A 1099380-nucleotide genomic window follows, 5' to 3' on the forward strand; every position below is an offset into this window, starting at 1 on the left:
AAAATTTTATGTTTAAGTCTTTAATCCATTATGAGTTGATTTTTGTATCTGGTTTAAGATAAGGGTCCAATTTTGTTCTTTTGCATGTGGACATCCAGCTTTCCCAACGCCACTGACTGAAGAGACTATCTTTTCTTTATTGTATGTTCTTGGCAGCTTTGATGAAAGCCAATTGACTGTAAATACTTGGGTTTATTTCTAGGCTTTCTATCCTATTACACTGGTTGATATGTCTGTTTTTGTGTAGGTACTATGCTGTTTTGATTACAATAGCTTAATAATAGATTTTGAAATCAGACAGTGTGATGCCTTCAACTTTGTTCTTTTTGTTCAAGATTGCTTTGGCTGTTTGGGAGTTTTTGTGGTTCCATATGAATTTTATTTTTTTTTCTATTTTTATGAAAAATAACATTAGAATTTTGACAGAGATTGCATTGACTCTGTAGATTGCATTGAGTAGTGTGGACACTTTAACAATATTAATTCTTCAAATCCATGAACGTACAGTGTCTTTCCATTTATCTGTATCTTCTTCAGTTTCTGTCATCAATGTTTTATAGCTTTCAGTATACATGTCTTCCATTTCCTTGGTTAAATTTATTCCTATGTATTTTGTTTTTTGTAGCCATTGTAAATGATATTGTTTGTTTGATTTTTTCTCTTAGATAGTTCATTGTTAGTGCACAGAAATGCTACTGACTTTCGTATGTTGATTCTGTATCCAACAATTTAACTGAATTCATTTATTAGTTCAAAGAATTTTTTAGTGGAGATTTTAGGGTTTTCAATATATATGATCATGTCATCTGAAAACAGAGAAAATTTAACTCCCTTCTTTCCAATTTAGACACTTTCTATTTCTTTCTCTTCCTTAATTGCTCTTCTAGTACTATGTTGACTAGAAGTGGCAAGAGTGGGCATCCTCCTCTTGTTTCTGATCTTAGGAAAAATGCTTTGAATACTTTTCACCATTGAGTATGATGTTAGGTGTGGATTTTTCATGTATGGCCTTTATTGTGTTGAGGTATATTCCTTCTATGCCTAATTTGGTGAGTTTTTTTTTAATCATGAAGAGATGTTGAATATTGTAAAATGTTTTTTCTCACCCATTGAGATGATTATATGGTTTTTGTCCTTCATTCTGTTAATGTGGTGCATCATATTTATAGAATCGCATATGTTGAACTATCATTGCATTCCAGGGATAAATCTCACTTGATCATGATGAACAATGCTTTTAACTTGCTATTGAATTTGGTTTGCTAGTATTTTGTTCAGGACTTTTGAATTTATGCTCATTATGGATATGGCCTATAGTTTTCTTTTATTGTAGTGTTCTTTTCTGGCTTTAGTAACAGAGTAATGCTGGCTTCAAATTTGGAAGTATTCTCTTTTCTTCAATTTTTTGGAAGCATTTGTATTAGTTCTTATTTAAATGTTTGGTAGAATTCAGCAGTGACAACCTCAAGTCCTGGGCTTTTCTTTAATGGGAGACTTTTTATTATTAATTAAGCTTCTTACTTGTTACTCACCTATTCAAACTTTCTATTTCTTCATGATTCAGTCTTGGTAGGTTGTATGTGTCTTGAAATTAATTAATTTCTTCTAGGTAATCCAATTTGTTGGTGTGTAATTACTCACAGTGGTCTCTTATGATCCTTTGTATTTCTATAGTATCAGTTGTAATGTCTTCATTTCTGATTTTATTTATTTGAGTCTTCTGTCTTTTTTCTTAGTCTGTCAGTTATGATTATCTTTTCAAAAAAATCCATTCTTTTGTTCATTGATCTTCCTTGTTTTTCTAATCTCTATTTCATTTATTTATGCTCTTATCTTTATTATTTCTTTCATTTTACTAACTCTGGGCTTAGTTTGTTCTTTTTCCCCCTATCTCCTTGATTTGTTGTTTGAGATCTTTCTTAATTTTTGATGTAGGCATTTATTGCTATAAAATTCCCTTTTAGAAATGCTTTTGCTACATCCCATAAGTTTGGGCATGTTGTGTATCTATTTTTGTTTGTCTCAAGGTATTTTTTAACTTCTCTTTAAATTTTTTATTTGACCCATTGGTTGTCAAGGAGCATGTTGTTTAATTTTCATGTATTTATGAATTTTCTAAAATTCTTCCTGTTATTGATTTCTGGTTTAATTCCATTGTGGTCAGAAAAGATACTTGATATGATTTCAATTTTAAATTTGTTAAGACTTGTTTAGTGGTCTATACTATATGATCTATTATTGTCTAGGCCACTAAACAAGTTTCATGTGCACTTAAGAAGAATATGCATTCTCCTGGTGTTATATGGAATGTTCTGTAATGTCTGTTAGGCCCATTTGATCTAAAGTGTAGTTTGAATCCAAGATTTTCTTATTGCTTTTCTGTCTGAATAATCTGTTCACTGCTGAAAGTGGGGTACTGAAGTCCTCTGCTATTTTTATATTACAGCCTATCTCTTCCTTCAAAACTATTAAAATTTGCTTTATATATCTAGATGCTTTGATGTTGTGTGCATATATATTTATGATTGTTATATCCTGTTGATGAATTAACCCCTTTGTCATTATATAATGACCTTCTTTATTTTATTTGATATAAGCATAGCTACCTCTGATATTGTATTAATAAAGACATCCTGAGGCTGGGTAATTTAAAAAGGAAAGAGGTTTAATTGATTCACACTTCAGCAGGACTGGGAAGCCCTCAGGAAACTTACAATCATGGCAGAAGGGGAAGCAAACATGACCTTCTTCACATGGTGGCAGCAAGAAGTGCCAAGCAAAAGGAGAAAAAGCCCCTTATAAAACCATCAGAACTCCTGAGAACTCACCCACTATCATGAAAACAACAGCATGGGAGTAACCACCCCCATGATTCAATTACTTCCCAGCGGGCCCCTCCCAGGACACGTGGGGCTTATGGTAACTACATTGGGTGGGGATACAGCCAAACCATATCAGCTATCTTTTGGTTTCAAGTTGCATGGAATTTGTTTTTTTTTTCATCCTTTCATTTCGATCTGTGTGTATCCTTAAAGGTGAAAGGGGTCTCTTCTAGCAAACGTGTAGTTGGGCCTATTATTTGTTAATATACTTTCTATCTTTTGATTGGATAATTAATCCATTTACATTCAAGGTAATTATTGATAGGTATGGACTCATTATTGTCATTTTGTTATTTTTTTCTTTGTTTGTTTTGTAGATCCTTTGTTCCTTTATTCCTCTCTTACTGTCTTCCTTTGTGATTAGGTGATTTTGTTTAGTGGTATGCTTTGTTCTTTACTTTTTATCTTTTATGTATCTACTGTAGGTTTTCGCTTTGTGGTTACCATGAGGCTTATATAAAATATCTCATAACAGGCTGCTTTAAGATGATAATTATTTAATTTTTATTGCATAGAAAAACTCAGTATTTTTATTTTACCCATTTTATGTTAAAAAACTTTTCACTCTGAGTCAATAATGTTGATATTTTATGTTTTGATGTTTGAATCTACATCTTTTTATATTGTGTATATCTTAGCAAATTATTGTAGCTATTATTTTTAATAGTGTTGTATTTTAACCTTTACACTAAATATAAACGATCTGCACACCACTATTACAGGATTAGAATATTCTGAATTTGACTTTGTGCTTACTTTTACCAGTGAATTTTATACTTTCATATATATTTTTGTTACTAATTAGAGTGCTTTCCTTCAGCTTGAAGAAATCTCTTTAGCATTTCTTCTAAGGCAGTTCTGGTGGTATAAACTCTCTCAGCTTTTGTTTGCCTGGGAAGCCTTTATTTCTCCTTCATTTCTAAAGAACAACTTTGCTGAATATTAGTAGTCTTAACTGGCACGATTTCTTTTTTTTTCTTCAGCATTGTGAATATATAATCCCATTTTCTCCTGGCTTGTAAGGTTTCCACTGAGAAATAAACTGCTAGCCTTATTAGAATTCCCCTTTGTGTGATATGCTTATTTTCTCTTGCTGCTTTCAGGATCCTCCCTTTCTCTTTAATTTTTGACAGTTTGATTTTAATGTGTCTTGGTGTAGTCTCATTTGGATTGAATCTGAATGGAGACTTTTGACCTTCCCATACAATGATATTTATATCTTTCACCAGATTATATTACATTTTTCACCAAAACCCTGTCTTTACTAGAAATACAAAAATTAGCTGGGTGTGGTGGCAGGTACCTGTAATCTCAGCTACTTGGGAGGCTGAGGCAGGAGAATTGCTTGAACCCAGGAGGCAGAGGTTGCAGTGAGCTGAGATTGCACCACCACACTCCAGCCTGGATGACAGAGTGAGATTTCCTCTCTCAAAAAAAAAAAAATAATAATATTTTTTCTGGCCCTTTATCTCTTTTCTCTCCTTCTTGAAATGGTATAATTCAAATATTTTCTCTTTTGATGCTTTCCCATAAATTCTGTAAGCTTTCTTTATTCCTTCAATTTTTTTTCTGTTTTCTCCTCTTATTTACATATTCTCCTCTTATATATTTGCAAATAACCTGTCTTCCAGTTCACAGATTCTTTTTCTTCATCAATTTTACTATTGATGCTCTCTATTGTATTTTTTATTTCATTCACTATGTTTTTCAGCTCTAGGATTTGATTTTTAAAGATAATTTTAATCTCTATTAAATTTCTCATTTCATCATTTATTGTTTTCTTGATTTCATTGAATTATTTCTCTGTATTTCCTTCAAGTTTGCCAAGTTTCCTTAAAAGAATTATTTTGAATTCTTTGTAAATCATTTCATAGATCTCAATTTCTTTAGGATTAGTTAGTGCTTTACTTCCCCTGCTTGGTGGTGTCATGTTTCCCTGATTTTTCTTGAACCTTATCGGTATGTATTGGTGTCTGTTAATTTGAATAAATAGGGACTTATTAAAATCTTTGCAGACACACTTTATCTGGAAAACCTTTTACCAGTCAGTCTGTCTAGAGATTCTGGCATGCTTTCTGGTGTGGTTCACAGGTAGAGTTACTGCTGGATTTCCCAGGGAGGCTGCCCCGGTGCCCAGGTCTATGGGGTTGTACCTGGGGTCTGCAACCACTGGGGTAGACATGTTGATTGAGTCCATGGGGGTGGCCCTGGAGCCTGTGTTCATGAGGGTGTGCCTACAGCCTGTGTCCATGGGATCCTGCCCCAATCCTGGGTCTATAGGGACTGACCTGTTACTGCTGTGTGCTTTGAGCTTCAATCTGCAGGGGATGGGCAGGCACTAAGATGGGGCTGGAAACTGGTCTGGCACTGGGGTGGCCCTGGAGGCTGAGTCTGCAGGAGCAGGCCTAGGTCCTGGGTCCGCTATGGCCAGTCTGTAGCCTGGGTTGGCAGGTTTGGTTCTGGAGTCTCAGTCCATGAGGTCTGGCCTGACATTGGGGTCTACTGGATTCTGAGTCTCTGGGTTATATCCTGGAGCCAAGGATCATGGGTGTTGGCTTGGTACTTGAAGCCATGAAAGCTAGCCTGGAGCTTGGGGTCTACCAGGATAGGCCTAGACCCAAGGTCTGCTGAAGCAGGCCCGAATTGTGGGTTCACTGGTGTATAGGACCACAGCAGATGGCCTGGGGGCGTATTTTTGTGCATGAATAGTTGTTGAGATTGATGTTTCTGCAGGAGTACAAGCATTGGAAAGTCTTATTTACCATTTTGCTGACATCCAGATCCTATAAACTTTCTTGAGGGGAAAAATTCTGTTTAATCCTTCTTGCACTTCACATGTAGTAAGAACCTACTATGTTGAGGGCTCTGTGCTGATCTTTGGAAATAAAAAGTGAATGACTAACACTTCCAGATAAATTATGTAGATACTCTGCCCTAAAAGAAGAGGTCATATCTTTGCTCCGTAAGTGTGGGCTGCGCATAATGACTTCCTCTCAGAGAATACAGTATGTAAAGGGGAGAAAAAAGAGTAAATTTACAGTGGAGAAACCTGACAAACATTACCTCAGCCAGGCAATTAAGATCGTCATCAACAGGGACAAACCATGTTGCCTAGTATATACCCTTGATATAATGTAATGAAAATAGAACTTTATAATCTTCTTTTCCAAAATCCATCACTTTATTTTTACCATGAGAAAAATATCAGACAAATTACTACAGAGGGGCATCCTACAATATATCTGACTTGAATTCCTCAAAACTGTCATGGTCATAAAAAACAAAGAAAGTCTGAGGAAGTGCCACAGCCAGAAGCCTAAAAAGACATGATCACTAAATATATTGTGGTCTCCTAGATGGGATCCTTAAACAGAAAGAGCACATTAGTAAAAGCTAACAAAAAAAAATCTGATAAACTATGGACCTCAGTTAGTAATGTACCAATACCAGTTCACCAATTGTAGAAAATGTATCATACTAAAGAAAGATGAGAATAGCAGGAGAAATTGTGTGTGTGTGTGTGTGTGTGTGTGTGTGTGTGTGTATGTGTGTATGCATGTATATTGTTCTCTATACAGTTGGCCATTGAATAACACAGGTTTGAACTACATGGATACACTTACATGCACATTTTCTTTCACCTCAACCACCCTTGAGACACAAGACAAACGTTTCCTCTTCGTCTTCAGCTTATTCAGCGTGAAGATGAAGAGGATGAAGACATTTATGATGATTTACTTCTACTTAATGAATAATAAATAAATTTTCCTTATGATTTTCATAATAAAATTTTCTTTTCTCTAGACTACTTTATTGTTTGACCACAGTATATAATACATATAGCATACAAAATGTGTGTTAATTGTTGATGTTTTGAGAAGGCTTCTGGTCAGCAGTAGGCTATTAGTAGTTTTTAAAGAGTCAAAAGTTATATGCGGATTTTCAACTTTTCAGGGGGTCTGCTCTCCTAACCCCTGGGTTGTTCAAGGCTCACTGTACTATCTTCTGAATTTCTCTGTAAATCTAAAACTGTTTTGAAAAATAGTCTATTAAAAAACTACAAAAAATGTGAATGAGTTATCTTTGTCCTCTTAGAGCTCAGTTGACAAGAGACTAAAACCAGGAAAAAATTATAATATAGTGTCATATATGCAATAATATAGGTTTGAACAGAGAACATGCCAACTCAACCAAAACCTTTAAGATAAATTATCTTTTCAACTAAATCATAATTTAAAAATTTGAGTCTCTAGTAGCACCCAGTATGTATCTTACTCAAAGTCAGCATTCAAATGTCTAGCAGAATGATGAGGAGGACTGCTCCCACTTGTGAAATGACCTGGACATGGGATACTTAAATAATTAGACTTAAGTGAAGGTTAACTATGCCTGGTATCACCACCCTAAAAGATGAAAATAAGTTTCAATTCAAATTTTGCCATATACATCTTTATTACACAAAATCTGTTTTAGATGCCCAGTGAAATCCCAGGGGCATTTCCTTTTATGTGCTTCAGCCATACGTTACATGAAAGGTTTCTTGAGAGACAAATAGAGGGAGAATTTTCCCCTTAAAGTCAATGGAAGGCAAACAGAATCATTAAAAAAAAATAATAATCAGTCTAGACACTAAAGTAAGGCCTCGTCTCTAAAAAAGTTAGTCCCAGATACTACTTGGGAGGCTAGAGGATCACTTGTGCCCCGGTCAAGGCTAGAGTGAGCCCTGATGGTACAGCTGCACTCCAGCCTGGGTGACAGAGCAAGACCCTGTCTCAAAATACAAAACAAAACAAAACAAAACAAAAACCCCCCACAAAAACCAAACCAAAACAAACAAACAAAAAACCCTCCAAACACTTAAAGGCTGGACACTTGACCATTTCTTAACTCCATTTTGAAAGGTAAAGGGTGAAAGGTCACTAGATAGTTATATCTGGCATATATACAAATCAGAAATATCTCTACTTGAGTCAATATCATCAATTTCATCCATGAAATGAGAACCCATTACTACGATTCGTCATGCTAACGAACAGAATCCTCAGTGTGGACAGAAAGTTAAGCAGAAGCTCTAGCACCAACAGCCTTTGGAGTATGACCTTTATTATTTATTTTTTATTTTTAAATTTTTATTTAAAGCTAGCTGACCACTCCTGCAGCGTGAATTCCTGATTAGAGCAAAGTGAGGGATAAATCTAGCCATCATACACTTTTATCCTGCTAAGAATGCTGAATTATTTTAAAAGTACAGCTACCATACCACTCCTTTTCTCGAGTTATCTTGCTGTTATGAAATTGGTAGTCTGGCTTTATTCCTGAGGTTTTTGTTTGTTTGTTTGAAATGGGGGTTTCACTTTGTTGCCCAGCGTGGTCTCGAATTCCTGGGCTCAAGCAATCCTCCAGCCTCGGCTTCCCAAAGTACTGGGGTTATAGGCTTGAGCTACCGGGCCTAGGCCCTAATCCTAAATTTTAATCTTAACTCTGCCACTGTGAGACCTTGGGCAAATCACACTACTCCCATGGATCCCAGTTCTCTCCTCTAAAAATGAGGGTACTGGGTTAGGTCTTTCTTGATCTTTCCATCCATATAATTAATCTATAAGCTTAGCTGTGTTTTAGCTGAGGTAGAGGAAAACCATAAATATAAAAGGAGAGACACCAGCTTTAATTCGTTTGACGGTCAAATTACATACACCATAAATATTAGCCTCTTTGAGTGATCAACTGTTAGCTTTAGCCAAGTATATTTAGGATTACACTTAAAAAAATATTTTATTGTTGTACACTTCATAAAGGAATCTACAGCTACTAGTGATGCTAGTACAGACTTCATTTATAGCAGAAAAAAAATCCCCAAGGTAAGAATACTAACCACTGAAGGAGATCACCTCGTTAATTCTCGGCCCTTCTAACTCTGCTTGCCTTCTTTCAGGGTTGGTTTCAGAGCGAATGGTCCTCTCTGTTCAGCCTTAAAACGCGGCATACCTAAGTCATGTTTCCAACAGCAGTCACCATATTCCCTCACGTTTCCCATTTGACAAACCCCAAATGTAGCATTTTTTTCTCTTAAATTCCCTTGAATGATTCTTCAAGCTCCACGCATCTGTGGGGACGTTCCAGGTACCGCCCCACAATGCTACCTCCTCTTAAAAAGAAGTCGTTCAGCTGGGGCGGGCTGGCGCTGCGTGGCGCGCACCTGAGCGGCCGGGGCTCCCCGAGCCACGGGGGGCGCGAGAGGGCGAGGCAGCGGCCTGGCTTCTCCCCAGCACCGTTCTCTATCACGGCCGCCGCCTGACCATCACCCCGCGCCTCGCGTGGGCATGTCTCGCTTCAGAAATCCCAAGTCGTCTTAGGTTCCCTGGTCCTTCCCCTTGGGGGGAAGATAACGCTGGTGCAGCCCAGAGCCCTTTTCCGCTCCACCCCGGGATGTCCTCGCTGCCCTCCCGCCTCCCGCGCGTCCTTCTCAGCGCGTCGGCCGCGCGCCCAGGTGTTCCCGCGTCCGTAATCCCCTCCGGCCCGCGCCTCCCGGCCCGCCCTGCGGGTCTCCAGCGCCTGGGCCCGCGCTCTCGCCGCGGGTCCTTCTTCCTATCCCCACCCAGCCCCGCCCAGCCTCCGCGGCGCTGGGGCTCCCGGCCGAGCCTCTCCTCCCACCTCCGTCCCCTACTTCCCTCCCCAAGAAGTGCTATTTTTAGCAAATCCTCCGCGCGCCGCCACCCGCTCAGCTCGCAGCTTGCAGCCGCCCGCTGCCGCCCTCCCGAGCCCCCCCCGCGCGGCGGCGGCGGCGGCGGCGGCGGCGGCGCGTCCCGCACATCGCGCAGCGCGCACCGAGCCGGCCGCGCCGCGCCCGCCGCTCTCGCCGCTTTCGCCGCGGTCTCCTCCTCTAGCGCCCGCCGCGGCCGGTAAATCTCGGCTGGAGGAGCAGCGGCGGCCCCCGAGTCAACTTTCATTCCCTTTTTGCTTCTGCCTCACCATTCTCTTCTCCTCCTCGAAAGATGGCTGTTTGGAGAAGGGGGAGAAGTTAAGAGGTCGCCGGCGCGGAGCGAAGGAGGGCGCGATAGCCTCAGCAGGAGCGGGCGGAGGTGAGTGGCACCACGGCAGAGTCCCCGGCTGGTGCTTGAGGAAAGCCCTGGGAATTGGGGGCCACCGGTCCTCAGGATGCGCCGCGGTATTCCCTTCTCGGGTTCCGCAGGTTAACAGCATCTCAGTCCGGACTCTGATGCCACTTGCCTTGCATCTCGCAGCCCGGAGACCGGTGGGTTTAAGGGAACCTTTGTCAGAAGTTGGGTGCTAGGTCATCTTTGTGGTGCAGACCCTGACATTTGGCTAGGCAAACTGAGGCGAGCGGTCGGTGGCGTGATTCTCTCCCGCCCCCAAACACACCCAGTTTATGTTGGAGCCGAGCTATGAATGAAAAGTTTGTACTGGCAACGTGTTGCTTGAGGGGAGCAACGCTTATTGGGGGGTACCTTTGATGTTTCGTGGAGGACTTCAGTTTTAAGTCAATACATCAGAATCCTGGGTTTTAAGAAAAGTTCAGGAGGCTGGGGGATGGGATGGGAGATAAAGCAGTTCCTTGACTAGTGGAAGGAGAGTGATGAATCGTAAGCTTATTAAGGTAAACTGGTTAATTAGATGCCATACGAGGGTGTCACAGTGGGGACTAGAGGGAACGGAGGACGGGGGCGTTCCCTGAGCGCCTAGCAGGCTGCGTTTGTTTGGCTTCGAAGCCGTTACCCCCTTGTCCGCAATGAGAGGTGCTGGTGTCAGGCCTGTGTATCTGTGATGTGACAGAGCGGGACTGAGCTCTCTCCAGATCCGAGACGCGGTTGTCAGGAGAGGTGGCCTGCAACGGAGAGCTGAGGATGCAGTTCCTGTGATGTGGACTTGGAGAATTCTCTAGTGAGTCTCCTGTGCTCCAATTTCAGGAAGATCTGTCAATTGTTTTTTCTTCCAGGGAGGTGTGTGTAATCTCCTAAAAGGAACTTTCAGCTTTAAGTAACTGTAGCATTTTGAAATCCTATAAGAAATAAGATATCTACATATATTCATTATTTCATGTATGTGGGGTGTGTATGTGTGTGTGTGTAAAATATGGGAAAGGGGTAAGAAAGGCTTAAAAAGTTTAACTTCTACCAGAAAAGAAAGCGAAGAGTTAATTTTTTTCTCCCCAAATGGTATAACAATGCATATACAACTAAATACTCTTGCTGTGCTGAGATTTCTCATAAGGAGTAAGATTTAGGAATTACAAGTATTCAGAGCACTGTCATGTTTTCAAATCTTGCAGGCACTATCGAAATCTGGAAAAAGGGAGTACGTACATAGAGAACCCATATTAAAGGAAAAAAGCATTGAAAATCTTCCAAAAGAAAACCTTATGACATTTGAAAAGGCCTGGATGTTTTCTGATGCTCCAGAAATCTTTCTAATCCTGTAATTAAAAACAGCACAGAATAAGTTGCATTTAAGAAATCAGAAATCATGTTTACAGGATATCTTTTGACCTTCTTTTTCGTACTTTTGATATTTATTATGGAAATTATTGTGACTGAAAATTTGTTGTTTAATATATTTGCCTTTTACCACAGATAATTAGTCCTCCTTATCCTTTTAAACCACTGTTCCAGTTTGGACCAATTTAATTCCCCAAACGTCAAATTACTGATGTTCCTTCTGGAAACCATTTATGTTTAAAATGGCTAATAAGAATATTATATTTTCAAAACAACATAATTTAGTCAGTTGTAAAACTTGCTTGTAATTTATTCTCATCCATTTTGTTTGAATGGGGCACATTTGAAGAAGAGCAGCATTTTCTTAGAATATGCCATTTTCTGTGTGGGAAAAAGCTAGTGTTTTCATATATGTTTTAGCTATTAAACAGATGCATGTAAGGTGGCAATCCTGTCTGACCTTTGATAAACTGCCACCCAGAGGGAGAGAGATGCTTTCTTAGCTGTGCTCGTGAATTGATAATCTTTACTACAAAATGGACACGGTTAGATGCACATAAGGTTGTGCAGAAGGAAGTTAAGGAGTTTTAAATTAAATACCAGTTTATGGGTAGGAGACAGATTTTTTTTTTTTTTTTTTAACCTTGATCTTCCTGTTTCTTTCTTTCTGCAGTTCAGCCTGTTGGGCTGGCCTTTACTGGAGAGTCAGACCAGCACTCTGACTAAAGAGTGTTTAGCACATTAAACTGCTGTCTTTTGTAGAAATAATGATGGCTCTTTTGCAATTAAAAGGTAATTTTATACATGGTTATAGATTTTTGTGATTGTTTGGTGACCAAATTAACCATAACCGTTATTATAGTAGAAAGAGTTGTTTTATGAAGTTATTGCCACTATATATAAATAATTATATATTTAAGATATAGATGAATTCTATTTGAGGTTTAGAAGTTTTGAATCTTAAGGCCAGCTGACCAGATATAAACCTATTTAATTAACTAATTTGAATGACACCAGAATTCAGATTTTTATTAATATCTACATCTAGGTTTATGTAGCTTTCCTTTCTTTTTATTAGAATTACTTCTTTTTTGAATTTGTTTAAATATTACAACATATTACATTATAATTTGTACACACTCAGTGGGGAAGGTGCAGGTTATTCTTAAATAGAGATGTGGAGAAATAGCTAACAAGGAGAGTCATTTGAGAAACATATGGACATCATAAAATCCTTCTGTATGTAGCATCTGTACCTTCTCATTAGTGAAATATTGTAGTTATGGACATTTTTTGTTATTACATCCAAATGTGGCTTTTTATTTTTGCTTCATTGGTTTTTTTTGTTTGTTTTAAAATACAATTTGTATTACTGTTTAAGTTGGTGGGGGCTCTTACTGCTTGAAGCCTTTTGCTTTCAATAGACATCATACTTAATTTTTATTGCATGCATCTGCAGATATATACAATTGTTTCCCACTTTGTTATTATAATTCTTACACTTTTTGGTGATTCCTCAAAACATTTGAGAGATAAGTAGGGTGACATATTGTTCTCATTTTAGGAAGGAGGCGGCAGGTACACTGATATACCCAACGTTACACCATAGTGAATCAGTGTGAAGCTGAGCGTAACATCTATATTTCCTGTATTTTAATTATGAGAGCAAGCTGCTCCTGTGTCTTATGATAACTTCATAAATTTATGTATTTCTAGATTTTTAAAGTGGTCATCTTTATATATGTGCAGATCAGATTTTAAATCAGTCAATATAGTCATAAGGGGATGGATCATACTGTTGGCCTGTTGATGGGAGAGAACCATGACTCTAACAGCTACTGCTGAAATAAACAAAGAAGCACACACACCTCTGCAGAATATTTGTTCTTGCAATCAATCCATAGTCCACATATTTCTCTGCCCTGCGGGCCTCACCCTATCAACTACCTACTGACCTTTTACTGATCAAAGCAGTTCTTAAAGTTTATCAGCACAGTTGTCAAGCTTGAGGATCATCAGCCTCACTGGCAAGAAAAGTCAGAACCTGATTTTTGGGAAGAGAGAGTATTGACGGGGGACAGTAATGGAGTGTTCACTCCAGAGGCAGCCAGTAATGGTCAGAGATCATATTCTGGGGGTCGGGATGTCTATTTCTCTCATCAGCTCTGCTTCTTTGGCCGAACTTACAGGTATCAAAGTGAACAGAAGGTTTATGGAATTATCTAGTCATTTCTTTCCATGTAGATCTCATATCTGAATAAATCAGACTTTTTTTAAAAAAGAAAAGGACAGAAACTTGTTCTTTTTCTTCATCTCACCAAATCTCCTCTCCTTCAAATCCCACTAGAATTTTTTTTAGGATAATTGCCCACATGATTTGTAACACTAAAGTGATAGACTTCTGATATTGCATTATTACACTTAACAGTGGAATATATTATCCAGCTTGCAGAAGGAAGCATTGTAATTCTGTAGATAATGGTAATATGTAATCTTATGCAAGTATTTTTGAATAAGCAGACAGTACCAAGAGCTCTCCATTAAGCTAATATGTATATTCTTACTCTTCCATTTCCTAAATTACAAATGGTTTATAGGAGCTCATCCAAATCATTAAGTATCAAGTACTGAAAAAAAGTTCAGATGTGGTTTCCTGTTTACTATGGTGAATTTTGTTTAGAGCTTCAAAGAGAGGAAAACTACTATCTATTGTTTGCTGCACCAGAGAGAGTATAACGTGTTTCTGGTGAGCTTGAGGAGCATTGAGGTTGCTGGAAATGGTACTTTCTTCACATCTCTACAGAAGCTGTGATAAGAAGGAGATGGGTGTGGACTGGTTTAGTTCTAGTACAATAGTGATGACTGGAATTTGAAGTGACCACTGAAAGGGTAAGATTTGGATAGTCTGTGTGTCACTCAAGGTATTCAGTAGCAAGTCATGGAAACTAACTTTAGTTAATATAAGCATCAAATAAATTTATTAGAGGATATTGACTTTGTTTTCTCTTGCTGTGTAACACATTTCCACAAATTTAGCAGCTTAACACAACACCCCTTTATCATATCAGTTTCATTGCTCAGAAGTCCACACATAGCTCAACTAGGTCCTCTGGCCAGAGATCTTCTCCCATGTTGGCTAGGGCTGCAATCCCAACAGAAGATCAGTGGGAAAAGATCCACTTTCAAGCTCTTTTCTATTATTGGCAGAATTTATCTCATAGTGGCTGTAGGACTGAGGCCTTCATTTTCTTGCTGGCTGTCATTCAGAGGCTGCCCTTAACTCTTAGAGGCTGCTGTTATTCTTTGCCATGTGGCACTCTCATAGGTACTGTTACAACATGGCATCTTACTTTTTTAAAGGTAGCAAGGAAGTCTCTCTTGCTCCAGTCTGATAAGAAAGAGTCTTATATACTATAATATAATAGTGAGAGAGTGACATCAGACTATACAAGGGCATGACTCCTTGGAGGTCAGCTTAGGATATGTCCACCACATTGACTAGCTCATAGAATCTCTGGTGTTGGGTGGGCACAGTGGCTTATGCCGGTAATCCCAGCACTTTGGCAGGCCAAGGCAGATGAACTGCTTGAGTCCAGGAGTTCAAGATCAGCCTGGGCAACATGGCATGACCCTGTTGCTGCAAAAAAATGCAGAAAAAATTACCTGAACGTGATGGTGTGTGCCTGAAGTCCCAGCTAGTTGGCAGGCTGAGGTGGGAGGATCACCTGAGTCTGGGAATTTGAGGCTACAGTAAGCCATGATCGTGCCACCATGCTCCAGCCTGGGCAACACAGTAAGACCCTATTTTTCTTTCTTTCTTTCTTTCTTTCTTTTTTTTTTTTTTTTAAAAAAAGAACCTCTGGTAAAGTCAGCAGACCTGACTTTGAAGCCACTCAAGTAGAAACAAGGCTCCAAATCCCTCTGCAGAATTTGTCCTGTGAGGTACTGCTGCTGTCGCTGCTGGCATATAGCTTCTACAGTTGAATGTGGGCTCTATATCATAAAAGAGAGGATTCTCCACATATAATAATGGGGTCCCATTGTCCATTGCCAAAAAGAATGACAGGTGTCCACTGCTGAGGGAAAGAAGAAAAAATGATTGCTTAATGAAATGTTTGAGTTTTTGGCCAGGATAGGCATGATAGCCTTCTAGGGATGGGATTGAATTGGAAAGTGACTGAAGTCATGATGACTCCTTGGAAGAGAAAACTCTTCCAGGATTTAGGAGACTAATGGTAATGAGGGTCCATTTATGAGTGGTAGTGATAAGAAAGGAGTAGAAAACCTTTGAAAGATGAATCACTACACATACATTAGTCTGGGTATTGACTTAATTAGTCCCTAAATATATTCCACGCATGAAAGACTTTTAAGGGACTGATTCCACTAATCCTTGCAGGGAACCAGCGCTGTGACTTGGAGGCCTGCAGTGTGGTCTACCCTCATTTTATAGAAAGGAGTAGAGCTAAGGACCACTGTACTATATTTGTGGCCCAGTGACCATAGGGTGCTATGTAGTGGGTTGGGGACTATTGAACACACCCTGTGCTCTAAGCACTTTGCCAGACACATTTTATCTATTTTGTATCTCAAACTCTGGCAGTTTAGTTTATATTTCCCTAGTTCTGCCTCCCTTCTCCCCTGGCAGGTGTGTGGAGACTTTGAAAGGCTAAATACTTTGCCAAGGGTCGTTCAGCTAGGGGTGGCATTAGGATTTGAATCCAGGTCTGATTCCAGAGCCTGAAGTCTTGTAGTACACATCCCATACTCACAAGCAGTAAGTGAAGTTTCCAGGGGGAAAGCCTGTTACTCACATTGAAGTGGATGTCAGTGCTACAATTGCTGTTGGGTTCCATCATTCAGCTTGAGAGAACTGGATACTGCAAGATGAGGGTTAAAGAGAGGAGTGAGAGAGTGTGCTGTATCATGCCTTCTTTTATTTTCTCAGCAGGAAGTACATATTATAGGTCTCTCTTAGATCTAAAAGTAAGAATGGGGAGTAGAGGCTGTGCATTTTTATTTCTACTTATCATTTTGGTTAAAATCAAAAGCGCTGTGTCTCCTTTCTTTCCTATATGTAGATTTCTACTATTAAATTAAATCAGGTAACATTATGAATTCTCATTGCCTCTTTGGCCATAGGGTTCTTTCTATAGCTTTTTCAGTAGATGCCACTGTTTTGATCTTGAAAAGTCTATTGAGACATTCTTCCTTTGTTCTTCTATTACTCAGTCCCTCTTTCTACTCTGTGGTGCCTCTGAAATCTATTCATAGATATTCTACTTTTTTCTTCTGTTTTATGTACTTAAATATCTTCTTTAAATGGATCTAGTTTCATTGATCAGAATCATTGGCCCAGATCCCCTTGCTGCTCTACTGTACCCAGGAAGTCTTATCTATTTTCTGTTAATTTTACTGAGTTTTACTCTACATCCCAGCACAGTGTGAGGAAGCCTTTAAGATTTCCCTGGGTATCTGAGCCTAAATGTAAACATTTAAAACTGAATACCTCAAGGAAGAGTATGATTGGATTGTGTTAGATCAGGTGCACACCTATGGACTACTCCACTGTGGCCAGGCAAAGGGAGTTTTATTATTGCTCCATCTGGGTTCAGGTGTCCACCCTTCTAGAATACTACTGTTCTCAAAGAAGGAAATTGTGAGCCAGCCCCAGCTTGACTGGGGTCAACAGTACTAATCTATTCTAGAGCACACTGTAGCTCAGGAAGTCTCTAAATAAACTTAATTTCTTCATATAGGTTTTAGATTTCCTAAACTAGATTAGGCCAGATTTGACTTTAAAAACCCAAACTTCTTAGCATGACACCAGTTCTTTCACAGCCTGGACCCAGCCTATCTTTATTACCTTTACTTTTTTTTTTTTTTTTTTTTTTTTTTTAGGTGCAGGGTCTTGCTCTACTCCCAAGGCTGGTGTGATCACAGCTCAGTATAACCTTGAGCTCCTAGGCTCAAGTGATCCTTCTGTGTCAGCCTCCCAAGTAGCTAGGACTACAGGCTCATGCCAGCATACCTGGCTAATTAAAAAAAATTATTTATTGTTTATTTTTAAACATTTTTTGTGGAAGGGGTCTTGCTGTATTGCCCAGAGTGGTCTTGTACTCCTGGCCTCAAGCTGTCCTCCTGCTTAGGCCTCCCAAAGCACTAGGATTACAAATGTGAGCCACCGTGCCAGGCCCTTACATTTTTAACTGTTGCAACTCCCTGCCTTTCATCCAGTAAATCATTAAGGATTTCAATCCTAAACTTGGAGCTAGCAAGTGGCTTCGATTTTAGATAAACAGGAATAGCCAGCCTGAGAGAATACATCGACGTGTAAAGAAAAGTCAAGATGAGAGAGAGAGAAATAAGTACATTTCAGTTTTTCACTTCCTGCATCCAGTCATTCTTAAGTCTCGTTCTATAGCTGATTTTTTCCAGGGATATGTTATGTGAGCAATGAATTATCCATAAATTGAGTTTCTGCCTCTTGCAATGGAAAGAGAACCGTGTAGCATAGGTTTCTATAAGTGATCATCTCGTAGTGAAAATCAGACTTTCATTCTGCTGGGGTTCTGTTGGGGGATTAGGAAGCTGTGCTTCTCTGCCCTACTTTTTCACTGGGCCCAATGTATGTCCCACCTCTTCTGTGATGCTTCCCCTGATTACTACAACACACTGAGATCTCATTCCTCTCTGAATTCCTACTGTAGTTTAGGGTTATGGCTATGTTTTCGCAGGCTTACAAATGGAATTCTAGTGTTAATTGAGAAAATCCATAATAAAAAGGCTACTGTATTAGGAAAGTCTTTAAAAGGAATTTGCATTTTTATTACCCCAAACAGCATCCTTACATTTTTGAAATATAGTAGTATATTTAATATACAGGAGGATTTACATGTGTATTTATGGTCTTCTTGCAATTACCCTGTGGCTTGCTAGAGATTCATAGTCTCCCACCACTTAGATGGAAAAGAGGGCAGAGAAGGTTTGGCTTCCTAATGGGTACCTTCTCCAAATAAAACACCACAGGAAGAATGGGCCGGTTTTGACTAAGACTACAGGTCTGTACAGTATGAGTGTGTTTATTTTTTATTAAACATTCTACTTAGGTATATAGGAACATAAATATGAATGCTTTTGCTTATAGATTTCATAAATTATAAAACCAAACCCAACAAACAAATGTTGAGTATAAACAACAGAATTGATGAAATTAAAAGAAACAACATTGAACTCTGTGACAAATGATGCTGTATTGTTGAAATTACATTGCCAGTATCCAGTTTAAAAGTATAAAGATGCAGTCTCAGATTCTGTTTTTCTTTAATCTATTTCTATGTTTTATATCAATATAGATACAAAAATTGTCCGTTTACAACCAAACAAACAATGTTAACTTTGAGGCTTTGTGTATGGCTCAGGATAATCAGACTTTACACATGATCAAAATTCCTCAAATAATCCTCAAATGTCAGGTTTAATGAGATATCACCTGAGATCTCTATAACATCTTTTCGTTCCCTTGAAAATGTGATTAGTATTGTGGAGTCATCGAATTCTAAATCAAATCTGTAAGCTGTATTCCAAGATTTCTGGAATGGAGAACAGATTATGTAGAAGCTACACAGAGATAGGATGCATGCATTATCTTCATACTCATGATGATTATAACCTCTATAGTACAGGTACTTTTGCCTGCCTGTGCTACCCAGTGTTCTGTAATGACTCACTTCATCCTCACCTTTTCTCTAAACAGACTTTATTTGTTTAGCAACCTTTCTATTCTTTGATCTCCACTTAGTATATGCATGATTGAAAACACCAAGTGCAAACAACATGATGAAAATTTGGTGGCAGTATTTAGTTTTTAAACGTTTATTCAGAAACTGATTAGCATACAACATGTATATTTAGATGATCATCCCAATGAAATCCCAAAATGGAAAAAAAAAATATTTCACATCAAGCTCATGGACCTCAGTTTGAAATACACAGTTGCAAATGTTAATTGGCCACTTAAAACATTTTACATCTTGCCTTATGTTGTGTGTCATTAATGAAATTGTAAGCTCCTTGAGGTGAGACTATATGCTTACTGTTTTGTTTTCTTCCATAGCACTGTGTGCATTTGTTATAGTTGGTGACCAACAAGTGTTTGCTGATTGACCGATTATTAATATATTGTTATTTCCTATTGCTCTGTGACTCAAAGGCAGGGACTATTTTGTTTTAATCTGTGGTCTCTGAATGCGTAGCACAGCAACTCTTACATGAGAAGTGCCTAATAAATGTTCTGAATGAAAGAATGGATGACTTGTTGGCTTTGTGTGTGTGTGTGTGTGTGTGTGTGTGTGTGTGTGTGTGTGTATTCGTACTCTTTTAGATCTAATCTCTTATGTACAGGGCACTTCTAACAGTTGTATAGATTAGTGCTGTCCAGTAAGATTTTCTGTGATGATGGAAATATTCTATGTCTATGCTCTGCAACATTATAGCCACTAGGCACATGTGGTCTTTGAAATTTAGCAAATGTGGCCAATGGCCTGAATTGAGTTTTATTTCGTTTTAATGAGTGCATAGTCACACATGGCTAGTGGGCAGCACAGACCCAAATGATAAAATGTACTTTCTCAAACTTATTTGCTCTCATATCTAACATTATTATATTTTTTGGTTATAATTGGATGTTGTTATTTGATTTTGTTGTATTGGATGGATGAAGTGAGTTTATCACTTTAAAAATAGGGCAATATAGTCCACCAAGTTGACTTCATTCTTTCCTAAATGACCAGCAACATTGGATGTCATCTGTTCACTTGCCCCACCATCTATTTTGGTATTTCATCATTTCCTTATTAGGCTAGAGGCCTGACACCACTTTACCAAATAAGTTTTATGTACACTTTTACCTTTTTTTTTTTTAATGACCCAGGTTATCTTGCGTTTGCTTGTCTTTCTGTTTTAGTCCTTTTTTCCCCTAATAAACCATTTAAACTTGGATTATCTATATCATTATTATCATTTTTAGAGACAAGGTCTTGCTCTGTCACACAGGCTAGAATGCAGCAGTGTGATCATAGCTCACTGCAGCCTTGAACTCCTGGACTCAGCTTATCCTCCTGCCTCAGCTTCCCAAGGAGCTGGGACTACAGGCATATACCACCACACCTGGCTAATTTTTTATTAGATTTTTTCTTTTTTAGAGATGGAATCTTGCTTTGTTGACCAGGCTGGTCTTGAACTTCTGGCCTCTAGTGATCGTCTGGAGTAACTGAGATTATAGGAGTGGACCACTGCACCCAGCCTATATTATCATTGTTAATACCACCATCATCATTTTCATTTCTGGTGTTTATGCTTTGCCAGCCCATATTTGATGTTGTGTACTAACGTCTACTGATAGTCTAAACACATTTCAAATTTATTATAATCTGAAAAATGTCTGAATATTCTTTTTCTCCAATTGTTTTGTTTGCTTATCTTGCCCTTTTACCCTTTCTGGTCCAGAAGAATGAACTAGCATCATATGCATTTAAACATTACAACTCAGTCCTTACATAAGATGTAATCCCATCATGACAAGTTTCACTGCTGTTGCCAAATCCGTGAAATCGATACTACAGGACTGTCATTTAGAAAGACAGGAATTGCTTCCTGCAAATGGCTGAGATCTTTATGCAATTTGTAGTTCTGCTAGAGCAAGACTTCTATTATAAGTTACTGTACATATATTGAACCTCAGTATTGGGTATATTCAATTCTCCTTTAATTCTTATAACAGTATTGAATCTAGTAGTATGTAATGGTTATAGAGGCTATCTATGCAAATAAGTTGAAATCAGCTCTGCTGACTAGCAGAAATACTTTAGAATTTTCCACTCATTTTCTGTTTACTGCTAGAGATTTAATTGTTGTCTTATGTGGCAGAATTTGAATGCACAGACTTCAGCATGGAAGCTTGCCTTTTGTTCATTTTTTTAGTCTAGCTTAGTAGTTCCCAAACTTGAGTGTGCATCAGCATTTCTGTTCAGGGCGATACACACAAAAGATTGTTAACTATACTTTATGGATGAGTTAACCTCTTTTCAAGGCAGTTTTGTCTATACTAGATTTTCATCTTGGAACCTACCTTTCCCTCATTACCCCAAAGATGCATCTCCTCTTTATTCCTTCTATTTCTACTTTCAGTCCAGCACACAGCTGCTCATTGAGTGGACTTGTAGATGTGCTCTTGAATAGATTTCACACAATGGGAGACAAATTCAGTAGCAATATATAGAATTTTGAACTTGTGAATCCCCAGTTGAGCTTTTATCTTCTTATTGCTTTCATATGCCTCTCTATGGTGAGAAGCTAGTACTGCTTTGTTATCTTCTTTCCCAACTTTTCCCCATAAACATTCTCCTAAAAAGCCCTAATGATGTAAATGATACATTATGTTCATTCTTGACAGGTTGGGGAAATGAGGAAGGGAACTTTCCTTTGTGACTTGTGCTGTAGATGTATTTTAAAATTTCCTATTTATCTATTTGACCCAATTTTTAAAAGTTACCTACATTAAAATAAATATTAAATAAATTTAGTATTATAATGAAACAGTAGTTTGCTTTTATTTATAAAGTTCATCTGGGTGTGTTGGCTCACGCCTGTAATCCCAGCACTTTGGGAGGCCGAGGCAGGTGTGTCACCTGAGGTTGAGAGTTCGACACCAACCTGGCCAACATGGTGAAATCCTGTTTCTACTAAAAATACAAAAAAGAAAAAATTAGCTGGGCGCGGTGGTGGGCACCTGTAATCCCAGCTACTTGGGAGGCTGAGGCAGGAGAATCGTTTGGACCCTGGAGGTGGAGGTTGCAGTGAACTGAGATTGCTCACTGCACTCCAGCCTGGGCGACAGAGTGAGACTCTGTCTCAAAAAAATAAAGAAAAAAAAAATAAAGTTCATCAAAGGCCTTTGCTTAAACTTATGAGATAACTTGTTTACTAACCAGAACACCCTTTTGGAGTTACTTACTACTTTTCTCTGTGAGAACAAACATCATATATTCACCTTAACTTATATTTTCAAAAGTATAATGCTAAGACTACTCAAGCCAAGTGGGAAAGTGTAGGCCAAATGGAATAGTATTTCAGAATAATGGCTACAGTTTTAATTTCTCTAGAATAGCAGATCTGAAATATTGTTGTGTGTTCTAATTTTCAGGTAACTACTGGAAACTCATTAAAATATATTTTATACCCTATTCTATTTTTCTTACATATGTTATAAAGCCCTTACTACATTCGTATTTTATTAAAACAGTAATTATTTAAAGATATTTATGTAAAACAGAAATCTTCTGTATTTACTCGAGTAGTTACCATTTCAGTGCTCTTCATTCCTTTGTCTATATCCAGATTTTCCTCTGATATCCTCTTCCTTCTGCCTGACTTCCTTTAAACATTCTTTGTGGCACAGATCTGCTGGTGATGAATCCTATCAGCTTGCTTTTGTATTTCTGAAAATGTCTTATTTCACCTTATTTTTGTTGGATATAGAATTCTAGGTCAGTTTTTTTCTTTTAATAGTTTAAAGATGTTACTTCACTGTTTTGTCATTTGCATTTTTTTTTTACAAGAAACCTGCTGTCATTCTTACTTTTGTTCTCCTTTATAGATATCAAGTCCTATAACGTATTCTGTTTATTCCTGGTTTTGAACAATTTGATTTTACTGTATCTTGGTATAGCTTTCTTCATGTTTCTCGTGCTTTGGGTTCATTGAGCTTCTTGGGCCTGAGGGTTAATAGTTTCCATCAAATTTGAAAAAAAAGTTAGTCATTATTTCTTCAGAATTTTTTTAGGAGTCCCTCCTCTTTTTTCTCTTATTCAGGAACTCCAGTTGCATGTATATTAGGATCACTGATGCTCTGTTTATTTATTTTTATTTTTTCTTCTCCATATGTTACATTTTGAGTAGTTTCTATTGCTGTGTCTTCAAGTTCATTACCAAGTAGTCATATTTAGTGTGTTCTCCATCTCACACATTGTAGTTTTCATCTCTTGAAGTTCAATTGGGTGTTTCAAAATTTTCCATGTCCCTATTTAACTTTCTGGACATATGGAATAGATTCATAATAACTGTTTTAATGACTTTGTTTGCGAATTCTAATGTCTTTTTTAGTTCTTGGTCAATTTTGTTTGATTGACTTTTTATCCTTGCTATTGGTTATATTTTCCTATATCTTTGCATGCCTAGTAATTTTTGATGGATGCCAGACATCGTGAATTGTAGGGTGCTGGATATTTTTATATTCCTATAAATCTTCTTGAGTTTTTTTTTTCTGGGATGCAATTAGTTACTGGGAAACAGCTTGATCCTTTCAGGTCTTGTTTTTAAGATTAGTTTCTGAGTACTCTACCCAACACCCCATGAATTATGAAGTTTTCCAGTCTGGCTGGTAGGAATAGGCACAATTCCCAGACTTGTGTGAGTGCTGGGTACTGTTCCCATTAACACTTTCAGGTGGTTCTTTTCCTAACTTTGGGTTGTTTTCTCACATCTGTGTCCTAATCATTACACTGCTGAATATTGAAGGGGGGAGCTCATTTGTAGACCTCTGGATATCTCTTCATATTTAGCTTTCCCCCTCCAGTACTCTGGCCTGTGACATCTAGCTGCTCTGATCTCCTTAGTTCCTCCAATTCATCTCCTCAATTCAGGGATTATGCTAGGCTCTGCCTGGGTTTTCCTTTCCTGGGCCACAATCTGGAAGCTGGAATAGTCATAGAGCCCAGGTCATCAGTTTCCCATTTCTTAGGGTTCACCTCATATGTTTTCTGTTTCTCAAAGATTATTGCATTGTGTCCAGTGTATTGAAAACTATTGCTTCATATTTTGTACAGAACTTTTATTTTCTTAGGCAGGGGGATAATTCCAATCCCTCTTACTCAGTCTTCTTTGGAAGTGGTTCCCCCATTCCTTTTCTCTTCCATGTAAAACCTTGTTGGTCAATATCATTTTGGAGACTACTTAAGTATTTAATGCTCAATTTAATGTAGTTTATTTTGATATTCTACATCTTTCTTTTCAGCAGTTTCCAAATTTTCTTTAATTAACATTTTATATTACAAGCATATTTTAAAAAATCCATTTGGCACAGTTATATTCTATATCATGCTTGATGCTTTTATCACTGTCCTAGCCATTCAAAACCATTCTTAAGGCAAGCTGGTCATAAAATAAGGAGTTAAATTTGTTGAGCATAATAATTTACATACTTTTAAGTGGATAAAAGATGCCACTATGGGAAAGTACCATGTTTTTTAAGAAGGATAGAAGCCAAGTGGCTTTGAAATAATGTACTCTTGAATCTAGTAAATGTGAATGATCATAAAACAGCTCATAAATTACTATATTTTAAATTGGATCACTTATGGATTGCTCCTCTTTTATATTTATTTAGGAGGTTCTGTAGTTCATGGATAGGCCTTGAGATTGTTCATATGTCAAGCAATAGTGAACTATGTGCTGGTGAATTATTTTATTTTTAATCCTCTCTCATATTTGAATGATAAAATATACTACTGTGAACTAATATGAGAATAAAGTGTCAAAATTCAGGAGCACATCTTGCTATAGTGAATACATCTTGTTACTTCAAGAGTTTTCTGGCAGTAAGGGCACAATTGACTGTGATAATTTAAAAGAATCCTTGAGGTGGTATAGTTCCATATGTCGTAGGAATATGTCAATGATTTTTTAATTTTGCAATTTGAGTTTTTAATGTAGTCTTTTGAAAGCTAGTTGTTAAGCATGGCAAGAAGACTAGAGTTACTTTAGAATTCTTAGGAAAATAATTTTGTAAGAACAAATTAAAATTAACTTTTTCTTCAGCACTGTCATAAATATCAGCACCATGAAGCCAAAATTGTGGCAGTGTTACATGGCTATGTTTCCAATATTTAAGAATAAAGGTTAGGCCAGATTTATATTCTCTTGCAAAATTGAACCAAAATATAAATAATTTATAGAATTTTAAGAATAGAATCTTGAAAAAGCGAATACTACTCTGTGAGGGAGACTGTTAGTTGTCTCCTAGTCTCTCTTTTCCCCACTGTCCTCAGACATAAAGCACCTAAGTTTTAGCTGGGGACAAATCCCTACAGGATAGAGATGACATTTCTTAGCCTTCCTTGCAGCTAAGAATTTTAAACCATGTGACAAAGTTCTGACCACAGGATATAAACAGAATGGTTATGTGCAACTTCCAAGTAGGCCATTAAAGGACAGGGGTGTGCTGTCTCCTTTCCCTTCTCATTTGCTGGAATGTGGGAATAATGGTTGCCTATCTTAGACTTTGCTAAGGATGCCAGCACTTTAAGAATGGCAGAACAACAAGATTTTTGAAGAAGGCCTAGGACAGTAATCTGTTCTCACACTGCTAATAAAGACATACCCGAGACTGGGTAATTTATAAAGGAATGAGGTTTAAGGGACTCACAGTTCCACATTGCGGGGGAGGCCTCACAATCATGGTGGAAGGCAAAGGAGCAAAGGCACATCTTACATAGTGGCAGGCAAGAGAGCTTGTGCAGGGGAACTCCTATGTATAAAACCATCAGATCTCATGAGACTTGTTCACTACCATGGGAACAGTATGGGGGAAACCAACCACATGATTCAATTATCTCCACCTGGCTCCATCCTTAACACATGGGGATTATTACAATTCAGGGTGAGATTTGGGTGGGGACACAGCCAAACCATATCAGACTGTGATAGTGACATTTTTACTTTATTATTTTATTTTATTTTATATTCGGGGGGTACATATGCAAGTTTGTTACAAGGGTATATTGTGTGATGCTGAGGTTTGGGCATCTATTGATCCCATCACTCAAATAGTGAAATAGTACCCAATAGGAGGTTTTTCAGCCCTTTGCGCCATCTCTCTGGCTCCTCCCTTTTGGAGTCCCCAGTGCCTATTGTTCATAGATGATGACTTCTTGAAGCAGAGTTGCCATAACAGCTTGGAGTCTTGTCTAACTAAGCCACTATTATTTTCAGTCTCTGTCACATACAGCCAAAGCTATATGCAGTAAGTCCTCACTTATCGTTATGGATAGGTTCTTGGAATCTGCGACCTTAAGTGAAATGACGTACAAGGAAACCACTGTTACCACAGGCTAATTGATATAAACAAGAGTTAAGCTCCTATGGCATATTTCTGGTCACAAAAATATCACCAAACTTCTACATAAAGATCGAAATATTTCTAATATAAAACATCGGAATAAATGTGAGCTATACATACATTTAAGAAAGATTCCTAAAAACAAGTCTGAAAATTGTTTACCCACTTACACCAATTCATGGTCTTGGGTGGCCAGAGCCGATCCCAGCAGTTTAGGGCACCAGTTGGGAACCAGCCCCGGACAGGATGCCATCCCATCTCAGGGAACACTCATACCCACCCACATTCAGACCGAGACTGTGTAGACACGCTGATTCACCTAACATGCACAGCTTTGGGATGTGGGAGGAAACCGGAGTACCCAGAGAAAACCTGTGCAGACAAGGGGAGCATGTGCAAACTCTATGCACACAGTGGCCCGGGCTAGGAAGTGATTATTTCTTTTATCAACTTTATAATGAAACAAATGAAATGACATTATTTGAGAACCTGCTGTACATTGTTCCCATAATTGTATTTTTTTTGTTTATAAGACACATTAAGGGTTTCTTTTTGTAACCATAAGCTTGAAAGGACCAAGTGATCATACATCATAGAGATCTAAACTTTTTCAAAGGCCTTAATTTTTTTAAAACCAGACTATTTCAATATCTATCAGCTGAGGTGAGGAACACAATATAATTAAACTTATCTGGCTCTTTTATGAGAAATTTAAAAAAAGATTTGAGGCACTTAAATCCTTATACTGACTTTTGAAAAAAACAAGGGTTGGGAAAAGAGAGAATGCTAAGTTGTTCAGCTTTCTACTTTGCCCGCAGACACCAAATATTTTTTCAATTTTCAGTTCCCAGTGTGAAAAGACTCCCTATACCATTTCACACTGTTTACTACTCCCCCTTTTGGAAATGATCATCCCAGAGCTTCTGGGATATCATACTCTCCAGTTTCCTCCTCTGCCTCTGCTCTCTCCTTGTCTCCTTTTTGGGACCCTATTTAATTCACTCCCTCAGTGTGGGCATATTCTGATTCTTGGCTCACTTTTCCCTTTACTCTGTAAGGGAGATCACAAATTGGCAGCTTATAGACATGTTTTGTTGATGCCACACAGAATTCAAAGAAATATTGAATTAATTGACAGTGTTTAAAAATCAGGACATCCAACATGAAGGTACAGATTTTGGCTCTTCTTGAATAGGGAGACCGTCTCACTGCACTGCACAGACATTCCCGGTAGCATTAGGTGATTGGAGCTGAGTTACAGCTGCCTCCTTTAGAGAGGCGTGTTCTTTCTTTTTTGTTATAGTCCACCCTACTCCCCATTGCTTACATCTTGTGTTTTATTTATTTTCATTACTTGCCTGATATTTTAGACATTTTAGTGGAGAAGATACTCATCTTCCTAGGTAATTTAAATTTTGAATTAATCTTTTCTAAAGGCTATTTCCTTTTCCTCCCCCTTTGTTTTCAATTCCATTTCCTCCTTCAGATCATTTCTACTGTTATCTTAATCAGACAATCATGTTGTCTTACCTAGCTTCCTTGCAATAGAATTCTAACCAATATTACTTTTGGAATAGCCTTTCTAAAATGAAATTTTAATATTTTTCTTTCTAGCCTCAAAACTTTGATTAGCTCATCTGCTTTCTAGATGTGGATTTCATCTACATCTAGATGCTTTCTAGATGTGGATTTCATCTACATCTGGGATGCCTTCTAGATGTGGATTTCATCTACATCTGGGATGCCTTCTAGATGTGGATTTCATCTACATCTGGGATGCCTTCTAGATGTGGATTTCATCTACATCTGGGATGCCTTCTAGATGTGGATTTCATCTACATCTGGGATGCCTTCTAGATGTGGATTTCATCTACATCTGGGATGCCTTCTAGATGTGGATTTCATCTACATCTGGGATGCCTTCTAGATGTGGATTTCATCTACATCTGGGATGCCTTCTAGATGTGGATTTCATCTACATCTGGGATGCCTTCTAGATGTGGATTTCATCTACATCTGGGATGCCTTCTAGATGTGGATTTCATCTACATCTGGGATGCCTTCTAGATGTGGATTTCATCTACATCTGGGATGCCTTCTAGATGTGGATTTCATCTACATCTGGGATGCTTTCCAGATGTAGATTTCAAACTCTGGTGTTGGTATGAATGCAAAATGGGCACAGCCACTTCAGAAAACAATTTTGGTAGTTCCTCAAAAAGCTAACCAGAGAGTTACTATATTACCTAGGTATACACCCAAAAGAATTGAAAACATATTTCCAGGCAAAAATGTATATATGATTATTCATGTCCATTTATAATAGCCAGAAAGTGGAAACAACCCAAATGTTTACCACCTGGTGAATAGATAAACAAAATGTGGTGTAGTTGCACAATGGCATATTACTAGGTAATCAAAAAGGAATGAAGCAGTGATTTATGCTACACCTGGGTGAACCTTGAAAACATTATGCTAAGTGAAAGAAGCCAGACTTACAAGGCCACATGCTATTTTATTCCATTTATAGGAAATATCCAAAGACTAAAAGTAGAATAGTGGTTGCCTGAGGCAAAGGGAAGGGGGAATGAGATGTGACTGCTAAAGGATATACGGTTTCTTTCTGTGGCAATGAAAATTTTCTGGAATTAGATGGGGCTGATGGCTGTATACCTCTGTGAATATAATAAAAATCACTGAATTATATAGATTAAAAGGGTAAATTTTTAGGTATGTGAATGATACCTCAGAAAAAGTCAGGGAACGCAGTGAAAAACAAAACAAAAACCGAAAGCTCCTTAGAACTCAAGATTCTTCATGATCTGACCTTTGCTGGTTTTTCCAGTCTCATTTCTGGGTACTTTGTCTTTCCATATCCATTGCCTGTCTGTTCCTCTCTCCCTTCTTGCACTAGTATGCTAATCTACAAACTTTTCCAAGAGTTCCATGCTGTCTATGAGTCTTAATATCCATGCACACATTTCTTTTTTTTTTTTTGAGATGGAGTCCCACTCTGTCTCCCAGGCTGGAGTGCAGTGGTGCGATCTCAGCTCACTGCAACCTCCGCCTCCCAGGTTCAAGTGATTCTCCTGCCTCAGCCTCCTGAGTAGCTGAGATTACAGGCACACTCTACCACACCTGGCTAATTTTTTATAGTTTTGGTAAAGATGGGGTTTCACCATGTTAGCCAGGCTGGTCTTGAACTCCTAACCTCAAATGATCTGCCTGCTGCAGCCTCCCAGTGTGCTGGGATTACAGGCGTGAGCCACCGTGGCTGGCCCTGTGTACACATTTCTACCAGAAAAGTCCTGCCCACTCTCTTCTCACATTCATCTCTTAAATTCCTGATTTTCTTTTGAGTTCATATTTCACCTCTCCTGGAATCCCTTTTTATACACCAGTGCTGGAATACTTAATAGGGGGATTATGTAGACTCTTCAGGGCAGGCAGGAGTACCCTACAAATGAAAATAGATTAACTTTGATGAGCTTATACCACCTTTGCAATCAGAAAATCTTGAAAGAAGCTTTTTGAGTGTGCATGTAAGTGTTATGTTTCATAGTTTTTAAACTTTAAATAAAATGTAGTGGACTGGGTATGCAACCATGATATTTTAGAACAAGCATCATGTCACAATCTTAATCTGGCTTTGCTGCCCCCTCTCCCCTGCCCTGTGTAGATTAGGAGCAAACCTAGGGTGTTTGCGCTTCCCAAATACTCTGGGCATCCCTTGCTACCCTAAATGGTAAATATCTGTTTCTTTTTCTGTCTCTCCATCTAGACTGGGAGCTGCTTAGTGATAACTCCTTTGTCTTTCATTAAAAAAATCTTTACAACTAAATTCCAGTAATTCTCCGTAGAAAGTGTTTGGTAAGTTTTGAACAAATGATTAGACATCCTTTGTGGTCAAATGTAGGCATGTGAGAGAGACTACTAGCATTTGCCCTACTGAAGATCAGAGATCTGAGGACATTTTAAGAAATGCCTAATTAGATGGCTTCATTGAAATACAACTTGATCTCTTTCTTGCTCTCTCTCTCTCTCTCTCTCACACACACACACACACACAGACACCTCCTTTAAAAAGCTAATTCAAAAAGAGTAGAAGCAAAAAAGTGAGATTTAGAACTTTTTCTCAACCTATACACCTGAGGAAGGTGTTAGATTTAAGGCCTAAAGTGGATTTTAAACTGACACTTTCCCTAACATATTTTTAAAGTGTTTTCTGTACTTTTTAAAACAGCTTTTCTTTTTCATGTCAGCAAATTCATGAGTTAACATTCATGTACTAACATTAACTCCCATTTTGGACTTGCTCATTATGCAGTGGTAAATAGTGGCTGGTTAATGTTTTCTCTTTCAAAAACGTGATTATACTTAGTTATTTATAAGTAATTCCCCCTTTTTTACCTTTCATTTTTAAAACTAGAAATTCTTGTTTCGACCCTATATGTCTTATTTGGGTTCTCCGAATCAGATTCTTAGACAAAGATTTGAGTGCAGGTAGTTTACTAAGGAGGCATTCAGTAAACTGTTTGTATTAAGCAAGTTACTCACTTGAGCAACTGAAATTTTAATTCTTTCGAGGGACCTGTGAAAAATATGCCTACAATTAGCTACATGAGAAGCAAGGGAGTTGGGATATGATATCCTAGAACCTGTTAGTCCTTAGTTGAGGGCTCTTCTAGGGGGTGTTAATACCCAGAGTTTCCAACTGCAGTGCAGGTCCAGAGAAAACCCTCAGGTAAAGAAATAAAAGGGTTGACGGTTGGAAGTCTGTGGGCACAGATTTAAGTAGCAATGACCAGGGAGTGTGGGGGAGTACCAACAGCGTTCACTGTATATGGAGATGGGCGCCATCATGGGAGGAGTGCTCAAGTGTGAAAAAGCCCAGAATTTAAGTTAGTTTTTCTCAAGCATTTACTCAGTCCTCAGGTAAGTACCTACTGTGTGTAAAGGCTGTGCTAGGTAATGGGATGTATGAATTCGCTTGTAGAGGCAATTAGCTGTTTAAAGCTCAGTTTCTTCAGTTCAAATGAGAACTTATTTTCTTTCTTTCAAAATGGAGAATCAAATGAGATAGTATTCCTGAACATACTTTAAAATGTTGAGAGCATTTTACACTCATCTCCTTTTTTTTTTTTTTTTTTTGATATGGAGTCTCACTCTTGCCCAGGCTGGAGTGGCAGTGTTGTGATTTTGGCACACTGTAACCTCTGCCTCCTGCCTCCCAGATTCAAGCGATTCTCCTGCCTCAGCTTCCTGAGTAGCTGGGATTACAGGCGTGTGCCACCACACCCAGCTAATTTTTGTATTTTTAGTAGAGACAGAGTTTCACCATGTTGGTCCGGTTGGTCTCGAACTCCTGACCTCATGATCCTCCCTCCTCGGCCTCCCAAAGTGTTGGATTACAGGTGTGAGCCACTGCGCCTGGCCACACTCGTCTCTTATCAGGAATATGTTAGCCAGTCAAAAGCTTGTTTTCTTCTTAGGCCATGTGAATTTGGCCTCTCTGCGAAGCATGTATAAGACAGTAAATTTAAAAGTTTCATGAAAGGAATAAGGTACCATGGGGATGGTTATTTTTAGCCAGTTGGCAGTTAAGACTTCCTGGGGAAAGTGGATAAAATGGACCTTAAAGTAATGGATAGGAATTATCCATGTGGAAACAGGGAATTTCTGAAGGAACAGTGAATTCCAGGAGAGCTTGAGCAAAGCCCTAGAGGCAGTGCAACTGAGAACCACTCAGTACCCAGATTAAGCATTTTTTCCCCCCTTAACTACAAATTGAGGATATTAGTACTACCTACACTATAAGATTGTTGTAAGGATATCTTGTAAGGATAAATGAGCTATGTCATGTAAGGTAGGTAGGTTAGGGTAAATTCTAACTTCATCTGTAGCTTTTGGTGTCAATGTAGTTTCTGATGATAAGTTATCCAGTCCCAAAGAAAGCAGTGTTTCCTAAAGTAGATGGGACGTAAACCCCACAACATCTGCAAGAAAAAAGGATTATGACATTAAAAGAATTTGAGAAATCCTGTGTACCATACATAGATGGATTTCATAGAGAGGCACATTAAGATATTAACAGTGCTGAGAAGTGCAGCAATAAATAAACCTTTTTTTTTACTTTGTTTAATGCTGTGTATTAAATTTCTTTAATTGCTGGTTTCTTTTCTCCCCTTAATGTAATACTTATTCATGTTGGACATTCTTTGTAAAATGTGAATTTGAAGAGCTTCATGTGGTGCGCCAACCAAGTTACCAATACTTACATATCCACTTTAATGTTGTTAATCTATCTTAAGGAGTTGTAAATGGCTTGAAATAATAAGAAACGTTGCTTAAAATACTTCTTGTGATTCTCCCTCTAGGCATGCTTCTGAGCAGTTTCTTAGTCATTGCCCCCATATCAATCATTGTATGGTGCTTTACATATTTCATTCCTCATTTTCTGCACAGAATTGTATTGCTCACCCCATGATTTCTCCCAGGCCTCAGATCTGCTCAGAATGATGTTTTTTTGGCCTCACTTGAGATAATTTAAAGAACATTCCCCAGACAATTCTGAAAGTTGACTTCCAAAAATACTTGGAGTAATGCCATCATCATTAAACTAAGTGGATGACTTTCAAGGTGAGTGGTTTTAAAAGGGACAGCAGCTTCTTGGACGTGCACTTTCTCTGCAGAACAAATGGTTTGTCTTTTTATAGTCATAGAAGGAGCTCTGAATTCCTACTATGTGTTTGTCCTTTTGGTAGATGTAGTCTATTTTGGGCAGAAGTTCATAGTCTACTGGGGAAAAAATAAATGTTCAAAAGTAACCACTGTAGAAGAGGATAGATATAGTCATAAAAGCTTCAGAGTGTTATCAATGTACAGAGGAGGGGTCTTCCATAGGGGTCAAGGAAAGTGGCAAGGATACTTATGATGAACCTTGAATACCACATGAACAATAGAGATATTCCAGGCAGAGAGAAGTAATGTGCAGAGGCCCAGAGATGTGACAAAGGACAAGGAACTCCATGTAAGTGCAAATGGAGTGTAGACTCCACATGGGAATATGGATGGTGAGTGAGGCTGGGAAGCCAGATGGAGTCCTGACCATAAAGGGCTGTGTAAGTGCTGGGGTAAAGAGTTTGGAGTTTAGCCTCTAGATGGTAGAACACACCTGATAGATTATTAGACAGAGATGGCCATAGTCACAATTTTAAGCAATTTGGTAAGTGGCAACTATGCAGTTGAGTTGGAGTGAAGAAAGACGGGGGCCAGGAGCTTGGGAGGCTATTACAGCGGTCCAGCCAACGGGGAGTCTAAACTAAGGTAGTAATTGTGATGATGGGGAAGACAAAATGGATATGATAGATATTTAAAAGATGAGGAAGGGAGAAGATAAGGGGAATCTGGGATTCTTTCACATGGGGAAGAGTTTGGATGTTGGTATCGGTCAGTGTAATTAGAATTCAGGAGAGAAACACATTTTAAGGGACATTTGCTGAGTTGTATTCTGTATTTGTTGTGTTTGAAGTGCTTATGGGTTATTCATTTGTATTTTCATCAGTTCCTAGAGTAAGTACTCTGTGCCAAACAATGTGTTTGACTCTGAGGATGTGGCAAGAAAAGAGTCAGAATGTTCCATGTGCCTGTGAAGCTTACAGCTTAGTGGGAGAGACAGACATAAATAATTACCCAACTAATTACTTCATTAGTAAGTATAGAAGAAGGGGACCTAACTCATAAGGAAGTCTTCTGTCCATTCTGGAACTTAGCAAAGTAGTTTGGTCTGCAAAGTGACAGAGATTTGAGGATGATTGGTGAGTAGTTGCTAACTGAAGTCATTAGTAAGATTGCCCAGACTAGGTTTGCAAAACAGGCAGAAAAGGAGGCCTAGGTTAGAATGTGAATATTTAAGGAGAAAGTTAGATAGAGTCCTAAAATGAAGCTGGAAAAGAGTGGCAGAGTATCACTGCCCCTCGGTATCTGTGGTGGATTGGTTCCAGCAACTCCCTTGGATACCAATATCAGTGGATGCCCAAGTCTCTTGGGTAAAAGGGTATAGTGTTTGCATATAATCCATACTGTATACTTTAAATCGTCTCTATATTACTAATAATACCTAATTCAGTATAAATGCTATGTAAGTAGTTGGTATACTGTATTGTTTTTCAACTTGTATTTTTGTATTGTTATTGCTTATTTATTTATTTTTAAAAAATATTTTGCATTTGCAATTGAATTTGGGGATGTGGAATCCATAGATACGGAGGGCCAATTGTAATTTAAAGGTGTATGGAAAGGGTTGGGAATGTTGCCAAGAGGTCACATAAAGTAAATGTAAGAGGTGCCATGGGCTTTGAAACTGCAGTTCCATGCTGGCTCTAGCAAGAGCAGGTGCAGTAGAGTGGTGTATGTACAAGCTGTATTTCCTCCCAGTGATGTGCTGGATCTAGCTTATGCTGCCTTGAGAGAGCTGGATTGTTAAATTTTCAGGAATTATGCAAGCTGGTTGTTAAAATAGCCATTAGTAAAAATTAAAGTATGTACACTTACAATTAAATTGTATTAGAATAAATGTAGTAAAAATATTAAAGCTCATCCTCCCTAATTATTTTACAACATTTTCCTATTATCTATGCTCTTAAGGTTATTTATGTCTATTATTTTCCTGAATGGGTGGATGTACTATACAATGGTGTACTACCGCACATTTCTTTTCAAGTCTATGTTTATTGACTCTTGTTGGCATATTGAAATTAGCCAAAGTGAGAGTATTTACACCGTGGAAATTGGCAAATAAATGCCACAAATCGGAGATTTTGTTTTGTTGATTTTCTAGACCTGAGAAAGTGATAGAGAAATTGTTAAGAATGCGGACTACACTTAAACTTGTGTTGGTATACAACAATTACATTGTGAATGGCACAAAAAAATCGAGGAAATGGTCTTTCGGTACTTGTGAACTGTCATCCAATTCAATAAAGAAGTTGCTCTCAATATGGTTGAGTAAGAGAAGTTCCGATATACACAGTCATTGTTTCACTTTCTTCTTACTTATTAATGCAAAAGAAAATATTATTTGTGTCAGAACCTACCAGGTTTGGTAAGTATTAATGAAAGCATTTTGTAAGAAACAGTTGGCTATATGGAATTTTCAGTAAAGGATATTATATGTTTTATTATTATTTGTCGATTGTGTGCTGTATCTCCTTTATTTTAGTACAATTTATAACGAACATATGTATGTGTGTATATACACTTTTATTTTGATGAGAGCCAGTTGTTAACATTTATCAGCACACAGTGGCTATATATATGGGATGTCAAGAAGCAGGTCACATGTACTTTTTTGAAAAGTATGGCAGAGAAGGGATGTTGCTTAGGTACTAGGTTGGTAGGTAGTCAGAAGATGTTTACAGGTTTGGGAGAGCATTTGTTTGTTTGTGTTTTTCCTTGAGTGGAAAGTGAGCAGCCAGTAGAGAGGGAGAGATTGATGGTACAGGTGAAGGTGGAAGTAAATGTTAGAAGAAGGCGATAAAGAAATAGGAAGAAATAAGATATAGACTATTGTGGGAAAATTAACCTTGAACACAGGAAGGACCCCTATTCCTGTAAGGATGAGGAAATGATAAACATAAGATGTGATAAATTAAGTACACGTACATTAAAATCATGTACATCAGTGAATTGTAATTTAAGAAATAAGAAGGATGAGGTCAGGAAAAGAAGCTCAGAAAGATATCAGTTAATTTATGAATAAAGTGTAGATTAAGAGGTGAATACTATGATTGACCATGGCAAGATTTCATGCTGATTTAATCTCTGAACTATTATGCTGTATTTTTAGTCTGTTTTTCTAGGCTGAAATATTTAAATAAAAAATGAGAGACAAGTTAAAGGCGCCTCATTGCATTTAAATGCCAACTATTATTTCTTTTACTTAGCTTTGCAATGTAATGCTACATTTCCATGGACACGGATTAAGTTTCTACGAGATGATCAGAAATGGGATATAATTTGAGGTTGACTAAACTACATTCATTGCATGCATGGATAGTTTGAACACAAGGTAAAATGTTATCCAGACTGCTGAAGAAAACAAGTCTTATTTTGGAACATGACTTTCTTCAGCATTATAATTTATGACTTTTTCACTTGGATTCTTGCTTTTAACACACTCTTATTTATATATGTATGCTTCAATTAAAGAAATGCGTAACATTTTGCTTACACTGTCTTAGTTCTATTAGTTTTCCTGTATTAAAATTTACAGTCCTTATATTTCTCTCAGTTGAAACATAATAAGATACAGAGCTTTTTTTTATATTTGCATGGTAGTTTGACATTTCAAATCTTTTCAGATCTATTTTCTGAAATATTTATTAATTATCCTAAATATTCATAGATATTGGTATTGATGATGCTAAATATGGCTGTTGATATTGAATATAGATATGTAATCTGCCCTTAGTGTGCCATTGTAGCTATCACTTTGAGCCTAACACTGTAGTTACATTCCCCCTCACCTTGCAGTCTAACAGCACCTCAGACATCTGGCTGAGAACCTCAAGACTTTGGAAAAATAACTCTGCATGTATGTTTTCAGAGTTATAACACTGTTGTAGCCCACTCAGACAGCTGGTCCTTGTGTTTGTTGATTAATTTATGGTTGCAAGATGATACTGTGGTCTAAATATCATGTTCAAGGTAGAAAAAGAGGGAAGAATCAGCACAGCACTAGCCATGTGCGTGTCTGGTTTAATCAAGGAAGCAAACGTGTTAGAGAGACATCCTTAGCGGAATTCTTCTTAGACCTCATTGGCCACCCTTGGCTACAATAGAGTTTGGGAATGTGAATATTTAGCTTTCCCACATCTATATTGGGAGACAGCAAAGGAGAAATTGGTAGAGAATGACTGTTGTTAGCCAATTAGTAGTGTTTGCCAAAGGGGATGATCTCAAGTCCTGTCTAGCTCCAACCTTTGCATTTTTACTATCAGTTGAATGCTATTTCACCTGGAAGGCTACCTTTTTAGTCCTTACCTGCAGGCCTGGGACAAACTTTGTTGACCTCCATCTAGACTATTTTTAATTAATAAGTGAAGACCTGACACAATTCCTTCTGGCGGAGAGGATCCATTCTTCAATGTCAATCTAGATGGAGCAGTCCAGGAAGTAACCCCAGACTTGAAAGGGAACCAATATTAATGACATCTCCTTCTCAAGCATGGCTGCTGGGAAGGCTTCTGTAAAAAAGATAAGCAAAGAGGAAAGTGATCTGAGAATCTGCCTGATAATACTTTTTATATCTGAACGATTTAAACAAATATAGCTGCATACATTGATGGGTGGTTTTCCATTTTGTGTGGGACTATATATTCAGACTTCTTGTTTGAAATATGTTAGCCTCTTTGCAGCTAAAAAATATTAGAAACGAGTGAAATTTAAGGCAACCATTTGTTCTTACACTCCCAGGGAGCATAGAGTATAGATTAGAAGTGTATAAGTGTATTTCTAAAAAATTCATATGTCCGGGCACAGTGGCTCATGCCTGTACTCCCAGCACTTTGAGAGGCCGAGGTGGGAGGATCACAAGGTCAGGAGATCGAGACCATCGTGGCTAACACGGTGAAACCCCATCTCTACTAAAAATGCAAAAAAAATTAGCTGGGCTTGGTGGCGGGCGCCTGTAGTCCCAGCTACTTGGGAGGCTGAGGCAGGAGAATGGCATGAACCCGGGAGGCGGAGCTTGCAGTGAGCAGAGATTGTGCCACTGCACTCCAGCCTAGGTGACAGAGCGAGACTCCGTCTCAAAAAAAAAAAAAAAAAAATCCATATATGGATCAATCTTGCAGTATTCACATTTGCAAAAATATAATACTTCTGATCTTCTAGGCAAATGATAATTCTTTTAGATTTGTGAGAATATTTTTAGATGACAAAAAAATTGGTTGCATAAGTGCATGAAAAGCCAATGATTGTTATTTGCAAAATTACATTCCACCGTGAAAATACAATGAGATATAATTTTTTCTGAAAATGTAGTAGATTCCAGTATTGGGTTAAGTCATTTACATTTTATATTATTTTATATCCTTGAGGGAGTTACTATTATTTTCTCCTTTTGAGGAATTTGATGTTCAAATCGGTTATTTGACCAATGTTTCAGTGCCAGTAACTCATAGCAGCTGTACTGTGAAACCAGGCAGTTTGCCATACCTGCCAGCTGTGGACCTGTGCTCCTAGTAATAATAACAATTAGCCATTATGCCAAAGATTTTATAGTCACTTAATCTATTATTCATTAAAATCCTAGAAGCTGATACTACTATCATCATCCCTGTTTTAAAGCTGAGAATAGTATTAGAGAGATTCAGTAGATGTCTCAATTTCTTGCAGCTTCCAGGGCTAACCTGTGGCTTCAAACTCAGGTCATCTGACACCATGTGGACCCTAACCACTTCACTACATTGATACTTAGTTACACGTTGAACTGTATCTCTATAGTTTTCTTTAAAATGTAGTGTTTATTTCTATAGAGAAAAATTCATCCACGTTTTGAAATTCAAGAAAAACCTTCTCATGTTTCTCAATGGTTTCATACTGAGATAATTTTCCTGTGTTAGATCAAATTTGCTAGCAATTTTCCTGGTGTATGTTAATGAAAATTTGATATGCATTGCTTTGTTTCTTGCATATATAACCATAATTTAGATTAGTTCATTTTTTAGGTAATTGAATTTTTGAGAATAAGAAATAAATTTATATTAGAAAAATTCCAGAATGAGAAATTGGACTCAAATTCCAGCAATTATGAAAATTATGCCTGCTTGGAAAAGTTACATTTTATGTTACTTGCTAAAATTTTTTGAAAAGGATAAAGTGATCAATTTATCTGTCAACTATCACTTTGATTAAATGATATTAATCAAAAGTACTGTGTGTTCCCTTATACTGTGAATTATATTTGGGAAAAATGTGATTGATATTCAGTGTTTAAAAATAACCTACCTCTTTATAGAAACAGCTATATGAAATTATAGTTCGTTCTAGATCAATAGTGCTTTGGTTTTGGTTAACATATGTATCAAATAAAATATGTATGTTTTGGTTAACATACGTATCAAATAACATATATATCAAATAAAATAATAAAAATTTGTTTTTTTATTAACGAATAATAGAGTTGATTTAATAAATCAACTCTATTATTCTAGGCAGATTTCATAGCCTAACTCCCCTTCACCAAATTCAGTGCTGTATTTTATAGTGATTGACTCAGAGGAGAAAGATCTGTGACTTCTATCTTGCTGCATGACCTTGGGGAAAATTGGCTTAAATGTATGAAAGGATATTTCAGGCATTGACTCAGAGTAAATAAATGTGCTAAATTTGATACAGTGAGTGGGAAATTTTTCTCACCACATGGAACCACTAATGAGCTTGGGAAGTAAACATAGTTAAGTAGGCATAGTTGCCTTTTTGTTACAATCATTCCGAATTGGTCCATTAGCCTGAATAACATTTCAATGAACTTCACATTTGTAGCTTTAGGATTGACCAAACCAAACCGCAACATTATAAACTATTTCCAGGTGAGAGGGTTGTAGTGGGTTGAATTGTTTTTCCCCAAGAGGTCTGTTTAAATGTGAACCCCTGGTACCAGTGAATGCGACCTTATTTGGAAAAAAGGTCTTTGCCGATGTAATGAAGTTAAGATGAGATCATACTGGAGTAGGGTGGCCTATCAACCAATATGACTGGTAACCTTATAAAAAGAAGAGAAGGTCAGGACATCGAGACCTTCCTGGCTAACACGGTGAAACCCCGTCTCTACAAAAAATACAAAAAATTAGCCAGGCCTGGTGGTGGGTGCCTGTAGTCCCAGCTACTCGGGAGGCTGAGGCAGGAGAATCGCGTGAACCTGGGAGGCGGAGCTTGCAGTGAGCCGAGATCGCCCCACTGCACTCCAGCCTGGGCGACAGAGCGAGACCCTGTCTCAAAAAATAAAATAAAAAATTAAAAAAAAAAAAAAGAGAAGAGATAGAGAGACTGAGATCCCCGCAGGGAAAACACCATGTGACATCAGAGGTGGAGACTGGGATGATGCAGCATTGAATTGATGCATTGGGATGATGCACCCACTGAAGAATGCTAAGGATTGCCAGCCACCAGCAGAAGCTAGGAAGAGGCAAGGAAGGACTCCATCCAGAGTCTGAGAGGGAGCATGGACCTGCTGACACCTTGATTTCAGACTTCTGGCCTTGAGAACTGTGAGAAAATAAACATCTGTGGTTTTAAGCTGCCCAGTCTGTGGTACTTTGTTACAGCAGCCCTAGGAAAGGAATTCAGAAGTTGAGAATGGAGAGACAATGGAGAGAATGAAGAGTCAGCAGCAGTGGTAGTGCTCCCTGGATTGACTCTTTCTCCTGTAGTTCCACATCTTTCCTCCTCTCTTATGTTATTATCATACACATTAGACAACTGGGCTCTGTTTCCTCCCCCTTCATCACTTACAGATCTCTCTGAGTCTCATTTGCCTTGTCAGTGTGATGAGGATCTTAAACTCCTCTGAGTAATAATAACGACCAACATTTATGGGAGTTTAACCCCATAGTACAGCCAGGGCTCAGGGTTAACATGCATTATTTCATTTACTCCTCACCAGAATCCATGAGGATTATATTGTTATTATCCCTACTTCACAAATGAGCCAAGTAATCGCATTTCTCTATGACATCTTGCTTTCTCTTGCCTTGTTCCTTCAGAGACTTGAACATGAGAGTCAGAACTGGAATACTGTCGGTCCTTATGGTTCCTTGATGGGAAATATAGCAGATACCTAACTTTACTTAATCTGGGTAGAATGGGGGTGAAGGCCATTGGAAAGGGATGTTACATCAACATGTTGTGTTCGTCTTGGCCATGTCACAGTTTCTTCATGTATAGAACATAGAAATTTTTAATAAAAATTCTTTCTTCATTATATTTCCCCTATTTTATTGGGGAAAATAATTTTAATATAACTCCCTTATTTTCTAGCTTGCTTGACAATTTTACTGTCTGAACTACTTAGGATATAACAGAGGAATTTAATGATATAGCTGCTATTATTGACATTCACCATGTGCTAGGAACAGCATTATGTACAGCAGACTATCAGATGGGTGATATTACTCCATACCTGACAGTCCAGGGCTTAAGAAAGTAACATGGTCCGAATTACTAGCCTTCAAATCCTTTTCTATTTTGTATCCAGAGCCTATTTTTGTATATTCTTTTTAGGGAAAGCCATTACTACAGTGACATGGATTAATTTATCAGATTAATGATGAACTTGGAAGCTGGACATCTGGGCTTTAAGAGAATGTTGGCCAAGAAAGGGTAGTATGGGAAATCGGAAAACACCTGAAAAGTGGCATGCTGAATGCAGGTAGCTTAGATTTAAGGATGGGGCACAGTATGAGGACCCCATTTTTGTCAGTATGGGGATATCAGAGTTGAACCTGGCTTCTTTCAGAATATTTTATCTGAAGCTCTTCTAGAGTTAGACTAATTTCCTTAATTACCATAATTAGGGCCAAGCAAAAATTGGATGTTTCCTACTTCACTTTTTGGTTGCTTATTTTCTCTGAGTCAAGAACATGATAACAAACTTTACACTCTATTTCTAACATGGACCTTTTAGTAAATGGTAGGTTACTATAACAGAAAAGATGCTATATCTGAAATCAAAGTGCACAAGTCCATTGCATGCTCCATGCTATTTCCTTGCAAGTCTAGATACTGTCACATGCCTGTAATACTAAACAGTCTTAGAAAATACAGCAAGCAGCAGTGTTGGAATAGGTCTTAGAGGCAAAACTGATCTGACCAAGCAATGTATGTTGGTTAAGTGAAATATGAAAGGCAGTCTGTTCTATCTCAGCTGAGGACATTTGCCATAGAAAATGTTTGTTATGGCACAGTAGAGAGACCGAAGCTACCAGTTTCTTACCACCAAACTTGTCTTGGTTGAATTTGTCTCCTGTCTTCTAAACTCTAGAGAACTGTCGGTCTTCTGAAGAACTGTTCAGCATAGTGAAGGAAACAGGAAGAGAGACTGAGGAGCTTAGCCAGTTGATCAGAGGGATTTAATGGGAAAACACACTTGGATAGTGAATAGACACTGGAAAATCTGACTGTCTAATTTGGATTTTCCCAATATACCTGTCATGGTGAAGTGAAATATCTGTTGGACTGAAAGTAAGTGTGTCAGTTATTTTGGTCACAGCTCTGCTACAAATTGACATTATGACTGGGAAGTGGTGGTTTGTGCCCATAACTTTCTCTGTGAGTCAAAGCTGTGGGATTTTACATCCTTTCAACTTCTCTCAAAATTCTTTTCTACTTAAAAGACCATAGGTGTCATATTGAGAATTCATTTCATCAAGTATTGATCAATCCTTGGGGTGTTTGCCATGATCTTGTCATGCTTTCCATCTTTGCCACCAAAGAATGTTTTTAGGGGTAATGTATGGGAAGTTTGAAATGTGAATTATATCACAGTTTGTATCTGGAAATCAATGTCTAATAGATAATGATGATAGTGAGTACTGTCTAGTAAACATTTACTACTGGGTAGAAAAGTCACCAGATTCTCCACAGGAGAAGATTTTGCTCCCTTGGGACATTTGGCAATGTCTGGAGGCATCACAACAGAAGGGAGGAGTGCTACTGGCATCTAGTGGGCAGAGGCCAGGGATGCTGCTAAATATCTTACATTGCACAGGACAGCCCCCCACAACAAAGAATTATGTGGTCCACAAGGCCAGTAGTAGTAAGGTTGAGAAATCCTGCTTTACAGCTTGTTTAATAAATGTGCATGCTGATCGTAGAGGATGTTATGCTCATCTTGTAGCTGAGGTTCAAAAGGGTTAAGTAAATTCTTCAATGTCAAGCCATTCATTAGAGACGGAGCCAACATTCCATTCCAGTCTGTAAAGCCAATTGAGGGATGGTCCCCAAACACAAACCTTTTCTATTTTGCGGCTTTGGGAAGTTTCCTTCATCCTCGTTTCTTCATTTTTAAGATAAGAAGGTCTTTCCTTTACCAGAAGTTTGTAGTAGTATATTTGGGTGGGGGTAGGCAGCGGGGAGAAAAGACAGGGGGTTTGGAGATTTTCAAAAAGTTGAGGTATTATGCTTAAATGTAATATTTTTGGCAAAAATCTGTAGTCATAAGCAGTGTGGGTGAAATACAAAATGTATATTTAGACTTTAGTGTTGCTCATACATATGCATTGTTTTTAGATTAAGAATGAGAGCTTTTAGTTTTTGCTTCTCTTTGTATCTTTCAAAAGCAATTTGATTTGCTCTTCTCTTGGGCATGATGGTGATTTGTAGAGCTTGCTGGTTGTTGAGAAATCGAAGACTCTTTGTGGGTTCTTAAGGATGAGAGTTTACTTCCACACTGGCAGTAAGGTAGATTTTGGGTTTTGGACTTAGAGCATAACAGAAGACACAGAGATGAGAGAATGGCCAAATTGCATTTTAGAGAAAGAAGTGTGGAGAACCCCATGAGAAAACTGTGTTTTACTTACATCTCTGGTCACTGATAAATCTCAATTTTGGGACAAATCCTGACAGATAAGGAAGGTTATTGGAATGTAAGAGGTAAGAAAAAGTTAATTTAAATTATTTTATTTGAAAACTTACATTTTATGAGTGGGAAGTGTGGTTTAAGGTAATTGGCAAGACTCCCTCCTCTAGAATATTAAATTTTTGCCAAAACTGCCTTTTGAATAGAGTATTTTGGGACTTGCACATTGAAAAATATAGGCAGTTGCCTTGTGTAGGGCTATACTTGCTCGTAGAGTTTTACACTTCCACAGGGTGTCGGGTTTTGTTCTGGAGACTTGTGGCAGCAGCTTTAGCTGCTTTGTGTGATAATCAGCACACAGAGCAAAGGCACCTCAGTAATTTACTGGGTGTTCATTCTGTCAATTGGTAGGTTTAATAAAGAGAGAAAGGACAGGACACGTAGCTAATACAGCCAAGGTAAGGTGAGCACCATAAGAATATGCAAAAAAAAAAAAAAACCATTGAAATTATCTATAAAGGAGTTGAAAACAGCTTTTAATCAACATTCAATAATTGAACCTTTTAAGGGAGCAGTACACAGAGATGTGCTCAGTGTGGCAGTCAAGTTAACCAAAAGAATGAATTCCAGCTTTGCAACGTGAATTTCAAAGCATCAGGAAACTGAGGCCTAACCCTTACTGTCTTATACTAACAAGAGTCTTACTGTTTTATAATAACTACATTCTTTTTACAGGCATTACTAATGATTGCAATTTATTTTTAAGATAAAAAAGGTTATTACTGAGAGTAGGATTAGACACTCTGAAACTCTTAACAGTTTACAAAGGAAAGATGAAGAGATCTTGAGGAAAAGATGAACGTTTCTATGTCATATCCAACCTTGATTTGAATCGGAATTATTATTTTGTGTTTCTTTTTCAACCTTTTATGAAATGAAGGCATTCTTGTATTTCTTCAACATGCCAGTTCCCCAGAAACCAACTTCAAGATCCATGGTATCAGCAGAATTTAAGTACAAGTAACAGTAATTATAGTATTGAAAAGCCCCCATAGCATTCAATCATAATATTTTATTTAAGGTTGGGAGAGCTTAAGTTAATTCGTTTTCACAAGCAGTTGAAAGATTGTGGTGGAATTGACTTTCTTTAGAGACCATATGCATATTTACCAGTTGAATAAACTCTGGTTGTCAGTTATGTGTGTAGGTTGGTGAGAATATGGATATGTTATATGAGGGCAGTATTCTTGTAGCGGGAGAAGAAGATGGAAAGTAATGGAACTGACAGTGAGTGCCTACTGGGCTTCAGACACAGTGCTGGGAAATGCTTTGGTTTGTAATTGTCACAATGTGTCTGGGACCTAGATGATATTATTTTCATTTTATAGCTGAAGAAAAAAGCCAAAATAACTAGGAAGTATTTTTTCTACTGTATCCTTATCTGAGTCAAGAAATGGATATTTTTTTTGATGTGTATGTTTAGTGGGGGCAACTTTTAGTTGTTGGTTGACTCGAACACAGAATTCTAAGGATTTGGATCTATCATTATTTTTAATTTTTGTGGTGTTGTTTTTGAGACAGAGTCTTGCTGTGTCCCCCAGGCTGGAATGCAACAGCATGATCTCAGCTCACTGCAACCTCCACCTCCCAAGTTCAAGCGATTCTCCTGCCTCAGCCTCCTGAGTAGCTGGGATTACAGGTGTGTGCCACCATACTGAGCTAATTTTTATATCTTTAGTTGATTTGGGGTTTCACCATGTTGGCCAGTCTGGCCTTGAACTCCTGGCCTCAAGTGATCTTCCTGCCTCAGCCTCCCAAAGTGCTCAGGCATGAGCCACAGTGCCCAGCCTGGATCTTTCATTAAATACAAAGATTTCTGCTAGGGTTTTTTTCTTTATTTGAGGGCAAATAATTCATATACTTATTCAAATTACTGCTTTAAATATTTCCCAATGGCCCTAAAGAGACATTGGTTGCAGTGACAGGTTTTGGCACAGTGGGTGGTTATTTCCTAATAAATAGCCGAATACCTATTTAATTTGTAAAGTAATTCCTTCCTCCAACAGAAAATTACTTTAAAATGGAAGCTGGTAGGCTATCTTAGTTCTAATTTTGCATTGCAAGTTGGTACTGCAAGAGGTCAAAACCCCCTTTTATTCAGAGCTATTTTATCTAAAATGGTAAAGGAACATTTATCAGTTTAAAAGCCAGAACTCCAAATGTGATTTTTGCAGCTGATAACTCAGTTTCATGCCTAAGTATTTTAATTATAAACAAATATGTAACCCCCCGATTTAAAACAGGTGGCATTCAAAAGTTCATTTGGAACAGAGTCGTATGAAGTTTGAAACATTTTTCCATAGAAACAATGTTAGGTTTCCAGGCCAACCCACAAAAGCCTATTTAAACCATATCGTACAATTTCTGCTCTAAAATCATCACGGGGCCCACACAACATATATAATAATATTTCTATTGGGAAAATGCATTTGGAGTTTAGCTTGGAATAGACTAGAATTTCACTGGAGTAGAACTGGGCATTTTAAAGTCCTCCTGCCATTTTGGCAATGAGGATCAGCATTTTTTCCCTAAGATGTATCTTTGGTTCCCATGACCTGGGGTGAAGCAGTATGAAGGCTAGGGCAGGCAACAGGGTGTCTTCCAAGGGTGAATTCATGATTCAACATGCTTTTGGCTACAAGCAAGAGGCTATTGAACTTGAATACTAGAGTTAATTTTCTCACATAATAAGTCTAAAACAGGCAGTTTAAGCAGTGGTTAATTTAACATCTCATTTAAGTCAGAGTTCTAGAAACCTTTATAACCTTATAGTTGGAAGATGTCCACTAAATATGTAAGAATCTTGTCTGTACATAACAACCTCCTGAAGGAGAAAGAATGAGGGGTGCTCTCTTAATCTTATTAAATAGGAAACTATTTCCCAGAAACCCCACCTCCAGCAGGTTTCCCTTTGCATACCATTGGCCAGAACCCTGACTCACAGCCTGCCCCAAACTAAACACTGGCCACCAAGAATCAGATTGTTAGAAGTGGCTTAGAGTCTAAGTTCTAGTTGAAGTATAGTTCACCTTCGGGGGATAGGCAGGTGGCCACCTTCTGTCATCACTTTGCCGAGCTCATTTGGAGATCTGTAGACAAAGAAGAAGGTGGAATATCTGTTGGGTGAATGTTATCTATGTCTTTTACGGTCTGCTTCCATACAGCAATGGCCTAGGGCAAGGGCAAGGTCAGAAAAATTTTAGCTTTCCAAGTAGCTGTGTGATCTTGAAAAAGTCATGTGCTTTTCTTCTGCAGACTCCAGTTTCTATAAAACAAGGAGGTAGGATAGATTTGTTTATTCCTCAGTTTATTCATTCAACAAATGTTAATGAAGCACTTACTTTGTTACAAGCAGTATTTTATGCATGGAGGTTACAATAGTGAACCTTCCAAAGTTCTTCCCAGATATCTTATGTTTTTACATGATTGCTTGTGAGAAGCTGTGGTCCTGGTAAAGCTGTGGGCGTTGGTGTAGGGATGGTGTGCACCCGTGAGGCCTTCTAATACCGTCAACTCTAGGGGGAGTTTTTGGACGTCATGGGTTCATTTCACTTTATTTATTTATGTATTTGTTTATTTATTTAAGAATCCAAGAGATTGATCTGGTTCCTTCCATTTGCCTTGCCCCCAGCTGCTGTTACTGACAGGGTTTCTGCTTTCCATATTGCCCATTCTAGAGCAACACACAACCTCACTGCATTTTTCTTACACTTCTGCCTCTGATCCCAAAAGGAACAGATGACTGATATTTTCTGAGTTTTTCTTTGTTTCTTTTTCTTTTTTTTTTTTTTTTTTAAATATTGTTAGCAACAGAGGAAATAGATGACAGTGGTTGTTGGGGGAAGCTTCTCTGCCCTTCACACTTTTTCATCCTAGCACTGTAGAGAAAGATAAAAGAACATTAAAGCAGAAAGAGTGTGTTCTTGAGTCTGTAATACTGAGGTATTATCTTCTTATATTTTTGATAAATAGCCAGATTAGATGATGAGGAGGGAGAAGGGTGTGTTGGAGGAAGTTGACTGGTGGCTGAGAACAGCTGCAGCAGTCCTGGGGAATGAGGGTACCCCCCCATCTTTTACCCTTTGTCTCAGCCATATCAATTCCTGCCACCCGGGACACTGCTAGGACAGGCTGCAGTGCAGGTGAAGATCAAGGACTGGAGAGGGGAAGGGACTGTGAAGGCAACATCAAAGGTTTTGGGGCTGTGAGGGGAGATGGCACAGAGATCCTCTGTTGAGACGCTGAGTTTCTAGGACTTTCCTGAATCTCTTTTTTCCAAGGGAATGTATATATACACGAACACATATATATATATGCGTGTGTGTGTGTATGTGTGTGTGTGTGTTAAATGGAGCAACAAGGTGAGGACTGGCTCATGATATATATGATTTGTTTCTTAAGTGATGATAAAATAAATTCTGAAGTACTGTGGTGATTTTAATAACAACACTTTGGAAACCTTTTGGGACATGTAGACAGGGATTACAGTCTGTGTTATCTATCTACTTATCTATCTCAGGGGTCGGCATACCATTCATATTTACTATCGGCAAGATAGTAAATATTTTAGGCTTTGTGGGCCATATGGTCTGTGTTACAACTACTCTGCCCTTGTAGCAGAAAAGCAGCCATGCACAATAGCTAAGCAAGTTGGCCGTGTTCCATTAACACTTTAGCTATGGACAACTTCCTTGTGTTTCCTTCAGTTTCATATAATTTTCATGTGTCATAAAATATTTTTCTGTTGAGTTTTTAAAAAACTATTTAAAAATGTGAAAACACTCTTACTTTGTAAGTGGTGCCGAAACAGGCCTGCAGGCTGTAGTTTGTCAACCCTGAGTCTATCTGGCTATCATTTGTTTATTTGTTGGTCTATCTACCTGTATGTTTTCCTTCTTCCTTCTTTCATCTAGGAGAAGAAATCTGGTTCCATTAAATTTTGTATGAGAAATTCTTTCCTATTTATATAGTCAACTACTCTAAACACTTACAAAGGGGATAGAGAATAACTGATTTATTGGATTTCTGGTATTGATTCGCTTGTGTCCTGTGGTTGAACTTGTACAAGCTTTATGTATTGTTATTATTTTAAAATACTACATTTAGCATTCTTATAGCCAATTTAGAATAATTACTTTGTAAAAGATCCTTGAGGAAGTACATTACATCTAATAAAAAATTATCTTGGATCTTGTTAAGACTTGAAAACCCCAGGTGAATGATAGCGTTGGGTCAGGTTTTACATTCTGAATAGAGCACGTGTTTTTTCTGAGACAGGCAAGACTTGGATAGCTGTATATTACTGTTTATGAGCCTTATCCTTTCCTGCAAATCAAGTGTTTATTCCACTCCTGAACTTAATTAGCAGCTAAGAGCTTTGTGCTTTGTATTTGAAGGAAGCATGTGATTTGTTCATTAGTTCAAAAGCAGATTAATTATTATATCTTTAGTCACCATCTGTAAACACATCTATATTGGTGAGCTCTCTCCTGCTGTGTTACCTTGAAATGCCCTGTGGTGTTTTATTAGCTTCAATTCTGTGTTTATTACAGTTGGCTGGAGATTTTTCAATTTAGTTTATTGGCCACAGAAAGTCCAATCATTCTGTGGAAACTACCAATTTCTGAGAGTGAGGGGTTTACTAGTGCTGGCTGTCAATTTGCTCTAAACATTTTCCCCAAATCAAACTGTATTTCTGTTTGTATTAAAGATAGTAGTAGTTTGATTATAAGCTAAGATTTTAAGCACCCTATATATTGTCCGCATTCAAGGAAGAGCAGTTGGGATTAAAATTAGTAATCTGCATGAAAAAATATCTTTCTAATCCAAGTTAGCTCCAGACAAAACTGTGAAGTACGTGAACGAAAGAAGATAAATGAATAGTTATTGATGCCTGGGCATTTTAATATTATCTAATTTTGGTTTTGCAGCAATGCTGTTAGGTTCCAAGTGACTCTCAGAGAATTTAAAGAACTTGCATAAGATCACTGATAGAGCTGGGATATGAATCAATATTAGTGTGACTTGTGAGTTTGTGCTTCTCTTCACCAGTGTCTAGATTGTCAGAAAAAAATATAGGACACCTAGTAATATTTGAATTTTATATTATCAACAAATACTTTTTTAGCATAAGTATGTCCCAAATATTGTTGTCCTAAATATTGTGTGGGCCATACATATATTACCAAATTATTTGTTGCTTATCTGAAATTTATATTTAAGTGGGTGTCATGTTTTATTATTACTTGTGAAATTTGGAAACCTTAGTAGTGTCCCTTCCTTCTCTCTCCTTCTCTAGGCATTAAGTCTGTCCAGGAACCCCCTTTATCTGCTTCCCTGCTCCCTCTGTACTTCTGGCTTTGGCTTATTAACCCCATTGTTTGCTTCTTTAGTTTGAAGTTTACCTGCTCAGGTAAACTTAAACATTAACTGGGGACCTTATTCTCTCTGGTTTTCAAAGTGTCTAGTGACTATTTTAAAAAAGGAATAGGATTAGCCTGTTTGTCAGAGCTAATGTCTTCAGTGATCATATTTTTCAAGTTATGTATTTACTTAACACAGCCATGCTTTAATGCAGGGTAACTCTAGAGGCCAAAATTTTTAGACCCTGTGCAAAGAAAAAGAAGAGTTTGAGACCATTCTTTTAGTTATTCTGATAGGGTATTTTCCCCACAGAACCTGTTGATGACTTTATATTTTTAATTTTATCTAAAATTTGATTATTATTATTCAGATTTTTTTTGCTTTTGTTTCTTGTATACTAAACAAATTTTGAAGACAATTTTGGTGCATTAAAAAAACTTTATAAAATACTTTTCAAAGAATTAGTAGATGATTGAGGTCTCTAACAATTCTTAAACTATATTTTCACTTAGTAAAAGGTAACACTTTTATAATACAATTTTTATTTCTTGAGTAACAAGAATACAGAGGGAAAAGTTACGGTTCTCAGTATCCAACCATTTAGCTATATACCAACATAGTAGCAGACCAGACGCTTCTCAGTGAAGCTAATCCAAGCCAGCACCTTATGTTCTCTGCCCAAACTCTAGGAAACTTGTATCTTTACCAAAAAATCTCAGAGACTGGCTTGGAAACCACTGGGTAAATCAGTAGGATTGTTTTATTATCTAGTTACCTTAAGGACTTTAACTGGGGCCTCAAACTCTTTTCAGACCACTAAGCAGGAAGCGTGTGCTGTTAGCCATAATGTGGCTGCAATAAGAATGATAGTGTTGGGTCAGCTAACAGCATGTTATGGATGAATGTGGCTCCTTTCATCTCTCTGAATCTTGGCTTTGTTGTCTGTAAAATCAAGCAGGGGTGGGATTGAATGATAGCTGAGGTCTTTATTAGTTTGTTACTGGCTTCAACAGAGTTGGGAAGCCTCAAGCCACATGAACCTTTCTCAGAACTGCTTCTCAGGACACCTTAGGGTAGCTGAGTGATTACAAAAAGCATCTGAACTATGTGCAGATCCCTTGGAATAGAAGCAGGGGATCTGGAAAGGCTGTTCCCCAAGGTCTCTGCAGTCAGCCACGCACTTAGATTTGACTACAGACAAAACAGATGTATTCAAAAAATTGAATGGCATGTTTTACCTAAATGGTACGGGTTAGGGAAGATAGCTTCTTAATGGGTCTTTGTGCCATGTCTCTTTATTCCTTATGATTAGTACAGCTGAATCCTGATTCTCTTTCCTTTTCCTTGTCTTCCTTCCCTCTCTTCCTGTCTCTCTTTTTTTCTCCCTCCCTCTCTCATTGCTCATTTTTTTCCTTTTCTTCCTTTCTTGCCACTCTAACAGGCTGAGAACAGGACTTTTAGGAGCTAGCTTTCCAGAAGTGATATAGTTACATTGCCTTATCTGGATTTCCAGAGCGCATTTCTCCTCATGTGCTTTTTTGCAAGAGAGAGAACATAACATAAGCCCCTAATCCTTTCAACTATGTTAGAGAGAACAATGCTGTGATTGAAGCAAGGAGACTGGGATTTGACTCCCGTGTCTTCCTCTTACCTACTATTTGTATGGCTATTGAAGAAGTCACTGAATACATTTCATTATATCTAAAATGTGAGTATAATCCTCATTGAACTCTTAGGATTTCGTTAACACTGAAATTCTATTGAAAAACAGTTTTTAAACTGATATACCATGGAAATTATTTTTTCATGTGCCTAGGTAGGTTTGTTTTCTTTCTTCTCTCTGTAATTCCAGAGTTGTTATAATGTGTCTTTCTCTCATGCTAGACTCTAAATTCATTGAGAGAAGGACTTTGTTTTATTCACCTTTTAGGTTTTAATTAATAAGCCTATAGAACCTATAAAATGAGTCAGCATTTAGTAGGGTCTTATGTGTACTAATGTGTCTGAAGGCATGTACACATAAATTTAACTAATTTTTATTTTACTTATGATTCTGTCCAGTTTTTAATACAATATTAAAACCTGAGGAAAGCAGAATATTTAACTTTGTTATTATAGTTGATTAAATACTTTACTGTCTTTTTGCATATTCAGTTATCTGTAGCTTGTGCAGTCTTGTAAGACACTGGTTGTGGTACTCACTCATTCATTCTTAATCCATTCATCTATCCAACCAATAGTTACTTTCCCCATTAACTGTCCTCTGAATTGTGCTAGGCACAAAACAGATGTAAACTCTGACATCATGAAGCTTATAGTCAATGGAGGAGAAGGCAATAAAATAGGTAAACACAAATGAATATGTAATGGCAAAGTGATATAAGTGTTAAGGAGAGCATCCGGTTTCAAGTGAATGAGAATAACAGTGTCACCCACTCTAGAATGGATATATTTAAATTCTTTGAGGAAGTGGCATTTAAGCTAAGAGAGATCTACTCTTGAGGATGATTAGTTCTTGGCTAGACAAAACCAAACCAAACCAAAACAACACAACGGATGAAGAGTGGATCAGACATGTTACATGGTACATACAGATGGAGTAGCCCTTATCCAAAATTCTTGGAACCAAAATCCTTTGAATATTTTCAGAATATATACCAGTTGAGCAGCCCTAATTTGAAATCCAGAATCCACAACCCAGAATGCTCCAACGAGCATCTCCTTTGAGCATCATGTCGGTGCTCAAAACGTTTCAGATTTTGGAGCATTTTGGATTTGAGATTTTCAGATCAATGCTCAACCTATATAATGCTCCACCTGTATAAAGGCCCTGAGGTAGGAAAGAGCCATGAGGACTCAAAGAATTGAAAGGTAAGCATGAGGAATAGTGGCATGAGGGACGGTGATGCTGTTCATAGTGCCCAATTCCCCAAATGTTTTATTCCCTTACTAAATTACTCCGTTGTAGTTGCTTTTTTTGGTGTTTCATTTTTCAACATCCTCATATGCCTCCTTTCTTGGTAACAGCTTTATTGAGATATAATTTACATATCATACAGTTCAACCATTTAAAGCATGCAATTCAGTGGTCGTTAGTACATTCACAGAGTTGTGCACCCATCACTACAATCAATTTTAGAACAACTTCATCGCTATTCTCTTTAGCTGTCACCCCTAAATCCCTCCATTCCCGATGCCCTAGGAAACCACTAATGTACTTTTCCCCCATTTATCTATTTTGGATATTTCATATACATGGAATTATATAATTTGTGATCTTTTGTGTCGTGCCTCTTTTAACAATTTTCTGTTGCATGTCCATCTGCTTTTCATCTTTGCTCCCAAGTTACCGCAATTATGGACTTTTTTTTTGCCTTCAGTGTGCTACCTCGTTCCAGTGAAGTTATTTCTCTTTTTGTTTCCCTACACCATTAGCAATGTCCAAACTTCGAAGAGTTTCCATATTGCTAAATGAAGTCATAAAATTTATATTAATGAAAAGTTGTCTTTCTAGTTTCTTATTATCCAGTGTTTAGAAATCTTTACGAATCACCAGTTGGTCATTTTTCTGTTACTCAAATTTGTGCTCTTTCACCTAAAAGAATTAGGAATCCAAATGAGATTTTGTACTATAATAAACAAATTGCACAAAGCTTCCATCCACCTCTAAATAAAAGGAGAACTTGGACAGCATACATTTTGACATTTTAGATGGTATGTGTAAAGAACACATACGTACCCAAATCTCTTCCAGTGATTTCTCAAAAGGTGAGCTCTCTGCTTTGAAAATAGAACAGTGATAATTCAGTGCCCAATATTTATTAGTATGAACTTAAAAAATATTGATTGATTGAAAACTAATAGCAAAATTTGGTTGTTGAGTAGATATCTGCAGTCTGCTGAAAATCAAAATGTTATGGTTAAAGAACTAGTTTAGTAGCACTAATCAGAATTCCTTGGTTTCTTGGGAAATTAGGAGGTTGCTGCTTTACTACCAAAGAAAAGGAATTAAGAAGTATTAATAATCTTCGTTTGTTTTTGGCTAGACAACTTGTGGGATGCAGTAGGGGGTAAAGTGTATACATACTATTAAACTATCTTCTGAAATAAATTGTAGAGGGCATTTTTTGAAGGCAGAGAAGGAAGAGTCAGTGTGTTTCCTAAGCCAAAGCTTTGGTCATTGTCACTACTCCCTTTCTTTTAAGCAAAGGACAGAAACTCTGATGTTACAAACAAGAGAGGAGGGTGAAGGTGAGGCGGTGAGAGCCTCAGTGCTAGCAAAGGGTTTTAGACCCACACTCCCTCATGGAGAGCAGATCTAGTCAGGCAGTCATGTTCACACATCTTTGGTCTCTGCACTCTGAGCAATACAAAATTTAAGAATTATGGTTGGAATTATAGATAAGTGGGAGTCACAATTTAAGACACCTTCTTCCCCAATATGTTTTAGGCAAAGAAGAGGCTGGCGTCAAGTATTTAAGAGCTATTTTAGCTAATGGCAACAGATAGATTATGGAGAATCACTGCTTGTTCTGTGGGCCAGGTGGTAATTACAGACTTAGAGATATAAGAGTTGAATGTGTTCCATTCTCTAACACCTTCACATGCCTCTTTTTGAAATTCTCTATTGCGTGTTCATTTACTTCCCTCCCTTTGCTCCCAAGTCACAGCAATTAAGGGCTTTTTCTTCCCTTCATTGTGCCAGTGTGTCCCAGTGATGTTATTTCTCTTTTCTTCAGACAATTAGTAGCTTCCAAAATCCGTGATGATCTCCAAATTACTAACTACAGAAGTCAAATGGAACTACATTCAAGGTGTTTAGAAACTCTCATAAGATTGTAATAATATGAAGAATAATAGGTAAAATATTTTGTCATATCTGAATATATTCAAAAGTTGTGATTGAAGTCTTTTTTTCTTTCTGTTTTTGTTTGTTTGTTTTTAAGAGACAGGGCCTTTGTCTCACTCTGTTGCCCAGGTTAAAGTGCAGCGGGTGATCGCAGCTTATTGCAGCCTCCAACTTCTGGGCTCAAGTGATCTTCCTGCCTCAGCCTCCTGAGTAGCTGAAACCGCAGTCACATACTACCACACCTGGCTTTGATTGAAGTTTTTAGCCTCCTTTTTGTGGGATCCAAAAACATTCCTTTCTGCATTACGTGGAAGAAATTAATAATTTTCAAAAAAGACAGCATGTTCCTTCAAGTAAGTTTATTCAGAAAATGGCCTATAATCATTAAAAGACCTTGGCTGAGTTCTTTGGACCTGTGAGGCCTTAGTTTTATTATCAGTAAAATAAAGAGTTTGGCCTAGATTGGTTTTTAGTAAGGTGATTGGTGCAAGACCTTTTCAAATGATATTGTTTCTTTATATCAGAATCCCAATGTGCCCTGCTCCCCCTTCCCTAAATAAAGTGACTTTATTTTTTATTTGATTTTACTTTTGTATAGCACCCTAAGGTTAACAGTCTTTTAAAATAACTCTCAGAATTAAATCAACTGGCTGTGAACTTTGGGCCCTGTCCTAACTGAGTCCTCTGGTCTTTAATGTAGCAGAAACTGCTCACCATGGAAACAGCTGATAGCAGTGGTCTGTTTGTCAAGGAAAGCAAATCTTGATTCAGACTTCTCCCCACCCTCAGCTCACCATCCTTAGCTTCTGTCACAAATTGCATTGGAAAATACATCGGAAAAACACAAAAACACAGAAATATGAACTCTGGCTCAAAATAGAACAAATTCCACAAAAATTGCCCATGGCATATCAGTAAAATACAGGATTAATCACAAAAAATAATTATAGTCTTTGGACATATCAGAATCTCATAATATATTTAGAGCTGTTCATTCCTCTTATCATCCTCTTAAGAAAAAAAATCCACTGAGCATTTAGTTAAGCAGTGGTGATATTCTAGATGACATGTGAGAAGACTTGTCAAATATCCATGACTTGAAACTAAAAACAGCGTGACTTCTTGTCATTTTAGGGAGACTTAGGAGCTAAGTCTGGTAGCTTTGGCATCAGCTTATTTTTAGCAGTGTGTGATGTCTGTTTTTCCTGGTTATTATCCCTGGGCTCAATTTTGCAATTATAGGATGCACATGTTATTCAGCAGATATGAACGTTTTCACTTAGCAAACTGTGTACGTGAACACCTTTTTAAATGACTTAATGGGCTCGAGTTTTGTTGGTTGTTTTGCATTTAAAATGGCACTTGAGACAGATAACCAAAAGCATAAAATGGAAAAAGTGATTATTGTAGAAAAATGGGAAAGCAACATGTTTCTGTAAATGCTTTCGTGTCGCTTACTCAGAGAAACACCATTTGACTATTGGAAGTTGCTATGGGAAGCATGCAACATTTCCGTGGCGTTACATTTTACTTTCTTATTTGCTTGCTTGCAGTTATTCTTTAAAAATATCTATATCTATATATCTGTGTGTGAATATACACACGTGTGCACACACACACACACAATCTCTAGCCTTTCATCCATCTATTTTTTTTTTTTAATGTGTCTGAGCACCACTTCTTAGGCAAGGTCAACACAGTAAAACTCAGCTTTGATTATAATGTTCACCCTCCTGGAATTGGTCCATTACAACCATTGTGTGAATAACCTTGTAGAAGTTTCCTGTAAATGTGCTGGCTCCTTGGCACCGTAGTGTTCTCAGCGTTCATACAGTGGGACTGCTTTAAAGTTCAACTCCCCTTAGCAAGAGCCTTGGTATTTCAGAGACTAAATTATCTTGTGGCTGAGTAATGCCAGGTATATACCTGCTTTATTCCTAATTCTGCTGGATAGCATATTATTTTTTATTAATGTCATGGTATATATTAATTAAGTATTATTCAAGGACTGCTAGGGAAAGAAATGAGCCATTGGGTGACCATATAAATTCCTCTATAACTCTGATAGATCAAGACCAATGGAGCTAGTGCTTAATTTCCACCATTAACTGTACTTATACCTGTCATTATCAAAATTCATGGATTGAATATACATAGTTTAGAAATTCTCATGCATGACTCTGTTTGAAGCAGTAGAAACTTCATATGAATTTTTAAAGGCAGAAATTAGTTACAAGGACTGCATAAAAGGAAAAAAGAGGATCAGTTGTAAGTTATCAACATAGTGAACAACATTATTACTCATTCTTAAACACTAGGTGTGATTCTAAATCAGCTTTCTGTTTCTAGTTCTCACCCTCATCTCCATGCCCGTTCTTACCCTCACCCAAATAATATTTGACTGATACCAGAAATATTCTTCTCTCTTTATTTGCTACATTAGGGATTTCAGAGGGAATTCTTTTCATCCAGGAAAAAGAAAATCAGGCCAGTTTTGAGGAACTAAAAATAAAGCTATGCAAAATTGTTTTCAAAGTGGAATTCATTGGCATTTGTTTTTATGCATGACAATCCCTTAGAATATAGCACTGAATCAAACTATGATTCTGACTTCAATGATTTTTGTAGTCAGTTTACGAATATTCACTATAGATTTTCTTATATATGGTTTGTATCTAAACAGATCTAATTTAAATCCTGGAAGCATGATAGTAATAGTAGTAATGGTAGTGATATAATGAGTTCATCATATGTGACAGACTGTGATAAATTATTTTACATCTATTTTCTCCTTAAGTTCTCACAACTACCTTTTTCAAGTGGATACTATTCACCCCATTTAAAATGTAATGAGGTAGGAAATGTCTTACTATTTTGACAGAAATACAGAATCCTCTTAGGAAGATAATTGTGTTTGTTTGCAAACATTTCTTTGTAAGGGTTCTAAGGAGACCATGAGCCCTGATCTATTAATACCTGTGTGCCTCCCTCTCACTCTCTCCTTGCAAGGACATCTTCTGCTGGTGCCAAGACATCAGAATGAGATCTAGATTGCAAATGGTGTAAGAAGGGTTTAGAACTCCTGGTTTTAGGAGATGGAGGGAGTGTGGAATAGAGATGAGAGGGAAAGAATGAAATGGAGCCAAATAGCAAGATGGTGGGAAGCTGTAGGGAGAGAGAGAGAGGGGTGTGTGTGTGTGTGTGTGTGTGTGTGTGTGTGTGTGTGTACATGCATGCGCACGTGCTCATACACATGCTCATTTAGTTATTTGGGTTTTGGCTCAAGTGGATACAGTGCTGGAGAGAGCCCAAGAAGCAGAGTGGGACAGGCTGCAACCTTTCTAGGAACTCCTTTGGACATGCACCAGCCAAAAAATTAGGGGCTCAAGTCTATTTCATTAAGAATCTAGGTTGGCAGGGAAATGCCCAGGGACATCGCTCACATCACAGTGTAAGAAATTGAGAAAAAAATGCTCTCCTGAAGTCATTCAATTAGTCAGGGGCGAGGATGGAATGCAAAGCCAAGTCTCTCAGTTCAGAGTACTGGATTCTCTTTATTATACCTTCCTGGCACTCTAGAATAATGATTCTAGCATCAGACATGGTAGAATCTCAACAAATAAATGCTATGACTATGTTTATGCTTACTAGCAGTTCTAGTAATCTTCCATTTCTAAACTTGGTAATCAGGTAATCAGATGTGTTAAAATTTTCTTTTAAATAATTCATTCTAGACAGTGGAAAGTATGCTTAAGAATATTAAATATTTAATTTTATTGGGTATCACCATCATATAATTATAATCTGGACTTTTTTTTTTTTTTTTTTTTTTGAGACAGGCTCTTGCTCTGTTGCTCAGGCTGCAGTGCAGTGGCACAATCTTGGCTCACTGCAGCCTTGACCTCCTGGGCTCAAGCTATCCTCCTGCCTCAGCCTTTCAAGTAGCTGGTACTGCAGGCATGTGTCACCACGACTGGCTAATTTTTGTTATTTTTTGTAGAGATGGGGTTTTGTCATGTTGCCCAGGCTGGTCTGGAACTCCTGAGCTCAAGCAGTCCTCCTGCCTTGGCCTCCCGAAGTGTTGGGACTACAGGTGTGAGCCACTGTGCCTGGCCCTGGACTTCTTATGACACTTTATTTTATCCTGTGGCACCAAGTAATTATGATGCTTTACTTATAATCTATACACACTACGTTTGCTATTCCTTTTTTCCCTGTCAGGGAAAAGTAAAGTGGCAAGTTTTACGAACTGTTTTGTAATATGTTGGACTGTATGAGACACCTCTAGTAGGCTGAATAATGGCACCCCATAAAATATCCACCTTCTAATCCTTGGCATCTGTGAATGTTACCTCATACGGCCAAAAAGGATTTTGCAAATATGGTTAAGGCAGGGAGATTACTCTGATTATTCTATATTGTCCAGGTGGGCCCTAAATGCAGTCACACGTATCTTATAAAGAGGGAGACAGAGGGGTATTTAATACATACAGAAGGGAAGAAGGCAATATGATCATGAAAGCAAAGACTGGACAACCTCCAGAAGTTAGAGTCTTCAAGGAATGAATTATCTCCTAGAGCCTCTGGGGGAGAACAGCCCCGCCAACACCTGGATTTTGGCCCAGGAAAACTGATGTGGGACTTCTGTCCTCCAGAACTGTAAGAGCATACATTCTGTTGTTCTATGGCACAAAGGTTGTGGTCATTTGTTATGGCAGCCACAAGAAATGAATACAACACTGTGGAGAAGTGTAAGCCCATAAGCAACCTCAGTCCATGATGAAAGCCATGGCTAGATGTAGGTGTTTTCCCCCAAAGCCAGGGTACTCATTACTCAAATAAAATTTGTATCTTCCCAAAATGAAATCTGCAAACATCCTGGGGCCCTTCTACCTGGGAAAGGACCTTCTGATAGGAAAACAGTGACAGCATATTAGTCTACTGCTTGGGGAATTCTTGGCAACAGGGATATGGCCTCCATCCCATGGGAGACAGAACTGGCAAAAGAAGACATTGTGGATATTGTTGTATTTTTTAAAGATTGAAACATCTGCATAAAAGTTATTTTACAGGGTTTTCTCTTTGAGCCCACAAAAACAAGAAAAAAAATACTGTCTTCCACCGAACTTTAAAAAAGTCACTCTTAGACTAGATCCAGATTTTATCCCATCTCTTATTATTTTACTTTAAATAAGCAAAATTAGGAAACTGTCAATACTTTGTATTATGTAGGAAAAATTGTTATACATTATGCTTAGGCTATTGATTAGTGAATATTTTCTTTTTAGCTGTGCAGTTACTATATCCATCTAATTATGATAACAGATTTTTAAAATAAGTTATTGGTTGGTATGCAGTATTTGAAAGAATGAAATTAACCTTTTCCTTCCATTATCAAGGATTTTAACTTACATGCCTATGTCATTGAACATACACATATATAGAATACATATATACACTGAATATATATATATATATTCTGTTTTTTATTTGAAGTTCTTTAGTAATAAAATATCACCTTAAAAACAAAGCAATTTCTTTGACACAGCATTTAATTTGGAGGTCACTCATATTTTAAATGGGGAGCCAAACTTTAAAGTTTTTTTTTTTTTTAAAGAGAGTGTCTACAATAGAATTTGACTTCCCATGCCTTCATAAAGCTAAAATTCTCAATGAGCAGCATTTTTATTTAGGATAAACTGGCCTCTGTGAAAACAAGCATCTTCAGCTGGTGAGAAGTTGTGTGCCCTGATTAGCAAGCAAGCCACACTAGACTTTAAAATTGAACTGAGGGCCCTGCTGAAGCACAGCTTCTATTGTTCTGTAATAAGTGTTTTGCAGAGTCCTTTCAAAAGTAAACTGTATTGTTCCCTTGCTAGTTTCAGTACATCTGAGTGAGGTGATTATGTTCCTTAAAAAGCACTTTCAGGACTGCAGAAAAATTATCTACTTTAAAAAACATTTTTTCCCTTTATCTGGTGATAAATTTTAAAACCTTGAACGTTTCATGAGCATCCTGGCAAGAGGTTTAAAATTATCTGGAAATCCTGCCTTTGATCCAAGGTGCAGAGAGTCTAAAAACCCATCAGAGCCTATAGGCAGGTCTCTGCTGCCTGAGCTGCTGCTTGAGCAGGAAATTTTGCATAGTAAATACTTTAAAACTTTGGTATTCAGAGAGCAATATTAAATCTAGGTGAGGACTAACATCTCTGAATAGAGCAAAATTTCATGATGCCAGGGTACTTGTATAGCTATTGACAGCCTAGTTTTTCAAATAAAATTTTAAACTGCTGGGGCACTTGGAGTCCATTTGTATTTTTCTGATGCAATGTCCATGGGGCTTTCAGAATAGTGGGAGCACGGGTGGGACTGGAGCTCTTTTTTTTAACCTCTTTTCATTTCCACATGTCTGTTATTCTTAGTGACTTGTATCATTTCCGTATTACTAAGTTGAAACAGCCACAATCTTGGCCCTGCTGTCAATAAATTTGTTGAATTATTTATTCATTTCATTTATTTATTTATTTCAATAAATAATGTCTTAGAGCAGGACCAAGACTGTGGCTTTATAGATTTGAAATATTTTAGGGTAAGCAGAGTTTGCAATAAAGGAGGCAAATATTGGATTGGATCTAGAATACCCTATCAGTTCATTGAATCATAATTTCCCCACATAAATCCTTGGGTTCTTAATTTATCGAATTGACCCTAGTCCTTTATTGTGTCAGGACTTTTTTCCTAAATCCTAATTGAGTGACAAGTTCTATTTGAAGAATTCCAGCACTTCACCACTCTCTGTGTAGATGAGTTATTTTTCTGTCTCCTAGAGAGTATAGAGCAAGGCTACAAAGAGCCTGTACCCCTAAGGGTCTCCTGCATTTTCCCATTCCCCTAAGCATATTTTAGGTGATATAGAAAGGATTAGACATGTCTTAATTTGGCCCAAATAAGTAACTTAATTTGGCCCAATGAAACTACCCTTAAAATACGTTGTGTTTCCAAAACAATCAGTAAGAGGAGAGTGATCCCCCAGGGAGCCCCTCACTTCTGCTCATCCTTCTGTCCCCCCAGTGGCAATTTTCATTCTTATCCCTGAGGTTCTTCTCCCTATTGAAAAAATACAAGTTTGAAGATGAAATATACTGGATTCTTGTGCAGTGCCATGACGTCTTATGGAGACATCTGTTGTTACTGGGATGAAGCGAACGTCACCACATGGAACTTTGTTGTGCCTCCCTCACCATGCAAGGGAATTAGAGTTTTGTTAATTCCGTAGTTGTTTCTCTGCTTTAATCAGAGGGACAACTGGTCAGAGAGTTTTGTCCTTTCTGGGACCAGCTCATCTTAGGCCATTCTAATGACTTTGCAGCTTGCCCTTGGGCCCAGGCCTTTGATTTCAGGTGGCCCATAGGACTGCAGACTTTTACTTCCCTTGAAATGAACAGCTCCATCATCCATCCTCCTAGAGGATGTGGCAGGTCAAGACTATTCAGCTTCACGTTCACAGCTTCTGACTCCTCCTCTCCCTGCTCCCAAGTGTGTGGCGTAAACCGATAGCAGCCACCATTATATGATGCTGAGGGAGCCTCCTTCCTTATAACCTTCCGTTATAACAGCTGCATCCACAGAAACCCTGGACTTAGTTGTGAGATATATTCAGTCCCTCCAGGGCAGGGGATGTCCTTCAGTTCCATCCTTAGATCCCTAGTTTTGAATCACTTTTGATTTATAGTAACCTGGGTGAGATGCTTCCAAAACTCCATCCCCTGCTGCTTCATCACCTAAATGTGACACTAGGGCAAAGATCCCCCCTGCTTTTGTAAACTGGTCTATCCTGTGCACCTACGCCTATTGTCGAATTAATAAATCTCTATAATGGCATATTTGCATTTTGTAGCAATTGCTAATAGTAATTCTTTTCAGAACCTGGAAGAACATTCTTCAAAGAAATCAGGAAATTAAGTTATATAACTCGTTAATTCTTACCACACAACTGACTACATTAAGACATTTTAAAAAAAGTTCTATGTGCATGATGCTTTTGGTCAGTCTGATTATGAAAATGGTATGTTTTAGAAGAAGTTCTATTTATTGACAGGGTGATGGCAGAAGCCATCACCATGTCATGTTTTTAAGTATGTAAATAAGATGAATTGCTGCTATGATCAAGTAAAAATTAAAAGCAATGTAATAAATTCATAGAGTGAGTGTTTCTTGGGAGGCCAAGGCAGGCAGATCACAAGGTCAGAAGTTTGAGAACAGCCTGACTAACATGGTGAAACCCCGTATCTACTAAAAATACAAAAATTAGCTAGGCGTGGTGGCGGGCACCTGTAATCCCAGCTACTCAGGAGGTTGAGGCAGGGGAATTGCTTGAACTCAGGAGACAGGAGGCGGAGGTTGCAGTGAGCCACGATCACACCGTTGCACTCTAGCCTGGGTGACAGAGCGAGACTCCATCTCAAAAAAAAAAAAAGTGTCTCTTTTTATTTTACCTATTAATTTGGTGCACAGTATGGCTGTGCATGATGTATTCTTACTGTAGGCATTATACAAAAATCCTGTGCCATGTGGCAGATAATCTCATTAGAAGAAGAAAAAAAGCCTAAATCGACATGGATCACCTGGTAGTGTCACAGTCTTCTCTATTGCTGGATCTATTTATGCAAAAAACATAAAATCTTCATACCCTCACGTCTATCTACATGTCACACCTGGTTTTGATTTTAATGACTTTCAGACTCTTCAGTGGGAAGGAAATAAATAATAAAACCAGTGTTATTGAAAAATTCTGGAAATGAAAACATTTTCTGATTATGAATAATACATGTTTATTTTAGAAAATTTGGAAATAAAAAAAGGATAAGATAAAGTCACCTTAAATACCAGCTCTAAGAGGGATCCATTAAAACTTTGAGGTATTTTCTTCCCACAGTTCATGGAAAGTGAAGGCTTCTGAACTGCTTGTTGTTCCTAATTCTTTGTTCCTGATTTCTGTAACTGGGACTTTCTTCTGGTCCACCAAATCAGAAACCTTTGGGGTCATCTTGGACTTCCCCTTTCACTCACCCTGTCATCTTTTGGCCCTGTGGGTCCTACCTCTGTGGATTTCCCTGCCCATTCCCTCTGGTTCAACCCCACTCCTATTATTCTAATTCAGTCTCCCTTTCTCTCTTATTTGGAATTCTGCTGCAGGTTTCTGCTCAGTCTTCTTGTCCCTAGTCATACCCTCCTCTGCTATATGCACCATTCTGAGACCACCATATCTTTTTTTCCCTAAAAGTTAACCCTATGTTGTTGTACTCTTGTTTAAGCCTCTGAAAGCCTCTCTGCTCTCCTTTTCGTGATCTGCCCTGATAAGTTTCCTCTTTCCATCTCTTCCTTAGCCTCACTCTCTGCCTTTTCTCTTTCCGTCTCCTCCCCAGCCATCATCTCAGTCACTGTGCTAGCAGTTTCTGGATCGTCCTCTTTTTTGCTTGCACAGTCACACATTCTGTTCCCTGTACCTTTTCTTCTAACCACCTTGAAGTTGCAAACTCCCCGAGGTCTGAGAAATGAAGTAGAAAGACCTTGTGGTACTGTATGTTTATTGTAAAAATGTATTTTGAATGACATCTTTCTGTTCCTCCTGTAGAAGTCAACTTGTCATCACCGACTCTGGGAACACTCCCTAGCCACAAAGACTTAAGTTTCACTTGCTTTGTGTTTCCACAATTTATGGACAACACTTAGGCTTTAGGTCAGTAAGTGATCCTGAAGATTTATTCAGGTGACATCCCTGAGAAGCAATATTTTAGGCTGATTTTATTTGGACAGTCAACAATTGATATGGACTATATGTCATATGTCAAGCACTGATCTCTGATTCCTGTGAATTAGACAGACATAATCTTTGCTTTCATGGAGCTTGTAGTCTGGTATAGTCTGATGTAGGCAAGCACTCAATAAGAAGCAATGAATAAGGAAGATAATCTCATGGAGATAATTTGAAGTAATAAATACAGGGTGATGTAATGGCATTGGGTGCAGTTATATGGTTTCAAGTTGACTGAGCTGGTAAGGGCTGTGCTGTAGTACCTACCAGTATATTATCCAGACATATGTCAATCATATTACTAAGTTAACAGCATTTGGTAGTGGAAGCTGTGCATATCTGTTGGGCTAATGGTTTTAGGGTTAAAACCTTATTTGAATGAATAGAGGATATTTAAGATTGGAAAGAAACATGATAGCATTCAAATAATTGAATGACTATATATTAGTACTATAACAAAGAGATTCTGGAACACTCCAGAAGACTGACTGGAGCAAACCAAAAAACAGAAGTTACAGAGGGGTATATTTTAACTTAATATAAGGAACATCTCTTAAATGTTTATGATTTTCTCATCAATAGAATGGATGTGCTGAATCTTTGATAGGGGTTGTATTCAGATACCGGTGATCTGTCTGAGGTGAGTGAGGAAGTTCCTCTAAAGGAGAGCAAAGTAGCCTAGATAGTTTCAGAGATCTCTATTGTGTTATGTTGAGGAAGCTCAACCTAGGAGAAATAGAGGTATCCCGAGAGGAGCAAATTTAAGGCAGAACAGAAAGACCCCACAAAAGAGGTCAATGGAACAAGAGATGATATTTCTCTGGAAAAAGGGCACATAGCAAATGTGTAAGACTGTTGATTCACCAGCAAAAGAATCTTCATGCTGATTGGTTGGGAAAAAAAGGAAACAGAAGAAAAAGAGATCAAGAAAAGGAAATGTCTTATTGAAGAAGAGGGACCCTATCAAGTAATTCCAGAATGCTGAATGCTGTCGTGCTCTGAATAAATACGGCGTCAATTAAAGGGATAAGAGCTTTGATTATAACTTAATGTCTGGCTGAGCTATTTCTTACATCACTGTTTCTTAGGTAATAGTTTTTAATCTATTACCTAATAGTCCATTAGTACGTTGAATAGTATTCTATAAATGAATCTAGAATAATATGTTTACCTTCCATTTTAGGTATGATATGGCGACTCTTCATTTTCAATACTCACAGTTGTTGATTGAGACATAAATTTATTTGGGCTCAGGCTTGGCTTGGTCAGGAAAACAACAAAGGAAAAAGTTTTTCTTCAGAGCTGCTATGTTTATGCTTTTATGTTGTGGTTGGCATTTTGGCAGCACAGGTATTAAGTTATGTACCACCCAAAACTACTTAAAATTAGTTTTCGCAGGCTTAAAAGAAAGAGACCTTGGCTTTTTAAGACATTGAATAAGCTTTAGTTCAGCAACAATGGGCTGTAGAAGCAATGCTTTTAACTTTTATTTGTGTCATATATTTAAGTTACACATTATTTTCGATTCTTCTTGTATTTATTTTTTCCTTCTAGTGAAAACAATTTGGTTCCAGTATTTTAAGTTATTAATGCTTCCTAGAGAACAAGTTTAAGTTTTCCAGCTTAGGAGGAAAAGCATTCAAATCAGAAAACCCCCTCATTTTTAACATTTTTCCCAAGAAGCAGAACAGTCATTTTTAAATCTTCTCATAATGCCCTGGGGGCATTAGACAGACATTGTCCCTTAAAAAAGAGAAAAATAGGAATTGCATCATGTTTGATAGAAGTATAAGTAACAAGGGAAAAATATTAAACCACAAAAAGTGGATTTATATTTTTTCCTCAATATTTGTGTATTTTAGCAAATAGGTTTATTAAGCCTCATTGGTGGAGGGTTGACAAGGATATGTAATGTTATTTTGTCTATTTAACAACTTACAGCTTATTTAAACTCTTTTTCCTAAATGAATCATCCCCCTTTTTTTTTGTCTGAAAGGTGACAGTATATTTATTATGGTCCATTTTGTAAATACCCGCTTGCAAATAGACCTCTTCATACCTGGGTGTGCCTCTTTGGAGACATGCAGAAGAAACCCTCCCAGTGTGAATTACTTCTTGACTTTGCAGACTTAAGATGAAATTGCTTAAAATAAAAGGAAAAATAAAAATACACTGCTTGTTTTAGTGTACATTTGGAAGGTTACAAAAATTGGATTAAAATTGATGTTTGCTTTTAGGTATTTTTGTCTTTTAATTGGCAAGTTAATAGGGATACTTCCTTGGGTGAGATCATTTTCTGTGAACTTGGGAAGAATCAGTTTGCCTGTTCGCTGGTGGACACATGGAAAATACATCATTGGAGCATATGTTGTTTATTTTTTTATTATGAAATATTTTAGTAATTCAGAAAAATATGAATAATAAATTTAATAAATATTCATCTACTCATTATATGTTTATGTTTTGTCTTACCTCAGGACTCGTTTTTTTTTTTTTAAGCAATAAGGCATTTAAAATATAGTTGAAGTGCTCTTTGTAAAATTTCACTCACTGCCCAGAGTTAGCCATTATCCTGAGTTGAATGTGGTGTTTACCATTCCCATTTATCTATTCTTTTAAATATAAAATATTTATTCATAAATATTACGATATTATTTCATATGTTCTTGAACTTTATATATGTGGTATATTATATAAATCATTTTTGATTTTATTATGTCTTTAATTTACTGTAAGTATTGAGGTGTATCCATTTTGACATATATAGCTCTAGGTCCGTTGTATTAATTGCTGTGTATTATTCTAATATATAAACTGCTACAGTTTTCACATATTCATTCTCCTGTTGATGGACATCTAGACTGTTTCCAGAATTTCTGTTCCACATTGTCTTGCTGTTAATATTTTTGTGATTTTTCTCAAGAAGATATTGGGGAATTTCTCTAGGAGTGGAATTGTTGGGTCACTTACTAGTTTCCTATTGCTACTGAAACAAATTATCCTAAGTGTGCTGGCTTGAAACAACAGAAATGTATTATCTTCGAGTTCTATAGATGAGAAATCTGACATGGTTCACACTGGGCTAAACTCACGGTATCCGCAGGGCTGTGTTTCTTCTGGAATCTGTAGGGAAGAATCCATTTGCTTTCCTTTTTTGGCTTCTAGAGAGTGCTCACATTCCTTGGATCATGGTTTCTCTCCTGCATCTTCAGCAGGACTGAAGAACCAGCAATGCTGCATCGACTATTATTCCATAGTCACATCTCTACTTCTGCCTAACTCTATTCTGCCTCTCCCTTCTACTTTATTTATTTATTTATTTTTGAGATGGAGTCTCACTTTTGTCACTCAGGCTGGAGTGCAATGGTGCGATCTTGGCGAACTGCAACCTCCGCCTCCCGGGCTCATGCGATTCCCCCACCTCAGCCTCCTGAGTAGCTGGGATTACAGGCGCTCGCCACCACGCCCAGCTAATTTTTTTGTATTTTTAGTAGAGATGGGTTTTCACCATGTTGGCCAGGCTGGTCTCAAACTCCTGACCTCAGGTGATCCTCCCACATTGGCCTCCCAAAGTGCTGGGATTACAGGTGTGAGCCACCACATCTGGCCTCTCCCTTCCACTTTTTAGAATCCTTGTGAATGCGTTGGGCCGTTCTGAATAATCCAGGATAATCTTATGATTTTAGGTCATTTTATTAGCAACCTAAATTCTACCTGCAACCTTAATTCCCCTTGGCATATGAGGTAATATAATCAAAGGTTCTTGGGATATGGTCATGAATATCTTTGCAGGGGGATGGTATTGTACCTACACAGATCATAGGGTGTCATACATTGTCCACTTGACAGGATAGTTTTAAATTGCTATTATAAATGGTGTGTGCATTTATACTGTCTCTGAAAGTGTATGAAAATTTTAACTGTTCCATATCCTTGCCAACGTGAGGATTATAAGACTTCAAGATGTTACCCAATTGGATGGATGTGTTTTGGTATCTCATTGAGCATCTTTCCATATAATTATTAGCTGCTGAAATTGTCTTTTTTATTTATTTCCTGCTTCTGTCCTTTTCTTATTTCTAAATTGTTCTTTGTTTTGTTTTCTTACTCATTTATACGTAAGAAAAAAAGAAAAGAAAAATAATTAGTAGTTAATTATAATATTTAACAACATATTAATTCTTACAATAATTAATAATTTTTTCTTTTTTTTTTTTGTTTAGAGTCAGGGTCTCACCGTGTCACTCGGGTTGGAGTGCAGTGGTGTGATCATAACTCACTGTAGCCTTGGCCTCCTGGGCTTAAATGTTCCTCCCACCTCTGCCTCCTGAGTAACTGGGACTACAGGCACGTACCAGCATACATGGCTAAGGTTTTTTATTTATTTATTATTTATTATTTATTTTTATTATTATTTTTTTGAGACAGAGGCTCACTCTGTCGCCCAGGCTGGAGTGCAGTGGCTTGATCTTGGCTCACTGCAGGCTCCGCCTCCCGGGTTCACACCATTCTCCCGCCTCAGCCTCCCAAGTAGCTGGGACTACAGGTGCCCACCACCACGCCCGGCTAATTTTGTTTTTGTATTTTTAGTAGAGACAGGGTTTCACTGTGTTAGCCAGGATGGTCTCGATCTCCTGACCTTGTGATCTGCCCGCCTTGGCCTCCCAAAGTGCTGGGATTACAGGCATGAGCCACCGCGCCCAGCCCAGTTTTTCATTTTTTTAAATTTGTAGAAATGCCGTCTTGCTATTTTTGCCCAGGCTGATCTTGAACTCCTGGTCTCAAGTGATCCTCCCGCCTCAGCCTCCCCAAATTCTGGGATTACAGGTGTAATCTAAAGTGCTCAGCCATAATCCCATTACTAATTCTTGTTGGTTATTTGCATTCCCATATTTTTCCCAGTGTGATTTGTCTTTGCACTTTATTAGGGTTTTTTTTTTTTTTTTTTTTTTTAGTGCACAAAGATTTTAATTCAAAGTCAGCAAGTTCTGCCATTTCCTACTTGAAGTAAGCTATCCCTCTTCATTTTTAAATAAAGAGCAACATTATACATTGAAATAATTTTATTTGTATCTAGATATATATGTTTCTATTTTTGTTTTTGAGATGTAGCAACAAAACAGTCTGATTTATTAGGTTGGTCCAGTTTTATATAGGCCGCAATTGAGAACTGTGTAATTTAAAGATTGATGGGTTTATAAAATGTTATTGCTAGCAAAAACTTTAGAGATGATCTGGTCTGAAACTGATGTCCAGAGAGACAGGGAATGGCGATTCTAGAAGCGCTTGTATTGACAAAGTGAATTGCATACACACTGCAATATTATCTTCGTTGGCTAAGGGACTCTGCCTTACCTTGAAAAGCATGATTATAAAAATAACAACTGGACATCAATTTTGCTGAGAATCTTCTCTTATCTCTGGAGTGCATATTTTCTTTTGTAAGGCTTTTGTCACAAACATACCTCTACTGTGAGCCAGGTCCCAAAAGGGACCCTTACTTTAGCAAAGTCCCACAACTTTTCTGTCTGGGTATTCATCCACATCACTCTCTGTTCCAACACTGCTACTCCTCCAACTCACTAAACAGGTTTTATTTTCCCAATATCACTCGATTCTCAGACTCTTGAAGATCAGAGATAAAATTAAGTGCATCTTTTATGCCCAAAAATAAGTGTGTCAAGATTTTTTCACTATTTTTTTCTTAAGGAAGTATTGCAGAGGAACTTAAGAGTGAGTGACAGTTGACAAAAAGAAATGGTTGCCTGGAAACTGGCAATTTAAATAACTAGGAGCTGATATGATTTACCAGCCTGATAAACAGCTAGGACTTTAATACAATCTAAAGGGCTGCTACAGATGTTGGATTGAGCTATTTATATGTGTTAATCTGTCTCAGTCTATTTTAATACATGCATATATATATGCATTTTTTTTGCAGAACTGGAATATAAAAGCAAAGGCTGTATCTCTTCCCCTATATGACATTAATAGAAATAATAGAAATTGCCTTCAATAAAATGAATTGTTTTGGTCCCTTGTTTTTATATAGATTTTCAGTTTCAAAGGTGGCTTTCTCACTCAGGGGGAATGGATGTCCTGTGGATTGAGTGCGGAGTTTGTTTTGAGTTCTGACACTGTAATTATATACTTAATAATTGTTACCTTGTTTTTTCAGGTTTTATCATTTGAAACTTTACTCCATTTGTTGAGATGGAGTTGCAGATACTTTTGATTCTTCACAGGAATAATGAGGTTTAATAGGATTGGTTCTCAGTGAATTAGCTTGATCAACTAGCCTGTTTTACTGATGGGATCATTAAGAGGCTTTATCCTCTCATGGGCCAGTTAGTTTCCTGGAGCAGGTGAATGTCTTTGCAGCCTCCTTGATCCTCACTAGACATCTTTCACATGGTTCTTCGAAGAGATGATAGAAAAGCTGCAGCCTATATTGTACTGTAATCATAGTTATAGTAACCCAGAGTTCCCTCTTCTGGCAGGAGGTCAGTACTATCATTTTGTGTATAAATAACTGATGGCATATTTGTGAAGCTGTCTGTATAAAATTCCACCATCTCCTTGGGAATGGAATGTGCTACGTACAACAAACTATCATCATGTTACTAGCATAAAACTTGAGATAATTTTGAGGATAATTTTGACAGTGGAAATGTTTTATGATATGAGGAATATAAAAATAGATCATTTAATTCACAGAATAGTTGAAGGACACAGCAAGGTAATTTTTAAATTGTTTCTTGCAATTGTTTACAATTCACTGAGCGTAGTAGCTATGACTTGGAGAACTTCTGGGAAAGGAGGACATTTTTACCACTCATGCATGTTTGAATAAATTTCAGTCTCCTAAAGCTGTGCACCAGCTCTTTCATGTATCGTCCCTTCTACCTCTAATCACAGTGAGAACTCCCTTCTCCTAATTCCTGTAGCACTTGTGCTGTCCCATTTTTTTTTTTTTTTTAAAGAAAATAGCTATCAGGGCTGCAGTGTTTCACAATTCGAGAGGCAGTTTGTAACACAGAGGCCCTGAATGTCATAATGTCTCACATATATTGAGCACTATGCTAAGTATTTTAAATATATTATCACTCATCCCTAGTGACCCTGCAAGTAACTATTAGAGCCAGCAACTTACCAGTGAGGAAACTGAAGGTCAGAATGGTAAATAATTTGCCTGTGAAAATACAGCAATTGGAATTTGCATTAAGGTCAGCCAGACTCCAAAGTCAGGGTTCTTTTCCTTGTGCTGCTCTCTATATATGTTTGTTATTTTGTTTCTTAATTGTTCATATGCATATGTTGTTTCTCTTGTGCTTCTCATACCTTAGCTTAGTTAAGAATCACCATGGAAACTTGTTTAAAATGCTGTTTCTGGGCCCTTGTCCTAAAGATTCTGATTCAGAAGTTCTCAGATAAGTCCTGAGTGTCTGCATCTGCATTTTCTGAGAGGTTCTTGGACTGTGCTCTGAGAAATCACTGGTATGAAATCTGGGAGACAGGAGCTACCTGAACAACTCTCCCAGCTCTGAGCATTCATAGCAAGCACTCAATAAGTACATGTTACATTCAAGCAGAGCTAACTTGCTCCTGGGCAAAATATAGCCCACAAGGTTCCATAGCATGAACTTGGATTGTTCTTAACTTGAATATAAAGTTTGTGTAAGTTAGAAAAGTCAATACTAATTATAGGATGAAGTTCAAAGAACACAATATCTGATATGATTCATTTTTTACAAATTGGTGTATTCTGGAAATATAGGTGTATCCTAAATTAGGTGTATTGGTGTGTTTTCACAAGGAAGTTTCTGTAGACAAAGGAACAGATTGGCTAGAAAAGAACTAGAGAGGGATGGAATCGAAGTAAGTTGTAGGTATAAAGTAGAGTTCTTTGGAAGGGGAGGAGGAGATGGAGATAAAGATGGGAGATGAGGTTGGTTCAACTCACTAGTGAAGGCAAGTTCTTTGGAAAGGGGCCAAATAACCAGTGGCCTAATCAATTGCAAGGGATTCTGGAGAAACCTAGTAGAAAAGAGGGTCACAGATGTGTTAGCGGTGAAAAGAATTGGACCAAACACACAGACAAAGCAAGGAAAGAATAAAGTGACAAAAGCAGAGATTTGCTGAAAATGAAAGTACACTCCACGGGGTGGGAGTGGCCTGAGCATAGGGGCTCAAGAGCCCTGTTATGGAATTTTCTGGGGTTCAAATACCCTCTAGAGGTTTCCCATTGGTTACTTGATATACACCCTATGTAAATGAAGTAGCAGCCCACGACCAGTCTGATTGGTTGCAGAAAGTGACCAATCAGAGGCTGAAGTGAAGTTATAAAGTTCTGTACAAATGAAGACTTGGCCCTCTACCAGCCTGATTGGTTGTGGGAGGGGTCCAATTAGAGGTACTTTCAATTCCTCATCTGCTCTGCAGGAAAAGGTGGGGAGGGTTGCAAAGGGAGTAGCCTTTGGTCCTTTTGTTACTTGAGCATGGAAAGTTGGGATTTTCCTTTTGATTTAGTTCTAGGAAGCCAGTGCGAATCGGCTTTAGGGTCCCTGCCTCTAGAACCTATTCTCCTGCCTCAGATGGAGGGATAAGAAGTAAACAGAATCAGTGTCAATGTGGGTCTTGGCTGGGGAGGGTGCCATGTACCTCACATCTTTGGGCAATGGCCCTGGTGACTTAAGACTCATACTGGTTTCCTTCTACATTGTGTGGGTATTTTCTGTTATCACTTCTTCACCTGAGGGGCACATCTGCTTGTGCCTAGAGATGTGTCTTGGCTGGCTTAAAATTGTATGGACTGCTAGCAACAGGTAGAGCAGTGACTAAAATGATCAGTGAAATCCTTCCCAAAATAGAGGGACCTTAGGGTCTATTGAAATTCCCAAGCCAATCTGTTAAAACAGATTCAAGTTCTATATAGAAAGATCTATACAATATCAGGGGAATAGACTTCATGCTTCCCTTCACATTTCTACAAAATGATACATGTTTCTAACTTACAGTTTTTTTTTCTATTCGAATGTTTTTCTTTCTATTAACATCCAAGTGATTTTTTTATATAGCTAACACTAGTGAAAGATTAAAGTAAACATGGTATATTCACAAGCAAAGGATAGCACAGTATATTTCCTTAGAGTACACATTTGCCTTCTAAAAGAAAGAAAAAGAATGAAAAAAAGCTTTAGTAATTAGATACCTGCTGTAACCCTAGTGGAGTGAGAAAGATTAATAGTTGTGCTGCAGGACTCTGTGCCACAGTGAGAGGCACTGTGTGTCACTGTTTTCTCTTGGGATGAAATTTGGCCTGAAGTAAAATAAAATTTCTGTAATGATAATAACAGCCAATGTTTTTGAGCACCTTCACCTTACCAATGATTACTTTACATTTATTTCCTTCAAGCCTCACAATGACCTCATAAGTTAAATAATTCATGTTTAAGCAACTGAGGCTCAGAGAGGTTAATTGACTTCCAGACCGCCCAGCTAGTGAAACATTTTACAAGAGCACTTTGCTCAACGTGGGGATTATCAGATCTTCAAGACTTGAGTTGCAGCATTAAAGAAATGTGATTAAAGAAATCAAAGAATTTTAAAAAATGTACACAATATTGAGCTTGAAAAAGAGAATCATATCACTCTAAATTACAATGATGGCTAAAGGTCTTTTGTGTTTGGCTAGCTGATCATAACCCATGCCTCCACACAGGTGAGGTAGTAGACCAGGGGAGACGGGTTCTTTTCAACATGCTTGGTCGGCAGTTTTCTGCAGGGAAGGTTATAGCGTGTGAGTTACAAAGCCCTCCTGCTGCACAGGTATCAGAGGTTGTCTGTTACAAGTTCCTTCACTTCGACTATTACTTCCTTTTCACAATTCTATTTTGGACTTCTGTCCAGTGTGTATTTACAGGTAGACAAAGCTTTTTTTCTTTCTTTCTTTCTTTTTTTTTTTTTTAACAACCCCTTTGCCATGACTGAAAAGAAGCCTGTATATCCTGCAGTTTCTGGGCATTGTGAGTCTCCTTTTAAACTCAAATTGGTGATAATGGTGACTGTGACTCCCTATTGTCCAAGAAGGGGAGTTGCAGATAGGGCCTTCAAAGATGATCCAATAAAAATCAGTGGAGTAAGACTTTTTGATAAAATGATCTTTATGATGTAGAGGCATTTGGAATATGGGTTGGGTACTGGATACCCTGGGGCTAAGCCCAGTGTTTAAAAATCAAGGCTTACTACGAAAAGGTCTGTTTTTATTAGTGCAGGTACTGTAGTTGGCAAGATTTCTTCTTATGAAATGCAATATCCAGCAGACCATTCCTGATTATGTTATGTATTTTTAGATGTTACCATTGAGTTATATTTATAGTATAGACTACTGAATCTTATCTTAAATATGCAAAATATATGCATAACTAACCTCCCAAGCTGCGTTCCCTGCTCTATATTACACCCAACAATGTAGCCTGTTCTTAAATGGTTCTCCTAAAAGTCTTAGAATGGAGCTTATTATTTGCTGTTAAAATGTAAGCACAGAGACTGTATGTTAGATGTGTGGCCTTCTGGGTGACATGTTCTGCTCCTAGATATACTCTAAGGGTGAAGTCAGCAAACCTTCGGCAGTGCAGGTGGGGAGTGAAACCAATAGTCTTGCATAGATAACTCCCCAGAGTCCAGAATGAGCCAAAAGTAATTGATATGCCAGTCTTTGCCAGCATGTTTGGTGAATCAGAGCAGCAGGTGTCTGTTATGGTATTGGGGAAGGTTAAATCACTGACTGCATTGCTGGTGTGGCTCTTGCTTGTGCCCATCAGCTTCCCAGTCCCCAGAACCCCCAGAGTCCTAGACTCTCATCATTCTATTCCTCAGGACAACATAAATATTATCAGGAGCACTGTGAGCACAGTCCTGCTTCTGCTACTTAAAGTTGAAGGGAAACGAGTATCCTTACATCTCTGTATCCCATGTTCCCCTGTCTTCATGAATAAGTGGTTTGATTGTTTTGAGGCCAACTTGAGTTTATAGAGCTTGTCTAATAAAAAGATGGATGTCCTTGGGGAAAAAAAGCTGAGGCTAATAAGGTGAGAGAGAAACGGAATCCTTTCAATGAGCTAAGAAATTACTTCAATTGAAAAGCCTGGGAAGTGACCCTATCTTGGTCAACATATTTCATGGGCAAGGTCTGGGGATGTCTGGTGTCTTCCCAACCCATGAAGGCACCCATCCCACCTGGGTTTGCCCTTTCTAGATGGTGGCCCAAACTCAAGAATATTTTTCTTTCTTTCTCTGATCCAAATCCAAGGACTATGTTCTAGTCCTTCAGAAATCTATACTAACAAATTGGATAAGCGATTCTGCCTCAAAGTTGCATAACTGCAGAATCATTGGTTAAGTTCTTACTGCCTGCTCACTTATTCATCAGGAACTTATTGTGTACCTGCCATGTATCAGGTACTCTACTAGGTGTGGGGGTTACAAAGATGAATGTAGTACAGTCCCTGAACTGAAGAACATAGTCTCATCATGGATGAAAGTACTCCACTAACATAAGATACATTATTATTGTCTAACATATGTGATGTTATTATGGGTATGGTACAAGATACAGTGGAAACAGATGAGAAAGCTGATCTTTTACTTGGAGTGGTTGGCTAAGAATTCTCATTTCAGTATGGCTTTAAAGAATTCAAGGTACGGCTGGGTGTGGTGGCTCACACCTGTAATCCCAGCACTTTGTGAGGTTGAGGCAGGACGATGGGGATAAATTGTTTCTATAAAAAAAGTAAAAATGTTAGGTGGGCGTGGTGGCACACGCGTGTAGTCCCAGCTACTTGGGAGGCTAAGGTGGGAGGATCACTTGAGCCCCGGAGGTTGAAGCTGCAGTGAGCTGTGATCACATGAGACAAACTGATACCCTATCTCAAAAACCAACCAACCAAAAAAACCCCAAGAATTCAAGGTGGGAGATGCAGAAAAGGTAATAGTATCCTTTGCAGACAGAGACACAAAAGCATGGACACGCGAATGATACTGTGCAGGAATAGTCAGGACTCGTAGTCAGCTGATACGTTTTAGTAAAGCTCCACCAGTGCTTATACAGGTGTTCATTCTGAGTAGCCTGTGCCTCGGTAGTAGCTAATAATGTTGAACATCACTCTAGGAGTAATCACAGATTGCCTGAAACCATAGGGGTTATACATAAGGGAAAGAAGGAAGAAGAAAAAGTGGGATGAAAGGAGACCAGTTATGAAGGCACTTGAATACCAACTAAGGAGCTGTGTGTCACCAAATTGTAGTTACTGACTCATTCATGTATTTATACATTCCCTGGAGGCAGGGATACCAGATAGAAGACTAGATTAAGAATCCAATCAAGAATAAACAATTAATTGAGCTAAGGCAGTATTAATTGAAATGGAAAGGAAGATTCAGATAAGAAAGATATTTTTAAGAGGTCAGTGTTCTGACTCTGGTGACTGTCTATGGTAAAAGCAAGAACAGAGAAATGAAATAGAATCTAAGGTTTCCATATTGGGTAACAGTGTGTCTTGTATGTGCTCAGTAAGGGTTGTTGAATTGAACACAATGTTAAGAGCGGTTTTCTAATGCTTTTCTCCAAAGTTGAAATTACAGCAGAATTTCAGGTTCTAAGGCATGAGAGAGAGAGAGAGAGAGAGAGAGAGAGAGAGAGAGAGAGACTGAGGATCTGATGAATCTCTTGGTGTTCAACGTGTTGGCACAGTAAGCATTTCCCACCAATAAATGATCTGTATAGTGATTGTGATAAACTGAGTTTTTGAAGGATACTCTATGGAGGAACCATGGTTAATGGCTCAGTTTGAGAAGAGAAGGACCTGTAGATAAGTGTGAATGGCTGTGTAGACTGAACTGTACATTTTGGCTTGCCCTAGCCATGAGAAAGATATATCAGATTTAAATAGACAGGTTTTTGTTACCTACATAGACTACAAAAGCGTTCTGCTTTTTTAGTAGCACACTATCCAAAATAATACTAATTACCCAAAAGTGGGGGAAAAAGACAACTGTAATAAGAAGCTCAGAGTATAGTTAAAAACCAAAATGATTATTGTGATATTCAAGGAACATGAAGTCTAAGTCAAATTTGAAAGCTTCTGTTGTGAGATGATTTGTAGACTTTTATGGAAAATTTTGGATTGATTGTATCATGTTTTGTGACTGAGTTTGATCTATTCAATGGCTTGACAGGTCCTTTAGTAAAGAAGACCTGTATCTCAATGAGCCATTACTGAAGTTGTAATGAGTAGATAGGCAATGTCTTGATGTTCATACAGCTCTGCTCAAGTGGTCTGTAATTCCTTGCAATGCCACGAAGAAAGCACTGGGCTAAGAGTTACAGGATCAGCCCTCCATTTGCCAGCCACATATCTGTAAACAAATCCCTGAACCTCTTTACACCTCAGATGCCTTGTTTGTAAAATGGGAATAATAACAGCTGATTCGGTATAACCCAAAGGGCTGTTGTGAAGATCAGAAGAGATACTCCATGTGCAATTTCTTTGTGACATATAAAGCTCTGCTGACTTGTGATGCTATTACTATTGAGAAGGCCACATAGGTGGAATGGTTAAAGGACCTATGGAAGACCACTATGTATGATGTTAAGGACAGTAATAGGCTGGGACAGTGAAATGTGGTAGTGCCCTCTCTTTTTTCTGGCTGCATGGGTAAGCTGAGACTGCAAGATGTCACTGTCTTGAGTTGTTGCTCCGTGCTACATCTGAGGATATTACAGTAGTAACGTACTTTCAGAGAGCTGACAAAATTGTAGTCAGAGATGATCTTTTTGAAGCAAAGGACTCTTAGTCTTTTATTGTGGATTTATGTAGCTCAAGGGATATAGTTAAGAACCAAAATAACCATTCCTGGATCTTAAGAGACAAAGGATTCATAGCAGCAGTTGTTTTTGCTGCACTTGTGTTTATCTCCTTAAATGTGCACGAATATGTGTATGTTTTTTACAGCATGGGGAAACTCATGTTAAAATTCATTGAAACCATTAATTGAAAGCAGATATATTTCTATTATATGTTTTGATAATCTGTATTTACAAACAATTTGTATTATTTTTCTATTCTTTTTTGTTATCTACCCACCTGAAGGCGAGTTTCCTATTATTTCTAGTTCAGGCTTATAAGAATGACTAATATATGAGGGGAACTTCTAAACAGTCTATTACTCTGCAGCCCATTTGGATAAAGAAGTGTGGGAAGATTTGAGAATAAATTCCCCATTGTCATCGACACATGTTGACCACTGACCCTTCTTTCTTTTCAAAGCAACTTAAAGTGGTCTTAATTTGTATAAAATTATATATCAATCTTGTCCCTAAAAGGTGTGGATCAGGCTGCTAATCTGATTTTGTGGGTGTGAGGAGAGGGAAGCGTATATAGCCTATGATGTATCCGTACATGTGATGTGCACATATGTACAGCAGATCCATATCCCTGAAACATTTTAGGAGAACTCCTTAAATGACCATATTCTACTTGTGCAGCTGTGGCAGTAATGATAACTTTGGTTTAATATGGATTATTGGAAATGGAAATGCAGTAAATGGAAACTAGTGTATATCAATATAGAAATGCCTATTCATTTTCATTAAAAGAGTATTCAGATAACATTTTCATAAATGTTAGAGCAATGTGTCATGTGGAGGCAGTTATTAAAAAGACTGAAGGCAAGGGGAGTTGTTTAACTTTCAAAAAGACTTGATATTTGTAAGTCAAATTTATATTTCCATCGGAGATTTACTTTGCAACTCAGGTTTGGAGCTGTGAAGTCAAAACCCAACTATTACATGCCCAGCCACAAATCAGCATGTCATGGAGAGTTGTTGTGTGTGTGTTTGTGGAAATAAGTGGGAGAAGTTAACTGCTGTTGAATTGTTGGAAATTATTGGTTAAATTTGAGTTATATTTGCAAATACACAAGTATCAATTGTGCAAAGTGACGTTAAAGATGAAAAAAATTTTTTAAAAATCACACTAACTATGCCCTTGATGGAAGTTACCTTTCAGAGCTGCTTCACTTACATTCTCTAAAGGTTTCCTGTTGCTTTCTATTCGTTATTCTTAATTTAAAATCAAATTGTGCCATTGAGAATCAAGAATGTATCAAGAGCATTTACAAAATGTTTCAGACTACAATGTAAAAAAGTAAGAATGACTAAATCTTGAAGCTCACACTTGTCAATTTAGGATAGTCTATAAATTCAAATTCAAGTAAATTTAACTTTTATTTTATTTACTTTTAATTATGAAGCAGATAGCATCTCAGTTTCCTCACCTGTTAGGTCCAGGGTGAGAGGAGAGAGTTACAAGTTATCTATTAGCATGGTTCTTACGAAAGTAATATCAAATATGGTGGCATGTCTAAAAGCACTTTGTAACTATAAAGAACAGCGTGAGCAATGTTTATATTTATTATTATTATTATTTTTGAGACAGAGATTTGCTTTTGTTGCCCAGGCTGGAGTGGAGTGGCACTATCTTGGCCCACTGCAACCTCCACCTCCCGGGTTCAAGTGATTCTCCTGCTTCAGCTTCCTGAATAGCTGGGATTACAGGCGCCCACCACCATGCCTGGCTAATTTTTTGTATTTTTAGTAGAGATGGGGTTTCACAATCTTGGCCAGGCTGGTCTCAAACTCCTGACCTCAAGTGATCCACCCGCCTCGGCCTCCCAAAGGGTGATATTATTATTATAGTAAATATCACATTGAACAATTTTTATCTAAAACTAATGTCAGAATGTCCATTTCTTGATATAGAAATAAAAAAGTTTGCTTTTCATTTTTATCTTTCTGTAGAGATGTTGCTTTCTCATTGACACAGAAATCAAGACTGTTCAGATGATGTTAATAAAACAGCACATCAATATAATTTTTGAAGGAGATTTATAAAAATGTACATTTTAATTGTCGTTAAATCTTAATACTTATTGAGCACCAAGGATGTGATGAGAAGTAGCCTGCTAGGTCTAATGACACTACTTAGCTGTTTGAATAACTAAATAGCACATTTCTATTTAGAGACCATGTAAGTATTATAGGTATTCTTGGTGATGTTATAAAGTTCTTCAAAGAAAATATGTATTTATATCTGGCTTTATATATTGGGGCAAAAATAGCAATAACACTTTCAAAATAGTGACGGAAAAACGAGTCACAATAAATACGTTGGATTCTGAAGATAAAGGAGTATATAATTCTCAGTTACAACATCTGTCTATAAAAATAGTGCAATTTGGATATACTATTTTATTAAGAAACTCATTAAGTGTAATTTTAAAAGCTGCTGCTTTTTTCTTAAGTTTGACATTCCAGTAAACTCTTAGGAAAATGTCCTTCCAGTTGCTTTTCCTCTAAATGTCTAGAAGTGGAAGTACATTAAAATTAAAAGCAGAAAGTCCCTTAAATTCCTTTTAAGAAGTCCATCCTGTTAGTCTGACTCCTAGAAAGACTATGGTTGATATTACTTTGGGCTGGAACAAGATTACAAAAGACCTCAAGAAGAAGTGGAAATTATCATGGGAGTTTTCTGTCACTCTTATAGTTTATGGCCTGTTTGTTCTTTTTTTAGTCCATTAAACATTTCTTTTTGCCAAGAGGTCCTATCTGTAAAAGGAAGTCTTTGATAATGATAGTTTAAAATGCTATGTAATGAGATACTTATATGCAAAAATCCAAAAAAGCTTTTTTATTTCTATAATAATGATAATAGCAAACAAATTATAGTGAACAGTAAACAATAAGCTAATTATAATTATGTGAATTGCTTTCTCCCTCACTGATTCCTTCTATACCTATTATTTTATTTCTGTGTTCACAATATTCCTGTGCTATAAGGGAGACTGCTAAATTTGCTCTTTTTTAGATGAAGACTTAGAGACCTGTAAGGTTGATATGACTGCCTCAAAGACACATGGTCGCGCTGTGGCTGAGTTGACACTCAAGGCCAGTTCTCTGTGTTTCTTTTTCAGTGTGACTTGACATAGCTTGTATCTTAAACACTGCATTTTTCTTATGTTCTAGGTTTCTCCTCTGCCAACCCCTCCTGGACCATCGTCAGCAGTTGAACCACAAAGGCTGTGAATCTGCATCCTAGTCTTAGCAGTCCCTCTGATTCTCATGATGAGCTCACCTGCACAGCCTGGTCAGTCTGGTTGCTTCTTAAACTGTTAATAGACTTTATGTGAAAGATGTTGCTTTGTGTTGTTTCAAACCAAGTAATTTAATTTATGAAGGAACTTTTTTTTTTGGACAAAGATTGCTTAATGTAACAAATCTTGAATTTTGCATTCGATAGCTAATTCTCTATTGCTTAACCCAGTTTGCTTCCTGGACAACTGATTTGATTTGCATTGTAGTCTGAGCATGGGACTTTAATTCTTCTGCTTCCAAGGTAACATTCAGATTGAACTTTATGAAGTTATGAATATGAACTATTATATAGGGATCCATTTTTCACCTGTAATCTTTCTGTCCTAACATGTGTCTGTATGCTTTTAAATTATACTGTGGGGCTTTGGAAGTCAGTTTGTGGATTGACTCCACCTCCATCTCTTTGACACACAGGAAGGATATTTTTCCTCCCCACCCTTCTTTGCTGCCATTCCTGTTTCCTATATACATATTTAATTATAATCTCAGCACCTGCTTCCTCCTATTCCAGTGATGTGTGCTGCTCATGTAGTGCTGTGATCAGCACAGCCAACACCCGTTCCTCCAGGAACAGGCTGTCATTTTTGGAACAAACACAATCCAAGTTTTGGGAATGATGAAGTAGGGTCAGATACCACATACTAGTAACAGACAAGTTTTACAAGAATTTTCTGCTTGGATACTTATAGGAGCATTTATTTCTTTATAGATTCCTTAGAATATTGATATCCTTGGTTTATTGAACTAAGTTGAAGCTTATGTACTATCATATTCAGGGCTTATAAGGGAGAAAACTTGCCAAGATTTTCATTCCCTGGATTGCCACACCCAAGTCAGCTGTTTGGGAATTCCGCTGTTTCATCAACCTTCCCCACATCCCCAACAGGCCGCCAACTTGTATGCTGAATTTGGAACTTGATTCTAAATGGTGCAGTCCAGAAATCCCTGAGTCTTTAGTCACAACCATGTTTGATAATTGGCATGTCACTAGGTTAAGCAGATGACAGTTACTTACTTATGCCTGTTATCTCTGAGTCTTTATTGCCTAGTGGTTCTCAAACTTTAGCATGCATTGACATCACTTGGAGAGTTTGTTAAAACAAGCCCTATTCTCGTAGTTTTTGATTTCTAAGTCTGGAGTGGGGCACAGGAATTGTGATTTTTACAAGTTCCCCTGACAATGCTGTTGCTGCTTGGGGACCACACTTTGGGAATCACTGGTTTAGCTTCTTCTGCCCATTTCTCACCCCATCCCCTACCAGCCTCTACAAACAACCTTGTTTAAGTGTGTTCTGTGAGCGGCATTGCTTATTACAATTATGGTCTAGTACTATTATTCTTTCTGTTGGGATGAACTTAAATTAACATTTACCTTATATAGGTGTATATTGCATTTTAAATATTATGTATATTTATCTGTATATAAATTCAGTGTTTCAAAATTGGATTGTTTAAAAGAGGCATTAATTTAGAACCACTGTGGTCAAGTATTTTTTTCTTGTGATAATATTTGGCAGTGGATGTTGGTATACCCTGCTCCCCAAGAATATTGATTTTATAAAATGAAAATCTCACTTGAAGCTGCTATTTTGATGAGGAAATTCTTGCCAGTCATGATAATTGTTCAGTTACGAGGAGAGAAAAGGTGATGGATAAATAAGACAACCATTGAGTGAAGCTCACTTGACTTTAGGGTCACCAAAATTTCCTCGTGTACTTTTTTCTTATAAATCATTCTGCTGTGTTGACAATAACATTATGCAGAAGTCTCAATCAACTCCGTTTGGGAAGTTTTTATGAATGAAATCTGAAGTTGAGGAAAGTGATAGTAAATGTGCCAGGTGGGTAGGAGTTTCTTCTGTTTATTGCAAGTAAAAAACTATGATCAGAGACCTGAAATTCACTTTGCATGGATAGAGGAAAATGTTCCTGCCACAAACATAAAAAAATTTTTTCTCCTGTTATTAGCCTGCATCTTAGGGTGCCGTATATATTCTGAGAAGTAACCTGATTGTTTGATTTAGAAAAAAATATGTTTTTCTTACATCTTTTTTCCCCACTATCTAAAAAGAGAATTAAATTGGTCTTATGCAATCACCATCCATTTATTTTGCTTTTGTTCCACAAATGGCTCTAAGGAGTTATTGTGCACCAGAAAGAAAAATAGACTCACTTCAGTAGTTCCAGAAATTCTTTAATAGTCCATGTTTCAGACTGAGTATGTTTGTCTTCAAAATTGGTTCTGGTATAGTGTGAATTCTTATTTTTCCCATACATTAACATCATTCTTAGAAACGTTCTCCATCCATATTCAAATATGGTTGATATGAAATACAAAATGCCGCCGTCTTAATCATGTATTCAGTCAAACAATAAGTGCTGATTTTTGTATATAAAATTTACTAGTTTTTATTTTAATTTTGCTGCCCGGTTCTGTTCAAAGTTAGAGCCTTGGGTATTGCTTTTAGGCACTGAGGATCCTGAATGGAGGAAAGACTATCTGGATAAGATTGGCAGCTAGCTGCTGCAGTTGAGCTCTTCATTCAAAACTTATTAAGCATCTAACTTGTGCCAGCCAGTGTGTTACCCAATAGGGACACAACGAGCACTAAAACATAGTTTCTATCCTTAGGGACAGCACCCTTTCATGGGAGAGACAAATAGTAATAGCTTTAGTCCATTCAGTGTCTTAAGTATTTTAATAAATTTAGGACCAGAAATTTATTTCCTCTGTACAGCAGTATGGATACTATTTCTAGTAATGTAATTTTTATCAGAATTGCCAAATCTCAGAAGGAAGGATTTTAGGACTTATCTAGCATTTTCCAAACATGTCAGATAGTAAAAATCTCCTGAGACTTGTTAAAAATACAGATTTCCAGACTCCTCCCTCAAAGAGTATCGTGTGGTAGCCTGGGGGAAGGATACTGGATTGTAGAATGTATATTGCTCTTTGCTATGACTTGGCAAAGTGTAGAAATGGTCTTAGTCCTTTCAACAGCACTAGTGTTTCATATTTGGAGACTATAAACACAAAAAACACATCATTAAGTCTTATCTCAAGTAAATGTTTCTCTTGTGAGCAAAACTATGCTAATTCAGTTATTTTGTTCTCTGATGGTAGATAAATCTATCTCTGATGATAGATGAATTTATCTCTGATGATAGATAAAGCTAACACTGGCTAGGTGCAGTGGCTCATGCCTGTAATCCCAGCAATTTGAGAGGCCTAGTGGGGAAGATTGCTTGAGCCCAGGGGTTCGAGACTAGCCTGGGCAATTTGGTGAGATCCTATCTCTACAAAAAAATTTTTAAAAAATTGCTTGGCATGGTGGTGCATGCCTGTAGTCCCTGCTACTTAGGAGGCTGAGGTGGGAGGATTGCTCGAGCCCAGGAGGTCAAGGCTGCAGTGAGTGAGCCATGATGATGCCACTGCACTGCATTCTAGCCTGGGCCACAGAGCAAGACCCTGTCTCAAAAAAAAAAAAAAAGAAAAAAGAAAAAAGAAAGAAAGCTAACACTGTGGAAACCTAGAGAAGGCAATAATTTGAGGGGAACATTCTAGTGGCTTTGCATCTATCTAGGCCATCTCATTTTTATGGGGAGGTGGATGGACCAAAGAGATTTTTATGGAGTGCCTTTATTTTCCTCAAAAGAAGTTTAAGCATATTTTAACCCAGGGCAGCTTTTTAGTCTGATCTCAAGATTATAGAAAACCCAATTTCAGCCTGAACGTTTTTAAATAAATTGGGCTACATCAACCCTAACATGATTTTTAAATTTGATGAATCTATTTTTTGTAATTAATTTTGATGAAAACGCATCCAAAGGAATTTTCCAAGCATAGAACACAATGTGCCTGTTGCCCTTAGAATTGTGCAATGTTCTGGCCTTGTGGGCTTCTAGGTAAAGTGGCCAAAGCTGTGTTGCAAAGTCCTGTAACATTAGTTTTCAAAGCCCCTTGTATAAAGCTAGCTCATCTCTCTTTTCACCATTGTGGGAACACTTACAACTACTCTACTCATATGGAGTGAGAGGACCAAGCTATTTATAGAAGTGAAAGGTTTATAGCAAGATCTTATATTCTGTTCATTTTCTCATATTCTATTCATTTTCTTATTGGCAAGTCTTGGGCAAAAATTAGTTAAGAGATTTATCTTCATGCCTCTGTTTTGCTAAACAGCTGAATTCCCCTATAGAAATGTAGAGTAGATGTAACTAATGATCAAAAAGTTCTTTGAAATATAAATTGTTATGGAAATGCTAAGTAGTATAAACAATTTGGGGGCAAGCATTAATAAAAGCTTCTCTGCAAGCATTTTTAAAGAGGACTAATAAAAGCTTCATGGTTCAATTAATACAGCACAACATCAGGTTTTTTAGAAGCATGTGGGACCCAGAAGGCCTGCCCCTGTTTTTAAAATTTACGAACTCTTTAATGATTCACCATTTTTACTCCAGTGCATTACCCACTGTGGTGCCATTTAGCCATTAAGTAGGAAACTAAAACCAGGACAAAGCTACAAACAAATATCATAATGTCCAAGTGGGTATTTTTTCTTCAGTTTGTTCATAGTGTGTTACCAAAAAAATGAATGTTAAATGAAACAGAGTCTTAGGGCAAATCAAATAGGTTATGGCTTCCCTAGATGAGTATGATCAGTTAGCTTTTTAATGAAATACAGGTCAAATCCCATGACAAGTAGCTCTACATAACTAAAATATTTTCAGGCCACTGGCCAATTATCTATTTCAAGTAATATTCAAGAAAAATATTCCAGGATAATAAAACAAATTAGTTTTTTGATGTTTGTTGTAGCAGAAGTTGATCACAGGGTATGGTATTAATAGGAAACACTGTATGTTAAAGTTATTAACTATTGTTTTGGATTGTTTTTTTTTTACTACTTTAACTTCACAGTTAAGTGATTCATTCTTTTGCCATTTGTAAGTCAAAACTTCTCAATCTGATATTGAAGTTTGAAACATAAACCAAATAAAGCATTTTATTCATTCTCTAGTTTTTGAAGGACAGTGCTTTAATAAGTGAGGCATAAACCTTTTCTGAAAATGTTCAGTATAAATTTGTTTTGAACATTTATTTGTTTTTATATTTTCTTTTCACAATTAATTTTGGTGGGTAATTCAACTTATATAATTTTCATTATTGTAACAGTACAAACAAACTCCATAATGCAGGCCAAACAGAAAAGAAGGTTATTTCTCGTTCATATAAAGACTGAGTAGAGAGCTGCTGTTTTTCTAATGGCTACCCTTTGCCCCAGACAGCTTCTAACTGGTTTGTGCTTCTTCAGTTCATGTATTCTAAGGTCATTGTGCATCTCCACATCAAGCTGATGGGAGGGAAATTGAAGAGGTGCATTGAGTGTGGGAGGTTTCCAAAGGTACATCACTTTTGTTCACATTTCGTTGAGTGGAATTTAGCCACGTGGCCATACCTAACTACAAAGGAGGCTGGGAAAAGTAGTCTAGCAGTACTCCAGGAAGAGGAGGAGACAGGTTTGGTGAACAGCTGGCCTCTCTCTACCACATTTGTCTTAAAATTTTATACCTAGGACTGCAGATACGGTATTGCTTACCAAGAGGTGCAGTATTTTATAATGCACTCTTGATTTAACCAGTCATTAAAAAGTTAAGTAATTTTCCTTTGAAGAGATTGAAACACATTAAAATCAGGGCAGATCAGCTCACCAACATTTCTAAGAGTTGCCTAAGCCTTTCTTTATGAATCATGCAGAATAGATAATGCCCAGTGTAGCTATTAGAAAATTCAAGTTCCTGTTAGTGGGAACTCTGCAGAAAATGGGAGTAAAATGTATGCTGAATATTATATGTCCTTAATTAGTGTTTAAAAATAATGTCAATTTATCTGAAATTATAATTGCACATATGCTGAGGAAAAAGTACTTTAAACTTTATAATCACAATTCTTATGTTTGTTCTTTATTGCATTTTGGGGTCACGTTTTTCAACACCTCTGTAGTTTTAAGTATTATGATGAAAATCTAGGCCAAATATACAGTGGTTGATAAATACTTGTTTTACACTGATCTTTTCATGAACACTATTATAAAACAATGCTAGACTATATATTTTCTTAAGCCCTGTAAGCAAAATCTTGCTACCTCTGCAAATACACATGTACAGCCCTTTGTTTATAACATTATGTGGAACCTTTATGGAGGATATTTTTGTCTGTATAGATTGGAGTTTACTCTTAAGAGTACAAAAACTCTGTGTGTGTGTGTACGTGTGTGGTGCATGTGTGCTTGTGTTGCAGTACTATAATAACTCTAGGGAAACACAAAGGTATGTGGAACCATGTAACCTGTACTTTTACACTAAATATCCCCCAAGGCTTTACTTTCTGTGGTTTTCTGCATATTTCTTAATTTTTGTCATATTTTGAGAATGTCAACGTATAGCAGTTTTCTCCATTTATAATTCATTGCCTCTAACTTGTTGTAGGGTTAGAAAGCTAAGAACTGTGTTAAATAAAATTGTTAAAAGATCACAAGTTCTGAGGAGGTGCAAAAGTCTTGTTTTTGTGTGTGTGTGTGTGTGTGTGTGTGTGTGTGTGTGTGCATGTGTCTGTGTGTGTGTGTTTTAAATGGAATTTTGTTCTTGTTGCCCAGGCTGGAGTGCAATGGCATGATCTTGGCTCACTGCAACCTCCGCCTCTTGGGTTCAAGCAATTCTTCTGCCTCAGTCTCCCAAGTAACTGGGATTACAGGCATGTGGCACCATGCCTGGCAAATTTTTTGTATTTAGTAGAGATGGGGTTTCACCATGTTGCTCAGGCTGGTTTTGAACTCCTGACCTCAGGCGATCCACCCACCTCGGCCTCCCAAAGTGCTGGGATTACAGGTATGTGCCACTGCACCCAGCCTGCAGAAGTATTTTTTATGAACAAAATAGATGTACTTGTTTTTCTTACATACTGTAATTGCATTTTAATTGTCTCCTTATCCACTGCACCCCTCTTATTTTCTCGGTTCTTCTGTCTTTATTCTATAGATTTACAGAATTTTGAGTTTCCAGTGGGTGAGGCATCGTTATGGTTTTAATTTTGCCATACTTTTCCTTGCAGTTATGATACATCAGTTTTTTTTCTTTTTTTTTAAATTATACTTTAAGTTGTAGGGTACATATGCACAACGTACATGTTTGTTAACATAGGTATACATGTGCCACGTTGGTTTGCTGCACCCATTAACTCATCATTTACATTAGATATTTCTCCTAATGCTATCCCTCCCCCTGTCCCCCACCGAACGACAGGCCCCGGTGTGTGATCTTCCCCGCCCTGTGTCCAAGTGTTCTTATTGTGCAATTCCCACCTATGAGTGAGAACATATGGTGTTTGGTTTTCTGTCCTTGTGATAGTTTGCTGAGAATGATGGTTTCCAGCTGCATCCATATCCATGCAAAGGACATGAACTCATCCTTTTTATGGCTGCATAGTATTCCATGGTGTATATTTGCCACATTTTCTTAATCCAGTCTATCATTGATGGACATTTAGATTGGTTCCAAGTCTTTGCTATTGCGAATAGTGCCGCAGTAAACATACATGTGCATGTGTCTTTATAGCAGCATGATTTATAATCCTTTGGGTATATACCCAGTAATGGGATTGCTGGGTCAAATGGTACTTCTAGTTCTAGATCCTTGAGGAATTGCCACACTGTCTTCCACAATGGTTGAACTAGTTTGCACTCCCACCAGCAGTGTAAAAGTGTTCCTATTTCTCCACATCCTCTCCAGCATTTGTTGTTTCCTGACTCTTTAATGATTGCCATTCTAACTGGTGTGAGATGGTATCTCATTGTGGTTTTGATTTGCATTTCTCTGATGGCCAGTGATGATGAGCATTTTTTCGTGTGTCTATTGGCTTCATAAAAGTCTTCTTTTGAGAAGTGTCTGTTCATATCCTTTGCACACTTTTTGATGGGCTGGGTTGTTTTTTTTTTCTTGTAAATGTGTTTAAATTCTTTGTAGATTTGTCAGACGGATAGATTGCAAAATTTTCTCCCGTTCTGTAGGTTGCCTGTTCACTCTGATAATAGTTTCTTTTGCTGTGCAGAAGCTCTTCAGTTTAATGAGATCCCATTTGTCTATTTTGGCTTTTGTTGTTGTTGCTTTTGGTGTTTTAGTTATGAAGTCCTTGCCCATGCCTATGTCCTGAATGGTATTGCCTAGGTTTTCTTCTAGGGTTTTTTTTTTTTATGGTTTTAGGTCTAACATTTAAGTCTTTAATCCATCTTGAATTAATTTTTATATAAGGTGTAAGGAAGGGATCCAGTTTCAGCTTTCTACATATGGCTAGCCAGTTTTCCCAGCACCATTTATTAAACAGGGTATCCTTTCCCATTTCCTGTTTTTGTCAGGTTTGTCAAAGATCAGATGGTTGTAGATGTGTGGTGTTATTTCTGAAGCATCTGTTCTGTTCCATTGTTCTATATCTCTGTTTTGGTACCAGAACCATGCTGTTTGGTTACTGTTGGCTTGTAGTATAGTTTGAAGTCAGGTAGCATGATGCCTCCAGCTTTGTTCTTTTGGCTTAGGATTGTCTTGGCAATGTGGGCTCTTTTTTGGTTCCATACAAACTTTAAAGTAGTTTCTTCCAGTTCTGTGAAGAAAGTCATTGGTAGCTTGATGGGGATGGCATTGAGTGTATAAATTACCTTGGGCAGTATGGCTATTTCCAAGATATTGATTCTTCCTATCCATGAGCATGGAATATTCTTCCATTTGTTTGTGTCCTCTTTTATTTCATTGAGCAGTCGTTTGTAGTTCTCCTTGAAGAGGTCCTTCACATCCCTTGTAAGTTGTATTCCTAGGTATTTTATTCTCTTTGAAGCAATTGTGAATGGGAGTTCACTCATGACTTGACTCTCTGTTTGTTATTGGTGTATAGGAATGCTGGTGATTTTTGCCCATTGATTTTGTATCCTGAGACTTTGCTGAAGTTGCTTATCAGTTTAAGGAGATTTTGGGCTGAGATGATGGGGTTTTCTAAATATACAATCATGTCATCTGCAAACAGGGACAATTTGACTTCCTCTTTTCCTAATTGAATACCCTTTATTTATTTCTCTTGCCTGATTGCGCTGGCCAGAACTTCCAACACTGTGTTGAATAGGAGTGGTGAGAGAGGGCATCCCTGCCATGTGCCAGTTTTCAAAGGGAATGCTTCCAGTTTTTGCCCATTCAGTATGATATTGGCGTGGGTTTGTCATAAATAGGCCTTATTATTTTGAGATATGTTCCATTGATACCTAGTTTATTGAGAATTTTTAGCATGAAGGGCTGTTGAATTTTGTCAAAGGCCTTTTCTGCATCTATTGAGATAATCATTTCATTTTTGTCGTTGGTTCTGTTTATGTGATGGATTATGTTTATTGATTTGCATATGTTGAACCAGCCTTGCGTCCCAGGGATGAAGCCAACTTGTTCGTGGTGGATAAGCATTTTGATGTGCTGCTGGATTCGGTTTGCCAGTATTTTGTTGAGGACTTTTGCATCGATGTTCATCAGGGATATTGGTCTAAAATTCTCTTTTTGTTGCGTCTCTGACAGGCTTTGGTATCGGGATGATGCTGGCCTAATAAAATGAGTTAGGGAGGATTCCTTGTTTTTCTATTGATTGGAATAGTTTCAGAAGGAATGGTACCAGTTCCTCTTTGTACTTCTGGTAGAATTCGGCTGTGAATTCGTCTGGTTCTGGACTTTTTTTGGTTGGTAGGCTGTTAATTATTGCCTCAATTTCAGAGCCTGTTATTGGTCTATTCAGAGGTTCAACTTCTTCCTTGTTTAGTCTTGGGAGGGTGTATGTGTCTAGGAATTTATCCATTTCTTTTAGATTTTCTAGTTTATTTGCATAGAGGTTTTTATAGTATTCTATTCTCTGATGGTAGTTTGTATTTCCGTGGGATCGGTGGTGATATCCCCTTAATCATTTTTGATTGCGTCTATTTGATTCTTCTCTCTTTCCTTCTTTATTAGTCTTGCTAGCAGTCTATCAATTCTGTTGATCTTTTCAAAAAACCAGCTCCTGGATTCATTGATTTTTTGAAGGGTTTTTTATGTCTCTATCTCCTTCAGTTCTGCTCTGATCTTAGTTATTTCTTGCCTTCTGCTACCTTTTCAATTTGTTTGCTCTTGCTTCTCTAGTTCGTTTAACTGTGATGTTACGGTGTTGATTTTAGATCTTTCTTGCTTTCTTTTGTGGGCATTTAGTGTTATAAATTTCCCTCTACACACTGCTTTAAATGTGTCCCAGAGATTCTGGTACGTTGTGTCTTTGTTCTCACTGGTTTCAAAGAACATCTTTATTTCTGCCTTCATTTTATTTACCCAGTAGTCATTCAGGAGCAGATTGTTCAGTTTCCCTGTAGTTGTGCAGTTTTGAGTGAGTTTCTTAATCCTGAGTTCTAATTTGATTGCACTGTGGTCTGAGAGACAGTTTGTTATAATTTCTCTTCTTTTACATTTGCTGAGGAGTGCTTTACTTCCAACTGTGTGATCAATTTTGGAGTAAGTGCGATGTGGTGTTGAGAAGAATGTATATTCTGTTGATTTGGGGTGGAGAGTTCTCTAGCTGTCTATTAGGTCTGCTTGGTGCAGAGCTGAGTTCAAGTCCTGGATATCCTTCTTAACTTTCTGTCTCGTTGATCTGTCTAATATTAACAGTGGGGTGTTAAAGTCTCCCATTATTATTGTGAGGGAGTCCAAGTTTCTTTGTAGGTCTCTAAGGACTTGCTTTATGAATCTGGGTGCTCCTGTATTGGGTGCATTTATATTTAGTATAGTTAGCTCTTCTTTTTGAATTGATCCCTTTACCATTATTTAATGGCCTGCTTTGTCTCTTTTGCTCTTTGTTGGTTTAAAGTCTGTTTTATCAGAGAGTAGGATTGCAACCCCTGTTTTCTTTTTGCTTTCCATTTGCTAGGTAGATCTTCCTTCATCCCTTTATTTTGAGCCTATGTGTGTCTCTGCACGTCAGATGGGTCTCCTGAATACATCACACTGATGGGTCTTGACTCTTTATCCAATTTGCCAGTGTGTGTCTTTTAATTGGGGCATTTAGCCCATTTACATTTAAGGTTAATATTGTTATGTGTGTATTTGATCCTGTCATTATGATGTTAGCTGGTTATTTTGCCAGTTAGTTGATGCAGTTTCTTCCTAGCATTGATGGTCTTTACAATTTGGCATGTTTTTGCAGTGGCTGGTACCGGTTTTTCCTTTCCATGTTTAGTGCTTCCGTCAGCAGCTCTTGTAAGGTAGGCCAGGTGGTGACAGAATCTCTCAGCATTTGCTTGTCTGTAAAGGATTTTATTTCTCCTTCACTTAGTTTGGCTGGATATGAAATTCTGGGTTGAAAATTCTTTTCTTTAAGAATGTTGAATATTGGCCCCCACTCTCTTCTGGCTTGTAGGGTTTCTGTAGAGAGATCAGCTGTTAGTCTGATGGGCTTCCCTTCGTGAGTGATCTGACCTTTCTTTCTGGCTGCGCTTAACAGTTTTTCCTTCATTTCAACCTTGGTGAATCTGACAATTATGTGTCTTGGGGTTGCTCTTCTCGAGGAGGAGTATCTTTGTGATGTTCTCCATATTTCCTGAATTTGAATGTTGGCCTGTCTTGTTAGTTTGGGGAAGTTCTCCTCGATAATATCCTGAAGAGTGTTTTCCAACTCATTTCCATTCTCCCCATCACTTTCAGGTACACCAATCAGATGTAGATTTGGTCTTTTCGCATAGTCCCATATTTCTTGGAGGCTTTGTTTGTTTCTTTTTACTCTTTTTTTCTGTAAATTTGTCTTCTTGCTTTATTTCATTAATTTGATCTTCAATCACTGATACCTTTTCTTCCACTTGATTGAATCGGCTATTGAAGCTTGTGCATGCGTCATGTAGTTCTCATTCCATGGTTTTCAGCTCCATCAGGTCATTTAAGTTCTTCTCTACACTGTTTATTCTAGTGAGCCATTTGTCTAATCTTTTTTCATGGTTTTTAGCTTCCTTGCGATGGGTTCAAACATCCTCCTTTAGCTTGGAGAAGTTTGTTATTACTGACCTTCTGAAGCCTGCTTCTGTCAGCTCATCAAAGTCATTCTCCGTCCAGCTTTGTTCCATTGCTGGCGAGGAGCTGCGATCCTTTGGAGGAGAAGAGGTGCTCTGGATTTTAGAATTTTCAACTTTTCTGCTCTGGTTTCTCCCTATCTTTGTGGTTTTATCTACCTTTGGTCTTTGATGTTGGTGACCTACAGATGGGGTTTGGTGTAGATGTCCTTTCTGTTGATGTTGATGCTATTCCTTTCTGTTTGTTAGTTTTCCTTCTAACAATCAGGACCCTCAGCTGCAGGTCTGTTGGAGATTGCTGGAGGTCCTCTCCAGACGCCGTTTGCCTGGTTATCACCAGTGGAGGCTGCAGAACAGCAAATATTGCAGAACAGCAAATATTGCTGCCTGATCCTTCCTCTGGAAACTTCATCCCAGATGGGCACCTGCCTGTATGAGGTGTCATTCGGCCCCTGCTGGGAGATGTCTCCCAGTTAGGCTACATGGCGGCCAGGGACCCACTTGAGGAGGCAGTCTGTCCGTTCTCCAATCTCAGACACCATGCTGGGAGAACTACTGCTCTCTTCAGGCCTGTCAGAAGGGGACGTTTAAGTCTGCAGAAGTTTCTGTTGCTTTTTGTTCACCTATACCCTGCCCCTAGAGGTGGAGTCTACAGAGGCAGCGGGCCTTGCTGAGCTGCGGTGGGCTCCACCTAGTTCTAGCTTCCTGGGCACTTTGTTTATCTACTCAAGCCTCAGCAGTGGCGGACACCCCTCCCCCCTGCCAGGCTGCTGCCTTGCAGGTCCATCTCAGATTGCCACGCTAGCAGTGAGCAAGGTTCTGTGGGTGTGGGACCTGCCGAGCCAGGAGTGGGATATAATCTTTTGGTGTGCCATTTGCTAAGACTATTGGAAAAACGCAGTATTTGGTTGGGTGGTGTCCCGTTTTTCCAGGTACCATCTGTCAATGGCTTCCCTTGGCTAGGAAAGGGAATTCCCCAACTCCTTGCACTTCCCAGGTAAGGTGATGCCCTGCCCTGCTTCAGCTCACCCTCCATGGGCTGTACCCTCTGTCCAACCAGTCCCAGTGAGGTGAACCAGGCATCTCAGTTGGAAATGCAGAAATCTCCTGTCTTCTGCGTCGATCACGCTGGGAGCTGCAGACTGGAGCTGTTCCTATTCGTCCATCTTGGAACGGACCAATCCATAGTTTTATAATGCATGCCTATGTGTTGATTTGTGTTGCTTTGGAGTTGCTTTAATATCCAAATGAAAGACTCATGACCATATTATTGGTGAGCTTTTAAAAAATATTGTATTGATTTATAGGAAATTGATAAGCTTTGAGGTAGTCTGTAAAATTATTTTTAACCCCCCCGTTTTTTTTTAGAATAACTTCCTGGCACTTGATTATATAAGGCTCTTGCTGCTTATGATAGATGGTTGCTCCTCACATATCATTGCATAATTAACCTTTTCTCCCAGGCTCTTAATATCCAAGAAAATGTTCTCTTCATACCAGTAATGTAGTTCCACTGGAAAGTGCTCTGGGTGAGCTGGGGATTTTTCCTTTGGAGTTGGAATTTGCCCTAGTAATTCTGCCTTCTTTGGAATTCTGTGAGTTCTGTGAGAGGGCAGATAATCATAGTGGTGTATGACCAAGCACTCACCTTTTATCTTTAACTCTCAGAAGAAATTGTTTTTCAGAAAGAAATGTCAAAATGACATTATTCATGAGAAAAACTAGTCATGAGTTTTGGACTCTCTAGGAATGTAAACATGTTTAATAAAAGCTGGTGACAGTTTTTCGGTCTGCTGTTACTGGAAAGCCTGCTTGATTTCCTTCCCTGTGTTTTTCTGGTCTGAGATCTCCAGTGCTTTCTGAAGATCCAGGAATGCCGTACAAATGGGAAAAGCCAGACTGTTATCTTGAACCTCTGTTTTTGAAATCTCTGTCTGATAAGGAAAAAAATATTGCAAGTCATTGTAGTTACTTGTTTGGTTTGTCACTGGAATTCCAAATATTTGCTTGGTGGTTCATGTAAATTTTGGGATATGTTACTATTGTTTAGGGTATACTGTCTGTAAAATAAGTTATTAACCCAGTGACTGTTAACTAGATCTTCCAAAAGCCCTGTCTCCTATCATTTTATGTTGTATTGAAAAATTATTATAATTAGAGATTTTTTTAAACTCTTAGAAAATGAAAGTATACAGCTATGAAAATTCTGTTTGGGTAATTTTTTAAAAAATTTATTTTCGGTTCAGAGGTACATGTGCAGATTTGTTATACAGGTAAACTGTGTGTCACGGGGCTTTGGTGTACAGATTATTTCATCATGTTTGGGTAATTTTTATGTTATTTTTTAATGCATTTTTATCCTTTTGTCTGTATTATTGTGCTTCCTTTTTTATTAAAGAAGAGTTGGATGTATCTTACTTTGGCTTTATGTTTAAAGTGAAACAGTAAATTGAAAGATTTTAACAGGTCATGGTATGTCAATGAAAGAACCTAGAAATTAGCAGAAAAATGCAGGAAGCCAACTATAGATACTGGAAAAATAATACATACCATAACTTGAGTTAGGTAATGTACACTATCGAGTCTTTGAATTTCAATAAAGTATGTCAAAGTAAACATTGTATGTCATTTTCCCTTCTGTTGGGTGAACTGATAATCCGCCTACCCATCTGCCTTCCTACCTTTCTTAGTTTTCTTTCTTTTTCTTTTATTCTGCCTAAGTCCAGAAAAGATTTGGGGTCTATATAAGTAAGTTATGGAAAATAAAATACGTGAGGAGGAAGGGAAATGAAGGGAAATTGGGTACACCCTGTTAGTACCTGCATTTAAATTCTGTGAAGTTGCTTGAAGACGGATGGATCTGTGTCTGAGCTTCCTGATTAGCAAGTCTGTTGTCTGTGGTGCGATTAATCTCTTCTCAGCCTAGCTCTGATATAGTCACTGCCCTGTATAAGAAATGTCAGTGGCTGTCTATCACATCTATTTAAGGTATATAAGAACCCGTACCCTTTTCAGGCTTATCTTATTTTTCTCCTCAATGAACCCCACTCTGTTCAACATGTAGAGCTGCTTACCTTCCCCAGGTCCAGTTTTCTTGCTTGGAGGCCTTTGAATGACCCTTCCTCACCCCTGGGAGTGTCCTGTTTACTTATCTTCAACACCCAGCTCCTACTCCATTCTTCTGTGAGGCCTTCCTGGGTGACGCTGACATTTGTTACCTCTCTCAGTTCTGGAACTTATCTTAGTACTGGGGTTGTCATCTCTAATAGGCTTAGCTTTTTGAGGGCAGGGGACATCTAAGTACATTTTGTGGGGTATATATAGAGCGAAGCAGTTGGCAGCTGTATTTATGGTTGCTCTCTTAGTTAAGTAATATACTGCCCAGCACACAAAAGGAGCCAAATAAGTGAAGAATAAAGGGCACTTTGTGAGGAGGCTGATTATAGTGGTGCTAGGGGCATGGAATTGGGGAGGAGGGAAGCAGTTGAATATACCTGAGCAAAACCAAACTGTTTCATATGTGTCATGAATCATATCCCTTTTCTTTTTGCTTACTCATTTGTTGACTTTCGGTTCTTTTCACCTCTAGTGCTATCCACTGAACTTCCTCCATCCCCCTACCTCCCCTTCCCTCCCGTTCCCTCCTCCACCTCCCCTCCCCTCCCCTCTCCTCTTTGACAGAGTCTTGCTCTGTCACCCAGGCTGGAGTGCAGTGGCACAATCTTGGCTTACTGGAACCTCCACCTCCCTAGTTCATGCAATTCCCTTGCCTCAGCATCCCGAGTAGCTGGGATTACAGGCACATGCCACCATGCTGGCTAATTGTTTTGTATTTTTATTAGAGACAGGGTTTCACTAGGTTGGCCAGACTTGTCTGGAACTTCTGACCTCAGGCAATCTGCACGCCTTGGGCTCCCAAAGTGCTGGGATGACAGGCGTGAGCCACCGCACCCGGCTCCCCTCTTTCTAAGGTGGCTTATCTATTCATTGAACAACAAACATTGCAATAGGGTAGTCATTGTTTGCAAGACTTGTGGTTTCATACTGAGTTCTCTAAATGTGGGGAAGTTGCTAAGTTTGGCTCTTCTTCAGCTAGCACAGTGGTAGAAGCAGACCTACCACCCTCTTTCCTTTTAGTAACTTGAACTTCTCCCTGTTTCAATGCTTATAAACCACCTCTCTCCCAAAACAAATATGTATTGTGGTTAAGAATAGTGGAAAGAGTAAAATGATTTTTAATTGTGGTTAAGCAGGAAATTGTTTTAAGTTAGTTTAGAATTCAGTGATCCAACATTCTTTATACTTTTAAAAAGTAATACAGTTTTGCATACTGTATAATTAGCAGTAACTTAAATATACTACGTTTCTGAGGACCTTCAGTAAAATATATAGAAAGGAAAACATCCGGCTTAAAATTTGTGACTTTTCAATCTGTATACATTTTCAGTTCCTCTTATTTAAAGTGATGGACTAATAAATATTTTAATATAATGGTTGAAGTCTTTATTAAGATTAAATTAGGATCTTAAACTTTCTGTGTGTCTCCATTAAAGATGTGTTTTTGGCTTCATTATTTGACAGTGTTGTGGTATGGCATTTAATGGAGAACAAGATCTCTTACTTTGGAATGTATCTGGTCAAATGGAGTTCCTTTCATATTTTCCCAGGAAGCTTATTTTTCTAAAGATTATGGAAATAACAGATGTGGAACAAGCAAGCACTGCATGTCTTTCATTCAGAGTTCTCTGAGGAACCACCTTGGGTAGGCCTTTGTTTGTCACACACATAGCAAGTATGTCTTTACCCTGACTGATGCAATAGTCCAGGCTCCTGTGGGGTATCATCCACTAACAATAATGCCATAACCCATTAGTTGATTGCAAACTCTCTGAATCCATAGGGACTTGCCCCAGTCCAAATGAGTGACTAATTCTTAAACTACAAGGTAAAGCTGAGGTCCTAAGGGAGGAGGGACATGTTAAGGTTTGACTGTTTATTTTGCTTGTTATTACTGCAGGATCATTAAAGAAATGTTTATATCCTGTTGGGGTTCTATGTTCTTAACCACTATATAAGGATGAATAAGCTTTGTTTTTTTTGCTTCTACCTCTCTTATATTTCTTTCCATTCTCTACCCTCCCTCTCCTAAGGAAAAATGGTGTTCACACTCATTGGGTCTAAATAAACCCAAACGTCTTTTCTTTGAATATTTTATTACCTTATCTGTTTATCTATTAATGAGAAATTATACAAATGCATATTTGAAGTTCTTAGTAAAAGCCCAAGGACTTAAACGCAGCTCTGGAAACACCTGTCATCTATCTTTTATTTAGTAAATCTCCCTTTGTCCCAGATTCCTCATTTGGAAAATATGTCATGAATTTGTTATGTTGGTATCATAAAAGATGTAATTGTACAAGAGATACTAAAGTATCACATGTTCATTTAGAATGATCACACATAAATGTGTGCTTTTTTCTCTCAACGTGACCTGTAACTATCCTTTTTTGAATGTCACAAAAATCTCATGTCTATAAGCCTCTCCACACTGATGAGATTGAGGCCTAAAGCCATCATCTCCCAGCTCTGTCACAATTTCCAGATTTGTCTCTGTCTTTAGGTTTGCTCACTTTTGAGCACATAGAATTATGCCATCCTTTTCAAATTACATGTCAGCTGCTTACTTTATCCTACCCCCAGTAGTGAGCGCCTTAGTTGCCTTGCTTCATCTTTTGGTGTGTTTTTACACTGTTTGTCATGCCAGCATTTCTTGTGAGCACCCTCCCCAACACACATACACACACACACACACACACACACACACCACATTCTTAACCTATGGACATTTGCTGCTGTAAATTCATTATATATGGTGCATTGAAAATGTTTGCTCTGTGTTTCTTTCTGGACCTTGTACTAGCAACTTTGTTTTGTCATTTTTGTCAAGTGATTTTCTTTTTTCTTTTTTTTTTCCAAATCAGCTAAGTCATTGATAAGATTGATGAGTATGAGAGATTGATCATTTTACAATTTCCATCCTGCGGCCATATGAGAGGTTGTATTTGGTACCTAGATTAAATCAAAGAGTGTCAGAACTCAATGGGCTGTATAACATGTGGCAGGTAGCAGAGTAAATTGGAAAGAATAAGAATACCAGAAGGAGCCAAGAAATACCTGTTGGAAACCCCAATCTGCCCTAACTAACTTTGGGCCTTTGAGAACAAGTTATGTTATCTCTCTGGATATCAGTTTTCTATCTTGTATTAGTTTCCTGTGGCTGCTGTAACAAATTACCACAAACTTGGTGGCCTAAAACAAAGGAAATGTATTTTCTCACAGTTCCAGAAGCCAGAAGTCCAAAATCAGTTTCACTGGGCTGAAATGAAGGTGTCAGTGGGACCTTGCTCCCCACAAAGACTCCAGGGGACAATCTGTTTCTTATCTCTTCTAGCATCTGGTGGCTGCTGGCATTCTTTGGTTTGTGACTGTATCACTCCAGTCTTTGCCTTTGGGGTCACATTACCTTCTTTTGCATGTGTGTCAAATCTCCTCCTCCTTCACTCTTATATGCATATGTGTGATTGTATTTTGGGACCACCTGGATAATCTGAGATAACCTCCCCATCTCAGAACCTTTAAGCATGTCTGGGAAGTCCTTTTTTTTCCCTAAGAGGTAACATTCACAAGTTCTAGGGATAAGGATGTGGGTATCTTTTGGGAGGTAGTTATTCAGCTACTAAACACCTGAAATAATATCTGAAGTCATGCTGGCTTGGCTTGTAATTGCTATTCATTTAATTCATTTGTTCATTCACCAAACTTTTATTTCATGCCTAATATGTGCCAGACACTGTTCTAGGCAATAGGAATAACCCACTGATCATGCCTTTAGTAAATTCATTATATTGTTGGTGAGATTACCATACAGAATAAATGCTAAAATAAAGGTAAAAGAGACAATTTAGACTATTGGATTAATTCTTTGTATGTCTCCTTTTGCACCATTCTGGAGCACAAGCCACCAGCATGCCTCAGTACTTGTAAATCATTTCAGTAACTATAAGGATTATGTGTAGTGTAGCCTGTGGACCAGAAAGTATTTTACAGAGGTCAAAGCACGCATCAGCTTAAATTCAATTCAGGTGTATATATTGAGTACAAAAATAAAGTTTAGACCTCCACCACAATTATACAATTTTTGTCAACCCTGGCTGCACATCAGCATCAATAGCAGACCTTTACAAACTACTCATACCTGTCCCCCCACCCCACCTTGTGCTTGGTTCTAGGTGGAGCCCAGGGGTCCTTTAAAAAAATCTTATTCGCGGATTCTTACATGCTGAGGGCATTGAACAGAGAGAACCTGTGGTCTGAAGAGTAGGAAAACCAAATACAAGGGTACTGATACAAATGCAAGTCAAAATGCTGTAAGTTTTATCAGGATATATAGAAACAAAATAGTTTGGATACTCAGAGGAAAATGAGATCACATCTGGCTCAAGGGAAATTTGAAGACGGAAGTGTTTGAAATATCCTTGATGGATGTGTAAAATTTCAACAGGCATTGATTAGGGGAGGGTGGAGGAAAGGGAATCCACAGAGGTCTGGAGTAGGGGAAAAGGTGTGTGTTATGGCCGGCAGCAGGGCCCAGGAGCCAAGAACTAGGCACCAATTCTCTCTCCTTTTGCTGAGACTTTCTGGCCTGGAAACTTGAAGAGCTTGAGAATTCTAAATTTAAATCTGGTCCTCTAGGTCATTGTGAAGGTATACTTTTTCAAGGCAGGAGGGTAAAATGTATTTTATTTGACAGGTAATAGGTTGATTTATACTTTTTAAAAATTTAGAAACATGATTTCTGGGCTTCCATTTGTACTCTTGCTCTATGTCGTACAAGTATTAGGAGCAGGCTTCTGTGGGGGAAATAAAAATGGAGAGGAATGTTTTAAAGTGTTTCAAAAGAAGAATAGCCAATATGTGATGACTGACTGGAAAACAGACAAACATAGTGGGAGGTAACAAAGGTAATTTAAAAGTTCAAGAATGACAGTAGAATTAGTGGGAGTGAGACATATTGATGGAAAAGATAGCTAGCATTTGTTGAGTTTTTCTCACAAGCCAGGGGCTTTCACTGCATTTTCTTTATGTCAATGAATTATTTTCATAAGCCTTGAGGTAGGTACTATTCTTATCCCATTTTACAGATGAGAAATTGAGACTTTGAGGGGTTAGTTATCTTGCTCTATCAAGGTCTTACAGTAAATCTAGCTCTTGGATCCAGGTACCTTAATTCTAGAGTTTGTATTGTTAACCACAGTTCTGCTAGTTGTCAGGAGATTGGCTTGAGAATAAGGCTGATGAAGAGTAGTTGAATTCAAAGACAGGAATTTAAGAATCATCAGAAGAGAGGTCACAGTCAAAAACTTGGGTAGTCAGCAAGCATCACCTTATCAATTAAAAAACGGAAGAAAGAGAGAAGAGTAGAGGGACAAGACTAAATGTCACTGAAGCTTTCAGGGCAGTATCTTGTACCTGTTTATGGCTGCCAGTCACTTAACATATGATTTTTTTTTTTTTTTTTGAGACGGAGTCTCACTCTGTTGCCCAGGCTGGAGTGCAGTGGTGCAATCTCGGCTCACTGCAAGCTCCGCCTCCTGGGTTCACGCCATTCTCCTGCCTCAGCTTCCCGAGTAGCTGGGACTACAGGTGCCTGCCACCACACCCGGCTAATTTTTTGTATTTTTAGTAGAGACAGGGTTTCACCGTGTTAGCCAGGATGGTCTTGATCTCCTGACCTCGTGATCCGCCCGCCTCGGCCTCCCAAAGTGCTGGGATTACAGGCGTGAGCTGCGGCGCCCAGCCATGGTTTGTTTTTTTTAAAAAAGCCCTTGAATATTTAAGTAAGCAAATGAACCAATCCCTCAATCGTGAATTTTTCTACCTGTGCTTCAGATTCTACATACATAATAATTACGATGGCTAGAAGGAGACAAATCTAAAGAATTTCCTCAACTTTTGCTGCCTGTTTTTGTGACCCTGATTCAGTTTCAAATCCTTGGGGATCTTCCTTGGATTCCATTTTTTCACCTTACTCCATCTTTTCCCCCACAGAAGATAGCTGCTTTTGGAAGGTTATCCTAGCATAAGAAGATTGGCAGAACAGTTCACTACTTTTGTCATTTTAAACAGTTTCTTTAATTTAAATTTTTCATTTTTCTGTAGAGATGCGGGTCTCGCTATGTTGCCTAGGCTGATCTCAAAATCTTGGCCTCAAGAGATCCTCCTGCTTTGGCCTCCCAAAGTGTTGTGATTACAGACATGGGCCATCACACCTGGCCATTTTAAACAGTTTGTAAACTAAGATATTAAAGTAACAATACATAAATGGTAAAATATCCTGGGCTGTTGAGTGTCTTTCTCCTCCCCTCCTCTTCGAGTGCCCTGAAACTTTTTTCATTCTACCATTCTCACAATGAGTATGCATAAAAAGTCACTATTAAATAATCCAGGAAAATAAAACTATTGCCTTTAAAATATATATATTATACATTTTTGTGTTACCTGTTATTGCAGGTTGAGTATTCCTCATCTGACATGCTTGGGACCAGAAGTTTTTAGATTTTGTATTTGTTTGGATTTTGGAATATTTGCATATAAATAATGAGCTATTGGCCGGGCGTGGTGGCTCATGCCTGTAATCCTAGCACCTTGGGAGGCTGAGGCAGGCAGATCACCTGAGATTGGGTGTTCGACACCCGCCTGACCAACATGGAGAAACCCTGTCTCTACTAAAAATACGAAGTTAGCTGAGCGTGGCGGCACATGCCTGTAATTCCAGCTCTACTTGGGAGGCTGAGGCAGGAGAATTGCTTGAACCCAGGAGGCTGAGGTTGCGGTGAGCCAAGATCTCTCCATTGCACTCCAGCATGGGCAACAAGAGTGAAACTCCATCACAAATAAATAAAAAAATAAATAATGAGCTATCTTGGGGACGAGACCCAAGTCTAAACATGAAATTAATTTATGTTTCATACATACCATATGCAAATAGCCTGAAGGTAATTTTATTCAATATTTTAAATAATTTTGTGCACGAAACAAAATTTGTATACCTGAGGTAAGGTGAGGAATTTCCATGTGTGGCATCATGTTGGTGTTCAAAAAGTTTCAGATTTTGGAATATTTTGGATTTCAGATTTTCAAAATAGGTATATTCAACTTATATTAACCAGATCAAATGTTCTATGCTTGTCTTGATCTCTTGACCCTCGGATTATTTCACAACCAGAATCCAGCATATTCATTTGAAAGGTGTAGGGTATTGAATAAAAAGGATTTCAGAACAGCTATATAGTTGTGTCAGATATTTTAATATTATAGTACTGTATTTTTGTGCTATTGTATCAGAGTCACATTTTTATTAAAATTTATGATTTACACCTAATCTCTTAAAAAATACTGCAGAGCTTGCCTTAGTCTGTATCCTGCATGTCCTATTTCTTTTTCTAGTACTGTAATTGAGTTGCTATGTAAAATGCAGTCTGCCTATGTAATTCTTCCCACCTAACTTTATTAGGAAAATTAATAGAATAGCAATATCACAAAAGTGTTTGATTAGAATCATGGGAAATGAAACTAATTTGCAATAAAGCCCAAGACTGGCTTTCAAAGCAAGTGATTTTTATGCTTAGAAGTAAAACAACTTTACTTACAGACAGTGATCGAGGCAAAAAAAGTCCATTTGTTATTTGAAAGACATCAGGGAAGCCACTGATTCTCAGTTTGGACTATACATTAAAATAACCTGGAGAACTAAAAATGAAAACCAAAAGTCTGAACCAGGACCACCACCTCAATGATACTGACTTAATTTGACTTTTATGAGGCTTAGGCGTGAGTATTCGTTAAACCTCCAAGGTAATTATAATGTGCAACTAATGTTGAGGACTGCTATTAAAGCAAGCATCAGGAAAGCACAAAGAACAGGATAAAGTAAATAAATATAAAATCCTTACCATTTAGGAGATGACATGTCCTTTCTAAAAGAGGAAATATTGTCTATTAAGTTATGAAATCTAAACTTTTAGTTCTATTTTGAAAAGAGACAAATTAATCTCATTTAAATATTGTTACAAGCATAGATAAGAGTACATATCTATACTTTTTAAAAAACCCCTTTTTTTCTCTTTGTATTTAAACTCACTTATCTTCTTATATTCAAGATTATTAAATCTCAGCTATGGGCCTCGTTTTCCCCTACCTTCATATTGTTCCAACTTATGAATTGAAACTGTACATTAATTTCCAAATGAATAATTTAAAATCAATGGAGTAAATGGGACACTTGCAATCAATGAAAAAATCTAGCGATTATCTCGGGCATTTTTTTTCTCCATAAGGAAAGCATGATTACTCTTACAAAATGGTATTTTGTCACTTCGTGCAAAGTATCTTGATCATTCTGGGCCTATGTTGCTTTTTCTGTAAAACTGGGATATCACATATTGCTGAATTGCAGTGACCATTTATTGAGTGTTTATTGTATTTCAGGTTCTAAGTGTATTAAGTGCTTTATATGTGATATCTCATTTTATCAGATTGAAAACACTATGGAGTAAGGACTATTTTCTAAAATCCTATTTTGAAGATGGAAAACCAAGCCTTAGAGACTTGCCTAGCTAGGTTAACATGTCTAAAGTTATATTTCTTGTTATCGACTGGGCCAGGATCTGAATTTAGGCAGTCCAACACGGTAGCCAGTGGTAACAAGGTAGCGCTAACCCTCTGTGAAGACAAATTTTTCTGTTTAGCTGACTGGTTAAGACTAAAATTAAAGCTTGTACCTTCTTTACAGGGACGTTTTCCAAAAAGACAGTCTTGATATTTCCCAACTGAGCAACAGGTTTTTCTGTTGAAGCTAACAAGGAACAGGTGCACTGCTGGTGTTGGCATCTGCCGCTGGCACCGGACTTGTGGTAGGATGGTGCTTTCTGGTGCTGGATGGGTTTGAAGGAAGGATCATGACACTCAAAAATTCCCAAAGCCCATAAGACTCTGCCCCACTCTTCACTACCAAATCTTAGGGAAAACTTCGGGTAGGGAGAAAATAGAAGAGAGCTCATCTGGATTAACATGAATTGGCTTGAGGAATGTCAGGAGTGGGAAGCCAGGAAAATTTGTGGTCAGAAGACCTTAATTAAATTCCTGGCTCTGCTCTTCATGCCCTGAAAGTCACTCAACTTTTCTGAATCTCAGTTTTCTCAACTTTAAAATAGAAATGATGATGTGGTAATTGAATTCCATACTTCAAAGGACAGATGATCAAATAAGATAATGTAATGTAAAAACTCTAAATAAAGCATAAGGTGGTTTTGAAAACTGTTAATGTTAATAAAAGCAGATTTTTATTTTCTAATTGGAAGACTTTATCTCTTTAACATGCAGAATAAAAGTAAAACAATATTTACTCTACAGAACTACTTAAATTAGAATGCCTGTGTGGTATACTTGGACTGACTTTTACTTCCCCAAAGTGTTCAAAACCCCTAGGCATTTAAGCAACTTTCAGTGTATTAGTTACTGCCTAATGGGCAAACCCTATGCTCTTTTCTCAGTCTTCATAGAATTATAGCAGTAATAATTTATTATTCAATAAGTGTACATTGAGTACCTACTATGTCCCTGGAATGGGTTTAAGTCATTGGAAATAACAGTCAGTGAAAATAAAGGTGGGCAAAAATGAAATTGTCTATTAAGCACCTAATGTGGACAAAGTGTTACATATAATCTCATTGAATCTTCACAGCAATCCTGTGACATAGGTTTTACTGGCGTTACTTATAAATGAGGATACTGAGGGTCAGAGAGTTTAAGAGGCATGTCTGGCACATCCTAGCAAGGAGAAAAGTAGAACTGGGATTAAAACCCTATTCTATCTTCTTTTCTAGCAAGTGGCTTTTCTTGTGATCATTTATTTGTTAATTCATTTATTCATACTTCACTCAGTAGTCGTTTGACTTTCTTCTTTCTATGAACATCACAGATATTTTCTTAGCCACCTGTGGTTAAAACCATGGCACCATCTTTAAAACTCTTAACTCTATTCCCCTCCACATCAAATCTGTTCCAATCTTGACAAACCTTGTCTTCCATTTTTGTTGCCAACCTTTTGCACTTATTACTCCTTGCTGCTACTATTCTACTAGACTTACAACTAGTCTACTTCCCCTCTCCCCTCCATTCAGCCTAATCCATACAGTGTTGCCTAGTGAATCTTACTAAAGCACAAATCTAATTATGTAATTTCTCGAAAATCTTCCATGGCTTGCCGTGGCCTACAGAAATTGTCAGTAATCACAAGGCATTCCTACTGTCAAGGGTATAGGGCAAACCATATTTTCAGCCTTCTTCAGTGTGCTTCTTCCTGTGCACAAAATTCATGTTTCCCAGGCTTGTCTGATAAGAATCACCTGGGGCTAAAATAATTTATAGATTCAGTGGTATTCCCATCAAAATACCATTGACATTCTTCACAGAATTAGAAAAAACTATTTTAAATTTCATATGGAATCAAAGAAGACCCTGTGCAGCCAAGACAATCTTAAGCAAAAAGAACAAAGCTGGAGGCATCATGCTACCTGATTTCAAACTATACTACAAGTCTACAGTAACCAAAACAGCATGGTACTGGTACCAAAACAGACATATAGACCAATGGAGCAGAACAGAGGCCTCAGAAATAGCACCACACATCTACAACCATCTGATCTTTGACAAAACTGACAAAAACAAGCAATGGGGAAAGGATTTCCTGTTAAATAAATGGCATTGGGAAAACTGGCTAGCTATATGCAGAAAATTGAAACTGGACCCCTTCCTTACACCTTATACAAAAATTAATTCAAGATGGATTAAAGACTTAAATGTAAAACCTCACACCATAAAAACCCTAGAAGAAAACCTAGGCAGTTTCATTCAGGACATAGGCATGAGCAAAGACTTCATGACAAAAACGCCAAAAGCAATTGCAACAAAAGCCAAAATTGACAAATGGGATCTAATTAAACTAAAGAGCTTCTGCACAGCAAAAGAAACTATCAGAGTGAACAGGCAACTTACAGAATGGGAGAAAATTTTTGCAATCTACCCATCTGACAAAGGTCTGATATCCAGAATTTACAGGGAACTTAAACATATTTACAAGAAAAAGACAACCCTATCAAAAAGTGGGCAAAGGATATGAACAGACACTTCTCAGAAGAAGACGTTTACATAGCCAGCGAACATGTGAAAAAATCTCAACATCACTGATCGTCAGAGAAATGCAAATCAAAACCACAATGAGATACTATCTCATGCCAGTTAGAATGGCGATTATTAAAAAGTCAGGAAACAATAGATGCTGGCGAGGCTTTGGAGAAATAGGAATGCTTTTACACTTTTGGTGGGGATGAAAATTAGTTCAACCATTGTGGAAGACAGTATGGCAATTCCTCAAGGATCTAGAATCAGAAATACCATTTGACCCAGCAATCCCATTACTGGGTATATGCCCAAAGGAATATAAATCATTCTGCTATAAAGACAAGTGTACATGTATGTTTATTGCAGCACTATTTACAATAGCAAAGACATGGAACCAACCCAAATGCCCATCAATGATAGACTGGCTAAAGAAAATGTGGTACATATACACCATGGAATACTGTGCATCCATAAAAAGGAATGAGATCATGTCCTTTGCAGGGACACGGATGAATCTGGAAGCCATCATCCTCAGCAAACTAACACAGGAACAGAAACCCAAACACCGCATGTGCTCACTCGTAAGCAGGAGTTGAACATTGAGAACACATCACACAGAGAGGGGAACAACACACTCCAGGGCCTGTTGAGGGGTGGGGGGTGAGGGGAGGAAGTTTAGAGGACAGGTCAATAGGTGCAGCAAACCACCATGGCACATATATACCTATGTAACAAACCTGCACATTCTGTACATGTATCCTGTTTTTGTTTGTTTGTTTGTTTTAGAAGAAATAAAGAAAAAAAAGAATCACGTGGGGCTTATTAGTATGTGAGTTCCCAGACCCCTCTTGACCATACTGAGCCAGAATCTGCAAGGATTTACAGAGCCTTGTGGGGCATGGTAAGACTGGTGTTCCTCCCAAAGACCCAGAACACAGGTGCATGCCTGTGATCATCCTAGGTCTCTTGCTAGCACTGTGTGTTGAGGAAGTCAGCCAGTGTCATCTGATATGATGACACTTTGTCATATCTGAGACCTCCCAGTCACCCTTCCTCATGCATTACTGAGGTGCAAACCAAGTGTCAAAAAACCCAAAGACACATTAATTAAATTGAATCCTCCAAAGAAGTGGTTTTCTCACATTTTTAAGAGCATGAGATATTTTTATGTGAGCACAATGTGAAACACATAAAAAGATTTAACTTGTAAATAACTTGTGTGTGGTGTGTGTGTGTGTGTGTGCACGTTCGAGACAGAGTTTTGCTCTTGTTGCCCAGGCTGGAGTACAGTGGCACGATCTCAGCTCACTGCAACCTCTGCCTCCCGGGTTCAAGCAATTCTTCTGCCTCAACCTCCCAACTAGCTGGGATTACAGGTGCCTGCCACCATGCCTGGCAAATTATTTTTTGTATTTTTAGTAGAGATGGGGTTTCACCATGTTGGCCAGGCTGGTCTCAAACTCCTGACCTCAGTTGTCCCACCAATCTTACCCTCGCAAAGTGCTGGGATTACAGGCGTGAGCCACCACGCCCGGCCATAAATAACTTGTTTAGCTCATATGTGATTGTCCAATTTTGGGCATGTATACATAGATACATATACATATATAAATGTATATAAATAAATATGTGTATATGTGTACATAAATGATTATGGGCATATGTATTTGTGTGTTTGAATATATGTGCGTAGGGATAGGGACACACATGTACATGCATAGATGACTTGCCTTCGCCAAAATTTATACGCATGTTTCTCAACTTACAATGGGGCTATATCCTGATAAACCCATTGTAAGTCAAAAAATTGTAATTATAAACTGGCTTATAAAAAGACCACCCAATATTGCAAGATAAAAGGCATTAACTGTAAGATTATGATGCAAGAGGAAAATAATGACCAGAAAATAAGTTGGAGTGGAAAACGTTTCTCTGAAACTTTCTACGCTATCATTGAAATAGCTATTAAATAGTATATTGAAATAAAGATTGTTGCTTTTCTCTTTTTATTTTCCCAATTTTCACTCTTATTAAGTAAAATTACTCAGCTTTTAAAATCACTTGTATCATCTCACTGTGTATTTACAGATTTTTTGCTTCTCAGAAATTTCTGTATGTCCCAAATTCCTTTTAAATATTTAAATATTATGCATGTTTTACCTTTGTAAACTCCTACCTTTGTAAAACATGCGGAATATTATTTATCTCGTGGATTTCACCCACTGTCAAAAGTCTACTTCCCTGTCACCAATAAATACTTGAATACTATTAAGTGATAATTTTTTAGAATCACGGGGATCAAACTGTAGTTGACTTTTGAACAACACAGGGGTTAAGGGTGCTATCACCACCCCCAGTGGAAAATTCATGTGTAACTTTTTGACTCCCTGAGAACTTAACCATTAATACCCTACTGTTGACTGGAAGCCTTACTGATAACATAAACCATTGATTAACACATTATTTTATGTTGTATGTATTTTATACTGTATTCTTACAATAAAGTAAGCTATACAAAAAAATTAAGAAAATCATAAGGAAGGAAAGATATATTGCCATTTTTTAGCTGTGTGGGTGAAGAAAAGTTACTTAACTTGACTACGCTCAGTTTATTCATTAAATAATCTTTGCAGACCTGGTAAGCACTGGATGAAATAATGTAATAAGACAAAAATGTGAAGATTTTCTCCATAGTCTTATCACTCTGTATCATAATTTAATCATGTTTCTTTACACGGTTTCTCAATTCCTGAGAGAATGATTTTAGACAAACCCAGAGAACTCTCTTTGAATATCATTCTTTGTTTCAAATGTATTTCCTTGTGGCAGGAAACGATAAACACACATGGCACAGACAGCTAGTGACTGAAGGGGAAGTTAATGGTGTTTGTTTTTCCTCCAGAATTAGTAGTTCAGAAATTAAAAATAAAAATGTGGCTTGCCAAGTTTGTAAACTACACAGAATTCTTTGATAACAAGATGACAATGAATTTAATTTTTTTGACATTTGTATTTCTTTGATACTTATGAATTGAAATGTTGTGAAAACTTATGAATTTGCAGCTTTACATTTTATAAACTATAATGATTAAAATATCCAAATCCATTAATTTCTTCCTTGCCCTGTAAACTTGAAAACTGAGAAAAGATTTAGAGTAAAGCATTTTGAAATCATTGACAAGCACAAATACTGTTAGATTCTATGTCAAGATTGTGTTGCTGCCCTTGAGGAGACGTTATACATGCTTTCTAAGCTATGACGAGAAGACATAAACAAGGTCTTTCCCCAGCTATGTGCTAGAAAAAAACCCTTAATTGTGATTGTACAGTATTGCTTGATGCAAAAGTCAACTCATTTTTCACCAGGGATTCCTGTCCATTCCTGGAAATGAGGTAGGATGAACCCGGGGGGGTGTCACAGTAGAAGGTGGTGGTTTAGGAAAATCTACAAGTGACGGTAAATGCTATTCTAGAAAGTTAATTTTTTTTATTTCAGGGAGCAAATCCTTTATATTTGGCAGGTAGAATGCAACTTCTTAGTAGTGTCTTTCATTTAATTAAAATTAAGATTGATGTGGCTTGCTGCTGCTGCGTAATATCATTCTGACTTTTGCATAGCTATTGCATTTGTAAATATTCAAATGCACTTTGTTATGGATAAAAGGGAGTTCCTTGGGTAGATGTTTAACTTTTATTGCAAAACCTCTTGTGCTCACTTACGTTGCCAGATTTGGTAGTAGTCATGCACCCTGGGAAAATCACTGGCAAAGCAGTGGAGTGGAAAGGATCATGGGCATTTACTGTGAGGAGAAGGGAAGGTAAAGATGTTGTAGGGGTTATATCATTTCACTCAGGAATTCGCTTTTGGAAATGTCATTAAGGATATAGTATTTGGGGATGGTAGGTATTTTTAGAATGTTTCTAAGTAAAATCACGACTTTTCTTTTAATGCACTGAGAAGAAATCATCTAGTCCAGTGCTCATGAAATCAATTTAGTAGGTTGCAATTCAACAATGGAATAGAATAGGCTAAAATACAACATGCCAGAATGCACACACGTTGTAAGATTTAGTGTTAATTTATGAGACTGCATGAGTTTTATATAGATAAGCATGTTTCTATATATATGTGCATTGTATTTAATATGTATTTCTCAGTATGAGTAGCTGTTGAAAAAGCTTAAAAGCCACGGATTGACTTTTTCTCCCATTTTACAGATGAGGAAACTGAAAGAGGCTGATTCTCATTTTATTTGAGTGGGTCTCCTTGAGGCAGCTTATCTGTCATCAGGGGTCTCTTGTTATAATCTGTTTAATTACCTATGCATCTTTTACAATTTTTCACCCTTGCTCAAAAATTGCTATATTTTTGTGACCAGAAATTGGATCAAAGATGCTGATTCTGGGGAGATAATCTTTGCTGAGTCTCTGAGCACCATGTTGGATGGGTAGTTGGTGCTTGTAATACCAAGGGGAAAAGAACAGAATATTTATAGCTCTCTGTAGAGGTAAGATCTTAGGTAAAGTCAGATGAAAAGGTGGAACAATAATCTAATACATTTCATCAATAGATACAACAAATCACCATTAGCTTCTACCATTTGTTTCAGTTCAGTTCAACAAATATTTATTGAGCTCCTACTTAGTATCAGGTATTTTAAAAGCTAACCACTTACTTCCTTCTTTATGATAAATTAATTAGTCAAACAATTAAATTATTCTCTCCCTTTGCTTGTGGTGTACAGGGAGATTTACTGAAGTAAAAGGGGGTTTCGTTTGTCAAAGATGAAAGAGATGTAGCGCCATGCTTTATAACACAATATGCTACTTGGAAATCTGTTATGCCTTATCTAGAAATGTTCCTAATATCTTGAACTCCACCTTTCACTCATTAGGAAGTCCTGCAATATAAAGCTCACCTATAATATTTTCTCTATATTTGCTCTCATAACACATTGATTTATAGTGAACTTTCTCCTTGTTGCTATTTATACAGTGTCAGTTCTGCTCTATGAGCTGATTTTTTTTTTCTCTGACTACCTGAGAATTGAGGCAGCAGGGCCAAGGGGGCCGACTTGCCACGTGAGGTTTTGTCTTTCCCACCTTGTTAGGCTTCTTGTTTGCCTTTCTGCCTGGCAATTCCTGAAGGTGGTGTTCTGTTTTATCTCTTTTTTGTTTTTAAAGTGTTTGTGCAAAGCATATTATTCTGTTTTTACTTTGCTTCTTAATTGAGTATCGGCCATGTAACTTATTGTTTGAAGCAGTTACAGCATCAGGGAATAGTCCCAAATGGCACGATGAGCCTGATTTTTCCTGATGGCTGTCACTGTGGAAAGGGACACCCATGAGGTAGGTCCAAGCCAAAGAAAGGAGATGTGTAAGTACAGCCTAATCTTATTAGTGGGTCTAGAAAAACTGCTTCTTTATTAACTGTCAATCTTTTAAATCTTTGCTAATTATAATGATTAAACATGATATTTTGTAGTCATTTCTACTTGCATTCTTGATTATTAGTAGTTTTGAGCTTTTTTACATATCTCTGTAGTATTTTCTTCCCATGTTTGGAATTTCTGTTTGTGTCCTTTGGTTATTTTTCTTTTAGACTATTCTGTTTTGTTATTGATTTATAAGACCTTTTTTCTATCCTATTGAAATTAATCATTTTCATTATGGTTAAATTTTACCATTTTAACATATTTTGAGTGTGCACTTTAGTGGCATTAAGTACATTCACACCATTTGCCACCCTCACCATTGTCCCATCTCCAGAAATTTCCCATTATCCCAAACTGAAAAAAACCATGGTAGGTGCTATGAAAATAGGCCCAAGGGCCTCTTCGATTCTTAACAAGAGAGATGCTAACCTTCTCTTTTTTCCCACAACACTAGTAACACTTCTTGAATCATCTAATCCCCTAATTATTTCTCTGGATCCAGTGCTGCCATGATGATTGCAACTTCATTTTAAAGATATATTCATACATTAAATAAACAGGCAAACAGCTGTTCTCATATGACCATCTTATTGAGCAAATTCTGTTTTGTTTAGTCTTTATAGTTCTTCCACTTGTTATTTAATCTACTGGTGTTTGATGTTTTCCTTGCTTGCCAATGTGGTATTTCCAGCTGTGCATGGAAATTAATTTTCTATTTGAATAGACAATTCCAGGAAATTATCTATTAAGGTTATAGGAGGCAAAAAGAATGTTGCTTTATAGTTTTGTGTGTGTGTGTGTGTGTGTGTGTGTGGTGTTCTTGGCATTATAAGGAGGAAAGGTTGATTTAAGAGTTCATGATTGCCAGTTTTTGTTTTTAACTAATATTATTTAAATAAAACAAACTCTGCCACTGGTCACAAACGCTGTCAATAATAGGAAGTATGGGGAACTGAAAACTTATTCTCTATCTGAAACAACAATTCTAAATGGATCGCTCATGGACTCTGAAACCTTTTTTGGACAATAGACCTCTTTGTGTATCTGACAGATTCTGTGGAACCTCAAAACCTAAGGTTCCCATATTTTTATCTAAAACCCTAGTTGAGGTGCATTTTGGAATCAAGAATTTATCAGATTTTAAAAAGGTAGTATGATTTAAAAAATGTATTAGGTTTTCAAAAGTACCATATACCCCCATATTACCTATCACCTTTAATGGGGTCTGGGATGGTTCCCTATAATCAAAAAATAGTATTTCTGCAGTTAAATTCACAGATCTTAATCTTAAATGAGATAAATAAAAACATGAAATAGCCTCACATCTGTGTAGGTCAGTTTATGCTGCCAGATAAGTTGAGGTTTGTTGCCAAACAATTTCTGAAAAATCTTTTGTTCTTTAGGATCAGTGATAAGGGACAAACACAATTTCACCTATACTCTAGGGGGTTCCACTGTCCTTGGTCAGGAGTGTTTTGGCTCCATGCTCCAGCCGGGCCTGCTTCTCCTCAGCCCTACTCAAGTCATGGACTTAGCATTTTCACTGTTACAGACATTTTTGCTTCTGGAGTTCTGCACCTGTCACTTTTTTGATGAATTTAATCCTCTTTTTTGCAGCCATATTGTATATGGGCTCTCATTCTTTATACTCAATATGTTTGCCATTATGTGTAAATGTTTCATCATAACGTGAACACATATATTATGTTCATCATCATCCCTGTTCCTTTGTATTGGTTAAAAAATTGGTTATTCTCAATACTTGAAATGCCTTTTTCTGTCTTCCTCCTGTTAATTTATCCTCTACCACATCATTGTACCAGGATAACCTATTTTCTCCTTCTTTTATATTCTCTATATTCTTTTAAAGCTTTGTGTCTACCACTGTTTTAGCATGCATTACATTCCTCCATAATTATTTCAATATTTATCCATCTCTTATATAAGACTGCACATTTCTTGAGAGTAATACCTCTTTATATATCCATTGCCTTGCACAGTGCCTGGCACATACAGATTCAAAGCTTTTCAGCCCAAGATAAATAGAAGGTGTACATTTGGAGCCAGTGGGGTAAGATTGGAGACACGAGAAAGAGGGATGTACAATCTTAATAAATTAGAGTTCAAGACAGAATAGTGTAGAGGAACAGTGATTTTGTTTAGTTTATGTGCACATGAGGATTAGGAAATTAAATGATATATATGGTTTGGAGAATGGAGAAATTTCAAAAAGGAGGTAAAGCTTCAGACAAACCTGGGCAAATGGATGAGATTGGGATGGAATAGGCAAAGAAGAATGTACAGTGCTTTCAGAGAAGGGAGTATGTTGAGGAGCGAATTGGCATTGGTGGCTGAACAAGATATTTAAGCTATTGCCAAACTATAATGGAAGTTCTGAATTATGAGATGATGGAAGAAAAAGGTCAGTAGGCCAAATGGTGCTGGATTATGTAAAGCAATATATAATAAGAAAAAGAATTCGATCTATTCAGAGTAAGGTGTCATTATAAGTTAAGGAGTAGAACAGGGATGGTAAGATAAAAAACATTTCTGAAAATAAATGTGTCCACAGCATACGCAGTGATGCCTGAACTAAAGGGTGTAGGGGTGTGGGGCTGAGTTGTTTTACATCATAAGGACCTGAACCGAGAAGACAGTAATGAGACTGGAGAAAAGGGTGTGAAACTTTTAAAAAGTAAAACCATAGTGTGATAGTTAATTTCTTGTGTCAACTGGAGTGGGCTACAGGTTGCCCAGATACTTGGTCAAACACTACTTAGGGTGATCCTGTGAGGGTGATTTTAGATGAGGTTGACATTTAAATCAGTAGACTGAGTAGAGCAGATTGCCTCCTTTAATGGGGATGGGCCTCATGCAATTGGTTGAAGGCCTGAGTAGAGCAAAAGGCTGACCCCCCTTATGTAAGAGAGAATTCTCTTGCCTGACAGTCTTTAAACTGGGACATTGACCATTACTGGTTCTGCAGTAGCCTTCTGGCTTCTGACTCAAAACTGGGAAATCAGCTCTGCAGCTTTTGGACTTGCCAGACCCCTTAATCATGTGAGCCAATTCCTTATAATCAGTCTCCCTTTCTTTCTCTCTCTCTCTGGAGAACCCTGACTAATACGTGTAGTATATGGAGACTGACTAGATATGGGAGCCACAGGAGGTGAGAAAGGAATTAACAATTACTTAGGAATGGGAATGGAGAAATTGAAAAGGGCAGTCAATTTTGATGGAAAATATATTTGGTTTTGATTTTGTTGACTCTGAAGTGATATTGGAGATTCAAGTTAAATTACTGTAAGCAGCTGTAGTGAGGTAGGTAGCTTGTGTGGGTGAGGCTGGATGTTGCATCTTTGAATCATCTACAAGTAGGGCAAAAGAAGTTACGTGACAGAACAGAGTTCAGAGTTCACAGGTGAATGAGAGAGACAAGCATAGGCAAGGATTTGACTGAGGTTCTTCAGGTGGGAATTATGGGGCTAGAGGAGAAAGATGAGCCAGTGTATAAAAATATTGGTGGCAGAGCTCTCTTGACATCGGTTTGTCAGCCTCTTGCACCAGAATGTAAGCTCCATGAGGCCAACAATTTACTCAGTCCTTTTTCCCTAGCTTTAAGTGTTGTACTTCAGATATTTGAGATTTCTAGACATTGTTTTTTCTTCATTTTCCACTTGAGACAAAGCCTTTTAAGGAAAACTGAACCAGGAATTAGGATTTATTTGCTGTAATCTTGACTTTGCACTTAGATATAGAGACTGAGGTTTGACTTTTTAATTCCTAGGATTTTGACTCCTTTTTCAAAAAATGAGGAGATTGGATTAAGAATTTGTAGGATTCCTTACAACTCAAAAGTTATGGAGAAAAATATCTATAGGCTGAAAATTGTTCTAAGCTGCAAAAATGGCCTTGAGTAACTTCAGAAAATAAACATTAAAGCAAATCATCTTTTATATCCCTTTTTTTGAATGTTTTATTTATTTAATATCAATCAAAATACTGTAATAGATTAAATAAAACACATATAATCTTGTCTAGAAGCAGCTTTGGACTAAAAATTTTCTTCGCAAAATATTAAAGGTGTGACTTTTAAAGAAAATCTCTTAATACAGGCCAACCCCATTTTATATAGCATTAAGTTAATATAACTGTAAAAAAGAAAAAAATATAAGCAGCATTTTTCTTTTAATATCAACACCATAAAGAAATTTTGGTTCTTATGGAAATTTTATTCTATTACAAATCTTCCAACTCTAAAATCTTCTCTTAGAGTTGATTATGTAATTGAAAACAAAGGGAAGAATCAGTGGCTCAAATGGTCCTGTGTTTACCATACTTCATTCAAAATTCTCTTGCATCTCCTCGTATGTTTCTAGTATGTTAACATCATACAATCTCACAATATCCATTTTTAATTTATGCAAGAATACTTTCTGTTTTGAACAGCACATTATTCTAGGTTATATCCAATGTCAGTTTTGGGTATTTGATCAATATGTGATGGTTAAATTATAGATGGCTAACTTTTTTTCCTAATTGTACAATTTGAAATATGGTGAATTTCCAAAAAATAGTTTGGAGAAAATATGAACTCTATTTTAAAAATGTGCATGTATGTTGATATCATGTATTTGACATAGAAACTGTCAAACAGAAATAGATGTCATAAACTTTAATTCAAAGGCATTAAACTAATAGCACTAACAACCAACATTTTTTTTTATCAAATAGAACTTATTTTGCCCCCAGGATCCTGTGTTGTTTTAGATATTAATTAACATTATAATTGTCTTCTCACTTTCTGGTATGCAGGGGTACTCTCCATGACCATTCTTTGTCATTTATCACCTACAATGTAAAATTTCCATCAGGAAACAATCTTCTGCCTTGAACTACCAAAGTGCTGATTTTGCTTTTTGTCATTAAGTTGTTTGTTTGTTTGTTTGTTTTAATTTGCTTTAGAGCTTCTTTATTGAGGACAACTAACAGTTAAGAGTTTTCTTGGGGAATAGTGTCACAGCAAGAATCACACATAGACTTTTCAGATACAATTCTTCTATCTACAAAGTAATGCTAGAAATATTGTTGATTTACAATAGATATAATTTAAAATTATTTATTTTTATTTTCCACAGATCCCAATTTCTGGATTTCTTGTGAAGTTTAATAATTTATCCTTGGATTCATTTTATTTTTGTTTATATTTATATAGAAGGCATTTAGCCATTCATGTTGATCAGCTGACCTCTTAGTTCCATTTGTATAATGTAATATCTGGTTATATAAACCCAAGGATCTGCTGTTATTGTTTGCTCTGCAATCTGATAGATAAGAGATTAAAATAGGGTGGGTGTAGTGGCTCATGCCTGTAATCCTAATGCTTTGGTAGGCCAAGGCAGAAGGATTGCTTGAGGCCAGGAGTTTGCGACCAGCCTGGGCAACATAGTGCGACCTGTCTTTATAAGACATAAAAAAATTAGTTGGGCGTGGTGGCATGCTGAAGTTCCAACACTCTGGGAGGCTGAGGCAGGAGGGCTGCTTGAGGTCATGGTTTCAAGACCAGCCTGGACAACATAGTGAAGTCATGTGTCTACCAAAAAAAAAAAAAAAAGGTTGTGCTTAGTGTTGCACATCTGTAGTCCTACCACGCAGGAGGCTGAGATGGGAGCGAGGATTGCTTGAGCCCAGGAATTTGAGGCTGCAGTGAGCTATGATCACACCACTGCCCTCCAACTTGGGGGACAGAGTAAGACCCTGTCTCTGAAACAAAAAACAGAGAGAGAAAAAAAAATAAGATGTATGTATTCAGAAACATAAAAAAGGAAGAGTAAAACTTTTGTGACAACTTTGTTCCATTTATAAGTCACACTAATGACTGCTTTGCTTCTTAGTAATTTTCCATTTGTAACATTTTATACCTGGATACACAAATGTAATGCAATTGAACAAGAAAACAATTATCTGTCTGCTGGAAATAATGTACTTATCTCATTGAAACAATTGACTTGTTTAAAAATACACAGGTCTGTTCAGACTGCAGTTACCTGTAATTTGTAATGAATTTCCAGGAAGAATTAAAATCCTCTGATGTAATTGAATCAGTAGTTGAAAACACTGATTGTGAATGATAAATTTCCATGCATAATTCCCCTCTTATATAAACCTCCATTTGGAGCCATTTTAGATTTGAGAGGTTTTTTCAATATTCTATGAGTTTTGGCTGGATCCCTGGAAAACTTCACTCAAAGGCTGTATCTTCCAGTGAAAGCTTCATGTTGACTTGTGGGTTCTGTGTCGGTGGAATGTTTCAGTACTTTTTGGCCTGGCTCAAATGTTTCTTGGCATTTTCTGTGGAGTTTGGCCCAACCAATCTATAGTATCACATTGGATTCCAGATAAACCCTAAAAGCCGTAATTCACCCGCAAGCTAATATGGGACTTTATTGGGGTTTGGTAGTAGACTAACACCATCGAGCAATTGGGAGTTCAACATTATGAATGATATTTCTAAGGACATATCTATCTGAAAAATCATACAAAGAGAAGCTACTTTTCCTTTAGCCCAGCACTTATTTTTCTCAGAGGTCTCTTTCACAGAGGTCAATGTCCTATTTTAATTCCTTATTATAATTTTTTCCCTCCTCAGCAGTTTCTAAACCTATTGCAGATCAACAGCTTTTTCTTCTTTCTTAAAGTGAGATGGCTCTGGCTCTTGGCTGACTTCAGTCTTGTGATGTGGGACTGATGTGCGTTTTCATTTTTCACTTTGAAGGTGCTGCCAAAGCTAGTTAATTTTAGTTATACCATCATAGAATGCTGGAGCCTGTAGGTGCCCTAGAAATGGTTTGGTACAGCCTCCTCGTTTTACACATAAGGGGAGCCAGGCCCAGTTCCTTAGTTCTCACAGGAAGCTACGGCACTGTTAGGATGGAACTCGTGTCCGCCTCGCAACAGAACGGGTCTCTGCAAGTCTATCCGGCTGCTGAAAGATCCACTCCCCATTCCCAGTCTCAGATTTTGTACCTCTGGGTAGTTTTCCTCTTTTCCTTAAAGCTTTTTAAATGTAGCTCCCCATATGTTATATTTATTTGGGAAACCAGCCAACAAATTAGTTTTACATTTGTTAGGATTCTAGGGTGTTATTTTTGATACCATTCTCTTTGTGTTCTGAGTCACTAAGAAATAAATATAGGAACAAGACAGAGATCAAAATAATAGCTTCATTATAAACAGTGTTAAATTTTAGAACACATAGTGGACCCAAGGTGGAAGCCAGCTTCTTATGCCTTTAACAGTCCCCTACTGAGCTTAGCCACTCAGTCATAGAGAAGTGTGCAACTGCAGGTTCCTGGTCCAGCCCTCATCTGCAGGGCCCACCCTCAGGGAGGACTAGCTGAGCAGCACCTCTGAGAGACTCCAGGAACCAAGGGCCTCCTGCCAAGGGAAGGGCCTCTTTCTCAAGTCTGGCCAAGTAGAGCAGTCCATACCCACTCATGGAAAGCAGTGTCCTTCAGTGGCTCACCTTCTGGTGAGTGTTTCTCTTTCCTTCTTTTCTCTTGCTTTAGCATTCCTGTTTCACACTGGTATTCTGAAACCAATATTAGTGTATTTCTTTTCCTTGTAAGATGAGTTATTTTCCCATTATTCTCCTGAATAGAGTTGAAAAAGCAAAGGTAGCAAAATCAGCCCAGGCAACTGATTATTTACAACAGAGAAAAATAAATGAAGAATTAAGTAGCTGGTAATAAGAGATGGCACCATGGGAATGTGCTCAGAATACTTCCCAGTAATGGAAGATGAATAATTTTTCCTGTTCTCTCCTGACCAGGCCATTGTTCTCACATTTTTAAGAAGAGAAAGTTGGGAAAGACTTTTACCTCTCTGTTTACATCTTTGTTTAAGCTCTAGACCTCTGCCAGCACCCACCATTGTATTTTGATAAATATATTCTCAGCCATCTATAGGTGGATTCACATGATCTTGTTTTGCTTTCATTTTCCTGTGATTTTGAATTAAGTAAAATTTCAGATCACAGAACTCTCTTGGAAATGTTAGTTGATTCATGTAGGTAGGTTTCTATAGGTTTCACTATTTCATTTTGTTCCAGATATTTTTCCAATGTTTATCTCTTTTTTAAAATCTTCTACATTAGCTTTCAAGATACTTATGAGAGCCCAGATAATATTTAAGTTTTCTTCATATTAAGGGATTTTTTTTTCCTTCAGATTTCTTGCCTTGTGGTGCATGTTGCACAGACACTCGTACTTAATTCAGAGGTAAATGAAAAGTAATTTACAATTCTAATACTCTTGATACTCATACCTTCTCCTTTACTGTTTTTATGCTTGCAGGTTTCACTTCCTTTTAGTAGGTTGAGGGCCATTTAGATAAAAAAGATACAGAATTGCAGACTAGTAGATTTAAGAGTTTATGTATTATGATTTAAGATGTTAAGATTTAAGGTGTTCCAGTAGCATACTTGGAGTTGAAATCACGATTATTAAGATGAATTCTTTTTGTGTGAGCAGCTTAACAGACTTCTCTTGAATCACCATAATGTTTTTGCTTCATGGGCATGTCAAGTATCTGTTATAGTGGAACCTGAGAGAGGTCATACAGGAAATAGCATAGAAGTTGTCACAGTACACCTGGAATGATGCTCAAGTGGTTGCCATGGGCTCAGGAGCCATTTGCCTGGGTTGAAACTCAGCTCTTCATTCCTTTGTTTCAGTTTGCTCATCTGCACAATGGGCATACTAATTAAGATATCTACCTCGAAAGTTCTTGTGAGGATTAAATGGATGAATATATGTAAAGCAGTTTAAACGAGTGTCTGAACATTATATATGCTTTATAAATGTGAGCTGTTAAAACAGTCCCCACGTGCCTAATTGGGTGAATAGATCAGGGTTCCTCTGTGTTTTCAAGTGTTTCTCTCAGTACACTATTATTTAGGAAAAATAGACTAAAAAGATATTGTCTGAGGTGTTACTGGCTGATATTTTAAAAGGTGAACCATGCATTAAAAGATTGTGAGTCTAAATTTTGTGTAATTTAATATTAATAAATAACCTGACTTCTTTGATAGTCTACGTGAAATATGAGGATTTCAGGCACTTTGTTTCCACAGCCAAACTGTGTATATTGTCTTCATTACTGGCACTGATTTTGGCATTTTGATTTTTAAATTATTTTGTGCAGTTTTCACAGTTGCTCCCATTAGAAGGGAAGTATTGAGGAAGTAGTCTTCCAGTTATTGACGGATCTTAAGAAGCATAAAATGGTTTGGTATTTTGGAGAAATGTAGGATAATATAAGACCCAGAGGCATACTATTCCAAGTAGAAAATTTCATCATATAATGCACTTACATGTATGTGGTATATGTGGGTAGGCAAATTCCATCATGAAAGGAATAATGAAGGAACAGTTTTGGGGCAACCTAAAGTTTTACTTTAGTTTGTATAATAATTAACTCAGCTGCATAAATGCCAGGAAAATAATTAGAGCAACAGATTATGTTGAATGCCTAAAGAAATATGTTTAACAACTTTTAATTTTCTTTCCTCCCACACACCACTTCCTAGTTTGTTTCTGGCACACCAGTTGTGTCTCAACACAGTGGCTGATCTGGTAGAGTTGTGTGAACACCTGTGATTGTGGCAGAACAAATTTTCTCCTTTTGGTTACATTTAATGAAAGTAAAAGTAGAAGGAGCACTGTATTTTGGAGGTAATGTAGAGATATAGGGGATAGCCTACCTTTTTTCCAAAGCTATATATGAGCTTTCAATGTTTTGAAAGCTCATGCATACTGAAGCGTGTGTCCACATGGTGAATGTAAACAAACAAAAGCTGATCGTAACCATCTTGCTTTTCCTAGTTAGATATCAATGGGCTACTATTGGTCAGAGAAACAAAGAGGGACCTACATTAGTGGGGAAAGGTAAAAAAAATTTAGTGACAGTGAAAGTTTTAAAAGTAATATATATTTTTTCTGTTTAAGATATTCCTTTATATTTATGACGTTATGATATTCCTTCAGGAGTGGTTGTTTGATAATCTGTAGTTTACTTAATCATTCCTATGGTGTTACAGACAGATTTATAAAGTTTTGCTGTTACAAATTATGGCACCACAAATACCTATTTGAATCTGCCTTTTTTTTTTTTTTTGGAATTATTTACTCAGTTTAAAATTTCTGGCCTGATATTATTAGGTTAAAGGCTTTGCATATCTTTATAAGTCAAAGGATGTAGATTTTAACAAATGGCTTTTCAAGTGCTTTGCCAAATTGCTTTCTAATATAAATATATAAATTGTTAACAATAATGTATGGGTTTTTCAGTTTCACTTTTTGAGACCCTGAACAGTGATCGTTGTTGCTTTTTTAAAATAATTTTTTGTATTTATTCAATAAATATAAAGTGGAACTTCAGTGTTGTTTCAGTTTGCATTGCTTTGGTAAATAAAATGTGTGTGTGTTCTTTTTTTCTTCATGTGTCTTTAATAATTTAATTTCCTGTTGTGCATGTTCATGTTTTCGAGGTATTTTTCTTCTTGATTTTCTGTTTTTCTGTCAGATTGTTTATCCCCTGTATGTAACATACAAATCAACGTTTTATCTCATGTTTGATAAACATATTTCTGCAATATGTTGTTTTTTTATTTTACCATGACTATTACTTTTCTTAGTGTTAAAGCTCAAACTGTTGTAAAAGTTATATTATTTTGTTTCTTTTATTGACTCTAGGTTTAAAAAGTTGTCATCTTTCAAAAAAATATTCTATTCTATTTTATGCTAATGTTTAGTGAACTAATTTATATATGTGTGTGTGTTTATAAACCCACGGATACATATATGCACAAATACACATAGGGAGTTAGAGGCATTAGTATTATAATGATAGTATATGGCATACATTTTGATCCATTTTTTTCCTCAAATTACTAGCCAGTTATGTCAGCCTCATTGATTACATAGCTTTCTGTCTTCTCCTCCCCAGTTGTTTTAAATTTCCCCTTTATCATATTATTACATTCTAACATATAATTAGATATTTTACTGGGCTTTATTTTTTTATTCACTGATCTATTTCAAATTAGATATAAAAATATTTTTAAAATTTAATTATTTAAATTATTAATGCTTGATAATATGCTTTAAATGTAGTAGGTTCAGGTCTTCTTTTCCAAAAACATTGAGCTTCTCCTGTGTTACAAACTGTGAATATGGAAATTAAAATTATACGGTTTCCCCACTCATAGTAATCAAAGTCTTGCTGGAAAAACAGACATGTAAAAATGTAATTATACTATAATGCTACAAATCCAGAATGGAGAGATGAACAAAGCACTGATAGCACCGAGGTGACAGTATATTTTTACCTTTTTCCCCTATATTTTCTAGTTCTAATGAAAGTTTGATTATCATCTAAATTGCTAATTTATTATATCTACAAAATAACTTAGAAAAATTTGATTTTTTAAAATCCTATAATCTTCTCCCTCAGGGTTATTGTCTGTTTCATCTTTTTAATTTTCTAATTAAATTCTGTAGTTTTCCTTAATGTTAAATACTGGTTAGAAACAGTTCATGTTAAACATATGCATCTTATGGATATTATTTGTGACAGTCTACAAGTAATTCAGTGTTTGATTTATTTCTTTAAAGAAGCCTATATTTTGGGTTTAACATTCACAGGGAAAATCAGAGCCCATACTTTTTTATCTTTCTTTATTGAGTGTGGGGTCTCAAATATTCATTGGTAATACCTTTGGGATTTGGTAAGAAATACTGCACACAGATACAATGTAGAAATTTCATTGAGATTTTTTTAATAGTAACTTTTAATAGTTAAAATTTTGAATAGTTGCTTTTGAAATGAATGATAGGCCAATGAAAAATTTGTGTGCCATGAAAGCTATATTTTTATGAAAACCTGATTGGAATTATGGAAAACAATCTGTGTTTTATAGTCATGGAAACCTGTGACTGATGATCATTTTTGGAATGTTAATTGTAATTTCTATCATTGCAGCTGTTAATTGGTAACAAGGAGGGGATTAAAGGCATTAAGGAGTTTTGGAAAATAAAACTTAAACACACATCAAATAGCAATCATTTCTGGAATTCTGCTCATATTAGTTGTATAAACCTGACTATTAAAATATAGAATAAAGTGTATTTCATTATTCCAGTTTCTAAACTGTATATTATTTAAAAATATGTTTGTATTTACAAATTAGGTCAGGAGTAAGCAGGGCCTCAGTGACGTAAATAAATCCCAATGGAGGCTTGTCTTTGGACTTTCTCTTTTGTGTAATTCTTTGTATATACAAGATCCTTGGCCAGGATCCCATTATACAAAAGAAAAGGTGGGGATGTGGGGGAGGGTGAATATTCCCAGAGAAATTCAGCCTTTCAATTACTTGATTATTCTTGTGGTTGCAGGAAATTAAAGAATAATGAGTTTGTTTCCTATGTGAATCATAAAAAAAAATGGCCCTGTATACACAGGGCCATTGACTTAAATAAATGGATGGACCTTAAAAAATTCACTTTTTGGAGGGGTGCATAATGCTTTTTGAGGACACACTGAAATTTTGTTGGTAATCCCAGTTCCAAGCCTTTAAAGTTAGTTTAAGTGTAGGAAGAGGAGTGGCAGCAACTTGATAATAAATTTAGTACAAATGTTTATTTTATTTCATTTATGTATTGCCTCATTCAAAAAATGATTTGAGATATCTTTTCTTTTTTTTTTTTTTTTTTTTTTTTTTTGTCTTTTGAGACAGGTTCTCACTTGGATGCCCAGGCTGGAGTGCAATGGTGCCATATTGGCTCACAGCAACCTCTGCCTCCTAGGTTCAAGTGATTCTCCAGCCCCAGCCTCCCAAGTAGCTTGGGAATTGTTTTTGTTTGTTTGTTTGGTTGGTTTGTTTTTGTTTTTGTTTGAGATGAGTTTTTGCCATGTTGCCCAGGGTGGTCTCGAACTCCTGAACTCAAAGCAATCTGCCTGCCTTGGCCTCCCAGTGTGCTGGGATTACAGGCATGAGCCACTGCGACTGGCCCTGATTTGAAATATAAGAACATGTTCAACTTAATAATAATAAAATGTGTATAGAAGAAAAGGTGCATTATCTGGAAAAGTATAAATAAGAAGAAAGTCCTAACTGGAAACAAGAAAATAAATATTTTAGGATCCATGCAATTTTGTTTTGATTCATTATTTTTATTTATTTATTTTTAATAAAGATAGGTTCTCACTCTATCATCCAGGATGGAGTATAGTGGTGCAATCGTAGCTCACAGCAGCCTTGAACTCCTGGGCTCAAGCTGTCCTCTCACCTCCTCTGCCCAAGGAGTCTTTTTTTTTTTTTTTTTTTTTTTTTGATTTGAGCTTTCTAGCAGCCAAAACAAAAAGAGTGCTGTGGCATAAAAGGATAGATATAGATGCTATGTCTTTTGCCACACACGTGTGCATGCATACACACACACACACTTACATACTGTCTCTCATAATTATTTACTTATTATTAGATTTATTTATTTATTCATTTATTTTTGAGAAGGAGTTTTGCTCTTGTTGCCCAGGCTGGAGTGCAATGGCGCGATCTCGGCTCACCACAACCTCTGCCTCCCGGGTTCAAGCAATTCTCCTGTCTCAGCCTCCTGAGTAGCTGGGGTTACAGGCATGAGCCACCACGCCCGGCTAATTTTGTATTTTTGGTAGAGATGGGGTTTCTCCATGTTGGTCAGGCTGGTCTCGAACTCCCGATCTCAGGTGATCTGCCCGCCTCGGCCTCCGAAAGTGCTGGGATTACAGGTGTGAGCCACTGTGCTCGGCCTATTTATGTTATTTTTAAAAAGCAAATTGCTTTCATGTTCCTTAGGAGTGGCACAGCTATGTGGATCTCTAATTTCTAAAATAAATTTCTCATACGTATGCTTAGTAGTACTTTCGTTTCAAAGAACTAGCTTACCTGTGGGTGATTTCAGACCAACCTGTTCAGTTCTTCTGTTTGAGAGACAAATTCAAATGCTTATAGTTACCCAGATGACCACCTTTCACATTTTCTATCTCATCCTAGCTACCACTTCTCCCTTAACATCACCTGCAACCAACAAAACGACTCCCCTAATCTGAAGCCAATTTTAATTTATGGGATGGACCTAGTCATTTGTATCCAAAATGTCTGAGAGTATCTTTTTTATTTTTTATTTATTTATTTATTTTCCTGAGACAGGGTCTCGCTTTGACATCCAGGCTGGAGTATAGTGGCAAGAACAAGGCTCAGGCAGCCTCCAACTAACTCCTGGGCTCAAGTGATTCTACTACCTCAGGCTCCTTAGTAGCTAGGACTACAGGTTCGCACCACCACACCTGACTAATTTTTATATTTTTTGTAGAGACTGGCTTTCGCCATGTTGGCCAGGCTGGTCTCCAACTCTTGGACTCAAGCAATCCACCTGTCTCTGCCTCCAAAAGTGTTGTGATTACAGGCCTGAGCCACTGCACCCGGCATGTATATATTTTAAATTGTAAACAAAGTTATCATTGATAAGATACAGAAAAAAATTTAAAGAAAAATTTTATCTAGCTGTCAATGAGAAGGAAAGCAAGCTAAATAATGAAAATTAAATTAGCATGAGGAAAATGAAAAATAAAGAGAGACTGGAAGATACCACATAAATTATGTGGCTCATAAGTCTAAGAGTTTTGAAATAATAATTGAGTCAGGAAAAGACTTCTGCCTTACTCATATATGCATTTTTTGCATTTAATGTTTTATTATATACAACTTAATTGTCCCTTAGTTAAGTCCTAATCCACTGAATAAACAAAAGTAATTAGTCAACATACCTTGCTTAGCAGCTTTACCTTTTTCAAATTTTGTTTTGTTTATTTATTATGTCATTTCCAAATTCCTGTGGGCCTTTTGGTCTGTAATCTCCATAAACCACTGTAGGCATAGACATTTTAATGGAAAGGGCTAGTGACTTTTCTGGTTTTGTGACCTTTTACATTCTGATTCAACAAAACTTTATTGGTCTCCCGCTGATATAACAGTCACTATGCCAAGAGATTTTTCATACCTTATCACATACTACTTTCCATAATAAACACATGAGGTAAATACTTTATGGTCCCCATTTAATATAGGACACTGCTAATAAGCCTCAGGGAGAAATGAGCCCAGATCACATTGCTAGTAAGTGCTAAATTTTGGCTCAAACCCATCTTGACGCTTGAAGCCAGTGTTCTTTCTATAGCCATGTCTCTTGCTAAGTACTTCTGACTTTTACTTAAGATACAGTCTTCTCTTTGATTATTAATTACTCTGGTGTGAACTGTGATCTTTTATGAAATCTAAGACTGCTACTATTATCTGGGCAAAATTGTGGAATTGAATCATTGAGATGCAGATTGAATTGTTGTTGATGGTCCAACAATTTTGAGATGAGACAGATCAAATTTTCCTTTATTGAAATCAGAGTGGTTGGAGCTTAATAAAAAAGCAGAACATCTTAAGGTAAAAGAGCAGGTACTTTTTTCTTTCTTTTTTTTTTTTTGAGACAGGGTCTCACTCTGTTGCCCAGGCTGGAGTGCAGTGGTGTGATCTTGGCTCACTGTAAGCTCTGCCTCCCAGTTTCACGCCATTCTCCTGCCTCAGCCTTCAGAGTAGCTGGGACTACAGGCGCCCGCCACCACGCCTGGCTAATTTTTTGTATTTTTAGTAGAGATGGGGTTTCACCATGTTAGCCAGGATGATCTCGATCTCCTGACCTCGTGATCCGCCCTCCTTGGCTTCCCAAAGTGTTGGGATTACAGGTGTGAGCCACCGCGCCTGGCCAAGAGAAGGTACTTTTTTTTTTTTTTAACACTGACATTAGTTCTCTTTTTGACTGCTAAGGATAACTACAAACAATACATTCTGTAAACCTTTTGTCTGAAATAATAAAGAAAGTGAAGCACAGTAGGAATTCTTTAAAATGTTGTCTTGTTCATTGGGCATTTATTGGGTACCTAGTATAATCCAGATATTCTGTGGTGTTCTGTGATACAACCTTAAATAAGACAAGACATAGATCTGGCTCTCAAAATATTTATAGTCTAAGGGAGAAACTTTGAATTTATAATTAGATTGTTAATTTTCAAAAATTAAAATTCAATAAGTTGCTTATTAGCATCATCGGCTTTGGAAATTTAACACTTTTCTAATGAAGAACATAAGTTCCAGTTAAGAGGGTTTCCTATTTCAGACAATGTAGAATAAATCAGCTTGTTCCATAACTTTTAATATTTTTCAAATATAACTCGCATTTTACCTTTAGAACTAAAGATATGTCGAGAAGAGTTCATTATAATGTAATTGAGTCACTTACCAAGCCTATTTTAAAACCAGTTACTTCCTTTTCTTACTTTGCACTCTGTGACACATAGACTTCCAGAATCAGAGAAGTATTGTTTTTGTTTTTAGGGATTTGCTATATTATGTGGAACCAAAGCCAAGTTAATATGGCTAAGTAATTTTCAGTTCAAGGTAGGATATTAGATAGACATTCTCTTTTCTACTTCTAGATTTGGACATGAAGTAGTTTTTCATGTTATAAAATGACAAATTTTATTTATTTGTAATGAAATAATCCCTTTTATTTATAGCCAAGTTCATCATTTTAACACTTAATCTTCCATGACAGTCCGGAGGAGAAGAAACTTGGCAACCATTCATTATTATCTGTTTTTATCATCAGAAGGTATTTATTTGTAGGGGGAGTGTAGAAATGATGTCAAGGGTAGGACATTTTTGTACAGGACGGCCTTTCCTTTGGAGTCATGATGGTAAATATGACCACAGTTACTTAAAATGCATGCAAATAGTTACCAGTCAAGATGTATAAAGTTCCCTGGAAACTCAGAAGCATGTGATTATAGCTGTGGAATGAGAATGTCTAATAATAAAAGGAGAAAATGTCAGTTTTGGATTAGTGATTCAGGAATCCCATCAGTGACCATCTAATCAGCAGCATTTCACCCGTTGTTTTACAAAGCTCTTATTGAGCTGTGCTTCCATACCTTTGTGCTTGTATGAAGATCTGCTCATCATAGAAGCCCACTTACCTATAGTTTCAACATGACAAATCTGAGCTTAAACACAAATTAGAATATTTAGGCCCTGAGGCTATTTCTTGGATTTAAATATAGCACATAGTAGGTGAACTTTGAGCTTGATAATGCTGTGGTACAGTGAGAGAAGGCCAGTGTCAAGGATATCTGAATTGATTTGACCTTTTGTCCTTGCATGTGAAAATGATGTGCTTCTGTAGAAGTCTATATACTCATGACTTCCTTCTAAAATGATTATTGTACAGTATTCTATGGCCATTTGATTTGATTCTTATCACAAAATTATCGAGACATCCACTAGTGTCTACTTAATTGATGGCAAACAAGAAGAAAACTGTAATCTGGAGATAACTAGGTAAACCACATATTCTACATCTGTGCCTGGATAGAATGACTTTTGTGGTTATGTATGCAGCAAACACTTTTGAGTGCTGGTCATTTCCCTAAGCTCTGAGAATGCAAAAATGTGCCATGTCCATTGTGATTATTGTGGTGAATACAGAGTGTTGTGAGAGTAAATAATGTGGAGGGAGTGAGAAAAGCCTCCTGTGAGGACATTTAGCTGAGAAGGAAGGGTAAGGAGGAGACTTAAGAGGGCGTCAGAAGTTCTGGAGGGAAGGGGAGAGTGGGAGTTTGAGGGACAAATGGCCGTCATGGTGGAGTGAACAAAGGGGAAAGTCACCTGGGATTAAGGATAAAGAGAATTCTTGAGTAACTAAAAAATTGATTTGTTCACATTGCTCAGTGATTCACTGACTGTGTTTCTTTGGGGAGAGGCTTATAAAAATTAGAATGTCCAAGTCTTCATAGCTATCTAAATGTTTTCTGCATGTTTCTGTCCAGCACCTATGTCTGACTTCATCCCAATTTGATGATTAGGATGATGATAAAGAGGATGATGAATAATACAACTATGGAGATTTAAATTAGAAGAAAAAATTTTCTTTATCATTTTTATTATTGTAAGATTTATTAATACAAATCTGTATTGTTATTCAGTTCTAGAATGTTCTAATATGCTTCTTCCATCCAAATTTATGATTACTTCTTTACCTCATATAATATTATTACACTTTCTTACAATAAAATACATTTGTAAAATTCACTATTAACCCTATCTGTGATGAGACAGCATAATCTTGTGGTTAATTTAATATTAGCTCAGGCTCTGTAGCCAGAAAATACGGGTGTGAATTCTTGTTGCATCATCAAAGATACAGATGTGAGTCCTGGCTGTATCATTCACTGACTGTTTACATTTAATATGTTATTTAGCCTTCAAAACCTTTGTTTACTCATCTGTAAAATGGGATAATAATTGTACCAGCCTCCTAGGATAGGTAAGATATTGCAGTGAAGTTTCTTGTTACGATGTATTTCCTTGATTATTTCGTAAGACAGAGGAGGCATCTTTTCTACGTTCCTCCCTTGAGATACTAAAATGGCTAGGGAGCAGGTAAGTTCTAAAGATTAGGTTTCAGACTGTCATATACAACTTGTGGTCCATCTGTGCAGCTGGAGACTAAACCAAAGTGTCACATAAACCTTTTCTTAATCAAAGTGGTTGTTCATTTATTAATGTAAATGCCCTGTGCCTTGGATGTGTGAGTCCTAAAAATACACTTCCAGGGATAAAAATAGATTTCTGGGAGTTCTGAGATGCTGCTTAATCAGAACCAGCTGCAAGCTGTCTAGAAAACGCAAGTTATATGAGCCAGATGGCTTTTGCCCTTTTTGCTTTAGACAGCATGTAATTTGGATAACTACAGCTACAGTAATACATTTTGCCAGTCACAGTGTTTGATAAACATGTTTGTTGAGAACAGCCACTTCCAATTAGAGACCCAGTAAAATGTTAATTTATTTTAATAAATTTTCCCTCTAGGGCAAGACAAAGAATACTTTTGACAGGTTACAGAAATATCTGTTCATGGAACAGAGTACTGTTCAAAAGTTATTGTATGCCAGTGATTAATTTTTCAATTTGGCATTTAGAGAATGATGAGCAGTATTCATGACCTCCCCCTCCATTTTTCTCCTTACAACCTCATGTATATATAAGAGACCAGGATTTTTCATATTTGAAATTATGTTGCTTTACGTGTAGAAAGATGGTTTAGCTAATTTTTAACTTTCTTCTACCCATGTCTAATTACTATAAACTCTGATAATAGTTACCGAATTATTGCTTGCTTACAGATGCTTATTAATGTGGTAGTTCTTGGGATTTTTCTTTTACGATCATATTCTTTGAGAAGAAGCTTTGTCTGTTAGCCTTATGTAGCCATGACTGATTTTCATCAGCTGAGGACTGCAAACGTAGTCACTGATATTGGCTGAATTCTAATTTTATTCAGCTCCTATTCAGACAAAATAGTAAAGCTAAATGTGTAAGCTATTCACACTGTAAGACCTAAACTCAGATACAGCCTACTTTTAGGAGATGTGAAACTATCAATTCTTCCATTTTCACTGGTGACACCACTTCTTGGAAAAGCGTATTTAAGCCCTGGTTTCCCATTACAGGAATTGAAATATTCTGTGCTTTATTTCTTGAGACATGTCTACCAGGCATCATGTAACAGATTGTGAAGTACCTTTGAAGGATCTCTTGAGTCATAATTTTTCCATAATTCCAGGCCTTCCAGCTTTGTAAGTTTAGTAATCACCCCGCAGTTGTTTTTTTCCTTCCCCAGTTTAAGAGGAGAGGGTATTTCATTTCCAGGTTAAGTGATATTAGAACATAAACATCATTATAATAGTAGCTACAGGTTTATTTACTCTTACCAGGAACTATGCTAATCACTTTATACATTATTGCATTTAAGCCTCACTACAACATAGTATTATAAGGTATATATTTTTATTCTGTTTTGCAGATAAGGATGTCACTATTAATATAACATTTTTATATTAATAGAGTATAATTATTCTAGAATTATCACTAGAATGATGATTATTCAACATCATACAGAAAGTATTACAGCCAGAATTTGAAGCTACTCTTGTATTAATGGTGTGTCTGGCTCAGGATCTTTAATTCCACCCATTAAGCTATGAAAATTGGCATTTGACCTAACTAGGGCTGCTTTTTCAGAGGTAAATGCATGCCTCTGGCCATCTTCATGTACTTCAAGGAATTTACAGTATTGCTTCTTAGCGTTTATTTTAAGCTCAGATTGTATGTGAAAGAGTCTGATCTCTCTCATCCCACCTTGTTAGATGAATTATAACTGATGTGCTTTAAAAATAATTCATACTGCTGGGGAAAAAATCTCACTTTGATGCTTTTCCAGTATATAGTTAAGAATTACACTGATGGGTAGTAATTGAAGAAATTGGTAAGCACTTGTCTGATATGAAACAGCATAGGAAACTTATATATAATATATGATAGCCATTATATATAAGCTTATATATAATGTGTATAACATTTACAAAAACAAAATAATACCTTTATGTTTTTATTTAACAAAGTGAGATAAATTCATTAGTGAATGCAGCAGGGCATACCTGCAAATTCTGTCATAGGTAGCAGGAAATAAAGCAAAGCGTTGTTTATAAAAAAGACCTCTTTGTTATGATTCTGTCCACTCAAAGCAAACTGATGGGGGCATGGAAAAGATCTTATTACTTTTGACTATTTTGGAAGAGCATACTGTTGGTATTATTTTCATTTGCAGCTATAAAATGGTACTTCTTGAAAGATACCATAAAATAATAGAACAGTTTATACTTAAGTACTATGGTATGATAATGGGCTTATGCTGTTTGTTAGCAAAGAGTTGATGTTATTTGTTGTTTCTTGGAAATGAAAGGGAGAAACAGATAATATTCCTTTCTAATAAATGGATTATTCTATTCTACCCTATTCTATTAGACAATTTTATATCCAAACAATTACTGAACTCTATTTTTCATATTTCACAGAGTTGTACACAAGATCTGGATTTGAATATGAAATCTGATACCTCCGTGGGCCAGTCGAAAAAAGCATTTTGATATCATTAGATGAGAGACATTATAGACATATTAGTTCTAGAGAAAGTCCCAGTCCTTTCTTTATGTCAAGAGATTTGTGTTAGAAAGAGCCAACAAGGCCTATGCACTCAATTAATATACATCAGTTTTCTGTTAGCATGTAAGGTCCTATAGTTGGTGTTCAAGAAAAGAACATGATACATGAAAAGTGATCTTTGCCAAATGTATCCATGTTTATGCTAATGTGGGTAAATTGTTCCTCTTTTACCATGTGAAGGATTGGTAGCTTAATAGTTTGCTTTGCTTGAATGATTTTATGTGGCAGTGTTGAGGATCATCTGCAGAAGTGACTGTGTCCTTGCCCTCAAAGAACTTTTGGCATTTGGCACCAAAAGGGGGCACTGCTGTCTTGTGACATAAAATGTAGTCCCCGAATAGTGGGGCTTTTGAAGGTTAGTGACTCCAAAGGAAATAGTACATGAAAGGAAAACGTATTTACTTCATCTCATGGGGGTCTTTCTTGCCTTGGTCTTCCTGAAGAAAAGATAAGCATTGGGCTGAAAATGTTTGTTATATACCCTTGGGCACCATTGGCATATTCCAAGCTGTTTTTGTCAATCATATAAATACATATTTAGACAATTTCTGAAACATTTCTCATAAAGAAAGAAGTCATTCATCTGGTATATCATATTCATATGCATGATGGCTTTCTAGAGTTGTGTCATTTCTTCACTATGGCTTCTCTCGTCTCGCACCTCTTCAGAAGGCACCCTTCCTTTCTTTTTTCAGTAAATACCACTATTTTATTTTTAGGTGTATGCAGCATGAAATGTATGTGTGTGTATGTGTGCCTGCGTGTCTGTGTGTGTGTGTGTGTGTGAGAGAGAGAGAGAGAGAGAGACAGAGAGAGTTTGAGAGATAGAACAGAGAGATTGATTAATTGGTTGATTGATTAGTTGGTTAGTTGGAGCTTTTCCCAGAAAGTTTTCCAACTGTTCTTATTGGCATATTTGAAAGTTTAACAAAATCTCATTAAAGTTCATGGATTTCACTGAAATCTCTTATTTTTATTAGATAATCAGTAATATTATAAGTATACATAATCTGCCATCCCAATATTTTCAAATTTTAGTTCTTTTTCTATCGTATTGGTAAGAATGTTACAGTTTCTTCCTAATGTTGGTGATAGGCATCTGTACATCTGGTTTTGTTGGAAACAACTCTGCTAAATGTTTAATAAGGTGCTCATTGTAAGTTAAAGATAGGGAATCTTTATTATATTATAGAACTACCCTGGCCTATGCACATGTATTGAGATGACTACATGTTATTTAGCATGCAGGGATAGGTTCTGTTTTAACATATTTTGACCTATTGATGTCGTAACTTCATTAGTAGATTACCTAGTATTAAACCATTCTGGGATTTCTGATGTAAACTCAATTGGACATGTTTTATTATTATTTAATATGCTGTTGGGTTTGGAATATATTTCATCTAGCATTTTTGCCTCTATATTTGTGATACTGAATGATAGTTTTCTGTTTTGTCAGCTGGTTTTCAGGTTTTAGTGTCAGGGTTACTAGGCCCATCACTTGTGATTATACAAGTTGTACACTGCCACCTATAATATTGTCATTTGCATAGTTATTATGACAGTTTTACAAAGGAGGACAGTAAAGTATCTTGAGGAAGGGACTTTTTTAAAAAACCGTGTTGACTTACCATATCAACTAGCAGAATGTAACATTCTAAAACAGATTTTTAAAAAATTCCATATTTTTCCATTCCTTCAGTGTTTAAAAGAATCCACGCAAAAAATCAGTCAGGTTTATTTGACAATAGTTGTTTACTTAAATTTCTTCTAGAACTGTTCATCTCTTTAGGGTTTATATATTCTACTCAGCTGGAATGATCTTTTAATTTCATTGAACTATTAAAATTCATTCTTTAACAACCAACTATACATAATATTCTTTATAATTCTTTTATTCTTTTCTGTGTTTTTCATCCCCCTTTTATTACTTTACTATTTTATCTTTTTCTTGAATATTAAGATTTGCCTTTTGTTTTCCTCTTTTTTCCTTCTCCAAATACTTTTGGCTTTATTTACTGGAATGTAATATTTTAGTATTTGAAATTAACAACTGTTTTTATCTTTATTATTTTTTCCTCTTGCTTTCCTTAGATATAGTTTGTTCACTTTTTTAAAAGGTATTTGCATTGAATATTTAGCTTTCTTATTTTCTCTTATTTTTTATTTTCAAAGGACCTTTTTGGGTACTTTTAAAGTTTGCTAATTTACTGTAACTGGAACATTTAATTTAGAGTTGAACCAACTGACATAGGTGTGCTATCCATGTGAGAATCCTTTGGAAACATTTAGCTTGACAAATTGAAACACTGGAATTAATCTTAAAAATCTGTATTAGGATTGCATTGACAACGTCTAGTGTTTTAAAATGGCAGTTTATTCTCTGATTTTAAAAGCAGTACAAGTTATCTGTGGATATTTGGAAAATATAGAGAAACATGCTTAGCTATGTAACAATTACCCTAAAATTTAACAACTTAAAATGACAAACATTAATTTTCTCACACAGTTTCTGAGGGTCAGAAATCTGGGAGAGGTTTAACTGGGCCATTTTTGCTGTGTCTCTCCTAAAGTAGTAGTCAGGCTGTGGGCTGGAGCTGCTGTTATCTGAAGGCTTGAATGGGGCTGGAGGACCCATTTCAAAAATGGTTCACTCACATGGCTATTTACTGGAGGCCTTAGTTCCTCACTGGCTATTGGCAAAAGATGTTGGTTTTTTTGCCATGTGGGCCACTTCTTGCTGCAGAGTGAGTGGTCCAAGACAGAGTAAAGTGGAAGCTACAATGTCTTTTATGAACTACTTTCAGAAATTACATACTGGCTGGGTGCAGTGACTTGTGCCTATAATTCTAGCAGTTTGGGAGGCTGAGGTGGGCGGATCACTTGAGGCCAGGAGTTTGAGGCCAGCCTGGCCAACTTGGTAAAACTCCGTCTCTACTAAAAATACAAAAATTAGCCAGGCATGGTGGTGCACGCCTGTAATCCCAGTTACTCAGAAGGCTGAGGCATAAGAACCACTTGAACCTGGGAGATGGAGATTGTAGTGAGCTGAGATCACACCACTCCACTCCAGCCTGGGAGACAGGGTGAGACTCTGTCTCAAAATAAATAAATAAATAAATAAATAAATAAATAAATAAATAAATAAATTTAAAAAGAAGTGACATACTGTTCCTTCTACTGTATTCCATTGACCCTACTAACCAACCGTTATACAGTGTGGGGGATAATGACACAAGGGAGTAAATGCCAGAAGGTGCGGATCATTGGGCCTTCTTGAACGCTATCCACCACACACAGAAGGACATAGAAGTTACGCTTAGGTCCACCATTCAGTCCCTGTGAGTCTTCCAGGTTTTTGTTTTCCCTTCCATTGCAGCAGACCATAAACATTTCTTATATTATGAAATAGTGTTCTAAAATGAGAATTTTATATGTTTGCTTAGTATCCATTTTTAGGGCATGCCAATTTATTTTACCAGTTTCTTAACATTATTTTATAATTGGGTTGTTTTGAGCATTTGACTATTATAAATTATAATATTTCTTGTCTACAAATCCTTGAGCACATCTCCTGCCATTTACCTAAAATAGATTCCTAGAAATGTTACTCCTGGGTCAAGGCATGTAAACATTTTCAGGCTTTTTACACATATTGTCAAAATATTCTGCAGAAATTTGTACCCAAATTTATACTAGTATTGCCATAACAAAATGATGCCTAACTTCTTATGTGCTTTTCAATACTAGGTACAATATTTTAAAAATATAAAGAGCCTGATAAGGAATATAGTATCTCATGGCAGTTTGAATTTTTTATTACTAATAAGGTAGGGGAATTATTTTAAAAGTCTTATTCTTGAATCTATGTAGTATTTTTCTTCTTGATTTTTAAAGATATCTTTATCATAATTACTTTTAAAGTTGTAATTAGTTCTCTTTAAAAAAATTATAGTTTGCTTTCTTTCAAAATATATTTCACTGGATGTTTTCATTAAGGCTATACAATGGGAGTGGTTCTGTAATGAACCTGGAAATGTTGAAAAATAATTGAATAACTTAAGCACTTTCAAAATACCAATTAGTTTGTTGGTGACTAAACTAAGTTTCTCTAACTTACATTTTATTGATTGAACATTTGCTAGAATAATGAGTTAAAAAGTGAGAAGATGCTTTTTTTTTTACTTTTGTTGTAAGCCATCTGCCAAAATTTGGTGAGTGCTGAGGAACATTTGTCAAGGAATAAAATCATAATTGAGAGTTGTCTAGTCTGAAAAAATAATAAAAACACTCTCAGTGTTTCCATGTGATAGAATGAGAATGACTGTTATTACTTCAAAAGTTTCCTGCCCAGGACTTTCATATAACTGATGTTCTCTGTGTTGTACAAAAAAGAAAAAAAAATAGCTTGCTGAACAGTTTTCTGGATTTCCAAAAAACTTTATTTTGGTTTTTGATATTTTCATAATAATTGGTTTTAAATTTGAAAGTTGTTAAGTAAGTGTAACAGTGAGAGTGGGTAGAATACGTTGTCTGGCAAGGCAGGAGCAGAGTGTAGCAGGGAGACCTTGGAATAAGGCGCTTATTTTATAGTCAACTCTGTTACCTGCTTTGTGGCTTTGGTCCTTTCAGCCTGTTTTCTCACCTATACAAAAGGAATACATTTTGCCAGATTTGCCAGATTATTTTCAAAACTAAGTTATATAATGTACACATAGTGCCTGGCACACACAAGTGCATGATACATGTATAAAGCAACAGGAATAACTATGGAAATGTGTACTATTCTTAACATAAGTAGTTGGAAGGGGAGATCTTCACAAGACCATAACAAAATGAAAAATTCAGTGATTTGTAGGTGAACATTAAATTTATGCTATAATTCTGACCAAGAGTGTATGTGATGGGAGGGAGGGGAACAAATATTTATTTTTTGCACCAGTGAAGAGTTTTGCAATTATCGCATTGCTATAAAAGTTTGCTGAAAGATTAAAAATAGAATAATATTAGCCATGACTATTCAGAACTGAAGACCGTGCCAAATAAAGCAAGCAATAGACTAGCAGTATGAACTTTGAAACCGATAGATGTGATGAATTCTGTGGAACCAGCTCTTAAGTGTATAGATACATAGATGTTCATGATTTCACTGGGGGAGGCTGATGATCATAGGTCTTGAACTGGAATTGAAGAATGGGTTGGTTTGTACAAGAGTAAGAGAGAAGGAGTGTCATAAGCCCAGGAATAGTATGGACACCTACACAGAGACAGATAACCATGTAGTGTTTTGCTGTGAATAAATTGACCTAACCTAGAGAATCTGTGTTTGGGATGCAGTATGGATAGGAATGGTCTGATCAGAATACTGAGAACCTTAATTGTCAGGCAAAAGAGATGAAGCAAACTGTAGACCATCAGTTGAAAGGTTTTAGAGACTTTAATGTAGCAGTGATGCAGGGTCTCTGTCGTAGTTCAGATTGGGATGCACTCTTAAAGTGAGCTCAGTAAGTCAGGAAGAAAGCAATCAGATTCCAAACACTGGAACCATAATTTCTCACTTTTTTCCTACTCAAGAAGCTTTTAGTAATGTTATCTTGTTCTCTTATGAGTATGTTGTTTTAAAAAGAAGAAATTAAAATGTGACATAGCTGTTGCTTTCCTTTGGTTGACCTCACTTTTACTTTTTATTTTAACACTTTATTTTTCAAGAAAACACATACTTTGAAAAATCGTATAATTATAATTCCACAGTGACAATTTCTATAATATTTTGCATTTCTATTCCTTTTTTTTTTTTTTTTTTTTGTGACGGAGTTTCACTCTTTTTGCCCAGGCTGGAGTACAGTGGTGCAATCTGGGCTTACTGCAACCTCCTCCACCTCCCAGGTTCAAGCGATTCTCCTGCCTCAACCTCCAGAGTAGCCAAGATTACAGGGGCCCGCCACCATGCCTGGCTAATTGTGTATTTTTAGTAGAGATGGGGTTTTACCATGTTGTCCAGGCTGGTCTCGAACTCCTGACCTCAGGTGATCCGCCCACCTCAGCCTCGCAAAGTGCTGGGATTACAGGCACGAGCCCAATTGTATTCCTTTCTTGGAGGTGTTTCCTATGACTTATCCTGGCTACAGACCTGCTGGAAAGGGAGTAGCATTTATGAAACTCCTACATTGTATTATGCATGTTAGTCTCAGCATCCTATTTAGTCTTTACAGTATCCTTATAAAGCAGATGATGTTATTCCTATTTTACAGATGTGTACACTGAGCTTCCAGAAAATTAGATGACTGGTAAGTGTTAGTTCAGAACGCTCTGCTTTGTAACATGATGCTTCCTGAGAGAATCTGGGGAATGCACAACTTTTGGCAGGAGAAATAAGGACTAAACTAAGAACAGCAATGTTAATTTTTTTTTATGCCTTAGAGATAGGGAAGTTAGTCTCCCTCAGAGGAATCCAACTTGATTTTTTCTGAGGGATATAATATCTAGTCACAGGGCTGTTCCTTTGCTTCCTGAGGAAGTGAAATTCACTAAATTGGGTAGTGACCTTCCATATTTAAAGATACAGTTACAGCTTGCTTTAGTAAAAATGTTAAAAACCTTGGAAAATGCAAAATATCTGATCTCAAGAAGATTCTGATACCCTTCATTAATGAAAAAAGAATGTCTTGTTTCCTTTCTACTATAATGATCATGAATTTTCCATGTCACTCTAGTTCCTGAAAGAAGTGAATTAGTTTGCTAGTAGTGGGTCAAAGGTAACTTTCTCCTTTTAAAAACTATGATGAAAGGTGCGAGGTTTAGATAGTATGGGGAACTTCTGAGTTTCTAAATTATAAAACACATTTTGAAATTTGAATTATGTGCTGCTTAATCTGGTTCATAATTCTTGGTTTCAAATACTAATGGAAATGTTACTTGCAAGTTAAACCCTGAACTGAGAAACATGCTTTTCTTTATTCTTTTATAAGTGGCTCTTTTAATTGTAGTTCTTTTAAAAAGGAAGTTAACACTTAAGTATCTATTAATTCTTGACAAGGACCTTATTAAACCTAAGCAACGTGTTTTCAAAAGGGCAGGTAGCTGTTAGCTTTATGTGAGAAACTAAAACTAGGAAAGTAATTATTATGAGCTTCTTAATCTTTTATTTTTTCCAAAATAGAAATGTCCCTATTTTTTCTTATTATAAAAGGAATTGTTAAATGTTTAAAAGTATTGAAACAGTACTGAACAGTATACATTAAAAAGTGAATGTTTCCCATAATCTTACCCCCTACAGATGACCACTGATTACAGTTTAACACATGTTTTTCCAGAACTTGTTATTTGCAAATGTAAACCTCTATTGCTGTCTACATATTTAAAACATTTTAAATGGGATTGATTGTACTACATGTACTATTCTTTATTTTGCTTTTTCTTGTTGAAAATTGTTGTTGATCTATTTCCCCTTCAGTAATGACAGTTCTGTTTCTTAGATTGTTGCTTTGTTTTGCTATTTTAATAACAGTATGAAGAAATACCTCTTTTGTATGTTTTTGCACACTTCTCTATTTCCCTAGGCTAAGTTCTTACAAATAGAACTGTTAAGGGAAAGGTAATGCATATTTTAAACTTCAATATATGTTCATAAACTGCTCTCTAAAAGGTTTTGCCAATTTACTCTCTCGTCAGTATTGCAGGAGAAAGTCCTTTTTGACTAACTCTTTTACAATAATATGAATAACAGTTTTTGCCAGTCAGGTGAGAAAAAAGAAATGTATTTCTTTGATTATTAGTGAAGTTGAGAAGAATGTCATATGTTTGTGGGCCTTTATGTTTCTCTCGGGAACAGATTGTTCATGACATGTACCTTGTTTTTCTTAAGGGTGTTTGTTTTTTCTAGTAATTTACAGAGCTTTTAATATAGCCTTTGATACGTATGTTGTAAATATTTACATACGTCTTTTTCTTTTACCTCTTATGATGATATTTGTTGCACAAAATACCTAAAAGTTGACATATTTACACACATCATTCTTTTTTGCTTATGGTTTCTGTCTTTTGTTTGCATGCTAAGAGTAAAAACCCCGGTCAATTTTTTTTTTTTTTTTTGGATGCCAAGGCACTTTATGTGCATGTTCTTATTGAAACCTCCCAGCAACCCAATGAATAGAATACTTTAGCTTCCCTTTTATAGATGGTGGGTAATCACTTATCCAAGGCTACACCGTTTTAAATGATAGTGCCATAACACAAATACAGGCAGTCAGATATCTCCCTAGGCCCAAGATTATTAATACAAACAAACAAGAAAATCTCCTGTATTGTAGCCACTGTGTTTTCTTTTTTTAATTGTTAAATATTTAATTCATGTGGGGTTCACCTGTTTAATTTCATTTTCATTTTATACTGTTTATTTATATATGCACATGTGTCTACATGTTTACTATATACTCATTATAATAATCATCATTTCTTTGTCAGTAAAACATTCTTTATTCTGATTTTAGAGTAATTTTTATATCTAAGGGAAAGTCTCCCTCTTTATTTTTGTCTTTAAAACTTCTCTTGACTATTCACACATATCTTTTCTTCCAGAATCAACATGTAAAATTTAATGTACAAATTCTCCTTTTAAAATAGGCTGTAATTGCACTAATTGTAATTGCACAATTATCGTCATTACAATATTTATCTTTCTATTCAGGAAAATAGTATGTCTTTTAATTAACTTTTTTAGTAAAGCTGTATAGTTAACTTCATTTAGATTTGGGGCATGCTATTGTAGGTATATTCCTGGGTTAAATTTTGATTGTGCTCATTATTGTTCAAATGTATGTATGACTGCATACCATTTTGACAGTGGGTACATGTTAAATCATTAATGTTTACGAAGTCAATGTCCATTTTTGTGAATGTTATGCTAGTTCATGTCCTCTTTTTAGACATTCAGTGTTAGAGAGTGAGGAATAATTTTAGTGTCTTGATGGCCAAGACTCTACTTAACCAGCTGTTGGTGACTGAAAGTCCAGTTTCCTTTAGATATGACTCATAGTTCTTGGTTGGTTCAAATTCTGGATATCAATTTAAAATTGTATTTAAAACCATAGTGGTCCTTAGGGGCCCAAAATTCTTCAAAATTGAACTGAAAGTCACATAGCAACATGGAAATAGGCAGGAAGTCACATTTAAATTCTTAGCACAAATTAACCTCCGCAAACAGGTTTGTTCCCTGCCCTGCCACCCAGCGTGGGTGCTTGTGCCACAGTAGGTTCTGGGAAGGGTTCAGTATTCTCTTGAGATTGGGAGGCACAGAAACATCACACACATTCACATGGAGGCTCTTTCCTAATCCCTCCATTACTGCTCCCTGTCTCCCATAACCAAGAGAAAGGAGGCCTTTCTTTACAAAGCGTGACCAAAGATTGTAGAATTAGAAGTTGAATGGAGAGTGTATAAGAAATTGAATTCCTAAAAGAGATATGAGGATGTAAAGTAATTACAATAATCAAAGAAGGTCAGAAGGAGGAGAAAGGATAATAAAGAGCAGGTAAATAAGAACATGAAGAACATTGAACCTTCCCTTTGTCCCCCCAAAAAAAGCTGCAGAGGAAGTTGGAGGATATAGAGGATGGAAGAAAGGGGCAAGACAGTAGAAAAATGCAGCAAAGTAAAGATGATGGAAGTTTAGTAAAATGGACTGATACTTACAGACATAGTTGGCTTAAAAAAAAAACCCTCACTGATCCTTTCCTTTAAACTGCTCAGTAGCTAAATAAAGAACTTGTTGATTTCTCTCTCTTTAGCAGGCTCTTTCAGTAGTGCATTTTGAAGATTTCTTCATAGAACATTAGGATATTTTACTACCTGACTGAAAGTGGATAAACAGAACTGGAAGATTTCTGCTTTGCACATTTCTGAAGCTTTATTTTATCCTTATATAGGTAAAGAGAGAAGTTATACACTGAGTATGCCAAAATGACCACATGCTTCACACTTGCACTACCTCTTTTTATGAAGCTAAATTTGGAGTTTTCAAAACCTCCTGTTTAAAAATACATCCCAAAAGACTTCTGCTTATTGCACATTTTGTTCCTGTCCTGTACAACTGAGATTTTCATTTATAATTCTTTTTGGAATGTTTTTCTTTTTGTCATAAATACAAAAGGAAGCTATTGACATATAATCCTTCATTATGTTTTATGCAGTAGCATCATAATTCTCAAATTTTGAGAATATATATTTTTTCTTTCAAGTCTAGAGACAAATCTTACAAGAAAGTTTAATTATGTGTTCATGCATATACATGGAATCTTAAATATAATTGAATGAATAAAAATTAAGTTGCCACAAATTAGTTTATGCAGGCATCTTTCACTTAAAAGATAGTTTGGAGGAGAAAAAATTCACTGACAGGTTTTTCTATTATATGATTTATATTTTCCTGTTGGATTTCATGATAAAGTTACAGTTTCATTTTATCAAAGGGAAAACTTGTTCCTTGATTTTTAAATAGGAAGTCATATTCAGAGATACATTAGTCCTTTTAAAATAACATATTTAAACATAAAATAGTAATCTTATAAAATTTATTAAGTCATACTTCGAGTATTAACTGTTTTCTGTTATGCTCAAGAAAAATTATAAATTAAAAATGAGGGTACCAGAAACTCTTAAAATATAATAATCTATCTCTCCTAATTTTACTCATAATATAATTCATTAACCCATTATTCCATCTTCCAGAATGCTAACTTGCCTCTTTCCAGCTATCTTGAAATGTACTTAACTGTAACATATCTATACTTTAATGTATGTCACTGAATAAGATAAATTTAGAGTATGTGAAGTTTAAGGCTGAATGTTTTGTGGAATTGTTCTTTAAACTAACCCAAAATACCACCTTTAGACTGCTATAGCTGATACTGGAGCATGTTTCTTGTCTCAAGGAGCAAATAATCTTTCTAATATTAAACCCCAGAATCAGAGAGATGTACCCATCCAGTTTTGGGAGTGGTGGACAACTGCAGGCTCCCCTGCAGGGAAAAGACTTGGCCCCTGTGAGACATACAGCACCTGGAGGTTGAGCACATGCTCCCTGTAGGTGAGCTAACTCCCAGGAAAAAAAAAGGGATAGAAGAGGCAGACTATACATTGCCCTTTTAAAATCTACCAGGTCAGTCACTCCTCCTGGAAGAATAAGTGTCACGCTAGTAGTGCTCCTTCCATAAAAAAAACTAAAGGAGTGGGGAAGAATCATTCCCTCCCATAGCAATAATGATGTGTGTAAGACAGAGTTGATGAAAAAGGAAGTATGGAATATGGTGGGAACATAGCCTAGCCTAGGGGTTCATTGGAAGTGATATTTCAGCTGAAGGAATAGGGAGTAGGATTGAGGGAGGTGGGTTTGGGCAAGAGGAAAGATGTCTTAACACATCTGTGGACTTTACAGCAATTCAGCATGGCCGGTTACAGCCTAGACTAAGAGACAGAATCTGGAGTGATATAGCAGGATATGTAGGCAGTGACCAGATCTCAGAGTGAGTTGTGAGTCAAATTCAGATGAATAAAGGGCAACAGAAACATTTGAAGGGTTTCACATAGAGCGATGACAGAATCAGATTTATGTTTTGAGGGGACAATCATTCTAACTGTAATTTGGAGGGAAGCAAAGCTAGAGAGAGGAAGATCTATTAGTGGTATGCAAGGAAAGGAGGTTTGTGGGAGGGGACGTGTAGATTAGTATAGTTTTATAAATTTTGCCCTTGAAGAGCAAGACATTCAAATAAAGTTGTTAAGAAAGTTAGATGGGTGCATACACATAAGTCTTTCTGTGAATGCCTTTTATTTGAAATACTGATCAATGGGTTTATGTTAAAGCTAGGGTAGCCATAAATTTAATTAGCCTTCTCCCATTTTGATAGAGACTTTATAATCCTTCTGAGTATTTTCTTTAGTTTTCTGATGAATCCACTTATTTAAATAAAATTATTCAGTTAAAAATTTTTTTGAAAGAATATAAAAATTCGCTGTTTCCTGCCACTGTTTACTACAAGATACTGTTGATATGTGGTAAGTGTTCTGGTTTATGGGAGGAGAAAGGAAAGTTTAGGTTCATTTTTGGGAAGACACATTTCCATTGACATTGAACTTGCTAAAATTGCATGATCACACACAAAGTGATTGCACAGCAATTTTTTTTTTAGTTGCTGCCAATATACAACTATTTAAAGGCTGGACTATTTCAAAAGATAATAATTTGTTATCAACATTCTTAGGTGCAGATAAAGAGCCTGGAACCATGTCTGATAAAACCCTTCCCAATTTACACCAGAAAGTCTTTGGCAAAGGTAATCCTGTGCTGCTTAGCTGAAGGCCCTTCAGTATCAACTAACAATGTGGCCTGCTGCCTGCTGTCATTTTTTCACTATTAGAAATATTATCATATTACTATTTTTGTACCTTTTGTGTAATGTTATAATAGCTTCTAAAGGTTTTCTCCTAATATTTTGAGAACTTTTGTTTGCATTCTTGATTTGAAACAGTGTGACCTGTTAGTGCCTATCGGATGAATTATATTCTTTGAATGTCTCTTTTTCTAAGCCACTGTGCTAATACACTTTTTATTCATTTTCCCTTGTGTTATAATAACTATGTTTAAGTCTCATGGCAATCTTCTTTAGTCTATATATGCTGAAAAGATTTATTTGCATTTCTATCCAGAATAAATCAAAATAAATTTTGCTGGAAATGGCATCATGTGAATTGAGTTTCTTTAGATTGCAATTTTTAATCATTGTGCTTTATCTGGTGGAAATGTTAATGTTTAGTGGCAAAAGAATTGTAAACAGTGTTTAACACACCTTTAGTCACAGACACTTTCATAGAATAAAGGGGGTTGTTTAATACTCCAAGAATTACTATTCTTATTTGAATTTTATTTCTATTGTTGCCAAGTCATTTTTTAAAAAGAAAAATGATCCCAGAAGTAGATAACCTTTTTTTTTTTAATAAAGCAGATAAACTTACTGAAAATGACGTATAAAACTCAATTTTTGTGGTAGGCACATACTCTTTTGATTAAAAGTTATCTTAAACACCACATCCCTGAAAACACAGTTTTACCCATTCAACAATCTTGATGTTCACTGTCACTGTGATAAAGGAAATCCAAGAGATTAGATAGCAATATTCTAGAGAAAAATAAAGAAATTATATTTCCTTCCCCTGATGAAGTTGTCTAGAAAGCTCATCCAGGCCATGGGGTGAGACCAAGAAGTGAGAAGTTCTAGTGTCTGAAAGGAACTGCAGTTGAAGGACTTTATTCTTAGCATTATATATATATATATATATTTTTAACCTCTCTTTGGTTCTCAGATCAACACCAAAATGCATGTGCTCACCTTCTCTTGTCTTTATGCTTTCAGTAGGAGGAAGGCTGGCATTAGCAATACAACTTTGAACTCAGGAAGAAAGTTTAGCCTGAAAAAATTAGGCTGACTAGGGTAAAGTTTGTGGCCTTCCAAACTAGCCTGTTACCTTTATAACTTTATGAGGTAGTAAAATGGAACCAACATTTCTAACAGAATACAGTCGTGTGAGCCTGTCATTCTGAAAGGGACTTTATGTGTGCTGAGGTCAAAATCCAGTATGGGAACCCATGCAGGGCAGGATCCAGGTTTTGTGGCTTATTAGACTTGTGCAGTTTCATGGGGCCCTCTTTAAGAAAAAGAATGTGGAATTACAAATACAAAATTAGTGAAAAGATCTCGGAAGGGGCCTATGCAAGGAAAGGGCCCTGTACTTAAACTTCATTAATTCACAATAAATTCACTTCTAACCTCATACATAAACCTGTATCTAATAAGTTAAATTGTGAATTGATAATACAGCTAAATATTTTAAAATGAGATTGAATGTCACATTCTTGAGGAAACCTTCCCTGATTGCTTTCTTTGTAATGCCACTGTGTCACATATACATGGTGTGGTAACGATCCATTTACCCATCTAATTTGCTCATTAGATTCTAAGCTGCAGACTGGCTAGGATGTCTTGCCCACTGCTGTACCTTTTGTGCCTAGCACAGTGCTTAGAAAATTGTAGTTGTTAAAAGTAGAGTGCAGGGATGCTGGAGTCACAACACCTTCAAACGTATTCCAGCAGCAGGCTCGGTGCCGTGCCTGATGTGCCGAAAGGTGCCTCTAGTGCTATTACAATGCAGACACAGTTTCCATCAATCATATGGACAGCAGCTGCCAAGTTCTCTTTTACTTGGTGAGTTATGGATGGCAAAGATGTCTTTCAACTATGCCCAAAAATTGGTAAAGAACTGGCTAGGTGTCCATCCGTCAGGTAGGAAGGAGTGATTATAACTGATCTGAAGGTAGAGTGAGATACAAAATGCCCCCTGAGGATATTTTACTTATTCCTGAGAGCTGCTGCTGTCTTTGAACACCTTTGAACATTTACTTTTTAAGACAATTAGATCAAGGGAAAAAATCATGGAAAGCATGATTCAAAGATCAAATTCTTCAATTTGATGAAGTCACACTTCATCTAACTGGGTCATTGATTTTAAACCAGAAGCCTATTTACTAATTTTACAGCAAAGATATTTAACTGTTTCTACAAGTCATCATAATAAATGTTATTTCTAATGAACAGTGTCTTGAACTTAAATAAGAGAGAGAAAAATAGTGGCATTTCCTCTACTCCCCAAATAATTCTATTATTGCTTAAGTTTAGTGTTTATAAGATTTAAAAATAATGGGTGCAGGTTGGGATGAGGATCTATATAACCATGGTGGATTATTTTTAATACTCAGAAAAACATAGGATAAATTCTGCAAGTACTATACTTTTTCTGCCAAAGGAGAAACATCCTAAAACAAGAAACTTAGGGGCTGATTTAAGAAAAAGCTGGATGAAAGATGTCCAGACCGGCTACATAATTTATAGTGCCCAGTGAAAAATGAAAATGTGGGAATCCTGGTTAAAAATTGTTAAGAGTTTCAAGTCAGCAACAGCAGAGCATTGAACCAAGTGTGGGGCTCTTCTAAGCTTGGGGCACATGTTACGTGCCCACGAAGCTAGCCCTTAAAGATGCCTTTGCGTGGTTCCTGAGAGCTGCTGTCAAAGACCGTATTCACTATGTAACCTGGTGAATTGCAAAGAAAAATTCACATGATAAATTCCTCTTTGTTCTCAGCACCAGAATAGCATTTATCACCCGAAATGACCTATTAGGTTCCTGTAATTGAGCAATAGGAGCTACCAGAATTAAATGTTGTGCTCAAATGAGGTCGTTTTGCTCAGTCTGGGTTTTGGGATGCCATTTCGTTGTTGCTATTTGACTTTGATTTTATATGCAATGTTAATGGGTTTTAGTCTTTGTGTTTTAAGGCATCTCAAATCCTTTTTTGGAAGTAGAGACAGTACGTAAGTAAACAAAACTCTTAAAAGTAGTTTTAAAAGTTGATTTTAAAAGCCTATCATCAACATTACTCACTGGTTGCAGTAATAGCTCTATTAATGAGATTAATGCGTTCCAACAACATAATTATTTGTTAGAGACTTCATAACTACAGGCAGAAATAATCCAGGAAAGCAGAAGGATGCGTTCCACATAAGCAAGAATATATAACAAATTTTAAATAGTGAGAAAAATATCTTTGTCTTAAGCAAAGCTCAGGCAACTAAGGTTAAAGGGGGTGAAGGTTGGGGCTCAGTTTATAATTGGGAATGGAAAACCCACTGGGGACAAGCTTAGAGCGAGGGACCTGCTGGCAGACAACCCTTTGCTGTGGTGATATAGGCTCACTTCAGAAAATGTAACATATACTCTTTTATTCCCTGAAGTTTCCAGGAGCCTTAGCTGGGATCCCAGAACAGTAAGGAACCAGTCTGGCCTTACAGTGTGCATTTGTGCATTCTTCCCCAATCATCCCACAAGAATTAAATTGGATTGCCCTTTAAGCAGGGCTGCCATGTTCAGTTGTGGAAGATTTTCCATTGCATAGACTCATTGGGTAATAGGCAGTGGCATCTGCGTTTCTCCCCACTTTACGGCGATCAAGCTGCATCCCCTCTCATGGGGCTGTGCTCCCCACTACACCAGTCCCAAGAAGAGGCACCATATGGGCTAGTGTTTAGGACTACCTGAGTCAGCTAGATAGGCTTAGTAGGCAACCTAAGTATTCAAGAATCCCTTAAAGTGAGAAAATGCCTTTCCTTATCAGGAATAAAAAACATTGCCAATTAGAGAGCTCTAGAAAGTGAAAATATTTTGAGTTAATTTTAAGTATGAATGAGTGCTAATTAGAGTGGAATTTTAACAGCAGTCATTCTCCACTTTTTGATAAGATTATGGGATGTGAAGGACCAGAGCCTCTATGTGGGAGTTGGGAGCTAGGAAATGCAGAAAATTGATGCAGAAGGAAATAGCGTTTCTCGTTACACTGGCTTTGGTTTACATGCCTCCTTCCTAAAGGATTTGTTAATTTAACTATTACTTGTATATGTTAATTGAAGTACTACTCGATTTGCGTGTAATTTTCTCTAAGTTTTTCTTATCCTTTGGTACAAAGAAATCATTTGTATTCCATTGTTAAAACTGATGAAAACATGTGAAATCATACATGAAGACATGGAAAGATACAAACTGAAAAATTAGTTAACATTTTTGTAATATTAAATGGGAACAAATTAATTTCCATCGAAGGTAAAATAATGAGTGCATTTGTGATTTTTGTTGCTTACTCATCATAATTATGAGACATTATATTTAAGCACATATAAAATAAGCACACTTTCACATTTAAAACTCTAGTGATCTTCTGTATGGAACTTACACTGAAATAACTGCCCTAGCTGGGGTCGTCTCCCTCCTTGATTCCATCGGGCTTGGCTGCCTTCCCTCAATATATGTTGAGTGGCTACTGTGCCACGTTTGTTCCTAGAGGATCCAAAACCCAAACCAGAAGCTCCCAGGGTTGCAGTGTAATTAACATGGGGTGTAATTATAGCCTTTTATCATAGTCTGTTTCTTTCCTTGTTACTGTAGTCCCCAACACTTCCTGAGATGTGCCCTTTAACCAAGTTTGTCCCAAGCCTCCACGTCTTAGGAAAATTATAAACTTTTCTGTGTTCTGTCTTTTCTGTAAAACCTTCCTGTCCCCCTAGTTGGACCTAATCACTTCCTCCCTGGTGTTTCACAGAGCGCCTCAAAATTTACTTTTCTATAGTAGTTATTTCTATTTGTGTTTTTATCCCCCACTAGGTTTTAATGTCCCTAGAGGCATGGATTCTAATTAATTCTTGTATCTCTATTGCTCAAGATATTTGCAGAATGCATTTCTCATAGTTGGTACTTACTCAAAAATATAGCATATTACACAAATCAGATTGGATTACAATAATGGTTTGCATGCCACCAGTTTAGGGACACAAGTTGTTGACCCCAAATACTGTAGAGCCAGGTTGAGTTACTGTCAGCATTCTTAATTCATGTTTACTGCATAACAGAAAATTTAATGCCCTTTGCCCAATTCCTGAATAAATCCACTATTATCATTCTCTGCTCCCCTTTCTAATCTGCTATCCATGCAAACATCATTTCCATGAATTTATGAGCATAGGTTCATCATAAACAGTTTTGCGTGCTGTACTCTTCTCTCAGATATCTAGGAGACTCAATTAAACTAAAGGAATAAGCAATTTTGTCTATAAGTATAAACATCTGAAAAATTGTTGCCCCCAAACAGCCTTTAAATTCTGAGAGAAGCATGTCTAGAGGTTTCTTATCAAGCTTCAGAAAGTACATCCTTCTGAACATTTTTAATGGCAGCTCATAATTGATGCCCATATACATCAGAGGATCACCTAAACTGGGCTTTTCCTGCAGTGAAACAGTGTCTAATAATTTGAGATGAAATTCTAATTATTTTAATGAGATTATTCTGCTTCTTGGCATCAAGCAATTTGTTTTACACCTTTACTCATTATTTTTCATTTTTGAGGACTTAAATAGAAGAGACATGACAGAATAGGAGTCCTGTTTCATCTCTTGGACCATTAATTATGCCAAGGCGGTTTCAGTACTGATGAGACTCCAAGAGGAATGAATCTTTTTGGGTCTTACTTGGTTTAACGGATTTCATTCTTTATACTTCAAACAAGTTTTCTTAGAAAACCATTAATCACTAAACTATGGATTAAATAGTGACAATAATGGAAATATAACCAAGAACAAATTGTTCATGGTTGGTTTCTCCAAGGGTTTGACAGCTAATTTATAAAACAAGTTGTTTTCGTACAGCAGGACTTTTGTGACTAAAGTAAAATTGCTTTGGCAAAAGGCTCAGCAATATTCTATAGCCTGTAGGGGAACGGAGCACACACAGACCTTCATCCTTCTTTCTTGACCCCCTTTCCTTGCCACTTTTTGCAAGATTTCAATTTGCATGCCTGTCCTGACTTGTTGCCAGAATGTGCCCTTGACACAGTTACTAAGTTTGCTAGTATAAAAGATTCTGAAATTTGTTTTATCTTGTCAACACAAGGTCCACATTGGAGAGCTTCCAAGACATACTGTAGGAAACTTGGCAAATAGGTAAACCAAGTTTTTTTTTTTTTCTTAAGTTTGGTCTTCATTTTATATAGTCATCTGCATCAATTACATTCATAGTTTCATAATCCAAACAAACACTGACATAAAATATGTAAGGGTTGCTTTCTTAATCTGGACGTTTTCACCTTTGTTGGTTCTTCAGTTTGCCTAGCTGGGTGATGTGTGTTAGATTACGTAGTTGTGTGTACAAAGCGAGAGCTTTCTCCCTTCCAGACACATGTTATATCAGGGAGGCAGTCTACCAGGTATTACAGAGTGCTGGTAATTAAGCCTGTGCTGGGAAAAGTAGGGCCAAAACCAAGAACACATCTTGGATGCTTCCCTCAAGGGTCTTAGGTGTAGTTGGGGAACATAATTGTATTTAAAATTGTGAATAACAGTAAAAAGCAGTGACTGATAAATTGCCAATATGTAGAAGGGGGAATAAGTGTTATAGAAATTTAGAGAAGGGGTAGGTAGGCTAGAGTGGCCAAACTAATGTTATTTCTTAGAAATTGAACTGACCGTTTTCCTCATTCATTCTTTTATTCCATCTACTCATTTATTTATTATTAACTACCTTATTAATAAAAAGCAGCTAACCTTTATTTAGCTGCTCAAGCACTGAGCATTATATGTACAACTCATTTAATATGCCATTGTTTTGCAGATTAGTAATCCGAGGCATAGCATTTGACCAACTCGATAATGAGTGGAAGAGACTGGTGAGAAACCAAGTCTGTGTACTCCAGAGCCTGGCTCTTAACCAGCATGTCCTATTGTTTTTTGCCTAACATTTGCCGACAGCTTGTCAAGTAGTAGGTTCACAGAGACAGCTGGGACATAGAGATAGTGGAACAAAATCCCTCCATTTGAGAAACCACAGAAGTAAGTTTGAAGGCCAAGGATTCTGTTGCAGGACAGTGATGGTAGCTTCTGAATTCAGGGGAGGCACACCTGTGGGAACATTTGGAGATGGAGAGAAGGAAGTTAATGACCAGGTGGTAGAGGACTTTGAAAGCCAGAATGTGGGGTTTTTGTTTCATCCATAGCTTCACATGTCATCTTAGGACCCTCTATTTGGGATCCCCCCAGAGCTTGTGAAAAAAGCCCCTTTGGGATCCTTTGCCCAGAGCTCTTGTTCAGATTCTTCTTAGGGGTAGGGCTCTGAAATTTGCATTTTAATGAAGCACCCTAGATGATTGTTATCCCATTTGATGTGGAAAATCACTGCTGCAGATAAAAGGAGTACATATGGTAAAACACCATATTTGTTTATATTTTAATATGTTTTGCTTAAATGAAAACATTTTTGTGTGGTATAAAAAAGAGAAAATCTTTATCACTTTATCAAAATCTGACTATCACTATACTGAAGTTTACCAGAGGTATATTGGAAATATACCTCTGAGAGACCCAGTATGTCTTATAGGCAGTGGTATTCTGGTAAATGTTTTAACAACGAACTCTCTGAAAACAATGCACAAGTTTTGATTTGTAGCATTTGTTGATTTCAAGGTACCAACTTAATGTCACTGAACATGGGGTTAGGAAGAGATGTACACAGTTGGGTCCAGTTCCCCACTGCCTAACTGCCTATGAGTTTGACCAGTGAGTGACCGGCAGTATTAGAAGTATTAGTGAGTATTTACAAGAAAAAATATTTATATGTATCCAGGTTTTATAAACTTTTAACCACTTAGGCTGATTGGAAGTTATTTGCATCATAACTTAACTTTAATCCTTAACTATTTTCAAAGCATGATCTCATACATTACCTTTGAATTTTGCAAATATTCTGTGAGATTGCCATGGCAGGGAAGATATTAGCCTTATTTTGTAGTCGAGAAAATTGAGAGCAAGTAAATTTAAAGAACTTACCTAAGGTCACAGTGCTATTAAGAGACAAAGACTGATTATTTCTAGTCATTTTTCTTCACTCTATACTGGATCAATACTGTGTAACAAGCTGCAGGATACAACCAAGGGGGCCTATGTGTACAATGCTAAGATACTGACACTAAGGATATAGTGAAATCATAATTTGGGTATATTAGTAGAGGTGCTTCTACAACTGCACGTTTCTTTGCATTATACTGTATGAATCATCCTCAAGTTGAGACAGGTAGGGTACTCCTTCCACCCTCACTGGAGTTGTTTTGTTGTCAAACGCAGAGATGATAAACTTGAGAGAAATAGTTCAGAGACTGGAAAAAGACCAATGAGGAGCTAATGTCACCTGGAAGAGTCTTATCCTTGTCCCAGTGGCTCTCATTGCATGATCCCTGAGACCTCCTGCAGCATCAGCATCAACTAGGAACTTGTTAGCAATGCAGATCCTTGGGTCCCCACCTCAGACCTGCACACACTGTGGGCTGTAATCGACAAGTCTTCCAGGTGACTTTGTTGTTTCCTGAAGTTTGAGAAGAGCCCTATATCATCCCCTCCAACCCAGAAACCCTAGAGAAGTTTGTGGGATCTTAAAGAAGAGAAGGCATGAGTATTTTATTCCAAGTTGACAGAGTTTAAATCAGAAGTAACTGAGTAGTCACTAATTAGATTGCATTTACTTGAAGTGACTCAATTAAGTTGTCTGCTGTTAGCTGGAATTGGGGGTTTAAGGTAGGAATTAAGTTCAGTTTAAGGAAATTAAGATAGTTACACACCTGAGTTTGTAGCTTATAAAATAGAATTTTCTATGTACACTCTGGATGCACTTGCAATTTTGTCCTGGAATGAACCAAACAGATGAAGTGAACAGACAGACCTTGGTGCCTCACGTAGTGTCAAGAGGTAGTTCATACACTTGGCCGAATTAAGACTCATGATGTACGGCTGTGGGGGTGGGGGTGACAAAGCTTTTGAAATGGCATGCTGTGGCAAAATATGATCCACGTGAGTTTTCCTTGGCCTTTGGCACCATGGACTCTGGCCCCCTACCCCATGGCCTTGACTTCCCTGACCTGATTGTGCTTAGTGCTTCTCCTGCAGCTTGGCAACGTGCATCGTGGTCTCAACTAGTGCTACCGACTCATCCCAGTTGGCTTGAGACTTTCTCAGTTTTAACAAAGAAATTCCCATGTCCCAGGAACCTCTTAATTCTGGGCAAGCCAGTAGAGTTAGTCACTCTGTTCGTATCCCACTTGACTTAAGACCTCCACTGGGTGTTTTCTTTGCTTTTTCCACTGGTGCAGGTTGGTCCCGCATCTTTGGCAGGCTGGCAACCCCAGCTTCCACTGTTGTTGGTTGGGGAGCTGCCAGGGCAACTGGCTACTGAGAGTTGCTGTGAAAGAGTCAACTATTACTTTTTGTACATGTAAGATTTGTAGGAAGCATGATTAGAAGTTATTTTTAGGCTGTGTTGAGTATTTCTTGCTGATTTGGAAATATCTAGTCACATGTAACTGACATAGTAATTTAATAAATTACCAACTGCAATTTATTAAAGCTTGGAAACATCTTGCTGTGGAGTGACTTCAATTAAGGAAAATCACTTTGAGTGGAATTTGAAAACTTGGCATGGTACTGGGGTATTGGTTATTTCGAATAAATGGGTGATACCTGAAGGTGGAATCTTAAGAAAATTAATTCTGGCATATGTGAAATAAAATAGAGGGATTATGAGTATGGAGGCTCATGGGAGAACACATGTTAGTCTAGTATTGAGATGATAAAGGCACATTAAGGAGTTAATGGTCAGAATAAAAGGAAAATTTTTGAAAGATATTTTGAAGGAAGAACGGATGAAGTACTGAGCTGGGTAATTGAGAGAATGATGACATTATTAATGAAAAATAAGCAAGCCTTAATTTAGACAATTGCAATGAATTAAACTTTAGGACTGGTAAGTGTCAGGAACTCAGATGATTTCAAACAGTTAAGGATTTGAGTTAAGGCCCAGGAGAAAGGTGTGGGCTGCATATGTTCATTTGTGAGCATCTTATCAAAGGTGATGGTTGAAGCACCGGAGTTGGTGTAGTATTCTTGCATCAGTAGGTAGGTGATCATCAGAAGCAGACAGCTGAGTTGAGTAATGTCAATGGCCATAAATCTTTTGTCTGGTCCTTAATACATTTGGTGCTATGAAATTAACATTTATTCAGGATTTTATTGTGGTTCCTTCCATGCTATTTTAGCAGTGAAATTTCAGTGAACCAATTAGAACAGTGAACTTGATTGCACATGCTAATGAAGATCTTCTTAATTAACTTTTAATAATAAAAACTCCAAGTTCTCAAGAGCTAGTTTACTTCCATAATGATAAGGAAATTAGAGTTTGAGCATACCAATAGTAGTGTGATCCCTTGATTTCTACAGCATTTATAATTTGCAAAGCATTTTATTATTTTATCAATGACCAAAACCCTTTGGGACAGTTGGCTTTATGTCTAATTTATAGATAAGTAAACTGAGTCTCAGAGTGAGTGCGTTGCTTGCAAAGGCATGTAGTAACATCAGTCATAACCACGTCAGATTGTCTTTTAGTTCCTTGACCGATGAACTTTCCACAGTGCCATAATTGCTGGTTGCCACACATTAACACTAGTGTAGTGGGAGGTTGCTCCAGTATTTCCCCAGCACAGTGTAGATTTCAGAAGCTTTTGATAACACGCCTTCATTAGTCAGAGAAAGATAGACCCTCTATATATAGAAGATTTGATGGATAAATATATCTGACATTGCTATAAGGCGTTAGTACCACAATTTTTAGATTCAGTCATCTTCACTGAGAACCCAGGAATAAAATCAGGCTGATTGAGGGCAGAAGAAGGCTGAGCCAATTAAAGAAAACCCTGGGAAGCCAGGATTAAGTAGCACAAAGACAAAGATGAGTGAGCTGATGAAATTGCACCCCTAGCTGAAAAGCAGCACACTTGAAGGAAAACCATAGAATGTTCCGCTAACTTTTAGCAGTGGGAGTTACATAATCTAATAATTAATTGTCTGTAGCCTCCAGATCTATTAGGGAGGTGTGGAACAGACTCCAGAGGCAAATCACTGGCTCCTGTGCAAGTCAGGAACATTGCCTTAGGCACTCAGCTTCAAATTGGTAATGTTTACAAGTTGTTTTCCCCATAATTTTTTAACTCTGGGCATAATCTTTTTCATCTTAATGGGTATTTTAAGTGTATCTTAAAGATTTCTCACCGGCTTTACACTTATGATTGGAAATTGTCTAGTTTGTCACAATACTTCTGAGTGTCAGAGTACACATCTTGTTTTTGTTTTTGTTTTCCCCCTAAAAGACAACGTTCAAAATACAAGGTGATAGAATATCCCTGGCACACTGGAGAAAAACTGAGATCATGTGCAAACATGTGCAAACAGAAGGATACATCCTTTTAAAATAGTTTAAACTGCCATTAGAAATAGAAGGAAACCCATTTTATCTGGGTTACTTTGACAGATGTAACTCTCACAAAGGATGAATATCAACCACCAGCACCCTCTTGTCTGACATTCTGACTTGAAAAGGAAGAGCCCCTGCAACCACATAGCATGGAGAGGAGATAGGAGGGAGGCTGTGAGTAGATGAAGGCTTTCAGTCATCAGGGGCCATAGGTTTCGTTTTGATGTACATAAAAGCTGACCAAGGACTTTGTGAAAACTTTGGGCTGCCTTCCTGACCACCTTGGTTTTTTTCCTTCACCCATAGATCAGCGTCATTGACAACTGTGTTCTTTTCAAGTGGCAAAAAGAAGTTAAAAATAAAATTCTATTTTAGATGTACCTTTGATTTTCTTCAAAAACATTTCAGATGACATGAAAGAGAAATACGTGATAAATTTTAGCAGAGACCTGGCAGAGTCTTCCTATAGTTTAATCAAAAATGGGCTCAGTTTCAAATATATTAAGTTGCCACAGGAGAATGGGAATGACTTTTGGGAACAGTTAATAGTTCCTGGAATTTTAATCCCCTTTTATCACAATACTGGGTAAAAGTTCCAAGGTAAGTAGGCAAATAATACTTAAAGGAATATTGCATGAAATCTAAGAGGTGACGTATTTAAAAGAAGTATCCTTGTACAGCTCGCCTTTCCTGTGATATGTGCTGCATGTTTTTTTTTTTTTTTCTGGATAATTTGTCCTGGACTTTGTCCAGGACAGAAAACTTTGGTGTTTCTAAAGTTTATTTAGTCAGTCTCATCTCCTTAACAATGTCAGAAGAAACCTTTTAACTTGGAACTTGGTAAAAGTAATAGAAGATATTGTTTAAGATCTAAATGTAAGCATTTGGGGTGAATTCTTTAAAAAAGTCTGGCTATTTCCTAGATTTATAACTGCAAACACTGTACAATTAAAACCACCATGGTATTCCTCATGATTCTTCCTATTTGGGTATTGATGAAGGCCTTAATCAACCATAGCTGTTTAGAATTTTGAGTGTAGGTTGTAATTTGGGATATTTTCTATTGAGGTCCTGGATTTGCATTATGTTCTGATTTCTTACCCTATACTGCATTTTCCCCTATGGAAAAAGTACCTTCCTTGTATTGGAATTTTTTAAAAGATTGCAGTTATTTGTAATTTGTAATCCCCCAGTGTTTCTAGTTTTTATCTTTAATGTTGAAATATGAAGAATATTTTATTCTATTTTCCAAACAGCTGGTAAGAGAATTCCTCTGAGAAAAAAATATCTGCCTGGACTCTCACAGTCATCTCCTAATTTATCTTTCTGCTTCTGCTTTCCACGATTTAATTTTTTTTTTGTACAGTATCCAGAGTGATCCTATTAAAAGTCAGATCACGTTACTCCTCTGCTCACAACCATCCAGTGGCTTCCCATCTTATCAGAACAAAATCTAGAAAAGTCATCCTCTTCCACGGTTCTATAAGTGATATGCACCTCAAATATATCTTTCTGGCCTCATCTGTAAAAACCCTCTTCCTTGTTCATTCTACTCCACACTGGCCTTCTTGCTGGTTCTTGCATACAGCAAACACAGACCTACTTCAGGGCCTTTGCATTTCCCTTTATCTCTTCTCCCAGAAATTTGCATTATTTGCCTCTCCTCCTTTCTTTCAGGTCTCTGCTCAGATGTCACGGTATCATTGAGACCTTCCTTGACCATCTGAAGTTAAATAGGACAAGTACTTCAGGTGTATACAGAGTCCAGACCGTGAGATCTTTGATCTCAGAAATTAGGAGGTACCCTTAGGGGATTAGGGCTTCCCAGGTTCTAGAAATGAGGTGGTTGTTCTTTCTAGGTCTTAAAGGCCAGGGGACCCCAGCTAAAATTTGGGTAACTTCAAAATACAAATACTTTCACTTAAATTACACTGCTGTTTATCAACTATGTGTCTGTAGTTATTTAGTTTGTTAATTGTTACTCCACAAAACAAAGTATATACTGAAAATTCATAAAGCATATCTTTTTGCAAATGAAAATGTGATCTAATGGTCTCTTTGGGAATTCCTTCTGGGAAATGCTCCATTATTGTCATAGTTGGTTTATAGCCTTCCTTGGTGTTAAAAAGAGAAAAGATGTTTTCTCTTTCCATTATTGGGAGCTCTTTTCTTTCTGTTGTTTCTGTTCTTCCTGCCCTGTGGCTGCTCAGATTCTGTGTACAGCTGTTTCTATGAAGTAATCTGTGATCTCCTCATGTTGCTGCCTCTTTGTTGTTTTCACTACATGTAGACCACAGTGTCACAATAAGACAAGAGAATAAAATAAAATGTTTCCTATTTTATTAATGATTTAAAAGTCCAATGCCATTATTCAATGAAAAGCCCAAGTCAACAACATTTTGGTGTAATTTAGCGAGAAGTGTTCTGGTCACTTGGCTCAACCATGCCTGCAAGGCAAGTTTCAGTGTTTCCTGACGCTGAATCGCCTGAGTACCATTGTGGTTATACTTATGGTGGGATGACGTGGCCAGTTGAAGTATATAGATTAACATGCTGAAGAAAAGAGAGTAGTGGCACTTGCTTCGTGAGCCAAAAAAATGCAATCACTTTTAAATATATGCCACAAGGCTGTGCTGGGATATGAAGGAAGGTAAGATAGAGCCTAGGTCTGTCTAGGGATTGGGCTGCTTCTGTTATATAACCACAGCAAGTCAGTTCAGGGATTTTAGCAAACCTTTGGGAATAGCAGGGACTGAGCTTTAGATGATGGCTCTGAACTGCTGGTTTCCAACCACTAGGGTGCTCTACCTGTGTCAGATTTTCCTGGATCCCATGCATTTCCCCAGTCCATGGTAAGGGAATCACTGGGTATCTGCTTGTCATTCCCCAATACACAGCATTCTACCACATTCTGACTTAGAATTTCCTTACCACTATTTTACCCCCACTAGCCTCTGAGGGGCTTTCTGAACATTTAGCCCAACTCCTTGTATATGTAAGGCATTTGTTACACTTTGATGAAGAAATGAAATTGTGTGACTTACAACTATTATATTTTCTTTTCATTAATCCTTGTACTATATTTGCATGAGTAGAATTTTGTAAGGTTGTAAGCCCTAGGTTACTGGAAGAAACAGGAGTCCGATTGATTTGTTCTGAGAAAAATGACTGGATAACAAAGCTAGGGATATAGAGTTGAATTTAAATCCTTGAGATGATCTAACCTGATAATGTAACATCATCCATCTGTAATATTTTCTCAGTCAATTTTTCTGGTATTCTTCATTTTCTTTTTGAGAAAGTGAAGCATATATTTATAGCATTATAGCATATATTTATGCCATTCTCTATTCTTAAGGAATAGAGACAGTATTATTTTCTCTTCAATCTGTATTTCATAGTGACATCAAAGTAAAATTCTACTTAAATTGTGTGCTAATCATAGCTTTTTATGTTTTCCCTTTTCTGCCTTCTACTTTTTTCTACTATATCTCCACTTCAGGTGCTTCTCTCACATTTTCCTTAAATGTTTCTGTCAGTTCCTTAGTCTCTACAATTCAAGAGATTTCTATGAATCTCTTGGTCTATTATGTACCTTTAGAATGGAAGGGTCTTACTAGAAAAAAAATATTTTTATCTGCATCACATTTGTTGACAGAAAGAGACCTTCATGCTCTGTTGTTAGGTGCATAAAATAGCACAAAACAATAGATACTGAGCGCTCTACTTCTGGAAAAACAAATATTTTGTTTTAGCTATTTGCATATGAAAAGATGTGGAAGGTTACTTATCAAAATATTAACTGATTATTTGAGAATGTTTAGAGTCTTGTTGATTGTAGTTTTCCTTCTTTCTTTTTTCCCCACTATTTCATGCATTCATTCACATAGTCATTCTTTTTCTGTGCATTTTTATTTTCTGATTTTCTGTATTACTAGTGTAAAAGCAAACACTAATTGGGAAAATATACAGGAAAAAATGTTCTATGGATGTAAAGAAATAATTGTGAACGTTTATAGCACCAATGGTGCTATGAAACTATTCTTGACTTCCTTTTCTTTGTTTCTAAGGACTAAAGCATAATCCCTACTTCTTTGGAGCTTTGGAGGGCTTGGATTGTGTCTTCCTCTTAGAGTTAGAATGATCCGTGTTTTGCCAAAGTGTTCAAGAAAGGGCCCCATGTTGGATGTCCCTTACAGCTTTACCTGGGCATGGAGAAGGCCCAGTCACACAGTGATGACTTGTAGCCTCTGGACAAATGTCATAGAATGGCTATGCTCCTTCCAAATTCCACTCAGGGTGGGGACAGCTCTACTGCTTGCTGAGCAGTCTCCATTCAGAAGTGTTTCCCTTAAATAATATGGCAAAAGCCAAAAGGTAAGATTGGGGAAGGAAACGTGGACCTAGGCTAAGGTCATCTCCTCTCCCCCACTGCCACCTACATGTTTGTTTTGTTTACTTGAATGAAACATGGAGCTATTTTAAATGTCTGTGTAACACAGTGGTATCAATAAAATGCAGCTTAGTTAAAAAATTATTTTATTTTTCTATTTGTGATTACATTAAGCTTCTGTGAAAATGGAACGCACCAGTTTCACAGCAAGAGAAGATACATACAGCAAGATTAGGGAGGCAAGATGTTCAGGATTAGAAGGATCTGTATGGCTGAAAGTGAGGTAATGATAATGATTATGTGATAATAGTACTGTTGTGCTGTTTTATGAGGCAGTAATCCAGCTCCCAAAGCAGATAAACTATGGGGGAGAAGGGTGAGTTTATCCCATGGAGGGGAATAGATTGTTGCTGAATAGCCCAGCATGACAGTAAGGCTTTTTCTTTTTTGAGGCAAGAGCTCAAAAGTAAGTTTTTAAAATAAAATGAGTAACTTCCCAAATACGAACAAGTGAACAGCTGAGCAAGGGTAAAAGAAAATCCAATAGTGCAGGAGGGTGAGGGGTTGGAGGGGTGGGGATGGGATTTTTTTTATGCAACAAAAACTGGAGTTCTAGTCATATGAGAAAAAAATTTCAGGGCCAAACACAAAAACAAAACCCCCCTACTATGCAAATTGGCAGCTGAAATGAAGTGGTATTTTCTAGAAAAGTATTAAACTACTGCAAAATGCAAACAGATTTCCATTCATCTCATTTTAAATCACTATTTGTTCATTTCTTGAAAACTTGCTTCATGGAAGGGACTGTAATTATAACAGACAAATGGCATATTGTCCTTGACTTCTATGAGCTTACAGATTGGTATTGCTTAATAAGATGTTGCGGCCAGGCGTGGTGGCTCATGACTATAATCCCAGCACTTTGGGAGGCCAAGGCGGGTGGATTACAAGGTCAGGAGTTCGAGACCATCCTGGCTAACACGGTGAAACCCTATCTCTACTAAAAATACAAAAAATTAGCTGGGCGTGGTGGCGGGCGCCTGTAGTCCCAGCTACTCGGGAGGCTGAGGCGGGAGAATGGCATGAACCCGGGAGGCGGAGCTTGCAGTGAGCCAAGATCACACCACTGCACTCCAGCCTGTGCAACAGAGTGAGAGACAGAGTGAGCCTCTGTCTCAAAAAATAATAATAATAATAATAATAATAATAATAATAATAATGTTGCAAGAGCTAAATCTTCACTTTTCCTTTTGTATTCAGGATTGACTGGAAAGTAAATGTCACTCAGTCTGAGGATTCCTCCTTCCTGATATATATCTATATCTGTATCCGTATATGGACATAAGATATATATACATCTCTCTATTATCTATCTAATCTGCCTCTATCTGTCTGTCTGTCTGTCTGTCTGTCTATCTATCTATCTATCTATCTATCTATCTATCTATCTATTGATGCATTCCAAGCTTATTCAGTTCTAGAAAATGGAGGAGGGATGGAACTCAGTCCTCAGTTCATACTGATGTGACTTCTCCTGGGCTCCTTGCTTAGACATGTGGGGCCAATTTGATTTGGATGACTCCACTGGCAGCTGGTTTCACTCTAGGACAGCTGGGAAAATTTTGCTTCATCTCCCAAAGGTTTAGTGCTTAGTACTAATTCTTTCTCCCTTGCAGGCTGCCAGCAGGCATCCCCTTGTGGTATCGTCACATCAGAGGCTATGCTATCAAATGGGTTCATATGTCTTCCAACCTGTAGAATTGCAACCCCTGACTTTTCTATGTATCTGGAAGCTATTAGACACCCCAAGGGATGGGGCCACTTCTAACACTGAGACCTCCTCTTCTCCTCCATCTTCAAACAAAAACTCTAGCTCAGTAGCCTCATGGGCTGTAGTCCCAGCTACTCAGGAGGCTGAGGTGGGAGAATGGCATGAACCCGGACTTTGACCTCCCAATGCAAAGGCCCATTTAGCCTCTGGGGGAGCCCACCAAGATAGAACTTCTTTTCAACTTAATCACTCAAAAAGGCTAACTTCAAGGACACTGAGATTACCTTCAGTGTTACTTTCTGGGATATGTGAGAATGAAAAACAATAGCTTTCATTTCTCTTCATTGAAGCTAAATTTGAGAAGAATAAGATTAAATTAAGTTCTCAGGAGCTTATTCTGCCACCCTGAATTCTCCACAAAGTCCCTCCTGTACTTAAGAAGAGGGAGTTTTGTGCTCGCTTGTTCACCATTGAATCCCTAACATTCAGCAAACTGCTTGGCTCAGGAGGCCTGATATATATTTTTGAAATAATAGCGAATGAATCAGGCTTAATGTTTCCAGAAGTTAGTTACCATGACTGGATCAGTCATTGCTTATATCTGGGAACACTGAAGAGCATTAATTCACAGATAATCACTGAGTCTATGTACCAGGTGCTTATCTGGGCACTTGGAATCTGTCACTGAACACAAGGGCAAAGATCCTTGCCTTCATGGAGCTTTCATTCTAGCCAAGGAGACAATAATCAATGAATTTATTGAAAAAGTGGGTTATCTAGTATGCTAGGAAATAGGTATTATGGGAAAAAGAAGGGTTGAGCAGGGTAAGGGAGATACAGAGTAAGGAGCAGTTTGCATTATGAAGTAGGTGGTTGGCCTCATTAGATATGACAGTGAACAGAGACTTAGAGGTGGAAGGGAGTAAAGTGGAATTTAGGGCAAGAGTACTCTCTGGGCAGAGGAAACAGCTACAGCAAAGGTTGGAAGTCTGCTTGGCATTTTTACTTTAGTAAAATACACATAACAAAATTTACAATTTTAACCATTTTTAGTGTACGATTCATTGGCATTTCGTAAATTCACAGTGTGCAGACATGACTACTGCCGAGTTCCAGAACATTTTTATCACCCCAAAGGAGAACCCATATTCACTAAATAGTCACCCCCCCATTCCCACCTCCCTCAGACTCCCGGAAATTCCTAATCTTCTTTCTACTTCTGTGGATGTCTTTGGCATTTTGGGGAGGTGAAGAGGCTCATGTGGGCTGGAGTCTAGTAAGTGAAGGGGAGTTTCGTAGGGGAGAAAGTCAGTGAAGTAATGGGGGCTGAGCCGGATCCCTGGTAAGCCACTGTAAGAACTATGACTTTTACTCTGAACAAAATGGAGAACATTCCAGAGTTTTATACCGAGGGGCAAAACTCTATGCAAGAGTAGGTCGTATGTGTGAGACAGGGTGAGAGGCAGATTGACTAGGAGGTTATCAGTGTAATCCAGGTGAGAGGAGATAATGGCTCAGAACAGGGTAGCAAGAGTGAGAGTGCTAGAAGGAGTTGAATTTTAGTAAGATTTTGAATCTAGGACCAAGAGAATTTGCTGTAGGCTTGGATTTGGGATGAGACAGAAAGGAGTTAAGGATTCTCCTGTTGTTCTAACCTGAGCAACTGGAAGGATGGAGTTGCCATTAACTGAGACAGGGAAGCTATGGCTGGAGCAGGCTTGCAGGGAAATATAGGGAATGCTGTTTTGGGCAGGTTGAGTTTGAGATGTCTGGTCATCTGAATAAAGGTGTCAAGCAGTTAGTGGGATATGTCTGTCTGGAGTTCTAGAAAGAGTTCTGTTGTGGAGAAAAAACAACTTGGGAGTCATTAGCATAGAGATGGTATTTAAAGCTATGAGAATGGGGGAAATCACTGAGGGATTGAGTGTGAACTGATAATGAGAAGAGGCCACGTGGTGAGCACTGGGGCATATTCTCCTTTAGTGGTGAGGGGCACAGAAAAAAACTATAAAAGAAAGAATTGAAGTAGGAGAAAAATCATGGGTGTGTAGTGTTTTGGAAGCCATGTAATGAAAGTAAACCAAGGAGGAGAGGTCAACTGAATGAGATGCTGCTGAAGTGATGGACAGTTGGCTCTAGCAGATTGTGGTTGGATCGAAAGTCATATGGGAATGGGTTTAAGGGAAAATGAAAAGAGGAGAATTGGGAACAGTGAGTAGGGACAAATATTTGGAAGACTTTCTTATAAAAGCTGAAAAAAATGAGGGCAGTACCCCCTTCTTCGGTGCCTCACCTTCACTAGAAAGCTCCATATTTCTTAATTATTATAACAAATAATTACAGTTAATTCTGGTGAGTGATACATTTCTTTGCAAAATATTGTCTCAGTTTCTTCCTCACAGTTTCTCAGGATGCTCTTTGTCATCATTTAAAAAGAATAATAAACTAATGAGCAAGATAAGGAGAGAAAAGAAACAGATCTGAGAGAAGATTCTCTTTCTGGAACACTAATAATAAGCTTAATATTTTACAAAATAAAACACTTTTAAAAACTATCCTGTAAAGGTCTTATTTATGTACTTTTTATAGGTTAGCTTATAACTGTTTCTATAAAAACTAAGAAAATGTGGAAAATTTTGAAGTCATGGGGAGAATATCTGAATAGCTTTTCCTCCTAGTTTCTTGGAAAAACAGGAAATTATATGCAAGACTCATTTTAAGGCCTTTACAGTGTTTAATTTACTTAAGTACATAAAAATGTATTATGTATAACTTATTAAATGTATTATGTATAACTAATAAAGTCGTGTCTGGGATAATTAAATTTTAAAAATATGGTAGATTAAGAAAGCAATTGCAGATTTACTAATTGAATTTGCTATTTGATGTTTTTAATTTTTTAAATCACAAATAGGGTTCCAAAGTTGCTGCAGTGAAATGAATTTAACATTTCTTATATGCTCAATTAATTGGGAAGCAGGCAAACACCTGAACAACCATCATACTAGTATTGCACATAAATAGATCCTGTTTTAGCTAGTTTTATGCTCTTATGACATTAAAAAATTTTAGAGACAAGTTTTCTGGAAAAGTAGCTGTATCATAAAGGGGAGAAAGCCCTTGAATGTATTGAACATGGTGGGCATGAAACTTGGTGGAACTGTTGGCAGTTTTTGAGGTGTCACTTTCCACAGTCTCTTCAGGAACATTGGTTCATGTCTCATTCCTTCTCGCATGCTACTCTACTATTTCATTTGATCATTGTTTTACAATTTCCGAATGAAAATCAGCTTTTTTCATGCACTACATGAGAGGGAGGAGGCTAAAATGCAATAAATGGTCTTAGAGGATTGGTCTGTAAAAGTCTTCTCACCAAGGCTATGGGAAGGAACGTTTCCTCCAAGAACTATTTGGCTTATTTATCTACTATGTGCCAAGTATTATGCTAAATTCTGTGATGCAAAGATGAGAGCTAGATTCATTCATTCAGCGATTTATTCATTCAATCAACATTTATGCAAAATCATTTGGATTATTCAAAAAATATATAAAGACAGTCATTATCCTGCAACAATTGAAAATAGAGTTAAAGCTTATTTTTGCTTTGTAATTTAATCAAATAAACAACTATGCTACTTGCTCTAACTTACTTTTCTGGCTTTTTAAGTCTTGAGTTCAAACTACTTTCAGCTGGAATCTTAGGGATACAGTTGAGGACAGTGCTATTATACCTGTTTTCCCAAAGCTCATAAAAAAATCCTAATTAATCTTTAACTTATATTCTTTACATTTTCAATTTTAGTATATATTTTCTTAAAACAAGAAAAATTTAGTGAATTCTTAAATAAAATAATATTTTCATAAAATCTTTCTTCAGTCTGGGTGTGGTGGCTCACGCCTGTAATCCCAACACTTTGGGAGGCTGAGGTGGGCAGATTGCTTGAGGTCAAGAATTTAAGACCAGCCTGGCCAACATGGTGAAACCCTGTCTCTACTCAAAATACAAAAAATAGCTGGGTATGGTGGCACGTGTCTGTAATCCCAGCTAGTCGGGAGGCTGAGGTGTGAGAATCGCTTGAGCCTGGGAATTGGAGGTTTCAATGAGCTGAGATCATGCCACTGCACTCCAGCCTGAGCGACAGAGCAAGACTCTGTCTCAAAAAAAAAAAAAAAAAAAAAAAAAAAAAAAAAAAAAAAAAAAAAAATCTTTCTGAACAGATCTGTTTTTTAAGTGGGTAGTTTTACAGGGGAGAGGTTATTTCCTAACGTTCCTTCAAGTGAGCAAATCTGTCAGAGTTTGCTGCTCCCCACAGGCACCTACCATTCTACCCCCAAATTAACTCTTTCTTATCAATGAAAGGTATTTCCATTTTTTTCTGGGAGAGAACACCAATTAAATAGTTAGGTAATTTGGTACCTAATGTCTTTAGCATTTCTTATTAATACCTTATGAATTATAATATTATAATCTTCCTTTTAATGAATAGGTTATACTCCCCTGCAGGTGGAACACTTAGATGAGAAGTTGTAAATATTTTTAAAATAAGGGTTTAATTAATTATAAATATGCCTGCTAATTTTAGGCAGGATTCTACTCTAGGAACTGGAAAAGAAATCAAGAAAATAAATGTCTTTTCAGCTGTGAAGTAAATAACCATCTAGTGAGAGCAACAGAGTGAGCCCCGCATTATTCAGGTGGAATTGGATTAAAAAGCTCTGCCAGTGAGATAAAAACAATGGGATCAGTGGTGGACTATTGAAATAGGAAGGAAAACCATACCTTATTTAGATATGATACTCGTATAAAGATGTTGAAATGCTTTTATTTCTCTGCATTGTCATATGATTCAAGTTGGGATGGGCCCATGTAAGATAGATGAAGCAGAAGAGCAAACAGCATTGGGTTTAGAGGCAACATCTAAAACAATGTGATTATTTTGCCCCTCACAGAAATTAGTGTCTCAGTAAAAGTAAATACATTTCCTGGGCAACCAGAAACATATGTTGCATGTTCTTTCCAGTACAGTATGAATCCTCAGTAAGACAAAAAGAGAATGGTTCTCACTAAGCAAACCTTCCAACTTTTATGTCCCTGAGCCTTCAGTTGCTGTTGTTGGTTGTTAACATCTGGCTTTCCATCATCCCACTTTTCTCACTCATAGTTGTGGGCTTACTGTGGGTATTCCTTGGTAGTCTATCACCAACATGAGGGCAAGATTAGTAGATCAACATCTTGTATGTTTACCACTTAGCTGAGAGCCTTACACATAGTCACTGCTCAATAAATATTTTTTAGCAAATGAGTTACCACGCAAATCTCAAAGCCTTTCTTGTATTACATTCTAGAATGGTCTTTGAGGAATCACCACACTGTCTTCCACAATGGTTGAACTAATTTAAACTCCCACCGACAGTGTAAAAGCATTCCTTTTTCTCTGCAACATCACCAGCATCTGTTGTTTTTTGACTTTTTAGTAATAGCCATTCTGACTGGTGTGAGATGGTTTCTCATTATGGTTTTGATTTGCATTTCTCTAATGATTAGTGATGTTCAGCTTTTTTTTCATGTTTGTTGGGCACATGTATGTCTTCTTTTGAAAAGTGTCTGTTCATGTCCTTTGGCCTCTTTTTAATGGGTTTGTAGAAATACCATTTGATTCAGCAATCCCATTACTGGATATATACCCAAAGGAATATAAATCATTCTATTATAAAAATACATGCACATGTATGGTCATTGCAGCACTATTCACAATAGCAAAGGCATGGAATCAATCTAAATGACCATCAGTCATAGATTGGATAAAGAAATTATGGTCCATATACAGCATGGAATACCATGCAGCTGTAGAAAGGAGTGAGATCATGTCCTTTGCAGGGACTTGGATGGAGCTGAAAGCCATTATTCTCGGCAAACTAATGCAGAGAGAGAAAATTAAACACCGCATGTTCTCACTTATAAGTGAGAGCTGAATGATGAGAACACATGGACACACTGGGAGGAAACAACACACACTGGGGCCTGTTGGAGAAGACTGGTGGGGGGAGGGAGAGCATCAGGAAGAGTAGCTAATGGATTCTGGGCTTAATACCTAGGCAATGAGATGATCTGTGCAGCAGACCACCATGGTACACATTTAGCTGTGTAACAAACCTGTGCATTGTGCACATGTAACCCTGAACTTAATATAAATATTGAAGGAAAAAAATACAAAAAAAATTCTAGGGTGGACTTTGGAGAAGATGGAGGGCAGGGAGATTCTAAGAACAAATTTTTGTGACACTCTAAAAACAAATGAAAGTGACATTAGTCATTGAGCTTTTGAATTTTTTCTGGTAGGACTTTACCTGCAACTAAAGAAAAAAGATGGACAACCTTTAATCTTGTATCACATCAATACTGTCATTACCTTGTATAAAATTTCCATTTAATGCATGTTCTTTAACTATCTGAGTGATAACAGGTGAATGACATTTTTGTATATGTGTATGTGGCTTACATATTTCCCAATTCTGCAAACTACCATGAAGTTAGTATTAGAAACTTACTTTGTTATGGTTAGATGAGTTAAAGGAGGGAAATTAGATGCACTGTATATACGTATGTCCCCAAGAGTGCACTTTCCGTAAATGATGGCTTGCATCTTCTCATTTTCCTAGATTTTTCACTTCTATCACTATCATGCAAATAATTGCAAATAGCAAATAATTTTAAATGTCAGTAAGCTAGTCTTGAGAGCGTGCAGCATTTACTGTCATAGAGCAAAATAAATTAAGTAGAAGATGAAGTCTTCTGCCTTCATGAAGTTAGCATTCAGTAGAGAAGTTGGGACAAAAAAATTATGAAATATTTGTTGCCATCTACAAGAGAAATGTGGAACTACAACCATTTGCAGTGATCCTCAAGTCCTGAAGGGTGGCAGGAGTCAATGTGGCCACTGGTTCCAGGAATGGCCTGGAGAACTACAGGCAGATTGTCTGAAAGCAGAGAGCATATCAACCTTCTCCTCTCTTCATGGGTAACAGATGCACCATTAAAATGTGAACATCACACATGTAAATCTTAGACTTTAATGTTTTTATAACTGTAAAAGTATAGCTTAATTAGACATATATAATGAACCTATCCTATATGTAGGATATATATCCTATATACCCTAAGGTGCATGAAACATAGGAATGACTTTAGAAACATCAAAATTAGGAATCCTTCTCTGTTGCCATGTTTTGAAGGTAAGATTTTTGGAGTTGTATATAATTCATTTTTTAACACTTTGAATGTATTACTTTGTCTCAAGCCTACTTAACACCAAAGCACATTCATTAAAGCACTTAGCTAATTGTGAAAGCTAGTAATAACTAGGGAATCTGAACCTGAAATCACATACTTTTGTTTTTATTTTTGTTTGATTATTAAAAGAGAAATTAAGTTATTTGCTCATGTTTATATTGTGGTAGGTAAATTTAACTCCCAAACCACAATCTTACATAGGTAGACTTGCACCACGGGACTTTGCTGTACACATTATTTCATCACCCAGGTATTAAGCCTAGTCCTCATTAGCTATTTTTTCGTGACCCTCTCCCTCTTCCATCCTCCACCCAGTGTGTGTTGTTCCCCTCTATCTGTCCATGTGTTCTCCTCATTTAGCTCCCACTTACAAGTGAGAACATACAATAATTGGTTTTCTGTTCCTGCATTAGTTTGCTAAGGATAATGGCCTCCAGCTCTATGTTCCTGCAAATGACATGACCTTGTTCTTTTTTATGACTGCATAGTATTCCACGGTATATATGAACCACATTTTCTTATCCAGTCTACTGTTGATGAGCATTTAGGTTGATCCTGTGTCTTTGCTGTTGTGAATACTACTGCAGTGAGCATTTGCATGCATGTGTCTTTATAATAGAACAATTTATATTCTTTTGGGTATATACCCAGTAATGGGATTATTGGGTTGAATGGTATTTCTGTTTTTAGGTATTTGAGGAATTGCCACATTGTTTTCCAGAGTGGTCAAACTAATTTACACTCCTACCAATAGTGTATAAGCATTCCTTTTTCTCCAAAACGTTGCCAACACTTGTTATTTTTTAGCTTTTTATAATAGCCATTCTTAATGGTATGAGATGGTATCTCATTGTGGTTTTCATTTTCATTTTTCTAATGATCAGTGATACTGAGCTTTTTTTCATATGCTTGTTGGCCACATGTGTGTCTTCTTTTGAAAAGTGTCTGTTCATGTCCTTTGCCCATGTTCTAATGGAATTGACAAACCACAATCTTGATTGCTTAATACAATAAAGGATTATTTCTCACCATGTCATCATCCAGTTTGAGTTAGTATTCGTGGTAAGGGGACGGGTGTTGGGAACCTTTGCTCTGCCCAATCTTTTAGGAATTCCGATTTCTTTCACTGATAGGCTTCACTATCAAGGAAGGCTGTGGAGTCCCCAGTGGATCCTCTGCGTTTGGCCTGGAAACAAGGGAGGAAAAAGTGTGGAGGATTGTGTTGAAGGGTTTATTTTTCATCCAGAACTGGAGGTGCTAGCCATCACCTCTGACCACCTTTCCTTAGCCAAAATTTAATCATGTCATTCCACTTAACTTAAAGGAGCCTGGGAAATGTAATCTAGCCCTTTGCTGGGGAGGAAAAGAAAACAGAGTTTTGAAACATGCAGCACTGCTTCTGCCATAGTGTTTAAACATCATGCATTGATGTAAAATTTTCTGGACTTTCAATATACATCAAAAGTTTCCAGTTTAACACAAAGTCAAATGAAAAAGGAATGGCCAAAAACATAACAAACAAGAAGGAAGGCATATCAAATAAATTGGTGAATTTGGAAGCACCTATTTTAAAAGAAATGGCTGTCCAAAGACAGTTCTAGTGGAAATGAAAGGCAAGTAACTCTATTTCAAATCTTGGACTAAATGGAATAGTGTAAAGAGTTACCTATTTAGGAATCCCCATTAAGTAGCCATACACCCTTGGACTATTCACTTATCTTCTCTAAGACTTGATTGCCTTGTATGAATAGTGGACATAATGCTAATATATGTTTTCATGCTTGCTGTGAAGCAAACAATTATATATATGAGGGTGTTTGTGAAATATTAATTGCTAAACAAGTTTTCTTTCAGGCTAGTTGCATTAAGGAAAATTTACTTCCAAGACCACCTGTTATTCACCTATGACTCATGAATTTCCAGTTGGCTAGAGTAGCATAGAAAGGCTTTCAGATTTGTAAAATCAAGGTTTATCTGAGGTAACCTTTGCTGCTTGTTGGAAGTATGTAGCTGAGTAATTGTTCAAAAATAGCAGGTTATTTTGAGGTAGAACATATGTTCTTTAACAAATAAAATAAGTGTTCTGAAGGGAAATTTTATAGCATATTTAATCACACACTTAAAATAATTTAAATCTGGCAGTTTAGAGCACTGTGTACTTTGATATGATTTTTTAAGTGCTTTATTAAGTGCAGTAATACTAAGGTGAGTACTATTGTGTGGATTTGCATTTTATGAGTAGCTCTTTTCAACTTCTGTAAAGAAAAACCATGTCATGAATAACCAAAACTGAAAAATATAGACTAAAGATTTTTAATATTTGATATGTTTTATAAAATTATGAATATATGCTTTTTATATACACACATATACATATATAAATTATAGGTATGATAAAAGTGACTTGTTTCATAAGTCAAACAAGCAAAGAATCCTTTTTTATTTATATCAACCTGTTAATGCATGCCTCTTGGTTGTTGGATGTGTTCATTTAATAGACATTTAAAGACTAAGTTGTTGTTGGTAGTAGGGAGCCCAGTAGGTGTTTTCAGGATATTAACAAAAAGCAGCCATAACTTCCAGCACAGAGCTAAACACATAGCTGATATTCATACACAAGAAAAATAAAATGTAGTCAAGCCAGTATTTTGGAATTGGTCAGGAGACAGATAAGTGGTATAAATATGGCAGAGTGAGATTCTTTTTAGGTTGGAGAGCCGGGCAAGACAACATCATGAGGAAGGAAGTTTTTCATTGATTCTTGGAGAATGGAAAAAATTTAGTCATGTGACAGCCATAAGTCAGGCAGGGAGCATGGTATGAGCAAGACAAAGGGAGGAGCCATTTGATTTGCCTGGAGAATTAAATAAGTACAAGAATATTGGAAAATTATTCAGCTCGGAAACATAGGTTGTGGCCAGACTGTGGATAACCTTAAAAGCCCACAGCTTTATGGATAGTTTTGATGATGTGACATTGATGAGTTTTCTTTTCTTTTTCTTTCCTTTTTTTTTGGAGTTGGAGTCTCGCCCTGTCGCCTAGGCTGGCACGCGGTGACGTGATTTCGGCTCACTGCAACCTCTGCCTCCAGGTTTCAAGCGACTCTCCTGCCTCAGCCTCCCAAGTAGCTGGGATTACAGGCACGCACCATCACGCCCAGCTAATTTTTGTATTTTTGGTAGAGACGGGGTTTCACCATGTTGGCCAGGATGGTCTCGATCTCTTGACCTCGTGATCTGCCCGCCTCGGCCTCCCAAAGTGTTGGGATTATAGGTGTGAGCCACCATGCCTGGCCCAACATTGATGAGTTTTCACAACTCATCATGTGATGTGATTAAGGAAGCATTGAAAGCACAGTTTAAAAAGCCTTAATTGCTGAGATGATTTCATGATTATTGTTGTTTCTTTAGAAACCTTGACATCTCAGCATATCTAGGACTTTTCTTCTCTCAATATCTTGAAGAGCTAATTTTGTTTGCCCCAGTTTTTAGGTTTTCACTTCCTATTTTTATGTCGCGTATCTGAGATTATTATACAATGCCCCGTATTTTAGGCTTCCTATAAAAGATAGTAATGCTGTTGCTTAAGCAGAAAGTAATATTGATTCTGACTACATGGAAAGTGGGGTGGTAGGTGAAGTGAGGAACACACAAAGATATAAAACCATGATGTTATAATAATAATAATACTGCATAACATTTGGGGAATAGCAAATAAATAGGATAGAAAATACAATTCTGTAGGAGTTTGGAGCTGTGATTGGATTTTAGAGGAGCTAGATGAAAGAGTTCAAAGGACCTCTAACTCCAAAATTGAGTAATGAAATTGATGGTGTATTATCAAGGAGCTTCAGGTAAATCATGCAGCCAATGAAGAGCCTTTTCTGCCTCTCCAACTAGTGTTTCTGTGGCATTGCTTTAGCATAATTCATTGTCATCAGTAATGGGAACAATCATAAGGAATTTTTGAAGCTGAATCTTTTAAAAAGTAATTGTGTTAATAAAAATTTTAGTTGCTTTATAGTTTTTGCAACAGATAATAGTGGAATGTTTAGGAACTGTGGTGAGTATATTTTCTGTTTCTTAAAAGTTGAACAATTCTGTTCTTTTATTTTCTAGTTCCATTGCTCTCTTATTTGAACAGGATTTTAAGTTTGTTTAAAATACATAAATGTGGCTGGGCACAGGGGCTCATGCATGTAATCCCAGCACTTTGGGAGGGCAAGGTAGGGGGATTGCTTGAGCCCGAGAGTTTGAGACCAGACTGGGCAACATAGTAAGGCCACGTCTCTACAAAAAGTAAAAAAAAATAACCAGGCATGGTGGTGCATATCTGAGGTCCCAGCTACTTGGGAAACTGAGGTGGGAGGATTGCTTGAGCCTGGGAGGTTGAAGCTAGAGTGAACCGTGATTATACCACTGCACACCAGCCTGGGTGACAGAGTGAGACCCTGTCTCAAATTGTGTATGTGTGTGTGTGTGCGTGTATGTGTGTGTGTGTGTATAAATATATAAATGTAACAAAACAAAAATAAGAGAAGAAAACATTGGGTCAGGTGTGGTGGTTCACACCTGTAATTCCAGCACTTTAGGAGGCCTAAGTGGGTGGATTGCTTGAGCTCAGGAGTTTGAGACCATCCTAGGCAACATGTTGAAACCCCATCTCTACAAAAAAATACAAAAATTAGGCAGATGTGGTGGTGTATGCCGGTAGTCTCAGCTACTTGGGAGGCTGAGGTGGGAGGATCACTTGAGCTCAGGAGGCGGAGGTCGCAATAAGCTGTGATTGCACTACTGCACTCCAGCCTGGATGACACAATGAGACCCTGTCTCTCTGACTCTCTCTCTCTCTCTCTCTCTCTCTCTCTCTCTCTCTCCCCCCCTCCCCCCCCCACACACACACAAAGAAAAAAAGAAAAAGTTGCATAAATTAAAGATGAAGTTATACATAGAATCCAGGTGCTAAGGTACTATCCATTTTGTATAAATAAATGACCCACATACTTGTCTCTTGAGTTTTCTGTTAGCCACACAAAAGAGTGAACGGTAGGAGGTTTATAAGATTGGCACTGTCTGTAGTATAAAAACAAACCAGCTGCTCAGAAAGAGCACAGCCCTTCCTAATACCAACTCTAGGCAGAAAGAAATCTTTTCTGTAGGTTCTCTGAGAGAAGCCCCATAGAATGTAATGAGTAATGAATATCCTTAAAAACATCCTTACAAGTAGATAGAGAAAACTTGTTTTAGGACTTTAAAAATACACGTTTATAATGCTTTGGGTTAATTGCATAATGCCTAAGCATCATCCAGAAAAAACTTTTACAGAGGTCAAAAAAATGTGCACTAGACACAAACTGTAAGGGAGGGACTTAGAGCCGGGCCAGTCAGTGTCAGTTGCTGGCCAGCAGCTGCAGCATCATCTGTGGCCTCGTTAGAAAGGCAGACTCTCCAACCCCATCTCAGACCCTCTGAATCATAACCTTCAAGGCACTGTTGAGAAGCACATATTAAAGTATCTAAGTTGACTTAAAAGACAGTTAGATAAGCCTTCATGAATCATATTTCCCTTAACTGAGTTTAGATAAACATTATGGAGCAGCAAATTTGGAGATTTTTCTTTGTGAAAAGGAAATGAAATAAATATAAATTCTTTTACTGGTTAAGTGTAGATCTATTGCTTTTGCCTTTACCCAAGCATTGGGAAGGGTGTTAGACATTCAGTTACTATCTAATATGGGTGAAGCACTGGGTTAAATGAGAGATGTAAAGATGAACAAGACAGACATGGTAACTGTTTCTTTTATTTATTTTTTATTTCAGTAGGCTTTTGGGGAACCGGTGGTGTTTGGTTAAACGAATACTGTTCTTTAGTGGTGATTTCTGAGATTTTGTTGCATCCATTACCCCAAGCAATGTACACTGTACCCAGTGTGTAGTCTTTTGTCCCTTACCCCACTCCCACCCTTTTTCCCAAGTCCCCAGAGTCCATTAGCAGGGGCAATTTAGTTGTAAACAAGTTGAGGGAAGGAAACTACAAGGTATAAACAAAGTGCTGTGATGGTTATTTCTATTCTCTAGATTTTATACAGAAGAAGAAACTAGCTCAGAGAAATAACTTGGTTTAGATTACACAGCTAATATGTTACAAAGTTAAGAATTGAACTCAAGGTCTATGTGATACTAAATTCAGTTTACACTTCTGAAATATAGCTTCTTGAAAGAAAAGAAAGGGAAAACTATTCAGAAAGTGAGAAAAATCATACTATAAATCAGTAGCTTCTCTATTCAACTCCAGTATTTTAGACAATGTAATAATTTTGAATTACATCTCCTGGAGCAAGTGCTGTTTTTAGTTAATATAAACTGAGGTGACTCTTGCAGTTTTCCTCAGGAGGTAATAATAAAGTAGGGATTCTTCTTCTCCTTTTTTTTTTTTTTTTTTTTTTTAAACAGGGTCTCACTCTGTCGTCCAGGCTGGAGTGCAGTGGCATGATCTTGGCTCCCTGCAACCTCCGCCTCCTGGGTTCAAGCACTTCTCCTGCCTCAGCCTCCCCAGTAGCTGGGATTTCAGACATGCGCCACCATGCCCAGCTAATTTTTGTATTTTTAGTAGAGATGGGGTTTCACCATGTTGGCCAGGCTGGCTTGAACTCCTGGCCTCAAGTGATCCACCCGCCTTGGCCTCCCAAAGTGCTGGGATTACAGGTGTGAGTCACAGTGCCCAGCCAAGGGATTAAATTTTGCCAAAATAAACAGTGCCATGATTGCAGTCCCCTGCCACCCCCCAATGAAAGTAAGATTTTATTGATATATGAAGACAAGCCTGTTTTTTCTTTTTTGAAACAGGATCTTGCTCTTTCCCCCAGGCTAGAGTGCAGTGGTGCAGTCTCAGCTCACAGCAACCTCTGCCTCCCAGGCTCCAGAGATCCTCCCACCTCAGCCTCCTGAGTAGCTGGGACTACAGGTGTGCACCATCATGCCTGGCTAATTTTTAGTATTTTTTTGTAGAGATAGAATCTCACCATGTTACCCAGACTGGTTTCAAATTGCTGGACTCAAGGGATTCACCTACCTCAGCCTCCCAAAGTACTGAGATTACAGGCGTGAGCCATTATGCCCGGCCAACAAGCCAGTTTTATCCTCAAGTGTTGTGTGAGGATTCATGAAGTGCTTAGCACACAGCAGGTTTTCAATAAATATTGATTGAGTAAAAGAATTTAATATTTACCCTTTAGATCACCTTTGGAGCCCACTTTTATTGGGTAATAAAAGAGTAGAATGAAAGGAATATATTAGAATTTTAAAAATCTTACCTCTTTTAGAAACATTTTATAGTATACCAGTCGTCATGACAATATGTGAACTCCCCATCACTATGTACTTCATACTTCAGTTGGCATTGGCCACAGTTTCCCCCATATCATACTGATATGTATATTTGTCTTATATTCCCACAATAGTATGAGCCTTTTAGAGAGATCTTTATATTTTTCTTTCCTGTATGGGCTACTGTTAGGTGTGTGTACTCAGAAGATGGTCATTAAGTATTTAAATGAAGAATGAATGATGATCACTACAATTATTTTAAGTCAAATCTAATCTAGCAACCTGTGCCTTTATAGTGAGTTCCCAATGGCTGCCTTTTAAACCTGGTCAAAGCCTTGCTAGTCAAAGATGATCTATGACCATGCTTCTGAGTATTTTTAGTATTGCTGTTGAGAGGGCTAGCATTTACGGGGTGCTAACTCTGTGATAGACACTTTTTTTTTTTTTTTGAGATGGAGTGAACTCTGTCGCCCAGGCTGGAGTGCGGTGGCACGATCTCAGCTCACTGCAAGCTCCACCACCTGGATTCATGCCATTCTCCTGCCTCAGCCTTCCAAGTAGCTGGGACTACAGGCACCCGCCACCATGCCCAGCTAATTTTTTGTGTTTTTTAGTAGAGACAGGGTTTCACCGTGTTAGCCAGGATGGTCTCGATCTCCTGACCTCATGATCTGCCTGCCTCAGCCTCCCAAAGTGCCGGGATTACAGGCGTGAGCCACCGTGCCCGGCCAACAGACACTATTTAAAACATTATTTCCTTTAGTCAGTACAACAGTCCTAGGAACTCTTACTGTCTGTAGTGGAGATAGGGAAACAGGTTTATAAGGAATTAATAATTTATTGCTCAAGAGTAAGAGTAAATGAATAACTAGGAGATAATGAATGTCCTGGCCATTTATTCTCAAAGAGCATGAATATACAAAATAGGCTGATTTGAGACATTATACTGCTTTCTTCCTGGAAACTGACTTTGGTGGAATGGTCAAGCTCTTACTTTAGAAGTCATAAAGAGCTGTGTATGGAGAAGGTAACAGTCGGTATGTTAAAACAACAGATCCGGCCATTGAATAGGTGCCTAATGGTTCTGAAATATAAGCAAACATGCTGGACAACTTTATCATTATTTCTGGCATGGCTGGCTCTGGGGCTCATGTTTGTAATCCCAACTCTCTGGGAGGCCGAGGCAGGGAGATTGCTTGAGCCTAGGAGTTTGAGACCAGCCCGGGCAACATAACGAAACCATGTCTTTACAAAAAATTAAAAAAAAAATTGGGTGTGCATGGTGATGCAGGCCTATAGTCCCAGCAGCTCAGGAGGTTGAGGTGAGAGGATTGGTTGAGCCTGGAAGTTCGAGGTTGCAGTGAGCCATGATCATGTCACTGCACTCCAGCCTGTGTGGCAGAGCAAGACCCTGTCTCCAAAATAAAAAATAAAATAAAATAAAACATAGTTATTTCTGACTTAGCAGAATGTGTTATATTGGAAACTCTATGCTTCTGTGAATCCAGTACTGCAACTCTCTCCCACTCATTTAAGAGTAAATCCTTAAGAATCCCAAGAAATAAACATATACCACAGTTCAGTCCATTGGGCCAGTATATTTATAGGATAGTCACACAAGTCCAGAAACTGTCAGGCTGTTACTCTGTGAGAATAATGGGAAGGGTTCTTATCTTCATTCCCACTCCAAAGTAAGGTTTACTTTCTAGAAGTGAGATGCAATATAAAGTACCCACGCAAAAGGTTTGAGGCTTATGCAGAAAACAAGCATGGATTAGGATAGTTACGGTTTCATGGAGCATACTTTTTCCATTAACACCAAGAAGATAAATTTAGTTGTCTTTTTCTGCTAGAGCTTTGTGGAATGGAGTTAGTGAAGTAAAAGGCATATTCCCTTTGTTTTTGTTGCAGAAATAAATGGGCGAGGACACTTTAAAGATTTCGTGTGTGCATTGTGGCTACTTGTCCTAAACATAAAATCATACAACTAAATGAAAATCTCTCTTTCAATTCATTTTAACATAGTGATTTGCTGCTTATTAGTGCAATCTGGCAAAAAATGTTAGCCAAGCAGCTAATATTTTGTTTACATTTTGCCCTAGCAAAGATATAACAAATCCCCTAATGTACACCTCTTACTAAGGTATTATTGTAAAAATCAACAAGGACCATTTGAACACTGATAATACTAAAAACTGTCAGTTCCCTTATCGTTTCTTTAAAAATAAAACCAAAACAAAGCAATTAACTGCAGAGGGCTATATTAACCCAAAGCAAAGTTTACATATTTAAACATAGGGGAGTAAGGAAGTACAGAAGTTAAACAACAAGAGAGATAATCTTGAAAGTGGCAAAAGTGACTTATCTCACTTAAAAGAGTCTCAATAAGGCTGACAGCTGATTTCTCTTCAGAGACCATGGAGGTTAGAAGACAGTGGCATGACATATTCAAAGTGCTGAAGGAAAGGCTATCAAGCAAAAGTTTTATCTGTAGAAAAACTCCTCCAATTTTTAAGGAGAAATTAAGGCATTTCCAGATAAACATAACCTGAGAGAATTTTCCACTAGTAGATCTGTTCTACAAGAAATACCAATGGAAGTCCTTCAGGCTGAAATAAAAGGGTATTAGATCACAATTCAAATCCACATGAAGAAATAACACTAATAAGGTAACTGCATAGGTAAATATAAAAGACAGTATAACTGTATTTTTGTTTGTAACATTTTTTCTTCTATCTGATTTAAAATACAATGACATTAAAGCAATAATGATAAAACTATGTGTTTGGCTAATAGTGTATTCAGAAGTAATTTGTGTAACAATAACACAAAGAAGAGGGTAGAGAACAGAGCTATTTAGAAGCAAGATTTTATATACTATTGAAATTAACTTGGTATTAATTCTAACTACATTGTTATAAATTGAGATAATATTAATCACCAGGGATTAAGAAAACAACTAAAATGCATACTAATAGAAATAACAAGGGAATTAAAATGATACATTATAAAATATAAATTTTTTTATAAAAGAAGGCAATAATAGAGAAAGAGAGGACAAAAAGACAGCATATAGAAAACAAATAACAAAATGGTAGACATAAATCCTACCTTATGAGTAATTTATTTAATGTAAATGTATTAAATAGTCCAATAAAAAAAGCCGATGTTGAAAGAATGGATAAGAAAATATTATCTATTTGTATTCTCTATGTAAGAGACACATATGAGATTCAGAGACACAAATTAGTAAAAGAATGTAGAAAGTAAAAGAATGGAGGAAGATATGCCATGCAAACAGTGACTGAAAGAGAGCTGACTACACTAATATCAGTATGTTGTGTATCAGACACAATAGATTTTTTTAAATAATAAAACTGCATTTTCATGTTACAAGAAGATTTTATATAATATCTGCATGATATACCAATTTTCTCATAATCTCTTCTGTAATATTATTTCGTTAACACTCTGGTCCACAGCTTGATTCAACAAGATCAGGAGGGCAGGCAGGAGGATGTTAAAAGAAAGGTACTGAGGTGTAAAAGGAACCAAACATTTACTGACTCAGGCACCTATTCTTGATTTCTGTTCACCTGTTGCCTTGAACAAACTGCCTGAGCTCATATGCCTTACCTCCATAAGGAGCATGACCTTTGGGAATTTACCAGGTCCTCATCCCTATGGACTCAGAATCTTGCTTGGTAAGAGTTTATAATTGACTTTTTTTTTTTTTTTTGAGACCGAGTCTTGCTCTGTCACCTAGGCTGGAGTGCAGTGGTGTGATCTCAGCTCACTGCAACCTCCACCTCCCAAGCTCCAGCAATTCTCATGCCCCAGCCTCCCAAGTAGCTGTAACTACAGACATGTGCCATCACACCTGGCTAATTTTTGTAATTTTTCTGTTTTTAAGTAGAGATGGGGTTTCGCCATGTTCACCAGTCTGGTCTTGAACCCCTGGCCTGAAGTGATTGACCTGTCTCAGTCTCCCAAAGTGCTGGGATTACAGGTGTAAGCCACCATGTGGGCCTGGCTGACACAATAGATTTTAAAGGACAATAATTTTACTACAGACAAAAAAGGACATGTTGCAATGATAAAAGGCTCAAACCATGAAGAAGACATAGGAATTGTAAACATTTATGCACCCAAAATGTATGACACAAAATTGACAGAATTAAATGGAGAAATAGAAAATTTAACAATAATATTTGGGAACTTCACTACTCCACTTTACATAATGGACAGAACATCCACAAGGAAATAGAAGACATGAACAACACTAAAAACTAGGCCTAATAGGCATTTCCACCCAACAACAGTGGAATATATATTCTTCTCAGTGCTCAAGGACTATTCCAGGATAAGCCATATTTGCTAGGCCATAAAATAAGTTTCAGGAAAATTTAAAGGACCAACAGCATGCAAAGTATATTCTCCAACTACAATGGAATGAAATTAGAAATTTAAAAAAAATAAGAATTTAGTAAATTCTCAAATATATGGGAATTAAACAATATACTCCCAAATAACCAATAGGTCAAAGAACAAAGCAGGGTAAACATACATGTATATCCATATTAATGAATTTTTAAAGAATTTTTAGTCACATTATGGCTTAAAAATAATTTTTCAGTATTGTCCAAATAAAGTACCTCATTGCCATGATGAAATTGGATACGGGAGATGTTAGCTTGCTAAAAATGACATATAATTATTATGTAAGAGGGACATTAAAAGGCTAACAATTAAGTTTGAAGGATTAACATTCTTATTTTAGAAAGGATGACTCCTGTTAAGACATTCTTGCCTATACATACCTGCTGTTTGGATTTTCTTTCTAATGGAATAGACTAGTTTATATTACTATCTATCTTATTGACATCTCAAAGCCCTTGGTTTAAATTTATGGTTCAGTTAGACAAAATCTTAAGTTACAAGGAAAAGTTGTTTATGTAAGTGAATTTAGAAATTTAGCTATCTATACTTTTAAAAACGTTGGCAGTATATCTCAGTGGTATGAGATAGTCCACATCTTTTTATGGACTTTTTGTTTTATTATAGCCTTTAGTGCCATTAAGGGAAAACTATTTAGTTACTCTAGGAATAGCCAAACATTGTTCCCAGAAATGCTTGTGTTATGTCTGTCATGGTACATTGTTAAGTTCAGAGCACATGTGTTTAGGAGTCTCAATGCTGGCTGAAGAATGGAAAGGACTTTTATTACAAATAGTGGATTTTATTTAATTTTGAATTTACATTAAATGATGAAAAAATAGGTCCTGCAATAATTTAGAGAAAACCTGTCTCTTCAGGGCAAGGACAAATCAATATTGAGTGTTTCAATTGAATTGATGCACTTTCTATTATAATAATCTTCATGGTAGTTGAAAGGGAGGCCAAAGCAAAAATCATGATATGCACAAAAATATTGCTGGAAGCACTATCTGCTATTAGCTATCTGCTCATGCTGTTTACCTTCACGGAATTTCTAGGTTCAAAATCAGCCATTTATTTAGAACGTCAGAGTACCCACCAAGGAAGCATATTGTATAGTTTTGTTCTGACAAAGCATGTGGCTAGAAAACACCAGAAATTAGAGTTGGGGTTACAAAGAGTCTATGCACATTTCTTAAGTCTGAGAGGTTTTTTTCCTTATGATAATTCAGTAGATTCCTATAAATGACTCTTTAGTCACAAGTTTTTTTCATTTAGAAGAAAATTAAAGGTATTTAAATAAATAAATAAATAAATAACATGCCCATTACATGTTAACATGAGAAACTTTTTTAATGAAAGATAAACATATTTTCGAAAAAAATTTAGTGAGGAGAGTAGCAGTGTTTGCATTGTTGCAAATAGCTTTGATATTTAACGTAATACAAGACAGCTGGATTTTCATATCTGCTTCTGCATGCAATCTGTAGCAATATGTGTTTCAGGTTGAGAATATGTGGAAAATTTGGCCTTCCACAGATAATATTGTTCAAAGAGGAAGAAGTATTTTAAGAATCTCTGCAGACAATTATGGAGATTATTCTGTAATACCACACCCAAACTTCAAAAGTAGTAGTTTCCTAAAGGGTTGGTCGCAATGTAGAATCTGACACCATATCAATAATTTTTAATACTCTTATTACATTAAAATTTGTTGGTCTATCTTGCACTTTGAATGGGCTTTTTAACCATGCTTGATATTGCATCACTCATTGGTCATTTGGAAAAAATGTGTGTCACTAAATTATACAGATTTTCCAAATGCTGACACACTTCATTGTACATTATCTAACAAAACACTTTCATTAATTACACCATTTATCTCATTAGAAAATCCTAAGTATTGACAAGATATCATGGTGGCCAACGCACAATTTCAAAAATTTAAAGTTTTCCTTGAAAGTTCTAATTTTATTAGCAACAATTACTCTCAGTTATTTTCCTTACCGTGACAGGCACTTTGGGTTCATTTTTGATAAGATATAGGCCAAATACTCAGGTCTGAATAATCAGTTAATTGAATCATTCAAGTAAAAATGTTTTTCTCTTTTTAAGAAAACAGCTAGTTTGGCTTGCAACTCAAACAATTGCACAAGTACCTTTCCTCAGGACAGACATTGTGCATCTGTATGCAGCAGGAAGGCTTTATGTGCACGTCCCATCTCATCACACAGAATATTAAAAAGATGCATGCCCAACAGTTGACATTCAATAAAATTAATTTTTTCCTGTTTCATCAAGAATATTAGTAAATAAAATATATGTTGTAGGTTTTTTCCTAAAGGTGGGGGTACAGTTTTAAGGGATACAATGACTGTAAATACAATGTGATACCACTGCCTTGATTGTTGATAATTGACAGCAGCAGTTTTACCTGCCATCACTTCTGTACCATCGGTGCAAATATCAACACAGTGAGAAAACATATAACATCTTAGTCTTCTTATGAAAGTCATTTTGATGCCCAAGAGCCCATGTGCCATGCTTTTTGAGAACTAGTGCTTTATTTATATTTATGATGGAGCCATCCAATTTTAGAGATGCAAAAACATTAGGTACATAGGTTTTAAGAATTTTCAAACTGAGAAAAAATATTACAAAAATCACATATTTAGGTTTTAACCTGACTTCTGTGCTGTTCAGCTGTGAAAATAAAACCATGTTATTAATATAAATTGTGAGGGGACCAGTCTACAGCTTCTGTACTCCAAAGTACATTTTGCTAAATCAAGGTCATATCTAAAAGACATGGCTTTATTATGATAGTGTAGTTTAGAAACATTAAAACTTATTTCTAAATTTATTTTAATTGACTGTATAATGTATAATATGTTGTTTTGAAACATGTATACATTGTGGTGCAGCTAAGTTGAGATAATTAATTTATGCATTATCTTTCATACTACTTTTTTTGTGGCGAGAACACTTAGGAATATTTCTCTTGCAATATTCAATACTACAATGCATTGTTATTAGCTATAGTCACCATGACGTACAATAGATCTCTTGAACTTATTCCTCCTATCTAACTGAAACTTTATATCTTTTGACCAAGAGCTCCCCAGTCTCTTCCCCACAACGCTGTTATTAGTACCTACCCTTCTACTCTCTACTTCTATGAGAGTAATTTTTATAGAATTCTACCTATAAGTGAGATCATGCAGTATTTGTCTTTCTGAGCCTGGCTGATTTCACTGAACGTAATGCCATCTAGTTTTGTCCATGTTGTTGAAAATGACAGGATTTCCTTTTATTTGTTAAGGCTGAAAGGTATTCCGTGTATATGTATACATCACATTTTCTTTATTCTTTCTTTATTGATGGACACTTAGTTTCATTTCATTTGGCTGTTGTGAATAATGCTGCAGTGAACATGGCAGTGCAGATATCTCTTTGACATATTTACTTCATTTCCTTTTGATACATACCCAGTAGTGGGATTGCTAGATCTCGACTAGAAATATTTTGTGCTCCTGCTTCTGTCCTTACATAGCTGTTTATGATAGACAATAAATATTAGGCAGATACCTAAACACTCTTAAAATACCAACAAAAAAACCTGTGACACCATTCTTATAGTATTTCCAATTTTACTCTTTCTTTGCATAGTACTTGATAGAATGCTGAGCACCCTGACTTAACACAATCTTAATTGATGTTGGTGCTACTCAGTTATTGGAATAATTTAAAATGTGCCTTTCTTGATCAATTAGTATTTTCATTACAGCTCACTTATTTAATTGATCTAATGAAACACTAAGCCTATTAGAATGTGAAGAAATCAAAGAGAAATATAGAAAATATTTTATAAAATTCATCTAACATATCCACTGTGCTGTGTGTTTTGCAGCTATTTTCAAAAAGTTTATGTCCATGTCCATGTTTTATTGACACACATACAATCGATACATACATTGCTTGAGATGATAGTTTCTTTGATGGCTATATCTTATTTCTCATATACCTGTAATATTTAGCACATAGAATTTGCATGACCAAAGTTTGTTATTAGTTTGAATTTTAAATTTTACTTTATGGGCATAAGTTTATGAACTCATTTCCAGCTGAGTTTAAGAGTTTTCAGGTGTCAGAGAGGTTGCAAGAACCAAATTAAAAAAAAAAAAAAGTTGTTGCTGAAAATTCTCTCTTAGGCTCAAGAGCCTCAATTTTCAAATGTGGTTGATTTTAATTAAAGTTTAAAGAGAAAAAGAAACTATTGGAAAGATATTGGAACTAAATAATTCACTTCTAGTGAATAGGGAGTTTGTGGTTTGAGTTAATAGTATTCATTACACTGATTAAAGGCAGTGAGCCATTTTGCCCTTGTTTATTTTCCAAGCCAGTGTTTTCAGTAATGGGGGGTGGCTGGTATTTGATGTTTTATGTAATGAGGTATTTACTGATGGGCTACTTTGACTTCTCTACTTAAATGGATAACCACTTGAAAGGAACTGATCAGAAGAACAATTTCTTTTCTAGAGCTGGACCATTTATTCCAAACTCAGACAGTAAGAAAACAATTGAATAGCTTTTATTGCCACCAGCTGTGCTGTGGTTATTTGAACAAATGGAAGACTAAAGTAATGGTACAATCTCATTTTATACAGCATTACACAAAATCAGGATTCTTTTGCCTAATAAATATTGCATTTATAGTTACTTAGATTTCCATCATTATGATGAGTTTGCTGCCCTTTGAGGGTTAATAAGTGGGTCTATCGAAGTTAAGTCTTCTGGAAGTTCAGGGAATGTGCTGCTTCAGGGCTTATAGCAAATTCATGATTATTTGTTTTGCAGATATACACACATATATACATACACATATATGGAATATGTAACGTGGAATATATATAAATAAAACTCTAAACTTTGAAAAATTATAGTTCCTCAACCAGGAATTCTAGTGATTTATATCACTTGGCTACTGTAGGGCTTTGGAAAAAATGAGAAGTGGGTGTTTAAATGTTTTAAGAGGTAATTTTCCAAGCAATTGAGCAGGTAGTTAAAAATACCTTGTTTTCATTTCCTTGCCTGAGAAAATCCTAAAAGTCTAAAGGTTTAAAAGAGAGTATAAGGAACTACACTGAATTGGGCCTGAAGTGTATGCACCAGAAAAGAAGACCTTCACCACTCACCAGTCTCCAGAGTTTACTGATCAGTATATGAAGTCATTGTGTTCGAAATATGAGCATGGGAAGCTGGGCATGGTGGTGTGTGCCTATAGTCCCAGCTACTCAGGAGGCTGAAGTGGGAGGATTGCTTGAGCCCTGGAGTTGGAGGTTGGAGTGAGTCATGATTGTGCCACTGCACTTTAGCCTGGGCAACAGAGGGAGACCTTGTCTAATACATATATATGTGTATGTGTATATATATGTGTGTGTGTATATATATATATATACACACACACATATATACACACATATATACGTATATATACATATATACACATATATATGTACACACACATATATATATGCATGGGAACCAGGATTGCCTCCTCCTAGTTGGGCTGCCTAAATATGTAGTTGCATGGTGATTGTTGGTGTGCCTTTTGATTCTTATAACTTATTAAGTGTTATCATTGAGGTGAAAAGATCTCTTGAGTTTGATAGAGATAAGCAGTCCACACAAAAGGGCTAGACAGGGGTTTCTCAACCTCAGCACTACTGATATATTGGGCTGGATAATTCTTTGTTGTAGGGGCCTGTTGTGTTCGTTATAGGAGGTACAGTCATATCCCTGGCTTCTATCTACTGGCACACTCAGCCCACATTGTGACAACCAAAAATGTCTTTAGGCATTGCTAGATGTCCCCCTGGGTTGGGGCACTGTGTAGTGGCAGAATGGCCCTTGTTGAAATCCACTGTAATAGACAGTGAACTCCTAGCAAGTGGTATTGGTTCTCGGTCATCTGTGTATCCTCAGTGGGATATCTTCAAAGGGCCTGGCATGGAGTTGCTTCTCAATAAATGTTTGTAGAAATTAAAAAAAAAAAAACTGTGACTTAGAAAAGAAAGGGGATTTCTTTTCCTGTTACCTTCTCTGCCACTGATTTCCTGTTATTGGTAGAAGAGGCATAGAATAAAAAAGTTCAATGCTACATTACTTACAAAAAGCAAAAGCTCAGAAAAACTTCTGGATGCTTAATAATATAGAAAAGGCCAAGTACATTGGTACTTTCCTTTGTGGGATATGGTACATTTCTTTTGTGGGATACTACCTTCATAAAACAGGTTGTCTATCAAAAGTTTAAACGTTATTTTTTCTGTAAAAAGTTAGGCTTTAAACTTACATAATCATCTGTTTTTAATATGTATGTATGTGTATACATACGTAGTATATTATTTATTGGTGAAAAAAGAGTAGGAGGAAAAATGCTAAATTATTAGTCATGGTTGCTTTTGGTAGTATGATTACATTTTATGTGCACCTTCTGAGTAATTATTGAGAAGATGCCTTCTTTTTCTTTGGTCTTTTGACAAGCTAAATAAAACCAATAGAAAACCAGCCAAGTCTGAGTGAATTTTATATCATCATTGGAAATGGATTTTTTCATTTTTTAATGAAAATAAAAATAAATAACAAGTTAACAGAATTTTCCCTTTAATTTTATTATTCGATTCTGTGTAACATTGTTAATTTGCAAAAATAAATTTAGCATTAAAATTGATTCTGTGTGCTAAACATAGCCTGGAAAAAATGCTCAGGGCATTTAGTAACTACTATATGGAAGTTTCTTAAAAGGTAGAAGAAATAATTTCTACAAAGTTTGTCTGTATTGCAAACATTGCAGTGTAATATTGATTGTTTTTCACTATTATTCCTTGTGATTATCTCATGGTAATGCTTTCTTGTAGAACCTGTAATTGGGGAAGAAAACATAGATGTTGCAAGTGTACAGTGTGATTTTAAAAGAATTACCTGTTTTCAATTAGAGAGATAATGTGGCTATATACCTGTATGTATATATACTCTATGTATTGATTTGTATATTGAAGTGAGATTGTACAGGAGCTTTTTGTGAAATACTCCCAGCTGTCTTGCCTAAGCACACATTAGATACATACATTTTAGAAGGATCCATAACTTAGAACATTAGTGGTTCCCAGTTTTCCTCCTCACCATCGTGTTGGACTGAACAGCCCAAGTGGTATATGTATTCAGCCTGCCATATGTTTCAGTAAGAGCAAACATCTGGTACCAGTTTCCCCCTTGCTTTTCTTGATCCAGCTGTATAGACTAACTTTGAATCTTAGAAATGCTGCAGTCTTCCATTTCATGCATCCCTCAGCATGAAGCACATTTTTTTTCACCCGAATTCCTACATTTTTATTAAGCCTTAGTTTGAAAGCACTTCTTCAAGATGGGCATTTCGTGATGCCTTCTTCCTTGGATGCTAAGTTGTGCTCCTGACACCCCATGCTTCCTTTGCAGCAGCATTTTAATACAGGATGGAGAAACCTCCTTTGATACCTGCCTTCTGCAGGAATCTATAAGCTTCTGTGAAGGCAAAAATCAGTCATGTCCTGTTCACTACAGTATCTCAGGCATCTAACAAAGTGCCCAGAACATTGATAGCATTTAGTAAATGATGAATGAATGCATCCATAAATGAAGGAAGGAATCTGTTCTAACATCTTTGGGAGGAAAGAGTCAGAAGCATCAAAAATTAATTCTCAAATAATAGAGATTAGTACAATATTTGTTGAACAATAACAGCCATTGAAAGCGCATTGATCACCAATGTACTGATTTGGAAATGTGAAGTTTTGGAAATGTGAATTTTAGTAATATCATAGATTATTATGGAATGGCAGTATTTCAAATGTTTATGTTTTACAGGATGAGTGCTAACTCTACCAGCAATTATAGTATTAACAGTATCATCAAATATTTTCCTTGTTTCTGAATCTTACCAGTTGTGCATAGGTGCTTTTCTATTTGAAAGCAGCGCATCATTCAGCCTCCTGAATGTATTTAGACCTTGTAAGTATAATTAACTCTTTCTTGACAGGGGCATATTTAAGATTTTTTAAAAAATACATATGTAGTGTGTTGCAGCAAAACCTTTCTAAGAAGGAGTCAGTAGGATGTAGGGATAATTTTTTTCTACAATAAATATTTCCAGACCCTTTATTTATAATCAATACATGAATAAGGACCACTAAATTTAAAATGTTTAATGAGATGTGTATAGAAGGATCAAAAAGATATATTTCCACAGTTACAAAATGCAATGGAAGCTGTCTCTAACACTAGCTATCGAAATAGAAGAAACCTCGAAGTAGGCCTAATCAAAGATTCAAAATATGTTCATGTACAAAAATGATTTTTAATGAAAGTCATTTAAGAAGATTTAAATCAATGGAGAAATACTGTTTTTATGGATTGGATAAGTCAATGTTATAAATTTGCTAATTCTTTTCGAATTGAGGTATGGGTTCAGTAAAATTCTAATCAAGACCTTAACAAATTTTTAAATAGAATTTGACAAGTTAATTCTCAGATTTATCTGGAAGAGTAAAGGTCAGGAAAGAAAAGACAAATTTGAGGAGAAAGAATAAAGTGGGAAGAATGGCATTATAAGATAACTAGACTACTGCTACTACTACTACTACTATTTCTTCCTCCTCTTTCTCCTCCTCCTCCTCTTCTTCTTCTTCTTCCTCCTCCTCCTGCTCCTCCTCTTACCCTTCCTCCCCTTCTTCTTCTTCTTTTTTTTTTGAACAAGACAGGATGTCTGTTGCCCTCGCTGGAGTGCAGTGACATCATAGCTCACAGCAGCATCAAACTCGTGGACTTAAGCTAGCCATCCTCCCACCTCAGCCTCCTGAGTAGCTAGGACTACAGGCATGCCACACCATGCCTGGCTAATTGTTAAACTTTTTTTGTAGATTTAGGGTCTCCCTTTTTTGCCCAGGCTGGTCCCGAACTCCTGGCTTCAGGTGATTCTCCCTCCTTGGCCTCCCAAAGTGCTGGGAGTACAGGTGTGAACCACTGCAGCCAGCCTAGACTTCTTATAAAGCCATAAGGTATATTGTGTATAGCAAAATAGACCAGACTGGAGAGCCAGAAAGGACTAATTTACACATAATATATACATATCTGAAAGAGGTGTCATTGTTGATCAGTGGGAAAGGGATGAGTCACTTAGTAAATGATGCTGGGACAAAAGTTTGAAATTGTATCTTTACCTCATGAAAGCACAAAAGCAATTCCAGATAAATTACAAATTAAAATTGGAAATGGAAATTGGAGGATATTTGTGTGATATAGGGAAGGACAGTAGTTTATAAACAACATTTTAAAAAGCACTAATCTCAAAGGAAGGGATTATAATTATGAACAAAAATGATGAACATTAAATATAACAAAGAATTAGCATTCAGAATACCAAAAATAATATAAGTAACACAGTGGAAGACGGGACAAATAAGAATAGTTAATCCTAAAATGAAACCCAAATGGCTACTAAGCAGCCAAGACAAGGATTAGGGAAATGCAAATCAAAACTACACTGTTATACAATTTTACACATCTATCATATTGACAAAATTGTAAAGTTCAATGTCACCAGGTGTTAGTGAAGATACGGAGCAGTAGGAAATTTCATAATTCTGAGGAATGTAAATTGGTGACACCTGGGAGAAAATTTCACATATATATGTAGTAAAGTTTCATATTTTATAAGGACCCAGAAATTCTATGGGAAGTATAATCCCTAGGGATACCTTCTCATATGTATACAAAGAGACATGTACAGGAATATTTATTAGGGATTGTTCATAATATTAAAAAAATAGAATCAAAGTGAATAGCCATTCTATTAGTTCATTTTGTGTTGCTCTAACAGATTACCTGAGGCTGGATAATTTATTTTTAAAAATAGTTTTATTTGGCTCACAATTCAAGTGGCTGGAAAATTGTCTGCATCTGGTGAGGTCCTCATGCTGCTTCAACTCATGGTGGAAAACAGAAGGTGAGCAGGCATGTGCATAGATCACATGGTGAGAGAGAATGCAAGAGAGCAAATCAGAGGAAGCCAAGCTCTTTTTAACAACCTGCTCTCAGGGGAATGAATCCGTTCTTGAAAGGCCAAGAACTCACTCACCCCCAAGAGAAGGCATTAATCTATTCATGAAGGATCCACCTCTATGGCCTAAACACCTTCCAATAGGCCCTACCTCCCAACACTGCCACATCAGAGACCAGATTTCAATATGAGTTTGGGTGGGGACAAACCACATCCCAACTATAGCAGCCATCAGTAGGAAAATGGATAAATAATTTGAGATATTTTTATGCAATGGAATATTATGTCAGTCTGAGAAAGAATGAACTAGGGATTGACATATTGTCATGGACAAATCTCAAAAATATGTTTAGGAAAAATAAGTTGCAGAAAATTATTATACTTTATCATTTATATAAAGCTGAAACTATGCATAACACTGCTATATATTCTTTAAGGTTACGTACATATGAAATAAAACACAAAGACATGCTTCAGAATGATAAATTCAGAATTTCAGAACAGATTATTTGTGGGGAGGGATGCAATGAAGCTTCAAGTATATTTGTAATATATTTCTTAGGGATGGGGGCTGTGAATGCCATTTATGTGACAGTAGCCCCAGATTTGTATGTCTAGCCCAGGCAGCTTTCCTGAACTTCAGGCATGTATATCCAGATGATCTGGTAGCCTTCTAGAATGGCCAGACTGAATTGCTAGCATTTCAGCAAAATTGCTCTACACACAGTGTTTCCCATATCAATTAATGACACTTACTTCTAATTGCTCAGGCCAGAAATTTTTGAAAAATCATTGAATGTTGTCTTTTCCTCATGCCCTAAATTCAGTCAGAAACTCCTCTTGTCTGTACCTTCAATACATAAGGAGAGGCCTGTTATTCCTTCTCACTTTACAGCTACCCTCACAGATCTATATCACCACAATCTTTTGCTTAGATTTTCAAAATAGCTTCCTAATTGGCCTCTCAGCTTTCACCCCAGAAACTCTTCCCAGCCCCACCGTTTATTCTTAACACAGCTGCCAGAATGGTCCTGTTAAGTATGAATCATGTTGTATTACTCTTTTTCTCAAAGCCCAGCAGTGGCTCCCTATTTCTCTTCCAGAAAAAGCCAAAGTCTTAAAAGGCCTCAAAGGCGCTGTATGGTATGGTCCTTGCCATCTGTCTCACTTCATTCTTTTAACTCTCCCCTTCGTTGAATTGCTGCGGTTGCAAGAGCCTCCTTGATGTTCACTGGACCTGCCTCAAGTGCTCCCACCAGACATATTTTATCCTTGAGCTTTTCTCTCAATCTGCATGGTCAAGTACCTTTATGGGCTTGTTTACGTGGCCTTTCCCTTCCTCGGGTGTTTTCTCAGAAGTCACCATACCACTGAGCCTTTCACTAGCCACTCTATTTAAGATTGTAACACTCTCATTCCATGCTTCGTTTTTGTTTATAGCACTTCCTATTTTCTAACATACCTGTCATTTACCTCTGTTTAGTGTACACTCTTTATTGTCTGCTTCCCATGATAAAACAAAGTTTGCAAAAGCCAGGATTTTTGTCTGTCTTATCCACAGGCTTATCCCCAGCACCTTGAAGAGTACAGGTATAGTAGACTCTGGATAAACATATGTTTAATAAAGGAATGAATGAATATGCAATTGTTTGTTATGTTATTCTGTGTATCTATAATGTAACAATTTAAAGAAAGCACCTGGTTGAGAAAGATGCCATGGTTCAATGGTAGATACTAAAAATAATTGCAATCATAGTATACATTTTTATCAGATTTTATATCTATTCTTATACTATAGCTTGACTCCATTTTTAACCTGTATGAAACTAGGAATGGAATTAATGGTAGGCCAGGTGTGCATATTGAATAGGTAGCTCAGAGTAATGAAGGAAAAGGCAAGAAAGAGCTTTCCCAAGAGCAAGTGTGGTATTGATACAGTATTTCCTTTATAATACCCTTTAAACTCTTATATGGAACCTTAGAAAAACACAAAACCTCCTATTTTCTACAAATACTTTAGAATGTCTTGCCTAATGCATTCAGTTTGTGTCAGCTTCTTGATATTATTTTAACACATCTTTCTGTAATTGTTTTTTAAGTGTGGCACTCGAGTTTTCAGGAGTGTTCTGAGCTGTGATTGATCATCATACATGCATTTTGAATAGGGACATCTGTCTCTGCAGCATATTATGTCTCCTGACATGCCATTTCTCAGCTTGACAGAGCACCTCTAGAGGGCATAGGCTTTAATAAGAGAGAATATGTGACTTTTTTTTACTTCCATAGACAGTGAGTGGTGTTACATTTTATAATGAAATAATGAATCGCTGAAGTGACAGCTTACCCAATTTGCCTTTCTTCGTGAGCCAAATATAAAACTAGAAATAAAGCTTATTCATTTTAGCCTAATATTTACTTCAAAAACATTTTAATAGGACAATATTTACTAAATAAGTTTTCTTGTATTCGTAGTTGACAGTGACAAAAATGGCTTCTTTGTCTTTTTCTCCTAAATTTTTCTCTTTTTATCCTTATCATTTTTTCTATACCTAAATTTTTCTTGCATCCTTTTATATGAGCAAATTGCCTCTAATCTTGAAACATATAGTTTATTAATTTGATTTGAAATTTATTTTGATATTATTTTTACCAGTCATTCAGTAATCATAGATGGTTACATTGTTAAAAAAACAAAACAAAACAAAAAAAACCCAAAAAAACAGGCACAAAGCTAGATGAATGAGCGTTGTGTGGACTCTGCCCTAGAGGAGACCCAAGTTTAGTGTGAGAAGGAGATAGAAACAATGATAAAGTTTGTGCACTCCAGAAGTAGGAGCGATCGCCTGTGGCACTGAAGAAACAGTGGCAGGCTCTGCTTGGATGGAGGACACTGGCCAAGTGGTCAAGCTGGCAGAGAAGGCAACTGATCCATGTCTTAAAAAGTGCATGTGCCTTTACCAGCCAAAAGGAGACGAGATGGGGCAGACAAGCAGAGCAGCAGGTGCAAATTGGAAGAGTGGAAGGTTTTGGCCTGTTGAAAGAAAGATGAAAATTACTTGTATCTGGAGTAGTAGGTGTGCAAGGTGGGAGGAGGAGGATGACAGATGAAGCTGGAGAAGTAAATTTTTATTTATACATAGAACTTATAGTTCTTTTCTTCCATTTTGATATTGTCTGCCTGACTCAAGTATCTTATTTTACACCCACAACTGCAAATATCTCCCAGTCATTTGAAAGAAGACTTACTGGAAGTCATTTTCCTACCGCATTTTCTCGTTTCCTGACAACTTCTTTCAACTGTCTTGATTAATTTCCAAATATGGGAATATTTTCAGGTCCCATGGTCAAAGATTTTATTAAAAAGTCTTACCTCTGATTCAGCTAAATGGTTAGTCAATTTACTAATTAATAGGAAATGTTTTGTAGTTATAGGTAATTAACATGTTAATAGTTTAAATAAAATTGATTGATTCTTCTCTTTGCTTGGTTAATTTAACTATCCCAGAGATCAAGTTTTAAAAAAACTTGTTATCGTGTAGCTTTATGCAACTAATTACCGTTAGTCCTTTACCATGTCTATGTCATTGCACTTGCTTCTTCAGCTAGTGACATCAGAACCTTCACTTCACTAGCAACATCGTACAAACAAGAAGAAGCACCATCTTGAACTTCCACAGGAATCTCTTCCTTTCGGAAGTATTTTAATCATTACTTCACCAGCTATGTTCCACTTCTGGATATTTTGGTAAATTTTCCGAGCATTTAGAAGCCACATATCACTCCTTTCAGTTGCAGGAAACTGGCCTTTTATATCAGAACACTGTGATCTGTGAAATGGGTACTCAGTGACTTTAGAACACGTCAAGAGATTAGCTTCGTGTCTAGAGTCTGCCTAAACAGTTCCAAGGTGAGATGTGTTATTTCACATTTAGCAATGATTTAAAAACAAAAACATACGCTTTGAATGGAGTGCTTTATTAAAATAATGGAAGAACATGGTAGAGGAAGAACTCCCTGGGAAGAGTTTAAATAGTATAAATAGCTTTGCTGAGAGAGCAACAAAGTTCTGTATTGTGCTGTTGCCACAGCAGCACCAATAATTCAAAACAAGGAAATGGAGTCTCATATTTAATATAATACAGACTTTTCCCTAGAACTTCTGTGGTCTAGGGTTTTTCAGGGATTGGCATGTTTACATATGTCTAAATTTAGACATGCCTTTTATGTAATATGATGAAAGAGAAGTACTTAAAATTCTATATGGTGCAGTTATTTCTTAAACTTTTTTTTTGTTTTAAATTGACTAAAATATCAGGAATTTTCTGTGCTGAAGTCAATGCCCCAGGACATTGTGAATTTATGCATATGAAGGGAGACATAATCTCTTATGCACCCCACATTTGATTTTAAAAGATCACTTTGAAAAGTATGAAGAGGTGTTTAGTAATTCAAGGAAGAAAAATAATTTCTTTTCTATTGAATATTCTATTGAACATTCTATAACAAGAGTTTTCTCTGCTGTGGAAGTAGGTACTCTGTTCTGAAAGTCAGGATCTGGAAATTCAGAAACACAGATACGGACGTTTGGGGAATTTTAAAGTAAATTTTATATGTCATTTTGGAAATAAATTAGAAAGATATTGGACCAATCTCAGGCGTGGACAGAATTCAATTCATCATTCAATAAAGTACAACTAAATCTCTACCAAATAACAAAATCCAGTCATAATAAAAGCTCGCTTACAAAGAAATGTTTGACTGTAGCAAACTGCTTTTTATTAAACGTACTTGACACAACACAAGGAGATGGCAGTGTGCTTTCCGACTTTCAGATTTTTGTTGTCCCAATGTTAGTTACTTCATCTCGCTGCCTGCCTGGCTTTTCCACCACCAATTTTATCCTTGTTCTTACTAAAGAGTAAATTTGTAGGCAAGTTTGATTGTTATGGGATAAGAATAAATGAAATGGTTAGGGAAATTTTCATATTTTGATCTTTTCTACCCAGTGACATCATGATGAAGATGATGCAAAAAATTGATCAGATATATATCTAGTATGAATGTGTGTTTGCATTTACTTTTTTTTTTGAGGCAAAGTCTCACTCTTGTTGCCCAGGCTGGAGTGCGCAGTGGCGTGATCTCAGCTCACTGCAACCTCTGCCTCCCGGGTTCAAGCGATTCTCCTGCCTCAGCCTCCTGAGTAGCTGGGACTACAGGCGCCCGCCACCACAGCTGGCTAATTTTTGTATTTTTAGTAGAGATGGGATTTCACCATGTTGGCCAGGCTGGTCTTAAACTCCTGACCTCGTGATCCACCCTCCTCGATCCCCCAAAGTACTGGGATTACAGGGTGAGAACCACCATGCCCAGCCACATTTACTCATTTAATAAGGACAAATACTGCCTAGAAACTAGTTTCAAAGAGGCCTAATTCATTTTTTATGTAAATTGACCAAATATTATTTCTTGCATGAAAGCTTTATTAAGGAATTATGATGTAATTTTTCATTTATCTCTTCTGGCTAGTGTCGAAAGGGGAATTCTGAGTGTTGAAAGGGGAATTCTTAGAGATGTAAAAAAATAACTGAATTACCCTTAAAAAGATTGAAAAATTAAAAAGCAAATAAAAAGAAAATGAAAATATACTTATCCATTTAGCAAATATTTAAGGACCTACGTCAGTTACGTTTCTAGGCACTGGAAATAAAATGAATATTGAAAAAGACAGGAGATAGGTTCATGAGACTTATGTATAATCAATATTTAAAGAGGGAATTTGGGCCAGGCACAGTGGCTCACCCATGTAATCCGAGCACTTTGGGAGGCCAAGGCGGAAGGATTGCTTGAGCCTAGGAGTTTGAGACCAGCTTGGATAACATAGTGTGACTCCATCTCTACAAAAAAGTTAAAAATTAGCAGCTGGGTGCAGTAGCTCATGCCTGTGATCCCAGCACTTTGGGAGGCCGAGGTGGGCCATCATGAGGTCAGGGGTTCGAGAACAGCCTGATCAACATGGTGAAACCCCATCTCTACTAAAAATACAAAAATTAGCTGGGCATGATGGTGTGTGCCTGTAATCCCAGCTACTCAGGAGGCTGAGGCAGGAGAATCACTGGAACCTGGGAGGCGGAGGTTGCATTGAGCCAAGATCGCTCCATTGCACTCCAGCCTGGGTGACAGAGCGAGACTCTGTCTCAAAAAAAAAAAAAAAAAAAAAAGCTGGCGTGTTGGCATGCACTTATAGTCCCAGCTACTCAGGAGGCTGAGACAGGAGGATAGCCTGAGCCCAGGAGGTCAAGGTGGCAGTGAGCCATGATTGTTCCACTGTATTCCGGCCTGGGTGACAGAATGAGACCCTGTCTCAAAAAAAAAAAAATAAAAATAAAAAAGAGGGGATTTGGATAATAAAATAACTTATTGAGATGGTCTAATATTGTTATGACTTCTTCTTCCATTTAATCATTTATTTAGGCATTATTTATCATGAGCACATCAACATTTGTATCTGCCCTTTTCTTCTTTGTTCGCTTAATGTTATCTTTTCCAGTTTCTCAAAAGGAAAAAGAATTAAATGAACCTCACATGTGATTTGAAAACAGAGATAGTATCCATTCCAGGCCTCTGTTTTATTTTGCTCTTCCCCTCTCCTTGACACTTTACTTTTGGGCAGATGTGCCTGAGGAAGACTTAGTGTAAGATGATACAAGGTGGAACAGAGCTTAGTTTGTGAGTCTGACAAGACTTAGTCTAAGATGATACAAGGTGGAACAAAGCTTAGTTTGTGAGTCTGAAGCAGAATCAGGCAGTGATAAGCAGTGCGTTTCCTGGAGGATAACAAACTTTCTATATGATGACCTTGTTTTATCGTGGTATTAGTGAGCATCAAAACTATTCACTGACTTATATTCATATATTTTCTCAAGAGGAGGAAAATACTGCATGGGTTTTACAGCCAGTCTTCCTGTTCAGATTTACTCTGCTTAAGTACTTAATTTAAGAGAGAGAGAGAGGTTGACAAAGGATTCCATAACTTCTAGTCTTCAAATGATCAAAACTGAGGACCTGGTGAAGATTTCAGGAAACCACTTCTTTAATTGATTCTCTTTCCATGTAAAATGTATTTCAAAGGATAATAGCCTACGATTTGACTCCAAAGCTTCAGCGTAGAAGAGGAATTCTTCTGGCTGAACTATATAGCTAATGCTCAATTACCTTAGCTTCTATTGAACCGTATTCTAAACACCTTCCTTTGTAACCATCACCTTGTGCAGAAGTCTGTATTTTTAGCCTTTAAGCAGAGCTCAAGCACTGTATTTAGACATCTGACTTGACGACTAAAATTTGCTCAGTGAGCAGAACAAATGTTCAGAAAATAACATTTCAAGGTTAGAGTTAGTGTCCTGAATAAAATCCCTTTTCTTCTTTTTCTCCGTATTGAATATAACATAAATAATGTACCCTGACTGACTTTTAAGATTAAAAATCAGAGAATACAGTGAACTTGGAAAGGGAAGAGAACATAATTAAAAATTGAAGGGGCTTCAGTTGAACAATTGTTTGCCTGAAACTAAGTACACGTTTTATTCTTGACTCAATAGGATTATGGATCTTAAAAGGATTTTTAAAACTATATAGTAAGGCGTTTAGAAAAAGGGCCTGAATAAGCCTGCAGCTACTGTAAGAAATATTGAAAGAGACACACACACTCACAGAATCATCATAATATCCTTCTTAGTATGAGGAGGAAAAAACTAAATACTGTTTATTGCTAGTAGTTACAGTAATTGTATTTATCAGGTTTTGACTGTCTGCAATGTGTTAGTCACTGTGCAAGGCCCTGTATATAATAAACCTTATTTAATATTCACAGCAATTCTATGGAATAGGTATTATAAATCCCATTTTGTAAATGAGAAATAAAGTCCAGAAAGTTTAATAACATTCTTAAGATTATATAGTTAGTAAATGGAAGTATATTGTGAATATTTCTCAAGAAAATCTCAAAATGGTGCCCAAGACTCCCTGTCCTTGAGAAATAAAAACATTTTACTTCTTAGGGGAAATAGATGAGAGTGATACGTTGTGATTATTATTCTTAAACAAGACAATGCAAGGTCCCGGGACCCTTTTTTGAAAGGGAAATGACATATTTGCACTGAGGGAAAGTGATTATCACTTGCTGAGCATTTCCTTAAGAATTCTGCTCACTTGGATTATGTGTAATTTGGTGAAGAATTTATCCCCATGTATTCCATGAGGCAAAAGGATGTTGCAATTGCACTGCACAGTGCATCCATACCAATCCACCGGGGGAAAAATAATAAATGAGTCTGGGTACTCCCTTCTCTTGGCCACATGGTTGATGTTGTAGTCTTCACTCTATACAGCCAGTCACCTTGTGAACAAAACTAGCTAGAGCCCAGGACTATTTGATTGATTAAAGATTCCCACCCTTAAAATTAGGACTGAAAGACATGTTAGAAATTCTGAATATGTTTTAGGCCCTGCATTTGAAAGGTAATAAATAGGGCATGTGAAACTCTTTGACCTTTTTCTGGTTCTCAGTGCCTTGAAATTTCTATCTCAATTTTTTAGATACTCAACACTCTAACCCAGCAAGGGGAGATATTTCATAGTGGGGCATAGTAATAATATAAGAAGAGTGTATTAGTCTGTTTTCACACTGCTAGAAAGAACTACTTGAGACTGGGCAATTTAGGAAGAAAAGAGGTTTCATTGACTCACATTCTGAAGGCTCAACAGGAAGCATGACTGGGAGGCCTCAGGAAACTTACAATCATGGTGGAAGGCAAAGAGGAAACAGGCAGCTTCTTCACATGGTGGCAGGAGGGAGCAAAGGGGGAAGTGCCACACACTTTCAAAAAACCAGATCTTCTGAGAACTCACTCACAATCAAGAGAACAGCTTGGGGGAAGTCCACCCCCATAATCCAATCACCTCTCACCAGGCCCCTCCACCAATATGTGGGGATTACAATTCGAGATGAGATTTAGGTGGGGACACAGAGCCAAACCACATCGAAGAGACTGAGTAAAGCAAAGGTGAATTAGAGATTTATTTTAAATGTAGTGGAATACCAAGTTTATGTAAAGCAGAAAGTTTAACAGTGGTATGGCTATTATTTGGTGAACTGATTATCATTCCTTTTTGCATAATAGGTTGTGAGTACATGTGGCCCAATGGTATCTTAATTCTTCATTTGAAATTCTAAAGGTTTGCATTTCATTTTTGTTAAGCATGTTGCATTACTCTAAAACAGATTTTAAAAGAAAGATACTGAAATATAATTCCATATAGTTACTGAGTCATTGACTTTTTCAGAACTCTTTTAGGTAATCACCCTTATTTATAGATGGGAAACATTCAGCTGCAGCATTAAATGATTTGCTCAAAAGGAAACAGGAATAAATGGCAGAATCAACCACCTAATACTTTGGATTTTTGGAAAGTATTAAAAATAAATAAATCAGAACAACAAAGTTCTCCATTTCTTTGTTTGTGGAGTATTCTCCCCTCTGGCCCCAGCAAAATAAAAAGTTAGAAAGGAGATCCTCTGGAAGTTAAACCAATGTGTTTAAGGTTAAACCCTGCCTCATGTCACTTGTACAATTTACACAACATTCATTTCCTTAAGTGCTACCATAATTTTGTGAATGTTAACATAAAGAAGTCCAGGAGGCCACCAAATTGTTCCCATTGGCTTTTTTGTGTAGTGTAGGATAATGAGGCAATTTTTGCTTTGTCTATATATATTTTGTGTATTACTTGATTTTATGATCATATATTGTTTGTGTGACTTTACCTTTAAAGTCAATAGAATTATAAATTTAATTTGGTATTTACAACACACTTATACACACACACATATATATATATATATTTTCATCAAACATTAGGCAAATGATGGTTACATGAAACATGAAACTCTGGGACTACTTCTGTTTCACAGGTTCAGATCCTGTGTCCTGACTTTTGGTTGAGAAAATATAGGCTCAGTTAATGTATTCAATTGTGTGCTTTTACCCAATTTTCCATTATCTCCTATTTCATCTTCCACCATAGTAACTTCAGACGAGAAAAGTGTGTTTGAAGACTACCACGGGTTAACTACCTGTATTCCATTATAAAATCTTTGTATATCGTGTTAGTCTTTGGTTTTGTGGTCAGGATCGACTATAATGAATTCTGGTTCTTGATTTACCAAATGTGAGAACTTGGCCGATTTATCTAATCTTTGGGTAAATTTGTCTCCCCATGTGTAAATTAGGAACGAGAAAACTTAACCTTTAGGGTTGTTTTGAGAACTAAAAGAGCTCCAGTTTGTCCAGTGCTTGGTTTTATACGGACTAGATACAGGTAGATTTCTTTCTTCTTCATTTGATTTAAATCCAACACTCACTCTTACTGTTGTCCCAGGTAAAATTTTAAAAATTCATTTTGCTATAAGTCAGACATGATTTTCAGCACTCTGATTTAAAAAGTAATGTGATTTCTTGTGGAATAACTAAAATAAGGACCCAATGACAGTTGTTTCCACATTAAAGTTGGGTGGATTTCACCTAAAGCTTCTGAATTGCCAGACAAGCTTCACTTTATCAAGGAGAAAAATTAAAATCCACTAAACCAAAGTAAAATGAACTAAAATTCCAGAAGCTAAAGGACAAGTAAAGGACACAGTCTTCACACTCTGGGCTTTTCTTTTGGTGTTCTTTCCATTGAGTGTGGGATAAAATTTGGGGGAAATTGTGAGGGTGTGAATGGCAAGTGTATGTTTGGGTTCTAAGACTTGGGTCATTAATACCAAGTCATAATGTATATTTTTCTATCCCCTTTCTTACTCAGTATTGTTCATTTTTTAGTGTTATTCAGTATTTTCAGTATGATGATTTGTAGAAATTTTTATAATAATGACATAATTATACCATAATTTCTTTTACAATTTTCCTTATATTGGGAATATACACCATTTGCAGTTATTCAGTGACACTTTAAAGTAGCAGTGTGATGGACATTCATTTACATAAATCACTATCCACATCCTTGATTTTTTTTCTTTTGAAATGATTCCTAGAAATAGAATCACTCTTAAGGAGTGTGAACGTTTTAAAAGATTCTTGATATAGTGTGACATTTTTTTCCCTGGGAAAGGTGTACCAATTTACACTCCTACCAGCAGTGTTTTTCACATCATGTGCTTGTCATTATCTATTAGCATCAATGATATATGAAAATGCTAATGTTTCATAATTTACATTTACTTGCTTACCAGTGAAGTTGAGTGTTATGTCTTATGTTTACTAGAGAAGACAGGCGCACTGGAATGCTCCTTCTTTTCAGCAAGTACATATTTAGACACTTTGTGTTCCAGTGGTAGTTTTTCTCATTTATTTGAATATATGTCAATAAGCAAAATCTTGGCTAAAAATAATCACCTTAGCACTAAATTTAGTCAAGTGTCAAAGGCATTTTAAAGAGACTAAATTTGGGATGCATCTCAGAAAAACATACTGCATGATACTATGCTAATGAGATTTTCTTTTTATGCTGGGCAATTGGTAATTTTGTTGTTCACCCTGAGTTCCCCAACAATGTTGAACTAGCAATTTTCAAACCTGTAAACATTTGCTTTTGTAATCAAAATTGAAAGATACAATTGAAAGGAAAGATTTAGTTCACAAACTGTATAATCTTCTGATTCTGCAGAATTGAAATGAATAAACTTGAACACATATTTAAGAACGCAAGCTCTAGTCAGCATACAACTTAAGAGGGAAAAGGTTGAATTTCCTTTCAAAATAAGCACCATGCATGACCATGCTTCCTAAGAAAAAAAGAAAAGGTAATATCTCTAAAAATTGTATCATCATTATTTTCATACCAGTTACCATGGTTCAATTAGTCCCTCTCTATACAGTCTAGTGGTACATTTTTCTAAATTGTGAAAATTCAATAATAATTACATATATAGTAATATGTATTTATATAGTATTATATAATATGTAAAATAATAATTATATATAGTTTATATAAATGTGTGTTTTAAGTGGTCTTATTATGTATGATATTTCAAGGTGTAAGCTTATTTTTCAGGATATTGTGTTTTAGTGCCTAGGAGGATCAGCTTTGAATCATTTCTAGTTACATATTTCTAATTTGGGGGAAAATCAGGTTTTATAGGAATAAAATGTGGTCCAAGTCTTCAGCAGAGTGAAGGATAAGACTGAATTATAAAAAGAGAGGTTTAATAAAGTATTTTTTAAGCCTTAGAGGAAGTTAATAAAATAATTTTATTGAATTCCATCATGACTCATCTTCTAATATTAATTTTGTAAATAGGAAAAAGGTAATTAAATTACTAAAGCACCTTCATTTTAAAGGTTAACTTTATTATTATTGCTCATAGGAAAGTTTATTTTTTACCACTTTTAGAACACTAGGTCTTTTTAAATTGATGCACAATTCATTTGGGTGCTTTCTATGACACGCAGTCAGACTTGCCTCCTTCCTGTGTGGGCTCTGACTATCTAATAAAAGAGATAATGTAATGACTTACATATCTAGAACACAAGGTAATGATTCCATTACCAGGCATATCCCTGTTCTGATTTGCAGACAGTTTAATTTTTACATCTGATCTTTAACTAGTGCTTCAAATGAAGCAGAACTGGGTATTTGAAAGGAATTTAATTTGTTTTGCCCATTTTAATGGTAGTTTTTTCTGAGTGTATTTAAAGAGCTTTTTATAACTACCATCTTCCAATTTTTAAAATGGAAATATATTTTCTATTGCTTATTTTTTTTACTGCAAAGCCTTATGTGTTTATTTTAGAAAAATTAGAAAATACTGCAAAGAAAAAAGAAAAACGAAAAAATAATATATTCCTAGAGAATTCTCATTAACATGTTGGCAGATACTCCAGTTTATTCTATATAATTCCTATATACAATAGGGGATCAAAGTACTTGTTACACTGAATACCATACTCTGACATTACATATTTTGTAAATGTTGTTATATGTTTTTGATTGAGCAACCAGTAATCACGTTAGCCTGAAGACAAACTTTGCATAGTTCAAAGAGTGTTTGCCAACCCTTTTTTAAAAAGGAGGTTTCACATAAAAATCCAGATGTCCACCTTCTCTTGATAGATGGGGATTCTGTGCTGCTGGGGCTCAGAATCCTGGTTGGCCACAGTTGAGAGCAGATGGCCACAGTTGGCCTTAGCCAGCCAGAGCATGCACTCTGCATTCAGCGCATTCCTGCCCTGGTCTCCTTCACATCTTGATGTGCCTACCTGACTCCCAAAGCCAGCTATTTGAAGGGTAGTAGTTTGTCTAGGGTAGTGCTTTTCAATGAGGCTGTACTGGCCCCTAAGGGAAGACTGGAAAGTGTTTTCTGGATGCCGCAATGCTTGGAGAGCACTACTGGCATTTAGTGGACTGCAGTCCTGTTATGTGAGAGGACTGGACCCGGAAGTTGTGTCCTGCATTTTCAGCAATCCCTTTGGGTAGTCATATAGGTGAAACACCTGTTTATAATTATTTGAGCCTAGAAACAAAACTGGTTGCACATATAAAAATTGCTTTAATTCAATTTTAGTATGCGTTGAATTTCCTAAGACTACAGCTACTGTATAATTTCAGGTAAAATTGTTCTTTGCTTTGGAAGGTTTACTGTGCATTGTTCACCATTTGGAAAACCATGTTGCTGACAACAAGGTGGCTCATGGTATTTGAATAACCAACACAGTGCAGCTCCATCAGTGCTCATTTGTAGTACCCTTGTTCAATACAACAAAAAGCAAAATTAACACTCCTTTAACATTTTTTATGAATAAGAAATAAATATCAGATCTTATGAGAGAATATTAATTCTTCTTTGTGTGTTCTTTACTTTTACCATCTATAGTTTGCCTTGGCATGTTATCTAGACTTCATTTACTCTTATTTTCCTTTTATCACTTGCCTGTAAGCCTGCTTTATTGTTTCTTATTCTAATACTAAATTTTAGCCTAATGTCCATGTAACCACTCAACGCTCCAGTCTTTCACTTTCTTACTCTTCTTGAAAGTACTGGCTGCTTATTACTTCTCTTTAATTCATATTTACTTGTTGGTAGTAGGGCAGGCATCAGATGACTTCCTCAATATGTAAGTTATGTTCATGCCTGGAGCACTTTATGATTAAAAAGAATATTATGTATAGAGGTTGTTTGTATAAACTATGAACTTTGTGTTAGGTTAGTAAAAGCGGCATTACAAAATACTTGTTTTTAAAAGTGAAGCTTTGTGCTTGAGCAGCTTAATGCTCTAGGTGACCATCGAGAATATACATTGGTCCTAAAGAGGCTTACAGGCTTCTAGAAAGACATTACATAGAAATAAGTTATGCCTAGACTGAGAGGATGATGAAATATGCTCCAGGATTTCAGAGAGGGGCAAGTAGGTGTGTTTGAATGGGTGAGGAAGGCCTGTGGATGAAGCCGAGGAGGTGCCACCAAACCTAGATGCTTGGGGAAGCTGTTAAGAGTTTTGGAGAAGGGGACAATGAAGCAAAGTTCTCTCCCTTTCTTTTTCACTTCCCCCTCTTCTTTTTCTTCTAGAACTGTGTCTTTTCTTCTTTCTTTCCTGAAGATGCAAAAGCCACAGATGTAAGTGAGAGGGACTAAAGCCAGAGTCATGACTATGAAGTATTGATTTCAGGTGTTTGTTCTCACCTTAAACTCAGACCAAATATAAAAATATGACCTTGGGGGCTTAGAATTGTGCAGTTTTTGTTCTTCAAGAGAAACTATTGGAGAGATCTCAGAGCAAGGCATTGCTTGTATTTCCCTTCAGTGTAGTACTTAGATTTTCATTTTCTTAGATCTAATTATAAAAGAGACTTAGGAGGTGGAAAATAAATTCAATAAGTCTTCAAAGTTTTTCCTTTCTTTATTTTATAAGCTAAGTATCACTGAATTGGGGGTATACTAAGAAGGGTATCAATGACAGAATTGCTAGTTTCCTCAACCTGCCTCAGCTTACCAAATTTAACTCTTTTTGTGAAACTATTACCACATGTAAATATATTTAAAAAATTAGAATTTCTTTGAAGAAACATTTTCCTAGCCAATCAAAAGCAAGAGCTAGTGAGGCTTCAGGATGATTTGGTTTTCAGACTTTTTTTTTTTCTAATGCCACAATCCTTAGATATGGTGGGGAAGGCACTTCAAAGTGAGTACTCCAGATTTAATTCAAATGCACCCATTTAAGTAGCTCAGAAAATTGCATCATCTAGGGTTCTGGAGTGACAGTGTTTTATATGTTGAAATCTTTTGGAGTGGGATTGAAACAGCAAAATCATTTTATTTCATTAAAATCGGTCTCAGCCTCTTCTTTTTCCTCTCATTCACTGCAGACCTTTCCATCTAAGAAACAATTCATAGCTGCTTCTTCAGAGGATGTCTAATTTTCCCTCATTCAGAGGGACACATTTGGTACTTTGCCCTGTGTTTTAATTAGTAAGCTTCAGAGAAAGAAAGTCGTCAGCCAGGGCCCCCAGTTGTGGAAGTTTCTATATCCGGTAAATTGGATCCATTCCAGGGCAGAATCATTTATCAACAAATGAAACACCAGCCACTTCCCACACGTCCTCTGATTGCATTAAAAAATCACTCCCCTTCCTACCCAAATTGAGTATACTTAGAGTATGGAGCTGACAAACATTCTCTTTCCTTCTCCTCCTCCTCCTCATTCTGTTGAATTGCTGGTTTCTGTAGTCTATTAGGCTTCTTATTAATAGTAATAAAATGTTCATTCATTAACTCTCTCATGCCTGCATACCAGCTATAGTAACTGTCTTTGCCCCCAAGTTATGCAGTCTTTATAAAGTCGTTCAGTAGCAGGGCAATGAGTTGGGAAAACTGATATTGCATCTGTAGCATCAGGTACTATTTAACCAGTGGGAGGGACTGATAAAATTAGCAAGTTGACTAACCACTTCCCTTCCTTGTGGCTCTTTAATATTGTAACGGATACAGAAAAGTTCAGAAGGACTGAGCTAGTTTGCGAAACCACAGCACACTTTGGCAAAGAGGGAATGCACAACAAAACGGGTAAGTTTCTTTATTTTAATCTTTTAAGAGAACTGTGAAAAAGATAGTGGGGTAGATGTTTTTAAGTCTGACTCTGCAAATCGTCTTTAATAATTTGTAGGCTGTGGAAAGATAAACTTGTCATGCGGAGGGAAGCAAAAGGTTTTCCAATCAGTAACAGTAGCAACAACAACAACAAAAATTACATTGAGCAAAAAATTCAACTATGAGAATGCCTTTATTATTTCAGATAGAAAGACTAAAGTATTTTGGGGACAGGGTTCTTGAATTAGTAAAAATATTGATGAATAAGTTCCTGTACTCTGATTTTTTGAAATTTAGCCCGGAATTGTCAGCAGGGGCATTATCTACTGAAGCTGTATGTCCGCCTAGATCCTGAAACAGCTTAGTCTTCTGTTGTCTTCTTTGTGGTTGAAAATGTTTGTTGCTTTTAACTCTTTTGTTATCAAAAATTTCAAACACAAGCAAAAATAGAGTGAATAGTATAGAGATTTCCCATGCATCTATCACATAGCTTCAACAGCTATGACTTCAGAGCCCAGGTTGTGTAATCCACACCTCTGTGGTACACTCCCTCCTTCAATCTAGTTGAATTGCAGCATTTTGAAATATGCCTATTGTGAACATTAAATAAAAGAGGCCTAAAGTTTCCTAAAGGCTCATACCACCTCAGCAATATAAAGTTTAGAGAAATATTATTACATAAAATTGAATTATGAGTCATAGAAAGCACAAGTGAGTTTCCACTGGTTGTTTTACCAGTGGGAGCAGGAGTAGAGGATAGTAGATATTAAGATTGTAGTCTCTGGAGCCAAACTGTTTGGGGTCAAATTTGGTTCTATCACAATCCAGTATCCTTAAGAAAATTTCTTAACCTTTCTGTGTCTCAGTTTCCTCACCTGAAAATGAATACAATAGCACTGATCTCCTGAGCATGAGGGATGATGAACCAGTGCATGCCAAGACTCTGAAAATTGCTGGGAACATAGAGTGCTCACTGTTTGTTAGCCCTACAACTGTTGGTCAAAATTATTAGAGTGATGGTAGGGTTGTGATTTGTCCAAGCAGAAAGCCAAAGGTTGTATCTGAGCATATTGGGCTGTCTTCTGACCATTGCTTTTCTCCTGATTGTTTTATAATGCCAGGCTAGGAAAAGTCTCCATTGAGATATCTTGCTTGCTTTTGCACCCTGGGAAAACTCCTTGCTCTTGCTTTCCCCCACCAGCTCTGAATTAATTCTCTCTACAAACAAAAGTTATCTGAGCTTGTCTTGCCCACCTTCTCACTGTGAGGATGAGGGAGTAGAGATTGGTCTAAGCTCACAGAGCAAGGAGTAGATCTAATGGAAAAGACCCTGTCATGGGCTTCATGGACTCCTCTAATGTCTGTTTGGAGGGGCGCTGCAGTTGGGTTTAGGCAACACTGTTGGGCCTGAGAGGCTGCCTCATATCTGAGCTCTTATGCATCCATCTCTGATGTAGAGGTCTTCCAGGGCTGCAAGTTGCTCAGATACTTTTTTCATTGCTAATGAGAATGGTGAAATTCTGAGGATGGCAACAAATGGATGGTGAGGACCTTCCCTAAGCTATTTTTTTTCTATACTATAGTAATGGCTGTCATTTATTGAGCATTTACAATGCACCTGGCACTGTGCTATGTGGTTTTCTTATTTAATCCTCCCTATATCCCTATAGAATACTTAATATTAATATCTTCATTTCATAGAAAAGGAAACTAAGGTGCAGAGAAGCTAAGCTACTTACCCAGCTCATAAGAGACAGCCAGGACTTTGTTCCAAGTCTGTCTGACTTCTTAGAGCATTTGTCCACAAGAAATAGGTTTGTTCAAACATGTGCACTCGAAGTGCATCCGTGGTTTTGCTCTTAGGCTTCCTGAAGATGAAAGTCGTCAGTATTCCTATAAAGCAAGCTGAATGGAAAACCTTTTCTCTAGTAATAGTTTTCCCACAGTGAATTTTCAGAATGCCTAATTACAAGCTGGAAATTTGTCATAAAGTTTGACAAATACAGAGGTGGGTGGGGATGGTGTGGAGTTACCACTGTAAAAAGTAAATATTGAACTGACAGGTTAAAAAAAAGAAATGCTCTTTTAGTAAATTAACCATGCTTCAGTGGTGGATTTTGTTTTTAAGGCCATTTGTCTCTCTTGAGTTTTTGTAGAGGAGGGTGAAATACATCTAAGTCAGTTTTTGAGAACATGCAGTGCTGTTGTAAAACAAATGATAAACACTGATGCACTGCAGAAATAAAAATTGGCTGAATCTTCTGGGAGGTGCTGAAGAGAACTGGGACATGCACAGTCAGACATTTTAGAAACCTGGAATTGACTTGAAGTGCTTTATCTTTTACATTACGGGTACAACTGCAAAAATAGAACTGAATGTGTGAATGAAGAGAGAGGTTAATTTCACAACTTTGGAGTTTTTTTTCCCCTCCAATAGAGTAATGGTGTTTTAAAATTTTTTTTTCTTCACTCAAGGGGACATGGTCTAAAATTTAGAGCTAAAAATGCAAACATCAGACATAAACGATTGACTTGCCTTTTATCAGGCAATCTGATACAATTTGCAATCGTTCATTTTTCCTTCATTGGCTACAGTACTTTTGTCATCTTGACAGAATCAGCCAAGCTTTACCTATAAAAATATTGGAAGAGATTTGAAATCATATGATCTTTTTGCAGAAAAAGAAGAGGATAAAGGGAATTGCAGCTGCCAGTGTTGGGGGGAGTGAAGTGGGAAGGGTCACTATTATGTCACATTCTTGGATTCTTTTTTTTATTATTATACTTTAAGTTTTAGGGTACATGTGCACAACGTGCAGGTTTGTTACATATGGAACCCATCATTCTCAGCAAACTATCGCAAGGACAAAAAACCAAACACCGCATATTCTCACTGATAGGTGGGAATTGAACAATGAGAACACATGGACACAGGAAGGGGAATATCACACACCGGGCATTCTTAGATTCTTAAACCTTTGAGAAAGCAGAGCAGCTCTTTAGTACTGGCCACTGCAAACCATCTTCCAGAATTGTTCCATCATCTTGGTATTTTTCTTTTTCTTTTTGTCTCTAATGTCTTTATCTCATAAGAACATATTCACAACCTGTAAAGCATGGTTTAGGGTCGGAAATTTCTGTATTTGTCTGTCATTAGAGACAGATTCAGAGTGCCATTTAGCTTGTCAGTGTCCACTTCTTTGTGCAGTAATGTAATTTCTGGTGGGGTTGGTCACCCACGGGATTACTGCGTACTAGTGCCTTCATGTTTACAGATTGTTTTCTATCCTGATCTTTAACATTTGTCAATGCATTATGTCACTGCTATTATTAAATGTAAAAATTTAATAAGTTTTAAAAATCAATAAACATTAGTGCTTGATTTAAATGCTTGATTTAATTATTAACTTAATAATCAATTTAAATTTTAATAATAAAATGTATTAAAAGTCTTGAATAGATAAAGCATTGTTTTCCCTTGAGATGAATTCTGTCTTCATTTGTTCTTTTGTCCATTTATTCACAATTGCTTAGCATCTCCTGCTGGAGATCCAGAAATCAATAATCACAGTTTGTGCCCTCAGAAAATTCACAGGTTTGGGGTTAAAAAGAGTTGTATGAAATAAGTGATGCTATAGTTCACAAAATATATTCTAACTACATTGTACTGTCTACATTGGGAGAGAGGGTGTGTGTGTATGGATAATCCCAGACCCTGGGATTAGAGAATCATGGTTCAAAGCCCATTACCCTCTGGTTTTGGGTATTTAACTAATGTTCTTATTCCGTGGTTTCTTCACCTGTAAAATGATACTGAGCTGCTAGGGGTGTTGTATTAATTTAACATGTGATACATGTTAAGTATTTATATAGCATATCCTATAGTCTTTGGGGGATCAAGGATAGTTTCTCAAATGAAGTTAACTTTAAACAACCTGAATGGCATAGATGCTTCCAGTCACAGGGAACTGGATATGACAAAATGGAAAATAGTTTTGCCTCTTTGAGAAGGAGAGTAAAGGTCAGCATGGCTGAAACATGTAAAAAGTGGGGAAGTTGCTTAGAGGTACTGGCAGAATCCAGATCGTGCTGGGCCTAGTAGGTCATGTTATGCAGCTGCATGTTGTGCAAGTGCAATCAGAAGTGATTGAAAGGTTTACACGGGGAGTTGCATGATCTGAATAATATTTTTAAACTAGTTGCAGAGTGGAGAATAGATTCGTGAAGAGCAAGAGTAGACACATGGAAATAGGTTAGAAAACTATTTCAATAGCTTAGTCCAAAAATGATGGCCACTTGGATTAAACAGTGTCAGGGGTGTAGGGGCAGTGGACAGAGTGAGAAATACTGTATAATTAATAGGACTTGGTAAACAATTGGATGTCATTGGGGAGCATCAATTATGATCCTATGGTGTTTAGCCACTGGGTCTAGTGAGCTGTCTTGTGTGAAGATGGGCAAATTGGAAAAAGCAGGCTTGGACTTCTCAATTTACATGCTTTTGAAACATTCAAGAGGAGATGTCAAGTAGGCATAAGATGTCATGTAGATGTTAACTGAAGCCATGGAAATAGACGTGATCACTCAGAGAGATGGGATGAAGTGAGAAAAGCTGAGGGCCCAGTACTTAACCACTGGAAATTCCAAAATTTAGAGGACAGAGGAGAAGCAGCCAGTAAAGGAGGTGGATAAGTCATGGTCAGAGAAAAGGGAAAACAAGAAAGTTGTGGTTTTTAAGGAAAACAAAAGAAAATAGCATATTCAGGAGAAAGGAGTGATTATCCATGCCAAATGCTAAGGAGCTAATAAATAATCAAAAAATACCGTGGAATTGGTATCATGGAGCTCATTGACCTAAAATAAACAGGCAGAAAATATAATTTCTTTAAAATTGCATTGCATTTTAACATACTGACTAATCAGTTTTACTGTTGACTAATTGAATAAATATATGAAGACAATAAAAGAGACATATTATTTTCCCAACTGGCAGTATATTTAGAAATTATCTTACTTCTATCTTTACATAACTGTATGGTATACAAGGAAGCAGTAATAAACTATGCTGGTCTAAACTTACTTCCTTGGAAGTGCCAAAGTACTTGAATTCAGCACTTTCTTCTTGTGTATTCCCAATATCAAGATTACCAGGTACCGTTGCTGAGGGAACCATTTGCGTAGACCAGTAGTTCTCAACCGGGGGCAGTTTGGTACCCCAGAGCACATTTGGCAATGTCTAGAGATATTTTTGATTATTACAGCTGGCAGCAGGTAATCTAGGGGGCAGCATCTAGGGGGAAGAGGCCAGGGATGCTGCTGAATATCCTATAATTCACCAGACAACCCCCCACAACAAAGAATTATTTGGCCCCAAATGTCAATAGTTGAGAAACCTTGACATAGACTAATGCAGACCTGCTCAGTGCCTAACATCAGGCCTTGGCAATAGTAGATCTTCACTAGAATTTTTCTGCAGGAGAGTGGGAGATCCTTTACTGCCTTTTTTTCATGGTCTACCAGTAGGTTTGTGTAGTAAGTGATCTTTGAATTTGGTTTTTATCTTGAAACTTCTTTGTAGAAAACAAAGTGAATAAATAAAAGTATTGTGTACTCACGTGAATTACCTCTGCAGAATTTTCAATAGAATTTATTTATGTGGTTAAAAATAGAGGACAGTGCTCCACCCAGTGCATGTTAGACTACTTACAGCAGAACTGGCTTCTTTATGCAAAGTTAGTTCCTATGCTGAAGTGCATTTTAGAGAAGTTTCAGTATTAAAACATACTTTAAACATTTAATAGATTAATTTTCTTAAAACCTGTAAAGATCTGCATCTTTAAAAATAATAACTTTTATTTTCTCTTGATTATAACATAATTCATATAGCTCATATTTGTGTGTGTGTGTGTGTGTGTGTAACTATAATAAACTCTTAGATACCTATAACTAACGCAGGATATGGAATTTAACCATTATCAATAAAACCTCCTTTGTGAATTCCCCTCTTGGCCAAGGAGAAACACAATTCTAAATATTTTGTTTCTTGTTTCCTTGTGTTAAAATTCTACTACATATATATGTATCCCCAAACAAAGTATGAAATTAGTTTTTAAAATGTCTATGCCTGTACGATGGATTGGCAAGGAGAGCCATGGGAAAAATAAAACAAACTCAATGGCTATTTGAGAAATGCAGACACATGGCTTTGAGGCTTGGCACCAAGCGCGGGGGCAGTGGCACCATTAGAAAGAAGTAGACATTTCCGTGACTGTCTGCCTCTGTGGAGAAAGGGGGAGCCTAAGGTCAAGATGACAGTGGTTTAAACACAGTGTTAGAATGGAGGTTTTATGAACAGAATCACAGAAGGAGGCAGGGGACAAGAAGCACACAGGCTGAGACAGACTTTGTATGCGGTGCCTTCTTTCAGGAAGATTGAAGTGCCATGTTTATTGTCTAGACTTGTACTTGCCATGGAAGCAGGACATCTGAGAGCTTGCTCTGTCTGGGCAATTCAAGATAGAGACTTAGAGACGTCATTGTTGAGCAGTAGAGCTGGAGGTGAAGATTTGAGAAACTTCCGTGTAGGTACGAGTTGAAGCCACGTGAAAGGAAGAAACCTGGGGACAAAAAGCTTAGGGAATGCCCATAGCTAATGGTGGTATTTAAAACACATTATAAGCTTTTGCTGTGGCTTTTGCTTATTTTTATTTAAAAACTTTTTTATTTAAAAAACTTTTAATTACAAACTGTTTTATGTCCACGTATAGGCTTCCTCGGGCTGTCTTTACAATATATGTTATGGTAGGGGATTATTAGGCTGGCACAAAAGTAATTGTGGTTTTTGCCATTAAACGGAGTGGACCAAAGAATTTTGCACCAATTCTTTGGTCCATGTGTCTGCATTTCTCAGATAGCTGTTGGGTTTGTTTTATTTTTCCGACTGCTCTCCTTGCCAGTCCATCCTACAGGCATAGACATTTAAAAACTCAAATTTCATACCTTGTTTGGGGATACATAAATACATAGTGGAATTTTAACAACATGTTAAATGTTTGAATGCTACAATAACATTCTAAACTAGGTTAGATTCTTGTGACAGTAAATAGGATGTTATGGTTTGGCTTGGAATTCTTGTAAGACTTGGCACAGTTTTTAGTCCTGATCCAAAGGAGTTTAGTCATCAGAAGAACCACCAGTGGCACAGTAAATGTCAGTGCTAGGTAAAAATGTGACATCAACAAAGTTTGTTTCTAGGGCTGCCATTCTCCTTTTTGTTAGTTTCTTTGGTCCTACATTTCTTCATCTTCACAATATGAAGTTGGTCTGGATAATGTGTCAAATCATTGAAAAAATGTTCTCTGCTTTTTAGCCTTCATGACCTTCCATCCTGCCTAAGGCCTGTGCCTGGGGGATTTCACTCTGCCCTTTCTTCTCTCACAGGCCATTTAAATGTTACAGCTCTAAATTCGTTTTTCTCAGAGTCCTGCTACTTACTAATGCTAATGTGTCAAGTCTGTATTATTTCCAGTAATTCACAATACACTATGATTGGCCTAATATATTCACTCCCAGATGGCTTCTTCACTGGGGGTTTCACTGCCTGAACCTGAAGTGGTGCTCAATGGTAGCATGGCAGAGGTAAGCTAAACAGGGTGATATTGTTATTATTTATTTTCACAAGTACTTTTCTGATCCATATTTATCTAACCTTTATAAACATAACATTAGAAATGTAAGACCTACATTTTTATGTTTTTCTTACTTGAGATAATTTTCAAAAGTTTTTACTTTCCAGTCAATGAACTTTCTTTGTTTAGCTTGTATTTGAATTGACTGTTATTAAGTCAATTTTTATGTGACAATGTTGCTACATAGGACACTTTTAGTCATATAGCTATAGCTGTGAGTTGGTTTAAATATCCCATATAAAAAGTTATAAAAACAAATAGTAAAGCTGTTATTATGAATTTACCTATAGGAAAACTGAAATTTTATTTAAAATTTCATATCAGCATTTTGTGATTTTGTAACAACACCGTGAACGAAAACCCAGTAAGTAGGAGGGAAAGTGTTCTGTATTTATAGTTAGGATTGTATCTGTTAGATTCAAAATGATGAGTTAGATTTTAAACTTATTTTGGAGCCCAACTATTCTTGAGTTTCCAAATGAATAAAGATATTTATATAATGAAAATTCAGTTTATTGTTGAAAAATGAATTAAGATGACAGTAAATAACCTCAGGTGTAGGACTCTGCATTGTAAAGTGGTACATTTAATGTTTATGCAAGAGTAAGATTTTTTTAAAAATTTATTTTAAAAAGTGATTAGCACCTTGGCTGTACAACTCTTAAGTTTTTTTTTTTTTTTTGCAACACTGCATAAAATTTGAAGTATTTTTTGCTTCAAAATTTGACCTACTTAGAAAAGTTCTGATAATTCCAACGTAATATATTCCTTGTTTTGTAAGCGCCTTTGGGTAATGTATTGGAGAGACAAGTAATCTCATCAAGAAGCGTAATGGACCCTATCACATTTCAAGATATATTTTTTTTCCTAGCACTTCTGCTTCAAATTTAGTCTGTGTTTAATGATACCACACTTTACTGGCGAGGGTACTTTTCCAGCAGTTTAACTCTCTTTGCATACAAATGGTGTTTTGGGTCTGGCTGCCATTACTGATCTTTTCCTTGAAATGAGGTGACATAATTTGATTTTTTACAGTCAGGAAAAAAAGGTTTAGTTCACCTTGAGAGGTTAGAGAAAGAAAGGTTATCATTGAATGAAATGCATGGCTTGATGCCATTTGTAAAACAGGTTGGTGCTGGCTCAAGAAGGCAGGAACAAATTCTAACTTGGTTGAAAAGTATGATTGGCGGAGGGGTAAAGGAAAATCTCCAGAATTAGTCATTCAGGGGCTCTGCAATGTAGATCTGAAGCAGCGCGGAGAAAAGGCTACCAATCCACCTTCATCTTAGCAAGCAAGCACTGTTCCTCTTCTTGATTCCAGGGAGCTACGTATTTTAGTCAAAGATGTTAAATTTTGAAGGCTTCTCAAGAGACTGTCATGACAAGCAAGATATTCTTTATTATCTCCTTTTATTAATGAAGCAGTTGAGGTCCTAAGAGACATTAAGTGACTTTCCCAGGAACTCAGATACCACCACCCTAAAATTCAGGTCTTCCTCCCGTTACAGCAGCCTCTCTCTAGATCAAGCTTGTCCAACCTGTGGCCTGCGGGCCATGTGCAGCCCAGGGTGGCTTTGAATGCAGCCCAACACAAATTTGTAAACTTTCCTAAAACATTATGAGATTTTTTTGCAATTTTTTTTTTTTTTTAGCTCTTCGGCTATCATTAGTGTTAGTGCATTTTATGTGTGGCCCAAGACAGTTCTTCCAGTGTGGCCCAGAGAAGCCAAAAGATTGGACGCTCCTGCTCTAGATATACTGACTTTTCCAAGGAATGTCAGGGGTTAAGATCCGTTTTTAATTGGTTACACTCCTGGTGGAAGGCTTTCTTCTAGACATGTCAGGTTTTCTTTGACTTATCAATACCTTCATGAAGAAACAATGAACTGAAGGACATTTTAAAAGCAGGTTGTATAAGCCACTAAAAAATTTTGAATAATGCCTAGTCTCTGCATATAAGTAAAAAAAAAAAAGCAGTTTAACAATATGTTAATTATATGTAGACATTATTTTTATCACAATAAAATTAAGACATACTACAAGAACAAATTGACTTAGTTTTTCAGTTTGCAATTATCTTCCCAGTTAAATATAAGTAAAGATCTTAATAAATGTAACATTAAAGTTCTTGAACTATATACCACACACCATTCCACATAAACAGACAGGTTATATTAAAACTAGCAAAGCCGTATTTTGTCTGTGCTTGCTAGAAAATACATTTTGCATATATTCTAGAAGACAAAGATGATTTTGTATATGTAATTGACAAAAAATACTTCTAGGAGAAATATAATTATTGTATTAAAGGTTATGAAATGGCAGTTGAAACCCCTAAAGTCATGGATTCTAGTTAATACAGTATAATAAGGGAGAGCTCACACTATTCCTCATGAATCATGCTGAGAAAACTCCTGTCAAATAAAGAATTATTAAGTTGAGTTAAAGAAATTAATTTGTTTCTTCAAAACTGAAGTTAAGAAATGCAAACTTTTTTCCTCTGGATGAAAACACTGTTTTTTTTTCCGCAATGCAATTTTATAAATAAAAGGTTTATTGCAAATGTATTTTGATGACCTTATTATACTCATTTTGTGTGAAATTGTTTAAAAAATAATATTCCCTCAAGTTAAATTGCTCAATTGAAACTTCTCTGCTTCTCAATATAAGCATCAGAATAATACTTTAAGGTCATAATATCAGAAGCTATTGACTAAGTGATTTAAAGATAGAATGTCTGTATTCTCAGATGGAGCAAATTAATTTAAATATGGTAGTTGAAGTTGCATTTTATGATAGAGCAGGACATTGTTGTCGTGTTTTTTAACCTTAACCTGAAAATAATTAGAGGAAAAAGCAATCTAGATACATTATAGATTTTTTTTATTGCATAAAGTGATTTAATCCTCTGTTTTATTCCAGAGACTTATTTAGGTTTCATTTACTATCCCACTGGGATAGTAAATAGCATAATGCTTTCTTTCATATTACTATCTAAGTATTTAAATGCAGAAATGGAGATGAAAACTTTGACTCCTACTGCATTTGAATGTATGAATTTACATATATAAAAATGTACAATAAGCATGTGTATAGAAAAAATCAGTTATATTTTTTGTAGCTCTTGCTACAGAGACCAAGAGATCAAAATAAATCTGCCCTCAAATGAGAAGTGCCAGCTTCTTCGCTTCCCATTTCTCCCACCAGACACTCATGTTTAATAATGAGAATGAATGAATGATGCAGTGGATAAAGGTCTGTCTTGTTAATTAGATGTTCTCAGATAATGAAGTCTTAATACACCTGTGTTTTCCATATTCCCTCTAAATCACCATAGAATTCAAGAAAATGGATCTTGTATAAATCTTCAGATCTATTTATTTTTGTGCATATGCATTTGACCAAGTAATTTATTTAAATGATTTAAATGTTCAATGACTCTACTGCTTTTGAAGTCATATGTGTGGTTCTTAAAAATTTAAAATACTCAGGTGTTAAGAACAGCAGCCTTACCATCAGTTGGTGATTTCCTTAAGTGAAAATTGAAGAGTTTAAGGGCGCAAGTCATACAGCAATTAAGTAGAAAATGTACATGTGATTAATAATAATTCCAGTCTACTTGTTTGTTTGCGCTCTTGGGTCAGTGCTAGTAATCTTACACACTTAATTGACACTTGTGATGTATGCCCATATGCTTAGTTCTCTAATTGTGGTTCTGAAGGGGACTTACTTGGCATATGTAGTTTATATGCATCATCTCAGTCAGAAAATGAGAAGAAATCCAGTTGATGATATGAAGTATGCAATGTTATCCTTTGGTGAAGACATTGTTAATGTGTATGGTGTGGCTGGATATGAGGGTTGAGGTGTCAAAGAAGGACGTTAGTCTTGGAGCCAGGAAGATCTGGATTTTTACATAAGCATATTATTAGCTACCTCAGTGATATTTGCGAACTAACTTTACCTTTCCAAGTCTCAGTTTCTTCATCCATAATGCCTTCTTTGTGAGGTGGTAGTAAACTAAAAGGAAAAAATTTATGTAAAGTTTGAACCTACTTTCTAGAAGACGTGAACAAATTGACTTTGCCTTCATTTGTTTCAGTTTCTTCATCTAAATGTCTAGTCTGTAAGGCAGTAGTAATTGTATGATGAAGTCATTCTGTAAAGCTAGAAACAAACCTTCTAGAAGGCATAGACAGTGTCTAGTCTATAGTACAGTGTTTGGAGCCTAGGGAGTGCTCAGTAGTCATTTGAGTGACTTTAGGCACTTAGGATACTGACAGATATTAAACAAATATTATTTCTGTGATCTTCTTTTTCCAGAGTTCTTTAACTGGTTGAATTACTAGTTAACAATACTTAATCATCTCAGTTAAGTAACTTTTTCCTTCAGGTCTTATTTTGTACATATATAATATATAATATAAAGTGTTGTTTGTCAATTGTTTTTTTTTATGGCTTTTCCTAAAAACATGACTTTACTGGATGCAGTAGCATAAAGAAGCCATTAAAATATTGATAGTTTTTCATAGAAAGGGTAGAACACCAGTTAATATAAAGATTAAGTGTATAGTAAATTCACCCCACCTGTATTATGGTCAAGTCACTAGCATAAAGCTATTAAGTTTTCAGAGATGGCAAATGGGTAGTTATGGAATAAGACTCTTTTTTTTGAGACGGAGTCTTGCTCTGTCGCCCAGGCAGGAGTTTAGTGGCGCGATCTCGGCTCACTGCAAGCTCCGCCTCCCGGGTTCCTGCCTCAGCCTTCCGAGTGGCTGGGACTACAGGCACCCACCGCCACGCCCAGCCAATTTGTGTGTGTGTGTGTGTGTGTGTGTGTGTGTGTGTGTGTGTGTTTAGTAGAGATGGGGTTTCACCGTGTTAGCCAGGATGGTCTCGATCTCCTGACCTTGTGATCTGCCCACCTCGGCCTCCCAAAGTGCTGGGATTAAAGGCGTGAACCACCGCGCCCGGCTGGAGTGAGACTCTTACATTTACGTTGAAAAGCATAGGTGCTGGAGTCCATGGTAAGATTATTAGCTGACTACCAAATTCCATTCCTTCTTGTTCCATGGAAACAGTGCCTCAGCAGGTGACTGGCCAGCTAGGCACTATGACTTCCAGTTCCCATTTGAGATAGGTGTGGCCATGTGGCTGAGTTCTTATGAATAGAATGTGAGTGATTTGGCAATTTGTGTCACTTCTGGATCTGTGCTTTAAGATGTTAGTTAGGCTCCATGTTCCTTCCCCGTTCTGCTGGCTGGAACCTCACATGGTTTTGGTCCAGTGTCAACCTTCTGCTGTAGCAGTGCTCTAGAAATGTCAGGGCAGCAAGGTGGAAAGAACCTTGGTTGCTGAGGTCCTGCCAACCTGAAGTGTTACACAAGAAAGAAACTTCTCTGTTGTTTACAACACTGTATTAATTGGTTTCTTTGTTACAGCAGCTTAGTATTAACCCTGCTTGATAGAGAGTCCCATAGAATTTGGTTGACCTGGGCTCTGCCCAGCATTAGCAAAGTGTTTTCAATCTCCAAGCCCCAGGTTCCTCCTGTGTTACATAGTACTATTGTGAGATTATACTATATAAGAGTTTAAAAGTTCAGCATTTAAATATACCAGGGACTGTACTAAGTGCCTTCTATACACTGTCATTTAATGTTCATGACTAAGTTATGAATTAGAAATTATCTGGATTTTATGGATGGGAGCTTTGAGGAATGATGAGTGTAAATTACTTTCCCAAAGGTCTAGAGCTGGTACTGATAGAGCCAGGTTTTTAAAAAACTCAGACTACCAGACTTCAGAGCTCACACTCTCAAGCAATACCAGTAGCTCTTAGCAAAGTCTTTGGAAAATATTAAGCATTCCATAAGTGCTAATAGTATTATTAATTCTTAGCAAACATCATGGAGCCCCTGTTATAGGTAAAGTAATGTGGGTTGTGTTTTGGGGACCCTCAGGCTATTTAGCAGGGGACACAGATGTATAGAAAAGTCATCAGAGTACAAGTACTGCATGAAAGTTGAAAAAAAGTAGGTTCTCTTTGACAAAAAAGTAATAGAGATCAGTGAATCTCAGAAACTAGATCACCTACCATGCAATCACAAAATATGCCATATTCTACACTGTTGATATTAAATTAATATTTAAGGTCCATACATCACTTTTTAATGGGGGCAGAGTGCGTAAGCCATTTTTACGTATTCCAAGACTTAAGAATATGTCTTGTGATTTCTCTAAGAGAAATTCTCCAGCAAATCAGAAGGATAGAACCCTCAGTGGAAAACGTATGAAAATCATCCATGCTGCCCTGGACGTTCACATATGCCCCCACCCCCACCTCTGCTGTCCCCAACTAGTGAATCCTTCCTAACACATCCAGATGCCATGGTCCCTGATTTTGTTAGAATAGGGTAAAAAGTTTAAGAACTGGAAATTCTAAATTGTGTTTCTTTATAGGATAAGAAATCAGTTTTTTGCTCACACACTCTTCCTTCAGGGCAGGAAGACCTTCTCTGACCCACCAATCTGGGTAGCACCTTTCCCTCCTGGTTATTCTCTTTTCCAGAATTCTGTATATTTCCTCCATAGCCCACTTTTTATAATTGTAATGTTTGTGTTTGTTTTTACTGGCACACTGTGTATCTTTTTCCATCTTCACTCTTGATGATAAGTGCCACAATAGCAAAAATCGTATACCCTCCACCAACCAGTGCATGTAGATATCCTAGGCCGGTGCCTGACACATAGCAGGTTCTCAATAAACAGTCATCAAATATGAAAACACATGAATAATATTAGGTTTGAGTAAAAGAAAAAGAAATATTGTTAGTTTCCCCACTTTCTCGACTAATTCTGAAAAAGGAAAATAAAAACATGTTCTGGAATAGTTTGCTTCCACTGAAGCTAGAAATCCACATTCACATTTGCTGGTCCTTTCACCTTCTTCCACTGTACCAACCCATATGTGTCCAAAGAAACATAACTCAAAGCTAAATAAAGCATGACTCCCCTTTTATCATCAGGTTTTCTGGTCTGTAAGTCAACCAGAGAAGTAGTAATCTAGAACTGTTTGAATGACACATAGTTCTGTTGTACCCTTGTAGAGCACACAAAGAAACAAAGTTTCTGATCTCTAGGCAGGGGTCTAATAGATGAGAAGACAAGACATATGCATAGCACACCATGTAATATAGAGTGAGTAAAGAGCGCAGGCAGTAATTGCTTAAGGGTTTAGGAAAGGAACTTGGTACAGTGGCCTGGGCTGATCAGGAGAACTTGGAATGGGTTGGTGAAGGGAAGTACTTTCCAGGTTTTGAGGGACTATCTGGAACGAGGAAGGTAACCTGAGCCAAGATGAGTGAGCTAGAACACCAAGATGTATTTTAGTTTGAATTTATTCCTGCCCTCAGCAATTCACTCCCCAGTCCTGAGACATGGAATGAAGTGTAAGTTGTTTATTTGGGAGGAGATCCCAGGAAACTCCAATAGGGGAAATGAGGCAGGGAATGGAAGGCAGCCAAAAAACAGTATGTTATCAAGTAAGTTGGTGTGCTAGGTAACTAAAGCTTAATTCTGCTGGGGAACTCTGGAAATCTCTGTACAACAGGCACACAGGGTGAGGAGCTGGGGTATTTCAATACCAACTCCTGAACATCGTTATTAGTTGGGGGCTGCTGTGGGTAGGACTCAGACTATGGGTGGGGATGTTAATTCCTCAGCACTTCTGGCCACTGAAAAATACATCCAATCGTTACAGTTAGAAGTCAATGTCTGGCCAGTGTGTACTGCAGTCGCAAAAGCAAGGAGATATGGGTGGACTGTTGATAGCATCTGCTATGATGTGTTTTCAGAAGTAAATCTGAGTTTTACCCATGCTCCAGAAATATGTTTACATGGTTTTGAAGTAGCAGCCTTTGTAGGAAAGAAAAGATGATAGTAATCTAAGTTTAATTAAGACTGAGTAATATAGGGGTAGTTTGGAATTGACCAATAGATTCTGAAGCCTTCTACACATACTTTTGGTCTCTCTCCAAATGGTGCTATTCGTGCTGCTGGTAATTACTTTTCTTCAACGCCTTTTGATCCAGGCATTTTCTTGCTTACGATATTTGGATGGATATTCATGCTGGCAGGATTAAGTCTTAACTCCTCAGACTTTAAGATTTCTACAGTTATTTCAACTGTTTTTCTAGCTTCATCAATATTGCTGAATATAAATTCTTCACTCCAACCAGACTTATTTACTCACACTCCTTTTTGCTTGTGCTATTTTGGATTTGCGAAACACCCCCCACTTACTTAAATTCTTCCCATTCTCCATGTCTGTTTCCAAACTCCCTCATGCAGCCATCTCCCCTGGTCATCTGAGCCAGCAGGCTGAGATCTCACTTCTCTCGTGGACCTCATTCCACAGTTAACATTGTGACATGTATTCTATCTATTAATGTGAAGTTAATTTTTTCTTATGTTATTAAATTTATTGTGTGTTTATATCTTGGCCCATCAGCTACAGGAGGGCAGTTCTTGTGTGTGTGTGTGTGTGTGTGTATGTGTGTGTGTGTGTGTGTTTGTATAGGGGGAGGCAAGAGTATCTTTTTTAAAGCCATACCTCTCAAGTTCAAATCCTGGCTTCCCCATTTGTGAGCTTTGAGTCCGTGGGCAAGTAATTGACACCTCAACAACCATGAACATTTATACCTGTTAATCCAAGAGTACAAAGGGAGGGCACATAAATGAAAGTTCTGACGTGTATTAGAAAGGTTCTGAATATGAGAATCATCTTGAACACATTGAATTTTGTGAAAATAATGGTAATTGTTCAAGATCGTTATAAAAAAATTCATTTCCCCCAAAGTTCTTGTTACCATGTCATTTTCACAAATAAAGTGCTTGCTCTTTCTTAGATTCTAAAACTAGTTTCTAACATTATAAAATCATAATTATTGCCTGGTGCCATGGCTCACGCTTGCATTCCCAGCACTTTGGGAGTGTGAGGCGGGCAGATTACCTGAGGTCAGGAGTTGTGGGCCAGGCTGACCAACATGGTGAAACCCTGCCTCTATTAAAAATACAAAAATTAGCCAGGTATGGTGGTACACACATGTAGCCCCAGCTACTCGGGAGGCTGAGACAGGAGAATCCCTTGAACCCAGGAGGCAGAGGTTGCAGTGAGCCAAAATTGTGCCACTGCACTCCAGCCTGGGTGACAGAGTGAGACTCTGTCCCAAATTTTTTTTAAATTGTAAAATTGAAAAAAATCGTAATTATTATTAAAGTCATAGTAATATTTTAAAAACAATTATCACACACTAACAAAACAGCCGATGTCACTAACACCAAAGATCAGGGTGTGGAATATATGCACCAGTGGTTCTCCATCTGACTAGATATACTTTCCAGGAAATGAAAATACTTGGAAGCTTTTCAAAAAGTTCTAGAAGAAAAACCATTTCTGATACCTACAAATATACATGTATATGAAAGTGTTACAAATATAAAAATACATGTTTTCAAACTCAAATGTAATTTTAAGAACTTTGCCTTAATTTATATTGCCAAGTAGCTTAAACATTTTAATAGTGTCACTGACTGATGTTGATTGTTAAAGACTTCATCCAATTTATGAAGTTGGTTTTAGCAATCTATATGAACTAGGTTAATTAAAATGTGAAATTTGCAAAACCAAGCCTACGTAGAATACTTTTAAACATCAGAAGAAAATAAATCACTGTTGTAGCCTTGTTTCTTTCATAGTTATATAAATTTGCTTAACCATATACAAGAAAAGAACTTTTCTTTTGAGGAAAAGGTACACTTGAACTCTGATCTGTAATTATTTAAGCTTTGGGCAGTTCATAGCCTAATGATCATTTGCTGTAAAGATACCATACTCCCTTTCAAAATGATATTTAATCTGCATTTAGTACGTGGTATTGGATTTTAAATTTCTTAATGATATATAAAAGTTTTGGTATACTCAGTAGGTGATTGAAGATGTGCTACTTCATGGAGAAAAATATATTAGGTGCGTCTGACCTGGAAAGAATGTTCTATTAATCTTTTTCTTGTGTCAGATTTATAACAAAAAGAAGTGGAAACTATATTAAGCAAGGATATAAGTTACATATATATATGTGTGTATGTGTGTGTATATATATCTGTAGGATATGAAAAGATGTTAGCCATTATATTTTCTCTTATTCATGCTGTTCTCTAATTTAAACTCAAATTCTGGGGATTCGTATGAGTTTTTATGGGTAAATACTAAGACAGGAAGATAGGGTTCGTTGAATGATCCCTTCTTCAGATCCACTTTATGATGCAGGCTTTACCTGTGTGCATAGATGTAGAAACAGGTCCAGAAACACCAGGGAACCTGAACAAAGTCACATGGCTGGTGAGAGGAGAATTCGTGTCAACTCCAATTCCTTTGGAGAATATATGCAAATTATCTGCTTGTGTTTGTGGAGATCTCTAAGTCAATCCATATTACCCACATTTCAATGCATAATTGTGAGTTTACTGAGACTTTGACCAGAAGTATTGTAAAGCTGAGCTTGTTCTATGGTGTTTGGGAGGAGTTGAAATAAATCATTTCAAGGACAATGAAATGTTCAGCCCAAGGTACACTTGTCCTTGGTTTAAACACCCATTTCCTTTAAGGACTTTCTAATGAGACCTTGTGGATTTTCCAAAAAATATACCGTGTCAGTGGCAGCTTATTCACCTTACTTACATAGTTCGAGGAACTGCTTGTTTAAATTTAGATACTGTCTCTGATGAAATGTTTTGACAAAGTAATACCAGCTTGATACTATTTAAAATATTTTGACAGATGGGAAAATTGTTTCAGTCTGAGTTGAGCAATACTTTATTGCAGTATTTTGTGAGTTAGAAAAAAAATGGTAAAGGTAGCCTCACTGTTCCCCAAAATAACATCCTTCCATTCTCCCTGAGGAGAGAAAGGCCTCCATTCAGTCATAGATTACAGTATGTGTGCTGAGTATGTTAAGAATTCACACAGTTTAAACAAGAGGGAACATTTGGGGACTATTTCCATACAGGGAACATTTATTGTTCTATAAGCAAACCGAACCTAAAGAACTTTCGGGAACATTTGTTGTGGTAGCATGTTATCAGAGCCTTCTCATGCTGCGGTGAGATTGTTCTCAATTAATAAAACTAAATCACTAGATTTTAAAACTGACTTGGATGAAAAAAAAAGCTCAAATTTACCTACTTCAATATCTAGAGTTTTAAAAAATATGCTATTATAATAAAAAATATTTAAATATTTCACATTAGTTGCAAAGGAAGAAATCCAGGTGGTCCTTGTTTGTGATATTAAACAAATGTGTTGAAGCAATGTGGTAGGGCAGTGGTCCTCAAAGTGTGATTCCTGGACCATTAGAAATGCAAATTCTAGGCTTTCTGATTCAGACACTGGTGCAGCCCAGCCATCTAGATTTTTAACTCGTGTTCCTGATCATTCAGATGCACACTTTAGCTTGATAAGTGCCCAGATAGTGTAGAGACTTTCAAGCTATCCCAAGGCCTGCCAGATTGGAAAGAGGGAGGACTGTGGTTGGGGGGTGGGGTTGGGGGGAATGATCAGGAATGGTTCCCAGGCTTCCCCATGTCCATTTCTACTATGGGAACTTTGATTTTCTGTTTTACGTATCACAGAGTTTTATGTTGGGCTCTGTGACTACATGGTTTTGAAAAACACTGGGATAGATATTTCTTTGGAGGACGATATACCATGGCCCAGAAAATCTTTAGAGAATAACAGCATCTCTGGCTGTGTTCACATCATTTTAGCAATATGTGTGTCCTGAAACTGAATTTGGTCAGTAAAGTAAGAGTTAGCCTGTGTGTCAGTGACAGCCTCATGTTAACCAGTCTCCTAAGGAACACATGTACAAATCAGAAATGCCAGTTGTATTTTTCTAATTACAATCAGAGGCATAACAAAAAATTATGCGTACACTCACGTTTAACTTCTCCTGATACTCGCACTGTGCACAAGTTAACATTTAGAGTTGGGAATATCCCAACAATCCCTTGTCCAGTGATTGAATTGTCCATGATACCAATTCAGGCCTCCACCTTTGATATATTCCTGCAGGTGTGACATAGACATCATACAGCATTGTTAACTTACAGCTATAGAATCATGGGAAAGAGAAGTTGACATTTTCTACAGATTTTTATCAACTTGTACAAATCCATTACACACACACACACACACACACACACACACACTCTTACTAAATTGCTGAGGGCCGCTAAACTCAGTGTCTTTCTGAACCATGTTATACAAATCTACTCTATTATCTCTTTCAAATTTCTATTTCTAAAAAAAGTTATATATTATTGATGGTTATTTATATAGATTTTTAATATCATTAATTAAATTGTAATAAGATCTTTATGTTAATGTAACTTTTTGCTCACATCAATTTTATATTGATATTATTTGTTTACCTCTCAGTTCTGGAGAGAGGTGATGATGATGATGACAAAAATAGGTTACTGTTTTTATAACAAGGATTCTGCAGTTAACATTTAGAGGTCTTACACGGTACCAAACAGTGTTCTAAGTATTTTATATTTATTAATGCTTTTTATTCACACAGCCTACTTATGACAAAAGCCTTTAACCTTTTGAACATAACCCCCAATGAAAAAATTGAGATTTGGTACATATATACTTCCTTTATGTATATATTGTATATGATTAGGAAAAGAAATAATGAATCAACTTTTATTATATCTAATAACTTGTGAGTTTTTATTCCCTTCCATTTTATTATGTTTAATTTCATTTTTAAAAGTCCAGTTGAGATTCAGAAAATTGATTTCATTACTCACATTAATAGTCACAGCCTGCAGAATAAAAAATTGTGCTATCAGATAGATAATATTATTATTTATATTTTACAGATGAGGAAATAGGCACAGAGAGGTTAGGTTAGTTGCCCAAATTTACATAATGAGTGGCAAATCCGCAGTTCAAACTTAGGCAGTCTGTCTCCAAAGCCCTCACTCATAGTACTATATTCTGTCTTACCTAGTCAGCTCCTTCATATTCTACTACTGTCAAGGAGGGATGAACCAAATGGGGAATGTTTTTCTCCCAAATATGGGGACAATATAGTGACAGCCTCAAATTTTCTAAATAGAAGGATTTAGAGATGAAGGAATGGAGACTGGCTGTAGACTGGCGTTAGAGCTACTTTTCCATTTGAAGGCATCCTTTTATTTAGGATGTGTGTTTGTTTTAGGAAGTATTTGTAAAGAGGCTGATGGAGATTACTATGGGGGGAAATGGCTTTTGCCACTGAACCACCCTCTTGGCACTACCACGGGAAATTTATTTTAAACAATCTAAAGAACAGTAGGTGGAAAAGATGTGTACCCAGATTATGTGGACCTTCCTGGTGAATGAGGAGAGGACAAAGTGATTGTAGGGCCTGTTGTCCTGAGTCCTTCTAGGGCATACGGTTAGAGGTGCAGGACTGCTACCATGGCTGCATATTTTTGAACACAGACATATTCTTTCCCTGGTGCTTTTAAATGTGATTTAAAAATATGTGTCAGATGAGCAGGCACAAAATGCAAAGATAGGAGAGCCATACAGTGAAAAATCTATTTCTCCATCTTTTCCTTGGTTGTCTCTCTTTTCTCTCTCTTTCCTAGAAACAATCACTGTTGTCTCTTTCTTGTGTAGCCTTCCAGAATGCTATGCTGTGTGTGTCTGTGTGAGTATCTGTAGTAAACATTAAAATATTACTACACATTTTCTGTGCCTTGAATTTATTCCTCTTATTTTATGTTTCAGATTTTGTTCCACATGTGGAAGTGCCTTGTGCCTCCTTTTTCACTGCTACATAGTAGTTCATTGTGTGGGTTTTCCAAAATTAATTTAACAGATCCTCTGTTAGCAGACATTAGGTAATTTATAATCTCTTGCAAGCGTGATTATTTTAAATTTAAATTGCACCTAGGGTTCTGAGTCCTCTGTATGGTCTTTTATTCTTAGCAGAAGCTTCACAACTCTCTGGGTCTTCAGCAGGGACTGATAAAGATTAAATTGTTGAATTAGGTCAGGTTTGTGTCAGGAAGTTGCTTGATCTCAATTTTCTTCGATGGCTATTTTTAGCTTGTGAACAGTAATCATGGTAAGAAATCTTTGTATCTTGCCCTAGACAATCTTCTCTTGGAAGATTAAAGTGGCCCCCTTTAAAAGATTTAAGAAATGCAATTTGCTAACAGTTTAATGGGTTTATTAGGGACTTTGAGGGTATATTTCTAGAAGGAGAAATATTTTTGTTTCTCTGAAAGTTCTAGCTACTTTATTCTCCATAGCCCTTAAAAACTTTTCAGATTTGTCTTCCTATAATTCATAGAGATTTGGAAAATTAGACATAAGGCACCTGTTTTCTTAAATGCATGGTTACCTATTCCTTTGTCCTATCCTTTCAAGACAATTCTGGGAACAGTTTGTTCAGCTTTACAAAGAAAACATTTCTTCACCACCTGAGTTTTCAGTCACCCATGCATTCTAAGAATATTTTAGCTGATTTCAGGGAAACAGTATTCAATATTAGTGATTGATAATTATATGAAAAATAGACCAGTAAAGCAATCAAGTGGAAACTTGGTAGAAATGTATAGATAAGTGACCTGGTCCATTCTGCATTTTTCTGATTCAATGATATCCACAGTAACTCAGAGATAACAAAATTGGTGCTATGTAGCAAATAATCTGAAGAAAATAATGCTATAAATTCTTTCAGAAGTGATTTCAGAATTTAATATTTTCCTGTCAGGAGATTTATGACCTGACACTGAGAATTATTAAGGCTCAGATCCAAATACTTAGTTCATATTCTCTTGCTCAGCATTTACTAAAGATGTGGAACACACTAGTCAGACACTGGTTAGTCAAGCTCGGAATTCAGGATTTCATATCCTTGTCACCATGTGTGAACTTTGGAATATTTGGATTTTAATATATGCAAATGCTTTTATAATGTGTGATGTGTTAGGTGAAAATTATTGCACACACTAACAATTTAATTTAAAATGCTACTCTTGAATATTTTATAAACCACTGGAATAATAACATAGCCTTAATAAATATAAAACTGTTTCTTCTTCCTTTGTTAAATCATGTGGGCTGCATTCTACTTAATACACTGCCTCAATTTATCCTTTTGTGCTAAGATTTTAAGTTAAAATAGAAAATAAACAATAAATCAAGTTGGACTGCAATCATGTTCACTTGGGAAATTTCACTTAGAGACATTTGATATATTTTTGGAGGGATTTCAGGGATCTACATTGGTTAAGTTGAATCTGTAATTTGGTTATACATAAAATTAAAGTTAATCTAAGTGGACAGAATCAATACTCTTCTGAGTTTAATTAGATGGCCAGCTTCCAAGCAAGAGATTATTCTTTTTACTATCCTCCTATCCTCTTTCCTTAGGCAGCAAAATAATTCCTTTGCCAAAGTATGTTGGACAGTTCCCTGGTGACAAGTTCTATAGAAACTCATAGCTATGCTGTTAGCAATGTGAGACAGAAGGGAGGGATATGTGGGTGAGGAGGCCATTGTATTCTAGAGATAGTAATAAGCCTACCTTATCTCCAGATCATAGCCCAGCCAAAGGGATAGTGTCCCATTTGCAGAGGATCTGCAGTCACTGTTTCTAAACCAAACCTATAAAACAGGATGGTGTTTCTTTCAGGCTGAAAAATCCCAGGACAGAAAAACAGGAAAAGTTGGGGAGATAAATTATAAATTAGACTGGACTTGCAGTGTGAGAATCCTGCTATTAATAGTTACGTTTGATATGAGATGCCTGGAAATGTGGCAGTAAATTGGAGTGAGGTTTTATTTCAGGTAATAACTTTCCTTTTATCTCTGTTGGTGCATTGGCAAGAAAATCTAGAAGAGTTTTAGGAGGACTGGATGCTATAACCTTCATTGTTCTTTATGTTCAGTGTCATACGCAGGCTTTTACTTATTGAAGAGTAAGTTATTTACAGTGTTTTAAGAGTGAGATTTTATTCTAGCTCCATGAAACAAACAACTGGGTTGAGTTGTCATGGTTGATATTACAGAAATTATTTGATGAGTAGATGCATTTTTAGCAATAAATTTAAAATAGGTTTAGTAATATTTAAGCTACATGATTATATTTCTAACTTTGTGGCTGTCTTTTTTTTAAATACATGAAGTTTGAAATTTGTGTTTTATATTTCAAATTTTTATTCTTCATGTTGCACCATCACAAATAAATATGTGTTAAGTAGTTAATATGAGCAAGGAACAGTGAGAAATAAAGATCAGTAAGAAAGGTTCCGTCTTCAATGGTTCGCAGCAACGTGGTTGAAAAACCTTGGCAAGAGTACATGAACTAAATAATATTAACCACACACAGGTTGTGATCTGATTGTAGGTATTAGGCAGAGTATCAGAACAGAATGCATTTCTGTAATCCTCATGTTAAAGAAAATGGATTCTTTTCTTTTTATAAGACTAATGATGACTAATATAAGACTAATAAGAATAAACCAACTTTTATTGTTCTGTTTCCTATACCTTATTGTAAAATTAATATTTATTGAGCACTTAGTAGGGGTCAGGCATTCACTGTTCTGTGTTTACCATATGTATGAATTCCTTTAGTCCTTAACATCTCATGAGATGGGCATGTTATGATCGTCCCTTTAGAATATATAAAGGAACTGAGGCACAGCGTGGCTCATTAGCTGCTCAAGGTCACAGAGCTCATAACTTATGAAACCAGGCTGGAAAAACAAGCCGCAGGACTTGTGAGTCAACACTCTTAACCTCTGTGCTTTATACTTTCTCTCATTTCACTTCATATTAGTTAACACCTCTCTGCTTTAAGCCTAAATAGATGTCCAGTTTGCACTAGGAAAATACAGGCTTTAGGCTAGGATCAGAGACTTGAAATTTATTTCTGTAGAAAAGGATGAGTTATTTTGATGTAAGTATTCACAACACTACATAATTTAAGTGATTAAATTAATCCCCTTTGGTGAGGTGGGGGGAGTTTCTAGGACAATGACACCCTCACCTTTGGATGTTGAGAGATGCATATTTATGGAAGTGTGCATTTCCTCTACCTGCTCAGTCTAAACTGACTTTCTTCCTGGACAGATCCTTGTGATGATGACTTCTGTCACAGATCACAAGAGAGCCAGTCACAAACTGGGTGTCTGCACTGAAGAGAGTCCTTTAGAGACTGAGTGTCTGATGGACCTGTGTTTGCAATTGTCTTTTTCTATTTATGTGACTTTGGAAAGTTACTACTGAGTTTTATTTCTTCTTCTCCTTAAAATGGTAATGATAAAAGTGAAAACACCTAGCTCATAGGGTGGTTATGAGAATGAAATCTGAAAACATCTATAAGCACCCTAGCTGCATAAGAGCTATACCAGTTTTTCTCAAAATGTTAAGTACCTGTGAAGTCATCTGGAGATCTTTTTAAAATGCAGACACTGATTCATTTCATTTAGTTGATCTAGGGTGAGGCCTGAGATTTTGCATTTCTAACAAGCTCTCAAATGATACTGTGCTGGTTCAGGGGCCACACTTTGAGTCACAAGGTCCTGCACAATATGCATAGAAGAAATGTTCCTATTAATAGGAGCTGTTAAAGTTTGTATTAACAGAATATTTCTGTTGATAACTTTGCACTCAGTTTGGGGTTGTCTGCTGAAATATGTACATATAATGTATAAGTATTGAGAAATATGGCATTTAGAATCTTTTCATTGGGAAATAATGCATTCTATAATGGTTTTGTGCTGCATTGTGACAAAAAATAAATTTGGAGTCCTCTTTGGAATAAGATTCCATTAAAAATTCACCCATGTTGCCAGGTACGGTGGCTCATACCCATAATCTCCGTACTTGGGAGGCCAAGGCACATGGATTGCTTGAGCCCAGGAGTCTGAGACCACCCTGGGCAACATGGCGAAACCAGATCTCTCCAAAAAAAAAAAAAAATTGGCTGGATGTCATGGCGCACACCCAGCTACTCAGGTGGTGTATTCTCAGCTACTCAGGAAGCTGAGGCAGGAGGATCGCTTGAGCCCAGGAGTTGGAGGTTGTGGCGAGCCAAGATTGTGCCATTGTATTCCAGCCTGGGTGACAGAGCAAGCCTCTGTCTCAAAAATAAAAAATAAGAAAATAAATCCAGCACTTTGGGAGGCCGAGGCAGGCAGATCACGAGGTCAGGAGATCGAGACCATCCTGGCTAACACAGTGAAACTCTGTCTCTACTTAAAATACAAAAAAATTAGTTGGGAATGGTGGCGGGCGCCTGTAGTCCCAGCTAATAGGGAGGCTGAGGCAGGAGAATGGCGTGAACCCGGGAGGCAGAGCTTGCAGTGAGCCGAGATGGCGCCACTGCATTCTAGCCTGGGCGACAGAGTCAGACTCTGTCTCAAAATAAATAAATAAATAAATAAATAAATAAATAAATGGCGCCACTGCACTCCAGCCTGGGCGACAGAGTGAGACTCTGTCTCAAAATAAATAAGTTAATTAATTAAATTAAAATAAAAATTCAGCCATATTAAAAGACTCATGAGTGTAGTAATGAATGAAAGATGTGATTGAGTAACTTTGTATCATATGTTTATTTCTAGCAGCCAGATTTTCTTGACTAAAGCAATAATAAGTCATCACTCTCTGATTATTCTAAAAAGTGAATTTATTGTCTTGAGGGCGTTGCTCTTAATATATTTTGAATAATAAAATGCCGAAATTAAGTATGCTTGACTTGTGTCTGATAAATTTGAATCTTAAAACAGACTTTTGAAAATATAGGAAGAAAAACTGTATAGGAATATCCAGTCACTTGTAATGTTGACAAAAATAGTAGAACCTATGACTCACGTGTGTATTTCCCAAACGTGAGTTGAGTAACTGGCTCCAGTTGTTACTGATGGCATGCCGTGCTTGTGCCATATCTGTGTTCTCTGATAACTGCTAAATCAACTGCTGCCTGAAGTAGTGTCAAGGCAGTGAAAAGCCTCTGGCCACCTGTGGAATTGTTTCGGGGGATGGGACTTTCTACTTTGGGGAAAATCTGTAAATCTATGGTGTAAGGCAATCCTTTGTGTTTTGTTTCTGTTAGACTACTTTTGTGTTATCAAAAGTAGTCTAACAGAAATACTGAGTAGTCTAACAGAAATCCGTGTTGTCAAAAGTTCTTCATAAATTTTATTGCTGTGTCTTGCATAAATGGCCTGTATACAGGCTCTTTAAAATGGTTGGTAAGAGTGGAAATGGGAAGAGAGTCTTGCCCTACTTAAACTCCAGAAAATATGATAATGGTTGCCTGTAGGAGCTCTGACTAATCATATATTTTTTGATGACATGTGCTTGCCATCAAAACAGCATCAAAGAGAGAAGAAAAGAATTATATCAGAGCCTGGTTCATCCCAGTGTCCTGGCCTCCTAGGGAGGTGTTAGAATGGGATGGTTTTTTACTTGCAGCTGCAAGATACGCCAGCATCTCTTGGATCAGAGCCCTTCGTGAAGTAGGGGAGAATTACAATAGGACTGTAAGCTCAGGCCAAGGGATTAATAGAAAGATTAAATTTTGTATGTTTTAATTCAATACAAAAATGCTACATAAACATCTACCTTTTAAAAAAATATGAAATCCTTTCCATCTTGCTGATCAGCTTGATCAGCAACCACACCTCACACTTACTGTTTTCAATAACAAATGGAATGCAGATGGCATTTGTTTCAACGATAACTACAGACAGCAATAACTAATGAATAACTTCAGTGATACCTGGAGTCACCTGTGGAGATGGTGAAAATATTTAGAACTGACAATTCCTACTGCATTAATGGAAAAAGAAGTAAAGTGGAGTGGGGCCTCAGCATCTGGATTTTTAAACTGTTCTATTGTTGATTTGAATCAATTCATCATGAATTAGCAAGCTGCTAGTAAGTAGCATTAACTACTGATGATGATCAATTCTTTTCTTGAGAGATGAAGGCAGTAAACTATTATAGAGAAGGTCTGTGCTTTGGCTTCAAAGAGACCTGGGTTCATACTTTGGGTCTGTCACAGAATTATGTGAAATACCTCTTTTCCTCTGTTTCTTTATGTGATAAGGGGGGATAATACACCCTATATCATAGGGTGGTGGAGGTTAAATGTTAAAACATAACGACTAGTATAGTGCTTAGTACATTACAGACTTTTGCTCCTCAAAGTCTCGCCCTGGGATCAGCAGTATTTGTATCACAGCAGAGAGATCCAAGAAATGCAGTATCTCAGGCCCATTCCAGACCTCCTCAGTCAGAATCTGCATTTCCGGGGGATTCCTCTGTAACCTGTAGTGTGACAAGCACTGATACAAACAAACGTTAAATGTTTGTTAGCGTAGTAGCATTTACCGTAATTGTTGATTGCTTTTACAGTTCTGAGCTGATAATCTTAAAAACGCCATGATGGTTGAAACAAAAACACTTTGTGGTATTTATTTTCTGGTATTTTCTTTTTATTCATACTAACTAGAGTAGTTTCTGTTGCTGGTGAAGATTTGTTTGGGGTTCAGTAAAACTTTCAAAATCGCCTTTCAGATCTTAAGTATCTTTTAGTTATCTCCTTCTTTTTGTGTTTATGCATTTAAACATAAACTATAAAGCCAAAATGCAGTTTAAAATTAGGCACAATGTATCTACAAATAAAAGCTCATCTAGCAACCAATAAAATGGAAACTTGCAGATTCCCAGCCAGATTTTAAAAATCAGATCAAATATTTGGAAACTATGTTATTTGTTGACGCCTATAAATTTAAAAATAAGTCAAACAAATCTGCTATTCTTGCAAAGCCTAAATTTTATGAGTTCCCCATCATTATTGGAATGAGAAATTGCCATTGTAAACTCTGTGCTAAATTTACTTTCTTTTTTGACTTTTAAAACTCACCAATATATTGCTTGTAATTTAGCTCTGACAAAAATATAAAAAAGGCTAAATTTAAGAGGCACTTCTGTTGTGTTCCTCAAAAAAATTTTTAGCCATCCAACTTTGGAAGGTAAAGATGTATTTGTCATCTACAGCTAGGCTTAAATATTATTGAAATTATTGAAGGCTTTTGAAAAGTTTCTTTGCAGTTGTTTAAAATAACAGCTTTGCCATTAATGGCAGGCAATCACAACATTCATCCAGTATTTTGATTTTTTTTTTCTTGGAGCACAAACTGAGTGAGAAAAGTAATTTTCTTTTTCACATATAGAATCTATTTTAGTTACTCTAGCAGGTTTTTGTTGTTGTTGATGACCAATTTTCAGTTCCAAATGTTAACCTTAACAATTCACGAGGGGTGGTGGGAACTAAAGATTTTTTTTCACTCTCTAGTCCAACTTACTTCAGCACCTGCTACTCACTATAGGCAGCCTGACTTTTAACAGGCTCATCAGCAAATCCGTGGAAGAAATGTCTTGAGGACATTCAACCACACTGAGGGGCCCAGTGATCATCAAGGATGCTTGCAGTAGCAGCCTATTAACTTCCTTTTATCTGCTTATGAGATTAATTTGGGTTGATCAGATACTTGATTGTACTGTATTTTTCTCCCTTCCCTGTACTCTGTGGTTGATTTCTCATTAAATCCAGTGGTGACACCTCCACAAGGCTTCGAAATCTGTCTTTAACTTCCAGCTAATGGAGGAGCTTGCTGTGAATAGTACAAGCTCTTATTTTTCAGGACAGTAATAATGACTGAGGGAATAAAATCCTTTGTACCGGCTCTCCTGTCCAACCTTGAAAGATGTGTTGCTGCAGGATCGGTGGCTCTTCAGAGTATCCCTTATTGTCAATCACGTTAACTAATCACCAGCAGAGGACTCTTGAATTTGGCAAACTTGGGATTTACTCTTTAAAAGTGCTGTTAGCTCATGGAACTTGAAGGACCTGTCATTCTTTCTGCTGACTCATTTTTTATTCCTTCATTGTGCTCTGGTATATGAGGAGGAAGGGATCTCTATTTTGGTAGATATAATTATGTCCTTTAGTGAATTTCTGAGTGAGAGATAAGTCTGACATTTCCTCCCACTTTGTTTCTCTCCTTGGGCACCCCCTACCCCAGTTGTCACAATAGTGTTGTGGAAAGAGCACTGGGCCGGGGGGAGACCCTAGTTGCTTGGCCCCTGCTCTGCCTGTGGCCAGCTGTGTGACCTCAAGCAGTCCCATAAACTTTTTAGGAGAACTTTCCAATTGTCCACTTTCCAGCACATTTATCTAAGTCATGGTTGAGAGGAAGAGAGAAGAGAGAGATAATTAAGGAACTAACTAGTATTGAGAATAAAAATATTTGTCTTAGGTTGAACATATGCAATCGCCATTTTTGTAGGCTACGTATTTTCATAGAACTTGACCAAATAGGTTCCTCTATCCACACCTCAAGGCGTAAGGACTCTAACATATGTAAGGCAAGTTCTATAGATGTGTCAGAAATTTCCCTACTCAAGTCAGATCTGGCTTGAGTCCACATAGTGGAGGAGATGGAAATTGTTCTTAGTATTTACAACTACTTCTTTTTCTATCTCTTCCCTTACATATTATTCTCTCTCCTCCCTGGTTAACTCCAGACCTTCAGAACCTTCATACTCTTTCCATCCTATCCATTCATCATTAGTTCATCCACCTTATTCATCTCCCTACTTGTTTCACATGTGTTTTTAATACTTACCATATTCCATGTACCACACAAGAGAAAGGAAAAAGGTGAGCTAGAGAATGGTCATAAACTCAATAACAGGCCATTCTAAATAGGTGATATGCCTTTATGTTGCTGAAGATACTCCATTTTAACCACAGAATCATTTTATATGCTTTTTAAAAAAAATGTTTGTGTTATTGTGGAATTACAGGAATAAGAAAATTACATGGGAAAGTGGTTGATTTAGTTCAGAAATTGTACATATTGGTGAGTTTTGGAAAGACTGTTCCTTTATATACTGTGCCTTTTCGAAGAAGGTTCAGATCCTGTCTGATTTTGGGTAGCACATGAATAATTGCCTTATTAGCTTTTCTTCTCTTTCCTGAACTAAGCCAAGTTCCAATCAAATTGTATAGTGTGCCCCAGATGAGACGCGCCCTGGTGCACAATAGAACCATATAAATGTTGTTATCCACTTCTTTTAAATTGGAGAGCTGTAACTTTTTTGTAGCTTTGAATATTTCATTTAGAATTTATATAAAAAGTAGGGCAGAAATTGAAATATTTCTGCTTTCCATTATGTATTCGCCTCATTTTCAGAGAGATATTTAACATTTCAAACTAGTTAAATTTATTTTACTCTTCTTTGAGGTGAGAATGCCTTTGAGATTTCTAGTGGAATAAATGTAAAGCTCCCATGTCACTCGGCCTTCTCAGGTCCTTTCTCTCGTATTTGAACCATCTCCTGACAATAACATTTAGAACAATATCATCTACATGTAAAGCCTGTATTAAAGTAATCCCTTCTTCACTATCGATTTAGCAGCATTAAACACTGTTCATCTGTAAAGCTGGGGCACAATCAGAAAATTATTTTTTCTAGTCCCATACTTTAGGTTATGAATGTGAGCATCACAATTTGAATTACTTGGTCTGTTTCTTTTTCATAATCACAAACTTTGGGCATAAGAGAAAGATTTTTGGATGTTGAGAAAGGGATATTGAGTGTAACTTTCATGGTTCTAAGCTGTCACAGAGTAATTTTTGTGGATTACCATATCAGATATCACAGAATCCATTTTACCTCCAAGAGTATAGTTAGATACATCTTTGATTTGTCAGTGAGAATAACTTTCAAGGCTTACTTAATGGGAACATATCATTTTGATATACTGCATCCTTTATCTTCTACTTAGCAAGAGATTATTATTTCCATATTGAAAGGAGCTAATTCTATAGACAGACGCAGAATGTTTTTTGTTTGTTTCCACCTCTACAGTATGCTGCTGAGGATCATGCTGATTGCCGATTGGCAGGGGCATCCAAGGTGGTTTCCTTGTTAGGTGCACAGGAGAAGAAAGCAGACAGTCATGGATAATAGTAAGCCGGCATTCGAGAACAGGATTGAAGGCAAAGTGTGGGGTCACTGTAGGAGAGAGAAAAATAACAGTTAGTTTCAAGATGAAGAAAGAAGCAAGAATAATGTCCCCTTGGGAGAAAAATACCTCCAATAAGCATATGGGAAATGAGAAAGGATTCATGAGGGGAAAGGAGGATTCTGGGAAGGGCTGGGAAGTTGGCTTGGGGAAGAAAAGGTGCCTGGTTTAGAGAAGGGTGTCAGGATGGAGAAAGTATGACAGGGAAAAGAACTCCATTACTAAAGGGTGGATGCCATTTTAAATAATGCCAACCTCAAGGATGGTTGGCCCACTTCTGGAATGAATAGCATCAAAGGTTTACGTGTTATTTATCCTTTCTTAAGGCCTCCTCATGTTAGAAAGTAGCAAACCTAGTCTTCTAGATGCTCAGGCCCATAACCTTGGAGTTATCTTTGAACCCGTTCTGTCTCCCAGACTCCATATCCACTGATTTCCAGTTCTTTCTTATTGGCTCTACTAGGGAAAATATATCTAGACCCATGACTATTTCTCACCACCTCCATTGCTACCTCCCTGGTCCAAAGCTCTATTCTCTCTGTCAGATTACAGTGGCCTCTGACTTGTTGGCCCAGTTCTTGGCTTGGGCCTTTGTTTCCATATAGACTATTCTCAACACTTTAGTGGAGAGTCACACCTCTCAAAGGGATACACACCTCACCCACAGTGAAAGCTCCAGTTCTCACTATCTCTCATGAAGCCCAAAGTCAGGGCTTCTCACCTGGGGGCACATTAGAATCCTCAGGGGATTTTTATAGACATGCTGATGTCTAGGCTTTAACAAATTTGAATCCCTGGAAGTGGAGCCTAGAGGCATTGTATCTTTTAAAAGCTCCCATGTCCTAAGTTTTGGGGATCAACAATGAATAAGACCTAGTTCCAAGTCTTAAGCTTTTGACACCTGACCAGGGACACCCACCCTGGTAACTGTAATAGTCTTTGGTGAGTACCAAGAAGAACAAATTGCTGGGGGATCTCAGGAAAAGTCAGGTGTCTTAGTCTGTTTGGGCTGCTGTAACAAAAATACCATAGACCACTTGACTTTAACAACATACAGTTATTCTCACAGTTGTGGAGCTTGGGAAGTCAAAGATCAAGGTGCTGACAGATTCAGAGCCTAGGAAGGACCTGCTTCCTGGCTTATGGTTGTTGTTGTTGTTGTTGTTGTTGTTTTCACTTTGTCCTCATATGACTGAAGGGGTGAGGGAGTTCTATGGGATCTTTTTTATAAGAGCACTAACCTCATTCATAAGTCTCAGCTCTCATTACCCAATCAGCTTCCAAAAGCCCCACGTCCAAATACAATCACATTGGGGATGAAGCTTCAACATATGAATGCTGGGGGCACATAGACATTCAATCTATATCTCCAAAACTACACAAAGTGGAGGGGAGTCAAAGAAATGGCATTTTTCTGGACTTTGAAGGATGAGGAAGGCTTTCCCTGAGAGAGGAGAGAAAGTGCAGTCAAGATGACCTCATTTATTGTGGCTACAAAATGCTAGTAGGAACCATGCTGATGTGATTATAGAAGAAGCTTTCAAATTAGGCAAACCCCGGTTCAATTTCTTGGCAAATTACTTCGCCTCTTAGTGTCTCAATTTTCCTGTCTCTGAAATGGAGATAATCATAGTACCAGTCTCATAGGGATGTAAGAATTATCAACTGTCTTTGGCATATTGTAGGTACTTCATAATGTTAACTTTCTACAATAGCTAATTAGGCATTTCTCTCAAAGAAAAGTAAAGGAAATAGCTTTTAAATGGCTTATGGTTTTTCTTGGGTGCTGTATACCCTTGCTACTCACAGTGTGGTCCTCACACCAGCACGGGCAGCAGTTGGCAGAAATTGCAGTGCCTCAGGGCCCATTGCGGAACTACTGAACAGAATCTGCATACTAATAAGATTTATCCCCCAGATGATTTGTGTGCACATTAAATTTGTGAAGCATTATTGTAGAGCATAAAAAGGTGAGCAAGAAATAGCTCTTGCCTTTGTGGTGCTTAGAGGTCCCTTTAATAACTTTAGCATTTACAGAAATAATTATAATTCAGGGTATAATGTGATAAATGACATGAGACGTCCTCACCAAATACTAAAATACAGCAGATTGTTTTAAGCTCCAGTTGAAAATAGTATAAAGTTCCCTTTCTCTCTAATAAAGTATGAAAGTTCTTAAAGTTATAATAAGCCCCCTTCCCTTTCTGCCATCCTTCAATTGCTGTAAACCATAGAGCTTATTGAATATCTAAGCAGAGAGCTACATCTGTTTATGCACATTGGGAACAATTGACCAACAAGTACGAGTTGAATCTGTTGCCTGAAATAAAAGGAACAAGAAGTACCAGAAGTTAATAAAAAAAGACCCAATAGTTTTGTCTATGAGATGAAGTAGACTATCTAGAGAAAGATCAAGGTTAAGATAAGCATGTGAATATAAATATTAGTTTCCTTAATTTTTGATGCTCAGCGCTTTTCAAAAGAAAACCCTATTTTTTAAATATAACAGCAATGAATAAAACAAAAAGAAGTCTTCAATTTCCCCGGTTGACATTATGATCAAAATATCAATTTAATAATTATTCTCCTTTTAATAGGACTGATTTCATCTTGTCAAGTTTACCATTACAAGTTACTAGAACAGCCAGAGTAAAGCAATTTGAGTTCCATATAGTCACCACAATGTAATTATGATTTTTGAAATTAATTTTGCCGTTTTCTTTTTGTTTAAGAAATGAGGTCTTACTGTGTTGCCCAGGCTGGTATCAAACTCCAGTGATCAAGTGATCCTCCTACCTCAGCCTCCCAAACAGGTGGGATTACAGACACACAAAATTTTCAAGTTTGGGGATATTTAACTTCAGTTCGTGGTAAAAATCACATGGTCTAGTGTAATCTAAGCAAAAAAAAAAAATAATAAAATAAGTGTTTCTGTCACTGGCTGTAAATAATGATACAGTCATGTGATAGACCATATATATGATTATAATATCATGTTTTTAAAGTACCTTTTCTATGTTTAAATACATAAATACTTATACCTGTGTAACAGTTGCCTCCAGTATTCAGAACAGTAACATGCTCTACAGGTCTGTAGCCTAGGAACAATAGGCTATACCAGATAGCCAAGTTATACCATCTAGGTTTGTGTAAGTGCACTCTGTGATGTCCACATGAAGATATTGCCTGACAGTCCATTTCTTAGAATGTATCTCTGTTGTTAAGCCACACATCACTGTATTTAACCAAAGTGAACACATTCTGCTGGGTTTTGTTCTTGATACACGTGTGTAAAATTATCACTTTTCAGGTGATAAATTAGACCAATGATATTCTGACACAGCAGAAATGAAATTATTCATAGCAAATTACATTTAATATTTTCTGTTTTTAATAAATGTAAAGATCTGTTATTGTCTTATTTCAAGTTTCATTTTTGCTGGCAAAAGGTTTTGGCCTTTACTTTCAAGAACTTAAAGTGAAATTCCCTACATTCTTCAAATAAGGTATGCTTGAATAAAAGCATCTAAAAGAAAATGTTTTTTTATAAATGACAACATACTTAGGAATTTTTACAATTTGTTTGGGGCAAAAATTGTTTGAAAGAAGTAGATGTTGGATAACACATATTCAGAAATATTTATATTATTTTCTTGGTTATTTTATGCTATTGCAGTAGATGCTTCACTTCTCTATAGGAATTACCAATTCTCAATTCCTCTTCACCACTTATATATTTTTGATTTTGTCCCAAATAGCCAAACATGCTGCCATAACTTCTGAGCTCAGAATGAAGGATCTGATTAGGAAAAGCAACATGTTAACAGTGTACATGCTCCATCTATAACCATGATGAATGTATACTTTGGATTTATCATCACTTTTAAATTATTGAGATTTTTAAAAACTCTATTAGTGCTAGCTAAGACTTGTGTACTGCATGGGCTATGTTGTTTTGGTGCACATCTATCTTTGTAAGCTATTTCTTTCTAGAAGCTATTTCTTTCTACCTTTTGTACAGGGTAGAAACTTTGCAGAAATCCGAGGTCTTCAGAGTTAGAATTCAGGGGAGAACTGATGATGGGTAGTCTATTGATGGGTTAAGTCCTGAAGGTTATTCAGGTAAACATGAACCTTTCCCCTGAATACCTTATTTTCTGTCATTTCATCATTATGATTTTGGATGCCTCATTACATCTGTAAAAGCAATTAAGAGTTGAAGGAATTCTTTTTTTATAGTTCCAGTCTGCTGATGACCCATTAATGTCCATATAGATATATTATAAAATATTTATAAATGAATACTTACATTGATTTTTATTTGAGCTGGTTTTACATTTGACTTATTATTTATTGGACTATTTCATTTAGTAAGGAAACACCTCTTTTTCATTTTTAATTAGTGCATGGAAGGCTTATAAGATTAAAAATAGTTGTGTTTAGGGAAATAAGCTTATTTCTTATGATGAGCAGTTACCTACTATAGATTATATTTAATCTGGTAACTAAAATATTATTATTTTTAGTTTACATATCAGAACCTAGATATAATGGCCAGAAGATGTAATGCTATAATATAGTTAATTTGCAGTAATAATCACATTTTCAGTAAATATTTGTTTGAACTATATGAAATTGCTGATAATTGATCATTTCTGACCTACAGATATGACAGCTGCATAGATTCAACCTACTATGAAAAGCCAAAACACGGAATATTACACTAGTTAAAATGGTTACACAACAGAACATGGAATGTGCGACACTTCATCTTGGGATGCAAATTTTTGTGCTAAAAAAAACAGAAAAACAAAAAGAAAAACACATATTTCTGAGGAACTTGTTTTTATATCTGGCATAAATGAGAAAAAGCTAATTAAAACTATTAATTATCAGAAAATTGAAGATAAAGTTGAAGAGCCTATACCAACCAAAGTTGAATAAATGGCAAGATATAATATAGATGAGTTACTCTGAAATAATTTTTTATTTCCTACTATCAAACTTACCAAACTTCCTGATTTTAATTAGATAACAATTTTTTGGTTATTTTAATATTCATTTGGTACTTATTTCCTTTTTTATTGTTATAGTATTAGATGAAATAATAACATCAATTTGCTCGTTTGTAAAAGAGGATGTTGAGTTAGAAGTGTTCTAAGGTGGCTTTCAGCAATAGGCTGCCATACCAATTGGAAAAATCTAGCATGGTATAAAAGAATATTTAAGCAGTAATTATGACTGGAAAACATCAGAGTGGAAATGAAGTATGGCTTAGAAACCTTTTTGCTTTTAGCTTTTTTTGGAGTTCATTACAATAAAATGAAATTATAGAAACTTAACCCATGAGTATTTTTCTCTTTGAACTTTAGTTCCTATTGAAATTGGAGAGGAAACTACACAGTAATCTAAGGGTGATCACAGGAGATATCAGCTGCCTTCCAGGGCTTTTTGCAACGTGGAATTGCCTTTACTCGTTTATTGAAGAGTGCCCGTTATGTGTTGGGGCTGGACTCACAGTTTCCAGGGTGTAGATCTTAGCCATGGAGATCCAGACACTTACTGGGTTAGGATATTGGGAGTAGAGCTCTTATGCAAGGACAGGCTTGCATTAACCAAACTCACCAGATATTAGTGTATAACCAAAATGCAAATTTATTGGTTTACAATAAGAATTCTTTGCACTAAGTAATTTAGAATACACACGTAAACCCACTCTGTGCTAACTAACTGAAAGTCACTTTATAGGGAAAATCAAATTATAATTAGAAGATCATGTAATTTTTATCCTCATTTTGTTAATATGGTGTTCACATTTACTGATTGCAGATGTTGAACCATCCTTTCATGTTTGGGATAAATCCCACTTGATCATGGTGAGGTGTCTTTTTAATGTGCTTTTGAATTCAGTTTGGTAGTATTTTGTTGAGGACTTTTTGCATCTATGTTCATCAGGAATATTGGCCTGTAGTTTATTTATTTATTATTCTTGTAGTGTCCTTGTCCGGCTCTGGTATCATGGTAATGATGGCCTTGTAAAATTAGTTTGGAAGTATTTCCTCCTCTTCAATTTTTTAATATAGTTTGAGAAGGATTGGTATTAGGTCTTCTTTAAATGTTTGGTAGAATTTGTCAGTGAAGTCATTAGGTCCTCGACTTTTCTTTGATAGGAAATATTTTATTACTGAATCAGTCTCCTTACTCATTATTGATCTGTTCAGATTTTCTTTTTCTTCCTGGTTCAGTCTTGGTAGGTTCCATGTTTGTAGTTCATTTGTTTCTTCTAGGTTATCCTACTTGTTGGTATATAATAGTTTATAATATTCTCTTCTGATCCTTTGTATTTTTGTGGTATCAGTTGTAACATCTCCTTTTTCATTTCTGATTTTGTTTAGGTCTTCTTTTTTTCTTTGTTAGTGTAGCTAAAGTTTTGTTCATTTTTATCAAAGGGTACAAAATTTTAGAGTGGAGGAAGCAGTTTTAATGTATGTATTTTATATTTCAAAATTATTGGAGAATAGATTTTTAACATTCTCACCACAAAATATGGTAAGTTGGGGAGTTGATAGGTATGTTAATTAACTTGATGCATCTTTCTACAATGTATAACATAAATCAAAATAACATATTGTACTCCATAAATATACAATTATTATTTGTCAGTTAAAATAAATATGTAAAAATTATACTTAGAAGGCCACTTTGGTAAGTGTCGGCTTAAGAGTGAATGGAATAATTGTCGATTAGTAAACAAAAGAAATGTCATCTCTCCAAAAAAAAAAAAAAAACAGTGAATGGAATGAACTGTATAATTCAATGTTTGATGATACTGGTCTCTGATATTCTGTGGTCTCTGATTCACAAAAGTGATGTGCCTGTCAGGGGATCAGATTGCTCAAGAACATGGGCCAGAGTATAATTCCTGTTGATGGCACTTGGATCCAGATTATGTCTTTTGAAGCCTTCTGTTTCTTTCCTCCATTTCACATTACACTCTCCTTGCTGCCTTTTATGCATTTTATGTAGGCTTACTAACCCAGCTCTCTAGCTTAGTGCCTGGCCCCCAGTACTACTGAAGAAATGTTTAACTACCGTTTAGCTAGCCACAACATTCTTACTAGTTTTGCTTTGGGAATAGTGTATATTTTACTTCTAAGGTACTTTGGGTCTATTTTATTGCTGCATTCTAAGGCTTGTGTGTGTGTGTGTGTGTGTGTGTGTGTGTGTGTGTGTTCCATGTGTGTGAGAATAATGGGAAGGTATGATACCCACCTCTCATACCTTGATGCTTTGGGAAAATAAAAATTTTCTGATTATATTATTTTGCAGATGTTCTAGTTATACTTATCAATCTTTTCTGCTTGCCAAATGAAGATTTAGATTGTGAAGATTCTTTTCAGAGACATAGGTTCAAAACTAAATGAAACCCAGGGCATCTGTAATTCTTCACACTTTAGTGAAGCTCTGTGATAATAGTGAGTAGATGTGTGGTGTGGGGACACTTGGGGTGGTATTTCAGACACTTAGATATTTGCCAGAAATCTGAAACTTGTTAGTTCACATTTAATTTTCACTAAATGGATTATATTTTTCTCCTAAAACTGCTATTCCACTATTAAAATTAATGGACATGCAAGATACCTTGTCTGTAAATAGAACAGATATTTTTAATATTTTGTCACAGTCCCCCAAAGCATTAGTCTGTAATGTTGACTAATGGGTTGAAAAGATATTAACTTCAGAAAAACCAAAGAGAATTAATCTCTTAGAATACTTCTGAAACCACCAACTTCTGTTTTTGATTTTATATTTCTATACCTCAGGAGGGAAAAAAAAAAAAAAACAACCAAAAACTATTTCCCCTCTACTCCCTCCCTGTTTTCTAAAAATAAGTCACTTTTGGTTTGTTACCCTATAACACATGCCAAAATTTATCCCAGAGTGAATTTTTGTAGCCAACTTAGAACCCCAAAATAGAAACTGCTGACAGTTCCTTAAATACAGTAACACTGGCAGGTGCCTTGGTAATAAATTCACAAGCTTAGAATCTACAAAACAATAAAGTTATGCAAATTGGAGCATGTAGGAAGAATAATCTGAAACAAATGGCAGAACAGTAAGTTTAGCATTGTGGCATCCTGGTTTTACTAACATAAGGCAAATAACCCTGAGGAGAATCAGGGAAATTTTAGATCAAGGAGGATTACACAGACATACAGTAATACATGAATACAATTTGAGTTGACCAATTAATAACTGGTTTCTCTGTTATCACAACCATAAACGGAGATGGGAAACTGATCATAGGTTTTGCATTTGATAGGTACAACTATCAAGAGGTAAATGGAAAATAACAAGAGACCTAACTTGAAGTGATCACATGTGCAGAGCCTCTTAGCTTTTGTTTTAATTGTTCCTTCAGCATCATTCCCATCAGTCATATTCAGATTAGTTGTTTAATTTTAGCCAAACAATCAGGCATGTAATACACTTGTGAATTTCATTTATTTTAAATATCTTTGCCTAGTTATCTTTTACTTTTGTTATTAATCTCTGATATGGCATAATGAAAAATTGTGTTTTTTAATGAAAAGAAAAGAAGATGTGTTCAGTTAACATATTTTCAGGAAATACATATTTTCAGTTAAAATTAGAATAGCTCTAATAATATCAGACAAAAATGGAGCTGAGGAATATAGCACTACCTTTTATTAGTTGTGTAGTAAAATGTAACTTTTTGACCCTGTAGTATCGCTTGCAGAATGTAACAGAAATGTTTAGCTTTTCTTCTTTTTGTTTTCATCAACCTCAAGTTAGTCCCAAAGAAGTTCAAAATGTATCCCAGAACTTAAAGTATAATAAAAAAATTTTAAAAAAAGAAGTACAAAATGTCTGTTGTGTACACAAGAAAAATATATTAGAATAATGATTATCTTAAGTATACTACCTACCTTATTCGAGGTGATGAAGTAGTGGACTGCTACAAGTTTGTTGGAGAGAGGGACTAGAACTGTCCTTTTAAATGCTATATTCTATATCATAGCATTTTTGTCTGGCACTTAGAAGATCCTCAATAGAGATTGCTTGAAATGATAAACAATATCACCTCCAAACTCAGGTTCACAAAATTTGAGTTCAGTGGCACAGTGGTGATCACATGTGCAGAGCCTCTTAGGAAAAGGAGGCCTAGAGAAGTATTGAGTTAGATGCTCAGGTTCCAGAGCCAGGACTGGAACACAGATACTGGACTTCTGTCAAGCACAATATACTTTTCATGGCGTTTGCCAGTCATTCAGATGTTTAAATTTGCTTAAAACAGTGCCATCTATTTTCTTTGGAGTTCGAATAAAAGTTCTTTCTAGCAGAGTGAGTAATTCACACAGATACTTAATAATTTCCCTGATTATTTTTTCATTTAGAGATTTTCAAACTAACAACCAAAATATTCTGGTAGAAATAAGGTAAGGTTGAGAAGTAAATATTATAAACTGGTCTGTTTAGCCAGAGTTCCCCTAAGAGCCTTCCTCATTCCACCTCAAAGACCATTTTTTAGTTTTTCCAAGTGTCTGTGAATTGTGGCTGTGCGTGCGTGCATGTGAGTGTGTGTGTGTGAGAGAGAGAGAGAGATTTTTACTTTAAAAAATTCTCCTCATCACTTAAGCTTGACTGTTGCTTTTCTTCTTGCATGTAGCTTTTCTAACCAAATAAATTAAAAATACTTAAAATTGAGTATATTCCATAATTGGTCCAATAAAAGAGGGGATGCATTGGAAGGGAGCTATGGCACAGGGATTAAAAAAAAAGTTTTGCACCTGGCTCCTCTATATTAGGTGTGGAATGGCAGTCAAGCCGTTGAGCTGCTGTGGATTTCAATTAATGCATTTCTAAAATACTTTCCAGAAATTCAAGATGGTGATTATTTAAATACTTGAAAAATACTACATCTCAATTTGGCCTATCTTTTTGTGTTGAAGATAGAGGATGTAATCTTTTTTCATGTTCAATAGACTGTGAGCTAATAGTTTTGTTAGGGGCTGAGAAATCAACATACACCTTACGGCAGTGGAGAAGCAGAAACCTGGCTTAATTTCAGAAGTGCAGGAATCTTTGACAGAAATATTCTACTGTGAGGAAATAAATTTACGCAAGGATCCCTTCTCAGAGTATTTACTAAAGTCTGAAAAGCCTTAATTTATTTTATGCCAAAATTTATGTTTATGTCATGCCAAATATAGTTGCTGATATTGTTAGGTATTAATTTGTGTGCCAAAAGATACTCTTTATACTGTATTCTCTGATCACAATGTAATAAAGCAGAAATTAGTAAGAAAAAACAGTAATACGAAATAAACAACGATTTGGAAGGAACAAGCCATTAAAATCTACTGAGTCAGAGGCAGTTTTTAAACAGAGCTCAACTAGAGATAGAAATAGAGAATGTTAAAACAGTCTTTACCATTGGATGGGGTGAGGTTGGAGAGAGGAAATGGGGAGATTTAGGCCAAAGAATACAAAATAGCACATGTGTTGGATTACTAATTAAGAGATCTCATGTACAACATGAGGATTAAAGTTAATAAAATTGTACAGTATTAGGGATTTTTGTTAAGTAGATTTTAGCTGCTCTGGTCACACACAAATAGTAACTATGTGAGATGATAGCTATGTTCATCTGCTTCACTATATAGCCATTTTACTATCTCTCTATATCCCATGTCATCAGGATATAAACCTCAAATACACACATGAAATGTGTTTTTAAAAAACTTGCAATCATAGGTTATTTAGAAAATAGTAACACCATTAAGGGAATAAACAAAATGGTGCACCTTATGAGGTGCAGCCAAAGCTGTTCTCATGGCAAATATATTAGTATTAAATAATTTCACTATGAAACAACAACAAAAAACCCCAGCAAATCATTTAGGAATTTTTTAATGTAAAATTTAAACATAATGTAGCAATGTTAAGGAGAATGAGGTATGATAAAATATAAAGTTTAAGAATCAGTAAAAAGTGGAGTTTATATATGCAAGAGCTGGTTCTTAAAAATAATAATTACAAATGTCTGAAAATATAGCTAAAAATGTTAAGTACAATTATTTTAAAAATGAGTAAAGAAGTTTAAATGAAATATAAATTATAATAAAAATAGAAATTACAAGCTAACACACTGTGAAACTTGGTGGCAGGAAAAAAGTCAATGACTACTTATAATTTCAGAGTAGAAAAATACAGCTTTTGAAAAGGGAAAAACTGGAGAAATATCATTTGAGGATTACTTCTCAAAATGTTTTTACCAGTTAGATTTTCAAATTTTCAAGAGATAAATTCTTATTTAATGAATAGAAGTTGCTAGAAAGTATTCCAATGACTGTTTTTGAAGGTCTCATACTCCTGAATCTAAAACCTGACAGAATATCATATCACAAAAAATCTACAGACCAATAATTTTTATGACTTCATAGGCAAAAGTGTAAGTATAAAGTAGCAAATTAAATTTAGCAATATTTTAAAATAATAATTCACCTGAATCAGGAATGGCTTAGAGTCAGGAATTCATTAATAATCACAGAACTAGATCAAAAGAAAAAACATCTCACCAGAGATGGATAAAAAGCTATTCCTGCAGGAAAATATTAATAAACTAGAAATAATATAATCCTTATTATGTAAGAAAATGTATCTCAATCTATTTCATAATTTGTCAAATGCCAGAGGCATTCTTGTTACAATCAGGGCATGTTTTATATTAAAGATTATTGGTGATGGTCACTTTTTGAAAAATCAAGTAACTTTTCCAGTGCATTAATAAAAAACATACGTTTATATCCATTATTTCCAGAAACTCCACTCACGTAGTAATAAGAATTTAAATTATGAATGCACAGGAAAAAGAATAGGAACAAAGATAATTGTAAAGAAGGAATGTTAGCAAATTTTAGGAATATATGAAGAGGGTGGAGGAGTTAGCACCACAGAGGAAGTTCAGGTTCAATGTCTATAAGGAGAGTGACATTGAGAAGCAAGCTATTTTGCTCTCTAAAACTCTAATGGGTCCAGAGATTACAGGCGGGGATGAGGTTAAGGGCTGGGTACATAATGGTAGGTTAAAAATGTGTGTAAATAACAGATCACCAGATCACTTCTCTCCCCTCTTTGGCTCACTACCCTGCACACTTAGGAGACAACTTTTCTTTTTGTCCGGCAGGGTTTTAGAAGTTGATTATTAGAAGAAATTAATCCATAGATTTTGAGACTTTCAGACACCTGAAATATGGGAAGCTGGGAGTGAGGGATTGAAAAGGGATTAAGAGAAAGTCTTCATATTGAAAGTGAGAATTGTCAACTTACTTCCCACCTGCCCACCATCTTTCAGAAGATTTTCCAACCCTAAGGAGATAAATAAAACCTTGAAAATAGGAAGAAGTGAAAAAATGGAACTTGGAGGAAATACATGTAATGCAGGGCACAGGAGAAAAATTAAAACAATTTAGCAATGGCTGCAGAGAGATAAAAATACTGATCTTTATGCCACCAACAATCTTAGGTCCTAATCTTGTGGCTTCTTCAGCAGGTAGGACGGTGACCCAGAGATCCCATCTCATGGTTCCTTTTTGATTGCTCATCGCCATGTTCCAAGGTTTCATCAGGCCCACAATGGTCTTGATGTACATGGATTTTCTTCTTATCTTAGTGCAGGTCTGGGAAGGCTATTAGCTGTTTTTCATTGCTTTAACTTGCAAGAGTCTATCGGAGCCTGGGAGAGTAAAAGGGCAAGAATCAGATAACTTTAATTTTAGACCTCTCTAACGAGTCTGAAAAGATTAATGGGGAAAGTAGATTTATTCTCAGGTAAAGGGTGGAGGTAAATGCTGAGCTACTGTTTATCCTTCTAAGAATGTTTAGAATCTCTTTCTCATAGAAGGAAGTAAAGAAAAAGGCAGGATTATTAGCCCTGCTATACCTGGGATGATACCAAACCATCACCTTCACTGGCTGTCAGCAGAACTGATGAGTGAAGAAAGGATCATGGCTGATGCAATGGTGGGGAAGTGATTTTGTTTGGAAGGCCAATCCATAAATAAGGGCAAGTGTAAGACATGAACTAGTATATTTCAAGAAGTACTTCAGTCACACAGACATTTTGTAGTTTGTCTTTTTATTTATTTTATTGCTCATGATGTAACATTGATGATGTAAATGATATAATTATAAAATATTTAGTTTAGAGCAATGCTTTTACATTTTCTCTTAAGAAAATTAAGAATTTACCTTCTCTAGTCAGAATGGCTGAGATCAAATTTTTACTCAAATGCTTGCTAGATATCAGGTCTTGGACAAGTATTTTAACCTCTTGTGCCTCAGTTTTTCCATTTACAAGATAGAAATTAATAGCACATAGCATATCTTGTATCAGGTCAAATAGATGTTATTGTTAATGTTGTTGTTATTATTATAAGCATTTTGGCCTAGCCTCATTTTAAATCCTTCATGAGATGCTGCCCAGATCTGGTTATCCATGTGCTATATCCTAACCTCTCTCTTTGTGTCCCATGTTTTCACATTCAACCACTGACCCAAATGCAGTCCACATACATAAGCAGAGTTAAGCAAACAAGGCTCTGTGGAATGAATTCTGTAATGAGAAGACTGTTGATTTATACTGTCCTCTCTGCTGTAAATAACATCTTCATTTTAACATATGTACTTTTCACTATGAATATATGTAAAATTGTCTCTATATTTTAAAGAATAAAACTGATAGAAATTTGGCTGCAATCCTAGCCATTTGGGTGAGATTTAATTATTATTGCTAGTTTAATCTCATGCTAAATATTTCAAAAAGTCACTCTCCAAGTTCAGGATATTTATTATAATACTTCATTATGCTAATTTCATGTTTTATAAGATGACAAGCTATTGTCGTGATTTATTCCTTGTCTATATTCTTTTGAGGAAGCCAATTGAACGTTAAGTTCTTGTGGATGTATTTCTTTAAAAAGTAGTAGTGTCATACCATGTACTGTCATTATTTAAAACTGTGACATTCTGACAGTGTGTCAGAAAAAAATGGTGGCTGTGTGAAATTTACATGCCTAAGTTTGTAACTAAAACTAATTTTGTCAGGATATATTTTATAATTACCAATTTAAAGAAGTGTATAATTAAAGTAAAATGAGCTCTGCATGTGCCTAGAAACATAATTTTTAATGCTTTTGTTAGATTTTCTTCAATTGAATTATTTTATAATATATTTAATTTATATCAGAAACAGTGATAGAGTAAGATTACTTTTCAAAAAGTTACAGTAATTTGGAGAAATCCATGAACAACTTACTATATTAATTATTTTCACATTAATTTAGTGACTTTTAAAAGAGGAACAGCAAATCAACCAACTTTCAAATGCTCCCCCTTCTTATACTTCTGTATTTTATTTATAGCAGAGGAAAACCTTTCTTCCTTTCTTCCTGTCAGCTGTGCAGTAGCAGTTCTACTGAAATTGGATAAAGAATCTCCAAAATATGCTTTAGCACTTTGAGTTAGCCTCTGTTCAGTAATTTGAGTAAGATGATTATTTTTCTAGCTAAATCAACTACATGGTTTCATGATATAGGTCTAAAAAGCAGCTTATTTTTTAACATTCCTGTATAACACTTTGAAAACATCCCTCAGTAAGGGGAATTTATTTTTACAGAGTAACTTTGTAGACATGTAATGAATGTTTTTTACATTTGGATTCTAATGTTATAATAATGTGCATTTTTAGTTCCTGATCTCATCTTCTTCACAAGGGCACTTGCTCACTCCGGCCAGCCTGATCATCTGGTAACAGCGTAAGACTTGCAGCGTGTGTATGTGCTGAACTTCATTACCATTGAGTAGAAATATTTAGTCGCCATATTAAAAAGGTTTCAGTATTGAATGTATTTGAAGTGGCCCGCTTAGGAAATGATTGGGCATGTGCCACTACATTCAAAAAAGATGATGCATATTTTTAAAACCAGCTATCTTTCTGAAAATTGAAGGAGATGGGTAAATAACATCTATTTTTGTATAAAAATTAAATAACTGTGAATGATGGATAAATCGCTTAACTTCTTTGGACTTCAGTTTTCTCATCTGTAAAATAAACGTAACATTATCCTTCTCTGGTGAGTTCAAATAGTTTTAAAAATGAGATAATGAGATAATCAATGTGAAAATGCTTTGAAAAGTATAGAGCACTGTGCAACTTTAAGGCATTACTATTTTTCACTATTGTTTTGTTATTTAAATCTACAACAGGGTTAAGTACCTTTTTCCTGGTAAACAGGAATGGAAAAATAAAATTTTTGTCTTTAAGATAATTCACATTTCAGAAGTAGAAATAGAATGTGCACAGGCTATGATGATACAGGGTAAGTTATATATAATCAATTGAATATGCAGTAACAACTCACCATGTTGGCAATGTTGCAGTGGGTGGTAAAGTACCATTGCTATTCAAAGAAATATCTGAACAGAGGAAGAGAAATGACAACCATGTTGCAGTGATAATGACAACAATACAGATATAATCTCTATTGAGGCACAGGTTTTTGTCTCTTTTTCCTTAGTGTTTTCTTAGATCCAAGGATTAGGCTCAAGGTACGTAGCAGGTACTTAATAAATATTTGGCAGTATTACTGAGTGAGTATCACTTACTTTGACATAAACAAAAAGTTTACACCTATTTTCATGTCATCAAGAATGCATTTAGTATTTCCTACTTCTACTGAAAAGTCATGTAGTTTTTGTTATTTATTCTATTAATATGGCATCTTTTATTTATTGATTTTCAGATGATAAATCAATCTTGCATTATTGGGATAAATCCTACTTGGTCAAGGTATATAATGCTTTTTATATAGTATTGTATTCTATTTAAATAACATTGGTCTATAATTTTCTTTTCTTGTAATGTGTCCCTCAGATTTTGGTATCAGGGTAATTCTGATCCCATATAATCAATTGAGAAAGAGTCCTTAGTCTTTAATTTTTATGGAAGTTTACAGAGAATTGGCATTATTACTATTTTTTTAAATCCTTGGTAGAATTCAACAGTTAACTCCATCTGGGCCTAGAGCTTTTCCTGTGGAAGGATTTTAAATTATGAAACCAAATCCTTTAATAAATATCGTGCTATTCATGCTACCTATTTCTTCTTGAATTTGGTAGTTTGTGTTTTCCAAGGAATTTGTCCATTTCATGTAAGTTTTCAAATGTATAGGCATAAAGTTGTTGGTAATATTCTCTTATTATGCTTTGAGTATATGTAGAATCTGTAGTGACGTCATTATTTCCATTCCTAATATTGGTAATTAGTATCTTGCCTTTTTTTTTTCTCCATGATCAGTCAGGCTACAAGTTTGTCAGTATTCTGGATCTTCTAAAATAATCAGCTTTTGATTTCATTGATTTTCTCTATTGTTTTTCTACTTTCTATTTTACTGATTTCCACTCTGATCTTCATTATTGCCTTTCTTCAACTTCCTTTGGGTTTCATGTGCTTCTCTTTTTCTAGTTTCGTAAAGTGGAAGCTGAAGCAATTGGCTTGAGATCTTTCTTCTTTTCTACTATAGGCACTTAATGCTATAAATTTTCCCCTAAGTTCTATTTTAGCAGCAATCTGCAGATTTTGATATGTTATGTTTTCATTTTCATTGTTTAAAATATATATATTTTTTAATTATACTTTAAGTTTTAGGGTACATGTGCACATTGTGCAGGTTAGTTACATATGTATACATGTGCCATGCTGGTGCGCTGCACCCACTAACTCGTCATCTAGCATTAGGTATAAACTATCGCAAGAATAAAATATTTTTTAAAAATTAAAAAAGAATGTACTATGTGAAGTAATAGATACGATAATTTGCATAGTAGCTTCATTGTGTATATGTAATTCAAAACTTTATATTGTACACCTTACAGTTATACACTAAAACATAAAAATAACATATTTCCTATTTTTTAATTCTTTGATCTGTAGATTATTTAGAAATGTTGTATTTATTTTCCACATATTTTAAGATTTTAACATATATGTTTCTGTAAGTGATTTCTAATTTATTCTACTGGGGATTAAAAACATAACTTCTATGACATTAATTCTTTTAAATTTCTTGAGATGTGTTATTGCACACAATGTGGTCTATAAGACCACATTTATAGGTAAATATTCAATATCCATTTGAAAAGAATGTGTATTATGCTGTTGAGTTTTCTACAAGTGCTAATGAGGTCAAGTATGTTTATAGTGGTATTTAAGTCTTGCATATTCTTACTGATTTTCTGTCTATGTTTTCTATCAGTTATTGAGAAAATAGTATTGAGATTTCCTACTATAATTGTGGATTTGTCTGTTTTTCCTTGCCATTCTGTTAATTTTTGCTTCATGTGTTTGGAACCTTTTTTATTAGGTGCATAAACATTTAGGATTGCTATATCCTCTTGATAAATTGGCCCCTTTACCATTATGAAATGATATTTATCTCCAATAATATTCTTTGCTTTGCAAACTATATGTCTTAAACTTTGTTTTGATTAGTGTTAGCATAGTATATCTTTTCCACTCCATTCACTTTTAACCTATTTGAGTCATATTTATAATGAGTACCTTGAAGGCTGCATATAATTGAGTACTGTTTTTTTAATCCAATCTGGTAATCTCCACCTTTAAATTGGAATGTTTAGACCATATACCTTTAGTGTGATTATTGATATGGTTAGGTTTAAATCCACTATTTTGCTACTCATTTCCTACTTGTTCTGTCTGTTCTTTGTTCCCTTTTTACTTTTGTACCTTTTTATGGGTTGATTATTTTGAAAATGATTCCATTGTATCTCCTTTTATTGGCTTATTGTCTACAACTCTTTGTTTTGTTATTTTAGTTGTTACTTCAGGATTTATAGTATACATCTTTAAATTATAATTATCTTCAAGTGATATTATAGCATTTCATGTATATCACGGGAATTTTACCAAAAGTGTGTTTCCATTTCTCCCTCCTATTGTGCTGTCATTGTCATAGATTTTACTTTATATTAGTTATAAATCCCATGCTGAATTTTTATGAGTTTTGTTTAAACATTCAAGTATCTTTAGATATTTAAATAATTAAAAATGTTTATTTTTTCATATGGTTACCTTCTCCTGTGCCTTTTATTCTTTGTATAAATCAATTTTCCCATTTGGCATCAGTTTCCTTCTGCTTGAAGGACTTCCTTAAACATTTGTTGAAGTCCAAGTCTGCTGGTGATGAATTCTTTCAGTTTTTGTATGTTTGAAGAAGTCTGTTCCACTTTCTGTAAGATATTTTGGCTGGGTATAGAATCCGAAGTTGACTTTTTTTTTTCTTTTAGTATTTTGAAAATGTTGGCTCCACTATCTTCTTGGTTACAATGTTTCTGACATAAAATATCTGCCATCCTTATCTTTTTTCTTTTGTACTTAAAGTGTGTATTTTCCCCCCTGACTACTTTTAAGATTTTCCCCTACCTCCATGACTCTTTTGGAGAAATTTGATGATAATGTGCCTTGGAGTAATTTTATTCGTGTTTTGTGTGTGTGTGTGTGTTTGTGTGTGCACACACACATGTGCCTGGTGGTTGTTGAGCTTTTTGATTCTGTGGATTTATATTTTCCATCAAAATTTGAAAATTTTTTTGCCAGTATTTCTTCAAATTATCTTCTACTCTTTGGGGGCTTCAAATATATGTAACTTAAAATGCTCCCACATGTTGACAATTCTCTCTTCTTTTTTAAAAAATTTAATTCTCTCTTTTCTGAGTGTTTCATATTTTGGTAGTTTCTGTTGCTGTATCTTCGGGTATGCTAATCTTTTTTTCCTGCGATATCTAATTGGCTGTTAGTCTCATCCAAAGTGCTTTTTATCTGACAGGTTATAGTTTCATCTCTAGAACTTCTATTTTGTTCTTTCTAATGTCTTTTATGTCACTACTTAGTTTTTTGGACATAGGGGATACAGTGACACAACTGTTTCAATGTGTTTTTTTCTATTTTCTCTTCAATTAATTCTAGGATCTCTATCAGTTTTTGGCCTATTTTGATTGATTAATTTTTCCTTATTTGGGGTTATATTTTCCTGCTAATTTGCATACCTGGTAATTTTTTATTATATGTGAAATAATGCAAATTTTACTTTCTTGGGTCTTGAAAATTTTTTTGTACTTCTATAAATATTCTTCAGCTTTATCTAAGGACGGTTATTTGAAAACAGTTTTATCCTTTTGGTTCCAGTTAGGCATGACTAGAGTAATGCTGTCTAGGGCTATTACTTCTCACTACTCGGGGAAGCCTCTTCAGTTTACTGTACTCAGTGTCCCGTGATCAAAGAGGCTTTCCTCTCATTTCTAGCCTTTTGTGACCATAAGGAACTATTACCTTTAATTCTTTAGGCTTATTCTTTCCCTAGCCTCATTTAATTTCCTTACACACATGTACAGGTCAGTACCCTGCTGATTTTTCAAGGGAAGAACTTCTGTATAGGCCTGGAATTCTCTGTGTTGTTTGGTGCTTCCCTCTCCTCTCTGATTCTTCCTCCTGTGAACACTTTGGTGTTGTCAGACTTTCAGCTGTGTTTCTTCCACTCTGTGAGTTTCCTCACTTATTCTTCGGTTTCTGCTCACTGCCCCATCACTGGAAAATCTTTCAAGGCATTAAACTGGAACAATATTTGGTCTCACCTTGAAAATTTCACATCTCACAGGGATTACTCTCCTTTGTTGCCTCATGTCCAGTGTCTTAAAATGTTTGCTTCAAATATTTTGTCCATTTTTAATTATTTCAGGTGGGATAGTAAATCTGGTTCATTATGCCATCTTGACAGGAAATGGAGTTTCTGACTCATAGTAATTTTTATATTACAAGAAAAATGTTTTAAATGCTTACTTTTTCACTTTTTATTAAGAAGGCTAATTACTTTACCTCTCTGCCTCAATTCCCTCATCTAAAAATTAGAATTATAGTTGTGCCTACTTTCGGAGTGGCTGATACATTTTACTGATATAATGGTATAAATTACTGAATAGACACATTGCAAGCACCCAATAAATTACTTATTTTATCGCTATTTTATATTACAAATCACATGAAACAGTCTTTCATTTGTAAATGCTGTCTGTCCACTTATATTGAATTCAATTTCTATTTCTATTAAACAAGCTGAATATTTGCGTTATGTGCAAGCAAAGAGTGAAGTGGATCTACTGAATGAGAGAGAAGAATCATACATCTTGAAAGACAGGTGGTAACTGTGAATATAGTTAGTTGGGTAAAATTTCTTGGGAGAAATTTTATTAAGGACACTTACATGGTGCTCAAAATGTTCCTCTGAGAGTGAAATTCCCTATCCGGAGAAAAGATTCCCAGTAACAATTTGCCAAGTCATTTATTTATGACTTGGATCCTCTCTGTACCCTCCTGTATAAAATCTCCTGTCAAGGAAGACACACATTTATTTCCATCTTTCTCAGTAAAAGTTGGGCTGTTAAACCAGCAGCATGGGATTTTAGCATATCTCTATGGTATCTTACTCATCAGTTTTTTTAGGCATGTGTCACTAAAACTACCCACTGGAAAACATTTCACCGTTCCCTAAGGTTAAATGTAGAAGCTACTTAACAGTAAATACTTTATATCTTATGAACTTTTGGCAAGGAAGGTAATTAGTAACTTGGTATTTAAAATGTCCAAGGAAATTTATGTTATATAAATTCTTAACACAGTTATAACATATTTGACAGAGTTTAATGGAAACAATATTAGGCATATTTCAAATCATCATAGAATTCAGATTATCTACAGAAAATGTTGCCTAGTGTATGGTGTGTTCAGCTCTGCTGTGTCTCTACAGAATATTGAGAAAGGGAAAAAGGAGCGATTTTTTAAACTCAAAATTAAAACAGAAATTTAAGCATATTTTTATATTAAAGAATACTTTGCTTAATGTACATTTTTAAAAACAGCAAAATATAAAACATAGAAATAAATTTCTACCTTGGATCTAACTAGGGAGCTCTTTTGCCTTCTCTACTTTTCTTGGATTCAGTAAAAATAACAACCATTTTCGCGTAGATTTTATGGGTACTGAACTGCATTTTCTCAAGAAAAAATTATTTTCTTAGTAAATTCACCTTTATGTATGTATTTACTTCTAATAGAAAGAATCATAGTATTGTTTTATCAAAAAGTAAGCGTAGATGATATTTATTTTAGGATACCCACTAAAGTAATACATAGCCTAGTCTAGTCTAGTATAGTTCAGAAATAGTTTAGTAAACCCTTATTTTTCCAATAACCCAACTGTATTGGGTCAGGACCAAGTCATATCTGCCTTCTTTACAATTTCTTCTGTGTTGAGCAATTCAATAGAAATATCACTTTTTAGGGTCTTAATGAGTAATTGTCTTGGGGGAGTGGCCTTTGACAGCAAATATTCAGTTTCTTAGCACATGTAATGTGAAAAATTAGGGTATTTCAGATTATAAGTAAAAGCTGGAAATGTCTTTTCAAAAATTATTTTTGTTTTGCAAATGCTATGACTAGTGCCTTGAACCCAGTAGATGAAAATATCTAACAAGATATCATAATAGAGGTATTATTTGTTGATTATGTACTATGTGGTAGGAACTAGATCAAGCACTTTACGGATATTATTTCAATGACTTCTTCCAACAAGCTTATAAGGTATTATTATCCTCCTTTCACAGATAAGGAAACTGAGGTTGAATGGTTAAGAATATTGGCCAAGTAGCACAGAAAGAATTCTAATAATATTGTCTGATTTCACATATAGATTATGATAGTGACTGTTTCATAGCACTTATGTTTACAAATGGCTTCCAGAAATTGTTCAGGTAGTATTCGTACTTAAATAGTAAATCAAATTAATCTACCATTCTATTGGTCTTAAAATCATTTTTCTTTGCATCCAAAATTACCATTGTAAAGTTTTCAGGGAAGATAGAATCCACATATTTTCAGCCTTTGTTTTGGCAGAAAAAAATAGGAGTTAAAAATTTGCAATTTGTTCAAAGTGCAAATATGCTGTGGCATTTTGGCATTATTCCAAGGGCACAGATTTAACTTGGAATTTTGGTGGCTGTTACTGGGAATGTACTGTTTATCAAATTCAGTGTTAACTGCACAGTTGAAGATTTTCTAGCAAAACTTTCTCTTTTTAACACTGAAAAAAATTCACCAAATTCTAAGGATTGATAAGTAAAATCCATAAGGAGCTGCAGTCTTTAATGAACAAATCTTCTATTAAAAAGTAATCAGTCAGGTCATTCCACAGAGAGCTTGCATGATCGGGATTTGGATGATCTTGGGCTCTCTACTAAAAGCTCACGGCCTCACATCTTAATGGAAATAAGAGAAGATGAAGTTTATAGCCCTTCACTTATGTAATGAGTGAAATAACCAGCAAGCAAACACCTGACAGATGGTAGTAGGTGCTCCTGAGAGGTATGACAGGTAATAATTTAATCAGATGCATTGGTAATTCTATGACCTGAAAGGGATATTGTGTTTCCAAAGCCCAGAATTTTCTTTCTTCTAGATAATGCTGTGTCCTTGTGTACAAAACGACTTAAAATGAAACATTAGAATGTAGAATATATTTTAGCCTAAAATGTTCTTTAGTTCTTCATTGCTTTCAGGAATTTCTCCCTCCTTTGTGCTTCTAAATTGTTAATCCATGCAGATCATACTAAGCATTATTTCCTCTCATATATTAGAACAAATATCCGATTAAGAGGTTATTGACATTAGGAATCACAATTCTCCTAGCCAACCACACAGCGGGATTCAAAGCTTGTTCATTTAATGAATTGTTGTTTAGTGAAAGTAAGTGATTGTGTTCTCATAGGACACTTTGTTCCCTTTATTATTCAACAGAAGACAAAAAAAAAAAAACACTACAAAATTTCAAGGACAATTTTTTGCCCTTTTAGCTTATTATGCTCCCTGGAACATACATAGAAAGGGGTGCATTTGTTTCTCACAGGTGGATGAGAATTCATTTTATCTTCTTGAGCCAAGGCCCTGAAGAATCTGATTTTCACCTTTTATTTGACTGGGTGACTGATTCTCTTTTCTTTACAAGTTGGTGCCGCCTATACCTTCATTCAGCATTTTTTTTCCCCTTTTACCTGTATTTTTGGGATTCTACTCCCCCTGCTGGCCTCTGGCATGCATTAGAGTTGACTCTTTTCCAATGACTCCTGTTTCTGTCTGTTTCTCTTCAAGGAGCCTCATGTATAGTACATTTATGTTCCAAACACAGCAGAAACGACATGAGTTTAAAGGTAGGTATTTTAAGTTTTCAGGAACTCATTTTTCTCAATTTTTTCTAGAGAGACTAAAGTAGACCAATGCTAATTTAGAAAATATAGAAACAACGTTCTGAATTTTTGAATGCTAAATGTAATTGGTTTAATTACAAATCATTTTGCTAAAGAAAAGTTATGTTATGGCCCATAATGAAGAAAGTTTCTTTCTCCTTCCTAGGATAGCAGTAATTGTGCTGCAAAAAAACCAAAATGTTTCTATTTTAAAAGTGTCTTATGAATTATAAAACCTTTGAAATTGATGGCTTGATGTTGCAGATAAATTGAACTAGATTTCAAAGTACAGTTAACTTGACAGTGCTTTGAAACAAGGGTCACTCATTGTCATTACATCTTTATGACTATTTTTATGAGAGAATTTGGATAATTTAACTCTCAAAAATTGTCACATGCTGTTTTAGCTTTTGTAGTTTGGCTTTTGTTAGATGCCACAACCGCTATTAACGCAACTTGCATTTTTTCCTTTCATTTATGTTGAACTAAAAGATATATGTGAATATTTTCTGGGAATTATTTACCTTAGATTGAAGAGGAGAGTTGCAGTTTTTACATTGTTCTTTTGCTGTCATTAAAAGAAAAAAAATCATCTGACCAGGAAATAGTATTTTTAGTAAATATACTCTCAGAATCTTCTCCTTCCCATCTGAAAATAAGATGTTTTTGCTTTTTGATAAGGTAAAGGTCAATGGGATCGAAAGACACTTTTTTCTTCCACAATTACAATAGACACTGGTATGGTTTATTGATGATTCTCATCAGTTATATTTCACCAAAATCTCATAGCAACAGGAGAAAATTTCCCATTGTTTGGTTGGGAGCCAGAGGCTGAGAGTGCAGGTCATTTTTCTTCATCTGAGGAAAGTGGAATAGCCAATCCACCACTTTGTTTTCTAGGTCTAAAATGATCTGTTCAGTCTTTCCTAATTCATGGGTGTGGCATTCATAGGAGAGGCTGGTGGCACAAAGGAAATAAGACATCTATGCATCAATATCTTTATATTGTACCATGGGATGGGGGTTTTAAAAGTTGTTCTTATTTGTTTTCTGCACCATACTGAATGAATATTTCACAGTACCTCTTTTTAGAACACAATACTTTGTGAAAAATAAAATTCACCGTATTAATGTAACATTTTCCAATCCTAGTTACCAGCACTGCAAAGTACACACCACTCAACAATTGCTAGAATATGTAGCTATGTGTACTTTTAAAGCATATTATAAATTTTCCCACTCTTAGCAGAAAGTGAAGGAAAATGAGCACTTCATTAGCAACACTCTTAGTTGTGCAGCCAAGAAATAAAACGTGAAGTAAAGTTTCTAGATACTATGGGAACCCCATCATGACTCCCTGGGGAGGCTTAGGGGAGGATGTTTTTCATAATGAGTCCACGCAGAAAGTTTTAATACTAGAACATCCTTACTTAGACATCTGCTTAGATTTCTACCACTAATGGGAGAACAAAACTAACAAAAACAACAACTCCCATGTAAATTGTGTTTATTCCTATTCAGTTAAACAAAGGGATCTTAGACCAAGTTGATAAACTGCAACATGTTTTTCTTTATTTTATTTTATCTTATGTTATTTTATTTTATTTTTTAGACAGAGTCTCACTCTGTTGCCCAAGCTGGAATGCAATCTCGGCTCACTGTAACCTCTGCCTCCCAGATTCAAGTGATTCTCCTGCTTCAGGCTCCCGAGTAGCTGGACTACAAGGTGTATGCCACCACGCCCGGCTAATTTTTTGTATTTTTAGTAGAGATGGGGTTCTCAAACTCCTGACCTCAGATGATCCACCCACCTCGGCCTCCCCAAGTGCTGGGATAACAGGCATAAGCCACTGCACCTGGCCTGCAGTATGTTTTTAATCTGTATCTCGGTGCCCTCTGTTTTTACAAAGTAGATGATAAGTATTGAGTTTTGAAATAGATAAAGGGTTGACAGTCATAGATTCTTGCTTTTAGTTTTAAGAGAGAAGTAGGTAGCAAATTTTTGAGTTGAAAGACGGATCATGCAGTAACTAGCAACTGTTTCTCAAAATTCCCTCATCATTAGGATCTCTTGAATTGCTGGTTTAAAATATCAGTTTCTAGGCTGCTCCACAAAATATTTTGGGTCCTGCAGTTGAACATGAAAAGCACAAGCACCCTAGGTAATTCTTATGATCAGGAGAATTTGGGAAACATTTATCTGATTTAATTAATTATAGAGGCAATGTCAGCGATTAAGAGGTAAGATATGGAGTATAGATTCGTATGTTCATTTAGGAAATGCTTACCTATCAACACTTATTGAGCATTTATACTGTGGACCAGATTTGAGCACACTTACTACATGTGTGATTTTTGAACTTGTCTTTTACCCTTTCTGAATCTCAGTTTCTCATTTAAAAAATGAGGATAATACCTTACTCATGGATTTTTGGGAAGGTTCAATTAGATATGCCCCCAAGAAATGCTTAATTTTTCTGAAAAATACCACTGTTTTTAGGCATCTATTATACTGTAGGGGTCATAATTTAATTATTTCTATTAGGTATTTTTACTATATACCAAGATTTCATTATGCAATCACACATCTGTTGTTCTGAGCTGTGGTTCTTACTGGCATCTTTTGGAGATGTATTTAGAGGTAAAGAATCCTTTAACAACTTTTAGGATCCAAAGTCTCCTAACACAAACTTTCTCCTTCTGCCTTCTCTTTAGCCCTTTTAAAACTGGTGTATTTCCTACTTAAACTCACATATTTCAACTTCTTGCAACACTATTAAAATTACAGCTACTATTTGTTAAGCACTTACTGTAATCCAGGCACAGTCCTGGATGCTGCTTGTATTATTTAATCTTCACAGTAGTACTGCAGTTTAGGTATTATGACTATTTAAATGGAGTCTGAGAACACAGAACTCAGTAATTGAGACAGCGTCTTATAGGTATGATGCTGTGAAGAACAGAAATTATTTTAATCCCTGTATATCTGTCTTCAAGCCCAAGTTCTGTCCACTATAAGCTATTCCCATAACTTTAATACAGTCATTTTCCCAATATGAGAACATGAATTTCTCCCATTGGCTTCCTAATGGTTTTCTGTCACTCAAAGTAAAATTCAGAGTCCTTACTTACTAAGGCCTCCAAAGCACTGCACCGTATGTCTTTCATGTTCTAAGACTTTTGCATTTGTTGGTCCCTGTGCTTGAAACTGTCTTGCCTTAGGTAAGCTGTGCACCTCTCCCTGACCTCATTAGAGATGTCTTTCCAGATGACCTCCCATACTTGAGAGCATCTACACACACATACACACACACACACACACACACACACACACACAGGTATTGCCCTTACTCCTTGCTGGCTTATTTTTTCTCTATAGCAGTGTTCAACAGCTAACATCTTAACATCTTATATAGTTTTCTTTATTTTTTCTTTCTCCCAGTATAATGTTAGTCCCTGAGAATGGTAGCTTAATGTTATCTGCTTTATCCCCACTGCCTAGCACATAGCAGGGACGCAATAAATATTTGATTCTCAAACATTGAATTGGGGGACATATCTATATTCTTTATATTAGTAATTTTATAATTTTCACAGCATTAGAACTTCATATGTGATATCTTGGTGGTTACCCTAATATTGTCTTTGTTAAGTATACTTTTCTAAACAAAGTTCCTGACAAAAAAAAAAAATGTGGTGTTGTGTTTTACTTTTCGCGCCAACAGGAATAGCACTATGCAGAAAAAATATGTCTTTCTATGTAGAATATTTAGAATAAAAGGTTTTTGGAAAGATCCCTTACTCAAATAATGAAGTGGCTATTCAGTATTAATACTTAGTATATTTCAGTTGTTCTTTGCTTTGGAAATTAGGGCTTTGGAACATATGTGAGAATTAGGTATTACTTCAGTATTAGGAGGTCTTCTACTTGCTGACAGAATACTTCGTTTGTGCCAGTTCTGGCCATCATTCATTATTATTAATAGTAGTATATAAGCGTGGTAATGCTAATTCAATAGGTTTTCCAGGTTTTTTCTCCCTCTTGTTATTATCTTTTATTTTGAAGTTTGCCTTTATTTCAAGTTGTATTTGTGGGTATTCAGAATTATTGTACCTGTGTATAACTCAGTGGTTCAAAAGTCGTTAGTCTTTAATAAATTAGAATTTATTTTAAAAATTCAAGATCTGAAAACATCATTTCATTGACTCTCAAGTAATGTTAATGCCAAGTTTTGAAAAGCAATTTTTCTTTTTGGAGGCAGTAATTTTGAGTAATTGGATTCCATGAAAAAAATGGATTCAGGAGCTAATTGTGTACCAGGTTTACTGGCATTTGTGCAAAACAACATTTAGCAACTGTCAGTGACAATACTCATCTAATTTCTCTTTATCACCGGCTGGTCAATCACGTATCTTCATCAATACAAGTATTTTAATTTCCTCTTTCAGGTATCCTCTTAGTGTGTTTTCTTCCTTCTCACTCTCCCTTCTCTCCTTATTTTAAGCTACTTTAGAAAATAGTAATACTTTACTGATGTGTAAGATGCAAATCACTTTGGAAGTGAGAAGGTGGATATTTATACATTTGTTCTATGACGGGGTTTCTAAGTCTGTCCCACTGGGAATGGTTAGTACATTCCATAGCTGTAAGGGAAAAATCCACTTTTCCCAGAAATAAAGGTCAAGAGACATGGAACAACTCTTTTATTATTTGCTTTCAAAACAGAGGGAATATGATTTATGTCGAATATAAGCTTATGTCATAGCTGTGCAGGTGCTGCCGTGAAGCTGTGACCCCTGTCTAATCCCCATAACGACACTGGGCATTGACCACATTTGCTTTGTAGTTACTGAGCTGCTTTCCCAGGGGCCTTCTAGTTTCTGAACCCAGCCGCTGGGTAGCTGGTCGACCCGTGCTTGGTGCAAGAACATTGTTTTGTAAGTGCAACCTGAAATACATTTTATAACCCCTGCCTAAGTTAAATGACTGTAGGTCTGTGACGGAGCCTCTGTGACTGAATCAAAGTCTCCTCTTAACTCCTTTTTTTCCTTCATGAATTTAGTAGTCGGCTGTAAATAGTTTTTTCTGCTTTGTTTTTTATTTATTTTTTATTGCGTTAAACATAATCACAGTGATTTATTTCAAAAACACTAAACAGTTGCTTGATATTTACAAGATAAAATGTAATACTGACTTTAATACATCATTGCCTGATTTACTTATATAATTTTTATTTATCGTTGTAAGATAGTTAACATTTTTCCATGTTGCTTCAATATTTTTCCCTTTAAAGATTAATGACTTGGTAAAATTTGCAGTAATCACACAAAAAATTTGTTTTCCAATTTCATTCTGTCTTCCAACATTTTGATCTCCCAGAGTTTTAATATTTTTTAAGTTTCCTATGTGTTATGAATTGTAAAATAAAACAAAAATCCCCCAAAACAAAAAAAGACAGCTATATTCAAAGTATTAACTTTATTTTAAATCTTATTAATGCTTTTTATAATGGGAGGGAAGATTTGTATATTTAAATGACCATTTAAAGCAAAGTGAGGAAGATAGGAACCAGGACGCTGAAGCTAAACTGAAGCTGAATCTCAGCTCTATCATGTCCCAGCTCTGTGATTTTGTTAATCTCTCAAAATCTGTCTCATCTGTAAAAAAAGGTGAATGATAGTAAAACTATCTGTTGCATAGCTGTTGTGATTATTAAATGAGTTAGCATTTGCAAAGCCCTACATAAATATTTGCTGTGTAGATAATGTTTAATTTTGTCAAGAACTTTTAAAAGATGTGTTTTGAGTCATTCATACAGGCACACACACAGGTTATTACAATTTTATCAAGAAATTATTAGCCTTGTCTTAAATCTCAAAAAATTTGAATTGACGGTGAATATGTGGAAAGTGACAATATACAAAGTTATCCACTATTGGAAGGTGTGTGTGGAATAGAACAGAACTAGATCACATAGCTGTGGAGAACAAAAGCTCAAGAAGAAAAAAATTCAAAATGAGTTTATATTTTTCTCACAATAACTGTGGGCACCCTTCAAGCTTCAGTTAAGTGATGACAACATAATTAGACAGTAAAATATTCTGTTTCTGAACTGTTCTTTGTGTGACCTTCAGTTATCTCTGAGGATCCTCAGCTTTCTTAAGGTTTCCTTAGGCTGTCTGTTTAATCTGATTTTTCTGAAAAATGTACATGAATAAATAGGCCCTCCAACCAAAAATATTAATATTTAACATTTAGCCAAAGAGGTAGCAAATATTATTTTCAAACAAAATGAAGTAAGATAGAAGAGCTGAGACAATATGATATTCTGCTTAGAGGGAAACAGTAGGTTGCCACTGATTTTTAGTCCTGTGTTTTGAAAACTATTTGAGATAGAAGGACTAAAATTGCAATGAAGATTACTGCAACACAGTTACTTGGTCCTCATATCATTAATTGATTAAAGGTAATTGCCAGGGAGTCACCTCTGGAGGGCAGTGCAGTCTTATATTTGTTGCAGGAGCTTCAGGTACCTTTAAATTTTCCAGAAGTTCATTTCAAAGATTCTTGGCCTTGTGAGATGTGAGTCATTCCCCGTTTTAAATACTCAAAGGGAACGTAAAGGTGAAAACAAACTCTTTTTCGTTATGATGGTTAGCATGCTAGATTCAGGGAAAATGACGGGAAATAGGACTTATATAGAGTTAGTGAATCTCGGTGTGCAAATAAGGAGCTGGCTGATGTTTGTTTTTTCCCCCCTTTTCCCCACTTTGGTTCAGATACTTGTGAACCTCCATTTCATGTTCCTTGTTTTTGTCTCTGTCTTACTCTAAAATACAAATCTGTATCTTCTAAGAAAATCTTTTAACAGCCTCACCATATAGGGTGTTGCAGAAGGTCAGCTCGGCAGCCAGCAAAATATCTTCCAGTACCTTAACAAATCAGCAAAATATTTTGAGAAATGCTTTACTTTTATGAACAAATACCCTGATAGTTATTGGATTTGTCATAGCATCTAAGGTTTCTCTCATAACCATACTGACCTTCATGTGCTATTGTATTACAAAACCAACTCTTTATGTAATCAAACCTAAGGAAGAATGCTTAATTAGCTATACATGACCCTGTGTTATGATACAGGCATACAAAAGTTATTTTCTTCAGCACTATCTAGCTATTGTACAAAGAAACTTCTTTATAAAGTAAGACATGGGATATTTGATGTCTCAGGAGTAAAGTAATATTGGGATTTTTTTTTTCCTCTGCAAGCTGTTTGAGAGCTTTCAGCAGGGGGATACCGTATTTAAAGGTAGCCTAAGATCTCATAACTCCATGTGTCACAAAAACTGTGTAGGTTATGAAAGACTTTTCTCGTGAGCAAAACAACTGTGCTTTTTAGCTCTAAATCATGACGTAGTCTTGTTATACCACAAAGAATTAAAGAATGTTAAGTAAATGACTTTCTTCCCTCCCTCTGTGCCTCTGAGGATAGTTATTAATGCCGATTCTTGCTGCTGAGTGATCCTGAAGCTACTGTGGCAACCTTTTTATTCCCCGAGTGCAAATGAATCCTCTATGAGGTAATTGAAGGAAATTGATGACATTATTTGCTGTATCTTGGGTATCAACAGCATATAAATGAAAAACACAGCAGAATGCCTGGCCTGTGTTACCACATTGACCTACACATTTGGATCTGAAAGATCTCGAGCTATTTTCTGCCTAAGCAGACTTTGCACCTTTGTGTTTTATAGTGAAGTAGCAGGTACACAACTTTTTAAAATCATGAACTCCTAGCATTAGATTACCACCACCTGGTGTAAGGGATAGGTTTTATAGAAACACAAAGAGCATGGACTTATTCTTTTCATTTTTGTTCTTCTTTGTTTATTTTAATGTTATCTTCACAATCTGAACAGTGTGACCTGTTTCACCTTCTTTTATTTTGAATGTTAGTGTATGCACATTCTAAGCCAAGGGTGGCTTTACCCTTTAAGTTAAATTAAACCATTTGGGACTTAGCAAATTCCGGGTTGTATGTTTTAAGGTGAAAAAAAAAGCACTAAAAAGAAAATTTAAAAGAAATTTTATCATCATATAGGGTGTGGATGAATGATTCAAATAGAAAACCTATTTTAAATCAGCCCTACTGAATGAACTATACTAAAAGGACATTTATTTACCTAGTTAGGGAAAAAAGTCACCTTAAATATGGTCTCTAGTTACTTTTCTTCCCATTTATTACATTTGCCACTTCATTGTGACCTTACTATGACCTTGTAGTTTATGGGCTAAAGGTAACCATTATGCAATAATGAAAATATGCAGGCCAATCTTTACCACCTTGAAAAAATTGGTTTCTTATATTTTGTTTAAATTAACACACTTTGCTATTTATAAAGCTCTGCTCTACGGTGCTTGAAAGAGGAGAGAAGAATTAATCGCAACTAATGTGCAGATTTAGGCTTTTAGAGACTGTGTTTAGTGGAGGTGAGTCAGCAGGCCTTGTTATATTAATTATAGTGGTTTGATTCTCTACTGGTTTTGATTCACAAAGATATGCTCTGTACGTAAGACTTAAAGCATCAATTGCTTAGGAGAAAAAGGAACTTAAAAATCAAACCATTAATACCTATCTTTGCTTTCTTATTTTGTCTAATTTGTTTTATTTTAGTTATCCAGGCCCAGATTTCCTCCACTTTCCCTTTGCCTTGATCCCAAAACCTGACCTCTGTGAAAAAGGCAATTCATCAATTGGATGCGGTGAGGGAAATTCCCTTCAGAAGGATCTAAAACAGGCAATACAAAAAGCTTTAGACAGTCAACACATCGGGGCACGTAAGCTCTGATGTGACTTGCTATCTCTGAGACCAGTGTTTGCATTTTTCCTGGTTTGTTCCTTAGGCTTGGAAATGCACTGAAACCACAGCTGGTCTTGAAGAGCCATAGAGGATGTGATACAAGGAATGATAAATTAATAATTACAGATCCTCAATCTGCTTATTGTCAGTCATTTTTTCTACCACCAGTTACAAATCCAGTCTTTATTCTCAAACAGAAGTGATGATAATTATCCTTGGTAAAATAACTTTCAGATAATGTTGATTGCAGACAGTCACCAAGGGCTATGCTCCAAGTACACTTCTCACCATTTTTATACATGAAATAAAAATTCTTATTATCTCCACTTGTCCATGAGGAAACCAATGTACAGAGAAATTAAGTACCCTTCTCAGGGTTACACAGAAATTCAAGAGCTGGATTTTTACCATAAAGGATGGTTTAGAGCCTCTGGTCTTAACCTTCCAAGAGTATGGGTTCTTGGGAATCTTCATTTTCAACATAGGCTCTTTATACTACCAGAACTAGCATGTTCTTCAGATATTCAAAACGGAGACTTTTAATAAGTTCATTATTAAAGAAGTGAATAATTTAGGATTAAAAAAATTCTGTTAAAAATGGGTTGCTCATAATTAATGAAGGCAGATATTTAAACCATGAATCCTTTATAAAACCTTGGGATGTGAAAGCTTATTTTGAAATGGACTGTTGGACTGCATGCTAAAAGTATACCCAGAGTGAATTTTCAGAGACATTAGAGACAAATTTAACATCACCCTCAAATCTGTGGAAGGTTAAATATACAGAGTGTGAGACATTGAGAATTAGGCATTTACAGGTACTTTTCCCCAAAGTTTGGTTTGGTGAGGGATTTAACCCCCATTTCGTGACACTGATCAAGGCAGGACATTTTGAAGGAAAAGCACTACAAAAAGGAGGAATTGCCTTGTCATGTTATGAAGCATTTAATTCTAAACTTCTCTGTTTTAAAAACAAAAGAGGCCTATCTATAGATAAACAAAGTAGACTCGTGATTTCCAAGGGCTGGGGCAGGAATGGGTGGGTATTAGCCATAAACTGGCTAGAGGGATCTTACTGCAGGCGATTGAAATGTTCCAAAATTGGATTATAGTGATAATTGTACAATCTGGTTTAAATGAACTTTGAAATCATTGAAATGTACCCTTTAAATGACCAAATTTATGGTATCTAAATATACCTTAGTAAAGTCATTTTTAAAAATGCATGTAAAAAAACTAAAAAAGAAAAAAAGGAAGATCCAGAATTGGGTCTTCAGACAGAATCATTATTTGCATCAAATTCAGAATTTCCCATACATGATATTAATTTACTTCTCTAATTTGAAGTATGACACTAAATGTAACACGTTAGGTCATTCATTTGGCAAAGACAAATTCTTCCTGCCTGTACTTTTTCCTTTCTGTTTTTAATAGGTGGCTCCATTATTCTTTGTAGCCTCTAGAGGGCAGCACATAGGTTTTTTTTTTTTTTTTTTTTGAAAGACAACAAACTTGTAACTCCCAAGCATCAAGAATGCCCAGTTGTTTCAGATGAACTCTCCAATTTTAGTTCATCCTGGCGACCTCACAGTGGAGGACCTTCCTATAGTGACTCCTGCAAATGAATCCTCCCTTCCTTCCTGTTAATTGCTCCCTTTCACCTCTGGCTATTTAATGTCCTTGAAAGATCTTTCACCTCTCTCTACAGGGGAACATAGGAGTAATTTCAGTTGAAACTTTCACAACCTTTTTCCTTTAGAGAGCTTGATTTTTAGGTAAAGACAATAGTCAGTTAATGAATAAAACCGGTATTTGCACATGGGGGAGGGTTGATGCCCAGGAGATTGTCATAAGAATTCCTGACACAAGTTCTTCAGATCGCATCGGAAGAATCAGGCTATGCCAAAAGATAAATGTAGAGTTCTCCTCAATGTATGAATAACTAGGGATGCAGGATTTAAAATCTATAAGAATTTTTAAAGTTGTAAGACATAAGCATCCTGGTGTGTTTTTTGATTGTTGTTCATTTAATTATTTATTATTAGTTTATGTACAGTAGAAGCCAACAAATAAGGGTTGGAAAGGTAAATTAACTAGCATTAAGGTATATACTGAAAGTCATTTTAAGAAATGCCTTACCTCTTCTCATCCCCACGATTAATGGCATTTTCCCTATGATCATTGAATTTTAAAAATACCTGGAAATTTATACCATTCTAGGATCTTATAGAACCTTATAGGATTTATTGGAGTTGATTTTAGTGTAGGAACCTGAAACAGTTTTAGGTCCCCCTCACTATGTCTTATTGTTACTTCGTTTCTGACATTCTTCCTATGTATCCAATCTAATATATATGTGAAAAAGGGTAGACATCAATCAATATTAAGAAACAATGAGAAATGCCTGAACAGACCTTTAAGCTGTGATTTAAAAAATCGTATTTGGGTGATCCTAGCAGTTAAATTGACTTTTTCTTTCCTTCTGTCGTCTCTGTTCTCCTTTTTTTTCCTCAGTAAACTTTGATTGCTTGCTAATTGTGTGCTAGGCATTGTTTGGTTGTTTATTGAGAGAAAGAAATAAAGGAGAAGGGAGAGAACACAAACACAATTTCTGCCCTTGTGGAATTATAGCCAGTGTAGGAGACAGACAAAACAGTATATAAACAAAAAATAACAATACATAATTACAGATTGAAATCAATTCTAAGAAAAAAAAGGTCAGTAAGTATATATAACCTTTGGGGCCAACTTTAGGCTAGAGAGTTAGGAAAGAATTTCTGAGGAGGTGAACTTAGGTGGCCCTACCACATAAAGGATTGGGCAAAGAGTTATCCAGGCAGAGGAACAGAGTATGAGAAGGCCCTGAGTCAGGAAGGAGCATGGCTTGTTGCAGAAACTGAACTAGTGTCTAAGTGTTTCACTGTGAATCAAGAAGTAAACTAGGATGTGGCTTGGGGAAGTAACTGGCCAGGACTGAAAGATCTTTGTGAGGAGCTTGGATTTGTTTCTAGGTTGAGTGATGCCTTCAGAGGGCAAAAGAAAAACAGCAACATTATCTGATTTTGCTTTTGATAGCATTATTCTGGTTTCTCTATGGAGATTGGATTGGAGAGGGGCTCATATGAATGTGGCAGAAGTTTAGAAGGTGTAGCTGGGTGTGGTGGTGGGCACCTGTAATCCCAGCTACTCGGGAGGCTGAGGCAGGAGCATCACTTGAACCCTGGAGGCAGAGGTTGCAGTGAGCTGAGATGGTGCCATGCATTCCAGCCTGGGCAACAGAGAGATACTCCATCTCAAAAACAAAGCAAAACAACAACAGCAACAAAGAAGTTTAGAAGGTGGTTGTGATCTAGACAAAAATGCTCTTGCAACTGAGTTTCACCTGCAATTTAGGAATGGGAAGTAATGTGTTGAGTCCACTGATGTTGGGAGCACAAACACTTATGTAGGAGGTAGAAGAAACAGGTTTTTTTCCTATAAAGTTATAAATAGCTTTTAGCTTATTAGGTGTGGCTATGTTGAGACAGTAGTTAATGATTAGTGGGATATTTAAAAGTGATTTTGGAAACATGAATATCTTGTGATTTTTATTTTATGCAAACTGGCATTGATTTTAAAAGCTGAGGCAATTTAAGCAACTTTGAATGAGTGTTTTCTCTCTGAGGGCTGGAATTTGGAAAAAATTGAAATATGGGAGCAGATGAGAACATGAAGAACTTGATAAGTATACCTACATATCCTTTGATATCATTGTTAGGAACTTATCTTTTAATCGAATACATGGTGCCATAGGTTATTCCTTCTCTATATCACTTAGTACTTAAGAACACAAAACTAGACATTAGTAGAATTTACAGATACACATTTGATTCCTGGCTTTACCACTTACTCTAGCTATAACTTTAGACACCTGTCCCCTCACTGATATTTCTGAACTGGAAAATTGAGATATAATAACCACGTTAGAAGAATGTGGTGAGGATTATGCGAAAAAATTTATGCAAAGTACCTGTCACATAGTCAGTAGTATTCAATTAATACCAGATTAGGTGATTTGCCATGATTTGCCCAAGGACAACAGCTAATAAATCGTAGGACTAATATTTCAACCCAGAAGGCCTTATGCCAAAAGCTGCACTGTTCATCACTGCCCAGTACTTCTTTCTTAAATTGGGGCAGTGAGGCCGGGCACAGTGGCTCACGCCTGTAATCCCAGCACTTTGGGAGGTTGAGACAGGCAGATTACATGATGTCAGGAGTTCAATATCAGCCCGGACAACATGGCAAAACCCCGTCTCTACTAGAAATACAAAAGGTAGCTGGGCGTGGTGGTGCACACCCAGCAACTTGGGAGGCTGAGGCAGGAGAATCACTTGAACCTGGGAGGCAGAGGTTGCAGTGAGCCAATATCGCACCATTGCACTCCAGCCTGGGCAACGGAGTGAGACTCTGTCTAAAATAAAATAAAGTAAATTAAATAATAAATTGTGGCAGTGAAGGGACAGGGAGGGAAGGATATTTGCTGTTGTCCCAAACTATCTTCTTACTTCTTTTCTTCCACTAACCTGCTTTTCCTCAACTCTCATTCACATTTTCTAAAACTTGAGAATGAAAAATTCAAAATTGCATAAAAGTAGAGCAAATAGTACAATGAACTTGCATGTAACTGTAGTCCCCAGCACCTGCTTTGTGTCTCCAGGGACCCAGCAAGGTTGCTTTGGTGATTTTTTTTGTGGAGATGGAATCTCATTCTGTCACCCAGGCTGGAGTGCAGTGGCACACTCTCAGCTCACTGTAACCTCTGCCTCATGAGTTCAAGCAATTCTCCTGCCTCAGCCTCCCGAGTAGCTGGGACCACAGACACGCACCACCGTGCCCAGCTAATTTTTGTATTTTTAGTAGAGACAGGGTTTCACCATGTTGCGCAGGGTAGTCTTGAACTCCTGACCTCAGGTGATCCACCCACCTCGGCCTCCCAAAGTGCTGAGAATACAGGTGTGAGCCACCGTGCCTGGCCACTTCGGTGATTTTCTAACCACACTGAAGGGCATTTTCTTAACCCTCATTTTCCTCTGCAGTTAGGGCTCCTGCTGACACCACCTTCTGCTCTGCCTTAGCATTGCCACAGGACACGGTCACCTCACCTTCCACCCTCCGATTCTCCTCTCTAAACCCCTCACTTCTTGCTCTTCTGCTCTTCTTGTTCTAGATTGTTTTCAGAAAGTTTTTATGGTTTCTTGGACTCAACTATAATTGTAATTAAGAGATTAATCTCCAGTCCTAACCTCTTATCCTATGTATATTCCTACATTTTCAATTACTTTTAAACATTTATGACAAAACTCATATCTGCCACCAAGTGGATGGACTTCCTTTGTGCCATCATTTTTCTAGTTTACATAAGTGAAATTTTCAAGTTTTTCCTCTGTGCTTTCGTACTCCTTCAGTCATTTAGACCCAATGTCCTTTGGTAATATGTTTCAGTATCTTCTCCTTATTTTATTTTCCTTTTTCTAGAAACATGCATCAACCTTATGACTTGTTATCCTCATTTTAATCTTTTCCCCTACACTTTCTGAACATCTCTTTAGCCAAAAATTTCCAGAGGCTCTCCATTTGCTATGGAAAAAAAGGAGAATTTAAGAATTACCGTCTCAAGTGCTTTTCCTCTCACTGTTACTTTAATAAATTCTTTTCATCTTTCAAGGTCCACTTCAATCTCATCTCCTTTTTGAAGATTTCCATATTCTTTCCTCAAAGAGTAATATATTCCTTTCATTTAGTTACTACAGCACTCTTGGCACCACTCATTTCAAAATTATTATGTAGTACATTGCTGACAATTTTTTTTATTTGTCTTGTTATACCAGTAAAAATGTTTACTTTCCAAGAGTTGACTTTTTTTTATACTTACTTACTTTCAGTGTCTAGAGCATTTCTTTATACATAATAGTTGAATGATTGATTTTCATACTAGACAAATAATGATCAATGGGTAAATTAATTAGCAGTAAGTTATATACCTGAAAATTATTTAAAGAAATGGCAGAATAATTACCCTTGTCTGGGATCAGTTTTGTAACATGCCACAGCTAAGAGGCAAATTTTCAGTTCATTAAGCTTCTTCCAAAAGAGTCTAGTTTCAGAATGGAATGGTGTTTCTCCTGTTCTGAGAATTATAAGAAAGTGCTTTAGCTAGCAAATTTTTTTTTTCCTCCCAGGTGGTTCTTTGTCTACATACCATCCAACTATGAACAATAATGTATTTTATAGACTATACTAAGATATTGAAAGTTGGAGAGATGTATTCCTTTGTCTGATCAAACCTAGCAAGGAGAAAAACTGGGTTTTCTTCTCCTAAAATATTAAATTCCAAAAATTACAGGTACTCATTAAAAATCTCAAACAATACATAAGTAAGTGAAAGTAAATGGTGATGAAAGCCTCTTATCCACCCACACCTCTCACCTGAAGTTACCTAGACCACTGCTTTCAGTTCATTTCAAACATCTCATCTATTGCATGTCGATTTATTTGGGTAGTATTCACTGCCTTCCCTACCCCTTCTTTACCACTGCACCTCAAGAAGACCTGAAAACCTTTAAATTGAAATTTAATTATTTCAATTTAAACATTCTTATTCTGTATATTTGGTAAATAATTATATTCAGTTATATTACACCAGGGAAACCAAAGGAAACATTCATTTCTCTTTCTTTAGAAACATTTTAACTGACTCAATAGGCATAAAATTTTACTGAAGGTTAGATTTCTGTTGAATATATGGTTAATTCTACTTCTGTTTAAGGAAAAGACCTTAACTTTAATTCATAGAGCAATGCCGTTGCAAATGTGTAATTTTCCAAATTGTCCATAGTCCACAAAACACTTTAATGTATTATTTCCTTTATTGCAAGGAGAGAGAGAAAAAAAAAAACATTCTGGCATAAAGCCAACTTATTACTGATACACTCGGGAGACTCACTGTCAGTACATGATACGCTATTTTCCTCCAAGTGTTCCTTATTTCTTCCCTTCTCTCCTTGCCAGCTCCCCTCCCTTCTGGAATTTCTTGGTTCAAGGACAAGTGCTGACTCAGCATGGGCCACCTTCTTAGGCTAACTTACTGCTTTCCCTGCTCCTAAGGAGTCACCAGAGGGGGAGCAAATGGAGCATCAGCACATTCTCCAATTCTCCTAGGTGTCGTAGCTCTCCTCACTGATTATGAATTGTTTCTGGGAGAACAGAATGAGCTGTTAGGCTGCAAATGATCTAACCTTTCATACTTGACCATGTAGACTTTCCGCATTTATTCCAGTCCTCATTTCCAAATTTCACTAACAGAATTGCAGAGATCGTAGGATTCTATTGTCACAGAATAGAAATCTGTGATGCTTACGTGTTGCAAACCTAATTTCTCTATATATTTGTGTTAGAGGAAAGTTATATTTTTCTATTATCTTTGTAGAATAACTTTGGTTTTTAACAATCATGGTAACTTAAAAACAAGTTTCTTGGTAACTTAGATGATCCAGTCATTAAAATCATGATATAGATTCTAAATATTGGGGAATTTGGAGATTTTTGATTCTTAAAGGCATTATAAAAAATAAATAGGTATATGGTATACAGTTCTAAATAGCTTGGAATTATGAGTGTAAATGTTAAGTGTACTAGCAGTGATTTCTCTTTAAAAAATGAGCAAAAATTGACCCTGGATTGATGAAATTTTTTTAACCCTTATTCATGTTGTAGGAAATTTTATAGACAGACATTGTAAAAGAGTGAATGGATTGCTATTGAAAGATAATCTGATATCAACTTAACTTGCTGGTGACTTTAAATTTCATATACTGGCTTTCATGCTACATTTATATCTTAGCAGTAAGTATTCATGAGTCTCATATTTGAAGGTAGAGAATCTTGAATAGTAAAGAGTTCTGGTTTACGTCTTTAAAGGTCAGAAATATGCACTGTTATATCTAGTTTGTATATTTCCTCTGGTAAAAATCTATGCTTGACTGAAAGTACTGAATTTATGGTAGAACAAAAGAGACTTATCCCACCCAGATTGATTCAAATACCTGGAGATACCAGTTTCAGACATGTGTTGATACAGCTTATTGAAATAGTAAACTCACTAATAAGCATTTTTGTATTTTGGATTGATTAAAGAATGTTTATGTCAAGAAAAGCATATTTTGAAAGTAATTACAACCATTAGTTATAATTAATTCTATTTATCTTTTTTAAGGAAGGCTAGGATTTAATAAGGTGGGTTTTCCTAAAGCCTTTAATCCATGGCTTTTATTTTCACCACGGTAGATTTTCCATATAATTTCCCTCCTTACTTTTTCTTAATGTCAGATGAGGTATATATATCTTTTGTAACTTCCTGGTGTCTGATCTTAGATACTTCTAAAGCTGATTGTGAGGATTAATGGACAGGGATTCTATCTAGTAATTGTGGGTTTTAGAAGAAACATACTCATCCTAGAGAAAGAACTGGCACACATTTGCCCATTTTTGTAGAATATGGCCTAGATTCGCAAAGAAAAAAATAAATTTTGAAGACTTCTGGTGGTTCATTTTCTTAAGAAAGAAAGAACTGGTTGTTATTATTATTTGCATTTGGTACTGTGCTATGTAAATAAATCAGTGGCATCTAAGTTAGACTTGATTTTGAAGTGCTGTTATTGATTCACTAAGAACCACTAAGTTTCTGCATCTGCTTCCTATTTACAAAATGGAGATGTTTTCTGTTTCTAATTTGCCCCTCAGAAGTGCAGTGTTATAAGGATTAATTAGAGAAAGCCAATGGGCTGAACAGTGAGGAAGACATAAATAGAGACAAACGGGGACATTACCAGGTGCCTCCTCTTTTTGTTCATGGTTGATCTTCAATCTCATTTTTTTTATACAAAGGGCATCTCATTGTATTATTTGGTCCAATGACTTGCATTGAAAGGATACTGACTGCCCCAGAATTCATTTGATTTTCTTAGTGAAATGCCTTAACATTAATATTTTTCAGGGTCTAACTTTTCCTAAAGATTTTCAGGTCCCAGAATTTCATTCTGAATGGTTGGGCTTTATCAGATTATTTTTCAATAGCAAGCCATTCACTCTTTTACAATGTCTATCTATAAAATTTCCCACAATAGTTCATAATCCTCTTTTCAGCAGCCTTTTCTCCTTCTTTATCACTTCTTTTGTCCACTTATTTTCAGGATGCAAAGTTGGCATCACTGACTTGCTCATGGCTTCTTGAACATCTGTGTGAGGCAGGATTGCTGAAGATCCTAGGCTTTTGAGTTAAACTGCCTGGGGCTGAATCCCTGTTCTAATCTGGCTGTGCAGTGTTAGTAATGGTACCTCAATTTAACCATCTTTAAAGCGAAAAATTTCTCATGGATTCCTGTGAGGATTCAGATAATGTAAGGTCTGCGGCACCGGCATGTGATAAATGCTCAGAATAGTACTATTACTTGTATTAACATTAGAAATAAACATTTAGGCACAAGGAAGGAAAAAATAAGCAATAAGAAGGAAGAAAAAGAGCAGTCAGAAAATGGTGAGAATTAGCATGGGGTGTGTTGTGAAAGTAAAAAAGAAGAGACAGTCATTCAGAAATAGAGAATTATCTATACCTTTGCTACTCAGAATGGCTCGTGGACCAGCAGCATGGGCACCCTGGAAGCTTTCCAGAAATTCAGAATCTCAGGCCCCCAAAGCCCCAGGAATCTAAATTTGCATTTTAACAAAATCCCCAGGAGATTCATTTTAAAGCTTGAGAAGGCCTGGTCTACAACCTAACATGCAGCAGAGTTGACAGATGAGATTAAGACTAAACAAACCTTCGAATTTTCCTGCTAGACCTTTAGTGGAGAAAACAGGGAGGAATGAATAGGTGGAAAATAAAAGAGAGAAATCAGGTATTGATAATTCTTTCAAGAAGCTCAAAAATTAATCAGGGTGAAAAAACGTTAGATAATACCTTTAAAATGTAGCAGAATCGAAGGGAAATTTATTTTTATGAACAAGAAAAAGTTGAGTCTGTGTGCAGGTGGAGCTAAAGTGTCACACAGGGTAAAAGATTGAAAAGTAATGAACACATGAAGACATGGATAGCTAAGAGATGGGGCAAAGAGTGCTTGAAAAACATTGACAGCTGGTAAGTTTGAGAAAAACACCTTCATAGACTAGTGCAAAGATGGAAAGAGTGAGGTCAATAAGAGAGAAGATATGTAATTAGGTGTCTTCAGGGCTGTTTGCTGGGAGTAAGTAGGGCAGGAATGTTATTGGTAGCTGATGTTTTGATAGGGTTAGAACCACTTTGGTGAGTGAGATAGAACTAGAGTTGTAAATAAATTTTAGATCTAGTGTGAACTCTGATAGGTAGGAGCTGCATGGAATATTGTGTTGAGAAGGCTTCTGAGGCCAACATAATATTAACAGATAAGAGCTGTGTATGTCATGAGCAGTTCCTGGCATTATAATTAGGGAGACATAGTAGTGTATGCTCTGCACATTCACCATCCCTGGTATAAAGGATCTCCTGGCCTTGTATGAAATTATTGAGTAGAAATAAAGAACTGTAACATGAAAGTGTGATGAATCATTTTTGCAGTATTTTTTCTTTTCTCCAATAATCCTTAGCCTAGGAATAGAAAATACAGACAAGGGACTAACGAGCAGTAATAAGTTTATTTTTGAAAGGCTTGACTTTTATAGTCTTTATGACTTTTTTTAATAAAAAAGAAAATAAAGCCTACATTTGGACAATTTTATGTTTTAAAAAGTGTGGGCTCTTGTATAGAACAGACTATGGAATTTGAACATCACATCTACTACTTTTTAGCTATGCCTTTGGGCAAATTATAGTTAACCATTTTCTAGAATGAAAAACTCAGTTTTCTGAGTTTAATATTAGTAGTAATAATAACTAATAGTAATTTCCAAATAGAGTTGAAGAGAAGATTAAATGAATGTAACATCATGCCTGATGCATTCTTCTGCTGGTTACTTTTATCCTTTAGTGTTGTTTTCAGTTGTTTTTTTTTTTTTCTGTCAATTTCTTCTCTATTAAAAATTGTTTTCTGTCACCACGCAAAGCAACCAGGAATCATAGATTATGGTTGAAAAATCAAATGGCAGGCTATTTGAAAAATATTTATTTCAAAATTTTATTTGAAAAATAAAATTCCCCACTGCTGTAATTTAATGCTTATTCCTAATCTACTTAATTTCCATTGCTTTATGTATTATATAGAGATAAGCTGGAGGGAAACTGATCATGGGTGATGATAACTGCAGAACTGCTGTAAGCAAGGCTTGTTCAGAAACTGACAAATCTATTACAAAGTGACTCATGGAAGTGGAGGTTCTGTCACAAACAGGGTCAGTTATTACTTGGCAGTATTCTGTGTGCTTTAGAAGAAAACAATGGGCTGACATAGCATAGAACTTTGGGAATAAAAGTTTCTGGATCATGGCAATTGGCCCAGGACACCAGACCTAGAATTTGCACCGGTAGAATTTCTCTGCCCCAAAGTAACTGGCAACAATGCCAATCAAGACTTGTGCCTACTCTTCCATGGGTTCTGGTCCTTCAGTCACATTTGGCCAGGAAACTTCTTGGCTGATGAACTTTTATATGGATACACTATAAAAGAGCACAGCTGAGAGCCAAGGAGTGGGATGCATTAATTCCATAACCACATTTTTTCTTTATCCTTCAAAAAATTTGAGAATATATGACACTGACAGATGACATTTTTTTGGCAGTGCTTTTAGGTCTTTGCTACAAGGCAGTTTTCCATCTTTGTAGTTGCAGAGTTATAACTTGGTTTCTAAAAGAAATCCTCATAGCTATTCACCTGGCTCATATTTCATTCTCAGCTTGAAATTCAAATGTATTGACTCTCCTATTTTTATGTAAAGTGAAGCGTTTAGTTAGATTGTCACATCTTCTATATATTGTGTACTTAATCAGTTTAGTAAGAAAAAATCTATAGAAAATGCTTTGGATGAAGTATGCCTATTAAAATCTCTTACATTTGGCTAGTTTTATTAACATGCAGTTCTTAATATGTAGCATTCACTACCTTTCTATATAACTAGTTTCTCATTCTCTTCCCATCTGTATGATATTTTTTTCATTTTCTTTCAGAATATACATCAAAATAATGCTTTTGTTTCTTTTTCACAAGTAATAGATGTTCACATCAGAATAATGAAAAGGCACAGATAAGTAAATAGAAGAAATACAATCATATTTAATTCCTTCATTCCAAGAAAGCCATTGTTAATTCCAGTGCATTCTAAGGGGTTGCAAACTCAGATGCACAGAGAAGGCCAGTTGATATGATAAATGTGCAAATCAAGCTGGATGGGGGCCATGGGACTAGTCCTTGCAAGCATGTGGGCCTGGGGTCCCCTGTTCTTCCTATTTTTCAGGAGAAGAAGGGTATCAGATTTTTATATAACACATCTGATATTGAAATTTGAACGTGATAAAAATTGGTAAAGACTCTGTAGAAACCAAACAGAATAGGTATGCACACCTTTTGCTTTGTTTTTTTTGTATATATAAACTATAATGTTAGAAATTACAATGGTGTTTGCATTTCTTCATTTTTAACTGTACTTTAATATTTCTTCCTTGAATAAATGACATTTGCTTATCTCTTTTCCTCTTGATAGGCATTTACATTGTTTTAGGCTTTGCTATTATGGCAATCATTTTCTGAACATGCTTGTGCATGTTTTCTGGTACATGTATGGGTATAAGGTATATTGGAAGTGGAATTACTGAGCTAAGTCATAGGGTGGGTACATGTTCAACTGTATAAGATAATTCCAAGTTATTTTTGAAGATGTTTGGAACCAATGTATATGCCCATCAGCAGCATATGAAGGCTCCTAGTGTTTGCCATGTTTCCCAACACTTGTATGTTTAGATTTTTTCATTTTTGTCATTTGGAGAATGTTCGTGTGATCATTTGCACTTTCCTGATTAGCATGAGGTTGAGTATCTTTTGAAACTTATTGATTTGATACTTATTCAACATAGTGTTTCGACTTATGGGAAATGCCTGCTTTGTCTACTTTCTTTTGAGTTGTTTCTATCTTTTGTTGACTTACGGAAGTCATTGTAATAATTTGATACTAATCCCGTGTCAATTTTATTACCAGTATCTTTTCCCAGATTGCATATCATCTTTTCACTTCCTTTTAGTGTTATTGATAAATGGAAGCTCTCTTTTTGATGGATTCAAACTTTTTTTTAACTAAACAGTTAATACTTTTTAATGTCTTGTTTGAAATTTCCTATGAAAGGTCATAAAGATATCCTCCCATATTTTATTCTAAGATGAAAGTGATCTATCACTTTACCTTTTAATCCATCTGGGATTTTTTTGTGTTTGGTATGAGGTGCAGATCCAGTTTCATTTTTGTTTTCCATATGGTTAACCAAGTATCCCTGACTAACCGGTGATCGGCAGTGCCACTATTGCCATATATCAAATTTCTTATATATCAAACATGCGGTTTCTGTTTCTGAACTCTGTTTGGTTCCATTGCTGAGAGCTTTGCTTCTCATGTACACTATGTTTATAGAGCAAAACATATTGTTTTGTTAAACCGTGCTTTATTTTCTGGAAAAAAAAACCCCAAGGTTTATATTAATTTTATGAAAAAATGGCTGTCAGTTTATTTTATACCTTTTCCCATCTGCCCCTTTATGCTGATTATAAGGATTAACCCTTTCCACTATCTAAGCTTTATGATGATCCACTTGAGTAATATTGGAAAAGAAGGAACAACATGTCCAGGTTTCAGACACATGCTCAGGGAGGCAAAATGGAATACAGAAATTCCTACCTAAGTAGTAGCCAAGTCAAAGAGAGAAATGCCTCTCTGTGGTGCCCCTGAGAAGGAACAGGGGTTGTAACTGATGAACTCACTATGTAGGCCACAGCCTGATGCTTGAATATATTGCTGATAAAAATCCTTATAAATATCTAGATAGTGATTATAAATTAAACTTGTATTCCATCTGCTATTAGTTTAAAATCTACTAAACCCATTTTTCAGCCCGTGAAAAATATACCACCTGGCCAAGTGCTTTCACATTATTTATGTATGGGGCATTTAGGGTTTTCTTATGTCTTTTTTCCTTTTGCTCTACTTCAGGATCTTTTATATGTTTAAAGTGAAAAGTATTTCCACATATCTCTATTTAAAATAATTTAGTAGATCCTCCTATGTCTCTCTATATTTTTGAATTAGAAATGCCATTCTGGATTGTTGTAAATGAATTATTTGAGTCTGTTTTGTCTCAATGTAACAGCAGAATAGTGGAATTCTTATGGAAATAATTGTTTTACACTTAAAAAATTCTTTTAGTGACCTCAAATTCAAGAAAAAAGAAATTAACTGTATCATTATTTTCTATAGTGGTATTTAAAATATTGTAATAATATGCTTACCATGTTCTCTGAAAGTGAACCAAGAGAGTTATATTGCAGATCTATTCTGTTTTTTCTCCTCTGTTTCTTTACCTTTTCTTTTTCCTTTTTTTCTTTCTCCTCCCTTTTTTCTTCTCTTTTAAATATTTGTAAATTAATGTCCTTACCTGGAAATCCTGAGAATATTTTATCTTGAGCTTGATATCTGGGCTTTATTTAATGACTCCTTTAGTGGAATTTCTAACTATAATTGAAATACATTTTCCCTAAATGCTGTGGACTTTGCAGTACAGGAGGCCGATTAAGTCAAGATATCTACTATTGTTATTCTATATGCCACGAACAGTGTTTCAAGGTTCAGCAAGTCATGAAAAGTGTTTCAAGGTCCATCAAGGAGAGACTCAGAGGGATGATTGAGGAGGTGTGCTGCTCACTGTGTCTGTCCCTGCCATCATCCCCAAATGGGATTGTTTGCATCAGTGTAACTGCTGCTCCGAGCGGAAATAAAGTTTATAGAGAATCTTTAAATTATTCCAGTGTAGGAAAAAATTATAAGATCAACTTTCTCATCACCTGCCAATGCAATAATTTTTTTTTGTAGGTTGAAAGCATATTCAAGAAGAGTTTTTTAAAAAAGATGTCTAAGACTTACTTTTTCAGTTCTTTTTTTGTAACTACAAACAAAACTTGTCAGTAGAGGTAATGATACTGAAAGGGAAGGAAGTATGAATTTTAAATGAATGGAGCACAGGCTATTAAGAAAGTAAATTTATTCCTGCAAACCATTGTGCATGTATTCTATAGGTTATTCCAGCCCCAACTGGGTTACCTTCTCCCTGTACTCACTAGCAATCCAGTCAGTGTGGTTCTAGTTAGAATCCCATAAATCTGTAATATAATTAATTGCATATCCTTCCAAGCTAGCAGTGAAAGGAGTAACATTGGCCAGGATTTTGATGTTTTGCCATATTGTAAAATCAACATGATGGTATACGACATTGCTGAAAACATTAATTTAGAGGGTGGCTGGAAATTGCTGAAAATATTGAACTCTAGCTAGTGAACCCAAACATTCTCCTTTTTTTCTACTTCTAGATCAGAGAAGTCCATGTAGTTAAAACTTCACTCTTAATTTAATTCTCTACCTCAAGTATATATGCATAAAACCATATTTCTTTGTTTAGCAAGCTGAACACTGCTTTTTATAATATTAGTCTGTAAATCATAAGTGTGAGGCAATTGGATCATTGTGCTCTGTAAGGAGCATATTCCACAATAGCCAGTTTATTTTATTTGACTTTTATCTAGCCCTTGCTAGCAATATACTGGATTCTGTTTGATGCATTTTGCATAAGGGTTCTATTTGGTCCATAATGGTTTGTGTAATGAACTATTTGTTCTCTTCTAGATGACAGCCAGTTGCTTAAAACCTATAATGAGATGTCAGGTGAATTGCACTGATTGGCATTGATGGATGGACTTGTTGAAATATTGCAGAGTTTCCGTAGGGGCGTAGAAGAAAATGGCTGTTTAGAGGTTTGGGTCTCCTAAGCATTGAAACTGTAATCACATAAACAGAACCACTTCTGCAGGTCTGAGGTGTCATCGTGCATTTTCTGGCTAATCTATCCATTCATCTCAATAGTCCAGAACTCGCGCATCATGTCACTCTTTGCCTTTGTTCTGCACTTTGATCTTTCAGAATGTCTGTCAGAAGAAAAGTGTTTATATTGAATTATGTGTGGAAAGGGGTAGGCTGCATACTTCAGAATCTTGGCATGAAATTTGCTAAACAAACCTTGCCAGTTGCTCTGCAGCAATAATCGAAGTATGGATTTCAATTTAACGATATGTAGGTGCACACTTTTCCCCTTCAAAAACAACTTTAATGTGGATGTTTGGGTGTGGGAGATTTTATTTTGTTTTGTTTTTCCTGTAGAAAGTATGTAGCACCTTTATTGTTAACTGTTAAAATTAATGTTAAGGAAGATAAATGAATTTTTCAAAATCAACTTTTTTCCACTAAAATTCTGGTTAAATGAATTAACTAAATGTATGCTTGGGCTGAAATATCTTTTTGTGTGTATATTTTATCTCACTGATTCTAACATTCTAGTATAAGATAGTGTATTTTGGTATCCATTATATCTATTATGATACATGTATTAGAACACATTAGGAATTCCACAACAAAACCAAAAGCAAACAAAAATAGGAACTAATTACATTGAAAAGTACTATACAGACACAATAGCAGAAACAATGGGTGAATTATTAGTTTCTGCATTCTGTCACAGCTATCCATTCTCTTTTCTCATACCTTTTTAATATGTTTGAAATAAAAAATAATTATGAGATCAAGGTTTTTTTCCTTCAAAGTTGTCTAAAATGATTAAGGACATCAATTTCCACTGATATGATGCTGTGGGCAAGAAAATGTATAATGGTTCAATTCCTCAGGTTAACTTGCCTTGCAGTGGGCAAAAACAGACTTCAGAGATCTTTTGACATTGGTCATATGTCTTTCCTGAGTCTGGAGATTGAAGTTTTGGTGCTCTTAACTGCTATATCCTGGGCTTCTCGAGGTAATGACAGATCTTATGCTAACTTAGGGACCCTTTGGATTAAAATTGAATAGTAACCTGCAATGACATGGATGATCTTTGAATCAATAACTTTCTTACTACAAATGAAGCATTCATGGAAGCTGAATGAGCTCAGCTAACCCAGTAAGGTAACTCACATTCAACAAACTGATTTGGTCTTTGACAAGGCTCAAGTGTGAGTAGTTCTGAAAGTTTCCCAGGTGATTCCAATGTGCAAGCCAAGTTCAAAGCCACTGAGCTAGGCAGATTGAACAGAATCATTGCAACTGTATGAATATGAAGCTTTCCAGGCAGAATGAAATACATGGACACTCATGAGACATCTAGAGCTAGCTGGTCTACCAAGGGCTTCTCAAACCAGCAAACCAAGCCCTGCTGATCTACCAAGAGCTTCTCAAACCTCCAAACCAGGACAGGCATGGCAGGAAGAGGGTTGAACCACAGCAGAGAGCTGGTGAGACAAGGTAGTCTGTTTTCCAGGTCTGTATTTTCCCTTAAGTGAAGACCACATCAGATGTTAAATGAAGACTATGACCCTTTAAAGGCTTTGGCTTGCTTAGTATAGACACTTCTTCCCACTCCTAGTGTCATTCTTGAATGGTTTAAAATATGTTGATAGAAGAGTAAGAGGGGCAGAGCTGTTATTATTTTCTGCAAATTTTTAAACATGAGAACATCACGACAGTGTCCCTAGGATTATAAGCTAGGCCCAGACCTAGTCTAGTCTGTGATCTACCAGGGTTGACAGAAAAAAGCTTTTTGACTAGCTGAACAGCTTCTGGCAGACTTGGTTGTGTTTGATGGCATTTATGGTGATGTCAGTGATGCCATGGTAGTGACTGGCTGTTACAGATTGTAAAAAGGACAAGGCATTTGGTACAGGCAAACAGAGGTATTAACCATATAACAGATTTCTCTATTCATAACAATGGTTACTTTTAATAAACTGGAAATTGCATGTTTAGTCATTTGTCTGATACTTGTTCAGACTTGGAATCAAAAGACTTGAGTTTTTTAGCCTCACTTTGTAATTTTAATAATTATTTTTACTATTCACTATATTCTAACTTTTTACTAGTATCAATAAATTAATATCTCCCCCATTATTTTTACAAGTACTTAGGTTAAATATCTAATTATAGAGTGCTTTTCATATTTTTAAAAATATCAACTGTCAACCACAAAAAGAACTGGAGTCACAAGTATAAGTCTACTGTAAGTATACTGCTATGTATTTGTAGTAATTTCTAGCTGAGCACTAATGAGTAAGAAAAGGTGGTGCAGTAAGAAAAGGTGGGTGGGTATGTTTCTTCATTTATTTCAAGTTATAGTTTATGTAAAGTTCATATGGTTTTAGAACATTTTTAATGAGGACCTCTGGTATATGTTACCTTAAAAAAAAGGATAGCTTAAGTATCCTTCATTTATTCATCTGTAAAACGGGATAATAATAGTGACTGCATATGGGATTATTACGATACAAAAAGATGTATATTTGGAGGGTCTTAGCAATGACAGTGAAAACTATTTTGTTGAGCTTTGTGTCCAAGTAATTCAGACATCCTGATGAACTTTCTTTTTGTTTGAATATTGAAAACATTTTTCTACTTTAATGGGATTTCATAATAGGTTAGAGATTCCATGCCAGGAATTGAGGTGTAAATGCCACATTTGCAATGCTACTTCCCTTGAAATCCAGGTGAAACTAAAGAAGCTTTGAAGGAAACATGACAAAACTTAAACTCTTCAGGTAACCCTTCTTTTCTAATCATTGACATTTTTTAGGTTGCTTTGATATTTTGTTTTGGAAAAAAATGATAATATATTTTTTCTGGCATTTAAGTCATGCTAACTTTTAAAGAGAAATAGTAGACTTAAACTTGTGACTCCAGTTTTTTTTGTGGTTGACATTTGATATTTTTAGAAATATGAAAAGCACTCTATAATTAGATATTTAATCTAAGTACTTCTAAAAATAATGGGGGAGATATTAATTTATTGATACTGTAAAAAATGTTACAATATGGTGAATATAAAAATTATTAAAATCACAAAATGGAGTTAAAATGTCACTAGTTCCCTCTCAGATGTGTTTCTTTTACATTGAAAAATTGCTTATTCACTAAATCATACTATGCATATATATCATAAAAATATAGCTTAACCGTATCATATATACTAGATATATGTAGTACATGTATAAATCTAGTGTGTATGTATGTGTGTATATATATATACACACATATATAGGTACAGTTTAGAAGTTATATATATGTAGTGTAGGTGTAGGTGTGTGTATATATAGTTTTGAATGTGTACACACAAATACACAGATGCGTTGTTGACTGGGATAGGTTCTGATAAATACATGGTTAGGTGATTTCCTCATTGTGTGAACATCTTAGAGAGCACTTACAACACAAGCCTAGAGAGTATAGCCTACTACACACCTAGGCTGTATGGTATAGTCTGTTGCTCCTAGGCTACAAACCTGTACAGCATGTTACTGTATGGCATACTTCAGGCAACTGTAAAACAATGGTAAGTATTTGTGTATCTAGGCATAGAAAAGGTAATGCATTTGGCTACAACATTAAAATGGCTACAACATCACTAGGTTATAGGAATTTTTCAGCTCCATAAAAATCTTATGGGACCACTGTATATGTGTTCAGTCATTGACTGAAACATTGTTATGCTGGGTGTCTCCAGACCTCTTAAAGTCTTTATATATATAAAATATATAAAGTCTATATATTTAGATGCTCTGCTGTTGGCAGCATAATATACAGTCATGTGCTGCATAACAATGTTTGGGTCAATGACAGATGGTATGTACAACAGTGGTCCCATAAGATTATAATGGAGCTGAAAAGTTCCTATTGCCTGGTGCTATCAAGCTGTCCTAATGTCATAGTGTAAAGCATTCCTCACGTGTTTTTTGGTGATGGTGGTGTAAACAAGCCTAATCTGCCAGTTGCATAAAAGCCTAGCACATATAGTTATGTACAACACATATCACTTGATAATAATAATAATTATGTTACTGGTTTATGTATTTACTATACTATTAATCATTATTTTAAAATGTGGTTATATAAACAAAGTTAATTGTGAACAGCCTCAGGCTGGTCCTTCAGAAGGAGATGATAGCTTCATGCATGTTACTACATAAAATTGTTTGGGATAATAAATAAGATAACTTGGCTGTGTGAGGCGGCTCACGCCTGTAATCCCAGCACTTTGGGAGGCTGAGGCAGGCGGATTACCTTAGTTCAGGAGTTTGAGACCAGCCTGACCAACATGGTGAAACCCCATCTCTACTAAAAATACAAAAATTAGCTGGACATGGTGGCACATGCTTGTAATCCCAGTACTCAGGAGGCTGAGGCAGGAGAATTGCTTGAACCCGGGAGGTGGAGGTTGCAGTGAGCCGAGATCACGCCACTGCGCTCCAGCCTGGGCGACGGAGCTAGACTCCATCTCAAAACAACAACAACAACAACAACAACAACAAAAAAGATAATTTATATAATGCGGTTGGTATATGGTAGGCCCTTACTAAGTTGTCCTTTCCTTTTCTCCTTAGCTAGGACACCACATATGTGGTGCAGATGGTACCCTGCACACTGGCACTTCGCTGAGGGATGAATGGGTGCTGCAGTCCAGTGTGCTCTCATTTTTAGTAAGCCTAAAGCCCCAGTGTGGAGCTGCATTCACACTAGCCTGGGTTAGTGGTGGCCCTGCCCCTAGGGCTCTGAGGTTGAGAATCAGAAGTTCATCCAGGACTGAATCCTAGCTGGCCCTAACCAGCTGCAAGGTCCTGGGTATGCCACCTCACAGCTTGGTATCCATGCCTCATCTAGAGGAAATGCATTAGGATCTGTCCCTAATGCTAATTCAGATGTCATTTTTTTCAAAGATGAAATGAAATCATGTTTGTGAAGAAATAATTATAAACTGAATGTATTGTACAATTTCCATTGTAATAGTTTTTATATGCAGAAAAGGCAAGATCATTAAAACATGATTATTGACATTGAGTGTTATCATTTAGTTAGGTGGGTGGTTTTAAAGAAGGAGCCAAGAGATCTTTGTGACCCTTCTGAGCCAGAGGGCAGTTTGGTAATGGGGAGGAGGTATAAGAAATGAGGTCCTGGAGGGAGTAAGAGATACACGGAAGGCCACTGTGAAAGGCAATGATTAGAGCATGACATTGATGTTGCTTGGGCCATGAAAGAAGAGAAGTGGGTACTCCGCTCAATTAAAAAAATTATCAAAATAAATTCAATCTAGAAGTAGAGATAATTTCTCTTCTAAATAAGATTTGAAATGTGTACATTTGTAATAGTTCTATTTCCAGGACATAAATATTATTTTAAAATGTGACTAAACTTGCCCTGATGCCATAATTTTGATTTCATAGAATGAGTACATACTTCCTCATGCTTCATATGCAGAATGCTTTGATTTATCAGCTTTGGTATATTAGGATTTCTGGCACTCTAAGTTGATGCATATTTCCATTTTAATGTTAAATTACTGAATTAATTATTGTATATTTCTGTTGCTTTGGGTGCCTGGCAGTCATGAAATAATTCTTACACCATATTGATGCAGACTTCTGGTTAATAACCATAAAACTAACATGAGCCTCCCTTCCTTTTGCTTAAATTGAGAAAGAGCTATCAGAGATGCTGAAGCTAAGGTCCAGTTAATAATAACCTGGAAACTATGGATTAACACTGTATCTCTAGCCTAGAACTTCTACTTTACCGTCACTTTAATTCATCAATAATCATATGCCTGTTTGCTTTAAAAAACCATCAGTGTCTTCATCAGCTTAGGCTGGTGTAATAGACTGCTGGGTACTACACCATCCAGTTTATGGTATTTTATTATAGCAGCGTAACTTAGGTGCTATACCATCCAGTTTATGTTATTTTATTATGGCAACCTAAGCTGATGAAGACATTAATGATTTTTTAAAGGGAACAAGCATATGATTATTGATGAATTAAAGAGACTGTAAAGTAGTCCTTGGCTAGAGATACAGTGCTGACAGTGCTGATATAGCACCAGTTTCTGTTCTTATAGCAACAGAAATTGATTTCTCACAGTTATGGAGGCTGGAAGTCCAAGATCAGAGTGCCAGCATGGTTGAGTTCTGGTGGGAGCCTGCTTCCTGATTCATAGACAGTTACCTTTTCACATGGTGGATGGGTGATGGAACTCTCAGGGGTCTCTTTTATAAGGGCACCAATCCCATTCATTCATAAGGGTAGAGCCATGGATGATTGGGTAGGACCCAATCACCTACCAAAGGCCCACCTCCTAATACCATCACATTGGAGGTTAGAATTTTAACATATTCAGTATATAGTGTTTGGTTTTCTAGAGGTTTCCTTTAAAAATGAGCATAAGTTTTATGTACAAAATGTTGTCAATATTTTTCTAGTCAGTAGTATTTATTAACCATATTAACTACTTCTTCAGGAAGATTTCTTCTTTTTTTCCTTTTAAGAATGAGAAATAAACTCGTTATCCATATATGTGCATGACACTTGATTTGTTGAAGCTAAAATAAAGACAATAATTTCAATGTAAGTTTTAAAATCTTCTAACCAAAGTGAATGTAGCAAATGTGTTTAATATGATTTGAAATTTAAATAGCAGCCTCCAGAGTTCAGGTGTACTTTATTCTTTCAGTAAATTGGGTGGACTATGGATTTATATTGAGCAGTTGTTCTGATTTATCTTGCCTGTGATTTCTTCTCCAAAGATAATAATGTAATAATGATTCATTAAGGATCTCGTTACATTTAAGCATTAAAAAAATCTGCAGTTATCCATACAAAGATAAGAATTTCATTTTTATTATTTTTCCTTTTGTTCTCCAGATTTAAAGTAGACATTTGGTCCTGTAGATAGAGTAGGGAACAAGAAAATGGTTTAATTTTACATCTTAAGAAATACTTAACTTTCATTCCAGAAGACTTAAAGGAGGTCTCAGATTCCCCAGTAGATGCAAGAAAATGAGTAAACCTAGAAACTTGGAAATAGATGGTGATTTAAATAATTAGTTAGCAAAATGAAGTGCTCGAAGGGTTTTGAGGCAGCAAAAACAAGAGGCATAACTAAATTAGGTGCCATTTTCCAGTGACCCCATACTGATAGCACTGACTGAATGATTGAGTGCAGACTTAGGAAAATATAAGAGATTCGGAAATCAGCAGGTGGCAAGTCAAAGGAGTTTCAATTGTACAAATGTCAAAACAATTAGAAATTTTCTTTTAGTACAAACGAATACCACAGTTAAATTTCTGAGAGAGTAATTAATTTAGTATGTGTTTGTTTATATCCGTATATGTATTATATTAAAAAGTTTATTTTTAATAAATTATATAAAAAACTTTATGTGTATACTTAGAAACTACATTTATTTTGTTTTACTACACTGCTAATCATATTACAGTATAGCTTTTTCATAATGATGCCAGATAAAAATATCTGAGAATGGATTAAATTCATATTAAGAATAGTTAGGAGAGAAAGGAGCCTAACCACAGAAAGTCAAATTTTAGTAATCTAATTTTTATGTGGATGTTTACTAGAGCAAAGTGAAATTATATATACATATACATATAAATATATGCACACACACCTAACTGTAGATATATATTTATGCACATATGTTTATATGCATATAAATATGTTTATGTATATGCATAGTCTCTGTTTTGGAGTAAACATATGCATTTTATAAATGCATAGCCCATACCAAAACAAAACAAAACAAAATGCCTTCACTTCAGTATGTCTACACAATTGAAGCGATAAAGCATATAGCAAAGGGAGCTTGTTTTTATTTAAATGACATCTGTATTGTTTTTAGTAGAACTAAATATGGAAAGCCTTCCCTTAATTCAGTTTTATCTAATGTTGTAATTGGTTATCTGATTTATGGGCACATCAGTTTTACTTAGATACCTGCCAAAATAAAACCAAAGTTTGCTTTTTAGAAGATTTATACCTAAAAAAATCATTATTCTTACTACACATGAGGCTGTATGTTTGTAGTTGAAATGCAGCTATTGACATTTATAACTTTATAACTCATAAATAACTTCTCTGTTTTAAAATACTTTTGAAAATCTACCACTCAAAAATCTGATTCTGTGAATAATAGAAAATGCACTTAAGAGAATGAATACAAACTACATTATTTTTAGTATGTCATCAGGTTATATTGATTCTTAGATAAGTATAGATGAAAATCGTAACCACATTATCCAACATTAGTGGTCACTGTTTAGTTGCTAGAAGTTCTGTCAGTAGAGAAAACAATTAAGTTTGCTAATGTAGCAAGTAGGCCTGAAATCCATGTATACCAGACAAACAACAGCTTTGTCTTGCTATGAGAAATCTGTTTGTATTGTGAGCATCTTTTCAGGGAAATCAATACTAGTTTTTTCTTGAATCCTTGAATGCATTGCATTATTCTGTCTCTAAATGGCCTCCTGTCCTATGAAAGAAATTGAACTGAGTTAGGGTAAGGAATTGGTTAGTGTGCCAATTGTGTCTTTTTGAACTCACACACAAACAATTTAAAAGTCTAGTTTCACAAACAGTTCTTAAATTTTAAGATTAACCTTAAGTATGCAATCCTTTTCTGTCTTAGTTTCGGAACCTGTCACAAGGACACTGAATTTTTCCCCCAGTATTTGTTCTTCTGTTTTACTGGGAGGATTGTTGTCTGACTTCATTGTGTAGTTTTTCTGAGGCTCGCGGTACATTATTGGCAAATAATTATAAGGTCTCTATTTCTTGACCCTCACATGTGATTCTTAAACAGATCTAAGTTATCTTATTTCCACATAGATGCTGCAGATTTCCTAAAGGATCAGTTAGAACTTCCTGGAACACCCTTGGATGTGGGTCTTGCAGCTGGCTCTTACTCAAGAAAACCTCCACTAAGTCAGGGCAGAATCACTCCTGTTGCTCCCCACCTGGAGTAGAATGAATGGAGTAACACATTTTAGTTTTTCTCTAAAACCAATTGAGTTCTTAAAGACTCTGATCTCTAAGTAAAATGAGACATTTAATTATGCTAGTGAATACAAATGTATCAAATTTTACTTTAAAAGGCAGAGGCTCTCTCAAATTAGATTTTATAAAAATTGTTTGCAGAAGGCCTGAAACAAAGTGACAGAATAAGATTAAAATCAAATAATGGGTTAACGTATATCTTAATTGATATATAGTAAATAGGGAAAATTATATAACAACTTATAGAATATAAGACAAAAAAGCATTACATGAGAAAAAAGGACTTTTTAAAATAATTTAAAGAAAAATCCACGGTGAAAACACAGGTGTTGTAGTTTATGTACCAAACACCAAAGAAAAGAGTGTCAAATTAAATTGTATTGATTAAATCGTATATTGCAGTTTGGTTATTAAGATTGGCAGAAAGAGACCAAAGCATTACTTGTTATAAGTTTGCCATAAAATTTTTCAAGGGTATTTGGTGAAACAAAAGAGAGCCATCTGTATAGAGAGGAAGGATGCAGCAATTGACTGTATGGCTTCTCCTTTGGCCCTCACGCTGTTGCCCTTGACTCTCCTGGCACAGGTATGGTCTAGCAATGGTCTTCACTGAGCTGAAAGGGAGGCCAAATACTTGCAAAATTGGAATCCATTTACACATTGGTGTCCGTCACCAAACACACCTAACATCAATAAGCTTCTCTTAGAGGTTTTTTGTTTGTTTTTAAACAAGTGCATAATTTTCAAAGCTGCTTTCTCGTCTAGGAGGAAAGAGAAGTTCTGGGGCTCCCCAAACATCTTTACCTCCAGCACTCTGGAGTTTAAGAAAGCTATCTCTTCATATTTATAAAGCAAAACTTTTGGGGAAAAACAAAAGATTAGGGCCAGGTGCTGTGGCTCATGCCTGTAATCCCAGCACTTTGGCACTTTGGGAGGACGAGGCAGACAGATCGCTTGAGGCCAGGAATTCAAGACCAGCCAGGCCAACATGGAGAAACCCCATGTTTACTAAAATTACAAAAATTAGTCCGGTGTGGTGGTGCATGCCTATAGTCCTGCACTACTGGGGAGACCAAGGCACAAGAATTGCCTAAACCCAGGAGGCAGCGGTTGCAATGAGCTGAGATCATGCCACTGCACTCCAGCCTGGGTGACAGAGCAAGACTCTGTCTCAAAAAAAAAAAGGAAAAGAAAAAAAATAAAAATAAAATAAAATAAAATAAAAAGATAAAAGATTAATTGTGTTAGAAACACAATTTTATTCTGGGTCTTTGACCACATGGTTTGGGAGGAATTTGGAAGATATAATTAACATGGTTGAATAAATTTCTCTAACTAGAAAGAGCATAGTTTATATTATCTGACCACCAAGCAGTAAAGTATAAATTAATATCAAAGCTTTACGTAAGAAAATCACGGGAGATTTAAAACAAAAATCAACTTTCTAAATTTTGGTATCAAAAGGAAATAAAAACTAATCACTGACAAGAAAATAGTGGCAATGATGGGATAAAATATCATAATGTATGGCATAGGACAAAACTATAATTAACAGACAAATTTTAGGCCATTTTTTATTAAGTAAGAAAAAGTGAGAATAGACCATTCATTCAATACTCAAATTTAGATAAATAATGCTGCTGAAATAATATGAAGAAAATAAAAATAACTTAAATAATAAAATATTAATTAGAGACAACTTTAACAGAGTAGACAAATAGGTTGAAGAGTATATTTTAGGAAAATACATGCTGACAACAGAGTTCTTATTTCAGGGTTTGGCAGTATATTTAACGTTAGAAAATATTTTAGCTTCTTACTTTTTTTGTTGTTGCTTGTTTCCTATTTTTCGCCTCAGGTATACGGACTCTTGGATAGTCCATGCATGAAAGACTTTAATGCCAGTTCATCTCTGAGGTTAAATACAAATGTGTGTGTGAGTAACATTTTTCTAAACGTAGTAATAATGTTTTTCTAATGTGAATATGAGAGTCTCAAAGTAGTCTGGAACTCCCTCATAAAAAAATCCAGTTATTGTTCCCACTCAAACAGTAAATCATCTTGGTAGACCAAAGGAGAAAACCTACGTGGTATTTTTCCTTTAGGAAATATCCAAAATATGTTCTATATCTATTCCATATCTTAAAAAAAAAAGATAAGACAAAATAAAACAAGAAACAAAAATAGTTATAGAAAGTGCTTTCTTAATAGTAACAAGTGATTCCCAAGCCAGATTGAAATATCAGTTATATATGTAATAGAAAACTACTACATTTTTAGTAAAAAATAAGGAAAAATCGCCACCTCCACCATGGTATTCTGGAAGTTCTAATGAATGTATTGTGTCAGGAAGAAAACCTTTGAGATATAATTCTTAGAAATATGAAGGGAATATTGCCATTGTTTTTGCAAGATTTTATTTCAAGGAACAGGGTCATTCATTAAGTATTGAGTATCTGCCATATGGCAGTTACTTTTCTAAGCCCTGGAGATCAAACTGTGCACAGGACAGGCAAGGCCTGCTCCCATGGAGTGTATTATTTAGAGTGACTATGTAGAGAAAGACAATAAGGAAACAAATGAACAAGAAAATTTCAGATAGCAGTCTAATAATTTCAGATACGATGTCATTGTCTACCTAAAAGTCAAAATGTGTTTGCAGAAAAATTATTAGAAACGACATGAAGGAATAGTAAGCTGAGGATGTAAAATACATATAAAAGTAATAATTTTAAAGTAATTATTTGGAAACATTTATAGACAAATATCTCCATTCATGATAGCAACAAATAACATAAAATATACTGAAACTTAAGGAAGTATAGAACATGAAATATATATCTGTATATGTGTATGAGTGTGTATGTATATGTATATAAATGTGCAAATACAAATATACACACACACATATTTTCTTTTTAATTTGGAAAATCCGTGACTAAATGGGGCAACTTAAATTTCTGGGTAGAAAGATTCATTGTGGTAAAGATGTCATGTCTTGTCATACTTTTAAAATAAATGTACTGTTATAAATTAATTCTAACAAGTTTTTAAGGAAACTTGTAAAGAGAAAATGACATTCATCTGAAATGAACATTAAAGAACAACCATACATAATTTGATTAAGAAGAGAAATAAAGTCACCCAGCCTACAAGATATTAAAATGCGTATCATAAAGCTGCAATAGAAATGAACTAGAAAACCCAGAAATCGATGTGCTAGTGCAGGGATGGCACATTTGTGGCACAGTTACCTTCTTTCCCCATATTGTTACCATGGTAGACATTCACTAGTAATTGATGTTGTCACATTTCCCTGCTGGGCCTGGATGTGATCTCAGAACTAGATGAACACTATTAGGCTATCAAAGTTGGCACGTGGATTAAAACATTTTGGCACCCTGTTCAGGTATATGATAAAACTGGCATTTAAATTAGTAAAGAAATGAAGGGTTATTTCAGAAATGATTCTGGGAAAAACTGGCTCTTTGGAGAAAAAAATAGTCCTTTACTTCACATTATATAGTGAAATAAATTCCAGATGGATCAAAGGATTGAATGTAAAAAAAGAAAGCAGGAAAAAGCTTGAAGATAATATAGATATGCATCTAACATTAAAGAAAGCTTTTTTAGCATGAAAGAAAAGGAAGAAATCAATACAAGAAAGAACTGATGACCCCGTCTCTACTAAAAAAAAAATACAAAAAATTAGCCGGCGTGGTGGCGGGCGTCTGCAGTCCCAGCTACACGGAAGGCTGAGGCAAGAGAATGGCGTGAACCCGGGAGGCGGAGCTTGCAGTGAGCCGAGATTGCACCACTGCACTCCAGCCTGGGTGACAGAGCGAGACTCCGTCTCAAAAAAAAAAAAAAAAAAAAAAAAGAACTGATGAAATTACTACAACATTTTAAATTTCTTTAAGTCTTAAATGTACTAGTTACAAAACATACTGGGTATGTTTTACAATGTTTTGTAAAATATTATTTGGAAGTACACATAGGCCAGGCATGGTGGCTCATGCCTGTAATCCCAGCCATTTGGGAGGCCTAGGTGTATGTTCAATAACGTTCTTCTCACAGTATGTGTGCTTCTAAAATCATATCATTTTCCTTTGGGATAATAACACCATAAGAAATGAATAAAGTTGCCTTAGTATGCTAGTGAATGTAGCCAGTTTTCAATTTTGGTCTGGGATATGTTAACCCACTAAAGTAAATCTGAGTGTATTTTGGAAAGATACATCACTATATCACTATAGATACATTGTATTGTTTTCTGGTCTGTGGTAGGGTCTTTCCCTTCCTCTTCTGTTGACAGGAGAGTATTCTTTGAGAACATCTGATCAGATATAACAATTTTCAAATTGACTAAAATAAGGGCCATAGTCATACTTACGATATTGTTCTTCTGGAACTATTTGCTAATAGCCATTTCTCATAAATTGGCTTTAGAATATACCTCTAAACAACACGATAGTGACCACTTTATTGCAAAACAAACCCAATGCACTGAATCTTTTTATTTTTAAATACATTTTATAATATTGAGGTCATTATAGGCATTCTCTAAGAGCTGGAAGAAAAAATTTCCTAGCATAGGATCTGCTCAGTATGTTATAGAGTGGACGATATTTAATTTCACTGAGTTCCTTTCCTTCTTCCCAGTTTGCTTGTCAAAAAAAAACTCACATTCCATATACCCAAAACTACCTTTCAAGCTGCTTTTAATGTTTAACGCACTCTTTGTTTCTGCAAAGATGTAGCATTTAGTATTTAGATGATTATACTTATTCATTTTCTATTTCTTCTGATCATCGTGCTTTTGATTTCCTGATATATCTGTCTACCCCATTTCTCTCTGGTGAAAGCCATTCAGGCTCAGCTTAACTCATCAATGAAGCTCTCCCCGATCCCCAACTCTGAACTCCCATAGATTGCTTGTTTGCACCTCTGATACCATGTACCTTGTATAGATCTTTTCATAAGTTAACTTTCTGGCAGCCCCATAATGTGCACCCTGGGCACCTGCATCATATACGTGCAGTTTTCTCACTTCTTTATGGTTTTCATTTCCTTGAGTAATTCCTTACTCCTCACCTCACTTGGTTTGTATTTTCTATCAACTCCAGTTTTAGACCTTTAAATGAGGTCTTATTTTCATTGAACTTGCATAGAAAATCCTATTTTGTAATGTTATTTTGCAATGGCCTCTCTAAGACAAGCCTTGTGGCCCCCCTATGCATGTTACTTAATACCTTTTGAAGCCAAAACAACCTGAGGCCACACCCTAACTTGAAACCCAGGTCACGCTCGCCTTGAACCTTCCCACTTACCAGTGGAGGGGAATTAAACACTTACAAGAACATCGCATGTAACATTACACTCTATGAGGTGGTCCCCCAGTCCCTTTTGTGCAGCCTAGTTAGAGTAATCAAAGCAACTCATCACGATTAAACCATAGCTGGAAAAGAGACTGTTCTATTGCTATAGTTTCAAGCAATCTATTCCCACTCGTATTCAGTCCTCAGAGAAAAGAAGATTACACACTGCCTTCTTTTGTCATTTCAGCTCTTTTACTGAATTCCACTAATGGAATTTAGTCTGGTCTCTTGGGATACACCACATGGCCAAATTCATTCTCTGCTTTTGACAGAAATATCTACCATGGATTCTCTCCCTTCAGCTCTCTCTTACCATTTTCTTCACCTCCCGCAATGTGGCAGCTCATCAGTGTTTTTATGTCTTTGTAACCCTCTTGGGTCTGGCCTTTCGTGAAGATTGCCAGTCTCAGATCTGCCTAGTTCTGCTGATAGATAAGGAATGTGGAGCTTCCATTTCTGAGGATAAAAGAAGATTCAAAGAGGAAGAGTATCTCCTGCTCAAAGAGGGCTTGTCTCTCTTTGCTTTAAAAAGCTCCCATTTTTATAACTTGAATCTTTTCTATGTTTCAGCATGGGCTGGATCAAGGGGGGAATCTACCCTGCCACAGCTTTCTGTCCATCACTATTCTTGTTCTATTTATGTGTAGATTTTCAGCCAATATAATATATTGGTACCCAGTGAGGAGTTTTGCATATAAAAAGGGCTCAATTAAATGCTGGATTCATAATCCTGCCCATTTAAAAAAAGTCCCACATTTTATTCTCTTTTGCTATTATAGAATCTGAGTACAATTAAAGCTTTCTCCAAATTGCCTGTGTTGTATTTCTCAGTCAGAAGCTTGCAAAGAATATTTTAAACAGTTGTCGTGTGGGCTTTTCCCGAAATGCCATGTCACTCCAAAAGTGATACTCTGCTATTTTGACTACTCATAGAAAATGAGGAAGGAGGTAGGCTGAACAGAGAGAAATTCCAACTGAAGTAGTACTCCTAGCCAAGCCAGTGGTGTAGCACCATTGCTCATCTTTAGAATTTTAGAAATAACTAAGGCAGCATGTACTTTTAAAAATCTTTTATTTCAGTGGCAAAATAAATGATTAAATAATAATAGCAGTTGGTATAGGGATAAGCTAATAAAACATCTCATTTCTTGATATTTTTTATATGAATTCCAATAGTGTGATGTGGTTATAGTCTTTGTTGGGGACTGTGTTTGTGACGGTAAAGCAATAAATTTTATTATGTCATTATTTGAAAAACATCTTAACATTTTTTGTGTGTCTTAAAGTAGGTTACAGAGGACAAAATAATCTGTGGAGAGAAAAAAAAAAGAAAAAAGCTTTCCATTCACATTAGATTGCAGTAACCCAGTGATTTCTTGTACTTTAAATAATTTCTGAAATTTTAGTTTTAAATTCTAGTAAGAATATTTTTAAATCATACATAGGATCTATGTGGGCCCATCTTATCCAGGAGAGAGTTTATTTCACATATTCATGTAGGCTGGTTTTACAAAAACGACGTAAATATTATGACTAAAAAACACCCTGCTATATTTGTACGTGTGGCTAAGATAATCAAATAAGACCATTCCCAAGTTGTCCCTAGAGTATTTTATTTATGTTCCCAGTACCCCTGCCATGACTGCCTGAGAGGTTCTCCCTTGACACTGATCCTCCTTGAGCACATCTGAAGTAGCTGGTAGGGAAGGTGTCCACAGTGAGGGCTGTGTAGCTTTCAGAGCCCCCATCCCTTCCATGTAAGTCTGAAGCCCCAATATTGTTTTGTGCAGCATCTGAGGATAGAAGAGAAGGGAAGGAGGAAGTATTTTTGAGAACTAGTTTCACAGTGCTTTTTTGAAATTTTAATCAGAGAGTTTGCTTTTTTAAACCATAGACTTGTAGTTTCTTAGTACTTTAGTTCCCTCAGAAATTTAATAGGTTCTGATATATTGCTTCTAGTCAGTTCTGTGACCAGGAAACACATGAAAAGTTGTTCTAAATGTAGTTCCTAACTCTGCTCTTTTTCTTTCTTTCCATACCCCGTGCTTCTTTCTCTATTCAGTGGTGGCCACCTTGAGTCCATCTGAAACAACAGACTGGGGGAATTGGTGGGGTGGCTTTATTCTTAGCTACAATACTATTTTTGTTACAGAACTAAGTCTTTTGTGAATTGGGAATTTTAATGGAATTTTGTTTTTCAAAGCTTTTATATTTATTTTTGCTCTTTGGGAATCAGATGCAGTGTAATTTTTCAGCTCTTCAAAGTATCAGATTTCTTGACACTCTCATTCCTTTTCATTTCTAGTTAATTTTTGTCTGAACTAAACTTTTTCTTGTCGTACCTTGCAGTCAGTGGCAAAAATCAACAATATATAAGAACATCATGGCCTCTTGAACCCTCTTGTTCGCTAAAGCTGCAGTTTCACTAGGCAATTGGATTGCCTTTTGAATAGCTGTAGGCTTTAGTTTTACTGAATGTTTTTTCATTGGTATGAGTTGCTAGTATTCCAGCTTGTTTTGTCTGTTTTTTTGCTACCTGATTTTGGCCACTAAGCTAATACTTAAGTGTTGAGCCTTTGTTACAGTCCCAATTCATTTCAAGTTGTCAATTCAGTTTCTCTGTTAAGCTAGGCTAGGAGTAGTAGCACAGAGACCACAAAATAATCAGTGGATAATCACAATAATATTTTATTTCTCATTCACATAAGAGTCCTGGAGTTATAGGCATTTAGGACAGCACAGCAGCTCTCCTGTATTCTTCAGGGCCCTGTAGTGATGGTAGCTTCAAAATCAACACATGGCTTCCAGTATTGCTCAGGATGGCTGCATCCCAGGCACTAGAAGGGAAACAGCATCTGGACGAGTGCTCATGGTCATTCTGTAAAGGCTAGATCTGGAATGGCACTTGTTACTTCTACTCACATTCTGTTGGAGACAAGGTTGTCACTTTACCTAACTGCAAGGGAGGCTGGGTTGTATATGGTAGGAGGAGAGAAACATTAGTGGCTGGCTTGTGGTCTCTGCCACAAGATGATGGGAAGGAATTTATGTATGTCAAGCATATGCATAAGCAAAAAGAAAATGTTTACCTTAAAGACAGTTGGACTTAATGATTAGATGATAAGGGACCAAAATATGGAAAAGGAACTGTGAACTAATCATTAATATCATGTGATACTCTGAAAGAGATAACTATTTTGATTTTCTAAAAATGCAGCAAAGGCAAAGAGGGGTTAATAAAAGTTGGCTTCTGGGATTGTATACTTTAGAGAGTGTGTGACTTCCTGAGGATACAGTTTTATATTTATTTTGGCATTTTGTGAACATGACTAACATGTTCTCCATACGCATCAATTAGTGTAGTTGTTCTGAAAAAATAAGATATTTTTAGATCTCAGTTGTGTTTGACCCTAGAGAAAGACAACACACACACACACACACACACACTCACACACACATGTCGTAGAGAAGGGAAGTAATGGGGGATGAGGCAAGGGGTGAGAACTGAACATTTATTTGTTCAAAGGTTTGACTGTGATTTTCTTGGCTTTTGTTAGGAAGAATATAGCTAGATTTAAAAGTAATTCTCGGATAATGACTAGACACAATTCAGTAGTGTTTGCATGGCTCTTGGCAACTGATCACTCCCTGGAATACACTGAGAGAGCTGGAGAGGGGGTTTCAGTGCCTGCTCTTAGGTTTTTCAGAATTATGGCTGAGATCCCAGTAGGTCAGCAAGGTCTGTCTCTCACAGCAACCATTGGTTCCTAGAAACCCTTAGGGTTTACTTATGTTCTTGAATGTTTGGTTTTATTCTTACTTCCTGTTTTTCCTTCCTGTCACATCCTAGACCAGGCCACTTTGCATGTCATTCTTGAGTTCTGTAGTAGTTTGGTACAGGCTACTCCTCTCTTTCCACTTCAGTATATTCTGTGTCCGGCTTTTTCCTGCTCATAAAACCTTAAATTACTGTACGTTGTTCAAAGGATATATTTCAGTCTGTGCCTAGACAAAGCCTAGTCCAGCAGCCAGAAGTCTTCAGTTCTGACCCCAGTTTTGCCACTAACTAGCTGCATGGCCAAGGAGAAGTGACTTATGAGAATATATCTGTCCCCAGCTTCTCTGTGAAACAATAAGCATTCTAAGGAAGATTAGAAAACATTGTGTTTGGGCTGGGCATGGTGGCTCACGCCTGTAATCCCAACAGTTTGGGAGGCCAAGGCAGGCAGATCACTTGAGGTGAGTAGTTCAAGACCATCCTGGCTAACATGATGAGATCCTGTCTCTACTAAAAATACAAAAATTAGCCAAGCATGGTGGCACACACCTGTAGTCCCAGCTACTAGGGAGACTGAGGTGGGAGAGTTGCTTGAACCCGGGAAGTGGAAGTTGCAATGAGCCAAGATTGTGCCATTGCACTCCAGCCTGGGCAACAGAGTGAGACTCCATCTCAAAGAACAAAGTTCAGCCAGGCGCGGTGGCTCATGCCTGTAATCCTAGCACTTTGGGAGGCTGAGGCGAGCAGATCATCTGAGGTCAGGAGTTCGGGACCAGCCTGGCCAACATGGTGAAACCCCGTCTCTACTAAAAATACAAAAATTATCCGGGCATGGTGGCACGTGCCTGTAATTCCAGCTATGTGGGAGGCTGAGGCAGGAGAATCACTGGAACCCGGAAGGCAGAGGCTGCAGTGAGCCACTATTGTGCCACTGCATTCCAGCCTGAGCGATGGAGCGAGACGCCATCTCAAAAAGAAAAAAAGAAGAGAGAACATTGTGTCCTACATCCTTTTCTTGGCCATCTGAAGTTGTATAGTGATATATTTTAGATGTTTCGGGAAATCCTGTCACAAAGTGACCTGTTTACCTGCATTAAACCTTGCATAGCCTTCACCAATTGGCCAGCAAAACCTTTTGTTCACACAACATATTAACATTCCACCTCCACACAAATAGTGTTACCCAGAAGACACACTTAGAAATAATGAACTATGTTGAGGATACTAGAGAGCTTCTGAAAATGTCTCCACTTTTTCATCTTTATCACCTATTAAGAATGGCAGCTTTGAAGTAAGATGCCTGGATATAAACCCCTCAGTTAGTACACAGACAATTTTGGGCAAGTTACTTAATCTTTTTGCTCTCTGGTTTCTTCTTCTGTCAAATGAGGGCAATAGAAGTTTTTACCATGGGGTTATTTACAGGATTCCATGAGTTCACACAGGTCTAGTGCTCACAGCAGAGCCTGGTATGTAGTAAGCATTGCCCATTATCAATAGGCACTTTGCCTATCTCCTCCATGGTGCCTTTCACTTTCCCACACTTTACCTTTACTTGTATCTTTCCCTTATGTAAAATGACCTCCTCATCCTCATAATTTAACTAGCAATTTCTTTAATGAGGTGAGCAAGACACAGTGAAAAGAGAGAAGTTTTGAGTCACACAGATTTGTATTCTCATTCTAGAATGACCATTTACAAGTTGTATTACCTGAGTGAGTTACTCAGCCTATCTTGACCTTAGATTCCCTGGCAATCTGGGATTATTATAATATGATCCACAAGTGTGCTGTGAACCTTCAGGTACATGATTATACATTCTCTTTCTATCTCTGTCTCTCTCTCTCTCTCTGTCTCTCTCTCTCTCTCACACACACACACACACACACACACACACACACTGTCTATATCTAATCTCTGTCTAGATAGATAGATAGATAGATAGATAGATAGATAGATAGATAGATAGATAGATACTCTTTATGGGTGATGCTAATGATGTTAAAATCCGTTACTGGTAAATATAGGTATTTGGTAAATGCAAACTTGATATTCTTATAATTATTATAATTATTAGCTTAAATCCTGTTCTCACTCTGGCACCTTTTCTGACATCTGCAATCCAACTAATGCAATTTTCCAGAGAATGGTAAGAGATTGACCTCTGTGTATTGCGCATCCAGATCAATTTATTATTGATATTGTTAGTATTTTACCTTGTCATCAACAAAGTATTTGAGTTATACTTTTATTTTTCCAGAGGACATGATATTTCATTCTTCACATGGGAGGGGGTCACTCAGATATGATTTAGACTAGAAAGAACCAGCGAGGGCTAAGGGAAGCAGCTGAATATACTTTTCCTCTCACCCTGTTTATTTGCTGGACTTGACATTCAGAGTTAACAGTTCACTAAAAAGGTGTGAATGTAGGTCTGGCCATGACTGGCAAAAAAAAAAAAAAAAATTGGAAATACTAATAAAATAGACAAAATTTCACCAAGATTTTTAAAGAAAATAATTAAGTGTGGAGGGATGTATGAACATTATTAGAAATGGGAATGGGCAGAACAGTGATTCACTTGTGATATTAAAATCTTAAGTAAATACAAAAAAATTGCTGATGATTTTAAAAATTTAGATAAAATGGATTTAAAAAAAAAACAAACATAAATTGGCTCAAGATGAAATAGAAAACCCGAGGAACAATAATCACTAAAGAAATTAATTTAGGCTAAGAAGAAGAGTGAATTAAACCAGTAAAGTTTATAAGAAGTATCCTGGACAAGAGAAGAAACATAAAATTGGTAAAAATTAGAATTAGGAAAAATGTATTTTGGAGGAGAGACAATCTTGACCAGATAGGATCAGGGAGGTTCTTTTCAAGATGGATTAGACCTGGATAGTAAAGGCGTAGAGGGGACAGAGGAGATTTGCAGCAAATGCAGCAAAATGGTCACCTGTTTTAAATCAGGCATGCTTCTCCTACTATTTTTGTTACTTTTCTAGATATTTGAAATATTTCTAGGTTTAAAATTAAGTTTTTAAAAGGATGGATGAGGTGAGGCAGGGAGGGGGAGGCAGGTAGAACTGTGAACAGAAAGACTCATCTGGAGTCGATTTTTGTTTAGAAGTGCAGGAGGAAAGTGAGCTAAAATTAAAGCCACAGAATTTTAGAGTATTATGGGAACCTCCCATTTCCCATTCCTGCTACCCTGACAGAGCTGCTTTTAATACCCTAGATGCTGAAAGCTTAGGAAGCTTTTTGTTTTTTTGTGTTTTGTGTTTTGTTTTATTTGTTTTGAGTGAAATCATTTTGGCCTTCCTTTTCTTGGTTATGGGAAATTGTTTCAGTGAAAATTTCCTACAGGCTGCTTAAAAGCCACGCACGGAACAATGGGCCTTGTGGCAAGTGAAATGCGTGTGGGGAAGTACTTAGAGTTTAATGTGAGTTATTTTTATTTCCATTCATAGACATGTCTCAGTGAAGTTCAAATTATCCCTTGGACAGTAGAAGGCAGTCTGTTAATTTAAAGCTAGACTTTTTTGGTTCCATAAAGCCAAATTTAGGATTGATTTCAAAAGCTAAATAAACAACAGTCTACCTCCCTATTAAAAGTGAGTGTGTCAGGTTTCTGTGTACCTTAGTCTTTAAATAATCTCCACTTAGCATTTCTACAAGGGGCCTTAAATATTTAGAAAGAGGCTATCCTTTACAATTATACCTTGTTTGTTAAAGGGACACTCAAAGGTTGGGGCTGTCTTAATCTTATTACTAAAATTCTGTAGGTGTCACATTTATTTTAACAAATTAAAGCAGAGGCTGGAAAAGTTAGGGTTATTGCAGGTGGTGTGATTGGAAATATTAAGAGGGAGCATCGTCTAGAATCCTTAGAGATATTGCTCAGCATCATTTTCCTACAATGCCATAAAATATTATTCTTAAAAATTGTCAGAGGAAACAAATGTTACACTTCTAGGAGTGCTTCTGAATTTTGACTCTTAAACAGAATCCCCGTGGAGTTCTTAAAAAGTACACATATTGGGACCCTGTTTTGGAAATTCTGATTCAGTGGTCCAAGGGGACTGGGCCTGGGTGTGTATGCATGTGTGTTATGTGTGGTTTTGTGTGTGTGTGTGTGTGTATCTGTGTGTGGAAAGTTTCACAAGTTATTTTAAAGTAGATCTTGAGGATCAAGGGCTACTACAATAGACTACATTTCATTTCTGTTGAAATTCATTATTTAAGAACTGTACTCTGGAGATTTACCATGTCAAGCTGTAACAAGGCTATTGCTTTCAAGATGGCAAGGTAAAGTCTTAGCCGAACTGTTGTATGGAGGAGCGTGTCATTTCTGATACCAAAGGACACTTTGCAGGCCAATCAGCAACACAGTTACCTATGTATTCATTAAATAGTTTCATATTTTAGTTTGAAATTTTTCATTTAACATAATTTAACAAAATAAGACAAAACTTCCACTGAGTTAAATACACAAGTATTCAGACATTTAATAGTATTCTGACTCAATATGATGGTCAATGTGATTTACCAAAAAATTTCAGTAAAAATGATAATATCGTAATTTTACAAGGTGGATTTAAATTGATACTTGCACTGTTTGACTTTCTACCAAAATAGGAGTACCTGTTAAAATGCTGTGGTGTATGGAGACAGTTATGAGAAACTGGAGGGAGGATGATAGTTGAGGTAAGTTCAGGCTTTGAGTCACGGTTCTTCCACCAGCTGTGTGACCTGGCAAATAGTTTAACCTTAGAATAGGGCTAATTTTTAGCAACTTCACACATTATCTCACTTAATACTCAACTTGACTAGGTAATTTTGAGTATAATGAGATAATGTGTGAAAATGCAACATAAAAATTAAAGCAGTATAATTAATTGTTTGGAGTGGACTCCCTTTGCACTTCTTCTCTATTGGAATTAATGCATGTATGGGACTATCATGTGGTAATTTTGTGGGTATAGATTGTGGAATTGCAGAATAAATGAATTATGGTAGACATTTTCACATTTATATTTTTAGTAACCTAAGGCTTCAAAAAAAAATAACTAGATACCTCTCCACTCTTATGGGAAGGAGAGAATTCTTTGTTAGAGTATTCTCAAGTTTGATTATTTTTTCCTGAGATTGGATTTCTTTGATATTATTTATGATCACAACAAAGATACATTTTATGTATCGGAAACTTGACATTGCCAAGACATATTAGACTTTTTAAACATGTTACCTTTTTAAACACTCAACCACTGTTCTCCTAAGGCCGTTACCTTATTTCAGAGAAAGCCTAAAGCCTTTAATTTTGCCTCAAAAAGTTTTGATCTGTAGAATTTCATGTTGATACCATTAACATTTGATACCATTTTTCTATGTGAGAAAAATTTAGGAGGTAGCTACCTTCTTTTGAAAGCCTATATATTGGCCTAGTAGTTGATTCTGTTTTAAATTATGTTTTGATAAATTATAATATTTTGAAATTACACTTTTTATTCTATTAGGAAGGATGTAGGGACAAGCCAGTCTTTTTATATGGTTTCTAGCTGAGTAGATTGTCCTGCCAATGACTCTCAAAGTGTCATTCCCTTCCCTTCCCTTCCCTTCCCTTCCCTTCCCTTCCCTTCCCTTCCCTTCCCTTCCTTCTTTCCTTCTTTCCTTCTTTCCTTTCTTCTACAAATATTTACCGAGGGACGTTGTGTGCCAGGTACTATAATAGGCACTGGCACTGGGAGTAGACGTGAATAAGAAACACAAACTCCCCACTCATACAGAATTTACATTTTAGTGAGGAATATGGACAATAAATAGGCTAAAAAACTTATAAGATGATTACAGAAATGAAAAGAACTACGCAGGTATTGGCAGGATGCTGTAGAAGGGTGGAGGGATAGTGTAGATGCGCTCACCTAATTGCATTCAGTACAGGATATATAGTTAGTTTATTAATATTCCCAATAGCTTGGAAGCAAAGAGGAGTTGATATTCCCCCCTCCCCACCTTCTCCGTATATTCTCCTCTCTAACTTGATTTTCCATTTCAGGCTGCTCTTGATTTTTTACTTGAATTAGATTCTATCCTGGAAATTGTTTTAAGGGACAGAGGTCAAGGTGTTAATTTTTACCCTTGATTGTCACTGTTAAGAGACAATGCCCCTAAGTTTCACACTCCTTTACGCAGACCAGGCTTAAAAATTCCAGGTTTCTAATCAGCGGTGATAATTGTGTTTAGCCAATATTTTAAAGACTGCTAAATATTTGGAATTTTACATGGGAAAAATACTTCAGTTAGCATGTTTATCCCACAAGTTCTCCTGATTCCTTGTTGCCGATTTTAATGGGTGAATTCACTTGGGTCAAAGGTTGTCATTGTGTTGTAAAACACATTTTTGTTTTTTTTGGTTTACTTGTTTGTTTGTTCATTTCTTTTTGACTTACAATGTGATACCTTCTCTCCCAATACCGATTGCTCCCCACACTTGCCCCAGAGTTCAGTCTTCTGAGTGAGAGAAATCCACTCTATGTTGGAAAAAAAAAGATCATCGTCGACTCCTATCTTTAGGCAGATACAAAAGGGTATTGAGAGAATAGATTTAGGATGCATGAGAATAGGTGATTAAGGGATATAATGGATGTGAATGGAAATAGAAGGCACACAGCTTTTAAATGGGTGAAGATGTGTGGACGAGAGAATACGGGGGCAGAAGGGAGTGGTCCTTGTATATTAGTGGTCATATAGTTTTTGTTTTTCAAAGAAAGGAAATTGACACTGACATATTAGCACTAAGTTACCTAAGAACTTTGTTGGTAAAAATCCACTGTATTTTCAACTCAGAATGCACTGAGAGGCATCAAATGCTTTTATATTACAGAAAGAAAAACATGTCACAAAATCTTGAAGGGGCAATCTGAAATCAAAGCTCTTCATTAAGGAAAATCAGCATAGGGATTATTCCCTAGGCAAATTTTTGGGAGATGGATCGTACACTTTATTCACTGTTTTAGGAAAATGTAATCACCCCTACCTCCTGAGAAAACATTTAGCTTCCCATCCTCCCAGTGTTAGTGGGTGTCTTTGAGAATGCAAAATTCTTTTAATGTTAACTAAACCAGACATCATTCAGAAATGCAATCTGCTTTTTAAAATTCATGTAATATATGGAAAAATTAAAATATAAGTGATTTTTAAACATTCTGCCATATGGAAATACATTCTCTATGACATCCCTTCTCCATTGCCTGATAACAAAAAGCCAGTTGTAGTGAAATTTACATCACAGTTTGAAAGACAGAAATTCCACATTCCTGACTGTTACTGGCCCTATTGGTAGTATTAAATCAGTCAGGAGGGCCAGAGAAGGGGCTGGCCTGTGGTGTCATTTTAACAATGTCACAAAGTAGCAGCCTCCCAAACCAGGCATTGTCTGTGTATTTCAACCTAAGAAGCGGGAGCTGGCAAGATCCTGACCCTCATTGATTCAGCCACATCATCTTACAGATGAGGGATCTGAAACCCACTAAGGTTCGGAGATTTGTCCAAGGTTTAAATACCCAACCTGAAATTCCAAGTTTATTCTAAAGTAAATTTGTATTACAGGGTGTTATGATCCATTTCTAAACCCGAATCCTAGAAGTCATCCCTTGTAGCTTCTACTTATGAGTATTTTCCACAACTGCTTCAAAGGGCTGTCCTTCTTCAACTAACAGTATTTCAAAATAAGCAAAAACTATTTAAAGCACAACTCAGAAAAACATAGACTAGCATGATTTAATAATGAACAATATCAGTTTTTCAATTGATTCCATATTTTTCTCAGATTTTAACTGATGTCTTTGTATTTTCCATGTAGAAAAGAAGGTATGCTTAATGTGAACCTTGTGAAACAAAATAAGATTTTGTTCTTGGGAAACCCTTTTACTTCAAATTTCAGAAAGTAAAGCACTGCCTTAGAGTTGAGTTTGTTTATTTTTGTTTTGTTTTTGTTTCTTTTTGTCTTTTATAGCTTAAAACATTTGCCTTTTTTTTTTAACCTGGAAACATTGTGATGGACTTTATAGTTCCTTAGATTGGACAAGTAGAAAGATACAGGATTGTGAGTATGAGCCTTTGCTCAACCCAGTGCTTGAGCTGTGTTAGCCCATTGAATTCTTTAAGATATATTTCAGTCATAATTTTACATTTAAATATGGCTAAACTAAGTTTAGCCAATTCTGATGCATTTTTAAAAAGAATGTGCTGTTGAGCTAAGACTCTATATGCTGTATTTTAGCCCCAAGCAGATTTTTATGACAAAGTAATAAACCCCTGGAAACATGTTTATAATGGAAAATGCAACTTGACCTTAACTAGAGGAACCCAAATGCACCTTACAAAAAGGCTCATTTTTTTTTTTGAAACATACGAAATCCCTTTCTCCCAGAGGTGGTGTCACAGGAGAAAGGTGTATAATAATAGTTGTATTTACCATAAATACCTAACATATTTTATGATGATTTGATTGTATTAAAAAATTTCACCTTATAGATTTTAATAAAGCTGCCTATGGGCAAATTTATTGCAGTTGGATTTCTTTTCTTTTGCCCACTGCTCTGTGTGGAAAGAAGCAAGCAACCCTTATAAAAGGCTTTAGTTTTTAGTACCTGGTTAATACAAAATAATTTCCTCTCCTTTGGACTTGTTCATGAAGCTGAAAAATGACTCTGCAGGTCAGTGGTGTGTGGCAAAGCTAATTTCTATAAGCTTTTTATCAGGTGGTACTGAGTAAAACAATATGGGAAACTGAAAAACCCACCCTTCTGTACCAGATTTACAAGGGTGAGGGTTATCCCCAGTGTCACAAAAAGAAAAAAAAATGACACTTTTTCTTCCCAATTTCTAGTACAGTAACGAAAAATTCTGTATTATAAAAGGTACGAAAGGAAGAACTAAATTGTATGGAAGTGTTCAGCTAAATTTAGATTTTAAAATTCGGACACAAATGGCACTCATTGTTTAAAGCACAGTAAAACTCAACTTTCATTTGTTGTTTTGTCGACAAGGGAATCTCATAGTAATAGGCTAAATGAGGCAAGGCACATCATAGCAACCAGGAAAGTGATTGTCATTCAAATAAATATGCAAGGCTTCTTTTCCCCAAGCATCACATTTTTTCAGAGGAGTACTAGGAAGACATTCTAATCAAGAGAACTGGAGCTGCTTCCCTTGAGGTTCAGCAGAGTGTTTGCTGTGTGCTTTGCAGAGCATGATAGAGAAATATCACATCCCTCCTGTCTCTCCAAGATATTCACAGGCCACATTCCAGGAAAGAAGCTGGAGCAGGGCTGCATAAGGCTCCCAGGCACCTGTGTAGCTGGCAAATCTGCTCCCAGCAAGCTTGAAGTCACATTCTTTTCTTTAGTTTTTCAGGCTGGGGAACAGCGAGGATGCACAGCAGCAATGTATGCTTAGGAGGTCACAGAACCCTTCTTTACTGTCCTTGTGTCAGGGTACCTAGGGCCTTCTTACACTGGCCTATTCGCATCAGAGCCCAAAGGAAAAGTCAGAAACCACAGGAATTTGGAGAGATTATGGGTGAGTCTTTCTTTTATGATTTCTATTTTAGCAGCTAGCATGGAGACTTGTAGCTGACAACATTAGATGGAAGAAGTACCATGCTACTTTGGAGTCATGTCTTAGATGAAGGTAAAGAGAGAAAAATAATTATAAGGACTTTGGAAGATACAGACTGTTTTCCCTTATTTAGTTTAGTTTAATAAAGGTAAAAGCATGCGATGTGTAGGTGTGAGAGAGGTTTTGGATTGTAAGGGTAGAAATATGTAAAATTTCCAACATAACTGCTGTTCAACAGCTGTATCAATGATTTGGAGAGTGATTGACAGGGAAGAGGACATGTTTTACTACAATACTGAAGTGGAAGACAGAGATCAAGACGGGTGTGGTCTCAGACAAGCATGTTGCTGTAGAAACTGGGGGTTGGCAGTATTCCCTCCCACCAGATGACTTCTTGGTTTCACTGTGAAGTTGGACATGGGGTCATCCATTGAGAGAATAGCCAGGAGGTATGAATGGGAACTTGAAAAGACTGGATGAGGAAGGTGGACAGTTTCTGGAATGGGAGCAGATGCTGAAAAGTGGCACTTAGAAAAGTTGAGAACCCTGCATCAATTTATACATGCAATTATGTGAGTCAAATAGAGGAGGATGAAGATGAATTAGGACTCTACTGGATAGGAGAGGCAGAGGAACAAGAAAGTAGATGTACAATGAAAGCCATGAATCCTGAGGCCCAGAAAAGGAGGAACAGACTACAGTGACATTCCCCTTCAAAAACTGGAGATTTAATCCTGCAAACCACGTCTGCATTTTGTGAAACTTACTTTCCTCTTAGGTTTTCTTTAATGGATTGAGGCCTGAGTGTTTAGATTGAGCTATCAGAAGCTAAATAAACAGTAGTGTAATTTGCATAAGCTAGTCTCAGATGCCTTAGTTGTGGTATAAAAACGCTTGGGAAACTCATCTAAATTTAATCTTTTGTAGGCTGTTTATGGGCTTTCTGGAGAAAATAAGTCTTCCTACTTTTTGTTCAGCTTTCATTACTTTTAATCATTTTGGTCATGGCATGTCAAAGGTTTTCTCTTTGAAAAGTGCTTTTAGTTGGTATTTTTAATGAAGTGTTATCCACTTAAAGTGTGATATAATTGTGATATTACAGCTAGCAGGGAACAAAACAGCTTGATAGTCACTTCCAGGGCTCCTTTGAAAAACTTATACTCAAGGAAAGGTCAGCTCCTCTCTACTCTGTATACATCTTTTGGGTGCCCTTTCTCACTTTTGCACAGCTGCTTTGCATGATTCTATGGCTGTTTGCCTCATTTGAAGATGCAGTTGGGAAGAGGAGCAAAGAGTGGCTATGCTGGTGGTTGGGGTGGCCATGTTCTGCAAAACCCCGCATTCTTCTGGGAGCTTTGCACTTTGCATGATAAGACTTCATCTGTCCCTTTCAATCATAAAGTGGCAGAGCTAGGGTATACTGTGGTGATCATCATGGTGGTGATCATGGTATTCATGATGGAGAATAACCTCAATGCCTCAGCAGAACTGGATAGGTAATTTTCTCTTGTTATAATTGTGCTCAAAAACCTGCATTGGTTTTTGCCTTAGTTACATCATGTATAGACTAAACTTAAATGCATGAGCTTTCAAAAAAACCCATGCTCTAGTCCTAGCCTCCTTTTTATTTTTCTTCCATATTCTGCTACGTACAGCTCTCTTGGCCAGAGTTACTACTCATAGTTCACAATCTGGTGTTACCTGCCTCTGGTATTTTTTTATACAGGCAGTTTCTCTGGCCCTCTTTCCATTTTCTTCTATCAAAATTATACTCATTCCGAGAAACACAGTTCGAATATAACTTTTGTTGATATTCTCAATCTGTTGTTCCCTTTTTCAGCTCCCACTGGCCTTTATTTGCACACTACTTTGTGGCACTTCTCATATCCACTTCCTGATTTATGACTGTTTTTATACTTATTTCATTCTTTTCTCAATAATCTATTTTGTAAATGCCTTCAGTACCTTTTTGAGAAAGGAAACAACTAATATTTGTTAGGCACTGATCTTGAGTTAAACACCATGGTTGACTTGGAGGGGGTGGATACAACGAAAAATAAGACTTATATCCCTGTTCTTCAGTTCTCAAGGATCTTGTAGTCTAACCAGAAGTAGGACGGGTTAACAGGTATATCAATATAATATAATAGGTGTAAAAATACAGTAAGCTCAAATTGTTCTGGAAAACAGAGTAAGCTGTCTATCCTGGGATGGAGAGCTCAACAAAGGCCTCCTAAAGGAATGAAATGAAGTAAATCTTAAAGACTGAGTAGGAATCTTTAAGCCAGAAAAGGAGGAGGTTCTGATCTGAGGAAAGAGCCTGTGCAAAGGCATGAGACAGTGTGGGGGATAGAGAAGCCATTAACTTCTCACTATCAATGTAGTATAAAGTAAAAGACTGAGTGAGGTGGGTGGTGAGCTGGGAGTGTAAAACAGGGACCAGTTCATGGAGGGTTTTGATTGCCAAGCTAAGGAGCTGGACTTTTATCATGAATGTATGGGAGTGCCCTCAGAAGGTTTCAGGCAAGTGAGAGGCATGATAAGATTTCTGGTTTGGAGAACTTACTCTGGTAGCAGTGTGAACAATGAACATGGAGGCGAGAGACTGGTTCATATTTGGTATTGCTGATGGTTGGGATGAATTTTGTATGTAAAACAGTTGAATGAAAGGTTGCTTTCAGGCACTTCTTTACTGGCTAGGCACCTTTTTTAAGAACAGACTCAATAAAAAGCCATATACATTATATTACCCTTCAGAGAAAATTTTGGGTGGCATAGCAAATCTAAAAAAAAATCTACAGGAAATCTGATGTTCTAAACAGAGCGATTATATAAAACGCTGGCTGTGGCTTAAGCAAACGCAATCACAGAATTGCCTAGCTGTGAGTCAGAGTCGGCTTGATCCTGAAAAGTCCCTTGCTTGATAGTAAATTAGTGGCTTAGGGAAATATGTTTACATTTCATTTCATATTGTACATCTGATTGCATGTTTTGAGAATTGGATATAAAATATCTTTATTTACAGATTTGGAGCTGGGAATTATATTGACTGTGTGTACATACAGACTTAAATTTCCCAGTTAAGTGTATAAATGCAGTGAGGTATATACTTACATAGCAAGATAATGCTAATTTGCCATTTTATCTCAAATAGAAACATATCCAAGATATAATAATGGAATTCAGTGACTCTTACGGTAAAGTCATCATTACTATAGAATGGCATACTAGGTCTTATGATTTGATCAATAATAGTTTATTGGGGGAAGGCAGAACAGGTTTAACTATTTTTAACTATTTCTTTGCATGTACTTCCATATTTCTTTCTATCATAAAATCGAAACACGCTGTTGCACTTGTTATTTTCTTGGGTCTTTTTTCTATATTCACAAATACACCTGCTGTGTATTTGGTTGTAGCATCAGAGTCTAGCACAGTGCCTAGTCCTGGTAATTTCTCCATGTATATTTGTGAGAATGAAATGGCAAAATGAATAATGAGTAAATGAAAATAAATAAATGCATAAACAAATTAGTAAATGAACCCTTGGTAGGCTTGGCTCACTCATAACATTTATTGAGTAGCTACTATGTCCAAGGTTCTGATCTGGTACACCATGGTGAGCAAGGCAAAAACAGTTCTTGCCTTTTGAGTTCTTGCTTTATAGATCAAGACATATGTTAATCAAATAGTTATAGAAGAAAATATGTAATTAAGACATATTGTAAGCATTGGGAAAGAAAAGTAGAACTTTCTATGAGTCTATTTAATGGAGAGACTTAATCTACCCTGGGTAGGGCAGAGTAAATAAGCTTCTGTGAAGCAGTAGTCTGCAAGCTCAGACCTGAATGAGTTAGCATTAGTTCCATGAAGAGGGGCGAGACCTTACAGGCAGCAGAAGAGTCTTTTAGAGCTCTTGAGGAGGCTAGGAATGCGGCATGTTGGAGAAACTGACAGGCCAATGCAGAAAAGAAAAGGGGAGTTGACCTTAATCAGAAATCAATAAGGATGAGGCAATACGTATCTTCAAATTTCTTCTTTGACCACATGTACTTGTCATATAAAAATACAAATATAATGTCGGGTAATGCAATGATGTTATATTCATATTTAATATCTAGTTAGTCCACCAAAAGGTATCTATTGATTGACAAGTTGAAAGCCAGCAAAAATGTAAGAGGCATCCTGCCTTTAAGAGGTATATAACATACATAGGCAGGACAAATGTAATGTTTTTTTAAAGGGAAAAATAATAAATCATGTAAACGATTTATCCTGAATGGAAGAGCAATGTCAAATCAGAAGAAGGAGAATGAGAATAGGTTGTATATTGGAGAATTATGCTAGGATTATGCTAGACTGTAAGTTCTACAGGGTAAGGGCTGTGTCCAACTTGTTTCCAGTGCTTAGTGCCTAGGCAGGTATATAATATAATTACTAATGTTGAATTGATTTTACTTCACTTTGTATTCTTGAAATTAGGGTTTCTTATACTATTAATAGTTAAGCTTAGAAACACAAAATACAGTAAATCTTCACTTAATCATTGATAGGTCTTGGAAACTGCAACTTTAAGAGAAACGTTGTATAACAAAATCAATTTTACCATAGGCTAATTGATATAAACAATAGTTAAGTTTCTACAGTATATTTATGGTCACAAAAATCATCAAACTTCTAAATACTTCTAATATTAACTATTGAAATAAATGTAAGCTATATGTAGAAATGTATAAAAAGAAAGATTAATAAAAAGAAGTACGATTATTGTTTCTCTGATTATTCTACTTCAGGGTTGTGGGTGTCCAGAGCTCACCCCAGCAGCTCAGGGAACCAGCCCTGGGCAGGACGCCATCCCATTGCAGGGTGCACTCACACACACCCTCGCACTTATTTAGATGGGGACTATGTGGACACACCAGTTCACCGAACATGTGCAACTTTGGGCTGTGGGAGCAAACAGGAGGACCCAGAGAAAGCCCGCGCAGATAAAGGGAGCATGCGCAAACTCCATATAGATAGTGGCCCCCGGCAGGGAATTGATTTTTTTCTTCATCAAAGTTATAACAAAACAACATTATTTGAGGACATGCTGTACATAGACAGCTTCATTTGGAAATGAAAACCTAGTAAACTTTCCCTAGCTCTCCCTTAAAACAGAGCTGCTTCAGACTAGTTTTACATTCCTGTTTTTACCTAAACATGCACAAATATAACTCCAATTTCTAAGTATTTTTTGCCGTATTTAATTCTGCTTATTGATTCCTGTTCTAGATTGCTTTTCAGTGTCTCTCCACACATTTTCTCCCCATAATCATCCCCCTATCTTACTCACTTTTCCTTCCCCAAGTGAAAATACAGCACAGCCAGTATAGAAGCATCTGTAACCCACAGTGAAGTGGGAATAGCCATTTGGTTCCTTTCCTCCTGGTATTGAGCAACTTTTGTTCATCAAATCTGAAAAACAATATCCAGCTTACCTGGGCATCCTTCTTAGAAAGGTAATGGAGATTGGGGCATAAGAAGAAAGAAAATATCTTTTGAATGTGCAGGATTTTCAAGAGAGAAAAAAAAAATATGCTAGGGAAAGAAATTAAGGCAGAACTGATAGTGTTAGAAAAGGTACACTTGAATTTTTTGTTTTAAAATAGTTCAAGTTCAGATAATAATTTGCCATCTTCAACTTTAGCACTTGAACTAAAATACCGCTTTAGCACTTTAACCTGTAGCATAAAAACAATTTAACAAAACAACTTTGGCAGATTCTGCTTAGTTGCCTGTGGTTTCTAGCTGGGTTTCCTGCAATTGCCTGGCAGTTCCTCTCTGTTCTGACCAGATTTCTGGGTAACTGGCCTCCCTTCCCCTCTGGGATTCATGAATCCTGTCTACCAGAAGTTATCACACAAATAGTTACTTTTAGACCAATCATTGGTTGTAAATATATGTTTTAAATATAAAAGCAATATTGTACAATTATGTTACCTACAGTTTTTAGAATAATGAAAACATTCTTAAAAATACTGATAATTCAGCTAGTATAACATGAACAAGTATATCATTTTGGTTTATAAATTATTTAATCGATTCAAAATAATATGACTTTTCCATAATTGTAAGTAGAGTTAACACAAAACATTGTCCTACTTTCTCATCCAAACATTTTTATAAGACAAGTATTAGGTTGGTGTAAAAGTAATTGCAGTTTTTTGCAATTACTTTTAATGGCAAAAACTGAAATTATGTTTGTACCAACCCAATCAATATTTCCCTTTTTTTCTTTTTCTTTCTTTTTTTTTATTTTTTTCTTTTGAGATGGAGTCTCGCTCTGTCGCCCAGGCTGGAGTGCAAGTGGTGCGATCTCAGCTCACTGCAAGCTCCGCCTCCCGGGTTCACGCCATTTTCCTGCCTCAGCCTCCCGAGTAGCTGGGACTACAGGTGCCTGCCACCACGCCCGGCTAATTTTTTGTATTTTTAGTAGAGACGGGGTTTCACCGTGTTAGGATGGTCTCAATCTCCTGACCTCGTGATCCACCCGCCTTGGCCTTCCAAAGTGCTGGGATTACAGGTGTGAGCTGCCATGCCCGGCCTTCCCCTTTTTTTCTAAAATACTTTTACATATAACTTTTTTGGATGCCTAATTTTGGTCTAGTAACTACACCATATTGTATGAAACATCTCTCTTATGATTACAGTTTTAGGTTCTTTCATCTTTGCTTTTTTTCTCTCTTTTTCTAGTTATTAAAAATAATATAGTGATGAAGGACTCTCTTTATACACATAAAGATGTATTGCTTAAAATTACTTATGTGAGATAGGTTCCCAGAAATAATCAGATATATCTTCTTAGATAAAATAAACAACTTGGTTACATGCCTGGAAAATAATAATAGAAATATATAAACAATATGTCTATAAGCAATTAAAGGTATATCAATATGTATAGACCCAGCTTAGGTATTCTTTCTTACTGAAATCTCCTGATCTCACTATATGTATTTCTTTCTTTCTAAACTTCCAAAGTCTAAGGTCTGGTCCTTTTTTCTTTCACTCTAGATCTTATTTATCTCTCAGTCTGTTGGAGAAGATTCCACTTTCCTAATCTTCATGTTTTGTTCACCTATTTATTGAGTTCTTTGCTCTATATCTAGAAAAACTCCTGAATGTTATCCTATGATTCCTTTCTTGGACCCAAGAGTCATTTGTTCAAAATGTTATTTGAACATCTCTGCAGTAAGTATAGTTGTTCATCAGGGACAAATAATGTTGCACATTAAAATCTTGTCTCCTTATGTATTGTGTTCTAATGTCTCAAGCTACTGTAACAAATCTCAAAGTGGGGTGACACGTTTAGGCAACCAAAGAGCCTAAAAACGTATGAACAGCCAATAGAAACTGGAAATTCAAAGTCAATGTGCAGCCTTCTGTGATTCATCAGTTCACCAGGTAAGATCTTGGATAAAAAAAAAATCATCCCATTGTTCACACAGTCTCTAGCAGAATGTGGGTAGGCACTTAATAACATTACAATGCAGTTTGAATTCTTGAAACCCTGCAAAGCATTTATGAGTTAAATGTTAGAGCACTAGGATGCACCATTCCATAGAACAGTAGTAAAACTGGCAGAACTGTTTTTCATATGTCAATTAAGACTGCACTCCGGAGACCATTAAGGAAAAGGATGCTGCTATTCCCCGCTGTTAAAGGAAATCTATTGTGTTTCCTTTGGTCTAGATATATAAGTTCTGCAGAAAATGTCTTTCAGTAGGTTAGGATCTGCTAAGATTTGATCCTAAATTATTTTTCAGATAGAGATAATAAAATCATAAGAAGAAACACTTTGGATTCTAATGGAGTGAGTTTGAGTTCTGGCCATATTCAATTGTGTGTCGATGGACAAATTAACCTCATACTTACATCATACTTACATCATGGAATTATTGAGGGGATTAAATGAGATGATGTATGTATAATGCTTAGCATTATACTTGGCGCAAAGTTGGTACTCAATAAGTGTTAATACTTATTAGTATGATGATTTTGTTAATTTGATGACAAAAGGGGATGAACTGTGTTAAAATTAGCAAATATTGAAGAACCAACCTAAAGGTTTTTCCTCACTAGATTATCAGCTACATGAAGGCAAGTATGTGTTGTCTTTTAAAAAATTATTGTTTCTACAATACATAATTCTTGAGTTATAGAAGGCACTCAATGAAGGAAGAGAATGAATGAATGAATGAACAAATTCCTAACTTGTGTCTGTCTCTTGGCCTTTGAGTATATAGGTATTTTCACAGCCATAGGAAAATCAGACGCTATAATAATAATTCTACTAGCTTTCTGACATAAATCTTTTAATTTCCTTCTTAGGAGGCTAGTTCACATAAATAAAACACTAGAAAAGGAAAATAGCTCTTCCTGGTTCTGAAAGTTCAAAAAATAACCAATTTCTTAATATGGCAGTAATTCCTTGTATGACTAGCTGGGCTGTGACTGAGACCAAGGACCTTGACACTAATGGGCCGTTTGTGAAACTTACATAGCCTGAAGTCATCCTATCGGAATGTCCTTAGTAACCATCACCATTGTTACAGAAAAGAATTGGGAGGCTTTTTCTTTCTTGCAATGATTTCTTTAGTTTTTTTATGTTGTGGATCCTATGGTTGAGATCATGGTTTGAGTATTTACATAAGAGCAAACAGTCCTAAAAGTATGTAATAATTTCTAATGCAGCTCCTTGGTAAAAAGAATGCAACAAATGACACAGATCTACAGCACAACATTAGAAAAGGCGCAGATTAAATTTGAAACAAGAGCAACCTAGTGCAAATAAAACCCTTCAGGTAGCAGCTTTTTGGAGATAATCAAATCCATTTTTAGACTTCCACATTTTCCTAACTTTATGCCCTCCATAAGGATGTGATTTCTGATATGCGTTTGTGTGCTTTTACTTGTTGGTGACTTTTGTAAGAAGTCAGCCCTGGAATGTAGTTGCCTTGCAAAAAAATTCAAGGGAATATTTTTTAGGTTTTGCTGTCTATGCCTTGGAAGCAAACAAATTATGGTACAGGACTGGAACTTTACCTACTTGTTAATTGGCAGGTTAAACTTTTATGAGTTTCTGGTACCCTGGCGATACATGACTATTAAAATTTGCAGGTGGTTCAAGGGGAGAGAGATGTAAGTTCCTGTGCTAGTCATATATCATAAAAGTGTGTATTTCATGTGCCTGTTGTGAAAATGGAGACTTTAATACTCTTTCACAGTATAAGCTGATTAAGGAATCTTTATGGATCTCATTAACGATGGGCCTTTTTTTCACAGAAAGTGAAAAGTGTAATGCTTATAGACAAGCATAGAAGAAAATAATTAGCTTGGTAGTGCCTCTTTGAGACTGAGTTTAGTGCACCCTCTGCATTCACTTCCCAACCCTCAGAAACTGCCCTTGTCTCAGAAATTGCTTCTACCACATGAAATACTGTAAATCTGTCATTTTATTTTTATTTTCAAAAGACCGTGTTTGCTTAATTTTACTTACATTTAATAGATGGTATGTTTCCTTTTTCGAGTCCATGTTTTCATTAGGAAATACAAAGACATATACTGTGGCTAGTGATGTGATTCCACATAATGAACTAAATTTTGGAAAAAGTGATAAGGGGATTGTAGTTCTTTGGAAACTCTATTTTCTTATATTTTACATGTAATCTTATGATGGAAAGCTCCTCAAATATTGGCTAAATTAAACATTTGCCTGCAAATCTTAGAAGTAGATCTTTGTATTCAGGAGCATAGCTTGTTTTAGCATAGAGAAATAGTGATATGAATTAGCTTTAACTAAGAAAAGGGTAGTAAAGTGAACAATAGAAAGTATTCGTTTTATTTTAAATTTTTTTAGTCCATAATTTTTCTTTACCCATTTTTTTTTGGAGAATTTCTGTTTGTTTCTCTTAGTATCATCATAATCTTAATATAGCACTTTTGGAACACTAGATTGTGATTTAGTTTCTTCACTCTCTTGGTAAATATATAATGTAGTTTGAAGGTACTTCATCCATTGGCACTTGTTGAAAAATTCATTCTTTAAAAATGGTTATTTTCTAAATTGGTTTAACCTATGGTCAGGGTGATGGAGCAGCAAGGGAGGTGGGATTGCATGGGGCCAGGGGATGGAGAGACTTAGGGACAAGATGAGTGTGTCACGGAGAAGCTGAGGACCACAGGAAGGCATTGGCAATGGACATAATGAAGAAAGAAGTAATGCTGGATGAACAATCCTGTTGGGCTTTTAGCTCTGACATCAGTCATAAAAATTTTGTCTCCCAAATTGGTTGCCAAGAACCTATAGTTCTTTGTTTCAACAAAGAATGTTTTCTGAGCATGACAATTGTGTGCATATAATTGTATATGATAATAAGTATATATACACACACTATTTACATGTTATGTACATACATACACTGATAATGTACTATATTTTAATAAAGACTTGAATGACCTTTATGGCGTTTGTTAAATTAGCTTTGTTTTTAAAATCTCATTTTAAAATGTGAGACAGTAGTACATACAGTAGAGTTGACAGGAATGTATTTCCTTATTTTTAAAGGATATATTGTGTCAGGAAAGAAGAATCATCAACTCTTTTGACCCAGTGAGATTTAAGAAGGTGGGAATAGAGACTTTTATAAAAGTTTCTGCCTAAATATTTTTATAAATTGTGTATGTATTCCAAATGATATTCTTATCAAGTCTTATGATTAATATAGCTTTACAAATAATTCACCATTTTAATGAGGGTTGTGAGAAGCAAACTCAATGTTATAGGAAAGATGTAAAAAAATAGTTCGCTTTATAGAATTATAATCGTCAAGGAAGTATTTGGGAATCAAAGCCTAGTTTTGGAAATCATTTCTTGCCAAGTGAAAAGGTGCTAAGCTTCTCAGCAAGAAGTCATTTGTAGCACAGGCTTATCTGTCAGTGTTTGGGAGGTGCTAATAAGCAAATAAGCCTAGAGTTCCAGCCTGAGTATTTGGTACATCCATGGAGTGCTGGTGGTTATCTTACCTTAGGGATAGCTGCAAGTCAGTCCACAAGATTTACTGGAGACCTACTTTCTATATATAGATAGTCTCCGATATTTGATGGTTTGACCTAAGATTTTTTTGACTTTACGATGGTACAAAAGTAATACACCTTCAGCAGAAATCAAACTGCAAATACACAATCATTCTGTGTTTCATTTTTAGTACAGTATTCAATAAATTACATGACATATTAGACTTCTTTTCTTTTTTTGAGAGGGAGTCTTGCTCTGTCACTCAGGCTGGAGTGCAGTGGCGTGATTTTGGCTCACTGCAACCTCCGCCTACTGGGTTCAAGCGATCCTCCTGCCTCAGCCTCGCAAGTAGCTGGGGCTACAGGTGTACACCATCACACCTGGCTAATTTTTTTGTATTTTTAGTAGAGTTGGGGTTTCACCATGTTAGCCAAGATGGTCTTGATCTCCTGACCTCGTGATCTGCCTGCCTTGGCCTCCCAAAGTGCTGGGATTACAGGCGTAAGCCACTGTGCCCAGCTGGCTTTTTAAAAAATAGTCTTTGTGTTAGATGATTTTGCCCAAATGTAGGCTAATGTAAGTTTTCTGAAGAAATTTAAGGTAGACTAGGCAAAGCTATGATGTTCACAGTAGGTTTGGTGTACTAAATGTAATTTCAACTTGCTTTTTTTTTTTTTTTTTTTTTTTTATCAGACAGGGTCTCACTCTGTTGCCTAGGCTGGAGTGCAGTGGCATGATCTCAGCTCACTGCATCCTCCACCTCCCGGGTTCAGGTGATTCTTCTGCCTCAGCCTCCTGAGTAGCTGGGACTACAGGTGTGCACCGCTATGCCCAGCTAATGTTTGTATTTTTTGGTAGAGAAGGGGTTTCACTGTGTTGGCCAGGCTGGTCTTGAACTCCTGACCTCAAATGATCCGCTTGCCTCAGCCTCCCAAAGTGCTGGGATTACAGGTGTGAGCCACTGCGCCCAGCCTCAACTTGCTGTATTTTCAATGTATGATGGGCTTATAGGGTTATAACCCCATCCTAAGTGGAGGAGCATCTGTGTAGGTCTTTTACTAGGTGCCTGTCTGGGAGAAAATGTTATTTAAGAATAGGTTATAAGGATTTGTTTTTTCTTGCACATTCTTTATTTTCTAGCCAGAGTACATAAATAAACAAATAATATATAGCTCACTGAAAAAACTATAATAACAAAAAAGTCAAAACTACGATGGAATGTATCAATCAGAGGAGGAAACAGAGGCAAAGGTTTCAGGAAAGGAAGGCTTCCCACAGTACTGTAAGGGATGGTGGTAGTGATTGCTTGCAGCTTTGTTTGTCAGCTTTGTGCTATACGCCTTATCAATCATTTATTTTTACCATTTAGTGCCATAGGAATCCTATGATGAAGACACGATCATACTCCTGTTAGATGAGGATCCGGCAGTTCAGATGTGTGAAGTAACTTGCTGGCCGTTGCATCACTAAGGGACTCACGCTCAGTTGTGATTTGCTTCAAAGCCTGATCTCTTTATTACATGGCAGAAAACAAAGTGAATGTTATTCATAATAAAAAGTATGTGCCACATGCAACAGGGACTCATATCTCCAGTTTTCTTAGTTCAACTGTGAGGTAAAAATTATGTAAAAATTAGAAGAAAAGGCCGTCTAGCAAAGGAAGACTCTTCATCTAATGAAAACTTGAAAAAGTTAAAACAATAGTGTAATGAAATGGATTATTTATTTTTTAAAATTCATAATTAAATGAATATTGATTTTAAAAACTTTAGAAATTAGTGGAATATGAAACAATTCAAACTACATTAGAAACAAGTGCCAGTCAAGGTTTTAAAATATGTCCATCTTTAGATTAACTAATTAAAAATGTTTTAGCTTAAGTAAATTGTAAAATTTCTCTGTCAAGGATGTCTGTCTACTAAAATTTCATTTAAAGGCATTCATTAGTTTTAGCTACCAACTAAATAGGAAAGTTTTCATCGCAATTTGAAGGGTATGCAAAATAATAATATGTAATTTCCTATAGATATTTTTGTTATGAGTTGGTATTTGCTGCAATGATATCAAAAAAGGAAAGTAGAGCAGAAGGAAGCCCAGACGTCTCAGTTTTAATTTGAGGAAAGAGTATGTGATAAGTATAATATACCACTGGTTCTCTAGGTTCCATTAAAAGACTGTAAAGAGAAAGAAAAGAATTCTTTGGAACTAATGATTCCAATCTGGAGTCTATCTCTGGATCCCTAAGGATTCACCAACTTAAACATTAGTTTCCTTGTTGATATTTTTGAAGTCCTAATGTTAATACCTTTCCCCCACTTAAAGATACACAAGACTTAAGACTTAAACTGTTGAGCATTTTCACTCTTTATTACTACATCAACAGTATGATAACATTGTCTCTCCTATATGTCGGAAGCTCTGATTTGCCATTATATGTGTCTTTGTTTATAAATAATATGAAACTATATAATTCTTACTTTATACAATTTGCTTGGTAGACAAAATTTTTGAATTAATTGTATACATAGAGGAATAGATAATAAAAGGGTATATTGAAAAGGCTGGGAATCACTATTCTGTATACTGTACTCAGAATTTAGGTGAGTAAAATGACCTCATACATCATTGCAAGACTGAGGCTGGTGTTTTTTGCTGCCTAAAACTAAAGATATTTAGCATTTGGGCATTAGCTAATAATGATTAACTCTGTGGTAGGTGCTATATCTTTGTGTTAAGGTAAACATACTTTAATATTTGGGACTTTCCTTGAATATTGTATAAGCCAGTTATGACAAGAGATTTAAGTGAAAGTGCTAATAAACTCCCTTCAGACTCAGACCACACATGAGAAACTTCCCCTCAAAAGGAAATTAGAAGGCCAGAGGGAAGAAATTATAAGTAAATGAATGGCGTTTTAAAACTGAGGTGCCGTAACTAGAATGCTGCTGAGATATTAAAGTACTTAGACATTTAAAAGACATGGTTATTTATATTTAATTTTAAAATTATTTAAGTGAAAATTTGAAAAGTATTTGAGATAAGCAGAACTTTCAGATTTTTTTTTCATTTTGTTAAAGGAAATATCCTACTTTCATGTATTTTGCAAAGATGTCACAATGATATTGACCATTATATTACCCGATGTCCATTAAAGGACAAAAAAAGACAAAAAGTAACTTTAATGTTTTTTGTTATCAAATAATAGGAGACATGTCTGCTCCTTACTCATCCTTCCTTTTTTTTTTTTTTGCATTGGCTGACAGAAAATTAAATTTAGTATTCAGTTGAGGTAAATAACTTATCTCAGCCTAACTACAAGGACATACCTTTCACTATGCATTTTATTTGAATTTTAATTCAGTAACGTAAGTATTTAGTTATATTTGCTATCTAAAATGCCTTTTAGATATTTGTAACAAATAAATTATAAGTAAACAAGTGACCTCTGAGATATAAATTTTTTACATCTTGCTATTTCCAAGTTACATTGCCTGTTCTTATTGAATAAACAGGTTGGCAGAATATTAAGAATATCAGTGTTTACTTCTAAATACAGAAAAACATTGTAATGGTAGGCACAAACGCTTCTTAGAAGAAATTAAGAATGAATATAACTTAAGAAGAAAGGCTCTTTGTTATTTTTGAAGACTATCCTGGTTGACTTTACATTTAATGGGGAAGCAGAGGATGTTTGATATTTTTACCTCAACTTTTTTTCCTCCTCTTCCTTTTTGTAGAGAATACTCTTACTTGAAACCCTTTGTATTTGGTCCTCATTCTCTGCTTTCCATGGCTTCCTACCTCGCCTATTTGTTCTATGGCCTGTGTGCCTCTTTCTTTTCTCTTTGTTGGTTCCTCACCCTTCTTCTTATTGTGTTCCCAAATATTTTCCCGAATTTTACAGATGAGAAAGCTGATACTCAGCGGCATTAAGTAGCTTGACAGAGTTTACACAGCTGCTAATTGGTCAAAACTGAGGTGAGAACTCTAATCCTCTCCCTCCTGGTACACTGCTCTTTCTAATGGAGTTACTTATAATAGAACACGATGCTGATAGACTGTGATGTAGTTCTTGATGGCTTAAAGTGTATGTGTTTTTCTGTGTAAACTAGAATCCATGGGGCTGATGTTAAGCCAGTTCACACTGGTACAACTGTGCTAGTTTTAAAAATACTGAAATATTTCCACATTGGCTAATTGGTAGCTACTGTTAGGAGCCTCTCAGCTGTACCTCTTCCTTCTTTAGAGGCTTTAGTGAATCCATCAGGAACCTCACAACTTGGTCCAGTGGCAATCAAAGAGAGGCATTTAGCTACCAATAGTTGGATAAGATGATTAGTGTAATACTTCATGTTTTTATAAAGAGCAACGCTCTCTAACATAATTATCTTTTTGGTTTGTTTTTTTCTCATGATAATAATGAGAGGGAAAATTTATTCTGCTCAAAGAATGATGATTTCAGGTTTTGCTGGCTTTTGTTATTTAAAAACTTCATGTGGTGAAAAGTGCCTGAACAGTATATGAGAATGTTATGATGCAGTGTCAAGGTTTTCTAGCCCCTGTGTTCACTTAAAGTTTTGCAAGTGTGATTCCTTTTAGAGATCATTTAAACATTTTAATTCTGAAATAACTGAGTATCTATATATGTTTTGCAGATTTCAAGTATGGGATTACTATTGTTATATCTTTACTGTATTCTTGCTCTTTTTTTTAGTTATAGGGAATTGCACTGACTGATTTTCAAATGCTAAATCATCTATGCATTTTTTTGTGATAAACTTCACTTGGTCATGATGTATTATCCTTTTAATATATTATTGGATTGGAGTTGCTAAAATTTTATTTAGAATTTTTGCAGCCAGGCTCAGTGACTCACGCCTTTAATCCCAAAACTTTGTGAGGCCAAGGTGGGCGGATCACCTGAGGTCAGGAGTTTGAGACCAGCCTGACCATCATGGTGAAACCACATCTCTACTAAAAATACAAAATTAGCCAGGCATGGTGGCGCATGCCTGTAATCCCAGCTACTCAGGAGGCTGAGGCAGGAAAATCGCTTGAACCCGGGAGGCAGAGGTTGCAGTGAGCTGAGATCATGCCATTATACTCCAGACTGGGCAACAAGAGCAAAACTCCATCTCAAAAAAAAAAAACAAAAAACAACAACAAAAAAAGAATTTTACATCTATGTTCATGAAGGAGATTACTATTTTCTGTAGTTTTTTTGTAACATCTTTGTCAGGTTTTGATTATTAGAGTAATACCTCATTGGGGTTAGGTAGTATTACCTCCTCTTCATTTTTCTGGAGGAGCTGTGTAGAATTGGTATTATATTTTCTTTAATCATTTTATAGAATTTGCAAGTGAAGTCATCAGGCCTCGTATTTTCTCTGTGGGAAGGTGTTTTGCCAAATATTTAATGTCTATAACAGATATAGGGCTGTTACGGTTATTTATTTCTTCTTGAGTAAGCTTTGATAGGGTTTTTCAAAGAGTTTGTCCTCTTCAAGTTCTTCAATTCAATTGAAAAAAAATTGTTTATAATATTACCTTATTATCCTCATAATATCTATAGAATTTGTAGTAATTAATGTCACCTTTGGATCTCCTTTTTTGCCAGTATTTTAAATAAGTGGACCCACTGTCTCCTTGCCTATACTGTTTCCTAAGAAATATTAGCTGTCATTCATATTTTGTCTCTTTGTGTGTGATTTTTCTTTTACTGTAAATTTGTAAAATAATTTCTCTTCAGTTTTGGTTTTGAGTATTTGATTATGGTGTATTTTGGTCAAGTTTTCTTTATGCTTCTTGTGCTTGGGGTTCGCTGAGATTTTTGGATGGGTGAGTTTATAGATTTCATTAAATTTAGATATCCTTCAAATATTTTTCCATCCCTTGCCTTTGGTTACTCCAATTACGAATATATTAGACTGCCTAAAGCTATCCCAGGGCCCACTGACTTTTTATTATCTAATTTTCTATCTGTGCTTTCTTTTGGGTAATTTCCATTGCTATGCCTTCACATTTACTAATCTTTTCTTCTGCATTGTCTCCTCTGCCTTTTAGCCTATCCATTGTATATTTTAATCTCATATATTGTAGTTTTCACTCTAGAAGTTCAACTTCCATCTTTTTTACATCTTCTGTATTTCCACTTAACGTTTTAAACATGTAATTACAGTTTCAATAACTGTCTTAATATCTTTGTCTGCTATTAACATCTGTTTCAGTGCTGGATCATTTTCAATTCGTTGGCTTTTCTCCTCACTATGGGTCATATTTTTCTGCTTTTTAACAATCCTGATAATTTTTTTTGGAAACCAGTCATTGTGAGTTTTAACTTGTTGGGTGCTAGATATTTTCATACTCCTATGAATCTTAGTTTGTTTTGGGGTGCAGTTAAGTTACTTATAAACAGTTTTATCCTCTTGAGTGTTGTTTTTGAGATTTATCAGGACTAATGCAGTGTTTAGTTTTAGACTAATTACTTTCTAGTACTGATACAACACACTTCTGGATACTCTACTGAATACAGTTTCCATTATGAAGTTTTCTAGCGTGGCTGGTAGGAACTGCATTCTTCCTGGCCTGTGTGAGTGCTGGTCGCTGTTAGCTTTAGGCCTCTCAGATGGTACTTTCTCTTGCCTCAAATAGTTCCCATACATATATGTATTAATTTGCACTCTGCTGAATAGTTAATAGAGATCTTTTATAGATTTTTAGAGTTCTGTGCCTGTTCAGCCCTCTTGTCTCTGGTGCTCTATCCAGAAAACTGTAACTGCTTTATTGTCCCTGAAATCTCAGCTCTGTTTCCTCAAGTCTGGATGGATGTCCACCACGCTCCCCCGGACTCTCCCTCCCTATGCCATCATATAGAAATGCTCTCTTGGCAACGACTTTGGATAATCATAGAGCTCACCACCTTTGTTTCTCATCTCTCAGGATTGCTATCCTTTGATGGCTCAAGTCTAGAATCTTGAAAACCATTGCTCAGCTTTTGGTTTTGTTCGCTTCAGGGTTTTAGTTGTTTCAGGCAGAAGGGTAAATTCAATTCCTGCTACTAGAAGTTGAAGGCAGAAGTTCCTTGACACTTCATGCAGAGTTGAAGTGGGAAGACTTTTAGACTTAACTACCAAAGTGTCCACTTCAGAGAGTAAAACTCAAGAGAATAAATCCTAGTATTTTTTCTATTGAATACATCTTTATATTTACTTTTTTCTTTTCAGAAAATAAAAACTTGCTTTTTTTAAAAAATTGGAAAAGTATACAAACCAAAAAAAAAAAAAAAAAAAAAACTACAGCTACACAAACACTTAAAGTTTTTAAAAATAAGATAATGAAATAGTATGATTGTGGGTAATTTAATAGATTGTGGAAGTGTTTTCCAAAGTCACATGAAAGTATGGGTACTTACCTTTAAGGATGATTTTACCAGGCCACAGAACAATGAGAATTAGGAAGTTTTTCACAAAACTAAATTTATTCAATTTAAATGACTTTATTTTTTACTTTGTCATTCTTATTAGTGATAAAATTTTATGCTTAATTGAATTTTAATATGAAAGCTGATGAATCGTAAGAATTTTTTTTAATATGATAGCTGATGGATTATAAGAGTTTTTTTTTTTTTCTTTTCATTCACTACCTGGCAAAAGTACAAGAGGGGGTGCATGCTATGTGGAGTCCCCATAACATTTTTGTACTCCAATAGTCTGGAAACAACTGTTTGTATACGCTCAAATACTTTACCCATTTTTATTCAAAGATTGATTACCTAAGACTATTCAGAGAAGTAATGTTTGTTTGTTTCTTTGTTTTGTTTTTGAGCATCTGCCCTGTACAACTCATAGAATCTTTAGGGACAAGGGCACATGTCTGAATGGCTAACTTGTGTCATCTTTATATGTCCTTTTCTTTACACCATATAGAAGATATGGAAATCAATTATTTCGTTAATACTTACAAGCACTATTTGGAGATGTATTTTTAATTTTCATTGTTTCCTAATATTATTTCTTTCTATTGTATGACAAGGAAACAGGAATTGATTTGGTTCCTGCCCTCTTTGTCATGAACATATGACCAATGAGAAAAAATGCCTTTTTAAATATGATATTAATAATAAATATGTGTCAATTATTGATGTATTAAGTATATCATTCAGTACTTATAGAAATTATTTGAAGTAGCCACAATTATTATTCTTTTACAAATGAAGAAATTGAGGCTTAAAGAGTTAAGTAACTGCTCAAGGTGTCACAGCAAATGTAAAGCCATATATGAGACCCCCGTTTGAGTCAGGCAAAGACTGTGCTCCATCTACTGCCTCCAAGTGAGAAGATAAGTTTTAGTGTTTTCCACTAAGCATTTCCTGGCAGTATTTCTCTCCAGACGCTATTCACAATCTCCAAAGAGGAGAAACGACTCTGTTCTATGCACAATTTATTACTCCGGTTATTATACAGAACTCTTTATTTAAAGGGGAGAATGATAAATTACACCCTTGTTGAAATAAGCCTTGTAGACCTTTGAAGAGGGTTGGAAACCAAAGGAAACAGACATTCCAGAAGTGTGACCCATTTTTTTTTTAATAAATCTTTTCTTTTGCTTAAGATCTCCTAAAATATTTCCATTTTTATAAAAGCCTTCTGGTTTCTTTGTGAAAATAGCTGCAAGGATATGTCACTGGGTAGGTTCATTAAAAATTACAAGCATACACCATTACTATGAAAAGCTCCTATAGCCTGTTTCCTGCACATTGGGAAGAGTGCAGCTTTCCAGCGATGGTAGCCCATGAATCTCGGAGGCCTGCACCTGCAGATTACAGCCTCAGGTACAGGCACTATGAGAATAGCCCCTGTTTTGTCAAAACAAAAAGCTCTGCTAGTCTATAGAAATTGTTGGGAAAGAGAAGCGGACCTGTGTGAGATAAACAAAACTCATAAACCACTGAGATTAGATAAATTGTTAGAGTTGTTTGGAAGTCCAGGCAGGAACAAACATTCTCTTCCTAAATGTAGTTTTCCTGCACTTGGGACAAGCGTACTATCTGATTACCCCAGATGATTTATTTATCCTTCTAGACTGTTGACATGAAGTCTGCATTTCAGGCCTAGGAATAGGTGTACTTTCTGCAGTTATTTTGTTTGCAGAAATCACTGACTTCTCTCATGTTACTTTTTGTGATTGCTAGAGGTAACGATATCAAAGTTCAATGTGCTCAGCTTGTCTGTAATAGTAAAATCTTAGTAAATCACTCTAGGTTTGAAGGATAGGCCCTGGTATAATAATATAACAATAAACAGAGTTCCTGTTCTCTTTATGGTTTTAGTTACAGCATTGTATCAGTGATACTTCAGTTTCTTCTTGATAAAGATTTTTCATATTTAAAACTCATAAAATTCATGCTGCAGGGTAAGTAAAGTCTTCTGAAAGCATACATTCATTTACTTGTTTATTCACTGACTCCATAAATTTTTATTAAGTACCCAATTTCTGTCAGACATTCTTGTGGATCATGCAGACTCAGTGGTGAGAAGAAAAATAATATCCCTGATCTTACAGAACTCATTTTTTAATTGGGGGAGGGGCTTAAATAAAAGGTGAATAAACCAAACAAGAAAATATCAGGTAGTGATACTACCCAGAAGAAAGTAAAACAAAATGAAGCAATTAAGTGTGCTTGGACACCTGCTTTAGATTGTGTGGTCAAGGATGGCCCCTCCAAGGACTAGCGTGTAAGCTGATACTTGAATGAGAAACAGGCTGCCATGCAAAGATCTGCTGGAAGAACATTCCAGGCAGAAGTAACAGCTAATGCAAAGATATAGCCTAGACATGCATCATAATGCCTTACCTTGTACCTTGATTTGCTTTCATTTTTACAATTTAAAATTCTGCTTCTGTACTATGTCCTACCTCCCCTTACCCTTCATTATCCTTAAAATTGTGTATTCTTAATGAAAACTATATTGTTAGGTGACCATAGAAATATTGTTATTTTAGATAGTTGATTCTGTAGTGTTTTCAAGAAATTATTTCATATTTAGAATAATTTTGCAAAGTGAGTTAGTTTAAAAGTAGTTCTTTAAGAAACAGGTAAATTTCAAAACACTTCTTTCCAAAATCTTTTATCTCAAAACTTGCATTAAAATGAGAAAATATGACATCTCTGAAAAACAGAAAAAAGGAAGGAAGGGGGAAGGGAGGGAGGGATGGAAGGAGAAAGGGAGGGAGGGAAGAAGAGAAGGAAGGAAAGGAAAGGAAGGAAAGGGAAAGAGAAAAGGGAGAAAGAGAAAGAGAGAAAGAAAGAACGAAAAAATGAAAAGAAAGAAAAGGAAAAGTAAGAAAAGAAAGAAATAGAATAAAACAGAAAGAACACAATTATTTTTATGTCTGGAAAGATACAGGGAACTTTTTCCCAAATGAGGTAACTTTGAAGCTGGGAGACGGATTCACACGTTCATAAAGTGAAACTTCCAGGGCATAATTTCCTAAATTATTTCTTTCACTGCCCTCTTGGTAGCTCAGTGTCACGGATGAGTGAGTTTACCTCACAAGTAAGCAGTTAGCTCCCGCAAAACAGACTCTTAACCTTAGCTCACCACGTGATTAGACTCAGGGTGAATGCACAAGATTAATGAGAGCCCTGAGTGAAAACAGTCTCTTGTAAGGACAGCACTAAATCTTGAAAGGCTGGTGGTTATTGTTTGTGGAGGCTGAGCCCTGGACTAATCCCAGAAGGGATCATGGTGGTGGTGACTCCTAATCTGGGTATATCTTTCGTGCTTGATCATGTTTTTCTGTGACTGCCATTGTGTGTCTGTTGGAATCTATTTTTAGGAGCCACTGCATATCCTTGTGTTTTCTTGCTGTGCCTAAATGTAGATCCTTCTATTCTACTTTTACTCCATTTATTTTCCAGATGATATAAAGAGGACATATTCTCACATCTGGAAGTTAATGCCTTGGTTCTAGTTTATTCTCCCTCCAAGCACACTAAAGACTTTTTCATTTCCTAGCATTGGTCTTCCAGTGGCCAATAAAATGGTAAGAAAAGAGTCGGGAAATTCTTCCCTTTCTCCTCACTTTCCCCTTATTTTGTTGCTTCATTTAATCCTATTCTACTTCAGTAAAGGAAACACGGTCTAGTTATTGCAAGGGAGAAAGACTAGAAAGGAGAAGATATTGGCAACTAGCAATCAGCCAAGCAATAGCAACAAGAGATTCAATATTGTCAGGTGAGGTAGCCTGGTTGGAGAATGCATATGCAAATTACAAATCAATCATAAACAAATACTTATACGCATGCAGAAAATCCTAATCTATTCCACTTTGCCCAGTTTCTGTCCATGGACTAATAGTGGTGGTCTCTAAAGAGCACTCTATTAGGCAAGAATGAGGCATTGATTTTATAAAACAGAATCTTCAAAGGAGGGGGAAGCCAGGCCTGTGGGGAAAGAAAGCAGAAGTCTGGCAATAGGTCATGGGAAAGGAAGGAATCACTGTGGGGTTTGGACTTGGAGAGAAAAAGTAGCAGCAGGCCACAGGCCAACCTGTCATTAGCTTTAAGACACACACACACACACACACACACACAGCCACTGCTTACCTCAGAATGGATTGGGTTAAAGGTTATTTTTTTCCCCTCTCAAGACTGGTTTCCTATCTTAAGTTTATGTTAATAATTTTACTGCTTCTTTACAGTCCTAAGTTTGCATATGGAGAGGTTAGGTCTCAAAACTTTCAATCTCATAGTCCAAGGTATGCCCTTAAAGTGTAATGTGAAAAGGGTTCTATTTGGCTACACATGCATCAGTTTTCTATCAAAAGTTATTTTATAGCAGACTGCTATTGGGTAATTGAGATGCACTTTACTAAAAATATAACAGGTTTAAACTAGTGGATTTTATTAATACTTGTTTTTGTTTTTACAGTCCAATTACCTAGAACACTATGGTTTATTCAGAACAGGTATCTTTTGTTTTTATTTCAAAAAGTACATTGATTATTTTTATGAATGTTTAAAATTTAACAGCTTTCTATGCTTTTGCAGAGTGAAAATTTCAACAAATAATTTTTTATTTGCTGTGATTCTTTTGTAACCATAGATATTTTTTATTTAAGCGAGGCTATGTATATAGTTTAAGACTTTGAGAAAATCAGTAAACCTAATTTATTTCTTTGACAATATTAAAAGAGCTTAGTTTCTGGTATTAGAAATACCATCAAGACAGGGCTTTATTCATAAAATATTACAAGATGCTTAAAGCAGTGGCTTAAAAGAATAGATTTAACGAAGCGCTATTTTCATTTTCTGTAGGTCTGTAAAATATTATCCCCACAACATAGTGACATAAAACACAACTAATTATTTGCTCATGGTTCTGCATTTTGGACAGCATTTACCAGAATGGTGGTCTCTGCTCTCATGGCATTTAGTGGAGGCTTGGGCTGACAGGCCTAAGGTGGCCTCTCATTCTTCAGGGCCATTCCCCACATGGCCTCCTAGCATTTGTAGTCCCAAGCTCTTTACATGGAGAATGGATCCCAAGAGAGCAAAAGTAGAAAGTGCCAGGCCTCTTATAGGCTAGATCTGTTTAAAGGCTTGGCTCAGAGTGGGCACAGTACCACTTATATTGCATTATATGGGCCAAAGCAAGTCACAGTGCCAGACCAGATTCACAGCAAGGGAAAGTGGACTTCACAGTTTTTTGGGATGAATTGTTCACATTTATAAGGAGGGAAGGAACTGTTGGCTGCCATATTTGGAGACTCTAGCACAACCTTTTAACAAATATTTTGAATAGAATGAGAAACCTTCTTAATTATGAAGGTAGTTTTGATACATATCACCTATAAATATGCAGTAATTTTATATTCACTCCTAATCTTGTAATATGAGTTTGTTTCCTTGATTTGGAGCTATGACATTCCACGTTATTGATCTTTAGTCTGACAGAAGAGAGCTTGACTTCTCATTCAAGTCAATTTCCAAATGTTTACTGTTACGCACTTGGCAATCAACTGAGTTATTTTTGAAAACATCCCCTTCACCAGTGTAGTGAAAAGAATATAGAGGCAAACAGATTTAGGTTCAAATACCAATCCTGCATCTTACTGACTGTGGACATTTGGGCAAGTTATTTAAAATGTTGGGGAGTAATTTTACTCATTTGTATAATGAAAATAATTATACCTACTTCATCAGGATGCTATGAAGATGAAATAAAATAATTATAGGACAGTCACTGGACACTATACTGGAGGGCTCATTTTTCACAGTTCTTTATTTTTACTTTATATAATGACAACAGTGCTCAGAAGTGGAAGTCATGTAGTAGTATTTTTGTTTGCCTTTATGGCTATTATGTGATTATATGACTTTTACAACAAAAAAATCTAATGAGATATTCTTCTTCTATTAGGTTTTAATAATTAAAATAGGCTGGGCGCAGTGGCTCGTGCCTGTAATCCCAATATTTTGGGTGGCTGAGGCAGACAGATCACCTGAGGTCAGGAGTTTGAGGCCAGCCAGGCCAACCTGGTGAAACCCTGTCTCTACTAAAAATGCAAAAAAATCAGCTGGGCGTGATGGCACGTGTCCAGCTACTCTGGAGGCTGAGGGAGGAGAATCACTTGAATCCAGACAGTGGAGTTTGCAGTGAGCCAAGATATCACCACTGCACTCCAGCCTGGGCAACAGAGCGAGACTATATCTCAATTAAATAATAATAATTAAAATAATAGTAATAAGAATATATTTTATGATTTCCTAGTTCAGAATATTCTATTATTGTATATTCAAATTGCACATTACTTATGTGTTTTGTGTCAAAGATATTTGTGGGTTACCTAGGAGAGGTATATGAAAATATTTTTATTATTAATTTTAATCTTGAGGTGTAGTACACCAATTTTTTTCTTGTCATAAAATAGCATGCAGCAAGTTGAACCTTGGCTTTTTCTGAAGTTAATTGGACAGAATTTGCAGACAGCTTGCAGGATTGTGTCCAAGTAGATTTTAAAATTTCAGAAAAATGCAAAATTATCATTAACAAAATTATTATCGCAGACAATTTCATCCAAGTAGATATAGAAATAGTTGTAAAATGCCAGTTTGCATCTGAGATGTATCACAATGACACTGTTTTCAGAGTTGAATAAGAAATAACACTATTCAACAAGTACTCATGTCACCATGAAAGAGAAAAATGCAGAGCTGAAGGTGGCATGACACATTTTCCCATTCACAGCTGAGTGGGCAGGTGACACGTGTTAGGGAGAGAGCTGCTATCTGATATTCCACTGATGAAGCTTGTCAACTAAATTGTATTTGGAGTTTTCAAAATATCAGAGTGGATGAAGTCTTTGGCATATTTTAACATTTAACTAAGTCTTACACATGGCTCCAGAGGAGGATCTTCCTTCGCCAGTTAATACTAAATTACCAGTGCTTTGGCAGGAAGCAGAAAGTGCCATGTGGGTAGTGGATTCTGGAGAGTTAGCATTGAAATACTCATTGTACATTACATTTATAGAGAAGATTGAGAGGAAATTTCTTCCTAGCAGGCTTCATGCAAGGTTTGGGCCCTTTCTAGAACGAACTGCAAGTCCCTTTAACAATATCCCTGTGATCTATGCATATAGGTGAGATTATCATATGTCTTAGAACAGGTTTGTTTTGTCCTTCAGAAATTATACCCCTTGTGATCAAGTCCAGCCTGCCTTTTGCCAAGCCAGAAGATATTTTTTAACTTTGGGAGGACACAACAGAAGAGAGATTTGTTTTCACTTTGGACATGACTGAGTAGTTGCAGGCTCTCAGTGGGGAATAGACTCTTCATAACATTAGCACAGTGATATACGGACACACAATTGCGGAAATGCAGATGCAGTGTTTTCATTTGATTTTTGGTATAGTGTTTCTTCTGAATAAATCAAGCATAATTATGAGCCACATGTGACTAAATCAGATAGAGTAATTCCAGGGAATTGGTTGATATATATCAAGAGCTTTAGGAGAGAAATGTTAGTGGTTTATGTTTATTATTTTTTGTTCATAGCAATCTCTGAAAGCAGCTGCTATGCAAGTCATTTGTCATTCTTTTCCACTAAGTGCCAGTTTGCCAAGTGAGCTTTCATGTAAGTGGCGGCGTTTATGCAAATGCTAATGCAGTTTTTAATCTTAGAAGCAAAGAACCTGAATATTTTGCTAACATACAATAACAATGATACTTAATATTAAATAGCAGCTTTTATCCAGGGATAGCTATATAATTTACAATTGAATTGGTGCAAATTATTTACATACATTGAGGGCATTGGGTTACCATATTTAGATCATAGTTTATCTGATGTATGAACACACTGAAAGGAAATGTGAAATTTGTATTCAGCATCTTCAAAGAGTAGAAAATGACTACCTCAGGCATCTAATAGCCAAAAAGTTTAGTCACACTCATATACACCATCTTGAAATTGCTTTTATTTACCACTCTCATCCTTGTTTCAAGTCTAGTTTTATACTTTATGAATCTGCAAATGATCGCCTTTATTGAAAGGTTTGTGTTATTCAAGATGACTTGTAAAGTTTACTCAATCTTCCCTAGCAAGGGAAACAGGAAATTCCAGAGAACACTAGACTCAGCAAACCTATAAAATCTGAGAAAGCAGACCATTATTTCTGGAGACATTTCACATAACACTTTGGGAAGCAATGACTAATTAGTTTTTGGTCTTAACAATAGCACTTTCAGGGACTGTTTTCTTTCTTTTTTTTTCTTTTTATAGCTTTCATATTAGGAAAAGAAGAAAGTAGCTCTGAATGATGAAATATTGGCAATGTATGCACTTGCTTCTCTGTAGGAGCTCAACTCTTTGATCCTTCATACAATTAACTTCATTGCCTAGCTGGTATTAACCGGCTGGAGAGTAACAACCAATTGTTGCAGGCACAACAACACCCTAATATGCTTTGCCTTTAATGACTGACTGTTTCAAATTGAAAGCTCTGTTCTCTCTATTCCTAAATTCCTGTTGAAGTAAGTTAAGTCCTTAAATAAGTATAGGTACTCATTCACACCTACAGCCTTATCTTTTTTGTGGCACCTTACCCAGTCCCCACTTGCCAGAGAATACTTGGTCGTTAGCAGGGGTAAGATGTATTCTGGGTTCTCTAGACCTAAACATTTGAATGTTAGGTCTCCTTGCTTGCTTTTATTTCTTTATTTTTTTTTACCTCCTTTCTTATTTACTCATTCATTCATTTTAGAATTTGACTTCCATATGTCTAAACACAAGCAGCCTCCCTTGACTCCTCTTCCCTCTCCCGATCCACAATCAATCTATCTTTGAATCTTATCTGCTCCACCTCTACCATAATCCTGCTGATCCTGGCCTCCACCATGGCTCTTGGATTATTACAGTAACCTTCTCATTGATCTCCTTGGTTTTGTCCTTAATCCCCTTCCCCTCCACCTCTCATCGCCCACCCTGGACACAGTTTCTTTCTTCTTCTTTTTTTTTAAAAAAATATTTTCTTTTATTGTGGCAAGAACACTTAAGAGGGTGAGACCCACCCTCTTAACAGATTTTTAAATGTATAATACTGTATTGTTATCTGTAGGAATAATGTTGTACAGCAGCTCTTTTAGAAATTATTCACCGTGCCTAACTGAAATTTTATACCCACTGATTAGCAACTCCCCATCCTCTCCCCTAGATCCTGGAATCACTATTCTGTTCTTTGCTTTTATGAGTTTGACTGTTTTAGTTACCTCATGTAAGTGGAATCATGCAGTATGTGTCCTTCTGTGACTAGTTTATTTCACTTAGCATAATGTCCTCAAGTTCCATTCATTTTGTCGCATATGGCAGGACTTCCATTTTTTTAAGGCTGAATAATATTCCTTTTATATGTATACCACATTTTAAAAATGTACATTCATCTGTCAGTGTACATTTATATTTTCAATTTTTATATAAATACTCTAAGTGGGATTGCTGGATTGTATGATAGTTTTAATTTTAACTTTTTGAGGAACCTCTACCGTTTTTCATAGCAGTCGCACCATTTTGTATTTCCACTAACAGTGTGCAACAAACTGAAAAGCTTCTACACAGCAAAGGAAATAATCAACAGAGTGAAAAGGCAACCTAGAAAAATGGAAGAAAATATTTGTAAACTAAACTAAACATCTAATAAATGGTTAATTTCCAAAATTACAATGCAACAGTAAGAAAATTAATAATCTCATTTTAAAATGGCCTAAAGGTTTCCAGGGATATTTCTCCAAAGAAGACATACACATGACCAACAGGTATATGAAAAGATGCTCTATGTCACTAATCATCAGGGGAATGCAAATTAAAACCACAGTGAAATATCACTTTATACCTGTTAGGATGGCTAACCTCAAAACAAACAAACAAAAACAAAAGAGAACTGTTGACAAGGATGTGGAGAAATTGGAGCCCTGGTTTATTCTAAACCCAGCAGCCCCAGTGAGCTTTTAGAAGTCATACCATGTCTCTTCTCTCCTCAGAACCCTCCAGTAGCTTCCCATCTGCCTCAGAGTAAAAGCAAAAATGCTTTCCAGGGCCCACCAGAATCTGTGGCTCCCCTCACTCTGATTCATCTCCTACCACTCTTTCCTACCATGCTGGCCTTGCTGCACCATCCACATGCTGAGCACACACCACATTGGTGCCTTTGCATTTGCTGATCCCAGTGCTTAGAGAGTTCACCTCCAGATATCTGTGTAGCTCCTCGCCTCACGTCTTCAGATCTGTGCTCAATTGTCACCTTCTCAGAGAATTTTTTCAGATCACCCTGTAGAAAATAGCAATCCTACCCACCTCCAACCTACGGCACCCTCCTTTTCCCCTTACCCTGCTTTCTCCACAGTCCTTATCACCAACTAGCAAGGCTTGTTGTTTTGTTACTTGCAATCGATCTCCCCCATTAGAACATACAGTTCACAGAGGCAGAGAATTTGTTTTGGAACTGCTGTATTCCTAGTGCCTAGACCAAATGTCTACCATGATATGAATTAGGAGTTCAACAAATCCCTACTTCATACTAGTTGAATGAAAAAATTAAATAATAAGTGAGTAGGAATTAATGCCTCTACTTTCTTCTCGTGTTCTTTCTTTTATCTTACCCTCCCCACTGCCACCTTTCTACATTCTGCCAAGTTCTCATGTCTCAAGAATGTGGTGTTTTATTCCTTGTTAGCTGTAAATGTAATACTCCTTCACCCATTTTTATAGAAAAGTTAACTTTCCCCTGGATGCTTGGGCTTCATCATTTAATGTCCTCAATTGCAGATGGCTATCCATAAGTTTGACTCTGTGTGTGTGTATTTGTGTGTGTGTGTGTGTGTGTGTGTGTGTGTGTGTATGTATTTTAAACTTGTCTTTACCTTTTAGTGTTTGCAGTAAAAACAAAGGAGATTATAGATTACGTGTTTTTGGTAAAATGTTTTCATGTTGTTGCAAGTCATTCAAGAATGAATGCAAAGCATAAAGTTTAAACTTGGAGAGGCAGAAATTCAAAATTTCTTTGAACCGAATCATCGAATTCCTATGCTATTTAGATACACTTCCATTGAGTAGAGAGCTGACAAAGAATACACATTTTTCTCAGTGGACTGAATTCTTCTTTAAATTAATTTGTCAGTATTTGATTGAAATACTAAAGCAATTCATTTCAGTTACATTCAACCAGCATTGCCTAAGGGACTACAATGTAAACTAATGTTAATAATTTATAAATACCACTTGGGTGTCAAGAACTCTTACAGGCATTTCATACATTAGGTATTTAATATTTGAAATTTATAATAGTTCTATAAGATAAAGAATATCATCCTTTTTTTGATATTAGGACTTTGAGGCTTCCAAGAGGTTAGTTTGCCAAAATATACAAAGTACGCAAAGCCAGGAATGCCAAAGCTTGGAAATTGACCCAATTTGAATTTATAGCTTGAACTTGTTCTCCTAGACTAGTGTTTTTCAAACTGTGGACCACAACCTACAGTAATTGAATGATTTTTTTTGGCGATGGTGTCTTACTCTGTTGCCCAGGCTGGAGTGCATTAGCAAAATTATAGCTCACTACAGCCTCAAACTCCTGGGCCGAAGTGATCCTCCCACCTCAGTCTCCTGAGTAGATGGGACCACAAGTACGTGCTACAACACCTGGCTAATTTTTTAATTTTTTGTAGAGATAGAGTCTTGCTATATTGTCCAGGCTGGTGTCAAACTCCTGGCTTCAAGTGATTTTCCATCCTTGGCCTCCCAAAGTGCTAGGATTATAGGTGTGAGTCATTGTTCCTCACCTCAAATTCTAAATTATAATTATCTACACACATACAAATAATTGAAGCGAAAGTTTCATTAAGTAAAACCCCCACCAGGCTGGGCATGGTGGTTCATACCTGTAATCCCTGCACTTTGTGAGGCCAAGATGGGTAGATTGCTTGTGGCCAGTAGTTGGAGACCAGCCTGGCCAACATGGCTAAACCCTGTCTTTACTAAGATGCAAAAAAAAAAAAATAGTCAGATGTGGCAGCACATGCCTGTAATCCCAGCTACTTGGGAAGCTGAGGCATGAGAATCACTTAAACCTGGGAGGTGGAGGTTGCGGTGAGCTGAGATTGTGCCAGTGCCCTCCATCCTGGACAACAGAGTGAGACTATCTAAACAAACCAAACCAAACCAAACAAAACAAAACTAAACCTTACCATATGTAACACACTGATATTTTCTATTCTGTTCCAGACTAATCTCATCTAGCCTACACTTGCCATGCCTTGCATTGCTTATCCTATCTTGTCCTGTCCTGTCCTGTCCTGTCCTGTCCTGTCCAGTCCAGTCCTGTCCCATTCCTACTCAGCCCATCCCATCTCAGAACCCACTAAATTGGCCTTATGATGCACCTACTGTTCCATACAGTTTCTATATGCTTGAAACATTGTGGATACAAAATAGGAAAAAATTAAATAGTAAGGAACTTACAGATAAATGAAAATTAATGGTTAAATATGGTAATGATGCGAAATAATATATTAAATGTTAAAGCCCTTTGACTCTTTTACTTCTATCAGGGCCTGAAAATAGGAGATATTCCTTGAATCACTCCTCTCAGATACTTTCAAGGGTCCCAGCCTGATGAAGTCATGAGAACTAGGGAAATGACTGCCATAACGTAGTCACATCATGCCTGTGTAACTTTTCCATTTATTTTTTCTTTGTCCGTGACATGAATTTTGATACCTAACCAAAATCTGTTATACTTTAATTTTATAGGTGTTTTAATGCATGTGTATTATTTCCCCAATAACCCTGAGAACTTTAATTCAAGGAATAGCCAAATAAGATAGCTGTAAATGAGAGGGCTCCCAGGCAATACATCATTCCTGATGTAAATATCATTGTTACTAACATTATTATTATCCTATTATACCCCCATGATGCCTTAAAAAGTAAATATTAGATAAATACATACTGGATTGATGAATGAGGGACTTATATGCTACTTTCAATACTGTAAAATACGATTGTGGGTATGACTGTGAATTTCATATCAATTCCTTCAGACTCAAACATTAATTTTTTTGTCTATTGTAAGAAAAATAATGAAGTCAGTTTATTCAGCATTTATTGAGAACTTGGTATCTGTAGAAAGAACACTGTGTTGAGTACATTTTCATTGCCTACATGAGAAAGTCAGAATTCCAGAATGTGTCCTTTTTACCTCTTCAAACACATCTTCTGCACCTTCCTCCTCACATCCTTCTGGGCAAGTACTGGTTGAAGTGTCCTGAATAAAACAGGTATGCATGCCTTTGTGCCTTAGCCCAGCTGTTTAGCCCTACTTGTCTGACAAATTCAATCATGGCTTTCAAAATCTCTATCAATCAAATGTTGCTTTCTTCCTCCAAGTTAAGAGTTGCACCTCCATCCACCTATCCATCTATCCACTCAACAAATGCTTGTTAAGTACCTACTAGGCTCCAGCTCTGAACTGATTGGGAAGCTCTGAACTATCTGCCATTGGGAAGCATTTCTTTTTAGCTCTGGGTACCCACTGGCAGCTCCCCCATTCCATCCATTACCTGTCTGTTTCTTCTAATAGATTGTGAACTCTTATGAGGACACGTATTTTAACATATTTACCTTTGGATTTTTAGAGCCTAGTATGAGGGTCTTGCACATGGTAGACAGTCAACAAATGTTGAATTAATGAATGGAGAAACATTAAATTAAAATGGACATAGATTTCTCATCACAATCCTCATGAGTGTAGCTATTCCTATTCCTTCAGATTCTGGGCCTTTGTTAAAGCATTCTCATGCACTGATATTTGCATCTTCCCCTATAATTGGGAATAGTGCTACTGTCTACCTACTGAACACTGTTGAAAATTTGAATGTTCATTTTGCATGCTTGAAATACCAGTGGAAGGCCGGGCGCTGTGGCTCACGCCTGTAATCCCGTCACTTTGGGAGGCCGAGGTGGGCGGATCACGAGGTCAGGAGATAGAGACCATCCTGGCTAACATGGTGAAACCCCGTCTCTACTAGACAAAAATACAAAAAATTAGCCGGGCATGGTGGCAGGTGCCTGTAGTCCCAGCTACTCGGGAGGCTGAGGCAGGAGAATGGCATGAACCTGGGAGGCGGAGCTTGCAGTGAGCCGAGATCGCGCCACTGCATTCCAGCCTGGGCAACAGAATGAGACTCTGTCTTAAAAAAAAAAAAAGAAAAGATATACCAGTGGAAGGGTTCTGCACAGGAGGATCATAGTCTGTGATTATACACACATCAAAAAGCTAATCCACCGTGACCAAGTAGGCTTTATCCCTGGGATGCGAGGTTGCTTTAATATGCTCAAATCAATAAAAATGATTCATCACATAAACATAACTAAAAACAAAAGCCACATGATCATCTCAATAGATGCAAAAAAGGCTCTTGATAAAATTCAACATTCTTTCATATTAAAATCCCTCAACAAACTAGGCATTGAAGGAACATGCCTCAAATAACAAGAGCATCTGTGACAAACCCATAGCCAACAACATACTGAACAGGCAAAAGCTGAAAGCATTACCCTTAAGAACCAAACCAAGACAGGGATGCCCACTTTCACCACTCCTATTTGACATACTACTGGAAGTCCTAGCCAAAGCAGTCAGGCAAGAGAAGGAAGTAAAAGGCATCCAAATAGGAAGAGAGGAAGTCAAACTATCTCTGTTTGTAGACAATATGATTCTATAGTCTCTGCCCAAAAGCTATAGTCTCTGCTCAAAAGCTATAGTCTCTGCCCAAAAGCTCCTAGATCTGATAAACAACTTCAGCAAAGTTTCAGGACACAAAATCAATGTGCAAAAATCAGTAGCACTTCTGTACACCAACAACATCCAAGCTGAGAACCAAATCAAGATCTCAGTCCCATTCACAATAGACACACACACACACACCTCCCCGCCCCAGGAATACAACTAACCAGGGAGGTGGAAGATCTCTACAATGAGAATTGTCAAACACTGCTGAAAGAAGTCGGAGACAGCACAAACAAATGGAAAAGCATTCCATGCTCATTGACAGGAAAAATCAGTATTGTTAAAATGTCCATATGGCACAAAGCAATTTACAGATTTAATGCTATTCCTGTCAAACTACCAACCTTTTTCACAAAATCCTAAAAATCACATGGAACCAAAAAAGAGCCTGAGTAGCCAAGGCAATCCTAAGCAAAAAGAACTAAGCTGAAAGCATCATTACCTGCTTTAAACTATGTGACAGGCTGCAGTATCCAAAACAGCATGGTACTGGTACAAAAACAGACACATAGACCAACAGAACAGAATAGAGAACCCAGAAATAAAGCTACACACCTACAACCAACTGATCTTTGGCAAAGTTGACAAAAACAAGCAAAGGGGAGATGATTCCTATATAATATATGGCACTGGAGGAACTAGCTATCCGTATGCGGAAGATTGAAACTCGACCCCTTCCTTTCACCGTATATGAAAATCAAATCAAGATGGATTAAAGACTTAAGTGTAAAACCTGAACCCTAGAAGAAAACCTAGGAAATACCATTCTGGGCATAGGCCCTGGCAAAGACTTCATGACAGAGATGTCGAAAGCAATTGCAACAAAAACAAACATTGACAAATGGGACCTAATTAAACTAAAGAGCTTCTGCATAGCAAAAGACAGTATCGACAGAATAAACAGACATGGGAGAAAATATTTGCAAACTACGCAGGCAACAAAGGTCTAATATCCAGAATCTATAAGGAATTTAATCAAATTAACAAGCAAAAAACAACTCTATTAGGAAGTGGGTAAAGGACATGAACAGACACTACTCAAAAGAACACAAACCCATGACCAACAAGCATATGAAAAAATGCTCAACATCACTAATCATTAGAGAAATGAAAATCAAAACTACAAGAGATACCACCTCACAGCCATCAGAATGCTTATTATTAAAAAGTCAAAAAATAACAGATGCTGATGAGACTGTGGAGAAAAAGGAACACTTATACACAGTTGGTGGGAATGTAAATTAGTCCAGCCATTGTTAAAAGCAGTTTGGTGATTACTCAAATAACTTCTAACAGAACTACCATTCAACCCATCAATCTCATTATCGGGTATATTCCCAAAGGAATATAAATAGTTCCACCATAAAGACACATGAACTTGTATGTTTGTCACAGAACTATTGAGAATAACAAAGATGTGTAATCAACCTATATGTCCATTGACAGTAGACTGGAAAAAGAAAATATTGTATCTATACCCCATGAAATACTACACAGCCAAAAAAAAAAAAAAAAAAAAAAGAACAAGATCATGTCTTTTGCTGCGACATGGATGGAGCTAGAGGCCATTATCCTAAGTGAACTAATGCAGGAACAGAAAACCAAGTACTGCATATTCTTACTTATACTTGGGAGCTAAACATAGACCATACAGGAACACAAAGAGAAGAACAATAGACAATGGGGCCTAGGTGAGGGTGAAGGTAAGTGGGAGAGTGAGGATTGAAAAACTATCTATCAGGTGCTATGCTCATCACCTGGGTGATGAAATAATCTGTACACCAAACCCCCAAGACATGCAATTTACCTATGTAACAAACCTGCACATGTACCCCGGAACTGAAAAGTATAAAAAAGAAAAAGTCTATGGCTATATAGACTATGGTAACTAGGGTCAATTAAGTAATATTTGTACTATACTAGTAGCAAAACTTTCGAGAGAGAGAAAGTATTGGAAAACTTTGCTACTAGTTAATGCAAATATTATTCATTTGACCCTAGTTACCATAGTCTACATAGCCATTGACTTTTTGTTTTTTACAATTTTATGTTCGGGGGTACATGTGCAGGTTTGTTATGTAGGTAAATTGCATGTCTTGGGGGTTTGGTGTACAGATTATTTAGAATCAACTTATTGTAGTGAAATATTTATGCATTTGTGCAAGCTCATTCATACAGACTTCTTATTTTCAATCACAAAACAATTGGAGAAAGATTAAACTAGAATATATCTATACTTTAGAATGGAATAGAAACATATGTATAGACATGGAAAGATGTCCAAGACATGTTGCTAAGTGAAAAGACAGTGATATGCAATATATATATGTGTATATATATGATAAAATATATAATATATAAAGAGAGAGAGAAAGAACTGGAAAATTTATATATATATACAGTATACATATATATGAAATATATGTGTGTATTTTTTATTGAAGAGGCGAGGTTTCACTATGTTGCCCAGGCTGGTCTGGAACTCCTGAGCTCAGGCAATCCACCTGCCTTGGCCTCCCAAAGTACTGGGATTACAGGCGTGAACCACTGCACTTGGCCGATTTTCCAATACTAATATTGATGACTCCTGTGTGTTTTCTTTTAATATGTATGTACACAACATACATGAAGTAGTTTTACAAAAATTGATTACTGCTGAAATCTTAAGTGGTATTGTCTAAAGTTTGATTAAGATGATATTTTTAAAATTTCTACTTCAAATAAAATTATGCAAATTTTATTATTGCTACCCCACAAAGGTTTAGGCAGTAATCTTAACGGAAAAAGCCTGCAGTCTTTGAAAGTTGGTGTAATCGTATTAGGAATTCTTGTGAGTAATGGTAAGATAAATGGGAAAAGATTTCCCAATTTCATTCAGTTTTCATTTAAAAAATCCGTATGTGGTTTTGTTTTCATGCTAATTTCTGATAGACTGATCTTTATGAATCCATCTGTCTTAATGATTTTAAGTTGTGGAATTGTCATGAGGGACTGTTTGGTGCTTCACATATACAATAAACTTTTAATTTAACGTCTTTGCATGGGAAAGGGTGTAAAACATTTAGCATCTGCTATGAATGGTTATACCTTGTAAATTGTAAATTCAATAGATGGTGTTTTCATAAAAATTTGCATGTGCTAAGTGAGGCTTCATTTTAATACACAATTTATAGTTAAATCATCTGTGTGTTAGCAGTAGGCAGATAATGAAATGTAGATGGTGGTTCAGCATTGTTTATTTATTGAGGGAAGAAGTAGATGAATAAGGAATAGATTTGATGTGATGAAAATAATGGGATTGCTGGTCCTGAAATTCAAGCCTGGTCATATCTTATTTACTGATTAATAAATCTAACAGATAGCATGAATACACATATTATTAAGTAAAGATTCTCTTTAGGATGAAGGTCATGTAAAGCCAGAGATATTTTGAAGACTGTCTTCCCATGGGACTGGGAGTTTTATATACTAATTAAAACTCTGTAAATTTCCTCACAGCACTAGCAGTCCAGTATCAGGTTTTCTGAGCTGATTTTAATTAAAGTTGATTTTAGGCTCAATTTAACTTCATTTGAAGCTAAAATGGTCTGCAGAAAGTAGCCTTTAAGGTCTGAGGGTAGAAGGAGAATTGTGAAAGAGTGTATGTGTATGTGTGCATGTGGTATGTGTGTGTGTTTATATACATATAATATATTCACGAACACTAAAGCCTGCCAAAAATATCATATGGCTTTTTTGTTACTGTAGTTTGTTTGAGCTCTAGCCAGAGGAACTTCAGCCAACCAAAGTCAGACCCCTGAATCACCAGTGTGTATCTCTGCGACCATGGACAACTCATTTCAAGCCTTTGCATCTTTATGTGCTCATCTATACTCTGTTTTTAAATAATTGCTCCCATCAAAATATACACTTCAGAAGTCATAAGGGAAAAAGATTGCAAATTTAATATGTTGTAACTTCCAGATAATATATATATATATAAAATCTGGAAATTATATATATATAATCTGAAAGTTTATATATATATATAAACTTTATATAAAGTATGATATGAAATCATACCACAGTACGCGCACACATTGTTTGGTACTATGCAGTGTTCGAAAATAATTTTCACTTCTCTGATGCCCTTAACTGTTAGCATCATCACTGTAATGCAGGCAAAGATAATTTATAATTTCTGTTGGTTTTAAAAATATTATTAAAAGTTTAGTCCCATAAAATGAAAATAATTCATACATTTATAGAATAAAAAGGGAAAGTCCCTCTCACAGGATTATAGAATTAATAATTATTAACACTTTTCTGTATATCTTTCCAGATCCCTTTTTCTGAACATTTACACACATGCACCACACACACACACTGACACATTATATAACATTACACACACACACACACACACACACACATACGTAGCATATCACTGTCTTTTCACTTGGCAACATGTCTTGGACATCTTTATAATATGTATATACACTTTATATAAAGTGGTATATATATAAAGTTTATCTATATAATAAATTTATTAGATGGTGGCTAAATATTTAAATATATATTAAAAATAAATAAATAGTATATAAGGAGTTCTCACAAATCAAACTGAATATAAACATGAACAAAGGATATGCAAACACAATTCATAGAAGAAGAAATCAGATGGCCAATAAACATATGACATATGCTTAAGTTAATAAATTATCAAGAAAAAGTTAATATGAGATACCTTTATTCACTCTGAGGATTGATAAAAAAATCTAAAAAGATTGCTGTTATCCAGTGTTGGTAATGCTATGGGGTGTGCTGGGCACTCTGATATACTATTAGAAAAGTTTGAGGGACCATGTTTTCATTTAACAATTTTAAATATAACACTTTGCCAGTCATTGGACTTTTTAGAATCAATGTATTGTAGTGAAATATTTATACATTTCTTCAAACTCATGCATATAGAGTTTTTATTTTCAATCACAACACAATTGGAGAAAGATTAAACTAGAATATATCTATACTTTAGAATAGAAACATATGTCTAGACATGGAAAGATGTCCAAGACATGTTGCTAAGTGAAAAGACAGTGATATGCTGTGTGTGTGTGTGTGTGTGTGTGTGTGTAACGTTATATAATGTGTCTGTGTGTGTGGTGCATGTGTGTAAATGTTCAGAAAAAGGGATCTGGAAAGATATACAGAAAAGTGTTAATAATTGTTAATTCTATAATCCTGTGAGAGGGACTTTCCCTTTTTATTCTATAAATGTATGAATTATTTTCATTTTATGGGACTAAACTTTTAATAATATTTTTAAAACCAACAGAAATTATAAATTATCTTTGCCTGCATTACAGTGATGATGCTAACAGTTAAGGGCATCAGAGAAGTGAAAATTATTTTCGAACACTGCATAGTACAAAACAATGTGTGTGCATACTGTGGATATGACATCATCCTTAGTATTTGTACTTCCATATAATGTATATTAGATGTAACTTTGGATGAGTGTGAGTACCCTCCACTTAAGCAGTTAATTTATCTTACATTATCTTTATTTATCGGATCTGGTGGCTTTGAATAATGCTAAATTTCGCTTCTGATCATCCCAGAGAATCAAAATGAAAAGGTTGCCACATGTAGGAGTTTTCAGTCTGTTTCATTCTCTCTCTCTTTCTCTGTGACTACAAAATGTTTCCCTATTCTGCTTTTTTCTTCATCTCTTTTCTCATTGTCTCTAATTCTAAAAACGGTTTTCTGTAAATACTGGAGGCGCATTGTAATTTGACTTCCCAATAGCAATGATAAACTTTGAAATGCTTAATATTGTTTAAATCAAGACAACAAATGAAACCCTGTCTGGCTATCAGTCTTGTTACAGTCTCTCACTTAGGTAAAGACTCAAGAACTTTTGCCCATCTCACGTCTGCTTCATCAGTTTCCCAACATCCTGTGCACCGATAATGCTAATATGCCCACCATCACCTTCCCCGATTCATTACTCGAAGGAACCCTGGGAAATTTTTGGCTCAAAAACTTCAGAGGTCCTAGGTCTCATTACTACTGTCTTCTTATTGACATGGAGACCTATTTGTAGTTTGAGAAATCAATTTAGTGGTTTGAAACTGGCATTTTAAACACAAGATTGAAAGTATCAGAATGTATAATATGTAGAAAGAGTAAGAGAAGTATCATTTCATAAAACTTTAATCTCTTTCTCGCTCTTCATACATACACACACAAAAGATGCTCTCTCTCTCTCTCTGAATGTACATATACACACACAAACACACAAAATGTAAAATGTATTTCTATTATGGGTTGTGGTAAAAAAATTCAAATCTTCTATTTTTTGAACTGCTTTCACTTAATGATAGTAGATATTACTTCACTTAATGATAGCAATACCTTCAACTTGTATTGATGCTTGATAAAATAAAATATTTTATGAAATTCATCATTGTACCCACTCTTAATATATTATCAAGGAAGTTATTGATTACATCACTTCATCATGGAGACTGTAAGAGAAATTCCTGTATGGTATAAATATAAGAATAACTGGACATTGTTTTGTTTTGTCTTTGGGATACTGTGAAATATTCTCTTAACTAGGTTTACCTCTTTTTTTTTTTTTTTTTTTTTTTTTTTTGGCGGAGTTTCGCTCTTGTTGCCCAGGCTGGAGTGCAGTGGTGCGATATCGGCTCACCGCAAACTCCGCCTCCCAGGTTCAAGTTATTCTCCTGCCTCAGCCTCCCGAGTACCTGGGATTACAGGCATGCGCCACCATGCCTGGCTAATTTTTGTATTTTTAGTAGAGTCGGGGTTTTTCCATGTTGGTCAGGCTGGTCTCGAACCCCTGACCACAAGTGCTCTGCCCACCTCGGCCTCCCAAAGTGCTGGGATTACAGGCATGAGCCACCAGGCCCGGCCGGTTTACTTCTTTATATTGTAATTAAATAGACTAGAACTAATGCTGTGATTCACCCATAAGTGAATAAGGGTTTTTGTATGCATTTTACTTTGTCTTATTTCAGACATTTTTAATCTCTATTCTTGTTTCCCTTTTCTATTTCTGATATTATTTTATACACCTACTCTTGTTTTCTATTTCATTACCCTTATCGATTATATTAACTCTTTCTTCTAAAATAAATAATATTTTCTGAAGAAAAAAGACATATACAGATGCTGATGATTCTAAGATGCCATAATCACTTTGTTTGCCATAATAAACAAACACAACAAGACATGTAAAACTCAGGAATTTCTCTTTCTTAGTGCAGCCTCATATATGTCTTCAAACCTTGATGATCTTTTATATTTAAATACTATCTTTTCTGAAAGCTGCTTGACTTCCAGTCTTTCATATTAATGTTTTGTAAGCCAAGAGTTAATGATATTAACTGCTTTAATTAAGTGCATTAGGGGAACGAGATTTGGCTTCTAGTTCCAGATTTATCACTGTGTGCTCTTGGAGAATTTGGCAATTCAATGGACTTCTCTGGATCATGTTCCTTCGTCTATAAAATGGATATGATAATATCAAATTCTCGTAAAAGCTGAAGGGATACCCCGGATACTCAAAGTTCTTTCTTAGGTCTAACATTTGTATATCAAAGAACATGTCATTCTATTCGTTTGTTAATAGCAACTTCATAAGCTCTTTTATATCCGGTGCTGTGTAGACATCTGACCTTTTTTAAAGAAAAAAATGTATTCCATTGCTTCACCCACATCACATGTCAGCTTTTATTGTAATATTTTACTGGAACATTTATCTTTCTCTTTATTTTTGGATTACCTTTTTTCTTTTTTGAATTTTTAGTATCTTAGCACTTGCATGACAATGAAAAATGTTAAATGTTTAAATAAATATATTTAGAAGTATTAGGTACATATAAAATACACACATATAAGCACATTTAAAATCTCCATATTTTTCTATATAGTGGTACAACACTTGCTTGGAAATAACATGAAGTGATTTATCTCAGCTCTTATTTTCACACATGCATAATATAGATTGCAAATTGTGTTACATTCTGAGGACATTCTTCAGTATTCACTTGTTTGGAGGTGAGACTCTCAGGAGACTTATGTTTTAGAAATATAAAACAAAAGAAAGAAAATTATTTAAGAATCCCTCTCTTCTTCCACCTATCTTCCATCCAGAAAGGGATATATATATATATATATATATATATATATATATATATATATGTTTTTTTTGTTGTTGTTGTTGAGACGGAGTCTCACTCTGTCGCTCAGGCTGGAGTGCATGGCGCCATCACAGCTCACTGCAAGCTCCGCCTCCCGGGTTCACGCCATTCTCCTGCCTCAGCCTCCCGAGTAGCTGGGACTACAGGCGCCCGCTACCACGCCCGGCTAACTTTTTTTTGTATTTTTAGTAGAGACAGGGTTTCACTGTGTTTGCCAGGATGGTCTCGATCTCCTGACCTCGTGATCTGCCCGCCTCAGCCTCCCAAAGTGCTAGGATTACAGACGTGAGCCCCTGTGCCCGGCTGGGACTTACGTATTTAGAAGAGATACAGTGACATAGAGGGGAAATTAGTTTTCACAGATTTTCAATTCCCAATGCAGGGATTCTTCAAAGTCAGAGCAACCTACAGATGATAGATGACTACCAATGACAATGTTTTGACATCATATTTACAGGATTTCTTTCCGGTCAACATTGAGCATTTTCTACCCCTATGTATAAGAGTGGTTGGGAAGACTTCTAATTTTTTTTCCTGTCCATTCATCTCTCTTACAAGATACATTATTTTGTTGTAGCCTTAAGATTCATATTAATGCTTGGAAATAAATTTGAGACAATAGAAGTGACCAAATATTTATTTCCCCACCAGTTGCTGGACTCACATTCCTTCAAAGCTGAGACTTCCACTCCATGCTATCATGGTACATCTCCCTCTCCACCTTTCCCCAACCTTTGCTTAATGTATTCATATGCTCATTTTATCTCCATTAGGGAGGCCCAAAATCAGTCGGATATCTTAGCCTGCATTGGAGCCTCCATTATCTGAAATACTGTACTGCAGTTGTCCTCAGAGTTATCTGAACTGACCTATGTCTGTATTAAATTTTATCTTTTTGAGTGAAAGGAGTTTATACTGTCTTACTACTTTACAATATCTATTTATAATTCTTTAGTGTCATGGAAAAGCTGTATTTTTTCTTCTCTCTGAGGTTTTCAGTGGTTGGATAGTCAAGATAGCGCCTGGTTAATTAGCAGCTGGTTTGTCTACCTCCCCAGAGGAATATTCAGTCCTAGCCCAACCACAAAAGCACAGCTTCAAACAGGGAAGGTGACTTTGTTGTGAGTCTAATAAGATCACAAGGGGCTATATTTGGGGCTTCAACTACAGTGGATGGCCTAGGCATCCAGGCTGATAGCTGATTGACTCCTAATAATCTGAATTATTCTCTCAAAACAACACAACTCAGTGGGAGCTACTGATTTGCTAGGGTATCATAAACAGTAAGAGAATTAATAGTAGTCTCTGCCCTGATACAAATCCACTTCCACTGAATTGAAACAAACTCAGTAATCATAAACTAGCCAGGAATGGTGAAGACCTACTTTGACCCAAATTGGCTTATTGACTTGAGTTTTTTTTCCTAAAGAAAATACCTCTTATTGCTTATGATTATAAATTTCCACAGGGATTAGATAAATTATATTTTATCATTAATTTTGTGTACGTGGCAACATGATTGGGGAAAATTATCTAGTGATTAAATGTAACTGTATTTGCTTTGCTAGAAAATTACACCAAAGAAGACCAATGGGTAAGTAGTCTCACCTCTCTTGTAAATACCAGATTGGAAACTGGGTGTGTTCTAGGAAGAACACACATGCACCTCATAAAAGTAAATAGAATTAAATCAACAAGAAGTAAGCACTAATTATACCATAGGGTGAATAGTTTTTAAAAAGTCTTGTCTTTTCAATTGTTAGTTATGGTCCATTCTAAAAAACATGTTATGCTCTTATAACAGTGAGGAGATCCTCAGGGGATGAATATTAGTGAACCCTCAAGACATCTTATATATAAATATTTGGTTTAAAACTAAATATTTAACTCTTTGTGTTAAATAGCAGAGTACCGCCCTTCATTTGTAAAATAGAATTCAAGATCTTAAATATGTGTTGTATGACAGTAGAACCAGTTTTAATTTGTACACACACAAACATTATGTCCTTTCTCTCTCTCCCTCTCTGTGTGTATGTGTGTATATATATACATATATATATACACATTTGTATAAACATTTGTATATACATTTGTATAAACATACATTTGTATTATATATGTATATATGTATGTATGTATGTATATATGTATGTATGCATGTAAGCATATATGTGTGTATGTATGTATCTGTCTATCTGAAGGAGAAAAGTTTCATGCTGGCCACTACTAATAAAGGTGATTTGCAACTGGGCATGGTGGCTCATGCCTGTGATCCCAGAACTTTGGGTGGCCAAGGTGGGTTGATCACCTGCGGTCAGGAGTTCAAGACTAGCCTGACAAATATGGTGAAACCCCTTCTCTACTAAAAATACAAAAATTAGCCAAGCGTGGTGGCGTGCGTCTGTAGTCCCAGCTACTTGGGAACCTGAGATAGGAGAATTGCTTGAACCTGGGAGAAGGAGGTTGCAGTAAGCCATGATCATGCCAATGCTGCACTACAGCCTAGGTGACAGAGTGAGACCCTGTCTCAAAGAAAAAAAAAAAAAAAGAGTGATGTGCTATCAACATAAATAATGAAGTACATGTCTCAATAGACATCTCAGTTTGTATTTTCTACACACTCAGTTACATATCTTGTAAATAAAAGGGGAAAGGTAGATTAGTATTTTTTATCCCCCGACCACTGTATATCCCATACTCATCTTAGTACTTAAATGGCTATTTCCAAATACATTCATTTTCTTAAGCATATGGGATGAGTTGATGGTATCCTAGATACAAAGGAGTCTCATTGTTTTATTTTGCCAGAACTTTTTTCTTCCCCGCAGGTTTATAGTTTCATAGTTCTTTATAGTATGCTACGCCCAAAGGAGGCATGAATACCGAAATAAAAAAGTGCCAATGTTAAGATACATGTTTTGCACCAGAATATAAATTTTCGCATTGGTTGACTGATAACACTGTTGTATTGTCATTTTTCTCAAAGTAAGGTCTTACTAAGCCTGTTCTTGACCATTACCATCAAGTACCATTACCATCAAGCTATTTATAATCTTTGTATTTAGTTTCTATGTACTAGCAATAGAAAATATTATCTTTCTCATCTCTTTCATTTAGTGACTAAATTTCCCTAGAATATACAAGTGATCTAAGACCCAGGGCTGGAAATGGGAGGTACATGTGAGTTTCTCAAATTATGCAAGAGCTTTATCATACTATGGCCTGAAAAATTCCTGCATAGTGGCCATTATCTGTCTTATAGAAAGGCAGGAGTTTGCATTCACCAAATAAACGAAACAAGAATTCACAGCTGCAGAAAATTGAATTACACATTTTCTTAAGACAATAGTCATATCATGGCAACAGATTACCTACTTAATCAACTGTAATCAGCTTTTAGTAATTGTGAAGGTAAAGTTAGTTCTATTAGCTCAACTCACAACTTCCTTTAAGTAGTAAAATAAATCTAATTACATTGAGTTAACTTTTTTGATGACTATAGTTTTCTACTATAGGCTATTTTTCAATGAGTTGAATAATTTGCTTATATATTTATATGGTTTTTTATGATAGTGTTAATCAACTTGACATATCAAGAGGATAATAATTTTCTGCTCATTAAATAATATCCCTAACTATATTGTCAAAGTACTCATAATTTAATGCTGAAATATGTAGGGGCTGAGCGGCCTCTGTGATTGTTTCAGATTGCATCTTCCATTGTTGAAAGAATTACCTGTGATATCAATTAATGTTCATAGAATTTTCGGAGCCAATTTTAATGAAAAGTTAAACCCAGTACTGTTTATCAGTGCCAGTAATTGCTCTCCTGTATGTTATAACCAGGCCTATCTATTCCCAAATGCCCCGAGGCAGAGCTGTTTATAGATAGCCATGAAAACAATGTTTTGAAACTTCAGCTTGCCTGAATCAAAAACCTCCTTTTATGCATGGTTAGTTAAATCAGCCAAAAAGATAGTTGACAGCAATATTTGAAAATATCCTGAAAATGGTTTGACCTTTTCATTAGGTGCTAGAAATAAAAGCAGAGAATTAAAAGAAGACTTCTATTTAACCTTTTGAACAAAAACCGGTTTATAAGTCAAACATATCTTAAGATTGTGCGTGAGCTGCTGATGACATAGACACTCATTTGCTCCTTAAAGAACAAAATTTGAGCACAAGGAAAGAAAACCTTTCTCTGGAACAAGTAAGCTCTATTTAAAAAGTGTAGGTCTCTATTTAAAGAGAGTAGGGCTGGCAAAGGCCTTTGTCGTCTGGCCAGCAAAGAGGATAATGTGCAGAGACATTTAAATTCAGTGGGACAAACACTACCCTTTGTTGGCTCCCACACTCTCAGACACACACACAGAACTTCCACTAAAGTGAGAGAACTGTATCTAATTTGGAATTCAGAAGATGGCCAAAAATAAATAGTTTATTGTCATATTCAGATATTATATTCATGGTTTTCTAGGTTGGTGTGTATGACATCACTGCTTTAAACCCAGCCATTCATCAGCATTGGTCACTGTTCTTTCTCATGCCTAGTCGGGGGGTGGGTTTAAAAAAAGAAAGTGTTGAGCATAGATTTGACAGGACTTGAAAATTGGGAAAGGTTTAGGGATACACTTTTGAGTTGAATCTTTTCCTTTTTGCTAATGCTGCTTCTCATATAATGTATATTCAAATATATTAGGTTTTTTAATTACAAAAGTAATACTTGCTTATTGTTTTCAAATATATTATGGGTAAGCTGTTTTTTAAAAAGTGAAACTGTCTTTCTGCCTCTATGTCCACATCCTCAGCAAAAGCACTGTTGATATAGTTTTTTTCAACCTTTTTGCTATGCATTTACAAATATACACGTTCTTTTGTGTGTGTGTAGATGTAGAACATATATTCCAAGTGTCATTGAGAACAACATATATTTTCCTGCAAGATGCATTTTTTAAAAAAAACTTGGAAATATCAAGGGCTGCCTTCTGTGTTAAAAGCTATAAATACTTTCAACAGATTATCCACAGTTGTACATTATCCACAATGTAAGTGTAACATGATTAATTTTTTTCCTAAGGTTGGATATTTAGTCTCTCTAAAATTTTTCACTACTATGAAAAAAAGATTCAACGTATATCTAAGTATATGCTAATCAATAAATGCTTGTGACCATGTGAGCTTTACATTAAAAACAAAAAGTTTTGAATATTTGGGTAAATGTTGAATTCCCATCTTGATAGATTCTTTCAACCCTAAAAATAAGATAGGATTACTGACGTCTTTAAAATAATGGAAATATTTATTGGCCCTAGTGTATCTGTGGTATCATTGACCTTTTAAAAAATCCAAATCTAGATATGAGTCAGTGGTGTGAAAACAAAAAATAACAGAGAGTTTAAAATTATTTATGATGAAATATACTGACACCTAAAATAACCCCCATGTGAAGAAATATTTCACACTTTATTTTAATATATGTTTTATATTTTACAGAAACATTTATATATCCCTTACCACAATTATGGTCACTAATATTAACCTTTTTCATTTACCATTTTTTTATTTCAGAGATAAAAATAAAACCAATAAAGTTATGCTGCTTATAAAACAGAAGACGTTGAGATGTGTCTAGTTTTATTATATTGTTGTGGAGCCATTTGTATTGTTAGCCCATGTAGAGGAAAAACAGAAATGCAGCCACGTCCATAACTCCTTTTATTCATGTGTAGGTTATAATTTGAAATACATCAGATTAATGATCTTAGTCATGCAAATTTAATTTATAAAGTTGAGATTATTTTCACCAATACCTAAAACATCTGTATTCAGAGTTTTTATTAACTATGCTTTATTATCCAGGCTGAATATTGTAGCAAGAACTTTATAGTTAACTGTCATATACATCTCAGAAGACTGGCATACATTTTGTGAAATCTATGAATTTGATTGCTTAACAACTCCTTTGGCTCCTATAGTGTATGTATTCCTATTAGAATATACAATTGAAAGAACACAACTAGAACGTATATAAAGGGGAGTGGTTAAATCGTAGAGGACCCTGTCACCCATGCTGTAGTGGAGTGGCATGATCTCTGCTCACTGCAGTTCTGCCTCCTGGGTTCAAGCAATTCTCCTGCCTTAGCTTCCCTAATAGCTGGGATTACAGACGTGCACCACAATACCTGGCTAATTTTTGTATTTGTAGTAGAGAGGAGGTTTCACCAGATGGGCCAGGCTGGTCTCCAACTCCAGCTCCAACTCCAACTCCAACTCCAACTCCAACTCCAGGCCTCAAGTGATCCACCCACCTCAGCCTCCTAAAGTGCTGAGATTACATGCGTGAGCCACCATGCCTGGCGATCTGGAGGTATTCTCCTGTGAAAAAGAGACAACTGTGATTGTTATAAAATATTCCATAAACTCTTATGTGGGAAACACATTAAATTTATTCTGTATAGCTACATGAAGCCAACTAAGACCAAAGAGTAGATGTTGAAATGAGAGCAACGTTCAATTTTAGTTTAATCCTTAAGAATATGTTCTGCTTATATTAATAACAATAATGCATATTTATCGTACAAAATGCAAGAAAGCATTAAAAGAAAAAATATCACCTTTGATCCCATAACCAAGAAATGGTTTGGTACCTTTTCTTTAAAGATTTTATATATGTATGGTTGTATTCAAATTGAGTATTAATTATTAGATTTCTAACAGTTATTAAATTGCATAGGGAAGAGAGGGTAACGTAACTATTTTATGGTAAATTGAACGTTTGTAATAATTTTTTTATTTAAATATTCCACTTTTTAAAACGGACCCATTCCATCAGTTTCCTTTTTGGTCAATTTCCTATTCATTTCTGAAAACAATTTGGAGGAGACTCCTTTCAAAAATATATTGCAAAAATGGTACAAATTAATTTGCAAAGTCAAATTGTGTTTTTTTGGAAAAGATTCAGGATTTTATTGCTAAAAGTGAAGTTGGAAAACAACTTGGACTGCAAGGCTCCTGAAATTCTGGTAGAATTTGGTGTGTTGATAGTTCAAGAAGACCAAACCTACAAGATTTGTGGCATAGTAGATGCTTAAAAATATAATAATAAAGTGACAGAATCAGGGCAGAGAGAATAATTTGCATGTCAGAGGAATAAGAAAAGCTCTTGGGCCAATTAATAGGCCCCAGAGTATTTTGTCAAAACTGAAGCCTGTGATATAAAATCTTACCTTTTTGTGCTGGCAAAATTAAGCCCAAAACACTTTATAATAAGTAAGTCTGAACGTATGTATACCTTAAGACCCTGCATACACCTTTAGATACATATCCAATAGAAATGTTTACACTAAATGTGTTTTCCAAAAGTACATGCACAAGAATGTTTGTAGCAGCCCTATTTATAGTAGCCAAAAAGTGAAAGCAATGTGCCTCAAAATTAGAGTGGATAAATTATGAAACATTCATGTAATGGAACACCATACAGCAATGAAAAAGAATGAGCCATTGTTACATACAATAATATTGGTTTACTTTACAAATATAATACTGAAAGAAAGTAACCAAACACAAGAGTGCCTACTATATGACTCAATTTTTATAAAGTTAAAAATATGGTCAAAACTAATATGGGGTGTTAAAAGTCTGGCTAGTAGTTACTTTGAGGGTATTAATGAGAGAGGGCACAAGGAGTGCTGTTGCAGTGTTCAGATGTTTTCTTTCTTGATCTAGCTGGTTTATTGGGAGTGTTTACTTATATTAATACACTAAGATATACACCTATGGCGTGCCCACTTTTCAGGATGTATGTAGCACTGGAATAAAAGTTTACATAAAATAAAAAAGTTTCCCCACCATGGCTCTTCCACCCTCCACAAAAAATACTTTGTCCATTAAAGAAGGAGCTCAGAGTTATAAATATTACTGAAAATTTTATTAAAGATACATTTGTTTAATTTTGAGGAAAGGTCTTCCTCAAGTTTATTATAAAATTTAAGTTTACTAATTATCTGTTTGTAGTATCTCAGATAATGAAAATCTCCAATTTATACCTCTGCTCTATACTCATGTCTTTTTTATTTAACAAAATTAGAATCAGACTTTTAAAATATGTTTCACCTATTGTTCTGTTTTTGCCATTTTTCATGACATTAAATATTTCCAACTGAAATACGTTCTAACAAAGGTGTTAACAAATGAAACAAGTATCTCAAAAGATCATGCTACCTCTATTAAATATTTGAGTTGAGGCTGCATGGCCACTTATGGGAGAAGTAAGTGGAATCAGACTAAGATATCAATGCCTAGCAAATATTGGGCTGTTCAGTGTGTCTGTGGAATGAATTAATGTTTTTGGAAGTCCTTCCAACTCTGATTGCCTAGAATAAGCAAAGTCAGCAAGATTATTGTGAAATGCTCACTCACTGACACTAAATGGTACATAACAGTGCCTGGTTCTAATTATTACATCAACATCTGTGATTACTGATTCAACCCTAGCTCTTTGATATTTATTCACCAACTTTGCCATTGTTTTAAAGATAGATGATAAGCACCATGAATACTGATGGAAGCCTTTGCTTTTGGCAAAGGGTAGACAAGGTGTCTCCAAAAAGGCTTTATTTCAGCAGCAGAAGAATTTCTAACAGAGCTTGTAAATTTATTTTTAGTCTCCGCCCCTTTCCCAGTTCTGGTTACAGGGCAGACACTTTTAGTAATTTTGCTTGTCTGATAAATGATTCTATCATTATTGATATTGTTATTCTCTTAGCCACATGTGAACACATTTGATTGAGACTTTAAGAAATAAATTATTTCCTATTTCAAGAGTGCTTCTCTTTTGTTACAGAACTCAGAGGTCTGACTTGGAATTGTGCTTTCATTGTTTCTTCATATTCATACTATAACTAATATTGCTAATGCCAAACTTTTTATTCTATTTTTTAGGAAGAGGTGAAGCTTCAGAGATTATATTGTGATTGGTCAGCTTCTTAATCAAAAGGAAAGGAGTGTTTGTTTAGATATCTCTTACATTTACTTTTTGACTGCTATGCAACAAGACATAGAAAATGAGGGTGAAAGTGTCAAAGGGAAAAGAGTAGTAGATGTCAAATGTCATACGTGTTTCTACATGGATATATGTTCACATATAGGTTATGTATACATATACATACCGCTGTGGTCTGAAAGTTTGTGCCCCTCCAAAATTTATGTTGGAACCTAGTCACCATTGTGGTGGTATTAAGAGGTAAGGTCTTTGGAAAGTGATTAGGTCAGAATGGCTTTGCCCTCAAGAATGGATTAGTGCCTTTACGAAACAGGCCTGAGGGAGCTTGTGGGCCCCTTTGCCGTTTCATCATGTGACGGCACAGAGAAAGCATCGTCCATGAGGAATGGGCCCTCACCAGACATAAATATGCTAGCCCCTCGATTCTGGACTTCCCAGCCCCCAGAACTGTGGGAAGTAAGTTTCTGTTGTTTATAAATTACCCAGTCTAAGATATTTTTGTTATAGCAGGCTGAATGGACCAAGACACATGTATATGTGCATGTGTGTGTGTGTATATATATATATATAATGTGTGTGTGTGTGTGTATATATATGTATATATATATGCATACATATAGGTGAGTATATTGGATTACATTAGATAGATATGCATAAATAATGGAGAATCTCAATTGGCCAGGAGTAGAAATTATACATTACACATCTGACATGTGGATTTCCCAGATATAGTGCATCCACTGATGCATTGTATCCACTGATTTATGTGGATATAGAGGTATCCACTGATTTATGTGGATATTATTTGTATCCACTGATCTATGTGGATATAGAGGTGCTTTGGCGGGGTTTGGGTGGGGGGAAACATTTGCTATTCAGCCCTATCGGCATATTTGGTGAACTGTGTGATGTGAGATGGCTTGGAGAACAGGCGGCACATTTTAGGAAGGAGTTTGTGGTCCCTAGGAAAAGATTCACTCAAAGAAAAGAGTCTGGCTCGGTGACCTGGAATTAAAGGGCACCTGGACACTAGGGGAATTATGGCTTTGGGAACAGCATGGCAATGTCACCTAAATCTGCCCCAGTTCAGCCATCGTTATGGTAGATCCATATCCCAGATGTTAAGGACTGTGTGGAACCTAAAACAGATACTTCACTAAAGTATTAGGTCTCAAGTAACTTTGCTGTAGGATCCATCTGAAGTCCGGAGTCAGCATTTGAACTTCAGTTAGCAGCCTTGAGATGCTAGCCAGGGCAGTTTAAGTGGCCATTGGGCAGATTATCAGGATAGAATTCCAAGGTCAACAGCAAAGTGACCTGAATCCTAGGCTGAACTGTGGTAGCCACACAGTCCCTGAGCCTCATGTAGTGATCTTTCAAGACCAGGAACAACCAAAATGAGCACTAAGAATGTGGCCCAAGGATAACATAGAAGTGGCAGCAGGAACATTGTCCAGGATACGTCAGTAAGAACACATACGCGTATGACACTCTGAGGAAACAAGCAGAAATATCAGAAGTGAGTCTTGGAAGTTGAGGCTCATGTCTTCCAATTGAGGGTCACAACCTGGAGTGTGGGCTTGATTTGTCAAAGGACCTTTGTGGGAAACTACAGGTGGGAAGACCTGCCATTTGCATAGAGAAAGAGAAAGAACATGTGAAGTCTTATAAGATGCAGACTTAGATGCATCAATATATAATTGATATGGTTTGGCTGTGTCCTCACCCAAATCTTACCTATAATTGTAGCTCCCATAATCCCCATATGTCATGGGATGGACTCAGTGGGAGGTAATTGAATCATGGGGACAGGTTTTTCCCATGCTGTTCTCATTATGGTGAATAAGTCTTACAAGATCTGATGGTTTTATACAGGGCAGTTCCCCTGCACATGCTCTCTTGCCTGCCGCCATGTAAGATGTGCCTTTTCTCTTCCTTCACCTTTCACTGTGATTGTGACGCCTCCCCATCCATGTGGAACTGTGACTCCTTGAAACCTCCTTTCCTTTATAAATTACCCAGTTTCGGGTATATCTTTATTAGAAACATTAGAACAGACTAATACAATAATATAAACTTGGACATACATAATATAAACTAGGATGCTCTATCAAGGAAACAATAAAATGTTACCTTTTTTTCCCAATGTAAGTTTACCATGATTTTGCTTTTTTCTCATTCCTGTGATACTTTTTATAAAATAAATTTTAAAGTATTCATTGAATGAATTTATATCTTCTAATCAGAATTTTCCTTAGGAACTTCTCTAATTGTGTAGTTAGGGTAAAAATTGCTTTGTGTATGCCTGTGGTTTCAAAAGACTGGAATGTGCTATTTATCTTTTTATTTACTGAACGTTTTCACTTACTTCTTATGTATTTCTTATACTGTATTAATTCTAAAGTATTAACCTATTTCCAGGTGTAATGATGATAAGTACACAAAGGTCAGCATTGATTAAAAAAAGGGGGGGGAAGGAATTTAATTCTGGAGCTAAAATCCATTTAGTTAAACAGATCAAGGACATACATTAATAGGCTGCTGCAAGCACATAATAGCCTAAGACATAAATAGGCAAATATTTTTTTCCTTGGATGTTAAATTCACAGTATTCACAGTAGCTGCCTAGAGTATTATGTTAAGAAAGAGGCTGAGGTTTGCTGGAAAAGAATTAGTAGTGCTTATCTGGGAGTGCCTAAACTAGTGCCTGGGAGGTTGTGGTGACACAAGTGCCACATATTTGCTAATCCTTGTCTAAAGCTTCCCTTAACTATTTAGTTTAGCTAGTTCATTAATACTATATAATATCATAACTTATTTTGTTTTGTTTTTCATAATTTGTCTACAGAGATTACATTATTTTCCAAAATTTTTGTATAGATTATTACAAATAAGTAAATGTCAGATATTTTATGCAGGTATCTGGAACTAAATTATCAATATTTATAAATATGATCTAAATCAAACAGTACACTTGCTAAAGCAATCTACAGATGAAAACCAGAGTCTCATTTAGAATTGCCCAAAGACAAAAGGGAAGGGACTCATGAGCCTTGAATAAATGGGGAAATTGTTCCTTTTCAGTTCAGTTGCAGAAATATTTATTTAGCAAGTACCAAGATATTCTCGGAATTAGATTATGCACTGAGAGCCTCATAATCTAATGCGAAAACAGACATATTATTCCAAAGTATAATTGCCTAAATTAATAATTATAGAATTGCTAAAATTTTCTGAAGTGTTAATTATGGAATTACTAAAAGCCAGCTTAGATGTAACAAAAAAGATCTAGGAATTGTCTGATACATTTATTAATCTTATCAAAATACTGGAGATTTACAAAATCAGAGATTTTTTTATTTTGGGGCTCAAAAAATTGAAGTTCTTCTTGGACAGTGTAATTAATCTTATAATTTTAGGTAGGTCACTCGAATTTTGAGATTAAAACTCTAGAATACTTTATAATAGCAGTGTTTTATATTTGAATAGCACTTTAAAATTTGCAAAGTGTTATGTTTTCAGATACTTTACTTGGTAATATAAATAGGTCAAGTACTGTCTCCACTTCCTATGTAAGGCTACTGTGGCTCAGAAAATTTAAACAAGTTACTGTAGTTTACAAAGCCAGTGGAGTTGGAAGTCAAACCCAAGTACTTGGGTTTCTAATTCCAAATCCTTTCTTTATGTTAGAGTAAGCTCAACATAATATATTCTTGAAAGCAACTTAGAAACATACATCATTATAAGGTAAAATAAAATTTATTTATTTACTTTTCTTATTGCTCACCATGTGAAGAACCTGTGAACAGCAAGAAACTTTCTTTAATTCCCCAATTAAACAAAATTATCTTATACCTTGTTATGCACCTGCTATTTTCAGCATTTATCCTAAAAAATGTGGCATTGGATAATTAACCAATTATATGAATTTTATTTAACTGTTTTGTTGTTCTAATTATGGGGTTAAATATAATTATTTTTCTATAGCTTTGTAAAGGAAAACATCATAAATTAATTTTCATTGTGTATCTTGGCTCTTGCTGAGGAAAATATTCAAAATAAAAGCTTTGTCTTACTTAAAAATGGAGGAGGATGGCATCAGAATTTACTGTCATCTTAACTGATTTCTAATAAGGTGTCTCTAAACATACAGGTCTCACATAATTCACAGCTGCCTTTTGTCTTGATTTTTTCTTTCTTTTTTCTTTTTGAAAACTGAATATTTTTTTACTTTATTTAAAGCCCAATATTTGGATAATAAAAAGGAGACAAGGACATAGAAATAAGTGTAGTAAAAAAGCCAGATATCTTCCTTTTTGCTCTAAGAAACTTAATATTCTGTAGCTTGTATATAATCATGTAAATAAAGATAAAATGAGTTCTGTTTTTTCAGTTTAAGTTCAAGTTGATATTTGAAATAGCTTTTTAAAAAAAAGTTAAGTCAAACCCAAAGAATCCTGTAAAACTTTTACTGGAAATATTTATGGCTATGATATCCTTGTCCCTTTTTCTCATTTTTTTGTGTAATTTTAGCCAGGACATTGATTTCATTACACAGTTGAAGAATCCTGTATAATTACAGCATTTAAATGAAATGAAAAAAGAATTTTGTTACTGGTATTTATCTTTTTTTCCAAACTGAGAAGGAACAATTCTTACAGTGAGAATCTGCCAGCCAGGTCTCAGTGTTGATTATAATCGTATTTTAAAAACATAAATGAATGATTTTTATTTAATCATTTTCCAAAGGATGGATTGAAGCACAAAATCTGTTGCACACCCAGAAGACAGTGCAAGAATGGACTGGGTTGGGGATGTAGCCAACCATCTAATTACACAAATAGATTCACAGCACAGTTGGGTCACAAATTACGTTTCTAAATTTAGAAGGTGAATCTCCACCATAAATTATTGAAAAGCACTCTGTGGTACTCCTCTCTCCATTTCCCACAAATTAGATTACTGAAAGCTATAAAGCATCTTTAGAATGTGTTTTCCTTGCTGTTTAAAAATGTTCCTTTATCATCAATTAGTGCCAACCTTGACATCAGCTATAACCAGAAAACATTGAAACCAAAGGATAAAATAAAGAAGCAAGGAAATTATTTCTAAAAGAAACAGAAGAAGCTTTTTTACTTGCTAGGGAGATTTAACTCCTTAAAATATTTGTGAGTTTCCATCTCTAAAATTTTCTTGGGATAGAAATGTAATGACATATTACATAAATAGAGTCCCCAGCACATTTTATTTCCTTGTTGATAGTATTAGGTAAAATAATTACAGCTGAGCTAGAACAAATTTTGATAAAATAATTTCATTCTACCATAAATTAAGTCATTTGCATTATTTGTCCAACTTTACTTTTGATTTGATTTGATTGGTTGGTTGGTTGATTTTTTTGAGATGGAGTCTTTCTCTGTTGCCCAGGCTGGAGTGCAGCGGTGTGATCTCCACTCACTGCAAACTCCACCTCCCGGGTTCAAGTGATTCTCTTGCCTCAGCCTCCCAAGTTACTGGGACACAGGCACATGCCACCATGCCTGGCTAATTTTTGTATTTTTAGTTGAGATGGGGTTTCACCATGCTGGCCAGGCTGATCTCGAGCTCTTGACCTCAGGTATCAGCCCATGTAGGCCTCCCAAAGTGCTGGGATTACAGGTGGTAGCAACCAAGCCCAGCCCACCTTTAGTTTTTGAGCTTATATATACTCACCACTTTCATTCATATGATTTATGAACCTGAAAAACAGTTGATGGAAGATATTAGAAAATAAGATTATGTATAACATTACACTAAATTTAAGGTTTGGCCTCTCTATTTCAGTTACGATTTTCTCTACACCACCTCTCTTCCTGTGTCTATAAAATGGGAATAACAGTCCTTACTGTGTACTTACTTAAATGGGATGATTCGCAAGTTCCTTGTTCACAAGAGATTTTTCAAATTGTTTTTTATTTTCTAAATTGAATATGCAGTGATGTGCCATGCAGAACTCTGGTTCCAAGTTAAAAATGTCCAATTCAAATAGCTGCAGGGTATTTATTGGCTCACATAAACGATGGCCCTGGAAGTAGAACCAGCTTTATATATAGCTATACTCGGGAGTCACACATAGTTTTATCCACCTTCAGTTTTGCTACAAATTGTGTTGTCCTCAAACTCAGGTTTTCTGGTATAGAAAGATGGCAGTGGAGCTCAAGTGCCTACCTTTTCTGAGACCTTAGTCTAGTAGATTTCCATTCCCAGGATTCCTTGGAGATACTTGTTGAATCTCAGAGATTTTGATTAACTCAGCATGTCCATTTCTTAACCCTTGCTAATGAGAAAGAAGAGAATAAAGCTTTTTTCATTTCATATCCCAGAAAATGTGCATGCAGTTCTGCTCCCATTTTTCCTACAGTATTTCAAGTGAACCACTCAGTGACAATCCCATCAACTTATACTGCCTTACTCTTTTAATTTAATATGAAATAGAACTGTCATTAACTGAAAGGGAAATTGCTTCAGTGAATATATTTGTGAAGAAATAAAATTGCTTCAGTGAATATATTTGTGAAGAAATAAAATTCATGAGATATTATAAATTTGATTTGCCTTCAAAATTTTAATTTAACTTTTAAAATTAGTTACAAAATATAGTTTTAAAAATAATCTAATTATTCATAAACTTTTAATTGAGAGTTTCTTTCTGATTAGTTGCTGTCTGCCTCTGTGCAGCTGACCCATTATATTTACAAATTAGTTTATCTCTGCATATAGGCCATAATAGTCTTATAAACTGTAGGTTATAAACGTCTGCTCTAATTAATTTTCTTTCATATCAACTGAATTTGATGTTGTTGAGGCATTAGTGAGTTTTTTAAAAATAGTTTACATAGAGCTTCATTTTGTTGATTAGTCAAAAGTATTGTTAAACTGGCTTCATGGTGTTTGAAATCACCTATTTTCAGGTGATAAGACTTTCTAAATTGATTTTTCCTTGTTCCTGGATGGGTCTTATTCTGCCAGATGGGAGTTAGATCACTTCCATTGAAAGAGAGTCTGCATGTGTTCCCAGAAGCACACATGTGTATGCAAATGCACACACTGACACTACAGAGTCTGGTTCGTGTGTTCTTTCTCACTATCTGAGGTTGTGTTTGGCCATACACGCCTCAAATGGGGTTGGTTTTTATAAAAATGTTAAGGCTGAATCATATTTGTTGTGTTGTGACATTTGCTGCCTTGCCATCAAAGAGTAGGTGCCTTTGTGCTGACAACTCTTTGGCATTTTGCCCCAGGGAAGTGTTGCATTATCAAAAGAGACGCTCACCCTCTCAGTGCCAGGGTGCTGGTAATTAAATCGTGGATGGTTGACCAGAATTCACAGGTGAAAATGATGAAAAGAATGTATTGAAATGAAAACCTGAACTAGGCAGCATTATGTCTAATGAGCAAGAGGAGAGCTCTTTTAGGCTTGGTAACTTAGATGAGCATATGTGAAATATGGCTAATGCTTCTGATAGAAAATGGTTACTAGGAAACCATAAAAAACCCTCTAATTATGTGACCTCCAAGCTATACCAATAAATATAGAATTCAGATGAGTTTGTGCTAAAACCAGTAGTAACCCACTAATATTATTAATACTCTTGTAGTTTGTTTCCAAAGAAAGTAAGATTTATTGTCCTTTTAAGTACTGGATAACAATTCACAAAGATTGAATTTATTTAAAAGTTCATAGCCAGTGCTACTGTGTTTTAACTAATGAATTTTGGTTTCCTTTTGCAGTGTTCTGTATCATGGCGAAAGGTCACAAAATAATATCTTGCTATCAAAACTTTTTTTTGTGGCTTAACTAGACAAAACTTCGATTAATAAATGATAAGCTGTAGACCTGTACTCAGAGTAGTAACAAAGAGAGAGCTGGAGGTGGTGGCTCTTGCTTGTCACTCCAACTCCCATGGAGGGTCCTTCCTTCTTCAACCTGACTTTCTTATCCCCACAGACCTCATGTGGAACCTTGTACCATGGGTGCTATTCTGTGGCTGCTGTAGGATCTTCCCAGGTAGAACCAGACCTTATCCTTTTTCTTTGGTTTCTTGGGAGTAGAGCTGAACATGAGTGGGTGACTTCCTTTTCCAGGCTATTGGTCAAAGCTGTGGTCAGCAACAACTTGGCCAAGATATGCTTGACCCAGTTTTACGACGGGCTACTGACCAAGAGGTTGCTGTTCGGAGTTGGCATGAGTCAGAGAAGCAGGTTACCAGCAGGTTACCAGCTGGGCAAAACTCAGATCGATTAGACATATCTTGGGGTCTTTTTACCCCTCTCTACTCGTGTTATAATTTTTTATCTTAGGCCCCTGCATTCCTTCCTCTCCTTAGCCACAACTGCCTGATATCTGTTACTTCCTACTAAGTTTTAACAGATAAACCAGACTGAGGTTAAAATGCTAAGAATTAACTCCTCTTCCCAGAAAAGTGTAATAGAAAGATACTATAGTGGAGTGGGAATTTGATAGGAAAGCATAAAATTATATTAAACTGGTAAGTGAAAAAATTTTCTACAAAAATGGTGAGTAAATAAATAGCATTTTGGTAGTTTACATGCTCAAATGCTTTATTTTTCTAGTTTTTTTTTTTAAAGCATTTGTCTTCTGGGGAAGCAATTTTATAACAGGTAATATAAGCTTCCTTTGACTGACTATAATTGACTAATGGCAACCACAGAAAATAGCCCTTAGCCTTCAATTTTTGCTCCCTTGCCAGTAAATCGTCCTGCCTGGGGTGATGATTTAATTTTCATGGTATTCAAATTACAAATTAACATTTGCAAGTGTAGATTTGGGGGGTTATGCTGGAGCCTAGTAGAGTTCTCTAAGGATAGTGTGTCCCCTTGGGCTACATCATATAACTTCCTTATTAAAGTGAAAGGAAATTCCCTTTTGGTTTTCTTACAGCTTTTCTTCCTGTCCTCATATTTAAGAAAGGCATCCATCTATTCCACTTTAAATATCAAGCTTTTCTTATATCAAGTATTTCAGATAGTCAGTTTGCATACTGCTTATGGATGAAGTTAAGGGTTTTGGAAATGTTAGCCTACAGATTTGCTTTTTTTTTTTTTTTTTTTTCGAGACAGAGGTTCTGCTCATCACCCATGGCTCACTGGAGCCTCAAATTCCTGGGCACAGGCAATCTTCCCACCTCAGCCTCTTGGGTAGCCGGGACTACAGACATGTACTACCACGCACCACTGATCTTTTTGACTTTTTGTAGAGACGGGATGTCACTGTGTTGTCCAGGCTCGTCTCCAACTCCTGGCCTCAAGTGATCCTCCTGCTTCAGCCTCCCAAAGTTATGTTTGCTTCTAATAATCATAGTTGTTCATGAGTAGAAGGTATAATTCCAGCCCATCACCATACTGATGATAATTTATAGCATTATTTGTACTTGTGTTTGTAGTTTAACCTGTGTGGAGTTATAGAGAGGAAACAAATCTTTTGACAGGGGCTAAGCTTGGTTTCAGGGCAGAATAAACAATGTTTTTTTCAATTATATAAAATTTTGTAGAATTATGGTAAATAGCAACTGCATTTGAGGACCAAAATTCAAAGGTTTCTGTATTTTATGGAATTTGAATTCATTCTATTGTATTAAGAGTAGATTATCCTGGGGCCAGGTGCAGTGGTTCACGCCTGTAATCCCAGCACTTTCAGAGGCTGAGGCGGGTGGATAACCTGAGGTTGGGAGTTGGAGACCAGCCTGACCAATATGGAGTAACCCCATCTCTACTAAAAATACAAAATTAGCGAGGCGTGGTGGCACATGTCTGTAATCAATCCCAGCTACTCGGGAGGCTGAGGCAGGAGAATCACTTGAACCCAGGAGGTGGAGGTTGCAGTGAGCTGAGATCGCGCCACTGCATTCCAGCCTGGACAACAAGAGCAAAACTCTGTCTCAAAAAAAAAAAAAAAAAAAAAAAGGAGTGGATTATCCTGAACCCAAATAGAAAGTATTTGAAGGGAAAGACTATGTTTTCCTGTAAGGTAGATTGAGCAGAAAAATTATTAAAACAACCTAATGATCTACTGTGACTAACATTTTGCAACTCAACCTATTTAATAGGCTCTGGAAAATAAGCAATGATTTCTAGAGAAGAGTAAAAAAGCCAGAAGAAGAAAATTAAATGAGCGGCACTCTTTCTGTGGGGAAGCCTATTAACCGTGGAAAAGAATAACAAAGTTAGGCAAAAGAAGCCTACAACAAATCTTGCGTATGTGTATGTGTGCATGCGTATACATACATACACACATATATTTCTCTCAGACATACGCAGACTTTTCAGTCAGAAAAAAAAGGCTAAATGTTGGAAACCAGTACTTAATTGATTTTTAGAATGCAAACCTAACCCTTTTTGACATAGATTGATCCTATTACAAAATTCATAAAATTTAAAAATAAAAATCTCTTATGTAATGCTTAAGTAGATATTGGTAGTTTGGGATTAAGTTTCAGTTAAAATGGTAAAGGGAGAATTTTAGTGGAAGTGTTTATTGTAAAATTGAATGATACTAAAATATTTTGCTTACAATTTTTTTAAAAGTCCAAAATGCTTAAAAAGTTTTGGTCACATCCAATATTTCCTAAAATGTTTATAATATTGTAACCTGGTAGTGTGACATTTGCCCCTCATTTTGTTAGCAGCTGTATTATGCTCTCTAATAATACAATTTCTTTTTTATTATGTAAATATAACACTGAAATTAGTACTAGGAAAAGCAACTGCGTGTTAAAAACCATCATATTTTTTACTGGCAAATTTGGACTGAAATTGTCACTTTGTCACTTTTGTCATTGCCTACCTTTATCTCCAGGGCATCATCTGATCAGAGATCTCCCTTAATTATTTTAAGATCACTGTGTTACTGTTAGATTTTTTAAATAAACATTTAGATGAAATATTTGATTAAACTGTTACACTAAAAATGTGTTTATACTAATATGACTTTAGTCAGTTTCCTATGATGATAATGTAGCTTACATGTAAGGGATGCATCTTATGTACCAGACATTCAGCTAGACAGCTGACATAGATTATCTCATTTCATCCTCCCAGATGTGAGGATGAGAAAACAGAGGCCTGGAGAAACTGAGCAGTGTGGTCGTGATCACTAAATTAGTAAATGGTTATGTTTTGACTAAGTATTTCTTGTTATCATGTAATACTATCTATCTCCTTTAAATAGTTATAAAACTCAGAGTTTACAACTTCTGGTCTTAACATTAAAAAAAATCAGCTGGAAATTATGACTATCATATAAAAGTATGTTTTAACCTTCAAATAATGATGTTATAAGCAATTCCATCTTCACCGTCACCCCCCAGTATTTGATCTCTGATAAATGAATTGTTTGTTGCACACAGCCTCTTAGCTTCTTTCCTTTGTCTAGGCTTCTGGTTCTCATCCACTCTTCATAGAACTGTTTTATAAAATTACTCAGACACTAGGTTCACATTATTACTCCATTATTTTTAAGAATGCTGTTAAAAGTCAGGAACCTTTATTTATTTATTTTCTTAATTAAAACCCTCATACAGAAAATGCTCAATGAACATATTCTAGTTCTTAACCCCCAGATGAAGAAATAAAATAATGCCAGTGCATTAGAATTATAGCAAGCAAGCCCCCAACCCCAACCCCAATCCAACCTTCTTCCCCAAAGGTAATCTCTATCTTGATTTCTATCAATGTTATTGTTTCATTTTGCCTGTTTTTATGCTATATAAAATATCATGATATTGTATATATTCTTTTGTGACTGGCCTTTTTATTCAAACTTAAGTTGGTGAGATTGATTCACAATGTCGTTTATAACTTTAGTTTGTTGATTTTTACTGCTGTATAATATCTACTCCATGACTGTGAATATATATGACAATTTACTTACCACTTTACTCTTGATGGGTGTTTAGGTGTGTCCAGTGTTGATCATGTTTAATAGTGTTTTTATTATTGCTGTTTTTCCTATGCATAGGGAAAACTTTATATGCCATTTATATGCCATAGGATAACATATAAATATAGTCAAATTTAATACTCAATATTGAAAAGTTTTCCAGGGTGATTGTGCCAATGTATAGTCCTACTGGTACTGTATGAGAGTGCTGGTCACTCCAATTCCTTGTCCATACTTGGTGTCCACAGTTTTGTAATTTTAGCTATGCCACTGGGTATATAGTTTCAGTTTTAATTAAAATTTTTCTTGAAGAGTCCTATAACTGAAATAAATTGAACTCATCCTTAACTTATTTCTGGATTTATTTCTTACATTTGTTTAGGATTTTAGTCTCTATGTTTATGAATGAGATTAGTTTGTAATTTTCCTATCTTGAAATTCTCTTATTAGAGTTGGCACCAAGATATACCCACATAATGAGTTATTCAGTATTTTCTCTTTTCTGGAAGAACGTGGTGTTATTTCTTCCTTAAAGTTTTGGAACAGTTTACTGATAAAATTGTCTGTGCCTGCAGGTGTGTGTGTGGGGCAAGGGGAGGTTTTAAATTATGGGTTAGATTTATTAAAAATTGTTTTATGACTATTCAAATACTCTATTTACTTATATGTCAGTTGTGTATGTTTGGCTAGTCCCTTGTATCTAAATTTTCCATTTTTATTTTTATAATGCAGAATCCTATTATATTTGAAGTCTCCTTTAATATTCCTGCATTATTTGTTTGAATTTACTGAACCTCTTTGTTCTGCATATTTTTTCTATTTAAATAATTTCTGCAGTTACCTTTTTAAAAAATTTCCTTCAGTTTAACTTTTATTTCTTTTTCTAATTTTTGAAGTGGTTGGTTGCTTATTGATTTTGTTTTCCTTTATATATTGAAAACTATAGTTTTTCCTCTCAGCATATTATGCTTTAGTTTTTCCCAGTTTTATTATCATCCAAATAAAATAATTTTTGTTTTCCATTTGATTTCCTTTTTGACTTATGAGTGTAATACTTGTCAAACCCACAGATGTTATCTGTTTATTATTTATTATGGATTTCTGGATTAATTCCACTGTGGGTATAGGACATACTCAGATTTTAATACTTGGAAATTTGTTGAGACTCCTCTGGTCAATTATCATCAAGGATTTGTATGTACTTGAAGTCATGTGATTAAGTTTTTGTTGCTTGTGTGGCATTTACTGAGGGAAATATGTTAAAATCTCCCAGCATGTCGGTTTGTCTATTTGACTTTTATTTTAAACATATTTCATTATCCTTTGTATCTAATAGTACTTTTTTATGGTGCTAATTTAACTACATTGGTTTTCTTTTGGTTAGTGTTTGCATAGTATATCTCTCATTCATTTCAAACTTTCTATATCTTTATATTTAAAATTTCTTTTAACCAGCATGTTTTAGTCCAGACTGAAAATACTTGTCTTCTAAAATTGTGGTATTAATTCACTTCCATTTAATATGATTACAGCTACCTTTGGATTTCAAACTACCATCATATTTTTTAGTTCTAAATGGTAGGTAGTGGCTTAACAAGTTCTCAAAGTCGTCTTTTTCCTACTTGAATATGTTAAGTATGTTTACTTTAATATCTGCATTGGATAGCACATTATTTGTATTACCTGTAGGTTCATCTGTGTCATCTTGATTTTTGTCAGATTGTCTTGTCTCTTCACATGCCTAGTCATTTTTTAATTGCATGTCAGATGTTCTATGTTAAAATTCTCAGAAGCAATGTGAGGCCTAGTATGTTGTTTGAAATTAACAAGTCATTTTTCAAATGACAGGGAGCATTGCTATACAGTATTGCTATACTGGATCAATTTAATCAAAATTCTGGGATTGAAATGATTCAAGTGTGGTCTTTTATGTTATCTAGGAATATTTTATGCTTCCTTTTATTTCTGTGTTATAACACCTTGGAGTCTCAATCCTACATGGAGTGTTTTGATATAACCCCCTCTTTGGTGAGTTCTGGACTTCAATTTATGTCCTCTAAGATTTAGTAGATTGTCAAACCTTTGTTTAGCCTCTCAACTACCTTTTCTGAAATCACTAAACTTTCCAAGGGTCAATGTGATATCAAATTTTAGGCTTACTCCTCTGAATTCCTTCTTATCCTGTATCTTATCCCTTTAATACTTTCTTGTATGTTTGGGATATTTTGGGCACTTAGGATCTTTAGCTTGATGTCTTTCATCAGTTTTAATTGCCTTTAAAAATATTTGTAGAGCTTTTTTAGTTCTTTCTACAAGTGTTGATTCTTTTTACCTGATACGCCATTATATGACGTAGAATTTCCTCTTTTAACAAACTCTAAAATTTTTTTTAGTTTCTTGAAGTTCTTTGCTTTATGTTGGTTAATTTTATATTGCTTCTCCTTATATAGATGCAACATATTCTTGTATATTTCTAAAGATTCCCATTATTTTTAAATTGCTTATAGGTTCTTTTATTTCTTGAATTATCTGTATTTCATCTATTATTGATTTCCCTCCTGTTTATTTTGATATTGCTTTTTATGTCGCTTACTTTTCCCACAAAGTCCTTCACTGTGATCCTTCATTATATATTCATTATTAAGAAAGAGGAAATACATTAGAGAGTCTGATTTCTGTGGAGGTGGGTGGGGTTTGTGAATTTTGCAGCTTTCATTTATAATTTTTTAAAGAGCAGAATGTAAACAATACAAATGCACTCTCTTTTTTCTGGGCTGCTAGTTTCTGCTGAGTGGGAATAGGAGCAGGATCTACTCTTTTGGAATCAGAATCTGAATAATTCTTCATACATTCAGATCTGAGTATTAGCCGTTGCCTTTTCATTCCTTGATTTTTTTTGAGACTAAAGTCTGTATTCTTCTGTCTTTATTTCTTTCCCAAAGTACAGTAATTTATAGCTGTGTCTGATCTTCTTAATCAGTTACTAAGCTTCTACCCCTTTCCACTTCTATCCTTTGTAAATTTGTTAAAAATCCCTTATCCAGTGATGGACTCTCTTTTTCTAATGTGGAGATATATCTATTTAGATGTTATATTAATTTTCTATTGCTGCCATCAGGAACTAACATAAATTTAACAGGTTAAAACAACACAATTTATTATTTTACAGTTTTGTGATCTGGAAATTCAGTAAGGATTTCACCAGACTAAAATCAAAGTATTAGTGGGGCACATTGGCTATGTTCTTTACTGGAGGCTATAAGGGAGAAATCAGCTTGTTGCTCATGCAAGTTGGTGGCAGCATTCAATTCTTTGTCTCAGAATGAGCTACTGTGTTCTTAACGATGACCACTCGGAGCTTCTTGAGGTTACTCACCTTCCTTGTCCCGTGACCTCAATTTCTTTTATGTATTTATTTATTTAGAGACAGGGTTTCACTCTGTTGCCCAGGCTAGAGTGCAGTGGCGTGATTTCAGCTCAGTGCAACCTCTGCCTCCCAGGCTCAAGCCATCCTCCTGCCTCAGCCTCCCAAGTAGCTGGGATTACAAGCATGCACCACCACACCTGGCTAATTTTTGTATTTTTAATAGAGGTGAGTTTTGCTATGTTGCCCAGGCTGGTTTCAAACTCCTTAACTCAAGTGATCTGTCCACCTGGGCCTCCCAAAGTTCTAGGATTACAGGCATGAGCCACTGCGCCTGGCCACAGCCCTTTTTCTTTATCTTCAAAGCCAGTAATATTGGGTAGACGTCCTCTCGTACTTCAAATTGCTTCTGTCTCTTTATCATTGTACATCTCTGACCGACTCCTCTGACTTCCTCTCCTACTTTTAAGGACAATGTGATTACCTTGGGCTCACCCAAATAATCCAGGATAATCTCCTATTTTAAATTTAGCTAATTACAGCATTAATTCCATCTGCAATCTTAATTCCCTTTTGCCATGTAGTGTAACACATTCAAAGAAGTAAGACTAGGGGGGTGAAAATCATGTGGTCAGAAATTCTGCCTGCCACAATCTGTGGTCTGCCCACTGCCATGCACTGAATGCTCCTTCTTACCTTTCTGAAGATCATCTGTCTGTTTCAGGGAAACCTCATTCTTCTCAATTTCCTTATTTCTACCATTTATAATTTCCCTCCCTCTTTTATAAAATATCTATTCATTCTTATGATTGACTATTTTCTCTTTCTCTAAGCACTCTTATTTTTTCAAAGAGCTTCAATTACTGTCTATACACCAGTGACTTTCAAATCTGTTATCTGCCCACAAGACCCATCTGTAAAACTGCCTACTTGGCATTCCTGTTTGGATGTTTCACAGTCAAATAAACTTTAATAAGGCCAAAATATCTCACCATCTTCTTCCCTACTCACACATTTCAAACTTACTGATCTTTCCTCTTTGTTCTCTGTCAGTTAATGGACTCACATTCCCAGTCAGTTATACAGACCAGAAATGTGGTAATCATGTTTGATATTTCCCTCTCCCTCATACCCTACCTCTATCAGTCATTGACCTATTAATGCTTCCTATCAACTATCCTTTGAATGTTTCCAGTTTATCTCACTATCATATATACTGGTCTCCCTCTCACTCCAGGCCTCTGCTGCTTTCTCTGCCTGAAACAACTCTTGTTGTTTTTCCTGCTTTCTTGCCTAAGTTATACTTATCTTTTAGACCTCTGATAAATGTCACTTTCTTGGAAAAGCTCTCCACAAATCCCAGGGCTGTCATAAAATTCTATACTTGCCATTTATATTACCGTAACTATAAATGATTGATAAATTATGTAACTTCATAAAATAAACATTTTATTGTTGAAAATTTTAGATTTACAGAAAAGTTGCCAAGATATTACAGTCCCCATATATTACTCATTCTTGTTGCCTTATATGTTGTTAATATCTCATATCACTATATTACATTTATTACAACCAGAGAACCCACGTTGGCACATTACTGTTGCCCAAACTCCACAGTTTATTTGGATTTTAATAGTTTTCCCCTTGTGTCCTCTTCCTGTTCCGGTATTGCATCTGGTATACAATATTGCATTTGGCCATCATATATATCCTTGCCTTCCTCTGGTCCATGCCATTTTCTCAGACTTTGTTTTTGAGGACATTGAAAATCTTGAGTAGTACTACTCAGATATTTTATAAAATTCCATCTGTTGGGTTATATCTGGTTTTTTCTTCATGGTTAGACTTAGGTTATAGGTGTTCAGAGAAAGATCATGGAGGTGAAGTACCTTTCCCTCAAATGATGCAGAGGGTACATATCAATATGACTTATCGCTGGTGATGTGAACTTTGACCACTTGGCTGAGGTAATCTTTGCTAGACTTCTTTAAAGTTACTTTTTTCTCCCTTTTTACACTCCACTCTTTAGAAGCAAGTCACTAAGCACAATTCATAAACAAGGGGGTGAAATTTAAACTCCTCCTTGAGAAGAGGGTATCTACATAAATCATTTAGAATTCTTCTGTATGGGAGATTTATCTCTTCTCCATTTATTTCTTTAACCACTTACTTAGATCAGTGTGGACACATGGATATTTATTTTATTCTTTGTGTTACAATTCAATACTACTTTATTTTGTTGCTCAAATTGTTATAGCTTTAACCATTGGAAGGTGTAATTTTTTTTTTTAAGAGAGGGGTCCTGCTGTGTTGCCCAGGCTGGAATGCAGTGGCTATTCATTCACAAGTGTGATCATAGTGTAATACAGCCTTGAACTCCTGGGCTCAAGTGAATCTCCTTCCTCAGTCTCCCTAGTGGCTAGACTACAGGCACGTGTCTCTTGGCCCAGCTTAATTTTTTAAATGTCTCTTTTCCTGGATAGAATGTAAACTACATGAGTATGGGCTTCAGGTCTTCTAAAATTTTAGTGAGAAGCCTGGCACCTGGTAAAAATCAATTTGTATTTTGTGCAAAAATAAATTCATGAATGAATGGGATCTGTAAAGATGAGAAAGTATCATTGTGCTTATTTAATGTTGAATGATTCCTGTGTTGTCTTCCATTTCTAAGTGCCAGATATTTCTTTGTATTCTCTGAGCCTCCAGACTGTGGTATAAGTACAAACCAAGAGACACAAAAATCAATTTAAAAGATAAATCTCTGTATTGTCAGCCTTGAGTTTAGATGGATGACATCATTGTTACCTTGGTCATCTGTCTCACTTCAGACTTTTATTCATGCATCTTACTCATCCTGCCATTTCTCTAAGTCTTATAATCACCTACTCTATATTGATTCAGACCCACATCTAATTGTGGTGGCCTCTGGGTTTTCCCACAGATAGCCACCAGGTTTTTATGATTTCTAGTTTTACTCCATTGGCCAGTGTGACTAAATCAAACCTGTGGGAAGGAGCTAAGATTTTTTTATTGTGGACCTATGTATGTGTATGTAATTTTTTAAAACTTTTGGCTGTGTGCTGAAAGAAGAATTGTGTTAACTTATTTTTAATATTCTGCTACTTTCCCTTTGGGAAAGAAAAGTACATTTTCATGGTCAAATATGGGAACTTTATATTATTATTCACCATCAATTATAGATCTCATAAATCAAAAAGCAGTATTAAATGTCATATTTGTAAATGCTATTTCTGGGAAATACCAGATCTAGTGTTATTTTGGGAAACTGTGGGTTGACCTTGCAAAACTCACATTAACGAGAAAAGAAAGCACATTTTAAATGGTGACACATCTAACAGGGAGCTTAACAGAGCAAGAGAAAGTGTGTAGGTGTTCAATAGTAACAACCTAATGGTACCACATTGTATTTCATGAATGGGAGCAATTCACGAAGTTCCCACAAATAGGACCTCATGCAAGAACACAACTGTATAGTGGTTTTCTCTATCCTTATTCTATCAACATTTTATGAGTCCCTACTAAGTAGCAGGGAGGATCCTAGTTATTGTGAAAATAAAAATGAGTGAGTTACAATTCCTTCCTGCATGTAGCTCAGCTTAGCAGGGGAACTCAGATCTTATAGGTAAATCATTCATATTATATATTATAGAAACAACGAATTATAGGTGAGATCAACCAGGAGAGTAAAATCATGTCACCCAGCTTGACGCCCAGATGTGTTTTCTTGCATTTAATAAGCCAGTAGCAGAGAGGAATATAAGGAGCTATGTCAGAAACTTAATGGAGGTGATCTCTGTGTATAGCTTATTAATAACGATTTTCCAAATGTTCCATAGTTTCTAAGACAAGTATATATATATTTTTTAATTTAAGAAACAGGGCCAGGCATGGTGGCTCACACTTGTAATTCCAGTGCTTTGGGTGGCCAAGGTAGGAGGATCCCTTGAGGCCAGGAGTTCGAGACCCTGTCTTTACCAAATAAATAAATAAGCCAGCTGTGGTGGTGCATGCCTGTAGTTCCAGCTACTCAGGAGGCTCAGGCAGGAGGATCAGTTGAGCCCACAAGTTTGAGGCTGCAGTGAGCTATGGTTGCACCACTGTACTCCAACCTGGGTGACAGAGGGAGACCCCCAACTCTTAAAAAAAAAAAAGAAGCCAAACCAAAAAGCCAGTTGTTTTAAGCTACTATAATCTCTAATTTGTAACGATAATTTCAGTATTTCCTTGTGTTTATTTCCATACCCTTAGCCACTTGTGGAGTTTTCTTTTTTATGGTATTAAAATAAAATTCTTTCTTTTAAATCATTAAAATGCAGAGGTAAAAGAATCTTTCACTACAGACATTAGACAGCCTATGTGAGAATCTCTTAAGGCAGGAGTTGGCAAACGTTTTCTATAAAGAGCCAGATAGCAGTAAATATTTTGGGCTTTGCAGGCTATATGGCCTCTGCTACAAGGATTTCTCTGCTTTTTAGCAGGGAAAAAACCATAGATAATATGTAAATAAATGGGTGTGGCCATATTCCAGTAATACATTATTTAGAAGAATAGGCGGAAGGTTGAATTTGCCATAGTTTGCCCCACCCCTGACTTGGAGGATTCATTAAAAATGCAAAGACCAAGTTCTTATACCTTCCTGAATTAGATTTCAGAGAGATAAGCTTTTGGAATCTGTGTGCTTAACCAGTTGCATATATTATTAATATTATTATTATTACTTATACTCAAGTTTGTGAACTTTCATTTTATTTATATACTAGGATATCTGAGTCCTGAATTTGTCTCTACAGTATTGCTAGGGGATTTTTCATTTAGTTTGAATAGTTACTTTGAACTTTTTTTTTTTATTTTGAACTATATTTATGGAGTACACCTTTATCAGATGGAACCTCTGTTTCAAATAATTGACCGAGAAAATATGAAGGGTAAGTTTCTGTTCAGTTAAAGTTCAAAAATGGAAATGCTGAAAGAACAAGGACCTTTTTCCTCCTCTTTATTGCTATATTTCTAGCACTTGGAACTATACCCGGCACAGGGCAGGTGTTTTGAGAAATATTTGTGTAATGAATGAATACACATTCGTATTACTTCACTCTCAGCATACAGTGATGGCCTGAATCCAAATGGCTGCACTGTCCCTGTATTTGATATCTGGGTAATCAAGTCCTAGCCATAGCCTTTCTGCTTTTACACAATATCTTTTAGTTTTTATCCAATATTCCACCTGTTTGCATTAATTTTGGGGTTATGAATGCTGCCCTTAATTGTGCTGTTTCAACATTCATGGTTCCAAAGCAACATCTGTAAGTATGAATGATTATATTAGCTAAGGATCTTTTGACTATAATCAATGAAAATCCATATGGTCAACTTAAACAAAAAAGGTAGCTATTAGGAAAATGGGTTAGGTGAAAGCTCAGTATCAGGGGCCTGCTGAACTTCTCTCTGGAATGCCACCCAACATAACTCAGCTCCTAACCTTATCCTAACTCCAGGCCTGCGCACATGCTGTTCTGTGTGCCAGTTTTTAATTCTGAGAGATTGGGATTGGCCCAGCTAAGGGCAAGTGCCTGTTGTTTGGTTTAATTTCTTGGCTGGTGGGTCAGGGGGACCATTATGTAACCATCCTTGTGGAGAGAAAATCAGAGATTACTACCAGAAGGATGTGGGAGAAGAGATGAGAGATGCTAGGAAGATGCAACTAGTTTAGATATGTTGATTTTGGTGCCTTTAAGAAAAAAAAAACTTTGCAAATAACTATTTGTGCTCTGATTTGCCAAAGCCCTGTTTTAAATTCTGCTATTAATGCAAACCAGGCTGCAGACCTCTGAGGTCCATGCTGATTCTTCTCTCCAGGCCTCTGGTCTGCTGTGAACAGGGCTGTTCTCTAATTGTTACAGACTTCCTCTAAACCTGAAGATTTGATTTGGAGCCTTGCTTTAGCTGCCTTTAGCTGGAAGATTTGATTTTGAGTCCTGTTTTTGCTTTTAGATTATATTTATTTATAATATCTATCCCTCTCTACTTCCAAGAAAAGATTGTTAATTCCAGATTTAAAATCAAATTCCATGCTAAGAAATGACACAGATCATCTTCAGACTGCTCCCTGTAATCTACTCATCTCTGGTTCTGTCCTTGATTAGCTGCCACCCAAACAGAGTGGCCCAGCATGGTCCTAAATCCAAGCCATAGGATAAGGATCCTAGAAAGAGAATGGAGTTCTTTCCCAATTTATGTCCCCATCTCCCACATGCCCAACCCCCAGAAGCTCAGTCTTTGTTCCTTTATTGCAGTCTGCAACTACTGACAGGTTCTGACTGCTGTCTACTCCAAAAGCATCATGTGTACTTCTCCCCACTGCTTTTTGTGATACAGTTCCACTGGCCTGCTTTCTGTTACAGACACACAGAAGTCTATTCCCTCTGCGTGAAGCGGGCCTTCCTTACGTATTTACAAGACCGGCTCCTTCATGTTTTTCAGATCTCAGGTCAAGTGTCTCCAACTTAGCAAGAGATGCCTTCTCAACCACCCTTTCTAAATACATAGAGCATGCCTCCTGAGTCACTCTGTATCACCTTACCCTGTTTTATTTTAATGTTGCAATGATCCCTATGTAGAATGTCACTTCTTTGTATACTTGTTTATCGCTTTGTTTTCCTGCTAGAGTGTATGCCCCAGGAGGGCAGAGATCTTGTCTCTGGTTTATCCCAGTTGTTTAGAACAGCACCTGATGTACTGGGTGTTCACTTGTAAAAATGAATGAATTAAGGCAATTTAGCAATTTCTAAATCACCTTTGATATACAACAATCCATATGCACAACATTCCAGATAGACTCACCTGTCTGGGGTATGTCAAAGCCACGGAGAAGAAAACTCAGCAATCAGCATTTTTCAGACTGTGGGGAGCTGAGATCACTGGCCTTGCTGAATCTCTGGTCCCAGAAACAAATACAGACAGGGATCGCCAGCATTACTTAACACCCATTCAAACAAAGGCATTGGGGATTTGCAGCAACTTTTATACCCATGTTCTTTTGTCACCCTTCTCAGTATCTGTATCAGCATGTTTGTAGGGTTCAGCAGAGAATTTTGTCAGGTTAGGAAGAAGTAACATATGGTAGTTGTGATGAAACCTTAGCACCAGGCATGCCTCTAACATTAACTCAGAGGACTTGTTTTCGATTCTTTCTTTTATGAAACCCAGCCTTTCTATTTTCTGCTAAATCAACAGTTCCTATATACACATCAGCTTTACAAGTCTCTAGGAGACAATATTTCTTTTCCACTAATATGTGTATTCACAGCCCAGGTGCACATGTGCATGGATGCACAGACAAGTGACTGCATTTTAAGAAGTTTTGGCAGAAGCCAAGCCATAGCATAACTCATTAAGACAACCTATGACAATATAAGAAGAGATTATTTTGGAAATTCTTAAGGTAAAGATAAAAGACAAAACATACATCGAGTGGTCTTTAGCAACCCTGAGTTCTTTCCTCAGTAGCTCTTCTTGGATAGCACACCTAAGTTTTCATATCAAATAGTAATACAGCTCACCTCTCACTGACTAGAGCCTTGTTATGTTTTCTGTAAAGCTTCATGCTGATGGATCAACCTGTTGGTGAAATGGTGTTAAATGGTCTTAAAATAGTTCAGAAATCAAACCCTTCAAATCTTTGGGTAAAGTCTAAGAGGAGCATTATATTAGCTGTACAGTAAATAATGCTATAAAAAGACTCTTGTATGAGTTAATGGTGTTCCACACACATCACTTAGGGTGCAGGAATGAAACAACTTGTTCTTAACTTGCCAAGCCCTTGTACTTTTCAGCTTCTTATCTATGTTCTTGGAAATCATCAAAGAAGAAATGGAGGAAGGGGATGGCATGGTAACATTTCTCTGAGGAAGGCTATTTCTTTCCGTCCAATGCTGATTGTGAGCCTTGGTAATCTCTCTCAACTTTTCTATGTGCATACATATATGCATTTTATGGAAACTAAATTAAATTACATTTAAAAACAACTATATAATGTGGCAAAATGTTACTAATGGGTGAATCTATGTAGAGGGTATATGGAGTTCTTAGTACTATTCTTGTACCTATACTGTAAGTTTTTAGTTGTCTAGAAAAATGTTTAACAAAATATCAGCAGCATCCAAGTGGTCACACTTGTGCTTTTGCATGTCAGGTATCCATCTATAGCTGCCCCTGTGGCATGTGTTTTTTCCTGCTAGACTCTAGCCACAATAATCACTAGGGTAGGCTGAGCTGAACTGATGAAATCAGATATCCAGGGAAACAAAACAATCAAATTTTAATATATTTCTTTATTTGTACATACTTTATTATCTTTGAACTATAATTTTTTCCTTTGGGGGAGTAAGGCAGGTTTATTACCAAATTTTAAGAAGATTTTATGTTCTCAGAGCATTTAAAGCATGTTTGAAATAGATAATGATTATTTTATGTGTTTATCTTGAGCTGAGATTCATATTCTATGGTTTCAGGGTATTAGTGAACTACTTCTTAATAAACACAGCATCAAACCTGAAAGTCAGAGACACAAAAACAGTGAAATTTAAAACCATCTCCATAGCAAGAATCTGGAAAATCTAGAGGAGAAAAAGTGAATGAATAAGGTAGTATGGAAGGAAGAAAGAGAGGAGAGGAGAAGGGTGGAAAGGGGAGGGGAGCAAAAAGCAAGAAAGAAAGGAAAGAAGGAATGGTCAAAAGGAAAGAGAAATCTATAAAGACACCTTGTATGGATGTTGCTGATGTCACTTATTGGGAAGCATAAAATGTAATTGAAAGATAGTCACAGTAAGTGTCAATAGAATTTTAAACTAAAGTTCATTATAGGCTGTGGATTTACCCTGTGGGTTTTGTGGCAGCTCAGGCTTCAAGCAAGGCCTGCTGTAGTGTCATGGTCAGGAGGAATCCTTTGCCTAACAGAGCTCGGAAGGATCTTGTGGTGGTCAATGACCAGACCTTGATCTTTTCACCCAGGGAATCCACTGCCTTAGTAACAAATCTCTGCAAACGGGACAAGAGCCATGGACTCTTCTGACCCCTGATCCCACACAAAGTGCCATGTCACCAAATATTCTGTTTCTTGAACTAGTAGGGAATGGTTCTGTGTATAAAGTGATTAAGTTAAATTCTTTGAGTCACATTTTTACAGAGATTTAAGAGTTAATTTTATAGAGGGTGCCAAGCTTCTTAGAAGCAAGAATATGGATAAATATTTTTGGTTACCATTTCCCCTGTCCCGGGGGATATCTTGCTATCATTATCAGAAATTACTTTTATTATTGTAGAAAGAAGTTCATTCTGTAGCCCCAAACAAGGCAAAGGTGGCAATTGGACAATAAATCAGTACTTTGTCAACATGGAGATGCATTTTTTTCTAATTTTACTAACACTGTAGCCAGTCACTATGCCGCCCCAGCCCATGCAGCTGCATAATTATACATCAGATCTCCAAAATGAATTAGTTTATTTTTAAAACAGCTAATTGCCTTAGTGGAGTCATGTTTTACCAGAAGCACAAAAGGGCTTTGTTCACTGCAGGGAAATTTTCTTCTGGAATGACTGTGTTAGGCTCTAGCTTCTGTAAATGTCAGTCATAAACAGCAAAATATCAGCAAAATGCACTAAAATCACTAATAATCCAGAACATCTCAATGCGACTTCAGCATTATTTGCTCTGCATGTAGCTCTATGTGATTTTAAGATTAAAACGGCATAGTTAGGTATGTTCTGTGGTACAACCATATGTGACTTTTTATGTGTGTTTTCTGTAGCCCAGTTTAGATATGTCTCTTGAAACCCAACTATGTGTTTATAAGGCAGACCTCTTATTGCATGTTTGGTCTCCATTAGGGGTGACAAGCCAATTTTTGGAAATCAAGACTCCTCTCTATTATAGTCTTAAACTTCAATTTTTACATTTTGTTTTTGGATGCTATTATATTTAAATAGAAATAGCAGGTGTAATGTTTATGCTATGTTACTCTGCAGGGATAGTGGGCTCAGAAAACACTGATTAAGGATAAGTTCCCACAGTGTGGCATCACCTTGACAAATTCACATCAGTAATGCCCACGAAGACTAGTAGATTCAATCCTAATGTCAAATGAATACTCACAATAAAAAGTATTTCCCCAAGGGACAATATCCTCATGACTTATGACCAACAAGTTGTAAGAAACCAGATTATAATTAGATGTATCATGGCAGAATATTGACTCAAACCCATACTTATTAGTTACATGGTTTGAGTGTTTAATAGCATGAGGCTAAGATGGCTGACTAGATCTGCCTCTAGGGGACTTAAATGTGGCAGGACCATCACAGACAGCCTCAGATGTGACCCCAAACCCAACATGACGTAAGTTTCTGGACTTTCTCTTTAAACTTTAAGGCCTGAAGCATTAGTATTTCAGACTTCATAATGTATAAGAAAAAAGCCAAATGATTATCATACAGTTAATTTTAAAAGTCCAATTAAATATCTTATTTCTTCCCTTAATATTTCTCCCTAGAAGGCAATAAACTGATCTGTATATCTCTGTTTCAATTTTTTCTTCATTCTCTGTCCACACAGGTCCCAAATAGATTTTATTATTTTGAACAACTAAGTTCTGGCTCCAGTTTTGTATTCCTACCTAGAAAAGCAAAGCCTGCAGTTAGCTAAACCCTTTCTATTGTTTGCAAAGTTCTGCTTTTTAAGTTTGCCCCCTGGAGGTCTCATGTTCCATGCCAAATAGGTTTTCAAAGTATTTACCTAATAATTCCTAGGAAAACATTCTGCTCCTAAGAAAAATAATACTTACTACTTACAAATATAGGAATTCACATGCCTTTGGTACTGAACACCCTCTCCTCAAAGTAGACTTTAGGTGGGCATTGACAATGTTCACCTTGACAATGTTCACCTTTGTGCTCTGCATTTTCTCTGACTCCAAAGCTAACACATACCCCTTCTGATGAATCCTTCATTAAACAGATTAAAGTAATTAATTATATTATAGTCAACTATGACTAATCTGCAATCACTATATATTTTCTAATTTGAGTTAGCTCCCCCAGAACATGAATATTAGGACAATAATAATAGCCTTTGAGACCTTACTTGGTCCCCACTAACTCACAGTTTAATCCAGTGTGTCTTAATTTCTAAGCAAAGGCTGACAAACAGGGTGATCAGTTATGTGTGCGTGCGTGCGTGTGTGTGTGTGTGTGTGTGAAACAAATACACACAGGTGTATTTATTTCAGGAACCAAAAGACTGCATTTACAAAATATATTTGAGATGGAGATAGTTATTAAATTAAGGCCAAATTGTTTCCATATGGTGAAAATACTTCTTTACTAGTAAAAGATATTTTTCTAATTTAAGAGGTTTAAGATGGTTTCAAAATTCATTTCTCATCACATTTCCAGCATTCATGAGCCTTTGAAACGTAAAGCCAGAGAGGAGCTTATCATTTGACAAATTACATAAGAGTTCCAGAATTTAATGTTATGTCGATTCTTAAAATTGGCCATTATTCACAAATTATATTTATCACATGCGTTCATGAAAATCAAGAGAACTTTAGAATAATTGTATATATTCCTTTATCTAATATTAACGACTCACAGCCTGTAACTACCATCTGCCCTTTCTGCCAATGGTGTATTTATTCATATATTTTAATAACAATTCTAATAGTTTTCATTTTAGGTTAAAATGTGTTTGCCTACCACAACTATACCTGCATTTTTCTATGCTTGCTTTTCACACTAGAAAACAAAGACCAGTCAATACTTTAATTGCCCAAGGGTTGTGAACAGACATGAATGATTCCTTAAAGCACCAATCACCTTTAGGAAAAAACAAACAAACAAAAAAAACTTTTCTTTTTTTTTTTTTTTTTTTTTTTTTTTTGAGATGGAGTCTTGCTCTGTCGCCCAGGCTGGAGTGCAGTGGCAGGATCTGGGCTCACTGCAAGCTCCGCCTCCCGGGTTCACGCCGTTTTCCTGCCTCAGCCTCCCGAGTAGCTGGGACTACAGGCGCCCGCCACCGTGCCCCGGTAATATTTTGTATTTTTAGTAGAGATGGGGTTTCACCGTGTTAGCCAGGATGGTCTTGATCTCCTGACCTCGGGATCCGCCTGCCTCGGCCTCCCAAAGTGCTGGGATTACAGGCGTGAGCCGCCACGCCGGGCCAAAATACTGTACTTTTAAGTGCAGTTTATGCATTTTCTAATTCTGTGCTGCACTCTCAGGATGATGGGCTGCGCACTATTAGCTCATTCCTTTTATGTTATATTACTTAGTTTGAAAATCAACTTTTATTTCAGATGCCATAGTAATTTCTCACTGTTGATAACAGAATTACAATGAGAAAACCTTGAAAAGAATACATTTAGTTTAAATTAAATAGAAAAGAAAAGAGGAAGATAAATTTAGCCAAGATTCAATTTAGGATTGTACCAGAATATTTAGTTCCCTTACAAAATACAAAGTATTGCTACTTCAAATGAAAATTTCTTGAGAAACTCTAGCCCTCATTAAATGAAATGTTTGTAACAAAATAAACTTTCACTATCAATGTATCAGAGTCCTTATTACTCAGCATTCTTACCAATACTTGGTATTGTTAGACTCAGTTTTTGTCTGTCTGCTGGGTTTAAAATGGTGTCTCATTTTGGCTTAATTTTCAATTTTCTGATTACTAATGTGCTGTAACATATTTCATATGTGGATTGGACATTGGAGTTTCTTCTCCATCACTTGCCTATTTTCTTTTGCCGACTTTATTATTGGGTTGTCTTTTCTTATTTTTTAACCATTATTAATATATATTCTGAATACTCATTTTTGATTGATTAAATTCACTGTAAACGTTTTCTCTCAATCTGTCATTAATACATTTCCCTTTTTAAAAGTGTCTTTGCACAAAATTATATTATTATATCATGTTTATCAATCTTTTTCTTTATGATTTGTGTTCTTTTATGTCTCATTTAAATCAATTCTTTACCTGAGAATTTAAATGTATTCTTTGACATTTTTTCTTGTAAAACTTTTCAAGTTTGCTTTTTGTATATATGTTTAAACTACTTGGAATTGATTTTCTGAGTGGGAGTGTACATGTATATGTGTATGTGTAGTTTGATACAAAAAATAAGAGTTTAACATAGAGTAGCAATTATCTTAGCACCAGTTATTGAAGATCATCCCTTCTCTGTAGTACTAGTATTGATATATGTAAAGTTTCCACATATGTGGGACAATATTCCACATATGTGGGCCTAATTGTCGTTGGTCTATTCTGTTCTCTTACCTAGTTGTCTATATTTGAACCAATAATGTATTCTCTTTTGTATAGCTTAACAAATAACTCCTGAAATCTGATAAGGCACATACCCTCATTTTAAGTTCCTTCAAAATTATGACTTTTCTTGGAATTTTGCTATTTCATGTAAATATAGAAGTAGCTTGTCAAGTTAAGAATAATATTAACACTAAATATTGATTTTTTTCTATCCATGGACAAAATGTATCTCCCTATTAATTTTTTTCTTTATTGTCCTTTATCTATTACTTCTTCAATTCAGGACACTTTACTTAGTTTAACTATCGCTCAAGACTATTTTATTAACATTATTTTAATATTATGTAATATGGTAATGGTTTATTATATTACATAATATTGAAGTGTGAGAGTAGGCCTCTGTGTGCCAACACTCAGTTATCCTAGATTGCAATGCTAAGAGAGGTCTAAAATCTGCTAATTTTAGCTTTTCTTCTTTCTCCTTTATTTTATAAATTCCACTCTGTCTTTTTTTTTTTTTTTTTTTTCTGGAAGATTGCCTGTTTCTAGCAGAACCCTTTCCTCCTTTCTATTTTTTTTCCTAGTCTGCTGCCAACGAACTTTTTAGAATTTTTTTCTGAGATAAAAGTAAATTTATTTTGAGTATGAGGTTTACAACATACTAATTAATTAGCTACTAGTTGTTGATTAAATACTGTGCACCAGTGTTTGTATTAGACATTCTAGGTTTTCCCAGCAACACTACTATTAGGGATAGATGGTAATCACCAGTAGATAGATAAAACTGAGGATAACATGCCCCAGATTATGAAATTAGAGTGCTGTGTAATCAGGATTGAGTCCGAATCTATGTTTTTTCTCCTAGCACCACCCTGCCTCTAACACATAACAATATTTTAACACTGAAGTGTAATCATAGACAATGTGCTGTACAATTCTAAAACCAGACAACCTGATTCTGAGGCAGGATGGGCACCCTTCCCTAACTTTGAGGCCATAGAGCAACTGCTGTGCCAGAAAGTTTGTAGGGAGGGAGGGTGGTTAGGTAAGTAGAAGAGACAGAGATACCTGGGGGATAGAGCTGCAGGAGGCTTTCAAAGGTGGTTGTAGTGAGCTGAATAAAGCATTTCCAGTAGGTCAGAGCTGCAGATTGAGGAAAGGAAATAGAGTTTTAAGATATTTAGCCTGTTCTGCTACAACACATGTTTCTATAACAAAAATTAAATGTGATTGGTACATAGATGATAATGAGTATAAAGTGATGTTGGTTCTTAAGTGATTTTTTTTCTAGTCATGGGGAACCAGAAGAGTAGAAATACAATAATAACTTTTAGTAATAAATGGGAAAGAAAAAGCCATCAACTGGGCTGCTACATTGCCAACAGGAATCATTTGGAGTATGTTTAAGAAATGAAAAACTAGTATCTGCATCCAGTGAGTTGCTTATCTCAGTTCCTCGTGCCCAAACTTGTTATGCTGTAGGCTCATGGCAGGGGACATTTCCTCCAAGCCCACCTAGGCTGCAGCCCTGCAGCAGAGCTCCAGTTCTCCCAGCAGTGCCTCAGTCCCCATCACCCCACTTCACTGTCCTCTCTATTGTTTTGTGCATTTGTCCATCCACTGTGGCGGCCTCTGGCCAAGCTGAGCTGCTGGTTTTTTGGAGAGGGCAATCCAACTTTTATCCCCACTTAACAACTGTAAATATCAATAATAATAATAATATATGATAATGATAGTGATGATGGACATGGTGGTATAATTACCAAATAACATAGGCTTTGAACAGTTTGCTTATAATCCCATCATCTCATAAACTTGTTATTTAGAGTACATATTTAACAGAATGTGAATTTTCTCTGGAACGCAATTATTGTGTTATTGCTGCATACCTGTACTGTTACAGGTCTAATGTTTCCTTCGTGGTGTTCAAAAATTACAAATAATGGACCTTACTTACTTAGATATTACTTTTGGGTTACTCAAATGGATATTAACTACAACACCACTATAAACTGCTGAACACTATGGGTTATAGTTATAAGGGTTATACTTGGTTCTGTTTACTTTGAGTACCAGGGTATTTTTGTCTTCAGTAGTCAGATTGTGTCACCCCAGTATCCATTATAATACCTAGGAAATTTATTTTCATTCTAGGCTTTGAAAAGATGATAAACTGATGTAATGTGAATTAATCAACTGCAGAATGGCTTACTTTCCTATATAGTTAAAGCAAAATTATACATGACAAATGATGAGTTGTGATATGAATCTTCAGTTCACCCCTCACTGTGGATCTGGTGTATACCTTTAGCATATGGAGCTAAGTCCAGTCTAGATTACTTGCCTTGTGTAGTCTGAATGCTTGAGGTTCAGTTCTGGATGGGCCACAGTATTGCATGAAGACTTTTGTCTGGTTGTTACTTCCTCATGTCCAGATCCTTGTAATTATTTGCAGAAAAATCATTATTAGCTGTGTCTGTAATTGCCTGTGGGTGACTTTATGTGCCAAGTCTTCACTACCAGCATTTCCAAAGGGCTTGGTTTCCTTCCAAGCCATTCATCAATTGCCTATCGCCACATCATATATGCCTTGAGGCATGATCATTCAGTCAGGAGCCTCTGTAACTGTGACTGTGCTCTGCACTTTCTCTGCAAAATTAAGGTGATGGAAAAGATCATATTCTGCTTGTTCTGGCAAGAAGGGAAGAGGTCTGAACTGAAAACAGGGGCACAACCATGGACCCTCATGTGCCCTGTCACACTGTTAAAGAGTATCCCTGGCTGCTGAGCATAGTGGTGTGTACCTGCAATTTCAGCTGCTTGAGAGGTTGAGACAGGAGAATCACTTCAGCCTAGGAGTTTGAGACCAGCCTGGGCAACATAGTAAGACCTGGACTCACCAAAAAAAAAAAAAAAAAAAAATTCTCCTTGGCTGCCACGTCTCAGGGATTTTTTTAAAAACTATTTTCCCCTTATGTGGATATTGTTTGTATTTTTGTCTTGATCTCAGTTATCTTCCAGCAATAAATACTTGAGATGTTATTAGAGTTATCAAATCTTACAAATGATTATTACAGAAGGATAGAAAATTGTATTGAAGGATTAAAACATAAATTAAGAAGAAAAGGAACTGAGCAATGCCCTTATTTATTTTTTTTCTTAGAGAAGCATCACACATTTTTAAGACATTTTTTTGGAATCACAGAGCATAACTTTTCTTCCTGGGCCATCGAATCAAAGCATTACCAAGGGAGCATTAACAGCTAGGTGTGCCTGGCTCTACAGCTCATGGGTGTCCTGTCCAGTGGCTTGCTGCCCTCTCTGGTCATGCCCACTTTGTGTGAACACTGAAGGCCCTTCTTCCCAGGAGCCATTGGAAGAACTAACACTTGTCAAAGCAAATCATATTTGTTATCTAAATATGAGGAAACCCTTAAAAACAGAACAAAGTCTAACGCATTACTCTATAAGACAGATTTTTTTGAAGTACTGCTCTGAAGTGTGACTTTTTCCACTGCTATATTAAGAATTAGCAAAAGAAAAAGATGGTGAATTATGCATTATATAGTATATGCATTATATACAGTAAATTACGCTTTATATACTACAAAGAAAGAAGAAAGATGCAGAAAATAATATGGAAGCTAATGGATAAGAAATATGTGCTTAAGTTGGGGCAAGAAAGTCAACTTTTGATTTCTATGAAAGAAAACAAAGGCTTCGATGAGTATTATTTAAATGGGTGTCTCAAGAACAGGTAATGATTGCTTAAATGAGGGAGATATCATCTTAAGCAACTAGAAAGGACATGTGCGAAAGCATTGATATACAGACAGGATACAGTGATTTTGAAGAACCTAAGTAAAGATGAGAGCAAGGTTTTCAGAAAAAGCAGAATAAAGGAAAATAAACCCACAGCAGTGAATTGGAAGAACTTTGACCAGTAATCTATTTGATAGTGGATGTGTTTTGAGGATTATTTATGACCTGTATCAGTAGGCATTGTTGTTATGATCATAGGAAAATCCTGGGAAAGAGGGTTTTTGGAATGAAGGGTGGCCATGTTGTCTAATGTGTCTTCTTACCCAGGTCGCCCTATGTTAAGAAGCTTAATTCTAGAAAATTTTAAATTGCTTCTGGATACACATAAGAACTTCTGGCAGAATTTTTCTCATCTGGAAATAAAGTCGTTTAGAATTTTTACAAATCAAGTTCTTTCTGTTTTTTCATTTATCTCAAATTTTCTAAAACTGATGCTACATTGGCAATTCTGTTAAAGTTCAAAATTAACAAATTTTATTACCAGAAAGGCTTATATCATGACTGTCTAAACATTGTGTTATTGGCACAGATTCAAAATTCAAAATTTTGATTATTAATCTTTCTGTTTTCTATCAACTGATTTGAATCACATACATTTAAATGTCTGAAGGCCAATATATTCTACTATGTAATGATCTACACAGTTTTGAGATGTTACAATAATTCATGATTCATTTGAAAGTGTAAAAAAGGGTACTTTAGTTTTACCCTAATGGCTGAATATTTAAAATACTGTTATGGGGCTGGGCATGGTGGCCACTGTAAGCCCAGCACTTTGGGAGGCTGAGGTGGGAGGATTGCTTGAGCCAAGGAGTTCAAGCCTGGGCAACAAAGCAAGACCTTATCTCTCAAAAAAAAAAATTAGCCAGTCATGGTGGTGTGTGCCTGTAGTCCCAGCGCTTGAGGGGAGAGGATCCCTTGAGCCTAGGAGGTTGAGTTTGCAGTGAGCTATGATTACACTACTGCACTACACCTGGGTGACAGAGCAAGATCCCATTAAAAAAAAAAAAAAGTAAATGTCTATAGGTATTGAAATACAAAGGTAGCCCCATTATCATAGAACTTGATAATCATGGGTTCTCATTTCTTAACCCCCATATTGGTTTAAGTGTTTTTGTTCATGTAATGCTATAAGCATGTTTTGAGTGAAGTGCATATTTTAAATGAAATCAAATGCCTGAAGTTTTTGAATATTATGTCTGCTGAGTGTTTTCTCCCTAGCTTTTGAAGGGGATAGCATTAACTTATGTTTGTGGATTCCCTGTTAATTAGCCCTTAGAACCATTTAGCTCCTAGATTTTAGTTTCGTTTAACTAGGCCTCGGTTTTTGAAGTCAACACATAATTATTCCTAATTGAAATAATGAAAAAGTATTAACCAGGCATGGTGATGCATGCCTATGTCTCAGCTACTCTGAAATCACGTGAGAAGATTGCTTGAGCCCAGGAGTTTGAGGCTTTAGTAAACTATGATTATGCTATTGCATGGCAGTCTGGATGACAGAGCAAGACCCCACCTGTAAAAAAAAAAAAGAAAGGAAAACGTAAAAAATTTTAGTTTATCTAGGGTTTTGAATTTAAAATAACTAAACTTGGGTTCCAAAGGGTCCCTTCTGCTTATAAGCAAGTACCATTGAGAATTTCCTTCAGACATAGCCAAAATAAGACAACAGTCCCTGCTTCATTACAAAAAACAGATTGTTACAGCTTCAGGTGAAATAACTAATGTTAGCTTATTGATTCTTAAATAGACTGTCCCTGCCATCTGGAGAGAAAACATTAGTTGGGGGGAACACATTGTTTACTGAAGATATTCCTAGGTTCGAATTAAATGACAAACACAGGCGTAATTCATTGTACCTAATGAAGGCTCTGTATTTCATGTGAGTGTTGTTATCAAGCTTCGTTTCTCATATTAAAATGTCAGATTTGGCTTTATAAAAAGAATATAGCAAATAGCCCAGCATATTCCACCACCTTCTTGTTCATTATTTCCATATCTTATTTGGCAGTTAGGAATCATTGAATCATTGAATATAAATGGTTTGTTTAGCAGCCTACAGAGTGATATTCATATGATGAAAATTTCCATTCTAACTTTTCATATTTAATTTATATATATTTATTATATATATTTATTTTTTCTTTAAGAAACAAAGCAGACTAATGATTTTTATGTTCTGTTTTATAATGTTTATAGCTGATGTTAGTTCAGCAATACAGAACTCAATTATCTTAGTTCAGAATACAGAATTCTAAGTAGTCCTTCAATCATTTAGTTCTAATTTATGTATTAATATTATATTATAATCATAATGACTACTGTATATTGAGTGCTATTAGGTTATCATAATGCTAGGAACTTTATATTTACTGTTTCTAAATATTGAAGCTATACTGAAAGGCAGATGTTAATATCCCCATTTATAACATGAGAGAATTGTGACTCAGAAAGGCTAAGTAACATATCCAAGTTGTACAGTCCTGCATAATAAGTGGCAGAGACAAAATTCAAATCAAATTCTGTCTTAATCCAGGCCTCTTATCCATACAATAAGCCACATTATTTTAAATGTTATTGTCTTAGTCTGTTTTGTGTTGCTGTAATAGAATACCACAGACTGGGCAATTTATAAAGAAAAGAAATTTATTTACAGTTCTGGAGGCTGGGAAATCCAAGAGCATGGTAAGGGCATCTTGTGAGGCCTTCTTATTTCATCATCCCGTGGTGGAAGGCAGAAGGGCAAGAGAGCATGAGAAAGCAAGAGATGGCTAGATTTGCTTTTATAACAAACCCATTTATGATAATGACATTAATCCATTCCTGAAGGACCTAATCACCTCTTAAAGGTCTCACTTCTCAACACTGTTGCATTGGGAATTAAGTTTCCAACATATGAACTTTGATGGCAAACTATACCAGTTATATAGTTCTGTTTCATAAAAAAGAGATGCCATGATTCTCATGAATCAAATTTAAATTAATATCTGAAGCCAAACTTTCCACATTTTCCAGAATATATCTCTCTGATCTAGAAAGTATATGATCATAAGGCCCTTCCTTCAAAAGGCTTAGACCATATAGGATCTCTTTAAAGCTGAAAAGACAGCCTTCAACTCGATGAGAATGTAAGGTGGAACTTCTTTTTATTAGAGCTTTGATGTTCTCAGAGTGTCTCATCAATGTGTTCTGTAGAAAAACTGTAATAGAAGCCAGTATGGCCATTAGACAGAACCAGGGAGACCCTTAAGAGCATAGAAACAATCGTTAAAATTATTTTCAGTAAAAATAGTTTCAGTATAGAAATGGAAATGTTTTAAGTAAATTCTCTGGAATCTTGAATATCTAATTCCTTGTGTTTAATTATAGGAAAATAAAGCATAATATAATTTATAATCTCCATGTTTTATATTGATAATATGAAACATGTTTGGGTATAATTTTGTCCAGAAAAAATATTAGATTTGGGGAAGGGTGGTAGGTAGAATGGGGAATGATAATGCAGAAGATGGTCAAAATTGTGTGCCTGACATTTATTTGTGAAAATAAGTATGAATGGAAGTGTTTAGTTATCAAATGTTTTATCTACATTTCTGTAGATTCATATGTATCTATTCAACCAACATGTGGCTTTGCCAAGGAGATCATCTTTGGAGAGTGTTTTGGGGGATGAAAAGGATTTACTGCTTTTAGCTCCAGAGAATATGGTGCACCAGCAAGGGCTTCTATCTCCCTTCTGTGAGCTCACCAAATGCAGAGACTTTTATATTGGATATAAGGAAAAAGATACAGAAGTAGGCTGCTTATAAAAGAGAGTGATGCCTAAAATAAAGGCATTGAAAAGTTGAAAATAAAGGGAAAGAAAAATATCTACCAGGCAAATGTGAATAAAAAGATAGTCTGTTGTAGTAATCTTGAGGCAAAAGTCATCATAAGGGACAAAGAAGGACATTATATACTGGTAAAATGAAAAAGAATTTCCCAAATGAAAAAGAGTGAATACAAGAACATCATGTTCAGAGACATGGAAAAATGAAAAATTTGGGTAATATCCAGGAATTGTGTCTGTTGCATGATGTTTGCAAAAGAAAGTTAGGGGTTAAACTCCTAGGTCAGGTGGTTGTCAAAACTTGAATGGCCTTAGAGTGTGTTTGCCTCTGTTCTTGGCACTGAAATAAGAGAAGTCCTGAAGTAGAGACGATTCCATAACCATAGGATGTATAATATAAACTTAGTGATATGGCCAGTTGTAAATGTTTGTATTTAGTTATATGCCATTGCTATAAATACTTTTGATCTGTCGAAACATAAGTAAAATATGTTTTAGGTACTTGCTATTTCTTAAATTCAATAGTTCACACCCAATTAGATCGAATTATGAAGTCAGAATTGAATTGCAACATGAACCAAAAGTTGTTGCTATTTTCAGAGGCTAGCTTTCTAGAATCCTCTTGATTTAAATTGGTTATAGATCATGGTGTGGTATGATACAAAAGTCACGTATCAACTTGACTTTTGTAGCAAGAAATGATGTAAAAAGCTCTGGGTTGACTTTTGGTATCTGCTACAATTATGTTAGCAAGTAGTAACTTAGTCTTGTCACAGCTCTCAAATGTAGTAAATATTCAGATGCTACACATGACAGAATTTTTGGTGTTCAGAATTTCCAAGTTGATAAATATTAAATGTGCAGCTACATAAGAAGGAGACTTATTTTGTGGAATAAAATAAACTTTTGATTCATACCAAGTAGTGAAGATCAGAATGCTAATCCTTAACTGGACTTCTAGAATTTTTTTATTTTCATAGTCCTGTAGCTAAAAATAGTGTTTTGTTGAAACAGAGCTTTCCATTAAGTTTCTGATCCTGTGAACACCTTGTATGTACATAGCGTAGTCAACATAGGATGGGTTAGTCAGTGTTAACTTGCATTTCAAAGTAGACACTGTTAAATAAAGAAAATAGTGCTTCATTATTCAGCATGAACCATTACGTGTCACTTAAAGGAAAAGCAAGGTTTTCTAGTTGATATGTACTGATACATTCAGGCATATGTAGTACATATACTAATGCAAAATGATGTTAAGTTGCTTAGTTATCTTATATGAAACATTAGTTTTAGGGTCACAGAAATGCTGTTTATACGAAGTATAAAAATTGTGTTATAAGTTTCTCTAGTGACCTTTGAAGGGAGGCAAAGTTGGGTCTGAAGCTGTAGTATATTTCTTCTAGAATTTTGAGCGCAAATGGTGTATTCAGTGAAATTCATGAGTTAAAGATAGAGCATGAAGACATTAGCCAATGCAGCTTATAACCAGAGTTTTCTGGAAGCTCTGTCATGATTACAAGGTTACTAGATTCATTACTGTAAAGCAGAGTTACAAACACATTTTTATATTAATTTCTTAGTGCTGATATCTGCTATAAATGCCTCACAAGAAAGATATTTTAATACTTTGTTCATTCAAATTGTACTAGATAATGATGGTCACATTGAGATCATTTATGCTACAGTCTGATGCCAAGTCTTTTTCACTGGTTGGTCTATGTTGTGGGACAAGAACAAGGCAAAGGAAATGCAAAAAGTGAAAGTGCAATTAAACTGCACTTGCTTTCAATGAGATTCTTTATTCAGTTATATACTTAGCTTTTAATTATGGTTTATTTTTGTTATTAAATTAATATTTTAATAAGAAACTATATAAAATGAATAACAATGAAATATTAGAGGTTGAATAGTATATTAGTGATTTACTCAAGATCAGTAGTCACTTAGTAGGTTCATCTGAAGAAGGAATCATTTATTCATTGCAGAAATATTTACTGAGTGACATACTATGTGCCAGACATTATGCTAAGCTCTGGTAATACAGGAGAAAGCAAAATGAACTATTTTTTTCAAGTTGATGCATGAAACTTTTTATAACTCTGAGTAAATAATTCAACATTTAATCAATTATATAACTTTCTTTAGAATTTATACAGTTTCTTAGAAAAACAAATGAGTAACAGCTTTTCAACATTTTAATAATCATGAATTAACGGTCCATAGGAGGATATTTTTAATAATCAGTTATAGTAATATTAGCTAGTATTTATTCAATACCTATTTGCCAGGTATTATATAATTCTCTATCATCCTTATAACAATCCTGAGAAATTTATTATTTTGAATCCATGCTTATAAATTAAAATTTAGGGAAGATTTGAAGAAAATTTAGTTACAGAGTTTCTTATCAAACTGTATAGTAATCACCTTGATTGTATTGCTTCTAAAACTGAAAATTCCATGAAGGTAGAGCCTGTGTCATTCTTGTATACATTTATATCTTCAGGGCTTGCACTGTGGCTGTGAAATAGTTGATATTCAATATATGAAATAACTCACTTTCATAGAAAAAATAAACTTCCCTTGATTCTATCAAAAGACTATTAAGTTTTCCCTTATCTCTAATTACAGGACTGCACAGGGCCATATTGATTTCTCCTCCTGCGCTGGCTGCCTTGAGTGCTACAGAGAGGGGCTGATGTGCAACTGGAAAACACTCAGAAAAAAATAGAACCTGGAACAAAATGGCTGAGCAGGGAAAAGCTGTGCACACATGCCCATCATCTTAAGAGTACAATGCTGCTCTCATTCGCAAGCTAGAGGATCCCTTTCTTAGCAATCCACCTTAGTCTTTCATACTCCGAATATTGATAGCCTTGTTCTTACCTAGCCTTACCTAGTCTAATTATTTTCATTTTAAAAAATTGTTCTCTAAAAATGTTGGCTAATTTGAAATCACAGCAAAAGATACTTTATTCTTTTATATTTTTGCTATGTAACTCCTGCTTTTGAAAGGATGATCTCATCTTATGGTTCTCAAACTTTATTGTGCATCAGAAGTACTTGGAGGGCTGATTAAAATACAGATTCCTTCCAGAGATTCTGACTTACTCGTTCTGGGGTAGGAACCAATAAATTGCACTTCTAGCAAGTTCCCAGGTGATTTTGATCCTCTGTAATCCTCTAAAAATAGAATAAATCTTGGCTCAACACATCCCATTTGAAGGGAAGAGTTATTTTCAATCACTGCAAGGCCAATGATTCTAAAGTTTTTGTTGTCGTTGATTTGTTTTGCTTTCAAATGTAACAGTCTCCCTGAAGTTTCAATGCCAACATGATTTCTCAGACCCTTTACCTGCTGTAAAATCTTTCGTCAGATGAGGAAGATTTTCTCAGAAGACCATTTGTTATCTAATTAGGCTTTCTAAGTGGGGAGAAATCACTTGTTAATTGAGTATCCCTTATTCACATAGAATTGATGATGTTCCTCTAAGAAATAGAAAATTCAGATAAATAAGGTCTTGAGTTGGAACAAAAATTAGTACACTGTACTTTCCCCTCCATCCTATTCCTTGGAGGTCTAAGGGAATCAAGCTCACTGACTGCAGGCAAATGCATATGGTTTTATTGCTTTAACAATAGTTTGAGGAATGTGAGGTTGGGAGAAGAGGTAACATCAATGAGTGAGTGAGTGAGTGAGTGGAGGAGCAACAGTTATTGGTGAGTAATTTGCAGCATACTACAATTGTAGAGCACAAATTCGGTATTTGAGGGAATTAAGTTTTAAATCTTACTTCATTTACATTCCAGAATCATAGGGTTTGTTAATACTTGAAAAGTCTCTGCTTGATTACAGATGAACTGATGATATATCATTGTGGTAGAATCAATTGGGTTACATTACCTCCTTTGCTTGTTTCCAGTTATCAACTGAGATTGATTTTAGAAGAAAGCCTATTATAATCCAGGAAAATACAACTTGAACTCCATAATCTCAAGTGTTGAAATCCCAAAAGATGAAAATATAATTCTGAAAGAAGTAATAAAACATTCTTTATATTTATTTACATTTTAAAAGGGGGTTTATTTGAGAAAAATTAAAACAAAACAATACACTGTACACGATAAAATAAATAATGGCACATATTTTTACAAGCAAAAACACTCAGGTATACTAGCAACAGTCACACCAGTATAACAGTTATGATGCAGACAAACCGTATTTATAAAGAAATAGGTTAAAAATGGAAATGTATAAATGCATATCACTGTGGTTGATAATTGTGTGCACCCAGCTTTATATAACTGTAGTCATCTTAAATTTCCTGATGAACAAGCTAAGCTTTTTGGCAAGATGGATCAAAAAATTCAGTGGGTCAACAACACACATATAGTTACCCAAAGAACCGAGATCCTGATAAATTTTCTTTCACAAGCGCAGATGTACAAAATCTTTCTTTCATTTATTGAAGAAATTTCGACATGTTTGGGTTCAGAAGTAATGCTTATATGCAAAGTCAACGTTGTGATAATGCAGTTCTCGTGGAATCAAATTTCTGATGTCCAAGGCATTAGAAGAGAAGCCTGCCCTAGTTCTCAGACAGAAACCAGTTCACCTCCTGTGTTTGTTCTATATGGGTCCCCGGCAGATCGGATGGTGCCTGCTAACATTGAGGGGAGATCTTCTTCACCTAATCCACTCAAACTCACACACTAATGTCATCTGGAAGCACCCTCACAGACACACCCAAAAAATGCTTTAATAGGTTTCTAAGTATTTAATCCAGTGACATCTCAAATTGAATCCACAGGTCCACCCCTTGTCAACTTGGCTCCCGTAAGTCTCTCCTTAACCATACTTAATTTCCAAGTAAAGACTGTAACAGCCGCCTAACATGATGCAACTAACATGATGCAATAATCCTGCATACGACCAAAAACTAATCGCTTCACCAGAATTCAGCTTTCAAGATTTCATATTTGAGATTTTAATATTTCGAGATTGTCATTTTCAGGATTGTAGACGTGAGAGATTTTAGACCTAAGGGATTTAGACCTTAGGGATTTTGTATCTTTTCAGATTTCAACATTCAGGATTATGGCATGTGGGATTGTGTCTTTCAGGATTGTGATCCAAATCCATTTTAGAAAAGGTCATTGTGAGCTAGAGGTCTGAGGATATTTCTGGAAATATTTTGGTGCCATACAGGTTTTTTAATACTTTTTTTTTGCTTATATGTCTGCATAAAAAGAAATTGGATTATGGTAACTTTGAAATAACATTTTACATTAGGATTTAATTCCCACTTTCATTTACTATTAAATTGAGAACCTGAGATTTTTTGGCCCTAGTTACTTTTTTTTACCTTTTTCTTTGACCTATATGTATATAAAATATAATATTTGGATTAGTTTGCAATAAATGCTTATTTAATTGAATTTGAATTTGTTATATTGAAACTTTTTAAACTACCCATCTACCTAGCCTGACATTTGTATTAGCTTGTTATAGTTCTTGTAATAGAACATATATCTTTTTCCCCCAAATTAGTAAACTGTAGTTTTATAAATACCCCAAAAGAAACTGAGTCACATTTCTTTACTAACATTACTGAGATGATGTGAGAAGAATTAACTCAACATTCTTAATAATGGAAATATGGTAATCAATATAGTTGATGGTTGTTTTGATGATACTTATTTTTCTTCTGAGAAACAAGTGGGGTTTTTTGTAAGTATCCAATGTCTTTTCACTCTAAAATATTTTTTCATTATCAAGAGTTAAATAAAAGAGAAGATGGCTAATGGAAAAACATACTGCAAGAATGCAGGGATGAAACGTAAATAAACCTCATGTTAAATAATGGTCAAAATGAAGAAGACACATTATTTACAGTATTTTATGTGGAATGCCCTTTCCTGGAACCTTTAAGAACTAGGATAATTACTAACTCAGTCTTCTGGAGTTTTATTCTATTTTTTATTTTTTATTATAAAAGCTGAGAGATCTTTTTTTATCAATTGTCGTTTGAAGGTGTAATTTAAACTTAAAAAGACAAAAGATGCATAGGCATATTGTATCAATATGGTGATTTTGTTATCCCTTTTGTATATTCATCATAAATTTTTGTATTCTGTTAAAAATCACTCTGAAACAGACAGTGGGTCCATTTTTCATCAGTAGATCATATTAAATTTTATTTGGAATATCTCAGATAATGATTTGTATCATTTTGGTAAGGGACAAGATGGTGAGACTGGATAATATAAATGCTAGACCTATATGGTTAGTTATTAATTACCTGTATTTCCTTAAGCTACTGTCTTTAAAGCCTGACTCCAATAGTGAGTCCTTTTGTAATCAAGCCTCCTTAGTTTCCTCATGAGTGAATTTAAATTATTGTTTTTCTTAATATAAGAAGTTCTTGTTCTGATCTCACCACAAAAAAAAATGGTAACTAGCTGAGATGATAGATTTGTAGCTTGATTATGGTAATTATTTCACAAGGTATAGGTGTATCAAATCATCAAATTGTACACCTGAAATATAAAGAATCTTGATTTGTCAAATATACCGCAATTTAAAAAATGTTCTTTACATAAATGTTTTGTAGAATAAAAAAAAAAAGTTCTTCAAAAGAAATCTCAAATCTCCAGATGGAAACAGGTAAAAGTGGAGCTACCCTGGTTCCACGGAGAACCTTTTTTTGAGGAAACTTAGGCAACTCGCAGGTACCTTATGTCATGAGACAGAGTTTGAAAACTACAATTGACTATCTCTAAATTTCCTCCCAGGTCTAAAATGTGATGATAGTTACTACTTCAATACATCATCCTTAAGGAAAATTATTAGGTCCACACTGTTTCTATCCTTTGAATTTTACACATAAATTTTGTAATCAAAAGTTTATTTGTAATATCAGATGGAATCAGATAATTGTTTTTTGTTTTTTCCACTGACAGGAACATAAGATTTTGTTGTGTAGCTTAAGTCAAATGCAGTTTGGAATATATATTTTTTAAAAATTGTAACTTACATATCCAAATACAATTTTTCAAGAAGTAGAGTATTCAGTAGAAATTAATCTGTGAAAGAAGAGGAATTCAGCAGTGGCCTATTTGATGAATGATTTAACATGTTTCTTTCTTCCCTTTCATCAAAACTCTGTGTCCCCTTGTTTGCCCCCTCTGACTTCATACTCTGGAGTTGACCAAGATCCCTCTTCCATCGGATTGTTCTGGGAATTTTGAAATAATCTGCTTTTTCCTCTCTTTCCCCTGTTGCTTCTGATGCCTTAGAATTACATTTTCCTCGCTGATTTAGTTTAGAAAAGAGAAAAGAGCTTCCATGACTAGTAGATTATCACTTTTGGGTTTGCTCTTGGAAGTGACAAGATGCTAGGATCCCTCTTTGGAATGTAAAATTTATCTCTTATATAGAAATGATATAAATGTGCACCAGAGACTATAAAACTCTGATACTATCTACTGTACTGTATAGCTGAACGCCACAATGTGTCTGGTAATCTATTGACTATCATAAATGCTATTTCTACAGAAAAGTTAGGAGGTCCATATTTCGGGCAACCAATGTATAGCTGAATGCAGAACAGTCATAGTTGGGTATAACCATATGATTTATCCATCAACAGGTGCATATGCTCGGAAATTCTGTATCCATAAGAAATCAGACTACTTTCTTTTCCTTTTGCAAGTAAATTGAATTTAGCCTGAGAGGCTGAGGGGAAATTTTCACATATAAGCCACGGTTTTGTGTTTTGTGTTTTGTTTTGTTTATATAGTACTAACTGGATGGATGCGATAAAATTCATAGGTGGTACTAAGATACAATAGGATTTGTGAAATGGACAATTGTCTGGCATAAATAGCAAGTAAAAAATCAAGCCTGTCCTTCATAAAAATTTTATTCTGGGGTGTGCTTGTTTTCCAAAACTACCTCTACTAAATCTCCTGTTAGTCCTGAAACTAGAAGGCAGAAAAGCTTCTAGTGCTACAGCCAACTGCAGTGTAGCCTGAGAAACAGGCAACAAAAATAGAACACCAGGATTGCTGTGCGTGGGTGAGGCAGAAACCACATTATGAGCAAAAGCTTCCAGTATTATTTTAGAACCAATACAGAGCTCTGCACTTCTCTCCTCTCTCTTCCAAAAACACATACTACAAAAATAAAATGAAATAAAATGTATGTGCATTTGCCCTCTTAGAATTATGATTCTTAATTTTTTTTCTTGCCTTCCTTTCTTTGGAAGCGAATCGCCAGTATGGAAACACAGTGTGTAAAGCAAGCTTCGAGAGAGGAAAGAGTTAATTGGTTTTAAGGCCCTGCAATAGAGAATTATGGTTTGAAAGATAGAGGCTGGACAGCTGGGTTTGCTGGGGTATTTTTAAATGCATTAATGCAGGCTCCAATCACTCGGCCATGCTTGACCTATTTTTGGCTCAGGCCGACCATTGTTCTATTTCTGTGCCTGTGGGCCATGCTGTTGTTGATTCATATGCAAATGGATTATCACTCGCTTTAGCCAACTTGAGCTGAGAGAGACTGAGAAAGGGGGAAGAGAGGCACAGACACAGATAGGAGAAGGGCACCGGCTGGAGCCACTTGCAGGACTGAGGGTTTTTGCAACAAAACCCTAGCAGCCTGAAGAACTCTAAGCCAGGTTTAATTGGTTTCTTTTTCTCGTGGGTAGACTTAATAATTTTCTACGTATTCTGACAAAGAAATAACCCCGAAGCACGTTCCTGTTTCCCACCTGCTTGTAGTTTCCGGGATAACCTAAACTCCAGAGAGCTATAGCATCCACTCTGTCCTTTCTGCTTTGCACACAGGTTGGTAACATGGGAAAAGTGTCCAGGTCTTTTTAAAAGTGGATGCCCATTTGAGCAGAAAGGAAATCATTGTCGAAGTTGATCCTCTGCTGCTTCTCCTCAGGGAGGAGGGAGAACCAGCGAGGGTAGCTCCTGGGGCCGGTGCACTGAGCAGTGATGAATGTTTCATGTAGCTGAAGTAAGAGTGACTGGAATATGCTGCAGACAATTTACGAGAGTGACTCCTGTTTTTCCTCAGATGGGGTGGCTGGACGAGAGCAGCTCTTGGCTCAGCAAAGAATGCACAGTATGATCAGCTCAGGTAAGATCCTCTTTCATAACTGAGACGTTTTAGGTTTGAAAGGGGGCTGGCTTGGGAAATGCAGCTAAGAAAAGCACCTCTCTTAAGGAAATTGCTGCTTTTTCGTGTTGATGTTGCTATTTTCTTGGTGCGTCTGTAGGGTTTAACTTAGATCCCTTCCATTACTGTTTCTGTGCATATTCAGTCTGCTTAGGGACAGCAGCTTCTGAATGAAATTGCAAACTATTGCTTCTGATGAAAGATGAGACTGAGATAAGTAAAATGTAGTTGGGGGTGTTTTGCCTTTACTATGCAACTAGAAAAAGGAGCTGTGTACTGATTGTAAGCCTATTCTAATAGGACTTTAAAAATCAGGTAAGTTCATATTGGGGCTTCAGTTTAAACTGCAGCCCCGCTAGCCTGACGATTTTATATTTACTCTGTGCCTACAGAAGCACATCTATTTATAGACCTACCTTCTAAAATGTGTTCGCCACAGAGTTATAAAGGTAGTTTTCTTTTTTCCATTATGTGGCTTTTTCTCATCAGCCCCAAATGAAACTGTTTAGGATGAAATAAAATTGTTATTAGCAGATGCTTATTTTAATTTTCTTCAAAAACATGTGGGAAGTCTAGCATTGTCAGGCAGATGTGATGGCATAACACACATGTAAATGTGTTAAAAGCAGGTGCAGCGTTTTAAAGGATAATAGGAACAGATTCTAATTTCTAGTTTCTCAAGGAGATGAGCTGATGGGAGATGGAGCTTGTCAGCCTTGTCAATTTATACTTACTAAATGAACATACTCTCCAGGCAGTATCACTTACGTGTAATTATTGCCTTTCATATTTATTTCCTATGGCTATTTCCTAAAGCTTTGGGAACTCTTTGTTTCTGTCCTCTTCTGAATGTTTCAACCTAAAATTGGCTTAAAGTTCTCACTTAGATCCCACTTCCCATGTGGGCTTAATCGTAATTATAGATCACCGCCTAGATTTCCATGATAAGAATGCCACATAAAGCAGTGTTTACTTTGTAGAGCTAGGTGTGAAAGAAATATTCCACAGGTTGGCATGATGTCTGTTTTGGTGTTAATACACCTTCCCATATGGGGATCTATGTTTAAAGCTAGTTTTCTTTAAACCTTGGTTAGCTATGTTAATTTTAAGATCCTTCTGTTGACCCAATCTTTTCATGGAATCAGAATAAAATATCAATTTTGCATAATTTGGTATTTATACACTTAAGTGACAGGAATTATGTTAATGAATAGTGCCTGCTTAACAAAAGCAAACCTACCAGAATTTCAGTACAGTTTATTCTTATAGCTGCAAAGCTGACAAGGGCTCCAGGAGGGTTTAACAGGTATGTCTCTAATGGGACTGGTCATTTAACTTAGCATTTTATTTTTTAAAATATGGATGAACCCTTGGAAAATAACTATTTTAGAAATCTTTTCAGCACTATGCTTTATCCTTTTAGTCCTCACTTCTGTGTTACAAGTTTGATATTTTTTTTCATATGGTAGAAACATACATGCCTTCCAAGTAGCAAGTGTCTGCTGAAGCTAAGGCTGGCTACAGGTGTTTGCAAGCTTTGCTTTTTTCTCCACATCTTTGATAATCACATACAGCTTTACACCCATTTCAGTAGAGATTGTCATTTTCCTAGCATTTAATGGTTTGTGTACAAAGCAACAAGATTTTCAGACAGGGAAGTGCTTCAGGCTGTCCATGCTTTTGCCAGTTCTACAAGAAGCAACATTTAAGCAGCAGCTAGCTATTAAATGAAAAGTGATGTAGGTTAACATCGACTCCCAAAACCTGTCTGGTATAAATACATAATCACTAAGTTCTATTTATTTTTAAAATGTGAAGCATAAAAACAATTACACCCTTCCTGCCATGCCATATATTTCATATATGTTCTTAAATTTAATTCACCTAGTCTTTATTGTATACTTCCTGTGAGGCACTGGCTCTCAAAGTTGGACTCACCAGAAGCACTTTACAAAATATGATACCTAGATTCCACTCCCAGAATGCCTGATTTAATTGGTATGGGGAACAGCCTGGGGATTGAGGTTTTTAAAATCTCCCCACCTTAACCTTCAGCAAACTGAGATTCACTGCTGTAGGGCTAGGGAACAGATGGTGATGCTGGTGAACCACTATCAGTAGGGTTTGTCCTTTGAGCTAACTGCTAAATTAGGGGTATGTTTGTCTTAATTTAGCTACAAATCTTGTTCAGCTCCCTTTTGGACCAGTGGTCTGGACGTGATTCATAGGCTTAGAAGCAGAGTCTTTGGATTTGAAAGAGAGAAAGGATGCCTGGCAGCAGTGCAAAGGAGTGGAGAGAGCACTGTTCTAGGAGTCAGACACTCTGTATTCTAGCATGAGCTCCACTGCTAGCCGATTGTGTACTGATTTTTTTACTCATCTTCAAACTGAAGAATAATGATGTCCTCCTGCTTGCCTCTTAGCATTCTTGTGAGGTTCAGATGTATCCATATGTCTTTAAAACGTATACTCACTATTAGAATTGTTGTTTTTAGTGAATGAACCTAAGATCTTGGTTTTCAATGCCATGTTCTATCTTGCTGAACAAGCCACATGAGTTACATTGTAGGTCACATGGGGGAAATGATTGTTTGTTTTGATAATCAGTTTGCCTTAGTTATCTTATAAATCAACTATTTATTTTGTTACCTTGGTTTGATAAGAGTTGAGATCTTTCCTATGCAGACTATCACTATAGGTAAGAGTAGGGTGTGTATGTGTGTGTGTGTGTGTGTTCTCTGAAATGTCTCATTATGTAATAAAGGCAAAGAAGTTGCACAGTATGTGATTGAACAGTGAACCCCAATGGCAGATTTCATGAGATTATTTTTAAAACATTGGTTATGTTGTGTAATTTCTTTAACAATTGCTTTAGAGTTCCCATTTGTTGTTCTAGTTATATTGGATATTATGCACTAATATTGATGGTTTTTGTACAGAGCTCTTTATATACTATTGGAATACAAGTGTTTTTTATGGTTGTATGTTTTTTTGATATTGACTCGGCCAGGCTAAACATGTTTGGTAGAACCAGGTTCTATAATATTGTACTAATATATTTTAGTTTAAAGTTCTATAATATTAAATCTTAGAATTCAGTGTGAGTGACACATTTTGTCAAGTACATCCCTACTTTTGTGACTCAGGTCACTCTGCAGGAGCTGGCAGGATTAGGGGTGTTCTCCCATTGCCAAGCATGTTGCTTAACACGTTGGGCAGCAGAGCTGTCCAGACAATATTGGAACAATTATTATGAAGGAATTTCCTAGAGTTTGTACAGAAGTAATGTAAGATATATTTACAATAAGGAAAGCTCATATTTTGGCCATCTATTCTTATTTTAGGGTATAAAAGAAAAACATTTAAATCAAAATCCTGAAATTCTTTTATATATCTTCACCCTTTTTTGAATCCTTTTGTTCCTTAGTGTATGGTGTTGAGGGGAAGGGAACATTTTAGATTCAGTAGTCACGTCACTTATGTCTACTTGAAAAGCAGAATCTAATTATGAAAATGTAAGTCTGTGAAATGTTCTTGTCATGTCAAGAATCACTTCTGGTATTCCCCATAATTACTGTTTTGCCATTCTCTAACTCAGGTTATCTTCACTTGCAAGTCTGTTATCAATTGAGATAGATGATAGGTATCAATCAGAAATATAATTATAAATGGGCTCATTGAGAATGGAGACAAGAATGAGTATTTCATATTTCTAAGGATGACACAGGAGGCATAATTATTGTTATGTCCATTAAGTAAGAAAATCCAATAAAACCCCTTAGAAGACTGAAATAAATCCAAATTCTGAGTTCAAAAAATATTCTAAATGATGATTTTAATTTTGGAGATGAGCAATTTTAAAATGTGCCTCATAATTTCTCACTACTGATAAATAATGAAGTGAGCCCAAAATAGCATGTCAGCCAACAAACATTCCTTCCATCCCTGTCACCCAATATATTCAACAGTAACTGAGCAAAGAAAATGATATAACCTAATGCAACATACCTCAGAGGCTAACAGCCAAGGCAAAAATGGATGCAGAGGTTCTTTGATCATAACAGAGAGACCTGTCTCCTGGGCTGTCTTAGAATCTTACTGGCAAGTTGACCAGTTCCTGAGGATTCTCACTAAGATTCCCAAATCTGAAGAGAAGAAAACTGAGTAGGTATCCTCACCATTTTGGGTTGTTCTTGTTTTCTCTTGTGGCTGAGAAATAGTAGAAATGAAGGCTTCAGAGCAGCATACTAAATTGGGAGAAAGATCGATCCATAGCTCTTTGGAATGACGTACCTTTCACCAACTAACCTTAGAGATTCTGCCAAGAAGAAAAACATCAACTCATTGAACCCATGGAATTAGACGTCTTAGTATTGCTTCCTACAAATAGAGCACCTTACATAAATTTTATATAAAAAAAAGCTGAAAGGTGAGATGATAAACAAGAGAATGAGATGAGAAAGGAGATATAGATCTCAGGAAATGAATTAAGAATGGAAAATCATAATGATTATAGAAAAAAATATTCATTAGAAATAGAAGAAAACAGAATAGGCCCAGGTAAAAATCTTTACACATAAAGATGAAAGGTTTGAAAAAAATCAGAGTAAATGAAAAAGGAAAATAGACAAAGTAGAAATTCTCAAACATGAAAGAGGCTGCTTGACAGTGAAAGCCACACAGTGAAGAAATGAACTTAAAACAAACAAAAAACTAAATTCAGAAGTAGAGAAAACATTATCAAAGTAACGAGGGAACACTGAATGCATTTAAACAACTATTGGATTGTGTTTATAGGGCAGAAAGCAGATATTATAAAGTAGGGGAATGTAAAAATATTAATAAAGCTGTCCAGTGTGAGGTGTTAGAGAGAGGTGAGATGGAAGGATGTGAGAAGTGCTAATATCCTTCCCTTTCTGAGCAGGGACAGACTCCCTGCTGCTTAAAATAGAAACACATACTTAAAAAAAAAGATTCAAAGCACTGATTTTTAAAAATAGTTTATTTAACCTTAAAGAGGTCTTTTTGGAAATAGTATCTCTTATGTTAAGGAAGTATTTAGTACATTTATAGTTCCTTCAACTGCAGTTTTAAATCTGCTTAATTCAGTTAAATTTAAATTTAAATTCAGTTAAGTTTAATTTCAGTTTTTAAAAATAAATATAACATCAGTGATATGTTCTTATTTTTATAATTTTTTAAATCCATCCATCTCCTGAAGAATTCATATAAAGATAGGAAGAAATAAGGAAAGATGCTGTGCTGTGTTTGGTGAAGAGGAGGGGCTTTTTCTTTTAGCATCATACCTCTTTACAGTGTATGATTTTTTATAATAGGCATGTATTCTATGAGAAGTGTTCATTACACACCCCCACACAAAGCTACTATGTCAAAATACTAACAGTGATTAATTGTAACTAGTAGGTATATTAGTTAGGTTGTTTTCTCCTGCAAATAAAAGAACACCCTAGTCAAAATGACAGACAAGTAGGACATTTATCATGTGATAAAGTAGTTGGGTGGTTAGGCAGCACCAGGTAGTCAAAAATGGCAGCAGCATTCAGGTCCTTCATATAGCTCCACTCTGCTGGTCTTAGCCTTGGTTGGTGTGATCCTAAGACTGGATCTTCCAGTGGTCACAAACTGACTTGTAGCAGTTCCAACCATTATGTATATTTATGCATAACAAATTGCAGAGACAAAGGTTGGATCCTCCAATGGTCACAAGTTGACTTGTAGCAGTTTCAAGCATCATGTTATTTATGCACGACAAACTCCAGAGGCAAAGAGGGGAAACTGCTGTCTTGGCGTCTCTTTTAAAGGAAAGAAATCTTACCCAGACTTCTCCAGCAGATCATCCTTTATACTATATTGACTAGAATAGCATCACCTGCCTATTCTTTCACTTGTTTTTCAGAAGAGTGGGACCCATGGCTGAGCTGGGAAGGCAGGATACCTAAACCTGCTCAAGTTTCTATTGGGAAGAACAAAGAAGCAGGAGGAATAGATGTTAGCTAGGCACTAGCAGTATTTGCTACAACGTGGATATTGGTGATAAGAAGTTTCTTCTTTGCAATTTTATTTACTTTTTAGTTTCCACAAATATAATAAAGTAAATGGACTATGTTTATAATTTCCCTTTCAGTTGAACTATGGGTGTTGACTTTCTTTTCATGAAGATAATATATCTGTTTAAATACTAGTGTAAGTATTTTTTACTAGTATTGAATATAAGTTTTTTATTAATATTGAATAGATTGCCTTTCTTAGTACTGTCTATTGTTAGAAGAAGCCCCCTAATAAAGAGACTGAAGTAATTGTAGAAGAAACTGGATCTCTCTAAGCTATTAATCATATTTTCTGAAGGAAGGAGAGTCAACATTGTGGCCTCATGCCTTACAAACATTTATTATAAACTTGAATAGAGTATTCCTTTAATGTTGGCTTCGAGGCACACAAAATTTTTTTTGAGAAATATAATAATATATGAATTGTTTTCAATATATGAAAGGAGGATTATCTTAAAAATACTCAGAATGTGTTTGCCAGTAGGTTGTCACAAGTATTACATTTTAAGAATCATGAACAATTTTTACAATATGGAATGATAACTACATTTTAACATTTTTTTTCTGAATTTGAATGCTTTGAAAATAATTTAATTGAAATAAAAGCTCATGCAAATGACTTTAGCAAAGAAGCTTTCAAGAAGAAATTCAAAAATATGTTGGCCTCTGCCTCAAGTCAGTGTTGGCTGTGCCATGGTCCCCCCTGTTTTCGAAAGGAAGCTGAAGTGAGTGGTTAGCTTGGGATATGTGGTGTCCTTCCTGTTGGCAGTTTTCCCCTTTTCTTTTCCCAGTGAGTTGGCAATAGGGAAGCAAAGAAAGAGGAAATGCCTGGTGTTCCTAGTTCCATTCTTCTTCAACTAAGTCGGTTGCACAAAACAAATTTAATTTAAACAACATTTTTCACAATACTAAACGACCTACACTTTCAAGTGTTATCAGAGAACATTATGTTTAGGTTTACTCTAAGTTGCTATGATTCATGAATATAAGAATAAGTACTTCTTGTGTTTTTATAAGAATATATTTTCCATTCATTATCATAATGTTAACTTTTCCATAGTAAAATAAGTGATGGGCTTTTCGTGTACAGTGTTTCTTAAATACCCATTAATTAAATCCAATGAAAACCACTTTTAAGGAAGAAAGAAATTTACCAAACCACAGAGTGTAACTAGTCATTTGCTTATGATTAAACTTTTTGCATGCTGATAAGGTTGGAAATACCCACGACTTTATTTTCCTGCTTCTCCTTATGGTTCACCACTTGTATCAGAAACTTTTAAATTCATAATGTATGTTCATTATTGACCCACTTGCAGCCATGTGGATGTTATTTTCAATTTGCTTGAGGTACATTTTGGTGAATGTCTAAGGCATGACATTTCCAAACGAGAATGTCATGAAGTTGTTTCAAAATTTGAAACTTGATATTAAAAACAAAATAAACCCCCCAAAATCCAGAAAACAAAAAATAAGTAAATTTCACTGAGTTTTCATTAAATGACATCATACCTTGGAAGTTCTTGCTTTAGTAAAAATGTGTTTACCCAGAAGGTTTTCAGGGAACCCCATGTAGGGTGAATAAGAAAAAGCTCTTGTGTTAAGCACTGTTTTAACTTTATTCTTGATGATGCTTTTGAAATCTCATAATCAAAATTCAAGGGTGTATTTTAAGTACATGATTTTTACATTAGGAACTATCCATTTTAAGTTAGAAAGTTATCACCACCCGTTTTTGTTTTTTTCTGTCATACTCTTCTCTGATCTTCTAGTTGCTTAGTTCCAATTTTATTTTATTTTATTTTGTTCTGTTTTTTGAGACAAAGTCTCACTCTGTCATCCAGGCAGGAGTGCAGTGGTATGATCTTGGCTCACTGCAACCTCCACCTTCTGATTCAAGTGATTCTCCTGCCTCAGCCTCCCAAGTAGCTGGGATTACAGGCATGTGCCACCATGCCTGACTAATTTTTGTAGTTTTAGTAGAGATCGGGTTTCGCCATATTGGCCAGGCTGGTCTCGAACTCCTGACCTCAAGTGATCTGCCCGCCTTGGCCTCCCAAACTGCTGGGATTATAGGCATGAGCCACTGCGCCCAGCCTACTTCCAATTTTAGAGGTCAGTGATTGTAAGCATATTTTTTCAAAAATTTTTATGTCATTCTTTTATTATTGACACAATGGCTAATGTTTCAAAAGTTTCTCTGTGTATCACTTGATCATTTAATCCTCACCACAGTTTAATAATGCAGTAGTTGTTGCAGCAATATTGGTGTTTTACAGTTGAGGAAATATATTCAGAGAGATAAGAAATTTACTGATGGTTACTGCAGGTAGGAAATGGCAGGGTCGTGTTTAAAATCCTGCCCCATTTTCTCAAAAGATATTTAGCATAGGATAATTCTGCTTGGTACTAAAAATGTGGACACATTTATATATGTATAAACAAATATCTAGACAGACTTCTTAATCCTGGGAGGTTTAAGGCACAAATAGGCAAGTATGTTGAAAGTTTTGCTGGAAGATCCTTACTTCATGTTCTCAGTGCTAGATAATTAAATTCGAGGAAGTTAGCACTATCCAGGGCTGAGAGGAGCTTAAGGAAACCAAGCTTCTATGAGCGTGCTCTTTTCCTTGGAGCAGATGCTCTGGACAGAAGCAGCATTCCTGATGCATTTGGCACCTGTTTGCCAGTGTTCATGATACACAGATCATGAGGGTAAAGTTAGCCCCGCTTCAAAATAGCAAATTATTATTAATGTATTTTGGCAGGAGAAAGTAATTTTTTTTGAAATGCTAGCCTTATGGGGTTCATTTATTTTGACCAAAAGGTTTGAATTATGCTCACCTTGGCATTTACCTTGAAATGTAAGGTTAATAAAGCCTATATCACCACTCAAATCCTAATTTCAACTTGCAATGTGAAATTCTCTAGCCACAATAAAGATCTAGCTAACATAATTCAGTTTCTACTTATTTTGAATATATATCTGTCCAATTTGGGTCCAGTTTGGACAATTTAGGTGAAAACTGGATGGCTGTGTTTATATGTATTATCATCATACTACGTTTTACTTTATCTTGAGTTAATTTTGCTTTATTGGATGAATATTATATGTTCTGTAGGTGGCTTAAGCATAAAATTCACCCATTACCTACTAATCCAATTATGCAAAAGCCTACTCTTGGCTTTCCAACAGGTAATTTTTATGATCTTATTTGCTATGAGAATCTTGAGCCATCTTCAGGAATCAATACATTGTAAAAGCATTATTGATTATCACGTTAATGATTGACGTAATTTATTGCCTTCCTAGGGGAAAGAAGCTTTCAGAAGATCATTAAATGCATTAAAACCTGCAGATGTCCACATGTCTGTACCTCTCTTTAGCAGCCTGACTCCTTTGGGTCAGTTATTCTTAGCCTCGGTATTTCTATCTTATGGCATCGCAGGTCTAAGATTAGCTTGTTAGGCGTTATCATGCCATATGAGTTACCTCCTAATATAACTCTACACTGGAATGATTATTTATAGAAAGAGCATTCTGTCATTTTTGGGTTATTTCTAGTAGTTTAAATAAAGAAGAATAACATTCAAGTGAAACCACAGATTCCTTCCTGCTGCCAAAATAACATGATAACTGTCTGCTTAAGGGGCAATAATGTTGTTTAAATGTGTGCTTAGGGTGATTGCAGAATTCTTTTTATCTCTGCCACCTTGAGAGAAAAGGGAGAGCTCTGGTAATGATGTATCATGCTTATGGAAAGGCAAAGAGGCGGCCTTGATGCTGTCTCAGAGCACACAGGACTCTGGTTGATGATGACAACAAGAGACACACAGGGTTTATTTTTAGAAACAGACATTGCTAAGCTCTCCATTTGGTGTTAATATTGCTCATAAACAGAGCTCCTTGGGGCTGTTGACCCTTCTAGTGAATATGGCATTACACACACATACTGTTTTCTTTTTTCACTTTGTAAGAATGATTCTATTATTGAAAGTGTATATATATCTGTTTCTAAAAATTAAGAAATCTAAATTCTATTCAATTTCTCCAATAGATTTAGAGTTTTTTTTTAATCCCATGAAGCTTGGGTTTAAGAATTGGTTTATGAAAAACAATTGACTATTATAAGCACAATAAGTATACAGGTTAACTATAAGGATGGGAAAAAGGCAAATATACATCATGAATGACTTTTAATATTAAATAACACCAATGCTCCTAGCTTTATTACCACAATATATAAAATATAGCCATAAAAGATACTGTCATTATAATGCACTATTGTGAGTTACTGATTTAAATAGATGAGATAAAATTCTCAGCATATGAGAAAAGTAAGTGTAAGCCTCTGCTTGCTGTTTGGGTATTACTACCTCTTGATGTTCCCAGCAAGTCTCATATACAGTAAAATATGCAGTTTTACATTTGAGAAGTGTTCTCTCAATTTACTTTGTGTGCTTAATTCAAACCTTAGCAATTGTTACTTTGCTCTAAAATTAGAATTGTGTTTTAATGGTAAATTTGCATTTTATATTTTACTATTAACTCATTTTTCCTAAATGATAAAAATGTTAAAATGGATGTTAGTGCATTTTATGTTAAACATTTGCCAAATGCTATAGAATGGATAACTTATGCAGGTCTTCCAAATATTCATTACTTATTATTATTATTATTATTATTATTATTATTATTATTACAATTTGAGACGGAGTCTCACTCTGTGGCCCAGGCTGGAGTGCAGTGGCGCGATCTCGGCTCACTGCAAGCTCCGCCTCCCGGGTTCACACCATTCTCCCACCTCAGCCTCCCGAGTAGCTGGAACTACAGGCGCCTGCCACCACGCCTGGCTAATTTTTTTTTGTATTTTTCGTAGAGATGGGGTTTCACCATGTTAGACAGGATGGTCTAGATCTCCTGACCTCGTGATCTGCCCGCCTCGGCCTCCCAAAGTGCTGGAATTACAGGCGTGAGCCACCGCACCCGGCTATTATTATTATTATTATTTTTTGAGATGAGGTTTTGCTCTTGTTGCCCAGGCTAGAGTGCAGTGGCGCCATCTTGGGTCATTGCAACCTCCGCCTCCCGGGTTCAAGCTATTCTGCCTCAGCCTCCTGAGTAGCTGGGATTACACGCATGTGCCACCAAGCCTGGCTAAATTTGTATTTTTGGTAAAGATGGGGTTTCTTCACATTGATCAGGCTGGTCTCGATCTCTCGACCTCAGGTGATCCGCCTGCCTCGGCCTCCCATGTTTTTAAAAGATAAATATGTTTTGTGTTTTGTTTGGTTATCTGCTGACCATTAGGAATTTCCAAAATGAAAGACAAAAATAGGAAACACACAGTAATTGAAATGTATCTTAAAAGAAGTCAAGATGGAAATAAATTCAGAGAGTGGAAGTGGAAGCAACTGAAGGAACAACATAACATGTTGCATCCTGACCACTCTTTTAATGAGCGGGTCAAAGACTTTGGAAGATGAAATTGTTTGAAGCTTTGGGAACTGAGGTGAAAGAGTCATTTATCGGTTCATTTTTTCACCCAAAACTGTTTAAGAATCAACCATATGACACAGAAGATACAGCTATTAAACAAAACAAGGAGATACATGGTTGGTTGTTCAATGGAATGATGGATGGGTAGATAAAACTACTTGAGATAGGAATTAGTATTAAGGTGAAATAAAATAAGACAATGGGGTAGAAAGTGACTGATAGGGCAGTATTAGCTAGGGTAGCTAGGGTAGTTAAGTGAAGGCTTTTGAGTCTGCTAACCTGTAAAGGGTATCTTTCTAAAAAAAGTAGACTTTCCTTCAACGTTTAATTTGTTCTAAGTCAAGTAGAACAGAAGCACAGTTAAAATAGATTAGGAAAGGTCTCGATCTATTTCAATATTGTTACCTCTGCTTTGTGGAAAGGATGGGGAAGCATTTAGCAGTAGGTAGGTAAGGGAACTGGAGAAAGGCTGTTAGCCATGATTTTCTCTGTTTTTCATAGAGATCGTGAACCAAGTGCCTCTCTCTTGTATTCATATTATTAACTTGAAGTGAAGGCTCTTTTAGGACTTGTTCCCTTTCCTTGTTCCTAAGGTTCACCCTTGTCCCTCATCTCACCTGCCCTGTCAATTGTGCTTAAATTTCTTACCCAAGCAGTATGAGTCATTGCTAGTAGTTTAGTGAAGCAAACAGTTTCTCTTTCTCAGAAACCCAAAAGAAGGGGAGCAGAGTATCTTCGCCAGCTGAAGTTAGAAGTCTTAGAACATTTTCTCATAAACACAATATTGCACACTTTTTAAAGGGGTATGAAATACAGTATTCATCACACAGGCATTTACTGTGTACCTACAACGTGCCAGGTATTTAATTCAGGTAGATCCTGGGTCAAATCACACCTTTGTTAGGCGGCTGGAGAATCATAACTTCCCAAGAAAATATTTAGCATACATAGCATACATAGTCTTCGTTGGGTTAGCAACTGGCTAGATTCGTGACACATTGTTACAAAAAAATAGTTGTATAAGGAAGTATTTCATGAAGGTGACACATCTATTTTTTAAAAAGGGAGAAACAGCTAAGAGCTATTTTTCCTCACACATTATGCTTTGTGAATAGGGAACAACGGTGGATACACAGAGTAGGTTGGACAAACATTTTTGAGGGACTGACACATTATCTCACATGCTTGATGCCTCATGGGGTTTTCCCTCAACATTCCAATTGGTCTAAGTCAAAGCACAATTAGAATAGAGCAGGAAGTGTTCTGGAGCTATTTTAATCTCCACTTACTTCTGCCTTGTGGAAGGGGTGGGGAAGCCTTTATCAATGGGTAGGTGGGAGAACCAGGGGAAGACTGTCAGCTACGATTTTCTCTAGCCTCAAGAAGACTGAGACCGAGCCAAACTCCTGGCCAACGTGCTTTGTGGATTCACAGTGTAGCTTGAGAAAAATGGTTAGTGGTGACTTGTTTTTTCCCCCGAGTGATTATCTCATTCAATCAGTATTTATTGAGTACTTGAAAGCTGTATTTTTTAAACGAGGCTGCTTGTTTATCTGTTTTTGTTGTTGTTGATTTCTTAGTCTAAGAATTACCAGGTATTTCCTTCTTCTGAGATACCTTAATGCTCTATTCCAACTGGTCATCACTGAGGAAAATTCTCTTACAAGCCCAATGCAAATGTTACCTAATGTCTGACACCATCACCGATTTCCCCTCACCTCTGTAATATTAATACTTCCCTAATTACGTGTACTTTTTTTCTCTTTCTCCCTTCTCTCTCGATCCTCATAGTCCTTTTATTACTCTCTTTAGAACATTTCCACTTTCTGTCTTACACTGTGACTGTGTATGTGTGTCCTCATCCCCCCAATTAGTTATATTATAAGCTCCAAGAGGAAAAGGATCATGTTTTACTTCTATTTTTATTCCCTACAGTACCTAGCATATAATTGATCCCTGAGACTATTTTTAGATAAATGAATGATTAAAGAGTACAGTGTTATTGCACAATGTGTTTTTATACATCTGGTATTTTTAAAAAATGATTTCTTCTTTTATGAAGAAAATTACTCCTCAGTTTCTTTGTAGATTTGAAAAATGTAGACATTTTTGAGGTGTTAGAGCTTTTTGCCCCCAAATTAAAATTATTCATTATAGAATGTAAGCAGGAATGACCTCCAATGCTTTAACAATGTGTATATGACCCTTTAAATGCTTCAGTTATTCTTAACAAAGGGAATTTGGGAATATTCTTATTTGATGTGATTTTTCAATGAATAATGAATGCCAATAGAAATTTCCTGGGATATGTGTCTGCATTCAAAATGTGAAATGTGAAATAGCTAATTTAAGACTGCCTGAATATAAATGCATACTTTTTTTAATCCAAGAGAAGAATAAATTTAGTTGTGAAAATGATTACAGGTGTACTTTTATGTTATTCAAATAACACTTTGCATTTAATACTGTTTTTCCCTTCTCCTATATTTTTATGTAGAGACAATTTTCTTAGATAAGGGGCAAAAATAGGTGGATTTTTCTGTTAATAATAATATCAATTGGAAATAACTTATCCCCACAATTGCTATCTAGCTCATCTGCATTTATTCTGACGTTATTTAATTAGCTATGTTATTTGACAAGGGGGCAAGGAATGATGATTTTTGATGAACAGTTTAATCAAAATCTCAATGCCAAGGGTATCAGTAATTTGAAAAATTATCTAAAGTAAAATGTCAGAACAAGGAGTTAACATAGTGAGATATTAAGGAAATATAGATGGAATGGGTGAATCAATCTCTATGTACAACTCTTCTAAGAGAAGAATGAGAAAATTATCTTTATGTGTATGTGGGAAAGGAATGGTATAGGGAATAAGATATAAATCTTTCAGGGTAGTCTTTTTGCTCTATTTTATCCTTAAAAAAGCATAAGTTAGGATAAGGGCATTAAGACTTAGAAAATTAATTGAGTTCGTTGATAATAGATGTGTGGGCTGAGAAAGGAGTTAGATAATAAAACCAAATTTTACAGCATAGGTGTTGAACACAGTGTAGTATATCATGGTGAACAAATGTATGCTAGTGTCCTTTTAGTGAATTTGCAAAGGCTGCCAATTAGGCTTTCTTATCATTGTTCATTTGTTTGCTAAAAGATGAACATAAAAATATTAGAAAAAAATTATGTGAATATCAGCTTAACCTAACTTTTATATTGTAAGAAGGAAAACAACCCTCAATCAACTGATACCCGTAGTACCCCTAGTCTCTCACTATTTATTATCCCAATAATTAAATGGACAGTCTTCCACATCCTTGATCTGGAAAGATCAATATCTTTTTCTTTTTTTGCTTTTTCTTTCCAGCACATCGTTTCAAATCTGAATATAGTTATAACTCTAACGTTAGAAACCTCTATCTCAGTTCAGTCTTAGATGACTACAAACCAAACTAAATTGCCAGGTACAGTGGTTCATGCCTTTAATTCCAGCACTTTGGGAGGCTGCGGTGGGAGGATTGCTTGAGCCAGGAAGTCAAGGCTTCAGTGAGCCGACATCACTCCATTGCACTCCAGCCTGGGCAGCAGAGTGAGACTCTGTCTCAAATAAATAAATAAACAAATAAAAGAAAAGACAAATATTAAATTGTTTAGTGGACACAGGAGACAACATCTTTCTATTTGATTATCTACTGCCCAGTCAGCTTCCTTGGGCACTCAACCAACAGGTAACAGAGATTATCTTTATGCTTCACCAGTCATATATGAGACCCACTTTCTCCACACCCCTGCCAATATATTGGATATTGTCAGACTGTAGATATTTTTGCCAATCTTAAAGATGAAAATGGTAGAGAATTACTTTTTTCTGTGAATTTTTCTGACTACTGTTGGATTCGAGTGGTTTTCATGTGCTATTAGCCATATGGGTTTTCTTTTATGGAGAGAGAATTCCAGGAATGCAAGATTGGTTAAAGGAAAAAAGTCTATCAGTGAATGTTGCCCTGTTAATAATGAATTAAGCAAAAAAAAAAAAAAAAAAATCTTCTCATTAGATGTAGAAAAACATGCAATAAAATTCAGTGTACTTCCAGCATAGAAACTCTTATTAAACTAAAAAATAGAAGAGGGAAGTAAGTGTTATTGGCCAAAACCCATTCACCCTATCTGAAACTTTATATTTAATGGTAAAATTAAAATACATTCTCTTTAATGTCAGGAATTGTCTTTGGATGTCCTAGTCAATATTTCAAGACATGAACATTCAATAAGATGTATTAGAAATTAAAAGGAAAATAAAATAATTGAAATAATAAAGAGTTCACTTATATTGCTCAGTACAAGGTCAGTACAAAATAAAACATTGAAAGGACTGTTTTATATAAAAAACAACCAAACACAAAGTATAATAGTGCTAGCATTTACATGGCAAATGAAACTTTTATGGAAAAATTAATAACATTGTTGAAGGGCATATAAGAAAACTTGATCAGATTTGAGCGATGCTATGCTCATGAATAGGAAGACTACATCTTTAAAAAGTTATTTATTCCCAAATTAATCTACATATCTCTTTGTTTTTAAAACAGTTTTTTAAAAAAGATGCTTGATGAATAGTATTAAGTCAGATACACTAAGTGATGTATAACAAGAAGTAAATCTTATTTCCACCTCAACTCTACTAACCATTCGATTTCCCGCCTCATACATAGTCTGCTGTAAATTTCTTCTATACATTATAGTGTATTATATTTCAGCACAATGTTGATTAAAATCCTGACAGGATCTATGAAGGAACAAGGCATACTGATTCCAAAAATTCAAATATACGAGTAAGTGTGCACAAATGGCAGTTTTGTAAAGCAACAAATGGAGAGAAGAAGCCTAGATGTCAAGTCATACAAAGCTGTATTAATAATGATTATTTGGTTTGGGCAGGGACATGCTCACATAGATGACAAGGAATAGAATACAACGTTATTTTTAGTAGCTTTGTATATGACAGAGTTTGCATCACAAATCAATGGAAAGAGGACAAACTGTTAATTAGTTTGGGAACAATTAATATATTCAGTTTTTAAATTCATAGCCAAATGATTTCGTACTCAAATATCTATTTTTGCAATACTGTTGTTACCCAATTATGCAGGTTACAATTTAAATTTCTGCAAAGCCTACGTATTGTATCATGCATGTAGGATCTTGCATTGTATAGAGGGACCGGAAGGAATTTTATGAAGATATGGCAGGGACTTTAGTAAAGTGGTTCTAAACTAGGTGAGAGAAGTACACAATGTTTATCTAGCTCAATTCTCAAAAAATAACTTGAGACCAAATAAAAGATTCAGATCTATGAGTACGATAGAGTGAAATAGAGAGGTGATAATTTAGTCAAAGAAGAAAGGTAGATAACTGTATCCTAAAGTTTCACCAAGTTAGTCACTGAATAGTGCCTTAAAAGACCAATGGAGAAGTGACTTTTAAGCTGATGCCTGAGTGACTAGAAGAGCCCAGCCATGCAAAGATCAAAGGACAGTAATTCCAGGCAGGGGGAACAGCCAATGCCAAGGCCCTTGAGACCATTATGTATTTATTTGGCTGTTCTCAGAATGAAGGCCACTGTGGCTACATCACTTTCAACACAATAGAGAGGATTTTCAGGAGGTTTAGCCAAATCTGCCACTGTCTGTGTGAAGATAGGTAATCTAGCTGTCTTCTCTGGCATCTGTAAGCTAGGATGAGTTGCCTAGATTACCGTTAGGTCCCTGCCATCCTTAAAAATGTTAGGGATTTTACTTTTTAATTCCCTAAACCAGATCATATCGCAAGACTATGTCTTTCTTGAACCTCCAAAATAATTTTGATTTAGTGGGCAAATAACCCCAGTAATTTGTTTGATACTGCTAGTTTATAATACTACAGATTTTAGGTTTGGAAACCCATTCAATTCTAGCTTATTTAAACGTTATTGCTTATTTTGAAGCTTATGCCGTATCTGACTTTGGCTTAGAATGTATTGCCTTTTCACAAAAGTGTTGTGGTCTGTTATAGACCTGTTTACAAAGAACTATCACTAATTGTTATGACTTATCTAGCTTAGTTTGATACCTCAAAACAATCTGAATCAGTCTTTCTTTTTCTCTGGTGTGTATATGTGTTGTATGTGTATATGCATATACAATGCATGTATTACAACTGTAATTGAACTATTTCATATTTTTCTCTGTAGCAAGAGTTATGTCATTCTTCTAATAGAAGTAGAAAGAAATAGATGGAAAATTTGACTATATGCCAAATTTCTTACAGCTTAGAACTATTTATTACCATCTTAGTAATGAAGATTATTATTTGATTGTTTATCAGAAATATAAAGTTGTGTCATTAGTGTTCATGTTTTTCTTCCAATCTCTTTGCCCAGTGACTACATTTGAATTTTCTAGGTCAATTTAAAATTGTATTTCACTTTTAAAAATTCGGACTTATTTTCAGCTAAAATATAACAGAAATTTCAGTTAAGCACAATAACAGAAATTATTGTAAAAATGCAGAAATTCCAGTTAAATATTAACACTTAATATAATTAATTGCTGCAGGTCAGCTGCTTAATAAGTAAATAATTGTTTCCAGCTATCTTTTTTCCCCAGTTTATTTTAATCAAAATAATTTTCTTGGCTGTGTGCTGTGGCCCATGCCTATAAATCTCAGGATTTGGAAGGCTAAGGTGAGAGGATAGCTTGAGGCCAGGAGTTTGAGACTATCCAGGGCAACATAGTGAGACCCTGTCTCTACAAAAATGAAAACGAAAAATAATTAGCTGGCTGTTGTGGTGTGTGCCTGTAGTCCTAGCTACTCCAGAGGCTGAGGTGGGAGGATTGCTTGAGTCCAGGAATTTGAGTTTGAAGTGAGCTATGATCATGCCGCTGCACTCTAGCCTGGATGACACATAAGACCCTGTCTCTAAAAATAATAAGAAAATAATAACATTAAAAATAATTTTCTTCGTTAAACTAGTATTTTGGGATAAGTACTACATAGTCCTTAGGAATTTTTATTCATAACTTTTTCTAAACTCCAGTTTATAGTCATATGGTTAAAATTTAAAAACAGAAAGAGAGATTATATTGGTTATTGGTTCTAAAGTCATATTTTATTGGGTTTTACACCTACTATGGTGATATTTAAATGATGCCAAAGCTACATGTTGCAATCAAGATAACAAGAGTATTTTTTCCTTCTTCCTCATTCCAATCTTTTGAAATGTAATGCATGGAAATTTTTCTTTCATATGTTAAGTGTATCTCATTGCTGAATATAGTGTGCCTCACTGAAGTATTCACTTCGTTGCCAAAAACACATCAGTCATTCACAAATATTCAGTATTCTGAGAATGAAATTTTTTTTTAGCTACTTGGGTAGTTGGTGAAAGCCAGTTTGCAAAGATTTCTAACTCCTACAGCGTTAGACATATTATGTGGAATCCAGGGCTAAGTAGCAGCTCCCAAAACATGAGGTAGAGTTCTAGATACGTTGGACCCTTCAGGCCACAGTATCCTGGACCAAGATTTGTAGCCAGTTAACAGAATGGCAGTAAGCAGTCTTCTATTTTGTCAGTGAGATCAAAGAGCATTATAATTTTGGAGAACAAAGGGGGTTCCATCCCTGAACACATTCATTAGCATTTAAAGGAAATAGATATAAAATAAAAATACAATCCCTGAGTTAATTAAAACATGGAGTTTCAACGTAAGCAAACCTAAGGCTTAGAAGATTGGTTGACATATAATAATTGCTTAATGAATATTCATGGGATAAGTGAATGAATGAATGGATTGAATATCATCCATTTACAGCAGCTGATATTTCAAGTGCACATGTGCGTTTGCACTTTAAATGTTCTAGGCTTTTTATCCTGGGTTTTCTAGGCATAAGATATATAAAGAATATATTTTAAAAGCCAATTTTTAATTTTAAAACTTAAAGGGAAGAAGAACTTCTTTTCATTCTTCATGATGCTTTTACTAAGGACACATTATTATTTTTATGAATATTAACTATATCATACTTCAAATATGGAGGTTCTTCAGTCACACTTAAAATTTTTTGGGTTGTTTTCTTCAGACAAAAATGGCTTTGCAGCTGTGATTTTATACTCTTCATCCTGCCTGCAGTCCTCTTTCTAGTGGGGCCACATTGTGTCATCCTAATTTATTATGTGCAGTATAGTTAGAGAATAAAACCTCAGATGGTTGGGCTTATTGCATTGGTTTCTAAAATGAAATTTAAAAGACCTTTAAGAAGGATTTCCTCTGGGTAAAATATATTCAGTTATGCTCATATCCATAGAAAATGTAATTTGGACAATAAAAGGCCAAAATCACTTGAGTCTTTGGTATGTTCTGGATAGCTGATGTTTTTAGAGTTGTGATTTCCAGAAAGGAGGATGTCACCTTACCGCCCTAGTCAATATCCTATTTACTTAAGAACAGAAACAGGGAAAGGACAACTCAACCTTCCTCTCACCTCCTTCACATGAGAACCCCAGAGGATGTTCTGATGTGTGTCAAATTCACATTCTAGATAGTAATATATTAGGCTGGGTGCAGTGGTTCACGCCTGTAATCCCAGCACTTTGGGAGGCCGAGGTGGGTGGATCACCTCAGGTCAGGAGTTTTGAGAACAGCCTGGCCAACATGGCCAAACCCTGTCTCTACTAAAAGTACAAAACTTAGCCAGGCGTGGTGGTGTGTGCCTGTAGTCCCAGCTACTTGGGAGGCTGAGGCAGGAGAATCACTTGAACCCAGGAGGCAGAGGTTGCAGTGAGCCGAGATCGTGCCATTGCACTCCAGCCTGGGTGACAGAGTCAGACTCCATTTCAGAAAAAAAAAAAAAAAAAAAAAAAAAAAAAGATAGTAATACATTGAGCATCTGATCTGCCTTAGCTGAAAAATCAAACATCTGGCATAGTGGTAAAAAATTATATAGAAAGATTACTTAAAAAGACATCTGATTTTAGGCTTCTTTTTCTGGCAACAACAACAACCACCACCATCACCCCAATTCAGCCAGCATTCTCTATATTTCTAATTTATGTTTAAATAAATATGAATATTTAGTCCAAGATAAATTTTTTGGTCAAAACTGATGATCTCACACATTGACAGATTTACTTTCTGGTATTTAAAGACAAACATATTCAGAAAGGTTATGCAGTGCAGGGCGTCATGTGCTTACAGGAATTGATATCTCTTAAAAGTCCGTCTTTGTGACTGCCTCATTTCACTGCTTGCCACCTGACTCTGTTCTTACAAACGATAAAAGTTCAAAGAATACATTATGAAAATGCGTTCTGAGGATGTTTTATTTACTTGCTACTTTCCACTTGTAGTTTCATGTCAAGTATGGTCCCTTACACCTGGTAAGAACTGAATACGATGTTTGGGAATGAACGAACTAAAGGATCAGCTTGTGTGATGCGAGAGCTGCTTGCATTATTTCCTCCCCTCCATTTCTCCTCTTTTACCGTCTAGAGTCTAGTATGGCTGCTCTCATAATTCTTCTATACATTCATTCTAAAGAATTAGCAGTAATCTATTACACATCATATACCAACTTTGTCATTCTCTTGTCAGTCACATATCTTTTCTCAACACTGATTTGAACATTTGTCCATCTTTCAGAACACGATGTTGCAGGTAGAAGAGTACAAGTTAAGACAGGATGCCTTAATTAAAGAAGAGGCCTTTACTCCTGTTTTCTTCCATTCTCACCCCTCTGTTTCTGCCAGAATTGTGACAGCAGGGCAGAAAATGGGCTTTTCGTGCAGAGTTGACAAGATACAGGGTAGTGAAGACAAGAATCTTCTTTCACATGCTAAGAAACTCCTGACTATACTTCTGAAGTAGTAATTGGAATGACAGCTTTTCTGGCTGAAGTACAATTTTTTTGTTTTAAAAATACAAATGGTCCCTCTCATTTTCTATTCCCAGTTCTTTCACTCACATGCTCACACTTACAGTTATACAGTGTTCACACATACATTTTTCATTGTTTTCTCATTTGAAATAAAATTTTATGAGACATTTTTACCATAAGCAAATAATCACTTATTTTATTTGTTTTAATTGAGCTTTTAAAAGGACATTATTTATTATTATTTCACACACTCGTGCATTTATTGATTTACTCTCTCCCACAGTGATTGATTTACTGGTATTTATCTTCTCCAACTAGACTGACTTCTAATGACTCATTTATTTGGGAACTTCTTCTATACGAATCAAAATCAAGAGTTTGAAGTAACCCAGAAAGAGACTTGGAGAGCCCAAGGGATCTGTGAATGAGCTTTAGGCAGTTTCTGAATCTAAGAAAATTGTCTGCAAACAAATATATTTGTGTACATATGCATTTTGGGGGAGAGACTGTCAATTCCATGTCTTAATACTCAAAGAAGTTTGTGTCCCTAGCAAACGTAAGTGATCAATTTTAGAAAGAGTGATAACAAATTTGATTATTTGGGTCTTCAGCCCAAGACTAAAAGGCATAGATTACAAGCAGGGGAGTTTACTAGATTTAGACTACCTAAAGACTTACCTAGAGCCACAGCACACAATAAAAAGCAAAGAGAAAACCAACCCATCTTCCAAATATAGAAAAGGTCGAGAAATTAATGCAAAAGCTTGTCCCACCTCCATTAAAGCCGACTGCTGTATTTAACTGGCCCTGAGGGAACCACAGTTTCACAATGCAGTTACTGAAAGGCCAGTAATAGCCCTGGCTGGCTCCTCCATGTTATAGATGTCTTTAAAAGCAGAGATGTATCTAACCCATTTTGGAAAGCATACCTTAAAACATTAAAGTGTTTTTGATATTTCAAGGAAAAGGCTTCCGACATGTGAAATGTTTATTTTCTAGATTCTCTTATTCCAAAATGAAATCAAACATGTGTATGAAGCTGTGGGATGTGTCATTTGCCCCTTGAAGCTATAGTGTGGTAGAAATTGAATCTTTATGTCCAGAAGCCCAGTGTCTATATTATTAGTTTTGCAAACATCTGTGGGCTCTAAGTGATTGATAAATACTATGTATAGAATTAACCTAAAGTTTAGTTTGAAGACCCTACTTCATAGATCAATATGAAAATGATGCTAGCAAAAAATATAGTTTAGACATTGTGCCTTGGAAAAATATTTCTATTTATATTAATGAGCTTATGTGATGTCATCACAACTCATTCTAGGAAAGATCTAGGTCAGTGTAATCCTATCTAGAGAAAGTTAAAAAAGAATAATTGTTGACTTGGTATTCTTCGTAGTCAGAAACAAATTAAATGACAAATTATGACACTATTTTTTATTACATGACAGACAAAAAGTTACCATATATTAAATGCTCAAGAGGTTAATATCTATAAAGCAGAAATATAAACTGTAAATCAGTAAGAAATACCAGTAACTCAGTGGATAAATAATCAAAGGCTATGAATAAGACATTTACAAAGGAATAACCAAAAATAGGCAATAAGTATCTGAGAAGATGATCAATCTTTGTCATGATTAACACATCAATGAGGTTCCGTTTTTGTCAACATTATGGGAGTAAAAATAAATGACTAGATAATGCTTAGTGTTGATTGTGGTTTGGAGGAAAGGGGTGTTGTCATGTATTAGTGGAAGAGCACACTGTTCAAATTTTGGAGCAGCATAAATTGGCAGTACTATAAAAATTAAAAATCTACACACCCAACAATCTAGTAATTCTACTTAATTGGTATACAGAAATACTTGCACAAATTCACAATAATTTATGTACCAGGATATTTATCAGCAGTTTTATTTATAATAATGGAAAATTGAGGGCAATCTAACTAGAAGTCAATACATAATCCATACTCTGAAATACAAGTCATTAAAGTTATTAAGTAATGTCTGAAGATATTAACATAGAAGGATGAGCTCAATATATTAATGAATGCAAAAAAATGTAGAATGGTATACAGTACATATAGCATAGTAAGCTCAACTAATGGATTCATGGTACTTGTTTCCATTATTTTATTGTTGTGGTAGGAGCAGAAAAGTAGTAAAAGTATTTTAACCCAAAGAAAAAAAATGCTAGCATGAAAATCACAGTTCAATAAAGTGTTTTTGTATCAGTATGTTTATTAATAATTAAAAGTATTAATAAGTTTACTTCAGGAATAAGATTAGTTTACGTATCTGTGAGAAACTTCGTGATATACATCAAAATATTAAAGTAATCATGCTATATTTTTCTTTTCATTCTGAAGACCATCTCTTGCAGGTAACTTTTTCTATTTTATTATACTGTCCTATTCTCCTTTCTTTACTTAGTTATATATCACAACTATAGAAGAAATAGGTTACCTGTTACTTGCAGAAATGTCACTCACTATTAATATTACTTTGCAACACAGAAAATTTTTCTGAATAATTAGAGGCAACTAAGCAAGCTTAAATGGAGTTGGTTAATTAAGTTATAAAATTCTAAGGGAGTATGATGAACCATGTAGACATATGAGCTTTCTGTTCTGCTTTTTTATCAAATGTTTCTGGCACCTGGGTTTTCTCAACTGCCCTTCTGTTGAATATGATTTTCGAATTGATGTAATGAAGAGTGGTGCTCTCTGGACAAATAAGCTGTTCATTTGTAGAATAATAATATGTCAACACATATTTTCCAAAATAACAGTCCTACTACCCTAAATGTCTTGGAAACAGTTACCTGACACCCAGAGAGTAAGTACAACTAGCCTAGAGCCTTGGTCTGACACCAAGCAAGAGGGTTTATGAGAGAAGATAGCCCAGAAAGCTGGAGCCCTGCTCTGCTGTGTCGACATGTCTACAGCTCAGAATAAAATTGAGTTTCCTGCTTTAGCCATAGCTGGGTCTTAAAATAACCTGAAGAAATTATAGTTCTGATTACATAGAAAGTGAAGGACTTAGAACATTCTCCTAATAAAGCCATGAGAATGACACAAAGCTTAGTCATCGGCAGTCCTCCTCTAACAGGCGTTTTAGAGAGAAAAATAGAGGTTTGAAATTGGATAATTTGATTTGAAATCTTGCCTAATTATTTTAAGAATGCAGAAAACCTTTCTTTTTTGGCCAAAAAAATAATGATCTGGAATCCAATTAGGAAAGAACAGGCTTTTAAAATGTTTGATATCTCCAGTAATGGAGAAAAATCATGTCTTTAAAATTACATTCTGCTACAAACCTCATTCTTGGATGTCTTGCTTTTTGCATTTTGAATGGACAAATTTAATGTAATTTCCTTTTGGAAACATGGCATTGGAAAAGTTAGATGAGATGTTTAATTTTATGTTGGATCCCATCTACCAGGGTACAGATTTTTAAGAAGAAAAACACTTCTTGTTTCGTTTTATTTCCCAAGGGAGATATCTCACTTAACCAGATGCCTTGCGATTTGTCACAATATAGATCATTTACACAGAATTTGTGTCCAGTCGTCCATCTATTTGATTTGCACACCATGAATAAAATAAGCAAAATGGATAAAGCTTCTAATACTCCCAATTAAAAAATTGCTATCTATTTTTTCACCATTAATATGCTATCCCAAATGGCATTTATCACCATACTGTCTCACCATATTTATTCGTATGCTGTTGTTTTCTCAAGATACGTTCAATTCAGATTATGTTTGACTTGCAGCCATATCAATAATATGACTAATCATAAACAACAGTCTAGGATTTCCAGTTTTTAGAAAAACGATAATAAATTTGAAGTGAACCTATATTCAGATTTACATTTTACTTAGTATTTTTTTTAAAAAAACATTCAATTAATGTTCTGAAATGATTCCATTTATTTTTACTACAAAGTTAGCTGGACCTTTACAGCATTTTAGAGTTTTACACGAGGTTTAGATTTGACTAAGCCTTAGTACGATGTCTGGAAACAGGAGGTTGAATGAACATTTGTTGAAAGGAAAAATCAGTTATTGAAATATTGTGTCTTCTGTTATCATTCTTGAGAAATGGTGGTGAGACAACTTAGTAGAAGTGACTAACAACTACATATATACAGAAGACAGGATGTAAGTCTCCAAGGTAATCAAGACCAACAGGAGGATGTTAGACCAAAATTAACACCGCGAGAAATGTGTTATGCATATTTTACAGCCCACTTGTGAAAATCTGTTCATTTATAGAGAGATTGCTTCTCTGTGAATGGCTAAGTTGGCTCCACTAAGTACAAAAAAGCACTTAGGGCCATTCAGAACTAACAGCCACACACTCTGAAAGACTAAACCAAAAGATACCTGATTAGTAAGTGCTCTTTAGATGTGGGGATAGACGTTTTAACAAAGAAAGGATAGGGATGGAGAGGACTAAAGCTCCGTGCTGGGAAACTCTTAAGGAGCCAGGGCCTCCCAACAATATGCTAAGAGTGCACCCCTAGCTGTCTGGCCACATTTTCATTTCTTGTCTCAATCCTGAGGATTAATCATGAATTCCAGTCCAGTTTCTTTCCAAGCATATAACTGGATATGACAGAGTATCTTAGCTTCTACATCATAAAGCTCAATTGTTAATACTGAAAAAAAAAGCAGGGTGGTTTAAAAAAAAAAAAAAAAATCTAATGAGCAAACAAACCAAACATGCCTCTCTTATTTCTTGTCCTGTCTATTTTTTATTTAAGCGCTGTAGGTGAGGTAATTGAAATGGAGCCCATGATATGTCTTAAGAAGGATTAATAACATTCAGTGAACGTTAAGTGCTATGAATTTTCAATGTATAATGTTTTATTTGTTTCTCCCAGGAATCCTCTTTGTAGGTGGTAAAAATCATTTAACAAGTGAGGAAACTGAGCTCAAAGAGGCTGAATAACTTTAATTAACAAGCATTTATGGATGTCCACTGTATTTAGGCCAAAGTAAATGATGTAGTGTCTTGCTTCCAAGGGCACATTGTCTAGAGTGGAGGAAAAAGGCAAAGTAAACATGAGAGAATAGGTGCTAAAACTAGACTTTGCAATATTGAGAAGGCCTGGGAAGCCTTTCAAAGGAAATAAATGAAGGGGAGTTCAGTGTTTTTGAAGATGGTTGGAGGACATGATCTATAATGTTGCCATGGCTGGAGATGACACTGCAAACCAGGCAGGAGACAGATGATTAAGGACCTGTAATTCCATGCAAAGCTAGTGACTTTGAACCTCTAAAGGATTTTAAGAAGAGCTGCATGATCAGAAATACTTCTTGGAAAAGTAACTTTAGCTGCTGTATAAAGGATGGGACACTCCTTAAAATGGGTTGTGTAATTATCACATAACCTCTAACTATTAACTAGAAGTGCCCAGCAAGGAATAGGGAGAGAATAGTAAGAGTGAACTGGAAGGACCAGAAAGAGATAAATTGGGAATTCATGCAAGAGGTAAAGGGACAAATTCAGAGTCTGAGATTTCCACATTCATAACTGGGTAGATGTGTTGCCATTATTCATTCATTCATTATTTTTTGAGTTTCTCTTATGTGCCAGACATTATCTTCGTGCCAAAATAGATGACAGAGCGAAACAACCTTATATATTTGCCCTTGTGGAATGTGAAATCTACACTGTTTGCACATGTGTATGTGTGTGTGTGTTGGGAGACTGATAATAAATTATAAATGTACATAATTATGTAATTGGTTAGAAATGGTGCTATTAGATGAACAAAAGGTAGGGCAGAGAAAGGTGGTTCGTGAGTTGGGAGAGAAAGGTGCACCATCACATAGAGTAGTTAGAGTAGGTAATTTTTATGAAGGTAAGATTTTCAGCAAAGGATTGGAGAAGGATTGTTAAGGTGAGGAATTACACAAGAGACAGATGAGGAGATTTAAATGTAGACCCCGCCCTCCCCCACCTCCCCCTCCCCCCTCCGCCCTGCTTCCCATTGCTTGTCTTGCTATTCACCTGGACTGGCAGAATAAGCGTGGAGCTTGATAGGTAACATTGACTGACTATCACAAAATGAAGTGTAGAGCAACACTGAGAGTAGGAAAACCTTACACTATGAAAACATAGAGGGGAAAGAAGCACTTCTTCATCTGGCTGGGTTAGCTATTCTCAGGATAGGTACTCAAGTATGGAAGGTATATAGAGATTGGGCCTTGGCATCCACTCATATCTACACAGATAACATCTATTTGCCTGTGTAGTGAATGTGAGCATGATAATTCATGTAATTAACTTCCATATTTCTTGTAGGGACTGAAAGTTAACAACTTTGTATATTAATACTCTAAGAGAACTCTAACTATAGTCTCCAACAAGAATTGCAGGGATTTTAAACTCATAATTACTCCTCAGCTGTAAATTTCAGATGTGGGTTATTGCTTTTTCTCATTTAGGGGAGTGAAATTGCTTCAGCCATCGACTTTGTGATGAGGCCTGCAGTCAGCTGTAGTTGAGAGGGGTACTCTCTCTCTGCTATTATTAGTAGTTTGTCCACGTAAAGACAATCATACAACATGTACAAAAGTTGGATTCAGGATAGCAACATATTATGTGTTGTGGCTGCAAGATATTTAAATCTAACACCAATAGCATAACGTTTAAAAACAATAATTTTATTGAAAATAAAGTTTATGTTTGGGGCAAAGGAAGATTAAGAGGATAGGAATATATATTTTCTCATTCTTAACTCTGTCTCTCTTCTAGGGATTGAGAGATACAGAGAGATTGAGAGAGTGAATTGGAGTGAATGGATATGAGTTATATAGCACTGCCTAATGGATTATTACCTCCCAAACCCCTGAGTTGAAGAGTAGATGGAGAGCCTGTGTAAAAGATTTTGGGTAGACGATTTTGAAATAAAACTTAGTGACATATACACACACACACACACACACACACACACACACACACACACACATTACAGATATGTATATATATGGAAAAATATGTATACACAAGGAAAATACTGCTGTTCTAAATGTAGTATAATGATTTTAATATACTACCCAAGAAATCTTATGAGACTTTAAAATCATTTTAAGATTTAATAATAGTAATGGATTTAATTTTTTTAGTATGCTATTCATTACAAACTAGAAAAAGCCTAATAAATCAGTCTGAATCAGTAAAGCCTCATAGATTTCCATGCAATAATGTGTTTCCTCAGTTGCTTTTACAGGAAAATAATTACTAATTATTTGATAAATTTAATTTTGGAGCAAATGTGTTGACAGCTGAAAAAACATGTAATGACTTGGATAGAGACCAGATATAACACTAGAACAAATAATATTGGCGACTTAAAAAAATAGTAACTGATGAAAAAAATCTAATTGCGCTAAATATTTTAAAGTACCTAAAAATACCAAGGATTTTGTATCTTTTGTCCTTTTCTACTTGAAATTTCTTAATCATTTTGGTGATCATACAAGATAAATCTTTAAAATTACTGTGTGAGTATTCTTAAAATAAATATAATTCTTTGGTTAAACTATACTTCTCTAAATTACATGCAGTCTTAATAAAATAATTCCTATGGATGTTAATGTTCATTCTAAACAATTTTGCTCAATCCACATTTTTGTAAACTGCATTGCTTTGCTTTTTTTAAAAGCTACTGTTTATATAGTCCTATTTCCCAGTTTTTCATATATACTGTATTGTGTCTTTAAAATTAGAAATGCTGCTGAAACATAAAATATATTAATCCTTGATGAAATGGGACCTCTCTTTGAGTATAGGACTGTTGCCTGTACAACTAAGTCTAGTCTTTCAGAACAGAATAGGATGCTGTATATCTGTTCCCTGGAACTTAGATCCTTTGGCCTTCGTTCTACCTGACTTTGAGAAATTACAATCCCTAGTTTTTATACATGTTTCATTTACTTTCTGCATACGATTTCTGGCTTACTTGACTCTTAAGTTCTTGCTGCCAGTCTTGCCTCTGCAGCAGTCCACATTCTCTCACCACCAAAGACATAATGTCTTGTGGCTTCCCCACTTTTATCTCTTTGCCTGCTACTCAACATTTGTTCTGCACCAGATGAAAGTCATTGTTTTAGGTACTTTTTAGGGGTACATAAATAATTATTTCCTTCAAGAAGCCAGCAATCTGCATAGGAAAGGTTCACAAAGCACTTCTGAAATAATTTAATAAGTCTGTATAATGGATTATCACATGAGCTTTGTAATTTATACTATTTTGTTGGAATTGTATAGCAATATTTATAAGTTGTTACTATTTGAGAATTCTTGTGTCTTAAATCATCTTCCTATTAGACTGATATACAAGTCTCCCCATTGACCACCCCCAATGCCAAAAAGAAGCATGCTGTGAACACTGCAAAGTAAACTATTAGAAATTAATGGTCACTACCTATAAAGATAGCAAAATACTAAAGGGGTGGTATTTTATGAGCAATGGAAACTTTTGTTGTAGATATTTCAACTGACACTGTGCCTTTATTACTACTTTATACCTACATCTGAAGATCCAGACTCTAGTAGTTGTAATACAATAGATGCAAACAGTGGGAACATCTAGTTCTTGTCAATGTGTCTCCAAAACATATTATCAAAGCTAATCTCATAAGGGTGTCAGAGGAAATTAAAGTTGCCTTTGGCTGCATGTTATAAGAACTGACTGAAATTTTAAACTACCTCAGTAGCTGACTATATACAGCAGCAGGAAGCCTTCAATTAACTGCACCAGTTCTATTTGTAGTACAAAGGATCTATGGCTTAGGATAGCCTACATAACTTAAAAAGAAAAAACTCAACTAGATCTTAACAGTATCCTGAAGTACAGCCTGAGAGAAAAGGATAGATAGGGTCAGATAGGAGCATGGAGCATAGTAACTAATTCAAAGACAAGGGGGTCTTAGGTTGAGCTTTAAAAAATGTTCTGTCTAGTCAATAAGAAATTCAGAGACAATGTCTTTGAAAGAAAGGTAAGCCAGAATGAAGAGTAGCAGTCTACATTCTAGAGATTATAACAATAAAAGTCAGCAATATTAAATGATTTAGTATAGAAAAAGGTGAACTTTTATAAGAATAATGGATAGAAAAGAGTTCTTGAGGTTATTAAGTCGAAATTCACATGGATTTAATAATGAAAGATCATTTCCACATGATCCTCAGTTAGGCCCTGTTTCTTGGACTGTAATTAAGAAGAAAAATGGAAGAACACTAAGAGAAAGGACTAGGGAGTGGTAGTGGCTCTAATGTTCTTCTTTTACCTTTTGAAATGCTACCTGATACTAATTTTTGAGAAAAATTTGTTGGAGAGTGAAACTTGCATGTCTTTTGGATAATTTTATTTAAAGGTGAATGATCTCAATTTTACCTTCTTTGTTTTTCACAGTTGCCTCCCTCTCCTTTTGCTATATGGACTATATGTATCTAAGTAAGTTAATGTTGGAAAAAAGTTTAAACATTGAGAAAATTACTGAGGGTGTCTGGGTAATATCTCAGAATTAGATTTGAAAGTCACTGAAAGATATGTTGTGGCTCAATGAGGAAGTTGTTAGATTTGTGATAATACCGAAAAAAATCCCTCTTTTGGTTTTATCTAAATTAGCATTCACAATACAAAAGTCATTCTAAGAATTATAATTAGGAGTCTGACATTTTACACAGAATTTGGTAGTTATTTTTGGTAAATAATTTTTACAGAAGATGTTTGATCAAATTAAAATTTAAAAATTTTAAGGATCAACCTATGATTTTCTTGTATTAATATATTCACATGGGATCTAAATGCTGAAAAATTGTATTATTATTTTTTCTAGTTTCAAATCTACTGGAATGTTTATCTATAACAACTTCTATACAGAAGTTGTTTAAAGTTCATGGAAACTATCTTCTGTAGGAGACAGTTTACAGTTTACAGTTCTGTAAAATGAATCATAAAATCCAGAATTTTGCTCCACTTGTCCCATTACTGATCCATAAAAACTGGATTTAATTTCTACTGTAGTTATTTTTAAAAAATACACATTTGGTACCTTAAGAATGAAATAATTATAGGTCAGGCATGGTGGTTCACTTCTGTAATCCCAGCAATTTGGGAGGGCGAGGCAGTAGGATCACTTGAACTCAAGTTCAAGTGGAGTTTGAGACCAGGCTGGGCAATAAAGCAAGACTCAGTCTCTACGAAAATAAAAATAAAAATAAAAGTAAAAAAGTAAGCCAGGTGTGGTGGCACATGGGAAGCTGAGGTGGGAGGATTGGGGAGGTCGAGGGTGCTTCTGTAGAAGTTTTCCATGAAGTATTTTTTTTTTTTTAAATTAGGTCGAATTAATTTGCTTATTTTTCAGAAAATAGATTTTGGAGCTGGTAAGAAGAAATGAGAAATACTAATATAGCATATTAGAACAAATAACATTTTATATAAGTGAAAACAGAAAAAAATTAGGTAAAATGATATATTTATAAGCCCAGTGAAGGAAATGGAATGAATTATCTTCTGGGTTTTCAGACCAAATGGACTGTCAGATCCTTTAGTTAAAAATTTGAAATATCACCTTTAAAATTAAGGTTTACTCTTCTCTTCTTTGCCACTTTACTTACTTTTTAGGGCATTAAAAACTACTTAGCAAACTCATAATTATGTACCAGAATAATTCCCTTTAATAGGAATTTTATTCTAGGAAATCATTTCTAAAAGTGATAAAATTTTACCAATTTACAAATACTTTTGTACTAACAGTATTAATAACAATGAGTTTTATAGTAGTGATAGATACATAAGGAGACAGGAATCGTTGAGCATGGGACTTATTATGGAATATAGTTGACCATGTTTCAACATATGAAGTATTATTAGAAAGTGATACCTCTCTACCTCCACTCTTCTTTCTAACTTTAACAATCTCCTGCCCAGTCTAGGGTGTGCATATTTGGAATTATACCTATTTACAAAGGAACCACATAAGTAAAAAACATGAGATAAAATAGCTATTTTAGCCATCAGAGTTTTTCTGGGGTATTTGTATTACATTTCTGTTTTCTTGCTTGATGTCTTTATCCTTCTGTCATGTGAATCTCTTTATTCCCAAACATTTGTCTGGGTATTAAACCTTTTTTCTTATATGACTCAATGTAAGAGAGCCTCAAACAGCTAAACAAAATAACAATGAGTGGAAAATTTCTGTAGCCAAGAAGAAAATTAAAAATAGGAGACAGAAAATAACCAGAGAAGAAAAAAAAATCTTTTGAAAAATGGTCAAATGTCATCCAGATAACCTTCCAAGGAAAGCTGCCTCTCATCTCCTTCCCCCTTCTTTTCCTTCCTCATCTTCCTAAGGTTGTCAGTTGGCATAGGACATAAAAGTAAATAAAAAGATGGGCATAAAAGCAAATCAAAAGTGGTAGGAAAGCAGCCAATAAAAATGGGGAGGTATTGTCCCAGAATAAGGACAGAGATTTTACTTTAGCCAATTCCAAGTTAAGTTTTCATCCAACACTTAGTTTGGTATTTACATGAATGCTTGTATAGATTTCCAAAGTAGATGCCAAAGTAGATTGAGGAAGTTTGTAGATTAGTCCCTAGGGTTTGTTTGTTAAAAGAATTTGAGAAGCTTCCCATAATAACTTTAACATAACAGAAAAGAAAACTGATAATTGTGTGTATTTCGTGTATGTATGGTTATATACGTTATGTAGTTTATTTCATCCATAGACTTGTTTTTTCTCAATCATTTCTTTAGTTGTTTTAGAATTAAGAAAATGCATTCATACATTGTTGAGGAAAGAGTCTTGAACTCATTGGATTCACCAATGTTTAAAATCTTTATTGCACCAATTTTTTAAATATTTATTGGTTTTCATTGATCTGATGTGGTTCATGATTTTTCATGACATTCACTCTTTTAAAATGAATCATAAAATCCAGCATTTTGCTCTACTTGTCGCATTACTTATCCATAAAAACTAGATTTAATTTCTACTGTAATTATTTTTTTAAAATACACATTTAGTGCTTTAAGAATGGAATAATTACAGGTCAGGCACGGTGGTTCACTTCCGTAATCCCAGCAATTTGGGGGGGTGTGGCAGGAGGATCACTAGAACCCAAGTTCAAGTGGAGTTTGAGACCAGGCTGGGCAACAAAGCAAGATCCAGTCTCTACGAAAATAGAAATAAAAATAAAAAAAATAAGCCAGGCGTGATGGCACATGGGAGGCTGAGGTGGAAGGATTGGGGAGGTTGAGGCTGTAGTGAACCATGATCTTGCCCCTCCACTTCTGCCTGGGCAACAGAGTGAGATCCTGTCTTAAAACAAAACAAAAAAGAATGGAACAATTATAAAATAATGTATGTTCTATCTGAAAACAATGTCGTTAACACTTTATGGAAGCTGTCCCCAGAGTTGAGGGACACTTGCTGATGTGAAGTTAGCCAACCCATGACTGCTTCAGAATAGAAACAATGTTCAATGGTGTTGAACAAAAAAAAAAATGCACCCTTGCTAAAGCTGCTTCTAATGCTGTGTAGCTCTAACAAATGATTTATACTGGTTTTCCATTTAATGAGCTGGCAGGGAGGATTTTTAGCTACTGCAAAATCTTCTAGAAAAAAAAGAAACTTGTTGAGAAGTCTCTGAAAGGGTGTGAAGTTTCTTATTTTACATTCATTAACTTTTTATTTTATTCAAAGTTCAGAAATAGGCTGTTGGTCATGCATTGTGAACTCACCATCTGGCTCCATCCAGCTTCCTGAGGGATTTCCCCCAGTGTCACAATCTTCTGATGTACTTCATGTTTGTAAAAGTTTTGAATGCTTAATTATATATATAAAATATATATTTATATATGTATGTGTATATGTATATATAAATACATATATGTAACACTTATAAAAGTGTGAGAATTTAAATATAGATACATAGTTAAAAAAATCAATCGGTATATAAAGGCTTACAGTGAAAAGAAATTATCCTCTATTTCACTTCAGCTTCAGCCCGACTCGTTTCAGTACTCCAGCCCTGCCTCCCATATTAGCCATTTTAACAATTTTTTACTCGTATGCTTCTAGTGCAACCTCTGTCTTTAAATAATATTCTTCCTTTATTCACTTTCAGCATTGTCTATTGACTTAATGCATGGTAATAAGAATAACTCACCAATTTTTCTCTTTTCTCTCCTGCTTCAAACTATACTTACTTTATTCTTAGTTCATTCATTTATTACAATAATTATTATTAATTAGTGTTCAGAAACCTCAGGAAGAATAATTGTCTTAACTGGTTTCTAAGTTGTTGAGATATGTGTGGATCTGAATGATTTGGAAAGTAAGTAAGTGGACTAGCAAACTGTAAGCATCATATAAATATGCTTTATTAAGGAATGTGGTTACACTCAAATTACTCTTTTACTTAAGAAAATAAGAATTTAAACCACTTGACATAAACTGCAGGAAATTGTTGAATGATTTATCTTAATTTAATTTCTTTAAATTCTTTCCTGTGATGTGATAATATGTATGTAATTAAGAACCAAATGAGAAATGTACTCTTGAAAAAAACTTTAAGTTTTGAAAACCTTATAAAAACATAAAAAGTCATTTTTCCCCTATGATTAAAGAAAATCAAGTTAATGCATGACCTATATGTTGCTCCTTGACAGTCTTTAATAGACAAAATACTGGATTTCCTATAAATAAGAAAATGGAAAGGAAAAAATCCTCTGTTCCTTTCATACTTTTACAACCCCTAACTCCTTAACTATACAATGTAGTTCGGCCTCTAATGTGCTTGTGTAAGCAAAACTCAATACCCTTAACCTCCCAGAACCACACTTCTACTGTTGGAGTTCTATTGAACTCCATTTCAATGCAAACAAGTAAAGGAAATGTTTAAAAAGTTGACGTGTGATGAGAAATTAACTCTTTTATGTTTTGTCAAAATTTGGTGCTTCTGGAAAAAAATTGTCAAATACATTTTTTGGTCCAAAGCTTTCATTTTATATTTAAAGAATTAAAAGGCTGGGCACAGTGGCTCAAGCCTGTAATCCCAGCACTTTGGGAGGCCGAGGCAGGTGGATTACCTGAGGTCAGGAGTTTGAGACCAGACTGGCCAACATGGTGAAACCCTGTCTCTACTAAAAACACAAAATATTAGCTGGGCATGGTGGTGCACACCTGTAGTCCCAGCTACTTGGGAGGCTGAGGCAGGAGAATTGTTTGAACCTGGGAGGTGGAGGTTGCAGTGAGCCCAGATCACACCACTGCAGTCCAGCCTGTGAGACGCCATCTCAAAACAACAACAACAACAAAAAACCAAAACAAACAAACAAAAAGCACAAAGAATTAAAATACTTCCATACTAAGGCATCACATTTTGGCCATCCAGGAACACTGTTGCCTACAGTAAGATTATGAGCTCTTCTAGAGGTATGATTCTAAAGCAAGATTAATGCATTTGATTATTTCTGGATACAGGGATGGGAAGAGAAGTGGTCTAATTATTCATTTAAAATATACCAATTCCAAAAATTAATTTGTTCTTTCTTGTTTAATTATATGATTTTCTTAGAACATCATAAACATCTTGTTTATGCCTCTTCTCTCTACTCTGAATATTGACTATCGTGAGAGCTGTTCAGGCATTAAACACCGATTTGAATTTTGGGTTCTCTATGAGTGAACAAGTAAAATTATCAAAACGTTATATATTGATCCTATACCGTTTTTGTTTTAAATCAAAGTAAGTCATGCATTTAGTTTAAAAAGGAAAAGGTCTTTTAATGAAAATAGCAGTTCTCTGCCCTGCCTCTCCCCAATCCTCCTTTTCACTCCACAGCAGCAACTACCTTCAACAGTTCTTGCTTTCTTCTGTTTTTTTTTTAACTTTAATATTTCTAAATAACGTATCCATATAGAAAATTATTTGTTTATGCATTTTAAGCACTATGCATTGTTTTCTCAGCCTGCGAGATGAGGAGGTTCCCCTGTACCCATATGTGTTCACCCACAGGAGTGTGCTTGTGTGTGTGCACACACACACAAATATGTACACTTTTCTTCTCTACTCTTCCCAGTAGTTGAATCAAATCAATAGTATTTATATGACTAGTCAAATGTTTACTGCTGAACCAAGTCATGTATTATAACCATGTCACTTTTCAAGTTCAACTTAGGCTTTTTTCTGAAGTTCATTGCAAAATCGTACCCTCTATTTATCTGGTTTTGTATACTTGGATGTTTCTACCATGTGCTTAAAAATAAATATTTTCCACACCTGCAGCACTTCAACTCTATTTTCTCCAGGAGTTTCCAGCCTTCTTTCTCTATTGGGAACTAATTGCTTTAGGCTCCCCACTCATCCTTGGTCTGTTCCTTTGCTGTTCTTTTGCGTAATCCTCTCTTTCTTGGATTCTTGTAGCTTCTTTGTAGGTTTTATTTTTGTTTTAATTTTCAGAAGAATATTTTACAATAGCTTATATTTGTTGAATTTTTACATACCTGAAAATGTCATTTTTCTATCTTTTTCAATGATAGATTTGTATGACTGGGCATAGAACCCTTGTGGAAAATTATTGTGAGTTCTAGTCCCAATTTGATTCTCTTTCCTTTGCATTTGGCTTCCCCAACACATTTGGAAGCTTTTTAGAATCTTCTCTTTATCTCTGTGGTTCTAAAATTGTATAACAGTGTATCTTACCTTATTCATTTTCTCGGTTATTCTATGGCCTCTTTCACCTTGGAGGCTTATGTTTTCAGTATTTAGATACTTACTCGAATTATTTTCCTTTCTTTAATATAACTTCTTCTCCTTTGTGTTCTCTACTCTCATTTTTCTGCAGTTCTTACTAGTTCAGTGTTAGACCTTCTGATTAGAGTCTAATTGTATTTTCTTTCAGGTAGATTTAGTTCACTTTGTCTTCAAGAACATTTAGTGACATTTTAATTTAAGTTACTGAGTTTTTAATTTCAAAGAGTTTTAAATTTTTTTTAAGTTTTTCATCAAAGTGCACGGTTCTTTATTTTAATGTAGTAGGTAACTTCCTCTGTTCGATAGAGGCTATTAATTATAGTTAACCACATTTTAATTTTTCTGCGTGCACTTTATACTTTTTCTCTGCTCTCCTCCTTTCATGTTTGTTTTGATCTCTCCTGCGTGTTGGGAGCTTTCATATTTAAAATGAGCATTTGATCTTTGGAAGCTCATCATTTGTGTGGCAATTGTAGCATAGAGGGGTTCTGGTATAGATGGCATGGACATTTAGCAGCCCTTTCAGTGGGTACATGTGTGTTTGTGTGTATGTGGTTAGAAAGAATCCTTGCATGTGCTGGCGTGATGGCTCACAGCTGTAATGCTAGCACTTTGGGAGGCTGAGGCAGGAGGGCTGTTTGAGACCAGCCTGGACAACACGGTGTGACCCTGTTTCTACAAAACAACAACAACAACAACAACAAATTAGCCAGGCATGGCAGTGCATGCCTGTAGTTCCTGCTACTTTGGAGGCTGAGGCAGGAGGATTACTTGAGCCTTAGAGGTCAAGGCTGAAGTGAGCTATGATTGTGCCACTGCACTTCAGCTTGGGTAACAGAATAAGACCTTGTCTAAAAAAAAAATTTAGAGAGAGAGAGAAAAAGAGAGAATCCTTGCATACTAGTGTCTGCATTTCCCACCTCATGAGTCATTAGATGTCTCAAGGAAAGAATTTTCCCAGCTTCTACTTGAAGGCAACGTGCTTGTTTGCCAGAGCTGGGGAAGTAGATGGGTGAGTGTGCTTTGTGGAATTGCACTCAATCCACCACTGTGCAGCTCTTGTGTCCCATGTTTCTGCTAGAGCTGTGGCCTCACCTCAGTTTTGTTTGTCCAGGGAATAACTCTTTATTCTTCTAGTGAAAAGAAGGGTAGTAAATACAGAGAGTGGCAGGGACTTAGAGAGGAGGAGAAATGTCTTGGCTGTGAGGGTATGGACATGGTGATTTAAGGATGCTACAATCAGACCTTAAACCAGTCCCTGCGCTTTTGACCTTGCGCTTGACCACTCGTCTTCCTCTGTGCCTTTCTGCAAGTTCTGAACCTCTTAGGGATTCTCTGGCATGAGGCTGCTTGTTGCTCACTCACTGCAGTTACTTCGGGTTGTGCTTTCTCCTTTCAGTGGGGCTGTTAATCACTATCCAGCTCACTTTCCATCTTCAGCAATTCACTGAACTCTCCTGCTCATTCTTGTCATCTCTTCCCTCTTTTTTTTTTGCTGTAGGTTTATAGCATTTTAATTCTTTTACTGTCATTTTATGGCATTTCTGAAGGGAGTAGAAATAAATGCATTTGGTCAATCCATCATTTTTATTCAGAAGTCATACAATTTTTAAATCACCCCCAAATTGATATAATAAATATTATTGTTGATGTTCTTATTATTATTTATAATATGAAATATTTTAAGTTAATAATACTGGAGCCATTCTGAGAAAGTTCCTAAAATAGACTACTGAGGAAGCCCATTATTGCCATGGACCTGATATATTTACATCTATAATTTTAATGAGGATGTCATAAGATTAAAATTTGTGATGGACATTTGTGATCTCTCTCAATGATGATCTCTATTATATCTACATACATTCATTTCTTTATTAATAGCTCATCCATCCAGAACTCAATTATCCAACAATCTCATTTTATTGATAACAAATGCTAGAAAAAGAAAGTATCAGAAATGGCTTTGAAACAACGTTTGCATTGAATCTACAAACATTTTTCTGGGGATAGCCCATAAAGGCATTAAGCAAAAAAAAAAAAAAAAAAAAAAAAAAATTTACTTCTATTTCATAACCAAGTACAACAGCTTTTGAAATTTACATTTCAAATACACAGAACTTAGCAAACAAAACAGAAGAAAATAAGAGGGAGCCTGTGAACAGACAAGGAATGATCAATGAAACTCTACAATAAAGAGGAAGAGAGGGGAACCAGATGGTAGCCAAAGCAACTCACATTCCTATTAGGAGCTTGTAGGAGAAGCTGTAGATGCCCCACTCAAACCTCCCAGGGCTCTGTCATTTTTATGTTCCCCGGCCTGGCTCTTGTCTGCATAAACCTCTCTTTGCCTCAGAGCTTTCTTTTGTAGTTCAAGCCTACACTGCAACCCAGGTGCATGACAGGTTAAGAGTGCCAGAGAATTAATGCCACCAGGAAGCAGCCTGCAATGAATGACTGACAGAATTGATGTGTAAATATCCCAGCTTCCTTGCCCCTTGGTTAAGTCTAAAGTATGTGTTGTGCACTGGTGACCAGAGGTCCCTGGAAGGATGAAGCTCCAGTTGTCACTGTGGTAATCTGCCTGCTTTCTTGGCTGCCTTCCTTTACTGTCTCATTTCTCTACTCTACTATAAGCATGATGTTTTCCCGAATCAGCTCCCACCTAAACCACAAATTTGAACTAAAATTTGTAACTTAATTTGGAAGAACCCAAAATAAGAAAGAACTATTTAGATTTGGAGAACAATTACGTATTCCTCAACAGGACATTATTATATGTACAAAAAGTGAAATATTTAATTTTCAGGATGACCCACATTCAGTGAGGAAACATTCAGTTACATTCAATATATTCTATTTAAGAACATAAGGATCATGTATATATTTAAGAAGACTTCTACTTAATCTAGCTAATACATTATGGTTCCAGTGTTTGACCTTTACTTATATGGAAATTTAAACCACCCTGAATGATTCATCTGATTAAAATTCTGCATATATAAGAGCTCTTGGGTTAAGGAAAACACGTGTGAATGTTAAGGTACTTTAAGGAAATAGGAGATTATTAACTAAATAGTATACATCAAAAATCCTCCATAAGCCTCTATAAATTCAAGAGAATATACTAGGGAGGGTATTAAATAAGTTAGTTATAGTTACTACTCTTATGGAAGATAGAATATTCTAAAATATTTAAAAAGTTAACACATTTATGAAATAAATGCTTGCATAAAATACTATGTGTATATCTGTGTGTGCTTTCTCCCAGCTTCCCCTGGAAATTAGTTTACTAGAATATCCTTAATGCTAACACATTTCCACATTCTCCTGACTCTCTTGGGATCATCTGAACTATGGGGCTAACTTACTCTCACTCTACTACAAAAATTTAACTAACAGGAATAATCGTAAAGCAAACATTTTAAGTGTATCCTGAATAAAAAATTGTCTCCATGCTTCTCCATTCTGCTTTCTCATCTTCTAACAAAAACTACCAGAAGAGACTAAGGACTAAATTTTGGGACAGGTGAAGGAGAGAGTTGAATCTCTCTGCCAGGAGAATGGAAGAAACATATCTGTTATCGTTGTTGTTTCTAGAGGAATGGAACCAAACTAAGGGGTTTGGGATAGAGGAGAAAAGGTTTGGAAAAGGAATAAGAGAGAGGAGCCAATAGACTTGAAAAATAGCTTGTATCGAATTGCATTTTACAGTGATTGTGCTGCACTCATCTCCAATGCTACAATAAAATCAAATGCCCACAAAAAGGCCACAAATTAATGAGTGATTTATTTTTAAATAAATAAAATAAATAGGGATCAAAAGCAGAAACTTTTTTTTTTTTCTAATTTCTGTCAACAACAGAATCAATGCCAGGACAGGGATAAAGGTGGAAAATGCAAAGCCAAAAACAATAATTTAGTGGAAACAGGAAGTTAAAGCCAGAAGTAACATTAAGGTTCTAAGTCCTTGGAAATTCCCTTACATACAGAGAAAGCCATTGGATTTTTGTATGTGGAGGGAATACTGGTTCATCCCAGTCTGACCCAAAAGTTATGCAGGAGAATAGTTAAGTTCCAGAGAGATGTAGCTAATGTCTGAGTATCTACTTCGTGGCCACAGACATTGCAACTCTTGAAAATGCCCAAATCTTGAACTTGAGCACTTCAGTTTTAGCCACAAGAGTGAAGAGGTAGACCAGCAGCTTTCCTAAGGCCTCAGTCAATGGGCCTTGCCTTCAGTCCTTCATAACCTCAGGCAGCATCATCCTCTGTGCCCAACATGACCTCTGCTCTATTCTGTGCTTCACAAGCTTAATGGACTTACTTTGTAGTAGACCACTCATTCTTCCACAGTCTTGATTGTATGGAAAGAGGGAAACTACAGTAGTTTTTTTCTGTAACAATTGTCTGCTATTATTTTCTGTACATTTCTCTGGCATTCACCCTGAATTTATTTTCTGGTCATGCATTAACTTACATTCTCCCGTGGGGTCTCACTTTCCATTTAGTCCTCCTGTTCCTAGACTTGATGATGTTTATCTGTGTTGTCTGGTATCCTACTAGTGACAGGTCCTGTTTATCAGTTTGCTAATTATCACACAGCTCAGCCACAGCCTTGTGAAATAAACATACTAGTTAAGTATGGTGGTATGTTAAGGAGTAAAAGTAAAGTCTGTGAGTTGCATACTTAGAAACAGTGACAGGAATTTATCGCTTCATTCTCATTGACATTTATGTTGTGGTAGATGAAAGGACAGTCTGACAAGAAGAGAGCATGTGTTTGGGAATCAGATATTCATACACTTGAATTTTATTTTTACCCCTTACTAACTAATAGCTATTTAACGGCCATGAGCCTTAATTCCCTTGTGAAGTCAGGATGGTAATACTTGACTCGTGTGTGCAGTTATAAGTAAAAGGAAAGCACCCTCTACATGACTTTCACATGATAGGGGTATGGATAAATTATGCTTGCAATAGCATAGTCATAATAATACTTTTAAATTAGTGACTCACTTCCAAGAATGGAGTATAGGAAAGAGAAAATTGTAAAATTATAATGAAGAAACCTGGCAGAAACCTCTTTAACCAAGTTTCATTCTGTTTTCTACTTCTGTGTTAGAATGCTGGAGACTGTGTCATTTATAGAAAAAAAGAAATATATTTCTTACAGTTCAGGAGGATAGGGAGTTCAAGGTGGAGGCGCTGCCTCTAGGGAGGGCTTTTTACTGTGTGATGCAGAGGCTATCACATGATGAGAGGGCAAGAGCATGCCAGCTCAGGTCTCTCTTTATCTTCTTGTAAAGCCACAAGTTCCACCGTGGGGCCTCTACCCTGATGACCTTATCTAATCTTAATTACCTCCCAAAAGCCCCACCTCCAAATGCTATCAACATATGAATTTGGAGATTAAATTTCAAACAAATGAAATTTAGGGAACACAGAAACACATTCAAACAATGGCACCAAGTTATCAAGGTGAACATCACCAGTGATAAGTCATGTGGCTCTACTCTACTTATGTGGGTGTGATAGGAAGGGCACTTCACCTCGTTCTTTTTCCCCCAAATTTATATCCTCAGTCCAATCACAAAAAAACACCAGACAAATTCAAATTCAGGAATATTCTATAAAATACTTGATCAGGAATCTTCAAAAAGCATGTAGGTCATGAAAAACAAGGAAAGATGGGAAACTGTCACAGATCAGAGGAGACAGCAAGTAAATGCAACCTGGGACCCTGGATTAGATCTTAGAACAGCAAAAAGGATACTAGTAAAAACTGATGAAATTCAAATAAAATCTGTAGTTTAGTAAACGGTATTGTACTCACATTAATTTCTTTGTTTTAACAAATGTCTTATGGTTATCTAAGATGGTAACATTATGGAAAACAGGGTGAAAGGTATATGGGAACTTATACTATCTTGAAAACTTTTCTGAAAATCTGAAATTATTCCAAACAAAAAGTTTGTTGTTGTTGTTGTTGTTGTTTAAACTGAAAAGGAAAAACATTTGGTAGGTAACAGATCAGTGGTTGCCAGGGGTTAGGGTATGGGGAGCATAAGGGAGATTTTAGGGGTGATGAGGCTCTTCTACATCTTGCTTGTGATTATAGTTATTTGAATCTATAAATGTGTTAAAATGAGTACACCAAAAATGTCAATTTTACCATATGCTAATTTGCTTAAAATAAAACAAAATAAAAGAAACAAGTGTCAATGGGAAGCATAAGTACCTTTTATAGTAAATAAGGCAAAAGGGGAAAATGTTGGCCAGGCACGGTGGCTCATGCCTGTAATCCCAGCACCTTGGGAGACTGAGGCGGGTGGATCACCTGAGGTCAGGAGTTCGAGACCAGCCTGGCCAACATGTTGAAACCCCATCTCTACTAAAAATACAAAAAAAAAAAAAAAAATAGCCAGGAATTGTGGTGGGTACCTGTAATTCCAGCTACTCAGAAGGCTGAGGCAGGAGAATCACTTGAACCCGGGAAGCGGAGGTTGCAGTGAGCCGAGATCTCACCACTGCACTCCAGCCTGGGCAACAATAGTGAAACTCCATCTCAAAAAAAAAAAAAAAAAAAAGGTTGGGTGGGAAAGTTTATAGACAGTGTAAAATTGCTGCCTTCTTTCTTACATATAACACTGTCATCATCAAATTGAAGAAACCTTATTAAATATATTTATTCTTTCCTTTAACAAATATTCATTGAATCCTAATGGTGTGTCAAGTACTGTGCTAAGCCTTGCCAGTAGACAAGAACTTGATGTGTTCTAGATGTTAAAAGAAGCCCTTATTCCAAGATAGGCCAGCATATACTGTTAAAAAGTTATTGCATGAAGTCAGGGCGTAGACATATCGGGGGTTAAACAGACATGAAATATTTACATGATATTTCAAGATAATGTTGGTACTCTATTAAACAAAGTGAATTATGATGACATAAGTTAAGAGGAGACTTAAGACAGCCTTGGATGTATAAAGAATTTTTGTGAAGGAGGTACAGAGAACTTGCAGAGTTTTCTTGTCTGTAATGTAAGACTATTATATTTAGAAAAGGAACATTGAAATTTAAACAATGTAATGTTTTTAGTTCAAAAGTATATTAAAATACCCAACACTAATGAGCATTTAGCATAAGTAAAACACTATTGTAAGGACTTTACATATGTTAACCTACATGATTCTCGTAAGAATTTTAGAAGATAGATACTATTATTTCCCCTATTTTATAGATAAAGAAACTGACACCAAGCATGTAATGTGCCTAAGATCATACAGCCAGTAAGTAAGAAAGCCAGAATTTGAGTCCAGGTATTTGACTCCAAAGCACACACTCCACCATACTAAATACATGGCATCTATAGTGATGGTTATTTAACTTTCCCAGCTGGAAATAGCATTAAGTGTTTCAAATATCCAAGGAACCATGTTTTTTTTTTGTTTTTTTTTTTTTTTCTGATTGAAAATACAACTGGTTATAACATTTGTTTTTTTCTGGAAGCAGATAGCCTTTGCCATGCCTTCCAGTTGGCACCTTGCCCCTTGCTAATGTGCATGGATGGGTGCCTTTTGCTTTGCAGCCTGCCAGTAGAACGTGACCTTGGCAGCCCGGTGTGCCAGCCAAGATTCCAGAAGAGCGAAAGTAGCTCTTAACTTCTTGAAGAAACTCTTTGAATCACCAACTATGCCTTGCCATATCTATCCACATGGCACTAGTCCTTTCACAAGGGGCTCCCAAGCTAATGACTCTAATTGGGGCTCAACTGTCTCTCTAATACATTCTTTCCTTAATTTTATGTTTTTCTCTGGTTGGAATTTCCTAATGTCTAAAATATTCCATTCTGTGTTACTCAGCAATGACCTTATTTGCTTGCAAGCATTGTGGTGACAAACATAATAATTAATTATGTGGAATTTTGTTTAGAAATATTTTTGTTGGAACAGAAACAGGAATTCTATATCTGTACAGTGACTGAAATACAAGGGCCCTCTCTAAATGAATTATGTGTTTAAATGTTCAGATTTTATAGTCTATTTAATTCTGTAAATCTTAATAATAAATTTGATGGCAAGCAGACTGTGAGTGGAATTTTAGATAACAACATATGTTCATAGTGATTCATGAAAATGTAATCCTTTATGGTAAATCTGTATTATTTATACCAAATCTTTCTCTCTGGCCTAGACCGCTTTTTTAAATTCCAGACTTCCTACAGATATATCCATTTAGATCAGGGTTTTTGAGCTTTGATGCTGTTAACATTTTGGACTGGCCAGTTCTTTGTTGTGGGGTGCTATCCTTCCCACTGTAGGATGTTTAGCAGCATCCCTGGCCTCTACGCCCTAGATGCCAGTAGCACAACACTCCACTCTGTGGTGACAATCAAAAATGTCTTCAGAAGTTGCCATAAGACCCCTGGGCAATAAAATCATCTCTATTCAAGAACCACTGATTTCGATGTTCTATAGGCTTATGAAAAATGACATATACAAAATTAAACTCATTTTCCCCTTAGAGCTTCTCCTACAGAGGGGTGAGGAGCATATCTGAAGCAAACTCTGCCTCCCTGCTTTGATAGCTGTGGAACTTGATCAAATTACCAGCCTCTCTATACCTCAATTTCCTCATCTCTAATATAAATACCTTAATAAAACCTCCTTCATATGACTGTTAGGAGGATTGAATGAACTAATATATATAAAACATTTAAAGCAGTTCCTGGCACATAGGATGCCTGAGTTAATATTTGCATAATCAATTAATACTATTGGATGTTAGCAATAGTCCTACAGTACAGGAAAATTCTAAGATTTTTCTTTGTATAGAATATGTGCAGATACTTTTTTAAAAAGATTAATAAGTGACAGTAAATACATGAAACAAAGCTCAACATCATTAGTAATCAAGAAAACACAAAATAACATCATAGTATGTAAATCTATTAAATTTGGAAATATTTTTAAAAATACTTCATATTAATAAGATTGTGGCAAAAGGCCCTGTACTCTACTGATGGGAGAATATGTGTCTGTTTTCTTTCTGGAGGATCAGTTACCACTATGTATCAGAGCATTAAAATATGTATAGTCTTTCACAGAGTTAATCTAGCTCTAGAAATTTATCCTAAGTGTGTAATATGTTAAAAATTAATGAAGTATATTAATTACTGTTATTTATAATGGCAAAATTAGAAGCTACCTAAAATCTCAATAACAGGAATGAAGAAATAGCTCATGGTATATTTATGTCATGCAATATGTAGATATCACATTTTACAAATAATAAATTAGGAGAATGCTCTGACTATGGTAATTCTTAGTTCAAAATGCCTCCATCACTTTCAAGATAATAATAGAAATATTTAAGTGTGCATTATCATGCACACATAAACATACACCTTTTAAAGTTATTTTTTGACAGACCCTGTGTATTTATCGAGTCATTTTTTCTCTCTAGGTTTCCTTCCAAATTCTCTACCCACACACCTTAAGAGATTCTGATACATCATAAATAGAGGGACATACATCTTTACATGAAAACGACATGGAAGATTTTCTGAGGGACATGTGAATGGTGAATTTGCATGATGTGGAGACCCAAAATGGCTGAGGACTGCTGCTCAGTGCCCCAGCTCTGTTCACTCGCCTAGAGTTTCCTGAACAAGCCCTGCTGCTTCTGTCTTCTGAGCTCTGACCCACCAAGCCATTTCCTCTACTTGGAGTGCTTTCCTTCCCTTTCTGCTTTTCCCTTCTCAAAACCAAGCTAAAACATTGCCTGCTCTATGAAACTTATCCTATCACCCTGTTCAGATGCACATGCCTTTCTTCTCTACTTTTGTGACACCACATGCAGATCTGTTCATCATATTTTCTGGTATTCATTTGTTTAAAAATATGAATTGAGATACCACTAAATGCCAGATGCTATATTAAGTGCTAACTACAGTCTTGGTGAACAAAAAGGTAAAATTTTCCTGCTCTCTTGGGGTCTGCATTCTTATGGAGGAGATGGAATATATTTTTTAAAACATAAAATTTAAATTTATTTTGAGGTGATTTTGATCAGCACCTCAAAGAAGCAAGAGGGTGAACAGCAGTAATATCTGAGGGACAAGCATTCTAATTATAGGGAACAGCATATTTAAAAGTCCTGGACTCGTTCAGTGTATTTTAGGAAAAAAAAAAAAAAAGGAAAAGTGGCTTACAAGGTTGAGACCAACAGAAGTGCAGCAAGAAATGCGACCAGGAAGACACCAAGATGCTGTATGATAAAGTCCTGAGGCCACTGTAAGATCTTTGGATTTTAATCTAAGTGTGTAGAATAACATGATCTTATTTATGTAGTAAAATACTAAGAGGCAACCTTCTGGCTGCTCTGTAAGAAGGGATTGTAGGACCCAAAGTGAAAGCAGGATGGTCAGCTAGAGGCTGTCATGGTGATTTAGCTAATTGATGTTGCTGGCTTGGATCTAGGTGACAACACTGGAGGTGGGGAGAAGTTATCAGATTTGAAGGATATTTTGAAGGTAGAGTTGATAAGATCTCATAGCTTTGGTATAGCTTAAAGAAAGCTAAGCCTCAAGGACAACTCTTTAAGTTTTGGGCTTCAATAATTGGATGGATTTTGGTGGCACTTTGGTGAATGCTGAGTGAAGGACATGTTTAAGAATGAAAACATGCTAATAGATTCTGGCTGTATTATTAGGTGTGAGATGCCAATCAATGTGGAGATGTTGAAGGGACAGTGTTTAGAAAAAGGGTCAGAACAGAGATACGTATTTGGGCATCATCCTCATATAGATAGTACTTAAAGTTATGGTGCTGACATGCCTACCAGGGCTGTGAGCATAGTCTGTGAAGATACAAGTTCTGAGGTCTGAACTCTGGGCCACTCCACCATTTAGGGAGCAGAAAGAGAGTCTAACAACAACAACAAAAATGAGTAGGAGTGGTTAATGAATTAAGAGAACAGGAGGATGGGGACTATTAGAAACTAAGGAAAGACAGTATTTCAGGAAGGGGGAGCTGATCATCTAGGTCAGATACATGAAGAATTTACCACTGGATTTGCATTGTGGAGGTCATTGCCAAATGGCTACCTTTGTCAGAGCCATGATGCTATTCCTTGGCAAATGTTGACTTACTTATCTGTTTCTTCCAGGAAACCTGTGAACCTCACATAGGAGTGATTTTGCCCTCCAGGAAACCTTTGGCAATATCTGGAGACATTTTTGGTTGTCAAAACTGAGCGGTGGTGGAGTGATGCTACTGGCATCTAATGGATGGAGGCACAGGATGCTGCTGAGCATCCTGCAATGCACAGAGCAGCTCCCCCACAACAAAAAAATGATCTGGCTCCAAACGTCAATGGTTCCAAAGTTGAGAAATCCTGCACTAAACTTATAGTTCCCAAAGTGTATGCTTAGACACCCCAGGGTGGACATAGGAGTGCTGTAGGACATTTTAAAGTGTGAATGGAAACACAATGGCATCTGTCAAGCACTAAATGAACTACTAACTCAAGATAGTTCACAGTTTCAACATTAGCTTTCTTTCTTTTTTTTTTTTTTTAAATAATGTCTCTTTGTAAAACTTGGTTTTGGAAGTTGCTGTGATAAGAATCAAATACTTGGTGAATATCATTGTGGAATAAGAAGTGAGAATGGCAGTTTCCAATCTGACTTCAAGGTTTGTGAAGTCGGGTAGTGACCAGAAGTTGTTGAGTTTTTAGGATGTAAGTAGTTATTAAATTGTTTGGACTTGACAACTCAAGAAACTCAATTATTAGGTATATCTTTTAGCCTAGGGGGTGTAGTAAAAAATTATGGATATGCCACGGGCACCATAAAGCAGAAGGCTTGAAACTGCTGGGCTTGACTTTAAGTTCCTTGGGAATAGGCATTGTGTATTAGTACTTTGTATCTGCAGCACCCAGAACAGTGCCTGCTACAAGTGTGAGGTGCGAGAATGCCAAACAGATATCCATAAGGAGATTGAGGGAAATTTAATAAATTTAAGAAATAAAATGGCAGGTATGAAATGAATGAAAGGGCACATGTGCACTGTAGTGTCAAGAGAATTATATGTTAAGTGGCAAAATTCTACCTACTGGTTCACTATGCACTACAACATCCCTAAATACCTCCCTACTTATATAGGATAAAATAAGAGAGGGGAAAAGAATAAAACTTGACTTTCTTATTCTTTGGCCTGTGAATCTCTAGACTAAAATTTCTTGAGTTTAGTGCAAGTTTGCTTCCTCAGATTACATTATTTTTTCCCAATACAAATTTCTATTCTCACTTATATTATGCATATTGACAAAACTGTGATCTTATTCTGCAGGAATATGTGAACGGGAGTAATTTGAATATCTCCTAAATTTTTGGCTGCTTTTCTTCCTGCCCCTTTTGCCAAGCACTACATGCCCTAGCCTAATGATTGCATAGATGTTGGAAAGAGATGTTCTTTTTAGAGTTAGTGATTCTATTTTGTTTTTGAAAAAAATCTTTTCAGTGTAAGAATATGATTTCAGAATATAAACTTGTGGAAATATTCTTGGTATAGTGGCAAGAAGTCAGCTTTTAGAATGGGATATATAGTCCCATGCATCTCACTCTCACTGGGTCACATCTGGATCAAGGCATAAAGTTTCTTTGACTCTTAGATTTGTCACCTGTAAACTCGGAATACGAACTCTCAAAGTTCTTAAGAGGATTAGACTAGTTAGCTGATGACAAGTAGCTATCACAGTGCTTGACACAAGGAGATACTCAATAAATTATAGCTTCTCCTTATATTTCAACCTGACCTATCCTGACACCTTCTTTCTCCTTCTCGTTCTCTTAGTCTTTTGTTTGACTTTAACACCTAGGATGAAGCTTATAGAACTTATTACCATTTTAAAATAGGCAAGTTGTTTGCTTTGTTGGTATTTTGTGTTGTATAGTGATGGGGTGGTATTTTCCCTATTAATAATGTAGTGCATCAACAAATGTAAATATATCCATAGAAAGTTCTCCAGCAGGGACAGAGTTGGAGAATCGCTGAGTCACCAGTCTCCCCTCACCTGAGAGTGTTCACGGTGAAACTTCTCTCCATTGTGTGTTTTGTGGCCTTGCTTATTTGCAATGGTTTGTCCTGAAGAATTTGAGATTAGAGACCCCATGGATAATCATATTCCAAGGTAACCAGTAAAACTAAATTTCTGTAATAGTTATAACTTCTACTAAATATTTTTGCTAGAGCAGCTAAAATGCAGTCTGCCTGTGAAATCTGGCTGACTTACCTTATTCAGCCTATAAAAGTTACGTTTAGTCTATAGTGTAGTCATTTAAGTATGTAACAGCATTAGCCTAAAAACTATACATACTTTAATTAAAAATTACTTTATTGCTTAAAATTGCTAATGATCATCTTCACTGAGTCATAACCTTTTTTGCTGGCTGAGGGTCTTGCCTCAATGTCGATGGCTGCTGACCAATCAGGGTGGTGGTTGCTGAAGGATAGGGTGACTCTGACACTTTCTTTTTTTTTCTTTGAGACGGAGTCTCGCTCTGTTGCCCCGGCTGGAGTGCAGTGGCACGATCTCCGCTCACTGCAAGCTCTGCCTCCTGGGTTCAGGCCATTCTCCTGCCTCAGCCTCCCGAGTAGCTGGGACTACAGGCACCTGCAACCCCGCCCGGCTAATCTTTTGTATTTTTAGTGGAGACGGGGTTTCACCATGTTAGCCAGGACAGTCTTGATCTCCTGACCTCGTGATCTGCCCTCCTCGGCCTCCCAAAGTGCTGGGATTACAGGCGTGAGCCACCATGCCCGGCCGACTGTGGCACTTTCTTAAAATAAGACAACAATGAAGTTGGCTGCATCGATTGACTTTTCCTTTCATGAAAGATTTATCTACAGCAAGTGATGCTGATGTGGTTTGATAGCATTTGACCTACACTAGAACTTCTTTCAGAATTGAAGTCAATGCTTCTCAAACCCTGCTTCTGCTTTATCAGCTAAGTTTATGTAATATTCTGAATCCTTTGTCATCATTTCCACAGTGTTCACAGCATCTTCACCAGGAGTAGATTCCATTTCAAGAAACCCCTTCCTTCCTTCCTTCCTTCCTTCCTTCCTTCCTTCCTTCCTTCCTTCCTTCCTTCCTTCCTTCCTTCCCTCCCTCCCTCTCTCCCTCTCTCCCTCTCTCCCTCTCTCCCTCTCTCCCTCTCTCCCTCTCTCCCTCTCTCCCTCTCTCCCTTTCTCCCTCCCTCCCTCCATTTGCATTCACAATTTTGTGGTTTGGTTCAAGAGGCCTTGCTCTCCACCTGTCTTGGCTGTCAACATGCCTTCCTCACTCAGCTTAATCATTTCTAGCTCTTGATTGAAAGAGAGACGTGCAACTCTTTCTCTTTCACTTGAACACTTAGAGGCCATTGTAGGGTTATTAATTGCCCTAATTTCAATATTCTTGTGTCTCTGTGAATAGGGAGACCTGAGGAGAGGCAGAGAGTCAGAGACTGACTGCTGGTCAGTGAAGTCGGAACACCACACACAACATTTACAGATTAAGTTCACCATCTTATATGGGTGTGGTTAATGGTGCTCCAAAACAATTACACTAGTAACGTCAAAGATCACTGATTACAGATTACCCTAACAGATATAATAATAATGAAAAAAAATTGAACTATTGCGAGAATTACCAAAATTTGATAGAGACATAAAGTGAGCACATGCTGCTGGAAAAATGACACTGACACACTTGCTCAAAGCCGAGTTGCCACAAAACATCAATTTGTAAGAGGAAAAAGATCTACAAAGCACAATAAAGCAAAGCAAAATAAAATGAGATATGTCTGTAGTTGTATCTGGTATGTAATTAGCTCTTGGATTTATTGCTTTAATAAGTGTATGTGAGTCTATTGGTGTAACCTTCACTATGTAAAAAAAGCAACACTTTTGTAACTACATTTATGACAAAGGACTCATATCTAAAATGTATAAATAACTCTCAACACTCAACAGTAAAATAAACAACCAGAGCAATAAGGAAATGGGCAAAAATATTAAAAGACTGTTCACTGAGGAGGATATACAAATATCAAGTAAGCACACAAAAATGTAATAAATATCAGTGGGTAAATATATATATATATATATCTCTATGATAATAGCTAGAATTCAAATTATAATGTCAAATGCTAGTGAGGATGTGGATAAATTGGAGTGCTCATCCATTGGTATTGGGAATGTAAAATGATACTGCTATTCTGGAAAATAGTTTGGCTGATTCTTTAAAGATATAAAAAATAGGCCAGGTGTGGTGGCTCATGCCTGTAATCTCAGCACTTTGGGAGGCCAAGGCGGGAGGATCGCGAGGTCAAGAGATCGAGACTATCCTGACCAGTATGGTGAAACCCCATCTCTACTAAAAATACAAAAATTAGCTGGGTGTGGTGGTGCGTGCCTGTAGTCCCAGCTACTCAGGAAGCTGAGGCAGGAGAATCGCTTGGACCTGGGAGGTGGGGGTTGCAGTGAGCTGAGATTGCACCACTGCACTCCAGCCTGGTGACAGAGCAAGACTCTGTCTGAAATAAATAAATAAACAAACAAACAAATTTACCATATAAGCCAGCAATTGCACTTCTGGAAATTTGTCCTACAAAAATTAAAACTTATGTTCACACAGAATATTGTGCACAGTTGTTCACTGCAGCTGTTTTCATTTGAAATAACTCAAAACAATAAACATTCACAGTGTCCCTCAGTAGCTGAATAGTTAAACAAACTGGGTGGTACATCCATGCCGTGGAATACTGCATTGCAATAAAAATGAATGCACTGTTGATACAGACAACAGCTTGGGTGGACCTCTAGGGCATTATATTGAAGGAAAAAAAGCCAATTTCCACAGTTTACATAGAGTATGCTTCAATTTATTAACATTTTAAGGATGTTAACTTCCTGATTTTGATATTGTACTATTATTATATAAGATGTAACCATTGGGGAAAACTAGGTGAAGCTTTCACAAGATTCCTCTTTGTACTACTTTTGCAACTCTCCAAGAATCTATAATTATTTCAAAATAAAAAGGTGGTTTTTTTTTGGTAAAGTCATATTTTATGCACACGGACACGCACACCCACACATACACACAGTTTCTTATGGGAAAATGTTATTTTGAAGTAAATTGGGAATGTAGGCATTTCATTTATTCTTTCCAAAATCATTTGTTTCTACTTTTGCAGGATTTTTTTTCTTCTTCCTCCTCTTTCTCTCCCTTCTCCCTAGTTCTTTTTTTTTTTTGTAGGATACTGAGATAGCTTACTTTTCTTGCTTAGGAATGCCTTCATTTTTTGGAAAGGCATTCTTTATTTTTTTTTTTACCATTTTCAACTCAATTTTAGTTATTTAATTTTCCTGTCATTATAATTTGGATATATAACTTCTTTGAGAAGTGCAGATCATTTCATAGCTATCTCATTCTTTATAACTCGGTCTTTTTGTTTTTTAACAGATTAGAACCTAAAGCAGAGAAAGTTAGTGATAGAAAGCATGAAGTAGAGTAACAAAACTGAAAACAGCCAGTTGCCCTACCAACCTGTTCTGCTCTATTCTTTTATTTTTTACTGTACTATATTCGATCCCATTTTATTCATTCCATTCTATGTTATGATTTCCCAACCTATATGTATTCCATTCATCCTGTTCTGTTCCATTCTATGCAATAAATATTTAATGAGTGTTTAGTATGTGGCAGGTGTTAGTCTATGTGGCTTGGCATATACCAGTCAACACAACAGATAAAAAAATTGCTGCTCTTCTAAAGCTTACATTACAAGAGGAGGAGACAGAAACAAAACAGACTTAATTCGTAAGTAAATTTTAGAAGTTAGTGAGTGCTATGGAATAAAGAAAGAGTTAAGTAGGTGGGGGATATCAGGTGGGAATGGAGGGAAAGTTACAATTTTCAAACAGGGTAAGGTGTGAGAAACTGTAAGGAATTTTGCCATAAATTGATCTGAGCGATGCGTTTTCTGATCACTAAGAATAGCAAGGCCAAAGGCACTAGGATGTGAGATGCCTGGAATGTTTAAGAAACAGCAGGGAGATCAGAGTGGCTGGAGTAGAGTGGTGAGAGGAGAGTAGGTGCAGGTGAGGTCAGATAGGAAAGAAAGATCTGACTACACAGGGCTTTTGAAGGTGTTGGTTTTTACTCTGAGCAAAATAGCCAGCCATAGCAGGGCTTTCAGCAGAAGACCACATGATCTCAATTATAGTTTAGGACCCTAGCAGTCCTGTTGAGAAAGACATTGGCTTATTCTATACTCTTAGCTGTGAAGGTAGAGAGAATTATTATTCATATTATTAACAACAACCACATACACCAAAAAACCCTCAGGATATTTTGAAGATAGAGTCAAAGGGATTTCCTGATGAATTTAATACAGATTGTGAGAGAATGGAAGGGGTAAAACATGATTCCAAGGATTTGGGCATGAGCATCTGGAAGGTTAGTGTTGCCAACAACCAATATGGAGAAGATGGCATATGGAGCAGGTTTGAGGGGGAATGTCAGGAGATCTTTTTTTAGATATGGTAACTTTGATATATCTTTTAGACATACAAGTAGACATTGCTTGTAGGCAGGTGGGTATATGAGTCTGGAGTTCATGAAAGAGATCCAGGGCAGAGATACATATCTGAGAGTTGCCAACACATAGTGATATTTATCATGAGATTAGATGAGGTTACCGAGGAAGTGACTATAGGTAGAGAAGAAGACCAAGAACTAAACCCCGGGGAACCAGAGTTAAGAAGTCAGGGAATAGACAAGGAACCAGAAAATGAGACAAGAAGCAACTAGTGAGATAGAAAACCTGACAATGTGTGTCCTCTCAGCCAAAAGAAGAATAAGTATCAAAAGCGATCCAATTACTAAACTATATCTCTTACCTCAGTGCAAATGTGTATGATGTGATTCAATATCTTCCTGTATCCCTAACTTTATTTTTATTCTATTTTTATACTGGAAAACAGGATCATTTTTTGTTTGAAATTTAGCCTGCTAAGAAAAAGTAGACTTTGTTGTTATTGTTGCTTAAGTTTCAAACAGAATCAACATTGTTTAAAATTGTTTTAAGAACTAGATTTGGTGTTAACAGTTTTTCTGTGGTGAGTCTGAATTTCCTTGAGCCGTTATTTACAGCAGAAGGTAACCACTACACTTATTCTAGGAGGCCGGATTGAAATGTATTTTATGTATTATTATTTTAGGAAAAAGATATTAAGCACCTTATCTTTATTATGATCACATTTGTTATTATCAGCATCTTCTATAAATAGTACTTTTTGAGGCTACATGTTATTGTGGACTTGTGCATTTTTAAAAGATTAAGCATTTGGCTTGGAATTATCAAGTAATCCTGTGTAGTAACTGTGATTAAAATTATACAGGAATTCATTTCAAACTGTGACAAATATATTGTAGCTTACACTCTTATTGAATTTGTTCATATATTTTATCAAGAATGTCAAGTATTTTTACATTAGGTTTATGTAGGTTTATAGGTGGAAATATAAATTATTAGTAATGCAAATTATGATCTTGAAAAAGTAGCTAGATTTTCAGGTTTTCCTTTTTTTTGAGCCTGCAGAATATTTGGAAATTCATTTGCATTTTTTTGGTGTGTATTTATATTGTCTTTTGCTTATATTCTGCATTACAGGATTCTGAGTTTCCACTTAATGAGTAGGCTTTACAGTACCCACAAATTACTGCAACAAAGTTAAAAAAAAAGCACTAGAAGCCTAATGAAATGGACTGCTGAGAACAGAGCTGAATAAACACAAGCTTCCCTTTTTGCAGTGACTGTTCCAAACTAAGCAGAAGCTGCTTCTTTATTTCAGGGAAGGAAAAATAATGACCCGGTTTTCTTTATTTTTCTGGTGAGCAATTTAACTGCTACCTCCATTTGGCATATTCTCCCACTTCTTTTACTGGAATGGGCTATAACTGTAGGTATGGCATTCTTTGCCACAATGTATATTTTCCTTACTGCAGTGTATATTTTGAGCCATATTTACCAACACAGATATTTACTTTTTCTCTGAGATGTGGTCTAGAAGCAATTGTTCAGAGAGAAATTCAACACTGACTCTAGAGGTAAACCTGTACCCGGCATTTCAGTGTGTATGTGTGTTTGTAGAATTATCATCAAAGAGAGAAGATTATTCTTCCAGATGGCATTTACCTTAATAAAAACTGCTAATATGCACAAGCTTGAAAACCATTTCTAATCCAAGTGTACTGGCAGCGTGTTATTTTCAGGAGTAGTTGCATTAACTCTTTGAACCTTTTTAAAAAATTATCTTCTACTTTTGAACTAGGTCTTTTGAAAGATAATAGCTATCCTAAGTAAGTTATCCTTTGAGTACTGTGCATGTGCACCTTTGTGTGTATTTGTGCTGTGTGTAAACCATTGTGTATTTTGGCATGGCCCAAGTCAGCAGGAAGGCTCCAGGGCTGAGGCTGCTTTCATCCTCTGTTACACCCTCACAACCTTCCTGTTTTACGATAATTCTGAAACCTAATGCTCCTGCTACTTTTAACTCAGAACTGTGTTTATTTGCCTGTGGCCTGTTTTATTGTAAAATAAAAACCTTAAGAACCCTATGTTTTTAGGGTGCTTTTCCCCCCTCAAGAACACTGTGGTTGTCTTAAAGCCTAAATGACTGTGTTTTAATGATGTGTAAAGATTCAGTAAAAAATAAATCATGGCAATTTTGTTTTAAGGAGAAACTTTTAAAGGCAATACGTGCTGCAGACTTCAAAAAGTCTAATCAAACAATTAAGAACAAACAGTACTTGTGTGAACTTATCATTTTATTCTGCACTTTTCATAACATATTAGGTGTTAAGCTTCGAAAGATTCTGCTTTAATTCCGGGTAACTATTGGTAGGGGATTTAAGTCACAATTATTTAAACATAAGTTTTTCACAGATCTTGAATGTCTCTGGGAATTTTCTCCCCGAGGCAAATAATAGAGGGAATTAAAGCTGATTTGTTTTCTTTGCCAATTGAAATTATGAGATAGGTGGCTGCCACTGATTTTATCTTACCTACGAGCATCCTACAGCCCCTTATGTTCTGGTAATGCCCCTGATGGTGATGCATAGTAAATAGTGGAGTAAATTAGAAGAGAGTTATAGGTGTGATGGGAGTAATGGATAAGTTAAATGCCATCTTTATCCTCAAGGGACTTACAGTCTGGCTCAGTATTTCTTATGAAGGGAGGGTGGGACACTATTGGCATTTTAGGTAGGGCAGTTCTTTTCTTGTATGGAAATGTTCCACACATTGTAGGAAGTTAAGTTTCTCTGGCTCCTGCCTAGTAATTATTAGTAGCACCGTTAGTTACTGTGACAGTAAAAAATAAGTCCATATATTTATCAGATGTCCTCTAGAGAAGGTATTAATTCTAATCCTTCTTCCTTAGAACAGTTGGAAGATCTGAAATATACACTATATGCATAAGAAGTGATTATAGAACTGTATTGTCTATATTGTCGAAACTATGTTAAAGGAATGATGCATACCATAAAAGCTAAGAAAAGACAGGAAAAAAAAAAGGCTGGTTAGTTGCCTCTGTGTACACCAACTGGTATTACAGATCCCTTTTTTTTTTTTTTTTTTTTTTTGAGACGGAGTCTCTCTCATCACCCAGGCTGGCGTGCAGTGACGCGATCTCGGCTCACTGCAAGCTCCACCTCCTGGGTTCACGCCATTCTCCTGCCTCAGCCTCTGGAGTAGCTGGGACTACAGGCACCCGCCACCACGCCCAGCTAATTTTTTGTATTTTTAGTAGAGACGGGCTTTCACCGTGTTAGCCAGGATGGTCTCTATCTCCTAACCTTGTGATCCACCTGCCTCGGCCTCCCAAAGTGCTGGGATTACAGGCGTGAGCCACCGCGCCCAGCCCAGATCACTCTTGAAGATCATGCTGATTCTTCTGCTGTGACTATCCTCTTCTGTCTCCCTCCTTTTTTTTTTTCTGCCCTGGATAACTCCTACTTAACCATCAAGATAAACTAAATTGTTATACCTTCCAAGAAGCCCTCATGAGCTTTCTCTCTTCTTAGACTGGGTGGGATGACTATGAACCTGGTTCTTACAAATCATTGGGTGCATCTCTGTCACTGTCTTCTAGAATTCTATTGACATCATCTGTTAAGGGTCCTTTCTATCTTCTCAATAGCTTCTATGTGTATATTGCAGGCAGGAACTATATACTACATCTTTCTTACCTAGTTAAATTCTATGTGTGAAGTGCATATTCAATTAACTGACCTGAACTTGGCAGAAACATATAAAATTGTGTAGTTGTATAGTTGATGAAAACAAATAAATGTAGTTTCATTATTTTTTGACATCAAATTAAAATTCTGTTCAAAAGTCTCCTTTAATATAACTTTGCTCATTTAAAAAAGATTCTTATGCCCCACTGTTGGAAATATAATTTGGTACAATGCTTTTGGAAAGACATTTGGCAGTAGGTATCAAGAGATTTACAAGTTCATGGTATTTGATTCATTAATTCCATTTCTGGGAACCTCTCCTAAGGAAACAATTCTAATTATAGAAAAAGCCTGATACACAAAAGTCTCCATTACAAAACTGTTACTAACAGGAAAAAATTCCGAAGTCTTCAAGAAGTCTGGGGAATGGGAGCTTAGTTAATTATTGACAATCCAATTCTAATGGATAATTTTGGGACAATTGTGGGGAATTCTGTGTGAATATGATCTGGCTTTTAGATGTGATGAAATTATTCTGAAATAGATGGAGATTGTTGACCCCCCAAAATAATATAGCTACAATACAATATGAATATATTACCTCATTTTAGTATACACATGGAGACAGACACAAACACACAGATGTGTGTATGTGAAAAAGATCCAAGAGGATATACTGGATCTTAGCAATGCTAACATCTGGGTATTAGGAATTGATGTTGATATTTTCTGTATTTTATTATTTCCTAATTTCTACAATACCCATTACACAGATGTAATAATAAACGATATTTTTAAAAAACAAGGAATCGAAAATAATTTAAATGTTCATTAGTAACATATGGCTAAATTAATTATTGTAGGTCTATATTCTAAGTTATTTCATTATATTCAAAGACAATATGAGAAATTTTTATAACATGGCAAAATAGTTGTATTGTAGTATTCAGTGAAAAGAGCAAGATGAAAACCTTTTTACATAGGTTGGTCTACACTCCAAAAGTAGATCTCACAGTGATTTTTTTCTACATGGTAAAATCTTGGGATTTTCTTTTTATTTTCTTGAATTATTTTTCTTTAGTAAATATATCTTTTTAATTGGAAAAATAAATATATCATCAAAAATTCTGTTAAAAATGTTCATGCTTCAAAAGTTTTAGGTTATTGTTGGAGGCAGTTCAAAAATGTTATAGCTGCAAATCATGGCTGTATTTAAATACAGGTAGCACTTTGTGTTAGAAATATGTGTTGGGAGGGGTTTATATTGTGTGTTTTGTAAAGATAGGGTAAGATTTCACAAACTTCTTATAGACAAAAACAGTTACAAAGATTTGTGTCAATTTAGCATAAAGGTGAGTTCCTTAATATTACTTTTTATTAAATCATTTATTCGTTCCTTCATTCAATAATTATCCATTGAGCAAGGGCTTGCGTGCCCAAGATTCAGAAATAAGAAATGTAGTAGGAAACAACACCTAAAATTGACTTTTCTCTCACCTTTTGGGCAAAAATTGGAAGACAGTTAAATTCTCTTACGATAGCAGTATGCTATGTGATCAAAAATTCAAAGCGTCTTTACTATCTAAATAATGTCTATTGAATTTTCAGATGTTCTCTCAGCTCTTTAATTAAGTTCCCTAATTTCTGTCTCAATCCAGTGTTGAAGTCAGCAGCCAAATGCCACATATGGAAAAATGTTCCTCTGGAAGTAAATTGAATATTTTAAAAATTACTGTCACTTATCTTAATATTTAACTCAATAAAACTTCTGTTTCTCAGTGTTTCCCCACACATTTTCATGTGTCTGTTAAATTGTTGGTAATGCTGCATACATAATTCCTTGGAAAACTAAATGGATTCTCTATCATTTAGAAGAGTTTTGGGGGTAATGTGGTAAATCATTTTTTAAGTTGGTTAAATCATTCTTTTGAGTAATTAAGTAAATCTAATGAGTGCTGTTTAATTGCTTATTGGTTTATTCAGTCTTTTTATTTGCTTCCTGTATGGCAAGTTCAGAAACCTATTAATATTGCTATTTATTGAGAGGGCTTCTTAATATCTTTTAATGAGAAAAATACCTGGTGACAGTTTATTAGGGAATTCAGTAGATTCAAGAGGAATTTTTAAATGATCTCATTTGTATTTTAGCTATAAGTTAGGAGACAAGGTTCTGTGCTCAGATTCCCAGCTACTGTAGGAATTGTGTGATTGTGGTTATTTTTGAAGCCAGAAGACGCTCTTTTGGAGTTCTGTTATTTCAGCAAGCTAGATCTATTCTCCATGTGATATTGACTTAAAATTTAAAAAGCAGATGTAGGTCAAAGGAGATTCTGCAAACACTTTTGCTGTTTTATCCTGGGGCTTTGATAACTTTAAAGCAATGATGAGTTTTGTTTTTTTTTATATATCTAACCTTAATCCTCCTGGTATACTTTAAAGTCACCTCTCCCTAAGTTTTCTTTATTACAAATGTAAATAAAAATGGGATTGTTATGTGTGTTCTTTATTTTAGTTATGTTATCTGTTTCATCTATAATATATAGAGATATAAACATAATATTTCATGAAAGATAGACTTTATGGAGAATACACAGAATCTGTTACTAGGGATTTCTATTAGTAGTAGTAGTAGAAGGGGTGAGAAAAGGGAATTTTTGACCTATTTTTCTCTTGTATGGTTAAAATGTCTTGCCATGAACATTGCAAATTATATATTATAAATTACTTTTATAATTTAAAAATATATTTTATATTGTAAAATATTACAATTATATTATGATATTAAGTATTATAAATTATTTTTATAATTTAAAATAAAAATGAAATATTATTTATATACAAATTGTTGGTTTGTATTAGGCTTTTGGCATATTAGGGGCTTAATAAATATTTAATTGAATTTCAGCATGTACTAACATATATTTTTCTTTTTACAAGTGAGCCTACTACCTGCTGAACTTGAAAGAATCTAGCATTTAAAAGTTCTTTAACAATATATGAAACCTAGAATAAACAAGCATAAAGACTTTAAACATTTTTAAAAGCTGTTTAAAGAATGTTCTTATATTGGTTAGCCTTTGGGCCCCAAATACAGAAAGCATTTATTTTCATTTTAAAAAGGGCCCCCAAACAAGACAGGGCTAATAAACCAGTTATAGGATACAGTTTTTTTTCCATTTAGAACTTTATGCAATCTGTCATCTTCTCTGATCCATCATTATTAATGGTTAGTCTTCTCATGTTTTACATACTTTATTCTTAGAATCCTCAGAAAACACACTCATTTTTCCTGCTACTAAAATAAATAAACATTGCAATTTATTCCTAAATATAGTGTATTTCCGGTTATTGGTGTTTCTTTCATAGGCCATTGGTAAGTGAAGGAACTACAGAGAAATAAGGGGTAAGAGGAAATAAAAATGCTATCTCAAGGTCTTTGTTCTGCCAAGGTCATCTAAAAGCTACACAGCAGGCTTCATTTCAAGACTACATTTCAGGGTTAGCTCACTAAATGTATCCACCATACTCTACAGATGGGGAAACTCAGGTTGTGCTTAGCCTAACATACTTGGTTCTGATAATGCTTGGTTCTGATAATGCCAAGATGATAAATAGATTTAGTCCCTCTATTGTAACGTTTATATTGAATATATGGGTTTTGTAGGATACCACCAGAAAACCAACTTTAATTGCTTTCTCTTCTACCCATTCAAACTAGCACTGAAAGAGAAGTCTGACTCACTCACCACCACTTGAGCACGAACTTTTCTGGCAACATTCAGATAATTAAAAGTCATCAAAGCACTTTAGCCTCAAATGGTCTCGATTCAGTAATTATCAATGTAATGACGTTTTCTTCACAGTAAAGGTTTCTCAGATTCACTAGCTCAACCAGCTGCATGGATACACCTGAAACAGAAAAGAATGGCATGGTCAGCTTTGCTGTTTGCCCCAGCTTTTGTGTTCCATAGCTGCTTTGCCAGCTTGTTAAGAGTGGTGACATTGGGAAGTGAGGGGAACAGGTAAGGCAGGGAAATGCCTTCCATGTTGGGTGAGGTGACATCCCTGTTTTGGACTGATGATTAAAGCTGCCTCTTTTTCTGGTGGATGCTTACCCAGGGTTCACTCATCTACAGTTCCCTGAACTAAGTGAAGCATCCCCAGACTGACAAGTTACAACTTGTTCTTCACACTTTGGACATTAGTCTGTACACCTCCAGAATATTCCTTCTGAATTCCAACTAGGTGTCCTTCATGGGCAGATTCTAAGACAGCAAAGCCCAATAGTCTTGTTCTCCCTCTCTCCCGGCCCAGATCTGACCCACACAATACATACACACACCTTCGTCCTGCTGATTAGGTGGGTCATCTTTGCCCAAGTGTGTTCAATCACCTTCTTATCCTTGATGTTTATACTTTAGATTTCTCAGGCTTGAGTGAGAAACCAATCGATCATATCTCCAAAACTTCAGGAAACATATCAATCTCTCTAAATGAATTCTCTGAAGTCCTTTTTACTAATGTTAAGGTGAGGGACAAGCAAGCCTGAACCATCCCTGAGGAGGAGGGGGTAGGGACATGGAACATACTGACAACTCTCTCTCAAGACATTCCCCATCTCTTTTTTCCATCTCTTTGACCGGTTTTACTGCAGCCCTTTTATACCTTGGAGTTTAAGGAGCTAAGGCCCCTACACTGGTGTTCAGTTATTCCCTTTTCAGCCTGCATAGGTGGTCTGGAATGTGGGAGTAGTTGACACCTACTTTCCTGGGGTCTCAGCCAAATGAAAACAATTATTTAGTAACAGCTTTGGGAATATAACTTTTTCACCCTTTTCTGTGGTCTCTGAGATACTTTTTAATCCTCAGATATTATATTCCAAGGTCTTTTAAAAATGTCTGTATGTTAGAAGCAGTAATGCTGGCTATACCACCTAAATATAAGTCTTACACTAAATGTGAGTCAAATTGACCCAAATCCTAAAGTCTTCCTATATTTGTTTTGATTACTCATTCACTTGAATAGATAATACATGACATGATATGAAAGCTAAGATAAGCAAAAGACTATATAATGAAAAGTCTTTCTTCTGTTGTAAATCTTAGTCATGTTTCTCTTTCCAAGAGGCAATTTTTTTATTATTTTTAAGATTCTTATTTCAAACATTTCTGGAGATCTCAAGATTCATGTGGAGAATATAAAAAATAATTGGGCTCAGACTGATCTGACATAATATTAGGTATATGTTATCTGTCAGCAGAGAGATATTGAGCATGGACCATAACTGGGCTCACTCCTGCTCTTCTACCTGTGAGTTAGAAATAATACTAAAGACCTCTAGGAGTTGTGAGAATTAACTGAGAAAAATCGATTTAAAGGAAATAGTAGTTTCTGTTGTAGAATATTCACTCTATACATATTAATTTCTTAAAGTCCCAACCTCTTTGTGATGTCGTATTAGTTTCTGCTTCCTCCCCACCCTCAACACTAACCATTGTGCTACCAACATCCCCTGTATGCCTCTGTGACAGCTGCTTGGTTTCCTGCATATACTCAGTTCCAAAACCTTGTTGTGTAAAGTGTGCCTGTTGTGCCCCGTGCACATCTCTGACATAGCACTTCTTCACTACAGTGTAGTGGAATATGCGTTTTTCTCTTCAACTTAGTGCCTTGTTTTGTCACTCAGCACAGTGATTGGCACCTAGTAAACAGTATGTATTTGTTGGACGAGTGAGTGCACAAATTAAGCACCCTCATTAAAGGCCTGTTCTGTTTTGATAGAGGGGACGTGGACAGAGGTGAAGCATTTTGATGTGGGGAATTGTGGAGACCATAGAACTAGCTCCCCTGGAATCAGAGAGGGAGCATTAGCTTGGTAGAGAGAAAGAATATGTTAAGGAAAAGGCAAGGGGCAAAGTCAGAAGGCCATGAAGGTCAGATAACACATCTGGAAGTTTGCTTGGACCTCACCTTGTCCCGTGCTCTCCTCCTGGCATTAGGAAATGACTATCTTATTAAGACACTGGCGCCTTTGAAGGATACCACCGATATTCTTACATACTGTATCAGTCAGCCCCAGAAAGCCTTCGGTGTCAGGGGATAAAAAGAAACAACAACAAAAAAAGAATCATTTTTCTCTCACTTTCAAGTGATTAGAATAGAAGAAATAGAAAGATCCATTGCCTTGATTAAAAGAAGTCAGTTATTTGTGGTGGCATTTTAAGTGGATGCTTTCGCATGTGCTTCTCCAAAAGAAGCTGGTAATAGTATGTATTGAATTTAAATATAACCTGAACAGCTAGAGTGAGCACACTAATATGGCATTGGCAACTTCACTGAGCATACTTTAAAAATTCTAAAGGAATATGCCAATTCCCCAGAGATTATCTTCATTTCTGAATGAAGAAATATTTTGTTCTGTATATTAACCTTTTGTTATTCCTAGAGCTCAGTATATCTAAACAATTTAATTAGATTATTTTAACTGCTTTATTGAGATAACATGAAATTCACCCATTTAAAATGTTCAATTGAGTATATTTTAGTCTATTCACATGGTTGTGCAACCATCACCACAATCTAACATAGAATACTTTTTACCCTTTAAAAGAAACCCCAGACCCATTAGCATCAATTCCCATTCTCTTTTCCATACTACCAGCCATAATTAATCACTAATCTATTTTTTTATCTCTATAAATGTGCCCATTTTGGACATTTGATATAAATGAAACGATACCAAATATGTGGTCGCTTCTGACTGCCTTCCTTTACTCAGCATGTTTTTAAGGTTTACCCATATTGTAGCATGTAACTCAGTACTTGTTTTTATTATTGCTGAATAATACTCCATTGTTTGGATATACCACATTTTATTTATCAGTGAATCAGCAGATGTGTATTTGGATTGTTTCGCCTTTTGGCTACTATGAAGAATACTGCTAAGAGCATTCATGTACAAGTTTTCGTGTGGATGTCTTTTTGTTTGCATATATCTAGGAGTGGAGTTTTGCTGGCTCGTAAGTACTTGCCAACACTTCTTATAATACATCTTTTTGATTATAGCCATTCTAGTGCATGTGAAGTGGTATCTTATTTTAGTTTTGATTTGCATTGCCCTGAAGACTAAAAATGTTGAGTGATTTTCAAGGACTTATTGGCTATTTGTATATCTTCTCTGGAGAAATGTCTTTTCAAGTTCTTTGTCTGTTTTTTAATTGGGTCATTTTTATTTTGATTATTGAGTCGTAAGATTTTATTTTATACACGCTGAGTATTAAAGATATATAGTTTGCAATAATTTTCTTCCATTTTGTGGATTGATGGTATTATTTTCAGCAACAATTTTAATTTTGATGTAGTCCAATTTATGTGTTTTTCTCTTATTGCTTCTGCTTCTGATTTTGTTACCTAATAAACCATTGCTTAATCCAAAGTCACAAAGATTTACTCATGTATTTTCTTGTAGTTTTAACTCTTAACATTTTAATACGTGATCCATTTTGAGGTTTTCTGTGTGTATGTGATTAGTTGTCCCATCACCATTTGTTGAAAAACTATTATTTTCCCCATTGAAATAACATTCTTGTCTAAAATTGATTAACCATAAATGTAATGGTTTCTTTCTGGATTCTAAATTCTATACCATTCATCTGTACATCTGTCCTTCTGCCAGTACTTCTTTGTTGTATTATTATAACTTTGTAATAAGTTTTGAGATTGGAAAGTGTGAGTCCTCTATATTGTTCTTCCATTCTAAGGTTATTTTAGCTCTACTGGGTCTCTTCCATTTCCATATTAACTTTAAGATTAGTATGTCAATTGCCAGGGAAAAAAGATGGAATTTTGGTAGGGATTTCATGGAATCTGTGGATGAATTTGGGTAGTATTGCTATCTTAATAATATTAAATATTTAACCTATGAAAATGAAATGTTTTTCATTCATTTAGATCTCCTTTAATTTCCTTCCATACAGTGTTGTAATTTCGATGTACAAGGTTTGCACTTTTGTTAAATTTATGCCCAACAATTTTGTTCTTTTTGATGTAGGTCATGTTTTATTGATTAGTTATTTATTTTGGTTGTATTTACTGATCAAATTTTCCAAGATTTCATAAATATATTATGAAATATTTTGACAGAAAACTTTTGTGATGGCTAAGAAAAGTTTATTCCATTTATGTGCTCCCATTTTTGCTCTCAAATGATGTTGCCCACTGACTTTAAAATTAATTTCAAAAAGTTCAATGTGGCCATAATAGTGCTATTATAATCTCAGTATATCAGTGATTTTTAAAAACGGATTTCTACTTGTTTTATACAATTGGGTTTCAAATCCTGCTATTATACCTTGGAAATGTCTCTCAAAGTCATCTTTTTTTTCCATCCTGTGTTAAGCATTTGAAATATAAAATATATAAGCCTCCCCCAAAAATATGTAAGCTCCAGTTATTCAATGGTTATGTTTTTGTTATCTTCTTTTGTTGTTATTGTTAGCTTATTTTAGTTATTTCCCCATTTTCCATCCCCTAATATCTTTTACTCAGAAAATTTTCTTACAACCCCTACAGGCAGAATTAATTTTTCCTGTTTCTGTGATTACACAATGTATTTAAGGTGTTTAGCACAATATTCGTTATAGAGAATAGTCTCAAAACATGGCACCTGTCACCATCTCTAGTTATCTATTCAAATCATCAGTATTTGCCCATATCATACTCTATATCTTTGGTATGTTTTCTTGCCATCAATTCCCTCAGAACCACCCAACCCCCCCCAAGGAACTTAGATTTTTTTTTTATTATACTTTAAGTTCTAGGGTACATGTGCACAACATGCAGGTTTGTTACATAGGTATACATGTACCATGTTGATTTGCTGCTTTTTTTTTTTTTTTTTTTTTGAGACGGATTCTTGCTGTGTCTCCAGGCTGGAGTGCAATGCCACAATCTTGGCTGACTGCAACCCTGCTGTCCTAGGTTCAAGCAATTCTCCTGCCTTAGCCTCCCAAATAGCTGGGACTACAGGTGTGTGCCACCACGCCCAGCTAATTGTTTGTATTTTTAGTAGAGACAAGATTTCACCATGTTGGCCAGGATGGTCTCGAACTCCTGACCTCATGATCCGCCCGCCCCGGCCTCCCAAAGTGCTGGGATTACAGGCGTGAGCCACCGCACTCGGCCAGATTGTAAATTTTTTGACAACAATGACTATTCTCCTCATCTTTCTATGTTCAAGGCCTGCATAGTTTAGAAACAAGGAAACAGTACAGTTGCAAGCATACAATTGAAAAAAAAAATTGTCCATGGCTATAAATTAATTAATCTGTCCTGATTTTATGTCTGTCAAATTATAGGTAGTACTAACCCAGTAAGAGCTTTATTGATAAATAAATGAGAAATTACAGTTTTATCAAGTGTGAGGTAATCCCTTTTTTGGGGGCTTGCTTATTTCTATTAAGCTTCCAAGTATTTTTTAAAAGACAATTTGTATTCCTGGCTTTATTTTACAGTTTGGTTTTATCTATTCTATTTGCATACTGAGAGGAAGCTGGTATATAGCAGTCTAAGCTAAATGAAAAATAAGTGCGCAATTCTAATATTCAAAAACAGGATAGAAGATGTCCATTTTTTTTTTATTCTAAATAGGAATAATATGCACTATAATGTTTATATTTCTTCCAAGTATCTTGTACCACATGCTTATGATTGACATTGGGCCTCTATACCTATTCCTTTTCATTAAGAGACTACTTTTGTATTAATATTTTACCATTAGATTTTATTGAAACACTATTCAAAGTCCTCAAAATTTCAATTTTATACCTTTTTATTTTTCTGTAAGATGAAGCAATGTCTTTAGAACGTTATTTTAAGCTCATCTTTGGGCTTCCACTGTTTCCTCTACTTGCCCTTATTTTAAACTGGAAAATCCATGAATGTAATGACCACATCTTAGGCTCTTTCATATTTCAAATGCCTAAGCCAGCATGAAATAAATGTATTTTATTTATTTATTTATTTATTTATTATTTTGAGGCGGAGTTTCGCTCTTGTTGCCCAGGCTGGAGTGCAGTGGCACAATTTGGCTCACCGCAACCTCTGCCTCCCGGGTTCAAGGGATTCTCCTGCCTTGGCCTTCCGAGTCGTTTGGATTACAGGTATGCGCCAGCACGCCCAGCTAATTTTGTATTTTTAGTACAGATGGGGTTTCTCCATGTTGGTCAGGCTGATCTCAAACTGCCAACCTCAGGTGGTCCACCCGCCTCAGCCTCCCAAAGTGTTGGGATTACAGGCGTGAGCCACTGTGCTCAGGCAAATAAATGTATTTTTTAAAAAATATCCCATGGTTTATCATATAATGTAAAATCAAGAATCCAAATATTTTTCAAAGGGTAGAGAATTTCTGTGAGTAATTTTTTCCTCATCATCTTAATATCCAAACTCTACTTGCTCACAAGATTACTTAATCAGCATCATATCAGAGACAGCTTGCTGTGTTTACCATTGTTAGTTGGGCCAGCATATGTCCAAAACAGTTGGAATGAGAAAAACAGCCTTGACTTGAAGCCAAATTAGAGAGGGAGGAGGAGAAGAGTTCTTTAGCTGTTGAACAGGACTACATGTTTTGGACAGTGTAGGGTACTTCTGTAGAAAAAAAGAAAAAAAAGGGTGGGGAATTCTTTCAGCCAAAAAAAAAAAGGTGCATTTTGAAATATCTAAATGCACTGAAATAATAAAAGCAAATTGGTGATGTTGCTTTAATTTTATTTATATAAGCCTTTGCAAGTAATGAAATCTTTTTATGTTAACCAAAAAAAGAAAGAAAGAAAGAAAAGTATTCTAAGATATTTATAATGTGGATAATTTTTTTTTTTTTCAGTTTTACCCTAGCAACTTTAATTGGCTTAGTGGTTTCTAATTCTGGGCAATTTTCTGTTTCTTTATTAAGCAATGTGGGAGCTGTTGAATAACCATCACATTTCATAGGATCAGAATAATATTTCTGATTTTTCTCAAACTAGGTATTGTATTACTGTATAGTAAAAACTTTTTAAGTGAGGAAAATGTCTATTCTTGTTTTGCTAAGTAACATTACAAAAAGTAGATATTTTTGTGCATTCCACCCCCTTAAGAAGCAACTATTGTAGAAAGTGGTGTTTTCATTGAGAGAGAAAATGGAAAGTAATATTTTGCTATTTATTATGGAAAGTTAGAGGAGAGGTTTCCAAATACCACAATCAAGGAATAAAACAATTTTGACCACAACTGAATTTTATATATCAGGCAAAGCCTGTCCTAGGGTAGTTTTTAATTAGATAAAGCTTTCTTCAGAGTTCCTGCTTTCAATTCTCTGTCATTTCTTATCTAGTAGGGATCCCGCTTGCTTCCTAGTACCTCTCCCTTTCTTTACATCAGAATCTATTATGTATGGTGGTTATTGATTTACCCAAAGAAGTCAATGAAGGCCAACAGCAGTTGCCTTTTGCATGAGATATACTTTCTGATAAAGACTAAAAAAGTAAATCACACACACATACTTTCTGATAAAGACTAAAAAAGTAAATCACACACACATACACACAATTTTTAGGTGGGGAGGGAATAGCTTTGGCAGTAGAGGAAGCCTTGGGAATCACGGTTTTACCTCCCTGGTTTTATTTGTTTTATACATGAGAAACCCAGGATCCATAGACGTGGACTAATCAAGACTAGAACTGGAGACGCAGTGTTCTTTCTGCCAAATTCTGTTTCTTTACATTGACAAGATATTGGGCATTAGCAAGCAATTGAGAGTAGACTGATAGAGATGTTAATTTATTCATTACTTGTTCTTTAAAACAACTGTATCCCATGCTTGTGAGAATCAAGCAAGATGACAAAGATTTGTTACCAACGAGTTTGGTAAAGCATTTTCAGAGGAGTGTAGTGGATGTAGTAGGTTTGTACTCTAGGACCTGGAGGTGAGAGAAGACAGAGGAAGGATGTACCATACCGTATGTTCAGAACCAAACCTTCCCTCAGGTCCTGAGGTTATCAGGTCAAGTGTGTCGCAAGGCCTAGCTTCCTCTTTGCTAAAGATGAGTTTTTCTTAGGTGGTGCCTTAGTCATTTATGCAAATAGACATCTGCAGTGCCAGCCCCACCTGCTCTCCAGACATGCCCAGTAGTTTTTGAACCTTGGCTTTGAGTATGTCCTGCAGCATGCCAAATTTATCTCGAGGGGAATAAGCCCAAGTGAACCGCCTACGTAAATCTAACCAAGACAGGCCTAATGTGGCGGGTTGAATTTCTATGTTGAACTAAGGAATCGCATGGGGTTCTATGGCTATACTTCTCCCCACTAACTGGGCAAGGCGAGGAAACCTGAATAACAACCCCTATACAAGAGCATTTACCTTAGCATAGAGACAAATTGCACTGTTTGTTGTTCTCTCATTTCTTTTGTTTAACCATGATAATACTTACCTTTTTAGCTTCAAGATTTATAAATTCCAAGCAATTCATTTAAAGCATTTTTTTAAAAGCTTGAACTTAAAATTTTGTATAATGTGTTCTCTAGCTACTGAATATTCTACTGGTCTGATCTAAGTTATATTATAAATTTTGTGGAAAATAAGCAGAAGCCATTTTATTCAGAATGACTTTGCTAAGCTCTATGATTAGCAATGTATTTCCTATGATTTTGGGTTATATAAATTTAAATTTGCATTAATATCTGGAACAACATTTGGGTAAATATTTTTCCCATAGTTTTTAAACAATACCTAACTACCAGAACTATCTTGCATGAAGCACAAAATTTCTGTAGTGGTTTGACTACAGATCTATTACTAGGGTGATAGCCAAACTTGTAGTATTATTATTGCAGCTTTGAGGTGTATAAGATGTTTCTTTAAAACCTCAAGGTTTTAAAACATTCAGAATAAACTATATCAACCCACACATTAACAAACATTTAAATGTCAAATAAGCAGAATATCCTTTAATTTCTAACCATCCCTTTGCAAAACCCATTCCAATGTTGGTTTCTATAAAATATACTGGGGCCTTGTTAGTTTATACATACAGGATATATATATATATATATATATATATATATATATATATATATATATATATATGTAAGCTTGGAATTATGTAGCAACTGCTGCACAGATTGGAACAGTCTATGTCTTTCGCTATAATTTATTAAAAGAAATTTCAATTCAACAAGTATTTGTTCTATTTGTAGCTTATTGAAGGGTATACAATCTCTGTCTCATGGAAAAAGAGATAATTTAGGAGAACACTCCTGAATCTTTTAGTATGGAATATTATACAGGATCTTTCATTAGGACCATTCTAAATTAATATTTACCATATTATTAAATATGCAAGATAAAAAACACTGAAAAATAATATTGTATATGTGACAATGGCAAAGCTAACTGTAACCTGTCTAGTGCTCATTATTCTCGTCTGTGAAATGGGGATAATAGTAAAGCTGTGTATTCAGACAGAAAGTCCATCCAAAAGTCATAGCTAGCGCTCAGCATATGTTGCTCATTTTAAAGTGCCATCATTCTTATTTATATTTTTGTTTTCCAGTTGACTGCGTATTGTGAAGAGCAAGCAACAAAGTCTAAAATTAGTGTATCAATCTAGTGAAAATACTTAGAACTTGTTTTATATGGTGTTCTCCTGTCATGTTCTATTTCCTAATTATGTTTTATTTTAGATGAAATACACTATGATAATTTTTAACCTAATTCATTCAACCATTATAGCAGAGAGGTAGCTTGGAAATTTGTTTGTCACAGGGACATCCCACCATGTGAGAATAAAAATTGGGCCGGGCGCAGTGGCTCACACCTGTAATCCCAGAACTTTGGGAGGCCGAGGCGGATGGATCACCTGAGGTTGGGAGTTCGAGACCAGCCTGACCAATATAGAGAAACCTCCTCTCTACTAAAAATACAAAATTAGCTGGGCGTGGTGGCACATACCTGTAATACCAGCTACTCAGGAGGCTGAGGCAGGAGAATCGCTTGAACCCGGGAGGCGAAAGTTGCAATGAGCCGAGATCACGCCATTGCCCTCCAGCCTGGGCAACAAGAGCAAAATTCTGTCTCAAAAAAGTAAATAAATAAATAAAATAAAATAAAATTTGGCTATAGATTGATTCTCAGGAGCAGGAGTTCGCAAACTTTCTGTTAGGGGCAGATAATAAATATTTGAGATTTTGCAGCCTGTACTATCTCTGTGGCATTCAATTCTGACTTTTTAGTGCAAAAGCAGCTATACACAGTAAGTCAATGAATGAGAGTGGCTGTGTTCCAATTAATTTTATTTGTAAACACTGAAATTTGAATTTCATATATTTTTATGTCACAAAATATTTTCCTTTAAAAAATTGTTTTCCCAACCATTAAAAATGTAACAATCACTCTTAGGTTGCAGGCCATAAAAAATTAGGCAGGCTGGATGTGACCCATGAGCCACAGTTTCCTAACTCCTGTTCTGCATAGTTACCTTCATTGTAAATATTTTCAATAATTTCTTATACTTTTGATTGTACAAAGAGGTATGGCTTCAAATTACAGACTGATATCTCAGAGCTGTGCTTAAAGTATTGAGAAGCATTCTGTAATGCTGATGGTTTTCTCAATATTGGCTAATTCTATAAACAGATACTATGAGTTCTGCCAGAAATAGAAATTCTAATGACAGTCTAATTAAATAGAAGCCATGGAGAAGAATTATTACATTTTCTTATGCCAAATTATAAATGTCTTCAATTAATGCACAGATATTTATTTATTTATGTATATGTAAAATGTGGATTTTCTGACAGCCTCAGGCTCCTCTTTGTGGTAGAACCTTCTGTTTCTCTAATTAGTTGTGCCTTAATGGCCAGTAATTGTCTTTTATAATGCACAGGGAACCTAAAAAAAAACTGAAGTAAAAAAAAGAGACCATCACAGTCTATCTTTTCAAATCTTTTCTCATGCTGTCAAAAAACAGCTGCCTCTTACTTTTTGTTACTACTTTCTTCAATTAAAAAGTAATCTCAGAATTTATGAATAATACACCCAAACCTCATTAACACTGTTTACAGTTAATTATGATTTAGTATCTCTCTCTGTCTGATATAACCCAATGGGATTTAGTTAATCAAGTACCAAAGATGACTTCATTACCAGGCAGTCTTTACCTGTGAATCAGTAGATTCACAGATTGGAGAGTACAGCCATAGTGAATTTAAGAAAAACAAAAACAAAAACAAAAAAAATGCTAATTGCCTAGACTCAATAGAATTTTGTATAGCTAAAAGAAAAGGGTGAAATGTTAAATTTGGAATTCTTAAGTACAGAATTGTTCCTTAAAAAGAGTGCTGAAATACACACGTTAAGAAAGATGCTTTAGACTTACCTGAAAATACACAAGTGTGTCAAAATATGAAGAAATATATTCAATTACACATATCTCTGTGGAATATATTGACAATTATGAACAAATGTTTTTCTTCACCTTTAAAAACAAAAATATGTAATATTATTTTAACAAAAACTTTTCAGTCTCATCTGTGTCAAGGCATACTGCAGAATGAAATGTGTAGAAATAAAATGAAATGCCTATTTTGTACAAGTCAAATAGAATCAGAATGGAGTGGTTGAGATCATGGACTCTGGAGCTGGACGTGTGTTCTAATTCCTGTTGTACCTGTTAGTGGGTGTGTGACCTTGGCCAAGCTCCTCTGTGGCCTCCATTTTCCTCATTTGTAAGTAAGAATCCCAAGCACGTCTACTCCACAGGTTACTAGATATTGCAACCTCATCATGTGGTAAAGAACAAATGAATGAATATTTACTTTATAAAGCATTCAGAACGATGTTTGTTATACAGTAAGTGCTGTAATTAGTGTTGGTTCCATAATTTAAATTAGAATAAGAGAAACTCGGGAGACTGGCCAAAATTATGCTGTGACTCTTTGTGCTTACCCATGTTTGTAAAGCCAGACTTGGAATCAGTACATATAGGGAAGTCACATTTTATTAGAATGCTTAGGACCTCAAAACTCACCTATTTTAAAACTCACATATCCAAAGTGCTTCCTGACAAAGGATACTGGATATTTCTCTTTAGGAGCAAAAGTGGTGCCACCATGTGGCAATAACATAAATATAGTTGCCAATCCATTTAGCTTGGCAAGGCTTGAAATATGAGCACATTACATGAATTTTTAAAATGTTTGAACATTCAATTTTTTTCTAAATTGTATGTACAAAGTATAACTTTATTATTTTTAATTCAGCATTTTAAAATTCCCATAATTTCAATTCTCATAAAACGAGAGTGGCATTTTCTTTGAAAAAACAGTAATGTAATTTGCCTGTGATTTGAATTTGGCAAAATAAACAAATAATGCCCTTATAACACTGATTTTCAAACTGAGTTCCATGGAGCCTGCATTCCCTGGGGGAAAGGAATAGCGGAGGAAGTGAGTGGCTAGAACCTTGGTTCCTCCTCTCCGTCTTTTCTAAAACATTTCCACTTATGCTGGTTTTATATGTTGGAACTGTTCGTAAGATTTTATTTGAAGAAAATAAGAAAATATCCAGCCGTTTAAAGAAATGTTTTTCTTTTCTAAAAGCCAGTGCAGTCCTATATTAGGAGTTTCAGTGGGGCTTTAAAACTTTATTTTATTTTTTATTTTATTTTATTTTTTGGTAATAAAGATTTACTCAGAACTAGAAAACAGCTAAATTCTGGAGAAAAGGTAAGATGCATTGGTTGAAACCCTATTCCTGTTCTGCAGGACTGAAAAGATTAGAGCAGAGAAAAGGCAAAGACATGGTCTGAATCGCAGAAGAAAAGAAGGAAGGTATATCACACATGGCATTTCAGCTTTGTTTCTCCTACTTTTCCCGCATATTTTCATGTATGTTGTTGTCTTAAACATATTAAGCATTGAGGCTTTCAGAAAATATTCAACTGTTTTGTGCTGGCTAAAGGTAATTGTTTCCTGGTGGCAGGAGGCATGAACCAATGAAACTTTTTTTTTTTTTTCTGTCAAAATAGCACATAATGATGTACTTTTTGTAAGCAAGAATTCCTGATAGAAGAGTGGGAACACATTTTTGAAAAAGTTTATTTGCTGAGTAATTTGTTTAGAAAGAATGTTGTTAGAGAAGGATATTTGCTAAGAAAAATCATTTATTCAACTAATATTTATTAAACTTACAGTATAAGCTACATAATATACTAGGTTCTGGAGTTATAAGGGAATCCCTTGCCTCAAATATTAGGGTTTCATAATGAGAGGGAAGTTTTGTTAGTCATTTGAAATAGCTATTTGAAATAGTCAAATTTGAAATTTGACTATTTTGTCATATTCATAAATATGTCATATTCACAAATATGACTATTTGTCATATTCAAATATGACAAATAGCTATTTCAAATGACTAACAAAACTTCCCTCTCATTATGAAACCCTATATTTGAGGCAGAGGATTTCCTTATAACTCCAAGTATTTGTCTGTGACCTAGAAGAAAATATAAGTTGTAGAAAAAAATATGGGAAAGGGGACGGTTTGCACCATCTTCCTCGTAGTTCCTTTAGAAGTGAATTTACTTTAGATCCCAGAGGAAGAGTATTAGATCTGGCCACATAAGTAACTCTTTTATATTATTACCTATATTTTCTATTTTAAAACATTAAAATTTTGAATCTTCTCAAGATTTCATTTTCAGGTACATTTATATCAAATTGAATTTTAATCTCAAATTACAAAATAATATGGATTACCAACTAATATATAGGTTCTTAGCTTCTATTACCTTGGAGTCCCATAAATTGGCTTGATTTTGTTTCCATAGTGCAAGGAGCTGAATAAAGCTTTTACTCAGTTCTTAAATAGTAAAGAACTAGCAAACATTGCGATACTTTAGAACTAAGTGGCCATTACAAATTAGTTAGCAGTTCATGTTTGTGTTATGGTTTGTTATGACTGCTTAATTCAAAACCATATTTGCAGACAGGGAGTTTGGATTAAGTAAATCAAAATAGTAAAGGCTTTGATTAAGAAGTTAGCTTGCTTTAACTTAAATGTTGATATTTCAAGGCCTACTGATATTTTAGTCATTTGCGGTTATTTTTGTTTCCTGTTCAGACCCCTGGGAAATAAGAGAATAGTAAATCAAAGCCCAGGTTGCTTTTTGCATTTTTTTCCTTTTCATTTATGCCATGTAGTAGTTGACTTTAAGAAACTAAAGACATGGATAACTTGAACAGAATCACTGTGAGGGAGAATTGTATTTCTGGATTAATCAATTTAAATAATTCTTGTTATAAAATGATTCTTTTCATGTTTGATAATTTAGTAATTCTTTTTATTCCACGATAATGTTATCATAACTAGTGGAAAAGCAGCTAAAAATATCTGCATTACTAAAGTCCAATTTGGGCAGTATTGTTATCAAACTGAGGCTATGTTGCTTGGGTCTAGGGATCGCTAGGGCGTTGCTTCATCAGCCAGAAACCTCTGTGACAGGTGGTGCCTTCTGCCTGAGTATTGCTAGTGCCCGTTTCTTTCCACCCACTCGGCTCAACAGGCTGCACTCGGCTCGTGCTGCCAGCCCAGAACCCACACCTGCCAAGTACGAGCAAGGCGTGGAGCGGTGAGGGGTGTGTGTGTGATTGAGTGCAGGGTCTAGCCACTGCACACAGCTGGGCACACTGGCTGCTGTGGTGGGGCAGGCAGCTCCAGGCAACAACACAGGTGCCAGCTCCATGTGAGGAGGCTGAGGCTGGAGCACATGTACTGCACGCGGCTTCTGCTGTGGGCATCCGTGTCTGGATGAGGGGAACATGGTGGCACCCAGAAGCTTGGAGATGCCTGGAACCACTGAACCCCAAAGAGAGTGTCACAGCCCCCTGGCTCAGGGAGCCCCTGGGCCTGGGCTCCCCAAAGGGCCACAGCTCCTCTCCCCTTCTCATCGCCCACAACATGGCAAGCGGGAGGGTGTGTTTCAGCCCTGTTCGTGTTAACAGCTCTTTTAGTCCCACCATTTGATGTGTTCCGAGTTCTTGTTTCATACCCAGGAAGAATGAGGTATGCAGACAGCTGGAGGCTGAGCAAAGCGAAGAGGAGCTTCACTGATTGGCAGAACAGTTCTCAAGAGACCCAAAGTGGGCAGCTCCTTTCTGCAAGCAGGTCATCCTGACGAGTGTCCAGCTCTCAGTGGAGAGGAGACCCACAGTGGTTAGCTCCTTTCTCCAGGCAGGTCATCCCAACACGTGTCCAGCTTTCAGTGGAGAGGAGACCCACAGTGGGTAGCTCCTTCCCCCAATCAGTAGTCCAGACATCTGTGCAGCCCTCAGTGGAGAGGTGACCTAGAACGGGTAGCTTCTATCGGCAAGCAGGTCGTCCCATCCTCTGCCTCAGTCTGGCTGAGTCCAGGGTCGTTATGCGCTTCAGAGGAGAGGAAGTATGTGCTAATTGGTCCATGGACGGCCATGGGTGGGCCTGGATAAAGCACCGTAAGTTCTCACTCTGGTCCACGGAACTGACAGCCTGGCCCCCAGGATTTTGGCTGTCCCTGGCTTGAAGGTGGGGCTTCACCAGGTACCCTCCCCTTTCTACCCAGGAGCTTGTCTGCCTCCTGCCGCCATCAATTATGTTGTTCACGGTTCCCAGGCTGTTGCCGAAGGGCACCTGCAGGCCCCTGTTGAGCTGCCCTCAATCTCCCACTCATGCTCTTTGGTGCCCAAGTCCAAAGGAGGCCAAGACGACAGGGGGCTGGCGTGTCAGTGCTGCCCTGAGCATGCACATACCCAGCCGGGTTGCGACAGTGCCTGGGCTTGGCCTGAACTGAGCGAGTGCTGGGAGCATGGAGAGGCCAGGCAGCGAGAGCAGGCACTTCCAAGCCTGTGGGGAGCAGAGGACCTACCAGGTCCCCGACTGTGCGCAGGGATGCCTGGGTCCATAGCTGCAGCTGCACCCCGGAGGGTGGGGCTTCTGCCCCTCAACTCGAAAGCGGGTGAGGCTCCCGCCTGTTCCCAGCTCCTGCGGGCTCCATGGAGTGGGCAGCCCCCGCCCCCACTGCAGCTGGTGTCATGGCAGCAGCCCTTCTGGACAGGCCTGCCACTGCCATCACATGTTTTCCCATTTTCTATTTTTGGTGATAGCAAATTCAAACTTCTTAATTTACTTTTCCTGAAAAAAGTTGCCTTTCAAGACTACACATTTTAATGAAGAGCCTTCAGTAATAAGCATTTCAGCATGTCTCAAAAAAGATTCAACTGTTGGTTATTTTAGCTAAAATGTCAAGGAATTTTGATTAACTTTAAAAGGATTTACCTTTTATATTTACATTTATTAATTTAATTTTTATCTTTAAAATGGAAGATTTGAAAAAAAATCTTAGCTTAGCTTGCAGCTTACCAGTTCTGGTGTAATTTTCAGTAATATAACATGGAGTATTCAATCATGAATTAGCCATTATTATTTAAATAATTCACGGTGTGACCTATACTGGGTTATCCCTACTGAAGCAAACAGCATGAATGGGTAAGTTTTATTTTCCTCAGTGTTCACTTACTCCATGTTGTCACGTGTCGGCACATTGAATTTTAAGAGATACAGTGGAGTCTAGGAAATGCAAAATTACACCTTGGGTGGAAAAACTTTTCAGATTGTTTTCAAATACTTATGCAGTGTTGCCAGAAATGCGTTAACTTAGAAATTTAACTAGTAAAACAGCATATATTTGTAATTCAAACAGTCAAAAAGCCCAGTAAGTCATTGCTTTAGGATTTTAATCGGGTATGTGTGTATGTGAACATATACATGCAGATGTGCACATGTGTTACTAATTTTATTCCCATAATCTTGTGACTATTATTCATTCATTCATTCATTCACCACAGTGCACCACACATGCACTGAGGCCTTACTATGTTTTCATGTTGTACTAAGCACTGAAAACATAGTCTCTGCCCTCATGAAATTTGGAATAGTGGTAAAGATAGACAAATGAATGTTATGAAAACAACTGAGAAATTTAATGGGAAAATTAAATAAAACTCAGAAAAACATCTATATTAAATCATGTTTTAGCTAAGATATGAAGGATAGGACTAATCTAGAGAAATGTGTTGGTATTGGGGGAAAGGTTTTAGGAAGAGAGAACACATAAGGAAAATCTCTGAGACCCTGGAGTGCATAACATGTTTAAGGAACTGAAAAATCAGTGTGGCTTGAGTGAGTGGAGGACAGGTATTATTGAGGCTGGAAATATACAGAGAAAGCACACTATGGAGAAACAGGCCAGCCATATTAGAGACAGAGGCTCCACTGATGAGTGTTAGCCAGGAATGTAACAGAAGTGCTTTAATAAAACAGGCAGCAGTGGCAGAGAGACCTTGATGGCTTCAAAAACTATTTAGGAGTAGGGGCCAGTCGGGCTGACTCATCCCTGTAATCCCAGCACTTTGGGAGGCAGAGGTGGGAGGATCACTTGAGGTCAGGAGTTCAAAACCAGCTTGGCAAATGTAGTAAAACCCCATCTCCACTAAAAATACAAAAATTAGCCAGGCATGCTGGTGCACACCTATAGTCCCAGCTACTCGGGAGGCTGATGCAGGAGAATGACTTAAACCCGGCAGGCAGAGGTTGCAGTGAGCCGAGATCGCGCCACTGCACTCCAGCTGTCAGAGTGAGACTTCATGTCAAAAAAAAAAAAAAAAATCAGGAGTAGGAAAGATAATTTCTATCAATTAGGTAATAAAAGAGAGAGAAGTCACTATCACTTCTCTGTTTCTCTTGTCTGCAATGATAAAAAAAAAAATACAGGGATACTGGAGAAAAGAACAGTAAGAGACAGCTAAAGAGAATCCCAGTAGTACCTGTACATATGAGTTGCACATTTGGTGGAATAGATGTTTAAGCTGGAGATAGAATTGTCAACATAGAGGAAGCAAAGCCCTAGGAATGGAAGGGATCTGCAGTGAGAGAGAAAAAGAGAGAGAGAGAGAGACTCTTTTCCATTAGTTTCCCATTCCATGACATACTTCCACCAGACATAAACTGTTCCTTCATGCCTTTATTCTACTTTAAATCATTTGATGTCAGTATGTCAATTAGCATTCACAGAATAAGATAAGGGAAACTTTTTTTAGTCTCATTTACATCTCACAACTAAATAGGCCAGATTTTGTTAGGGAATAAACTCAGAGGCTGCTGAGGGGTTGAATAACTTGTCTCTCTGACAGTGGTGGCCATGGCTTCTGCCACACTGCTTGTTTTGTGAAACAACCAAGTCTCCTGCCTACCTTTCTGACCTTTCATTCCACCTGTGCCTTGTAGAGTCCAATCACAAGTCATTTGCAGTTTCCTTTTTCTTTTCCTGTTCCTGTGTACATGCTCTTCTGCTCTGAGTTCACGTCTCTGTGTTTTTGGTGGCATAGGGAGGGTTAGGCAAACATGCTTTCTTTGTGAAGCCTTTTCTGACTCTACCTGAAATAATCAGTGGTTTCTCTTTTTCAAAATTTCTCTGTAACAAATAACATAGGACATTATTTTTCAGTTGGATGCCTGTCTCATGCCTTTCTCCTATTCACAGAACCTGATTACCTTGCCCTACCCTGCCCAACCCCATTTTATATGTACTTTATGTGAGCTTTGGCAAGCAGGGACCACATTATACTTTTTATTTTTATTTCCATTGTATTTAGCAGAGTAATAGCATATGCTCAAAAAATGTTTGTTGAATTAAGTTGATAAAGAAGGAAGACATGGGCAAGAAATATAGTGTAAAAGGCAGGAAGGAAACTATGTGTTAAGAGACAGTGGTTTAGCCCCCAAAAAAGGTAGCAAGAGATAAGTCTAGAGAGGTGTTGGTGAAACTCGTCTGTGGTAAAATTTGTTGGGGCAAACAGTATTTATGAAACCCAATCCATAATACATAACATGGATAGAAAGAATGAGACTGAAAAAAAGGACTTGTTAAAAAAAATTTAAAAACCTTGGCAGCTGTCCCCTCTCCCCAAAACACACACATCCTCCCCACTCACGCCCCCACTTCTGCCTCCACCTCCATCTCTATCTCCATCCCCATCAGCTTAGCTTGACTTTTGGGAGCTAGAATCCCAAAGATCCCTTTCCCAGAGTGCTCTGCTCCAGACCTAGCAGCTGCAGGGAACTGTGGGTATTTTGTGATTTTGGAGCCAGAGAAACAAGATGGTGAGTGACCTCCACAAACTGAGGGAAAATGTTTGGGTTTTGGCTGGGCTTCTTCTGAGCAGTAGTGCAGCCCTAATTGATTCTTCTCTTTTCCACACAATGACATCGAAGGTGTTTTGGCCTGCTATTCGTAACGACCCCTTCACACATGTTAGCCTGCGGAAAGAAGCTCTACTGAGCAGAGGGGATCAGCTTTCCCCAGGTGGATTTTGGGCCATGTTACCCAAAGAAAACTTCTGTTTTCTGTTTTGTGTCACTCTTCTCAGTAGCTTTGCTCTGTAGGCCAGCCCTGGAGGCCCCTTCTCTGCAGAGGGTTAGAGGCCTGTCCCCAGTCCCTCATCATCATATTTCAGGATGGCTGGAAGCAGTGGTTCCAAGGCCAAATTCATCATCAGTGGGAAATACAAACTGGTGTGGAAGATCACATCTGGCTTTTTTGGGGACGTTTATCAGGCAAAGAACATAACCAATAGTAAGGAAGTGGCGCTAGCATCCTTGAATTCTGGAAAGCTAGGTATTTCTCATTGCAGTCCCAGAGAAAACTTTTTAGATTCTTCAAGGCGGGTTAATATTTCAACATGACATGGTATGATTAGAGCAAAGACTGCAATGTGCTACTCTTGGATCTTCAGCCCTCAAGACCTCTTCATTTTCTTTTGGAGAAGGCTCCCAGTGAAAACCCTAGTTAGGTTAGCAGACCAGATGACTGGTAGAATTGCATATGTGCATGCAAAGAATTTGAGTCACAGTTTAAACCAGATAACTTCCTAATCAGTATTGAGTATTGCTATAGGAAGTTATTCCTTATTGATTTTGATTTGCTGAAAAAGTACAGAAACAATAGGTTAAGGCAGCACATATCATAGAGGAGATAGTAATCTCTAGCACCACTTGCTAAGTTAGCATCAGTGCACATCTTGGTATTGATCAGAGTTTTAGAGATGACATGTTATCATCATGATACATGTAAATGTAATTTAATAGAACCAGCCTGCCATGGCAAAGATTAAAGTCTGCAACAAAGAACAGAAAAATGAAAATGTTAATGAGAGAATGATAAAATGAAAAGGAGTTGATGGAAGATATCTACTCCTGTTGAAATTTTGTATAAGGGGTTTTCTGCAGAATTTGCAGTAAACTATTGTTATGGATCACACGTTAAGGAAGACTTGAGACAGCTATTCCACAATATTTTCTGGACCCTGAACTGCTGATATTAAATACATATTTGGTTGAATATTGTTAAAGCAGAAAACAGTGCAGAAGGCAGCCTCTTCCCATGGAGTTAGCATGCCCAAACTCTCACAGGTTTCCATGCATGAAGGGAGGAACAGAAGAAGCAGAATAGATAATCAGAGTAACATTTGTATATCCCCAGATCCAGAAATTTTAGTTCATATGTCGCATTGCCAGTGTTGTGAACAACCATTTCCCAGGTAAAAATAACTTAGGAATAAAATGGCTCTGGGCAGCATTGCTGATATAACCAAGTTGTGGCCTCTGTAATTATGTATATTAACTGAAGTTGTTAAACATGCTTTCAATTTTTATAGCACCTTTTTCAGTGGAAAACTTAACTAAATAATTGGCATATACCAATTTGTGTTGAGAGTTTTTCCATGCCTGTGTGTGTGTGTGTATGTGTGTGTGTGAAAACCTATTATTTTGAACTCTACTGCTTTGAGAAGGGCCATATGGTTGTATATGCACAAAATTGCGCATTCTTAAAGTTTTTTCATACGTAAGGCTTGCAAGTTGTTTACTTAAAACATTAAAATGGATGGCATCTTGCCTAAGGCAGCTGATAAAGTAGCAACGAAAGAGTCCAGTTTTTGAACATATGAAAATTCTGTTTGTTATACTATGAATAGCAGCATCTAAAGTGAAGAAGTAAGAAATACTCTGTGGTAACTAGATTATCCTTAGTACTCTGAATGAACTCTTTAACGACCCTTGAATTAAAAAATATTTGTTACAGAAATTGAAAGCTAAACGTGAATGTTCATGTTCATGCTCAAATAAATGTAATTATTATGAACACCTACATGATTTGGGATTTTGGTTTTATTTTGAAATGAGAGCTCTTTCATTTACAAGTTCACTAAAAACTCAAATGTTTCTTGAAAATCACAGGAGCTTATAAACATTAAAAAGAAGGAATAACTATTGAACAAATAAGACAGACACTGTCAAGAACGGGCAGGACTTTGCAAAGTGATAATTAAGACTAGTTAATATTTATGTGGAAAAGTTCTGACTGGGCATTTGGAACATAATAATATGAATAATATAATATAATAAATATAGCATACATTTGCATTTATTTGCAACCTCGGACAAGCAAGATGAGTCCAAATAAAGCTAGCTTCATAGTCCTTTCTTACATGTGTCACAAGGTCTTGAGATCAGTTTAAAAAACATGTTTTATTTACAACTAATGTGAATACTAATATTTGCTGTCATCAGATTCCTTCGAAAATAACATATGCATCACTGGCCACCTGTTCTAAGTAATTTTTGAGGAATTTGCATGTTCCCAGACAAGGAATATTGTGAACAGAGATGATTCTATTTATCCACTGTTAAAAATGGCAGTAAATTTTTCCTTGTAAGTTGATTTCTAATTATGATAATATGGCAGCTATGGACAATGCCCTTTCTTAAACATACTGGGATGTAAAAGTGACCGTAACTTGTTGAAACTCAGTCCTGGTATTGTGTTACTATTATTTCTCCTGGGGAGGCTTATTAGCCTGTCACAAAAGATGTAAGAAAAATCCAACATTCCTTTTGGAATATGATGAGCCTTTGTCACCCACAATGCAATTAATGTTAAAAATAGAAAGAATGGCTATGATATGATTATGATTAGGCAGAGATGAGCTATTGTCCAAGTAACAGGAACTAATCTAGCAGGCCAAAGATGACCTACACAGAACCATCAGTGTGCTGATTGCCATTTCTCTCTGAGTTTGATGAAATATTCATGCCTTTGCTCTCCTCTCTGCAAGCACTATTGATTTCTTGTATAAACGCTGCTATATTTAGTCTAGACAAATGGAATGTGGATTGCTGCTGAATAAATTGGATGAAAGACTGGGATCTTGCCTGCCACTTTCTCTCAGTCTTGGGCAATTATTTATAATCAAGAGCAGTTTTTGTAAGTTGAGGGTGATTTTTCACAATTTAGTGATTAGTCTCTGAACAAAGGCAAGCAGTTAGACACAATCATTTCTGTTGGGATAGCAGGTTAAGAAGTCAAATTACCCTTTGAGGTTTACAATAACTGTTTCAGAGACTTGTAGGACTTTTTTTCTTATCTTTTTAAAAAAGCTTTTTTAGAGGTTTGATGTTTGTAGTTCATGGATAACAAGAATGCCAGCAAGAAGAGACTCCAGGGTCTCTTGAATTTTTACATTTTGTCTTTATAGGGTTAAGTTCTGACCTTTGTTTTTTGAGATTTCCATGTAAAAGCTGAAGGCTATAGCTTGGCCTTTTTAATGTAAAAATGAAATATATCATTAACTGCCATTGCTTTTGGTTGGAATTATGCCAACTCTTTTAGTTAATATTCAAAATCTCATGTTACTCCAGAGCCTTGACTAAAAGTTCTACATTGGGTGCTACAATTAAGAGATCTTACAGGCCATCATTCTAATTTGCATCTGAACTTGTCATGATTAATTTCTTTCCTTCCACAAATATCACCTTTGAGAAGTCAATGTCCACCAAACTATAGTTCATTTATAAATTATTTTCCCATTTTCATTAAAGTGACACATAAAGTACCATCAGTGCAAACTTCTGGTCAATCCATGGCAAAATAACCAATGTGAGCAACCCAAGATTGATATCAGTCTGCATGCACAGGCACATGCACATGGACATTCAACTCAGATGACCAGCAAGGACATTTAAGTATATGAAGCCTTAACATCTGTAGACAGGATTTCCGTTAGCCTTTTTTTACTCACTGAAAATAACTCTTAAATTCACATGGAAAATTAACTTCGTAGTTCCCAAACTGGAATCTGCAAATTTAAGTTAGTTACTTATAGTAATAGAGCATTAGATGCAATTTGGAAAAATACAGAAAAGTAAAGGGAGAATCATTCATATTTCCATCTAAAATACAGCCATCTTCTGTTCTCTACATCACCAGTCATTGCTATTAGAATTTAAAAACTAATATGATTTAAAAACCGTGGTAGAATATGTGCTCGATAAGGGCTGGAATTTTTGTCTTTCTTTAAAATACCAAACCCCAACATCTAGAATGAAGCCTGGGACTTTAAGGGGCTTGATAAATCTATTTTGACTACATTGCTTATATATATATATATATTTTAAATGGTTATCATAGTGTAAATATCACTTTTTTCACTTAATGTAACAACTTTTTTAATGTTCCCACAAACATTATTTTTAATGAATGCGTAGCTTTTCTACCAAATGGATGCGACTTATTTTGCTGAGACATTTCCTTGTAGTTGGTGATTTCAATAACAATACTAGAACTCTAGTAAATAATATGACGTTGAACTGTTTTTTTCCCTATTCAGTATTATCTCGTGGAGATATAATCCTAGAGTTGGCAAACCTGAATCAAATGGTAGAAATATGTAACACTTCTTGATACATATTACCAAATTGGTTTTGCATAAGTTTTGTACCAATTGACAGCTCCACTTGCCATAAATAATCGTCTCTTTGGTCATACGCTTAGCCTATACAATGGGGCATTGTACACGTATATGTATACATGTGGGTCATATATATGATAATAATTAATGATGCTCTATTTTGATTCATAATTTGCAATTCTTTACTAGTGAAGGTAATTTTCAGTTGTTGCATTCTTTTATTTGTTTTGATCTAGATGTTTTAGTGTTTTTATTTGCTAATGTTTAGTAGAAATTGTGTGCCATTTTATTTTTATATTTGTTTCTAATATTTTTGTTTTGTTAGCTACTTACTATTGATGGTTTATTTTAATATATAAGAAATTTCCATTTCATATAATAAAAAAGCAAAAACAAACATCTGTTAAGGGCTGTGCTACATGGTATTAGTACTTACTGTTACTATCTCCAAGTTACGGATGAGGGAACAGAGGCCTAGGGAAATTAATAACATCTTCAATGTTACACACATGAAAGAGTCAAATAAGCATTTAGATTATAGAACAGAATTTGAAAACTGGTACATGTAAAGACTGAAGCATTTTGTTTGGTTCCTGGAGTATTTAAAGCTTTTGAAGAGCCTGGTGCTGTGACTCATGCCTATAATCTCAGAACTTGGGAGCTCAGGCAGGAGGATCACTTGAGGTCAGGAATTCAAGACCAGCCTTGGCAACATAGCAAGATAATACCCCAGCTCCCACTGCCCTGACCCCAGCTATAAAAAAAAAAAAAGAAAGAAAGAAACAAAGAAAAATTTAGCTGGTCATGGTGATATGCACCTAAAGTCCCAGATACTTGGGAGGCTGAGGCAGAAGGATCCCTTGAGCCAGGAAGTTCTAGACTGCAGTGAGCTATGATTGCACCACTGCACTACAGCCTGGACGAAAAAGTGAGCCCTCCAGCAGCCTAAAAAGTCTTTCAGTTTAATTTTCAGTTAACAATTATTTCTGTCTACACTGGATCTGTATTTTCTTTTTCTCCCACAACTCCCACAAATAGTTGGTTTTATCTGAGTAGTGACTGGCCTCTTTTGAAAAGCCATGCAATCCAGTTTCCCACAGTTTCCCCTCCAAAATTCCTGTTGTCTTTAGCTTAACCTTTTACACTGAACTACAGAATTTTCCCGATTGTTGTGGGTAAGGGTCATACTCAAAATATTTAACAACCAGTTTGGCATGGATGCTGGTCATTCAAAATGTCAGAATGGACACCAACAATAAATAAATGGTACACCTGGATATCTATCCTGTCTGTGAGTTTTCCTGCTTAAACTATTCCTTTAGAAAGCAGCATTCTTTTTTTTTTTTTTTTTTTGGAGACAGTCTCGCTCTGTCACCCAGGCTGGAGTGCAGTGGCGAGATCTCGGCTCACTGCAAGCTCCGCCTCCCAGGTTCACGCCATTCTCCTGCCTCAGCTGGGACTACAGGCACCCGCCACCACACCCGGCTAATTTTTTGTATTTTTATTTTTATTTTATTTATTTTATTTATTTTTTCTTTTTTCTCTTTTTTTTATTTTAATTTTTTTATTATACTTTAAGTTTTAGGGTACATGTGCACATTGTGCAGGTTAGTTACATATGTATACATGTGCCATGCTGGTGCGCTGCACCCACTAACTCGTCATCTAGCATTAGGTATATCTCCCAATGCTATCCCTCCCCCCCTCCCCCCACCCCCCACCCCACCACAGTCCCCAGAGTGTGATATTCCCCTTCCTGTGTCCATGTGATCTCATTGTTCAGTTCCCACCTATGAGTGAGAATATGCAGTGTTTGGTTTTTTGTTCTTGCGATAGTTTACTGAGAATGATGATTTCCAATTTCATCCATGTCCCTACAAAGGACATGAACTCAACATTTTTTATGGCTGCATAGTATTCCATGGTGTATATGTGCCACATTTTCTTAATCCAGTCTGTCATTGTTGGACATTTGGGTTGGTTCCAAGTCTTTGCTATTGTGAATAATGCCGCAATAAACATACGTGTGCATGTGTCTTTATAGCAGCATGATTTATAGTCCTTTGGGTATATACCCAGTAATGGGATGGCTGGGTCAAATGGTATTTCTAGTTCTAGGTCCCTGAGGAATCGCCACACTGACTTCCACAGTGGTTGAACTAGTTTACAGTCCCACCAACAGTGTAAAAGTGTTCCTGTTTCTCCACATCCTCTCCAGCACCTGTTGTTTCCTGACTTTTTAATGATTGCCATTCTAACTGGTGTGAGATGGTATCTCATTGTGGTTTTGATTTGCATTTCTCTGATGGCCAGTGATGATGAGCATTTTTTCATGTGTTTTTTGGCTGCATAAATGTCTTCTTTTGAGAAGTGTCTGTTCATGTCCTTCGCCCACTTTTTGATGGGGTTGTTTGTTTTTTTCTTGTAAATTTGTTAATTTTTTGTATTTTTAGTAGAGAAGGGATTTCACCATGTTGGCCAGGATGGTCTCGATCTCCTGACCTCATGATCTGCCTGCCTTGGCCTCCCAAAGTGCTGTGATTACAGGTGTGAGCCACCGCGCCGGGCCCTGAAAGCAGCATTCTTATCTACTAAGAGTTTTTGCTAAGAATTTTATATCTATTATCTAATTTAATTTGTATAAATTTAAATATTATCATCTGTAGTTATTCTCAGATCATCAAATCTTTTTTACTCCAGTGGTTTGATTAAATACTTGTTTTAAGTTTCCTCATACTTTTTCCACCTTGTTTATTTTAGGAATGAGGTAGCTGAGATACAGATTATTACCAATTAAACATCAGGACTTAGAAACTTGGCTACTTTCACTCCTTGTTGTTTGGATCTGGCACCATTGCTGTGGTTAATTACCATTTTCCACATTTTAGCATGCAGTTGTCTATTCTGTCTTTGGTACATCCAATAGTGCTGCAAATACGTTATATTACAACCTTTACTCTGTAAAGTTGAAGATATCTTCTGACGCTGATTACAAAGGAAGATGTTCTTAAGTGTACAAATGTAGTCATGGTGGAAGTTCTCTCTTAGAGCCTCTTTTCCTCAACATAATTCCATTTTTTTTTGTCCTCGTTGACTTGATTTTTGTTAGTGGTTCAGTAGAATAAGTTTTATGAATGACTGATACCAGTAAACAATTGAAGTCACCTGTTTGTAAAAGGAAATTGTGGAAGATTCATGGCAGAGTGCAAATTGCTGAATGAAAATTAGCCTATGGCCCATTTATCAAAACTAATGTACAAATGACTTTATATCATCATTGTAAAGAAATGGCTAGAGTCATTGGCATAAAATTTGTTGTACAGGGTCTTATACTTTTTATTTGTTTCCAAATCAATGTGCTAATTTCCAATCTTCTATTACCCTCCCCCACCCCATTTCCCTTTTTTTCTGGTTCTTTAGTGGATGTGAAGTCAGAAGTTCCTGTGGGCCTGGAGCCCATCTCACCTTTAGACCTAAGGACAGACCTCAGGATGATGATGCCCGTGGTGGACCCTGTTGTCCGTGAGAAGCAATTGCAGCAGGAATTACTTCTTATCCAGCAGCAGCAACAAATCCAGAAGCAGCTTCTGATAGCAGAGTTTCAGAAACAGCATGAGAACTTGACACGGCAGCACCAGGCTCAGCTTCAGGAGCATATCAAGGTAGCAAATGCTTCTTTGTCTGTGACCTTACTCAGGAGTCTGCACCGTGGTGGGCATGAACAGTGCCCATGGGAACACTTTGCGGGTAGATTCAGTGTGATTAAGACATGGATATATGGCTTGAAGGGAATTGTGATTTTACTAGTGAAAACTTTGGGTAAGTACCTGTTAAAAACCTGTTTTGCTTCTCAGAGGGACCTTCTTTATCCTTTAGCACATAGAATCAATAGTAGGGAATAGTAACTTCCTATCCTAATTTTAGATTCTCTCCTACGTGATTTTGTTCATTTGCCCCATCTGCTCTCCACCAAGAAGAAGCATGAGCCTAGAAGACCCATTTTATATTTCATTTCTGAAGAGTCGACATGTACTCTTTGTGAGAAAGGATAAATTAGTCACCTTATATGAAGAGAGCTGTTTTTAAAAAACAAACATGGTGTATAAGTAGATGTTCTGAGTTTGTCCGACTCTTCCTTATAGAAAAAGTCTCATAATGTACACATTCAAAATAATAGTATAATAAAAAGCTTAAGGGAGTTATAAATGGAGAAACTGGTGCAAATATTTTTATAGACTGTAAGTATTTGGGAGTAGTCGACAATTTGAGACTAAAGTTGTTTAAATTATTCTAGCACAAATATATCCATATTCCAGAATTTTTAATAATAACTTATTTTATTATCAAATAATATTAGATGTGTCTGTTTTTTAAATTTTGTATCTTCAGAGATAAATATTACTTTAGCTTTATTTGTAAAACATCTTGCAACTTCTTGACAAAGACAGTTGAAACAAGGCTATTTAATTTGAATTTATTATGACAGAGAAAAGCAGAAAAGATTTACAATAAAAATTTTATTTTTATATCTAACTTTCAAAGATGACAAACACTTGCTAATTTGTGAATGTAATAAATTATGTTATCTCATACTTTATTGTTTTGTATTATAGGAACTTTATTACTTGCATATCAAGTACAAGCACATTGATAGAGGGTTGATATAGATAACTGATGTTACTAGTATGTAATTTTACCACATTAATATGACAGTTTCTAAGGAAGTAAAAATGCTATCTTCTTCTCTATATTACTTGGTTTACAAGATGTTTCTTAATCCTAAAAGAACTTTATTATCTTATATTCCTAAAAAGACTCTTTGACAAGTGATATAAAATATATTTATTTCTTTTAGTAGTGAACTTTCCAAAAAGAACTCTTGTATATTATTGATGTACAAAATACCTTAAAGTGAGAGTATTTTCTTTTGTCCCAAATGGAATCAGTAGCTCATGGCTACATTTTGAAGTATGGGTAGCCTTTCTTTAGTTTTTAGACTTATTTCTGAATGAATACTGAAGCATTATTTAAATTTAACCTTTGAAACAATAATAGAAACATTGATATCTAGATCTGTTTCTTTCCTTCCAGCATGTTAAGATGGCAAAGAGAAATGAGTAAAATGTACATTTTTCACCATACTTTAAGATGTAAGGGACTGTGTAGTTCATTTTGCTGCTTTGTGTGAGTCATGTTTCCCTAAATACAGGGCAATACTGATAAGTTACTGCTTTAGATACTTCTTTTCATTTCTATTGCTGCCTTTGATAGCTATAAAATCAATATAAATTGTTTAGAAAGAAATTTATTGCTTAATTTTACTCAAAAGGTAATAGTAGCAAGTAGATAATTAATTGTTCATTTGGCACAAGCAAAACAATAGTGTTGGTTTATTGACATCTGGAAAATATTGGAAAAGTGGCTCCTGTGAGAAAAAAGAATTATGAGATAGCTAAAAGGAAAATTTAGCTTTTAAAATGATTTTCCAAAATAATAATTTGTTTTCTTAGAAACCAAAGACATAATTAATATTACTTTTTCAGATTAGGAAGTTTTTTGATTTTTAGAATTTTTATTTTGTTTTTTGTATTTTTTATGGATAAAGCTAAAAGTTGATGCTTTTCATTAAGATTTTATTTTTATGAGAAAGATGCATTACATGATGCTTTATTTATATTAGCTTTTTGCATCGTTAGCTTCTGTAATAATCAACATTTGTTGAGTTAGATGCTGTTATTCCATTTTTCCACCTAGTGAACTGAGATAGAGAAAAATAATGTTACCTTTCCAAGGCTACATAGCCAATAAATTGTTGCTCCAAGATTTACTGTCTTGCCCTGTCTGCCTCCAAAGCTCTTAAGTTGCCCTGCCTCTCTCATGGGCCAGAGCATCTAGCAATAGAGGGCTAAAGTTTTATTTCTTTCTATTGTTTTAAACCTCATTCATGCAATCTTTGATAATGAATAGTAGTGGTAATTAAATTGTGTGCTTTTCTAGATTCCTATGAAAGATTAAAGTTCAAATACACTGGGGCTTTGGGTGAAGCACCAAATTAATTTGACCAACCCAAGTATCTGTATAGAATTTAACAGTAAGGCAGAATTTAAGCATTCCTTCTGCTACCATGGAATATTATTTCATTACAATGGAATAATAACACCCATTAAGGGAGTGTATTGAAGCCAAAACACCAAAGATTTTAATATGAAGAGTAACCAGAAATGCTTCTAACTATGTCCTTCTGGGAGTAATAAGGCTGTTACGGTTGATATACAGAGTTAGCTTCCTGTTGCTCCAGAGTGACTCTGATGCCATTCCATATAATAGCTTTTTATTTTTGTTCTATTACTTTTTGGTGTAAAATCAAGAGTTTTAGGCACCTAATGTAAAAAACAAAATTTACTAATTTCATTAGTATTGAAAGTTACGAACACATGTTGGGTATCCCTTATCTGAAATGCCCGGGACCAGAAATATATCAGATTTTGGATTTTTTTTTCTGGATTTTGGAATATTTACATATCTGTACATAATGAGAGTCTTGGAGATGGGACTCAAGTCAAAAATATAAAATTCATTTATATTTCATATACACCTTATACACATAGCCTGAAGGTAATTTTATACAATATTTCCAATAGTTTTGTGCTTCAAACAAAGTTTGGGTACATTAAACCATCAGAAAGGGAAGGTGTCATTGTCTCAGCCACCCATGTGGACAATCTGTGGTTGTTTGGCATCACTATTGTTGCTGAGTCTGAATGTGAGGAACATGCCATTGGCATGTCTTGCCCACACACACACCATTTTGTTATCTTTTGTGGGTGTGCTTATGTGGGGGAATCTGGGTGTGTGTGAAAAAAATATATTGCAGCTGAAAGGGGGCTGGAAGGGTCTTTTTTCCCATGGTGAAGCTGACTAAACTTTGTGCTGTGTGCCTGCATTTTGACTGGAACTCATCACATGAGGTCAGGTATGGAATTTTCCACTTGTGGCATCATGTCAGTGCTCAAACTATTTCAGATGCTGGAGCATTTAGGATTTTGGATTTTCAGATTAGGGATGCCCAACCTATAATAATAATAATTAAAATCAGTAGGGTTCAAACTTAAAAACTAAATTTTATGTACTTTATGAATATGCGGCTGAAGAGAGATATTCTCTCTCTTACATATGAGGAACTATGGCTCCGAGTAGTTTAGTAACTTGTCCAGATTTCATATCTACTAATGTCAGAACTTAAGTAGAACTCAGGGTCTTTAGTTACTCCTCAGTGAGCACATTTACTATAGTTCATAGATATATATTTCTCAGTCTGAGTGGAAATAGACATCTCAAGATGGCTATTAAAAAAGAATGCTTCAGGCTGGGCAAGGTGGCTCACACCCGTAATCCCGGCAGTTAGAGGGGCCAAGGTTGGAGCATCACTTGAGGCCAGGAGTTTGAGACTAGCCTGGGGAACATGGCAAGACTTTGTCTCCACTAAAAATGATAATTTTAAAAAATTAGCCAGTAGTGGTTGTATATGCCTGTAATCCTAGCCACTTAAGAGGCTAAGGTGGGAGTATCGCTTGAGCCCAGGAGATTGAGGCTGCATTGAGCTATAATGGTGCCACTGCAATCTAGCCTGGGCAACAGAGTGAGACCCTGTCTCAAGAATAAAAATAAAAATAAAAAAGAGTGCAAGAATGCATCATATTCATGTCATTCATTGTTTGAGAGTGAATTCAAGGGATTCAGAAAGCTAAACAGTAGTGCATTAAAATGAAGTTTTGTCGAAGTGGTTTCTGCTTGACCAGTGTCTTTAATCTAAAAGCTTTTATGTGCTGAATGAAAGAATAAAGCTTTTGCTATTTTGATATTTTGAGAGACTATATGTATATAATATATTCTACATATTATGAATATATACATTGCATTAGTCTATTGAGAACTTGCTCTGTAAGGTTTTGAAATTTTTAGCATTTGTTTACTTCAGGTAAACTTCCCCCAAATTAATTTAATATCTCACCATTCTGTATTTGCCTTGATTATTTTTACACCATTTTTTAGGCTAAGAATGGAAGATTTCAGTTGTTCATTTATAATGTGAGGGACTTTGTAAAATAGGCTTCTGGGCAGTCCCTACCTTTTCCTGTTTGTATGTTCAAAGAAAAGTCATTAAGGGAACTAAAGATTTAATTAAAGGAAATGAGAAGACCTGAGTGAATTTAACAGTTAGTTTTGATAGGGATGCACAGATAATGGAGCTACCTAAAACTTGCCTGTTGATGACGTTAAGACCTTCACTGCATTAGTTGCTTGTCCTTAGATTTCAATGATTTACAGAAAAAGTGGGTACAAATATGAACTAAATACAAACAAGTTCCAAAAGCTCATAACATTTCAGTTTTGGTCAGTGATGACTATGAAGCCTAAAGAAATTGCACACTCTCATGTCTTTCTCTTCTCGCAAGTTGCAACAGGAACTTCTAGCCATAAAACAGCAACAAGAACTCCTAGAAAAGGAGCAGAAACTGGAGCAGCAGAGGCAAGAACAGGAAGTAGAGAGGCATCGCAGAGAACAGCAGCTTCCTCCTCTCAGAGGCAAAGATAGAGGACGAGAAAGTAAGAGGCACCAGGGTAAACGATGGACTCTCTTTCCTCATCGTTAGCTGATCATTATTCAGAACAAAGCCTGATAAACAGTGCAGTTAGACTCGTCAAAATTATCTGTGTTTAATTAAAAGCATAGATTACAGACCCAACTGTAAAGTTTTGACATTTACGTACCAGCTCACATCATTGAGTCTGCAGAGCGTCTCAAGAAGCAAACATAACATTATCTGGCAAAGGTGCTGATTTCTGTTGTTTTGAACCTTAAAAATAATGTAATTCTAAAGCAGTCTAATATATGCCATCTTGTTTAATAATCAGCTTGTATCCACATCTCCTGACTATGCCTTCCTTACTCCTGGCCAAGTAATAATTGCTCTCTAAGTAAAGCCTTGCCTCCATTTAGTTTTGGCATACTCAAACTTTGAGATTTAAGGCATAACACTTGCAAAAGAACTATCCACAAGAGGGAGACAGATCCAAATAATTCCCCTGTATTAGGTCAGTTCAAAATCAGGTCGTAGCAAGGTTTAAAATTTGATGACTTGAACTGGAATTGTCAGCAATATTTATTTGTTTAATGCTCAAAGGGTTTTTTTTTAAACTAAGGTTTTCAAACTAGCAACTCAGAAAAGATTATTTTAATGTGTTTAAGGGATTTAATATGGATCTAATCCCTTAAGATAACTTGATTATTAAAATACAGTGTTTTGTTCCTCTGCAGTATTTTTTAAACTTAAAAAAGTTGATATTGGGAATTCCCTCTTTGCAAAAGTAATTAAAGAAATAGCTGAAAGTCTTTTGAAAATTTGCAATTTAAGTAGTATTTATAAAGCATTACTGTACTATTTTCTAAAGCATATTTGGACTGTGGTTTCTTCTTTTAATAGGAAAACTTTATGTGCTGTGACCAGCGATTTTACTTTTTAATCTTTGTCAAATATTCTAGAGGCATGAGAGGACAAAACTCACCATCAACATCTGTTTCTGTGTGTGTGTGTGTGTGTGTGTGTGTGTGTGTGTGTGTGTATTTCAGGGGCAGTGGCAAGTACAGAAGTAAAGCAGAAGCTTCAAGAGTTCCTACTGAGTAAATCAGCAACGAAAGACACTCCAACTAATGGAAAAAATCATTCCGTGAGCCGCCATCCCAAGCTCTGGTACACGTATGTTCAGTGTTTGGCTGTTTTCATTTCTGGGGTAAAGAACACAGGTTCTGTATTTAGCCGACCTGGGTACACATCCTTAGCCTGCCATTTCTCAGCTGTCTGGCTGTGGGCAAGTTCCTTCAGTTCTCTAAGGATCAGTTTCCTTCTCCATAAAAAGAGAAAAATAATAGTGCATGCCCTCTAGGGTTGCTGGCACAGTCCTATGAAATAACATGGTAAGGTACATAACAGAGAGAAGTGCTAAATAAATGGTAGCATTTATCAACTTGAGGGCAAGGAAGTATATATGTTCTTTTATGAATGAATAACTGACAAATGTGAGGTGGACAAAGAAATTTGTATTTTGCATTTTTCCATTCTCAACTGGTGCATTTGGTATCTGTATAGTAATTTCAAAAGATTTAGCCGATTGTGATTTTATTACACTTGACTTGGTGTAAGATGGAGGTCAGAGCGATTTTCAAAAATCTAGTAGAATTTTGTCTCAAATGAAGAAAAAAGGAAGGAAGAAAGGAAGATAAGGGAGGGTAGGGAAGGGAAGAAGAGAGGTTGCTAAATACATAACTCTAAGTCTTCAGCGAATAGTTTACCCGTGCCCACCTCACCTCATTTCTTCCCAGACAGCAAAATAATAGCTTGGCTCCTGACACACAACCTGACAACATAATACACTGTGGTATTGTGGTTTTTATGGAACTGTATTTCTGTAAGTCCAATACACAAATATTTCAATAAAATATAGAGGATGTGGTGATTTTAAAACTCAGTGCAAAGAACTGATAGGCAAATCATATATGGATAATAAAGTAATAGATAATAGTTTCATTTATTTCTTAGAAGTGTTTGCCAAATGACCATATAATTTTACACTTATATATTTTTCAATCCCTCACACCATTAAAGATAGGAATAGTACTTGATTACTCTGTTATATTAATATTGTAAGCAGCCTGGGAGTTTTATTTAAAGAGTTAATGTACTTATAAGGCTATTTTATAGGTATCCGCCCTTCTCTGCATCCCAAAACCGGTAACAGACAGATACCATAATGTTTTATAAATACTTTTTAATGATTTTCATAATTTCTGTCATGTATATCAGTTGACATGAAAAACAAATCTCTGAAAAACAATTTCAAATATTCAATCAATATCACGAATGATTTAAAAAGAAACACGATTTTGTTACCTAAAACTACACACATAATTTACAGCTAATTCATAATTCAAAATTAAAGTCTGTTCTAAGAAAAGATAATAGCATTAAATGAGAAACAGCTACATGCAAAGAATTTGTCGGTTAAAGTTCATTAGCTGTTCTCTTAGGTAATATTAAGCATAGCTCTCACATGTTACTTAGCAGTATTTACCTTGTTTTTATGGAATTGAACTTCAGTAGAGTCCAACTTCAGATAACCACAAATGATTAATTTATAGAATCTGGATTTAATGCCATTTTTGCCAGTTATAGCTAGAAGAAATATCCTTAAACCAATAAAGTCTTAAGAATATATGATTTAAATAAATAATACTGGTAGAACAATCATTGTGATGGTGATACTATGTCCTGTTCATTGTTTTCATTACATATGTAATTATAGATATTTATATCTACTAGATAGTCAATGTTCAGTCCTATAAACTATTCTCCAGCAGCACAATTGCATGTCTTAGATTGTATTCACCCAGGAAAAAGAAAACATTAAAAAAAATTGGTTTCATATTAAAGAATGTGATCCCCATTCTTTACTACTGAAACTGCCCCAGAAGTCAGGAGATGGGAGTCCGTTGGCACAATCCTGTCTTTTCAGTAAAAAAGGCTACTCTCATGTACTCACATGTACTATCTAGCAATTTTTTAAAATGAAGTCCTTGCATATGTTTACTATTACCTTGATTGTTTTATACTGTTGACTAGAAAGCATTCAGATGATGACTTTTCCCCTAGGGTGGCTCTTAAGAGAACATAGGCAATAATCTCAAATTGTCAAAAGCTCAGACTCTTGGTAAATTATTTTAGTGAAGCAAACTTTCTATGTGACTGTATGACCAAACACATGCTGGACATCCTTAGGATCCCTGCATCATTCCATAGCATACTGCTACAGTGAACTTGGTTACGTGAGGCTATGGTTTGTATACACTAAGGAGAAAGAGCATAAACATAGCTGAGACATGTGTACAGCATGTGCAGCTGATTATTGCTGACCAATATGCAGTAAAAACTACCAAGTAAATAATGAAACTTCCTTGTCTTTTCTAGGGCTGCCCACCACACATCATTGGATCAAAGCTCTCCACCCCTTAGTGGAACATCTCCATCCTACAAGTACACATTACCAGGAGCACAAGATGCAAAGGATGATTTCCCCCTTCGAAAAACTGGTAAGTTGGTTTAACAAGAACTCTGTTTGCTCTTCTGTAACACACCTGTAGGTTTCATTTTGCCACACCTCTAGAAGAAAGTCAAAGGATTTGAGTCATAGATAATATACCTCCCCACCCCTGCCCCCAGCATAAGCAAACAATGCACACACATACCCTACTTATTTCTGCATCAGTTGATTCATGACATAATCAAAATATCTCTTTTTGAGTTTAAAAGTTTATCATATTTGAACTTTAGCCAAATTATTTTCTTACTAGGAATAAATAAAAATAAAAATTTCATATCTTGGAAAATCTAACTCTTCTCCATTAGGTAGGGCCTCTGTAATATCTTTCATTGTCCTGTTTTTCTGCTGTACCTCAACCATTTACCACAAAAACGAGAATAATAAAGTTTAATTTTTCCAATAAATATTTTACAAACCTTAAATTTTAATTGTTTTTGTGGTAAAAGCAGGTAAGGCCAAAGCTACCTTCTGAGTAAGTGACTTGCCTAATATCTCATGGATTATAATAGAACTCAGAGTGAAATTATATCTGATAATCTCATGAAGTTAGGGGAAATAGCGCAATTAAGCTTTTATTTAGAATTTAGTAAACAGTTCTGTGGCTCTAAGGATTGTATTTGCTGTTCCATCTTCATCTCCTTTCTGAGCATTCTGATATGTATATATTTAATGTCTTATATGCTCTTACTGCTATAATAAATGTTTAACTAGATATACATATAAATAGCATTTGTGTACATTCTATTCTAAATCTCACGTTGTTTGCCAAATATAGTTCTTTAGAGACAGTAGTAAATTTAAAAATGTTTATCTCCACAACTGATCTGAAAAGATATTCATGTAAGATAGCTTGGTCTATTGTATTTGACTCAGATCTACTTGAAGAAGTATAGATTTATTTATTTTATATATGAAATCTGCAGAGTGAAAATAATTTCAAATAATTATATTCATTTTCCCAAGCAATTTTGAGTAATTAAAATGAATATAGATTGTAAAAACACATGCCGAAGCTATTTTTTGTCATATAATTTACCTGTGGCATAATGAAGATTTAAAAATAAAATCAATTATGAATAAGAATTTATTATTCGCCATCTAGCATATATTGAAGGCGCTAGGAAAGGATGTTTAACTATTGCAAAACAACCTGTGGCTTTTTAATTTAAATAGCCCAAATATTTTTGCATTTCTACTAAAAGATGATAAGTATTATAAAATACCTTAATAGAAGCCTATGCAAAGGCAAGGATAATTGAGTTTTATGTATTGCATCAGAATTCCACACTATTATCTGCAAATCAGAGTGTCTTATAAATAAACTTTTCTAGGATAAAAGAAAGAAAGCAAAATGTGAGCCTCTATGTTATTTCTAAAACATGAGTATAGTTTATGAAAAGTGATCCATAAAGGACAGGAGTTTTAGAATGTGGGGACTTTGATCTGCAGGCTTGACATTTATTTGTGAGTAGCATGAGTAGGAGCTATTTACTGAGATTATGCAGATACTACTACCCCAGGTCTTAGGGCAGTGAATGGCATTCAAGAATCTAAGGAGTTACTAAAAGGAAAGAAAAATATGGATTCCCCTTATGGCAGGAGGTTACTGATGAGTGACACAGTTACATTCACAGAGAAAGACTTCTATCCTGCTGAGCGCAGAGCCTTTGAATATATCCTTACCACTGGGAGATTGAAAACTGACTGCAGAGCTGATAACTGACTTTGAAAAGAAGTGGCATTTGGGAACATTAAGCACCCAGTGAGAAAATCTGATATTTTTAATACTTAAGGAGAAGTACTAAAAACCCATGCTTCGTGTCCCACTGTTGCCATGCGAACAGCTTAAGGTTTTTCCTCTGTGAAGAATAAATAACAAGCTGTTAATTTATTCTCATAGATTTTTTTCAATCCACAACACAATTTAAAAAGAAATCCTTCTCGGGATATATATGTTACAAACCCTATTTAGATTTGTACAAATATGCAAGACATTTTCTGTGCCTTATTATGTGCTGTATAATAATAGTGAAAAATCCCTGGTCTTTTCTAGAGGTATTTTTTCTGTATTTGATCAGTATTTCATGTTTCTTCCTTTTATGTTGAAAATCTGATATTTACGAAGTGTCTGGCTGTTGATCTGTAAAACCAAACATTTTCAAGCATCGTAGCAATAAAGTTCTTGAACAGCCATTAATACTTTAGTATCTCTATAGGGATTTCAAAATATTCCTTAATTCAATTCCAATTGTCTGTTTAAGAAAAGTAAGATGTAATTAAATACAGATGCTTTCTATACTCTATCTAAAATACTTAGAGATGCCCTTCATTAATTACAAAATAGGTGGAACACTCAGCTTTTATAAATATAATCCATTTGGTGTATTTCCAATTCCATTGTGAGAAAATTTAGACATATATTTTTGTCAAATAATTTTTAGTTCAATGTTTATTGTATTTCAGTGACTCAAAAGTCTTTACAAACAAAGCGAGCAATAAAATTTTACCATAATAAAACATATGTGATGATTGGGAAAACTGTTTTAGATAGCTTGTGTAAAGCTACATCATACTAAATGAAATCTGGAAGAGTGTCATTGATCATAGAGTGTAAACACCAGCCCAGCTACTGTAGAGTGATGCTTTGTTATTAGAGCCAGCTTCTAAACCTCTCTTGTCTGCTTGGATTTCATTGAACTCAATCTTAGAGTTAAAAGAAGTTGTTAAATGAGTGTGTTCTATCGTTTGATCTATGTATGATACTATTTTAGTTTCTTTTAAATCTACATCAGCAATATGTATTAGCAAGCAAGATTTACCAGAGTAAAACTGGAATCAGAGTTAGAAAAGTCCTAATGATCTTACATTGATTGAGGTAGCCCTAGGATGTCCCTTAAGCAGTGAGCACAATTTGAAACCTCTCTTGACCTTTTAGGACCTTCCCCAGACAGTGATAACCCGGGAACAGTTAACTACAGAAACCTCATTTGCCTGCAGAAATCTGACCCTTGTCACGCAAAGTGGACCTTTACTTCCTTCCCCTTAGGAGAATGATAGTTGCTCCTAGAATTTGGGCGTTTTAGAAACATGGAATTATATTAAAAGTTGGCTCTAACCATGCCCATTCCAATTCACTTTTCTTTAAAATGTAAGAATGGAGTGACTTCTCCTTTCACAACAACATCAAAGGCTTTACATAACTTGTTTTGAAGTGGAAAATAACATAATTGTTTTTAATTTTTATATGCATTGCCCACACTTAAGGTAGTACTTCCTTCTAGAATTATACATTGTAATTAATTTTGTTCTATAACACAAGGATAGGTTGATAGGAAAATTTGGAATATTTTACTAAACTTATGCTTTGGCTGAAAATAGTATCATTGCTGTAGTAGATGACTTTATTGTTTTTATATAGTACACTGCTGAACTGACAATAAACTATCAAGTAGGGAAGGAAGTTTTGGAAATAGTACATATTTCCTGGCACTTTGGAAATGGTGCATATTTCTCACAGAGATTCTACATATGTGGTGATTTTGAACTGACCTTCAAAACCATTTGATTGGATTCTGTTCCAGTGAGTGTGTGCATATGTTTCATAAAATATTGTGATAAAAATTTCTAGAAGTTTTACGCTCCATTATATTATTGAGGTTTTACCCAATGAACTTTGCCTTTCTTTGAATATTACAGTCTTTCCATTTAATACTTCTGAACAAAGTGAGTTAGCTGGCTAGATTAACCTCTTAAAGTGCACAAGCCATGTAAAACTTGGCTTGGGCTGATAAGAGACTTTTCCAGCCCCACTGAAATATTTATTTTAATGGTCAGCAACACTAGAATAAGACTCAAAGATGGAAAGAGTCCAAACATAAGTGAAGGTTTTGGAAGGCCAGTATCATTTTCCACACTGAGTAAACTGGAACGAAGGCAGAGATGAGATATGTAGCTTTATAAATTGCCTTTTGGTATAGCAGTCAGCAGTTATGTTCTAGTACCTTGATGACCTATTCAAGTCATTATAATAAAAATTAACACAATAATTATTTTAAATAGTTTAGAATATCTCTTCCTCTCTCTCTCTCTCTTTCTGTGTCTTTCAGAATACACTTGTGCATGTGTGAATTGCATACATGAACATTATACACATTTCTGCAAAGATATCATTAAAGATGGCTTAGGCTTATAATGATATTTGCTGAAAATCTTATTCAAGATTGACGAACACTGGAGCATTTTTATATAGCTTAGTACTCTATCTTGGTTACATTTTTTTGACTAAACTTGTCAAAGTTTATTTTTATTGAAATATACTTCTTTTAATGAATCTTATACTAGTTTTCTCAGAATTGAGAAGTAATACGGCCATTGTAATTCAGGCTTTGAATCCACACATACCACTTGGAAATTTGGGTCCTCAATCTTGAGCGATTAATTTAAGCTCTCTAGGCCACGATTCCCTCATCTGTCAAATGAGGATAATAATTGCACTTGATTTGCACAGTTATTTTTAGAATTCAATTAAATAATGCATGTAAAGCACTTAGGATCATACCTAGGATTTAAGGAGTGCTTACTCTTGACTGTATGTTTATATAAGGAAATGTTATTTATTTCTATTATGCCAAAACTAAATCTCTTTTTGTTGTAGAAGGTCTTTTTAATGTCTTACATTCTTCTACGTTTATTAATAAAACAACCAAACTAATAAAAAGGTGATCAATATTTTCTTTTTAAGCTATGGGCAACTCACAAGGCTACTGTCAAAATGAGGGTAAAGTTATTTGTTAATTTTGCGTATTCTCTGGCGTTTCAGAGCTCACTATGGTATCCAAAAGAAGCAGCAGGCTGCATGCCTATAGTCCTAGCGACTCAGGAGGCTGAGGAGGGAGGATTGCTTGGCCCAGGAATTTGAGTCCAACCTGGGTAACATAGGGAGACCCTGTCTCTTAAAAAATAAAATAAAAAACGGAGCAGCCGGCTTGTTTTTGTTGTTCATCGTAGGAGGAAGTCTGATTGATGTTCTGTGCTCACTAGGGCCAGAGTTTTAATTTCTGCTGTTAACTTCATTTTTAAAGTAGCAGACTTTAATTTTAAGAAAAGTTTTATATTTACAGAAAAATCGAGCAGATATTGTTGAGTTCCCATATTGTTGCCTCCTCCTAACCCCTAGGTTTCTGCTTTTTAAATATCTTGCATCAATGTGGTACATTTGTTGCAATTAAGGAACAACTATTGATACATTATTGTTAATGCAGTCCATAGTTTATATTCAGGTTTACTCTGTGTTGTAAGATTCTATGAGATTTAACAAATGCGTCATATCATGTCATATATCCACCATTACAGAATGATATAGAATAGTTTTACCACCCTAAAAATCTCCTGTGCCCCACCTATTCATCCTCCCCCCACCCAACTTTTGGTAACCACTAATTCTTTTATTGTCTCTATAGTTTTGCCTTCTGCAGAATGTCATAGAGCTACAATATATGGCCTTTTCAAACTGGCTTCTTTTATTTGGCAATATGCATTTAAGATTCTTCCATGTATTTTGGTAGCTTGAAGCTTTTTTGGTTACTGAATAATATTCCATTGTATGGCTGAACCACTGTTTATCCATTTACCTTTTGAAGGACATTTTTGTTGCTTCCAAATTTTGGTGATTATGAATAAGCTGCTATAAGCATTCATATGCAGTCTTTGTGTGGACATGTTTTCAGCTCAATTGGGTAAATACCTAGGAGTACATTAACTGGATCATATGGTAAGACTTGTTTGTTAAAAAAAGAACAACAAACAACAAAAAACTGTCAAACTGTCTTCCAAAGTGGCTGTACTATTTTGCATGACCACTAGCAATATAACAGAGTTCCTGTTGCTCCACATACTTGTTAGCAGTTTGTATTTTAAGTTTTTTTTTTTTTAATTTTAGCCACTCTAATGGGTATGTAGTGGTTTCTCATTGTGGTTTTAATTTGTAATTCACTAATGACAAGTGGTGCCAAGCATCTTTTCATATGTCATTTGCTATCTCTGTATCATCTTTGGTGGTGTCTTTTTAGATATTTTACATTTTTTAAATTGGTTTTTTTTCTCATTGTTGAGATTTAATAATTATTTGTGTATTTTGGGTACAAATTCTTTATTTGCTGTTTGTCTTACAAATATTTTTCCTCAATCAGTGGTTTATCTTTTAATTCTTTTATCATTGTCTTTCACAGAACAGACGATTCTAATTTTATTAAACATCAATATTTCCTTTCATCGATCATGCTTTTAGTTTTATATCCAAAAATTTTTTGCCAAACCCAGGGTTAACTAGATTTTCTCCTGTTTTCTTCTAGAAGTTTTACAATATTTCATTCAGATCTAAAATTCTTTTTGAGTTACTTTCAATGAAAAGATAAGGTCCTTGTCTAGATTCATTGTTTTGCATATCGATGTCCAATTTTGCTGGCAACATTTGTTGAAGAGACTATCATCCTTTCTCCAAAGAATTGCCTTAGCTCCTTTGTCAAAGATATATTTGTGTGGGTTTATTTCTGGACTCTCTATTCTATTTCACTGATCTACTTGTCTGTTCTTTTGCCAATACCACACTGTCTTGATTACTGTAACTTCATAGTAATTCTTAAAGTTGGGTACTGTCAGTCCTCTTAACTGTTCTTCCATATTGTGTTGGCTATCCTGAGTCTTTTGCCTCTGGGTATAAAGTTTAGAATCTGTTTGTCAATAATCACCAAATAACTTACTGGAATTTTCTTTTGTTTTGTTTTGAGACAGGGTCTCACTCTGTCTCCCAGGCTGCAGTGCAGTGGTGCAATCTCCTGGGCTCAAGTGATCTTCCCGCCTCAGCCTCCTGAGTAGCTTGGCAGCATAGGCACACAACAACATGCCTGACTAATTTTTGTATTTTTCGTAGAGATGGGGTTTTGCTATGTTGACCAAGTTACTTACTGGAACTTTAACTGGGATGATGCTGAATCTAAAGGTCAAGTTGAGAAGAATAGCCATCTGAACAATACTGAGTTTTTCTATCCATGAATATGAATAATCCTTTTATTTAGATTTTCTTTGATTTCTTTCATCAAAGTTTTCTAGTTTTTCTCATTTACATCCTCTACATAATTTGTTTGATTTATACCTAATTTTTTTGGTATTCCTAATTTTTTTGGTATTGATGTAAATGTTACTGTGTTTTAAATTTCAAATTCAAATGGTTCATTGCTGGCATATAGGAAAGCAGCTGACTTTTGTATATTAACTTTCTATCTTGCCAATTGGTATAACAGCTTATTCATTGCCAGAGTTGTTTGTTGTCATTGATTCTTTGGGATTTTCTACATAGACGATGTGATTTGTGGACAAAAACGTTACTTTATTTCTTCATTCCCAATCTGTATGCCTTTTTTTTTCTTTTTCATGTCTTATTGCACTAGCTAGGACATTCAGAATGATGTTGAGATGTCGAGCAGGAGAAGTAAAAGGGGACATCCTCACCTTGTTCCCAATGTCAGGGGAAAGCATTTTGTTTCTCACCATCAAGTGTGATATTAGCTGTAGATTTTGTGTTTGTGTTGTCAAATTCAGGAGTTCCCTCTATTCCTAATTTTCTGAGAGTCCTCACAAATTAATGTTGGCTTTTGTCAAGTCCCTTTTCTGTATCAACTGATATAATCATACGATTTTTTAAAAAGCCATTTGATGTGATGGTTTACATTAGCCAATTTTCAAATAGTGAACCAGCCTCATATACCAGGAAATCCTACTTGCTTGTGTTATACAACACTTTTTGTACATCATTGGATTTGATTTGCTAGTATTTTGTGGAAGATTTTAAAATCTATATTCAGGAGAGATAATTGATCAATGGCTATCTATTCCTATAATGTCTGTATCTGATTTTGGCAGTATGGTAATGCTGTCCTCATAGAAAGAGTTAGGAAGTAGTCCTCCTATTTTCTGGAAGAGATTAGAGTATTGATACCATTTACACTTTAAGTATTTGGTAAAATTTACTAGTGAAACCATTTGGACCTGGTGCTTTCTTTTTTGGAAGGTTATTAATTATTGATTGATTTTCTTTCATTAGATATAGGCCTATTTAAATTATGTTTTTCTCCACTTGTGAGTTTTAGTAATTTGTGTATTTCAAATAATTCATTTGAGTTTTCAGACTTGTCAGTATAGAGTTATTCATAATATTGCTTTATTATCCTTTTAACATCCACAGCATCAATAGTTATGACCCCTCTTTCATTTCTAATATTAGTTATTAGTTTCTTCTCTCTTACTTTTTTCTTCCTGACAGCCTGACTGTAGTTTCATCAGTTGATCTTTCAAAGGACCATTTTTTTGTTTTGTTGAGTTTTCTCTATTGATTTCCTGGTTATAATTGTCTTGATTTTCCCATTAATTTTTACTTTTTTTTCTGCCTACTTTAAGGTTAGATTGTTATTTTTCCTCTATTTTTTTTTAAAGTGGAAGCTCAGATTATTCAATTTTTATCTTTTCTTCTAATATATACACAATGCTATAAATTTGCCTGTAGGCACTGCTTTTACAGCATCCCACAGATTTTGATAAGTTGTATTTTCATTTTCATTTAGTTGAAAATATTTTGAAATTTATCCTGAGAGTTTTTCTTTAAGTCATGTTTTATTTAGAGTCATGTTATTTAATTTCTAATTACTTGAGTATTTGCTAGCTGTCTTTCTGTTATTTGTTTTAATCTTTCTGTTATTGATTTCTATTGTGGGCTGAGAAAATACTGTGTACACATTCTGTTCCTTTAGATTTGTTTAGGTACATCTTATGCCTCAGAATGTATTCTGTTTTGGTCAGTAGTACTAAAGTCTCCAACCGTAATAGGTTTGTCTATTTGTCCTTCCAGTTCTAACAGGTTTTGCCTCATGTATTTTGATGTGACATTATTAGGAGCATACATATTAAGGACTGTTATATCTTCTTGGAGAACTGTGACTATTTTATCAATATGTAACAAACACCACTTTTATCTTCAATAATCTTGGCTTTGAAATCTGCTCTGTCTGAAATTAATGTAGCTTTTCCAACATCCTTCTGTTTAGTGTGAACATGTTATATCTTTCTCCATTGCTTTACTTTTGATCTGTGTCTTATATTTAAAGTGGGTGTCTTTTAGGTAATATGTAGTTAGGTCTTGTTTTTTAAATTTACTGACAGCCTCTCTTCGTGTATTGAGACAATTCACATTTAAAATGATCATTAATATAATTAGATTAATATTTACAATGTTTGTAACTGTTTTCTTCATTATATTTACTTTTTTTAAAATATTCACTTCTCTCTCTGACTCCTCTGGTGTTCAGAACTTTATATAATTCAATGCTCTCTACTCTCTTAACGTATCAATTGTACCTCTTTTAAAAATATGTTTCAGTGGTTTCTCTAGAGTTTGATGAATACATTTATAGTGAATCCATGTCCACTTTCAAATAACAGTATACCACTTTACAGGTAATACAGGTACCTTATAAAAGTGTATTTCTAATCTCTCCCTTTTATTCTTTATATTGCTGTCATTTATTTCTGTTTTCCAAAAGCTACAATTATCCAGTATTTTGTTCCTATTATTATTGTGCACAGTTAACGATTAGATCAATTGATAATAAAAATAAAAGATTTTCTTTTACCTTCATATGCTCCTTCCTTTATATAGGTCTGAGTTTCTGACCTATATCCTTTTCCTTCTCACTGAAAAACTTTTAACATTTCTTGTATGGCAGGCCTACAGGCAATAAATGTCCTTAGTTTTTGTTTGTCCAAGAAAGTGCTTTATTTCTCCTTCTTGTTTAGGATAATTTGTGTTCTTTTTTAAATTTTTTTGGCAACATTTTGTACTATACTTTCTTTTTTATTCTACAGCTTATGACAGGACATCTGATCTAAATCTTATCCTTGTTGCTCTATAGATAAAGTTTTTCTTTTTTTCTATGGTTTCTTTGAAGATCTCTTTATCTTTTATCTTCTGCAATTTGAACATGATATGTCTCGATACTGAGTTTTTGGTATTTATATTGTTTCATATTCTCTGAGATTCCTGTATCTATGGATTGGTGTCTGTCATTAATTTTGGATAATTCCCAGCCATTATTATGTCAAATATTTATTCTTTCTCTCTTTCTTGTTATTTTGCTATTCCCATTAGGAATATGTTATACCTTTTGCAATTTTCTTAGAGTATTGGGGAATTCTGTTCCATTTTAAAAAATTGTTTTTTGCCTTTCTTTTTAGGAAGTTTCTATTGACATATCTTCAAAGTTATTGATTCCTTCCTTAGCTGTGTCCAGTCTACTGATGAGCTCATTTGGACCTTTTTTTTTTTTTCTTGAGACGGAGTCTTGCTCTGTCGCCCAGGCTGGAGTGCAGTGGCGCGATCTTGGCTCACTGCAAGCTCCGCCTCCTGGGTTCACGCCATTCTCCTGCCTCAGCCTCCCGAGTAGCTGGGACCACCACCACACCCAGCTAATTTTTTTTTTAATTTTTAGTAGAGACGGGGTTTCACCATATTAGCCAGGATGGTCTTGCCTCCTGACCTCATGATCCGCCTGTCTCGGCTTCCCAAAGTGCTGGGATTACAGGTGTGAGCCACTGCGCCCGGATAAGACCTTTTTTTAATTTCTACTGCTGTGCTTTTGATCTCCAGCATTCCCTTTTCAATCTTTCCTAGAGTTTCCATTTCTCTGTTTATATTATCCATCTGTTGTTGCATGTTGCCAACTTTCCATTAGAACCCTTAACATACTACTTTTAGTTCCTTTAAGTTCCCTTTCTGTTAATTCCAAAATTTGTGTCATAACTGAGTCTGGTCTGATGTTTGCTTTGTCTCTTCTGATTGTTTTTCTTGCCTTTTAGGATGCTTTATAATTTTTTGTTAAAAGCTTGACATGATATATTGGACAATAGAAATTGAGTAATTATACTTTTGATGTGAGGTTTTATGTTAATCTGGCTGGGGCTGGGCTTTGTTTAATATATGTTGTAGTGGTAAATGTCAGAGTCTTCAGTTTTCTCTAGTTTCCTTTGATTTTTTTCCTTCTCCTATTGCTTTGGGGTTTCCCTAAGAGCTCCTTCTTAAATAGAATTTGTGTCCTGTAGCTCCCTCAGTTTTAATTCACTGTTATAATACAGAACCCGGCTGATGTGATGGTAAGGCGTTGGACAGGAGAAATGTTCTATAACCTTACAACTAAATTTCATTTTTTAAAGTGGGCCTGAGTTTGTATGCTGTGATCCCTTGAACTACTTCTTAGCCTGTTTCCTCCCCTTAAGTAAGATAGGAAGCTGAGATTTACTAATTGCCTTCTCCCTTAGGTCAGATAAGGCTCTGTAAAATATTTTCCCTTGGAGAGTAGGCTGTTGTTATGAAGAATCCTTTGTGTGTATTTCAAAATTGTTACTTTTTCATTAGACAAGTATTACAAAATGGTTACTTTTCTTCCCTCTCCCACGCCTACTCCCTACCTTCACTTAAACAGAAAGGGATTTTTTTCTCATATATTCACTGAGAGAAACTGGTTGGGTTCCTGGAAGTAAAACCCATGAAAATGTAGGATTCTTCTGAGACTGGGCCCCTGGAGTTTTGTTTGTTTGTTTGTTTTTTGAGACAGAGTCTTGTTCTGTTGCCCAGGCTGGAATGCAGTGGCATGATCTCGGCTCACTGCAAGCTCCGCCTCCCAGGTTCACGCTATTCGCCTGCCTCAGCCTCCCGAGTAGCTGGGACTACAGGCGCCCTCCACCATGCCCAGCTAATTTTTTGTATTTTTAGTAGAGATGGGATTTCATCGTGTTAGCCAGGATGGTCTCCATCTCCTGACCTTGTGATCTGCCCACTTCGGCCTCCGAAAGTGCTGGGATTACAGGCGTGAGCCACCATGCCTGGCTGCCCCTGGAGTTTTTAACTCTCAAGCTGGTTCACATTCAGCCTCCAGAAATTCATGCCTCCAACACCTCATTAAAATTACCTCATTTAAATATTTCTTCATTACTGACTCCAGTGGCTTCTGCTTACTGTAAGCTGCACTCAGCTGTGATTTTCTGTATTTTCCTATTTCTCCAGATTTTAGCATGGCAGTTTGCCCTGCAACCTTAATTCTCTGATAGATCTAAGAAAATAATTTTAATTTTTACTTTGTTCAGCTTTTTACTTGTGGTGAGGTTGGGAGTGAAAATTTCCCAGTTCTTCACATGTGGAAATGAAACCAGAAGACTACCACTTACTTTTAAACCTGTAAAACATTAAAAATACTTTTTAAAACTCAACTTTTTCATTTTTTGAGGTGACAAATTCATATTTGAGCAATATTATTCTTACAAATTAATGATTATATATATTTTAAAGATTAACATCAGTGTCCAGCTTGCTCATGATTAACAAGTTCATATGCTAAAAACTGAGAGAGAGAAAATAGGTTGAAATTATTTTAAGTCACATTTTGTAAGCAAGACTTGGGAATTGTAAGGACTTTTTGTCGATTTTTGTCTTACCGTTTTCATAACATTAAACCATTTAGCAAGGTATGAAAATCAAACCAATTTTTGACCTGTATCAAATTAGAAAATTTTAGCTTCTTTTCAAAATAAGACTCACTTTTAAAGTAATATTTTTTCTAGAAATAATTTACTTTTTAAGCAGTCATTTTGGTAGATGTAATCATTTAGATTATGAAAAGTTGGCAATTTCAAAAGAACATATTTAGTTGATTTTAAGATGCTTATTTTTTAAACTAACATATCTGAAATCTGAATTGCTCTAATGGATGTTTATAGTTTAGTAGTGCTTTCTGGTGGCAGGGAGTTAGTGGTATACAAGGTACTTGTAAATGTTGTAATTGATTAATTACCATAGTATTTACCCAACAATTAAATGGTCCAGAATACTAAGATTCCTCATGATAAAGAAATAATACAAATGTATAATTTATATGTTTTTTACTTTAAAATAACAAACATAGTAGAAATTAATAATCCTAAAAATTTTTTATGAAAAAGTTAAGTATGTTAGTTTCAAATCAATGAACAAAATGATTTAAATTTCACAGTTCAGTAAGTGAGAAGCTGGTTTCATTGATTGCATATGCAATTTGTATGACAAGTAGTTGGAGCTAAGAGCAAGTATCAAATGACAATTGTGTGATAATGAATCAGCCTTGTTAGAACTTCGAAAATCTAACTCAAATATTTTGCTTGCAGAAAAGCTAAGGTAGCCTAGAAAGACAAAGCATGGAAAATAATTTCATGGCTTGGCATTAGATGAACAAAACTGAGACTAGCTTGGCACTTTTGATGAGAGCTGTGTGACCTGCACATAGTGCAGGATTTCTCTGAGCCTCAGTTTCTTCAAACAGCAAATATGGAAAATATTTGCCTTCCAGTGTTATTGTAAGCAAAAATATACTGCCCAGTACAGTGCGTGACATAAGTCTCAGTACATATTGCCAGTATGAATTATTAAGAATAATAGTATGGCATTAGTAATAGGAAATATTAGTAGTAGCCATATAATGTAATTATTGAAGAACTAGAATGGCAAAATGAGACTTAAGTTTTAGTCTTAACCTTGTCACTAATATATGACTATGAGCATAGTGCTTCATGATTTTAGATTTCTGTTTTTTCAGTTAAGTGCAAATGGACCAAATGATTCCTAAGATTGTATATGAAACTAAGAAGGAAATATATAATTGCGTTTCATAAAGAGGTGTGATAAAAATATATTAATGATTTGAAGAATATATAAGAAATAAATGACCATGCTTTTGCACAGTGGTATCTCAAATTAATCATAACTGGTAACTGCAGAAAAGTCTAATGACATATTTTTCACTCCTCATGAAATGCTCATTTAGAACAGGCAGGACATTTTAGATAAGATTGGAATGAGAAAATGGCAAAAAATAATAATTAAGACTTTAAAAGCATTTAGCCATATGTTGTATAATCATGAGATTTATTGAAAAATGATTCCTAATTTATAATATTCACAACTATAGAACTGAGAACACTGAGGAAATATTCCATGCAAATACATGCATTTATATGTCTTTAGACTTACCTAATGAAGTAAATTAAGAGATAGAAAATAAATGATGAAATATTTGGGATTGTATTTTCCTTAAATTTTCAGCCTCTAACTCAGTTACTTTAAAATGGAAGTGTTCTTTATGGCAAAGAAATTGGAGAGAGGAGTGGTGGCGGGGGGGGGACTGGCTTAAGAACCATGTTATTATTAAAAGCAGCACATAATAACAGTTTGACATGACACGTAAGATTTTTTATCAAGTGACTTTATTTTGCTTTATGTGTATCAGCCTCATGTTTTATAGATTTATTTGCTTTTTAGCCTCTTATTTGCATTTTTATTTCAATATTCACAGTGATTCCTCCATTATTTCCCATTTATTCATATACAAGATAAATTCTAAAGTTATTTTTCATAGAACCTTCATTCTAACACTTCCCTTATCTGTATTCTAATATCATTGTAATTTTTGCTCTAAAAGCTGGTAATTTTGTCAATTATGAGATATTAAATTTTATAATGTTGTTTTTATCCTGTTCATCCCAATTAGATGATAAAAATATCTAAGAATATAATGCTTGTAACATCTTCCTCCTTTATTTGACAAACCACACTTTGTGCTGGGCCTGGACATAAATATTAAATAAACCAGTATAAGTAAAAAAGGATTTCTGACATTAAGGAGCTCACAGTCTTCATAGTGAGGCACATGTAATAGGTTCCTAATAGATTGATTGATACTTTAATTCAGCAATTGAACAGTTGAACCACCGTACTTCTTGAGGAACTACTATTTCATATTTTCAGATTACAGGCATTCTTGAGTGAAAGCAAAGATCCAAGCCACCCGAGGAATATAGCTGGGAAAAGACATTAAGATGTTATTATTATTATTTTTTTGGTTGTAAGCCTTCAGTATCTTTATTTCAAAATGCATATTTTAATGTCATTATATATATTTTGAAGTAGGTAATACAGAGGTAATTAAGAGAAATTCTTGGAGAGAATGCATTAGCCTATTGTAGCTGTACATATGTGGTTCTTTGAAAATAGTATGGACCAGCACTGCCAAATATAATTTGATGGAAGAGTTCTATATTGGCATGGTTCAATTCAGTAGGCACTAGCTGCATGTTGCCACTTGAAATTGAACACTTGAAATGTGGCTAGTATGACTTAGGAGCTAAATTTTTGTTAACTAATTTATTAGTTAGCTCATAACTAATTTTGTTAACTAATTCATTTGAATCTAAGTTTAAAAAGCCACCTGTGTCTAGTGATTATCATGTAGGACAGCACAGGTATACACCAAGGCAGGCACATGTGTGGCATAAGCATCATGGTGAAACCGTTTCGGTGTCCAAGACAGAGTTCGCTAATCAGTCACAGCAAACTCTTCCCTCTGAGTTTGAACACAAGTCTTAGTAAAAGCATTCTAAGTCACATCACCTAAAGAAGATACAATGTCTAAACAGAATTATATTTTCAGAACTCGTTAATTTTTTAAATATATATATATTTTTATTTTACTTTAAGTTGTAGGGTACATGTGCACAACGTGCAGGTTTGTTACATATGTATACATGTGCCATGTTGGTGTGCTGCACCCACTAACTTGTCATTTACATTAAGTATTTCTCCTAATGCTATCCCTCCCCCCTCCCCCAACTCCGTGACAGGCCCCGGTGTGTGATGTTCTCTTTCCTGTGTCCAAGTGTTCTCATTGTTCAATTCCCACCTATGAGTGAGAACATGCGGTGTTTGGGTTTTTGTCCTTGCGAGTTTGCTGAGAATGATGGTTTCCAGCTTCATCCATGTCCCTACAAAGGACATGAACTCATCATTTTTTATGGCTGCTGGAAGACAGTGTGGCGATTCCTCAAGGATCTAGAACTAGAAATACCATTTGACCCAGCCATCCCATTACTGGGTATATACCCAAAGGATAATAAATCATGCTGCTATAAAGACACACGCACACATATGTTTATTGCGGCACTATTCACCATAGCAAAGACTTGGAACCAACCCAAATGTCCATCAATGATAGACTGGATTAAGAACTCGTTAATTTTTAAGAAGCAAGCACCAAATACAAATTAGTTTAGTTTAAAAAGTGGGAGGTGTTTGGAGGGGGTCATTTTAATGAATTTTCCTAGTGTCCAGCTGCTTAGATGATGTTATCAATTCAGTGTATTTAAACTTTGTTATTGGAAGTATGAGTTCCAGTCTTGCCTCTTCTGGGTTTTATGTGCAGTAATGCTCTCCCTCCAAATTTTGACAATAACCCAGAGCAAGCCTAGGCTCACCTTTTCACAGTTTAACAATGATAGCAAAAACAAGCACTCTTTCCCGGGTCATTCTGATAAATTCCCAGGACCATCTCATTGGGACAGCTTATCTCACTTGCGCCCTCTAGAAGTTTAGATGGAGTTTGCAGTTTACCTCTCAAATAACCTGGACTAAGAGCAAAACCCTAACCAGCATTCATCCATCTAATGGGCAGCTTTGATGTATAAACTTTTCTGTTTAGAGTTTTGTGTGGATTTTCACTAATGCGCTTGGCCTTTCCTAAGTGGACTTTTCAAGTATAAATTGTCTACCCTTTCTTCACAAGCCATCGTAAGCACTTCAACTCAAAGGAAACTTTTCCCAATCCTCTATGTTTTCTGCCCCAAAACAGTGATGTTGAAATCTTACAATTCTGTTCCTTTAATTTGCCTTTGCTGCTGTGCTATTCCCATGTACACATTGCACCTCCATAATAATCAAGTTTATTCAGAAGCAGGATTTGTGTTTTATTTTGGGGGCCTCAACAGTGAAGATAATATATTCTTTCCTATTACATTCTTTCCTGTTTATTTAAAAACTGCTGCTAACAACACAATAGAGTCATGTGAAATCCTTCGTTTTTTGAAACATTATAATAGGTGATCATGTAAGATTTATGAGATGAAAGCTGTATTTTCCAGAGAAATGCATTGAGACCTTTGTAATATAAATCATATTTGGAGAATAAAGAATGTAATAGCAAGAAGAGCATAATGATTTATTACATGACAGTGATGTTTAACCTACTTTAGACACCACACTGTGTTTTTCCATAGTAAAACACTGATAAGGGAACAGCACATTACTTTAGGGTATTATTTGGTCAGGAATAAATGGGTAATTAGTGGATTCTGAGATCACAACTAGCAAGAATAATATATATTTGTTCAATAATAATTTTGAAGAAAATTAATGTTAACAGACTTATATAGTAGAATAGATAACTTTGGTGACTATGTGCTAGATCCATTTTAGGCATCTTACCTATATCTTATTAACTCTATACAATAATCCTAGAAATAGATTTTATTATTTCTTACCAGTTTTATAGATGAGAGAACCGTCACAGAGAGGTTTACTAACTTTCCTAAGGTCTGATTTTCTTTATTATGGCAGTATGTACAATGCCAGGTTTGAAGACAGCGAGTTTTGTTTCAGAATCTGGTCTCTTAACCCTTAACACTTATTCTTTGAACATGAATAAGTGATATCTAATATCATTGAGAATGGCAATTTTGCTAAAATTAAGTACCATGTAGCATCTATCCTAATAAAAGAAGTGACTTATAACAATTTAGGTGGTGTCATTTATAAGTTAACTTCAGTCCAATGATGAATAAAGTTCAAAATCTTTTTAGAAATAGCATATGTTTGGGATATTCTTTGTAAAAACAATGATGAGAGATATTTTGAATGGAAAACAAATTATTAAAACCACAAATTTTTGTTTTCTTTCTGCATCGAAATATTTAACAAGTTTTTCAAATAAGGTATTTCAAAGGTAAAACCTATTTCAAGTTGGGCTTTCCAAATATGTTTGCCATAAACAAACTTTCAGAACTAATTTGCTGATTGTTGACAGAATTCTGAGAAATTGTAAATGTCATAGTAGTGCCAAAATATGTTAATTTGGCTAATCCTATGAAGGAAAATACAATTTTTCAAATCTCCTGTATTTCTTAAGGGAAATAGATAAACTTACAGGCCCATAAATAATAGACATACTTTAATTACATGGGTTTAAATATTCCATATAGAGGCTATTACAAAAGGGATCTTTCATTTGTAGTACAGTTATAAGAAAACAATGAATATATCTCCAGCTTTTATAAAATGTTTTTTAAAGACACATCAATTGTGTTTGCCATTACCACTACATATACATATGTAGAAAATCATTTCTCTTTGGATTTATTACTAGGATAATATTTATCTTTTTTTAAGAATTAATATACTTATTTATTGTTATTACAGTGATGTTATGAGTCCTCGAGAAGTGAAAGATGACTGTCAGATAGAGAAGGGGTGGGGAAGGACAGAGGATATGCATATTAATGTTAGAGAATTAGAGAACTGAGGAGTCTCACTGAGGACTCCAGGGTTGGAAAAGAAGATGAGTAGACACAGAATTCAATGATGAAGAACTCTGTGATACGGAAGGCAGGAAGAGGAATAAAATGTTGGCTATTTCATAGGTAAGCATTGGAAACATCTTAATTCCTTTCCCTTGTTTAAAATAAGTAAATCAGATAATCCAGATATAGTGTTGAGTAAATCCTAGAGATGAGTGACATGAGACCACAGGAAAATATTGAGTCAGAAAGAGAATGGAGAAGCTGCCACATGAAGAAAGACCATGACTGTTAAGGTCTCGTCTCTCTTTTAAGGGGCAAATACTAAGAGGAGAATATGAAAGACAAAAATCAGGAAGTTTATGTTTACAGAAAGTTTCTGAGTTTTAAAAATAGGTATGTTAAAATTTGAAACTTTAGGCTGACTAGCAGAAAATATTTTAAAATTTTGTTGGAAGAAATTTTATTAAAGTGTATAGTCTAAGAAGTTGTACATGTTTATAATTAGATATATTTATATATCTAATTATATATTTATAATAGACTGAATAATAGATATATTTATATCTCTTTTATATATAAATAGATATAATTATATATAAGTATAATATAATAGATATATTTATAATAGACTGAATACAGTCAGTCTATTACTTCATAGAATAAAGATTAGAAGGAACTGAATATATTGGAAAGAACAGTCCATTAGTTTTGTCATTTTTTTTAGAGTTTCATTAGCAATCTTCTAATTCAAGCTGTTCCAAAGAAATAGGTCGTTTTCACAGTTGTCCCTTTTAATTTTGGGAAATGAGACAGGAGAGAAGGAAAAGGAGGCGAGCAAATTTTTACTCACACTTAACACTGGGCTGGAAGTTGTGGTCACTCTGAGCACATAGAGTGGATTAAGGGACATTTTTGCTTTCAACGAGCTCAGAGTCTGGTTCTAAGAGATTTTTCTCAACTACCCCTAATGTAAGCGTCTTCTAGATTTTATAATGCTTACACTCAAAATCTATCCCTCTCCTAAACAATGAAATAGAAAAAAACAAAAATTCATTGAAATTTACTACTATGTGTTGTAGCTATAATTTTTTTCTTTCTCCTTTTCTTGTCAAACTGTGATATCATTACCTATATGATTGAGTTTAGAATAACTTTTATTGAGCATTTATTCTAAAGTAGTTATTATGCTAGGTTATGATGTTATAAAAATGTGTATCATCTGATTCAGCGTTTGGTCTCTTCTAAATCAGTGTTCTGAAACAATACCAGGGACTCCCAAATCCTGAAATCTGTGCATTTTTCTCAGGCTTCCTTTTTCTCTGTGGCTTTTGACCCCATTGTCCAACCCATGCTCCTTAAAATTTTAACCTCGTGGGCTGCCCTTTCATTCATCTGCTTTACCTCTCTATTTTTACCACCGCATCCTTTAAATATGAAGCTCATGAAACCTGAGGTTCCTGAGGTTCCTAAAGTTGCATTGTCTCTTCTATTGTTTTAACTTTTCTATTTCAATTGTCACCATCTTAAAGACTTTGATCCTACTTCTTATTCATTCTAACCAGTAGTCGTTTCTGATAGTAGGGTTTAACCCAGCTTTCTCATCTATAAAATGAAAAGGTTGATCAGGACTGCCTTCATTTTTTTTCCCTCTAAGTTCTTTTATTTGGGATCTAACCCACATCTCTAAACTTCAACCTTTTCATAGACTTCAGGCTAACATTTCCAAGGTATCTTGCAGCTATTTAAATGTAACAGATTTGGAAGTTGACCCTCCAATCCGCCACACCGCAAGACTTCCTCCTCCTCCTGAGTTTCTCAGTTCTGCCAATGCCTCTCTCCCAAACATGCAAGCTTGACTTTTGGGTTCAGTTCTGTCTCTGTTGTCTTCTTTGTTGTGTTCTTTTGTCCACTCTGTCACCAAGTTGTGTCTTTTCCCCCCACCTACTTTTTCTCATTTTTAAAGTAGGAAGCATCTTTTCAGATGTATTTTTTTTTCTTCCATAATGCCTAGTGTAAACGTTGCACAGAGTAAGTGCTTAGTAAATATTTGTTGAATGGAGTCTCTCTTCTTCTATTCTTGTCTGATGCTTAGTACTTATTAAGAAATGGTGAATCCCAATTAAAGTCAACAAAATGTGAATCAGAGCAACATTCTCTTTTTTCGACTCATCTTAAGTACAGCATTTTTTCTACCCATCATGAGTACAACATTTAAACCATCTGAAATAGAATAAACTGGTTAGAAAAATAGTGTTCTTCTTTGAGCCCCTCCAGAATCTGAATTCAGTGAAAATCTGTTCAAACCATAATTCTAATTAAAGGTTTTAGCTGCCAAATAATATGTTCTGGTTAAAGCCATGTTAGTATTATGGAGTGTTTCATGAATAACAGCACAAGCTTTAAACTTGCTGTTGATTTTCTCATGGGAAACTCAAGTAAAGGAGAATGATACCTCCCTGTTGACTTTAACTTTTAGAAATGCAAAGCATGCTGAAATTGTACATAATTCTCTTCTAAAGAAAAGGAAATAGCATTTCAATGGTTTTCCTCAGTGTCTTATTGAGTTATGGTGGGGCACAATTATGTCTGTTAAACTGATTTACCAGATGGAAGGTTACATTTTATATTTAGCTGATTAAGTTGTTAAGAGACTGGAATTGTATCTCATACTATAAAGGTCATATATAAAATTTAAAAATATTTTGATTAACTATTTTGAAGCAGTTAAAAGGTTTAAACTGTTCCCCCTCCTCTTTTACTTACATTAAACTAGAAATGAAGTTATTCTTAGAAATAGGCCTATCACAGAGTTGGTATTTGGCTTAATAATATATCAAATGGAATGTGTAAAACAACAGCAACAAAAAAAGGGAAATATTCCCATTCAAGTTTTGGAAATTGCTTTTCTTGGCTATTTAATGTATTCTTAGTATTTTATGGTTAAATTAAATAATCCTTAATTTATGTACTTATACCCTATGGAACTTTTACAGAAATATTTAAAGGAAATAAATTATACTTTTTGTCTTTTTTCTCTTTTGGATCTTCTGCAAGTAAACAAATACATTAATAAAACCTTTACCATAGAAAATTAAATGTGGCAAAGTGCTAAGTAAATTTTTGTCCTGGCATTTTTGCTGTGTGATCATATATCATTAATACTACTCTTTAATTCCTACTACATTACCTAAAAATAATGCATTAAAAATACAGCCCCGTAAAATCTGATCTAGTCAGAACCAGTATTTCAGAATATTCAGACTTCCAAAATAGCAGCAATCTTGGAATTCATTCAACTACTGTATTATTTTCCTGTGGATGCTGTAACAAATTACTGCAAACTTAGTTGCCTAAACCAATCTATATTTATTACTTTACAATGCTGGAGGTCATATGTCCAAAATGGCTTTGACTGGGCTAAAATGAAGGCATCACCCTGGCGTGTTCTTTTCTGGGGACTCTGGGAACGAATCCCTCTCCTTGTTTATTCTGGCTTCCGGAGGCTGCCTGCAAGCTCTAGCTGTGGGCTCTCCCATCCTAGTGGCCACTAGGACCAACCAAGCCTTTCTCAAATGGCATTGCACTGACACTTCTCTGCCTCTCTCTTCCTTATTTTTTAAGGACCCCTTGGATAATCCAAGTTAATCTTTTTTAATTCAGTTGATTGGCAACCTTAAATCCATTTGTAACTTTACCTTTACCACCTAATGTGATATAGTCACAAATTCTGGGGAATAGAACATGGACATCTTTGGAGTGGGGCATTATTCTGCCTACCCCAAGTGCTTAGAGTTTTCGTTAAGATGGTGTTTTCTGCAGTGTACTTTGACTTACTACCCCTTTACTATTTTATGTGAAATTTGTTTGCGATGCCTTTATCCAGGCAGTCATCCAGAGAAAGTTGACTAAATAGAAGGTGTTTAACTGATGATCTGTCTAGAAAAGGATTCAGGGGAGGCCTGAATGAATCTAGAGGTGAAATTTTGCCTTTTATATCCATTCAAGATAGGTAATAGTGTTTCCTTATAAATATATATTATAAAAAAAGTATGATATAGTTCAGTAAAGTTATAAATGCTATTGAGGTAGAATTGAATTACCAATAACATTCCAAAACCATAAAGGTTGTCTAAAGGTTATAAAATCAAAACTTGCAAAGCAAAATTAATAATAACAGATGCCCAGGTGACTTGGAAGGTTCTGAAACAGGACAAGAGCAGGAAGCAAAGTGGTATTTGAACTGGGGAGAGGACAATCTCCTGTTGGCCAGAAGTCACTGCTGACCCCTTGTCAGTGGTGCTGCTGATCCATGGTACCTGAATGTATCTGACGGGCTGTGAAGAGTTGAATAGACTTAGAGGTTGCACCTAAAGACTTAAAATTATATTGTGAGAGATAACAATTATTAGTAACAGTAATTAGACGTTTAAAAAATGTACATGCGTCTCTTTATTAAGCTGAACAATGTGATTCCCTAAAGAAATAAATGGAACCATGTTCTGTCCAGAAATCTCAGAACCACACCAGGTGCCTAGTTCTCCTTTATTTCATCCAGTACTAACTTCTGTTATTGCTTGCTGTTAAATCTCCCCTTTCTTATCATGCCTACTGTTATAGTTCATTCCCTATTTTGTTCAGCCTCCATTCCAGTTATTAACCACTGATTCCATCATACTCCTGTCCAGTCAATCCTTTGACTTTCTAAAGTTTAAGTCTAGTCTTCCTACCCTCTAAAAGAGCCATTTACTGCCTCTTCTGTTATGTACAAGGCTAAAGCTCCTCCATCGCAAGCATGATCTCTGTCTCCTCATTCCCTCTCTGACCTCTCTCAACTCTCCCCACTCCACTACCTCATACCCCTTTGCCCTAGCAGTAATGAAAAAATTGAAATTCCATGAACAAATCTTTCTGTTTCCCATTCACACAAGCCATTCTCATCTGGTTTTCCAGATGCTCCTTGCTCTTAAAGTGCCCTCTTCAATAGTTCATACTCATCTTTAAATGCTCAGATGATATATATACTTCCTCTCTGTTAAGCTTTACCTGGTACCTTCCTACCCACCAGGCCACCCCAGATAGTCACTTCATATTTTATGCCAAATGTATATGCCCAAATATGCCCTGACATATCTCTGTGCATATATCTCTATATTAAAATTACATTCTACTCAGTTGAGGAATCCTTGAGGACAGTATCTTTAGCCTATTTATTATTGTATCCCCAGCATCTTCAGAGAGCTCATAATTGGCACTGAATACATTTCTGTTATATGAGTAAATGAATATATGCACTAAAATAGGAACTAATACACATTTATTTGGGTATTTAAAATTCTAGAAGTTGTTTTGCCAAATAATTTTTAAGAATTTAATTTGCAATAACATTTTGGAGGTAGGAGACTAACTGCTTCCGGATGACTGTAACTGGGTAAATCAGAAGAAAACAAGGAAATTTTTCATGTTAGCAAGTTGATGTTATAGTCTTTTGAATATTATTTTATTTTAATTCTTGTGGAATGAAATGACTTGCTAGAGGATGATTTTGCAATTTAATGGGAATTGGCTAAAAATTTTCGGATAAACATCAGAGAGAAAAAAACCTAAAGTAATATATTTGAAGAAGATAATTGTATGGCATTTCAAATTAGACAGTGATTTACTATACTTATTGTAGTCAATGTATTCCATTCATTACTTCTGAACTCTTTAAGGTCAGGAATGGCTGTTATTGTCCACATTTGCAGGCAAGAAAATTGAGGCACGGCGACATTAAATAATACTTTACTCAGATGTTATGGTGGTAGAGTCAAGACTGGAAAACAACTCCAGACTCTTAGGAGGGTAACAAGATGAGGTTCATGCTGAGAGAACCAATAAGTACAATAAAGTTTAGGTTTATGATGATACCCAGGATATTATCAGGGGATAGGTATTACCTTTCTGGACCATGAAATCCTGACCTATAACGTTTTCTGGGAGTAATTCCATGCTGTCTCCATGTGTGTCCCTATCAAGCACTGGGCTGCACCCTAAATAGATCTCACCTACTAAAATGGCCCCACTCTCTCACGCAGTCAGTTCACATGTAGCTCTTATGAACTGTCTGAGTAGGAGGGACATGAAAACATTTTATATCCACAATAAAATTACTTTTCACGCCATTTCTATTTGAAATGGTATATAAAAGATATATCTAGTACAGGATTTTGTATATATATATATATATGTAGGAATTCGTTTGTTACAGAAAGATTCATAGCAGAATAATTATACAGAATTTTAGAGTGAACAGGACTTGTTTATAAGAAAAAATACATAAACACATGTGTGAATTCAGATTTCCCCCAAAGTAACATGTTATTTGTGAAATACCAATTCAGAAGTATACTTTATAATAAAACTTTGGGATTCAGGTAGAAAAGAAAATTATTTTAGAAACTGGATTGAAGACTGAAACATGTTTATAATCTAGTTCGATTTATTGAAATGATAATTCAAAATGATGCTAGATAGGTTTTTAAATTTGTCTTAGGTAAATAAAATATATTTGAAAAATTAAAGCATATAAAGGAGTTAGCATATGAAGGCATTCTGGCCTGTATGAGATATGGATTTCCTTGACTCCAAAATGTAGTATTTGTGATGCTTGCCAGAAAAGAGAAATTCCTTCTGCATTCCACATCTGATCTATGAGACCTCTTGCCATGACATTCAGCATCAAGAAATTCTTAGAAATTAGGGTAGTTGAGGTTCATCTAGTTCTCTTCTCAACAATATTTGAGACTCAGCCTTTTAATGTAAGTTTCCTTCATGCTTGGATGTATACAGGCATGTATTATTCATTCAGCAACTGTTTATGGAGACCCATCGAGCCTATGTTCTTGCTAAGTAGTGGAAATAGACACAAGATCAATGATTACATTATATTTCTGCTAAGCATCAAGGGCTGGAGCCATATTGCAGTGTTTTGAGGTTAGGAAGTGGTAGTGGCAAGTATAGGCTATTTCTTTAACTTGACTATGAAAGTGCAATCACAGGAAGTAGCTCATAAGATCTGTGTCTATGGGGGCTTATTTTTATTTGAATGGGAAATATTTGAGCATGTCTACATTCTGAGAAGGAGCCAGAAGAGAGAGGGAATTTGAAGATACATGTTGAATAACCTCTATAAGTATCTCATAGATTAACTAAAATGTGTTTGATATTTATCTTTGAAGTTTTATTTTTTATTTGGTATTCCTTCCCTCACCAGCATACTTAATCTCCATTCTTTGAATGTGTGGGCTCTGTGCCCTTGGACGTGGTTATTTCCTCTGCATAGAACTGCACTTCTCCCACCTTTACCTGTCAACATCTCACTAAGCCCTGGAGGATCCTCTTTCAAAGCAAATGAATCTCTGCCTTTCAGCCACAACACTCTGCTTATACCTATCACGTGGCACTGATCCCAGTTAGTATATTATTCATTCTTGAGACCATGAGTACCTAGGAGAAAAAGACTCTCTGTCTTTTCTCTGGGGGAGTTGCCTCAGCACTTAACATGCCCTTTTTCCCATTCCTTGATTCCTTGTTTGAATAAATAGCTAAAGGATTTATTCCAGGTAGTTGGCAGTGTATAGGTACCTGAACAATGAAAATATGGCTACACATGCTTCCAGTCTGCATGAAACTTGCAACCTTGTTTCTCAATATTATTATTCAATAGCTGTTAATCGAATGTAATTAAACAATAGATCTAATTAAATAGTAGGTTTTAATTTTAACTATAAAAGAATTCGAATTTTATAACTTACTATTAAAATTTGTTTTTATACTGAATCACACTGATTAAAGTATTTTTATGTTAAAAATGATAATTTGTTAAAATGTCATAAAAATTTTAGGAAGTTATTTTTTCCTGTTTGTCCTAGTATTAAAAAAAACAGTAATGAGTAGTACTAAAAGTAGTACTAAAAACCAGTATTACTACTGAGTGGTACTGGTTTTTTTTTAATACTAGAACAAACAGGAAAAAATAGCAAATTTGTACATTCATTTATTCACTCCGTAAACTTTTACTGAGTTTCACCTGAGCCAGCCGAGTGCCAGGCACTCTTGAGGCACACTGGTGAGGAGGAGGAAAAGTGCTGCTCTTAGAGGGAACTGAGTGCACTGTCATGAGCTTTAGATGCTAAGGAAAAATGCCCACCTTTCCCCTTCTAGACCATGCTCCTGTTACTTACGGCCCCGATATTGTTTTCCCATCCTACTCTGCGATGCTTCCAATGACTTGGTAGTTCTCTTTCCCATGTATGACCATTTTTTTTCCTATATGTAAAGAGGTTATCATTGTTGTTTCCATCTGTGATAAACGTAAGAATTAAGTTTCTGTTTACATTGATAGAAGGAAATACAACTTCCTAGAAAACTCACACGATGTACGTAACAGTGCTGTCTTTCGAAGCAAAACAATGTGTAGTACACCCAAGTGTCCAACATTGTCTTATTCTTAAGTGAAATATTGTGTATTCACATGTAAGTGTGGATATATAATATATAGTATATCCTCATAATGTATTTTTAAAAGAATATATAATTGCTTGGGGAAAAACATAATAGATTTTTAAGTGAAAAACATAATAAATGCAATAATTTTAAGGAATATGTAATTACCTGGGAAAAGACCCATAATATATTATTAAATGAACAAATAAGATATAATCATAAATATAATGATCTCATTTTCAAATAATTTTACCTATATAACACAAAGGAAACATTTTAGAGTATACACAAATTTTCCCATTCTTAAAAGTCTCAAATATGTATGACTTACATAATCGGAAGCAAGCAATAAATTTTATTATAAAATTAGCACTTTTCAAAAGATCATATTGTAAATTGAGTAACATTTACCAATATGGATTTTGAAAAATGGTAATCTTAACAAGTAGACAAAATCGGTGTATTTGCAATAAGAGAATGGATAGATGCAGTAGTATTTCTCAAAGACGAATAGTATTATAATGTCTTTAGGAAATTGCGTTCATGTATTACCATACATGTGGCTAGAAATTCCCCCAAAATTATTTTTTGAAAACTTTATATATGAATTACATACTGTTAAGTGGTTATAATTAGAAATAGTTACATTAGAAATTTTGCTCCTTAGTGTCAAAATATATAAAATCTAATTCATAACATTAAAGGTTCATTTTATCCCAGCCAGAAGAGGCATACATTGTATTATTTATTGTAGTAAGCCAAATAGTACTTTTGAAAATATGTACCTTTTGTATAATTATGAAACTTTTAATTAGAGTAACCTGTGTATTTTGATTAACTAGACTGGAGGATCTACTGTGTCCCCAAAGTGTCTTTCATAACTGTAGTGATTACTGATTTGAACAGTTTCTAGATTTCTACAATGCCAGCTTGGGTTAGAGGAGAGATTTGGGCAGGAACTGTGTCAGGAAATCTAACCTTCCGAAAGAACAGAGAGTGAATGAATAGGTGATAGATTATAATAAGTATTTGGTTCCAAGTAACAAAACATTTAAATATGGCAGCTCCTAAGGGATCCCTGAGAGGAGGAGATAGCAGGAGAAACTCAGGGGAGGGAGAAACTGTGTGGAGACGTTGACAGATATCCAGTACTGCAGGGAAGAATAGACAATGCCAGAAAGGGATCTGAAGCTGGTGGTGAAGACTTGACCTTCACCTATGATTACAGAGCTAAATGTTCACTACAGGTGGAATCATTGTATATCCCAAATATTCATTATTTAAAAAACATGTATGTATGTATTTATTTATTTAGAGACGGAGTCTTGCCCTGTCACCCAGGCTGGAGTGCAATGGCATGATCTCGACTCACTGCAACATCTGCCTCCCAGGTTCAAGCAATTCTGCTGCCTCAGCTCCCAAGTAGCTGGGATTACAGGGGCGTGCCACCACACCCGGCTAATTTTTTTGTATTTTTAATAGAGATGGGTTTTCACCATGTTGGACAGGCTGGTCTCAAATTCCTGACTTCATGATCTGCCCGCCTTGGCCTCCCAGAGTGCTGGGATTACGGGTGTGAGCCACCATGCCCGGCCTAAAGAAACATTTATTAATCTAGTACTCAATCTTGGTTAATAATTAATCATCTTAATATATGAAATATGTTAAAATATTTATATAATATTAACACAATGGAAAATTTTCCATTTTTTCCTTATGATAATTTTCAATAAGAATGAAGAACTTCTACATACCACGCTATGTGGTATTGAAATTTTTTAATCTAAATTATTGTTGTAAAGAATATTCACAACCTAGGATTAAGAGTGAACAGAGGCCAGATACAGTGGCTCACATCTGTAATCCCAGCACTTTGGGAGGCCAAGGCAAGCAGAACGCTTGAGCCCAGGAATTTGAGACCAGCTTGGACAATGTGGCAAAACCCCATCTCTATAAAAAATACAAAAATTAGCTGGGTTTGGTGGCATGTGCCTGTGGTCCCAGCTACCCAGGAGGCTGAGGTAGGAGGATCTCTTGAGCCCAGGAAGTTGAGGCTGTAGTGAGCTGAGATCATGCCACTGCACTCCAGCCTGGGTGACAGAGTGAGAAAAAAAAAAAAAAAGTGAGCAGAAGCAAAATACACATAGTAGGTGGTCCTTCTTAAGTGGATGATGATCTAGTTAAGACTTAGAACTAAACAGAATACAATTTATAAGCAGGGAAATTAGAAAGTGAGAAAAATATATGATGTCAGTTATTAACCAAAAGTTATTTTAAGTACACGGAGTCAAAGTTCAGAAAAGGGCTATTGTTATGGTTATGGTGTTTTCAAACATTACACTAGGCAAAGGAGTGTACCAATTGCAGCCATCTCTCTCTCTACTTATTTTTTATTTTGTTTAATTTTAACATAACTTCATCTTACATCTGCACTTCATGAAACATTCATTCGACATCTATGTAATGAACAATTTTTTTTTTATGATAGACAACCAGGTGAGCCAAGAACCAGGATGTGTGGTAGGCATTGTTACCATTCTTTTATAGATGATAAAATAATTCACAGAGATGAAATCACTCATTTGGGGTTACAGTTAGTACATCAAAGAGTTAGCATTGGTGGCTGGGTGCAGTGGCTCACGCTTGTAATCCCAACACTTTGGCAGGCCAAGGCGGGCGGATTACAAGGTCAGGAGCTCCAGACCACCCTTGCCAACGTGGTGAAACCCTGTCTCCACTAAAAATACAAAAATTAGCCAGGTGTGGTGGCACGCCCCTGTAATCCCAGCTACTCGGGAGGCTGAGGCAGAATTGCTTGAAGCCAGGAGGGGGAGGTTACAGTGAGCCAAGATCACGCCACTGCACTCCAGCATGGGCGACAGAGCAAGACTCCATCTCGGGGGGGAAAGAAAAGCATTGGAATGAGAGGTCTGGTCTATTTGTGTCAGAGTCCTGTGTGCTTCTACACAAGATAGTTTGTGTGCCTGTCTGCATGCATATGTGTACAAAAATCACACCCCACAATTATGTACACAGTCACACATATCAATATCTTAGTAAAATGACAAGTCTGGGCAGTGTCACTCACTGTACCTTGGAATCCTAATTTTTTAACCTTTGCTTCCGCCACCTAGGTTTACTATTCCTCTCCCATGTTTTATGCTCATACCTGCCACCCTAAGTTTATTGTGTACCATGGAGACTAGTATGAGAATAAAGATTTGAAATACCTTTAGTTCATGAGGCATTCTTCAGATATTTTCTGTTTCCTTTTATTGAGGATATTTTCTTTTAGGTGAGAAGAGAAAAAGGTATTGGGTCTGTTCTGTTTTACTATTGATTGTTTTCACTTAAATAATGATAGCCAATTTTTATACAAAGTTTTCATCTCAGCAGGCAAATGTATTCAGATGAGCACACACACTAAAAAGTCTGCCTTCTGTTTCTATGATTAATTGAGATGTAGAGAATGATGGGTGTGGGGTAAAAATGGAAAGGTAATTAGTGCAACTAGGCATGAAATACATTCATATACAAGCAGAACCTCTCCCCAGCTAGTGATCTTTTTCTGGGCTCTGAGGATTTGCATCCCATTAGTAAGTCACTGGCATGGAAATCTTCAGCCTTTGGGGAGACCAGAGCATTAAAAATAGAATTAACTCTAACTGCAAACCGAGTCAGCACACTAGGCCATTAATTCTTCTGCTTGGGTATATATCATGCTGAGCTTCTGTGTGTGGGCTTCTGAAATGTTAGGAGTGAGTTTTATAGAGCATTGCCAGGACTAAATGATAGTTATCTATCATCTCATCTCTCACCCTCACTACTGAGATTTTAATATCTCTCATGACCCAAAACCTGAAATACAGGCAGAAGGTTTTGCTAGAAACATTAAGTAGGGGCCTTTCTTTGGAGAAGTTGTATACTGTATATTTTGTTAACATAAATCTATGTTGTGCTTTACAGTATGTCAGAGATTCCTTATTTTCAAAACCTTATGTCCTCAGATCATCACAATGCCTCAAATGTTATCCTTTCTAAAACTGAGAATTATGCCTTTTTGCATAACTCCACCAACTAATGATAAAAGTTGCCTAGTGTTATTATTTTTAGAAATATTAGTGGTATTGGAAACATTTTAAAATCAACTTCCAAGTATAAAATTTATTGAAACATTTAATATATACAAGCTACATAGAGTACTCTCAATTTCTAATAATCTCTCTTTTCTTTTCTTCCCTTACCCTTCTCCAGCTTCTTTGGTAATCTCTGACAGATATTATTTTCTTTAGTCATCCCAGAGCAGTACAATTATTAACAGCTGCCATTGACTGATTGCCTGTCCCAGGGTTTCTCATACTTCGCACTGTTAACATTTGGGTAAAGATAATACTTTGTCATGGGATGCTGTCCTGTGCTTTGTAGGATGTTTGGCAGTACCCCTGGCCTGTACCCATACCAGATGCCTGTAGCAGCTCTCCATACTGATGACCAAAAATGTCCAGATATTGCCAAATGTCCCCTGGAAGAGAAATCTTCCCTGGTTGTGAACCACTGGCCTATTCTCTACTAGTCATTATTTCATTTGATCCTATAGTAGCTGCAAGATATGCGGGACTGGCTGGGTGCAGTGGCTCACACCTGTAATCCCAGCACTTTGGGAGGCCGAGGCGAGTGGATCACCTGAGGTCAGGAGTTCGAGACCATCCTGGCCAACATGGTGAAACCCTGTCTTTACTAAGAATACAAAATTAACCAGGCATGGTGGCACATGCCTGTAGTCTCAGCTACCTGGGAGGCTGAGGCAGGAGAATTTGTGGAACCCAGGAGGTGGAGGTTGCATCAGTGAGCCAAGATCGCACCACTACACTCCAGCCTGGGCAACACAGCGAGACTCCATCTCAAAAAAAAAAAAAAAAAAAAAAGAGATATGTAGGGCTATATTAATCAGGATCCTGGCAGGGAACAGATCTTTGCAGCGTGGGTCATAGACTTTTATGAAGGGACTACTTATCAAGGAAGTTAGTAAGGTTAAATGAACTGCTTAGGGAAGTGGGGGTACCCAGAAAATAGCAATAGTGGGAGGTCATTCCCACAAAGAAGAGAGGGGAGGAAATTTTTCCTGGAGTGCTGGAGAGCTGGAGCCCTGGAATAGCGGCTTCCAGAGGGAGATGAAGTCAGGAAGAGACATAGCCATGGCCAGTGATGCAGCATTGTGACAGGGAGAGTGTAGGACAACCTGGCCTCTCCCTCCTCCTTAATTCTTTGGCCACCAGCCTGTCCTGCCAGTAGATTAAGCCCAAGTGAAATCCAACCAGCAAAGAACTAGAGTGTTGCAGCTCCAGGATTCAGCCCCCATGGGCTCAGAGAAGGAAGGAAAACTGAATCTGTTGGGGAGAAAATGAAGAAAATCCCTCCAACATCCCCATTTTAACATGAGAAATCGAGGTTTAATGATATAAAGTAATTCATCCAGGCATCTATTTGACTCCAGGCACAATGAAGGTATCATCTTAGTTGGTCTGTGTGAATGAACTGATGTTCAGCAAGACTGTGAATTATTCAAGGTTACTTATTTTAGTAGGTGGTAGATACAAGACTAAAACCCAGTTCTCATTCCTCTTCTGGTGTTTGCTTTTTTATGTTGACCATTGAAAGAAATCTGAGAGCTGTATATCTGGCTGATTCTCTAGTAGATAAACAGGAGTGAAAGCTATCTGCTGACCTTAAAAATCATTTCTTTCTGAAAATCTTGGAAAATTCTAGGTTTCATCTAGAATGTTTAAATGGCATATGCTATTTTTCCAATCTGTCAGCACATTTTTATCTTGATTGCAGACACTCAGCCCCAGCTGATGCAATATATTAGGAGAGGAGGAGGACAAGACTGAGAATAAGGAGATTTGGGGCCCAGTTCTGGATCAGCCCCTCTTAGCTGTATAACTAGCCTTCAGAAATAGTACCAATAATATGTTTCCTAAACCCTTCCCTTCTACATTCACCCAGATCTTCACAGTTATTCTCAGGTATCTAATTGGAAAGGCTTTAAGCTATGTTTCACAAATGAAGAATCAAGCTTAGAAAGCACTATAATCTCACTGCAAATTTCATAACAGGAAAGTTGTCCCATGCAGACTGAATTCACATCCCTCACTGAAAATGCATGGTCTTTTCTAGTCCACCGACTGCCTTTTGAAGTGATCAATTGATTTACTCCCTATGGACTGCCAGTTTGCAGCATTTAATCCATCAGGTTGCATTATAAAATCATATCTCCATCTAAGTTCTGAGAATCTATGATTTCCTGTGGTTATTAGCAAGGCTACAGAGGATACCAATGTAGTCAGCACCTAGGGATTCATGGTTCTTTATTTTTCCTTTCTAGGTTTTAGATAAATATATTTATTATCTATAACTTTTTGGAGGCAAGATCAATATTTTTGAAGTAATTTAAAAATACATGTGTACATGAAAACATATCTAAGTACATTAATACAGTCCCAGTATCTCACTTTATTCCTGGGTAAGTTGGGGGTTAGAAACTGAGATAGATTCCTACACTAAGGTGAAGTGTGTTGCCACTACTGGAAGATCTGGCAAGAATCCTAATCCTTTCCCAAATTGGTTGGTTTGTTTGCCTTCATGTGGGAGTCCCAGCAAGTGATACATTTCAGATCTCTATCACTTTGAGCTTGTGCTCACCCCTGATCTCTGCCCCACCTTTTGACACCCTACTTTTACAGCATTTTAGGGCTTTTGGGTTTTTTTATCTTTTCAGTATTTTCAGGCATAAAATCAGGTTTACAATACAAAAAAAGTAGCTTTATTTTTTTGTATCTGAACTTCATTTTTAAGTTCCTATTTCACCAAGCCAATTCCAAGAAAACATATAATGCAAGAGTTCCCCATCGAAGCTTAAAGCAAAAAGTATAGATATTTGAAGACTAAAACAACAAAAAAAGTGGAGAAGAATTGTAAGTTCTACCTTTGATATCCCTTGTAGTCTGTCAAAAATATAAATTCCCTCAAAAATATTTTCACTGATAAAATCTGGCTACATTATAACATTGTATCTGCTCTAGATGATTAGTGGTGCTTTGGGAAAAACTATTTTATAATTTTTATGATGATAATACATAAGGAAAGCTGGAAGAACAACATTTTCAGTATTTAGAATAGACTTATGCCAGACTACCTCGGTACAGAGCCTGGCTTCATCTCCTTTTACCTCTGTAACCTTGGGCAAGATACTTACCCTGTCTCTCTGTTTTGGTTTCCTCATTGATCTAATCAAATTATAAATAGGCATAGGCTTTCCAGATGTTTTTATGGTTAAACAAGTTGATATTGATAAAACATTTAGAATAGTACTGGAACATAGAAAAGACTATATAAATGTTAATTGTTATGAGAAATATCCTTTTCATGATGATCATTACCACCACCATCACCACCATCCACTTCTGCTGCACAGAGATGCAATCCAATGTTTCCATTCTTCTAAAGTATAATTATTTTGAAATAAGTGGTATTATTTTAAAAATAGTGAAGCTCTGTAATAAGCTTCACTGTTTAGAATATGAAATAAATGGTAACATACATGTGAATAATGTGCATTTGTATTATGGAATATATAACCTAACTCAGAACCTTCAATTCGAAGACTTAGCCACCTTTTCTTTCCAGCTGATAGTATACTGAATGTATAGAATGTCTTATTTGCATTGATTCTAGTTGGTTTGGTGTCATTACACTGAGTATGTTTCCCCAAGGTTTTAGATTAGAAACTACTGACAAAGAAATATTCCAGGAGTCAGAATTAGACATAAATTGTATGCTGCAGAGGTGTCTTCTTATTACCACAAGCCAGGTCAAAGTCTCTAAAATCACATTAAGTTACTCTTTTAGTGGTTATTAAGTTTCACCCTTGAGAGAATTAAGAGGCCTGACAATGAAGTATAATAAATCTTACTGTGACCCAAACACAATTAGTAATTAAACTTCCCATTAACAATCCCAAATCTGCTAGATAAAATAAGTAGAAAACTTATATTTTTGTTTACTTTTTACTTTCATATTTAGAGAAGTTGAAAAAACTTTCACACATTTCATAAAAATAATTGCAATATTTGCCTGTTTCATTAATGTAGAGTCAATGCCTCATTTATGTGCTTGGGTTTTTCATTTGAGAATGAGAATGGACCAAGAAAAGGGTGAGACTTTTTTTTTTTTTTAACACATGAGCAATTGGCTCTCTATTTTTTTAATTTTTATCTATTTTTTTTTTTTTGTCTCAATCCCCAGCCTCTGAGCCCAACTTGAAGGTGCGGTCCAGGTTAAAACAGAAAGTGGCAGAGAGGAGAAGCAGCCCCTTACTCAGGCGGAAGGATGGAAATGTTGTCACTTCATTCAAGAAGCGAATGTTTGAGGTGACAGGTAATTGAGGACTGGGCAGACCTATGAATGCTGGGAGTAGGAATGAAAAAAAATAGTTTAGAATAAATATAACTGCTGCATATTAAAAGTTATTTTGAGAAGAAATATTTCTTGAAAGGAAATTATATTGAAAACTCACAAGTAGTTCAATAAACCTTGCTATGCATTCACCAACTGTGTTAAACAGGAAATGAATGAAAAAACAGAACTATGTGTCAATCAAGGTGTAACTAGGGAACACCAAAGCTCACCTTATTCTTTTCAGGAACAGGCAGTCCATTTTGGGAATGCCAACCAGGAGAATATAATTTTTAATGAAATTTGATCAGAAATGAGCAGAGGGAGGTCCAAGAAGAACACTTTCCCCTGTACTCAGACATGAATGTACAAAATACATCTGGGAAAATTAAACTACATGGAACAGCAAAACCTTGACTTTTCAACAAATTTACAGAACTCATAAATGACTTTATGTGTTTACTAGTGAAGTGGGACTTATGGCAGGAGGGGGATATATTGCTTTTTATGAAGGGGAAGAAACTGTCATTTTCATGGGTCTCAAATGGAAGAGTTATTTTTTTAGCTGCCTGTTTTAGTAGAGGGGTTAGGAAATTCAACCTGAGGTCTTACAACACCCCTAGTTCCAGTTGTACCTGGTTTGAAATGAAAGACCTAAGGCTGTAAGAACCAAAAATACTAGCCAAAATACTACTGCTTACTACTGTTTTTTGAGTACCTACTTAGAGTCATGTACTGTATCTAGTTGTTTCCTTTGGTTGCATGAAGAAAGAAGTGGTAATCTGCAACCACTTTTTTTCCCATTCTCAAGGAAAACTGTGCTTATACCAATGTGGGCAGTTGGTATTAGTTCTCCAAGATCAGATCTTATTTTTAGTAAGTTTTTAAAAATTCTTTATTTCCTGTATAACTCTTTTGGCCATGACAGTGTCTACAGGAAGGCAATATAGAGGAAGACTGTGGAAGTGGTGGTAGAAACGTGTATTTAGGTTCTAATGCAACCTGAAAGTTTGGCCAGTAATTTTGGGAAAATAATATTTAGTCTCCTATTCAATCTGGACAACTTTATATGCTTATCTGAAGAAAAGTGTTAGTGATTTCAATGGAAAGTATTTCCTTGGGATAAGAAATATTAAATCTGAATAATAAATACAATTATTTTACTAGAGTTTATATGTATTTTCCAACATTAAATATAATCACTAATTTAGACGAATTGAATTCTAAGTTTGGAGTTACAGACTTTTTTCCCAGGAAATACTATTGTATGTAAGTAAATAAAAATCTTAGGTTTTTCTAATAGAGGCCTTTGATGGGGGTGGGCAGTTGAGGAGTGAATTTGTTTTAATGAATGTGAAGAATTATAAACCTATCAGGTGTCTAATGTAAATGTAGATAGGTGGTTTTTCTAACTGCAGAAAGTAAGCCCCTTCTAACAGAAAAACTTCTAGAAAAGACAAAACTGAATATAATGCTATTTTATTTTGCTTCATAGTCTTAATGTCTGAAGTCATATTTATTTATCCCAATGTGCTTTTCTGTGTTCCTGTAGTCTGTTTTCTTGATCATAGCTTTTTCTACACAGTCACTTTTTTTTCCGTACCAAATTGCAGTGGCATTTAGCTCATTACCTATCTCAGTAATGATTGGTTCTTATTTATAAGGATTATGATTTACCAGAGTTTTACTCGAATTTCCTTAAATTTAAAATATATTTCTCTTCTTAATTTCGTGAGATAAGCACTCGCCCTTTCATCTCAGGAAACAATATGTATTGGAAGAGAGACTTGTACATTTATTAGGAAGACATTTCTGGTGAGTGGACTTATGGATGCTTTGGTAGATATTTTTAACTGGTATACCGCACTTACTCGAAATGTCTTTGGAGGCTCCGGACTACTGACACACAGCTGTCTTCACCTGTACTCCTTCCCATTGCTCTGCCAACTTTCATCTAGTTTGGATGAGATTTGTTTGGATCTTAATACTAAATATTTTTAGTATCTAGTCAGAGACTATCATAACATCATAGCAGTTCAGTTGCTTTTGCTGTTATCCTCTTACCTCTATGTCTTTTCTCTCTTCCCCATTTCATAGATTAAAGTGTAAGCTCTTTTCAAACTCATTCCACTCATTGACATGGGAACCCACTTGCCATCTTTTTTTTTCAAATTCAAGTATTTTCTGCCCCCTACAAAAAGTCCTGTTCTTTTCAAATGTTAAAATTGACTCCCCCTGTGCCTGCAATGCCTTCTCTGCCATTCTCCCTACTCCAACATCCTTATTTCATTGGCTACCCTTCTTCAAGCTCCAGTTCCAATATCATACACTGAGATCAGAGATCTCAGAAAATCAGTTGCTATCTTCTCCCAGATCCCATCCAGTGTCATGTCATAGAATCCTCTGGTACAGTAGTTGTTGCCCTGAATTCTAGTGCTTATCACAGTGATTTCTACATAAGGAAATACTTCAGTCTTAATATCATAAAATAATATAAATATTATAATTTAAAATTGGTAAGACAGAATGTTTAAGAAAGTAGTTTTAAAAAAATATGGAAATGGAAATGATATGGAAATGAGACATTAACGAGAAATCAGTCATATTGTAAAGACGAGAGTTAGGAGTTGGGAAAAAGAAGCTCCTGTAAGAATTTTTAAATTCTACATTTCCTTTGTTAAAGGAAAACAAGAGGTGATGATTAAAAAAAAATTAATCAAAATATAAACCAGATATATAGACAGAAAGGCAGTGAGCAAAATGTGTTTAAGTATTTTATGATACTAATAATTTGCTCAAATCCCACAGTAAATAAGTGGCAGGATTAGAATTCTTATATTAACCTCACATTCTTTCCAGTGGTACTGCATTTCTGAGTAGAGATATAATTATAATACAAGTTGAGAGTTATAGGTGTTCTGAGAGAGGGTAAGAAAATATTGCCTGGAAACTGGGTGTTCCCTTTCTCTGAGGGACATATGTTATGTGAGCCAGGCTTGGACCTTATAGGTGGGATTCGGCCTGCAATGAAATGGAAAGAAAGGAGGATACAAAAGCATGAACTGGAAAAGTATTTGGCATGAAAGGAGAATAGGTGATTTAATTTGACTGAGTGTAGAGTACAGAAAGGGCAATGGTGGGAAATAATATTAGGCTCTATTTTGGAGCGGAGGGACATGGTGTGAGTTATCTCTGTCTGATCCTTTTGCAAGAGTTTGAAAGAAAGGTTTGAGAGACTACTGTAGTGACTCAGAAATATTAGCAGACTTTTGCTATAGTTCATGACAGAATAACAAGGCCTTAAACTGAAATGATTGTAGTCAGACATAGATGGAAAGATAGTGTAAAGATCACATTAAAAGGGCCTAGTAATTAATTAGATTTGCAGTAAAGAGAGTGAAGATGACTCTAGGGTGATGAAAAAATAGAGATTTGCATACGTTGTAGAGATACAATGTATGTATTTTAATATTAAAATACATACATTGAGTTTTACACATATGTAGGGGAGCTTGGAAGGTCCAGCTTTCAGAGGAATTTGGGCTGGAATTTATGAGTTAAAGGCAAGAAATGTGACTTTCCTGAGATAATTCTGCCCCAAAATGACATATGAAGTCATGATATTGAGTGATTTTGACAAGGGAAATGGATAAAGTCACAAACTTAGGTGAATGTCTGAATTTAGGAATTGGTAGGAGGAAGAAAAGTCAAAGAGTTGGAAAGACAAACATGGATGTAGAGAATGCCACTGTAGAAAGGATGTGGAAAGGAATGTTTTCTCTGAGGCCTTCAAGTGTGGTGGCATTTGAGAGAACAGTTGCAGTTATAGTGGGTAAGCTATATTGCCAGGGCTTGAAGAAGTGAGTGGACATTGTGAGAGCACACCATTTCTCAAGAATTACTAGCATGCTGTCAGACTAGAGGGGCAATTCCAGTGTAGGAGGAGGGCCTGAAGATTCCACCTAACTAATCCTTTTAGGATTTTTTTAAGGGGATGGGATCATGGGTAAGACTAAATGTGTGAGCATTAGAGAGGAAGAGAAATGCCTTATATTTGAAATGGGAAAAGAGAATGTAGATAACATAATCATGAGTAGAAAGAAAAGATGCTGGTGGAAATCATATCAAAAATCCTGTCTCTGAAAAGCATGAGGCAAGATCATTTGTGCAGAGTTGGGTTGACAAGGTGTAATGATGAGGCAGCTAGGAAGATTTTGAAATGAGTGAAGTGTAGAAGGTGGTAGGGAATTAATTAGAGCTGAGTAAATAATTTGCCAAAGCTTGATAAGATGACTTCTCTAACTATATTTCTAGGAAATGGAAATTTATATTTTTGATTAAATGTTTTAATAAATGCATTAGTTTTTGCATAAGTTGAGGTACATGTGAATTTCATATCTGAAGAGGAAAGGATGGGTTAAATAAAGAATCTGTCTTGTTGTTGCCTGACTTTTGCTAAAAGGAATTTCTTGTTATATTGGTATTTAAAAATCTACATGTTAAATTTAGGCAACTTCTCATTTTCTGGAAAATAAGTTGAGTAGAGTTAAAGTCAGATGGTCTTGTACAAGGTCATCGGTGCAATGTTGAGATTTTACATTCTATTGTATTTTCTTCATATAACTTTAACTAGTATATGCTATAATAAGGTATAGCCTTATTATATTAAATAAAAAACAATTTACAGCACAGCATTTGAACAATTTTTTTCAGACCTAATGGAATGGGTCTGAACCTCATGGGTTAACGACTTGTCTTTTGATGTGCACAAGTTCATTATCTTCATTACTGTTATTTTCTGTAATAGCATAAGAGCAAGTAAGAAAAGATTCCTTTCTTCAGTTTTTTTTTTTTTTTTTCTCATTCAAAGCTCCTGTGAGACCCTCTCTAACTGGATATCTTTACTTCTCTAGAAACTGTTGAACACTATTTTGTATGTTTTGCCATGAAAACAAAGGAGGAATAAGTGGTATGAAAATTCAGAGATACTGCAGAAATTTTTAGTTCTTTCTATTTTGTGAAATAGTGCTTGCATTTACATAGGGGGAAAATAACATGCCCAATGTTACATGTTACAGTAACTAAAGTTCATCTATGTATGTTCCTCATGAACAGATTTGTACTTCACAATATTTTTCAGAATCCTCAGTCAGTAGCAGTTCTCCAGGCTCTGGTCCCAGTTCACCAAACAATGGGCCAACTGGAAGTGTTACTGAAAATGAGACTTCGGTTTTGCCCTCTACCCCTCATGCTGAGGTAAGACCCTTATTATTTTGTTTCTTTTAAAAACTGAATTTCTGATTAGCTACCTAATACAAAGTGATATTTCTGAGTTGACCTTCAATATCCAAATGATATTTATGAATTGAAGTTTACTCAGTTCCACATATTGTAAACCAATTGAAAAAAATTGATATTTACTAACTAATGTAAATATTATAAACCTATAAGAAATGAACTGATATTTATTAGCTGACATAAATAAATATCAATTTTTTTCTTACAGATTTTTTTCTTATGTATGGAATTCAGTAAAATTGATCTTATTTATAAATCAGACAACCAAAGATGTTTGGAAGGCAATCCGGGCTTGAAATGTGATCCTCAGTCAAACATTCTTAGTGATCCTCAGTGTACACTGCCTGACAATTATGTAACTTACTAGTCCCTCTGCTGGGTTATTGGTTATGCTGATGTGAGTAGACACATCAGTAAGTAAAAACAACTCATACAGGCCTCTCAGAGGAAGAACCTAGCGAGGCGGATTTTTATCCATTTGAACTGAAAAGTGATGAAAAATAATTGCAGTATTATGGTTGAAGGGTGTAAAGCTTCACTGAGCAAACATTTTTTGAGCACCTGCTATATTCAAGTCATTTTGCCTCACAGTAGGGATATAAACATGGACAAGATATGAACTCTGTGTTTGAAGAATGACATATTAAAGGATATTAGTTTAAAGTAACACATGATTTAGTGTAACCAATGATACAAGACTAAGAGGAAAGTTAATATAAAAGTCAGCAAGAATTTGTCTATGTAGTTTCTGTATAAGGCTATCAAAGGCAAGAGTCTGAAAATAGCCACTCATGAAATCACCTGTTTTGAAGTCATCAACAATTGACTGAAAGCCTTATTTTTGTTTCTGTTATTATGCCTTCTTCACTGTGCATTGCTCTGTGCAAGGAGAGCTGGTGCGTTAACTTCTAATATATAACATACTTCTTTCGTTATATTTTGTAGAGTCATGGTACCTTGAGACAGAAAGGGACTGGTCAAGTCTCTTATTCTTGGATCATCTCCATAGCTTTTCTGCCATGTGGTTATCCAGCCTCTGTTAGAACACTTCTGCTTATAGGGAGCTCACTTCACTGTCTCCTGAGGCAACCCAGTTGATTTTAAATAGTTATTTTGACTGATATGTCTCTGTACAGCTATTGCTCTGTAATTTCATATATTTTATACACACAAACACAATATGATATGTATAATAAATTATTTATAAGTTATGAAATTATCAGGTCAGAATATAATAAGTGAAGGCAGAAATCCAGAAGTTGTCTCGGATGAGCAAAGGACTGAAGCCAGTAAAGTCAGTTTTGCTCTAGGCACATTTGCACACTTGAGTTTTGAGCTTTGGTTTTCAGGGCCTCAGAAACTCAAGAGATAGAAGATAAAGCCTAGTACCAACCAGGGAGGATAATCTAATAGGAGATCCTGCAAACACTAAGCTGACACCCCAGAGGCCTGTGTCTATGTTACATTGGTGAGTTGACTGCCCCTCTTACTGCTGTGTCCCCCGCCAACCCCCCTGCCCTGGGCTGTCTGATGTGGAACAGAGCAGAGGGCAGATCCTCTCTCTCAGATGTCATAACCACAAGCTAGTCCTTGTGTAGATCTGTAGCCCAAATCATATAACCTCAGGCTGTTAACTTGACTTATCATGGCACCACATTTGTAGTTCCCACGTTAGGAGTCTGCACAAAGCAAACAAAAACCCCCCTGGAGGAATATACCTTCCTTCTAGATTTCAAAAATTTCCCTCAAATAAGTTTCCAAGAAACATGAGCAAACTATCTAGATGCTGTCGTTTGACCATTTTCAGCTATTTAAAGAATAGTAATTCTGGCCTCTACATGGTCTTCAGGTCCCGCATCTATTTCTTACTTACTATCCTGTTACCCCTCTTTATCTTTTTCATTATCCTTTCAAAAACATGATAGCAGATGGAATAAATACTTTGTTTATATTTGCAGCCAGAGACATAAGTGGAGTTATTGGGTTATTAGTTGTAGATAGCATCTTTTTGTTAGTGCAGTTATATCTGGATATTGGTCCATTCTCTGCAACTATTTAGTAAATTTCCAGGAAAAGAACAACTTGGTTACAATTTTTTTTTTCAAAAAACTTTAGATTGTCGTTATCTCTCAGTATGAAGAGTGTAATTCTTAGTAATTGCAAAAACACCAAAGGATCTGGGTTCTAATCAGTCCCTGGATGGATTTTGTGCCACTGAAAAATGAAAACAACACACTAGACTACATTCAGCAGCATGTATGATTCTGAGAAATGCATTGTCATTGCAGTGTTTCAGAAGACCACTTACAACCTGGGAGGATTTTATTAGGTTCAGAAATGGTAATACCATACTTTGATAATATGTAGTAATAGTATATTTTTAAGAGGCGAGAGAGTGATGAACACAAAATTTAGCATGATGATTACCTTTCAGGAGGGAAGAAGGGGGAAAACATGATTTGACAGTTACTAAAGAAGATACATATATTCCTTCATTGTAAATACATATGTATGTGCATATAGTATTTAGTACAACATATTGGAACAACCAGTAAGTATACATCGGTGAAGAAAGTAAATAAAAGATTTTGCTTATACTGTTTTAATCTGTTTTATATTTCTAAAGCCATAACTTGCCACAAATCATCTGTTTAGGTACCCTAGCTTTTCAGCTAATTGTTGAACATATTCTCTCACTGCAAACCTTTCCTTTCACCCCCACCATTAAAAAAAGAAAAACAAAACAAAACAGAAGGAAATGTGATTTAATGGAGTTTAAAAGGGTAGAGGTATTTCTTCAGGTCAGTGACAGGACATTCACCTCCAAATCTGGAAAGACGAGTTCAAAAGCAAGCAGTGACTTACCTCATAATGAATTAATTGTGTGCCTGAACTATGATCCAAAAGGCCAGGTGGGCAGACCTTTATGCACTGATGAGTAGCCTCTCTGTGGCCCAGAACAAAAAATGCAACCCTGATGGCTAACATGTGGTTTTCTGCTGTATTGCATTTACAGAGATCTATGGTGTAATTCATTCTCGATAGGTGAGGAGACAGCGGAATTTAGACTAAGACTGTCAGCAAATTAATATCTTAGCTTTTTAGCACTAAATGTTTCCACCCAAACTGGAGAAAAGAAAAAAAAATTTCTTAGCCATAGTTGAGTAACCATCATTTAGAATTTAGGATGATTTTTACAGATGTCTCCTAAGATTGATAGTACTACGGGATTTCATAGCAACAAATATTTTGGGGGTATGAATTATTTGCATAATATATTGCACTCTAAAAAATGGTTGCATACTTTACCGTTTACAAAATTGGCTTATTCTACTGTTTTTGCTTAAGCAACACTGGTGAATTTTCTTATTAAAGTAGTGTATATTTGAATGAAGTCTTTATTTTATGGCCTGTAAGTAGAAAAGCATGTCACCTAATTCAGAGCCCATGTAAATGAATGGGATTCTATCCTATTGTGCTGCTTCAGAAGTAGGAAAGTCAGGCTGTATCTAAAGATCTTGAGCCCTAGATGAAAACAAAATTTTCTATCTTGTAATTCACATGTCCTGCCTAATTTAGATAAAGGGAAGACAGAAGTAGGAGGAGAATTTACTCATAAATTGAGGTTCAGGAAATAGCACATTGTAGTAGAATGTATGGGTGTTCCATTCAGAAGACTCGGCCTGAACCTGGCTCCAAACCCAGCTACCTTGTAGTCATTGGTCAAGTTGCCAGACTTGCCCTGACCCCCAGATTCCTGATCTAGGAGAAGGTAGTACCGTAATACCTACACTAGCAGCTTTGTTTTAAGGAATCAGTGTTTGGAAGGCAGGTGGTAGATTGTGAAGTTCGGAACAAGTTCATTTTTTGTTGTTATTATCAGCGCTGACTCCTGGTAGGGAAAACTCATTAGCATGTTTGTCTTCAAGCCAGCAGCTCTCATGTGAGAGTGAGTCTCCATCTGCTCTGACCACTTCTGTTCCATTTCTTCTATTTCCTACATATGCTCAGTCCCAGAACTCAGATTGTTGGAGCTACTTGCTTTACTCATTTGTAAACTTGGTTGGGGAGCTGAAACCTCAGAGGTTTCTATTTCCAACTCCAGTCAAAGATGTCTTTACCTATCTAGTTACTTTATTGTTAATACTGTGGGCCTGTGGGTTCAAATATGTTTCCATGGATATCAACACTATTACTTTAGATTCAGTAGATTTATTTGATAGCTATTTTAACGGTAGCCAAGCTGCTGGTTTATTTCTAGTTGAACATTAGTGGCTGTCTCTGCTATGCTATTTTTTAAAATAAATTTTCCAGCAGATACAAATGCTTTTAAAAAAGGATTCTAATAATAAGGTTAAGTGTTCTAAAATCATCTGTAATGTCACTTGTTTTGCCCCAATCTCACATGACTCATCTGCCTGTTGTTTCATAATAGTTGTTGTGACATTTGCAGTAAATGTTATGCTCCCTTCTGAGTGGGTGTAGAGCTGTGGTTTTAGATAGCAGCAAATAAAACACGTTCCCCCCACCCCCGATTCAGGGAAAGGAGGTTGCTATGACAAAATAATCATTTACTAGGAATAACATGAGTCAATATTTTAAAGTAAGATCTTTAACAAAACATCAGTGCCTTTCAAATGCTAAGGAAACTCTGTCAAATGATCTTTCTCTTATATTTGTTTGTTTGTTTTTTGGTCTCACAATATGTCTCACCATTTTATAGTAACACCTTGGGTGTCCAGTAAAATGAAAACTTGAGAGATTTCTACTGCTTCAACAATTTTTTTAATTACATGGAGATTTTAATTTTCTATGAGCTATCTGAAAGAAGAGTAGAAAATAAATACAATCTTGAAAAATCCCGTGAAAACCATAGGCAAATATTAAATGATTGAGGCTTTTCTTTTTTAAAACGTGGCTATGTTCTTTTTAGATAGCCTGGATTCAGGGACTTGGGACCTTGTAAAGCCAAAGCTGATTGACACTCATAAGGATGTCTTCCTGTATGCCATTCTAATAGACACACATGTTACCTGATAGAGCTGGGCAGAGGTGCTTCAATCTCAGGCTGAAGGTTCTGAAGTCCAGGGAAGTTGGGTGCTGCCCAGGGTTACAAGCCATGAGTGGGAGAGCTCAAGTATAAGACACTTAGACCAGACTTCGTTTCACAAGTCCAGGCTGCTCCTCACCAAAATTCTGTGTGTATATATATATTTTTTCTTTTTCTGATTCTCATGCATATTGTAGATAATTTGGAATATACAGTAAACTGAAAATTCTATGTCCACATTTCTGTGAGCTTTTTACAATGTGAGTGATTACTGGCCAGGCATGGGGGCTCACATCTATAATCTCAGCAATTCGGGAGGCTGAGGTGGGAGGATAACTTGAGGCCTGGAGTTTAAGACGAGCCTGGGCAACATAGAAAGACCCTGTCTCTACAGGGAGAAAAAAAAAAAACCTAACAAACATTAGCCAGGAGTTTGAGCCCAAGACTTTGAAGTTACAGTGGGCCTTGATCGCACCACTGCACTGCAGCCTGGGCGACAGAGCAAGATCCTGTCTTAAAAAAAAAAAAAAAAAAGGAAAAGTAGGTAATTATTTACATAACTAGTATAACTAGCATTCTGTCAAGGGCTATCATTGACTTTTTTGTCTTCTTAAGAGTAAGAAAAGTATTTGTTTATCTTCTTCTCTTTCCCTTCCTCCTTTTTTCCCTGCCTCCCTCCCTCCTTCCTTGGTTCCTTCTCTGCATCTCCTTTCCCCACTTTCATTTTCCTTGCTCCTGGAGGCATCATTCTCTCCCGTGTTCTTGTTTATATGAATTTTTACATCATATATATTTTTTACTTTGCATCCATGAGTTTTAATGGGATATAAATGGCACAGTGTTATCTGCATCATTCCATTTTCTTGCTTTTATCGCTAAGCCTGTGTTTTTACATCCAGACACCATGTCTTTTTGGATGCAGAAGTCTAATGGTGTGCTTTCAATCACCATAAAAATCCATCGTGGGTGCTGCCGCGTACTGATTCCCCGAGGTAGATGTCCTGGTGCCCTTCAATATATACCATGGCCCATCATCCTACAGCTTAATGAGATAATTTCTCAAAGTTAGAATTCCCGGCAAAGCCATCACTGGGTCATGGTATACAGTATAATTATTTTGGTTTAAAGTTCAGCAGAATTGCTGTAGCAGACTACTGTCCCACCAGCATTATATGAGAGTTTTTACCTTTCTAAATCCCTGTAGCAGTTGACATTGTCCATTTTTCTAATTTTAGCCAGTGTCCCTTTTGGAAGAGATTCTGACTCTTTTAATTGAAATCAGTGGCTTAATTTAAATTCCACATAAATAGCTCTATTGAGAGGCATAATGTTTCAGTCTATGTGTTTTGTATTCATTTGAATTACAAATATTATTTATGAGATGCCCCTCCTATTGACATAACAGGAGAGAAATTAAATAAGATTTTGAAGAGCCTTAGTAAAATGTGAGTAGGCCACCCTTACCCCAGCACTTGGCCCATTTCATATCTCATGTCCTAACATAATGCTCCTTCCTCTAATTACAGTAATTATCACAAGTCAAAGAATTAGCTCTTTACTTTTCTGTGCACCTAACTACCATGTGAATTGGTGTTTTATAGGACATCTTTGTATGCCTTGCACCCAACACCATTAATCTAAGACAGAGAAGTTACTCGTTAATTGTTTTGTGAAGGTTAAACAATAGCCATTCATACATTTACTATATTCATTTTATCTAACCACAATAAAAATCTTTGGTTCTGAAAAATTTTCAGATTAAAACCGTCATTTCCATGTTCTAAACTGTGAAGTATTGGCATCATAGCAAAGCACTGATTTAAGGGCTGGGCCAGATTCAAAACTTCTTCTTGGAAAAATCTTGGCTTTGTCTGAAAACACTTGTGAGCTCACTGCAATGCTAAGGTAGGATGGTCTTCCAGCCTTGCAAGAATGCTAGTCAGGATCTTTCATTGTGTCAGGTGAATGGTACCCCTCCCAATCTGTTAGTCTGACTTTAAAGTGTGTCTATACTCAGTTAGCAGTGTAGGCTATGGCTCCAGGTCTTATTAAGAGATAAACGTGGAACAGATAGACTGCTCCGATCAAAAAGCATAGTTGAGGAAAGCTGTATTTAAAGAAAATAATTCAAGGGAAATGGTTTTTCAATTCTCTGAAGTCATCCTAGACCTTGAAAGTCTACATAAATGCTGTGCCTATTTCCTTATGTGTAATCCAAGGAGATAAGCTAAACAATGTCCGGGTCTGTAAAGTTTCTATGAAGATGACATACCAGTTAAGAGTCTTTGGGAAGAACCAACTATACCTAGTAGATATGCGGGACACAGAACCATCCTTGCTTCATCAAGAATTGTCTCCATGACTTGAAGATCCTGACAGTTATAAAGTCACCGGAGCTTTTTTCTTGTGCCCAAGTCCTCTGACTCCCAGTTGCACTCCTTTATTCCTGCCATGAGCTTCAGAGCCTAAGTTTGCTTCCTCTTCTCCTCCAAAGCCACCACCATTCTCCCTACTTTTCTGTGGTTCCCCTGTCTTCCAGCAGTGGCTGCAGAGTCATACTCCCTGTAGCAGCAGCTGTCAACAAATCTCATAGCCTTGGTCAGTTTAAAGGTTTTGTTGCTGGTCCCACATGGAAGCAAAATTGGGGAAATGACTCAGTTTCCTCATCGACAGCATGAGCATAATGGTAGCTTGAGAGTGCCTGTGAAGAATAGGTTAGCCTCCAAAAAATTCTGGCCCAGGGCACCATGGTAGGTGCTGAATATCAGTACACTGCCAGAGGAAATGGAGCCACTCAAGTTTTATAGGAAACTACAAAGATCTGCAATCCCAGAGTAAGACTGTCCCCAAATCTCTTCACTTTAGTCAAAGCCAGTGTGAGGAGCCAGTGTGTTGCTGCCATTATTACGTCTGAGAAGATAATCTATTTCTCATTTTAGTTTAAGTCTGGTTCCTGTGATGAGGTGGGAGGATATCACAGAAATTCTCTCTGGGAAACAAAGAAAACTCTTTTGTGAGGTCTATAGTATTTTTTGTGCCATTCTCCCAGTCCGTGTCAAATCCCCTAGTCCATATCTTAGTGCTGTGAGAAGCAGATATAACCTTGAATGAATATTATGCCCTATTTAAAATGCTTATTTTTCCACACTTATTTTCTCTTCAATGAATACAGATAAGTGAATAACATATCCTTTTATTTTAAATTACTATTTACTGCCAATAAGCTAGTTAAAATATTTTTACTTCCTTATATGTTCCTTTTGTTCTTGTACAGGTATGTATTCTATACTTACAATTTTCGTGAAAAGCTTATTATTTGTATGAGTAAAAACGTAGCTTGCCTTTTTGTTTACAGCAAGTATGCAACTCTGTCTGATATCTCATAAAATAAAATTGCAACCCCACACATTGTAATTTTAAAATCTTTCCCAACAATCTTCATGCTATGTCACTTAGACAACTAATTTTTTAAAGGACTGCATATAAAGTCAATGTAATGTTACTGCTTTCAACATACCTCTTGGTTTTCATGCACAAATATCTGACATGTTCCTTTAAGAAGTAACAAAATCTGAACTAGCTTTGAGTTCCAAGTTGCAATGAGAAAACTCCATGTTTAACCCTGTGCTCTTATTATGTTAAGACTAAGACTCATCTCCAAACAAACGTATGATTGAGATGATGTTTTGGAATAACATCCTGTGTTTTGGTGGTGCATCACTCTTCAGTGACATTCTGAGGTTGCATTGTATTAGCACATGATATTTTCCTCGGTTAATTGATATCCCAGGTTTGTCCAGGGGAAAATCTACAGCTCCCCCAAACATGCTTGACAAGTTATTATATTTACTTTAGTCAAAGCCCGTGTGTGCAATATCCCTCTTGGAGGTGGTCTATTATTGGAGTCCCATATGCTTTTTGTTTGGGAAGAAAGCAGTCACTGTGTCATACTGTTACAAGGAGTATTCTTTTTCAGGGATGTTGTTCCCTTGGGGACCATATCAGGCCAGAGTTCCTTAGTCTAATAAGACCTTTGTAACTCTTATTGTATAAAAGTTCTGGGAGGGAGGCAAGAGTTAAACAGAAAATGTAATTCAAGCAACCATATTAGGCCACATGTGGGAAAACATGACTCTTAGTAATGGATTAAAAAAAATGTATTTGTTGTAAAAAGCACAGTGATGCCAAAACGTTCAGGGTATTTCAATGTAAATGAAGCCTACTGTGGCATAGGACTCATAACATTTTAACATTTACTTTAGTTTCTGGATATGAATGATCTAAAAATACACCACACAGAATTGTCTATTCATAAATGTTTATAAGTAAAAAAGATGTGATTACTATGGAAGCCCTATATGGTGATATTTAATCTAAGATTTTTCTTGTGTCAGTTTTCCCATCAATAAAATGACATTAAATGAAGAATCAGATGAAGATAATGACTGTGGTGGCATTATATACATATTTTTTTCACTGAGTAATACAAAAGAAGTAGACATACTAATCAGAATTATCCAATTTTATCATTGTACTTTATCAGCAGATGACAAACATGCTGACCATATTTTGTATAGCCAGAATTTTATAAATGAATTTGCAAAAAATGAACATAGATGCCTTTTATTCAGATTTTATAACTATGTCTTTGGAAGAAAATTTTTATTTAAATTTTACATTATAACTTTTGGATACAGAAGTCATAAAATAAATACTTAAAATCTTTTCTTAATTATGGTAAGACCCATTTTCTGAAATGAGAACATTTTACAGTAAAATTTGTGATACTGTGGTATTTTGAGACTCTCCTCTTTTTTTAACAGCAAATGGTTTCACAGCAACGCATTCTAATTCATGAAGATTCCATGAACCTGCTAAGTCTTTATACCTCTCCTTCTTTGCCCAACATTACCTTGGGGCTTCCCGCAGTGCCATCCCAGCTCAATGTAAGTCATTGCACAGCATCAGCCTTAATCAACCTAAGCAATATCTTTTCACAGGGGAACTCTCTTTCATGTTTTATGTATTTAGACTTTAGAAAAACTTGACAGAGCCAGCATCTCCTTCACTGTTTGCTATTTGCTGTGTTGTTCAAAGACATTCAGTCTAATTTCAAGTCAGAATTATCCTGGTTCACATAATCATATGTAAACATAATAACTAACATTTGTATAATGGTTTATAGCTTTAAAAAAAAAAGCACTTTCCAGATATATTATTTTAATAGCTCCACACAGCCATCATGTGAAACAGAGATTACAGCCCACGTTTTTACAGAAGGAGAAGCTGAGACTTGGAGAGTTTCAAAGCACAAGATCACAGAGCCAGTAAGTGGCAGACCTGGAACACAAGCCAGGGCAGTGCTGAGAGCTGCAGCTTCGAAAGCACAGCAGCATATGTTTATAGAATTTATTTTGTGAATGAGTTTATTTTGGGAATTTAAGTTACTGACTCTCTGGTACTGGCGAATATGTATCTGGAAAAACTCTCTAAGAAAAATATTAAACTATTCCCAGAAGATTCAAAGTGAATCAATTAGTTTAAAAGTCCTGACAACTGAAATAGGCTCTTTTGGGAAGAAAGCAGTCACTGTATCATACTGTTACATGAAGGCCTAGAAGTGATTCCTTGTTCTGGACTCTTTGCCTTAAAATTTCCTAGTACTCAGCAGAGAAAATGGAATACTAGAGATCTGTTTGCCAAAGCAGAGCTAAACTTGAAATGTTATTGTCATACTAGCAGAAGATGGCAATAATTATTCTAGGCATATTCCCTAAAACAGTGTCAGTTTTAGTTGTAAAAAATGTGTGGGCCTTATCCAGAATAATTCATCTCTGAAATGTTAGTTAATTAAATTGTATATATACAGGGGTCATATGATACATTAGGTTTAGAGAGAAATTTATTCCAACTCTCATCACCAGTTTGGCCAATCTTTATCTTCAAGTCTTCCACTGAGTTGAATGTGTCAAGTTCACTTGTATGTTCAACACACAGTTTCAATACATATTTTAAAATCAACCTAAGAGATATTATATCTGCTATTGTCAATAGACTATAATGTCATTTTATGTGGTACTGTGTTCTTATACCAATGAGGAAAAAACAAAATTTGGATGTTGTCTTGTATCTGGGGATTATAAAAGAAAGCATTGAAAATACTGAATTCAGCCATGCTCTTAAAATTCCACATGAAACATTTGTAAATGAAATGAAAAACAAAAAAAGGAATTAGGAATGAAACTAAAAATAAATATTCATGGATAATATTTTACAGTTATCACTAATTAAAAATTATTTTTCCTTCTCTATTTCCTGTCTCTTCTAATGATAAGTAAATACCAACCCAAAAACTTCTTATGACACATGAATAGGCATTTTATTTTTACTTATTTTTGTATGTTCTAAGCCAGTCCTCTCAATAACTCACACATGGACCACTTTTAATGTGGTCAGGGAAAATTTTTTCCCAAAGGACCAAGTACTAAAGCCAGACCATTTAATGTTTCAGAGGTAATACGATTTGGTACCATTGGATGAATAAACCAATGTGGTTTGGATTAAAGTTTCATTTTTCTTTGCTTCCATTTTGGTGTGGATGAGGCCATCACAATTAATTTTTCAAGATTAGCATTGCTTTGCCAGCGGGATTTGTAGTATTCCATTTCTACCCTGAATACTGGGAAATTTTAAGGAAAAGAGGCCAGGACAAGGAATCACTTCTAGATTAAACATTGCATTGACTTGCTGTGTGACTCAGACAAACCACTTACCTCTTTGTCCTTCAGTTTCTCCATTGCTGAAAATTGCTTCGCCTCCCTGGTGCACAGCAATTTTGAAAGATGAAACATGAGTTTTGAAAAGAAACATGCCACATAATTTTGAGGTATTAGAGTCCTGCTTTTGTAATAGCAAAATGACCACCATTCATTAAATCCTTTGAATAGGATAATTCATTATTGCTATTGATGATATAATTATTATTGCCTTATTACTGTGTTATCATACATTTCAAGTTCTTAATAGCATTTTTTGTAGTTTATTATACAAAATATCTAGTGTCATTTTCAATATTTAGAGATTTGGGTATCTGTTATGAATTAATATAAAATGTTTAAATCAAATTTCTGCATATTTTTACCTCCTTTCATTGGGTTATTTTAAGAATTTAATTTAAAAAATTAAACATTGGACACTTACAGCTCTGTGAAATTATTAGAAGCCATGTAGAGAAAGGGTAAATTGTTCCTTTTGCTTGCAACTCCAAAATTACAGTCCATCTTATCTCCAGCTTCTTAATCCCCATGATATAGTCTTTGAATAAATTTTACCTCTCCAGTATGCCTTTAACTTAAACAGTGTATAAAATATTTTAGAAATGTACTTTCCACTTATTAAGCCTGAAATAAGCATTTTTTGTTTTTTTATTGACATATAAAAGGTACATATATTTGTGGTTTACAACATAATGATTTGACATATGTATACATCGTAGAGTGACTTAAGCTAATTAACATATGCATTGTCTCACATACTTATTTTTTATGGTGAGAACACTGAAAATCTATTCTCTGAGAAATTTTCACATGTACAATATATTGTTATTAGCTGTAGTCATCATCATGTACAATAGATCTCTTGAATTTATTCTTTCCACCTAAAATTGTGTATGTAGCATCACTTCTGATTTTAATTATAAAACCTTTTTATGTTCAATACAATGACAATATTAAATTGTCTTCAGTGCTCCAACCCTATTTTTATTCCTTCTTTTTTGAACTGAGTTAGTTTAAAAAGTCCATTTTCCCTGCTCAGCCATTGGGTAAGATGGGGATTTTGTTTTGGGAAGCTACGGCATAGGAAACTTGTCTAATGATTTAGAGACCCAGTGACCCACATGGGTGAAAGAGGATTAACATCTTTGTTATTTCTCAACACAGGCTTCGAATTCACTCAAAGAAAAGCAGAAGTGTGAGACGCAGACGCTTAGGCAAGGTGTTCCTCTGCCTGGGCAGTATGGAGGCAGCATCCCGGCATCTTCCAGCCACCCTCACGTTACTTTAGAGGGAAAGCCACCCAACAGCAGCCACCAGGCTCTCCTGCAGCATTTATTATTGAAAGAACAAATGCGACAGCAAAAGCTTCTTGTAGCTGGTAATTCATTATGGCACCATTTGCAGGTCATTTTAGGGTTTTATTTTATTAGTGATCCAGGATAATGTCTCTTTTACTCAAGACCCTGATAGAGATCCACAGTGCTATACAAAAGTTTCCCTGATACCTGGTACTGTGGGAAAGGCTATCATCTTTATTTATTCCTTCAGATCCACCTGGGGTAGGAGGACTCACCTCATTTAACCTTTATTCATACCAGACTAGACTGTGGTGAGTTGTATGGTCAGATGCGTACCTGTCCAATGCCTTGACATTTCTCTCTTCCCACACCTGACCTATTCTTCTGTTGTTTGCCTGGTAGCATCACTAATTCACTAATTTTCTTACAGTTTATACCATGTATCTGTTTTCTTTGGCTTATCTTTTCTTAAAATTGTGTGTGTGTGTGTGTGTGTGTGTGTACACACACATACATGTTTTTTTTTTTTTCAGGTGGAGTTCCCTTACATCCTCAGTCTCCCTTGGCAACAAAAGAGAGAATTTCACCTGGCATTAGAGGTACCCACAAATTGCCCCGTCACAGACCCCTGAACCGAACCCAGTCTGCACCTTTGCCGCAGAGCACGTTGGCTCAGCTGGTCATTCAACAGCAACACCAGCAATTCTTGGAGAAGCAGAAGCAATACCAGCAGCAGATCCACATGAACAAAGTAAGCCTCCAAGCCAAGTCAAAATGTTCTAACCGCCGGTTTGGAAATTGGGTATCTCTTCACTGATATGGGTGTCTAAGAGGAATGTTGATGGGAGTCACAGCAAAAAGGGTGTGATCATCCTAATCCTGCTTTCTTGGCTCAAGGACACCATCACAATATCAGTGTTTTAACCACCATTATGTTCATAAGACATTTGTAGCAAAATTGAGATGATACAGTCACAAGATCTTTTTATGATCAGGTATCTATTTTGGTACACAAGCCCATACGGGCATATGTATGTGGAGCCTCATTTTTTAGTGTTGCAGAAAAGGTTTGAGGCAGACTTGAATGTGGTGCGTTGACATGTCAAAAAGTTTGTACAGGTGATGACAGATAGGCCAAGATTAGCCAGTAAGGCACTTCTCAGCAACTTGTATGCATCTACGTTAATTTTGCGAATGCCCCACTTCATTCCAATAAGCGTTTGGAGTAGTTTCTCAGAAACTTGTGATCATTTCTTCCTGGAAGTCTTAATGTTGCTAAAATAGACAGCGGATGTCTGTACCGTACCACATCCTTAGGAGCTCTCCTGCTGAGGCAACTACAAAGAAACAGTGATTGCAGCATAATATCAGACAGGCCAGTAAAGGATTTTCTATGAATTCGTAAGCAAAATGATATTAAAGAACCTGGTCTGGACAGTTTTTCCACTACTTTTTGCTGTGGTAGGCTTAAAAAAGCACCATCTTCTCATTCCTGGAAAATTCCTGGAGAATATTAAGGTCCTGAGTATTAAAATTCTATTCCCTTGCCTTTGTGCTGTATCATCTACAAGTTATGTTACAGAGGCATGAGAGGCATGATATTGCAAACTGATACTTTGTTTACTGATAAATGGATAGCTAAAACCTGGCTTAGTAATAACTTTGTTGTACTATGATGTAAGAAACAAACAAAACAAAACAAAATAAACTCTCATGGGCAGAGGCTTAATCATCTTTCTAATGGCAGTAGGGGAAAGGGATCTTCATTACTTGCTGGTTTTATGGCAAGTGTTGCTGGAGTTTTTCTCTTCTTTTGGCCTCCATCGTAACAAGGGCAGAGCCATGAAGGAAGCATGGATTGGATACCATGCTTCCGAACAGAAAGTTTTCCAGCCTAGCCCTTTGCTACTCTCAAAGTAGCAAAAATATGTGTGGGATTGGGGTGCTAGAGATGGGGTGGCTGGCAGGGACAACTCTCTCTCTAACCTTTTAGTATGCATTGCAGACCCTTTCTGTGTCATTAGATAATGCCTATTTTATTGCTGTAGCACTTCTCTAAATTTAGCAAATATTTCGGTTTCATATCAAATTATTTTATATCAAATCAGTATCTTCAGGAGAGAGCCAATTTCCTTCTCTGACTAATGGCATAATGCTCACTGACTTGTATGTGACTCTGCATATGTTTTCTATATTATGGTAGAGTTAGGTTTGTTTATTTGTTTTGTGGCCTTTCAGCACAACTTAAAATTATTAGGTATTCTTGAAAAATTGTCCACTGTTTAGTGCAAGAAATGTATGTGGGAGGGAAGATTAGGGATCTTATTTTTTTGCCGTATAGTGTTTTGATCTAGAATTAGGTTTGTTTATAAAACCAGTATTAGATAGTAGATAGACTTTTCTGCTATGCTTGGTTCTATTTCCTAGAAACACATGGATGTATATATTTTACTATGGTAAAGTAGGTAAATTACTCACTTTGAAATTGTGATCTACAAATGGTTTCTATGAATACCTTTAAGAATATTTTGGAATACAGTTTTTTATTAACTAATTGCCACTGTTTCAGATTCAGATGGTGTGCTAATATCAGAATCTTTCCTTTTCAGTATCAAACTCGAGATTTTGACAGGCGAATGCTAACCTCAGTCACACTGGATAAAACTCAGATGAAAAGCAGGCATTTGCATTTTAGCAATGAGAAAAGCAAATCTTATCAGAGACCTTTTCCCATGTGGAGCTGATTCCTTTGAATCTGTTAAGAATTCTTCCCAAAATTAGAAACAAACCTATACTTTTGGGTACATGTTTGTACAGTGGTTTGATTATTAAATCTTGTCTTAATTAGGCAAAATGAAGACCAGAAAACTTCAAAGTCCAAAGCTGATCTTTATATGTTAACCTCTCTCAGCTTGGGTGTTTAGATGACTCAAGCAGGTCGCCAGTTGGCTTTTCTCCAAGTATGTATTCCATATGTTTAATCAAGTTGGCATATGCACGTTGGGTATTCTCCAGATTTTGAAAATATTTTACCTGCCCTCAGTTGTCTAAGGGGACAGAGAGGAAGCTTATTAAAGAAAATATCAAACCCATGTCCTATCCTGAAATATTCACAATAGAACGCTTAAGAAGTGAATGGCTAGTGTTCACCTGCTTCCGTGACATGACAAGGATGTTTATTTCATATTGGGTCAGATTCATAACTTAGATGCCCAAAGCTAACATGTTTCTGTATAATACATTGCTGCATACTTGGTTTAACCATTTAGAATGCCCATTAGTAAGAAATCACCACAGAAATTTTGTCATTTTTCCCCATTTCCATGGATGAACCTTTATGAAACCCATTCAAACTGAAGCGATGGTCCTTACTCTTGAGATACTTATAGCAGGAAATACAGGCACACATGAAGATGTTGACATACAAATGACATATTTAAATATATCTTCTTTTATTTCCTTTTTATGATTCTTTTTTGAGGAATTTAGAGAAACAAAAAATGAAGTGGGAACAAGAAAATATAAGTAGGATTATTTCTAAACCTGTATCAGATTAAATATGATGGGCTTCCTGGTATAAAATTTGTAGTAATGTGTTTGAATTACTAATAATTTTCAGAAGAATTAGAAACAAAGCTATAGTTTTAGGGGCATGGGTGATGCAATGATTGACTTATTAAATTTGAAAGAGTTTTTCATATCTTGCTATTATTTTAATGTGTTTATAAAATATTCATGTTCATTGTAACTACATAATGTAACTGTTATTAATCATACAAAATAATTTACCTACCTGTTGCCTTATACTTTAATATCATATTTGGGATATTTGTGGGATAGTTGTGTGTTCTAAGATTATTTGCCTCTTATAGTTATGGTGTAAGTGTTCAAGGGCTTAGCAGAAATATCCCTGGAATGGGCTTGTATAGTATTTATACTGTTATATCTGCCAGTAAATAATGGGGAAAGTCAGAAAGGAGAGTGCTGGGCTGGAGAGGAAACCCTGTGAGAATGATTTATCTCTGCTCATGAGTTTGAATATTCTATTTTTCACTGAAACTGTTTTGAGAAGTTTAATCATAAGGAAATCAAGGCTTACAACATTTGATCTTTTGTTTTCTGAGACATTTTACAAATCAGAAATGCATTAAACGGGTTCTATTGCTAATATATGGTATTAATATTTTTGTGCAATGATGTCATTGCACATTCATTTATATCATTTTTCCCCAATACCATGGAAGAACCTTTTCAAAAAATCAAGAGTTTCTTTATACCAGCATCAAGGGAAGACTGATGCTTTTGCCAGTACACCTTGCTTTTCTCGTTGGAGGAAAAAAGAGTTTCTAAAGTAGAACTTCCCTCAAATACAAAATATCAAACAAAAAGTAATAAGGTATTGGTAATTTTCTCCTGGGCCCATTTCAAGTTTAAATATTACCACAGGATTTTTTTTCTGGTGAAATAAAACTGTAATTGATTAAAACAGAATACGTAACAGTTGTTTAGACATACTGATGATTTTAAAGAAGTATTCTAAGCACTGCCTAAAAAATAAAAGGGCAAATCTCCAGTCACTTCACTATTTGAATGATATATAGAAATTTTTCAAAATCTCTTTAGGCATTTTTGTTGTGATGTAATTTGACATAGATCTCTGCCATGCCCCATCCCCTTGACAACATTATTCTTTATTTCTCTGTTATAGTATTAATAGAATTGCACTGATTCATGCCTAGCAGTTTCTATTTTAACTAGAATATTAATATCTTTATTAATATGTTTTTCATATCCATTCCATTAAATCCATAAGAGCAGAAATTTTAAGAAAATTTATACTTTGTTTAGTACTTACTTTAATGAATTATTAATCTATGTATGGATGCGTTAAACAAATCATTAAATACTGTGTGCAGACACAGTTTTAAGCACTAAGAAAACAACCTTCAGTGTCCTCATGGAGCTTATAGGATGGGGAGCAGGAAGTGAATTATTGAAATAAACAGTAATACAGGCTGGGTGCAGTGGCTCATGCCTGTAATCCCAGCACTCTGGGAGGCCGAGGTGGGTGGATAAGCTGAGGTGGGGAGTTCGAGACTAGCCTGACCAACATGGAGAAACCCCGTCTCTACTAAAAATACAGAAAATCAGCCGGGCGTGGTGGTGCATGCCTGTAATCCCAGTTACTCAGGAGGCTAAGGCAGGAGAATCGCTTGAACCCAGGAGGCAGAGGTTGCAGTGAGCCGAGATCCTGCCATGGTGCTCCAAACCTGGGCCACAAGAGCGAAACTCCATCTCAAAAAAAAAAAAAAAAAAAAAAAACCAGTAATACAGTGTGTTAAGTATTAGGAAAGGAGACATGAGAAAGACAACTGATATCTTTAAGGAAATAAAACTTGAGTTAATTACTTCTCTGGATTGTCTTGTTCTTATTATATCTCACTCCCTTTGTTTTTCTTTCTTGCTTGCTCGCTTGTTCTCTTGCTTTCTTCCTTTCTTATATGCTCTGTGATAAATATCTTGTGCATTCCTATGACTGGCTATCAGCCAACACTTTTTTAAAAACTTACATAAATCATGAGATGATATCTTATATATGCCAAGGTTCGGTCTAGATATAAGTATTTATTATATATTTATTACTGTGATACTTAGGCATTTTGACATGAGTGCTATTTTATCATAATAAAAATATATCTAAGACAAGACCAGTAAATGTGAGGGTCAAGCAGATGTCCTGTGTTGCCCTTATTAAAACAGGTAGATGTTATGTTTATGTTCTGACAAGCAAGGCATGAATATAATTATGCTCAAATGCTGGATCTGAGCAAATGGGGAGCTTTCATTAGCTTTTGGAAGAGAATTTGACGGTTTATTTGAGTAGTATCTGCTTTATTCCTTTTTTGACATAATTTTCTAACATGAATGTTATATATTCTCTGAAATCCTCTTGATTTATACCCATTCCCTGTCCCCAACCCTCCATCCACGGTAACCTAAGAGAGTATATTCTTTCATGCTTGTGGTCACATACAAACATAGCATGCATGCCTGTGTGTGTGTTAATGTGTTGCCTTGTAAAGTGTCCCTGAAGGCAGTTATAATGTAGAACTATTTTGTGCACTATTGAAAAAAGTATAAGTTTTGAGAAGGAGATTAATTAGAAGAACAATTCTTTACATGTGTGTGTATTCCAAAAGTTTACATTTTTTTAAAGTTGTACTTCACATTCTCAAACAGATACTTTATATTAGCTGTATTCTAATGTAATTCTATCCATGGCTTACTTGTAAGCAATTTAAATGTTAAGTATAATTACACGAGGGCCATTTACCCACTTTTGACTTTTTGCTGCACCTATTTCTTCTAGTGTACCTCTTCCTCCCCTTATTTTAGGCACTGTGCATCTTTTCAGCACCTTCTCCATAGATACCTTAGGGTAGGGTCATTTAAAAACTATCAGCTCACTTTTATATGGAGGAGCTACTATAAGCTGGACTCCATACCAGAATTCTTACGTCTATCATCCCTTCAACCTTAACAACTCACTCTTTTTTAGTTCAAGAAAATTAATTTTACAGGGCTGAAGTAGATTGAGCAAGGTGGCAGGGCTAGTGCAGAGCTGAAATCCTAACATAGGTTGTATGACACAAAAGCCTGTCCTTAATCATTTGTGCTTATGATTACAGTCTTATTTTATGACCAAGCAGGAAACCGGCTTTTCCTAATTTTATTTTTGTCTAAAAGTAGAAAATTCACAATTAAAAACAAGGCAAACAAACATTAAAAAAAATAGGGTGATCTTATTTTTCTTTTGCACCGGTTTAGATTTGGCACGATGAAGAAATCCCCTTTCCCAGCTCTGCCTCCCAACTTTCCACACATTGACCTCCTTCAAGTTACTCACTTGGCAGTCTTTGCACGTGGACCTGACGGTGAGACATTGAGATATCCTGTTGGATTATAAGGCTTTCCAAACGGTGCAGAGTGAATGCAGTACAGAGCCAACTACAGCCAGGCCACATTTCGTTCCTTTCTCGCATGTTGTCACATTGCCGTTGTTTTAGATTGGACAAACATCTTCTCACGGAAGTTCTGGGCAAGCCTGAAGCTGGAAGTTACCGACTTCATCAGGTTCAACTGAAATGCAAATTTTGGCATCTCATCTATGGGTGGTTGGAAAATGCCTTGTTTTATGTTTTGAAAAATGGATGAGTAGAAACTGGAACTGGGCTTTCATTTAGGAAAGTAGGCATTAGTGTTGTCAGGTTTAATTTCTCTCCATCCATTTGACAGCTTGTTTCCATGCAGGGTCTTTTAATCACCAATTTAGGATTACATTTTGCCCATTACATGGATAGTATGTCCAAAAACTTTAGCAAGCATTGAAAGGCAGTCTTAATTTTATAATTTTATAAAAGCCTTCTAGATTATTTATGTATCTATAGAGGTTTATAAAAGAAACTTTGACGTTACCCTTAAATCGATGTTATTCTGAGATAACTGACCCAATATAAATAGATTCTTTTAAATACGTAGTGGTCTCCAAAAAAATCCACTTATACAATACCAGCTTGTATCATCACAAGGAATTCATATAGATGTATTTCACTGTATAATTACAAGTTGATGGTTTCTAACATACAGAAAGTGGCTTGTTGCTTTATTATTAGATGTGATGAAATCCTGTGTTTGGAAAAGAAACAAAATGACCATTTCAGTGGATTAATGTGCAGCATTCATAAACATTCCCAGTGCTGCTTTCATAACTTGGAGACCAAGGGAAGGGACCTAGACCTTTCCTTTTCACTCTGCACTGTTAATCTAGTCAGAGACGCTTTTATTGAATGAGAAAAACAATAGTTGGACATGACTATGAGGTAAGAAAACGGGGGGAAGAAAAATATCTGGGGAATTAAACCACGTGAATTGTTTGATTGATGTTGATTCCAGGCAGTTCAAAGGGAAAGGGAAGCTAAATAATTTGGTTGTTTCCCAACCTTGACAAGTAGTTTCATGTGACAGAATGAAAAAATTAGGTCTTGCTAAGGAATTTTTAATATAGTTAAGTGATTTGTAGACATGAAAACTGCCAGTGGGTAGCAGTCTCTTTTTTTTTTTTTTTTTTTTTGCATATTTTGGTAGCTTGCAAGTTTCTGGTTTTAGTTCTTTTTTCCTGTATCTTTCAGCTCTTCCTCTAACTACTTATGAAATCTGAGGAACTACAGTGACCCTGAAATGTCATCTGGTCTAGAGTATTCCTCTTCCTGCAGGCAGAATTGCATCCAGAGCTATTCTCTCATATCTTAAATGTACTGCTGCTCTCTTGCTATTAACCTAGTTGTATCAGCTAGCAATGTAAACTCCTGCAACAGTCTCCGGTCATGGAATAATTGATGATGTTCCACAAAGACTTATCTATTAACAACCATTACACTTCATTCTGGAAATGAAAATAAAGAAGGCATGTTCTTTCCCTTGAGTGGCTCAAAGACCTGTAAACAGATCATTATAATCAAATATGATTCTATCAAATGCATAGCTCACATGAATTGCAAAATCTGTCATCTTGATAGATTTTTCAAGAGAAGTTTCTGAGGTCTTGTACAATTATTTGTTTTGCAATATTGGTCAAGATATTCAACCTTTTTGTTTAATAATTCCATAAACAGCAAATTTTTGAGGTTTACAGTGAGGATTACATGTGAGAACATATCTGAAAATGCTTTGTAAACATGATAAGCACCACTAAAATCTTATACAGTATTTATATTCTTCCAAATCTTAGCTATTGTGGACAGTGCTGTGACAAACACAGGAGTGCAGATATCTCTTTGATATACTGATTTCCTTTCTTTTAGGTATATGCCTAGCAGTAGGATTGCTGGATCATATGGTAGCTCTATTTTTAGCTTCTTGAGGAACCTCCAGACTGTTCTCCATAGTGGCTGTTCTAATTTACATTCCCACCAACAGTGTACGACAGTTCCCCTTTCTCCACGTGCTCACCTGCATTCATTACGGTCCATCTTTTGGATAAAAGCATTTTAACTGGGGTGAGATGATGTCTCATTGTAATTTTGATTTTCATTTCTCTGATGGTTAATGGTGTTCAACATTTTTTCATATGGTGTTGGCCATTTGTATGTCTTTTGAGACGTGTCCATTCATCTTTTATCCGTTTTAAAATCAGATTATTAGATTTTTTTACTGTTGTTTGAGTTCCATATATATCCTGGTTATTAATCTCTTGTCAGAGGGGTAATTTGCAAATATTTTCTCCCATCCTGTGGGTTTTAGCTTCATTTTGCTGATTGTTTCCTTTGTTGGTCACTGTGTTTAATTGGGTTTGCCCTGCTTTCCAGTTTACCAAAGTAAGGACTTGATCAATGGGGGAAAGGGCGATGTTTATGAGTTGGGAGAGAGTGATTCATTGGTTTGAGATTTTGTCTATTCTGAGACCCATTCCCAAACCATCAATGATTAGCAATGAAAATAAGGATGCCTTTCCACACTGTGCCTCTATTTTCTACTCTTAAAGAGAAAAGGAGGAAAACTTGGGCAGAAAGTATACTGTCACCTGAAGGATCCTAAAGATTATCAGGGAAAGAATCCTATTAGGTAATTTTTAAAAGGACATAAAATTACGCAGTGCTATAAAAGAAGGGAAAACTGCTTATTTTTGTCCTAGTTAAGAACACTGCCCCAACCCCTGCTAAGAAATCTTGGTTAAGAATTCCACACTCTTGCTGAGGATTGTATGTTTTGAAAATTCAGTCTTCCTCTTTCTACTTTTGCCTCCCTAAATCCAGTCTTCCATAGCAGCCAGAATGATCATTTCAAATGCAAACCAAATCATGTTATGGTTAAAACACCCTACTTGCTCCCTCTTGTTTGTAGGATAAAATCCAAACACTTTTACATGGCCTACAAGGCTGTCATGATCTGATTCTTGCCTCCTCCCTTGCCTTCATCATCTCTTCCCTTCCCTCTCTCTCTAGGCTCCAGCCACACTGGCCCCCTCTCTTATCTTTGGGGAATCTCCTTCCACCTCCAGGAGCTGTGCCAACCACTGTTTTGTGTGGAAGGCTCAACCTCCACGTCTTCTCTTGGTTTGATTGTGTTTTGGGGTCTGTCTCAGCTCAAACCTTACCTGTTGAGAGGGGTCTTTATTGCCCATCCAAACAAGAGTAAACACAAACACCCACCTGCTCACCCCTTCTTTCATCGTTCCCTATCACTTCAAGTTTCATTTTTCAGTTGCTAATTTTCTGCCTCCCCTACTGTGTGCTGGGATCTTGCTTGATCAACCTTTCTTTTCCTAAGGCCTGGCATATAGTAAACGCTCAATAAAAATTTATTGGAAGAATGAAAAAATGGGTGGGCAATGTTCTCAAACTAGTTGGAACAAACCTTCAGTTTCCTTCCCAGAAGGGAACACTTATTGAAGTTACTGAAATATTAGGAAGTTTTGAGAACAGAGGAAAAAAAATTTAATTGCAGGCATTGTTTTGGACAATCATTTAGAGTTAAAAAGGTGAAGCAGCATTTATTAAAAATTCACTTCATCCTGAGATTAATTTTGAACCTCTTTAATATTGCTTAGAAATGGTATTTTTCAGTTTAGACTTCAATTTGTGTGAATAATGAACCAATATTTAGAAAATCTTTCTTCTCTTGTTATTTAATTTTGGTTCATCTGATTACTTCCCTAAAATGCACAGAAGCAAAATGACATGGAGTATTATTTTGGCTTGAGGTTGGAGTTCTACTCCAAGTAGACCTCTCAATTTGAAAGCCCTCCAAGCTCTGCGTGTTGTTTTTGAGAACAGTTGGTCCATACCTAATCTATTTGTGAATTGAAACAGAATTTTATCATTATTTTTAAATCTAGTTTCCTTGAAGCTTAAGGGAAATGTTTTATTTTCCAAAGGAAGAATATTACATTTATTTAAAAGAAAAAAAAAGCAAAAAAAAAAAAAAAGCAACAACAACAACAACTTCTGCTATTGCCATTCCCCAAGTACAATCTGTCTTAAAATCTGAGGCAAAATAAGAAAGTGATGAGTTGCATTGAAGGTCACTTTGCATAGTTTAATAATCATATTCAAACACTTGTATTTAATGGTATGTTGACAATGTCAGAAAATCAGATGTTTATGAGGAACAGATTTATTCTTACATGATCCTGTTCTTAGTTGATATTTTGTATCTGAAGATATTTGTTGGGATGCAAAGGATTTCTGTGGGAAACATTAAAATTATAGAATTTAAGCATATTTTATTTAAAAGTACATATGCTTATAGAGACTTATAGACTTGTATCAAGTTATATAATTTACACTGAGGTGAACTTAAAGTGCTAACATGTAAACATTAGTGACAGTCTTTAATTATTATTTAATGAATTTTTCATCATGTGCCAATAGAATATATGATGTTAAACATGGAATGTGAGATTCTGAAATTAAGGAGTTTGCTATAGTTATGACCTGAGCAGGGATTGATAAGAATTGAAGTTTAGTTGTAATCCTTGAAGACTTTCGAAATTTGGATAAATTACGATGGTATCTGGCACACAGAACAACATCTGTTTGAGTATATATAAGTGTGTGTGTGTTACAAACTCAGAATGGTCATAGGCTGCCCGTGGCATGCTTAGTGTTCGGCCCAATTGCTATACAGTAGCACAGAGAATAGAGAGACAGCCTGACAGATGAGTATGAGCACAAACAAAAGGCAAAGGAGAAGCTGTGCAGCTGCCCTCTTCTTCATCTCTGCTGGGTTCCCCACTGAAGTAACTCACCTGGTGTCAGACGAGTGGCACACGGTGTGTTTTACAGATGAGGCCTCAGCAGAGATTCACACAGGCTTGCACATTTATCTGTCCCACAGATGTTTCGTCTTCTGTTTTCTAGCCAGCAAGGCAACAGCTCGACTTTGCTAGGGGATCACCTCCAGATGTTCAACCAAAGAGAGACCCTGCCACCCCACTGAGAGTAAGCAGACATCTCCTCACTACATCTGGGGCCACTCAGTGACAGTACAAATTAGAAAAGGGTTAGCCCATACCAGCTTTGCAGTGGTCATATTTGTAGTTGAGAAACACATAGAAAAGAAGAAATTCCAAATACTCATTTTCCTAGTAAATAGTCGGAAATTTACAAATAGCACAAAGTAACTTTTATAGGAAATAATTCAAATCTGGCAGGCAAGAATTTCTGTGACTTTTGTTTGTAAATTTTCCTTGCTGAAGTTAATTGAAAATTTTTCCACTGTGACAAATTTGACTGTTTAAACAAAAACAGCCTTAGTCAGATACCTAAAATAAGAAGTGTAGATTAACTCCCTTTCTGCATTTATATTTTGCAACACTGGCACCGGATGTCCCATTTGTCTTTTTTGTATTTTGTGAATCTTTACAAAGAGCATATTTTATTCCAGAGAAGATGAAAAACGGGTAGTTATTGCTCTTTTAGACATTGACTTTGTTTTGTAACGTAGGAGAAAAAGTGTCAAAGCATTGTTACTAAGCATTAATAATTTTTTCAGAAATTTATGAAGCGCCAATTAGGTGTTATGCAATGTATTAGGTACTAGGATATAAAATGATGAAAAACATATAGCTCATGCCCTATGAGATTTATATTATAGTCTGGGAGATAACTATATTGTAAACAAAGACAGCGATATGATGCCAGACAACAATAAGGACTCTAAAGAAAATATATTAATGAGATAATAACAGAGGTAAAATATGATAAGAAGGAGCCAGTCAGGCATGTAAAAATTTGAGGGAGTAGAGAGAGCACAGCGTAGACTCAGGCCTTGTGGGCGAACAAACTCTGCATGTTTTTATTCACGGGGCAACCAGAGGCCAGGGTAGCTGGAGCATGTGAGAAAGAGAGAACAAGATCCCAACTAAGGTCGGAGAAGTCGGTGGTGCCAGGTTGTCGAAAGTCTATGGACCATGGTAGGAGGTTTGAATTGTATTATAAGCATAATAGGAAGTCAGTGGGAGATTCTAAGCAGAGAATTAATGCTTAGAATTACCTAAATTAGAATTAATTTAGGTAAATTATATTTGAAAAATAATTATTAGAGCTACTGTAAGAGATTGTACTGTTGAGGGCCAAGAGGGCAATCAAGGAGCCCAGAGTAGGGCCTTTGGGTAGTTTAGGGTGAAAATGATAGTATTTAGGAGCACAGTAGTAGTAGCAGAAATGGAGAAACATGTTAAGATAAAGCCTTTATTTTTGGAGGTTGAATTGCCAGGGCTTGCTCACAAATTAAATGAAAAAGATGAGTGATAGAGAAACAAGGATAAATCCCAAATATTTGGCTCATGCAGTTGGGTAAAGCTGTTTACTCAAATGAGAAAGATTGGGTGATCAATACAATTGGGTTAGATGGGAATAAAGGTTATTTTTGAGGTGTTTAATGTTTATGATGCCTATTAGATATTCTAGATCTAAGAAAACAAGTTAAGTACGCAGCTAACTATGCAAGTTTGGAGCTCAGGGGAGAGATTGGAATTGCTCCTATTAATCCAGTTGTCATGAGAATATATAGCTATTTCAGAGCAAAATGTGGAGTAGAATGGTATAAAAAGTTCTAGGTTTCTACTCTTTTTTTTAAATCAAATTCATATCTTACAATCTTAGAGATGACTTGTCTTTTTTGGGCATGAGATTCCTTATTTAAAAAATAAGGTTTTTAAGAATGTTATTAAAAGATTTTCAAGTCCAGCATTTTATATCTATATGTTTTCTACTTAGAAATTACTGTTTTATATCAAGAAACATTTCTTTTACAAACCATGAAGGAATTCTGCTCTTGGAAAAAGATCATTTCACCGTTTGTTCTTCTTGCCAAGTGATCACAACGTTATTTATCCTGGCTTTTTTCTTCCCCATGTTTCCTTTGATACATCAGAAGTGTAGATGAAGCCAAAGAAACTGACCGGAACAAATAGAATTATTTCTGTATTGCATATCAAAAATTGTTATATATACTGTCATATGCATATCTGTGTCAGTGAGGTTGTAAATACTGACCAGATTTGATTAATGGACTGAACAATGTGATTTCTGGGTACTTCAGTGACTTCACAGGTCAGATTTCAGAAGGTCTTCTGTTAAAATGTACATATAATACATTCCATGGAAACTCAGGGGTTTGTTAATATTAGAGATTTTCTTTAACTTGCTAACGATGGGAAATTATATTCTAGTAAATTAACACTCAGTTTGTCTGGTCTTTGGCTGCAGTGGTAATACCAGTCTCTTATTTTCAAAAATGCTATGATTTTTGTCTTATTTCCCTTTCTAAAATGTTTCACCTTTGCTGCCACCTATTAATATCGTATTTAAATGGCCACTGGATTTGGCATTATTGCAGTCATTATTGACCTTAACAAGAGATTTTGGTTAAATGGTGTAGAGGAAAGCCTAGTTGGCTGGTTTCTAAAGAGAAGGGGAAAAGAGAAATGAAGACAGTGAAGAGCGATAACTCAAGAAATTTTATTGTGAAGGGAGGTATGTAATGTTGTGGGTGGGGGAGGAGGTCAAGGAAAGTTTTAGTTAAGATGGATGTTATTGCTGAAAGAGTACTAGTGAGAGCATTCCAGCAGAGAGGGGATCTGTGTGATGGAGGACACAGTGGATAATTGCAGGAGTGGAAGGGATCCAGAGTGTAAGCCAAGGGGTTGACTGAGATAGGAGTGCAGACATTTCATTCATTGCAACAGCAGGAGGGGTGGATGGGATAGCTTAATAAATGTGCTGGTAGCAGGAGGCTGAGTTTCTCTTCTGATGCTTCCATTTTCTCAATGAAATGAGAAGCAAAGGTATCAGCAGGGAGTGAGGAAAAGGGGAGAATGTTAGAGATTTGAAGGGAGAGGAGGTAGTACGAGACAGTGAAAGTAAATTAACTAGAAAAGTGGAATAGGGTTGCTAGGCAGCACTGAGACCCCATTGGAGGGTGTAGTCATGAATTTGGAGAACACTCAGCATGATCGTAATTTGTTTATTTGTTTCCTAGCTCATTCAGCTGCTTGGGTTTGGCAGAGATTTAGTATTGACCAAGGTTAGAAGTCTTATTTGTCCAGTAAAACCCATATTGAAAGGGGCAGGAGCACTGATGGTAATATAAAGGAGTGGTTTTCAATGAAGTATGGAACCTAGTCCAGAAAGGGGGGAAGTGAGCAAATGAAGGGGACAATATGTAGTGAGAATGTGGCTTGGAAAACCCACTAGAATGAGGAATGGTTGGAGTCAGACTATTCTGAGAAAGAGCCAGAAGAAAGGAATGATGTTTGAAATTGAGATTTAGAGGAATGCAGGGTTACTGATAAAGATAGGTCTCAGGTAAGGTCATAATGTTGGGGAATGAGGTCAAGTGGAGGACAAAACCATTGGAGGTTAGGAGGTTGAGACACTGAGAGGCCATGTTGTGGCCAGGGATTAGGAAGGAGAAGAATCGCAACAGAAGAGTCTTTTTACTTGGTGGGTGATATTTGTGGCTTCCTCTTCGTTATTGAATATTTCCTGTAATGTCACACATCCAGAAGCTAGCTAGGTTCAAAGTCGCGCCCTCCCTCCCCCTCACCCCCCAGTAAGCAGGGACTTCCGACATAGCATTTCCTGGACACTGGCTCTCTGGCTAATCTTTCATCCGGTACTCAGTTCCTATTCCATGACCACACATCCCGCATAGTTCTTCTGCTATCCTCAAGAGGCCCTTATTGTCAGGATCCTTTGAACACCTCTCCGGGTATCTACTTGAATCCTTAGTGTCATTGGTCCACGAGCTCTACTGAGCAGGTTCCCAGTAACTTTTCAGCTGTGCTGTGTTAGTGAGAGGGAGAGTTTCTACAGCTCAGTGAGCATTTGTCCAGTCTTCTTACATTTGGTTTCTCTGATGGGCTCCTGCAGCCTCCTTCACCTGGCTTGTATCTTTTCTCAGATAAATCCCTTCTTCCCACAAGCTCCCCTCACCTGCTCTTATTTGTAGTCTGAGGTATGAGTAAGGGTTGCAGCACTGACTGATAGTCTCTGTCCCTCTCTCTCTCTGAATAATGAGTGGATGTTTGTTACCCAGTGTCCTTATTCCTGGCATCCCAGCCAAAACTAGGCATTTTTCTTTAATATCTTGCTCGTTTCTATGCTGTTGCATATTCTTTCTTAAACAGCCAATTAAATGGGTTCCTACAACTTTGTAGTCAAAATTTAAGACTATTATATTGTCTCTTTTCTCCAGAATCTCAGTAGTGTCCAAAGTAGTATGTATTAAAGAAAAGAAGAGCTGATTAGTATTCAGAATTGGGACAAAAGTCCTGCAAATAGTTTCCTAAAATATACTTAAAGTCATCTAAACCATGAGTAAATGAATGTCCTCCTTCTCCCGACTGCCCAGTAACAATGGATGTTAGATGGTAGGCACAAAGGAAATTCATATTCAAATTTCTTCATTGTGATACGAGTTTTGATTGGTATATGTTTTCTTAGCTTGATCTTGTCTGACTTACTTTGGTGATATTTAGGTCTTATATGTGTTTTTCCTAAGTTATATTTTATTTCTCTAGATTCTTACTCTTCACCCAAATATATTATAAATTGTATCATCTACTTTAACATTATCTTTCGGCATGTTCCTCTGGTTCTCAAACTCCACTAGCCTTTTGGTGACTTAGATGCGCTGGTCTCCTTTTCCAATCCAAAGTCCCCACAGACTCTGCCTTCTACCAGAAATGCTCCCCACCCTTATTTCCACCCCTGCTTCCCACCCCTCACACATGTAACTTACTCCTTTCCATCCTTCATTCTTTGTGTCTAAACCTAAATATAACACTTCCTCAGCTTAACTCCCTTAACAATCCCCATTTCCACTGCTATGCCAAGCAGTATGTGCTCTTATAACACCTTGTGTTTCTTTCTTCAAAGCATTTTGTCATACTTGAAAATAGGAATAAGTATTTGAAGCTTTCTAAGACATTCACTAAAAGCTCCATGAGGGCAGAGCAGTGGCTATTTTTCTAATGCTTAGCATGGTGTCTTGAACATAGTTGGCACTCAGTAAATATTTGTTGAACAAATGAATGAAAATTCCTAATAAATCTACCTACAGTGAAATCAAAGGACTTTGTTAGTGTGTTCAGGGCCATTTGAGGTTGCGTGGACTGCAGGAAAGTCTATAAGCCTAAAGAGGCTGAGGTGTCCATCTAAGTCTGAGTACTTAAGTGTTCACATTTTAAAACATGTATTTTGTAATTATGTGTGAGTGGGAGGTAAGCATGAATTTGACAAAGAAAAATCTGCATTCATGTTTATGGTGGTAGTATTATAAGTGTGCTGCTAGTTACAATAATTGGCATGTTGCTTACATAGGCACTGACTTAGCAGAAAACTTAACAACTCTCGAAAACACAGTTCAAGGTCTGCAGATGATTTGGTCCACAGGGCCACTGTGAAATAAAACAAATGGCCAGTGTGAGACAAAATAATCTTGAGACTTTTTCCCCATTTATTGAGCTTTCATGTTATGATATTTTGCTATTGTTTAAGTTAGGCATATTGTCAATTATCTTTTAAAATCATTAAGCAGTTAATTCATTGACTTCTGAAAACTAAGTTCAATCTAATTTATAAAATAAATAAAATGTCTAAATAATGATTTTCAAATTAAAAAATAATTTCCTGATTCTTTTCTAATATTTAATTTCCATTTGAGTCTGTTCATAAAACATCTTATTGTTAATTTTTTTTAAATCATACACCTCTTTAAAGTTCAGAATATCAAAATAAATATTTCTAGTTCTTACAAATATATATAAGAAGATGCTTTTTCATTTGACTGTCGTTTCTCTGTATAGGTACAAGAAAATTAGACAAAGACTATTAGCATTTGTGTTCTGGCTTTCATAGCGTTTAACATTCGTTGAAAAATGATATTGACAACATTTTTTATCACCCCCTTTATCTTTTGAGAAAAGTATTATTCCCAGGTTCAACTTTCAAAACCTGTCCTTTTGAAAGTTTCAGGGTTTCCATGGATAGTTTATTTACCTTTTTCTACACCATGTTCTAACTGCATTAAAGAGTGATCCATTAAAAAGAAAAAACAATCCAACACTTAAAGACCTTATTCACTGCCTACTGGACCCATACAATAAGGAATAATGGGACTACTTTAGATTTAGTATTACTGAGGAAACTTGTTGCCTACAAGTTCATTCTGAAATTTATGTTCAATGATTAGAAATCACAGTGTATGAGTTATTAGAAATCAAAGTGTAATTTGCTTCTCTGTTACCATGAAGAACTACTGAATTTTGAACCCCTGAACACTCTCTTCTAGCTGCTTTCGAAATCTATTGAACAACTGAAGCAACCAGGCAGTCACCTTGAGGAAGCGGAGGAAGAGCTTCAGGGGGACCAGGCGATGCAGGAAGACAGAGCGCCCTCTAGTGGCAACAGCACTAGGAGCGACAGCAGTGCTTGTGTGGATGACACACTGGGACAAGTTGGGGCTGTGAAGGTCAAGGAGGAACCAGTGGACAGTGATGAAGATGCTCAGATCCAGGAAATGGAATCTGGGGAGCAGGCTGCTTTTATGCAACAGGTAATAGGCAAAGATTTAGCTCCAGGATTTGTAATTAAAGTCATTATCTGAACATGAAATGCATTGCAGGTTTGGTAAATGGATATGATTTCCTATCAGTTTATATTTCTCTATGATTTGAGTTCAGTGTTTAAGGATTCTACCTAATGCAGATATATGTATATATCTATATAGAGGTCTTTCTATATACTGATCTCTATATAGATATCAATGTTTCATTGAAAATCCACTGGTAAGGAAATACCTGTTATACTAAAATTATGATACATAATATCTGAGCAGTTAATAGGCTTTAAATTTATCCCAAAGCCTGCTACACCAATCACTTCTAAAGAAAACAAATTCACTGTTATTTTGAGTTTTTGTGTTGAGATCAGTGACTGCTGGATAGTCTCCCAGTCTGATCAATGAAGCATTCGATTAGTTTTTGATTTTTTGCAACATCTAGAATTTAATTTTCACATCACTGTACATAATGTATCATACTATAGTCTTGAACACTGTTAAAGGTAGTCTGCCCCTTCCTTCCTCTCTCTTTTTTTAGTTAAGTAGAAATGTTCTGGTCACCATGCCAGTAGTCCTAGGTTATTGTGTAGGTTGCAATTGAACATATTAGGAATACAGGTGGTTTTAAATATATAGATGCAAATTGCAGCACTACTTTAAATATTAGATTATGTCTCACATAGCACTGCTCATTTTACTTTTATTTTGTGTAATTTGATGACACTGTCTATCAAAAAAGAGCAAATGAAGCAGATGCAAATGTTGGTGAGAAGTAATGTGCAGCATTATGGTCCAATCAGATACAATATTGTATCTACAATTGCAAAAAACACAGTAACAGGATGAATATTATCTGATATCAAGTCAAAATCAGTTTGAAAAGAAGAAGGTGTATCATATTTTATATTGTCACTAGAATCTCTTAAGTATAATTCCATAATGACATGGGCATATACCGTAACATTCTGGCAAATAACAATTAGAAAAGATAGGTTTAACAAAAAAATTTACTTGTATATAATGCACCTTCAGGAGGACTATGTCCTTTGATGCTATAAAATACAAACAACTTTGAAGGCAACAGAAGACACTGTTTATTCAAGTCAGTTCTTTGTCAGGTTCCTGCTGTTCTCCTACAGAAAAGTGATTCTGTGAGGCTGAACAGGAAATGCCTTGTGGAAACAGGAAGTCCAAGTGATTCATGTACTGAGGAATGTAGGAAAAAAAATCTGAGGATAGTGCTTTACTCTTTCTGTTTTTAAAGGGCACTCTATGAATTGATTTATTGTCTAAGAAAATAACACCACAAGTAGGGAAATTGTTACGGAAGCTTTTCACTGGAACATTTCCTTCATATTCCCTTTTGATATGTTTACCTTGTTTTATAGGTTTACTTTTGTTAAGCTAGTTAAAGGTTCGTTGTATTAAGACCCCTTTAATATGGATAATCCAAATTGACCTAGAATCTTTGTGAGGTTTTTTCTATTAAAATATTTATATTTCTAAATCCGAGGTATTTCAAGGTGTAGTATCCTATTTCAAAGGAGATATAGCAGTTTTGCCAAATGTAGACATTGTTCAACTGTATGTTATTGGCACGTGTTGTTTACATTTTGCTGTGACATTTAAAAATATTTCTTTAAAAATGTTACTGCTAAAGATACATTATCCTTTTTTAAAAAGTCTCCATTCAAATTAAATTAACATAACTAGAAGTTAGAAAGTTTAAAACTTTTCCATATAATGAAAGTCCTTCTGATAATTTGACAAATAGCTATAATAGGAACACTCCCTATCACCAACATATTTTGGTTAGTATATTCCTTCATATTAAAATGACTTTTTGTCAGTTGTTTTGCATTAAAAATATGGCATGCCTAAGATAAAATTGTATATTTTTTCCATCTCATAAATATTCATTTTCTTCAAAGTCTTTTTTCAATCTCATAAAAAAGGGATAGTGCATCTTTTAAAATACATTTTATTTGGGGAGGAACATGTGGCTGAGCAGACTTTTGTATAATATTACTTCAAAGATATGTAATCACAAACAAAAAAAACTATTTTTTATAATGTCATTTGAGAGAGTTTCATCAGTACAGTTGGTGGACGTTAATTGTTTGAATTTGATAGTCTTTGAATTTAATCAAGAAACTACCTGGAACCAGTGAAAAGGAAAGCTGGACTTAAATAATCTTAGAATTAATTGATAAATGTCTCTTTTAAAATCTACTGTATTTATTATAATTTACACCCTTGAAGGTGATCTCTTGTTTTGTGTTGTAAATATATTGTTTGTATGTTTCCCTTCTTGCCTTCTGTTATAAGTCTCTTCCTTTCTCAAATAAAGTTTTTTTTAAAAGATCCCCTTTCATACACTTGGCTTTGTGTAAACTTGCCGTATTTAATCGAAGTTGAAGCTTGCACACTAGATCTCATATATCAAAATACATTGCCAGTCTTTGTTGAAACAAGAAAATAAAGACATTTTGAGCAGTTACATCTAATACCATTAAAAACAATAAATTCAGCAATAATGACTTTCAACTATTTACATCCAAAATTTTCAAATAGCTAACACATGTAAAATTTGTTTCATTTTCCTTTTGCCAGTGTAAACTTTTTCATGATATGTTATCATGTTTGGTATTTAAATTAAAATGTCAACTTCTAAATATAAAACTTTATCTAAATAGATGTCAGTTCCTAACTTTGCTCAACTTAAAAAATTATTTTTAAAAAGCTTAACATAATCCCTTGAACATAACAAGCACTCAATAAATATTAAAATGAATAATATTCCAAGTGTCGTAATAATTATGTCTATTACAGTGAGATCTTGAAATACAAGTAGAAAGTGACAGCACATAAATTTAAAGAGAAAATAGTAATTAAATGATCTCCCCTTATATGGTAACAATTGTTATAATACCAGCGTGAGGAATAGGAGCCTGATTCAAGTAAAGGCAACTCTGCCGTGCTCTAAGTCACATCAGTATTGCATTAGAGTATCAAGAAATCTGGAGCTATAATTATTGACTGTTACAGAATGGATTATCATTTCATAGTGCCATAAATTTGAGAATACAATCAGAATTCTGGAAATACCATTATTGCTAATTATAATTTCCTGAAATTTGCCTTTGAACTATAAAATTACAGGACTGACTTGGTACCAGAGATCCTAAAATATGAGTTAGAGAAATCAATTAAAAAATGGTTTTATAGTGTATATCTGATTTCTGAAGTGTTATATAGGGTGACTTTTAATACAAAGCATCAATCCAGCATTAGAAAACTTTTCATTAGAAAAAACAGTTATTGCCAAGTCTTGAAATAAATAATCATTATATTTTTTTTCTTCTGGAAGTAAAAATTCACCTTCTCATTGGTGAAGGTGGTTGATGAAGTGTAGACTGCTACTTTTCATAGATCTGAGAAAGATAGTCTTCTAGAAATTGTTATATATTGTTTTATGCTCCTTTTTTTCAAAGGATGTTGAAAAGGAATTCAGACACTAAACCTTTTGTTGAAACCTAGTACTTAACAGATATATATAGAGTATTGTTTTTAATTTGGTGTTTCATTGTGTTTTTTTCAATAATCGAAGTGTACAATTTTGAATCGCTGTAATATGTATAAATTGTGGGTGTGTGATTGAAGGTTTACAATGATAAATAATTTGAGGTCTCCAATTGTAACTGATTATATCAGGAACTTGGAGATACAAAAGAAGGAGTTTGAGACTATTATTCCCTTTATTATTGATCATTGCTTCATCTCTATTTTCAGAAGAAAATATTGAAGGCAATCAAAGAATTTGGGCAAACACAAAGGAAATTGGGAATGTGACTTTTCAGTCATGCCAACAACATATCTATGTAGGCTTAAAAACGTTTATATTCTTGTTGTTACATCTAATTTTATAATAACATCTTTGAGGCTATAAACTGTGTTTAGGCAATGCAACTTTTGGGGATCATTTTGATTTAGAAAAAGATGTTTACTTTTATCTATTACAAACACACAGTGCGCAAGCACTTCATATCTATTAGCTCATTTGGTCCTCACAATAACCTGATGAAGGAGGTATTATTATCATCCCACTGTAGAGATGAGAGCACTGCAACAGAGAAATTAAAGATTTAGGAGGTCTAACTTTAATTTGAACCCAGGCACTTTGGCACCAGAGTCCCTGTTCTCAACCTTTACCATTGTGCTGTGTTGGTGCAACGATTCTTTATATCTGCCCGATATGCTTACTTCTGTCCAATTTATTCAATTGTTTCTCTCTCTTTCCTCATTAGCATTTACCAAACTGTCTTGATCAATAATCTTTTTTAATAGCTTCTATAAATTATGAGATTAGTGATTAGTACTCTTTTTTTTTTTTCTAATTCTAATGAGGGTTAGGGTTAGATGAAGGTTCTAATCCTGCACACATTTTATTCAACCATTTTTAATCGTGACAATCTGTAGACTTCTTTTTTATGACCATAGCCGGTCCTAGGAGGGACTGAAACAGAGTGGCCACACTTGGTTAACTTTTAGGGGAAGGAGAAAGGATTTCAGCAGGTTCAGAGCTCTCCTTTACTTCTTACCTTCACTCCCCAGCTAATGCAAAGAAAGTCCAGTTTCTAAGCCATCAGGACGCTGCCTTTTACAGACTTTTTAAACCTATCAAGGACACACTTGATAATAATTTTGACTTAAGTAGTCTGTATAAAACGTTGTGGAAGGGAAAAATAGAGACAGTTGTCACGTTCTAGACCTCCTAAGTGGTATTCTAATAGAAAGATGCATGACTATCCTCTCGAGGGAAACAGGTTCTGACCACACCCCTAGAGGTTCTGAGTCTGTTGTTCTGACTGGTTGCTCAGTCATTTACCTTTTTCAAGCCTTTTGAAGAGTCCGATTCAGAAATAATGTTTTGGAGATGGCCAGGTGCCCTAACCACTTCCTGAAATCTGGCCTGATTTTTAATAGCTTTTACCTAAGTTCCTCAGATTCTCTGATTCATAGTTTTCAAAATATCTTGTCTCCTATTTTTGTATATTGTTCTCGGCTTCTTCTGCATTTTAACTCAAGTATAGGCAATTCTCACTATATTTACTGGAATTACTCCAATAAGTTTTAGAATATTCATGGTGCTGTGCAGCCATCACTAGTATCTAATTCCAAAACACTTCCATTAACCCCAACTCAAAAAAAAATCTTGTACCAACTAAGCAGTCACTCCCACTCCACGCTCCTTCTTGCCCCTGACAACCACTAATCTGCTTTATATCTCTGTGGATTTGCCTATTGTGGATATTTCATATAAATGAAGTCATGCATTATGTGGCCTTTTGTGCCTGGCTTCTTTCCTTATGCAGAAGATTTTCAGGGTTCATCCACAGCATCAGTACTTCATTCCTTCTTATGGCTGAGTAATATTCCCTTGTATGGCTATACAACATTTCGCTTATTCATTCATCAGTTGAACACACAGTTTTCACTTTTTTGTCTATTATGAATAATGCTGCTGTGATCATTCGTGTACAAGGCTTTTGTGAGAAGATATATTTTCATTTCTCCTGGGTATATATCTAGGAGTGAAATTTCTGGGTAATATGGTAACTGTTTAACTTTTCGAGGAACTGTCAACCTGTTTTCCACGTAGCTGAACTATTTTACTTTCCTGCTAGCAATGTGTGAGGGTTCCAGTTCCTCCACATCTTCTCCATTTGTTATTTCCCCTGCTTTACTGATGGTAGCCATCCTAGTGAGTATGCCGTGCTATCATTGTTGCTTTGATTTATATTTCATTAATGACTAATGATGTTGAGCATCTTTTTATTTGCTTATTGGCCATTTCTATAACTTCATAGGAGCAACATCTAGTCAAGTCCTTTGCCCATTTTCTAGTTGGCTTGCTTGTCTTTTTGTTGTTGAGTTGTAAGTGCTTTTAGATATATTTTGTGTAGTAGACCTTTATCGGGTATATAAGTTGCAAATATTTTCTCCTATTCTGTCAGTTTTCTTTTCATTTTATTAAGTGTTCTTTGATGCACAAAAGTTTTGAATTTTGCTGAAGTCCAGTTTATCTATTTTTCCTTCTGCTGCTTGTGCTCTTGGTATCATATTTTAAAAACTGTAACCTAGTCCAGGGTTATAAAGATTTACACTTACGTCGCCTTCTTAGAGTTTCATTAATAAAAATTTAGCACTTAATATTAGGTCTTTGATCCATTTTGTGTCATACACATTGTTTTTAAATATTCTTCTATGCATTTAAATTATTTTCAAAGAGATATGAACTTCATGATTATTCGACTTCATTTTCTCATACTTTATCTTCATTTTCCTTATTATATGAGTTGATGCAAAAGTAATTGCGGTTTTTGCAATTACTAGTTGATTTTGGTCTTGCCTTTCTGATATTTCTGTGGCTGACCCTTGTTGCTTTCTAACTTTTGATACTGTTACTTTTTTCTTCCCAAAATATCACTGAAATGTTACAATCTTGATGTTTATTATTCCTTTTTTTCTGGTGCTCTTTAAAAATTAAAGCAATTATTTTTCTTCATGAATATTACTTTTAAAATCCTACCCTCGTCACTCAGTTTTGCTAATTACAGTTGAATTTTATGTTGAAGCCAGGTGTGGAAGGATGTCTGTAGACCTAGATACATGGGAGGTTAGGGCAGGAGGATTGTTGAGCCCACGAGTTTGAGGCTGCATTGAGCTATGATCATGCCACGGTGCTCTAGCCTGAGTGACAAAACAACAGCATGTCTTTAAAAAAATTATGTCGAACTAATGTTCATGTCTTCGCTTTGATCTTCATGCCTCTGTTGACAGAATTTCTGGAGAAAGAACCCTAAATTTGCTCTGTCCAAACTAGTAGCCACATGTACCTATTGAACATTTAAATGTGGTTGGCAAGAATTGAGGTACAGCCTAAGTAGAAAATGCACAGCAGATTTCAAAGATATAGTACAAAAAGTTTATTAATATTCCATGTCTGTTGATTACATGTTGAAGTAATATTTTAAATATATATTAAGTCATATAACGTCATTAAAATTAATCTTACCTGTTTTACTTTTTAAATGTGGCTATTCGAAAAGAATATACATGGTTTGCATTTGTGACTCACATATTTTTATTTGTATGTATGTTTCTGCTTTAGATCATCTTCATCTCATTTTGTATTTTGTTAATTGATCTCATCACATCAATTTGAAAATAGATGGGCTATAAAACTTGAACAGATGAATTTTTGCTCTTGCCAGTATCTTTCTGTTGCTCTTAATTAACATAGAGGCATAAAATGTTCGTGTTAGCAGAGATCTGAGGCATCTGAATGGTTTAAGGGTTTAAAGATCCTTCTCCTTTACCTTCAAGACAACTCAAAGTCTACCAAATGTTTTATTACCAATATTAGTTGTAAGGAGAATTAACTTACTGCTCCATTCTCATCTCAAAGTTAGTAAATTCATCCATAATATGTGCTGGGTTTTCCTGCTTTTCCTTTTTGTTGTTGTTGTTGTTGATGAGACCACCATTTAGACAGTGGGATAGATGATCTTGTAGTCATCTTTGATTATCTTCATTGCTTTATCTCCTATAGGCAGTTGGTCCTCCTGTTTCTGATTTCACATCATCATATTTCTTTACTTCATCTTCAGCTTTGCTTTCTCCAGCTACTAGTGAACAGTAAAACAAATCCATGCTGCTCTCATTGCAATAGCCCCCTTTTACATCAGTGTGATATTTATACTACTTCAATTAACTTACTGTAAAATACCAATACCATTTTCCCATTTTCTATGGTCAACCTACAGTAATTGCTTTCTAATATTTCACTTAAATGATATCAGAGAGCTACAGTCTTCATAATTCAACCTTTATACACTAACCAAGCACTCACTTCTGCCATATGCCATCTGTGATTTCTCCAGCCCTTCTGATCTCCCCAACTTGAAATCAGTTCCAGAGTTTCCCATGTAATTCTTATTTATCATTGTCTGTGTGGCGTTATATCTTTTTGCTTTTTGAGGTCAGGGAAAATGTACTCTATTGTGTTCATCATTGTTCCTAGAGCCACTCAGGGAACCTATGAAATGTTCAGCTGAACTTTATTTTAATGGTTTTTGTTTTACATTGTTCTTATTGAGATGTAAATGGTTAAAGGCATTTTCTTCCATACTATGATTTTATTCTCACTTTTGTTTTCAATGTGAAATGTAGAGTCATTTTTTACTTGATGGACTATTTCTTGTCCTCAGTGTCCTCCTTAGTAATATATTTTTTAAACTGGCTTTAGTAAAAATAGCTACTATTTTTCATTTTCAGCCTATGGTAAATGATGGAAATATTTTTCTTGATGAATTTATTATTTAACAGTACTCGCACCATATTAATTTTTATAATTTATATTTGTATATGAATTATTGACTATGACTTCTAATATCTAGCATACATTTTTAGATAAAAATATATCTAGATTAATTTGAATGACCTCTTTATAGTATTAATTTTTCTATTTCCATGTATTCTATAGATAATTTTTTAAAGTGAGAGCTTGGAAAGAAGACAAAATGATTCATATTAATCTTTCTTAGAGAGTGAATCAGCCTCCTCCTTGTGCATATTTAAAGAAAACTTACTAAATGTGGAAATTGATGTGTTGTTTTGACTAGGTATGCATCAAACCCTATGTATGCATCAAAAACAGTGGCATTTTGCATTGTCTTTGAGATCTATGCATGGAACTGCCTCGTATGGTAATATTGATTTTATAGTTAGGCTGCAGGAGTTGCAACTCCAACTTCCCCACCTACTAGCAACTCCATGTGAAGTAAATTACCGAATTCTGCCAAGCCTCTGTTTACTTGTTTGTTAAATGTGGTCAGGAATTCTAAATTTTTCTGTTAAGGAATTGTCAGCTTTAAATGTGTTAACATGTTTAAATAATGTAATGAGTACTAGCATAATGGGTACACAGTAAAAATTAGCTATTGTTATGAAAAGTAGCATTAATATATCTTGGAACTTTAGTAACTTTGTTCTCCTTGGTAGGAGCTGACCTTACACTCAATTTCAATCTTTAATAATGAATAATTTTCTCTTCTGTAAATAAAAAAAATTCTAGTACAGTGCTTCCCACCTTTTTCATGTCCTAGCACACATAGAAAATGGCAATATGTATACGGCCCAGGTCACTGCAGGAGACTGCTCAGCCTCTCCTCCCTACCCCAAGAGTTGAGAACCGTCTAGGGTTGATTCAGCTGCAGCCCTTTCATGACTTACAGGGAAGTCCTCAGGCTGGAATGTTCTTTGGGAGACCCTGTGAGTACATTACTCCTCTTCTTCCTCTCCACTGCCTTTTCTTATGTCTCCTCTCACCTCCCATAAAAAGAATCCTGGATTTTTTTTCACCAGATTTCAACTAATGATTCACTAATTTTAAAACAACTCTAGGTGTGAATGATTAACATGATCATTGTTCCGAAGGATGTTTTAAGAATATGTGTTGATCACGGAGGATCTTTGGATAAGCTATGTCTGTGCCCAGGTCTCCTCTAACTTTAATTCTCACCCTATTATCAGCACCAAAACCGTCAATCAGAAAGCAAAACTCAGAAAATTGGCATTGTCTAGTAGCCTACAGGGGGTTCTCTTGTCATATTTGCACTGGACTCTGCCTTTCTTTCTTATTTTTATTTTTAAAGCCAGTCAAATTTAGCAGTGCGGGGTTGTATATGGACTCTTCCTTTGGAATCAGCATGAAATAAAGAATGCAAAGATTTTTCTGTCTCTGCTTTTTAACAAATGTTCTGGGAAACTTCCCCCCTCCCCCACCTACTATCTCTAGTTAGGTAAATGCTCAAAGAACTTAGAATGGGAAATCTTGCAATGATTTCTTGATCTTAAGTAATTTGACTGCATAATTTTGCATAGCCATTTGTCCTCTCTCTATTACCTTCTTTTAACATGGTGAAGAATAAGTCTACTTTACACTATATTTTTAGCATCTTAGATATATTTTGGTCATGAAGATGGTGCTATCAAATCCTTTTTTGAAAAACTTACACTTTATGAATTATAGCACATTTAATATTTATTTTTCTACTGTAAATTATAAATTATTTGACTTTTGCTTAATTATTTCAATTGTCTGACAAACTCATAAAAATATCCAACTTGGTTCCTTTATTTTATATTTTCTTTATCACATACAAATCTTAAAATGTATATATTTTATGTCTTTATATGTTTACAGTGGTTAGTTGTATCTCATTATAACCTTTTTCTGGATATGGAAGCAGATAATATTTTCTTCCTTAAAAGGGACTCTCTCAGGGATTAAAAAAATTCTAATTTTTAATGTCCTGGGGTTTTTGGCATGCTGTTTAAATTAAAATTTTAAAATGATATTTTTACTTTTGTTTGCACACAACTTCCTAAATCTTAGTGATTTTTAGTCTACTTTTTGAACTATAATATCCATACAAACCCCACTTGATATATATACATAGAGTTTAATAAACTTTGAGAAATGTATATGCCACTATCTAGATAGAGAATATTTGTCATTCCAGAGAATTCCCTCCTGCCCTCTTTATACTCAGACTCACATCCTCACTCTCCTCCCAGCCCCAGTCAACTATTGATCTGTTATTCTGACACTATATATTAGTTTTTATTTTTCTAGAAGTTCATTTAGGTGAATCATATAAAAAAGAGTTTGTGATATTTTCAGTCTGAATTTTTTTTCAATCAGAAAATGCTTCTGAGATCCCTCCATGTATGTACCGGTGATATGGTCCTGTTTATTGCTGAATAGTTAGCCACTGTACAGATATGCCACAATTTGTTTATATATTTGTCTATTGATGGAAATGTAGGTTATTTTCAGGTGTGAGTAATTATGAATGAAACTACCATGAATATCTTATACAAGTTTCTGTAGAAATTTATTTTATTTCGTTTGAGTAATTACTTAGGAGTGAAAATGAGTTGTACACTAAGTATAGGTTTAACTTTATAGGAAGCTGCCAAATTATTTGTAATTAATTATTGTTTGACATTCTCATCAACAATGTATGAGTTTCTATTACTCTGCGTTCTTGTTTACACTTGATATTGTTGGGTTTTTCTAACTGTATGCAGCTAATGACTGCATTAGGTGGCTCAGTTTTTAAATTGAGGCATGTCTTTTTATTGTTGGTTATCAAATTATATATTTTGGATACAATCTATTTCTACATATGTATGTTACAAATAATTTCACTTACTTTGTCATTGGCCTTCCATTTTGGAGAGCAGAATATTTAAGCACTAACACTAGCACTTGATGTGTTCCATTCTATCAATTTGTTCTTCTATGGTTAGTGCTTTAGTGTCCTTTCAAGAATGATTTGTTTTCCTGCTTTCTTCCTCCAGTTTAAACATTTAAATGAAAGAGCAATTTTGAGTTAATTTTCATATGATGTGAAGATAGGTTGAGTTTCATTATCTTACAGGATTAGATTTTTCAGCACCTCTTTTTTTGAAAAGATTATTCTTGCTCCTTTGAATTATTCTGGTCTATTTGTTAGAAATCAATTGAACATATAAATGTTAGCAGATTTCTGAGCTCTTTATTTTATTCCATTGATCTCTGTCTTTACACCAATACCACAGAATCTTGATTACTGTTGCTATTTAGTAACTCTTAACATTAAGTAGTTTATTTTTCTCTGCTTGTTTGTAAGATTTTTTGGTTAATACTAGTTTTTAGCAAATTGATTATGATGTCCCTTAATGTGGTTTTCTCTGTGTACATCCTTCTTTGGTTCACTGAGCTTCTTATATCTGTGGGTTTGCACTTTTTAAAAGTTTAGAAAATGTCAAGTGTTATTTCATCTGATATTTTTCCTGCTAATTATTTTCTCTCTCTTTCTTTTGGGACTCCAGTTACACATAGAGTAGACTGCTTGATACTGTCTCACATATCAAGTTTCCATATTTTTTTCTTCATGTTTTCTTCTGTACATTTTCTATTGCTGTACACATCTTTTCTTCCTAGTGGATGAACTTCTGTTAATCACATCCAGTAAATTTTTCATTTAAGATCTGGAGGTTTTCACATCTAGAAATATAGATATGTTTTCCATTTGTCTCTGCAACATATTCACATTTTTCTTTAAATCCTTGAGTGTATTTTTGTTTACTTTAAAGTCCTTTTCTGCCATTTTGGGGTCTGCTACTACTGCTTAATTTTTCTCTTGAATATGGTTCATATTTTCCTGTTCTGTTTAATGTCTAGTAAATTTCCATTCAATGTTAGACAATTTAAATTTGTTGTCTTTCTTTAAAGAATGTTCACTTGAAACATTCAAGGCTTATGTTAAAGTTTTGTTTGTGCAAGTCTATCATAACCTTTACACTCAACTTGGTTTCTCTCTTGCTGACTAATTTGTGAGTTCTCTGGAGCATTTAACAGGGGTGGATGACACCATGGAATAATCAATCTTAGCCTAGGACCCTGGTGCAGGAATGAAGATGGAGAGAAAGGATTGGATTTAGTAAAGATCTGAAAAAATAAATCCAGCTATTCTGGGGGGAATGAGCTGCTTCAACTCATTCTTAGTCCTGTATTCACTTTAGAAGCTAGTGACTTGCTGGGTCCTACCAAGTCAGTTCTCCAGTGTGGCTTGGTCATTTTCAAGCAGGCTTTGAATTTCTTGGATTTTGGTACTCTTTACATTCAAATATTAACTTTAAAGGCAGATATGAGGGAACAACCGTTAACAATTGCCTATACATATACAGACAAACACAGACTGAATGGACATTTTTACCCAAGTTTTTTGGAGGACCTGTGCATCCTACAATTACGTTGGTTAAACCGTGTGAAAACAATAATACGATCTAGTTTAAATTTTTTTTCTAATCTCCATTTAAAGAATTAGAATTTCTCTTTCTTCCTTCCCTCCCACCCTCTCTCCCTTTCTTTTCTTTTCTTTCTTTTCTTTCCTTTCTTTCTTTCTTCCTTTCTTCCTTTCTTTCTTTTTCTTTTCATCTTTCTTTCCCTCTTTCTCTTTCTTCTCTCTCTCCGTCTCTTTCTTTCTCTCTCTTTCCTTTTCTTCTCTGAGTAACATTGATCCTACTAAATTTATTAGACCGTGTTCTGTTAATTCAGTTACTCTTTAATATAGTAAGAAATAATATGTCTTATGAAAAATTTTAATTCCAGTATGAAGCATAGATAATGGACTATTTATAACATCTAAATACTAGGTAACATAAGTGTAATTTTTATTTTAAAAATTGACTATTATTTACATTTTGTATATTATATTATATTTTAATGCTTCTATTTAAAGAGGTAAGCCATGGATGTTCTGCAATGATTCTACATTTTCTATGTCTCTAAGTTAAAAGTGCCTTGCAGTCTTCTAATTTGGGATCCCTGTTAAGCAGTTTTCTTGCATTTAGTTTTCCACCACAATGCTTAGTTCCCGGTTTCTTTATCCAGGATGACAATTACTATGGCATAGTTCATGTTCTTTGCATTAGAAATCAGTGCCACTATAAACCATGACTGATAAAAATGAATGGGACCTACGAACCCAGGGGAACTTTTCTAGAAACATGGAAGTGTGGGTATGTTTAAAATGTTCTTGACCAAAAGCCTAGAACTGCAGTGGCAAACTTAGAGAAAATTGTGCCATTGGCCTAAAAATTGTGGGGAGCCTACTAGGAGAGTTTTCTCAAAAGATTCCAAAGGCTTTTATGCCTTTTAAAACATTTATCTCTTCATCTTCGGTTGAGTAATGAGGAGGAAGAAATTAAAAGTGGTGGAAAGTGAGCAATAGATTTTATTTTAACTTTGATTCAGAACTATTCAGGTTTTGATTTTAGTTGGTATAGAAATGTGTTCTTAAAGCAATCAGAATATTAGCTGAAGTTAGTGTTAGTGAACCTTGATGGGCAGAGGTGTTTCTTTTTCATCCTCTTTAATTACCATGGACTTTTAGATGGCCCCTAAAGTGAATTTGGAAGTTTTCAACATTTGGCATTAAAGTTCAGGCCCAGGGAGGTTATGTGGATGTGTAACTTCTGATTCTTGGATGGTGTGTTGATACTGTATATTTTTTAATGGTTACACTTTTCCTTGACTAGTATAAAAGATTTACTGTTACAGTTTGTGTGTGGCCAGGCAGTGGCATATGGAAAAGCTGTTTCCTGCTATTTAATTTAATTAGCCCGATCACGTGCCAGCCTTCGGGCATGTCACTCTGGACCTCTGAGGCTCTTTGTCTGTCAAGGAGATGAACAATATCTTGGCTTTGTTTGGTTGCTTGGGATGCTGAAGATAAAAACCACTGAAATTTTGACTGTTTGTTTAACCAAATCTTTGCATTTTTGCCATTTGGCTTTGATTTTGTTTTACAAAAAAGGATGACATTTGGCCTTGGGGAAGTGAAAAAGAAATATTGAGTAGACGAAGAAGAGCTGTTGCTTTCTATGGCTTAATACAGGATTGAGATGATTATCATTTTATAATCAGGAAGTTTTAGTTTTCCACTATTTTGTTAGTAAAAACTGAGGACAATTTTCATTGCATCACTTTAGCCCTAAACTTAGCTGACAAACTGTCATTCTAATTCAAGCCTCCTTCTTTGGTTCATGTGTGTATTTTTGTGTGATTTTCTTCATCTTGCCAAATCTCGAAATCTTTCAGTGAATTCGTTGTTGAAAAAGAAAATATTTTGTTTCGTTTTTGAATTAGAATATTCCAGTTTGGTCTTGTTTTCATAAAAAAGATGGTGATCAATACATTTAGGCACCTTCAGAATTGTTCTCAATATTTTAGCCTGTCTTTTAAAGTACTTTTAAAACTTTTTTCTTTTATAGTCAATATGTTCAGTTTTTAAAAATTATCTTTAACAATATTTGTTATTATTATATTTCTTTAGTTTCAAAGCTTTAAAATTAGTAAAGAACATTTGAAGAAAAACAGAAGATTTGAAAATATATGCTACAGTATAGGAACTTGATTTGCAATAAGGACTTCTGCCTAAATTTCCAGCAGAATTAACAGCAACTTCCATGAGTCAAAGTTACTTGTCCCAGGTGATCAATTTCTTTGAGCATCCAGATTTTAAAATTAGTTGTCCCAGATTTGAGGTTCTTAACCAATTATAGATACATGCACAGTTTAGAAGTTCAAGAATATGTGCCCATGGACTTAATCCTGCACTAAGAAAGTTAGATTAAGTCACACAGAGCATCCATTCCATATGAGCTACTGTCCCAGGTGCCAAGATACAGCCCCACCCTCTGACATCTCTTGGCCTTTGGAGTAACCCATAGGACCTATACCGAATAAATGACAATCTGTCCCAAAGAAAATATCCTTTGTCTAACGCTAATAGAACCATTGCTTCTGAATAGATTGGGATTTTTTAAGCAAATTATTATCTATTTCATTTTGATAAACTTTGCAAGAAAAGCCCTTACCTCTAATTGCATTTTTAAATTTAGAATAAAAGGTTAAATTTATTAAGAAAAGGAAATGAAAACCTAAAAATTTAAATTATCTTTACCAACACAATTCTCAGAACATAATTTACATTCACAATACAGACATTTAAAATGACCTTATAATATAGTTTCCACATGCAAAGTATGAATCTTACTTACAAACCTATGATCTGCATAGATTTTGCATTTTGTTTAAGGGCAAGTAAACAATAACAAAGAGAACATTGTGCTTTTTCTCTTCTAATGCTTTCTATCATCATTTCTTCTGTGTAATTGTACTTAAAACTTCAATCATTGTATCCATTTTGGGATTCATTATTGTAATTTATAGTTCTCTGTGTATGATTAATTTTTCATTTTTATTTTCCTTATATGTATAGAGCGTGATATTTCTGAGGGTACACACATGCCTACACACATTCACACTCACTCTACATATTGATTTTAGAATAAAGTTGTATCCATCCAAGACAATTTGTTTTGCTGGTAACTTTTTAAGAATGAATATATTTTTAATATTGGGAAACACCCATATTCTCTAAATAAAATATAGCCATGGCAGAAATGCAGTCCTTTTTTTTTATAAAGGTCTTTTTTTCACTATTGGCGTTTTGTTGAAAATATTATAAAGTATAACAAGACTAAAGGTTGAAATCAAATTAATCATGAGGTGACAGTTAATTCAGAAATAGAGATCTCCTTAAAAATTTTCTGGGAGGTGGAGGTGGGTGGATCATTTGAGGTCAGGAGTTCGAGACCAGCCTGGCCAACGTGGTGAAACCCTGTCTCTAATAAAAATACAAAAATTAGCTGGGCATGGTGGTGGGCGCCTGTGATCCCAGCTACTTGGGAGGGTGAGGCAGGAGAATCGCATGAACCTAGGAAGCGGAGGTTGCAGTGAACTGATATCATACCATTACACTCCAGCCTGGGAGACAGAGGGAGACTCTGCCTAAAAAAAAAAAAAAAAATTTAAAGACAATTTATTTGTTAACCAAACATAAGGCCCTAGAATATAGGTATTAAAATGGTACAACCTTGTTTCTGCTAGAAAATGTAATCTTTGTGAAATTCTGAACTTTTCTTTTTTTTACAAAAAACGAATAACAATAGTGAAAGTAATTGTGCAATTTCAAATAGAGATTTAGAAACAGCAAGGTGTATAGAAAAAGTCCTTATAATTAAACTTACAAATTAATTTGGCTTGTAGTAAACATTACTCCAAATTTTATTTGCACATTGTCCTAAAATTCTAAATGAAAAAAATAAAAAATACACTGTCATTTGTGCCACTATGGTCAAAATATATATAAAGCGCAAAACCTGCACCAGTCTTGATCAAGGTCTTCCAGCTTCTAAGTTGCAGAACTGTGATCAAAACCTACATCCAGTTCCATGTTCTTTCCATTAAACATCGCTACTTCTGAGCAGAACCCACAGTTCAGCAAAGGGTTTGACATCTTGTCCCTGGTTCTTCTAAAGACTGAAAGTAGGAAGGATCTTTACTTCCCTACACTACAGTTTCATGACCTCTGTTATCCACTGGGTTACTTTGAGGAACAGCTTCCGCTGATAATTGTAATAGTTTATTTTTTGTTTGTTTTGTGATAATGGAAAAAATTTATTGAAGAGCTTGCTTACTTCTTATAGGTATATTGAGTGAGCTGTTGTATTTTTTCACTCAAAATGGAAAGATAGTGCTGGCAGAAACCAATCTTTACATTGTTTTATTTCAACTCTGCTTGTTAACAAACTGGAGGCATCAAAGTTTGAGATATTGGGAGTTGAGTTTTCTATGTGTAATTTCTATGATATGCTTCCATTTTTCAAACTTTTTTAATTTTCAAGTTTTATTTACTCTAAAATAAAACTAAGAATACTTAACTCATGAAGACCAGAAAACAATATTTGATCCATCTTACTTTTTAAAATCAAAACTATCATGTTAGACCAGGTGCAGTGGCTCACACCTATAATCCCAGCCCTTTGGGAGGACAAAATGAGCTGATCACTTGAGCCCAGGAGTTCAAGACCAGCCTAAGTAGCATGGCAAAATCCCATCTCTACAAAAAAATACAAGAATAAGCCATGTGTGATGGTGCATGCCTGTAGTCCCATCTACTTCAGAGGCTGAGGTAGGAGAGTCACTTGAGCCTGGAGGCGGAGATTGCAGTGAACCTATCATCCCACTGCACTCCAGCCTGGCAACAGAGCCAGACCCTATCTCAAAAAAAAAAAGTAAGAATATTTAACTCATGAGGACCAGAAAACAATATTTGATCCATCTTACTGACAACAAAAACTTTTTTTTAATCAAAACTATCCTGTTAGGCCAGGTGCAGTGGCTGACACCTACAATCCCAGCACTTTGGGAGGACAAGGTGGGCAGATTGCTTGAGCCCAGGAGTTCAAGACCAACCTGAGGTGCAACAACTCACAAACAAACAAACAAACAAACAAACAATAAAACTATACTGAAAAGGCTTTAATACACCAACTGATAACTTTTAGATGGTTTAAAGGCATCTTCTGATGAACTGTGTCCTAATGAGTGTGATTGGATACCTTTGAGCAAGGTACCCAGATTTAAAATGACATATCTCTTAATTTTAAATGTAAGATCAAGGTCCTAAAATTTGATATAGACTGATTATTCTTCAACAGCTTGGGAACTTTATTTCCTACCCCAAGAGACAGTTGGTTTATGAAGTAACCCCCTACACACAATATATATACACATATATTTATATGTATATGTATATTTATGAGTGAACTTTTTTCTTTGCACACTTTTCCTAATGGTGTCATGGAAAACTCCCCTCCACCTAAGTTATGTTCTAAAGCCAATCTTCTAGTTGTTTATCACATCATTTCTCTTGATTTTAAACATTTGAAATTTGAAGGAAAATGGTTTCTTCTGTAACATGATCCTCTCTATTCAGTTTTATGTGGTTTTCTTTTCCTTGTTACTTTTCCTCCTCAAGGTCCTCCCACTTTTTTTGTTGTTAAATAAAATTCGTCTGAATCTCTCTTTGAAGATAATTTATGGAGAGAAACTGTCCTCCACCCTCACTGTGGCTTACCACAACCTCTAGAAAGGTTAGTTGGAGTACACTGAAATAAAAAAAGACTGTCAAACAGCAATTCTCTAGCTATGGAATCTACTGGTGTTTTGCTGGAAAGCTTATAAAATGAAGTGTCATTATGCACTGTGCTATACCATCCTTTGTGTGTTCTAACTATATCACTCCCTTTTCCACTTACCCATGGGAAGCAGCTTACCCAACCAGTCTGGCCTATGTGATGGAGAAGCAAAGATCTGAAGAGCCAGTTTTTTTTTTTTGTTCTTGACCAGCTATACGATTTCTAGGTGTTCTATGCCTCAGTTTCCTCATTTGTTAATTGAAAGTGTTAATCCTGATCTTCATCGAAAGACTATGTTTTGCTCACCCATGCTGACATGTAAAGATGACATATAGCCACAGCTTTCTTGACAGTTATCAGGAAGACAGACCAATATTGAATGACCGTCTTAGTTTTAAAAATTATTTTTCTTTTATGTTCATATAATTTCCTTTAAAATTCTAACTAGTAGAAAAAAGATTTGTTGAGTGTTTAAGAAAATGTCAAGTGAATGCTGATTTACTATTTTTGAACTAGAATTGGCAAATAGATTTCCTCCTAAGGGGGGTGGGGTGAGATGGAAGAAACATTCTATGCTGACAGAGTTTTTGATATTCCTCAGGAATGAAAATAACCTAACTAAATTAGTCATAAAATATATGCAGAAATAGTCAGCGTGTGCCAGTATTTAAAGTTTAAACACTATTAAAAATAGTGTAGAATGGCAAAATTTTATTGTTGATAGGAATGTTAGATAATGACAACAATAACAACAATGAAAGGTAGTAGGGATTGAAAGCTAATTAATTGCCAAACACCATACCCAGTAATTTATGTTTATCATTTAATCACCATTTCATATTTACCAAAGAAAAAATGAAGACTTCAGTGTGGTAAAGCAGAAGTCATACATCTGAACTATGATAGAGCTCAGATTCCATCCCTGATCCATATCCAGAAAGGTTGAGAGGCTGGCTTAGAGTCTCAGTCAATTCGTGGTGATACAGTAACAGACACTCAGGTCTGACTCATAAACTATTCAATGTAACTTCAAAATACAGTACTTTCAACATCAAATCAGAAAAGCCATTTGCTACTATGCTAACTTTTCAACCAAGTCTTCTTTACTCCCTCCAATTATTTTCATGGTAATGTTCCAGCACTTGTAGAAAGCAAAGGCAAAGTTGGAATGTGAAAAACTCCTATCAGTCAGGAAGTCACTGTATGAATGGCTTCACAGTTGTGGCCCTGCTTTTTTCCTTCATACTAAACACATGTCTTAGCATTTTTAATTCTTCTATTCATCTCTAGTTCATAAAGCTTACATCTTGTGGTCATGGCTTGGAAGACTACAAATGTCATTTATGAAATCCCCAACTCTTCCATTCTTATATTACATACTTGATGTGGAATTTGCCTTATGTATTAATGTTTTAAAGTCTAAATATATGTTCATTCCCTTCACCTCTTAGAGTATCTAGAAAAACACGAATTTAGATATATAGCCTGGCATAAATTCTTCACAAATGGCTGAAGTCTCCTTAACCTACCTGGTGGATTCTGAAATTTTAACTCTGTCAACATTTATACAAAACTTTTTCCTCTTCTCCATACATAGTTATAGTAAAACACTATGTTTAAAAGAATGGTTGGAATCCTCTCACCTTCATGTGTAAAAATCCTCATAAAATAATTCAACTAAACTAACATAAACCTTCATTTCTTTAATTGCTTATCACACATCAGAATGTGCAAGGCATTATTTTAAATATTGGACATGGTCCCGCCTGGCTCCAATAAGCTTATAACCTGATAAGAAGAGGGTAAATTATACATATATAAAATTATTAGATAAAAGATGTTAGGTACTACATGATAGGAACAGATACAGTATGCTTTGAGAGTTCATATTTTTATAATTGTTTAAAGTCTGAATTTTCCAAGTACCATGTGCTTTACATAAATATAAATAGTTAATAAACATTTATGCTTTCTAATCCTATCAAAATTCTTAGTGTAGCTTGTTAATGTTATTTCTGTATATACACATTTCCTAGGGCAACACATTTTCCAGCATAGGCAATAAGCTGTTCAATATGTAACATAAGCTAGTAAATAGTACAACTGATTTAAGTAGGTACCATTTAAATAAATCTTCTACTCAATGCACTGGCTGTGCCAGATCCCTTTATGTGTATTTGCTTGCAAAACCACAAACTAGTTTACTATTCTTGAAATAACAGATATTCAAAGGTGTATGATATAATTTACAACAATATTTTTATGTTATAATTGATACTATCATAGAACCCTCATTGATGGGAAATAAATGTCTATATTGGGATAAATAACATCTATACTTTTCAAAAGTACTTCAGTGAATTTTTCATTCTTTCATTTTTCACAACTCCGGGTATAGTAGTAGATGCAGGACATCATTATTTTGGCAATATTAAGGTATCTTTGATATTCACTATGGAATAAATTATTTCAACATATCGAGAACAGATCCAAGGAGGTGACCTCAAAGACCTGAAGGTTAATTAATGGACTAGGCTATCCTGACTCAAAATGAATAGGAATTCAGAAAGGGAAGAAGAGGGAAAGCTGTGTATTTCTGCAGGGATTCATGACTAGTTAGATGGACATATTTTATTATGTTTTTTCACAAGGGAAACATTTTTCTTCATTGTATATTGAGGTGTGGTCTCTTGTAATAAAGATTGTTTTAGTCTTTACCCGATAAATTTTCCACAGTATCTAGTATAAACTCTGGCTAGATAACTTTTTACTTTATAGAATTTTTCCCTAATGTAATGTGTGAAGGAGTGAGGTAGCTATCAGATTTCCATTTATAAGCTAAGTGAAAACATGGAAACTCCACAAACAGCCCATATAACCTGAAAATTCAGCAAAATGACTATATATATACATATATACACACACACACTTATATATGAGCTATGTCTATATGTGTGTGTATTATTTAGAATACTATTTTTCTATACATCAGTGTGTTCTACTCCATTACTCTTTTAGTTTTCAACAAGTGGAATAAAAAATAGGATTTCAAGAGCAATATCATAAAGAATAATATTCTCAGAGAGCAAGAAATGATGGAGGAAAAATGCTGTTTTATAAAGCTGAGTCTGTTTAGTCTAGTCTTAGTTTGACTGCTGACACCGGGAATGCATTTCTAAACTTCTAAATGATGAAGGTTCCATTTCTAGTATATTTATATACAAATTTTATGAATAATGTGCAAATTTACAAAAGATGGTTTGCTTTACTCCAATTCCAGTGACATTTTCCAACCAATTATTTTAGAAATATTTTTACATATGCCCTCTATATTGCTGATAAAAGCTGACTCCTGAAGGTTACATGTTTATTCTCTAATAGTTTTCATTTTCCAATTTTGATACTGACTTCTGGGTTCACTTATAGTTGGCACATCCTTTTTTTCCTGTTTACTTCTTTGTAAACCTTCTTCCAGTACACAATTACCCACCCCACATGTCTTTTCAAATAGGAGATAATTGGTTAGACAAGTAGATCCTACTGTTTCCACCAAAAAACTAGAAGAAGCACACATTCACGGGAAATGTCTTTAAGTTTATCTTTAAATTGGAGCAGGGCAGAGGTCACTAGCTGAAAGGAAGTCAAAATGACAAGGACCCTAATGGTTACAGAGAAAGGTTAAGACAAGTAAATATCTTTCCATGAGACACTTGGGCTGTTGTTAGCTACCTGGCAAAAACCATTTTCCACTGAAATAAGTTAAAATATCACTAACTTAGAAAAAGTAAAGGAAAGACAGTTTAACTTAATGGAAGTTTTAATTATAGTCTACTTTAAAAGTGATTTAACTTTATTGCTTCTGAACCTGTATTCTGTCACATAAATTAAAACTACCAAATGGGAGCAGATAAATTAAAAATACAGTTTACAAAGACTTACATTGAAAAATAACTTACAAACATACACACCATTAAAACATTAAAATGGGTTGCTAGAGACTGGCCTAACCTTGGAGAAGAAATCCTGGATTTGGATTTGGGGGAGCTTTCTTTTCTAAACATTATTGCAACTTCCAAATGAATACATCATTTCCCTCCCACCGTAGGATAAATAATGAGTTTAAACTACGACATGGGAGACAGAGAGAGATTGTAGGTACTACAGCCTTCCTTACAATTTTCAAAATTCAGAAACGCCCATTGGCTTTTCTAGTAGCATATGGCTAAGAAACAATGTCACAAGGGTCAATGGTAATTGCTGCAGAGGATCTAGTCTGAGAGGAATGATTTAAAGGCAAAGAGGAAGAAAAATGATTATAACCAAACAGTCCCTTTAGGAATGTTTTAGGAATATATTAAAAGTTCTCTTAATCAAGAAATTTCTCTTAACCAGATAGTGCCTGATATCCTTGGAGATTTTCAAACTAAAGGTAAAGTTTTGTTGGCTTACGGTTTTACAGCAGTGTTGTTTCTAACTGGTTTTATGCAACCACGGTAGCAACAAGGCCTAGTGCTTAGCATGATGGATTTATGGTCCATTTTGGGCTTACGGCCATTAGGATCACTAGCAGCCTAGTTTCCCTTTGATTTAAACAGGATATCATTGGTTTGGTTGGTGGCATATTTCTTCTGTGGCTATGGTTGGCTTAAAGTAAGCATTTTTGGTGTACTTGTCAACTGTATCTAGGGAGAGGGAATAATCCAAATTGTCCAAATTTTATTAAGAAAAGAAATCACATTCTTGCATATATCTATAAGTCAGGACACAAATTCCATTATGATGTGTAGAAGATATTCTTCCATGGGTAATTTTATGCCTTAAATCAAGATTTATTGACATCAAGCAGTGGTGTTTCATCAAATGGCCTAAGCATCCTTGGGAAAGGAACAGAGGCGGTGACTGTAGAATGAGGCACAAAGTTTGTTGAGCAGTCCCACTGGTTCATTTCCAGACAGCATATTGCTGCTTGTCTCTCAACCCTTTTTGCAAGATGGTTACCCCTTATCTGATGGTAACTAAAGAGGTTTTTATCCATATTTGATATTCCTGAATGTTAGATGTGAACTTTGAGTAGATAAAGTGAAGAGATATTACTGGTTATAATACGCCAAGATGCAACGACTGCAATTTGCATTTATGAAACTAAAATATTTGTAAATTATATCCCATAACTGTTCACAGGTTATATGATAGGTGTATAAGTATATTTTGGTTTTGTTTTGGCAGAGACTGGTATTTTTAAACTTTGACTCTCCTTTGCAGAGATTGATGCTGAAAAGGTGTCTGTGAGCATAACTTTTTTAGCCAATCCATCTTTTGTGGGACAACAATCGCTTCCAGACATTTCTTTAATGTTTGGCACAATCTATGTCCCTGTTTCTTTTCTGGAATTAGAGCTCTTTTTTTATTCTTTCTGCTGTTCTGAAAATGAGAAGCAGCCCCCTTTCTATTTTCACCAGGGTCAAATTGCTAAAGTACCATTTATTTTTTTTAAATGTGGCTATAGGACATATTGTGCATGAATTTATTCATAGAAAAGAGAAGACTAATTATTTTGAGAGAAAATCCTCTCGAAATTTGAATAAAGACAGGACAAAGTAACCAATTTTGCAAACAAGACGTACGGCATGCAACTAGCACATTTTGGCATTATGCCTTTTTTCTGTACAATATTAAAAGATATATTAGATTTGATAATAGAGTTGCTTAATGTCCTTTATGGAATTTGCCTCTCCTCACTCAGAAACAAAAGCATATTTCTGTTTGATCATATACCTTGCGATTATAGTTTTCCACTAAGGGATTGTAGGGAAAACAAAAAAATCTAATATTATCAGATATTTGTTTAATGTATATTTATTTATAAATAACTTCTGTGGAATTCTTCTGTCTTGGAAAATTCTGAGCAAAATGCTAATTTTGTTTGCTTTGCAGTATTTACACGTGCATAGAAGGTCTTTTCTTAACTCTGAATGAAACCCATCTAATTAATGATGAAGAAAAAGTGTCTGAGACGGTGCATTCAGGAGATAGGAGACATGACAAACCACTGAGAGCAATTTGTGCACTCAAGTTTATGTTCTGCATAAGAGGGTTACCTGCTACTTCCTAACAAAAAAATTATTTGCAGTATAAGTATTTAACATGTCCCCATTAATGCTAACAGACAATAATCCAGAAGTTTAAATATGTTTTACCAAAACTTTTCTGAGAGGTTTGTGGGTCACTTTGTATTGCTCTTTCTGATCTTATATTCATTTAAGTACCAAAGAGTAGAGGGACTTTAGTAAGCAGTATAAAACTAAATTATATGTTGATTTTTCCGTGGGCTATTAATGTCTTGTTACTGTGAGGTGGAAAGGGCTGCTTCGTGGTTTCTGGCTTGGTAATATTTGGCTTGTAGGTAAAGGGGAAGAAAACACAGACCACCTGTAACATGAATGTTGACCTCCAATTGCTCTTTAACCAAAATTCCTTTCAGTTATTTCCAAATTTATCTTTGATTAATTTTAACATTTATGCATTCTTCACCCTACTCTGTGTGTCATAAATGGCAGTCCTTTAGAATGGATAATGTTCTAAATAAAATTAACCTATGTGTAATTTTTTTCCACAATAGATAGAATTCAAGCTAACATAGACTGCAGTGGTCAAAGAGGAAACCATCAAGATTGCCAATGCGGGGTAGCCCATATTGATCCCAATCAGGTCATATGACCTTGGCATACCAGAGAAGTCACTAAAGAGTGTCAACAAAAGAGAACAGTCTGTGTAACACAACATAAAGAAAAGAGGGCAGACCCTGCAGTGATCACATCTTGTTTGAGACCTGCCTTGGCCACTTACAAGTCTCAAGTTCCTCATCAATGAGATGGAGTTAATAATACCTGTCTCCTGGGGTAAATGGTGAATGAGTCTCAGAAAAGACAGCATATTTCAGCCCCATTCACAGAGTTAAGGCTTAATGTGATAGCTACAGATTGGAAAGGAATGAACCATTACTTTTCTTAAGAATACTCAGAAGGAAAAAGCCTGGATGACTTAAGAGAAACCTTTCCAAATTGTGTTTTAAAACATCAGTCCAGGGAGATGTTCTCTTGTCTGATGAGTTTTGTAAGCTTCACATTCTATGTAAGCTTTGTGGAGACACCCAGAGTACTTTAGCAAACTGGTGGCTCTGAGAAATCCTGCAGCACAGCAACTTATGTACATTATTGATCGCAACATTAAAAAAATGACCATGACATTTTTAAAATGTTACTTTTCTGTGGAACAAACTTTTTGAAACACTGACCTAGGACATAGGTAATAAGCTTTTAACTCCTCATATCTCAGACTTTAGGTAACAAAACTGAAGTGAATTGTAACTTAAAACAAACCGTCTTTCCTTTTTCTGTGCATTTGAGAAAAAGAAGATTTGGATGTAAATCTATTTATCTCAGACTAAGTTTGGGATTTCTTATTAATTTCTCCTTAAAGAGATTTTGTGGGCCACGCAAACTAATGGAGATCTAGTTAGTATATAATACTTTCTCACATCATGTGGCTAAGTTTACTTGTTTGCTAGTCTTGTATATAAATAGGGCTCTGACAATCTAATGTCTTTCGCCAGCCGTTTATAAAAGTGACCATGTATATTTTATGGTAAAAAGTAAGTGCATTTTTTGGGCACTGGTAAATAATGATTTGTTTTGTCCTGTTATTTTTTTGTGGAAAGAAAAATCTTACATTTCAGTCAGATGTTTGTAGTAAAAGAAAATTGTCATATTCAGTAGCCGATGATAAATACATTTTTTGTGTTGTTATGTATACTATGCTGTTTTAAAGACTAAGCTATTTTTTGGCTTTTTAATTTTTTATTGTGATAAATTTAAATAACATAAAAACTAATTGTGCCCCATAAATATAGACAATTATTTTTTATTAATTAAAAATAAAATAAAACTTTAAAAAGGAAAAAAATTTAAATAGTAGCTGAGAATAAAAACTAGATCAACTTAGATATTATTAAAGTCCGGGGACTCACAGAAAACAATACACTGAGATAAGGTTATATTTGACACCTAATTTTTAAAAGGAGAGATAACCAAACCAAACAAAAATAGCATTATTTCTATTTAGTCTATTGCAATGTTTTTGTAATAGTTATTGAAATTCAGAGTACATTTATAAAGCTAAAGGAATTCTTTAATTATTAGATACAGAAAATGTCCTTGAATGGGAGAATAGATTGAGAAAACACAGTACTCTTCCTATTTTAAGAAGGTCAAAATATTTTTATAGGACATATTTGGTGTGTTTGTTTAACTAAATATTCAATATGAGAAAAGAAGTTACACAATTTACTTTTAACGAAAAAAATTTTCAAATAGGGAGGAGAGAGAAGAGGAGAGAAGAGATGCTTCTGGTGGTGCAGCAGCACAAATTGAGCAATTGTCCAGTAGGGGTTGCTCATAGAGCAGGAAGGCTGATTGTTCCAGCTACAAGTTTCACAACTTCAAGTAGACTGGGATTTCAAGGCCACTCAAGTGTCTTAGTCGAAATAACCTCTTTATGTACTCCGGAAGTGACCCAGCCTCTGATATCTATTAGGATAAAATAGTATGTGTGAAATTAAAGAATTGCTAAATAAATCATTTGAAGCTTGTCATCTGCCTTAAAATGACATTTTACAAACCACATTTAATATGTTGCTGTGCATTAGTGAGGGGAGCTCATAACTGCTTTTCCAAACAGAATCAAAGTGTAGTTAAATTGTTTTTAAACACAGATTTAGAGAATGAAATTGAGGGTAGTAAACTAGTAGCCAACTAAAGCAAAACAGGCTGGAATGTTGGTAACCGATTGTACACACAGGATCCAAGCAAAACATCTTGAATTGCTAGTACAGTAATAAATTATAGTTTTCACATTTGTATTTTGCAAGTGAAAACAGCACTAAGTCAAGCTTGTGAAATAAAGACCAAATGATGACATTTTTAATTCACCCACACCTATGATGAGCCAGTAGACCTGCCTCATCATGCAATAAATGGAACAACTGAGGCTGAAAAAAGAAAAGACCAGTAGACAGAAACTCCATAGCTAAAATGCAATTGTAGATGGGAAAAAATGGTTGAGAGAGGCAAAGGGTTAATTGTCACAAAGGATCTAATGAATGTGTTGATTTCTTCTCCTTCCTTTGTCCCTCTCTCCTCACGAGATGACCCATACCACATTCAGCCAACAGTCAAGGGGCTATCTCATTTTCTTTAGGGTTAATTTTCTCTTCTTAACGTAATGAGATAAATGGCTAAATGGGGTTGGTGTCTCGGGAGTGTTCAGAGGGCAAGAAATGGTCAAGAACTGGTTTATCTCCAAAGTTCATTAGCCTATTAGATAACTGATGCAGGGCACCCCAATTATCTCAAAGAATGAGAGACTTCTAAGAGATGGGAGTCAGTCCTTATAATAATGGAACTTGGCTGCCTACTTCAGAAAAGAGACTCGCAAATCCCTTTCGTGGAGCAGGACTCTTCTGGGTGGAGAGGATGGGCTGATTTATTTCTCTGTGGTGTCCTGGAGTGTATCTGCCCTGATTGACTCCCTTGATCTTGACATCAGTCACTTTGGAGTCAAGATAATGAAAACTACATTAAAGAGGCCCCTCCAGTTTATGCAAATGGAACTTTTTCTTCAAAGGGGCAATATCCTTGGGAGAGTTTCTTTACTATTTAAAAGTATTAATAAAAGAAAATGTGTTGGATATTTCCTCCCTCCTACTCCTCATTTTCTCTAATTTACATAGGAGTGGGGGTGACATTTTCTATTTTGTTTCATTAAAACCCCAAATTTTCCTCATGCTTTATCTAAGGAAGTCAAATTGTATTTGGTCTGAAGGTTGCTTCATGGAATTAGTAAGGACATAAGTGACACTTAACATTATTCTAAACAAATAAAGTTACACTTTAGGACATCTTGGGACTGGATCAAGATGACTAGAGGAACATCAGTTTTGCATCTGAACAGGTGTCCCTTAGGCTAACAGGGCAAAAATGATAACACTATTAGCAATGACATCTGCAGTTGTAGCTTGGGTTGCCACTCAAGTTAGAAAAGAATATTATGTTATGTCTATTCAGGGACTCTTTGGGGGAGGGAACATGAGATAATGCTCAAGGAGGGAATATTGGAATCATGTGGGAATGCAGTGTTTCGCTATCTTGCCTACTATGCTAATTATTTAACAAATAATATCAACATAAACGTGACAATAAATGAGGATTGTGTTTATATGACACAGTCCATGTTGACTCAACATTTTTGGAGATTGATTTGAAAGAGTAGAAGGAGTTTCTCAACACAGCATAGTGACACTTCCAATCAGTGACCAGAATGGGACTTAGCAAGAAATCATTAAAGAATGAATAGTTTACTTGGTAATCTCTCTGGTGTTTTCAAAATGTTGCCAAGGTTAGAGATACAGGATTTAGTTTGACCTTGATGTCAGGTTTGTGTTCCTTGGTATTCTAAATTGAGAATGAATGGGTGGTTTATGAGTGTCCAACAGGAGCTTATTCTCACCTGAACTTTCTTTAACAACCAAAAAAAGAGCACAACTTGACGGATTCTTCCTTTTTCTTCAGAAAAATCTATACCTAGAGAAGAGTGTCTCCGTTTTTCAGTTTTCTCACACATTTTTATTTATTTTCTGGCTAGTATTTTGAATATAATGGACCTAGATGCAGTTTTGTCACACATTTTTATTTATTTTCTGGCTAGTATTTTGAATATAATGGACCTAGATGGTAAAAAGTTTTCTGTAACTATTTCACATATGACTATTTTCCAAAGTGAACTCAAATTGTTACTTTATTTTTGAAAGTTGAAATCTGTAATATCTTTCGTCCTAACACTATGCTGTATGTATGAAACATGGTTAAAATGTGATAGAATGCTCTTGCTTTTAATATCATTTTTGTCTTTTCCTTAGTATTGCCAATCAGATAGTGATCACTAATAGGATACATTTATATAGTATTCCAAAATGGTGGCTTCTTTAAACCAAATAGACTTTTAATTCAAACTGATCACTGAAATAGTTTGGCTGTGAAATTATAGTTAAATTTTCTTAAATGTTGTCACAAGATGCAAAACTACATTATAGCTGCATAATTACATAACTATATTATAATTATATGCTTGTATATATTATATAGTTATATATGTTATAATTATATAGTATAATAACATATTATACTATATAATGTATAAAACTTGTATGTTATACATTATGTAGTTATAGTTATATAATGATCTGCGGTTGTTTTTTTTGTTTGTTTGTTTGTTTTTTTGAGACGGAGTCTTGCTCTGTCGCCAGGCTGGAGTGCAGTGGCGCGATCTTGGCTCACTACAACCTCCACCTTCCGGGTTCAAGCGATTCTCTTGCCTCAGCCTCCCGAGTAGCTGAGACTACAGATGCATGTCACCACGCCCAGCTAATTGTTTTGTGTTTTTAGTAGAGACAGGGTTTCACAATGTTGGCTAGAATGGTCTCCGTCTCTTGACCTTGTGATCAGCCCACCTCGGCCTCCCAAAGTGCTGGGATTACCGGCGTGAGCCACCGTGCCCAGCCAGTTGTTCTTATTATTACTTGACTTAGGAATCTATGGCTGTACAATTACAGGTGAGATTCACAATATTGAACAACCATTTGGTTTGGCACTTATCAAACAGAACAGAACAGATAGTGGCAATAACAATCATCACATTCTCGGTGAGCATCATTGGCGCTGAGGAAGAGATATGATTGCAAAGATATCTGTTGGAGGTATTATTCTTCCCACACATAAGCACAAACAACTCATTACAGAGAAATAAATAAAAGTAACCCAGAGACTTCCTTTGCTAGTGAAAACACAAATGCAAATTCTTAGAGTTAAGCTAAGAGTAAACGATGCCTGAGGAATGCATTCAAAGTCCCAAATACGTAACTTGGAAGACTCTCCTTGTAAGGATGGCCTAGCAGTTTCCCTTCAGCAGTAGTAAATCTGGATGAGCTTCTCCAGGATCACATCCTGGCAGATGAGATGCTCATCACGATGAGGCCCAGCCTATGGGAGATGGGATCATTAGCCTGTTTTTACATTTTAAAATGGCCGATGTGTTTTCTTCCTTTTATTTTTTTAAAATCAGGAATGCATGATCTTTGTAGAAAATTTGGCAAAAGCTGACAAGTATAAAAAACAGGTGAAACATCACCCATAAAACCATCACCCAGAGCAAGCACTATTCACATTATTACATGTTTTTTCCCTAGTCTCAATCTCTCTTTCTTTGTCTCTCTCTCTGTGTCTCTCTTTTTGCTGAAAATTATCTTGCTGTTTGGAAAGATAGTAAATATTTCTTCCTTTGAAACATCTGAAGCTTTTTGTCCCACTCCCTTTTCAACTGTAATACCACCTATGTTAAGACTGTTTAAGATGGCGAATCTTTTAGACACTGATATTCCTAAAGTCTTCAAATGGCTCTTATCCCTTGAGTCACCATGGTTTGCTCAGTCTTCATGGGACCTGTGAGGAAATTCCTTTCAGGGGTCTTGGCATGAGCTGAGAGTTTAGAGTTCAAACATTTCTTACTTTGGATCGAAATGGAAGTAAACAGTAGATTTTTTTTTTGTTGTTATGCTCATGACTGCCAAGATTTTTATTTTAGGGTTGGATGTTATTTTAGGGTTGAATTTTAGGGAGGCATGATGAGGGTGATCAGTACTAAAGCCTTGCCTTAATAAAAAGAATTTTGATGGTAGTCATGGAAGTGTTCAGTGAACTCTAACTACTCATGAATCAATGATATCATGAGTAATGCTAAAATTAGACTCACCAGGAGAAGACACATGAACAAAAATTATGTGATTATGAGAAAAAGAAGGAAACTTATCTGTTATCATAAACACTGATTATATCTCTGGAAATGCTTCACTAAACACATCAAAAATACTTTTTGATCAGAATTTAATATAAGCTCAATGAGTTGATTATGTAAGCCCTCTGCTACTTTTCTCCCCCTACACCAAATGCCTAAATAAACTTTATTTTTCAAGTTGAAAGGACCGTTCTAAAATTCCTCATTCTGAATGCTCTAAAACGCCCGGGTTCAGAAAATTAAATTACGCCATTTTTATCTGTTTGAGATCAGTTCTGTTTCCTCCTTTGGTTTGTGTTTACTTTCCTGCAGTAGCTGACATCAAAATGTTTTCTGGAATGCTGGGACTAAATAAGTTATGCTTAACTCAATATCTAATACAAATAGCCCTGGGGAGCTTCAGCGACACAATCATAAAAGCTATAGTTTCTTTTAATAGCTTGCCACACTTTGCTGATATAGTATTTCTCTAATCACCAATCTTTATGTGCCTTCCTGACCTTGGAGCTCTCAGTCCAAATGGCTTTATGGTATCAAAGGCCTGTGTCATTGGAAGAGTGAATGGCTTTCATTTTTCCCCTTGAAACTTCCAGTTCCTGGCATCTGTAAAGAATTATTCCAAGTGGTGTTTTGCTGCCTTGCGGCCACTGCCCTGTCCAATGGAAGTGACTTTTCCCAGAAAGGTCACAGTGGTCTGTAATAGGTGGATATTGCATTCAGGGAGGAGGCAACTCTGATTTCTCTATTTTTTTCTTTTACAATATTAATTATTCTTGTATCACATTAGTTATCAAAGATCTACATCACATTTTGTTTGCAAAATATTTTGGCAAAAAAAGGTACACTGTCATGTTCTAAGCATGAAAGGTTAGCAACAAGCTTCATAAAGTCATCCTATTTGTTGGGAAAAAGACTTTTCATTTACACTTGATGGGGGAGATTATAGCCATGCACAATAATTCGTCTTCAGACTCTGTTCCTCTTCAGCACCTCAAAAGCACACCAAAAAGTGTGACACAGCAGTGATTCTGGGGTCTCAAATCCACAGTATCTCTCCCTAACTGTGTCAACTAGCTGGGGCAACCATTGAGAACCAAGACTTCTGGTTCACACCTTATTCTAAATTTGCATTTCTCAACATAATTATGTTTTAAGCATTGTGCACAGTCAATAGAGGGTGATCCCATGGATATCTTTCCATGGCTTAGACAGGAACTTTGGGTAATAGGTAACATTTCCAAACCTTCTCTGTGCCCTAGAATCTTAAAAGCACAGAGAGCAGTGTGGGCAGGGGAGTCTGTAGGTGTGTCTGTGTGTGTGTGCGTGTATGTGTGTTTGTGTGTGTGTGTGTACGTGTGTGTCGAAATAATGTAGAATACTAGCAAAACCTGTGAGGCAATTTAATATGTTTCCAATCAGAATTCCTTAATGCAAATAAGAAGTGTAAGAAGTATAAAATCAGTACAGAAGAACATGACAACGATCTTTAGAGGTTCTTGTATATCATACAATTCCATCTATTTATTTATTTATATAAAATCTGAACATGTTTTCCCTGCTATAGTGAACACCCACCCAATTACTCCTAGGAATGTTCATTGTCTGTTATTTGGTCTACATTTCTTGATTTTTCCTAAATGGCTCTTAGAAATCTACTTTATATATTAAGATATTCCCCATTGATTCCAGTTTATGCTAATTTGTCTTGTATTTTATATGCATTTTAATACTACTGAGGATTAAGACTAGAAAATAGAAATCTCCTCTAATTCCATAAAATCTTTTACTATTTGGTACACTTTCTTCAAAGTCCTTTTTTTCGTATTTCATATATAAAATATGTATATTTTTTAAAAATTTGATTCATATCAGATGCACAATTTTGTAAAGTGATTTTTTTTCTATTGACATGTTAACATTGTTCTGTGTTCCTAAATATTCCTCAAAGCCATGTTTTGTGGAATAGCCAAAATACCTTAAAGGAATACCTGTTTACGAAAATTAGTCTCATAGATGATGGTTATAGAGTAACAGGCACACTTGTCCTGGCATTGGAAGCTACAAGAAGAAAAAAAAATGTCTCCCTTTTGGAGAGGTAACGATTCTAAAGGTTTTGAGATCTTAGAGCAATTACTAGATTTGGATGTTTCCTCTACTTCAACAATCATATGTTTGTGTATGGTGATGGGGAGAGGGAGAGAAGTAGTTTTGAAGTCCTGGAATTTCTGTGAAATGCAGTTGCATCTTATGAATGAGTTGTCTTTATCGTCTTAACTTGACCAACCCTGTAACCCCTCACTGCCCCCTGTGGCCTTTTGCGTGAATAACGGTGACAATGCGACTGCCATTCTAGAATTTAGTTTCCCAGAAGTAACTGAGGTAATTGGTCTGTTTATCAAGATACGCTTGGGAGTGAGGCTATCTCTCACCTCTGTGTGTTGGTAACAGTTTTCAGTAACTCTGAGCCTTTGCTAGATTTATATTTACATTTTTGGAGGAACAGTATTGAGTTGGCAACCTTTTGCTCTGTAACAAATCAGCCCAAAACATAATGAAAACAATAAACACGCATTATTACCCAGGAATCTACTGATCAGCTGGTGGTTCTTCTGTTCTGAGTCTACTCTGCTAGGTCTAGGCTGGCCTTGCTCACACGTCTGGGAAAGCTTGCCTGGCTGAGAATGCTAGGGCCTCTCTCCACATGGTTGTCATCTCCAGGAGACTAGCCTTAGTGTGCTCACAGGGCATGGCACAAGTGCTCCCAGTAGCCAGAAGTTGCTGGCCCCAGCTGGCAAGCACTTTTTAAGTGTCTGCTTCTGTTACTCCTGCTATTATCTCATTGGTCAAATCACATCCCACGGCCAAGCTCAGGGTTATCATGGGAGGGAGCTACTTAAAAGCTTGTGTGTAGAGAGGAATGCTTCACTGGGTACCTGTACTGCTACCTTTACTGCCACTTTCTTCCTAGTTTCTGAAATCCCTTTCAGTTGGACAGATACAGGACCAAATTAAAAAGTTTTCATGACTGTTGCTGCAAAATTTATGTTTCTGCAAAATTCATATTAGAATCAATAAACCTGAATACACAGAAACTTGTTCATAAAAAAAAAACCTTGCCACTGTGAGGTTTTTTTCCTCTTAAGCAAAACAAAAGAAACAAACAAGAAAACAACTCTCCGAGATAAGTAAATCTTCTCCCAGTTTTGGTGTATCATTCTAGTCATTGGAGATATTTAGGAGAATAATAAATGCATGTTTTACAAACTGTAATCTGACATGCCAAAAAGACATTTCAAAATTCTCATGTCCAATACAGAGATTGATTCTGTTATGGCATCTGTTTTTTTTTTTAAAAACAAAACAAAACAAAACAAAACACAACTGTACTATAGTACCACAGTACACCAGTACTGTGAAACTCAACTGGTTAGTCTTAACATGTATTTTCAGATAAAGGCAATTTTCTAAAGATGAGTTATTTTTTGTTAATGTCCGTTAGATATATACTACACACCCATATGTTGCATATTTTTAATAGAAAATACAATGATGTTTCAAAATTCTGTCTTTAAAATCAAACCCATTATAAATAATTTCATCATGGGAATACAGAACTTTGAATAATTAGTAGATAAAATCATCTATCAATATCATGCCTAATTCACACATGAAATGAACAGGGAACATCCATTAGATGTCCAAAGACACCCTAGATTCCCACATATCTGTGATGTCTTGTACATATGATTTCCCATAAATTCACCTGGAGAGAGCGTAGACTAAGGATCTTCCATATTGGAGACACACTTGGATTAAAATTCTTGCTCTATTAATTACTGTTTAATCTTGAGCAAAATCCTCCAGTTTTCTGTGTTTCCATAGGGATGACATAGAGTCAAATAAGGCACAGAGACAGTCTCCTGAGTGTTAGTTTCCTGCCTTCTCTCTTTCACTCTTTTTCTTACTGTTTAACTTCAGCTACTAACAGCAGTTGAACACTTTCTGCTAAGTTGCAAGCCAGGCACCATTTGGAAGCAAGGAAGCATGCTGGGAGCATGGCTCTAGGTTAGTCGGATCTCGCTGACCCATGAAAAGGGACAGGCTGTCGCTTGTGCCAGACCCATCTTTCTATGGTTGTTTGCTCCTCTCTCCAATTTCCCTGCATCTGCTTTTTGGAGACCTGCTAAATTTCCATGCATACTGACAACCAAATTGTTCTGCCTCTAGTGCTTGTTATTATACTTCAAGGAAAAGGCACTTGGGGCCCGTAAGGAGAACTTAAGGCACAAAAGCCAAAACCTTGAGTGGATTTATGGACGCACTGGTGTCTGCAGCACCTCCAGAGAGTGGATGGAGTGAGGAGGATAAAAGTCGGCGACTGTCCAGTCTGCATAATTTTGGGATGCGGCTTGTAAGGCTTTACCATTTCTGTGACTTTAATTTGTGTTTTTGCTAAACATTAGATGGCTTAATTTGTCAGTGGATCAGAATCAAAAACACTTTGGGACAACCATAATGCTATCCTGAGAGAACCCAGGGACAAGCTAATTAGGAATAAAGAGGAGAGATGGAGAAGAGGGTGTATCTGGGTAACTTCATGGGGTGAAATCCCCTCATGGGAGGTGGCAGCTCGGAAATCTGCATAGTAACAAACCTGTCACGATTCAAGGACAACTCGGCGGAACAATTAGAATTACCATTTCCCTCTGGCCTTTACCAAAAATCTCTGCCCACACTTTACTCTTTGCAACCAAAACTGTGGTTTTGTCTTAACATTTAGTAAGCTGTTGTTGAACTTTAAACATCCTTTGTAAGGTATGCATATTCTGCCTCAAGAGTAAAAAAGAGTTACATCTTTTGAATTCTCATCTCTCATATGAATCCTACACTGTTTCCATTTGAATGACAATTGTGTATTTTGAAATCCACACATATTATATGAATTCTAAACATTTTATTTGAATAGCAAATGCTATAAGGAATCAAGAGAATATTAAATATTTTATGGTAAATAACATCTGTTTCAATGATTTCTTCAAACCTGTTTCATTTTATTCTTTCCTGAAACTTTAAAGCCAATCAAAAAAAAACCAGATACACTGAGTATATATATTGTTGCCTTATAAAAGAAACACAATTCTTATTTTTAATGTTTCTTCTATATAAAACAATACTTTGAATGTTTCATTTCTGAACAGGTGCTCAAAGGAAACAAAAAAATTAATGATATTATGGTATTTTGTAAGTTGTAATTATATCCCTGACTTCCTATTTCCATCAAATTATTATAGATATTCATATATCAAAAAGCACAGTTTCCCCAAATAATTAATTTTTTAAATTAAATAAAATATATCAAAAGTAGCAATAAGGGTAAAATCTCATTGGTGAATTTCTGATTGTAAGAATTAATATTAATAACTGACCTTTAAGAAGACAAATATATGTGAGAGTAAATCTGGTTTGCACTTCTGTCTGACTTTCTTCTCTATCTTTCTGCATAGCAGCATAATCTGGCATGTTTCCTATTCTATCATTTTAACATTTTCCATTTTATTTAGACGTAGTGAACTAATGCATGCATGTTTATGAAGGATTTCAAATTGGAAGAGTTAGAAAACAATGAAGAGAGATCAACACACAGTTCTGAAAACAAAAGGAAGAAAAATTATGATATTTCCCCCTCTCCTTCCAGAAATAACCCCCAATCCCCATCCCTGTCCCCCAGGGCCCTGGGCAGTGTCACATTCCTACCTCTTCCTCCAGGCAGAACTATGCAAGTGTGAACTGGGTTGGCTCCTCTGTTTTCTCCTTTTTCACCACAACACAGGCACACATTCAGTCCATTACTAATTTTAGCTGCTTCCTTTTGCATACTCCCACAAGCAGATCTTAGGCCAAGCCCTGACCTTGTCCTGCCTTGACTAATGTGGCATCTCTGCCATTCCTGGACTACAGGAGGAGGGTGGCTTGGAGAAAAACGATATCAAAAACAGCTCTTAAAAACAAGAAGTACACTCTGCTACTACCATGTAACTGGCATTTGCTAGATTCTCTTGAGGGCCCACAAATGTTCTTGGTATAATCAGGACCCAGTGGCACCCAGGCACTCTGGCCTGCCTGCAAAACATAGCCTTAGCCAGATTTAATTTGTGACACCCAAAAGAAGAAAGTGTCGGATTCACCAAGGTGCAGTGTGTATACTGTCTCTACTTTTGCTTACACACTTCTTCCTCCATGACTTGTTGACTTTGGAGGATTTGGGACTTTTCCTTGCTTAGGAATATTAGAAGTATTGTGGGCTCTTCCTTACCTTTAGTGACTTTAAGCATCAGCATTCTTCTGTGTACTGCAGAAAACTCTTATTGCAATCCAATTTTCCTCCCATATTTTAAGAAGCCCTTCCAGGTACTTAACTGAATTTGTATGTTTCGAATCTCCTCAAGTGACTGACATCTTCCCTTTGACAGTCACATCCTTAAGTCACAAATGGACATTCTCAAATGGCATTCTCATCTAGTTTGACCTTGATAGTCTCTTACTTTTAGTACTTCAAAATGGGGACAAACATAAGATTTTGAGCAAAGATAAAATGAAGAATTTGAAGTTTAAACATACTGCTGATTTCAGTAGCTGATGAAAAATTAAATTTGATTTTAAACATCTGAGGAGCAGGAAAGGTATTCTCTTGCATATACACAGACTTGATAATAATTTTTAAAAATAGGTCACATAGCCTACATAGCACAAGCAGTTAAATACTAAATTATACTTTAATAAACTGAAAGAGAAGAGGAAATCGAAGTAAAACATCCATTGCCATTAGTTAAAAACGGTTTTCAGCATTTTATAAGAAATGGAATATTTTGTTTTATTGATATGAGGAAATGATATACATCAGTACTGTCTAATGGAAATATGTGGGCCACACATATGATTTTTAACTTTCTAGTAGTCAATTAAAAATAAAGAGACAAGTAAAATTATTTTTAATAATATATGATTTTTTAAATTAAATATGCATTCCTGTGTTTAAACACATTAAATGGGGATTGACTGATATACCTGCGGGACTTCTGGATCCTTAACTTGCTAATTTGTGTTGTGCATCTATCAACAGGTTAGAGTAGGGTTTCTCAACCTAAGCACTAATGACACTACTGACTTGCCAAAATGTCAGCCCCTTAATTCCCCATTGCGGGAGCTCTTCTGTTTATTGTGGTATTTTAGCAGCGTCCCTGACTCCTCCTTACTAAATGCTAGTAATACCCTTCTTCCCTACCCCACACCCATTGAGATAATGAGAAATGTCTCTAGACATTGTCAAATGTACTCTGTGGTGCAAAATTCTCCTCCACTCCCCACCCGAGCCACACAGTGGGATAGAGTGTGGAGCACGATTTCACCCATTTGCTCACACCTGGTGATCTAAATGGGTGTGCATATTCTATTCCAATGATTAACCGAACACATGTACCTATGCTTAGTAACTGAATTGAATTAGTTTGAAATGTTTTAGGCTGGGCACAGTGGCTCATGCCTGTAATCCTAGCACTTTGGGAGGCCGAAACGGGCAGATTGCTTGAGGTCAGGGGTTCAAGAGCAGCCTGGCCAACATGCCAAAACCCCGTTTCTACTAAAAAATACAAAAATTAGCTGGGTGCAGTGGCGCGTACCTGTAATCCCAGCTGCTTGGGAGGATGAGGCAGGAGAATCACTTGAACCTGGGAGGTGGAGGCTGCAGTGAGCCGAGATGGCACCATTGCACTCCAGCCCAGGCGACAGAGAGAGACTCTGTCTCAAAAAAAAAAAAAGAAATGGTTCAGACCCGTAGGCATTATGATATGTTTCACAAGAACAAAACAAGAACATATATTCAGGACCTAAATTAATCCTGCAGTGGAAAGGAACCCTTTCATTGATGTCTGGGCAGATTTGTGTCCTAGGAGACCTAGATACTGACCCACAGACGTGAATCCTTTCCCCAGTCTTTCCCACATGAATAGAAAATGTCCCATCTTTCTTGCCTTCATGCTAACCAGGTCGTTTGTTTACATGTGGTAAAATTTTGATCCTCTCTGAAAGTTTTCCTTTTTTTTTTTTTTTTTTGCTTTATTCTCCCTGAGCCGCAATAAATTTCCACAGCAAACCTAAACATTTCATTTGCGTAATTAAGTTTCCATATGGATGCTGATGGCTTGCTTGCCTCATTTCTTTCCAGCAAAATTGTAAGCACCGTGAGGTTAAAGACTTCATTGATTTTTTTCAATACCTACCATGGATCAAGGAAATTTGTTAGTAATAAAATATTTGCTTAATGATTGACAATAAAATTGAATGCTTTCATAAAACAACAAGCTGTTCCCACTAATTTTAACTTTTTCCCAGCTTTACCTTGTATTTCACTCAAATAGGGAAATGATTCTTTATTTGGCATCATTTATGTGCTGGACACTGGACAGGATTCTGGGCAAAATTGATAAACAAAGAACTCCTGCCCTTGCAAAGCTCACAGTTGAGCGCAGTAGTTCTCAACCTGGGAGGACTTTGCCCTGAGAGACATCTAGTCATGTCTAGAGACATTTTTAATTATCACAATTGGGGTGGGTTGCTACTGGCATCTAGTGGGTAGAGGTAAAGGGTGATGCTAAACATCTTACCATATATAGGACAGAGCCCAACAACAAATAATTATTTGGACTAGAATGTCAAGAGTGCTGAGTTTCAGAAAGCTTGGGAAGAGGAGGATAAATCAACCGATGACAGCTTAATGGAAAGTGATGTATGCCTTGATAGAGTTAGGTCGAGGGTGCCTTGAGAGCTCACAAAAGGAAAAATAAATCCAAGTGTATGGCTGAGAGACAGAGAAGGCTCCCCAGACGAGGTTATGGAGGCTGGGTATGCAGCTTGGGAACCAGCAGCAGAGGAGTGAACAATGAGGCACTGGTTACCCCCAAGAAGAAAGTGTGGAAATAGAGCCAAGAGCTAGGGGTGGAGCCCCAGAGAAGCCAACTGTCAAAAGGAAGCCCAGGAAGAAAAGCCACAAAGAGAGGGAGGAACTGGAAGGGTGGAAAGCAGCGAGTTGGTGTGGAAGCCAGCGAAGGAGACTGTTTCAAGAAGGAGAGAATCACTAACAATGTCATATACCTCAGAGAAGCTGAGTGAGATAAACACAGAAAAGTATCTTTAACATAGGTAAAGAGGTCACTAGTCACTTTAAAGAGAGAAATTACAAGTGAAGGAAGTCTTAGAAGTGATGGAGGATAGATTGGCCTAAGCAGAGAAGTCAATGTGGGGAGATAAAAGTGTGGATTTATCTTCAGGAGGAATGCTTATGATTATTTATAGAGCAGAAAAATTGAAAACAGTCCAACAGTCTAATAAAAAGGTATGAAAATATTTATAAATATATGCAGGAATATACAGCCACTAACAGGCATACTTTTCAGGAGCATTTAAGGTGAAGGGAATATAGTCGGAATATATGAAAAAATCAAGATGCCAACCATTATTCAGTATGACACCTGCTCTTTTTTTAGGTAGGGAAGAACAAAACTACAAAAAATCCAAAATATGAAATATTAACAGTTTATTCATGCATGGTGGATATGGGCAATTATTATTTCCCTCTTTGGAAATTAATCTCCAAATGTTCTAAAATGAGCATGTCATACTTTTAAAATGAGAAGAAAACTTTCTTAAAAGAAGAAACTTGACTGAGAAAGAACAGAGAAAGTTTTGGCAGTAACTTGAAGGGAACACAGGGAGGGGAAAGGAGTGTGTGTGTGTGTGTGTGTGTGTGTGTATGCACGTGCGTACATGTGTGTGTCTGTATTTGAGTTGGAAGCGATGAGAGCATTTTTGTATATTGAGGGGAGACAGACAGTACATGCTGAGAGGCTGAAGATACAGGAGCATGGATGATTGATGGAGCACATCCCTAAGGGAGCAGGAGGGGATGAAATCCAGATCACAGGTGGTGGGATTAGCCTTGGCTAAGAGGAGAGACATCGCTTCAACTGAAAAATGAGGAAAAGAGGTAAGGATGGATGTGGGTGCTGATAAGAGTGTAGAGGAGGGGGCAGGAAGTTGAGGGAGTTACTGTTTGTTGGCGTCTATTTCCTTTGTGAAGTAGAAGGTGAGGTCATTTGCTGAGTGGGGTCAAGGGTTTACAGAGAATGGAGAATGATGGAGATTTGGAAGGGTGGTTATGGAGAAAAAGAGGGAGCAAGGGGACTTGGGACACAGAGATTGCCCAGCTGCCTTGAAAGGCCAGCTGAGGCTGAAGACAGGATCTTTAACAAACAGCACGTATTTGTGTGTCCACATGGCTTTCTCTGTCACATGTTTAAAAATAGACAAAGCAAATAGTAAGACTGATCATAACTTGCAGTTTTTGCAGAAATAATGAGACTGATCATAAGGGCTTTCTGCATAAGGCCCTGTGGAAACGTGATTATTTTGAGTGCCTGAAGTAATAAACAATAGAGTTTGTACTGGAAAGGGAGAGAAATAAGCCAGAAGAAGGCTGAAGGGAATGGAAGCCAGGTGAGGTCTACAAGTCCCAGTATTGGGAGACAGGGAGTGAGAGAACTTGAATGGTGAAAGGTTTGGGCTGTGAATGGAATATTGGACGGCAAGATTCTAGTTATGAAAGAGTGCTTGGTGGAGGGGAGAGATCTCATTAGCTGATGTCTCCATGGACTCTCCCAGCAAGTGTGGCTACTGGACTGTGAAAACACAGTTTCTTATCATATGTGGTACACAGAAACACTCACAAAAAGAAGCAAAATCCTCTGTGTAGATTAAATCACACTCATTCTTTCTCCTCTCTCCACACACACCCACACACATGCACACACACACAATTCATACACACATGTATACATACATATATATATTCTTACATATGACTTGAAATATTATTCAGAAAATAATATAAACGTTAACAACAGATTCCCAACCAAGAAAAAAGAACACTGGACTTTGTTTCTTTTTTTTTTTCTTTTTTTCTTTATTTTATTGCAGAATGTGCAGGTTTGTTACATAGGTATATGTGTGCCATGGTGATTTGCTTCACCTATTGACACATTCTCTGCATTTCGTCCCCTCACTCTCTACCTCCCCAGCAGGCCCTGGTGTGTGTGTATTGTTCCCCTCTCTGTGTCCATGTGTTCTCATTGTTCAAATCCCACTTATGAGTGAGAACATGCAGTGTTTGGTTTTCTGTTCCTGTGTTAGTTTGCTGAGGAGGATGGCTTCTAGCTTCATCCATGTCCCTGAAAAGGACATGATCTCATTCCTTTTTATGGCTGCATAGTATGGAGTTTGTTTCAATTCCAGATATTTAATTGCTCTATAATTTAACATGACACTTTCACATCAGAAAACTTGATTTTCTCATTGGCAAAATGGGTTAAATTATATCTATTTAACAAGTATTTTTTTAAGAACTAGATTAAAATTTAGAAACATATCTCGGAGTTTTTGAAACCCCAAATATTATAGCTTAATTCACTTATTCAACAAAGATTGATTGGGAACTACAACATGTTTGTATTTGTGCTTGGGGAATTGACTGTGAATAAACCAGACACATTCTTCTCCCTTACAGGTTTAGAATCAAATGGGAGAATTTAAGGGATTATCATATAATAAAGCACCTTTCTTGCCCTGTGTTGTCCTGGCCTCAAGCAATCCTTCCACCTTGGCCTCCCAAAGTGTTGGCATCACAGACATGAGCCATGACACCCAGCCTTGCCCTGTGATTCTATGCTTCACCCTCTTCCAAGACTTAAGCCAGAGTTCTGCCAGGGTCCTCCTACGCTCAGGGGTGTCTTCTGAGAAATGTCAGTGTATTAGTTTGTTTTCATGCTGCTGATAAAGACATACCCGAGACTGGGTAATTTATAAAGAAAAACAGGTTTAATGGACTTAAAGTTCCACGTGGCTGAAGAGGCCTCACAATCATGGTGGAAGGCAAAGAGGAGCAAAGTCACGTCTTACGTGGCAGCAGGCAAAAGAGCATGTGCAGGGGAGCTGCCCTATATAAAACCATCAGATCTCATGAGACTTATTCACTATCATGAGAACAGCATGGAAGAAACCCACTCCCATGATTCAGTTAACTCTCCCCAAGTCCCACCCATGACACGTGGGAATTATGAGAGCTACAATTCAAGGTGAGATTTGGGTGGGGGCACAGCTAAACCATATCAGTCAGGGAAGAAGGATTCTGGTTATCTGTGATCACAATTTGTTAATGTTTCATCTTATGTTACTTTTATATTGGTTTAATTATTCAAAATCTTAAATGCAAGCTCATAATTTTACTTCAAAATGATTATTTTCACATGCTTATATCAATCATACATGCACACATATACAGATATGTACAGAAACACACATATATGCATACACACATACATATGTATATATATACACACATACATATTCTGGTAAAAAAAAATTCACGCATAATCAAAGCCCAAAGGAGGTTAAATATTCAGAATATTAGCTCATTAACATTCAGCACATTGGGGATAATGTCTATGTTAATGGTATCCGTTCATCTAACAGAGGGTTGGCATTCATACCTAGGAGTTGAAAGTACATCAAATGCTCCTTGATGAGCTAAGCAAAGTGAAAATGTACGTGCTATTCCCCTAACAAGGAAAGCCGCTTGAGTTTAAATAACAACAAAGAGCACGTGGATAGAGAAAAAGTTAATGCAGAACATTTTGTTGCTTTATTATTCAGTGATAAAGATTAGCCAGTGGGGAATATATATATACATGTGTATATTTACCCATATAAATAAATATAGATTTTAAACTAACAGTCACAAAGGATATCATACATTTCAAATTTGCATACAAATAGTACATCCTAAAATTGGCAATTTGATTTACTCATCTTCTGAATATCTTCTGCAGGTGTAGTAATAATTTTCAGTATGTCTGGATGCCTAGAATATGTTTAGCAGTGTCGTAAGTATTTTAAGTGGATCATCTCATTTAATTTCGACAACAATCTCTATGCAGTAGATACTACTGTTATTGAAAATTTACAAATTCAAAAGATGGGGCAACTGAGGCTTTAAGGAATTAAGTAACTTATCTGTCATCGTCATTGCTCCTCATTGCCCCAAAGTAGAGAGAACATCTCAATTCAACAAATCATATTGATTCCACCTTCTAAATATCTCAGGGGTCCACCTTCCTCTCTCCAACCCACTGCTGCAACTCTGGTTCCGGCTGCTGTCAACTGAGTTAATGTAAAGTCTCTGGTAGTCTGACTACTGGAGTTTAATAACCCAAGTGGTTGATTAGTGTTTACAAATAAGCTCATATTAGTTTTGATTACTAACCTCCTGCTGTCACAATAGTCCTAACACCATAATCAGTGTCTCTCAGGTACTTCCGGGTCTTCCTCGAGGGAGTCTTGCACGTGTTGAGGAATGAGTCTGTGCTCAGTTGAGAGCCACCAATACCAGCTGTGGTCTGCCACACCCACCACCCCTGCCCACACTTGGGGTTGCTGCTTCACAGTTCTCAAAACTTTACAATGCTCAGAGTGCAAAGTGACTCTTCATTCCTTTTAGCCCTGAATGACTTTTTTGTCACAAATGAGAGGAACGCTGTCTTCCAAACTGTTTCATTTTGCCACAAAAGAACAGCACTTGTGCTATAAATCTCATATGACACAGTTCTTTCTACTTCTTCCTGAAGGCCTTTTCTCTTGGAGCTCAAATAGCCATTCACCAGGCTCAACAGAGAACACACTTTGTTCGGGGCTGTCCATTCCCTGTCTTTTCCCATCTCTTCTCTCATTTCTCACCATAATTCTTTTTTTTTTTCCTTCGGGAAAACAGTCAACCAAACAAAGATAAATCAAACTCATATCAATCAATGCAAATGCCCAGTGGATGTAGTGGGCCAGTGTGCAGGATGAAGGATGTGTAGTAAACCCCTTAGTAGTGCACTGGTCATGGCTCATCAGGTTTGCCCATAGCCAGTCTTTGAATCCCAATTTAAATAAATAGGGGTACTTTAAGTCTTCCTTAAATTTAAATATACTCACATTTTTTCATTCTTTAATATACATCAGTGACTTCTCATTGTTTTCTGATTAAGTTAAAATCCCTAAAGATGTTGACAAATTTTTCATTAACTGCTTTCAGTTTTTTCTCTTTCATCAGCGGCAACAACCTTCTCTACCAACCTTACTTCAAACTCCATGTTCTAGAGAAGGGATGGGCTCTAGCATGTGGGACTATTGCATGACAAACAAACAGCAGTGCATAGAGCTATTGTAGAATGCCATAGTCACTTATTCTGCAAGTTTACAATAATTCCTGTTTCAGTGTCAATTTATAAATAGCTACTAATAACTAAAAGCATGATTTTAAATCTGCAGGTATAAGCAATAACAAGCTTAGTTAACATCTAAGAATGATGAGAACTGTTTTAGCCTTTACTCAAGTTGTGAACAAATATTATGATGATGACTCTGCTGAAGAACCAAGCAGATGATAAACAATGCCGGTAAATCCTAGGTATTGTGGGTTCATTGACATGTTATAAATCAAATAAAGTTAAGCTTGCCAATAATTGAATATAACCACTTTAACATATTATTTATATTGCTTATTGAGCCTACAAGTATAATTTTGAATAGCAATGTTTGATACTTTACAAATTATAATAGCATGTGCATAAATGTGCATAATAATATTATTTTATGTCTTTCAAGGAGATGAAATAATTTTTATATGCAAGAGTTTATTCATGTAAGCCAGGAACTATTTTAGTGAGATTTACTTTGTTTCTATTGATTCTATTTAGAGCTGAATCTGTAGCACTAAAACCAAATAATACCAGACAAGGTCTTAAACCAAATTGTTAAGCCTTGTCTAATCATATTATATTATCCATTTGTTCTTTGTTCCATTTGATGAGCATAGTTAAAATCAGGTAACTGAAGTTAACATAACTTGACGCAAAAGCAATGCAAGTTGTATAGCAGAACAGAAGAGTCTATTTTGTGGGCAGTGACCACTAAAAATAATTGTGAGAAATGAGTGTCATAAAAAAAAATTTGACTGTTGATAGATGTGACAATTTATGACAACTAATGAGACCACTTAGCAGAATCTGCATACCTTTGGTTGCTATAGGCCAAATTATTAAACAGTGTTGTTAGGATAATAGTTTGGTGATGAGCATTGCAGATGAGTTGATAAAAATTATTGACCCATGAGACTAAATACAGGGACTATTTCAAAAACCAATTGTTAGAAGATATGTAAGAGCAGAGACACAAAATAATTAAGTACGTGAGGTAACATATGTTAATTAGATTGATTTAGCTATTTCAAACATCATGTTTAACACCATGAATATATACCACTCTTATTTATCAATTACAATTAATTTTTCAAAAGAATGGAGCCATCACAACAGATTTAGAAAGATTTGTCTTGTCATCCTCATAAGGATGTAGGGCATTTATGCAAGAAGATTTATTAATATAAAAATATTAGTAAATTATAATAAAAATATATGTAAGAAAAATCAACATGTGCATAATTCTGCATAAGGAGCTAAATGATCGTGGAGGCTGAGAAGCACCATAGTAGATGGTTAATGAAGTGGTTAAAGACTGTTAAACAATATCTAGTTGTGACTAGTCATAACTGATGACTGTGGCATTGGTGATGGATATCAGAAAGAAGGCAGAAGTTTGGCTCAATAACACCTTGTTATAATGTATTTTGGTAATAGAGTCAATTTGAGTTTTAAAAAATAAGTCGTTGATAACAATGATATATTAATGATTGATTTCCTTATCCTATCTGGAGAAATACCTGATACTATGAACGTTTAAATAACAATGCTAATTAGATTACTCTTTTTTGCAGATAAACCACTTATTCTGGAAGAAAAAGTGCTTATCAAATACACTGTCATTTCTTTATTTTATAGATGTGCTCTGAGAGTTCAAATAAAGTTTTCCTAATTTGCATCTTTGTAAAGTGGTAGAGCTGGAGTACAAACCAAGGAGTTTGTTTTTTCTGAATCCTGTACACTTTTTAATAACGTCATTTAATTTGCGTAGCAAGGTGTGTGAAGATTAAGTTGCCTACTCTACACAAAACATAGGTTATTTTTCTGCTGGAATAATCATTTCTAATGCAAATTTTTTCTTATCAACCCTGTTAAACGAATTCAATCCTCAGGCCCAAACTCCCGGAATCTAAAGCTATTTGCTGACTTGCTATTGCTCTTAGGTTTGAGAGTCAGCCTCCTTAGATAGGGTGCAAGTACTGCATGGCCTCCACAATTCTATTCATTCCCCAGAATCTCCATAACCAGCAGTCTTATGGAGTCTTATGAATAAGGGCTATTCACCCTTATGAATAGCCATGCTGACCTGCACCTGCTCTGTGGCATTTACCAGGTGCCCTGTCACGAGAGTGACTTTCCACATGCTATGCTGTCTACATGGAACATCCTTCTTTCTTTCTTTGCCAAGCTAAATCCTTCTCATTCTTCATCTCTTGGCTCAGAGGAGCTTTTCTTGGTTGCTTCCAATTTAGGACCCTGTACTACTCTTCATAACTCTTACCTCCATTGCTCTTTTATAATTATTTGTGTGGAACTGGATGAATATTTGTCTCCCTCACCAGATTGTAAATTCAGAAGAAGAGTGACTGGATCTGTTGAGTCTACCATTGTATCTTCTAATTTCTACTTTGATTCCTAACACCTAGTAAGCGCTTAATATAATGGATATACGAATGAAAGAATGAGTTCCATGAAAGCCAAGAAATAATTACAAAAGTGTTTTAAATTATCAATGCCTCTTTGTGATATTTATTTTTAAGTTCGAGGAAATACTTACAAAAGACATTCTTTTCAAAAACCAAAGTATTTTTAGATATTAGGTTACATTCATCTCAGCAAATACACCGGAGTATTATTGTTTAAAGGTTTGGTTGTTGAGACAACCACAGTTTTCAATTCTGACCCACAGTGACAAGTTTTCATTCTATTTAAGACATTTTCTTACACGCTATGAGTTGAGCTGTGTGCTTCCTCAAACACTTATCTATTTTAAGGGGAAAGTGTTTTTTTTTTAAAGCGGATACTTCTGTTTAAATGCCAAAATAAATACATGTTAAACAGTATTCTCTCTGTCTTATTTTTATTTTTAAAATTTTTTGTTAGCCAAACATCTTAACATAAAGTATCAGTAATTGGCTCCTAGTTCAATGACAAAAGATATTTGGAATATCTTTACTTTGACCCATGCATGCTTTGGGAGGAAGGGTAAAATAGAGATAAAGTCAAACTTTTCTTGAGTTAGACATGCTTGGTAATTTATACACAAGCAATTGGGTCTAGACCCCAGTGATGAAAAATGTGATTCTCCTAATGTTATGTTTAGTAAGATGTTTTCTTGGGATGAGAGGGTATAAAGATTAATGTCTGATCCTGAAAGAATTGGGATCCTACTTACTTGACCCAACATGTGATATGTCTGAACCCATGGGTTTTAAAAAAATACATTCATGGCGTATTATCAATGTTAAATCTAGTATATTAACAGAGAAATCTAAAAGTTGTAATTAGTGAGATTTTATTATGGCCACTTACTCCATTTTTTCTTTAAAGCTATGCTTTGTAATATTATTTTTTAAATTAATGACCTCTGATGAAAACTATAGACTAAATCTTCAGAAAAATTCAGAGATGCACATTCTCATATAATTTTACACACAACTTCAGGAGTTATATATGCACTAGAATTCTTCCACAGATCCTAGACTGAGAATATCTGTTCAAGATAAATCTATCCAATTCATGTGTCTTAAATAGAAATCATTTATATTACTTGTCATCTCTCTCGTTATGATATTTTATATCCAGACTCTAATTATCAAAAGGGAGGAATAAAGGAAATGCTCAAGAGATCCATCTTATTCAAATGAAACCTCTTTTTCCCCTCCTTCTCTTCAGGCTATTATCTCTAGACCAGAGCTCTATTGTTCATCCTGTACTGTCCATTGGCTGCCAACCAGACAAGGGATGCTAATCTAGGCCATTGTACAATTTCATCCCTCTCTGGGCTGTTATGTAATTAAAATAACTTCAGTGTGCTCTCTTGAACATTTTTTTCTACAGGCAATTGTAAAAATATAGAAGTTAAAAAGCAAATGAAGGAAGAAAAATATAATTTGTTTTCTTTACTTTTCTATTGCAAAAGACGTTACTTATTGTGGACTTGTTATTTATTTAATTTCAAAATTGGAATATAGTTTCTTTTGTATTTTGTACTGCAGAAAAATTTCTATTGATTTAAAGTGGTCATTTTCCAAGAATGCTTCAAGGCAGCTGAATTTTAAATATTTCTAAAGCAACTAGTTTTCATATATATATAAATGCATAGTGCAACCAAATTAGTAATTTATTTTCTCCTGGAACATTTATGTCTGAGGATACCAGAAGCAATTTAAATATTCTGTATATAGGTAATAACTTTTACCAACATTCTACCCAATTGAGAAACAGTGTTGTTAAGTAGGTGCAGCTTCACATAGGTCAATGCCAACACTAAACTAAGTCCCTAAACCTCAATCCAGAATCATGGGTTAACTAAACGTACACACTCTCTCCCATTGTGTGTGCATACAAACACTGGTTACTCTTGAATCCAATTCCCTCTGCTTCTGTTGGTGATACTTCAGCTGAAAGCTTTGTAGCATTCAGCTACCAACAGTCCTGTCTTATAAGTCACATTATTGTTTTGGATTCTTCATGATTTGAAAACAAGAATAATTGATTTGCAAAATTTTACCTCTCGTTAGCACTTTTTTTTTTTTTTTTTTGGTATTTTGTTCGCTGGCATGAAAAATGTGCTAGGCAAAAACTCCTGTTTAAAATGAGAAGAACGTGAGAAGGAGAGAGTGACCTACCCTCACTGGAAGTGACCAGTGAGTACCTGGGGGCAATACTTCATCTCCTTAGAGGCTCACCACTGTTACAAGGGGCCACCACTTGGCCCTAGAGGGAAGACCGGTAGAAAACAGTGAGCGCATTCTGTTGCTGGTGAGCATACACCTGTTAATCCAGCTTCCCTGAACTGTGCACCGCACTTGCATACCAGGATTCAGAAATGCTATCCATAGCTAGGGAGAAGGGGGAATAATAAAGATCCTCACACGTTTGTTAAAGATACCCTCTACCTTAACCAAATTTTTACTGAGCACTTCACCTTCCACCTCTTATGGATTGATTTACAATTTCCTTTTTTTTTTTTTGAGACGGAATTTTGCTCTTGTTGCCCAGGCTGGAGTACAATGGCGCGATCTCAGCTCACTGCAACCTCCGCCCCCCAGGTTCAAGTGATTCTCCTGCCTCAGCTTCCCAAGTAGCCGGGATTACAGGCATGTGCCATCATGCCTGGCTAACTCTGTATTTTTAGTGGAGATGGGATTTCACCATGTTGGTCAGACTGGTCTCCAACTCCTGACTTCAGGTGATCCACCCGCCTCGGCCTCCCAAAGTGCTGGGGCAATTTCTTAAAATCACGAGTGATAAAAATATTTTAGCATAAACACACACAACATATAATTGTACAGATGTACAAATATAAAAATATATTTACAAACTAGATAATGTATCACTACATAAATACGTGATATGTTACAAAACATGCACACCAATAGAAATTAAGAAAGGAGATAAAAATGAAATAAACATTATTTTAAAATTAATTTTGAGTTAGTGGGATAGAAACTTTTTTACTATGATTTTAAAAAGTGTTTTTAACAACTTTATTAATATATTCATATATGCTATATGCTTTACTCATTTCTATGTACAATTCAGTGGTTTTTCGTATAGTCACTGAATTGACTGGTGCAACCATCACCAGAGTCAATGCTAGAACATTTTCATCACCCACCAAAAGAAACTGTACCCATTAGCAGTAACTTCATACTCCTACAACCCTAGGCAACCACTAGTCCACTTTTTGCCTCCATAAATTTGTGTGTTCTGCATATTTTATGTAAATCATATTGTATGGTATGTGTTTTTTTGTTTGTTTTTTGTTTTTGAGATGGAGTCGCGCTCTGTCCCCCAGGCTGGAGTGCAATGGCGCGATGTTGGCTCACTGCAATCTCCGCCTTCCAGGTTCAAGCAATTCTCCTGCCTCGGCCTCCCAAGTAACTGGGATTACAGGTGCACGGTGCCACGCCTAGCTAATTTTTTTGCATTTCAGTAGAGACGGGGTTTCACCTTGTTGCCCAGGCTGGTCTCGAACTCCTGAGGTTAGGCAATCCACGCGCCTCGGCCTCCCAAAGTGTTAGGATTACAGGTGTGAGCCACTGTGCCTGGCAGGTGTGTGGTCTTTTGTGACTATTCTCTCATGTTTTCAAGGTTCATCCATGTTGTAGTATGTATCAGTGTTTCATTCCTTCTTATGGCTAGATAATATTCTATTTTATGGATAAAGCATAATTTTTTTATCCATTTATCAATTGGTGGACATTTGGATTGTTTGTACTTTGGGCTTTCACGAATAGTGCTGCTATGAACACTCAAGTACAAGTTTTTATGTGGAAGTATTTTTTCATTTTTCTTAGGTGTATACATATTATTGAAATTGCTGGGTCATATGGTAACTTTATATTTAACCCTTTGAGGAAGCACAAACTGTTTCCAAAGTGGCTGCATGATTTTACACCCCCACCAGCAGTGTATGAAATTTCCAATTTCTCTGCATCTTCCACAGCATTTGCTTTTTATTTTTTATTTATAATAAACATTCTAATTGGTGTGAAGTTGTAAATTGTTGGGGTTTTGATTTACAAATCCCTGATAGCTAATGAAGTGAGCATCTATTCACAAGCCTATCTTTTTTAGACAAATGTCTGTTCAGAAGTTTTCCCATTTTTAAATTGGGTTGCCTGTTATCTTTACCTGTTCACCTCATTTTAAATTGGATTGCCTCTTAGTATTGATTATTGTGTTATAAGGATTCTTTCCATATTCTGGATACAAGTCTCTTACCAGATACATGATTTGCAGATATTTTCTCTAACTTGTGGTTTACCTTTCCACTTACTTTATGGTGTCCTTTGAAGCACAACATTTTGTAACCTCAATGAAGCCTAATTAACCTATTTTTTTCTCTCTTTTTTGTTTTTTTTTTTTTTGAGATGGAGTTTTGTCTTGTCGCCCAGGCTGGAGTGCAATGGCACGATCTCGGCTCACTGCAACCTCCATTTCCTGGGTTCAAACGATTCTCCTGCCTCAGCCTCCCTAGTAGCTGGGATTACAGGCTCACACCACCACGCCCAGCTAATTTTTGTATTTTTAGTTGAGATGTGGTTTTACCATGTTGGCCAGGCTTTTCTCGAACTCCTGACCTCAGGTGATCCACCCACCTTGGTCTCCCAAAGTGCTGGGATTGCAGGTGTGAACCACCTTGCCTGACTTAAGTAACCTATTTTTTTGGGGGGGGTCACTTTTGCCTTTGGTCTTATACGCAAAAAAAGTTCTCCTCTATTTCATCTGAGAATATTATAGTTTTAGATCTTACATTTGGTTCCGTGATCCATTTGGAGTTAACTTTTGTGTATGGCATGAGGAATGGAGTTTTACTGTATTCCTTTGCGAAAATGCGATGGTGGTTATGCAGTTGTCCCTGTTCTATTTGTTACAAAGTCCTTCACGGAGGAAGAATTTTTAAAATATTTTGCCCTACTGAATTGTCTTGGCACCTTTGTTGAAAATCAATTCATCGTAAGTGTAAGAGTTTATTTCTGGATTCTCAATTCAGTTCCATTGATCTACATGTCTATCCTTAAGCAAGGAACACACTGTTTTAATTACTGTACCTGTATAGTACAGTAAGTTTTGAAATTAGACTCTTCTTCCTATATTAGGATATCTTCATAGAGTTTATATATGTGACCCTTGATGCAGGAATTGGGTAGAAATGCTAGTATATATCCATATATCAAATACTGGTATAATTTATTTTCTTTCTTATATTTTAATTTAAAAATTAAATATGAGAAGCTCTGGTATTTTCTTCTGCACCTGAACAAACTGGCTCATGCTATTGAATTGTTTTCTTAAAGTTTGCATTTTAATTAATTTATTTAATTTTAATTATAATTACATTTAATTTTAATAATGTTTTAATGTATTTATTCTTTTGTTTCAAATCATCATATTAAGTTCCCAATTTATAATCTTCTTAATTTTTCAGTCCCTTTAGTGTCATTAACGGCTTTCTTATTGAGTGAATTCAAAATGATAATATGTTGAAATTTTAAAGACAAAATATACTTAATTATACATATTACTGTGTTCATTTATCTATCAGTGAAATTATTTCATAGTTGGTACAGATTAATGTATATCTTATGAATATATGACCTGAAAGTAAATTCACATACTTTACCTTAGTAAAAAAAAAAAAATGTGTTACCAAACGTATTTTTATGCTCTTTTCTTTTTTTTTTTTTTGTTTTCTTCTTTTTTTGAGACAGAGTTTCGCTCTGTCACTCAGGCTGGAGTCCAGTGGCCTGATCATGGCTCACTGCAGCCTCAGCCTGCTGCATTCAAGTGATCCTCCCACCTCAGCCTCCTGGGACTACAGGCATGTGACAACATGCCAACTAATTTTTTTGTTGTTTAATTTTTTATAGAGATAGGGTCTCCCTATTTTGCCCAGTCTGGTCTTGAACTCCTGGGCTCAAGCATTTCTCTGCCTTGGCCTCCCAAAGTGCTGCGATTATAGTGTGAGCCGCTGTGCCCAGCCTATTTTTATTTTCTTTTTTCATTTATTTTTACATTTTCTCTCTTAATTTCTTCTTCTTCTACAAAAATGTAGTGTTTACAGTAAAGGTATCTGTATGTGGAAGGTTAGTTATTATAATAATATTGGTGTTTTATGTATGACAAACATGCCATAAGCATTAATTCTATTTTTGAAAAATTATTAAACAATTAATATGTATAAATATTACAACAATGAACACTCATAACATCCAGCTTAAGAAATAAAACACTACAGGTACAATTCAAGTTTTCTATGTATCTCTCTCCTATTGCCCCTCCCATTCCTTCCCTTCTGAATTTGCTGTTTATTTTTTCATGTATGTCTTTACTTTTTATTAATTTCATTAACATACTTAATATGTGATATTAATTTGCAAATTTTGGAAATAAAAATTTTTCATATATTCTTTTGCTTTTTTTCACTCACCATGTTTGCGATAGTTTATAGTAAATATAAACTATTTGTACTAAATGTTAGTGAATTGTTCTTTAAAGTGTTAAAACAATTTACTCTCCTCCAAGTAGTCTATGAGTGTCTCTTGCTCTGTATTTTCAGAGTATGCATTATGATTTATGATTTCTGTCATTTGCTCTTGCTAAAGTTGCATGATGATATTGATTATAGCCCATAAGTAACCACCCACTGTTCAGGAAGCAAATGGGATCATCCAGAGCAAAGTGAAAACTCAGAAGCTATACATTTGGTCCCTGTGCGAGAGCAACAAGAAAGCAAAGAAAACAAAACAAAACAGAAAAAAATCTGTTATTACAAAAAACGGAACCATGTAATTTCCTTAACTCAGGGACTTTAGTACCTCATAGTCTCCATTAGCAGGCCACCCCCAAGAAAATATTTAATTCTAAGCCAGAACATTATGCTTGTCATACAAAGACCTTCTAGAACTATCCCTACCCACTTTCAAATGATGGCAATGCCTATGCCTTACCACTTAGAATGATGGGGCCACAAAGGCATTGATGTTTTACTAGGCAATATTGAGGAATTTACAAAATAGTTGCATAACAACTCTTCTGTCAAAGTAATTACATGAATTTTATCAGTGGGAGTGGACAGATGTTTGAGCACAGTGGCCTTAGACCACACCATATAATGAAAAGTTGTCTTACACATCTCAGTTAGCTGAGAGTATTTTCCAGAATGACCATCTGGCAAAATAACCCATCAAAACAAAGTCCCCAGGTGAATCAGCTGAAAAAGAAAGACGAATACTTTGACTGCATAAAAAATAGACTCAGTAGAGAATATGTAAAATAAATGTTAATAAAAAATGCTTTTGTGGGGAGCATATTAACTATTCATTTAAGGGGGGTAACACATTTTCTAATGGTGCTCAATAAGTAAAATGTTATCTTGGGTATTTATCTAATTTTTATTAACAGTAGATTCTGAACTGTTTGACATTTAAATTTTTCAGCACTGTAAGAGAGAAGCATGCTCTTTCATACTTACTTAGATGTATAAACATGAATAAAATTATCTCAGTAAAACTACTAATAGTAAAAAAACTGGCTTAGTGAAACACTTCAATCAGTTCCAGAGACAACAGAAAAATGTAATTTCAGCTTTCAAGCTCAAGAAGGATGCTTTTGTTAATGAGGCTGGGTATCTATCCTAAAATAAAAGTGACCTGGCATTTAATGATAACTCAGTGATTAATATGCAGTATAATAACATGTGGTTTACTGGATTATTATAACTCTCCTTATACATTGAAAGCCATATTTCATTTGTAAAAGTGTATAATTGCAATCAACTCTTTGAATAAACTTCTCTCTTCTATAGTCCTATTTTGAAAGAAAGTTCAAAAATGTTTGGCCCATCTCTGTTCATAGTTCCAATAATTATGAATCTGTCCTAATAAAGTGTTTGGAAGATTTAACTGTTTAGTTTAAATAACATTTACCATTTTTTCTTAATTACAGTTTTAATATAGGTAATATGCAGAAAACTTGGAAACGACATTAAAGTTCAAAGGAAAAATAATCCTCAAATCACTGGAACTTTTCTCACATTATCTCTTGGCTCCAACACAAAATAATTTTAGGATTTCGTCCCTTGGTAATCATTTTGTCTGGACTCTATTTCTCATATTTTTTTTCTCAGCCATTTCTTGGTTATTTTGTGTTGTGATTGCTTATAATATGTTTCCTTGTTTTATGCTATCCTTATAATAAGATCTTAAGGATGATTTTATATATATCTCTCTCCTTATTATGCATTCATTTAAAACTGAAAAATATATATTATTAAAGCCCACTATGTGTGAAACACTGCATGGGAATGATATGCATGGGAATATATAACAGCCAAAGGTCATCTCTTCATGGAACTTACTAACCACGGTTAAGGTGCAAGTGCCTAAATTTTGTTGTCAACGCACAACATCCTTAATCTCCTTTGCTGTCTGTACAATGCAGCACAAGGACTGTTGCCTTTTGGTTGAGCAATAGACATTGGATGAACATTTATAAGTAACGAACAAATTAATGTTAAACAAGTAGTTATTTGTTTCTTACTTATATTGCCATATTCCTTCTGGTAGACACTGGACAGGTAGGATGCTGCTTACTGAATTGTGAAATTTTATACTATGATGTAACATTTATAAAATGCTTTTGAGTTAGCAAACTGTTTTATCTTACAGGGTTTCAGTGAAGCTCAAGTAAAACAATACTTACTTACTATTAAAAAAAAAGAAAGGTAGTGGGTGGTGTTATTTAAATGGAGTCCTTACGGTATCAAACTACTCATTAACAGGAAAAATATTTAGTAACCCCAGTCATCTAAAACATGGCCATGTGATAAAAAAAGAAACATGGCCTTTCATTTCCAAGTATCTATTGCATTTTCTTAATGCACAAATAAAATAATATGGCTTCTAGAAACTATGGGAAAATATATAAAATGCAGCAGAAAATAAGTTAAAAGATGAGTTATATCCAGTTTCTGGTTCAACGAGCTTTCAACATTATACAAGGAAAGATCATGTTACACACACACAAATGTGCATGCACACACCCATGCAAAATGTATTTAGAGCTTCTCCTTGCATTTGTCACCTGGTTAATTCCAATTCGTCTTTCATATTTAAAATTAAACATTACTTTCTTAAACAAAATTTCCCTGAACCTCTTCATCAGGTTTTTCTTAAAAGTTTTTCATATCATCCTGAGTTTTTCCTATATAGCACTCACTGTATTTATAATTACATTGTTGTACGAACATCCTAGAGTATACCTACACAGACCTAGATGGTATAGCCTACTATGCACCTAGGCCATATATGATAGCTTACTTTTCCTAGCCTACAAACCTGTACAGCATGTTACTATACTGAATACTGTAGGCAATTTGTGCATATAAACATAGAAAAGGTACAATATAAATACAGTTTATTATAAAAGGTAAAACATAATATACCTGGATAAGGCACTTACAGTGAGTGGAGCTTGCATAACTGGAAGTTGCTGTGGGTGAGTCAGCGACTGGCTGATGAGTGAACATGAAGGCCTACGACATTATTGCATGGTACTGTAGACTTCATAAACACTGTACACTTAGGCTACACTAAATTATTAAAAATAAAGTAATTGTGCTATGACATTAGGAAGGCTCATACGTCAGTAGGTGAAAGGGATTTTTGTGCTCCATTATAATCTTCTGGGCCCAGTGTCATATATGTGGTCTATCCTTGACCAAAATGTTGTTATGGAATGCATGGCTGTCTTTAGTATCTGTCTCCTTACTAGAGAATAAGCATAAAAAAGGTTCTGCACACTAGCAAAGTGTCCAGCATGGAGTGTGAGCTCAAGAAATAGTTACTGCATGCAATAAGTCTAATATATAAAAGAGTATGGCAGGGAAAGGAGAGAGAAAAACAAAATGTGGTGGGAATGTAACAGAAGGGGAAAGCACAATTAATGTGTGTTCAAAAAACACTGTGAAATTTTAAGTGGACCTTAGAGGATGTGTGTAGTGCTGAATGTGGAGCTTCATAGCCACACATAGAGGGGTGATCTAGAAAGGATGGCTTGGAAGAAGCATGAATGTTCATGGTCAACATATCCATGAGACACAGCAGACACAGTGCCCAAAGCCTATGATATGCTGTTAGGGGCCCACAAAACATTTTAAATTTTAATTTCTTAATCGGAAAAAAATGAATCTAATAATATGAATATATAATAATGAATCCAATATATGCCAATGCAGGCTTAAAATGTAGTTTTTAATACTATTTTTTGAAGTCCACAAAGGTAAAATTGCACAGGGCCCCTGAAAGTCATACTGCAGCCCTCGGAATGATATCTGATGTTCAGTAGATAGTATTCGGTTAGAACTTAGAAAAGAATAAATAATCTAAGGCTTAAAATGTAGGTTAGCCTCAGGTAAAGGAGAGTACAAATGACAGGCTGTAGAGATTCTTCAAATTTGGGTTGACTTTCGGAGTCTTTTTGTGTTAATGTCTTGCTTACTGCAGGGCTTCAGGAAGAGAATTCTTGCAGGAAGGAATAGCACTGGTTGGTATTAGAAGTTGGGTGATCAGTTAGGAGCCTTTTGCCATGTCTTACATGGGAGCTGAAGAAATTATGGTAGAAAGAAATGGAGGAGATGGATATTACAAAAAATCAGATAAACATGTACCCAGGAATTGTAGATCATATATGGAAAAGCTTCCTTTTCCCGACATAACCCCCCAAATCATAATTATATATTTGTGTTCCCCGTAACAGTAAGTTCCATGTGAGGAAGGACTATACTAATCTTACTGCTGTGTCCTCAGGAAATTGAACACAAGACACTCAAGAAAACAGGAGAGTCAGACTCTTGTAAAAGTGTATAAACCTTTGTAGTTAGAACTAGGTCCCTGACCAATCCATCCCAATCATCGAAGCGAATGCCCAAAGCCTCAATATGTGAAATATACCTTCCAATTGATTGATGGTTTGATTATTCTGTAGAGCAAAACAGAAGTAACAACATACACATTAATTATAACCTATTTTAAAGTTGATTTTAAATCATTCTTTTTTCTAAATTCAGAAATCTCTGCTTATGGTCTGTAATTAAATCTATATTTATAACCCCAATGTATAGATTTATATGCAGCATTAACTCATATCATGTAGAGAGAAAGCTACAATTACATAAAACCACATAATATGCAATGAGTACAGTTGTGTTGTATACAGATTTGTTAGCTTTCTCAGTAAGTTTCTCAGCCAGTGTAATTTGTACACTTAGCATGTACCAAGCCTTGAGTGAAAATACAGGATGAGTATGACCTGTGATGGCACATATTAGATAGAAGGGGAGCACCTAGTCTAGCAGGAAGGTTAAGGCAAGGCCTTAACTAAGGAGAAGTAATGTCTACCTCAAGTCTTGAAAGAACAAATGCTGGTCAGGTAGGGAGCAGAAGCAGAAGAGCACACACATTTATAAAATTACAAGAATTAGACGTTTAAAAATACTTTGGTAACATTTGGAGCAACAGTTTCTTTATCCATGGCAAGAGAGTATTATGTTTTTTACCACTGTTCAGCTATTTTTCACATTCGTTAGGAAAGATAAATAAAAACAGCATAAAGATTACGAACTCCCTCATGTTGAAGTTAAAATATTCAGTGTAGTATATATATTTTTGATAAATATTTTTATTAATAAATAAATAAATTATTAATAAATAAAATTTTGAAAGAATATATATTTAAAATATATATTTTGAAATGTATACCTTTTTTTGCACAAAGCTCGCTGTGTAGCATTGATGATTAAATAAGCTGCCTATCTGTGTTTGAGAATATCTTTTCTTGGAGACAGAGGAAGAGACTAAGTGAATCTTCCATAAAATTCCAAACTGTGATTCACTGATTCGGTAAGTTGGGAAGGATGAAGAATAATAACAGTGTTAAATCACTGAGGATATATTTAATAGTATATTAAAAAACCAAATAATTTTATAGTGTTGAAATTATACCATACGAACTATGAAATATTCATTTTTTTCTATACCAATATATGAAGACTGAAAGGTGTCAAAATATAATTGTGTAATTGGTCATTTTTAGAGACATCCATAGAATTCATAAACAATATTCACTGAAATAAATTCAGGAGAGAATTTTCAGAATTAGGCCTCACTGGCAGTTTGAAAGTGTTGAATTGTTCTCCCACGTTGTGTGGCAGTTCTGGGGCTGTATTCAAAACGTTGGTATCTAGGTAGGAAATGAGTCAAAGTCGACGTTACTCTTGAGGTTAAAGGTCTGTTTCTTTCAATCAGTTCAAACTGACAGGCCTCCTGCCATCACCTCCTCCTTAGCCAGGCAGACAGGCCCTGGCCGTCAGTGTGAAAACATCTGTTGAATGGATTTATTGACTGGATCTTGTTTTTTCTCTCCCTTTCTCTATTTTTTTTTCTTTTTCCTTCACACCGTTTATTATGTCTCTGACCTGATGAACTTAATTTGTTGACATGTCGCTCAGTGTCTCCCTCAATCCTTGTCTCACATTTCTTTCTACTGTGCTCTTTTCTTGGCAACAGCCCTTCCTGGAACCCCCGCACACACGTGCGCTCTCTGTGCGCCAAGCTCCTCTGGCTGCGGTTGGCATGGATGGATTAGAGAAACACCGTCTTGTCTCCAGGACTCACTCTTCCCCTGCTGCCTCTGTTTTACCTCACCCAGCAGTGGACCGCCCCCTCCAGCCTGGCTCTGCAACTGGTAGGAATCCCTAAAGACTCTCTCTAATAGGCAGGCTAAATGCACCGTTCTTGTAGGATTAACCGATTTAAATGCTCTGAATCACTCCAACAGCAGAACACTCCATTTTAACCCAGTGCAACCCAAATTTTATGAGGTTATATTGGCTATAAGACAAACAGCACATCTGATAAATCTTGGGCTTAGTACTAATAGCCTCATAAATTGCTATCATCCAAGGGCCTGGAAAATACATCAACAGGTGCATGAGTTTTTTGGAAATGAAAATCCCTGCAACATTCTTTAGCAGTGTTCCTCAATCTCTTCTCTTACCTTCTGCCCAGTCACTAGGAAATTGATGATGCTTGCCTTCCTCATTTGACTCCAAAGAGTACCCTTTAACCAGTTTGGTTTTTTTTGTTTGTTTGTTTTATTTCATTGTTTTCTTCTGGTTCCCCATGCAAATGACTCATGGGATTCTATAGTACCAAAGCAAACTTTACTTGATTCTATGTATGTTACTTTCATTTCTATTTATTATGGAATCTCTGGGTGGGCTTTTCGACCAACCTCTTCCTTTGTCTACAGCTGTGTTTGATATTTCAGAACCTGACTACAGAGGAAAACAAGCCAGATAATTCCAAGGCCAAAGGAAGGTTAAGTGTGGAACACACACACACACACACAAAGGGTGCTATTCCCTCTGCAAAGGAACAGTGCTGTACATATATGCGTGGATAATTATTTCTTTTTGTGTACTCTACTCCATTCTAGTTCCGTGTTCTCAAACTGTGGCTAATCAAATGAAAGATATTGTAGCCCTAAGAGACTCATAACTTGGATACTGCAGAAGGAGAATTTATATGTACCTTCCCCAAAGGCTCTTTTGAGTTCTCTGATTTATTTTAAAATCCATTTTCAGGATTCAGAGCTTGTTTTTGTGGCTTCTGTGACCTCATGCAAGCCTTCGTGCTTGGAAAAGTTAAATCTATTTTCTAAAACCATATTCCCAAGCCTTGGTATTATCTTTAGTTTAAAAATTAATGAATGAAATGGCCAAGTTAATTAACTTTGGTAGGCATCTTTAATAAGTATGCATAGAAGCTACTTTTTGTAATGTTTTATGCCATAAGAAAACATTCCATACTAGGAGCTATGAGCTGGGTCTATTTCTTTCTCCGTACTAGCCATTGCCTCTGACTCTTCTACTTTCAGGAGCATAGCAAAACTGCCCAGATATTCCGGAAAACCCAGGAACACTGCCCAGTGTTAGTGGCAGCCTTTTGAATCAATCATGCCTGGTGCTATCCCTGTGGATTCACCGAGTTTTTGCTCAAAACCAGATACATGATACAGAGGAATAATTTTTTGCATGTAGAAAGAGCAATAGCCTTTAAGAATTACCTGATCTCTATTCTTTCTCCTGAAAGTGTCTTTTATTCAACCCTAATATTTCAGAAAATACAGAGTAACAACAATTCTATCAAAATAACTGTTTCCATTGACTGAAATAATTTCCTTAATATTATAATAATATTAAAAATTAAAAATAATAATAAAAATAAATCCCTTAAGTAAGCTTAACTACAAAGTTTCATGTTGATGTGCCCAAGTTTGCTACTGTATATTACTGTAATCCTGTGGATAAAGTTTCTTTCCTTGGTTAAGAGGGGTGGCCCTTTTCTGACATACTTCAGTGTCTTCTAGTTTTCATATGTTCCTTTGAATGAATGAAGCAAGATATCTGAATATTAGAGAGAACCTGGAGTTTAAGGAAACTGTGTTGCCAAATGGATAGGGTTTGTAGACCTTAGAAGAATCCAGATGGAAGGGTAGACTGTAAACCCAGCAACATAAACAGGACATAATCCTACCCTGATCATTCAAACAAAGACTAGGTCATTTCAGAGAGTTAGGTTTTTTCCCCCTCATAATGTCAACATTTTAGTATTTATCAAAGCGTGTATTCCAAAAACAAATAGGAAAGTGAACTTAAGATTCTTTTTATATATAACGGATTTGATGAGGCAATTCCTTGTCCACATGAGATATTATATAAAATTATTTTAGAAAACACAGGATTTTGTACTTAATAGGCATTCAATAAACATTTTAGTTGAATCAATGAATATTAATTTCATAATAAACACGAATTTACTAGTTCAAATTTGAATACACTGAAAGTAAAAGTTACATTGTAACTATTGTTCCGCTAAAGGATAGCTAAGTTATTTACAAGTTACAATAACTAAGAGGAATATTTGTTAGCTCATTTGAACTTACAAGAATGTTGCATCTTTACACTGAAAATCTTACAAGAAAAAGGCACAATATTTTAAAATCATGCAACATATGCAATTTATAATAATAGCTCTCCACTGGCATTGGGATTAAAATATATATATACTTGATATGTAACATTCATTTAGTACTATTCCAAATCCTAAGGAAATGAAATGCACCATCTTCACTCTGCTATTCCACATATTGCTCTGGCTTTAAACCAATCTTAAATTTCCCCTGTAGCCTGAAAACTACTGTAATCCACATGATCTCAAAAATCACTTTAGTATTTCTAATGATCTTGATTTCAGATGAGAACTGTAAGGTTTTCATTCTAGTATGATTGAAAATATATCTTTTAAGCACTAATCTCCTTTCTTTTGACTTTTTAATATCTATTTGTTGCAGACATGTTAAACAATCTAAAGGAACATTCACATATGTTCTTTAGGAATACAGTAGACACTCTTATCTGCATCGGAGCTATTCTAAGACTCCCAGAGAATGCCTACAACAGCCAATAGTATTGAACCAGTTGAGGTCAATAGGAACCCATTTCTGTTCATGTCTTCCACCCATAAATTTATGGCCTTTTCTATCTTAACTAAGCACTTTTCACATGCTGTGGCCATAGCTTTTGTAGTGTGAGGTGTGGTGGGACAGGAAAACAATCACAAATTTCTTTTTTCTTCATCACAACTTCAGGGATAGAAGATTCCCTCTTACTGTAGAGCTTAGCAACCTTAGCATATGATTTTTTTTTTAATTTCCTTAAGTCGAGAACTTAAACCTTTCATTTAAAGGAAGCCCTTTAAGGCTTGTCTTTGGCACATCCAAACTGTTAGCATCACTACTCTTGCACTTTGGAGCCATTATGAAGTAAAAAATAATTAAAAGCATGCACTGGTGACACTGCCACAGTCAACCTGATCATCCAGACAGCTACTAAATGACTAATGGGCAGGTGACATAGAGAGCATGGAGCTGCTGGAGAAAGGGATAATTCACATCCTGGGCAAGCCGGAGTGGGGCACTGTAAGACTTCAACATGCTGCTCAGAATGATGCACAATTTAAAACTTAGAATTTGGTTGTTATATAATTGTGTATTTCTGGAATTTTCCAGTTAATATTCTCAAACCATAGTTGAAACTGTAGAAAGAGAAACTGCAGATGGGGAAGGGGAGAGGCTATTGTATTTGTATTTTTTTTTAAAATAAACTCATACGATCTCACATTCTCAATAGCTGTTCCACTAAATAGCAAGGTAGCGGACACAGATACATTATAAAGCTAGGCGGCTGGCTTAAATCTATCCTCTAAGAGCTATACTTTTTGGTGCTACTAAAAAGTTATTTAACACAAAAGTCACATAATTTTCAATGCACATCATTTAAACCTTCACCATCCATGTGCATCCTCCACAGCCCACTGGATTAGCCACACAACTCCCTTTCTGACAAGAACAAAAAATGTTCCAAGGGAGAAATATTATCTGAGTTTAGTCAGTTTTGGAAAGATGCTGTCTTCATTCTATTTCCTGAGAGTAGAAAGTAGGCATAAATTGCATAAAATTATTTTTAAAGATAATTTTTTTTTGAGACGGAGTTTTGCTCTTGTTGCCTAGGCTGGAGTGCAATGGAACGATCTCAGCTCACCGCAACCTCCGCCTCCCTGGTTCAAGTGATTCTCCTGCCTCAGCCTCCCTAGTAGCTGGGATTACAGGCATGCACCACCACACCCAGCTAATTTTTGTATTTTTAGTAGAGACGGGGTTTCTCCATGTTGGTCAGGCTGGTCTCGAATTCCCAACCTCAGGTGATCCGCCCATCTCGGCCTCCCAAAGTGCTGGGATTACAGGCGTGAGCCACCAGGCCCAGCCTTAAAAAAATGATATTCTTAAGACTGTACTGTAAGTTTTTCCCCCAAACAAAAGACATAATTGAATTTAACCTTTATCACTAAATATTTGGTGAATATGAATACATGTATTTTTGGTAGAGACGGGATTTCTGTATGTTGCTCAGGTTGGTCTCCAACTCCCAACCTCAGGTGATCCACCTGCCTTGGCCTCCCAAAGTGCTGGGATTACAGGTGTGAGCCACTGAGCTGGGCCTGAGATAATTGTTATATATTAATTGAACTTTTGTGGTAACATTTGTACTTTTGAGAATTATAAAAATTGATACATGTTCATTGAAGGCAATTTGGTAAATCTAGAATATTATAATGGAAAGTCACTCATTATTCTCCCACTCAGAGGTAACCTCTATTAAAATATGTTTATACTTATTTTTCAATCAATACTTTTTACTCTATAAGCTTCTCTTTAATAGAATAAAGAAAAGTGATTTGTATTTGTATACATATCTATGTGCATGTGTGTATGTGTATATCTGAAAGTATGTGTGTATATTTGTATGTGTGTATATATATACAGTGTATATATGTGTATATGTGTGTATAATGTATACACAGTGTATATATGTGTATGTGTGTGTGTATGTGTGCCTGTGTTAAGGCCTTCTAGAGTAGCTTCTGTTATTACTCATATTAGAATAGAGAGACTAATTTTTTCTTTTGTCAGGAAATCTATTTTTTAAATTGCTGTCCTCAAATATATATGCTTGAAATTTCTTTCAAAAAACTCTTCTAAAATTTACTCATCTAATAATCACTGAAGAAGATAAAAAGAGCTATCTTCTTTATTTAGGAGATTAATTCAACTTGATCACATATATCATGTATCATGTATCATAACATAAACATTAATGTAGAAAATATGTTTATAAATATAGTTATATAATACATATTATTTATGTGTATCTCATATATATACATACATAAACACACACATATATGTTTTTTGGGGGGTATGCTTTTTATACCTAAGAATTTCATCCTATTACCTTCACACATGTTTTGAAGACAGACTTATTGGGACACAAGTTGTTTGTCTGAAAAGTCTGGAAATGTGATCAAATGTTCAAGGGGTTTAGCACTGAAGAGTAGAAGTCTGAGGCCAACCTGATATGCGTTTCTTTGTGGGAAGCCTGGTTTTTCTTTTCTGGAGATAAGACATATTTTGTTATCTTGTTAATTTAAAAAAAATCATCTTTGTGATAAACATTTGCAATTACTTATTGATGCACAAATTTTTTTCCACTTATGGAAATATCCTCAATTAGTCCTATTTCACGTATACCTTGTTTTATTACATTTTACTTTAAAAATTGAAGGTTTGTGGCAATCCTGAATTGAGTAAGTCTATTGGTGCCACTTTTCCAATAGCATGTGTTCACTTCCTGTCTCTGAGTCACATTTGGGTATTTCTCATAATATATCAAAACTTTTCATCATTATTATATATTATAGTGATCTGTGATCAGTGATCTTTTTCATTATACTGTAAGTTCTAGGGTACATGAGCACAACGTGCAGGTTTGATACACAGGTACACATGTGCCATGTTGGTTTGCCGTACCCATCAACTTATCATTTACATTAGGTATTTCTCCTAATGCTACCCCTCCCCCAGCCCTCCACCTCTAGACAGGCCCTGGTGTGTGATGTTCCCCACCCTGTGTCCAAGTGTTCTCATTGTTCAGTTCCCACCAGTGAGTGAGAACATGTGGTGGTTGGTTTTCTGTCCTTGTGATAGTTTGCTGAGAATGGTGGTTTCCAGCTTCCAGCTTCATCCATGTCCCTGCAAAGGACATGAACTCATCCTTTTTTATGGCTGCATAGTATTCCATGGTGTATATGTGCCACATTTTCTTAATCCAGTCTATCGTTGATGGACATTTGAGTCAATTCCAGATCTTTCCTGTTGTGAATAGTGCTGCAATAAACATACATGTGCATGTGTCTTTATAGTAGCATGATTTATAATCCTTTGGGTATATACCCAGTAATGCGATCACTAGGTCAAATGGTATTTCTAGTTCTAGATCCTTGAGGAATCGCCACACTGTCTTCCACAATGGTCGAACTAGTTTGCACTCCCACCAACAGTGTAAAAGCATTCCTACTTCTCCACATCCTCTCCAGCATCTGTTGTTTCCTGACTTTTTAGTGATTGCTATTCTAACTGGTGTGAAATGGTATCTCATTGTGGTTTTGATTTGCATTTCTCTGATGACCAGTGAAGATGAGCATTTTTTCGTGTGTCTGTTGGCTGCATAAATGTCTTCTTTTGAGAAGTGTCTGTTCATATCCTTCACCCACTTTTTGATGCGGTTGTTTGATTTTTTCTTGTAAATTTGTTTGAGTTCTTCATAGATTCTGGATAATAGCCCTTTGTCAGATGGGTAGATTGCAAAATTTTTCTCCATTCTGTAGGTTGCCTGTTCACTCTGATGGTAGTTCCTTTGCCAGGCAGAAGCTCTTTAGTTTAATTAGATCCCATTCATCTATTTTGGCTTTTGTTGGCATTGCTTTTGGTGTTTTTGTTATGAAGTCCTTGCCCATGCCTATGTCGTGAATGGTATTGCCTAGGTTTTCTTCTAGGGTTTTTATGGTTTTAGGTCTAACATTTAAGTCTTTAATCCATCTTGAGTTAATTTTTTATAAGGTATAAGGAAGGGATCCAGTTCAGCTTTCTACATATATCTAGCCAGTTTTCCCTGCACAATTTATTAAATAGGGACTCCCTTCCCCATTTCTTGTTTTTGTCAGGTTTGTCAAAGGTCAGATGTTTGTAGATGTGTGGTGTTATTTCTGAGGCCTCTGTTCTGTTCTATTGGTCTACATAACTGTTTTGGTACCAGTACCATGCTGTTTTTGTTACTGTTGCCTTATAGTATAGTTTGAAGTCAGGTAGCATCATGCCTCCAGGTTTGTTCTTTTTGCTTAGGATTGTCCTGGCTATGCAGGCTCTTTTCTGGTTCCATACAGAATTTAAAGTAGTTTTTCCAATTCTGTGAAGAAAGTCAATAGTAGCTTGATGGGGATAGCATTGAATCTATAAATTACTTTGGGCAGTATGGCCATTTTCACGATATTGGTTCTTCCTAACCATGAGCATAGAAAGGTTTTCCATTTGTTTGCATCCTCTCTTATTTCCTTGAGCAGTGGTTTGTAGCTCTCCTTGAAGAGGTGTTTCACATCCCTTGTAAGTTGTATTCCTAGGTATTTTATTCTCTTTGTAGTAATTGTGAATGGGAGTTCACTCATGATTTGACTCTCTGTTTGTCTGTTATTGGTATTCAGGAATGCTTGTGATTTTTGCACGTTGATTTTGTATCCTGAGACTTTGCTGAAGTTGCTTATCAGCTTAAGGAGATTTTGGGCTGAGACGATAGGGTTTTCTAAATATACAATCATGTCATCTGCAAACAGGGACAATTTCACTTCCTCTTTTTCTAATTGAATACCCTTTATTTCTATCTCTTGCCTGATTGCCCTGGCCAGAAGTTCCAACACTATGTTAAATAGGAATGGTGAGAGAGGGCATCCTTGTCTTGTGCTGGTTTTCAAAGGGAATGCTTCCAGTTTTTGCCCATTCAGTATGATACTGGCTGTGGGTTTGTCATAAATAGCTCTTATTATTTTGAGATACATTCCATAAATGCCTGATTTATTGAGAGTTTTTAGCATGAAGGGCTGTTGAATTTTGTCTAAGGCCTTTTCTGCATCTATTGAGATAATGATGTGGTTTTGTTGTTGGTTCCGTTTATGTGATGGATTACATTTATTGATTTGTGTATGTTGAACCAGGCTTGCATCCCAGCGATGAAGCTGACTTGATCGTGGTGGATAAACTTTTTGATATGCTGCTGGATTCGGTTTGCCAGGATTTTATTGAGGATATTCACATCGATGTTCATCAGGGATATTGGTCTAAAATTCTCTTTTTCTGTTGTGTCTCTGCCAGGCTTTTGTATCAGGATGAAGCTGGCCTCATAAAATGAGTTACGGAGAATTCCCTCTTTTTCTATTTATTGGAATAGTTTCAGAAGGAATGGTATCAGCTCCTTTTCGTAACTCTGGTAGAATTCGGGTGTGAATCCATCTGGTCCTGGACTTTTTTTGGTTGGTAGGCTATTAATTATTGCCTCAATTTCAGAGCCTGTTATTGGTCTGTTCAGAGATTCAACTTCTTCCGGGTTTAGTCTTGAGAAGGTTTATATGTCCAGGAATTTATCCATTTCTTCTAGATTTTCTAGTTTATTTGCGTAGAGGTGTTCATAATATTCTCTGATGGTAGTTTGTATTTCTGTGGGATCGGTGGTGATATCCCCTTTATCATTTTTTATTGCGTCTATTTGATTCTTCTCTCTTTTCTTCTTTATTGGTCTTGCTAGCAGTCAATTTTGTTGATCTTTTCAAAAAACCAGCTCCTGGATCACTGATTTTTTGAAGGGCTTTTTGTGTCTCTATCTCCTTCAGTTCTGCTCTGGTCTTAGTTATTTCTTGCTTTCCGCTAGCTTTTGAATTTATTTGCTCTTCCTTCTCTAGTTCGTTTAACTGTGATGTTAGGGTCTTGATTTTAGATCTTTCCTGCTTTCTCTTGTGGGCATGTAGTGCTATATATTTCCCTCTACACACTGCTTTAAATGTGTCCCAGAGATTCTGGTAAGTTGTGTCTTTGTTCTCATTGGTTTCAAAGAACATCTTTATTTCTGCCTTTATTTCGTTATTTACCTAGTAGTCATTCAGGAGCAGGTTGTTCAGTTTCCATGCAGTTGTCCAGTTTTGATTAGAACATAGTTTTCATTAGAATTAATTAGAACTTAATCCTGAGTTCTAATTTGATTGCACTGTTGTCTGACAGTTTATTGTGATTTCTGTTCTTCTACATTTGCTGAGGAGTGCTTTATTCCCTATGATGTGGTCAATTTTAGAATAAGTGCGATGTGGTGCTGAGAAGAATGTATATTCTCTTGATTTGGGGTGGAGAGTTCTGTAGATGTCTATTAGGTCCGCTTGGTGCAGAGTTGAGTTCAAGACCTGGATATCCTTCTTAACCTTCTGTCTCTTTCATCTGTCTAATATTGGCAGTGGGGTGTTAAAGTCTCCCATTATTATTGTATGGGAGTCTAAGTCTCTTTGTATGTCTCTAAGGACTTGCTGTATGAATCTGGGTGCTCCTGCATTGGGTGCATATATATTTAGGATAGTTAGCTCTTCTTGTTGAATTGATCCCTTTACCGTTATGTAATGGCCTTCTTTGTCTCTTTTGATCTTTGTTGGTTTAAAGTCTGTTTTATCAGAGACTAGGATTGCAATCCCTGCTTTTTTTTGCTTTCTATTTGCTTGGTAGATCTTCCTCCATCCCTTTATTTTGAGCCTGTGTGTGTCTCTGCAGGTGACATGGGTCTCCTGAATACAGCACACTAATGGATCTTGACTCATTGTCCAAATTGCCAGTCTGTGTCTTTTAATTGGGGCAGTTAGCCCATTTAAATTTAAGGTTAATATTGTTATGTGTGAATTTGATCCTGTCATTATGATGTTAGCTGGTTATTTTGCCCATTAATTGATGCAGTTTCTTCATAGCATCAATGGTCTTTACAATTTGGCATGTTTTTGCAGTGGCTGGTACCAGTTGTTTCTTTCCATGTTTAGTGCTTCCTTCAGGAGCTCTGGTAAGGCAGGCCTGGTGTTGACAACATTTCTCAGCATTTGCTTATGTATAATGGATTTTATTTCTCCTTCACTTATGAAGCTTAGTTTGGCTGGATATGAAATTCTGGGTTGAAAATTCTTTTCTTTGAGAATGTTGAATATTGGCTTCCACTCTCTTCTGGCTTGTAGGGTTTCTGCAGAGAGATCTGCTGTTAGTCTGATGGGCTTCCCTTTGTGGGTAACCTGACCTTTCTGTCTGGCTGCCCTTAACATTTTTTCCTTCATTTCAACCTTGGTGTATTTGATGATTATGTGTCTTGGGGTTGCACTTCTTGAGGAATATCTTTGTGGTGTTCTCTGTACTTCCTGAATTTGAATGTTGGCCTGCCTTGTGAGGTTGGGGATGTTCTCCTGGATAGTATCCTGAAGAGTGTTTTCCAAGTTGGTTCCCTTCCCCTCATCACTTTCAGGTACACCAATCAAATGTAGATTTGGTCTTTTCGCATAGTCCCATATTTCTTGCAGGCTTTGTTCATTTCTTTTTACTCTTTTTTCTCTAACCTTGTCTTCTCACTTTATTTCATTAATTTGATCTTCAATCACTGATACCCTTTCTTCCACTTGATCAAATCAGCTATTGAAGCTTGGGCATGTGTCATGAAATTCTTGTGCCATGGTTTTCAGCTCCATCAGGTCATTTAAGGTCTTCTCTACACTGTTTATTCTAGTTAGCCATTCATCTAATCTCTTTTCAAGGTTTTTAGCTTCCTTGCGATGGGTTTGAACAAGCTCCTTTAGCTCAGAGATGTTTGTTATTACCAACCTTCTGAAGCCTACTTCTGTCAACTTGACAAATCATTCTCCATCCAGCCTTGTTCCATTGCTGGCAAGGGGCTGAAATGCTTTGCAGGAGAAGAGGCACTCAGGCTTTTAGAATTTTCAGCTTTTCTGCTCTGGTTTGTCCCCATCTTTGTGGTTTTATCTACCTTTGGTCTTTGATGTTGGTGACCTACAGATGGGGTTTTGGTGTAGATGTCCTTGTTGTTGATGTTGATGCTATTCCTTTCTGTTTGTTAGTTTTCCTTCTAACCATCAGGTCCCTCAGCTACAAGTCTGTTGGAGTTTGTTGGAGGTCCACTCCAGACCCTGTTTGCCTGAGTATCACCAGTGAAGGCTGCAGAACAGCAAATATTGCAGCCTGATCCTTCCTCTTGAAGCTTCTTCCCAGAGGGGCAGCCGCCTATATGAGGTGTCTGTCGGTCCCTACTGGGAGGTGTCTCCCAGTTTGGCTACATGGGTGTCAGGGACCTACTCGAGGAGGCAGTCTGTCCATTCTCAGACCTCAAATGCTGCGCTGGGAGAACCACTCCTCTCTTCAGATCTGTCAGACAGGGACGTTTAAGTCTGCAGAAGTTGTCTGCTTCCTTTTGTTCAGCTATGCCCTGCCCACAGAGGTGGAGTCTATAGAGGCAGTAGGCCTTGCTGAGCTGCAGTGGGCTCCGCCCAGTTTGAGCTTCCCAGCTGCTTTGTTTTACCTACTCAAGCCTCAGCAATGGCAGACACCCCTTCCCCAGCCAGGCTGCTCCCTCACAGTTCCATCTCAGACTGCTCTGCTAGCACTGAGCAAGGCTCTATGAGCGTGGGACCTGCCAAGCCAGGCACAGGAGAGAATCTCCTCGTCTGCCGGTTGCTAAGACCTTGGGAAAAGTGCAGTATTTGGGCAGAAGTGTCCCGTTTTTCAGGTACAGTCTGTCATGGCTTCCCTTGGCTAGTAAAGGGAAATCCCCTGACCCCTTGTGCTTCCTTGGTGAGGTGATGCCCTGCCCTGCTTCAGCTCGCCCTCCATGGGCTGCACCCACTGTCCAACCAGTCTTATTGAGATGAACCAGGTACCTCAGTTGGAAATGCAGAAATCCCCCATCTTCTGTGTCAATCACACTGGGACCTGCAGACCAGAGCTGTTCCCATCTGGCCATTTTGGAATGGACCCAATCAGTGATCTTTTTATAGTACTCTTGTAATTGTTTTAGGGAACCATGAACCACACCCAATCAAGACAGTGAACTTGGTAGATAAATATTGTGTGTGTTCTGACTGCTCCACTAAGTGGGCATGGCCCCATCTTCCTTTCTCTTTTTGGCCCTCTCTATTCCCAGAGACACTGGGAATTCAGGCCAATTTATAAACCCACAGTCCAATTAGGCCAATTTATAAACCCATAGTCCCTTTGTGTTCAAGTGAAAGGAAGAGTCACATGTCTCCCAGTTTCAATCAAAAGCTAGAAATGATTAAGCTTAGTGAGGAAGTCATGTCAAAAGCTGAGATAGGCAAAAGCTAGGCCTCTTGTGCTGGTTACCCAAGGTGTGAATATAAAAGAAAAGCTCTTGAAGGAAATTAAAAGTGTTACTGTAGTGAACAGACAAATGATAAGAAAGCAAAACAGCCTTATTGCTCATATGGAGAGAGTTTTAGTGGTCTTGGTAGATCAAACCAGCGGCAGTATTTCCTTCAGCCAAAACCTCATCCAGAGCAAGTCCCTAACTCTTCAATTCTATGAGGGCTGAGAGAGGTGAGGAAGTTGCTGAAGAAAAGTTGAAAGCCAGCAGAGGTTGGCTCTTGAGGTTTAAGGAAAGAAGCCATCTCTGTAACATGAAAGTGGAAGGTAAAGCAGCAAGTGTTGATGTAGAAGCTACAACACGTTTTCCAGAGAGTCTAGCTAAGACCATTGATGAAGATGGCTACACTAAACAACATAATTTCATTGTAGATGAAACAGCTTTTCACTGGAGGAAGAGATAGAGAGAAAACTTTAAGAGATAGAGAGAAATAGTCAATGACTGGCTTCAAAGAATAAGCTGACTCTCTTGTTAGAGGCTAATGCAGCTAGTGGCTTTAAGTTGAAGCCAATGCTCATTTCCCTTCCTCAAAATACTGTGCCCTTCAGAATTATGCTAAATCTACTCTACCTGTGCTCTATAAATGGAACCACAAAGCCTGGGTGACAGCATATACGTTTAGAGTGTGGTTTATTGAGGATTTTAAGCTCAATTTTTAGACTTACTGCTCAGGGGGGAAGAAAAGTTCCCTTTCAAAATATTACTGCCTAATTGACTGTGTACCTGGTCACCCAAGAACTCTGATGGACATGTGCAATGAGATTAAGTTTTCATACCTGCTAACACAGCATCCATTCTGCAGCCCATAGATCAAGAGGTCTTTTAAATTTTTACATCTTATTATTTAAGAAATACGTTCTATAAGGCTATACCTGCCATAGACAGTGATTCCCCTGATGGGTCTGAGCAAAGTACATTGAAACCTTCTGGAAAGGATATTCTAGATGCCATTAAGAACATTCATGATTCATGGGAGGAATATCAACATTGACAAGTGATTGAAAGAAGTTGATTCCAGTTCTCATGGATGACTTCGAGGGGGTCAATACTTCAATGGAGGAACTAACTGCAGAAGTAGCAAGGGAACTAGAATTAGAAATGGAACCTCAATATATGACTGAATTGCTCCAATCTCATTATAAAACTTGAATTAATAAGGAGTTATTTCTTACGGGTTGAGCAAGAAAAATGTTTTCTTGGGATGGAGTCTACTCCTGGTGAAGATGCAGTGGGCATTGTTGAAATGACGAGAAAGGATTTAGAATATTACATAAACTTAGTTGATAAAGCGGCAGCAGAGTTTGACAGGATTGCCTCCAGTTTTGAAAGAAGGTCTACTATGGGTTAAATGCTATAATACTAAGCAGCATTTCATGCTACAGAGAAATGTTTTGTGAAAGGAAGATTTCATGGATGTTGCAAACTTCATTGTTATCTTGTTTGAAGAAATTGCCCCAGCCAGTCCAGGCTTCAGTAACTACTACCCTGATCAGTTAGCAGCCATCAATATCAAGGCAAGACCCTCCACAAGCAAAAAGATTATGACTCACTGAAAGCTCGGATGATTATTAGCACTTTAGCAATAAATTAATTTTTAATTAAGGTATGTACATTGGTTTCTTTGACACAATGATTCCACACTTCATAGGTTACAGTATAATGTAAACACAACTTTTACAAGCATAAGCAAATCAAAAAACTCGTGTGACTTGCTTTATTGTGATATTTGCTTTATTCAGATGATTTGGAATCTAACCAGCAATATGTCCCAGGTATTCCTGTATTTGGTTAGTCAGATTTCCTCCTCAGGAGCAATTACAACTTTTTATTTGGTTATTTTTTTTTTCTGACCACTGTATTTTCATCTTATTATGTACATCTAGTAGTCCTTTCCTTTATATTCTGGAGGCTTCTCAAGTTTGTATTCAATAGCGCTGATCTGGCTTTCTGAAATGTAAATTCCTTTCTTTATTGCCTCCAGTATAGATTTTAATTTTGCTACTCTTTAATTTCCTTGCAATCCCTGTTTATCATATCCAGTTTTATTTTTATTCATTCCATTGTCTTTTTAATTTAGTTCTATCTCTGCCTTTAGCTTTGGTCTCTGATGTTATAGGACCAGTGTCTTTTGACTTTTGAAGAGAACAAAACATTTTCTAAAATCTTATTTTGCTTCCTATAGTAAATCATGTTCACTGAATGAAGCAGTATGAATGATATTTCCTTCATAATATCCGTAGTATATTCTCAACGGCCCTGTTTTTTTTTTCTCACTCATTCCTGAATGTAGAAAATCTTTCCAGATATTTTGCCAGCAAACGTGTAGTGAATTGTGTTTGGCTTCACTTTTTGCCAACTTACATGCTGGTTGAATCTCCTTCCTGGCTTTACAGTTAAATGGCAACACTTAATCTAATTCCTACGCCTTAACAGACATTCATATAGTGTTAGTTGGAAGGCTTATGTTGGGAATTTCTTCTACCCACTTCCTTTCTAGCTGTCTGATACTCTGTTAAGATGACTTACATGAAAAAAAAACAAACAGACAAACACAAAGCTGTAAGGTTTAGAAAATGCTTCTTATCTAGTGAGAGGTACAATTTATCAATTTTTTTAAACAGAATTTTTAGGCATTATATCATTTGCTTGCTGGATACATCAAGTTTCACAAATAATTTAAAAATTACACTGTTTGGTACTTTGAGTTCTGTGTTCTTGTTAAAAAATGTTGCAGATAGTAATCACACCACTACACTCCAGCCTGGGCAACAGAGTGAGACTCCGTCTCAAAAAAAAAAAAAAATTGCAGATAGTAAAATATAAACTGCACTTCAGCCTAGGTGACAGAGTGAGAACCTGTCTCTAAAAACATAAAATAAAAAAATTAAAATTAAACTAGTAAAAAATAAATTAAAAAAATAAGACAGCATAAGTCTTATGGATAGATTAGCATTATGGATAGAAATAGTAACAGCCACTATGCATGTGATTTGACGGTCATTAGACATGAACCTTGTTTCAGAATAGTTTTTTTTATCTTTTTTAGTAATTCTACCATTTGAAGATCATTCCATCTTTAAAAATTTTTTTTTTTTTTAGGAGATCTTTGATTCTCTAGCCTCACAAATTTTTTCTTTAGCAGAGTTTTCAAAAGTGTCATATTTTTACATCTCACTTTTACTACTAGTTTTTTTTTTTTTTTTTTTTTGAGATGGAGTTTCGCTCTTGTTACCCAGGCTGGAGTGCAATGGCACTCCCAGGTTCAAGCGATCCTCCTGCCTCAGCCTCCTGAGTAGCTGGGATTGCAGGCATACGCCACCACACCTGGCTAATTTTTTGTATTTTTAGTAGAGACGGGGTTTCTCCATGTTGGTCAGGCTGGTCTTGAACTCCTGACCTCTAGTGATCTGCCCGCCTTGGCCTCCCAAAGTGCTGGGATTAGAGGCATGAGCCACCGCGCCCGGCCTTTACTACTAGATTTTAAGTTAAATGTGGTAAAATGAAGCTGCTAGAATCTGGAACATAGTGAGCATTCAATAACTGTCTATTGATTCTGCATCTTCCAGGAGAATGCCATGTCATATATATTTGTGCTGTGCTAGTCCTTCGTCCAGTCCCTTGCCCTAGAAGGAATTTAATAAGTGTTGTTTAGCAAACACCTTGGGAGGTGTGAAACCTCAGGTAGTTCCCAGAAATGCGATATGAAGTTGAATGTTAGGAACTACAAATCAGGATCAATAATTTTAGTCCAAATGTTCTAAACTCAGCTTTCTTTATAGACAAGATAAATTGTCTATAAAGACTCTATAGACTCAGACTAACAGGTCTTACTAGACTGCGTGTAAATTTGAAGACAGAAATAGATTATATGGCTAAAAAATGACAACTACATGCAATAAAGAAGGAAAGATACTACACTAGGTGCTACAAATACTTTATCTCATTTAATAAGACTGAGAGAAAGAGAAAGCACAAAGTCCAAGTTTATCTAAAAAATTTATCAAGAAATTTTAAGGATTTCTTGTATGTAAAAAAATATATATATAATACATATTTTCTACATATATAAATATATATGTGGAAAACAAACAACTGTTGTTTAAAATGCAGGTAAATATTTTAAGGCTCCTTTGTGTATTTTTCAAATTCTAATTTTAACTCTTGTCTCACTGATCAGGAGAAAAATTAATTAATCTATTGGCTTATGTTATATTGCAAATGGTAATCAGTGAGCCAGAAAGGGTCAAACAAAAGTAGGATTCCATATGAATTGCAAAGACAAGAGCAGGCTTATTTCTCACCCTATAAGTCCATGTTTCTGAGAAGCCAAAGAGAGAGAATGAAAGAGAGAAGAAAGGAATGAAGATGAAGGATGAGTTTGAAGTTTCATTTTCCAGTCTACCTGTTAACACCTCAGTGATACATCATTAGGATGAGTCAGTGGAAGTTTGGGGTTCCAGATTGTATATATTTCCCTTTAAATTCAAATGGCTTTCCAAGAACCCCTGGACTTTGAATTATAATCTCTAGGTACCTGGCAAAAATTCCCAGCTACCATTACCTGTTTCACAATTTTTTTTCTTGGCAGTGGATTATGGGGAAAATGTCATTAAAAGGGGGAAACATTACTACAGAAGTAAGCTTAGATATGTCAAGAGATGAAATAGTGAAAAAGTTAAGCAATGTAATGATTAGACTCTCTACTCTTGAAGAATATATTTCTTCTTTTTTTTTTGTTTTGCCGATGCAGGTTCTCACCCTGTGGCCCAGGCTGGAGTGCAGTGGTTCAATCACTGCTCACTGCTGCATTGACGTCCTGGGCTCAAGCAATTCTCCCACCAGCAGCAGGCACACCACCATTCCTGGCTAGTTTTTTAAAATTTTTGTGGAGACAGGGTCTCCCTATGTTGTTCAGGCTGGTTTCAAATTCCTGGGCTCAAGCAATCCTCCTGCCTCAGCCTCTCAAAGTGCTAGGCTTACAGGTGTAAGACACCGTGCCTGGCCAAAAATATATTTTCAAAATGAGGTGGATGTTATACTTTTTGTTTCCATGTTATTAAACTATCACTTTTTATTTTATGAAACTATAGTTGAAAAAATGTTAAACAGTTCTTCTTATATAGTAGTAACTCATAAATACTTGATATATTTAAATTGTGAAGACACGTCTTACACATCTCTATATTTTAAATGTTATTCTTCCTTCCTGCTTGCCTGCTTCCTTTTCTGCCTTCCTTAATGTCTTCCTTCTGACTTTATTTAAAAATATTTATCCATATTGGACTTTATAGAAAATGTAAAAAGAGGACTTTGTGAAATTCCATGTAGAAATATAAAGCTAAGTAAAATAAATGCCTATATTAGAAGCACTTAGGGTAGGAAGATAAGGGACATAAAATAAAAGGTAGAAGATTAAACAAGTAAGACTACCCTTCAGGAATCCAAGGAGATCCACCAATTAATTCATTGAGGAAAGCTTTAGTGGAAATATCTGACCTATTTTTGGGATACATTCATTCATTTACAGTTTTCATTCACTCATTAAAAAATATTTTTTGAGGACCGGCTTTATTTAAGCTTGTTTATGGCCACTGAAATTTCAAAGGTAAAAACACGACTATCATCTGCACTCTCAAAGATCTCACCATCTAATGAAGAAAATATACAATTAACAAAATTATGCAACAATTATATAATTGTGACAAATGCTTGAAGGAGATCCAGAGGATGCTAAGAGAGTATATAGTAGGAGACCTAATTTAGAGATCTCAGGGTATGCTTGGTAGAGGAGGTGACATTAAAAACTGAGCCTTGAAGAGTGAAAAAAGATTAGCCAAATGAGGACTGGAGTTATGGAGGTCAAGAAGGAAGAATTTCTGGCATAGAGGGAATAGCATGTATAAATATCACAAGGCTGCTAGGATTTTGATCTTTTTGAGGAAAGGAAGGAAGGCTTTTGTAGGCGAAATAGAGAACAAAAGAGGGAGGTATATGAATTGAAGCTGGGAAGATGGGGAGGGGCCTATTTATGCTGGCCTGGAGGAATTTCAGTCCCTTTAGTGAAGGCCCTGAAGGATTTAAACAGAAGAGGCCACTGTTGTGTGGCAAATGGAATAGAGTGAAAGTCAGGTTGTGCATTACAAGGCAATCTCAGGAATCCAGATTAGAGATAATAAAACCTTGGATTGTGTATGGTTTTGGCAGTGGAGATAAGGAGAATGAATGATTCAAGATCTGTTTTGGAGGGAAAACAGACACTGCTTTGGTTCTTTGGAGGGGGAGCGTCAAGGGGACATTAAGGTTTCTCATATGAACAATGGCAGATCTTGATGTCTTTTGTAAACATGAGTAATATCGTGTGTGGTTTAAGATCATGAATTAAAAATCAGAGACATTTTCACTTTATGAAAACCATGAGACAACTAAGTGGAGATTTTGGATGGATCATTCAATGGGGAAGTGTGTAAGTAAGCTGCTCATTAGGGAGGTCAGTCCTGAGGATGAAAATGTGAGAATCAGGGGAAGAAGGATAGAGTTTGAAGCCATTTAAGTCCTAAGAATAGATATTATTTGGAATGGTAAAATTATATTCTTTTGTTAGACATAATTTTTACCACATGGTTTCAAAATGCATGTGCCATTCTTCTCCATTATTTGAGCACACTCAAGGAAAAGTATTTTCTTCTCTTGAGTAACATTTCTTTAACACAATAATGTAAACCAAAAGGAGAATAAAATGTACTTTATTAAACTTCCTTTACAGCATAAATTACTGCTGCTTATCTATTCCCGAAGATTTTTTTTGGTTGTTGTTGTAAAACTTCTTATAATGGGTATTCTCCCCATCTACAAATATACTTCGATGGTCATTTATTGGAAGACATTTGATTTGTTAAATAATTTCTTATGTCAGGCAATTTTGCAAGTAACATGTTTCCACCTCAAGGAATAGGTTTACGGGTAGATATCTTCTTTAAATGAGCCAGAGTTATAATTATCATCTAACTTGTTACTTTAAAAAGTCCTGTTTTAAGTTCTGCTAATAATTCACCTTATCATGTTATTATAAAATATTTCCCATCATAAGGCTTACTTGAAAATGAAATATGCTAATACTTGATAATTTAAAAGAAGATTGTATTCATTAGTATCTGTATAATCTCTAGTAGTGGCGTTGTAATTTACATTTATTTTTTAAAAGAAACACTTTAAATGCCCCACGATATTATAAGATCTACAACATCCATATTGGTTACATAATGACATAAATTATGGGGAGAAACACAAATAAACAAAGAAACTGTTTTTGAACAACCTTGAAGAAATTACTAAACAGGATAGGCAGAGTGGGAAAATCTTCCATTTTATTACAAAAATGAAACCTTGATCTGAAGTCAGGCTAGAATTACTCATGAAAGATTTAAAGAGACAGCTTGTTTAGTGGCTCCAATGGTGTGGTGAAATTAAAACCTCTACTGAATTAAATTATCTGCCTAAAAACAATTCATAATGATTTAAAATACTGGTAAGATTACAATATGTGTATTTTAAAATCTGAAGTGTCTTAAAATGTCATCATCTTCATCACTTTACAGATTTACTAAACTAGGGTCTGAGTACTGGTTAATGCATAAGTTCGTGTTTTTGAGTAAATATCCAGATAGGCAGGTCTAAATAGTTCTTATGTGCTCCTGAGAATTTGCTTTGTGATATTTCCCCCTTTGTTAAATTTATTTTAAGAATAATGACTTTTTTGGAGTTATCATATTATCTCCTAACATGTGTCATTATCTTGTACCGTTACTCAATCTTGTCCTGTTTTTCCCTTGTCTTGAAGGAATTGCCTATGACCCCTTGATGCTGAAACACCAGTGCGTTTGTGGCAATTCCACCACCCACCCTGAGCATGCTGGACGAATACAGAGTATCTGGTCACGACTGCAAGAAACTGGGCTGCTAAATAAATGTGAGGTAATCCAGAATTGGACACACTCTTTTACTTACTTAAATAAATCATGTAAAGAGGCCAGTATTCATTTGGGGAGTAATAGAAAAATATTAACCATATAGTGCAAACACCATGATTGATGAACCGTCATATATTCAAGTAGCACAGAGCTTACCACCTGACTGTGGGCGGGACACAATGTAAGTACTTGGTCAGTGTTGATGAGCTGAGCAGCTGCCTGATGTGTGTGTTCCAATGCTGCAGTATTATTACATATACATGGTAGCACTGTTTGTAAACAGACGTTATTTATTGAGTTGATCTTCTGAGAAACTCTTTGCTAAGTAATTATTATTTTTGGTTATAAACTAAACTTTGGATTTAGATATATGCCAATTTTGCCACATGGAAATGAATCAATTTAAAATATCAACTGTCCTCTTACCACTAAAAGTCATTTCTTTTTATTGAAATGATTGATGTGTTTATAACTTGATGAAGGGATTTGAATACTTTGATTTTATCATTATTTCTTTAAACTCATTTCAGTAGGTGCTTGGTGAATACCATTTTTATTTGGAAAAATATACCTTTTTATGCTTTCAAAGGTTAAAAACAACAGTCATATCAATTCAGAAAGGCTCCCATCGTCAAATGTGCAAAATATGTAACAACTAGCTGCTATTTGATTTAGTTGCTATAAATGTCCATTGTTGTCTGAAATCCAGTAACATTCTGCATTTGAATCTAAGGCATTTTTAAAAGAAAAATGCCCTCCATGGGTTTTCTCACATTATTTTAACATTTACTAATTATTTCTTTTACTGGGTCTCTGTTAGGTTCTAAACATGATTTAAGTACTGGAATTATAAAATTTCACAAGACAAATATGGTCCCAAAATGTAGTCAACAAAATTCCTATTCAAATTCAACTTAGGTTTAAACTGAGTCTGTAAAATATTTTACTTGAAATAGAAATGCCAAAGCAGACAGAATTTTTCTGCAGGTCAAGTGCACTTGCCTACATATGATAGTGTGAGTTACATCAATCTGATCCCCTTCCTCTGCAAACTACTAAAAATAATTGACTTTTGAAGATGCAAAGCCATTCATTCAGTTTGTTCATTTCTATGGATAAAAAAATTTTCTTTATGGATTTGTTTCTTTAAAGGGTGGATAATATATTGTATGTTACAAGGGAAATTAATTGGTTTTTGAAAACATCAAAATATTGGTAGTGTCTTATGGATCGTTCAGTAGTTGAGATTGTGAATGAATATACCACAACACCAAGTACAGATTTAGTCTCACACGTTTTATTATATATTTATGGTAGAATTATCAAACAGTTTTCATATTTAAAGCTCTGCTTTTGATTAAATGTATCCTTTACCTAGAAACCCCAAAGTGAAGGAAAATGAACTAGATTTATTTATCTGGTCCTTTCCTGAGTGCAAGTCTATTACTCATTTTTTTTTTGCCAGTGGCGTTCATATTGTATGGCAGAAGGCTTTCATACTCTGGTCAATTTCACAGTTATCTTTAAGGATTTCATGTTTCTGATACTGCAGTTTGGAGGCCAAACCATTCTCTTCTACGCAATCCCATATGGAGTCCATAAAGTAGACCAGCAAGGAGAATTATTTGTGGTAGGCTGGTCTTAATGGACAAAATGCATTTATTCATGTGAACATTCCTGTCTCACCTTTTCATCTGCTCTGCAATTTTTCTGTGCTTTTGCCAGCTGAGGCATTGCTGCTTACATTTTTTCACATTCACGTTTGTGTTATATCCTGTGGTAGCTGGCCTGGTCCCAACTACTTCAAATTGTCAGTGGCTGATCATAGCCTTCGAATGCCTTGTTAGATAGTGGTATTCCTAAAACCTATTACCTGAAGGAGAACTGTTTATGAAAGGAACAGAGTACAGAAATAAATGGAATTTGATATGATTCACACTGGCCTAAAAATTAGAAAGTCTATTATCATCCTTTTCTGGTTAGTCTTCTTTTTCAATTGCTTATATACACTACATTATTTTAGTTCTTTATTATTTGAAACCATACAATTCAGTTTGTATAGCACTAACCGACGTAATATCAAACACAGGTTGAGATGTCAGAAACACTATCATACAACTATGGGTTTGAGGAGAATAGAGTCTCCTTGGTATCACTTAATCACAAAATTAACAAATAATACACTCACAAGCCCAGATCAGCAGATTTGCTCTTAATTAAGATCAAGTACAAACATCATATCCAAAACATTGCAACAATGCAAATAGAAGCCACTTTTCCTAACATAGTTTGATGGCAGTTCACCAGGTGTTTGCTTTCTTAAGTGAAGATTATGTTGCCGATTTTATTTATCATTATATATGATAATGCTCCTACATTATCAAAACTCCCATATTAGCAAAGAAATTATTGCCCATATAAATTCATTTACTTTATGAAATTATGAGATGCTAACCTAAACCAAACATGAAATGGAACTTCTAAAACTGCTAAAAATTAATTCACATTTAAGATACCTAGGAATTTAATGTCCATCTGCCCATGTGTGAATGATATTAGAAAAATTCAAAATTAAATTTTAGAAAGTATTAACTAAACAAATGTTATCCTTGTGTAGAGACCTTTTGTTCAATGTGAGATAAAACAGAACTAAAAGGGAAACACTATTTTCATAACTTATTTTCTCTTCCTGATTGGTTTTACCAGAAGAGTAAGGGAGTAAATAAAAAGGGAACACACAGAGACTATTCCAAACCAGGTTAGCCCCCTCAGAAATAGTAGAACACTACCTAGTGCTCCCCCAAGTCCATTTTTTTTTTTTACTAAACACAATGGAAGCAACTGATATATGTTCCTTGTAGATTTCTTCTAATATTTTTGATTTGACAAATTAAGTATATATGCAAATATTTTACTATGTTATTAAGCCATCTTACAAAGATGCTAAACTTATTTCATGCCAAATTATTTTCGAATGCCATGAAAAATACAACACAAAGTTATCAACAAATACTTTAGCAATTTGCCACATGTCTTAAAAATCAGAGTTGTTGAAGAATCAGGAGAAAAGCACACCATGGAGGCAAGTGATCTGTGTGCCTGGTGGGTATTTAGGCTAGTTGAAAGGGCAAGAAGAGTCCTACCCAAAAGCCTACTGGTTAGTGTTTCTGAGCCTTCTAAAGGAATCAAAGATAATGACAGTATCTGCCCACTGAAGTTCACTTATTCACTCGACAGAGGAAGTTGGGTCCCAGCTCAGGTGTGAGTAACTTATTTACCAAGATACCCCAAGGACCCAAATAAAGAGAATCAAGGCTCAAGGGCATTACTTCTAAATAGGCTGGAAGGGGCTATCAGAAGTTAAACTTTTGTTCCTTTGCCTAGTTGTGTCTAAAACACGCTAACATGAGGAGGTATAATCTCTGCTAACTGGGGCTCCAGGGATTTGAGTACCAGGTGGGATGTCTTAGGTTATCATTCTCTCCTAAGCAGTATGAACAATTTCCTCTCTTTGTTGTGGGAAATAAGAACTCAGTTGTTTCAAAAGAGAGGATTTATTAGATTCCACAGGAAAGGGTATAATCAAATAGGAATATAATGCATACAAGCTAGGTCAGTGCATTGTTTTTCAGTATCCAGATAGTCATCTGCCATCTTTGGGAACTATTCTCCCACCAGGTCTGTGTAGCCACTTCTGGTAAGAAGGGTATCTTGAATGTTGACATATTTCAGAATCATCTGAGGGGATGGTAAAACACAGATTGCTCAGATCTAAACTCAGAATTTCTAATTCAGTAAGTCTGGAGTGGGGTCGGAGAATCTCATTGCTAACATGTGTCTAGGTGATTCTGGTACTTTTGGCCTGGACACCACACGTTGAAAACAGTGATGTATCCATTCGATGATATTTATCAAGAATTTGAGTTTTCCAGGCATCTTTGTTAGGAGTAGAAGATATAATACTGAGTACAAAATATACATCCCCTGTCTTCAAGAAGGTTACTATATGGTGTGATCAGCAGGCATTAATTAAACAATCATACAAATAAATACACAATTACAAATTTCAAAGGGGTTTTGAGTCATTCATTTTATATTGCTGTGATTTTGAAGACTCTTATTGATTGTGCTTGAGAAAGAAAAAAATGAGGAAGATTTTGGTCAGCTGCCTCTATAGTCTTGACAGCATCAGTGGGGCCCTGTGACCAAGAGACAGAGGAGGTAATGTTACATGTGAGAGTGTGAAGAGGAAAATATCCTAGGTCTTGTGATGAATAACTTGCCCTCTTTGTGTTTTCATTTGTGTTCTTTGTTTATTGGGGTTACTATTTGACCAGGACAAAAAATAAGGAATCTCAATTCTGCTGACATACAGAGAAGGGTCAGCTTTCCTCAACCAACAGAGCAGTCAATTTTAAAATTAATGAAATAAAAAATTACATAATAGAAAAGCTAGCACTTTGAAAATACTAGAAGGATTCCTTCATTTCCAAACAGTAGACTGATCCACAACTCAAACTTTTGGTTTATGTCAATTCATTTAGCAATGTCGCAAATTAATCAAAATGTATTCTCTCAAAGATGATCATTCAATATTAGATTCGACCTTAGTTTTGTCATTAATTATCTGTGTGCTTTTGTCAGACCATTTAACTTTGCTGATCTTTGGTTTTCCTATGTTTAGATGAGGGTGTTAGGCAAGATATTTGCTAGGATCTCTTACAGCTGTAATACTGTCTGACACTAGAATTGTTAAGCAGTTCTTTTGGAACATAACACTCTCTTTGGTTAAGAGTAGACTAAATTTTTAGAATGTTTCAGTAAACATATTGCCCTTAGTTTGTAAGCTATAGTGTAAATTGGCTCTGCTTACTAATCCTGATTAGTAGCCAGAGAAAACATTAGTCCTCATTATATTAGATTACAGTGGTTACATGGGTTAACTTTTTTTGGCCTGACGTGGCACTGTTTTTAATAAGTTGAGGCAGTTAGTAGTCCTTCATGCCAATACTATTTAATTTTTTCCCCTACTGAATCATTCATACTTAGTTTAGTGATTCTGTTGGGAGCGAAGAGCAAAACCAGCAGCTTTCTTATCACCATGAGAAATGGATCTGGAGGGGTTATTTGGTGTCCTCTTCAGAAACAAGCTATTTGATTAAGTAGCTGGGTTTCTAAGATGTGCATGCTCCTGAAGAAAAGAAATGTGCTCTTCTGTGGTCAAAAAAAATTGTGGAGGTTGACCCATCATCTGTTAGAAATGCACTTGCAGTTGTTTTTTCCAGAAATGCTCATGACTCCCAGCCCCACCAAGCCACCCACAGACATTTGCTTGCTCTCACATTTGTTTTGAGAATAATAACATTTTATAATGCTTTTGTTGGATTACACATTATGTGGAATTTGCATTGCCTTTTTGTGACTAATACTGAATAACTTTGCTTCGCTTAATTCATAAGTAAGAACCATAAGCAACATACAGTGCTGAAATGTTTAACTCGTTTATTCAAGTGCCAACACAAAGTAATTACAAAACAATTCTGGGACGCAAAACCAAGCTACTGTTGTCCCTTCAGGGACTTCTCAGCAGTTCCAATGAGAAAAATGGAGAGCAAGTTTAGTGCAGAATCTTATGATGCCAAGAAGCAGGGATTCCAGCATATCTTCTTGCACACTTAGGTGACTGTAAAATACCGCTTTGTTTTAAATCAAATCTAAGTAAGGAAATACATTCATCTGTGGTGAAACACTTTGGAATGTGCAGGTTTTCTGACATCAAGACTGCAAAGCGCTGAAAACGGCAAGTTAATGGAAATTCAATTAGACATTTGTTTTATAGAGTAGTCTAACTAGATGGCAGCACGTAACAGCGTACTGTTTTGCTTAGTTTGCAAAAAAAAAATTTATGTGTTTGTGCCTTAGAATCTAACCACAAAACAGAGAGAAACTCAAACAGGGAGCCCTGTGAATTGTCTCTAAAGGATATGGCAGTCTTGGAAAGAAGTACAAGTGATCTAGATTTGATGAGTAAACCAGGCTACATTGTCATTGTTCTAAAAGATATTTGTATATCACAGAGTGGACCCAGGCAGATAAATATACCAAAACTAATTGTACACCTTATAGTCAAATGATTTAGGATTTCTTTTAACAACGTCTGCTAAACAGAAAGAATTAACGTGGAAAACAACCAACAACAGGAAATAAGAGAGGCTGTTCTTCTGAGTCCATTTGGAAAGTAATACAGAGCTTTTGAAACAGCAGCATTGAAGCTTATTAATAAAAAGAGTTACATAATTTTCAGCCATTTGAAAATTGCAGTTTTTGAGTAACAAAAAATATTTGTTGAAAGTTTGTTTCATACATGATGACCAGTTTAAAAACGCAAAGCTTTAAATTCAACCATTAAAATATTTATTTACAATTTTTAGAAAGAATAATTGCAATGTAGGGGGTTCAATTGCATAAAGGATTGTGAAAATTGAGCAGTTAGACTAAGGGATAACATTTTTTTCTTGCTTTCTGGTGAGGACAGTGATTTGAAATAGGTGGAAGTAAAACTTAAAAAAATAGAGAGTATATATGCTTGTCACCAATTCAGAGCTTTATTATTGAACTGGGATTTGCTGTTTTCTGAAGTGCTTTAGAAATGGCTCTATGTCCTAAAATACTTTAAAATAAGTCGTAGTGACTGAATCAAGCAGTATTAAGACACATGAAAGACACTTAACATTTTGAAGATTGATAATATTTTTACTCACCAACCTTCTGTCCACCAATATTTTAACCATTCCGTAGTCCCAAGTGTTGGTCAGTACAGTGTCAGTATCTTGCACTCAATTATGAGCAGTAAGTATGGACAGCTCCCTCTAACACGTGGTTCTTGACCTAAGCTACCCATTAGAATCCTCTGGGTGGTTGGAAACATCTGGGTGCCCACATTGCACCCAGACAAAGGTAATAAGGTAGGACCCAGGCATCAGTAACTTTTAAACTTCCCCAGCTGATTCCAAGGTGCAGCCAATGTTAAGAACTACTGAAACAGAAACACAACTTCTTAACATAATCTTAACAAGATAGAGACAAATAGGCAAGTGAATCAAATATTTGGAGATGGGAAAGTAACAGAAGTAAGCATTAACCTGAGAAACAAAGATGACACTAACTCACAAGTGTCGTACATAATTTTCAAAAATTATTAAAAGCGTTTATTATTTTGAAGTTGTCACAGGATAGGAATATGAGCTGTGAAAAATTCTCTTATTTTTCAATTATGATTAAGCTTATAAGAAACAAGCATCACGGAATAGCTGATGAAAATCCTTATTCAGGTTTCCTGTTTGGCCTCAACCTCAGTAATTTATCATTGCAATTATTTTATTTGCTTGCCTAAGGCAAATGCATAAATCAAAGCAAAGCGTATTTTATTGCATTTCTATTGCATGTAAGGTTATTTCACACAGAATCCTATCATCTTAAGGCTAAAAATGAGCTTTGACATAATTTAGTCAAACATCTTTATGTTCATAGATGAAGAGACAAAGGCCCATAGAGATATCTCACGGCTGACTATAGGCACATTAAGGACACGTGGGAGTCAGAACCAGAAGTCAAGGCTCCCAACTTGCAATTCTCTTTTTTTCCATGTGACCCACAGAAAGGACCAAAAGCCTGTTAGGCCACCTGCCTGCTTGATTGCCTCCTTCCTTCTTTCACTCCCCCACCTTTTTTTTTAATGAGAAAAACTCTGAGAAGTACAGGTTATTACACGAGGACGGTTGTATGGAAGATCGTGCAGTTGCAGGGGCAGTTAAAAACCATTTCTTACGTAACATTTTAAGAAGCAGTTGGTTGGAGCATTTTAAAACTCCAGTAGTTGTGCTTAGGCATAAGCAATGAGATCATATTTTTATGTTTTTTTAGGAAAGACAGATACATAAAAAAATCAATAAGACTATGAATTGACTCATTAAATATTAAGTATGGTATTTGTGGCAGAGTGTAACTTTGACACTAAGAAGTCATTTATGATTCTTTATTTTCTTCATTTTTTTAACCTTTGAATTTCTTCAGCCCTGGATTTTTGGAGAAAATAAATAAAAACACATCCCTTTATTTAGAGACAATGGATGAAATATTTTCAGAAAATGGGATATTTCGGTGGAAATTCTTGCCTGGTATGTCACCACTTTGAAAATGATTAAAGAAAATGGAGTTTTCCCCAGTGGAGGCAGGTACTTTGACTTGTCAAATTTAAGTTGGACATTTTCTCTTAGTTTGGAACTGCCACAAAATGAGCCCTTTCATGTCCACAATAATACCAAACCAATGCAACCCATCTGTTCTGCTAAATTATTTCTAGTTCCCTAACCAAAGGCACTGCTTTTTCATGCATTTTATCATGATTTTATGCCCTTTATTATATTTTACAAAAGGTTCTGATTCCTCCAGGGCCAATGAGAACCGATTAGGACACTGGCCTCAATCCAGGCTTTGAACACAGAAGGGAAAGGAATAGAACCGTTTCCTTTTTTCCTGCTCCTTGGCAGAAAAAAATATGAATCTATACCGTGTGTGTGCTCTGTGTGTGGGTGAGTGTGGGTAGGCTGCATTTTATCCTGTCACAGTATGACTTTGTAGATCATGTTCAGAACATTTCTTCTATAATCGGGATGCATTAACGGGCTGTCTTTCAGAAAGACTATTTCTTTAAGAAAGAACCATGGTGTGTTGTGAGACTCAATGATATGGTCATTTTAAATGACTTTAGTCAAACTCCCAACCTGAATATAGACTGTTTAGGGTTCTGAACTAAACATGATCATATTCCTAAGCACAGAGTAAGTGCTCAGTGAGCATAGCTCCTTTTCAGACTCTCAGGGAAGAAGCTAAGTGCACGTCACGGGGAATGATAAGGTAACAATGAACACAGTCCTACATCACAAATTTCCTTATTAAGAAGGTGACAAAAGCTATGAGGTTTCATTCCTAGGCCTGTGTTGGTAAGGCATTTAAGACCTGTATTGACTCCAGGTGAGAAATCCCCAGATGAAATCCATTACTTACTTGCATTGTGTGCCCCAATATGCTCAGAATTCTTAAAAATCTTTTTGGGCAGGCTATCATAGATAACTTTACGTAGATAGCCTTCAGACCAAGTATCTCTGAGAATAGAAATCAGTACTCCCTAAATTAAGATTATCAGAACACTTTAGCCTATTTTTTGACTCATTATGCTATTGACCTTTAACTCAAGAGAGCATTGAGAGAGAGAAATGAAAGAATAAAGGGTGAGCAGAAAGTTGAAAATATGAGAAGTGATTAAGTGGGAATATCTATATTTAAGCCTACACAAATAAAATACTAAATTACTGATGGCAATACCAGAAAATGGGAACTGGTGAAGATCTCAATATGAAAGGAAAAGTTGAATGTGACAAATTTAAGGCATTTATACAAGTGAGGCAAAACGGAATTACTCCAGGAGATCCTATGTGTTAAGGAATAAAGAAAGCTGTTGCTCCTTCAGAATTTTCAGCTTAATCATCCACCAAGTTCTCCTAGCAGTGTCTCTGTGAGATACAAATTTCAAAACATGCTTTTTCCAGATCCTATCTACAGGTAGAAACATTTTTGTTTTGGTACTGAATTAGTTTTCACTGCTGTCTTTCTGTAGAAACATGTGCACTATGTTTGTGGGCTGTTCTCTAGCAACCAAAGAAGCAGAAGGTGATTGCCAAGAATAAATACTTCCTTATATTTAGTGAAATTATTTTTTAAAAATATTTTTAATAATAATAATAACAGCCAGTGTAAAATAGTTGCTTAGAGTCAAAAGAAAGAATAAGGAGAAGGAGAAAAAGATAAATCAAAGTGAAAACTTAGGAATAGTGGTACATTTTAATGGCAAGGATGGGGCCTAGAGTATAACTAGCAGAGAAAACTGTTAGATTAAGTCAATGCTAGATAGCTGGGCCAAATGAGCTGTCTTTACTGTTAGTTGACTGATCTTACACAAGGGGATGACCGATTCAGCAGGTTTCGTCTTATCAGGGGTCCCCAAACCCTGGGCCACGGACCACTACTGGTTCATGGCCCGTAAGGAACCAGGCTGCACAGCAGGAGGTGAGTGGCAGGTGGGTAAGTGAAGCTTTATCTGTATTTTCAGCTGCTCCCTGTTGCTTGCATTACCGTCTGAGATCAGCAGCGACATTAGATTCTCAGAGGAGCACTAACCCTATTGTGAACTGCGCATGTGAGGGATCTAGGTTGAGCGCTCCTTATGAGGATCAAATGTCTGATGATCTGTCACTGTCTCCTATCACCCCTGGATGGGACCATCTAGTTGCAGGAAAGCAAGCTTAGGGCTCCCACTGATTCTACATTATGGTGAGTTGTATAATTATTTCATTACATATTAAAATGTAATAATAATAGAAATAAAGTGCACAATAAATGTAATGTGCTTGAATCATCCTGAAGCCATCTCCTCCACTTTTTTTATCTTCCACAAAACTGGTCTGTGGTGCCAAAAAGATTGGAAACCGCTGTTCTTATGACTTACTAGCACTTCAGCTACTGTCAATTACAGTGAATCTTGTTAGCAGATTAGTGTTCAAATGTGTGATTGAGCATTCAGCTAGAATCAGTGGGATTGTGGGAGAATAAGCAAAGGTGTTGGACAAGCATAGAGTGCATGGTATGCAAATTTACATGACTAGTGTATGAACACATCAAGATATACTTAATGGTATTTAATGTTATACCGGAGGTAAAAATTTAATTTATGGATGAAACGAATCTTTATAGACATGAAGAAAGGAGAAAAAAATCAATGAAAGTTTATGATAGTCATCAAAACATGGGTCTGATCATTAGCTGCAGAGCTGACATTGTTTAAAATACTGATGTTTCACTGTATCAGCATATACGATGTTAGTGGCTATGGATTTCAAAGACCCATAGAAGGAAGAGGTCGAAGCCCTCTTATTTCATGGTGTTCATTATTCTGCCAGACTCGGATTGGTTGCCACATTCTGTTTTCCAATGCCCTGCTCAGTCCAATTTTAGATGACTCAAACCATGGACTTACTATTATTAATCTTGAGGGATTCTCCACCGCCTGAAATCTCACAGTTAAAACATTTCCCTTTAATGTTGCCTTCGAATTTTCTCATGCTTATTTAGTCTCTTTACATGCCATCCTACTTCTTTGGTTGTTCTGGTCTTCCATAAACTTTCCGATATTGAATGTTTCCCAGCAAGCTACTTGGTTCAAGATGTTTTCTAATCAATCAGAAAGATGGCTGACCAGAAGGCCATCATTAAATTTTTCTTAGTCTTCAGCATCAGAATTCTGATCTTACCCACCTGGAATAATTTCTCTAAATCATATTTTTATTTTTATAGTAATTTGAATTGGGTTAGACAATGCTGAATGATAGCATCAAAAACAGAGAACTTCAATGATATACAAAGAAAGTTCCATAAGTATTCATGAATTTATTCAGCACGTAAAGGCAGTGTTAATGAGATTTTGCTTTAATCACTCCCTTCCTGTTACCCCTGCAGACCCCCACCAATCCTCCCTCACTGTGACCTGATCATTTATTTTCAGTGACAAGCACAGCTCTGCCTCCTGCCCAGTAAATGCTGAGGAATTGTCAGATATTGAAGTTGTCCTGGCCTGCCCCTTCAGTGAACCACATATTAATGTTGAAGAGTCTGGCAGCAGCTGCATCACCTTAAACTAGGGAGGCTGAATGTGGAATTGTCCTCGTCCTGAGAGAGGTGTTATCACCTGATGTTTCCAGGTTACCCGGTGGTTCCTTGGTCCGGAACCTGAAAGGACAGCGTTCCCTGAACAGATTCTCCTTGAATTTCACTGTAGTTCTGTACTTAAATATTAACTTACAGCTGCCTTGTGTTTACATATATTTTTAAGTGAAATATTAGTACTGTCTCTGTAATACCAGAAAGCACAGCCATTTCCAAAAGTTAAGGCTAATTAACTTCGTGCACCAGCACAATATTTATCAGGCTCACAGATGTGCCAGCTGAGGAATGTAGCCAGAAAGAACACTTTGCATACTGGATAATTGAGGTTTGACCTAATGAACAGTTTTGCCTATGTTGAAGGGCTGTAATTTGTTAGCTGGAGTGAAAGTCTCTGCCTAGCCTTTTTGGAAAAAATTGGTGGAGTCTAGAGTGTCTCAAACAGTGTCTGATTAAACAGCAGGTTTTGTTTTTGTTTAATTTCCAATCTGTCAGAGACTAATACTCATAAAAAATGTTAAAAATGAAATACGGCAAAAGTGAAATAAATATTGAAGAGAGGTAAGATTATAGTAGATTCAAAAGACATAAAAATACTGTCAAATTGCCATAAAAGTTTCTAAATATTGATCTGAATTTCTGTACTGACCTCACTACAGACCATTAATAAACAGATATTGACCTGTTATTGATCCCATGGGACACAGTTTGAGGAACATTGGTTTAAACTAATACTACTGTGAGGTGCACACATGGGAAGTCATTAGCGTATCTGTGATCATCAAGTTCATTAAAATGAAATGGTATTTATGTATGTCCTTCAAGAAGGAATAAGGAATGTGTTCTAACAACTTCTTTGGGTAAGTGTAAAATAAGATTTAATAAATTTAATTATCAGCTAAATAGTAGCCCTGTTGGTTTTTAAGCTGATACTTTACAAAAGAGTTAACTATTAATTTCTGTGTTATAGCTTTCTCTTCCATGCCAAATAAGAATATACTTTATGTCAGTTGCCCATTTAGGTATAAGCAATCTGTTGGATCTGAACCTTCCATACACTCATTTTTCAAATATTATTATGGTACTTTACTAAGCAAATCAGTGTCACATTCCTACATGATGAAATTCAGCCCATTATTAATCATCTTAAATGTGACTTGGGGTCTCATTTTCTTCTAAATGTTGTCAGTGGTGTACTGTTGGCTTCTGCTATTTTCTTTCAGCGAATTCAAGGTCGAAAAGCCAGCCTGGAGGAAATACAGCTTGTTCATTCTGAACATCACTCACTGTTGTATGGCACCAACCCCCTGGACGGACAGAAGCTGGACCCCAGGATACTCCTAGGTCTGTACGGGCCTCCACTGTACTGGGAACAGCACATTCCAGCACTATCATTAGTCAATGCTGGTGTCAGTTCAAAATACTTGGCAAGTAGTGCAACAAAAAATCAGTTTTTCCAACAGCTTTGCTCTGTGGAATGAGTCATTTGCAACAGAAGCCATTGTAGATTAAGAAAATCCTGCATTAGAAAATGACAATGTAGGTTCCATGGTGTTTACTTTAAAATTAACCTTCATTTGAATAACATTTGTACAATGTGTTTTTGCATATAGAAAAAACTACATTGCTGAATTTGTTTATTGTGTTTTCAAACTTAAAGTAGAAATGATTTACACATGCTTTATGCAAATTTCTCTTCACCGTTCCCATTTTTTTGTATCTTTTAGTTCTTTCTTCTATGACCTTAAGAAACAAAGGAAATAGTACAACTTGTATTAAGTGAAAACTCATTACTACTATGCCCATCACACTACATTCTATAGCAAGATTGCAAATCTATTTATTGCCTTACCTTTGGAATTAAATAATACATTAAATGCAAAACTAGAAAACTAATAAACAGTTTTTTGTTAATGTATGATTTTTTGAAACTTTATCGTCAGATTTTAAAATAAAATTTATGTTGCAGAACTTTATATAAGCTTTATATGAGTGATAGAAACAACAGGTTTCTGGAAGAAAAATTAGTGACAAACCTTATTTTAGCTGAAATGATAATATTGTCTTATTAACTTTTTATAAGTGAATAACAATATCTAACATTGGCCATAGATGCTGATGGGGTCATGTTTTAAATGTTTTAACTAAAAAAGACATTTTAGGAGTTTTTCCTTCAAATAAATGTATTGTGTCAGCTCTAAGTTATTGAACTCTTTCACCTAATTCAATATTATTTCAAAATTGTTTTATATTAACTGGTCCTAAACAATTTGAAAGCAAGTAGATAACATATAGTAGGTAGGTATCTTGGAAAGCAATTGTAAGGAAGAATTAACAGTTACTCATTATAACACAATATACCTTTTTAAACAAGTGGCAAGCATCTCTTAAGTTTATGAAGTGCAGGCATGTGAGTGAGCATAAATATGCCCACACATGCGTGTAGCAGTATAGGTAGCAGTAGCTTGGGGAGAAGTAAGACCAGAGGGGAATACATAAAGATTATCCAATTTTTAGAAAGTACATTGCTAATATTTGATGATAAAAAATAATGTATACTATCGAATTAACATTATATATTAATATGAATACAAATAAATCAATCTAAACATATATGCTCATTTTTTCCTTTCTATTTTAGAAACCAGTCTCTGTACATGCAGATACTTTACATAAAATACCTCTTTTGCTGCAAATATTGTATAATAAATGTTCTTATTTTAACATGAATCAATAACCCTACCCAACTAACCAAAAAGATGAAGTAAACCCGACATTTTAATTGTCATGATTTTATGAGGTCATAATACTCAAGCATTTAAACATAGGAGACTGTGTCCATGTCATTATTTTTTAATTGAGTTAAGAAAAAACAAGTAGAAAACCTCCCCCCACTTTTTAAAAATCTCTGATCCTAAAGTATAAATCAACCTTCCAACTTTATTGGAACAGGCTGGGATTGATCAAATTGTGAATATAAACACGCATTTGATATTTGAGAAGTGCTCCAAAACAACCATTGTTCCACATTTTAAGAGAAAGACATATTTATAAGATAAATGAAGTTTAAACTTTTGCAACATCAAACTTTTATTTATAAAACATGGCGATGTTTTTTTAAAAAATTTGACTCTTTTGAACAAACCTATTTTTTGTAAAATATTTGATGTGCATATCATTTTTAAATTTGATGATTTTAAAATGAAATTCCATTTATAATTTTAACTTGGACAAAGGTTCTTTTTATGTATGTATGTGATGAAAGCAGCAAGTACCTATGATTCAATGTTTAAAATTTTAATCTAAATAAATTAGCCATTTATCTCATTAATTTTGAACATATGATGTGAAATAATATTCCTACAGTTGATAATGTTAGAGTTAGCATTCTATACATGTGTGGAGTTTCATATACACTTCTCAGCGATCATTGCAACAATTTCAATATTGTGTGTGGGCTACATAAGTACACAGAAACAGAGATGTTGCATTCTATCAGGCCTTAAGGTCGAGCACTAAATTCAACTGTATCAACACTTCAAAACTACTTCTCTTTCCCTAGTGTATCCAAAAGTTTAGCTAATTTTTCTCAATCTCAGTTCAAAGTGAATAATTCTGTTCTTTTTAAAGGTTAACTTTTAATACTTTTTTTGCTCTTTGTGGCATTTGCATTCTTCTGGCTTTTTTTATTGTTGTTGTTCTTTGTTTGTTTGTTTGTATCTGGAAGACCGGATTGAAGCTGCCATATGTGAATGTATAGAAATTCATAATCGTCAAGATGTTTTCTCTCTTTTTATCCATTCCTTTCACTTCCATATATCTTACTACATCCCCCAGTTCCTCCCAACACATATGGGAGATGTCTTTTCTGAGTTAAATTAATGCTATTTCCCTTGATAGTTGTGTTCTAGAGTTAGGAGGAAGGGTTTAAATAAAAGTTCAGTATGATGAGACCTATCAGTCTTTGTATCTTGAAAGACATCTATAGATGATAAAATAATTGGATTTGAAAATGAACATCATTTATCTCTTTAAATACTCTAGACCCTGTAAGGTTACATGGAGAAGACATTCTCTCCAATTATTTCTGGTGCAAGGCTTTCCTTAGCATTAATATTCCTGTCGCTCTTATGACCAGTTTCCAGTCGTCTTGAGGCTAGCCAAATTTCAGTGCATTGATAAGACAATATAATTAAGAATAAATCCAGTCAGTTTGGTGAAATAAAAGTTTCTTGCCCATTTCTAAATTTAAAGTATCAATTATATGCCTGTTTTGTATTATGTAAACATTCTCCTAAGTAGGTATTAAATAATAGTATTAAATAAAACTCTCCCAAGTAGGATACTTATTTTGCTAATTCTCTTGGGGGTTAATAATTTTTTTCAATCACTCTTAAAAATTAATTTATTGGCTGGGCACAGCGGCTCATGCCTGTATTCCCAGCACTTTGGGAGGCCGAGACAGGAGGATCACGAGGTCAGGAGATGGAGACCAGGCTGGCAAACATGGTGAAACCCTGTCTCTACTAAAAATACAAAAATTAGCCAGGCATGGTGATGCGCACCTGTAGTCCCAACTGACGGGAGGCTGAGGCAGAAGAATCGGTGGAGGCTGCAGTGAGCCGAGATTGCACCACTGCACTCTAGCCTAAGCAACACAGTGAGACTCCATCTCAAAAAAAAATTAACTTACTATTTTATCATATTATCTTCATTCCTGTTGGTTGACTATTAAGAATTCAGACACTAAAATGTACATATATATTTTAATTTCACAGGTGATATATGAATATACTCTTGCAAAATATTCAAGGATACAGTTATATTTTTGTTAGGAACAACAACATAAGAAAACTTTACTCCTCCCCAAAAATTTTGATGTGCCTTTTACTGGTGCCAATATTGCAGTTTTAATATTATTTTATGATTTTTTTTTTGTAATTCTATTGACTTCTCATCTTTTTGTTAAAATGAAGATCTCTCTTTATAACTAGATGGCTTCATTTGTACATATATTTTTCTTTATCATTTTCCATCTTTTAGTAATTGCATTTAAAAAACCAACTAATATGATTTATTGTTTTCAAAACAAACTGTCTTCTGTGACAATAAAAGCTATTTAGACTTTTACTGACATGGCGTATGAATTCTACTACAAAACTGTTTTCAATTTTAATTTCTCATTTCATTGACCATCAATAGAACAAATTAATGGGATAGATGAATTGGAAATTTGTACCTGGTTCTACCACTGAACTGCTGAGTGACATGCCAGAGTCCCTTCAGAACCATTTGACTATGAAATAGAAATGTTCACTGCCCTTCCCCGTGATTACTCCACAGACAGATTTTAATGTTAAAGATGTAGTAGCAGTTACTACTGTTTTTCTCTATTCGTGTAGTAGATAACGTAGAAAATAAAAGTACAGGTAAACAAAATAATTACTAAAAATCCCATGAAACACCAGTTCTAAGAGATACTCACAATTCAGTTTTGGGCATATATTTTTAAAGAAGATATTTTATATAGATATTGATGTTATATAGATCCCCAAATGGGATTATTTTTCATAGTGTACTGTTTAAAAAATTGTGGATGTTAGAAGTGGCCTATGGTGTACTTGGCTTTAGCTCTATCTTAAAGTTGATATAGCTTCTTATAACCAGCTATACTTAGTTATGTCTTAAGTAGAAATTAAGAATAAGTCTGTACATTTGAGAAGATATGTTAATATTTGAAATATTTTTAAAATGGCAGTATATGGTGGCATAAACCTTGTAGCTCAAAACATCCCATTGAATGAATATACTCAGTGAAGAGCTGAATTGGTTACCATAAATTTTAAAAATTGTAATGTATAATATAGACATGGAGACCAACTTAAAAAAAAATCTTGTGACCCAAATCTCATGAGTATGTGTTTATTCATGTGGGGCAATAGACTCTACATGCAATAAAATTTATATTGATTTGCTTTTAGTTCTTATTTGTGTATACAGATAGGCAGAACAATGATATTCTGAAAATTGACTGTGTTGAATAATTGGTCTGAAGTTTTATTAATTTATTTTTGCATGAAACGATAAATACCATGTGACGTATTATTATGTGTTAATAAATGCCAACATTTTAAAAACTATATAACCTCCATTTATCTATATTTTTTATGTCTTCTTACTGTATAGGTGATGACTCTCGAAAGTTTTTTTCCTCATTACCTTGTGGTGGACTTGGGGTAAGTACGAGTTGGTTTACTGCCTTTAAATAACATAAAATTACAAAAAAAATCTTGTTTGATTTATCTATTCAGTTTTAAGATTATTTCTCAGTAAAAGTTATGCTAGACTTCAGGACTGCCTACTTAATTTGCAGAGCTAAGTGCCAAGTAAAAATGTGGCAGCCCTTGTTAAAAAAAATTCTTAAGAATTTCAAGATGGTGGCAATACAGAATTAAACCAAGAGCAAGGCCCTTCTAACTGTAAGTTCCCGTGTGACTGCACAGGTCACACACTCATGAAGCCAGCTTTGCTAGGCCTTTATATAGCTGGAGAAAAGGTGCTGCAAGAGAGTTTAACACAGATTTGCAGCAGACTTCCATTTTCAATAGAATCACATTGAGTACGCACATACATTATATTCCTGGTGAAAATGGCATAAACTTCACAAAGTGCTTTGCATTATGGGACATTTTGTTTGTGAACCCCTTGGGGACATTTTTGTCTTCAATAATTAAGGAAGCCTTTTGACTCAACATATTTAGACCACATTTCAAGGACAAATTTGTTAGAACCCAGCAACACATGAAGAAAAACGTCTACATTTTTGTAGATGATTAGAACATATCCTATAACCTGAAATCTATTTAAAGTTAACCCTTACCAGTAACAAACCATCATCCTGTAGAACTAAGTGTTATGTTAGAACAACATAATTCTAGGTGAAGTTTTCAAAGACTAAGGTATTTAAGTCAATTAAATTGACTCGATGTTGAAGGGAAAGAACGAAACTAGTCACATGTATATCACGTTTTAAACAATTGTTTTGTGAGAACTAAATTTGATGCAAAGAAATCTTGAATGTTTTCAGTTTATTCTATCATTTTGATGATGCCAGATTTAGTGAGTTGTAGCCTTTTGTTCCTTTGCTTGTGATTCTGCTTACTCTGGAAAACAGAATGGTAGCTATATCCATTTGCCTCTGTGAGGACTTTACAGTTTGCCAACAAACAAGTTCCAAAACAACCTTGTGAAATAGTCATTAACACCATTTTGCAAATGAGAAAGTGAAGGCTGGGAGAAGTTAAGTTATTTTCCTGAAGTCACACAGTAAAGGGTAAAAAGCTGAAAGTATGGGGGTGATGTACACATCCTTGTCAAGGAGTTCCAAAAGAGCTTTCTAGACACTTTCATGGCTTTCATCTTTAACAAACTAGCCTCAGCTTCCCCCTACTCCCTCTGGGTAAGCAGTGCAGCAGTGTGGCTGATGTGGTATAACCCCTTTGTGACAGCTCACCAGTGACTTTTGCTTTTTGACCACCAGCATGGGACAGTCATCATCCCACATTAATCCTTGCTCATTTTTAGCCAACCTCCTGTGGAGCTGGGAGCTTGCAAAATCATTCTGGAAAGCAGAGGATAAGCTGACTTTTAAAATGGGTTTCATTGGCTTTGTGCTTATTTTCTAACATCTCAAATGGCTGTTTTATGAGAATGGCTGCCTACCTGTAAATGGGGCAAAAAATGAAACAAACCTAATGACTACTTAATGGGAACAGCGATGTGGAGGAAATCAAAGCTATTAAAAGGGTGGCAGTCATCAAACCCCACTCTTTAGAAGTATAGATGATCCCCGAGTTATGATGGTTTAATTTATGATTTTTTGATTTTATGATGATGCAAAAGTGTTATACATTCAGTAGAAACCATACTTTGAATATACAGCCATTCTATTTTTCACTTTCAGTACAGTATTCAATAAACTACATGAGATGTTTAAACTTTATTATAAAATAGGCTTTGTGTTAGATGCTTTTGCCAAACTGTAGGCTAACATAAATGTTTGGCATGAATAAGGTAGGCTAGGCTAAGCCATGATGTTTGGTAAGTTAGATGTATTAAATTCTTTTTTGACTAAGGACATTTTCAAATTACAATGGGTTTATTGGGACTCCTTCATGAGTCAAAGAGCATCTGTATATTTAATGTATGATACAGGACTGAATTGAGGCCATCTCCCTAGGACTCACCTCCCAAATCTGACCTGGGACGTGCTTTTAATTCACTATCCCTTCAATGCGAAGTTCCTCTACTCAACTGCTCTAAACCCAAATTGACTTCTTATTTCTCGCTTAGAACTGCTTTAGTAAACTCTTCAAAATGACCAAGGAGTGAATATTGGCTGCTTCCTCTGGACCAGTATATCAAACATAATGCACAGTGTGGGTCATAGAGTAAGTCCTTAGTAATGTCCCTAGAGCTGACCTCACCTGGATGGTGGCAGCAGTGGTGGTGGATAAGTCTGGGGTAGGCCAGCAGAGGCAGGAGAAGGAGCCCTGCATTGTTAGTTTGACTCCATCGGTGCTGGAGAAGGTTGGAGAGATGTGATGCTTATGTAGGTCAGGGTGGGTGTGAATGTGTGTGTGTGTGTGTGTGCAAGTTTGCACTTGCTGATGCTCTTGTGAATAGTTTGACTCAGTATTTTTGTTTACAGGAATGAAATAGTTTTCTTAGCCTTTCAAAAGTCTTCTTGCCCTCTCAGATTTTTGGTTTTGGTACAAGTCCTAGGAGAAACCCTGGATCCTCTGGATTTAAGCCTGTCTAAATTTTCACCTCCAGGACAATCCCAGACAGATTAGCTATACGAAAGATCCCCAGTATGATCCCGGAAGGCCCCAACTTGGCAGCATGGGAGCACCCTAGAGATTTTGGAAATTACCGAAATGGCTTTTGTCTTAAGGCATGGTTCTGTCTCAAATTACTTAAGAGGGACCTGTTGGTTTCCATTCTGAAATACTCAGTGATCCCCAATTGTTAAAGTAAACTCCAGTTCCTTAGAATATATAACTTCATTCTAGAGGGGTTTGATGTATACCTACAGAATACTGATGGGTTAATTGGCTTTTGAGGACCCTACCTGGGACATTATGAAATCAGAACATCTCTACTTCTCATTAAAATTTCCCCTAAAATTGCACGTGGTAATTTACTGTTGGTCAAGCAGCTCAGTGGATAAATGATACTTAAGGTGCTGTGAAATGTACTCTCCAGAACTGCATTTCGAGCAGCAATGTCAAGGTTTCTGAATTCCTTTGTGTTTGCTTTTCATTTTGTTCAGTTATTATGGCTGACTCATTTCTGATTCCTGTGTGATTGCACTACAAGAAAATGCACCAGTTGAAAAGAACATTTGACCAAATCCCAGGACTTGGTCATGGTGCAGTAAAATAGATAATTAAGGGACTCTGGAAACAAGAGCCAGTGCAGGATCTCTTCAGTTCTCACTCCTCAGGGTATATCACTAAAAATAGTGATCATTTTCCTGGCCATCTGACCTGCTGCTGTGTGAAGAAATCTTGAAGTCATTTCTCAGCCTCATTTTCCCCTCTTCACTTGATAGGCCACAGAAAAACCCACAAAAGCAAGGACGAGCAGGCTTTTATGATAATGTCGTCATCAGCTCCCAGCTTCAAACGCTTCTGCGGCTTTTGAGTTGTCATTTATAACTTGGAACTGAATCGACCCATAATTCCCCTGATACACTTAGAGAAATTGATAACAGACTCTGCGCTTCTTTTATGGCTCAGAGGAGGCAACTCCAATCACATCACTATTGGCAGGCAATATTATTTTTTGACATGGTTGTAAAAGTATAAAGGGGCTTATGGCATTTGTTTAGATGAGGAATGGGCTCTCAAGCTGTGCTGGGGTTTACGGGACCAGATCAGTGAGAAGCAAAGGGAATATGATGTTTGCAAACAGGATATGATTTTATATAAGTTTGGGTTTCATGCTCTGTTCCCTGGGGAAAGCCCTGCAGACAGCAGAGAATTCCACTTTTATCCTACAGCAGACAAGCTCCCAGGGCCAAAAGGCAGAAAAATAAACGTGGTCAATGGGCAGTGTCAGACCCTTGATTGGAAGAGGAGGAGCTGTGGACGAGGGAGAACAATCCCCTAAGAGGACTGAGGATTTGCAGGGCACGGGCAGAACTGGGACCTGACTAAGCGGTTGAAGATATGCAAAAAGAGGCTCTAAAAGGTTTAATGAAGGCACCTTCTCCAGCAGCGACTCAGTCAATCTGTGAACACAAAGCTAGCTTTTTATTACAACTTTTACTCTGTTCATATTCTGTTTGATTACACCTAGATATGACACACTTAGGAATGTCATTTTTGTGATTGGGGAAGGGGAGATGGGGAGAAGGATTAGGTGATTATGACAGGGTAGTAATTTAAGGCCCATTTCAATTGCTCTGAGGTTTTCTGCAAACGTTTCAGTTGTATATCAACTATACTCACTATGTGAGAGGCAGATTTGGATGAAATGTCTTAAATTTTCTTTTATCTTGTCAGAATTAAAATGTAAGCTCTCCCCTCTTATTTATAAATTTACAGATATGTGTGTGTGTGTGTGTGTGTGTGTGTATACAAGAAACATTGTATGTACACATACATAATCAGGAGAAAAATCTATTTTACACCACATGTGTATCTTCATATTATTTTTCTAATTATTACACCACATTGGTCCTTCACATTTATTCTCCCCATTACCAGTAAATAGTATTCTAGTGGCAAGCCCTACAAAGAGCTGCTCTGGTGTTTCCCTCCATTATAATACTAGGGAATGGATTTTGTTTTATGACCACATCTATGGACATATAGTTAAACTCAATGTGACAAAAGCTTGGTTAATAATGCATTTTACTGCTGTGATTTAGGATGGTCATCTTTGAAACAAAACCAATATTTTCAAAGCCATAATGTGTGCCATCAGATAAGGCATGAAGGGCAGGAATAATAAGATCAGGCTTGTTGTTGATGACTAGACAAGGTGCAGCATGCAAAAATGAATGAGCAATGAGACAAGACCACTGCTCTCAATCTCAATTGCTCACAGCCTAGCCATTGGGCTGGTTTAGAAAAATGCTAAGCTATGAGAGCACAGAGAAGGAAGCTTTTAAAACAGCAAAGAAAGAATAGGGTGTGGAGGTTACTCAAGCAGTTATAAGCTAAATTTTCAAGAAGAATTAGCAATAAATGTGTGAGTTGTGTGTTGGGGGTCGTATGAGGACAGGTCATGGGAGGCAGCCAGGCATTGACTGTTCAGGCAATAGAACACACCGTATTTCTGACAATTGCACCAAGCTGTTGCCAATTAGTAGAGAATTTTTTTCTTCCAAAAAAGGAGGGAAAAACCTCACCTTCTGTTTATGCCAAAACTTTGCATGTTCCTGAGGTTTTGATATTGACTCAGGAACCTCTTTCTTCATATGTTATTTCAACCCAATTATCCTGAGCAAGCACAATGCCTTTTGTTACATCAGCAGAAAGAGGAGGGGGTAGCATCTGCTTCTCACATGCAGTAATCAGGGTAATGTTAATTTCCCTCCTATTAATGTTCAACTCAAACCTGGCTTGCAATCAGTACTTCATTTCCTCCACTGCTGCTATCAAAGAGGTATCACAAACTTTTTCCCTCCAGCACAATAAAAGGATCCACCCTGATTTAGAATCTCTCTTTTTTATATCTCCTCTTCCTAATTGTATCTGGATTTTCATCAGCTTCAGACTTGATGCAATTGATACTAGCAAGAACACCCCATGGCACCTGGCAAAATTAAAACTGATAAGCCACCTTAATGAAACTGAGAATTTAGTTTCATGCTGCAAATTCTGTAAAAAGATTATGTTGCCTCAGACTTTGAAAAAATGCATGAAATATTATTAAAATCAGGGAATTCCTTCTAAATTGCAAAGGAAGTTTCCAGTATCGCATAGATTATGCTAATTGTGTATACTCAATAATAGTTGTTGGGATGTAGACAACACTCCCTACAGAGACACACATGTATACATTACTCTGTGTATGGGACAAAATGTGAAAATACATAGAATCATTAAGCATCTAATGTCTGTTGCAGGAAAGAAGAAAATGAGAGAAGAAAACCTTAATTTCCTCCTTAATTCACTTACTTGCAGCATCTCATCTGTGATTAAATTCTTTCTATTGCTTTGACATTATGGCTAAGTACAACAAGATGCATTTTGAAATAAGAATACTTCATTTTCTTATTTAAAGTAAACATGAATATCACAAAGCTGTTAAAATTCTTCTGTTGCCAAAATGAGATGGCTAAAAAAATGCCATCATCAAAGATTTATGTGTGTTTTTTACATTACTGGGGCCATAAGACCTATTTTTTAAAAAAACTGTATACACACACACACACACACACACACACACACACATAAAAGCACCTATTTCCACCAAAGTAATGTCAATAAGAGGGAGGAAGAAAATGATTATGAACATTGAGACAAGAAGAAATTGAGCCTTAGGCTCTGTAGTTGCTGAAGGTAAATGGATTTGATGAAATTTAAATTTCTATCTAACTTAGAAGATCTGTGGCTTGATTAAATAAAAGCTGAGAAAGTAAAACATACTTGAATAGATTTGAAAATATGATCATCTACTGATTGCTACTTCTGACTGCCAAGGAGACGTTAGGCTTAAATCGAATGAAAATTTAGAGTAGACAAAGGAAATGGTACTACCTAAAAAAAAAAAAAATTCTTGTAGCAGCCTGAAATACAGCTATATTCAGGCACACCTAAGCTTTTCATTTTAAGGTGAAGTAACAGCATTTGTATTTTTCATCTGTCATATTTCCACTCTGAATAGTTAGTTCCAGATCCAGATATTCACCCCCGTAACAAACTAATATTCAATATGTAAAACTGATGTGTCATTATTGGATTTGTCTTTGTGAAGTATTTTAACCACAAACTTAGTAAAGCATAACTTCTAAACTTTCATTAATGAAGAACAACAGTTTTTTTTTTCAAAATTCAAAACCAAAATAAATTAGCTCACTGAATGCTTGAGCCATAAGCAGGCAGTTCACAGCAGAATCCCTAGGATTTAATCATTCCCCAACTCAAGAAAAACCCATAGCTTCTGAGTTTTAGACTAGCAGTATCATTATTGCTATAGAGTGTCTTAACTTTAAATAAAAAATAATAAGTAAAATAAAGGAATTAAATGACTAAGCAATGATTCTCTTAGCAATAGAGCATGCATTGAGTCATTATTTCTGTGAAGACTGATAAGACTATTAAAGGACTAATATATTCGATATTTATATGCTCCTGAAGTCATTTGGTGAATTTATTCTGTTATATTCTAAATATTATGATTTATATAATCTCTAATTGATATTTACTATGGATACACACAGACATACCTTGGAAATATTGCAGATTCAGTTCCAGAGCAACAGAGTAAAGCAAATAGCACAATAAAGTGAGTTACACAAATGTTTTGTTTCTCAGTGTATACTAAACTTATGTTTATACTGTCCTGTAGTCTATTAAGTTTACAGTAGCATTATATCTTTAAAAATGTACATAATTTTAAAACTATGTTTAAAAATCCAAATGATCATCTGAGCCTTCAGTGAGTGGTAATCTTTTTGCTGGTGCAGGGTTTTGCTTCAATATTGAGGGCCTTATTCTGGATAAAGCGTTGGCTCAAGGGAATGTGGTTGGGTTGATCTTCTGTCTTGACCACTCAAACTTTCTCCATATCAGCAGTAAGGCTATTTCACTTTTTTAGCATTTCTGTGTTCACTGCAGTAGCAGTTTCAGTTTCCTTTAAAAACTTTTCCTTTGCATTCACAACTTGGCTAACTGTTGGGCACAACAGGTCTAGTTTTCGGCCTGTCTCAGCTTTCAACATGCCTTCTTCACTAAGCTTAATCATTTCTAGCTTTTGATTGAGAGTGTTGAGAGTGAGAGACGTGCAACTCTTCCTTTTACTTGAAGACTTAGAGGCTATCGTAGGGTTATTAACTTGTCTAATTTCAATATTCCTGAATATTAGGGAATAGGGAGGCCTGAGAAAGAGAAGAGATGGAGGAAAGACTGATCGGTGGAGAAGAAGTCACACACGATATTTATCAATTAAGTTCACTGTCTTATATGGGCACAATTCATGGTGCCCCAAAACAATTATAATAGTAATATCAAAGATGACTGATCACAGATGGGCATAAAAGATAAAATAATGATGAAAAACTTTTGAAATATTGCAGGAATTACCAAAATGTGACACAGAGACAGGAAGTGAGCACATGCTGCTGGAAAAATGACGCCCATAGACTTGCTTAACTTGGCGTTGCCACAAACCTTCAATTTGTAAAAAATCAAAGTATCTGAAAAGTGTAATAAAGTGAAGCACAGTCAAGCAAGGTGTGCCTGTATCAAGTATCTTCCTGACGATCTGTAAGCACTTCTCAAAATGACTTGTATCATTTTGAGATGTGACCATTTAAGGAATAAAAACCAAGACCTACAAGTAGCGAAATTCTTTGCTGCTACATAGATTACTTTTCTTTCCTTAATCTATTGCCTCTAAAGACAATTTACCATCCATTCATTCATTATTAAATAAGCATGTACTGTCCAGTACCATCCTATGTGCTAAGTGTGAAGCAACATGTAGACTCACATTTTTTCTTATGTTGTGTTTTTTTTTTTCCTTTTCAATTCCCACTCATATATCTTGTCATACCTATCACTTAGACTCTGCATTGATTTTCTTCTATTCATAATTGTCAACTCTGGTAGGAAAGGCCTGGGAGTTCATAGGACTAAGGACAGAAGATAGTCAGAATATCCATACTCAGTTGAACCAGATTCAAATTCAGTAGTCTAATGAAACAGTTCTACGAGATGGCCTTCTTGTCTCAGCTTTCTTTAATGGGGGCATCCAATTTTTTGTTTGTTTGTTTGAGACAGGGTCTTGCTCTGTTGCTCGGGTGGGTGTACAGTGGTACAATCACAGCTCATTGAAGCCTCAACCTCCTGGGCTCCAAAGATCCTCTTGCTTGAGCTTTGTTAAGAGCTAGGAGGTAGGAATACAGGTACACACCACCACACATATTTGGCTTTCTTTCTTTTATTTTGTAGAGATGTGGTCTCACTACGTTGCTCTGGCTAGTCTCAAACTCCCTGCCTCAAGCAATCCTGCCACCTTGGCCTCCCAAACTGCTAGGATTAGAGGCCTGAGCTACTGTGCCTGGCAAATTCTCATTCCAAGAGCTAGGAAGCGCAGTATCAAGCATCAATCCACAACTCCATTAATAGCAAATGTGGAAGAAGTTCAAAGACCAGTGCTCACTGGTGCAGACTATTCTCTGTGCTTCTGAACTTACTATACTCACAATTTCCAATTTTCACAACTTGGGACAGAATTCATTTGCTCACTTATTTAGTAGTTTATTTATACAGCAAATGTTTATTGAATGCCTATTGTGTGCCTGGAACTGCAAATACAGTTCTGAACAAAACAGAAAACGTTCTATCCTACTGGAACTTATATTCCAGTTGAGGAGACAAATAAGCAAGAATGAATGACTTTAAATATATGTGCATGTATGTGATGATGACGAATGCTATAGAGAAAAGGAAGCAAGGAAGGGGTGTGGAGTCTTGTAGTGTTGGGGCAGAGAACTAGTGGTTAATGAGAAGTGTTGCTTCTTTGGATATTAGAACAGACAGGTGAGAGGTGACCTGGGAGCCCTGGTTTCTTGTGGTGACTGACTTAAAGAGGGGTACAGAGAATAATAAGATCCATACTGAGGGTGCAAAGCAGAGTGGTGGGGAAGCAAGGAAAGTTCAGGAGGTGGAGAGGAGGCTTGCCAAGACTGCTCAGAGTTTGGGGACCCCATCTCACTCTCACTGTTAAAGATCTGGGCGTCTAGAGGTAGGGTTGTTCTATTCAGAACACATAGAGCTTCTGGTCTTCCTTCTGACAACTGGATTGAGGTGTGGCAATAGATGATGAGAGGGCAAGTTGAATTTCTAGGCACACCCTGAGATGCTGACATTTCTCTTCAGAGCTGGCTATGGAGGTATAGAGAAGGTTGGGGGTGGGGGCACACTTACTCAGGCACTCAAAGATCTGGGACTCAGTAGCAGGCCCTGGGCTGTGAGATATCTCTCTGGGTAGTTCCAGATCTTAGCAGCACTGTGTGCTTTGGGGTTCCAAGTCCCTGGAATATTATGTGGACATACTTTTCTTTTTAAATTGGGCAGCTGCAAATTATATACAGTACTCCAACACCTGCCCATTTTCAAGTCTAATAAAAATGTCCTGACATTTGCATGACCTTTGCAAGTGGGTTTTTTTCCTTGTGCATTTTAGTGTCTTCTTGAATGACATTGTCACATTATGGCCTCAGTTGCTCTGGCTGGTCCATCCTGATTTATATCTGAACTGTGAGATTTGGGGTAACTGATTTGTTGGTCCCATTGTGTTGGTGCATAGAATGGACCAAATAATGATGACGTCTCAATTTCCATATGCCCAGTTTTGTGTTGTATTTATATAGTGCAAGAGAGATAAAAGTCTGAATTCCAGGGTATTTTTACTATTGACAATCAGTTTCTGATCCTCAGCATCCTCAATATTAAATGAATAGAATCAAGAAAAAAAACTTGGCTAAATTTTTTAGGATTATGCTTTAACCATTTTAGCAAAATAATAATTCTCGGCTTTGACCCCAGTGGTATTCAGAGGATCGACCTTAATGATGGGATTATCCATCAAGTAAAGGGACAGGTAAGGTGCCCTAGATTAGGCTGGGCAATAGAGAATCCTGCAAAACATACCCTCCTGATTCTCGCAGAACCAAGAGGGCTGATTCACAGCCTCACAGCAGAGACTAGCCATTCTTTACACAAACCTTCCAATGATAACCTGCCTCAATCTCTTTTAAATCCCAAATAATCCCAGAGGTTTTATTGCTAAAGATGCAATTGAGGTTTCCTGTTCTACAGAAAAGGAAACAAAGGCTCAGAGAGGTGAGTAACTTGTTCAGGTCATAGAATTAGTAGGCCATGGAGCAGAGAGGGCCTGATTCCCAAGCTTTTAACCACAATACTATGCACACACAGCACAACTCACCATAATTTCAACCTCATATGATTGTCAACACTCCTTTCCCAAGTGAGAATAGCCCTAGCCGTAAGAAAAAAACAATTGCTATTTTTGCCAAGAGCATTCTCTTTTTTATTGAAATTCCTATGAAGTATTAAATCCATGCACTCAAACATCATCCATTCTGGGTAAAAAAAAAATTACACAGCTATACATAGTATTTCAACCCTAACTAGAACACTGAAAAGTCTGTCCTTGGACCAAACCACTGTGGGATGAGATAGAGAGAATCTCATTTCACACACCTACTGAGGCAGAGTTAATTTTATTAAGCTACACTCTGTAGGAATGAGGCTCTAATGTGCACTGTCCAGTGAATAAAAAGATTGGCATATTTTGAAGCACCCTTTACACAGTGTGGACATCAGATTAAATGAAGAAACAGTAGGAAAGTACTAAAATGGTATTTCTTGGCTTTGTCTCTAACTCAGTCTTGGTAGAACTGACCAGCAGTTCACTGAAATTGGATAACAATAGGGACTCTCAAATTCCTTTACTGGTCTTTACTGGCCACATAACCCACAGGAATCCATATATTACTTGGTAAATCTATGAGTCCCCCGGATCTTAAGTAAGGATCCTTAGAGTCTCAAGATGTAGCCCTTTCGCCAGAGCAAACATATTCCTCTCCTTATTCTTGTTACTGGCAAGTAAATAGCAAAAGGCAGATTTTTCTGAAGATAAAGAGTGACTAGAAATTGCACATGCAAGGTCAATGGAGCTGCCAGAAAGCAGTTGATCATACCGGGAGATGGTTTGTGGTAGAGCATTAATGCACATGGCATGCCCCTTTTCTCCTCCAGCTGTCACATTAATATTTCACACCTTCTTTCCATATGGAATATCAGTCACAGTATTCATTCATCATATCCATGGCTTTACTTGGAATCTGAACGTCTTCCCTGTAGCTGCTCTGTTTCTTTTTCATCTCACCATGACTAAAGAAGCTAAGGTGTGGGCATTATAACCTACAAGTGATCCCAAAGGAGTGGGCTGTCATTCATGTCTTCCTTCCAGTGTTGAACAAAAGAGAGAATGCATGTGGGTTCACCCACCCATTGTTATCATAAATCCATCCCAGCTCCATTTCAAGACTCTCAGGGTTTCAGCAGAACATCTAACATGAAATGAATATATACATTCAAGGAGTTGGCATGTTGTATCACAAGGGAGAAGGGAAAACACCCATTGTTACAGCCTCAGAGCTGATTGAAAAAGAATGCAATAAAGAATATCAGAGGTTCTCAGACCAGAAGGATGATTCTCATTATTATCCCACAGGAGGAGAAAAGGGACAGTCACCCAGAATTAGAGAGGGCTCTAGAAGTTTTGAAGTGTTGACACCTAAGCGTCCACAAAACTGCTTGGAATAGTTTTATTTTAGAAGTATCCTGCCCAGCCTGAGTCTGAGAAACCAGCAATGCAAAGGCTCTGTTAATTATTATTTCACTTATCTGAGACTTGGTTTCTTTATCTATGAAATAGGGCTAAGCAAGGCTCCCACATGGTATTATTGTGAGGATCAAATGTGATAATGTAGGTTATCACTGGCAGCTATATGTGGTAATGAGCACTGCACCACCCTGTGGGGTCACCTTGAGTAGATTCAGGTCTGCAGAGGGTAAACAGACTCCCTGATTTAAAGGTTCTCCAAAGCCCTGCAACCCTGAGGTCTCCACCTGACCTACCTATCCAACTAATAGTCTACCATTAGAATCAAGGCACTGCAGGGAGACAAATAAAGGGAGGGAGGACATTGCTTTCAGAAATCCCAGTGATTAGGCACCTAGGCAGAGGGCCTTCATTTTGGAACTCCGGAATCTGGATTCAAATCTTTACGTTGTCACTGCTCCAAAAGCGCTCTTTCAGCTCTAAAGTGCAGATTCCAATTCAGCAGGACCAAATGCGAGCTGAGATTCTGCATTTCTCATAGCACTCAGGGATGGCATTGCTACTTATCCGTGGACCACATTTTGAGTGGTAAGATCCTGTAAGACCATGGACTCACAAATCATTGAAATGATTGGGCCTCCGTTCCTTCACCTATGAAGTAAGGTGATAAATGAAATGTGATTTATTTTCTTCTCTGGGGATCAAATATGTCATTACTGTGTGATAGTACTTTATCCAAATTTAAAACAGCTTTTTACAAAATTCATTTTTCTTGAGAGATCAGATAGCAGGCTCCCATTAGCTTGTCACTGGGGATCTTGTTGACTTAAGTCTTACGCAGTCTGTCTCCCTTGGGAAAATAGTGAGTGGGGAAGTTTCTGTGAGAGACAGGGGTGATGCATGACAACAGAGATCCAGGGCACTGGGGACATCACAGTTGTTGTTGGATGATTCAGTGAAGAAGCATCACTGTAGGATGATGCACCAAAGGAAGCACCCAATGCTGGCAAGCAAGAGCTAGGAGGCTATACATGGTGCAGACTGAAGATGAGAGAAGCAGTCATCACTACATCATGGATGTATTGCAGGACCCAAACAGGGGTGGTGTTTGTAGTTTAGATAGTTTAGCCACAGTAAAGCCCTGCAAAGAACAGTATCACTATAGGATTCTTTTGTTCTCATCCTTAATTCATTCCCTCGGCAAAATTTGTTAAGCATCTATTATGTGTCAGACCTTGAAGAAAGAGCAGTAAAGACAGACACCCGTAACCCTATGCCTAGGACACTTGCACTAGCCCATCGTGTTCTAAAGAATCAACAACACAGAATATCTTTTTAAAGTTCACATCTGTATTTGGCTAGCTAGGGCTGTCATAACACAATACCACAGATTGGGTGGCTTAAGCAACAGGAGTTAATTTTCTCACAGTTCTGGAGCCTAGAAGTTCAATATGAAAATGTTGGCAGATTTGATTTCTCCTAAGGCTTCTCTCCTGGGTCCTTGGATGACCTTCTTCTCATTGTGGCCTCACAAGCTTTTCTCTGTTCACGCGCATCCCTGCTGTCTCTTTCTCTTCTTATAAGGACATCAGTCATTTTGTATTAGGGCCCCACCCTTATGATCTCACTTAACCTTAATTACCTTTTCAAAGGACTTATTGATTGCTGAATACAGTCCCATTGGGGTTAGGACTTCAATATGCCAATTCTGAGGAAACACAATTCAGTCCATAACGATATTAATGTCCAGGGTTGGCTTTGGTTGAAACCCCAGCTCTTCATCTCATCAACTATGTAACTTTGGTCAAGTTACTTAACCTCTTTACAGTTCAGTTTACTCTTCTGTAAAGGTGACTAATAATACTTTTATAAAGCTCTCATGAGGAATTAAATAGGTAGTGTTTGTAAAGTGCTTAATAGGGTCCAGCACCTAGTAGGTGCCCCAATCTTACCCACTATGCTGTTCTTTAAATACTGACCAAAGATATTTACTTTTTGCTTTCTTTGGGCAATAGATTTGACGTTATTACCTCTTCCTGTGAATCTACTAATAAATTAGGCTTTTCTTTTTCTTGGAACCTCGCAACTCACACCCCTTTTCTTACCATTTCCAAAAACAAAATATCTACTGGAATCATCAGCTTTAGCCCTAATTGTAAAGGATCAAGGATAGGAAAATGTTGAGCTTGTCAAATACCACTTAGGTGGGAAAAGGTAATTATTTTGTTTCCCAAGGCAAACACAAAAAGAAATTTGGCATTAGAAGATGAAAGTAGATAATTTTTAAGTTACCAAATCAAGATGCTGTTTGCAGAAATATTTGGTCCACAGTAGATGATTCATTTAAAAAATACACTTTACCTGACACAGTGCAAAAGTTAAAATGATTTTTATTTTATTTTGCAGTTTAGCTTTAATACAACCTGCTAAAATGGCACAGAATCAATACTGCAGTGAAAAACCTCTGTTTCTTTGTTGAGTCTGGTGTCTGTCAATAGGTTTCTAGGGGCATCTGATCATTATTTAAGCTTAAACTCAATTATTCAGAAAATGCCCTGTGGCCCTAGCATCAGCATAAAATAGCAGCAAGACCTTACTAAACTGCTCAGAACTGGGTGAAGAGTTTCATTTCCCAACTTTCAGGGTGAAATGTTCAAGGCATCTGAGGAAGGATAGTGTACCACATTAAACATGCACAGTGCATATGAAACCTGTTTTGTTAATGGGCACAATAGTATTATATTTAACTCTGGGAATATTTCCACCAGGAAGCAACAGGCTGCATTTAGATTATACAAAGGAGACTGTGCCTAAATTCCTTTTCTTTTAAGTCATTCCCTTTCCATTTTAAATACCTTCACATCCACTTTCAGGACAGGTAGCTTAATTTCTATCATGTGCGGCTTTTCAGAGCATTAGCTTTGTTTCAGATTCCAATGATTGAGCTATGCTGGATGTGCTTGGAAAAGCCTGCAAAGACCCACATTCACTCAGGAAACTACAGTTGAACTAGATCCATATGTGGCTTGAAAACATGTAGCTTTCTGATTGGAGGTAGTTCCTGGCTTCCAGCATTATCACAGATGATTTTTGTCCTTTGATGTGCTGCTAAATAGAAAGTAATGTTAGAAGCAAAATGCAGGGATTTTTTTTTTCTTAGTTACCATTGACTGAGAGCTTACTGCTTCCAGCATTGTCTTGTGCTGTGTTAAGCACTTTATATGTATTGACTAATTGAATGCTAACAATAATCCTATGAGGAAGGAGTATTATTCCATTTTTCTTAGGTCATGGATCGGTGAATGAACTTGCCCATGTTTGAATAGTTTGCAAGTGGAACTGCTGGTTTACAAGGTCTCTAACGCTAAGGCAACAAAATAGATAAGGTGTCATTGCAGCAAATGTCAATGATGTCCTTGCCAATGCTACCACCTAAAAGAATAGGATAAAGTAGAGGAGGATTTGCCCAAAGCTTGCTTCCTTTTAATGTCTGTTTAAAAGTATATTTAAAGCCTAACAATTTCTCGAAATCCTGGGGTTATACCAGTCTGTAGGTACCAAATTTTGGTGTATGACTCAAACAAATTATTGGTAGTCATTCTCTCTTGGTACAATTTATGTTGATAGGTGTAACTTATTAATAAAAATTCCTAAAACATTTCTAATTTTACTTCTGGCTTCACCTTTTCTTTCTATCCTTTTATCCAAATAGAACTCTTTCTTTAAACAGTTTGCAAAGAAAAGCATTTCTCTATGAAGTTAATGCTTCTCAAATTATTATGTGGTAAGGGGCAAGGTTTTGTTTACTTACATTTCATTTCCTATACCTGTTGTGAAGAAATACTTTTATATGAGGCAATAAATACAAATTACTAAAAGTGAGATACAAAAGACATAGAACATAAAAACTCCAGTTATTTTTTATTAGATTCAACAGATCATGTCTGGCCTTGTCCTCAGGCAGAGGCTGGAATCCTTCAGTAACATACCTCTGTAAGAGTTAGAGGACTTCTATTCTCCCAGGGCACTGCCCTGAGAAACCTCCTTGAATTAAGCTTTGATGGTTACCACACAAGGAATCAACTCAACTAGTTCTGCTGAGACTTTTTTTTTTCTTTTTTGCCTTTCCCGCTTTAGAATTTTCAAACTTTGTGTAAAAATAAATCACCCTGGGTAGCAGAAGTTATGCACTGCCAGGCCAGAAGCCATATTCAACACATACATAGATTTCTCTTAGCTTGGCTGGGGATTTTTAAGTGAATTATTGTCAATATTTAAGATAGAAAAATTGCACCTAAGAATACAATATTTAGGGCTACTAATAAATACCATGCTATCATTTCCTTAAGACAAAAATTGTTTGGAACTGTGTAGCCATTGTCCTTTTAGCTGGGACACAAACACTCCAGTCAACCATAGTTCCAACCAGAGAACCTGTCCCTCATCCCCAGTTACCTGACGTTATGTCTATGTTGCCATTGTGGCTTTCGGTGTCATTTGAACACGTGGCTACTTCTTTAGCCCTAATCTGTACCCCTTCTATATTCGAGTCTTTCTGGGTATTATTATTATTATTATTATTTGGTTCTTTGTCTCTGTCTGTGGACTCATGGACACTACTTGATTCCAATACATATAAGACAATTAATCCCTTTAACACCAAGGAAATCCTCTCCTCTCCTCTCCTTTTCTTCTCTTTTCTTTTCTTTCATGTCTCACCTTGTTACCCAGACTGGCCTCAAATTTCTAGACTCAAGTGATCCTCCCGCCTCAGCTTTCTGAGTAGCTGGGTCTGTAGGCACACACCACCAAAAGCTAGCTCAAGAATTTTTTTTTTTACAACCTAGTAAACGTTTAATTTATTCCTGATTCAAATCCGAGGAGGCATTTTAGAAGAGAAGGTTGCTACTATTGCTCTCAGTGTGAACAATAAGAGGACAAAAAAAAAACAAAAAAAAAAACAAAAAAAACTGAAGGCCACCAGGTGCTTGCCCCAGACATTTGCAGAAGCACAGAGACTTCTGGATAGGAGAGCACTCAGGAAGCATCTTTATGTTCTTGCAAAATCCTGAGTTGGTCATGGGTTTTTATCATTTTAATTCATGTTCTTAACTCACAGTGGAATAAAGAAATGGTGTAAACAATGGTTTTGAAATGTTATACCCATCTCTCAGCTGCTCAGAATCTGTTTCAAAGATAGTGAACAATTAGAAGGGTGGGTTACTCAGAATCAGTGCCCACATATATTTCACTTAACAGAATGAATCATGGCCACTCAAAGGCAGCAGACTTTCCATGTACTCCCAGCCTGCCACGTGTGTAGTATGAACCCAACATTCTCATGAACAACAGTTTCTCAAAAACTTGGCTTTTAATAGGTAGCAATTGCTTGTGTGTGTGTGTGTGTGTGTGCATGTGTGTGTTTTGTATAGACTCATAAATTATATGATGTTCCTTGACCCTTTATTTTGCTAATGATATTATATAATTATCTCTTTTTGAAATCATTAAATAAAATTGCAGTACTTTCCTTTGGCGTATTAAGGAGTGGTAAGGTGAGAATGAAGCAAAGGAATGGGAAGAACTATGAAGAGTTTTTACTGGTTCTGTCACTAACATTTGTGACACTTAAGAAACCAAGGGCAGAACAATGCTTAAAAATAAATATATAACAGCATTGATTCTGTTCAGTAGACAGAATTATTTGGACAAATTCAGGGAAAGGACACTGATTAAAGTTATTTTTGGTTGTATACCAAAAAAAGAAAATCATGCATCGTAGGACGCGTAGTGGCATTCCTGGCTCTATGCACTAGAAGCCAGTAGCACACCTCCCTTACTCAGTCATGACACCAAAAAATGTCTCCAGAAAGTGCCAAATGACCCCTTAGATGCAAAATCACTGTCATTGAGAACCACTGCTCTACCATAATAGCAGACAAACCACAACACTCAAGAAAAGCTCAACTCTTCTAGGTACCACTTGAAACATTTGATTTTAAAAAAATATTTTAGCACTTTTAACAGGGTAGTGTTTCAATACCTTCAAAGAAAAAACATTCTTGCAGGTCTTAGCTAATTTATTTAATTAGAAAACTCTTTATGCATATATGATTAGAATCTGTTTTTTAAAATACCATTTTATTATTTATTTTACTTTTTGGATTTTGATTTTACTAGCATAAAAATTACTATGGGCTAACAGCTCATAGTTTTCTCAGTTCTTTTTCTACCTTCTCTAATTACTAGCTGAATAACCTCTGAATTTCATATATAAAACTGCTTAATAATAGCATCTACATTAATGGTCGCTGTAAGAATTGTATTAGTTACTATGGGCAAAAGCTTTGCACAGTGCCTGGATCTTAGTAAATACTCAATAATTGCTAGACAATATTATTGTTATTGTCATTATTATTTCTAAATAAAAAGAAAATAACTTTATAGAGTAGGGAAGTATATAATAAAACTGAAAACATGGACTGTTAAATTTTAGTTTTTTATTACTTTCTCTATGTATTTTCTGAATTGCATTCTGCTATGACTGAGTAAACGAAATCATGTTTCTGCTATTCATGTTCCCTAAGTTATGTTTAACTCAGCACTCATCCTTTTTATCCCTTATTCTGGATCACCACTAGTAAGAGAGATTGCAACATGCTATTCTTCTTTTAAATGTGAACAGCATTATGTAGTAGCTAAGTTTTAATAAATAGATGTATAACTAGCGCTTTACTGGCTAGCTCTTTATCCTCTTGCAGTCCCTCCATGCCTCCATAGAGAGGAGTATCTTCCTAATTATTTTAGGAGCTTCAGGTAATGCCTAATGTGAATAGTACCATATGCTTCTGAATGCAAGATGTTTTTTCCCATCGCCCTTTCCTTCCTTCCTTCCTTTCTTCCTTCCTTCCTTCCTCTCTCTCATGTACTTTTTGCTCACATACACTTCCTGTGTCCCCTGTTTCTGTCACACCTCTTGGGTATGGCTGGCTTCCTTCCTTCCTTCCTTCCTTCCTTCCTTCCTTCCCTCCCTCCCTCTCTCCCTCCCTCCTTCCTTCCTTTCTTCCCTCCTTCTTTCCTCCCTTCCTCCCTTCCTTCCTTTTTGCTCACATATCACTTTCTGTGTCCTCTGTTTCTGTTGCATGTGCCTCTTGAGTCTAGCTTTCTTTCTTTCCTTCCTTTTCTTTTTTCTCTCTTTCTTTCTTTTCTTTCTTTCCTTCCTTCCTTCCTTCTTTCCTTCCTTCCTTCCTTCCTTCCTTCCTTCCTTCCTTCCTTCCTTCCTTCCTTCCTTCCTTCTCTTTTCTTTCTTTGTTCCCAGTGAGTACTGCTGGCCCCTGCTGATGCACATTACCAATATTCTGGGGTCTTTACATTGCCAAGTGCTCAGGATTCTATGAGGTTTATAGAGAAACAGAAAATGTGCTTCCTTCCCTCTTTTAAGGTCATAATTTTTCAAATTGATACCAAAGTGTTCTACGTAATTCTCATGTTTTTAGAGGGTTTAAAATGTTTTGCGTATTTTAGTTACTTATAATCTTCTGTGTTTCTCAACCCCTTTCTACCCTATTAGATAGACAGGACTCTGGGAGTGTGGGTTGGGAGAGAATCTCAATGAGAGACTCTGTGCTACTTCAGATTGTGCCTCCTCCTCTGATGACTAAATCTTTCTTATGGGCCAAGCTCCTGTGACTCTCACCCTAAAGTGGGGTTCTACTCAATCTCACCGAGTGTGTTTGTTCCCTCACACAGAAAGACTTTTTGTGGAATAGCTTCACTTACAGTTCTCAACCCCAGTTTTGGATGTATGTTAGGTCCAGACCCTCCTACATATTTATAAAGTGAGTTGAACTTTGGGATGCCTATTTCAAAACTGATAGATTTTAATTCTGGCAATAAAACAAGGCCTCTGTGGACCTATTTCTCAGCAGACTACTAAAGCTGCCTTCATGCTTTGTACATTAGTTACATCATTAGAAACATTTGAAAGTTAAAAGCATACTGTTTTTAGAATGGTACATAAAGCAAGGCTTGGTAAAGATTCCAGAGGAATCTGAAGGTAGGAATATTTAGGTATTTCCATACTGTAAAATACAGTTAAACCTCACTAGCCTGTGTGTACAGCATATCCTTAGAGACTTCTGCCCAGAATCCTGGCTAGATTTTTATCCCTGCCATTTGGCAAAATAAATTCCTGACCTTGGAAATAAATGGGACACAATATTTCCCATGCTCCCTCAGATGTGTGATGAATATGTTATTTATTTTTTCTCCCAATTATAGTGATCCTCTCCATAATTAATAATCTATCAGCCTCTTCCAGTTTGAATAACTTCCTTTCAGTTTAGAAATACTGTCTTTTCAAGATCACCTTATTGTTGGACTTAATGTCTTTAGGTAATTGCTTAGCGTCTCAGATTCCTCTTTGAAGATGGCATTTGGGCACCTGAGGGAGGGATGGAGAGCTGAAGGGGTACCTGGATCCTCATGCTGTCCTCTGAACACTCAGGGTTCCATGGCAACCTCTCTGCACCACCTGACTCTTCCTGAAGTTGAAGCTGAGGTCGGCAGCAGATTAACTCCTGATTACTGACTTCTCTGCCAGCTGGAGCTTGGCAGGGTTCCCGGGCTCCAGTAGCCTCCCTTTGGCTCACATTGGTAATGGGGTTCCTCTGAACCCCTCTGTGGACTCCATTTGGCTCCACCCATAGTTAAACCATTTCACAGGCTCTCCCATATCATACCCCTTGGAGGATTGTGAGAACTTGAGACTTCCAGCTGCACTCTACAGGAACCAAGAGCATCTCAGGAATGCTGTAGCTTAATCTTCCATTAGTTTTTCATACCACTCTGCAGACTTTATTATATGGTGGCCACAGTTTAGTGTAGACATGACTTCAAAAAGTCCCAAATATTGGCTGAACGCGGTGGTTCACACCTGTAATCCCAGCATTTTGGGAGGCTGAGGCAGACGGATCACCTGAGGTCAGGAGTTCAAGACTAGCCTGGCCAACATGGTGAAACCCCATCTCTACTAAAAATACAAAAATTAACTCAGTCTGGTGGCGGGTGCCTGAAATCCCGTCTACTTGGGAGGCTGAGGCGGAAGAATGGCTTGAACCCAGGAAGCAGAGGTTGCAGTGAGCCAAGATCGAGCTACTGCACTCCAGCCTGGATGACAGAGCGAGACTCTGTTTAAAAAAAAAAAAAAAGACCCAAATATCAACCAAAGTGAAGGCTCACCGACCATTTTGTCAACTTACCTGAAACATTTTTCTCTCTCGTTTGCTCACATGTCGCTTTCTGTGTTCCTTGTTTGTGCCGCACCCCTTGAGTCCAGCTTTCTCCAGTCTTTCAGGACCAGAAGAGATGGATTTTAGGTTTTCCTTCCACTCAATGTATTCTATATGTACCCTAATCAACAAGCATCCCTGGTTGTCACAGGTAGAAGGGGTCTCTACTCTGAATCATTCAGAGAAGAAATAATCATATTCTTTCGATGCTATCACTAACACAGGACCGTGATCTGAGACAACCAGGTTCAGTTCTTGATATGTAAAGGAATTTGGGAAAATATCATCTCTCACCACGAAATCTGTATTTTTATGTATATTGAAGCAAAATCCTGTTTTGGTCATCATTTTCTTTACCTTTCTTCTATATCCATCCTAATCTCCCTTTCAGCTCATGTACTATTACTCCTTAATGCACACGCAGACACATACACGTGCACACACACACACACACACAGTCTCTCTCTGTCTCTCTTTCTCCCTTTCTCTCTCTCACTGGGAAAAAGAATACGTTGTTGGAGAGACAAAGGAGAATTTATGTGCATGGAAAGAAAAATGACAAAGCATATTTTTTCAGAATATAGTAGTTCTATTTTTAAGAATTTGCCTTGCATGTCTTCTCAACTTTAGCAAGACCTTAGTAGTAGGCCACTGTGCTCAGGGTGGCTCCCTGCTCCACTGTCATTTCTTTCCTTTCCAGCCTCATCTATTACATCTTGCATTATTTTTCCATTTCCAGAGCCAACTTTATGCCACTGTCCTTCAACTTCCAAATGTGAGGGTGCCTGTCTTCTTATAGTTCCAAACCCTTCTGATCTCTACTTTCATCATTATTGCATTGCCATTTCAGCCCCTTAATCCTGCATATCTGTATGCATTCCAAGCAAATCCTTCTTTCCCTTTTTTCTTCCCCTCCAGCTCCAAAATATCTTATTCTATGCAAGGAACCACTATCAGTTGATGAACTCAACTGTTTTCTCTTACCTATAGTTTTTTCCTACCGTCAAGATGTTCTTCAGCAGTTGAAATCAGAGCTCTCTTAAGGAAGTGGCCCTCTTGATGCTATCACTAATATAGGGAAATTGGTTGGAGAGATTGACAACCAATGAGAGGGACAAAGAGGGAGGAAAAATATTTTTACCATTGAGAATATTGGAAAGTGGATATGGATGTTCTTCTAGTGACACAGATTATAGCATAATTCATGAGTTATGTATCCTGTTTTATCACTGAAGTTCTTATGAAACTGTAACATGGAAAATACACGTGGGGAGCTTTTGGCAGCTAATTTGGCCCTGAACCCCATTTGGAACATCATGCCTTAGGAAAGTATGCTTCTAATTTGACTTATGAACAAGCTTTTGGGATTTAATCTTACTATTACCTGAAGAGTGTGCCCTCAAAATTTATGTACTGAAGCTCAAATCGCTAATCTGATTATATTTGACTACCTTTTGAAAGTAATTAAGATTAAATTAGGTCATAAGGTACTATGTGCTAATCCAATAGGATTGATATCCTTACGTGAAGAGGAACTTTAGTACAAGGAAAGGGCATGTGAGGATGTAGCAGAAAGGTGGCCATCTGCAAGCCAAGAGGAGAGTCCTCACCAGTCACCAAATGGGTTGGCACCTTTATCTTGAACTTCAAAGCCTCCAGAATTGTGAGAAATAAAATTTCTTTTGTTTAAGCTACCTACCCCTTGGTATTTTGTTATGGCAACCTGAATGGACAAAGACAAACTTGTTTGTAAATTCAGAATTAAGTGCAATTACCTATTTATGAACAGATTATATCCACAAAACTTGACCATTACCATTTATAAACATTTATAAACTAAATGTAAGTAAAACATAGGTTGAGGTGGTATTGAGATAATTATTGTTTTTGTTTAAATATAAATAAATTAATGGATGATAAATCCCATAGATTCCTAAAGAGAACTTCTTTAGGGATAAGCCTAAACATTGGTTATGAGTCAAAATATCAATCATCCACTGGATACCTATGTGCTCAACATTCTTTATGATCAATAAACATAGCTTTATTTTAAAAGTAACCCCCACCCGGCAACTCACAGTAGGTACTCAATGAACGTTAACTGAATTAAAACAAAACTACCATTATTAGTAGAAGTTTAGACACCAAAATTAATGTCACAAACATCTTTGGCAGATAGAAAGGTATGGACAGGCATATGGGTATCACGCAAACGTATTTGTGGCTACCTAATGCCCTTTAGTATGGTCAAAGATACAGCACTCTCTGCTGCTGGAATGTTTTTCTAATCAAGTTCAGTGTTTATAATTTTTTGGAAGGAAATTTGCTACTGCTTTAAGAAATAAAGAAAGAAACAAAGCTTATGATGTACTCCAAAGTTGAGTAAAAAGGGCTTAGGAATTTTACATGGTTCTTGAGTCACCGAATACATCTTTTGGAATTTACTTATTTTATTTTTTTGCTTGCTTCCCCAGTAACTTAAATTCTGATTAATGCAGGCTTTTCTTTGGTACTAGTAGCTCTGTAGTGGTGGGAAAACTGACTAAAACCTATATAATACATGGTAAATAATGGTTTTTATTTTTCAACTTGTGCAGTCATCTTCCTTAAGAATATAGCTACACAAAGCTTAAACAACTACTTATTTATATTGGTTCAGTAAAATAATAAAACCTTCAATTTAGAGGGCAAATGATTAGGTCTCAGTGTCCATTTCAATGATTCCTTCACTCTTTAGCTGACAGTGCAGACCATGATGGTATCGACTATGATAGGGGATGCTGGCTCCTAGAAAGCACGGGTTTCTTCAGGAGGGTGATGGAAAGACATGTGCTGACAGGGTCAGAATTCTGTGTGAGAGTCCCGTGGTCTACAGAACAGCCTTTCTAAGCCACAGTGTACTCATTCAATCAACACGTAGGCCTCTACTATGTGCCAGGCTTTGCAAAACAGGTATAATAGTAGCTGAAATGGTAGTAGCTAGCTTTTGCTTACCACTTAGTCATTTAATCCTCGCTAAAATCGTATGCAGATGATACTTTAAAAAGTTGGTATTTTCACAGATAAAGGAACCAAGGCACAGAGCCATTAATTAATTAATTCTCCAACGTCACTCAGGTTTTAATGATGAAGCCGTGATTTTACCCCACCAGTTTGATTCCAGAAACTTCACTACTATACTGCTGTTTATAGGATCTTAATTTTCTTTTATTATGTATGCACTTATTTACTGTTCTCATTTATTATTTTTGTATTCATTGTTCTTGGTAGTATTTAAGTGTGTAAGAACCTCATGAGAAAAAGGCATGTGAATATTCTTAGAAAACTTCTTAGTTCACTGTGAATGTGTGTTGTTATTATTTATTGTATTTGTTCCATGTGATTAGGCCCCTTGCATTTAATTCTCTTTTAAAAAAAAAAAAAAAAAAGCTTTGTTTTATGCAGAATTTCTCCCCTTTGATCCATTTGGGAAGTCTTGCTATTTACAGTCACAAACTTTGTATTCTATTTCCTGGTGCTTCAAATAACTTATGTGTCCTAAAATTAGAGACTTCTACCATCTGGTACTGTTTTTTTATGTTATGAAGTATTTTATAGATTAAAAATATAACATATGATAATTATAAGCCACCATTGTTGCTCTTTTCATGTATGCATTATTATGTGTTTTCATTGCATTCATGAAAAAGGGTAAACAGCATTTTATAAAGGGAAATCCAGAATATTGGTACATGCTTTGTTTTGATAATAATGTTCTCTAGTAGATAAGCAACCATGCATTTTACTGGCTTATCCAATTTTAACAATACCAGTTTGAACTGAAACAATCTGACAAATTATACTGAAAGTTAGAAATCTTAAGCTTATACTTTGAACATCACATTTCTCCTTGCAATTTGCTGTTATTGTTTTAAGTGTGAGGACCACACACTCCTTCCATTTAGCTGGAGAACCTGACTTGTGGTTGCTACTTTCTACTCCCTGACTGCTGCTGCTACCTGCCTAATAATTGTGTTTGGCTCCCTGTAAACCTACAGTCAGAAAGGTATTTGAATTTTCCCCCTCTAGCACTTGCAAATCCGATTTTTATGTATAACTAAGTGCTCTTAGTTTTTACTCTATCTACTACTGGGGCCTGGTTTCTAGCAGGCCTGTAACTAAGCCAGATCCGGCCTATGTAATGCTGTTTGTAATGAGAAATCTAAACAGGGAATGGCAGTGAGGCATGGCAGGAATGTGTTTCCATTGGAGAAGTCAGTGTAGAGAAAAAGTATAAGCAAAGCCATGTCCAGAAGGCCTTTTCAGCTGGCCAAGACGGAAGACTAATGTTATTGTACATAGACTGTTACCCTGCCAGCCCTTCCTCACAGATTTGCTTTCTCTCTCTGTCCCTCTTCCCCTGCGACCTCTTCCCCTTTTACCCCTTTCATCTCTTCCTTCTCTTTCGCTTTCTTCTTCTGTCTTCGGACTCTGCTGACTGTTTGCTCAGGTGGACAGTGACACCATTTGGAATGAGCTACACTCGTCCGGTGCTGCACGCATGGCTGTTGGCTGTGTCATCGAGCTGGCTTCCAAAGTGGCCTCAGGAGAGCTGAAGGTGAGGTCTGGGTTGCATTAAGTGTGGGAAATCCAGAGAAGAAACTGAAACAGAGTTGTTGTTATGTGGGAATTGTGGGGAGTGTGGCGTGGTAATAAAAGGAAGGGCAGAAGGAAGAGGGTAGAGATGGCCACTAAGGTGTGATAATAACTCATCTGTAGGCAGGGAGTAGCTCATCCTGCTGTCAGGGCCTTCTTCTGCCTGAGAACACTCTGCAGTCAGGGCCCACTGGTGTGCATTTAAGAGCACAGAGATAATAAGCAAAGCTATGGTTCAGGTTAAAAATACCTTTAGTATATACATGTCCGTCATACCATCCTGAGATTCTCTTTTGAGGCAATTTTAAAAATATGATTACTGAGAAGCGTGTATAAGCTCAGAATACCACCCAGAGAGAGGGAGGCAGAGAAAGGTAAATACCAGACGGGAAGGATTGGGAGGAAGAAGGAAATTGTTGATTAGAAGGGTAATGATCCAGAGTGTGTTTTTCCATGAAAGAACTTAAAAAATGAGCTATGCTTTATTGTTCTTTTCTTTTTATGGTCTCTTCTTTTCTACATCGTATGAAAAGAACAATGTCCAAACCCCAGCGTTTCCCAGTCTAAACAATTTATAAAAGCTAGAGACCTGACAGACGTTGACATTTTATTTGGTATTTTAACAGTGCTATTTAAAGGTATGCCATGTGCATCTTGAATGCAGTTACCCCAATAAACTTTGTTGGTGCTAACACGGCCTTTTAATGCACTAGTTCACACACTTCATGACGCAATCTGGGTCGTGATTGATTCGGTATTTTTAGCAATTGTGGGGCTTAGGGAAATGTATTATGACCAATAACATATGCACTGTGAGTTTTGTGAAACCAAGATAAAATGTAATTAGGATTACTTTTCTTTATGTCTAGTGAATTTTTATTCGATTACATGGGACTCTTCCAGTTGTGATTAAAAATGTGGAGTAGGAATGTGCACTTCACAATGCAACGTTTGTCCAAGAAGTCTTTACTCTTAACTCTTTAAAGAGTCAGAGCCTACGGAAATATACTTTTGATAGGGTGAGCTCTATTTAAAAAGTAGATGTGCCTGTATATATTTGACATAAGTAGTATTAGGACATTGCTCATCTCAGGGGATATATGGGGTCATTAATGTGGTGCTTACTCTTCAGTCTTTACCTTTGAAAATGAGAAAATAAAAAGAGGAAAGGAATCAGCCTGTGGAGAGGTTTTGGCTATCTCCCAGTAGAACTTGAGGAAAAATTCTTCCTATTTGAGTGCTTGTGTTGTACTTGCACTACTGCAATAAATTAACACTTTAAAAGAAAATTTGAACATCTTATTTTAAAAAGAATCCAAATGGCAGAAATCAGCCAGGCCACAATATTATAATTTTAAAGATTATGCTGACACAGCTCTTTGATAACAAAGATAATTATTATGTTAGCTTTCACAATTTCTAATTGTTTTAAGTTTGTGTAAGTTTAAGCAATAATTCAGAAACCTTCTCAAGTAGAATGCCCACATGTTTCAGTCATCAGAAGCATCATTATTAGCTTCACTGTGTGCAGAATTGCCAAATATATGCACGAAGATAGTTGAATAAAAACATAATTCCATGTTTAGAAGTTATCCATTTAAAATAGCCAGTTCCAAACAATGTGTCAACAACACATAGTATGGGCATGCTGACCACCAGCTGTAGTAACATCAGGTATTTATATTAAGAACAAGGATTGGTACAAATTTCTTCCCTTCCTCTGGTTAAGGAATCAGCAGGCATGGTTTAAAAAGAAAAGAAAACAGTAAAAAAAAAAAAAAAAAAGAAAAAGAAAAAAGAAAAGCCAGCCTAAGAATCAAGAAATCTTAGTCCAGGTTCCACCACTTGCATAGTGTGTCATTTGTGGCAAATCTGTAACTTTTCTGGGGCTCAATTTCTTGTTCTGCACAATCATCTAGGTGGAATTGGTAATATTGAAGGTCATCCATGGCACTGGCATTTTGAGCTATTTGCAAATGAAAAGTGGATATGAATCTCAATTATAACACTATGGCATCCCGAGTGGTAGATATTCTGAAATTTCAATTTGCTTTGATGAACATTCCAGATTGTGCAGCTGGGTTATCTTTCTGATTGCCAAGTCCATTGTAAAAGTCCAAGATAGGCAGAATCATAACAGAGGCACTGGTACTATGCTGACAGGTCAAGAGACTGAAGCCCTGGGTTGCTAATAATTTGGGTAAGGCTACAGAGATGCCATGGGGGAAAAGTAGAACTCACAAATGATTTGGAGCCATAGTAAAGAACATGTGTAACTGAAGTAGACAGCCATGTTTGTGGACCGCTATTCAACAACCACAAAAACTACCCAGTGCCTACGTGTCCCAGACTCAAATATGATGGGGCTGATATACCTGCAGGCCAGGAGCATTATTACTCATGGTTTGTGGATTCGATTCATTCAGAACTTGGAAGAAAATAGGGAAGTTTATTCAAGGACACTGGTAAGTAATAAGAAATGTGAAAAGAAAAGACTTGAGCATTTTGTTATTCATTTTTCTGCATCTACATTCAGTTTTCACATATTCTATCCCATTCTCCCAGTAAATCAACATTTAATTAAATAACATTGGCATGTTACGATACCACATCGTATGAGATTGCACTAATTTTTCTTGGAAAATAGAGTAAAATTAAGAACTTTATTTGAAATATGATGTGCCTGGATATAGTGTGGAAATGAGAGATGAGAGCTAGCTAGAGGAGGTCTCTGAGATCACAGAGGATGAGGATCTAAAAGATAAGAAATGTGCATAAACAAAGAAAATGCCAGAAAAAATTGTATGACTTGGAAATTTTGTTTGATGCTGAACTTGACCATGGCTAACCTCCTAACTTTTGATAGGTCCTTTCCTTTCTTCCCCCAGGGGATATTGATGAGCTGAAGGAATTAGAAGAATGAACCAGGCACAGGGGGTGGGTTTCCTGTTAATGCTTAAATAGAACATGTGCAGCAAACTATATCAGCAAATTGGTATATTTTTTGGCACAGCATAGACCTGCTCAGTGGAGCTCAGTGAAAATCATGGGGACTTTCAGACTTTCCAAGTTTTTGTTTGTTTATTTGTTTGTTTGTTTTGTTTTTTAATTATGCTTTAAGTTTTAGGGTACATGTGCACATTGTGCAGGTTAGTTACATATGTATACATGTGCCATGCTGGTGCGCTGCATCCACTAACTCGTCATCTAGCATTAGGTATATCTCCCAATGCTATCCCTCCCCCCACCCCCCTCCCCTACATTTTTAAAAATACATAAGAAGGAATTCCTCAAATTTACAGATATTCAAATTGGCTATTTCTCAGATTCTCTTAAAAAGGAACAAAAATATTCTGAAATTGTTGGCGTGTTTGGTATATTGGAAATCATAATTGGAAGAATAATTATCTCAAAATGGTTTTATTGTTTTATAGGACATTTTAGAAAGTATGTCAAAGACATAGAAATAGCTCTAAAAGGTGAACATTTTGTAATCATAAATAAAAAAGGATTGATACTTATTGAAATTTAATATAAAGATTCACTTTGGTGTTCTTTTGACAATGCTACCATGTCTTCATAAAATAGTCAAAATTGCTTTTAGCTTCTGGACATATTTATCAAAACAAACAAAAACAAAAAAAATCCTAAACACCTGGTTATCTGAGTGATGGATGAATTTGAGCGTATACTGAATGAATATGAGTTTGAGTGTGTATTATGATGTCATGTTGCTAATAATAACTGCTACTCATTGAGTGCCTTCTATAGGCAGCCAGTTTATATGTAATTTACTATTATTCTCACAATGTACCCTTGAAGTAAGTACAGGACACTGGCTCGAAGACATTAAGTAACCTTTTAAGATCCTGCAGATAGGTTAATAAATAATAAAATATGTAAATCTGATAATCCTCTGTTTTCTTTCAACCACTCTATCAGGACATTCTTTTACAGATAGCACAAATATACATTTTAAAAAGGGGCTAAAACTATTTTAAGTAAGCAAAATTTTATCTTTTTTATTATTATAAAACATTTGAGACATACAAAAAGACAAGAAGTTACATTCTTACCTAACAAAATATAATAATAAAATAAATACCCACGAACTCCTCATCCAATTTAAGAATTGAACTTTGCTCACAATATTAAAATTCTCTCAGTACTTATCTCATTCCTATATTTTAAAACCAGATAGTCATTAATCTATTATATTTTTTTAAATTATGGCCCTGCGCAGTGGTTCATGCCTGTAATCCCAGCACTTTGGGAGGCTGAGGCGGGTGGATGACTTGAGGTCTGGTGTTCAAGACCAGCCTGGCCAACATGGCAAAACTCCGTGCTCACTAAAAATACAAAAAATTAGCCAGGTGTGTTGGCAGGCACCTGTAATCCCAGCTATGTGGGAGGCTGAGACATGAGAATCGCTTGAACCCAGGAGGCAGAGGTTACAGTGAGCCGAGATTGCACTGCTATACTCCAGCCTGGGTGGCAGAGTGAGACTCCATCTCAGAAAAAAAAAAAATTTCCTTTCGTCTTGTTAATAGCTTTAAACATGCTTTTTGCTTTATAAAAATGGAACCTTATCAAATATATTCTTCTTCAGCATATTTCCCCTAAAAGGTATATTATGAGGATTTATCCATGTGGAGAGATATATATATATATATGAATGATTAATTCATTTTCATTGCTATAAAATATTCCCTTTGCACCATAATTTATATATTTATTCTTCTGCAAGACATTGTAGTTGTTTCCAGGTTTTTGCTTTTTTGAATAATGCTATATGAACACCCTTGAACATGGCTGCTCTTTCACTAGAGTATAACAAAGAGTAAAACAGTCCGCTCCTAGGCTACTTTCACAATAAATTTCAGGAGGTAATGCCAAGTGGAATTCCAAAGTCATTTTACCACAATGACATCAGCAAAGTGTCAGTCTAAGAGTTCAAAAATTCTTTTCTCCATAAAAACAACGATAAAACAGGCAAAATGCGTCAGGATGAAATTTTTCAAAACTCAGGAAAGTAATCAAAGTCTTCCAACAACTCAGGAAGCATGTTTCAAAAAACAAACCAGCTGAATTTTGGTGAGCACAGAGAGGTTTGTGGTGTTTTAACTCATCGTATTTCCATCTTCCCCTTTCTAGGTCCATGGTAGCCTTACCAAATCACAGCCTGCATTCTTAGCATAAACTAGTAACTTGTCAACCTCTGATGGGGAGATAAGGGAGTGGATAATGGAATTGGAACTCCTTCAAAGCCTCAATCCTAGAGAATTGTCATTATTTGACCTGTCCAGTGCTTCCCTGCATAACTTACTTGCAAGGCTTTATTTGGCTTCATGAGGTTTTCACACAGTGTGAAAGCCTTTTTCTTAGAAGTATTTGTTGTGAAAAATTAGTGGCGATCACTCAACTTTATGGCTGCTTGAGGTGGTGGATAACAATGGGGCAAACAATAGGTTAGCCGAAAGCATCAAAGAAAACCTGAGGAATGTGCATAAGGACTATGAAAAGCCACATCAGATTCCTAAGAATCTAGAAAGCCACATGTATGATAGGGCTATATGCATACTCAGGTTTGTGTTCCTACTCAGGAAAGACCTGAAAAGGCCCTAAGCTCTTATCTCAAACTGATTTTGAGGCTCTGTTCAAACAGGAAGTGAAGGTCCAGGTAGGGTTGTCAGCTGCCTGGCTAAATATTTAAAATGTGCCCTAACACACACACACACACACACAGAGCCCCTCGGCAAAGGCTGGGGGAGTGCTGGTTTTAAGCATTAAAAGAAATATATGTATCCAATCATTGACTGACCACTAAGCTAACAATGCAAAGACTTCAGTAGCATATAAAACATAGAACACAGATTTTACACAACTATTTCAGAAAAGTCACTAAGAAAATGACAATAACAAAAAGGAACAACAACAAATCCTGGAAAGAGGTGAGAATATGACTTCTAGTTTTGCCATACTGTTTTGTTTAAAATGTCCAGTTTTCCACAGAAATGTTTGAGACAAGCAAAGAAACAAGAAAGAATGCCCCACACAGAGGAAAAACAAATCAGTCAATAATAACTGTCCCTGAGTTAGCTCAGTTATCAGACTTACTAGACAAAAACTAAGCTAGATATTTTTAATAATTTAAAGAAGTAAGTTAAGCCATGTCTAAAGATTGTATGAGGATGTATGACTCTATAAACAGAATACTAATAAAGACACAGACATTGTTAAAATAAAAGAACCAAGGAAAATTCTGGATTTGAAAAATACGATAACTTAAATGAAAAATTTACTAGAAGGGCTTAGTAGAAATGTGAGCAGGCAGATGAAAATGTCAGCAAACCTGAAGATATCTAGTCTGAAGACCAGGAAGAAAAGAGAATGAAGAAAAATGAACAGAGTTTCAAAGGTCTGTAGGACATGATCAAATGTACCAACATATGCATAATAAGTTTCAGAGAAGAAAAGAGAAAGGGGAAGAAAGAATATTTGAAGAAATTACGGCTGAATATTCCCCAAATTCAATAAAAACATTAATCAACGTATTCATGAAGCTCAGTGCTCCAACTAGGATAAACTCAGAGATCCACACCTAGACACACCATAATGAAACCATTGAAATCCAATGATGAGAAAAAAATCTTAAAAACAGCAAAAGAGAAGCAACTCATCACCTCCAAAAATCCTCAATAAAATCAACAACTTAGGTCTCATCATAATCTATGTAGGCCAGAAGGCAGTGGGATGACATCATCAAAGTGCTGAAAGAAAAAGACCATCACCAAGTATTCTATGTCCAACAAATCTGTCCTTCAAAAATGATGGTGAATTTAATACATGCTCTGTTTTACCCCATTAGTCCATTCACCTATCTCGGAATCAGTACCACATACTACTCATTACTTCAACTTTATAAGAGGTCTTGACTATCTGATAGGAAAACTTTTTTCACTTTCTTATTCTTCCTCACTAGATCTTGACATTTTCTTTGTTCTTAAATGTATAGTTTAAACTCACCTTGTCATTTTGCATGAAACATTCCATGAGAGGTTTTTTTGCATTGAATCTACAGATGAGTTTGACAATAATTAACATTTTTAGATGATTGAGTCTATTTGTTTCTGAGCATGTTTACATTTATTTATACTTTCTTTGAAGTTTCTTAATCAAGTTTTATAATTTCTTCTTGGGCAAGGGATGGCGGTGCATGCCTGTAATCCCAGCACTTAAGGAGGCTGAAGTGGGTGGATTACTTGAGCTCAGGAGTTTGAGACCTGCCTGGACAATATGGCAAAACCCTGTCTCTACAAAAAATACAAAAATTAGCCAGGTGGGGTGGCATGTACCTGTTGTCCCAGCTACTCAGGATGCTGAGATGGGAGGATTGCTTGAGCCCGGGAAGTCAAAGCTGCAGTGAGCCAAGATCGTGCTGTCTCATTCCAGCCTGGAAGACAGAGCAAGGCCTTGTTTCAAAATAATAATAATAATAATAATTTCTCCAAAGACAAAAAATATATATATGTAGGTAATTCGTGTTTTTGAAAAGAATTTTAGTGGCATCTTATTACAATTACATTCTCTGTTCTGATGTACAAAGGGGCTGTTTATTTTTTGCTAATAGTACATCATTATTATTGCAAAACTAGTAATAATTTATAAGTCATTTGGGGTTTCTTTCTCATATCATCTGCAAATAATGACAGTTTTATTTCTTTTTTTCCAATAATTATGCCATTTTAAAATTTGTATTTCCTTATTACATGGGCTAAAATCTCTGATATAATGCTGAAGACAATTGAACATGGTGAGTATTCTTGTGTCTTTCTAGATTATCTGTTTCACCATTAAATATTATGTTTACTACAGGCTATTGTAAATATTTTATATTTTGTGGAAGAAATTACCTTTCATTTCTACTTTTCTAAGAATTTTCTTTCTCCTGTGAGAGAATTTTACATTGTATGAAATGTTTTATAGGTGGCTATTGGTATTATGAAGTGAATTGTATTTAATTTCTTAATGCGATAAGTTATATTAATTAAATATTAAAAATTTTTGTATTCTTGAGATAAATCTACCTTGGTTATGATTTATTATCATTGTTATGCATTTCCACATTTGGTTTGCTAATAATATTTTGGTTGGAATTTTTGCATATATGTTCATTAATGAAATTGGTCTGTAATTCTTACAAAGACCCGTCAATCTAGTGCATCAGGGCTTCATAAAGTGAATATGAGACTGTCTCTATATTTCTCTACTTTAGAGTAATAGTTCGGTAAAATTAGGAAATTTGTTTTTTCAACGTTTGGTAAAACTTTCCTCTAAAGTCATAGAGCCTTGTTATTTAGGAAGATTTGTAACTACTGATTCAAATTCTTTCATTATTATGAAACTATTTGGAATTTGTATTTCTTTTTGAGTCAATTTAGGAGTGTTGTATTTTTTCTTGACATTTACATATTGGAGCCAAATTTTCAAAATTACTCATATGAATCCGTTCCTAATATCCTCTTTTAACACTTCAATGTTTGCAGGAGCTTTAGCAATATATCTTTTTCATTATCATACCGCTTATTTTTCCCCTTTTTCTTGATCAATTCTGTCAGAAGTTTGACAATTCTCTAATTCCTGTAGAGCAAACTTTGGCCTTTGTAGATGTCATACATTTTATGAATTTCTTCTATTTTTATTATTTATTTTATTTGGGGGAAGGTCATATATTTCTTTTAATAATTTCTTAAATTATTTAGCTCATTATTTTACAACCTGTAGTCTTTTCTACTTATTAGAGCTATAAAAAACACCGCATATTCTCACTCATAGGTGGGAATTGAACAATGAGATCACATGGACACAGGAAGGGGAATATCACACTATGGGGACTGTGGTGGGGAGGGGGGAGTGGGGAGGGATAGCATTGGGAGATATACCTAATGCTAGATGATGAGTTAGTGGGTGCAGCGTACCAGCATGGCACATGTATACATATGTAACTAACCTGCACAATGTGCACATGTACCCTAAAACTTAAAGTATAATAAAAAAATAAAAAATAAAAAAATAAAAAAAATTTTTTTCTTTAAGTACTATTTGAGTTACATGCTGTTTTCTATAAAGAATTCTCAAGAGTTTAGTTTTTAAAATGTCGTATTTCCATTATCTCCTTTTTTGAGCCATTAGTTTATTAAATGTGTATTTTTAAATTTCCAAACGTGTGAGTGTTTTTGTCACAATTTTTGTTATTGACTCAATTTAAATATAAGACATTCATAAAATTTGATCTGTATCATACTAGTTCTTGGAAGTTTATGAGACCCGCTTTATTGACAAGTGTTCTTGCTATTTGTAAAATGTTCTTTGTGTGCTTAAATAGAATTGGCATCCACATATTATTGAGTGTAATGTTTTATATGTCCATTAGCACAAGCTTATTAATTGTTTTGTTAAAATAGTCCATATTTGGCTGCAGGATTTTTGCAAGATTCTATAATGGCTATTTAAAAATGTGGTGTTAAAGTTTCCAAATATCATGATAGATTTTTTATCTTTATGGAACTGTTAATTTTTGCTTTAGATATTTAAAAACTCTGTTATTAGGTACAGTAAAATTAAGACTATTATATGCTTATAAATCCTTTATTAATATTTAATAATTATCTTAAGTAAATATTTTTATCCTCAATTATATTTATGATATTAATATAGCAAAAATAGCTTTTTTTCTTTTCTGGTATTTTCCTGGCTTATCATTTACCATTCCTTTACTTTCAGACTTTCTCTTTATTACATACTAGGTCTATCTCTTATAAACAGCATGCCTGGATTTGTTTTCTAATATGACTGTGTATTTTAATTGGGGAGTTCAATTCACTTATATGTGTTATGATTTATAATATACTGAAACATATCTCTATCCTCTTATTTTGTTTTTTCTTTTTGTTCCATTATTGGTTTGTCCCCTTACTTTCACCCACCCCTTGCTTTATTTTTAATTGAATTAGTTTATTTTTTCTCTATGTGACCTCTTTTTTCAGAAAATGCACACTTTTTTCCTATTATTTTAGTAACTACCTTTAAACATTTAACCTATTTATAACACATCCTAAACTTCACTATCTTTTTTTCCCACCAACAATACAAGAACTTTATGTTTTCTTTCTATTTTAAAGCAATAGTCATGTCCTAACTTACATGCTTAGGACTTTAGTTGTATTTATAAAAGACTAGTATCGCTGATGAGTTATGATTGTACTGTTTTAACCATCAGTGTTTCTCTATACTTGCTCGCTATTTACCATTTTTCTTATCACCATTTTTGATTGTATCTGAAACCTCTGTTCTGGGATTGTTTTCTTTCTTCCAGGACATTTTTTCGGATTTTCCTTACTGACGGTTTCTCAGTTTTTATTTATCTATGATGTCTTTTACCCTCATTCTTGAAAGACAGTTTTGCTAAGTACACAGTTCAAAGTTGACAGTTTCTCTCAGCACTTTAAATATCTTCTGTGCTTTTCTGGCTTCCAATTTTGATGAGGAAAAATCAGCTGATAGTCTGATGATCATTTCTTGTAGATTTTCTATTTTTTTTATCTTGGATTTCTTTTAATGTCTTCTTTTTGGATTTGTTATACTGTATCTTGCTTGCCATGTATTTTTAGTGGATTTTACTCAGTCAAGTTGTTTAAAATATATACGTATTAGGAAAATCAAAATTTAATGCAGCCAGTCAATGATATTTTGTGATATATCCCTTGCAATAGGCTGCAAGCAACCTTGCTGATTTCAATAATCATTGATTAATTTATTTTTAAAAAAAACATGTTTCAAGTACCTATCATATGCCAGAAACTACTATAAATACTGAAAATACTGTGGTGATCCAGACAGGGAAATTAGGTTTCCTACTGAAGAGCAATGATAAAGAGATAAATACATAGACATATGATACAAGTTCATGTGAAAATGTGTTATGGATAAAAGTAAAGGATGAAAGAGAGCTAGAGGAAGACTGAGCAAGAAGGCTAGCTCTGTTAGCTTATCAGAAAGCTTTACTGATAAGGAGAGATTTGTGCTGAGTGAATTAAGGGAAGAATTATGTAGATATGTGGGGAAAGAATATTCCACACGGGAAGAAAAGCAAATACAGAAGCTCTCTCAGGGTGGGGCAAATAAGCAGGTCTTGACATGTTTAAGAAAATTCAAGGCCTGAGCATCTGAAAGTGAGATGAGGTTAGAGAGAAAGTCAAGTGCTACATGATGGGATGCATGTGCACGTCCACCCTCACACATACACACAAACACGCTGTGGTTCATACACACGTATGCATACGTAAATAATATTAAAAATGAAGGGTCTATTTCTAATAGGGCATAAGGATAGCGACGGTGGTAAGTGCTGATTGTGAATAAGGAAAGCTGCATTGCATTTCATATACATTTTGCCACACATTTGGCCTTTCTTAAAATGTTATATTGCTGTCTACCCTAAAATGGTTCAACAAATAAGGTATGCATTGAAATACCTGTGTTGACTCCAATTATGACCAAATCCTAAACTGTGGACAATGGATATTTACCATGCATACTATATATTGCTTCAGTGAATTCCTTAAAACAGCCAAAGAAGACTGCAATTATCTTAACTAATCCAGTTCACATTACAGAAGACTAGAGAACATAGATGTGATTGATGGAAGATTCTTTTCTTTTCTTTTTTATTGAGACATGGTCTCACTCTGTCACCCAGGCTGGTGTGCAGGGGCGTAATCTCTGCTCACTGCAACCTCTGCTTCCCAGGCTTAAGTGATTCTCCAGCCTCAGCCCCCTGAGTAGCTGGGACTACAGGTGCCTGCCATCACGCCTGGCTAATTTTTTGTATTTTTTGAAGAGATGGTGTTTTGCCACGTTGCCCACGCTGGTCGTGAACTCCTGAGCTCAAAAAGATCTGCCTGCCTCGGCCTCCCGAAGTGCTGGGATTACAGACATGAGCCACTGCGCCTGGCCCAGTGGAAGATTCTTAAAAGGAATTTAAGTATTCTGACTATCCTGCTCAGTTCCCTTCCTAAGCTTTGGTCCCACTTAAACTAAATGTGCAAGAGAAGGGGAAGGACAATAAGGAAATCACTCATGTCCACAAACAGGAGGAGTAGCTTTTCAGTCTTTAACTTGTTGCATGTTGAGCTATAGGAATTTGTAGGTTCACTTTAGACTGTTACCAGAGTGGGGTAGGACGTTCACTAGAAGGCCTGATAAATGTGTCAGGAGTTTGAGAGCTTATGTAAAGATCGAGGAATACTCAGGCTTGTCACCTGGAGAAGAGATAAGTGGAGAGCTGGCTGAACGTGCCCATGTGGATAGGTCCAAGAGAGAGAAGTCAGCAGCTGCACAGATGCAAAAACTGTTGGTGGGGCAAGGATTTTTCCCCCTGCGGGCCAGTGGACACTGGGCAGAAGCCAATTTTAATCATGAAAGGATTTCACCAACAGTGGTTGCCTGCAAGGGAAAAGCCACCAGTAGAATGAGACTGGAGGCAAGTGAAAGAGCTGATGAAGGCCTGCAAGGTCAGCCAGTGAGTGCATGACGCATCTCAGTGAACTTAGCAGATACAGGTCACTGACAGTGGACCTGAGAGTGTTCCCATTCATAAGGAACAGTGTTTGGATGTCTGCTGTGACTGAAGGCCTTTGAAGAACCCAGAGAGATCACCAACTTGCATTGCTAATCCAGTCTTTATGATTTTTCCTTCTTCCCAGTCTCCAGAGCTGTAGGATCTGTAAAGTAAGCAGGAAGGAAGTGGAGTAAGAAGAAAAAAATATAAACTATAAATTATATAGCCTCCTCTCCCCAACACACAGAGATGTACACATCACATTTGCCCACTGCTGGTCCCTGATCCTGTGGGTCAGCTGAGTAGTTGGGGAAGCTTCAAATAAAATGTGACATTAAAGTTTTCAATGAGGCTGAACTGGACTTTCTAACATCTAAAAATGAGACTATTTCTATAGTAAAAGTAACTGAAAAGCTGTGGAATACATCAGATAAAAACTAAAGAAAGACTAGGGCTTGGAGAAAAATAATCCCACTTCCATTTCACCCCATTCAATATATCAGTGCATTATTAACTTTCTATTGCTGCTATAACAAATTACCCCAAATTTAGTGGCTTAAAACAATGCAAATTTATTCTTTTCAGTCCTGGAAGTCTTTTGACAGGACTCAATGGGCAAAATCAAGATGTCAGCAGGACTACATTCCTTCCTTATTCAGGGGATGGCAGAATTCCTTTACTTGTGGTTGTGAGACTTGGGTCTCCATTTTCTTGCTAGCTGTCAGCTGCAGGCTGCCCTTAGCTCCTAGAGTACTCTCCCCATTCTTTGTACCTCTACATCTCAGAGCCAACAATATGGCATGGTATCCTCATGTTGTCATTTTTCTAACCCTTTCTGTCATTATGTCTCTCTGTGACCACGGTTGGAAAAGGCTCTATGCTTTTAAGGATGCATGTAATTATGATATTAGCTGTGCTCTTAGATGGTCTTCATTATATGAAAATACATTTATTATATACCTAATTTGTTGGGAATTTTATTCAGGAAAGGATGCTGAATTTTGTCAAATGCTTTTTCTGCATCTATTGAGAGGATCATATGATTTTTATCCTTCATCCTGTTACTGTGTTATATCACGTTTATTGATTTGCATATATTGAAACAACCTTGCAACTTAGGGATAAATCCCACTTTATCATAATGTGCTTTCAATTTGGTTTGCTAGTATTTTGATTTTTACATCCATGTTCATCCGGGATATTGGCCTGTAGTTTTCTTGTTTTGCAGTGTCCCGGCCTGGTTTGGGTATCAGAGTAATGCTTCCCTCATAAAATTAGTTAGAAATGCTCCCTTCTTTTTTAATTTTTGAAAGGGTTTGAGAAGTATTTGCATTAATTCTTTAAATGTTTGGTAGAATTTACCAATGAAGCTTTTTGGTCCTGGGTTTTACTTTGTTGGGATTTTTAAATTTTTGATTCAATCTCCTTGCTGTTGCCTGCTTCAGATTTTCTGTTTCTTCATGAAGACTCTGTTTCTCAGCAGGATATATGTGGCTAGGAATTTATCTGTGTCTGTAGGTTATCCAATCTGTTGGCATACACTTATTCATAGTCTTTTATGATCCTTTTTATTTCTGTGGTATCAGTTGTTAAGTCTTGTTCAATTCTGATTTTATTTGAGTCTGATATCTTTTTTATTAGTTAATCTAGTCAAAGGATTGTCATTTCATTCATCTTGTCTGAAACCAACTGTTTTGTTGACCTTTTCTAATTTTTAATGTTTTTATTTCATTTATTTCTGCTGTAATCTTTATTATTTCCTTCTTTGTGCTAACTTTGGGCTTAGTTTACTCTTCTTTTTTTTAGTTATTTGTAAAGGTTTGTTGTTTATTTGAGATCTTTCTTTTTTGGTACTGTAGGCATTTATTGCTATAAACTTCTTTCCTAGAACTGCTTTTGCTGCATCCCTTGTTTTGGCATATTGTGTGTTCATTTTCATTTTGATTAATTTTTTATTTATGTTTGTTTTCTTATTTGACCCATTGGTTTCCCAGAAATATGTTGCTTAATTTTCACATATTTGTGAATTTTCCAATTTTCCTCTGGTTATTGATTCCTAGTTTCATACTATTGTGGTCAGAAAAGATACTTGGTGTGATTTCAGTCTTCATAAATCTGTTAAGACTTGTTTTGTGACCTAATGTGTAACCTGTCCTGGAGAATGTTCTGTGTGCACTGGAGGAGAATGTGTATTCTGCTGCTGCTAGATGGAATGTTCTCCATCTGTCTTTTATGTCCATTTGATCTGTAGTGTTTTTCAAGTCCACTGTTTTCTTATTGATTCTTTTTTTGTGGATGATCTATTCTGTAAGATCAGTAACAAGATAATCTTGCTACTTCTTGAGATCATGTTTGGAGATTCTATCAGGGAAGTGCAGCTACTTGTATACCCTTGATCAAAGAATGGTACTCCTCTATTGAGGAACGTCATCCTCTTCAACTAAGTGCTCAGCTTCAGGAGAAGAGCACGTGAAGTAGTGAAGGAGGAAGGGGATCTCTGCATAGCCAGTGATCTGCCAAATCAACCCTGGTGATGAATGAGTTGACAGATGTTGCAGTCAGATTGCTTTCACATACCAGTCTTTCTATTGCTATCCAATATTGTACTGCAAGCCTAGTTAGAGAAATTAGACAAGAAAAAGAAGTGAAAGGCATCCAAATTAGAAAGAAAGTAGTAAAATTGTCTCTGTTTGAATACGACATAGTTCTATGTATAGAAAACCCTAAAGACTCACCAAAATACTGTTAGAACTAATAAATTTTGGAAAGTTATAGGATACAAATCACATACAAAAATCAGTAGTGTTTCAATATACTAACAATGAACTGTCCAAAAAAAAATCCCACTTACAATAGCTACAGAAAATACTTAGAAAAAAATTAAACCAAGGAGATAAAAAATTTGCATACTGAAAACTATAAAACATTGATGGGAGAAATTTTGAAAGACTTGAATAAATGGAACGATATCCCATGTTCATGTACTGGAAGAATTAACATTGGTAAAATATACAAGATAATCTATGGATTCAATTCAATCCTATCAAAATTTCAATGACATTTTTCACAGAAAGAGAAAAAAATCCTAAAATTCATATGGAACCAAAAAAGACCCTGAATAGCCAAAGTAATATTAACCAAAAACGAAACACAACAAAAAACCCAAAAAACAAAACAAACAAACAACAACAACAACAAAAACGAAGATGGAGACATCACACTTCTTGATTTCAAATACTGTGGCAGAACTATAATAATCAAAACAGTATGATCCTGGCATAAAAATGAACATATAGACCAATGGAATAGAATGGAGAGCCCAGCAATAAAATCCACCTAAATGTGGTTAGCTAATCTTCAATAAGGGCATCAAGAATACAAAATGGGGAAAGGATAATCTCTTCAACAAATGAATTGGGAAAACTGGATATCCACATGGAATATTATAAAATTGGATCCTCACTTAATACTATAGACCAAATTTAACTCAAAATCTATTAAAATCCTAAACATAAGACATGAAACTATAAAACTACTTGAGGAAAACTTAGGGAAACCCTCCTTAACAGGGTCTTGGCAATGATTTTTTGGTTATACACAAAAAGCTCAGGCAACAAAAGCAAAAGTTGACAAAGGGATTATATTAAACTAAAAAGCCTCTGCATAGCAAAGAAAACAATCGACAAAATTAAAAGGCAACCTGTGTAATGGGAGAAAATAGTTACAAACCATATATATGATAAGAGGTTAATGTCCACATTATATAAGAAATTCATACAACTCAATGGCAAAAACAAAAACAAAATAACCTGATGAAAAGGCATGCAAAGAACTTGAATAAACATTTCTTAAAGAAGATATACAGACATATATCTGGCCAGATAAAAGAAGGCATATATCTGGCCAACAGATACATGAAAAGATACTCAACATCATTGATTATCAGGGAAATGTAAATGAAAATGAAAATGATGTACCTCACACCTGTTAGGATGGCTGTAATTTAAAACAAAACACAAGTGTTAGCAAAATTGTGGAGAAAAGGGAACAATGTTACACTGTTAATGGGAATCTAAATGGGAAATTTATCATTATGGAAAACAGTATGGAATTTCCACAAAATATTAAAAATAGAACTGCCATATGATCCAGAATCCAACTTCTGAATATTCATACAGAGGAATTGAAATCAGGATCTTCAAGTGTCATCTGCCCTCTCATGCTCATTGAAGCATTACTCACAATAGGCAAGATAAGGAAAAAACCTAAATGTGCATTAGCAGATGAACTACAAATAAAATATAGCATATACATACAATGGAATCTTATTCAGCCTTTAAAAAGAAGGAAGTTTTGCCATTTTCAACAAAGTGGATGTTCCTGGAAGACAATATGTTAAGTGAAATAATCCAGACACTTACATGTGGGTTCTAAAATAGTTGAGCTCATAGAAACAGGGGGTTGCCAGAAACTGCAGGGAGAAGGAAATGGAGAGGTTATGGAATTAAAAACAACAACAATAACAGAAAACAAACAAAGAAAGGAAAACACAAGATTTTATTGAGCTCATGTGCATAATTCGGAGTATTCTTCCCATCTCAAAGTCTTTAATCTCAATCACATCTGCAAAGTCTTTTTTGCTATTTAAGGTAACATTCACAGATTCTGGGAGTTAGTATGTGTACACCTTTGGGGAACTATTATGCTTACCACAACCAGTTTCCCAAGATTCAAGGTAGAGTTCTTCTTTAATATTCTCACTGTATATGGCTATAAGCAGTTTAACAATCCATTGATGTTTTTCAGAAATCGATGATATCATTTATTTTTAAATTACAGTGTAATGTACACTGAATAGAACACACAGATTTTCATAAAACACACATAATGTCTTTTGACAAATGTCTATACCTGACTATCACCACAAATTATAAAATATTTAAATCACCCCAGAAAGTTCCTTCATGTCCCTGGTAGTAGACCTAGATCATAGGCAAACACTGATCTGTTTTTTCATCATCATCTATTTGTTCCTATTATAGAACTTTATATAAATGGCAGTATAGAGTATGTGGTCTTTTCTATGTGGCTTCTTTCACTTAAAATGTTTACGTGATACATCCATGCTCTTGCATGGGAGTTTGTTAACTTTTACTGCTGAGTAGTATTGTATGAATATGAACTAATTTGTTGATTCATTCTAGTTTTGGGCTATGATGAAAAAAACTGCTATAAAGAAACTTTTCCAAATCTGTTTTTGGACATATATTTTTATTTCATGTGGGTAAATGCCTAGCAGAGAAAACAATGTTACAGCTTAACTGTATGTGTATTTTATAAGAAAATGACAAACTATTTTCCAAAGTAATTACCACTTTATTTGTGAAATCTGTAATGTCAGCTTTCTTATTCCTGAGAGTGGTAATTTGTGTCTACATTTTATTTGCCTTATCAGTCTGGCTAGAGGTTTATCAATTTTATTGATCTTCTACCAGCCTTTAGTTTTGTTAATATTCATTTCTTTTTTTCTGTTTCCTATTTCACTGACTTCATCATTATTATTTCTCTTTTTTCTCCAGACAACATGTTTTATTTGCTCTTATTTTTCTAGTTTTCAAAGTGGAAGCTGAGGTCATAGATTTCAGATTTTTCTTCTTTTCCAATACAGCATTTATTGCTATAAATTTCCTTCTAAATCCAGCTTTATCTACATTCTGTAAATTTTGCTATGTTATATTTTCATTTTCACTTGTCTGATTTTCTCTTTGAGTTCTTTTTTGACACATGAGTTATTTTAAAGTATATTATTTAGTGTCTGATTACTTGGGCATTTTTTCAGCTATCTCTCTTTAATTGATACGTAATTTAATTCCACTGGGGTCAGAAAACATTTTCTGTATGGCTTTAATTCTTTTACATTTATCGATATTTATAATGGTATAATTTTTTTATCTCTTCCTACAGTTTGTATTACTTTATTGTATATTTACTTTTATGCATATGTAGATTCTCACATTTAATCATTATTAATTTTCTTAAAAAGTTGAAAAATTTTAAACAAGTTTAAATGTTGGTATATGTTTTTATGTGTTTGTGTTATGTGCTTGTGGGTGTGTGTGAGAGAGAGACAGGAGGAGAGAGTAAAGGAAAGAAAGGGAGAGGGAGAGAGAGAAAGAGAGAGAGATAGAATATGTGCATATTCATCCCTTGATATATTCACAGGGGATTGGTTTTAGAACCCCCCTTAAATAGCTCAAATCCCTTACATAAAATGTTGTAATATACACATGTAGCTTATGCAATCCTCCATATACTTTGTCATCTCTAGATTATTTATAATACTTAATATAATGTAAATGTCAGGTAAATCGTTGTTATGCTGTGTTTTCTATTTGTACTTTTAAATGTTATATTGTTGCTTTTTTATTTTTTCTAAATCTATTTTATCTGCAGTTGATATAATCCACAGATACAGAACCCATGCATACAAGGGTCAACAGTATATGTATAAAATAAAGACAATTTATGGAATGTCTTTTATATTTGCTCACATATTTAACCTTTCTAGTGTTCTGTATTTATTTGAGTCGATCCAGGTTTCCATTTGCTATCATTTCCTTTCAATCTGCAGTATTTCTTTCAACATCCTTTGCACCACTGTGCTGCTAGCAACAAATTCTCTTATCTTTTGTTTATAAGAAAATATTTTTATTTTCCTTTAATCTTTGGTTAATATTATCATTTGATATATAAAACTATGTTGACAGTTATTTCACACTCTAAAGATATATTTTCAATGTCATTTTTTTATTTTTGTCTTTCCTTTTTTTGAAAATTAGAAATCAGCTGTCATGCTTGTTGAAAAGATGTATATTTTTTCTCTGGTTCTTTTTAAGATTCTTTATATAGTTTAATGATTAGGTAGATTTCCTCTTTTTTTTCCGGTTGAAGTACATTGAGCTTAATGTGTGGCTTGCTGTTTTTAATAACAATTGGAGAACTTTTAGCTAATATTTCTTCAAACACAATTTTCTGCCCCATTTTTTGTGTCCTCTGTTTCTGAGGGTCCAATTACATGTTTATTTCATCACTTCGGTATGGCCCACTGGACATTGAGGACTCTGTTCATTTTCTTGAGTCTCATTTTCTTCTTTGCACTTTTGTTTTTCTTGCCCTGTCTTTAAATTCTTTGTCCTTGACCTCTGTTGTGTTCAACCTGCTGCTAATGCCATCCAAAAAACTTTTCATTTCACACATTGTACTATTTACTTCTAGGATTCCCATTTAGTTCTTTTTTACACTTTCCAGTTCTCTTTTGAAATTGTCACTTCACCATTATATTCATCTTTTCCTGTAGATTGTTTGACATGCTTATAATTATTTTTCAGATTTTTATCTTATACTTCTGAGTCATTTGTGAGTCTGTTTCTATTATCTTATTTTTCACTTGATTATGAGTCTCTTTTTTCTGCTTCTTTGCCTGTCTTGTAATATTTGACCATATTCTAGGCATTGTGTTAAAGAAAAAGAAACAGTGGAGGCTTAAAAGAGCTTGTTACTTTGGAGTTTAATTCTTTTAAAAGTTTCTTTGTTTGTGAAGTTATTCAATTATTTAAAGGAAAACATGCTTCTCTGGGGCTTCTTTGGTTATCTATTGTTACTTTGGCAGACTGAAGGTTTTGAACATCCTTCTTCTTCCTAGTCAGGTGTGGATCTCCAAAACAGATTCATATTTGAGAGGGTGTTGAAGCTCTTTGTTGTTTCCAATTTTATGAGTCATACTCATAAAGGACAAAGTCAAGTGATGACAACAGGGGCACATTTATTTATTTATCTATTTATTTCTTCAACTTAAATGGAGGATAGGACAAATATGTTACTAAATACTTTCTGCACATCCACTGCTGAAAAGCTACCTAAATATCTGAGAAAGGGATAAATCTTGGCAGTTATACATTTACTTTGTGGGAAACTACCTTGTTTTCAACCTTCTTGCCTCCTGTTGTACCAGTGCTCCAACTCTTTCTGAAAGCTTAAGTTAGCCAAATTATGGACTGACTTACAACTCTGAAAAGTTTCAAACAAATAAACACTTAAAAACTTTGGGTGAAGTAAAAGGTGAGTCTACCTATTATTAAGATTTTTTGTTCAGGTACCAAGACCTGTCAGCTAGTTGTCTGGTCTATGGTGTTCCCACACCACAGTCCATTTCCTTCTAGGATGTTAGTCCCTCCGTCTGCATTTCTGAAGACTAAAATTTCAGTTTCTCATTTGTAGTTTTAACTGCCTGCTTTATGGTAATTGGATCTGCCTATTTCCAGCCTCTTCATCTGGCTCTTGGCTTCAGACTGTCGGGATTTCATTACTTATATATGCTTTAGCTTATACTGACTAAAAATTGCTGCGTCTTTCTTCAGACTCTACATCACTCCCCGCTCTGAACCTTGCTGAGCTTTTCTCAGTACCTGACACCTACTTTGCACTTTTAAACAAAGTCCTGATATTTTAAAAATAACATAAATGGGAAATAATGGTTCCTGAAATAAATTATAGTCTTTAGCATTTACTTACAAGGTTTTCTACTGCTATATTTTTACCTGAATGTTTAAAATATAGAACAAATAAATAACGTAAAATGAAAAATATCTTCCAAGTAATTTATGTTTGTTTTTATCTTTGATAGTATTAAATTTGATATCTGCTGGTTTATGTATATTGTAGATGGTTCCTTGCTTTTTTGTTTCAATCTCTGCAAAAGACGTTGTTTGGCTTTTTTGATACCAGCGTTCAAATTGTACATATCATACACACTTGGAGAACATTAGTATTTTTCACCTCTGTAATTTTATATGGCAGTAAATTTCATTCACATGTGCATGCTCACCCCCCACCCCAACTTGCTATAAAATGAAAAGGCTGGTCAATTGCTTTGATGTTCTTTATATATAATGCTATTATGTACCTAATGCCACATAATTTAATTTCTGTGGTCAAAATTTGTATTCAATTGCCTAGTTTTTACTAAATTGATCACATTTACTTGTTGGTAGCTATTCTACTAGTGTATAGCCTTGGAAAATTAGAGTTTAATGCAGGAAGAACATTTACAATCAGAATAATATAATCAAAACTAAAATCATCTATCCAAAGAACCTAGACATTTTGATAATAGTTATACAATGTACCTTGCAATTAGTTACTCTTTAAATTTTTGAAATTTTATAAATCTGATTGAAAATGTTTATAGGTAATGAATGATGGTGAAAATATTAGTATTACTGTTGATTGAAGGCACATCTATTGTAGTAAAATATAAGACAAAGAGATATTACAATGGGGCATTCGTTGGTACAGTCTTTACAGCCCAGTATAATCTTTGTTCAAGTCATGATTATTACTATTATTGTGTGTTATGATCTTCAAAAAGGCTATGAACATCTGTCTTAAAAAATAGTGTCTTAAAAACAAAAACAAATCTTCTTCTTCCCTGATTTATTTTTTTTGAAGTTTTGCATACTTGGGCCATATTTATATGACAAAAAATATCTGATTTTGTTTTTTGATCAATGTGATCTAAAAATCAGTCATGTTTCAAAAAATTTGGCCAATTGAATTGTTGGGCCTTATGTCAAATAAAACCACTGCTTGATAAACTAAACAAATTGCTTTCAATGGGTTACTATTGCCTTACCAAGACCACATCCTGATGATTTCCCCCCTCACAACAAGACTTCCTTCATAGTGGATCCATTGTTATTATTTTCATAAAAGGCTCAACTTAAATTACATGCAATAGAAGCGCCATCATCAGATGCCCTGTCTCCTTCCTAACAGAAGCCTTGTTTTTCACGAATGCATTTAGTCCTATCTGTAGCCCCAGTTTTGACAGGCTGAAGGCCGTAGGCATGATGGGCCGCAGATGCCAGGCTTCTTAAGAACTGTTTTCCAGTGCTGTCAACAAAATCCCTCCTTCCAGATTCTTTACAGAGCAGGGCTGGCAGCTGTGCATAGGCTTTGGGATCCACCATCCAGTTACATTTCTAATGCTGGGCTCTTGTTTTCCTGGCTCCCTTGAGCTGGCTCAAAGAAACAAAATGGTATTCCCATATGTCCCTTATTGTTTTCTTGGCAAATATCCCTACTTCCCTGAATCTCCCAGATTCCAGCATGTGAGAGACAAATTTTCTTTGTGAAAATTCCCTCCCTCAAAGGCTGCAGATTAATAGCATTGATTCTAAAGCAAACTGTCTTTTTATAAGGTCTTTTGTAAGGCTGAAGTTAGCTGGGTTTAGGGGCTATATTAGCATATTCCGAAATATTATGCATATGGTAAACCATAGCAATACAATACAAAGGCAATACAAATAACTGAGCTTGATTTACTAATTTGAATGTCAATACCAATAGTTCAGATATGAAGAGATGCCTATTGACTGAGTGATCCTCTTTCCCTTTCTCATAAAGATTTATGTGTTAAGGCAAAACAACTATCTACAATCTTTAGTAGACATATGCATTTATTTTTACTTCTAAATAAAGCTTAATTCCAATAAATTGAAGTTAGGAAGGAAGCATTCAACTTTCATATTATTGTTGCCATAATATAAATCATGTGGAACTATTTTTCATCACAGAGATTAGTGTAGCTAAAGAGGAAGACTTTAGAACACATCAAGGATCCATAGTTACTATTGAACAGCAACTTTGAATGTGAGCTAGTATAGGCATATTGAATAAATGATGAACTGTATCATATTCATACTGGTTAATTTGAGATTGCCAGTTATTTAACAGGATATTAACTATAGCTATACCTGAGCCATTTCTGAAAAGAGGAATCGGAGCCAATTGTTGCACAAGCTCTTACAAGGTCAACAAAACCAAGGGAGGTGATGCAGGAGGAAAGACTTCGTTTTCTCTCTCTGCTCCTAAATTGGTTTCTGGTCATCTAAATCCCCCAATCCATTACCAGAGAGTGAGAGCAGGGGCAGGCAGTATTCATTCATTCCAATTTTCATGCATGATCTAACTCAACAATTTTTAACATACCAGTGACATCAACAAAGACACTGTGTTTAATTTCCACGGAACAATGTTCAGTTTCTTTAGATAAAACAAAATGGAATCCCATATCACTATGTTAAGTGTAATCAACACCATTTTGGATGGCGAAGCAGTCACATATAAATGACCTATCAGAGGTATTCCACAAGGACCTAAAGAATTTTGATTGTATTTTTTTGTGCCCTATTCAACTTTACCCAAATAAAAGGGGGAAAATTCTTATAAATAAACGACTTAATATACCTAGGTGAGAAGTTTTTTGTTTTTTTTTTTTTGAAATGGAGTCTCGCTCTGTCGCCCAGGCTGGAGTACAGTGGTGCGATCTGGGCTCACTGCAAGCTCCGCCTCTGGGGTTCACGCCATTCTTCTGCCTCAGCCTCCTGAGTACCTGGGACTACAGGCGCCCGCCACCACGCCTGCCTGATTTTTTTGTATTTTTTAGTAGAGACGGGTTTCACCGTGTTAGCCAGGATGGTCTCTGTCTCCTGACCTCGTGATCCGCCCACCTCGGCCTCCCAAAGTGCTGGGTTTACAGGCGTGAGCCACCGCGCCCGGCCGAGAAGTATTATTTATATTGTAAGGCCTGTTACAACAAATATCATTACACACTCATTCCCCCAAAACAAAAACAATCAAAAAAACCCAAAGAGGGTTCAACCAATAACACAAATGCTTGAAGCAATGATTTTCCAGAACAAAATTTTAGTGTAATAGGAGAACATTTGGATCTTTTTTCCAGTTAAATCTTTCAAAAGCATTATGTCCTGACCATGTTTCTGATTTCTTGACCTCTGTACAACTTAATATAAAAAATCAGAAGTTTATTGCTGTAAATATTTTAAGATATGTTAAACTAGCTAATGTATGCTTTATTTTCATTATGCTTTTGTTCTGTCATCAGGTAAGAGACGTGTACACATGGCAAGCAAGATGATTGGGAGGTTAGAAAGGGCACTTGCTAGCAAACCTATTTTTGACGGAGAAAAACTGTACTATCCCAGCATAGTCATAGAAACTGCAGGTTCTGGCTGCTTTCAACCCTTCTTTTTTAAAAGACCCAAATTGCCTATGCACAAATATATTTAATAATTATAATTATCATTAAGTAGCAAAGTAGATTAAATATCCTCAATCATTCTTCTTAAAAAATAAAAACAAAAACCTCAACCTACATTTAAGCAAAAAATGCTTCTTAAAGTCATTTTCAAAATTGATAATGCATCGATATGAATTTGGGTAGCTGAAATTTTGGCTTCCAGTGAAGTAGTTCACACACATAAAACATTGCATGCGAATTTTGAATTCAGCAAATGTATTGGAAGTAGTAATTCAACCATCACATCTTCACTTGGAAATACATGCTGTAGAATTTTTCCATACTGTGCTTGCTTTTGATACATATTATTTTACTGAGCATTGATACTTTCGGACATTTAGAAGTACCTTAGTGCTGATACTTAAGCACTGGGAGGTAATTATTGAACTCTAAATTACCAGTACACTCAAAGAGAAATTTTAAAAACAGAATCCCAATCAGCTGGTCTGATATGCTCAATTAGTTTTTGGATAGTAGGCAGTTATATTATACATAAAACATTTTTCTCTGTATGATTTTTTATTTTTTTATAGTTTCCTAAAATAGTTATATTTATAAAACTTAAGTAAAAATCTAATATTTGATCAACTACTTTCAACAAAGAAACACAATCATCTCATCTCTTGTCAGTTTATAAATGTCACATAGACTTACTATTCTCTGCACTGCAGCTATACCTTTACCAAGAATAAGTATATAAAAATTAGTAAGTAGCTAGCGGGACTACTGGGTATTAAAGGTAGTATTAATTTAAGTTCTGGCTCATTGCTTAGTGTTTGTTAAAGTCTGAATCATCTTGACGTTTTGTTCTGCATTCTGTATTTATTGGCTGATTCTGGTACACGATGTGTTCTTACTCTCATCAGTGGAGATTTGACCCTTATTTTTCATGATTTTGAAGCCTAAATTACTCCATCTAGGTTGGAATTAGTAGCAGTTCTTACCATCCAAATACTATTTGGCTATGGGGATGTTAGAGAAATGGAAATATACGTTTCTGTTGCCCATGGGACAATCTTAATGAATGCAGCAAGTAAAATGATCATATTAATTTGCACTTTCTTATTTTCTGTACCTATCATTGCCATAGCAATAGACTTAGTTTATATGAAATTTAAAAAAAAATGTTTAGCCAGGTGCAGTGGCTCATGCCTGTAATGCCAGCACTTTAGGAGACTGAGGTGGGTGGATCACTTGAAGTCAGGAGTTCAAGACCAGCCTGGCCAACATGGCAAAACTCTGTCTCTACTAAAAATACAAAAATTAGACAGGCTTTATGGTGCGCACTTGCAATCCCAGCTACTCAGGTGGCTGAGGCAGGAGAATCACTTGAACCCAGGAGGCGGAGGTTGCAGTGAGCTGAGATAGCACCACTGTACTCCAGCCTGGGTGACAGAGCGAGACTCCATCTAAAAATAATAATAATAATAAATAAATTTTAAAAACCAACAAAAAATAAATGTTTAAATTGGTTCCAGTGATTTGCTTACTGCCTGCCCTTTATTTGCCTAGGCAGAGTTTCACTATGTATATAAGGAACACAAAAATAAATCTGACATTTTGATAAATTTGCCCAGAAAATGTGAATTTCATCAGTTATGAAAATAGACTAGTCTAAAATGATCAGATTCTTTTTTTTTTCAAATCCAGTTTTGCATATAGACTATGCCATAGATTTTCTTTCCTGGATACCACATGGCTATATTTGGCAATCAAATATTCTCTTGTACTTCCGCATATGGTCCCACCGGAAAACATAATTTCTTCCCTTTAAACTAAGGAGAAACATCCATAACACCAATCTAAACAACAGCAAGAAAGTAGGAATGTGAGTATTCAGTCCTTGAAAGATTAATCGTCACTTTTGGTGACATTAAAATACTGCCAAAGTTCTATTATTAGTCATGTTCATGCCTGAAGAGAAAGTAAAACTTGAGAAGAAATGTTACAAATCAGTTTATTAAAATAAAGTCTATGTCACCATTAAGTTGACTGAAATCCACAGAAAGGTACTATAGGATATATTTGCTTAGATTAACTGCTTGGTCTTTGTAACTTAAAATAAAATATAAAGCAAAGAGTTTTTCCATGTTATTATGTAGAAAAAAATCTAAATTGTATTGCATAATATGGCATTTGTGGGTTTTACTACAACAATCTAAGATGCTCATAAGTTTAAAAAGGTTAAATATGAATATATTCGCTTCAAAGTTCGAGAAACAGATTTGTTTTCATAAAATGAAAAAATTTTCTATTTTTATTACCATTAAATGAGAAAATAAGAAATTAAGTCACTGAATTCTTTCTTGCATATGTCTTCTGATAGTTATATTTTCTGAGACTAGTAGATTTTCAAGTCCTTTGAAAAACAGTAAATTAATTATTTAAAAAACGTGTTGAGAAATTCTCGTTGAAGAGAGACATGTTCTTGAGCCAAGGAGAAACTTGGTTCTAGTACAATATACAACACATCTTTATGTCAGAAAAATACTATACAAATTCCCTGTTAGGAGACTCAGAATTCAGTGAGAAAAGCAGATACTGTAAGAATAGTAATCTTATTTTAAAACATTTTCACAGTTTCATCAAATCAATGATTCTATTCATTATAAAGCACAAAATATTTTATGTGTTTTAAGAAAGAAGGTGCTGTGCTCCCAAGTCTAAACAGCAACCTTCTCCCAAAACCTGGGGTGCAAAATCGGGGGCCCTTGAGAGAAGGAAAATTTTCTAGCAAAGGCCAGAGTAGAGGAATGGCCAGAGGGAGAGGAAAAAAGCTAGGGTAGTAGCTACTCATAAATCTATTTTATCATCCTTTACTGGCCACTATATGTCAGATACTATGTAAATCTAGCAGATAAAATGGTGAGCAAAAAGTAGATGCTTTGGGGAGTGGGGAGGAGGACATTAATCATATAATAAACATAATAACAACAAATGTATTAAATAATCACACCAAGAGGTGTATCATTAGAAATAGAGATGAGTTCTCAGAAATTGGGGTTGGCAAATCTCTAAGAGCATATTATAGAGTGTCTTAGTCCATTTGTACTGCTGTAACAAAATACCACAGATGCAGTAATGTATAACAAACAGAAATGTATTTACTCACAGTTCTGGAGGCTGGGATCAAGTCCAAGATCAAGGTGCCAGCAGATTTGATTGTCTTGTGAGGTCTTTCTCTGCTTCCAAAATGGCACTTTGTTGCTGCAGCCACCTGAGGGGAGGGACACTGTGTCCTTACAGGGTAGAAGGCGAAAGGGCAAGCCCACCAAAGGCTGCAAGAAGCCTATTTTATAATGGCCTTATCCGATTTATGATAGGAAATGCTCTCATGACCTCATCACTGTTTAAAGGCCCTACCATTTAATAATATCATATTGACCCTTAAGTTTCAACACCTGAATTTTGGAGGGAACACATTTAAACCAGAACACAGAGGAACTTGATGGTGACTGATAGAGGCTTAGGAATGGTTTCTCTGGTGAAATGATGTTGGAGCTGAAATGTGTGGATAAGGAGGCATTATTCAGGCAAAGGGAGGGAGTGGGTAAGTGGAAGACATCCCACATAGAACTAGGAGCATAGGCAGAGCCTTGTGGCTGAAGGAACCAAAAGGCCAGTGTGGCTGGGGTGGAGAAAGCAAGACGGATGGTGGTACAAAATAAAACTGATGCAGTGGTAAAAGGAAAATCAACTGTTATTCTGTATATTCACAATTAACATAGAACACTTCAGACACCATATGTATGTGTTTTTTTCCTACAGCCAGCAATTCTCCAATTATCTGCAGACACTGACTGGGTGTCCTACAGTTTAACTCAATTCTGACACTCTCTACCTGCAGATAGAATCAGATCTCACAAGTTAAGGGCTCAGTCCCACAAGACTGTCCCCACTTCAGATGCTGGTTGCATGTCCAGGTTTTCATCTGTGCCTCTGCCCAGTTGGCTATAAATCAGATGTTATTACAACCCCCTCTTTGTGTTTGATTATGCTAGGATAGCTTCCAGAACTCAGGAAATCAGTTTACCTACTAGATTACTGTTTTACTATGAAAGACACAACTCAGGAACAGCCAGATGGAAGAGATGCATGGGAAGAGGTATGGAGGAGGGGCACAAAGCTTCCATTGCCTCTCCAAGTGTGCCACCCTTGCAGTTTCTCCACATGTTCACCAGCCTGGAAACTCTCTGAACCTTATCTTTTTATTCTTTGTGGAGGTTCCATCACATGGGCAAGATTGATCAAATTATTGGCCCTTGATAATCAACTCTACCTCCAGCCTCTCTCTCCTCCCCAGAGGTTAGGCTGTGGGGATAAATATTTCAATCTTCTAATCATATTGTTGGTTCCTCTGGAAAGGAGCCACCATCCTGAGGCTATCCAGGAGCCCCCAGCCCCCAGTCATCTCATTAACATACAAAAAGACACCTTTCACTTCAGAGAGTCCAAGGGTTTGGTTTTTGTTTGTTTGTTTGTTTGTTGTTGTTGTTGTTGTTGTTTGAGATGGAGTCTCACTCTTGTCGCCCAGGCTGGGGTGCAATGGGGCGATCACAGCTCACTGCAACTGCCGCCTCCTGGGTTCAAGGGATTCTCCTGCCTCAAACTCCCGACTAGTTGGGATTACAGGTTCCCGCCACCACACCTGGCTCATTTTTGTGTTTTTAGTAGAGATGAGGTTTCACCACATTGGCCAGGCTGTCTTGAACTCTTGACCTCAGGTATCCACCTGCCTTGGCCTCCCAAAATGCTGGGATTACAGGTGTGAGCCACCACACCTGGCCACATATTTCTTTTTTATGTCATAGGTGAACAAAGACCAGTTCAGGCAGTTGACTAGTCTTAAATGAGTTTTCTTCTGTGCCAGATTGCCTGGAATAGGATCCCAGCACTGTCACTTGTTAGATATGAACTTTAGGCAAGTTCTTTCATCTTTCTGTGCCTCAATTTCTTCATTTGTGAAATGGGGATAATAATATTATCTGCCTAACACAAGTTGTTAGGATTAAATGGGCAATAAAATATTATATTTTATTATGTATCATAGTATTTGTATTTTGTTATTTTTGTATTATATATTCTGCTATAACATTATGATATAATACTTTTATTTGTCATTTTGTTTTGTTTTTATTAAGACTTAATATGTTTTGTATTCTGATGGAAATAACCCAATAAAAGAAAACACAGGCTATCAAAGAGGGAGAGAGGAAAGCTGTGAGTGAGATGTCCTTGAATAGGTGAGAGGGACTAAGATTAAGTGCACATGCCAATTAACTGTTCTCACATAGGATCAGGGATGGTGGGGTAGGTGGGTAGAATTTCTGGTGGAAGAATGTAGACGTTGTATTTGAATTGCTGCTACTATCTAGTGAAATAAGAAGAAAAGTCATCAGCAGAGGGTAAGGAATGAGCAGGGTAGGAGATTGGAAGAAAGAAAGGAAGGTAGAAATGCTCATCTGAAAGGATGGTAGAGTTCATTGTGAAGGACTATAGTATGATTGCTGGGCACCACGTAGAGTTTATTTAAGGTTTTGTGGTCGTGAATTTAGACGACAAGTCATGTGGCTTTTAGATATGCTTAGGTGCGGGGACAGAGCAGGTGTGACTTGTGTTTAATCAGGATGGCAATTTTACCATGGGAGTATGTTGGAGGGAGAAAGTGACAAAGTGATTGAAAGTATGTCTGTGCCTCCCCAAAATTCATATGTTGAAGCCCTAATCTCCAGTGTGACTGTATTTCAGTACAGGCCTATGAGGAGATGATAAGGATCACATACGGTCTTATGGTCCCCAGTCAGATAGGCTGGTACTGTTGTAAGAAGTGGAAGAGGCCAGGCACAGTTGCTCACACCTGTAATCTCAGCAATTTGGGAGGCTAAGGCAAGTGATCACTTGAGCTCAGGAGTTTGAGACCAGCCTGGGCAACAGAGCAAAACCCCATCTTCACTAAAAATACCAAAATTAGCCAGGTGTGGTGGTGTGTGGCTGTAGCCCCAGCTGCTCTGGAGGCTGAGGTGGGAGGATGACTTTAGCCCACGGGTTGAGACTGCAGTGAGCTGAGATGATGCCACTGCACTCCAGCCTGGGTGACAGGGCAAGACCCTGCGAAAGAAGAAGAAGAAGAAGGAGAAGGGGAATGGGAAGGGGAAGAAGAGGAAGAGGAAGAGGAAGAAGAAGAGGAAGAAGAAGAAGAAGAAGAAGAAGAAAGAAGAAGAAGAAGAAGAAGAAGAAGAAGAAGAAGAAGAAGAAGAAGAAGAAGAAGAAGGAGGAGGAGGAGGAGGAGGAGGAGAAGAAGAAGAGGTGGAGACACCAGAGCCCGCTTTGTGAGTGCTCAGATGAAAGGCACTTGAGGGTGACAGAGGGAAGATGGCTGTCTGCAAGCCACAAAGAGAGCTCTCACCAGGGAACAAACCCTGTTGGAGCTGATTTGGGACTTCCAGTATCCAGAACTGTGAGAGATGCATGTCTGTGTGCAAGCCACCTAACCTATGGCAACCTGAGCAGAATACACAAAGGAAGTATGCTGGTGGGAGAAAGAGACAAGATGACTAAGTGTATATGCAAGGAAGTAAATTTAATGATGGGTCTGCAGTTTAACCCAGATAAGAAGGAAGGCAAACATGGTGGTGGGGGTGATTGATGGATAAGCAAACATAAATAAGATGAATGGATTGGAAGTCCCAGTGCAGATGAAGCTATAACTGGAATGATAGGATAGGAGAGTAGGATGCTTGACATTGAAATCATGAAAGTGATGTTGCTATTGGTAATTATAGGGTCTAGGAATATGACTGTAAAAAAAGACTAATGTATTGAAAGCAAAGAGTCAGAGAACTGAGAAATCAGGATATTGAATGGATTGTGTGCATGTTGGAATCATATAGTGAGAGCTCTCTTCGTGGCTTGCAGACAGCCATCTTCCCTCTGCCACCCTCATGTGCCTTTCGTCTGAGCACTCACAAAGTGAGCTCTGGTTTCTTATCCACTGTGTGGATGTAAGAATAATTACTGGAGGAGTAATTCAAAAGGCAGGAATTCAAAAGGCAGCATATTCAATGAATGCATTCAGATATAACTGCATACATTTGAGTGATATATAAAAACAAAATCAACAGGAATTCGTCATGAAATAAAAGGGGATGGAGAAAAGATAGGGAGAAGGTGCCATTAAAGAGAACTCATTGGTCTCTGACTTGAGCCACTGGATCAATCATGGTACCATTTCTAAGTTAGAGAAGGCTGGCAGAAGTCCAGAAGTTTGATTTTGGTATAGAGTTTCAAGTGACTTTGATATATCCAAGTTATACTGAGTACATGGGCTAATATATATTGGGCTGGTTCCCAGAGAAGAGTCCATCTTGGAAATAGAAATCTGTGAAGTGTATGAGATGGGTGATGGCTGAATTCATAAGACTGGTGGCCTTGCCTAGGAGGTATGGAAAGAGCAGAGGAAAAGACAAAGACTTGGACTTGAGTAATTTCAGTATTTAAAAATGAGAAGACTTAGTATGAGCCTCCAAGGGAGATTGATTAGGAAGGGGAAAAGTAGAGGAAAACCAGGAGAGCATGAAATTATAGAAGCCAAGAAGAGTCTTGTGAAAAGGAAGATGCAGCCAATAGTGTTGAAAGTTTAGGGCCAGAAGGCTGAGAGGAAAAAAAAAAATGACCTTGGAGTTAGTAGCATGGCGGCCATTGGTGACTTTTGTAAGAGCTTCTTTAGTGGACTAATGAGGTTGGAGGAGAAATTAGAGGTTGATAACTGAAGCAGACATGAGGAAAAGGAGAAAGTAGGACAGACCACCTTTTCAAGAATGTTGACTATTAAAAGGAGAAGAAGAAAAGCGTGGGAGCTGGAGGGATTGATGGGATTAAGGACAAAGATTTTATATATACATAAATTATAAAAAATATATATTTGTATGTAATTATAAAAATATATAATTATCAAAATTATATAGATATATAAAACCTTCACATACACATATATACACACATATAAACAAATACACACATATATACATATATGCACATAAATATACACACATATCATATATTATGTAATTTATATTTATATAATATATATAATGTTATATTTATATAATATACATTTTTAATATCAGAAGCTTGAGCCTATTTGAATCTCAATACAATGTCTATAATTTGGAGGGGAATTATACAAATGTAACATGTTAGTGCGAAAAGTTTTATAAGGGATGGTAGAAAAGCAGGAAGGTTGGGGTCCAAACTGCAGGCAGTGACACAGATTTTAGAAGGACTAACACCTTCTCTAGTGTAACAGAGAATAAAGGAACCCAGATTGCATTAGGACTCAGAGTCAGGCATCTTACTGTGTTCTATCTTCTCTTTTTCTGAGTGATACAATTCTTTTTTACAAGAAAGTATTGTGGGGGTAGGTGCAGTGGACTTTGTGCTCTCAAAGCAGCAGTGAAGAAACAAGGACACCAACTCTGCCTTCTGCTGCAGGCAGGTTTGTGAGGTATGAGAGAGGAAACTGCTACCACTTGAGCAGATTGTGGGAGAAGCAGCCTTTTGAGGTTTCAGCTAAGGAAAGGGGGGCACTCAGAAAATATATGGAAAATGTAGAGGAGTTTGATATTCCTGAGAGCACAATGCAAGGTTTGGGTGGATCATGATGACTGAGAAAAAGTTTGTTGATTTTGGCGAGAAGAAGATCATTTTCAACCTAAGATTAAGCAGTTTCAGAAATAGTTTAGCAGAATGATGGAGGTTCCCGCAAAGGATTATGAAGTGAAAAGCAGATACTTCGTTCAAGGAATTTGGCTGTAAGTGAAAGGAGGAAGACAGAATTCAAGTCTTTTTTTTTTTTTTGGTTTTGTTTTTTTTTTATAATCCAACTAATTACCTATGAGATTTCATTTCCATTTTGTTTCTTAACATGAACTCTAGAGTCAGATTGACTTTCTTCCATAATGCTTTCTAAAATCCTTTCTTCTTTGTTTTCATGCTTTAACTCCTGCCTAGGATGCCTTAAATTTTTTTTCTTCCTTTGTAAACACAACTTTTCTGGTAAGACCCATTAACATCTACCTCTCAATGTTATCTGTTATATATATTTTTTCCCCATTAGATAATTCATTTTTGTTATAAAACTATTCGAAAAATATGTGAAATTTAGCCGGGTGCAGTGCTGCACACCTGTAATGCCAGCACTTTTGGACTCCAAGGTGGGTTGAATGCTTGAGCCCAGGAGTTCAAGACAAGCCTGGGCAACATAGCGAGACCTCGTCTCAAAAAAAAACTATATATATATGAAATTATAAATTAAAAATAAAATAACCCACATTAAACCTTCCTTCGTATATATTATACTATGTATATTATTAATACTAACACTGCAAAAATTTACATGATAAAGTCTTTTTGGTTCCACTAAATATTTATAACAAAATGTTAAAGACTAATAGTCCATGGTATAAATGTACCATAAGTCACTAACCAATCTCCTAATGTTAGCTCACTAAAGTTATTTGGTTTTCCCTATTATAAATAAGACACTATCTTTTACATAATTGCTTGTGTACATAGTTAATGGCACCCTTAAGGCAGAAATTTTTTAACTAGATGACTAAATCAGAAGATACGTATTTTTTTTAAGGCTCTGGATATATAGAGACGAATTATTTTCTAGAAAGTCTCTAATGAATTATCCTTCTACAAGCAGCATATGAGCATTTAGCGTACCCCCTCCATTGTCAGCATAGAACATTTTCTAAAAATTTCATTTCCAGGGTAGAAAAATGGCTTCTCTCTGGGTTCTAAGCTATGTTCATTTAATTACTAATTAAGTTGAATTTTTTAATAGCTACTGGTTACTGGGTGTTTTCTTCTTTGTGTTGTTATGCCATACCTTTAACCCATTAAACATATTTTTAATTGAATCACAAAAGTTTGAGTGTGGTTGATCTAATCATAAAAGTTCTTTACATGCTAATTATATTCTTGTATTATATATTGTTATTTTCATCCTATTGGTTTCCCAGTGAACCATGTGCATCTGTCATAAGCTTTACCAAATTCTCTATTCTCAGAAGTCCTGCAGCACTCTATAGTGTCAATCTACCATCTTAATGTTTCAGTCTCTATTATCTTGTGTTGTTCATTGATAGTTCCTTTCATATTAATATATTACCATCAGAAAGATAGTAAGTGTCTTAAGAATCAGAACAGGGAATATGTTTATCACCATTACTAGATTTCTAATTGACATTATGTTATATGATTCTAATTTGTTTATTAGTGTATTATTATATATATTCAACAAAATATATAGCAAATTAACTCATTGTGTGTTAATGACCATAACATTCTGGAAAAATGTGTGTATGTTTAAAGACCTAGAGAATAGATTAGTTTTCTCAATATTTTTATATATGCAGTAAAAGTTTTGAAAAAAAGTCCTTGGGGTAGGTTGAAATTATTTCAAAAGTTTTAGGATTGTGTATAAAACAGCATTAACATGCTCTTTTGGGCGTGTTACTTGAACCATAGTTAAGCGAAAGGTAGTGTGAACCATGTGATAAATGATTACTTCACGTCAAACAACCCAACTTTTCTGAGCATGCTGGCTTTGCAAGGATTTATAGTTCCCTGCCTTCATGCCGGAGTTACTTCAGCTTTCCGTGATGCATTCCAACTAATCTGGAGGTTAAGGCATTTCTTGATCATGGATAGATCTGCTTGCTTCTCAGCCCTGGAATTCTTTATAAAATTCCAGAACGCAGGCTAGAAATTGACTTAGGGAATCCAATAAAGTTGCAAGTCTTGGCGGTCATCCAAGCTAAATTTATAGACTGGAAGAAATATGGGCTTTCCATTGTTCTCTTTTTCACCTTTCTGGGATTTCTTTTGTGTCTATGTGAGTGTGTGAGTGTAAATTTATCATTTTACTGACATTGGAGTGTAAATAACTATCAAGGAGATCCAGTTAAAGAATTTTCACTTTGGATCTTCTCTGGTCTTTCCAAACTTTGACCCAAACCTGCACCAAGAGTGAATTTCTTCTCCCTCTGTAGGATGTTGATGTCATAAAATAAGAAGTTGTTCTTGAAAATGAATCATGCTAGTTTAACAGCTGACATGCATGTTTGCCAGCTAGGTGCACCTCCCCAAATCCTGCCCTTCCCCTGACTCGGAGCCTTCTTTTGGGACATGATCTGAGAAAATGTGATCATATGTGTTGTTTCTCTTCATTCTATGACTGGCAATGGGGGAACAAAAACAATCTCGGAAGTATGAGACTTCAGTTTTGTGTGTGTGTGCCTGAGGCACTGTTGTGCCTGGAGATCCAAGCAATCCCTCTCCTGCCCTCTCCGTTATATCTGACCATTGAAAACCTGTCTTGTTTTCACAGAATGGGTTTGCTGTTGTGAGGCCCCCTGGCCATCACGCTGAAGAATCCACAGCCATGTAAGTACCAGGGACTGTTGCCCATCTCCAAGCACCACGGTTCCTGGCGGTCACCTGCCCCGTGCATGTTTCTGAAGCCTCTAATTGTTAGCAGATGGACTGAAAAATCTTGCGAGGTACTCCCAGAAGCAGATTTATGGCTTCAGAGATCATATAGCATTTAAAAAAATGCTCTGAACATTATTTATAATGGTTTTCCTGGATGATTTGCTTTCTTATTTCTCTGTTCTTCTCTATTCCGCAGGGGGTTCTGCTTTTTTAATTCAGTTGCAATTACCGCCAAATACTTGAGAGACCAACTAAATATAAGCAAGATATTGATTGTAGATCTGGTATGTATTCCTGGCCAGAGCTGCATTTTCAGTGATTCTAGATAAAGGGGAGTGGATTTATATTTCTCTGTTAGGTTGTCTTGCTTTTAGCACTTGCAAACAACTGAAGGGTGTGTTTTCCTTTGAATGTGGAAACTCATTAAACTCAGGATTGCAGTTCTGAAACCATAAACATTCACGTTTCACTTTCATGGTGTTAACTGCAATTTAATGAGAAGAAGGCGCAGATCAGGGCAAGTTTTATGATCCTTAAATGAATTGATACTTCCACAGTTAAAATAACCCAACAGAACCTGAATTTACTTTTCCCTACAGAATATAGACTCAATAGTCAGATGTGCTGGAAAGAATGCAGTTGCTTTGGTAACCAATTGGCCACTTCCCCTGGTTAGAAATCATGTTGCTTGTTGTGCAACAGTGGTATTATTAAAACAAGTCAGCATGTCACTCTTACTGAAAAGATCTCCAATCTCAGATGCCAGTTTGGGATGATTCTCTGCAGGAATCCTGAGTGATTGAAAGTTAGAGGCACTAGATTAGTCTTGTATTTTAAGATGATGCATTCTTACACAATAAAGTTAGAATTTGTCTAACAAACGGTTTGTTTAAAAGCAGATGACACTTGGCATATTGTCCACAGTATATTCATGAATAATGAGCTGGAGATCTGCCCCATACAAAAAGGACCAACCCAGGAAAGGGCGAAAGAGAAGTGAATGGTGATTTATGAGCCCCGTTTTCGGTTTGCCTCCAGTTCTCGAGGAGGTGTAATAGGTTGTCTGACAAAGCATAGACAGGAAATGAACCCTGGCATCCAAACCGAACCTGGTACATCTGCACTTAATTAATTTTTGCAGGTGATAAAAGATTTAAAGGCAAAATATGCTAAAGGTTTTTTTTTGAAGTGCAAGCCTTAATAGTCTAAATCTTGTTCATATCTGCACTCATAATTAAATCTTATTGGAAGTCACGGCCTCGCCCTCCAGCCTTCCAATCCAGTTAAGCAGGCACACCAAAGGGTTGAGAGAGCACAAACAAAGCCATGTGAAGAAATGCTTAGTTAAGTTAAAATGAAGATAAAAGAAATGGAAGAACGATACCCATTTGTTGTGCTTCGTTGGAATGGGTATTTTTCACACACTATATTGAAGCATTCCTGCAAGCACTTTGGAGAGAATATTGAAACCTAACTATCCATGTATTTTCCATACACGCCTGAGTCTCAATGTCAGGCATAGCTCACCATTAAAGAAATGTGTTGAAGGCCTAGATATACTACAGCAGCAAGATGTTACAATTTTACAAAAATCAAGACATCAGTACCCATTTTCTCATTTATATGCAAAATGACAGCTAAAGTAATTAATAATTGCTGTTCTGCATAATTTGTAAGATATTAAAACTTTAAAAATAGTATGCTCCTCTTTCTGTAAGTTTTATGCCAGGAAGATAAGCCAGAAACTTAAGAAAAGCAGATAAAGAGCAAAGATTGTAGGGAAAGAATTTTTCTAAGCTTTCTAAATTTGTCAAAATTATGTAAGAAGGTGATTGGTCAACAGTTTTTCCTATCCTTAGGGATCTTTTAGTGTTTACTTTCTAAAGAATCTTCTCTGCTACCATTTTAAAGTTCTAGGAGGATAGTCAAAAACTGTTAGGAGTCCCCTTTGAAAACACATTTGTGATATCTAGACTCAAAAGTAGTGAATTGTACAAGAGACTTGAAAGCTAAAATGCCTCCCTTGTGATAAATGGATACTTTGTATTTCAGAGGATGTATATGTAAAGTTTTGTTTTTGTACAGTAATACAGTATAGGAATAAAAGACTGCTGGAAAAATCTGATACGATTTATAAAATAAGTTACTTGGTAGCTCCAAGGAGTTTCCTGTAAGCTTCCTGGCCTTTGATTATGTATTTGCTCCATTATCCAATCAGAAAGGATACTGATTTCCCAACAGGCTGTAGTAGACGAGAAGTTTTTGTTTCAAATTCTCTAAATATATGGAGTTCTGTCCAAAGGGTTGCCTCTGAGATCACCACCAGCCCACATATTCTTACTTTCAAGTCTTCCAAATTCTGCAGCTGCAGGGCTACTTTGAGGAAATTCCTGTTTCTTCCAGCTGCTGAGAAGGAAGTTTTAAAGTGCCACGTGGCCTTGAGACATCCGTTCTCCCTGGCTGACAGGTCTATTCTGCAAGTTAGCAATGAAAAAGCCAATAGATGGCTTTTCCATAGCCAAAAAAAGAACAACAAAAAGTTATTCCTGCAAATCCAAAGTCATTAATGTTAGCTGGGGGGTGTGAACTAACTCCACCAAATTACAGCGCCAATAGATGGCAAAGGTACTCCTTTGTCCAGCAGTTTCAGCATTTTTATATGTTTAGTAAATACAGAGCTAGAGTTCTAATTTGCCTACTACTTTGGGTCACAGCCAAATTCAGCAGCGTTGAGTATTTTAGGCAAGAATGATTCTAGTTGATCTGTGGAGCTCATTTATTCCATGTTCCTTTCTGAGGCAGATCCCAAACATATTCAGACTGGTGTGGACAGGGAGCAGGTGTACTTGCTTTTCAACTTGCAAGAGACTGATCATTGTGTTTAGGGGATTAACTTGTCCTACAAGTAAGACTGTATGACTCAGGTAGCTTTTAGGTAATGTGACTTTTATTTTGACAATAGTACTTTTTAAGCTGTCTTTGTAAAAGGAAAGTTAATTCAAATGTCCTTAGATTTTGGGAAATTGCGTTGTTGATCAAGTACATTTAGATCTTTATTACAAGTCCCTATACTGAGTAACTAGGAGTGATAACATTAGCTGGTAGAATATATGATTTATTCAAGGTTACTCAAAGTTATTTTAACATAATAGTGAAAATATACAGGTTCTAAATCCTTGTACAGCATCAATGTTTGCAGTATGCTTTTTAACCAGTAAAATATTTAAATGATTTTTCAGCATTTCCCCACATATCTTAGATACAAGGTCTATTTTGGGAGTTTTAATGTTTCATTTTATTTCATTTCTATAGTAATTTCTCACAATCACCAATAATTTTCTTATCTTAGTTTATTATATATGTGTTGCCATGAAGAAACAAGCTTTAGATCATACCTGACCAATCAGTACTTTGTATGAATATTTTACAGCAAGGAAAACAAACAAAAAAATGAGATATATATATATATTTTCTTGAGACGGAGTTTCGCTCTTGTTGCCCAGGCTGGAGTGCAATGGCACGATCTCGGCTCACCGCAACCTCCACCTCCCGGGTTCAAGCGATTCTCCTGCCTCAGCCTTCTGAGTAGCTGGGATTACAGGCATGCGCCACCATACCCAGCTAATTTTTGTATTTTTAGTACAGACGGGGTTTCTCCATGTAGGTCAGGCTGGTCTCGAATTCCCAACCTCAGGTGATCCGCCCATCTCGGCCTCCCAAAGTGCTGGGATTACAGGCGTGAGTCACCATGCCCAGCCTTAAAAAAAATGATATTCTTAAGGCTATACTGTGAGTTGTTCCCCCAAACAGAAGACATAATTAAATTTAACCTTTATCACTAAATATTTGGTGAATATGAATACAGAATCAAGAATTGCCCCTATTAGAATGGATTTATGTATTTTAATAATAATGTCTGTTGAAAATCTTATTATGCTGTGAACAGGATTTTATTTCTTACTCAGAAATTTATGCACTAGTAAGTACCCAACAGATTTTTCAAGAACAAATAATTTTATATCTGAGAGAACATATCATTTTATATTTGACTGTTTTAAGTAAACATTTACAGTGTCCCCAGAGAAACAAAAGTAATCAAAGCAATATTTTTCTGCTGTTCAAATTGTGGATGCATTTATGCTCAAACCAAATGTGTCTTAGAACTGACTAAAATTACTATTGTATAGGGGAAATACAAATATCCCCTTAATGTTGTTTTTCAAAACATTTTATTTGTCCATTTTCTAGATATCCAGTAACAAACACAAAAGACATTGTGGCTTTAATTGTTTCACCCTTGTTTACATACAGGAAAATAGTTTTTTTTGTCTCCTCCTTCCTTTCCTTGGGATATTCAGAAATCCAGGAATTGATATAATTTGACTAAGTTATTTTTTTTCCTGATGATGTATGTCTTTAGCTGAAACAACTTTCTGGGATGATGTGTATGTGCCCCAACATTATGATTTCTTAATTTTGGATATGTGTACCATTCAAAAAGGGGAAAGGATTATTGTATGTCTACACCGTGGATGGCAAGATCAATGCAGGTTTTCAGAATTCACCAAAAGAAGGCTATGATAGTGTCTAGTGAAGGAGTACTGGGCTGGAGATTGGCATGAAGACAGGTCATATAAATCTCCTATGGAGCAATAATGACTGACAACCCACCTCACAGGTTTGCCAAGAGGATCAAACAGATTATGAATGTAAGTTTCAGTTAACTGTATAATTGTTAAGAGTTTGGCCTTTGGAATAGGAAGTAGATTCAAGACCCAGTCTTGCAACTTATTTCCTGCATAGTCTTAGTAACTGAAACTCTCTGAGCCTCAGTTTACCTAATAATCCATACCAGATATTTATATAGTGCCTGACTTAAAAATTGTAGAAATCATTGTTGAAAATAGCATGATTCTATATCTTGCTAATATAAAGTAAGTATATAGTTACAAGTTTTAAAACTTTTAAATAACAGAACCGGAAACTATGTATGTTTGAAGTGTAGCAGTAATAGTCTATTGAATACAAATATATAAATTATCCACTTTTGGAGTGGCTCTTTTTTTTTTTTGGTCAGAAGATATTATGAAGCATATTAATTGAGGTGTTTTTTTTTTACACTTGAGGTCTTTCAGTGAAGACATTTAAAATAATGCTATTAGTTCTATTGACTTTTTCATTTCTTATATCAATTCTGGCACGTATCTGTATCCTAAAACAGTGAGAAAAAAGAACTGTCAAGTTTTAGATCAGGCTTTTTTTTTTTTTTTTTTTTGAGTGGGAAAGAGGACTGGTGTAGGGAAAGGAAAAAAGAGCAGGAAGGAGGCTGTAAAGAAAGCTATGATATGATATTAAAATTAGGCAGATTGCACATGATTGCATAAAACCCCATGCCATCTTTCTGCTTTGGCCCAAATGATTTAAGAGCTAATGAGCTCATGCTCCTGTGTCTTCGACTCTTGTGTTACCGTTTTATCAAAATGAAGTATGAAGTTTTTTTGCATCTGGCTTCTCTTTTGAAGTGATTCTAACTGCGGAGGGATTGCTAACTGAACTGAACGCTTCAAGAAAGCCAATTTATTCAGCTGGTTGCAAAGCCTTTGACCTTAATGGTGGGACTTGGCAAATCAATGCATACACGTATGTTTAGTGTTCTGTCAAGAATCGCGAAAATGCTCTGTAAGCCATAGATCCTTCTGCAAAATACTAGTTTGTAGTTTAGTTTAAACATTAGTCTTTTTTCAGAGGCCAATGAGGCTAGTTAATTAAGCCTGAGGGGTTATGAACTGTTGGCAGTTAATAAGTCATAAAATTCCTCCATAAAACAGGATGCAAGATTCCATCACTGAAGCAAAGAGTACAAAGAGCCGGTGTATAAATATCTAATTGTACCAAAGGACTGGGCTTTCTCAATGACTGCTCATCTGGAGTCTCCAGGGCATGCTCGCTGTGGTTTCCTGATTTTTAGAAGCCGGTTTAAAAAATGAGTGCATTAAAGGGTAATTTGCCTGAAAGTTCAGGAAGTAAAGGGGGTGGTGTGGAAGCAGGCTGAAAGGGAGAAAGAAAAGAGGAACGTAGTGAGAAGACAGAAAATGAGAAAGAAAGTGGTAGAAAGACAGGGAACTAGAAATCAGAAAGGTTGTCTCCACACAAAGTTAGACATGACTGTATTTGTCGTCTGTTTTCATTTCCCTGTAGGATGTTCACCATGGAAACGGTACCCAGCAGGCCTTTTATGCTGACCCCAGCATCCTGTACATTTCACTCCATCGCTATGATGAAGGGAACTTTTTCCCTGGCAGTGGAGCCCCAAATGAGGTTCGGTTTATTTCTTTAGAGCCCCACTTTTATTTGTATCTTTCAGGTAATTGCATTGCATGATTACCCCTAATTTTCTTGTCCTTTGCTGGTGTTTTAAATTACACGAGATTACTGAATTGTCCCATGGGACCAAGAACCAGTGCAGAACAAGTGCATAACCCAGAGCACTGTTTGTCAGGGAAGGTTGGGCTGATTTGATGTGTTGTTTGATGTTTATTTCAAGAGCTCCCATGTGCTTGTTTTCCTCTCTTCTTGCTTTCTTCCATTTGCCCTCTTCTCTGCCCACCGTGGTGTGTCTTTCTCTTCCCAGGTTGGAACAGGCCTTGGAGAAGGGTACAATATAAATATTGCCTGGACAGGTGGCCTTGATCCTCCCATGGGAGATGTTGAGTACCTTGAAGCATTCAGGTTGGTACTTCTTTCTCTCTGAAAGTGGCAAATTGGAAAATAAATGTCCATTGAAATAACACCAAATATGGAAGAGAAATGTAAATGTCTAATTAAGGTAAATTATCGCTCAAAGCCACATAAGAATATGTATAAGAAGAAAAGATATATCAAGACCTGGTTTTGATTATACAGGTATATTGGCCAATGGCCCATTTTCCCCCTTCCCTCCCAAATAAGGAGAAAAAAATATTTTATTATTAAATAGTTCTCTCTGGAAAATTCTGCCTATTTTAACATATGATGTGGTTTTTACAGTAGACATTAGCATATTCATTGCCCTGAGAAGTCCTTCATTACCTATTTGATTTTGTTGAACAAGCATTTCTCAAACTTCATTGGACTACAGAATCCCTTTTTTACATAGCACCATTTAGCATTCCTAGTTCTGGGGAGCTCACTCATTTTAATGACATTGGCCAAGGCAATCTCATTTGATGGTAGGGTAAATGACTTTTGTATAGTTTTCCTTTCACATGAAAACATTAACTAATTAATTGGTTGCTTCCATTTTCTCTGGAACAAAATCTACAAAATGTAACATTAAGTACAGTGTATTCACATAGCATTCTGCTTTTGTCTAAGCAAATAACTAAATATTAATATAAATAAGAAAAAACAAATCAAAGGCTTCTCTTTGAGAGAATTTTAAAAATGAGCATTTCTTCTCTGGAATTAAGAAAATATTAGTTTGTAGTTTAAACATTAGTCTTTTTTCAGAAGCCAATGAGTCCAGTTAATTCAACCTGAGGAGCCTCCCTTGCAAGATTTTTGGAAGAGGTTTTAGCCTATTGGTAATGCATAATTTCTCGAATTTTTTATTTAGTTGAAAGCAAAACAACCACATGAAAAAAACTTACATGTGTTCATAGTTTTGAAATTTGCCATTTATAAGTTCCCATGAAGAAAATCCTGCTGATACTCTATATTTGAAACTTATGGAAATAATAGGGAAATTTTTTAATTAATGAAGTTTTGGTGGGTTTCTTTTGTCCTGTGTGTCATGCATACTTTGTTGTCTTATTTGAAGTTCATTTCTCATGAGAAAGCAGGTCCAGGAAAAATGATAGAAAAATAGCTATTTAAAAAATACATTTAAAATAAATATGTTTGGCTTGGCATTCAAGATACAAAGAAAAATTCTACCCACATTCTGGAATGTGTACTTTGGGAAAAAATATACACAAAGATATCCACAATGTTGTAGAAAAAAATGGCTGGAATAAAATTTTCTACCATAAACTTGGGTTGATTGTGAAGATATTTTGCTTTAATTAGGAGCAAAATAAAAAATTATGTTAAAAAATAGAAGTTTTAATGTTATGAATTCTCTTTTTCAACATCACAAATACCATTACATTTGCAAATTTCACAAACATTATTAATATCTTGTAGGAACTTTAACAGGATAATAGACTTCAATATTATATCATATATGAATTTATTTGTCTGCCTCCCAAGTTAACCTGGTAACTTGCATGATACACATTAAATTCATGTTAAATACACATTAAATTCTCAACCTTACTATCTCATATAATCATATCCATTATCTTTGATGCAGAATTCATAGATTTTTAAAATTATCATAATTCCATTTGGGGTACTATAGCTTTATATAAAAATAAATCATGTATGCACAGCAATGAAAGGCAACTTCTATTTTGTGCCTTTGTTTTCCCATCACAAAGTGAGCGGTGGATGAGATTTTTTTCTAAAGAAACTCTTTGAACACAACCATTCCATTAAATAATGTAAACGCAGATATTAAGTGCACATATTGTTTTGTGATTTAAATGGTAAATGAATGAAGTACTCCTGAATGGGGTTGACTATTCTCAGAATGGCGCCTTCTCTTTGCCTGGAAGGTGGACACTTTATATTAGCAAACTTTTCTAAGCTTCCCAGTGTATCTCCATTACTTGAGTTTAATTAGAGAAGTGGCATTATCTAGCTAGGATGCAGAAATGTAAATTTCTGGCTTTCAATGTCCATATTTATTTAAGAACCAGATTTAATTTATAAGAATCCTGCCATTTTGAACTATGGCCTGTCTGCTATTCATCATTTATGACCAGAAGTACTTGTGAATTTGTTACGGCTAGGTCAAACAGGTAAGTCATTCATTTCAAAAACCATCATTGAACACATATTATATGCTGGGCACTGTGGTAAGCACTTGGAATTCAGAGCTGTTGTTACTTTCAGGGATCATAATATATGTCATACATATTATTCTAGAGAACAGAAGCGCTCAGAGCAGATAAAATGATTAACTTGTCCTCAATGGTTTCAGGAAAGGTTTCATCAAGTATTGTTCAACCTGTGCTTCTAAAGATGAGTGGGAACTTTCAAGGGGAGAAGAGGAGTTGGAGTCGGGGGTATTCATACTGACTGGGCGGAGAGAGTGAACTGTGAAATGCATGGAGCCATGAAATGATCTTTCTGTATTGGCTCAAGGACATGAGGTGGGATTGGTAGAAAGAAAATGAATCATATTTTGTAAACTCTTATGCAGGCAAAGGATAGCCCATCTATATATGTATATACTCCTTTGTCAATTTGGGCTTAGTCAGATAGACTGCCAAATAATTTTTAATGTAGTATTATTTTCTAAGCTTATCCTTAATACACTTCTTGTTTCCTGGTATTGAACCAGAAGATCTTTCTGGCATCTGTGTGTGGGTGCAGGAAATGGAGGTGGGGGAAAGAGTAAATGGTGCCTTTTCTTTTCTCTTAGTTTTTAATTGTTTCTGCACTCTTATAAGTATCTTTTGAAGGAAAATCTCTCTCCCTGTGAAGTTACATTTATAGTGGGATATAAGATCGCTGCTTATTTTACTAGCCAAAATTTGTCACATATATTGCCTTCATGGTTTCTATTATGTGCTTTTTCTATAGCAAAAAAATCATAGACAAACCAAAGATTTCACATTTACTGTAAGCTTTAAATAGAATTTAAAAAATATAATAGAATAACTAAATTATTTCAAATGACTAGTTATTTCTTCCAAGCAGTTATCATTCATCTCTGAAATAATTGAAGGGTATACTTAAAAGATTCTTCACGAGAATTCTTAAAATATTCAGTATCAAATATCTTTTATGTTCAACTAAAATATATTTCCGAGGTTGCCATTGTATAAAATAATTATGACTATTTTTACTGGGGTCTTACATGCCAGGTCCTAGATTAGAGACTTTATAGACATTATGGCTAATTCTTAAGTGCTTTATATAAGTCACGGAACTACTAATTGGAAGGGCAGTAATTTAAACTTAGTTTGTGACTCTACAGTCTATGCTCCTTTTGTCACACCACGTTGCTACTCTCTTCTGTTTATGACTTAAAATACTCAGGAGTAATAAAGCACAGTGACTTTTTACCAAAGTGTAAGACCTTCATGCCCGCATAGCCTCCCAACCTAAGGCACAAATGCCTAGTGAACAACATGGCAGAGAAGAGCTATTCAATAATATTTGGTTGAATGAGTCAATGAATGAATGAATGAATGAATCAGAGAAGAAAGAGGGAATAATGTTGTCAATGGGAGCATTGTCAAGCTCAGGTATTAAGCGAACCTAGCAAAAGTCTGAGGGAACTACCTTGGCTTCTTAAAAACTATGCTCTACAAAGAACTCTGAACATCTATTCATTTTGTTATAAGAATGTCAGACTTGTCTTTATTGAACAAATCTTTTGCTGAATGCCTGCTAAGGAATCTCTGTTTCAATCATTTCAAAAGGATGTTCCAATGGTTTTATACTCTCTACAGTCCATTGATGAGGATTGGGCACATTATTTTTTCTATAGACTAATTCTTTTAAGAGTACTGCAAATGTTAAAGTGATTATTTATGTCAGACCATTTAAGTGGTTTGTTTATGGTGGGCAAGAGACAATTATGAATCTCATGCTTCTGTTTAAATCTGAGAAAAATATCTTCAAATGTTTAAAAAATAAGTAGCAATTTCCAATGAATAAGATTTTATTTAGTAGTCCTTGAAATTATGCCTGTTTTATTAAATAAATAAACAAATGAGTGAATGGAGGACAATTCCTTTGTAGCCCCTTTTAATTTCAAGAAAAGAAATATAAGCCCCTTAAATTTAGCAGGTCTTAATGAAATAATTAAAGTGACCCATCTGGCATATACTGAGGACTAGCTAAAGAAAGGTCATAGAGCTCTTGATCTGAGTTCTTTAGATGCAAACAAGTTCTAATTTTAAATATCATCTTTTCATGTCAGTATGTTGTAGTATGTAGCTACCTTAATTAATATTTGTTATTGATGCATATTTTCAGTAGACAGTGAATCTGTACATATCAGCTCTTCAGGGAAGTTCATCTCAGGGGAAAACTCTGACCCAGAAGGACTCTCTTGCACTGAGGTTGTCACTATGCCAACTGAAAAGGGGACTTTGAGAGAGTTGTCTAGTAGAGGTAGTACACATTTAGTCAAAATTTTGGGGGTTATTATTGAAAACTACCTATTTTTATTTTATTGACTTATGTAGGTAGTATCTGTATTTAATCAAAATGCTATGTGCTTCTAAATTTAGGCATTACTAAAATATTTTGGACATATCATTACCTGGAATTTTTAGAAGCTTAATGTTTTTGCTACATAGTCAAAGCCATTGAACCATTTGAGCACATACAAGCAGCCCAGTGTCTATCTCTTTCTCCTGTCTTGAGTTCATATCTGTTTGCTTTAATGACATAAGCAAAACTAAAGTCCATTAATGCAAAATTGTGATTGGAAATCTGTCCAGATATCCTGTCTATTCTTAGTTCACAGTCAAAGTGGCAATTCTGTTCCTGATGCTGAGTCTTTAATATAGGAATCATGGCTTCCGGGGATTCCTCCCCTGCTTGTGACAAAAATGTAGAAAGGGCATTTAACTCAAGTGCAGAATGAAATAAAACCTTTTATTGTCATATCCACACTGCAAGTGCTCCTTGGACAAGTCAATAATGGTCAGCCTAGAGATTTCTTAGAATGGTTGGGTTTACCTTGGAACTAGAGTAGATAATTTGGGGCAGGGCACATAAATAAGTTAAATATATTTTTCTCTCATTCTTATTTTATAAAATATATCATCATTATTCTGGCTAATTCTTAGAAGATTAACTTCTAAATATTCTTGTTATATGTATAAATTGAAAAAGCGGTTTCTAAATTCTATTTAAGAGATAAAATGGGACCATAAGTAAATATTTGCATTCACTCTTTTGGTAATGACAACTAAGTAAATACTGTTTGTTTTTTTTTGTTCTTGTTCTTATTTTTAATATTTTAATGTAATTTCATGATAAGTGAATGTAGAATAATACCATTGTAAAAACAACAATATAATAATAATAACATAGTAATATAGAGTATTCGTTGAGGCTTTAATTTTTGCTAGTTGTTCATTTTTTTAAAAAGCTTTACAAGTCCTTGAGTTAGGTGCTTTTGTTTTCCACAGGCAGTTACCACGCTTCTTGAGCTTCGGTAGGTTTCCTGATGTCACACAGCTGGTATATGGTGATCAGGGCTTCTGAGGCAGCAAGTGTGATTTTGGAGACAGTACTTTATTGTTCCCAAACCATACAGGAACTGTAGTCCCTGTGTCAAGAGTATGGGATAACAAAACAATCATATACCGAAAAATTCTTTGCAATGCATTTTAGTCTATTTAACTTTGGCTTGGACATCTAAACTGGTAAGTGCCCCAAAATTGAAAATTTAGACTTTCACTACCCTTGATATCTCCAAGCCACTTCTCCTTGTGTCTTCTCCTCATCTGACATAGTAAGAGAGCCTATCAAATTAAACCCTTGGTTCTTTTTTCCTTTTAATAACCAATCTAATTACAACGGGGATATAAATGTTTTCATCTTTGTTAAAAGAAATATTCTTCTTATGTATGCATTTAGATTTTGTGGAAAGGATATGTAATAGAACTTGAAAATACCAAATTAAATTTTAATAGAATATATAGTGAAAAATGAACATTTAGATTTAATTTTGAAATAAAGCATGATTTCGTTGTCATCTAAAAGTCATGCTTAACAATGTCAAATGATTTGGGATCTTAATTTGTCAATGAGAGCTGTGGTTGATGCTTCCCAGTCTTGCAATGGATTCTCAATTGTTAGTGACAAGTAAATATATTAAGCTCATGATATCATGTATTTTCCCAAGGATGTTGAAGACAGTTTGAGAAAGAGGGTGGAGTTTCTTGAAACAATTTGCCAATATGAAATACTGTACATATCAAATTGGCCCTACTACCATCTTTCCCAGACCATTTATCATACCTCACAAATCAAGCCCACATTTTCTCTTTCTGAAAGACTTGACTAATAAAGAAGATGTGGGCTTCAATCTCAACTTGTCAATCAATCTTAGTAACAAAGCAGTAATGATTTTCATCTATTAATGTTTTATTTCAATAAAAAGCAATACATATGAATTTATTGCTAGTGTGAACCACAATTATTCACTGTCCAGATTCCGTTCTCTATTTTCAGTATGTTGAGATGTTTCAAAAAGTTTTATCAAAGCGGGTCACAAGAAAAAAAATCCATAGGAATAAATTTGAGAAAGCTGTCAGCTCTATCTGCTTTTCAGCTTCAAAAATAAATATAGTTTAAGGACATTTTTTCTCTCATCTGTTCAACATATTGTACCAATTTTCATCAAAAAATTACAATTTCTAGGTGTGCGTCTCTAGATACCCTTAGAATTTCTGCTCTTTGACCCTGAGAGTAAATTGATCTTATGCACACCTGTCTTCCTAGGGAAACTTGCAAACTTGATTTTGGAGCCAAGCATCAAAGAGATATGATATTATTAGACAGTATAGAGCTCAGGTAAAAAGTCCAGGAAGTATCTTGAAGTACTTGAAGTTTTGAAAGGGAAGTGATATCTGCAGTGAAGAGCTATTTAAAGTAGATCAAATGCTACAACTTACTTCTTCTTATTGTTTTTAAAAGGTCAGATCAGCTATAAAAATTTTAAGACAATATTTTTTCTCTGCCTTAAAATGGTTCTAAAGCCAAAAGTTTTCTGGAATCTGTATAGCAATTAAACAATTTTCCAAATAATGGGGACTAATTAAAAGGATATCTATGTTTAATTCTTTTCTCTAGAAGTTCTTTCTAAGAAAAAGGTAATTTGTATGCGTAGAAGTGATTTGTTTTTGTTTTGCAGATGAAACACTGAATTATATAACCCTTGCCTGCACAAAATCCTCTCAATGTATGTGTAATACTTTGAAATATCAGGAAATGAAATCTTTTTATGAAATATTATTGTGGAGCATTTTAAGGCCAGAAATAGCAGACATTTTGGACTGTCAAGGAGCTTACATCAATTCATTGACTTAAATAATCTAATCTAGTAATAATGGAATTGTCATGTAGTTAATGCTGATATGAGATGGCCAGAATGGAAGGTAAACATAATTAATAAATTATAGAGTCACACTTTTCTTCATAGTTCTAGTGAATATTTTAGAATTTGCTTCATTTACTGGTAAGATAAAGCTCTCGCTCAATTAAAAGTTACTTATCCTTTACTTCATTGAACAGCTGTTTTTCAACCAAATTTCAATGTCTTTGGGTCATAGAGTGAATTTTTTTTTGAAACTGAGCAAATTACCCTCTTTTTCTATGATTTTACATCTAAAGTTTACTACTGCTAGACTTATTGAGATGACAAATAATGTGGAAAAAAGAGATCGAATGTTTGTTTTAATATACTGTAAATATAAATTTATAGTCCCTTTTTTGAGAGCTAGATAAATATAATGGCTTACTAGTATTAAAATTTACATATTGACTTTCCCACGTGGAGGAATCATACTCGTGAAAACTTTGCTCAACTGAAGGTCTGTTCAGATATTACATCTGAGATGCAGAGCTGAAGTTCACACTGTTTTCTGATGGGCAGGACTTTCAGAGAGTAGTTCGAGTCTTTGCATGACATCAAACATGTGGATGATAGACTCAGTTTTCCATATTTCATCCCAATGATTTGATGTCATATAGATGGAACTTATAAATCAACATCTGTTTTCGTTTAGGCAGAAATTTAAACTTTTCTGGCACTATTCTAGAAGGGTAATGGCTTGTTCTTGTATCCATTAGGAATCTGCCCATCTTTCTTGTGGGCACTGCAGTACTGGGTATTGGTTATCTAAACATCTATTCCAAAGAGCAGCACTACTGTCGTAAAGCCATAGGGAGGGTGGTGAGCTTATGAACGACAAAGCTTCTAGTGGGAAAGACTTACCAAAATGGCATTTGTCCCATTATCACTCATATCTCAACTTCAAAGTGGAGAGAAGAGGACAAATAGATTATTCAGTCCACATTTAAGCACAGCAGAATTGTAAATCTGCATCTCAATTTGAAGATATTTTTACATCCCAAAACACTTGTATGAAAGGCCATCAAGAAAATAACATGTACACATTATCTTTCCCATTAAAGAAACATATTGTTGCACTTGAAAATAAAATGTTGGCTCGCCTAGGATGTATATTTTTAGTTGGTTCTTAACTCTTTTAAAATTAAAGTGATGCTGGAGTTACCGAAATGGACTGAATTTCAGAAACAAAAGAGCATTTTTACTGGAACAGAAGCCAAAAGCAAATAAATGAAGAAGAGTTCATTCAAACCCAAGAGCAAGAATAGAACAGGCACAGATTTATAATTTGAAAGTTTTATTACCCAAAGAGATCTGGGTTTCTTATCCTTCTGTACTTTTAGTTTCAGAAAGTCTCCCAGAGTTGCCTCATTAGGCCTCTGATTTTGCTTTATATACCCATGTTGCCTCCCTTGTAGAAGTTTCTGACACTGTAGATTCTTTTATGTTTCAGTACTTCTAAAATGAAAACAGCATTGTAGAAATTATTCAGTGATGGCTTCCTTTCCGATAAATATGACACCGTCGTAGTAGGTGAAAAGGACAGGAACAGAGATAATAAAATCTGACGTGTCATATTTTACTGACTCAGTTTCAATGAACTAATTAAATTCTAAATTATTAGAAGAACCGAAGTCTGCCAAAAGTTTGTTAATATATACTATGTAGTTTGGTTTTTTGAGGGTGTGACAATTAATAAAAATCAAATGATTGTATGTAGAATAAAAAAATTAATATGAAGGAAGGCTCACTCACCTGTTAATTTACTAGTCTCAATTTTTTTAATTAACAAATTAATATTATTTTGTCTCTCTTCTAAGATACACACAGAAGGGAAGAGAGAGGGTGAGTTTGGCACAGGTCTCCAAACATACTTTAGAAGAAAAAGAAATCCTCCCATTGTCAGAGCTGAGCATAAAATCTGCACCAAGTTTGAAGGGCTTATGTGGCCCAATTTAAAATTTTGTTGTTTTATAATAACTTTGGAGAATTGTATTGTTCCTTATAAAATACCCACATGTTCTCCTTTGGAATAGCTCCAGAGTGTAACTGAACCACGAGGTTGCCTCCTGGTGCTTTATGTATTGTTTAATTGTTTGCTTTGGTGGATGTTTTTATTAAAAGCTTATTATTTAGGATAAGACCAAAGTGTCATTTTAAGAACAACAGAAGCAGAGCTGTTTGGTCTCATAGTTCTTTTTCATAGGTGTGTTAGTGAATACTAGATACAGCTAATGAACCAGCTGAAAATTGTTCTTGTAATACTTCACAAAGAGCAACAACAACAACAAGCAAAACCCTTGATTTTTATTTTCCTTCAATAAAACATGACCAGATTGGCTAGAAGAGCCAGGAGTCTCCATGGCTGTGCCCAGGCCTGGAAGGAAGAGAGGTATCTGTGGGTGCGCATCTGCTCTGTCTGTGTTTTGTTCCAGGAGGAGTTTGCTTGGAGTCACGTGCACTGTGGTACACAAGGCCATAGCAAACCTCAGGAGCTGGGAGGCAGTGAAGCCCCTGTGTCACAAGGGCCGTAGTGGGCTTCCTGGGGTGTGTACCAAGCCTACGAAGGCTTTAGTGTATCTCAGAACTACAAAGTTCTTCATGTCCTCCCTCTGCCCACAATTTGATTGCAAGATAATTATCTTAGCTGAGATCATTCTGAATATAAATTAGGTCTGGGAAAAGTTTTTAATTCAATGATTTTAATTCTAAATGTTCTTCTCCTCCCTGAATATTTTCTTTTCTGAAGCAGTATCACCATATCACTCACCGACTCCTCAGAAGTTGGCTCTGGAAAGAATTCATAATGTTCCCTAGCAGTTCCTTGCCACAAAGAGCAAGTAAGAGTTTGATTAGTCCTTGACTTCCCAAGCTAGTCTTTGTGACTGGGACCCACCCTCAGACAAAAAACTTAAAGGCAATATACCTTGAGATAATTTCTAGGACTTACATGACCTCATTAAATTCCGACTCTAGATCTTATGTAGACATTTGAGGAAATATGATTATTGACAAAATGTAAGCCCATTATAGACTATATCACTTCAAAAGGAGAAAGGCCATTAGGACATAATTACATCAGAAACAGTATACACATTTGGCTGGTTTATAAACTGTCACTTTCAGAAGTACGAAGACTTATAAAAGTTTCCAAAGGTTCCATTATAACCCTATTTCCAACAGTATTCTCTGACAAACTAAATAAATTACTGCATGTATTGGACCTTTGAGGCTTGAGGCAAAGAATGGAAAAATTATTTACAAAAGCTTGAAAATATTTAATCACTAGAGGCAGGGGGGCAACGGTGTTTTAATTAGCAGGTCCTCGGGCCATTGGCTGACTAGAGGCTTTCTCAAACAACCACACAAATGCACTGAATAGCTGTTTGCCAGCCTTAGGGTCAGGCCTGAGATGAAACAGATAAGATAATTGGCTCTAATGAAATCCAGAAGGCCTTGGCTTTCTTGTTTGAGCTTGGATTTGAAAAGTGCGTGTGGAAGTGAGGCTTAATTCAAACCAGAACTGAGCTAGGCCCGTTTCTCAGTGACTTTGATATTGTTTGAAGTTCTAAAAGTGTTCGCCACACCACTAGCCTGCTGGGCTGGGCCTCCCTGGTACCCTTAATTACTAAGCTTTATTGCTGACTTTACTACACAGGAAAGGGGCCATTATATGTTCCATCAACATCAGCTCTTCTCAGATTGGAGGAAAGGGCAGGGTTAAAGGCCACTGTAGGAAGGCAAAAGCTTCACTTTGAGGTAGTCAGATCATTTACCAGTGTTGAATTTCACCGTTACGCACATACATTCCTTACAACACAGAAGCCCCAATTTCCATTTTTTAAACAAGTGATTACTTTTCAAAACATTTTTGTTTGTGCCTTTTTTTCTTTTTTCTTTCTTTTTTTTAGAGAGAACGTTTATTTTTAAGGACTGAAATGATTGCACATGATACACTGAAAAAAAAAGAGTACAACACCTCCCAATTAATCATCACACCAGAAGGTCTGGTTGGATTCTGTAATAAGGAGGATTATTATTAATGCCCCTTTGAAGTGGAAATAAGTGAGGAACCCTCCTGTGGTGTGAGAGTTGTCCTGACACCCTGAGGAATACAGACGCCTCAGGAGACTCTACAAAATTAAATCCCAGCTTCTAGAGTCTCTCACAAAGTGGGTACACAAAAGTGCTCCCAAACCAGTTTGAAGCCAAGAAGCAAAAACGAGGAAGTCTCCCCCTGAGGGGTCAGCTGTGGTGTTACTGAGGATTCCATCCTCCCCATTCTGGCCGCTGCCCTGCCTTTGGTCCAACTGGTAAAATGGATTATGCATACAAATGAATTAGTAACTATTCAACACTTACCCCTCTCAGATGAGGAGATCTGGTTATGCTATGAAAGCCAAGGGACACGGAGTCCAGTCCTATTTCCTGCCCTATTTATCATCTTTGGTTAGGAAAGTCACGAGCGATTCTATCAGACTTAACTCGTTATGAAAGAACAAGTTGAGTATTTTTTGCATTATTTAAGTAAACTTGACATTAATATGATCCAATTTCATCCATGATCCTGCTAACCATTTATCCAATACTCTTTTCTGGGTATTGTTATGCACAGGTGGACTGGGTCCTAGGTCTCCACTAGGATGATGTGTGTCTGGGCCTAAGGAACCATATTAGGAACCCAGGGAGACCAGTATTAGGAAGACAAAACTGAGCTTCTGCTTCCTAACCTTTCCTAAGCGGAATTAAGGAGGCCCTATACAAATTTTTGCCAGTGATGAACATGATATCAGCTCTGATCAGAAGAAGAATCTGATCATACTTAGCTCATTTTAAGTATGTATGTTTTTCATTAGGCACTGTTATTGTCTAAATGTTTGTGTTCCCCCAAAACATGTATGTTGAACCCCTAACCCTCAATGTGATGGTGTTTGGAGCTGGGGCCTGTGGGTGGCAATTAGGGTTAGATGGAATCTTGAGGGTAGGTGCCCTTATGAGCAGTGACACCAGAGAGCTTGCTTCCTTGCTCTCTCTCCATGCACACACACCGAGGCAAGGCTATGGGTGCACGCAGCGAGATAGGGCTGGTTGCAATCCGGTGAGAGCGCTCTCATCAGGGCCCAACCATCCTGGCACACTGACCTCAAACTTCTAGCCACCAGAACTGTGAGAAACTAAGTTTATGTTGTTTAAACTACTCACCTGGTGGTATTTCTTTTTTAATGGCAACCTGAGCAGAATAAGACAGACACTATGAAGATCTTTAATATGAGAAACCAAGCAACCCACAAATGGACTTAAATTACCAAAAAAAGTATCTTCCAAACCATATTTTACTAAACACTGGATACAAGAAATGTTAATAAGTGTTTCTCAACAATAAAGAATATCCTATAGGGAAAAATCTCTAATTGAAGACATATAATATGTAAATTCATATTAACAGCTGCAGGAATTTCAGTAGTAATTTTACATTATTTAATGCATTCTTCCTCAAATTATTTGAACATGAATCTCCCAGCTCCCCACATCTCTTCACCCAACATCTGTAAGTATCATGAAAACTAACATTCTATAGAACACAGTTTGAAAAATTCTGATAGATATAAGTAGCAAACTTAGTGGGCATTTTAAACAGTCCATCGCTAATTCAGTAAACATGATAAAAGTAAGTAAAACACATCTGCCCCTAAGATTCTCACAGTCACTTTAATAAAATAAGTACATTATATTACATGTCATTATAATTTTGTGTTATCACATAAACTGAGCATACCACAATCCATATTCTACGGACTGTCTTCTCCTTTTTCCACTGATTACATGTGAGTGGTTCTTAGATAACACACCCTAAAGACAAAGAAAGAAAGGAAGAGAAACAGAATTAACAAGAGAGGGAAAAGAGTGTCAGTTTCCTTTGCTATCACTATTAAATGACTCAGTGAATTTTCTTAGGGTAAAGTTACTGCCATTCAAAATTATAGTAAATTGGTAATATTTTACAGTCATATATTTTTTGTTTCAGCTGAGTATATTTTGTTTCAGCTTAAGTATGGGCACATAGCTCCCACACTTTTTTAGATCAGTTATGACACATAAAAAAGATGGCTTCGGTTTTTTTTAGAACTCTTACAATTAGCAACTAATGGCAGTGTGAACATATAATTGGTTTTATAGGTAAATCAATTTGTCGACTTACAAACTTTTAAGACTTCATTTGTTATTCATAACTACATTTTGCTGAGAAAAAAATACTTGTTTATGTCAAAAAGGGGAGAGTTTCCATTAAGTTCATACTCTCCATGATGAGAAAGCACACCCCGAAATAAGACATTAAATGTTAGAATGTATTACTTTTCCTGGTTAGAAAAGAACTTGGCTTTGGGAGTGGACCCTATGCGTATCATGGTGTGGCAATGCCATTTTGTTTCCAAAGATAACATTTGTAGATGTACAGATGTCCTGAACTTTATTAAACCACAGCTGTGGTTATCACATATTTATTCAAAAGATATTACAGCTATCAAAGGAGTATGTCAGCAAAGTCCTTAGTAGTTTGCTTAAATTGCTCTTTCATTTTACTGTATATATAAGTATTCAACCAATGTCTTTAAAAGCCTGAGTAAAAAAAAAAAAAAAAAGAAAACACAAATAAGCAAACACGAAGCATTATTTACATGGAAGCATTCAGAAATCATGAATAGCATTATCACAAATGAGTTATGACATTTTATAGGTTCACAAAAAAGAGAGAGAAAATACTTTCCTTGAATAGCACAAAAGCATGCAGCTTTCTTTAGCACATTGATTCTTATTCCAACAATCTGAATGTGGAGTGTGCTTGGGCAATGATGATGTGGCTGAAATATGCAATATTTATGAGGCACAGACCCTTGTACTTCTTGTTCGGGGAGAGGCAGAAATGTGACAATGTCCTTCCAAAAATGAAAGTGTAGGGGAGGATTCTTCCCTGGAATAAACCTACAGAATGCTTTCTTCTGTGGACCATTAGTAGATTTTTTCCTGAGCCAAACATAATGAAGAAGTATTTTTTATCTCAAAGCTCAAAACCTCTGCATCTATTGTCATATTGTATTTGTCCTCAAATATCCTTATGAATTGGACATGGTACTTTTGAAAATCACACAGGAAAGTATTCACATGTCTAGAATAGAGGCTTCCCTCGCCATTAATTCAAAATGGGAAACCAAATGCATTCCTGTCTTGCTTCATTAAGGCTGCTGTCACAACATATCATGGACTGGATGGCCCATAAACAACAGAAATATATTTTGTACACTTCTGGAGGCTGAGAAGCCCAAGATTCAGGGGTCAGCAGAATCAATGTCTGTTGAGGGCTGCTTTCTGGTTCATAGATGGCACCTTCTAGCTAAATCCTCACATGGTGGAAGGGTGAGGCAACTCTGTAGGTTTTCTTTCACAAGGGCACTAATCCCGTTCTTGAGGGCTCTGCTCCCATGGTCTAATCACCTTCCAAAGGCCCCACCTCCTAATATCCGTCTGGGTTAGGATTTTGACATGTGAATTTATGGGGGACACATTTAAGCCATAGCAATTGCCAAGAAAAACAAGAGTGGATTTTGAAGAGTAGTGAGAATTAACCAGTTCTCGTGGTTGCAGTGCTTCCCTTTGCCTAGCAGCAGCAGGTCTCCTCTGCTCTTACCAGATTTCCATGAGGAGCAGCTGAGCAGCAGTATCTATTCGCTCTACTTTCTTGGGTGCTGATACGGTTTGGCTCTGAGTCCCCACCTGAATCTCATCTCGAATTGTAATCCCCATGTGTCGAGGGAGGGACCTGGTGGGAGGGACCTGGTGGGAGGTGATTGGATCATGGGGGCGATTTCCCCACGCTGTTCTCATTATAGTGCTTGAGCTCTCACGAGATCTAATGGTTTAAAAGTGTTTGGCAGCTCCTCCTTTGCTCTCTCTGTCTCCTGCTGCCGCGTATGAAGTGCCTTGCTTCTCCTTCGCGTTCCGCCATGATTGTAAGTTTCCTGAGGCCTCCCCAGCAATGTGGAAGTGTGAGTCAATTAAACCTCTTTTCTTTATAAATTACCCAGTCTCGGGTAGTTCTGTATAGCAGTGACAAAACGGACTGATACAGGTGCTCTACGTTCGTATTACCTCTTAGTAATTATCGTCTTTTATTTGCCTTCCCATGAAACTGCATTTTTAATTTTCAAAGAGTGGACTTGAAAGGTTAAGAACACATTTGTACGATGTGCCTTTCCTGAAATGTTAGTTAGTATAGTGATTTATATTACATCATCCAATCTACTTTTTAAAATTCCATTAATACCAAATGTCGAATTATTCCTGTCTTGTAAAATGCATTTATGAAAGCAAATCATTTTCCATTTTCTTTCTTTTACGGAAACATCCAATCAAAGTTGGTTTCCTGAATGTTTAGATTCATTAGACTTTTTTCATTTGTAAAAATATAGGAGCAGCTACTCAGCAATGCCTTCTTCGCTCCTTGCAGGCAGGTAGGTGCCTGTGTGGGAAATACCTTAGGAACCAAGGATTGTTGGAAACTTGTCTTTAGAGACAGTCCTTCTAACGAGGCTGCTGAGGGGTGCAGAAATGGTACACCTCTGTTCTGGCTGCTTGATCAGTGTCTCAATTTAGCCTTTGGTGCTTTGAGGTATCTTTCATGAGTATGAATGTGCGTAAAGCTGCCTTACAAGTAGCTGACTTTCTCCCATGTGCTTAACTGAGCTAGTTGCTGTGGAGAAAAATGCAGAAGCATATAACAGTCGGGGCTGGGAGTGAGAATCACTACAAGACAATTAGAGAATGAGCAAAGCCTGAAATATTGACCATGCACTAGGAGAACAAAGATAAGGGAAAGGACTGTTAATCCAAGTCTTGTGAGTAGCCCAGTGTCCTCCTGGCATGTCCAGGAACTTGAGGACGATTAGAGTCAGGCGAGGAGGAGGAGGATTATAGACATACTATCATTCCTATTCTGAGGCCAGGCCTGATTTGTGGGTGTTAATCTTGTACAATTACAGAAACTCTCTTTCAAAGAAATAATACAAAGGCAAAAATTCAAAAATAGGTACAGGGACTTGGAAAAGGTCCATGTGAGTGAGGGACTTTGAAAATTAAGATTCATTAGCTTTATGGTAAATATGCCTTGGTACATATAGTCCTAACACCTTGTATTGCCATTAATTGAAGTGAAACAATGGACACTGCACCCTGGAATGAGCCTTAGGTAAAATTAATGGTTATGCTGGGTAGTGAAGAGAAACAGACAAATTCTGCAAAGGTGGGGGATTTCTTAGAGAAACTGCACTGACAGGGAATGATCTTGACATAAAAATTCAACTGGGATACATTTTTCATCTGAGGGCACATGCTGAGGAGATCAAAGTAAAGGAGCTTTTTTTTTCTCTCTCTTTCTTTCCAGTGTATGTTAAGGTAGATTTTTAAAAATATATATAAGAAGAAAGGATCCATCGAGGAAAAATAATGAAGTCAATCCAAACCAAACAAATCATAGTAGGGGTGCGGGGAGCAACCAGTATTTACATGGGGAGCGCAAACTCTTCTTCTGGGTTTGGTGTGAAGGGTCTTCACCTGTTTGTGAACGTGTTCAGAATGTGGACTGAGGCTAGTCCCTGAGTCGGCCTGGCTCCGACTTTCCACCGAAGGGGTAGAGTTGCTTTAATGTGGTTCACGTGTATGGTGTTTCATCTTAAGCAGAGTGATTTATGTTAATGAAATGAAACAGAAAAAATACCCTTTACATCCTAGTCTCCTTAAAAATATTAAATAAATATGTCCAGGACTTTTGCATGATTATATTTATTAAAACAAATGGAAGACTTCAATCCATACCAGAATAAATTTGTAGGTGACCCTGGGGAGGGTTAAATCCATTAGGGAAAAAAAATGAGTTTGGGGGTTTCTTACCAATTCTGAAAAGAAAGTTTTTAAAGCCATTAAGTTCAGCAATATAATAGATGGTTACAAAATGGGCATCAATTGTAAGATAATTTGTTCTGTAATTTAGAATATTGTTTTGTTTGGCTTCTGAAAATTTAATCCCCAAATCATGGTTCACAAAATATATTCAGAACATCTTTATAAATTAAATACTAGGACTTTTTACTGTGTTAATGAGAATTAAGCATGTGCCATCTTTAAAGTATCTATTTGAAACTGTTATAATTTAAGAGTTCAGCTTTCAATTGTTTGTCATAACCGTTCTACTAATACAGAACTAGTCATTTTAATAGAACTTAAGGGCAGCAGAATCTTTTCAACTCTTAGATTTCATTAGCGTGCATTTACCTATACCTTTACAACGTGATTATATAATTAAATTTCAAGGAAATTAAATTAGCCAAATGAATACATTTTTAAAAATTAGTTGATTGGCATTTTTCTCAGAAGTTACCTATCTGATGACAAACATTAGACATAAGAATAATTCACATGTCTGGTTATCTTAAGTGCTGATTGAATTGTAATTTATCCAGCTGACTGTAATATTTAGTAAAAGTGGAATTAGCCAAGGAAAATGTAGTTTACTTGCTTGGAACATAGTGACATACTCTTAATTCCTCTAGTATAAATAAATAGACATCTATTTTTGAAATACTTTTTAAAAACGAGGTTAAGAAAGTAATACAATAAAACTTCTATTTTAAAAATCTTTCTGTTCATTGCTATGTGGGAAGACTTCACCAGAAATGTACCAGAAATTTGCCTTAATGTGATGTACCTGTGGGTATTTGGCAAGCATGTCACTTGGCAGATAGTTGCTAATATGGAGCACAAGAAAATGAAATGGAAGGGTACTTTTAAAACACATTCCTGAGAAATGCTTAGCTCTATCTGCCAGGTGATATATCATTTACTGTCATATATTGGCAGCTGAAAAACCGAATTTTATTTTTGCTATCTTGGCTACAGATAGTATGTAAATTATATTCTTATGGGGTTCAAGGTAGTGATCATGATTGTAATGACGTTGATAATGGTCATTTAATCAATACAGAGTCTGTCGGTGTATCTTACTGCAAAGAAAAATACGTTTATGGTAATTCAGGTGTATTTCCAATTAAACAGAAAGGGGAATCAGAAGAAGAGTCAATAGGAGGGTAGAGAAAATATAGAAATGGCTGTAAGAGAAAGAAACAAAGAGAAATAAAGATAGAGGACAAAGACACTACTCTAGTCTAGTATGGGATGCTAAAAGAAAAAAATACTGAATAGAGAAAAGTATAAAAAGTCTAATAGAAGAGTAAATAATCAAATTGGGGTAATTTTTTTAATGGATGGGAGTAAGGAGCCACTACAGCAAGAAAAAAACAAAAATAGTAAATGCCATTATTTTCAATAAATGCTAAAATTTATGAAAATGGGATTTTATCACGGTCATTGATGTTATAGCATTAATGGTCTATATATTTTGACAGTGTACTTAAACCCCCAAGGTAGGCAACATGGTTAGTGCCTGCATAAATTGGTCAGGGCTTGGGTTGTTATTGTTAAATATTTTGATTATCACCTAGGTTTAAAATAATGCTTTTATAATATAATGGGGAAATGGATGCAATTGGCTGCTAAGTGATTGGTGTCAGATTTCAGAGGTAGTAAGAATTAGCTAGAAGGCATCCCTTAATCTCGCTGCACTCCACTCTCCAGAAGCCATCTCTGAAACCAGAGCAGTAATAGGACATGTCTCTATCATACAACCAATGAATGTCACAGGCTGGTTTTAAGACTTCCAGCTGAGGACTTGCTTTAAACTAAATTACGTGCAGCAGACATTTTCCAAATATACACCCCCTAAAGATCTATCACGACCTAGAGTAATGTTATTACAGAGAAGGGAGTTGGAAAGATTGACTGATTGATTAGTGGCCATTCTCTGTAAACCTGACATAAATGCACATTTCCTCTATTTACAGAAAATAGTTGCAATTGTTATTTTATTATTTTTTATCCTGGCCCATGGTCAGTAGCTCTATCCACCTCATTTCTATCATTGCTAGAGTCTTTTGCTTTAAGTCTTCATCATGAGCATGCCTTTCCTGCTTGTCCTTTGAGAACACTGTTCACAGTTCATGGCACTGACTGTGTTTAGGCATGGTGGCCGTGCTGAACTTGAGCACTCCTTTTCAACTGCCTGTGGTTTCACCACTTCTTAATATGTTAAATTTAATTAGGCTGTGGTTGTTAGCCCCTTATTTTTCTGCTTGCCGTTCTGTCAGTTAATGTTTCCCTTGCGTAGGTCAGAAGGTGGAGAGGGGAAGAAAAGAGGGAGAAGGGATTCTTAGCCGAATCCAGGTCAAGCTGTCTAACCAAACGGTAGCTGATTCTACTACCGACTTGGTCTCTGTTTCCCAGCCTTTATGGTACCAAGAGACTTTTGCAGTAATGGAAACATTCCTTCTTTTACTTCTGTGCACCGTCATCTTCCTTGACTTCATGCAGAGAAACACAAGGAGCAAAATAATTGTAAGCATTACAGCCTTTTACTCTAATGACCTTGACTCTGCACTGGGATAGATGTCTAATTACAAAGAATTCAGCACAGACCACATTAGCGGGGCTGGTGTTTGCTTTGCACACAGACCCAACATCTGTTGGATCTTTGGAGCAGAGATTTAGTTATGGGAGATGAATCCTGCTGTTCTCTTAAAATGCATGCTTTGAAAAGAATGCTCTTATAATATTTTGGTCCTGAGAGATACTGCATCATAGGTTCACGCTAAAGGCTCACAGCCCCTAAGAAACTATGAGTAACTGATTAGATTTTTTTAACTGCAGATCAAGTCCCTAAAATAAGAATCTATTCTTACCTTAGAAACTATGAGTATTATTTAGAAACCATGAGTAACTGATTAGATTTTTTAACTGCAAATCAAACCCCTAAAGTAAGAATCTATCCTTAAAAATCAGAATCTATTTTGCTGTTTTGGTCACTATAATGACAGAGGGAGTTGAACACATGGTTATCTCTCCACCACTCATGGCTGCTGCATAGAAATTGCCCCTAAAGGATGTTAATATTATTGATTTTATAAACTATTTAGGTAGAACCTCTATTTTTCTTACACTGAACTTGGAGTGGGCAAAAAGAAGCCTACAAATGCATTACAAACATTGCAAATGTACATTATGAATGTCTATTACAAATACATTACAAATGTACAAATGCATTAGTAGCTTCCCTTAATTTCAGTTTATGAGTTTGTGATATAAATGGCAGGAAAGAAAAACATTTGTGTGCATTTATCTTTGGAAATAGCACAACTTATTTAATCAATTGCTTTCTATTAACTTTTTTTGGTGAATGTGAACAATACAATCAAATGTAACATCGATTTGGGTCTCTGTGATTTTCCCTGTCACCTCAATGCATTCCCACCTTTTCTCCACATTACTGTCTTTCCCTGAAGCATAGGTAGTATTCATTTGCCACCTGAATGATCACCGCTGGGTCACTGTTGTGAAACCATAAAGTGCCTTGAAGGAAATCACAGTGCAGTTATTCAGTCTGTTCATATATTCTTCTCCTACCTCTCAGCTTTATCTTTTTCTTTCTCTGATTTCTTCAGTCCAGCTTTCAACTCTTCACTCCCATATATGTCATGCTTCAACTTCATTTAAATTTTTATCTTTTTCTCTATGTGTCATAGTTTTGGTAATTTTATGACTAAAACATGCTCTTCCTTTTGTCTGGAAGTATTTATTTTCTTTCACTGAATAATTGCTTCTCTTTTTTTATTTTTTTTAACTGTGTGTTGCAGCACATAAAAAGTTTATGAAATCAATTTAGAGGGTCAAGATTGGCATTTTAATAGAATGTAATAGAAGATAAAAGAGTGTCACATATTGTTTCACAAAATATGTTTTAGTTGTGTGTGTGTGTGTGTGTGTGTGTGTGTGTGTGTGTGTATGTACTGGTTCCTGGAGTGAAATGTACTTTTTTGTTGTTTGTTGTGGTTTGAGAATTTTGAAAGCCACTGTTTAAACAGCCAGTTAAAATATCATTTTATCTATAAAGCCTTGTCTCTGTTCTCCAGAATAATTAATAAGTTCATTTTCTATGTCCACATTTATAGCTGTAGTTTTTAGAGTAATTATTGTTTTGAACTGGGAGAAAAAAATCAATATCTGTATTAATGAACGCATCCCTTTGAATTGGAAGAAATTTGTTTACAGAGTTGCTTCATCCATGCCATCTGAACTTGTTAAGTATAGGAATCATAGGAATCTGTCCTGATAGTATGAAATCTAGCACTTGGCACCTTGGCATTGAGATTCACTGTAGATGTTCAAAGAATGTTCCAGGAATAAATTAATAAATGAAAAAATCTATGAAAAGACAAACTTGACAAAGTTGGGTTCAGCTATTTTGTTTTCAAATGGGAATGTGACATATACAGACCAATTTGAAAATATTTATATAATATCTGCTACTTGAAAAGATTTTTAAAAACAAGCTAATTTTTTAAATATGAGGGTACAGTACTGCTGTACTAATAACTGTGGAGTATTATTTGGTCTAAAACAAATACACATGCACAAAAGAAAATTAGTTTTCAAATGTTTATCCATTGAAATCTTGGATTCTGCCGGCTGTTTAGTGGTTCATTTAGCATGTCACAGTATCATGACAGCAGTGTCGAAATACCACCATAACATTCCCTTTTCAAAAAATGAAAATAATCAGTGAGAAAGCTAGCTATCTGTGCATATGGATCCACATGGTTGCATATTTGGAAAAATGAATAATCAATGTATTACTCAATTCTTAGGCTGCTGTGAAGAAATACCCTAGACTGGGTAGTTTATAAAGGAAAGAGGTTTAATTGACTCACGTGGCTGCATGTTCTGCATGGCTAGGCAAGCCTCAGGAAACTTACAATCATGGTGGGAGGCACCTCTTCATGAGGAGCAGGAGAGAGAATGAGTGCCCAGCAAAGGGGGAAGCCCGTTATAAAACCGTCAGATCTCATGAGAACTCACTATCACAGGAACAGGATAGGGGAAATCACCCCCATGATTCAATTATCTCCACCTAGTCTCTCTCATGACATGTGAGGATTATGGGAACTACAATTCAATATGAGATTTGGGTGGGGACACCAAAGTAACCAAATCAGCTTATTTTAACATTTCCTATCTAGAATGTTTGAATGTACTTTACTCAGAAATTGCTTTCATGCTAATCCAAGTGACAACCCATAGTCTAACTAATCAGAGTATATTTTTATCTTAAATCATAAAACTACTCTATCATGTCACCATGGAAATTTCGTACTTTGTGGAGTGAACATTGCAGTTGGAATTGTACCTGGAAATAAGTTGCTGCTGAATAAATATTGACGGCAGTGTCTCATTTTTACCATGTCCTGATCTCCTGTGAAGTTTGAGTGGCATACCTACTTCCTTTCTAACTCACAGAAACACTGAAGTGATTGCTTCAATACACATGATATGCCTTCATTGCCTCATTGAATCAGAGCACTTAGAAACACTATTTTTTCATCCAAAAATGCAGTTAAAAGGCAGTGAAATTGTCAAGTTTCTGAGAACATGATCTTTGGATTCAGACAGATAGGAGTTTGAATCCCAAGTCAGTCAGTTATTTGCTGAAACAACTTGACTGATTATCTTACCTTCATTGAGTCTTAGTCTTACTATCTATAATTGGGATCAAAATACATAATTTCAAGTATATTGTGATCATTGCAACATTAGAAGGAATGTATAAACTTCTTAACTTCATGCCTGGCACCTAGTACATTGTCAAAATGGTTGATAATTTTGTTGTTGTTGCTAGAAGAAAAGAGTTTCCTTGCCTCCAACATAAATAAACTATTTTTTTAGTTTTGGAATTAATCCTACTCTCCTGTTGTTTTAGCTATGAATACATGTAACACTCCTCAATCTTGGGCTGATCTCCTGATTGAGAAGACAGCCTGACTCTGCACTTCAGAACTCTATTCAGGCCCCAAGTTCGTTCTTTCTTCTCAGTCTCTTTCTGGCTTTGCCTCAGGGAACAAGTAAAATGTGTTACTAAATGAGCTTGCCTTTTGTCTTGTTCATCTCACATTGTTACGCAATTAAAAAAAAAAAAAAACTTGATGATGCTGCCTTCCTCAGAAAGGCCACATCAAAAGGTAGAGTTCACCAAAAATAATACACACTTTTTCCAAAGACACAAACAGTTCCTTGAAAAGGATGTCATGCTGTAATTTGTTTTGTGAATTCTATAAACCACAGAACATTGACTTACAGTAATGTTTGACCTTTCTTTTTCCTTATTTTTATGCCTACAAAGCTTCTTTTTCTCTCCTCTTGAGAAGAAATATAAAGGCTAACACTCTCATATGTATATATATGTGAGAGAAAGAGAGAGAGAGAAATATATATGATTTTATTGGAGTACTGAATTTAATTTTTAGCCAAAGTCCTTTGGCTTTATGCAATAATATTTTATGGAATGCAATCACTTGTGCAAAGACTAAAGAGAGGCTCATTTGAAACTTTGCAAAAAGAATATGCTGTTCATAGGGTAATGGGAAATGCAATATGTGTACTAAGCTACACACTGCACCCCACCGAAAGGAGAGAAATCCCTATGACTGATTTGATGGTAGTATAATCTCTTTAGGGATTTTTTGGATAAGGAAAGTAATAACAAAAAATAGGCACATAATTAAGTTTCCAAAGTGCACGTGTCACCAGCATCTTATTGTCCCTCTGGAGGGGAAATTTACTAATGACTTGGGTAGACCTTTTTCCTGCTATGAGCCCAACTGAGAAAAAAAAAAATCAGCCTTTCCAAATTTTCTAAATAATTCTCTGCTATGTAAGTTTTAAGAACATTTTACTGTCATTTGTGTTCTATTTTCTATTCATTATGGCAATGTTTTACAACCACCAGGTTGCTATAGAAATGAAAATAAACAAAGATTTGGAAAGATACATGTTGCAGGGGCTTGTTCTGCCTCTCTTGCCTAAACCATGAGGATTATGTTATTCTTTAAATATACTTTCTTCCTTGGTTATCCAATTGGTCTTAATATAAGGAAACAAAGTTAAATACTTTGTTCTGACTTGTGTCAAATTTTTCTCAATGTCTTAAACTCTTTTCGTGTCCTTTAAGAATAAATTGGGCTAAAAGAGGATAAAATTAGAAGGAAATAAAGGAAAGAAAAAGAAGACGGAAGAAAGGAAGGAAGGAAAGAGGAAGGAGTAATAAGGTAGGCATGAGATAAAACTAAAAGTTGCTATGGAGCTGACCTCCTTGTCGGCACCCACTGGAACTATAAGGAAGGGTGTATTTTATTGAGCAATCACAGGCAATTATGAAGGGGTTGAAGAAGAATCAGTAGTTCTAGTGCATTATGCTGGCAAAGACCCTTGCCCGCTCTCCACACCCTTGTAGCTCAGCCTCAGTTCTCTAGGATGTGGTCTTTTGTTAATTGGATAGTAGCAGAGCAAAGTCGGGACTACTGATCCTTTCCAGCTCTAGTCCTTACAAATATGGCAAGACTGATTTAGTAATGCTTATGAAACCAAATACGTAACAGCCCCTTTATGTTACTGGACTCACATTTGAAATCATAATAAAATATTTCTTGAGAACCACTGTTGCAAACTTAAAGACACATTTTTGGCATATTAAAATTCACGGTATTTCTATGCTTTTATACAATAATGACTGGGAAGGGACATATATAATTACATTCTACATTTCTCAGCAAAAGAGTGTTTACTTCAATACAATTTTAATATTAACTCTTAATGACTTCTAGCAACTCCAAACTAAGCATGTTTCAACATTTTGTTGTTGATTTTTCTAGACTAGATTTCAGTACAGAGTTTAACGAAAGCAAAATCTGTTAATTCTGTTGTCATTGTTTTATATATGGTAATTAGATAAGAATCAGTTTATCTGTTTTGATAAACTAGCAATCTTACCATTTTGCCCAGCTCCCTATGCTTGCGTATAGGATTTTGCCTAGGGAGGTGGCATCATTCTCTATTCAGAGGCGTTCCAAATATAATAATATAAATACACTAATACTATTCTCACAGACAATGTCCCAAAGTCAGGAAGAGATACTGTTGAGAAAAATTTCTCTCTCAACTCTTAGCTCAGAGACACATTGGGCAATATCTCAGAATTAGTCAGAAATGTTACTGGCTACATGACACATCTTAGGCACGGAAAGTCCCTCATTGCCTTCAAATATTCATTATTTTTTAAACACATAGCATTTAAAATTAGCATTGGCTTCTTAAGCACTAAAGCAATATAAACTTACTAAATGTCATATTTGAAACTCTAATTAAAAGAATACACTTTCTGGACCAGGAATATATGTGAGTGTACACACACACACATATTCCTAATTATAATATATTGCGTTATATTATGATGTATATGTGCTATTTGTTTGTAGCTTCCTTATTCTCATCAATGATTCATTTAAAAGCACAGAGTACTATAATTAGGATTGCTATTTTGATGTAGTGAAATGATATGGACTCACAATGTCACATTTACAGCTCCAATCTCTTTAGAAGTGATAATTCAGCCCCCAAAATATAGCTCATACAAATTGTGTTCTTGCAGTGAAATAGTTTGCTCCCCACTCTAGGGTCTAGCATCATCAAAGGGAAGACACACTTTAGAATCGATCTGAAAGGCCAGGGGCAAATCAGTGGATATGTAGGCAAAGATTTTGATCAGCAAGGATGCTGAGCTTCAGGCAACAACTTTTCTTATCAAATGCAAGAGAAAGAGAATGTGAAGGGGGAAAAAAGTGTCCCTTTGGCGTATTAGATCTGGAACATAGAAAAATCATAGAATAATAGAGCCGCATATGACTTTAGAGTTAATCTAAATGAATCCCCCCAGTCTCATATAATAGTTGAAACTAAGACAATTTACTAAGGTTACTCAAGTGGAGGCAGTGCCAAGAACAGAAATGGAATATCTTGAGTTGGAATCAAGTGATTTTTCTAACCCCCTGCAATTGTACACTGAAGCCAGATAATTCAATTTTGAGATGGCACACTGTAGAAATCATTGCAGAATTTAACCCCCTTTTTGAAGACTTTTGGAGAAACCTCACCTTTCCCCCTCTCCATCTGGCTCATACAGTGTTCCAATGCTCATCGAAGCAAGATGGTTAGAGAATGTTTTCCTTTATACTGACAGAGTTCCCATTTGGATAATTAATTTGTAAAAATACAGAAAAAACCTAGCTAGCTTAGAAGCATATCTAAATCAATGAATAAAAATAGGGCAAGATAAGAGGAAATTCATTTTGAGAAGAATTATGAAGACAGAAAGAGAAAAGCTATGTAGATTCAGGAGAATGCAATAAACAAAACATATAAAAAATAGAAGCCATATCATATATATGTCACATTTTCTGAAGGTGTGAAAATTTTTTAGCCCAATTTTTTCCTTTTCTCCTCATTACAGTAGTATAATTTCTAGATTAAAAATGAATTAAATGAGCATTTGCATATTCTTGTAATTATCATCCCCATTCTGCTTTTGTGTCTGGAGAGATTTGGAACCAGCTGGACAAGAGAGGAAAGGACGATTTTCTGATGTTTGCATTTAAAGCAAAGGCTCATAAACAATGAAGCCACAGTAGAAATGTGAATGGCCTTTCACTAAAAGAGGGATTTTACCTACATTTGTGAAATGTGCAGAGGCTGAGGAAGAGTGAGGCACCAAGAAAATCTGACCTGCAAACACGAAAAACCAGAGAGGGCATCACTGGGTATAACATTCAACAACTATTTATTGAGTATCCACCATGTGCTAGACTTTAGCTTGTCCAACCCATGGCCCATGGGCCACATGGGGCCCAGGACGGCTTTGAATGTGGCCCGACACAAATTCGTAAACTTTCTTAAAACATTATGTTTTTGTTTTTGGATTTTATTTTTTAGTTAATCAGCTATTGTTAGTGTTAGTGTATTTTATGTGTGGCCCAAGGCAATTCTTCGTCTTCTAATGTGGCCCAGGGAAGCCAAAAGATTGGGCACCCCTGTTTGGACACTCTTTTACGTCCCCAAAATACATATGTGAACAAAAAGACAAACATTTCTTCCCTAGAGAACTTGCATTTAGTGGGAAGAAGCAATGAAAAAATAAACATTGGACATAATATATAAGTAAATCATGTATGACTTTGGAAGGTAAGTGTTATGGTGAAAAAGAACCAGAAGAGAAGAGTTAGGAATGACAGAGGTGGGGTAGGCGTGGGAAGGGTTGTCAGGAGAAGGTCTTACTGAAAAGATAATAGACGACTAAAGGTTTGAATGAGGCAAGGGAGCTAGGCCTCTGGGGAAAATCATTCAGGCGAAGGGAACAGCCAGTGTGAAATCTCCGTGGCCACTGTGAGTACTGCTACAATGAGCATGGGAGTACAAATATCTCTTTGAGATTCTGATTTCAATTCTTTTGGATAAACATCCAGATGTGGGATTGCTGGATCATATGGCATTTGTATTATATGTTTTTTAAGGAAGCTTGCACTGTTTTACATAGTAACTGCACCATTTTACATTCTCACCAACAGTGTACAAGTGTTCCAATTTCTTCACATTAAACAACTTAAGTGTCCCTGGATGGATGAATGGATAAAGAAAATGTGGTATATAGATACAATAGAATATATATTCAGCCTTACAAATGAAGGGATCCTGCCATATGTAACAACATGGATGAACCCAGAGAACATTATGCTGAGTGAAATAAGGCAGAATCAGGACAAATACTGCATGATTTCACTTACATGAGGTATCCAAAATAGTCAAACTCATAGAAGCAGACAGTGCAATGGTTGCCAGGGACTGGGACCAGGGGAAAATGGGGAGTTACTCAAAGGATATAAAGTTTCAGTTATGTAGGATGATGAAGTTCTAGAGATCTGCTGTTTAACATTGTACCTACAGGTAACATTGTATTATACCCTTAACAGTTGTTTAAGGGGGTGGATGTCATGTTGAGGATTCTTACCACAATTAAAAAAAAAAAGGAAAGAAAAAAAACTAAGAGGATTGGGAGTAAACAAATATTTTATCACCCTTGAACCTCCCAAAATGCTGTACTTACAGAGACAGAAATTGGAATGGTGGTTGCCAGGGGCTTGGAGGAAGGGGAAATGGGAAGTTATTGAGTTACTGTATGATGGTTACAGAGTTTCTCTGGAAAGATGAAAAAGTTCTGGAGTTGGAATGGTGGTGATGGTTGCACAACAGTGAGAATATATTTAATGCAGCCAAACTTAAATGGTTAAATACTTAAAATGGTTAAAGTAGTACATTTTATTTAATGTACATTTTACCACAATAAAAATTTTAGTTGTTAAAAAAAATCCCTTTGACCATAGTGTGTCAGGCATATTTGTGAATAGAGTCCTGGCCAAGCTTCACTGACCAGAGACTCATGGGTCATTAAAACAAACAAAACAACAACAACAAAATTTGCTTCCACCAGAGGAGAAAGGATGAGGATCTGATTAAACATGTTAAGCTGGCCGGCTGCCATTTTGAGAACAGAATACAGGGGTAAAGAGGTAGTATGGGCCCCTCCGAGGAGGCCATGGCTGTGATCCAGGTGAGCAGTAAAGTTGGCACAGGCCAGGGTGAGAACAGTGGAGGTGTAGGAACGTGGTACATTTCTGGATATATTTTGAAAGTTTGACAATAGGATTCCTTGGAAGATTGGCTGTGGGTTTGAGAAAGAGACAGGGAGCTGCCAAAGATGAAAAATTGAGGCAATAAAAAAGGGAGTGGTAAAAGAGAGAAGGGGGCAATGTGTGTGTGTTGGTGGTGTGAAGAGTTGGAGGGTGAATGCTAAGGAAGAAGAGCAGGACTTATTCAGGTCTGGGCTGGTGGAGCTAGAGGAGAACATCAATTATACCTGGTGTGCTTAGCGCTCCTAGTGCTGACGCTTTTCCACAAATGCCCATGGTAAACCTTCATTTAGTGCCCCCCACAAGGACCCTACTGGGCCTTGTTGTGTGAGGCACTGGGGGCTGTTCTGCAGCACTAGCAGCCACAACAGCTGCCTGGAATCTGTATAGACAGTTCTTTGATGTGCTGCCTTCACCACTTTTTGAGCCTCTTTTCCTTGTACTTCATGCACAAACATAGGTGAATGCATGAAAAAATGTGCAGTCTATAATGTGCATTTTTGTTTTTGCCAGAAAAACCTAAAAGAAATAAAAGTTCTTGTACCATTTGAAAAGGTATAATTTTATAATATGATGCTTTCGTGCAATGACATACAATTAGACTATAGAGAAAAAAGGTAGGCTTGGATTTTCACCTATAATTTACATTTGCATGATTATAATATGCTATTATAAATTATACAGGGGATCAGAATCTGCTGTCTCAGAGGTGACATATAAGATCATATAACTGCCTGCTCAAAACTTTTGAGTTTCCACTCTTGTTCAGAATGAAATCCAGTGTCCTCACAGTGGCCTACGAGATGCTACATGAACTGGCTTTATGCCACCTTTCTGATCCCATTTCCAACCATCTTTCCTTTCATTCACTTTGTGTGAGCCTCAGCGACATTCTTTTGATGCCCTGAATATGTGGAAGACCCTTCCACTGCAGGGCTATGTCCACCTCAGAATGGCCTTCTCTAAGTACCCCTGTCTCAACGTGCACCACCCCCGTGAGTTTCTGTACAATTTGTTTTTCACCTTAGTCCTTATTACATGCTTACTTGTTTATTTATATAGTGTCTTGCCATGAAGGCAAGAGATCAGGGACTTTGCTGTGAACCCTGGCCTATAACTGATGTCCTAACTCACTTTACACATCCTCTCTGGTGGATTTTCACATTGATTCTTCCTTGTTGGTTGCCCGCTCTCCTCTGTCCCTCAGTACACTGTGTGTGCCTGGGTTTGTTTTCCACCTGCCTTTCCTTCTAACCTATGACCTTTTTGAAGGCAGAGTTACAACATATTTGCATTTTTGAATCCCAGCACCATCCCAGTGCTTCCCATATGGCAGGGACTCAACAAAGTACTTCTAAATGAATATAAAAATATTGTTGAGTAACTTTATAAGTTAAGATGTTGTGAAATTTGCTTTATAATTTTGAGTTGCAGGCTGTGGAACCGAGCCAAAGTTCTGGTCCTATGGGAGTTCCCTTCTTGCAACTGAGCACGTCAAATGAGTGGGTAGCGTCTTATACCGTTCACTCAGCACATGCTGGGGTGAGTCATGGGAAATTACTAGTGTGGTTCAACTTAAGGACAACACTTGACTCAATGTCAGTGCAACCAATTGTTTGGCCATTGACTAGAGATGAAATAGTTCCAGAAATCTGATTCTGAGGAAGTTCAGAATCAGAATCAGTTGTTCCAAATCTCATGGAAAGAAATTTAAAGTGGAATTCTTTTCTGCTTACTGTGTTTAGCATCTAGTCACATGATTGATATCTCTTTATGTTAGTGGTAGTACTCTTTCTGTCTCCTTTTATTTTTATAAGTTTGGTTTATTTTCACTAGCATGGATTTCACCAGGGGTGGAGACATGCAGGGAAGAAGGAAGAGGGTTGTTCTTCAAGAAGAGCATGACAGAATAACCATTGGTAGGTGAGGACAAAAAAGCATATATGCCATTGTTATTGCTTCAATCATGTGTTTTCTAGCAAAGCAACGTAGGTGCAAATCACCAGTGAATCCTCTTTATTCTCCTACGATGGCATATCCACTACTTTGTCCCATGCCTCATTCTTTCTTTGATACACTTTCTTGCTTTGCAAAAGTACATTGTCAAGTAAGTTATTCGGAAAGGGTGCATTGAACATAAATTTCTGAGCCCTAAAATGTTTTAAAGTATTTTTATTTAAGTCACATACTTAAATACTAGTACGTGATAGCTGCAAGCAGCATTAAAGTTTAAAAGTAATTTTCCCTCAGAATGTAAAAACATTCAGTGTTACTGATTAGGACTTTGCTGTCAATATCATTTTCTGATTCTTTGAGGACACGTTTTTTCTTTTTAAGGCTCTCTTAGGATCTGACAAGTGTGTATTTTTTAAAAAATACGTAGAGCTTCACACTGGTTGGACTAATCAAATACATATACTTGAGTATTTTTAGTTCCGAAAAATTATCTTCTGTCATAAGTTGATCATTTCCTCTCCTCTCTTTTCTTGGGTCTCTCAGGGACTCCTATTATTTAAATATAGGACTTCTGCAATGACCCTCTGTGTCTTACATTTTCCCATCTATTTTATACTTTACCTATTTGCTTCCTCTTCTGGGCGATTTCTTCAATTTTATTTCTTCAGATCGTCTACTAATTTTTTAAGTTATGCAATTTTAGTTTTTATCTTTAAGTACTTCCCTTGTTCTTTGATTGTTCTTTTTCATAACAGCATGTCTTTGTTTTAAGGCTAAAATATTTTCCAGCATTTCTTTGAAATTATTATGTTTGTTGTCTGAACTTTATCTGTTTCATTTAGAGTCTTCTATGTATATGTTTGTTTTAATCTTTTTTTTTCTTGCATACAACATGGTCTTCTTATATGCCAGGTAATCCCTGATTTTCCACTCATATTTAAGAAAGTAGCTAGTACCAGCTTTCCCTGTGGTTGTATAAATGGGTCAATTGAGTGTGTGTGGACTGTCAAACCCCACTTTAGTGTTAGCATTCTAGAAGATAGCAGCTCTTGGTCTCTGGATCCCCATAAATGACAAAATAAGGAGGACCGTGTGTTAGAGTCCCAGTATCTACATTAGAAGTCTTAGCTTTGTTCACACACATACATACTTTTCTTTAAGAAAGAGGCAATCTGAGTGTGTTGCTTGGTTGCTGGCATCAAGGAAAGGTAATTAAGGCATTGGGATGTAGTCTGATGTTCTTAACCGACTGACACTTTTTTAATTTCTTGTTTTAAGTCCTGCCTGTTTTCTGTCACCATACCCATTTCCTCAGTGGAGTATATGGTGTTAGGACATACATTAGTTTTTTTCTACAGTTCCTGGCTCATAACTCCCATAGTTCTTGCTACAGTTTTTTTTCTTAGTAGGTTGGTGCAAAAGTAATTGTGTTTTTTGCCATTAAAAGTAATGTCATTAAAAGTAATATAATGTTGGGTGTGCTAGGCTTCAGAGGCGGGCCTCTGATCTTCTGCTTTCCTTTCACCTGTCCCAAGGCAGGACTCTGCTCTTCCCACTCTTCTTATTGTAGGTCTTAAGACCCTCTCTGGAATGAAGGAATGCTGAGTGTCCTGAAGCTTTCATAAAAACTCAAGAGGACTGGTTTCGAGAGCTTCCAGATAGCTAGAAATGTAGAGGTTCCTGGAGGGTGGCATTCCCAGGGAGGGCATGGAGACTCCATACGCCTTCCCCCATACCTTGTCTTATGCATCTCTTCATTTGTAGCCTTTGAATGTCCTTTATAATAAAGTTAATGTCAGTAAGTGCTTCTCTGAGTTCTGTGAAGCAGCTCTAGCAAATTAATCCAACCCAAAGAGGGGGGCATGGGAACCCCAAATTGAAGGGAAATTCCTGGACTCACAATTGGGGTGTGTGTGTGTGTGTGTGTGTGTGTGTGTTGCGGTGGGGGGAAGGGCCTTGGGAGAGTTGTCTTGGTCTGGATCTGTGTCCCACCAAATCTCATGTCAAAATGTAATCCTTAATGCTGGAGGGGGGGCTTGGTGGGAGGTTGATTGGATCATGGGGGTGATTTCTTATGGTTTAGCACCACTCACCTAGTGCTGTTCTCATGATAGAGTTCTCATGAAATCTGGTTGTTTAAAAGTAGCACCTCCTTCTTCTCTCTCTTCCTCCGACTCTGCCATGTTTGTAAGTTTCCTGAGGCCTCCCCAGAAGCCAAGCAGATGCCAGCATCATGCTACCTGTACAGCCTGCATAACTGTGAGCCAATTAAAGCTCTTTTCTTTATAAATTACCCAGTCTCAGGTATTTCTTCATAGCAGTGCAAGAACAGACTAATAAAGAGACTGAGTCCTCAACTTGTGGGATCTACACTATCTCCAGGTAGATAGTGCTGAAACTGAATTGGAGGACACCCAGCAGACATCCACTGCTTGGCGTGTGGAGAAAAGCACCCACCTTTGATCACAGACATCTTCTGTATTGAAGATTATTGTGGTGGTGTGAGAGCAGAGAAAAAAACACTGGTTTAGAGAGTTTTCCTGACACAGGCTCAATTGGATGGAGTGTCTCTCATCTCTTCTGTGGTCCCATGAACGCATATGCAAAGCAGTAGCTTTCTTTCTTGGGTTTTTTTTGGGTTTTTTTTAGTGTGCTTCCAGTCAATTTCCTTATTCCGGAAATTTGTTAGAAACTTGTTTGATAGCAATGGTCCTTACCCTCTTTAATTGCTATAATTTTATTTATTTTGATATTCTGATACTTGCTAGCATTTTATTTTGAAATAATATTGAAATTACAGAAAAAGCTGTCAAAATAGGACAGAGTTCCTGTACGCCAACACGCAGTGTACCCTAATATTAAAAACTTACCTAATCATAGTATAGTTATCAAAATTAACAAAGTAATATGTGTACAATGCTCTTATCTAAACTACAGATTTTATATGGGACTGCAAATTTTCCACTGATGTCCTGTTTCTGCCCCAGAATCCAATCCAGCATACTGCATTGCACTTAGACATCATGCCTCCTCAATCTCCTCCAATCTGTAGCAAGTCCTTAATCTTCCCTTGTTTTTTATGGCCATTACTTTTGAAGAATACTGGTCACTTATTTTGTCAAATATTCCTCAATTTAAATTTGTTTAATATTTCCTCATTATGAGATTTGAAGTTACATGTTTTTAGTAAAAATGCCATAGGACTGCTTTGCCTTTAATGCATCATATCAGGGAGTATTGATGCTGATATGTCCAATCATAGGAGATGTTAACTTTATTCAGGTAGTGTCTGAAGTTTTCATTTCAAAGTTTCTATTATTTTCCTTTTTAGTACCTTGCAGAAGATACTTTGGGATTATGCAAATATAATGATTGACCGCAAACTTTTGTCCACTAATCTTATTTATTATCATTATTATTGTTATTACTATTTTTTGAGACAGGGTCTTGCTCCGTCACCTAGGCTGGAGTGCAGTGGCATGATCATAACTCATTGCAGCCTCAAACTCCTAGGCTCAAACAATCCTCCTGTCTCAATCTCCCAAGTCATTGGAACTACAGGCACACACCACCATGTGTGGCTAATCTTTTTTGGAGAGATGCGGTCTCTCTGTGTTACCCAGGGTGGAACCCCTAGGCTCAAGCAATTCTCCTGCCTTGGCTTCTCAAAGTGCTGGGATTGTAGCCATGAGCTGCAATGCCTGGCTCCACTAATTTTGGTATCCATCCTTGAATCTTGCCTGCATCAATTATTTCTGTCTTGTTCCAATGGTAATTATATATTTTCCTCAATTCTTCTACATTTATTAGATGATATTTTTCTGTAAGAAAGAGCTATTTTCTCTCCTTTCTATTCAATTATTATGTATTCACTATGGACTTGGTGTTTGATTGTTTGGATTATAATCCAATACTATCATTATTTATTTTGCTCATCAAATTGTTTCAGCTTTGGCCATTGAAAGTGCTTTCATATTGGTTCACATGTCCTGTTGACATGTCCATGTCTCTTTTAAAGCATTTTTTTGACTTCTGTCACCACAAGATATTCCAGAGTCATGTAGTATTTGCCCTGATGCAGTGCTGGACTCAACCACTTCTCCAAGGATCTCTGGGTCCTTTTATTGGAAATTGATATGAGAAAGCAAGATCTGGGTATTAACTCTGCTCCTTGTCACTGGGGTGCCATTGCTTTTAGGAAATATATACTAATCCATGGATACAGTCATCTAAATTATTCATCTATTATATATTAAGAACCATGAGTTCATATGTATCTTCCTATACTTTCTTTTCAGTGGGATATTGGAAAAGATGAGAGGCAAACATGTATTCTTTGTTTGCTAACTTTAATCAGAAATCCCAATTTTCAGATAAAATTTTAAATCAGTGCTTTCGCAGATTTGTTTTAATAAAAATTACATTGTTTTTCCTACTTCGTACCCTCAAATACATTATTCAATCTTTCAGACACGATAGATCTTTTTGAATACAAATTAATCTAGACTGGCATAAATAGAACAGTGAACACTTCCATGGACATTCGTAAATTCATTGCCAAAATAAAGAGATCTGTGGAGTCTCAGTTTCATTCATTTATCAGAGAGGAGAGCAAGAGTTTAATGCTGACAATAGGAAAATAAATAATATTCAGTTCAAAATTGAGCACATCTTTAGACCAAGACGGTGTTTGCAACATAGTAGACACTCAATATATACTTGTTGAAATGAATGAATGAACCTTACCAGTGTCACCCTCCATAACCATCTGTTGCTATGTAGTTCTTCAATGTAATGGAAAACACACAGCATGCATTGCAGCATGATGCCTCTGTTGTCATCATACTTCACTAATTGATTCAGCAAACAGCCTCCACCCAGACATAATTCTAGGCATGTATATTTTTAAGTGAAAGGATTCTATCAGGTGATGTATCCTTTTTCTAAATTTCCCATCTTTTTCTTACTTTTTGGAATGAGTTCAAATATATAGGATTAGGCCTATAAGGTGAAGAAATTTGAAAACCCACAGGAAATTAGAAAACACATTGTGTTTGTGAATTCAGAAGTGACCTACATAGCAAATGTGCAATTTGCTTCAGATGGAAACCAGTAGATTCCGTATATTCAGAGATATGTGGCATAGAGAGCTATAGTTCCCCTGTAAGTGGGTAAGATGTCTTTATTAACAAAATATTTGCATTCATCATATTGAAGAAAAGGGCACTGTAAAGGTGAATGGGGCTTTTTGAACACTGATTCACGATAGCAAGATTGGAAAAATAAGCTGACTGTTGGTATTTTCTGCTTTTTCAGTTAGTTTCTCCAAGAAGAGAGAGAAAAATTCTCTTGCTTTTTGTGGCTTCTCTGTAGGCACTTATACTCTGTAGATCATCTCTATGTTTTCAGTGTTCTAAAATTATGTGGGCAATCTTGTCTCCTCTCCTGTCTTCTTGTACTTCAAAAGTATGCACCTATATTTAATATCCATGGGTAGAGAGAAGCCTTTATGGAGAAGATAGTATGTGAATTGTGCCTTGAAGGATGGGGAAATACTGGGGGGAAAATTAGGGAAGGATGACCTTCTGATAGAGGGAAAAGAGATGGAAAATTGATTACTACGATGCTTATGATTGCATAGACAATCTGGTTCAATCATCTACTTACTGAATTTTGTAGAAGCATCCATTCTCTAAAGTAGTACATAGGATTAATAAAATTAAATTGAGCATCTTGATAAAGCACTCTTAATTCTTTGGAAAAACTTGTTTCAATCTCTAATATCCCAACATACACCACAATACTATTTCACTCAGGAAAAATAGTGAATTTATTATATGTGACACTTAATGACAACCATAATGTAAGGTTTGTAATTACTGGGATGGGGAAGAATCTAGTATATCTCCTGATAATGTAGCTATATTTGAAATTTTTAATTTTATTGAAGAAAAAACATAATACAATTGTGTATAGTAAATAAAATTAGGTTTTCACTTAGTTTTACTGATGAGCCAATTCAGATTTATGTGGTTTACCAGTTGTTGGAAGGACTACTGTGGAAGTCACTTACATGTGTATTTATGAACTTGAAGGATAGAATTTTTATGACAGTAGAGGATTCATTTAGGAAAAATATTTCAATCATTTACATTTCTAGCTAAGTTTCAACTAAATATTTTTATTGCATAACTGCAACAACTTCTTGTTTATGATATGCAATAACATTTTTTAAATATAAAATTAATACGTAATCATTGTAGAAAATCTGGAAAACTTACAAACATAAAAATTAAAGTAATTATGTCATTATTGAAGGATAACTATTTTAATATTTATTTTAGTTATGTCTCACAACCACACAAGAGTGATTGTACTACTTTTTAAATTCATCATAGTGTGCAGTTTCCCCATTTCAGTAAATAGTTTTTGAAATTTGAATTTTTATGATGGCATACTGGTCTTCAAGCCTATGTTAAAAATTTTATAAAGCCCAGTTGCATTCATTAGTCATTCTTTCTCAAAGCTAGCAATGATGAGAAAGGGGTTTCGGAGCCCTGAAGTTGAGAAGGGAAGTGTTGAAGTGTCTGACTGGGGCCAGCAGGGGTTGCTGTCATGGATGAGGCTGCCACATTCCTGGTGTGTCTGACTTTGGACTCACTTAACATTGTAGTCTGGATTCTATTAAGGGAACTTTGTGTTTCTCCTTTGCAAGAGTCACCCCCTACCATGATAAATATTTAAAAATGTTTTTTTTTTTAAAGTTGGGAAAGCAAACTTTTCCCAAAAGAAATTTATAGTTCAAATTTACACCAAGTTCTCACTAACTGGAGCAAGCCGGGTTTTCACTAAAGCTTTGACTTTCCTCTGTAAAACATTAGTCACTCCCTTGGAAGAAGCAGTTTTTTATAGGCAGTGGGATAAAACAGCCACAGACGTATGTGTAATATGATGGGCTTTAGAATGTACCTGCAAAGCAGTTTTTTTTTTTCCATTTGGAGGAAAAAAGATGAACCAAAAAAGACTGAATTGGGATGCTAAAATAACAGCGATTCATTATTAAGGAAATGATACGCTTTTGTCCCGTTCAAATAATGTTTTTATTCCCCTTTTCTTTATTCTTGGGAGGTTCCTATTGTTGTGCCAGGTCGTTTTCACTGAACGATTTTTAAAGGTATTCACCAGTCCCACGTGTGACCGGTTGCATTTTTACTGTGCAGGACCATCGTGAAGCCTGTGGCCAAAGAGTTTGATCCAGACATGGTCTTAGTATCTGCTGGATTTGATGCATTGGAAGGCCACACCCCTCCTCTAGGAGGGTACAAAGTGACGGCAAAATGTAAGTACCTCTTTCAGGACTTTACGAAAGGCTCTGATATCATACCATCTTTTAGGTCTTTATGATAGACACCACCTTTTACATGTGTCCAGTAAACTTGGGTGAGACATTTGAAAATGATTCAGATGGTGTTTATTGCTCTGTCGGATTCATGTTTCTGTAGAAATTTGCCTTTAAGTAAAACAAAGTTAAAGTGCTTCGTTTGGTGGACATGACAGCACATTTCAGAAATCGTATGCTTTTCAGGAGACCTGTTTTACATTTAAAGGCAGAAGTGATAGGGCTTCTGTTTAAAATATGCTGCATGACTTGAGAGGTCATGAGTCTAGAAAAGCTACTGTGCTTTTCCAGGGAGAATGGAAGTTCCATTGTACATGGGATAAAAATAACTATTTCTTATTAATATTATGCACTTCCAAGTTTGAAAACAAAAGTGTAATTCCCCTTGCTCAGAGCCTCTGTATGTGTCTATGGGCAACCCTCATAATCTCTACTCGTCTTCTGTTGTGTTGCAAAGTTGGACTTTTTGGCTGTGTTCCTTAGCAACTGGACACCACATGAAGAAATAAATTTTATGTTACAGTGCATTTGAATAACACAACCTAATGGAATCTGGCTAGAAAGAGGATTTCTTTAAAAATAATTCCCTTGCTCTCTGAGTGGGAAAAAAGGTATATATATATATATAGCTCACATATAAATAAATGTACATTGGCACCAGGGGTATCTATTTAAAAACAGAAGAAAAAAGTAAAATTACACTAAGAATAGGGCCCACAATGGTGTATTTTAGGGAGCGTTGCAAAGCAGACAACAACAAAAAACCCAAATACTTTTAAGTGGGAGAGATGAGTTTGGAGCAAATGTGCTGTATTAATTTAAAAAGAATCAAAGAAATAGCATCATGCCAACCTTTGTTTTTAGTTGGCTTCTCATGTGAAAGAATTTTCTGCACTCTAATTGTTCCAGTAACATTGTTAGGTAGTAACTATTTTTAACATATATTATTTACCCAGGATTCTTTGTGCCTTGTTTTCTATTAAAAACATATTAAAACAGGAAACTCTACAAAGACAAACAAAGCAAAATAATTCATGATTTTGGTAAAATTGAATAGAGAGGTGTTTGCTCAGATTAAATGTCTGTATGGCCTTTTTAAAAAATTATTATTATTATCCATGGAACTCCACTCAATGGAAGTCAGTCTTTCCATCACAGATAAACCTCACTTGTGGGTCAGAACTGGTAAATAGTTGTCTAAATAAACAAAGACAAAGAGAGTTTGTACATCAAGTTGAGATAAACCCAAAAAAATACAAAATACCTAGCGAAGAAAGAAGGAAACTCTCGAAAAGTTGTTCCTTGCCATTAAATCCAAGAATCTCACTCAGAAGAGAGGAGTGTCTATGTTTAGGTCTTTCTCCTTGCCACAGGGAAAGGTTGTAACAAGACTATTTGTCAGAACTAGTTAAAGGGATTGATCATTTTGTTCCCTTGTGTCTTCATTGTTGGCCAAGTCAAGTTCAAATCTCAAATGTTACCTTGAAAATAGTCGCATGGTTTCTTTTGGCCATTAGGTATAGGAGACGTGGGTTCTACCACTTCTAGGTTTAGTAGAGTGTAATAGCGTCTTCAATATATTCTTTACCCATTTACATATATCTATTGATTGGAGAGGAAGCTCTTCATTGTGTTCCATCTCAGAATCAGTTTGTCTAGAATGCCTCCAACTCCCCTCCCCTCGTTCCCAGTCCCTCCATACCCCTTGTGTATCTTTCCTACTCAAGAACCATATGTTCTCTGCTAGGTGCCTATTTCCTAGGAAAAGCAAGCAGACATATTTTAAGTGATATCGTACTTTACCTTTTGCGTATTTGCAGTTTAATAAGGAAAAATATATACAATGAGAAGAGAAGTCCTTAGAATCTAAACAGATTGTAGTTGAAACTCTTCACATATCTTATAGATAAGGAAACTAATTTATTTTAAAATCTGAAATAACTGGGGTTAAAATCAAAGTTCTTATCCTGAATCAGTAGTTAGGTGAAATTACATGAGGCATTTTCTGTATTTTTTCCATTAAAAAGAAAATGTTTCATAAAATGGATGAGAATTTTTTTTTTTCTTTGAGACAGAGTTTCACTCTTGTTGCCCAGGCTGGAGCACAGTGGGATTATCTCGGCTCACTACAACCTCTGCCTCCTGGGTTCAAGCAGTTCCCCTGCCTCAGCCTCCCTAGTAGCTGAGATTACAGGCATGTGCCACCATGCCTGGCTAATTTTGTATTTTTAGTAGAGACAGGGTTTCATCATGTTGGTCAGGCTGGTCTCGAACTCCTGACCTCAGGTGATGCACCTGCTTTGGCCTCCCAAAGTGCTGGGATTACAGGCATGAGCCACCACACCCAGTTGAGAATAGAGAATTTCGATGCACACTACAGAGAACACATTAGTGCCCATGACCCTTAATCCCCCAAACATAGTCTATGACAGACATTGACTAGTTTTGTGATACTTAAGTGAAACACAACAAAGCCTCACATCTGGGCAACTGTATAATTTCATGGAAGCCTGAGTTTCTCAGCTATACTTTCTAGAGATGCTGCCACAACAAGTGGGTAGAAGCTGGGTTTACTAGATAGCTCAATAGTTGTTCCCTAAAACACTCCCCACTTGGTATCTTTGTTTGCTTTCTAACCACCTGGCAGATGCATTCATATTGCTTTGGTCCAAAAGTTCTGTACAGGCAATTAACACTGGACTTTCACTGTCTTGTTCAGGAAGTCATCCTTTATTGTGGGAGTAGGGTGATCCCAAAACGAAGTTAGAAATGGGCTAGATTCTAAAGTAAAAAGTAGGAACAAGATACACAACCAAGTTCTTCTCCCCGTGTTTTCCAATTCTAGCAAAACTCATTCCTGCTCCAAGTAGAATATTTGATAATTACAGAGAGTGATTTTGAGGATGCTATCCATGTCAGAGATGCTAAAATTATATTTTCTTAGCACATTGAGTCAATCTTTTAAAATAGTTTTGTTTGCTATCTCTGAAAGGAAAAGAGAAATGAAGTCAAAATAACTAGGGTTTTTGTTTGTTTTTAAACATTGTTACCTGATTGAAAAATAATAATAAAAGGTTGGTGTAATCACCAATATCTCAGCCCAAATATAGAGGTGATTTAAAATTAAAGGTAATTCTTTTCACTAGTGATGTTTTTCTTTCTTCCTCTTTTCTCCTCTCCTTTCTTTATATATTAAGTGTTTTCTGTTATGAAACTACAAAACTTTTGGCATTGGTTTCTGCTGAAGTTTTAATCAACAATCTGAATTACTTACTTAGTATCAGTGCTGCTCTTTAAGGACCAAGGCTAAATCCCAACCCGAAATGACTAAATAGCTTTTTAACCTGCCCTAAACCCAGCATCAAACTGTACCTTGAAGTTATCAGTTTATCTTTCTAAATATGCTGATTCAGATATAATTGTCTTCAGGTTACAGCTTAATCAGGTTGCCATGACAACTAAGTGCTGTATTCAAACAATAAAATTAATTCATCATATACTACCACCCCCTGGCTTTATAGTGTTGTTAACATTTTTTTTAAAAAAAAGCTTCTTTGGTTTAAATTCGTTTTGCCACAAGATATATTTTTTCTTCCCTTTCAACACATATATGCGTTCACTACTTTTGTTGGTGTCAGGCAGTGAATTCATATATTCAAATTGCTTTTGTCATGTGAACAAGAATGTTTTTCCTTTGGAATTATGCAAAATCATTGTGAGATGATAGCCATATCTGATAAAAAGTATGTTCCTTTTATAAACATGTGAAATACATTCCTTTAATAAACATTTTATAGTCCTTGAGACAGAAACCATTTCTCTCAGCAAATATACAAGGGTTATTCTGACAAGTAAATCAATAAATGTGATTCATCACATAAACAGAGCTAAAGACAAAAAACACATGAGTATCTCAATAGACATAGAAAAGGCTTTCAATAAAATTCAACACCCCTTCTTGATAAAAACTCTCAATAAACTAGGTATTGAAGGAACATATCTCAAAATAATAAGACCCATCTATGCCAAACCCACAGCCAACATTATACTGAATGGGCAAAAGTTGAAAGCATTCCCCTTGAAAACTGGCATAAGACAAAGATGCCTTCTCTCTACCACTCCTATTCAACATACTTTAGAAATCCTAGCCAGAGCAATCAGGCAAGAGAAGGAAATAAAGGGCATCCAAGTAGGAAGAGAGGAAGTCAAACTCCCTGTTTGCAGACAACATGATTCTATTGTTAGAAAACCTCATAGTCTTGGCCCAAAAGCTCCTTCGGCTGATAAACAACTTAATCAAAGTTTCAAGATGCAAAATTAATGCACAAAAGTCAGTAGCATTCCTACACACCAACAACAGTTAAGCCTAGAGCCAAATGAGAAAGGCAATCCCATTCACAACTGTCACAGAAAGAATAAAACACCTAGGAATACAACTAATCAGGGAGGTGAAACATCTCTACAATGAGAATTACAAAACTCTGCTCAAAGAAATCAGAGGAAACATAAACAAATGGAAAATCATCCCGTGGTCATAGACAGGAAGAATCAATATAATTAAAATGGCCGCACTGCCCAAAGCAATTTACAGATTCAATGCTATTTCTATCAAACTACCAAAGACATTATTCACAGAACTAGAAGAAAACTATTTTAAAATCCATATGAAACCAAAAAAAGAGCCCAAATAGCTAAGGCAATCCTAAGCGAAAAGACATAGCTGGAGGCATCATGTTACCCAACTTCAAACTATACTTCAAGGCTACAGTAGCCAAAACAGCATGGTACTGGTACAAAAACAGGCACATAGACTATGGAACAGAATAGAGAACCCAGAAATAAGGCCACACACCTATGACTAACTGATCTTTGACAAAACTGCCAGAAACAAGCAATGGGGAGAAGACTCCCTATTCAATAAATGGTACTGAGATAACTCGCTAGCCACATGCAGAAGACTGAAGCGGGACCCCTTCCTTACATCATACACAAAAATCAACTCGAGATGGATTAAAGACTTAAATATAAAACCCAAAACTATAAAAACCCTAGAAGACATCCTAGGCAATACCGTCCCGGACATAGGTATTGGTAAAGATTTTATGACAAAGACACAAAAGCAATCCCAACAAAAGCAAAAATTGACAAGTGAGATCTTATTAAGCTAAATAGCCTCTGCACAGCAAAAGAAACTATGAACAGAGTTAACAGACAGCCTACAGCATGGGAGAAAATTTTTGCAAACTATGCATCTGACAAAGGTCTAATATCCAGTATCTATAAGGAACTTAAACAAATTTACAAGAGAAAAACAACCCCATTAAAACGTGGGGAAAGGACATGAACAGACATTTTTCAAAAGAAGACATATATGCAGCCAACAAGCATATGAAAAAAGGCTCAATATCACTGATCATTAGAGAAATGCAATCAAAGCCACAATGAGATACCATCTCACACAGGTCAGAATGGCTATTAAGAAAAAGTCAAAAAATAACAGGTGCTGGCAAGGTTGCAGAGAAAAAGGAACACTTAGACACTGTTGGTGGGAATGTAAATTAGTTCAGCCATTGTGGAAAGCAGTGTGGCAATTCCTCAAAGAGCTAAAAGTACAACCACCATTTGATCCAGCAATCCCATTACTGGGCATATACCCAGAGGAATATAAATCATTTGACCATAAAGACACATGCTCGCAAATGTTCACTGCAGCACTATTCACAATAGCAGTGACCTGGAATCAACTTAAGTGCCCATCAATGATTGACTGAACAGAGAAAATGTGGTACATATACACCATACTATGCAGCCATAAAAAAGAACAAGCTCATGTCCTTTGTGGAATCATGGATGGAGCTGGAGGCTATTATCCTCAGCAAACTAATGCCAGAATGTAAAACCAAATACTGTGTGTTCTCACTTTCAACTGGGAGCTAAATGATGAACTTCTGAACACAGAGAAGGAAATAACAGATACTGGGGTCTACTTGAGAGAGGAGGGTGGAAGGAGGAAGAAGAACTTAAAAGATAACTATGGGGCTTAATTCCTAAGTGATGAAATAATCTGTACAATAAAAACCTGTGACGTGAATTTACCTATGTAACAAACCTTCACATGTACCCCCAAATGTAAAAGTTAAAAAAAAAATTAAGTGATTTAAAAAAGAATAGTTAATAGTTGCCAGGGGGGGAACCAAATAACAAAGCTTAGCGTCTTGAATTACCATCTTTTTTTAACAGAAAATTGTATTTCATTTTAGTATCTTCTGATTCTCTTTCCCCCACCGAGTGCCTGTTTAGCAATGAGAAAGCATAATTTGGGGGAAGATACCTGTATAAATGAATTTAGACTTAACAGTGAGTTATTCTTAGGGAAGTACAAAGATTCCTTGTTTAGTCAGTCAATGATCCAAAAGTAAGACTCTAAAAACTTGAGTGCTAATCCGATAAACAAATGCCAAGAAACAAACTGATAAATACACAAGGCCATGTTGTCTACGTCTTCTGCTAACAATGCGTGTACATGCTTTATCCCAAGTGCCTCATGAAGTTTTATCTAACTACAAGTTCTGAATAAGCACTTCAGTTTTAACTCCAGTTATTACAGAGGATAAGATAAATTAGTTTCCTCATCTATGAGACATATAAACTTTTTTAGATAGCCTTGATTACAATCTGTTTGGATTCTAAGGTCCTCTCTTCTCAATGGATATTTATTCTTTATCAAGGTGCAGATACTCAATAAAAGGTCATATATGGGTATGTAGCTCAAATACCCTCCACTTACCCATTTCTTGTGTCCACAGAGTTGAATATAGATTGAGCCAGAACTAAGTGTGTTTTGGTGAAGTTGACTGCTTTTTTTCTTGTTCTTTTTTACTATTGACTTTTTACTAATGACTCTATACCTATCTTAAAATGTCCATGGCTCTCCTAAGTGTCTAATTTTTTCCACATTATCAAAATCTATAAAGAACCTAATCATATTTACTTAAATGCTTCACTAATTACCTGACTATGGTCTTTAAATGTAAGTGTATTTCACCTAATGTTATGGTTGTAATATTTCTGTAACTATTCAGAACGTAGTAGCTCTGTTTAGCAGTTGTATCTTTTATTACTTACCTGTAATCAGGGACTCAATGCCTTGTCTTCTCATAATGGCATTTCAGGCCACAGCAAACATGTATGGAGAAAAGGAGTGTCTAGAAGTCACCTACCCACCAGGTACCACTTCATGAAGGGTCAACCTTAAACTTGAAGGGCTTCAGTTCTTTTAGATTAGGGTGAACACAGGGGAATACCATGCAGCATTGATTCTTCAAAGTATTGTCTTATCCAGCTACCATCAGATTAACCTCTTTCATCTGCTTCTGTGCCATGTTTCAAAAACTGGCCAAGTGCCTGGAACATAGTCTAAATAGCATTTTTAAAAATGAGTAAGGCTAAAAAGAATCCATGATTTTTTTTAAGTAAGTCAGATGATTTCTTCCACTATATTCGATGTTTCTTGAAATAGGAGTTCATAATTTTTTTTCTATTTTGCCATTGCTATCTTCCCCATCACTGCCATTTCTTTGTGAGTTTTGAATCACATATTCCTGTGTTCTATAATATTTTAATTAACAAAACCTTGTTTTTCTGAAAACTGCTTCTGACAATGGACGCTTGTTTAATATTTCCCTTTAATAGGAATTGTATTCAGGGAAGTCATGGTTTCCTTGTAACAGTGGGCTTTGGGCAAAAGTGCGGAGACCCAGCTGTTAACACCTGCTTGAATCTAATTGGTGAGAAACTCATTTAATCTCTGCTCAGAAAACCAGGACAGTGGGAGATGATAGAGTCCTTTAATTATTAAACTTGAAATAAACAGTAAGAATTAAAGGAGAGTAAACAATAACTAATTTTGGTATTGGAAAATATATGTTCAGATCTCAAATATGTTTCTCACTAATTTTGTAATCAAGTTAGTTTCCTAATCAGCCAAAAAAAAAAAAAGTGGGTGGGGAAGGGAGATAATAATTTTACTTACAACCTATGTAATAAATGATTAGGTTGTGAATTAATAGTTTTGAATTTTATTGTTCATATCATTTCAACAATTCTAAATATTCAGTGAAAGTCTGGATGTTTAGATGATATATTTGAGCACAAAATATACAACACAAATTCTGTAGCTTTTTTGAAGGTGTTTTAGACTCCTATTTGAAGAAAATGGAAGGAGGATGGGCAGACATCTTTGGAAGTAATGCAGGATTTTAGGTAAATAGTAAGTGTATTGTCCATTTAATTAAAAGTCAGTTTATAAAATAAGTGCCTGCATTTCACATTTCTATATCTGTTTGTATTCCTGCTTTATAATAAATCCAGAGACAATTGAAAAAGTGGTAATGTTTTTAAAAGGAAATAAAGCATTATTATTTTGTGATGAGGATACCTCAGTCATTGCTTGCCTAAAAACTGTGCATTTTGTTATGATATATTGAGGTATGTTCTGCTCTTAACATTATGAATATGCCAATGCAGAATAAATAGTCCAGTGATGCTTTTTTAGCAATTGACTACAATTTTAGTTAACTGACAGTTAACTATCTGAAACACACTTGAGAGTCAGAAAAAAACTTCTCAACAAAATACTACCAAATCAAATGCAAAAACACATTAAAAAGTTCATTCACCATGATCAAGTGGGATTTATCTATGATGATTCAACAAAGGCAAAGATGATTCAACATAGGCAAATCCACATATGTGTTATACCTGATTAACAGTATGAAGGACAAAAACTATATGATCACTTCAATAGATGCAGAAAAGGCATTTGACAAATTCAATGTCCTTTTATAATAAAAACTCCCAAAAAATTAGGTATGGAAGGAATGTACCTCAACAAAATAAAAGCCATATATGATAAGGCTATAAATACATCATACTCAATGGTGAAAAAATAAAAGTTTTTTTCCTAAGGTCAGGAACAAGATAAGGATGCTCACTCTTGCTACTTCTATTCAACATACTAACAGAAGTTCTATCCAGAGAAATTAGACAAGAAAAAGAAATGAAGAGCATCCAGATTGGAAAGGGAGAAGTTAAACTGTCTGTTTCCAAATGACATGATTTTATATATTGAAAATCCAGAAGGTTCCAGAAAAAAAAAAACTGATAAAACCAATAATTAAATACAGTAAACTTGCAGAATATAATATTAACATACAAAAATCAATAGCATTTCTGTATACTAACAATGACCTATCTGAAAAATGATTAAGAAAATAATCCCATGTACAATAGCTACAAAAGGGAAAAAATGCAAAAACCTTAGGAATGCATTTAACCAAGGAGGTGAAAGATCTCCAAACTGAAAACTATAAAATGTTGATGAAAAATATTGAAGAAGATGTAAGTAAATGGGGAGATATCCCCTGTTCATAAATTGGAAGAATGAACATTGTTAAAGTTTACATACTGCCCAAAGCTATCTTCAGATTCAATTCAATCTCTGTCAAATTCCCAATGACATTTTTCACAGAAATAGCAGAATCAACCCAAAAATTTGTGTGGAACCACAAAAGACCCTGAATAGCCTAAGCAATCTTGATCAAAAAACACAAAGCTGGAGGTACCATACTTTCCAATGTTAACAGCTACTATGAAACTGTAGCAATCATAAAAGCATGACAGTAGGCATAAAAACAGACACATAGACCAATGGAACAGAATAGAGGACCCAGAAATAAATCCACACACCATGGTCAATTGATTTTTGACAAAGATGGCAAGAACACTCCATGAGGAAAAGACAGTCTTCGATAATTGGTGCTGGGAAAACTAGATATCCAAATGCAGAGGAATGAAATTAGACCCTCGTCTTATACCATGTAAAAAAAATCAACTCAAAATGGAGCAAAGATTTATGTGTAAGACCTGAAATTGTAACATTAATAGAAGAAAACATAGAAAAGATTTATGGCTATAGTTACTATTATAAACAATGTTGAAGTGAACATCCTTTTACAAGTCTCCCTCTGCATGTGTGTTAAAGTTACCTTAGGCTGATGTTTTTAGTCAATTGGGGCTTCTGTTTCTTTTTTAGTATGTAGCACTTGAAAACATGAAGGGAGGCAGGAAAATAAGGAAAGAATGTCTTCGACCTTCCTTACCTATTCCTCAAACTTCAGTCCATATCCCTGTTTCTCAATACACATGCACGCACCCACACAACAAATCTCTCCTCCTCTCTTTACTGTTTAATACTCTGTATATCACACCTCTTCGGTTCCAGTTAAAACTGGCAGAAAGGGTGGTTCTGTATACTGATATTCTTCAAGTTTAATCCAAACTTTAGGGGAAAAGCAGGTCAAAAGTCATGCAGTAGATATGTAAAATACCATTTTGAGGTGTTTTGAAGCAATACTTTGGGAATTACAATTTAAATAGAAAAGATGACTTTCTACTCAAAACATTCTGCTTAAGTTATCAAGGACTGTGGAGGGCAATGTGGTCATAAGGGTGAGAGCACAACCTGGTCGTCCAGCAGAAAACATCATAATTCTGGCCTGGGCCATCAGAATTATCACAGAGATGTCACCCAACCTCTTGAAGATTATATTCTTGACTGAAAAGGAAACATTAATTTCATCCTGGCTGTGTTGTTGTTATTGATGATAGAATTATAATACCTGCCAGTGATGTTGAATGTTTTCTATGCACTAGGCACTATGCCTCACTGCTTCTCTGCACTATCTTATTTTGTTTTTATGATTAAATGAGATAATATATACATAGTACCTTTTTGTATTTTTTGTATTAATACCATTTTTTAAGATTTTCTTATCCCTCTGAAACCATTACAAAATTTTACAACCGTTTATATTTCTAATTTTAAAAGTAACAGAAAAATTAAGTAACTATGCTTAAGTCACAGAGATGAAGACTAACAAAACCACAACCAGATCTCGTGTCTCTAGACTTCCATCTTCATTTATTTTCACTAGGTTTAATGGGTTATTAAAAATATCTCAAATAAATATGTACGCACTTTTTAATTACTATAGAAGCTTCTCTGAATTGTGAAAATATTTTTCAAAAAGAAAATTTTTCCAACAATGACTTTTTTATGTAAATAAAATTTTCCAGGTCAGAAAAGTAAGCTTTATAATATATTAGCAGTTTACAGACCATGTTTCCTATTTTTCATGGAGCATTTTTCACAAGAACGAATCAAGGACTTACTCTTTGACTCAAAATTCCTGCAAACCAGTATGTCTCTTTGTTATATTCTCAAGCAAGTACATGGCTTCCTGCAAGGACAGGAAGGGAATATGCAAGACATTTATGATTGCATGTAATAGAGTTCACTCATATATATTTAACAGCTAACAAAAAAAGCAACATGGCTGATTAAGAAGGCAAACCTGTCAGGATATAAAAACACAAATTTGAGAATGATTTTATTTTTAAATTACAACCAAAAGATTTATTCAAGTGAATGAGTGCTCCATGTTCGCTATTACTCGCATTCACTTTCTTGCTCAATTGCCTATTTCCTCATACCACATGATAACTCAGATACCAAATTGTAGAAGAATATTTTCCACCTGCACTGTTTAGTTGCTGATGTCATGAAACAATCCTTAGGCTAGGATGACTGCTGCTTAACTTTGAAGAACACAGTTACTATAACTGTACCATAACAGGCCATTTCAACATGGCTTATGAAAAGAAAATATGTAAGCAGAGTTTGCCGCAGAGGAAGATGCCAAATGCAACTAATGTGTACTGTATTCCATTAATACTAAGATATACTTTTTCGTATTTTGACATATCTGAAATTGGAATGTCTCTCACACTTGATGGTGTTTCATCATGAGATTGAGGCTGTTTTTTTAATTTTCATAGTGGTATATAAAATAATGGTTACATTTATTTTGTGCCACAATTGATGGTATCTTAGATTCAATGGAAAATAATATTTTACTCTTTGAGATGTTTGTAGAATCCCAGCCAATGGCCTTCCTAATCTAATAGCTTAGATTTCTATTTTATATTTTCTTTACAGACTTCCAGTGACTGAATAGAATCCCAAAGAAGCAAAAATTAAAATAACAAAATGAACAAAAAATATTGCCAGGGACAAATTTTAAATAATAGTTGATTCTCTTACTGTGAGTTTGCTTTGAGCTCAGACAAAAAATGGTTCTTCCTTGGCCTGACATCTCCATAACCGTAGATTTTGACCCTTTATTATGATGATTGCTATAAGTAAAATAATTGGTTTATGATTCATCTTACAAATGAAATCAATACGGAAAAGAATCAGTTAGTCAAATCCTTTGTTAAGTAATGTCATGGCCTGGTGCCAGCAGTGTTAAGTGTATGGAACAGCATGTGACCAAGAATCAGCTATTAATAAGTGTGTGGCTGATGAAGTAATCAAGGAAATCTTGGGGAATGGACGTGCAGCTTCCCTCTATAGGAAGTTCTCCTCACACTACTGTCATGGGCTGGAGAGTCACTATGGACTACTACAGTGGTTTCCAAATTAACAAGCATCAGTATCACCTGGAGGGCCTGTTAGGCATGCTGGGTTCCACTTCCAGAATTTCTGACTTAGTAGGTCTGGAGAGGGTACTGCAATTGGCATTTCCAACAAGCTCTCAGGTGATGCTGATACTCCTGATCTAGGGACCAGGCTTTGAGAACCACTGGGCTAGTGATTGAAAAAAAGAAAACAGGATTTGGAATTGGTTGATCTGCAGTTTGGGTCTAATTGGCTACCAACTAACTTCTTTTTTTGTGTCTTGATGTTCTTTTTATTCCTAACAGAAATAGTACAAATCATGTCTGCTTTGGCTAAATATAGGGCCATTATGAGAATCAAATGAGGTAATGGACCTAAATAAAATGATTTGCAAAATGTGACACTCTACATATAATAACGTATAAATGATATCATCTCCACGAAATCTACTATTGTTTTCATACATATAAGCTGGGGTCAGAATTCATATGTCAAAATACATTTGCAATCTTATGTGAAAATTAATACTAAGCTATTTAGTTATTTTTAAATGTTTAACATTATTTTATATTTCTAAAAACATTTGAAATATTTAGTTATTTTTGTTGGTTTTTATAGGAAGTGGCTAGGATTCCACATATATTTTCTTCCTCTACCTAATCCCTTTCCAACTGAACCTCTAGACTCGTCCCATGCAACACCAAGATTTGTGGCCACAGATAAGTCATCAGGAGTTGCAGTGGTTCTCATGCCAACAGCTCTTAGAATTCCTCAGAATGATAGAAATTTAGCCACCTTTACCCAATATTTCTCCCACGTAGTTTCAGACCAAGAGTAACTTTTATGAACTCCCTCATTTATCTTATCCCAAGTCACCTAACTGTTACTTGGTAAAGCGCCATAAATTCTTCCTGATCTGTCAGTATTAATAGAAAGAGCTCTATAGAAATGAGCTTTCACTGGGCTGGGCGCGGTGGCTCCCACCTGTAATCCCAGCACTTTGGGAGGCCGAGGCAGGCGGATCACGAGGTGAGGAGATCGAGGCCATCCTGGCTAACACGGTGAAACCCCGTCTCTACTAAAAATAAAAAAATAAAATTAGCCAGGCGTGGTGGCTGGCGCCTGTAGTCCCAGCTACTCGGGAGGCTGAGGCAGGAAAATGGCGTGAACCCGGGAGGCGGAGCTTACAGTGAGCCGAGATCGTGTCACTGCACTCCAGCCTGGGCGACAGAGCGGGACTCCGTCTCAAAAAATAAAATAAAATAAGAAATGGGCTTTCACTGGCTCTCAGGATTTGATACATTTTCAATAAACAATATGAAAAGTGACATAATAGAGATGTATTAATTTTCCTCCAGGTTGTTTTTAAAATGCAAAACTTCTCTTAGAAGTGTCCGCATCCTATCGACCTCCCACCTTAACACTATCCCCAGATCTTAGTATCAGCTTCTTCCATGAGAAATTGTGTGGATCTAGCCAGATTAAAACTATTATTTCTCTCCTCCTATCATCTCTTTACATTTTTAATGTAACTTTTAAATCTAAATGAGCCACCTCTGTAAAATACATATTTATTTTAATGATAGAAGTGAAACAGAAATGCCTAGGGTTATAAATATGAATTTTGTAAATACTGGCTTTGATTGCTGCATGCTTTTGTAATGTTCAACCCTTTTTCAGGAACGACTTTGTCTAGTCATATATAACAATAGAGTCTATAGATAAGGTCTTTATTCCATGCTGTTTTCCTCTTTTCTCTGCCTTGGTGAAATTTGTCTATAAGCTACAGAAATTACCTATTTCAGAAATTATTTTACCAAACAATTGACTATCTGTGGCATATCATTCCTCTGCTTTATATTCTTTTCCTGCAACTACAATAATATACACCTCTTACCACACGTGATGTCTTTGTACTCTCTACCCTACTCTATGCTCCTCTGCCATCCCTTTTTTCACTATTCTGCAGCCTGGAAAATCTTTCTGTCTCTCTAACAGACCAGGCTCACATCAGGGTCTTTGCATGAAAAGATCCTATTCAAAGGATCTCTTCTTTAGTGATAACCTGGTTATCTTCTCAGCTCAGATATCACCTTCTCAGGTCAATTTTCCTGACCAGTGTACCCATCCTCCATCATGCTCTATCACTTCTTTGACGTTACTGTGTGTTGTTAACTACTATGTGTCCCCAGGGGCTGAAATATCACCTCAGCTATTGTCTAGGCTCCAGAAATATTGATTGACTTTCATGTATGGAGTGATTTTTAAAAAAATGATCTATTTAAAAATATATTTCAAGTCAATCTCTTTATTTTTTCTTCTACTTGAAAAGTTTGCTGCATGGGTGTTTATTCAAGATATTTTCATAATAAGCATCCATGTTGTATTGTGCTTGTTGCTATAAAAAAAAGAAAAGGAAACAATGATCAGCCTGCCAGACCAGTACTTGGCAGTGGTTCAAAAAGCAGGCTCTGCAGTATATACACCTTTATAGGACCAACACATGGGTCTGCCACTTTTCTTCTTTGTTTTGTTGTTGAGATAGTGTCTTGCTCTGTCACCCAGGCTGAAGTGCAGTGGTGCAATTATGGCTCATTGCAGCCTTTAGCTCCTGGGCTCAAGTGATCCTCCCACCTCAGCCTTCTACATAGCTAGCACTACCGGCCTGTGATACCATGCCCAACTCATTTTCCTGTAAAAATTTTTTTGTAGAGGTAGGAACTTGCTATGTTGCCCAGGCTGGTCTTGAACTCCTATGCTCAAGTGAGCCTCTTGTCTCAGCCTTCCAAAGTGTTGGGATTACAGGCGTGAGCCACCACCCCTGGCCACTGCCACTTTTCTAATTGCGTGACCTTGGGCAACTTACTTTCCCTTTTAGTGGGCCTTAATTTCCTCATATGCAAATAGGACTATATCTCATAGATTTATGAAGATTAAATACAGCAACTCATTTAAACATCTCAGCCTAAAGCCTGACATTTAGCAAGCACTCAACAAATGTTAGCCAATATTATATAGTCTTATCATGTTCATGTGCCTCAAAAGAGCTCTGGATTATAACATCTTTAATGCCTGCATAGCAACTCTTAATGCATGAGAGTTGAACAGTTCTAGATCTGTGTTTTGATAACAGCATATAACTATCTGACTCTTAAATGCTTCAAACCACCTAACAGATGAAAACTGCTGTAATGAGCAACCACCAAAAGTCAGCAATACATGAGTCATAGAGTTTTGGAGATTTGTTTTGAAGAGTTTTGGAGATCTGCCCATAGGATGACTCTCCCAGACATCTATGTAACAAGAAGTCAGTCTTGATAGCCAGGCACACGTAGATAGTACAGGTTTAATAATATCTGGGACATTTAGCAAACTTCTTCATTTAGTAAGCATTTCCATAAACATTTCAAAGATTTTCATATGTGAGAAAGAAGAGTTTATGCTGCTCAAGATAAATACAAAGAATGAAACAGAGGGAACATTTCTGTTGATGATTGGAATTATACCACATCCATTGTGGTCGATTACCTTTTGAAAAGCAGATTTTTTAAACTAAAAAGGAAATTCACTACAGTGTAACATAGAAGTATTAATATTTACTTTGGGTCTGTAACATAGAAACTTATCTTTGATGGCACCGTAATATAAACTTTAAGCGAAAGTAGAAAATAGATGAAAGGATAGGTGGAGCTAGTGATGAAAAGACAAAGGTAAGCCCAGAGAGACCAGGCAATTAGACCAAGGTAGTGTACTCAGGATTTAATTTATTTAGCTGACCTGTACTGACCTCCAGCAGTCTAGGATATTTTGGCGAGTCTGTCTGATCTGGGTTTCATAGCACGTATTTGTGCGCTATATAAAATCCAGCTGTCTCATTTAGAATTGCTTATCTCAGATTCAGAATGAGCTGCCAGCTCTGTTCATTTGTTTGCACTTTTCTGGATCTACTATAAACAGTTTTCTCAGATGTTGTTACTCTTTAGTCAAAGATTTCTCCCCCCAGCACTTTCCTTATGCACAATATTTCCTTCCTGCCTTAGGGTAATCATCTAAATAAAGTGAGTCCCTAAAACCACTTTGTCGCCCAAGTAGCCAGCAGAGGGAATCATTTATGAAATGTAGTTAATTTCAGTAACTGACAAGCACATGAAGTGCCTAAAGAAAACAGGAGTGTCAGGCTACTTGGGATGGTTCCAGGAAGGTCCTCTACTTTAAGAGCTGCATTTTACTAAGGATCCTGATGGTTATTGGAACTTTTCCTGTTGTTTTACTCAGTAGTCTCCAGGGGACTATTTGGCACTTGGGTGCAAAATGAGATCAGCAATTAGGAAGAACCACTGCAGACACTTGAACAGTAAATCATTGAGTACCAGGCTTAAGAGCTAGTAAGTACCAGGTCAAAGTAATAGCCTAAGGATATTGGTAAGTCTGGCTTCTTAGTCTTTCCAGGGTGCTTGGGGCCCTAGCTCCTTGTGTGACTGACTTGAGGTGGTGTTCAGATATTTAGCAATGGGAAAGTTGTAATCAACTTTCAATCCCAATAGATCACCAAAGGTTTGGAAGTTTCATCAACTTGGGACCTGAAAAGTCTATACTATTCACATCTATTTAAGGGCAGCCCTAGACCCACCTTCCACATAGGACACATAGGACAGAGATACTAGTGTCAAACAGCCTGGCAGGTCTTTGTATGAATGGATTCATTCCCTCTGGGGGTAATCTATTTGATTAGATCGAGCTTATCTATTTGATGACACCCATGTAGGTAAAAAATAAAAAAAATAAATAAATCTTGGAGAGTAAAATAAGTAATTTTTTACTTGCAACCAAAGGCACAATTACCACTTATTTCCAAGCTCTGATTACTTCATTTACTCCCATGTAACAATCAAGAAAAGAATGAAAAAGAATGAGGGGAAATAGTGAGCTTTCAAGGAGTTTATTGGAAGAAACACAAACTAGGAAATAGGAGACCTGCGTTCTACAGACATGAAGTATCTATTTGAAGAATTGATGTCTTCAGTCCTCATCTGGAAAATGAAGTATTTGGACCAACTCATACAATGGTTTAAAATTCTCTATCTAGAATATCAAGAGCTACGGACATTTAAAATGTGTTTATAATCAATAGTAAGCACATTGCATTTACTATTTAATCTTTATAACAATGCTATAAGATAAACAATATCAACATGATCCTCATTTTATAGATGAAGAAACTAAAGCATAAAAAAGATAAGAAAGGGTCAAATTTATGAAAGAGCTAGAGATGGAATTCACAGGTGGTCTGGCATCAGAGCTAGTGGAATATACTTTCTGTCTACATTTATATCAGAAATGGACCTTCAAAACAAAGAGAGGCAGTCTCTCTCCCTCTCTGTCCTTCCTGCTATTCTTTCTTCTCTCCTGGGAGGTCATATTGTTTATGGAGAGCATAACTCTTCCACTGTAAGGTCTTGAGCCCTGCCCTGCAAAGACAGAAAGAGGTAAATTTGGTTCCTTGTGTATCTATTCTCTTATGATGCTTTATTAAAGGATAATTTTTAAGAAGCAATACAAAGTGAGAAAAGGAGAATTATTGCCCAGAAATAAATTCTGAAGGCTCAGGAAGGTATATTTGTTTTTCTCCCAGACATAAAATGCAATTAAATCTACCCCATGTAAGACTGATGAAACTTCTTTCTTGATAGAGAGATGTGATTTATATTCTAGCAATAATTAATACTGAGTTTAAGGAACTTAAGTTTATGTCAGATCTTTTTTTTTTCCTCCCAGGTTGTTACTTGTTGCTTCTCATATTTAGCCTTCCTTCTGCAGCTGTGTTGAGAGCTTATACAGTGTTTCAAGTAGGTAATAGGCCGAAAAAAAAAAAAGAAAAAAAGAAAAGAAAAGAACCCTAAGTACTTCTGTCATTACAGCAGTGAGAACAACAGACATGCAAACACCTTCATATCTAGAGCTCTCTCACTGTACCCTTAACGTTCTTTTCATATTGATGGTGACAGTAGTGTCAAAAAGCAGAGAGAAAGCTGTAAACCGTAAGCTACAGGGAGATCTGCAAAACCAAGTTACTCAGGGTCACAACCTGTAGTTGTGTAGTTTGTGCTTTACACAAGGGGCAGCAGCGTGAAGGAACATAACATAACCTTCGCTGTCCTTATCAACCAAATACCATGGCCTGGGGCAATATTCAACCAGAGAAATAAAACCAGAAAGAAAAGAAAGTGACTAATTCAATTCACAGGTATACATCAGGCATCTAGTGCTGGAGCTACATCAGTCTGAGGAAGTCAAAACTCCCTGTTTGCATGTGGCTTATATTTAAACTGTGCTGTCTAAAATGGTACTCCCTGGCCATATGGTTATTTAAATTTAACTTAATGAAACTATGTATTTCAACTGCCCAATAACCATTCACAGCTAGCAGCTTCCACAATGGACATTGCAGATATAGAACATTTGCATCGTCACTGAAAGTTCTTTTGGGGAGCATTGTCTAGTGGTTAAAGCCTAAGCAAAATAAGTAAGCAAACATAGAGTACATTAGGAGTTCATGAATAAAATGAACGCAGGGAAAGGGTCAGATTTTGCTGGGACAAGGGAGGTTTGTGATTTTTAAAAGGGTGATCAGAAATGGCCTCACTTATAAATGATGTTTGCCTGAAGAGCTGAAGGTGATAAAGGAGCAAGCTGTGAAACTATCATAGGGAGGAACATTGTAGGCATGGGGAACAGAAAGGGCAATAGCCCTGAGGCAGGACCAAGCCCACAGTGCTCAAGGAAGAAGAAGGCAAGTATGAGATGTTCAAGAGAAAAGGGTGATAGAAGTGGGGAAAAGTAGTCATAGTTTGATTTATTTTGAAGGTGAGTGAACTGGATTTGCTGGCAGGCTGGATTGGGTATGAGAGAAGATCAGAAGGTGGGAATGGAGTAAAGGATGACTTCAGGGTTTTGGGTCTGGGCACCAGAGAGGAATGAGTGGCTCTTAACTGAAATGGGGAAAGATGTGGAAAAAGGTTTAAGCTGAGAGTTAAATTTAGTTGTTATCAGCATATAGACGCTATTTAAAGCTGTAAGCCCAGATGAGATCACCTAGGGAACAAGTGTAGGTAGAAAAGAGACGCAAAGACTGTTGCTTGGGACACTCTAACATTATGACATTGGAGCCATGAGGGGGAGCCATATGAAGCCTGATTGATTTTCACTGGCAGAGTGTGCTGTCCTGTAGCCCAATGGAGGCAAGCCGTTCAAAGAGGAGCACAAGCCATTAGCTCTATCAAATGTCGTTAAAGGGTCAAGTAAGATAAAAACTGACCACTAGATTCAGTAACATGCAGGCCACTTCTGACCTAGACAAGATAAGGAGTTTGATGAGTTAAAAGCCTGATTAGAGGAGAAATTGGAGGAGAGAAATTGTAGACTGCACATATAGACTGCTGCTCTTGAGGAATTTTATTCTAAAGGGGAAGAGATCAATGGAGCAGTAGGTAGAGGGAGGAAAGGGTCTGATGAGTACTTGAAAAAATAATCTTAATAAAATGACAGCATATTTATGTGATGCTGGTAATCTAGTAGAGAGGGAAAATTGATGCTGCTGTGAAGAGAAGAGAGAATTGCTATACAAATGTCCTTGAATTTGTGAAAGAATTGAGTTCTAGGACACAGGTAGAAGGCTTGGTCTTAGATACAGGAGAATTTATCCACAGGAGCAGTTGAAAAAGCAGAGTATGTGGGTCCAGATGCTGGCAGGTGATGGGTGTAATGGTGGGAGATTTATGAAGTGTGCTTCTGACTTTTTTCTCAGTGAAACAGGAACAAAGGTAATCACTGAGAATTAGAATGGGCAAGAACATTTTGGAGGCTTGAAAACATGAGAGAAGGTATGGCATAATTATCTACAGGAGTGAAAAAGGGGATCTACTAGCGGAAAATAGCTTAGAACAACTTATGAGCCCATGTAAATTTCACATATCACTTTAAAGTGAGACCAGTCAGAATAACTATGTCAAGTAACAATACCATTTCACCAGCCATATTCAACAGGGCTCAGGCCCGGCTAGGCAGAGAGCTGGATGTAACCAGGATTGAGTTAGAGTAAAAGAGACAAGTGATTATCTGATGTACTAAGGATTTTAAACTGGTTTAAAAGGAAAGTGAGACAATGAAGATGATAAGAGAAATGAAAAATTGGTAGGATCAATGGATTGTAGATCCTAGAAATACTGCAGTGTGGCAGTAAAGAGAGTAAGTTGAAAAGCTAGAAGGTGATAATAAGAGAGGAGGATGCTTGGAATTGATAGTATGAAAGAGTTCTGATTTTTGTTAATCAAAAGGACGAGAGCATGATTACAAAAGTGAGTCACTAAATCCTGTTCTAAAGATCAACTCATGAACTGAGTCACTTTAAATTCTTATTAGGTCAGCGTACTCCTCCTTTGAATATGAGTGTTATCTCTTTATGAAAGAAGAAAGTTTTGACTTGATACTTTCAGTTAATGCTGAGATTTAAAAATAAAAAACAGCAGGACAGCATGTTTCCCTCAGCATCGAACAGCTCTCTTTGGCTGTCTATTCTCTTGTAAGGTTAGACAGTTGGAGTTCGCATTTGATCTGAGGCTTTAAGCTTCTTGTTCTACTCAATTTCCAAGAGTTTCCTGTTTAGAGACTTGAAATGCAGCTTAGTAACAATAAGGCATTATTTAATCATGATTAACCACTTTTTAAATGGACATATTTCCAAAAGGGAGAGGTAGCAGTTTCTTAGGTGTGGATTTTGTATTCCTTGACTATACAAGCATAAAGAAAACATTTGTTTATTTGGATAATCAAGAAAATCTCAAAAAGGAGCAGCTACAGTTTTCATTAATGCCGAAGGGAAACATCAAGAAGATACTTTTCCTAATGTACATTAAATTCCAAGTGTTATTTATGAAAGAAGAAACTATTTTATGAAATACGATCTGTTGATGTTTAAATGTAAATTTTATTTTCCATTAGAGTCTTATTTATGTTTCAAAAATGGACAAATATTTATATTTATGCTTAAGATTAAAATATAGAAATATTTCTGCTTACTAATTTGAAGATTTATTAGCATTTGATCATAAAAACATAGAAAAGAGACTAATCGCTTTAAGAGCCAAGAAAAATATGTATATTTTTTCCAACTTTACGGTAACTTTTAAGAAACACTCAATTTGGTCAGGCAGGATTCATTCACCATTACCTTTAAAAGCACAAGGTAGAAACTTATCTTCATTAAGTGCCACTGAATGTCTGGCACCACATAACTAACCAGAGAATTCAGTAGCTTAGGGTCTATGGAATGCCTCAAGTTCAAAGGAAGAGAGACATCCTGTTTGGTGTTGTATTTCACTTATGCTGTTAAAACTGCCCAGACCCCATTAAGTGTTTTCTTTTTCATTCTTGGGCATGATCTTCTTTGTCCCTCATGAATAACACAAAGCTTAATAAAACTCCATGCCAGACTAAATAATTTTAACAATGTGTTATAAGATTTTATTTTTAGGTATAAAGGTCTTTCTTTTTGTGCAAAAGCCATTTTGTTAATGATAGTGACATCGGGTCACACGCCACTCCTGTGGACCTGGCTTGTTAGAGAACTAGCAAGAACATTGTCTCAGACCCAATTCCTTCACACTGCAAATTCTCCTGTTGAAACTTTTACTACAATGGGTATCTATGGAGAAATAGTGAAGGTAAATAAACTCTCAATTTTCCACTGAGGAAAATTCATTCTCAATTCCTGAGACCATAAACATGAACACAGAAAAATAAGGTGTTTTGAACTACTTCTGCATACAATGACATTATAAAGGATTTAGCAATATGTATTCATTGAGTCTAGAGTATGCATATGCTCATTTTTTTCTAGTTTAAAACCACAACCTATATCTTCCTTGAATTTCCTGAATATAATAAATTTTAAAAATAGAAGAAAAATTAATTAAATTTGGGGAAAATAATGGCTGAAAAAATCTGGTCTGACTGAATTTTTCAGAAATGGCTTTAGTGACATTTTTCTACATAATTATTTGTAACAGACTGTGGTTAAGAAATGTGTACATCTAATTTAAAGATGACTTTTGAAGAAAAGGTAATAGAGCCTTTCAAATGATCGCTTATTGAATAATTCTCGAAAATCTAAACAAAGACTTGGAAGAATTTATGATTTGTCAAAACTCTAGGACTTTACAACTTTTTCCTTTGTTTTCTTAGAATATAGCTATAAGATAATAAATAAAAATAATGTGACTACTAAAATGCAGTGTTACAATTTACTAAAAATTGTTTAAAGAATGCTATGCGGAGGTTTCTGATCCTTCCTGTTTGCTCTGCTACCTTTATCTGCAGAATATCGAATAATCAGATTTGTAGGTCATATCGATTCAACCATGTTTTACTGGAGAAGGTCTTGCTAAACTGCTTGATTTGGCAACCTAAAAGGGTGAATAATGGGCTATAACTCTCTACATAATATTTTAAGAATTGGACTCTACTTAAAAATTTTATTTGCTACTCATTATATGTGTTGAATGAATATAATGAAATTTTAAAAGTGGTTATAAAACAAATGTTATGTTTTCTCTATCTAATTGCTCTTTTAAAATATGGTTACTTAAAAAAAAAAAAATCCCTCCATTTCAGCTAAGGGTCTTTGCCACCAGGGAACCATGCATGGATCCAATGCTTTTAAATATCGTGTCCATGTGTGATCTTTCTAGACACAGTTTTTTACTGTCACTTTTTAAATGTTCCCTATAAGTCAATCTCTTCAGGAACAAATACATTTTTGTATATGCATGAATAGTAAAATATATTTCACACATTTCTTTAATCATCTCCTCTGGACCATAAAGTCATACATGGCAACTGACCTTGTAAAGCACCATTTTAGACATTTCTTGGTGGAATTATTTCTTAATTATTGAATCATTCATTGACTTATTTGTTTTGTTTTAAAACATTTATTGAATTTTTAACATTGGGGAAGCATTCATAGTCTATTAAGACAGACACATACACAATTATGACAATATATTTGTAAAATACTTATAATATTCTATGGGAACACAGATGAAGAAGTACATCAGATTACCTGGTTGAGTAAAGACCTCACTGACAAGGTAACTTGAATATGGCATAAAAAGATGAGTGGTACACAGCCAAATGGAACAAATAGCTAAAAATTTTTTATATAAATATTTTAAAAATTCTAAAAGCATGTTATATTTTCAGAAAAATAATGAGTGGCCTCATGTTGATAGTGTTTGAGGTATGTGAAGGAGAGTAATTAAGAGAACATATTATTTCTGAAGGCGTTTCCTTTGACCACAAAATACTGTGAGTTTTATAAAGAAATATTGAGAGAGGCAGTATCTCATTTTATCTAAGTTACAAACTCAGAGAAAGGTTATGTACTCAGAGAAAGGGTGTTTACTGTATATATATCTACTTACTTATCTATCCATTGATCATCAGTCTGCTTATGTTGGAATTCACATTTACAACATTTGAATGGAAAAAAAGGATAAGACTTTTTTTTTATAAGTGAGTCTGATTTAGTTGATTGGTGTGACAAGAAAGACTGGCATTGTCTATCTGATTGCATAGTGGACATTTTCCATAAATTGAATCAGCTAAATCCAGAGGTCCAATATTTTGAGGAAATGTTTTTAAATCACTTACACAATATGCTTAAAAGTATATCCTTTAAGAAATACTAACTCATAAAAATATTAGACATCCCCTTAAAAGATGAAAGAAGGTATATAGTTTTTCAAATTCTGTTACGATTATGCTACCAAAAAGTATGAAGATTGCTGAGTTAGGAAGTTATTGCATAGGGAAAGTTTCCAAAGTATGGCTTAGGTTTTGGAATCTCCACTAAGCAAATTGTTATTAATGAAAAAACATGTTTTAATGTCAGGATATATTTGCTATGGTTTGGCTGATTGAAAACATAACTTTTGGATGACAGCTAGACTGTCGTCCCTATTAATAAAAATGCTGTTTGGGTATCTTGTCAATAGAGGACACTTTTCTTGTAGTGCTTAGATTTGAAGTGAGCTCCTATGTGGTAACTAGTAATTAGTAGGACGGAGTTTACTCACCTGATGTACTGGTATAATTTTTTTTTTCCCTGAAAGTTACTTGCTCTCCCTATACCCAAACATGAACTTGATGTCTTCTTTTTTATTATCTTTTCTGAGATTGATGAAGAATCTGACAACCTAGGCTAGATCATGTTAAAGATGTTGACATGATGGAAGACTGTCGATTGTCAATAGTAAGTTTCAACTATGTAACAATTAAATAAATCGTACTTCAAAAATTTTATAGATTCAGAATCTACAGATTTTAATCATTTGGTTTAGTCCAATTAAAATTAATAGTATATTAATTATTTCTTTAGAAGACATGGTGGTTAGCTTACCTTATAAATAATGTGAATACAGTGAGTTAATGATACATTATTTAAAAATCTATAAGCTTTGAACTATTCAATGTAATTTGTTATTTAACAAATTATCAGTGTAATTTGTTATATAACTAGGGTTATATAACCCTAGTAGTATGGATAAAGATGGATATCCACACTAATCACATCTAACTTTTAACAAGCTTCATACTATCTGTGACCTGTAATGTAAAAAAATTATCTTCAGTGTGGAAAAATTCAAATTTCTATTCTCACAAATTGATAATGTGCATTTTCTGAAATAAAGTGTTGTTTGAAAGACTTGATAATCCACACACAGAAAGATGATAGATTTCTCTGTACATGGATTTCAAACAAGGAGTTTCTCTAATTTAAAAAAAAATGAACGGGTCACACAATATATTCGAAACAAAACAAAGACTTCTATCAGCATAACATTCCAGAGGTTTTTTCCCTGTCCAAAAGATGTATGAATACATACAAGAATTTTGCTTTAATTGTGATACTCTTAATTTCAAGTCTACAAAAACAACTCAAATCTATACATGCACACACAGGTGCACACACAGAAATGCACCTATGCATACTACCATTATTTAGAAATCAAAGATAAATAAATTTAAAATATGTCTCATTAGGACTGGGAAAGCTCTAGGGTGCTTCTTCATGCTTTCTAAGCATGAAATGTACTTGATCCTGGGATGCTGTGAAAACGATGATTTAGCCCACTGAAGAACAGATGGCCCTTAATCACCCCATGTGGCTAAACACACAAATGCCAACCTCAGAGACGCCTTACCTTTGCCCTGTCTGTCCCCTCTAGGCTAGTCCTGCTATATTAAGGGTTATTGCCTTTCTGGCCCTCCCTGCAATCAGCTTTTGAAGTCCATGGCCAAGAAGGCAGTGTGAGAATACCATTATAAGAGAGGTGTTTGCTTAAAGTCATAGTCCGGACAAGATCCCATGGACCCCTTGATAGTCTAGCAGGGAGCCACAAACTTTAGCCAATATCTTCTAATTCCCTGAGGATTCAGAACTGCCCACCATAAAAACATAATGGGCTGTTTATCTGAGCAGCCAGAAGATAACATCTTAAAGTTACAATCTGGGTTACAGACTGGTGACATAAAGCAATAAGAAATACGAATACCACCCCTACCCTGGGAAAAACAACATGTGAACAGTCTAGTGTATAGATACCACTGGATGCCCTTTTCTCATGCTAATAAGAGCCACAACTTTCCCAACATTTTTCTGTTAAATAGATTAAATATACTTGGGAAGAAATGGATGGACCCCGCCCCTTACTCCATTTGCATGCTTTATACTGTTTTTGAAGTTTGGGACTATGTTAGGAAATATTCCCACTGGCACAATCAAGTGAATTTTTGTGGCACATTTTGACTTCTTTTCAAAGATTGCTTAAGTCCTGTGACATTAATCATGATCTTCTAATAATATACTACAGAGATTCCCAAAAAGATACTTTATTCCCAAGGCTCCAATACTGCAACAGATCAGACTCTCTCTCTCTCTCTGTATATATAATATATATACATATATATACACACACACACACACACACATATATACATATACATATACATATATATATATATATAATTGTATGAATAATATATTTTGTTCCTGTGATTCTTTGACTCTCTGCTGGGACAGAATTAAAATATCTCAAAGTTAAAAAAAAATCCTCTTTTTTCCAAACGCCTGTTATTTGTCTGCATTGCTGACATTAGGGAAAAGAAAAGCTAGGTTTGATATTTCAACTGCATCAATTGAACACGTAATATAGTGGAGACTTTACAACTGTTTGTTTCTGGTAAGCCTGTTTGTTATTATTACCAGTCAACTGGGAGAATCCAATGCCTGTAGGGGATCCCACCCCCAACAAATGAATCTCTATGATTATGGAGAGTGACCAAATTAACCACATAATTGCTAGACTTAACCTCATTGTATAGTATGGGTATTTTACCACATATAAATATGGCCATGAACCAACTATATCTCAACCAACTTGGTTCGTTTTAAACATTTCCTGAACATCCAATAGGATTGTTTTCATAACTTATTTAATCATAAAAGTTGTTTCCATATATCAGTCCAGTATTTTTAATCTTTTAAATGTTCACATCTGCATATATACATTTCTAATCTACTGCATTTAACAAGCAGCTTTCTTTTTTATTTCTCCCAAGAGTATGTCATATTATTATTTTATGCCAGATTCAATTTAGTCACAAGTTTTGTCTGGCCTTACCTACTGTATTTTCTTCTACCCTTTCAGGAACCCTGTAAAGTGGCAGAGGAAAAGTTACACGTAAAATTGCCCTAAAGTGTTTGGAAACAGCTTCAGTCACAACTGCATTGTGCTATGCAATAAAGCTACCCTCACAGGCAACTGTTGCTGGAGGCTGAAGCCTCTGGAATGAGTCTCAGGGAGAATGTACTCCATCCCAAACTGTCTTCCTTAAGGATGACAACAGTGAAATGTCTGCCCTGCTTGGGAACATGCACTAATGCTGCTTTCTCTTACAACTTGAAAACGTTTTATTGGCTTTAAGAATTTGTTTAATCAAATCCTAGTGAAGGTTCTTCTCACTCCTGGGGCTGTTTAGTAAAATATGGATTAGGGCAAAGCCCTCTAATGTGTCCTTAGGAGAGTCATCATGGTGAGATCTGTGGAGGGGTAGGGGAATGAACAGGCTCCAGAAGATTGCTTTTAGCCAAAAAAGAAGGAGAAAAATGAGGCTTTGGCAGGAATAACTCTCTGTGTTTGAAACCAAACTATGAAAGAAAAGTATGTGAGTAAAAAAGATTTCCCCAAAGATTCGTTTGGAATAGAATTTTCAATATAATGAAGATAAAGCAGTTTTGAGAACCCCCTCTAACAATATTTTATTTCTAATAGAATTGCCTGTGAGCAACTGAAACAATTGACAAGGGCAGGGGGAAATGATTGAATGAACTGCATCACTGAAATAAATAAAAATATGCTTACCTCATGATATCTTGTTGGATTTCCGAAAATATAATTATTTAGCTACGTATTTGAATTAGCACATAAACAAATAAGGAACAGTTTTGATTTTAATATCTGAGGAATGGAAAAGTTTGGAAAAGGAAATTTCACACTATAAGTGAAATATGTCTCTAGTTTACATGTACAAGTTTTCTGATTCCAGGAATCTCTGCAGTCTCGTTCCTTTGAGTGTTTTCTAATGAGTATAATCATGTATAGTAATAGTATTTATTTACATATGGCATTGTGCTAAGGGGTAAGCAAAACCAATTGTGCAGAGCTACTCCTTGCCTGGTAGGAAAGGTCAGTCTGATATAATAAAGCATGATACACAGTTATGTAGGGGAATATGAACAAATATGTTCAGCAATTTTCTTGCATGAGCAATTTGAAAACAATTTTACATGTTCAGGCCAGAGAATACATGTTTGATCAGAGTAAGAGAAAGGAGGTGCTTTGAGAAATGATGGAATTTCAGCCTGATGGTTAACTATAGCAAGGGCTGTGGAACTAAATAAACCTGTATTTGGGTCCTGACTTGGCCCTTCTAAGCAGTAACATGACTTTAGGCAAGTTGTTAATTTTTTTAAATCCCAGTTTTCTCATTTGTAAAACATAGATGACAACTGCATTTTATTCATAGTTTACGTAAAATACTTGTGTGGCGCCTAAGCAATGGTGTTAGACCAAAATCAGGGAATCGGTAATAATCCTTTCAAGTTTTAATCCATTTTCATCTTTTTTGACTTCTTTATTACATATCCTTCCTCTTGTCAATCTTTCAAATAGACATCCAGTGCAATTTCCTCTCTTCCACATTCTGAGGCCATCCCTAGAGTTTCTGTTTTTAGCTTCCTTAACTCTTTTTTACCATCGTTTCACTGGCAGCCAGCATGTGACCCTGAAAAGGTGAATTTTCATACCCTTGCAGAAAATGTTGACAGCTTTCTTATCTTTGTGTCAGCTATTTACTCCCATTTACTCCTCACTATCTTTCTGACAAACATTCTCATTTATTCTACCTACATCCTAAAGTAAGCCCTGATAAAATGAAGCTTCAATTCCACTCCTAAGATCTCTTCTCTCTTTCATTGTCAGTCACCGTTAGTCGAGAATGTACCATTTGGCTCACTCTGGCTCAGGATCTTTGTAGTCAAGCATGCTGTTCTCCCTCTCTATTTTATCAATCTGGAGTCACTTTAATGTTCCAAATGGAATTGGAGCCAGATACCTCATATTCTGTTCACCTCCACATGACCCTTACACAACTGGCAACAAATCTAGGATGAGAATAATGCTGGCTACGATTGGGAACAGAGATTCTGATGGAAGTCTGTAGTTTCGATAGTCATAATTACAATACACACAATTCCTGTCCTTCCCCAAACACCCAACAATTGGAACAAGTACGAGCTTTAGCATTCCTTGGATTAAAAATATGTATTTTCCCGATTTCTTTTAAGTAGATAAAGTTTACTTTCTACTTTAGTGGCAAGTATGAATTTACTGAAATAGTAAGGTTTTCTGCTTTACATATTCATACAATAAAAGTAGAAGATAATTATGAGAGATACATTCTTCTTCCCAGTCCAACCATGTTATAAAAGGAGGATTTTAAAAAATGCTGCTAACAGGTGAAAGAATTCACAGATTATCTGTGATGATCAGGGTGCTGCGTTGCCACTGTAATGATAAAGTGTGTGTGACATAAGATGTGCTCTCAAATCTCATAAAAGTTAAAATCTATATGGAAATATGTCACAGGGATGAATTTGTTATAAAACATTTAGATCCATAAAATATTGCATTGGCTTATTTATCATCTGAGTTTCCTACTTGCTAGATCCTCAACATAAGTTAATGGGGAACCCTCTACCCTCCCCATTTCTTTTCTTTTTTTTTTTTTTTTTTAGATGGAGTCTCGCTGTCTCCCAGGCTGAAGTGCAGTGACGCGATCCGCTCACTGCAAGCTCCGCCTCCCGGGTTCACGCCATTCTCCTGCCTCAGCCTTCCGAGTAGCTGGGACTACAGGCATCCGCCACCACGCCCGGCTAATTTTTTGTATTTTTAGTAGAGACGAGGTTTCACCATGTTGGCCAGGATGGTTTCGATCTCCTGACCTCGTGATCCGCCCGCCTCGGCCTCCCAAAGTGCTGGGATTACAGGCATGAGCCGCCGTGCCCGGCCACTTCTTTTCTTTTTTTTAACGAGTTTGTTTTGTTTTGTTTTTTCTCAAAGTCTTGGTCTATTGCCCAGGCTGGAGTTCAGTGGCGGGATGTCCACTCACTACAACATCCGCCTCCAGGGTTCAAGCGATTCTACTGCTTTAGCCTCCTGAGTAGCTGGGCCTACAGTCATGAGCCACCATGCCAGGCTAATTTTTGGTTTTTTAGCAACCTGACCATGTTGGCCAGGTTGGTCTCAAACTCTTCGCCTCAAGTGATCCACCCGCCTTGGCCTCCCAAAGTGCTGGGATTACAGGCGTGAGCCACTGCGCCCGGCCCAGCCTCCCCATTTCTTGTTAACCTCTCATGACACTGTCAGAATCTCTCTTGTTGCTCACTTCTTTTTTTGCTGTTGTAAGCTGTGGCCTTGCCATATATCTCTTACCAGCCTGCAGGCACTTGAAGGTTTAATAAGGCATTTTATACAGAGTAGATGTTCATTAAGACAATGTTGTCCCTCAGAAGCTAGATAAGCTCAATTCAAAGCTTCTTCACGTAGATTTTTGAAAGTCCATTTTTCTACTTAAGATTGTACAAGTGACGTGGTGAGGATAGTGTGATAGTTATAGTTTCTTGAATGTTGTAGCTCTGTGTGCCTGCTTCCTCTTAATAACTTTATGTTAAAGATTATTGCCACAGCTCAACAGTGCCATTTTTACATTGCATAATATCAATGCTAATGTAAAATTAAACCCTTTTAAAATGTTTTCATGAAGAAACAAACCTGCAAGTTTTTGTGTGTGAAAGCATTTATTGTGTGCAGGGAAATGGAAGGGATTTCCATTGCAGATGAGACAGAAATGTAACATTCCAATTTCTAGAAGTATTTCAGCCATCTGTGCATTTTAAACGACAACCTCTTAACATATGACTTAGCAATCACACTCCTTCTTCCTTCTCCCTCATCCTCAAGTTTTGTAGTTATTTCTAATGCTGAATAGTTTCTTTCTCTTTCTTTCTTTGCTTTCTTTTCCTTCTTTTCTTTCTTTTCCTTCTTTTCTTTCTTTTCTTTCTCATCTTTCTTTTTTCTTTCTCCTCTTTCTTTCCTTCATTCCTTCCTTCCTTCCTTCTTTCCTTCCTTCCTTCCTTCTCTCTCTCTTTATTTTTTCTTTCTTTTTGCTTTCTTTCTCTCTCTCTTTTCTATCCTTTCTTTTCTCTCCTTTTGCTTTGTCTCATTGACCCATGACCTCTGCTTCTAACTCTTCACTTTCAAATGTCTTTTTCCTTTTTTTTTTTAACGTTATTTTTTTTCTTGAGATGGAGTCTCACTCTATCTCCCAGGCAGGCTGGAGTGTAGTGGCACAATCTCAACTCACTGCAACCTACGCCTCCCAGGCTCAAGTGATTCTCCTGCCTTAGCCTCCCAAGTAGCTGGGATTACAGGCACTTGCCACTATGCCTGGCTAATTTTTGTATTTTTAGTAGAGACAGGGTTTCACCATGTTGGGCAAGCTGGTCTTAAACTCCTTACCTCAGGTGATCCACCTGCCTCGGCCTCCCAAAGTGCTGGGATTACAGACGTGAGCCATGTTGCCAAATGTCTTTTTCTAAATACAGATATAAATGTCTTTTTCTAAGTACAGATAGTTCCTCTGCCAAGAAACATTTTGAGTTGTTAAGATAATATAGTTTTCTGCCCTGCTACAAATGCATGAAATGGTGAAATAGAGTTTGTAGAGGATCTTCAGGGGTACATATGATTTACCTATGGTGGGGAAAATGATAGTAAAGAGATTACAGGATGCAACAGTGGCAAAGGAAGCCCAGTTTATTTGCTCCTTCACAGCTCCAGAAAATATACAGCAGTGACTCTGAAGACCTTGTTTGACGGCCTCCTACAAATAGATTCAACTAACCTGAGCAGTCTTGTTTAAAATGCAGATTCCTTGTCTTAACAGCTAGAGATTACAATCCACCTGTTCTTTATTCAATACACACACAATCAGTTTTGAGGACCACTGACAAAGGAATGTGATAACAGCTGATATGGCCATGAGCACACTGCACTTTTCATAAGGTTTTTAAGCCCTGGAAAGCCCTGATTTAAACCTGTGATTCTCCAGAAACTCCTGTGCTGGAGGTACAACAGTTTGGAAGTATACTTGGGGAAAGAGAAAACACAAGATGGAAGGAAGATCTCTCTTTTCACATTGGGAGCACCCTCACAAGAAAAGAAGAAACCAGCTCCATGTGCATCCAAAAGCATAGAAACCACAAGGAGGCACTATGGAAACCACCTGCAATTGAACCCAAATGATCTCGAGGGTAGGAGTCAATCCTGCAGGATGGTGTCCCGTGCAGAGCATGGAAAGGTGTATTTTTTCTTTATAATTCTGTTTGAATGGAAAACAATTTAGCTCAATGTAGAAGAGAAGGGAGAGTCTCACATAAATCAATGGAATTCTGTGATTTGAAAAATATTTCCCAAGTGAAATAGAACAATGCCCAGAACAACTGTTAAACACATTTGTCACTAGATGAGCTAGAATGGGAATTCTAAATTACTTAATTCATGAGTGATGAAGTTTTGTTTACAATGACTTTTTAAAGAGGGGCACATTATAAGATGCTATGATGCATGTCAAGATTGTATCACCTAGCTTTATTCCTAGTTGAGCCTTATTGCTAGTGTAAGAATTCCCTGCAGATTTTGTGATGTCATATTATTTGACAAGCAAAATTTGACAAAAGGTCAAAGGAAGGACCACAGGCTTTCTGGGAAGGGCCACAGGGCTTTGGAGCTATAGCTAGATAATTCCTTGGGCAAAGGTGGACCTATAATCCTCTGTATCATACCACCAATAAAGCACAATCAGATAATTCTGGAAAGAAAACAAAACTCACCAAAGGGCAAACTTGAGAGAGCATGAGCCATTCTGACAGTTTACTTTACTTTTGTTAGGGTAGTGACATCTTGAGAGTAATTCTTAGAATGTCTGGTCATTTGTAGCATTATCCATATGCAGAAGTTTGAAAGGGAGCCACTCCCCTAGAATTGGATCTGATTAAATTTATACCTCCGGTATCATCATAATGTATTTTATTCTGTACACATACTATGTATATATCATGTATTTAGCCATTTTTACAGTTATTTTTCCAGGATAGAATATTTTATTCTAAAGGAAAAGGCATCATTTATTATACTGCCTCTTACAATATAGTAGAAAAACACTTTATATGGACCATTTTTAAATGTCACATGGAATAGTTAGTTAATTTGAGACATGAAATGTCTCAAATTGTGCATATTCTTTAAAAACATTAATATTCTAGAAATAAGCATAATATAGAAGCTCCCAGCCACATCAATTATAGTGCCTTTATGTATTCAGAGCTTAATTTTTTTATTCTTTGTACTCTTTAAAAAAAATTTTAGTTGACACATAATTGTACATGGTTATATGGTACAGAGTAATATTTTGATACATCTCTACAGTGTGTAATGATTAAATCAGTGTGTGATGATTAAATTAACATATCCATCACCTCAAGCGCTTATCATTTCTTTGTGATGGGAACATTCAAAATCCTGTCTTCTAGCTATTGGAAAACAGAATAAATTGTTGTTAACTGTAGTCACTCTACAGTGTTGTAAAACGCTAGAAGGTATTCCTCCTATCTACCTGTAATTTTGTATCTATTAACCAGCCTTTTCCTATTTCTCCCTCTCTCCACTCACTTCCCAACTTCTGGTAAACACTATTCTACTCTCTACTTCCATGACATCAACTCTTTTGGCTTCCACATGTAAGTGAGATTGTGCGGTATTTATTTTTTTTGTGCCTGCATTATTTTACTTAACATAATGTTCTCTTGGCTCATCTAGAGCCACAAATGACAAAAAAAAATTTCATTCTTTCATTCTGTTTTAATGGTTGTATTAGATTCCATTGTGTATTTATACCACATTTTCTCTATCCATTCATCCGTTAATGGACACATAGGTTGATTCCATATCTTGGCTATTGTGAATAGTACTGCAATAAATACAAAAGTGCAGATATTCCCTCAACACATTGATTTCCTTCCTTTGGATACACACACAGTTGTGAGATGGCTGGAGCATACAGTCATTCTGTTTTTGGCTTTTTGAGGACCCTCCATACTGGCTGTACTAATTTACATTCCCATGAACAGTGTATAAGAATTCATTTTTCTCTACATCCTCACCAGCACTAGTTATCATTTGTCTTTTTGATAATAGCCATTCTAACTGGGGTGAAGCAAGATCTCATTGTGGATTTGACTTGCATTTTCCTGATGATTAGGGAGGTTGAGAATATTTTCATATGCCTGTTAGCCATTTGTATGTCTTCTTTTAAGAAATGATTATTCTGATCAATTGTCCATTTTTAAATCAGATTATTTGGTTTTATTTTGCTGTTGAGTTGTTTGGGTTCCTTGTATATATATTCTGGAAATTAATTAATTAATTAATAGTTTACAAACATTGTCTTCCATTCTACAAGTTGTCTTTTCACTTTGTTGATTGTTTTCTTTGCTCTGCAGCTTTCTAGTATGATATTATTTCATTGTTTTATTTTTGCTTTTGTTGCCTGGTGTTTGAAGCCTTATCCATAAAGTTCTTGCCCAGCTGAATGTCCCAAAGCATTTCCCCTATGTTTTCTTTTAGTAGGTTCATAGTTGTGGGTGTTCCATTTAAGTAATTAATCCATTTTAAGTTGAATTTTGTATATGGCGAGAGATGGGAGTCTAGTTTCATTGTTCTTCATATGGATATTCAGTTTTCCCAGCACTATTTATTTATCTATTTTTTAAATTTTAGATTTGTGACATACTATGTGCAGGTTCATTGCATGGATATATTGCATGATGCGGAGACTGTCCCTTCCCCAATGTATGTTCTTGCTACTTTTGTCAGAAATCAGTTGACTCTATATATGTGGGCTTATTCTGGGTCCTCTCTTCTGTTCCATTGATCTATATGTCTGTTTTTATGCCAGTGCCAAGATATGTTGGTTATTGTGGGCTTGTAGTATATTTTGAGGTCAGGTAGTTTGATGCTTTTAGCTTTCGTTTTTTTTTGTGGGGTTTTTTGCTCAGGACTCTTTGGCTATTTGGGGTCTTTTGTGGTTTCATACAAATTTTAGGATTTTTTTTATTTGTGCAGAGAATGATATTTCTACCTAGATGATCTGTCCAATGCTGAGAGTGGGGTGTTGAAGTCCCCAACTATTGTTGTATTGGGATCAATCTCTCTCTTTACATCTTTACATTAACTTGATAGGGATTGCATTTAATCTGTAGATTGCTTTGGGTAATAAGGCTATTTTAACAATATTAATTCATCCAATTCATAAACATGGGATGTTTTTTACTTTCTGTGTCTTCTTCAATTTATTTCATCAGTGTTTTACAGTTTTCATCATAGAAATCTTTGACCTCCTTGGTTAAATATTTTCTCATATATTTTTGAAGCTATTGCCCATTGGATTGCTTTCTTGATTTCTTTTTCAGGTAGCTCACTATTGGTATACAGAAAGATTACTGATTTTTTGTAGGTTGATTTTGTATCTTGTAACTTTACTGAATTTGTCAATTCAAGGAATTCTTTGATGGATTCTTTAGGTCTTTATATGTGATTATATTATCTGCAAGCAGGGAGTTTGACTTTCTCCTTTCCCATGTGAATGCCTTTTATGTTTTTCTCTTGCCTAATTGCTCTGACTAGGACTTCTAGTACTAGGTTGAATAACAATGGTGAAAGTTAGCATCCTTGTATCATTCCAGTTCTTACAGAAAAAGCTTTCAGCATTCAGTGTTCATCACAGTTGGCTGCGGGTTCAAATACTCTTTCTGTGTCTATTGTGATGATCATATGGTTTTCATCTTTTATTCTGTTGATGTGATGTATCTTGATTATTGTTTTGTCTAAGTTGAACCATCCTTGCATCCATGATCACTTGATCATGGTGTATAATCTTTTTAATATGCTTTTGTATTCATTTTGCTATACTTTGTTGAGGATTTTTTTGCATCTATATTCATTGGGGGTATGAGCCTATAGTTTTCTTATTTTGTTTTGTCCTTATTTGGTTTTATTATCAGGGTAATATTGGCCTCATAGAATGAGTTTGGAAGAATTTTCTCCCCTTTAATATCTTGGAATAGTTTGAGAAGACTTGTTGTTATTTATTCTTCCAATATTTGTTAGAATTCAGCATTGAAGACCTCCAGTTCTTGGTTTCTCTTTGTTGGGAGACTTTTTATTATTGATTCTATCTTGTTATTTGTTATTGGTCTGTTCAGGCTTTTTTTTTTCTGGTTTAATCATGGTAGGTTGTATGTATCCAGAAATGTATCTATTTCCTCTAGGTTTTCTAATTTGTTGGTTTATACTTATGTCCGTTTTATACTTGTTGCATAGTTGTACAGTTGGTGTCAGTTGTAATGTCTTGTTGTTGTATAGTTGGTGTCAGTTGCAATGTCTTGTCATATAGTTGTATAGTCGGTGTCAGTTGTAATGTCTTCTTCATTTCTGATTTTGTTTATTTGGATCTCGTCTCCTTTTCTTAGTCTAGCTAATTGTCAATTTTGTTTATCTTTTATTTTTAAAAACTTTTCATTTTGTTCATTTTTTGTATTTTTGGGTCTCTATTTTGTTCATTTCTTCTCTGAAACATTATTTCTTCACTTCTACTAATTTGGGGTTTGGTTTTTCTTGCTATTCTAGTTTTTTTTTAGATGCATTGTTAGGTTGTTTATTTGAAATCTTTTGTTTATTGCTATAAACTGCCCTCTTAGTACTGTTTTTGCTGTATCCCATGGGTTTTGGTGTGTTGTTTTTCTGTTTTCATTTGTTCCAAGAATTTTTTAAATTTCCTTTTTAAATTCTTCATTGACCCACTGGTTATTCAGGAGCATGTTGTTTAATATCCATGTATTTGTACAGTTTCCAAAATTCCTCTGGTTATTGATTTCTAATTTTATTCCATTGTGGTCAGAAAAGATATCTGATATGATTTCAATTTTTAAAAATCTTTTGAGGCTTGTTTTGTAGCCTACTATATGATCTATTCCAGAGAATGTTCCATGTACTAATGAGAAGAATGTGTATTCTGCAGTTGTCAGATAAAATATTCTTTAAATGTCTGCTAGGTCTAGTGTAGATTAAATCCAAAGTTTCTGTGTGGATTTTCTATCTAGATAATCCGTTCAATGCTAAGAGTGGGGTATTGAAGTCCCTAACTATTTTCATATTGGGATATCTCTCTCTCTTTACATAGAATAATATTTGCTTTACGTATCTGGGTGCTCCAGTGTTGGGTATTTACAATTGTTAAATATTCTTGCTCAATTCATCTTATTATCAATATGTAATGACCAGCACTATAGATGAGCGAGCTTTAGGAAGTTATTTCCTCTCTTATGTTCACTTTTCTCAGCTGTGAAAATGAACATAAAAACCTATGCCCCTAAGTTTTTATAAGAATAAAATGAGATAATATTTTAAAACTGTAGAAAACTGTAAAAGTATCCAATAAGTAGGTATAAGTATTAATATTAAATTTGTTTTCTTTATCAAGAAATAAGAAACATTTGAAAATATGTTATGCATTGAATTAACACTTTCTCTGAAAATTAGCCTAATTTAGTTGCTCTCAAATGGAGGTGATTTTGCTTTCCTGGGGATTATTTGGCAGTATCTAGAGACATTGTGGTTGCCACAACTTGAAGGTCCCACTGGCATCCAGTGGGTAGTGCCCAAGGATATTGCTGAACATTCTACAGTGCACTGGATGGTTCTCTATATCAAAGCATCATCTGCTCTGAAATCTCAATAGTATGAACATTAAGAAATATTGGTCAGATTTTAATTTTAAAAAACAAAAATGAGACAACTGTAAATTGCATAAATCGCAAGGATTCTAACAAAAAATTAGAGTAATCCCCTATTACTTAGAAGTTGGGGTAAGACAGATTTGTGTTAAACTTACAGAAGGTTTGAGAGGTAGGTATTATAATTTCACCAAGAATATGCTCATGCACCTTGAAATGTATGTTCTGCTAGAGCTTAAATAATGTGTTTAGTAATTCACTGCACTGTAAATAATACTGATCTTAACTATTAGAAAACTAAAGAGTTTTCAGTGAAAACGTTGCTATTTAGTTGTGGCACATACAAATGGATATTTTCTCTGCTTAAAAACTTTCTATTTATCTTTTGTGTCAGAGAGGACTCTAGCATTTTTGAGTACTAGAACAAAGGCTGTATAAGTATATATAAATAATGCAATCTTTTCAACACGTGGCTAATTTCCACGGTTAAACTTTCTCCAGTTCTTATCCAAATCTCTTCCACATCCCTTCTGGATAAAAATATCTTAATTCGCCATGTCTAAAATCTGTTTGTATTCAAGACAGTCACTCATGTCACAATAATAGAATTTAAACTACTTGATGCAGAAATGTTTTTCATTTATAGATGTAGGCTGTTGTCAAAATAGAATGGGAGGATGTTTGGCAATCTATCTGATGATTATTTAATACTTAAGGAATCAGGCTACTTGACATACGTGGTACCTCCCTTCTAGACATTTACAGTTCAAAATTCTAAGGTAATGACATAGCAATATACAATTTGTTCCACCCACCTTTAAACAAATAATATGCGTAATTTTCTTTCTGTTTCCTTTGGACTCCATGTGCCTGACCCTGTGCCAGAAAATAAGAGGACTCTTATAGCAGCCTTCCTAATTAATATTGACATCACAGCATATGTAAGTTTTCATTAAAGCTTTGAGAGGTGGTTCAGTAGATGTGAAAATGCAGTTTCATTCTAGGCAGAAGAGAAGTTAAAACCCTAGAAGATAAGAATTTAAAAAGATAATCAATATATTGACTAGCAGTGAATGGATTAAAAAACAGTTTGAAGTTAAGGATGAAGCATCCACGATTCAATATAAGTACTCACTGTAAGTTGTAAATTAGCTCTTTCAATAATTCTGGTACAGAAGACAATTAGTAATTTGCAGGTAAATATTTAAAAAGTAGCTCTTAAAAAACAAAAACAAAAAATAAAACCAAGGAAAATATCCACACTACTATGGTCTGAATATTTGTGTCCTCTCAAAATTGATATGTTAAAACCTTATCACCAATGTTATAATGTTAGGAGTTGGGGCTTTTGAGAGCTAATTAGGTCATGAGGGTGGCAGAGCCCTAAATAAATGGGATTAGTGCCCTCAATAAAGAGGCCATCGAGAGCTGTCTTGCCTCTCCCACCATGTGAGGACGTGGTGACAAGGTGCTGTCTATGCACCAGAAAGTGGGCCTTCACCCAATACTGAATCTGCTATCAACCTGATTTTCTTCTGCTTGATCTTGAACTTCCCACCCTCCAGAAATGTGAGAAATACGTCTTTGTTGTTTGTAAGCTACCCAGTTTATGGTATTTTGTTACAGCAGCCCAGACAGACGAAGGCATTCCACCCGGCTATTCATTCGTTTCAGGTTTTCAATGTGGAAGTAACTAGCACAGCTGAGACAAGACATGCAACAGCAATCCATAGTCCAGTATTTCAACTCTATCTATACAATAGACAAAAGTAACCCCAATAGCACAAATAATAGCAAATATAGTAAAATAATTCAGAAATAATGAATTTGGGGTACATAATGCCTTTGTTTCTAATATAATTTTTAAGTTGTAAGTTTATATAATTTAACATTTATAATGGTGTTTAAACCAGGCTCACAAATTTCTGAAGATTTAGCTGTCAGTTCTTGCAAGTCAGTATGAGCTGGCTTTAGCACACCATTGATGGGATGGTTATTTCAATTTCCCACTTAACTTTGATGTATTGAGTTGGAACTTGATGTAAAAGATGACTAGTAGTCACTGTAAGTGTATTTAAGGTCATTACACTGGGTGAGAAACATATTTTTTGAAATTTTGACCGTTAAAGATACAGCAGAAAAAACCTCTGGAATAGAAGTTACACTATACAATTGGTATAGCAGTATTTCGAAAGAGTATAAATATTGGAATACTTTACATAATAAAACCAAGAAGAGATTATAGGAAAAAAACAGAATGAGAAACATGATTTTGGGGACTAAGAAACTTGTAGCTTGTTAGTGGGTTTAAGATTTAAAAGGGATGGTTGGATTACAAAATCTTGTGTATCTTGTTCAAATAAAGATATATGACCACTGACTGACAACAGTAGATCAATTTGTATGCATTTGTGCATGTGTCTGTATGGGTAGGGGATGTGTGTTTTCAAATGTGGCATCTGTCAGGCCATATTTGAAATGCACAGTTTTTATTAAGGATCCTAAAATCTTCTGTAAGGATATTTTATAAGTAGAGCATGAAAACCAAGTAGACATTTTCTTTAGATTGCCTGAAAATTTAAGGTACATTTTTGTCTTTATGCCAAGAGAACTGGTTACTTTAAGAGCTAAACCCTATATTGCTATGGCTTTTATCAAAAAGATTCCATTTACTATATTGCTCTGGATTTTCCTGTTCCTTTCTTGTTTTCAGAAAACTGCAGAAAACTATTTTTTTTTAGTTAAATAAAATAAAAGTAGAATGCCTCACTTTGGAGAGGAAAAGAATAGCTACGGTTGAGCTTAAAGGAAAAAATTACAAAAAATTATGTGCCACAATGAAGCTTTGAAAATGAAGCATTGAACAAATGAAAGAATGACAGTTTGCAAATCAGGGGTCCAGAAGTTTTGTTTTATGATTATGTTGCAGCTTAATTTCTTTATATCTTTCTGCCATTGTTAAAAAAAAAAGCAGTCGGAACTTCAAAGCGACCCCGCATGTGTTCTGAATCAGGGCTTCAGAGCTGATGTCTGACAGCCCAGAAATTAAAACGAAATAAATATGCCATTTTAACTCCAATTTTTTCCCCTAACAACAACAACAACAACAACAAAATCACTTTTTCTCTATTTATGGTTTTTTTCTTTGTTAACTTTAAAATTGTGTTCCTTTGGATATTTTCTCATTTACCAATTATGGGACTGGGCCCTTAGAGTGCAGAGTTCCCGTAGACTTCAGAGGGAATTTCAGGAAACTAGAGTAGATGTTAAGGCTTCACATCAGCCTTTGTGACTTTTTCTGTACATTAAAACAGACCCTCCTCTCACCCCCCGCTGGAAAAAAAAAAAAAAAAACAGAAAAAGACAAAGAACCTTAGTCGTTAGGCCATACCCAAACACCTGCATTTGGCTGTTCTTGCATTTTCTTGGGATGACGGAAGCAGACATCTCCAAAGAACAAAGAAAGGCTCAGGGATGGTTTGTGTTTGAAAGTGCACTAGCGTGAATATGAAATGTCAGTCACTAGCCAGAAATTTGGCAGCCATTTCTTGGAGCATTGAAGAGAGTAATTAGAGTTTGACCCACAGAGCTCTGTGATGTGGTGGTAGAGATGAATCTTTGACTAATGTAGAGTCATAAATGCAAAGGGACTTTGATATCATCTGCAATAATTTCTTAGTTTTACAAATGAGAAAGTGAGGACACTGTGTCTCAGGGTGGCAAAGTGTTTTGCTCAAAATAATACAGTTAGTAAAGTGGTGTAAAATTTTGATGAATTCTATTATGTGGCTAATGAGATAGAGATAGAAGCTATTGGGCTTCAGAGAGAAACAGGCACATAAAGTGGTGTAAAATGTTGATGAATTCTATTATGTGGCTAATGAGATAGATACAGAAGCTATTGGGCTTCAGAGAGAAAGGGGCACACAAATGCTTTGGATTTAAGTGCAGCATTCTACCCGCCTATCAGAGCCATTACTCCCAAACACCTCTGCCTTCCTCATTTAATCAATATTCACAAACAACCAAAAAGTGTACATACATAGAAAACAGGAGTAAAGGACTTGCTGGCCATGTCTTCGCAAAGAAAAGCGGAGAAAAGTAAAGCCACTCTGGGAATATCCTAAGTTTAATGGGCTTGCGTTCTTTCTTTTCTCTCCCACAATGCCATCTCAACAGTCTGCACATCTGGCCTGCAGAGCATCCCAGAATGTTTATTTCCGGAACCTAAGAGGCTTTCCTGAGTATTGCTGGGGAAGAGTCCACATTTTATTGATGTTAGAATACATTCTGAGAGTATATTGTGCCCAATCAGAGATGATACACTTCAGTTTCAATATGCTCTTAGAAGTTCTGTGAATATTTGTGGTAGACAGAAAATAGTAAACATGAGCTGAAATGCTTTCAAAGCTCGCAAATATGAAATCATCTTATGTTTCTTAGGAAAGAGCAAGGAGAAGGTCCAAGCACTGATCTCTCCGCTCAGACACTGTCATGGTTTTTGCAGTCAGTCATGAGGGAGAACTCAGGATCAAGCATGGGCACTGTACAATTGAAGCATCCCTCTGGACCTCTGGATATGAATTTGAAAAAAAACTGGGATTTTTTTTTTCAGTAAATACTACTGTGTTTATTTATTGGTTGATGTGCCAAGAATTAGGATGTTGAACTACTCTTTCAAAATCTCACAAATAAATTGAAAATAGAAAAGACACGTATATATGAAAAAAGACAGTATCTGATTGAGCAAATTCTGCAAGCAAAATGTCTAGTGATCAGAGCCACTTGTCTGAATGTTGTGATGGGGGCAGCAGAGTTCCTCTTGAGTGGTAAGTTAGACATAGATGAGAGGAGGAGGAAAAGCAGATGGAAAGAAGGACACGAGTGAAGAGATCACATTTGTTCTCCAGCAACCATTTGCTGCTTTTACTGTGTCCTTGCATTGGACAAAGTAAATAAGTACATTTTTTTCATGTATTCACCTTAGCTTTGGGTGTTATTATCCCCGATTTATTGAAGAAGAAAGGGAGACTCAGGGAAATTAAAAATATGTCTGAGATGACACTGATGACCGTGAGAGAGATGAAATTCAGGCCCCCAAATCTATGCTCTTATCTAATACATGCAAAGGAAAGCCTATTCAGTGCAGTCATTTTGACAATAATGGCATATTGGGGCCCTGATTACCAAACTGAGCAGTTTAAGCTCATTTGTCATTGGGTAGTTTGAGATAGTGTGTCATTAGCGTTGACAGACATTAAGGTTTCACAATCTTGATTACCTATTGGCCAAAGTAGTGACATCAGGAGGAGAAACCGAGGATGACGGATAATGGATAATATTTAAACACATTCAATTAAAATCAAGTCGATGTGCAAAGAAATGCATTTCTGGCCATTTCTGATTGGAGATAAGGGCTAGAAAAGGCGAACGGGAAGAAAAGGAGATTTCAGTCTTTGGTTCAGTGATAATGGGAATAACTGTGACAGTGAAAACATTCACTGATGAACCGTGTTTGCAGAGGGAGAATGGAGTGCTGAGGCCAGTCTCTGAGGAGTACCCATGTTTCTCAGGTGGAAGGAGGTAGAGGAGCTGGCAGCTTGACGTGGGGGGGATGGAGGGGAAAGGGGGAAATCCAAGAATGTGATGGCACTAGGCCAGGTGAGAAGAGTGTTTCATAAAGCAAGAGAGATAAAACTGTTAATAACAGAGTATTATTCTAGAAATATTTTATATAGCACACTTAATATATAATTTTTATAGCTTTTATTACTCAGGTTAAGAATAGACATAAGAATTTTAGACTTTTTTCAGGTGATCATTAAAAGTTGCTCCTACGTTAAGCCACCAAAATAACCACAGTCTTACTACCTTTTCCCATTTATTGTCTGTCTCTCCTCCGCTAAAAGATTAATATACTCTTGGGTAATGCATTCATAACACAGTTTGACTGCATAGCCCTACAAATTGTGCCACCTCCATTGTTTTCACCAGAAACAAAACATGAAATTATTCTATTGAATCAACTAGCTGAAATGATGAAGTATCCAAAGAACCTGCTTTTCCTTGTAGTTAAATGATTACGGTGGAATTAATGAGAGTTCTCCTGTTTAAAAACTTAGTTTTAATTCTAGGGGCCTGAACAATTGTTTTCTGTTGAGAATCACGGCCTCTCATATTTAGTTCTCTGGTTGGTTCAATAGAGCTCAAGTTTCTTTTGTTTAGTAATATTACATGTTTCAGATCCCCTGTGCAAATCAAGCCTTTGCCCTTTCAAGTCACTGGTAATAAAGAGGTAATTACAACATAGAAAACTTTTTGCAATAAATACTTGAGTTAATCAATAATAAGCCACAATTAATGTAAAGGCCTAATTATAAAGAATAGCCAATACACTTCAAGGAAAATTTATAATTGTTAGAAACACAAAGTCAGAAGGGCGCTTATGTATCATTTTGCAAATTATCATTTCCAAGGAGTTGCCCCTTATCATGATACCTAAACTATTTATTTACTATTTTTGGAACGTTTTCTTCATGTTGGCATGTAACTGTTTATACTTCATCATAAAGCTAACCAATATGATGGTAACCAGTTTGGTGTTAAATGTGAGTAAATAGTTTCCTTTAGGACTATATTTTGTGAGAGCCAGGACACAAGTCCACTTAAGCAATCTTCCTAGAGAAGAAAAAATGTCGTATCATTCTAGAATTAACAAGCAGTTACATAAGTCTTACAATGTTAGGCACTTTTCTATGAGTTTTGCAAGTATTAGTATTTAAATGTTGAGATGTGTCTCCCAAATCTACAGCTACCTGATAAAAACAACCCGTTGATGTAAATTCATTGTGTCAAAGAAGATTTCACAGGCGTTAAAGGGAAGAAGAAAAGAGCACTTGAAAGGGAGATGGGAGGCAGGGGAGAAGCAAAAGAACAGGATGAAATTCCACCTCCTATACAATTTCATGGAAGTCCTAGACCTGGAATAACAATGTATACTATTATTTATCTTGTTGATAAACAAATCAAAACCTGACTGTCTTTTATTTTTGTTTTGGTATGCTTAAGTTGTTAACTACTAAAAAGTAATAAAAGTTGTCAAAGGCTCTGTTCTGTTCCATTGGTATATATCTCTGTTTTGGTACCAGTACCATGCTGTTTTGGTTACTGTAGCCTTGTAGTATAGTTTGAAGTCAGGTAGTGTGATGCCTCCAGCTTTGTTCTTTTGGCTTAGGATTGACTTGGCAATGCGGGCTCTTTTTTGGTTCCATATGAACTTTAACGTGGTTTTTTCCAATTCTGTGAAGAAAGTCATTGGTAGCTTGATGGGGATGGCATTGAATCTATAAATTACCTTGGGCAGTATGGCCATTTTCATGATATTGATTCTTCCTACCCATGAGCATGGAATGTTCTTCCATTTGTTTGTATCCTCTTTTATTTCATTGAGCAGTGGTTTGTAGTTCTCCTTGAAGAGGTCCTTCACATTCCTTGTAAGTTGGATTCCTAGGTGTTTTATTCTCTTTGAAGCAATTGTGAATGGAAGTTCACTCATGATTTGGCTCTCTGTTTGTCTGTTGTTGGTGTATAAGAATGCTTGTGATTTTTGCACATTGATTTTGTATCCTGAGACTTTGCTGAATTTGCTTATCAGCTTAAGGAGATTTTGGGCTGAGATGATGGGGTTTTCTAGATATACAATCATGTCATCTGCAAACAGGGACAATTTGACTTCCTCTTTTCCTAATTGAATGCCCTTTATTTCCTTCTCCTGCCTGATTGCCCTGACCAGAACTTCCAACACTATGTTGAATAGGAGTGGTGAGAGAGGGCATCCCTGTCTTGTGCCAGTTTTCAAAGGGAATGCTTCCAGTTTTTGTCCATTCAGTATGATATTGGCTGTGGGTTTGTCATAGATAGCTCTTATTATTTTGAGATATGTCCCATCAATACCTAATTTATTGAGAGTTTTTAGCATGAAGGGTTGTTGAATTTTGTCAAAGGCCTTTTCTGCATCTATTGAGATAATCATGTGGTTTTTGTCTTTGGTTCTGTTTATATGCTGGATTACGTTTATTGATTTTCGTATGTTGAACCAGACTTGTATACCAGGGATGAAGCCCACTTGATCATAGTGGATACGCTTTTTGATGTGTTGCTGGATTCGGTTTGCCAGTATTTTATTGAGGATTCAGAAATAATGCCGCATATCTACAACTATCTGATCTTTGACAAACCTGACAAAAACAAGCAATGGGGAAAGGATTCCCTATTTAATAAATGGTGCTGGGAAAACTGGCTAGCCATATGTAGAAAGCTCAAACTGGATCCCTTCCTTACACCTTATACAAAAATTAATTCAAGATGTATTAAAGACTTACATGTTAGACCTAAAACCATAAAAACCCTAGAAGAAAACCTAGGCAATACCATTCAGGACATAGGCATGGGCAAGGACTTCATGTCTAAAACACCAAAAGCAATGGCAACAAAAGCCAAAATTGACAAATGGGATCTAATTAGACTAAAGAGCTTCTGCACAGCAAAAGAAACCACCATCAGAGTGAACAAAAGCCAAAATTGACAAATGGGATCTAATTAGACTAAAGAGCTTCTGCACAGCAAAAGAAACCACCATCAGAGTGAACAGGCAACCTACAGAATGGGAGAAAATTTTTGCAACCTACTTATCTGACAAAAGGCTAATATCCAGAATCTACACTGAACTCAACAAATTTACAAGAAAAAAACAACCCCATCAAAAAGTGGGTGAAGGATATGAACAGACACTTCTCAAAAGAAGACATTTATGCAGCCAAAACACACATGAAAAAATGCTCATCATCACTGGCCATCAGAGAAATGCAAATCAAAACCACAATGAGATACCATCTCACACCAGTTAGAATGGCAACCATTAAAAAGTCAGGAAACAACAGGTGCTGGAGAGGATGTGGAGAAATAGGAACACTTTTACACTGTTGGTGGGACTGTTAACTAGTTCAACCATTGTGGAAGTCAGTGTGGCGATTCCTCAGGGATCTAGAACTAGAAATACCATTTGACCCAGCCATCCCATTACTGGGTATATACCCAAAGGAGTATAAATCATGCTGCTATAAAGACACATGTACACGTATGTTTATTGCGGCACTATTCACAATAGCAAAGACTTGGAACCAACCCAAATGTCCAACAATGATAGACTGGATTAAGAAAATGTGGCACATATGCACTGTGGAATACTATGCAGCCATAACAAAGGATGAGTTCATGTCCTTTGTAGGGACATGGATGAGTTCATGTCCTTTTTAGGGACATGGATGAAGCTGGAAACCATCATTCTCAGCAAACTATCACAAGGACAAAAAACCAAACACCGCATGTTCTCACTCATAGGTGGGAACTGAATAATGAGAACACATGGACACAGCAAGGGGAACATCACACACTGGGGCCTGTTGTGGGGTGGGGGGAGAGGGGAGGGATAGCATTAGGAGATATACCTAATGCTAAATGACGAGTTAATGGGTGCAGCACACCAACATGGCACATGTATACATATGTAACAAACCTGTACGTTGTGCACATGTACCCTACAACTTAAACTATAATAATAATAATTTAAAAACATTAACTATTATAAATTGCTTTTATAACAAGACACTGTGCTAAATTATCCTATTTTTAAATTCTATGTTTTCTATATAATTAAACCTATTATTTATAATGTAATGATAGTCTAATTTCTTTTTCCCCCAAAAAAAAAAATGTTGTCGGAGGATCAACTCAAATAACACAGCTAGAAGGAAGCCTTCAAGATTTTGTAGTCAGATGACCTTCCAACCTCAATGCAGGTAGAAGGACCTCAGTGGAAAAACTCAAACCTCAGTAGAGGAACTTACTTTAAATGCTGAGATTTGGATTCAAACTTGGTCTGGGATGAGGCTCACAAATCTGCATTTTAACAAACACCCAGGAGATTCTGATTAACCAAAGGTTAAACTCCACTTTAAGAAATATGAGTTAGTCTGACACTTATATTTGACCCTTAGAGAAACAAAGCAAAGTCCAGAGATGGGAATTGGCAGGTCCAATTATCCAGTAGGCTATAGAACCTGAGTTAGATTTAGTTACTAATATCATTTGTAATTATTGATTAATTTTATCCAAATTCAGAATCAGTGGTGCCACCCTGGCTCTGTTGCTGATGCTTCCCAAAGTAGACTAGATAATTTTCCTAAGCAGTTAACATTTTTATGGTAATAAAAATCGACAAATGTCTAGAGAGGGTTTAAGCAGCTGGCAGAGAACGCCTGGGTGTCTCCTAAGAGAAGTAATGTCTGTTCAATGAATTTGTCTGAAGTTGGAAATTATTAGGATGAGTTACACAACTCTTTTGACACATGGTGATAATGATAAAAGCTTTATTCCTTTAATAGTCACTATGAATTTCTTTTGTTACCTATTATTAATTAGGTAATTTTGAACACCCAGTTGCTATTATTTTCTGAAGCTGTAATACTTGTGATTGGGATAAGTGAAATGCTGATGGTCCCACTTTAATAAAGTGCTACTTTTTTTATCTTATACATCTATCTGTTAATATCCAGATTCTGAAATTTTAACTATTTTTGAAAAATCTAAACTCACACTCTAAGGTTAGAGCAATAGACTCAACAGCTGCGTATCCCTAGTGTCTTCCAGCTTGACTCCCAGTCTAATGCATCTGCGAGCTTCTTTGGTTTGAAAAGTAGTTGCCTAATCTCATTATAGACCCTTGTTGAAAGATGTCCATGACCTCTCAGTTTGAACGATTCTAGAATGGCTAGCATAGTGCTTTTTTATTTATTCTGGTACATACCCAGCTATTCCCCAAAGTCCTGGCAACTCCTCTTTATCTTTGATCTCCCCACCCTGAATCTGGCCTCTGCTTACCTCACTCTCTCATCATTCAATTCCACAATCTTGTCATCTTCTTTCAGATACCCTAAGTGTCTTGAAGTGTTTGACCTAAAATGTCACCGCCTTACCTGAAATACTCTATTTTTACCATTATGAAGGTTTTATAGCATTTTTTATAAGTTGGATATTGGGCTTCAATCACAAGTAGACCATGGCTTAAGATGAAAGACCTCTGGCATAATAAAGGAAAGACTCCCTTTTCATGTCCCACACCTCCAACTTGGAAAGGTAGGAAAATCATGCAAGATAAAAACAATGATCCAATATGCTATGGAATATGTAATGTTATTCCCCAAAGAATGATAGTTATATGGAAATCTTTCATGGAAATTGGAGGCAGTCTTTATTTTCTTTTAATGATTTTTTTAATGGCAGGTGGGAATAGACTTAAAACAGAACAAAACCACTGTGATAAGTATTTGAAAGGAAGCCTTTATTTTATCCATATTGACAGGTTGAATCATGGCATTTGTAAAGATGGTGTAGGATCTTGGCCATGTTTGTGCTGCAAATTTTCTGCCCTGATGTTGGAGAATTGCCTGTTTTAAAAAAAAGGAAGGAAAAAAAAAACTATCCTAACTATCCTATTGGGCTTATTAGATGCTTATGAATTTTGCTAAATGTTATCCTTTCTTTTGAAAATATTCTTTAAGTATTTCAACTAAATGTTGATTTATTTTAAAAATCATCAATAACAAATGTATAATAGAAGCTTATGTATTATGGAATTCTTAATCTTTAACAAACACATTTAGAGCCATTTCATATTTAGTTAACATACAATTGCTGTCTAATTTAATCTAAATTAAATGGTTGCTTGTAACTTATAATTCGGAGGGTTCCTGAACCTCAACTTATGGCAGGAAAAATAAGAAGTCATCAGTTTTGCCCAGAGGGTAGATACTTATCTTTTAAAATCAGGTATTTTGGTCTTGAAATTAAAAACCCTGGTCATTTGGGAAATGCAATTCCAAGGAATGTTTTTGGCAATGAGACATGTCCCCATTTTCCTTAGAAGGCAATGGTTTTGTTTTTCTACCATTTAACAAATCTGTGTAATTTAGCTGATACTTATCTAGCACTTTAAAGATGAATGATCATCTGTTTGTGAAGAATATACACATTGAGATTCAATAGTAATATTTTCGTTGTTGTTTGTTTTTTTAAAGACCAGATAACTTATTGTGTGTCAGGTACTATGCTAGTTGAAAATATCAGTTTATAAAAAGCAACTAGGCATGCAGAAACCATGAGGATGATTATGGCAAATCAGTGCATAAGCTTTTTGGCAATGGTCAATTATAAGTGTTGCCATGGCCGTCATAACCTGAGTTGAATTTTGGGAGTACTGCCATGAATTAATGCTGTGCTCAAAGTTAAAATGCAAGCTTAGATGCAAGGGTTAGTTTGAAAAGGAATTAGTTTTTTGAAGGTGTGATATATTTCCTTTTCAAACTGAAAAAATAGCAAAAAAAATCGAAGTGGATCAGTTTTAACTACTGTAAGTTGTAGCTTGAGTAAGAAGAATGGGTAACAGTCATTAACGTTTGAGGATTATTTTTCAGGCACAACTGGCACTGTGATTGTAGTACTAATGCATTAAATTTGCACTTCAGTATTACTTGGATTTAGCCACAGAAGAGTGGCTTGGATGACAGGCACTAAAGTCAACTGACCCAACCTCTTATCCCAGCTTTGTCATTGATTGACCTTTGTTGCTTGGGCAAGTTAATGTTCTTATTACTTGGGAAGTTGTGTGGTGAATAAATGAGATAATGCATTTCAGCACTTAGCATGGTGCCTGGTTATATTAGGTCTCACTAACATTAGTTTATACACCATATAAGGATAATGAACACCTTTGCTTGGCTCATAACTATGCCTTCATTGCCAGCACAGTTCCTTGGTCACATAGTAGCTTCTTAGTAGGTATCTCTTAATTGAATGGATCTACCACAATTATTTTTTGAGTCCTCTTGAATACATGATGTTTTAGTTTTACCCTGTGTAAAACTAAATCAATGAAATTTTGTATAAGTTAAATTTTTTTAGTTAAATATGTCTCTTTTTTTTCCATAGACCTATGTAAGCAAGAGTTTGTGGCCAGAAAGACTTGAGCCTTTTTCATTTGGTGTGTTATATTTATTTGGACTTGAACTTCTTCCCCACACATCTCTCATTCCTCACCCTCACCCCCATCTTTGAACATGATTTTCTACTTATATTGGCCATAATGTCTTTTTAAAAAACATTCTTCAAAAAGGATACTAGATATTCTATAGCAGGTATATCATAAGAGCATAACATTTTTCATGTTTTACTTGCTCTTCTTTACTTTTCCTCAAAAAATTGCTCTCTGGTATCACTATGGGCCTTAGTTTCCTCATCCACTTCTTAAAACGATAGAATTGGAATATATAAACTTGCAATTATATCTAGATCTGTAATTGTTAAATGAAAAGCTTTCATTAAAAGTATAAATACTGGCCAAGCATGGTGGCTCACACCTGTAATCCCAGAACTCTGGGAGGCCGAGGCAGGAGGATTGCTTCAGGCCAGGAGTTCTAGACCAGCCTGGGCAACATAGTAAGACCCTGTCCTTATTAAAAAAATTGAAAAATTAGTAGGGTATGGTAGTGGGATGTAATCCAAGCTAGTCAGTAGACTGAGGTGGGAGGATTGTTTGGGCCCTGTAATTTTAGGTTAAGTGAGCTATGATGGTGCCACTACACTCCAGCCTGGATGACAGAATGAGACTTCATCTCCAAAAAAATGTGTAAATACTGAGCAACTGCCATATGCCAGACTCTGTTTGATAAACTGTGTATCCATTTTGCAGTTGGCCTTTAATGATTAAATATTCATTTCAAACCTGTGATGTAGAATAAGTAGTATTTGATTTTATTTATAGGTAATACAACTAAGGTTCAAATAGAGTTTATAATAACTCATATCTAATAGAAGTATCAGATTTATGTATAAAACTGTGGCACAGAGTAGGTATTTTGTAAATAATAGTTGATTTGTAGTTGGATCATAGATGGATGGAGGGATGGGTGAATGGACGGATGGATGGATTGATGGATAACTAAAGTTCCAGTCAATCATTCTTGCCATTTATTTTCTCAGGAATTTCTGAGGATCAATTTTGTCTTACAAAAAATAATGGCATTGAAGTATTCTGTTGTTTCAGACTTTTTTTAGGATACAAACCAAATATTCATTTGCTTTCAAAAGGTGCTGAGAATATAAACTTACCTCCTGGAGCATCACTGACTAGAAGAGTAAAAGGATTTTTACTGCGATTGAAAATGCTTTCTTTAAAACATATGCAGTATTTATAGGGCTGCTTGGAATAAGCCAATTGAAAGATTTAATGATAATAATCTCCATATTTCTTCTAAAATTGATTTCCGGATTCAATGAACTTGGAGAGTCCTGGGACATGAAATAAGTAAAATCTTAACATGAAATGAATCTTCAGAATATGTTCATAAATTTACATTTTAAACATAACCAGATAATATATATCTTTACCCATTATTAAGGTGATACTTTAATGAAAATTTTTCATTTGCATGAAATAAACCTTTTTGGCTACAGATGAAAGGACTTTATGGTAGCGACAATGGTTCTGTGAGTTAAATGATCCCAACATCATCAGGAATGAATCACAAGTGCCTACCATATGAATTACAGCACCATGAGTCTTAAAAAGGTATTTCTGTGGAAAGCATTCCTCCCATCTGCAACAATCAGATTCTGCTTTGAAGTCCTGCTGGAGAGCCTCACAATACATGAGACTGCCACATGCTATCCAAATTTCTCTCTCTACTTGAGCCTGAGTGCATTTTCCTAAAGAATAACATGGTAACTTAATGACCAGGGGGTTTAGAGAGGGAGGAAAATGGCTACAGTTTTTATAGTTAGACTTCCCTGGATGTGCATTCTTCAGTAATACTTTCTGGATATAACTACAGAAGGTAGTCCAATGGATGAGAAAAATTTAATTTCAAATGAAAATAGGGCAACAATGTGTGACTCCTTTGGTCCCTACTATATTAAATGTGTGGTGAAGTCTTCATAAACATTTCAGGCCCAAATGTAATTGACATGTTAATAAATGAGTAAATTGGTAGTGAGACTTTTTAGCCATAGAAGAGTTACAAATTAATACAAATCATCAAGAGATAGGTGTCAGTGAGTATTTCAAAAGCTTTCACTCCTGCTTATCTTGATGCCAGTGCCTCTGCTGCTGAATGGCAGAGTGAGGATGGAAGTTGCCAGAATCATCTTTGTTGTTTCTTTTTTTAACTAGAGGCTTTCCTCAATAGAAAGAAAATAATAGTTGGGGGAAGACTTGTCATGAATGGGAGACTGGCATCAGCAATGTCAACCAATGTTTAAGTAGAAGTAAAATGACTTATCCAATAGATGACAGTGTGTCACCATTTCTTTATTAACCAAACGAATCATGATGGAGGTATCTTTCTCTGAGAATTGGCTGCTGATTCTAGAGTCTGTTCTATTTTACTACAGGGAGGCAGGATAGCAATAGTAACTAAATTGTAGGTTGGAGAGAATTCCCTGTTCAACCTACTACAGCATTAACTCAGTTTTGGCCTCCATAGAGACTTCCAATACCATTTGCGATTTTGTAATAGAAACAGACTTTGTGGGAGAATCTCTCATTTCTCTGAGCTTCTATCAAAACATTAGGTTATTCAAAATAGGCATTGCTAAATATACATGGGTTTTAAAAGAAAAAAGTTTATACAGTTCTGACTGTACTTTGTTCTCATTTTGGCTTTATGTGCTTTAGTACTTAGGTTCTAGCCCATGCTCTGGTGAAACAGATAAGTTAGCAAGAAAAAGAGCAAGCCTTCTTCCAACCCTAATAATACATAATAACACTAGAATAAGATAAACACTAACATACATTGGTCACTTTGATTATACACTAGGCTATTATTTGCTATCTTGTATATTAAACTAAAAACCTAGTAACACACTTAAATATCTAAAAACAGAATTGCTTGGTGCATGGATACATTTTAAATGATATCGTAGAGAACATGAAAAATGTATCCACTATTTGATATTTGTAAATGTATTTTTAAAAAACCAGAATGATTCTGTTTTATTTAGAAAATACAACAAGAAGCATGAAATACACAAAGGTAGAATTGGCTATTTCTGGTCGATGGAACTATGTATTTATTATTTATAATTATTTGATGATGATCATTTATATATTAAATAAAAGATAACACTTTATATATCACAACATAGAGCCTGTTTATTATTATACTATTTATTTATTATTTTCTATCATTTTCCAAATTTCTTACAACGAGAATGCAATAATTTTGGTTTTTTAATATAGTTTTTTTTAATGAAAATTAAAATAAAGCTAGTTAAGGTTGTTTCCTTTCACTACCACTATTCTCTGGGAACTATTTGGAAATGTTAGAGAGAAGCATTTGAGACATGTCACCTTGAAGGATGAATCCTTTTGTGTCATCTGACTTGGTTATTAAATACGTATATAAGGCTTAATCTTTGAGCCTTCTTAGAGCAACTTTTCATTTCAAACAACTTCTAAACTAGAGAAAATACTGACACAATATGATTTCTTAGCAGAAACCAACCCCTATAAAGTATCAGGAAATCAAATTGAAATTGATAATTTGAAACCATTACCATATTGATAGCTTATTTAATTCTATTTTTATAATCAAAAATATTAAATTTGTTTCTACTAAATTAATGGAACCAAACAGAGTATTTCATTCTGAAAAGGCCCTTCTAATTCTCTCTCTCAATGGTTTCAAGGTCATGGTAATTACCAGTTCAGCTCCACTTGGTCATCAAAAGAAATGATTTGTTACAGTGTAGAATCCTTCTCATGCTTATAATTTAATGCTGATAGACAATTTTTAAAACAACCAGGCTACATGTAGGATTCTTTAGTAGTAGTTGTGGTGTTTGATTAATGCCTCATTCTAAAATATTTCCTAAAATAAAAGCTTAAGGTACCAAATCTCTTTTAAAAAGTATCTGACACGGCTGGGCATGGTAGCTTACACCTGTAATTCCTTTGGGAGGCCAAGGCTGGTGGATCATGAGGTCAAGAGATCGAGACTATCCTGGCCAACCAACATGGTGAAACCACGTCTCTACTAAAAATACAAAAATTAGCTGGGTGTGGTGGTGCACGCCTGTAGTCCAGCTACTCGGGAGGCTGAGGCAGGAGAATTGCTTGAACCCGGGAGGTGGAGGTTGCAGTGAGCTGAGATCACGCCACTGCACTCTAGCCCAGGTGACACAGCAAGATGCCGCCTCAAAAAAAAAAAAAAAAGTATCTGAAACAATATGATTTCTTAGCAGAAACCAACACCTATAAAGTATACAGATTCTTTTGTAGTCAATGCAGGTAATAGGGATGACTGTCAAGGCTGATTTTTAGTCAGTGCATCCCAATATGAACCTGTACATGTGGCTGCTCCGAGGCATCCAAGCTCCTCCCTCAGCTCTGCACTCAATTACGAAACTGATGGCCTATGTGGTTGTTGAGAACCCCGTTCCATCTCTATGTCCAGTGATTGCTTGAGCCTACAAGGTACCATGGTATAGGAACATGTTTTCCACTTAATCACTTAGCCCATCAGCCCTCACAGTCAAAACACTCAACCCCGCTTGAGGAAGGTCTGTGCTAAAATTTTTCAACTCTGAAGGTGTTATTAAGTTTACTGTCAAATGTAGGATGAGCTTTTGTGTCTTTAATGAAGCTAGAAGTAAATATGATTACATGAAACTTGCAATCATGCCTACTAAAATTGTTATATATGCTCTAATCTAACACACACATACACACAAACACACACACACACACGTACACATGCCACTGAAACCTTTAATATGTCCTGAAAAATAATACCTTCACCTTGGTAGCCACACTTGGCTGGCATTTTTAATGTTTCTAATATGTACAGTAACAATGGACACAGCAGAATTCAGGATAATAAAATTTAAAAAAAAATACTGAATTGCTTATTTTGATTTGAAGAAAGGGCATGGGCCTTGTAGAACTTTCCTTACATCACTTGAATGTTTTGTGCATGCATAACTTAGAGTTCAGCTGCCTCAGTCTCTGACTGCAGAGATCACATGGGTAACATGTGAATGGAAATAAACCCTGTAGGTAAAAGAAAGAGGAATTTGGATAGAGATCAAAGATTAACTTCATTCCACTCTTTCCTTCCACTTTTTACTATCCCATCTAAATTTGGCATTTTATGGGACTTTTTTTCATTCCCAGAGGAAAGAGTGAACTTAAACCAGATTTGGATCGCTCTCTCTCTTTCTTTCTTTAATCCAGTGATTTGGTTTGTTCAATAGTGACTTTAGATAATTGAATTCTCAATTACTAGAAATTATTAGTAAGATTTCTGGCTTGATTTATTATATCTTTTAAAATTATAACTGTAGCCCTGGTTTAGGTTACAGAAAAAGCTGTCTAGAATATTTAATAATATGATTAACAGAAATGTGTCCTTACCTATCAGGTTTTTTACATAAATTTTCTAGAATGGTACTAATTACTATGTGCTATTAATCTTGGCTTAGGGAAAGAACATTTCTAAGCATTAGGGATCAAAATTTTGCATTACTTCTTTTCTGAATGTTTATCATTCTTTTTATTGTCATCCCGCTAATAAGGTAGTTTAGTGTGGACAGCCTCATTCCTAAGTGGCCTGGGTAAAAGATTCTTATTGGCATCATAATGAGGTCCATAGGAATTGAGAAAAACTAAAATGCTTGATAACAGTTTTTAACTAATTTTTAAATCCTTTTTAAATGAATTTTTGTCCAGAATTTTAAAACGTGATAATTGTAAAGTGACTAATTTGACTTCCATCCAAATAGTAGTTAAGTGGTTAAAATCAGCATTAAAGTGCTTCAAGATATTGAGGAGATTAACTCATCCTGTTCATGGTGAACATCAAGTGCTAGACCAGAAGGGAAAATCTAGGCAGTTGTTTACCAAGTGGATTATTTTAATGCATTACTAGGATTAATGTATTATTTTATTGTTCAAAATAGAAGCAACCTAATTTAGTTTCAGGTTCTCATTATCTGATGATTTTATAGGCTTTCATTAAATTCTAGTGAATACATCCTGAGAATTTATTTTCTTTTCAGACTAAAGACTATGACAATTAAAAGATCACTGGTTGCCAGGGGTTGAGGGTCAGAGAGGGAGGATGAATAGGTAGATCACAGGAAATTTTCAGGGCAGTCAACGATTCTGTCTGATAGTATAATGGTGGATGCATGACATTATGCATTTGTCAAAACCCACAGAATGTACAACACAAAGTGTGAACCTCAACTATACTTTAGTTAATAATAATGCATCAGTACTGGCTTATCAATCATAACAAATGTACCAAAATGATGCAAAATGTTAATATGGAAAGAAAGAGACTGGATATGGAAGTTGCTGTGCTTCCTGCTCAGTTTTTCTGTAAATACAAAACTGCTCTAAAAAATAAAATCTATGAATTATGAAAAATTCAATTGATTTAAAAATTAAAATTTTTTGCTGTAAGTTCACAAAGCATGTAAAAAATGAAATGTTCTATTGAAACACGTGTTTTTATTTATTTTTATTTACCGTACCTTTTGGCAATTGCCCCTGAAATTGGACAGGTCGGATGCCGTGATAATTTTTTCTAAATGTTAAATGAGAAACATTCAAATTTGGCAATATGAGACATTACATATTCTTAAACACTTTTATGTGAAAGTATCTCAAAATGCTGAATTAAATATTAAAATCATCCTTTTAAATTTGTGGTTGACTTCCAAAAGATAGAAAAAGGAGAGTAAATCCTGCAATTGTTAACTACCCTGGGGGCATCTATACCAAAATCTCCAATCGGTCGGAGTTGGAACATTAATAATCTACTGCATATTGCAAAAGAGGGTCAGAGGCTTGGGCCTAAGAAGGGAAGGGAATTTAACTGGAGACCAGAATAAAGAAAGAATGACAAATGGCCAACACTTTGGAAGAGAATAAATAGGAGAAAAGAAAATACTCCTAAATAAAACATCACATCTATCTTAGCTTTTGCCACCAATAAAGGGAATTTCCGAAAGAAAGTTTCGGAGAAAGAGAGAGAAAGAATGTAAGAGAGAAAGAGAAAAAGAAGAAAGAAAGAAAGAAAGAAAGAAAGAAAGAAAGAAAGAAAGAAAGAAAGAAAGAAAGAAAGAATGCCCTGACTTTCTTCTCCATGAGAATTTGTAATAAAGTTTTAAGGTCCATATTAATAATATACATGTGCAAACAACAACAGCAAACTCCACAACCAGTCTTGCCATATAAGGATTTAAAATAGGTCCTAGAAGGTAGTGTCCCAGATATCCAGCAAAAGCAAACAATATCACACTTGAGCCAGACTTGAAAGACAGATACCACATTCAACCCCAGTGTCTTAGTTCAGGCTGCTGTATCAAAATACAATAGACTGATAGCTTATAAACAACAGAAATCTATTTCTCACAGTTCTGGTTGCTGTAAGTCTGAGACCAGCTTGCCAGCATGGTCAGGTTCTGGTCAGGGCCTTCTGGAATAAAGACTGCCAAGTAAAGGCTTGGACCCTTAGAAGGCAACAAGAGAACTAGAGGACTCTCTGGGTCCCTTTTGTAAGGGTACAAATCTAATTTACGAGGACTCTACCTAATCTGGATTAAAGAGTGCCAGCTTCTCCTTGGATCCTTAGAAGGCAACAAGAGAGCTAGAGGACTCTCTCTGGGGTCCCTTTTGTAAGGGTACTGATCTCATTCATGAGGACTCTACATAATTATCAAAGGCTGCCTCTCAAAAACATCACATTGGAGGTTAGAATTTCCACATATAAATTTTGGGGTGTAGTCACATTCAGTCCATTGCACCAAGCTTCAAATATTTTTCACATATAAAGTTACAATGAATACAAGCTCAAAGTACTCCACAAATAAATTAATAAAAGTTTTTTAAAAGGGGGATAATTAAGGCAGCATGAACATGAATCAGCAGAAACAACAGAGAGCAAACTAAACCAAAAGATTTCAAATGTCAGTTACAGAATGTAAAATAATTATGCTGAAAGAAATAAAAGAAGAAATAAAAACATAAGCAAGGAGTTAAGAAAGTATCATAATGACCAATAAGTCACGAAATAGAACAAAATTGGAATTCTAGAGTTAAATAATACAATCACAGAAATGAAAATATCACTAAAGATGTGATGTAGCAGATTAGAGATGTCTGAAGAGGGAAAGTCTGGAAGACAGCTCTGATTCAAAAATATACGTAATGCAGGACAGAGAGAGATGGAAAATATGAAAGAGAACTTAGATCAAGGAAATATTTACAGACAATGTCCACCTACATCTATATGGAATTTCAAAATAATGTAATAGAGTAAGCAAACATTTTATTTCAGCAAATTTAAACAATGAAATAAAAGAAGGAAACGCCTGTAAAAATATAACTTAGGCCGATATAGAAAGCAGGTGTAGTGATATAATCCCTTTAAAAATTCAATCAATACTAAAAATATTCTTCAAAGTGAACACAAGACCCTAATGGTTTCATACGAGATTTGTCCCCAACATTCTGGCATCAGATAATAAAAACAGAGGGTCCCAACCACATCAAAATTCATTATGGCCAATACAAGAATGGAAAAGTACAGATTAACCCCATTCATGAACATACTCAAAAAAATCTCAAAGCATTAGCAAAACAAATCCAGGTGTGTACTAAAAAGATAATACATTATGACCAAGCTTATTTTACTTCCTAAATGCAATGATGGCTTCATATTTGAAATATTAATTAATGTAACTAACAACACTGTGAAATTATGGGGAAAAGTCTATCTGTGTAAAGAAATAATTAGATTAAATTACATTTGTAATGAAATCTCTAAGTTAAATTAGAAATAGAAAACTCCCCTCTTACACTGAATGAAACCACAATAAGATGCCATTTTTTTGCCACCCACTTGGCAAATCATACCAAATGTTGGCAAGGATGTGACTTAACTGGAATTCTTACATATACTGTTTCTGAGGGTGGGGCTTGGTAATAGCCCTTTGGAAATAATCTGGCATTATTTAGCAGATTTTTAAGACTCAACAATTCCGTTTCACATGTGCATATGTGCACCAGAAGACCCGTGTAAGAATGTTCATGGCGACGTTATTTGTAACGACAAAAAAACTGGAATTTGGTAATAACAAGAAAACCAACTCTCTGTCAATAGAAGAATGGGTAGATAACCTCTGTTGACATATAATGGCCTACTAGACAGCAAAAAAACTATAGCTACAGGGATCGACAAAGATGAGCTAACAAAATACATGAAAATAGCAAGTTGCAAAAGTGTAAAACCATTTTTATAAAGTTGAAAAACAAGGAAATTTAGAAAAGGAAAGCAGTGGAATTGTAAACTCAGGATCCTGATCTCCCACAAGGAGGAGGATATCTACTGTCAGAGAAAGGCACATGGGGGTTGAAAAAGTGTTGCTAACTTAATTTTCCTTAAGTTGGAAGGTAAAAAAGCAGATATTTGTCATATTATTGTATTTTATAACACGTATAGATGTTATTCATATTTTGCATTTATCAAATGTTTCATAATAAAATAATGCTTATAAAATCTAATGTAATAGATTTTACATTACATTAGATAATGTAAATAATTATATTAGATAATGTAAATTTGTAATATATAGCAATTTGGGGCATAGAAAACTTTCTATAATAAAGGCCAATGATAGCGACAGGAAGCATATGGTAAGCAAATGGAACAGTTTACCTTGTTAACACCCGCTGAATAGTATTCCGTTTTTTTATCCAGATACATACAGACCATGTTATGAAAAGCAGCCCTGTGCACTGGTGAAGAGCCAGATTGGTGCCAGTCTTGGTTGTGATACTTCTTAGCTGTGAGATCTTGGGCTTTGGGTCCCTTATGTGTAAAATAGAGATAATAATAGGACCTAATCCATAAAGTTATTTTAAGTATTGGATGAGTTAGCACACAGAAAATGCTTAGTAATGACTTACTCAAAATACATGCTCAATGTTAGATTCTAGTGATCACTTTCTCTTGATTTAATACTTTGAAATGTTCTGTTTGTATTATGGTAGGTTTTGGTCATTTGACGAAGCAATTGATGACATTGGCTGATGGACGTGTGGTGTTGGCTCTAGAAGGAGGACATGATCTCACAGCCATCTGTGATGCATCAGAAGCCTGTGTAAATGCCCTCCTAGGAAATGAGGTAAAAAAGTAAAAGTACAAAAGGGCAGGGGTAAAGAATCAGGGATGTATGCATGTATATTTTTAAACTAAAAAAAAATTCTGCATACTCAGAAAGCTTAACATTGCTCTTACCATTAAGAAAGAAGGTAAGCCTTAGATAAGTTTACATGTTCTCGTATACTACAATGTTATCCCAGGTACAGAATCCACATAGCACTCACTCCCTTCAATCAGGTTAGCCACGGAGCTCAAAAATAAGAACGTTTTGTCCACTGACCCAACCAATGAGTACGGAAACATTGAATAAGAAATAAAACTTTAAAAAATGTCTGGAGGTTTCTTGTAGGATTATGTTATTTCTGAGAAAAAAAACTATTTTAAAAATTGGTAAACTATTTTTGTCACCATTTAAGAATTCTTCATGCTAAGAGATAGGTATTTCCATCTTACAGATGGTGAGAATGAGTCTCAAAAATGTTGAGAAATCCATCCAAAGTCATGCAGTCAGAATGCATTATAAGATCCAAGACATGAACATGAATCTAAATGGCCAAAGACCATTATTTTTTCTTTCACATCACATGGCTACATTGCAACATACTTTCTGACTACTCTGCAGAATTCAGATCCAATTGCTATGAGGTTCACTTCCAGCTCATGGCAACTTTTTCAACCAATTAGTTGCAATTCAGCAAATATTTCAAAGTTTCTATGTATTCATTAATATTATCCATTAATCTATTTTCTATAGTGATTATACAGTAGTGTTAAGACTATCATATGCATTTTGCCTTTCTTTTATGAATTTGCAATATGATTTTGCTTATTAGATAAACATATACAAAATCTTTTTAAAAATCTATCATTCATATCATTTTTTAACTGTAATGCATGCCTTTGCCTGTAGTATTTATAAAACAAAATGTACCTTTTCTTCTGCACATAGAACACATAGTTACTATTGTCATCATTATTTTACAAACCTGTAATGTTTCCATATGATTATTTTTCATATATATTGAAGTAAAAATGTATGTTGTTAATTTGAAGAAAAAATATGAGAGAGAAAACTTAAGCATTGCTCAAGTACTTTACTCTTGTTAATTTTTTTTTTTTTCTTTCTGAGACAGAGTCTTGCTCTGTTGCCCAGGCTGGAGTGCAGTGGTGCGATCTCGGCTCACTGCAACCTCCGCCACCTGGGTTGAAGTGATTCCCCTGCCTCAGCCACCCAAGTAGCTGGGATTACAGGTGTGCACCATCACGCCCAGCTAATTTTTGTATTTTTAGTAGAGACGGGGTTTCACCATGTTGGCTAGGCTGGTCTCGAACTCCTGACCTCGTGATCTGCCCGCCTCGGCCTCCCAAAGTGCTGGAATTACAGGCCTGAACCACCGCGCCTGGCTGTCTTGTTAATTTTAGACAGCACAATAACTCAAAGGATGTAATTATCTAATGATTAGTATCAACAAAGTGCTGCTGTTTCAGATCACACACAATTCAACGTGTGTAAAATTTTCTAAAATGTTAGTGTCTTTCTGTGATCCCTGTACGCCAATAATGTCAAACAGGATGTTGAGTATTTTTTTATGGCAGTAAGGGAGTGCAAGAAATAAATGCTATTTTTATTTTATAAGTTGATGTTGGGGTGCTTTTTTGCCCCCTAGATAACATTTTTTTGCATAGTCACCTGTATTCTGAAATCACTTATTTGATTTTAAATATAGAAACATGTTACAGAAGCATAATAATATTAATATTTGCATTATAAAGGCTTACACCAGATGTGCAGACAATCAGAATAGGTTGTGGATTTGTAGCTCCATGGATAATTGACCTAGCCAGAAAGAAATGTTACCTGATTGCAAAAGCCAACTACTTTTCTTCCTATGTGGAAGGAAATCAGGGATTTTACTGGCTTTCTTTGAACACATGCATTCAAATGTCTCTATACTCATAATCTTTTGCTCTTAACCCAACATTTCCAATGAGGATGGAGTGATCTCCCCTATGATCTCTTTCTTTAAGAAATGATTATGTTTCAGAACAGATTCAACTGTGTGGAGTTACATGTTTTTCTTAATTTATCTGTGTTTACTGTAAAGCAAAGTGTGTTTTGTACCTTGCTGCCATTCTATGACCTTTTGACTGGGAGAACTCTGGTCATTTTAGTACACATGCTTTTCATGGAGATGAAATACACTGCTTTTGTAGAGCAATTAGTGACTTTAAAATTGATGGCAATATGAGAGATTACATATTCTTAAATATTCCTATATGAAAGTATCTCGCTGGCCGGGCGCGGTGTCTCATGCCTGTAATCCCAGCACTTTGGGAGGCCGAGGCGGGTGGATCACGAGGTCATGAGATCAAGACCATCCTGGCTAACACTGTGAAACCCTGTCTCTACTAAAAATACAAAAAATTAGCCAGGCGTGTTGGCGGGCGCCTGTAGTCCCAGCTACTCCGGAGCCTGAGTCAGGAGAATGGCATGAACCCGAGAGGTGGAGCTTGCAGTGAGCCGAGATGGCGCCACTGCATTCCAGCCTGGGCGACAGAGGCGAGGCTCCGACTCAAAAAAAAAAAACAACAAAAAACTCAAAATGCTGAATTAAATATTAAAACCACCCTTTTAAATTTATGAATGACTTCCAAAAAGATAGAAAAAGGAGAGTGAATACTGCAACTGTTGGCTACCTTGGAGGCATCTGTTTGAAAATCACCAATTGGTCAGAGTTTGAACATTAATAATCTACTGCATATTGCAAAAGATAGTCAAAGCCTTGGGCCTAAGAAGGAAAGGGAATTTAATTGGAGACCAGAACGCAGAAAGAATGACAATGATGTCACCTGATTTAAGTTTGAGACCTGTGCCTTTTCTCGATATGTTTAGAAAGACCAGGCTTGAGAAAGAGAAAGGTATAAAGGTATCGCTGGACAATATTAAACCTGACCATGTGAGTGTTTAGATTGCTAAAATTTCCAGTAAGTGCTAACTGAAATGATTATTTTTGGCTATATTGACTATTGAACTTACTAATTAATATGTATGTCTTATAGTAAATTTGAGTTAGTTATTATGATGCCCTAAATACCAGCTTGTCCCTTTTGGTTGGTGATCTTCAGTTGCATAAGCACAACCTAAAATTTTTTCAATATAAACTAAAGGAAGGGAGGTTTAAATAATGTATGCTTTTCTATATTTTTTGCATTAAACTTTCTTGGGAACATAAATAAGAATATAGAATTCCTAGCAGATACTTTAAGGGTAACAATGAATATGGGATTATTGAATTTTTGAAAGGTAAATTTTGTTGTGTCAGGTCTATCAGTATATGGAAGAACAAAGTTAAGAAATAGAAAGATTATTAAAAGTGAAAAATTAAAGAAAAATACAAACATGTTGTACATTATAATTCATTTGGAAAAAGGAAATGAAAATATAATACATAAAACACATTAAAGAATGGAGAGTTCTTCTCACTTTCATTGACAATATTTATAATCCAAGGCCTGGTTTTCTGTATTTTTTTCCAGGTCAAAGATCATCATGACTACACTGAAGTTTTAAATTTTATTCTTTTAGAAAAATAATATATAAGGCGTATTACATGTACCTCACCATTTTTTAAAAAGTGCATATATGTAGTTTTCACAGTAGTTTTATATGGTAAGCTGTAGGTAAAAAAATACAAAAGGATGTCTTTCAGATTGCAATTTCAAATCCCAGTTTCCCTCCAAACCCTTTATTCAATGATTAATAGAGCAATTATAACTCATTATCTGGGATTTCACTTTTACAAATAACAAAATGTAGTAAAGCTTGAACTTAAAACATTGGCAGAACCCGCTTTAGTTTCTCAACACTGAACATGCAATTGAACTCACATTAGAAAGGTCAAGAGGGGCCTTTCTGAGGGCCTCTGCTCTTTGTCAGATGTATTTATTCATGTGCAGAGGATTAGAATTCATAAACATTTTGCCAGTTTTTTGAATGCTATTTCTTTCCCTTGTTGTTTTTGGCCAGGCCATGTCAATACAGCAAAATTTTGCTTCTTAGGGCTTATGATCAGCAGAATAATATGTATTACATAACCCAAAGTAATTATAAAATCAGCAGGAACCGTTAGCTGTGCATCTGTGTAGACACATAGAAGGGTACCAAAAAACTTGATTTTTAAAAATTTTAGTTATCTGAGTGTTGCGCCCAAAACAGGCATTTTCTTCTTTTTAAATATCTTTATCATGAAAATGATCTACTTAGCAAAACATCTCTTAACTATTCTTTTAAGAAATATGTACAAGGTCAGTCAAAATAGTACACTATTGGATTAAAACTAATTTGAGCATGGTACAGGAAATTCCTAGAGGCAACTGATATTGAAGACATACCAGAAGTCCGTTTTTTTCTTTTTCTTGGCAAAGTTTAGAACTTAGATTTATCAGTCCAATCAGTGCATGATGAATATTTTTGATCTTTTTCAATGAAGCACTTAGAAACACCAGCTTGGGGTTTGCAAGAAATTGAAGTGAGTATTTAAATGAGAAGAATCATTAAGTTGCTTGGAAAGGCATTAGGGATACTTGTGTCAATAACCACATAGTTTTTAGAATTCGTAATAGAAACATCTGTGAGGTTCCCAGAAAATCTGATTTTGGTAATCTGTATTTGAGCTGATTGGCAAACAGTGTCACAGTTGCTTTAAGGCCAAATTTGCCTACTGTTATGCAAAGCCAATTAGTGGCACCCCGGGTTACTTCCTCTGAAAGAAATTTTCCCAAGAGGTGAGAAAAGCTTTAAGCAGTTGCCATTCCTATGGAATCTAAAACAAAAACATTGAAAAACTTCAAGCAAGTCAAAGAAAGGAGAGGACATGTAGTAGTAGAAGCCTTGGGTAGTGAGTTGAGAACATGGCCATTAGAAGATCACCTGTCAATACCGAATAAATGATGATTTCTAAGCTTGTTAGAGGAAAAAAGCAAAACAAATTGTCATAGGTCTGGAAGCTGTTGAGATTATGCTAAATCCTCTAGTACTGCAAGTTCAGCATTTACACTTGGAGCATATAGCATGTTTTGATTTCCCTCACTCTTTTTAAAATTTGGATTCTGATTTCTTTTTTTGTCTCTCCTTTTTTTTTCTTTTCTTTCTTTCCCTCACTGCCTCCCTCCCGTTATTCTTCACTTCCTCACTCCCTTCAACCCTCTCTCCCTTTCTCCCTCCCTCTCTCCACTTTCTTTTTAATAACTGCTATCTCCTGTTGAGTATGCTCAGCTGCTTCTATTTGACTTGAATTTCACAAACAGTGGCTAAACTTAGTGATTGTGTTTGTTGATAATCTTTTAAAGATGACGTTTTGCTCTAAAGCTGCTGAAATAGTCTCTTGAATTGACTCTAGTAAGTGTTGACAACCACCCCTGAGGTGAACTCTTGAGATGTTGTTGTCCAAGTTGCTCATCAGGGGTTTGTTTGCATTGGATTCCGAATGGGGAAGTTGTTTTGCCATCTTTTTCATGCTTTAGATTATGTATGGCTGAAGCTTAGTCCATTGGGGAACTGGTGTGAATCTGGGAAAGCTTACAAGCTCCTAAATAGTTGCCATTCATGAGTAAAGGAAGGAAGAACTGAATACAGGGACAATGTATGATATGTCAGAATAATGTTTTTCTATGGTTTTCTTTTAAACTTTGAAGGCTCTCCATACTCTGAAAGAGAATGTATGGGTAATCTAAAGAGAATAAAACTGTTTGGGGAAAATATTATTTGAAGATACTTTTCAGTGTAGATGTGGCCTGTGATGTTGCATTTCTTATATTCAACAAGGCAGAGCCAAATTGGTTGTGGATTTATTTTTGTTTATATGTTTTATCAAATGCCAAATGAAGTGGACATTGTTTGGATAATTCAAAACTCCATTATATAAATTTTCTGTATAGTCTTTAGGTTTTTCAGAGGGTGTTAAGGAGAATATGGGCCAGGGACCTGGATATTTCACAGGTTGTGGTAACCAATAAAAGAAAGAAAGCAGTTCTTTGCCATGGTGAAACAAACATGAAATGACATTCATTTATCTGACCATTCATTAGTCTTTTATTGGGCATGTATTTTGTGCCCAAACGTATCAATATAAGTAAAAGTAAAACAAAGTGCTTTGGGAATATAACATAAAACCATTGTTTTTAACTACAGAGATGGAGGCATATTTTAATATTTAATTGGTCTTGAATAAAAAATCAGACTAATATGAGCTAATATCTAAGGAAAAGATTATCATGTAATGGGAAAGCATAGATAAAGACATTAAGACTTCTTGGAATTGTGGATGGCTCTGTTTGGATTTGTTCGTTTTGTTTTTGGTAGAGGAGAGGTATGTTGAGTAGAATAAAAGTATATACTGAGGCTGAATCTGGGTAATGGAATATCATAAGGAATTAGAATTTCTGTGAAAAAATATGGAAGCTTTGAATAAATGAATCCCAAGCTTTGGTGTAAAACAACAACAGCAACAAAACAGCGTTTTGTTTGTTTGTTTGTTTGTTTTTTATGGAGATGGCAGAAGCTTATAGAAGAAAACAAAGCTTACTATGAAAATTACTATTAGCAATTTTCCCAGATAATCAATAAACAAAATTGTACTCTAACCACAATATGCTGGAACTGACTGTAAATGACTTGTGAAAGCCAATTGTGTGTATCTCTGCTTAAATCTAAGTTTAATAACATCACATTAGTAGCTCGAAATAGGCCATGGTGGGAATATTTACACCACAGAAATCAGCAGATACTACAAATTAGGACTACTTCTTGGACAGTTAGCAGTTCAACATTTACTGGCACACCACTGCTACACAATGTGAAACAGGTCTTGTTAGCAGAAAAGTCAACATTTGGAAAAGAGTATCATACAAAATCTCTTTAATAAAATAAAAAAAATTAAAGAAAATATTGAAAAATATAAAATTAGCAGATTAAAGGAAGAAGAGATTTAAAAAGCAAATAAAGAGAATACTAAGGCACACAAAGTGAAACAGGACTTAACAAATTTGACTGTCAAATTTAAACTTACTTGCAGAAACAGGGGCAAGTAAACAAGATTTTTGGCATTTAATGTGAGCCAAGCCTTCTTCATAACAATTGATATCCAAACTACAGACATTATGTTGGAAAACTACACATACAGCCCTGAACGAACTTCCCTTCAATGTTGTTAGAACTTTAGTTTGACATGTACTTTTCAACATATGTAGTATTTTCCTAACTCTACTGTGTGGTTCTAACTGTTTTCTCATTATGTTGTATATCTACAAACTTACCTTAATGATTAAACAAGAATATCAATAATCTGAATTATCCAACAAATTGTATTTATTATCCTCTTTCCAATTGACCGCTATGCCTTCTTCCATTTATTTTTAGTTTTATTTTTAATTACTTAGTTGGTGATTGCCATAGATGTTTAAATATATCATGTGCAAACTGTCCATGGTTAAGCATCATGGAAATTATAGGATACTATTTGGGTTTGATATGGAACAGAGGCATCTTCTCATAGTCTTCCTCCTTTCATTCATTGGCTGATGTATTGTTTAACCTACATTTCTCTAAGCCATAGTAGTTTTGGACAAAACTCAGTTAATAGAACAATAACTACAGTAATAATCTCAGAGTCTGACTCACTGGTCCCTCTTACCTTATTCAAGGAATTCCTGCAATATCTCATGTGAGCTGATGACCATGATTCCCTTTACCTCTTGGTCTTCCTGTTACTCTCATAAGACTTATGTCACTGCTATTGACCAGAGATATTTCTTTATTGCTGTGTTGATATCACCCTATGTCATCCACATGTAGGTAGGATGCAGGCAGACGCAATCTGAATAATTTCAATAGTTTGTCAGTGTAGTAACTTGATTGTTAATACAATCACCCTGATTCTGATATTTCCCCCAATCTATTTGGTCAAGAATTTTAATGACTTCAAACAAATAAAATAGGTTATTTCAAGAATGACTCATGAATCACAATTTGGATAAAATTATAACCAGATTTACTTACACAATCAAATTAAACATACACAACTAATTGCAGACTTCTCTAAGACAATTATTCAAATGAGAGTTGAGTTTCCACCACCAATCCCTCCTCACTAGGGAATTGATAATAGTTCATCAGCATGGAGAGTCAGGTCTTCATTACAATCTGCTTCCCTTGTCCTCTTGGTCTTGATTATCATATTCTTCCAAAGTTCCACAATATCTGTGACCCTGACAACTGAACCCTTTCTGCATTTTGTCTGAGTCGCTTTGCATGTTGCAGGGGGACTTTCAGCTTTCTTTGTAAGTAAATTTGTGGCCTTGTATCTAAGAATATAACATGTTGCTCTTATGCAAAATATATAATCTCACTTTGTTTCCTGGAAGGACAATAATACAGTGGAAAGAACATGAACTCAAGATCCAGACTTTGTTTCCCTATTCTCTTACATCACAGTGCTTTTAATTTTTTTTAGATTTTTAATTTTTGCTAAACTGTTTTTAATTGTAAAATATAACACTTATACAGAAAACTGCAAAACACAAATGTACAACTCAATGAAATATCAGGGAGATCACATATGTAATGATCAACCAAGAGATAGAGTAATGTCAGCTCTATCTCTATGAAAAGACCCCACGTTCCTTTTCTAACTAGTATCCCCTTTCTCTTTTCTGAAAGTAACCAATTTTCTGATGTCTAACACTATATTTTAATTTGTAGCTTTATATCCATGAAATCATACAATATATAATTCTTTTCTTACTCATTTTGCTTAACATTATGTTTGTGAGATTTATCCATGTTATTGCAGCTAGCTATATTTGATTCATTTTCATTAACATCTAGTATTCCATTCTATAAAAATAATTTTTAGGAAAATGTCACAGTTTATTTACATATTCTGCTTTTGACAGATAAAGGGAATTTTTCCTGTTTGGGGGCTATTGTATCTAATGTTGTGATGGACATTTTATATGTGTTTCTTGGTGCACTTATACCGACATTTTTGTTGAATATATTTCTACAAGTGGTATTGCTGAATCCTGAAATATGCATGTGTTTAAATTTTGTGGATAGCACCAAACTGTGTTCCATAGTGGCAGTTACAATTTGTACTCCTACCAGTGGCATACAAGTGTTTACACAGTTCTGTATCCTTCTAATACTCCATATTGTCAGTCTTTTAAAATCTTAGCCATTCTGTTGGATGTGTAGTAGTATATCACCATGGTTTTGATTTGCCCAGATGCTAATGTGGTAAAGCAGTTCTTCATCTATTTATTGATCATTTGTACATACTGTTTTTGAAGTATCTATTCAAAACTTTTGTCCACCTTCATATTGTCTTTTTCCTTACTGATTTAGCAATTCTTGATAGGTTCTAGTGTTAGTTTCATGTGTTGAAATATCTTGTCTTTTCACCATCTTAAAGGTGACCTTTGATAATTGAAAGTAACTTTTTAATGTGGTATAATTTATCAATCTTTTCCTGTAGGATTAGTTCTTTTTGTAGTCTGTTTAAGTATTCTTTCTGGATTCCCAAAGTCAAGAAAAGATTATTTTTATTCTTTCCTTCCTCTTTTCTGAAAGGTTTATTTTTTGACTTCAACATTTAGATGCATAGTTCATCTGGCATTGAATATGTATATGGCATAATATAGAGGTCAGGTTTGTTTGTTTCAATGTGAATATACAGTTGATCAAGTACCACTTATAGAAAAGACCATCCATTCAGCAGGGCACAGTGGCTCATGCCTGTAATCCCAGCACTATGGGAGGCCAAGGTGGGCGAATCATGAGGTCAGAGGTTTGAGACCAGCCTAACCAACATGGTGAAACCCCATCTCTACTAAAAATACAAAAATTAGCCAGGCGTGGTGGTGCGCACCTGTATTCCCAGCTACTCAGGAGGCTGAGGCTGGAGAATCGCTTGAACCCAGGAGGCAGAGGTTGCAGTGAGCTGAGATAGCACCACTGCACTCCAGCCTGGGTGATAGTACAAGACTCCGTCTCAAAAAAAAAAAAAAAAAAAAAAAAGACCATCCATTCATTATGGCTCAGTAGTGTTAACTTTATCCATGTATACATGGAGAGTCTATTCTATTTCACAGGTTTCTCTCTTTTTATGTGATATTATCAGACTGTCTTAACTACTGTAGTTTTATAAAACGTCTTGATATCTGGTAGAACAAATCTTTCCGTTTGTTTTTCTTCTTCAAGACAGTCTTGGCTACATTTGGCCCCACTGCATTTTTATATAAAATTTTAGAATCAGCTTGGGTGGTTGTACAAATCACATATAAGTGGATATAAATGGATTTAGTTCACCAACTAAGACAAAGGTGATAACATTGTAATAGCAGATGCTCTTTGAAGGGAAGCTTTCTGTAATATAAGGAAAGTTTGAATGAAGGAAATGAAAAAAAAAATTTATCCACAAGAACTAACTGAAGGAAAATTCATGTGACCATATTAATATCAGATAAAAATGGACTTTAAGGCAAGAAAAAAAGAGAAAATAGAGATCAAAAGAGATGTTTCATACTGATAAAATATTCTATGAACCAAGAAGATAAAACAATTCAAACTTTTTGTGTCTAAGACAGCATGAAAACATATTAAGTATACATGGAAAGAACCAAATGAAAAAATAGGCAAAACCACAATCATCATAACAAATTTTAGTACACTTCTCTCAGTAACTGATAAACCATGAAGAAAATAAAAGTGAAGGCTGATGTGGAAGATTTAAACACTTGATAAACTTGCTATAATTTAAATATATAATGGAGTATATATCCCCTAACATGACAGAATATCGTTCTTTTCAAGGACATTCTTAACATTTTAAAAAATAGACCGTATATGGAGCATAAAGCAAGTTTCAATAAATTTGAACTAATTGAATTCATACATAGTATAATTTCTTACCCACAGTGAGGTAATTAGAAAATCGTATATATTTTGAGATTTCAAATATACTCTAATTCATGTGTCCAAAGAAATCACAGTGAAATACTAGAAAGTATTCCGAAATAAAGCATTATGAAAACATAACGTGAAAACTTGTGTGATAAATAAAGCTGAACTTAGAGAAACATATGGTTTTAAATGTATATATTAGAAAAGAAGAAAGCTTAAAATTAATGTTTAAAAGCATGTATCTCATTAGAGAATCAAAGCAGCAAATTAAATGCAAAGAAACCAAAGAAGATATAAATAAAATGATAAAATAGAAAACAAGCATATATGTAAGATTTTTAAAGTCAGGTTGATTCTTTGAAATAAGTAGTAAAATTGATCGAACTCTAGTAAGACTGACCAACAAAGAAAAAGCATGCATGCCCAGCACTGGGAAAGAAAAGGGGACTTCACTACAGATTTTAATGTTATTAAAAGGATGACAAGAAAATATTAAAATAAACTTTACGTAAACATTTCAAAAACTTATGAAATGGAATATATTAAATGGAAAAATTATAATAAAAATGCAACCTTGCAAGACTGAATAAAAATACAGCAAATGTGAATGGTTCTTTAATTACTTACAAAACTGAGTTTTTAAAACTAAATTTACCAGGAGAAAACACAAAACCCATAGAGCTTCACCAGGAAATTCTACCAGGAATTTAAGGAAAAAATAACACCAATCACAAATTGTTTTAGAATAAAGGAATGGATGGTAGGAAGAATCCATCACAAATAATTTTTTGAGGCCTATGTAATACCAATACCAAAAACTTAACAGAATATCACAAGAAAGGAATATTATAAGAGAATATTTCTCATAGTCATAGTAGTTAAAACCCTAAATAAAATATTAGCAGTTCATCAACATCTTAAATGTTCATAAAAATTGGGTTTACTCTAGAAATATAACATATTAACTTTCCAGACTAATTCATTATACTTCATCACATTAAGACAATGAGGAAGAAATATATTTCAATAAATGTTTTAAAAGCAGCTGATAAACTACCCAATCATAATGAACAATTTTTACAAATAGGAATAAAAAATGTTTATTAACTTGATAAAGGATAGCTACAAAATAAATTCCACAGTATACATCAGGTTTAAAGGTGAAATATAGAAATTATTCTTTTAAATCAAAAACAAGACAAAGATACTCTTACTGCTTCATTTCAGCATTGTTCAGGGAATCCTAGACAGTGCGATATTGTAAGAAAAAGAAAAAGATATCAGTATTGGAGAAAAATAAATCTTTCACTATTTACAGATGATTTGTAATTGAGTATGAAGAAAATCTATTAAAAGATGTTCATTTAAATTATGAATTAATATGTAAATTTAACAAAGTGGGTAGTTAAAAATCAGTGAAAATTTAAAACTCACTTAAAAGGTTTAGTAAAAATTAATTATATATCTATATAACTGTCATAACTGTAGAAAATAAAAGTTTAAGAATACACTGGTTTTATGTAACCAGTTATCATTAAGGGAAACTGGGTGAAGAGTACATGGGAATTTTGTACAATGTTTGAAACTTTCTATAAATATAAAATTACTTCAAAAAACATTTTAATAATGAGTTTATTTCACACACACATTTTTGTATCCCTACCATTTCCGTGTCTGACCACTACTATACTATATCCTATCATAACATTCCATACATACTTAAAACCAAGCAAAGGGTGGAGTTCCATCTTAGAAAACTGAACAGACATTTTGGACAACACATTCTTGGCAATGGAACCTGGACAACATTTATTAGATATGGTATGTAAAGTTCTCACTCTGCATTACAAAAAGACAGGTGGATATCAAATGATAGAGAAATGAAATAAGACAGAAATTTTCTAACAAGCTGTTTAAACTATTAAGGAGACTTCTTGCTCCACTGCCAGAGATCTTGAATAGCCTCTTGGTCAGTCATTAGGAAGCAGTTCTTCACATAATTGATGAAATTGGTTTCCAATTTGGGAAGAGAACCACCTTTTTTTGTACTTGCTTGCATTTTTGCTTTAATGTTTTCTACAGAACTAGGTCCTTTTAGCATTTTGGGAGGGGTCTTTTTCTATTTTTTGAAGGATTCTTGACCTTTTGGTCTTGATGTTGATGGTTTTGAGTCTTTTTCACTCTGGTTTGATTTTTGTGCATTTTTGGCTGGAGTATCTTGTATAGATTTCTTCACTGGGCTTTTTCTTCATCTTCCTCACCCTTGTCATCGTCATCTTCATTGTCATCATCATTATCTTCATCAGCAGCAAGTTTTTACTGTTTTTCTGTGGAACCTCACTACCACCTCTAGAGGCAGCTCGCTTTCCAGATATACTTAAGAGCTTTGCATCCTCCTCCTCTTCATCTTCTCACTGTGCATCTTCCTCCACAGCTGTTAAGTGCTGCCCATTAATATGCACTGGCCCTGAACTATGCTTCAACCATAAGACCATAGGTGGTGGTATTTCAAAGCCCACAAAGGAAACTGTTGGCTGTACAGACATTTTCAAAGTTGCCAGTGTTACTTTTATTTGGACTGCGTTTATATTTCATTGCTTCTGCTTCAATGATGTGCAATTCATCATAGGTACTGGCTCCTGAACTGGCCATTCTTAAAGAAAACTGGTGCTCATTTTCATCGTCATCCACATTAAAGTGATAATATTTGTCAGCTTTAGTTCACAATTAAAAAGTTAATTTTGAGGCCTTAGAGGGCTCATGTCCACGTCCATCAAATCTTCTATGGGTTTGTAGCACCCACTGTGGTGGGAGAGAAGGCGAATGGAGATAAATGACTCCTACTCCAGAGAACAAACACACAGGACAGAATCACACCAGGATTGAAAATTTTTTAATTAAATTATAAATATACATATTTTATATATATAGTGTAAATATATACACATACATAATTTACAAAAGCATTAAACAAACCAAATACCTAGAATAAATCTATCTGAAAATATGACCCTATTCACAAAATTGTAGAATATTTTTAGAGAAGTTAACAAACATCTAAATAAATTATAGAATACATTATGTTATGGATTAGAGGTCTAGGTATTGAGATGATCCCAGTTCTCCTCAAATTGGATTAAAGATTAATTTCAATGCCTTTCAAAATTTCATTCCATTTTATTGTCATTCTATTGCTTTTTCTTCCGCTCAATTGGAAGCAACCTTTTCTCCTCTAATTATTGGCATGGCCATTCTGCCTCTACTTGCCCTGGGTCTTTGTTTCTTTTGCATTTCCCTGCGTTTCTGATCTATAGAAATATCTGCCTGCATGTCAGGAAACCTTGCCAATGCATAGGAGAAAATAATTGTGTGGAAATTATGCAAGAGCAGTTCACCTTAGAAAACAAAATGAGTTATCACTGCTGTTCTAATTCTTCATCTTAAAACCATATCCTGATTACAGCAGGAAACCAAGAGGAAGAACCCATTTTATTTTGTCTTGTTAGCTATGGTGAGCAGAATAAAGGCCACCTCTTCATGTTATTTTTTCGATTAAGTATTTCTCCATTTATTCAACATTTTTAAAATGTCTTTCATATACAGTCTCCATCTTTGTCTTTAAATGGCTCACAACAAAATAGAGAGTGGGATACAATGACTTTCTACTACATAATGTATTTAGTAAATAAGAATATTTGTGGGGGAAAGGGCCATAGGAGGGGAAGAAATTTGCTCTAGTAGAGAATTTGAGGAGCAGGCAATATTTGCGGTGGTCCTTGAATGCTTGGTAAGGTTTTACCAATTCAACGAAGAATGAAAAAAATAGAATTCAGAGGAAACAGAATAGATAAAAGTACAGAAATATTAAAATACTTGGCATATTTGGGAAACGTCAACACATAACAAAAACGCTAACAAGTCTATTTAATAGATCCTTTGCTTGATTGATGTATACATCCATCCTCACACACCTGTTACATTTGCAAAGGCTCTGTTTAGCTTCTTTTATGTTCTGTTCTAAGTCATGCAAATAAAAAAAATCAGTGAGCTGTTTTTCATAGCTCATCAGTACAGCGTAAATTTTAAAAATCTTACTCAACAGCTTCTCCAAGAATATCCCTCGCCTCTTTCTATAGATGAATCTTAGGCAACTAAAATGATTTTTGACGATTTAAATGATCTGATTCTAAAGAACCTGGAAATTACTTATAAGATGATAATGGCCACAATTTTATGGTGTTTTAAAATAGCTGCAGTACTTAGAATGTATATGGTATATGCAACTTAACAAACATCTGAATCATGTCAATACATTATCACAACTTTCTGAAAATGATGTAGAAAAATAAATTTCCCTGTCACTGAGCCTGAAAATCTGTGTAAAGAATTGCTATGAGTAATGCTTGTGATTAAGCTTTAGATACAATTAAGCTGGATGAGAGCTTTAAGTGTCAAGAGGTTATGTTAAAATTATCTAGTGTATCTTATAACTCCATGATAATTACCATTATTTAACAGAATTGCTTGACAGAAATGGCATGACGGGTGTGTACTATTTCCTACATTTGCATCTGCTTTATCTTTCTGTAACTTTTGCATGCAAAAGTTGTCTTGTTTATATAAATTACTCCTTATTTATCTTTTAATAATTTCCAGTAATGCTGATTAATCTCAATCACCAATGTTTTTGCTGTATCTAATCACCTAAATTAAATACATAGCAAAACTTTACCACATATTCTTATTTTCTGCTCCAAATTTATAAAAAATGAATATTTATTTAATATTATTTTATTAGTTATTAAATTATGAATAATGACAACACTCATAAATATTTATTAAGTGGATGCTTCAATCAGATGTTGTTAGTGCTTATAATTGTGAGTGATTAAATAAATAACTGTCTAGACAAGACAACCCAATTCTGTGGTCCCGCCATACAAGATTTTAATTTTATAAAAACAGACTCTAAATGCCACTTGCCTTCTTGCCACCGGAGAGAATATTATCCATTGCATACCTGCCAGAGAAAAAATAAAGAACCTACATTGAGAAATTTCTGAATTCAGCTCTGTCTGTATGTATACACTCAAAATGAAACAAATTGGGGCAATTTACTGAAGGTTAAATCCTCTAAATGACATTCAACTAAAACATGCAGGGAAATGGTTTGGGAGGTTTAAATGATCAATTTAATTGCCTTAATTCTCTGAATTGCTTTTTAAAATAGACACAACCCTTTTGCATCTAACTAAATTGGAGGTTTAGGGGTGTTTGTATTTTACTCTCAATACTCTGAATCACGGATGCTTTCTATATAACCTGAGTCTTTAAAATAGCCCAGACCTCAGTGTGCAAGAGACCAGAAGTTAGATGTTTTACATATATGATCTGCCTATAGCTTTCTTTCCAGGAGCCAGCACCTTTCAGTTTGTCAGGATTTTTACCCGAAAGTCACAGGGAAGCTTTTTGAAGAGCTAAATATGCTGACATCGCTTTGTGCTTTTGTTCTTAAATATTGGAACATAGAGTGTCATTTCAAGATATTTTATTAGTAAAATCTATCTGATTTCTATTAAAAATTATTTTCTCTAAGCTCCAAGAAGGGAGTGAAAAATTATTTATAAGCAAAGTAGCCCTCTGAACCTTGTCTAATGCATAAGAGTTTTCCAAGTAAGCTTCAGTTTATGATTCAGTAGTTCCTCTGAGTTAAGAGAGTGTTACTAGACTAACATATTCTTGAAGATACAATTTGAAATACCACATTTTAAAAATGATTTTAACAAGTTTTAAGAGTTTATTTCAGAACCTTGTACTGCCACAGAGCGGTGGTGGTGAAGTTTTTTTTTTCCTCTCACCAAACTGTATTGCAAATAAACCTTTTGATGTTTAAAAGTTTTTCTTTGGCAGCTAAGAAAAACACTCTGGAAAGTTATAGTTAGTGAATTTACCCGTGTATAAATATCCCTGAGCTAGTCTGTTATCCTGTGGCATCTGGAATAAAGGTGCTATTGTTGTAGATTTCATGATTGAAGAATAGAATAATCAATTCAGAGGGACCCTGAGGGGAAGATTCACTCACATATGTGGTGGAAACTGGTAATCCCTGTGTTATTTTAGGTTTTCCTACAGATGAAGAGACATAGATGAGTTCATGCTTTGATGCGTCTAGTGACATCGCTTCCCATTCATGCCATATTATAGTTTGATCACCAGTTCTTATTTGAGATGATTAACCTTAATGTTTCTAGGAAAACTACTTTTTTGTTAATCCTTTTGTTACTATTACTTTATTTGCTTTTCGGGTCACAATAGCTGGACAACTATTTTATTTGCAAGGGCCCTAGCCATGCGCTTTCTGCTGCAACATGCCAAACTAATCACCACAGCATTCTGAGGGATGTGTTATCAGACTTAGGCCTGACAGATAGGCTCTATAAATTATTTAAAGCTTCTCTTCATTTCTTGCAAAGCAATGCTTGCTGAGCTTCTCCATGAAAAATTAGTGTAATTCCAGAAGATTATGATAGATTTGCAAGGTAGGAATTTGGCCTGTGCTTACACACAGACATCTGCATAGTTGTGAATAAAGTAGAAGTTAAATGAAACGGTACAGTTATTTTACATTTGGTTATTTGAACCCTTTCTCTACTACTTTATTCAATGGCCTTTGAATAAAAGCAGCTGTGTCTCATGGCTTTCTATCGTGAAGTGTTCAAATGTATAAGGTGGTTGAATGTAAAAACACTGTGAAAGTATGGATAATAGACTGCCCACTTTCTGTCTATTGCAACTTCCCTGAGGTTTTGTTTGCAGGGCCCAGCTGCGTATACAGACATGATGGAATTTGGTTTGTCAGGAACCTACAAAAATTACACAAATAACTCAGATTTTTAATGAATAATGCACAGACATGCACCTGCTTCAGGGACTTCATAGATTAGTCTTGTGACCAATGGAAAAGCCCCTTGGAATTCAATTACATGGATACAAAACAGAAAATAAAACTGGCTACACTTTTAGAACTAATATCAGCAAAATGTTAACTAGTTCTCGGAGCAAGCTTTTCCTGAGGATTAGGTTGTTTCAGTTTGCTTTGCTTCTGTGAGACTTACTATAAAGTCATAATATTCTGCTCATACTATTATCTACTATTCTTGCAGCTGGAGCCACTTGCAGAAGATATTCTCCACCAAAGCCCGAATATGAATGCTGTTATTTCTTTACAGAAGATCATTGAAATTCAAAGTATGTCTTTAAAGTTTTCTTAAAAATTCTAAGCAGGTAAAACTAACCAAAATTATATTGAAAATTATGGTACAAAGAAACATTTATTTAGAGTTATCATAATTTGCACATGCGTTCTTAAGTATATATCTTAATGTGTTGCTCTTAATGCAGCAATCTTATCTTACACTGATGACAAAACGTAGAGACTCTAGATTTAGAATCTTGTTTTCTCATGTATTTCAGGTATTTGGAGTTTTTACCATTATGATCACTAAGCATTTACCCAGAACCATGAAATAAATGCAGAAATTGTGATTTTGTAATCCAATCTTAACGAAGGGTAGTTATCTCCTAATGATGTTGGAATTCAGCAATCATTTACTGATTCATATGTGTCAAGAGAGGAAAAAAAAATTAATGAGAAAGGCTCTGTATGGGAAAATCCAACTTAACAAAGCAGGGTGAAGTCATAGACTTTTTTTATTATCCAATTCCCTTCACACACATACATACACATAAGCACGCATGGGTGCACACACATGCTGAAATCAAGCACAAACTAACATGAAGATTAGCATGAAGAGGAAAACCAAAGGGCACTATTAGGTGTCCAGGAGGAATAGGAAAACCCTTAGGTTTGCTACTGTCCTGTAGAAGCATTTATTAAGTGCCACGTAAGAAGCCACTTGCCAGCTATCTCTTTGGGTCATTGCCTTTGCTTGTTCAGTAGCAATTTGGAGATATGGGTTGACTGGAGTTAAATTACCCATTTATTTGATACTGTGAATATTTACACATCAGGCCATATAGGAACTAAAAATAATTCTCCACTTCATCTCACTCATGCTGTGACTGAGGGCCATATGTACCCAATAAACATTTATTGACTACATGTCATAACTGAAATAAACTATGAATTTTGAAGACTTTTAGGGAATAGAAAAATAAACCTTCAAATGCTGGGGTGCACTATTCAAGTCTCTGATATAAGCCTAAAGTACAGGAACTGACAGAGACAAAGCAGGGAAGGCTGGAGGTGATTTCATAAGCTTGAGAAGAAAATCCTGTCATTGTCCTGTCTTTGTCTTGTTTCCATTGGGGCTAGATAAAGAGGGTCTATTACATGTCATTCTAGATTTCAAAGCAAGGAATCTTGTAGTGATCTTTGACAGCATTCTTCTCTTCATCCACATGCAATCCAATGTATGCTTTCAGGTCATTAATAGAATGAAAATATCTCAGTTTTTATACATATTATTATCTTTTTCTGAGCATTGTTTAGCCATTATCTACACAGAGTGTTAAAATTGATTGTTCCTATGTATATTCTGAGCATATCACTTCAATAGGCATTTTTGAGTTCTTATTACATGTTGATCAATTACCAAGGCACAGAGGTTATGAAGAGGAATAAGACATAGTTTCTGCATCAAGGAGCTAACAGTCCAATGAGTGAGAGACAACCAAGTAAATAATTGCAATACAGTATTCACAGAGTACACTGAGGTCATGGAGAAGGGGCGGTCTGTTTCTTCAGTCCCTTTCAACTGGGGGTGAGAGGGACTGGATAGTAAGGAAGGTTGCTTGACAGTGATATAGCCTGAGCTTGATTCTTCAGGGCTGAACAGCACGTTGAATAACTGAAGAAAGAGTGAAAATGCTTTGAAAGGAACGACAGAAGTGAAGGACTCTCTATTTCCACATAGGTATAAAAAGGCGTAATTTCTGTACATCTTTAGAAACTCTACTGTTGCCTTTTATATTGGATCTAATTTCCTAGTAATGATTTTCCACTGCCTAGTTTTTTTCCTTTCACTACTGATGTTTTCAAGTGGCCTCTACAGTCTGCTCTAGCCAAGCAAACCTGTTTGACTCTTGAAAAAGACTCAATCTACTATCAAAACTTGCTGTAGGAGTATCCTGCCACTAAGGATTGTCAATTCCACTCTTCTGCCCCAAAGTGCATTTTACACCACCCAACAGTGATCACTTGTCTGTGAAATCCATTTCCTTCTAAACTCTTAATGAGTACCCCACCCAGCTTGGAGCATTACTGATGATCCAATAATGCCATAATTTCTCGAGACCAATATGTGTTGGTTCAGTGGTATATTTATTTTCAATGTTTCTCTTAAAAATATCAAATATTTAAATGTCTGTTAGCTCTGGTTCCTAAATTAGAGGATAATCATCAGGAGGACAGGAATCATATCTTTTTGTCTCTGAATGTCCCTCCAGGAAGGGTTGACAGCAGGTGTGAGGTGCTTGGGAGCCTGGCCATTAAAAGTAGGCAGATTTGAGTAGGTAGGACGTGAATAACTCTTCAAGATCATAAACAACAAAGGCCATAAGCAACCAGAGCTCCTCCTTCTGAGTCAAGGATATATGGTATAGTGGACACTGATTTTGGTATACCCAGAAACAATCCACTCTTCACATCTACTCAAAAGGAGTCTGGTTTTATTCATGAATCTTTGCCACCAGATACCATGCAACTCAGGGGGAAGTTCAACTTAGCTCCAACCCAGGGGAGCTGTTTTTAGTCTAAGTCAGTCAACCCACTTAACAGTGATTGGTTAAGAAATGGGTACGTGACTCAGTTCAGGCCAATGAAAATCAGGACTAGCTTTATGGGCATTCAGCCTGCATGGTCACATAGGTCCCACACATAGAAGGGCCCCATCCTTAGTGTAAGGCTCTTGCTGTTGCTGCCTAAAATTCTTACTGCGTTTTAAAGAAGCTGCCCATATTTTCATTTGCTACCAGGCCCTATAAATTCTGTAGCCAGTCCTGATGAAAGTCAAGGTGATGGTGAGGTGAAAAAATGTTTACCAAGAAGGAATGATAGTAGCATCACCACAAGGACAACTTAAATGTCAGTTGAGAGTACTCTGAATAGTGGGTTGAGGTTGTAAAAGGAAAGAAAACACAAGATCGGAAAGTGATCTCTCACCATTTGAGAAGTGGAGTGAAACTCGGTAGAGAGAAAGTGTTTCAGCACTGTGGCTTTGACCACTGTGTGGTGTATTTGTATGTGGTTATAACTATGTGTCTTTGGGGCCACTCTTCTATGCTAAAGGAAGAGAAAAGAGCCCTCTAATGTCCACAGAGCAATAAAATCAAGTGGGTATTTCAGAGTCTCAAACTTCGTAATGGCTTGGGAAATTAAAATTATGGGCTCCCTGATTAGTAAACAGTGCTTGATTTCCTCACAAGATATGAAATCGCACTCTTGCTTCTCACTGTTTTATAACCGATGCTTCCATTTCACCTGCTCCTTTGGGACTCCAGGACCCTAATTGTGTTCCTCATTTCCCCTTTGGCAGAGAAAGTGGTAGGGACAGGATACTTATTTTGTGAGACCCAGTTCAAGATGAAACTGTGTGAACTCTTCCTTGTTAAAAAATTAATAATTTCTGGAGGGTAACAGCAAAGCACTGAACCAAGCATGGGGTCTTTCTGAGAGTGGGGCGCTTCGCAACTGCACAGGTTACCCATTATGAAGCCGCCCCTGAAGGTAGTCTTTGTTCAACAGGAGCACTTCCTCTTCACATATGTATCTGAGTGTCACACAAGTGCCTCCTTTCAACTTTGGGGGGTGTTCAGATTTCAGCCCACCTTCTAGCCCAGGTTCTGAAGGGTTCTTTTGTGCTGCAGTTTGCAACGACAGTATCAGAAAACTATGTTACTGTTGAGAAGCAGGCTTGTAGCATGTGGGAAACATTCAGGCAAGTTTCTAGATAGCCTTATCCCAAGGCACATGGCAAGGTGCTGACAGTTCTCCTGTGAATTTCTTTTTGAGAACTGAGTCCCCCAGCTGAGGGTATGCAGGTGCTGGAGGTGCATTGGCTCCTTGCCTGGCCACATGTATGTGAATATTTTCCAACAGGATCATTTATGTTGTCCTGTCCTTGTTTATGTTGCTCATCTAGCTGAAGAGAAAAGGCCTTACAGGCTACAGAAGGGCAATGATTTCTCCTGACAGGTGAAGACCCTTCCTGACAGGAGAGGGTCTGGTTCCATCTTAACATGATAGATGGCATGCAAGGGTCAACTATCTTTGAGATGACAAAATGGAAAAAAAGTTTCATGTTATTCCTTAAGAAATTAAAAATAGAAATACCATATGATTCAGCCATCTCACTTTCTGGAAGACTTATCTGAAAGAATTTAAATTAGAATCTCTAAGAGATGTTAGCACTCTCGTGTACGTTGCGGCACTATTCACCATAGCCAAGAGATGGGAGCAACCTGAGTGTCCATCAGTGGATGAGTGGGCAAAGCAAATGTTGTATAGACATAAAGTAGAATATTATTCAGACCTACAAAAGGAAATTCTGCAATACGTGGCAACTTAGCACAATCTTTTGATGGCAGATATTATTTCTGCTGTGTTCCTGCTTGTTTTTAATTGCCGTATCTTCTGCACAGTCTCTGGCATGTATTAGGTGCTCTGCAAATGTGTGTTGAATGAATGAATCAGCTAGTCTGTCAATGTTTGCCACATTTTTCTTCTAAGCCTGGATTGATTTTTGTAACTAACCTCACATATTTATACTCCTTGGCACACTCATGCAGAATGAGGGATTAAGAAGACTAAGCAAAATACATGAGAGTCCATTTCTTCTCCTTTCTTCACAACCCACAAGGATGAGTCATTTCTAAGTTAGGAAGAACATGGATTATTTTTGTGAGTTGCCATTTCCATGGGTAAGCTTGGGGTGACAATTCTCAGAGCTGGATCTAGCACTTGGCTAACTGGCTGTAATAATCAACAAGTGATGCCAGTAATGAGTCAGCCCAGAGTGAGATAAAGAACTCTCATATGGATGTTTCCTTTCCTGAAACCCACCCTAGTGATTTACAGCATCCATGCACCGTTGAATTCCTTCACTTTTCTGCATGGCATGGTGGGCGCCAGGGTTCTAAAACACCACTCTTTATACCAGTGCTGGCCCATTATAAGTTTTTCACAGATTTGGGAGGGGAGGAACCATGAAGTGAGTTTTCCATAAAAGTAAATTTATTTAGTTTGAAAGACTATCACTTTAAGTTCTAAAAACAAATAATGAATGATATTGATATTAATCTGTGAAACCTCAAAATATGAGAACAAGTATAGAGCCATAGTTTTCTTTTATTTATTTAAATTTCTTAGTGAGAAGAGTATTCCTTTTAAGTGTCGACCAATTTTGTAGACTTCTTGAATGATAATAATCATAACCATAGCATCTTTTGTTTTGTGGATCAAGGAAACATATACATGCACAAGGATTTGAGGATTCTTTCACAATTTTGCTGCAACCCTGCAGTGGTTTGCCTCTGATAAGTTGAAGAACACCGGTGTAGGAGATTTTAAAATGATACGAATTCCATCGTAATCTTCTCCTCCACTCAACAACCATGTGACAATGAGCAAGCCACTTGTTTGAGGAATTTCACCAGGAATGACATGGCACATCACTAGAATTGCTTTTCCACATTGGCGCTACTGTGACAACAAAGTGGCAAATAGGCAGAAGAATCCTAAAAGAACAGTAAGAATTTTCTGCCTGTAGCCCTACTTTCAGTTTTCCCCACTCTAGGGATTATCCCTTATTTAGTGAATTGAGGTCTTTTTAGAATTTCTTATTATGCCAACCAAGGCAAAATGGTGGCACAGGCAAGAATGAGGAATGGAAAGTACCTGCAATTTCACCGTATGTTCTTGTCAAATGTGTTTTACATAAATAGAGGAGCAATTTCCATGTTTCTTGTATATAAAATTTGTGAGTATAGCTAATCCTCTATTGTTTTAAACACACACACACACACACACATACACATACACACACACACACAGAGTATTATTTAGGGCAATGAGAAGTGAATTTATAATCCTCAGAATTTATCCAACTTTTGAGGACAATTTGAAAATGGACATGATTTCCTTTGTTGCAGGGGAATGTTACAAGTAACTATGTAATTGACTAAAGCATAATCAGTTATCTCCATGGTTCCATACCAGCAATGCACAGAGCACACTCTCACACATTCTAGAGTAATAAGAATGAAATCAGATTTTCCCTGGGAGATGAGAGGCAAGTATATTTGACACCTACTCCTTGTCAGAACTGTGCTTGATTTATGTTTTGTATATGTGTTTTTGAGTGAGTGATGTCTTGCTTCTCCTCCTCTTCCTCTATGTTATTGTTATTCTTTACTCTTATTCTTCCTCCTCTTCCTATTATTATTACTAATATTATTATTATATCTGTAGTTCTGGGAACTGGTCTTAGAAGTAACAACTGATACTAGAAAAGAACAAAGGAATGCTGATTTTGTTGATTTTACTTTTTATTATATTTCCAATGGGAGATAACTCATAGGTAAAATAAAATACTAAATAAACACTGTCAATGTATTAAAATGAATAATCAAAATATGTGGTACTAGTTTTCTTGGTGATTAAGAGAACTGGTTATGAATTGAAGGAAAAGGCTATAAAAGTAAAATAAGACCGTATTTTATGTAATGTTAACCGTAAAGATAACAACCATTGTCTTCTTTTATCTGAAATACCATCCTCTCCCATCATTATAATATCCTCTACCGACCCTAGTACAAGGAGAAGGGGCATTTACATCAGATAATCCAGGAGAAAATCCAAATTGTTTCTAAGCTGAAAGGAATTTGTATACATCTCTTGTTGGGGGGTGGGAGAAGTTATCCAATGTTTTGACCTCATGGGGCTATGTACACAACTAAAAGCGTTGTTTCTCCAGATTGCAACGTGTGCTGCATAAATTAAAGTGCTCACAGACTTTACTAGCTTCTTGACTGCACACCAAAATTCTAACTCAAACTCAGTTTTTCTTCTTTCTTTTTGTCCCCATCTACTTCATTTTGATTTTCTGCCTTTTTTTCGTATGTCTCTTCTCCTCTCTCTTCCATTTCCATCCTATTGAGATCCAGGGGAGAAGGACAAGAAAGTATTCCCAATATTGGAAAGGAGCTTTTAGCTCATAGCCATTTGAGGTTTTATTTCAAGCAGGGAAGAAGCATGATAAAGCCGCAAATCGAAAGATCACTGTGCTTGCTCTGAAGACAGGAGCAAGCAGGGCTTGCTATAAGCAGGGCTTATAGTCAAATATGAGCTGTTTAATTCAGAAGTAGAATTGGTATAATATGGTAATTAACTGACAGGGAGAGGATTAATAATGTCTGGGTTTTCTGGCTTGGAAAACTAAGATGATGGTGGTGATCAGCTCCCACGATAGGAAATTGTGAAGAAAGAAAAGATTTGAAAGGAAATGAAAAATATTAGACTTAAGAAAAAGACACTTTGCTGATAGAAAGTCTTAACACTTTGGGGAGAAGGCAGTATCCTCCAGAATATACATTTTCATTGTATTGAAGTTACGGAGGAACATTGGATGAAATTATTTACACAATACAAACCCTGTAAGATGTTAGCAAATAATAAAATAATGTAATAATAATTGAGTGCTTACAGTGTGTGAGGTACTATTAAAAATTAATTTGTTTAATCTTCTCTACCCTGTAGTTACTATTTTCATTCCCATTTTATAGTGAAGTAAACTGGGGCACATCAAGGTTCATTGTATTCCCCAAGGTTACACAGCTAATGAGTGGGCAAAAGCAAGATCATAAACCAAGCAGTCTAGATCCAGTCTCCCCTCTTAGCCTCTAAGTTACACTATGTCACAAATAAGTTCATTCCTTTTGCAATTTTTGGGTTGAGTTTTTCCCATTTCTTCCCAAAGTGACATATTTAGACAAAATTTAAGTTAAGTTAAAATTAGGAATTTGGGAAGTTCTGGCTAATTGAGATTTAGCCACAGTCAGTTCTGGAAGCTCAGTGCCAAAGTACAAGAAGCCATGGAGCTGTGCGTCCACTTTTGAGCCCCTTATAAACTTGTAAAATACATCTAATCAGAAAAAAATGCAAGGATTGGCAGAATTTCAAATCCCTGCCCTGTTGAGTTTAAAGCCCTGACTGTTGTCAGGTGGGAGCTGCTATTTGTCATATATTCTTTGGCTTTAGACAGAGGCCTTGACGTTAGAGTCCTGGGCCAGGCAGACCTTCATTGAAGAAAAGCAGCGTTAGGCATTTTCCCGCTATTAACCCTGCCAACCCTCGCTTGTATCACAGCCAGGTCAGACTTGTACACATGGCTTTGTGAAAGTTGACTTTGAACTTCTAATTAACCATTCTCTTCAAATGTTCAAAGTCTGGTTGTTGTGTTGGTGGCGCCCTAATACTAGAATGTATCAGAATAAAAAAGAAAAGTCTGCCATCTGCTATGAGACACAATTTTGGGGGGTATTTTTTATTCCAACTGGGTCTGCAGTTTTTTTTTCACTCACACATCTACCAAGGGAAAACCAATTAAACCAAGAAAATGAAACTATGCATGCTTCTAGGACTGAAAACTCTTTGTGGATTAGGAAAGAGTAGGAATACTTTGTGATCACATACTCAGGTGTTAGCACCCAGATCAATCTCACACATACACATGATACCATGATACCATTCACGAGACTAGGACATACTAGAAGAAAGTCAGGTTTAAGGGAAGATCGTTTCCTAAGTAGTTACGTATATTATCTCTACTCCTCACATAATTCTGCAATACACAGTTCTTTCCTCATTTTGTTCATGAATAACTTGAGACTTATCAAGTTTAGGTAGCTTGTTCAAGTTCCTTCTACTGGTAAGAAGGAAAACTAAGATTTTAATCCTGGTCTTACTGTGATGTCAAAGCCCACTTTCTTTCTATTAAAGCATCTATATGACCTTCCTGTTCCCACTCCATTTCAAAAATGAGAACAATGTTCTACCAGATTGCCTCTTCCCAAGTATAGACACTATAACAGGACTCTCCTAAAATGTAATAGAGTTTGCATGCATTAAAACAATCTATTGAAATACATTAGTGGGCTTGCTAGAATGACAGCAAACAGGAGAGGGGAAAAAACATAAGCTGAAATTTAATAAGGAGCAGTAAGCAACACAAAAAAGGGGAATATCTCTGAAGCAAATAATGGCATCAGTGCTATAATGCACAAGAAAGCTTAAGATCTGCATCAAAGGGATATGAATTTGATAGATACTAAAGAGTTTTGATCTTTGTCCACTCCTGGGTTCAGGAGGAAGCCAGTAAAATTCCTTCCTGGAGGAATGTATTTCTAATTTAGACCCTCAATATATGCAGAGATCAAGCCCAACAAAATACGAACTCAAATACATAAATACATACATATTTAAATAAATGAATAAAATCCAATGCACAATAACACAAGGCACTAGGGAGAGTTGGCAGAAATGAGATATATTAGAATAATAAGACTTATTTGTGGAGTTAAAATGGAGAAGGAGGATTAATTTCAAGTAATGATAATAGATAAAGAATATTCATTTATTTTCACTTCTTCATGGAAACCCACTAAAACAATAATAGAGTTTTCTTTTTTTCTAAAGACATAAACTCCTATGGATAAAGAATGAAAAAGGAAACCATCTGTTACTGTCTTAGCAGACCTAAAAAAGGTGAATCATATAGCAACACTAGCAAGCGTATCTCTGATGGGATGGATACATCAGGCTATTGTACCCATATGTCATAGAATTGTTGACTTGCACACCTAAGGCACTGTTTTATTGTCTAGTTTTTAATTCCTCATTTCTCCTCATTCATTGCCCTTTCCTGTCTTCACTTCTTTTTCCATTCAGCATTAAAATTATAACATTCATTTGCCCTTCTACGTTTCAATCTACCTTACCAACAATCCTGCCCTTCAACTTTACCCATCTAAGAAAATCTCAACCCTGGATATACAGGACAAACAACTTTCCCTAACACTGGTCTTCCAGAGATTTCCCCAATGCAGGTCTTCAAGAGATTGTCATGATGTATAGCAGTTTGACCTCTTAGAAACTTATAATTACCAAACCTAAATGGGCCCATTACCATTCTACTGCTTTCTACTCTTGACCCAACTTACCTTCTTTCAGTTCTTTTAGTGTGCTATTTTTCCACCTTCCTCAAGACCTTCATATATTTTTTCCTGCTATTCCTCTTTGACTACTTAACTCCTATACATACTTCATATCTCAGCTTAATTGTCCCTTGATCAGATATACACCTTCTGATTATCAGTTAAGATCAGATTTTTTTTTAATTTCATAGAATGCAGTACCTTCATTTTAGTAGCTTATTTCAGTGTGAGACATGTACTCATAGAGCATGATCATTTGATTAATGGCAACCTGTAAGATCTATGAAAGTATCCACATTCCTATATTTCCAATATCAGAATGCTTGGTAGGTAATAAAATCAAAAAGTAAGAGTATATTACTCCATTCTCACACTGTTTTAAACAACTGCCCAACACTGGGCAATTTATAAAGAAAAGAGATTTAATTGACTCAGAGTTCCATAGGGCTGGGAAGGCCTCAGGAAACTTATAATCATGATGGAAGGGAAAGAGACATATCTTACATGGTGGCAGGTGAGAGAGAGCAAATGTGTGAAGGAGGAACTGTCAGAGACATAAAACCATCAGATCTCCTGAGAACTTACTATCATGAGAACAGCATGGGGGACACCACCCTCGTGATTCAATCACCTCCCACCAGGTCTCTCCTTCAACATGTGGGGACTATGAGGATAACAATTCAAGATGAGATTTGGGTGGGGGCACAAAGCCTAACCATATCACTGAGTGATAGAAACAATCCTTTGAATGCAATTTGGTTTCCCGTGTAGGGAAATTGAGATAAAATGGACTGGTCATCCTGACAGTAATAGTATAGCCCTCATAAAAGCTATACTTCTTTGGTGAGTTAACAAATTAGCTTTGCAGTTTATTCATAAATAGCTTCTGATTAATGCACTCACAGCTCCGTATCCAAGAGACTGACTCTTTCCCAGAAGATGAGTATTCATTTCATCTATTACCCCTTAATCTGGCTTCATGCTTGCTAAGAAAACTGGAATATCCATGTTTGTCTATGTACAGGGAGATAATTCACTATTCATGTTGGCACTATTATTTCCAGGACATGGGATAGTTTATTATTCAATAAAAGTTAATTTTCAAAAAAAGATTGGTTTCTAATGCAACATTCAATGCATTTTAGTAATATGTGTCTCAGGGCTTGAATATATCAAAACATTGACAGAGAGGACGCTTGAGATGTATGAAAGGAACAATTCCTACCAGGTTTTCCTTACATCTGTTACATGTTGGGAGACTCTTGGTTTGGCCTCTACCAGAAACAGATCCTGATACACAAGGAGTCATGTACAAGTAATTTATTTGCAGGTGCAGGCATAGGGAGAAAAGGAAGAGGAATAGTGAAGTGTGACAAGAAAAGAAATGAAGTGTCATTTGTTCAACTATCCTTGTAGGTATCTAGAGTTTAATTCCTCTGGGGAAATTCTGAGAGCTGATGTAAAACACATAGCTCAGAGTTATTTCATGTGAGCTGCGAGGGAGCAGAGAAATTTATGCTCCAACTCCAAACAGTTATTGCCTGAATACTGCTCCTGGGGGACAATATTACCCTGACATTTCTGGCCAATCATAGAGCAAAAACTCTCCAGGGGCACTGAAAGCTGTCCTGAAAAGACATGCTGGTTCTGGTGAATGGAAATGAGGTTGTGTGCACTCAATTAGTAAGGGGCGGGACATGTGGATGAGGCCCTGACAGTGGCTGCTACAATGACGGTTCTTTCTTGTCAGCCACAGACAGTCTTGGTTTATGTCTGTTGTCTCAACATCTCATCCAGATACTGTTTGTTTCAGATTTTTCATTCTGAATGAAGTATTATTATCTATAGTTTTATTAAGTGAGTAAGGATGGATGTGTTACACCTGTACTTTGCTTTAGCTTCTATCATTGTTTCGTCTGGTTGTATGAGAAATGCGTGGAAAGTAAATATAATTTTTACTTTGAACACATGGTTAAATCTATACAAAATACAATTGATAACCCATCTCTCTTTTCCTGGTCCTTTTGTGATATAACTAGCGCTTCCCTTTTAAGAAAAGCGTGTAGGGTCCTCACGAATACCAGTTGTAAATGACATTTAAATTTCTGATCTGGGAGGTAAAGGAAGAAATACTCAACATTGCTGCCACTTGGCACACCAGTCATGGGTGCTGTAGCTTGTGACGTGCAGGAAGCTACCAAGCTGTTAGAAGACAGAGTTAGGGGTCGGGAGCCGGTAGCTCACGCCTGTAATCCTAGCACTTTGTGAGGCCGTGGCAGGCAGATCATGAGGTCAGGAGTTCAAGACCAGCCTGCCACCATGATGAAACCCTGTCTCTACTAAAAAATACAAAAATTAGCTGGGCATGGTGATGCGCACCTGTAATCCCAGCTACTCACGAGGCTGAGGCAGGAGAATTGCTTGAACCCGGGAGGCAGAGGTTACCATGAATGGAGATTGCACCACCGCGCTCCAGCCTGGGTGACAGAGCGAGACTCCGACTCAAAAAAACAAACAAACCAAAAAGAAGATAGAGTTAGGGGAAAATCTGAGAAATCAGCAGTTAGGTGTGAATAAAATATATTCAGGAAATAGAAAGGACCAGCCTTCCATACAGCATTTACACTCTCAATACTTTTGCTACAGAGATTTTGTCAATTATTATACATTGCAACTTCACTATATGTATATTTGTTTTATGTATTGTTACATATTTTAATTTCGCTATCAACATTATTAGCTGAAATGAGCTCACAAACAAGTGTGAATGTGAATTTTAAAAATGAGTGCTCTACTTCTGTCTCCCAAGCGAATTGATAATGAATATGTAACTTGAACAAAATGTTTGTCAATATTCATTATTCATCAGGGGGACAGAGTAAAATCACAGACGAACACTGAAGACACAATGCTGTTAAAGAAGCAGCACTTTCTACTTTAAAATTTAGTTATTATTGACCAAAACAAAACAAAAATAAAAACTAAAACCAAAAGGAACAATTTAAGAAGTGCAATTGCAGAGGGTGCATTTATGTAACACTCCATGAAGCATTACTTTTTATTTAGATAAAATGACTACGATTAAAAATTTTGTAAATCAATTTTCAGTTTCTAGTATTACTTTTAAAAGTTCAGGAGTGAGGTAATAATTCTTCTTTCTTGACTCCATTAGTATCATTTCTTGCTAATGATACAGTGTCCTTAATTGCTTCAAACAGAAAAATCACTAAATTCTAATGATTATTCTATATTTTTCATTCAATTTATGGAATCAAAGCAAAACTTTTGTAAATAAAGTTGCCCAAAAAAAAAAAAAAAAAAAAAAAAAAAGCAGGGCGTTATTGTGAAAGCTATTTGTTATAAATTTTGGTAAAAATGTAACACTGATAATAAAATCATTTGGTTTTGCATTGATATACCAATCTAAAGTTTGGTGGAACATAACATCTTATAGAGCAGGAATGTACTTAGCATTATGTATGGGGCACACAATTTTTATAAATAACTTAAGATTTAATTATAAAGTTAATGACATTTAATAACTCTTAAAAACCTAAACAAGCTTGATATTCTACCAATGAAAATCTAAGCTACTGTCAAAATTTTAAAACTCTTTATATAAACATAGAGTAAATAAAATACACTGTTTTAGATATGTGACAGGTGAGGACAGTTAAAAAAGAAACTTCAGGCCGGGCACAGTGGCTCATGCCTGTAATCCCAGCACTTTCGGAGGCCGAGGCGGGCGGATCACCTGGGGTTGGGAGTGTGAGACCAGCCTGACCAACTTGCAGAAACCCGGTCTCTACTAAAAATACAAAATTAGCCAGGCGTGGTGGCATATGCCCGTAATCCCAGCTTCTCGGGAGGCCGAGGCAAGAGAATCACTTGAACCCGGGAGGCGGAGGATGCAGTGAGCCGAGATCGCGCCATTGCACTCCAGCCTGAGCAACAAGAGCAAGACTCCACCTAAAAAAAAAAAAAGAAAGAAAGAAAAAAGAAACTTCAGCAAGACAGTTGAAAATTTCTCTCTTAGCTTCCCCTTATCAACCATACTTTAGGAATGTTTGAACATCTATAGTAATATTGAACCATTTTGCAAATTAGCTTTCTGAATTTTTATATTTTTCCAATTAGTTAGAAATCAAAAATATTCAATAAGTGGACCTCTGACCCCATGTATGAAAGAGTAACTGCTATCGGAGTTGCCCTTTGATCAGAAACAAGAGAAAACTATATACAGATAGAGATAGAGAGATATATGATACAGAGAGAGATAAAAAGATATCTAATGTTCCATACATATATGGAACACTGTCTTTCTTTCAGACATTGGCCTGCAGGCAATGAAGAAACAAAATGAGTACCGCAGATTCCAGGGTAACTGACTAGAGGAAGTTTCCAGGCTGCAGCATAGAGAAGAAGAACCCAAATAGGGTCCAGTGGTATTACTGAGTTGAGAATAAAGCCATCAAAGTTACAGAATCACTTTATCCCTGGGCGCAGTGGCTCATGCCTGTAATCCCAGCACTTTGGGAGGCCGAGGCGGGCGGATCACGAGGTCAGGAGATAGATACCATCCTGGCTAACAGGGTGAAACCCCGTCTCTACTAAACATACAAAAAATTAGCTGGGCGTGTTGGCGGGCGCCTGTAGTCCCAGCTACTCAGGAGGCTGAGCCAGGAGAATGGTGTGAATCCGGGAGGCGGAGCTTGCAGTGAGCCGAGATCTCGCCATTGCACTCCAGCCTGGACGACAGAGCGAGCCTCCCTCTCAAAAAAAAAAAAAAAAAAAAAAAAAAAAAAAAAGAATCACTTTATCCTCTAAATAAAGGAGGATAAAGTGGCTAGAATTTGTGAGGCAAAATATTGGAGATGAAATTGCCACACACACACACACACACACGTGTGCGCGTGCACAGAGTGCTGAGTGCTGCATGTACAGGAGTTTCCTTAATGTTTCATTTGAATAATTTTCTTTACATATATGAGGTGAAACTCCATAAAGCTGAGGAAATAACCAACGAAAAGTAGCAGGTTAAACAATTCAAGGAGTTCACAGAACTGGGAATAGTTTGCATTAGCCGGAGTGGAGAGATCTTATAATACACAAGGCATCAAACAGAGACATCAAAATGGTATCATCTTAGTTATAGGACTAAATTAGCCTTACATTAAAGGCTACATTTTAGCCATCCTAACACAGTGTACAAGTGAGCCTCAAAAGTATTTTGCTAATTGTGAGTAACTTAACTTCATGCTAAAACAAAGTCCAGTACTCTGTCAAATAATATGACAAAATCCAATAGCCAAAAAATGTTCAAATTACCAATGTCAAGCATCCAAATGAAAATTACTAGGCATGCAAAAATGTAGGAAAGGGATCACAAGGCAAATCAATAAACAGAAACTGACTCAGAATGTTAAAAATGTACTTCCAATATGAAGAGGAAAATGTAAACATAATAAAGAGATAAATTAAAAAGATAAAAACCATGCAAATTGACATTTTAGAGGAAAAAAATACAGCATTTGATATTTTTAAAAGTCTGCACTTTGGATGGATTAATGGCACATTATGCAGTACAGAAGAAGAAAATTAGTGAAGTTGAAGACAGCAGCATCTGAATTTGGTAAAATTTTGAAGAGTCAAAAACAACGAAAACTTTTTGACATTTAACTTATTTGTGTTACATAAAATGTTTGCCAAAGTGGAGTATGCTGAAAGGAGATAAAAGACAGTAACCATGAGACATTTGGAATAAAATAGTTACTCATTTCAGTATTTTAAAAATTAAAAGTGAAGATATTCTGCTTTTAGCAGAAATTGTTCTGAGCTTACCAGGTAGCACCATAGTTGTAGAGACTATTTCTCAATGAAAAATATTGCAGTATCTTGAGAAGGATAAATTAAAGATGCTAAAAATTTCAAACTTATTAACCATACAATTAAGTTTTCAAGATTATAGGCAATTCTATCAAAAAGCCTAAAGTATTTAGACCCCATTGAAACAAAAAATACATTTTTCATAAGAATATCAGTATATTGTATCAGTGAGTGATAGAGCTACAAAACTGATTAACATATGTGATATTCAGCAGGAATAATAATTCTGCTTGTGTTATTTTCTAAGGTTCAGATAATCAATATAAAGAAGAAGCTGGTAGCCATGCTTTGACAAACATGAATTATGCAATTTTTATTTTTTGAAATGAATTTTGGTTGTAACAATAAATTTTGAATAGGATTATTTTATAGGCCAACTGATAAAAATAATTTCTTGGCCAACAAATATTTCCAAAACATATAATTTTTATTTTTATCCCCATTTAGCCTCAAAATAGCCCCAATTTATATGAAAAATTACCTGGTCACTCAATTTATGCACCAATTTTCAATGTGGCTTTATTTTTGCATTTAAACAGTGTTTTGGATCATGCCAAAGTTGTCTATTTAGCTAAAAAATTTATCTTAAAAACGTATTAAGAAGTTTTAGAAAATCCATAGACCTAGGCTCCTTGTAAGCCCCAGGTGTTAATAATTTCTGTGGTTGAAGGAGATAGCAAGAGGTTAAGATTAGCAGCAGCTTCTTTTCCTATGAGAACCCGGTGTGTAAAGCTGAAAGGCAACATCATTCAAATGGAAAGAAGGTAAAAAAAAAGCAAATTTGAGAAGGAGTGACAGCTCTAAGGCTCCAAAATGATGATGGAATGAGGGATTTCTGGGGTCAGGAAGTTTTCAAAGTAGCAAAGGGATTTGAATTGAGAAAACTTTTGGTAGATAGGTGACTTGTGTAACACAGATTTTCATGAGTCAACAACTGCCTATTTTTCCAAATTGTCCATTTCCAAGAACAATCTGGTTTATACTGAAGTCTGTTTACGGAGTACCTGCAGGATGCCCTCTCCTGGGTCTTGTGTAACCTAGTGAAACCCCATCTATGGCCCTCACCTCTAACTCTTGACTCTCTACATTCCATTCTCTACTTTTTATCTTTATTGTAGATTCATTATTTGTGTTACTTTTGCCAGAAAAAACAAAAACACAGAATGGTGAAGGCTGGATAGTCCTTAAAAAGTCCTGAAAAGTGGGAAGATTTACATAGTGGGAAAAATGAATAAGGATAGAGGATATGACTGAAGAGGGAGTGTGCATGTCCAATTTTAATGGAAAACTCTTCTCTTTTGCCAGTTGCATAGCCATAGGAGAGCAACCCAGTTGTGGCTCATTACTAATATTTGACTTTATGAATAACAGCTCCTGAAAACCCTAGCAGTCAACCTTGGTTCATTTCTCGTATGTGATAATGGTGATATTATTCCTATGCCAATAGATATGACTTTCTTGCACATCTGTTTCTGTAATGGAAGAAAAGACCCTACACATCACATGAAAATATAACCCATAAATTATGGGGTTTGAATTGTCTGCATATTGCACAGACGGTGCTGTACCCACTTCCATTTCAATTATTCTCCTCTATGAATAGAGATAGTAGTCTATAAATGCATTATTGATGTAGAATATTTCCCTTGTTTTTATAGACTTTGCCAGAGGCCAAATAGAATTTAAAGTTTTGGGTTATTTCTGAGTCAGGAAACTCATACATGTGGATAAAAGCCAAACTTCTAATATTTAATCTTAACTTAGCAGGATATTTTATACACATTCAATTTTATCCAAAAAGGTCTCAACTATTTTAAATCCTTCCTAGTACTGACATACATATGGGCCAAAATTTAAAGGATCATTGTCAGTCATTCTTCTTAAAGATTGCTATTAACCATGCATACCTTCTGTCCTGATTGTGTTATGGAAGTAAAGATGTTTGTTTGTGGCCTAGACCTCTCCTGTTGAGAAATAAGACCCAATGCTTGATAATTAAAGCCCTTGCTTATTCTAGATGTGCATATTATGTGCAAAGAATGTTTGCTGACCTCTTCAAGAGTTCATAGGCTCATAGAAAAGGTTTTCTGCCATAGCAAATTTATTGTAACATCCGAGATTGATATGTAACATGAAATCAGAAGGACCACAATAAGTGAGGATGAGAGCAGGAATAAAACTTTCATATCATTAAGCCTACCACCATTATTTATAAATGTGGAAATTGTGCTCCATTGTGATCCAGTGACTTCTCCTGGATTAGTGTGGGAATCTCCAATCTGGAAATACTTTTAGTTAGCTCAATTTTCGATGAGCTGCTGCTTCTTTTTTTTTTTTTTTTTTTTTGTGAGATGGAGTCTTGCCCTGTCACCCAGTCTGGAGTGCAGTGGCACAATCTTAGCTCACTGCAAGCTCGGCCTCCCGGGTTCAAAGGATTTTCCTGCCTCAGCCTCCCAAGTAGCCAGGATTGTAGGCATACACCACCACGCCTGGATATTTTTTGTATTTTTAGTAGAGATGGGGTTTCACCATGTTGGCCAGGCTGGTCTCAAATTCCTGACCTCAAGTGATCCACCCCCCTCAGCCTCCCAAAGTGCTGGGATTACAGGCATGAGCCACCACACTCGGCCTTTGATGAGGTTCTTATTCATACTCTTCAATTAGCCCTGTCTCCAGTTTTATGATAGCCTCAATAATTTACCTGGTAAAAGGTACTTGCAACAGTGCAATTTTATGAGAAATTAAGAGTAGAGTGAACTAGTTTCAACATGATTGTCTCACACTGTCCAAATAAACCATAAAGTCAATAAAATGTGGGTCAACTGGATCACATATCTAAAGTACAAGGGTAACGTATCATTTCCAAAGATTATTTATTTCTTTAGTAAGTAATTTGCAATAGGCATAATTCTTTTAAGCTGAGAATTTTATAATTCAGCTTTTTGGTATTTTTATGTCTACTGGAAGGTGGGTGGAGGACAGCAGAGTGCAGAGGAAGAGGCAATTTAAAATTAGTGCTGAGTAAGGATTTTAGCTCCTCTCCCTACTAGCCATGTGATCTTCAAAAACACTACCTGACATTGCCTAAATAGTTGTCACCAGGGTTAAATAAAATTACAAATTATAAATGTAGAAACACCTAGCACAGTCTTGGCACATATTTAGTTCTCAATAATGCTAGTTTGTCTTTCCTCTAGTCTTTATAATTTGACCCATAAGCCACTAGCCACATGTAGTGTGTTTGTCAGAGTCCCCATGTTAGCCACCATAGAAAACAAGAAAAGGATGTCATAAGGCATCACTAGCTTTGTAAATGTCATCTGCTAAAATAATGTTTAATAATAATATTTTATGTAACTCATTACAATATATGTACTTATAGATGGTATATGGAATTTTCAACTTGGGTAATACTACAATAACATTAACTTGAAAGTAAGTTTAATAGTAGCGGACACCTATGTCAACAGGTCTTGTTGACATGGAAAGTGGGTGGTGAGACTGAATTTCCTCCCCTAATGTGACATCTGTTCCTTCGTGAAACAGTAAGATAAAGAAAGGCCAATCATGAAATATTAGAGCTGGATAGTATTTGGCATTGTGATCTAGTGAAACTAGGCCCTGGGAAAGGAACTGTCAATTCAGAAATAACTTTCAAAGTTGAGAGATGTAGGGTAGGCCAAAGATACATTTTCAACCTCCCAAATCTCTCTTAGTGTCTTCTCGTTTCGATTCTGTTACTTCCTTTTGGATTAGACATCATGGTTTCCCACTTGGACTTTTGCCAAGATGTGAAATTGGTCTTCCTGCCCCCACTGTTATCACCTTCCAATCCATCACCCATAATCTCTCCAAAGGGATCTTTTAAAAACATAAGCCTGATTCTATACCTTGTCTGCCTAAAATGCCCCCTGATCATCCTCAGGTTGAAGTCCAGGATCATCGGAGTGTCATTCAAGAGTGTGTATTAATTAGCCCTTGCCTACCATAGCAGTCTAAACCATCCCACTCCAGACTCTTCCTATGTTCTAGTCATTCCCAGCAGTTGACGGTCACCCAGTAAAACACAGAGACTCCAGTCTCTGTATATTTGTATGTGCTGTTTCCCCTTCCAGGGATATCCCATGACCTCACTCTGCTGAAGATCAAGAAAAGATTTGGAAAGGCAATCAAGACATCAGGATGATCAACTATTAGGTTTTTAGGAGCACATTTGCACTCTAATTTCTAATGATCTTTCAAATACTCAGTCAAGTGTTATTTTTCCTGGCAAGTCTTCCCATACTTTCCCATCATCTTAAATACGTGTTCTACTTATTCCCGTTCAAGGTCACTGTGGGCATTTTACACACAGAATTGTAATTCTTAACTAACAGGGCTGTCTCAACTGGACCATGCATTTCTTGGTGTTAGGGAAGCATCTTTGTGTCCTCGACATGTGGAAAAGCCTTAGCTTCTACAAAATGTTAGTTTTTGGATTCATTGACAGAATTGTTATTGTTTGGTTCAAATTAAAAACTTTATGATTCTCAGACTTTGGTCAGAATAAGGGATCACAGCAAGTTAAATAGTAATGGACACCTATGTCAGATGGTCTTGTTGGCATGGGGAACAGATGGGGAGACTTAGTATCCTCTCCTAATGTGACATCTGTTCCTCTATGAAACAGTAAGAAGTAAAGGCCACTCATAAAATGTTAGAGCTGCAAGAGATTTGAGGCATCTCCCTATTTCAGAGACAGAAATAAAGTCCTGAGAAGCCTCACTAATGTCATTGGGATGGCAGTGCTGGGTCCAGAACCCTGTTATCTTACTGCCCAATCCAGCGTTCATCCATTTGCCTTTTCCACTCAAACAAGGCTTTTTTTTCCAAGAAGTAAGCAAACACTGCATACCAAGGTTCTTGCCAACTAGTCAGGCTGCAGAGATAGTACTAACCTGGTGAGTCATGTCAGCACCTAGGGAGATTCTCTTGCTTTGATTTGGGGCTACTCATCATTTCACAAAAAAATAGCCTAAGGACTGCAAGAAAGCCATTAACTATGCTCTTTCATATTTATCCCATTGGCATGTTCTCATGAAATGACCTTCTATTTTCCTCTCTTTCTCCTTTCCTGCCTCAAAAAAAGAAACATCAGTATGACATATGGATGGGCTCCAACATCAGCCAGTACATATATTAAAGTTTTAAGTCAATTATTGTTCTAGTACACACCCTGAGGTTGAGAAAGAAAGAACATCCAGGACTAACAAACCTGATTGTTCTGGCAAAGTTGCCATTCAATTCATGCTGGCATTTCTGGGCTTTTCTTTTTCTTTAATATTCCAACTTCATTTTCTTAAAGTTAATGATTCAAGTAGCAATGTTTAACAGTACGATTCCATTCATTTTCTCTGTAAGAGTGCTGCCTCCTGGTCTCTTGTGGGTTTCCCAGGGAGCGTGAAGCCCGGAGTTTGCTTACTTAGTTGCAGAGACAGCTGTCAGTCTGAGGGTGAGTTCAGTAGGCCATGGATTATTCCTCACTGTATTGCTGTGTAAGCAAGGGGGAGACTCAGCTTGGGAATATGGGCACTTCACAACTTGGCATTCTTAGATTGAGAAAAAGACCCAATCATAACCGTTAAGAAACCAAATTACAACTGTGTATAACATGGGGAATTTTAACTTAACAAATGCTCTGAGTTGGACGTATGTGAGTATTCTGATTATTACTGCTGTAATTACAATTCTTATGAAGTATGATGGATGTTTTTCCTAGGCAAGTATTGGAAGTCAGTAAGGATGGTGGCTGTGCCAAGGGGCTGTGCTCTGGCTGGTGCTCAGTTGCAAGAGGAGACAGAGACCGTTTCTGCCCTGGCCTCCCTAACAGTGGATGTGGAACAGCCCTTTGCTCAGGAAGACAGCAGGTATGAATCCAACGTGCGGGAATAATCCGGGTCAGTCATATCCAGGCTCATCGCTGATATTTGTGAATCTTCCTCCTGGCTTTCCTTCACCTGTCTCCTCCACTTCCACCACCTGTCCTCTCCAAAGCCACAGATGCCACAGCACATGCTTTAGGCTATCGAGAATTCATTGCTTCATTCTTTATGCGAAATGCAGAGCTGGAGCATGTGGTTGCAGTTCACAGAGAAATAGAGGGGATGAGATAGATGGTGAGAAAAATCACGCCTTATCAGATAATTGAGTGCAGATCGTTATGGAAAGAGCTGCTTGTGGGCTTAACTCCTTTTCCTAGTTATCTCTGTTTTTCCAGATGTTCTTTTTCTTTCTCTAATCATTTTGAAATTGCTGATATAACAAAGAGAAAGAGGAGAGTAGAAGATGGAAATAATGCTAGACCGTTGGATAGCCAAAATACATACACACTCCTTACGTGGCTGTCCTTGAGGTCCAACAACTGGATAAAGGGGGAAGTTGCCTGCAAAGGAGACAAGAGACTGTGTGTAAAGGACTGTGTGAACTTGGGGCTGATTTTATTTTATTTTGGGATAAGACAGAATTGGTTTTAATGCATCTTCTTATGAATATAGATTTCTGGAGAAAAAATACAGTTAAACTAAGATTTGATTCACTTGTTCTCTTTTTAAGGAATGTTTGTCAGTTTGTGCATTTGGTGTTCATCATTCAGTTCTACAGAAAATGGTACATTCAGAATTTCTTTGAAGTCTACCAAAGCCACCATAAATGTACATAAATATTGGTGATTTCTATGGCTGACTTCAAGGTCACATTTCCTCAATTTAAAAACAAATCAGGTGAGGCTTTACTAAAGCTCTGCCAGCTTGCACTCTTAAATTGCTCCTGAGAAGGAAATCAGACTCCCTCCGTCAATAACATCACCATTAATTACGCAGATCCTGCTACTAGTGCACAGGTTGGCAATTTTCCCAAGAATGCACAAATACGAACAGTTCTACTTTCTTGCTTTTACTGGATACTCAGAGTTTAATGGATTTAACATCTTGTTTTGGCCAAGAACAGAGATAAAATGAATAAGAGATTTTATTTTTATGCAATTATTTTCTCTTACCATAACCACTTAAACAGCAGATTAGCAATAAGGGGGAAAAGTTGTATATTACTCTATTGGAAGATATCTTTATATGAATATCTAGAGCATAAGGGAAAACTTACTTTACATCTTTGATAATATGAACTAACCCCCTGCCGTTCCCAGCTAAGAACTGAACCAAGTTCATAATCCAAAGGTGTTGCAATTATTCCCAAGGCCAAAAACAGTTAGTTGTCTGTCATCTGAGGGCCATAAAACTGAGGAAACTAACATCTGTTAGTGTTGGATATAAAAGGAGCATAGCTATTCTTTAGAATTAATTTAATATAGAAAAACGAAGCTAAATTCCAACCTGAATGAAATGAATTGTAAATATTTTTGCCCGTTAAATTGCAGAGCTTAGAATAATTAACAATAATAAGTGATGTTATGAGCCTCAAGTAATATAAAAATCTCAGCAGTTTGGCAGGAATTGGCCCTGTAGGCAAAGTTGTTTATCCTCAGGTAAATAGTGTGCTTGACTCATGGTAGTCTGTAGAGATTTAACCTTGGCTTCAGTCCACAGTGATTTTTATTTTAAGCTTCATCTGATGGCAGAGAGAGAATGTGAATGTTCTGATGTGCAGGAAAGCAGAGTCAAAGTGTGTAGCCTGGTTTCATGTTCGTTTATCACTTTTAGACAGATTATATCTATTGTGATTGATTTTTCTTGTGGGAAGAAAAATAGTTTTGCTTGAAATATTTTTGATGGCTTTGAACTGAACTCCCTTTTTCAGCAGAGGAAAAGAAAAATTCTTCTAGAACTGGCTCTTGCATTTCAATTGAACCATGCATGAATTTCCTCAGAGACAGACAGACAGACAGACAGACACACACACACCCACACACAGAAAGAGAGAGAGAGAATGCTCTGAAAAGCCACAGAGCATTTACTCTTTTCAGGGGAATACTATCAGTATTGTCCCCCTACTCAAACAGGAAAGATGACTTTCAAAATGAGATAAAGTGGCGGAAACGATTCTGGGCTTTTCTTATGAATGCAATATTATAAGCACACAGGAAATTGAAAAATTAGAAAAATCAGAGAGCTAAATGGATGGAAAAGAGTGAAGGCAAGATTCCTTTTATAGGAAATTCTTGCCAGTTATTTTGGAGAACATATTGGTGTTTGGAGTGAGATGACTCATTTCATACTAAGATTTTGGGTAAAGCAGCTCTTTTCCTGGCCAACTCATATCTGACTCATTTACCACTAGTGAATAAGGGATAAAATGCTCCTGGCTAAGAACCATTGTAAGTATTTTTTTGTTCGTTTTTCTTGGATGGGGGAGGGGATGACAACACAGTGCAGATAGTCATTTCATTTTTATAACTACATTGATGGGCCTTGAAGAATAAATTACTAGGAAAAGGCTGATATGTGGGAATTCCTTTTGGGGATAGTTAATTTTCAAACATAACACATAATTTTCTGGGGGCAAAAGACTTGATCAAAAAAATGATTGATGGGTCAACAAAACCAAACAATACAAAAAATCTTGAAGGGATCCAAGTTATATAGTCAAAGAAAATTAAATATATAGGCCTGGTCACATATAGCATACTACTTAGAAGCAAGAAGTTTTCTTATTGTTTGCTAGGAATGTGTACCTTTAAACAATTGTAGTTTGCATTTGTTGACTATCTGTTTCAAAATGCTTCTACTTTGGAAAGGTCAGTGCAGTACTCAGGTTTACTCTTGGATATCAGTTCAGGCTCTGCTGAAGATCAAGAAAAGATTTGGAAAGGCAATCAAGACTTCAAGATGATCAAATATTAGGTTTTTAGGAGCACATTTGCACTCTAGAATGCCTAACTTGGTGACTTTGTGTGTGTGTGTGTGTTTTTTTAAACTAACACAAAAACCAAACAAACTTGAAAGTTAGATTTGCAGTTGTCATTTTGACCTGTAAATCGTGTTACATTTTTTTTTTAACAAAATCCAGAATAGTTGTCTCTTTAATCATTTAACTTTCAACTTTTGGCAACCTTTCTCATGAACGTGATGGTTTCATGTCATTAGATAATATAGAAACATGAGAAAACATATTATTCAAAGTCTGACCACTTTGTTTTTTGAGTAACTATCTAGTTTGTGAATATAACAGTGTAATAATCAGCTAAATCCAAGTATCATCTACCTGAGCTTTGAATGGCTTATCAATAGTTCCAATGACATCAAAAACCCCATTTTCCTGAATCTTAAGATTTATATAGAAATATAGACCATTATTAAATATACATTCATATCTAATGTACTTAGAAACATGATTTTCCTCAAATAGCCCATCCCAATGGGATTGTGTCTCCAAAGGCTTCTAGAAGCTAAATGTTGCACAAATTATTCACCCCTCTTATTTTATTCTATGATACCCTTATGTTAAGTACTTGTTTAGGTAACTAAGAACTTATTTAGACAACTTAGATAACTAAGTATGTGCGTTAGGCTGTTCTTGCACTGCTATTATATAAATAGCTGAGAATGGGTAATTTATAAAGAAAAGAGATTTAATTAGCTCACAGTTCCACAGGCCTTTCAGGAAGCAAGTTCCTGGCATCTGCTTGGCTTCTCCAGAGGCCTCAGGAAGCTTAAAATCATGGAGGAAGGTGATTGGGGAGCGGGTACATCACATGGCAAAAGCAGAAGCAAACAAGAGAGAGAGTGGAGGGGAAGATGCCACACACTTTTTAACAGCCAGATCCCATGTGGGCTCAGAGCAAGAGCTTACTTATCACCATGGAGATGGTGCAAGCCATTCATGAGGGATCTGCCTCCATGATCCAAACACCTCTCATGAGGCCCCACCTCCCACACTGGGGATTATATTTCAAAATGAGATTTGGGCAGGAACATTTATCCAAACTATATTAGCAGGCAAATTTTTCAATATAAATTTTGTTTTTAATTTTCCTCCAGTGTCAACAAAGCCTTAGCTGAAAATTGAGGTGAGATTTGGAAGCTCCTGGTAAAAAGAAAAATCTGCCCCCTCTTCACTTATCTTTCCTCCTCTTCCTAGGGCCATCATTTTATCTCTATTTTCCCAACGTGTCTAACATGTGGTCTTGAGGTGCATGTGAAGTCTGACTTAGAACATTAGGGATGTTCTAATCCTCCAATGCCCAATTATGTATTTTGGGGTTCAGTTCTGTATTATTTACAAAACAGTGTTTACTTTGAAAAAAGAAACAAAATTGAATAGAAACGTATATAAAATAAGATGCATAATTTAGCTTCCCATCTCATCTTTTTCATCACTCCTTCAATCCTATCCTCTTACCACTACAGAGGAAGAGTAGAGCTTGCCTCTAGAGTCTCCACACTTCACAGTTGTTTGCTCAAGGGCAAGTTACTTAATCTCTCTGCGTTTAATTTTCCTCATCTTTAAAATGAGAGAAAAATGTCATAGAGTTGTGAGAATCAAATGAAACAACACATCACAAGAACTTAAAACAATACCTGGCATGTAGTAAATACTTGATAAAACTTGATAACGGTTGATTTTTATTATTTTTCTATCACTTTTCTTCTTCCTCAATTTGTTACACTTTTTCTTGTTCTTCTTGTTCTTGTTCTTCTTGTTCTTCTTCCTTCTTCTTCTTCTTCTTCTTCCTTCTTCTTCTTCTTCCTTCTTCTTCCTCTTCTTCCTCTTCCTCTTCTTCTTCTTCTTTCTTCTTCTTCCTCTTCTTCTTCCTCTTCCTCCTCTTCTTCTTTCTTCTTCTTTTCTTCTTCCTCTTCTTCTTTCTTCTTCCTTCTTCTTCTTCTCCTTCTCCATCTTCCTCTTCTTCTTTCTTCTTCCTTCTTCTTCTTCTCCTTCTCCATCTTCCTTTTCTTCTTTTCTTCCTTCTTCTTTCTTCTCCTTCTCCATCTTCCTTTTCTTCTTTTCTTCCTTCTTCCTTCTCCTCCATCTCCTCCGTCTCCTTCTTCTTTTTTTTTTTGAGATGGAGTCTCACTCTGTCACCGAGGCTAGAATGCAGTGGTGTGATCTCAGCTCACTGCAACCTCCACCTCCCGGGTTCAAGCAATTCTCTTGCCTCAGCCTCTCGAGTAGCTGGGACTACAGGCACGTGCCACCATGGCCAGCTAATTTTTTTTGTATTTTTAGTAGAGACGGGGTTTTACTGTGTTAGTCAGATGGTCTCAATCTCCTGACCTCATGATCAGCCCACTTCTGCCTCCCAAAGTGCTGGAATTACAGGTGTGAGCCACCGTGCCTGGCCTGTTTCTTCTTTTAATATATTGGCCATCATTCAGTAATCTATAATATAAGAATATAGAGCCTATACTTGGGCATCTATACCTTTAGCTGTTCATAGGTTAAATCAATCAGGACTATCCTCCAACCAGCAGAATGAGGAAGAAGAACATGTGAAAATATCAAGTTCATTCACTCTTTCAACACTTTCTGATTATTTCTAGGAGCCAGATAAAGTGTTAGGGGCCAGGATCACAAAGCTGCCTTGTACTCCTCAAAACGTTCACATACTTTTTTACAGCAGTAGAATACTGCAAATTTAATGGCTTAAAACACACAAAGTTTGTCAGTCAGAAGTCTAACTAACCCAGGTCTCACTGAGCTAAAAGCAATGTATTGGCAAGGCTGCCTTCATTTGTGGAGGCTCTGGGGAAAAATTGGTTTCCTTGCCTTTTCCATCTTCTGGAGGTTGCCTGCATTCCTTGGCTCATGACCCCTTCTTCCATCTTTAAAGCCAGCAACTTCACATCTATCTGACCTTTCTTCAGTCATCATATCTCTCTCTGCCTTCAGCTGAGAAAGGGTTTCTGCTATTAAGGGCTCATATAATTAGATTAGACTCACCAGGATAATTGAGGATTAATTTCTCCACCTTATCAATCCTAACTTTAATCACAACTACAAAATCACTTTTGCCATGTAAGGTAACATATTCACACGTTCCAAGGATTAGGACATGGATAGCTTTGGGGACTATTATTCTTCCTACCACAGAAACAAACATGAACAATCAACTATAATAAATGGCAAGTCTTTGATAAGATTGAAATAGGGTCCTGCAAAATGAAAAAAAAGCAAAACAAAACACCTTATAGGTCAAAGACTGGGGAGCAAATCACAGAACCAGGGAGAAGTGAATCAGGGTGGAAGAATGTGTAGATTTCACACAGTAAATAGGACAAAAGGCATTCAAGATGTCTTTACTTTGACAAGACAATTTAAGAAGCCCTTACTTTACAAGACAATAACTTGAGACAATACATATATTTTTAACTTCTACTGCTGACACTCAGTCCAAAGTATCATCATCTCTCATCCAAACTTTTACAGTAGTTTCCTTACTGGTTTTCATATCCAGTTTTACCTTCTTTCTAATCCATTTTATACACCTCAATCAAAAACAAAACAAAACAACTGGAAAGCGTATCTGGTCATGCCTCTGCTTGAAACCCTCCAATACTTTTCCATTTCCATTAACATAAAGATCATCATCTTCAATAGGCTCCATAAGGTCTGTATTAGTAGACTCATACCTATAATTCCTGCCTTACTTCTAACATTCTTCCTCTTTCTTTTCTGATGTGGTTTCCAACAATGACCTTAATTAATTTTTAATGGAAGTATATCTTACATATAATAACATGCACACGTTCTAAGATTTTTACCAATGCCACCCTCATATAAACACCACCGAGAACAAGTTCAAGAACATTTTTATTACCTCCAAAAAGTTTGCTTCTGCCACTTCCCAGTCGGTGCCACTCCCTCCAGAGGTAACTACCGTTTTACTTTTAACACCGTCAATTATGTTTGCCTGCTCTTGAATTTCATTTAAATGGAATCATGCATGTGTGCTGTATTTCTTAATCTGACTTATTTCACCTCATTAAGCATGTTTTTGAGATCTATTTATGCCATTGACAATCAGGAGTTACTTCATTTTTATTATTGTACATTACTCCAGTGTATTAATACACCCTAATTTGTTTATCCGTATACCTACCGATGGATGTTTGGCTTGCTTACACTTTGAGGGCTATTATGAATAAAGCTGATCAATTAATTATTATTGTGGTTTAAAAACACATGTAAAACTTACCGTCTTAACCATGTTAAGTGTTCAGTACAGCAGTGTTTATATGTGTATTGTTGTGCAACAGGTTTCTGGAACTTGATCTTGCAAAATGGAAACCTTGTAGCCATTGACCAGCTCCTTCGTCTTCCCCCCTCATCCTTGCAGCCCCTATCAACCATCATTCTGCTTTCTGTTTCAGAGTTTGACTACTTTAGATACTTCATATAATTGGAACCATGCAACTTTTGTCTTTTTCTACTGGCTTACTTCACTTAGTGTAATGTCCTTAAGGTTTTCCATGTGGTAACATATGAAAACATTTCCTTCTTTTTTAAGGCTGAATAATATTCCATTGCATGTATATGCCACATTTTCTTTATCCACTCATCCATTGATAGACTCTTGGATTGCTTCCACGTCTTGACTATTGTGAATGAATGCTGCGGTGAACATGGATGTGCAAATAACTCTTTAACTTCCTATTTTCAGTTTTTTTTGGATGATATATACCCAGAAGTGATATTTCTGGATCATATGGAAATTTTATTTTTAATTTCTTGAGGAATCTAAATCTCTATGAAATTTTCATACAAGTTTTCTTTTTGTGGTCACAGCACTCAGTTTTTTTGGATAGATAGCTAAGATAGCTAAAAGTAGAATTGCTGGGTTGTAGGGAAGTCATATGTTTTACTTCATAAAAATCTTCCAAACTGTTTTCCAAAGTGGCTGTACCATTTTTCATTCCCACTAGCAACGAATGACAGTTCCAATTGCATCATAGCCTCACCTACACTTGGTAAAATCAGTCTTTATAATTTTAGCCTTTTATTGTGGGTGTGGAGTGATATTTCATTGTGGATTCAGTTTTCCTCCAAAAAGCCATACTCGTGTCCACATCAGGGCTTCCGTGGCACATGCCTTCTCTTCTGTTTGGAATGTTTATCCTGTCCTCTACCTTCTTCCACCAACCCTTTATTGGCCTTCCCATTCTTTTCATCATATCCTGTAGATTTCAGATCAAATATCACTTCTTCTTCTTGAAAAATATTCACCGACCACTAACCCCCAAATTAGATCAGGTCCTCCATACTTTCTCATGTCTCCCTTACACTTCTGCATTATTCCACAGGACATAATTGAAAATTAGATACATTTCTGTGCTTATTTGATTCCTTTATGTTTTCTCCTGTAAGCTCCTTATGAATAGAATCTGCATCCCTTTGTCTTAGCATTATTTTTTTAATAGCAGTATATTACCTGACACAAATTAGGTACTCAAGATCCATTTTGTTAGTAAAAGATGAGCAAAAGTTCAGAGAGTATATGAGTGCAAACTTTGGGAAAGGAAAGGACTCTCGGGGCAGTTGGGGTGCCACAGAGTTGAGTAAGCTGGCTGGGTAGAAAGGGATCATGGCACAAAATTTAATGGAAGGGAATTAAAATATTACCATTGGAATTTGAGTTATATCCTGTTTTCAGTATTAAGCTTTCACAGAGAGAGAGAGAGATAACTTAGGTCTATACATTGAACAGAGAGTGTCATGGAGGAGGGGCCAGCATACTACTAAAGGTACAGCCAAGAAACCCTTATGGTAAATGTGGTAAAGAAGCCAATTAATCATGGTAGAGGAAATGGAGAGGAAGAAAACCTAGTGTAGATAAATTGTTGAGAAATAGTGAGTAGTTGGCAATTCATGAAATATCAATGAAAGGGAAGAGAAAGAAGTCCAAATTAATAGTCTGGATGATAATGCCATTAGCTGAGAGAGAAAAAAGGAAGACGTTGGTTGAAGGTGACTATGTATTGTAGAATTAAGAGGCGAACATGGAGAAAAGGAAGCAATAAGGCAAACTAGGGTTGAGTAATGGTACTGTTAGAAAATCTATGTCAATTCCCCACAAAAACTTGCTGCCAGTTGTATTGTTATGGTAGGTGTGAGTTTGTGTGTGTGTGTGTATAAATATGTTTGCTTTTGTTGAGCTTTTATTTCTGCACAGCCTTGTGATATGAGGGAATATATTCCCAATCACACATTTAGGTGTAGAATTGTTACACAGGAAGTCTGTACTGAGAATATTTCTGGATCTTTATTTTTTTTTAATTCTTTTTCTTTTTATATATTTATTTATTTATTATTATTATACTTTATGGATCTTTATTTTTTTTAAATTCTTTTTCTTTTTATATATTTATTTATTTATTATTATACTTTAAGTTTTAGGGTACATGTGCACAATGTGCAGGTTAGTTACATATGTATACATGTGCCATGCTGGTGCGCTGCACCCACTAACTTGTCGTCTAGCATAAGGTATATCTCCCAATGCTATCCCTACCCCCACAACCCCACAACAGGCCCCAGAGTGTGATGTTCCCCCTCCTGTGTCCATGTGTTCTCATTGTTCAATTCCCACCTATGAGTGAGAATATGCGGTGTTTGGTTTTTTGTTCTTGCGATAGTTTACTGAGAATGATGTTTTCCAATTTCATCCATGTCCATACAAAGGACATGAACTCATCATTTTTTATGGCTGCATGGTATTCCATGGTGTATATGTGCCACATTTTCTTAATCCAGTCTATCATTGTTGGACATTTGGGTTGGTTCCAAGTCTTTGCTATTGTGAATAGTGCCGCAATAAACATACGTGTGCATGTGTCTTTATAGTAGCATGATTTATAGTCCTTTGGGTATATACCCAGTAATGGGATGGCTGGGTCAAATGGTATTTCTAGTTCTAGATCCCTGAGGAATCGCCACGCTGACTTCCACAATGGTTGAACTAGTTTACAGTCCCACCAACAGTGTAAAAGTGTTCCTATTTCTCCACATCCTCTCCAGCACCTGTTGTTTCCTGACTTTTTAATGATCACCATTCTAACTGGTGTGAGATGGTATCTCATTGTGGTTTTGATTTGCATTTCTCTGATGGCCAGTGATGGTGAGCATTTTTTCATGAGTTTTTTGGCTGCATAAATGTCTTCTTTTGAGAAGTGTCTGTTCATGTCCTTCGCCCACTTTTTGATGGGGTTGTTTGTTTTTTTCTTGTAAATTTGTTTGAGTTCATTGTAGATTCTGGATATTAGCCCTTTGTCAGATGAGTAGGTTGTGAAAATTTTCTCCCATTTTGTAGGTTGCCTGTTCACTCTGATGGTAGTTTCTTTTGCTGTGCAGAAGCTTTTTAGTTTAATTAGATCCCATTTGTCAATTTTGTCTTTTGTTGCCATTGCTTTTGGTGTTGTAGACATGAAGTCCTTGCCCATGCCTATGTCCTGAATGGTAATGCCTAGGTTTTCTTCTAGGGTTTTTATGGTTTTAGGTCTAACGTTTAAGTCTTTAATCCATCTTGAATTGATTTTTGTATAAGGTGTAAGGAAGGGATCCAGTTTCAGCTTTCTACATATGGCTAGCCAGTTTTCCCAGCACCATTTATTAAATAGGGAATCCTTTCCCCATTGCTTGTTTTTCTCAGGTTTGTCAAAGATCAGATAGTTGTAGATATACGGCGTTATTTCTGAGGGCTCTCTTCTGTTCCATTGATCTATATCTCTGTTTTGGTACCAGTACCATGCTGTTTTGGTTACTGTAGCCTTGTAGTATAGTTTGAAGTCAGGTAGTGTGATGCCTCCAGCTTTGTTCTTTTGGCTTAGGATTGCCTTGGTGATGCGGGCTCTTTTTTGGTTCCATATGAACTTTAAAGTAGTTTTTTCCAATTCTGTGAAGAAAGTCATTGGTAGCTTGATGGGGATGGCATTGAATCTGTAAATTACCTTGGGTAGTATGGCCATTTTCACAAGATTGATTCTTCCTACCCATGAGCATGGAATATTCTCCCATTTGTTTGTATCCTCTTTTATTTCCTTGAGCAGTGGTTTGTAGTTCTCCTTGAAGAGGTCCTTCATATCCCTTGTAAGTTGGATTCCTAGGTATTTTATTCTCTTTGAAGCAACTGTGAATGGGAGTTCACTCATGATTTGGCTCTCTGTTTGTCTGTTGTTGGTGCATAAGAATGCTTGTGATTTTTGTACATTGATTTTGTATCCTGAGACTTTGCTGAAGTTGCTTATCAGCTTAAGGAGATTTTGGGCTGAGACAATGGGGTTTTCTAGATATACAATCATGTCATCTGCAAACAGGGACAATTTGACTTCCTCTTTTCCTAATTGAATACCCTTTATTTCCTTCTCCTGCCTAATTGCCCTGGCCAGAACTTCCAACACTATGTTGAATAGGAGTGGTGAGAGAGGGCATCCCTGTCTTGTGCCAGTGTTCAAAGGGAATGCTTCCAGTTTTTGCCCATTCAGTATGATATTGGCTGTGGGTTTGTCATAGATAGCTCTTATTAATTTGGAATACGTCCCATCAATACCTAATTTATTGAGAGTTTTTAGCATGAAGGTTGTTGAATTTTGTCAAAGGCCTTTTCTGCATCTATTGAGATTATCATGTGGCTTTTGTCTTTGGTTCTGTTTATATGCTGGATTACATTTATTGATTTGCATATATTGAACCAGCCTTGCATCCCAGGAATGAAGACCACTCGATCATGGTGGATAAGCTTTTTGATGTGCTGCTGGATTTGGTTTGCCAGTATTTTATTGAGGATTTTTGCATCAATGTTCATCAAGGATATTGGTCTAAAATTCTCTTTTTTGGTTGTGTCTCTGCCCGGCTTTGGTATCAGGATGAATGCTGGCCTTATAAAATGAGTTAGGGAGGATTCCCTCTTTTTCTATTGATTGGAATAGTTTCAGAAGGAATGGTACCAGTTCCTCCTTGTACCTCTGGTAGAATTCGGCTGTGAATCCATCTGGTCCTGGACTCTTTTTGGTTGGTAAGCTATTGATTATTGCCACAATTTCAGCTCCTGTTATTGGTCTATTCAGAGATTCAACTTCTTCCTGGTTTAGTCTTGGGAGAGTGTATGTGTCCAGGAATTTATCCATTTCTTCTAGATTTTCTAGTTTATTTGCGTAGAGGTGTTTGTAGTATTCTCTGATGGTAGTTTGTATTTCTGTGGGATCGGTGGCGATATCCCCTTTATCATTTTTTATTGCATCTATTTGATTCTTCTCTCTTTTCTTCTTTATTAGTCTTGCTAGCGGTCTATCAATTTTGTTGATCCTTTCAAAAAACCAGCTCCTGGATTCATTAATTTTTTGAAGGGTTTTTTGTGTCTCTATTCAGTTCTGCTCTGATTTTAGTTATTTCTTGCCTTCTGCTAGCTTTTGAATGTGTTTGCTCTTGCTTTTCTAGTTCTTTTAATTGTGATGTTAGGGTGTCAATTTTGGATCTTTCCTGCTTTCTCTTGTGGGCATTTAGTGCTGTAAATTTTCCTCTACATACTGCTTTGAATGCTTCCGAGAGATTCGGGTATGTTGTATCTTTGTTCTCGTTGGTTTCAAAGAACATCTTTATTTCTGCCTTCATTTTTTTATGTACCCAGTAGTCATTCAGGAGCAGGTTGTTCAGTTTCCATGTAGTTGAGTGGTTTTGAGTGAGCTTCTTAATCCTGAGTTCTAGTTTGATTGCACTGTGGTCTGAGAGATAGTTTGTTATAATTTCTGTTCTTTTACATTTGCTGAGGAGAGCTTTACTTCCCAGTAAGTGGTCAATTTTGGAATAGGTGTGGTGTGGTGCGGAAAAAAATGTATATTCTGTTGATTTGGGGTGGAGAGTTCTGTAGATGTCTGTTAGGTCCGCTTGGTGCAGAGCTGAGTTCAATTCCTGAGTATCCTTGTTTACTTTCTGTCTCATTGATCTGTCTAATGTTGACAGTGGGGTGTTAAAGTCTCCCATTATTAATGTGTGGGAGTCTAAGTCTCTTTGTAGGTTACTCAGGACTTGCTTTATGAATCTGGGTGCTCCTGTATTGGGTGCATATATATTTAGGATAGTTAGCTCTTCTTGTTGAATTGATCCCTTTACCATTATGTAATGGCCTTCTTTGTCTCTTTTGATCTTTGTTGGTTTAAAGTCTGTTTTATCAGAGACTAGGATTGCAACCCCTGCCTTTTTTTGTTTTCCATTTGCTTGGTAGATCTTCCTCCATCCTTTTATTTTGAGCCTTTGTGTGTCTCTGCACATCAGATGGGTTTCCTGAATACAGCACACTGATGGGTCTTGACTCTTTATCCAATTTGCCAGTCTGTGTCTTTTAATTGGAGCATTTAGTCCATTTACATTTAAAGTTAATATTGTTATGTGTGAATTTGATCCTGTCATTATGATGTTAGCTGGTGATTTTGCTCGTTAGTTGATGCAGTTTCTTCCTAGTCTCGATGGTCTTTACATTTTGGCATGATTTTGCAGCGGCTGGTACCGGTTGTTCCTTTCCATGTTTAGCGCTTCCTTCAGGAGCTCTTTTAGGGCAGGCCTGGTGGTGACAAAATCTCTCAACATTTGCTTGTCTGTAAAGTATTTTATTTCTCCTTCACTTATGAAGCTTAGTTTGGCTGGATATGAAATTCTGGGTTGAAAATTCTTTTCTTTAAGAATGTTGAATATTGACCCCCACTGTCTTCTGGCTTGTAGAGTTTCTGCCAAGAGATCTACTGTTAGTCTGATGGGCTTCCCTTTGAGGGTAACCCGACCTTTCTCTCTGGCTTCCCTTAACATTTTTTCCTTCATTTCAACTTTGGTGAATCTGACAAGTATGTGTCTTGGAGTTGCTCTTCTCGAGGAGCACCTTTGTGGTGTTCTCTGTATTTCCTGAATCTGAATGTTGGCCTGTCTTGCTAGATTGGGGAAGTTCTCCTGGATAATATCCTGCAGAGTGTTTTCCAACTTGGTTCCATTCTCCCCATCACTTTCAGGTACACCAATCAGACGTAGATTTGGTCTTTTCACATAGTCCCATATTTCTTGGAGGCTTTGCTCATTTCTTTTTATTCTTTTTTCTCTAAACTTCCCTTCTCGCTTCATTTCATTCATTTCATCTTCCATCGCTGATACCCTTTCTTCCAGTTGATCGCATCGGCTCCTGAGGCTTCTGCATTTTTCACATAGTTCTCGAGCCTTGGTTTTCAGCTCCATCAGCTCCTTTAAGCACTTCTCTGTGTTGGTTATTCTAGTTATACATTCTTCTAAATGTTTTTCAAAGTTTTCAACTTCTTTGCCTTTGGTTTGAATGTCCTCCCATAGCTCAGAGTAATTTGATCGTCTGAAGCCTTCTTCTCTCAGCTCATCAAAGTCATTCTCCATCCAGCTTTGTTCCATTGCTGGTGAGGAACTGCGTTCCTTTGGAGGAGGAGAGGTGCTCTGCGTTTTAGAGTTTCCAGTTTTTCTGCTCTGTTTTTGCCCCATCTTTGTGGTTTTATCTACTTTTGGTCTTTGATGATGGTGATGTACAGATGGGTTTTTGGTGTGGATGTCCTTTCTGTTTGTTAGGACAAACAGACAGGACCCTCAGCTGCAGGTCTGTTTGAGTACCTGGCCATGTGAGGTGTCAGTGTGCCCCTGCTGAGGGGTGCCTCCCAGTTAGGCTGCTCGGGGGTCAGGGGTCAGGGACCCATTTGAGGAGGCAGTCTGCCCGTTCTCAGATCTCCAGCTGCGTGCTGGGAGAACCACTGCTCTCTTCAAAGCTGTCAGACAGGGACATTTAAGTCTGCAGAGGTTACTGCTGTCTTTTTGTTTGTCTGTGCCCTGCCCCCAGAGGTGGAGCCTACAGAGGCAGGCAGGCCTCCTTGAGCTGTGGTGGGCTCCACCCAGTTCGAGCTTCCAGGCTGCTTTGTTTACCTCAGCAAGGCTGGGCAATGGCGGGCGCCCCTCCCCCAGCCTGGCTGCCGCCTTGCAGTTTGATCTCAGACTGCTGTGCTAGCAATCAGCGAGACTCCGTGGACGTAGGACCCTCCGAGCCAGTTGCGGCATATAGTCTCCTGATGCACCATTTTTTAAGCCCGTGGGAAAAGCGCAGTGTTCGGGTGGGAGTGACCCGATTTTCCAGGTGCCATCCGTCACCCCTTTCTTTGACTGGGAAAGGGAACTCCCTGACCCCTTGTGCTTCCCGAGTGAGGCAATGCCTCGCCCTGCTTCGGCTCGCGCATGGAGCGCGCACCCACTGACCTGCGCCCACTGTCTGGCACTCCCTAGTGTGATGAACCCGGTACCTCAGATGGAAATGCAGAAATCACCCGTCTTCTGCGTTGCCCACGCTGGGAGCTGTAGACCGGAGCTGTTCCTATTTGGCCATCTTGGCTCCTCTCGATCTTTATTCTTTTGTTGCAAATTCTTATTTTGTTCTTGATTTAAATTATCATACTTCTAAAGAGCATTGAAATCATTCCAACATATGTATATAAACATTTCAAAAAGTATTTATGGGATGTCTAGTATGTATACAAAATGGTATAACATTGGAGGGGGAAGATGAAAAAGAAAAATGAATGAGGAAATGAAAGAACATAAAACAAAATTCACAAAATACGAACTAATATATGAATTAGTTATATATAAAATCAGTTTGTGAATACTGGAAAGATAAAGAAGTCATCAGGCTGGGCACAGTGGCTCATGCCTGTAATCCCAGCGCTTTGGGAGGCCAAGGTGGGCAGATCACGAGGTCAGATCTAAACCATCCTGGCTAACATGGTGAAACCCTGTCTCTACTAAAAATATTAAAAATTAGCCAGGTGTGGTGGCAGGCACCTGTAGTCCCAGCTGCTCAGGAGGCTGAAGCAGGAGAATGGCGTTAACTCAGGAGGCGGAGCTTGCAGTGAGCGGAGATCCTGCCATTGCACTCCAGCCTGGGTGACAGTGAGAGACTCTGTCTCAAAAGAAAAAAAAAAAAAAAAGAAGTCATCAGTGAGATAAACAGACTTACTTATGACACATACTTATGAAAGTCATTTGATTCTCTGTCTTTTACTTTAGCTTTTGTGGCTTACTGAAAGTCAAATCTTTGTCCAAACTGATTAGTTATCAAATAAATGCAAATTTGAATAACAACAAGGTATTGTTTTACATATATTAGATGGTAAACATTCAATTAGAATATAAGGTCAATGGAGAATGTGAGTTCTATGAGAGCAGGGATGTTTGTCTATTTTGTTCATTGCTATGTTCCTAGTGCCTAGAACAGAACCAGGGCACACAGTACACACTCAGCAACTTTTTCTAGAATTAATGAAAAATATTAGTAAACTAAGTATTGCTAGCATGGGTGGAGATGTGGGGCTTTAGAGCCTCACTGCTTTGGGAAGATAAACTATGGCAGCCATGCTGCATACTAATTTATTACCATTTTATATACACAAAATATATGACCTGGTAATTTTGCTCTTGGGAATGTATACCAAAGACATTCTCAGCATAAGTCTTTAGAGTACGTATACTAGGAAGTTCACGACAGCTTTATTCATGGTGAATAGAGAGTTGGAGTCAAGCCTAGTGTCCATTACTGGGAGAATGAATAGTTAAAATGTGGTGGATGCACTGTATGGAGATGCCACGTAGAAGTTACCAGCTTCAAACTAGATAAATATAAGTGCATGACAGATCTAGTAAATACAGTACTGAGTGAGAAAATTATGCACGTGTGTATAAAGATAAAATTTACATAAAATAAAAATATATACCCACAAAACAATAATACACAGCTTTAAAGAACACTTGCAAACAAAATAATGTAACAGGCATTGTATTGCTTGCCTTTCAGGAGGAAGAGGAGTAGAAGTAAGAAATAAGAATTAAATTAAATCAGTAAAATGAGAAAATGTTTTACTACGTAACAGTGTTAATATAAATTAAACAAATGCTATTTTTAAAACCACAAGAAATAAGATTTAAGAGAGAATACAAGAATTTAATTTAACACTACATCTTGTCTCAAGTGAAATTACTTCCTTTTTTTTTTACTTTTGTAAATTATCTTATGGCTGTTGGAGTGAATTGATCCTTCTTTAGGATATGAAATCTTTGATTATCATTGACAGAAAACTATCAATGTTCACTGTGACATTGACTTGCTGGAGGGAAGCTTATGTCTTTCAATTCGTTAAACCATTATACTAAAATTTATCTTTGCTGGGTTGATTTTATAGTTATCTCTGAACTTACTGTCTTCAGCTCCCTGCATGTCTTTCCTTCCCCCAGCTTGTGTCTTTGTTAATCAAGGTGAAGTAGACATGTATCTAGGGATGGCTGAAGTGGGAAGCCCCCAGATTTTCAGAGCACTGCTTCTCATTCCTCCAAACACAGCCATTAAATGGTCATCACTCACCAGGTAGCTTTCTAAATGTTCCATAAAGAAATCATCTTTTTAAAAAATGTAGACATATAGAATAGTGACCTAGGGACAGGGATTATATGAAGATAATGCCACCTCTACTGAGAGCTAGGGGTATGAGAAGGGAGATACTATAAATTGTCCCAATGGCAGATATAAATAATCCGGTTATTTTACAATTGTTTCACACTTCACAGTTTATAAATCATGTTTTCTTACATTAACTCATTTCAATTCTCATAACCGTGAGGGCAGGTAAGGGATTATCATTTCTATTTTAAAGACAAAATTGACAATCTAGAGACACTGACTGACTCAAAGTCAAATTTTCGAAAGTAAAACAGCTGGGACTTGAACCCAGAACATCTACCTTGAAATCCAGGATATTTTCCAACTTACTATGCTACTAACAATTCTATGCTGCAAGACACTGGGGAGAATTGAGGCTAGACATCGTGGCGTACCCCTGTAATCCCAGCATTTTGGAAGGCTAAAGCAGGAGGATCTCTTGAGCCCAGGAGTTCAAAACCAGCCTGGGCAACATAGCAAGACCCCATCTATAATTATTTTTTTTTAATTAGCCCAGCATGGTGGCACATGCCTGTAGTCTCAGCTATTCGGGATACTGAGGCAGGAGAATGGCTTGAGCCCGGGAGGTTGAGGCTGCAGTTAGCTATGACTGTGCCACTGCACTCCAGCCTGGGCAACAGAGTGAGACCCTGTCTCAAAAATACATAAATAAATAAAAGGAAAGAGAGAGAGAGAATTGGTTAATTATGCATATGTGTAGATGGTTCAATAGAAGGTGGGCAGCTATAAGTGGTTTATTCCAAAAAAAAGAGGTCAATATAAAATGATTTCAAAGAGAGGAAAAGGCAGAGAAGCATCTGATGGAAAGCTTTCTATTGTACCTGCAAGTTGCCCTGTTTCACCCAAAGAGGCTTAATTTTTGGCAGCAAGTGGGTTGCAGTGTAGACAGCCTACTCACATCCTTTAAGCCTAGGTTGGACATGTGGAGAATTCACAGATCCTCCACCACAGAGACATGTGTATTCCTTACGTCTGTGACCTCTGAGACATTTCCCACACAAGACTGTCTCTGGAATTCCAGCCACACTGAATCCTGGATTTGGGGGAAAAGATTATCCTGCCGCAGCTTGAGTTAGAAATTGGAAAAATCGGTCTCCATTAGAATCTCCAGTTTGAGTTCTATAACTGTATTATTCACATATTCTCAGATGTAAATAAGGCTATATATTAATGTATGAATTAGTTTCAAAACTTAAATGTCTTCCTTAATTTAAAATCTTTCTTCTTTGAATGCTGATCATTTTTGATAGAAAAGACTTTTCTGAAGTATGACTCATTTATCTTATGTACCACCTCTAAACTCTCTCTCACAACCTCCTTATCCCAGACACTCTAGGACAGGCTATAACTTCTTAAGAAGCAACTTTTTAAATATTCCACACAGACTCTTTTAGAATTTTCTTTTTTGGTAACAATAAATAATGAAGACTTAACAATTATCATTCTTTATTTTTAAAAGGATGCTTTAAAAATTTTTGATTACCCTCCTATGGATAAAATCTTTCTTTTAATGTTTTAGATTTGTTATACAAATGCTAAGCTACTACTTTATTTGTCAACACCTTTAGAGATGCATTGAAATCTTGGCTGTTTTTCTTATAAATCTGTAAAATAACATGGCCAAACGTTTCATTTGTTTGCATAAACAGCTCTGGTTTAAACATAGCATTTTTTCCTAATATGAAAGTAATTCATTATAGAATCCTGGCAAGTAGGTAAACATTATGAAGAAGAAAATGAAAACCACCCCTCTATTATTCCGCTACCTAGAGAGAAGCATCATCCAAATATTGTTTCCTTCTGGTAGCAAAGGCATAACTCTGCATTTGTGTGGCAACATGATTTTATGCATGTTAGACAGCAAAGGGACAAATCTAAAGTGTTAAGTAATGTCTCATAGTGTTTATTATTTACAGGTCAATTTTACCTCCTTTATTTTTTAATTTTATAAGGAACATCATTTTGTTCATGGTTTACACCTGAAACCAGAGCTTCACAAAAGCGTATTTAAATCAGCAGTTGCAAAATTAACAAATCGCAGAGCTCAGACACAAACTCAATTCACCCGGCATCTCATATCCCAGTAATCTTCCCATGACAATCCAACTACCTCATGTATTTGGATTCCTCCTACAATTTATTCTTTTGACTAAATTAAAAGTCATTCTAAAAGTTTGCCTTAAAACACCCTCAAAGTGTTACTAAATTAAGGTTAAATCTGAAGTATAAATTTTCAAGCAATTACTTTTGGTTTTGCCTGCGCAGAATACCCTGCAGATGATGCCCAATAAAAACTATTTACACACTACCATAGCGCATTTCTTGTAAAAATATTGGGTCTGTAGCAACAATTTGCTAATCAAATTCAGAATTTGATTTGAAATGCCTCCGGCAGGCAGCCAATCCAGTTATGAAAGAACAGAAGCAAAAACCAGAGCCCTAGTGAGTCTCCTCCAGAAGCTAGCTGGGTCCTTTGCTCTCGTTAGCAAACTGTTTCCATAGGAAATCACTGCAATTGCTCCTAAAATAAAATATCATAGTTAATTTTTTCAATAAATTATTGAACTGTACTAGACAAAAAACATGTACATTTTGGAATCTAGAGTTATAAAATATTCTGACATGTTTTAATATAAACAGGAACATTTCCAATGATTGCTTGGATCAAAAATGTTTTTCCCCTTGACATTTGTTTATACTTCCTAGGAAAGAAATTCTATTTATGGATAACTGAATAACACAAATAAACATCAGAGAGAGCTGAAAAATCAGCTTTGATTATGCATGAAAATCTACAATGTCATTGTGTACTCTTATGCCGTATTCTGATTGCCTGTTTATTTTTACAGAACTGCTGGTGAGCCTATGGAAGAGGAGCCAGCCTTGTGAAGTGCCAAGTCCCCCTCTGATATTTCCTGTGTGTGACATCATTGTGTATCCCCCCACCCCAGCACCCTCAGACATGTCTTGTCTGCTGCCTGGGTGGCACAGATTCAATGGAACATAAACACTGGGCACAAAATTCTGAACAGCAGCTTCACTTGTTCTTTGGATGGACTTGAAAGGGCAGTAAAGATTCCTTAAACGTAACCGCTGTGATTCTAGAGTTACAGTAAACCACGATTGGAAGAAACTGCTTCCAGCATGCTTTTAATATGCTGGGTGACCCACTCCTAGACACCAAGTTTGAACTAGAAACATTCAGTACAGCACTAGATATTGTTAATTTCAGAAGCTATGACAGCCAGTGAAATTTTGGGCAAAACCTGAGACATAGTCATTCCTGACATTCTGATCAGCTTTTTTTGGGGTAATTTTTTTTCAAACAGTCTTAACTTGTTTACAAGATTTGCTTTTAGCTATGAGCGGATCGTAATTCCACCCAGAATGTAATGTTTCTTGTTTGTTTGTTTTGTTTTGTTTTGTTAGGGTTTTTTTCTCAACTTTAACACACAGCTCAACTGTTCCTAGTAAAAGTTCAAGATGGAGGAACTAGCATGAGGCTTTTTTCAGTGGAATAAACCACACCGTATCTCGAAGTCCAAATGCCAAAGGAGCCTCACACACTGTTTGTAATGGTGCAATATTTTATATCACTTTTTTTTAAACATCCCCAACATCTTTGTGTTCTCACACACAGGCGATTTGCAATGTTGCAATTGTGTTGGAGAATGAAGTCCCCCCACCTCCCAGCCACACACACATCCCCTGTTCTCATGACAGTAGGTCTGAGCAAATGTTCCACCAAGCATTTTCAGTGTCTTTGAAAAGCACATAACTTTTCAAAGATGGTCTTAATTTGTTGCATATCTATCAAGGACTTATTCACTCACCTTTCCTTTTCTGCCTTCTATCAATTTCTTTCTTCTTACCTTTCATCATTCATTCATTCCTTTAGAAAAACTGAAGATGACCCATAATCTCCTCTTATTACTTGAGGGCCTTGACTATTTATTTTGTTTACTTTGCAGGTTAACACAGTTGTTTTGTCTGATTGCATTTTATTAACTGTGAAGCCGTTGAGACGAATATCACTTAAGCAATGTTGCTAAATTTCTATGTGTTTGAAATGTGTTAATGAAGGCACTGCTTATTTGTATTCACCTTGAATTGACTTAACCTAGAAGCTGTGCCTTCATGTGAAAAAAAAAAAAACAAAAAACAGCCTTTAAACAAGTTTCCTTAGTGTCAAAAGTTAAAAATAAAGGACATTTATTTCTGAGACAAAAAGTAACTTACTAAATATAAGTAGGTTATCCTCCTACCTCCTAAAATGCGATTTCAACATATAACTCAAACACCTAAACATATTGAGGTAGAATATCTCACAGTATTTAATATCTGACAATGCTTTTGAAAGAGTTGATGTTTCTTTTTATATATTTTTCTAACTCAAAGGATATATTAAAGCCATAAGTGAAGATTGTCATGCTTTTATTCAGAAATCTGAAAGAAACCTTAATTAAAACAAGGTTTTAGGGAAGGCCATGATATGAAAGATATGGAACAATATGGTTTTAGTTAGAGAGGACTCTAACCTGTAAATCAAAGATGAAAGATTTCACTCAAGTAGAATTATATAAATCCCTTTGTTATACAGTCAGACCATATTTTTCATGCATTTGGTTTTTTTAGGATTACCATTTTAATTTTAAAGACTTTTATTACATATACAAAAATGGCTCAATACTTGGTTTAACTTCTTAGAAATGTGAGACACCCTTTGAAATAGGAAATCTGAAATGGAATGTAACTTAGTATTAGGTAAAAATTGCTTTCATTGCGTAAGGGCAAATTCAGTCTAGATTCACAGTAGTAATCAATTTTTTATAAATTTTATTTTCATGATATTTTCATGAGAAATTCATACCAATCATATTTGCTAGCTTATGTTATTTTGCAGTGATTGCTTGAGGATATTTACTTTAAAAAATAGTAGAGCCAAAGGCTTAACAAAAGACTCTCCCCCATTTTAAAAAGGAAACTCATGTTTTAATTAGAAAAATAATTGTGTAGTTTTAAAATCAACTTCATAATTATAAATCTGTCATTACTTTTTAGTCCTCCCAGATATTTTTTAGATGTTGAATAAGAAAATATAAAACAGTGTAATGCAAACATACTAATTTACTAAAGTTTCCTACAACAGTTTAGCCACATGTTTATGCCAAGCCATTAATCTGATAAAGCCAAATCACTAGGACATCTCCATGGTTATTTAGATTTAAAACTTGACACATTAATAAGTTAATCACACATACTCCCATATGACACCATACCCAATTGGTTGCACTTAGAGTCTTTAAGATACCTGGAGAAGCAAATGAACTGTGGAGAGGATTATTCACAGCTGAATGTATTTGTAAGAACAGAATGCCATTGCTTTTTGATTATACCATTAGAAGATGGAGCATAGCCCTGAGGGACAGAATGGAGGCTTTCAGAAAATATCAACACTTCTTTTGAAATAGACCAGCACTTTTTGAAAGGGTAGTTTCACTTGGTATAGTTTTTCTTCACTTACACGTTTAAATTTTATTGCTCACAATTGTTCTGAATGAGAGGCTAGAAGAGTATTATCAATTTTGCATCTCTTTGTGATCCTTACTTTGAAGGAAAATCACATACGCTCTCTCACGGTCTCACGATATCTCATACAGGGTGAATAAAAATGATTTTTGATAAATCTACTAGTAAATAATACTAGGAATATAATAAGCTGTCAAACGTAGGTATAAAAAGAAGGCTTAAAAATTAATTTTCCCAATTGTGTAATTTGGGGCTGTATATTAAACTAAAAAACACAGTTTTATTAAATAGTAACCAAAATGGACTCAAATAAAACCAGAGGCTATGTTACCATTGCTTAGTAAATGGAAAGAACATTTTGAGATGAACTATCTTTAAATATTGTAACAAGTTTATAACATCAATAGTGGAGATAGAAGTCAGCTTTGGAGAAAATAGGGATATTTATGAAAAAACTACTACAAATCACATTTCCATTACCAATCCTGGGGATGGAAATATTGCCTTCAGTTTTTACTCCAACCCTACACGACACTCTCACTAACCTTTCACTGAAACACCATAGCCTTGAAAGCAGGGATCTCCTCCCACAAAGGCTTCAGAAATTACAGGACTGGTCTCTCTTAATAGTTTAGTCGTGCTTTATTTCCAAAGGTCAATTATAAAGCCTCGTGGATTTACTGGGTTTCTTTACAGACTCCATATGGAAGTAAAATAGAATGATCATTTGGAAAGTCTCCTGGGAAAAAATTCCTCTTCCATCAGCATTTTAAAACTTTTTTATTTTTGAGTCGGAGTTTTGCTCTTGGTGCCCAGGCTGGAGTGCAATGGCGCAATCTCGGCTCACTGCAACCTCTGCCTCCTAGGTTCAAGCAATTCTCCTGCCGAGTAGCTGGGCATGCGCCACCAGGTCTGGCTAATTTTTGTATTTTTAGTAGAGACGGGGTTTCTCCATGTTGGTCAGGCTGGTCTCAAACTCCCGACCTCAGGTGATCCGCCCGCCTCGGCCTCCCAAAGTGCTGAAATTACAGGTGTGAGCCACTGCACCCGGCCAAACTTATTGTTTTAATCCCAGCATTTATGTTTAGAAGAATTAATTTAAATATTTCTTACTATTTCTCTGTCGAATGTTTACTCTCAACTTATCTCAATGAAACAAATATTAAAAGTCTTATGGCCCCAAAAGAAACAAGCCAAACTTTACTGTCTTAAAAGTGATTCATTCTGAGCTTGAAACGACTCTGTCAGTGTTTGACATTGTCATTTCTAGTGGCATGTATCTTAACATTCTTTTCCTGCTTCAGGAATGAAATCACTTGTCCTGCTGAGAAAATAAGGGGAAAACAAGATAGAAGTAAAAAACAACACACCTGTTGAACTATTTTCATAAAGATGGCGTTTTCACTTTCAAAAGAAATGAAAACCAGATGGTCTATGCTAAGAAGTGAAGGCATTTTGTTGTCTTCAGAACTGATCAACATGGGTCATGATCATCATCAAATTTCTTGTTTCCAAAGGCCACTATTATAGTACAGTCTCCAGCAGGATTTTGTACCATGTGCTGCCTTTGGAATAAAGTATTATAATGTATCTTGTCACCTTCATCAACAGCACCATTAAATATGTAAGTTCCTATGTGTGGCTTCTTTTTCTGGGCATATTTGCATCAAAAATCACAGTCCTTGCCTCCTTGCTTGCTTTTACTCCATGAAATGCTTCATGAAGCAGAGCATGATTGTCAAGTGGCCAGAGGATGACATTTGTAAGTGAACATGGTATACTCACACATGCTATACTCATACTACATAACTTAGTTTCTCCAAATCAACTGCAGTCCATTTTATCTATGATATTCCTGGCTTCGTATAATGGTTTTGTAAAATACATTAAATACAATTAAGTCTGTTATTACTATGCTGGAAATAACTAGGTCAGACAATTAAACCTCAGACTTTTGATTGGGGCTGTTTGGACTTGATCCAATGATAAGGTAATAAAGTTGTTGCAATTTCTCAAACCATCTTAATTCTCAAACTGAAACATTTAGCAAATACATGGTGAATCTGGTGTAAACTTACAATCTAACAAATAATTTTCTTTCAACTCTTTTTCCGCCTAACAATCTATACCAAATTGCCCATATCTAAGCAATCAAAAGTTTCTGAAATCTCTGTTTCCTTAGTAGAAATGACCTTGACAACTTATTTTCTGAGATACCACTAGGCCTACTGTCTTTCATGCCATTTTATATAAACATTTTGATAGATACTCTGTCTGTCTTTTGTTTTTTATCTCTTCTCTTTTCAAGAGTCACTTGACTTTTTCAAATATTCTTAAAAGATAGATTTAGTTATTGTATTTTGGTCTACAATTTTGGACTTGGCAGTTTGTTTTACTAATGCAGAATTATTCTTTCTGTTTCAAACATAGTTTGCCATCATCTGGCTACTACCTAATCATGTTGTACTAGTTATTGTGTAAAGAAAATTGTACATACATTTCCTTGTCCTTTGGAAGATGTCTGAGTCAAACCCACAAGCATGAACTCTCACCTGAAGGAAAACTGGAAAAGGAGAAACTTTAAATCAGTATGTTTTGAAAGGAAGAGATTTCCAGACTTTTTAAAGAAAATTGGAATCGTTTTATTTTTTTTGTTTGGGCCTTAGGCACAATAGAAGCAAATGTTGCAATATCAAATATAATAGGGAGAGTTCAATGTTTCCTGGGACATTGTGGTCATGTCCTTAATCCTTCATTGTGATGCCCCTTCTTGGAGTTGGCATTTTGTGACAATTCATAGAGATCTTGCAGCAATATTTGGCTATTGGTTTTATTAACTTAAAATTCAACAGAAATGGAGTAATTTAAAAAAAAAACAAAAAACAGAGAAGAATTGCAAAATCTGAAGTGGAATGGCACTTCCTTGGGCATGTAAGGGTTGTTTTTAGATAAAACTCCCGACTTGTTCTTCCTACACTTTAATAGTCTCAAATTCTTTCTGGGGAAGCAACGTCAGTGTCTACCTCCACAATAACTATGATATAGGAAATTGTCCTTTCAGTGGTTTCTAGGTATAACAAACAAGCCGTTAAAAATGAGTGACCATTTTGTAGGTTACAGCCTCAGCAATCTGTGTCGTTTGAAAGCAAATATCCTGATATTTTTAAATAAGGTAGGCAGGGCAGGCAGGAAACCAATATTTAGTACTTTTGTGATTAAACATTCTAGACCAGGCTGGTTGATATGTATGCCAATAGTCTAGAATTTTTGGCTTAGTGTAAAATAAAAATGTCTTTTCTATTGTGGTCTGATATCTGTTTCTGTAATAAGATCGGTTTGTTGTCCTCTGTGCACCAGTGGTTTTGCCCTTAATTTTTTTTGGCTAGCATCACCAAGATCTGTCATCCAGAGCTGCTGAGAAAGATACATGTTGCCAAACTTTTCTTAAAATTGTGCTGCCAGTGGTATTTTCCCAGATGTGAAAAATAATAATCTAATAAAGGATTAATATCTAATAACAATACCATTGTTGAACATGCTCATGCAATGTCCACCTTCTTCTGATTCCTTTTTTGTATTTGAAAATGCAATGGTGTGTTCCAAATTATTGTTGGTGTTGTTAATGTCATGACTCTCCTTTGAAGAGAATAAAATATCCCCTTTTGTTTTGTGTTTTCTACTGAATTAGATTTTCCTCTAGTCCTATGTGAATAAAAAGCTATTTGAAATAAAAGTGTTCTTATTTTTGTATGTCCTTGGTGCCTACCATTAGACTCTGGATAGCAGATATTTGACGAATATTTGTTGGATAAATACAATATTATGAAATATGAATTACCACAAAATGTACTATTCCATTTTCAAAAAAAAAGATTTACTTGTGAGTAAATCTCCCTTAAAATAATGTGAAAATTCACAAAAGAAGAAGTAAATTAAAACACAGTTGCTATTTGATTGTAGCTTGATGGTTAGAATAAAGAACAATAATAACTACCACTGATTAAGTACCTTCCATGTGCCCGTCACTCTGCTGAACACTGTACCTGAATGATATTTAACCATCACACGAACCCTGCCTCATAGGTGTTATTAGTCTCATTTAGAGATGAGAACATCAAGCACTGAAAAGGTTAACGGACTGTTACAGTGACAGACGGGATTTGACCCTTATCTACATGTATCTATCTCTAAAGTCTATCCTCTCCAAATGTGTATATGACACATCAAAGATGGCATACTAAAGATATTCTTTGACTAAAACACTATGATTAACCTTCAGAACAGACTGTATGCTCAGTCTTTGCTAAGTTTTATTAAGTTACTTAAATGGATCTGGTAATTGTGGCTAGATTTGTACAGTAAGTACAAGTTTAAAAATGGTTGTTTCTATTCCTATATCAACAACTTTCTCTAATCTAGGCAAGAACCCTAAGATATCTTTAGAGCACATACTCCAAGAACTGTTTAAATATTCCAAGACCAATACTTATTTTTGTATTTTATAACCCCCTGCAATGTTTAACATTCTAAAATATAACTGTTTCTAATGGACAATGGTTTGGGTTCCTTCTGGGAAAAGATAGTAATATTTTGTCTAACAAAAGGTAAATGAGATGGAGTGGGTGGGTAGACTGAGTTTCAATGGTAAACACCTTTGATTTAATCAGATTTGTCAAATGGCAAATGTTACTTTGTGGTTCTTTGTTTCATTTAAGTTTCCATGGTAAAAAGCGAACAGTTGAAAAAGTGGAGCCTATGTTTAAAAATTAAGAATGAATGTCATATTGTTACTTTAAAAGAGTAGTTTGTAGTTGAAAAAGGAAGCCTAAAGAATATCTTTCACTACTTAACACTTTTGTGGTGCTTTAGGGTTATTGAACCCAAAATATTTCCAAATATTGTAATTACCCCTCAAATTTGTAATATCAATAGGCTATACAAATTCCTATGGTCTTCCAGGTTGACCATAAATAGATAATTCCCCACATGTCCTAATAATTACTTTGGAAAAGACTGACAGCTGTTCTTTCAAATGTCCTACGAAAAACAAAGTAAGATTCAGGAAAATAGATGAAAAGATGAATGAATTCCTTCCGTAATCTTTAAAAAAAAACTGGAGAAATAAGAGGATTTTTTAAAAGATTGCATTCACCTTAGATCAAATCAAATTTAAAGGTCTTAGTGTATCTAGAAAAGGTATTAACTCCATAATGAAAGCTTATACATTTAAAATATAATATAATCCCATATATATTTTTTCCTAAAAAATATTTTTTTCCAAAAAAGTAAGGTTTAAAAACTTAAGATGTGATAAAGTGAATCAATTTAATGGTATACTAAAATAAATCTTTTAATAAATTATGTATTTATGAAGATTTATTCTTAACCAAATGTGAAGACTTTACATCCATGTAAAATGAGGTTGTTTCTTTTAAGAATGTGTATTTTTAGTGCACAATTTTTATTTTTTCTCCTTTGTTAATCAGGTTTTGTTTTGGTTGTCTTATTTATTCTAAAAATAAAAATATTAATAGCTATTTACCACTTACCCTGTGCTCTTATTTAAATCTCACAACAAACCCATGAGAGGGGTAATTTAATGATGAGTAAATTACAATATAAATACCAGAACAAAGCTCATCTTATTTACTGCTAACCAACTAGTGCATACAATGTAATCAACATTCACTGACGGCCTACAATATGTCACAAGTATTCAGTACTTGTTCTCAGAATAGCATGAAAAATAGCAAGAAAATTGGCAATACATATAAAGGAAATGAAAATTTCATTAAATCTCCATCTGACATAACTACAAAAGAAATATTACCACAAAATAGGTTTGGCTTTAGACTTGTGTGACACTAAGACTTTCTAAAAAATATGACTTCTCTTTTTTCTTCATAGAATTATAATATAGACGCAGAGATACAATAGATTTAAGAAATATGTGTGGTCTAAATTACATATAATTATATTCATGGAAAGGTTTGGGCACAGCCCTATCAAGAAAGTAGATATGATAAGAGTATTTGTTCTAGTCCTTTTCATCCCTAAGGTCTACCAGATCAACATTCAATTTAAAAGCATGTAATGTTAAGATGTATAAAGACAGGAGATTAATTTTGTAGAAATCCTTAAAAAAAAAAAAACCTTAGAAATTGCTTTCTAAATTCCAGTCATTTGCTTTTCTCCCATTATTTTGTTTTTAAAAAATTAGTTGATTATAATTTCTGGAGAGACACGTCCCCAACAGTCAAATTCGTTAATAACCATTTTGGCTTTACTCCATTGCCCCTTAATAAAGCATAATTTCCAAACTCTTTTACTTTTCAAAGCACTGATCTTAATAAGCAGTTTTTAAAATTCTTTCATCAGACCCCAAATCCTGACAGACTGTAACACCCTCAATCAGGCAGATTGTACTTAGAGGTGGTCTCTGGGCCATTAATGCTGTGCTACCATTTTGAAGTTTTAGTTTTCCTATTTTAAAATCCAGCCTGTATTTAACCAGATACATTCTGAATTCTTTTCCATGGTTACATAGAGTGCCCTTTCTCCCACTAGACTATTAAATTTAGCTCAGAAGTCCCAAACAACCAAAAACACTGCTTTGCAATTAGTACATATTTATAAAGGATGGCTACAGGCTATAAAGTAGTCATTTCTTGTCACCACTTCATTTAATCTCAATGGAAAGTGGATGGAAAAGTATATGGTGCCCCATATAATAATCTGTGTTAAAAAATCAGTGTCCTTGGTGTTGAGATGAAACCAAGTCAGACGTTTACAACTTTAAGAAACAATTTTGGCCAGGCACAGTGGCTTGCACCTGTAATCCCAGCACTTTGGGAGGCCAAGGTGGGTGGATCACCAGGTCAGGAGTTCGAGAACAGCCTGACCAATATGGAGAAACCCTATCTTTACTAAAAATACAAAAAATTAGCCGGGCGTGGTGGTGCATGCCTGTAATCCCAGCTCCTTGGGAGGCTGAGGCAGGAGAATTGCTTGAAACCGGGAGGCAGAGGTTGCAGTGAGCCAAGATCATGCCATTGCACTCCAGCCTGGGCAACAAGAGTGAAACTCCATCTCTAAACCTAGGCATTACCATTCAGGACATAGGCATGGGCAAGGACTTCATGTCTAAACCACCAAAAGCAATGGCAACAAAAGCCAAAATTGACAAATGGGGTCTAATTAAACTAAAGAGCTTCTGCACAGCAAAAGAAGCTACCATCAGAGTGAACAGGCAATCTACAAAATGGGAGAAAATTTTCACAACCTACTCATCTGACAAAGGGCTAATATCCAGAATCTACAATGAACTCAGACAAATTTACAAGAAAAAAACAAACAACCCCATCAAAAAGTGGGTGAAGGATATGAACAGACACTTCTCAAAAGAAGACATTTATGCAGCCAAAACACACATGAAAAAATGCTCATCATCACTGGCCATCAGAGAAATGCAAATCAAAACCACAATGAGATACCATCTCACATCAGTTAGACTGGCGATCATTAAAAAGTCAGGAAACAACAGGTGCTGGAGAGGATGTGGAGAAATAGGAACACTTTTACACTGTTGGTGGGACTGTAAACTAGTTCAACCATTGTGGAAGTCAGTGTGGCGATTCCTCAGGGATCTAGAACTGGAAATACCATTTGACCAAGCCATCCCATTACTGGGTACATACCCAAAGGACTATAAATCATGCTGCTATAAAGGCACGTGAACACGTATGTTTACTGCGGCACTATTCACAATAGCAAAGACTTGGAACCAACTCAAATGTCCAACAATGACAGACTGGATTAAGAAAATGTGGCACATATACACCATGGAATACTATGCAGCCATAAAAAATGATGGGTTCATGTCCTTTGTAGGGACATGGATGAAATTGGAAATCATCATTCTCAGTAAACTATCGCAAGAACAAAAAACCAAACACCGCATGTTGTCACTCATAGATGGGAATTGAACAATGAGAACACATGGACACAGGAAGGGGAACATCACACTCTGGGGCCTGTTGTGGGGTGGGGGAAGGGGGAGGGATAGCATTAGGAGATATACCTAATGCTAAATGATGAGTTAATGGGTGCAGCACACCAGCATGACACATGTATACATATGTAACTAACCTGCACATTGTGCACATATACCCTAAAACTTAAAGTATAATAATAATAATAAAAAGAAACTCCATCTCAAAAAAAAGAAACAATTTTAAAAGCAGATAAATGTACAAATCTTGTTTATACTCTTAACAATATTCAAGTTTAGTAGATGTATTACCAGAGTATTTCCAGAAAAGAGAATGAAGGCCTGGGAATCCAGACTTTTAGTTTCCAGCCCTATTTCTGCAACAACCCTGCTTGTGACATTTGGCAAGTTCATTATCTTCTCATAGCCTTCATTTCTTTATTATTTCCTATTTAATGATTTGAAAGTTATACATCCAACTTTTATTATTTAAAAATATACATTATATGTCTATTATTTTACTCAAACTAGTCATATGCAGAATTGACTTAAAAGTCATTTCTCTTAACTACACGTCTACTCTCCACTTGCAGAAAACAAGAACCAAAAACTGTATTGAGTCCTACATATTCTATTTTATCCTACATATCATTATTGCCTAGCATTTAGTTTCACTTTATTTTTAAACCTTGATTTTACTTAGAGCAATTATTGATACATGTGTATGACTATTTATATAAATCCAGTTATAATACAAAGGTTGTCAATAATTATTGCTAATATCTTTGCTCAATAATTTTGGTTACGCCTCACACTTCATTTCTTTCTTCTTTCAGGATGGGAGTGATTAACTTTCTTCTAGCTTGCCTGTCTGAGATGAATTAATTTTTTATTTTTTTGGCCTCATTCTTGAATGATCGTGGCTGGGTATAGAATTCTACATCGCCAATTATCTTTTTCTCAGCACTGTGATAACATCATTTTATTGTATTCTTGCCTCTACTTTCACTGCCAAGGTGTCTGTAATTGCTTAATAATTGTTCCTTTGAAAATAATCTTTTTTCTTTCGGCATTTTAAGATCCTCTCTGTGAGCAAGTGTGATTGTGTGTGTGTGTATGTGTGTGTAAGCTGCAAGGGACTGACTGTGTTTCCTAAATGTAAAAATTCCATTATTTCCTGTATTCTGGAAAATTCTAAGTTATCTATGATTGATAATAGCTCCCCTAGTCTTCTATTCCATTTTTTCCTAATTCTTGTTAGATAGAACTCTTGTTAGATATATACTGATAAGCCTTATTCTATACTTTATGTCATTCAACTTGTCTTTTACATTTTCCACTGCATTGTTTCTTTATGCTGTCTTTGAATAATTTCCTCTAAAACTGCAGATCTAATTTTATGCATTTTTATACTATAAATTTTAACTTTCAAAAACATTATTCATTTTTAAAGACGTACTTAATTTTTAAATATTCCACTATTCTAGTCTTATTTCTTTATTGCTTAGATTTCTTACTTTATATTTTAATAATTTTCTACACATTTAGTTTATAGTCTCTATCAGAGTTCTCTGTGATCTCATACTTAAGTACTTGCTTACATTAATTTGGTTACTCCTGTAAAACTATTTTATCATGAGCTAATTTTTGGTAGGGCTTTTATCTGTGAGAATTACATGTTATCTGGATTGAGGACATATCCCTCTCAGGTAGTTTTTTATTTCCTTCTGACAGGCATTTCAGTAGTTTTACTACCTAGGACCCCTTTAATGCTTATTATTACTATTTTGCTTATGGATTATTTGGCCATATGACTAATATAAATTTAAATTTAAAAATCTATGTCCAGGCTTAACAATCTCAGAAGAAACTTTTTATACCCACCCAGTCTGCACAAAGAAACAACCAACTTCCTCATCATTCTGTCATCGGTGGGAAGACATTTTTTCATTCTACTCTCCCACCTGGGAGCAGCCTTTCAAGGTTCCTGATCAATTGTGAATGCCTGTGATAGGATGAGCTTCTCATTTTCAATTATCTGTCTCAAGAAGTCCAAGAGTTCATCTTCTGTCTTTATGCAGGTATTAAAACATAAACCCTTGGGTTACTTATACTGGCAACTTATACTCCACAACCCCATCCCAAGCCAATGACACCATCAGCTCTCCCACGTGCCACTTTCTTTTTCAGTGCCTTCTTCCTTCCTGGTATTTCTAGCACTGAATTTAGCTATGCATTTAAAAGAATATTCCACTCAGCCTCTCTTGAACCTTATGGCAGGGGTGTTGCAGTTTATCTGGTCTTTCACATTGATGAGAATTGGAAGTGGCCTCAGTCTCCAGCCATGAAAGGACATCTCTAGGGTTCTCTTTAGCTCTTTTATTTTGCGAATTCTTCATATGTATAAAATTGACACTTTAGCTTCTGAAACTGCTAGTCATTCCATTACTTGAAAGAGCTCCTCATTGTGGATAATGGGCAGCCAGTGCCTTAACAGTTTTTGACAAACTGAAAATGATTAAAAAGTTTGCAGGCTGCTTCCGGAGAGAAATCACAAATTAGAAACACACAGATCATCTGCAGAGATTTGATGTTTAATGCACCCACTGAAAACTGTCTCTGACAATGGGTGCTGGTAGTCCCTTCTTTGGTGGTATGTGTTTAATCTTACTGTTGGCATCAAATAAAAAGAGAAGGGAATAGTAGTGAGTGCCACTTGTCTGAACCTTAGAAATGAGGTTCATTTTCTTCACTGTCAAAACATGACAGCAAAACAGATACTCGTTACATGTTGAAGAGTGAAAGATTTGAGCTAATGCTTGGCAGGAACATACATAGCTGAGGTTTCATTTCTTTGTACATACTGTGTCCATGTTAAAGTTCAGTCTTCACATTCCTTTCTGGTGAAAAAGAGATTTAATGAACATGCTACATGTTTCTTTTAGCTGCTAAATGACATGCGTCTTCTCCTTATGAATACTTTTTTTGAGTATCTTGGAAATATTGTGTGTGGCTCTCTTTCTGACTAAAAAGTACTCATTGAGAAGGATGAGGAGCCATTACTGTGGGACAAAAACACTTTCCCGCAAAAAAGAATGTACAAGCACACAAAAAAGATGTGGGATTTTTATGAATCATATCCTGTAATTTTTCACTTTTTTTCCAGCTACCTCCTTCTCAGAACAGAATCCAAGAAAACCAAAGAAAACTATTTGTGCTGTGTGCAAAAATTTTGCCAAATTGAATTACATAATTCATCTAGCAGATTTGATGAGTTCCTGGATGCAATTTGCAAATTTGCATTTTGGGCAGAAGAAAATAATGCATTTGTTATATATGAAAAAACACAGTGTTTGTTATGAAACCATATTTTGTAATTGCTCAGGAATGTCTCTGTATATATGTATAGTATGTGTACTTAGGCATGAAACTTGGCTATTTATCATGTATACTTCAGAATATTTTACAGTGCACATAGTGAACTATGGAATCATATTAATGAATTTCTAGAAACTAAGCATTTTATACAAATACAAATTATGATATTGAAATATTAAATATGTTAAGTAAATATTTGGCCAACTTTTTTTTTTTTGAGATGGAGTCTTGCTCTGTCGCCAGGCTGGAGTGCAGTGGCACATTCTCAGCTCACTGCAACCTCTGCCTCCCGGGTTCAAGCAGTTCTCTGCCTCAGCCTCCCAAGTAGCTGGGATTACAGGTGCACGCTACCGTACCTGGCTAATTTTTTTCTATTTTTAGTAAAGATGGGGTTTCACCATCTTGGCCAGGCTGCTCTTGAACTCTTGACCTCTTGAACTCCACCTCGGCCTCCCAAAGTGCTGGGATTACAGGCATGAGCCACCACGTCCGGCCTTGGCCAACTTTCAAAACTCCTAGGTAAAGGAAATATTCTAACATTGATGCAGCACACCTGGATTCATGGTATAGTACCCACCATTTATTAAAGTAAACATTCTAAATTATAAAGGAAAGTACCATCAGCAAGATGGTGGAATAGGGTGCCCCAGGATCTTGTTCCCTTACAGAAATACCAGGTTAACAATGAAATGCTGATAAAAATAACTTTATGCACACTCTGGAAACTAGTTAAAGATCTACATTAACCAAGTAAATACCCAATAAAGAAAAAGCCATATTCAAATGGTAGGAAATTTCAAGTTTTTTTCATCCATCTTTGCCTCACTCTTTGCATTGGGATCAGGAGGAAGCGGCCTATCTTAATCTGCTTGGCTGCTGTAACAAAATTTCATAAATTGGGTGACATAAGCAACTGACATTTATTTATCACAGTACTGGAGGCAGGAAAATCAGAGAATAAGTTTCCAGCATGGGCAGGTTAGGGTGAGGGCCATCTTCCTGGATTGCAAATATCTGCCTTCTTGCTGTATCCTCACATGGTGGAGACAGGAAGCTATGGCATTTCTTTCTCTTCTTATAGGGGCACTAATCACATCATGGGGGCTCTGATCTGATGACCAGATCTAAACCTAATTATCTACCAAATGCCCTAACTCCTAATACTATGACATCGAGGGTTAAGGCTTCAAGGTATGAATTGAAGAGGGACAAACATTCGGTCTACGGTATGGCACAATTTCTGGTTCTCTACCTCAGGCCAGAAACAGCAGAGTAAATTGTTGGCAAAGTAGTTCGGTCCTGTCTGTGGGTTGCTCAGGGACTGGTATCTGTCTCACGGCACAGACAGGAAATGGTAGCATAGTTCAGATCTGAGGCTAGAAGCCGTGGATGATAGTGATGGACAATGACATGTGAAAACTGCAGGAAGACTACACACTTGTACCCACCCGGGGCAAATGATTGATTATGGGCAAAGGAATATAATAGAGCATCTAAGGCCCCAAGAAGAAGCTGGAGTTAAGAATCTTTGGGAAATTAAGACACTTAAAAGCAGCCAGGAGAATTCAGGGGAAAAAATTTTAAAAAGCACACATATAGACCCAAACAAATGCATGCGGCCAAAGACCTGATAAGACTTCCTTGAGCTAACCTCAAGGTTCAGGGTCCTGTTAATCAGTAAAAGACTTCCATGCCAATTTTAAAGACTGGGGAAAGCGGCTATTTGATGAAATGTCCAATAGTCAACAAAAACTCACAAGTCATACAAAGAAACAGGGAAATATAGCCGGTGTAAAGGAACAAAATCGATCTCCAGAAACAGTCTCCAAAGAAACATGCATCAGGGTTCCTAGACAAAGACTTTAAGACATCTGTCTTAAATATGCTTAAAAGGCTAAAAGAAATAGAGACAAACAAATAAATGAAACAGGGACAAGGACTAAAGAAAATCGGTAAAACAAATTGGGAGGATTTTTTGGCAATTTAAGTGTTTTGTTTGATATTTTACATGCAATTTAAGATTTAGACAATATTGGAATCATAGAGTATGATTTTCATTTAAAGGTCATTTAGTTAAGGGTCTCTCTTTTCATTTCTATTCTTTAGGTGACCCAGCTAAAAGTTTTGCTACATTAAAGACTTCATATAAATTCATATGATTTAAAGCATTTTCAGCAATAAATCTGCATGCTAGATAAGAAATGAAAGGGATCAAAGAGGAAATAAGTGATGCAAGGCTGCTAGGTAGAAATAAAATAATGTTCTTTTTTTAAAATTTTACATCATTATCAGGTTATTTATTTATTTTTAAATTTTCATTTTAAAATCAGGGGTACATATGCAGGTTTATTACATGGGTATATTGTGTAATTCTGAGGTTTGGAGTATGAATGATTCCATCACTCAGGTATTAAGCATAGTGCCGAATAATTAGTGTTCCAACCTTCTCTCCTTTCCCTCACTATAGTCCACAGTTTCTATTGTTGCCATCTTTATGTCCATAAGTACCCAATGTTTAGCTCCCACTTAAAAGTGAAAACATGGCTGGGCACAGTGGCTCATGCCTGTAATCCCAGTACTTTGGGAGGCCGAGGCGGGCGGATCACTTGAGGTCAGGAATTCAAGACTAGCCTGGCCAACATGGTGAAACCCTGTCTCTACTAAAAATACAAAAATTAGCTGGCCATGGTGGCAGGAGCCTGTAATCCCAGCTACTCGGGAGGCTGAGGTAGAAGAATCACTTGAACCCAGGAGGCGGAGGTTGCAGTGAGCTGAGATTGTGCCATTGCACTCCAGCCTGGGGGTGAAGGGTGAGACTTCGTCTCAAAAAAAAAAAAAAAAAAGTGAAAACATATGGTATTTGATTTTCTGTTCCTCATCCAACTGACTTAGGACAATGACCTCCAGCTGCATCCACATTGATGCAAACGATATATTTTTACTTTTTGTATGTCTGCATAGTATTCCCTGGTGTATCTGTACCACATTTTCTTTATCCAATCCACCTTGATGGGCACCCAGATTGATTCCACGTCTTTGTTATTGTATAATAAATAGTGCTGCGATGAATATGCGAGTCCTTGTGTCTATCAGTAGAATGACTCGTTTTCTTTTGGATATATACCTAATAATAGGATGGCAGGGTTGAATGGTAACTTTGTTTATTAAGTTATCTAGAACCTCAAGTTCTTTTATTAACAGAAATCTCTGAGCTGCTTTCCACAGTGGCTGAAATAATTTACATTCCCACCTACAGTATATAAGTATTCTCATCTCTGCAGCCTCACTAAGCAGCTCTTGCTTTTTTTGACTTTTTAATAATAGCCATTCTGACTGGTAGGAGATGGTATCTCATCGTAGTTATGATTTGCATTTAACTGATAACTAGTGATGTGGAACATTTTTTTCATGTTTGTTGGCCACATGTATGTCTTCTTTTGAGAAGTGTTTGTTCATATCTTTGGCCTATTTTTAAAAATGGGATCACTTGTTTTTTGCTTGTTCAGCTGCTTTAGTTTCTGTAGATTCTGGATGTTAGACCTTTGTTGGATTTACAGTTTGTGAATATTTTCTCCCATTCTGTAGGTTGTCTGTTTACTCTGTTGATAGTTTCTTTTGCTGTGTAAAGGCTCTTCAGTTTAATTAGGTCCCACTTGTCAATTTTTGTTTTTGTTGCAATTGCCTTTTATGGATAATTTTTTTCCCAAGGTCTATGTTCAGAATGATGTTTCTTAGGCTTTCTTCTAGGATTCTTATAGTTTGAGGTCTTACATTTAAATCTTTAATCCATCTTGAATTAGTTATTGTATATGGTGACAAAGGTAGGGGTCTAGTTTCATTCTTCTGCATATGGTTAGTCAGCTATCCCAGCACCATTTATTGAATAGGAAGTTCTTTCCCCATTGCTTATTTTTGTTGACTTTGTGGAAGATCAGATGGCTGTAGGAGTGAAGCTTTATTTCTGGGTTCTCTGTTATGTTTCACTGGTCTATGTGTCTGTTTTGTACCAGTACCATGCTGTTTTGGTTACTGTGGCCTTATGGTATAGTTCGAAGTCAGGTAATGTGATGCCTCTGACTTGGTTCTTTTTGCTTAGGATTGCTTGGACAATTCCAGTTCTTTTATGGTTCCATTTGAATTTTAGAATATTTTTTCTACTTCTATGAAAAAAGTCCTTGGTATTTTGATAGGAATACTGCACTGAATTTGTAGAGTACATTGAGCAGTATGGCCATTTTAATTATATTGATTCTTCCAACCCATGGGCATGTAATGTTTTTCTATTTGTTAGTGTCATCTGTGATTTCTTTCAGCAATGTTTTGTGATTCTCGTTGCAGAGATCTTTCATCTTCTTGTTTAGATGTATTCCTAGGTATTTTATTTTATTTTCTTGTGGTTATTGTAAATGAGATTGCATTCTTGATTTGGTTCCCATCTTGAATGCTACTAATATTGGTACATTTAATTTGTATCCTGAAACACTGCTGAAGTAGTTTATCCTCTCTAGAAGTTTTTGACACAGTCCTTAGGGTTTTCTAGGTATGGAAACATATAATCAGTAAAGAGAGATAGTTCGACTTACCATCTTCTTATCTGGATCTTTTTAATTTCTTTAATTTATTATTTGGATAACTTTAACTTCTTTCTCTTGCTTGTTTTCTTTTGTTTTCATTTTATCCAACTTGCCAATCTGTACATTTTAAATGGGGGTGTTTAAATCCTTTAGAGTCAAGGTTAACATTGATAGGTGAGGTTTTGATCCTATATTGAAGTTGTTAGATGGTTGCTTTGTAGTTTCTATTATGTGGTTGCTTTATAGGGTCTTTGGTCTATGTACTTCAGTGTATTTTTTTAGTAGCAGATAGATATAGCAGATATAGTTCTTAAATTTTATTAACACTCTTAAGGATCTCTTATAAGCCTGGTCTATTGGTAGCCAATTCCCTTAATGTTTGCTAATTCAGAAAAGATTTTATTTCTCCTTCACTTCTGAAGCTTAGTTTAGCAGAATATGAAGTTCTAGGTTGAAATTTCTTTAATGCTGAAAATAGGCCCCAGTCTCTCCTGGCTTGTAAGGTTTTTTTTGCTGAGAAGTCTGCTGTTAACTTGATGAGGTCTCCTTTATTTGTGGTCAGAGCTTTTTCTCTAGCTGCCCTTGATATTTTTCTTTAGTGTTGACCTTGGACAGCCTGGTGGTGATATGCTTGCTGATGTTCATTTTGTATAGGCTCTTGTAGATGTTCTCCGGATTTCTTGTATCTCGAAACATATCTCTCTAGCAAGATTAGAAAAAGAATTTAAATTATTCCCTCAAATATGGTTTCTAGGTTGTTAACTTTTTCTGCTTTTCTCTCAGGAATGCCAATAATTCATAAGTTTGGTCACTTTACAAAATCCCATGTTTCTCAAAGATGCTGTTAATTTTTTAAATTCTTTTTTCTTTATTTTTGTCTGACTGCATTATTTTGAAAGACCGGTCTTCAAGCTCCGAAATTCTCTTTTTGCTTTGTCCAGTCTATTGATAAACGTTTCAATTCTATTTTAAAATTTCTTAAGTGACTTTTTCAATTCCAGAAGCTCTGATTGATGTATTTTTAAGATGCTTATCTCTTCCTTCATATCCTGGATTGCTTTAGATGCTTCTTTGTGTTGATTTTCAATCTCGTCTTGAATTTCACTGAGCCTCCTTGAAACCTGTACTTTGAATTCTTTTTCTGTCATTTCTGAGTTTCCATTTTGGTTAGGGACCATTGCTGGAGAGATAGTGTGATCCTTTGGTTATATCACTACATTCAGATTTTTTAATGGTGCCAGAAATCCTGCATTGGTTCCCTCTCATCTGGAGACGCTGGCACTTCTAATGTTTGTATTACTTTCATGTGGGTAGTAGTTTTTCTTCTGTCTTTCCCTATAATAATTTTTTTGCTTTCTCCTTCTCCCCCTCCCTAAGAGGTGAATGACTGATTTTGTATGCACCCAGATTAAAAGTGGCATCCTGCTCTCAGTCCCCAATCTGGGAAAATGTCTGCAGTTTTTCCCATTGTATTCCTCTCACAGCATCTCCAAGCCTCTTCCCAACTTAACTCTAGGACTTGGGAGAAACATAGTGGTTTCCCTTGGCCCTATTTTCTCAGTTATTCAGTGGAAAGATGAATCACAAAGAGAAGCTCTCTGCTGCTCTCATGTCCCAGGGCTTCTCTCATCTTTATCAGCTAGATGCCATCACACGCAGTTTTGCTAGTGTGCTATTCACCAGGATCTGGGTGTCTCTCACAATTCCAGCTGAGTCATGTTTTCCTTCTTGAATTGAAGTTCACGGAGTTGATCTTTATGTGCTATCTTGCTATTTTTAAGTGGCACTGGTATGCCAAAAGCCTCTAATCCATCATTGTGGCAGGGAAAAGAAAAAAAATTTTGAACAAAATGAGGATGCCAACAAAATATAGAATTTATTGTAATAAATCAAACACAAATTCTGGAGCTGAAAAATACCACATCAAAATAAAAGTTTACTAGACAATTTCAACAAAAAACTTGAATGGACAGAGAAAATGACCAACATACTTGAAGGTAGGCCATTGCAAATTATTAAGTCTAAAGTGCAAAAAGAAAAAACAATGAAAAGTGAACAGAGCTGAAAGGACTTACAGGATACCACCAAGTGGGTCGACATGTACATTATGGGAGTCATAGAAGTGAAAGATGTAGAGAAAGGGCAAAATCAGTTAATTTAAGAAATGTTAGCTGAAAATCTTCCAAATTTGAGGAAAGGCGTGGATATACAAACTCACGAAGCTCCATATACTCCAAGTAGAATGAAGGCAAAGAGACTGATACTGAGACACATTATAATCAAGCCATAGAAAAAGACAAAGAGGAAATCTCAAAAGCATCAAGAGAAAAGCAGTACCCCCTCATGTACAAGAGATTCTCAATAAGACTCAGCAGACTTTTGGCAGAAACATTGCAAGCCAGAAGATAGTGGAATGACATATTTTAAATGCTGAAAAAAAAAAAACCCATAACTTTTTAAAGAGAATTCTATGTCTGGCAAAACTGTCCTTGAAAAATGTGGAAAATATTTAGACATTCACAGATAAACAAGCTAAGTGTGTTTATTATCATTTAACCTGCTCTATGAGTAATGTTAAAGAGAGTCATTCAAGAATACACAAAATGGAACTAGATCATAAATCAAAGCCATAGAGAAAGATGAAGTTCTCCAGTAAAGGTAGATATATGGACCAATATACAAAACGGTGTTATTGTAATTTTGGTTTGAAACCACTTTTATTTTCAACAGGATTTAAAAGACAAATGAATAGAAAATGAACTTAATTCTATGCTTATGAGAATAAAATATGAAAATGTAACTTTTGGTATCATTTACATAAATAAGGAGTTTCTTAAGCTGTGAAAGAGCAGAGCTTTGTATGCACTGGAAGTTAAATTGGTATCAATATAAAACTGATTATCATAATCTTAAGATATTAGGTGTAATCCCTATAGTAACCACAAGGATACTATCTATAGAATATACTGAAAAGTAAAGGAGAAAAGATCAGATATTTTCACTAAAAAAAAAAAAAAAGAGAACTAAACACAAAAAAAGTATTGGAAGAATTGATAAAATGGCAAAAGTAAATGCTTTTCTATCAGTAATCACTTTGTAAATAATTAAACTTCTCAATAAAAAGACAGATTGTCAGAATTGATGTTCTTACACAAAAGGATTAAACTGTATGCTGTTTACAAGAAACATGCTTTAGCTTTAAGGACATACTTAGGTAGAAAGTGAAAGGATAAAAAAGGTGTTTCATAGAAATGGTAATAAAAAGGGAACAGGGTGGCTATACTTACATCAGAAAAAAATAAGTCAAAAACTGTCACAAGAAACAAACAAGGATATTATATAATGATAAAAGGGTCAATTCAATAGAAAGATATAACAATTGCCAATATACAGACACTCAACGCCAGAGCCCCTAAAATATATAAAGCAAACATTGAGAGTACTAAAGGGAGAAATAGGCAGCAATGTGATAATAATTAAAGACTTTAATATGACTTTCAATAATGGGTAGAACAATCAGATGGAAATTCAACAAAGAAATTGTAGATTTGAATAACACTATAGACGAACCGAAGGTAAAAAAAAAATATACTGAACATTGCATACAATGCCAGCAGAGTATATATTTGTTTCAAGCACACCTAGAACATTCTCTAGGATAGATCGTATGTTAGGTCACAAAACAAGTCTCAGTGAATATAAGAAGACTGAAATCGTAGCAGGTACCTTTTCTGGCCACAACAGAATAAAACTAGAAATCAATAGCAGAAGAAAAACTAGAAAATTTACAAATATATGGAAATTAAATAATACACTTATACAACCAATGGCTTAAAAAAGAAATCACAAGGAAAATTGGAAAATGTCTTTGAGAGAAAAAAAAATGAAAACACAACATACCAAAACACATGATATGCTGTGAAAACAGTGCTAAGACGGAAGTTGATAGCTGTAAACACATTCAAAAGAAAGAATGGTCTCAAATCAATAACTTAACTTTACACATCTAGTTAAGATATTAGAAAATTAAGAACAAACTAAACCCAAGCTAGTAGAAGGAAGGAAATTGCAAAGATTAGAGCAGAGATGAATTAAATTGAGAATAGAAAAGCAGAGAACGTCAATGAAACCAAGAGTTGGGTTTTCAAATACATTGACAGAATTCACAAAACTTTACCTAGATTGACTAAGAAAAAAAGAGAAAAGACCCAAATAACTAAAATCAGAAATGTAAGAAGGGGCATTACTACTGATTTTATTGAAACAGAAAGGATTATGTAGGCAGAGGAGCCCTAAGATCTGTAGTTGGCAAGCTGGAGACTGAGGAGAGTTGATGGTACAGTGCCAGTCTATGTCCGAAAGCCTGAGAACCCGGAAAGTTGAAGGTGTAGTTACAGTCCAAGGGCCAGTGGGCTTGAGACCCAGGAAAAAGTGATGTTCCAGTTTGAATCTGAAGGCAGGAAACAAACAAACAAACAAACAACAACCACAACAACAACAAAAACTGATTTCCCAGCCCAAATGTAGGCCGGAATCCCCTTACTTTAGGACAGTCAGCTGTTTTGTTCTATTCAGACTTTCAACTGGTTGGATGACAGTCATCCACATTGAGGAAAACAATCTGTTTTACTCCATCTATAGATTGAAATGTTACTCCTACCCAAAAACACCCTCACAGACACATCCAGAATAATGTTTGTCCAAATGTCTGGGAGCCCTATGGTCCAGTCAAATAGACACATAAAATTAACCCTCACAAGTACACCCCTTGTCAATTTAGAGTCTATACCCATCTCCTTAAAGTAAATCTAATCTCCCATATCCACCTGACATGATATAAGTATTCTGCATATCACTAGAAATGCACTACCTCTTCCCCGAAAGAGGAGGTAAAGTTCTTGAGTGACGTCTACTCTTCTCCTTCATATCCCATATGTTAAATACTATGATGTAAAGTTAACACATAATAAGTCCTCACTAAACATTGTCCATAGGTTCTTGGAGACTGTGAGTAAGCAAAACAATGTATAATAAAACCAGTTTTACATAGGCTAATTGATATTAATATAAACGAGTTAACTTCCTATGGCAAATGTCTGATTACAAAAACATCATCAAATTTCTAAGACCCCAAAAACTTTTAATATTAAACACTGAAATAAATGTGAGCTATCATACATTTAAGAAAGATTAATATTAAAAAATAAGATAATTATTATTTTTTCCAATTTTTGGTGAATCCATGAGTGATGGTGGCCATAGTGATGGTGGCTTAAATGAAGGAATAAGTGTCTATGAAGTGAAAACTGTAAGGAGCATCTCCTCCCACCATAAAGTTTAAAAACCAACAAGAGCAAATACGGCAAAGTCACTGCATGCCTAAGTGCCACATCATTTATTGTCATGCATTAGTATGATTATCATATACATTATAAATGTTTATTTTACAATAATTTATATTCATGTGTTCATTCACTTTCTAATTTGCATATTCCAGTTCAGGGTTGTGGGTGGCTGGAGCCTAATCTGGCAGCTCAAAGAACAAAGCAGTAACCAACACTGAACAGGATGTCATTTCATCACAAGGTACACTCACACACACACCCGCACTCACTCATACTGGAACAATTTGAACACACCTATTAACCTAATATGCACATCTTTGGGATGTGGCAGGAAACCAGAGTCTCCAGAGAAAACTCAATGCAGACACGAGGAGAACTTGAGAACTCCACACAGACAGTGGCCCCTGCTGGGATTTGATTTCTTTTCTCATTAACATTGTAACAAAACAATGTTTAACAAAATGACTTCATTTTACAACCTGCTGTACTATGATATAAAGTCAATGTATCTTATACGACAAATGAATAAGAGAGGGAAGAAAAATATATTTGAGGTATTGATAGAGATAGATAGATACACAGACAGACAGACAGACAGACAGATAGACAGACAGATAGATAGATAGATAGATAGATACACACACATGCCCTAAGCATATTTATAACAAGGAGGAAATATTTATGACATTTACAGTCCTCATTTCTGTAACTGGTTCTGTAGTCATAGCTGGTGTTTATAACTACCTTCTACTATCCAGTCTGCATTCCCTTGCCTTCAGCAAGAGTCTCAGCTGGTCATAATTCTTTACCTGATGAAGTGATCCAAATCTTCTGCCTGGATTGCTATAGTTTCCCATCGATCTTAATCACAGGGCTTGGTAATACTAAGAGACTCCCTATGAATTATTTTGTATTCCAGACATACTAGTTCTTACCTCCATTGTGGAGTAGTACTCCAACTTTCCATTGATATTCAGGATTAGTCACCCTAGCCAGCAAAGTGATTCTCTTCATTCCTGGTGATTCAAAAGCATAAGAATCCCAAATTGGTCAGGTAACCATCTTAATTTCCAGTTCAATGGAATCATTATTATGTCTTCTGATGGAACCATTCTTTCTTTTGGGAATAAAACCTCTAGGCCAGCAGAGCATAAGACCATGGGAAACAGAAACAAAGTTTGCTGGTCAGTCACTAAGGATAATTTTGAGTGGTGCCATTCCCATTTCCACCCTTGATTCCTAGACCTGTAAGTCCTGGCTATGGAGAAATAACTCCTCTATTGGACATTGATGTAGAACGTATAATCCAATGTAGAACCTTGTTCCAGCCCTGCAAGGTATTGCCACATAACTGGTACTGTAAGAGAGTCTCCTAAAGGCCGTTCCACTTTTCTATCAAGCATTTGCTTCAGGATAAGAATAAACCTGGTAAGACCAGTGAATTTCATGAGCATGGGCCATTTGCTGCACAAGGCATTCTGTAAATCCACAGAAGAGAGTTTTGCCAAAAGCACTGCATGACAGGAAGGCAAAGCTACATCCAGAGCGTCAATTCCAGTAAGAATAAAATGCTGCCCCTTCTATGATGGAAGTAGCTCAGTGGAATCAACCTTCCACCAGAAAATGGTTGCATAGAGAATTCAGCATTGGCCTCCACTGACGACAGATTGGGCATTCAACAGTGGAGGTGGCCAGGCACCCTTGAAGAGTGGAAGCCCATTTTGCTGAGCTCATGCATAACTTCCATTCTCACCACCATGGTCACTTTGCTCAGAAGCCCACTAGGTGATAAGAAGAGTAGCTGGGGAAAGAGGCTGACTGGTATCTATAGAACAAGTCATTCTGTACCCTTGATTATTCAAATCTCCCTTGGCTGAAGTCACCCTTTGGTAGGCATTCACATGGAATACAAATATCTTGACAGTTTTTGCCCATTCGGAGAGGTTTATCTATATCTCTTCCCCACATTTCCTTGTCACCAATTTTCTAACCATGTTTTTCCAGTTGCCTGATCATCATGGCTATTGGCTACAGCCTATGAATTGCTATATAATCATATGTCTGGTCATTTATCCTTCCAAGCAAAGTAAACAACCAGGTTCCCTGCTTGAAGTTTTGCCCACTAGAAGAATTTCACTCCCCCATTATGTTTCAAGTATGTCCCAGTAAGAGGCTGTAATGCAACTGCCTTTCGTTGGTGCCTGACTATCATGCAGAACTATCTGTTAACTAAGCCCAAACTCTCTCTTCCTCTGTCAATTGCAGAGGACTCTCCTTGAGGCCATGGGTGCAAGCTGAGCGAGAAGACAGTGTAGTAGGAGTGGGGAACACGGACATTGGAATCACTTCTTCCTGTAAACTACTGTGCCTTCAGGGTCTACTCAAGCCTTATCATATAAATATCACTTCCGTTTGATAATGAGGTGCTGCTGTGCATACTCAACTTGATGGCTTGGCAAGCCAGATAACATCCAGTTCATAATGAGCTGTTCAGGTAGGGCACATGGTAACTTGGTGATCCATGGTTAAGTGGTCAGTCTCTACGAAGGCCCAGTAGCAGTCCAAGAGCTATTTCTCAAAAGGAGTGTAGTTATCTGCAGAGGATGGCTGAGCACGGCTTCAAAATCCTAAGGGCCTGCACGAAAATTAACCTGTAGGGGTCTTCCAAATACTCCAAACAAAATCCCTGTCTGCTACTGGTACTGTGAGTACCATTGGATCTGTTGGATCTTATAGCCCAAGTGGAAGAGCAGCTTGCATAGCAACCTGGACCTGCTGTAGAGCCTTCTCTTGTTCTGGCCCCAGCTCAAAACCAGCAGCTATTGAGGTTATTGGGTAAATAGGTCAGAGTTTCACACCCAAATGCGAAATATATTCCTCTAAAATCAAAAAAGGGCCACTAGGCATTGTGCCTCCTTTTTGGTTGCAGGAGAGGCCAGGATAAGATAAGGCCAGGATATGATAAGGATAAGAACAACTTATCCTTGACCTTAGAGGGGATATCTCCACATGCCCCACACCACTGGACCCTCAGAAATTTCCCTGCCTCTTGAATTTTTGTCAAATTTATTTGCCACTCTCTGACACACAAATTTCTTACCAATAAGTATAGAGTAGTTGTTATATATTTCTCACTAGTTCCAATCAGCATAATGTTATTACATAAATATAATGGACCAGTGTGATATAGAAGGAAAAAGCAGTCAAAACCCCTACAATCTAAATTATAACATAGGGCTAGAGAGTTAATATATCCCTGAGGTATGACAGTGAAGGTTTATTGCTGGTCAGCTAGAAGAAAACTCCTGATTATTCTTATAAGGCATTTGCCACATCAATAGCTGCATACCAGGTATAAATTGATGTATCAGTTTCCACAAGCAATGAAACCATATGTTTCAGCAGCTGCAATTGGAGTTACCACCTGCTCGAGCTGATGGTACTATCAGTCTCTAACATCCATTTGTGCTTTGCACAGGCCAAAGAGGTGAATTGAAAGGGGATGCAGCGGGAATCACCACCTCTGCATCTTTCAAGTCCTTCACGGTGGTACCAATTTCTATAATGCCCCAGGAATGTGGCGTTGCTCTTAGTTTACTATCTTCCTAGGTAGACACAGTTCTAGTGGCTCCCCCTTGCCTTTTCTCACCATAATAGCCCTCACTCCACAGGTCAGGGAACAAATGTGGGACTTTGATTAGCTGACCCAATGTCCCCCCTGGAGGTTACTGTGAAAATGTGCTAGGCACATCTGATAAACTGTTACATAGGACTGTGTGTGCCAAAGCAATTCCTACACTAGATCATCAGGGCCATTCAGCTCTCTGCCCTGATGGATCTCCCGCTTTATCATACAGCAAACATGTATTTACCATTAGGAAAGTCATTAACTTTACAAGGAGAACTACAAATACTGTTAGGACAGGCCATGCATTAGATTAAAACGCATCTATCCACAGAGCAGTAAGTAAAAGCAGAACGTGGATGGTAGAGATAACTGAACATTTCAAAGAAAAGCACCTCACCAGGAAAGCAGAAAAGTGCTTCAGGAGCTAAGAACGAACTACTTTACACTGATACTGTAGGAAAATCTTCAAAAGGAAGAGTTACACATTGCCCTTTGCTATGATTAACAATTTTGCTTTAAGTAGAAACTGGAATCTCTGTCTTTCCTGTTCATCTACACTGACAAAAATTTTTTGCAGAAAAAAAACTTTCTTTATATTCATCTATTCACATAGGAAAAGAAAGTATGTGGATTATTGACTGGTTTCATTAAAATCTGACCAGACTGAAAAGAAATAGTCTTATTTTTCAAGGCTCTAAGAAATTGTGAAGCCTCTGCTGATTAGTATATGACAGATATAATACCATAGCCTATTAGCTTGGGGATCATTAACAAATAGCTTCTGCACTCGGCAGTTGCCACAGTGGAGTTTTCTTGCCTTCAGAAAGAAGTACTATTCGGAATGTTAACTTGATAACTATGATTGTTGTGAGCTGAATCATGCTATGTCTGTGGGTAAGTCTAACTGTGTTGCTGCCTTGGAAGCCAACTGTAAAATGTACTAAAATATCATTGGAAAATGGGGCCAGCTAACTCAGGTTTCCACATGGGACTTTTTATACAACTGGCAAAAGGTCAATTGGCCCTGATTTCCCTGAAACAGATAGCACCCCAGAGTGGAAATAAAATACAGTCATCATCTGCACTAGCCTGACTTTATTGAAAAGTTTTGTCACAGACATGTGTAGGTTATGTGGTGCAACTGCAGGGCTCGATCCCTGGGACCTACAAAGCCATAGTTGCCTGAAGCTGGCAGCCACAGGGCAGATTACCAGAACAGGTGATGTAAAGTTCTATCTATAAATAGAAACCATTTACTTGGTATCCAAAGAAGTTATTTAGTTCTGAAAATCACACACAAAAAAATGAAGACAAAAAATTGAATAATATGTTGCAATTTGGGGTGGAGAGCCCGGGTGCAGTGGTTCATGCCTGTAATCCCAGCACTTTGGGAGGCCGATGGGGGCGGATCACGAGGTCAGGAGATCGAGACCATCCTGGCTAACACAGTGAAACCCCGTCTCTACTAAAAATACAAAAAATTAGCTGGGCATGGTGGTGGGTGCCTGTAGTCCCAGCTACTGGGGAGGCTGAGGCAGGAGAATGACATGAACCTGGGAGGCGGAGCTTGCAGTGAGCGGAGATTATGCCACTGCACTCCAGCCTGGGTGACAGAGCAAGACTCTGTCTCAAAAAAAAAAAAAAAAATTGGGGGTGGAGAAGGGGCAAGATGGTGGGAAAGAACATTAAAACATAATCTCTATCTTCAGTAAGTGTGAGTGACTGATGCTATATGATAATGAGTAATGGAAAATTTTTGCAATAAATACAATCTCAAATAATTTAAAATGTTATATTGCATTCTGTCCAAGTATTATATTTCCAATTATGAGAACAAAATGTATTAATAGAAAGTTGGCTTACCTTAAACTCTCCTAAGGAAATATTCAAAATATTTGAATCAGAATATTAAATAAAACCAAAAATACTAAATTAAATAAATCAAATTAAACGTTTTAATACTTTAAATCAGCATGAAGTGGCCCTCAATAAACAATTTAGGATACCTACAATGTCAGTCTAGCCCTGGTTGTGAGAACTGATGTTATATCTTTATTCAATGTATATTAATGCAATAATGGTAGCTGATCACAATTAGAATATGACTAGGAAACACATAATTCATATCCTTCTTGCATAGTGACTTTGCTATTTTATTAGAGATTTTAGAAGTGGGATTACAACCTGACTACCAGGCTATTATTATCCTACTGCTATTTTATAGCTGAATGATTTTCTAAGTACCTAGTGTATGGATAACTTTTGCTTAAGCTATAGCAAATCAATAAAAAGAAAAGAAAAAATTATAAAACCTTTTATATGGAAGACAAGAACAAATAAGATAGAGCTGATGAGTAGGTCAGTAAGAATTTAGCAAATTATATAGGGATTATTTGTTCCCCAGGTTGGATGGCAAAGGTAGAAATGGTCTTTAGAGGTCCACTGTATATGCTCACGAGTTACCTGAAGAGAAAAGATCCCATGATGCTATGAAAAGCTTTCTCCAACCTGCTCCCCTAAGACTTCAAGTTCTCAAATCTACCAAATGTTGGCATAAAAGATAGATATTTGAGGCATTGGTTATTAACACTGATCAGAAAAAAAACCTTAATGTTGCAGCACAATAATGGAAGAGGAGATAAGAAAGCATGGTTGTGGACAGGCATGGGTGGACAGATTGACTGGAGTTGCTCAGGGTATTGGGTGGGAAGGCAATAACTGCTGGATATGGGAGGGATTAGAAGATCAACTTTTGACTAGAGTTAGCCCAAATTGTCAGCACTCTTTATCCCCAAAGGATTTGCAACCTGTGGGTTTAGAGAAACTAAGGATGAAGAGGAAGGATGACACAGAAAGTAAAGTGGCAATAACTTCTCTTGACATAATGGATGCAACTAAAACTACACCAAAAAACTGGATTCTGAACTGGAAACTCATCTAGAACGATGGTAAATTGAAAGGTTTTCAGTTAGGGGACATAGAAATTCCATGAACACTGTAGTGAACAAGAAGAGGAACATATTTTATATAAACGTGTATTTTTTGCTAAGTAAGGAACATAGTATAGCACTGTCCTACTATTTCCATGTATTTCCCCGCATGTAATCATTTAATTTTTCAAGTTTTAGAGAAAGTTCCAGCAAGTGATCTTCTACCCTTAGAATATTCTGGAGCTTCAAATGTTTTCCCTTTTTAATCCCTTGGAAAATTTGTAGAAAAACTATAACAGATTTCACATTTTAGCATCAAAGAAAAAAAGGCAACTACTTAGCAATTTCCAATACTATCTTAAAAAAAAAAAGACTCAAAATCAAATACTTCCAACAAGTTTTGCACTGTGTTTACATAGTAGGTGTTCAATAAAGTTTGTTAGATAATGGCCTTGGAGGTCTAAGGCTACCCTCTTAGTGATCTTTTGGTGGTATTGAGTAAAATCCCCATGACCAGACATGTTCAGCTGGGAGGCTTATTTTTATTATACTTGAAAAAGAGGCTAAGAGAAACTGACAGAGCCATGAGTAATGCTTGTACCATCCTAGGTCACTCAGTTTAAATCACTCCAAGGTTCTCTGAATCTCTGTGCTTCGAATGTGATTTCTTTTGCTTTTTAAAGAATTTTATATTTCTTTACATTTTACATCTATTGTCACTTTATGCCATTTGATTTTATGACGGGGTCAACAGTGCTAACTTTTGCAAAGTAAAGTTAAAAATGAATCCAATAAGTAACTTGTTTTAATGAACAGAGGGTGAGATCTGCTCTATGTAAACATGGATGTCTAAAACTATTATTAAAATTGGACAATTAATTTAAAATATTAAAATAGACAATAGCTCAGAATCTGATATAAACTTATTTATTTGTAGAAGTTTGGCTTAACATTAAAAGTTTAAATGAAATTACATTGCAATTGCCTTGATGAAGTATCCAAGCAGAACCCACTTCTCTCTTGAATTCTAAAAATTCCTGGAACAGTCTTGATTCCTGTGAGGTCTCCATTTTTGGAGAAAGAAGTGTTCCTTTGATTCTAAGGTTTGTAATCACATGATATGTGAATAATAGGGTAAATAGGGTATTAAAATAGGGTGTGTGTATATATATATACATATATATATACACATATACATAGTTTATACAAACTATTTATATATATATATATATATATACTGAAAGTTTAGTTATTATCCTGAGGCTAGAATTTCTGCACTGGACACACTATGGATTCTCCCCCGCCTCCCACCTTATATACTACACAATAAATATTAAATGGAGGTCATTTTTAGTGATTCAATAAGCCCTGGGCATAGGAATAGTAATGACAATGAACAATCCTAACTGCAAACATTTATTGGACACTTAGAAAATATCAGGCTCCATGCTAAGCAATTAAAGTTTGTAATCTGTACAGCCACACTGTGGCATATATCCCCACAATAACTGATATTACTCCTATTTTACAAATTAGAATATTGAGCTTTAGTTAACATCCCTCAAATAGTCCCATAGCTTGTAAGTGCCAAAACTAAGAATCAAAGGCAAGTCTTGAATATTATCCTTCACTTATATCATGGGACTAAGGCTAACTTACAAATTAGCCTATTAAGAAGTCTGGATGTCATTTATAACCCTTTATACCTAAAAACTAGGTAGCAAATGAAGGTGAAAGTCAAAGCATGTTGCCAGCCAATTGCTGCTGTACTTTATACTTTGGCTTTGTGTGCTATTTGCTAAAGCTAAGAATTAAATTAATTCAAGGTGGATTAAAGACTTAAATGTTAGACCTAAAACCATAAAAACCCTGGAAGAAAACCTAGGCATGACCATTCAGGACATAGGTATGGGCAAGGACTTCATGTCTAAAACACCAAAAGCAATGGCAACAAAAGCCAAAATTGACAAATGGGATCTAATTAAACTAAAGAGCTTCTGCACAGCAAAAGAAACTACCATCAGAGTGAACAGGCAACCTACAAAATGGGAGAAAATTTTCGCAACCTACTCATCTGACAAAGGGCTAATATCCAGAATCTACAATGAACTCAAACAAATTTACAAGAGAAAAACAAACAACCCCATCAAAAAGTGGGCAAAGGACATGAACAGACACTTCTCAAAAGAAGACATTTATGTAGCCAAAGAACACATGAAAAAATGCTCACCATCACTGGCCATCAGAGAAATGCAAATCAAAACCACAATGAGATACCATCTCACACCAGTTAGAATGGCAATCATTAAAAAGTCAGGAAACAACAGGTGCTGGAGAGGATGTGGAGAAATAGGAACACTTTTACACTGTTGGTGGGACTGCAAACTAGTTCAACCATTGTGGAAGTCAGTGTGGCGATTCCTCAGGGATCTAGAACTAGAAATACCATTTGACCCAGCCATCCCATTACTGGTATATACCCAAAGGATTATAAATCATGCTGCTATAAAGACACATGCACACCTATGTTTACTGCGGCACTATTCACAATAGCAAAGACTTGGAACCAACTCAAATGTCCAACAATGATAGACTGGATTAAGAAAATATGGCACATATACACCATGGAATACTATGCAGCCATAAAAAATGATGAGTTCATGTCCTTTGTAGGGACATGGATGAAATTGGAAATCATCATTCTCAGTAAACTATCACAAGGACAAAAAACCAAACACTGCATGTTGTCACTCATAGATGGGAATTGAACAATGAAAACACATGGACACAGGAAGGGGAACATCACACTCTGGGGACTGTTGTGGGGTGGGGGGAGGGGGGAGGGATAGCTTTAGGAGATATATCTAATGCTAAATGACGAGTTAATGGCTGCAGCACACCAGCATGGCACATGTATACATATGTAACTAACCTGCACATTGTGCACATGTACCCTAAAACTTAAAGTATAATAATAATAAAATAAAAAAAAGAAATTGATCAGATTTTAAGTAAAATTGCCAGCACTGTCAAAAAAAGAAAAAGAGAAGAGGAATGAGGCAGAATGGTGTATATGAAAATATCTCTTCATTGCCTACACAACATTCGATAACCTTTCCCTGCTGCTAGATATTATTCAGGTGGTGCCTACAGTACCTTGATTTCAGAGACTTTCGGTTCTCACCATAGGCTAGGGAGCAAAGCTCCACTGGTATAAACCATTGTAGTTATCTAATTGTCTTTGGTCAATTATTGGTCTGGAAGTGGTCATGTGAGTTACTTTTAACCCAAAAGATATAAGAGAAAGTCTTCTGGACTGAACTTCTAGAAAGGCATTACATTCTCAATTAAAAAAAAAAGTAAAGATATGGCCCATGTAGATCTTTGCTTCTTTTTCTTTCTTCTTGCCTGGAATGCAGATATAATGCTTGTTGCTACATCAGCCATGTTGTGACTAAGAAATGACAAGGATGAGAGTGAAAGACAATATACTAAGCATGGCAGTATACAAAGGATGCAAAAAGATCTTGGGTATCTGACACTATGGTTGAGCACCTGCGTCAGCCCTGGGCAGCCTATCATCAACATTCATGTTACGAGGTGGGAAAAAAAGGAAAAAATAACCCTTAATTTTTCATCCATGATAGGTTTTCATTGATCTGCAGCAGAATATGATTTTAAATGATAAAAGCTTTAAAACATGACCCACAATATGTGCAGTTGCTGGACAATTTTTGTTGATATATTTATCACACTAAAAATCACAAACTCCCAAACCACCTTTGCTGACCCAACTACTGGGTACCAGCAAGTTCTTTGTCATCTAGACTGCCTTGTGCTAGACTCAATGCCTTTGGATTCAGAAGAAAGAAAGGCCACGGCAATGACTTAAAACAACCCTGTGGTATCTGTTTAAGTCATAAAATATCTTGTAGACCTCAGGCTAGCAGGTTGATTTAACATTTTATGACACACTTTAGAGCAATAAATACCTAGAATTTTGAAATGAGTCCATGGTAACATTGGCAGAAATGACTGTGAGTAACGTGAAAAAGAACTTGGAGTGTTAGAATTCTGTAAGCATGAGACTTATTGAAGTGAGGTCCCATAATCATTATAAAATGTAAATGTTAGATTTATAGGAGCGTTCACAGCTTTAGTATCTTTATCACAAAAACATTTTCAAATTTATTTCTCATGTGCAATCTAATTTGTATAAATCCTTCTACACTCCAGGATTTACTTTATTAATCTGTAATACTTCTCTATAGTAACTGTAATAAGCCAAGGAAATAACAATTTGGGGGAGCTTCTCTATATTTAGAAAAGTTAAGAAAGTGAAACCTTTCTGGGAAACATATTTAAGATTCCTAAAAGGCCTCTAGTGTTTCACTGAATTTTAAAGTGACTGGAAATAAGTATAAGGTTCATTTGTAGAGATTTGTCTCTTTAAAAGAGCTTCTTCCCATTTGATTTACTTTTGTGTAAAACTTTTGGTTTATATAAACTATTGTTTCCTATAATGAAAAATATTAATGTTATGCTTAAAATTTCCAAACTGTTATTGGTTTCCACACCTTGGAGAAGATACCAGTGTGTCAACACAAGCAAAGCACATGCACCAAACTTCAGATGTTTATTTTATCATTTGTAGCTAGAGAAATGTAATTATTTTAAGTGGCTATAATTTAATGTTTTGACATTTCTCGAATTACAGCATGAAAATGACTTTACACTTTTGCTAGCAAGTACATGAGAGACCAATAAGGCAATATTTAAAAGCACACTGCAAAGAGAAGACACTTCCACTAGTATATAAGATATCTCAATAATATCTGATCAATAAACAGTTGAATAAATATGAAGGTTTCTGGTCCACTTTTTTTAGCATGTGTGAATTTTGCCATCTCATTAAATCTCAAATATTTTTATCATGTTTACATGCTGAAGTCATTTGAAAGCTAACTTACCTGTTGGGAATATTGAGAGTCAGAAGTCAATTAAATCCTACTTTTTTTTTTTTTTTTTTTTTTTTTTTTTTTTTTTTTGTGAGACAGCGTTTCTCTCTGTTGCCCAGGCTGGAGTGCAGTGGTATGATCTCGGCTCACTGCAACCTCCACCTTCCAGGTTCAAGCGATTCTTCTGCCTCAGCCTCCTGAGTAGCTAGGATTACAGGTGTGCACCACCACGCCTGGCTAATTTTCTATTTTTAGTAGAGATGGGGTTTCGCCATGTGAGCCAAGCTGGTCTCAAATGCCTGACCTCAGGTGATCCACCCACCTCAGCCGCCCAAAGTGCTGGCAATATAGGCGTGAGCCACCACGCCCAGCCTAAATCCTATATTAAATGGTAATACCCAGGCAAATTGAAGGTGAATGTTTTGGGCAGTAAATAAATTAAACATATAATTTCAAAAAAAAGATTGTTAAAATGAAGTATGTGATTTCGAGATATGTGTGTGTACACATGTGTATACACACACTCATTTTCCTTTCAGTAGCCACGAAGTGAAATTGTTGGTAGTTAACACTAAATTTAGTCCAATCTTTGCTTATGGAAATCTTAGCAATTAAAAAATAAATAAATATGAAATAATTTACTTTATTTCAACTCTAATATTCTCTACAATTTTGGAACGGTCAAAGACAGAGTAGCTAACTGCTTTCTAACAATTGAAAGTCAATTTCCTTAATTGAAAAGTAAATATAAAAATAACATATAGCTATCAAAAATTAACTTCACCATGCATCATTGCTTTATGAACTGGGTGTATTATTCTGTTTGTGGAATAAGCACTTAAAAGAAATTTAAGTTATGTAGGCTGTCTAGCATTTGGGCGAGAATGGAAAATATCCATCAAATTTTATTCAAAATATCTCCTTTATGAAGCCATCTCTAACATTTCTCAGCTGCTTTCATATACACTCAATTGGTAAACATTTCTTACTGAAGATAACTTGTTTTGTCATTCAGAGAAAATTATTTGAAATTTGAAAAGTCACTGCCCCTGCTTTGCCATTTAGTCTATTATTAGTCAATTCAAAGAACAAGTTAAAGTGATTGATATAAAAATACTGAAAGTTACTTATAAGTTTTACTTGTTCCTATCTCACAGGAAGATAAAACACCGTGATCAAATTTACAAGAAAAAAACCAACAACCCCATCAAAAAGTGGGCAAAGGATATGAACAGACACTTCTCTAAAGAAGACATTTATGCAGCCAACAGACACATGAAAAAACTCATCATCACTTTTCATTAGAGAAATACAAATCAAAACCACAATGAAATACCATCTCATGCCAGTTAGAATGGCAATCATTAAAAAGTCAGAAAACAACAGATGCTGGAGAGGATGTGGAGAAATAGAAACACATTTATACTGTTGATGGGAGTGTAAATTAGTTCAACCATCTGGAAGACAGTTTGGCAATTCCTCAAGGATCTAGAACTAGAAATACCATCTGACCCAGCAATCCCATTACTGGGTGTATATATTCAAAGGATTATAACAATAAACACGTATGTTTATTGCGGCACTATTCACAATAGCAAAGACTTGGAACCAAACCAAATGCCTATCAATGATAGATTGGATAAAGAAAATGTGGCACATATACACCATAGAATACTATGCAGCCATCAAAAAGGATGAGTTCATTTCCTTTGCAGCGACATGGATGAAGCTGCAAACCATCATTCTATGCAAACTAACCCAGGAACAGAAAACTAAACACCACATGTTCTCACTCAAAAGTGTGAGTTGAACAATGAGAACACATGGACACAGAGAGGGGAACATCACACACCGGGGCCTGTCGAGGGGTGGGGGGCAAGGGGAGGGATAGCATTATAACAAATAGCTAATGCATGCAGGGCTTAAAACCTAGATGACAGGTTGATGGGTGCAGCAAACCACCATGGCACATGTATACCTATGTAACAAACCTGCATGTTCTGCACATGTATCACAGAACTTAAAGTACAATAAAAAATAAAACCACCTTTTATTTTATTTTTCAGTAAATACATATTTATTGAGTCCTTACCATGTGTTAGATATTATATCTTCAGTTACGTCAGTAAACTAAACAAAAACCTTACCGTAGTTAACCTTGAACTCTAGAGCTTGCAGATAGTCAATAAATAGTAAAGGCAATAAATAAGCACATTAAACAGTAAGTTATTAGATGGCATGTGCTATTAGAGAAAGAAAAAGTAGACTGAAATCAGAAAAAATTGAGTTAAAGAGGCAAAATGTGAAAAATCACAATTTTAAATGAAATTTTCAGGGTATGCCTTATTTCCTGTGGTGTAAATACTTCCACTATGGTTAATTTCAAGCTACCAAAGGTTTGAAAAATAGCTTACAAAATTCTTGAATATTTAACAATTGGTTCTTATTGGTAAAAAGGGGGCTCAGCACAAAATTTGAGCACAGACTTTAAGAAATGGAAGGTGTTAGCCAAACAAACATCTGGGGGAAGACCCTTCCAGAGGGAGCAGTTAGAGCAAAGGCAGTACCTGGAAGGTTTGAGGAGCAGCAGATAGGTCAGCCCAGGGCAAGAGGCAATGGGGAATAGGAGAAGCAATCAGATTCTGAAGGACCTTTTAGGACTTTGCAAAGGGTTTCATTTTCACCGAGTGAAAAAGAATCCACTGAAACGTACTGAGTAGAGGAGTGACATGATCTAACTTACATTTTCCTTTTTTTTATTTTTTATTATACTTTAAGTTCTAGGGTACATGTGCACAACGTGCAGGTTTGTTACATAGGTATACATGTGCCATGTCGGTTTGCTGCACCCATCAACTCGTCATTTACATTAGGTATTTCTCCTAATGCTATCCCTCCCCCATACCCCCAGCACTCCCCACAACCCCGCTGCAGGCACCATTGTGTGATGTTCCCCGCCCTGTGTCCATGTGTTCTCATTGTTCAATTCCCACCTATGAGTGACAACACGCAGTGTTTGGTTTTCCGTCCTTGTGATAGTTTGCTGAGAATGATGGTTTCCAGCCACATCCATTTCCCTGAAAAAGACATGAACTCATCATTTTGATGGCTGCATAGTATTCCATGGTGTATATGTGCCACATTTTCTTTATCCAGTCTATCATTGATGGACATTTGGGTTGGCTCCAAGTCTTTGCTATTGTGAATGGTGCCCCAGTAAACATATGTGTGCATGTGTCTTTATAGTAGCATGATTTATAACCCTTTGGGTATATACCCAGTAATGGGATGGCTGCGTCAAATGGTATTCCTAGTTCTAGATCCTTGAGGAATCCCCACACTGTCTTCTACAAAATGGTTGAACTAATTTACACTGCCACCGACAGTGTAAAAACATTCCTATTTCTCCACATCCTCTCCAGCATCTGTTGTTTCCTGACTTTTTAATGATTGCCATTCTAACTGGTGTGAGATGGTATCTCATTGTGGTTTTGATTTGCATTTCTCTGATGGCCAGTGATGATGAGCATTTTTTCATGTGTCTCTTGGCTGCATAAATGTCTTCTTTAGAGAAGTGTCTTTTCAAATCCTTTGTCCACTTTTTGATGGGATTGTTTTTTTCCTGTAAATTTGTTTAAGTTCTTTGTAGATTCTGGATATTAGCCCTTTGTCAGACGGGTAGATTGCAAAAATTTTCTCCCATTCCATAGGTTGCCTGCCACTCTGATGGTAGTTTCTTTTGCTGTGCAGAAGCTCTTTAGTTTAACTAGACCCATTTGTCTATTTTGGCTTTTGTTGCCATTGCTTTTGGAGTTTTAGTCAGAAGTCTTTGCCCATGCCTAGTCCTCAATGATATTGCCTAGGTTTTCTTCCAGGGTTTTTATGGTTTTAGGTCTAACATGTAAGTCTTTAATCCATCTTGAATTAATTTTTGTATAAGGTGTAAGGAAGGGATCCGGTTTGAGCTTTCTACATATGGCTAGCCAGTTTTCCCAGCATCATTTATTAAATAGGGAATCCTTTCTCCATTTCTTGTTTTTGTCAGGTTTATCAAATATCAGATGGTTGTAGATGTGTGGTGTTATTTCTTAGGCCTCTGTTCTGTTCCATTGGTCTATATATCTATTTTGGTACCAGTACCATGCTGTTTTGGTTACTGTAGCCTTGTAGTATAGTTTGAAGTCAGGTAGCATGATGCCTCCAGCTTTGTTCTTTTTGCTGAGGAATGTCTTGGCAATGTGGGCTCTTTTTTGGTTCCATATGAACTTTAAAGACGTTTTTTCCAATACTGTGAAGAAAGTCATTGGTAACTTGATGGCAATGGCACTGAATCTATAAATTACCTTGGGCAGTATGGCCATTTTCACAAGATTGATTCTTCCTATCTATGAGCATAGAATGTTCTTCCATTTGTTTGTGTCCTCTTTTATTTCATTGAGCAGTGGTTTGTAGTTCTCATTGAAGAGGTCCTTCAAATTCCTTGTAAATTGGATTCCTAGGTATTTTATTTTCTTTATCGTAATTGTGAATGGGAGCCCATTCATGATTTGGCTGTTTGTCTGTTATTGTTTTATAAGAATGCTTATGATTTTTGCACATTGATTTTGTATCCTGAGACTGCTGAAGTTGCTTATCAGCTTAAGGAGATTTTGGGGTTTTCTAAATATACAATCATGTCATCTGCAAACAGGGACAATTTGACTTCTTCTTTTCCTAATCAAATACCCTTTATTTCTTTCTCTTGCCTGCTTGCCCTGGCCAGAAGTTCCAACACAATGTTGAATAGGAGTGGTGAGAAAGGGCATCCCTGTTTCGTGCCAGTTTTGAAAGGGAATGCTTCCAGTTTTTGCCCATTCAGTATGATCCTGGCTGTGGGTTTGTCATAAATAGCTCTTATTATTTTGAGATACATTCCATCAATACCTAGTTTATTGAGAGTTTTTAGCATGAAGCATTGTTGAATTTTGTCAAAGGCCTTTTCTGCATCTATTGAGATAATCATGTGGTTTTTGTCGTTGGTTCTGTTTATGTGATGGATGATATTTATTGATTTGCATATGTTGAACCAGCCTTACATCCCAGGGATGAAGCCCACTTGATCATGGTGGATAAGCTTTTTGATGTGCTGCTGGATTCGGTGTGCCAGTATTTTATTGAGGATTTTCGCATTGATGTTTATCAGGGATATTGGTCTAAAATTCTTTTTTTTTGTTGTGTCTCTGCCATCATTTGGTATCAGGATGATGCTGGCCTCATAAAATGAGTTAGGGAAGATTGCCCCTTTTTCTACTGATTGGAATAGTTTCAGAAGGAATGGTACCAGCTCCTCTTTGTACCTGCAGTAGAAATCCGCTGTGAATCTGTGTGGTCATGGACTTTTTTTGATTGGTAGGTTATTAATTATTGCCTCAATTTCAGAGCCTGTTATTGGTCTACTCAGAGATTCAGCATCTTCCAGGTTTACTCTTGGGGGGTGTTTGTGTCCAGGAATTTATCCATTTCTTCTAGGTTTTCTAGTTTATTTGCAGAGAGGTGTTAATAGTACTCTGTGATGGTAGTTTGTATTTCTCTGGGATCGGTGGTGATATCCCCTATATCATTTTTTATTGCGTCTATTTGATTCTTCTCTCTTTTCTTATTAGTCTTGCTAGCGGTCTATCAATTTTGTTGATCTTTTCAAAAAACCAGCTGATGGATTCATTGATTTTTGAAGGGTTTTTTCTGTCTCTATCTCCTTCAGTTCTACTCTTATCTTAGTTATTTCTTGCCTTCTGCTAGCTTTTGAATTTGTTTGCTCTTGCTTCTCTAGTTCTTTTTGTTGTGATGTTAGGATGTCGATTTTTAGATCTTTCCTGCTTTCTCTTGTGGGCATTTAGTGGTATAAATTTCCCTCTACACACTGCTTCAACTGTGTCCCAGAGATTCTGGTACATTGTATCTTTTTTCTCATTGGTTTCAAAAAGCATCTTTATTTCTGCCTTCATTTCATTATTTACTCACTGGTCATTCAGGAGCAGGTTGTTCAATTTCCATGTAGTTGTGTGGTTTTGAGAGAATTTCTTAATCCTGAGTTCTAATTTGATTGCACTGTGATCTGAGAGACTGTTTGCTGTGATTTCTGTTCTTTTACATTTGCTGAGGAGTGCTTTACTTCCAACTACGTGGTCAACTTGAGAATAAAGTGTGATGTGGTGCTGAGAAGAATGTATATTCTGTTGATTTGGGGTGGAGAGTTCTGTAGATTTCCATTAGGTCAGCTTGGTGCAGAGCGGAGTTCAAATCCTTGATATCCTTGTTAACCTCCTGTCTCGTTGATCTGTGTAATATTGACAGTGGGGTGTTAAAGTCTCCCATTATTATTGTGTGGGAGTGTAAGTTTCTTTGTAGGTCTCTAAGGACTTGCTTTATGAATCTGGGTGCTCCTGTATTGGGTGCATATATATTTAGGATAGTTAGTTCTTCTTTTTGTATTGATTCCTTTACCATTATGTAGTGGTGTTCTTTGTCTCTTTTGATCTTTGTTGGTTTAAAGTCTGTTTTATCAGAGACTAAGATTGCAACCCCTGCTTTTTTTGCTTTCCATTTGCTTGGTAGATCTTCCTCCATCCCTTTATTTTGAGCCTATGTGTGTCTCTGCATGTGAGCTGGGTCTCCTGAATACAGCACACTTATGGGTCTTGACTCTTTAACCGATTTGCCAGTCTGTGTCTTTTAATTGGGGCATTTAGCCCATTTACATTTAAGCTTAAGATTTTTATGTGTGAATTTGATCCTGTCATTATTATGTTAGCTGGTTATTTTGCCCATTAATTGATGCAGTTTCTTCATGGCATCGATGGTGTTTACAATTTGCATGTTTTTGCAGTGGCTGGTACTGGTTGTTACTTTCCATGTTTAGTGCTTCCTTCAGGAGCTCTCATAAGGCAAGCCTGGTGGTGACAAAATTTCTCAGCATTTGCTTGTCTGTAAAGGATTATATTTCTCCTTCACTTTTGAAGCTTAGTTTGGCTGGATATGAAATCCTGGGTTGAAAATTCTTTTCTTTAAGAGTGTTGAATATTAGCCCCCACTCTCTTCTGGCTTGTAGGGTTTCTGCTAAGAGATCCACTGTTAGTCTGAGGGGCTTTCCTTTGTGAGTAACCCGACCTTTCTCTCTAGCTGCCTTTAGCATTTTTTTCTTCATTTCTACTTTGGTGAATCTGACAATTATGTGTCTTGGGGTCGCTCTTCTCAAGGAATGTCTTTGTGGTGTTCTCTATATTTCCTGAATTTGAATGTTGGCCTGCCTCTCTAGGTTGGGGAATTTCTCCCAGATAATATCCTGAAGAGTGTTTTCTAACTTGTTTCCATTCTCCTCATCACTTTCACATACATCAGTCAAATGTAGATTTGGTCTGTTCACATAGTCCCATATTTCTTGGAGGCTTTGTTCTTTTCTTTTTACTCTTTTTTCTCTAATCTTGTCTTCTTGCTTTAATTCATTAATTTGATCTTCAATCACTGATATCCTTTCTTCCACTTGATCGAATCAGCTATTGAAGCTTGTTCATGCATCATGAAGTTCTCGTTTTCAGCTCCATCAGTTCATTTAAGGACTTCTCTACACTGTTTATTTTAGTTAGCCATTTGTCTAACCTTTTTTCAAGGTTTTGAACTTCCTTGCGATCGGTTAGAACATTCTCTGAGATGGGTTAGTTCAGAGAAGTTTGTTATTAACGACCTTCTGAAGCCTACTTCTGTCAACTCATCAAAGTCATTCTCCATCCAGCTTTGTTCCATTGCTGGTGAGGAGCTGCGATCCTGTGGAGGAGAAGAGGCACTCTGGTTTTTAGAATTTTCAGGTTTTCTGCTCTGGTTTCTCCCCATTTTTGTGGTTTTATCTACCTTTACTCTTTGATGATGGTGACCTACAGATGGGGTTTTGGTGTGGATGTCCTTTTTGTTGATGTTGATGCTATTCCTTTCCATTTGTTAGTTTTCCTTTTAATAGTCAGTTCCCTCAGCTGCAGGTCTGTTGGAGTTTGTTAGGGGTCCACTCCAGACCCTGTTTGCCTGGGTATCACCAGTGGAGGCTGCAGAACAGCAAATATTGTGGAACAGAAAATATTGCTGCCTGATCCTTCCTCTGGAAGCTTTGTCTCAGAGGGGCACCCACCTGTATGAGATGTCTCTCGGCCCCTACTGGGAGGTGTCTCCCAGTTGGGTTGCACGGGGGTCAGGGACTCACTTGAGGAGGCAGTCTGTCTGTTCTCAGAGCTCAAACACCATACTGGGAGAACCTCTGCTCTCTTCAGAGCTGTCAGGCAGGGAAATTTAAGTCTGCAGATGTTTCTGATGTCTTTTGTTCAGCTATGCCCTACCCACAGAGGTGGAGTCTATATAGGCAGTAGGCGTTGCGGAGTTGCAGTGGGCTCCACCCAGTTGGAGTTTCCTGGCCATTTTGTTTACCTACTCAAGCCTCAGCAATGGCAGACGACCCTCCCCCTGCCAGGCTGCAGCCTCAGAGATCGATCTCAGACTGCAGTGCTAGCAGTGAGCAAGGCTCTGTGGGCATGGGACCCACCGAGCCAGGCATGGGACAGAATCTCCTGGTCTGCTGGTTGCTAAGACCATGGGAAAAGCACAGTATTTGGCCAGGAATGTCCTGTTTTTCCAGGTACAGTCTGTTACAGCTTCCCTTGGCTAGGAAAGGGAAATCCCCCAACCCTTGCACTTCCTGGGTGAGGCAATACCCCACCCTGCTTCAGCTAGCCCTCCGTGGGCTGCACCCACTGTCCAACTAGTCCCAATGAGAAGAACCAGGTACCTCAGTTGGAAATGCAGAAATCACTTGTCTTCTGTGTCGATCATGCTAGGAGCTGCAGACCAGAGCTCTTCCTATTTGGCCATCTTGGAACAGACCGATCTGACTTATATTTTCAAAGGACCAGTTTGTCTGTTTTGTCAGGAATAGATTTCAATAGAACAAATTTAGAATGCATCAGTTTGGCAGTTAAGCCACTGATCCAGAGGGTGGTGTTAGCTCAGATTCGGATGGCAGTAGAGAAGGAGCAAGCTCTATATAGATTTTGAAGACTGAACCAAGCAACTTTACTAATAGATTGGATGTATGATGAGAGGGAAATGGAAGAGTCAGGAATGACTCCCAAGTTTGGCAGCTGAGAAGGAGAGCAATGGAATTGCCTTTGAACTAGATAGAGAAGGCTGTAGTGGAGCAGGTTTAGATCAGGAGTTCAGTTTCTAACAGCTTGCATTTGTAATGTCTATTAGACATATAAGCAGAGATATCAAGAAGACATATTGAAATATGAATTTAGACTTTGGGAGGGAGGTCTGGGTTAGGGATATACAATTTGGAGTCACCAAATATGAATGCTATTTAAAACCATACAATTGGAGGAAAATACCAAGGAGGTAAGTATAGATGGGTGAGAACCAATAACTGAGTTGTGGAGCATTTCAACACTTACAGGTTGGAGAGAAGAGACAGAATCAAAAGGGAAAGTGAAAAGGAGTAAGAAAGTGGGGTAAAAGCTAAAAGAGAAGATGTGAAGAAAGTATATCGAATATGGATTTAATATCTTTTCTTATGGAAGTGCTTTTCTTCATAGTAAGTTTTTGCTCATCCTAAATAGGTAGTGTCTAGGATTGAAAACTATAGAATTAACATTCTAATAAAATTATGTTTAGTTGGCAGTAATAGCCTTTACCATAGTAATGATCAAAAAGCCATCTATTTTAATGATTATAATTTGCTTTGCATTCAGCTCAAAAAGGAATCTGAGATCTTTTATTAGAGATTCCACTATCAAATCAGAACTTGAATTTTGATTTTTTCATGCTTTGGACACACAGAATTGAATCATAATCCCTGATTCATAATACACTTTTAGCATTGTATGATGTGCTTTTACTTAATAGCTATTTAGATATTTATATTTAACACCCCAAACCCCCCACCTAAAACCCAGTATCAAAAACAAAAGGTAGGATATTGAAAATTACCTTATCTAACCACAGTTTGCCTTCCATCACCTTTTCCTGGATCCCTCTACACAAGATAATCATCCCCCTGAGTGTTATTTTATTATTCTTCCCTAGCTTTATTTCTTTTTTTTTTTCTAGACTTAGTGCATGCCTATGTATTTCTTTAAACGTATTTTTCACTTTTAGGTTTTTTAATTTTAAAAAAGGGTAAAACATTTAATATTCTCAGATTTTTATATATTATTTGCTGAGAGTCATTGTATGTATTATATTTGAGTAGTTCATTTATCTTCACTGCTATATAATATTCCATTGTGTAAATGGGTTCCATTAAATCAATCTCATATTGATGCATCTTTGAGTTGTTTGCAGAATTTTGCTATTGTGAACAATATTGCTGGGAACATTCTTACTGGTCTCCTCTTATATATGTATCTGGTCCATCGATCTCTTTCTAGTCTTGCACAAACATCACACCATCTTAATTACTATAGCTTTACAATAACTTTTAATATCTTTAAAATCAAGTTATACCAATTTTTCCTTCTTCAGCTGTACCATTACATGGTCATTTGCATTTTCATATATATATTTAAATATCAACTTGTCAAGTTCTACAAAAAGTTCATTGAAACTTTGATTTGTAATTAAATTGAAACTATAATCAGAGTAAACTGAAATTTTTATAGCATTGAAACTTCCAATTCATAAACTTACTATACACAATTTTTTAAAGTCACATTTAGTGGCTTTAGATAAAGTTTTCTAATTTGTTTCCTCTGTAGACATCATGCACTTCTTTTAGTAAATCTGTTCTTAGATTTCATATTGTATAGTGTTGAAATCGTATTTTAAAATTACATTTTGTTTTTCTGATCTGTGTACAGTTGATTTCTGCATATTTTATCTTTAGTAACTTTTGCTATATTTTTGATCCTAATGGTTTCTTGAAATTTGCCAAATAGAATTAGTTATTATGATCTTATTCCTTTGTTTTCTAACTTTTTATAAGTAGACTTTTAAAAATAATTTCAACTTTTATTTTAGGTACAGGGGATGCATGTACAAGTTTGTTACATAGGCATATATTACATGCTGCTGAAGTTTGGGGTACACATCCTGAAACTCAGGTAGTGAGCTGTATAGTAGTGAATAGGTAGTTTTTCAATCCACACCCCCCTCCCTACTCCTCTAGTAGTCTGCAATGTTTAGACAGTATCTATGTCTAAAGATGTTTCTATCTTTATATCTGTGAGTACCGACTGTCTCACAAGTGAGAACATGCAGTATTTGGTTTTCTACTCCTGCATTAATTTGCATAGGATTATGGCCTCTGGCTACATCCATGTTGATGCAAAAAACATGATTTCATTTTTTATGGCTGCATAGTATTCCATGGGATATATTTACCACATTTTCTTAATCCAATCCACCATTGATAGGTACCTGGGTTGACTCCATGTCTTTGCTGTTGTGAATAACATGATGATGAACATATGAGTACATGTGTCTTTTTGGTAGAACAATGTATTTTCCTTTGGGTATATATCCAATAATAGGATTGTTGGGTTGGATGGTAGGTCTGTTTCAAGTCCTCTGAGAAATCTCCAAAATGCTTTCCACAGTAGCTGAACTAATTTACATTCCCACCAACAGTGTATAAGTGTACCCTTTCCCACAACCTCACCAACATGTTATTTTTTGACTTTTAAAAATAATAGCCATTTTGACTTTTTAATAATAGCCATTCAGACTAGTGTGAGATGATATCTCACTGTGATTTTGATTTGCATTTCTCTGATGATTAGTGATGCTGAGCATTTTTTTATGTTTGTTGGCTGCATGTATGTCTTCTTTTGAGAAGTGTCTGTTCATGTCTTTTGCTCATTTTTTAATGGGGTTATTTGGTTTTCACTTGCTAAATTGTTTAGGTTTCTTATAGATTCTGGATATTAGACATTTGTTGGATGCGTAGTTCGCAAATTTCTTTCCCATTCTGTAGGTTGTCAGTTTACTCAGTTGATAGTTTCTTTTGCTGTGCAGAAGCTCTTTAGTCTAATTAAGTCCCACTTACCAATTTTTAGTTGTGATGCAATTGCTTTTGTGGGCTTATAGATAAATTATTTCCTAAGGTCTACATCCAGAATGGTGTTTCTGAGGCTTTCTTACAGGATTTTTATATTTTTAGGTTTCACACTTAAATATTTAATCCTTCTTGAGTTAATTTTTGTATGTGGTGAAACAGAGGTCCATTTCATTCCTCTATACATAGCTAGCCAGCTATCCCAGCACCATTTACTGAACAGGGAGTCCTTTCCTCATCACTTGTTTCTATCAGCTTTGTTGAAGATTAGATGGTTGTAGGTGTGTGGCTTTATTTCTAGGTTATCTGTTGTGTTCCATTGGTCTATGTGTCTGTTTTCGTACCAACACCATGCTGCTTCATTTATGGTAGCCTTATAGTTTGAAACAGGGTAGTGTGATGCCTCCAACTTTGTCTCTTTTCTAAATATTTTCCAGACTTTTTAATTTCCTCTTTAGCACCTGAATTGATTAGACATATGTTCCATTTCCAAATTTTAAAATATTATTTTGTCTTTTACCTCAAAATTAATTTCATTATGATCCAAGGATATATTCTGTGAATGTTATGGCACCTTTCTTTGTGTCTCATTTTGTGATCAATTTTCATTATTCTTTATGTTAATATGCAAACTATAATTCTTCTGCTTTGTTAGATACAGAGTTCTATAATGACTCTAATATTGTGTGCTAATTATATTGTTTTAAATCCTCTTCTGGGCTGGGCATGGTGGCTCACACCTGTAATCCCAGCACTTTGGGCAGCCAAGGCGGGTAGATCATCTGAGGTGAGGAGTTTGAGACCAGCTTGACCAACATAGTGAATCCCTGTCTTTACTACAAATACAAAAATTAGCTGGGCATGGTGGCGTATGACTGTAGTCCCAGCTACTCAGGAGACTGAAGCAGGAGAATCACTTAAACCCAGAAGGCAGAGGTTGCAGTGAGGTGAGCTCACGCCACTACACTCCAGGCTGGAGCGAGTGTAGTGAGACTCCATCTCAGAGCGAGACTCCATCTCAGAGAAAAAAAAAAAAAATTCTGTCTACTTGATCTATCAGTTAAGGAGAAAGGTGAATTATAACCTCACAATATGATAGTGGATTTGTCTAATTCTTGATATATATACTATATTAGAGGCTATGCGATAAGAAAATATAAATTTATATTTTCCTTGTGGCATAAATATCTATGACTTAAATTTGGATTCATTTTAATATGTATTCTGTACTTACAGCTATTCTGCATTTTCTATTTTCTTTTCTTCATTTCATTTTGTTTTTTAAATTGATCTTTTAATTGTTCTTTTTTCTATCCTGCTTTTAAGTTATATATTCTATTTTTATTCTTTTAATGGCTGCCTTAGAATTTTAATATGTATACCTAATTTGTTGTATACAAATTTGATCAGCATTTATTACCTGACTCCAAAGCAATCTTAGGTCTTTAGAACACTCTAATTTCAGTTATGACCTTCAACTTCCATGCCATTATTATGTATTTTACTCACAATTTCACCCCATATTATTATTTTGCAAAATCAATGTTTCCTTAGATTTCTCCAAATACTTAACATTTTCTTTGCTCTTCTAGCTCAATTTTGCACTGAAAATAAACTATCTCAGGCAGATCTCCAGGCAATCAGAGAAGCCGCTTGCCAGGATTAGGAGCCTGAGCCACCCTACCCTTCCTGTGCAGAGACTGTGGTGAAGTGAGGCCCTCTCCACTGCAAGACCAGGCAGATCTCCAGACATTCAGAGCACACCCTCACCTGGATCAGCAGCTTGAGTACATCCAGCCTTCCTATGCAGAGACCCTGGTACTGGGAGGGCCTCTCAACTTCATTTCCAGACAGAACTGCAAGCAACTGGAGCATCTACTCTTCTGGATTATTAGTTTAGGCTGCCTCCACTGTCCCACCCACCCCGGCAGAGAATGTTTGCCAGCTCCACGCCTAGGCACACCTCTGGGTGCTTGGTGGCTGCCCACTGGATTCACCCTCAGCACTGGAGCTTACACTTACCATCAGGGAACCTATCTGGTCTGGCCCTGCCCATCTTTTCCCCTGCCCCTCTGAGGCTAAGCAGGGAGTTCAAACTGCTGTGCATGCCACAGATTAACCCACTGACAGAGGCAACGGGAGAGCTTCTCTGAGTGAAAAATAATCAATCAGGGGATCCACTCTAAGATGGCCAAATAGGAACAGCTCTGGTCTGCAGCTCCCAGCATGATCTACGCAGAAGACAGGTGATTTCTGCATTTCCAACTGAGGTACCTGGTTCATCTCATTGGGACTGGTCAGACAGTGGGTGCAATCCATGGAGGGGGAGCCAAAGCAGGGTGGGGCATCACCTCATCTGGGAAGTGCAAGAGGTCGGGGGATTTCCCTTTCCTAGCCAAGGGAAGCCTTGACAGACGGTACCTGGAAAATCGGGACACTCCCACCTGAATACTGTGCTTTTCCAATGGTCTTAGCAAATGGCACACCAGGAGATTATATCCCGTGCATGGCTTGGTGGGTCCCACACCCACGGAGCCTTGCTCACTGCTGGCGCAGCAGTCTGAGATCAAACTGCAAGGTGGCAAGCCTGGTTGGGGGAGGGGCGTCTGCCATTGCTGAGGCTTGAGTAGGTAAGCAAAGTGGCCAGGAAGCTCGAACTGAGTGGAGCCCACCGCAGCTCAACAGGCCCACCTGCCTCTGTAGACTCCACCTCTGTGGGTAGGGCATAGCTGAACAAAAGGCACCAGAAACTTCTGCAGACTTAAATGTCCCTGTCTGACAGCTCTGAAAAGAGCAGTGGTTCTCCGAGCACAGCATTTGAGCTCTGAGAACGGACAGACTGCCTCCTCATGTGGGTCCCTGACCCTCGTGTAGCCTAACATGGAGACACCTCCCAGTAGGGGCCCACTGACACCTCACACAGCCAGATGCCAATCTGAGACTAAGCTTCCAGAGGAAGGATCAGGCAGCAATATTTCCTGTTCTGCAATATTTGCTATTCTGCAGCCTCCACTGGTGATAACTAGGCAAACAGGGTCTGGAGTGGACCTCCAGCAAACTCCAACAGACCTTGAGGTGAGGGACCTGACTGTTAGAAGGAAAACTAACAAATGGAAAGGAATAGCATCAACATCAACAAAAAGGACATCCACACCAAAACCCCATCGGTAGGTCACCATCATCAAAGAGTAAAGGTAGATAAAACCATAATATGGGGAGAAGAGCAGAAAAGCTGAAAACTCTAAAAACCAGAGTGCCCCTTCTCCTCCAAAGGATCACAGCTCCTCGCCAGCAATGGAACAAAGCTGGATGGAGAATGACTTTGATGACTTGAGAGAAGTGGCTTCAGAAAGTCGGTAATAACAAACTTCTCTGAGCTAAAAGAAGATATTCGAACCCATCACAAGGAAACTAAAAACCTTGAGAAAAGATTAGACAAATGTCTAACTAGAATAAACAGTGTAGAGAAGAGCTTAAATGACCTGAAGGAGCTGAAAACCATGGCATGAGACTTACATGATGCATGCACAAGATTCAGTAGCCAATTAGATCAAGTGGAAGAAAGGGTATCAGTGATTGAAGATCAAATTAATGAAATGAAACGGGAAGAGAAGTTTAGAGAAAAAAGAGTAAAAAGAAATGAACAAAGCCTCCAAGAAATATGGGACTATGTGAAAAGACCAAATCTACGTTTGATTGGTGTACCTGAAAGTGACAGGGAGAATGGAACCAAGTTGGAAAATACTCTTCAGGATATGATACAGGAGAACTTCCCCAACCTAGCAAGGCAGGCCAACATTCAAATTCAGGAAATACAGAGACCACCACAAAGATACTCCTCAAGAAGAGCAACCCCAAGACACATAGTTGTCAGACTCACCAAGGTTGAAATGAAGGAAAAAATGTTAAAGGCAGCCAGACAGAAAGGTCAGGTTACCTGCAACGGGAAGCCCATCAGACTAACAGATCTTTCGGCAGAAACTCTACAAGCCAGAAGAGAGTGGGGGGCAATATTCAACATTCTTAAAGAAAAGAATTTTCAACCCAGGATTTCATATCCAGCCAAACTAAGCTTCATAAGTGAAGGAAGAATATAATCCTTTACAGACAAGCAAATGCTGAGAGATTTTGTCACCACCAGACCTGCTTTACAAGAGCTCCTAAAGGAAGCACTAAACATGGAAAGTAACAACCATTACCAGCCACTGCAAAAACATGTCAAATTGTAAAGACCATTAATGCTAGGAAGAAACTGCATCAACCAGAAAAATAACCAGCTAATATCACAATGATAGGATCAAATTCACACCTAATATTATAAACCTTAAATGTAAATGAGGTAATGCCCCAATTAAAAGACACAGACTGGCAAATTGGATAAAGAGTCAAAACCCATCAGTGTGCTGTATTCAGGAGACCCAACTCATGTGTAGAGACACACATAGGCTCAAAATAAAGGGATGGAGGAAGATCTACCAAGCACATGGAAAGCAAGAAAAGCAGAGGTTGCAAACTTAGTCTGTCATAAAACATACTTTAAACCAACAAAGATCAAAAGAGACAAAAAACGCCATTACATAATGCTAAAGGGATCAATTCAACAAGAAGGGCTAACTATCCTAAATATACATGCACCCAATACAGGAGCACCCAGATTCATAAAGCAAGTCCTTAGAGACCTACAAAGAGACTTACACTCCCACACAATAATAATGGGAGACTTTAACACCCCACTGTCAATATTACATGATCAACGAGACAGAAGGTTAACAAGGGTATCCAGGACTTGAACTCAGCTCTGCACCAAGCAGACCTAATAGCAATCTACAGAACTCTCCACCCCAAATCAACAGAATATACATTCTTCTCAGCACCACACTGCACTTATTCCAAAATTGACCACATAGTTAGAAGTAAAGCACTCCTCAGCAAATGTAAAAGAACAGAAATCATGACAAACTGTCTCATAGACCACAGTGCAATGAAATTAGAACTCAGGATTAAGAAACTCACTCAAAACCGCACAACAACATGGAAATTGAACAATCTGCTCCGGAATGACTACTGGGTAAATAATAAAATGAAGGCAGAAATAAAGATGCTTTTTGAAACCAATGAGAACAAAGACACAATGTACCAGAATCTCTAGGACACATTTAAAGCAGTGTGTAGAAGGAAATTTACAGCACTAAATGCCCACAAAAGAAAGCAGGAAAGATCTAAAATGGACACCCTAACATCACACTGAAAAGAACTAGAGAAGCAAGAGCAAACAAGTTCAAAAGCTAGCAGAAGGCAAGAAATAACTAAGATCAGAGCAGAACTGAAGGAGATAGAGACAGAAAAAACCCTTCAAAAAATCAATGAATCCAGGAGCTGGTTTTTTGAAAAGATCAAAAAAATTGATAGACCACTAGCAAAACTAATAAAGAAGAAAAGAGAGAAGAATCAAATAGACGCAATAAAAAATGATAAAGGAGATATCACCACCGATCCCACAGAAATACAAACCACCATCAGAGAATACTATAAACACCTCTATGCAAATAAACTAGAAAATCTAGAAGAAATGGATAAATTCCTGGACACATACACCCTCCCAAGACTAAACCAGGAAGAAGTTGAATCTCTGAATATACCAATAACAGGCTCTGAAATTGAGGCAATAATTAAGAGCTTACCAACCAAAAAAAGTCCAGGACCAGATGGATTCACAGCCGAATTCTACCAGAGGTACAAGGAGGAGCTGCTACCATTCCTTCTGAAACTATTCCAATCAACAGAAAAAGACGGAATCCTCCCTAACTCATTTTATGAGGCCAGCATCATCCTAATACCAAAGTCTGGCAGAAACACAACAAAAAAAGAGAATTTTAGACCAATATCCCTGATAAACATCAATGCGAAAATCCTCACTAAAATACTGGCACACCGAATCCAGCAGCACATCAAAAAGCTTATCCACCAAGATCAAGTTGGCTTCATCCCTGGGATGCAAGGCTGGTTCAACATATGCAAATCAATAAACGTAATCCATCACATAGACAGAACCAACGACAAAAACCACATGATTATCTCAATAGATGCAGAAAATGACTTCGACAAAATTTAACAGCCTTTCATGCTAAAAATTGTCAATCAGCTAGGTATTGATGGAACATTATCTCAAAATAATAAGCACTGTTTATGACAAACCCACAGTCAGTAGCATACTGAATGGGCAAAAACTGGAAGCATTCCCTTTGAAAACTGGTACAAGACAGGGATGCCCTCTCTCACCACTCCTATTCAACATAGTGTTGGAACTTCTGACCAGGACAATCAGGCAAGAGAAAGAAACAAAGGGTATTCATTAGGAAAAGAGGAGGTCAAATTGTCCCTGTTTGCAGATGACATGATTGTATATTTAGAAAACCCCATTGTCTCAGCCCTAAATCTTCTTAAGCTGATAAGCAACTTCAGCAAAATCTCAGGATACAAAATCAATGTGCAAAAATCACACGCTTTCCTAGAAACCAATAACAGACAAACAGAGAGCCAAATTGTGAGTGAACTCCCATTCACAATTACTACAAAGAGAATAAAATACCTAGGAATCCAACTTACAAGGGATTTGAAGGACCTCTTCAAGGAGAACTACAAACCACTGCTCAATGAAATAAAAGAGGACACAAACAAATGGAAGAACATTCTACACTCATGGATAGGAAGAATCAATCTCATGAAAATGGCCATACTGCCCAAAGTAATTTAAAGATTTAATGCCATCCCTATCCGATATTACACAGAATTGGAAAAAACTACTTTAAAGTTCATATGAAATCAAAAAAGAGCCCACATTGCCAAGACATTCCTAAGCAAAAAGAACAAAGCTGGAGGCATCACGCTACCTGACTTCAAACTATACTACAAGGCTACAGTAACCAAAACAGCATGGTACTGGTACCAAAACAGATATACAGACCAGTGGAATAGAACAGAGGCCTAAGAAATAACATCACACATCTACAACCATCTGATCTTTGACAAACCTGACAAAAGCAAGAAATGGAGAAAGGATTCCCTATTTAATAAATGGTGCTGGGAAAATTGGCTAGCCATAAGAAGAAAGCTGAAACTGGATCTCTTCCTTACACCTTATACAAAAATTAATTCAAGATGGATTAAAGACTTCAATGTTAGACCTAAAACCATAAGAACCCTAGAAGAAAACCTAGGCAATATCATTCAGGACATAGGCGTGGGCAAAGACTTCATGACTAAAACATCAAAAGCAATGGTGACAAAAGCCAAAATAGACAAATGGGATCTAATTAAACTAAAGAGCTTCTGCAAAGCAAAAGAAACTACCATCAGAGTGAACAGGCAGCCTACAGAATGGGAGAAGATTTTTGCAATCTACCCATTTGACAAAGGGCTAATATCAAGAATCTACAAAGAACTTAGATAAATTTATAAGACAAAACCAAACAACCCCATCAAAAAGTGGGCAAAGGATATGAACGGACACTTTTCAAAAGAAGACATTTATGCAGCCAACAGACACATGAAAAAATGCTCATCATCACTGGCCATCAGAGAAATGCAAATCAAAACCGCAATGAGATATCATCTCAAACCGGTTAGAATGGCAATCATTAAAAAGTCAGGAAACAACAGGTGCTGGAGAGGATGTGGAGAAATAGGAACACTTTTACACTGTTGGTGGGACTGTAAACTAGTTCAACCATTGTGGAAGACAGTGTGGCGATGCCTCAGGGATCTGGAACTAGAAATACCATTTGACCCAGCGATCTCATTACTGGGTATAAACCCAAAGGATTATAAATCATGCTACTAGAAAGACACATGCACATGTATGTTTATTGTGGCACTATTCACAATAGCAGAGACTTGGAACCAACCCAAATGTCCATCAGTGATAGACTGGATTAAGAAAATGTGGCACATATACACCATGGAATACTATGCAGCCATAACAAAGGATGAGTTCATGTCCTTTGCAGGGACATGGATGAAGCTGGAAACCATCATTCTCAGCAAACTATCGCAAGGACAGAAAACCAAACATCACATGTTCTCACTCATAAGTGGGAACTGAACAATTAGAACACTTGGACACAGGACGGGGAACATCGCACACCAGGGCCTGTCTTGGGGTGGGGGAGTGGCGGAGGGATAGCATTAGGAGAAATACCTAATGTAAATGACGAGTTAATGGGTGCAGCAAACAAACACGGCACATGTATACTTATGTAACAAACCTGCACGTTGCACACCTGTACCCTAGAACTTAAAGTGTAATAAAAAATAATAAAATAAATAAATAAAAAATTAAATAAATAAGCATATACCCAACAACATTGGCTGGAGTTGGCTTTTACCCATAATCGCCACCTACTGGCCATTCCCTTGAACTGCACGTCCCAGTATATAACCCGTGGAGAGAAGGGCATAGGTCTATAGAAGCAAAGCCCAAAGACCCTATCCAACATCCTCTATAGTCACAACCCCTGGAGTAATGGGAGGAAGGGAAGGAGAAATAAATACAATAATATAGGGAAAAAAGAAAGAAGAGAAATCCTACCCACATGAAAATAATTACAAAAATTAAAAGTGCCATCTTCTTCAGATGAGAAGGAACCATCATAAAAATTCTTGAGAAATCCGAATGTACTGACACTACCAGAAGATCACAGTAGCTCTCCAACAATGGTTCCTAACCAAAATGGAAACTGAGAAATGAAAGATAAAGAATTCAAAGCATGGATTGCAAAGAAGCTGAATGAGATCCAAGATTGAAAATCATCATCAACAACAACAAGTGATCTAAAGCAATCCAGGAAATGAAGAAAGAGATAAACATCTTAAAAAGAAATCAATCAGAGCTTCTGGAATTGAAAAACTCACTTAAGGAATTTCAAAATAGAATGGAATGCTATAGCAATAGACTGGACAAAGCAGAGAAGTAATTTCAGAACTTGAAGAACAAGTCTTTCAAATTAACCCTGTCAGATAAAAGTAAGAAAAAAGAATTTTAAAGAATGAATAAAGTTTTCAACAAATATGGACTTATGTAAACTATCAAACCTATAATTTATTGGCATTCCTGAGAGAGAAGCAAAAAAAGCAAATGACCTGGAAAACACATTTGTCAGAGTAATTCAAGAAAAATTCCCTAATCTTGCTTGAGAGAGATACATGCAGATACAAGACATCCAGGGAACACCTGCAAGACCCTATACAAAATAAACATCACCAAGGCATATCATTACCAGACTCTCCATGGGCAACACTAAAGAAAAAAATCAAAGGCATTTAAAGAAAAAGGTCATATCACTTACAAAGGGAACCCCATCAAGAGTAGACTTCCAAATCGAAACCTTACAAGCAAGGAGTGATTGAGGACCTATTTTTAGCATTTTAAAGAAAAAAAAAATTCCAATCAAGATCTTCATATCCCACCAACTAAGCTTGATAAACAGTGGATAAATAATTTTTTTCCAGAAAGGCAAGCACTAAGGGAATTTGTTACTACTAGACCACCCTTAGCAGAGATCCTTAAGGTAGTTCTAAGCATGGAAACAAAAGAATGATACATACTACCACAAAAACACACTGAGATATATAACCCACAGACCTTATAAAGCAAACACAAAATAGAAACTACAAAGCAACCAGCTAACAACTTCAAGATAGGATCAAAACCTCATATATCAATATTAACCTTGAATGTAAGTGATCTAAATGCCCCAGTTAAAAGGCACAGAATTGCAAGTTGAATAAAAAAACAAGACTCATCCATCTGCTGTCTTCAGGAGACCCATCTCACATGTAATGACACCAACAGGCTCAAAGTAAAGTGTTGTAGAAAGATCTATCACACCAACAGAAAACAAAAAAGAGCAGAGGTCACTATTATATCAGACAAAACAGACTTTGAACCAACAACAGTAAAAAAAAAAAAAAGGACAAGGAAGGGCATTACTTAATGATAAAGGGTTTAATTCAACAAGAAAATTTAATTATCCTAAATATATATGCACCTAACATTGGAGCACTCAGATTCATAAAACAAGTACTTCCAGGCCTAAGAAAAGACTTAGACAACTACACAGTAATAGTCAGAATAGCACTGTAGAACCAAAAAATGTCTAGCCGTAGAACACAGGATTTGTCACATGATTTAAAGCAGAGGTATCCAATCTTTTGGCTTTCCTGGGCGACACTGGAAGAATTGTCTTGAGCCACACATAAAATATACTGACACTAACAACAGCTCATGAGCTAAAAAAATTGGTAAGATCTCATAATATTTTAAGAAATATGTTGGGCCACATTCAAAGCCATTCCGGGCTGCATGCAGCCCATGGGCCATGGGTTGGACAAGCTTGATTTAAAGAGAAGGACAAATATTGTCAGGCACTTAAGGTAGTATCTAATGAAAGTCATTATACACAACACAAACAATCAAAGAAAAGGAGCAAATAGAGATATGGAAGCCCAGAAATTCAACAAATTCATATTGTGCTTGCTGCCAATAAGCTTTTCTGAAAGCGGAGGCTGAGATGAAGTTTTTAGAGATTAACACCTATGGAAGGGAAACAGAAGAAGCAGAAAGGGTCAAAGGAGAAGTCTGGATTCAAGCCCTATAAAACCTCTGTCATCCTCACAGCAAGATTTGGAATTAGAATTATGCTAGAGTTATGCAGCATGCAGCTAAAATGGCCAAGCTTTTCTAATCCCATCTTGACTAGTCACTGGAGGTGGTCTGCCCTGGGAAATAGTGATCCTTGGCCAGACAGTACACTGTAGCTGAGGCAAACCCTGAAGGGGCTGACAGATGGAGGCTGCCTGCTGATAGACAGGGGAACATGTCCTCCTATGAAGTGAGGTCTGAGTGGCACATCTTGTCCACCACAGTGCTCCAATTTGATTCCTGCCACCATGGTAGCCTCTATGGATGGTGCCATTGGGCACAATTTTTAGAATGCCATTCTAAGTTAGATGATGAGGACTTGGGCTTTGGATCAATTTTTACATACCAGAAGCTCCTAATGAAGCCACCCACTATAATGCTTCACACTAGGTGCCAACTTTCAGCCTTATTTAGTTGTTGGAATCTCCAGTTCACCAATAAACTGGTTCAGTTTGATTGACAAGTCTTGCAATGTTATTATTTATTTAGGGTCTCCTATTCAACTATGTGTATATGTGTATCCTGAACCCCCACAAAAAAACTACATGCCAGTAAAAGATCATAATCACTTAGTGAATTAGAAAAGGTTAGATTTGCCCAATGAAGAAACAAAGATTTTCTCACATTTCTTAACTCTGAAAAATGACATCCACTTTTGGAGAAAAGAAAATTATAGATTATATAAAGTATTATCACAAGCATATTAAGGATGCATACAAATGAAGTCAAGGAATAAGACTGAACTCCAGAGAGGTAAATAAGGAGGAGATTAAAAATACTGGTGCCACATGTAATGTTAGTGCATTCCTTTTAGGCCTGGCACGGTGGCTCATGCCTGTAATCCTAGCACTTTGGGAGGTTAAGGTGGGCAGATTACTTTGAGCCCATGAGTTCGAAACTAGCTTAGCCAATGTGGTGAAACACCGTCTCTACAAAAAGTACAAAAATTAGCAGGGCGTGGTGGCACACACCTGTGGTCCCAGTTACTTGCAGGGCTGAGGCAGAAGGATTGCTTGAACATAGGAGGCAGAGGTTGCAGTGGGCCGAGATTGTGCCACTGCACTCCAGCCTGGGTGACAGAGAGACCCTGTCTCAAAAAAAAAAAAAAAAAAAAAAAAAGTAAAACATAATGTTGAGTCCATAATAAATGAATGGCTATCTAAAAAAATTTGTTGGTAATATTTTTCATTTCTGGCTATGTACTGATATTTAAAATATAAAAATATCCTATGATTTTCTAGAATATTCGACAAGATTACATTAATAATATTCTTGGGAAAAGTTCTTCCTTTATATTTCCTTGTGTGTGTGCCCTGAAGAAAGTCATTTCCAGCAAAAACAAGAAATACAAAGATTCATCTTCTAAAATGTTTCTCATCAATCTTTGTCTTTGAAAATTTTCAATTCTCTTAGCCAAAGAAATGGGAGGCTGTGTGCAGCTTAAGTCCGAAAGAGCAAGATGCATTTGCCTTCTGTGACTCCTTCCCAGCCTGTAAGTAGAATAAGGCAGCATGCTCCAGGTAGTCAAAGTCAGGTGAAACACTGGCCTTACCCAAAATTTTTACCCTAGACATTAGTATTGTATACATTTTACACCCAGTTCCAGGTTTCCAGTAACTTAACTATCTGCAGACATTTGTCACAGCAGTAGCAGTTAAGAAGTATTCACAATCTTGTACTTCACGGACAAAAAAAGATTTTCCAGTGTCTTGATATTTACTGTCATAGTGCAAAATGCTTCGTACAGCAGATAATGTTACTCTTTTAAACTTACCATTCTTCTGTGAAGTGTTTTTTCTTGCCTCTGGAAGTCATCTCCACATTTGTTCTTGTTCTCCATCTTGTCTGATTTTTCTTAATTACAAATTATTTTCTGAATTGTATCACACCTGCATAATAATAAAATGGTGAATTATTCTGACAAGTGCCAGATTTTGTTTCTTTTGAAGAGTTTTATTGTTCTCACTGTGCATTATTCTGCCTCAAACTGTACATCATACTGTAATTCAGAATGTAACATCTTGATTGATTTGCAGCCAGACTGACAAAAAACACAGCAGTCATGGCAAAGTCTCCCAGTTTGACTTAATGGAGTGTTAACTGAGAAGCACAATTTTGACCTTTTAATGAGTAGGCCTTTGGTATTTTTTCCAAACAGCACTATCCGAGGTAAAGGAAGTGATTTCTATTAACCTACAGGACACACTTCATTGGGAGGACTGTCTAATTGAGACATCTTCCAGATACTCCATTTAAACATAATGATGTATAATAGCAGTAACTGCAACTTAATTACAAGACTAATTCTACTACATCAGAAAGTAACCAAAGTACTGAATGATGTTGCTTTCCTATTAAAGAGTTAAATTTCTTATAGACTCAGAGATTATACTGTTACTTTTCTAATGTGTAAATTCCTATGATATTGGGAATACTTCCTAGTATTTTAGCCCTATTGCTATCCTGAAATTCCAATTAAAAATGGTCAATTTAATTAGGACTATTTTTACTAGGACTATTATCTTGGAAAATATAAGGGAAAATAATGAGCATTCATCAACTGCTTATGCTATGTCATGGGTCATTTTACATATGTGAACATATGATATCTCCTTTGATCTTTGCAAGATATTACTGCTCCTATTTTACAAATGGAGAACCTGAAGCTCAAAAGGTTTAAGCAACTGGATTGAGGTTATATAGCAAATAAAAGTCCAGGTGAGATGATGGATATGTTAATTAGCTTGATCTAATTCTACACTGTATTCACAAATCATGACATCATTTTGTATATATGTATATGTATAGCTATAATTTAGCTATACATATAGCTCTAATTTGTCAATTTATAATTTTAAAAATAAAATAAATATGATAAAATATCCAAATAAGTTTCAAGCCTTAATCTATTTTCTGCCTCTGTGTAGCTATGGGTTCCTTGTTTTATAACAAGTTTTAATATGATGTTAGCATTGAGCCACTTTTTAAAAACACCTGTGATTAATAAATGGAAATAAGTTTGAATGCTTCTTCCAAACTCTTTCACTTATCAGTACCAAGTCCAGTTGATGATTCATTTATTTGCAGAAACAGTTTGTATTTTCCCATATTCAACTCACTTCCAGTAGGTGAAACTAAAATCAGAAAAATATGACAAGTAGGTTAAGAACTATCCTGCTGCCACCACTAAAACTATATTTTCTAAGAAAGATAAGATAGATAGAGTCAAAAGTATCATTTACCTAAGACCTAAAAGGCACATTCTTAACCTAGGGAATGTTTTTTAAGTTTTACTGAGGCTAGCAATCTTTATCCCAGCCCCCGTTTCTGGATGCATGTAATGATACTCTAGGATGTATCTACAAACCTTCCAGGCAAATGTTGCTTTATGTTGGCTTTGAGAGAAACTTCACAAACACATATACACATCCTCTCCACCATCACCACTCTATACTCTTTTATCCCAAAGCAATAACTACTATTAGACATGTGTGCTTTGTACATATACTGGAATGAAGTAAAGAGAGTGGAGACAATTTTACAAATTGGGCATCCAAATCTTCTGTTTAGGAAAAACAAAACAAAACAAAATAAATGATTTGCTTGTCTGCATTGATTAAATTCTCCAGCTGAGTGCTTGCTCTGCGTTTTGCTCTACCTGTATAGGTGTATTTAGAATAATGCCAAGAAAAAATAATAGTTAGTCTAATATTTGCATATTTTTCAAACTAAGTCAAAACAGTTTTCTGTAAATTTAAAAAGAAGAACTAATACAAATTGGCTCAAATTATTTTATTTATCTATTATCTCAACTTGGAAGCAATAGACTAGGTTGTTTCTCATTATTCAAGTGATCATTTCTTCTTACTATTTTTTCCTGATTTAAAAAATGACACAGACCCTAAGAGTTTATAGGAATTGTGAGACATAAATAACAGAAGGCGCACTTTTCTGTAATGCTGAACATGAATATTTATATCACGGTCATGCTTGAGGTATCTTTATAACTTTAGCAAACAGAGATTCTTGTTAAAAAAAAATCTTTTCTTTAGTAATTTTTCTCTTTTAAATAAATGAGCACGGTATATGTATGCATGAAAGAGCCAAAGTTTGATATACCTAAATGGATATAGGTGCTTGCAATATATGTAAATGTGTGTATGTGAATATGTATACATCAGAAACTCCTTTATCCATTTAGGCATATTAAAATAGAAGGGTAACTGACTTGCTGAAATCGATACTTTAGCACTAGGCAAAAGGATAACTGACTGGCTCACTCTGGAGAAATGAGATCTAATCAGTATTTATCCAAAAACATATTGAGCCTGTGTGTTGTGCCCATCTTTGTTTAAGATAATAAGTGTAAAAAAACCTCTTCCTTGCTGATGAGTATGTGGGGTTCAAGAGGAGACAGGAAAGGTGAGTGAGTGTCATTTTTTACATGAAAGAATGACTGTCAAACTATGATTATTTAGACATGGGTATTTGGCAGACATTTTCTTGAAAATGACCAAAATAAGCTTGTTACTCCAAAGCAATAACTGAAAATGTGTGTTGCTAATGATAAAATTTAATCTTTCAAACAAAAATTTCAAATTTTGGAAAACTTACATCAACTGCCCTGAGCTCGAAAGCTTCCCAATACTTAATACTTTTTGGAAGATATTGGTGATATTAATGATTTTGGAATTATGATATTACATAATAAAATGTGTCAAGATTTGGAAGTTCTAGGCAACTCAGTTAACTAATAATTTTCAAATATAAATGCATATTGTTACAAAGTTATGCATGGTTAAAAGTTATATTCAACATATGATATAGACTAATAGATTTTCATGTAACAGAGCAGGAAAAAATGCACTGATATAGTTTCAAATCCCCCATCAAAACTCATCTTTAAGAAACTACTATTGCTGAGTTTTGGTGTAATATCAAAGAAGAATATTTATGATTACCTTAAAAAGGCTAGCAAAATAGTCCTTTGTCCCACAACATTTTTTCGTGAGGCCAAAATTTTGCTACATATGACAATCAAAACAGCATGTTGCAAAAGATTAAATGCAGAAGCAGAATCAGAAATCAAGAGATTTGCAAAACTGTAACACAATGTCACTTTTCTCATATTTCTTAGTCTTAGAAAATATATTCTTTTAGAAAATATTTTTCAAGTTTTTGTTTATAATAAAGTAAATATCAATACATACAATACCATAGCTATCCAAGAGAGGCCACGAAGGGAGTTGGACCCCCACTGGGGCATTTTAGAAAAGAAGAAAGGCTGGAAATCAATGAACTATGTCATTCATGAAATAGTTGCCTTTTGAGTCCTTAAAATTCTGTCATAATTACTTTAAAATCTCAATGTTCAGGGAGCAGGAATGGCTAAGGATGAACCTTTTAGCTTTGCATTGTTTCGGAGAGAAAAGGAAAGCAGACATGTATTACAAAGAACTGAGATTAAAAAAGAGTAAGAGTAAGAACTGGTTTTGGAGGGTGGAAAAGTGCATGGGAGCCCTGAAGGAAAGGAAGTAAGTGATCTTTTGTTTCATACCAGATTTCATTCAACCCCAGCAATAGAGTTGAAGCATGGTATGGAGTGAACCCAACAGATGTTAAGAAGAAAATGGATTTCATTTGAGGAAGGAATATACAGGATGACTCTGGGATTTCTGGAACAATGGCTAGGTGTTTTGTAGAAGATTATTGACACCAAGGTCTAGCTTTCTGCCTTCATGTGGTTCTCAAGATTCCTACCTGTAAATCACAAGCCAGGGAACTCTTAGTGTTCTGTGATTAAAACATAAGATACCATGAGTATCAGAGAGCATCTGTTTGAACCAGCTTATTTTACAGAAGAAACGAAAATCTTGAGTGGCAAAATGATTTGCCCCCATAATGGCAGAGCTAGCACTAGAATCCTACCTTCCTGACTTTTGAATCAGCAGCATTTATAAATATAAAAAAACCCTTAAATTATCCCAGATAGATCAAGAGATCCATTTCATTCTAAATGTTCAGAATATCTTTGACCAATGTAAATGCTCTGTAATCTGGATTCCAATTCGCTGCGTATGTCAAAGCTAGATCGACCAAAATAGACTGGTTTTTCCATATGAGATGTTTTAAACAGGAATGTCAAACATCTGCAAGCACAGCTTAAATCCTATTTCATTAATTCCATCTGCATCTACATTTGCTTTATCCTGTATAGTAGGGGTCACATTTCCCTCCTTAAATGTATTGCATCACCCTTGTTAATGATGTGTACGGTACTATATCTCAGTATTACCATGTGAGTCTATTTCTATGCTCAAGTGAATAGGTCACAATAATGGTACAATGTGCCATCCAGAAAACTCTTGATTCTCCACATTAAAAAAAAGAAACAGGGCGTGGATAATACAAAATGGTGAGTAATCCAAAAGACATTTACATTTGTAATGTGCTTTGTGCTAACAATAAACATGGACAATTATGTTTTGAAAGTTTTCTTCAAACAAATGAAGTCATTTTCTAAACATCTGTGTTTTCTTGTTTTTGCTGTTTAATTATCCATACCCTATTGCACACCCTTCCTTTTGTATACTTTATGATAGTTATGTCTACAACTTCCAAAGGAACACTTATTTTAGAGACATAAAGAACCTGATAAATAAGATAGTTGAAATATAGCAAATATTTACTTCTTATGTGGCTATTTTCTTATCTTTCACCCTTAGTAGAAATTTGTTATTGTTCATGGTATTCTTGACCAAAGGGCCTAAATTCTGCTTCAGAATCCTTCTCCCTGTAGTTGTGTTGCAATGATGCAAGAAGCAAGACTAATTTGACACCCCTAATCTAGTCAAACTTTCCTAATAATGCTCACTCCTTATCCAATGACACACGGATGGTTAGCTACACGGCTAAGTCTAGAATGCAAAACTCCTAATTTCAAGTCTGTTATGCTTTTGTAGCCCCTTTTACTATCAAAAATCTCATTTCTTTAGATATAATATGAGTTAACTGAGTAAACTCATTTGGGTTACATGAGTATATGCAATATAATTTTTACATCTTAAAATGACAGTACAATTTGATTCTCAAAACTTACCATGTCGATTACAGTTAACCTATATTATCATTTATTCATTCTCAATGTATTAATATATTCATACACGTATTTTAAAAGAACATTATAGAGACTCATTTCTTGCAATTTTTTTAAGTAACTTACTTTTTTTGTTTGTTTTTTGTTTTTTTGAGATGGAGTCTCGCTCTGTTGCCCAGGCTGGAGTGCAGTGGCTTTATCTCACCTCACTGCAACTTCCGCCTCCCAGTCCAAGCGATTCTCATGTCTCAGTCTCCTGAGCATGGTATGGAGGAACATGCCTCCATGCCCGGCTAATTTTTGTATTTTTAGTAGAAACAGGGTTTCGTCATGTTGGCCAGGCTGGTCTCAAACTCCTTACTTCAAGCGATCTGCCCACCTCGGCCTCCCAAAGTGCTGGGATTACAGGCATGAGCCACCACACTCGGCCTAAGTAACTCACATTTTAATATTGATAACTCCTTAAAGATATTTAAAATCCAAACAATCATCACTCACACACATATGCAGGACAGTTCTCTGGGTGGCCTTGGATTGATTCAACTCCCCATCCCCCGCCCTTTTCTTTTACAGTTCTGTAGAATGTGCTGGGAATGCAACACTCTGTGATAGGGAGGGACTGGCTAGAATAGCTCAAGCTCTGTTGCAGTCTCCCCTGCCCTGCCCAGCAGAAACTTGGCTTTCCACCAAGCACATGACTTCTACTGGTCCCTAATGTGACTGCCACATAAGTTATTTGTAACCATCCCAATTAATTCCACTATTAAATAGATAGTGAAACAGGCTACTTTCAAATGTCTTCTAAATGATGAATACTTGTCCCTCAAATGCTTTAGCCCAGGAAATCATGTGACCCCCTGAGATATAAAATTAAGGGCAGACTGCTTTTCGAGGTCCCTCAGCTGTAGTGCAAGTGGGGCATATGCAGTAGAGATTCCATGTATCCCAGGCAGCTTTCCTGAGCCTTGGGCAACTGCATCACAATGAATCCTGGGCATCTGTCATCCCTTGCTGCCTATCTATAAGTAATAAATCTGCTTCATGTAACTTGTGTATAAGGGTATTCTTTCTCACTGAACTGAGACAAGTTGGTAACCAGTGCACAATACACCTGCTTAACAATATAGGTCTATCTAAATTATACATTTGGTGTAGTAGAAATTGGCTAATTGATTTCCCAATCTGTTTCTTTCCCTTGGACACACAGCTAATCTAATGTTACTCAAAGTGCTGATCCACTACTAGAAGCTTGCACCAGAGTGTAAATCAACAAATGGCTTCCTTCATCAAGAAAGTTGTTACTGAATTCAGCTGTGTCCTTAGTAACATATTTGGTATACATCTAGAGCAAGTTCCTTCTCATCAAAGATTAGTAATTTAGATGGGCAGTCCATTCATGGAACATACTTAATTTTTTTTATTTTAATTTTTGTAGGTACACAATAGGTGTATATATTTACGGGGTACATGAGATATTTTGCTACAGGTATGCAACGAGTAATAATCACATCATGTATAATGGGGTATCCACCCCCTCGAACATTTATACTTTGTGTTACAAACAACCAAATTATACCCTTTTAGTTATTTTAAAATATACAAATAAATTATTATTGACTGTAGTCCCACTGTTATGCTATCAAATACCAGGTCTTATTCATTTTTCTATTGTTTTGTGTGCTAACTAACCATCCCCACCTCCTTCCAACTCCTCAACTAACCTTCCCAACTGCTGGTAACCATCCTGCTATTCTCTATCTTCATGAGTTCAACTGTTTGAATCTTAGATTCCACAAAGAAGTGAGAGCATGTGATGTTTGTCTTTCTGTGCCTGGCTTATTTCACTAAACATAATGACCTCCAGTTCCATCCATGTTGTTGCAAATTACAGGATCTTTTTTCTTTTTTATGGCTGAATAGTACTCCATTGTGTATAAGTACCACATTTTCTGTATCCATTCATCTACTGATGGACATTTAGGTTGCTTCCAAGTCTTAGCTATTGTGAACAGTGCTGCAACAAACATAGGAGTGCAGGTATCTCTTCAATATACTGATTTCCTTTCTTTTAGATATGTACCCAGCAGTAGGTTTGCTGGATCATATGGTAGCTCTATTTTTAGGTTTTTTAGGGACCACCAAACTGTTCTCCATAGTGGTTGTACTAATTTACATTCTCACCAATGGATAGATTGAGTCTGTCTCTATCACCTAGAATAGAGTACGCTCTGGATAACTGCCCGTGGAATGAATGATAAAATGAATGCTGTCATTTTTTACTTACACAATTTCAACACAACTTTCCATACTGATAAAATGCTGTTAAGATATGTATGTTCACTGTTTACAAGTAGACCGGCATTTGCATTTCTATCTCTTTATCTTATATAATGCATGCCTTCTCTTGATGTTAGTACTCCCATACAGAGCAGAAGAAGACCCTCTTTAGTCTCTAAGTTGTACCTATTACTCATAGTATACACAGTAGTAATAGCCAAAATTTATTGCATGTTAGAGGCTGGACTGGATACTTTCACTAGTGTCACTAATCCTCATAAAAACTCTCCCAAATAGGCCTTATGAGAGCATGTTGCACATGGGAAAACTAAAGGTTATGGGGAGGACCTTGCACAAGCTTGCAATGTAAGTAAAGAAGAGCTGTGATTTGTATCCCACAGGCCATCATCTTTCTACCACCTCATTCTACTGAGCACATTGGCTTTCTACCAAGCACATGACTTCTACTGGTCCCTAATGTGACTGCCACATATGTTCTTTGTAACCATCCCAATTAATTCCACTATTAAATAGATAGTGAAACAGGCTACTTTCAAATGTCTTCTACATGATGAATACTTGCTCTTCAGCATGGGAACTGGGTGTGTTCTGAAATTTTAATATAGGGATCCTATTTACCAGCCAGAATATAATGGTAATATACTTACTGAATGAAAAAATAATTGTGTTTGTGATAGGTCCAACTTCGCTGATAAAATAATCAAGCCACTGAGTAGTTTCTAGATGCAGCTGACTTCAGACTTTGTTAATCATATAGAATAGTGATGAACAGTGTGGGCTCTGAATCCAGAGTTGGGTTCCAGGCACAGATGTTTCATTTATTGGCCACGTTACCTTAAGCCAGTTTCATAACCTCTGTGGGCATCCATTTTCTCAATTTTGTATTCCACAGAATTGATTTTAAGATTAAACAAATAAATGTATATAAACCAGTTAACATAGTGACAGGCAAATGATGAATGCTAAGTGAATACAATTATTATTGGTCTAGATTTGTTTCTAATTTCTAGTTTCGTATCTTTGACTGGAAACTTCTCTGCTTTCTAGGAAGAAGACTATGGCAATATTTTTCCTCAGGGAGCATTTCTTGTTTGGGTAAATATGTGAAACACAGAACTAAAATCAAATTAATCCTAAAATAGAGAAGAGATCTATGTAGATAAAATATTAAGGAATATGATAGGAATCCTTTAGAGTGCTTTAAGTAGCACATGAATTGACATGTCTGTAGAAAACATCCACTATCCCTAATAAATATGAAAAAAAGTATGTGAATTCATAATTAATACTGTTTTACATAAAGGTTGAGTATCCCTTATCTGAAATGCTTGGGACCAGAAGAGTTTCAGATTTCAATGTTGTTTTTCAAATTTTGGAATATTTGTATTATACTTACTAGTTGAACACCCTAAATCCAAGTATCTGAAAACTGTGATGCTCCAGTGAGAGTTTCCTTTGAGCATCATGTTGGTTCTCAAGAAGCTTCACATTTTTGAGTACTTCGAATTTTGGAGTTTTGGATTAGGGATACTCCACTTGTATAAACAATAATATTTATAGGCCTCTGGAGCAGCAGTGGCTCAAACGAAACAGGACTCACCATTTGAAATTCTAACATGATATCTTTCAAACTCTTTATTTTATTTTTTTAAGAATTACTTTTTATATTGCCTTTATTTTAAAATGCTATTTAAAGATGGTGTTATAAGACTTTATAAGAAAAGTATATGTTTTAAGACCTTTCTGTCATTTATTCTGAATGTTTTTGTCAGTCAGAAAATTGAATATTATTTAAAATCATTCTGGATAATGGCATTTTAGAGAACTGTCCCAACATACTGAAAATCCATGATACAATATACAAACTAAACAAAACTGCCTTCCGACTGACTATACGGAGATAAAACTGTTTAATATTTTGGTTTATTAATTAAAACAAATTTTAAAATGACCAAAAAGAGTAAGGTCAACAATTGATATTTGGCAATATATTAGCATTTAAACAGTATCCACCCAATGAAGTGTTTTATAAAATAACATTTTTAAAACAATAAATTCTGTCATTTTGAAAAGGTAATTCTAGAGCTTTCTGTCTCCTTCACATTGTATTCTCCAGCGTTAGCAGATAAGAGTAAAACAGGAATTTTGTTTTTAATGATAAGCACGTCTAAGTACAAACCACACTTTTTAAAAGTAAGATGAGGAATTGTTGGAATTCTTCAACTAACCAAGTAGTTAATACATTCATGAAATTCATTCTTTTACAAGCCTGAAACAAAGCAATTTACTTACACAAACGTTTAAAATATTTTTATAATATACCAACTCTAAATTTGATGGTTATAGCAAAAGAATTTTATACAGAGCATATTTTGTATTGCTATAAAACAATTCATATAAAAATAACTTGTATTGGAATGCAGAGTAATACATTTGGAATAACACAAAAAAATGAAGAATATAATACTCATAATCATACCCATATTTCTTTTTAGGCTTTTGTCTGTGAATGACTTAATGATTCATAGTTAAGAATACATAGCCTATAATTTCACATCTTGGTATTTTCACTACTATTTTCATTATCATTAACAATTCTTTCTAAAAAATAATTTAATTGGTAGACAACATTTCAACATAAGGATGAATGCTGCAATTTATTTTCTAATATAAGACATTAATGATAATTACGTTCTATATCTTATAATTAATTCTATTCCAAATATCTTGACACATACATTTTTATTTGCATTTGCTCAGGAAAGAGTCTAGTAACTATCATTATTGGCACAAAAGGGAATGAGTGAACATCATTGACTTACCTGTCATTATGACACAGGAACCAGGATAGATTTGCTAATATAAGATACAAGATTGGAATTTTTTAAAATTTGAATTTCATTTAATTACAAATGATGCCAGATTATTTTCAATACCAGTTGTATTTATCAACAATTAATTGCTTACATCTATTATGCCTTTGCTTACTTTTGCTTTACGTCTACTATCCCGTTGCTTACATCCACTACCCCTGATTCCCTTTTCTTTCTATTTACATGCATTTAAAAATACTTATATTCACAGAGTAAGCAATTTTGATGAATGGCTCTATTTAAATAAGATTCCTTACTTAGAAGTTTTGCCATTCAAGTCAAGAATAAGTTTAAATTTTGTCACCTCCACAAAATCACCCAGTTTTCATGAATAAATCTTGCCATTTATTGTTCGTAAAATTATTTTTTCTTATAAAATCACAAAATCTTCTAGTTAAAATTTAAGAAAAATGAAATGTTATAAAAGTGTTTAAAATAATTTTAAATGTTTTTTTTTTTTTTTTTTTTTTTTTTTTTTTTTTGAGACAGAGTCTCGCTCTGTGGCCCAGGCTGGAGTGCAGTGGCATGATCTTGGCTCACTGCAACCTACACCTCCTGGGTTCAAGCGATTCTCCTGCCTCAACCTCCCAGCGAATTTTTGTATTTTTTAGTAGAGACGGGTTTCACCATGTTGGCCAGGCTGATCTTGAACTCCTGACCTCAAATGATCCACCCACCTTAGCCTACCAAAGTGCTGAGATTATAGGCATGAGCCACCACACCCAGACAAAAATGATTTTTAAAGCAAAAAAATATGTACATTAAGAATATCAAGACTGTCTTATTTGTTGCAGATATTTTTCAATTTTTTGCCTCTTAATTTCACTTAAGATTTCTGTGTTTCAGGAACAGACACTTTTATGTACTTATATCTGCTGATATTTTATTTTGTGATTACTTGCATTTATTTAAATTAAAAAGTTTTTAGAGATCAGATAGATATTCATTTTCTGTTTTTTTCTTTCTAAAATTTAAGTATTTTCTTAATCTAAAATGTATTTTGTGGTTATGGTGTGAGGCGAAGACCTAATTTTTTCAAATATTTATTCATTTTTTCTGATATAAAATATTGAGAAATCTATTTACCATTGATTTTTAATTTTACTTTTATACTGTATATAATTCTTATATCCATATATAGATCTAAATCAATATGAATAGATAAAAATATATTTTTGTTATAATTTCCCATTTTACTGACTTGACTATGATTTCTTCATAGCCACATTGCTTTAATTATTGTAGCTTTAAAACACTTTTTAAAACTCATCACTTTGTCCTATTTTTTAAATGTTCTTAGATATGTTTACTGTTTGTTTTGCCAAATGAATGTAGCAAGTATTTCAGTAAATATCTTATTAGAGTTATAAATGGATTTTTGTGATGCTTCTTAAATTTTTGCTAGGCTGTGCATCTTTATAATATCTAGTTTTACTATCCCCCAAAAATGGCATGTTAATCTACTCATGTGTCTTATTAAATTGATTTGAATAATAATAACCACCATTTTTCATCATTTAATATGTTTTATTAATATGTGACACCTCAATTAATATATTCACAAAATCTAAGAAATTTATATATATACATATATATATATCCTTGTATACTTATCCCTATTTTAACCCTTAGAAATACTGAAGCTCTAAAAAGTTATGTGAATTATTGATGATCATAAAGCTAGGAAATCACAGCTAGATATGACTCTATTTTTTTCTGTATAAATTCTCCCTTTTAGTACTAAAATTTTTCACATAGGTTATTTTAGCATTTTACTTTTTTCCTGCTGTTATGTATCCAATGTTTTTGCATTGATTTGTCATTAATTATTAACCTGAAATTTTTTCTACACTAATTTATAGTGTTGTTGCATGTTGGTACATGTTTTTATGGAAATTCAAGAAAGTCATATATGACTACACCATAACTTAATTTCCTATATTTGGAAATGTGGATATTTGTGCTACTTCCTTTTATTCTTTCCATAAACAATGACGTAATTATATATCCTTGAAGAAAATTTGCAGTTGCACACAATTAATTGTGTAGTATGCACTCCCAGGGATGGAAATGGTGGCCAAATTAATGCACATTTTAAAGGGATTTTATATGAAGTGACCTCAAAAAAATGCAATAATATACATTTCCAGCAACTGTGCATGAAAGTATCCATTTCCCTAGAGGCTTGTAAAAACATAGTAAAGCTAATATTTAACATTGGCTTATTTTTTCCCAGGCCCTGTTCTAAGCACTATGGTATATTTACTCATTTAGTACTCAAAATAACTCTTGAGGTATTAACTAATATTTGTCCCATTTACTGAAGTAGGAAAAAAGACACAAAGAGATCGAGTAATTTTCCCAAATTAATCTATTAGCTAATAAGTGGTTATCAGAATTTAAACTGAATCACTTTGATCTATACCATTTTTAAAAATTTAATCAAAATACAAATTAATTGCTAGTATGATTTGCAAGGCTAGACATTTTCACATGTCTATACTTCATTTTTATTTCTTCATTTGTAAGCTTCCTCTTTTTCTATTCAACTTTATTGATGTATAATTTACATATAAAAAATTCTATCTATGTCAAGTGTCAGGTTCCACATGTTTTGGGAAATATATTCAAACATATGATCAACATTACAATCAAGATATAGAATATTTCCGTCATCCAAAAAAGTTCCCTCTTGTCCCTTTGAAGTCAATAACCCCTTCCCCAAGCCCAAGTAAACAAAGGCACAATTCTTTTGTCAATTTAGATTAGTTTTACCCGTTCTAGAATTTCATGCAAAAAGTATCACATAGGATGTTTTCTTTTCTGTCTTACTTCTTTTGTCAAAAAATCTTGTTGAGATTTACCCATGTTTTTCCATATGTAAGCAGTCCATTAATTTTTATTTTTGAATACTACTCCATTGTATATATATGTCACAATTGCTTTATATAGTCACCGTGATGGATATTTGGGTTGTGTAATAAAGAGTCTGGACTCCACTTTAATGTTTAATTTTTGACAGTTTTTAAGTCTCACTCCTCCTCCTACCCCTCTTGCTCCATTATATAGGGATGCTGATGAGAAAGCTTAGGTGCTCCCTCCTTTGGTGCCAGTGGGAATTTCAAACTGTATAAGCCTGGGCTCACAGACAGGAACTCTTCCCTCAGCCCCACTCCCAACTGCCATAAAGCTGAAAGCCCATCTTTTTCCCTTGTTTTCTCAAGCCCTTGTCCACAGCTCTCCTCAAAAAGTTTCATTATATGAGTAATAATCTTTTTATGCCTACTTTGTGTGTGTAGCATCATTGATTTTTGGGAAAAATAAAATACATTTAAAAGCCTGTATGTCATATAAAAAACAAACATAAAAGATAGAAGATAGGCAAGCTAGTAACATCAGGACCCAAGAAGTGGCCAGAGTAGTGTCAGCAAAGACCTATGGGGGTCCCCTACTCCCGACTCCTAATGTCAGTGGAGGCCAAGTGAAAAACCTGGACTTTCACTGTAATTTGGCAGTAATGATGTGGCACCTTCCTGCACTCAATGGAGTGGGGTCAGAGGAAGCTTGTTGAAATGGAAGATTAAATACGATCCAAAATTCTGTAACATAATACACAAAATATCCAGGTATCAATAAAAAACTCACTTGTCATGAAAAGAATCCGGGACAGCTCAAACTGATGAGAAAAGACAATCAGGAGATGTCAACAACAAGATGATAGTTGTTGGAATCATCTGACCAGAATTTTACGGCTGCCATCATAAAAATACTTCAATGAGCAATTACAAATACACTTGGAACAAATGAAATATAGGAAGTCTCAAAGAAGAAATAGAAGATATGAAAAAAACCAAAGAGATGTCTTAGAACTAAAGATTATAATAACTGAAATTTAAAAACTCAATGGATGGGACTCTGAATTTATCTCCAATATGCAAAGAGATTGGATGTCATTATTTTCATCCTTAAAACAAGAAACAATAAACTGAATGAAACGAAAGTCAATGACTTTTTTGGGCCCCCTGGAAAGGTAAGATCTAAGAGCAAATGAGCACAATGAATCTGGAGACAAGAGAATTTAGAAGTTCACTGCTGAGATCTATGCATTTGAAGCCGACGCCGTTGGAGCCATAAATGGGTAGGAACGATTAAATTACAATTTTGATAAATCGTTGGAGGCTGAATTTGGACTAATGTGAGAGTAGGAATCCATTAGGGGCTGCAGTCTTAGCGGGTCTCTGCATTTCTGTATGTTTGTCCCCAGGAACCCCATCAAATTCTTATGGTGAAGAGTAGAGAAAGGTACCCTTGTGGCTCTGGCAGGGTAAAGGAAGAGTTATCATTTTGAAATGCACTTAGAATGTTCTCCATAACAAAGGCCTACTCTCCCTACTCTCTTCTATCAATTGTCTCCCCACTCCTTTCTATCAAATACTGGAATCTTAACTATAATCGTGGATTTGTTTACTCCTCTTTTCAGTTTTGTCAATACTTGAAGCAGCCATGTTGAAGCTGTTACTGGGTGCAAACATATTTTAAATTTGTATGCCTTCTTGATGGATTGGCTTTTTTATTATTATGAAATAATCCCTATTTATCCCCAATATTTCTTGTTATTAAGTCTACTTTGTAAGATATTAATATAATCATTTCAGAGCTATCATGTAACATGTTTGCATGGTATAGCTTTCCCATCCTTTTACTTTTAACATGAAAGACTTTACCAGAGCATTATCCCACTGAGTGAATGACATTTCTCCCACCCTAGGCCCCTTTAGACTTCTTGTTTCACCTAAGGGGGTGGGGGAAAATAGCTAAGAAACACTTGTGAAGTCATAGCTCAGGAACACAGACACACTAAATGATTAATATTTAATCGTAAGACTTCCCCTCTTCCCACTAGACTTTACCACCACACAAGAGGGCTCTGTTTTCCAGATAGTCTGCTATGGATGAACAAGCTGCAAGGCACAGGCTCTCTGTGGGGAGGAGTCCTCAGGGAAGTCCAAAGTCAACAAGGAAGACACTAGAGGAATTCGAATGCTCTGTCATCTACATCTACAGTTAACATAAAACTCTACATTAAAGGCCTATTACTAGATACAACATGTCCAGCTTTTAACAAATGTAATTACAAAGCATGTTAAACAACTAAAGACTAAAAAGCTAAAGATCTACATCTACAGTTAACATAAAACTCTACATTAAAGGCCTATTACTAGATACAACATGTCCGGCTTTTAACAAATGTAATTACAAAGCATGTTAAACAACTAAAGACTAAAAAGCTAAAAATCCACAGTATGAAGAAACAAAGCAAGCATCAGAATGCAACCCAGATATGGCACAGATTTTGTATTAATCAGAGGTTTAAAAATAACTCTAATACGTAAGGTCTCTAATGGGAAATTAGACAGCATTCAGTGACTTATGGGTAATGCCACTAAAGAGAAGGAAACTCTAAGAAAGAACAAGAAATGCTAGAAATTAGAAACATCATATGCCTTTTAGTTCATTGATGTTTATATTGTTAATATTTGTCTTCTTTCTATTTTCTTTCTTCTACTTACTTTGGGTTTAGTTTACTTTTCTTTATCTATTTTGTTTAGAAGCAGCCTTGATCGTGTATTTTAGAACTTGTTTCTTTACTAAAATAAGCATTTAAATCTTAAATTTCCCTGTAAGCAATGCTTTAGTGACATCTCACAAATTTTAATATGTTGTGTTTTCATGTCTGTTTAATTTGCAATATTTTCTAATTTGTGACTTCTTTAACTGTGGTTATTTAGAAGAGGGTTATTTAATTTTTAAATATTTGAATATTTATAAAGTAACTATTGGCTATCCATTTTCAATTTAATTTCATTGTGATCAGAGTTAAGCACAGATAATCTGTATAATTTCAATTCTCTTACATTTTTGAGACTCTTTATGGCCAAGAGTTAGGTATATATTTGTGAATGTTCCATGTGTTCTTGTAAAGAATGTATATATTCTGCTTACTATGTGTTATAATCACCAATTAGTTCAAGTTAGTTGATACTATTTTCAAGTCTTTTGTATCCTTACTGATTTGCTGGGTACATTTTCTATCAGTTACTGGAATCTTAACTATAATTGTGGAACTGTTTATTCCTCTTTTCAGTTCTGTCAATACTTGAAGCAGCCATGTTGAAGCTGTATTACTGGGTGCAAACATATTTTAAATTTTTATGTCTTCTTGATGGATTGGCTTTTTATTATTATTAAATAATCTCTATTTATCCCCGATATTTCTTGTTAAGTCTACTTTGTAAGATATTAATATAATCATTTCAGAGTTATCATATAACATGTTTCCATGGTATATCTTTCCCATCCTTTTAACATTTGTACGATGTATATACAATAAAACATATATTTATATATTATGATTTCATATATTGTAAAATCTTTTAATAGATTGCATATATTTGGGCCTGTATATATAAAATATTCCATAATCTCTGCCTCTTAACTAGAACGTTTAGATTATATTTAATTAATGCAAGCACTGATATGATGGAGTTTGTCTCATTTTTTCTATTTTTCTCATCTTTGATTTATCCATTTTTCTCATCTTCTATTTATGCATTTTAATTACAGCCTCAGAATGCCTGCCACAGCTGGCACCTAATGCGTCTGGAGCTTGCTCTGCCCTGCCTAACAGAGATGCCTATATACACCATTGGGGGAACCTGAGAATAGGTTCTTGCCTACCTGGGACCACCCTCTCCTAGTTCTTGGGCTCACTATCTGGAGGCCTGGGGATTGCCCACCTCATCAGTCACCCCAGTGGCACATGCACACCACCAGAAGGCCTAACAACAGGTCCAGAAAACCTGCTGCTGTTGCCCAAGCATGCCATCTGGAGGCCTGGAGATTACTCTGCCCCATCCACCACCACTGGAATATGGGCAGTTCTCCTGGGGGTCTGAGGATCAACCTGAGCAGCATGCCACAACCAACACTGCTGATATCCATATACGCATGCTACATGGAGGCCTGGGGACTGGCCCACTTGTGTCACACTGCCACCACTAACATGAGCAAGTACCGCCTGGAAGCCCAAGGAACGTCCAGCCACCGCTACTATGATCACCCATAACATACATGCTGCTCAGGGGCTCAAGAACTCACCCTCATGCCTGACCCACCACTGTCACTACAGGCACCCACATAAGCCATCTGGAGCCCCAAGAATAGGCTTGCTTGAACCCACTAACCAGAAGGTGAAGAGAAATGTACTGGCACAGAAAACCTATTTAACAAAATAATACCCAAAAACTTCCCAAATCTAGGAAGAGGTTTAAACATTCAGATATGAGAAGCTCAGATAAACCCAAAGGGATACAACCCAGAAAGGTCTTCTCCTAGGCACATTACAGTTTAACTGTCAAAAGTCAAAGACCAAGAGAAATTTCTTAAAAAAAAAAAAGTGAGAGATAAATACCTAGTCACATATAAAGAAACTCCCATTAGAGTAAAAGTGAATTTCTCAGGAGAAACCTTACAGGCCAGGAGATAATATGATGATATATTCAAAGTGCTAAAAGGAAACAACTGTCATTCCAGAATACTATACTCAGCAAAGTTATACTTCATAAAGATGGAGGAATAAAAACTTTCTCAGGCAAGTAAAAACAGAAGAAATTCATCACCACTAAACTAGACCTATATGAAATGCTTAAGGGAATTCTACACCTGGAAGTGAAAGGACTATATCTGCCATCATGAAAATGTGTGAAAGTATGAAACTAACTGATAGAGTAAACACACAAATGAGAACAAGAAAGGACACAAATGTCCCCACTACAAAAAAAAAAAAAAGAAATCAAACAATAAGACAGAAAGAAAAGAAAATGGAATATACAAAAAAAAAAGAAAACAATTAATAAAATGGCAGGAATAAGTCCTCTCATATAAATAGTGAGCTTGAATGTCAACAGATTAAATTTTTCACCTAAAAGATATAAACTGTCCAAATGAATAAGAAAACATGGCCCTATTGTATGCCCCCAAGAAGAAACTCACTTCACCTGCAAAGACACATATAGGAGGAAAGTAAAGGAATAAAAAAAAAAAAAAATACATGCAAATGGAAATAAAGCTCACAGGAGTAGCTATACTTATATCTTCAAAAAGTAACTTTAAGTCAAAAATAGTAAAAAGAGACCAAACAGGTCATTATATAATGATAAAGGCATCAATTCAACAAAAGGATATAACAATTCTAAACATATATGCACCCAGCATCAGAACACCCAGATATATAAAGCAGACATTATTAGGTGTAAAGGGAGATATAAACCCAATACGGTGATAGTTGAGAATTCTGACACCCCACTCTCAGCAATAGTTAGGCTATCTATATGAAAATGAGCAAAGAAAGACTGAATTTAATTTGCAGTTTAGACCAGTGGGCCTAATAGATATTTTCAGAACGTTTTATACAACAACTTCAGAATACATATTTTTCTCATCAGCACATGGAATATTCTCTAGGATAAATGATATATTAGGCCACAAAACAAGTCTCAACAAATTTTAAAAAATCAAAATCATATCCAGTATCTTTTCAGACCACAATAGAATAAAACCAGAAATCAGTAACAATAAAACATTGGAAACTGTACAAATATATGGAAATTAAACAATATGCTCTTGAATGACCATTGAGTCAGTGAGGAAATTAAGAATGAAAAAAATGTTTTTGAAACAAATGAAAAAGGAAACATAGCATACCAAAACCTATGGAATACAGCAAAAGCAGTGCTAAGAGGGAGGTTTACAACAATAAACACCTATAACAAAAAAGTAGAAAGACTTCAAATAAATAACCTAAAGATGAACCTCAAGGAAATAGGAAAGCAAGAGGAAACAAAACCCAAAATTATTAAAAGAAATAATAAAGATCAGAGCAAAACCAAACAAAGACCAAAAACAAATACAAAGGATCGACAAAACAAAAAGTTGATTTTTTGAAAAGATAAATAAAATTGACAAACTGCTAGCTAGACTAACCAAGACAAAAAGAGAACACTCAGACGAAATCAGAAAAGAAAAAGGAGACATTACAACTGACACCACAGAAATACAAAAAATCATCAGAGACTACTGTGAACAACTATAAGCTAATAAGCTGGAAAACCTAGAGAAAATGAATAAATTTCTGGACACATACATCCTACCATATTGAACCATAAAGAAACAGAAAACCTGTACAGGCCAATAATGAGTAATAATATTGAAATAGTAGAAAAAGTCTACCAGAAAAGAAAAGTCCAAGTTTTACCAAACTTATAAAGAAGAACACCAATTTTTCTTAAAGTATTCCAAAAAATTGAAGAGAAAGGAATTCCTCCTAACTCATCCTACAAAACTAGTATTACTTTGAAACCAAAACCAGGCAAGGTCACAACAAAAAAAACTACAGGCCAATATCCCTGATGAACACATACATAAAAATCCTCAGTAAGTACTAGCAAGCCAAATTCAATACAAATCAGAAAAACCCAGAACACCATGATCAAGTGAGATTTATCTCAGGGATGCAAGGATGGCTCAACATGTGCAAATCAATTAATGTAATACATCATATCAATAGAAAGAAGGACAAAAACCATATGATTGTCTCAATACAGAAAAAGCATTTGATAAAATTCAACATTCCTTCATGATAAAAATGCTCAACAAACTAGCCAGAGAAGAAACATACCTCAACCTAAAAAAAGGCCGTATGTGTCAAACCCATAGCTAACATCATAATGAATGGGGAAAATCTGAAAGCTTTTACTCTACGAAGTAGAATTAGACAAGGATGCCCACTTTCACCACTTCTATTCAACCTTGTACTGAAAGTCCTAGCCACAGTACTCAGGTAACAGAAAAAAATAAAAGGCACTCAAATTAGAAAAGAGGAAATCACATAGATCCTCTTTTCAGATAACATTATTGTATATTGAGAAAATCCTCAAGACTCCATCAAAAATCAGATAGATAACTCAGTAGTTACAGGATACAAAAGCAACATGCAAATATCAGTAATGTTTATAAACACTAATAATGAACTAGCTGAAAAAGAAATCAAGAAAGCAATCCCATTTACAATTGCTAGCAGAAAAAAAAAAACTAGGAATAAGTTTAACCATGTACATGAAAACCTTCAGAGAAAAAAATTAGAAAACACTGATGAAAGAAATTGGAGAGAACATAAACAAATGAAAAGACATCCTATGCTCTTGGATTGGAAAAACGAATATTGTTAAAATGATCATAATACCCAAAGCAATCTACAGATTCATTGCCAGCTCTATCAAAATACCAATAGTACTTTTCACAGAAAGGGAAAAAACAATCCTAAAATATGTATGGAACCAGAGAAGAGTCTAAATGGCCAAAGCGATCCTGAACAAAATGAACAAAGCCAGAAGCACCACACTACCGGACTTTAACATATATTACAATGTTAGAGTCAACAAAACATCACAATATTTGTGCCAAAATAGACACATAGGTCAATGGAAAAGAATAGAGACCCAGAAAGAAACTCATGTATTTACAGCCATATGACTTTTGATAAAGGAGCCAAGAATATACACTAGGGAAAAGATACCCTCTTCAGTAAATGGTGCTGGGAAAATTAGATATCCATATGCAGAAGAATGAAACTAAACACCTATCTCTCACCATATACATAAATCAACTCAAATTGGATTAAATACTTAAACATAAGGCCTGAAAATATAAAACTATTGGAAGAAAATAAAGGGGAAGCATGCCAGGCCATTGGTCTAGGAAAATATTTTATGGCTAACACCGTAGAAGCACAGGCAACAAAACCAAAAATAGACAAATGGGATTATATTAAACTAAAAAGCTTCTGCACAGCAAAAGAACTAATCAAGAATAAAAAGACAACCAATGGAATAGAGAAAATACTTGCAAAATAGTCATCTGACAAGGGAGTAATATCTAGAATATACAAAAACTCAATTCAACAGCAAACAAAACAAACAAAAAACACCAAACAATCCCATTAAAAAGTGGGCAAAGGATCTAAATAGACATCTCTCAAAAACAAACAAACAAACAAAAAAAACAAAACACGTGGCTGACAGTGTATTGAGCATTCAAAAGAATCACCAAGGAAATACAAATCAAATCACATTGAAATATTGTCTTACCCCAGTTAAAATGGCTATTACTAAAAAAATAACAAATGCTGGCAAGGATGCAGAGGAAAAAAAACTCTCATACGCCATTAGTGGAAATGTAAATTAGTATAGCCATTATGGAAAACAATATGAAGACTTCTCAAAAAACTAAAATCAGAACTACCATACAATCCAGCCATCCTACTACTGGGTATTTATCCAAGGAAAGGTAATTAGTATATCTAAGGGATACAAACAGCTCCATGTTTATTGCAGCACTGTTCACAATAGCCAAGATACAAAATCAACCCAAGTATCCATAAACAGGTGATTGGATAAAGACAATGTGGTATATTTATGCAATGGAATATTATTTGGCTATTAAAAAAGAATAAAATTCTGTCATTTGTAGCAGCATGGATGGAATTGGAGGTTAATGTGATAAGTCAAATTAGACACAGGCAAATATGTGGAAGCTAAAACAGTTGATCTCATGGAGGTAGAGGGTAGAATAATAGTTATCAGAGGCTGTGGGTGTGTAGGGAGAGGGGGAATGAAGAGAGGTTGGTTAATGGGTACAAAATTACAGTTAGCTAGAAGGAATAAGTTCTAAGGTTTGATACTATAGAAAGTGATTATAGTTAACAACAATGTATTGTTCATTTCAAAATAGCTAGAAGTAAGGACTTGAAATGTTTTCAACACAGAAATGATACATGCTAATGGTTATGGATATTCTAAATACCCTGACTTCATCATCACACATATCTGCATGCAACAAAATATCACATATACCCCTTAAATATGTATAAATAGTATGTACCAATAAAAATAAATCATATTAGAGCAGGTCTAGAGTATCCTTTATTCTACATTTAGCTTAGTTTTACTATTAACACATTGTATTTTATTACTTAATATTGAATGCCCCAGATGTTCAACAATTCTTCTTTCTGACTAGTTGGAACACAAATATCTGCCATTTGCAGGTGAGCTCTAAGAATTTTTCAACTTACAGCTCCCTAGTAGTTCTGAGACTGACCTCATGTTCCAGCCTATAAATGCATAGTTTAGTAATCAGTCACAGACTCAGGTCACCTCTATGCAAACTCGAATGCTCCTTTTCTAGTCACCTTTCTCCTCTGAGGCATTTTGTGAGTTCAGTTGGCTTTGCCTCCCAGAACAATAATCTCTTTTTTTACCCAGCAAGACCATCGTGCTTTCCTTGGGTCCCATCCCTGTATTAAGGTCGGGAAAATTCCTTTAGGCAGAAAGATGATGCAATCATAAAGCTCACTTTGTTTATTTCTCTTCTCTCAAAGATCACAGTCCTGTACTGCCTACTGTCCAATTTGTAAAAATGATTGCTTCATATATTTTCGTCCTGTTCTCTAGTTGTTTATAGCAGTAAGGCAAAACTGGAACTGATTACTTTTTCATGGTAGAAGCTGAAGTCTTTGAATTTTCTATTTTTGTCATCTGTAGTGTAACAGAGTGGTATAAATCCCACCTCTATTACTGCCTAACTAGATGGATTTAAATTTATTGAATTTCCTTTTCCTTATCTGTAAAATGGGCATAAAAATATATACCACTAGATTGTTCAGTTCACTAATTAGTTAAATATGGTATAAACACATCTAGAAGGAGTATCTAAAGGTTGATTCTCCTCCTTCTTTCAAGAGAAAAGACTATAAAATAAGACAATTTCATTAAATACCCAAAATATTAAAAGCAAAATTTTGTGATATCTATAATAAAAATGGTTTCTGTGGGCTCCCATCCATGTCTTCAAAACACATGCTAAGTACTAATTAAACCTATATCCTAAATTCATGCCTCTTTTTGACCTCTGTATTCAACCAGTTGCTTCCATCTGTTCATAAGCTCCCATCTCTCCTGTTATCAATTTTCCCCGTTGTGGACTTCACCACTTGCTATCTGCACACATCATCATCAACACCACATTTTCCTAACCTTAGTTATTAACCTTTCTGTCTGATTATCTGCTCTAAGTATAGAACCCCATGACACATTCCTAGTTTGATCATTTTTCCTGTCAGAGGCATTCAAACCAGAGCTACTCCAAATCACAACTGAATAGGGGCTGGGTAAAATGAGGCTGAGACCTGCTGGGCTGCATTCCCAGGAGGTTAGGCATTCATAGTCACAAGATGAGATAGGAGGTCACAAGATACAGGTCACAAAGGCCCTGCTGATAAACATGGTACAATAAAGAAGCCGGCCAAAACCAATATGGCAACAAAAGTGACCTCATTATATGCTAATTATAATGCATTAACAGAGTAAAAGAGACTTTCACCAGCATGATCACAGTTTGCAAATGCCATGGCAATGTCTGGAAGTTACCCTATATAGTCTAAAACGGGGAAGAATTCTCAGTTCCAGGAACTCCCCATCCCTGTCCCAGAAAACTCATGAATAATTCACCCCTTGTTTAGCATATAGCCAAGAAATAACCATAAGTATACTCAATCAAGCAGCCCACGCTGCTGCTCTGCCTATGGAGTAGGCATCTTTCACTTGCTTAATAAACTTCCTTTCACTTTGTTCCGTGGACTTGGGGAAAGAATCCCCAAATTCTTTCTTGTGTGAGATCCAAGAACCCTCTCTTTGGGTCTGAATTGGGACCACTTTCTGGCAACATTCTTACCTTCCTCTCTTTGGGTCTGAATTGGGACCACTTTCTGGCAACATTCTTACCTTGAAATTCACCTATAACATCATTTTCTCCTAAAGAGAAGCCTGAGAAGATAGTTCTGTACATTTGAATTTCTTAATATACGTGGACACCAAATATAAACAGAACTAATTTTGTGAAGGTTCACTTGACTTCTTTATGATAATCGAGATTACTGGAAACTGTGAAATAAATACATAATAGCACACTTTCTCAAATAAAGTCGCTCAGTATAAAATTTGGAAGTTCACAAAACCTCTTGAGGGAAAAAAATATCTACATATTTAAGAATCAATATCTAAGTGTTCATAATATTCAACATGCAATTTCTAAGCGTCTACCATGTGCTAGTAATTACTCTTGACTCTAGAATATCAAAGATGAGCAAGATATAGTCCCTCAAAATGAGGAGGAATCAAAACAATCATACATGGAAGGCATCATAAATTGCACAGTTAGTTAAGAGAAAAAGCACATGAAATTGGAAAACAGAAGATGCGTTTTACCTTTTTATGCTACTTGAAAAAGGCGTAAGATAAACCTCATACTTTGCATAATATTCTCATTCCATCAAACACAAAAAAGAAAAACCAAAACTTCCTCTAATATCTCAATTGCTGTTCTATTTTTATCCACAAATGATAACATGGTTGAGGAACTAACTTACATCTTTCTAATTAGGTGCACTATAGATTTGAACCTATCATTATTAGGATGTTTTTAAATAGATCAAGTCCTTCTTGTCAACTAAATTCTTGCTATTGAAAGCCACACATTGAGATATGAAGCAATTCAATGGTAATAGTACTGAGGCAACCATAGTAGTTCTGCCCAAATGATTCAATCACACTCTACTAATTGGTGATCCATATTTCACTTCATAATCAAAGTAAGAAAAGAGACTCATCTCTATAGAGCCCTTGAAAAACTCTTTTCATCATCACTGTATCACAGTCTTAGCATTACATAGACCATGCTATTGCCAACACAGCACAATCAATGAGTTAGAGCATTGCAGCCAAGAATACGTATTCAAAGATTATACTTGGAGAAACTGCAAGAGGAAAGATTGAGACTTGGGAATAGTGTCCCTGAGTTAGGAAGCTAAAGTTCCAGCACTGATCAGAATTTGTAAAAGGAGAGCAAAATAGAATAAACAGTTATAGTTAGCAAAGGCCATCCCTCAGCCAAACTAATAATTACCAGTCTCTTTTAGGAAGGAAAAACTGGAAAACTGTCTCAAAATTAGCAATGTAACCTTTACAGTTTGTTTCCTAAGAGTCTGTATATTAAACCATATACAGTTTTCATTATAAATATGGGTTAATTTCCTGACTAAAGAACTTCAATTACAACTACATAAACACCATATTTCCAAAAACATATTAAAATTTTAACCTTTATGAAGATTATATGTATTTTGTAATCACTGTCAAAAGAAACTTTGCCAGTTGCTAAGTAGAAAAATAACCAATGAAACACCAATTGTAGTTTCTCCCTATACAGTTACAAATGTAGCCATGCATAAGAGAAATACTTTTGCCTACCATTGACTTTTTCAACTCAGTTAGTTATGTATTGGTGCCAGAAATATTATCTAGATTTTAAATTTGTAAAAGTCTCATAATCAAATTTGATTGTGCTGTTGAAGAAAATGTTATTGAATTGTAAAATCAATTGAAAAACAGTGCATACATTTGATTTAATTTTTAATTTTTCCAAAAGACTGTTACTAAATCAATGGTGCATATTACAATTGAGGAAATACGGTGGCTTCCTCTACTCATCATTGATAAAATTGTGGATCTTCTTTCCATGAAAATACATTTATATATGTGTATCAATAATATTATTTATAAATGCCAAAGGAACAAAAATTAACTACCAGAAGCCAATTCATGAATATTTGGTTAAGAAACTTGATCTACATAATTAAATATTTACTCAGTCATTTAGTTTGCATACATTATTTTTGAAAAGGATAAAAAACCCCAGGACTTCCAGGGACCATCCAGGCAGCAGGAGTTGGAGAACATCAAGGTAAAAGGCTTTGGGAGAGGCATTGTGGTAACTGGAAGTTTAGGCCCCCCTTAAAGGCACCCAGGTTGTGAATAAATAAATAAAGGAATAAATAAATAATCAACAGTACTGTGCTGAGGCAATAAATTATGTCAGTGGGGATGAATTCACCTGAATATGTTACGTTTGAAATTAGTTGTCTATTACTTGGGATTGGATTAGTGCCAAGTATTATGTTTGGGGAGTGTGAAGCTGATTTTGTCAAAGAATCCACTTCCAAAGAACTCACAAATATGTGGGATGGGAAAAATAAATATAATACAATAACATAGACCCAAGGGATGCACCATTGCTGGGAGAACACAAAGCAACTGTGTATAAAGGGGATGTTTTTCAAGAATGGGACCCTAAAAGGGATTTCAAGAGTGTGAGTTTTATTTCAAGAGTCAGCCCTGGCTCCCTGCCCACTGTGCACTGGCCTATTTCTGGGGATACTCTTAAGGTACCTCATGAGTTTACAAAGTTATGCATTTTATTCAAATGTGTTTTATAAGAACAAAAACTCAGAGAAAACTTAATGCTTTTATTATTTGAGTAAAGATTTGCCATATTAAACATTTGGGAGAATATTCATTAATATATGTTGTTTTACTTCCCCAAAATGGATAAACATGGGGTGCATTAGGCTGAGTCCAGTTATTAAAAAGAAAAACATAAAAATGTTAAAAAAAAAAAAACTTTTCAACATACAGATGAAAAAATGCTGAATGCCAAAGACAAAAAGATAATCTTAAAAACATCAAGAGGAAAAAAAAGTATGTCACTTATAAGGAAAACCCAGTAAGATTAACATCTGAATTCTCATTAAAAAAAAAAAAAAGACTAGACCCAGCACTTTGGGAGGCCAAGGTCGGTAGATCACAAGGTCAAGAGATTGAGACCATCCTGGCCAACAGGGTGAAACTGTCTCTACTAAAAATACAAAAATTAGCTGGGCATGGTGGTGGCCACCTGTAGTCCCAACTACTCGGGAGGCTGAGGCAAGAGAATCCCTTGAACCTGGAAGGCGGGAGTTGCAGTCAGCCAAGATCGCGCCACTGTATTCAAGCCTGGCAACAGAGCTAGACTCCATCTCAAAAAAAAAAAAAAAAAAAAAAGAAGCTGAAAAGTAGTGGGATAAAATACATGATGAAATAGAGATATTCACAGATAAAAAAAATTGAGAGAATTTTTGACTAGCAAATCTCCCTTTCACTAGAAATACTAAAGAAGTTTCTTCAGGCTGATAGGATGTGACTCCAGGAGATAATTTGAATCCACATGAAAAAACAGTGCCAGTAAAAGTAATTTTGTAAGTATTAAATACAGTATAAATAAATATTTCTTCTCCTTAGTTCTTTTAAATGATTTAAATAAATTTGCATAAAACTATATACGCACGTGTGTGTGTGTGTGTGTAGTGTATTAGTGGGTCTATAACATAAAGAAAGATAATATATTTAACCCTGACAGCACAAAGGAGATGGGTGGAAACAAAGATGTATTGGAATGACTCTAGATAATAACTCTAAACTACAGGAACAAATAAAGAGGACCAGAAATTATAAATAAGATTTAAATAACAAAAGCTGTAAATACATACTTGCTATCCTTTCTTCTCTCACAGTATTTAAAAATTATAACATTGTATAAAATAATAATTATAATAATGGATTGTTGAGTTTGCAATATTTATAGATGTACTATGTAAAATAATAATAGCACAAAGAGGGAAAAAGAGAATACAGCTGTATAAAAGTAACTTTTCTATGTATTACTGGATTGGGTTAGCATAAATCTAAAGCTGATTCTGAGAAGTTAAGCTGTATATAATAAGCCTTAGAGTAACCCACCAGAAAATAATTTTAAAAATATGTCATGAAAAAAATATTAAAATAATTAAAATGTTACATTAGAATATATTCACTTAATGAAAAATATGCCCCAAAGCAGGAATAGAAGAGCAAAAAAGACATGAGAGATACAGAAAACAAAAAGTTAATTGGCAGATGTAAATTCACCTATATCAATAACATTAAATGTGAATAGATTAAATATCCCAACCAACTGACAGATTTTTAAAACACATAGATTCAACTATATGCTGTTTACAGTATATACACATTAGAGTCAAAGTTAAAAACAGATTGAAAGTAAAAGGATGAAAAAAGATATATAATGTAAACAGCACCCACAAGAAAGCTGGAGTGGCTATACTAATATGAGATGAAATAAACTTTAAAACAGAAAGTTTTATTAATGATAAAGATATAAATTTTATAATTACAAAAGGGTGAATTCACTGGGAAGATATAACAATTACAAACAACTAATATGAATGTACCAAAATACATGAAGGAAAACTTGACAGAAATGAAGGGAGAAATAGAAAACTCAACAATAACAGTTGGGGACTTCAATACCCCACTTTCAATAATGGATAGAACAACTAGGCAGAAGATCAACAAGGAAATAGAAGACTTAAACAAAACTGTAAACAAATTAGACTTAACAGACATTTATAGGACACTCCACTCCACTCAACAATGACAGAACATTCATTCTTGCCGATTTGCATGAAACACTCCTCAGGTTAGACATACATTAGGCCATAAAACAAACCTACGCTTTCAAAATAAATGTGAAAATGTAGAAATAATATAAAGTATGTTCTCTAATCACAATGGGATGAAATTAGAAGTCAATTACAGATATTTTTAAAAACTCACAAATATGTGAAAATTAAACAATATATTCCTAAATAACTAATGAGTCAAGGAAAAAACCAAAAGGGAAATTAGGAAGTACTTTGTAATGAAAACAAATAAAAACACAACGTACCAAAATTTACAAAATACAATTAAAGCAGTACTTACTGGGAAAGTTACCTGTATGTGCCTATGTTAAATAAAGAAAGAAATATACCATATGAATAATCTAACCTTGTACCTTAAAATGCTGAAAAAAATAAGAATGAAGTAAACCTAAAATGGAAGAAAGGAAATAATAAAAATTAGAACAGAAATTGACAACAATAATATAAAAATAAGAGCTAAGAATCAGTGAAATCAAATGTTTCTTGAACAGATCAACAAAAACTGATGAAACTTTAGCTAGAATGACCAAGAAAAAATTGATGCGGCTTAAATTAATAGAATCAGAAATGAAAGAGAGGACATATTGACTAACCTTAGAGAAAGAAAATTAATTATAAAGAACACGACAAAGAATCATATACAGGCCAGGTACAGTGGCTCATGCCTGTAATCCCAGCACTTTGGAAGGCTGAGATGGGCAAACTGCCAGGAGTTCAAGACCAGCCTAGGTGACATGGCAAAACCCCGTCTCTACCCAAAAAAAAAAAAAAAAAAAAAAAAAAAATAGCAGGGGGTGGTGGCATGTGCCTGTGGTCCCAGCTACTCAGGTGGCTAAGATGGGAGGATCACCTTGCCTGAGGAGGTTTAGGCTGCAGTAAGCTGTGAGCCCACCACTGCACTCCAGCCAGGGTGATACGGCAAGACCCTTTCTCAATAGATAAATAAAAGAATCATCTACAAATATATCAAATAGTATAGATAAAAAAGACAAATTTTTAGAATAACACAAACTACTAGAATTAACACAAGAATATACCACCTGAATAGCACTATAAGAAGTAAAGAAAACGAATTCATAATCCAAAATGTATCCACAAGAAAAGCCCAGGCCCATGTGGCTTCACAGCTAAATTTTACCAAACATTTAAAGGATACAAGTTATTCACAAACTCTTTCAAAAAATTAAAGATGAAAGAATACTTCGCAACTCAGTCTACAAGGTTAGTGTTATCTTGATACCAAAACAAGACAAAGACATCAAAAGAAAACTATGGATCAATGTCTCATAAAAATTGATACAAAAATCTTCAACAAAATTCTAGCCATGTGAATCCAACAAATCCAACAACATGGAAAAAGGATTATACACAATGAAATAGTGGAATTTATCTCAGGAATGCAAGGTTGGTATAATATCTGGAAATCAATTAATGTTAATACACCATATCAACAGAATAAAATACAAAAGCCACATTAGCATCTCAATAGACTCAGAAAAAGCATTTTACAAACTCCAACACTGTTTCATAATAAATATACCCAACAAACTAGGAATAGAAGGTAATCTTCTCAACCTCATAAAGGGCATCTACAAAAAACCCACAGCTAACACTTCATGGTGAAAGACTAGAGGTTTTTCTACCTAAGATCAGAAGTAAGACAAGGATGTCCACTCTCACACTTCTATTCCATATTCTACTGGAAGGTCTAGCCATAGCAATTAAGTAACATAAACAAAGTCATCTAGAGCTTATCTATACATTTTTTTTTGGAGACAGAGTCTCACTCTGTCACCCAAGCTAGAGTGCACTGGCACAATCTTGGCTCACTGCAACCTTCGCCTCCACCTCCTGGGTTCAAGTGATTCTTGTACCTCAGCCTCTCAAGTAGCTGGCACTACAGGTTCACACCTCCACACCTGGCTAATTTTTGTGTTTTTAGTAGAGATGAGGTTTCACCATGTTGGCCAAGCTGGTCTTGAACTCCTGGGCTCCAGTGATCTGCCAGCCTCGGCCTCCCAAAGTACTGGGATTACAGGCATGAGCCACCATGCCCGGCCATCTATACCTATCTTTAAATTTATTTTAATTTTAATTTTTAATTTTTGAATTCTGCCTTGATCTTGGAAAAATGTCTAAATATAAATGCACTTTAGAAATAATTAGCAGAACTAATAAATGAGTTCTGTAAGATTGCAGGATCAATATTAAAAATTCAGTCTTTCTGTATACTTGTGATGAACAATATGAAAATGAAATTAAGCAAAATATTTGATTTACAGTAGCATAAACATAAGATAACTAGAAATAAAAATTTTAAAAGAAGAGTAAGACATACTGTGAAAACTACAAAACATAGTTGAAATACATTAAAGAATATCTATGTAAAGGGAAAAATGTCCTATATTCATGGACTGGAAGACCTAATATTTTTAAGATGACAATACTGCCCAAAGATGTACAGATTTCCCTGCACTCCCTGTAGGAATTCCAGCTCACTTCTTTGTAGAAATTGGCAAGCTGATTCTAAAATCTCTGTGGAAATTTAAGAGATTAGTATAGACAAAAAAATCTTGAAATAAAGATTATATTGGAAAGACTCACAATGCCCAATTCCAAAACTTAACTGGAAAGCAACATTGATCAAACAGTATGATGCTGATATAAGGATAGATGTAGACATATAGATCAAATGAACAGAATTAAGAACCTAAACTTACATATCTATGGTCAACTGATTTTTAACAAGGATTCCAAGTCATTCAATGGAGAAATAATAATTATTGGACAATTGGTGTTGGCAAACATTGATAATCACATGCAAAACAATAAAGTTAGGCATATACTTCATATCATACATCAAAATTAACTTAAATTGAGTTAAAGACCTCAATATAAGTACAAAAGTATAAGACCCTTAGAAGAAAACTTAGGTATAAGTCTTCATGACCTTGGATTTGGCAATAAATTCTTAGACATGAAATCAAAAATATGAACAATAAAGAAAAATAGATAAATTGGACATTATCAAAATCAAAAACTTTTGTGCTTAAAGAGCAATATCAAGAAAGGAAGAGAAAACCCACAGAATGGGATAAAACATCTGCAAATCATATATATAGTAACAAACTTTTGTCTAGAACATACATATCTCATACAACTCAACAATAGGAAGAAAAATAACCCAATTTATAAAGATACGTATGATTAAAATATACTACTCTCCAAAGAAGATGTATTAATGGCCATGAGAGATGCACATGGAAAGATGCTTGACATCATTAGCCATCAGAGAAACGTAAATGGAAACCACAAGAATCCACTTCACACCCACTAAGATGGCTAGAATAAAAAAGTCAGATGATAACATGTGTTAAAAAGGATGTGGAAAAATTGGAATACTCATACACTACTGGTGGGAATGTAAAATGGTGCATTCACTATGGAAGATACTCTGGTAGTTCCTCAAATGGTTAAGCATAGAGCTATCGTATGGCTCAGCAACTCACTCCTGGCTACATACACTCAGGGGGAAAGAAAACCTACATCCAAACTAAAACCTGTACATGAATGTCTATAGCAGCATTAATTATAACAGTGAAAAAGTGGAAAGAACTCAAATTTCCATCAGCTGATGAATGGATAAGCAAAATGTACACTCATATACGGTCATAAAGGGAACTGAAGCACTGATACGTGCTGCAATATTGATAAACCTTGAAAACACTAGGCTAAGTGAAAAAAGTCACAAAAGACCACCTATTGTGTAATTCCATTTATATAAAATTTCCAAAATAGGCAGATCAACAAAGATAAAAAGTAGATTAGTGATTGTTTAGGAAGAGTTGGGGATAGGAGCATAGAAAGGTGACACTTAAGTAGTATCAGTTTATTTTTGAAATAACAAAAATGTTATAAAATGTACTGTATTGGTTTTTGCACTGTAAATATATTAAAAATCATTGGTTTGTATGCTTTAAATGGGTGAACTGTATGCTATGTGTACTATGCCTGAGTAAGCTGTAAAAAATCTGCTTTTTAACATATCAGTTGTAGAACTGAACAATATTTACAAAATTTGAAAAAGCATATGACCAATTATTTTTTTCCCATTGAAGTCTTGTGTTAATTACACCTCTGTTTCTGATTCATTAACATGCAATTCATTAGCGTGGCTTCTGAGGCAGCATTTGCTGACTAAGGGAACTGATAAATTTTTTACTTAGTGAACCTTGGTTAGATGCTTTTCTTTTTTCCCTCTGAACCGTGATGCTGTGCTTGACAACATCAGACTTAACTTAGCTCTGGGAAGGTTCATTTCCAGTTCCAAACTCAGATCTCAGGAATTGTGAGGGAGTCTTACATTTTGTAAAAATGCAGAACATATTATTTCCTCTAATTTGAATGATAAAGTAGATTTCATGTGACACTGATGAGCAAGATAGCAAATTCAAAAGCCCAGAGTTTTTAGACATATATAAATTAATACATAGCTGTATATAAATTAATACATAGCAAAGCCTAAAACGTGCTTTGCAGAAGTTCTTGTTCCTGTGGCTGACACATTAGTGGAAATGAGGAGGGGTGCTGTGCGGGCACTGCCAAGAAGAGGCAGGAGGAACAGTCCTGGCGAGGGCTTCCCCTGACTTACTCTCATGCAGTGACTTTCTTCTAGCTCTCCTATGCAAGTTATGTCTGTGAAAGAAGAATAAAAGTGAAATTTTCTGTGAAAGGGGGATAGTGGGGAAGAGAAAAGAGATAGTATGGCTATTTATCAGATATTTAATTGTAGAATTGAAGTGCTGCAGAGACACTGACTCAGAATTATTTAGGAGACACTAGCAGCTTCAAATCCTCAAGGCTGACAGCACTGAACATGTGCCATTTGTTGGAGTAGCAAGCATGGTATTGCCCCCAAGACATGAAATTATGTGCTAACTGCCCTCACCCTAAGAAGTTTACTATGTTTTCTAGGTTTTTCTGGTTGTTGATTGTGTGGTTTCAATGCACACAAGTAGCAGGACTATTGCCAAAGGAAGTATCATGGCTTGCAAAGAGTGACATACAAGATCTATTTCACATCTTTCTATTTTTCCATTCCTCCATGTCTATACCTAGTGGCAATAATCCCAAAATTTTTGCAAAAATGTGCCAAGATATTTCATTTTAATATTAAATCAGATATTAACTTGTTAGTGCCTACACCTTCTTCTGACCCAGTAGAAACCCACCTATTATTTTTAAGACAGAAACAGCTTTAAAACCCTTCTCATTGCTGGGGAAGAGCCATCCTTATTCCAGCTGCACTTGCAGTGAGTCACTGCAAGTAAATTAGATTTACCAAGAGAAAGGGAGGAGCTGAAGATGAAAACAATTTACCCCACCAAAATAATATTATTTAGGAGTCCAGCCTCCAAACCCTCATCTCTCTCTCTCTAACACACACACACACACACACACACACACACACACACACACACTCTCTCTCTCTCTTTTGCACTTTTCACTGCAGCTTGGAAAGAACTTAAGTGTCCCCAATGCTAGCAACAAATTCAGATTTGAGGTAGTGAGTTGGTGCTCTGAGTTTTACCGCAGCCATGCTGGCATTAGACAGAAAGCTGAGAAAATCTGTTTTCAACAGGCACAGAATTGGAAAGGAGGAGAAAAGGTCAGAGAAATTAGCTTTTCTTCTTTTCCACAAAAGCAAAGGGTGATATTTGCATGTTTTCTATGATAATAATGACCACAATTATAACAAGATTGAGTAGTTTTTAGGAAGTATGAAGTGCCAGATGCTAGTCTAAATCTTTTACATAGATAATCTCATTTAACCGACACACGTTTATGGATAGGTAACATCACTTAGCAAATGTGAGAACGGTATAGAGAGATTGGGCACCTTGCACAGTATCACATTGCTGAGCTGGCACAAGGGAGATTTGAATCAAAAGCACTGACCTTGGATGCCAACGGCCTCACCTATGTGTAGCAGTAAATGGGGGTCTTGGGTAAGTGAACAAAACACATGGCCTGCATATTAGTTCAAGTCACCAACCATTTAATTTAAAATCTTCTATGTACAATAAGAATCACGAAATCCAAATACATTTCTTCCTATCCCGTATTAAAATTAAATCACTAGAATTAAATAAGGAGGGGAAATTTTTACTTAATTTATATTTAGAACTTATTATTCCTGTGGTTGAAAAGAAGGGTTTTCAGTCATATGCATACAATACAATGTTTAATTCATAAAGCATTAAAAAAACCCATGAGACTGGGATTACAGATTGATTGATATTCTATGAACATGACTAAAAGGTCCTATATAAAGTACCATAAAGTTAAAAGAAAACAAGTCTCCCTGCTGAACAGTCATGACAGAATTGCTGCTTAAAAATAGACCAATCATATGATTTAAACAATTCCTCTGGAGGATAGGGAGGGGACATGAAGAAACTAGAATATTTAAAATATTAAAAAGTCCTTCTAGGGGCTTGAGAACAAACGCAGCTTTAACAATGTGGGCACCAAGCCCAAAACTGCCAAGTTGCCTTTGGGGATAAAGACATTTAACTGTTTTCCTAAATGTATAACAAAAAAGAATGCTTTCCTCTTCTTCTACCTCCCCTGTAATAAACAGTCAAAGATGCACCGTGTGAAAATAACGCATTTGGGCTTCGAGACCATATGCTGACACTGAGAATCTAAAATGGGCTGACTCACGAGCCTTGTGAATTTTTCTTCATTGTCCTGATTAATAAGGTTAGTTGAAGTCAAGTTATGAGAAAACCAGTCGAGCACAGACAAATCATTCTCCTTTCTTTTCGGAAAATACCACCCAGCTTTTAATTACACATGTTGTATTTACAACAAGAAGTCAATAGTTTGTTCAACTTTACTAACAAGAAAAATAGTATTTGGAAAAATTTTTAAGCAGAATATATAAAAATATTATTAGGTTGTAATTGGCAAGATCTCACCAGCCCCACTAGGGGGGTCATTTTGACTAGAGAGATACAACGTTGGGTAAGGGGTAAAGTCATGGTGTTTGGAACCTGAGAGACTTAAATAGAACTCATGGGTCTCTCAGTTAAATGACTGTGGACTCCTGGATAAGTTATTCAAACCTCTCTGAACTTCACTACCTTATTTGTGAAATGGAGGTTATATATATTACACTATGAGTTACTTTAAGGATTAGAGATAACGCATATATATGCCTAGTTACTAGTACTAATTCTCATTATAAACATCTGGTTCTTAATCTGATGAGCCAATTGGCTCGCAGGTATGGCTGCTACCAAGATGTTCTTTGATCTGACTGCAACTTCTACCATAGTTTCCATGCTTTAGCTTCATTTAAGTGCTTTAGCTTTACTAAACATGTTGGACTCATAAGAAACCCTGATATTCTTATTGCTCCTGTGATCGGCAAAGTACAAGATGAAATAAAGAGGAATTTGGTGTCCAAACTTTAGCCTCTTATATAAAACGACAACCTTAATACTTATTTATCAAATATGTATGTAGCTTTCATTGCATGCTTAACATTGACGTTACAGAGGTGACCGAAAAACACAATGCCCTGTCCCTATAAAGTTTACATTTGTAGGATAAGGTGGGAGTGAGAGGGCCAGAGCTACTTGGTTGGAAAGGTGAGAAACAAAGGCTATGGGGAAACATAAGGCAGGTTTATGGATGGGCTGTGGATGGTTTATGTGAATCTATGTGAGAAAGAACAGCCACGAGAACACTTGCTCTCTCCTAACGCAATTAAAAAAGTAGTTTCTAGATTATTTAACTGTTATCATATCCTGGGTGGCCACTTCCAATCTTAATTCAGATTCTGCTTAATTATCTCAGCACTGTTTAGAATCCAAAAGTCACGTCAATATATCCCCTATGAATCCCACCTGTAATTGTCAGGACCGTAAAATACATTGTAAGTTTTCTGTAATATCAGTAGGAATTGAGGGAAGAAATTTTACCCCTGGGGTACTTGAGGCAGCATCTTTTCAACACTGCTTGGGCAGAAAAAAAGGACTCTGTTGTGGGGCAAATTGTGTTCCCTAAAAATTCATATGTGAAACTCTTCATCCCCAGTAGTACCTCACAATGTGACTATATTTGGAGATAGAATCTTTAAAAAGGTAAATACAGTTAAATGAGGTCATTAGGGCAGGCCCTCATTCAATATGACTGGTGTCCTCATAAGAAAAGGAGATTAGGAGGCAGACACAGAGGGAAGGCCATGTGAAGACACAGGGAGGTGAAATTCTGCAAGCCAAGGAGAGTCTCCAGAAGAAACCAACCCTGCAGACACCATGCTCACAAATTTCCAGCCTCCAGAATTGTGAGATAAATTATTGTTGTTTAAGCCATGCAGTTTATGGTCCTCTGTTATAGCAGCTCTAGGTAATTAATTCAGACTCCAAAGTAATATAAAAGCCATTCAGCCCATTTGTCTTCCCAGTAATTTATTTTTCAGGTTATTTGAATTTAGCTCATAATAAGAATACAGAATTATAAACATTGTTTAACATTTATGAAAGAACCTCAGTCACCACCCTCTAGGAACAAAGGTGTGCCTTTCCCACCCCTAATATTTTTGGTTGCTTCCATTTTGGCATAAAGGTAACGTATTAGACTATGACTGGACCTCCACATTTCTTCTTTATGAAAGAGCAATATTCTTTCCACTACACAATGCTCTATTCTAAGTTGAACCATTCTGAAAAACAAATTACATTTCCACTAAAATGATCTTGGTAGGGATAGAAAAAAACTGTTTCTTACTTTCTCAATTTTTAATTTTTCTCTCTCACTTATCTTTCTTGCACCATCAAAGGCAGGGGGTGGACAGGGTAACAGGTTACTAAACAGTAGCTGTCGGCAGGAAATGATTTGGGATGGTATGGGTTAGTTCTTTCTCATTCACATTTCAGAGTTTAACAGAAAGTTGGAATGCTGGACCAGTAAAGCAGGAAATTCTTTACAAGCCCCCACTTCCACATCTGTTGCCTCTTTTTAAGTCCATCTGCTGAAGTTCAATAGTGTCCCCAGGTTTCCTCAATTAATTTTTCAGTAGGCAATTCCTTGCTAGTAGACTGATATTTTTGGTAGATGAAAGACCCCAAACCCTTTATTTTTTCAGAAAGATTCATACTGTAAAAATGTTTGCAAAGAGTTAATGGGAATGGAACACTTCATATACAGTCTGTGCCACACATATATCCACACAGCTATTAGAAAAATACATTTGTAAGGTACTTTATTACGAAAATTCTTCTTAATCATGGTCTCCTGCAATACTCAAAAGAACTGTGCCAGTAAGTGGGCAGTTATTGTTCTTGTACATAGGGTGTGAAGGAAGGGGAGATCAGTGGCAGGGACATTAACCAGCTCAACCAATAGGCAGACCAGAAGCCTAGGTCTCTGGATGCCGTCTAGTACATTGCCTTACATAAAAGTACAAAAATGCTGTGCTTATGTGCTCACAGTTGAGATTTTTTGAAAATCTGAAGATATCAGCTATTTCTTTTAAAAAATCTAATAGTTTTATTAAAATTACTGATCAATCACGTGAAAAGAATTACTTTGGTTGCCTATGTACCCACTGCCTTAGGGTCTGTGGGACATGGAACACAGGTGTGCTTTGTTATGTCCTTGGGATTCAGGGCAATTAATGTTCTCTTTCTCCTTTTCCCTATTTAGCACACAGCAAGGCTGGCCCGTTTGAGCATCCTCATGTGATCCTTGATTGCATTACAAAATATGATCAAAAGAATCTACCTCAATGGGCATGATTGTGCTGCTTGCTAAACTCAATGGCAATTTATTTAAATATGATACTCTGCAGGAGAACTCCTTCAAAGAAAAGGCACAACAGGCAGTTTATCATTTCCATGCAAGGCATTTGGAGTTATTACCTCGTGAAAGCATTGGGGGAAACAAGGATAATGCTGGTGGAAGAGTTAAAATGTGATATGATCATACGCCCTACTCTCTATGCACAATGCTAGTTGTGTCCTAGGGTTAATAGCTTGGTGGTCCCTCTTAACACAAATCAGCCTTCCAAACAGAGAAAAGGGATGGGTGTGGGTGGTAAGGAAATTAGGATCATGGATTCTAGACAATAATGTATCTGAGATAATCGCGTGATGCAAGCACATTACTATTCAGTGTGTGGCAGATACTGCTAATTCACTAAAAAACTAACTCAGGCAAATATAAATTAAAGCATGTGCAGGATTGGATTGTAAAAATAAAAGAGCAATTAGTACTGCAGTATGTGCACATCTGCAATAATCCTGTTTGATGCATCTTCTATTAATTTACTTTATTGGAAGGGAAAAAAAATCAGGTCAACAGAAGGAAATGCATAGCTTTTGGCCACTACAAAGCATTTCCAAACATTGACTAAGTTTGCTATGTAAATGTGTCAAATATCCTTCTTTCAGCCCAGAGTAGAAAGGCAAACTGTCTCTTATTTGTGAAGCTGTGATTTTTAAACTTACAAAGTTTAATTTTCAGAAGTGCGTTAATGACAATTTTTGTTCACGTACTCATTTTTCTCCCTGGTAATGTGCTTCCCATGTTTATGGGGAAAATATGTTAAATAGTAGGATTAATAAATTCATTCATTTACACAAAACTGCAACCCAGTAAAATCTCTGATTTGTAATATGTAATGTGAAAAATTATAATTGTATTCCTGAATCTGGAAATACTTCATTGTATAACCTTCATTCAACAATATGTTTTAAACGTTTCTATGTTGAAGTGTAGAACACAATAATTTAGATCTAAACTAATATATAAAAATTCAATAAGTATAGAGAGTATTTCTGGAATGCAGCAATTAATCCTTTCCAAACTATAAAAATATTTTAACTCCTAGCTTAATGGGTTGTTAAATATTTCTCACTATATACTTGTTATTGTACCAGTATTTTCTGAAATCACTAGCACAAACAGGCAAATTATCAGTTTTCAACCAATTTAATTCTATGTTGAATAATAACTATTTCTTAAATACATCATCTATCATGCCTAATTTTTAGGATAAAATTTCTTTTAAAACAGAGCTTTTTTTAAAAAACAAAAATTGCTTTTGGGGAGGTAAAGTCTATGTCAAAAACAACAAAAAATATTTTTTCCTTTAAAATTAGAAGCAGTCTATGCTCTCTGCTTTATGCCAATTCATCTTCAGCTTTCTGATTCCAAACATGCTTACTTTAAATAACTCACACATTTGTATATTACTACCTTTCTCTTTCATTTACAAAGAAAGCAAATAATATGGCTGTAAGTGAAGCAATACATTATTCATAGATTAATTATCATTGCTTAATTATTCGGACAAAACTTCAGCTCAAGGGAAATATGTTTCAAGTATACTATATCCTATCCATTATGAGACAATGCACTTTGAATAATATTATCAGGAGTATATCTGTAACTTAAGGATTGTCAGTCTTTCTATTTTTATAGATTTAAGACATTTAAAGCATTGTGCTCAATTCAAGAAAATATTTTGATATAAACTAAGCTTTATTATAATAAATTACGTGTTGAATAATTTCTTTAAAAATAAAACCACTTTCGATATAAACCTTGTTATTAAATATCCCAAGTATCATTTGTGTATTATGTAATAATTAAATATTAAAATGAAAACAGGTAACTATAAGGTCTTGAGGAAAAGTGTTATGTGATTTAAATAAATTCAATACAGTATAATAGCTAATCAGATTAAATGTTTTTGTCAATTGAAATTTGCTTTCTTAATTTATAAATTTCAATTTGTATATATATATATGTAAAATAATGTTTGGAAAATAACACTTAAAAAGCGTAGTCTACAAACATTGAACTTTTGCTTTTGTGCCATGTACATAAATGAGACTTTATTTTCAAGACCGAATCTGTGGGAACAGCCTGAATTTCTGGTTTCTTAAGTGAGATTAGTAGAATAGATTAGAAGCATCGCTTCTACCATAAACCACATGCAGAGATAATACAAGTGAATATTACTCCTAAAACTTTGAGAATTTCATATTTGTTAAGTCTACACCATTAAGTATATCTATACCACAGATCACAATCTACATTGTTACATTGGAAGCCTTTGAATTTATAATTTTAATCTAAGTGTTAGACAAGAATTGGTGTTTATGAAAAGCATTATTTTATATCAAGTAAGTGTAAATGTTAGTGTCTCAGATAACTTGCACTAACTACGCATGCCCTCTACCACACATCCTGCCGAAATAGTTTTTTTTGGTCTTAATTTTTGCACATATGTGGGCTGGGTACTACCTGTCATACTCCAGAGTTCTAAAGCCCCTAGGACACAGAGCCAGATCAGAGCTTCTGCATTAACTCTCAATTTCCTGGCTTTTTGAGGGATTCGGCAGACCCATAATGTTTCTTTAGTATTGGCTTTTTGGTGTGGTTTAATATTTCTAAAAGCAGTAAATTATTTCCAGCGTATGTAAAAAAGACAAATTTCTCTGTGGTTAGTGACCACAAAACAAAACAAGAAACAGAAATACTCCAGAGCGTAGATCCTAAGAAAAGTTTCAAATTCTAAACCTTACTTTAAGATCATAGGTGAAAAAGAAAATTTTGAGGCAGAATTTTGAACTGATATTTTAAAGACTTCTTGCCAATATACGTTCCTGTATCTATTATTTCCATCATCAGTAGTAAAAGTGCTAATCACTACATAAGCATACACACTCATTGTCTCTCATAGGCATATAACATAGCTACGAGCTGTTGAATAAGACTAATATTGACTAGTAAAGATACCTTATGAATGACTTACGGGAGACTCTTAATTTTTGATTCAATGAATTAATAACAAATACTTTCTTTAACAAGAAAACAGTGAAGTAAAACTATTAGCAAATGACTTCTGATAGCAAGAACATGTTATTAGTTGATCACTGTTTTTGTTTTTGCTCTTGGATCTCAAGTTTTTCTTTTTGTTTTTGCACTATAGTAATTTGAGATTCAAAAAGAATTTTTGGATTTTTAAAATAATGCTTCACTTTGCAGGCTTTAGTTATGATTTTAAAAAACATAACATTTTAAAAGATTCTATAGATTTAAAATTTTGCATCTGACAGAAAACATTTCTTGACAACTTAACCCATTTATGATGGAGGTTGCAAATTTTTTGTGAAAAATCAGACCTTGGCGATGACCTTGAGCAGTAGGATACAAATAACGCCCACAAGCTTATCATTCAAATAATGGAACACTACAGCATAAATGATTTAGAGCAGTAATTGAAAATTGTATTTTACTGAGGCATTGTCTGACATATTCAATTACCAGAATGATAGTGCTGGGGATACATCCATTTTGCTATACAACTATAGACACCTAGATGCTCAGATAAATTCATTTAAGTGGCTGAGGAACACAGCTAATAATTGGCAGAGCTTAGACTCTTTCTTTTTCCATTTATACCCCAAGCTAATCCAACTACACATCAGAAAGAGTACTTTCATTTAGGGCAAAATTAACAATGCAAGAAGACCTCATAACCTCAAAATAAAGACACATATGCCAATGAGAAGGGCAGCATTAATGGTTTGATTGCTGTATATAAGAAAAAGAAGAGCAAAATGCATATTGCTCGTAAAGCAATCATGAAGCAGAACCATTCTTAAAACATTGTTTTATGTTGCTAAACTTTTACCTCTCTCAAACTTCGCCAAAGACAGCACAAAGCAACAGAGATTTCATGGACAAGAGAGACTAATAATGACAAAATGCAGTGCAGATTCTAGACTCTCAAATTCAGGCGAAATAGCATAAATAAGTTTTTAACTTTTTAAAAAAAATCATTACTCCTGCTTGTTTGTGCATATTTCTTGTGGAGCAGATCAAAACTAAGCTGAGAACCTAGATGGTATGCACAGATAAAGAAATGGGCATATCACGTCAAGATTTCTACCCCGATATGGTAAAACCAATGTTATATATGGAACAGCTTTTTCTAAACTTTCTAAATTACATAGCTTGGATCTGAGAATTTCTAAGCTTAGAAAATTAGAGGGCATAGATCTAGGATTTTTTTTTTATGTAAACAATTACAAGTAAGATGGACTAAGGTCAGCTTTAGTATGTATCATATTAGAATGATTCCAGAACGTTTCTGGCTTTGTGTAAGAATCTTTCACTATGAAACATAGGTTGCAATTTAAAAACTCACCTTGAATATAAAGTAAAAGAAAGGGAAACTAAAATAAACTTTTATTTAATAAATTGTTTTGTTTCAAATGTATAATTATTCTCGAATACAAACTATAGTCTTCTTTTTTATGACATCCTCTCTGCTAAAATTATATACATAGTCCTTCTATCTGCTCCCTCGTTGGAATAAAATACTCAAGTTGTTTTACATCTGAAAGCAGAGTTGAGATTCCTGCCCAAACTTGACAATGGGCTTTAAAAGTAAATGTAAATTGTGAAATGGTGTCTCAAGAGGATATTAAAACATAAATGTTAAGTGGAATAACACAGTCAAAACTGTCACACAGAGTTAACAGTAAATTGTATAATGATGCCAAGGAGGCATAATCTACATTTAATTCGAAGCTCTTCAGACTAAACTACGATCTTGAAGCAGATGCCTATGCTTGGAGATAATGAGCCAAAACAAAATTCCAGGACAGAATAAAATAGCTATAAATAAGATAGAAAAGAAAAATGCCTTTAAGTTTGAAAATGTGCAAGTGGCTTAAAAGTATACATATATATCCAGCTATATATGTGTATGTATAGTTATACACATGTATGTATGTGTGTATATGTATATAACATATAGCATTATGCCTTTGCTTCCTAGCTGAGATCAACACATGCTTTTGTACTTATAAGGAAGTAAACTTTAAAAATCACACTGCCACTTTCTATGTGCAAGCAATATTCTTTTTATATTTATATGCAATAATTTCACTAGAAGCTGTGTGCTTTTCTGGAAAAGCAAGGTCCACAGGTTTCTTTATCTTTGACATTTCCAAAGTTATTACTCTTTTCTCCCTTGCATTGGAATCTTTTTCTTATATGCATAAGAGTGCCTTTTCTTCCAGATTTTCCTTTTGAAAGAAGGAGCGGATAAGTGGTATGTCACAGAAGCACAGCCATGTGAATGGTACATGGGCTTCTGTTTCCAGCAGTAACAAAGACTCCACTGTGTGCCCTCAGGTGAGTCACTTAACCCTGCTGTGTCACAACTGCTCCACCTGCAAATTCAATAATCACCTTTGCCACTCATCTTCCTCTTGGGGTTGTTTTGAGTATGTCGTAACTGGTCATTTATTTGATCCATTCAAGAAACACCCAATGCCCTTGGACCTTTGAATGTGCAGACCCAAGTGCAAGCTCAGTTATAAAACTACATCCAACAGCAATATTTCCTTACTGAAAGAGACAAAAGGCAGCCAATTGAAGAATGCCAGACCCAAATGACATCTTAAAGGCCTTTGAGATTCTCAGATGAAAGGCTTTATGTAAAAATAAAGTGTTGCTACTACCTAGGCAAAGAAAAATGCACACGTTTTCTTTCAGCATTCAAGAGACCAATATAGTGGTGCCCTCTGCTCTCCTTTGATTTTTCGTTTGCATTTAGTTTGACGACAATATAGATATATCCTCCATTTGGTGCCATTGGACCAGGGTTACATTTCAGTATGTGGAAAAATGATGAAATGAAAGAGAAAAGCCTTTGAAAGAAAGTGAAAATAAATGTAATAGCCAAAGCCAAATAATAGTCAGAGTATATTTAAAGTCTATTAAAGAGCAGCAGTCAGGGTATCAAATGCACACTCTTTCATCCTCTGTGGTCAGCCTACTATGTGGACCACCTGCCTTAAATTACACAAGTTCACCGCATCCCTGGAGTGAAGGGGAAGGCAGGAGAAGAATGGGGGTGGAGAAGCAACTTTCTCCATTCATACTAATCACACAAATGGTAAAATCTTTTTAGAATGCCTCTTTTCAATTCACAATCAATTACAGTTGAGTCTCTAAACCACCACTCTTGGGTTTGGAATAATGTGTGTATATGTGCAATAAATAAGTAACTTGAAGTTTCAGTTTCTCAGCAGATACTGATTGACATGTACTGTTTAATCATCAGTGATTATGCTGTTTTAGAAGGTGAAAGAACAATGTGGAGCTGTTTATTGCACAGGAATATATGAAAATAGAGCCCTAATTGGCCGAATCAGGAGAAAAGACAGACCCTTCTGGACAGGCTGCTCCAGTTTGGACAAGAATCACATGTGGACAGTATATGTGGAGCTCTCACATGAAACAAATGGAGTTGATTTCACAGACATTACAACGCACTAATATGCTAGCCAAATTTCTTATTAGACTTAATACTTATTACTTTCAGAATACTATGGCTGCCACATATGGTTGTGAGGGATGTTCACCGAACAAGGGCACTTGGTCCATAGTGCAAAGGGGCCTGAAATAAGTCCCACTCTGCACAATAAGATATAAGCCCTGAAAAAAAGGGCTCCCTTTACTATTTAGACAGGGAGCTCATATAAGCAAATAGCAACTATGGGCTCCACAGCTATTTTAAATTTAAAACATTCAAAATAAGTGTCTGAATCATAATGTTTCAATAAATGTTTTTGAACATCTTTTTGCTTACCTGGGCTTTTATTCTAAAAATGAAAGATAAGAGTATTAATCCTCCTACCCCGCTCCCCTGCCCATGATAGAATGGGACTGTCAGTATTGTCATTTTTCAGTCATTTCTGCCCAGGTTTTCCTATTGGTATAATGTTGATAATTAGTATATTTAGTTCAAATTAACAAAAATGTCATGTGCCAGGCACTAAGCAAAGTGCTAGAATTACACATCACTAAGCTGGACAGGCATCTGTATACCAAAAGCATATAGTCTAATAAGTGACTACTAATCACTTAATTTTTCCTACAGATTGATGAAAAGATAAAATAGCAAATGCAAAAGAGAAAGTTCTTGGGCTCACTTCCATTAGTTCTGTTCTAAAGTTTATACTCTCAGAATGCTTAATGCAGAGGAACTTATTTTGCCTCTCCACTCCTATTCTCCCACAGGTAAGGGGTCTCTAATTTTCTGCACCACCTCAAAATATCAAAGAAAACTGGGGTGTGGTAGCCACTGCAAGGACCTCCAGTGCACATGTAGCTAAACATACACGCTTATGTGAGACCACGCTTAAGTGAGACCACGCTTATGTGATTAGAGGCTTCTTCCTTGTCATGAGCGTAACATGGTCACTTATGCATAGTCCTTAGATCGTAATCAGAACTCCAAGAAATGTTTGTTGACTGAATAATCTTTCATTTGTTCAACTGAAGGCAGTGTCATAGTGGCCAGCCATGCAGCCTGTCACTTGAAGAAAAGTGCTTGAGGAAGAATGAACATTTCGACATTACTTCTTGCTGATCTACAATTTTAACTCTATTTGTACAGCCAGATAACTGAGTACATGATTTACAGGAATAAACGAGAGTCACCTGTGGCTGTACATTTGTGTAAGTCCACATACTTTTTAGGTAGGTTGTTATATTTATGAATTGTGCTGCCTACACTCTGGTTACAGGTTGTTCTTTACATCAATAACTCATGAAAACCCACTAGGAGAGCATGTCAGATGTAAGAATGGCACCACAGATCACAGATTGAAAAGACCTCTGGGATCATCTGCACAGAGTAGGAAAAACCACTCATGATCACTCTCCTTTGGTTCTGCCTCATCTGTAATCACTCCATGGGGCAAACTGCACTCCTGGTTTTTCTGACCAACAAACAGTTCTGCACAGGCTAGTTAAATTATCTTTCCGGCCGGGCACGGTGGCTCACGCCTGTAATCCCAGCACTTTGGGAGGCCGAAGCGGGCAGATCACGAGGTCAGGAGATCAAGACCATCCTGGCTAACACGGTGAAACCCCGTCCCTACTAAAAATACAAAAAATTAGCCAGGTGTGGTGGTGGGCGCCTGTAGTCCCAGCTACTAGGGAGGCTGAGGCAGGAGAATGGCGTGAACCCGGGAGGCAGAGCTTGCAGTGAGCCGAGATCGCGCCACTGCACTCCAGCCTGGACGACAGAGCGAGATTCCATCTCAAAAAAAAAAAAAAAAAAAAAAAAAAATTATCTTTCCTTTTCCATCAGTCTTGAATTCATATGAGTATTGTTAGTGGTAATTATCCTTATAAAAGGCAAAAATAATGGTCTCAGGGCATTTTTCCACAAGCAAGGCTTTGTATCAGAAACAGTAAAAATCAGAATGAAATCAAAAGTATTTAGAAAGTTACATGTGTTCAAAATACTACTATTAGAATTTTTAATTTAAATAAAGACACTTATTTTCAGTCAGGAAGCAAAATGATATAATAGCCAAATAGTAATTCTTATTCCTATAACTTGGCCTTTACAACTTACCAGGTGTTAAGTCTATACATAGAGTAGTGTCCAGTCTCATTATTTAAGAGACAGTCGTGTTCTTGTTATCTGCTTTGTTTATCTAAAACTTTGTAGTAAAAGAAAATGATACTGAGCCTTGGGGAATCCTTGTTCAGCTGAAGAAAATGAGTAGTTCTGGTACCCAGGCCAATTTTAGATTTTACTATCATACTTAAAGTACAAAAATCATGGTTCCAAGTAGAGAAAAGAATGCTAGACTAGGCCAAATTATTCTTGGGCAAATGTCTCAAACATATTGGGCTTCGAGTCCTTCATGTAAATTAAATAGTTAAATTAAATGAATCTAAACACTAGGAGAAATAGAAATTTTATTCCAATGTTGGAGGCCTATTAATAACCAAACAAAGAAGGTATGGAAATCACCATCAGGTGAAAGTTGGCATTGGAAACCACTTGTCTTAGGAGGGAGAAAGAGGCAGCCAAAGCAACTTCTGAAAGCATTGTGAAGACAACCTCAGTGAAAATCGGAAATAATGACAATAAAGTCAAACCAGTTGTCAGAGTTTATCAGAAGAACGGTCCCAAAGCGGTACCTGACCTGACCGGCCAACTAACCTGAAATTCAACAGATGAAGTTTGAGTGGCATATTTATAAAATCAAACGTCTTCTGGAAGCTACATGTAAAAACGAAACTGTAGCTTATGAATAGAAGAAGTGGCTACCAGAAGACTCTACCTATATTTTGGAGTTCATTTTAGGTCACATATCATTCTTGTTTGTCACAGCCAACTATGGAAATAACACTACCAGTGTCACTTCCCAATAGGTCAGGAAGAATACTTGGAAGAAACATTTTGGAAGGCAGCCGGTGTTTGCTGTTAACAAAAATGGCCACACCAATGTATACCATCTCCCCATTCCACAATGAAATATTATTTGCTACTACAGATATCAGAGTTTTATACAGAAAACAAGTGACAAACATATAGAAGTTCAACACTAATTTCTCCTTACACAAAATACAGGTGACCCCTTTGGCCACCAACCTGTTGCTCAAGCTAGTTTTAGAAACCCTGTCAGGAAGAATAAAAATTTCTGTGGCTTCTGGAACATTTGGGGGGTATAAGGTCTTGACCAGCAAATATGAAAGGATATTGTAAGGTTTCCTCTTAATATCAATACTTAGTATCACATTTTGGGTCTTGTAAGTGCTCCCATGTGTTTCAGAAACAATTAAATTTTTTATTGACATTTTGGCCTGCCTCCTAAAGATGATATCCTTCAGCTGTTAAACATTTGATAGGTTTGAAGTTGGGAAAGTTTTTTTTATTTAATATTTTTATGCTCCTGAATATGTACGTACAGAAAAGGCAAGAGGTGACGTGAGTCTTTTGAAGTAGTAATCAAACTTTAGGAAAAAGGCAGAGACTTTCAAAAACCTTTCTGGGTGTCTTTTGAGAGAGAGGAGGGAATAATTAGTAGACCTTTGTCATATGATTAAGCTTATCAAATCAGGATCGGTTCTACACACACCAATAAGCTCTGATCTGGTTCCTTGTTTTGTAACATTATAATGAGGAAAACTTGTGCATTGGAAAATAAATTTGTTTAAAGGGTCTCGAATTAATTAATTTCACCTGGGAAATCGCACTTATTTTTTCAATTGGGAAGGCAAACCGCTGACCTTCAAGTTACTAACATCGACAGGAGTTGAAAAGAGAAGGGAGTCTGTAACCTCATCAGAAAAGACTGAAACAGTCAGATACTGTTCCCCAAATATTACAGATTTCCTGTCTTATAGGATTCTAAGCAAATAACCAGAATATCACTCCGGGGTACACCTTCCTGTATAAGCAATGCCCTGGACTAGACCCTCCTAACAGCTGCTCTCCAAGTCTCCGCAGCCAATTCCTTCCTTAATTTGCCTTCACTTTGAGAAAGAAAAAAGAAAACAAAATCCCCCCATTCCCCGTTCCCAATCTATTACATTTCAAAGGAGGAGAAAGAACTGGAAAACCCCGTTTCCTTTGAGAAACGCGTCCGCGGCAGCTACTGAGGGTCTGCCCCACCTTTAGCTTCAGGTTGACAAATGCCTTCAGCGCGTTCTCAGCTCAGCTGGCCCTATGGGTCCCCTAAAATCGCCCGAGCGTCCGCCCTGTCTGACCTGCCCCCCTGCCGCGGCGCACATTTCAGCTTTTCAGCTTCACGGTGGAGCTCGCAGTAATTGAGTCGCGAGGGTTATTTTTCCTGGCCTCACCTCGCGGTCCTGAGCCTGCAGGGAGCTTTCGGAAAGACATCGCCCCCTCCCACTGACTCCCCGGCAGCTTCTGAACGCTGCGCGGGTCTCCGCCCCGCGGGAACTAGGATTGCGATCCGTTCCTGGGCGGCTAGAGGTTGAGGCCGGAGGCTGACACCACCAGGGACCCAACGGAGTGTTTATTCTGCCCAGCTTCACATTTGGGGGTCAAATCGCATTAAAGCCAAACCACCAACGGGGCAGGGAGCAGGTGGTTAACTGCACAAAATAGAGTTACAGAAAAAACCTCGTTTTGCAGGCGAGTGACTTGGTTTCCCTCTGTAGCTTTGCCGTCATAAAAAGCAAGTCCCTCCCCTCTCCTGAGCTGGAAGGCGGGGAAAGGTTATCAGCGGCTCCAGATGGACGCCCGTAGACAGGGTCAGTTTAGGAAGACCGGCAGGCAGGCGTATTAGGCGCGCGGGCTCCCATCCTCATGGCTATGGGAAGCAAGTTTCCCTCATCCCTTCTTGGAAGGTAAGAGCTTTGACATCTGGAAGTGTCAGAAATGAGCCTTTTGCCATAAATCATCCTGAAAAGCATTCAAATCAGACAAGCGTCTAGAGACCCTTTAGACACTCCACCCCCAAAATCCTAGATCAAAGTGTAGTTCCTGGAACCATAAACACCTATTATATGCAAAATCCTACTTATCTGGAGGATGCCAAAACTGAGAGTAAAGTAAGGGGTAAGGGGCACTTTTCGCTGTAAATTTCCTATACAAATCTCAAAATTTTTCTTAGCATTATCAACTACCTTCTTGGAGGCAGGCTACAGCGCTTCTAAACCCAATACGCTTTTCTGGAGTCTTCGGAACAGCTGGCCGGGGCTTTTAGCACACGGGACGGGACCTTCGCCTTTGCCTGTTTTTTTTTCGACCAGGAGAAGCAGGTGCGAGAGTCTGGGGCTTAGGAGGTGGAAGGCGGGGAAAGAGAATCCACTAGGTCCTCGTGTAGAGAACAGCAGTCGCTCCTTAGATATTACTCCAGGACGGAAACCTGATTGCAAACCGCTGTTCCTTCGAAACTTGCAAAACCCGGAACAGAAAACTCCCGCCCAGCCAATTTTAGCTCTCGCTGAACTCTCCCGCCTGCGTTACGTTTGCACAGCAACTCTTTGTAAATGTCCGAGTCCTCTCGGAGGAAAGATCGTTAGGGCGACGAGAACATTAAGAGGGGACCTGGAGGGCAGATATCTTCCATCCCAAGAGAGCAACTTTGTCGCCTCAGAAATGAAAAGACGCCAACTTCCCTCCTGCTCTTTCCTTGGTCAACTCAGAATCAACCGATTGTATTGAAATCTCCTGAAATCCTGAACAGGGATGGCCCAGTCGGCTCCTGAAACCGAGGCCGGGGAATGGCAGGAATGGGGGGCAGAGAGGATCGGAAAGAAGAGTCCTTCCCCCACAGACATTCCCAGCTGGGACACGAGCTCGCTCGCAGCGCGTTTATGGAAAGGGGGCGCTGGGAACCGCGCTGGCGGCGAGCAGACTCCAGGGTCGAGATTATTCGACACGTGTCTTTTATTCCTCACAATCCATTTCTTACGGGTGATTTATGAACGAATCTCTTTGATCAGGGACGGTTTTATCTGTCCACTGCTACAGATGACAGATGCGGCTGCTAAAATGCCTGGTCCCCGCTGCCTAAAAGGTTGCTCCCCCCCTTCCCAAATGCTGTTGCTTTTTCTCTGGCGGTCCCCACCCCCTGCTTCTTCGTTCTCCTTCCCTACCCCCAACCCCGTTTGCTGTCTTAGTTGCAATCCCTCTGGGTGGTTAAGTCAACAAAAAAGCGCAGAGCAGGGTCAGTAGGAAGCCAAGGCAGGCATACTTTGGGCACGCCATCCTCCTGATGCCACATTTGTTAGGGTCTTAAGAAGGCCCCTAGCCGGAGACCAGAAGAGCTTGCTCTTAAGGTGGGGGTTGCCTGCCTTCGGAAAGGAGGAGATGAGGTCCTCACAGCCAAGTCCCATGGGCCTGGCTCTGCCCAGAAAAGGCTCGTGCTGGGGTAGGGAGCCAGTACACCGGGGGAAGCCTCAGCCTGCGGTTCTGTGCGGGCCGGGGCTCATCAGAACAACCACTTTGGCTTAATTGGGGAGGGAAGGAGGCAGCTGGAAAGGGGGAGAGGGGAGAGGATCACGTTACAGAGCCTCCTAGTCCCTAATAGGTAAAGGAAAGCGGAGTCTCTGAAGCGGTTATTAATAGTAGGGGTGTGTGTGTGTGTGTGTTAGTAGTATTTCATTAAAACCATATCCTGGAACAAAGAGTTGTTCTTTCATGTTTCTTTGCTTTGTTATTACTCTGACAGGAGTTCTAAAAACAGGATTTTTCCAATCAAAGGATCCCTGGAGTTATCTGCCCCCTCCTAGCCTCCTTTCCCTCCACCAAACTGCTCTTGGTATCATTATCCCGCTATGGATTCTTTCTTATACTCTTGATTTAGCCAGAGGACATTTAATAGCTGACTGGATTAAATGTTGCAGACTCCAGCCTGGGCTATTTGAAAATCCGGGTCGTGGACTGTGCCTAACATCAGAGAAGGAAAACTGATCTATGAGATGTGTTTTAAGTTTCACGTAGTCCGGCGGGGAGAGAAGGAAGAGGAAGAAGGAGTCTCTAGGTTACAAAGTTAGAAGTTTCAAAAGGTGTGCGTTGATGAAGGGTAGGGAGAGAAGTCAGGGGCGGAATGAGGCAAAAGGCAACCTTAGCAAGAAGCTAATAGAAATTTCCTCCATCATAATGTGCAAACGAGATTTATAAGAACATTTTGTAAATATTGCTCTGGATGTCAGAATTCTTCCCCAGGAATGGAGTGCTGACTCCATTAGGGGTGCATCCACAGACCTCTCTGAAGGACTTGTTTGTCATTGCTAAATTTGTGGTAGGAAGATGGTTTCTGCTTCAAGTTTGCTTTCAATAATAGTAACAATTCTTTGATTGGTGTTAAGTTTCAGGAACAAAAGAAGAGAAATGTGGGCTGTTTTTGTCCAGTACTATGTTTAGAAAATGGAGGCATAGCAGTCCCAAAGGAGAGCTTCGCACAGCCAAATCTGGGTGTTGGGGTTTGACCGAATATTTCTACAAGGACGGGAAAACCTAGAGAGGCAGGATCTGATGCTCCTCAGTGACCAGGACCTCTGTGAGCTACAACCAAATAATATGATATGCACCCAAAGGTAACAATAAATCAAGGCTAGGAATGACTGGATGGGTATTGAGATTAAATGCTATAGAGAGAAAGAGCCTGTTTATCTGGTCCTGGAAACTTTAAAAATTGTCAATCCTTAAAGCTAATATGATCACTGACTATATTTCATTTCTGATTATGCCTGTAGGAAGCCCAAAAAGGAATAAGATAAACCCTCACAGTAAAATTGGATTTAATATTGTGGAAGAAAATACCCTGACTTTTAAATTTTGTTTAAAGTAGAGAGCTATATGGGTGGCTATATAATAACATAAGCCAGATATAATGTCAATTTAACAGAGATTTAGGGATAGTGTTGCATTTAAAAGAAGAGCCACAGCACAGTTCATTGAATATATCGTCTTAATATATGGGCAACAAATATTTAAAACCTTACTGTATGCCAAGACCCTGGCCTGAGCCACATGTTCGCATTCACAGTAACCTCTAAGAACATTCCTATTCAACATGGAGAAAGTAATTGGACTCTCTTCCACATCTGGCGAACTGCTAATTCGTTTTCATTTTGTTTACAAGCTTTCTTCTTGCATAAAAAAGATGCTTCCTCTGTTTACAAGTCATTTTTAAAAATCCTTTTCAATCAAACTGATCATGTATCTTGGTAAAAGCCCTTCCGCATGGGCTCGGGGATTTCAGAGTGCTGGGTCCTGGCCCCATGATTAAGGGATCACCCGCTCATCTTTCAGCCCATCCAAGCATCTTGGAGGTTTAGAATCTGTCAGGCCTGGCATTCCTTCGCTCTTCTTATCACTCTCTACCCCTTCAAAAAGGCAATTGATTAGCTTCAGCTTTTCCAAACCGAGATCCGATATGTTTTTCAGGATCAAACGTCTTTGAGAAGTCCAGAGAGCAATGTGGGAAGTGGGGAATGTGAAGAAGGAAAACAGGAGGGGGATGGTGAAATTCATCTCTCACCCTAACTCTCCAAAGGAACCTAGGGGATGCGCATGTTGGGCAGGAGATGGAATTGTGACTTCTGGAAGATGCACTTAACAACTTAAGGTGTGTCTTCCCTTTCTGAAAGCAAATGTTTAAAGAAGAAAAGAGATATCTAGAAAAGGAGGTTGATGATTTATGCCTGGATTTCTCTCCAAGCATTTGCCTTCCTTGTATTTACAGGCGTGTCCCCATTTGCAAGTTGTACATCTGTTCCTTTCACGTGACATTTCATAAAAGCCCTAACATCTGGGCAAGATAAACTTCCTTCAGGTACCTGCTTAACTTTTCACTTGTCACACTCACATCACCCCCCAAGGCATCCCTTTCCCTCTCCCGCCTGCCTCAGTGGTGGCCTCTGTGGGGGTGCACTTTGTTCCAGTCCTCCCACCTCCCACCCCCATGTCGCTGGCCCCAGTTCCAGCTTCCCACAATATCACCCCCTCCCAGTGCCAACCTTTGCCATGGCCAGGTTCTTTGAGAGACTCCCGATCCTTAGTCTCCCACTTCAGGCCTGACTGTGCAGGTAAATGAGGGTAGCATTTTGAACCCCAGAAGAAAAGTCATATTTCGATTCTGTCTTCAGACCAAAACCAAACCAAAAGGAAAACTGCCGACTACTCCATACAAACTCACACTTAGGTTCGATAGTCCCTTATACATCTATATATTCCTCAATAAAGTGAAATAAAAGAGCAGCTGATTTTGGTGGTAGTCATTTCGTGAGATTTCCCTCTCTGGTAGATACGCAAACTTCATGTTTTACAGAAACTTAATTTCACTTGCTGGAAATCTCCCCTCCCCCCAAGAAGGCTGCCTTCTGGAATGAATGCTTTTAGAGTTGTTTTTTCTTTTCCTAATCTGGAATTTTGTTCCTCTGACTTCAGCCTAAATCGCACGAAGGAGGAGGACACATCGACAAACTTGAGAGCGGGTGGGAGAAAAAAAAAAATAGAAGGAAAAGAAAAGAGTCCACGTAAACAAGAAAGGAGGCTGTTGCAGGCTCTCACTGCAGCAAACCCCAAACGATCTCGTTGCAGGGCGCCCACAAAATCCCGGCTATAATTGAGTGTTTTCTTTGAGGTTTTCTGACCATGTGCTTTTTACCATGGTTACTATGACTCTGATTCCAGAAGCTGAATATTCATCATGATCCCATCCCAACCTTTCAGAAGGCTTATCTCGTTGGTCCTTACAAAGAAGGAGAATCTAAAGGGGGCTCGTCTGTGCCAGTGATTTTAACCTGCTCCACCTTCCAGTGACCTGCCACATGCTCCTTCTTACTTTATAGACATCTGGGAATTCCATACATGCCTTAAACTCCAATTACACACCTTCTTCAAAGCACACGTGCTTTGATTTGCTAAGAACATTAAGTGGGCTCACGTCCTTAGGCCTTGAGACAAAAGCGAGGGGAAAATGGAAAATGTATCCCATGTCGTTTTTTTTTTTTTTTTAATTTAAACTGGGTCTATCCTTTGCTGTCCAGCAAATAAAGATAGTTAATAATCCTCCTATTTGCACATTCGTGGGCTCTCAAAGAGTTGGAAGGTTTCTGAGAAATAGTGGGATTGCCGGCTTTGAGAAAATATGAAGAAACCGATTTCTCCTTCCACTTTGCCAGTGCACTTTCCTTCCACTTTCACTGGTGCTGGGGGCGGCGCACTCTTTACGACATATAAGCGGAAAATTCTGCAAAAGTGGCCCCCGGGGATCCCCGCCCGACCCCTGTCTGTCGCTAATGTGGGCCTGTCTCCGGAAATTCGAGGTTGGGCCTTTGCCTGAATCTGTTGCTATTGCTCCCCTTGCTACCGCTGACACTTGGCACCGCCGCCTCCTAGCAGCGGCCAGACGCGGGGCTGGGGGCCCTCCACGCAAACCGAAGGAGATACGGACATCGCCATTCTCCCCACCGCGCGAGCCGGGCCCGCCACCCACGCAGGGGAGACCGTGCCCGTGCCCCTCTCCCGCGCCTGCCGCAGGTGAGACCCTCGCTCCCCACGGAGTTCTGTTTGGGTTTCCGTGGCGTTTGTTCCCCGCAGGTTTGTTTATTTTTCTTCAAATTACAGATGCAGGGAAAACCGCCTGACATCATGAGAGCGGGACAAACGCTCACTTTGAAGGATTCCTGGGCAGGACTTCAAGTGAAATCATATGCCTGAGAAGAACTTGATACCGGTCTAGAGAAAATAACCAGTTCTGACTTTGCCAAACCATGGAATGTGCAAAATGCTCTACTTTTTTGCAAGAGGCCAAATGTCCCTTAAAAAGCTCCATTATGAATATGAACCTTAAGACCGAAGGGTCAAGAAGCTTGTGCCGTTGTTGAGTGTGGGAAAAAATTTACACACATCGTGCAAGTTTCTGCTCCTTAACATTATTTTATTAATAATAAGTTCCACTTTGGGGAGGGGAACCTGTAACTGTGCGTGAATTATCATCTGGACATGTGCTTCTGTGAACAAAAGGGGAAATGTGCATATGGGTAAAAAAATTACAGCTTTCTTATAACTAGAGGCTATCAATCTGACCAACTTATAAGATAAAAATAATCAATAGCACAGTAAAGGAAACATTAAATTTTCTACAATTTACCCAAGACAATTTAATACAATACTTTCCCCTAGCAAATGCATTCTGAAGGAAAAAGATCCCAAGTGAACCAACACATTAATTGGAAAGCGTTAGCTTCTTATTTCCGAAAACAAGAGGTAATTCATTCTATGTGTTCTTTAAATAAGGGTAGGTAGCAAAAATAAAATGAAATAACATAAAATCAAAAGAAGATATAATGGTGGAGGAAAAGAAACAGGTGGCTTCATTTCTATTCTAAAAAAGAATTTCACGATTTATGTCTTGTGTATACAGGGGTAGGGATTAGAATCTGCAAGCTGGAAATTGCATTCCAGTAGTGAATATTTTTCATTGTGCAGTCGCCTCATTCAAAATAAAATTACCACCTTTTTCATTCATTTATTTCTCTGAAAATCTGGGGGGGAAACATTACCTTCAGTTTAGTATTTAATATTACTATAAATATGGCATTTGCTTTTCTCCAAAGTGTTTCCCCTTATGAAAAAAGTAGAAAAAGCAAAACACATTAAAAAAAGAAAGAAATAAAAGAAAGGCAAATGGAGAGCTACCTTTCTTTGACACATCTAGTTCTTATAGCCAGAGTTAAGATAACAATTACCTTCTCAGCAGTGATGGCCAGCTCCATCCTGGTGTACCTTAAGAAATCTGAAATATCAAATAGTCAGACCAAGCTAGTGAACAAGGAGACTCCCCATGAATAATTTAGAAAATGGAGGTGGTTGGATGATACGTACAAAAAAGAATTACCAACCTAATGCTTTCCCTCATCCTCCTAGGGCACCCTCCTTACATTTCTAACCTGCCTTACACACAACACACACACACCCCCCACAAATACACCAACACATAATCGCCTTCCCTTTCTGTTATTTGCTAAAGGACTATCAAAATAAAAAAATAATAATACTTCTCCAAGCTTTCACTAACCTTTTAATACAAGTAAATGCTGCAGACTCCTTATTGTAAAATATTGTCTGAAATATTAACAATAAATTCATAATATTCTTATGTCAGCATTCTATGGTGCTGTGTGAAGAAGAAAACAAAAACCTTCAGGCAATAAAATAACCTCGACCTGAGCTAAGCAAAAACGATCTGTTTGGATACATACACTTATTAGTCATTGTTTGAAACAGGCACCAAAATAATTTTCCAGTTTGAAAGCTTCCCCAGTTACACTTGGATGCAGTAAATCGGATGTAAAAGCTAAGAACTGATACAAAATCACTATTTCTAATAATGTTAATTATAAAAGCCGGTATGTTCCTGGCCCACAAATAATCAGAATGAAATAAAAAATCAAACATCCCCGTTTGCCCATTATTGTATTACTTAACTTCAGATTGTGTGTGTGTATGTATGATCTCACCAGGGAAAAATTCTGTGTAATTCTGGATAAAATAAAACGCTAATGAATTGACTAGTAACTGCATAGCTGTAGTATTTAAAACTGTGATTATTCCAACAGTTACCAAGGATACTGAAAGTTCAGGATCTTCATTTTTGTATATTATTCCACAGCCTTATATTCTTTACACATAAAAAAAGAATGATGCTTCCCAAATAGCATCAATATAGGGATATATTAACTTTTCTTTTTAGCAAACATGACACTAAACGTCATATTCATTCATGAGAGAAGAGTTAAGCAAATTACAAATGGAATTTTCTCTTTTCTGCTGATTTACACTTTATTTTCTATGCATTTCTGGTCATTTCTGTGTACAGATAATTTTCATAACACTATATATGTTTTCACTGAAAAGAACCTGTTATTTAGGAATCTTCACAAAGAGTGAAGAGCATGACAAAAAGTACATAATAAGAGAATAGTGCAGGTTTTATACTCCTTATTTGCATTTAACTGTTTTAACAACTGTCACCTCAAAATAAAAAGGAGGTGAAGAGCAAATTTGTTAGTTTTTGCTGTTTGGAGACAATAAGAGATGAAGAGATGCTACTAAGCCCTCTGAATACCAAACTGGAATAATAATAAAGCTGTCTTTTAAAATAACATGCTTGTGCCTGTCAGTAGCTGCTTTATTTGAGTTTTTCATTGCTTTGTTTGTATTAGTGCCCCCTCCCTCCTGGGTGCCTCTAGAATTAAACAAGCAGGTATTTACCACCAACTTAATCTTTAGTTTTAAAAATATAGACCAAACTCTAAGGTTCTTTAAATTTTTTATCATATTTATTTATTGCAGAAAAATATACAAAGATATTTACAAAACAATCATAAAAATATGAATGCATTTAGACACCGGATCTATTTGCATTTTACCATGGGTCCTCAATAAATAAATAGAATGTTGTTTTTTGTATTTTAAGTTTTTTTTTGTTTTTCCCCTCAGAGGAAGGATGAAAAAAAGAATTAACTGACTATGGTTTTGCAGGCCAGTTTGATCCCAGTATTTTTATTTCTAAAGGTGTTCTTATAGTTCCTCTGATTGTTACCATTTTAAAATAGAGAAAGTCCATAGTGATGCCTTTCCTTTCAGTGGCTGATTGGCACGACCTCTTGAGAATGCATGCATGAAAAAAATAAAAATAAAAACATTCTTCGTCAAAAAAAAAAAAAAACAACACAAACAACTGTTCAGACTTCTATCAGAATGCAGAGGTGTGAGGATGGTGCCGCTGCCCGTCTGGGAATCACTGTCCACGGGCCTGTCTCGCTTTCTCTTTTAAAAGTGCGCCCCACGCCCTGTTTCTTTGAATTTGGATTTTGCTCTTCTAATTTCCAAGAAAATCCTTGGCATATATTTTTATTTTTAGTTATCCAGCTCCAGAGTCTCTAGACTGTCCATTTTCTCCTTCTCTGGAAACAATGACATCTGCAAAAACCCAGAGGGGGGGGGAGTCGGTTATTGTTTAGGTCTCTGTGGCTGTTTTCTAAGACTAGTGAGCACTGTTCTTATCACCACCACTGAGAAATTAAGCTGAACAACCTGGAAGGATTTCAGCCCAAGGGCAAGAGGAAGTGGGTGGGTGGAAAGGAGGAGGAGGTGGAATTTGTTTTAAAACATTTGTTTTAAGGAGAACAAAAATTGAAAGCCCAAAGAAAGGGTGGCGCTGACAAAACGGTCCTTACCCGTGACCCTGGGTGTCTCTGTCTCCCCTCCTGTCACGCACACTCACGCGCACACACACCCCTCACCAGGGCGCATCCCCCTGGAGACTGCTCTCCCTAGCGGGGTCAGACCGGCCTTCCGGGGACGCTGGGGGCGCGAGGCAACGGTGCCAAGTGAGGTGGGAAGGCTGAGCGGAGAGCGGGAGAGGGGAGGAAATCGAGGTGGACGGGGAACCGCGGCCTGGCCGGCCTGCCGTCTGCCACCTGAGAGGCGAAGGGGTGCAGCGGCGCGGTCCTTACCTAGGTCTCCGGCCCTGCTGAGGGGGTGGGGGGCTCCGCCTGCTAGTGGGACGCGGACATGGACCAGGCCCCCTCCATCCTCCAGACCGAGAAGGCGTAGCTGAGCCGCTCGTGAGCCACATAGCTGCAGCTTGCCATCTTGGAGTCCAGCTCGTCGCTCTGGAGGACCTGGTAGAGGAAGTCGATGTACCTGGCCGCCAGCTTGAGGGTCTGAATCTTGCTCAGCTTGTCCGAGGGCAGCGTGGGGATGATCTTCCGCAGCGCGGCGAACGCCTCGTTCAGCGACTGGGTGCGCTGCCGCTCCCGCACGTTGGCCATGACCCGCTGCGTCTGCAGCTCCTCGTAAGACTGCGGACTCCCGCCGCCGCTGCTGCTGCCGCCGCCGCCCACGCCGCCGCCGCCGCCACAGCCCGCAGACTTCTTGCCGCGCTTGCCCTGGGCCGGGCTGCCCGGCTCGTCGCCGCCTCCGACGCCCCCGCCCGCGGCTCCGCCGGGCCCCGCGCCGCCGCCCGCGCTGCGCCGGCTGCTGCGCCGCTTGCGTCCCCCGCGCTTGCCGCTCGGCGGCTGCTGCCGGTCTGGCTCTTCCTCGCTGTTGCTCAGGCTGTCGTCGGCCGGCGAGACTGGCGAGCTGGACACGTCCTGCATCATCTCTCGAGCGGCGACGCGTGGCCTCGCGGGCCCGGGGCAGAGGGGCAGCCCGGGGAAGAGGAGAAGAGCGGGGCGCCTCAGCCCGCCAGCTTCCCCCGCGCGCGGCGCCGGCCCGGGCGGTGCGGCCCGCGGAGGAGGGAGCAGGAGGACGGACGGGAGGGACCTCCGCGGGGAGGGCGCGCGGGGGAGGCGGGGAGGGAGGCGGGAGGGGGAGGGGACGGTGTGGATGGCCCCGAGGTCCAAAAAGAAAGCGCCCAACGGCTGGACGCACACCCCGCCAGGCCTCCTGGAAACGGTGCCGGTGCTGCAGAGCCCGCGAGGTGTCTGGGAGTTGGGCGAGAGCTGCAGACTTGGAGGCTCTTATACCTCCGTGCAGGCGGAAAGTTTGGGGGCAGCAGTGTCATTGGCCTGACGTGAGGAGGAGGGACTTTTCGAAGTTTTATAGGAAAGTTTCCGCTTTCCAGTCCCCCTCCCCCGTCCCACCTCCCTTCCTCGGGGTCTAACAATTCGTCCTCCCAAACCATTCAAAAACGACCTGGCCCGGGCGGCCGGCCCCTCCACCCGCCTCCTAGCCGCCCTCCCCCTTCCCTCCCCGTCGCCTTCCTCCGGCGGGCGCGGGGCGATTTCCTTCCCCGCCGGAGCGTGCGGGCAGCGCCCCCGAACCCTAGCGCAGCCCAGGAAGCGGTCGGAGGAGACTGTCCTGGCCGCGGTGGCAGCCCCATCCGGAGTGGCTGTGACAGCAGCAGTGGCAACAGCTTCTACACAGTGGGTGATGTCTCATCTCGCCCAAGAGCCCTCTAGGTCCGTGGGGCCGATTTGGGATTGCTGGGGCTGGGGGGGTGGTGGGGCGCGGGGTGGGGGGGCATGCCAAGAAAAGTGTCAACCGCGGAGCCCACCCAATGGTCAGGTAGACGAACCCCTTGGAGTTCCAAGGGCCAAACCGCGGCGGCCCAGCCCGGAGGTCCTGGGCGTTTCTGAAGACGTGGCCGCGCCGCGGGGGCTGAGGATTTGCGCCCCGGCCTGCTCTCTCGCCCTTCTGGGCCCTCCTTTCCCCTCTACAACGACCCAGTCTGACACTCCCCAACATCCAAAGGACTACGCCTCGGAAGGTGCTCGAAAGAGGCAGAAGTTCACTCTTCGGTGGAAGGAAACCCAGTCCATGGGAAAGGCAGGAGAGCCAGAGGGGGGCAGCGCAGCGCCTTTGCTGCGGCCCTAACAGCTGGCAATGCCAACCCAAGGGAGAGACCCTGTGGCCATTTCATCCCCACCCCCAAATTAGGCTCCGCATTGTGACCTTGAAAGGCCAGCTTGTAAGAGAGTGAAGTGGGAATTTGATAGCACCTAGACATAGGGGCTGCCCGCTCTGAGACACCCCCCCGCCCCAGCCCCCACTATCTAGGGCATCCAGTGGACAATTAGGCTTCGTGAGCCCCAATTCCAAATACTTGGATACGCTAACATTTTAAGCATTTCTGTCTATAAGTTAAAACGAAGAGCCCCAAAGAGGGTGTTAATGTAGATCCTGGCAAACTGGAAGCAACAAAGTTGGTGAACAAGAAAGGAAGTCGCCTTGGATAAGAAGCCCATCTTTTGCAATGCCATACTTGTTTCCTTTTTGAAATGAATTGAGGTAAAATAACCGTTTCAGGTCCATCCCTTACATGGCAAAGTAAAAAGCTGGAGTCAGTACACAGTGTTGGGGTGGGGGCAGCGTTTGGGGGCGACGAGTTTTGTGCACCGCGCTGGAGTACCCTGCACATAAGGTCCGCTCATGGGCTTCTCAGTACGGACTCGCCGGCGGGAACAATTAATTGAGCAAAGCGCCCCTTTCTGGGCTGGACCAAGGTACGCGGCTGCAGATATCTCAAGCTGGAGGCAAGAGCCCAGGCGAGGCGCAGGCAGGCCACGTGGCTGTTCCCTGCTGAGACTCGCAGCTTTGGTCTTGGAAACCTTAGGGTGTGGAGCTCCTTGGGCCGACTGAAGGGTTCAGCTTTTTGGGAGAAGTGAGGGCGAGTGTTATTTCTCCAGCGAGGTGTAAACAAGACTGTGCTTTCATGGGAGGGACAAATTGCAGAGTTGATCCCTTACCATTTTTACAGAAATATTCAGAAACAGTGACTACAGCTTGTCAACTGGCCTGTTTAGTGAGCCGCTGCCTTACTGTAAAATAGTCTGAAAATCAGATTCGACTTGACCTCCACTTAATTTCAGTAGCACTCTAGCAGTTCTCAAAACAGTCACCCCTGCACCCTTGCGTTTGCATCTTCCGCTACAGGATTTTATCTCTTGGAAGCGCTTAGAGAATGCGGCAGAAATTCTGCCCCACTCTCCACCAAGTGTTCTTTTTGTAAATCTGAATTTACAGTATTCTGCAATTCTTATTTAGAACGTGGCTGCAGAAATCTCGAAACCTTTTCCACTTCAGCTTTTTTTTTTTAAAGATAAGTCTTATTTTTGTTTTGTTCTTTTTTTCTCTTTTCTCAAAAATAAATAAAGAGATCGAATGATTGGACTCTTTCCTTTGTGGCCACGGATAAGCAAGACAGGAAAGTGTGGGTAAAGTGTAAAGGAAATCTTACCTGACCAAGGGGAATTTGGGAAGGGGAGGGGAGCGGACAAGCTAGAGGAGAAACCAAGTCCACAGCAGGGCAGCAGCCAGGGGTCATTAGCCAGTCCATCTTGCAAAGTCATCAGTCTCAAAGACTGGTTCTTAAACAAGTGAGCCCAGCCCTTTTCCCGGCACTAAACTTCTAGCTGATGAAGAGCTCCTGGCCATTGGGTACAGGGACCCCCCCAAGGCTCAGGCGACGCTCTGCTGCCAGAATACTTAGAGGGGAATTCAAAATGAACACCTAACGAGAACCATCCTGCCCATGGAATCTTTCAGCCACAGTCACAATTGATGACTAGTTCTAAGAAGAAATGGCTCTTGAACTGTTCCGGGGAGTGGAGGATGAGACGACTTTTGAGTTCTTTAGTGGGGCTTGAATGTTACTTATGTAGCAAAAGTAGTCCAGGAGGTACCTCTCAAAAAATGGCTGGAGCTAGATACTCCCTGCTTTGCAAACTGCAACACGCCCTGGCTGACGAGTCCAGTCTGCTCATACACAGCTCTTTCTTATCTAACATTTTACCTAACAATTTTCTTTTCCACATTTGCAAGGATGGCTCCCTTTTTACTTTTTGACAGGTCAGGTATAATTCTGGATTCTCTTATATATGCAACAATAATTGCAACTTCTGCAATGTTTAGTTTAAATTTGAAAGCTTGTTTCTAAAATCCCAATCTTGAGATCATAAAAACAATCTTAGAAATTTTCTTTTGAGGCTGAAGTTAGCCTAACTGGAAGGATGTCAGTGGGGACTACCTTCTTTGGGAATGCCAGATTAACTGGAATTCAGTCATTTTGCCTCCTTCTAAAGTAAAGTCCTCCCCAAAAAAATTTAACTGAAAGAAAAAATTTCTTTTGTACTTGGATAGTTCAAAACGATCTTTGTTTTCAAACTGCAAACTTGGCATGTTTGCAATCCTGCCTGAGGAATGTGTGCTGTGTTAAAAATTGAAACAAAAAATACTGTTAAAAGTAACAGAGTTAGAAATCTCACATTGAACATATACAATAAGTATTAAGTATCCTGGCAGTTTGAATATGCTGTGACATTCTCTTAGCAGCAACCAATTATAAATACTTTTAGATAAGGAAAAGAAACACACACTATAGAATGGTTAGCCAACTGGTAAATTCTGGAGTTTGGGCTTGCATAAAAGGTGAGTACCTCAATCTGTTCCTACTCTTCTTTCTCCTCAGACCTTAGATGGCCTATCACCTGTTTGTTGGCTCCGAGTTCTGAGAAATAATTTATCTGAATTGCATAAATAGTGCACAGGAGCATTCGCACGGAAGGGAGTGAAAATTAGAAAGGCTGCAATTGAGTGAATATCAGATGAGGTTGTATATCTTAGATTTCATCTTGTTTTGAACACTCCAGAGGGACTGCTGTTTAAATGAGAGAATTTTAGTAAAGTGGGATATAAAGTCATGTATGTCAACACAATAACTGTGTAAAAGCTTATTCTTTCATGACCCTGGTAGCCTTAATGTTGTTTGAACACCTTTCCCTATATAGAAACTCATTCTCTTTCTCTTTAAATGATTTAATTCATAAATTCAACTGATTCTACATTTTTCTATCTGAATATCTTTAAAAGTAAAAAAAAAACTAAAGTTATAAAATGTGAAGTTTTCAATCCAGAAATAAAACGAAAAAGTAAAAAACACAATAAATTGGGGTGCGAACAGTACCGCAAGTGAAATTTTCGAATAAATGTTAATCTTTAAAATAGCTGACATTCTGAACTCAGCTTAAGGATGGGATGAGGAGACATAGGTCTAACCTGTAGAAAGTGCAGGATCAGAATATGGAAAAGTATGGAGTCTTGAAGAGCATTTTTTTTTTCATTTTTTTTTTCAGGGGGTGTGCAGGCTGGAGAGTTGGTGTCTTAGCTGCCCATTAACCTTGTTGGAAAACACACTCACTTCACTTGTATCAAAGAGTTGCTGGAATAACTGATGAAAGAATGCAAGAAATAAATATTTATTCATAGGAACTATTATCATGGTCTCAGTCTTTCTACATAGCATTATGTGTCTTCTTTTTAATCATCCAATGACCAGTAATTTAAATATAAATGGAATGATTTACATTCTATGTTTTTTCAATTCAATTTCTCTTTCTGATTACTCATAACTTTCACCTTTCTTCACTGGAAGGGATTTCCGTTTTTCACAAATGGGTTTTCCTGAAGCCTTATGTCCTGCTGCTATTGTTTGGTTTGGTTCTTTCTGCAGAAAACATGTTGTTTTTGCCAGTCACCACAAGAGGACACAATTTCCCAGATAACTTTGTTTAGAAAGAAGCTCAGAGAAGAGGAAAGCTAACAAAACAGCAAAAATAACACACAATTAATGAATATCATTTGGAGATGTATATTTGATTTATGCCATTTTTATTAATTAAAAAAACATGAGTTAGCATTCAAACTTTTGAAGATTTTATAATTTGTACTTTCTTAGAACATAAAGAAAATATACTAAATATACTAATGTAGTTAAGGGAAAATGTTTATTTTACGTTGACATAATTTTGTAGAAAACTCTTGGTGACTTTGAATTTTACTTAATTCCATGTTTGGCAATGAAAAACAGTTTATTTTTTTTTTCTAAAAGATTTTTCAAAATGCCTTTAACAGTTTAAATTTCTACTTCAGGCATTTGGGTTGTCTTTACATTGAAAACTATATGGAAAATTATGTTTTATAGTTTTCCACTTATATTTTACTGCAAATTTTAGGGTAATAAATTATTTTGCAGATACATGGAAAAAATGTGATATCTTAAGGTACTGACTCTCAGCACTTCCTCAGAATTATTATACACAATCTCTGATTTTAGAGATCCTTCCTCTTTTCTAGTACCTTCTTTCAAAACCATTTTAGAATATTTGATTACTTTGTACATTAAATTGGATTATAGCTTGATACTTTTCTGAAGACTTTCATGGTTCTGGTGGATTGCTACCATGATCAGGCTGTGGAATCCTGCTTTCCTTGGAACTAAATGTTTTGCTTTCCTTTTGTATCTTTATGCAGATATATCCCTGATTACTCTCTCTGAGACCCTGCTGGAGTGAGTGAGCAGTAGACCAAAGACTCTGAAAAAAAAAAAAAAAAGAAAGCGGAAAGAGTAAGAGAAAATAAGAAAAATAAGGAGGTCAAGAGATAGATCAGAATCTGGAGAGAGAAGGTGAAAGAGAGAGCTGGAACAAGTGGACAAGAGTGATAGAGAACAAGAGAATGAGACTTTATATATAGGAGGAATAAAAGGCCTAAATAACAAGAGAAAGAAATTGATGCATTTGAGAGAAATATAAAAGCTCCAGGATTATTTGTCTCTGTTTCTGATCAAACACACTGCCTGTCCCTTGGTACAGACATTTAGATTCGAAAATTTCTGTAATTGTTGCCCAAGTCATAACAAAGTTGAGACAGGTGGAGAGCCATTCAATTTATAATTAAGGTTGGTGTTCATCTAATGGGCGAGCTCTGTGCCAAATTAGAGTAAAGATGGCAATATGTTGTCATTACTGGATCTTAGGGTGGATCTCATCTGGGGGAAGACAGATATCATCATTTTTCCATGGACATGATATTGTTTTCCATTTGACCTGCACATTAGAAGTCAAACTGTATTTTTCCTAGTGGTTTGCTAGGGTCAATATCTTTGCCCTTCCCACCACAGATACCTTAGTAAAAGCAATGCAAATGACGATTCTTGTTCTCACTCACTCTATTCAAGACGTTGAGACATTGTAAGGTTCTGGTTCTGCCTAATGGTGCATTTGGGAGATCTGAAATCTGGTTTCAACTGGCACTAATTAACTGCAATGGATTTATTGATTCTTTGGTAATTTAACAGAAATGTGTCAATGTCTCTTGGGTTCTCTGAGTAAGAAGGTTTAGTCCTTGACAAATATGTAACAGTATTTTGGGAAACAAAATATGAAAATAATTTTGTAACATTGGGAGATAAATATTATGATATATGTGTGCACAGGATGCCAAGGAAGGACATCAAACCTGGACTGAGGTGATGAGTGCCTTTGTGCATTGGAGAATTACCTTAATGCCATGGTGGTGGCCAGGAATGCTATAGCTATCCCAGACAGAAAGGCACAGAAAGGCTCACAAACCAAATTAAGATACAGATGGCATGTCTCATCGTTTATTGAGTCAATCTGAAACATACAGCAAAAAAAAAAAAAAAAAAAGGAAAATCTACAGCCTAGTTTAATATACTGGGATAGGTTGCAAACAGGCAGGAAGGACCATGCTCCCCAGATCCTCTTGTCTATGATGTTAACCTGTCCTAGGTTTTTTTTCTATTTCCCTATATCAATCTTCCCTGCTGATCCTGTGCTTAAGAGGTCCAAAGTTAAGGATAAGCATGAATGGAGGATGAATGGAGAGACACAGGGCAGAAGCTCTTGTCCACGGCTGGGACTGAACGGCGTGGCTGAAACTGTTAGTTCTGTCTTTTGGGACCAGCTCTAGATAGATAGAGCATAGTGAGAAAATGAAGAAATGAGAACCCGCCTGGTCTTGTCTCACTGTCTTGATTTCTGTCAATTGAAAGGTCTTGAAACCTTGAATTATGTCTATCAAATAAGACATACTCTTCTACTTCACTCTCAGTTGTGAGCTAGTAACAAAAAGTATTGCATAGGCTCTTTGTTTTAACTGTAATGGGCTGTAGAGACATAGTTGTCATCAAGAGTAGGAATATTTCCAGGAAATATGAAGTGTATATAATGAAGACCGGGAAAACAAAAATATCCACTAACGGTCTTAAGCAACCTTAATGCAATTTTAACTTTACAGCCAAATTTTGGACAGGAAGAAAGTAACAGTTATGTATAAATTAAAAGAAAGACAAAGGGCCGGGCGCAGTGGCTCACACCTGTAATCCCAGCACTTTGGGAGGCCGAGGTGGGTGGATCACGAGGTCAGGAGATCGAGACCACCCTGGCTAACACGGTGAAACACCGACTCTACTAAAAATACAGAAAATTAGCCGGGCGTGGTGGCGGGCTCCTGTAGACCCAGCTATTTGAGAGGCTGAGGCGGGAGAATGGTGTGAACCCGGGAGGCAGAGATTGCAGTGAGCCGAGATCGCGCCACTGCACTCCAGCCTGGGCGACAGAGCGAGACTCCTTCCCAAAAAAAAAAATAAAAAAAAAAGACAAAGATATTAATTCTGAACAACATGAGCAGGCTTGGACTGTCTGACGAGCAGGTAGATACTATAAATGAATTATACTTAATTTATTTTGTTTTAACTGGGACATCCTCTAAAATATACTACAATCTGATTTAATTATGAGAAAGAACAAACTCTTCTTCTAGATTTATGTAACATTAATTCAGTGTTATTTTCATTATGTGGATTCTTATATGAATGTTGGGCACCCAGATTTTAAATAGAGATTCATTAAAATATTCCATGGTAATTTTGTAGAAATTTTAACACATATTTTAAATGGAAGAGAAAGAATTTTAAGAGAAAATTTAGCAGAAAGATTATTCAATTTTACATGTGAGTACAGTAGCAATCACAACTGCTTTATCTTGTATCATTCCCATGGGTGACTAGGTATAGCAGAAGTTCATATTGTTGGAATAATTTGATAGAATGAAAGCAGAATAAAAATAGAACAAAAAGGAATCTAATTCTACTTTAACTTATTGTCAAATTCTTAACACATCACAGTTGAGGACTGGAGGAACTGCTTACAAAATGCACTTGAATAAAATCATAGAATACTGGAACTAGAAGAGGTTTCAGAAGTCCAGAGCAACTCTTCCTTTTCTGGCAAGGCAGAGTGGCTGTAGAGAGTAGAGTAGTGGATTGTAGCCTGGATTCTAGAGGCAGTCAGCCTGGGTTCAAATATGGCTCAACTTCTCACTACCTGTTTAACCTTAGGTAAGTTACTTACCCCTCCATGCTTCCTGTGAAAGGGAGAAAATAATGTACATCATTAGGTTGTTTGATGATTAAATTCCTAAGTGCTAACCCCTTAAGATGGTGCCTGGTACTTGGTACATGTTTTACATTATTGTTTTAACTGAGAACTAAGTTATGCAAGACCTTGTAGACTGAAATGAAGCATTTGCCCTCAATTCTGAATGCAAAAGTTGCACTTTAAAGGGTAAATGAGGAAATTAATTGATGAGCCATTTCTGTTTGAAGAGCAACTATTTCTATATCCATCTATTACCACCCAAAGCCACAAAGTGCACACTGGGGACATCAACTGGAAGTTTTATAATTTATCTATGCCCTGCCTGTCCAAGAATGGTAACAGGACACACATGACTTCTTCAGCTTCTATACTGGGCCACATCTTTGCTGAGGTAAAGGCTATCATATTAAACTGTCTACTTGATACCACAATGTGGGATTCTCACAGACATCTCACTACTGTCACTTTCACATAACCTATTGCTTCCACCCCTGCAAATCAGTAAATTTTGGTACATTGTTTATCTGTTTAGCCCAAAAGCCTAAGAGCCATCATGAATTCCTCTGTTTTTCTTAGCCCAGTATCTCCTTCATCCAAGTGATTATGAGAGGAGAGCAGCCTCCCACCAAGACTGACAGACTGGACATTCACCAATAGTAGGAAGTTGGTTTGCATGCAGGACAGTTCACAAAACTAACAGAGATGACATTGCCAGAGTTTGTAGCACTAAGATTCTCTGTGGCACAATTTGGCATACAGTGGCTCATAACTGGAGTCTGTTTCATTTGTGTTAGGATTTTCTTCCCAAGTAGCCTAATTGCCACAAGAACACAGACTCTTCTCATATTACTCGTGGACTCCGTAATGTGCAAAATAGATACTTCATAAATTCTTGTGTATTGATTATTATTCTCTTTGGAGAATTACAAGAAGTTCAGTCTTCCATAGGTTAAGTATTTCTCAGTTTACCTCAGTGTTACCTTAAACCTGCATTTTAGCTAATATACACAAATAATAAAACCAAGTAGTATCTGTTACTTAAAATCAGAGATTAAAAACGCCTCTTTAGAAATATTAATTTAGAGAATATTTCTTTCTGGATTCTGGAATTACCCAATGAACATATCTGGCCCTGCTTGCCCAAGTACAATAATGAATAATTGGGACAATTTTGTATTTTGTATCATAGAACCAGAAGGATGTGACACAGTACAAGTATTGATGAGAAGTAAAAAGAACTACAATAAAGCAGAGACCATCTGTAAATTATTTGATTTATGTTCTTTGCAGAGAATAAATTAAATTAGTTGACCCTGAACTGGAAGAGGAGAAGAACCTTTCACTTGTGTAGTTTCAAAAGCCAAAGATTTGTGTAATAAAATAGTAGGGAGAAAATACCAAGGGAGTTCCCAATCAGTGGCTGTAGTAATTAGAATAGGAAAGGAGTTTTTCTTTGACTGAGGAAAACATCAATTCTATCCTCTTCTGATTTCTCAGGATGGTACAAACATTTAAGGAGTGGTGCATTCTGGTCATAATATGTCAATGTCACTCCATCAGCAGTCTCAGAACTCATGAGTATTCACTTGACCACACCATTCTTGTGCAGCAGGAATAGTGCTGACCTGGAAACTGGTCAGTGTCTATGGCATGTATGGGCTTTTCTTTGGGGGAAAAGAGAAACAAGTTAGGAGGCCATTGCAATAATCTAGATAACAGGTGATTGTGACCTGAACTTGAGTGGTACTAGTGGAACTGGAATTGGAAAGAAATGATAAGATTGCAGATATATTTTGAAAGTAGCCAACAGGATTCGTTAAAGGTAAGACATGAGGTGTGAGAGAGAGAGGAATGAAGGGTGACACTAAGTGTTTTGATCTATGCAAAATAAAGGGTATGTTGGCAACCACTGAGATGGAGAAGGTTGTGAATGCAACACATTTCAAGGGAGTTAGAGAGCTCAGTTTTAGATATGTAAACTTTGAGTTGTCAGCTAGAAATTCAAGTAGAACTGTTGGGCAGGCAGTTGGATATGTGCATCTGAAATTTGTGAGAGAACTCTGGGTTGGGAGCTCCAGGATAGAATTTGGAATTAATCAGTATGGATAGCATTTGAAGCTATGTAATTGGAGATCACTATGGGAGTGAGTCTGTGTGAGGAAGAGATGAGGACTGAAACTGAAAAAGATGGTGAATACTGCTATGAAGAAAAAAAATAAAACAAGGAAGGGACATAGGGATTAATGGAGAAAGTATAGTTTTAACAACAGTAATATTTGTGAAATCAGAGATAATTACTTTTCTGAAGAAAAGACTAAGACAAATTGAGAAGAAGCAATAATGCAAGACATAATGGAAAAAATTCTCCAGAGTAGGAAAAAAAACCCCAGAGTTTATAAAGTAGTATAGCACATTGTATTCTGAGCAAAGTTAATGAAAGTAGACTCATATCTATAAATATTCTCAGAAAAATGTTGACCATTAAAGACAAAGAAGCCATCCTGTAAGCATGCAGAGAAAAATTTATCTATAAAGGAATAAAAACAGGCTTTTTAGGTTTTCTCCATAAAGAAAAATTGTCAAAAGGATGTTGTCCAGGCAGTTCATATACCCAGCTAAGATTGCGTTTTACTATATGAAGTGTGAAAGGACTATGGAAATACCATTTTGTTCCCTTACAAAAACAAAGTCAAGTATTTTTTTACTTATTGAGAATCTCACTTCAAGAACCGTGGTGAGCAATGGTACAAATAAACATAGAGATTTAAATCTAATCAATTGTTACAAAACCAAGACAACAAGAGTAAGTACAAAAAGAAACAACACATTCTTAAACAAGAAGCATATGTTATAAAAGTATTCATGTATTTGTAAATATAAACTTAATTCCAGAAACAGACTTGAGATAGATGACATGAATTTTTTAAAAATCAGCAAGAAGACACATTAAAGACAAGTGAGATAATTTAATCAAGAAGAGAAGGATATGAAGAATATAAAACTTAGCTGAATTAGCCTCAGAATGTATATTTAATGTCATGTATTTTGTAGTGGTGGGCCAGACAACTAGCTCTAAGAAAGTCTAGTAAATAATGTGAACAGGTTTTACAAACAATTGTCAAGATTCATACGGCCTCTAAGGAAATATGTGTACATACACACATGGACTGTCCAGAAGAATCCCAACTATTCCTGGTATTGTGACCTGAAAAAAAGTTTTTTCACTTAAGTTCATGGAGAAATAAACACTGAATATCATCAAGGACAGTATCCTTGACTCCTTGACAACACATGCATATTAAATATCCACTAAGTTTCATAATACTGGCTTTTTTTTTTTCTTTTGCAGAGGCAGGGTCTTGCCATGTTGCCCAGGCTAGTCTTGAACTGCACTCTCAAGCATTTCACTCACCTCACCCTCCCAAAATGCTGGGATTACAAGTGTGAACGACCATATCTGGCCAAAATTGTTTTTTTTTTAAAATAATGTCACCTAATATAGGTTTATGATATAGTGGCAAAAATGATTTACTCCAAGTAATTTTTACCAAAGGCTAATTCTTTCTGATTGTGTGGTTTAATCTTGCTATAGATTTTTGAGTGTCTAGAGTTATATATATTCTTCTAGTCATCATTTGTAAATATTGTCTTTCTTAGCTGATACACTGAAATTGTTGAGAAGTGATTTGAGATTGTGCTTCCTGAAATTTGATAATAAAATGCTATAACCTAGGTTACCAGTGAGGTGATATTCTTTTGAGAGAATCACTGAACTCGACAAAATCTTAAATGGAAGGCATGTTTAACTGGAATGCTTTCTTGCCCCTCATTGGAGGTAAGGACATAATAATTAACCATTCAATCATCATCATCATCTATAATTCAATACTATTATATTTGAACTAATAGTACAATTCAATAGTATAGAACTAATGGTACAATTCAATACTATTAGTTCAAATAGTTCAAATAGTTGAACTATTAGTTCAAATCTAATAGTATTGAATTGAATTGTCAAACAGAGAAAGTCACATCAGACATGATATAAAAGTAGGCAACATTTCTTATAATTTTAAAATTTGAATTTAGGTAAGATATATTTTACTATATCTTTGGAAAACATTATTGCATTTAAATTTATACTGTTCATACTGTCATGGGATAAACGTAACTTTGAATTGTATTTCATAATGTATACAACTGCGTTCTATTCCATCACATGTCATGTTCTCTTTCATTTTATGTAGTTAGATTGCTTTTCTGGTCTGAAACATCAGAATAGTACCTTGTGAGATGAAGTGAGGGGGTGAGGAACAGCTTATGTGTTATAAGCTGGAGTGGGAAAAAGGCATTGCGTATAGCATCCCCTCTCTCATGTCAGCCTAATATGCTCATAAGAATTTCAGCTTGGTCTTTGCCTATTTGTATTCTAGCCATAGGCTTAAAAATCTTGTGTGTATTTTGGAACCATTCTGCTCCTTGGTGCTTCACAGTATTAAATGAGACCTTATTATGTGTCAGGCACTACCTCAAGGCACCTGGGATGAAGAGATACATTAGGTAGGATATGGGACTATAACAAAGAGATCCCAAAGTATAGTGGCTTAAACAAGGCGATTATTTATTTTAAAATTTGGATAGGTGCTACAGGCTTGGTGTAGCAGTGGCTCAGCCATGTTGGAGATTTAACTTCTTGCTCTGCCATTCTCAGAATGTGGCTTCAATTTCATGGACCAAGAGACCACTCCAGGTCTCATGTCAATTTTGCATTCTAGCCAATGGTAAAGGAGAAAAACAAGGAGAAGACATGTCCCCTTGCTTTTTTAAGGGGAACTATCTAAAAATTACATATGTGACTTCTGCTCATTTCCTATTGCTAGATCTTAGTCACATGGCCGTAGCTAACTGCAAGTGAGGCTGTGAAATGTACCCGTGGCTGGATGGCCATGTTTAGCATAACCTCTGCAGGTTCTATTGCTGACAAAGAAGGGGAGAATAAATATTGTCAGATAATTAAAACAGGCCCTTTCTCATGTGGAGAAGGAAGTAGGCATGATCCTTGGCTTAAATTTGGCTCAAAAGTTAGAATTTACTCTTTTAATTCTATTCATATTCTTCATGCTAGTTATACACCATTTTACTTAGCCTGCCAATGCTGCTCTCCCCTGCAATCTCAATTTATGGGCATTTAAGTATAAAATAGTATAGAATTTACAATATGTTGACTATATTTCTTCTATCCCATCCTAGTGGCTCATGTTACTAATTCCCCCACATACCTCAACCGATATCTACTCAAGTTGGCCAAGTGCATGTCCCTCATTCTACTGTGAACTCCTGACCAAACTAGAAAACTGTGGTGAGCAGAGCCAAGTTCATAGTAAGCATCCAATAAATATTTGATAGATTTTTATTAAATTGGTAATGAAAGTTAGCACAAGAATTGGATGCTGAACAGAGCAAGAAAACTCAATCTGATCCCGTCCAATTTAAATGTCAACTGAGCCTACATTATTTCTGCTTTTCACTCTCTCCTCACTATGACATTTATATGCTTGTTTAGTTTAGGGCTACACATAAGAATGACCATGAACATTTGAGTTGGGAAAGGGGAATCAGGAAATTGTTCACCTTCTTGATCATTTTGTCAACCCCTCTTTCCCAAAGGAGACATTTATGTAGCCCAACGACTTTCTTAAGCTGAAATAAAACATATCTTCATGTTTTCTTTGTATATAATTTCTGTAGAAAACATATAATTTTCATTCATTTTAATAGAAGAAAAGAATCTTGAAAATAAACTTTTAATTTTATATGGCAGCACAGGAAACGTAGTCAATAAAATGAAAAAAGACTGAAGACAAGGGGGAGGGGGGAGAGACAGAGAGAGAGGAAGAGAGCTATGATTTTAAAAAAGTCATTGTTATTCATAGCTACTTATCTTGTGCCATGAATGATAAATGAACAACTAGTAGAATGGTAATACAGTATAATACATTGAAAGCCAATTACTAATGATATAGGAGCATTAAAAAACAACTACAGCAAAATTGTAGCAAATCAGTCAGAATATTAAAAATATTAGATTTATGAAAAAGTGAAGTACTCTTAAAGAACGTCTGCAAAATCATAGATGTAATAATGGCATTATACTTCAAGCTGATGAAGAAAATGTTATAAATCACATCATCTGACTTGGAAATTCTCCCAATGCTTGGAACTTTATTTCAAGAGAACCTCTATTTCTGAATTAAATGCCATAAATTTGAGAATTGTATTCACTTTTGTCACTTGATCCATTTGGTAATACATTTTGTATGAGCCTCCATAAAGGGTGTCCCCCTGACCTTAGACTGAAAATTACTGTTTGTCTGAGTAGTGTCCTTTCCTCTTAAAAGGTGTTTACTTAGGTGGTGTTCACACTGTCCTCTCGGCCAGGACTCTTTAGCATCTCTGAGCTCAGTGCTGCTCTTGTCATTGATTTGGGCTTCTTGGGTATGACAGTATAACTTAGCAATTTTTTTTTATACTAGCACTGCATATGACATAAAACAGTCTTCGTTTTTCACTCAGAAGTTGTGTTTCTCTTTTGTTGAGATAATGAAACAAACATTTCACACAAATGTTCTTTGTTATAATGCTCAAAGTTAACCTTTAGAAATTCATCTCAATTAAATTGTACAAATGTATTGATATCAAATTTGACTGTAGTGGGCCAGACGTGGCCTAAAACACAGAATGGGTTTATCTAATAGTCATATTTTTTCCTCTCTCTCATATTCATGCTCCAGGCATTAATATGATAATGTTATGTTTTCAGCTAAAGTACCCTATTTATCATATTTATTATTAATAATGAAGTACTCTAATAAAATGTATCACCTAAAGGAAATAACAAGTGTTATATGGTCTTGCAGTAATAATCTTTTTATTATAGCACAGGCAGGGGGACGCTGCATATATATATATATATATATATACACATGCATATATATATATGTATATATAGCAAACACATATAGACACACATAAAGGTAGATGTATTTCTGAAGCATTTAAGAAATAGCCCAAGTCAGATTAAAGGAATTATTTCTTTCTCACTCTGTGAACACGAAGCAGTACTAATATATAAAATGAGAGTAGGGAAACATCGTATAAATTGTATGAAGTAGAAATCATCTCAGTAGCAACAGATATACTATTTGAAAAGTAGTATAAATAGAAAACAGAGGAGCTCACAGCAACTTTGTAAAGGAGTCCTTCTGTTTATGCTTGTAAATTGCTGGCCACTCCAGCAATTCTGGTCCATATTTGCAAGGATTGTAGATTGTATGCAAACCTATGCCTAATTGTTATGGACATGGAGCTTTCATTATACCAACATTTGTCAAATTTACCTCTAGAGAAGGTAACAATTGAGTCAAAATATGGCTCCACCTTTGTCTCTGCATGAACAAGCTGTTTTAACCAATTCGAATTTATTTTTCTCTGTGTAAGGTGGATATATTAATATCCTTTTTAGTAAGTCTTTGTGAGGTTTGAATGGTATAACTTACGTAAACAGCTGGCGCCCAGTAGTTGTCCCATGAATTAATTGCTCTGCCCCCTGGCTTTGAGGTGCCTTTCTCTGCACTGGCTGCAGTGGGAGTGGCAACAGCTCACTGGAACAGTCCGCAGGAGAGAAGGTGCCTTTAAAATCAGACGCAAAAACCAGCCAGACAAATAATACTGGATTTATGGCTCATTATTTTTGAATTTGCCCTTTGTGTTCCTTTACACCAGTAGTGAAGATAATGGAGTCAGAGAACAGTAAGTAAACACTTGTTTTTCGTGACCCTTTTCTTTTTAGAATTCACCCAAGTTTTCATAATCTCTGATTATGTAATTAACTGATTAATTTTTGACAATTAAATGTGAGCAAAGAATAATTGTAAATACAGTATAATTCACATGAATCAATGGATAGGGTTTTGTTTTGTTAGAATTAGCTCTCTCTCGGGGCTAATATGACCATATTCTAGGTATTAATTTAGCGTAAGTGGCAAACTGTTTTGGTTTCTGAGGAGATTTTTTGTTCTGGTTTACTGGTATATAACTGTTTCCTCACCTTTTCATTTCCTGAAATAGCGCCAAGTACAGTATCTAAATTTTGACTAATATAAATCAAAGCACATGCTTTCCTTTCAGTAAAGTCCTCTATTTCAACACATGTGCAGGATTTTCCTTTTTAATGCATTAGACATCTGTTATTACTAATGGGGATAAAATGTCACATGTTAAAAACAACACAAGTTATTAAAAGCAGTTTGGATTTTAAGTATTTTGAAATTATGCTAGAAAAGTTGATGTTTTTTCTTTTGTTCTGTGGCAGAGTTTTCAAAACATGAATATGCAAAATATGTTAAAATAAATATGCATAGGAACATGTGACTATGAATTTGTAAAAGCTCTTGGAGGTCACATTTATCAGGTTCTAATATATTCTTTTAGAAAGTAGATATTAAATTTTACACAATTTATATGCACCTTCACACACACACACACACACACACACACAGAACACACACACAAACACTGGGGCTAAGTAGGAAGAAAAACTGTTTACTAATTGTTTAAAAGTCTGGAATTTCATTAGAAATGTTAAGTGTATTCCTGACTAGTCAATAAATGCCTTAGTGTTAGTATAGATTATTGTTACCTGTTTGTTTTGGGGAAGGTGTTTGTGTGTGTGTAAATTATAGATAAACTGAGCTGTGTTTTAGATGAAATCCCTTAAAGTTTAATCAAATTTTCCATTTAAGTGTCAGTAGAATGAAAGAGCATGTTTGTTAAATGGTTTTCCTTTAAAATTTGAAACTCTGAGTATTTAATGGTAAATTTAATCCTTATCTTTCTACTTAATTTTAACTTCCTTTTTTGGGGAAGGCTGTCAGAATACATGTTTTGTTGAAGACAGATTTATAAATGAAAAATCAATGTTTTCCCAAAACCAATGATCTCTTTTATGTAAAACAATATAAAAACTGGGAAACTAGTCTGTTAGAAGTCAGGGTACTGAATATTCTTGCAAGAAGAGAGGGGCAATGATTGGAAGGGGGCCTGTAGAGTGCTGGGAGGGTTCTACTCTCAAGTATCCAAAAAAAAGTTATACAATATAACTGCTAAGCATCTTAAATACCTACTTCAAGTGTTTTAGAGTTAAAAAGACAAGAGTTCTCACCTAGATAACTAGATCCTGCTCTTCAACTAAGAGTAGATATCATAAATTGTATTGTTGTGTTGCTCTTTTTAGTTTAAAATAACTTTTTTATTTTTCTGATTACAAAAGGATGGCCTGATTACAAACCAGGAAAATACAGACAAGCACAAAAAATGATAAGTCCCCCTCTAGCATATATAAAATGAACATGTATATTTATAGATATAAAAATATGCACATACACAGATATACATGTTCTCATATGAAGCAGAAATAAAATTATGCCTTACACACTGCTTTATAAAATACTTTTTTCTGATCAATTTTTGGAATTATCTTTCTGCACTACAAACTTTTTTGATAACTCATCCTTTTAATGGATGGAACAATTTTAATTAAGGACTTACTTTTTTAGACATCTAGGCTATTTTCCATATTTTGATATTACAAACAACACTGAGGTGCATATTTTGTAGTGCCATCTTTGTGCATGGTCTTGATTATTTCCTTAGGCTAAATTCCTGCAAGTGAAATTTTTGTAGGCAAGTTGTAAGAATACACAAAAGGTCATAATGTTATATATATGACTTAGATCTTCCCAATCAGAGCCAAGGTTCAGAGAGCATTCTTGAATCCTTTCTAACTCCTTTCTTGATATGGTAAATTATTTGAACTTCAGATACTCTTGAATCTCCCCAAGAAGAAACAGTCTTACTCCCAAGGAAAATTCTGTTTTTCTCATTGAGTCAATGACCCTCATCTAATCAATGAGTGTTCTGTAGGTTTTCCGAATAGCAATTCCAGACACCTTCTTTTCTACCATTGTCTGGCTGTTGGTCTTAGTAGTTATATTTAGACCTGATATACATATGTGGGGCCAATGTTTGGTGAAGAACTAGCAAAATTCCTGGGCTTGTTTTCAATGCATAGAATAATACTGGTGCTCACTTAAATACCTGTTTTGGTTACAATAGATAGAAATATTCAATAATCCTTATTATTAAGACATAAATTATTCAAGAAAGAGACATCTATTATGAAAAAAGAGTAAAACTGCCTACCAAATCATGGAGGAAAAGGAAGAAAAGTCAATCCTTTTTAAGGTTTGAGCTAGGAATAAAAACAATTTACAGGCCAGGTGCAGTGGCTCACGCTTGTAATCCCAGCACTTTGGGAGGCCGAGGTGAGTGGATCACTTGAGGTTAGGAGTTCGAGAACAGCCTGGCCAACATGGTGAAACTTCCTCTCTACTAAAAATACAAAATTAGCTTGGCATAGTGACAGGTGCCTGTAATCCAAGCTACTTGGGAGGCTGAGGTGGGAGAATCGCTTGAACCCGGGAGGCAGAGGTAGCAGTGAGCTGAGATCTTGCCACTGCACTCCAGCCTGGGCAACAGAGTGAGACTCTGTCTCAAAAACAAAACAAAACAAAACAAAACAAAAAGCCAAAAACAAACAAACAAAAAAGACTTTACATATGCAGAATTCATTCTGAAATACACGCGAAGGCACTCTGATTGAAATACTTTGGTTTTGCATGTAGGTATGTTTCCATGTGTGTGAATCATACAATCAGCAGGGAGCAGGGGAATTGTGGAATTGAGAAGCAGAAGTTCTGAGGGTGTTCAGTGTAAGGACCCTGAGGTTTGGATTGAAGTATGATGCATATATTCATGTGCATGTAATTTGGGAAGAACTTGTTGTGTTTTGTTACGTAATGCTTTGAGTTTGGGCCTTTTTCAGCCTGTTTTATGTTAACTTTAGAAGCAGTTGAATGAATTTGATAAAATGTAGTATACTAATAAAGCATATGAAGTTTACTTTGTGGTTCTGTCATCTGAAACAAAATGGCATCCAATATATGTTTTTTAACTGAACTCATATGCTTTAATTTTAATGGGCTTTGGCGAGATTAGGCAAATAAATAGTGATGAAAGAAATGGCCTGGCTTGTTCAATAAGATCTACAATTAACAAAACCACTACTTGTCAAATGCTTGTTAACTATACTCACCACATTTTTTGGCCAAAAATATGAACCGATGGTCAGAATATTTGAAATTGGGTATGTTTCCCAAATTGGAAACATTTTAGTACATTTCAGAAAGCTCTTTACCATCAACCCTCAAATGAGCCACTTGAAGTTAAATCAAAGCTTTTAAAAGAAATGGGATATTTAATAATTCTCCTTTTAACTTTCTAGGCAAGGAGGAAAATTTATTATATAACATGCTACATATGTAAAAAGAGCTATGCATTTTTAAATGTTGAGAGATTATGTACAAGTGAAGGCCAATTTTATCTTTGCAAAAACTGTTACTTAGATTGCAGGTAAACCTAGGCCAAAGAATACAAAGCTTTTGCCATGATATTGTATAAAGCCACTAATGTTAAAGTGCAAAAAACAAAAAATCTGTTTGTATAAAGAGGATAGGTTAGGTGTCAAATTTTTAAAGATTGTGTAAATGGCACATACAACAGAGGATGTCCAAAGACCACTTCAAGACTCACATTGCCTCTCTGATGCACCAAGAAGAGGCCCTTTCTTTTTTCCTCTCTGATTCCTTTCTATGGGAGGCAGGGAGAAGCCTCTTAACTTTTTTGGGTAGACAGAGGCATATGTCTCAGGGAACCTACAAAAAAGCATGGCACACCACCTCATTTCCAGTTGAACAGGCTGAGTGGGTTCTATGTTTTCAGATTTCATATCAGCCTAGATCAGGTAGTTAATTTACTCGAAAGTAAATTCCCAGAGGATTTGCCAAACCTGTGGTAACTTTTTCATATAAAAAGCTTTATATGCAAATTTAAGAGTTTTTTGTTGTTGTTGTTGTTGTTCTTGATGGAGTCTTGTTCTGTTGCCCAGGTTGCAGTGGAATGGCGCCATCTTGGCTCACTGCAACCTCTGCCTCACCGGTTCAAGTGATTCTCCTGCCTCAGCCTCCCGAGTATTTGGGACTATAGGCTTACTTACTCCACTGGGCCTGGCTAATGTTTGTATTTTTAGTAGAGATGGTGTTTCACCATGTTGGCCAGGATGGTCTTGAACCCCAGACGTCAGGTGATTTACCTGCCTCTGCCTCCCAAAGTGCTGGGATTACAGGCCTGAGCCACCATGCTCGGCCGATATTTCAGGAGTGTAGAGTTTACAGTGACCTTCCTGGCAGACCGAAGATTGTGATTACATATGCCATGGACCGGAAGCCTTACCTTTAAATTTATATGTTTAAAAACATAAAAGAGTTCAAGGCAGCAACTTAGATTGGGCACAAAATATCTTACTACTTAAAAAACTTTGATTATACTTAGGAGAAACAGGACAGGTATTTCATATTCCTATTCTATGTGTTATCAGGAGCCTTTCTAAAAGGCTGAATTATAATTTTGTCCTACACACACATTCAACATTGAAATAACGTAAACAACAATAGCGGCATTGGCTAAATTTTTATATTGTGTGAGGCACTGTATTTATATGGTCTCTTCTGAGTCTTATATGAGCACTTATATGATCTCTTCTGAGTCTTTAAATAGTTTTGTGTTTATGATTTCCACTTTACAAATCAGGATGAGTAGGTTTAAGTTAGTAATCTAATTTAGCAAGCAACAGAATTAGGATGTGCAAATACTACAAATCCATATTTAGAATGTAGCTGACCAAGAATATCAGCACAGACCAAGAAATCCAGAGTCAAGCACTCAGTGCTCGTCTATATTCTTTTGGGTCAGAGTGAAAAAACAAGTCTCGATTTCTCTTCCAGAAACCACATAATGCCAGGCACAAAATGTTGGTTTCACTTTCATGAAACATGTGAAGAAAAATTACAGTAGAACAAGACATAAGTTAAGTATCTGTGAATGGCTCATTAAAGCTAATGATAATTTATATTTCTATGGTGTTTTATAGGTTCAAAGGATTGTCATAGTAATTATCTGATTGTTTTAATTTTTAAATTTTATTTTGAAGTATTATAGATTCACAAGACTATGCAAAGATGATGGACAATTTTAATTTTTTACAATATTTCTACTTAAATATAATGATCATATAATCATCACCAATTAATCTTAATCCCTCAGAGTTTGGTCTCTGAAATCCTTGTCTGGGTGTAAATCTTAGCTTCAGTATTTGTTAGCTGATTGAGCTTGGAAAAATTATTTAACTTCCATATTCTTTAGTGTCCTCATCACTATGGAAATAACAATAGTGTGTATATCCTAAAATTTTTATGAGAACTTTACAAGTTTAACACAGTGTTTAATACATATAAAGAACTCAACACAGTGTTTAGAACATATGCTGTCATAAGCTTTCAATACAGTTGTTATATTATTACAGATATTACTACTCCTTATTATGGATAATATTACTTCATTCAGATCCAATAATCCAATTATTTTGTTGTTCTCTTTGAGACCCTCTCTGGTTTCTCCAATATTTCACTGAACTCTGGTATTCAATATAGCCAATGAGTTCAAGATCTAGCCAGTACCAAATACAGATTTGTATTACTATCTTTTGAAGAAGTTACAAAATTATCTGCAGTAAAGTAATAGTGCTATCATTCATTCGTTCACTCATTCAAACACGTTTAGATGATGTTTTTTCTTCTATTGTTCACCAACTGTTTGATCTATTTCCAAATTCTCATAGACATTTTTCTTCTCTTTTGAAGACTGGAAATCATAAAAAAACTGTCCATAACAGCTGCTTTGAGGTCATCTACATTTGTTGGCTGCAGGTGGAAATCTCCTTCACACAGCCTGAAATAGAAGGTTATAAAATTTGGCCTTTGAGGGAGCCAGACCAAACCAGCCTTTTGTATAATTTATCATCCACAGAACATGTTAAGGTGCTTTTGATCTTTGAAGGCAATATCTTTCAAAGTGCTGTGGTGCTTATGTGTGACCATTGGTCCTTTTTGGGAGTCCCAATATCTTGCTGATTTCAATAGTGAGTGAAGGAATTTTTAAGATGCTACACTGATGACTCAGTTTAATAGAGAGACCCTAGAACTTGCTGAAATCCAATTGTGAAGATCAAGTGAGATAAAGTATGTGAATGGTGCCTTGAAACCAATAAAGCACTAAGTAAACCTAAAGCAGTTTATTGTAATCATTTCCATCATGTCGTATTTGTCAAATTCTTGATTTCACAGCATATCGAATGTTCCATGCCTTCTGCCAGATTAAGGGTGGGATTCTACCACATATTTGCCATGAAGAGTGTTTGAAAATACATTCATATTTTTCTTTGCATTTCCTCATACTCCTTTAAGAAATGTGGTATAGACACAGAACTGACAATCTGGTGTCACAGAAAATGTTGTGAAAATTTATAGGCTTTGGTTTATAGAGACTTGAGGAAGTTTTTCCACCTTTCTGGTATTTTATTCCTGTCAGTTTGCATTGCCTCTTTTCTTTCCTTCTCCTCCTCCGCCAGGTTTGGTTTTAAGCTTTGGATTCAAAGAAACCCCAAAGTCAAAACAAAATGGTCAGAACTGCTGACTCTTGTTTTGTGATCTTTTTTTAGTCCAGTATTCACAGGAAGAGAGGGTGCTGACCAGAAATTGGGCCTAACTTCACCCAAAATGTTGGCAAAGTTCAGGAACCTTTGAGTGAACTTGTGCCAAGTTAATGATATATAGCAAACTTCACCAGTTTTCCAAAAACATTTAAAATATAATTTCATGAAATAATATCATCCTATAAAAAGTCAAGTTCATACTTAACATTCAATACTAATCTGCTAGCTCTTTTTGATAAAAATAAAATAATAGTCTAATTTGTATTTTGTATTAAATAGATTCTCTTGTTTTTTTAAAGTATCAGGTATATTTTGGAAATGCACACGTAAAATGTACTTGTGGCTTCGTTACTTTAGAAGTTTCCTTTGAAGATCTGTAATTAAGAAAAAAATGTATCCTAAAATCATGCTTATCAAGTTTCGTCTCAGGATTTTTACAGCTATGTTATCAACCTCCCAAAAGATTATTTTATAATGGAAATGCTGACAAATGTGATAATAAACACTAATCCAAGGGTCTTAATTGTATCATATGTCTGCATGTAGGAATTATGCATACTAGCAGAATATTTGGTTCAGTTTCCAGCACTTAATTTTGCCAAAATCTGCTTTAACATTGGGCAACTAACTGTAAAAAATGATCAGCCTAAATGACTCCCTGTTGATGGTAAGGGCTTCTCATTATTTTTAGATTCCTCAGAAAGCCTAATTATGTCTTTCAAATATGATTTCATTTAGATCTTTTTATGGCTTAGATGTCTGAATACTAATAGTAATCTGATAGCTATGGGGAACTTAGTTTGAGACCAAAAGGCAGTGTTCCATCAGTAGAGAGTATATAAATAAATCACCTCCAAGCAACATCTCAGATGGTATTTAGATTCTAAATGTTCAAATGACTTTAAGGTTTCAAAAACAAATTATTTTAATTTTCCAGAAGTAACTGACACCATTAGGTCTTAAAAAAAACCTGGTTGAAGTTACTGAAAAGGCAATATCTACTCATATTTCTATCAATATTAGTTTAGGAGATAATAAACAGTAAAACTATTTTAATGTAGTGGGTGTTACATTCAAAAACCCTTGTATTAAAAATTAGCTGGGCGTGGTGGCGCGTGCCTGTAATCCCAGCTACTTGGGAGTCTGAGGCAGGAGAATCGCTTGAACCAAGGAGTTGGAGGTTGCAGTGAGCTGAGATCGCACCACTGCACTCCAGCCTGGCGACAGAGCGAGACTCCATCTCAAACAAACAAACAAACAAAAAACTTGTGTTAAAGGTGCACTGATTTTATGCATCTGACATGAGGAAAACTAAAATTAAAATAGTGCTTAGAAAAGTTGAGGGTCAAAATATGGAGGTATACTCGATTTAAGTTCAGGACGTGGATCATTTTGTCTTACCTCTATTGGTATTTGATGAAAGGAATGTCAATCCCTTTCTATGTGACTCTGATCCTTACCTGGGTTCAAATTACTCTGAGTAAAATTATTATGAAAATATCTTAAAAGGCTACATTTGAGGCAGTTCCTAAACATGTAAACTTACAAATAGCAAAGCATTTATAAACGATTAAAGTTTTTTTTAAGAAGGGTGGATAATTCCTCTATTGATAATAAGAAAATAACTTTTAATTTAGAAGTTTTTTAGGTATCATTTACTATGATGAAGAGGTATTCACTGGAGGAATATTATTTGCTTTCTAGGAACAAAATGTATTAGAATATGATGGAGAAGACTAAGGAAAATGGGTGGCTGTGTTGACTCCTCACGACTTAGGAATGTTGATGGTCCCTGGTCTACACAATTTTGCTTTATTTCTGGTTTTCAAAACCGGTTCTTTCAACAAAATATTAAGAATTCCTAGATTGGAATTACTTTTTTTTCTTTTTATTTATTCAACACTTTCAGATGATTTTTTAAAAAAGAATGACATTTAATTTCCAGGAGAAATTGAATTGGTGGAAGAATAAGAAAAAACAACACTCTATGGGGCTTTGTTGTTGTTTGGTGTTAGCTGTTTATGTATTTTTTTTTGTTTACCTGTTTATCCTGATGTTCTTATGGCGCAGTTGAAAAAATTCTTGGTGGAAAGACACAGTAAAAGTAAAAAAACATCTTGGGAGTGGGGACTCGTTTCAGAACTAATCCAGGTCCTATGAAAAGGAAAACTAAGAAAAGTTTTAAATATTCGAAGTACTAATGAAGGGGCTGGGAAACAGGCAAATCCCTGCAATGCTAGAGGGTGGGAGAGTGAACGGGCAGAACCCACCAAGAAGGGAATCTGGCCATTTATATCCACAAACTTGAATCCAGAAATTTCACTTCTAGGTATCAAATGTTAGGAAATAATAATAGACAGAGAAGGCATTTACAAGAATGCTCTTAGCAGCATCATTTATTTTTTAAAAAGGAAATAGCTATCTATCTGTAAAGGGCTGGTGGTGTGATACATGGATATGACAATAAGATATGGTAATCAAAATCACATTTGAATAATTTTTAAAGTTAAGGGAAAACATTGCACCTTCTATAATGCCAAGTGGAAAAATATCAGTATCCCAAAGTATCTCGAATTAGTTAAATATATTGAATTTATAACTGCACAGGGAAAAAAAAGACTGGAAAGAAATAGATGAAAATGCTAACAGTATGGTAACGTGGAGTGATTCGAATTTTCTCTTTTTTGAAATTTTGTTTTCCAAAATTTCTAGGATGAGTATATGTTACTTATTAATTAAATGAATTCTATTTCCGAAAGCATGATTAAGAGAATTGTGTGTTCGCACAGGCTCCCGCCTATTCCTGTGTGCAATGAGGGGCGAAATAAAGTGTTGGAATAATCACTGGGGATTATCCTTTAGGATTACTGAATTTATGTTTAGGTGGGCATTATTCAATCGGGTTCCTCTCCTCAGTTACCCACTCCTTTCTGAAAGACCCCAGTTCTGGTATTAGCACGTCACCTAGAAGGAAGAATCCTGGAATGGCACGGGTCCAAACTAGAGGCGGCCTCTCAGCATGGACCCGCTTCAACCTCATCTGCATGGCAGGCGTTTTGCAAGGCGTCAGAAGGCATCTCCTCTTTGGACTTTTCGTCTCCCCTGGTAGTCTCTAGAAGCCATTAGAGTGAAAGCTATCTTTCCTACCTACCGCTAAAAATGTAAAAGTGAGCGCGCTCAGGCGGCCCTGCTCCTAGAAAGATCCAGGCCCCTTCATACCCCAACCCCTGGCCGGGGGACAGTTGGTAGCGGTGGCTGGTGGCGAAGCTGCAGGGCGCCCAAGGCCCCCTGCGGCCCAGGAGTGACCCGAGTGCACTCGCCCCTTACTCTGGCCTGGGGCCTGAAGGCACTGGAACACGGAAGCTGATGCTGCACTTTAGATGCAAAGCGTAGATTTGCACTCTAGCTAAGGCACTGAATGAACACCACTGTGGCCCTGGGACAAGGAGCTATGGTCCGTCTGGGATCAACTAGGTGGCGAAGGGGAGGGAGAAAGGAAGAGAGAGGGCTTGCGCGCGGGAGAGAGGAAGGGACGGGAGGGAGAGGGAATGGAAGACAGGAAGGGTGTCCCTTCTCAGAGGTCGCACTTTGTCAGCAGTTCCTCTCGACTGCTCTGCCTTCCATTTTTCCTTTCCTCAGTTCCTGGACAAGCCTCGGAGGACCAGGCAGAACCCTCTGGCTATCAGAAAAGCTCGCACCCCCGCACCCTTGCGGCGTCTGCTTCAGACCCTCCACGCAGGCGCCCGCTGGAGCGCCTGCTGGGGATGGCGTACCACCGACCCTTGAGGCTTTTTAAAAAGTAAGAATTTCTACTTTATTATCTCTATGAAAAAAAATGTGAAGAGGAGAGGTTAGATTTTATAGAAGCTCCAAAGTCTGCCATTTGCGAGGAGGGTTCACTTCCCACCCACCCAGCCCTCGGAAGCTCTTAGGAGCAGCCTGAACGGCCCCGACTCAGCCTCACGCTCTCTGACTTCCCCGCTCGCCCCTGACCCCGACTTCACTTAGGGCGGTCGCGTAGATAGGAACTCTACAGCAGCCACTCTGCTCAGCGGATGTGGGGATCTTACAATCTCGACCCCGACCTCCAGAAGACCAGACGTTCCGTCTTGGGGCCTCCCTCCCGGCCCTTTAGCCTCACCCAGTGCCCGGTCCTGACACACCCCAGCACTACCAGACGAGGAAGGGCAGACTCTCCACACCAGGCTCAGCCGCTTTCCTTCTTCTCACAGCTCTCCAAGAGCTCGGTCATGAAGGAGATGTAGACGATGGCCAGGCGGAGGGTCTCGATCCGGGACAGCCTTTTCTCGTAAGCAAACGTGGGCACCTTCCTCCGCAGCTGGTCAAAGGCCTCGTTGAGGTTGAACATCCTCTTCCTTTCGCGGATGTTGGCGGCCTGGCGCTGGGCGTAGGTGATCACCCTTTTCCTCTTGGGGCGGCCTAATAGGGAGACACCTCTTCCGCGCTCCTCTTCCTCCTCCTCTTCTCCGTCCCCCTGGTCCACTTCGCACTCCTCTTCTTCTGGGTCCCCCTCTTCAAACCGCGCCATCCTCCTGGGTCTTCCCTCTCGGAGCGCAAGGGCTGGGTCCCCCAAGGAGACCCCGGGTGCGAAGTCGCAGAGGAGAGGGCGTCTCGGGGAGGCCAGGGACAGGTCTGCGACGAAGTCCAGCACCGTCGTGTCCACGCAGCTCTCCGGATAGGCCGCCATCGCTTCGGCTTGGCCCTGCCTCTCATCGGTTTTCCGCAGGGAGGGGCGAGGCTGCTGGTGGGGATTCTTAACAGCCTTGAATCTGATGGGGCACCATCACCGAAAGGCCAGGGAACATTAAATATTTATAACCAAGCTGATAACAGGATTAGTCGCACCGATAAGGAATGCTCTGACAACGTCCCTTCTCTCGAAGCTTATGGAAGATGACAAGCTTGAGCACGCATGGAAGACTCAAAGGGACAGGCCTCCAGTTCTGAGATCCTTTTCTCTGCGCCACCCGGGACAGTTCCTTGTTGGCAACAACCCCCAGCTCTTACCTGCTGTGCTTTTTGTGTCTGTCTTCACCCCTGCAGCCAACTAATGTTCTCCAGGCTCCTTATCTCGTGTAGTTCTTTAATTTCGTGTTGGATTTTCAAAGCGAGGATGTTTTCCACCGCGATGGCTTCTCCTTGACTTCAGGGTAGGAGTCTTGAATCTTGCCACCATCTGCCAATGGATGTGGAGCAAGTGCATGTGCTTTTAATGATGTCCTGAAGAGGGGCCCTGCCTGCCTGGCATCGAGGGGAGCTGTTTGTCTGGTATCCCAGTGCAGCGGCTGCTGAAAGGCAAGACCTTCAATTAGCTTAAGTAAGCATGGCAGGGGGACCGAGAGTGCATTCCCCAGAGTCGCTGTTGGAACCGGCTTTCTTTTCTTTCCAGGGCATCGCAAACAGCTCTCCTGCCACGTTACAAACCCTGACTTCTAAAGTCTGTTTGGATGCAATCAGCCTAACAATTGAGATACTTGACTTTCCTTTCCCTACCTTTATCTCCTACTCATATAAAATAGAGGATTTTATTCCAAGAGGAAAAGTTATGATGGCAATAAAATGAGAAATTTAAGCTCAGGATATTTTCTATGCTCGGGCTTTGCTGTATACTTTTCAGTGTGGGGGACAAAGCAAACTCTCCTCACAAACAAAACCACTTCAAGCTCTTTTCAGAAATGCGATTTGCCCTTGATAAGCCAAAGAGTCAATCAGCTCACCCTCTGCTGAGGAGTCTTCGGACTTTTAAATTGCGGATCGAGTATTTGTTCCTGAACAAAGAAAAAAACCTAACACTTCCATCTGGCGTATTTTCCTCATTGATTTGTATTGTCCTACAGTAAGATTTAAGTGCAGAAACAATGATTTATTGAAGTATATTTAAGGGAGCTTTTTGGCTATCGTTAGATCGTTATTTTTGAGATAAGAAAGAGATTTTAAATTTGGCATAAGAAAAATAAGAGTTTACTCATTTTATATTATCTCGAGTATCCCAAATATTTTAACAAAAGGGTTCTTTTTCTTTGTTTGCCAATAACTATATTTACTTAATTATTCAGTACTGTGCAAAGATTTATTTCAAAGACCCATTGTGTCAAAGTGACAGATTAGAAGATAATTTTAAAGGTAGATTAGAAGAAATAGCCTAAAAAGATGAATGTAGAAACATCCCGGTTCAAAAGAGAACTGCCCAAGACATCAGTCCCTATTAAGGGGGTAAGTTGTGGTTATGATGGTTCACTCAGTACATTGGACAGCTCCCAGAAACCAGAAACCGCCTATTTCTAACAGGTAATCTCAATTCATTTTCTTCTTCCTAGCCTCTATCTGTGTAATCAAAACAGTATAACCTTTAATTCTTCTTCTTCTTTTAACCCATTTGTGTCTGGTGTCTCTCGATCTTTTAATAGATTTTATCTTCTTTTGCTTGTGTTTACTCTTCATTCTCCAGTTTGAATTGTGATAACTCAGGCAGAGAATAATTGAAATTTGTGATCCTGGAAGATGTTAAAGAGAATGAGATCTTTGGTTATTACTTAGTTGATTTTTGCTAAGCTTCTTTCAAAGGGAAGGCTGAAAAATAAATAATAGGATTGTCAACAGTGGCTATGAAGCTAGTAAATGGGAGAACTGATTTTTGTTTCAAAAAAGTAGTAACATGCTTTCTAACCCTTGTTTAAATTAATATGTTATTAAATATTTGGACAAATTTATTGTTGATTTTTAAATTATGTTAAATGCTTCTCAGTGACTTATTTTTTATTCATTTACAACCTATTTGCAAGTGGATTAAACACCTCAGTCAATTGAGAATCTGGTTTCGCAATATAATACACTGGAAAACAATGAAGGAAAATATGGTTGATATTTAAATTTAAAATTTCATAAAATGGGGGTCAGAAGTCTTCATGAGACTAAAGAGATAGTTTCATTGGACTGAACTCCTTTATGATTTTAGCCAAGGGAATGAATCTTTCTTGCTTGCCTGCCTGCCTTCCTTCCTTCCTTCCTTCCTTCCTTCCTTCCTTCCTTCCTTCTTTCCTTCCTTCCTCCCTCCCTTCTTTCCTTCCTTCCTCTCTCCCTCCCTCCCCCTTACTCCTTTTTCTTTCTTTCTTTCTTTCTTTCTTTCTTTCTTTCTTTCTTTCTTTCTTTCTTTCTTTCTTTCTTTCTTTCCTTCTCTTTCTTTCTTTCTCTCTCTCTCTTTCTTTCTTTCTCTCTCTCTTTCTTTCTTTTTCTTTCCTTCTTCTCTCTTTCAACAGAGCCTCACTCAGTCATTGAGGCTGGAGCGCAGTGCTACAATCATAGCTTACTGTGCCTCAAACTCCTGGGCCCAAGCAACTCTCCTGCCTCAGCCTCCCGAGTACCTAGGACTGCAGGCACTGGCCACCTCATCAGGCTAAAGGTTTTGTTTTTTAGAGAGGAGGTCTAACTATTTTGCTCAGGCCTCAACCAATCCTCTCACCTTGACCTTCCAAAGTGCTGAGATTACTGGCCTGAGCCACTGCACCTGGCAGAGAATGGAGATTTCAATAATCATATCACAAAAGGAACTGTAGCAAAAGTAATGGAACCAGTGCCTAGAACTGGGTTGAAATACTTGTATTAAAGTATTAGGAATTTTTTAAATGTCCTAATAGGTACACCTACAGCAATTATTTTAAAATATTTTCTTTTTTATTTCATCATAAAAATCCCAGGATAAACACTTCTGTTTATACACCTTAATTTCTGTTTATCTTACAAGGTTATAATCATGCTAATATAATTAAAGCAAAAAATGTTAAAATCTAAGTTGTGAGTGTTTTTATTTATAATTATAATTAGTTATATAAATTAACAATTATAGTTATTTCATTTATAATTATAATTACTTATAGGAATAACTGAAATTCTTTTTCTCTGCTTATTGTGAAATGGTCATTTTATTTTTAGAAGACTTTTGTGGGTATTTGGTTCCACAGTAAATATATATGGCAAAAGCAGTAAATTTATAAAGTACCAAGTGATGTTACAGTTCTTCCTATTGGAAGGAATCATTATTTTCATTTCTAGATTTGAAAGTTGAGAGAGAGATGTTTTTTAAAAACTCAATTGAGGATTAAAAAAAGCTAAGTTCAACACAGTTCCTCTGTGTTCTAGGCCTATAGTTTATAGCTATTCAGTGACCTATAGGGAAGCATTTATAAAAAGTTTGATAACTCCTCACAAATTTTACTCAAAATATTTCAAGAAATGATTATGAAATGACAATCAGTTTTGCTTATTTGATTATCTAGTTTATTTCTATTGACCATTCCTATTAGACATAAAACATTTTGTTTATACTATTAAACTGTTCAGAATCAAAGCAAAAAGAAAAAAAAATGACCAAGAATAACTTAAGCCGTAATTCTTGAATGAGCTGAAGCCTGGGTTTAATGGTGCTAAGGGGAGAAAGGTAGATAAATAAAGCATCCAGGGAGTAAAGCAAATATATAAATCCCCCCAATTAAAAAAACGCTACCTTTTCTTCCTCATGTCCCTTCGTCTTTTATTCCAGAAACATTAACTTTTAGGGCAAATGATAAAGATATGACGAAGGTAGATGTCTGTGATGATTGTAGGAGAAAGGCATAAGAAGTACTCCTTCCGCTGACCTGGAGAAGGGACCAGTGTCTTCTTCCTATTCAATTTCAAATTATGTATGGCTGTGACCATGGCTGGTTTTAGAGATAGGAGAATATATATCCATTTATTTTGTTTTTTTTCATTTCATATTTTAGGTAAACTTTTTTGAAGCTCAGTGTATGTACTTTAAAATTCGCAAATTATATACGTGCAGCTTCTTGAATTTTCAAAGTGAATGTATCCATGAAACCAGTGCCCGAATCAAGAAATGGAATGCCTTTTTGAAGCTTGAGGTAATGTAAAAACAGTTAAGTTTATAGCTTGAGACTGTTTCACAGAGTGAGCATATGCATAATCTATAAAAATAAATTATATTCTGTATACTATTGTGTCTTTCAGTCAATATTTTATTTATGCAATTTGTGCATATTCTCATTGTTGAATAATATTTCACTGTGTAAATATACCACTATTTATTTGTTCTTTCCTTTTCTTGTTGGTGGACATTTGGATAGTTTCCAATTTTTAGTTACTACAAATAGCAGTGTCATAGAGGTTATTGTACATATCTTTTTGTGAGTACATTTATCCTTTCCTGTTTGGGATACACCTGGAATTGGAATAGATTATGCATATGTTCAGTTTTAGTGGTTACTATAAAATTGTTTTCCAAAATGGTTGTAATAATTGGCACTGTCACAAATGATATATTGGAGTTCCAATTTCTTCACATCCTCGCCAATACTTGCCATTTTCTATCTTTTTAATTTAAGCTGTCTTAAAGATGTGTATGCGTATCACATTTCAGTTTTAATTTACATTTCCCTGATGATCAGTAAAATTGAGCACCATTTCATGTTAGCCGATTAGTTACTGACTCTTTAATAAAGTACTGCTCCACTGTTTATTGGATTTTTCTAATTTAAAAAATTGATTTGTACGAATATTCTGGGTATAAGTTCCATGTCAGACGTATGTAATGTAAATATCTTCTCCCAACTCTGTGGCTTTCCTTTTCACTCTCTTTATGGTATATTTAAAAATTTCAGGCCGGGCGCAGTGGCTCACGCCTGTAAACCTAGCACTTTGGGAGGCCGAGGCGGGCGGATCACGAGGTCAGGAGATCGAGACCATCCTGGCTAACACGGTGAAACTCCGTCTCTACTAAAAATACAAACAAATTAGCCTGACATGGTAGCGGGCGCCTGTAGTCCCAGCTACTCGGGAGGCTGAGGCAGGAGAATGGCGTGAACCTGGGAGGCGGAGCTTGCAGTGAGCCGAGATCACACCACTGCACTCCAGTCTAGGTGAGAGTAAGACTCCGTCTCAAAAAAAAAAAAAAAAAAAAAATTCATTTATATTTCTTCCAATTTTTATGGCGGTAAAATCTATACAACATAAAATTTATCGCTTTACCTATTTGTAAGTGTACAGTTCGGTGGTATTAAATACATTCATAATATTGTGCTTCACCATCATCCATCTCAAGAACTCTTTTAATTTTATAAAATGAAAACTCCATATTCATTAAAAAAGTAACTCCTCATTCTCTCCTTTCCTCATCCCCTGGCAACCACCATTCTACTTTCTGTCTCTTTAAATTTGACTACTCTGGGTAACTCATACAAGTGGAATTATACAGTATTTGTCCTTTTGTGACTGGCTCATTTCACTTAGCATAATGTCCTAAAGAGCCATCTATATTTTAACACACATTAGAATTTCCTTTCTTTTTACGGTTGAATGATATTCCACTGTATGTATATGCCACACTTTGTTTATCCATTCATCTGTTGATGGACACTTGGGTTGCTTCCAGATTTTAGTTATTGTGAATAATGCTGCTATAAACATGGATATCTACAAATCATTTTGAGACCCTGCTTTCAATTTTTTTGGATGTGTCCCCAGAAGTGGAGTTGCTAATAATTTGGTAACTCTGTTTTTAATTTTAAAAATAATTTTGTATTCTTTAACCAACCTCTTTCTATCCTCCCCTCCCACTACCCTTCCAAGACTCTGAAAACCCACAATTCCATTCTCTACTTCATGAGCTCCACATTTTTGGCACCTACATGTGAATAAGACCATGTGGTATTTTTCTGTGCCTGATTTATTTCATTTAACATAATGTCCTTCAGGCTCATTTGTGCTGCTGTCTAGTTTTAATTTTTTGAGGAACCACTAAACTCTTTTTCACAGTGGCTCTACCATTTTACATTCCCACCAACACTGTGCAAAGGCTCCAGTTACTCCATATTCTCACCAACACTTGTTTTATGTTTGTTTGTTTAGATAGTAGCCACCTTTATGGGTGTGAGTTTGTATCCTATTACAGCTTTGATTTGCATTTCCCTAATGATTAGTGATGTTGAGGATCTTTTTATATGCCTGTTGGCTATTTGTATATCTTTTTTTTGAGAAATGTCTCTTCAGGTCTTCCACTCATTTTTGAATTGGGTTGTTTCTTTTTTTTCCAAGAACTTTACCGGACAAAAAGTTTCTATGACTCATTCTATGTGTTATACATTTTGAAACCTTGTATACATCTGAAAAGTATTCTGAGAAAAATAATAATTGTTTCTTTATGTATATGTAAGTGAAAATGTTCTCTATATATCCTGGATATCAATCTTTTATCAGATACATGATTTGCAAATACTTTTCTCACTCTATAAGTTATCTTTTTACTCTATTAATGGTGTCTTTTGATGTGCAAAAGTTTTACATTTTCATGAAGTCCAATTTGTCTATATTTTCTTTTTGCTTGGGCCTTTGGCATCATATCTAAGAAATCACTGCCAAATCCTATGTTGTAAATCTTTTTTTTTTTTTTCTAAGAGATTTTAGTTTTAGGCCTTATGTTCTTATGTTTAGGTCCTTGATCCGTTTCAACTCAGTTTTTGTATATGGTGTTAGGTAAGGGTCCAGCTTCATTCTTTTACATGAGGATATTCAGTTTTCCTGATGCCGTTAGTTAAAAAAAAAAAAAAAAAAAAAAAAAAACTATCTTTTCTCTATTGAATGATCTTGGTATCCTTGTCAGAAATCATTTGACCATATATGTGAGGGTTTATTTCTGGGCATTCTATTTTATTTCATTGGTTTATTTGCTAGTCTTTATGTAAGAACCACATTGTTTTGTTTACTGTAGCTTTGTAGTAAATTTTGAAATCAGGAAGTATGAATCATTTAATATCTTTAGATGAAAAGAAGTTCTTATTTTTAGTGTAGTCAAAACTATGATTTTTTACTCCTTAGTGTTGTTTATATCATGTTTAAGAAATCTTAACATATTTTAACATCATGAAGATATTATTTTATGCTTTCTTCTAAAAGCCTGTTTTTTTCTTTAACATTTAGAACTGTAACCAACCTAGAAATGATTTTTGTATGGTATGAGTAATGAAGGCGGTGGTCAAAATTTATTTGGTTTTCAATTGACCCAGAAACATTTATTGAAAAGACTATCATATTTTATTAAACTTACTCATTTTATGAAAAAATTTCTAAACTAAATAAGAACTTTTTCTGTTCTTAGGAGTGCTAGGAAAAGAATTCAAATATAAAAGGAAATCAATTCTAGGATTTGTCTATATTTTTAACTATATTTATAGTTTAAAAATTCTTGCTTATAGTCCAACTAATTTCTTGCCATTTTGATTATAATCTAGGTTCAAATAAAAATAAGGACTCTAGAATGCTGTGGTTTAGGGATTGGCTAACATTTTCTTTAATGGATGAAAGAGTAAATAATTTAGTTTGTACAGGTCATGAGTCCTGTTGGAACTACTCAACTCCAGTTTTGTAGTACAAAAGGAGCCACAGACAATGTGCAAATGAATAAGCATCGCTGTGTTCTCTAAAACTTCACTTACAAAATTAGGCAGTGGGCTGGACTTGGCCCTTGGGTTATAGCTTTCTCACTCCTGCTCCATTTATTGAGCCTATCTCCATATTCCCTGGTACCCTGGTACACCTAATATGTATACTTGCCAAGGTAAGGCCATCAAAAATATAAGTGAATATGAATTTGTTGAGGGTATATTAGATTTATGCGTATATATGTATCTCACATGGGTTGGGGGAGGTGAAAAGAGAATATAAAAATGCTCCTGAAACAACTGAATCTGTAGCTTCTGTCTTTGAAGTTACACTGAGGTGTTAGAGAGTAACAAGAAGCAGCTCTGCACAGGAGGTGTGCATACTGCCTTAAAGTTACCAGTGCAGAGATTGAATGCTTATTTTTAATCACTGACAAGAAACACCAAATCTGATGATCTACTCTTTCAAATATTAGTATTAGCAGGCTGTAGGTAAATTACATTCAACTAGGAATAAGGAAGGAAGAGGTAAAGTTACTGGACAGAACAGTCTTTTACTGTGTGAAGTGCTTCTCTTTGTTAAGATGAACTAATCTCATTGTGTAATGTTGCCAAATTAAATGATGTAGGCAACTGCTGATCCTATCCACCTACATTACCTTCTTTGTGCCATAGATAATCTGGTAGAGACTGCACGTTGTTCCTCAACATCTACTTGCTCTTTCTGCCTTTTGGTAATAGAACCACCCACACATATTTTAAGTGGCGTATTTTTACCCCACTACCTTGATGCCAATGGGATAATGAGTAGCATCGATATGTGCAACGTAAAGTTGGTCTTTTGGATAGCAAATGATGTGCCCTCTGCTTGGTTTTGTTGCCTTCTTCTCATTGCCTAAAATGTGGGAATGTTGGTAGTGAGCTAGAATTAGCCACGTAGCAAAGGATATCACTGTATGGCAAGATTTGGGAAGTTTTTTTCTGTAAAGGGCCAGATAGTACATATTTTAGGTTTTGCAGGCTGTATGGTCTCTGCCACAACTACTCAAGTCTGCCATTGTAGTGGCATAGACAATACATAACTGAATGGGTGTAGCTATTAAGAACTTTCTTTACAAAAGTGGAAGGAAGGCAGAATGCGGTTCTCAGGTAATAGGTTGCTTACACCTGCCTTAGAGAATGGCAGAGCAACAGAAAACTGCGACTTAATATGACCTGCAGAGTACAGCTGTAGCTCTCAAATAGAAAGTAAAGGTGGGAGTATACTTCTAGTGCATCTCATATCTCTTTATTAAAGTGGTATGCTTTCTGCTGGCACCTAAAAATCCAGAAGATGATTTGAAGATTAAGCAGATAGATATGCTTCTTTACATCTATTTTTAAAGTATAATTTATAAAAACTGCTTAAAATCTGTCATTACTTTTTTCATCTCAGGTTTTTTTTTCTCTTCCTATGAAATAATTCCATTTCAGTTAGCCTTTGGGGTAAATCTATCTTTCAAATTTTCAGTTATATTAGTTCTTACATTAGTTGTTGTTTGAACCCTCTCCAAAATCTTTGTTCCTTTTTGTAAATGTGGAAAATTAGAGAGGTATAAAGGAAAACAATCCCCCAGGATGCTATAAACTACTATGCTCAAATATTTTTTTTCTCATTTCTTATACTACATCTTGGAATATTATTTTTAAAAGTGATTTTCTTTGTAATAAATGTTATAGGTTTTACATTAATCCTTAAATCTATAAGTTATTTGTATATTTGGAGACTAAATGCTATATGTGTGATTTTGTAATTTAATATTTTTGTCAAATGTTTTTGCTATTATACTATTCATTTATGATGTGAAGAAAGTATTAGTATAAGTTGAAACACAGGAAACTGACAAAAATCAATCTATTTTTAACCTAAAAAATGGGCAGTTTCATTTGATTGAGCCTAGTTTATTAAGAGGTACTCCCACTTAATGAAAAAGTAAAATTTTAAAATATAATTCATATTATACATTAATATACTACTTGCATTAACATATAACAGATTAGAATAATGTTATCCTATTGCACAGTAAGTTTATTGCAAAGTAAATTTGACAATATATTCTACAATTTTTTTTCAAAACAATTTTATTGAATGCTTATGAAATGCTTGATTTAAGCCTTGATCCAGAAATTGATCTAAGAGTTGGGTATAAATCAGTGAACAAGATAGGTATCTGAATTTTAAAAATCGTTATTGTGTTGAAGGTGGCGAGTGCTATGGGAGAAATTGTTCAGTATACGGGTGATCAGGAGTGCTGGAATTTGGGGGCAAGTTGCTACTTTAAATAGGGTTATTAAGAAGAAGTATGATATTCGAATAAATACTCGAAGGCAATAGGGAGTTAGTTAAGTGCATATCAGGTGAGAATTTTCCAGGCAGAAAGAACTGACATTTCAAAGAAGATAAGGTAGAAAGATGCTGGGGATATTGGAGGAACATCACAAAGGCCACTATGACAGAAAGAAGTGAAGGGAAAGAAGGATACTAGGTGATGAGGTCAGTTTGGCAACAGGAGTCAGGATTATACAATGAAGGACCTTTTTAGCCATTTAAGGATCTTGGCTTTTACTTTGAGTAAGATGTAATCCATTGGAAACTTTTGACGATTTACTTGCAGTTTGAAAGGATTCCCTCTGGCTAATGTGTTGAGAATAGAATCTATGGGAGACAAGGAGGGAGAGGGAAACCTGATGAGGGGCTATGCAGTAACCCATATTGGTAGTGGGTGCAGTGATATCAAGGGATTGTTTTCTGGATGTAATTTGAAGAAAGTTCAACAAGATGTGTTGATGGATTGTGTGTAGATTGTGAAGAAAAGACAAGAGTCAAGAATGATCTCAAAGTTTTGGCCTGTGTACCTGGAAAGAAAGAGTTGTGATCAACTAACCTAAGAAAAACCCCAGGAAGAGGAGATCTAGGGCATGGCAAACATCAGGAGATCCATTTCAATCACCTTAAGTTTAATATATTTATTTGACAGACAAGTGGAAACTCTTAGTAAGTTTCTGTCTCTCTCAGGGTAAAAGTAATCTTCATGTCTTACAGGGTGCTACATATTACACTATTTTTACACCCTAATACCTATGAGAACACATTTCATTTTTTCCCTTCTCCCTCACTCATTTTTAGCTATGTTGGTTTCTTTTCCCTTTGTCTTTCTCTTCCTCTTTCTCTCTGTCTCTCTAGACATGGTCTCACCCTGTCACCCAGGCTGGAGTGGCATGAACACGGCTCACTACAGCCTCAACCTCCTGTGTTCAAGCAATCCTCTCACTCAGCCTCCCCAGTAGCTGGTACCACAGGCACGAACCACAACATCCAGCTAATTTTTTATTTTTTATTGAGACGAGGTCTCGCCATGTTTCCTAGGCTGGTCTCAACCTCTTGGACTGAAGCAGTGCTTGCAACTCTTGGACTCAAGCAATTCTCCTGCCTTAGGCTCCCAAAGTGTTGGTATTACAGGTGTGAGCCACGGTGCCCAGCCAATTGTTTCTCAAATATTATCTGACTCAATGCCTTTGCATTTCTGCTTCCTCTGACTGTAATACTCTTTCTCAGATATTCACATATCTCACTCTATCATTTCCATCACTCTGATAAACGGGTGCCTCGATAATCCCAGTTTATCAGAGAAGCGCTCTATATTATATCAGGTGATCCCTTACCACCCTATATAAACTAGTACTCTCCTCCTCTGTCTTGCCCTCCCTAACACTCTTACCTTGCTTTCTTCTCCATAGCACACAAACCACCTGGCACAAAATATATATTCGTATTTACTTGTTTAGTTTGGACTTTCTTCACTAGAATATGAGTTCCAAATGGTAGCCATGGAGCTGCGCTGCTCAGATTTTTCTTTCAGCATCAAGGATTGCAGTTAGCTAACATGTTTCTATTGCAGTGCCTTAGAGAGCCAATACAGTACTCAAGCCTAGACCATGTTCTCTTTGGACAGCCCCAACAGAAAAGGAATATTAGGGCTTGGTCATTCCTGCCCAATGTGGGACTTGTCCAAAGTCCCACATTTGCTCCAGATCTCCCCATTGTCTTTGATGAGACTTTTTTCAGCTCTGCAACACAGTCTGACGTTCTTCTTGCCTAGTCCTGATTCCTTCCCTGTTTCCTTTCATAAATATCAGATTCGTATTCTGGCCTCAAGCTTCGCCCACATCAATTCCGTTTCTTTCCCCTTTATATTTCACAAGATTTACCATCCCACCTCCCACCCTTCCCAAATCTCTTGTATTCCTGACTTGCTCTTAAGTCTTAGTATCTTATTCATGAAGTATCTGAATGGAGACAGTTTTTACTGGGAGCATTCTAAGTAAGTAGTAACTTGGGGTTTAGGGATTGGGTTACCCGCCCTCCACCCCGCCCACGGCTGACACTGAGAATCTCATCCTGGATGGTGGGTAGAATGCAGATAGTCCCTGGGACAAAGAAGTGGTACATTTGCTAAAAATTTCACTAGGGTGACTGGAAAGGATGTTTGAGTGGAGGGAATTATACTAGGTGGTGTAATAAAAGTGTGGAGGACACAAAGGATAATGATATTGACTGATTGTTAATAAACCTCAATGATGTCCTAATGAAAAATAGAGAAAAGTTGCAATCAGTTAACAAATAATTTCTAAAAAGTGTGAAGGCCAAAGTTTTATCTCCTGCAATGGGAGAAGAGAAAAAGCTGAAAACCAAATTTAGGACTTAATAGTTAGAGTTGTTGAGTTTCAAAAACGATTAAATGATCCACCAAGAGAGCAAAGGTCCTGCTGAATCATAAGCTATGGGTGCCAGCTGGACATTTTGGAGTGTTGTTTCCAGGGATAGCAGTCAGGAAGAGGAGTCGTCATCCTTTGATAAGCAGGAGGAGGTAGGAGGAAAATGTAGCGAACTCCGATGATCCACTTTGGTGCCTCTTGGCCCTCCCTTGCTCAATCGTGACTGAGGAGGATATGGTTACACCAGACTCAGACTTCTCAGGAAAGCTAGTTTGAGCTACATCACTAGGTAAGTTCCCAAGACCATCAGAGATGATGCCTGAGGTGGGGAAAATTTAGAATATGGAGTGGAAAAGGAAGACAAGGAGTACCAATTATAACTTCAAGAACTGCAGTGATGGGATTATAGTTGGTTCCACTAATCCCTCTCTTCTAAATTTTTGCTCAGGAAGAGAGACTAACTGAACTTTGAAGGGTCCAACACCCAACTCATGTATAGAGAGGTGAATCACATGGCACAAAGAGTGAAGTGTGGCATCTGCAGAGGTGTGATGCTCAGATCTCTATTCTAGGAAGAAATTGTTCAGCTCTAAGGAGTGCACTTAGCTGACTGCCTTCAACTGCAACATCTACCGAATCCGCTGCAACTTTCAAACTGAAGACATGCTCTTCTCACTGAGTCTCCAGCCAATGACTGAACATGGTGATAGTAGTAAAGCCTGGCCATTTTTGCCCAGTATGAGACTCTTCTAATAGAAAAGCTCTGTGCTGTAGCTGTATCTTGTATTGGCTGAGACAGCGCTGTATCTGCAGCACAGTCTAATGCTCTTTCTGCCCAGTTTTACTTCCTCCCCTCTTTCTTTTCACAGGTGTTATATCTTTATGACAGTCTGAAGCCTTTCTTGCCCAATTCTGCATATTTCCTCTTTATAGTTCATAGTTCACTTACCCTTACCCCACCACATGTATTTACCTCTTGCATTCCTAACTGTTCTCAGTATGAGGGCAAGAGTTATCTTTTTAATTCTGAACTAAATTTCCAATGTTTTGAACAGTATATTCCAAGTTACAGGCATTAAATAAGTAAATTTTGAAAATTGCAACCTGAGTTACACATGATAATTATCTTCCTTCTGATTAGTTTGTAAGCTCTCTCAAGACTGATATGATAATAATAATAATAATAGTAATAGTTACTGAGCACTTACTATGTGTTAAGTGCTGTGCTTACATTACCTCATTTAATACTTACCTTAACCCTGTATAGAAGGGTTTCTCCTTTCCTCATTTTTTAAGCAAGTCTCCAATAGATTGAGTTTACAATGTGCAAATGCCCAGGTATCATTTTTTCAAGGAAGAATATTGCAATAAGTTCATTAGATATTTCCATTAAATAATTTCAAACAATGATACTAAGGGTATTATTTGTCCTTATTTCTGTCTTATATTATCTCTTCTAAATGTAAGGGATTTACTTAAGCTTAAAAATGCTGGTTGTATCAGAACTAACAACTTTGAAATGGAAGGCTTCCTAACCATTTTCCTGCTTCTTGACTCACCAAACTTCGGAAAGGGTTTTCTGGTTATCCTGCCACTGTCTTTAACTTCTTTGTGGCTTCTGATAGCTATCATTTGAGGATTACAGAATCTCCTTTTGGTTAGTATCATGGATGGAGAAAACCATTAACATGGTGGAAGCTATTACTTCTTGATCCCTGTGGGTCCTGAAAGATGATGACCTTCAGGAGCATGTTCACAAGTGCTGCTCTGTGCCAAGAGAAAATTCAAAATTTTAAAACAAATCTCCCTTCACTTTATCCAAGTAGCCTTAAATTTATATCAATCATCTTGTTTAGCAAAGTGATTTGATATACTCTTTTTATTGTCTTCCTAGAGTACAGACTCAAGAAGACTTCTTTCAATACATTCCCTTGGGATTTCATGCAGTATTCAGATTGAATTTTGAGCTTATCCTGTTTCTTTATGTGAGAGCCACACTGGCCCTCCTACACAGCATTAACTTAAAGACCCTTTAAAAGCAAAGTGCCCACACCCAAGTATGGCTGCTGGATCAATAGAACTGTTCTGGAGTCTTTCACTCCCTTTTTGTGCCATCTATGTATGCAGTCTCAGTCTTTCTCCCTATCTCCCCAGACTTCAGAATTTAGTATGTTACTCCCACCTGGATTATTATACTCTAGATTTGATCTGTTATTCTCCTCCATGGTTAGATGACTTTGAAGTGGCTCTTGGAACCATTAGCAGCAGATTGGTTATCTTCAGTAGGAATCTCTGCTTGAGGTTCTTCTTTACAGAATTCTAATTCTGATGGTTGTTATAGGCTAACTGATCTCTCTCTCTGTCTCTCTCTTTCTCTCTGTGAATGCATTAGGGATTCTGTGATCAATTTTTTATGTTCATTATAGGGTAAAGTTATAAGATGGTAGACATAAGTAAAGATGGTAGAGATTATTAGATATTAAAAAAGCTTTTTAAGATACTAGAGAAAAAATGATCAAATGGTTAAAAAAATTTTGAGAATTTATCTGTACTTTATAGATAAAGACTTACAAGGTTTGTTTTGTTCTAACTCTAGCTCATAATCTGGTGACCTTGACCTTGCTTGAATATCAAGTTTGAACTTGATGTTCTATGGAAGGCAAAAACTGTGTAGGGCAAGTATAAGCTGGTTCAGTAATACCCTTGGAATTACTAAACTAACAACATAAAGAAATACCATAATGTTGTTAGCCATTGTCAATTTACTTTCTGTCATCTGAGAAGAAACACTCTATACACACACTATTATAGTGGAGTGGGACCCTGGGTCCTTAGAATTTTTAGGGTTCCATATTGTATCTTTTCTCTTTTCCCATTTTTCTCACCTCATATTTTCATTCAGTGATCCTCAGATCTCATAAAACTCTCTTTTTCCACTAGGCTAGGGGCTCCACCATGACTGATATTATAATACTAAAATAATTTTTAAAACTACTGAGTGCTTACCATGTATTTGGCACAGTGCATGTGCAGTCTCTTTACCTCTGATTCTGCCTTGTCTTCAACCATGATATGCATTCTATCTAGACTGAGAAATTTTCTTGTATTTGAATGATTAGTTTCATTCTTTATCATGTATCTCCAGAGGGAATTAGTCTTTTTCCAGTATGATATGACTATGGTTAATAACTTGATTAAAGCTTTGGTGGATTAGTTTAATTACCTAGGTTAAATATTGGCCTGGAATATTCCACTGCAGCGTTCTCTAAGAAGAGCAGAGTAATTTTGATGCATATTTGTGTGATTGTAGGATGAAGTTTTATATATCACATATCCAATCATTTAAAGTATGCTATCTTTAGGATCTTAATTTATTTAACGTTATGGAGAATTAGGTTCATAATGTGACAGTGATAGTCCTGAAGAAATCAATCAAGATATATTTCTAAGTAACAGTAATGGAGAGAACACTGGCTTTTAGGAAGAGCACAAGTCCTCTCTCTAGTCCTTCTCTTACTTCATTTCCAAGGAAGATAAGTAATTTCTCATGGAGATTCTAGGACATTTTATTGGGTCATCGTCCTAGTAGGCAGAACTTGCAAAGGTGAAGCTTCTGCCCACCTACTGGTTTTTCTTTCTTCTTCTTGTTCTTTATTCTATTGTATGAAAGTAATAAGATTTCTGGAGTCCTCACATGTCAACCTGTCCTCTGATTTCATTTTCCTCCTTTCTGTGTCTGTGAGTCTTTTTATTCTATGGAAGTGGGGGTATTCTTTAGACAAGCCTTAATGAACACAGATCAGAAAAATGCAGAGCGCAGCTTTGAACATAAGGCGATGACTCTCATTTGAACCGAAGACCGCCTGTCTCAGAATGACCAGTTAGCTAAAGAGTAGATTCCTGGACCCAACTCAAAGACAAAGAATCAGAATATCTAATGGTATACAGAGATTACCCTATTTAGGAGATTGTTACGTATGCTTAAGAATTGAGGTTTAGTTTAGCAGTGATTCTTCATCCTGGCTGCATATTAGAATTTCCTGTGAATTGACAACTATTGATAGTGGAGCCACATTCCTAAGAAATTAAATCAGCGTTTAAGCTGAATTTCTCCAAAGAATTCTAAAATGCAGTGAGATTTGAAAGCCATGGGTTAGGAAAATAGTGTTACCTGAATAGTACAATCTTACCTTTGACTTGCTTTGCTTTCTTTCTGACCCTGTGGTATATGGTCCAATCAAAGCTGGATTCTTATACAACCAGTGCGGTCAACACTTCCAACAGGAAGAAAGTCATATGAGACATATTTGGAATTAATAATAACAAATATGAACTAGAATACTTGTATTGAGCTATTAGCCTGGGAAACTTTATTATAATAAGTTATAAACCTAAAAATACAATCAGGAGGTAAATTCAAGTTACATACATTGTTTACTAAAAAAATGGAATAGATTTTTAAGCGTATTAAACCAATAATTCTCCTCTGAGGTTTGAAAGATAATAATCAGAGTATCATTTAAAACGAAAAGAAAAACCTTCTCTGTCTTATTCTTCCTGTAGGTGATAGTAATCTGATGCATGAAGTCCCAATTACTGCAACTGCTGCTGGGTTTTTAAATCACCATTATATTGCTAAGGCATAAATCAGTACTCAGATTAATGTTCTATGTTTGTGTGTCAGGTGATCTCCTATATGGCTTCCCAGGGTTCTTAGGTATGGGGCATATTTTCTTAAAGGATTCTATATTCAAATGTAACACACACACACACACACACACACACACACAGACAGACACACAGTGCTCTGAAATATGTATATTTGTCTATATAGTTACTGAAGTTGCCATTTATAAATTTTATTTCTTTGGTGATAATAATTTTAGTGAATCTGAGCATTCATTTCATTGATGTGACTTAGCTTTCTTGTTTTGAAAACAGTAATGGTAATTTAAACAAACAGAAAAATCAGCAGTGATTTGTGTAATGCAATGTTTGAATCAAATGGTTAAAACCCGAATCTCAAATTACAGCACGCTGGATATATTTTGTTCATCAGAGAGCTGAATTTGCTAAGAATATTCATCCATAAAGGGAAGGAAAAATCTATATGCATCGATCCATTATCACATTGCCTTTATTGATAAATAATGATAATTGTGAAGATGTTAATTTGTTTCATTTCAGTTTTAAATCATTTTACTGCCATTATTCTACTAAATGCTTAAGTAGATTAGGGTAGAAATCAATAAAAGGATATGGTTTTTATGGTTAAGATGCTAATTCTAAGAAAAATTGTGTAGGTTGAAATAATGCTAAACTTGGTAAAAAGTTTGCATACTACAAAAAGAGTTACAAAATACTATGTTTAGGGTATCTTAAAGCTCTTAAAACATTTTTGGTAGCTAAATAATATTTTAGGTTTATAAGACACAATCATCTACATCGAAGGCAGACTTGGGAAATGAGCTTGGTTTAATGAGGGAGTGTGAATAAATTATATAAGCTTTAACAACCATCTAAATAAATTTCTGCCCTAATATCAATTTCCATTTTCTCAAATCTACTTGAATCCCAGATTATTTTGATTTGCTATCTGCAGTTATCTCCAAATGTCTTTGAAGGTTATCTCTATCTCTTAATCCATGTGACATATTATTATCAATGAAGAACTTCTCTGACATGCTTTCACACAAAACCTTCAATTTCTTAATAGTTTATTTATTTTATTGTATAGCTATACACCCAAATATATTTATATAACAAAATAAATACAAAATATTGTATCTATATAACAAAATTAATAAACTTTTATGTGTATATACAAAATCGTATACATATAAAATCCTCAAATCCTTTGAGTACTATTAAAGACCCTTCAGACTCACCCTGTATTTTTACTTACCTTTTACCCTCACCTGCCCTCTTTCATCTCTCTTAGCCATCCCAAGAATACATTTTCTCATTCCTGATTATTTGCCCTGGTACTCCCTACTCTTCTCATTCTACACCCCTGACTTACGTTATTTCACTCTTCTGCCCAAAATGTTTCCCATTTCCTAATTGGTCTCTGAATATCTTGCCCTGCTGTAACATATATTTCATTCAATAGCTAAATGTGATTATTTTAACATGGGAAATCTGATCACCACCACCCTGCTTACAAACTTTAAATGATTTTAATCATTCTTAGGATATATTAAGAAATCTCTGATATGACTAACAAAGCCTCCAGTAATCTGATCACTGCCAACTTCCCTGTATCCATCTCTCAATTTTTCTCTTTGCTTTAGACATGTTTATGCTTTTTGAATTCCAGGGATAGGCCATAATACCTAAAAGGACATCTGACATGTAAAACATTTTCCCTGCCCTCTGCCACCACATCCTTCTGATTTTTTCCAGTTCTTCAGGTAGGAAATACAGAGATTCTAGTGTTGGTATGTTTTTAATAAAATAAAAAACAAGTGACTTCCATTTTTAGGCAAGGTGGAGCAAAAGGCACTGAATTTACCCTACTACCTGAAAAAAAGAGACAATGGAAAAAAAAAAATATGAAAAACTTCTCAGGTGGTCGGATTTTCAAACAATCTGCAAAATCTTCCTGTCACCTAACCTGTGGTTGTAACTTTTGGTCACTTAACTAGCCACTATGCATTTCTTCTGTAATGCCATATCAGTAAATTTTATTTTATGTATATTAAAATCAAATAAAATTCTCCTCAAAATGAATCAAAGCCATAAATGTAAACATAAAACTACAAAACTCCTAGAAAAAAATACAAGAAAAAACCTTTGTGATCTTGATTTCAAATGCATGATCCATAAAAATACGAAATTGATAAATTAGACTTCATCAAAATTAAAACTTTTGCTTTTCAAAGCATGGTTAAGAAAAGTCAAAGTCTAGGAGAAACGATTTTCAAATTGCATATTCAAATACTTAGGAAGTGTATTTAAATTATATTGAAAATACTTTGAAAACATAATTATTAGAAAATAAACCATCCAGTAAAAAGCTGTGCAAATTTTTGAACAAATATTGCAAAAATTCAGCAAAGAATAAATACTTGTAGTAATAAGTACATGAAGAAAGGCTCAACATCATTAGTCAACAGGGAAATGTAAATTAAAACCACAATGAGATATCATTATACACCTATCAAAAGTGGATAAATTAAAGAGACTAATTATACTAAGTGTTTGCAAATATGTGCAGAAATTGGACTTCTTATGCATTGCTAGTTGGAATGTAAAATGTTATGACTGCACAATAAAAATTTTATCAGTTTTTAAATAAGTTAAACATATACCTGCCCTATGATCTAGCTGTTTACTCCTAGTTATTTTGCCAAGAGAAATAAAAGTATATATGTGGCACACAAATGTTTATAGCAGATTTACTTGTAATAGCTGCAACCTTTCTTATAATTTTGTTGTACACCATCCAAATGTTCATCAACAAATGAATGGACAAACTGTGATACATCTGAAGAATGGAGTACTACTCAGCAGTAAAAAGGAATGAATTATTAGTACACATTATAAAAAGAAATCAATCTTAAATATGCTGAAAGAAAACAGATAAAAGTACATATTCTATTATTTCATTTGTGTAAAGTTCTAGTAAGTGCAAACTAATCTATCGTAACTGAAAGCAGGTCAGTGGCCAGTGAACTAGGGGTACATGCTTCACCGAGAGGAATTCTTAAGTGAGATGAGGAAACTTTTGGTGGCAAAGGATGTGCTTATTATTTTGACTGTGGTGATGATTCCATAGGTGGATCCATATATCAAAACTTATCAAATTGTATTTAAATGTGTAGTTTACATATGTCAGTTATACCTCAATAAAGCTGTTTTATCTTAAAAAAGAAAAGAATGTGTCTAATAGGCAAAGCTTCCCTTAAGCTACTTCTGTAGCTCTCCTGAGTTGATGAGAGGTGAAATTACTCAGCAGAATGTGTGGGGTGCTACCAAGATTAATAGTTGCTAACTGAAAGGTTTGGAGAATGTGACTTCTATTGACTTGAGAATGGATCTGGGTTCTTGAAGTATAAACCTGGAAATTCTTAAAATCTTATAAGCTGTTATCAGTTTAGTTATCTGGCCCATGATCTAATTATGCATTTCTTATATTGTCTAGTTTTGTGTCACCTGCAATTCAGTAAGATTGCTTTGGACCCTGTTGTTTAGATTATGTTTGTAACACCCAATGCAGATAGAATTTTGTGGAATCCAGTTTGTACTTGCCTTAATTGATTTTGGTAACTCTGAAAAAGGCTTTCAAAGAAAAATTTTAAATAAAATTTTATAGTGAATTACACATACTGAACATGTTTTTAAAAATATCTTGATTACATTTATCATCAATATGAAACCTAATGCAATTCTCATCCTAAATATTGATGATATTTAATGTAATTCCATTATTTTGATAGCTTGGAAAGTCTCTATTTGTGGTGAACAATTAAATGTAGGACCAATGGTTTTAGTAAATAGACTAAAAAATATGAAAACCACATAACCCAAGTAGTTAGATAATACTAAACAAACTTTCTGAAACATGTTTTTAGGGCTATATTCAGTCAAAAATACATGGAATCAGCAGTTTTTCCATGGATTATTTTTTCTGATGGCTTAATATTCTGGTCTTTGCATGACTGAAATTATAGTTGGAGTACTGGAATTTACATTGCAGTAAAATTCCCTTCCTTTGCTGTTCAATGGGTATGGCTTTTAATTAGCTGATGGCTTTTAGTTTTCCTAATGTTATAAAGATTATTCAGTTATTATATATAAAGTACATAAATAATCGTATTTTAAGCCACATAGAACAAAATTAATTAGGATTTTTAAAAATTGAAAAGTAATAATATATTTATTTCGCATTAAACATGAAATCAATATTATTATATAACCTTGCTCACATAGACAGTATTAGGCCTTATCTTAACAATCAATAGTGAGATTCTATCTAACTTTTAACAGTTTGGTGGGGCAGTTCTTACTAGTCTATAATTGTTAGCCCTTTTTAAAAAGACCCCTTTTAAAGCCCTTTTAAAATCCTTTTTACAGATTTGTTAAGCAGGTGATTTTTAATTGAATAACATTGCTTACCTAAATTCAAGTGATAAGGTTAAAATATGCTTCTATTTTGTAGGTTAGCTCGTACTCATTCATGCTACTGGAGATCTAGACTAGCAGTTTGTTAGGAACAAACTTTGTTTTCAGATATTACTATTCTAATAATGGCTAAACTGTACACTTTGGTGTTATCGTTAATATCACATTGGCCTTTGCCGGACATATCTATTTCGTCTAAAGACTAGTTTGCCAATTTTACTCCTAACTTTTGTTTGTTTTTGTTTTTGTCATATCTATCTCTTCCTCTCCATTCTTTGCTACAGCTGTAGTTTGGCACTTAAACTATCTTTCAATGGGACAAGAATGCTAACCTCTCAGGTAGACTTTCAGACTTTTCCCAGAAAAATATTTGAGTCGTGGTAGAAATAATCATATTTCAATGCCATTTTGATGTGCCAATTCAAATACTTCATCTGTCTCTTGAAGCTTGACCTGATTTTTACTTCTTAATTTTATTAAAATATAATTTAATGTTTTGTCATTGTTTTCAAGGTTTCCAACTACTTGCACTCTCCCTATCTTCTCTAGGTATATACTCTTTAGCAGCACTATCGAATAAAAATATAATGTAAGTCATATATGTAATTGAAGTTTTTCTTCACATATACCCTGTAATAATCTGAGTCTAATCAAGTACAGAAATCACACAGTAACTTAAATAGGGGAAGTTTAATATAAGGAATTATTAAGCTAAGATAAAACTATGAAGATTTAAAAAGAACTCTACAAGGTATCCTAGAGCTGAGGAAGAGTAGTCAAGGAAGGATAACCTTGAAAGTGGGGGACCTCTTTCAGGCTGAGGTCCATACTTCCTGGAAAAAAGTATAATTTCAGCTCACTGGACAGCAGACAATTTGCTAGATTACCTGGGCAAGAGTGATGGTCTACAGTTGCTGAGCAGCAAAGAACAATCCTCGAGGGTGCAATTGTGACAAGCTGAGGCTAGTAGGTGGGTATTCAGAAAGGATTGGGGCACTCTTGTGGGTGTGGTGTCTGTATCAGAAGGGTTATGGGAAGGTGATGAGGGCCTGTGCACCCTGGATACATAGTTAGGGCTGAGCACCAACAAATAAATGTCCTCAAGCACCCACATGTGGAGTGATTGTTTATCAGGAACAAGATAAAACCCCAAAGCTCAGCAGTCAGAACCGGGAAGAGAAGTCTTCTGCATCCTGCAGTGTCCCTCTAGCACCTGCAACTCACAAAGCCTAAAATCATATTGCCTATAAAGGAGATATGTTTAAGAATCCAGTTCATTATCACAGAGCATGTACGTAAGGGTGACTTTGGGACTCAGATGCAATAAATTGATAATGGACACAGCCATATTAGAAAAACTCAGGTGAAATAAATAAATATAATATTGAATGCAATTTCACAACGCATTATTTCAGCATTTAACCAATATAGAATTGTTAATGAGATATTTTACTTTTTTAATACCAAGTATTCAAAATTCAATGTATATTTTACACCTACAACATAATTTGGACACCAAATTTTCATTGTATATATTTGATGTATATTTAAATTTCATAAAATGTATAGTTGAAAAGGTAGATTCATATACTCAAATTATGTCACATTTACTTACCAGTTTTCCAATAACTTAATTGAGAACCCCAAATCATTTTTATTAACATTCAAATGCATATTGATAAAACTGATTCAGTTATTAGAGGAATTGATAGAACTTTAAAACAAAAGTATATTAATTTCAAGATGGTATCTGTCCAAGTTAAGTAAATTCACTAAATCTTCAATAACTTCACATTATTAACATTAAATTCAAAAGGGTTTGGCAAAATGGAAAATTATGAATTTATCAATATCAACAAATGTTCTTCAAAATTTCTTGCAGTTTTTCAATTTACATAATGCTGTCAAATACAATTAAAGTTTTGCATTTAGATCCATGTTAGATAAATGAATAAAAGCATTATTTTTGATTATAAGATGAAGTTTGAATTTTAACATGAATTATCATATCTGTTTAGCTAAGTCACAAATAAGCTTTTCCTTTCCTTGGAGGTTCAAATTTAGCTTATTTGTGTGCCATTTAATATGGCTTATAATTTGATAAAAAAGAAGCCGTCAGAATTTTAAATAAATTATGTTAGCTTGAATTTAAAGGAACAGAGGAATTTTATAACAAGATGTATCTAGGTCCTTAACTTTCTGTAGACATGAAGCAGACAAAGTTATTTAGCTCTACACACAGGTGAAGATAGAACCATGTGTCATGGTAAGCCACTCTCAGGCAACTCAGTTGGCTTTATTAAGTAACTTTAATGTGTTTAGCTTTGTAATAGATTTGTCATTACTATGAACCTTCCTTTCCTCCTTCTCCCTTTTTGAATTGGAGCACACGTTGAAGTTTTCCTGTCTCTTTTCCACCATTGTATGTGAACAGATGCCTTGTTTCCTCACATTGAGGAGAACCATTCTCAAGGAACTTCTTCCAAGGAGCTGTGCCTAGACTCATCTCTACTTAGACTTGATGTAGAAGAAATTCTCAACTTGTAGTTGACGCAATAATGAAAGGAGGCTGTTAGGGGTCTTGAAATGGGTGAAATTGTTTTGTACATGGAGGGATGTGAGTTTCTGTGGCCAGTAGCTAGGCTGTGATAGTTAGTCTCCAGAGATCCACAAATAATTATTCTCCTCCCTGGATGTGCATGCCTCTCTTCCCATTAAGAGGTGGAGCTTATGTTCCCTTCCCATTGAACTTGGGTTGGGACATAATTCCAATGGAATGTAGAAGAAGTGATGGTCTGGATTGCAAAGCCCAGGATATAAAAGGCCTGAGAGCTTCTTTTTCCTTCTTAAAATTCAGCTTCAATGCTGTGAGCAAGCCCATGCTGTTACATCAAAATACACAATTTGAGTGTAATTGAGCCCAGCTGATGTTCCAGGAGATGGTTGGCACCAATTTGTTGGTTATACGAGTGAACCAATATTGAAGTAAATACTCAAGACTTAGTTAAGACACCCCAGCTGATGCCCCATGGAGTGGAGGCAAGTTGTCTTCTCTGAGGTCTGCCCAAATTGCAAACTCATGAGCGAACAATTGAGTTCTTTTTAATTCACCAAACTTTGGTGTAATTTTTAAAGCAATAATAAATAACCAAACACAATGCTATATATTATTTTTTGGATATATACCCTCATACAATAATTATATGTGTATCTGTATATATCTATATCTATAGATCTGTAATATCTATATCTATATCCATCCACGTCTATGTCTATGTCTGTATCTATATTTATATATCTATCTATATGTAATAGACACAGAGAGATGCCACCCAGATTCCACTTTAAAGAGATTTTGCTGCCCAACTGCAAGGAATATCAGCAGAGAGCCTCCAGTTGTTAGATCCTTCACAGCAGTGGTCTCCAACCTTTTTGTTACCAGGGACCAGTTTCATGGAACACAGCTTTTCTGTGGACCAGGCATAGGACAGATGGTTTTGGGATGATTCAAGCACTTTACATTTATTGTGCACATTATTTCTGTTATTATTACATTGTAATATATAATGAGATTTCTATATTGTTCTATTATATTCTGCTACTCTATTTCTATTATTATTACATCATAATATATAATGAAACAATTATGCAACTCACCATAATGTAGAATCACTGAGAGCCCTGATCTTGTTTTTCTGCAGCTAGATTGTCTAATGTGGGGACAATGGGAGACAGTGACAAATCATCAGGCATTAGATTCTCATAAGGAGCACGCAACCTAGATCCTTTACATGCACAGTTCACAATAGAGTTTGCGCTCCTATGAGCATCTAATGCTGCCAGTGATTTGAGAGGCGGCAGAGCTCAGGTAATGCAAGTGATGATGAATGGCTGTAAATACAGGTGAAGCTTTGCTCGCTCACCCACTGCTCACCTCCTGCTGTGCGGCCTGGTACCTAATAGGCCATGGCCAGTACTAGTCCATGGCCCAGAGGTTAGGGATACCCTGCTTTAGAGTTTTCCACAGTGCAGGGGCCCATCTTGCTTGAGGTTATGCTCTTTCTGTGGCATCCCACACCTAGTGATTGAATGAGGAGGGCCAGGTTATTTTAGCCCAGTGAAGGAGATTCTTTTGGATAACATTCCATCCAGAACTCCCTGCCGGGTTGACCTAGCCTTTGTTGAGCCTGCACCCCAGTGACTTCTTCCTCTGCCCAACCCTACTCTCTCTCCACTCCCTTGATAGACGTTGGTCCTTAAAAAATATTTTACATCCAATATTCTGTCTCAACATCTGCCTTCACAGGACCCAACCTTCGACAACACCTGTATATCTATATCTACTCAATTTACTTAAAAACATTGATTAGATGCATATCAGATTTATGATTTTACCATAGCTTTTTTTTTGACGAAATAAATGGGAAGAAAGGAGTAGGAGGGGAATATAAACAATTTCACCTTAGCTTTAGGTTTTAATTTGCAAATCTGAAACAAACATGAAACATTTAATATTTGGCATGTACATGGATTTTGGTTCCATTATCATTTGTACTTTTTCTTGGTCTTTGATTAATTTTATAAAACGTCTATTTTGTACAGATCTGGTTGTTTCTTAGGTTTCTCTACTTAGCATTATGTTTTTTAAGACATATGTATGTTACTATTTTTATATGCATACAATATTTTCCCTGTTTCTGCATGTAGTTTATAGTGTGCAAATCTACATTTTTATCTATCTCCTTTCCCAGTGGTGGACTCACAGATCTCCAACTTCTCACCATAACAAACAATCAGTTTACCACTTCCCTTGTAGATAGGGTAATACATTTTATTCAGCATGAAACAGGTCAGTAAACGCTGTATTTGAGATAGGCTACATTAATATATGTAACTTTAAAGACTCATGTCCTTTTTCTCTCCCTGACAATTTAAATAAAAGGCCATAGGAAGAAACCTTTTAATCCCAAATTAAGGGTCTACTGATTTTCCCACAGTCTTACTAATGAAGTGAATCAAGCCATTATGGTGTATTTTAAATTCTGTGTGAATATTGAGTGTTGTTTAAGTAGTCGTTAAAAAGTACTTATGGAAAGAAAAATTCTCCCATGCAAGTATATGAAAATTGTTGATATTGTTATAAACTCATTTGAAAGTAGCGTATTATTTGCTATGCAGTCTGTCATAACTTCTTACTTAAAAGATACTTGTAAGTACTATGAAAGAATTACCATTTTCTGCCCTGTAATCATGAATCTTGGCATCTTTGACAATTCATCTCATTTGAGTTGAAATTATGAATCATAAATAATACCATCTATCAAATTTTCAGTCTCATGGCTAACATGAATAACCAACTTGGACACTGGTCAACATTATATACTAATTGTAACCTAACTAAAGTTTAAATTTCTAACAGAATATACATTACTTTCTCCTTATGAACAATGATTAAGCATATTGAATGATGACACTTTTTTACTTCACTGCTTTAGAAATTTGGAATGTTAAAAAAATTGTTTTTCAAAATAAAATTTAAGATTGTTTTTATTTCCAGCTGAGAGCTATGTATGGTCAATTAGAGGTGGCCACAAATTATTTAACGTACTTCTCATGGAGAGGTAGTGTCTATGCCTTACCTCTTGAATCTGAGGAGTTTCTGATATCTTTGGTCAATAGAATATGATAGTTTGACATTGTGTATGTTTCCAAGCTCACCTATTAAGAATTAGTGGCAGTTAGTTTTCAATTCTAACCTCTTGGAATGCTCATTCTGAGGGCAGCCAGCTTCCAGGTAAGAAATCTGACTATGCTGGGAGGGCCATGCTATGGAAAAGCCCAGGCCAGTCACATGGATAGCCACTTGGAGAAAGATGTCTAGTCAACTCCTTGCTGTTCCAACCATCTCAGTACAGGCATCAGACGTGTGGGTAAAAAAGACTTCAGATGAACCTAGACCCAGCCACTATCTGACTGTAATCAAATGAGAGACCCCAAACAAGAATGAGTCAGCTGAGCTCAGTTGACGCACAGAATGATGTGAGATAATGAATTGTTGTTTTATGCCATTAAGTTTTGGGGTGATTGATATGAAGCATTTGACAACAGGTACACTTCATCTCCACATTGTTACTCAGGATTATAAGATGTTATGGTAATTATGCAAAAATAAAATTTATCAATGGGGGTCATGTGATCTTTTTTACTAAGAGTTTGTGTCTATCTGTGATACTGAGATGAAAAGCAGGAGGAAACAGGAAATAGTGTGTAGTTTCTGAATGTTTAAAGATTGGACTGTGTTTGAAACTTATTACTGCAGTGATCTATTGGCCAAAGAAGACAAGAAAGAAAAAGAGACACATATGTTTGCAACTGAGGATAAGGTTAATGAGTCTGAAAGTGATTAAGAGTAATGAGAGATTGTTAGAGCGCTAAAGAGTGTTTTTTTTCCCAGAAACTCTTTCATCGTCCCCACAGAGAACATTTAGCATTTCTCTGAGGCACTATACAGACTTGGGAAATTATTATTTTGTAATTGAATCTACACTCCTATCTATTTGGAAGTGTGGATATGTTATCAGAGTATATGAAAATTTATCTCTGAATATTGGTATATTTTCCACGTTCTATCTTTGAGTCCTGGATCTGTACTTAGGAGACTTGCAATCTCCAGCAAACAACCTAGATCACTGACCTTCAGTATTTTAATCTGTAAATGAAGATAATGACTTAAACCAATTCAGAAGTCTTTATTGTGAAGAACACATGAAAGACGGCATGAAAAACTCCGGAGAATGTCTAACAGACACTCAATTCTCAAAGTTATTACTATAATTAATATTACTATTATGCCCATTTAAATGATAATAGATAATGAAAAGTAGCAGCAAGGCAGATTGTTTAGAAAAGGGTTAAGTTCACTGTTTCTCTATTTTCAAGCAAACTTCAGCAGGGCAAAATTTCCAGCGGAACCCTACTCCTTCCCCATTGCTATTTGTCCTAAAGATCTAGCATAATATTTTCATAAGTAAGTGACTGTTGAGACAACAATGTAAAATGTCCATTCTGGATTTCTATTTTTAAAAAATAGACTAAGTCTACATTTCAGAAGAACATATGCCATGCAATATAGACTAGAGGGGAATAAATAATTCCTTGCCTAAGATGGAGCTAAGTAATGAATAGTGCGAGTTGAGCTGTGATAATATTTCCTTCTTGGAGTAGTGGAAATGAGAAGAAATAAAAACAATTCTTCATGATCTGGAGATTTTTTACCTCTCATGATTAATTTTTTCCATTTATTGCCTTAGAGCCCTCATTTTCTGCATGTGCATATATATACTTGCTGTACTTTCTCATCTCTGGGAAGTCACACATCTTTCTCCCAGGATCACTCACTTCTTTCCCCTTCTCTGACTAAGCCTAATGTTCATTTTTCTAGTCTCAGAGTAGAAATCACTCTGGGATGTCTGCTCTGATCCACTAAAATAGGTGTCCTCTTTCTTAACGTTTCTGTGACTACCTGAACTTTGTTCAAACTAATATGTCTTACAGTATACTGAAAAATTTGGTATATTTGTCTCTTTCAAACAGACTGTAAGCTGCTAAAAAGAAGTAACTCTTTTGTTTTCATTGGGATGTACATTGCTTGGCATACAGAAGGTACTTAAAAAATGTTTGTTAATGATTAAAGAGATGCTAAAGTCAGAGGGTCAAATCTGTTGAGGAAAGAAAGCATGCTGCATGGTGACTCTGACTTTTGCCCAATGACCCTCATCCAGTGACCTTTTGGAGTTAACTGAATTTTATATTTTTTTCCTTCTTTTTATTTACTTTAGCTTTTGCGTTATTTTTCTACTTTTCATCACACGTTATTTAAGGGCTTCAGTTTTCTCTCTAAGTAAAACATTGACCTGTTTTTATTTTTTAATCAAAAAGATTGACCTTACATTTGAAGGAATAATGGTGGCGATTTTCATTGCAAACGTGGATGTTTCCTTAATGCACATTAAGACCATATCACACTCTATAGTATTGCAAAAAGGAAGGTGACCTGTTTTCAAAGGTAATAAATAGTTTTAACAACAAAGGACGTAAACACCTCATGAAACAAAAAGTCTCTAGTCATATGAATGACTTGTGGCTAAATATTTCAGCAGGATCAACCTTTGCTTCTTTGATCTTTAAATTTTTACCTTTGAATGTCCACACCTGGCACCTGCAGTAAAATGCACAGCATCTGGATTAAAGAATGCAAATAACATCCATTCAGGCACATCTTTAAGAATAACTGCTTGAAAATAAATTGATTTGGACTGCAGGAAAAACTTTCCATGATTTTTGGGGTCAACCTTAACTTTCTTTTTTAGATGGACCTATTATTCCTCCTTTTTTGGTACTGAGTAGGATCATTTACTATTCTCAACTTTTAATACTAAAGAGTGTTATTAACCTAGTTTATTTGTAAGAATGACGAGTTTTGCTTCTTAAAGTTTCCGTGTAACTTTCTGCTTCAAACAGATTTATAAAGGCAGGAGAGAATTATTAATTAGCAAGATATCTAAATATTTTCTTTATGCTATTTATTGTCTGGAAATTTTATGTCCTTTGGGAAAATGTCAAAATTTGAAACCTGGCAAAAGACTGTTTTTTTAATTGTACATCATCCTGACTTATTTTCCCAAAGCTTTCATGGAAGAGGAGTTAGGAAAAATACAGGAATTGGCAATAGAACAAAAACAAAAACAGAGAAAGACAAATATTAATTTATTATTTATAATTAAGTAATGTGGATATAGAACAAAAACAAAAACAGAGAAAGACAAATATTTATTTATTATTTATAATTAAGTAATGTGGATATTTAAATCCACAATATATCTCAGTACTTTGAGGCAAAATATTTCTGGTACGGTTTTATGCTAAATAGACAACCATGTGACTTAGCGTTCTAAGAAAGCTAGTAGATCATGCTCTCTTTAAGTGGATTGTTAAACATGCCTTTAAAATATAATAAAATGTAATAAAATCAGTATAATAAAAGTGATTTTAGGCTAGTCAAGCAATTTATAACATATTAATAGCCATAGGTTTTTTTCATTGAAAGCTATTTGGTTATTAGGCATTCATATGTGATTGATGCAATTGAGTTATGAATTTTTTATTTCTATTTCCTTCTATCTTTAAAGAAGACGCATTAAGAAAATATATTCAAAGTGAATAAAATTATATACAATTAAAATTTATTGATTCATACAATGCTTTAGTTCCTGTTAATTTCCCCCCTACCCCTATTCATCTAAATATCCAGATGTCTGATGTTACCTATGATTGTATGAAAGCTCTGATCTGAAATCCTATGGCTTACTGGATTACCCTTTACCCACATGGTTTAAATTAATAATAAAAAAATGAGCCAGGGCAATCTTGCAACAAAAGAACAAGACTTTATTGTATAACAGAATTGCAGATGTGGAAAGGTGCACATAATAAAGACAGAATATTTCTGTTTCATAGAGCATCTGGAATGCCACAGGATCTCTAAGTTATCAGGAGCTAATGTTAGACAGCCTCGGTTTGTGATTAATTTAATATTCAGAGAAACTTTTTTTAAAGCCTTGTGCCATTCATCATCATAATGTCATTTTTGCAATCCTAAAATGATTTACAAAGTCAGCTCCTCACCCCCCAATTTCTAAAACAATATTAAGACATCAAAAAGTTTCAGATACAAACTTCAAAGGGCAGCCAAGTCAGAGATTTCTGCCTAAGACAGTTTAGATCATTTAATATCCTCTGGTTTTCCTAGGATAAAATTACAGCCTATAGAATTCTTGGAATCTGGCTAAGGAAGTATTATGTAATAGAGCACAGCAATTTTGGGGACACTGGCAAAGACTACACAGAGAAGGAGATGCCATCTTTTCAATTTATCAACCTTTCAGTGAGTGCTTGTGAAATACTAGAGGCATAAGAAGTTATCCCTGTGTGAATAGCAAGCTCTGATAACTAGAGAAAGGTTTGTGTGTAAGCTCAGGATGACATTCATTTAAGGACACTTACTTTCTTCTTTGCAGTCACATCACCCTACAGTGAAGCTTAGACTCAAGGTGGAAGGTGATGCCTCATAAATGAGGTGGGAACAGATGACAGGAACTCATTCTGGCACAGCCACAAAGGGAATGTGTCCAGTCACTGTGGTTTTCTAGGGACAACTGTGACTTCTGGTTGCTTTTGCACCAACATGATGTGGCATGCAAGAATTACAACGCACATAATTCTGGCTGCAGGAACCACCCTGCGTGTAACCACCAAGTCTCTCTGAGGCAATTTAGCATTTTCTAGAAAAAACACATTCAGCTTGAGGTTCAGCTGGTAAAAGAAAAGATATGTGAAACAAATGTTAGTGTTCTGACTAAACCAACATAAGTGATTATTATAGAAAATGACCTGTTACAGAGGACTTTCCACCCCAGACATGTGCTACCAGAAAGGTGAGCATGTTATAGATTGTGATGTGCTTAAAGCAACATGGATCACTCTCAGTAATATATATATACACATATATATATAAATGTTACATATATGATATATTTTATATATATATATTAGACAAGATTTGGTTATTCAAGGCTATACTATTGATCTAATAGTCGGCGTTGTTTCTAGGCCTTAAGATGGCAGCAAATCATGCAAAGTGCCTTAAGGTTCTCATAATTTAGATAGATAAACAACAATAACAAGGAGAAATTATAGGAAAAAATTTTTGGAAAATTACTTTTCATAATTTTAAATTTGATTTAAAAATTTAAGTGTGTATTATTCCTAACTTCAGTGTCTCGTGCATGTGCCCAAAAGTGTCAGTAGCCTTAGGCCAAAAGAGCATGATTTAAAGTGATTAAAGTGTGAGATCTGCTTAAATATTTAATGCATCTAGACCTTAGGAAACCAGAGTCACTTTCTAGATATATTTCAAGGTGGCATAACTAAATAGATTCAAGCACTTATTAGTTCAAGCTGCATTTTATACTGTTTCTAACATGTGTTGATCCTCCCAGTTTATTTTCACTTCATATTTTACATTCAGATATGCTATTCCATCAGAATGTGGCTACTCTTTATTGGTTTTAAGGGTTTGGGAGCATAACTCTCTGTTTTAGCATAAAGTCTTGAATAAATTGCCCTATGTTGTATTTTTGGGTTCATATTCTTCTTTAGATTCTCCCATGAAGTTACATAGAATTTCTTTGTGTATGAAATGTTTAAAATAAAGGAAACCATGACCACATATTCAAAGTTGTAATAGGCTTAACCATAATATCAGCATAACTTTTCACATTTTTTTCCATGGTATTTCCTTGTCTATTCTCATTTTAAAGATAAGTAAAAGCTGGAAAAGTAGTTATAGGTAAAGGATAGAAGCATATTTAAGATTAGAAAGTAGGATAAAGAGGTGGAATATATCAAAATAAGGTTAAAAGATCCAAAATAGGGAGGTGGTGACTGAGCTATGTTTGGAGATATGTTGTATGCTTCACCTAAAAAAATTAAAACTATGATGTCATAATAATAGTGGATAGAACAGAAGTGTGCGAAAAAAATGAATATGACTTCACGGAGATTATCAGTGACAAAATGTTACCCCTTTGCTTTTTGGTTGACAATCTTTCCACCCGTTTATTCTGTATCTGCCAACGTCTAGATTATTTTATTTTAAAACATTATTTTACCTTTTTATTTAGGTCACACACTAATGGTTCACAGGGACTGAGTAGTAGTGAATGGGTAAAAGTGTCCTATTGAAAATTAGGGACAAAAGAAAGCACTCATTCCTAGTAAACTGTGCAGCTACTACGTCAATTCTCTCCACTTACTGATATGAGGGAATATGAGGTCTGTGTAGCTACAGCTAAATCCTTAGCACGTCAGTAAGAAAGCAAAAATTTATTTTCCTACTTAAAAAAACTAGAAAAAATTAAAAGCGAATATAAAACCATAATATGTCATTATTCCAGGTATTTTCAAATTAAGAGAAAACCTAATTAAATCACAGGGAAATCATAATTTTGTGCATGTCTATAATAGAGGATATATAGTAAGATACACATTTCTTTTTTGCAAACCAAAAACCGTCAGGATGTAGAACCATATGAGGCCCTGGAATTCCAGAGAGAGAGATGTAAGACTTTATATTTTCTTGATTCTATCTGTTCTTCTCACTTTGTCAGTTCTCGCTCTTTAAGTCTGGCTGCCGTGCACAACTGAACAACATTAGACTACAGGCGGTATAAGAACCATAATGCCTTCCGCTGTCAGATTTTTAAAACTTTTATGTATGCTATTAAAGCAAAAAGATGGAAATTTAAGCAATTACATTAAGGTGGCTTCTCAGGCACTGTCTTCTGCATTTATACAGGTTTTTCTCTGGAAGTATGTTATTAGTTGTCTGAATTTCAGTTAGATTATGTGTGTCAAAACTGAACAGCCACTGACAAGAGTATGTATATAAAATGCAAATATTTGATTTTTAGGTAGTGTTTAGCAATATTTGCTGTGTCTTTTTGTAGGAGATTGTTGTAGCCTTTACTACCTGTAAGACAGTTTGAGGCCACAACTTTTAAAAGTCAGTTAGGAGCCCCTTAATAAAGAATTTAGGTAATGTTACCTGTTTGTTGGATATTCAGCTGGTATATGTATTGTGGCAAATCGTTAGGACTTCTATGAATCATATGGCCTCTAATGTAGAGGATTTATACATTGTTTTAGATTGGACTAATTTTTTTTCATTGAGAATTATGCCCTTTTGTTCCAGTAAGTAAAAGCATTTTATGCACAAGGAAATATGGTGGTGGCATATAAAATGTGGAAAGACCACAGGAAAAAATTATCTTTCAGATTAGATATATCTCTTTTTTTAGCTTATTAAGAAAAATTTAATCTTGGAGACCTAAAAATAAACTAGATCTATTCTTGCTGACAAAAAGATTGTAATCCAATGAGAGAAACAGATATAAACATCTTTGCTTACAATGGTAACTATAGCTAGTGTGTAGAGATGCCTCAAAGATTTGTGGAAGTAGATGGTTAAAATAATAATTCCAATAGACTATGAGGTGTTTTATAATTAATATCGCTTTTCTGAATATGTTTGGGATAAATGCTGGATAGTAGGGTTGTAGAAGAGGTGGAGACTAATTGTTTTGGGGAAGTTAACACTGAAACTATTTTTTAAGGCTAGTTAATTGAAACAGTGGGTGTGAAACTTTTTAAAATTATTTTTCTCTTTTGAGGTAACTATAGATTCACATGCAGTGATAAGAATTGATACAGAGAGAACACATGTCCCTTTTATCTGGTTTCCCCAGTGGTAACATCTGGCTAAATTATAGTACAATAGTACAACCAGGATATTGACATTGATACAGTTTAGATACAGAAAATTTATGTCACCACAGGACCTATCATGCTGTCCTTTTGTAGCCAAAGCCACTTCTGTCCCATCTCCTCGAAACCTCTAATTTGTTATTCATTTCTTTAATTTTTGTCATTTCAAGAAAGTTATTTTGACTCAACATATTTCTTTGGAGACACATGCCGATTGTTGTGTGTTTGGATAGATTACTTTGGTTGCTTTTTATTCCATTGTATGGATATACCACTATTTCTTTAACTATTCATTTATTGAAGGACATCTGGGTTGTTTTCAGTTTGGGGCTATTAGGAATAAAGCTGCTATAAATATTGTTTTACAAGTTTTTATGTGAACATACATTTTTGTTTCTCTGGGATAAATGCCAGGAGTGTAATTGCAGGGTTGTGCGGTGCTTGCATGCTTGGTTTTTAAGCAACTGCCAGCCTGTTTCTTAGAGAGCCATTGTTGCTCATCCTTGTCAGCACTTGGTGTTGCCACTATTTTCTATTTTAGCCACTTATATAAGTGTATATAAATATGTCGTGGTGGCTTTAATTTGCAATTCGCTAATAGCTAGTGAAGTTGAACATCTTTTCATGTACTTGTTTGCTGTCTGTATATCCTCCTTGGTGAAATGTCTCTTTGTATGTTTTGCCCATTCTCTAATCAGTTGGTTTTGTTTGTTACTGTTGAGTTTTGAGAATATGCATATATTATAGATACTAGACCTTTATTGGATAATATGGTTTGCAAATATTAATATATTCTTTCTCTCTGTAGCTTTTAAGACTAGATGTGTCTCTTTATAATTCTTCATCAACTACTAATTTTATATGTAGCCCCTATGTAAAGAAAAATTATGGCTCTAACCCAATGGCCTTTAGATTTTTCAAGTCACAGGAGTGAGATTTTTTG

General features: G+C 36.2%; 3 protein-coding genes, 1 long non-coding RNA gene, 1 other non-coding gene and 1 pseudogene across 55 annotated transcripts; 1 reads left to right on the forward strand and 5 right to left on the reverse strand.

Moving 5' to 3' along the window:
- Window positions 1-9572: 9572 nt before the first annotated feature.
- On the forward strand, window positions 9573-921284 carry HDAC9 (histone deacetylase 9). 50 transcript variants are annotated; one of them, XM_063814073.1, is made up of 29 exons: window positions 9768-9961; window positions 82261-82381; window positions 313819-313887; window positions 318590-318762; window positions 414809-414871; window positions 504764-505005; window positions 509800-509965; window positions 510975-511101; window positions 513367-513488; window positions 548762-548893; window positions 554052-554167; window positions 564083-564205; window positions 567200-567413; window positions 567867-568084; window positions 585691-585954; window positions 646955-647132; window positions 667196-667329; window positions 680324-680444; window positions 685287-685336; window positions 711495-711602; window positions 747818-747873; window positions 748118-748205; window positions 754120-754239; window positions 754553-754650; window positions 793011-793129; window positions 854414-854547; window positions 872649-872733; window positions 894362-894509; window positions 914872-915149. In XM_063814073.1, the coding sequence occupies exons 4-29, from the start codon at window positions 318615-318617 to the stop codon at window positions 914909-914911; spliced, it is 3414 nt and encodes a 1137-aa protein (XP_063670143.1). In that variant the 5' UTR covers window positions 9768-9961; window positions 82261-82381; window positions 313819-313887; window positions 318590-318614; the 3' UTR covers window positions 914912-915149. The 50 variants fall into 50 exon arrangements, with proteins under 50 accessions (XP_016812618.1, XP_063670165.1, XP_063670172.1 ...); XM_063814075.1 differs by lacking the exons at window positions 313819-313887; window positions 318590-318762 and having other exon boundaries at window positions 9644-9961; XM_054687406.2 differs by lacking the exons at window positions 313819-313887; window positions 318590-318762 and having other exon boundaries at window positions 9644-9961; window positions 509809-509950.
- Window positions 50261-50349, reverse strand: MIR1302-6 (microRNA mir-1302-6). Its single transcript, NR_035654.1, has one exon. It is a non-coding gene; the product is annotated as a microRNA mir-1302-6 (primary transcript).
- Window positions 114531-114623, reverse strand: LOC112209924 (U6atac minor spliceosomal RNA; annotated as a pseudogene).
- LOC134810412 (uncharacterized) lies at window positions 810941-820521 on the reverse strand. The gene is made up of 2 exons (XR_010158353.1): window positions 820451-820521; window positions 810941-811177 (listed from the first exon to the last, which is right to left on the reverse strand). It is a non-coding gene; the product is annotated as an uncharacterized LOC134810412 (long non-coding RNA).
- A 109882-nt stretch (window positions 921285-1031166) lies between the features above and the next one.
- TWIST1 (twist family bHLH transcription factor 1) lies at window positions 1031167-1035753 on the reverse strand. Of its 2 annotated transcripts, XR_010158300.1 has the most exons (3): window positions 1034772-1035753; window positions 1032000-1032046; window positions 1031167-1031261 (listed from the first exon to the last, which is right to left on the reverse strand). XR_010158300.1 is itself a non-coding variant. In NM_001009050.2 (2 exon segments), a coding segment is annotated over 1 exon segment (606 nt). In that variant the 3' UTR covers window positions 1033665-1034235; window positions 1034772-1034813.
- A 21451-nt stretch (window positions 1035754-1057204) lies between these two features.
- On the reverse strand, window positions 1057205-1065448 carry FERD3L (Fer3 like bHLH transcription factor). The gene has a single exon (XM_054687412.2). It carries the CDS (start codon window positions 1063430-1063432, stop codon window positions 1062932-1062934), a length of 501 nt encoding a protein of 166 aa, XP_054543387.1. The 5' UTR covers window positions 1063433-1065448; the 3' UTR covers window positions 1057205-1062931.
- Window positions 1065449-1099380: the final 33932 nt, after the last annotated feature.

Source organism: Pan troglodytes, chromosome 6 (assembly GCF_028858775.2).
Source record: "Pan troglodytes isolate AG18354 chromosome 6, NHGRI_mPanTro3-v2.0_pri, whole genome shotgun sequence".
In the NCBI taxonomy this organism is placed as follows: Eukaryota; Metazoa; Chordata; class Mammalia; order Primates; family Hominidae; genus Pan; species Pan troglodytes.

What these genes read in the sequence shown, in the direction of transcription:
- HDAC9 (XM_063814073.1), top strand. Translation starts at nt 318,615, where the DNA reads ATGCACAGCAGCAATGTATGCTTAGGAGGTCACAGAACCCTTCTTTAC. An exon ending in GGCTGCTAAATAAATGTGAG is followed by an intron (nt 667,330 to 680,323) that starts GTAATCCAGAAT and finishes ATTTTCTTTCAG; the next exon opens with CGAATTCAAGGTCGAAAAGC. An exon ending in GGACCCCAGGATACTCCTAG is followed by an intron (nt 680,445 to 685,286) that starts GTCTGTACGGGC and finishes CTTACTGTATAG; the next exon opens with GTGATGACTCTCGAAAGTTT.
- FERD3L (XM_054687412.2), bottom strand. Translation starts at nt 1,063,432, where the DNA reads ATGGCGGCCTATCCGGAGAGCTGCGTGGACACGACGGTGCTGGACTTC.